This window comes from Ursus americanus, chromosome 14, assembly GCF_024610735.1.
Source record: "Ursus americanus isolate L20-20 chromosome 14, mUrsAme1.1.p, whole genome shotgun sequence".
Classification (NCBI taxonomy): Eukaryota; Metazoa; Chordata; class Mammalia; order Carnivora; family Ursidae; genus Ursus; species Ursus americanus.
The window spans coordinates 14,124,606-15,278,038 of NC_142140.1; the positions used below are offsets into that span (position 1 = coordinate 14,124,606).

General features: G+C 36.8%; 2 protein-coding genes across 8 annotated transcripts; one reads left to right on the forward strand and one right to left on the reverse strand.

Annotated features, from left to right (window-relative positions):
* The first annotated feature begins 330 nt into the window (after positions 1-330).
* IL5RA (interleukin 5 receptor subunit alpha) lies at positions 331-36,903 on the forward strand. Its single transcript, XM_045808109.2, has 12 exons — positions 331-415; positions 1,676-1,819; positions 5,664-5,747; positions 7,278-7,423; positions 8,433-8,571; positions 11,311-11,464; positions 11,539-11,726; positions 13,776-13,921; positions 17,211-17,349; positions 28,432-28,528; positions 29,607-29,691; positions 33,538-36,903. The coding sequence occupies exons 3-12, from the start codon at positions 5,675-5,677 to the stop codon at positions 33,622-33,624; spliced, it is 1,254 nt and encodes a 417-aa protein (XP_045664065.1). The 5' UTR covers positions 331-415; positions 1,676-1,819; positions 5,664-5,674; the 3' UTR covers positions 33,625-36,903.
* A 6,902-nt stretch (positions 36,904-43,805) lies between these two features.
* CNTN4 (contactin 4) lies at positions 43,806-921,193 on the reverse strand. 7 transcript variants are annotated; one of them, XM_087866845.1, is made up of 26 exons: positions 920,989-921,193; positions 786,548-786,586; positions 696,256-696,311; positions 666,603-666,630; positions 489,375-489,516; positions 338,074-338,200; positions 329,754-329,929; positions 262,623-262,718; positions 218,767-218,964; positions 203,118-203,220; positions 200,382-200,566; positions 187,908-188,044; positions 184,486-184,615; positions 170,150-170,300; positions 116,045-116,172; positions 69,896-70,071; positions 65,387-65,507; positions 61,617-61,775; positions 59,104-59,253; positions 57,549-57,619; positions 56,270-56,504; positions 55,669-55,781; positions 54,922-55,108; positions 54,378-54,490; positions 49,003-49,171; positions 43,806-46,427 (listed from the first exon to the last, which is right to left on the reverse strand). In XM_087866845.1, exons 5-26 carry the CDS (start codon positions 489,427-489,429, stop codon positions 46,327-46,329), a joined length of 3,081 nt encoding a protein of 1,026 aa, XP_087722971.1. In that variant the 5' UTR covers positions 489,430-489,516; positions 666,603-666,630; positions 696,256-696,311; positions 786,548-786,586; positions 920,989-921,193; the 3' UTR covers positions 43,806-46,326. The 7 variants fall into 7 exon arrangements, with proteins under 7 accessions (XP_087722971.1, XP_087722972.1, XP_087722975.1 ...); XM_087866846.1 differs by lacking the exon at positions 666,603-666,630 and adding an exon at positions 831,069-831,260; XM_087866849.1 differs by lacking the exon at positions 666,603-666,630 and having other exon boundaries at positions 69,998-70,071.
* Between the last annotated feature and the right edge of the window lie 232,240 nt (positions 921,194-1,153,433).

Here is a 1,153,433-nt window from a genome sequence, read left to right on the forward strand (position 1 = left end):
CGCAGTACTTGAGAGTATCCACAGAAAACTTGACTTTGTCACCACGGGGTAAATGTTATTTTCAGCTCCTGAACAGAGCCAAACATCTTGAGAGAGAATGAAAATGCAGACAAGACCGTTATCAGATAGTGGCTATCAGGACAAGAGAGATCCTTTCATTTCATTCATTGGGGAGTTGCTGTTGAGTTTCGGTCCATGGCCGCTCTGACAAACGCTCCTGGGTATGTGCTTAGAGAAGCCGAGCTGCCTGCCATCCCACCGTAAAGCAAACTGCCTGTGAGTTTGTAACTATTACAGCTGTGATGATGAAACAGTAAAGAAGAACCGCCTCTAAGTCAAAAAGTGCACCCAGAGATAAGATTCATTTTCAATGCCCTTGCAGCTGCTCCTGATGGCGCGGCCACTGCACTTCTCAGTAAGTGGGGGTCCAAGGCTGATTCATCGCAAAGTGAGCAAATGCCTTTTTTCCCTCTAAGATTACCCTGCGCTCCACCTCCTAAGAATTTCATTACATGGGGAAGGGGGGTGGATAGGGAAAGGGAGAAATAATGATTTCTAAATATGTGGCAAATTTTTAAATATAAAGGGGAAACAAAACCCCTTATAACTATTACTAGCAGGGTCAGAACTAATAACGGTGCTATAAAACATCTATCAGGCAGGTCATATCGATTCTGGGTATAGCATTCTATTCTTGTGTCCTTGTAACTCAGCTAAGTAACCGAGGAGGGCAAATCCATGGCTGGGTGAGTCATATTAACAAGACACCTACGGTTTTTGTTGACCCTTATATAGGGGACTTGATTGCCATTGTTGCAGATATTTTGGAGGTTAAAAGGAAAATACATACTCTGCCACGATTTCCTAGAAAATACCTGAGGTTAGAAAACAGGGTGTAGCAGTTAATGAAGTATCTTGATGAAGACGTTTCAGAGTTAATTAAGAAAGCTACAAATTAAGGAACAACAGCAAAAAGGAGATGATTGCATTGCATCTAACTGAAGGCTTCTGCTTTTTGTCTCTCCTGGGGGTTCTGGAATTTTTCAAGATTGTTTGACTTGATATGAGATGTACAATAATTTGAAGTATCTAAAACATAAATAGCTGAAATATCTCACTTGGTTTTAATTATTTACCCAAAGCAATATGAATTTATTTTTATATATCCAGGAGAAATGGATTGAATGAAGAATTTTTTAAAAAGAAAGAAAAAAAATCCCTCAATACGCCATGAGCCTAACATTCATAGACACGTGAAAAGTGACCGCTTTTATAACCATATTGATTAATGTATTTGATACTCAATTTAATGGATTATCATGCCAAAAATTTCATTACCTGGTACAATTTTTATTTTGTGTGAAAGGTTATGTCCTCTTTTGTAGTTATTGAAAAATATATTAAGGTATGTAGCTATTTGTTAAAAGTTTGCCTTTCAAAACATAATAAAGATTTGGAAATCAAATCACCTCATTTGTTTTCTTACATGAAATGCTACTTGGGGAAATTTTTAGGCAAGGTACCGAATGTATCACACCTCCCCCCAAACGGATCAGACTTGTTAACATGCCTCCAGCCTGCTGTGCTCTGGTCTACCTTGTCCCCGTGCTAGGCTTTAGCCTGCAGAGCTGGACTTGGTAAGGGCAGCATATTAATTTGCCTCTATTCTATACAGGACCAGGCACGTGTAGCATCTGCCGTGTGCCTGTCACTGAGCTAGGTGCTGGGGCTGCAGCCAAACGCACAGAGAGGATGGATCTGGTCCCAGCCCTCTGCTATTGAGCATGGTCATTGGAAACAAGAGGATCGCCAGAGGCAGGTATGCCCAGGAATGGGGGGAGCACGAATGCGGGCTGGCAAATCATACCACATGGGGTTAGCTGGGAGACATTTAACCACCATTGGGAGATTAGCAGCAAAGTCCTTCTTCCTTCATTTTCCCAATGAAGCACTCTTCCTACCGTGGCTAAAGATTGTTTATGAATGTATAGGGCAACAATTTGAACCCATGACTTACATTTTATGACTATTTCAAAAATTGACCAAAATCCAGGAATAATAAGAAAAAAATGCATGCATTCTATGTGGTCCTTATCACTCATTTATATTTTTAGGAAGCTTGCACAGGTTATCGTGGGGGTGGGGAATGCAATATACCTAAATGCCAAACGTGTCACTTGCATTTTACAGCTTGGGTTATTTATTTATTCTTCATCCCTCAAGAGATGAGTTTTATTGCTGACACTGTACAGGAACAAAAGAGGAAGTAAAAAAGTATACTCTTTACTTCTAAGAGCCTAACGGAGCATGAATCCTCTCAGTTGCTTTTCAATTTCTGTGCACTGAGGTCAAGTCTGGAATTAGATGTCACCACAAGTGACTCAAAAATGCTCTAAAAACAGGGTTGCATATACAACTTTGGTTATAAAACAAATGCCCTGGGCAAAAAAAAAAAGTTGAAAAGAAAAAAAGAGGGGAAAATATTCTTAAGTCTGAACTTCGGTAGATTTTGACCAATTCTTAGGAACACTGGGGAAATCCATTGCCAATTGCCAAAACTTTCTACAAACATCTAAGTGCAAGAGGTTGTGCTCCTGTTTTCTCCCAAATTTCCAGTATAACACTTACCAGAAGCTAGATTCTTAGAGGGCACTTGAGGAATTTTAGGTAGACTCAGTGAAATGTCACCTGAGCCTATGATATTTCTAAGAAGTCTGAGTTTGTATTTGTGATGATTGTTAGTAGGCCCATTCTGCTTAATTTGAATGTTATTTTAACAACTTGATAGCTTTCTTGCAGATTTTAATTGGTAGCCATGAAAAGTAGTTGATCATATTGTCATTTTGATACATGTATTTTTAAGCGAGAGCGGTAGCTCTGTTTTTGTGCAGTGAAAGGTTGCCCGGTTGACATTTATTTAACAATATACCTTTGGATTAAAAGCATGGCGCAGAGAGATTTGGGTTGTTTTTCCGGCAGTGGTAATTGCTATGCCTGAGACCAGAAATAATAAGGGATCACGGACAAAGGCTGGAGGAGCTTTCAGGGAACAGAGCAGAGAATGAACAGGATTACGGAAAACACGGGTCAACTGCCAAAGCTCTAGTAATACCCAGTCTTGGGGGGAATTTATCTGGCTCACAAAAAATTGTCATTCTCAGTAAGGTTTTGACTTCTATTTGAGTATCTTGTGTTGTCTATAGGACATCTAATTTTGTTGTGTCACCTTTTTGAATGGAAAATATCACAATGAGATGTGGGGGAAAAAGTGTATGGCTGTTTTATAGCAAAAAAAAAAAAATCTAACATCGAAAAAGTTTTGAGTGATTGAATATGAAAAATAATTCCATTTTCAGCAGCTATGATGCCGGAATAGGTAACAAATTCTAGGGAAAGGTGCTTGTTATGTAAAATATTGAATTATCTTCCCACTGAGTTTTATCTCTTCAATTACTTAACAGCAAAAGACAAATAGGTGTTTGGTCATAACATACTATTTGCTTTGCCGGTCAGTACAAGGCACCAGGGAATATCAATCTTGCATTTTTTTTCTGACCTAGAATTCCTCTTAATGACAATTAGTGCAAAGTGAGAGCAGATGTAACATCATTTCAGGAAATGCTGACGTTTCAAAGACATAACCTTCTTAACTTGCAGAGGAAACTGTCTTTGTTGTTATTTGTTAAGGGTCTTTTTGGTTTTATTTTTGAATCTTTCCTTCTTAGGCTCAGCAAATTACTAATGCTTCCCTTTAACTCTGTAACATTCTTACTTGTTGAAAAACTTGAAGTATTAAAATACCTGCTTTTATTGTTCTCGTCATTTTTGAAGTTCTGTTTCTACACGGCGTGGGACCAGAATAAGAGAAAATTATTTTTATCAAAAGTAGCACAATTCTGATTAGCAATACTTAAGTTTATATGAAAAAGAAGTTGATTTATATGATGTTGCTATCTTCTATATTGTGATATTTTATTAATTTCATTACAAAGTTAAAAGTGATAGTAGTAAGTTAAGAAGTTGGTTAAATAGTAAGCTAAAAAATAATTAAGAATTTCTTTTTTCGCCATTTAACCAAAAGTCTATCTTCTACCACCATTATATTCACTAAATACCAACCCATTTAAGTAAATTTTTAAAAAATATTGTATTTTTACGTTATTGCTATACCCAATGTGGGACTCAAACTCATGACCCTGAGGCCAAGAGTCACGTGCTCTTCCAACTGAGCCAGCAAGGTGCCCCTTTTTAAATACATTTTTAAACTGAAAACTAGAAGTTATTTAAATTAGTACAGAACATAGACTTTGCTGTTGGAAAATCTAAGATTGGGTCTAAATTCCATTATCTACTAGCTGTTTGATTGTGGAAAATTATTTAAGCTCTCAGACTCCTTTTCTTCATTGTCAATTGGCTGATACCCATGTGGGCCACCCACTGAATCAAAGGAGGGGGGTGAGAGATAAAAAGAAGAACTCTTTTGTAAAAGCCAGGGTAGCACACAACACGGGGAAGCTGTGAAAATTCTTTGTTCCTTAAAATCCGGTCCATATGAAAAATGCCTTTCAATATCTTCAGAGGAAACCCTCAAGATTTCTAATCGATAATTCCCAACAAGATATCCACTCCCTTCTTCGAGGACATGTCCAACAAGATGCTGAATTAACACCCACGCTTTCCAGACTGCCCCGCAGAGTTATTATAACCGTACTACTCCTGGTTAGGTTCCATTGTCCAGTTGTTTCAAGTAGATAGCAAAACTGTTTTTATTTTCTTCAGGCCTGAAACTATGTTTTTAATTCCTTTGATGGCCTGCCCCTATTTGGATTCATCAGAATGTTTAACCTCTCCAAAGCTCAAAGTACCATAAATGTATACCAGGTTGGTGATACAAAGTGTCTCTTTCCCACATTCAAATTGTTTTAGATTTAAGTTTCTTGTCATGTTGGCCCATATTTAAATACTTGTTAGTGAAAATTGGAATGGTGCTTATTTTCAATCTGATTAACAGTGCCTAGAATTTTTACTGTTCAAAGATTTGCTCTGGTCTCCTGCTCAGGACCTGACCTCACCCACTTAGTTTCTGCTCTTCTGGCTTTGCCCTCGCTGTGGATTCCACCAGGCCTGCCTTCCCCCTTTGTGTGTCAAGAACTCTGATTAAGGGACGCCTGGGTGGCTCAGTTGGATGAGTGACCCGCTCAGGTCGTGATCTCGGAGTCATGAGATCGAGCCCTGCATCGGGCTCTGTGCTCAGCTCCAAGTCTCCTTGGGACTCTTGCTCCCTCTCCCTGTCTCCCCCCTACCCTCTCTTTCCCTCTAAAATAAATAAATCTTAAAACAACAACAACACTCTAGTTAATCCTTCCGGAGTTAATTCAGAAGTCTCTTGGCTCCTACTGCGCCCCATTCACACCTTTATTGCAACAGTGTTTAACTGGACTACAATTATCCATTTACATTTCGTCCTGCCCCTCAGACTACAGATCCAGGTTTTAAAGACAAAACCCAAGATTTGTTCATATTTATATTTTTAGCACATAATGGATAGTTCGTGACTGTTAAATGGGAAATTGACTACATTTTACATAAAAAGGTAGCTTTCAGTTTTTCTTAAACATGGCAACTGGTGGTGATTGGAATCTCCATCCTCCTGTCTTCTGTAGGATGCGATATCATGGCGCCTGCATTATTCATTCTGCTATGGGCTGCGGTGATACCAAGAGCAGACTTACTTCCCGATAAAAAATGTAGGTACCATCTATTAAGTTCACTAGCGTTTCTTCATTAAAAAAAATACATTACAAAAAATGATAGCACTATTTTTTTCCTAAATAATCCCTCCATTAGGAAATTATGTATGCATTTTTAAAAGAAGAGTATTTATTCTTATCAGAATACAAACTTTTTAAACATGCTGTACTTTAAGAAAGCAAAGTTGGCTGGAATGCCAGTTTTATGCTACAAAGGGGAATCATATTCTGAGTGTGGGTGTATGGGCTCTACGGAATAGAGCTGGAGCTGGTGACCACATATGGGTGCCTTCCCATACAAGAGGTTGGTTACAAGTCTTCACAGCCAAAGAATAAAAAACTTCCACTATGTTTTAGTTCAGAAACTTGTTGAACTATGGATTTGGTATAAGGACAGAGTCTAAGAAAAGGAAATTATCACATGATCTGTATGTAGTGTTGTCTAAGAGAACTTTCCATGATAAGGACACTGTTCTTTATCCTCATTGTGCAATGGAGTAGACACTACACATAATGACTACAGAGTAGTTGAAATACGGCTTGTGCAACTAAGATAATGAACATTTGGTTTAACTTACATTTAACTAGCTATACATGGCTAGCGGCTACCATAATGGACAGTGTGGTAGAGACAGAGCCCTGCAAGTCCTGTATGTGGCAGGTACAGACACAGAGTTGTAGAAGGCTATTAAAAATTAAAGGTCAATGGAAATCTCCTAACCATGTAGCAAATAAATAAAAGTCAGTTTCCTAATGGTGTGTACAATATTGTCCTAGTTTTAGGAAACAATTTAACAAGTTGTAGCAACATATGCCAAGGACAAAAAATAATGAATATATCACATATTAACACTATTCTTAGTTGCAGGATTAGAGGTAACTTTTCTTTTTCTTTTTGCTCACCTGTGCTTTCCAAAATTCCTAAAATGAACAGGCATTGATTTTGTAATTTAAAGGGAAGTTTTCATTTTGAAAACAGTGGTTCAAAGAAAAAAACCTCTTTTCTATTAATGTCTAAGCAGTTTGGCTCACTAATTGTTTTGACTTTGAATCATAATGAGAAATAAATTAATTTTACATCAAGAACCAGTGCAAATACAAATATTTAAGTACATTCATGTAGCGGAAACAAGAGGTTCATGAAATAGTAATTACGTTTCATGCACCCTGATATTTTCTATCCTATTTTCTTCCATGTCAATTAAAAAAAAATTCTAGCTACAAACCAAAAGATTTCCAGCCAATTTATACACAATGGCCCTCAGTTTGAAATCTATAGTTGTAATGAATGATGTATTTGAATATTCATATTTCAGTAAAAACCTGTATGTGCTATAGGGAATTACCTGGGCAAAGTTAGAAAGATAATGAATTAAAAGCAGTTTTAAAGCAACTTTTTCCAAACTTATTTCAGTATTATACACTCTAACAATCATAAAATCCTACACTACACACCGAAGTACTTGAAAAATTTCAAAGGGCTGCGTCCGTACAATTGAACATCATGAGGCTCTGTTTCATCAACAGCTTTGCTTCTCCCCCCTACCAACTTCACCGTCCAAGTTATTGGTCTAGCCCAAGTTCTTTTACGCTGGGAACCAAATCCTGATCAAGAGCCAAAGAATGTCGAGCTAGGCTATCACGTGAGAATAAATGGTCCGCAAGAAGAAGATGTAAGTATTTATTCTGACAGTCATCTTTATTTAGAGTCAGTTTGAACTTTGACTGCATTTTCCCTATCGAATGAAATTTTAAGTTACAAAAAAAAAAAAAAAAAAAAAGGACTCGAGGGTTTTCTGTTAGACTCTGAGCAGAGTAGGGTGCCAAAATGACCGTGACCTAGTGTCATGTGTGTGGCTCAGCGTTTGACAGCAGCACAGACCATTTTAACTTTGCCCCGATTCTTTCTCCAAGAAAAGAAAGTTTAGTGACTTTGAAGGTAAAATGGATTTGATACTTGAAAATAGCAAAGAGAAACAGATAGAGAAAAGAGCAGTGGAGTAAAATGGGAGGCAGCCGGGTGCCTAACCAGAGAGGCCAAGTTCGAATCCGAGTTCAGCCACTTCCTGCCATGGCAACCTTGGGCCGGTCACTATAGGTCTCAGAGACGCGGGTTTGCTGCATCCCACTGCTGGGTTTATGTTAAAGCACCCGATACCTAGGAGATGTGCAGTAACGTGAAACAAAGGGAGAAGTGATTAGTATTAGCTATTTTTTCAGTCAATATGGAATTCTAGAGAATCCTCCCTTAGAATATTACCCCTGGGGAGGAGACTGAGACTAGAGGTGATGGCTGAAGTGAATATGAGCCTTAATCATAGTATTCTGTTTTTACTGTGTTCATGTATCATTGAAGAATTATTATATTATTATTGTACTTTTTTTTAACACACAAATGCTACAATTGGGCCGTTTATTTACTTGCTCATTTCTTAAAAGCAACTTTGTTGAGGTATGAATGGTGTATAAAAAGCTGTACGTGTTTACCTAACTCTATGAGTTTGGGGATAAGCATATATGCACCTGTGAAATCACGTGCTTAAGTTTTTTCTATCCAAACTAGTTCATTGCATTTTATTTACGTGCCATTTGAAAAGTGGAAGAAAATGCCTGTTGGATTAAAATAGCTCTCTTAATGCTCTTTCCCTTTTCTGTATCATGACTTGTGGCGTTTATTTTTAGTATGAAACCAGAAACACTGAAAGCAAACGCGTAACCGTTCTTCATCAAGGCTTTTCAGCAAGTGTGCAGACCATCCCATGGAATGGCCACTCCCTCCTGGCAAGCGACTGGGTTTCTGCTGAGCTTAAAGCCCCACCGGGTAAGGCAGGCTCCTAACAGCCTCGTATTGTATTCCTGACTTGGCAGAACAGGCAAAGTTGGAAAAGAAACTGGCTTTTCTTTTCCATAGTCAGTCAGCAGTTCCTGCCAAGGATTCTTCCTCCTCATCAACATCCTAACCACGGCCGTGATTACTTATTGCCACCTGCCCCCCTTTCCATCCAGTATATCCCTGCAGACATAGCTTACGTTTCTCGCTCTCCTGCTCTAAAGTCACAGGGTCATCAGCAAAATCGGGGCCAATAAGGTCTTTCATGATTGGGCTCTAAGACATTTTCCAACCCTACCCAACATGATTCCTTTGCTTTTCTCAGATTTCTAACACTGAGCCCCACACAGCAGCTTCTTCTTGCCTCAGAGGCTTTGCTTTCTTGAATTCTGCCTGCTTTTCTGAATCTTTCCCACACTTTAAGGCCCAAATCAAGTTGTACCTCCTCTATAAGCCATTTCACTTTTCGTCCTGTACACCAAAGGGCGCCCTTCCTCCTCGGAGCCCATTCACGGGCTGTGTTACGCATTTGGCACGTACGCCATTCTCTCTCACAAATAATACAGTACAAATATTCCCTGCCGCCTCTGCATATGAGCCTGTTGGGGACAGGGACAGTGGCTCATGCTTTACTGAGCCAGGAGAACGAGAGTGCATGTTTCCTCCTGTCATGTTTGCAGAGTCCTGCTAGAATGCCGGAACGAATAAAGGAAGCTGTTGATGGTTCACTAAGGCCACAACACAGAACAACCCACCGTGATGAAAGAGGAGAGACAGCACCCACTGTCTGTACCGTCCTTTGGTGGAAAATTAGGGTATCTAATATGTAGAGTCAGTGATACTTGTGATTAAACCCTTGGACACACACACACACACACACACCAGGGAAAGAGAGAAGGATCACCAAGTTCCAGTAACAACTGTCTTTGCCAGTCTGTCCCACAGGCAATCATCCTCTTGTCACATCACTGAACGAAAAGGCTACATACCCCCTGAATTGTGTCAAGGACTGAGACCAGCACTGTGAACATCTTCCTGTTAACTCACTATAACATGTTGCCAAGACCATATAGCAGTCAATTCACAATGGCCTGGATTCCAGGTTCAGGGACTAACCCAAGGCAGACCCAAGATCACAAATACAGACCTCTGTGTGGCTGACTTTAAACTTCTTTTCCATGTCTCAGTGAGTAACAGGACTATACCTGTAATGCATCTTTCACAATTACATTTCTGCAATTCTAATTATTCTCTGAGCATGCCAATATACAGTGACATGAACGAAAAATTAATTCTCCCTTGAATCAAACAGAATTCATACCAAGTAATTCCTCAGAAGAGAGGTGGGAGACAAACAAATTATAGGCGACTGCAAACTATACTTGGGCATGGAACATCCGGTCATTTCGTGCATGGACAGTACATTGAGTACAAGGCCTACACATCAGTCTATGTATGTTTGTTGTATATGAATATATAGAAAAAACCTATCTGACCGTGCATGGTAATAACACAAAGTAGTCGGTGTCCCTTTTGTCCAACTTCTCTGCGGACAAAAGAGGTCTGTCTTCTTCTCCCCTGAACTTTGCTGACAGTGATATATATGATCATAGGACTGACTTAAACTAAGCTACAAAGACCCCTTCTATCATTCGAGATTCAATCTAAAGGCTCTCACTTTGATGCGGTCCTCCCAGACCCTCGGCCTAAAGTGTTTTTTCCCTGTGAGCAACACATGGTCAATGTCACCACAGTGTGTTCTGAAGAGCCCCAGTTAACATGGTGACAATGTGGTTTGAAATGAAAACAAGGCTTTCCAGTCAAATCTTCACAAATCCTACGTGAAATGAACATAGTATGTTTGGTGAAAAATTGCAAGATTCCTTTAATATCTTTGCACAGTAAAGCTGACTTCAACAGGCTAGTGTGCATGGAGTCTCCGAGGAAGTGTTTTGTTTTTGTTTTTTAAAGATTTTATTTATTAATTTGAGAGAGACAGAGATAGCAAAAGAGAGAGAGAGGGAGAGGGAGGGAGAGGGAGAGAGGAAAAGAGGGGGTGGGGAGAGGGAGAAGCAGGCTCCCGGCTGAGCAGGGAGCCCGGCGCAGGGCTGATCCCAGGAGCCCAGGATCATGACCTGAGCCAAAGGCAGCTGCTTAACTGACTGAGCCACCCGGGTGCCAGAGGAAGTGTTATTATCTGGCAGTGCTGCCAGCACCCCCTTCCCTCGGAGCAGCAATTTCTGTTATTCAGGACACATTTGGGTGCGACCTAATGAATCACACAATTCTAGGATGGAAAGTGGCACTGGAGACCTTTCTCTGTTAACACCCCATTTACAGCTGGAAAAACTAAGGCCCATAATAGTGGGGTTCAAAGTGTCACAGCTCATTATTGAAAAATGTGGCATTAGAATATCAAGGTTCCTGGGCCCCAAGCTCTGAATGACAGTCTCTTGTCCTATTAAACTGTCATTAAAGTATGTCACACACGCACACCCTCTTAACCCAAAGTAGCCAGAAACTTTAATGCCAGAAACACAGGCTTTGTAATCCTAGCTTCATCTCCCAGTAAGCTGGCCTTTTGCAAATAGGTCTCTATAAACTTTTGATAATGATTACTTTTTTTATGGTAAGACGTGCCCAATCACTACGGTTTCAGAGGAAATGCAAAATTTAAAAGCTGTCATGGCAGTTTTGGTCTTATTTTTGACCATCTTATTGGCCATCTAGGGTCTCCTGGAACCTCGGTTGTGAATTTAACATGTACTACGAACACCACATTAAATAACTATGATCCCTTAAGGCCATTCCAAGTTTCTCTTTACTGTACCTGGCTGGTTGGCAAGGATGCCCCTGAGGATACGCACTATTCCCTCTACTATAGGTGAGTACCTATTTTTACTTATGCAAATGCATTGTTTCCTCTAGTCTTAAAAACTTATGAGTGTTTCCATTTAGGTATGGCTCCTCGACCGAAGAATGCCAGGAGTATAGGAAAGACACACTGAAGAGAAATATTGCATGCTGGTTTCCGAGGACTTTTATCAGTAGCAGAGGGAGTGACTGGCTGGCAGTGCATGCTAATGGCTCCAGCAAGCGTGCTACAATCAAGCCTTTTGATCAGCTATTTGCTCTGCATGCAATTGGTAAGGTAGACTTCCCTCGAAGCTGAAATAACCAAATCGCAGAATCCCAGCATTGGAAGGGGTTATAAAGATCACCTAGTTTGAGTAATTTTCTGATGCTAAGTGACCATCTGTCCTCTGCCTGACAATCGCAGGGGCCAGCTTTCTCAGCCTCAGCTCTACTAACGTTCTTGGTTGGATAACTGTCTTGCGGGAGCTGTCTGGTGCCTTGTGGGATTTTTAGCAGCACCCTTGGTCTCTACCTACCAGACCAGTAGCCTCTTCCCCCAGCTGTGACAACAAAATGTCCCCCAACATTTCTAAATGTCCCATGGGGGACAGAATCTCTACCATGGGAGAATCACTGAACCAGGAATGTGAACTCGCTGCTGAAGGGAGCAGCCCCTTTTCAGCTCTGACTCATTTCATGAAGTTTCTGCCCATTGATCCTGTGATGGACAGGTACCACCTCCAAGTAATTCTCATCCTTTTCCTCCCAAGATGGTCTCAGAGCTACCCAAAGACAGCCAGCTTCCTCATCCTGAGATTTCTCTTCCCGAATCTTCCTACTGCCAATTCCTCATGCTTTCTTCTTAGGATCCTTTACCATTCTGGTCTGTCTCCTCTGGGTGATCCGAAAATGTTTTGCTCAGCATATGATTCTCAGATCTAAACTTATTATTTAAGGTTTCATTTCCTCGGTTCTCAAAATGGAAATAGTCTCCTTCATCCTAGATACTTGAATTAATGAAACCCATCAGGAGCCTTTCACATCGCATTCTTGTTACTAACGTTCAAGATTTCAGTTGTTGCATATTTATTGACGTGGGCTGTGGAGTCAGGCTGCCTGGGCTTGGATCCTGGCTCCCCTACAGACCAGCTGAGGGATTGTAGACAGGCTGATCATTCCTCTGTACCTTAGTCTTCTCATCAGAAAGAAATAGGGAGAAATTAACACTTCCTGCAAGGTTTCTGTGAGAATTAAGTATGTTAATAACCATGCAGTGCTTAGAACAATGCCTGGTAATTATACATGATTATAAGTATACAAAATATTATTTAAAGGGGCAGGATTTATCTCTAGCTCTAGCAAATGAAATATAACTTTTTTTTAACAGGGCCATATCACTAAAGAAGTTATGTAATTCTATGCAATAGTCTATTTCCCAGATGATCTAAAAGTGTCACTTTCCTGAAAATCGGTAATTAAAAAGGCTGAGGAGGACCTAGGAAGCAGTATTAATATGAAAATGGACACAACCTGATACGGACAACAGGAATTCATTTTCCTGTATGATTTTCAGTTCTTGGTGATAAATTCCTCATATAACTAAAAGAAATACATTCTTGGTTAAATTTTTTCTGCTTAGGGAATGGCAGGCTCTGGAACTGAGAGGTCCCACTCTTAGCTTGTCCCTATGATTCATTAATTGTGAGATCTAAGTCACATCACCTAAGACAAGAACACTCAGGAATAATTTCCACCCACATCACAAGGCTATACGACAATCAAGTGATAAGTCAGGGAAAAGAACTCTGGAGTTGTAAGTTAAGACATATATGGCCCAATCCACTCTTTTTATGCAAGAGAACATTGAAGCTTCCCACTTCATCCCCCAGACAAACCTGAAAGAAGACAAACAAAATAAAATGAAACAAAACTGAAGCTCAGAATGAGGAAATTATTACCCAGGGCCACACACCTGGCTCAGTAGAGGCAGGGCTCGGTGGAAGCCAGAGCAATTTCTCTCCAGAATGAGACTGACCCAGTTTGGTCCTGCTTGAGAAACAGGGATAGTGAGATGGGTCTTGCAATGAGCTGAAGGGGAAAGGGACTCGACCATTCAATGCCATTTGGAATAGGAATCCTTTAGGATTCCGGTAGAGATCTCTTCAGGGCTACTATGTAGGAGTCATCTGTGAGTCACTGGGGGTCTTGTGGCTTGGAGATTAGTTAAATCCTGAGGGTAGATCGATACTGGAGAAGATTGTATCTTAGACATGTCTTGAGGAGTGTGAGTGGATTGGATCTATCACCGCAGACCACTGACCTTTCATTCTCGAACCTAGATCGAATTAATCCTCCAGTGAATGTCACAGCAGAGATTGAAGGAACCTGTCTTTCGATTCAGTGGGAGAAACCCATTTCTGCCTTTCCAGTTCACTGCTTTGAATATGAAGTGAAAATTTACAACACAAGGAAAAATTATTTTCAGGTAATTCTTCAGATCATTCCAATATTTGATGATAGCATTTTCATAGAAACACTTGAAACATTCCATTCAGTGACAGCTGTGGTTATAGCTTGGAGCTAACAAGGTCAAAGGTATCTTATATCTATCCAAGTTTTGTAAAAGTAAACCAAGCTTTACTGGCTTTTTTGTGTTCAAAGGACACACTTTTGGTTCAAAGTAACACAAAGGATCAGATAGAAACTCATGAGCACTACTATTGGTGCAAATATAAAATGTTGCAGCCATTATGGAAAACGGTGTGACAGTTTCTCAAAAAATAAAAAAATAGAATTATTGTGTGACCCAGCACTTCCACTTCTTGGTATACATCCAAGAGAACTGTAAGCGGCGTCTCAAAGAGAAGTTTGCACACCCATGTTCACAGCAGTATTCACAACAGCCAAAAGGAGGAAACAACCCGAGTGCCCACTGACAGATGGTGAATGGATTAACAAAACGTGGTCCATTCACGCAATGCACTATTGTGCAGCCTTAAAAAGGAAGAGATTTCGGACACATCCTACAACCTGGACAAACTGTGAGGACACCGTGTTAAGTGAAATAAGCCAGTCACAAAAAGACAAATACTGCAGGATCGCACTTATGGGGGATACCAAGAGTAGTCACATTCGGAGAGACAGAAAGTAGAATGGTGGTTTCCAGGAGCTGGGAGGAGGGGGGCGTGGGGCTGTTGTTTAACGAGTCGAGTTTCGGTGTCGGAGGGTACAAGAGTGCACAAAATGGTTGCACAGCAATGTGAATGTACTCACCACTACCGAACTATACACTTAAAAATAGTTAGGATGGTAAATTTTATGTTTTCTATCTTTCACTACAACTGCAACATACTCGTTAGCACTAAAGAACAAAAAGTTCAAGGGACAGGGAACTGAGAGGCCGGCCAGCACTTAGGGAGCGTCAGCTCTGTGTCAGGCTTCATTATGCTAATTTATTCCATCTTCCCAGTAACTCCATTAAGTCACTCGCATTCCCATGACACAGGAAAGTGAGGCAGAGAGATTAAGCCACTAAGCTGCAAAGTGTAGGTCAAGTTAGGATTACCACTGGCGTTTTACTGATAGTTGGCAAAGCGAATTCCATTCCATCCAATCGGATTCAGCCATACTTGCAAACTGGTTTCTGTGTGGGAAGTATAAAGATAGGGAGGATAGCGCCTTTGCCATCCAGGAGCCCAGTCTAGTGGACACTCACCACATCACTGTCAGGGCCAGGAGAGGTCCAGAGGAGGGGGTGGGCAAAGCAGTCCCCCGCTGAGAAGAACTGAACAAAATCACGAAGGGGAGGTGCCTGGTGAGGGGAGAGGAGACCAACTTCTGTAGCCAGCACTTCCCAAAATACCTATGCTGAAAGACTGGTTTACTTTTTATAATTTCTAATCTAATTTCTAATTTTTAATTAGATTTCTAATTCAATTTCCAATTGTTCTTTTGGAAAATACATTAAAAATGAAAGGCTAGAAAAATCAAATATACCCCAAGAGAAGCCCGGTGATCATGGGCTTGAATGTTGTGGCAAATTGCTACGAGAGTTCTGACACCCTGGTCTTGATGTCTGTGTTTACCTCCCCGCGGCTCCGTGATCAACAGCTCCTGGCCTGCATCCGTGGGCCAAGCACACCTGAAGTGGCAGGGGGTCTGGGCAGAAGGTGTAACTCAAAGGCTTAAGAGAGCAGGGCTCCTTCAGCCAAGTGTCAGTAACTGAGTTGGCCTGGACATAAAGCCAACATTGGGATAAGTCGTCTTGATCCTACACTGGGACTTTTCCCAGAATGACTGAGATTTTACTTAAAAAAAAAAAAAAAAGAGTGGTTTCTCTTTTTAAAACCACTGCCATAGGCCACTGAAGAGTTTTATTCAACACAGAACTGTGACTGCATCTGTAAAATCAAAGAATAATTTTGGTAGCAGCATGAAAGCTGGATGTGTGTGGAGAGGGCCATGTGGACACAGGGAGGTGGGGTTAATGGCTCTGGCAACCAGCCAAGCAAAAGATAACAAGATAAATCAGGCGGTGGTGGTCGTGGGGCGGGGTAAGTCAAGGGGAAACACATCCGGAAGAACGTAAGATGCAGGCGTCAGGGATGCATGTCTGGTTTGGGGCATAAAGGATTAGCTGAATGGTGTGGACACTGACCAGTAGAGAGTAACAGAGAAAGACTCGTTTGTGAGAAAATAGCCTCGCTGTAACACGGGACAACCTTAGCCCGAATTACCTGTGGCAAACCCTAGTTACTGAGCACCTATTATTGTACTGAACTGCCCAACACTACTGTTTTTGCTCATCACAAGGGGTTGAATATTGGCAGTTTTCATAGGCTTCAACCCAAAACATCCTTAAACTTGGAATTACAAAGATACTTCCATTTAATTCCATAATCCATGCTTAGGTATTGTTATTCCCATTTTATAGATGAGAAAAGGGGCTCAGAGAGGTCAAGGAATTTGCCTTACAGGTAGTTTGGAGTATAGGATTCAAAGCCAGCCCTCTCCTAGATTCAAGGACTCTGCTCTTTCGTCTTCTCTATCACGGTGTCCCCCGTGGCTCCACTTTGAGACATTCCTATACATCAGGGAACAGCAAACTTTTTTTTTTTTCTTTTTTGGAAATGGCCAGATATTTTAGGCTTAGCTGGCCATACGGTTTCTATCACAATTCCTCAGCTCTACCACTGTGGGACAGAAGAAGCCGTAGATAATATGTAAGCAAATAGGCATGGGTGTGTTGCAAGAAAGACTTGTGGATACTGAAATCTCAGTTTCGTGGGTCATGAGATACTCTTCTGATATTTTTCAATCATTGAGAGAGATATAAAACCATCCGCAGCTTGCAAGCCCTACAAAAAGAGGCAGTGGGCCAGACTGGCCCACACATTGTAGTTTGCTGACGCCCGCTGAAGAGGGTGCAGACCAAGTGATGTTGTTTAGTAATTTGACTACAGAAGGTGGAGGGATGAGATGAGGCGGATTATGTGTTCTACAATTGGCCACTTCAGTCTTTTCATCTGGAAACATCCGCTGGACCTAGATAAGTCATCTGGGTGTTACCATTGACTTTTTCTTTATTTTGGTTCTCAGATCGCTTTCCCCGAAGGGTAGCTGCCAACACAGCCATACTGAAGCAGTCTAGAATAAACTAATGGGTCAGGTAACAGTGAGTCACAGTACTTAGGTACCACCTTCCATTCTGATAACTGACATTACTTAAATTACATGTCCAGAGATTCTTATAATGCTATTTTTTCCCCGTTTAGACAGAAAAAATGACAACGAATACATTCATCTCGATAATTGATGATATTTCTAAATATTCCATTCAAGTGAGAGCAGCAGTGAGTTCTGTGTGCAGACAGATGGGGTTTTGGAGTGAGTGGAGCCAACCTATATATGTGGGTAAGTATCTTCTGTTTATTTTTAAAGCGGGCGACCTTCCTCATGGTTAAAACAGATAATCCTGGAAAGGGTACACATTCACTCGTGGGTCCAGAGTGCCTCATCTTCGGTCAGTCTACTGCCTCTTTGACCGTTGCTATGCTCACTGGGCTTCGGGTGGCGATCCCATAACCTGGAGGTGTGGCCTTGCACCTTGAAGACAGAAAATTCACCCGCTGTGCTTGTCATCGCCTGGGTGTCCTGGGTTTCCAGTGACGTTCTCTGACAGAAGTAGACAGTGAAAAAGCAGCTGACCTATCTCTTGTGTGTGCTGCAAGCATGCAGCCTGAGGGTGTGGACGTATGTGGTTAAGTGTTGCGTGAGATCTACCAGAACATGGAACAGTACAAGGAACATGGGAATCGTACCTAGAGAGCGCGGGTGTAACACCCAGCTTTGGTACGTAATGACTGCATACCCTTGGAAAAATGCCTTCTGACTTTGCTTGGGTTCCCAGGACAAAGCCCATAGCATCCAGCTCACCCGCCTCACATGGTACTGGGAGATAAAACACAATGACTGTAGGTAACAATTATTGATGGCTGTTTGCCAAGCACTGCTAAATGCTTTACGTGCATGACCTTCATTAATCTTATCAACAAACCTATTTTGCAGATGAGAAAATAGCTTTGGAAAGTTTAGGCAATCTGCTCAACTCTGCTTGCCCAGGGAGTAGCAGATATGGGATTCAAACCGAGGTTGACAGATTCCTGCTCCAGAGCTCTCAGCGGGGCGCCAGGGGGTGACAGGATTCTGCAAGCGGCAAAGTGCTGAACAAATTAAACAATTATGAGATCCTGGGAGCTAACTTTGTGGTTCTGGCTGGTCAAGCGCGTGAATGTTCTTTCTCACTCATCCTATGGGGTATTCAATGATCATTTGAAGAGCATACTTAAGGAGAGCTTTCTTTTAGGCCCGTTGTAAAATTTTCCATGTAAGTCATTCACTTAAGGCTAATGGGTGGGTCTTCAGGAAATTCGTGGGCAGTGGCCCATTAGGCTGTGTGGATGTGAGTCAGATTAGACACGTGGCAGGTAGATTTCCATGGAAGGATGGGCGAGATGAGAGAAGGCCTAAGAACCGCAGCGTGGCTGGGAGTCTGCAAGGGGGTTTGTAAAGGGGAATGGCACCCCCCAGAATTGCGTAATGTACAATCAGCACAGCCTTATGGGATGGCTCCCAAATCCCCCCACTGGAACTCAGAGGAGCAGCATGAGCCTTCCTGGAAAGAGGGACAGGAAAGAAGGAGAAAAGGAATGAAGATTGGGCCAACTGCACCTACTTCCCACCTCTGCCGAGGCCAGTCTTGTCTCCCTCCTCTCCTCCCTAGCCTGCTGCCCCAACCTGGCTCCACAGGCCGGCACGCACAGGACCTCCCGCCACTCTGCTTCTTCTGCACAAAGTAGATTCACTTTGCTCGCCAAGAACAAAACAAACAGAACATTCATCAGTCCCAGGAAATTTTTAACAAGATTATTCCTTTTTATCAAATGTCTGCGATAGAAGTTTGATTTTCATTACTTACATTTGGTCACATTGGTTTTTTTTAACGGTGTATGTTACTCCCCAAGGGCACAAAACTCGTTAGCTCCAAATTACTGCTATTTCTGTGTCTTCCCAACATTGCTACACATAGAGCTTCAGAGATTTTTTTTAAATGCTGTCCAAAGACTTCAGACCAACATGGTGGAAACCAAGATGAGAGCCCTAAGAAGTGTTTGGATTGTGAAGTTCAGGTCAGTGTTGACCATAGACAGTTTAGAACTTACAGAGCAAAAGAGACAGATCAGGAAATCTAGGTTTTAACCATGGCTCTGTCAATGTCTAGCTCTCTGACCTAAGCAAGAGATGGCAAAAGATACCACCTCAGGAGCCGAGCAGTCAGAGCTAGCTTCGCGTGCTGTGCCGAGAAGGATTCTCAGGCTACATGGAGAGCTCTCAGGAACGGCACTCTCCCGTCACCTCAGCAGGGTACCAGGTGGTAATGAGTGTGCCCGGGGTTTGCCGCCCCTAACTGGTGACCCATGCCTAACCTCTCTGGGTCCCAGTTCCCTCACCTCAAAATGTGAAAGCTGCACCCCAAGTTTCTTCTACACTCCCTCAGTCCACCACAAAAGTGTGAGACCGAAATCGTGATCCGTAATGAGAATTTATTTTAAGCTTGTTTTTAATTATTCACTCTCCACTTTAGAGCTCTCCTCCCATTATTATTTCCTAAATAACAGCTTCCTAGTTTGGAACTAGGCTCATTATAATCCGCCCCCCCCCCCCAGGTATACCTCACTGCCATTATCTATGGCAAATCCCATTTCATTTACTGCCACCCTTTTCATAAGATGAGCTTATTAATATTACCACTCACCTTACAAATCCATCGTTTCTGGAATTTACTCCCCTGCTCAGTTTAGGATCATTAGTGAATTTAATCAATGCAGACTTTCCATTTTCATCAAGATGATTAATAAACATAATAGGAAGTCCGGGCCCCTCTGGGACATGTTGCATGGCTCTTCCCTACCCCTCGAGGATGCAACCATAATTATGCTCAGCTTGCAGTCTATCAGGCAATTTTGTCGCTACATTCATTTCCTTTAGACAACCTTCCTCCTCTCCTACCTTGTATGTATGGCGCCCTGGAGCCCTCCCCTTCCATTTTCACTCTGCAGCTTCGCTCAAATACCACCTCGTTCTCACGTATTATTAAGTCCATCTCCTTTAATATAAGGAAATGGAGACCCAGGGATATTAAATAAATCAGTAGTTATCAAACAACCCAGATGTGGCTGTTAATAGCTAATTTTCTCGAATAGGTGACATATTCGTCAATGGGCAAAGTGGAATCCATGCAATTCACTCATTAACCCATGATCGCCCAAGGTTATTCAATAATGAGACCCAGGAAGATGAAGTTTTGGCAGTGAGATGGTCCAGCCGCCAAGCGCCCTGAACCTCGGCCCTAGATGGGCCCTCCTGGGCTAGGATTTCCAGCACAGGAAACATGTTTGTTTTCAAATGGAAATAGTGGTTGGCTTCATTTTATCAATACTCGTTATCAACTGCCCTTCCCCAACCCGCCTCTCTGCCTTATCTTAAGAGCTAACTTCCCACTTTTCACACGTCTTTCTCCTTTTTAAGACTTTCTTAACTTCCGGACTCTTCTGTTCCTTTGTTATCTCTGCTGTCTCCTGTTTACCTAAACCTCTTCTCTCCCGACCCTGGTCTTAAGAAGACTTCCACTTGCTCCAGTCCATCATCTCCCTCCTCCTCCCGCCTACGGGAAGCTCACACACCATGCATGAAAAAAAGCAATTATGAAAATGAAACGCCCTGCAGCTGTAGCCTTCCCTTTGGAAAAAGAGAGTGTGATGTGAGTGCACCCCGCAGTTCTTTCCTGCCTGTCACTGGCCAGGCTCAGTCCTTCCGACACCTGCTTATCAGAGGCCCAAACCGCAATCACAGGCATGCCCCTCCAACCCGGCGACTGGGTTTGACCCCGACTTCACTGGAGGCCCTATGTGAACACCATGATCTATGTGACGATAATACCAGGGACCGATTAAAAAAACAAAACCAAACCAAACAAAAAACACTTTTAATTTAAAGATGTTTTAGGCTTGAGATAGGCAGCATTTGTACCTCTGGGAGTAGAGCGAAGTTTCCCCGCGGACCTGCGTCGCCTTCAGAGGCATCTCCTTCCACAAGACGCGTCAGTCAGAGGGAATCCGGGCCCTAGCTTTCCTGTCACGGCTCGTGGCGGTGGGCAGGGGCCGGCTCCTAGAGCCACGTGACCCAGCCTAGAGCCTGGAGGGACTTAGGGAAGTAGGTTGAGGCAGACTAGCAGGGATGTGTTTAAGAATTTGGGTTGAGGGGCGCCTGGGTGGCACAGCGGTTAAGCGTCTGCCTTCGGCTCAGGGCGTGATCCCGGCGTTATGGGATCGAGCCCCACATCAGGCTCCTCCGCTATGAGCCTGCTTCTTCCTCTCCCACTCCCCCTGCTTGTGTTCCCTCTCTCACTGGCTGTCTCTACCTCTGTCAAATAAATAAAATCTTAAAAAAAAAAAAAAGAATTTGGGTTGAGATGGAAGTAAGGTTCCCACTGGCGACTCTTGTTGCCTTTGTCCTCCGACCTCACTTTAAGAGGCTGTGACTGTGAGGAAACACATCCACTGGCCCAGGTCGCCTGGACTCAGACGCCAGGGGCAGGTCCTGCTGCCTCACCCTCAGCCCTGGACACCTCCTGCTCTCTCTCCTTTATTTTCTGTTTGGTCACCACACACTTTCGTTCTAAATTCTCTCACTGTGGTAGAACAGAGAGAAAACGAGCAAAGGAAAATGGGAAGGGCGAACATCGCAGAGATCCCAAATGCGGTTTCCCTAGGTCTTCAAAAAGAATTCTGCAAATGCTAAAGGTTTCATGAGGTAAGAGATTAACACTGACAAAACTGGTTGAAAAAAATAAAAAGAGGTGACCTAATAACCTGAAAAACCCACTTGGGCTTACCTGAGGCCAAGAGACCTTGTGGGGATTCTGGGTTTCCTTTGCAAATGGGGGATTCCAGGTTGGTAAACATGGTAGTCGGGTCAGTCAACTGTGTCCTTAGACCCAGGTTCTTGTGGTTTCAAAGGCTGGTTAGCGCCTGGCAGCCCCACCACTTGCTCTCAGCAGCGAGGTGGGGGGGAGGGCAGGACCACCTCACCCTTGGGAGTCTCTGTAGCCTGAAGGAGGGCCAGAGGGAAGCCTTCAGATTCTGTCTCCAGCTGTCAGGAGCAGGGCATTCTACCGTGTTTTCAGGCACGGCCACCTCTAATGGTGTCCACGCTGTCCTATCAGGCATGATTTCCACCCCAGGAAGGGCCCATCAGATGGGACAACAGCGCAGAGGAAGGAAGGACTCTACCGTTGAGCCAGGCACCGTGCTAGGCACGTTCACCTATGCTATCTTGTGTATCTTTGCAAACAAAGGATTTTCTTAATTACGTGGATTTGCAGATTATGTGAAAAAAGTTCTGACACAATGGTTTAATTACAATTATAATGACTAATATTCACTGAGCACCTATTATGTTCTAACGCTGGGCTGACGACTTTACCTCCACCAACTCATTCCGTCCTTATCCCCATTTTACAAAGCAGGCAGCAGGAGCTGGAAAGGACGCCTGCTCAAGGTCGCCTGGGTGGCGAGTGACAGAACCAGGCTGACAGCTCTTCACCCCCTCCTTTCTTATTTTTATGCAATGACGCAGCCGGCTTTCAATGGTGCTTGCTAGCAGGCCAACAGAACAGGCCCAGCAGCCCCTAGGGAACAAAGTTCCCGGTTGCCTGGGAGTGCTGTGTAGGAAAGCCTGCAAAGCAGAGAAGGGCAAAAACAAGTTCTCTAGTCCGCTTCATCACGTCTGCTCCCACGAGGGGGAATGAACGGTCCCGCAGCGATCCCTCTCATGAATCCTGAACACCCGCCACACACGCGTGCACAGAGTCTCCGTTTCCTCTCCGTCTTTCCATCTACTTGAGCCCCGTTTCCTCAAAGGAACACGGGACACGTTTTGTCTATCTTGCTCTGGGCCCCGAACTACCTTACATTTTGTCCACTGAGGCTGCATTTACTGCCCTCTTTTTTCTCCTTAAACCAGGTAAAACTCACAGCCCTCTTGACAGTGGCCTCAGAAAGCTCACCCACCTAAAAGGGCTGCTTCTGACTTTTGCTTGCACTGGGAGCCTGTGACCTGGTTTGAGGTGCTGCTCACGAAGGATGCCACGGCCTCCCCTTGCCACGAGAGGCGAGCCACGGCAGCTTGTAGGCTGAGGCGTGCGCGTGCTCTCCATGACTGACACCTGCTGGTGCTGCTGGCCTTCGTCCAGCACTTGCTGGTTTTATGCACAGAGAGCAGAGCTGCTTCATTGCAAGAGTCCCATCAGTTTACTAATTAGCTCTTTTCCCTTGAAACCCACTGTTAAGTCCGAAGTCAGATTCAAAATCAATATGGAAGCACTAAGAGCCACACTTGTATGGACAATTTGAAGTGGAACAGGCTTCCACCTCAAATGGACCCTCCTCGGAGTTATTAGCCTGAACTACATAGACGACGGACTTCTGGGCCAAGAGGGGCTTTAGCATCCGGAGGGAAGCGATTCGAGGAAACTCCCGAAAGAGCCAGATGCAGATGAAGGGATTAAGTTGGGTCCAGTGCCTAGGTCCCCAACCCCCCATCGTTGCTACCATCCCATCCTCCCCCCTTCCCATGCAGCATCTCACCCCCACCCCTCACACTGCCATGTTGCAGAACAGCAGAATTATCAGCAGTTGGCTTGTTCTCAAGGTAAAACGGTTGAGATGTCAAAAATGATAGCCAAGGTCACCAGAAACCAGACAGCTGAGTTCCCAAATGCCGTAAGGTGGCAATGTCAGAAGAGCATCCAGGAATGAAGTGGAGGGTCTGGAGGACTTCTCCTCCTTAGAAGGACTGATGGTGTGACTTCCTCTTTCTAAAACATCTCTGCATAACTAAATAGCAGGGCCCTTCGATTTCTTGAAAAGAAACATCTGTGGCTTCCGTTTTAGGGTAGGAAAGGCATTCTCCTTGAGTCAGAGAAAAGATTCAAGTTATCTGGAAATCCTTTTTCTTAAGAAAATCTCCAAAGCTAGAGACCCCAGAATTCAAATTAATGATACATTCAGGGGCCTCCCAACTTTTCAGTATTGAAATTTTTATCAATTTGACCAAAGGACATATGTACTACCCTTGAGACCTATTCCCTTTCCTTCTACCTTCGGTAAAGTCAGAGTAGATGATAACTTTAATTCACTCATTTATATAACTGACTCAAGACTTTTGCATTAATAATTAAACAGTAGATAATCCACAAGTAATTTCCATTTGGTGGGGAGAATGCGAAAGCTTTTCCTTGTACTAATTTTACCTGCCAATGTTTTATCATGGTAACGCTGACCTTGGCTCTGTTCTCTGGGGGTGAGTTCTGTTCTCCCTTGGTGGTAGGGGAGTCTTTCTAAAGTGCACCAGGAACACCTGCAGAAGCCAGGCCAGGAGAAATGACTAATTTGCCAGCTCCCTCCAGGCAGCGAGCATGACTTTGCTTCCCACGTAGCACCTTGCATGCATCAATAACTTTTTTAGATTGAATGAAATAAAATCAGTTGCCTCTGTATTTTTGCTAATTCAGTGAAAAACTTTATCAAAGTGAGAGCCGAAGTGAATGGCTGGAGAGTGGTTTAACTGAAAAGATTTTTGTAATCATGGTCAGAAGTGAACGGTACTATTATCAGCACTCGACATATCTGACTATGAGGTATTTCACAATTTGAGACACAAATAGGACCAAGTGTGTGACCCTGATAATATTTCAGCGTGGCTCTTTCTTTCTGTGGGACCCAAACTTTACCTGTTAAACCTAGCTGTAAACAGGGTAACTTTTTTTCTGCTGACATACCCCTTGCTACATTTATATTCCATCCATGGAATAGGAGTCTGGAGTTTCTGAATGTACTTATTAAGGTACTGGAATAATGGTTAAGAGTATGGAATGCTGGGTTTCAGAAATGGGGAAATGAAGCAGAAAAATCCCTTATTCAGGACATCAGCCTAGGAAAGAAAGCTGGATGGTATTTGACGGTATTAGTTCATCTCAGCTGCTCTCCACGTTAGCTATGAGCTAGTGCAAGAAAAGCCAGGTTTAACAGGACACTCAGTCCTAACCAAGACAACTGTGTATTAGTCCTAGAGCCTTTCAGTATCTGTGGCATTTGGGAAAATAAAAGTTTTGCCTCCTTGAGTATCACGTTTTTATCGTTTTACAAAGTGTGACTAATGCTTCTTTGTCAAATAACAGATATAAATACCTAAAACTTGGGGTGCCTGGGTGGTTCAGTCGGTTTAGCGCCTGACTCTCAATTATGCTCAGGTCATGGCCTCAGGGTCATGAGATTGAGCTCCACATCGGGCTCTGTGCTGCGTGTGGCGTCTGCTGGAGATTCTCTCTCCCCCTCTCCCCCTCCTCCCCTGCCTCCTGCGTGTGCTCTTTCTCTCTAAAAAAAAAAAAAAAAAAACCCACAAAAAAACCAACAAAAAACAACAAAACAAAAAAACCAAAAAAAACCCCCTTAAAACTTAAAAAAGATACTATGGTCCTAGGTTTTAAATAAAGTGATTCAGTCCCAATGGGAGCCCGAGAACATCAGGGGGAACGCTGGTTTGTAATGCAGCCCCCTCCTGTCAGCGCGCAGCCTGTCAACTTCGCATATCCAACAGTGGGGACCCAGCAGTGAAACAGTGCTTCCCTGCAGGGAAGTGGATCTAGCTGGGGAGAGGACTCTCAGGAGAGAGTTCAATGACAGAAATGCTTAGGCTGTCCTAAGTGGAGCTCCTGCCTGTGCCGTGTGTCCTCAGTTTGGGGATGATGGGCAGTGGAATGGGATTCCTGCATCATGGTTAAGAGGATTCCCGCTCAGCCAGTCCCGGGCTGGGATCCCAGCTCCCCCTGCTAGCTGAGTCCTCAGTGGACTGAGTCGGCCCTTCTCTGTTCCAGTTTCTCCATCTACCCACCTCAACACACTGTTGTGAGAATTACACTAAAATGCAGAGTAAGCACCTTGCATAGTGTCTGGGACCTATGAACACTCAAAAAAAAATATGTACAGAAAATAAGCTTTAGTTACTTCAGAATACTGTTTTTATTTTTTATATGTGATGACAATTTTCAAAACTTCAACCACACAAATGACTACTTTTCTAAGATCACTTTTGTTAAAGGTAAGTTCATAGGAAAGGACAGTGGCCTGGATGGAGTCAGTGGTATTAGAAAAGGTGCTGACTTGGCAGAGATCTTAAGGATCGTGTATTTCAACTTGCTTGTTTTTATAGATGAGGGAATGGAGGCCCAGAATGGCGACCTCCACCGCAAGCTAAGAAGAGAATCCAGATTTCCACACTAGGCAAGGATGCACGCGTGAGACAAAGGCAGGCCTCTCTTACTTTTGTGAGCGGGTATGATGCGACCATGTAAACCGAGTCAGTGGAGAAAGGAGGCAGGGCTGCAGAGAATAGCAGGAATCATAGCAAATTCCAGGGATCCCAGTATGCAGACCATCATGGGGAAGTCGGTGAGAGAAGGCATTCTGATGTGAAGGAGAGCATAAGTTTAGTTTTCAACATTGGCAGCTTGGAGGACCATCTCCGTGGGTTTCACCTCTGGGCAGTTTCCGATCTAGAAGTAGAGCTGTGTTGTTAGGGCTGGGCCAGGAGCAAAGACCAGGGAGAAGAACACACGGAATTAAAAGATGCAGCCGTGTTCAACAAACTTGCCAGTGGGAACGACCCAAGGATCCAGAGCTGAGCCAAGAGGGTCAGTTGAAATTAAAAAGGGAAGAAGGAAATGCCACCGAGGAAGGGGAATGTTGGGTGCAAAAGCCAATGACTTAGTTTCAGGATGGGCTCAGCCATCAAGTCTGAAATTCAGGAAGCAGGCAGGGCAAAATAAAGTTGGAAAAAGAAGCCACGTGTCCTTTGGATTCAATTTGGAGGCAGCTAGCAGCAAATAAAAAAAAAAAGCAGTTTCTGAGGTGGGAAATGAAGCAGCCTGAATCCCTTATTCAAGAAATTAGGCTTCGAAATAAAGTGGGAAGGTATTTGATGATAGTTGGGAGAGATGGCAGAGCAAAGTAATGGCTTATTCAAGATAAAGGACTCTATGAATATTTGAAAGCAGAAGGAAAGAGATGAAGGAGGAGAGATTAAAGCTTTGGGGAAGTAGAAGATAAACCTGGAATAAGAGTTCTCAGTAGGCTAAAAAGCAAGAGATCAAGGCAAAGTTGGACTCACTAGCATTAAATCCTCAAGACATCTCTCCCCCTTGATATGAATGTTTTGAGTTTGAAGTTATGTTGGAGCTTTTGGAAGTCTTAGGATATTTACAAGGACTTGAAAGTTCTACTTACTCGCTTTTCATTTTATAAAAGAAACCGTTAATGGCAAACTGAGGGTTGAGACCAGTTTCTTCTGGTGCACCGTGGTTTGAACATCCCCCACGCGCTTAGCACACCTGGTATTAAGTCATTACCTGTGTCATTATTTGCTTAGAGCCTTTCTTCTTTGATGGATCTAAATAGCACACAGGGAGAACCCACATGTGTGCTTTTAACCCAGCGCCCAGCAACCTGTGCAGTGCCAAACGTATAATGGGAGTCTGATAAATATTTGTTAAATGGGTGAATAAAGGAATGAATTAGTGAGTGGCCTCTCCCACAGAATGCAAACTTGTATCCAGGGAGATAATGCAGGATTTGCCTTATTCTCTGGAAGTGAATCACGCAGTTATCAAGTACATTACCTTTTTCAAAACCATGTGGTTAAGGACCTGGGGCTTTTCCAGTACCTTAAAAAAATAATCACACACCCCAAAGATATTGTCAAAATGAATAGAAGAATCCGTCCTTGAATGCAGATGAGAAGCGAATTTAACTGGAGAGTAAGATGGTGTGCAACATATTTACACTTTCTGTACTGGCTTGATGGCAATTTGCTTCTACTTTGTTATCTGTGCAATGGGAATAATGGTTAAGGGGTGTTGAGCATAATTAAGATGGCAAAGTACTTCTAGCAGCGTCTGATGCCTTTAGGGTTAACTCCGAGTATTATTCCATCATTTACTTCCTCTAAAAGTTAAGTTTCCAACTTTGTATATTATTTTTATTATAATGCAACTAGATGGTTAAGAGGGCTTACCGCTTATAGCTTTTCCATCTAAAAACCTTACTACTCACTCAAAATGGATAAGCTCCAAGATTCAGGAGGCATTATTACATCAAGTGTGGTCCATAAATATCTGCAGACTGCCTAAATAATGATTTAATATTAAAAGTGGCTTCATTTCACCCTCACGAGAAACCTCAGGCTCAGGAAGGCTAAGCTACTCGCCTAGCCTTACCCAGTATCGGCAACTCCAACCCAAGCTTCTTGATGCCTGCCTCTAGTCATTTTGCGTATCTGCAGCTGATTCTATCTCTGATTTTTTTTCTTTTCTTCCATCAGGACATGATGATCAGAAGCTCTCCACAGAATGGTTTCTAATTGTGCTTATGGCAACCATCTGCTTCCTCGTGTTAATTTTCACCCTCATCTGTAAAACGTAGGTTTTTGTTTTTTTTTTTTTAAATTTCAATGTTTCCAATGAGGTCTGAGTATTGAATTTTTACACTTCGGCCGTGCCTCCATTAGGGTGCCTATTATCAGATGGAATTTACAGCGCTTTGGGGTCCTCTGGACTGCCTCTCCAAGGGGAGTATGGACCAAATTTAAAAAATGAGAAACATCCTTAGGTGATTTATGGAGACCAGACAGAGCACAACACAGCCCCTCAGCCATGACGCACCCTTCTTGAATTTGACAACAGTGTAGTCATTTCTGCGAAACCTTTTACTTTTGTGTTCTTTTGATTCCTTTACTGCCTTCCCACTCAGTATCTGGTTGTCCTAGTTGAGCCACTAGCAGATTCCCTTTATAGCTTGGGAGACTGAAATCACCCCAGTGCCTCCCATGGTCTGATCTCCAATGAGGAAGTGCCAGCTCCCACCCTCACCCTTTGATCACCCGGTCCCCGAGTGGCCGATTGTCCTTTGGTCAAACTCAGATTGTAGAAAGGTCATGCAGATCTGGTGAACAACCCTCGAGCCTGCAAATGGCCCCATGAAAACTCTTCACTCGCTTTGGCAGTCAGCAAGGCAAAGTGCCATTCAGGAGGCTTAAGGACATGTTCTGTCTCAGTCCTTTCATAATTTAGAAAACTACTTAGGTTTTAAAGATCTTCATTATTATACATGTTACATTCTGTGGGGTGGAAGGTGGCAATTCAAAGGAGAGGAAAAAGTAAATTCTGTGAGCCAGGACAGGTGGGTGTGGAGCTGGATCCAGCATGGGTCAGCGGTGGGGCACCGAGGGCCTTACACATCACCCATGTTCAGAAATTAGGCCGAAAACATGGACCAACACAAAGCAATTACCATCATGTCTTCCTTGGGTGATTCAGAAGCCACATCATAGCCCAACTACTATTACAATATAGATATTTATAACTCTTGGTCCATAAAGGTTTTGAATTTATAGAACAGCAAGTCCTGAGATTAACTAGGTCAATTTGTAGAGTAGATACTGAAAGACAAGAAAGGATGCTCTTGTTCACCTAATTCTCTGCTTTACTCTGTTTTCAGAGGTCACTTATGGACCAGGTTGTTTCCACCGGTTCCAGCACCAAAAAACAGTATTAAGGATATCTTTGTAATCGTCAGCCCTGAGGTAATGTTGAAGGCTCTTATGATGGGTTCTATCTGCCCAGGGTTGGGTCTCCAGGGATTGGTCATCAGGTTACTGGTTTTCCATATTCCAAGGCAGAGTGTCTACCCGGGGGGGGGGGGGCAGTGACTTTATGTCGCTTTAGTCATTCTGCTCTTTGGCTCAATGTTATGTTATGTATGTTCATTAGTGTCGGGATATTAGAAATGTCCTGTTCAGCTATAAGTGTCCTCACCAGTCAGGCTGGTATTTTTTCTATCAGCCGTCTCTTAACTGAGCTGGGGCAATTCCTTCACTCCTAGGAGCCCTGACTTCCTTTTCTCTATAGTCAGGGGGCAGAGATGAGATGGTCCAATGTCCTGTTGAGCCCTGATGTTTTAAGAACCTGTGTTACGGCACATGGATACCTTAATCAATAACATTTTTCAGAGGAACTTTTCCTAGTTCCTTAGGATAAAGGACCATAGAGAAGGCAAATTACTTCCCTAAATATGCATTTCCTTAGGCCTTGTTGGCCATTCAAAACTTAGGCTTACCTGAATGCTCACTTAGCAACGGGCTGCCCAATTGTTCTAGCATCATTTTCTGAAAAAAGAATCATCCTTTTCCCCAGTGAATTGTCATGGCATCTTTGTTGAAAATCAGTTATCTATATATGTGTGGGTCTACTTATGGACTATCTGTTTTCATTTATCTGTTTGTCTATCATTATGCCAATGCGGTCTTGATAACTATAGCTTTATTGCAAACCTGGAGATTAGGTAGTGTAAGGCTTCCAAACAGGATTTTTTAAAAAAAGATTTGTTTATTTAAGGGGCACCTGGGTGACTCAGTCGGTTAAGCATCTCCCTTTGGCTCAGTTCATGATCTCAGGGTTCTGGGATCGAGCCCCACATCAGGCGCCTTGCTCAGTGGGGTCTGCTTCTCCTCCCACTCCTTCTGCCTACTGCTGTACCTGCTTATGTTCTATCAAATAAATAAATAAAATCTTAAAAAAAAAGAATTGAGAGAGAGAGAGAGAGAGAACATGAGTGGGAGAGGCAGAGGGAGAGAGAGAATGTCAAGCAGATTCCATGCTGAGTGTGGAGCCCAACTCGGGGCTCCATCCCAGGCCCCTGAGATCAGGACCTGAGCCAAAACCAAGAGTTGGAAGCTCAACTGACTGAGCCACCCAGGTGCTCCCAAACGAGATTTTTCTCCAAAGTTGGTTTGGTTATTCTCGGTGTTTTGTTTTGCATTCCCGTATAAATTTTAGAGCAACTTTATTAATTTCTACCAAAAAAGTTGCTGGGATCTTGATTAGGATTGTGTTAATTGTAGGTTAATGTGGGGAAAAGTGACATGTTAAAAATGAGTCTCCCAATCTGTAAACATGACATAGCATCATAGCATACAAACAAAAAATATCATCAATCTATTTAGGTTTTCTTTAATTTCTCTCAGCAATATTTTGTGATTTCCAGTGTACAGTTATTATTATACACTTTGTCAAATCCGTCCTTAAATTAAGTGGTTATTTAGATTAGGGGTCAGCAAACTTTCTCTATGAAGAGCCAGATAGTAAATACCTAACAGCCAAATGGTTTCTCTCAACTATTCAGTGTTGCCGCTGTGGTGTGAAAGTAGCCGTAGACAGTATGCAAATGAATGAGCTTGGCTCTGGCCAATAAAACTTTATTTACAAAAACAGGCAATAAGCCAGATTCTGCCCACAGGCTGTAGTTTGCTGATCCTTCATGTAGATCAAGCTATTGTATTAACAAATTTAGCTTTCCAATGTAGTGCTTCATGAACGGATGAATAACCTGGTGATTGTAGAGCAGCTAAGGGTCAAACCCTCACTGAAATGGATCATTTCGATAAGCTGTGACCTTTAGAGTTTTCAGTTTGGGTGTTTGGAATAATTATAGACCATAGTAGTTACGAACCTAGTCAAGCAAAGAATTGAGTCAGACAGAAGAACCATTCTGTCCCAACAGCCCGTGCTCTCCTTTACCAGCGAACAGGGGCTTTGCTTTTGTTAACCCATAGCTTTTCTGGAAAAAGAGTGGATCCCATAGAGAAACCTTGTTTGGTTTCATCTGAATTTGTGCCGTCAATCCCTCCTTGCTCCAGCATAGTCATCCCCGATAACCTACATTTGATTTTAGCAGCCCAGTCAAGTCATTTGTCTTGTTGCCTCTTCATGGAACATCTTAATGCTGATATCTAATTTCCCTATAGAGCCCCCAAAGATTTTCTTTAATATTCTGAGGTTGGTGAAAGAAACTGGCTTAAGAGCTTATTGTATAAGCTTGTGGTTTGTTGTTAATTAAAATCAAGTCATGTGTGCAAAATAACTTGGGGTCGACAAGCTGGTTTCAAAATAAGCAAAGGATTAACGTCAGAGCTCAGAGCTGCTAGGCTCCTCTTAGACAACTTACTTCTCACATTGCCGAGTTTCATGCATAAGAAAGAGAGACAAACTGACAGAGATAGCATATAGAACTCAGAAAATGAAGCATTGCCCTATAATGCTCTCAGCCTATGCTCTCAATTTTCCGCCTGGGAGAATATGCCCCAGCCTGAAGCTCTGAAGGTAAAGTCCTTCGGACTCACTCTTGGGGCCTCTGCTACAAGGGGGTGGGAGACACCAATTAGTGCTATTGGAAATGATGGTTTTGGTTTTGCATCCCACCAGGAAGCCTTTAGTGTGTGGGAAAGGAAGTTTTCTGCTTGCAATTACAAACTGCGTCTCTGAGCTTGGTGTGGGTACCCAGAGTCCTGGGATTTGGAGGGTATCTGCCATCCCGGAGCTCTCATTAAGCAATTTTTTGCTTGTCCAGACCCAAGTTAGAAATTGTTCTGTAACGTTCAAGAGACAGGTACTGACAGGGAGAGGTGGGAGTGAAGACGGAGGGGCAGAAGTTAACCCTTATCAATTACAAAGGCGGCGGCTTTTTGTTAAAAAAAAAATAAAAAAGTTGTGTCCTGTGTTTCAGGTTTGTTAGAGAGCAGTTTCCAGCTGTTCCTTATTTCTACAATGGTAGCCAGAGAGGGTTCCTTCCAAAATTAAATATAAGCCATTTAAATTCTAGTACCTAAGGCAGAGAGCACATTGCTCTGGTTGTCACCACATACTCAATGCACAGCAGTGTCTAAGGTACAGTAGGTATCATAGGTATTAAATATGTGTTAAATGAGGGGCTCCTGCTTGGCTGGGTCGGTTAAGCATCTGCCTTCAGCTCAGGTCATGATCTCGGGGTCCTGGGATTGAGCCTGCGTTGGGCTCCCTGCTCAGATCCCTGCTCCCTTTCCCTCTGCTCCCATCTCCCCCCATGTGTGTGCATGCACATGCACTCTCTCTCAAATCAAGTCTTTTTTAAAAAATGTGTTGTATGAGGAAGCAAGGTAGAGAAATATCTCTTGTAGGTGATTTCTGTCACAAAGTTTCTCATTAATAGCATTATAATAGCCCAAATTAGACAAATACAGCCAAATTTAAGGGGAGATTACAATAAACTATGAAGGAAAAATGGTGGAACTATTCAATGATGCAGCCCAAGAATATATATTTTAAAATATTACATGATGTTACACAGAAAGCAATTTATGAAGCTGACTATCCATTTGCCTTCATTTAACTGTAAAGGTAACTTTGTACCTAGAAAATAAGGCTGGAGAGAAACAATGGGCTGTGTGTGGGAGATAGGTTGATGGATAGAGTTTTGTTTTCTTCCTATTTTCCATATTTTCTTAGTGAACATTTACTATTTTTATAAGCAAAATACACTTAAACAATTGTAAAGAAATTTGAGAGAAGAAAAAGTGTACTTAAAGACATCTAAGGGAGGATGTTTTGTTTTATAGAAAACGGTTTCCAGTGAAACAGAAATTGAAGTCATAAGTTATGTGGAAGAGCCTGGACTTGAGACCCTGGAAGATTCCGTGTTTTGATTGGCACTGGAACGTTCTCAAAAGTGAACTCACACTCACATGCCTCAGTGATAAGAAGAACGGGAACTGTTGTTTCCTGGCAAAGAAGAGTTCCGAATTTACTGAACGCTCAGTTTAGCTGCAAGGCAATGCGGCCAGACAGATCTCTTAAAAGCGTGGATGCCTCCTAAAAAACTCCTTGCTCGCTCGGTGTGATTGCTCAACCTGACCATTCTGCCAGGTCTTTCCTTCCCCCTCTGCAGGGCACCTACTCCTCCCTTGCCAATCTTTGCGATTTACATTACTTACCTCAAACTTCTGTGCAAGAGACAGTTTTTAAGGCCGACGTCAACTGGCAGGGAAGGTTGTAGAGCTGAAGCTACCAATGGTAATACTCAACTGAAATATCCACAAGGAAGCACTCTGCCCCAGCCTGGAGTTCATTACGAATGTAGAGTCGAGGCTGTCTTTCCCAGAGCAAGTGGGACCTGTGGTGTTTTTGTTTTGTTTTGTTTTGTTTTCCCCTGAGTTCTAGAATACGTTTTCTTTCAAGTAGTGTGTGTGGGGTGGGGGACTACCTACAGATATGATTGAGGAAGCACGATTTGAGGCAAACTCATTAAAAAATGAAGAGCTAACATATCACTCCATACCAAAGCAGAGATTGCGATTTTGTTTGAGATTATATTCTTGAAGGCAGCCTGGATATTTGGGAAGATACTGAGAAAGGCCTTGGGTAGAATTGGGTTGGGAAGGGGATTGCTCAATCAGGAATGAACTTTCTGGAGAGATGTTGGCTTGCACATATTTTAAAGCAATTGTCGGGTGCTGGTCCAGTAGTTTTGGGTCAATCCTACGAGCATCCCATCAAACATCCGAATCTAGACATCCTCTCCACATCCTCCTCTAGGGGTCTGCATCTAGATTGGAGGCCTTGGTGATGGGCAGTGGGCTACAGGTAGAACCAAGTACATACAGGTGTGTCCAGGGCAGAGAGGAGGTAGGAGGGAACAGTGAGTACTCAAAAGGACCCCAACAGTGCTGATGGTACGTGGCCCTGGAGTAGGAAGCTTAGGACAGGGAAACAAGGTCACAGTGTTTTGAACCCCCTGTATGGCTACACACTTTATATGCTTTCCAGAGTTGTTTTAGTCAAGTGGATTCAATAATGGGGCACACTGAGTACCAAGTACTTCCAGAGGGTGTTCTTTTGGTAACCATCCATTGAAACAAGCAGGGAGTTAGACCCGGAACAATAGGGACAGCAGTATGACAGCTATCAGTTACTGCCTGTTTCCAAGTACTATGGACTGAATGTTTGTGCCCATCCCCCTCTAATTCATACTGAAACTCTGTACCCCAATGTGATGGGATTAGGAGGTGTGTGGGGGGGTGTCTTTGAGTGGTGATTAGATCACGAGGGTGGAGCCCTCATGAAGGGAATTAGTGCTCTTTTAAAGGGACTCCAAGGAGTTTTCTTTCCCCTACATAAAGATAGGAGAAGTTGGAGTTCTGCAACCACTAAGAGGGCTCTCCCAAGAACCCTGCCATGCTGGCACCTTGAACTGGGGACACCAGCCTCCAGAACCGAGAAATAAATTCCTGTTGTTTATCAGCCACCCCGAGTATGGTTCTTTGTAATAGCAGCCTGAGCTAAGATGCCCAGGGTTAGGAACTATACCCGATATTTCACACACATCATCTCTAATCCCGAGAAGCCCACAACATTTGTATCACTGCCGCATTTTACAGGGGAGATCACTGAAGAAACTGCATACTGAAGCATTGAATACCAGGCTCAAATGAACCCAGTAGTGTAGACAGGACTGCTGGAAAAAAGCTGAAGCCTGCTTAGAGGTGGGACCAGGAGGGCATGGCCCATGGAGGTGCTGCATTCACTGGCAAAATGTCTGATTATCGGACTGATCCAGAATCTCTGTGAATGGCATTCAAGAACCTGTATTTTTAGTGAACATTCTTAGACATTCTGAAACTCGCCAGTACATTAGAATCACCTGGAGGCATCATTAAAACAGATCATTGGGCCCCAACCTCAGTTTCAGATTGAGTAGATCTGGGGTGGGGTCTGAGATTCTGCATTTCTAATAAGTTCCCGGGTGATGCTGATGCTTGTTTCCCAGTCACACTTCATGAACAGCAGCCCTGGCTGTTTCTGATGAATACCAAAATTTGGAAACCAACTGCTGCAGGAGTAAGTGATAGAAAAGTCCTGCCCCAAATTGCCCCCTTTGGGGCTTATCGCTCTCTGACTGACGTCCTTCAAAACCAGAACCTGGAAACCTAGGGTAATGGCCACTGCCTCTGCTAGGAGTCTGGAAGAGAAGGAGGAAGCTGCCCCCACTTTGGCTGCTTCTTCATTGTTGGGTGTGGTGTTCCACATCAGAGATGCCTCCCTCAACCTCAGTACCAGCCAACACCTAGGTACAAAACCAGCACCACCATCTGGATCTTGGTCTGTGTGTTTCAGCAGCAACACAGTGTGGACCATGTGGTCTCCCCAGTGCATTAGGACCTTCCTCTTCCTCACTGCTCAGCTCCTACTCATTTTTTTGAAACCCAAATCCCATGTCTCTTCTGCGAAGCCTTAAAAAGCAGTTTGATTGAGCCTACCTCTGGGTTTTCACTCTGGGCTTCTAGCCCTCTCTCGGAGCTACTGCACTGTAGGATATACCATTCACAGTTTGGAGGTCTCCCCAGACTGTGTGCTCCAGGAGGATGGCGCTCATGTGAAATTCATCCTCTTATCTGTGCTGTCTAGGACCATTGGACCCTTTCAACCCTGGCACAGGGCCTTGCATGTAGTTGGAACTGAGTGATATTTGGCAGAGATCACCAAGGCCTATAATAATATCATGGAAAGGAAGACGGGTGTCTAATGAGAAGATGATTGGAAATAACCAGGACACACATGTGTGCCCGACCATCTGGCTGGTGTACCCTAGTCCTTTTTTGCTGATGATGTGTCTAAGTGGTGACGTAGAAATGCCGTATAAAAGGAGTTAGGCTTTGGATGTGGCATGTTTTAAGTGGTCTGTCCAGTTTTCGCTGGCTTTGTCATGACAAATCAGAGTGTGAACATTTTCTTAACAGTAAATACCCCCATCAACAGGTCAATTAGACATTGGCACCCACCTCTTTACATCTTCCACCAGGACAGGAGTGAGCGCCAGCTGTCTCCCAAAGAGCCTTCAGTCGCATGCTCAGAACAAACAGCGCTTCTCTAAGACAGCCTTTCCAATAAGGATTTTAGTCCGATGTCTTTCTTTGGCAGTTGGAATTCTCTGAGCGTAGCATAGGGAAAGTGCCGGGGAGACTCGAAGGGGGAGTTCAGTGTGCCAACAGCACAACCATCTGAGCCTTATTGAAATGCTCAAGGCCTCAAGCTATTTATGCAGGCTGGGCAAGAATTCCACACGGGCGAGGAACATCCTGATTAAAAATCCAAACGTTTTCATGGTGAGACTTGTATGTGTCAGGACCATCTGTTGGTGGAATTAATAAACCTTGGGTGCTAATTTGTTAAAGAAAAAGTAGGTGTCTAGAAGCGAGAACAGAGAACCGAAAACAATCTTTGGTGGCACGAGGCAAGGTGAAAACCCTAATTAGAACAGGAACCCTAATTAGAACAGGACTTGGTGTTAGCCCAAGGATCTTTGTGACAATGACCCTATAGCTATTCCTGCTTCCACACCCTGCAAATCAAGTTCCAGGATACAAACTTTTTGAAAGCCATTTTTCAAAGAATATTATATTGAACCAGAAGACAATCTTATCTTTTTGCCAGTAGCCCTGTGTTTTAGGTAATACATGTGAATGTAAATTCTCTTCAGAACGAGAACTGTTTCACACAGACGACAGCGAATTGTCTAAGTCCGCAAATCGAACAGGAGCACATTTCTCATTCCCCGCCGCCATATTCTCATTCTTTGTCCCCAACATTGTTTTTATCATCTCTCAGCTAGGACCATTACAACTCGACTAAAATCCTGGCCTCCAGTATTGTCTTTCTTGGAAGGACCTACATAAAATCACACCTGCCTCCATCACCCCCGTCCAAGACCCACAGATAACTCTATCACCTTCAAGTTAAAGCTGCTGTCAATGCGAAGTCCCCTGGGACGCAGCTCCTCAGTGGCTTCCTGGCCACATCCCGAAGGAGCGCCCCTCCGTAACGAACAGCACGCCCTCTCGTCCCTCCATCCCCCCGCGTCAGCTTTCTCCGGTCTTTTTCTTCACCGGTTGACGGTTATCTTCTATAATTTCAGTCCTTTGCCACCAGGAAAACTCTGTGTTCCCCAGGTAACTTCATTTTGAGTCTATTTTATCACTTACTGTATTATTTAAAAATTCGGGGTCTCATTTAAAGGGAGACACGCTGAGGTCAAGAACAATGTCCTGGCTGTGTACTTAACCACCGAGTTGGAACTGGCTGAATTTTGCGGGACAGTAAAAAACAAAGTGGGTTTCTTAAAAGCGAAGCCGAACCGAAAACTACATATATTCAATTTAGCTCGAAAGAACGACGCTCTAACGGGCAGACTCATTTATTAAAGCTGTACAGCAACAGCCAGAAACGACACCATCACTAAAGCTTAGAAATGAAGTAATAAGAACTCACAGTTGGTGTGGCTCGCGTTCCTGAGACGCCTCTCTCTACCTCACCAGCCGGTCATCACTCGGGCTCCGTGGGGCTCTCGCTGAACTTCCGTGAGCCAGTACTACCCATAGGGCTCGCGATAAATGGGTGGCAGGTGGAGCAAAATTAGCCCACGTGGCCCATGTGTGTTAACTTAAAGTTCTACTGGACTCTTTTCACCATGAAGGTGTGTTATCAGATTAGTTTCATTCGTTAAACTAAAAGCAAAGCTCTGTCCCTGCCAGGTGATGCAATGAAAGACGATGTAAACCTGGGAAGGGGCGTGGGGAATCGCAGGAAAGATGTCAGCAATGAAGTACTGGTGTCATAGTTCAAAAGTCAGCAAGTTTCTTCTTAAAGAGCTAGATGGAAAATATTTTCAGCTGCGAGAGCCATCTGTTCTCCACGGCAACTTCTCAGTTCTGCCATTATAGCACAAAAGCAGCCACAGACAGTATATAAATGAGTGTGGCTGTGTTCCAATAAATCTTTATTTACAAAAACCAGGCAATGAGCCAGGTTTGGACTGTGGGCCAATATTTATCTGTACATAGCTTAATGGATCCAAAATGTTACATTTGAGCATGCCGTTTCTTTTCTTCCTTTTTTTTTTTTTTAAAAGCAAAGCAACCAATTTGGGAAATATGTTTAATCAATAAAGATAGTTCTATGGTGGGGGACACCTCTCTGGTGTAGTTTGTTGAGCATCCAACTCTCTCTCTCTCTTTTTTTAAAGATTTTATTTATTTATTTGACAGAGCGAGAGACAGCCAATGAGAGAGGGAACACAAGCAGGGGGAGTGGGAGAGGAAGAAGCAGGCTCCCAGCAGAGGAGCCTGATGCGGGGCTCAATCCCAGAACACCGGGATCACGCCCTGAGCCAAAGGCAGACGCTTAACAACTGAGCCACCCAGGCGCCCCCAACTCTTGGTTTCAGCTCAGGTTGTGATCTCAGAGCTGTGAGATCAAGCCCCTGCATCAGGCTCTGTGCTCAGCACGGAGTCTGCTTAAGATTCTCTCTCTTCCTCTGCCCCTCCCTGCCACTCTCTCTCTGTCTCTCTCAAATAAATAAATCTTAAAAAAAAAAAAATCATTCTATGGGGGGAGGTGGTGGTTAAAAAAATGTGTTGTGTTTGACTGAACTTTACCTTGTTATGAGTTGGTTTTGCAAGAAACAAGGGTCCAGAATTCTGTTCATACTTTTATCTGTTCACACGTTTTACACCATTTGCCAATAAGCATGTGTTTCTGTCACCTCCAGTGAACCCTGAAGAGGGAAGCCGTAATCTGATTTCTGTGGTTTTCCAGTGCCCAGCACAGTGTGCAACACATAGAAAGCATTGACATCTTCATTGTTGACAAACAAAAGAGGAATGACTGGGCCGATTCAAACTCTGTTATTTGGTCTCAGATATTTTGTTCTAAAGTGTGATAAATGGCACATCAACCACATATTTTTTTTCAACTAGTTCTGTTATGTTCTGGGTGACAAGCCTCTTTCAAGACATTTCTGGAATCTCCCTCCATACCTCAGAGCCATGGACCCCTTTAGAGATTTGATAACACGTCAGCAAGATCCTGGAATTTTGCATTAGAAATTAATTACCTCAACGAGGATGAATCCTCTAAGCCTGAAGTTGCCAAACTTAGCAAATAAAAATAGATGAAGCCCAGTTAAATTTGAATTTCAGATAAATTTTGCATGGGGCATACACTATAAAATCATTGACTTTTTAAAAATCTGAAATCCAAGTTTAAGTTGGACATCCCTATTTTATCTGGCAACTCAGATCTTGTAGGATAGCCTGTTTGAAAAATAGCTCTGAGAACGCTTGAAGTCCAGTACAACAAACAAGCAAAAACACCATTTGCAGTAAAAAAAAAAAAAAAAAAAATAATAATAGCCAAGCTGGGCTGCTTTGGAGCAGAGAAATCACCACACCTGAGCTACGTGAGGTTTTCCTGCAGGAATCCTGCACCTGGGATCTTGGCTTAAACCCCTGGTCACTCTTTAACAACCCACATACAACTTCCCACCTTATTCCCTTCTTGTTGCTGTATGGCAACCAGTATCTGTCTATCTGCCTATGTTCCTACCTACCTAGAAACCTATCTAATGTTTTGGACTGGACTTGAGTCAATCTATCAGCATCTCAATTCCTGGTTTCCTTTATCAGCTGTGTGACCTGGGACATGCCGCTAAACTTCTTAGTCTTGGTTACCTATGTGTCAAATATGAATAATGACTAGAAACTAAACTACCAGGCTCATTTGCACAGAGACAGGCACATAGCAGAAGCATAATTGATGACAGCTAGTATTCTCATCACATTTTTCTGTATTGTGACAAAGTGCCACTACTGGTCCCTTGACTTGGCTTTCCCCCCACCGTGGGACTCCAAGGCAGGTGACTTCACTCTGGCCTGGGTGGGGGGAGGGTTCCATCTCCTTCATTCTATGGCCCTCATGGGGTCTTTCAGCCACAGCACTCCCCTGTGCTAGAACAGTGCCTGGTACACAGAGGGTGGCCACTCGTCCCTGAATGACTGGTTGGAACCCACTTCAGGGACCTGCTCCTCCAAATGGCTGTGCCCGAGTCTGCTTGTGATTCACGACTCCTTCATCTCCCACATACCAGCCCCTGATGTGCTCTGCTTGGACCTCATCATTTCCCCCTCGCCCACTCCATGTCCTCCTGACTGCTTTCCAGGAGCATTGAAGACACTATCTCCTTTTTCCCTCTTGTTCTTTCTCTCAGGAAAAACTTATTTCTAGGTGTTGAAATGCACTGAATTAAGAGTTCTAAATTCTGGTCCTGACTTTCTAATCATCTGTGTTACTTTGGGTTTGTAGCACCACCTCCTTACCTCCATTCCCTAAATGAAAAAGGAATAAAACCGGCGTCTCCCACTTCTTAGTGTGAAGAGCACTTTGAAAACAATAAAAACAAATTAAGCTATTACTCTTTGTTAGTTGAAATCCTAAGACATACATATTTCCTGGTAGAGTTTGCGCTGTTCGTAGCAAGTGGTAGGACAACTGACCGTAACTGTTGGCGGTAAAGGACAGAGGATGAGTTTGTTTAAATTGCGAGCTCTCTTGAGTATTGTCGTTTACACTTGAGTCATGGGATTGGAACATTTAATCAGCACGCGCCATTTAGCATGAGGGGAAAGGGGCCTCCTTTTGGACAGGCATATGGTCATCACACCCTGCCAGGAGAGCAGGGGCTGAGCAAATCACTCCAAGTGGTGCCAGACACTCTTCCTCCTCTAGCTTTGTTCGTGTCAGGGTTGGGGGGATACAGGCCTGGTGCCTGGGAAGTAGTCAAGAACACAAGTGATTTAAATACCAGCTAATAGGGGCACCTGGGTGGCTCAGTTAGTTAAGCGTCTGCCTTCAGCTCTGGTCACGATCTCAGGGTCCTGAGATCAAGCCTGGCATTGGGCTCCCTACTCAGTGGGAAGTCTACTGCTCCCCCTGCTTGTGCTCTTTTGCTCGTGCACACTCTCTCTCTCTCAAATAAATAAATATGCAAGTAAATAAACAAATAAAAAGCTAATGGGATGATAGACACATATGGGTACTGATGGGGTGCCCTGGTAGTCAGACAAATGAGAGGTCAATACCGAGGAGAAACTGAGGAAGGCTTTGGAAAAGCTGGCTTCTGAGTGAGGACCCTACTGCCTAACTTCTTTTATAAATATTAATATTATTAAATATTTTTATTTTATTAATTGTGTTAAATAACTAAATATTTATATTAAGACATGAAAATATTTAAATAAAAGGTGATAATGGACATGTGTGTTGAGTTCAACTCATTTTGGCTAAGGGAAGCATCGGCATTCTTCATCTGGTTTTTGTGACTATCTCAGTCAGTTGAGAAAAAGAACAGTAACTGATCTATAAAATAGTTGCTGATGTTTACAGAGCTGTGCGTTTAGAACGTTACAAACCTTACCCTATATAGTGAGTAACAACTGTCAGAATGCATTCCAGGTGGTCAGACGCCAGGATATTCTTAGACACTGTATTAAGCTGCCTGTGTAAGGTCCAGTGTCTTTCATTTTTGATGGAGTAATTTTGGGTGTGCCTAGAAATGGACTACAAGTCTTTCACTGTAAAAGGCTTGCTCCTCACTGTGATTGGCCAGAGAATTGTTTTAATTTTAACAACAGGAAAATAGAGTCAATTCTTGATTATCTATGTTAATGGAGGAGAAATAGTGGCATGGATAATCCAATATGGTGTACAGAAATCACCTTATGGTGATTACATCAAATTACTTTAAAAATTACATGACATTTTAGTAGTTAATTATGTACTATTTATGTCATTTTTATAATTTATCACTCAGCATTCAACGTTTTTGAGCATACTTTGCAGAAAGGTAAGGGTGGTGGAAGAGACTGGGAAAAGGTTAATCAGGATTTGAACATTGCTTCCCGGATGTAAATAACCAAAAATCTGAAAGTAGGAATAACTCAGTCATTCTATCTTCAGATAAAAAGCTAATGGAAGCTCCCATCACGCAGGCTGGAAGAATTCTGAGCTCACCTGAGAAATGAAATTTATCACTCATGTCTTCTGCCTCCAAGCAAAGATGCTGTTTTGTACAAAGGGTGTTTGAGCTCTGTAAAAACTCAGGACCACTGGGAAAATCCAATTATCTGGCAAAATAGAATTTCCTTTTAAACAGTTAAATCACAGGTAGATTAGGTAGTTTACACACACAAAAAGAAGGTAAGAGTCAGCACTTGAAATGGTTAAATGACCAAAGCAAATAGGCCTCTTCCTAGTGCTCTTGCTTCAGTCACCATCCCAAGTGGGAATATATTCCATTTGACTATAGTATTTGGGACCCGGGCCCAGGGAAGTCCCCTTGGATAGCTAAGCATAGAAACTGTGTTCTTAGATCTTCCTAGTATCTATTATCCCATCTCGTGGAAACGTCATCTCAATTTTTCTCTCACAGCTATCCCTTTGTTATGAGTGCAGGTTTGGTGTGATCAAGGATATGGAGCGGAGTAGCATCAAAATCATAAAGCCAATTCGTTTCCAGAAAAGCACTTGGAATACAATTTCCAAAGTTCCTGCAGTCTGGATTCTTAGAGTAGCCTGGTTCTTATTCTCACCAACACTTGGCCATTCAGCGTTTCCTCAGCTCGTGTGACCTAATCTGTGTCATTCCTTTTTGTTTGCTCAACTTAGCCAGTTGTTTTCCGTTGCTTGCAACCAGTGAACCCAACCTGTAACCACCTCGGAAGCCAACAAATCAGACAGATGTGGGTGAAGGTGCCTACGATGCACTTTCTAAAATACCTTCAGCTCAGTTAGACACAGCTAATCCAGGTCCTCATTTATCAGATAATGAAGCAGAGAGATACAAAGAACTTTTTCAAAGCATAAAGTTTGAAGCCAGGCCTTCTAATGCTTTCCACCACCTGACAAAAGCAGTGACACAGTCTTCTCTGGTTGGGTCACTGTGGCACACAGGCGGGCAACTGATGCAAAATGCTACGTCAAAGACCCCTTCAGTGAATTAATCAATGATTATTTATTGCAAGGCACTGTGCTAGGCACTATGGAGAGTACATGGAAGATAAGACCAAAGTCCCTGCCCTCAAGGAGCTTACAATCTAGTTGGGAAGACAAGGCATAAGTACAAGGAAAATTAAGTAACAATACAGGAGTTAAGTTAAAATGCAAGATAACAGTACAAGAGATTTCCAAAAGTAGTACCTGATTAATTACTAAATGAGTGGTATTGACAGGGCTTGCGGCTAATTCACAGGAAAGACATCCTAAAGGGCTGAAGTGTGGGAAGACTTCACAGACAGCTGGGGCTGGAGCTACGCTAGGACGGTCGGGAATTGGGTGAGAAAGAAGAGTGGGGAGGGCACGATCAAAAGGCACAGAGGTGAGACCAAATGCAAGCAGTGTTTTGGGGCCAGTGAGGGCTCAGTGTAGCCTGGTATGAAGTTACGTTATTAGATTAAGAAGGGCCTTAAATGATCAAGTTTAGATTTTTCCTTTTAGCAATGGGGTGGAGGAAACCTTAAAACAACAGATATCCCTATAGGTTAAACATACAAAAGACTTAGCTAATCAAGAGGAAATATTAACGTTTGATCTTCAGGATATTTATTTGTGGATTTTGACCCTCTGTGCTTCCAAAGAGGATTTGAAATGATGTCTTCAGGGTTGTCAGTTCCAAAGGAATAGCTTTGGATCATGGCCAGAGACTTTTGAGTCCCTCTATCGTCTCCAATTACAACGAGCACAAGGGTGAGCTAACAAATTCCCTGACAGGCAGGCAGGAAAAATGCTCCCAAAAGACAAGTATCTTTACAAATGACAGAATATTTATTAACAATACCTTTAAAAAAAGAGTACATATGCTAGATCACTGGTAAATATCATTTACACTGGGGTTGGGAACTACCTGGGGTGTCATTTTTTTTTTCATTCATTTTATTGTTTTGTTGATTTTTTTGTGTGTGTGATTTTAAGTTCTGTTGTATTTTAACATAGAAGTAACCATATCAAACTAAGAGAGGAACACAGCTTGAAATACTGACAATATTTTTTTCTGGTTACCGCCCTAGTTTTTACACAAGTGGAATCCTGATTATGACTTTATTGGATAAATAGAGCTAGAAGGTTGAAAAGTTAACTTATGTTATTTGTAAGCAAAAATGACAAATTACAGGCAAATTTGAGCTCTCTGAGAAAGAAGAAAAGGTGGCAGAGTGTTTACATGTGAAAATTTTTATAGAAAATTTCATTGCCTTTTATATGCACTGTTCCACAAGTGTCAGCTTACAAAACCTCCCCCATTATAACAAATAGTTCTTTTCAAAAGAATATTTTTTTTGATATTGTCATTTTCCAATGTGTGATTTTAAGACCTAGAAGGTAAAGCTTATAAAGCAACGAAGCTACCTGCTGCAAAACAGGATAATCATCAAGATAACATACAGTTATACTAAAGATCTTTTATCGTGTCATGAAAAAATTCTTTGCGGCAACTATTTGCTGAAATAGGAGAAATTTGCCAAATTCCATACATGATTTTGATTCAAAAGAAGGGCTCTATTATTAAAGACATACACATATATAAAGAAATTATGAATCCATCAACAGAGAATTACCTTTTTAAAAAATGTACATTCAAGACAGATACATTTAAAGATAGTAAATTATCTTTTATCCTTTGAAAGACTTGATTGACTATAGTCACTTTTGGTCTATGTTACTACTGTATATGTAACTTCAAATTTAATGTCTAAGATAACGCTACTACAAAGACGATGCTAACTTAGTTGAGTGAAAGGAAAGTCTTACTGTACAATGCTAAATTCAGGGATGGGAATATTGCACAAGGTACCTCTTGGGCAGTTAGTTTAGGTTTTGAGTTTGCAGCCATTCCTGAAACCATCTCGAGTTGTGTTGAACAACAAAATTCACAACAGGGTGGGAAAATATATTGTACATATCAAAAGGACTTGATCCAATGCATTAACTGTCCAAAGAGTCATTTACATACAGTAGCCTTGAGTTACAGACCAAATCTTCAGCTGTTCTGCCACTGAATCTTGTAAAACTGTACAAGTAATTTGTAATTTATTTACCAAGAAGAGTTTCAAACTCTTTCTCTAAAGCAAATATTCTCAAATAATAATTGTATGATTGTGTTGCCCATAGCATTTTACAGCAGAGGAAAAAATTAATATCTACATTTCATGTTAACTTTAAAAAATTCTATAAAACACTAAATATATAATAAAAAATATGCATATAAGGACATATGTAAACTGCTTTGGTAACATCATATTACAGATGTCTTCAGTGCATTGCAGAGTTTCCAAAGAAACTTCAGACAAAGCTAGATTTGCTTTGAGGAAGTACTGTATAATGCCATTCCTAAAGAAGCAAAAAACATTTTTTTTCCAGTAATAAGATGTACTTGAACAACAATATTACTTAGTACTGGGTGTCTTCAAAACAACTAGCTAAATGTTGCTTATATTATAAACAGCAAGTCCTTTAGATAACTTTTGTCATAAACTGGACCTGGCTGTGAGGGAAATCATGATCGTGCTGATGGCTGACAGTGTACATGCATTTGAAGTGGAAGGTCCGGCTCCTCTTGCATAGGCATCTGAAAAGAGAGAATAAATTCACTTAATACTGCTTCACCCTAGCTACAGAGGAAAACGAGGCCAAAGGGTTTTAGGCACCAGCAGAACTGGCCAGATCCTACCAGAAATAACAATTTCCTAATGACTTTTTAATATCAGTTCTATGACTACCTAGCCAGGAACCTAAGAGTAGGTTATGGGACATCTCTGGACCTCCGTTGATGCATTTGCAAAATAAGGATTCTACATCTAACGTGAAAAGAAACCTCAATGTTACTAATAACATTACTAATGAATATTATATCAATGATGCAGCAAAATAAAAGTTACTGTTCCCTTTTTAACTCTACCTCTGTGTTGGGCATAGAGCCACGGGACACTTGATTCTTACAAAAAATGTAAGCACATCTGGTATTGTTATTACATTATTTAACAGATGAGGAAATTAGGGCCCAGAGAAGTAAGATAACTTGTCTAAGGTCAACCAGTTAGTAAATAGCTGAATTGGGATTCAAATCCACGTCTGTCTAAATATATCCTTTTCTCCCAACAAAATAATCTCCATCCTTTTAAATAAAACCTTTTCTAATAGGTCTTACATTTTTCATAGTAACAGATTACCAACTGTTGTTCGAGGTTCTCCAAGATTGTAAGATCTTTGACCAACAAAATGGACCATGTTTTGAGGGAGAGAACATGTTTTTTTCACAGTTATATCCTTATCATCTAATATCAATTAATTATACCAATATAATTGCTTATGATTTGTTTTTTATAATGAATTAAACCAAGAATCACCAATCTAAAAAAAAAACAACAACCAAACAATCCTTACAATGATTAGAAAGTATGAAGTCAGATTTTAACAGAGTGAGATAAATTAACCTCCATAAAACCCCAATCTTGTGTTTTTGTGGCTTGGTAATTACTTCCACATCTCTGGTTCCACATCTCTGGTTCCTTTCAACAGAATTTAGAGTCCTTGCCTTACTGAGGTATAGAGACCAATTCTCCCCAGTTTTTTTAAAAGACAAGAATGCTGAGGTGCCTGGGAGGCTCAGTCTGTTAAGCGATGGACTCTTGATTTAGGCTCAGATCATGATCTCAGGGTTGTGAGATCGAGCCCCGCGTTAAGCTCTGCGGTGGGCATGGAGCCTGCTTAAGATTCTCTCTCTACCTCTGCCTCTGTTCCTCCCCTACCTCTAAAAAAAATAAAAGACAAAAATGTCTCTATGTTTATGTGGAGAAAAGGTACAGTAAATATAAACTTCATCTGGAAATTGACAAATCACTCCTGAGTCGGGAGCATGGATTGCTGCAGCCTCTGTCTCCACGAGGTCTTGTTCTATTTGTCAATGTTAGCAAATTCCAATTCAGGGGAAGGGTAAAACGACCAATGAACATTTCCTTGTCTGGTCAGAAGCATCTACATTTTACAGATGAAGTTAAAATTGCTTAGTGGATGCTTTACTATAACTTGGTATCAGCAAGACATACTAGACCCTTTTCCTCATCTGAAAAACAATGTGATGAACACTTAGCAGAGTGTCTGAAACACAGGATGCTGTGGAGAGAATTTTGCCCAAGATTTAAATACCATGTCTTCACTGATGGCTTGACAATCTCTATCTCCAGCCCTTTATCTTGAGACAGTTAAACCCAAAGGCCAATGAAAATCTACACTTAAGTATCTAGCTGCAATCTTTTTTTTTATTGTGGTAAAATACACATAACATATAACTTGCCATTTTAACTCCTTGAAAGTATACAACTCAGTGGCACGAAGTACACTCCAATGTTGTTCAACCAGCACCACTATCTAGTTCCAGAACTTTTTCATCACACCACATGGAAACCCAGGACCCATTCAGCTGATATTCACACCACTGGCCAGCAACTACCAGTCACTAATCTGATTTCTGTCTCTGTGGATTTGCCTTTTCTGTTTTTTTTTTAAATAAATGTAATCATGCAATAAAAATAATATTCTGCTGAAATATTTGCAAACATAGTATTTAAAAAACAGGATTGAATATATATATTTGCTCAAAAAAAGAATATTCTCACACTGCTCAGTCTTTGTAAATAAAGATAATCTTGACTATATATAGACATATGTATTTATGTACATGTTACATACACACATTCAAAATTAAAAGTGTCAAGTTCAAAATATTTTTAGCCACAGACATTGAGTTATATTGTTTTGCTAAAGACAAATAGTTACAGCATTTTAAAGAATGCTTTGCTTTTTTCTCCTGACTGAGTCATGCTTTTAACTTTCTGAGCTATAATTTTACAGTTATTGTAGATGCAAACCACACGTCCACATGGGAAAACCTGTGTGATGGGTCTGGGGCTGCTTTAATCTGATTTTTTATTGGGAACTGATTAAATCAGTCAAAACGAGTCAAATTGTCTTCTCTATGAAACTGCCTGTGATCAGCAAACATCAGTTGCCTGCTGAAAGGGGACAGTACTGCCCATTTTCATAGAAGACTTTCTTTGTGGGCTTCACTTTGCCCAAGCCTGGACTCATCGGGAAGACTTAGGAGATCTAGCAGGAGGGGGAGAGGAGGAAAGAGACACTCTTACTTGATATCTTTGGAATTCGAATTTGTTCACTGCTGCTGCCATCTCCTCCATCACTGAATGGCTTAATTTCTATTATATAATCTTCATCAAAAGGCAAAGAAAGCTCCACTGATGTTTTATTTGTCTCAATGACAGATGTGCTGCTTTGTCTGTTCCATCTGTACAAGACCTGCCAATATAGAATGAACAGGTGTCACCTGCTGTCCTCACAAAGGCCCCGAAGATGGAGCATTCATTTGTTCTCACCTCTGGGCACCAGCGAAGTGTGGGAACACTGAGGTTGTCAGGCTGCCCACACACACTTGGGAGGCTCATTTATAGCAAGGGACATGTCTGCAGCCACCGTTTCATTATGAGGAAGGAGTTTACAGGACACCACAGCACGGGGATGGAGGTAGCATCTGTCAACCAACACACCGTATGGCCTCACATAACCTCTGGAACGTTCAGGTAACACGCCTGGAAAATGAATTCCTCTTGGAGGCCATATAGAGCTCAGTTGCACGTGAGGGACTTTGGCCATAGAATCAACTTGGCCACTGTGTGACTATACTCCTATTTACAATGTGAGCTTCATTACATGGATGAGGAAACGATGACATTCACCTCGCTGGGGTATTTTCAAGATTGCATAAGGATTGCATATAAGTGATGGACTTGGCTCAAAGGAAGCATGGAAGACATACAGTGTTTATGATGGCTTAAAGGGAACACGAGATAAACAAACATCCTTGGCAAAGGTAAGAAACACAAGGCAGGCATCACACATTATTATTATCACGAATCCTTCAGAGAAAGCACATTTCAGCACAGGGAGATGATCTCTGAAAGGCAAGGGCAGGAACTCCCTTCTCCTCCGCCTCAGAACCTTTTCTGAGCTACGTGGAAAATGGGATATTCTGTGGTGATTACTGTCTTTCCAGAAGTGTCTATAGCTTCCACAATCCCACTCATGTTTCCCTTCTTGGCCTCCCCTGGATGGGAGTCCGGGGTGGTGGCTCATTTGATGAGGTTCCCAACTAGGTCTCCTGAAAACACATCCCCCTGCCTTGAATTGCCTACTCTGATTGCCACCAACTCCAACCAGAAACAAAATCTAAAAGCCTGGACAAGTGCATCTACCTTTTTGGATATAACAACTGTGATGATAACAATCCCGCAAATACTTTCCGATGTTGACTGCGACGTAAGCACCTTATCAACATCGCCATGTTTAACTGTCACAACAATTGGACAACACAGGCATTATTATTCCATGGCACAGATGAGAAAACAGAGGCTGGATGAGGTCACAGAGCTGGTACGTGGCAGGGTGAGAACTCCTAAACCCCTTCTCTTAAATCACAATCCTCCAACAGCTCCAGTTTCTCCTGGTAGTTAGAAACAGAGGGGTGGGTGATGAGTGTTCTCTGTCCTGGCTGTGTGGCAGAAGCACTTGGGGAATGTGTAAAATAGTGACACTCTAGCCCAGTGCTTCTCAACACAGTGGAGGGGGGTGGAGGGGCAATTTTGCTCCTCTCTCCCAGGGGGCATTTGGCAATGTCCGCAGACATTTTTGGTTGCCACAGAGGCACTCCTGTTTACTGGGTGGGGGCCAGAGATGCTGCAAAACATCCTACAACGCAGAGGACGGTCCCTAAACCGAGAGTCCTCCAGCTCAAACTGGCCAAAGTGAGGAGGCTCAGAAGGCCTGCTATGGCCCCATCCAGAGTTGGACTCCATGGAGGGGGTGTTGAGGCTGTGGTACTTAAAAAAAAAAAGAGTTTGACATGATGTTAATGCGGCTGGAAATCCTGGATTAGATCAGGGATCTAACCCGTGTATCAGAATTGCCTGGAGGGCTTGTTCAAACACAGATCACTGGACCCCACCCCAGAATTTCTGACTTAGTAGGTCTGACGTTGGACCTGAAAATCTCCATTTCTAACAACTTCTCAGATAATGCCAGGGCCTCTGGTTCAGGAACCATGCTTTGAGAACTGAAAGGTTAGCTCACATTTCAAAATTCTGATCTGCTGGGGTTAAGGATAAGGCCACTCCACTACTGAGATAAAAACCAAACACACATAAAATTCATAAAATTCCCTCAAAATGGTATAGATCCCATTTGTTCCCTGGCATTTCATCACCTTAATTTATATCTCTCTAAGACAAGGTGGAAAACACAATTTCCTTAAGGTGGAAAGATTCATAAGCGCCCCCCTCCTTCTCTGGAGCATCAGTCGTATCAAACTCGCCATCCCCTCGTTAACGAGCAGGCTCAAATAAATCCTCAGGCACATTCAGGAGTGTCAAAGCGTCTCACCACGGCCCTTCAGGAACATGGGCTGGCTGATGGGATGCAAGGGCACAGCTGGCTTTGAGGAATAAATTGCTTCTTTGATTTACCTCTGGTCCTTGCCAGACAGAGCACAGAGAATTCAACCAGTTTCAAATATAAATCCAAAAGAAACACTTCCAGGAAAAAATAGCCCCGTTATCAGTGCGGCTTATCAGTCTTGTAATATTAGGGACTGCATTGGAACCTAAATAAAAGCCTGTAAAACCTTTATTTACACCACTCGGTTTAGCTGATTGATTTGAAGGCTGTGCTTGCATTTCATATAATCCAGGGTGGAAGACCTGGAGAAAGAGTGGATTCATGGGAGTAATGATAACAGTAGCAAACGTGATTCAATGCTTACTTTCTGTTTGAACGCTGTATGTTCTTTTTCTTTAATGAAAAGTTAGAGAAGTTTAGTTTTTGTTCTTATCACATTAGACAGCATCAACAACCTGAAATTATTTTAGTTGTAGTCCATTTTTCAATGTCTGGGTGAAACATCAAAGTGGAGATTTGTCCTAAGTTATCAAAGATGACAGGTGTTGCCTTGGGAATCAGTATAAGTCGCTAAAATGGAGCCATTGGATCTCTGATTTTCTTACTAGATGTAGATCAATATATGAAGTGTCCAGATCATCAATACCCCAAAAAAAGTGAAGTCACTGCCTCCCAAAGGTGTGATTTCCTTGGATTTCAGTGACCTTCTGGGGAAGGTCCTTAGGGCACAGTTCTATGCTTCTGTTCTTGCAGCTGTGGTCCCTGGATGTTTTTAAATCACTGAGACACTCCCATAATAAAGGTTAACAATAGGACTCTCAGCTACTTTCCCTCAAACTGGATTTCCTCTGCTCCTCGTCCTTCACGGGACATCCTTGCATGCTACAATGAGCAACATTTAGGTGATTTGGTGTTCTATGGCAGTTCCCACTCTTTGGCTACAACCATCACAGTGATTTGGATTTCCAGACCACTATACCAGGGAGAAAGATGAGGCAGTGGTTGGTATCAGAGCATTTAATTGTGTTATTTTGACCTGTGCTTTGATTCAAAGCACTATCTATGGAACCTGGCAGGGAACCTCTCCCCACTTCACTGACACAGATATATACTCAGCACCTGGAGATGTCCTCCTCCAAGCAATGAGAGCTCTGTCACTACCTACTATGTTATGGGATGCCTGGGCTCTTTGACCCTGGGGAGCTTTACGGTGGCTTTGGAGGATCTGCCTGACATCTTCAGTGGGCCAGTGAACACCGTATGTTCTAAGACCATTACCTCTTGAGGTCGGCACCCTTATTATTCTGATTTCAAAGATGAGGATGCTGAGACCTGAAGATACTATGCAATTTTCCCAAGGTACCATGAACAGTGAAGGATAGAGTTAGCATTCAAATGCAGGCAAGTCTAGGTCAACAACCTATATTCTTAACTCAGCCTAGTTTGGCCACCATCTGTGTGGGAAAATTGTTTCCCCTCTCTGGTCTCTGTCTTCACAAATGCAAAACAAGGGAGGTTAGAGGGTAGAAAACCGATGGCCCTGCATATTTTAACTGTTTGGCTCTTGTAGTGTTTATTTTATTTCAAGTTAGATGTCCACATTTAAAACCATCCTGCATATTTTAACTGTTTGGCTCTTGTAGTGTTTATTTTATTTTAAGTTAGATGTCCACCTTTAAAACCATCCAAAAAATTATACATGAAAAAAATGTTGCGTTTTACTGAAAAACTGGAAAATATGGCCATACTGTTTGGCAACACTACGTAAGAGCTCAGAAGCCACGGCTGCTTCTGGACAATGAGAAAATCTCTAATTCATCATAGTCTTTCATGCTTCCTGTTGTATCACATTGGCATGTGCCCACCTCAGAACCTTTGCACATCTGGTTCACTGTGCTTGGAACACTCTTTCCCAGAGAACTGTCTATCTTTCTCCCTTTTTCATAGCCCAACTGAAATGTCTGCGCAAAAGTTCAGAGAAATATGAAGATACTAGAAAATTTCTCCTTTAATAAAAGAGAAAATGCTATCCCAAGGGGTTAAGTGATTCACTTAGAGTCACATAGTCAATAGAGGACCAATATGTGGGTCTCCTATCTCTTTGTGCTATATGCTAGAAGACCCTTCCAGAAGACTTTGCTCTTAAAAAAGGCCCAGTAAAAGGTCTGAAGATTAGTTTTTAGGGAATGTTTCTCCATTGGTACAATACAAATCACCGTGCCATGTGAATGAAAGAAAAGGAATCCATGACAGGGAGCATTTTCCTGAATCTCTAATCATAATACCTAAGGTTCTACCACCAACTATGTCAACTCCCAATTCCAGCTCAGGTTTTATCACCTACTTTCGAACAGTCCCATGTTTTTTTAACTAGTTCCTGACTAGTTAAAGCTAGTTAAGCTGCCTATCTGCTACGCTCAACATCTCTGTGCAAAAATGCCACAAAATATAGCCTACAGACTGGTTTTGTGTGGCCTGCATTGCACTGCCTCGAATGTTGCTTCAAACTGAAACGAAACAAGATATTACCAATTGCTTTTAATTGTGGCACCAAGGCCATTCACATTTTCTTTTCTAGCTCTTTAAAGTCAGGCTAACACTCTGGGATCAAGCCAATGAATCTTCTACAAATTCTTTGCTTCTTTTTCTCTGTATAAATCTCTCTAACTATACGAACATGAACAGAAATGATTAACCATTCATAATATTGTTGATTAAAAAAAAAAAGACAACCAGGACAAGCACAAAACAAAGCTGACAGGAGAGATGTTACAAATGTGGTTCTTCAAGAGTTTTTGAAGACACAACCACAGGGTCTTCAACCATTTCTGATTGACTCTGCCTGATTCCGAAGTTTAGGCAATTTTCTACATCTGGCTTATTGCCGTGGACCATTTATAAAACTCAGAGGAAACCACTGTGGGGACAGAGATGCCTAGAGGGGCTGTGGGATGTCATCAGGGAAAGTGAGAACATAGTTCATATGATTTCCTGAGAAGAGACTGTTCTCACTAACAGCAGGATTAGGGGCCTCTGCAAAAAAGAAATTACCCACTTTGTATCCTTTTACTTCCGACTCATTATCTAGGGCCTTCACTTGATCCCAATTCAGGATAATTTTGGAGTCCGATGAATTCCATATGATGTTTCCAGGGGGTTGACTTGGTGCTATAAAAAAATTAAGATATATGAAGTCACAGATTATTAAGTCTCAATGGATTCTGAGGAATATCTCCTTACTAGAATTCAAGAGTGGAAGCAATTTAATGGGCTATTGCACTAATATGTGTCTTCAAGGTCACTAAAATCTGACGAGATACAGCATTGCAAATGGAAAAAGATTCAGTTGGTCGCCTAACATTGATATCTAAAAGAAGTAGCCTTTCTCAGTGAGGAGAAAAACATTTATCTTTCTGTCCTCTGGAGCAATGAATTTTGCATGGTGTTCGGAAAGGTTCAGTTAAAATGCTAAGGTAAATTTGAATCCACATAATGATACCAATTAGTATGCAAATGATCATTGGGAGGTGGGGATGGGGAATGAACTGGGGATATGTCTGATGAATCCCTAAAATATTTCTGAGCAAGGATGTTCTTACGTGGCTTTCTGGTTGTCACATTGACCGTTGCACTGGATGGGCCTGTCCCCGCAGTATTATACGCCTTGACAGCTAAATGATACAGTGCGCTGCCTTTTAAATTGGTGATTTTTGTTGATGTCTGATTTCCAATTGTTCGTATTTTTCTAGCATTTTCTTCCTTGTCATCATGTCTCCAGTATTTAACCTGAGAAAATAAAAGGGAAGACCTTGGAAATCATACCTATTGGGGATATTTCCAATATCATCAGCTGACTTTTTTAAAAATGCAGATTGTTATGATTGAATTAATTTTTTATACCAAATCATAAGCAGAACTTTCAGAGCCAAGGGGTTGGTATGCTCTGAGAACTTACCTGCAATAGGAAGGGCCCCCTTTTTGTTCTGAGCTTCATAGTAAGATGGAAAATTGGCACAACCATTGTTGGATAATTCTCGCTTGTCCCCCACATTTATTTTGAGCCCAAGTGATACTGCGTGTGTCAGAAGTCAAAGCTCATTTTGCCAACCCTATTGTAAATGCTTAGACCCACATGTATTTTGAAAAAGATTTCTCGAGTGTACCAGAGAAAGGGTGATCTCACAGTGGAATGTTAATGCTTCAACTAATGTCTACTAGAAGCCATTGTTCTTTGAAACAAATGCCTCTGAACGGGAATCTGAGTCTTCCTCTCAATAGACTGTGTCTTGAAGGTCTCATTGAGGGGTAGATCTTTCCCAGACCCAATGTACATATCTCTTGCTTACCTCATAGCCTTGTATCCGTCCTCTATTCTTCTCCATGGGGGAGGCCCAGAAAACTTCAATGTCTGTGGCAGACAGACTTCTGGCAAAGATGCTGGCTGGTGGTTTGGTGGGTTCTACAGATGAGTGTGGAAAAAGTAATTACTCTATCAGTTGCATCAGGATAGACTTCTAGATACTGGCATTATAAGGAGCAAATAACCAATGACTGTATAACAGCCCTTAGTGATTATGACCCTAACCATCATTTTACAGAGGAGTCATGATTAATAGCTGGAAGGGAGTGGTACTAGAGATGGTAAAGACAAAGTCTTTGGCTTCTAAATTTGGGGGTAGGTGGAAGGGAAGTAATCCAGGACTGCTTGAATTTAAGCACCAAGTTTTCATAGCTAGTAATTCCTTTAACACACATCCTTCTTAATTAGCGTTTGCCATAGGTGAGAGTCCTGGTCACTGGATTATGAAAATCAGAGCGTAGAACAAAGGAAAGCCAACTGACTTGAGTAAGACTCAGTAAAACTCTCCTGAGTGACAGTTCAGTCCTAAAATCAACAACATCTCAGAACTGAACAAATATCATATAGAGAGGCAGCATAAGTCATACCTTCTTCTGCAGAATATACTACTGTAGTGGGACTGAATGGGCCTTCTCCTTTATTGTTGAAGACGCCCACTTTAACCTCAAAGGGAGAGAAGGGGCGCACGCTCTCATTCCTGAACACATATCTGGAGGCATCGGCTGATGCCAGGACTGTCAGCATCCAGATCATTTTGCCATAGGGCCGGAAGGCCACCACATAGCCAAAGCCTCTGCCATTTTGTAATTCCTCAGGGACCGTCTGGAAAAGAAGGGAGGTGGTCTTCAGAAATCACAGCAGTTTGATTCAAATGCTAAAACTGTTTTACTTCACCCTACCTCCCAACATTCTTATATGCATTCTTCCCCACCTATCTTACTTTGGGTTTTGTCAAGAGACTTAGGTTTGGGGCTTGCCATCAGTCTACATTAGCTATGGATGAGGTATTGAAGTAGGGTTAAACAAACAAACCCCAACGAGAACCTGTACTGGACAGCCTGGCTTCTTGATGGGGGAGACACAGCTCTGAAGTTCTTAGAAATGACTATGAAATTCAGTTGATAGTTGATCTAGAAACCAACAATGCAACATGTACCATCCAATACAAATCTTCCTCCAGTGCCAAACAGACAAAATATCTCGTTGAAGATCTCATCTTGGCTCAGACAAGATCTTCCCCCTCAGAACTGAGGACTTAAGCTGGAGGGGGTGAGTAATTTCTTTTATTGCTGGGGCTTTAGTTAAATGAAATATTTTAAGTTCGGGGACTACTTAGTTTTGTTTCAAAAACATTAAGAATCCTTACTAAAATTCCAATCTCCTCTCTCAAAATCAATTTTTAATAAATTGGTGACTAACCTACCTCCAAGTTGTTTTAAAAATACCTCATAGAAGGGGGCCTCAGAAGCAAAGTCAACTGCCAGGAAACCGTGCTGGTACACCAAATCTATTGCTGGCCGAGGTTTTTAATCAATTGGCTATGCATCAATTCAGGAAGAGGGGAAAACTGGTTTTCTTTGAACCAGCCTTCATGGATATATATATGTATACATTTTTTCTTGTGTTGTCTTCCATTTCATGATTGTTTTTTCTGTGATGAATCCAATTCAAACTTAATTCAACAACTGATGGGCAAGCACCATCTTTTCCTGCTACCCATTAGCTAGGTGAGAGGGAGTGTTTGCACCCCACTGAATTTTAGCTCTTCAAAACACAGGAGAAAACTTCTCAGAGTTGTTTAACATAGAGGAAAAAATAAAATAGCCTAGACTACTGTACGTTCCTTTTGTTCCATGATTCATTTACCTCCCAGGTTATAACCAGTTCAGATTTGCTGCCTCCGCCACCACTGACGTTAGCTGGGGTGACTTCGGGGACTGTGCAGGAAACAAAAAACAAGTCACGTCAGGTGTTAAAAGCAAATGAGGGGCAGGAAGGTCGCCTGGCTGAAGTGACTCACTTTAAACAAATACGCCGATAAACATATCTTTGTCATTTGAGATCAGAAACAGTGTGGTCAAGTGGCCCAAAGCGTCAGCTTAAAGAAGTGAAACGTACCAAGGAAATTGCTGTTAGTTACCTGTTTCCCATTCAACAAGGTACACAAGGTATGTGACAAGTCTGACCAATTGAGTTCAGCTCCATGTCTGGAGGCCGAGTTTCAGTAGTTTGAAAGGACTGAGGTTCTGGTTCTAATGCTTGGATAGGCATTTATTAACCATGCGGTGGCACACAGAGGACAGACAACACACACTCTGCCTGTGCAGAGCTCACAATGTCTTGGGGGTCGAGAGCACACGCAGAACAATTACAGAGCAACGTCAACGACAAACAACAACACGGTGCAGACAGAATGAAGTGCAGTGGCGTTCTCAAGTAGGAGGCTGCTCAGAGGAGGGCTGGGCTAACGGCTTCTCGGAGGAAGGTGAGTTTTGAGCTGAGTGCTGAAGGAAGTGGTGGACATAGGTTGACCCCTGGCTCACTGTGCTTAACCTCTTTGATCCCCAGTTTTCTCTGTAAAAGAGGGGAAATTATGCTAGCTTCCGCCTCAGGACTCCTGAGAGGAATCAATTAAACGACAGTTTTAGAGGGGGAAAAGAGCATGGGGATTAGCTAGTTATCATCATGTAAATGAAAGACTCCAGACAGAATTTAAAAATTGATGACTGGGTTGTTCCCTCAGTTAAAGCCAATGACATAAATCTAGATGGATTTCTGTCCAAAGAGTAGGGTCAGGGTTCCCACTTGCTTAGGAACCTTCAACAAACATATCACCTTATCACAGCTGGGGGCTGTGCAAAGACCCACAAGGAAGCCTCCCACTTCCCAGGAGAGAGTACAAGTGAGGCAGATGCATGTTATTCTCGCCCTGTGCCCAAGCTGTGCCCACACAGGGTCATACTAAATTGCTGACCGGGCTTGTATGAATTAGCAGGATGTTCCGAATCTTAGCTTCTGGGAATGGCTGATACTCTAAGAAAATCTTACTGGATATTTCTGAAGAACTTATTTTTGCAACTAGTGATTTCTGTGTGTTGATTTTATTTGAAATGTGGGATGTGTATTAAAAAAATAATTCCTGGTTGAAGAATCTTGGTGACAAACCCACGAAGAAAGAGTTGGTGTTCAGAAGAACTAAGCACAGGGTGTCTCTCCCTGTACAAGGAGACCCAGTGAAGAGTGAGATCTTAGCTCTTGAAGCTGAGCATCTACTGGCCTGATTTCTGATCATTAAGTCATTCAAGGGAAGGGGGTGCTAATCCAGAGCCTCATTAGGGCTGAAGAGCAGGAAGAATTCAGAGCCTTTTCCTAAGAGATTATAGCCACTGGCACAGACTCTCTGTGTCCTGCTGCTACTCACGAGCCTCTTCTGTCCTCCGCTTCTCTGAGGGCCGGCTGGGTTCCCCGATCCCAATCACATTGGCGGCAACTGTGCGGAATTCATACTCAACCCAAGGGTTCAAACCCACGACAGTCGCTGTGAATGTCTTTCCATCAATAAGCTCTGGGACTGAAAGACATCAAAAGATGGGGATGTTTTATAGGATTCCACGTTAAGCAGATAGGAGCTTCCATCCATCCTCATTACCATTACTGTGTGCTGAGGGCACTGGAGTCAGTCTGAGACAAGCTGTATGACTGCTGTTACAGGGAAGCAATCCCAGAACTCTCTTTTACTAACCTAACAAGTTCAAGTCAGATACCAGCAGACGACATTATGGTCTTCAAGGCCCCAAAGCATTGACAGTAATCATTAATGCTATCACCTAATACATTTTTCAGCATTTACTGCACAGTGTTAGGCACACTATTTACTTTTTACAAGTAAAGTAAAATTACTGTCCTCATTTTTATAGATGAGGAAAACGTGCCTTGTAAGGGTTAGGTTACTGACCCAAGATTGCAGTGGATTTGCACCTTTGACTGTGTGGTCCAAGCTCTTTAACCTATTATAATAATGAAGTTAACAACGTTACAAATCTATAATGCCACCGACAGGAACTGTACTAACATATCTCAAGAAATAATCTGAAAACATGAAAGGCCATGAAGAACTCAAAAAAAGGAGTCAGAGAGGCAGAATTTGATCATATTCACCCAGCTATATTTGGAGAAGGGCTCCTTCCCAAGAGGTCATCATGGCCCACCGGTTGATACTAGAGGCCAAGAAGCTGTGGACATTGCCTCCATGCTCGCTGAACAACTTTTTGAGTTTTAAACTGGTTATCATAAAGATTTTCCATGTGAGGGGTGCCTGGCTGGCTCAGTCAGTAGAGCATGCAACTCTTGATCTCAGGGTTGGGAGTTCAAGCCCCACAATGGGTGTAGAACTTACCAAAAAAATAATAAAATAAAATAAAATAAAATAAAATAAAATAAAATAAAATAAAATAAAATAAAATAAAACAAAACAAAACAAAACAAAACAAAACAAAAAGATTTCCCATATAGCCCAGAAGACTCAAAGGGAGGTCTCCTGTGACAAAGCTGAGGTCATCATACTGGTGACTAGGATTCAGTGGCTGCCAGCCTCCTTAGGCCACACTAACACAATCCTAGCCTCCAAAGGTGTAGAGTGTGGGCTTTGGAGTCAGACTAACTCGATTCTAAACTTGAATTCACACTTAGTAGCCCACCGACCTTGGGTAAGTCTCTTAACCTTTCCATGCCTTGGTTTCCCTACCATACAATGAGGCTAATAACAGTATCTATTCACAATGTTGTTGAGAAAATCTAAAAAAAAGAGCTCAGCAAATTCTAGTGTTTTTTTTTTAACCATCGTTATTATCCGCAGCAGCATCTTCATCCTCTTTCTTTTTTCATTATATTTCTGTAGTACTTCCTGTTCTTAAAAATGTTTCACAATTGTTTCTCTTTTGGTTCATAAACAATTCTTATCATGCCCATTTAACAGAAGGGGAAGATGAAGTTGTATAGAGAGTCAGGGCTAGCACGATCCCCTAACTTCCAGATTTTTTCTATCTTCCCTTCCTAGCCACCCTTGTGACTCAGAATAAAGTCAGAGATTGAGCTGGAAACACAGAAACCCATTTCTGAGGTTGGATAAGCTGATGGGAAAAAAAATGATGCTGTTAAAATCAATACGACTCATCTGAATTGCACAGAACTAGGCCTATCACTCCATGCATTTATTTCTACCTCAAAACATTAAGACTGCACGGCCAACCCTTGGGGACCAGAGGAGTGTGTATCTTGCTTGCAAAAACTACTTGTTTGTCCATTCTTCCTCAAATGAAACCTAGATAAAATAACTAGAATCAATTTGGAAGGGCAGGGATGGTGTGGCCATCTCATATAGTTTTGCATATAACAAAATCTCATGCCTCTTCATGTCCAAATTTAGCCATCAAAAAAAAAAAAAAAAAAAAAAAGATACCAAGTCAAGAGGGCCCAGGCAGTCCTTAGTTACTGGTTTCTTGAAAGCCATAGACAAACTTTACAGAGACTATGTAGACTGGTATAATCCACTGCTTCTCAAAGTGTATTAACAGCCGTACACGGATGATTTTAGGTAATATGCAGATTGATGCATTTTATTTTTACAACTAATGAATTTTAATACGTATGTTAAGAAAAAATATAACCAACACACAGACCTAGCATTTCATAGACATTGTAGCTTAGGACAAGTTAAAAAACAAACAAATAAATGTGAGTTGATATAAAGAAAAATATTAACTAAACGATAGTACCATTCACTGAGGTTTAGGAAACACTGCCATAATGTATCATTCATAGCTGCGTCTGAGTAAGAACTTTGATGGCCCTTGGCTTCTGCCACAAAGCTTTGTCCATTATGCTGAGTTTCAGAAGCCTCTGTGAGACACTAGCACCAGGCATCCAGTATGGTACCTGTATTGACTGCTTGCCAGCCCACGGAGAATGGAGTCCTGGCTTGAATGACATACATGGTGATGGGGCTGTGGTTGTCAGGTCCGGGTCTCCAGGAGAGCTGAGCGGTGGTATCTGTAATTTCATCTATGGTCACAGCCTCTGGGGGTCCTGGGGGACCTGTGAGAGAGCAAGACCCTCGGAAGTGGAGCATTGTGTTCACATGTCCAAGCAAGGGGTTGCATAATTGAATGCAATGCTGATCCATTCAACCATTTATTCAACCACTCACAGATTCATCACTTGTCAATTCCTTTTTGAATGCCTGTTGGGTGCCCAACATTCTTCTAGGCTCTGAAACTACAGAGATGAATGAGACACGGACCCTTCTTTCTAGGGGCTCACTAAATAATCAGAAAAAAATAATAGGTAAACAGAGAATTAAAATAGAATACTGGTTCGAAATGCTAGGAGAGAATATTGAGATACCACAAAAACTCAAATTCTTAACTTCATCTATCATATACTTACAGGTTTCTGGTATGGGTCAGGCAGTATTATCTTTGGATAGAGTAGTGATAAATGAAGATGAAAGTCTTTTGGAAATGGTCATTTCTAGCACTGCAAATGTGGATTTGAGCAGAACTGGATTTGGAACTTTGATGGTCACAATGCTGCTCCACACATTTCCACTGTACTGTAATTACTGATCCCACCCCTGCCCCAGATCATATGCAAACACACCCTTGTATGCAAGGGAACTTCTGTGAAAATGGCCAGTGCTCAAGAGTCAAAAGATTGTGGTTTCTTCAACACAACTTCAGAATCGGGCTGGAGTCTAACGACCCTCATTTGCAGTTTTGTAAGTCATACCTGTATTTTTCCCCTTATCTTCCTGATGTTCACTGTTTCTGCCCATGTATTTAAACCATTGAAATGAGAGGAAATCAGTTTTAAATGAAGGCTTGGAAATCTTAAATAAACAGAGGATGGAAAGCAGTAGGCAAACAACCACAAAATATCCACCAAGCACAGCCCCAGAGGCGTCTTAGACTCCGACAGGAAACTCTCTTACCAGGCAGTTAAATGCACTTTCAGCAAGACACAACTGACCACCTCAGGAGGGAAGGTGATGGTGAGGTAGACATGATGACAATCCTCATGTCCCTGAGGCAGGAATAAGGAGATATTCCTGGGAGGGCTTTGCTCAGCCCCATGTAGTGGTCAAGTGTACTGCCTTGCACTACTGGGCCATGCCACTGGGCACGGAAGAAAGACATCTAGCGGAATGGTGAAAAGTTAATTGTAATTTCCCTAAGTAAGACTTTGTTCTGAGATTCACTCCTGTACCCTTCGTAGGATGCCCTAAATTTCTCTTTCCTTTTTTAAAAATCATTTTTATAGACCCACAGGTGAAACTAAATTTATCTTCTCCCTCCTACTCCTGCATGAAAGGTCTGGAAATCTGTATGCTGAAACTGATTAATTTTCCGTCGTGACATTTCAGCATGCCAGCCTAATGCCACCTGGATAGAGCTGAGGCAAACCTTGGTCTTTGCAACCCTGATTAACCAGATAGAGTCCGGAAGACCACATCATCATCTTTTTTTCTCACTAGCTTTCTCATCCTAGATTCCCACCCCCAACCCCCATTTTAATGGATGCTCTTTTTTGATGGCCTTTAAAATCAAAGTACCATAAGTAGAAAAGTGTTCCCCTTGAAACTCCTCAATGAACTAAACTGATAGGAATTATCTGAGCCCACTGTGGGAGCTGAGTAAAGGAAAATGAAGGGGTGGTATGAATTTGGCCACTGGCGGTAAAATGGTACTTTCACAACTTTGTTTGCTCTGTATGCTCCTGCCACTGACCACACCGGTGTGGAGATAGGACCTCACAGAATGTTTGCCAACTTTGTCTTGGGGAAGTTGGGTCCCTCTTTCAAAATGAGAAAATGAGCCAATGTTTATCCTCTGAACAAAATGTTCACATGGTCGGGGGCTCACAGATGTTTTGGTCAAGGCAACAGAAGAGGGAACGTTGGTGTGAGACCAATGCCTCAGCTTCTCTCCCAGTGAAGAAGGGCCTTTCTACCTGCCAGTAGTGGGCTATACCCTAAATAAAGTAGATATCAGAGAATCAAGGGGGCTGGAGCCAAGACTCAAAGCTTTACAAAAATCTCTTACAGGGCAGTGAAATGCGTTTCTGCATTTTCCTTGTAATACGCAGAGAAGCTGCAAGGGCAGAGCTAGAGGAAATAAAACGAAAGATTATGGTTTAAAATGGCATATTAATTTATTGGCCTTATTAACTGATTAGACTAGATTTTCTTTTAGACTGAGTTTGCAAATTCCTCTTGGTATTTAATGTTATTTTCTGTGAAATGAAGTATACAATATCATTTAAGAACTTCAAGTATTACTGACTTAAATATTTATTAGTCTAATTTATTGGTGTTTAAACTGCTGATCTGAACATTATCCTAATTAAATAGAGGATAAATTTTCGGCAACAGAATTCTTTTGTCCCCAGGGGAAGAGCAGACCAGCTCTCATGTATTTTAAAATAGAAATAAACACGTTTCCCTAAGTTATTTAATGAGTAGCTCAACCCAGGTTGAAAGTTTTTTTCTCTTATCTGGCTCTCATCTGTAGCATTACCGAAAGGTTTCTGTAGGCCATTTAAAGAGGAATGAAAGCAGACGGGATGGAAAAGCTATTTTCTTTAACCTCTCTTGACAATGAGTTTAAGTTGCTGACTCCCACACATCTCCCCCCTCAGCCTAGCAGCAACGGCAACAAGTCTGTTGCTTCCAATAATACCTTGCTCCCCCTGAACTCAGATTCACCCTGCCTCCACACCTAATTTCCGCTGCGGTTTTGTATTCTTGCTCTCAAGGTTCTGCTGGCCGAAAAGTACCGAAACACCAACGGTTAGGGTTCAGAGGTAAGAGGTGCTAGCCATGAGGTTATTTCGAAGTTCTGATTTGGCTTCACTTTCAACACTTTAGGAAAGCTCCGAGCATGCGTCAGTTTGATTCTGGTACGTTCACTGGTTTCCAAAGACTTTAATTTCAATATAAAAATATTTGTTAAAACTCCATTTACTGTTGCTTTATAAATTGGTTCCATGGGGCTCAGCCAGGGCCTTTGGAGCCATTAGGGTGAAGTTAGGCCATGTTGGTAGGACTCAAGAAAACTTCACAAATGTCAGTTTCCCCATGAACTGCCGGCTGATTTACTACACCCCAGACAGTCGGGAAGTGTTTCCCTCTAAAGCCATATTTTAAGAACTGGATAGAACTATTAACTTTAGGGAAAAAAGGGAACGGAACTGGATAGAACTATTAACTTTAGGGAAAAAAGGGAACGGGGAAAAACTGGTGATTTTTCTGAAGCCATGGTTCTATCAGTGCCCTAAATCACTAATTTGGCTTAGCCCCGATGAGACATCAAAAGGCACAGTTTGATCCTTCTTTAAACTATTTGCTTGTGTTAATCCAAAATTATTCTAGAAGGTCCTATCAACTACAACAGCCATTCACTGGGGCACTCGGGGCACTCACAGGAGTTGTTTTCAGTACAGAGTAATTGGATTTGCTCTGCACTTTCTGGTGATCCCCCCATGAGAAAGAGATACACAGAACTTCTGTAGGCTGTTAACCACCGTTTACAATGTTCAGCTTCTATCTGACTTTCTTCCAGAATTCTAAACCAGTGAGGTTTTTAGAAATCTGTGCAGGAGTAGATATCACAAAAGTATTCCAAGTACAGAAACCAAAATTCCCATACCTCTTACAATCAGGTCTGCAGCGGCAGAGAGCTTGTCTACACTTGTTTGGACCATGCAGACGTATTTCCCAGCATGCTTCAGCTGGATGTTTCGGATCATCAAATCACCAGCTGAATCCTGCTGATAAAGTAGGGGAAAGTGGCTACAATTACTTTTTAATGAGCTCTAAATATCATTATCACATGAAGGACACTGTGACTAATGGATTTATTTTACACTGGCTGATGAAAACATTAGTGATGCAAGCCATGGCCTATTAAAAATATGTGAGCCTGCCTGAGAGATAAGAACACCAACACTTTCAGAACACACCTTGGACAAGACCTCAGGTGTCTGGTTTCGCTGGTTCTCTGGAGCAGTTTGCCACCCATGTCGGAAGCACTTAAACTTACTTAAGGTGGCTCTTGATCTAGTCCTGTGGGTTTCTTCAGATATGCCCTCAACCTGCCGCCTTCACTGGCATTCCAATACTTTGGAACTCTGTATTTAGAAAGGGGAGGCAAGCCCACATTTGGAGGCATCTGCATTTTAGTGCACAACTCTTACAGCCAGCATTTGGATTGCTCCCAGTTTTGAACCAAAAGAGTATGAGGATCACACTCTTCAAGGAAATCTAGCATCACCTAGTGTGGAATGTGCTAATTTGTTTTTGAAATGCCACATGCAAATTTGATTAGCAGATGAACAGGACTGATTACATCCCGGTATGGATTTCTATGTGCCCTAGAAATATTTCTACACATTCACCAGTATGGTACTTTTAATAACTATGAGACGATGCCTCTACAGGTTATCACAAAGGTGGCATTTTAACTTAAGAACATGGCTACACCTTGGAGTTTCCTTTCACAGCTCTGTTAATCAAAAGCTTGGGGAACAGGTGGCTTGCGTATGAGTGCCCCCTAGAGGTCAGTTTCAGGAAGCTATGCTTACTTCTAACCCCACATGGATGACAAGATAACAGGTTATTTTGGCCCTGTTGTTATTCTTCCAAATGACAATAATGTTGGATAATGCTTAATAGTATTTAAATATGGGAGCCATATATTCAGGCTAAATACTCACATGTTCTATGAGGTAAGCATTCTTGTTATCCTTCCTTTACAGGTGAAGAAACTCAACCACAAAGAAGTTATATGACTTGCCTCAAGTCACTTAGCCAAAAAATGGCAGAGCCAGGATGTGAACCCACAAGGTCAAGCCATTCTATCATCTGGAAAGACCTTATTCTCAATCTAAATTAATGTGTACTTAATTCCCTTTGTTTTAGAGCAACGTATCACAAATCCATCCGGGACAATGGAAAACCTGGAACTGCCAATAGTTGTAAATAAGTTTAGAAGAGAGGCTCAAGCATTCAGTGAAGGGAGAGCTGATGGTTAGGTACTCAGGTGTCTTGGGCTGATCCCTGCTGTGCGATTTCATGTAAGTCTCTGGGTTTTAGTTTACTGACCTGTGAAAGAAGGATGCATTGCCCACTGGGCGAGGTTGTGAGAATCAAATGAGAGTGTATGTGTATGTGAAATCCTGAAAACTGGGAAGCACAGAGTAAATTTAAATTGGTATTATTAATGACCATGAGTGGTCATGTCAAAGTTATTAAATCTAACTCAAGGAGAGCTGTGATTTTTTTTTTTTACCCTGGAAAGCTGTTTTATTTATAATACTTGGGTTCTCATTCAGATTCTATTTACTAATCAAGTCTTATAATTGCTCAGTAAAATAGGATAATAATTGCTACCCTATTCCACAGGCTTCTGTGAGGATTCAAGAGCTGATAGACATGAAAGTGCTTGATAAATGATTAGGTGCTTTGCAAATATAAGGCATCATCATCATCATCATCATCAATACTTCTTTACCTAAGACATTCATGTGGTTGGGACTCTTGAGTATAGGTTTAAACAAAAAAATATGCCTCACAAGGAAGCATGTGCAGGGAAGGTGGAAAGCCATACTTCTTTTAAAGAAATGGGTATACTATATTAATAATCCATTTTATTCACCAAGGGCTTAAAGTCAGAATAAACTAGCTGTAGCTTGGAAATTTCAGAGTACAGCAATGTATTAATAGAATGTGCTGTCTTTATTTACAGATTTGGACCAGAGTTGTGTTTTTAAAGTAAAACTGAAACAAAGAAAAAAAATTACGTCAGGATTGAGGTAAGAGTCTCACAGAAGGAGACCACAATTGACTTTCTCTTTTCCTTTGAAGTCATCCAGATCAAACAGTTTATTGAGATCTATATTGGTGTTCCTACCAAAGTGAACAAAACAGCACCAGCTTCTTTTTTCCTGCTATGGGCTGCTCTGTTCCTAACGGAGCACTTGGAGGCTGTCAAAGGACAAGGAAGCTTTTCTGAAAACTGCCAACAGGCTGGCTCTACCAAGCATCCCTTCCACCACGCTGACCCAGGGAGCAGAAGCTGTGAAATGGCTTGACTTCAGAATTGCCTCCTTACCTCTTCGGCTGACAAGTTCTACCTCTATAGACATTAAACATCCTGGTGACTAATACACTTACTTCTCACAATTTGTAGTGCTGTCCTGAATTTTGCCCTTCTGAGCAATAATTGGTTGGTGTTAGCAAGAGCTTCACAGAAGAGACACGCTTTTCCCATATGAGAGGCTAATGAAAGTGATCCCACAGATAGAACTCTCTACAAAAGGTGGTTATTAGTGCTTGACTCCGTTAGGGGTGTCTCCACCCATGCCTCAGCCCGGGCTGGCATGCAGCCAGGCCCGCATAAAATCCACATCTGTCTGACTGCTAGGGCATCTATTTTGATCGGTCAGACAGCTGTTCTAATTGGTTGGTGCCTGTGCCATTCTGGGAGATAATTTTTTTTTTTTAAAGATTTTATTCAACAGAGAGAGACAGCCAGCGAGAGAGGGAACACAATCAGGGGGAGTGGGAGAGGAAGAAGCAGGCTCCCAGCAGAGGAGCCCGATGTGGGGCTTGATCCCAGGACTCTGGGATCACGCCCTGAGCCGAAGGCAGACTCTTAATGACTGAGCCACCCAGGCGCCTCTGGGAGATAATATTTTTAATATCTGTCCTGGCCAAGACATTGGTCTTAGCATGAAAACTAATATTCTGTGTAATCTATGAAGGTTTTCTCAATTTATACTTTCCTGTTATTAAAATCAATGTTACTCTTCCTTCAATTAGTACAACTATTAAACTTTATCAAGTACTTCTTTTGTGGAAGGCATTGGGCTATGCACTTTTCTAGACCGGAAGGTATTTAATATCTTCAATGCCCTTGTGAAATTAATATCTTTCCCACTTGGTTATTAAGCTGAATCATACCAAAGAAGTCCAGAATGCTTAATATTGGCAATTTCATCCAGCCTTTCTCAACCAGGATTCCAAGACAGACTCCTTCGTGACCCAAGGCATCCACTGATGTAATAAACTAACTTCTCTCCTATGTATCTAAAATATTACCAGTTGTATATGATCTTTGGAAAAATTGAGAAAATGCTCAGATCATTCTTGGTGTTCCGTGAGAGACATTATTTGAGAAAGGCAGCAAGAATGTAATTAAGGAGTAGCATTATAGTTGATTAGAAAACAGGCCCTCAACATATCATATGAATTATTTTATAAGCTTTAGCCCACTTATTCTCAACATAAGGGGAAGGGGAGGCAAAATGAAGTGGGCAAATTAGATTCCTATGGCAGAGGGATGGGGAGGGTTTTTTCAAGTCATGGCCTCATTTTTATTTTCTGCTGTCTTTCTTTTGGTTGGACCCCTCCATGAGCATGGCAGCCAGAGTGAATCTTTATTACTAATGGGAATATATGGCTGTATTAGGGTAAAAAAAAATTTTTTTGAGAACAATTGTGATAGATACAAATTTGTTTCCAGATTTAACCTCATCTTGGTGTGTATTCAATGGTAATATGTATTTTTATGGAAAGGAAGGCATTATGAAAATTCAAACATTTGAATTCAAAATTACCTGGAGATAATAAATAATCTGATCAGGCTTTCAGATTCAAGAAAGAGAGCCCTAATATCACAATGATGAGACTTCCACAAGAGCCAAGGGGAGTTTAATCAGCAGACTAAAATCACATAAGTAAACTGTCCTCATATTTTCTTAATCAGATGCTATGATATATGGTACTGCGTGGGGCACAGAGCAGGATATTTGAAGTTTAAAGCTGAGTCCCACAGTTTAGGGATATGAGGCCAAGGCAAGCCATGCATTTCCCCTGAGCTCCAGTTTCCTCATTCATATGCAGTTCAGAATAACTAGCCTATAGCATTGTTGTGGGGATGAACAGGACTGCCAAATGGGGTTACTCAGTAAGTAGGGCCACAATGATCAGGCAAAAAGGAGCAGGAATTAACCAAGAATTTCTTAAAATAAGGTGTTGGAACAAGATGATAATAACCTTATATTTCTTTTCAAATTAGTCTAAACAAGTTGAGTCACTTTGCGGAAGTTCAGTTGCATACTAAATTTCCTGTAGATAGTTTGCTATTAATACTTACCCCTCCGACTCTTTCAAAGTGGTCCCCATCTTTGTCAAAATCTATCAGGTGTCCATTAAATGACCAAGTAAACACGATGTCTAGCGAGTGATCATGTGTTACCTGGCATGGCAGAACAATACTTTCTCCAACAGTGACATCCATGCTGGAAGGGGGTACCATCACCCTTGTTGGATCTGTAGGGTGAAAACAAAGGCAAACCAACAACAAAGACTGTGAGCTTGTATGGAAATAAAATATAGAATCCAAGAGCAGGATGAAATACTAAGTAGTTTTGCTTTATTTTTTCCTAGGCTGTGACCAGTAAACCTTAGTCATCTGGGAAGCTGAGATTCAGGCCAGGAGGTCATTTTTAATATGAAAAGATGAAAACACTCATTATGTGAACCTTCACAGAGCAACAAAACTCAGCTGGGGAGCACTGAGGTTAGATCTCTGAAGACATTCACGGAAGGGCCTACTTCTGACAGCTTGCTCAGAAATTGCCTCTTTAAAAAGGTTTTCGTATCTCCCCAGTGTCACTAGAAAGCAGTAATTCAGTTGAATACTAACAGGAGAAATCCATGTTAATTTGGAGTTTTTGGCTTCCCCCCCTTATTATAAAAGTGATAAATGTTTTTAGTATGGGAAATTTAGGAAATTTAAGAAAGTTAAAAGAGGAGACCAAAAAATCAATACAAAACAAAACAAATCCTACTTACTCTCCTTACTGTCCAGATAAAACATCTTTTTTTATTTTGGTATAATTTCCCTCTGTCTTTTTGGTTTATAGTTTTGTTTTTTTTCAGTTATTTTGTTTTGCATTCTTGTAAACATGATACACATATGATTTCCCTTTTTTCTCTAGTTAATATAATATAGGTTTATATCTTTATCCACACATTTTTATAATCTGCATAATGTACTATTAAGTTTATAGTCTCAACCATCTTGAAACAAAGACATTTTAGCAATTTTTTAAATAAATATAAAAATGCTGTAATAAACTCATGACAAAATTATATATTTGCATATGAATATTACATCTTTAAAATAAGTACTAATTTGCTTTTAAATTCACCCTTTACATTATGATTTTAATTGAAAATGAAATGGGCTTGTTTAGCTGAGACAGTTTATAAACACTAATCCTACATTCACGTGCCGATGATCTTTTATTTTTCACTGCAACATGGTTCATAAATGTTGTCAGAATACATGGTGAAAAGAAATTTGAGTTAAAGATAAAGGTCATAAAAATACCCAAAGAATGAAATTCTGAATTCAGCCATATTCCAGAAATTTCTCTGCACTAAACCAAATTAAACTAAACCAACCAAACAAACCATAACAAAGAAGACAAATCAAAAACAAACAAAACAATGAAAGAACATTGATTAATACCCTTCCATAGTCACAGATTGTATTTCAGGCTGTGGGGTATATAAATATTTATTAAGTGTATCTCCTCGATTAAAATCTCAGCTGAAAATTTTGAAATGATGTCTCATAGGACGTGTTTGATGGGTCTTACTTTCCAACAACGCATACAAAAATGTCCTCTTTAAAGAGAGTATTTAAAAGAGTTTTCTGCCCTTTTATCCAACTATGGAAAGCACACATCTCAAGTCATTAGAAAAGGAAAGTCTGTGTCCATAAACAGATTATTAGCTTGGAGTGAAATATACTTTTTGCTGTTTTCCAAAACTAGGAAAAGATCATAAATGGATTGCTGTGCTTTTGGTCATTGTTGTACGAGTGATATCCATGAGAAGAGAAGGTAAAAACAAGTTTTGCCAGCTAAGAGATAATGGGAGGGAAAATCCTTTATTTTAAAACCTGAGGCTTTTACAAATCACATCATCAAAATTTGCTCTAGTGATTAACTGATCTGCAGGTATAAATACAGATCAAGATTTTTTTTTTAATGAGGGAAGGAATTGAGAACAAAACACTTTAGAATAATTCTCACTTTTAAATTTAAATTTTCCTCATCTATCGAAAGAAGACTGGATCAAATAATTCCTGGCCAAAATCACATGTGTGTATGGTTTTTATTCGGTAAGATTTTGCCTACTTCTCCTTTAACTGGCTGTCTACTGATTTCACAATTTAGATTCTTATCTTAAAGAACATTCATTTGTTGATTTATCCACCAAGCGTGTAGCGTGTGTTATATGGATGACAGCGTCTTGGTACCAAAAGAGATAGAAAAGAGAATGAGGGAATAGAAACATTCATAATAACTAGCTGAACCCCTTACATTCCAGACACCGTGTTAAGACTTTACGTAGATTATTTCATTTATTCTTAACAAATAGGTATTGTAAACATCTCTACCTAATGATTGAGGGAAACTGATGCCTAAGAGTGTTTAAAAGGAACTATCTACTGTGCTGAGCTGCGTCCTTTCATTTAGCTGAAAACATGATGCCCATTCACAAATCATCCAGAGAACAAGTCTAAGGGCATCATTATATAGCAATTTGTACTCTTGCTTACGTGTAGTCAACTTAAGATATTTAAATGCAGAAGAAATTCGGAGAAGCCTGTGAAGACAGTTTCAGAGGGTCTCACTGCAAGAGTAATGAAGTTACTGCCTTAAAAAGGTAAAAAGGAGCGATGACTTTATGCATCCAATTCTGGCTCTAGCTCTAAGCTCACACGTCAAACTTCTGAGAGCAGAGTCAGATGTCCAGGCTCAAGTCCTTAACAACTCTTGGCTCCCTATCTCCTGACAACTTCTGGGTGAGCAGCAAGGAGCTGGCACATATACCAAAGCCTAGAGTCATTCGTAATTCTGGCTCACATTTTTAATTGACAATTGTTTCCTGAAGAAATGTTCATTCCTTTATGCACATGTAGGGAGTGGGGACAGATTTTATTATTAGTGAACTCAGTTGCCTGTTAACCAAGAACCAGAGAAGTTCTCTAAATCAAGGATCTGCTGGTACGGTCTGTGCTGACAGCTGCTAATTCATTAACTTAGCGCTTGTCACCAATTCATGTTCTGAGCCCTGAAGTAGCAAGAATCAATGCAAAGCAAGTCATGCAGGATACACACACCAGAGAGGTCTCCTTGGGACTAGAGAAGATTAAACTAAAGAGGTTGAAACCTTATTATCTACTTGGTTTTCTCAAATTGCATGCCAGTTCAGTACTCCTATTTTCTGTGTTGTGAATTCTGATGCTTTTTACTTGATTAATTTCCTTAAATTTGAATACCAACGCTGTACACAAATAAACAGATGGCTTCTTCAAAACAAAACTATCTCCCCTCCTTGGGTTTTAATTCATCAAGATCAGGAAGAACCTATATTTACGACTTCTGTTCTGAAGAGTCACTCCAGCTATTGTTCTGTGCATAGAACTCTCAAAGGCAATTAGGACTCGAGATGTGAATTGATGTCTGGATTTGGATGTAATTAAATACCAACAATAAATATGACCAACAACACCCCTAAACTTTTCTGCTTGTGGTTGGTTCATCCTGCAGAGAATGATAAATTCAGAACTCCAGAGGACTGATGCTTAAAATGTATACATTTACCCAGTGTTTAACATTCCCAGGATAAAATAAAAAAAATAATCATGTTCTACCTTTTCTATAATAGATTGAGGACGGAAAGTACAGCAAGTGCTTTGTTCTCGAGAGCACGACAACCATGAGAGAGAGACAATTATTAACAACTCTGTTAATGATTAGGTCAACAATTTGATGCATAAATTACAATACTTACTATCTAAGTCATATTATCCTCTGACTTTCCCTGTTGGTGGAAAAGCTTTCTGAACTAGGGCTTTTATTATCTGTAAAAACAAGTACCTGTGGGTTCACAGGACAAGAATTCTATTTTGATTTTGCTTTTCCTATACAATACAAACCCTTCCTTTTAGTTGGTAAATACCTTCACTCACAGTGCCAGGGTATTCACTTCATGACTATCAGGAAAGTACTTAATGTGTGTTTCATTCCTCTTCATTTACAGAAGGTATACATCTCCTTTTGTTAGTGAATTTCTTTACTGTAATGGTTTTGATTATGCCTTTGAGTCACGTTGTGTCTTCTTTTTTATATTAATTTTTATAGATGGAACTTTAAAAATGGGATTCTTCAAAAACAGGAGCTAGTCAAAGAGCTGACAGCTCACCTGAAATGGCACAAGGGGGAATGGCCAGAGAACTATTTTAATGGTAGTTAAATGCCACAACAAAGATGGTAGATTAATTTCCACAATAAACCTGGAGGTTGCATCCTGGGAATGAATTTCCACTCTCTGCATTGGTCCCATTTTTTGAATAAAAATAAAACCTGTGTTGGATGAACTATATCTATCATTTCTGCATAAAACACACATAAAAGGAATACTCTAAACATGAGATGAAATTCAAAATTCACAACGACTTCAAGCTGGACCAATTCTTTCACTTAGTATGAAATATAATAGGGATAAAGGCAAAAGACTACACTTAAAAAAATCAGCTACAAAGGTACAGGCTAGAAGAAGACTGGATTGGCAGCTCACGTGGAAAAGACTTGAACATCTCAGTGTCAACAGGGTTTGTGAAGTTGCCCCAAAAAGCTAATGCAATCTTAAGTTAAACAAATAGCATGTGGCATTCCATCTTAGAGAGGTAAAAATCCCATTGTATTTTGCATGAATGAGACCACAGCTTGGCTAGGAACATCTCTTGGATTCACTGGCAGATTAGTGCATCTAGAGTAGTGAAGCACATAATAAATCTATAACAGTTAAAATAACTGAAAATGTTTGACATAAGGAAGAGAAATTACAGGAGACATGAGCACGGTCTTCAAATACGTGAAGGGTTTATAGGCAGATGATGAATTAAACTTACTTTGCGTCGTCCAAAGTACAAGGTACAAAAGGTATATTTTGGCTCTGTATAAGACAGAACTTTCCAATAATCTGACCTTATCAACAGGGAAATGGGCTGCCTCAGGAGAATGTGAATCAGCATTTCTAAAAGTATTCAAGCAGAGATGGGCACTGTCAGAGAAGGTAGGTCAGGTTACACTTAAGGCCAGCCAGGCTAGATAAAGCCTATGACCCTCTGAAGACTGATGCTTCCCTGACCATCCTACTCAATGGTGATCTTTTCCTTTAGTGAAGCCTTTTCTCTTTCTTCAACATTAAGCTTGAACATTGCCATGAACTATCATTTACATATATCCAGTTTCTTCCCTATGATCAGGTTCCTGGGAGTCAGTGACCACATCTTATATTTTGATAATCCCTGGTGACTAGCTCTGTACCTACTCATGAGAGGTGGTTAAGGATAAGTTGTTGACAATCTGTGAATGGTGGTATTGGTTAATGATACAAATAAGGCCCTGAACCTTTAAGTGTTGTAGACTGGGAAGGTATTGTGTAATATTTCTTATTATTTACCCAACAGAACATAAAAAAGGAGCCACCGAAGGGTTCACTCACTGTGGAAACTCTGGCTCTTCCTCTGTGTTTATTACGGACTTTTGCCTCTAAGGCCACATTTAGGATTTATTTTTTTCTTATTTTAAAAGAGCAATTTATTTTTAAAATAATTTATTTTTGCATAATTTCAAACTTACAGAAAAGTTGCCAGGAACTTACAAAGAATTCTTTCACCTTTACACAGACCTCTCCATTGTTAATATTTTACTGCATTTGCTTCTTTCCTTCTTGCATATAATGAAGATATATAATATAATATATATATATAATATATATAATATAATATAATAAACAAGCATGATATTCTCTATAACATATAATATTTACTCATTATCATTAGCTTTTTTCTGAACCTTTTGAGAGTAACTACAGACATGAGGTCTCATCACCCTGAAACATTCCAGCATGTGTTTATGGAAACAAGGACACTTTCCTAATAATCAGCATATGACCCTTCATTTTTCTTTTTAAAGATTTTATTTATTTATTTGACAGAGATAGAGACAGCCAGCGAGAGAGGGAACACAAGCAGGGGAAGTGGGAGAAGAAGAAGCAGGCTTCCAGCGGAGGAGTCTGACGTGGGGCTCGATCCCAGAACGCCAGGATCACACCCTGAGCCAAAGGCAGATGCTTAACGACTGAGCCACCCAGGCACCCCAGCATATGACCCTTCAAATAAAGAAATCAACCCCGGTACATCATCACTTTGCAATTCAGATCCCATTCAAAATTTGCTAACCTTCTCAGTCATGTCTCTTTATATTTTAGTCCAGAACCTTATCCACGAAAGCATGTTGAATTTATTTGTCATGCTTCTCCAGGCCCATCAAGTTAGACCATTTCTTTAGTCTTTCCCTACCTTTCAAATCCTTGACAGTTTTAAAGAGAATAGGCCTTACATTCTATAGGATGACTCTCAACCTGGATTTATCTGATGTTGCATGACCTGATTTAGGTTGTGCATTCTCAGCAGGAACAACACTGAAATGTTGTGGTGTATCGTCTAAGTGCATTGGATCAGGAGCTATGTAATGTGATGTGATGTGAACTCATCTTCACACTGAGCATGGTTAAAAACCATGGTTAAGGGCACCTGGGTGGCTCAGTCGGTTAAGTGTCTGCCTTGGCTCTGGCCACGATCCCAGAGTCCCAGGATCAAGCTCCGCATCGGGCTCCCCACTCAGGGAGAGTCTGCTTCTCCCTCTGATCCTACCCTGTCTCTTGCCTTCTCTCTCTCACTCTCTCTCTTAAATAAATAAAGTCTTAAAAAACAAACAAACAAACAAACAAACAAACAAACAAACAAACAAACCATGGTTAAAAACCATGATCACCTGGCCGTGTTGGTGTCTGCATGGTTTCTTTACCTCATATTTAACATTTTCCCCCTTGTAACTGATTAGAATTTTGTGAGGAGGTATTCTGAAATTACACCAATATTCTAACACTCATCAAACCTCTACCCACCAGACTTAGGATCCATTAAATACTACTGCCTAAAGCAACCACCCCTATGATGATTGCTGGATGACAAGTCTGTTTCCATCATTCCTTCTACATGTACTGGATGACATTTTCCTTTAAGGAAGAACTTTCCCCTTTCATTCATTCATTCATTCATTCATTCATTCACTCATTCATCTATTTACTATTGACTTCCTATTTTATTCAATGGGTTGTAATACATTACTATTGTTATTTATTTTGGTGCTCAAATAGTCCCCATTTTGGCCAGTCACAATCCTTTTAAGCTGACTCCTGTGTCCTTGTGACATTTCGCTCATTTCTTGAGTGGTTCCTAACTGTCTGGCTTAATAAGATGTTCCAGGCTCATCTTACACTTTGCTGTAGTCCTAGAATCAGCAATTTCTGCAGGGAGGACTGGTTCTTTTTAGTGGAGGATGGTTTTGAGAAATCAAGATGTGGACACTATGTACTTATTGATTCTATGCCCCCTTCGCCAAAGAGCTAAGTGTGTGCACACATACACACACACATATGTATAATACACATACATACACCTCTACAATTATTTCTAGATCTTGTCGTCAAAACATTTACTCATTTCAACTCAACACCCAAAAAACAAAAATCCAATTAAAAAATGGGCAGAAGAGATGAACAAGTATTTCTTCAAAGAAGACACCTAAATGGCCAATAGACACATGACAAGATGATCAAAATCACTCATCATCAGGAAAATGAAAATCAAAACTACAGTGGGATATCATCTCACATCTGTCAGAATGGCTAAAATCAAAACACAAAAAACAACAAGTATTAGTGAAGATGTGGAGAAAAACTCTAGTGCATTGCTGGTTGGAACACAAGCTGGGACAGCTACTATAAAAAATGGTATAGAAGTCCCTCAAAAATTAAAAAGAGAACTAACCTGCAAATGGATGTGAAAAGAAAACCAGGGTAGCAATACTCATATCAAACAAAGATTGTAACAAGAGACAAAGAAGGACACTATGTAATCCATCATTAAGGGGACAATCCAACAAGAAGATGTAACACTTGGCACACCTGCTCAGTCAGTTAAATGTCTGCCTTCAGCTCAGGTCATGATCCCAGCTTCCTGGAATCAAGTCCTGCATCAGGCTCCTTGCTCAGCAGGGAGCCTGCTTCTCCCTCTGTCTGCTGCCCCCCCTGCTTGTATGCGTGCTCTCTCTCTCTCTGACAAAAAAAAAAAAAAAAAAAATCTTAAAAAAAAAAAAGGAAGATATCACACTTGGAAATATTATGCACCCAACATGGGAGAGCCCAAATACTTACATCAGTTAATAACAAACATAAAGGGAATAATTGATAATAAAATAATAGTAGGGGACTTAGCACCCCACTTACAACAATGAATAGATGATCTAAACAGAAAATCAACAAAGAAACAGTGGCTTTGAATGACACATTGTACCAGATGGATTTAACAGATATATTCAGAGCATTTTATCCTAAAAAAGCAGAACACATATTCTTTTCAATTGTACATGGAACATTCTCCAGAATAGATCACACATTAGGCCACAGAACAAGTCTTAACAAATTCAAAAAGATCAAAGGTATTCCATATATCTTTTCTAACCACAATGCTATGAAACTAAAAATTAACCACAAGAAAAAATCTGGAAAGAGCATAAATAACTGGAGGTTAATAACATGCTACTAAACAATGAATGAGTCACCAAGAAATAAAAGAGTAAATAAAAAATTACACGGAGACAAATGAAAATGAAACCACAATGGTCCAAAATCTTTGGGATGCAGAAAAAGCTGTTCTAAGAGGGAATTTATAGCAATAGAGGCCTACCTCAAGAAGCAAGAAAAATCTCAAACAACCTAAACTTACACCTGAAGGAGCTAGAAAAAGAAAAACAAATAAACCCAAAAACAGTAGAAGGAAGGAAGTAAAAAAGATTAGAGCAGAAATAAGTGAAATAGAAACAAGAAACCCACACTAGAACAGATTAATGAAACCAGGAGCCGGTTCTTTGACAAGATCAACAAAATTGATAAATCTTTAGCCAGAGACATAGAAAAGAGAGACAGAGAGTGAGGACTCATATAAACATAATCAGAAATGAAAAAGGAGAAATAACAACCAACACCATAGAAATGAAAAGGATGAGAAGGGAGTATTATGAAAAATTACATGCCAACAAATTAGACAACGTAGATAAATTCCTAGAAACATACAACTTACTGAAACTGAATCAGAAAGAAATAGAAAATTTGAACAGACCAATGATCAGCAATGAAATTGAATCAGTATTAAAAAAAAAAAACAACTTCTGAGGGCTTTAGAGGGGAGGGGAGTGGGGGATCGGGATAGGCCATTGATGGGTATTAAGGAGGGCACGTATTGCATGGTGCACTGGGTGTTATACGCAAGTAATGAATCATGGAACTTTACATCAAAAACTTGGGATGTACTGTATGGTGACTAACAGAACATAATAAAAAATTATTATAAAAAAAACACAAAACTTCCAACAAACAAAAATCCAGGACCAGATGGCTTCACAGATGCATTCTATCAAACACTTAAAGAAAAGTTAATATCTATTCTTCTCAAACTATTCCAAAAGATAGAAGAGAAGAAAAACTTTAAAATTCATTCTAAAAGGCTTGCATTTCCCTGATACCAAAACCAGATAAAGACCTTACACAGAAAGAGAACTACAGGCTGATATCTCTGATGAACATAGATGTGAAAGTCCTCAACAAAATATTAGCAAATTACATCCAACAATACATTTAAAAAAATCATTCACCATGATCAAGTGGGATTTATTTGAGGGATGCAAGGGTGGTTTAATATTCACAAATCAATCAATGTGATACAACACATGAATAAAAGAAAGGAGGATAAAGACCATATGATCGTTTCAATAGATGCAGAAAAAGCATTTGACAGAGCATGATGTCCATTCATGATAAAAACCCTCAACAAAATAGGGTCAGAGGGGACATACCTCAACATAATAAAGGTCCCATGTGAAAAACCCACAATTAACATCACACTCAATGTTGAAAAACTAAGTGCTCGTCCCCCTAAGATCAGGAATAAGACAAGAACGTCCACTCTCATCACTTTTATTCAACATACTACTGGAAGTCCTAGCGACAGCAATCAGAAAACCAAAAGGCATAAAAGGCATCCAGCTTGGTAAGGGAAAAGTAAAACTTTGACTATTTGCAGATGACATGATACTATGATAGAAAGCCCTAAAGACTCCACCAAAAGAGTACTGAAACTGATAAATGAATTCAATAAAGTCGCAGGATACAAAATTAATGTACAGAAGTCCATTGCATTTCTACACATTAATAATGAAGCAATAGAAAGAAAAACTAAAAAAGCAATCTCATTTACAATTTGCAACAAAAATAATAAAATACCTAGGAATAAACCAACCAAAGAGGTGAAAGACCTGTACTCTGAAAACTATAAAACACTGATGAAAGAAATTGAAGATGACACAAACAAATGGAAGGATATCTCATGGCCATGGAAGGCAAGAACAAAGATTGTTAAAATGTCCATATTACCCAAAGAAATCTACAGATTTAATGCAATCCTTATCAAAATACCAACAGTATTTTTCACAGAACTGCAACAAGCAATCCTAATTTGTATGGAACCACCAAAGACTGTGAAGAGCCAAAAACAATACTGAAAAAGAAAAGCAAAGCTGGAAGTATCACAATGCCAGACTTCAAGTTATATTACAAAACTGTAATAATCATAACAGTATGATACTGGCACAAAGATAGACACAACGATCAACAGAACAGGACAGAAAACCCAGAAACAAACCCTTGCTTATACGGTCTATTAATCTTTGACAAAAGAGTCGAGAATACGCAATGGGAAAAAGTCTCTCACAAATGGTGTTGGGAAAACTAAACAGCTACATGCAAAAGAACAAAACTGGACCAGTTTCTTATACCATATACAAAAATAATCTCAAAGTCAATTAAAGACATGAACGTGATACCTGAAACCATAAAAATCCTAGAAGAGAGCAGAGGCAGTCATTTCTTTCACATCTGCTATGACAACATTTTTCTAGATATGTCTTCTGAGGCAAGGGAAATAAAAGCAAAACTAAGCTATGAGGACTACACCAAAAAAAAAAAAAAAATCTTCGGCATGGTGAAGGAAACAATAAAACTGAAAGGTAACCTACTGAATGGGAGAAGATATTTGCAAATGACATATCTGATAAAGGGTTAGTATTCAAAATATATAAAGAACTTATCAAACTCAACACCCAAAACACAAATAACCCAGATAAGAAATGGGCAGAAGGCAGAAGACATGAACAGACACTTTTCTGAAGAAGACATCCAGATGCCAACAGACACATGAAAAGATGCTCAACATCACTCATCATCAGGGAAATGTAAATCAAAACTACAATGAGATATCACCTCACACCTGTCAGAATGGCTAAAATAAAAATGAGAAACAACATGTGTTGGCCAGGATGTGGAGAAAAAGGAAGCCTAGTGCACTGTTGGTAGGAATGCAAACTGGTGCAGCCACTGCAGAAAACAGTATGCAGTTTTCTCAAAAAGTTAAAAATAGAAATACCCTATGATTTAGCAATCATACTACTGGGTATTTACTAAAACAAAATCCAAAAACACTAATTTGAAGGGATACATGTACCCCTATGTTTACTGCAGCATTATATACTATAGCTAAATTATGGAAGCAGCCCAAATCTCCGCTGATAGATGAATGGATAAAGAAAATGTGGTATATATATATAAAATGAAATATTATTCAGCCATAAAAAAGAATGAAATCTTGCTATTTGCACAACATGGATAGAGCTAGAGAGATATTTCACTTAATGCTAAGTGAAATAAGTCAGTCAGAGAAAGACAAATACCATATGATTTCACTCGTATGTGGAATCAAGAAACAAAACAAATGGCGGCGCCTGGGTGGCTCGGTTGAGCGTCTGACTCTTGGTTTCAGCTCAGGTCACAATCTCGTTTGTGAGATTGAGTCCCGCATTGGTTCCTTGATCAGTGGGCCGTCTCCTAGGGATTCTTTCTCTGCCTCTCCCTTGCCTTGCACTCTCCCTCAAATAAATAAATACATAAATCCTAAAAAACAAACAAACAAACAAACAAACACAAATGAACAAAGGGGAAAGAAAAAGAAAGAGACAAACCAAGAAAACAGACTCTTAACTATAGAGAACAAACTGATGGAGTTTGTTCCAGAGGGGTGGTGCGTGGGAGGATGGGTGAAATAGGTGAAGGGGATTAAGAGTACACTTATCCTGATGAACACTTAGTAATGTATAGGATTGCTGAATCTATTGTACACCTGAAACTAATATAAAACTGTATGTTAACTCTACTGGATTTAAAATAGCAAATAAATAAAAACAAAACAAAAACCATTTACTTATTTGCTTAATCAACTTATTCTTTGCTCAGTCTAGCCAACCTACCCTTGTCAACTGTCCCCTCTGCCCACCACCTCTGCACCCACACTCAACTATCCCATGTTCTGGGATTCTGTGCCCATGGACCCATGTCTCCCTACAGCTCTCCAACCCACCTCACTGTCTTGTATCCTCAGCTACTGTGCAGACTCCAACATGCTGGGAAGGGAAGGGATGTGGGAAAGTAAGAGAATGGAATGGAAGGAAACATGGGACTTAGATTGTTTTAATATTGAAAATGTAATTTAAAAATATCTTATTGATTTATTTGACAGAGAAAAAGCGAGCACAAGCAGGGGGAGTGGCAGGCAGAGGGAGAATCAGGCTTCCTTCTGAGCACAGAGCCCGATGAGGGACTCAATCCCAGGAGCCTGGGATCATGACCTGAGCTGAAGGCAGACGCTCAACCAACTAAGCCACCCAGGAGCCCCTGAAAATGTAAAATTTAAAAATGAATATACTGCAGAAAACAAAATAAAAAAGATGTCCAACTCAAATTCTAGAACATATGTTATTTAAAAATTAAAGTTTTATGCTACTATTTAGAAGATGAATAGAGATACAGGGAATGTATTACTTTACAAAAATTGAAACACCGAGTTTCTGCCTTTCACACCAGGGTGAAACTTTGAGGCAATACATTCATAAAATACCTAATATCAGGAACAAGACATTACTCAAATTATATTAAGCTTTTAGAGAGTAATTTATCATTAAATAGAAGAAAAATTGATTAATATTCTAATTATTCTTTTCTTCTAGGTCATTAGGTTCTGCCTTTTAAAACAGCTACCAAAACAACCAACCAACCAACCTAGTTTCCAGTTTGTCCTTTTCCCCCTGAGTTGTTTTCAGACTTGAATCCCTTCTGTCAGGGAGTTAGGTGGGAAGTGGGAAATGAATGATGGAGTAGGTGAGGTTACCCTTGAGAAATCTATACTACTTAGAGAAAAGACCCTTCCAGATTATTCTATTATTGCTACTTTTGAGGGTTTGAAATTCTTCTCTTTGTTGTCTTTTATGGTGACACTGTCCATGTAATTTTAGTTAGGAAATTATATCTCACAAGGGAGTTTTTTTCCTCCTCATGAGCATTCTTCCTTGTTGTGTGGTCGTAAAGCCTTAAATCAGGTTACATGAGGAATTTGGGATTTACATCCCATAGGGTAGCAAAATATAGGGCATTCCACTGTATACTATACAGACTTGGCCTTTCTTTCCTTGGGTGGCCTTGCTGCCCACTCTGGTCATAGTTAAATTCCTTTTAAAGTTCTTAAATCTGGATAGAAGTCCCCCCCCGCCCCTGCCCCGGTTTCCTGGCAAGGAGTTTAGATCCACGCTCTGACTTTAGGTATGGACATCTTTCACTGCCCAAATATGCTGATGGAATAATATCTAGTCAACGTATCATCATCCAGATAACATCAGGCATCTATACATTTGGTATTTGTTTTTGAGTCTCCATTTTGGTTATAAATTATTACCCCCTTGGAAATCCTTTAGATGAGTGATTTCTTTCACACATTTATTTCTCATTAAGATTTGTTTCCTAGTGAGCAGCTATGTCTGAAGTTGAAAATTTTTAAAATCTTAAAACAAACATAGGCTATTATTCTCTTTATGTTACCTCTCTGTTTGATAACACAATTAAAATATGATTTGTTGTATGTAGAAGGGAAAGGAACCAGTTGAAAAACAACAACAACAACAACAACAACAACAACAACAACAACAACAACAGTGATTTTATCTTGGCTGAAGACAAGGAAATCTGCCCTTTTTAGGTAGTGGAAAAAACACAGCAATAGCACAGGGGCACTTTCACTAGTCAAGGTTCTTAATTGATTCATGCCAAGAAGTACCGCCATGAAGTACTGTGACCTGGTTCTGTGAACAAGTGTGCGACTTGACAAATGACATCAGAAGAAAACACAAGGCAAATTCTGACCCCAGTCAGACTGAGCACAAACGGGAGGCTTCTGTAAAGCAATTTACAAATCACCCCTGAGCAGAATGCTTACCGATCTATTTTCAAGGACTAGGGAAAAAAACACAAAGCAGAGCTGTTTAATAAGCTTGACTGCCACAAATGGAAACTGCTATGCACAAGCCAGACGAGGGTGGCCAAGTATAGGTACTTGGGAGATGAGCAGCCAAATGATAATCAAAGCTATGAGATCTGCTGGTCAAAATGCATCCCGAAGAGCACCTACTTAATTATGAAGACCGCTCTAATGATACCCAACGCTCTTGGTTGCCTTTCAGGTCTCCAAATTGGTTACAACCATTAATAATGAGTTTCTGTTTTCCCTTGTTTTGTTTTTCAGTGAGGCAGTTACAATATGTCTTAAAATCATTCCTGGTCAACCCACGTACTCTTATTTTCACCTGCCACCAGGGAAAGCAAATCTCTGGGTTTGGGATTTGTGCCATGTTTTAGTAGCCGGGTTTCTCAGCTGGGATGTCTTTCCAAATGGGAAGAATTTTCTGCAGTTGTCTAAGCTTCCTCTAAGAATAAGGATACTCCTCAAACAAAGCAGCAAGCCATAACAAAGGAGGAGGGTATGCTAAATTTACCCTGTCACATTTTCTTTGTGAAGCTTTCTTTAGAATTGAAAAGAAATGATCTAAACAGACTCTCGGAAAAGATTTTCATTGACAAATAAACTGTATGCTCAAGCTAAGGTATAATTAAAATTACTGTATGCTTTTTTTTTTTTCCTGTAACAGGAGTTAAAAAAGGAATGATAAATTGGAACCACAGGTTATCTTTTAACCATGGAGAAACATCCTCATCAAATAATAATTAGAATTCTTTCTGTTTGAGAAGGAGGGATTACAGGATTGTTTCCTTCAGCTACTGTATATGAGGAACTCTCCCTTATGAGTCATAGGGAGACAAAAGGGTCCCTAAGAAATCCCATTAGTGTCAGTGAAATAAAGTAAATCGTATCATAGACAACGCATAAGGATGGCATAATGAGGTCTTTGCTGATTAAAGGAATACATTATTGCACCTGATGGACATCTGGCTGTATCTACTGATACAAGGTAAGAGAATATTTATCTAAACTACAAAAGAAATGAAATGTACACCTTGAGGCAAGGACAATGAATTCCACAGACAGTGCCTTCCATTGTCACTACATGCAAAGTACCAACCAAGAGGCAGCCGTTCCTGCAGCTTGCTACATGGAGAAGGATTAGAATCTGGTCAGTAGGTGGTGCTGAATCCACGGCAGAAGGAGAAGCCGTACCTCCTTTCTGTTTATCCTGCTCCTGTCAGCAATTTTCTACATGTTTTCAAATTCCTTAGTTTAAGGACTCCGCATTTTGGGAAAGAGGCAATAATTCTCATATTTTAAAGCCGTGTTTCTTTGTTTGCTTATAGATTTGAGAAAAGGTCACCGAGGAGCATATGAAGCTTAAAACGGAGGGTATCACTATCTTTGTAGACATTATTAGAGATCCTCCCTTTATTTGATGCAGGAGGGATTGATTTATAAAGCTTTCTGCAAAACAAAAGCAAACAACTCCACCCACCCTAGCAGTCTGGGTCACTACTGACTAGCTTGTTTGGGGGGCTTGTCTACAGTTCTGACTGAATTTTTTTCCTGAAACCCTGCAGGATGGATAACTATGAATAGCTACCAGGCCCCTTCAATTGTTGAAATGCCCCGCACGTGGCAGGTAAGACAGCATTCATTTAGCTAATAAGAGATTCTTTTTCTGTTGCTGTGCATGCTTCAGAGTGTGATCTGTAGACACATTCAATGAAACTTAAAGAAAGAACAATGAAAACCAGGAGAGTCTTCAACTCAGATTTTGTTAGTACGCTTCATTTTGAGGAGAAGGAGGCAAATAGCTGGAAAACACACTCTTCTGGGAAGAACTACTTTCTGGGGTAGATTTGAGGGTCACTGCACATTTGGTCCAATCTTCCCCACCAGAGATAGGGAAACTTTTCTTTCTATTGAGAGTTGCTGACCCAAAGAGGAAAAAAAAATCAATTGAGGGTCAGAGAAGTATAAAGCAACTTGTTTTATTTTTAGAGAGATGTTTATAACTTTTCATGCCTTTTAAATTAGGTACCAGGAACATACAAATCTAAACATGTATCAACAAATTTAAAAGTTAGACCTAATCTACGTAAAAGATTGGGGGGGGGGCAGGGGAGAATGGGAAAGCAGAGAGGTGGAGAAAAGAATATGAAAATACGGAGAAACAGAGCACGAAAGACACAGGCAGAGAGCAGCAGAGTCCTGGGCTCCACAAACACACACACGAAAGAGATCACACACTAAATAAAGGACACTCACACCAAAAGGAAGGCACAGAGTCACAAAAGAATTCTGGGAAAGTGAAAAGGCATCCTTTTGTGGGGCAATATTCCATCTTGTGGTTTTCAGGATATTAAAGTAGAAAACCTTTGCAGGACGAGCTGTATCTGTATAAACACAGTCATTTTCAGGTAAGTTGCACCTTGCTACTTCCATCTAAAGGGTGCTTGGAATTTAAGTCAGAGTACTAGTTTTGACCCTTAGTCCCCCATGTAATATTAGCAATATTAGCAATGCAGTGCTAATATTGTCTAAAAATAATGAGTGAAGATCATTTAAAAATCGGTCAGATGCTTTAGAAAGGGATTTATTAAAGACAAAAAGAGAATAATATTCTGGCTAGGCCTTGGTTAATCGAAAAAAAAAAAAACCAAAAAACAAAAAACACTACTTCTTCATTCCAGAAACATGTTACTTGAATTAAAACAAACACACAGAACCCCTGGGGGTGTATGTGTGTGTTTGTGTGTGTATGTGTGTATGCATCCAAATGTCTGTTCCTCGATTAATCTTTTCAAACTTTACAGGAAATATACTCACATCCTAGATTATCCATTAGAATCTAACAGCTCACAATTGTTAGGGAAAACAGTGAGACAGCCTAGGTTATAACAAGTATGTATACATTGCTTGCATGACTCATGCCAAGTCCTTAGGGTGTCTCTCTGACATAGACCAATGCTCATGGAGAGATATGTAAGAAAAGTCAATTCATTTATTTGAGCAAGCAGGTGAGATACACAAGGCACATGGCCCTTTGCAATTGTAGATCATTCCTCAGTTTCTCATCCATTTCTACAACTCTCTTCTAACTTAAGATAGGCCCCAAAGGGAGTTGTTTATGCATTAGGTAGGGAAGCAAATAGGCCCAAAGAGATCATCTTGCATTTGGCTACCATATTAAGACCAGTTTTTTAAGACAAGTCTAGAGACTACCACTCACACAGTGAATAATGTTCTCTTGTACAACACATCAGCCAGTAGAACACTGCCATTTTCATCCAGGGTGGAGGCGTCCAAACAGTGTTGCAGGACCAGAAATACGCTGGGCACCCAGTTCACCGGAAATAAGCCCAGACCCAGAGCTCATCTCAAAAATGGTGGCTGGGATTTATTTCTCACAGAGTAAATGACTTTTCTTTTAGTGATGCACTGTTGTTGACAGAGGTTTTGCTAAAAATGTCGGCATGGTGAAATGTATAAAACAATCTATGTACTGTCTTAAAAACTGAGTTTCCAGATTTGGCCAGATAGCGCTGACTGGGTTTGGAACCACCAAGATGTCATTTGATGTCTCTCAGCTGTAGGTTTCTCATCTGTACTTTGGAAGTGATAGTATTTGGCATCCCAGGAAGATTATGAAATTCAAACTGGGTCAATGGATTTTAATATGCTTCATAAACCATAAAGTGCTACCCAAGTGTGAGATGCTATTATTACTGTTACTATTGATGCCAAAGATCTGCTTGGGAAAAAAAGGAAAAAGAGAGACTTATTTTGAGGATAAGAAGAGGGTGACATTCTAAGGGAAAAAGCTCACTGTAGTAAGTCATAGCTCCAAGACAGCTGTTGGCTGCTTAATAAAAGCCAGTGAAGATGACAAAGTAATTTCTGGTTCAAGCATGAATGCTCAAGTACAGAAGTTTATGTTCGATTGCCAGATGCTTCAAGCTAGCAGCTAAATCCAAAGACACCAAAGACACTTCATGCACCAACAATATCCTGCCTTCTCAAGTCAGAGGACTGCATAAATGTGCATTCCAAAAGGAAAGGATGTCACTGGAAAATTACCCAGGAGGAGGAGTAATTGTGAAACTGATCAGAAAGGTGGCAAACACAAAAAGAATTGTTAAACCACTAGCTACAAAAGAAGGTAAAACATGAATAGAGAAAATGCAGCGTCTGTAGGGTTGGGTGATAAAAATAGACAACACTGCTGTTTGCAAATGATGACGATGACCATTCCTTTCGGTGCTGGAAGAGGTTACATTCATTTATGATTTCTGGAGATCTGTCAATGGAATACTTAATGTAGGTGATTTAAAAGAAAGTGTTAATATGTTTACTTTTATTATGCTAACCAAGGGTTAAGGTTGCAGTACATTTATCGTGATGGTGAAGTGATCTGCTTATTAAGCATTTTCCCTTTTGTTTTGTGGTTACCTAGTAGATTATTTATATGAGGAGAAAAAACAGAAAACAAGGAGATGTCCTCTGGATGCCTAGTTCCCAAAGGTTGGTATTATCATTTCAACCTCTTGGTTAAATGATGCTGATACCATGATGGCCAACCATCACTGCACTCTACCATTATTATCAGCATTGCATCTTACAGATGTTATGTGGTTGCCATGTGCCAGGATCTGTGCTAATTACCTGCATTTATGACCTCACTGAAATGTAAGCATTTTGAGAGCAGAAAACATGTCTTTCTTGTTCAGCATAGATACCTTATACATAGTGTAGTTACTGATGCAATAGGTGCTCAATAAATATCTGTAGGATGGATGAGTCACCAGCAGTGCAACTTTATCCCCCTATGATATAGGTATCATTGTTATCACCATCTAATAAAAGATGTAGCCAATGCTCCCTTAAGGAGCCTACATATATTCGCCAAGGTCACAGACTTCATTGGAGGAAGAAAATAAATATTCAACCCCAAGTCTGGTTGATTGCAAAGTCCTATAAGTTACTCATTTCCATTCCAATATGACTGACTGCAGCTCACTGCTTTAATTCACTGTGAAAGAGGTGTTTGGGTGGCTGCCAATGTTTAGGTATAAATGAGCTTTGCCTAATTTTCTTTTTATTATGATAGAATGTGACATGATGTGTTGGAACCAGAGGCACTTGTAGGACTCAAGACTTAGGAAGACAGAGAAAAGAAAAAAAAAAAAAAAGGGAATCCAATGGAGCCCCGCTTGATAAGGTGAGAAAAGAATTCAAGAGAAGAATGACAAGAAGCAGGTCTGGGAAAGCCAAAAAGGAATCATCAGACTTTATTATCAAAGGCTCCCAAAGGTAGTAATGTTTTGGTTATTTATGGAACACAGCTCCATAAATGAAGGCTCAGCCCAGCTGAAGAAGAAGCCAAAATACAAGTAAAAATTCCAAATAAAAAAAAAGTCTTTTCAAAATATTATATACTGGAAAATTGGACCCCTTGAATGAGAGGCAGTTTTGTTTAGGGAGATTAACTATGTGAACAATAGAACTGGACTTCCTGAGGATTTTTTTTTCCACCCTAAGGATTTTATTTATTTATTTAACAGGGAGGGAAAAAGAGAGAGAGAGAGCACAAGCAAGGGGAGCAGCAGGCAGAGGAAGAAGCAGGTTCCCCACTGAGCAGGGAGCCCCACACAGGGCTCAATCCCAGGACCCTGGGATCATGACTTGAGCCGAAGTCAGACGCTTAACTGACTGAGCCACCCAGGCACCCCAGACTTCCTGAGTTTTAATTCTAATTCAACCACTTACTGTGTTGATCCAAGGGAAGTTACTTCATTTCTCAGTGCCTCAGTTTCCCTAGATTTAGTGGGAATAATAGCCTATACCTCATACTTTGAGGATTAAATGAGTGAAATAATAAAGTCTGAAAACAGAGCTTGCCAAATAATAAATGTTAGTTGTTACTAAGAATCTAGCAGAAGCAAAGCTGCCTCCATATATCATTTAGTGTAAATGTCCAAATCCTTACAGTGGTTGACAATACCCCACCTGGTCTCAAGTGATATTTCTGTTGACGGAAATCCTAAGCAAAGGAAGCTCTTTCAGGTATACAGATAGATACCTGCACCATGTAGATCAAAACTGAAAATTGCTGTCTAGACTCTGGTAGCAAGAGGGTGCAGATTCTAGATAGAAAGCTGCTCTTACAGACTAAAAAAAGAGATTCTTACAGGTTAAGAAACTGAGCTGTGGAGTTAGAAATAGGGATGCAAATTTTAACTCTACCACTTACTAGCTGACTGATTATGGGGTAGGTCTCTTAACTTGTAAGTTATTAATTTGTTTCTTAACTTGTAACAGTCCTATCCTGCATGTTATACTACTAGAACACTGTAAGCATTTGATACAAGTTAGCTATCATCATCATCATCATCTTCTTCATTATCACATCATCATAATTGAGAGCAATTGTGCCTGGGTTCACGTGGTGTTACTGCAGGAACTTTCGAAGAGAAACAGTTTCCCCAAACATGCAAAGATGGGAGAAAGGGAGAGCAAAATATAGTTAGAGAAAAATGTCCATATACATCTTCAAAGAAATATTGTGGGTCTCTAAGTAATGACAAATCTGCCTCAACTTTAGAAGGAAGCCAAAGAAGAAACAAAAATTGACAGCTAGTAAAAATGATAGCAGATGCTCCAATTTGCTGCTAGTGAAAGTATCATAAGGAAATTATCATCATACATAGCCATTTCTTTGCCAGAACAGTGTACAAATACCCAGAAAAACAGCACACGTGCTTTCTTGCTCACACGCCAGGGCAACACACCAAGTTTGAAGATGATCACCAGAATGACATCAAGTCAAGAGATTATCGTGCTTGTTGTATCCACATTTCAGGACCTCCATTAACTCTCTGGACATCATCAGACACTGTGAAAAATGCTGAAGACAGGACAATATGACCCTGAGCTGAGAAGATTAATAACCGGTGAATAACTAAACTAGCTCACTGATAGTCTGCTATGCTGATTTCTACAGCTATCTTAATGGATTATTTGAGTAGTTTATGGGGCATAGCCAAAAATATACTTCACTGAGAGACATGAAAGGTCTGAGCATAGCTTAGGTTAGTGAAATCTTTGGCTTTAAAACATGAAATCTTTTTTTTTTTTGAAAGATTTTATTTATTTATTTGACAGAGAGAGAGACAGCCAGTGAGAGAGGGAACACAAGTAGGGGGAGTGGGAGAGGAAGAAGCAGGCTTCCAGCGGAGGAGCCTGATGTGGGGCTCGATCCTGGAATGCGGGGATCACACCCTGAGCTGAAGGCAGATGTTTAACTGCTGAGCCACCCAGGCGCCCCTAAAACGTGAACTTTTTAAACTGTTGTTTTCCCCCTATTGCCTTCTATTTCATAATTCCCCAGAGGCCAGAAATCACACAAAGCTAAGAACTGCTTTTGGGAACATCAGCACAAATTCCCACGGACACTGTAGGATCGCTTACCTCACAGGGTCACCCTGAGGCATACTGCTTAACTTTGTACAAGTAATACACGTGGGGGAAGAGGGGTACCAAGCTTCTGAGGGGGAATTCATTCTTCAAAAGGAGTCAGTAGAATTTACCAGTAATTAAGAGATCTGGAGTCCAATACAGAAGTGTACTTACATAATGATAACCATGGATCTGGAATCCCCATCATGTTAGTGGCTGGGTGGCATGCACACTCAAACCCTGTTTCTTTTACAAGCTCAGTCTAAATGATCAGGGTTATATAGATAACAACGGTGGCAAGTGGAACCTTAATAAATCATATAAATTACACAGGTTTTGATTTCACAGGGCCCTCCCTTTTTACGTTATTTAGGTATATAGAGCTGCACACAAATAATTTACATGCAGGGATAATTTTACGAGAATACAACAGTAAAAACACAACAACAATAATCATTACGATTATGTGTCAGACACTGTCCTTGCTTCTTTCCATAAATTATCTCATTTCCTCTTCATAATAACTCTATTAGGATGCTGGGAACTCTCTAAACCTTCTTTAAACAGAAGTACAGGGATTATTTTTTTCAAAGGCTTAAGCCCGTAAGAGAGAATAGTTGGGAGGCATAACCATTAAAATTGGGGATGTTGGGAAGAAAGTATGTGGTTAACAGAGAAGAAGCACTGAATCCTGAGCTAGCAGTAGGAAAATGCAAGAAGCAGATGGCCTCACTCTTTAAAGATTCAGGAATTGGTTGCATGAGGTACCAAGGGAAGTACAGACATGGAGCACTGGATGAATGTCCTTTAGAATCAATTAAGTCCCCAGATCCTTTCCTTTATTCCACACAGCCAGGTGACTAACCCTCCTTACCCCAGAAGTATACTGGGATTTTTCTCTCCAAGAAGATAACAGAGAAAGGTCCCTGGGCCAGAGGACACAAGTTCAAGTAAGGGTACCAGGGATTTTGTAAATATTTATCTATGGAAGGATGAGATTCCCAACTCACTTGTCAATATGGTTTCTAGAACACTGGCAGTGAGATCTTTGCCCTCCAAGAAGGAGATTAAATACTCTTTCTCTGGGGACTGTGACAACCCCAAAAGAAAAACCTAAAAATATTGATATTGTGTGTGTGTGTGTGTGTGTGTGTGTGTGTGTGTGTGTGTTGGGGAGGATTCCCAAAGGAAATGGCTTAGTCATATTGATTACATAGTGAATAAATTTATCCACAGATTTATAGCTTCAAGTTAGCTTTTTTTTGGGGGGGGTTATATCTTTTTTTTCTATAATTTTTATTTTGTTATATTAGTCACCATATAGTACATCCCGTTTTTGATGCAATGTTCCATGATTCATTATTTGCATATAACACCCAGTGCACCAGGCAATACGTGCCCTCCTTAATACCCATCACCGGCCTATCCCAATCCTCCACCCCCCTCCCCTCTGAAGCCCTCAGTTTGTTTCTCAGAGTCCACAGTCTCTCATGGTTCATTCCCCCTTCTGTTTACCCCCCCATTCTTTCTTCCCTTCCTTCTCCTACCGATCTTCCTACTTCTTATGTTCCATAAATGAGTGAAAACCCAAAAGACTCCATCCCCAAACTACTAGAACTTATAGAGCAATTCAGTAATGTGGCGGGATACAAAATCAATGCTCAGAAATCAGTTGCATTTCTATACACGAACAATGAGACTGAAGAAAGAGAAATTAGGGAATCCATTCCATTTACAATAGCACCAAAAATCATACGTTATCTCGGAATTAACTCAACCAGAGACGTAAAGGATCTATATTCTAGAAACTACAAATCACTCTTGAAAGACATTGAAGAAGACACAAAAAGATGGAAAAATATTCCATGCTCATGGATTGGAAGAATAAACATAGTCAAGTTAGCTTTTTAGTGCCTCTTTCTTCAATATGAGCCAACAACCCAGAATCACTAGACATCTGAAGATAGCTTCTAACACAAAAGATCAAGTCCAAAGCAAGTAAAGAAAATCTACCATTAATATTTGCAGAGAAATAAGAGATATTGAATTCACACATTGACAAGAAGATAATACTACAAATCGGGAACATTCAGAGACTAAGAGAGTTCTTAGAAATTTGAGGCATGATAATTGAGACGCAGAGATTAACTTGTGTAAGACTAATCACCTGGAGGCTGGCCTCTAGAAAAGGAGAAAACTAGCCATGGCCTAGTGTTTAAGGCAATCGATTCTATTCAACCCTAACACTTGGTTCCCAGCGCCTGATCATGCCAGGGGAAGCTGTAGTACTTTTCCAATTGTGAACTCTGACATGGTGGTCCTGCCACTTGCTCACATGCCAGCAGCCACAGATTTGGTTTCTAGTTTGCAGATCATGTCAAGAGAGAGGCTGTGCTTCCATACTTCTTAGGCTTGAAGCCCTATAGCCCAAGGTTCAGAACCACCTTTTGTAATCAGACAATTGCCTTCTAGATCTCTGTGGGTTGCTCCAGAATGCCATGAACAATGGGGGGTTTATATTCCTACTACTGCTTATTGTCCCCACGAATTTCTTCCTGGAAATGCTGCTTCAGCAGGTATGTTGTGTGTGCAGCCTGGTCATTCACCTTTGTTTGCCTGGCAACAGCTGAGATGAAAAGTGACTGGAAAAGAAAGCTTAGGAAAGTTCTAGAGTATAGAGAGAAAAAAAAGAAAGAGATAAAACAGGAAGGATAAGGGCATCTGGGTGGTAATGTCGGGTTAGGCGTCTGACTCTTGGTTTGGCTCAGGTCATGATATGGGGGTCGTGAGATGGAGCTCCTCATGGAGCCCCACATTGTAGCCCGAATTGGGCTCTGCGCTCAGTGGGGAGTACGCTTGGGTCTCTCTCTCCTTCTGCTGCTCTGCCCTGTGCTTGTGCGCTCTCTCTTTTTCTCTCTTTCTAAAATCAATCAATCTTTAAAAAAAGAAAAGCAAACATAGGAAGGTTAAAAGATATAATTACAGACCTACTCTCTATAAAAAGAACAGGTAAACAAAAGGAAAGAAAGAAATTCTCAACAAATACAACTCCCAATTTCCCAGAACAGAAGGGCATATGTTTCCAAATTAAATAGGCCTACTCAGTATCAATCAGAAAATAGAAAATTAGATTAGAAATAATTAAACATAATTAGACATAATCACAATATTATGACATTTTGGAACAATGCAGATGAATACCCATACATGTTTAGAGAGAGACAGAGAAAACCACAAACTAAAATAGGTCATATAAAAGGGAACAGAAATTAAATTATTTCAGACTTCTTACTTAATAGAAATGTTGGAATTTGTAAGACAGTGGATCAATGCCCTCAAAATTCAGAAGAAAAATTATTTCTAACCTAAAATTCTATTTCGAGCCAAACTATCATTAAGTGTGATGGTGAAAGAAAGAAACCTGGAGAGATGCAAACTTCTTTTCAGTAAACCACTGTAGTATATGCTTCAAAAAAAATGAATGAATAAACACATCCCAGGCAATAGAGAATCCAAAATAGGGAAGATTTGAGAGGAATTCCCAAGAAAATAGTGAAAAAATATCCTAGATGGATATTTATAGTATATGTTTAATAGTATTTCTAAAAATTTGCAAATGGGTCAAAAGCTGGGATTTGAATTAGTGATATGTATATAGAAACTAAGTAAACAAACAGAAAGATAGTCGGGAAATAAAAAAGATGTACTAAAAAAGAAAAGAGAAGTAATCATTGTCTCATTGCTTACTTAGGAATAGCATTGCATAGTCATAATTATGTAATTATGGATTAAAATCTAATCAGAATTATGATTTATTTATATTGAGGATGGGCATGTGTGAAAGAGAGTTAAAAGCTCATTTTCTACAAGAAGTCACAAGTCAAACCCTAAAACAGAAGAATCAAGAGAGATAAACATATTATTTAAAGATTAGACAATCGATACAAAACCAAGGGGGAAAAACCCCAAAGAGTCAAAAGTGGTTGCCTCTGAGAAAGGGAGAAAGGGAGCAGCAGGGTTTATGTTTCTTATACTAAGTCCTTTAGAACTATTTCATTCTTTATCCTTTGTTCTGTATATAACTATGGAGAAAAGTTAAAATGGAGAAAACAAACTAATGTCAGGTGGGCACTGGTATCCCTATTTCAAAGATGAAGAAACTGAGGCTCAGAAAGTTTACACAATGAGTAAGTAGCAGAAGGAACATTTTAACCTGGATCTGTGGGTGTTCTTAACTGTGACAGTACAGCTATTGACTCTAGAAGGGAAAGGCCTATCATTTTGCAAAGTATCTCTATGTGTCAGGTCATAAGCTTAGTACTCTGCATAATGCCACCTCACTTAAGACTCATAGCAACTCCTAAAAGTGGGCACCATTCTCATTTTACAAAGGCAGAGTCAGAAGCTTGGAGAGGAAGGGAGGAAATCAGGTTTTGAAGGGAGGTTTCAAAACCCAAGCGAAGGAGCCCACCGCCCTACCTATTTTACTGCTCCCCATCATACTGAAGGAGCTGGGGGTGTTGTCAAGTTTTATATAAGATTCCTGAAGTTTTCACCATGTAAAACCTGCTTCTTTGGCTTGTATTATGAGCATCCAAAAATCCAGCTCTGATTTGTTTGTTTCCTTTGGAGAATCTGTGCAGGTAAACTGCTGCCTGACAGATTTCTCCTTCTGTCACCCAGTGTTCATTTGGGAGAATGGCAGTTTTCTGCTTGACTCGCTGCATCTCCAAATGGAGATTTCAGTATGAGGCAGTGGCGTTTTCTCTAAACTGACAATGAAAAAGGATCTTCGTGCAGACAGAAAACTGTCTGTACTTGATTTAGATGATCTGTCCCAAGAATTAACAGCTCTCTTCTACTAGGAGCTATTATCTCAACTATGGATTCATGCATCCTATACATGGCTGAGTAATAAGAGATGTTTAGTTTATACTGTACAGGGCTTTGGGACCCAGAGGAGAAGTACACCACAGAACCATGATCAATGCCAAATGTCCTAGTTACTCAATAGTACGACAGTATGACTTCAGGGGGCCATGTATCCTTGCTTCCTCAGGACAGTCCTGGTGTATCTGTTGTCCTAGTCTATCAATAGCATCCTGTTCACTCTAGTTAGGATGAAAAATTATATGACAGCCTAGTGATACTTCATCATTTTGGTATGCTGGCACAGAATCTATTGTATCCCCTACTCCTCTTCTGCTCCCGTGAGAACGTATTTGTTACCTAGCCAGTCCTGTGTAATGGAGATGGATAAGGGAGGATCTTACCTCCTTGGTATTCTCTCTTTCTAACAGGGTATCATCCAGAAAACAAGCATGCAGTTTACTAACCTAATGTATTGTTCTGCATACTGTTTTAAAATAAAGGCAACTTTACTTCCTAGGTGCTTTAAATTAAACCAGGTTATTTGACAAATGACAGCACCCTTTCAGTCAGACATTATAGATAACCACAGGCAGAGCCAGGTGACACCTTTTGTAGACTATTGATTAAAAGGAGCTGATATCCATCTTTCCGAGCACAGAATAATCCGCTGGCATTACAGAAATGATGGCAATCTTACAGAGAAGGTTAATCAGATACATGGGAAATCATATCTGCTCCTTGATAAAGTACAAGTCACTCAGAGATCAATCACAGACCCCAGCTGCCCAAATCACCGTCGCTCAGAAAACAGAATTCAGGGCAGGCAGATACTGGTTTGTCAAAACCTAGTACAAAACAAGACATTCTGCAGGTTTGAACAGTTACGCCTGCTGAGAGCATTGATTTGTGGGTTTTATAATACATGCACAATGGTAAACAACATAAATATAAGAAGTAGATATAAAGTAATGATTTACTTTGTCTGAAAAGAGAGTGACTAATCTCTCAGACCTCAGTGCTGTACAGAAACACTGCTGGAGTTTTGGTACATTTTTAGGGAACCATAGTAGGATACAAAGTTAAGCAGTTTGAGGCACTCCTCTTGGATAAATGGTAGTGGAGGTAGTGGGGGGGCAGGCAGTGAAAGGAATAGAAACACAATGATATTGACTATCATTTAAAGGTACCTACTAAATGCCAGGGACATTTACAGAGAGCATGGTGCTTTACAGAGAAAATTCCAATTCTTGCAACACATCGGGCTTCCCATTTTATAGAGGAGTAAACTCAAACTCCTAAACATTAGTTTGTCCCAGATCACAGGGCTGTTCAGAAGGGCTAGAGTTGATATACAAATCCAAGCTGTAGGACACCAAAACCCATATCCCTTTCACTGTGCCCCATTGAGAACCTCTATTTTCCCCTGGACTATCAACTTATTGATTTTCTCAGCTGTTACTTTAACAACAAGAATTTGCTGAGCTCTTTTGGGAGGCAACATGTTAGAGCAGAAGGAGGCACAGCCTATTGGGCCTTGGCTTGGATATGAAATTTCCCCTTTTGAGTTTTCTCTGAAAAAAGAAGGGGCTTGAAGAGATGAGATCGTCTCTTCCAAAATCTTAAAGGGTCTTTCCAGTTGGGCCAATTTATGAATTAACTGTGAGAATAGGATGATTCTAACATGCTGCAAAAGGAGACCTGGATATGTAGTTCATTTTTTCGTTCATTCATTCATTCATTCATTCATTCATGAGATCATTACAGAGCACCTAATATGTACAAGGGATGTGCTAAATAAAGACTGTGGGCACAGGTAAGCAATTCTAATGCCCATAAAGGTTACATTCTAGTTAGGCTGACAGGTAATGGATGCATATGTATGCAAAACCAAAAAAAAAGTATGTTTGGATTTTGAAAGTGTTATAGAAGAAATATATAGGGTACTACAATAGAGAATAATAGGAAGAAACTTCTTTTAATGGCCTATCTAGAGATTTCTGAAGGAGCCTGGGGAGATCTGGTATCTGAAGGATGAGAAGGGGGTGAGGTGGTAGGAGGAGGATTTTATAATATAGCGAAAAATTATCCAAATTTCTCATACTATTATAATAGTACAAATATAATATGAAAGATAAAAAAATTTGCATGCACATGTGTACACACACATACACAGAGAAACACCCCCTAATTCTGGAGGTACATACATTATCGAAACCCACTGGCCAAAACAACAACAACAACAACACAAAACAACAGAAAATAAACAGACACGTACATAAATGAAGCCGACGTGTCTCTTATTTTCTAAATTAGGAATTTGAGGCTCAGAGACATTATGAATTTTGGTCAAGTTCACCCAGGTTGAGAAATGACACAGGCTAAACCGAAGGTTATTTAAGCGCAGCTAGAGCAACACCATAGCACTAAGCCTTGCCTTGCTCAATGTAACTGGTGCGATTTATATTATCCAGAGCCCAACACATCACTTTTATTCCTTGTGTCTCACCAAGATGGCCTCCAGGTAATCGATTCAACCTAGTGACATAACCAGCAATCCTTGCTACTGCTGGAGGGTGGCTTAGAGCATATCACAGATGACTTTCTAGAGGTTTCAAACCTTGAATTACCCATCTCTATAGTAATGATAATAATGATACCCAACATTCATAATATGCTTACTATATGGACAAATACTGTACCAAGTACTTTAAAGCATTATCTTAATTTTCTAACTGAGAGGAAAAGATAGAACCAGCATGGCAGAAAGACTTTATTTCTGAAGCCAAGTAGGCAAGGTATTTATAGGATGTGGCACCTTGTAGCATAGGGAGCTCTCAACTGGTAGGCTGTGAAGAGTAATCAGAGAAAGAGAAGGGAATAAAACTTTGAGTACTGATATGTGCTAATTAATGTAAATACATTCTCTAATTTAGTCTTCCGCAAAAGCTTATATAATAGGTTCTGTTATGCCCATTTACTTGTTTATGCCAAGTTTACTTTGAACAGCTTGTAAGTGACAATGGGATTTGAACCTGATTTGTCTACCTGCAAAGCCCATAGTCTTCCCCTACAGTGTATTAGTAGAGAAGGGAACACATGCATTATATTGGACATAGCAGAAAGCTTCTCTATCTAAATATCATGCTCTTAATATCTGGCATGGTGTCACAGGAACTGAGAGGAAGGGTGCCCAAGAGTCTATGAGGCTACAGTGAATGGATGACTTATGGTGGCACTATTGCCGAATGATGTCTTCAGGAGTAGATGGAGGATTGTCATCACAGTAGAATTGGGATCGGGAGAAGCACCTAAGTAAGTGTCATAAAGATGATGATCCCCAGGAACAAGTCAATCTCTCGAAATTATGATTCCTGAATCACAGCTGGTAAATTTACTTTATCCCTCCCTTTTGTTTTTCTTCCGTCCTTTTTTAGTGTGGGAAAGAGATCATTACTTATTTTTTTCTTTTTAAGTTGAGATATAATTCACGTAACAGAAAATTCCCCCTTTTAAAGTATCCACTTTACTGGGTTTTGCATATTTACTACTTGCACAACCATCACCACTAAGTCCATAATGCGCCATGACCTCAAAAAGAAACTCGGTACTAATTAGGAGTCAGTCCCGAAACTCCTTTCTGCCCATCCTCTGACAACAGCTGCTCTATCTTCTATTTCTATGAAGTAGCCTGTTGTAGACATTTCATATAAATGGAATCATATAATATGTAGCCTTTTGTGTCTGGCTTCCTTCATTTAGCATCATGTTTTCAAGGTTCATTCATGTATAATTAGGATTTATCAGTATTTTATTTCTTTTTAGGGATAAATAATAGCTCATTGTATGGAAAGACCACCGCATTTGGTTTTTCCATTCATCAGCTGATGGACATTTGGGTTGATTTCACTTTTGGCTATCAGTAGTAATGCTGCTGTGAACATTCACGTACACGTTTTAAATGCTTTCTGATATATCTATATGGGACTCAGTTTTAAAGTCAGTATTTAAAACAAAGTTTTACATACTGAAAATTGCCCTTAAAAATCCCACAAAAAGTTACCACTTTGGAATCAATATGTTATCCAAATGAGACAGTTTTGTCTCCAGCTCTTTCATTGGCTATCAGCCAGTAGAAGTGGCTGGTTTGTGTTTGGTGACCATACTGTAAAATCAACATGTCATCAAACACTGGAATCCCATTCAGTGTGGCAAGATGATCATATTTTAAGAGGTACATGAAGAATGAGGTGCACTGAGCCCAGTGTCCTTTCAGATCCTTATATCATAAGTACTTATGGATGAACGGGTTGGTAAAATTGCCTGCACCATTTAAATTGTAATTTTTCTTTTTCCTTCAGGGATCGTAAACTGAATTCATGTAAAATAAATGTTCATACAATTCAAATCTCCTGCACATGGAAGATTTCATCTCATTTTCTTTGGGAGCCTGAGTTACAGTACCTTTGGATTTTTTGTTGTTGTTGTTGAGTGAAAAAAAAAAAAAGAATTGGAATTTAAAGGGCTTTCATGCTTTAATCCAACGAAATATTTCTTCATCAAATCATAGAACTTCGAAACTGGGAGATGTCTTAACTGTCTCTGTCCAAGGTTCTTCATTTTATAGGTGAGAAAACTGGAGTGTGGAGTGATAAGATCTACTTTGTGTCAGACAGTTGGCTGGTAACAGAGCTGGGGCCAAAACCCAGGACGGCAGAACCTCAGTTCACTGTTCTTTCCACTAGACTGCAATCATTCCCATATTCACAAAATTCAGAAAAAGTAGGTCATATCTTCTCAAGTTTTCTATTATTCACAACCTTTATAACCCAGCATGTTGTTACTGTTTTATTATTTCTCTCTCTCTTTTTTTCTGATACAATCTACCCCCCCTCCTCAGGCTGGCAGGGAGTCCATAAAGATAAGTTAGCTAGGGAAAGAGCTATTTTGCATATAATTTATGGCTTTTCCTTTATTCACAGAGCTTTCCCAAACAGACTAATACACTAATGACTTTGGTTGAAAGATGGTACCCTGATCTTCTGGAGCTGAAACTTAGCACAAATTTTGTCATTCAAACACACTAGTCAAATCAATTAGAAATATTCATGAAAATAAGAAAGTGAGTTTACGGGTATTTCATAACCACTATTTTAGTACCATTAATCCACATCCTCCCTATTTCTTTGGCAGTTGACAGGAATCCCCAGTCAGCAGCTGGAGAAAGCAGAGTCTTTTTAAAGACAGAACTAATTTGTTTCCTGGTGAGAGGTGACAACCTGCCTCAATTTGCTTCAGATTTCTCAAAGATAATGACTTGTGTTTTCTTGTCCCAATTAACCACTGGCTGCTCCTGAGAAGACTATGTCCATTCAGATAACGGAGTTTCTCTTCCCACTGATAACCTCCTGGTATATACGTGGGAGTAAAATGCAGATTTAGAACAGAATCGTGTACAGAATTATAAATAGAATGATTTGAAACACTGCCTTTTCATCTTCTTTTCCTCATATCCTCATCATATTCAATTTATATCTACTTAATAATTTAATAATTAAAACTAATCGAAAGGGCAGCCTTTTCCACAGAGTGATGAGACCCACTTAATACTCTATGTCAAACGCTTACGGAGGGCCTGATAGTATCATGTGTGATATAGAGATATAAGACAATAAGGAAAAATGAGGCCTGGGGTCAGTTTAGAGAATACATGACTCCCCCTTCTAAGGGTACCCCGATTCAGAAGTTTTAAAAATACTCCCAGACAAAACAAATCTGCAGTTTCACATCAAGTTAGCCATGAGAGCCACCACTTGGCAACCTGTGGTCTACAGCTGATGTTTGAACACTGTTGACCCTTCCTGCTACTCCTCTCACTTCCCTTCCTCCCACCCTCCCTCCACCTTATCCAAAGGTGAGTCTGGGGGTGGGGGGAGAATTCCTGGCTCTATGCCATTCTTTCTCCTGGAAGTGTGAAATAAGCACATACAGTGTGTTGATTCTCCCATTCTGTAAGTTTTATAGGGGCAGAGACCTTGAGTTTGTACAGCGATGTAAGTCTACCAAACCTGGAGTTCAGAATTAGGGAACCCACTATTGCTATGTACCTAAGCCACATTCTCTTCTATCAGCTCAATCACGATAAAGCTGACATCAGTTGCCATCTGCCTGACCACCTCTCAATGGGTTTAAACCTCAGTCAATGAACAAAGGTATTGTTTATTGAACTCCTCAGATTCCAACATATAATAGAGATTCCTTTATTGGACTGTGTTTTAAGAATATACTATACGTAATTAGCAGAATAACCTTTTCAACCCATACTGCACTGCTGATCATGAATAAATTCAGACTGGGAGAAAAAAAAATCAGAAAGAGTCTGCAATAAGAAAATTAAGTCAACATGATAGAATTCCACCTTGGGGCATGCTTTTGCTCAGGGGTAGAAAAATGGGGGCAGAAATAAGTCTTTAAAACCACAAAATTGCAGAATGAGAATATTTCAGAGTTGGGAGGTTCATAGGGGTCAATGTTTCCAAAGTCACCCAAGTTGGCTGTGAGAATGTGAAAATGACTAGAAAACGCCCCTTACAGGCAGGCCACTCAGACCACACGCTCCCATCTGATGCCCGCATTCTTTCTGCAGTGTTTCCTCAGGGTACAGGTCCAGTCTGGAACTGATCACTATTAATAATGAAAAAATCACTACTTTCACCTTTTGCATGGTTTAATTATTTGAAACTTTTTCTTTTTATTGAGCACATAACAATATCTTCTGCTTTAATGCTTACCACCCATCTACTCTGGTACTGCCCTCTGATGTCACCTAGAGTTTGCTGGCTCTTTAAATGTTTGAAAACACCGACCATACCTCTCATCCACCCTCCAGGAGTCCTGTTCTTTGGCCTCACCAGCTTCAGTTGTCTTAGCTGTGCCTCCTACCATCAGCCCAGCTGTCTTCCTCCAGGCTGATTTCAAATTTGGTCAGACTTAAAATAAAAACATACTCCTTTCCCAGTATTTTCATCAGTGCTACTGTAGTTTTTTCCCTCTCGTATTTTGGGATACTCTACTACATTATAGATTTAATTTGCCTCAAAAAAAAAAAAAGTATAGACTATTGCTGATTCCAAGCAATGATCTTATAATCAACTAAAACTTTTTTTAAAAAAAGATTTTATTTATTTATTTGAGAGAGAGAGAGAGCATGAGCAGGGGGAGGAGCAGAGGGAGAGGTAGGGGGAAAGAATCTCAAGCCGATTCTGTGTTGAACGCTGACCGTAATGCCCTGGCTCTATCTCGAGACCCTGAGCTCATGACCTAAGCTGAAACCAAGAGTCAGATGCTCAACCGACTGAGCCACCCAGGGGCCCCAGTCAACTTAAACTTTTAACATACAACCTAACCCTAAAATTTGACCCTCTCATCCTGATTTTGGGGACCAAGTGCAAATCTTCACATCTGTCACTATTAAATTAGGCTTGTTACATTAGGTTCCTATGATTATCTTTTTATGGTAATTCTAAATACTGATTCTATCATTTCATCTATTCCCTAATAATTCATGTGATCAGAATATGATTAGTAGCATCATGTGTTACTGATAAGAAAGTTCAGTAGGAAAAGGGTGAGTAAAGAGGGCAGAGGGATGACTGGTGATCTCCTTTCCAGGCTGACATGAATCCCCTAATCACCACTGTGGGGGTGAGACATGGTAACCAATCCTCTAAACACTCCCTCAGCCTTTGCTTTCTACCCTGCCCACAAAGGTATCACAAGAGATTTTCCTTTTTAAAGGAGTCTTGCTGATGTTCTTTTGACTAGCAGGAGAAAGGAACATATTTATAAGAAAATAAGGCTAGACCCTATTTTTGATCAAAACTCTGTGTCGGTAGAAAGATATTAATGAAAAAAGAAGTTACAAAACAGTGTGTACAGGATTTTTTTGTGATGAGGATATCTATTTACAGATTTGAAGACATATATAAATGACACTTGAACAACATGAGTGAACTGTGTGGGTCCGCTTACAGAATTGTTTGATAAATAGAGTGCAGTACCGTAATGTATTTCCTCTTCCCTATGATTTTCTTAGGAATATTTTCTTTTCTAGCTTACTTTATTGTAAGAATACAATATATAGTACATATAACATACAAAATGCATGTTAATTGACTTTGTTATCGGTAAGGCTTTTGGTCAGCTGTAGGCTATTGAGTTTTGGGTGAGTCAAAAGTTATATGTGGATTTTTGACTGCACAGAAGTTGGTTGTCCTAATCCCTGCATTGTTCAAGGGTCAAATGTAGATTTAAATACATGCATGTGCACGCGCGCGCGCACACACACACACACACGCCTAGATGTAATTCTAGAAAAAATGTAAAAGATATTTAAGCTGCTCTCTCTGAATGAGATTATCTTTTTTTCTAGTATTTCTATAAATAACATGGATTATCACATACTTGAAAAAGAATTTAAGAAATCCTATGCTTGTGATAACTACTTTTCTTTCTAAATTCTCTTAGAAGATATAAAATTTCCCTTGATGTTGGTGTCAAGATCATGTAGGTATAATTGATAGAAAGTGCTTTCTTTCCATTAAAAAGAAAACCAAAATATTTGCCTCTCTTTTGTCCACAGTTCCTAAAATATGGTCAAGAGTGTTTCAGGGACCTCTTCTCTGGATGTGTTCTCATTTCACCTTTCTGCTTGGCTTTCCCTAAACATGCTGGGAGCTTTTATGCCTTTTGGCTATTAGATAAATTTCTTTTGTCTGATATTACCTTTACATTTTTTAACCTGGTGAGCTCTTTTTCATTTCTTAGTTCCCAGTTCAATTATCACTTTTATCCTCCCAGTGAATTCCCTCTTCATTCCTTCCCTTTTTGTTCCTTCTTTACTTTCAACAAAGCTCTATCTCTTTGCCTATCAGTATCCACTCTTAGACTGTGAGCTCTTAGGTTTGCAGCCGGGCATTCCCTGGAGGACTTACTAAAAAAGGAAATTCCTGGTTTGCACCTTTGGAGATTTTTGTTCATCAGAGCAGGGGAGAGTTCAAGAATGTGCATTTATTAAAAAAGCCTGTAGACCATGGCCTGTGGTGCCATACAGGGAGGGTGACAGCTATGTCATTTGTATCTTTTGACTATTCTCTCATATTTGGACTGCATCAGAATGTCTTCCCATCAACTATACTGGTTTTTATAATTTAATTTTCTTTGCCTTACCCATCAAGAGGTGTTAAGTACAAATAGCATGGTGACCAGATACTTTACTTATATTGTAGACAAAGCCAACAGAGACATATACATGTTATATCAGAAGGGGGGTAGGCTAGCCTTATGAAAATAGATACGGAAGAGAAGGCTCTTCTGATTAGATTCTTTGGATCCCCCTCTCCTGGGAAAAATCCAAGCTGGACTTATATTTATAAGGAGTTCTATTTCTGAAGAGAGAGAAAGGGGGGGGTAGTTAATATGACAATAGGTGACATGTTCTCCAGTATGGGAAACTTTCCAAGTAGGTATTGCTAATACTTATTTAATAACATGTCTTGCACTTTTGCACAGTGATTACAGAACCACTAGAAGGCCATGTAAAAAGCCACTATTGCTCTAAATGTTCCACTTATATTTCTTCTCCCATAACCAGTAACCTACTTTTGGCTCTTCAAATGGCTGCATAAAAGAGACAACCATTTTAACCTTTTAGAAATGAATCTTGCTAGAGTAAATCAGAGAGAAATGATGGAAATGTTAATTAACTTGCCTTCATCTTGGTCGGATTCTGTATTTAACCTAAAGGCCTACAATCTTTTGGGAGGTTTTCTTAGATTTGATTGCCTATGACAGGCAGAGAAATTCAATTATGGTTTGGTGGCGTTACGCCTTTGGGAGAGCAAAACCCCCCTCCTGCCTCTGGCATAGAAAACAAATGCCAAGAAAGGAAGGTGAAATCACTCATGAATTTTCCTGACATATCTCTTTTCTGGTTCAGAATTGGTAATAGATGACACTTTCCTTTTTGGAGCTGGGACCAAGTGTTGGCTTCCCCCATGAGACCACCTCTAAAACACAAGGAGATGGAGGTTCTAAAACACAGACACAGATACACACACACACACACACACACACACACACACTCTTCCACTATTGAGAGAGACTGTCCATATAATGCCTTTCTACGTGACAAAGCTTCATTCTCAAACCACAGGAAGTTCTGATATTTAGGAACAGAAGATAAAAGTGCTTAATTTTACTTTCCTTTTTATTTATTACATAATTAGCCATTTAAAATCCATTTCAGCTTTGGAAATTATAAAAAAGAAAACATACCATAGCTGAAAACAAACCACATTGATCTTTAAACATTTTATGAACTGAAAAGCTCAACATAAACCATTTCTTTCCTTCAGTAGGGAAATAGCTCTATGGCAAGATATAAGATGACAGATGTAACCTAAAAAGATATGCACAAGAAAGAGATGGATTTTTATTTATGTATTTGAAAAATATATAACTTTAATAATGCTGGGGATGCGTTCAGTAGTGGTAGCAGAGGTAGGCCAGAGATCTATGCTTTTTAATATCAACTTCCTCTCGAGTAAGAATTTTATCACATTAATAGCTAAATCATACTGATTGCAAAAGAGCTGAAATGAGGCAATTAGTACGGCCTATGACAGCCGTGAAGAATGAAACGTGAGGTTTTCAGTGCAAGCCAGATGGATATCTTCAATATACTTCTTATTATCTGCTTGTGGTAATAAGTTCAATTAAACTGAATCAGTACAACACAAGTCTCTTTGAATTGCCGGAAAAGAAATTAATTATGTGCTTCACATTTAATGAAGCCAGAGTCATAGTGTTTGCCTTTATTGTTTGTTTGTTTTATTTATTTTGATTGGTAAGTATTCATTAGGAATTAAGCTACTTATTTCATTCTATAGTAGAGTTTTTTCTTTAAAAGACAATTTTGGATTCAAAGGTTAAATATCACTAGTAATAAGGTTTTATCTATTCTATAATATCTGGGAGAGAGGTAGAAAACCAGATCCACTGTTTAGATGATATTGACTACAATATCTTACTATGCTGAAGAATTCTGACCTGGTGTTTTTAATTTGAGATATTATACATGTAAGACTAACAATGACAATTCAGCAGTACTCATATTCCCATTTCTAGAATCAGCAGTCTCTAACATTTTTTCCAGCCTTTTCCCCCTCTGAATCTATATTAAATTTTATCCAAATAAAATATTAACAACACAGGTTATGTCCTTTCATATAACCTCACTCCAGATTCCCTCCCCTCACAAATACTATCATGAGTTAATGTTTATACTACGCATGTATTTTTATGTTTAAACATTATATGGTATTATTTTCTATTACTAATTTTATGTTAAATCATATTACATGCATTAAATGAAATAATACCTTTTGTATTCTTTATATTGCTTGTGCATTTTTTTTTGTCATTACAAACAAGAGAATGAAGTTCTTTGCAAGTCTACCTCAGAACACATAATTTCCTCTAGAATAGACAGAAATGGAATTGATGGGCCAAGGAGATTGCCCTTTTTCAATGTTACTTTCTCTCTATAGTATCTACTCCCATTTGTATTCCTACTTACAGTGAGTGTATGAGTATTCTGGTCACACTCTCATCAACAAAAGGTTTTGTTGATGTTTATCTTTTGCCAATTTCATATGTAAAAAATCCTGTCACACTGCTTACATTTGCATTTCTCTGATTACTAGTGAGATTGAGATTTTTTTCAAAGTCTTGTTGGCCAACAGTGTGTCTTTTACACCAAAATCAAATATGTGAAGCCTGCCTCAGTATAGATGCCTTCCTATGAAAGGGCAGAGTTGGCACAGAAATACAAGAGTTAAGGAATTACTTCCTCCCTCTAGACCAAGGATGAAGAAATGATGGCAGGATGGAGTCAGAGTAGACTGTCATGGTAGGCAATTTTTTTTTTTTAGTTTTTGATATAATGTTCAATGACAGTCTTACTACACTTTAATCTTAACATTATAAAAGGTGAGAAACTATTTTACATTAAGAATTGGACAAAAGGGGGAGTCACTCTATCTATGATTGATGTTGCTAAAGGCACACCATTTGCTCAGTCTATGTGGCCCTCATTAGGGCTCAAAGGAATGTCAGGGGAAATAATTATGCTCTGTTTCATCAAGATCTTGGCTTCACGTCTTGGTAGAAAGAGTTCCAGGTTATGTCATGCTCTGTGAATATAGAAAGAACAAGAGGTATACTTATCTACCATTTCTTTAGGATTCTCCTTAGTTAACTGTTGCCAACTCCATTGTGGCAGGTCTCAGGTCTAACAGGATCTAGTATTGAAATATTCTGGCCATTGTCCTTCTACCAGGGGACCTAACATAATTAGCATTTAGCACTTTTAACAACAAACTTTTCCTATTCTAGGTGCCTTGGGTCAGAATTTGCGTTAATCCTATTAGAAAGACCCTTAATTATTGCCTAGAAATAATTGGTTCCAGTGGAAGACACCTAATTAGGTTGAAATGTATTCTGTTATAAGGGCCCAATGTTAAAAGCTTTTGTTGTGGTTTAGCAGCCAAATGTCATTGCTGGTTACTGATTTCTGATTGATCCCCAGTCAAATATGGATAAAGCCTTGAATAATTTTACATAGAAGATGTGGGCTGTTTCAAACTCATTTTCCAAAAAGGTTCCAACTGAAAAGACTCTACATTATTGTGTCGGTCATGCTATGCATGGAGAGGTTGATATTTCTCAAAGTCCTACAGTTAAAACAGAACTATTTTACAGGGTATACTATAGCTATGCTGTAAAACTTGTTGGGTTGGTAAGGATTTCCTTCTATCTGTTATATGCATGCATTTGATAGCATCTCTTCTTCTAAATGTAAATAAACTCTTGATGGGATGGACCATGAGCATTCTGGCAATGAAGGAATCAATGAAATGTTCAGTGAAGCCACCTGAGCTACTTCACGTTGCAGGGACGGAAAATGAGAATACAAAGGAATTTCTTGTTACAAATATATGAGGTCTTAGTTAAATTCTACTGAGAATCTTTTTATCTATCAAGATAGTTAAAGTACAGTGTTTTTCTTATTATAAACATAATTCTGTGTACCGAATAAGAAAAAATTTAATCCAAAAACCAATGTCCTTTTATTTATTTTTAATTTTTAAGAATTATTTTATTTACTGATTTATTATGAAATCTTTTAAAAGTCAAATGAAAACAGGGTAAAATGTGCATCTAGGGCAACTTAAAAAGAAAAAAAAATACATTAGTGAAAAAACAACCTGCAGTCAGAGAGATGTGTAAACTAAATGTGAAACAGTTCAACTGATTTAGGCTGGTGGCAGTGAAAAGTTCAGGAAGAGATAAATATCTCGATAAACTCCAGTTGATACGTTTTGTGCTTTAGGATTCTCCCTGGCCTAACAGTCTGGTTCCAGCAGTGTGAAGCTTCCTCATTCCTACAGAGGCTGACTGAGTACACTGTTCTAGTGCCTGCCAAGTATTTTTCTCTCTCTCCCAATCAATGATTTGATTTGGCCTCTTTGGATTTTTTACTTATATCCAAGTACTTGGTCAACCCTTTTGATACTGGGGTGAGGCTAAGGTCTTGTGACAGAAATATCCCCACCAATTTCAGCTTGTAATCAGACTCCAAGAGATGCCAAAATTCCCTGTTCCGTATAACCTGGCTAAGCTACACCTTGGACCAAATTTTGAAGATCTGTTTGCAAAAGGAAAATAAGTCATAAAAGAAAAGATCAGTAAGTTTCTCTTCTTGTTTTTGTTTCTTTGGAAAGGGCTAAATAACAAATATTTTAGGTTTCGCTCGTTAAGAGGCAACACTGAGGAACTGACGTAGGTTGCAGCAAATTAGATGGTCTTTGTCATAATTATTCAGTTCTGCTATTGGGCAAAAATAACTGCAGTTGGTAGGTAAACAAATGACATGGCTGTGTTCCATGGAGACCCTGTGGACTGGCTCTGAAATATAAATGTCATAACATTTTCACATGTCTGAAACTATTATTATTCTTTTTGTTTTTCATCCAGTTAAACATGCGGAAACCATTCTTAGCTCCTGGGCGATAAACAAGTGGGGGCTAGCTGTATATGGCCCATGGGCCATATAGTTGGCCAACTCCTGAAAATATAGTGTGTATCAGGATCAAGTTGGGTATTTATTTAAAATATTTATTTTGGGGGGGCGCCTACGTGGCACAGTTGGTTAAGCATCCGACTTTTAATTTCAGCTCAGGTCATGATCTCAGGGTTGTGAGATCAGGCCCCGTGTGGGGCTCCTGGGGTTCCAAGCTGGGTGTGGAGTCTGCTTGAGATTCTCTCCCTCTGCCTCTCCCCACTTGTACACATACACATTCTCTCTCTCTCTGGAATAAATAAATAAACCTTTAAAAAACTGTTTATTTTTCAGGCCTCATCCTTAAAGACTTAGATTTACTAGGCTAAGGCACTGGAAATGTCTATTTCTGTTAAGCATTCTATTGAACTTCCGCTTGCTATGTGGCATGTACAGTTTTCTGATGTAGGACAGGTTTCTCAAAGACTGGAACCACCAGCCACAGACTTACCCAAGGTCATTCTGGCTGTGGCTCAACAAGATAACTATGGTAATAACATCCCTAGCTTAAAGGCCTGCATTTCATTTTCAGCCCTGGAGGGGATCAATAGAAGCTAGGGTTGCTATTACCATAGTTATCTTGCTGAACTACATTTAAGACAAATACTCGAAGTCGCTCGTCTTCAGGAGTACTACTTTAAAATATCTGTCATAAGAAACCTGTACAGCAAAGATGCTATGTCATGCGAAATGGCATGCCTTTTACTCTGCTATAGAGATAAAAATGAATTAGTAAGTACAATATTGCATGTAAATGCAGCCTGCCCTCCATATAGTTCTTAATGATGTCGACAATTGCTAAAGCTCATCTTTGTTGAAAGGTCAAATATTATGCTTTCTGGTAGGATTCACGGGTCTGACATGAGAACTGTTCTTGCTTAAAATTAAAAAGCAGACCAAATCCCAAATATACTATAACTAGCTTAAAAAATAAAATCAGTGAAATTTAGAAATTCAGATGATGGGATGATAATCAAGAGCCCCCTGGGCACCTGTCAGAATTCTGCAGTTTGGAAGCATACTCATGCATAATCTGAATATTTATCCATTTTATGGTTGTCTGCCAGAGATTTATTTTAAACCTCTTGTACCTGCTATAGTGGATTTATACCTTCTTTCTCCTCCCCCATACTTACTGACCCTGTGTTTGACACGGTCTTCGGCTTCCCTTCAAAACATGGGGGTGGGGGTGAGGAGGAAGAGAATTGGATTTCAGAAGCGTTGTTAATGATGGAATTATTATAAAAACGTTAGAGAAGACGTGTTCTGATGTCTGACCTTCACAGTGTTTTAATCCTACGTATGAGGAGATCAAAATGAATACAAGCACATTTTAAGGTTAGAGAACGCCTTCTCTGATAAATTAGTCCCTTTGTAGATCTCAAAATTGAATTAAAATACAGTGCTCAGTCATATTTCAGGCCAAACTGTTACATTTACATTAAAGGTACAGGGCTGAAGCATTATGATGTGCGATTCAGTACTTGGCACAGTTCACGTGGAGTTCAGAATGGTTTTCTCTGCCTTTATCGTGCTTTATGGGGCAGATTTCTAAATTGCATTTCTTAGTTTATGTTAATGTCCTTCACAGAGACCTGGTGGTCTGGATGCCCCTATGCACACACGTGTTCTTCCCATTAATGTTAATGGGAGTCAGAACCAAGCAACGGGAGATAAATGTTCTCTCAAATACCTTCTGACCTTCCCTAAAGTAACAGGATTGCTAACTTCTGTGAACATATGGACCAGATAAAACTCATATTTCTTCCCCTCACCCCCATCTCATCTATAAGAATAACACAAGAATCAGAGAACCTCTGCAGAAAAACTGACTGCAGTAGAGCATCACCAGCCAAGGCCAGAAACAGCTCAACTTCTACACAGATGAGCTCCCTCTGGTGGGGACCATTGTACTGTGACCTCAGGGCTCATTCCTACAGGTCTCCGCCTTCCTCTTTCTCTTCCAGCCCTGCTCTTTTTCTTTCCCCATCTATTAGGCAATTTCAGTTTTAAAGTATTCAATATGTCTCAGCAAAACAGGTGGCCATACACTGATCCTGTAATATGTCCCTCTAAGTCCTGTCCATAAGTCCACTAAAACTCTCCTGAAAATGCCATTACATCCTGTTTCCCAACCTTCATATCCCATCTTTAGGATCCTCTCGTAATAATAATACATACTTAATATTTTTCCTTATATTGACTCACTTCTTTACTTAAATATATTTTAAAAGGAGATTTTTTAAAAATCATTGTCATGAATGGAAAACTAGACTTTTCCTAGTACACATTGTAAGAAGCAAATAAATTACTAAAATTTAAAAAAATCAGTAAAATAACAGTAAGACTATCTCTTATACTATACTTGGAAAATCACCATTTACATTTTACTAGAAATCTAGAAATAAAGTATTTAATCTCTTAAAATAGGTAGAAGTTCCTGCCTCAGCAACATTTATATCCACCTAAAACATGGGATAACCATGGCATATTTCATAATTGGTGTATGGAATGTTTTGTGCCATCATTCAGTACAAGACAAGCAGCAGAGAATCTTCTGGATGGTTGGTCCTGGGACCACTCCTATTGCTGGGATATGAACTCTGATGGGAATTAGAGGACATTCCTTTTTGCTCACTATCTTTTTTAAAGAATTTAATTAATTAATTATTTACTTTTGAGAGAGAGAGAGTGCGCACACCCAAGAACGGGGCGGGGGGCAGAGGGAGAGGAGAGGGAGAGAATCCCAAGCAGGCTCGACGCTCAGCTCAGCACAGAGCACTCAGCTCAGAGCAGACCCCTACCTGGGGCTCAATCCCACATCTCTGAGATCATGACCTGAGCCGAAATCAAGACTCGGCTACGTAACTGACTGAGCTGCCCAGGCGCCCCTCTGTCCACTATCTTGAGAGGTAAGGAAATCAAGGCTTACGAGAAGGATGTTGATCAAACACAGGACATAACTTGTAACTCCATGTAGAAATATCCCACTGTCAGCAATATAGAACAGCAAAAAACGGTTTCTAGGCTTAGTTGTTTATAATCTTTCACACTCTCGGGCATTTTTTTTCTTTTTTCTTTTTTTTTTTTTTTTTGTGTGTGTGTGGTAGGCTCACTTCTCTTTGCTAATTACTCTAATAGGTTGGTGATGGTAACTTCATAAATGTTCATTTCAATAAGATTTAGAATGTATGTATAGCCATTTTATTAAAATACAAGCAACAACAACCAAACAACTACTAATATTTCCTAAGTGCCAGACACTATGTTAAGCACTTAACGTGGATTATTGCAGTCATCAAAACAACCCTAAGCAGTTGGCATACTGTTATCCCCACACAGGTTAATAGTGTAGTCCAAAGTCACAGAGCGAGTGAGAGAAATGAGATCCAAAGCCAGATCTTTCTGCCTCAAGCTCAGTCTCTTAATCACTGCTTAAGATGGCTGCCTAGTATTCTCTCATATCTCCCTAACTAGCAAATAATCTATAATCAGGTACCAGCTCTGCCATTAACCAGCTCTGAAACCTTGGGATTCCTCCTGGTCCTAGCTGATCTCTATTTCCTTTTGCAGCTGAGAAAGCCATACATTAGCAAAGACCTCTAGCTGGAATTTTGATTTATAAATATTATCTAACCTCTTTTTTCCTCTGCCCTGTGAAATAGAGTGAACATATAGTCCTATGCCCATGCTACTGCTCTGAGTGATTCATTAACAGACTGAAACAGTGGAGTTAATCTAAATACAGGTTTAGGGGCGCCTGGGTGGCACAGCGGTTAAGCGTCTGCCTTCGGCTCAGGGCGTGATCCCGGCGTTATGGGATCGGGCCCCACATCAGGCTCCTCCACTATGAGCCTGCTTCTTCCTCTCCCACTCCCCCTGCTTGTGTTCCCTCTCTCTCTGGCTGTCTCTATCCTGTCGAAAAATAAATAAAATCTTAAAAAAAAATAAATAAATAAATAAATACAGGTTTACTTCTGACTCCTGCCTTTCCAGCTTTTTTATACACAGAGATGTTTACAATAGAAAGGCTTACCCAAATGGTAGTATTTTTCCACCTTCTAAGGACCCCAAAATACGCAATTAGGTAATTTTTGGCTTTTTCTTTAAAATAAAATTGGGATATATAAAATAGATAGATATTTTTATTTTTCTTAGGCTATCTTACTTCACAAAGGGAGCCACAAATGGGCAAGAAGGAAATAATACTATGTGACCCATCTACTACGTCGGTTATAGAAAAATACTTATTTTATAAAAATCTATTATACGAAAAAAAGCTGAATTAACAAGATTTCCTGGCGCAGTAAACAGAACCAAGCAGAATGCACAATCAGGATTCCTGGGCTAACATCCGTCTTCCACTACTGGTAACCTTGAGAAGGTCACCAACATGAGTCTTATCTCCTCAGTCAGATCATCCATTGCCAAGATCTCCTCAACTCAAAAATTCTATGACTTGACAAGACAGAAAGTAATAGAAATGCAAATAAAATGTAAATTAAAAACTCATCCTTTGCAATTTAGTGCTTTCAGCCCATCCCATCAACCTGGTGTTAGAACAGACTCACATCATGTGCTGTGCTAAAAGCAATAAAGGAATTTCTGTCATATACTATAAAGCACCCAGACTAAGGTATGTGGAAAATTTTATTTCCTTAAAACTGAGAGGGTTGGCAGGGTGACGAAAGCAAAGCACAGAGGTGATCAAATCCCTTTATTGGTGTAATAATCCATATCCCTATCTCTGAATTACCAGGGCAGCTCTTTTAAAAATAGCCAATGTCATTGTTTAAACAATGTTTGCTAAAAATAGTATTCAAGTCATGGGTTTTTAATTTGTTAGCACAGTGTTCCTAGACATGAATTTCAAATCTACAGAGACTTGAAAGAAATTTAATTAAAGGATTGAAGATAACATTAGTTACAATAGTATAATAGATACAATGGCTGTAATTCTCAAAATTGTATTGGATGATTCTGAAATAAGATAGCTTTTCAATCATATTCATTACCAGCAGTTCTCTAAGAATCGTTAATCGTATAATGTTTGGCATGATGTATTAATTTAGCAACACAGTGATAACTGTACATATTAATATGAATGATGCCTCTTCTATAGATTGCAGTATTAGAAATGAGGACATGTATATCAATGTACGTGTTCTCTGGGTTATCATTACCTTTTACTACCAAGTTTCCAGTACTGCTAGCAGTTCCGAAATGGTTAGTGGCTATACAGGTATAACTTCCAGCATCTGACTTCGTCACATTGACAATTTTGAGGCTTCCATCTTCAGAAATGGTAATTCTGAAATTAAAACAAATAAACCAAAACAGTAAGCTTATCTCATATGACAAATTGAAAATGATGTCTGTCATTCTGTCATCTTTCAAACTACAAATCATGGCTATATCACTTGACGGTCACATCTTTTTCAGGGTATTTGTCTATATACACATAAATATAATTAGGACATGTGACTTATTTAGGACTTTTAACACTTTTCTCGCTAGAATGGTCTCAACATTCTCTTGGCATAAATATTGGAAATACTAGGAAATAGATAGGTTGTAACCATTCTCTGTCCTTGGCAGCCCTAATCACTTTATGCATAGGGAAGGTTCATTGTTGATTACCATTAGTCTTAACACTGCAGAGGTATAAGAAAAAAAAAATCTCTTGATTGGCCACTTGACACATTTTCATTGAAAATTTTTCTTCTGTCAGTTAAGAGTCTGCCTTCAGCTCAGGTCATGATTCCAGGGTTCTGGGATCCAGCCCTGAGTCAGGTTCTCTGCTCAGCGGGGACCCTGCTTCTCCCTCTCCCTCTGCCTGCCACTCTCCCTCCTTGTGAGCTCTCTCTCTCTCTCTCTCCTCCCCATTCTCTCTCTGTCAAATAAATAAATAAATAAAAATCGTTAAAAAAAGTTTTCTTCTAGGGGGTGGCTTAAGTTAAATGAGTTATTATTAAGCATATTTATTTCTGACATGTCAGACAACACATTTTCAATGAGATGCAAGAAATGAATTAAAAAAAATATCCCACAACATAGTATGACTTTGGCAGAACAGCAAACGTGGATGGCACATCTCAGGGCCCACAATTAGGAACAAATCTACTACCTGGGAAGGAAACACTTGCACTGACAGACACAAAAGTGGAACAGGGAGGATTCTAGAGAACCCCATCTTCAACATGAATATTGCAGAAGAGGAAGGTGTAGAGATGGGTAGGACATGCAGCCTGGCTTGGACACCAGATAGAGAAATAAAAAAAAACAGACACAGATGGCTCATTTAAGATTACTGTCTGCTGAACCTCTACTCTATCCTTCAAATTTACCCACCTCTTTCTATCTCTTCTGCTCTCCCCTTCCCACCTGGCCTGTCACCAGCCTCTTAAATGATCTGCCTATTTTTACTCTTGTCCCTTAAATGCATTCTTTGGTCAGTGGTCAGACGGCGTTTTAAAATATAGATCAGATTACATCACTGCTCAGGCTTAAAAATCCTTCTTTGCACCCCACTGACCTCGATAAATTCGACAAGGCTTGATGGATCTGGCCTTTGCCTTTCTCTAGACTACTTGATTTCATTCTCATCTTTCTACCCTTCAATGAACTATAGTTACACTGGCCTTTTGCACGTCCCTACAGTGTTTGGGACCCTTTCCCACCTCAGGTCCTCTCTACCTGCTGTTCTGCCTGCCTTGACATCAGGACATAGCTACCTCCCTCTCACGACCTCACCTTAGGGGCAGCGCTTTTCTTATGACTCATATTTCTAAAGTGGATGTTTTATTTTGTTATTCCCTTTTCTTGCAGCCACTTTAATTTTTTCCTATCAAACACAACCTAGAAATTTTGCTAACTTGTTAGCTATCCTACTTACTACCTGGCATATGAGTTTTTCTGAGGGCACTGACCACGTTTATCTTACGACTTAATCTCCAGGAACTAGTACCTAGGATGACACATAGTAGATGCCCTGTACGTGTCTGCTAAGTGACTGAGTGAAGAAGTAAATAAATACATATCCTAAGAGAAAAATCAAGAATATAGGAATTCAGAGGGGCTAAACCACTGAGCACTAGTGATAGCCTTAAGAGAGTCTTTGACAAATATTGGAAATAAGGGGTCTAGGCTGGTCACAGCTTCACTTAATAGAATTTTTGGCTAATCATTTTAAGACCACAGGTGAAGATTTAAATATGCCGGTTTGCAAACGTGGTATATACTTTTCATGAAGGCTCTTTGGGATGGAGAAGCTACAAATTTCCCTCTCACTCATTCCCGGTTTTTTGACTCAGGCTGATGAGACAGGATGACCTTATTCATCCTCTTATTATCCTCTACAAAGGATATTGGAATCAGAAGGATGGGCGTTCAAATACCAGTTCCGTCAGCTCCAGCTGTGTGATCAGAGGCAATCTGCTTAACTTTCTGAGTTTTAGTTTCCTCATCTATAAAATGGAGCTAACAATACGGGTCGGGTAAGTTGTTAGTAAGAATTAGGTAAGATAAGGTCAGTGAAATTTCCAGCACATTTCCTGGTATTTACTAGGTAGTAGTAAAAATTTCAGCCTTAAAACTGTGTCCTCTTATTTAGTTATTTGTTCACATGGAAAAAATGGGACACCATTCTCTGAACATAATTTCTCTTAACATAGTAATTAAATCAGTCTGCTTTTTGCACCTCAACTATTACGTCTGACAATCCGAAGTCAATATACAAATTAACTGAGTCCTCCCACACAGTATATAAGATGCAGACAAGGAGGCCCTTTGTTCATTCACACCATAATACACACATAACAGTTGCTCAGTAAAGACCATATGATGCCCCATTAGCCCAAGAGCAGATGTACTGATAAAAATAGTGTGGTAATTAAACCCTAATTCCCTCAATAATCACAAAAATAACTTTAGAGGAGTTAATCATATTTCTATTTATAAAATAATTCTCTGGAAATTGTAAAATGCTGGCATATGAGAACTCAATCAGGAAGGTGACATTTGTGTTTTGTATATAGAGTCATTTTCCATGAGGTAACATAGGTTTGGGGCATATTAAACACTGAGGGGTGAGCTGATTCTTTCAAAACACAAAGGCCTATTAATAGTTTATACCATTTAAAGTGGTATTATAATTTCTAAAACCTAAAGCCGTTGCCTGTATCATACTGTTTAATGCCAACAGGATATGAATAAGGAAACAAGTAAAGGTTTTGTCATCAGATGACCTCGTAATAGCCTAGACTCTGATACTTGCTAAGTGTATGACCTGGCCTAATTTCTCATGCCCTAAGGCAGGGCTTCTCAGCCTTGGCACTACTGATATTTTGGACCATATAATTCTTTGTCCTGTGAGGTTATTTAGCCGCATCTCTGTCCCCTATGCACTGGGCTCCATTCACTTGTCCTCTCTTTCCAAGTTGTGACAATCAAAAATATCTCCAAATATGGCCAAATGTTTCCTGGGGGCAAAATCATCCCCAACAGAGAACTACTGGGTCTACATCAGTTTTTATTCTTTTAATATCACTGGTTACTATGATGATTATCTTCCACAATGAGATAAGATACATGAAAGGTTCTCTTAATTGTAAAGTGCTGTATTAATGTTTTTTCTCATTTTCCACTGTCATTCCCATCCCGTTATCCTTAATGATGGTAACTACATTGCACAAAAGGCACCCAACATATTGTTGCTATCCAGCTGTGGGACCCAGCTAGCTCTACACAATCTCTCTCAAGGCTCTCTTTGCCCCTTACCCTCAAAGCTTCCTTATCCAATTTCCTTTAAGCTTTGTGAAATGACAAGGTAATTTTACAAACTGCTGTACTACTGATTTTTAAGATTTCAGCGCCTGACATTGGTAAGTGTTTTAATCTTCCCATTTTTTTTTTTTTAACAAAGAGATAAGAACTAGGCCTCCAAGGCTTGAATTCCAGACATTGGAAAAGGTGAGAGAGGAGGATAATCTGTAGAAGGGGTCATTTTTAGTAGCTGTCATTGAATTACATTATATTTCTCTGACTGTTTATTTTTCCTAGGTATAATCCAAATGTGGGTAGAACATGGAGTTTAGTGAAATTCAACCAATTTCTTATCCAACCAATATAACGTACTGATTAAGAACATAAGCTCTGTGGGCGCCTAGGTGGCTCAGTTGGTTGGGTGTCCAACTCTTGGTTTCAGCTCAGGTCATTATCTTAGGATTGTGAAATCGAGCCCCATGTTGAGCTCTGTGCTGGGTGTGGAGTTTGCTTAAGACTCTCCCTCTCTGTCTGCCCCTCCTTCTGCTTGAGTGCTCTCTCTCTCTTTCTCTCTCTCTCTCTAAAATAAATAAATGAATCTTAAAAAGGAAAAACCATAAACTCTAGAACTATACTATCTAGGCACAAATCAGACTCGTGCCACTTATGAGCCATGTGAGGAACATCTTTGCATGCAAATTTCCTTATTTGAGGTAATGGAATAATAAAAGTAACTATATTTCACAAGGTGTTGTAAAGATGTGCACTGCTGAGATCGGTGCCTAGCACATGAAATGCACGATATAAGCACATTAGCCAAATATTCTATTAACCAAAGTTCCGTACCCTCCTAAATCTATTATTTCAGATATTAATAAAGGATTCTGTTAAGGTTAAGACCACTATCAAGTAGTTCTGTCCTTCTGAAATCCTGTAACACATTATTATGCTTAATGAAGCATATGGGTAACATCAAGTAGCTATAGAAGGGGGATGAAAAATCGGGCTCTCTTATTCATAGATATCCACTAAACACCTCCTGTACACTGGGCCTATATAAACCAGGAGGACCTTAGATAATTACATACCTAGAAATGATGTCAGTGTGTTTTATACCATAATGCATACATTTCTATAAATGCATACTAGAAATGGCATTACTTTTGCCAGTGAGGCTTCTGTTTCCCATGCTGTTCATAGAATAAAGAAAGGCAAGGACCAAGGCCTGGCCAATCAGGAGATCCTACTCCCCTGTCTGCAGTGATTGATTTATGGATAGGCATGTTACCAAAACCAGGAGCTATTTGAGGAAACAATCTCTTTCTATTTATTACTACATTTGGAGATGGAAATCTAGAACTGTTAGCAGTCATCTTACCTGCCATAGACAGCATGCCTTAAAGAAACCAACTGAAGATAAGCAGAGCCCAGGAGACAGAGAGAGAGGAGACAACTTAAGATCTCTTTGAGACCCTGTTTCTGTCCATGGCTAAGCCAACAGCTTCCTTTGGATGCCCCATAGGGCAATAATTTAAGACATTAGAAATTTGGTTTTAATCCCTTGCAATGGGAAGAGTCCAATATCTTAGGGAAATTAGTGAACTTGTTCAGGAGATAGTGGTAGTGAAAGTGGAGAGGAGCAAGGAGTTCTCCAGATCATTCTTTGATGGCTACTTCTGCAGAACTTGTTGCCAAAAGACTGATTAACTCAATTATGGAGGAATGACCATGGATTTCTGGGTCTGGAAAAACTGACCTCATCTTCCTTCATACACAGCTGTGCCATATACTTTTGGCTATTTATTTCTACAGATAAAGGGCTAAATTAAATTACAATGACTTGTTGCTTTGAATTTATGGGATTTTTATAAGTGGGGATTTAGTATAAGGTTAGCATTTATCTTGGGGTGCTAATTTCCACTAACTCAAGAAACTTTAGAAACATAACTCAACACTAGTATTTGCTTCCTTTCAGTTGAATTCTATCCCAACTTAGAAAAAATTTTTCAACTAATATTTTTACATTCACTTTTTCCCATGAATATAGTGCCTGAATCCAAGGATAGTTGTATTTTCACGTTTGTTTCTTGATGAGACTTCAAAGTTTCTATTTCATTTTAGTTTTCCCATTTCAGTCTACTGACTGACCCGTAGCTATTAGCTTGGTATTGAACTCTGAGCTCCTTCTAATACTCATGAATAGTGATCAAGTTAGATAAAAGGAATTGAAAATGTAAATCTGTTCCTGGCTTAGAACATGTTAGCCCTGACCTACCTGTAGGCTCTTTTTAAATCATTGATAGTATCAGAGAAAAGTCAAAAATGATAAAGCAGCAAGTAGTAAAAATAAAGGTGTGACATAGGACTTAATTTTCCCTACATGAAAAAAAGGTCATCTAATTCACAACATAGTAAATTGCCCGTTGCAAAGAGAATAGTTATTCCTCCACTTCATTTAGAGATTTCAGATCCATAGAGAATAGGAACCTACCTGGAATTATGAGATAAATTGAATCTTTCTTTCTTAATATGAGGCTCTGGGTTATAGCCATTGAAGAGCTGACCTTGTCAGTCCTATTAATCAAAACCAGTCTGGGGACACTGGACCTTTAAAAATGCTGATCTTTCCTTTTTGGGGGCTTTAGTAACAGATGACAAAAGCTGCCAAGTCCACAATATTCTATCACCCTAAAGAGAAGGGTTATCCCCAAATGGTGACCTATGATTGTCTGAGCAGTTCTACGTGGAAGCCCAACTACTGGTGAGAGAAGCAGCGCATCCTCACCTGTCTGGAAATGCTTTCCTTATAAGTAAAACCATTGAGAGTACAACCTAGAAGATTAGTTCTTCCCTTCTGCAAAGGGAGGTATTATGGATTAATAATTTCTTTTCAACAAACAAACAATGGAAATTTCAAATTGTTAACTTTTAAATCATCTTTAATAGTGTTAGATCAGGGATAGCATAAATCACTTAAAATCATGCATAATTAAATAAATCTCAAAGGGCCATAACAGGCTTCTCCTTTCTCTAATACATGATGAATTCAAGAAAACATGTTTGCCATTTAAAAGCCCGAACAGGAAAGCACAGACTTACACATTACGAAAGAGGTTAACATTCCTGGAGGGCTAAAATATATTCTAAAACTTCAGACATGGTTAATATAAATACTGCTACTTCTCAACCCAAGCAAACTGACAGTGTGGTAGAGATGTCACAGGACTCCTGACCCCAGGGGCCACCAGCAAGGTACTAGAATGAGGGCAATGAAGTCAGACGTCCCCAAACCAGGGGTCACCCTACCTTATGAGACAGTACAGGGCTAGGCACATGTCAGCTAGGCCCTCATTATAAAATCAGAGAAAGGATTGCCTAGTTACGGATGTGTGTGCTTCATTCTGCACTGAGTTGCCTTTTAATCCAAATAATTGGGAGATTTCATGTAAAAACCTATTCCCGGCTAGTTGTGACCAATGGGACAATAGGATCATACCATAACACATCCCTGTAGGGCACCAATGAGCTGGAGGGGAGAAGAAGTAGCTCCTTTAAGCAGCCGGTAGACCTTCTAGCTCCTACCCTGGCTCTAAGAGCTCACCAATATCTCTACCCCATTCCTGTGGGCTTTTGAGATCACTTTAGATTGCTTTAAACCATTACCCTGTGCTGCGGATATGGAACAGGGCTTTTGGGTAGCCTTTAGGCTGTAGACCACATTTTCCTCCCTCTTGGATTCTCCCCACCCCAGACATACCTCACTGAGAGACCAAAGCAATGGAGTAAGAAGGGGAATAGGGCATTATAGTAGTTTTGTAGGGCTGCCATAGCAAAGTGCCACAAACTGGGTGGCTTAAAAAGCCAGTAGTTCTGGAGACTATAAGTCTGAAATCAAGGTGCTAGAAGGATTGTTTTCTTTTGGGAATCTCAGAAGGAGAATCCTTCTTTGCCTTTCTACCTTCTGGTAACAGTCATCGGTCCTTGACATTCCTTAGTTTATAGATGCATAACTTGAATTCTTGTCTCTATTATCACATGGTGTCATTCCTGTTGTTTCTTGACATCATCTTCCCTCTGTGCATGCGTCTTTATCCAAATTTCCCTCTTCTTACAAGGACACCAGGAACTGGATTAGGACCCACTTGAATCTAGTTTGAATTCATCTTAACTCATTTACATCTGCAAGGCCTTATTTCCAAATAAGGCCACATTCTAAGGTTCCTGGTAGACATGAACTTTAGGAGGACACTAACCTTTAAGATGTCAAGAGAGGAAACCCACCATGACTGTTGTTCTGGGTTGAGCCAGAACCTACTTTAATAGCAAAGTCTACTTTGTGTTCCTTAGAGGATGGGGAAGGGGCATAACGCAGGAGTGTGTCTGATTCCATGGGCCTAGCACCACTGATCATGCTCACTCATCAATAACCTTTCCTTCCTCATGGGGCCTGGCCCCATGTTCCAAAAGTAGCTACATTTCAAAAGACTGGAAATTATTGCTCTTTAGGTGGTATACTAACAATCAAATGTAGAGTACGAAGAAATGTTTTGGTGTGGTAATGGATAATGTATTAAAGTATAAAAAGTCCAATAGGAAAATAAAAATTAGGGCTGCCTGCAATTTCAATTTCTTCTTTAATCGACCCAATTTCCTAATTTGTTGGACTAAAGTAGATCTTCCATTCAATCGTCTTTTGGTTGTTGTTATTGTGGCCAATTAATATTTATTTTGATATTAAATTGTAGCCAACATTAGGTAGAGAAGACCTATACCAAAATGGCAACATATGGTTTTCTAAGTAGTTCTTTATAGTAGCTGAACTGTTTGTGAGAGATGCAGCGTATTTACCTGTCCTTCAGGCAACAGCAATACAACACAGTTCTAGAACACAACACCCATAAAACGGTCAAAACTTCGAAGGAGTGGAGAAGTGGCAATGAAGAGACAGAGATAAAGATTTGTATATTCAACCTATCAACTGGAGAATTAGCCTGTGCCCAACAGAGGTGAAGACATTTAGACTTGGTAGAGCTATTACTGGATTTGCGCCAGTTGAGAACTAAGAAAAGCCTGGAAGATGAACTGGCATTGGTGTGCTGTAGACAATAGCAAAACAAACAAACAAACAAAAAACACCAATACTTTGCTCTTAAGGAAAAAAAAAAAAACCCAAAACCATTTGTTTTGGTTTGAATTTGGCTATCTATTTTAATAAAATTCAAAGGCATTTTTGCTTTGGTAATTGTTAATTTTATGTGCCAGCTTGACTGGGCTAAGGGATGTTCAAATAGCTGATAAAGCATTATTTCTCTGAGTCTTGAAGGTGTTGCTGAAAGAGCTTAGCACTGGAGTTGGTAGACTACGTAAAGAAGATTGCCCTCGCCAATGCAGATGAGTATCATCCAGTCCTTTGAGGGCTTGAAGAGAATGGAAAGGAAGAGGAAGGTGAATTTGCTTTCTCTGTTTTAGCTAGGATATCCATCTTCTCCGGCTTTGGATATGAGCACTCTTAGTTCTTGGACCTTTGGACTCATCTGCGTCCCTGGTTCACAGGCCTTGGGAATCACTCTAAACCATACCACTGGCTTTTCTGGGTCTTCAACTTGTAGACAGCAGGTCATAGGACTTCTTGGCCTCCAGAGTTGTGTAAGCCAATTCCTATAACAAATATTTTCTTATATATCCTATTGGTTCTGTTTCTCAGAAGAATCCTGACCAATACAACGTTTAACTGGGATTTGCCTGAGTTTACATATTGAATTTTAAAAGAGACATGGAAATTCTCAGCCTCATTGGAGAGAGGGATTTATCCTGATTTATAGAAAGAAAGATTGTTTTGTGGTAATGTGCAGTTTATAAAGAGTCAATTTAGAGCCCTAGAAGATGGCTTTTCTGTTCATCTTGAGAAAAGACGATGTTTCAGATTACGAATTTAGATGAAGGTCAGTGGGAAGATACTTACTTCAAGGGCAGTTTCAGGCCAACCTATCATTGATCTTTCTGTGTAGTCTCTGTGGCAGCAATAGACATTGCTATTGAACAGACACCTTGGTGACAAAGTTCCCTTAGAGATAATTTGCTTTCTGTCGTAAGATTTGAGTTTAATAAACCACGGAACAACCTGTGCGTTTCAGTCTGCTTGAAGAACAACCAGAAGTTCAGAGCCTATTGCCCTTGCCTCCAGCACTGTTCAAAAGAGAAAATAAACTTGTGTTTGCTTAACCTGGTTTGATCCAAGTCTAACTTCCTCTGAACAATAGTTTTAAAAGCTCTGTAAAAATAACCTGGAAGGGACTATCCTCCCAGGTATAGATGAGTGTTTAGATCACAGAGTTAATCCTGGAGTTAATTTTAATTACTCTTTGGGACACAGTGCATGGATAGATGTGGGAAATAGTTTTCTTGGGCAGATACAACTTTGAGGTTTTATTTATTGACACTGTAAGCAACAAATACCCAAAGCACCATGTTTTGGGAAGAAAGAAATAAAGGACATGTTTTTATCTAAAATGTGTTTCTTAAATTGCTACCTTTACCTTATGCAGGATCTCTCAGTGTCTCCATTAATACAAGATTTAGGATTTCTTTCTTCCAGAAATTTATGACGTGAGCTAATTTCAATATAAATCTGTAGGGCATTGTGAAGATGAATGGGGTAGGGACAGGAAAGCAATACCATATTTTACTCTCTACACCTCTATGTGTTTTTATCAAAGCATCATAATAAGTAATATTACTTGTATAATGAGAAAAAATCTTATTATTAAACTCCAAGGTACTCAAAGTGTTTTATATAACAACCTTTTAGGACACTAGAATAGCTAGTAAAAGAATAATTAAATAGTAAAGCAAAGCTGTCTTTAGAAATAATTGGAAACAAAGAAGCAGACATGGACAGAAGCAGACCAAAAGACCGGAGGGATGGCTGTCAATACTCTTAAGTTGAGTGTTGGGAATGTCAAGGTGATGAGGAAGTCTATCAAGCACCTAGTATATACTATTGGGTGCTCTTGGATGCTTGCACTTATCACAGTTAAACTGCACGGCAATCCCGAGAAGCATCATTATCCCTATTTTTCAGATGAGAAAAATGAAATCAGGAAAGTCAATTAAAATGTCCATGGTCAATGTAGTCAGTAAAGAATGGAGTTTCAAACTCAGATCTCACTATGAAGCCTGTACTTTTTCTACCATGCCATCCTGCGGTGTTGAAAGGTCTAAGAAAGAAAGAAAACAAGAAGCAAAAACCGTTATAACCACATCTAAGAGGTTTTCCTTAAATTTGCCATTAGATCTTTGGTTATGATACTTTTTTTTTTTGCTTTATAATTAAGCTTGCCAAAATAGCTTTTTCTAATATTGAGAAATATGTGTTCACCCTAATGTCTGAAAACAGAAGCAAAAGTAAAGAATGTGTAAAAATGTGAGTTGAAGTTGTGATCATCGAAGGGGTTCCCTTACCCCAAAGTAACTAAAATGCCTGGAAGATAATATTAATTATTAATTAGAAAGGGAGGCCCGCTATATAGATTATGTAATTTAGTAAGCAGAGGAGGTGTCTACAACACAAATAGCAATATTGGCCATGCCTGAAAAACATGTAATTTTATTATGTACCCAACTCTCAACCCTTTAGGAATTGCAAGATAGTGGTTTGTTTGCTTCAACCCCTCATCCCAGAACTTTATAACATTTCTAAGGGAGGAAATCAAAGGGAAACCGCCCACCTCCTGTACATCAGTGCACATCAGTGATAGCACGCTATTGTCAGGGTCCAGCTAAAATTCTCGAAGACCCTCCCTGCTTGCACAGCAACTGCACTTAGTGTTTTTGCCTTTGCCAGAATAGAAACTCAGGATCACCTTGATGGTCATTTACTGCAAGCTTTCCCAAATTCCTTGGTACCCTAATTTCTGCCCTCCTCATGTACGACTAGCCAGCTGGCATCCTCGACCCAATATTTGTTAGACATGTCACTTGGAAAAGTCTCTTAACCTCTCCGGACTCCGGTTTGCCATCTCTAAAATGAGGGTCATAATAATAATACATCTATTTCGTAGGTTTTTCTGAGAAGGTTACATGTGAAAATACCTGTGAAGCATTTATAACTGTGGTGGAAAATAGTAAGCACATTATAAATATTGGCCACACTGATCATTTTATTATTATTTTCTTCACCATTATCATAATTAATAGTCACAATATTTTCTTTAAGTGGCTCGAAGTATAAAATTAAAGTAATTCAATAAAGGAAACACCAGGGGCACCTTGGTGGCTCAGTCGGTTAAGCATCTGTTTTTGGCTCAGGTCATGGTCCCTGAGTCCTGGGATTGAGCCCCACATTGGGCTCCCTGCTCAGTGGGGAACCTGCTTTTCCCTCTCCCTCTGCCCTCCCCTCCCCCCACTCGTGCTCTCCCAATCTCTCTCTCTCAAATAAATAAAATCTTTTTTTAAAAATAAAGAAAACATCATATTGCTACTACAGATAGAAACTAATATCCCTGCCATAGAAATAAATATGATAAAAACATACCTAACATATTATATTCTAGTTGGGTGTAGTTATCTGCCAGGATATTGAGCCAAGAGCTTGTTTTTTCTTTGGTAAAGGGATATTACCCAGGGTTTCAAAAGTGTTCAGACACATAATAGGACCAAACTGATCTTCCCCTTGATGTACTCAGAAGCAGTGAAAAAGAACTATGTGATTCACTACCATTTAATGTCTGTATACTATGTGCTGCTTAAGATCATCTGAGTATTTACAAAGATGCAAATCTTCAACTTCATGAAACACATACCTATTTCAACCACGTTCCCAAGACAAAGTTCCTTTACAACATTATGACTAAGTGGGCCATCAAACTGTTGTTGGGCACGTTCCATTACTGCAAATTCATGACATTTTGAAGTTGTCAGCTCTACTTACATGGCATTTATCATATACCGCCAATATCCCATCACCCCAAATATCCAAAGAATTTCCAGACATCGGGCCCCAAGTCTTACACTTTTTTCTGTTGCCTTATTGTTTCATATAGTCCTTTATATACAAAGAGGCACACAGTAAATACGTTTATTACTGGATGAAAATCCATTTAGTCTTGACAATTTTAGACACACTGGTGGATACCTCTTGGGGTAACGACCCTGATTTCTAACCTTTTTTGGTGGGTGGGTGGAAGTCAGAGATCTCTTTAAGAATCAGAAGCAAATTATAACATTATCCTCCCTCCCCCAAATGCAACTATACACACTGTTTTCAAAAGTTTACAGTTCTCCTAAAGCCCCTCTCTGTCACAAAACTGTAAAGAGAAATCAATGTCCTGGAGTAAACACAGATGTCACCAAAAGTTTGATTTATGAAGGTGTGTAAGCTATATTTATTGTTTTCTGTAAAGCTCGGGAAAAGGACTCTATGTGCTTAAGTTAATACTTGAGTGTCCCCCCCCTCCCCCCCCCCCCCATGGGGATTATTTGTATGTGCTTTGTACCTTCAGGTCTATTTTATACAGGAGAGAATTTCCATGATGAAGCCAAGTCCTTGTAGCAATCCTCTCTTCTCTCAACAAATACGCAACCAAGTGTCATGTGAAAAATGTAGGCAGGGACCTGGTTGTTGTACTATTTTTTTTACCCCTAGATGAAAAAGAAAGCTATTTCTTTTCAAGGAAGAGTCTTTTTTCTTTTCAGACAAACCATCTAAAAAGAACTATAAAGTCACACAGGTAATGGGTTTCAATAAATAATTCTCATGATGACAGAACATTTAAGGAATTGATATATGTGTCCTCTCCTATTTAATAGCCAAAATCTGCAAGGACCTTTTCCTAATTCCAAGGGTAAGTCGATGACAGAAAAAGTGAACAGCTTAAGAAAGGAGCAGAAAGCTCTTATAATTAAAGGTGTCTTGGTCGAGGGGCAGAACATAGTAATTTAGATATGCCAGTGATAAGGGGAATTTGATAAGGATATGTGGGGGGGTGTTGAAGAGAACAGAGGACTGTGAATATGACCTACTTAGAATTAAAAAAAAAAAGGACAGGATAATATCTGAGCATATTTGTCTTGTATATGTATAAAATAGTTTCTGGCAAATCCTTCCCTAATAATCAGCATACCACATTTCTTGGAAAATCTAGTAAAAGAGGCTTTTGTATAAATGTTAAACTCAAAGGAATGATGAAAAGCATATAGTAATCCTGAAAATATTGATAATTTCAAGCAACAAACCAAATGTGCCACAATTATTTTCAAATAATTCACAGTAGTAAATTATTCAAATTGGAGATCTCTCATCACTTAAAGAATTAGATTGGCTAATATTATCCCCAACAAAGCACACTTTGTTGCTTTGTCAATGTGTCCAATATCTCAGGCCAAGTGATGCAGAATTGTTAGGCATGTTTGAATTTGGTTAGACTCTTAGAGTCAGACAAGTTGCTTATCAGAAGCTTTCTTTTAAGTGCTGTGTCTGGGAGTGAGTGAACTTGTGTGTGTGTGTGTGTGTGTGTGTGTGTGTGTGTGTGTGAATTAGGTCCAAAAAACAAGAAACAGAGAGATTATGAATGCTTATAAGTTTCAGTGATGTATGAGAAAACGGACATTAATAGCAAATTCACTTTTTTAAAATGAAGTGACCTTAGTAATAAGTGACTTAGGGATATTCTCTTTGTAGCGGACAAAGAGCAGAAAGAGAAAAAGTTGAAAAGAATATAAAACATCAGGAGGTCTGTATAATTAATCAGCAATCCTACAAAGTATGCCATAAATTAGAGCTACAATTATACCACTGTGCCTGGAAAATAGGAAACTGGACTTTTTATATAAGCATTCAGGTTTATTTTTTAATATCCATCTCTAGCATCATGGAAAGTGCACTTTAGGAAATGTGGCTAAGAGAGTTAATGCTTTCATCACTGCTATTTACAACCTAATTTGCAAGTTTTTACAGCATTTTAATAGTCACATTGCAGTTAAGAAAGAAATATTTTGCCATTCTTGAAGTTCCTTGTCAAGAAAGAAAACTTTAAAAGTCAATGGAAAATAAAGTTTCAATGGATGCTTAAATTTGCTATGAACCATTTTCCATTTATGAAATTAAGTCTAAAATTTACTCTTAAAATATAAGTTGGTTCTTTTGCAATTTTCAACTCTGTTTCTTTCTAAAGGCAGTATGCTCCAAGGTATATACTGCTACTGAATTATTTATTCCTCATTGTTTTTACGTTATATGTAAAGATTTATATAGTTTAGAAAAAAATGTTTGTTGAATATAAAAGACAACACGCTTACTAGGTTCCCTGCCAGTTTATGTTATACCACTGAATTAATTTCAGGTCATTCACTAGGGTCATTATTCTGAGAAAAAGGAATTAAAAAAGGCCAATTTTCTACATATAAGAAAGACCATATGCAGGGGAAGAGTCTGGTTGCAATCTGTTTTTAGGTCCTACATCCATCCGACCTTTCCTGACCATCAGGTGCCCGTGTAGCTTCTTAGAATAAACCCCAAATTATCACCTTTTAGGTGAATTAGTCATCTCCCTAATTTTTGTAGCCTTCCCAAACAATAAAATAAGAGAATACAGATTCCTTCATTTTGGTCTGCTCTGTTTTGGCACAAACATACTCAGGCCACAGCTATTTCCTGAGCATTTGCTATCTAAAGGCAAGTGATAACCACTGCAGAGAAATCAAAAGGAAAGAAGCAACATGGCTCTGACTGGCTCTCCTGTTAAGTGGACATCTATTGTATTGCCTATCTAGCAGCCATTCCTAATAATCCTGATGTTCCTTTTGAGCCCAGCCCCCACTCTCAGACCACATGGTTTGGGTGGTAATGACAGCATCATCTAGATACTGGGGAATTCATGTGATGCAGGTGTGGCCAATGAGAGTATCACATGATTTTGATTAAAGTGATTGGTTCAGGGGGTATGATGTCACCTATTCTAGGTCAATCAGAGTAAATTATTACCTGAAAAGGTGATAATTTGGGTCTTATTATCTTAAGACATTTGCTTAAAAAAGAACTGGAAAAGAGGTAACCATTTTCTGCTAGTTACTAAAATGGTGGATGATATGCCAGGGGTCACCTGTCATTCATAGCAGAGAATAGCTTGTCCAGGAAAGAAACCAAGAGAAATCAAGTCTTGGTGATATTTCCCATAGACCACAGACCAAACTCTGGAATCTTCAGATACATGAGCCAGTAAATTCCCCTGGAAGGGTGATGAAAATGCTCTAAAACCAGATTACAGTTTTAGTTGAGAAACTCAGTAAATTCACTAAAACTCATTGAGCTGTACACTTAAAATGGGTGAATTTTATGGTATATAAATTATACTGCAATGAAGTTGTTTAAAAATCCCTTGTAAGCCAGTTTAAGTTGGGTTTCTATCATCTGCAACCCAAAAACGTTGTGCCAAATACAGTCTTACTGGTGAGAGGGTGTACAAAGAGAAAACAATATCTGCATGCCAATAAATGATACATCAAATGAGTGACATGCCAAACGGAGAGGGTCGATTTGGGTACTTATGCTGATTCTTACTGCCCACTCCCTATCTCCCTCCTCCCCAGACTATAAGCTCATGAAATAGAGTTTTTTTCCTCTTTGTGTTCAAAACTGGGTGCAGTAATGCCTCAGAGAGTTTGCAAAAAACACATTTATTCTATGGTGGTGGTGGCAGAACTCCTGGGGAGCTGTTCTGAGAAGTGGCTGGTATTAAGATAGTTCACAGTGATCTTGACTGGGTGAGACTTACAAGTGTTTGGCTTCCCTTTTAGTGACTTCTCATTGAAAGCCTTTTGTGCCTTATAACAGAATTATACAGAGTTCGAACTTTGTTGTTAGTGCTATTTCAGTTTTTCAGAAAAATCAGGCACAAATCATTTGAGAAGAGGACATCTGAACTGTCAGGTTCATGACCCAAACCAGACAAATTCCCTGGATAACTGCTCAGTTCTTCACCTCACTTTGTCTACATGTGACAGAGTTCTTTGGAGGGATTATATCCTCTATACATTTAGCTTGGCCCTTCCACATTTTTCTCAGTGCTGATGCACTTCTTTATCTGTTTAGGAATACATTCCAAAGTACAAAATGATAGATTCTGAGACTTATCTTACTTTCGAGGAGGGGGAAAAAAAGCATATTGTAATCAACTTCCAAGAAACTTAAAAAGTGATTTTCTTGTGAGGAGAAATATGTACATGCCCACAGATTCTGCACTCAGTTCGACTGCTGACAAACCATTTTTGGAACTGTTCTTGAGATTAGTGCAGAAAAACAGCAAATGCAGTCTCAGCTTATTTGTTCCAGCTGATACCATCTGAACAGAAGCCCAAAGGCATGGGCTTTTGAGATAAAGCAGACTTCCCTAACATCCAACTGAAAATGGTTATGGTTCAAAGAAGATGACCCACCCCACTTTTAACTGACACAACGTGAAGTACAAAAGGGGGCACAACTTTGTAACTTCTTTAAGTCGAGTCTCATCAAATCGTTGTTTATTTTTAAATAAATTCTTCTGAAGTAGGTATTTGTAAAATAAAATACCTTTCCTCCCAGACTTCGACTTTAGAATGAGTCCCTATACATAAAAGTTTTGATGTAATTCACCACTCATTTATTGACTTATCCTTAGCAAGCTGTACAGTTTTCTTCTCCAAAACATGATGGAGTTGGACTGTTCACTGGTTTTAAACGTCCATGATTGTAGGGACACCTCGGTGGCTCAGGAGGTTAAGCGTCTGCTTTTGGCTCAGGTTGTGACCCAGGGTCCTGGGATCAAGCCTGGCATTGGGCTCCCTGCTTAGCAGGGAGCCTACTTCTCCCTCTCCCTCTCTAAATAAAATTTATTTATTTATTTATTTATTTATTTATTTATTTATTTATTTATTTATTTATTACTTAGTTAAAAAATCTTAAAAAAAAGAAGCAAAGACTTTATGCTAGAGAAAGTGACTTAAAGCATGAAAGAGATACCATCGGATTTGCATTTTAGAAAGATCACACTGATGAATGAGTGATGAAATGAATTTAAGTCCACAGTGGAAGGCAGTAAAACCTAGTAGGAAACTCCCAGAAGAGTCCAGATGAATGTCCAAGAGATGGCTACTAGGCATATGTGGCTACTTAAATTCAAATTAATTAAAATGTAATGAAATTTAAATTTCAGTTTTTTAGTTGCCTTAGCTACCTTTCAAGGGCTTATTAGCTGCATGTGGCAAGAGGCTACCACATTGGACAGAGCAGATACAGAATATTTCCATCATTACAGAAACTGCTATTGGATGTTGTTAGACTAGACAAGAGATGCAAAGAACATGAACTAAGGCAACTATGGCCAGAATGACCACAAAAAAAGCACAGGAAGAAAATTCAGAAGGAGAATTAGGTACTGATTAGATGGATGTGAGTGGGGAATGAATGAAAGATCAGACATGCCTGATCGCAATCAAAGAATGTGGGAAAAAGTTTTCTATGGAGGTGATAATCAGCTAAATTTATTAATTTTGAGGCCATGTAGGTAGAAAATGATGCCTAAGATAATGCCCTCATTCTATAATTACATTTTGTAAATATGACACATTTATATCATCATAGAATATTGTTGTTAGGAGGAGACATTAATTTTCAAGTCAGAAACCATAGTAAGACCTTTGCCTCATTCATTGCTGTAGTCTCAGCCTCTATTATAGTGCCTGATGTGTAGAGAAGCCTAAATAAATTCATTTTGAATGAACGAATGAATGTAGCCCAGAGAGGTGATGTGAAGCACTGGGTAAGGTAGAACAGTCACTGTCCTTGGAGAAACATGGTTAAATTTTCAGTTGTGCTATTAATTAGCTATTGAATTACCGATAAATTACAAGTTTTCTAAACCTTGGTTTCTTTATCTATAGATGAACATTGGGTCATTGTAATGATTTTTTAAAAAACTGATTTACAAACAAGTGCTTTAAAGACTGCAAAGTGCTACACTTGTATAAGTTTGGTGTTTATTATTATTATTTTGGATTTTATTGAAATTCAATTTAATTAACATATGGTATAGTATTAGTTTCAGATGTAGTATTTAGTGATTCATCAGTGATGTACAACACCCAGTGCTCATTACATCACATGCCCTCCTTAATATCCATCACCCAGTTACCCCATCCCCCACCCCCCTCCCCTCCAGCAACCCTCAGTTTGTTCCCTAGAGTTAAGAGTCTCTTGTGGTTTGCCTCCCTCCCTGTTTTTATCTTATTTTCTTTTTCCTTCCCTTATAATTTCACTAATATGTGGAATTTAAGAAACAAAACTGATGAACATAGGGGAAGGTATGGTGTTTATTATTATTAGCCAGGATTACCTATTTCCTTCTCAAAGTCTTATCCATGGATCAGCAGTACTGTAATACCTGGGTGCTTGTAAGAATTAGAGAATATCAGACTTCAGCCCAGACCTTCTGAATCAAAATCTTTTATTTTAATAAAATTTCTAGATATTTGCATGTTCCTTAAAATCAGAGAAACACTAAGCTACTTATTAGCAGACTTGGAATTTCAATTGGAATCTCCCAACTCTTAGAAGATAATGAATGAAAGAGTCAACACAATGACTAAGTCAATTTGGTGGGAAACATGAATCTGATTTATTCACCCTAGATGTTCATAACTAATTGATGGGACTAGAAAATTGCTAGTTCCCAGTCTAATTTTCTTATGTAGATCCAGTCTTGGTAGTGGCCACATTTCTCCAATGAGATTGTTGATTACTTGGATGAGGACAGGGATAACATGCTAATTGCTTTCCAAATGACACAAAGTTGAGAGGGGTAGATGACATATTGTGTATCAGTCAGGGTCCTATCATGAGGCAGAAACCATATTTTGGATGACAGAATTAAATTCCTAAATGATCTCCATCATCTGGAATATTAAGCCGAATATAATAATAAATGATAGTTAATAGGGATAAATATAAATGTCTCAATGAAGGCCCAAAAGCATGAATAGTGCAAATATCATATTCTTTCATTTGTTGAACAGATGTGTAATAAGAACTTACTATGTGTCAGGTAGTGTACTAAAAAGGCAATGGTGAGCCAAGCTGATGAGGTTTTGACCTCATGGAACTTATACTCTTTGGGGGAAGATCATTTATTCTGTGGATAACTATTCTTACATTCATTAATTCAACAAACAGTTCTTGAGTATCCACTGTGGGCCCTGAAGTCTTCTGAGTATTGAGTATATAGCAGTAAATAAGACAAATAACATCACTGCTCTCCAGGAGCTTAAATTTTAGTGGAAGGAGGCAGGTAATAAAAATAAACCAAAGATATGAATGTGATAATTCAGTTGAGCAATATGCACTTAGAATACAATACAGACACTAATATGATAGATTTGTGTGCTCCAGGAACAGAAAGAAGGCTAGTGGGATAAGAGATAAGTTTGGTTGCTAAAGCCTGGCTAGGTCATCTAGTAAGAAATCTAGATTTTATTTCTACAAAACGTGAAGACAGACAATCATATGCATAAATGTAAAATTACATCATAGTAGCTGCTATAAAGGAGAAATACATGGTATTTATTATAAGAGTTTATAATAAGGGGGATGGGATCTAAGAAAGTGATGATGCCACTGAGATCTGAAGTATAAAGGTTAACCAGGCAAGAGAAATTAGGAGGTAACAGGAATCAGAAGAGCATCCTGGCAGAGGAAGAGATATGATCCTGATAGAAGAAGACCTGGCATAGACTAGAGGAACAGTGAGACAAGTAATTACTAAGTTTCAGGTGACTTATACTCAGCGTGTGTCAATGGAATGATGAGATTGCCAAGAATGTGAACATAATTGTAGGTTTCATTAATAGATACACAGCAACCAGATTGAGGGAGAGGATAGCCCTGCTCCACTCTGTGCTGATCATACTAATCACTGTCCAAGAAGAGGGCAGTCCAGGATATTAGAGGACACATGGGAAGAAGAGAGATGGGACCTAAAGCTGCTTCACATGAAAATGAAAGAATGGTGCTCAACATCTGGATTTGTTGTTGCTGGTTTTTGACTACCTGGCATCCATTGTCTCCTTTGATTAGCATACACATTTTCTTTTGAGGAGACATCTTTTCCCACTGGATTCAATCTGGTGGGGCTGTAGTCAGAGCTTCCTCTTCCCCTGTGCCCTGGGACCAATGCCACAATATTTATAACTATGTTCCTCTAGAATATCAGGACAAAGAGCCTGTACATAATTGGAGTTTAAGTCAGCAGTGACAGCCTGATCAAACTATTACTGTAAAGAAACAACTTCTGCATTTCCTGTTTCCTAGCCCCAGAGAGCTACCTTGGGCCCATTTAGCTTTAAACCTGCTTCTTCCATGGATTTCCTAAGTCCCTCATATCCTTCCAATAAAATTCTTGTTTGCTTGAGTTAGCTAGAGTTATTTCTGTTAATTGCAACCAAAGAACGCTGACACATTTAGCCTGGCAAACAAAGGACTTGGGTGAACCTGGGGATAGTAGAGCTGCTATCTTCAAACATTTGGAAGAGTGTTATAGAACAGAAAGCTTGGATTTCTCCTGTGCCACACCAGGGAGCTGGCTTAAAACTAAATGATAAAAACTCTATTTATGGATAAACATTTTAATGAATAAAAATTCCCTAAGGGGTACTATTCTCCATGAAAAGCCATGAGTGTCTATTACTGGTGGTATTTTTAGCAGACAAGAGCTAGCTAGACAAGTTAGGCTTTTATTGGAGGGAATTCAAGAATCAAGGGGGGATGGCCTAAATGATTTTTAAGGTTCAGAGTTTCAATAATTCTTGGGATTCAAATGACATCTTTCACATAACTTAAATTTTCAAATTAATTGTCTTTGGCATGTTTTTGCCAGCTGAAATAGACTTTGATGAAGAAAAAGACAATAGATTTTTATGAGAAGTGCCACTAAAAGTAGAAATGCAAAATTTTTAAGTATCAACTAGATTGAAAAAGTTAGGACATGCTTCCTAGACCAATTTACCTTTATAAAATGTTTCTCAAAGGTTATTTTTTGCAGATGGCTTTGTTTTCACCCTTGGAGCAGGACACCATGGCTAAACCACCGTCTGGTAATTTTATCCCCTCCAGGTCTCATTTACAGCCTTGGAGAGAGTAAGAATAGCCTTTGCTTCCCCATCCATTAAATATGGTTGCCCTGCATGACTGAAAGAATGGCTGCTTTCTAATGACAAAGTGGTTTGGTTCAGAGGTGTGTTATCTCCAGTAGGAATTGAATCACATTTTAAATAGTGGGCACTGAGGCAAATAAAAAGTAAGTTTATTTTTATTTTTATGTAAGATATGCTTTCAAGGGTTGTCATTTGTTATACTGAAGACATTTCTGCAGTTGCTGAAAAACTACAGTGCAAGACACTGTCTGCTGCATTATTAAATATCCCTTGTATGGCAATCTGTATCAGTTAGCTATCACTGCATAACAAACAATCCCCAAGCTTAGCTGCTTAAAACAACAAATATTTTTTATTGCTTATAAGTCTACCAGTCAGTTAAATGTTGCCTGGGGTGAGAGGGGTGACTGGTCATGTGTGTCTTCCTCATCCAGCAGGCTTCCCTTATTTTATTTGCATGGCAGTGACAGGTTTTGAAAAGCAGTGACAGAAAAGCTCCAAAGTACAAGCATGTTTTAAGCATCTTCTTGCATCAGTATTACTAACACTGCACAGGCCAAAGCAAGTCACATGGCCAGGCCCAGAGTCAAAGTGGGAAGCAGGGATACAGGCAAATGTAAAACACTGCAGGCATTACTGCAATCAATCTGCCACTGGATTCAAGTAACAAATTTAGTATCAAGAAGAAGTTGTCTCTTTTCAAGAATATTCTTCAGATAATGAACTTTATAGTCACTCACTGTTTTCCCTTTTGGCTTAGAACACTAGGAAGCTCAACATATTAATATGTATATAGCTAAGTCATTATTAACGTATGCATTTCCTTTCTTCTACATGGTCTAAGTGTTCTATTTTAAAAGTCTTATGTATATAGCTTGCAATGTAAGCTGCCTCAATTATTTTTGTTTATTTTCGAGAGATACAGTATATTACCAAAAAAGAATATAGTTATTTAAGGCATAGGCATTGTTCATAAAGTACCTACAGACATTTAAAATATCTGTGAACAAGAGAAGACAGAGAAGCTCTATCTTTTAAAGGGGCATTAGTCATTATTAACTATTACATCCTCCTGGCTCTACGTGAACCAAAGTGACAACTGTATACCTCAACAAAAGTTTTTCAGGGAATTATCTCAAACCAGTTTTCACTAGGGATGTAGCCTTTACAATCTCCACAGGTTCAAAAAGAGAAATATTTTACAATTCAGAACCCACGCCTAAGAAGGTGACAGATGTAGAGAAAATTCACCTGAAAATGAAGTTCTTCATTTCATTTTGGAATATTTTCTTCTAAAGATATCATGAGACAGATTTTCAAAGGACTTTGAAGATATAGCTGCAGTGTTTCATGCCCATATGATTGAGTCCAGGAAATATTACCTGAGCCTTGGCAGTTGAATTTGAAATGCTGACTTGAAATATTTTCATTGAAGTTGTACCAAAGTTAAATAGAACTAGAAAGTTATTTAAGCTGGTTTTAACATTTTCTTATACATTTCCTCTGAACTGACAGCATGCTCTCAAACCAGTGAGACAAAGAATTAATAGGTGTTAAAAGTCTTTGGGGAAATTTACCTCTGGAAGAAACTAGAGGATTATTATAGATCCCAAATTATTTCTGATGAGTTGAAGATTTTTTGACAAATAAGTCACTCACAAATTAATATGGGTTCCAATATAAAGGATCAGTTCTCCCAATTAAATGTGGCATGGGCTAAGTGTTCAAACTAATAGTAAGAAAATGATTTATTTAAAAATAATAATTAGACTGTGTATGCCAATTCTAGACCAAGAGATAGCTCTTCAATGATTTTCACACAACAAGTTGAGAGGAATAAATGTGAGAAGGGCTATCAAAATTATAACCACTCTGAAGAATTCACAAACACCTTGTATAGACTTGAGAACTTTCTGGTCCCATCACATTGAAATATGATTAGGTATTTATAATTTTAAAGAGCTTTTCACAGGTACTCTATAGATATCATGGACGTAACTGAAAATATACTGCCTTCTGAAAATTTGCTCTGAAAATATTACCCGACTCCTTATTTTTAATATATTTCCCCCTAGAAGCTAATTTCCTTGACCTAAAAGGACTTCAAAGGATTATATTCTTTTCTTGATGTCAAGATATTGCTGTAGTTTCCTGTAATGATATTTATTCCAGTGCACAAAGGAATAGTTTATAGCTAACTGTAAGTGCTTATATATTTTAGGCACTGTGATCCAGGGCAAAGCTCTGGCAAAGACTCTGAGAGCTCTGATTTCAACTAATGCCTCACTTGCTCTCATTGCATGTGTGTCTTTGTCTGCAGGTGTATGGATACCCAAATGACTGCTGACCCTTTCATTCCCTAGGGACACAATTTTTGTCAAATAAGTTGTTTGGACAAAATAATCAATGAACTATCTTTATGACAGTTGCTCTGAAGTTATGTAGGAATCCAGAAGTTCATAAAATCTAGATTACCTAGCTCTAGTTTCATTGCCCCACTTTACTCATGGAATGCATGGAATACTTCACCATACCCTTCTACACAAATGTGTCACATAAGGCACCTCTTAGGTGTTCTCTCTTGTATGAAGACTGCTCTGATTCTCCCCGCTTGAATTTCTTTCTGCTTCCCCTGTGTTCTTGCAGCCCTTGATATCAGTGTTTCTTAAGAGAGTTCTTGCTTTTGGTTTGCGCCTGGGTGGCTCAGTCTGTTGAGCATCTGACTCTTGGTTTTGGCTCAGGTCACAGTCTCAGGGCTGTGAGATCAAGCCCCACCTTGGGCTCTCTTGAGATTCTTTTCCTGTCCCTCTGCTTTTCCCTTCCTCTCTCTAAAATAAGTAAATAAATATTTATTTATTTCTCTCTTGAGAGTCTCCTCTTCTCCCTTGAGATTCCCTTGAGTTGAGATTCCCTTGAGACTCTTTCCCTCTGCCTCCCTCTCTCTCTCAAATAAAAAAATCTTTAAAAAAACGGAGTTCTTGCTTTCTATATTGTATTATAATGCTTATGTTTCATATGCTTCTTGAGATAGACTCAATATATGTCTTACTTTCATCATTCACAGTTGTACTGGGGGAAGTAATGACAGGGATAATTTAGAAAATACAGATTGTCTATAGTAAAGTTTAAAGGAGCACATTGCCAAGGTAGCAGGGAAGATGCTAGGCTGGCTGCTATGAGAATTCAACAGTCTGAGTTGGGTTGGTGAATTTCCATGGTCTGACACCCTGGCAACCAATGATCTTTTTCCTGTCTCCATAGTTTTGTCTTTTCCACAATGTCATATAGTTGGAATCACACAATATGTAGCTATTCATATTGCTTATTTGACTTAGCAATACACATTTAATTAATGTTCCTTTATGGTTTTTTTCATGGTTTGATAGCTCATTTCTTTTTAGCAATAAATAATATCCCATTGTCTGGATGTACCACAGTTTATCCATTTGCCTACTGAAGGATATCTTGGTTGTTTCCAAGATTTGGCAATTATGAATAAAAATGCTATAAACATTTGTGTGCAGGTTTTTGTGTGGGTGTAAGTTTTCAGCTCCTCTGGGTAAATACCAAGGAGTGAAATTACTAGATTATATGGTAAAAATACATTTAGTTTTGTAAGAAACCACTAACCATCTTTCGAAGTGGCTGCACAATTTTGCATTCACTCCAGTAATGAATGACAGTTACTGTTGCTCCAAATCCTCACCAGCATTTGGATTTGTCATATTCTGGATTTGGGCCATTGTAGTGCAGTACTATCTCGTTGTTTTATTTTTTATTTTTTTTTAAAGATTTTATTTATTTATGTGACAGAGAGACAGCCAGCAGAGAGGGAACACAGCAGGGGAGTGGGGGAGGAAGAAGCAGGCTCCCAGCAGAGGAGCCCGATGTGGGACTCGATCCTGGAACGCCGGGATCACGCCCTGAGCCCAAGGCAGATGCCTAAGGACTGCGCTACCCAGGCGCCCCTCATTGTTGTTTTAATTTGCATTCTTCTGATGACATATGATGTGGAGTATCGCTTTATATGATTATTTGCCATCTGTATATCTTCTTCTTGTATGTTAAGGTCTGGTTCATTTTAAAAGTTGGGTTGTTTGTTTTCTTCTGGTTGAGTTTTAAAAGTTCATTATATATTTTGGATAACATTTTTCAGTTTTCATATTAGTGATTTGTGTCTTCTTTTTTTCTTAGTTAACTTGTTTAAGTCCCTATTTCAATTCTTTTGAGGATATTGCTTTTGAGGATATTGCTGGATCATGTGGTATTTTATTTTAAAATATTTTGAGAAATCTCCATACCTTTTTTCCATAGTGGTTGCACCATTTTATGTTCCCACCACCATGCACATGGGGTTTGAACTTCTCCACCCTATCTTCCATTTTTGACCCTACCTTCTTGTATAGACAGTCTAGCATCCACTAGTTCTAAATCTAATAATAGCCATTTGAAAATGCATTCCTCTTCCAGTCTCAGCCATACGATTTGTTAGGTTTCACTTCTAAACCTTGGAGTGAAACATGGGACCCAGGCTTATAATGATCATAGAATTTAATTTCTTGTGGTCACAGTGTCTGGTTAGGGATGATCACATGACCCAATCTGAGTCAATGATCTGCAGTGAGACTTTTTCTGGGACTTTGTGGAAAATAATTCTTACTCTTTCCTTCTGTAATTAAATATCTATAGTTTTAAGGTCTGGAGCTGCTGCAGCCATTTTTCGGCCATGAGGAGAAAGAGTCAACATGGTGGAAAGAACAGCTGAGCCTGTGTTTATTTTGTCACTTGCAATGAGAAGAGGTCTAATATGCTCCACTTGACCAATCCATGCAGGAATCATTTATTATGGCGATAGCCAAGTCATGCTAGTAAATAAGATTTATATGTGTTTTAGACTTAAGTCTTGAGGAATACTTTATCTTTAAGGCTGATTTTGCATCTAGTCTGCTCATTATGTGTGACTTTTAAAGTTCAACTATTAGATTTTGGTGAGCACCTGGCTATCTCTCCTCTGCCCACTATTTTTTAATGGTCCATTTAACTTTGGAATGTTTTATAAGACTTTTCATGGCAAATTTGCCTTCTTGATTAGTTCTGCTTTAGCCAATATTAAAATGAGGTTGCACTGCTGGAGAACCTACCTGCTGTTATCTGCCACGTGTCCCCTCAAAATATTCCAGGTGATGGGGGGAGGGAGAGGGACTATGGTTAAACATTAGTTTTACAACCTACTGAATTCTGACAGGGATTCTTATGGTGAGAGAAAATAATTAGAGAACAAAAGCCAAGATTTTAAAATCTAAACAAAACCACCCAGAGACAGAAGCTCAAAATTAGTATAGGCACAGAAGATGAAAACACTAGAAAACTCCATATGGTATTGTTGTAATTACTTACTAGACCTAGACTACATGACTATATAAAGTTATTACATTACAAGATTAAATGCAATGAAGCCGTAGGTCTTTGCTATTCATCCTAGGCAAAAAAAGTTCTGATTCTAATACATGAACGGCCCTCTCCCTCAGTGAAAAGAGGAAGAAGTCAGGCATTGTTGGCCCTATTGATTTGGATGACACATGTTCTTTGAACCACCTAGAGGGATTCTCTGTAGACTGAATGAAATCCAAAGGTCAGAGAAAAAAACTGATAAATATAATTGCAATTTCCTTGCAGCACCATATTTGATGACAAGACATTTGACACAGTGACAATTTAATATGTGGAAAGGGGGAGAAAGACCAGACATACTGTCCATCTGTAGTAATTGATCTTCTGCAAGTTCCCAATGGGCACCGGGGGACAACTCTCATAAATAGCTTCTTCATGTAACCCAAAGGGAGAAGGTGAAAGACCTTGTTCATTTCAGTAAAGTTTCCTCTTTCTCTCTAGAAGAAGCTGGCATAATGACATCAAGCAGAGGGACCAGAGTATGCAGGGTGATGTGTAGGCAATCAAGGTTTCTGAATAAAAACTCAATCTCCCTTAGGTCAGGTTTATAAAGCTGCAATTATCTTTTATGACACCCAAATAAATCACCATTTAGGAAAGGATTATGCATATTTTAGAAAAGTGAATTGGGGAATGAGTGATTCAGAAGTCTTCCGTTTGCTGTGTATTATAGAAACTAAAAGCCAATTCCAAAGTTATCAATTTAATTTGGAATTACTTATGGCTTAGATAAATGGTTCTAAAATTTTTATCTAGAGTCTTAGTGTAGTACTTGGCACATGAAGTTGTTACTAAATATTTGAATGAATAAACTCAGGAAGTAATGACTGCATTAATCAATGCATTCCTCAAGGTGGTTTGGAGAAGATGTCATTCAAATCAATAAGCCCAACAAAGCTTGACAGCTTTTTCCCAGCTTTCATTGAGGGGAAAAACAGTGTATGTATTGGAGTCAGAACTTTTGTGACTAGGATGGATAGCAAAAACCTAGGTGGATGTTGAATAGACTATTGAATATACCACTCAGGAGTTTTTGGAAGAAGTCTGGGCTGATGATCCAAACTTGGATTTGCCCAGCATTTAGATAGCTTTGTAGACTAAATGAAAATAAGGCACCTAGGAAGAAGAGATAGACAGAGAAGAGGTCCCAACATTGGGCACTGGGTCGGTTTAGAGGTTGTAGAGATGAGAAATACAATAGATAACTAAGAAGGAGAGGCCAGGGTATAGAAGGAAAGCCAACATCCTGGAGAGCAAGTAAAGCAAGAATTTCATAATGGGAGGGGTGGTCTACTATGTGCCAAATGCTGCTGAGAGGCCAAGCTGAAGAACCAATACTCACCTTGAGATTTGATAATCACAGGTCAACGACCTTAACAAGAGTGTTTTCAGGGCAATGGAGGGAAAGGTTTCTCCTTAGGGTAATCTGCTAGATGGTGGTATCTTTCATAGAAATGGGGTGCACAGTTGGGATGCATTTGAGGGAAGTGTGAGGTGATGAGGTCAGATCTGGGTATGTTGAGTTTGAGATCACTTGGGATATTGATATGATGGAAGCTGTGTCATTCTGAAGTCAAATAAATCTACAGATGAATTCTGGTTTTGCCACTTACCCTGTAAGGCTATCACTAAGTTAGTTAATGCTAATGAGCTTTAATTCCTTCAAGTGTAAAATGAGCATAATAATAATGAGTTCGAATGCTTTTGGAGAGATTTAGATACAGTGTATGCAGAACACCTAGCACATGTTAGATACTAGATAATGCTATTGGTTACGGTGATCATCTTGGTGGAAGCACCCAAAATATGACTACTTGGAAATTCCCTTAGTTACTCTTGCAATTCTCAGCCAGAATCGAGTCTTGCTGTGGTTGATGAGAACTTTATGTAGTAAGTTAAACAGCATTTCTCAAGAAGATACTGAGACATTGAAAATTAATATTTGTAGCGAATTGACAAAATCATATTTTACCATGTGATTCACCCATTAAAAATGAAAACAAGAAATGAAAAAATGTTCTATATTTCCATTATAGAATGATATTACTACATATTTTAAATAAAAAAGTCAAGTTCTAAAACAGGTATGCTGTAACTTCATTTTCGTAAAAACACATATAGATTTAAAATCTATAAAATCTACAGAATAAAACCTCCACAGTGCTTTACCATTTATAAAGCAATTTTCCATCTAAGGAAGTCTCACCAGAACACCACAGATGTTTATTATTAGGTCTATCTTAAGGACAAGGAATAAGTGACTTGCTCAAGGCTAAATAGATGGCAAAACTGGGCCTCTGACCCCATTTCCCACATCTAGTCCTTTTCATGGCACTGCAGTTGTGTCAGGTTGCAAGAGAATCTGGGACTAAGAGTTCAAAATACCATGGCAAGCTGTGAGCCCAGACAGGCTCCATTTCTATCCCTGACACCATCTGACTAAGGCTTTAGATACAGCTAGTTTGGGAAAAAGTAGTTCTTATTGTTCTTTCTCTTTCCCTCTCTGTTTGTGTGGACTTCTACCTCTGCAGGGGCAGCAGGACACCTCTTCGGGTTGTGGGGCTTCAGGTCGTTAACCCTGGCCTCTCTGGGTGACTTCTGGAACCTGCCAGGCACGTGCATATAGAGTTGGGAACCTCTTGGGTCTTTGCCATAGCTGATGTTAAGTCTGTAGTTTCCCTTAGTTCACACATTTGCCCTAAGGTCCCCAGCATAGGGACCCATGTGGCTAGTTTGGGGGTTAAAATCTTGGCATTCCAAAACAAAACTCCATTGTAAAATAGCATTTTAAAGGTAAAGCTCCTAAAGGCATACATTCATATATATTATAATTGTGACACTTCCAATAAAAGATTTGTAATGAAAGTAATACATAGAGTTGTTGTAGAGAGAGGAGCTACCTTTGTTATTCTGATATACACATATGAAGGATCTATTAAGTGACAAAACTGTGTTAAGTGCTTGAGATACAATGACCAAGAAAGGTAAGCGTGTTCTCTCCAGGAGGCAGACTGGAAACCAGTAACTGCAACTTCAAATGCTATAAAAGAAAAGTGCATAGGCTATGAAAATAAAGATTAGGTCATCTAGAGATTCCAGAAGGCCTCCATGTAGAGTTGAAAACAATTCATCCAAGAATAGTGGGGCCTTTTTCTTCCTCCACACCTACAAGGAACCGTCAGGGTAACTCAAATGAAAGCCCCACAGGTCACAGGTTGCCTTTGATATTCTGCTCCAATGCCATCCCAGTGCTGTCAGGGCAACAGGCACTCATTTTGCTGAAGAAGGTCTATTTCAGCATCTCTGAGCTCTGATATCATACATAAAGTGGGCAAAGGACCCCATCTGGCTGTCCCTGGGATGGGAACGTACTCATCACAGACAGTTTCAGGCCTAAGTGCTGAGCACAAGATGCTTATATAACAAGCTACTGATGTGTTAGGGACTTCCTCAACTCATTTGGCAGGTTCAGGCCCATTGTCCAAATCTCCCTCAGCGAGAATCAATGAAGCAGAGAAGTACAATGACTCATTCTGGGAGGCTACAGATGCCAGGCAACCTGAGTCTGCACAAAGGCAGCCAAAAGATTTCATCCAAAGGACTTCACAAATTCCAGTGTCATAACCAGAACGCCAACTACATGTCCATGCGAGTGGGCAACATTATACTCTAGTATGTGCTCTCCTTCTAGAGAAAAGAGCCCTCTGGAGGAGATGCATTTGCTCTAATTCCAGGGAATCCTGCAACTCCACATGCTCAACAACCTCATTCTTCTGGATGAGGTATTTAATCAGGCGGGTAACTAGTTAAGTTAAATGCAAATGCTTTTGTGAAGCAAAACATTTCAAACTGCCCCCAGAAGGTTACAGATATTCAGGTGAGCGAGTTGTCTCCTTCAAATGTGATAAGATGTAATCATTTTTAAGAACTAAGATAAATACCCAAATGCCATTAAAGAGTTCCTTCGTGTTTTTCTAAGGTGGATTTAAACAACAACAACAACAACATCTTGTTACAGATTTATCCAACTGTTGGCCTGTATCAGTTAGGGTTTTTAGGTTATATGTAACTGAAATAGACTTTGGTTAACTTCCTGAAAGGCTATGTGGTAGTACGTAAACTGGAGAAGCCAGACAGGGCTTAGGAAGGGGGCAATCAATAGTAGATCCTGGGATCTAGAGTAGAATCTGAGGGGCAGTATCCCCAGGGAGCTGCCATCAGCATGACTCTGCTCTAACCATGTTCTGCCCATAGGAAAATGCTGATTCCTGAAGAGGGCTCAGCTTGTGCCTGCCCAGCCCCCGGCACAAGAAGGAAACAGCACTTGAACTGAGAGACCCAGGAAGATCGCAATTAATGGGAAAAGGCACTTCCTGAGAGGATGACTGAGATGCTTTTATCAGAAAAAGAAAAACTAGATGCTATGCAGATGAAATAAATTACATAATATCCAAACTCTTTCTGATATCATCATTTTTGGTTTCCATGTCAGAAGCCAGGTCTTTTTGAGTGAAGTGGCATTTCAGTTGTGATGCAGGACAAGAGGGAGCTGGCCACTGAAGATCAGTGAGAAGGGTGTTTTAGTCTGAGGGAAAAACAAGTGCAAAGGCCCTGAGGCAGAAAAAAGCTTGATGTCTTTGATTAGCTATAAATCCTGTGTAATTATAGCTATATGAATGAGCTGGCTAATGGCAGATATTGTCAGATAGACAAGCAGAGGCTTGGCTATGTAAGACACTCCAGGGTGTGGCAAGAAGAAACTGTGTTTAAAGTGAATAGGAAGCAACTAGAGGAGCTTATTAGCTGTCTACCCATAAGTAAGATACTTAATATCACTGAGCTTCAGTTTATTATCTTCTTTAAAGTGGTCTAATGCATAACTTCTTATCAAAAACCCTCAAGGAAAGTTGTGTTCTAGAGTTCAGGATTTCTTACAGTAGAAACATTCTATGGTACATAGTTTATTTTACTAACATCTCCCAAAAAAGTCTGATGTGTTACCTCACAATACAATACATGATCATTTCTGCCACCAAATAAGTTTGCTGCAAAAGTGCTCAAAGGAAACAAATACATTAGTAAGAAGAAGAAAAAAGGAAAAAACAACAACAATAAAACTTTGGTTTTTAGACCTTACTGGATTTCAAAGAGACAGATACAGGACTGCAGCCAGTACCTGCAGGTAAGGGTCTTCCTTGATGCCTAGCAAGTAATGGAGAGTCAAGGTATATTTGTTCACTTTTTCTTCTCCATTAGTTTCCCCTCCTCCCTACTCGTTCCTCCAAGTCATAATACCCAAGTAGGCTGGCATGCATATAAAGCATTCTTACTCAGGGTTTTTCCTATTTTATCTCCTCCACTTTGCAACGTGAACTTTAGTTCCATCCTTCCCCCAGGCTCTGTGGGCTTGAACATATGTGTATGTTTGCAGATCACAAACCTGTCAGGCCTAAAACATAATGGGACCAACTGGGAACACCACCGACAACCAAATCCCACAAAGAGGACAAACCTTCCTTGAGTTTCTAGGTCAGAACCTGCTCTAACAAAGTGAGCCATGAAAGCGCCTTTATATAGTAACTTGTTTAATTAAGATAACAGATGTTACTATTATACCAGTCCTAGTGAGCCACGATTTAATTGGACATTCATTCACATGGCTGGTGACTGGTAAAACCAGTTCAAACAACCATTTCCCTTGTATGAGGCTTTTTTCCCCCCTAAATTAAATTGAATAAACAATGCATTCAGTGCACATCCATTTAAAGAAGACAACTTTAATGGCACAGGAGTTTAATATGAACAGTAATGTTAGAATAAAATAATTTCCTAGTTTAAAAGGCAAGTTTAACTGTCTGTTTTATCTATCAAGTGCTAAGTTAGGCTGACAATCTCCTGCTCAGGGAAAACGGCAGAGAAAACCTTCACTCCGGCATTGTTAGATGCCTGGTATTTACAATGGAAGAGGGATCTGGATAGAGCTTTTATGCTCAGATTTTAATATAATCTGGAAAGAGGGATAATTGACAACCTGTCATGCATGTCAGTGTGACAGATGAAACAAAGACAAAAAGAGGGGGAAAAACACCAGTGGATTAGCAGAATCTCCAGGGAAGACAAAATACAGTAATTCTAGTATTTAACCATTCATGGGAAAATGAAAAGACCACTGTGCTGTGTGTCAGAAAATAGATCCTTGGCTTGACTGCCACAGCAAGTCTGAGGGATTCCAAATCATCTTGTTCTTCCAAATTGTCACTGGTAACATAAAGGTACAGATCTACAAATGTCATTGCCTACAGGGGCTCGGTGGGTAATACAAATGAATGAAACAGGTAAGAATAAGTTTTCATGACTCACTTTGCTTAGATATGAAAAAAAGAATATTCATTGTGAGCATAAGAAAACATGCTCTTTTTCTGAAATGTGTGGCCTTTTGGTCAAGCTTTCTTATTTTCATTTTTTGATAGAGAAATAGATACCAGAAATATGTTGCTTTTATTTTAACTCGACTGTAAGAAAAACAATAACACAAGAGCCATGATAAATGGCAACTGTCACTACGTCTTAATATAGGGTACAAAGTTGTATGGCTAACGGGAGATTTCATGCCCTGATAAAAAGATAACTTGTTTCGCAGCTCTGGCCAGTTATTGCCTATTGAAACTCAGGCTGTTACTGATCATCCAGTTTTTAAAAATAAGTCAGAAATCTGGATTACATGACATATTCCAAATTTTAATGGTTAGAACCTAATTTAAGAATATTAAACATGATGCTGGCTAATATATAGTGCCTGCCAAAGAAAACCATTTTGCAAGCCGGATTCAGTGACCCCTTGGCAGGATGACTTTTGGGACCTTCAGATGGTACCTTTCTAGGATTCTAAATACTACTCTTGATAGAAAGCTTTATTGCCAAAGCAAGAATGGGAAGAGGTTTCTTTAGTTTGCACATATTTTTACATGAGAATGTGTATGCCAACACTTGGTTGTGAGAGCTGCAATGAGTCATCTAGCCCCAGTTTTCTCCTAAATGTATAATAAAAGTGCTGGGGAGAACCAGTCATTCCCATAGGTTGAAACGCCATGCATGAGAAAATGTTTGGGAGGGATTTTTCAAATCATACTCTGCCTGACTTTATTTTCTTAAAGATTTTATTTATCTATTTGAGAAAGAGAGAGAAAGAGGGGGAGAGAGAGAGAGAATCTGAAGCAGACTCTGCACTGAGCATAGAGCTCGAGGCAGGGTTTGATCCCATGACTTCGAGATCATGACCTGAGCTGAAACCGAGAGTCAGACTTTTAACTGACTGAACGACCTAGGCACCCCTATGCCTGAGATTCTTATACATCATATGTTCCTAGGCTCCCTTCCTCCATCACTTTACCATTCTTCTTCCTCCTATAATTAGTGTGTGATGAACCATTTCGAGTGATAGAAATGTGTTGCAACCCCAAGGTATGCTGGAGGAGCTGAAATAGGTTGAAAACCACTGGCCTATTGATCTCTTCGTGCTTCATCTGACCCTAAAATTCTCAGAACCAGAGATGACATTAGTCCCATGAAGATTTATTTCCTTCAGGGAAGATGGGAATCTCTGGACCCTACACATTGTGTACTTACTATGACTTACATATATGAGTAGTAGAGAACATTTTCCAGCATTCAAATCTTCCACCTCACTTCTGAAAACTCCCAAATGAATGTGGATACATGCAGTCATGTTTGTATAACAGATTTTTCCTTTTCTTTTAGCTTTCTTTTTCATGCTTGATATATACCTACCTTCTTGGCAAGGTGCATATACACCATTAAGCTAACTAAAGGGGACTTTGTTCGTTCAATTCAAATCAGAGAAAAGAAACTCACTATTTGCATAGAAAATCACAGGGACTAGGTTAAGAGGTGGTCTTAGTGGTCCAATATAAAAGTCTGATTGTCTTACAGTTTTTTTTTCCTCCCTTCTCTCATTACTCATTCCCTCCTCCCTTCTTCCTCTTTTCTGCCTTCTGTAGGGATCAGAAATCTTTTATATCTTCTTCTAGGAGGGAAAAAATGGAAGGACAATTCCAGACAAAGTTCAAGAAAAGAGTTAGAAATTGGGAGGTGCAGGTGCATGGAGGGGTGTAAGAACAGAGAGGTCTTGTGGGAAAGAAGGAGGAAGGAGAGAATTCAGAGAAGAGAGAATCCCCAAGCATACAAAAAAAAAAAAAAAAAAAAGGTAGTGTGTAGGTGAATCCCTGAGTCTGTCTTAAGAGGAAAGGGTTGGAAAAATGAAATCAGGCAGAATAATCATATTTTGTTTCCCAACCAAGAAAGACTCCCAGTCAGTTCCAACTTAGGCTTTGATCATGAAGTAAAAGTAGGCCAGATTTCTCTGGGCATCCTATCTAAGACTAGGCTAAGACAGATTTGTTTTGTTTTGTTTTTATGATGAAGCCGAATAGTTCCACACATTCCTCTCATAATAAGTGCCGCACAGTCAGTTCTTAACAATTACATTAAAGAATATTCAATCCACATCCCCTCCTTGGTGTCAATGCACTGCTCCCCCCAACTCTGCCCAAGAGCATTGGCTGTGGACAGCGTCACAGCCATGTCCCTCACTGGAGCACCCTCTGCAGTGGGGAACTGCCTGTACAAGGTAACTCATCTCCCTTCTAGGTGGCAGGCTGAGGCTGGTGACTGGCTGATCTAGGGTTTCAAAGACTAGTCCCTGCCTCAAGATGGAACCACTCTGAAGAGCAATCCACTCCCAGAACTACCAATGGGATTGGCTGAAGCCTCAAATGCAAATGCATTGATGCACAGCTTCTCCTGCTCAGTTCTGTTTCCTCATTGCCTCACATGTGTAGCCCCGGAATACTCCAGCAAATCTTCTGCGTGCAACTTTCCAGCTTAGAGTCTATTTCCAGGATATGCAATTTAAGATAGTAGCCTCATATAGGCTTCCAGCAAGCTTCAAGAGGAGTGTTCATAGCATTGCTATTTTTTTACTTCAATTCAGTTGCCTCAAATATTTATTAAATAAGGATAAAGACCATTTGAAATGTATTTATTTATTTATTTATTTATTTTTAAGATTTTATTTATTTATTTGACAGAAAGGGAGAGAGCACAAGCAGGGGGAATGGCAGGCAGAGGCAGGGGCAGAAGCAGACTCCCAGCTGAGCGGGGAGCCCCATGTGGGGCTCGATCCCAGGACCCTGGGATCATGACCTGAGCCGAAGGCAGAGACTTAACCAACCGAGCCACCCAGGTGCGCCAACACCATTTGAAATTTAAAACTGTTTACTTATACATAGTTTTCTTATGCTCTGCTTTGGTTTTAGTATGTGTTTAATATAGAGTTCAGTATTCAGTAAAATAAAAATCACATTATAAATTCACAACTAAATACTAAATGGCTTTATGGAGAAGCAGAAGTGATAAAAGCTCCACCATCAACATCATGGATGTTGGCTTTGAATTATTAGAAAGCAAATGAATGTACTCTTAAAGAGGAGGAGCCAGCTTACAGATTTCTAGGCTGGACAGTATTCTGAGCTTTATAATTCTATTAATTGGATTCAATTCTTTTTCACTCTGTGTTGTAGTGCTTCCAATAATAAAATGGAAAGTATAATTTCTACTCTAGTTATCTCAAAATGTTACTGTTAATATAAATTTAATACAGCAAGTGTGATGTCTGAGGGTATGCAACAAAAACAAGACAAAGCAAAACAAAACACAATTCATTTTTCCTTAGGCTGTGCTCTTCCTTGTGACTATGGTTGTTTGAATAATAAAGGTAAAGGTGATTAGGAATGAAATACTAAGAAATCTTAGAAACAGCTCATCAATGGTGTTTTGTTTTGTTTTACAATAGGACCACATTCCCATTATTATGTAATTGCATATACAAACACATATATCCATTGGCAAAGCATCTGTGATGTGCCTTCCTTCAAGACAAAGCAAACACTTCCAAGCCAGTTGGTAGAGAACTGTCAGTGAACATTATTAATATTATTTAGGATTCTAAAAACGTATAATGTAATGACTTGAATACCACTGACACCTTTATAGCCAAGTATTTACCAATCAACAGAAATTGCTGGGTGCCAAATTAAAGAGGAAGATGAAACTGCTGAGAAATCGCTGAGTATTCCCGCTTAACTATGTTCAAACTTTCAGCCTCTTCATACCTGAAGAAATCTGAAGTAAAGCTTTGTTCTTCCTTAGCTAATTGTAGGCTTGCATCATTCATGCTATTATCCCAAAAAGAAAGATCTGGTCTGCTTTCAGTTCAGTTATTCAGGTATAATACCTAGCATTCTTGTGGAAAACTATGTCTGGAAAAAATTGAGACTATTTATAGCGTTTACCCAGCATTCCCCATGTTTGACTCTGTGGACAGGAATCAGGTATGGCTAAATGCTTCAATAGCCTGTGCACTGATTCTCACATGGAAGTCATGTATTTGTACCATCCTACAGGTAGCATTCCACCATGTAACTATCTTAATGATCCTCTTTGGCCTGCTTTATAGTTAAAGACCTAGTCTAAACTGGTATTGCAAAACTGGTAACAGAACAGCTATATCTCATATTCTTGCTAGTAATTACAATACTGAAATTCTAGCCAGCCCTTAGTACAACCCTGGTCAGGACAGTTAGTGATGGAATTTCTAAAGTAAATGAACACATACATTCACTTAGATCAGAGTCTTTTCCTCCTAAAGATCTTTCCTCCTAAAACCCATATCCTTCAAGGTATTCTGTGCAATAAAATTCATTTCCAAGTAAATTTGGGAAACATAATTCTTGGAAATTCTCAATACAAATGACATCCTAAAGGCTCTGAGAAGGTCTGAAATATAGACCCTATACTTACTATTTATTTGATCACAGAATACTGCATTACACAAAATGTATCATCCCTGTCCCTGCCCTTCCAATTCCACCACAAGAACTAGAAAATACTGATGTAAATACTTGAAACTTTACCATTGGGTCAAGTCTCTCCATTAAAAAGACAAACAAACCCCAGAATATAGTTGGTCCTACCTCACAGAAATGAATTCACTAACTTGCCCTTCATCAATATATAATTTGCCAACTATATGAAAATTGTGTGACATCTATGAAATCTTTTTTGTATCTACTGTAGTAATTGTATCTCATGAAGAGTAATTTTTTTTTTAAGATTCTCCTATGAGGCAAAAACAATTGCTTTTAATCTTACAAACACTATAGTTCTTTTAATTAATTATGTTTCTCTCTTTGCTTAGGTACTAAGACAAGTACATCCAAATCTGTGAATTATACAGAGTGTATTTCCATGTACTAATTTTGTTTCTGACATCTTTGTTTCTTTTTTTTTTTACTGATAATTTCCCATTATTCCCACTCCCTGAATTATTTACTTGTATCTTTTCTATTGCTTGTATTGTTTTCCTAGGCAACCTCAAATCCTTTGTGAAATGAGGCAAACTGTCAGTTCATTGATTTCTTTCTTCATTTATTCTACAACTATTGAATAAATCCCTCAGAGGTATTCCTGTGCTAGCAGTGGATAAAAAGCGGTGACTAAAACCAGGTTCTGTTCTCATCCAGTTTACACACCAGATAGAAAAGATACATAATAGCCGAATAAAACAAGACATAGATTTGTAATTACAAATCATGAAGAAGGAATTGAAGAGGAAAGTAGGCACTGGTGATCTAATAGGAAAGAAGATACACTTGACCTTTGACATCTTGGCACTTAAGGTCTGTGAGGGAAGGTTACTGAAACCAAACCCAGAAATAATGCAATAAAGAGTCAGATCATGTAGTTCCTTGAATATTGTGGTCAACGCCTTAGTTTCTATTTTAAGGGTTGGTGATAAGATTTGCTTTATATTTTAAAAAGACCATTCTGGCTGTGGTACACAGAACAGGTTGGATAGGAGTGAGTGTAGAAACAGCGTAGCTAGTTAGGGGGGTGTTATGGACTGAATGTGCCCCCTCAAAATTCTTATGTTGTAATCCTACCCCCCAGTGTGATGGTATTAGGAGGTGGGGCTTTGGGAGGTGATCAGGTGGTGAGGCATAGCCCCCATGAATAGGATTAGTGCTCTTATAAAAGAGACATCAGAGAGCTCCCTCCCTTGTTCCATCATGTGAGGACACAGTGAGAAGACAACCGCCTATGAACCAGGAACCTGGCTCTCATTACACACTGAATCTGCTGGCGCCTTGACCTTGGTCTTCCAGCCTCCAGCACTGTGAGAAATAAATGTGTGTTGTTTAAGCCACCCAGTCTATGGTATTTCTGTAGGCTTCATGGACTAAGATGGGGTTGCTGCAATAGTCCAACAAGAGAGGACAGTGATTGGGCCAGGGCACTGGCAGTGCAGATGGAAAGAAGGAGACAGATTCCATATATTCTACAGAAGTAGAATTTACTAAGTTTACTAATGCATTAGATATATGGGATGTTGAAAGAGAGAAATCAAAGAGGATTTCTAGGCTTCTTGCTTAAGCAACAAGAGGGAGAATGATATAACTGGGAGAAGAATAGGTTTTAGGGTAGTAGCAATGACTTCTGTCTGGGCATGTTGAGCCCTAATTGCTCAGGGGAGATAGTGAACTGAAGAGGTACATTTGGGAGTAGTTAGTGTAGATGGTGTTTAAGGCCCTGGGAGGGGACGGGATCGCCTAGGGACAGAGTGGAGGTAGAAGCAAATGGCAAAGTGGATGAGGAAGATGAAGATCTGCTATCCAGAATGATCCGACAGACAAAAGAGGAGGGAGAGTCTGATGGTCTCAGAAAGAGCAGGGATAGCTCAAGGAGTGAGTCCTTGGGAAAATGAGAAAGGGTTAGAGTAATTTTAAAGTGCATTGTTTTTTTTTTTCTGAGTCAGAACATATTGAATTAGCCTAAAAAACATTTTTCTTGGTGTTAACAACAGTCAAGCCTCATTTTTTCTTTTAACAACTTTATGCATCCTTTGGAACAAACCACCTCTTTTGGAATAAAACTCTTTAGAGCATATCAATATGTGGGAAAGTCAACATGGGTGAAAGCAACTGAAAATATAAAAAGCACAGTCCAATTCTTACCTAATTTCTATCACATTGACCACAGAAGACAATCCAGATGTCCCTTTCTCTCAAGCACACAATCGTTCCCTACCTACATCCACACTTTCAAAAGACAACATTGACTCTCATTTTATCAAGATCATGTCAAGACCACATTACATTTAATTCCTCAACTTTCCCTTTCCGCTTATTTCTCTGTGTCCTTGCCCACTCTCTCTCCTTCCCTACAGTCAGAGAAGAAGACATGTTCATCCTTCTTTCCCATTACAATTTATTTCAGATCCAACATCCTCCTGTCTCCTTGAGAATCATCTTCCCTCCTTTACATCTTTGACTTCTTCACCAGTGTGAGTTCCTCAGACTATAAATATGCTTCAGTGTTCTTCCGAATAAGATCCTTGCCACAAATATGTCACTCCCCTCCAGTAATCCAATCTTCTTCATTTGATTACATAACATCTGCAAAAACTAGTTCTACACCCAGCTGCTTATCATCCAGCCAGTAGAGATTGGCTCTTACTGAAAGTGTTTATTTCAAGGTTAATTTGACTTCATTACAACCATGCCAAATATATATATATACTTTGTCATCCTCATTCTTTATGACCTCTCAGTGATGTCTGACAATGCCTATGTATGACACTCTCTTATCTAGAATCTCACAACACTTCAATTTCCTGGTTCTCCTCTTAGTTTTCTGATGAATTTTTTGGTTTCTTTCTCTCATGCACTTGACACAATTCAGAAGAGTCTATTCAGAGCACTTCAGTTTTTCCATCTTTTCTCGGTGAACTTTATTCACCCTGTCACTTCAAAGAAGATGAGTTGGAAAGCTATGTTTCTACTCTTGATCTGTCTCATGAACTCCAAACTGGCTGCACAATGTCCCATAAGTGATGATGTGCTGGTTAATGTTTCTCTGTGGAAAAAATGTCCCGACATGTGCCAGTTTTCATGGTGTCAATATTCCCACTTTGGTCAATGTCAAGCTACCAATGTGACATGGACCTGGGAAGAAAAGTGTCCAATCAGCTCTTTCAAGCCTGTGCAAGTGGGCTCCAAAATACCAACACATGATAAGCCCTTCAAATTCAATATACCAAAACTGAATTCATCATCTACCCAAACTGCTTTATCTACTTCCAGAGATTATAAATAGGCATTAAGAAACCCTTCTTTCTTAGTGGCCAAGGGATTCAGTCCCATTTTTGCTATATACTTAGCAGCCATTTAGGTAAGTGATTTGCTTGAAGGGAGGAATATGTCCCATCGACTAATTCATTTACACAGAGCTGCTTCCAGCACTGGCTAACTTACTATACATAATTTTTAGAGGCGTGGAGGGTTAAGTAATTTATGCTAATATTATCAATTATTTGTTTTCCTTTAAATTTTAACACTCCCATTTTATGATATAATTATGTTGTTTCATGTGGGAAGGACAGTTAAATTACACAATATTTCTTATTCTGGGGAGAGTAGGAGGAACTGTATACATTAAAACACACACACACACACACACACACACACACACACACACACACACACCAACTTTGTTTAATAGAGTCTTTTACCCACCACCTGGATTTCTCATCAGGAAACCTATAATTCTACTATATGTACCCTCTAGGTGCCATATGTTGTAATTATATAGAGAGCCAAGTGTTGCTCTAATTAGATCATTTGGCAAAAGGGATTTAGAAACACCATGATGGATATTTACTAGTAGGGATCTAATTAACTCTGGCATATCTGTGACTGAAATACGAGGATAAAACTATACAACAGAAATATAGGGTCAAACACAGTGTATGATCCTAGACCTTCAATATTTACATCGCATCTATGCATCTGAGCAGGCTAGCAGATTTTATTTCTAGAGATGACAAAGTTAGGAGGAGCCCAAATTATCTGCCTTGTGTCTACTGAGAAGGCACAAACACTGCATGTCTGGTTTTAATATCCAGTCACATCACTTCAGTTCTAATTGCTCTTAATTACATGCCACTTTGGTTTGAATATTTTCATGATCACTTAAATCCATTTGACGCTACAGAGCTATTTTCTCTGAACAAAGGCACTGCTGAGGTAGTTCAAGGACTTAATTTACCTCTTCTCTAAGGGACTTAGATGGTTCTAACCCAGCCCTGAAATCAGAGCATGCCTCCTTCCTCCCAGGAAACTATAAAGCCATGGATCTAAAGGCTGCCAATTTATTATTAAAAATATCAAACAACAGTAAAAACTTCTTCTGACCAGTCACCTTACCAATATTAAAGGTGCCAGCAATATTCCACTGCTTTAAAAGAGAGGTAATGAAAGCAGTGCTTTAGTTTTTTAAAATAATTTATTAACTTATCACCAGATTTCGTGTTTTCTTTGCAGTTGAGAGAAGCATCTAATGCTTGCTCCTTCTTCTAGCAAAGCTGGTAAAGACACGGCCTCTGGCCTAAGTGATACTTGGATTTGAATCCCAGCTCTAAAACTACCATTGAGCTTTGCAGCTGATAAATACCCTCTTTGAGCCTAGGCTTTCTTATCTAAAATCTAGGGTTAACAAAAGGATTGATCTCATGATATTTTTCTGAGGACTAAAGGAGAACATACATGAAGTGTTTAACAGAGGGCATCATAAACACTGAAAAAAAAGCTAGGTGTTGTTGCTAGTACTATTATTAACAAACGGGATAAAAATGATGGCTACAAGATAACCAAAAAATACATGAAAAGAGCCAAAGTAATAAGTATCCTGAATCCCCAAGGATTCCCAAAGCCCAAGGTTTATTCATGAACGCACTAGTGACACAAAGGGAGATCAAAGTCTCATTTTGACTTACTAGCCACAGATTCCTGAGCTTCTTCAGAGTCAAACTGTATCACAGTGTTTCCGTCACTATTATTTTATATTCGACAACATTATTTTGTAATGTTAATCATCTCTTGTTAAGAATCTGAAGCATCTCCCTACTGATTCTTCTTCCATTTCTTCCATCTCAACTCTAAAAATACCAAATCTTCCACCTGGCTGGATCCCTCTTACCTCATTTCTTGTACAAGACTGGCTTCATCTTGCTTAAACTCACTTCCTGTTTGGAGCTGATTTTGCCAGACTCTGCCTGACTCTGACTGTCTCTTCCCCTTTGTTCCCCAAGCACTGCTGTGTACTTCTGTTTGGGTTCTGTTATGTGAACTTAAACTTCACTGGCTTCCAAATGGTTTCACGTGTGTATATATTGTCACAATAACTGAATTTTACAAAACTCTGGGAAGCAAGTCATGATTGCTATCTTCTCTCCTCCTTCAACTGCACTAGACTTTTATAATTTTTATAATCATGAAATTAAAATGAAAACACTTATGTAAAACAGTCTATGTAAAGGACAGATTCTCAACCTGGAATGAAGACTGCCTATCACTTCATTCTTTTACTGGTTTTAAAGAAATTTGGGGAAAAGGTTCAGGTTTGTACTTTATTCTCCATTCTAACATCCTTTACCCTCTGTGTAGATGAACATATGGAAAAGAAGAGAAGAAAAAATGGAGAGGGGGAGACAAGCCCTAAGCGGCTCCTCATGATAGAGAACAAACTGAGGGTTGCTGGAGGGAGGTGGGCGGGGGATGGGCTAGATGGGTGATGGGATTGAAGATGGCACTTGTGATGAGCACTGGGTAGTATAAGTGATGAAACATCAAATTCTACTCCAGAAACCAATACTGCACTGCATGTTCACTAACTAGAATTTAAATAAAAAAAAAAGGTTAAGTCACAAAGGATGAGTAAAAGGCACGGCAAACCAAAATAAAGCCAAAATAATAAAAATAAAAATAACCAAGCAAAGGGAAGGTCTTAGATCCTATTACTAGGAAGATGTTTTATTTATTTTTATTTTCTTAAAAGATTTATTTATTTATTTCAGGGTGGGAGGAAGAGCAGAGAGAGAGGGAGAGAGAAACTCAAACAGGCTCTGTGCTGAGCCCTTGAGGGGGCTCAATCTCATGACCCACGAAGTCACAACCTGAGCTGAAACCAAGAGTCAGGTGCTTCACTGACTGTGCCGCCCAGGTGCCCCTAGCAAAATGTCGTAATACCCAGCATTGTTAGCAATGTGCCATGAGTTGGCTTGGGCGTTGGTAAACTTTCCTGTAAAGGGCCAGAAAGTAAATATTTTCGGCTTTGCAGGCCAGGCAGTCTCTGTTGCAAGTGTTCAACCCTGCCCTTATAGTGCAAAAACAGCCTAGACAATTTGTAAATGAATGAGTATGGCTGTATCCAATAGAACTTTATTTGTGAACACTGAAATTTGAATTTCATCTAATTTTCATGTGTCACAAAGTGCTATTTTTCTTTTGATTTATTTCCTAGCATTTAAAAATGGAAAACCATTCTCAGCTTGCAGGCTGTGCAAACACAGGTGGCAGGCTGGATTTTGGCCTGTGGGCTATAGTTTGTCAAGTCCTGGATAAGAGCATTCCAGACAGAGAGAATAGCATGTTTGAAGGCTTTGTTGTAGGAGGAGTAAGGACATTTGAAGAGGTGACAGGAGGTCCACATGGACTTCTTACTTCAAGAAGTAAAATTGAGGGCAAGTAAGTGAGAAAGCAGGAAGAAGAGTGAGGGTGGGTGGGACCAGTGGAGGGCGTCTCACTGGTCATGTGATGGGCTGTCTGTACTGAGGTCAATGGGAAGCCACTGATACAGTGTCACACCTAGCGGTGCATTAGAGTCACCTGGAAAATGTAAAGACAAATTCATGTTCCTGGGTCTCATCTCAGAATTCCGTAGAAAGAATGTTGGGGGAAGAAGAGTGGGATTCTCATTTTTAAATGTACCTCTGTTGGTTCTCCAGCAGTCAGCTTAGCCCTGGTCTGTGGACCTGAATTTGGAAACTACCTCTGGATCTCTGTTTTAGGATTGCAGAAACACTGCCCTAGGAAGGTCAAGTGATTTCCCAGATGGGTGCACAGTAAATCACAACACATGCTATCTGAGTACACACACTGAACTCAACTGATCAAAGACAGGCAACAATAGGAAGCGTGGAGACCCATGCCAAAATCATTCCCTAATTCTGCATGCTCCTCAGTGAAGTGCAAACTCCTCAGATGGCCATGCAATATCTTTTGAAGCCTGATTCCAAGAAAATTTCCAGCCTTATCTCCCTCTGCTCATTCATCTCTATTTTCCGTTTGAATATGTTTCATTCTTGTACTCTTTCCACTTAAATATCCCACTACCTTCTCCACCAGTCTCCCCCAAACATCAGATGATTTTGGACGGTTTATACACAAATATTGAGTAGTTAGAGTATTTTAGGTACACTTCCAGAAGTTGGGGGTACTCAAACACACATGTGCTCAAACACACATGGCCCCTTCAGCCTGTTATGGGAAATGAACATTAATGAAATAATCATACTCACGAATATAAAATTTATAAATTCAAAAGAAAAAAAGAAAGAAAGAAGGAGGGAAGATTAGAGAAGGAAGGAGGAAAAGTCCAAAGTCCCAACTCCCAGGGAAACCAACTCTGACATTTTGGTAAAATTCCTTCCAGGCTTTTCCCTATGCATATACATAAAACTACCTATATGTGTATGTGTGTTGAAAACTATAGAATGATTTTTTATATATTGTTAAAAAATAAAATTTATAACTTTAGTAAGATGAAAAGTCTCTATCCTTTAAACCACTGTAGAAATTGCATCCCTTTTTAAATAATACCTGTAGAACCCAAATTTAAATTAGGTTATTTTCATAATCTCAAATACATCTTGTACAGAGGAACTGTGTGATGAATGTTTATTGGATTGAATTTATCAGAGATGTGATACGGGAAGTCACATCTTGTGGAAGATATGAGTGAGGGCTGATTCCAAATAAACCAGTTAAGAGGTTAGTTTAATAGTTGCAAAGTCCATACAAGAGATAATAAGAATAGAAACGAGTACAGGGACAGAAGATTGACTAACAAAAAGAGGATTAGACACCTGGAAATTTTTTTTTTTTTTTATCAAGTGTTGCCTTTACATTGGGGACCTTATTCAGATACTTCCACATGAAAATTCAGTTCTCTTCTAAGCATGTCCTGAGGCATAACCAATACCATGACCACATGAATCAAACAGTTAGTAGTAGTCCCTGCTTCAATTTGGCCATCAGTTTAACCCCTGACCGCAATACAACGTGCCATACGCTACTGAGGTAAAAAAGGGCTGTGGCTGAGGAGAAGTTCATGGAGTCTCCTGCAGCACTGGGTCTGTGTATCATGAAGAATGTTTAAAAACAAATCTCTCTAAATTCTTCTGCAACTGTACTTCAGGGGACTTAAAGTCATAACTATTTTTGTCCATGGCTCTAGGAGAGAGAAACTGAGGCAATGGAGGAAATTTCTAGGTCTGAATTTGGAGAGCAGGATAAGCTCTATTTCCATAACTGCACATGCAAAATTAAAATGATATAGTACTACCAATAAACAGGCAACAGATTCTATCTAGAGCAATGATGCTCATGTTGCTTTGATGTTGTTTTGCCTCCAAGGCAGGATTTCCATTATTATGGAGATGAACTGCCTCTAATTATTGCAATAACATAATTGTTCCCCAGGGCAGAATTCCTAATAACAGAGCTATATAGCTCTGCAGCAACTGTAAGAGATATCCTGAGTGCAGGTTTCTCATTAAAAGCACATATATAGACACTGTGCTTCCAGAAGAGAAACAGAACGCCTTAAGCAATAAACTCTCCTTTCCGCACTAGGATTCGATTGGCCTTTTGGGCAAATACCTGCCATCACATTTGCTCTGCATCCCAGACTGCCAGAGTCTTCAGAACAGGCTTTCACACTTTATATACAGCATGGAGTTTTGTAGCCCTGCGCTGGGATTTGCCTCCATGTATTACATGAATTTCAACTCTTCCAAAGGCCTTTGGGAGAAGAGGCATATTAGGGCCATGATCTAATTTCACCTCGGAGGCAGACTTCAGTGTCTCTAGGCAAGAAACATGAATATGAATTTTATGCCTATTTGGGTTGAATATTCTCATGGAATGCTAGACTTGATCTGATTAGACTGCGGGGATCAGGCAAACCTAAACATACATTACAGTCTGTGAAGAAATGCCTAAGAATGTAGATGTTTATACTGTCTTCAAAAGTGGTCCACAGTGGCCTGAAAGTGTTCTGTCCAAGGTGATGTCAAGGCTCCTAAACCCAGTGGTCATCTTCAAGCTATTATTTGGTTGGGTATCTTGAAGGCATCAAACGCATGTTCCCTCTTGAACCTTTCTGCTCCCTTGGTTTCTGTTTGTTACATTCCCCTATTTGTTTTTCTATGCCTTTGGGTCTGCTTTCTTAATCCTTCCATCAGGCTCTGCTTCTACCATTTTGTGTATGTGGCTGTTCCTCAGGGTTACTCCCTTTGATTCACAGATGCTCTTATTTGACAAAACTCTGTCTGGATGAATTTACCCACTCCATGGCTTCTTATCTACTGGCGATATGTAGGTCTCATTGCTCTCCTAAACTCAGACCTATATTTCAACTTCCTATTGGACACATTTACTGAGCTCTTACTCTATACTGGGCATTGTCCTAGATGCTCCTATTATAGAATGGAACAAAATATGCTCAAAGGGCCCAATGTCACCACAGGAAGAAGAAGAGGGAGGCCCACGAGGAGGTCAGAGTTATGTGATGTGGGAAGGCTCAACCTGATTCATCTTGGTTAGCTTTGAGAATGGAGGAAGGGGGCCATGAGCCGAGAAACATAGTTGGCCTCCAGAAAGCTGGAAATAGATTCTTACCTAGGGTCTCCAGAAGGAACACATGATTTTAGCCTAATGAGATCCATTTCAGGTTTTTGATCTCCAGGACTGTAAGATATCATATTGTTTAAGTCAAATGTAACAAAAATACACATGAGCACGCACATACACACACACACGCACCTGCACACATTTTTGTTCTTGTGGAATTTACATTCTGATTGGGTGGAGGGTGGGGAATTCATGAATATGTAGTATGTTAGATGGTGATAAGAACTACGGAGAACATAAAGTAGATAAAGAGGATGGGGTTTTTACAATTTTAAACAGGTTAGTGGGAAAAAAAATCTTCGCTGAGTAAGTGATACTTGAATGGGAATTCCTATTTATTTGAATGTGACAACGCCACTGACAGGCACTTCAAATTCAAAGTGTTAATATTAATCTCTTTATTTTCTCCTCTCAAACTTGCTCTCTCTGTAGTCCCTGCTGTGGCAATTGGCACAACCGGGCACCAGCTGCTCAAGTTAGAATCCTAGGAATCGTTTTTACCCCCTCTTTCTTTATACACTCTTTCTACTTATTACATTAAGTCTTTTTAAATTTTACCCTTTAAACGCCCGTTGATCTTCAAGAGGCTGAAATCATCACCCTTTTCATTTCCATCCCAGACTATTGCCTGCAATTGGTCTCTCTGCCTCTCCAATCTTGTTCCTCTCTGATTCTTTTCCATGTTGCAGGCAGAGAAATCCCTTCACAGTACTTGTATGACAGTGCACTCCTTGCATAAAATCCTTCAATTCTCTCCAGGGTCTTCTAGTTCAAGTCTAAACTCTGCAGACATAAAATTCAAGGCCTCCACAATCTATTGCTGGCCTACATTTTTCAATGTTCCTTCTCAGTATATCACCTTTATGACATATGCCCTAGGATTACTGAAAAACATATTGTTATTTTGCTACAGGGCCCCTGCACTGGTCTATGAGCATCTTGAGGCCTGGGTTTATGTCTCCTCTTTCTCTCTATCCCTACTACCAAGCAGAGGGCCTAGCATATGGCAAGTCGATGTATTCTTCGTTCACTGAACAAAATTGGAGTTGGCTAGTTTGACAGAAGAGTCATGCCGCTGTTATGAAACCATGCCTGTGACATGCAGGCTGTAAGTTTGAGATGCTTTCCAGCCACATTCAATGGCATATCTGTATCAGTGATTATCCACTAGCTTGACATAATCTATTAGCCTAATGTCTAAAAGAGAGGAGAAAAATTCTCAAGCATGAGTAAGAATAAGAAGTCTTTATTTACACAATGTTAACTAGAGTAACATTTCACTCACTTCCTCAGCTTCAGCGAGAAGTAAAATATTTCCTCTAAGTGAATTTTCCAGTCAACTAGACTTATCCCTTTAAGCACTAAGATAATTTTTAAAAAATAACATTTGGGAGTAAGTGGTCTTTCTATGATGTATTATACACTTGCCTGCCTTACTAATCTAAGCTCACTGAAGATAATTTTTCTTCTTTAGAGACATCATGTAACAGTAATTATCATACTTTGCTACAGAGATAAAATAAAGCTATTTGTTCCCTTTATTAATACTGCTTTTAATTCTAGGTGGCATACTTTTATAAAAACAATGAAAGAAATGATCAGGATAGTGAGAGGATGTGAAAATAATGTCATATGAACAATATCAGGGACATTTAGGCTTGGGAAAGAACTGAAAGCGGGCAGGACCATAGCCTGCCAGTCTATATAAAGGAAAGGGTTGGGGGTGGAGAAAAATCAGATTTGTCAGCATAACTTCAGAAAGTGGAACAAAACACAATGAATGAAAGTTACAAGGATATAGGTTCTGAAGAAAAAACCTTCAAACAATTAGTTAGGTTCCCATTATTAGATGTAGCCAGGGAAGGATAAGAGTCCAGCCATTGTGGGGAACCCTTGTCCTGGACTGGAAGGTGGGCTCTGTGACTACAGTAGGAATTTGGCATTGTTGCTTATTCATCATTCATTTATCCTTGTTCTGGTATTGGGGCTTTAAATTTCTTTGGGGAAACCCTTCTCAGTCTATGTGGTTTGAAGTGGAGCCCCATGTGCCCTCTGAGGATCAGTGACTCAAGTTCTCCTACATAGGGCATCACATCCTCCTTGAATGTATTTGGTTCAGGGGACAACACTGACCAAGGCAGGTTTATTCAGTTAAGTGAAAATCAATTCTGAAATTGTTATAAGAAGCTAGAAAAGAAGGCAGGATGGGGCTGCTGATAGCTGTCCTAGCGGCAGGAGAGGAGAGCCCAATGGAAGATGGAGTCAACACAGAAGGCAGGGCTGGTGAGAGACAAGAGAGTGAGAGAGTACTGATGCCACCATGTGAGATCCTGAGGCCTGCTGCGTCATCAGTCAGTCCGTCCCCGGCCTTCCCAGACATGTGAGCCAAAGTACTGAAGCCAGTCTTGACTTGGGTTTCTGTCACACCGAAAGAGCCCATCCTGATTCAGACATGGGCTTAGGCTCCTTATAATTCTAGGACCCTAGGTTTTTATCAGTGATTCACCTACTTTTGTATTTTGATGTTTTGTTTCTAATAGATACACTACCATCTCTTCTGTTTCAAGTGCCTTCTATCTAGAAGCTAAAAGTAAACAAAATTATCAACCTTATTAGTTAGTAGGCTTAATTGGTCACTTAATCCAAATAATTTTGCTGCTTTGATGGTGACGATAGGTGTTTCCTGAAGACTCAAGTACTTGGGCTTTGTGACATGTCATACCTGTTTTAAATCTCTGATATTGCCTACACTCTGGTAGCTGGAAACGTGTACAGGAGAAAAAGAAATGTTTTATGTACATAATTACAAAGCTATGAAAGTTAAAAATTCAATCTTTCTTTTAGATGCTTCACATAGACAAGGCTACTGTGAATATGCTTTAAATTTCTAAAGGCATTAAAAATCAAAATAAACGCATAAAAACATATTTTTAAAATAGTTTACGTGCTAACATTAAACCAGTCGTTCTGCATCTATATCCACTGGAATAACTACAATATCACCGTATGATTAAATAAGATAAAAACTTAAAACTATTGCTTCATATACTTTTATTGTAAATTCGTTTGCAGGCAGTTGCTTAAAGAAATTACATATGTACTAAGCAGTGTTTGGCAAAGTCAGTCAAAACGAAGGGAGAACATTACTAAAAACGGGTGCTTGATCATAAAGTTTTGTTTCACCAAAACACTGCTTATACCAGCATTTTGTACTTAAGATATTAATAACTTTTTACTCAAAGGTTAAAGGTTTGCCCTTTGATTCTTAAGATTTCACATCTCAAAAGAGGATTAGGGCTTATAAGTCTGTGCATTAGAAACTATAACTCAGCACTGGGCACAAAGAAGTTTGCCTTTTGTGTTAGTCTAAAAGTGTCAATCTTTTCCTAAAATAGGAGTTCTAAAATTTTTCACTCATGAATTGTTTTGCTTACTTACCCACTTAGTTGCCTTTCTCCTTTACCAGAAAAAAGGGAGAAAAATGGCAAAATTTCTTCTCTGCCAGTGAGAAAATATTAAGATCTGTCTTATTTTTCACCCTTTTCAGAAATTATGAGATGTACAATTGAGTTTAAATCTTTCTCAGAGGTTAAAATCCAGTGACTCACAGAGAAAACTTGGTCTATGGATGCATGACCCATGTTGTACTAACATTAAAATAAAAAAAAATGAGTTACTGACATTTAAAAATGAAGAGAGTTCAAATAAAAGCCCAGATTTCTAGCTTCTCTTGAAGAATGAAAAGATAGGAAGGCACTTGACCTGCAACTCCCTATGGCAGCAATAATGCTAGAATTGAGTGGCAGGTGTCTCCCTTGGATGGGGCACACCATCATTCCCTTTATATTATACCTGGTCAGCTTTGGGACTCATTTACATTACCCAAATCAGTCTGTCTGCTTAATACAACCTGAGTGAGGTAGAAGGAAGGAGCAGAGCTGTGAGTACACAGCACCCAAGTGGAGAAGGAAGTGCTAATACTGACAGTTTGGGTCATGCCTGGTGACTCTGGCGGTGGAGGTGATAAATAGCAAGACTTGGATAATGATGGGGAGTTTCCTCAGTTCAAATACATCTTTAGTGCCATATAAATGCTGAAGCAATATGTGAATACTATTAATCAAATCAGTAGGAGAAAGAATGAAAACTGGAGAGAGAAAAGCTTTGTGGTAAGTCAAGTGGTAGAAACAATCAATGAAATTCACTCATCAGATAGAGTTCTTGATATTGATATACCATTTTTCCAAAGGTAATTTAATCAGTATGTAACAATGGTTAAGCTATAGCAGTGGTAAGCAGTCGTTAATACTGTTCAAAATATTAGGTTATCTTTTTTCTTTTTTTTTTCTAGACATATACTAAGATTGTATTTCCTTGCTAAAGTGAACTTTTGAAGAGCATGTGACTTGTTTTGGCCAATGAAATGTGAGTGAAAATGAAGTGTTTCATTTGTGGGCAAACGCTTTCAGTGGCATGTTTGGCCACTCTGTTTTCCTTCTGCAATACTGATGTCCTGGATGGTGCTACTCTACCAGCCTTGGCTATTGAGCGCAGCGAAGCCACCCGCAGACCCCTGAGGGGCATGCAGTGTAAATTACAAATAGACTTTTGTTGTTTTAAATCACTGCATGTTGTTTGTTACAATAATGTTACTCTAACTTCATTCATTCATGGATTTCGACATGTCTGTCTATTACCTATATTATTTTAAAGTACTTTTTCTTTATATCATTGTTAAATTAAAAAATTACAAGGTACCCTTAGTCTAAGCATTACATGTGGTATATACTAGTTATATTTCAATTGTGTTTTAATAAACAAAGTAAATGCATAACTATTAAAAGTAATCTTACATGCCACCTTCTGGTAAACATAGAGGTAAAATAAAAAACTGTGTTCTCAAGATTCAAGTATGGCTCCAAATTTGAACACCATGCCAATATTCAGTGAATTACACTACTTCCTTAATATAAGAGAAATCAGGAAGGGATATATATTACAAATTTAAATATGTGTATGAATACACCACCTGTAAACCATATCAAGTTTGTTTGCAAAAATCACTAATAAGGACAACATCATCAGTGCAAAGATCTAATTTGCATATGCAAATCTAAAGGTGTACGGGCACAAAGGGTAGATATGGATACGTTTTTACAGGCTTCCACATTGCATCCTTGAGTACTTGACCTTTAGCATCAATTAAAATCATTATATACACAGCTAGTAAATGCTGTAACATAGACTCATGCATAATTACCATTTTCCAACAGATTGAGTAGGTTACAGAAAGGCATGGGGGATATTTTATAAGGGTGACAGACAAGAAAAGGTCTTACAGATACCTGCCATTTGGTGCAATTTGACCTAAAACCCCAAACAACCCATTTTATATATATAATATATATATATATATATATATATATTTACACCGTATAAACAGCATGCAGTCTAAATGCAATTCACATATAAAAGGAAATACACAAGAGTTGTATGTCAGAAAGAAAAAAACTGTTGTTTCAAAAAGATGTTACTAAAATAATCAAAACTATGTTATATGAAAATGAGTTTTGGAATTAGCAATATTTAGCCTCAAAAAAAAAAAAAAGGAGAAACTATTGAGACATAATAGCCATTGCCAAATATTTGAGAAGTTGTCATAGCAAAGACACACTGGCTTTCTTTGTTTAAGCAAAAAGTAGTAGTATGGAGAAAAGTTGGTGAATCAACAAATTCAGGAAGGTTTTTCTAGCTGCTCATCTTTGAGCAGCTATGAAAGTCAACAGGGATCATGCAATCTCTCTCTGTAGGAAGGGCTTTGGAGAATCTTAACAACAAGAAGAATTATAGAGACCAGCTGATTTACCACCCTTTCCCAAAACTTCAGGTCTTTGATTAACATTTAGTCCACCAATAGCAGATAGTAAATTCCTCCCTCTAGAACTATTAATAACAGACAAATAAATTATTATAGATTAATCAACTATTAAAAATATCTCAAGATAGTACCTTTCATTTTCTCTTAATATGTCCCTTCCTTTCTTCCAGGTGTAGACAGGTTTAGGAGAAGCTTTTGGCTTACATTCAATGACAACTTCACCTCCCACTTTGACAAGAGTTACTCTTTTTAAGAGGGTTCTCGAAAAATCCGGACCCACAGCTGGAAGAGAATACAGAGAATCAAATAATTATTATGGAAGAAAAAAACCTCGCTAGATTATGTTTTAGCCTTTTTCTTTCTACAGTGCATTTATTGTTGCCTTGGGCATCAAAGGGAAGTTAAATTTTTTCTAAAGTAAAAAGAGTAGCACTGTACATTTTGATGGGTTTATTAAAATTGAGGTATAATTTATATATGGTAAAATGCACCAGTTTTAAGTGTACAGCTTGATGAATTGGACATACTGCACTATAAAGATCAAGATACAGAACATTCCATCACTCTACTGAAGGACTCTTAAAAAATTATGTTCAAATGAATAAAAATTTTAAAATTTCAGGGAACCATAAAAAAACAAACAAGAAAATCCACAGGGCATTTTTCTGATTAGGTAGGTTAAAGCATTCCCTCTTTAATAACAGTTTCTGCCTCTGCTCTGTCCCTTAGCACTCTGGGCGTGTCTCCATGAGAGAACATGCAGAAATGTCTATATCATCACCCTCAGAGCTTCTCCTTAAAAACAAGGGCTTTGTCCAGCTTTCTGCTACTGTTGCCAAATGCAATGCTTGGCTCATGCAAGATAAACTGGAGCTTGCTCCTAGAAAACTCAATTCCATGCTCACTATGAGTGTTCCAAAACTCATTTATAACTCAGGTGGTTATATGAAAATAATGTTAAAGAATTATTGCTTTCCTAAAACAACAGATACATATTTGTATCCTCTCGGAAGGAATTTAAAAGACGCCTTTCTGAAAAAAATCTCCATTTTCTTCGGAGATTTCTTCTTAATTAACTATTAAATTAAGGTGATCTAGGATCTCTTTTGAGTAGGGATTCATCTCTTGGAACCTTAATTTCACTTTATTTAAAACCCCTGACTCCCTGCAGTTTGACCTAATAGAATTCTAGATTTTAGATCATGTTGAACGTGAAATTTAAATACCACAAATTACTTAAAGGAAGACAGAAAGTGAGCGTGTATGTACGTGGGTGGGGAGAATGGGAATCAATTTCTTAATTGCAACCAAACCAGATACTAGTGATATAAAAAAAATAAAACAAAAATAAGCTTTGGTGAAAGCATGTTAAATTTTTATTAAGTGCTTTTGTTTTGGAAATATTTTCAGTAATTTTCTAGAAAGAAAAGTGGGAAGGTTACTTTTTAAAGGGGTGATGCAATATATGACAGGAGCTAGTTTTATTATGTGAAGGTGAAATTAAGTAGATGAATTTAGTAGGCAATTGATATCTTGATCTGTGTACCTTAGATTCGAGAGGGGAGTCTACAATTCGGAGCACAATTCTATAATGATAAGTGCAATTAATAAGTAATGTGCAAGTTGTTATTGATGTTTCTGGGGTAATGAGATAAATGTATTCCTAGTATGATCTGCAAAGTCACGCAATAAAAATTATAGGATTATGAGAAAGATAGGGTCAGGGCAGACCTACTCAATATTTATGTAACAACATGCTAAAAAAAAAAAAACCTAACACCCAATCACTCCTTGAATAAATATATTAGCATGATTAAAAAGACAAGTGAGATTCTTAATAAATACTAAAAAACTACAGAACATGTATGGGTGAGTTGTATGTGTGTGTGTGAAGACTGCTCGATGAAAGACAGAAGGAAGAGTTGAGATTGCTAAACTCAAGCAAACAAGTAAAACTGGAAAGACTTTGAAACAAGTAAAATCTGTGGAAAGACTCAGGAGAACCATGCTATCAGCAATGCCATGTTACATGGTCAAACTAAGCAAGAATGTAGGTGAGGGGAATTGTGGGCAGCGTAGTTTTGCCTCAGATACTGTGTTGATCTGGGTTAGTGAGCTCTGTGTTTGATTGCTGCTAGGCGTGAAATACATGAACAAACCCAACATTTATGTTCTACGGACATCATTCCCCCGTTTACCACTCCCATACATGCTAGCATGCAAAACAGAAAGGTTTCTAGCACAACAGACTCATTTTCATCTTAAGTATATACCTGAATTGACACATTAATGTAAAACAAAAAAAAATCAAATTTCTAGAAGTTTTTGAAAAAGAGTATTTTGTGAGAGTTACAAATCTGTATTATATAAAAATCCCTTCTTAAAACTATCTTTCTACACACACATTTTTATCACTTTAGGCAGACATTTTTCATCTGTTCAGGAGGAATTCTGCAGTTGCATTTGAAATGAGTTTACATAAATCAAACCGTGCACAACACATGGGTGTATTTGTTAAAAAACTATATATGGCTTTTACGAGATTTGAAATAGCACGATATCGGCCACACAGAAGACAGAAAACACACCTCCCAGTTTCAGAAGCATTTTTACTGTACTGTTTATGTGCATATTATCTTTTGGATATCCTAGAGATAAGTGTGGCTTTGAACATCTTTCACTAATAAAAACAGAATGATAAATTCAAATCTTTTCCCTTTGTTTACTTAATTTGCTTAATTTAGTTCTTTTGTTATTTAAGCCTGCAAATCTATCAGCTTCCACAGGAAGCTGCAGTGCTTTTTAAGACAAAATTGTCAAACCTTCATCAGTTTGTGAATACTTGACCCATTAATGGTTTTCTGAACGTTCTGCGGTTTTGTGACCATCTATTGCACCTAAGATACCCTTAAGTGTATGGAATGATGTTTTTTCCGGTCTGTACCCTGTATTTAAGTGAAAGGAGCCTGTTAAATTTGACACTCACAGAAAAATTAGGTTTTAAAAGTTACTGGTAAGGTCCCCAGTAGAGCACTATTAGAACCCAACCTTTGCTGGCACTTAAAAATTTAGTACACATTGAAGGTGAAACTTCAGTAGGTTCTTAATAGCTCAGAAAAGGTAAAACCAATTGTCAAATTACTCAGTTGAGTCTGAGAGTCGCTCAGATACTGGGGGCTCCTAATTTGCTAAATCTAACGCACTTAGAGGATAATATTTCTTACATCAACTACTAGAGGGCACTGCTCTCTCAGTGTTGGAACGAGTCATTACAGAACCCCTTCCATTTGGAAAATACAACTTTTTATTATTTATCAATGATCTTTAATCCATTAACATTACATGATCTATGAGAAGCACCCGGCTAAAAGAAGCTCTCTCTGTAATTCTCAACTGTTTGGTTTTACTGAATTAAATGACTCTTGGTCACATGTCAAGGGTATTTAAAGTGGCTAAAAGAACCCTTGAAAACAAAAGTTTTGTGACTTAGTATCATTTCTCAAGAGAGAAAGCAAGGATGATAACTCCTTGACTAGATGTGCAGAGGGAGTCACATTTGGGAAATGTATGAGTGTGATTTTTATCATTGAAGAGGAAAGGATAATTCTGCAGGCAGTTCTTTGCACTTAGTCTGTAGAAACATCACTGGCAACATTGCCAGTCGATGGAGACTATTCAGTTCGGCTCTTTTAGAAGTTCAGAAGTCTAGAATATTTTAACCTTTATGTATTATCTTTAATTATTGCCTCATCAATCCATAAAAAGAAACCTAGAGTTAATGGTTCATTGAAATGTTTTCACCACTGAAGAGGTAATACTAGTATCAGAGTTTAAAACCCCAAGGTTTTTCTGGCTTGCTGGGTAGATAACTAGAAGGCTGGTTACAGTGGGACTCTTCTTTCTAGGTTCATCATTTCAGAATGGTGGATTCAAAATCAGCCATCTCTAACCAGGGATGATATTCACAAGGAGACTCAACAAAACTCTGAAGTAAGATTTTTCTATTCTACTATCAGCATGATGTGTCCCTTCTATGTTCCTCACACCTGTGCCCTGCTTGTTTTGGTCAAATTCATTGAATGCCCTGCTTACCCAGGTTTCCTCCTACTGTGATAGCTCTTATGTTTATGGGCTCCTGCTCCTTTGGGATGGTTATTGTAAAACAAAAGTTACAATATTTATAGTCACAAGGTTGTTTTGAAGAATAGATGAAATAATACATGTATTGTATATTAAGTACTTAGCCCAATATTTGCTTCATACCTACTCCTCCTCTCTGCTATCTCCACTACCACCACCACCACCACCACCACCATTATTAGGGGGCTTTATGCTGAAATATAAAGGCACTTTTTAGGGCCAAATAAATTCATCTTGGTTTGAACAAATTTTTTTATTTGGAAATAATTATGGATGTACAGTTATGAAGATAGAGAGGTCATGTATATTTCACTTAGCTTCTCCCAGTGATTATACCCTACCTGAGCATGATACAATATCAAAATAAGGAATGTGATCATTGGTACAATATGTGTCTTTAGTTCTATGTTATTTTATCACACATGCAGACTTGAATAACTACTGCTGAAATGAAGAACAGAAGTATTCCATCATCGCAAAGATTTCTCTTGTGCAACCCTTTTATGGCCATACCCACCTCCCTCCTGTCGAGTTCTCCCTAATGTCTAGAAACCACTGATCTATTCTCCATCTCTATAGTTTTGTCATTTTGGGAGAATATTTTATACACAGAATCGTATAGTATGTGACCTTTTCAGATATTTTTTTTACTCAGCCTAATGCTCTTGAGATCCATCCAAGTTGTGCATATCAACAGTTAGTGCTTTTTTATTGCTGAGTAGTGGTATCTCATCCATTCAGATATAGATGAAAAATACTTCCTTAATGTTGGCATTTCAGGCACTATGGTAACTGACAAATACTTTTGAACACAGGAACCATTTTAAGATTTCTCAACATTTTCTCTGCCAACAAGTAGGATCAGGCTTAGCCTTTTTTTCCCCTTCTTTTTATAAAAGGTTTGAAAAGCCAAAAATTAATAGTGGAGACGTGGTTGGAAAATTCTTTTCTTATTCCAAGCAAAACATTTTAAAGCCATTTTAGAACATTATATCTTATATAGCAATTAACATGTTGACTAAAAATCATTCTTATGTGTTTGAAGAGCTTCACCTGCTAAACCCTTGTTAATCTCCTTTGAGCTACCCTATTTAAGACAGTATGCATTTTTAAATATCTGTAATCACTATGACCTCCTTATATCAGTCCAAATTAGTGATTTTATTACATTTGGCACAATGTCCTAAATACTCACACAGATTCATGTCCTTGGTTAGACAAGTAGTGTATAGTATTGTAATGTCCTATTTGATTGTAACTTTCTTATGAGATAGAAATGTTTGTTGAATGAACAAAAGAGAGTTATTAGAATGTGGTAGAGAGAATCCTAGAATTTCACTGGCTAATACATGGTAGCATTTGTTATCATTAGATCATCAGTGCCTTGAAGGAAGAGGCTATGTATTATGGATCTATATATCCGTTACTGAGCCCAGTGTTTGGCACAAAGTAGATGTTTAATCAGTCTTTGTTGAATAAATGTATGTTGTAGGCGAGAACTCAGAGTTCAGTTCAAAATAGGAAATTCTCTTCTCATGATGCTTTGCCTGGATACCACAACCCTTTCTTCCCACCAAGTGAGGTTATTGATGGCTTCTTGGACTTCCTGGCCTGTATACAGGATACTCCATTCTTTCTGGAGTTGGGTCTTTAGTATAATGAAGTAAATGAAGTAGAATTACCCAAGAAAAACAATCTGGGCTGTTTATATTCTTAAACTACTTTGAAACCATCTGGTGTGATGGTAGATTGTTTAAGAAATGGCTCTCAGAACGAAACCCCAAAGAGCTTAGCTTTTAGTGCTCTCCAATTTCTGTGGTATAAATACTTCCATCGTGGCCAATTTCAAGTTACCAACAAGAAGTCAATGAATACTAAGCTGAGAGGATACATAGACTCAGCTACTATCAGTAGGAGCTAGCTTCAAGACATAACTTCCTTTCTCCACTTTCCCCAAACACACTCTTAAGGGACAGTAACAGGTCAAGTGGGCCCTGGGAGTTCAGCTTTCCCCAGTTTTGGGCCCTTCTCTGAAGCAGTACCATGATCTCCTCTTTCCTCCCCAGGCACTCTCAAACAACCAACTCAGGGCTGAGAAGATAGGAATTTCGACACCCTTGCATTTCCTTTGATGGTTTCATTTTGTTCTCTAAGGCTCTGTGAATCAAGGTATCACAGTTTTAAGGGATTCAGTCATACATGCCCTCCCTAGATATGCAGGCTCAAGAGAAACCTTCAGTGTGGACAGGCAATGTTTACGTTATCCAGCAGTGACTGATTTCTAGCTTATCGTGTTCCTTCCAAAACTCCTCACTAAAGGGATTTTAACATGGAAAGAGAACACAGATTTTGCCTTTGTGCTATGTTCACATTCAACCACATTCAAAAGGTTTCATTAAAAGCAACCTGCCTTACATTAAGTGTAAAATTAATTTCTTCAGGAATGTAGAAGAACCACTGTCTGCTGATGTTGGGGAAAAAAAAGCTGGACTGCTCCTTATGCAAATGCTTTATTTCTGGTAGAAATCATCTCACATGATTGATAGAGCTTCTGTCAATACTGGGTTCAACAATGGAAACATGGATTAACTGTATGTACAGTGGTGATAAAAAGAGAACAGCCTCGTCATTATTCTGTTCTCCAAGCTCCACCGGCTTTTTAAGTTATAAAGCTACTCTGTTCTGATAGCTTAAGATTGGGCACCAAAGAGATTTACAAAGCAGATTCCAGAGCTGTGGCACCTAAAGTGAACTGATCATGGGAATCACCTAGAGGAGCTTATCAAGCGTACATATACACTCCTGAACTCTACCCACCAGGAGAGGGACCTGAGAATTTACAATTTTATTATTTTTGCCACTGAAAATGTGATCCCCAGAGAAGAAACACTGGTGATCACATGGGAGCTTGTTAGAAATGCAGAATCTCAGGCTCTATCCAGGACTTGAAATCAGAATCTAAATTTAACAAGATCCCTAAGTAATTTATACTTGCATAGAAGTTTGAAAATCACTGTTAAATCTTCTTGAATGCCAATTCTAATATGTTCTGGACTACCAAAATAGAATCTATTTGTTGTTAGAAGGTGGCAGAGGGGAAAAAATAATTATTTCATTTCATTTATTTATTGATTCACTAATTCAGGAAGACTTGTGTAGGTAATGGTTAAAGATAAAAAGTAACAAATGCGGGGCGCCTGGGTGGCACAGCGTTTAAGCATCTGCCTTCGGCTCAGGGCGTGATCCCAGCGTTCTGGGATCGAACCCCACATCAGGCTCCTCCGCTATGAGCCTGCTTCTTCCTCTCCCACTCCCCCTGCTTGTGTTCCCTCTCTCACTGGCTGCCTCTATCTCTGTCAAATAAATAAATAAAATCTTAAAAAAAAAAAAGTAACAAATGCATTTAGAATATGGCTAAAGTCAAATATTGGAGGGTAGGAAACAATTGTACTAGACTTGGCACGATAGAGCGAACTTTGGAAGCCAAAGCAGACATGTCAATGTGGTGTACAGAAGGAAGAAGAAGAGCATGTTCCTCACTGGTGAGTAAAAGGAAACATGTAGTTTTGCTAAAAGATTTAAACTTTCTTTCTGGTTCTAGAATGTAAGAGAATTTATTGGATAGCTCTTTAGGTAAAGAACTGTGGACTTTTGGGGGACCTAGGTGGCTCAGTCAGTTAAGTGACCAACTCATTTTTTTGTTTTGTTTTTTGGGATTTTTTATTTATTTGAGAGAGAGAGAGAGTACAAGTGGCAGAAGGGGCAGTGGGAGAGGGAGAAGCAGACTCCCTGCTGAGCAGGGAGCCCTATGTGGAACTCGATCCCAGGACCCTGGGATAATGACCTTAGCTGAAGGCAGACCCTTGACTGACTGAGCCACCCAGGTGCACTGCAACTAACTCTAGATTTCAGCACAAGTTGTGATCTCAGGGTCCTGAGATCAGGCCCCATGTCAGGTTCCACACTGGGTGTGGCCTGCTTAAGATTCTCCTTCTCCCTTTCCCTCTGGCCCTCCGCCCTGACCCCTAAAAAAAAACCCCCAAAACCAAAAAACTGTGGACTTCTAAATGAATAATGGATTCATAGCAGTTTTACAGAAAACTCAGAGATTTTAGTTGTAGGATAATACATGGTGTCACTGCTCAGTGATACCTTGGGCTACATTCCCGAGTTACATTTAAAATTCTAGCTCAGTGAAGACATTTCCTTGGGTGAACTCATGTAAGGAACTGTCATAGTATTTACCCCTCAGATTTCAATGTCTCCCCTCAGTTGGCTTTTTAAAGTAAACTCTATGCCCAACACAGGGCCTGAACTTACAACCCTGAGATCAAGAGTCACATGCTCCACTGACTGAGCCAGCCAGGTGCCCCTCACTTCAGTTGGCTTGAAGCCACCAGAGCCAAGCTAACCATCTTAGACGAGTCCTCACATGTCAGCCTGTGAAGTCTCTCTGTGTGCGTAATCCTACTTAGTGAAATGGGGCCTTAGGCCATGGTGGGAATGTCTGATGCCTGATATTTCCCTTCTACAGGAGGATTTTAGATTCAGAGTCTTGATCCGAAGCAGAAGATTTGCTAGGTAGATTGTATTCAACGTAAAACACACACAGACACATTCACACACAACCTAGGATAAGTTTGCTGCTTTAGGATAGTGGTTCTCAAAAGTGTGATCATGGACCAGCAGCATCAGCATCACCCAGGAACTTGTTCAAAATGCAGCTCCCCAGGCCCCACCCCAGCTACCCTATCAGAAAATCTGGGGGTAGGACTCAGCCATCTGAATACCTTCGAAAAAGTAATGTCCTTCTGATCTGATCAGTTAGGGCAGTAGTTCCCAAACTGTGCTGTTCACTGGAATCACACCTGGCTCCCAGGCCCAGAGATTAAATTAGTTGATATGGAGGATGGTGGGACATCAGGATATTAAGAACCTCCCCAGATGACTGTCATCAGCAAAATCTGAGAATCACAGAAATGGGGTTTGCCAGTGATTTGAAGACTGTCTACATGATTTCAGTAACAACAACAAAACACTTCTGATATTGCTACAAATACTTCTAAGCTTTAAAAAAGCTTTCACATGGGATCTCTCAGTTTTGGCAGTAAGCTGAATAATGGCATACTCATTTTACCAATAAAGGAAGGCTTAGTGACTTGTTAAAAATATCAAATTGGAATTGGAGACCCAAGCACATAGCTTTCCTTCTTCATGACAGTTTTAGTAAAGCTCCTGCCTAGATGACTACATTTGGGTAAGAAAGGCCCTTGTCCTCTCACTGGATGCTGATCACACTCAGCACATTTGATTATTTTGTAATCTGGCTCAACGAGGCAGTTGAGAAATCAGACTCACATGCAGATGAGCCCTTGTGAAAGCCCCCTGTGAAATAACTTTCAGTTTAGCCTTAATGTTTTCCTCATTTGAGAGCCAATCATCTGGATAAATGCCAAATTAACCAAATAATTGCTCAAGCCTGCACCTCACTTTAATTGGACCATCAGTTCCTTAATGGTATTTGAGCGTCCTTCCAGGGTTAGATGTCCTCCACCACACAGGCCAGGAGAATCCTCACACTACAGAAGCATCAGACAGAAACTCCTCAGGGCAGAAGCTATTTCTGTTCCATTATACAGTCCTGATAAAGTCAGTTCATAGTCAAAAGACCTACTTGCTCGTAGGGATAGTTCAACCCATTTCAAAATCAAAGATACCCTAGCAAACTAGTCACACTCCCCATTATGATCCAGGTAAACTGGACAAAGTAACAAAGCATCTTGGTCTGGTACAATTACTTGTTCTCTGTAGAGAATGCTGGTGGCACTCTCACACAGATTCTTTTTTCTAGCCCTACCTGCTCTGAGTGTTGGCTGCTTACCACCCTCCAGCTGCCCCCTTCCCTGGGAAATTGGGAGGTTTTGCTCCATCTGCACCCATGTCACCACCCCATCCCCTACTGTCACTGCCACCTAAGGGGCAGCCCAAAGATGGACTGATAAACAGAGATTTTAGAAAAGGCTATGCTGCTTGCTTCAGGTGGGAACAACTCTGAGATGCAGTTTATGATCCAGATGTCCCTCTCCAGGATGAGATAGAGGCCAGATTGTGACCTTGCTCAGCTCCCCACCCTCCCCTTTCCTGTCTTGCTTTCTTTTATAGGCTTTTCCCTAAAGCACACTCCTGTAATGACTCAGAGGTGCCTCAATCCCTGCTTCTGCTTCTGCTTCTGGGACCTTAGTTGTGCCCTCTCCTTACCCCATGATTATATATACAGCATAAGCATTCTAATTGGAGCATCACAGAAAACCTCGAGGTTGGTGATTCAACCAGCAGTCCCCATCACCACTATGATCATCTAAGCAGACGTCAATACCAAAGATGAATAGAAATGTTACAGTAGAAAATTTAAATTTTTACCAACAAGATACTTAATTTTTTTAAGTTAGGTTTTATAGAAGATCCAAGTTCCCCATGATTATCAGACTCTATTCACCCTAATTCCAACACACCTTCATGAGTGGGAGAGAAGGATGGAATGATGGTATCACCCAGGGACCCAGGGATATCAATAGGAGTACATCACACAGTCAGCCTCTTCCATGACATAGGTTAAGATGGGAGAAAAAGTCTGGGAATAGATGCCTTGAGGAACACTAAGCTATCAATGGTGATACATCAGTCACAGACAAGGACATTTCTATTTGATGTACTCAAAACCAGGCCTACTCTAACAGACTGACCTCAAGGTAAAAGTCTATGTTATTCTCCCAACCAGTGAGTAAATCACCCAGCACCTACATTAATTATTTAGCAGTTTCAATCCATTAAATATAGATATGTTACATACACATTGAATACTCAGAACACATAAAACAAGACCAAGGGAAAAGCCTCTTAAATATATGCTTCCTAACCATCTCTTATTCATGACTCTAGGTTTATTACCTAGCATGAAAGGGAATCTCCTCTCTAGCACTGGGGGATCCTGGTATTTGATCAGTAGTTGAAACCAAGATTCTTATTTTTTTCTTCCTGATAAGAAAGTATCTTGTTTTCATTGTGTTTCTTGATTCAATTTGAATTCACCTTGATTCTGAGAAAGGTAAAAACAAATCAATTATTTGACCCCAAATAGTCAAACTACTGCTATTCTTTAAGAACCAAAGTGACTTGTGGAATACAATAGTATTATAGCTTACCCAAGTGAACCAATATTAATTTATGTGTATTTTTAAATAGTGAAATGTCTTCTCCCTCATTTATTTAAAATGAACTCCAGGGATTTACTCTTTCAACACTTAACTGTCCTTCAGTTCACTTAGAGTATATTAATATGATTTTTTTGGATGTGAAAATGGGATATTAAAGAAGGACCTTCTAAGCTTGTTATTCAAGATCTCTAAAATTGGTTCTCAATTATTTTTTTCCATCTAATTTAAATTTTGCCCATACACCTTATATATTTGAATTAAAAATTTTAAAACATTCAGGATTCTCTATGTGCAGGAAACTGTCCAGATGTTTTATAACTTTGAGCCTTTGTTAAGGCCATTTCACTCTGATCTGGAATATTCCTCGTCTTCTTTTCTGTCTGTCCAAATATACATCACTATTCAAAGCTCAGCTGACCAGCCCAGTCCATTAGCCAAACTCTCTTTCCTGAATTCCTGGAAGCCTTACTATTTTTACCACTGTTTGGCCTGTATCATTTACTGACATGCCTTCTTGTTCTCATATTCAACATGGTTGAAATCAGAATGGTTAAGTAATTTCTCAGGCATTTTCCTCTTATCTTCACTGCTTTGGCTTGCTGACCTCAGGGCACTTAGGAAAGGACTCAGATCAAGAATTCATTTGGAATCCAGTCGGAAATGATTTGAAATAAAAATCTGTAAAAGATGAAGCAGTGACTCCCAACTCACAGGCCTTGAACCCTGGGTGGGGGGAGGGGACAGGGTCAGGAAAAGGCTGTGGGAGGAGTTGTTTTAGGCTGTTACATTTTATCCACAAGTAAGAGTATATACATAGATCTACACACATCTCATACACACTGTTATTTTCAGCTGTGGGTAGGTGCTTTAGATAAAAATCATTTGATGGCCTTTCTCACTCTAGCTCTGCTTTTGGGACTTAGTTATTCTCTCTTGTTACCCCGAAATCATATCCCATGACTTACAGTCCTTTGTTACTATCAAATTTTCTTATTTTCTTTCTTTCTTTTTTTTTTTTTTTTAGAATCTTTAAAAAATTTTAAAATTATAATGGGTTCCCAGAGCTGTAAATTGGCCAGCACTCACTTAGAGGGTTTTAGGACAATGTGTTTCATCATTAGGCTATACAACCTCAATTTTAGCTCTTCCTCTAACTAGTTGACATACTGTTTAATAGGGAACACACTTCTTTTTGCAGAAAATCTTCAGTAAGCTACCAAGCTGAATTGTGCTCCAAAAAAGTCAGTTACAACAATCAATAATCAGATCCAACCTGGGCAGGGTGAAACCATCGTACTTGTCCTGGAGAAAGTTGGAATTATTGTTCCCAACATTTATAGAGTGAGAGGTATGTTATTAGGCTTCCAAAAAGGTCATGCTTACAGTAGGGCCTAGAAAAGGGGATGATTATTCCAGGAGCACAGAATGTTCTTCGGCCGCTTTGAAATGGGCTGTAATGCCATGGAATCTCACATATTCTTGTGTGTTTTGGGATGTTGGTTCAAGCTAAAGAACTTGGTGAGAAGAACAGTCATGGAAGCTTCCCCTTCCTTTTTAAATTTGCACAGGGAAGAAATATATTCCTCTTGGAAGCATCTTCTTATATATGTAAGCTCTACATGCTAGGCATCAAGTAGTGCCTTGCAGAAGAAAAAGTCAAGAATCAAAACTGGGCAAATCATCAGGATTTACGGAATCAGCTCCCTTTGTGTGCTGCTTTTCTCTTATTCCTAATCTTTCTATTATGCTCTCCCTAAGAACTACTGCTTAGGTTTTTTTAGACAAATTCTGAATTCAGGCTCAAGATTTTTCTATGGGACACAAGCAAATTGATAGCCTGGACTTCTTTTTAAATGACCACAGTTTGTCAATTCACTTAACTTATACTTTCAGTTATTTACTTACTTAACTCATAATTCGTTTTTTATTTTTTATTTTTATTATTTAAAAAAATATTTATTTATTTATTTATTTATTTATTTATTTATTTATTTATTTAGAGTGCATGAGTGGGGAGAGGGGTAGAGGGAGAGTGAAAGAGAATCTCAAGCAGACTCCTTCCTGAGCATGGAGCTGGACTTGGGGCTCTATCCCATGACCCCAAGATCACAACCTAAGCTGAAATCAAGAGTTGGACACTTAACCCACTGACCCACCCAGGCACTGCAAATAATTAATTTTTAAAACAGTCTCTTAACTCTTTCATCACTTAACACATGCATTCCTGCACTCAATATTTATTGAGTGCATATTATGTGCTTCCCTATTGTATTAGGTCCTGAGAATAAAATGATGAGTTAAACCAAATATGGTCCCTGACATGATGAGAAGTTGACGCGCAATGGGAGAAAAAAATGGAAAAATCACATCAACAAATGTAAAATGCAACTGGGGCATCTGTTATAAAGGGTGATTAAAAGGCCATACAAAATCTATAAGAGAAAAGTTAATCTAGGCACAGGGCCTGGTGTGACTTTCTGAGGAAGCAGCAATGGAACTCGAAGAGAAGGAGTTGATGAAATGAAGAGGGTAGGAAAAGCATTCCAACGAGAAGGAACAGTATGTTCCAGTGGCCCCTGGAGGAAAAGAGGATGATGAATGGTGAATATGCAGAACAAAAAAGTCAGTATAGCTGAAGGCAGAGGGAAAGGGGTCATATGGTGAAAGAGGTAGCTGGAGAGGCAGACCTCTTCTGTATACTCCGGAAAATTCAGATGTGGAAGAACAAGATGCACTCTGCCAGCTGTTCCAAGGAACCTTTCCAAAGCAATTCAATTCTTCTTCCTTCCAAGCTGAAGTTTGTACCATATCAGCACAACAGCAACACTCCACAGCATTTCAGAAACCGCTCAATTTAGAAGAGTGGTCGACAGAGAAATAAAAATGGGTGCCGAGGGAACTGTGTTACCCACTGTAAGCATCAGTAGAGGCTGATTTAGAAAGTGGTTTCCTTGTATTGCTTGTAGACTGCATTACTTTCTTCTTGAGCAGGATCTTTGGTCTAAAGATGTGTTTACCCCTTTTTTGGGGGTGGGATTGAACAACATGCTTAGCAAAACACATGTTAGTTTAGTGACTTAAATTTTTTTTTTCTTTCCAGTATTAAGACTCACCTATAACGCTAAGCTCTGCGCTGGAAAAGATAACTCCGTGTTTATTCTCTGCTACACACTGATACATTCCTGCATCTGAGAGGTTCACTATTGTTATGTTGAGAGTTCCTTGCTCAATTTGAATTCTATCCTGTGAAAGAAAAGAGGAACACAAAACAATGACCTTCTACAATGGAGACCTTAAGGCAATTTTGCTACATGTTATATCAAAGAGGCTTAATGAGAAGAAAATAGCCATCATATAAGCAATTTACATAACATGATCTATTTATCTGTCAACTAAATTTGTGGCAGGTCAGATGCTAAATGGAACAACCTTGTACATCAGTTGGTAAATGGAATTTAAATTGTAAGACTCTCTGGAGTTCTCATTGATTCAATAGTGAAACCATTCAGATTAATATCCCCTCTAAATAGATGAACTTGAAATTTAAAAGGCTTTTTTACTCTGAGCCTTTGTGCGAATTGGGGGAGTGGGGTGGGGAATACAACCAGATTTCTTGTTTAGAGTATTTAAACACTCAGATTGTGAGCAGGCAACACGTTGAAGGTTAATAGAATGATAATCTTCTTGGAGATGTAGAAACAAATATTTCATATTGGTTGAGGTTTACTAAAAAAAGAAAGGTAGGTATTAATAATTTAAGGTTCCCTTACTCTGTTGCTGTCGGTGGCCTCATCTAAGCTTAGGACCATCTTCTGGTGGCCAATTGGAAGAAAGAAAAGTTAGTGTATTAAAAAAAAAAGGCCCGTTTTCATTTGTCAGCCTGAGGATACATAACTTGCATTATCAATTTTCCTAAGTCCCAAAAAGGATCTCTTGTCCCCAGGAACCTACCATTTAAAAGAAATAAAATAAAGACGTACTGGTTTTCTATTTGCCTTAGGGTTATGATTTAGCTGGGTGGGCATCTTATTAGGCTTTGATCAAATCTAGGTATCCATGTTCCCTCACATTAAGTAAAAGGGAGGAAATGCCTGTTATCTACCCACACTGTAGTGTTTGAGCTTGGCTTTTATAATTGGGAGGTTCAGAGAGCCAGCAGGAGCCCTTCCAGGGACAGGAGAGGAGTATGTGACAGGGCGACAGTCCCCTTTCGGCTTTGTGTGCACTGATGACCCACCATTGCTCACAGCAGGCACTTTTTACTGCGCTGCCTGCGGTGGAGGAAATCTGAGTATGAAACACTGGCTCTCAACTTGGGGCCTGAGGAAAATGTCAAATTTCAGTGAACATTTGAGTTCAGTAGGAAAACACAATTAAAAAGTTAAATTGGACACAATTGTTCCTCATTCTAAGGTCCTCCTCATCCTCTCCCTTGCTTCATTCCAAGCTCCTTGTCAGGGTCTGCTCCCTTAGAGGGGTGTTCCTGTATTATGTCAACGTCCCCTCTCTCATAGCAGATTCTATAGTACCTTCCAGAAGTTCTTTCAGAACCAAGGTACTTATTCTCTCAGCTGCTAAGTTTGATGACAGTTCACAGCCCGGTCTCTCTCTCTTTTTCTCTGGGAACTGCACTTGGCTGAAAGAACTTCCCAAACTCAATGACTGGTCAGTGTAGGGGTACAAAGGCAAGCCCCACTTTGCCTCAATTTGGGAACCTCAGAAGGACGTTTTGCTCCAGAGCGCCCTCTGAAGGCCTCTGTTGGAACTGCACGACTGTTTAACCTCCCTCCGACCAGTTTGGCTTCTCTGAATCATTCACAGGTGAGGCTGAGAGCTTTCCCCATCATACCTCCTAAACACAAAGCTCTGCCTCAGAGTCTGTTTTTGGAAAACTCAAAGATGGAGACTGACTGCTGAAGTATTTTCAAAGAGTGTTTGAAATTTTCTTCCCTTTATGTCATATCCCCTCCCCCCACATCCTTTTTCCGATAAGATATTATTTTCCACATAACCAATTATGAAAACCTGTTTCAGGCAAACTTCTATAGTTCTGAATCCAGCAGACATTCAATATTTGGATCCTAGCTCCATTACTTACTAATGATGGATGTTATCTTAGGCAAACTGCTCTGTTATGCCCATTTTACAGACAGGTCAGTCTCCTTGTCTATAAATTGGGCATAGCAGTAGCACGTACCACATAAGGTTCCTTGTGAATATCAGATGAGACAATGTGTTTGAAGTGGCAAGATAGGTTAGCACTTGCTAAATGTTTGAGAAGCACACCTTCCAAATCCTTAAAAAATATTATTATAACCTATCATTTCCCCTTACAAAATGAATAGTCTGCATAGAGGTTTTATTTCTGTGGTTATATATTTCTAAAATTTCCATTTTATTCTTTTAAAAAGTCTATCTGCTTATCTTTTCAAAATATCTTCTTTATTTTCATGGACATGATTTCTTCATGTAACTCTTTCAGCACCCTAAACAGACTCATTCCTGTTGCTTTGTTAGACTATTCTATAGGTTGGTCATCTTTCTAAAAAATATAGTTTTGCCTATGTTTTGGAATATTGTTTTGCAGGCTAATTAGTGAAAAGGAATTATTTTTCTTTGTCTTTATTTCTCTTCACAATTTTGTGGTTCCTCTACCTCAGCCCCTGGGCCACCAGTCCAGAAACAGATCTACCCACGGATTCTCTGAGGTCCTGATCTGTGAGGATACTCAAACTGCTGCAGCTCTCATCCCTGAGCCAGTGGGAGTCAGAGCCCAGGACTTTCTACCTCTCTTGCACCACAGTGTCCTATTACGCTGGGAAGGTAATAGGTTTGGCTGCTTCTTTTACTGGATGGCAGCAGGTGGGGAAGATCTATACCCCAAGCCTTTACTGCAAGGATATTATATCCTGTCTCCAGAGACGATGTATTTTTTTAAACCTGAGCTCTCAGATACAGTTGCCTGCTCTCAGGCCTACAGTCTGGTGCCTCCAGCCCAGGGATCACTTTTCATTTTTGTTCTATTTCTGTTGCATTAGAGATGTTAATCTTACAATTGCATATGCCATTACTACATGTTTGGAGGCAGAGCGGGTGTTTTGAAGGTGGTCATATTGGACATCACATTGTCCAGAAATCTCCACAGACAGAAGAGAATAACAAAACCACACTGAGGTGAGAATTTGTATGCTGAGAGGTCTTATTCTGTCTTATCTAGAACATATACAAATTTGTATCTTTGCACAATTATATGTTCCAGACTTTCTGCATAGCTTTCCAATTGTACAGCCAAAGATGCTAATTTGTGAAAACCAAAGATTCTGCACAGAAGCTTAATTGAACAAGGCTAAAGAACTGGATTTATGTACAGTTTCTATGTCTCAATTGCATTCACTTCTATTTTTTCCACTATTAATAACGTTTGGTGGCATATAATTTTGGAAACAAAACTCATCATTTTCCTGCTTCCATAACAATGAGTCCACATTAAACACTACAGTCAATAGTAAGACACAATTATCATCATTAGGCTTACCCGAGTTAATAGAGGTTCACCATTTTTTAGCCACCTGTATGTAGGTTTGGGCCTTCCATTTGCTTTACATTCCCAAAAGACATTTTCTTCTATGGCCACGTGTATATCATTTATTTTTTGAATCCAATTAGGTTGAGCTATAATAGTTCAGAAAGCAAAGAAAAGATATACATTCAGTGTATGTTCAATCTATTTTTATCACATGCAATCAAGGGACAAAAGTAGGCTTATAATAAAATTACTTTTCCAGATGTTTTGCAAATTACAAGACTGGGTAATAGTTCAGGGGGTACCTTTAGAAGACAACCCACTCTATGTCCAACTTGGAATGTCCTGTTTTTGCAGCCCATGTGGCTGGTCTTTTAATTGCAAAAGGCAGAAAATAAAACTAGTATTGCCATATGGCAAAATTAACTGTCCCTCTCCCAAGTATCTATTCTATTTTTTTTTTCATTTTTGTAGGAGACATAATCCACATGGCCCCACCATTTTTGGCTGGGCTCATGTTTTCCTAGATACACACTACGTTTCCCAGATTTCTTTACAGTTAGAGGTAACCACGTGACTATGTTCAAGCTAAAAGTACCCGTGTGAAAGTCGTGAGAGTGACTTCCAGGTACTTTACTGAAAGATACTTATCCTGGACTCCCATTGTCCCATACCATTGATGGGAAAACAGCCTTGGGCTCAGAGAGAATAGCTATGTAGGATAAAACTGCTGACTTACCAGTCTTGGACTTTGAATGACCTTGTAGAGCAAAGCAGCCCCACACCCACCAGCTGATTTTTGGGGAAATTATGTGGGAGAGAAACTTCTTTTTTAAGCCACTGTATTTTTGGGTCTCTCTGTTAGAGCAGCTTAGTTTGTCCCTAATACACATCACTCCTACGCATTATGTAGATAATTATGTGACTTCTTTCTCCTTCTAGACTATATCATTGTTTATTATTGACCTATTTCATATTAAGAGAATGTTATATCCAAGAGTATGGCTCCAGAATCCCAAATCTCTGAATGAGTCCTGATTTTCACCAAAACTTTCTTAGGAAATCAAGTCTTGTTCACAGTCTAACAGAAATGCAAGACAGCACTCAACTCTCACATTGCCCACTACCCTACACCACTCCCACCAACCAAATTATGCCACCTTTCTCATGCTTCAGTTGAAGTCACACTTTTTCCTCCTAGTTGTCAATAGAAATAAAGACAATCTTAATTCCACATTCCATGTCTTCATAAATATCAAGCCTTGCCTAAAGCACAATTCATCTTATCGTTATAACTGTAAGGGCAAATGTATTTAAGTAGAAGACCCTTAGCCCAAAGTCCATGCAACTATCATTCTGGAATGTTTTCTTCTCACAGGGCATTTCTATAGGGTAATGTCTACCAATATAAACTTAATAGTTAGAAGTGTTATCAGTATTTAATTAGAAGATGCTACTCAATATTCTTAACATGTCTCTTAGCTGACTTGACCTCAGTATCTTCATTTAGTGAGGCTTCAAATCAGCTATAATTTAATTCAAAAGGAAATTACTAGTGTGGAGGCTAAGCTGTCTATCTTACCTACCTACTAATAAACAAAACTAGAAAAACACTCAACAAGTCACTTAACCAGCAGAGGTCTCTAAGTCCCTGAATAAATGTTGCTTTCTCCTTTTTCTATCTTCAAGCAATTGCACGCTTTTCAAGGAGCAAAACACAATTTTACAAATCCTCTACTGATGGGGATGATGCATTGCTGCGTATGAGGGGAGGCTGAAAGGGTCGATTTAAAAAAAAAAAGTTATAACATCAACAAGCATTAACTTGAATGGAAGGTTATAACCTTCATCCTTGAAAGAGCTGCAAGTCTGTCATTGTTCTATATCTTCCTGCTGCTAATGCAAAGGGAGCTCAAAAGGTAGATACCTTTTCTGTTCTCTGCTTGGAGAATTTGATGTGTAACCCTGATAGGGCTAATGGCAGTTGTGTGCCTGATTTCACATTCAACCTGCTGAATATTTACCCCCCACAGAGTCCACGAAAACAAAGCAAACAAGAAAAGCTACAGAAATCTATGTGGAATATTAACAACTAAGCCAAACTTTTCAAAGAGATTGAGGGAAAAATAAATGGAAGGGCAAATGTAACTTATGAAGCAATGTCAAGTTGAAGTTCAAAAAGGAAACATCAAAACCACGTGCAGAGACTGAGATTTCAATGTCATAGATCTGCTGCAACACTTGGGCTTATTCATTGCTTTCTCTCAAAAATATAGAAAGCTGGCAGCAAAACCTTGCCATCACAAAAAAAGGAGATGGGGCAGGGAAGCGAGGGTCTTGAGAGGACCGCGAAAAGACCTTGCAAAGTTCTAACTAATTACTTCCATGTGTTCATTCTGTCTCTTCCAACGGGGTTATGGAGGTTAAGGTGCTTGACAAGAATGCTGGCCAAGGTGAAATCACAAACTGACTCAGGAGTTGTGAAACATCATCAGTTGCTTTCTTTGTTTTTAAAGTAAAATTAATTCATAGAAACCAAAACTGAAATGATAAAAACATATTCCCTTTGAAGTGAATACCTGGATAAGGACCCAGGATTAGGAAAAGAGTATCAATTATATAAATGGCAAAGAATGAGATAATCTTTCTTTTTACCATGCCAGTTGCAGATCTATCGGGCAAACGCCCACACAGTGAAGACTTCTGCTGCCACTCACTTAGACCGGATGAATCAGATCTAAGTGGGTGAGTTTCTTGTATAAAGTCCTGTGTCTGATGGAAATGGTTTTCATCTCTTCATATCTCTTTGGGTCACCTAGTTCAAAGTCTTTGAATAACAAACGGCCCATTTTAGTACATGAGAGAAAACCTGGTTTCCTTGGGCTGGTGGGGTGGGGCGGTTAATGCATATGGGCCCATAGTATTTCCTTAGCACCTAGTTTCAACAATGCTTTATGACTCCATGCCTAAATAATAGCTCTAAACAAGGCCTGAACAGGTTGTATAGCACTATTATTTCAGAAAGAAAGTTATGTTTAAGTGCCTTTTTGGGTAATACATGTAGATCCCACATATTAAACAAAATTAATCACATCCACTTATTAAATCATCTATTTTGGTGATTCATGTTCTTTCAAAGTTTGAAACAGAATAATCCCCCCCCACAAAACATATCAAGTCTTGTTCTCAAGCTACAAATTCAAATATAAGTTTAAATGATTGTGTTGGATTTGACCTGTGACACTGTTAGTCTCTTGGATAAATGAACAATCTTTTCATTTCAATCTTTTGTGCAATAACTGCCAGAAATGACCTAAATCGTTGTGTATTTCAGCCACTGGAATCATGCAAGCATCATATCCAATAAGAATTTATATTGTAGATGGATAGAATTTGAACTTAGTGGCCAAACAATTCTCAAAGGTAACTAGATCTCTGATTCTCCCAAACCAGAAATTTCTAATAGGAAGAAATGCCATCCTGAGCCTCAGAACTTAGAAATTTATAAATGTAAAAGAAAGGATAGGCTGGAGAAAAGCATTTAAATTACTATTAGAAAGATGACCCAGTAGCCATTTGAAATTATTCTGGTTTCTAACACAGTCTTGGGGAAGATGAATCACCTCCAGGGAATGCAGAGGTTCGGCTAACAACGCTTCAGAAGTTCATTGGTAGTGGGTTTTATGAACCTGAAGATAATTACTTGGCTTCAATTTACCACCTATGCATACAGCTGCTTCCCAAATTTTATCTCCAGCCTCGAAATTTGGATTGTTGACAAAATCATTGAGATATTCTCATTATCTTCGCCTTCAATCCAACGTTCCCAGCATTGGCACTTGAACTATTTTGAAACCTTACTGTAGACAGTCTTCCAACTTACCCTTACAGTCTCCTTTTAAACCACTGACATCCCATTTGCACAAGTCATTGAATGGAAAGACCAGCTTTACCAGAAATACTCGTCAATACGTTCTGAGGTAGGGTGCACATTTGATCTTCATTCAGCCCTCATGATTCCCTATCTTCTGACTTCAGGCTCTCATCCACTCTACACACAACAGCGGGCAAGCACCCTAAGGCAGGGGCTTTCCAATTCAATTCTGTGGAGCTCTGAGGGTTCTGGGGAGGTATTGTCTTCAACTAGAGAAGCCTTGCTTTGTTTTAAATATTGAGAATTGTATGTAAAAAAAAAAAAGGAACTTTATGATTAAACAACACATGCACTTTGAAAAATACTATGCTGAAGCCATGTAAATCTTGCTTTGTAAGAAGCAGCTTGGATTTGGAGCCTGGAGATCGAAAGCTTGTTTTCTCATTTAAATTGAGGTGAGTTTGAACCTGACAGTGTCTGAAGTCTCTTCTAACTTTAACATGTTGTCTTTAGATTACATCTTGAACCAACTGAATTCCTGGATCTCCTGGGTTCACAGTTCATTTGTGTTTTACTCAGGCACTCCTGTTTAGGGTCTCTTTACCTCTATACTGCACTTTTGCCTCTGGCCAACTCTCTCACAGGTAACAATGACAAACTCTGCATAAAAGATAAAAGCCAGGGGCGCCTGGGTGGCATAGCGGTTAAGCGTCTGCCTTCAGCTCAGGGCGTGATCCCGGCGTTCTGGGATCGAGCCCCACATCAGGCTCCTCCACTACGAGTCTGCTTCTTCCTCTCCCACTCCTCCTGCTTGTGTTCCCTCTCTCGCTGGCTGTCTCTGTCTCTGTCAAATACATAAATAAAATCTTAAAAAAAAAAAAAGATAAAAGCCAACTACTGGGAAGGCATACTAGAGGGCAATCGAGCACATTTCTACTAATAGGTATTCACTAATAAATACAATGCATAAGATTGTAGGAAATAATCCGTGTGTGACATAATGGACAAGATTTGTGAATGTGTTTTGTATGTTGTAAACGTTATACATACTAAGAGAACATTATCATCATTTCATATTTTTAGGCTAATATTTACAGTACTCTGTCACCTGGTTCTACCCAGTTCTCTTACTTTCTCTCCAACTATATGTTGTATAAAGTTGTATGCGCAGTGAACTATGCCCAGTGAATGCATAGACCCTGTCAAATAAGGGTCTTCTTTGTCCTCAAGTCCAATAAGCCAGTTCCTCTTCAAACTTTTGTTCTTACCACTTTTTCTTTTTGGAGTATTCTCTTCTAATTCATTCCTAACCTATTTTTACTCTGAAGAAACACCTCCTCCATGAAGTCTTCCCTGATCTTCCAATTATAGTCCTTGTGAATACATACTGTTCATTTGGAACAAACAGCCTATTTTGTGCCATCCCTTGTATTGTTTTTGTAAGGCCTTGAGCTTGGTTCACTAAGCCCACTTCTACCCAAGAAAACCAAGCTATTATTCTAGCCTAACATGGATTAATTTCCTTTTAATTTTCAACTTAATTACTACCTAGTAATTCTCAGAATCTGCTCTTACTGAGTTGAATTTATCCCTTTCTCCCTCCCCTCTCTACCTTCCGAGCAAAATATTACCAAGCATTGACACTGTGTATTTATGGAGTATCTCATCAGCATCACTTTATACATGTTATTTCTCAACCTTATAATAACCTGTAGGCTAAACAGAATTATCCTCATTTTATAGATGAGGCCCAGAAATATTAAGGTCTCGATTCAGAAAGTGGTTCAGTTAGGATGGTCACACAGGCTTGCTGGCCTCCAACATCCATGCTTTATCTATAGGCTCTCAAAAATATGTTCAACCCTGCCATCAGTGATGATGGGAGCATTCTTTTGGACTTGTGTCTCTCAAAGTGTGGCCTCAGGACCACTGGGGTTCCCCAGGTCTCTTTCAGAGAGCCCATAAGATCTTTTCCTTCCAACTATCTCTACTGTATGAGATCAGATTTTCTTCATATACTTCAAGCAAAGTAATACATCACGACAGCCTGGCTAGTGGAGCACATGTAAGAGTCCAGCTTTCTTCTGTTAAGACAGACATTAAAGAGATTTGCAAAAACATAAGCAATGCCCACTTTCTCATTCATTTTTGGGGAAAAATACAGTCAGTTTCTTAAAATATGTTAATTATGTTAACATGTTGTCATTTTAAAATACAGAAATTACTAAATTAAATTTTCAGTTTTAATTTCTAATATGGTATATATTGGTAGATATAACCCACATAAGCAAAAACTCTTTGGAGTATTTAATAATTTTTAAAGGTAAAAAGGGGTCTGAAACCAAAGGTGTGAGAACTCCTACTTTAGACAAGCACAGAAACTTGCAGATAAATGAATCCACTTATGTAAAACTTGCCACAAGTATACTTAAACAGCATTGCTTGCTGGATAAAAACCGTAATAGCACCTCTGCTTTCTATGACAATATAGAGTAAGGGAATTGAATTGTATTTCAATATGTTGTCCTTGACATGACTTTTTCTTCCCTCATCTGAAGCTTCTCTTGGGCTAAGGATCTCATGACCCTACTTCTGTATCATTTCCCACTGGCCATAATTTATACTATGTTCTCTTGAAGAACTGCAGCAAGCCATTTTATTGTTGACTTTATTTTAAGTGACAGTGAGGGAAACTGAGGGTCTCCTTATCATTTCTGTCCAGGACAATTAAGCAGACTGTTGTTCTACTGTGAAATCACCTTACCTGCTGTGTTCATTTTTTGGTCACTATGCCCTTTAAGCCACTTCGTAGGGCTGAATATTATCTAGTGATCACATATACGTAGCATATCCGGGGGAAAATTAGTATGCTATGCTGCATGATGCTCTGTGTTCACTTATTGATGACCTTAGAGATACTCAAACATTGTTTGCAGAGTCATCAAGCCTACAGTTTTGCCATTTGAGCCAAAGGACCATAGCATACAAGGTCTAGACATACAACTAAATATGTAATTTGGAAAGGAAAATAAAAAGAGCTCTTTGGGACTCAATAATCAGTTGATTATCTTAGAAAATAGGAAGTGAGAAAGTCAACTGTTCATCTGGATGTTTTCATTTTATGACGCCGGTTGTGGAAAATATGCAGAAAAAGTATCTGGATGATTAGTGAATTTCTCCCTTACCTATTAAATTAAAATGTCTTCTTGGTAGGAAAAGTAACATGCAGTATAACAGAAAAAGCAGGTCTAGTCATAGCTCTGATTATCACTCACTGTATGATCTTGGGTAAGTTATTTTATGTCTCTGGGCTTTATTTTCTTTGCTTATAAAAATCAAAGGGTTGGCCCCAATAGTCCCTTCCAGTTCAAATGTGACAGGATTCTATGAATTATAACCTGCTCAAATACTATACTCTCGGGGCGCCTGGGTGGCACAGCGGTTAAGCGTCTGCCTTCGGCTCAGGGCGTGATCCCGGTGTTCTGGGATCGAGCCCCACATCAGGCTCCTTTGCTGGGAGCCTGCTTCTCCCTCTCCCACTTCCCCTGCTTGTGTTCTCTCTCTCGCTGGCTGTCTCTATCTCTGTCGAATAAATAAATAAAATCTTTAAAAAAAAATATTATACTCTCTATTTCCTAATGGAAATATGACGATTGTACTCTCTTAACACGTGTTACCTATAGGAGAAATACAAAAGGTATTAAAAATATCAGGTTCTTTTAGTTCACACTTCATTCTTCTAAATGATGACTATATAATACTATAGGTCTATTTGTGAAAGAAAGGAAGTGACTATACAGACACAATGAGGTAGAAAAAATGAGTAATTATCAAGTGAATTAAACCCATTTTATACTTTCCTTTCCCTTCCTCAAAGATAATTACTTTAGCACTCTCATTCTATTTTCTCTATGTAGACTGGCTGCAATACCTGATGTGACAGCAAGCTGTGAGCTTTGTGGAGAACCAGGAACACCTTGCACGTACTTTCATCTCTGCTTCACTCTGCCACTTGCAAACAGCTTAGCACAGAGCAATGGTTCTCACAGTGTGGACTCTAGACAGGCTGTGACAGCATTACTGAAGTATAGCTTATAAAAAATGCAAATTCTCAGGTCCTGCCCCAGTCCTACACAATCAGGACCTCTGCACAGGGCCCGACATTCAGTATTTTAATAAATTTTCCATGGTATTCTAATGCTCACTCAAATACAAGAACCTCAAGCATGGCATTTGGAATCTAGCTCTGCTTCTTACTATGTAAACTTAAATCAGCTTAAAACATAATCTCTTTGGGAAGTAGTTCCATCTACACACTGAGTTTGTAAGAATAAGTTTAATTGGCTCTAACTTTAAAATATATCTTAAGTCTCTCCATTTATTTTCCTTAAGTCCTAGCCACCAACATCTCACCTAGATGGCTCCCTGACTGGCTGCCCTGCTTTTGCTCTTGGTTCCCCATAATCTATTCACCACAAAGCAACCAGAGTGGTCTCTAAAGACATGAATCATATTGAGTCATTTCCCTGCTTAAAATGGTTTCCCATTATACTCAAAATAAAACCCAAACTCTGTGCCTGGCTTGTAAGGTATCTGTCACCCCCCCTATTTTTCAAAACTTTTTGCCCTTTCTCACCATGATTTAGTTATATTGGCTTCCTTGAGGCAGCTCAAGCATGTCAAGTAATTTCCTGTCTTGGGGCCTTTGCAATTCCTTATCTTCTGCCTGGGATGCACTTCCCTTGAAAGTCTGGCTCTTTCTTATCCTTTAGGTTTCAGCTCACAGTTCAATTCTCAGACTAGTCTTCCCTGACTACCTTATTTTATGAAGACTTTCCCCTCCTCCTTGTTATTTTCTGTCATATCATCCTGATTATTTTCTCCATAATTCTTACCACAATATGAAATTTTCTAGCTCATTTATTTGCTTAATAGTATATTGTCTTCAACTTCTAGTAGAATACAAGTTCCTTGAGGGCAGAGATTTGTACGGCCTACCACTGCCTACCATAGGTATAGAGACCTCTTTAGGCAACAGGCTCAAGCAATGGAAACTTGCACAAGTCAAAAGGGCCCAGGGTGACCATCAAGCTGAACGCAAACAGGATCCTCAAGCTACCCACCCTGAAATAGTCATAGGCCCTAACTGACCAATTACAACAAGCCGAAGTTCCTAAGATTACCAAAAAAGGGAAGATTCCATATGTTCCCACAGTCCCTCACTTCACCCTCACGCCCCTCACCACTGCCTCATGGCAGACATTCTCTCCTTTGCTGTCCTGCCTGCTGCTCCCTTGCAGTGTGTTCAGTAAATTTCTATCTCCTTTGTTATAAATTGGGTGAATTCTTTCACTGTCTTTGCTGCCACAATACAGCAGACAATGAAGAAAATAGTTGTTGAACAAATTAATAATATATTAAAATTCCTGAAAAATTTCTACCTTTAGCAACAAAGATTTATTGTATTTTACTCTTGAAAATTACAGATCTTTTTGTAGAAACTTTTTTATGCTGAAAAATGTCTGAAAGAGCAGATTAAAACTAGACTACACTGTATAATGTATAAACTTATCTAGCCGCTGTATCCCATACCTGAAACTAAGATAACATCGCGTGTCAACTACACTCAAAACAACAACAACAACAACAACAACAACAACAACAAAATAACAAAACAAAAACTAGACCTCCCTGGTCAACTATAAGTCATGGCAAAAATAAATTGGAAAGACACGGTAGGGTAAAATGTTTTATGTCTGAGGGGCGCCTGGGTGGCACAGAGGTTAAGCATTTGCCTTCGGCTCAGGGCGTGATCCCAGCGTTGTGGGATCGAGCCCCACATCAGGCTCCTCCGCTGGGAGCCTGCTTCTTCCTCTCCCACTCCCCCTGCTTGTGTTCCCTCTCTCACTGGCTGTCTCTATCTCTGTCGAATAAATAAATAAATAAAAAATCTTTATATAAAAAAAAATGTTTTATGTCTGAACTAGATTTAATTCTTCACACAGCCCAAACATGAGTAGCACATGCTAACATAAAGATAGAGCTATAGTGGGAGCACTCCAACCAGGAATAGGGGCTGCTATCCTTTTGACACAGGGAAGATGGGAAGAATGGAACCATGTCCAGCAGGCCTTTGGAGGAAGGTTAAATGGTTCCAGTGTAAGATGAGAAAAATGGCCGTTTTGCTAAGCCAGATGAGAAGGCAGTACACCTGTGGTTGTTGAAGTGGAGACTTGATGAACAGAATAAACAGTTGGAACCATAAAAAGACAAGCAGGTTTCCAAACTCAGACCCATGGTTTATAATCCCTGAGCATAGCACATCTTAATGTTGTAAGAAATTCTCTTGTCAACAAAGACAGAATGTTCATGGATAAGTGACTGGGGCTATTTTCTCCCCTTTTGTGATCTACACAGTGATTTTAATTATAATAACTCATTTAAATTGGAGATCTAGACAGCTGGATATTAGGGACTCAGCATTGGGAAAACCCAATAGAGACCAAAAATATAAGAGAAAAAAAATGATAGCCAAGCACTTTTGTATAATTAATCTCTCCTGTGACAATGAAAACAGTTCGATAATTTCTGTGTCACTGATATGCTAGTTGAAGAAAAACAAAAGAATAAACATAGATGCAACAGCCAAGTGCTATTAAACTCAACTGATCTGACAAGCTTCTAATATCAAGGGTGGTTGACAACTGAGAAAAAAGCTGAGTTATCTTCAGAAAGCAGGCAGATTTCATTCCGCTTTTTCCCCCATGCATGGATGCAGATAACTCCATTTAAAAGGGAAACACTGTTAGAACTTGATTTTCATCTCCAGGGCAGGATCCCTGAAGAAAAAAACCATTTTACTGCACAAGGCTGAGGGCCAGTGACAAGCTTGATTCTCCAGAACAGTAACTCTGGAGTATTCTTTTTCTAGCGGAGGAAAACTTTGACCCACTAGAAAGCACTATACCAACTCCTGGTTACAGAACATTTTATACTTTCGTAACAAAAACAGATACCTCACTTAAAAGAAAATCACGAAAGCTAAAATGACTTTATTCAATTAGTTGAGCAACTCAAATAACACTTCGGAACAACCACAACTAAATTATTCAGCTAATAAAAAAGAGAAAACACTGGCCATTTACCTGAATAGTTTCAGGTTGTCCTTACCTGACATAAGAAATCATTACTATGCTCTTGAGAAAAATGTACCCTAAACACTTGAAAAATATATCAATTTTATCTCACTAAACAAATATGTAGCTTTTGGTCCTAAGTTTTTTCAGTCAATGAACTATAGAGTCTTTTGCTTTTCAAACAATCAAATAAGGTATCAACTACCACAGGTTAAGAAAGAGCCAAGGTCAAATATCAAGTCCATCATTTCGTGCGAGTAATTAGGTCTTTATAACTGTTGAAGAAACATGAATGATTAATGGAGTGTGTAAATTTATTCAAACAACTGTTGCCCAGGTCATCATGTGAAACGGTTTCTAGAACCATGTATGCTCACCTGCCACCCTGGATATATCAGGTATGTGAGTTCTAAATCCTGAAGGTCATGTGCGGGAGTTCCCTGCAAGCTAGCTGATACCCAAAATCTCCAGTCGGTTTCCAATCATGTTTCTAAAGAAGATCTTATGACTAATGAACAAAATCTTTGGCTATATCTTAAAACCAAATGCTTTGGAAGAAGAATTAGTGAAATAAATAGACTTTGGTGGTATCTGTTATTGTAAAAAATAAGAACACTTAAAACTTTTGCTACAACTTGCCCCTGAAGAGCTACTCACAGCATTTTAATATTCATCGTTGTATATTTAAACTATTTTTGAATAATTATCAATCTACAATAGTTATTTCCAATATCCCAGAAAGATGGGATTCAGACATGTTCCAATTTGGCAGAACTCAATTTGCTTTCAAAATGCCTATCCAATGAAATCCCTTTTTGGATTTCAAATCGATACCCTCACAGACTTTCCAAGATTGGCTAAATTGATGACCACGTGCTAGCAGTTTTACATTTATATTATGTTTGGATCAATGCCGACGATTTGATTGGAATAGGAGCAGCTGCACATGAAAAGTCTTTGGGGTGAGAGAGATTTGTCACGCTGCACTCTGATAGGAACTAAATTTGGGGAGTGTGCATTTTGAAATGTTCATGGTACCACATTAAATTGCTATCAAATAGAAGCAATTACAAAGAATTAACATGAGCCCCAAATCAAAATTCAAAGAAGAAAAGCACACAGTTTAAAAAGAAATACACCAGGAGAAGGAATCACAAAAGCTTTCCTGTGTCAGGTTTACAGCCTGATGACAAGAAGAAAAACACCTCCTTTGCAAGTGCATTCCCACTAATACCTATCTCCCAAACACCTCAGCCTGATTTCTTCCTCTCTGCTCTGTCAACGTCTTTGCCCCCCACCCTCACTCTCCACACCCAGAATCACCCCAGATAAGCTAATGAGCAGCAAACCTAGAGTTTTACACAGTCCTATTTTACAAAATCTTTTCTGAAAAGCCTGAATGCATACCTCCCCGTTTATGCTTTTAATACCAAGGTCTGTAGCATGACAAATGATAAATTGGAAATGCAAACTTACCATAAAAAGTCAGCTGTCCCCTTGCTACATTTTTCCCTCTTGAATTTTCAGCCACACATTCATATAAACCAGCATCTTCTTGCTGAAAATTGGGGATCTCAAGAATTCCATTTGACTTGTGTCTTCTTGCTTTCCTTGCTATAGGCTTTCCATCAGCTCTTCTCCAGATAATAGTTGGTACTGGACTGATAGTGAGAATAAAAAGGAGTGCATCAAATTAGAGAAAACTGTATCTTTTATTTGAACTTACGCTTCCCATAACCCCTTTCTTCTATCTAAGCTTGCCTTAGTATTCCCCTAACTTTATTCATTCACATATCACTTTATGATTTTAGCCATATCCACATTTCTAGTATTACTATTTATATATTGTTTTTCTTAGAATCACATAACCTTTCTTAACCTTAAATAAAAATATGTAATATTATCACTAAAAAACCAGATTTTATATGCTTATTATGTTTTAGTATAACTGTTTTTTTTCCTAAATCATAAATATGAAAAGAAAAATGTCCATGCACAAATGTGTCAGACTGAAGATGACTGCAAATTCTTTCACATTCTTCCCACATGAGGTCCTCTGCCTTAAATCTGCTGGGTTTTGACCACTTTGATTATTTAAATAAGACATAAGTGATATTGTGTCAGTTTTTAGAGTTAGGAAAGAAGAAACTGGTAGCCTCGACTTTCTGTCCCTTGGAACATTCTCTGTAGAACCTTACCAACTTATAGCAGCCGTTTGCTAGGAGAGTGGTTTGGGGAAATTTCACTTAAAATAGTAAGATAAGGAAAGAAGCCATCTGTGGGGTCTTTATGTACTCTCAAGGCATCTATCATCCTACAGCCATAACTGTGAGAACACATCTTAAATTGCAAGGAGGGCATCATTGAGTCTGCAAATCAATGGTTTAGCAAGCTAACCACAGCTTTTAAGACTGCAGCTTCCTACCAGGGGATACAATTATTTACTTATTTATTTTTCACAAAAAACACACACAGAGAAGTAATTAGGCTAAAGACTTGCTAATCTTCTCTGGAAAACCTGAGATGGTATTTAAAAAATTAAAGCCATCAATTCTACTATACTTGTTTTAGAACAATTTAAGTTAATTCAACAGACACTAACTCAAAATGCAGAAAGGGCTCTATCAAAAGTACATTACGGGTGCCTTTACATTTGATGAGATATACACTTAATACATGCCTCTACAAATAACTGTACTTAGACATAGTCTTCCTGCTCTTAAGTGGGCAATGATGATGTGTTTTGGCAGCTGGATATGCGTACCCAAACATTTCTGTGTAGACTGGAGGAGCCCAATTTGGGTCTTTTGTTTTTATTCCAGTGCCATTCAAGCAGTGTGAATAGAGTTTAATTCATATCCCCCTTTGAAGTATGAACGATGTGAATTTTGTTCTTTTTCCAAAAAAGATTTTTCAAGGTGTCACCTTGCATAGTTTACCAAATTTATACCTAGCCTATCCAGCTATCCGTTTTCACCTTTTCCCTGGATTGCGTCTCCCAATGTATATATTTAAAATAAAAAAATGGGGTCATGTTATACTGTTTAGCAATCTGCCTTTAGTCTCTTAGCAATAAATCATGGGTATTTTCTCTGCTCATATGTTGCTTTACGACTTGACTTTTAATGTCTGTACAGTGTTCAGTCCTACAGATATGTCATAGTTTATTTAATGTGGTAAGTTTTCAGGATATAAAATTTATCACTGTATTGTATTGTGCCAAAGATGCCATTGTAGCTTACACTGCCCTGACTTCAAAACATGGAAACCAAAAGAATACTTTCATGAGAGCTGAAAATACAACGATAAAAAGGAACATCTTTCTTCTATGGTTGGTGTAAAATGCAAAAAAATATACAGAAACAGATTAGGTGCTGATAGAGGGATTGAGCACAGGCTAGTGTTGTTGCCTTAGTCAACACTGGGGCACAGGGAGAGGATGGGGAGTTACAATGGGCTAGCCGGAGACAAGGGGTTGGGTATAGAGATTAATATTAATCATTAAAATCCATAGGTGATCTAAAAATTCTCATTTCAGATGATAGTGTGTATCATTTATGCCAAACCCTTTATTCAGGGTCACTGGGAAAATCTTAACTGATCTGTTTTTCATTTTCTTTGTGGCCTCTGAAAGATGCTTTATGGAAAGGCTAATCGGATTCCAAGTAGGCTTATCACTCCACAGACTTAATAATAAAGTTGTGAATAATTTTCAGATATAAGATCTTACCTATCTTTAGCCAGAACAGAAGGAAATCCAAAGTAGAGAGAAGAGACTGATAATTTAGAAAGAAATTCAAGAAAAGTTTGATGTATCCTCTGTAAACTAGAGCCAGAATGAAAGTCCATATTTTCCCAAATAGTCAGCTTGAATGTACCTCAAATGAAGGCCATTGTTTTCCTGTCATTCTGGGTTAGACAGCGTGCACATTACAGGTCACAATAATAGAACAAAATACTTTTTCAGAATTGCCCATTCTCTTCTCTTTTGTGGCCACGTCAATTGTGGCAGCCTAATCTCCCTTGCGCCATTACACATCCCCTCTCCACGGTGAGAGGGCAGAATCAAAGATGCATACATAGAATTACAACAAGAAAGGCCTGTCTTGCTTTTAGGTCACCTCAGAAACCATCCCTGTGAACAGTGCAAATACAATTCTCTACCTGCCCCAGCTGAAGGGAGGACAAGATGGAAGAGAAACCAGAACTTACTTTCCTAAGGCAAAGCACTCCAGCCTCACTGTTGTTCCTTTGGCCGTCGGCACTGTTTCTGGGAAGTGCACTTCTATTTTTGGCTCATATTCGCCCATCACCCCTGTGAATAAACAAAGGAACTAAGTCTTTGACGTTCTTTTAAAATGTATGTGAGTGTTTTTTTGTTAATGTAGGATGCTCTCATATATCATTACGTGCACAATTAATTTCTTCATTTAAAGTTGGTTCTATCTCTAACCAGCCTTGAATTGTGGCTCTTCTCCCAGTTACTGCTAGGGGAAATTTTGTATCACAGTGCCATACCATCTGCCTAGGATCAAATTCTCTGTGCATAGAACTTCACTTATCAAAAAACCTTTTTTTTTTTTAAGGCAGGCATGGACCAAAAAAGGACGGGAGAGAAAAAGTCCAAGTCACCAGGAAAATCAAATAAATTATCTTTTTGAAAACATACTGCAGAAAAATTTTAAGTATTCAAAAAAATACTTCCATGCTTTATTATGTCTATATAAGAAAAAAAAAATCTGAATAATCAATTTGTGACCGTGAATTACTTTATCATTCACTTTCAACACCAATTTGAATTAATCATAAATTAGTGCACAAAGGTAACACCGAATGCCAGTATTATTGTATTCTGAACCAATGTAAAAAAGACAGTAGGAAGCAACTACAGAAAATAATCTCAAAATTATACCCACCTTCCTAATGGCATGTTTACTTTGAAGGTCATATTCTCCCATTTTCCCATATCCTAGAAAATGTACGATTGTTGTCAAGGTAACACAACCTAACAATCTAAGTCCATACTTTATCACTAATGACTTATCAATTATTTCTTATCAACACATCTTGACCCCATCTCCCATTGCTCTAATTGATCAAATACATTTATTTCTATTCAATTTCTAGTCCTTTTCCATGGTCTCTGCTTCAGCTGTGCCAGTACAAAGTTTGGAATTACCTAACTTACTAAGAAATGATAGCATCCTCTATTTCACCTCTCTTTTAGGTTTTCCATAGTTACAGAAAAAAAGACTGAGGTGAATCCCTCAGGAATGCATGGAATGGATGAGGACAGGTACAATGACAGAGAGAAATAATCCCACTCATTTTGCAGAGGCTATCCTTTTCATCTGCAGCTTTAATGTTTGGGAAGCATCAGGGGGATTTCCTTAATGTGTCAAAGGAAAATCAGCACAGTCAATGACATAGCTGTCTAGTCAGATTTGCCATGAGGTATGTCATCCAAAGTGCAAAGTTGAACATAACTGGTTTTTTCCTTTCATAGAATGACAGGGAGGATTAGATTTGGAAGGGACCTTTGAAATGAGTTATTTGGGCATTTTTTAATCTTGGCATCCATGGATGCATACTTTCCCACAGAGAGGATCTGTAGCTAGCAACCTATTCTCAAAAGGACTCTAAATAGGGGCACCCAGTGATACAGTCGGTTAAGTGCTCGACTCTTGGTCTGGGCTCAGGTCATGATATCAGGATCATGGAATTGAGACCCATGTCGGGCTCTTGGCTCAGTGGGGAGTCTGCCAAAGTTTCTCTCTCCCTCTCCTCTTACCCCTCCCCACTATGTGTGTGTGTGTGCTCTCTCTCTCTAAAATAAATGCATCTTAAAAAAAAAAAAAAAGACTCTAAACCACTTCTCCCAGAATTAACATCAGTCCTAATCTGTCTTTTCCTTTTGTAAGCAAGGCTGTAATCTCAAAGCACTTTGTCTTCAGTTTTACAACAAACTAGTTAGTGTTCTGGGTTGCAACTCTGGTCCCGGATTCCTCTTTTATTATGGCCTCTCACCACTGCAGTGAATAACACTACAAAACTAGATTCAAATACACTAAATCCAAGCTTGCCACATTTAGATTCAAAACCATCCTTTCCTTTTTGGCCAGTCTGAGTTCTCTTGCACTTAAATTTGGGTTGGCCTTTCTTTGAGCATTTGCCACAAAGCTGGGCTGGTAAAGAAGTGGCGCTTGCTTATGACGGCATTCGCACACAGCTGCTGAACTTGCTAACTAACAGCGCACGGCTGACTCATCGTCCCATAAATATCAGTAGTATGACTATGAACGCAGGAACAAGTTAACACCTTTTAGTGCTGTGTGTGTGGTTATGTACTCCAAGAGCAGTGTTAATTAAAAAAAGAATTGCTTCGAGAAAAAGAGGTCTTTTGTGCTCCCAGGAAATCAAAACAGTCTGCATTGCAGTGTATCGTGTGTGGGACGGAGATGAGACAATGATGTTAAAATACAAGGGGCAAGGCTGTTTCAGTAGTGATCAGGATTCCCCCTGCCTCCTCTTTCTATAAACATTCATACACACTAGGTTTCTTTAACCCAGCTCTGAAAGATATACCAAGGAGCAAATATATTTCACAGGACCTCTTCCTGAGAAACTGAAATATCACTGCAATGCAGAGACAGAGCAGAAGATCCCCTGCCCTGTTCTCTGCTCATCCTAAACTCCTACGTACCAAGGCCCTGAGTCGAAGTCCACTCCTCCACGATCCTTTTTCTCCACCGTCTGGCCTATTCTCTAGCCCACAGTGGCCTTTAAATGACCAGATAGCAACAAAACCTCTTTGCCTCAGTTCTCAATGTTACCCCTGACTTCTTTAAAACACACGCGCGCGCGCACACACGCACACACACACACACACATTTATGGAGGTATAATTTACGTACAAAAACCTGACCAATTTTAAGTGGTATTAGAAGATTTTTGGTAAATTGACCAAGTTGTGAAACCATGATTTAGAGCATTTCTATCACCCATGATCCTTCATGCCTGTTTCAGCCCCAGGCAATACCTCTAATCTGCTTTCTGTCCCTGAGAATTTGTCTTCTCTGGACATTTCATACACATGGAATTAGACACTATGTGTTCTTTTGCATCCGGACCCTTTCACTTGGCAGAATGTTATCAAGGTTCATCCATGTTGCAGCATATATCAACAGTCTGTTCCTTTTTATTGCTGAATAGTATTCAACCGTATGGAGATACCACATGTTATTTGTTCGTTCCCTGGTCATATTAACAACAAAGTAACACAAAGTGAGTGGCTTAAAGAAAAAGGAATTTATGCTCTTACAGTTCTGGAGGTTAGAAGTCATAAATGAGGGCCATGACAGGGCTCTGCTCCCTCTGACACTGGGTAAAATCGTTCCTTGCCTCTTGCTAGCTTCTGCTGGTGGCTATCAGTCTTTGGTGGTCCTTGCCTTGCAGCTCCATCCCTCCAGTCTCTACCTCCGTCATCACACGACATTCTCTCTGTGTCTTCTCTTTATATTTTTATAAGGACACCAGTCATATTGGATTAAGGACCCACCGTCATCCATAATGAATTCATTGAACTAATTACACCTATATAAAGACCCTATTTTCAGATAAGGTCATATTCTGAGGTACTTGGGGGTTACATCTTCAACATAGCTTTTTTGGGGGACACAATTCAACCCATAATACCAGTTAATGGGCATTTATTTAGGTGGCCTCCACTTTTGGCTATAAGGACTAATGCTTCTAAGAACATTTGCATGCAAGTCTTTGTGTGGAAATGTCTTTCATTTCTCATTTTCCCCATGATTTTTATGTGGATGACTTTTCCCTTGCTACATGTCTTAGCTCAAACGGTGTCCCTTCAGAGGAGTGTTTTCTGATCACACTACCTAAAATAAGTCCCCATGTTATTCTTTATTAACATCTTATTTCTTCTATGTTAATTACACAATTCATAATCTTGTTTATTCATGAGTCTAGTCTGTCATCTCATCTTGATCGTAAAATGCATGACATCAAGTCTTTTTCATATATACTGCTAGCTTCTATCATTGTTTCTTCACTTAATAGGTACTAAAAAAACTACTGCCATATAAATAATGTCATTCTACACATAAAATACTGGGCCCCTCTCAAACAGAATTACTATTTTCTATCATCTTTATAGCTATTTATTTACATGCTATCTCTTCCTTTGTGCTTTCATTTCCTGGAGGAATGGAAATACTTCTATACCCTAGTTTAGTACCAGGCATATGAAAAAAAAAATGTGATCATTTGGAATTTGTGGAAGGGAGGAAAAGATGGAGGAATACGGGCCTTATACTATGACACATAGTAGTCCTTAAGTCAAACATGCACTTCTTTCCAGGCATGGAAGTCGTTTCGAAGGTATCATCATCATGGCTTCTTGTAGGAGGTCACTCCTTTATATCAGGTTTTTTTCTAAAATGAGCTCTAGGTTGTTTTTGTAGTCATATGGGTGATTTCTGGGTTGATACACACTGATCTATATTTACAGCTATAGAAATTAAAGTAACAGAGTTAGTAATAATACAGATTGATCTGGATTTATAGCAGTAGTTATAGGACATAAAGATATGGATCAGAGATGGGATGGCATGGTTTTGATGATGTTTAAAGAATTTTCATTATATATAAAGATTGTCCTAGTATTAAAGTCATAAAAAATGAAGGAAGCAATTTTCTCCAACTATATTATCAACATTTTGTGTGGGGGGGTACCTGCAAGCTATTCCATTTAATTCGTTACATCTGGCCCAAGCTATATTTTTATTTGACTATTTATTTAATTTTAACTATTTTGGCCTTTACGTTCTAAATTAAATTTAAAAAGCTATTGTCGTTTTTATTTTTTATGAAACAAAAGGCCCCTTACAACAAGAGTATATTTTTCAAGTCAGTCCTCTGACCACCTGTACACTTTTGAACTTAATTGGTCTACAGCTGCTCTAGTGATTAACAGAATGATTAGGCAGAAAGAGAAAGGCTACCGATGGAATTGCTCCAGACCCTTTTTCCATCTTCAAACTATTTAAAAGGTGGGAAGATATAAAGGCCTAGCTGTGTCACAACCAAGGTAAGTAGAAATAAAGAGTGCATATCATACAGTCGGAATCAACAAAGATATATAATCTCAGTAATATTCCCTTTCTCTTGCATGATTTCATTCATTCACAATACAATTTCTCTACAGAGACAACTTTTGCTTTCAATTTTAGAGACATTCATACCTACAATTTTAAACATAAAGAAATATAGACGTCTCAATTCATGAGAATGTTTGTCAATGTTTTCCATTCCATCGTAACAACCGTGAAAGTTCAGTACTTGAAATTCTACACATTAGAGTCCTCAGGAGTCAAGGGCTTAGCTATATTTATATTCTGATGGAGTAATTCAGTAAATATTCATGTAACACTAACCATACATGATGCACTGTCTAACAATGGGAGCACAATGTGAATAACACACACCTGATTGTTATCTTCATGGCACCTGTAGGCTACCCTTCTTCAGTGCCTTTCATGGTGATCTATGCAGGCAGTAACTGTTTACTGAATAATTGGACGAGCTGACTTCTGAGGAAGACATGGCTAGAAATTCCTAGGTTGTTTTTTTTTTTTCTCCTAAACCAGTGGTTCTCAAACTTAAAATCACCTGGGGGGCTTAAGTTTCTGATTAAGGAAGTTGAGATAGAGCCAAGAATGTGCATTTCTAACAATTTCCCAGGTGATGTTGAAGCCTCTGGTCCAGGGAGTACACTTTAAGAGTTTCTGTAGTGACCATGACTTGTTAAGCCAAAGCAAAAAGTACGACACAATAATACTAGACTCCTCTGTGGGCTAGTCATTGGGAGAGTATTAGTAATGGAATCCTACCGGGGACAATGCCCATCAAGAGACTGGGCCCTGGATATGACCTTGTGGCAATGACTGTTCCCCTTTCGAAAACTAAAATATCATTAAGGTGACGCTGATGTCTATAAGAACATAGAATTTAACAAAATAACTGGCAAATTACAGAATATGAAAGAGAAATCAGTCACACACCATGCTTGTTTAACTACAATTTGCAGAGTGCTGTGTTGGCAGAAAGAGGCCACTTTGCAGAGTTGATGCCATAACATTTTGCCAACACCTGCCTTAGCTGGAATCTGTGCTTGCTAAATTAAACCACAGAAGGGACTTTTACCCACTTCCACAGAGTGGGGTTTTCTACTAGAAAAAATTGCAAAAATCATCCTATGAAAAGTTCCCACATCGACTTTCTTGTGAACTAAGTCATATGATGTGCAGTTCATTAAGCTAAAAATATTTGGAAATACCTCATTAGTCCTACATATCCCTTTGGTTGAGTTTACACTTTGCTCTTTTAAAAGAAACTTGTTTTGCTCTGGGTGGAAGGAGACATTGTGAGGTCTAGGGGACCATCCAAGGAATTCCTTCTACCAATATCCACCCCCTAATGGGTGAATTTCCATTGAGTTTGAGGCCACAACTATCTAAACAATGACCCCCACAATGCTGGAGAGGAGGAGTAAGGAAGCTGAAGGTTGTATGTACATCACCTCTTAAATTTAGGGTTTTAGGGTATCCTCAGAAATCTGTAGGATGTGAAAATAAACATGTTTTAACTTTAAATCTGAATTCTTTCCTTCCTTCTCAATGATTAAAGTGTAGAGATAACTTGAGTTATTCCAGAATGCTATCTCCTATAAAGGTAGAATTAAAGTATTCATGCTTGACTAAAACAGCCCTGGTTTACCTGACATCCTGAAGTAACTGGCTAAGTGTCCAGTTTGGGCAATTAATTATAAGGTCTTCTTCATTTAGGCAAAAGAAAGCCAGCTTTCATCTTCCTTTGATTAAGTACTTTTATGCTCAACCTACTAAAAAGTGCTTCATATTGTCTTGAACAGTACACTCTCTCTCTCCCTCTAATTTGAACATGTTGGTCCTAGTTCAAGTCTGTGGAGTCACAAAATACAAGGCTTTTGATGGATACTCTTCATATATTTAAAGATATTATCATGTTGTCAGAGACTGGCAAAGTTTGACTGTAAAGTGACAGAGGACAAGGATTTTATTTAGGTTTTGTGAGCTATACAGTCTCTGTTAACTCTGCCATTACAGCTGGAAAGCATCCACAGACAATATGTAAACAAAAGAACATGGCTAGGGTCCAATAAAATTTTATTTACAAAAACAGTGGTGGGCTGTATGGCCCACAAGCCCTAGCTGGCTGACCTCTGGCTTAGAGGAAACGAGAAAAATAGCTAAGTTTGAGAGAGTTGATAGAATCGACAAACTATTAGAGTTAACAAGAGATTTCAGCAAGCTTGCCAAATGCAGACTCACACAAAAAAATAGCATTTCTGTACATCAGCAATAACTAACTAGAGAATGTGATTAAAAATAAGAAACCATTTGCAATAGCAACAAAAATTATAGAGAATTTAGGAATTAACTAAGAATACCCAACATTTCTATGGAGAAAAATGTTAAACTTCTTCTTCTTCTTCTTCTTCTTCTTCTTCTTCTTCTTCTTCTTCTTCTTCTTCTTTTTTTTTTTTTTTTTTAACAAAAACAGGCCATGGGGCGAACTGGCCTGCCGGAGGGAGTCTGCCGATTCCTTCTTTAAACAAATACTGTGCCCACTACCTGGAATTCTTTTCCTTCCTCAACTCCTGATGGAAGCTTAGCTGATCCCCAGCACCAGGCCAGATTTCCTCCCATCCAAGGCGGGATTAGATGCATAATCTCACTACACCCTTCACTGCTCCTTATTGGCTCTTATTACAAAAGAAACTTAAAGGAACCTGCTTCACTTCTTCACTCTCCCCCAATATGGCCCCACTCCTGCCTCAGGCTACAGTTAGGCTTCTCAGCTGCACTGTAATCTGTGATACACAGACTTCTGCATTCCTGATGACAGGTATCCAACAGGTACTCCATGAAATATTTGTTGGTTAAATGCATAATCAAACGAATGCCCCAAGTCATCTCTATTTTAGGCTAGACACCTCTACTTTCCATATTCATTTCAAATCCCTCTGTCTGTACATGTGTTTTCTGGAACTCAATTCAGTAATTCTAAGAATGAAACTTTAGACCCTTTATTAATTTGGAATTCTCTAAGACTATAGGTTTCCAGGAGCTGGGATCACATCTTTATATTTCATAGTGTACCACACACAGCGGGTACTTAACAGATGCTTCCTAACTGACTAGCTAAATGACCATCCAAGACCTTTGGCCCCCATGGACCTGAAATGGAATGACTGTGCTAGAGGTCTAAAGCTGACTGCCAAGTTTCTAAGCTTGTCAAGCCTTCAAAATATCCAGAGCCATTAAGACACTATTAAATCAGATTAGCAATGGCAGTTTAGCAAAATATCTCACATCCTCTAGTCATTTAGATATTCTCCTCATAAAACACGTTTTACACCCACAGATCCTCAACTGTGATGTTGTTAGAGAATTAAAAACAAGACATGATTGCTGTGACAAAGCCAGACAAAAGTTGCAATTAGAAGTGAGAGTAAAATAAAGCAAAGTGTTTAAATTCTAGATCTTAAGTAACATAAAAATATGTCTAAGTGAAGAACGTGTTTCTACCCATTGCCAGGCAGAACTGTCATCCTTGCTAATCTAAATGCTTGGTCATCAATAAAAGGTTGTAGATCAAGTTTAAAATAAAAAAAAAAGATCTGCTTAATGAATGAGCTTTTGATCTTATCCCACGAGGTTAATTAAGTGGTCAAAAAATCAAGCTGCTTTGTTTATGAACACAGACAGTGGTGCTAATGCTTACTTGAGGGTCTAATCCAGTTTGGGGCAGTATTAGAAAAGTTCGCTAAGGGCAGATGACATATCATAATGGAGGATACATTATATTGCATCAATATTATAGAATATCCTACAATAGTCTAGTTTTATCCTTTCCATTTTTAAGTCTTTGGTCTTAAATTTGGAACTTTAAGGGGAATATAGTTTTCTGAGCCACTAATGGTCACAGAGGCGAAGGCTCACAAATGACTATTTGGTCAGAAAGAGGGAATGCACCTCGTTTTGTGCTAGGATTGGTTCTTAGCATTGGGAGGAAATCCGAGCCCATGAATAGCATCTGTTGATTAGCCCTGGATACTACCGGGCCTGTGTGAATTTTGGGATTGGAGTAAGGTAGCGTAGAAGAGTTGTGACTAGAATCTTAGAGGATAACTAGGTTTAAACATACTTCTGACTTATTACAAATCCAACATTTTAATAGCTAAGAAAACAGAGGATCAAAGAAATGGCATGATTCTTGTCATGTGAGTTAGTGGTAGATCTGAGACTACAGCCCAAATTTCATGACTTCTTTTCCTCTTGACTTTTAGTCCCATCCCCCTTTCACTGCATCCCAGGTGAGGCCACAGCAAAAAAAGACAAAGCTGGTTGGCACTGATCAGGGACGTTCTCAACCCTATGTCCAGCACATCTACTTCTGTCCTCCTTGCTCTGAAACTGCAGGAAGTTGAGGTTATCAGCTAGACTCTTGTCCACTGGGTTAAAGCTGATTTCAGGTGAGAATGTTAAATGCTTCAGTGCTCACCGTGCTCAGCATTTTCATGGCTATATAAAATCAGGCTGAGAAAAATGAGTGAGAAGTTAGAAAAATATCACCAGTTATTTTGGTTATATATGAGAACATAAATATTAAATAATTAAGTTTACATTTTAATTTCCAAAGACAATATACCTAGTGTATATAAACATATGTACATTTATATAACATAAACCACATATATGTTTATAAATGTATATACAAGAGAAGGTGAGAAAGAGAGAGAGATTTTGAAATGCAAAGAGAGGATAAACTCCATTCCCCCTGTTCCTTAGTATGTCTTCTCTTTAGAGTTCTAATTGGGGATAATATTAAAAAATATTTAACATCCACTATACAAAGCACAGACCCATCAGACAGACACTGGCTGTAAACTGCTTAAAATTTGTCTTGGTTCTAATAAGCAAAACAGAGAACTGCCAAACCAATCCCCAGCCAGCCTCAAGGAAAATGGAAATAAAAGGCAAAGGTCATTTAATAACTCCTGCTCAATTATATACCTGTGTATGTAATGTACATAAAACATCCTCATGGACATGACCTCACTTTCCCAAGATTGTACTAATCTCTGCTAATTCTTCCCTTCTTTAGCCATTTTAGAGGAAGTCAGGTATAGTGATTAAAGACAGAAGAAATAGTCATTATATCTATCATCTAAATCTATGATTTCTCTTGTACTTAATGCTCTATGGGTAATCTATTACCTTTGTTTATAGAAATTTAGGGACAGTTCTTTGAGATCTGTGTAGGAAGCTCATAATAGAGCAAGCTCATCATCATTAATAACCGGCAGTTGGCTAATATTGATCCAGAGACTAGTACCTGTCATAAAAATAATTGTGATATACTTTTCTCAATTAAATCTTTCTTCTTCATGGTACCTAAGCAACAAGTGCACTTTCCCACATAGCAAGTTATATTATTTTTCCAAAGCAGATTTCAAAATATCTAGATAAACTCTGATATAAAATTCTCTCACATTTGCCTAATAACTCAATTTTATACTTCCTAGAGGTAAATAGTATATAGCAACATACAGTTATTTAGGAGAACTATCAATACAAAAAAATTTAAAAATCACAGTGGAAAAGAAACAAGGCAAATCTGTTAATCTAGAGCCCCAAACAGCATTTGTGAAACTCAGTTAAGTAGCATGGGGATGGAGCACTGGGAATTTGACCCTGAGGCTTCCTCACCTTACTCCTCTGGTCCTCAATTCTCTTCTTTCCCAAAGAATAAAGATACAAAGTTGGGTGATCTCTAAGGCCTTGTAGGGCCAACCATCTTTAAGTAACCCTTTTCCAAATGTTTTCCTAAAAACTCAAAATATATCTAATCAATGTAGAAGAAATGAGAAAATACAATAAAGCAAATAGAAAAAAATAAGAATTGAACACTTAACCACTTAAAGTTAAATACTTCAAAGTTTAACACTGTTAGCATTTTGGAGAGTATTATTTCCAGCTTTCTCTGTCATTATCCACATACACTTTACAAAACAAGGATAATACTATCTATTCACTATGTAATCTGCTTTTTAAAATATAATTTGTTGAGTATATCTAGGTAAGAAGTTTACTGATGTTGCATTTTATTTTGTCACTGATCAAAGCACTCTATTTGTAATTTAACCCAGAAGGTAAGCCTCTGAGCCAGGTTTCATCATCCTCACTTGACTAATGAGAAAACGGAACGAAATGAGGTTTAACTGACGTCCAAAGTCACACAGCTAATAAGTGGTATGACTGGATTCTGCCCTGGGGACCTGGTTCCAGAGTCCTCAGGGCTGACCTCAAATCATCCTGCCCCACATTTCAGTAACAATCCGAGCCACAGGAAGCAGTGAGCCATGTGAAGAGCCTGGGGGTGGGAAGGGAACATAAAGTACCAAAGTCTTGCTGAACCACGGTGAGCTGGGGGCAAGGGGTCAATAGGGTCAGTGGGATAAACATGGGACACATCATATTTGATGTCTATCAGGACTTGAGTCAACCTTCACTGTTCACTCTTTATCACTCACTGTAACCTTTTGGGCTGGAAACAATGAATCACAGTCCAGAACTGCTTAGCTGGAACTTCAAGGGAATAACCTGAATACTGAGGACATCTAGTTCTTTAAACTACATCGGCACTTTGCAGGGAAAATGGCCAGCCATGGTAATTAGTTCACTTCAGGCAATAGACTCTGTTGCCTTGCTTATTCACATTTTGGAGGCAGAAGGAGGATGCGAAATTTTGAGAGAGCTTCAGTTAACAAAATAATTGTACAAATTCTACACAACCTTGTATTTATCAGTTTAATATATAGTTGCTAAATACAACATCATGCAGAATGATAATTTTATTGATTTTATTCTCATAGAATAGACTTTAACAAGAATGTCATCTTTATTTTGCAATCTCTTCTTGATTTATATTTCCCCTTTTCTCTTACCTACAGACAAGAGCTCATTAAATAGCCTATTTTGTCCTTAGTAATATAGTTCAAGTATCCATTTTACATACTCCAGCCTAAATGGGAAAGACATATTATGAATTTTCACCATGCAACTCTCATGGAAATTAAGAATGAATGGGCATTAATTGCTGAAGAATGAGATCCTTATTCTGCTAATTTTGTGATAAAATATTCTAGTAAAAAACATTTGTCATCTCAATGAAGATATACTAGATAAGTCAAGATATATCTAAAAGCTAAGCAAAAGGCAAAGTTGCTGTCAACTTGAGGTGTCCGTGATGATTCTAGAATTCTTGTGTTCCTGAGTTTTTGTTCTTCTAGCAACTCTGTGCAATGTGTCTCCTGGGCTGTGTCTTAGCGCTTCATCAATATTTCATTACATTTTTGATTTGACACACCTGAATGGATAATAACACCAATGAACAGACATTTTGGCATAAGTGCATTATAAGCAGAGGTCACAGGGATTTATTTATTTTTTTTATTTTTTTTATTTTTTTAAGATTTTATTTATTTATTTGACAGAGATAGAGATGGCCAGCGAGAGAGGGAACACAAGCAGCGGGAGTGGGAGAGGAAGAAGCAGGCTCCCAGCGGAGGAACCTGATGTGGGGCTCGATCCCAGAACGCCAGGATCATGCCCTGAGCCGAAGGCAGACGCTTAACGACTACGCCACCCAGGCGCCCCGTCAGGGATTTATTTTTAAATAATTTTGTACTCAATGCCAGTGGAGCACATCTTCTGAAAAAGGCTCTTCATCTTTAGGTCTGGAGAGATAGCATCAATAGCTTTTGGAAAAAATGGTCCTTTGCCTACTATTCTCTTTAAACTGATTAAATTTTCAGTTTTATTTCATATAATTCAGCTTATTCCAACATATTAATTTAACACATGTCATCTGTCAAGCACTGTGTTGCTTCCTAGCACAAAGCTGGATGAACCTATGATCTGTGCTTGATCACAATTTCAGCAAGGTGGGGGAAGAAGGAAAGTGGATAAGCGTGTGAATATATCAGATGAGTAATATGATAGAGAGAAGGGACAAGAAGCACAAAACAAATAATTCTTTCTGTTGCCAAGAGAGAAGTCATGCTTTTGGCTTTACAAATAATGACTAAAATAATACTTTGGATTTTTCCTTATAAATCTGCTCAGTAAGACCATTTCAGTAAATGGCATTCCCATAAACCCAGTTGTGACACCAGAAACCTATGTGTCATCCTTGACATTCTCTTCCAACACCTCCCACATTCAGTGCCTCAGCAAGTCCTGGCAACTTTACCTGCAGACTGTATCCTCAATCCATCCACTTCTCTATTACCCACTGCTACTCCCTAGTTTAAGCTGCCATCGTTTCCCAATTGAATTATTGCAATAGTCTCTCAGTTGGACATCCAGTGTCCACTCTCACTCGTTCAAAGTCCATTTCTACACAGTAGCTAACACACTTTTAAAAAACACACATCACTCTCTTGAATAAAATCCTCTAATGGCTTCTCATTGCACTTGAGATAAAATCTAGTCTCTTCTCTATGGTTTACATGATCTGGCTGTTGATTCCTTTCCAACCTCAACTCAAAACACCCTTCACCCTGCTCACTGTGCTCCAACCATGCTCACATTCTCTTTTCTTCCTGAACATGCCAAGTGTTTGTTTCTTTCTTTCCCCCAAGGCCGCAGGGACTTTGCATGTGAGGCTAATTAAGCCTGCACTGCTCCTCCCTCGATCATCACAGGGTTGACCTCTCATCATTCAGGTTTCAGCTCATAGGTCACCTCCTCAGAAAGGCCTTCCATGACAATCCTGCCTAAAGCAGACATTTGCATCCACGGAGCCTCTGTTTTATCATACTGGTTTATTTACTACGAGCTAAAATAATTGGGGTTTTGTTTTTGTTTATGTTTGTTTTACCAGTGTTCTGGAGAATATAAGTACAATGAGATAGGGCCCTTTTGTTCTTGTTCACTAGCCCCACAGTAGTGTCTGTCTAAATAAGTACATGTGAATGCAAGAATAAATAAATGGATGGTTGAAATCTACACTATTTGTTAAAAAATTCCATAGCATGATGTATGTTGTATGGATGCCCAGACCCTCTTTGCAGAGCTGGTTTGTCTGCAAGTATCCTGTTCGGAGGTTTAGATTCACAGCCCCAATTGGGTACAAAGTCCCTTCAGTACAGAGGGGAAGAGGAATATATTTGGAGAGAAATCTGAGTTCCAGGCTTGAATTTGCCAATTTGCCAAGTTTTTCTTGTATAAATTCAGGTAAGAAGTGGCATAGTGTAATGAAATGAAATGTAGTGAGTGAGGCATTTAGGCTCTGGGATCGATAAGACACGGGAGCCGAGGATGAATCTTGGAGCCATTAGTTTTTAGGTAGCTGTGTGGCTTTGGGATTTGTTACTTAACATGTCTGAGCCCCAGTTCATTCATCTATAAAAAATAAAAGAGGATATTCTTCATATAATTGCTTGAGGTTTGACTGAAATAATTCTGGTGAAATTCTGAGCACCCAGGAAACAGTAAGCTCCCAGTAAATGCTTGTTATTAATGTTCTTGTCTGACAGTTTCCTCACCTGTGTAATGACTCTGGTAATTCCTGTTCATAATGGAAGGTTTCAATGTGTACTTGATGGGAAAGGAACTTAGAAAGAAAAGAAGTTTAAACATGTAAACCATGGCTGCTTAAATCATTGTATCAGCCATTTTGGAAAGACTTAATTATGCCTTTGTTTTCTTTTGCTCAATAAATATTTACTAAGAAGCATCTATGTCCTAGCTATTCCATTAGGTGCTGGAGGTACACGAGTGATCAAGGCACTGCATGTGCTTCTAAACAGCAAGTTTATAGTTAGGGAGACAGGGAAACATACTGGTAACTGTGATACAGAATGAAGAGTTCTTGGGGGTATAGTAAGAGGCTTCATTGGAGTTTATAGAGAAGGCAGCTAGGGAGCATAGTGGAGAGGGGTCAGGCGGAGATGACCTCCTGGAGAAAGTGATATACTCGAAGGAAAAAAAAGGGCCAGTGTAAGTCAGTCAAATGAAAGGATGAGACTCAGGGAAGAAAAAGCATTTCAAGAAGAGAAAACAGAATACATATAAATAATCAGAGTGGAGAACAGGCATAGTGGTACTAGAGTTTGGGATACAATTCAGTAGGATTGTCTTTGAAAAGCACATGGTGAATTACCATACACTGTTATGTTATTCATCCAGATAATAAAGGTGAAATTCATATATTTTCTTGAAATATTTTTACAAAATTATTGGAAGTTAAAACTTATTTCTCAAATAAGCGTTGATATTCCTGTATTTCACTGTGGTGTGAACTATGTCATTAGTATCATTAACCCAGAAGTTATTTGGATAATTTAAAACTTCTTTCTGGACACTGAATACTAAATTACATAGTTGATTAATGAACTAGTTGTTCAACCTTCCACTCCATTCTGCCTGTATACACATTTTAAGTGAAAAAGAACAAGAAATAGATTCATTTGTTATTTATACTTACCTAAATCTACATTCTATTCTTGTTGAGCTTAGCAATTAAACTTCTAATTAGTTTTCCAAAATGGAGTCATGGTTTTATTACTTACACAAACGGAGAAAATATAGGTACCAAATGTAAAAAGCATTAAACTTTTCTTAAATTTAATTGAGACAATCAGGGTTTGTGTGCCAATAATGTAATAATTTTCCATATGCAACAGGGGACCGCAAAAGACAGAACTAACAAAATCCCTTAGGAAACTCACCATCATTCCTCAGTATTAGTGGTGTGGGTGGCCCCAGGACCTTGTGGTTTGTTACTGTATTTGTAACCACGCAGGTATAATTCCCAACATCAGACTTTTCTACTTTGGCAATATATAGATTCCCAGTCTCTTGAGAAACGAAGCGGCGATTATCCTGATAGGAAGGGTATTCATTGAAGATCCAAGCATAGCTCAGCTCTGAAAGCAAAGGAATCATCATTACAAATATGCCTTCTGGCATTGGAACACTACTGTATTCATGATAGAAATGGTCAAGTTAGAAATTCATACTGTTGCCCAATGGTCCTTTTTCAGCCTGCTATTAAATATAAATAGGAAGTAATCATAATCCCTTAAGCATTTTACCAGTACTCGTACTGTCAGTCATTAAGATTTTTATTTCAAGAGAACTAAAAGGTACTCTGATAGTTGATTAAAAGAAGTCCAACCTCTTTAAGTCAAGGGAATAACCATTTATAGTTTAGGCATGGGCCAAGCACTATGCAATACTTGCTGAGCTAATGCTCAAATTACAGACCCAGAGAGTCGATAATTTTGATATGGTAAGGCTGGAAGCCACCCTAAAAACTATTTAGATCACTTCTTTCATTTTATAGATAATAATCATTATAGTGCATCATAGCACCACATACTTGCATAGCACTTTGTGGTTTTCAATGCATTTTACAGTTTTCCATTAACTGAGAAACTTAGGCACAGAGCAACAAAGTAACTAATCCAAACTCTTAGTCCTACTTAGGGACAGAATAATTCCTGAATCTCAATTTATTCTTCTCCCAAAGCCTCTCACTATCAATGCTAATTCTTACTCTTTTCCTACTTGTGAGGTTGAACTATTTTTTCATTATTTGTGAGATGGTGGTTTAATACTGCAGCAAATTCTTCCTAACGCACACTGACTGACTGGTTGGTTGGTCCCAAATGTAAATGTGTATTTAAAAATATTGGCTGAAAAATTTATCAAATTCATAAGGGAGTTGAGTATGAAATAGCAGTCCAAGAACAACTGTTTTGCAAATACTTATTCATCCCAGAGTGCCAGTGGGACAAGTGCGATAGGCAGCCATACCTTAAAACGTATGTTTCAAAGTTCTAATTTTTCTGAAGAATTAGGTAAAGGCTTTGTGAATGAGCATGTGACCCCATGCTTTCAATTTCAGAGAAGAATCCTAAATGACAGCGAGCTTAAATTAGATTTGCTGCAGTGAACTGTTGTGCTCCAAGGAAATCAAACTTCTTCAGCTCCAGGCATTCCATGATTCCTTTCTTTCAAGTGTGATCTCCAGATTTGTCCAAAGCTGGAGAAGTGATATACTAGCCACTGGCACTGATTAGTTAATGTGCCCCATTTTATCTTCAAATGTCACTTTGGTGGGGAGGGGGAGCAACCTGATGCAAAAAAAGACTCTGGTTTCAGAACCAGTTAGCTGAATTCTTACAGGTCTCTCTTTAATAGAACCCTGGGCAAAAGTTCAAATGTATGCAATGTCCTTGGAAAATGGCAGAAAGACATCAGCCTTTTATAGAGAACACTAATTGTTGTAAAAGGCACTTTTGTTGTATAATACTTAGATGAATCCTAAGTGTAATTGACCTCAATAACCAGATGTGCAACAGGAAACATATTCTGCCTTAATAATCCACTGTTTACATACAAAGGAGGGGTCATGCAGATTGCTTTCCCTTTATCACTGGATTATAACATTTCCGCATGTATTATTTTAGAGAGATATAATTATGTTTATATGAGAATAGTTAATCATTTTATTTACACATGTGCCTGTAATTATAAGTAACCCCATGCTGATGTCAAGAGGATACTCAGTATAAATAAGCAAGTGTTTCCCAGCAAGCTAGTCACTTCCTCAAGAAACTAAAATCTGGGGGAGGAAAGGCCCTATAACAGGTCGTGGGGAAGTTCAATTTGTATGGGAGTTTTTCCATAAAAAAACAGGAGATTTTAACAAACAACAGAGCAAACAGCACAGTACAGTGTACTATTTACTCAATATGGTGTGTGAGTTTTGGGCAAACCAAGTAATTTCTGGGCATCTCAATTTTCTCATATGAGCAATGAGGAGAACACTGTCTGTCCCCTAATTAGCTATAGGAGAGTTTTAAGTATAAATTACCATCTCCAAAATCACAAGGTAGATGTTAGAAAGTAATTTACCAGCACAATATTAATCAACCCACACCCTCCGAGGAGAGTTGTAATCAAATACACGAAACTGTGTTTTCTTTTTCTAAAGATATTTTCAAGATTGTTGCTAGTGGCCAGTGATAGCAACCTCTCTGAATCCTGTGGGACAAGGCAACTAGAAAGTTGTATGGACCATGGATATCAGAAAAAAAAAGACATCTCCTTTATTATTTTTCTAATTTATTAGAAATCTATTAAAAAAAAAAAGACCAACATTCAAACCTGTATTGCATAAGGGAAACCATTTAAACACTCTCACTTTAAACTTTTAACCCATTAAGTGGGGATAATAATAAATGTGACACAGGTATGTAGTGAGGATTCTTTTTTTTAAATTTAATTTTATTTAAATTCAATTAACATATAGTGTATTATTAGTTTCAAAGAGGTAGAGTTCAGTGATTCATCAGTTGCATATAACACCCAGTGCTCATTACACCATGTGCCCTCCTTATGACCATCACCCAGTTACTCCATCCCCCGCCCACCTCCCCTCCAGCAACCCTCAGTTTGTTTCCTATGGTTAAGATTCTCCGTAGTGAGGATTCTTTTATGTGAAAGCACTCTGAATCATAAGCACATCTGAATCATTATAAGTTGATCATTTTTTTTAAAGATTTTATTTTTATTTATTCGACAGAGATAGAGACAGCCAGCGAGAGAGGGAACACAAGCAGGGGGAGTGGAAGAGGGAGAAGCAGGCTCTCAGCGGAGGAGCCTGATGTGGGGCTCGATCCCATAAGGACGGGATCACACCCTGAGCCGAAGGCAGACGCTTAATCGCTGTGCCACCCAGGCGCCCCGTAAGTTGATCATTTTAAAACTAAAAATAAAAATCATACCCAGTTAACATGCTGTATGGCTATTTAAAAATAAGTTAATTACTTTGATTTCACTGCTTTTGTGACATAAGTGACTTAGTGCTTTAGCAGGAAGATAAGAACAACCTTAAGCATATACTGCAGCATTTCCTAAACTGTGGTCCTTGGAATATTAATTTTTTTGTTAATAGAAGTTGTCTCCCTCCCACCTATCCCGAATTTAAAAGGGTTACATGATCAAATGACTTTGAGAAGCCCTAGATTAAACAAAGCTTAACAGATTTTTAAATTTATCCTTTCAGGTCTTGCAAGAGATTTTTAACATCCCAAGGTTCCTCAAATTCTTTAGAGCATGTTGAAGCACACAAACTTACTTCATCATAAAATCTTCCCCCTCCCCACAATCCCCTCTACACACCTACCGTTTTTCTAAAACATGTCTTAATAGGTCACAAAACCTATGTTGGGAAACCCTGGACTAATGGCAATGACTTCCATTCTAGAAACATTAAGTATAATATAAAGATTATCAACTCTATTGCTTTAGTGTGGGGGGGATTGTTAAGTGACTCTAAACAACAGAAAGCAACAAAATGCTGAATTACAATTGTAATAAGCTTCCCAAAATGTAATAATAACAGTATAACCATTTTCCATGCTGTAGGAAAAGAAACAAACCAGTTGCCAAAACAGTCTCAAATGGATTATGCTAAGGACCGTAACTAATATCAGTTGAACATGTGACCTTTGTAAATACAGTTGAGTCCTAAAGTGAAAAGGTCATTCAAAAAGTCTTGACTGGTACACTGGTGAGGTCATATTGAGTAAATGCTGAGTCCTGTGAAAGGGGGACATCTCTATAAAAGATACCAATTTATTTTTCTTTATAGCAAATGTCACTACCTGTAAATACTGTATTTTTATTTGTCCAGGACAATTAGGAAGGAGCACGAGAAATATAATGTAATGAAAATGGAGACATCAATGCAGGTAAAATGAGTAGTAAAGCTAAAAATTAGCCAATAGATCACTTGTCCTTTATTTTAAAGATATGAAAAATCTGAAGCCTACAAAGGATAAGGTTGGAGAGTCAAAAAAGTGGCAAAGTAGACTACAGATGGTCCCAACTTTTGATGTTTTGACTTTATGATGGTATGAAAGTATGCATTCAGGAGAAATTATACTTCAAAATGTGAATTTGGATCTTTTCCTGGGCTGGCGGGATGCCGTCCTACACTCTCTTGTGATGCTGGGCAGTGGCAGTAGCCACAGTTCCCCGTCAGCCACGCCATCAGGAGGGTCCACGATTGATACGCTTACAACCATTCTGTATTCAGACACCCTTTCTGTTTTTTTGCTTTAAATACAGTATTCAATAAATTACATGAGATATTGAACACTTTATGATAAAATAGGCTTTGTTTCAGATGACTTTGCCCAAATGTAGGCTAATGTAAGTGTTTAGAGAACATTTAAGGTAGACTAGGCTAAGTGATGATGGCTGGCGGGTTAGGTGTACGAAATGCACTGTCTACTGGTGAGGGATTAATTCGGATGTGACCCCATCCTAAGTTGAGGAAGATCTGTATGTAATAATCCTTCTACCTATACTCCCATTCCAGTGCTCCCTTTAGGAAGCAAATAAGAGTTCTTAAAATTTGAAAGAAAGGAGCTAGTACTATTCTATCACTCCATAGATACTCTAGTTTTCCCCTAAGAACTAATGTCTATTTTTATCAGAGCAAAAGATTAATCCATTGGGTTACATGAAATGCTACCAACATTCTGAAAAATAGAGCCAAGTAAATGAAACAAAATAAATTCTCATGTGCTGCAATGAGCAAAAATGTATCCCACTCAGTTTGATCTCCTCAGGGACTTCCATGCAATATTTATACTTATTCAAACTTGACAGATTTCTTTTGATAAGTTTTCACACACTAATTGCTCTGGAAGTGACAGACAGTTCCTGTCCCATTGGCAATTTGTAACAACTCGGTGAACAGATACTTGGAATACAATATTTAATAGATTGTGAAGCGTCTGATGCTTGGTTGAGAAAAATACTGAGACTAGTGATACTTGTTAAGGAAGAAGGAACTAGTGACGGTTTTCTGACTTGTAGCATCCAAATCTACAGGTAATTAACTATAAAACTTCATCCTTACTTGGTTCTTTTTTCCACATCTTTGGGCCAAGAGTGAAGAATGCCGGGTTATTAGTTTTCAAATAAGACATCAATCAAATAATTTTCGAATTTAAGTATTCATTGAGCAAATTCACCCTGTGATCAGAGTCCTTTGGATGGATGCTCTTAACGTGTTCCTGCTGCTAATTTCTTTCTAGTGCGACGTTATGCTTCATGACATTCTGAGTCCCGTCCCAGGGGTAGACAAATGTCAGTTTTCAAAGACGCCTTTCTTAATCCTCAAAGTTTCAAATGTGAAAGGAACCTTAGTATGACCCTGTCAATTTTACAGACCAGGAAACTTAAATCTGGAGAAACTACATGCGTGGATCATAATCACACATTTGGTAAGTGGGTAGTCACAGTATGCAGAAGAGCTGATTCTGTTAGGAACCCATATGTTCCTCTCTGAATTTATTTTGGAGTTAGAAAAGATCAGTTTTCCTTATCTGTAAATTTCCTCATCTGTAAGTGAGGGAGTACAACTAGATGATCTCTAAGTATCTTTCAGCATTAAATTCCACAATTCTCTATGTACAACACTAAATCCAACATTCTGATTTGACAAATGAAGAAAGTGGGGTCCAAAGATACCTAGCAACTTGCTAAGAATCACATAGGTGGTTACTGACAAAATCAGAACTAGAACTTTTTTAATTAAAAAAAACTTCTAAGTAATCTCCACCTCCAATGTGGGGCTCAAACTCACAACCTCAAGACCAAGAATTACACTTTCTACCAACTGAGCCCGCCAGAGCTAGAACTTCACACACACACACACACACACACACACACACACACACACTACACTACACTACAGTTATTTGAATTAAGCTCTGTTGTGTAGAGGAAAGATAGTAGAATTAACAGTCAGGATATCTGGATTCTAGTCCTTATGTTGTAGCCAATTTTTGCTTTGATAAATTATTTAAATAGCATGAGTCTCCTTATTTTTAGATAGTTTTATTAATACCTAGTCTACTTATTGTACAGTGTTGTGAAGTTGAATTTAAACTGAGATGATTCTAAGCAGATAAATGTGAAAAATGTATCTTAAGTAATTCTATAGATAAAATGGGTTAGATGAGTACATCCACTGGTTTACTTCTTGGCCAAATATTTACTAAACACCAACCTTGCACAAAATCACTAAGCTCAGCTCAGCAATGGAAGTGAACACAGGGATTAAAACCTGTGAGTAGTTTGCTTGGGCAAGGGGAAAGAAGGCATAACCCAGTTCCAAGATCCCTGGACTTGTCAAAATATGTAGATTGAGTCTTGGCTCTAGTGCTTATCAGCTAGAAAGTAATTTCTATTTTATTCCTTAGTTTTCTCATCTGAAAAATAGGAATAATAAAAAGAACACTTGCCCTGCCCAGTCACAATGAACATCAAACATGTTTATGTCAACTTTTAAGACTGTGTCTTTGTTTTTGTTTTGCTTATAAACAGATTTATAAGTATTTTGTCTATGAACTTAAGGAAAGGGAGATGTTACAAATTTGAGTAATGTAAGTAATTTCAGAGAAAGTAAGAATGGTACCAGAAAAGGGTAAAGGGCTGGAATAGGACAGATATGTACCTCAATTAAATATGAGACAGACTACTGGGTATTGAATACTTACAATGATGACCATGGCCCTTTACAATGTAGGTTCTGAAATCATGCCTATGGCTGAAAGGACCCCTTAAACAGATGCTTTGTAGTTCAGAGAACTTGGTTTAGACAAGTCTGCAGCATCAAGCAGGACTTCCCGGAGCTCAGAAATCGTTTTTCATGAGTAATTTGTGCTGGGTGGAGCAGGGATGGCATGCATCTGTCAGTTGGAACACCAGTTGCTACTCCTACACCCGTGGCTGACACAGATAATTGACTCTGCCCCACCTCGGTTCACGATCATTGTCAATACAGTGCTTCAGGCAGTTACCTCCAAACAATTGGTGCTGGCACGTAAGGCCAAAACTCTTTACAATCTTTGTAGAACTGATTTAGGAGAAATGAAGTGGTGATCATGTGAGGCAAGGATTGAAAAGCCCTAGTGCTAAATCCCATGCAAACTTGTGGCAAGCACTTCTAAAAATAAGTCCCCTGACTGTTCACTCAGTGTATTCAATGATTATTCAGTTCATGCCCTTTGGTCACTCAGATGTGGCAGTGGAGGGATGGGAGGTAAGATGGAAAAAGGGACATTTTCTACTCAAGTATACAGACTGTGCATATTGCTCTTGTGTATAGCTTACAATCTCTTCCCTTTTATGAGTTACTTCTTGTTTTCTTGCCTCTATTTTATTGGGTTGATGAGGCATTTTTCTAGGGTGTAGATTTTATTTAAAATTTTGTAGGTGAAAGTTAAGGAATATAACTTGAGGGGAATTTAATGCATTGTCTTGATCATAAGCCAAATAAGAGTGTAGGGTGGAATATATATGAAACTCATACAAATCTTAAATGTATAAGGAAAGGCTTCAACAAAATCATGTACTTGTAGCTGATTGCTTCAGGATACGCTCCCAGATTCCCAGGGGGACATGCTGATTCTTCTTTGCTCTCAGAAATATATCAGAAAAAAAGTTTGGGAAATATGGTCTAGGTCTTGTGTCAGCAAACTTTCATACACTAAGGGAAGAATCCATATATTTTTTCAACAGAACAGCATCCTTTTTGTTAGCAATTTCAGACTCTTGAGTAGAGGCTGGGAAGTGATGGCACACAGCATGGATTTAGCTTGTATAAGCGTGTGTGTCTTTTATGGTTTCGCATGCTTTAAAAACAGTAAAAATCAAATAAACATCTCCATATTGGGATTTTCTTACAACTCAAACACAACTCTCAGTTATTAGTTCTCAAGAGGAATTAGAGAGGTACAGCATAGAGTCCACGACACTAATGGTTCCGTAACTTGAGTGACCTCAGAACCACCAGAACGCCTTGTTACACAGAATGCTGTGTCCCATACCAGTTTTCTGATTGGGAAAGTTGGGGTGGGGATCAAGAATGTGAATTTGAAACAAGTTCTCAGGTGCTCCTGCTGCTGCTGGTCTGGAGATCACACTTGAAGAAACACTGCTTTAAAAGACTGAAACACATTAATCTCATTCCCTCAGGGAAACAACTGGCAGAACTGAGTAGCGGCTTCCCATTTAGGAGAGAGCAGGTGGTCTCCATTTTGCCACAGTCTCTACCAATCCCTACTTCTTACCCAGGCCCAGACTGCTGGGCAGGCAATTTAGCTTGTGACCTGTTTTGGAATACAGAAGAAAGCACAAAGAAATGGAATTGACACTTAGTTGCATGCTTTCGTTAGCATGAAAATGGTACTGGAGAATATAAACATGAGCTAATGGAATGAAGGTGGGGGTGATACTGAAACCACACACAATCAACATCAGAGCTTTGTATGATTGTGATCAGCAACGGTCCAGCCCACTCAGCACAGACGAACCGGTAAGGCTAAAGCAGAGAGATGCAGCTTGAATGGACTATGATGGGCAGATAAAAATACTGCTCATTGGAATTAAAGGGTATTTCTTTCAGCTATTTGTTAAAAATTTGGCATTTAAAGAAATCAAAGGTATCACCGTATTTTATGAAGACCTCAAATACAACATCCACTGCTCATTTGTTAAATATTAATTCCTTGAAGCATAGATAGATACCTTCGACAGTCAAGTATAAAATATTTCAGACAATGTGAAAACTGCATAACAGTTAGCGCTATCAAAGTCCAATGACCTATTCCAGAGAGAATGCCACTTTCCCTTGGGTGGGAAGTGAACAGAAGAAAATGAGGTAGAACTGTTTCAGCTTAATATGTATGTCTCCTTCAAACAACGTCTTCTGCCTGATCTCAGATTCTCTCTAGGAATGTTGGGGGAAGGTACTGCTGAGGGAAAGCATATCCAATCAGTTATCCAAATCCTTTGGATTAGAATTTCAAGGGATTTTTTTGTTTCCGTACCCATCTCACCTGTCATTGGCCTAAGAACATCCTGCGGTTTTGTCAACTTTCCAGGACAACCCACATACCACTGCCAGATTAATTTGTCTAAAGAGCAATTTTGGATCACGTTCCTCCTTTCCACACAAGTCCTCTGTGATCTCCACTGCAAACTGGATCAAATAAAATACATCAAGCTAGTAGTCAAGTCCTTCCAAAGCAGGACTTCAAATTATCTAGTTTTAGCTTTCTACTCCTCTCTCCACATAAGTCCATATTCTGGGGGAGTACTCTTCAAACTAGGTTCTGCAAAACATCAGAGGCTGGATACTTTGATTACTTAGTCATACAATACATATCTATTCCCTCTGAAGTCACCTTTAAATGCAAAGATAAGGCATTGTGGGAAGGCCCTGTCCACCTGTCTTGGCTGAAGGCCGGAAGCTCTGTTTTTTTGCTTTTTTGGGATTTGCCCTTCCCCCAAAAATTCTATTTTAAGAAATGTTTGTCCTGCTAAGTAGGGTTGCTTAAGGTACAGTGGAAAAACAGTCACCAATCCCCTAACATGCTCTATGCTTTTCAATTCTCCCTGACTAGGCTTAGGCATTCTCTCTGAGGATTCTCTTCCAACTTCTGCTTATCTCAACCACTACCTTCTCCGAAGAGCCATTTTCCCTCCTGGAAAATATGTGTGGTCTCTCCTCAACAACCAAATGAACATGTGTTTCTTTTTTGCCTCATGGCAACTACACAGTATTTCACATATTAAAATTTTGTTTTTCCTATATTAGAATGGTTCAATTACTTGTCTCTTCTCCAGATAACAGATTTGAGTATTACTTGTGGACAAGAATACAGATGGCAGGGGAACATATGCTTTGTCCCTCCCATTCTGTAATCAACGTAGTGAATATTAGTTGAATTGAATTGGAATTCCAAATGTTACAAGTTTCCTAGAGCAACAATTCATTACTGAACTCCAGGCCACTCCAGGCCAAACCTGTTACTGAGAAAGAAGTTACCTTTAAAGAGGAGAATACAATACTTCCATCAGACCGCTGACTGCAAATCAGAATCACTGAAATTAGAGGAGGACAGAAAATCTATAACATCAGAACTCACATTTTTCAAATCAGAATGCCTAAGCCTTTTCTCTAGAAAAATCTTTCCTTTTTATTTTTTTTATTGAGTCTCTGATGCGGTTTTGCAGAGTTTACAAGATGGCAGTAAAGAAAAAGATGACTAATTCATAGTCTTCCAAATACTTAAGAGAAAGAAAGACTCAGTAAAAGCAGAGAGGTAGGCATGCAGAGATGGCTAGCCCATACAACACAACAGGCTAAATGACATGTGTCAATGAACTAGATGCCGCCTGTGTGACCTGGCCAGAATGCAATTACTCAAAGGTGGCAGTAATCCCTGGACTACAATATTTACTTGTAGGAGGAAGTAAACTTGCTTTTGGCGAGCTAGATTTTTTCTTTTCTTTTTTTTTTTTTTTTAAAGATTTTATTTATTTATTCGACAGAGATAGAGACAGCCAGCGAGAGAGGGAACACAAGCAGGGGGAGTGGGAGAGGAAGAAGCAGGCTCATAGTGGAGGAGCCCAATGTGGGGCTCGATCCCATAACGCCGGGATCACGCCCTGAGCCGAAGGCAGACGCTTAACCGCTGTGCCACCCAGGCGCCCCGGCGAGCTAGATTTTCATATCTACTTTTAAGTAAGGCTTTGTCTTATAAGTACATGAGCAGAACCACAACTTGTTTAATTCTTGACACTTCAAAACACTCTGGTATTCATTATCTCATTTGTTGTCTCTATCAGTTGAAATAAGTAGAATAAAGATTAGTTCCATTGGAGGGACAGGGAAAGTGAGACATAGGAAAATATGTGATCTATTCTAGGACCACAGAGAAAACCAGTGGAATTAGCTTTAGGATTGAAACGGCACTTTGGCAAAGATTCCTCTTCCTATGCTAGAAGCCATTGCAATGGCCTCCTTCAGCTTAAATGAGCCAGTAACAAGGTGGGTGCAGGGGTTATCATGACTGACATTGCCATGGCCTTTGCTGAAATAACTACAGTTGGATATGTGGCAGGGATCACCACCATCTTGTTTGCTTCTGTATGCCACAGCACCTAATCCTGTATGGCACTCAAGAGATGTTCAGAATTTTAGGGAATGAGGTAACCAGTTAAATCTTGAAATATCAGGGTATACAGGTCAGTAGTATATCAACATTTAAAGATATTTTCTAAGAAAGGGCTGCACAAATCATCATTAATAGAATCTGTGCTTTTTGTCACAACATAATTAAAATCTGTCTTATTACTTTAAGCTTAGTAATTTGTGGGGAGAAAGGAAAGAAATACTCAATGTGGGAACTGAAATGCATTCTCAGGAATGATTAAAAATTTTGAGTAAATGGTAGAAAATGTCAGTTAAACTATAATTATTTACATTTTTAAAAGGATTCAAGCCGTAATATGACTAACAGAACAAGTTTTCAAGCAATGTCACCAACTCCCACACAAGTCACTGATACACAGCCTTTTCATTAGATTATTAAACAATTCTACACCCTCCCCAATTAAAGATGTGATTGAAATTCAAATGGATATTTAAATTGTGAGCCTAAATTAACTCTTAATTAAATCTGCCAAGCAAATACTAGTCTTCATTGTAATCCAAGATGTTTTTTCCCACCTCTTCTCTGCATTTTGCCAATGCTGAACTACAAAAGCATTTGGCCTGGTGATCTATTAAAAATAGATCTGTCCTTCCTTAAACGGAAGTATTTATTTTTATTTGTACCTTTAAAAACAACAAAGATATTCACTGACTATAATGGTAAAGTTCTACCTTGAGATGTGGTGGACAGAACCAGAGGAAAATTAATCATCCTTGAGTTTTTCTTCTCTATTTGCTTTGCCAGGAAAGGCAGGTTTATCTTCTTGGCAATACTTCTTCAGTTGGTTCACACAGTACCCTATCATCATTCCTTAAAGGCTGGCCAGGAAGCGGGATGAGTCTTGAGGTAGACCAATCCTATTACCTCATCCCCTAAGGCACAGTGATTGGTTCAAGAAGAGTCATATACACCAACCAGCCAATCAAAATCTTCTAAAATTCAAGTCCCTACAAAAAGGGGCCTTTTCCCCTCAGGTTTGGAGATTCAGGGGCTGTAAAGCAAAGTGCCTTCCGCCCATGTGCAATGTGCTACTGACAAGCTGGTCTGAGAGGATAAAGCTGAGAGTGCTGACAGGCAGAGCAAGCGAGTGCAGGCGGTACCTGAGTTACTTGAGTGAATCAACTGGGAGGGGACATTCTTGTCTTTCATGTAATCGGCTTTTTAAAAAATCAATAAATCTGTTCACTAAAAAAAAAGTCCCTACTGGATACTGAGTTTCTGTCCTCTATGATCAAGTGTCTTGACTAATATAAACCCTTGTCATTTTTCTACTTAGAGGCTTGTCCTACCTCCCCCTCCCTTCAGTTATGTTCTCTTCTCATCATTGTTCGTAAGTCCCATCCGAATGTCCTTTGAAAAATAATTGTATACTAATCTCCCACCCCACTCACTGCCACTTAAAACAGACTCTTAGAAATAGTGGATTCTTACCAATGACCCTTGTATCTCTTTTATGGCAATATAGCAAAGACAGGGGGTGGGAATGGGGAGGCAGCTTTGAGAGAAACTTTCAGAGGAAAATAACATCTGCTAATTACAGTTCTTTATCTGATGTCTAAGTCTGTGTGTGCGTATGTTTAAATTAAATATCCTCATCTAAGGTATTTTAAGAGTATTTTCTATAACCGGTCAAGTATGTACCCTAGTATTTGGAGTTAGACATATCTCTCTGGTCCTGAGGTCTTGCTTTGCCACTTCTGTAAGACCCAGAAAGTTACTTAAATTATCTAAAGGTCAATTTTCTCATCTGAAAATTGGGGATAATAATACACTTTATAGGTGGTTGAGAGGATCAAGGGCAATGCTGTAAGTGAAGTGCCTAATTATAATTAGTACAGTGTCCAGCACATACAAGCTCTCAATGTTAATATTTGTTGTTATTATTGATAAAGCAAAGATTGTAAAAAGAACTGTTTGATGATTTATATATTCGTTCAACTTCACTGAAAAGATCCATTCTAAATCATCCACTTATGTTAACAGACCAGATCAGGGTTTGTGATTAATAAAGCTACAACGACATCTTATCTTAGTAGAGTACTCATTTTTCTGAAATTATTTCCATTTATGTTAATCATTTGATTCATCTCTAGGAGGCAATATCTGTTCTCCAGGAAAGGAAAGTGAGGAACACAGTAAGTTTATTAAAACTTAGTATTAAACAAAACTAACCCCCAAAATTAAATCCTCTGACCATTTGTATAGTGCTAGTATACTTATGCTAATAAGTTGAAGTAGCAAAATCATAACTTAAAACTAATTTGTTCTTTCGCTTTCTAGAAATTGAGGAGGTGGGCAATGATAAACACAGGTATGATAGGTAATAAACAAATGCTGTATTTGGGAAACCTAGCAGTAAAGATGTATTTAGAACTCATACATTACAGATCATAGCCGGGAAGTATCCTAGAGATAATCTATCATTCTCTGTTTTGGAGCAGGGAGGGGTACCTAGGGAGGCATTAACCCTTCTTGGTTTGGTTTGGTTTGGTTTGTAGTTAGCAAGTGATTAGGGCAACACTTGGAATCCACAACCTTGTTTTTATACCTACTGCTCTTTTCTCATATAGAGTAGTAGAAAGGCAGTAGGGGAGGTGGTGTCTTCCATCTCCTTTTGTGATCTTGGCCAAATCACTTAATCTCTCTAAGCCTCAATTTTCTCACATGTAAAGAAGGGATAACCCTCATCTCAGAAGCTTGATGACCAAATAAGACCATATATGTGAAAACGATTTGTAAACGAGAAAACACGAAGCGGAAGGTGAGAAATCATTATCAGACAGGGATTGCAAATAGATTTCAACTTGACTGGGGAGCTCTACCTAATTGGTATTGGCTCTCCAGAATGCTATGTTAGGGTTTTGTAGAAGCAATGAGACTTGAGGGAAAAGGAGACAAAACTGATTTGGGATGACCGCCGTGGGTACCAGAGTGGTGCTGGAGACACATGTAACAAATATGTAGGGCGCTGCCTCTGCATAAGTGAGTAGTGGCTACGACGGGAAGAGGAGAGGCTTGAATGAAGAGGCAGATGTTCTAACATACTTTTTCACCTCTCTGTTCCCATAAAATAAAAAATTCTATGAAATGGATATACTTTACAAAATCTGTGCATTGCCCTGAGACCAAATTAAATAATGTATGCAAGACAGCTCAAGATGCCTTAAAGCAACATCCAGTAGAGACGGATTAATATTATGATAGAGTTAAAAATCACACATACAAACATATCTTACTCAGAGAAAACACCTCCTTTACATGGACGGAAATAAAAGTTAATTACCCCTCTATAATAGTGGCAAAACAATATAAAACTGATGTTCTTAAGTGAATGTTAGTAAAAATACATTTTACCCATCTTCAATTTTGAGCATTTGCCTGTCACTTTAAATTGGCTAAATATTTGACAGATGTTCAATAATTGACACAGCTTATCTTCCTCTCTCAGGCTCTTTTCCTACTCAATCACCAGCATTTCTAGTCGCTATAGCAACTGTAAACATTAATGATTATTCTGACATGCCAAGGGGATTTCAACACATTCTTAAGTTAAAAGTTCCCTCAGGGAAAAAAAAAAGAGTCTATCCATCTCTGGAAAGATGGAAAATATTATATGATTTAAATTCCCAGGTTACTGCATTTATTAGAGTTAAATACACAAATCTGCTTCTATAGTTTCGCATAGGTAATGATTTTTTTTTCTTCCCCCTGACCAACAAAAGGAGGTGTGGGGAATTGAGAAACTCAGCTTTCTTTGATGAAAGAGAACAATAATTTATCTAGATAAATGATAACTAACAGAAGCTGGGGAGGAGTTTTGAAAAAAGGAAACCACCTGAAGTTTTGTGATACAGCACATTGTTTCACAAAGGTTTGGAGGCAGGTTTAAGTACCTCCACTTAAAGCCTCTGTGGTTTCAAGAGTAAAACTGGAATGATGATATCTGTCCTAACCACACATGTCCCCCTAAACTGTAAAATGCACAAAATACATGAGATCATACTGAGTTTTGTGAGAAAGTAAACAATAATCTGTCCTTTGGAAGAAACTGAAAATAAACAGAAAGATAGGAACATTTACAACATTTATTTCAAGCTGGGGGCCCATGAGCCAGATGTTCTCTTTCCCATGCTTACTATATAAAAATCTTTTCACGACTGCCAACATTCAAAAACTGGAAGATTTCACATAGAATTTCGCATTTAAGTCTTCTCATGAAGCGCCACAAGACCAAGCAATGCTGACCCTATACGTCTTCAAGGCAATTACTGGCCTGAGATGGGCAGCGGCTGGTCTGTTTGAAGGGGTCATGTGGATCTCCAACGTACCTACGTTATCTTAATCACTTACATTCTTACCTGCCTGGACCTTGGAGAAGATATAGTTTTCAAACTGACAGAGTCCCTTTCATACATGGATTTATTTGCAAAGCAAATCTTCCAGGTTTTCATCAATCCCAACCACTCTGTCTCCCTTGCTCTTCTTGTACGAAGCAGAGGGCAGCTAGCAGCTGTGCCTTCCCTTTGTGGAGGAGCATGGGATAACTGTGTCTGTCCCCACTGGTCACTGCATAACTCCTGAGGTCCAATGACTGACTAGGGCAAGCTTTAATGGAAAACAAGAGGTCAAAAGAAGCCATCAAAATCTTGTCTTTCTTAACGTGTCGGCTTTCTCCCCCTTTAAAAACTTTTTACTGCGGCTAGTTATATATAAAATTTATTGTTTTAATGTGTGCAGCTCAGTGACATTAGTACATTCAAATTGTTGTACAACTGTCACCCAGAACTTCTCATCACCCCAAAGTGAGACTCTATCCATCACATCTAGATTTGAATAATTCACTCAACAATTATTTCTGTGTGCCTGTTATTTGCCAGGCATTCTCCTAGACACTATGGAACAGAGTACAGACAGTGGGGATAGAGTTCTAGGAGAATCAGGTTTCCTGAATCCTGCTCATGTTTCCAGGACAGTATATCTTATGATTTATGATATATACCTCCTCTCTCCTGAAATAACTCTTCGGGGATGGGATCCTGGACAGCAAGCATCCCTTAGTATGTAGAAGATGGTAACAGGACATTGCTTGGTTTTGGTGCTCAGCTTCCCCACACCTGGTAAACTCATCCCCATTTTCTAGCAGAAATCATTTCTCTTCTACTCTCAGTAGATGCAATTATATGAGTCGGGCTTATCCTCATTCTGGCTCCAGGAATGAGCACATGTTCTATGTCTACCCTATTAAAATATTCTGTCCAGCACCACCCCATAACCTCCAGTCACCATAATTAGTTGAGGGGTGGGGATATGACTCAAGCTGGCACATAAAGTCAGTTTTGAAGCTTGTGCTAAAATTATTGGGAAAGAGCCATTCTCTTTTTACTGGGGTTACCATATAGCAAGAGCCAACTTGAGGAAAGTAGAGCCAAAAGATGGATAGACAGATTCCTAAAACTATCGTTTGAGAACTAAAACCTAGCTGCAGCTAATGGGAATTTTATGCCAATAAATTCTCATTTTTTAAAGCTCATTTGAATTGGATTTTGACACTTGCAACCAAAAGAATCTTGATTAAGAGAACAATTAGACAGTAGGAATAATATTGAAGAGTACCCAATGGCCAAGTGTATGATGACTCCTGGAAATCTGTTCTCAAACTCTACCTTCTTAATTCTGTTTGAAACAAAAATTATTCCCCTTGCCCCTGACTAATTCTGCTAGTACAGGATTGCCCTAATACAACCGTGGTTTCTCTGCTTTCATTCTGATTCCTCTGATGTCTACTCGGCCTCATTCTAACTGAAAAACATGTCATCTAAAAGCTTATGCTGAAATTTTAGATATAATGTTGCATCTGCCAATTGTGAGCAGGGTGATCTTGGGCAAGTCATTCAACTCTGGGTTGTTCGAGTAGTCAAGTCAGCCCTATAAGAGTATGGTGATGGGGAAGTCAGGCACATTGGTATTTTCTAGGGGTATCTCTATAGCTGATCTCTTCTGATGGATGATGAAGATTCAGGACAGAGGATAAGGATGGAGTGAAAGAAAGTCCTTCTCAATGAAGGCTTTGAGCACAAGCATTCGATGTTCATCTGTTATTTACTAGGTGACCAGGTGCTGTCACACTCTAAGCCTACACAGGACAGACACAAATGACAGTAAATGGCACATGGCTTGGTTATCCTGCAAAGGAGGGCATGTGGCACAAAATTATTTTCAGCCAGCTTCACAAACACAGACATGCCAACTTAGCTAAAAGGGACAAGATGCATATAATTTTAGCATTCCCGCCACCCTTCAGATCACAAATTGCTAGGTCAACATTGATTAGCTGACTCTCTTTTATGATGCCTGACCCTAGATGTACTTGTTCAGCTTGTGGCAGGAGTTCAAATTATTCTGCTCTCCATGAGCTTCTTAGCTAAGACCTGTTGAGCAAGGGGTGATCTCAGTCTTCAGTGGATCTGTGCTTGTGGATAATTGCATGTAGGCCTTAGTGACCTCTAAGGTGATAGGTGTCAAGGTCATAGTTCAGCTATTGGAAGGAACTGCCAATTCTAGCTCTTGAAACATTTGACTTTTCCCTCCTGAACATGATAAAAACATGAGAATAATAAGGGTGTAATAAAAGGATTCGCACCAGAGAACTATGATCAACAAGCTGAGAGTATATAAAAACGGGACTGATCATAAGAAAAAAACAAGAGCACTCATTCTATACAGCAACACTTAAAACACATATGCATGAAATACTTGTTTAACTGAATTTAAAGAGGCATTCCATGATAAAACTACGTGGACAAATACGTTGGGGAAATAACAGGTTGAAAAAAATTGGGTACATTTCTTCACAATAGGACTTCTCCAAATCCTTGAGCTGTAAAATCTCCAAGAGGAGTATTTCATATACAGCATTTCCCAAATCAAGGAACTGTCCCACATACCCTTAAAGTATGAGGGTTGGTTACTAGAAATGTAAAAATGACATTTCTATTATCATAGTGTCATAATGATTCAGAAGCCATTAATTAAAATACATAATTAGCTCAGCAGCCTTTAGTTGGTGTTTATTTTGAAAAATCTATGTTAGAAAAGATCTAAATGAGAAGCGTAGGAGGAGAGGTTTGAAGCGGCATCCAAGTTCAGAGCAGGAGCCATGAGGAAGGCAGATCTTAGTTCTTAACAGATCAGCTCTAAGTCATTTACCCTCCTTAACCCTCATATATAAAATGGGACTAATAATTTACTTTTCCCATAGGATTGTTCTGAATATTTTACCTCCTTTGGTATTCTCAACATGTCTGTAATAGGAATGTAATCCCAACTTTTGGAAGGTGTTCTCAAGTAATGTAAAAACTCTCTTGTCCTATAGTGTTGGAATGTAGTTAGTTGATTGTTTTAAAAAGTTAGTAAAAGTGGGAAACCATGAAAAAATACCATATTTACATCATAAACATTTTATGCAATGAAATTTATTATTAGATATTATTTATGTATTTATGTAGTTTAAATATTTCTATATATTTATTATTCATTAATAAATTCTTATTTAGAAAATTAATTGTATTATTTGTCAATCTTTTGATATAGGAACAATGTACCCCTTTGCCTTCTTGATTTGTATCTTTTTTTTTTTAAGTTGACTGTTGACTGGGGTCGATGTTATCATTGTTACCTAAACTACACTCACCATGCCTGGGACTTGGTTTTGTTAAAATAAGACATGCGAAACTGCAGGAGTACAGAATCCTACTAGAGTTTAATGATCCTCCTCCCCAAACTTTTATAATTATCTTGCCCATAGCATCTTTTTTTTTTCACTGGCTTGCCTTTATTGAGTCTTTCCCAAAGGATTCCATGTTGTTTTTGTAGAAATGACAATTCTTTCCTTTTTATTACATTTCATTAGTTCATGTAATATTTAAATTAAATAAGTACAACTGGCCTAAACAGGTTTAGGGACAAAAACAACTGATTCTTGGCAAGTATACAACTTTATAGGGAGGAATGAAAGGATATAGGTTCACTTGACTGTAGCCTACCAAGCCATGAACCTACAGCTTGCCACAGGCAATAGGTATTGCGCCTTACAGAAGCAATGGAGAGAATCTCTTTATTCAGAAAGTTAGGGAAGGGAGGTGGGTTGACAGAGCCTCCATAGTGCTTTAAAAGAAGCCATGTTCTGTTTTATTGCCCTGTAAGCAGACTCTGGCTTATGGTCCAATAATACAATCTAATTGTATCTAAAATCTCTGCATAGTCTTCCAAAGAAGCACTGTAGGTTGATTTCTAACTGGCTGGTTCCAGTAGGGGAAACTGATGGTTAGACCTGACATGTGGATGGCAGTCCAATGACAAATGAATATGGAAAAGATAGTTTTCTAGGTATCTCTCAGTTGCATAATACAGATGACTGTCCAGTCCAAATACAACAGTGCATTTCAACCTTTCCACTGATGTATCCTACTTGAATAGTGGGATATAACACACACTCTGAAGAGGCAGGAGGCAGATCCTGAAGCAGTCCCCTGCAAGACAGGGGTTTATATTACATATTTATTCTACTTCCAAATTCCACTGGATAATACATTTATGGTAGTTTTAATATAAAATGTTTTAAAATGCAATCATGAAATTCCTCAAATCTGTTAATAAATACAGTTCTTGGAAAGGAGAGTATACCACATGGTGCCAAACACGGTTAAGAAAAAAAAGCAATGAAAGCGATGGTACTATTTTAGAAATATTAGGGAAGGAGTGCAAATGACCATAGCTTTAACATGAAAGGGTCCAAGCCATGCAGGTATCTGGGAAATAGGAATTTAAAGGCAATCACAAAGGCCCCACTGCAGGCAGGGACATGTTTAGTGTGTTTGAGAAATAGTATATTGGTGCAATAGAATGAGAGGGGGGATGATAATGGAGAGATACTGGGGATAAGCTCGTGGAGGCTATTAGCCCCCTGGAGGGGGTTTTAGGTTTTTTTCTGGATCAGATGTAAAAGACTTTGGACAGTTTTAAGCAAGGAAGAAACATGAGCTGACTTATAACTCAAAAGTATCACTACTCTTCTATGATATGGAGCGGGGTAGGAATAGAACAAGGGAGACTGATTAGGAACCTGTTATGAAATCCAAGGTAGACATGATGGGTGCTTGAATGAGGGTGGCAGTGGTAGAAGTGGGGAGAAGTGGTTAGAAGCAGGGTATATTTTGAAGGTACAGTGGAAAGGAATTTTTAACAAATTGGATGGTGATAGAAGAAAAACAAATTAAGGGTTATATCCTAAATTTCAGTCTTGAGCCATTGGACAAATGGAGCTGCCCTTTCCTATGATTGGGAAAACTCTAGCAGGATCAGATTTAGGAAGAAGCTCAGGTTTGGACATATTATCTGTGAGATAACTATTAGGCAACCAAGCAAGATGATGATCAGACAATGGATACATGAGTCTAGGGTTTAGGAGGGAGGGCTGGTGAAGATAGACATTTGGGAAACATCAATATAAAAGTGCTATCTGAAGCCATGGGCTAGATGACATCATTAGGGATATGTATATATGTATATAGAAAGACAAAAGGTCTGGGGTCTGAGCCTGAGGGTACTTACAATTCACTTCAAGAAGATGAGAAGATGACAGGAAAATGAGACACCAGCCAAGAAGACTGAAATGGGAAGCCAGTGAAGTAAGTAAAAGGGTACCAATAGAGTTGTAGCCCAAAGTCAAGGGAAGAAAGCAATTCAAGAAGTTTAGAGTGTGGGGCGCCTGGGTGGCTCAGTCCTTAAGCATCTGCCTTCAGCTCAGGGCGTGATCCCGGGGTCCTGGGATCGAGCGCCACATCAGGCTCCTATGCTGAGAGCCTGCTTCTTCCTCTCCCACTCCCCCTGCTTGTGTTCCCTCTCTCACTGGCTGTCTCTCTCTCTGTCGAATGAATAAATAAAATCTTTAAAAAAAAAAAAAAGAAGTTTAGAGTGATCAGTTATATCCAAATGCTGCTGACTGGTTGAATAAAATGAAAACTGAGAATTGACCACTGGCAGTAGTACCACTGGAGACACTGATGAGACTATTTAAGTGCAATTCTGGGGAAGAGTCCTGATGCACTAAGGGTAAGAGTCAATGAAACAGAAGACATAGAGGTAACTCTTGGGGCAGTTTTTGCTGTAAAGGAGGGCACAGAAATCGGGTAGTGGGGCTCGGGGGACTTTCTATTTTATTTAACACAGAAGATGTTGCTGCATGTTTGGATGCAAATGGGAGTGATGCAGCAGGGAAGGGGAATTTCTCTAATGCAGGGAAAAGGAGAAAAACAACGGCTAGAGCCAAGTCTTCGAGTGGATGAGAGGGGATAGAGTCCAGGGAACCGGTGGGGGAGGTTGACCTTATAGGCCCAGAGAGATTTTGTATTTGTGTTAAGGGAGAGAGCAGAAAGCATCCACTGCTGCAGCCACTACCCAGGACCAAAATACCAACATCTCTTGGTCAGATTATTTCAATTACCACATTCTTGGTCTCTCTTCATACACTCCTGCTCTGCTGCAAGCCATTTTCTACACTCTTCAAAAGAGTTATATTTTCAAACTATAAACATAATTACCCAAAACCTAATGGCTTTCCATTATCCTGTGTCAAAGAACATAATCCTTAAGATGGCTTCAACAATGCTCAGTGAGAATATTTTAAATGTTGAATGAAGGCTCAATATTTTTTCTTTAACTAATGTGTTCTTCAAAACAATGAGGGGGGTGGTTTCTGTATTTTTTATAAGCTTCAACTGGATAGAAAAGGTTCTTCTGTTTTTACATCATATATTTCAATGTGACCTAGTTAATCCTTTAATAGCAGGCTTTCAACACCTTTGATCAGCTTCTTACTGTGATATAAAAGATTAGATCCTATTCCTAAGAGTAAATCTCCTGTGGAACATTTCCTTGGTGAAATGTTTAATACTGTGGTCAACGGAGGAAAATGAAATTCCTACAAATGCCTGTGTTATCATGAACGAGGACATTTCTAATAACTGTGCTTTCAACCTATTCCCTCTGTTCCTCATGGATATACTTTTCCTATATAAAAAAGAGCCTCTGACCCACAAAAAATGAAAAGATTTCTTCAAAAAGGATTGAGCAAATAACCAAATCCTTAGGCTATTGGCCAAATGTAGATTTGATGTTGGAGCCAGGTTGGGAATTGATAAATTCCTTTGCTCATTTTTGGTTACAGAATGGAATCCCTGACTTGGTCGCCATAAGACTGATGAAATTGTAGCAGAAAAATCAAAATAAAAGCAATCCTACTTCTTTTTCATTTGGAAATGAATTCTCTACCACAGTACATTTTCTTGGTGATGATGGCAGAATTGGCAAAATAAAGATATTTGAATGAATGCAGCATAGAACAACATTAACATGAAGCAATTTTAACTAGGATTATAGTAGCTGTGATGACATTGGTAATCTCTGCACTGTATTAACATATCAGGCATCTGAAAAACCACTCTAAAAGCCCAAATCCACCCAGGTATTACTTTTTTGACTCAGTTTCTCTGGGTAATGCAAACAAAAGCAGATATATTGGTCTAAACTCCATGAGCGTTAGCAACATTCTTCTTGGCATCTTTGTTGGGAAATCTTGTCCAACAATGGGCACTTAGGCTTGAAAGACCTCTGAGTGTTTTATTCTGTTTGGATTTTCACATGATACAGCAGAGTGGAAAGGTAAGGGAAGAGGAACAGGTTCCCTGGCACTAAGCATATGAACAGGAAGTATAGTACCTTTTATCCATTAGAAAATAGAAACAGCTTTTCACCAATTTTCACCAATTTTAGGCAAGATTTTTACTCTTTTACTTTAGCTGTGATGTAGATCACATAGCAATTGCTAGAATCCCAGGACCCAGGGCTTTTGCTTCCTGGTCTAGGACCCTTACTCTCATTTAAGTATTCTCACTTAAAAATTGGGAGACTTAACATTTAAAAAATCTGGACTTTCAGCTTTTCTAAAACAAGAAAAAGGATGAGAAGAAGGTGGGTGAGAGAAGGAGGAAGGAAAAGGATGAGAAGGAAGAGAAAATGAGAGGAAAAAGAAAGATCTGAGCTCACACTCACACATGGTAACAGTGTGTAAAGTGTTAAAACCCAATTTTCTCAATAAACAAAGTTATCTTAGGTTAACTTTCTGACTTTGTTTCCTCAGAAATCTGATATAGGTAAAATGTTCTCCAGGTGACCAGGCAACAGTGTCATAGTCAAAATAACTCAGGATAGGCACCCTGTATCTGGCTGAGAGGAATGCAGATGAACTACACACATCTGGCGGACAGTACTGTGTTAGGTTTCCCTGAATGTGGTGACTCTCATCACTGGGACCCCTCATGGGGACTTTGGAAGCTATGCCTATAGAAATGTTGCAAGAGATCTTTGCTCCTAGTTAAGATATCAACCTTCTGGATCGCCTGGGTGGCTCAATCGATTAAGCATCCAACTCTGGATTTCAGCTCAGGTCATGATCTCAGGATGCTGGGATCAAGCCCCAAGTCAGGCTCCTGCTTAGGGGCGAGTCTGCTTGAGATTTTCTCTCCCTCTCCCTCTGCCCCTCCCCACCCCTATGTGTATGTGTGTGCACTTTCTTTCTCTCAAATAAATCAATAAATCTAAAATAAAATAAAAAAAAAGAAAAGATACGAACCTTCTAAGTCAGAAGGCTCCATGCTTGCTGCATGAGTCTCAACTCTTTGCTCTTAAAACACGACTGTGGGGACAAGAAAAATTCCCAGAATCACTGTTTGGACTACTCCCAGATTCCCATTGAAGGGAAGGTACTGGCCCTGGTCTTTTGACATGTACTCTGTCCTGTCCTTAAGTGAGCCAGAGGCCAAGTATGCTCCACGGTGATCCGGTCCGTTTGACTGCCTAGTTGACCCTCGGAACACCCACCTGGATGCGTTGTAGTAACGATCACTTGCCCCTTTTGAGGAGCTACATGGTCTCTTGTTCACCAGAGCCTTCACCATCCCTTATTATCTCACACCTAGCTTTTTCAGTGTAGTCTCTGAAAGTTTTAGAGTGCTGTTCCAGATCTGGATAAGGTAATTTATTGTTACAGTAACTTGACAAGTAACCTGTCAAGTAAGGGAAGCGTTGAATGTCTCAATATTTATGAGCTTTAGAGAAATAAATATCATTCACCTACAGGGGCCTAAGATGTTTCTGTTTTGGTCCCCTCTTTGTTCTTTCTTTTGTATTCCGGACAAAAGCAAAAACCTGCCATCCTGGCCCAGTGGGCTTCCAATTTTCTCTTTTCTGCCCCCAGTTTTTATCTGCATCTGAGGTAAATTAACAAATAATCCAGCCAAAATCTTCAAGGCCATTTTGATTTACTTCAGAGAATTCTTTTTTAGCAATTAATTGGAAAATAGGTTTTAACATACTTAGTTGTCACATCTTAGGACAATTCCTTTGCAGATGTGGAAAGAAATATTTTCAAAATAATTGGGCTGCATCTCTAAGGATTCAACATAACAATTAGAAATGTATCTCTTAAATAAAAACTTAGGACGTGTGTCAGTGTGGATGTGATTTAAAAAACAAAACAAAACTGGTTACAGGCTGTCACCAAGCTAGAGGAAGGAGGCCATTAGCACGATATTCATCATTCAGTAGTTCCAGGAACTTCATTTGAGAGAACAATCTACCTGCTTTAGTGTTTATGAACCCCCTGTGAGTTACAGATGCCAGGTGCCTTCTCTCTGGCTGTCTCTCTGATGACAGGCATAGTAGCACATAAAAGGAAAAGCAGCCGGTGTTGGGGAGGAAGCTCACGGCTTACGGCGGGACAGTCCATTATTAATGGAGAAAGTCACAGGGTAGTTAATGTACGGACGTCAGACTTTCCAACTTTCACAGAGTCCCCTTGGGAAGTGGTGCTGACAGATGTGTTGAAGGCAGAACCGCAAGCAGAGCTGATAGTCAGCAGGGGATCATTAGTCTGCTTGAAGAGCTGGGGCTCCTGAGTGATTAAGAGGTAACAGTTTACAAGAGCCATGCATAAATTACACATCCCAGGGTCAACACCCCAAATTCTTCAGTTTTTTTTTTTTTTACAAGGCATAGGATATGAATGGCAAATATATTCTATCAGTCTGTCAACAGAAACTCTGAAAACTTTGCTATTTCTTATACTCAGTGTATATAAAAGCAAATGGACTGTTCAATTAATTAACCCTGGATTGTTTCCCAGCTTCTATTGGAAAAGGGATACGGTGGGGCTGAACATAAAAGGGTGTCCAGAGGAGCCTGTTCGAGTACTTGTAACTCATTTTAAAGATACCTGTACACAACACAGATGAGCGTTTTTAAAGCTAGGATTATAGAGGATTAATTTCAATTTCCCCAGTTCTTTTCTTTTATTTTTTTTAAAAAGATTTTATTTATTTATTTGACAGAGATAGAGACAGCCAGCGAGAGAGGGAACACAAGCAGGGGGAGTGGGAGAGGAAGAAGCAGGATCATAGCGGAGGAGCCTGATATGGGGCTCGATCCCAGAACGCTGGGATCACGCCCTGAGCACGAAGGCAGACGTTTAACGACTGCGCCACCCAGGCGCCCCTCCAGTTCTATCTTTTAAGGAGCCCATTCATTCTCATTCTGAAAACTTCAGTGTGGCCACATGAAAGCTTCTGTACTTTAAGCTTTATGGATCTACCCTGACATTAAAACAGAGGTCACGTGTGGCTTACCAGGGAAGCCCCTTATATGTGGTTTGTTGAATGAAGCAGCTCATTGTCAGGAAACTGACATACTGTGCACTACTCTAACATACTTAGCCCTGAACCTGTGAGTTTAATTCAGACTTGATTCTTAATTGTTTATAGGCTGTCTGGAATGCTGCTCTATCACAAGATAACTTATGTTAACTGCATTTTTGCTATTAGAGATTGCTGCTAGGTACATGGGATTTTGTTGAAAATAAAAGAAGGAATACCAGTGGAAAGCAAATTTGGTATGGTATTTGCTACCAAATAAAACATGACCTGTTTCAGATGACAGCCACTTTCAGGGTTTGGACCACTGACTTTCCTCATCCCTTCCATGTCTTTCACTGGTTGATTTTTAGTGACAAATGCCACATTTCCCCAGCTGAGATAAGTATGGAAATGAAAATAGAAGCTATGTCAACTTGAATTTAAAGTTTTCTAACCTGAAAATGAACTACTCCTTTTAGCATAATGTACTCCCCTGCAAGCAATTCTCTTAACTAGGCTACAGTGCCATTTGGGAATGGGGTGTTTATATGTATATTTTCTTCATTCCCTGCAGAAAGTCATCATCTGAGCATTGCTGAGTGCAGATTTAATGCACATCACTGCACACTTGCCCCAGTAACACGGCGAGGACCTGCCACTGGAGACTCAGAACAGCTCTAGGCAGGAGCAAAGCGGATTATTGCCAATCCAGGCATTTTTAGTGAAACGCATCTCTCAAAGCAGGGTAGTAATGCCAGTTATTTTAACTTGAATATCTAGATCAATTTTCAAATGGAGAATAAATAATAAAATAGCTATATGATTGGCAAGATACCCATATGTTCACTCATTGTAGAAACTCCTCCATACGATGTAAACATCTCACTCCCACAAAGACTGGTAGAAAACATTTTTTTTGGAGAAAGGTTATTAACAATGGAGAACCATGTAAAATCTAAGCTAGAAGCAACCTTGGAATTCACTAAAGCCAACATATACCTTAATTTTAAATTTTTTGTTACAGAAATTTTCAAACATACACCAACTGCAAAAGTAGATACAATGGTATAACGAACCCTCATGTATCATTCAGCTTTAATAATTATCAACACTGTTTCATTCTTACAGGTCTCCTACCCTCTTCGGGTGTTGGTTGTCCTTCAGCTGGTCATAGGAGTATCATTCTACTTATCATTACGTTTTTATTTTATAACTTTGTTTTTTGTATTTTTAATCCAGAATATGGGAAAGATTTAAATGAATACTCTTTGTGGAGTTATCTGTGTTTTTAAGACTTTCCTCATATTGTAGACATATCCAAAAATGGTTGTTCATAAATTATTGAAGAACGTCATATTTACTTTAACAATGTCTTGGGGGTTTTGTCATCTATAAAATGGGAATACATAGCACTTATATCATATGGTTGTTGTAAGAACTAAATGTTAATACATATAAAGAATTTAAAATCATGCCTGACATGTACTATCCACTATATAAGTATTACCAACATTCGTAGGTGAGGTTGCTTCCTCTTTTATTGTCTTTGTAGGTTCTGGAGCCAGGATCATACTGATTTCATTAAATGAACTGGTAGCTTTTCATCCTGTCTGCTCTGACACAAACTGTTTGGTAAGGGAATTACCTTAAAAATTTGAAAAAAACATTTCTTACAAAATTTATGGCTCAGAGCACTTGGGAGAAAGTGATTCCTGACAACTTTCAATTCTCCCCATGATAAATTGTCTATTCAGATTTTCTATATTTTCTTGGTTCAGTTTTCTTATCTACATGATCTCAGCAGATTTTTCATTTCACCTAGATGTTTAAATGATCACAGGATTGTGGATAGTCTGCTCTTATGATTTTAAATCTTGTATACAACATTGTATGCTCTTTTTTAACTTCTAAGTTTGTGTATTTGTATTTCTCTGGTTTGTTTTTTATTAGATTTGGGGAGAAATACACTTGTATTTTTTTTTTTTCTTCTCAAAACTTCTCTCGGATATCTCACGTGTACTGTTTCTATTTTCCAATTTACTAATTTTGACCTTTATTTTCTTTCCTTCTCTTTCCCTTAGGTTTGTATTGTTTTCTTTTTAACTTTCATGAGGCGAATACTTAGTTCATTGATTTTGATTTCCAGAATTTCTTAATAATAAATTTCAAGTTATTAACTTGTTTCTGAGTACAATTTTTGTAAATTTTATCAGTGTGGATGCATTTGTTCTCATTTCTTCAAATTTTGAAACATCCATAAATTATGGTTTTTCTTTGTGCTTTGACCTAGTAGATACTAGAAAAATGACTTGAAATTTGCATGGGTTGTTTTTTTAATGTGGTTATTTTTGTATAAAATTATCTATAGCTAATTTCTAGTTTAACTATATAATGGCAGAAAATAAGGACTGATGTATATAATTTTAACTTGTTGAAATTTTTTTTTCTTGGCGTATTATGTAGCCAATTATAATAAGCATTACACGGGCACTTGAAAGGAAAGTATATAAATATACAGTAGCTCTCTTTTATGGGCAGTTTCGCTTTCCATGGTTTCAGTTACATGTGGTCAACTGTGGTCCAGAAGGAGATGATCCTCCTTCTGATAGATGGTCAGAAGATTAATAGTAGACTAATGGTATGTCAAAATGCCTATGTCATTCACATCGCTTCATCTCATCATAGGCATTTTATCATTTCACATCATCACAAGAAGGGTTAGTACAGTACCATAAGATATTTTGAGAGAGACTATATTCACTTAACATTTATTACAGTATCTTGCTATAATTGTGCTATTTTATTATTAGTTATTGTTGTTAATTTCTTACTATGCTTAAGTGATAAACTTCATCATAGGTATATATGTATAGGAAAAAAATAGTAAATATACGGTCAGTCCTAACCGTGATTTCAGTCATCCACAGGGGGTCTTGGAACATATTCCCTGTGGATAAGAGAGGACTAGTACATATGTTTTATTGTTACATTATTCAATTTTTTGTATCCTTATTTCTATTTACTTGGTTTGTCAAATTAAATGAAAAAATATGCTTTAGTAATTCCTTCTTGTGTTTCTAAATATTTAGCATTAAAAATTTTGACACTATGCTTTATGGTGTTTAAAATAAAATAATTGGGATGTCTTCATTAGGGTTTGTGTATCTTAATAATAAAACGTATCTTTTCCCAATTTAATGTTTTTGCATATAAATAATACTTGGTTCTAAACTAGTAAATTTACCATCTTTTCTTTTTTTAAAGTCTATTTTGTTAGAATAGATATTTTATTTTATAATAAATGCCATCAAATTCTGATTATATCAAACAAATTTTTAACTGAATCTGATGCTTTTATGTTCATATGAAGGTTTTATCTCTTTGTATTTTCTGTCATATACTATATTCTCTTGTATCTGTCATCTTTGTGAATTTTTTATTCATGCTGTTTTGCTCATCTTTACCTTTGGTCTTTGGTCAAACAGATTACAGTTTATTTGATTTAACTATCTCCAGCAACTAGGAAGATACACATTCTGTCTTCATATCTACCTTGATCTACATTTCCTCTAATTATTAGAATAAAGAATAATGTAAAAATTTTTGATTCCCTCTCAACGAGGGGAAAGTACAACATGTTTTTACTATTAGAAGGATGATGTGTTGGTATGAAATGTTAAGTATACCATGAAATTAAATAAAATAGTATATATGCACTGATAAAATACCTTTTTAATTACATTGTTTATGTATAGATTGGATCTTTATTCCCAAATTCCCATATTTATGAAGCTTTCTAATCATTCTATGTTCCTTTTGCATTCTTTAAAAAAGCTTAGCTAGTTAGTCATGCTTATCGCTAATGCAATTTTCTACAATGTTCATTTGGCTTTTTATTGCATCCGCACTGCAGGTTTTAATTCTTTCATTTCTCATCTTTGTTAGCTCTTTTTAAATGCCAGTCTGATTCGGAGTCAGATCCCTCTTCACATTAGCATCTCTGTTTCATAGAATCCATGCTTTCTTCATCTTGACTGAAAGCACAACAGAGATGCATCTTTGTTATGTTTTGTTTTACATCCTCAGACAATGGCTGACTCGTCCCTCCTCTTGCCCCCACTCTTTATCACGGAGTATTTTCTTAGGTCACCATGATGGAGTAGATTTTTTATTTAACTCTATTTATTAACATTGGTTATGGTTTTATCCAGGTCTTAGATTAATCAACCAAAAATGGGTGTATCCCTTTATTCACTCAAACTAACTACAGGGGATCCCAGAATCCCCTTCTCAAATCTTCAGTTTAAAGCAATTTGATAGCCATGTTTCCTTTCCAAATTACTGGTGTCCGGCTATCATTAATTTAGTAAGATTCTGAGGAACTAAGATAGAGCTTTCTATTGCTTCAGTTATCACCTCCACAGTGAACTGGTATAACACCTTTCCTCTGTCCACACCCAATATGCATGGTAGCCTCTTTCTCTATAAAGCAGTAGTTAGAACTGTTGATTTCTAGTAATTCTGGGGAGACATGGTATAGTGTGTGTGTGTGTGTGTGTGTGTGTGTGTGTGTGTGTGTGTGTTAGTAAATATGGTAGGATACTTCCTCTGGATATTATAAATCTATTCTCATAATAAGGGGACAGACATCAGACTTTTTAATTAAGATGTCCAGATCGAAATATATTTGATATAGAGGTATAACATGGCTATTTTGGAAGCCTTTAAAGATATCCTTCCCATATTCCTTGTTGTTAATTTAGTTGTTTAGTCATGAGTCTTTGCTCTAGTCTTAACACTGTATCTGCCCAAAATTCATATTTTGAAATCTTATCCCTAAAGGTAAAGGTATTAGTAGGTGGGGCCTTTGGGAAGTGATAAGTTCATGAAGGTGGAGTCCTTATGAATGGGATAAGTGCTCTTATAAAAGAGACCCCACAGAGCTCCCTAGTCCTTTCTGCCATGTGAGGATACCGCAGAATGTTACCTCTAATGAACCGGGAAGAAACCTCTCACCCGCTCGTGCTGGCACCCTTATTTCAGACTTCCAGTCTCCAGTACTGTGAAAAATAAGTTTCTGTTCTTTACAAGCTACCCAGTCTGTGGTATGTTGTTATAGCAGCCCGAATGGATTAAGACAGTCTCCTATGGTTATATCTCCATTTGGCTTATTTGTGCTGTAATTATAGGTAACTCTTCAAGTAAAGTTTTGATGACTACCATGTTTTTAGTCTGATGAGAACTTTTTCTTTCTTTGTTTTTTACAAAAAGCTAGATAATAATTAATCAGCCTTAGCTGCCAAGAGCCCATTTTTCAATACTGCCTTCTACTCTAACTCATCCCCTATTTCACTTAAAAAAAAATTCCCAATATTTAACTTACTTTCAGAAAAACCCAAATCTTTTTTTTTTACAATGATTTTTTATTATATTATGTTAGTCACCATACAGTACATCCCCGGTTTCTGATGTAAGGCTCGATGATTCATTAGTTGTGTATAACACCCAGTGCACCATGCAATACGTGCCCTCCTTACTACCCATCACCGGCCTATCCCATTCCCCCACCCCCCTCCCCTCTGAGGCCCTCAGTTTGTTTCTCATAGTCCATAGTCTCTCATGTTTCATTCCCCCTTCTGATTACCCCCCCTTTCTTTATCCCTTTCTTCCCCTACCGATCATCCTAGTTCTTATGCTCCATAGATGAGAGAAATCATATGATAGTTGTCTTTCTCTGCTTGACTTATTTCACTTAGCATTATCTCCTCCAGTGCCGTCCATGTTGTAGCAAATGTTGAGAACTCGTTCCTTCTGATAGCTGAGTAATATTCCATTGTATATATGGACCACAACTTCTTAATCCAGTCATCTGTTGAAGGGCATCTCGGCTCCTTCCACGATTTAGCTATTGTGGACATTGCAGCTATGAACATTGGGGTGCATATGGCCCTTCTCTTTACTACATCTGTATCTTTGGGGTAAACACCCAGTAGTGCAATGGCTGGATCATAGGGTAGCTCAATTTTTAACTTTTTAAGGGACCTCCACACTGTTTTCCAGAGTGGCTGTACCAACTTGCATTCCCACCAACAATGTAGGAGGGATCCCCTTTCTCCACATCCTCTCCAGAAAAACCCAAATCTTTAACACTACTCCAGAGACTCGTCTCTGCCAATATCCCAGACTTAAACTTGAACTACCATCCCCACCACTCTCGGACACTACCATGTCACCTTTCCTCATGGCCAGACAACCTTCCCACTCCAGACGTACGTACTGTTGCTTGGTCTGGAATATTATTTTCTCCTTCTACTCTTTCATCCTTCTAAATCTGAGCTCCAGAGAGACTTCTCAAGGAAGTTTCCTCCCAGTCTACATCATGTCCTTCCAACAGACATACCTCATTTTATTGTGCTTTGCTCTACTGTGCTTTGCAGAGATTGCTTCTTCACAAATTGAAGGTTTGTGGCCACCCTGTGTTAAGCAAGTCTGTCGGTGCAATTTTTCCAGCAGCATTTGCTCACTTCATGTCTCTGTCACATTTTGGTAATTCTGGCAGCACTTTAAACTTTTTCATTATTATTACCTTTGTTTTGGTGATCTGTGAGCACTGATTTTTGATGTTACTATTGTAATTATTTTGGGGCACCATGAACCGTGCCCATATAAGATGGTGAACTGAATTCATAAATGTGTGTGTTCTGACTGCTCCACCAGCTGGCATCAGCCCATCTCTCTCCTTCTCCTTGGGCCATATCCTTATTTCCCGAGATACAACAATATTAAAGTTAGGCCAATTAATAACCCTACAATGGCTTCTAAGAGTGTTCAAGCGAAATAAAGAGTCAACTGATGCAGAATACTTCACTATCTTATTTTAAGAAATTGCCACAGCCACCCCAACCTTCAGCAACCATCACTCTGATTAATTAGTAGCCATAAATATCAAAGAAAGACCCTTCACCAGCCAAAAGAATATGACGCACTGAAAGCTCAGATAATGGTTAGCACTTTTTAGCAATAAAGTATTTTTAATTAAGGTATGTGCAGTTTTTCAGACATAATGCTATTGCACACTTATTAGTCTACAGTATAGTGTACATATAACTTTTATATGTATTGAGAAACAAAAAAATTTATCTGACTCATATTATTGCAATATTTGCTTTATTGCACTGGTCTGTAACCAAACCCACAATATCTCTGAAGTATGCCTGTATTTTACACAATCAGATCACTGAACTCTGTTCTTCTGCCAGCCCACAACCCAAAGCACACATTCCAGTGTGACTATCTGAGTACCCCTTTACTGCCCAGCAGCCCCGTAAGTCTTACTGTAGGGGGACCTTTCTGTTTTTGGTCACTGTTTTATCTACTACACCTATGCCAATGTCTGGCAACTGAGATGTTCTGCCAAAGCTAGATATTTTTACTTAAAAAAGCAATCTATTCTCTTCAATCTTGAAATCCTAATTTACATACTTCCATTAGGACCCAATTATAAATCCCATTTATCACAACCATTTCCACTGAAATAACCTGGAACTGTACATTAATAAGGAATGTTGGCTTGCAGAGATAGTACACAAATTCAAATGGTGGCAAGACTCACAGACACTAAGGTGTAGGAATGTCTTTCTTGTATTTAGGTGTTCATTTCAGAGCTGTGTTATACCTACCTTACTGTACAGTAAATGGGAACCACAAGTGGAAGAAATAGGATACTTATGTCAGCTACATTTTAGTTATAAAATCTTGTTTGTCTTTTCAAAAGGCAAAAGTTTGCATAAAGTGATAAGAACTTGGCCTCAAACACCTACAACCAAACTATTTTGGCATTTCTCAGGGGTTCTCTAGTCTTTGTGTTGTTTAAGAGAATAAGAAAGCATACAAATTCCAAATTACTTCACAAAGTAGAGATTCTTCGGATATTTCTGAAATGCTACATTATCATCTGCAACTATCTCTCCAGCTGTGCCTGCCATATGGATTTATGAATTCCTGTGGAGTGTTGTTATAACACAACTCCTTTCCAGGGGTTAATTCTGACAGTGAAGATTATGATAATGTGTTAACCTGCAACTATCTGATGTGAAAAAAATTGGGTGTGTTACATGTGGAGATGTGAGAGCTTTCTTGGCTCGGTACAGAAGAGCTAGCAGTTGTTTTGTTAGCAGCCAGTATCTATGTATGAGATCATGAACATTCTCCCAATCAGCTGCCGAATTAAAGATGTGACATATCTTCTAGGCCATTACGTAGACAGAGTTGGTCTCCCTGTAAAACACTTACTGCTCCATTTGGAATTTTTTATTTATTCTACATGTCTCGAATGACAAAATCATTAGTGAATATATTTGGGGTAAATCAGCATGATTTGTTAAAAAAAGTTTTTCATCCATATTGTCATTCTTGATGAATATATAGCCATTTAATTAAATCATTTTCTTTTAAATCAGTATTCGAATACTACACAGCATCAGAAGCTATAGCCCTATCTTTAGACAAAATGCTACAATTTATTCTTTTGGATATGAACTTCACTTGGTCAAATATGTAGTTTTCTCTGGTCTTTGATTTGGCCTACCTAAGTTATTGTCTTCCTAAATGTCTGAAAACTAACTGAATGAGTTACAAAATACATATAGTAGAAAAATGGCTGACTTCATATTTGTTCTTTAATACTCACAGGATCAAGATCCCTGCAGTACTGAACATTTTGGAGCCTTCAATTTCTGATTTCCCAACCAGAGTCTATTTCCAAATTTCCAGGACTCAGGCAGCATTTCCTCATTCTATGTACTGCACCATTATCCTGCTTAATTCAATGTAACATCATGATGCACTGACCTGACAAAACACCAATTCCTTGCTGCAAATGTATCCAAAGAGCTGCTTGTTTCTTCCTCAGCTGAAAAGATGAGATTCACAGGGCTTATATCCAGTGGGCATTAGAACAAGAATGGTTCCCATACATCCTGCAGTGATTGTCCACTGGATTATTTATGAAATGCTCAGTCAGGTTCATGTTGTTGAAAGATCAGTGTTGATCATTTGTTCTGTTCTGGCTGGTATATCCCTGGTAGTACTCTACTGGATATGTAATGTGCTTTTCACATCTCCAGACTCTTCACATCCCAACTAGCACCTGTGTTCCAACACAATACCATCCTTCACTGCTTTCTGGGACAGTATGACTCCAAAAGAGAAAGCTCAACATGAAATTGAGCTTTGTTGAATGATCACAGTTTGCAGATCATTCAGCTTTATGGATCAAATCTCAGTTCCCAAATGCCATTTCCTTTTGGTGCTAATGCATTTGGCCCTGACTTTGACTGATCAATGGGCCTCTGGTTCTAAGGATCAAAACTGGAGATAATCTCTTTGATTTTTTTTTTTATGTTTAAAAAGAAAAGAGAAACATTTCCAACCTGAATTTAAATCTATCCACATATACTTTTATATAGTGCCTATCATTAAGTTAAATACAGAGTAACTGTCAGGAGAGACATTGGGTAATTACGGCCATCATTAATTAACTAAAATGCTTTGGTTTCTGCCAAATAATGAACATGGAAACATTTATACAGAAGCAAAGAAGGAAAAGGAGAGAGAGAAAAAGAATTTCTTGAAATTTATTTCTGAAATAACTTTTTTTTTTAAACTAAATGATTCTCTTTAGGCTACTGAACACAAAGAAATTTAATTAATTGCTATTTATTCCGTAGTTGAGTTTATTTCTCAGTGCTATGGATTTGCCATAGCTGCAGAACAGCTTCAACATCTCTCTAACTAGAACTAAAAGGAGAATTAGATAGAAATTCTATGGCTATCATTCCTGGGGAACTCTTCTTAGAACCCAGACCAGCAATTCTCTATACAATTTAATTTAAGAAATTGGTGGCTCAGCTGTATAAGGTTTAGAATTATTCTATGGCTAGGGAATGTCTGCTACTTATGTACTCATTTTTTTTTCTATTCATAAGTATATAGTTATTGACATCAAAGTACAAAAAATATGGTCATAAAACATTCAAGTTGTTGTAAAGAGCTGATAGGAAAATCAGAGGTAAAAAGTATGTCAGTAGCATCATATAATAAGCTTAACTAATTGTGGAGATGATTGACATCAGAAATATTGACTCTCAATCTTGTGGTCATATCCAGTGGGAGAGCAGTAAGTCATTCTTCGAGGCATGCAAGGCCTAATTCCCCCCTTTTGCTTCCTTTGCTGATTCTTTCTTTGAACTAAACGATCTCATGGCTGTGAGAAATGGAGCCTGTGTTTGGTATAATAAAGACAAATAATCCTAGTGGCCGGTCCTCCCAAACATGAAACACTCCACCATGCCATTTGTGTGGGACGGTTTATAACAAGTAGTCCCAGATCAATGTAGCACTTTTTTCTGCTCAATGAGTGAAAAAAGGGAGGCTTAATGAATGAAGAAAAGCATCACCTTCCAAACTGTTTCACATTATTCTATGCTGACTAAATCACTAATGTCTAAAATCTCCTCTGGTTGACAAAATGAGAAGGAAAAAAAAAAAAAAAGGAGGACTTGGACCATTACATTTCAGATGAAGGAGTTCAGGTTCACAGATTTCAAAGGAATATGGTAGAGTCAAACAGCACAAACAAGACTGCCTTAAGAATGTTTAATGCTTCGGGCATCTGGGTGACTCAGTTGGTTCAGGGTCCAACTCTTGGTTTCAGCTCAGGTCATGATCTCAGGGTCTTGAGTTCAAGCCCCACATTGGGCTCTGTGCTCAGCACAGAGTCTGCTTGAGGCTCTCTCTCCCTCTCCTTCTGCCCCTCTCCACTGCCCTCTCTTGCTCTCTCTCAAATAAAATAATAAATCTTAAAAAAATAAAAGAATGTTCAATGCCAAAAACAGAAAACACCCCAAAACAACAACAAAAAAATACCTAGTAGTCTGTGGTACTGATTAACCTATTACTAAAGGTTACCCTTTCCTCATTGAGTTGCAATAGATATCTATTTAAGTAAATATATGAAGTTTCTTAGGTTAGACATAAAACTCAGAATGCATGTTCCATAAAAATATTAAAAAATGTGGTTTATCCAAGTTTAACCCTTAATATATATGTTTTATTTTACTGAAGCGTAGTTGACCTACAATGTGTTATTAGTTTATTAGTACACCAACATAGTGATTTGACATCTCTATACATTATGCAATGCTCCCCATGATAATCTTAGTTACTGTCACCACGCAAAGTTATTACATTATTGCCTGTATTCCCTATGCTATACTTTTCATTCCTATGACTTATTTTTTTTATAACTGGAAGTTTGTACTTTTTTTTTTTTTTTTTTTTAGAGAGAGAGGGAGTGGGTAGGGACAGAGGGAGAGAGAAAGATTTTTAAGCATGTACTATACCCAGCATGCAGCCCAAGCTGGGCTTGAACTCACGACCCTGAGATCATGAACTGAACCAAAATCAAGAGTCAGAAGCTTAACCAACTGAGCCTTCCAGGTGCCCCAATGCAAAAGCTTTCTAGTTTGATGTAGTCCCAATAGTTTATTTTTGATTGTGTTTCCTTTGCTTGAGGAGACATATTCAGAAAAATGTTGCTAAGGCCAACATCAAAGAGATTACTGCCTATGCTTTCTTCTAGACGTTTTATGGTTTCACATCTTACATTTAAGTCTTTAATCCATTGAGTTTATTTTTGCATGGGGTTTAAGAAAGTGGTCTGGTTTCATTCTTTGGCATGTAGCTGTTCAGTTTTCCAACATTTATTGAAGAGACTGTCTTTTCCCCCATCGTATATTCTTGCCTCCTTAACTGTAGATTAATTGACTATGGAAGTGTGAGTTTATTTCTGTGCTCTCAACACTGATCCATTGATCTATGTGTCTGTTTTTGTGCCAGTACCATATTGTTTTGATTACTACAGCTTTGTAGTTTATCTTGAAGTTGGGGATTCTGATACCTCCAGCTTTGTTCTTCTTTCTCAAGATTGTTTTGGCTATTCAGGGTCTTTCATGGTTCCATATAAATTTTAGGATTATTTGTTCTAGCTTTGTGAAAAATGCTAGTTGTATTTTGATAGAGAATGCACCGAATCTGTAGATTGCTTTGTAGAGTATGGATATTTTAACAATATTAATTTTCCAATCTATGAGAATATCTTGCTATTTTTTGTGTTGTCTTCAATCTCTTTCATCATTAATAGTTTTCAGAGTACAGGTCTTTTACTTCCTTGGTTAAATTTATTCCTACATATTTTAGAACACTTTTAACTGTGTAGGTCACTGCCACATTTATTATATTTTTTATTCTAACTACATATTTGAGAGGTTTACAGAATAAATATAAATTTCATTTGGGTAGCATAATACTGTATGAGGATTTGAGAGTTATGCTGGAAACAAAGAATGGGAGCCTAAAATGTGGATGAGAGAAAGTAGACGGAATAAACTGGAATTGGAGGGACTGCTTCTTAAGGAAAGTGGCCAGTTGTCCAAATCACATGGTAATGAAACTAGAATCCATCCATTCTGATGTCAATTTTCCAGGGAGTGTGATATGATGGGTGGGGCCCAATAAGTAAACTTCTTAAATGTCAGCAATACTTGAAATCCAAAGGACAGCGTGTTATGGTTCCAGGTTTGGATCTGGGTGGATCTTTGGGTAAGACATGAGGGCAAGAGCTAAACTTCAAGTCTATACTACAGTAAAATGAATTGGTATTTGGATCAAATAAAGATGCACTTGAAAAGTCTGAAGGTACACAGAACTAGTAAGGATGGGAGCTAGTCTGGGATAAGGAATAAGGCATGGACTAAGGTTAGGCAGAACTGTCAGCTTAACAAAACGTGGGTGTCTTGAAGATTATCCTGGGCACAGAGGAAAAACATTTTAGCATAGCACATCAGTCCAGGTCCAAGACCTGTCAGCATGGTTTGAACTCACTAAGAAACTGGGTGAGCCCGATCCTGAAGGTGACATCTGGATGCTAGAAACAGTATGTGTGGGATGACAGAAACCAAACAGGGCTCAGAGAAGTTACATAAGTGTCCCAAGACCACATAGTAAGTTAATAGGAGATCTGGGTCTGGAATGTGGGTGTCCTAGTTTCATGCTTTTTCCTCTGTCCCACAGTAAATACAAAATGACCCAGCTGAAATAACTACACTGTGGGAAGGCATGCTTCTGTTAGGGTTATTATATTTGTGGATATGTCCAGATCAAATCAAATTTCCTGGCCCCTGGAGATGTTTGCAAACAGAGAGGTTCTAGTGAGACAAGATCTACTTGATTTTGTAATGCAGAGATACACATTTTCCACTCTGGCTGCATATTAGAATCATGTATAGTGTTTTAAAAAATATAAATGATGCCAGAGGACCCCTCTCAAGAAAGGCACACTTAATTGATCTGGGATGGGGCCCAAAGAACTCCTGGCGTAGAGAATCCAGTACCTGTTTCTACTGTTGTCTCCTGGGCTGGAAAAAAAAATGGTCATGTTCTAGGCAAAGATAACTCTTGACCCTGCCATTGATTAGTGTGTGACCCCACATAATCTCCTTGCTTCGATTTCCTTATCTGTGAAATACATGTCCTTACTTATAGGATTATTGTGAGGATCAGAGATAATATAATGGAAACTAAAAAATTATAAATACCATAAAGAACTCTACAGATGCTGTGTTATAAGGTCCCTGCATCTCATACCATGTGAACAGAATCCAACTTTAATGGGAATGTGTTCTGTGTAAAAGCATCTAATGATGACAATTATAGCTGGTTTCTATAAAACCCACAACAATGACAATCATCTTAGAATCAGAATCACGTGGTTTCTTTTTAATACTCTAGGAAGCCATACTTTCACTAATAATAATGTAGTAAAAGCTGGCCAGATGTAAAATGCTATTTTCGAAGATAAATAGTTGAGAAAAAGCCAGTCTTTTTTTGGTGTTCATCTCCCTTATCAACAACCACAAAAATACATGAAGTAAAGGTAAAGCCTGAGGTGATTATATTTTATTTCAAATTCTTTTAAATGCAAATTTGACACAAAAGTGCTCAACCCTTCTGCTTGAGAGATGTGGAAATCAAAGACCTCTATCTCAGCAGTGTGAATCTGGGTTGGGTTTGTAGAAGGTGATCAAAGTGGGTGGATCTTAAATCTGGTGCTGCCTTAGAGTCTCTAAAACAATAGATTTGTGGAATCAAAACATCTTTGGGAAGTGGTTGGACACCTATGGCTTTAACATGTTTCCCTGGTTATGCCTCAGCTTCCTGCCCATCACTGGCCAGAAATGAGGTGTGTGAGAGAGAATCACAGATGTAGCTCAGGGCTTCTCAAACTGTAATGTGTGTATGAATCACTTGGAGATCTTAATAAAATGTGAATTCTTATTCAGTAGGCTCTGGGTGGAGCCTGAAACTGTCTTTTTAAGAAGCTGCCAGGTGAGGCAGATGCTTCTGGTCCACAGGCCACATTTTGAGTAGCAAGGATATTGGTGATATATAAAAGGAAAGTGAGAACAAAAACCTCCCTTGAGCAGTTCATGAGGAATTCATTGGTGAATAATACAATTTTAGTCAGTGGTAGGAAGACTCTCAAAGTACCTTGGTTCTACTGCTATTTAACGAGAGCTTGGTTAAGCATTATGAATTCCTGGAGCCAAATGACCTTGCAGTTGATGGAAAACAAGGAGAAAATTCTGGATCTCAATAAACTCTATTTCTAATATGAACGGACACCATGCACAACCAGAGCCCATCACAGTGGCTTCTATTGTTTGGTGTTTGTGTTAAGATTTAATAGTAAAATCTATGCAATGACTGAATTCGTATCTATTAACCAAGAGATGACAAAGATGCTACATGTAGTGACTGGTAAAGTACTGGAAATACCTGCTGACTGAAATGCTTTTCAAAATGGATTAATTGTTGCTCATTTCTATGTTACCCTAAGAGGGTCTGACACTGCACAGCTTTTGAAAGAGGACATGCAGCACCCTTTACAATGGATTTCACACCATTACTCAGTATCCCACTGATACAATAAAAGGCTGACTCATTTCCTGCCCTCTGCATGATCTGTTACAATTGAAACTGGGGTACCATATGCTGGGTCTAAAATGCTCAGTATGTCCAGTGGCTCGTGGTGATTCTGCTGGCTTTCAGGTGATACACAGCCTGGAGAAGCAATGAGAGAATCACTGTGGCACAGTTTGCACTGAAAGGTTTTGAGTAATTGGGGAGATTTCATCAGATAATCATTGACTCCATTGCCCCAAACTGATGGCTGTCTGAGATGCTCTCTTACACCCTTCAAGATCCTGTCTGTTTTCTTGCACATCTCCTTGCCTTGCCTGCTTTGCCCACACTGTTACTGAGCACGCAATTTCTAATAAAGCCCATAATGAGAATATTTATTTCCTTGTCTTTCACCATCAAGACTGTCAGGAATGTCAGCATAGCTCAAGAAAATGGATTTCAGAGCTGCTGACTGCTGCCAGCAGAGACAAGCACATTTCAGGGGATGTCTATGAAAAATTTTTAATATATTTCTCTGTGGGAAGGGGAAAGTCTTCAGGTGTCTCACTGTGTAGCAGCATGGCAACACTTCAGGTGCCTTGCCTTTCCCAAAGATACCATTATACCAGGGAGTAGTGGGGCACTTTGTTTCTTAATATGCCTACAAGATTAATTTTTAGAGTTGCTGCCATGGTATGAAAGTTTAATGCTGTGAGGTAGACTGCAGAAGAAATTAGCAAAACCTTCAATTCTTATTTTGATCAGATTTCATCATAGAAAGAGAAAAGTTAGTCTGAGTGAGCTTCACTTTAACCTAAATATACGTCCAGTTAATGGCTTTCTTCATATGAATGACAGAACTTCAATAATGCAAACATACTAGATAAATATGTTTAGTCTTTATTGAGTTACTACCAGGTAATGATACAACTAAAAGGGATCTGAGAGATTTCCTTTCATCTCCTCATTGTATAGGGAAGAAGAGCATGGCATCAAAAATTTGAAAATATTTGCTCAATATCAAATGATGTGAAACAGAGTCAGGACTGGAACTCATGTCCTGGACTCCAAATTTAATGCTTCTGGTACAAACTTGAAGGGAAAAGGGGAGTCTTAAGGAATAAACCCATCTCTCAGAACACAAACTACCAAAATCTAATCTGGATTCTCTACCAGTCTTCAAAAACCAGAACCTCAAATAATTCCGTGTCTTCAGTCTAGACTCAGAGGGGGACCTGCCTCTTTCATCTGTTTTTATATTTGTCATGTCAGAAGTACAAGTCTTTTAGCTATTTTGCTAATTGTTATTTCCTGCTGGAAAGGTTAGCTGGGGCATTAGATGAGAAAGGAAAAGTTACAACTTTAGAATACAGGACAAAAATAAAAGGGTGTTTTCAAATTCTCAGCTTAAAATATATATTTTTCTTTTCATCATGTGATAAGCCAAACAGAAAATTAAGAACAAGGATAGCAGATAGCAAATTCAACTTTAGCCAGAATTCCCAAGAATAGAATTTATCAATCTTGTTACCTCAAGTTTTAAAGGAATCCTAATAAATATCATTATCTATTAAACCTCCACACTACTGAGACCTTTAAGGGAAGTCAGATTTGCCTGTCAGTCACCGTTAGTTTTTTTGGCAGATGTTGTCAGTTGCCTATACAGCATGTCTCTATAGTGTCCCTTATTATAAAATTATGATTTTTTTTTCTGGGCTATCAAATTGATATGTATAAAATACTTGATTTTTCAGTCTCTTTTGCCACTGGGGGTGATCAGTGACATGTAATTAAAAGTCCTGGGGCAAAGCTAACCTTTCATAATACAAAGGCAAACTGAGATGGAGACTTTTGACTTTTGTCCTTGACTATTTCTATTTCTTCCTATCTGGACTGCACACTTGGTACCCTAGCCATACCACATGTTAAATCTTCAGAAAAGGATGCGAGAAATGGCTTCTGTCCTGGAAGACATCTTCAAGAAGTGCTATCAGCTTTAGACTACATACCTCTGGAAATGTTTGTGAGAACAACACAAACTCCAGTCTGTTGAAACCTGTGTTAGGTGGGTTTTTAGTTATCTGCAGTCAAATGAATTCCTTATTTATTTTTTTATTTATTTAATGGGAATTAAGGAGGGCACTTGTGATGAACACTGGGTATTGTATGTAAGTGACGAATCACTAAATTTTACACCTGAAACTTAGTTACACTGTATGTTAATTAACTGGAATTTAAATAAAAACTTAGAAAAATAAACACAAATAATTCAAATGGATTCCTAACTGATCCAGTTATTATGAGTCTTTTACAAAGTGATCCTGGATTCTATGGTCAGAGGACTTGGGTTCTGGATCTGATCCTTTCCCAGACCAAACACAAGATGAAATAAAGCAATGTCAGCTTTGAAACTGATCAAGTTGGAGAAAGTACTGGTAGTTTTACCTACATTGCCTTACCAAGCAACAGGATTCTGATCTCAGTGGACTCAGGTGTCTTTTCCCCTTGTGCCAGGTAGATAGCAGTGGGGTAGAACATTTGCAGAATTTGATATTTTCCTATCCTAATTATGGGAGGCATTGACAACGATTCTTCCTTGACACAGAGGGACTTTGGGAACCTCTGCAAATGACACTTTTCCTTTAGCTAGTGCCAAGGGGGGTGAAAAATCAGCAAGAAAAATAGCAGCGAGTGAAGTGTGGACATTTCAGTGCATTTAGAGTTTACCTCCTGAATGAGCTGGTGGGCCACACAGTAGTACCATCCCCTGACCTTGACGGACAGACACAGTGCTTCTTGTTCTTGTTTTAAAGTTTTCAAGATCTGTTAAGGGAAATAAAGGGAAAAGGGTTTAAATTAAAAAGGCTTAAGATACTACCGGGGAGTATAAGTGTTTCAAAAGAGGATAGTCTTCTGCTGAAAAACAGCCTTTGTATCATCCAAACCAAGAGAATTCAGTGTAGCCTCTTTTCACATGTTATTGTCTTGTCATCCTTGATTCGTATCTATACTGTAATGGAGCTACTTGCCACATGTGTCTAGTTAGATTTAAAACATATAAAATTAAATAAAATGTACATTTCAGTTCCTGAGCCATACTAGCTACATTTTATGTTCAACAGCCACGTGTAAGCTAGTGGTTAGCGTACTGGACAGCAGAAAAATAGAAAATTTACATCACTGAAGACAGTCTTATTGGACAGTACATATCTAAAGGAAAAAACCAAGGTTTATTGATGTTAAGTGACTTCACCAACATCTTTTTGTAATTAAATATCATTATCAGGATGTAAATTCATGTTATCTAATCCTCAATTCTATTCATTTCACAAACCATTCATTATATACAATTACATGTATCGCTCCATAAGTACCTGGACTATGACTCTGTTTGTGCACACACACGCATTATATACAATCTATAAACAGACATACGCACATATACATAATTGTTTCAAAGTTCTTGTATAGTTTTAAAAATTTATAAGGTATTGTCCAAGGTTCCGTTTGGAAAAAAAAAAAAGTTCCCTTCTGTCAAGGAGGTCAAGTCTGGTTAGAAAGATAAGACATTACAACCCAAAGATCACAGTTTGAGTCAGTGAATAAGCAGTTGCCAATAAAAATGAGTTAATGTAAAAAATATGTCTAATAAAGTGACAGACATATCACTGTTTAAAAAAAAATGGTTTTTCTTCCATCCTCCTAAAAGTAAATCCTCTCAACAAGAAGTATTTTAAGTACCATTTCATTTTTTGTTGTCTAAAACATCTGATTTAATAACCTCTTATCAGATTTGAGGGTTATTCCAAGCCAAGTATGTTCTGCAGGGTTGCAAGGACATCTAGATGTGCACACTGGAGTTCATGGACATTTACTGACTATTTCCTCCATGCTGGCCATTTTGGTAAGCATTTTATAGCAAGTATCTGAAGTGATACTAACAACAATTATATGAGTTAATTACCATTAATGTCTCCATTTTATAGGCTAGAAAGGAGAGGCACCATGAGGTTTGTTAAAGGCTACATTAATGAGTGATGAAGCTAGGGGGAGAAAGCAGACAGCCTTCCTGCGGTTACAAAAGGGGATGTTTCTACAGTCATGCTTGACTTTAAGAAGAGGTCAGGATATTAAAAAATTTAGACACATACATATCTTCATTACCAACTTCTGGAATTACACAAATTTTAAGATCATACATTATTATTTTCATCAACTGAGTACTTATAAAAATTTCATTAAACATCATTTGTCAGCTCAGGGTACAAACATTGTATCCTCTATAGTTTCCACCCTGTAGGGATCCAAGAGTGTAGTGGGCATGACTGACAGGTAACACCTAATCATGGGAAGCCAAAGACTGTCAGAGTTGAGTCATGAAACAGGGCACCTGGAGGACATGTACATATTCAGCACAATATAAAAAAGAACTATAACTTGAATTACATTTCTGCTGCAATACAATTCTTTTAATCCAAGGAGCATAAGGTGAGACTAAGACATGATATTTTCTTTCAAGGAAATGGCTCTTCAAAAGAGATTCAATGAGAGATTTAAAAAAAAACTTTATTGTAGAAAATGGTTTAATATTATAAACCATTATCCCTAAATGTGACAGTGAATCACTCTGAATTGTCACTTCTGCATATAGGTTCTTAGAATACATCATCTAAGTTTTTGCAAAAACATCCCATCCAATCTTCAGAGATGCATGAAAAAGTAAGGGCTAATAGATAATAGAGATCAAGTCCTATCTAGGCAAAATGCACCATGGTTATGACTAGAGAAGGGGCATTACGAGATGGGAAAGAAAATGAGAAACACATGCAATGATTTTTAACCATCCTTATTGAGTTTAAAAAACTAGATTCCTGTTTCTTCCTTTTTGGTTTATGAACTCATGCAGTTCTACAAGGATTGGGCAGTCAGAATAAATCACATTAATCTGGTATTTGAGAAAATATTTAGACATATTTCTTAGTAGTTAGTTGAAATAAATTCCACATGGCAAACCCTATTTACACAGTGAATAAAAAGACTGCATTTAGACAGATTGGACTTTGAAATCAACTCTGCCATATATTAGGCATGTTGCTGACCTTGGGCAAGTCTTCATTTTCTCATAAATAAATGTGAATAAATGTGCTTTGTTTTAAAGTAAGAGTCATGGGTAACAATTAAATAAGATAATACTTGAAAAGCACAAGGCCAAACACAAAGCCTGTCATGCCACAAGTTTGGTGTTTGGTATATGTTTGTTCTGTCCACTGAAGAACATTATAATACAGTGGCAAATCATAACCCAATCATTCTATTTAGGAGAGTGTTCCAAAGAGTAAAATGAATTTAGAGAGAATTCTAGAGAGCTATAGATCCTAAACAAAGGACACTATATTTATGCACATATTTAAGGAAAAAATGCATGTCCAAAACTGGTCTTTTTGGATATAACTATCCATCCAGATCACAATTACTAGCAGCATGGTAATTGTAGAAATCAAAGAACTATGTGTGTGAATGGTGTTTTTTGAAGCTTGTATACTCATGGCTCAGGCCTTTCTCAGCAAATTCCCACATATATTATTTTTCTAAGAGTCATTTTATTTCTAAAGCCTTGGTAGTAGGTAATGATGGCTAGCAACAGACATTACAAGATTGTTAGAATATATTATAGATAATACTCTATTACCATGACCATTGCTCTAATAGTAATAATAGCATCTTCCTGCAAAATGCATTGAGGTCATACCATGTGCGAAGCACTTTTCATATAGATCTCATTTAATTCCATCATAGGTTAAATTCCCAACTAAAAGGTGATAGAAGTGAAGCTCAGAGACGTTTACTATCATCTTCACCCACCTAGGAAGTGGTCAGAAAAATACAAATTCCTGTCTCCCTCCAAAGCTATTGTTTTCAAACACCAGAAGCTATGGCTTCCCCACTGATTTAGTGAAGCCAGTGAAAAAAGAGCATTCAAACTAGTTACTCAACATCTTAGAGACAAAAAAAAAAAAAAAAAAAAAAGTTTGAATGAATATTAAGCTCTTTAGTGAATGTGTAAGAAAATCCACATTTCAATGCACAAAGCAATGAGTAGGTACATTTGATTCCAAATCTTCTATTCCTTTGCTTTTCCTTGTGGGTGAGTACTCACTGTAGGATTTTAAACATTAGGTGAAAAGGATGAAATTGAACAAGGAGAAAACAATCAGAGGCAACTCTATTAAGAAGCATGATTGTTGCGTTTTCAGGAAGGTACCTGAGCAATGCAGTCAGTTACAAAAGAAATGGCTGAATAAATGTTGTATACGTATGATGAGGAATTAATATCCATGTATTGTGGCTTTTCAAAACAATTTGTTTTTCCAGCTCTGTATATGGTTCATTGACATGTGATTCCTAGACTTTTAAAAAATAAATGGCTATACTTTCTGGTGTTGATTTCATTCGCCAGCGTTTTATATAAATTTTTCCAGAAATCATATGCCAAGGGATGCACAATTTTGTGGTAGATGTGTTTTCATACCATATTTTTCTGCTGAAACAATTGTCCTTTATTCTGCTATGGAATGTAATATCAGCATTTCATTTTTAAATGAGATTAGAAAATATGCTATAGTATTTGGAAAGTGTATTGAGTGCATGGAGGAAATGATTTAGCATTTAAATTCCCGGGGGAGTAAAAGTATACAAAGGTCTTAAAGCTGCAATATGTGATAAATAATAAAAAGCCTTAATATATGAGAATACTTAGAATTCAGACTGCAGAGTAAATCAGAGTGAGGGGAAAAATCTCCACATATTTCCTGTCTGTGAAGTTATTAAATGTTTAGAGGAAAGGAAGAGATACCCTACAATAAATACCTGGATGTACTCTAGAGAAAATAAAATCAAGAAGGCCCAAGATATTTTTTTGAGAAATAACAGTAAGTAAGAAAGAGTAACTTATTTAGGCCATCATTAAGGGACTACCCATTGAACAAGGAAGAGCTAAAGCCATTCATAGGGTGGGACAAGCCAGAGTATAAGAAGTTTAGTTTTAAAATGGCAAGAGGCTAATGAGATCACAACACACATCATGGTTTGTTAAGAATCTACAAAGAGGTAGGAGAAAAGGAAAGAGGAGGAATGAAACAGTAAACTATGCAAATAATGCACGTATTTTTAATACATGTATTATTCACTACAAGTCAAAAAAAAAAACAATTCACTTTTATTCTGATTTGGGTAGGCGTGGATCCTATTAATTCTTATAGAGTGGCCTTAGAACAAGAAATTTCCATCACCAGTTTCCTTTGTTATTGCTCCCTCCAATTTTGAAAGTAGCAATCAATAAGGAAATCAATATCAGCTTGGAAAAATGGTCAAGCAATACATTTGTTATGAATACAATTTCCATAATGATGATTGCACCATTTATTTTTTTAAAAGAGGTATTTTTGGAGCATAACTTTAAAAACTGATTATCATGCAGCATGTTTAAAATTATGTCTTGACTCTCTGCCATTTGTTCCCTGAGTGTATGCATTTGTGGATGCACATTTGCATGGTTTCTTGAATTCTAGAGACTCCTACTGAAAACAAGTCTAAATTTATAAAACCTTAGGAATTGCAAAGCCACATCTTTTACATTCTTTCCACTCAGGAAGAAACAAGAAACCATTAGTGAAACTGGCATGGTTGACTGGGTTTCCCAGTAAGAATATATAGCAAGAGGAAGAACTGGATAATGGTTTAACATTGTAGTCAGAAGGACCTAAGTACATATCTGGTACTCTTACTTTCTAGCTGTATGATGGTGGTATGTGAGTTGTTTAATCTCCTAGAACTTCAGTTTCTTCAACTCTAATATTAGGATATTAGAGATCTCAGAGAGCTCTTTAAAGATGAAGATCATGCATATGAAGCATCTACATACTGTCTGATCCAAAGTCAGTAGCCTATAAATGTTAGCATTATCATTATCATTTCTCGCCATCAAAGGAAACTGCACAGAAAGTGACTTACTGGGGGAAAGCCTGTGCATCCAAACTTCCACCAGGTAAGGTAACATTAGAGTGGTCAAATCAATTGTACCATGGCAAAAAAAATGCAATAAGGCTTGAAACAGATCTTCTTTTGCTAATCTTAATTGTTTTTTTAAGTCTAGACAGGAGCTGAAGTAGGCAAGCTACCTTATCCTTTCCAGTGCATGGACTGTATTCTTTATATGACTTACAATTAAGATACACTCACATACAATGGATTCAGAAAATTTTCCTTAAGAACTTTTTCTTATGATGATATGACCTGAGGAAGTTTGTATTACTTTAATGTAAAAGTGGAAAATATTTTCATAAAATAAAAACTGATGGTTGTTTATCTTCTACAATGGATGCAAACATGATGTTTGAAACAGAGATAAATGATGAAACATTATATTATTTACTGATTATATAAATTTACTCATTGAACTTAAAGTTTTGGAAGTTCACATTGTACACCAGATGGAAATCGAATGGATATAAATGGAAATTGAAATGTATGTATATATGATTACAAAATACTGATAGATACGCTTGTCGGTATCTTGCTTTTCCTTATGCTGTTAACTTTCCCATTTGTTTATCCAATCTTCAGCAAATATTTTTTGAGTTCCTCTTTTATTCCAAGTATCGATGTCAGCTATCTTATTTCTCTAACAACTAAGTAAAACAAAAGAAAAACATATGTCTATGCTAAATACCTGATATTAAATATCCCAATTTGTTGTCAGTCTTAAGTAAGGGACCAAAATCTGATTCTAGGTGGCAGTCTGACATTGAAAAGTAAAGCAAATCTCTTTCCTGGAGATCTTTGTACAGATAAAAAGGGCTTTATTAATATTTCTAAGTTAATGTATACTCAATTTACAAATGACTCATTCATAGAACTGGCCTATGACCTTGTTCTTTCACAGTCCTAAGGCTGCTACTATGGACATCCCTATGAAAATTCTTAGAGCACTTATTTCCAAGTACAAAGGAAGAGCCTGTGGGAGCTCTCCCAGGTACTGATTATGGCCACACACTGTTCTCCCACCGAATGCCTGAATTTTTTTCTTACCCTCTTTAGTCATGCCAGATGAAAACTCTACAATTTAGGGATTACTTTGGAATTACAGAAATTACATTTTAAAACCATAAATGGCTGTAAATGCATTACCTTGCGAGTAGTCATTTACAGTGAAGAGTGAATTAATCCAATCAGATTGCTTCCTCTTAGTAAGTAAATAAGAGCAGTAGGGATTCTTTGAATGGGAGTTTTGATTAACCAAAAAAAAAAAAAAAGAAAGAAAAAGAAAAAAAAAGAAACAAACAAAAGAAAATGTTATCTATGAAGTAATGGGGAGGGTAAAATAGGGCTGAGAAAGCTCAAGAAGAAATTAATGACCTAAAAAATACGATGAGGAAAGGTGTGTAGAGATTGTCAAAGACAAATCTGCCTGGGGTCAGCAATCTTGCATTTTGGAAAAGAAGAGATTATGCTCCTCTTTCTCTTGCACAATATTACTACATCATTTTTTGTTTCCAGCAACAAAACCTAGACAAGAACTTAAAATGTGTATATGTGGACTGCTTGGGAAATTAATCACTTTTGTAAATACTAATTCATTAGCAAACAACACCACCACCATCACAATGGAATGTCAATTTTAACTAGCTTCCATAAAGAACTCAATTTCTCACTTTCCACAGGTTCATTCATTTAATCCTTGCAGCAACTCTATAAAGTATTATTACTAATCCCATTTTATACAAAGAAAAAGTTAACACTCAAGATCAAAGATATAGTATAAGGAAGAGAATGAATTATAATCCAGGTTTACCTAATCCAGAAGTGTATATACTTAGGCTCTTTTTACATAGAATTAAATTTTAAAAATCAAACCATACTTGTTGATTGTCTGGTTGACTGTTCGAAACTTTTGCTTTTTTACCCCTCTACTATTATTTTCTTGACTTTTCGAGAAAATAAAGGTTGCTTTGCTGCCCTTTGCTCGGCGGGCGAATGACTCTCTTGGTAGCTCTTTTTATTTTTCATATTAGTTTTTTTCTCTTTCTTCATTTTTTTGGCGTATTCTATTTTATCTAGACCTTTGTGTTACTTAATAAGTCAAAGAACAACTCGATTTAAAATGTTTGAGTTTCTCCGTGTGTTCCATCAAAACCTGAATCTATCTAACTCACAAGGTTACTGTGATTAGTGTGATATGGCAACATAAATAATGTTGTTCTCCTTTGGAGACAGGTGCTTTAAAATACAAGCTATTATTACCAGCATTTTTCTCTACAGGAGCTCATCTCTTTTCGCATATCATCCTGACTCAGGAGTGTTAATGGTTAGGCAGCTGCATTCCCTATCTTTGGTTTCATGTTTACACAACACAAACAGAAACAAAGGTTTCAGCAAAGCATTTGGCCTAGTAAATTTTAGAATAAAATATGAAATATTCACTGTATTCTACAAAGGCACTTTCATATCCGGTCCCTGCCTATGTACCCAGTGCCATTTCCTGTTATTTTCTACCTTCCTTATTTAAACCATAATGAACACGTTTTGCTTTCTGTTCTTCAAACACTTTAAGGCTAATCCTTTTTTAAGACCTTTGAACTTGCTGTTCCCTTTGTTTGGAATGCACTTGACTCATCTTTTGGCTCATCGTTCCCATCCCTCAGGACTCAGCTCAAATATCACCTCCTCAGAGTAGCCTTTTCTGAGGGTTTATCTCAAGTAGACCACCACCTGGCTCCTCTCACTTTCCATCACATCACCTCTTTATGATGTCTTACATAGAAATCATCGCCAGCATCTGCAAATGACTTTGTTTGCTTATATGCTATTTGGTTTATTGTCTCCCCTTCCTCTTTCCCCCCACCCAAGATAAAGGCTCACTGGGGCACAAATTTTTTCAGTCTTTATCAATATGTAGCACAGTGCTCCAAGCAGTGTTTGATACATAGTAGGTACTTAATTAGTATTTGTTGAGCATTGCTCTCCCTCCTGTTTCACACACTGAGTCAGCAAGACATTTTGGTCTACCATGAACTGACTTCTATTTGTCCACATGACACATTGTTTCCCAACATCTTGGCTACAAAAGACCTTTGGGTGCTGGATCTTGCCAGGGATGCTCTGGAAGGTAACTTTAAAAAAAGGCGTCTAATCAAAGGAGTCGAGCCACCTACCACACCTAAATGTGAAAGCTTAGAGATACACTAAGACTGAAATGCAATCAGGGTATGAAATACATTTGCTGTTTGGTACAAGAAATACCCTCCCATCTGCTGACCTCCGAGGCTCAGGAAATGCCCGAGATGATGAAAACATCAAACAACATCATGCAAATTGTATGGGTCTGTTATTTGTGATCAGGGCTATCAGCTAGTCAGTGATATATCATACAATTATCTGTTTTTCATCTACTGTGAGAATTCTGTAATTTGATAGACTTATGATCATTATAGTTTTGACAGAAAGAAACATGATTCTTCATTTTGTACTTTTACTTCATAGCCTTTTCTTCTCCCTTCTGAAAATTAAAATTAGCAAGTTGTGATTCATTGTAACAGTCTTCTTAATAAACGGGCAACCCTAGAGGGCAAATCAAATATATTCAAGTAACACTAAAATAAATATCCTCTGAAGAAATGCTGAAAAGGCACGTATCAGGAGGCCATTGTAAAGTCAGTAATCTATAGGAAAAACCTTGGGAAGATATTACTAAATGGAGATATATGGCCACAGATCATGATCAAACCCTAGAGACCACAAATCTACCAGCCACACAATTGGTCATGAAACACTGTGCTTTAAAGTAAAAGAAATCTTTTCATCTCAAACTTTTTCTTTCCATTTCTTTTGTTTTGTTAACCTTTCAGGGATACAAGCCTGAGCAATGAATTCACCTTCAACTTTGTCTAGTGCTGAGTGGAAGTGGGTATATCTCTAAGGAAGAGGGGCAGTTTCTCACTCCCTATTCAGAAATGAAACTAGGTAGGTGCTCATATATTTAAATGTTCTCTTATTTCTATCCAAGAAAGTAGGCATATTTCCCAAGGAGCTTGGGAAGAAATCACACTGACTGTTAACTTTAAAGGGAGAGGCATACTTTATCAGTTTTTCCTGACACTCAATGCTCTGCAATAAAGTTTTGTTTTAAAAGCAAATCGAAGAGTCCTCACTACATACTTAGTTTAGGATTTTTAACACAATAAAACAGGGAATGGTGACTCATACAGAAAAATGCCAGTCTTCATATATTCACTGCTCCTGAGAAATTGGACATGCTTTGCCATATAGTTACTCTGGGGAAATCAAAGCTATTGGAAGTAACAGGTTTGTTTAATCACTGGCTCAAAGAGTGTACTTCTCTGCCCTTTTCCTCTCTGTTCTTTGAGTATAAAACATATCTTGGGATACTGGATGCTGAATTAGCTGTATCTAGTATACTACTTAAAAAAAAGTTAAGGGCATAAAAAAAAAAGTTCTGTATATAAATGAAATCCCCAGATGAAGAACAGCTGTTATTTATGTTGAATTTAAGTTGCTTTGGCAACTTCAACCATATATTTTTATCTCATTACAGTTTTGAAAATAAAACCATCATCAAATATACATGTAAGCTATGTGTTTATTCATCATCTATTTACACTTTGCTATGGATGCTGTTTCACTGTTCTTATTTTCAGAGAGAAATCAGAGATAAGGCTGCAGTGTGGTAAACATGCCGATTTTTAGAAATGCCATCACTCAGGCCTCTTGCTTTTAAGTGCACCGTTAAGGGAGATGAAAACTAATACAGATTCAATCCATACCTATAATATGCTTATGATGAGCACTTATATGTCAGCTACTATTATGGGCACAAGGGATGTATTATTGAACAACAAAACAAAACAAAATTCTCCTCTCAAAGAGGCTAAAGTGGACAAAATGACCATAAGCGAAATAAATAAATCACACTTAGTGTCTGGTCATAAGGGCTATTGGAACATAAGGTAGGAAAACATAGGAAAAAATAGGATAAGGAATCTTGGTATGAACTTTTAAAAGGGGAAGATCATGTAAAAGTAGAATCTTTTTACTTCCCTTCCTACTTCCAAATGTGGAGGAATAAATCACTCTCCTTCTGCCAACAAAGCTCTTGGCCTCCACAGAGAGTGCAAGAAGGGTGCAAAGTAGTGCAGAGTGACACAGCAGTCTTGATTTAGTTTTGTACTTTCTTATTTATAACTGAAGTTGAAGTCACCTTAATTCAGGTAACATCTGAGAAGCCTAATAAATATTTTTATTTTGTATCTTAAAGTTTGATGCAGTTCCCAGAAAAAACAAACATAAAACTTGAAATGACTCTAAATAACTGAAGAAATGGCAGAAACTAATGAGCAGACATACTAAATATATCCTGATTTCCTAAAGGAAGACAATCACCAAACCAGTACTATGATAATTTATGTGCTGCTTTAGACAATGTTACTGTTTTCTGTCTCAGAAATCCTACAGAGCCAGAGAATTTCAGAGCTGGAAGATCTTAATGCCTTAGTGTGTTTGGGTTGCTCTAAGAAATACACACAGACTGGGTGCCTCAAACAACAAACACTGATTTCTCACAGTTCTGAGGACTGAGAAGTCCAAGATTAAGGTGCTGGCAGAGCCGGTGTCTGCTGAAGTTCTGCTTCCTGATTCGCAAATGGCTGTCCCCTCACTGTATCCTTCCATGGTGGAGAATGGAAAGAGAGGAAGCTCTCTCTGTCTCTTCTTATACAGGTACTAATCTCATTCATGAGGGCTCCACCCTCCTGACCTAAACACCTCCCAAAGCCTCCACCTCTTAATGCTATCACATTAGGGGGTTAGGATTTCAACATACAAATTTTGGAGAGACACAAACATTTAGTCCATAACACCATCCTTTATTCAATCTGAGCTCCTTCCCTCATCCTTCTTTTTCCCCATAAATGTTATTTATGGTGTCATATGTGATAGATGGTGTGGAGAACAGGAAGGTAAATCAAACATGGACCCTGACCTCAGGAAGTTTACAATCTACATTAGACAGGCACATAAGTAACTCCATCGCAAGGTGTAAAGGAGGTAATCAATGCTGTAGAGCAGTAGAGAGAAAGTGCTATGGGAGATGAAAGGAAGTACTTTTTGTTGGGGGTACAGCATCCACTCAACATTCCATTTGCACAGATGATGAATCAAAGTGTACGGGAACCAAGGCACTTGGATCTTGGGTTTAATTTATGTCAGCACCCATGACTTGGTTCCTCTCCTTCCCCATTGCAGGTCTGTTCATTCTCCCCACTTTCTTTAATGCAGGTCAATGCACACAGGCAGTGCAAGGCACCGCCTCAGTCTACTGAAAGGTGACACTGGGTTCTTATGAGAGCTTTAGCACCAAGCACGTTCTGTTGCTCAAACCCAGACTGTGTCAGCCATTGAAATTCCTGGTACTCTTGTTTTCAAAGTACACGACACAAGCTCATCTCCAGCTACCGCCTCATCTTGACTGTCAGCACTGGCCTGTCATCTTTCCGTCTTTGCAGTGTTACTCTTGAGGTCATTTTCCATTCCTATGTCTCTGCCTCATAACTTATCTGCTGGAGTTTCCAGAAGAATCCAACATGACCCCTGTTGCTCTTCTGAACCAAGAAATTCTATACATCAAATCTCACTGTGACACTCAAATTTCCACAGACTTCTTTAAACACTGTAGATGAAGCCAACATTATCAGGATGCTTACAGAACAGGGCAAAGGATAGAGACATTTGTAAATGTCCCTGAAATGTGTGTGTACTTGGGTAAATAAGTTAATGAAGGTATTTTGGATCTTTGCTGAGGCATCCTGGGACCCAAGAGAGGAGAGCAGTGCTCACATCCTTCTTCCTAAGTTGGAATTTTGGTACTAATTCAGAGGTGGTTCTGGGTTGCATTAGTAATAACAGCACATAGAGCTAAGATTTATTCAGTGCTTACTATGTGCCAGACACTAATCTAACTGTTTTTCAGGTATTAAGTCATTTAATCCTCTTAACAATATCATGAGGTGGGTACCAAAATAGTCTCTTTTATATACGAGGAAACCAAGACCCAGAAAAGTGAAACAATTTGCTTAATTTCACGTTGGTAGTAAATAATGCCCAAATTTTAACCCAGGTTGTCTAGTTCCAGATAACCTGGTGTATTTCTTTATTTTATATTTGTTGTTGTGTGACATATTAAGCACATAAAGGTAAACGTATAATGATTTTGTAGAGGCTACAGAATAATACAATGCACACCTGTGAATTTAACAGCCAGATTTACAGATAGAGCACTGCCAGTAACGTTAAAGCCCCTGTGCATTCCTCCAGGATTACACTCTTCACACTAATTATTTTGCTTATCATCCTGTGTCTTTTCTTATGGTTTTATCAGATATATATATATTCCTCAATAATGTATTTAGTCTTGAAAGTAATATGTACTTTATGAAAATGGAATTGTAGTATGTATTCCTCTGAGACTTGCCATTTTTGCTTAACATTATTTCTTTGAGAGTCGACTTTGATGAGTTTGGCTGTGGTTCATTTCATTGTAGTTTAATACTTCTTTGTAGGAATTTACCTGTTTACACATCCTTCCCACTGTCCACAAACAGTTGTTTTTTTTTTTTTTCCTGTTTATTTGCTATTACAAACTAATCTGCTATGAAAGTATGTTTTCTGGTCACATTTTCAGAAGTTTCTCTGGCCTAAAATATATGTAACTAAGGGTATAAAAAAAAGTTCAGATTTACTAGTTCAGAAGAGAGTTACACAATCTATTTTCCAAAGCGGTTGGGACAATTTTCAATCCTGTCAGCCTAAATGAGAATTCCTGCTGTTCCTCACCAACACTTAGTATTTTAATTTTTGCAAATACGGTGCATGAAATGGTAATTTATTACTTCTAAATTGCATTTCTTTGGTTACTAATAAAGTTGTTTTTTTTCCCATATGTTTATGGGGCACTTGCACATCCTTATTCTTAAAATATTAGTTCATGTAATTTACCTGGTCATCTATTGGATTTTTGTCTGTTTCTTACAGACTCGCTGGATTTCTTTGGGCCTCTTTCTTGGTCAGTTATATTTTTACAGATATCTTCTCTGCATATATGACTTTTCTCCCCATTCTCTTCCTGACATTTTTTGATGAATGGAAGTCCTGTGTATATACCCATCTTTTCTTTATGGCTAACATTCTTAGTTTCTTATTTAAAAAACTCTTTCTTATCCCTAAGCCATAAAAGTATTCTCCTATATTTTTTCTTAAAGTATGCTTTTAATTACTAAAGTATTAAAGTTCTGTTACTCTCATTTGAGTCTACGTCTTGCCCCTGCCACAGCACCACACCACTGGGTATCAGTAATCAATTCTCATCATTGGTGGTACTCATGTTGTGTGTTATAGTTATGTTCTGTAAAACTGTTGCAAACACTGAATTAGCAAATACTGAACAACTGTTCCTAGGGGAAATACATGGTTAGGTTTCTCCACCTCTTGAGTCACAACATTTTTATCAACCGATCAATACATAACCTTGTTCTATGTGTGTTTCTGTTTAAATACACTTTACTGTATAACGTTGATTTATCAACACTAACTTATACCCAACAGCACTCTAACTCATGCCTGAATGAAGCTTATCTAACACACATACTTTTTTCCATAAGGCACATCATAGGCTTCCAGCACTTAGGAATACTAGACTTCACTCCAGGATTACATTTTGGGCCATTTTAAACAACGAAATTACCAAAAAAGAACACAAGAATGCAAACAAAAACAAAAACAAAAACAAAAACATGGCAATAAGGAGATTGCCAAGAGGACATTTGTTTATACTATGAGAGCTGAAACAAGAAGGTAGAACATCACCTTGTTCAACTTCATCAGAGAAAGTACATAGAAAGACTAAAATATTTTGCTGTTCTGCACATGTTCATGGAAGACCATAAAGTTGCTGAAAAGGCTGATTTGGGGGTTATTGATACATTTCAGAGATCCTCAATCTACACCCAGCATCTAGCTCCAGCCTGGGCACTGTGCTGGCATTCAGTAAATGTCATTGTTAAATATTCTGTATTGTACACAGAACTTAAATACAAGTGATATAAAAAAATTTATTCCCTAGACCATGCTTCAGGTAAAATATTATTATTATTATTATTATTATTATTATGAAGAAGAAGAAAATGACAGTAATAATAGTAATAGTTTAGTAACAACAACAACAACAACAAAACTGTTAGACATAGTAGTAACAATAGTAGCAACTAGACCAATGATATGTTTCCTTATATTTTTATAGTACTTTGAAAAACTGCTCTATTTCTGTTGAGTTTTTATGAATTCTGGGACCATCTTAATTATTGAAGGCACATGAACTACATACTCAAATGAATGTAGTTCTTCAACATGGACTCCTTGAGGTATGCATTTTTTCCCATTTTTTTATTGTGGTAAAACACATGACATAAAATTTCCCATCTTACATATTCTTAAATGTACAGTTCAGTGGTATTTAATAAATTATTAATGTTGTGCTAACATCACTACCATCCATTTCCATAACTCTTTTCGTCTGGTGAAACTGAAATTCTATACCTGTTAAACAATAATCTCCCATTCCCCACTTCTCCTGCCCATAGCCTCTGGCAACCACCATTCTACTTTCTGTCTCTATGAATTTGTATAGTCCTTATTTCTAAAAATTAAAAGAGAAATTACTCATAATAATACATCTGATTATGAAAACATCTCTGCGAAGTAGACAGTGATGTCATTAAGTACTGACTGCAGGGTATAGAAGGCAACGTTTGAAATTCAGAAAAGTTAAGAGATTTGTTCAAAGTTGAACCTTTAATAAGTAAATGATATGGTTGTTTCCATATCTTGACTATTGTGAATAATGCTCCAATAAACATGGGAGTGCGCATATCAATTTTAGGTTCTATTTTCATTCCCTAAGTGTCTGTCAACAGATGAATAAAGAAAGATATGATACATATCTGTATGTGTACATATACACAATGGAATATTACTCAGTCATGAGAACGAAGGAAATTCTGCCATGTATGACAACATGGATGAAACTTGAAGCATTATGCTAAATGAAATAAGTAAGAGAAAGACAAATACTATTTGATATCACACATATTTGGAACCTAGAAAGACCAAAGTCATAGAAACAGATGAGGATGGTGGTTACCAGGGGCCGGAAGGCCGGGGAAATAGGGAGATGTTGGTTAAAGGGTATAAACTTCCAGTTTTAAGACAAGCAAGTTCTGGGGATCTGATAAACAGCATGGTGATTACAGTTAGCAATAATGTATCATATTGTTGAAAGCTGCTAAGAGAGTAGATCTTAAACGTTCTCATTGCAAAAAAAGAAATGGTAATCATGTGATGGGATCAAGGTGTTAGCTAAAGATACGGTAGTCATCATTTTGCTATATATAAGGGTATCAAATCAATACACTGACACCTTAAACTTACACAGTGTTATGCCAATTATATCTCAATAAAGCTGAAAAAAAAATAAGTACATGATCTGAGCCTAGAATCCCAAACACTTTTGGTGGAGACTGCAAACTCCTTGAGGGCAAGAGTGCCATCTCACACTTCCTAGGTTCCCCAAACCTATCTCACTGTCCTGATGAGTGGACATGCATGAAATGTTTTCTTAACCATGATGATGATGAAAGCAATGTTTTTTGATTGAAGAGCAGAACCATAGAATTTTAAAATAGAGACTCACTTTTTTTTTTTTTAATGCTCTTTCTTCTCTGAAGAAGGTCTTTATCATTTTACCAAAATTCATGAAAGGGAACAAAAATTACCTTTTGAAATTGACATGCTGTGCCTAGAGTGATATATGAGGCTACGAAAATTCAACAACCCAGTTCAGCTGTATTATTAATATTGCTCTTCCTGATTAGTGTTAATTGGAATATTTTAATTGATGCAATGTTTTACTGCCTTCACAGCTTGAATGACTTGAAGTGCAGAGAACAATTTTTCAATAATAAAAGCTAACAAAAACTACCCTGATCTTACTAAATTCTGTATGAATATATTGTGACAAACAGACATCACAAATTCATTGTAGTAGAAAATGGGATAGATATCATACTCGTTTATTCAATTCTTTTAACATATGTTTATGAAGTGCCTAATATTGGTCAGACCCTGTTTTAGGGGCTTGGGACACAACAATAAATGAATCAGACAAATATCCCTGCCATTGCAGAACTTAACATCCGGCCAGGTGAGGTAGGAAAATAAAAAACATAATAAATTTTAATTACAAAGTATGTGAGAAGGGAGTGAAGCTGTGGGAGATGCAAAAATAAAGCATGGTAAGAGAGACTGGGAGAGCTGGACGGACAACTGCAATTTTAGATGATGGGCTCAGGGTAAGTCTGAGGAGTTTGGTGATATTAGAGCACAGACTTGATGGAGGTAAAAGATTCGACCAGGTGAGTGCTTAGGGGAAACCATTCTATAAGGGACACCAGGAGCCCATTTTAACTGGAGTGGAACGAATGAGGAAGAGAGCAGTTAAGAGATGGAGTCAAGGAGGTCTTGGGGCCGGGTGAATGAGTGACCGACTGTTTAGGGCCTTGCGGACCCCTGCAAAGTCCTTGGCTCCTATTCTGAGTGTAAGTGGAGACATTACAGGTTTTTGAGCAGAAGAGTGACATAGTTTGATTTAAGGTTTTGTGGTTATTCAACTCAGTTCTGTTCAACCGGAATGATTGCCCATTACATGCCTGGTGGAATGCTAAGAAAGAAAAGATGCAAAGATAAATTAAGACAAGCCACTGCTTCGAAGAGTTCCCCATCTTGTAGGGAGATGTGGACAATTACCTGATTCAAAACAGACAATGGCAAGAGCTTGAGCACATGTGTAAACAAAGTGCTTATGGGAATACAAAGGAGAAAGCAAAATAGTTTTCCTGCAGGAAAAAAATATAATAGTATATAACATGCAGTCGTGGTGTCAAAAAAATAAGATTTCAAGAGGAGAAAAAAGAGAGGAAAGAATGCCAGGACCAGAGTGTAAAAACGAATAAAGGAAACTTCATTCCAAACGGAGTCAAGAAGCAATGAACAGGGAGCTCTCAGGCACTACTACTGTTGCACCTTGCATAGTTCAGCAGAAAGAAATAAGATTTCCTTTCTGCTCAGCAGCAGCAAGATGCTCTCTCTCACCTGCAGCCAATGAGAAATGGCTACCACTTTGATTGCCTGCAGCCAATGAAAAGCTGCCAACACTCTGAACTTTCATATTTCTCCAGTGAACTTTTGTTCAAAACAACCCCACCCAACTTCCACCTTTCCTTCATAAAAGGATGCTTTTTTCCTTTGTTCTCTGGATTTGCCTATGGTTCACTGCAGTTTGCCTCCTGATTGTGATTCCTCTTCTATTCCTGAATAAACTCATGTGCTGCTTGATAACCTCTCTTGCTTAATTTTTAAGGCTAACAAGGGACAGCAAACACAAAAATCAAGAGGCATTAAAAACATGTAGTGTGTTCACCAAATGGCCAACAGGTGTCTGCACGAAAATAAGAGACATAAAACTAGAAAGGTGGATAAGGGTCATCCTGCAGACATTGCAACAGCCTAGAACTGCATTTGGTTTTCCTCAAAGTAATCTTACTGAATAGAATTGCTTTTAAAATATTTTGCGGTTTAGTTGCAAAAGTTAAAAAAAAAAAATAATGACCTTTTAGAGATTCACAGTTCATACTGCAGGAAAAATACAACAGTAAAGAAACTTGTTTAACTTTGTTTAACCAATCATTTCCTAAACTTATGTAAGTTCTGTACACTTTAGAGGTGACTTTATTAATATCCTGTAGAACCAGAGTTCACCAATTTGGGGAACAATAGTATAAGCAACGAGGGCTATCCTAAGAAATTAGGTATGAGTGGGTATGATGTGTTCAACAATATAATAGTATCTGCATTTGGGAAAGCTAACTTATAGAGTAGTATGAAGTCGGGACAAATACTTTGGGGGTATAGCAACAGAATAGGATGAAGCTAAAAATAAATCCAAAGTAATTTGTACCCTTCATTTAATCTTTCTTCCAGAAAACTTTAAAGAACATATGATATTATGTAAGGACTTAAGCAATTAACATTTCTTCTGATAAGTCTTAAAGAAAGAAGCTGAAACACAATGTGAACTGGTAATACTTAATTCATCTTTATTCAGAACAGTGGTACTAGCCTAAATTAGATTTCATTGAATTAATGTAGCAATGAGAAAACTTGGGGGTATATTTAGCTTGTGTATTAAGTATGGATTTTATTTTTAGATTTCAGCTTTTCATTTCCATTTTTTTTCCTCAGAGAAATAAGGGTGTAATAATGACCATACTATGGAATTAAAAGGGATATGGAAAAGTGAATTTAATCAAGTGGTATTTTTAGATTAGGGGAGGCCAAAAGATTCTACTTGATTGGCTTTAAGAATCCTTAAATTCATGTCAGCCTTACTGATGAATTCCTCAACTTTCCACGTGTGGTTTCTAGAGTATTTCCAAATATAATCCTATAAAAGATATCTCTCAATAACTCCATTTTACTAAGAACTACAATGATGAAAGAGGATGAAAGTTACCAAATTCAGATGTTCAATTTATAGTGTAGTTTAGGTCCCTTTTTTTGAGTCAAAAACCAAGATGTAACCTAACTGAGATGTGCTTAGATTTAATTTAGAAGAAGAAAACGAACACAAACTTAACTTCTTATATCTTAATTGTCAAGAAAACACTAACCAACAATGTTATATTGAGAACAAAACAACCTATTCTTTTCTCCAGCTATTTCCGTGATTAATGAAAGGATAAGAAAAGTAATTTTCAAAAGTCTGAGAAGGCATTGTCTAGATTTTCTGCAGTAATGAACACATAAAAATTAGGTGCAATAAAAAGATAACTTTACCCACAATCATATTTTATAAAAATCTGATTAGTTTTTGAATTGATCATACATACTTTTTTTGGGACACAAAAAAAATGTGAACCAGAAGATACCCTTCTGTTACTCTAAAATAAGACTGCTGTTAGTAAAATGAGATGCTTCTTACTGATTTAACAAAATATATTATAGAAAGTCCCCTCTGCTTCCTTTGGGAATGTCATCCTAGTTGTGGGGAAAAAAAGGGCTCTGGAATCCCACCAAATCCCAAATACACATATTTCTCTCCATATTCTCTGGAGAGAAGGAAAGAGAATAACAAATGAGAATGGGGAGGGGGAGTACATATATGAGGCCACTTGGTACCAGACCTTGGAGAGAAGGGGATGGATATATGAGCTAACACCATAAGGAAAAGCCCTTTACTGCCTCAACTACTCACTTTCCCAAAAATATTGTGTATGCCCAAATCTTGTCCAGCTCTTTCTTTGGGTATAGATCAAAGTGTCAGCCTGCTGGTTTCAATTCTGATAGTTAACCTAATTTGGATTATTTGTCCACGACTATGACACTTTCAAAATATTAACCCTTTCCAGATTATTTAATCATTTAAATACTCCAGGGGGTTTGATGATTCTTACGGAAACCAGCAGAACAGACATAGTCAAACCTGTAGAATAGAAATGTGGATATTACACAAGAACCTTGTTACCCACAGGCAGAGAATTATAGCATTGCAAGTTTTCAAAGGACTCAAGACATCATTTATTTGTACTCCCAAAGGAAATTGAAGCCTGGAGCTGTCAAGTGATTTGCTTGAAGTGCCCCATTTGTGGCAGAGCCAGGATAAGAACCCAAGCTGATATTTTTACTACTGTCCCATTCCAATATATTGTACTATGCTAACAGTTATTGCAAACTTTGTTCTGAGAACATTGCTTTAGTATGAACAAAAAGGAGATTTATCATGAAATGAGTTTGGGAGTTACTACTTACTCTATCTCCTTCCTGGGATACACAATGCACATTACGGCATCAAAGACTCCCGGAAGTCCTACAGAAAACAAGGCTGTGAACTGTTCATTGCTAATCTCTCCTGGAATCACTATCCTCCTGAGCCTACACTGAGAATTGCTACAGTGGAACATCATACTAGTATTGTTCTACTGATGGATCAGGCTCCAAATATTATTTACAGAAGGTGGAATATTTCTCTGATGGTTTAATCAACTTTGAGGACTAGAATCTAAAACACAGCATATGTTTTTCATTATTTGTTCCAAACTGTCAAAACTGGTGAATGGACAGGAAAATATACCTGAAAGAGATGGAAGATTTGAAACACAGTAAATTTCCTTATGCTGTAAACTTTATGCCCTAAACAACAACATGTATGGCACTGAAATTTTTTTATTTGGTATTTCCAACTATTCATAATCTACCCGAAAAGTGGTAGGCAATAGTGTGTCACTTTTCTCAGGTATGAATGTGAGAGTTACTCATTCTCCAAGACTCATTCATAGGAAAGAGTTACCTGAATGCTACATGAGTCCTTTCAACTTTCCATAACATGAACCTCCATGGGACTTTGCTGTTCTCTTGTTGGTGGGTACTTAGTAACTGTGATCAAGGCAAAAAATGGTTACCTTTTTTCCTGATTATTTCTTGCTACATATCATGAATGAGATAATTCCATGCTGGTAGCCACAAATGAGATGATCACAGAAGTCTGGAAATTTGGCAGTTGAAACAAGTAGTCATTCTTTGAAATGTAAGTAAGAAACAATACTAAAAAGTGTCCCCCAAATAGTAATGATCAAGAACTGAAAAGAAAAATCATTTAGGCTCTTGATAGCTACAACTATCTTTGATTAAAGCAGCACCATACCATATTTCATGAAGGTAATAACATCAATAATTTAGGGCTTACAATCCTAAAATAAAAGATGCAGAAAAGCATTTGAAAAAATTAAATATCTGTTCATTATAAAAACTCTCAACAAAGTAGGTTTAGAGGGAATACCTCAATATAATAAAACCCATATATAACAAACCCATTGTTAACATCAGACTCAGTGGTGAAAACCTGAGAGCTTTTCCTCTATGATCACAAACAAAAAAGGATGTCCACTCTCACTATGCTTATTCAACAGTGCTAGGAATCTTAGCCACAGCAGAGAAGAAAAAGAAATAAAAGACATTCAAATTGGTAAGGAAGAAGTAGAAACATGTCACCTGGGGATGACACATACTCTACAAAGAAAATCCTAAGGACTCCATGAAAAAAACTACTAGAAGTAATAAATGAATTTTGTTAAGTTACAAGATATAAAATTAAAATACAGATATCTGTTACATTTCTTATATTAATTATGAAGTAGCAGAAAGAGAAATTCATTCATAAAACAATTCCATTTACAATTGCACCAAAAAGAATAAAATACCTAGGAATAAACTTAACTTGGAAGGTTAAAGACCTGTATTCTGAAAAGTATAAGACCCTGGTGAAAGAAATTAAAGACCACACAAATGGAAAGATATTCTGTGCTCACAGATTATGAGTATTATTAAAATGTCCATACTACCCAAAGCAATCTGCAGATTCAGAGGAATCCCTATCAAGATACAAAACATTTTTCACAGAATTAGAACAAATAATACTAAAATTTGTATGGAACCACGAAAGGCCCTGAATAGCCAAAACAATCTTGAGAAAGAAAAACAAAGCTGGAAGTATCACAATCCCAGATTTTAAATTGTATTACAAATTTATAATAATTAAAACAGTAAGGTACTGGCAGAAGAACAGACACATAGATCAATGGAACAGAAAAGAGAGCACAGAAATAAACCCACAGTTCCATAGTCAATTAATCTAGAGCAAAGGAGGCAAGAATATACAATGGGGGAAAAGACAGTCTCTTCAACAAATGGTGTTTGGAAAACTGGACAGCTACATGGAAAATAATGAAACTGGACCACTTTCTTACACTGCGCACAAAAATAAACTCAAAATGGATTAGAGACTTAAATGTAAGACGTGAAACCATAAAACTTCTAGAAGAAAGCATAGGCAGTAATCTCTTTGACACTGGCCTTATCAACATTTTTCTGAATATGTCTCTTCAGGCAAGGGAAACAAAAGCAAAAATAAACTTGGGGACTCCATCAAACTAAAAAACTTTTGCACAACAAAGGAAACCATCAACAAAATGAAAAAGCAATCTACTGAATGGGAGAAGACATTTGCAAATGATATATCTGATAAGGAGTTAATATCCAAAATATATAAATAACTTATACAACCCAATACCAAAAAAACAAATAAGCCAATTAAAAGATCGGCAGAGGACACGAATAGACATTTTCCCAAGGAAGACATTCAGATGGCCAACAGACACATGAAAAGATGCTCAATATCACTCATAATCAGAGAAATGCAAATCAAAAACATTATACCTGCCAGAATGGCTAGTATCAAAAAGACAAGAAACAAGTGTTGGTAGGATGTGGAGAAAAAGGAACCCCTGTACACTGTTGGTGGGAATGTAAACTGTGGCAGCCACTACGGAAAGCAGTATGGAGTTTCCTCAAAATAGAAATATCATACCCCGTAATTCCACTGCTGGATATTTACACAAAGAAAATGAAAATACTAATTCAGAAAGATATATGCACCCCTATGTTTACTGCAGTATTATTTACAATAGCCAAGATATGGAAGCAATCTAAGTGTTCATCAATAGATAAATGTATAAAGAAGATGTGGTATATGTTACAACGGAATATTACTCAGTTATAGAAAAGAATGAGATCTTGCCATTGATGACAATATGGATAGACTTAGAGGGTACTATGCTAAGTGAAATAAGTCGGACAGGGAAGGACAAATACCACATGATTTAACTAATATATGGAATGTAAAAACAAAACAAAGCAGAAACAGAATCATAAATATAGAGCTCAAACTGGTGTGTTCCAGACCAGCAGAGGGGTGGGGGGGGATGGGAAAAAGGCGGTAAAGAGGAGAGGGTGATACAGGCTTTCGGTTAAGAAAAGAGTAAGTCATGGGGACAAAGGTACAGCATAGGGAAAATAGCCAACGGTACTGTTCACACCGTTGTATGGTGACAGATCGCTACACTTGTGGTGAGCACAGCATTACGTACAGAGTTGCTGAATCACTGTGTTGTGCACCTGAGACTAATGTAACATTATGTGTCAACTAAATTTCAATTAAAAACTCATGAAATAAAACCAAACTCTCTTTTTCCATTATAGATGGAAATAAAGCCACATGTTTATAGGTAAAAGCAAGAGTTGGAGAAACATCATCACATCACTAATAGTACTAGTGAGGTCTTAAAAGTTGCTTTTGGACCTCATCTGCCAATGTCTTGTAGGTTAATAGCAGAGATTAATAGGCTTGCTGAATAGATAAGATGATTAACTAGTCTTCTTATAGCTATGGGAAAAAAAAAAACAGAAGTGTGATAGGAATTAGGAGTGAAATGTGTGATATCTGTTTCTAGCAAGTAAACCTGTTTCCATTTAGGATGAAACTAATTGTGAAGTTTTTTTCATTTGAACTCCGGCATCCTGTTTACAGCGTTTTATACAAGGTTAGCTTTCTTCATTTCATTGCCTATAATGTGGAAATAATTCAGCAACTGAACTTGCTGCTCCCCAGCAACCATAATGAAAACAATAATACTTCCCCAAGGAGGTTACATGTCTCAGGTCATTGGTGGTGTGACAGAGATATCCCTATCTTTTATGAAAGCTAAGCTCTGCTTTGCAAATCTTTATGCACTAGGGGAATGTTCCCATGAATACTGGCATTTCAGAAACTGTGTTTTAAAAATACACAGTACACATATACCCCATATTAATTTTATGGGTCTTATTATTATGATACTTGTTTTAAAACTAAAAATTAAACTAACGATCTTTCTCTCTCTCTTTCTCTCAGGGTAGGAAAGATCCAGAGTTAAAACAAAATACCCTTTAATATTAGAAGTGATTGCTAAGTAAATGGAATTGGTTGTGACAGGTGTCTCATAGCAAGACGATTTCTGTAGCTGATTCTCCTTGAAGACTTCCACATTTAGCACAATAATGCTATGAGAATTCAAGTGCATTTGTTAATTCACTTTTGCTTAGGAAGTTCACAGTCTGAATCAGTGCATATTCAGCAGCAAACTAAAAATTCATAGATTAGTTTTGGATGCTTTAAAAACATATCATTCAATGGGGTGCCTGGGTGGTACACTCAGTTAAGTGTCTGCCTCTTGGTTTCAGCTGGGGTCATGATCGCAGGGTCATTAGAATGAGCCCTGCGTTCAGATCCGCACTCAGGTCGGGGTCTGCTTGAGACCATCTCTCCCTCGCCCACTGCCCCCCCCCACCATGCTCACACTCTCTCTCTATATTATAGTTCTTTAAAAAAATATCATTCAAAACTAAAGGCAATATTAATATTGAGGCAAATTAATATTATTTCTCTTAAGCTAGAAGGATCGTGATTCCTCAAATGACCCATCCCTGAAATAAAGATTATGTACAGTCATTATCAACAAAGTTATGTACTAGAAATCTCTTTTGTTTGATTCAAGTAGTCCAGCAGTGTTCACTACAAAAATGTGCCACTGAGATCCACACTGGGAGAGCATAGGGAGCATCTAAATACATGGAGACCAGGTAGAGTGGGCTGAATAGTGGCTCCCAAAAAGGTATGTCTGTGTCCTAAGCCCCAGAAACTGTGAGTGTGAATCTACCTAGAAAAAAGGTCTTTGCAGATGTAATTAAGTTAAGGATCTTCAGAACAGAGGATCATCTGGGATTATCTGGGTAGGACCTAAATCCAGTCGTGAGTGCCTTTAATAAGAGTGGGGCAGAGGGAAATGAGACATTCACACATGTCTCATGTGTGAAGGGGAGAAGGTCATGTGAAGACGGAGGCAGGATGAGAATGACCTGCAGGAATGGCAGGGCTGCCACCAGCAGCTGGCGAGAAGAAGCAAGGAAGAGCTTCTCCTTAGGCCTACAAGAGGGAGTACATTCCTACCAAGTTTTGGACTCTAAGCTCCTTAACTGTGAGAGAACACCTTTCTTTGCTTTAAGCCATCAAATTTGTGATAATTTGTTAGGGCAGTTTCAGGAAGCTAATGCACCAGGTTTTCATTGTCCTGCTATGTGAACTTAGGAGAAGCGTATTTGTGTAAGCCTCTGTTCCCTTATCTTTTGAAAACTATCTTTCTGAACTACATAATGAAAATAATAAGAAGAAGAACACTACCACCACCACCATCATTTGCATAACTCCTTACAATAATCCTGTGAGTTGTGTTATAAAACTCTTATGAAGTAATAATCTTAGTATAGTCGACTGGCTCATCCCTGTTGAAACAGGGAGTTTGTAGAGACTCAACCCTTGATCTTCCTCTTCTCCTTTTGTCATTGAATACATGATACATTTAGGACACCGTGATAAGTCTGGTGATATGGAGCTTACAGTCTAGCAAATGTTCAATAAGCAACTAAAAACAATCTCATTTGAATTTTATAAGTAAACCAAAGTAATAACACCTGTTACTTGTGCAAATTAGTGGTGGCAGGTGCTGATTATTATCAAGTATTTATCTGTTTCATGTATAGAATTTGCACCAAAGGTAAGATTTTCCATGGAACAGAAAAAAGTTAAGACAATGTACAAGTTACAGATGGCAAGAAGAGACAGCTCGCTGGTCATTGTTTGAACTACTTTTGTGAAAGGTAAGTCATTTTATGATAAATGTCAAACTCACTCTGGTACAACAAAAAGCTGTTGGATAAATCCATACAATAATCACAGAAAGCAAAGCGATTTTCTTACACTTACGACCTGGAGACCGGTTTGCCTAGCATGTTAAACAGGAAGTTCTCAAGCAGAACATCTCACAGTACGTTTGTCAGCTGGGGGCCTGAGTCACATACAGCACATCTTTCCACTTAGGCCCTTACTTTGCATGCTTGACCCGTTCTGCTCCTCTGCCTTCCGAGGAGGTTGTGAAGTGACTATCCTTGAAGGTCTTTTGAAAAAAAATAAAATAGCAAGCATCTGTCCTAGATGGCTGAGTCATTCACCTGATGGAAAGAAGCAAGCTGGCCTAGCTGATCTCCCGAGATGTATGATGGCTCGATGCCTCTTTCATTTTAGTTCACTTAGCACAGTGAGTCCCTTCAGATGGTTACAAATACTGAAGGGGGAACCTGACCCAGGACAGACAGTAGCATCGAGAACATAAGAGTCTGATACACTGAGGTTCCGATTCTAACTTTGCCACATACTGTGTGACTCCAGATAAATGACTTCATTTGGCTTACCATTGGCTTTCTCATTTTTAAAAGAGATAATGATTTTTTCTCCTAAAAATGAAGTGAGATTATGCTTGGAAGTCGTGTAACCTGGCATCTGGCTAAATGCGAAGCCCTAGATGGCAACTGCTCCTATTATCATAATCATCATATTAATTCCACCTTCTCAAAGAAAAAGCTACCTCACTTAATAAACCCTACCAAATGGCTGGAAACCATAAACTTTCCCTCATCTGATATAGCTGGAATCATGGGCTGGGTTCAAAATGAAAAATCCACTCTTCATCTTGCAACCAGACATGTACCTTGGAAGTGTTTTCTAGTTTAGTTTCTTTTTCCCTTTGCTTCTCTGCATTGCTTTTGTATTCCCTGTTTTCTATCAGAAGGAAACTTGTGAGTTGCTTCCACTTGGGCAGCCATATCAGCGCTAAGACCTCTGAGGCATGCAACTTAATAATGAGGATGGCACAACCGTAATAACAAAACACTATTCCATACTTTACACGTGTCAGATCTTAAATCCTTGCAAGTGCCCCATGGATTAGGTATTGTTGTTACCATCACTGTTGTTGTTATTGCTTCACAGATGAGGAAACAGATTCAGAGTAAAGGATCTGCTCAGAAGGACACAGGTATAAAGGGGAGCCAAAATCTGATCCTACACCATCTGGTTCTAGAGACTGCCTTCAAATGGTCAGGCAAATTCCTAGGGATCCTGAGTCAATACCATTAACACTAAAAGGATACAACATCACACAGAGTGAAGTTCTACCTGATAGATTGGTGAAATTCTTAAAGCATAAAGAGAAAAAAAATATTTTGGAAGTACAGACAGAATCAACTTTTTTTTTTTCTTCTTGGTTGTCATGTCTCTCAGCAAACTGATATATTACATTTTGTAGACCTAAAGGGTGGGAGAATCACCCCAAGATGTGTTGTGCCTGCCAAATATAATGATTAAAATGCTTTCAAAGCACTGAATGCTACAAAAGGAGAGCACACTTGCTCTGGTCTAGCACAGTTTTTGCCCCTCTTTTGGGCTTATATCCATCCCCATGCTCCACCCATTCATGCTACCTGTCTATTCATGGGTTTGGGCTTCTAACTTCTGAGAGAGCAATAGTAGTGTTGGTTGTTACTATCCCTATTTTCTAAATATCTGCAAGTAAATATTTCAGCAGGCAATGAGAGGAATATAACCAATCTATATAACCGAAAATTTAAAATCATGATACAATGGTCTATTCTCCGACAAATATATTCCCAGAAAACCAGAAAGGGTTATGGTTAATCAAAGACTATACTGACCTTTCCAAAGGAATTATGCATGGCACCTTTATTATAAATATCGTAAGATGAAAAAGAAGCAAGAAAATTATAGGGTTCAACCAACTAGAGAATGGATTCGTCATGTGCATTCATTAAATGTCAACCTGGTAGATTAGGAACGGCAATAATTATCCTGCAGTGATGGAATGATATTTCAAAATGCCAAAAATGGTTTTTTTTAAAGTAACAATTCTTATAGTCTTGAGTTCAAATGCTGTCTTTTTTTAAATAAATATTTTATTTATTTATTTGAAAGAGAGAGAGAAAACATGTGAGAGAGAGAGAGAGAGAGAGACAGCACAAGCAGGGGAAGGGGCAGAGGGAGAAGCAGGCTCCCCGCTGAGTAGGGAGCCCAAGGGGGACTCGATCCCGGGACCCTGAGATCATGACCTGAGCAGAAGGCAGACACTTAACTGACTGAGCCCCCCAGGAGCCACTCAAATGCTGTCTTATAACACAGGATACATGAGATTGGTTTGAATTTTTCTAAGCATTAGAAAACTTTCAGCACTAAAATACTGGTATTTTCAAGTAATCTAGAGAAAAGTTTTAAAAAGTTTAAAAGTTTGGGGCACCTGGGTGGCTCAGTTGGTTAAACATCTGCCTTTGGCTCAGGTCATGATCCTGGAGTCCTGGGATCAAGCCCCGCATCAGGCTCCCTACTCAGTGGGGAGCCTGCTTCTCCCTTTCCTCCCCACCTGTGCTCATTCTCTCTCTCAAATACATAAATAAAATATTTTTTTAAAAAATTAAAAAGCCTGAATCCTACACAGAAAAATTACGATTACTTTCTATGTATTCCCTTTGGCTCCCACTTCCTCCTCTCATTCCTTCTAATCCTTAGATCCCCATGAAAACCTCAATGACATACCTCTGGAGATAAAGTACGGAGAGGCAGTGTGAACACCACAGGCATAATGGGGGAAAGGGAGAATAGGAAACCCTAATAATGGCATTGGGACTTCAGCTAACAACTGTGACCTTTAAGATGCATTGCCTGTAGAGCCTCAATTGCCTTTGCCTTTATAATTAGGAAACTGGATCCATGTTCTAAGGGATCTCTTACATAGCCAAGTAAATTCATGGATCAGGCCAGGACATTTAACAGAAGCACAAAACTGATTCCAGGTCACTCTTTTACCCTAAGATTATGATCTCCCTCTAAAGCACTTCATAAACATCAAGCTGCTTTTCCTCACCACGGGCTCTAGGATACGCGCCTTCTTTTTCTTTTCTTTATTATGCATTAAAGAGCAGAGAGATAAAGAAAAGCAGTACCTTATCCTGGAAACCACGGCAAATGAGCACTGACATGGTTTTCAAAGTAAAGTGTTACTGACTTTTGGTCCCTGAACTGAATCATGACACCTGGTCTCCTGTCTGCCCAGTGGTGTATCATAACTTCTTAGAGAAACAGCCAGAATTTTCTGGAACTTAGGCTAATTATTTGTTAGTAAGGGAGGCAGGACCTGTTATGAACTATGTATATTCCTCCCCATAAATAAAATTTAAAAACCCATACAATCAGAAGGTAGGAATCAATTACGGATATGTATTTTGAGCTCTTTATTGTTACTAGGAAACTATTTAATGTAAAGGTGCTCCACTGAAGGAAGACTAAGAGGGTTAATACAGTGTTTCCAGATATCTTGCTCACTTTGTGCATATATCTAGGATATAGCTTAGCCCTGATTCACAGTACAGTATTATTGCTTGGTCTTTTTTCCATTTTTTTTTAACTTTGTGGAGTGTTTCTGTTAATGATGATAAACTTAAAACATGGCAGAGTATTTTTCCCATAGTTTTAAAAGGAAGTTTTCAAATGAAGGTTATAGAAGAATAAAGAATATAAATGGTATTTACTGAATTCAGCAAGTTTGAACTCACTGGAATTAAGATTAAAAGCACCTTTATTCCTTGTTTAGGTTTCTGGCAGATACTCTATTTCGATTGATCTTACGGCATATTGGTTTCTTTCTTCCTTATTTGGGGCTAAGCACTCCATGTATATTTCTTTTTATTTCTCCTTTTCCTACTCATTTGAGATTTTGGCAGGATCATATCTAATTTTCCTCTTGCTTTTCAGAGTTCCTAGTACAGTGTCATGTGCTCAGTTGGTATTTAAATGTAGATCAAAATATCCTACTTAACCTGGGCTTGTAACTGTGAGAGACAATTAAAATAGGCAACGAGTTCACACTGACTGAAATGTATAATGCAGGAACTCTAAAGCAGATTATTTAATTCTGTATGATAAACAGCATCACAACTTTCTCTCTCAGGAAATGAAAATATATTATTACAGATTTGAAAGTGGCACATTTTCCACCAATGCAAGGATGGAATTTTAAGAGTATGAGTATGTATAGGGTTATAGCAAGGATTAGAAACATACTTGTCTACAGGAGTAAAAAACAAACAAATGAGAGACGTAGGCTGGATTTAATTGCATATTACATAAAAGACCAAAGTGGTTAGAAGAATATGCCCCATCTAGAGGAGCTCAATGGCAGCCACGGTTGCTAGAAATTCTATGTCTTTAAGAGAAGCTTGAAATCCAGATTATCTTCTGGAGAAACTACTTTTAAAAATCCTTTATTCTTAGGCAGAACCCCAAATACAAAATATAAAAAAAGAACTAGTTCATACTGAAATCAATGAGGTTTGGAGGATCCAGAACCCTTTGGAAGTCATAAGGGTGTTTATTGGGGGAACAGAGTGGGGGTGAGGAATTAGTTTCACAGAGCCTAACAGCCATAAATGATCTCTTACACTGAAAAGGTACATGTATTCAGGCACTAAATGAGTAATACAAGAAAAGACATTAATAGTACTTACTATAGCTTGAATTGAAAATATTTAGAATCATTCTGTTTCAACTTGGCCCTGACAATGTAGATTTATAGGGCAATTAGTTTTATCTTATTTTCATATACAATACTCTCATATATAATACTCAGAGTATAAGTCAGAAATACACACCACAACTAGCATCATAATCAATGATGAAAGATTGTAAGCTTTTTCTCTAAGATGAGGGGTAACACAAGGATGCCCACACTCACCACTCCTATTCACCAGAGTACTAGAAGTCTTAGCTAAATAAATCAGGTAAGAAAAAAATAAAAAATAAAGGCATTAGAATCAGAAATGAAAAAGTAAAACTGTTTCTATTTCCAGATGACATGACTTCATACACAGAAAGTCCTAAGACTCAGCCAAAAAAACTGTTAGAACTAACCAACAAATTCAGTAAAGTTGTAAGATACAAAAATAACATACAAAAATCTGTAGTGTTTCCATATACCAAAAATTAATTTTCCGAAAAAAGGAATAATGAAACTGATCCCATTTATAATAGCATTAAAAATAATAAAATACTTGGGAAGAAATTTAACCAAGGGGTTGAAATCTCTACTCTGAAAACTGTAAGACATTGATGAAAAGGATCAAAGAAGATAACGAATAAATGGAAAAGTAGCCCATGTTCATGGGTCAGAAGCATTAATATTAATCAATTAATACTGTTAAAAAATTGCAATACTACTAAAAGTCATCTTTTACTAACTGGATACTCACATGAAAAAGAATAAAATTTGACCCCTATCTTATGTCCCTCAGAAAAACTAACTCAAAAGAAATTAAAGACTTAAACATAAGACCTGAAACCATCGTACTCTTAGAAAAAAACAGAGGAAAAAAGCTTCTTGACATGAGTCTTGGTAATGATTTTTTGGAAACACACCTAAAGCATAAGCAATAACACCAACAAAAAAATAGTGATGCTAAATCAAACTAAAAAGCTTCCACAAAGCAAAAGAAATTATCAACAATCTGGTGGAATGGGAAAAATATTTGCAAACTATGTATCTGATAAGGAGTTAACATCCAGATATAAAAAAAAAAACTCGTATAACTCAATTGCCAAAAAACCAAATAATCTAATTAAAAAATGGGCAAAGGACTTGAATAGCTATTTCTCCAAAGAAGATAAATGAATGGCCAACAGGCACATGAAAAGATGCTCAACATCACTAGCCATAAGAGAAATGCAAATCAAAGCCACAATGAGATATCATCTCATGCCTGTTAGAATGGCCATTATAAAAAAGACAAAGAGATAACAAATGCTGGCATGGATATAAGAAAAGTGAACTCTTATACTCTGTTCGTGGGAATATAAATTGATGCAGCCACTGTTGAAAACAGTATGGAGGTTCCTCAGAAAATTAAAAATAGGGGCGCCTGGGTGGCACAGCGGTTAAGCATCTGCTTTCGGCTCAGGGCGTGATCCCGGCGTTATGGGATCGAGCCCCACATCAGGCTCCTCCACTGTGAGCCTGCTTCTTCCTCTCCCACTCCCCTGCTGTGTTCCCTCTCTCGCTGGCTGTCTCTATCTCTGTCGAATAAATAAATTAAAAAATCTTTAAAAAAAAAAAAAAAGAAAATTAAAAATAGACCTACTATATGATCCAGCAATTCTACTTCTGGAAATATATCCAAAAGGAACAAATACATTAACTCAAAAAGATATCTCTGCGCTCTCACGTTCATACCAGCATTATTTATAATAGCCAAGACATGGAAACAACCTAACTATCCAGTGATGGATGAATGGATAAAAAACTTGTGATACACACACACACACACACACACACACACACACACACACACACACAGAGGGATTTTATTCAGCTGTAAAAACAAGGAAATCCTACCATTTGCAACAGCATAGGAGGACCTTGAGGGTATTATGTTAAGTGAAGTAAGTCAGAGCAAGACAAATGCTGCAAAATCTAACTTACATGCAGAATATAATAAGTAAAACCTCACTAAAGTCATAGGAAAAAAAAAACAGGTTTATGGTTACCACAGACGGGAAGGGGAAATTATAGGAAGGTGGTCAAAAGATACAAACTTGCAGTTATAAGATAGATAAGTACCAGAATGTAATGTACAACAGGATGATTATAGTTAACAGTGCTGTAGGGTATTTAGGAAAGTTGTTAAGAGAGTAATTACCGGAAGCAGTTCAAAATGGCACCGTAAGAAGATCCTGAACTCCCCTCCTTCCACTGACAATAAATCTACAGCTGCATATAAAATAATTCACTGAAAACTACATGAACAGTTCCTCCATGACACAGTATAAAATGGCCAGATCTAGACCATAGGAGAGGTAGAAATGGGGTCCTGCTGTAGTGACCCACAATAGGGAGGGAATCTAACAAATATGGAGTTTCTCCGCTGAGGAGTAGTGCAGGGAAGTCTCAAATCAGGGACTTCAACAACTGGCATGTGCAACAGAGAGACGAGTCTCCAAAACATCTGGCTTTGAAAACCAAAGGGGCTTATGTCCAGGAGAACCACAGGGCTCCGGGGAACAGAATCTGCTCTAAAAAGCTTAGGAGAATACTCACTCCCCCTAGAACCCAGAACAAAAGCACAGTTTGAAAAGTCCCTGGATCATACAGGAAACTCATCTGCTGTTCTTAAAGCATTTGTCAGAAAGGCAGGAGCCTGTTAGGACTCTCTTTGGGGATGGAGGTGCTGGTGGGTGACAATTTATGTTCTCCCTCTACCTTGCTAGTGATGCCACTGGTAGGTCCCATTTTGGTACTCTCCCTCTAACCTGCTGTGGTGGTGTGTGTTTACTACCCCTGCAGAAATGCAAATTAAAACCACAATGAGATACCACCTCATACCTGTCAAAATGGCTCTTATCAAAGGATAGTAGATATCATATTGGCAAGGATGCGGAGAAAAGGGAACTCCCCTGCGCTGCCAGTGGGAATGTAAATTGGTGCAGACACTTTGGAGAACAGTACAGAGGTTCCTCAAAAAATTAAAACATAATAATGTGTGCCTGTCTGGCTCAGTTGGGAGAGCATGGAACTCTTGATCTCACGGTTGTGAATTCAAGCCCCACATTGGGCACAGAGCTTACTTTAAAAAAAATTTAAAATATAACTACCCTATGATCCAGCAATTCCATTTCTGGGTATTTATCCAAAGAAAACCAAAACACTAATTCAAAAATATATGTGCATCCCTATGTTCACTGAAACACTATTTATAATTGCCAAGATATGGAAACAACCTAAGTGATGATCCATTGATGAATGGATAAAGAAAATGTGGGATACACACACACACACACACACACACACACACACACACACACACACACACAGTGCAAATTCTACTCAGCCATAAAAAAGAATGAAATCTTGCCTTTGCAACAACATAGATGGGCCTTGAGGCTATTATGCTAAGTAAAAGAAGTCAGACAGAAAAAGACAAATACCATATGATTTCACCTTTATGTGGAATATAAAATTAACAAACAATACAAAACAAGAGAAAACTCATAGATGTGGGAACAGATCAATGATGGCTAGAGGGGATGGGGAGGTGGAGGATGGGTGAAATGGGTGAAGTGATCAAGAGGTATAAACTACCAGTTATAAAATAAGCCATGGAGATGTAACGTATAACATGGTGACTGTGGTCAATAATATTGTATTGCAAACTTAAAGGATGCTAAGAAAGTAAATCTTAAAAGTTCCCATCACAAGAAAAAGATATGTAACTTTGTATGGCGACAGATGGCAACAAGATTTACTGTGTTGATCATTTTGCAATGTATACAAAAGTCAAATCATTATGTTGTACACCTGAAACAAATATAAGGTTTTATGTCAATTATATGTCAATTACAAAAAGAAAAAAAGAGAGTAGATCCTGGGAACTCTCGTCACAAGGAGACATTTTTCTTTCATTTTCATTGTATTTATATGAAATGATGGATGTTAACTAAAGCTACTATGGTAATCATTTCACAATATATGTAAATCAAATCATCATGCTGTACACGTTAAACGTATATAGTGATGTATGTCAATTATTTCTCAATAAAACTAGAAAAAATATAATCCTGTTTATTTTTCTTTGCAGGGTATATATTATTATACCAATTCATGTGAAGGGAACATTGAGGTTTTGAGAAAATTAAATGACTTACCCCAAATTAGCCACATCTACTAAGTGAAAGAGCCACCATATGAATTCTGATAGGCCTCACTCCAAAGTTTCTCCTTTTAATGTCCATTTTTCTCTGACACAATAATTCAAAAAAAGTAAAACTGACTTCTAATTAATAACCAACTGCCAGAAAAGAAAGCTACTGAATTTTTTCAAAGTCTCAATCATTTCAACATGTTGATGTCAACGAAATTATTACTCTAACTCCCTGTCCCCCAAATAAAAATCACACAAACAGGGGCTGCTTTCTGAAAGTGCTTTCATTGTCAATTATATTTAAAATAACTTTGTTGATCATTTAATCATCTGAAGTAAAGAAATGCCACTATGGGGCATTAAGAGGCTAACATAGCAAAGAATCTGCACTGCAATTATAATTTGTTTCTTAGCAACTAACAGGGAAAGTTATAAAGTTGATTCTACCACATCTATAAAAGGGAGCATTACAGCCTTGGGAATATTGCGACAGTCCTTAACAGTATAATGTTGTGAGTAATTTGCTTTTGCTACTATCATAGATAAATTATTTTGGATCTGCTTGGTCAAAGCTCTAAAGAATTCTCATTAAAAGTCAGCTATTATCGTGTGTGTTGTTTTCTTCTCCTCTCTCCTACATTATACTGAACCCAACTGTATTGGTTATTCCGTGCATTATAATACATTGAAAAGAATCAGCATGATAAAAACAGATTCGTTTAATAACTGGGGGAAAGGAGTTCATCACTGTAATAGTTCCATTTCCTGTCTGAAACAGCACTTATTAAATGTAGTCATGGTTGGAGTAAATTAAAAAATTTTATAATGGATATGAGGGAGAGCAAGAGAGATTGTAAAGGGTTCTACCTGCTATAAATGGGGAGAAACAGTAGTAAACTTTGAGGGGTCTTAGGTCTCAGAGCTTACAAGATTTTCAGGCACAAATTTGCTTTTAAAAGATCATATTGGTAGCTCGTGTTTTGGGAACAGAAATTGTTTGTCCTAGAGGAATACTATTCAATTAATCAAATTTAAAATCTTTAAAATAATTGTATCATGGTTTTCTCTTACACACACATGGAATACAGATGATATGAAGAATTTCTGGAAAATATTTTTCTTAAAACTAGAAGATAGGTACTATCAGGAAAAAATGTTATATTAAAATACAAAGTAATAGTTTAAGTCACTGACCGAGAAACACATATTTTAAGAGCATTCGTAGAGAAAAAAGACACAATAATGTGCCTCAGAACATTTGGAAATACGTTGGTCATTTTGGAAAATTTGTATTGTGTAAGAGAACATACATTAGAACTGCCTGCGGAGAATGCCATGGGCAAGCCCTTTTGATGTGCTGTGTATTAGAAATCCTGCACTGTAGATGAGCAGAGCCCACTCAGCTGTGTAGGTTTGAGGAGACTCAGTTTATAGTAACTGAGGAAGTTGAGAGGAAACTACATAACTTGAACTGAGTATCAGTTGGTCTTCCTGACCTTTGATGCTGCCAGAGAGGGTCAGGCACACCTGGCCTGGCCTCAGATGGGAAATCGATGCCAGGCACATTAACTAAAGCAAACCTTTATTCAGCCAAAGACCAATGAACAGCTATACTTCCTGGTAGAGCCACTAAACATAGTATTGGAAATATTAGCTGAAGATGTTTCCAGCAGTAACCATGATTCTTACTATTTTTAATCCCTCTTCACTAAATATAGAGAAAAAAAAGCACATCTAACTTGAGATAGATGTATGGTGCTGAGTAGTCTTATTTTTCCCCTTATATCAGAAGTAATCATGAATGAAATAATTTCTATTTAAGTATTATATAAAAAATTTTATTCTCTTGAAAACATAAAGGATCTTTAAACTCAGATTTATCATGCCTCTCTTGGAATAAAAATGAGGCATGCCCAATGATCACATATTTTTTGGTTTCTACATCATTTGCCTGAAAGATCAAATGACGAGGCTAAGACTATTTCCAGTTAGCAAACAGGGATAACCTAGGTCATTGTATCCAATGGGCTCAGCAAAACTCATTAAATAAAATTTAATGTAGTGAACACCTACATTATCATCAAATATTTATTGAGCACTGGCTGTCCATTATAAAGCCTGGGTATTAGGAAATCAAAGATGAGGAAGACACAATCTCTTCCCTCAAAGAGTTCATAGTCTATCAAGTCTACTGCAGACAGAGGGCAAATTTGCACCATAAAGATACTATGATACAAGTATGTAGAAAATGTAAGGCACAAAGTGTTTAGTTCTACCCAAAGAACAACATCTTGATCAACAAATATCTGCTAAGTGCCTGTATGAGTCAGGTCCAACACTAAGCATTGGTATCACTGTGGCAATGAATATAAAAGAAAAGGTTCTTACCCTCACAGAGCTTATATCATAGTGAAGGAGACAGACAATAATTTAGTAAATAAGAACAAAGTGAAATGATCAGAGAGTATGATAATCATTGGTCTGCTGGAAAATTTTTTAATGTTATAGAGATGAAATGGTGGGGCATAGCTTTTTAGAGGGTGGTCAGAAATGGTGTGCTGCCACAGGTACCCTATATACAGAACAGGGGAGAAGAGGGCAAAGGTGGGAACAAAAGAGGAGCAGAAGGAATATGGCTTGAAACAGATTCGCAAAAAAGAACTGGCTGGAAATAAAAACACTAAGCAGTATCTGAATTCTGAAATGAGCCAAAGCAGTGCCCTAAAGGAATCCATGTGAACATTTAATTGTTACAGTGACTGTACAGAGCATATGGATCATATCATACAGGATTAATGCTTTTAAGATGCAAAAGCAAACCATCACATGCCTGCTGGAAAGTCATTACTGTCCCACAGAGCATATGATGAATAAAGAGCACCAGCAGGTGGCTGGGTGAACTTTACAAGCACAACCAGTCTCTTGCAAAGCTGAAAGAGCCATCCCTACTTCCAAAGAGAGCTGTTCAGTGTATGGTTGAAAGATAATTGACTTAAGAATCCTGGGAATCTTGCAAGAACAGTAGGCTGTTTTGTAAATTTTTCCAAAAAACACTGGTTTCATGTTCTAGCTGGTTAATGAAAATAAGAAAATAGTATGAAATAAACACCTTTAAACCAAGTGATGTTGCCTCATACTCTATGGTCACACATTGGTTCCAAAACTCCTCTAACATACATCCCTTCTCCAAATGAAAGCAAAGAGAAAAACTTGCTCGTATGAAAAAGCATCATATGTTCTATTTTGCTACCTTGCTCCCTCCCCGTCTATGTCTGGCTCACAGAACAAAGCTTGGTGATTCCCGAAGACTTCCTAAAACTCAAAATATATAAAATATAAAATAAAATATCAGTTGGTGTCTAGACTTGACAAGAGCTACCAGAGTGAAGGGTAAAGGGTAACCATTATTTGTCAGTCAATTTGTGGAGGAAAGGAGTCCCTCCTTCACTTTGGTGTGCACAAGCAGAAAATGAGTGACTGTTTACTTTGAAGGTAGAGAAGAGAAGGGAGATGCCAACATCAAAGTGATGGGAAAGAGAGAAGGAAGAATTGCTATGGAAATGGTAGGTTGATCAGATAGCAACAAGCTTGGCATACAAAATGCAGACAGAGGAGCGGCACTGACATTTCTCTTCTGGATTAGCACTTGTCTCAGTCAAAAGCCGACTGAGTTGAGATGAAAGCTTCATTATTACCCAACACCAGAATTTCCAGTAACCACTGAGGCTCTCAATGCCTGCAGGTTGTTCAGTCTCATCTTTATGCAGAAATCACACATTCATCACCTTTCTGAGGTCCTCTTCCACCTTCCAGGTGTTCTTAAATAATTCTGCATCACTGTGTCATGGAAAGTACCCAATAAGAATGGTCAGTTCCCTTCCCTACCTACTTAAAAGAGCAATATATAAAACAGAACTCAAATGAGTTAATACTATCATAAAATAAAGACCATTTTTAAAAAGATTTTATTTATTTATTCGACAGAGATAGAGACAGCCAGCGAGAGAGGGAACACAAGCAGGGGGAGTGGGAGAGGAAGAAGCAGGCTCATAGCGGAGGAGCCTGATGTGGGGCTTGATCCCATAACGCTGAGATCACGCCCTGAGCCGAAGGCAGACGATTAACCGCTGTGCCACCCAGGCACCCCATAAAGACCATTTTTAAACTTGAACAATACTTAAGTCAGTACTACTAATGAATGAAAATTTATCTTTTAACTTGTGGTTTCAGCCTAATAAAATATGCAAATTTCTGTCAACTTGAAAAAAATAAAATGAAACTTCCTTTGATTCTAAACTCCTTTCAGCTATATCCCTGTCTTTCTCTTTCCTTCTTTTGGTGTGCCCTTGCTTCCCTACTTCATCCTTTCCATCTACTCTTCAGTCCATGCATACTTCACCTTCTTCTGGATACTGTCCTCAGTTCTACCTGAAATCACTCTGGCAAAAGTCAATTCTGTGTTACCAGATCCAGTAGGCATTTTTCATTTCTTTAATCTGATTTCTCATTCCTTTGCTGCATTGCACATTTTCAACCACTCTCTGAAAATGTTAGCTCTCTGCCCTATAATTCCCACCTCCTCTGTGTCTAACCTCTAGTGTCCTTTGTGGGTTCTCTCAACTTTGCCTACCCTTTAAACACCAGTGTTCTCCATGGTAGCCTTGGCCTGCTGCTCTTTTCTCTTTCTGATAGACTCTCATGGGTTATCTGATACTCTTCATGATTTTAATTCTAAGCTTTATGCTTGTGTCAACTTACTGCAAATCTTCAATCCTGCAGATGTATTATCCTCATATGTTCAACAGTCTGATGTTGTACTTGAAAGATGTATGTACTTGAATCCTACTTTTCCTGAGATAGTCGTGGTTTACATTTATTGTCCTGACAAAATTATTTATAATGGCCTTTTCACTCTCATAAGTACACAACTTTGCATGATAAATCATAAAACTTGGTATATCTTAAATTTGCCACCCACTGATCTACAACCCTAACCTGCTTCCAAGCTCACTCAAAGGTAACCCACCATATAAGACCCCAACTTGAGAGTCATTCTATATTCTTCATTCCCTTTCCCCACTGTCAATCATACCATCCACCAAACCCTAATGATTTTACCTCATAAATACTTTCCAAATATGCCTTCTCTAATTCTACTGTGTTTATCTCAGGGCACTTATAATTTCCTGCCTGGAATAAAAAAAAAAAAGTCACCTTAAGTATTTTCCTAAGCTCTGGTATTCCAGTCCCTTAAATGTACCCTCCAAAATGAAGCTGCAGTAATCAACCTCTGAAACATAAACTTGGTTATATCACTCTGCTGCTTAAAACCTTTCAAAACCAAAAGGCTAAGTGAAGCTCATTAGTACATCAAGCAGGCCCTCCCTGACCTGAACCTTACTTCTCTCCAGCCCCAGGGCATCTCACTCCCCACTTCATATTTGACAACCTTGGGATATGGAGTTTTTGCGTGTGACCTGAATAGCCCTGAAGTCAGGCTCCTTTGCCTTTGCAACTCCTGCTGCGTGAGACACCCTGCCAACTCTCCTGGCCTCTTCAATTATCTGTTAAGACTAGGCTCAGTCATCATCTCTTTGGGGAGCCTGCCAGGCACTTCAGGATAGGTTACATGTTTCTCCTTCATGCTTTCATAACATAATGTGCACATTTGCTGTCTTGTCATTTATCACACTGTAACCCAGAATTAATAATTTATTAATACCTTTTGCTTTTCTCCCCCACTAGAATACAAGATCCCTCTTAGTAATTTTTACTTTTTAACCTTTATGCTTTAGATCTTTTCCTATTTTCTTTTTCCAACAATGCAGGTCTTACTTTTATAACTGGATGGAAATTTTCACACATACTTTGTTTTGGTGGATCCTTAAAGAGTCATTGATATTGATATCACCCCCATTATACAGAGAATAAAACTGAGGCTTAGAGAGGTAAAATGGCTTGTCAGATGGCTCACAGTGGGGTAGCATAAGGGAGACAGAAGAGCTAGCCACATAAATAATATGTGTAATTCTACCCACCACACCACTTGCTGGTCAATTTTCCATACTGCATTAAAGATAGGAAACCCAAATCTGCCTTATTGCTTAGGTTCATTATTTACATAGAGGGAGCACCTTGCTATGTCTTCTAGTATTTAAAGATATCTGTTTCTCATACGACAGGGTTCTAAACTCAAGCTAACTTCTTCATTTGATACCGAACCAAGGAAACAGTTACTTGTATGTTCTAATCCTGGCAGAAAAAAAAAAAAAAAAAAAGGCATACTTGTCTCCAACGTGGGCATGCATACCCACAATTTAAGGGAGTTTTTACAGAAATGTTAACTATATACAATTTGCTTTAGTGCTAACTTTGAAAAAAATCTCTGGAAGATGTGTGAGACTCTATCATGCTCCTTCTATTCCAGAACACTCAGTGCTTCTAGACACTACGGTGAAAGAGAAGCAGTATTTTATGAGTACATTTGCTTCACACTCTGAAATTTTAATAGAAAAGCAAACCCTCAAATAAGGAAAACACAATAAAATACACTGTCGACCCCACCAGGGTATGCATTGCCTGTGTTTCTGGGGGTAATCTGCCACGTTTGGTAGAAGAGTCCCTCAGCCTGTGCCTCACACGATACCAGAATCCTCCTGAGCACTTACTGACTAATGAGTGCTGCTTTTAAACTCTTGCTATTCCCACTGCATCACCTTCTCAAATAACAACTCTTAGTCATAAGACACTTGAATTTTATATCCCTTTCCTGAATCCAGTCCACTGATTATCTCTAACTCTGGATAATTTGTCTTTGTTTATTTTGCTTAATCCGTATGGGTAAGTGCTAGAAGCCATATGTAGTAGTTGTGCATGAAACACCTGGGGAAAAGGAGCTAATGTTCTACAAAAATCTGTAGCTTTTATTATTCCTTGTCTTTAAGGGGGTCAGGTTTATAAGATTGTATAATGTGCTTCCTCTCTCAGGAGGAAGGGAGAAGATTAGTCTGGTTCAAGGATGGGGAGGTATGTGGATGCAAAAGGCAAAGCTACCTTATCCAAAATGGTTGTAAAGCTCTAATAGCTGCCTCCAAAACTAAATGAAAAGAGATGGAAGATTAACCACTCTTGTCTTCTTCAGTAACAGGATACAATTACTCTAACCTTGAAAATACAATAGGCGCTAAGGTCCAAGAGATGCCCTCCAGGGAGCACCATAATGCCAGGCATTGATGCCTAGACAAAGTTTGCTTGTCTGGCTGGTATCTTTGGTCACCTATTGTGAACCCTTGACTCTGCTGTTGATTTCTACGGACTTAAGCTGTAGGAGAGAAGCACTTCTCCCTGCCACCCATTCTATCAGCTGCATGCTGTTTTTAAAACCACTGGTGTATAGACTTGGGATTTAATGCAGCAATAGAATTTTAAGGGAAAAAAAAAGAGGTATATGAAACCAACAAAGATGTTTCTAAGTGTTGACAATAAAAGCAAATGTCACTACCACCACCATCTTCTACCATCATCAATTCATAAAAGAAAAAAACTTTTCAACACTGAAATTATAGTAAGGGTATGATTTCAGGAGAAAAACTGTTCTTTAGTTTTTTTAAGATTTTGTATTTATTTATTCGATAGAGAGAGAGAGACAGAGACAGAGACAGAGACAGAGAGACAGGCAGAGGAAGTGGGAGAAGCAGACTCCCTGCTGAGCAGGGAGCCCCATGCAGGGTTCCATCCCAGGACCCAAGGATCATGACCTGAGTTGAAGGCAGATGCTTAACCAACTGAGCCACCCAGGTGCCCCCCAAACTGTTCTTTATATTGTCTAAACCGTGCCTTCTTAGAAATATAGTACAGTTTCTTATAGACTAGTTTTGAGAACCAGCATTTGAAGGTATACTCTAAAATATCTTCTTCATACAATATTGGCAGGTGTCAGATACCCAGCTAGTAAAGGTCCAATTTTTGGTTTAAGAAAGGAGCTCATTTCAAATGAAAACAGCAGTGTGGTGGGGGCATCTGGGTGGCTTAGTTGGTTAAGTGTCCGACTCTTGATTTTGGCTCAGGTCATGATCTCAGAGTTGTGAGTTCAAGCCCCACATCGGGATCCGTGTTGGGATTCTCTCTCCCTCTCCCTGTGCCCCTTGCCCTACCTCTCTCTCGCTCAATAAATAAATAAAATCTTAAAAAAAAAAAAAAAAAGGAAAATGGCAATGTGGTGTAGTGAACAGACATCAGGAGGACTTGAAGTCAGAGGTCTGAATTTTGACTCCTAGGTTTGATACTATTAGCATCACAGACCTGAGAAAGTTGCTTCTCCTCTCTGAGCACATTCCACATCCAGTAATACGAGGATGATGATGATGATAAATCATACCTCGTGTGGCTTATATAATGATCAAAAGAAATAGATTTGAAAGTGCCTTCTAAATAGTAAAAATGTATAGATAATTTAGCTATTAGTTATTTTTCCAAGGTGTAACAGCGGTATGTTGGATTATCAAGGAGAAAGTGGAGCAGTGAACAGAAAGGCACAATATTCTGTGAACATGGTAAAAATTTCCTTAGTTTTAAAGTCTTCGGTGCCATGCGTGACAAAGCAGTTAGGGAAAATCACAAGGACTGTTTTGGAGGCAACTGGAGGACAAGTTTCTACGGCTTCCGTATTTAATATCATGAGCTCTCTACAGCCGGTATAACAAGACGTGCTGCAAATCCAGTAAATACCTCAGTGATTTCCATTTTTCTACAAACACAATTCAGCTACAAGATTCATAGTTAACAAATTTAATATTGAGCCAATTAGCTAGATTATCTACCTGCTAACTGTAGCAACATTGATTTTTATTGAAATATTAATTATCCAAGACAAGATTTTGTGCTTAACCTTCAAAAGAAGCTTAAAATGCACTATTTTACTTCATTGCCAAGGGTAAGAGGAAGATGTTTATGATGTGATTATACTTTATATTCCTGGTTTCACCATTCATTTTAGAGGCATCAAGGCCACCTGGTCAAATGAAGGATACATTTGTGATGCTTAATTTCCAGCAGGAAATGGCAATGACACTCAGAGTAATAAATATGAAATCTCCACAGATGTAATATGTTTGTTCATCTCTAAGTGCCACTCTTTGACCATTTCACCTACATTTCGGTATTTAAAAACCTCAACTCAATGTAACATTTATATACAAATGTTTTCTAGCTTCATAATTTGGTTGGGAAACAGTAAGTGGCAACACACACGCACTGCTATGTGAAAATATTTTAAATTCTTTCTCCCTCTAGCCAATTAAAGAGAAAAAACCCAGAAGTACTAAGAAGGCAAACTATTTGAGAGCTTTTATTGAGCACCTGCTGTCTACAGAGGTATTCCATGTTGGGTTATCAGGATAGTTCAATGAACTCACATTGAAGACTCTGTTTCTTATCATTATTAAGATGTAGATCACAGAGCAAATCAGAAATAGTAAGGGGGTCAGAACCTCTCCCTGGAATTCCCAGTTTGGTACTCTCATACAGGAACTTTTCTCCAACTGGCCATGAAGCATTCCATGAACTAATTATTGTCTCTATTTTCTGTCAGTGGGACAACTAAATGAAAAAAAAATTAAAGGCAATAAAAAACACTTTTTAAAAAAGATCTATGTATTTATGAGAGAGAGAGAGAGGAGGGTCAAAGGGAGAGGAAGAAAGAGAATCTTAAGCAGACTACCCCATGAGTGCAGAGCCTGAGCCTGGTACGGGGCTCAATCTCAGGACGTTGAGATGATGATCTGAGCTGAAATCAAGAGTTGGATGCTCAACTGACCGAGTCACCCAGGTGCCCCAAGAACACTTTCATAAATTTCCTTTTTTAAGATACATACTATGTCCTGAGTAGCTGAGGCAAACAACGGGTCTATTTTAAAAATCAATTATAAGGCAGCCACTCCAAAACAGCAGACCTGTCAATCTAGTGCTACCTCATGCCTCTGATCAAAAAGTCACATGCATGATAATCACCTGATAACAGAGGAAATAAAGTTTTTGAGAGATCTCCTTTCCCTTCCTCCCCCAGATCACATCTCTTCCAAAAGGAAAGGACACTCATTTTTGTTTCTGGGTTTCTTTTGCACTTTGATCTCAAGGTTGCCATTCCTACTAGCTTCTCTTTGGGATCCTGGCTTCCATGTAGAGTGACTTACTAGCCTGCTAATGCAGCAAAAATTTATTGAACAACGCAAGCCACCGGTGGAGTTTCTAGTAGGGCTGACAAGCAAAAGAGACTGATGGATAAAATTATAAACTATCAAGGTGATACATAATGAAAATCAACAAGGTAAAAGCAGGTGATGTTAGAAAACTCGGCATTGTCCCCCGCTCTCCATGCGTCTTATTGTGACTTCGGACTTGAACTGATTTGGAAGAAGTAGTGATAATAGATGTCCTCCCATGGGGAGAACAAAAATAGGATTCATTTGGAAAAGCTACAGACAGGAGATAAAATTCTGAGAGGGTCCTACTCTTCCATTGCCCAAATCCCTAAGCTTATTAAAAGTGTTCTCACCTTAAAAATGGTGGTTTGTCCTTTCTGGTACCCAATAATGTTAGTTTCTATATATTTGGGTACAGTACCATTACTGAAGAACTAGTCACTAAATATTTGTTTTTGAATCAGTTTCAAATTTCACAAATGCCTGTGTACTTCTTGGTCAAGGAAGGAGATTTACTAAAGAAGGAAGTAGGCTTGTCTAAGTGGCACTTGCCTTAAAAATCTATGGTCTGATCACTCAGGACACCTGTTTTAAAAGTAGAGCCCAAGGCAGAAAGACAAAGGATCTTACGTGCAGCTATTCACAGATATAAAATCTTCGTGTAATATAACACTACTTATTATACCTAATCATATTTAATTGATGATTATTAAAAATAGCTAAAGAAAACTAAAAACACAAATGGGGCTATTAGAGTAATACCTGATTAGCTGTCTAACTATATGGAAACGAACAGTTCCCCATTTCTACTACACTTCAGATATTTTGTAGATATTCTCTTAATTCTTATAACAACCATTTGAGGCAAGTACTCTAGGAAGGCGGACCAGGAGAAATGGCTCCTGAACTGGGACAGAAAGAACACCAATAGCATGATGTGAGCTCCATGCTTCAAGCACTGCCAACTAAGTGGTTCTTTCTGACTTCTTAGCATCTTCAATCTTATCCTCTCATTTCTGTGTCAAAGTTTGGTGATGACAAATAGCATCAGTGGTATTGAAATCTTACTGTATATCTCTCTGCACTGCACTCAGGACTGCCGATTACCAGCTAATGAACAAACTACAGCCTTGCCTATTCACACATGAATACGGCATTTAGAAGTTGATCCTGGCTATTTCATTAGCATCACTTTCCAAACTCAGTTTTGAGTTTCTTGGCCCAATTGGTGCCTCTGATGAAGATGCATTTTCACTGTGGTGGAAATAACAGAGAGCCAATATAGTGTAGTGATTAATACCGCAAATGTTGACATCAAATGACCTGGAATCAGCTCTTGGCTCTTCAACTTCCTACCTGTGTGAACTTTGTCAAGTCATACAACTTTCCATGTCTCAGTTTCTTCTTTTGTGAAATGGGAATATCAAGAATACATGTGTCTAGAGCTGAGGTAAGGAATTTAAGAGATAATTTTTATTTTAATGCCTGGAATATGCAAAGCAAGTATGAACTGTTAGCTCTGTTGTTATTACAAGTGGTTGGTTGGAGACGTGTGAACTGATGATTGCATTTATAGAAAGCCTCCACTGCACTGAACACCATGTAGAATTCAAAACACTGAGCATGTTTTATAGGAGTATATGAGAATTTTCCTAATCCTCAGCCAGTAAAGTAACATACTTAAGTATAGTGACCCCAGAAAATCTTGAAGTAAAAATGCAGAACAAATAGATAATCTCTCTTCTCATTCCCTACCACCATCTTCTATACTGCTGCACTCATTTCACTGTTCTGTGCACTCCAACCACACTGGAAGGTCTGCTTTGAATTCACTATATGCGCCATGTACTGTTCTACCACAATGCCTTTGCACATACTGTGTTTTCTGTCTGGGAAGTGCTTCCCCTTTAATCCTTACTTATCCTTCAGATCTCAAATTATAGTCATTTCCTCAGGGAAGCTTTTCTAAATACCCTTTGTCTATGTTTCTCCATACCCTTTGTTACAAATATCCTAGTACCACCACCGTTTTCTCAGCATTTACCTCAATTGGTTATTGTGTATTTCTTGAAATATTACTCAATGAACTTTTTCCTCCCCCACTAGAAAACAGACTCTGTGAGATGAGGGACTGGGTCTTGTTTTCTTTACCTGCGCAATACAGAGTTGCCACTCAGAAAAAAAACAGAATGAATGAATGCTATATACCGTCTGTGTTTTCCTCTCCTGAAATGCTTTGTTTTTTTCTCTGTGCCCCTCCACTTTTTACCTCTCCTTGAACATTTGCCCAATCAACTACCTTACAAAAAAACACTACATTCAGACCATCTCTCTATTCCCTTTGCTGCTGTTTATTCTGTCTTTTGTTCCTTAGAATTCAAGACCTTCAACCTTCTGAATGCTCACCACACTTGAGGTTACTTGTTCAATATCTATCTTCCCTGATGGATATAAACTTCATATTTGTCTAGTTCACTGATGTATCCTCCTCATCTAACACAGTGTTTACTACCTAGTTGGTATACATTAACTATTTATGGGAAAAAGGAAAAACAAGCATACAAAGGAAATCTCCACACTGAGTACTGGTAATTCAATTTTTAACAACACATTTCCTTGGATGATGTGGTGGTATTTTCCAAAGGTCCTTAATTTTTCAACTATGTAGGAGAATTAACAATTCTTGACAGTAGAGGTAATTAGTTAGTAGAAATCTCAGGCTGTGATTATTGACATTAAATTATATGTAGGATAAATGGCTGGTTAGAGTAAAATGAAGCTTAGTATCTTAGAGCAATTGATAACTGTGTTTGAAATCTTGGAACATCTGTTAGGTACAAAGAACCATGTTTAATGTTGAGTAAAATATAGACACATGGATCCAGTTCTCTGGTTATATATGGACTAGTCAGAGAGCCAGACAAAACCATATGCTCAATTCTAGTACTTCATAATAAATATTGGAGCACTCATAGGCAAAAGAGATAAGAAAGCATAGCATTCACAAGTTAATGTACAGTCTATGCATGAACAGGTGAAGGCATGTTTATAAACATACATGCAACATATTAAATCCTCATAATTTTAAAATACCATCATTATGCCCATTCCATAAATGAGGATACTAGGATTGAGTGGAATGGTAGAACTTTCCCAAGGTCATACAGAGTTTAGGTGGTAGACACCAGAGAACAGCAGGACACAAAGCTAAGGAGAGGATTGAAAGGTCTAAGCAAATTTAGAAGAAATGACTTATTATAAAATACTCTGGAGGAGATAGGAAAATTAACATTTTAAAATAAACCCTGGGTCAAGAGTATTCTTTGTTCTGAGAAAACCCACTAAGGGATGTTTAGTTTTGCAAATGTACAATTATGTCCCTAAGGATCTTGGAAGAGTCAGAGAAGGAGATGTCCTGGCCAGTGTTAAGTGGTCTGGTTGCTAATTGAATAGTTCTCATAGAACTTCATCCTCTTAGAGAAAAATATTTCTCTTCTATGGATTTAGACTATGCCTGGCTGGTAAAATAGTGACTGCTCTTAAGAAATCACAAGCATTCATTGGGGCACCTGGGTGGCTCAGTAGATTAAGCATCTGACTCTTGCTTTAGGCTCAGGTCCTGATCTCATGCCTCCTAGGACTGAGCTCCGTGTCAGGCTGTAAGATCAGCAGGGGTCTGCTTAGATATTCTCTCCCTCTGTCCCTTCCCCTACTTGTGCTTGTGCTCTCTCTCTCAAATAAATGAATAAATCTTAAAAAAAAGAAAAAAGGAAATCACAGCATTCTTGAGTGGTTGTTTGAGGAAAACAGAACTGAGACCCTGACAAGAGGAATAAGGATAAATGAGTTCCATCTCAGATGTGAGGAAAACAGTAGATTAAATTGTCAAGACTCAAAATGTGATGTCATTTAAGATTAGATAACACAGAATTTGATACTGAATTTGATATTACACGCTCAAAGGCAATATGCTTAATTGTAAGGAAAGCAAAATGGAGTCCAGAGTTTATGTGCTATAAGCATCATGTTTTTATGATCTTAAGATGCTATTAATAGACACTTTCTGATTTTAAAACTTACTACAAAGCTACATTAATTAACACAGTGTGGTATAAGGCAGATATACTGATTGATGGAATAAAAGAGAACCCTGAAATAAATCCTTGTAATTATGGTCAATTGATTTTTGATAAGAATGTGAAATCATTCCATGGGGAAAGAACTACCTTTTCAACAAATGGTGTTGGAACAACTGTATATCCACATACAAAATAATTTGTCTCTGATTTCAAACTATATTACCAAGTTATCATAATCAGAATAGTATGGTATTAAAATAAGAACAGACCCATAGAACAATGAACACAATATTGAGCCCAGAAACAAACCCACCAATATATGGTCAATTAATTTATGACAAATTAGCCAAGAATATACAATGAGGAAAGGACACACTTTTCTTTCTTTCTTTCTTTTTTTTTTTTTTTAAAGATTTTGTTTATTTATTTGACAGAGATAGAGACAGCCAGCGAGAGAGGGAACACAGGCAGGGGGAGTGGGAGAGGAAGAAACAGGCTCCCAGCAGAGGAGCCTGATGTGGGGCTCGATCCCATAACGCTGGAATCACGCCCTGAGCTGAAGGCAGACGCCCAACCGCTGTGCCACCCAGGCACCCCAAGGACACACTTTTCAATAAATGGTGTTAGGAAAACTGGACAGCCACATGGCAAAAGAATGTAACTGGGCCACTATCTTCCACCATACACAAAAATTAACTCAAAATGGATTAAAAACTTGAATGTATGACCTGAAACCATAAAAATCCTAGAAGAAAACAGGAAATAAGCTCCTTGACATGGGTCTTGATGATGATTTTTTTGGATTTGACAACAAAAGATAACAAAAGCAAAAATAAACAGTAGGACTCCATCAAATCATAAAGCTGCTGTACATCACAATAAAATTATGAATGAAAGGGGAGAGATCATGACCAACACCAAGAAAACAGAAACAATCATTAGAAACTATTATCAACAACTAAATGCCAATAAATTAAACAACCCACAAGAAATGGATGCCTTCCTGGAAACCTATAAACTACCAAGACTGAAACAGGAGGAAACTGATTATCTAAACAAACCGATTAATCATGAAGAGATTGAAGCAGTCATCAAAAACCTCCCAAAAAAACAAGAGTCCAGGGCCTGACGGATTCCCTGGGGAATTCTACCAAACATTCAAAGAAGAAATAATACCTATTCTCCTGAAGCTGTTTCAAAAAATAGAAACAGAAGGAAAACTACCAAACTCATTCTATGAGGCCAGTATTACCTTGATCCCAAAACCAGGCAAAGACCCCATCAAAAAGGAGAATTACAGACTGATTTCCCTCATGAATATGGACACTAAAATTCTCAACAAGATCCTAGCTAATAGGATTCAACAGTACATTAAAAGGATTATCCATCACGACCAAGTGGGATTCATCCCTGGGATGCAAGTGTGGTTCAACATTCACAAATCTATCAGTGTGATAGATCACATTAATAAGAGAAGAGACAAGAACAATATGATCCTCTCAATTGATGCAGGAAAAGCTTTTGACAAAATACAGCATTCTTTCCTGATTAAAACCCTTCAGAGTGTAGGGATAGAGGGAACATTCCTCAATTTCATAAAAACGATCTATGAAAAGCCTATAGCGAATATCATTCTCAATGGGGAAAAGCTGAGAGCCTTTCCCTTAAGATCAGGAACATGACAGGGATGCCCACTCTCACCATTATTGTTCAACATAGTACTAGAAGTCCTAGCAACAGCAATCAGACAACAAAAAAGAATAAAAGGTATTCAAATTGGCAAAGAAGTCAAACTCTCTCTCTTTGCAGATGACATGATACTTTATATGGAAAACCCAAAGACTCCACCCACAAATTATTAGAACTCATACAACAATTCAGTGATGTGGCAGGATACAAAATCAATGCTCAGAAATCAGTTGCATTTCTATACACAAACAGTGAGAGTGAAGAAAAAGAAATTAGGGAATCCATTCCATTTACAATAGCACCAAAAACCGTAAGATATCTCGGAATAAACTTAACCAGAGAGGTAAAGGATCTATATTCTAGAAACTACAGAACACTGATGAAAGACATTGAAGAAGACACAAAAAGATGGAAAAACATTCCATGTTCATGGATCGGAAGAATAAACATAGTTAAAGTGCCTATGCTACCCAGAGCAATCTACACTTTCAACGCCATCCCGATCAAAATACCAATGACATTTTTCAAAGAGCTGGAACAAACAATCCTAAAATTTGTGTGGAACCAGAAAAGACCCTGAATCGCCAAGGAAATGTTGAAAAAGAAAAACAAAGCTGGGGGCATCACGTTGCCTGATTTCAAGCTATACTACAAAGCTATGATCACCAAGGCAGCATGGTACTGGCACAAAAACAGACACAGAGACCAATGGAACAGAATAGAGAGCCCAGAAATGGACCCTCAGCTCTATGGTCAACTAATCTTTGACAAAGCAGGAAAAAACATCCAGTGGATAAAAGACAGTCTCTTCAATAAATGGTGCTGGGAAAATTGGACAGCTATATACAAAAGAATGAAACTTGACCACTCTCTCACACCATGCACAAAGATAAACTCCAAATGGATGAAAGACATCAATGTGAGACAGGAATCCATCAAAATCATAGAGGAGAACATAGGCTGTAACCTCTTCGACATCGGTCACAGCAACTTCTTTCATGACATGTCTCCAAAGGCAAGAGAACAAAAGAGAAAATGAAATTGTGGGACTTCATCAAGATAAAAAGTTTCTGCACAGCAAAGGAAACAGTCATCAAAACAAAGAGGCAACCCACAGAATGGGAGAAGATACTTACAAATGAAACTACAGATAAAAGGTGGAATCCAAGATCTATAAAGAACTTCTCAAACTCAATACACAAGAAACAAATAATCAAATCAAAAAATGGGCAGAAGATATGAACAGACACTTTTCCAATGAAGACATACAAACGGCTAACAGACACATGAAAAAGTGTTCAAAATCATTAGCCATCAGGGAAATTTGAATCAAATCCACATTGAGATACCATCTTACGCCAGTTAGAATGACAAAACTTGTCGAGACAAGAAACAACAAATTTTGGAGAGGATGTGGAGAAAGGGAACCCTCTTACACTGTTGGTGGGAATGAATGTTGGGATAGCCACATTGGAAAACAGTGTGGAGGCCTCTCAAAAAGTTAAAAATAGAGCTACCCTATGACCCAGCAATTGCACTACTGGGTATTTACCCCAAAGATACAGAAAGTGCAGTGAAGAGAAGAGACATATGCACCCCAATATTCATAGCAGCATTGTCCACAATAGCTAAACTGTGGAAGAAGCCAAGATGCCCTTCAACAGACGAATGGATAAAGAAGCTGTGGTCCACATATACAATGGAATATTACTCAGCCATCAGAAAGAACAATTACCCAACATTTGCAGCAACATGGACGGGACTGGAGGAGATTATGCTAAGTGAAATAAGTCAAGCAGAGAAAGACAATTATCATATGGTTTCACTCATTTGCGAAACATAAGGAATAGCAGGGAGATTGTTAGGAGAAGGAAGGGAAAAATGAAGGGGGGTAAACAGAAGGGGGAATGAACCACGAGAGACTATGGACTCTGGAAAACAAACCGAGGGCTTCAGAGGGGAGGTGGGGGGGATTGGGCTAGGCCGGTGATGGGTATTAAGGAGGGCACATATTGCATGGAGCACTGGGTGTTATACACAAACAATGAATCATGGAACACTACACCAAAAACTAATGATGTGCTGTATGGTGACTAACATAACATAATAAAAAATAAAAATAAATAAAAAAATAAAGCTGCTGTACAGCAAAGGAAAACATCAACAAAATAAAAAGTCAACCTATTGGATGAGAAAAAATATTTGCAAATCATATATCTGATAAGAGATTAGTATCTAAAATATATAAAGAACAACTCAATAGCAGAAGGACAATCTGATATTAAAGATGGGTAGAAGATCTGAATAGACATTTTTCCAAAGAAATACAGATGGCCAACAGTTACATGAAAAGACCCTCACCATCACTCACCATCAGGAAAATGAAAATCAAAATTACAATGAGATATCACCTTACAACTGTTGGAATGACTATAATCAAAAAGACAAGAAATAACAAGTGTTGACAAAGTTGTGGAGAGAAGGGAAAATAAAATGGTGGAAATGTAAATTGGTGCAGCCACTTTGGGAAACAGTATGGAGATTCTTCAAAAAATTAAAAAAACAGAACTACCACCTGATCCAAAAATTCCACTTCTGGGCATTTATCTGAAGGAAACAAAACACTAACTCAAAAAGACATATGTACTCTCTGCTCATCACAGGATAACTTCTAATAGCCCAGATATGGAAATAAACTACATGTCCACAGACAGGTGAGTGGACAAAGAAAATGTGGTATACATACAATGGAGTATTTCTCATCCATAAAAAAAGAATGAAATCTTGCCATTTGTGACAACATGCATAGACCTTGAGGGCATTATGCTAAGTGAAATAAGTTAGAGAAAGGTAAATATCATATGATATTCACTTATATGTGGAATAAAAAAAAATAATAACCAAGCTTATAGATACAGAGAATTGATTAGTGTTTACCAGAGGCAGGGCTAGAAGAGCATAGAGGGGGTGGGCAAACTGAGGGCATCAAAGGGAACAAACTTCCAGTTCAAAATTAAAAAGTCATGGGGATGTAATGGACAGCATGGCAACTACAGTTAATAATACTGTATTGCTTATATAAAAGTTGTTAAGTATATCTTAAAAGTTCTCATCATAAGAAAAATTTTTCTACAACGATGGATGGTAATGGATGTTAACTAGACTTATTGTAGTGATCACTTTGCAATATATAGAAACAGTGAATCACTATGTTGTGAACAGGAAACTAATACAATGTTGTATGTCAAATATACCTCAATTTTTAAAAAAAAGAAAGGGAAAAGAAAAGGAATGATTTGTAAAAAACAGAAAGAGCTTTAAAGAAGTTGGACCCCTACATCAACATATATAATGGCATACCATTTGGCCATAAAGAAAAATAAAATACTGATACATGCTGCAATATAGATCAACCTTGTTAATATCAGGCTAAGTGAAAGAAAACAGGTTGCAAAAGGCCACATAATGTACAACGCCATTTATACGAAATGTCCAGAATGGGCAAATTCATAGAGACAGAAAATAGGTTAGTGGTTGTCAGGGGAGGGGAGAATTGGGGAGTAACTGTTAATGAATACAGGGTTCCTTCCTTTTTTTTTTTTTTTTAAGATTTTACTTATTTTTAAGAGTGAGAGAGCAAGTGTACATGCACATGAGCGGGGAGGAGCAGAAGGAGAAGGAGAGAGAACCCCGAGTGGACGCCCTGCTGACCACAGAGCCTGACTTGGAGCTGGGTGTAAGGACCCTACAATCATGACCCAAGCCAAAACCAAGAGTCCAACACTCAACTGACTGAGCCACCTAGGCACTACCCCAGGGTTCCTTTTTTAAGGCGATAACAATGTTCTGAAATTAGACAGTGGTGATGGTATCAAAAGAAAACATGGTATGAGAAGTAAGAGACAATACTTCTTCTTTTTTTTTTTTTTAAAGATTTTGTTTGTTTATTCGACAGAGATGGAGACAGCCAGAGAGAGAGGGAATACAAGCAGGGGGAGTGGGAGAGGAAGAAGCAGGCTCATAGCGGAGGAGCCTGATGTGGGGCTCGATCCCATAATGCCGGGATCATGCCCTGAGCCGAAGGCAGACGCTTAACCGCTGTGCCACCCAGGTGCCCCAAGAGACAATACTTCTTCAGTGAATTTTGTTTGAATGAGAAACACCATATTTAATATACAACTTTATGGAAGGTACCTCTCAGTTTTAGAAATTTAAAAACATACTTCCAGTTCAAGGAATAGAATATTTAGGAGGAAGTATTATCTCATAAACTGGTAAAAGCCAAGGCATTTCTGTTTCTCTTGTATTCTTTCATTGGTTGATACATATATTCATTCCCCCTTACTTATTCCACAGATATTTATTCAGCACCTGTCCATATATACCGGCCCTTGTCTCATGGTGATAACATTAGAAAAAAGTAGAACAAGGTAATCAATGAGGTTAAAAAAAGGAAATCCATTTGTTGACTCCCTCACACTGCCCCATCACTGCTTTTTAACATAATTGTGGGCTACTTAAAGAAGGGTCTTTAAGGTGTAATTAATTATATTTTATGAGGCCAAGTTAAGAGATTGCTCACAGCACAACAAAGGCACTGAATTTGGTGGAAGGGGGTGGTGGACAGTAAATGCTATGAAAAAATGAACAAATCTGAAATGCCAGTGATAAACAACAATGCAAATGTTTGGCAGCAAACTAATACTCTGATCGTACTGGTGTACAGCCTAAATACATATATCAGGGATAAATTACTGATCTTCAGTACCATCCAGTGAGGGAGTAGTGCTTAGTACAGAATTTAATCTCCAGTATAATATCTAACAGGATAATTTAGTTCTTGGAAAACACACACACACGCACTCACACACCCTTTCATGATGCCCCTGAATTTGAGATTTAACCTTTGAACCCTAAAGCATGCTTTGTTCTGTAAAGGGATCACTATTACAGCTGTGAAGTAAAAAAAAAAAAACTAGCCAGTGTGGTGCATAAAATACATGTCAGCTAGGAGGTAAATGGTTTGTGCAGATTAGAGCCTACTTGGTGCAAGGTGCTCCCTGGGCAGACAATGGAATCTGGCCCTCACTAGCACAGGGGATTTCTGCAGATAGAAATGTCATAACACAGAAGTTAACAATGCATGAGAGACCATGGTCGAACTGTTACAGCCACAGGTAGGTCAGACACTCTAAATGTGATAATTGCTAGTTTCTAGGGCTTTAGTGTACCAGACAAAGGGGTCAAATTCAGGGAAAATGACCTAGTAAAAAGAAGTCCAGGGAGAGGGATTTGGGGCCAACAAACTACCCTGAATCACTTCAAATCACTGCCCTATGAAGAAAGGGCCAATCCCGCCTATTTTAGAGAAGGCCTGGAGAGGGCTATTTCAAGTGAGAGGTAGGAAGTGCTGAAGAAAAGAAAAGGTGACTTTTTGAATTTCTGTAGCTACCTTTTTTCCAATATTTCATCAAATCATACTATGTAATCTTCAAAATTCTATTATGCTTACCAGAGGCAAATGCATGGCAGGACACAAAATTTGCACAGATGACCCCACATTTAATCAAGGCCATCCTTCTCTTCGTTCCCTACTACAGTGAACTTACAAAAAAACCTGATTTTGGCCTGATTCCCTAGAAGGTTGTATTTTTTCTTGATAAAAGTGGTCAGCAAAGAATAGGAAAGCAACTGCACATATGCTGGTCTACTAGTTTCTTAGGGTGGCTGTAGACAAGTTACTACACATTTGGTGGTTTAAAACGACACAAATGTATTCTCTCACATTCAGAAGGCTAGAAGTCTAAAATCAGGGTATCAGCAAGGCTGAGCTCACTGTGAAGGCTCTAGGGGAGAATCTATCCTTGCTTCTTCCAGCTTTTGATGGCTGTTGGCAATTCTTGGCATTCCTTGGCTAGATCACTACGATATCTGCCTCTCTGGTCACATTGCCTTCTCCTCTTTGGGTCTCCTCCTTTGTCTCTTATGAGGACCCTTGTCATTGGATTAAGGATCCACCCACATACGCTGGATGATCTCACCTTGAGATTCTTAATTTACACCAAAAAAGACCCTTTTCCCAAATAAGTTACATTTACAGGTTCTTGGTGGATACGTCTTTGGGTAAATTACCATTCAAACCCCTCGAGGCAGTCTATTAGATTTTGAATTCTGAACCACAACTGAATATGTATCTGTTCTATAACATCATAACCTCTCAAACAAAAACTCTTGAGAAAGAATGGATAGTGACATAATTAGAGTGAGTCCCTACAGTTGACATTTTCTGCCAGAGAACGCTCCCTCTTTCAGCTGAATGGTGACATCTAATTGAATGTTCACCAAAACTTCAGTGAAACATAAAGCACAGTTAAGACTGTGTAAGGAGATAAGATTGATCCTCGTGCTCTAAAAATTAAACTGGAAAAACAGTCAAAATTATTTTAATATTTGTTGACTGAGTTACAACAATGAAAAAAAGGGATGACATTTTAGTAACCTGTTATTTTTTAGTTAAAATACAAGGTGTTAATTTTTAACGTTACTGACTTTTTTTTAAGTACTGTCTGATTAAGCTTCTTTGGACCCCCATCAGGGCTCTTGGTTGCCAATTTTCAGGTGAACTGTATTCTTAGAATGCTCTTAATTTTTTTTTTTAAAGATTTTATTTATTTATTTAACAGAGATAGAGACAGCCAGCGAGAGAGGGAACACAGCAGGGGGAGTGGGAGAGGAAGAAGCAGGCTCATAGTGGAGAAGCCTGATGTGGGGCTCGATCCCATAATGCTGGGATCACGCCCTGAGCCGAAGGCAGACGCATAACCGCTGTGCCACCCAGGCGCCCCTTAATTTTTTTAAAAATCTGCACACTTCATTCATTTAATCATAAACTTTGTCAGTCATGTAGACGCCAAATTGGACTGTGGGATGACTGGAAGGAGAAATACCTAACAAAGTAATAGCCACAATTAACTAGTATCTGTACAATAATAGGTTTCGTAGAAGGGATAGAAAAAATATGAGTGACGATTATGTTGTACATCTATGAATTTCAATTATTAATTTCACCACGATTCTACCCATATCACTAAGAACCAATATATAGCATATATATCTGACTAGTTATAAAGGCTTATATTATAAGATCTTCTAGGGACATTAATTATCACCAGTAATGTCTTTCTAGTACTGTTGTAAGTGATAGAGAGTATCTACTAAAAGCATTATTTCAGAAACATAGCAAGTTTCAGTTTAAATGCTTCTAACTATTCAAATGAGAAAAATTTACTCCTTCATTGAGAATCAAAGCCCTGCATTGATAAATGTTTTCTGTTTTACTGTCCAAATATTTCTTAGTTGATTAAGTTTTAATTGATCTAAATATTCACAAATTATTTATCCAAACAATCATCCATCAACATTTTATTGCTCAGAAACAAAAGTTTGCCTATTTAAGCAGACTTCCTAATTAAAAATAAGTCAAGCCAGTTATGGGTTTGGCCATCTATCAAACCCCCAGCTATAGTTCTGGTTGACTGCACATTTCATTCTTTGGCTACGAAAGATACACTAATTATTAAAAATTAAAAGCAATGAACATTTGAAAGTTACTGTGAATAGAAGCAATAATCAAGGCTAAAAAGCCAGGTTGCCAAAAGCCCCAGTTTGAACACGGTACAACGTTCTAAATTTAATACATTTTTCCAGTTTTTATTACCATCAGCACTGCAGTCATCAGAGGGTGTCCAAGTTAAGGAGAACTCAGACAAAGCTCACTGTGGCAGCAATAAGAAAGATCTATTTCAATGAGACCATCTAATCAGCTACTGTTCATCAATGAAATATTTTCACCATAAAAAATGTTGGCTGCCACATAATGGCTAAACCTAAATGAAATTAACCTTAGAATGGATTGGTTTATTGAGTTACTTTACCCTTATAGATACAGTGCTTGAGGTCATAGGAAGGCCAAAACGGAGTGGCTTCTGCACCTAAAGGACCCCTTCACTTATCATCTCCATCCTTCTCCTTCTTTTATCATCTTTTCCCTCTTCTGTCTCCTTCTCCTTCATGCAAGCTGAGGAGGTAGATATGCAGGGTAGTGTACGAGTCTAGGTTCTTTTCCCACCTCAGGCAAGGTACCAACAGAGATCAGCATAGGTAACACTCAAGGGCTCCTTTCAAAGAACACCACCTCACCTGTGGCCACAATGCCAGTTTCTCTACAGTAGGCAGGCGATGGATTTTGTTACATGATTTACTTTTACCATGAGCAATTTGGAGATACTTACATATGAATTATCATCATCCACAACCTGAGATGATGAAGCACTGTCTTTTGTTTTAAAGATCTAAACTGTTATAAAACAGCCGAACTTCCAGGATGAAGGCCCCAAACAATGTTTATGAAGCAATCAAGTTTGATGGGCTAAGATCTGAAGTTATTGTATTATTCTCTTGGAAGCTCTTCATAATAATCTATATTTAAAGGGCGTCTTTTTCACATGTAGGGGAGGAATGGTATGGGAGTAAAAAGCTTATGATAATATGTCACTTGCTGCTTGGGAATATACAGTTTACCAACCCAGGGTTATTTACCATAAAATATCAATATTCAGAATGTTTTATAACCTACTTATAATAAATTGAAAATTTGCATATTAACTTTTAGAGCAGAAATATTGTTATTAATTTTTCTCATTACGGAACCTGAAACCAATTATATTAAAATTAGAGTCACAAATGTATGCATAATTGCAGTATACAACATTGTACTTTTTTTTTTTTTTTTTTTTTAAAGATTTTATTTATTCATTCGACAGAGATAGAGATAGCCAGCGAGAGAGGGAACACAAGCAGGGGGAGTGGGAGAGGAAGAAGCAGGCTCATAGCAGAGGAGCCTGATGTGGGGCTCGATCCCATAACGCCGGGATCACGCCCTGAGCCGAAGGCAGACGCTTAACCGCTGTGCCACCCAGGTGCCCCACAACATTGTACTTTTAGATGTTAACAATAAACCAACATCATGATGACATCAAGGAAGCTTATAACTAAAAAATTAAAAACAAAAAAACTAATGATGGAGATACTATATTAAAGGTTGTAAAAACACATTAAAAATTCCAAGTTTGTGTCTCTAAAGGAAATATGTTATCACCCATCCAAATCTATGGTTTGAACATGAATTCCACTAGGAAAGTCTAGTTTTCGGTGTCATGGGGGAACCATACATGGCAAGTGCCATGTAATGGGTATCTGCTTAGGAATTAGGTAGTCAGGTCCCTATGGGTTCTCTTCTTCCCACTGCATCATTGGTGAAAGTTATCTCATTTCACTAATTCTCAGATTCTTCACCTATGAAATAAAAATACCCAGCCTCAGCTCCTAGTTCAGTGCACCCTTGCTCGCCTCTGCTTTACACTCACCTTGATTGATAAGAAAACATTCCTTCATCTTTATCTAATGTGTCATAGCTTCAAGTCTATTTTTATACTTTGTATAAATTCATCTATAGGACAATCTTGGGTTATATTAAGAACTAAAGGGGACAATGTTTCCAAAGTCCTTAGCATAATATCTCACAGAGTAATAAAATTATAATAAACATTATAATAATAGCTAACACTTATTAAACCCTTAATGTGTGCTAGACAATGATGTAGGAATTTTAATAGGATTAATTTATTTGATCCTTACAACAAAGGAGGTATGGTTATTAACCTTATTTTATGGAGAAAGAAACTGAGGCAGAGAGAAGTATCTTGTCCAAGGTCACAGGGTTAAAGAAGGGGCTGAATTTCAAAGCAGGAAATTTAACTCCAGAGCTTGTGATCTTATCCATTATACCTAAGCTCTTAATAAATATTAATTATAAACTGATGGTTACCAGAGGGGAGATAGGGGGATGGGTGAAATAGGAATTAATATTTAAAAAATTTCTCTCTCTCTCTCTCTCTACCTCTCTCTACATACACACACACACACACACACACACACACACACACACACACACATATGGCTTTTGCATTATATATTACTTTAGAAATACCAAAAAATTAAACTTTATAATGTAAACTGTCTAATTATATTTCCTCAAAGTTGAAAAAAATAATGCAGAAAAATAAATAAATGCTATTATTTTTATTTTAAAAAGATAGGAAAGGGAGGGAAAGAGAAGGACAGGGAAGAGAAGAGAGAAAGAAAAGTAGAGAAGCAGTTACTATATAGCTTCTCAAGCAAGGAAATATTCTGGGACTTTGCATATGCTGTATAATTTAATCTTCATAACAACCCTAAGAGGTAACTATGGTTATCCTCACAATGTTGATGAGAAGTCTGAATTTTAGAAACCTTATGGACACCGAAAGTGAAATAGAACAATGAACAGCATCCCATTCCACCTAAACTTAGGCAATATAGTACCTCAGCTTCTCAAACCCACATAATCAATTTAAAAAAATCGTTATTTGACTATTTTCTAAGTTTATAAGCGTGTATTATAATTTACTTTGAAAAATAAATGTCCATATGTCTGAGAAAAAATTGCCCTGCTGAATTACCATGCACAATGATTTTCAAACAGATTTAACTTGGGATACTTGTCTGGGGAAGTGGGCGGCTAGGCTGATGAGGCTGTAGCACTTCGTTCTGCACAGACAAAGCCTCTTAAAATATCCCCACCATTAAGCAGTGGAAATAATAAACTGAAATTCCCTCCACTTCTGGCCTTATCTTCTGATTCAGCTGCCTATGTAAGAATTAAAGATCACTCAACTTGCTCTTCCCCTTGGATGTAAGGGAGAGTAAAGCAAAGCTATTCCTAAAATATGACGGAAGCTAAGTATACTCTGAGGCCAAGTTTTCAGGAGTTGGGTGGCATGTTTGATCCATTCCATACATGAATTATTTTTTATTAGACTAAGGCCTCCTGCCCCAACATATACCCTTATCTGCGATAAGATGTCAACTGTCTTCCTCATAACTTCAGGGTGGAAATGCACCCAATCCAAAGCACTCCCAAAGGATCACCAGAAAGTCTGAACTCAGTGATTCAATCATGACCCAAATATGGCCCCATGACTTTAACATCCACTCTTATTTAACAACTATTATTGCAAGTTCACTAAGGGCTGGGTACTTGGTAGACTCTGGTAAAATAATTTTTTTTTTAAATTTTATTTATTTGAGAGAGAGAGTGCAGGTGCACATGAGTTGGGGGGGACAGTGGGGGAGGGAGAGGGAGAGAGGATTCCAAGCAGACACCTGATACGGGGCTTAACCCCACAACCCTGACATCATGACCTGGGCTGAAATCAAGAGTCCGACACTTAACTGACTGTGCCACACAGGTGCTCCAACCCTGGTAAATTAATCAATGAGATTTTGTGGCCCTAGATATAACAGAAGGAGTAAATGGTAGAAGGGATATTGGTAGTCTGTGACAGCAAGAAAAATGAATGCTAATGGCTTAATATTGCAGGGGGACTGAAAAACAAAATGTGATCAAAACTGCATTACAATGTATGCTTATGAAAATGTCCACATCTCATCAAGAGTGACTTAAATTATGCTATGCCTTTTTAATAAGGATTTCTGTTCTAACAATATTGAAGGAAAAAAATGGCGGGGAGGAGTAAGATCTCAAAGGAATCATTTCCATTAAAGAGATTTTTTGCTTATGTGAATTAATTCATTCTTAAAAAATGCTTAATACAAGAGATTATCAAATTCTGCTTAGAAAGCAGCATTAAAAGATTTAAAAATCATCCATAAACAATGTCTACCTTATAAGACTGTCCTATAGATAAATTTATGTAAAGTATAAAAATGAGAGTTGAAGCCATGCCATGTTAGATAAAGATGAAGGGATGATTTCTTATCAATCAAGGTGAGTCTAAAGCAGAGGTGAGCAAGGGTGCACTGAACTAGGAGCGGAGGCTGGTTTTCCTTGGCTGTCACTTATTCACTGTGTAAATAACCATGAGTAATTCAGTTACTCTAATCTTAATTTTCATTTTTAAAATGATACAGTCCAGGAATCTTTTCAGGTCTGTTTCAGCCATAAAATCATATGATTAAAAATGAAGAAGTATTTTCACTTGCATATTATAGTGCAGTAAGTATGCTCAAAAGACAACATTTTATCCCCTCGCTGATTATGAAAATGTTTGGGGTAAAATGTTCATAACAGCATTGTCCACAATGGCTAAATTGTGGAAGGAGCCGAGGTGCCCTTCAACAGATGACTGGATTAAGAAGATGTGGTCAATATATACAATGGAATATTACTCAGCCATCACAAAGAATGATTACCCAACATTTGCAGCAACATGGACGGGACTGGAGGAGACTATGCTAAGTGAAATAAGTCAAACAGAGAAAGACAATTATCATATGGTTTCACTCATTTACGGAACATAAGAAATAGCAGGAAGATCTGTAGGAGAAGAAAGGGAAGAATGAAGGGGGGTAAACAGAAGGGGGAATGAACCACGAGAGACTGTGGACTCTGGGAAACAAATTGAGGGCTTCAGAGGGGAGGGGGCTAGGGGACTGGGATAGGCCGGTAATGGGTATTAAGGAGGGCACATATTGCATGGTGCACTGGGTGTTATACGCAAACAATGAATCATGGAACACTATGTCAAAAACTAAGGATGTACTGTATGGTGACTAACATAACATAATAAAAATTATTATAAAAAAAGAAAATGTTTGGGGTGAAAGCAATTAGTCAGTAACATTCAGAGGATGTCCCTGTCATGCTTCGCCTTACGTCACTGAAGAAAAGTATTTTATTCTAAACAATTAAAATTGGTTTTTGAATAAAGGCAACATCTTTTTAAAAATTTTATTTTAAAGGATAGAAAAAAAGTCTAGAAACTGAAGAGTGAAGATCAACACGCTGGATTCTAGAAAATGACTAGAATATAAAGGGTATGGGTTTATAAAAATACATCATCCCCCAAATAATTTTATACATATATATGTTCTTTGTTGTGTCACTAAAGAGGACATGAATTAAAGAATTCCTTTATTCATACATATAAAGTGTTCTAGACTTTGCAGATACAAGGATGGAAAAGATAGTTTCAGTTCTCTTAGAACTTAGATTCTATCATAGCGATTAAATAATGAGAGAAAATAAATATGCAAAATCATGCTAGGTTGTATTAAGTCCTAATGAATGAAAGAGAGGATACTTTTATGTACAAGTAGAGGGCTGGAAGAGATAAGCAGAAGAAAAGAACAGAAATGATAGGAATTACTTCTTAGGTTAGACAGGGTGATGTGAAAACTTTCTCTTAGGAGCTCATACTTAAATTGAGAAGGAAGGATCATGAAAAGTGAGCATGTGAAGGATCATGAGAAAAGCATGTAATGCAGAGGGAATGAAAGTATCAAGGCTTGAGTGCAAAAGATAGATCCTCATTTTCAAGAAATTAAAATGAGACCATGGTAATGAATTTGAGATTTATTCTAAGTGCAGTAGAACGCATAAAACAGCAAAGTGGAATGATCTCATTTACATGTTTAAAAGATTAATCTGCCTGCTCTATGATAAATGGTTAAAGGAGATGTAGAGAAGATGCATACAGACCAGGTAGGAGGGGTGTTGAAAAAAAATACACCTTGATTTTACCAAGGCATTTGGCAAAGATTCTCACTACTTTAAGAATACATAGGAGAATCTGGGGTTCGATTACAGTATTTTTCGGAAAATTTGTAGCTAATTGAACAAGAATATGCAAAGAATATTGATTTAAAAGTTCAATCTCATCTCGTCTCAGTGGAAGTTCTGTATTGGCATGCTGCCCTGTCCTGGCCAACATGTTGTATCAATTATTTGAATGTACACATGCTTATCAAATTTCTGCTGACATTAAAGTAGGAGGACAATCAATATGTCAGATTAAAAAAAAAAAGATTTAAAACGATTTCAACCGTGAGGGAACAAGGGTCACCACTCAGAAGGTGAATTTAATAGGGGTAAATATAATATTCTGAATTAAGGTTAATAAAATAACATGGTTGGGTAGCTTGAGATTAATAGACATTCATAAAAAATCAATCCTCAGATTTTACAGGACTGTATGTTCAAAATAAGGTTATGATATGGGACTGAGACTTTAAAAAAAGATGAATATCAATGTCAGCTGCATTCACTGTAAAAGAAGTTCACATTGTGGGCTACTGCTGTTCCCACTGTCCTCTGCAAAGGTCAAGGCACTTACATAGAATTGGATACATTCCAATATGGTCACAATTTTAATAGATACATTTACATAAATGGGTGTGTCATGAAGAAGATGGTTATAGATTAAGTACTCAGAGAAGACAACAATTATGAAACAAGGGACATGATCATGTTTTCACATATCTGAAGCCTAACCAGAATCCTACAGTAAGCATTGGGAGTTAGAGTGATGGAAATTTAGATATTTAGCTCCATTTTAAGAAAGAGCTGTTGGGTTTGTTTTTGTACTTTTGAAAAAGTAGAGCAGTCTACCATGGATCAGGATGCTTTGTGATGAATAGGTGAGCTCTCTGTTTTTATAACTTTTGAGGCTGAACAACTATCAGCCACGGATTCTTAAGGTGGCAGGATGCCTATATTACCCATGAAGTGGGACAAGCAAGGTGGACTCCAAACACTGGTCCTCAGGCCAACTCAGCCACAAAATGAGTGGTAGAGCTTTTCCCTAGGCTAAAATAATGTAATTAAGTAACCACCCTCAAATACGATATTCTGTCTTTTGTATAGTTTTGTTAGTAGAAATGCCTGGACAAAAGGATAGTTTTAAGAGTTGGTAATTTGCTTTTTAAATGTCATAAATTAGAGAGACAAGGTTGGTAATGCTATGTCAACTTTTATTTTTTTGTTGTTACTATTGCTATCTTAAAAATTTTCCTATACTATGAAATCCAAAAATCAAAGTAGTCTCACCGACTGCAGAGATCTCCCTACTCTGAGAATCAAAGATTCTACGATTATTTTTCAAAAGGAATCTAACAAAATTCACTTGTCATTCCTAAAAAAATAAGTATAGGTATCAGACTTGCCTTAGACCAAGAGAAACAGTTTGGATCATTAGCACTCAATTGGAAATATTATCCTTCTATTATTCTGCACACCTAAGAATATTTGGAAGATTCACACAAAAAAGGAAATATTCACAAACAAAATAACTTGGAATCCTATATATATACCTAATACTCAGAAACTTCATTTCTCAACTAGTAAAAATGCCACCTGATGGCAATAATAGATTAAGCACTGGATATTAGATACATTTGATGTTGAGTTCCCAGAGAGGATTTTGTTAATGAGAATATTCTACAGTGTTACTGCCAACAGACTTTGTAATTATGAAACCTTTGACATTAATGCACTGCTGTATGAGCTGGGATTTTACACAAGGAAATATATAATCATATGCAAATACATAAACCCTTAAAGATGTAGCTGAACATCAACTCTCAAAGGCATCTATACTCAAATGTGTACTCACTGCTCTTGCCTGTGGATTTTATTTTCAACTTGCTATTTCGAAATTCTACTTTCTTTGATTTGCTCATGAACTTTTATTAGATGATGGTCTTAAGAGATGGGAATTTATTTTTTTAAATGTTCTAAACTGGAAATACGAAAGGTATAATGTAGATGTTAACACTTTGTCTCTACTTTTTGTTGTTATTGTAGTGGTTTTAAAAATTTTCCTAATCTATAAAATAAGAAAAAAACTGGAGGATTATAGGATTAATAGACTACCAACGTTTTTTGCAACTCTGAGCTTTATGGTTAAATGCTTCTCAAATTGACTGTTACTGGCAGTTCAATTGCTTGCTTATACACACTCTATAAGGTGTGTGTGTGTCTATGTGTGTAATTTCTTGTGTATGTAAATTTATTTGGGTATAAATTTGAGTGCATGTGAATTTATATATGTGTAGTGAGTCCCATAACAAGCTATCATATAATCAAACTGTCTTCAGCCTTATAAAAGCAGAATACACCTTTCCACTTAGATTTACAATTTATCTTATAAACAAGATATTTCCCAAATATGAGAAAAAAAGGTAAAGATCATATAACAAATTAAAATCTATTTGGTTTTTAAAAAGAAACTGTTTTAAAGGCTTAATGGTACAAAAACTCAAAGTAACATTTGCAGCATGAGGTAATTGCTACTTACAGGCAAACTGAAGCTTTGCTTCTCTGCTAACAACTGTTCCAAATGAGTTTGTTGCTATGCACTGGTACGTTCCAGCATCTTGGGTTTTATTGGGGTTATTGATCAACAAGCTGCCTTCAACAACACTGTAGCGGAAATCCACACCAATGTCAACATCTGTTCCATTTAATTTCCACCTATAGTATAGAAATGCCAGGAGATAAAGCCTTGTGATATTAATCAATATTTCTGAATCACTAATATACATAAAAACTATAAATAGCCGGAAATATCATCGGTGACTTTTTAAACCATGGTTAAAAAAAAGAAGTAGAAATGCTCTACCCAGCAATGGTGACAACTTAAGTGCTATGGAAAGAGCATGTCTTTTACAGTAAACAATGATATTAAAATTTTAACACCTCCTTTTGTGGCTAATCTGATACTACACACACTTCACTTTTTTTTCCCCTTTAAATCTCCATAGCATCTTGTACAACTTTCTTTAAACAGAGCTTCTCAGCAAAAGTCCTTTTTCTAGTTTGTAGTTAATTTTTTTTTTCCTCCTAGTTTGTAGTTATTCTTTAAATGGGTCTATACAGATGACAGAATACACCACTTTCAGGTAGACTGCTGAGTATTTGATGAAATTGCAGCAGAGTTGCTTTGATTTGGTTCTTAATGTGACTGAAATGGCTGATGCAAAGCAGAGGAACTCTATTGATCTAGAGCTGTCTTAGGGACCAAACTAGTCCTAACCATGGATCACTTTGAAGATCTTCTTAGCCAATGGCACTCAAACATCAATCAACCATCCCAGTAAACTGCAGATCAGGTCATTAGGTAACAGAGGCAAAGAGAGTTTTGTTGTGCTTCTGTTTGTTAACGTGAATCATCTATTGTATCTGACTCTAGTGTTTGGCCCTATAAATAAATTTTACTGGGACTCGCATATTTAAACAACAAAGCTTTACTAACAAGATCTACTTCTTTTTCTTTTCTTTTGCAGCCAATAACATCCCCCAAAGAGCTTATTTTAACCAAATTACCTTCCTTTGAATACTTAGGAACTTTGGAGCTAATAAAATTCAATGGCTATGTATCCTTTTTTTTCCTCCCCTTCCCTCCCAAATTCTACGCAAACATCATAGTTGAAACTTCTGAAATACCAACAGTCTCACAGTGGTATTCACTTTGGGAGACTAAAAAATAAGGAAACACTAAAGAACAAAGGAAACTGATAAGAAACAATAACAGGACTAAAGAATGAGAGACTTGCATTTTCATCTTCTTCAATCAGTAAAAAACAAATGAAAGTCATTTAAAATGTATATGTGTACATGCATGCTCATTGTGTATCCTCTCATAATATTCTGGAGTAGTATGGCTAGTATGTACGGTGTAAAAGTATTTAAATGAAAAAATGCAATCCAGTTTGTTTCAAGATTTTGGGTATTTGGTATCCACAAAAGCAGAAGTTTAAGGATGATCCTTTCCTTTCTGTCAAGATCTCTCTCACACTTCAAGGTCAATTTTAAATCATACCCCTTCTAATGAAGTCTTCTTCAATAGTCCTAGTCAAAATTAATCAAAGTCTTCCACAATCTCCTACAGGATTCTCTCTGCTCTATTACGCAGGAATTCTGCCTTCACTGTAGATAATTTGCCTAGATCACTTTTGTACTGTCCCTTAAGCAATCTAGACCTTGACACTTTCCTTGTGCTCAATAATGGCCTGTGGAACTTGACTGAATAGTTTACTTTTCTGCTGTATATTTTAGCTTTGAGCATGGTGCTGTATGTTTGTTTACATCTATGTCTTTGATACGTAAAAATTTTGAAACATGAGGGGGCAGTAAAGGTAGGTCAAAGTCGCAAAATGGGACATAGCTCTTTATGTGTTTGTTTATAAGAAGATGGGTATTAGAAACAAACATTGTTTTTAAGCTTGACAGTAATTCTCTCTGTGTTCTGACACAGACATGAAAGCAATAAGCAATAAAAAGAGAAAGCTGGGTTATATTTTACCAGGTCTACATGCACATGAATCGAGAAATGAATGCCTGCCCTAGACATTTTTTTTTTTTTTTGAGTCAGCTGATCACGTCTTGGCTATAACTCTCACTTCAAATGATAGTCGAGCAATTTAATATGACAAATCTAAGAACTCAAAGAGGAAATTGCAATATAATATGAGCTGCAAGCAGAATGTGGAATTTAGAAATGGACCATGTGAGCCTTTTTAGAAAAGTGGTAGTGGGGATAATGAGAACACCTCTGTAGGTTTGTCTACACTAGTCATCCCAACCTAAATGCTCTGCAGAAAGTCCTTTAATCTACTTTATTGCCTGCTTTTACATACAAACAGCAAAGGAAAAGGGATTATTTAGAAAATAAAGTGCTTGCTGTGAAATGCAGTTGAGACTAGATTACAAAACACTATACCCAGTTTTATTGCAATGCAGTCAATGTTCATTCCCACTGAATGTGGATTGCACTAAATTCCTTATCTTAGTCCATACTGGAACACTCTTGAAAAATCACAGTTTATTTTCAATGTTTGAATAATCTTTTAAGTACTAGTAATAGAGACAACGCCCATGTGGAACAAAAAGAGATTTTTCCTAGGGTCAGGACAAATTAGTGAGTCTCATAAGCTGATTTCTTTCTTTCTTCCTCTTCTTTCTTTCTTTCTTTCTTTCTTTCTTTCTTTCTTTCTTTCTTTCTTTCTTTCAAGATTTTATTTATTTGACAGAGAGAGAGGGAACACAAGCAGGGGAGAGGGAGAGGGAGAGAGCGAAGCAGGCTTCCCACCGAGCAGGGATCCCGACATGGGGCTCGATTCCAGGACCTTGGGATCATGACCTGAGCCGAAGGCAGCCGCTTAATGATTGAGCCACCCAGGCGCCCCTCATAAGCTGATTTCTGAATCACTTGGGGGAACCATAACTCAACTCTTCCCAGAGAGTCATGTTGTGTCCAAGTAAACACTTACTATGAAGTTCTGGGAGGTACAATTTTCCAGACTTTGCTGGGAAGCTAGCTATGGAATTTGTTGTAATAAAACCCTCTTTCTTCGTTCACAGTCTCAAGTTTGGCATGGAAGAAGGGGCAAGACCTTTGTGACTTGGAATTTGTTGTTTATAAACTAAGTTGAACACAAACCTCACAGCAAAGGCACTTCAGCCAAGTACCTGAACGTCCCTCCTGTCTGGAAAGGGAAGCTGAGGGCAGTAAGTAATGTCACAAGTCCTTAAGAAACTTGAATACAAGGAAAGTTGGCAAAAGTCAACACTTCTTAAATTTTTCTGGGTCTGGGTCAATCCTTTCAAAGTTGAGGGGCAGGAAACAATGAAAAGAGAAGGCTCAGTTGAGGGAATAAACACAAAGAAGAGAGGTCAGTTCTGGTTTGAGGAAAAACCTAAGGCTGAAAATCCCCATGGAGAGTTCACCTTGAATTTTTCCTACTTGTTTGTCCCGCTCAAAGTCAGCCTGAGCACTGAAAAAGTGTAGCCAGACAGATGTTTGAAAATACCTGATTTCTCCATTTTGTCCCTTGCTCTTTCCTTCAACAAGAGGGAGTTTTTAGCTCCCAGGTAGCAACTGGCTATTATGTTACAGAAAAACTGCCAAAGGTATAAAGGAAAACACAGTAGACGGCAACAATTGTTGGTGCATTTGATTAAAAGTTTTCTTCTCAGCTTTTCCTGGCGATCTTTAAAAACATAATAGGTTTCTGTTCCACTGCTTGTTTTAAATAACAAAGCAGGCTCCTGGATCTTGAAACACAATGTTACAAAAGCAATGTTAATTAAAGGTCACAGTTTGGGGGAAAAAGGAAGCAGCAACTTGCCAAATTCTGCTGCAAAATTTGTTTTCATTTATGGCTAACATCTGAACTTACACTTGGCTCTGTACTAAAAAATAGGCCCATTTAACTCATCATTTATGTATGTAGAAACCTTTGCCTCTTGCATTTATTTTTTACTATATAACATATCTTATAGTATCTGATTTAACCTTGAATTCAACATATTCTAGGGAGAATAAATGCACATTCTGGTTTGCCCAGGACAGTGCTGGTTTTACACCTGCTGTCCTAGAATAATTATTAACTGTGGCCTTTTACTCTCAGAACTATCCTGGTTTGCATGATAAATTATATATCCATTAGAGAGGTTTTTTTTTTCTTTCTTTCAGTAATGCACTTCTGTTGGCAAAATATCCATATAGCAAAACGTCATTTGCTCTCTGTATTCAGTTAAATATCTCCTTTTCTATGAAACTTTCCCTGTTCTTTCCCTTGCATCCTGAAGTAGACTTCCATCTAGGATGCCCTAGAACTTGGACATCCTTTACAGCACTGACAGCACAATACTTGCAGCAAAGCGCTGCAGCTACCTTCACCACTTCCAGGCAGTGCTCCAAAAAGCACACTACTTGAACATGCAGTTTATTAATCTTTGCATACTGAAAACCTAGGGTGGTGTCCGGTAATACAGTGATTTAATACAGTAGCTTAAAATAGTGGTTTAAATACCTTTCCCGGACCATATATTTTTCAGAATTCTAATCCATACCCTAATTCAAAGGAGAGCTGCTATGGTGGACGCTTGGGTAGAAGCTCTACAATTACTCCCCCCAGGAAATTACTGAGTCAGTTCTATGCACCTAGAATTCAGTTTGAAAAACACTGGGTGGTGTAATAATGATGATACAGTTGAAGGATGAATGAATGAATGAATGAATGGGCACATAAATTATATTCTAAAATAATTTCTACTACATATCATCCTTTAACTTGTATAAGATGCCCTTTGCCTTCTGCCAATTTGCAAACTAAATATCTCAGTTCATATCCCACTTCTGTGGCTCCTTACTGATCCAACCACTTCCTCCCCTAAACTATGACATATGTTCTCTATTATTTTGTTTTTTACAGACTTTTATATGTTGATTATTACCTTAAAGTTTTCTCATGAAATGTGAATAGAGGCAAAATCATATTTATAAGATATATGAAGTCACGTCGCTGTGTGGCCCAACAAACATTTATTCACCAAACATTTACTTTTTTATCTTTCTGTGAATTTCACTCTTTCCTTTGAAGTCCCAAGACCCCTACCCTGCCCTTCTCCTTAGTTCAGAATGACATATATACCTCTTTTTTGCCTGTCTGGAATTTCATGTCTGTGTAGATTCCTCATACACACAAATTTAAATTTTCTTCTATTAATCTGCTTCGTGAAAATTTAATTCTTAGTCCAGCTAGAAGAATCTCGGATAGAAGAAAATTTCATCCTCCCCAACATTATAAAGAATCACAAGACAATAAATATCTGAGTCTAAGAAAATAAATATTACTTTTAAAGTCTCCATTTCCATTTTGATTCTAATGACTCCCGTCTCAACGGTTAATTATAATCTCTAATTTTGCCTTGTTCTTTCCCCTGATTTTATGATTTTTATCAAGTATGTTGGTCTCCTTAAACAACTGCTCCATCTTACCTGCTTTTGAACTTTATAAATATGGAATTATACTATTCTTTTGTGACTTGCTTTGTTTGCTGAAAATTATGTTCCTGTGATCCATCATGCTGCAGCTGTAATTCATCATTTTCACTACTGCGTGGGGTTACCTTGTATGAACATACCAGGTTATATTTATTTATATTATGTTGAATTTAGTTTTCTAAATTTCTGCTAATCTGGTAGGCTTGCAAGAATGTGTCCTTTTAGTTTTAATTTGTGTATTTCTGCTCTATTTAATGGATATGTGATATTCCTTTTCTTAGAAGTACCTAATCAAGTCTTTTGTAATGTTTCTACTAGGCTACTAAAAAAAGTTTTTTTACTTTTTTTTTTTAATTTTTATTTATTTATTCGACAGAGATAGAGACAGCCAGTGAGAGAGGGAACACAAGCAGGGGGAGTGGGAGAGGAAGAAGCAGGCTCCCAGCGGAGGAGCCTGATGTGGGGCTCGATCCCATAACGCCGGGATCACGCTCTGAGCTGAAGGCAGACGCTTAACTGCTGTGCCACCGAGGCGCCCCAGTTTTTTTACTTTTTGATTTGTGGGGGATTTAAAAATATTTTTGGATATTATTTCTTTGCCAATGACATGTATTAAAAATATCCTCTCCCAGTTGGAAGCTTGAAATTTTACTCATCTCAGTATTTCTGTTGAACAGAAGTTCTTACCATTAATGAAGTTAAATATTTTCTTTTATGACTTGTGCTTTTTCTGTCATATTTGAGAAATATTTCCTTCCCTCCAAAGTCATAGATATGTATGCTATCTTCTTTTAAAAGCGTATATGTCCCCTGTAGGTCTTATAATCACCTGAAATTGGTCTTTGTGTATGTGGTCAGGTAGGGGTCAAAGTTGATTTCACTTTTTTTAACCATGTGTATAAATCCATTGTGCAGTATATCTTTCTTAAATTTATTTCTATTATTGTCATGACTTTTAATTTTTTATCTCCACAAGACAGTGGAGAAATTATTATTTTTATTGTTTAGTGTAACTGCAAATGATTTTAATGTGGAAATATTAGCCTTTGCCACTTGCGTTACTATCATTTTTTCTTCTATCTCAGATATTCTACCTGGTATCATCTTTATTTTGTTTCAATTATAATTGAAAGATATATCTAAAAGATATAAAGAATTTTCTTTAGTGAGTATGTCTGCTGAAGTGAAACTTTATTTTTTTTTTTTAAGACTTTATTTATTCATCTGAAAGAGAGTGAGAGAGAGAAGGAGCAGGGGGAAGGAGAAGCAGGCTCCCCGCTGAGAAGGGAGCCCCACACGGGCTTGATCTCAGGATCCTGGCAAGAGCCCGATGTGGGACTCGATCCCAGGACCCTGGGATCACAACCAAAGCCAAAAGCAGACACTTAACTGACTGAGCCACCCAGGTGCACTTGCTGGAGTCAAACTTTAGTTTCTGAATGCCTGAGAACACATTTATTTTGTTCTCCTTTTTTTTTTTTTAAAGATTTTATTTATTTATTCAACAGAGATAGAGACAGCCAGCGAGAGAGGGAACACAAGCAGGGGGAGTGGGAGAGGAAGAAGCAGGCTCTTAGCGGAGGAGCCTGATGTGGGGCTCGATCCCATAACGCCAGGATCACGCCCTGAGCTAAAGGCAGATGCTTAACCGCTGTGCCACCCAGGCGCCCCTGTTCTCCTTTTAAAAAATATTTCTGCTATATAGAAATTTAACAGTTAATCTCTCTCAGCATATCAAAGATTCTTTCTTCCATTCTGATTTTTTATAACTATTGAGAAGTCAGTTGCTGGTCTGCCATCTATTTGAGGGTTATCTGTTTTATAAGCCTGACTATCTTTATGATTGTATCTTCAACTTGGGTGTTCTGCTGTTTCACTACAATAATTTAGATGAGGCTTTATTTTTATTTGTACTCCTTGAAACTCATTTGGCTACCTAAATATATAGGTTGGAATTTTATTTTTTTTTTAAGATTTTATTTTTAGGTACTCTGTATATAGACCCAACATGGGGCTGGAACTCATGACCCAAAGATAAAATGTTGAGTGTTCTCCCTTGCCTTTCCTTACGGAACCTTGATTAAACATATATAAACATTTTCTATTAATCTCTTTTTTTTTTGGCTTTTCCTTTCTCTCTCTCTCTCTGTCTCTCTCTCTCCCTTTACTTCTCTTTATCCATTTCTGATGCCTTTGGATGATTCCTTCAGATATACCTTGCAATTTACTAATTCTCTTTTCAGCTGTGTCTCATTTTCTATTAAAACCACTTAGTACCAAAGATTGAAATAGGCAATTACTTTAGCTTTACAGTTCTTTGGGGAGGCAAGCTTATTTCTTGTTACAGGCACTGTAAGTACATAGCCTTTGGTCCCAGGTCTATTCTAGGAGGTATTCTCATGTGAGACTCTGCTCTTGGTTGACCCTAGGCTAGATCCAAAGCTCTAGTTCACATAGTTCATCCAGGTGAAAACTGCTTTTAGGGGTCAGTTTTCTTCTCTGGGTTCCAAACCCACTTATTTTTTGACTTCTGAGTACTTCTTACTTTGATACCAGTTTGTTGATGCATGTGTTAAAAGTGTTTTAAAAAATATGTTAAGAAATATTTAGGCTTTCAGTGAGGGGGTCAAATAGGATATTTAATTCCCAGTATAGCCAGAAACAGAAGCTGGGTACTAAACATTTCATGAACACAATGATCCCTTAGTGTCTCAGGGTAGCCTATGATGCCTATCTAAAAGATCTTTATGTAATTAGTAATCCTTAAGTACTTGTTGATTTTAATGGAAATGATATGCACGGAAACACGTGATTTAAATTAACGAACCTGATATGCGGTTTTGGATTCCCTTTAACTTCACAGTTGAGCTTCACCTTTTTCTCCTCAGAATTCAAAGGGAACATTACATGATTTGGTTCTTGAATAAAAACAGGGCCATGCAGTGTGTAGTCATCTGAAATGAGAGGAGAAAATGTCCAAAAATGAAGAACATCTTCCAAATAGGAACAACAACAGGAAACAACTACAAAATGAAAATAAGAGTGGTAAAATGACAAAAAAAAAAAAAAATAGTAATACACAACAGATTTAGTTTCAGCCTTTAGATGAAATTTCCTACTGAAGAGTAATCCTTCATAGATTATAACGAAGTGGAGACACAGACTCTCCTATTTCATACTGACAACTTATTTTTACTAACAACTTCCAGAATGCTTGGCATTCCCTTTCCTCTCCTCTTATTTTTCATTCCATCTGCCTTTTGCTCACCCTTTTACTTTGTTTACATTTTGTGCCTTTTACAGCTCTTTTGTGCTGCTGTCATCCTGGGAGACTGTCTAATGTCACAAAGTTAAAAATTTCTCTGCTCTGTAATGGGATAATATAATTGGAAGCAAGCAATGATGATTTCATAAATACATCAATAATGAAAAACAGCTCTGTACTGCTAAAATATGTATAAAAGTTTCTTTTTTTTTTTTTTAAAGATTTTATTTATTTATTTGACAGAGACAGCCAGCAAGAGAGCGAACACAAGCAGGGGGAGTGGGAGAGGAAGAAGCAGGCTCCTAGCAGAGGAGCCTGATGTGGGGCTCGATCCCCGAACGCCGGGATCACGCCCTGAGCCGAAGGCAGACGCTTAAGGACTGCGCCACCCAGGCGCCCCTGTACAAAAGTTTCTTAAATTGCCCATGTGAGTAAAAAACAACCTAGAGTCGTGCTTCTCAAATTATCTGGTAAATGACCAGTTTGTTTTTTCCCCCAACCTATGATGGATCCATATACGGGGCTGTTTGTGTAAATATCATACAGCTGGAACCATATGTGATTCAGCACACAAATTCAGTAACACCCAAACTAGTCTATAGCTGGTTCAACGATACTTGAGTATACAATGACGTATGAGTCTAGATGCTTTCTCTCAATTAACAGCGACTAGATATATGAAACTTACTTTATCACAAAACAGCAATGAAGTTTAAAGACTGGAATAATCCACAAACCAAACTTTAAGTAGCACTATAGAGTACATGTTTCTAGAGTACACATACATAATAAGTATTAGTCAAAATGCATCTCACCACCTATACCCATGAAAGTGATTTTCATTCTTCAAAATCTAGTTCAAGTTCTTTTTTTTTTTTTTTTTTTTTTTATCCTAGAAAGCTTTTCTGGACCTTTATCTTCTTTGTTTAACCACATGGTTCTTCAATTATATATCCCTGTAGCCACTTTCTTTTTTTCTATAAGTGTATTTGTACCTTGCTTTTTCCACTTTGGACTGTAAGCTCCTTGAGAGCATGATGTATTGTACACATTTTGGTACGTTCTGATGTACCAATACCAAGTACAGCAGCTTATACATAGAAGATCATTAATAAGGATTTGTTCTATTTGGGTTTTTTTTTTTTTTTTTTTTTTACTTTTTAATGTATTTAATCAGCTGACTTAGGCATTTCCTGATGAATTTCCACATAGAAGGGCCAGTGGCTATGATATAAAGTAAGACTGAATATCACCCTGTAGCTGGCAATCCACTCCCCACTTAGGTGTGATTATTTTGAACAGTGTGGATTGCAACTGCTATACTGGAAAACCTTTATAACCAGCCTTTGTTGATAGGTGATAAGATCAGAGTAAATTCATGCAGATGTATCAGGACTGAGGAAAAAGAATAAAGCTGGCTTGGGAATCTTGGTGAAGGAAAAGAAGTAAGATGATTTCTTTTAAGGTTTATAACCCAGGCTTAAAAAAAATTCATATGTTGAGGGTGGGATAGAAGAAAATGTAAGGAGACAAGATGACAAAACAGAATTCTATTTTATTATGGAGAAGTCAGGATAGCCAATGACCTCATGGTAAGAAAAAGCAGGATGTGAATTCAGAAAAACCATGAACTGAGAATCAATGCCTTGGGTCAACTACTAAATACATGACCTCTCTCTCCATCACCTAGTCTCTCTAGCCCTCAGTTTTCTTATCTCTAAAATAATAGGATTGGACTAGTCAGTGGTTCTATACCAGTTAAAAATGGGAAAGAATCCCTGAATATTTTTCAATGAACTTACATGCACATATATGTGAAATTTGCATTCAAAGATGACATGAATTATATTGCCACCACCACCCTCTCTCCTTACTCCATGTATAAAATCTCACATTAATGAGACTTAAACAAAGAAAACAGGATCTGCCAAAGAACTCAAAAGCATAGAGTGAAAGTACATAAACATGTAGTTTTTTTTTTTTAACACTCACGGTTTGAAACCAGATACTTCAAAATCCAGATATTTACATTTCTGATTTTCAACAATTACATAGATTGTTTCAAAACAATTTAAACACTGGTCAAGGATTAGCTCAATTCAAATGTGAAGAATTATGTGAATTTTTGGCATATCTATTTAAGTAACAAATGTTACTCATCAGGATCACTAACATAGCACACTTGGTGGATTTTTCTCTAAGAGAGAAGTATTTCTATTGTTGTCCCAATTCCAAAATTATGTGTGTATATATATATAATATCAATCATCTCAATTCATTGGTGTTCCCTGATTTGAATTTCATACAGAAATACACGGTCTATTACTAGTAATTCCAAATAAGAATAAAACATAATAATGATTATCCAGGATGCAGCTGAGAGGCTGTGGATTAACATCTGTACTATTTCTCAATGTATCCATGCCATATTTAAATAACAAAAATGGTATTTTTTTCTGTGTATTTTGTAACAAGAATTGATAATAACGATGCTTTGCATTCACTATAAATAACACATTTCATCCAAAGTTTTTATTTTCTCTTGGTTAACCAAGCTTGCTGCCTGTAAATTAACATTAGCATAAAGGGAATGGTTATTTCAGTTTTCATCTAAGGAAATCCATAGCCTTTCAAACATGAGCTGTTTGGTTTCAAAAAGATGGAGGGAGATATTTTAGAAAGGTTAGCAATGCAGGTGTAGAAAACAGATAATCTAACTTTAAAAACTTCAGCCTAGAGTTACTATACTAACATTTTTTGACAAAAAAGATTTAAAGGGTTGCTTTGTTTCTCCCAAACCTTGAGGTAGCTGGATGAAACAGAGTCCTCAGAATGACATTCTTAGATGAAACACGAAGGGAAGCATCAGTAAGTTTGCTCTATCTCTGTGTAGTAGTGACAAACTGACTTCAAATGTCTTGAAGGTACATATGAAACACTTTGCATTTGACATTTGTAAAGCCCAGAAGATAAAGTTCACCCTTTTCTTTGTCACAGTAACTTGTTCTATAATCAGAGGGGTAGCCATGATTTCCAGCCTAGAGAAGTAAAGGAACATCTCAGCAAATGACAGAGGACAAGGTTTTAATAAGCCAACATGTTTCAGAGTTAGACCATGGACCACCTGCATCGTAATCATGTCATGGAAGGATAGAGCAAGTACAGAGCTTGTTTTTCTAAATCCCAGTCCAGACTGGCTGCACCAGAAAAATCCAGAGTCCATGAATTTGCCTTTAATCTACTTGAATCTGGGTGATTCTTTTGCACACTAAATTTTAAAACTACTAACACAGATCCTTTTGTTCCCAGCTCTCCATTTCCTAAGAGCAGAACATCAACCAGCACTGGCTTTAGACACACTCCTAAACTTTGTCTGTCGGGCAAAGTCAAACCAAAAGATCTGTGCTCAGTAACATTTACAGAAGGACTTTTTAGTACATGTTTGGACTAACAGCTGAGAGGCAAGCAGACAGGAACAGAAGATGATAAACCTAATCCACACAAAAAAATGGATGGATTTGTCAAGGTACAGGACTCATAGTGAAACTAAACCAACATTTCCTTAGAACACTCACAGTTGAATGTCAGCTGCTAATTGTGAGAACCCCTCAAGGGTTCTATGTGACAAAGAAGAGGCACTGATGTGACAAAGCAAAGGCATCCCCAGGGTGACACAGTAATCCACTGACCTATTGTGATAACTTATCCTCACTTGATACACATTACATTCGTGCTGTAACCACTACCCTTTGTTTATAAGAATGAACCTCATTTAAGTGACAGGATGTTCGGATTGATGTTTTAACTTGTGGATTCCCAAAAGGGTGAAAAATCACCCCAGTGGTTCACTTGGCTTGGAGCAGTTACAGCAGTGGACTCACATTATTATCAGGGATCTCTCAGGGGAGCAGCAGGCAATTATTTTTCATTCTCCTAGAAATTCTTTTTTTTTTTTTTTTAAAGATTTTATTTATTTATTCGACAGAGATAGAGACAGCCAGCGAGAGAGGGAACACAAGCAGGGGGAGTGGGAGAGGAAGAAGCAGGCTCATAGCGGAGGAGCCTGATGTGGGGCTTGATCCCATAACGCCAGGATCACGCCCTGAGCCGAAGGCAGACGCTCAACTGCTGTGCCACCCAGGCGCCCCTCATTCTCCTAGAAATTCTTGAAAATCATGGTTAAGAGAAAGAGAGAGGAGCCAGGTTGCCAATAGCCCAGATACAGTCTTTCAAATTCCAGATCATTGATCCCAGCCCCAGCCTGGGGGATTTAGTGCAGATGCCAATACTGGTATATCATGATTTCCTGGGTTCTCCTCTACTTGGAAACTGTCTGCCAGTTGGTCACTAGGCTACTTCTACGATACTACTTGCATTTCCTAAAGTTCCATATCACAGATATTCTCATGGACTAGTTTCTGAGTAAACCACATATTTGTAAAAAGAAGAGAGAAGACCTAAACTAAGGAAAGCCTCCCTTTCACATTTCAACAAAGACTGGGAAACCTTTGGGTTTTCAGAAAAGAGTAGAAATTTCATGACCAGAAATTTATTTAGGTTAAAGGTGAGACTATCCTTAAACTTTCTCCCCCTTTGTTCATCAAATACTGAAAGTTATTGGAAAACACTGTTCTCAACAAATGATTCTCAAACTCCTTTACCCATTTGATTCTTTTCTTTTTAAAATCTATTTTTGGGGGGGAGAAAAAAAAATCAATGTTTGCCAGCCAATTTCTTCTTGCTTCCTCCTGTAAATGTTTCAGAAACAAAATGTAGTGTCAGGGCTACTCTTAAAATGTTTGAAGTACTGAAAGAGATGCATAGAATCATAGAACTTTATATTTAAATGGATTATTTAATCCTGAATATATTTTCCCAGGTCACAAACTAAAAATGTACTATATCTGTAATGGAAACAAAAATGACTTTTACCTAAAAATAAAATTACCCTCTAAGAAATATAGTAATAAAACACTTTTCCACAGTGAGGTGTCACTTATTTTATCTGAAGCTTTAGGAAATCAATGATTTTACTTTTTTTTTTTTTTTTTTAACTTGGCCCATTTTGACACGTCCCCAGACTTCTCTCCTCAGCAAGCAAAATGCTGCTCAGTTAGGTTAGCAGAAGCCAGACTGGGAAAAGAAATGGGAATGGATGGGGGTGGCCTGAGTTTTTCTGAGACTGAGAAAGCTATGACTGAATCTCAGGTGATGGTGTACTCAAGGAAACAAGGTAGAGGCCCATGTATCAAGTACAGTGGAGCAAGTATAGAGCGTAATCTCCATTTCAAGTGCAAGGTCAGCAAAAGACAACATGCTTAAAGAAGCAAGCTATTGGGTAGGTAGGGCTTGGAAAAGTCCACTAATGCTAAATGTAGATCTTTTTTTATTAGGGCATCTGTAAACAATCCTAAAAGGGAGCCAGTAAAGAAAGGAAAGACATGAAAGTGCTGAGCTGTATCAGACAGCAGGTATGATCTCAAGATAAATATTTCATAGAAAGCAGCTTAGCCAAAAAAAAAAATAAAAAAATAAAAATAAATCAAGCTATGCCTAAACTCATTCCTCCAAGTGTGGTCTAGAAACCTCCTGCATCAATATTACCTTACCTGGTGGTTCTTGATGAAAGACAGATTTTTGAGCCCCTGCCAGACCTACTAGATTTTTATTACCAGCACTCAGCACCGCTGTTCATTATTGTGCATTCTACAGTTTGAAAACTAGTACCTTAAGTTATGAATTGAGCACAGATGACTTTCAGCCCTAAACCAATTAAGGGTACCAAAGAAAAACAACCCTGCAGAGTTTTGTTCTATGTGCTACATCACTCTGTAGCTACCATGTGGGATGGGGTAAAAGGCCACATGTCTCCAGCAAAGCCCTTAGGTCAATGCACTTCTCTTCTGCTGGAAATATTTTTCATCTCTTGCAAACTCAGTGACTCAACTCTGCTGGGAAAGGACAAAAATGTAATACTATGATTTCATCTTAGAAAACTAAAAATACCAGATTCAATTCTACGTGTAATTGCTGTGGAGTTCCCAGGTGTTGCACCTGAGGGCTGTTTAGGCCCTTAATCCTAATGGTAGGTATGAAGTACTGCCATAACAGTCAAGAATCTAGAACTGTGATATATAGTCAATCTTCCTACAACATCAAATAGGCTTTTGATTAAACACCTGGTCTTGGGCAGAAACACTTCAATGGCAACAATCTCAATTTGGGAAGTAAACTCGAGGACACCTAATGGGGAACACAAGGATTTGAGTGTGAGCTCAGAGCATGAGCTTGTGGGTTTAGATGGGAGTTACATCTGGGTCACATCTGGAAGCTAGATAGTTTGTTACATAATGCATGCACAGAAGCATCCTGATGCAAACCAAAGTGGCACTGTCATGCTGTACCTTTTACTCTGCATCCTGTGAAGCCCTTGACCGTTCAGTGCTCTTGTGTGTAATCAGTGGGAACATGTTGCCTTATTGAATTGCAGACCAAAGCCACTTCACCAGGGACAAGGAAGGGGTAGCTTTTCTGCTAAGCTGGTTTATTGGGTATGCTCCCAGAGTCATGTTCACATTTTACTTTCTCCCTCTCACCACTTGCATCAATGGGGAAACCCAATGGGAAGAAACATTATTCATTCTGCCACCAGAGTGTTCCAAAAAGGCACACACAGGGTCCACTCTAACCTGCTGGCTGGGAGTCTTCTCTTCCGGCCTTTCTCACAATCACGGAAATTCATTTTGGCTAAGAAACTAAGGTCGGCAGCATCTCCGTGGATCAAAATTACTCACAAAATGTACGGACAGTCACCTAAGGTAATTCAGAAACAAATGAAATACCCTTAACTGATTCTCTTGATTGTGAGCATTCCTTTAAAATTGAATCTTTGATTGTGAGAAATGGTGACTGGACAGCTGTCAAACTATCATTACAAATACAATTTAGTGTTGTTAGTCTTTATAACATAAAGAGCAAGGGAGGTCCAAAGGCCCCACACAAGTGCCTATGTGTAACATTAGCCAACACACAGCATTTTTATTGAATAAGGATCTGCTTCATTCTATTTGCTTGTTCAGTTGAATAGAGCAGAGGCAAAACAAACACAAGAGGAGACAGACATGCCTGCTTAAAGGACAAGATGTTTCTTCCATCTGTCCTTGCTTCCGCCTTCCTTCTTTTAACCCCTTACATGAGCATTTTAAACAGGAAGGAACAGAGAAGTCTGCAGACAGCCGGTATATGTTTGAAGGCAGAAAGTGAAAGAAAGTCCAAATGAGAAGTGAACTCTTCTCCTACTCTTTGTTTCCTGCTGAACAGAATAGTGCTGCTGTCATCATATGTTATGTCACACATAATGAGGACCTAATTGTATGTAATGCCAGCTCTTAGAAATGGTGGTGAGTTGTGGAAAGTGTGAGGAGATAAAAGTGGTCTCCGTTGGGGAAAAAAAAATCTGCAATGCTGAAGGAAGCTTTTACAGGAGTGGCAAAGAACAAAGGGAAATGGGTCAGCACATCCTACTCTGACCCTGACTCTAAATCCTGACACGTATCAGCAACAACGGATCTATTACTCCTTTAAATATAAGTACATGGGGGATTCTGATGTCAAGCTCCAGTTATGAAAATAAATATAAATGTCAACAAATTCAAATATTCTGTAACTCATTTGGAGGCAAAAACTGACCTAAAGGGATGTGAGGCTATATATAGCCTTAGTGTGACTATTGCTAAAGAATTATAAATGTGTTTGATTATGGAGTACTGACCCAGACTCAGCTGGAGATGTTATATAACAGTGGGTATATTTTACGGACCACGTTTTATTTCTAAACTCAGAAAAATTCTTAATTCTCAAAAATTTCTGACCCAAATAGTTTCTGATCAGAGTGTATGGGCCTATACTATGTGCCATTATCAAGTGTAAGTAGAAAACATACAGTGTGCAAAGTAGACTCCATCCCGCCCTCAACGGGTGTTTTTTCTAGAGGGACTGCCAGATGATAATCAGAGAAGTATAGCTAACCTTATCTTTTTACTTAATAAACTTAATTTTTTAGAGCAATTTTACGTTTAGGGAAAAACTGAACAGAAAGTACATAAAGTTCCCATATATCCCTTCTCTACCGCTCACAATGATGGAGTACACAGATAGCTAGATATGAGCAGGGAAACCTACAACCACCCCAAGAATATAACCAGCTGGAAGAGTCCCCAAGGAGCATGCATGCACCCTTCCCCATAATTGCTGCCCTAAAGTAACTTATAGCTTCATTATAATACATTTACATTGCAGATTTTACTCCTCCCTCTGCTTGCTCCCCCCTCCCCCAAGGGGAAGGCTGCTATGACAGTTCCAACAAGGAACATATAAGGCCAATCCCCACCTCCCCCAGCCACCACCCAGGGCCAGTAGGAGTTCCTTAGGTGATTGATTGGAAGCAACCTCAGTCAGACCTTCCTAGCTTTGCCATGTAAACCATGCAAGCATAAAAAGAAAAGACACCCCTAACCCCTAAGCCCAGAGCACTTGCCACCTCTGGGGCTGCTTGAGTGCGTATTTTCTCTTTAACTGCTATTAAATTCTTCCTTACTTAAGAGTTTGGCTCTGAATTCTTTCTTGGCCAAACTCAAGAATGAAGGTCTGCATGGAGGCAAGGAAGGGACCTGATGTTGACAGCAATTTCTCCTACTATTAACATCTTGCATTAGTTGGGGTACATTTGTTATAACTGATGAGCCAGTTGATACATTATTACTAACATCCATAGTTTACGTAAAGGTTCACTCTTTGTGTTGCATAATTCTATGGGTCTTAGCAAATGCTTTATACCATGTATTTACTATTATGATATCCATAGAATAGTTTACAGGCTCCACTCTAGTTAACTCTTTAATTCATACTCAAATATATTACTGTTTACTCATGATAGCTACTTACTATGTTCATAAATAAGAATAAGAAAAACCTATGGATGTAACTGATCAGTTTTGGCTAAAGAAGTTGGAATGAAATATCTGAGACACTAGTTCACTAAATATTATTTCCCTAGTGACATAAGTATATAGTAGATATCTATGGTTTTTGCCTGCTCAGAATCCATCATTTCTCTTTAAGGTAAGAGCATTCCACTTTTTCTTTGGTGAACCAAGTGCCCTAATTTTTTAACCTAAGTGGTTTGAATATACTAAATTTTTCTAAGTCAGGAGAAGCAGGTAGCTCAGGCCTGGCCAATTAATATTTCATTTTCCCGGAAAATTGATTCCCAAGCATATGATGCACATTTAGATAAGATTCTATTTCAGGGCTTTTCATAAAACTACTAGAAAAAAAAGATCCCTTCTATAGTCTGGGACTGCTTGGAGGGAGAAAGGCTGGAGCTTCCAAAAGCCTCCACATAGAGAATCTAAAAAAGGAGAATGAACTAACACACTGAAGGAAGCCAATAGGAAACTAAAGAATGGAGGCTGAGTTTCAATGACATCATTTGAGTTTTTGAACCAGGTCTGTTCCAAGCAAGGTTTATCCTTAAGATTCCCAGACATGTGAACCAGTGATTGCTTTTACTTAGGCAAATTTGAGTTGAATTATATCAGCTGTAGCTAAGTGACTCCTAACTGAAACTATATTCATGGAAACTAGACATCCATTTATTCCATGTCTTAATTCACGTCAGTGGTCTTCCTTCTCTTCTTTCAATTTCCTTTTGACAATTCTCCAAATGTACTTGTGTGTATAAATGCACACAAATAGGCCCTCAGCAAAATGGCAGGCAAAGGTCTTCCCTCTGGAGCTACTGTTCATTTTTATGCTTCTATCTCAACCTGTTCACTCCTATAATCAACTGCTCCCTAAAAGTGTGCTCCTTTTAAATGTTTCACTTCGTCTGATTTCTGGATACTTACGACAAGCCCCATAAAACATGTCTTCCCCATGCCCTTCCCCATCACAGGACACTATTTCCTGTTGGAAAAAAATATAGATAACCGTATGCTAATCCATTCCCCAGACTCTTAGCTTCTAGCTGAAATTCATACACTTTAATGGTGGCCTTTTGAAGAGATAATTAACCTACAACAGTGGTAATGCTCATAATGTGCTTTTATGTATTCTTCGTGTGCAAAAAGGCTCTCTTAGGTAGCCAGTTAAAAACGAACACAGAACTAAATGCCCCTTCCCCCCAAATTCTCATTAGATAGATAGATTTGGAAGCAGAGAACAGACATATGCATTTGAATGTGCATCCCAGGTTATTTACATGCAGGTGATCCACAATCATGAGCCACCATTTAAGAAAGAAAAATTGAGAGAATGTCAGCGACCACAGTAGCCTGTTTCAAGCACATGGAGGCTACCAGAAGTTTTAACCAAGGAAAGAGAGCATTTGTTTAGCTCTTAAATACTAGAAATGCCTCTCTTTTACGCCTTGCTGAGCATGGTGTTTCCCATTATACCTATTAATGGGGATAAATTCTTCTTTGCAATAGGAGGTGTAAATGATTTTAACAGACCTGCTTTGGCTTCTGATGTTTTGCTTATTATGTCTTAAAAATATTATAATACAGATTTGCCCAGGTTTCTGTGTGTCTGGGAAAAACAATGAACTCTTTCCCAGGCCATGACTCTAAACCTCCCGAAACCAAAGTACCTTCATTTTCAACCAAACAGAAGTATGACCAAGGTTGCCTCTTCTGTACTCAGTCATAGTTTCACACTTCCTTGGAGACCATATGTTTTAAGGCCTTCTGGGGTGAATTGCTGGTGTTCTTATCTCCTCAATGACACCCTATGTTCCCCATTGCCTTCCCTGACATTAAATTGCCTGAACGTGGAACACCTACAGGGGGCACTTTCATGTTATGTGCACTATAACTCCCCAAGTAATATTCATGAACCTTTGCAACTCTCTCTTTGGTAGCTGAAATACCCCTTGTCACTCGTTAAATGTTTCAGGTTTTCAGTTTGGCACATAGTGAATACGTCTATATATATATACACACACACACACACACTAAGAAGCGTGAAAAGGAATAATCTGGGAGCTGTTCAAGCAAAACTCTGACAACATATTTCTAACAGGAAAGATCTACTAAATTTGAATTTAGTATGCTTCTCTTTCTGGTGTGTAAGTACTTTAGTTATTTTGCATATGTTGCTTAGGATACATGGCTGTCATGATGTCCCTGATGAAGTTGGGGAGGAGATAAAATTGAGACACAGTTCATGGCAGGCAGTTGGCTTCAGGGTATGAGGCTCTTTGGTGGGACACTGGCATTTTAATTGAAAGTTGGTAAGGAAACCCAAGCTAGACTATGTCCTATATCATTCTCTGACCAAATCCAGAAGTCCTGTTAGAGATGAACAAACAACCAAAATCATTCAACTTAGACAGTGATGTGCTAAGCAAAAAAGATGCTTAGGAGACTACAAATCAACTTCTTTCCCTTTCTCTAAAGATAACCGCTGTGTCTTCTATTTAGAGACATATAGAATAATGGCAATAAAAACTACCAATTAATGAGCATAAGAAGGCCAGGCTGTGTGCAAAGTAAAAACACTTGCCAAGCCTTATCTCACCCCACCAACAAGCCTACTGACTGGTCCCATATTCCTTTTTACTTGATGATGGAGAAAGAGAAGATTAGAGACAATTTACTTATAACAGGTTGCAAATAGCTGACATATGCTAAGGTTAGAGCCAAGTATTTAGTGGCACCATGGTATGCAGCGGCAATTGCTCTCTATGCATTACCACTAACAAGTAACAAAGGAGATTCTGATGTGTTGAGTAAGAATGGTATCATCAAAGGGTGCCTGGGTGGCTTGGTTGATTAAGGCTCTGACTCTTGGTTTTGGCTCAGGTAGTGATCTCAGGGTCTTGAGATTGAGCCCCATGCTAGGTTCTGCACTCTGTGCTCAGGGTAGAGTCTGCTTAAGATTCTTTCTCCCTCTCTCTTCCCCTCCAGCTTGTGCTCTCTCTTTCTCTCAAATAAACAAATATTTAAAAAAAAAGGAATGGTATCACCAAATGTAACTTCAGATTTTTAAAAAGATTTAATCTATTTATTTAGAGAGAGAGAAAGGGAGTGTGAGCAGGATGGGGGCGAAGGGGAGAGAGAGAACCTCAAGCAAACTCCACGCTGATCGTGGAGTCCAACACAGGTTTCGATCTCATGACTCTGAGGTCATGACCTGAGCTGAAATCCAGAGTCAGACGCTAACTGACTGAACCACTCAGGACCCCTCTTAACTTCAGATTTTTAATCCAATCTCATTTTTGAGGTGAGGCACCAAAGATTTTCAGAGGTTAAATGGTTTATGAAAAGTTACATATACTCAGTGATGGAGCTCTAACCAGAATCCTGATTTTCTGATTACCAGTTGAATGTTTTTTATACAACCATCAGTTGCCTCTAGCTTACTTTTTTGGATAACAGTAGAATCGGTACACTTTTACCTAGAAATATACTGGAGGAGAATAATGGGGTCATCCCTTAGGAAGGAAGAAAAATCTATTTTGTCAATATTTATGTCTTGAAACTTTGGTTCAGGAGAAAATAAGTGAAAACCTGTTTTCTTTCAAAAGAGAGCAGAAGGGATAAATGTATTCATTATATGCTGTACTTGTTACTAATTCTTTCAAATTACAAAGTTGTTCTTTTTTAGAATTACCAGCATATTGATGTACAGAAAGGATATTTTGTCCTAAAGTATCCTCTATAGAAAACTTTATAAAAGGGGGATTCATAACCTTTCAAAACGACAAGCATAAAATTTGCATCTAATTATTGGGCATTCTGCCTTTTCTATGTCATTCTGTCATAAGGCAAAGTGGCATGCACACTGATTTGGGCAAACACAAAGCAAAAACTCTTTCTGTGAAGGGATAAATGGCAGCAGAAAATGCCATTGACTTGAATTCACAGGCTTATCAAAAGAGGAGAAAAAAACATTTTCTTGGCTTTCCTAAGACAAGGTAAAAAGCATGTCCATTAAGTTGTTGAGCCCCCTAAATAAGTCATCCACCTGTCCTCCTCATTTTACTAGCAAATGAAACTCAGGACCCTTCCCACAGACCTCGAGAGAGGAGATGGACGACCATGAGCATCTACCTTTATAACAAAAATATGTTTGTCTGAGCAAAACACCAACTAAACAGAAAGTAACTGACCGGGGATACTGGGTTAACATCTTTCATTCATTCAACAAGTTTTTATGGAGTTCCCACTATATGCCAGACCATATTCAACACACGGAGGGTAGATAGAAAAGTAACTAAACACTCTGCCCTAAGAGTGATCACATCTTAGGTTGGGGGAGGCAGACTGGAAGCAATTTATATAGTGTGTTGAAAGGTGACGGATGCTGTGAAGTAAAAAGAAAGGGCACAGGAGTCTGGGGAGGATAGTGCAAATTTAAATAGGGTTGCCAGTGACGCATTTATGCGAAGATGGGATTTTATCCAAGACTTGAAAGAGGTGAGGGAACAAACCATGAAGATATCTGGGAGGTAAATACTGCAGATAAAGGCAATGATGACTGCAAAAGCCCTCGAGCAGTGGAAAAATGCTCAGTTTATTTAAAATAAACGTTTTTCTGCTTTACCTCTTCCTTTCTTTCCCTCACACCCCTTCTCTCTCTCTCTCTCTCTCTCACACACACACACACACACACACACACACACACACACACACCATGGCAGCCAGTGTGCCTAGAGCCTAGTGTATAGGGGGAACACTCAGAGGAGTTAAGTAGTAGTAGTATCTATACCACTTATTAGTTCTTATTCACACTGCTGCATTCATGGTAGAGTTCTTCAACCCATATTCATATAAGCAAAAGCAGGCATTATTGCTGTATTGTTATTTTACAGACAAAGCGAGGCACAAAAAATCCACTTGAGGGGGCCTGAGATGCCCTGGCACTACTATGGTGTTTTCTTTTCCTCTCTCAAAGGATGCAAATAGAATTAGGAAACTATAATTCTTGACCGTTTTTCTTATAGAATTTTTTCCCGTAGAAAATGTCAAGATCCATAAGTTGTTTATAGCACAGGAGTGAAAAGGAAAGACTCTTGACAATAGTGCCTGGGTTCACATCTCTACTTCTGGGTGACCTTGAACAAGTTGCTTAGACTTTGTGCCCAGCTTCCCCACTTGTTAAATGAAGCTTAGAGCAGCACCAATCTTACAGGGTTATCTTGAGGGTTAAACATATTAACTTTTTTTTAAAGTAAACTTCATGCCCAACATGGGGCTCAAAGCCATGACTGTGAGATTAAGAGTTGCATGCTATACCAACTAAGCCAGCCACCCAAACATCTTGATATTTTTGAAGTGTCAAGAACAGTTCCTGGCACCCAGTAAGTCCTACACCAGGAAGAAAACACAAAATGTCTACAAATTCCCTCTTTAAAGTCCCGAATTGGGTTGTGAGGGCATTGGGGATAGGGAAGAGAATAAGCCCTTGTTAACTTTTTAATGTTTCTCTAGTAGGTAAGAAGACAAACCTATTCCTCAGTGGCTGAGGTGCGATAAAATTGGAATGTAAATCACCATGGCCACAAAATTTTTGCCTCAAGGAAGGTAACAAATTGGGTCTGCACATCATTGTCCCCTTACCTCTACCCTCCATAATTAGTAGCTTGGTTGGGTCTTATACACAAGCATAAGCTGCACACACCCTATCATCAACCTTCCCCCAGGTCTCTGAATGAGTGAGGCCAAGACACAAGCTCAAAATGCTTGTCTAAATGAAAGAAGGTAACCTTGAGACACAAATGAATGTGGTAATATCTGCATTTAAAATGGAATAAAGGGAATAGAAATCCCTTTGATTGGTTTCTGTCTATTGATGTCAGGACATTTCTATCTCCATGACATCAAAAAAAGCAAAGTGTGAATCAGAACAAAAACAGGAGATATCTCTATTTTGTCAGGCAATAAAACATCCCCTTCAATAAAATGTCCTGTGTAGCTCAGTCAGTTGATCATCCAACTCTTGATTTCAGCACAGGTCATGATCTCACAGTCGTGAGACTGAGTACCTTGTTGGACTCTGCACTCAGTGGGAAGTCTGCTTGAGATTCTCTCTCTCTCCTCTCCCTCTGCCCTTCCCCATCCCATGTGCATGCTCTTACTCTCAAATAATAAATAAATATATCTTGAAAAATAAAAAAATTAAAAAAATAAAATGGCCTTCCCTTCTGCTCCTGAAACATTTTGTTCACTATGATACTTACCTACCCAGATTATAATAGTACTTTATTTACTTGTCTATAGCTTATAAGCTTTTTGAAGATAGGAACCGGAGTCAATGTGGTCTAATTCTCTAGTCTTTACCATTCTTTCTGCCACACTGTCAATGTCTGATCCATCTGTAATGAATGCATTAATGAATGCAGGAAACAACTTGCCAACAAAAATAATTTGGTATGTAGCAAAAACAGGGCAAAAATTTAAGTATCCTAATTGCTTGTCAAGTACTATTTATAAGAGAATTTGGTGTTTCTGGAAGATCTGAGAGAACTAGCTGGGGTTTATGCCATCAAGGAAATCAAATTTTGGAGGCACCTGGGTGGCTCAGTTGGTTGAACATCCAACTCTTGATTTTGGCTCTGGTCATGATTTCAGGGCCGTGGGATTGAGCCCCACATTGGGCTCTGCACTCAGTGGGGAGTCTCTTTGAGAGTCTCTCTCCCTCTGCCTCTGCTCCTCCCCTGACTTGTATTCTCTCTCTCTCTCTGTCCTTAGAATGAATAGGTAAATGTTTAAAAAGAAAAGAAAATAAATTTTTGAATTTATGAAAATTAACATTTCATTCTATTTTACAATGGAGTACTACTTTTATGAAGTCTATTTCTAATGTTAGGTTACTCTGTAGAAGAATTCTTTCTCATTCATTCATTTATTCATCCATACAGTAAATGTTTTCTGAGCACCTGCTCGGTTCCACAAAGAGGGTTCCACATGCTTAAGATATGAAAATAAACAAAGATAGACAATGCTTCCTTCGTTGAGCATCTATTCACTGACAAGTTGATGCTTAGTAACCGAATTCAAAGAAAAAAAAAACCCATGCTCTCAACTGGTTTAAGACATGATTTAGTCTTTGAGTAGTTTTTATCATTTATTTTACTCAGAGACACATTGAAAGGAAGTTGGAGAGAAATTAATATACGCATAAAATTTTACATAAAATTTCAGGGGTTTCACAGACCTCCCTGAAGATGATTCAGAGATTTCAGGTTAAAAATTTCCAATCAAATCTGGAGCTATCATTTGTGTGTGTTTGTGTGTGTGTGTGTACACTTATTTTAAAACACAAGTTAAAAAAAAAGACCAGAAAACAATTAACAAAAGGGCAATAAACATATAACTATAACTACTTTAAATATAAATGGACTAAATGCTCCAATAGAAAGACAAATGGCAGCTGAATGGATTAAAAAACCCCCAAGATCCATTTATATGCTGCCTAAAAGAGATTCACTTCAGATCTAACACACAAACAGACAGAAAGTGAAGGGATTGAGAAAGATACTCCATGTAAATGGAAATGAAAAGAAGCTGGTATATGAAGACTCTTATCGGAAAAAAAAATGGATTAAAACAAAGATGGTTAACAAGAGACAGAGAAGAACATTATCTCACAATAAAGAGGTCAATCCAAGAAGAGGATGTAACATTCATAAATATTTATGCAACCAATATAGAAGCAGCTAAATATATAAAGCAAATATTAACAGACAAAAAGGGAGAAATTGAGAGTAATACAATAATAGTAAGGGATTTTAATTCCCCTATACACCAATGCATAGATAATGTAGACAGATAATCAATGAGGAAACACTAGCATAAAATGACATATTAGACAAGCTGGACTTAATGGATATATACAGAAAATTCCATCCCAAAGCAGCAGAAAACTCATTCTTCTCCAGTGCACATGAAAAATTCTCCAGGATAGATCATGTTAGCCCACAAAATAAGTCTCGATAAATTCATTAAGACTGAAACCATATCAAGCATCTTTTCTGACCACAATGGTATGAAACTAAAAAACAATTATAAAAAGAAAACTGCCCAAACACATAGTTACTAAACAACCGATGTGTCAACAAAGACATCAAAGAGGAAATTTAAAAAATATCCTGAGATGAATGAAAATGGATACACAACTTTCCAAAATTCATGGGATGTAGCAAAAGCAGTTCTAAGAGGAAAGTTCAGAGTTATATAGGCTTATTTCAAGAAACAAGATAAATACCAAATAAATCTTACTTTATACATAAAGAATAGAAAAAGGAGAACATAGCCTCATGTTAGTAGAAGTAAGGAAACACTAAAGATCAGAATGGAAAAAAATAAAACAGACACTAAAAAAGAAATAGAAGACATCAGTGAGACTAAAAGATAGTTCTTTGAAAATATAAATAAAATTGATAAACCTCTAGCCAAACTCATCAAGAAAAAAAGGGAGAGGGTTCAAAGAAATAAAATCAGAAATGAAAGAAAAGAAGTTACAACTGACACCACAGAAATATAAAGAATTATAACAGATTACTACAAATAATTTAAGGCAATCAAATTAGAAAACTGAGAGGAAATGCAATATTTCTTGAAACACACAACCTTCTAAGACTGACTCTTGAAATAATAGAAAATATGAATAGACCAATTACAAATAATGAAGCTGAGTCAATAATTTTAAAAACTCCTCCAAAACTGAAGTCCACCCAGACAGCTTCACATGGGAATTCTACCAAACATTTAAAGAAGTTAGTACCTATCATTTTTGGATAATTTCAGGAATTTAAAGAAGGAATGTTTCCAAACTCATATGAGGCTAGCATTACCCTAATATCAAAACCATAGATGCCACAAAAAGGAAAACTGCAGGGAAATATCCTTGATGAACATAGATTAAAAAACCCTTAAAATGAAATTTTAGCAAACCCAATTTGAAAATACAAGAAAAGGGTCATACACTCAGTCAAGTGTAACTTAGTCCAGGGATGCAAGGATGGTTCAACATCCACAAATCGATCTCCGTGATAAAACACATTAACAAAACAAAGTCATATGATCATCACAAAAGATGTAGAAAAAATATTTGATCAAATTCAACAACCACTTATGATAAATAAATGATCTCAACAAAATGGTTATAGAAGGAACATACATCAACATAATAATAGCCACATATGACAAACTCACAGTTAACATAGTACTCAAAGGTAAAAAGCTGAAAGCTTTCCTCTGAGATCAAAAATAGGTCAAGGATGCCCACTCTCACCACTTTTATTCAATATTTATTGACTTTATATTTAAGCATTGGAAATCTAGCCATAGCAATTAGAAAAGAAAAATAAATAAAAGGCAGCCTAATTGGAAAGGAAGAAGTAAAACTGTCATTGTTTGCAGATGACATGATATTATATACAGAAAAACCTAAAGATTTCACCAAAACACTATTAGAATCAATCAATAAATTGTCAGAGGATACAAATTAACGTAGAGAAATTGGTTGAGTTTCTATACACTAATAACAAACTATCAACAAAATTAAGAAAAAAAATCCCATTTATAATTTCATGAGAAAGAATAAAGCACCTAGTAATAAATTTAACCAAGGAGGTAGAAGATCTATACTTTGAAGATTATAAGACACTGATGAAAGAAACTGAAGATGACACAAATGAATGGAAATATATTCTATGTTCATGGGTTGGAAGAATGAATATTTTTAAAATGTCCATACTACCCAAAGAATCTAAAGATACACTGCAATCCCCATCAAAATTCCAATGGCATCTTTCACAGAAGAATTCCAAAATTTTTATGAAACCACAAAAGACCCCAAATAGCTAAAAGTAATCTTGAGAAAGAACAAGCTAGAGGTATCATGCTGCCTGATTTCAAACTGTACTACGAAGTTATAGTAATCAAAGCAGTGTGGTACTGGTGGGAAAACAGACACATATATCAATGGAACAGAATAGAGAGCCCAGATATAAACTACTTACATATGGTCAATTAATCTATGAAAAAGGAGGAAAGAACATATAATGGGGAAAAGACAGGCTCTTCAATAGATAATACTGGAAAACTGAACAGCTAAAGAATGAAACTAGATCACATTTTTACACTATTTACAAAAATAAATTCTAAACGGATTAAAGCCTTGAATGCAAGAACTGAAATCATAAAACTCCTAGAAGAAAACATAGGTAAGCTCTTTTACATCAGTCTTAGCAATACTTTTTGGACTCGTCTGCTCAGATAAGTGTAACAAAAGCTAAAATACACAAATGAGATTACACCAAACTCAAAAGCTTTTGCACAGTGAAGACGATCCACAAAACAAAAAGGCAATCTACTGAATGAGAGAAGATATTTGCCAATCATGTATCTAACAATGGGTTAATATCCAAAGTATATAAAGAATATACACAAATTAATATTTAAAAAAAAACAAATAACCTAATTGAAAATGGGCAGAGAACATGAGTGACATTTTTCCAAAGAAGACACACAGATGGCCAACAGGCACATGGAAAGATACTCAACATCACCAATCATCAGGGAGATACAAATCAAAACTACAATTAGATATCACCTTGTACCAGTCAGATTGGTTATCATCAAAAAGATAAAAAAAAATCATAAGTGTTGGCAAGTATGTGGAGAAAAGAGAACTCTTATACACTATTGGTAGGAATGTAAATTGGTGCAGACAGGGTGGAAAACAATATGGATCCTCAAAAAATTAAAAACAGAACAACCGTAAGGTGCAGCAATTTCACTTCTGGGTATTTATCCAAAGAAAACAAAAACACTAATTTGGAAAGATATCTGCACCCCTATGTTCGCTGCAGCATTATTTACAATAGCTAAGATATGGAAACAACCTAAATGTCCAACGATAGGTTAATGGATAAATGTGATCATGTATGTATGTATGTATGTGTACGTGTATTTATAAATATAAATACACACAACTGAATATTACTTAGCTATAAAGAAGAATAAAATCTTGCCATTTGTGACAACATGGTAGACCCAGAGGATAATATGCTAAAGAAAATAAGTTAGAGAAAGACAAATACCACATGATTTCATTTATATGTGGAATCTAAAAACCAAAATAAATGAGCAAAACAAAACAGAAACAGACTCATAGATACAAGAAACAAACTCATGGTTATCAGAAGGGAGGGAGATGACGAGGGGCAGCAAAATAGGTGAGGGGGATTAAGAGATGCCAACTTCCAGTTATAAAGTAAGTCATGGGGATATAATGTACAGCATAGGGAATACAGTCAGTTATATTGTAATAACTTTGTATGGTGACAGATGGTATCTAGACTTATCATGTGAATCATTTCATAATGTATAAAAAAGTTGAATCACTATGATGTATACCTGAATCTAATAATATAGTGGATATCAATTATGCTTCAATAAAAAAACCACCAAGTAATGTTTGGCTTATATTAGAAACTTTAAAAGATTTCCTATAGCAGCAAAGTTAGTCAAAAGATCAACTATGGTCGTTTGGGTATTTCAGGATCTTGAGAAGTTGCAAAAATGAAAGTAAAATTTTTAATGACCAGGGGAAAAACTGGTAATTAGGGAGAGTTTGTTCTCTTTTAGTAGCAAAATTATAAGAAAATGTATCTTGAATGCCACAAATATTCTTAACTCTGCTGTACCTGCGAAAAATCAAGAGAAAAGTGTTGGTTATAGTGTGAGAAGCCAATCTCTATACAAAGATTAAGTGAAATAAAACTATTTTGCCTGGGTAATGACTACCCTCAAATGAGAAGGAATTGTTTGTTACCAAACTTTTGCGATCTTGCCCAAAAGGCATTTTGAAGTAGGATTTGAACAACTGTTAACATTTTCTCAAAGGGAATTCAGGAGTTAGCATTTGACAGTTGATATGCTTCTACTCTAGGCAAAATTTCCAGCATGTAACTGAGGCATTTACAATCTTTCCATAGATAATTACCGAGATATGTAAAATATTTGATCAACATACATGGGGAATTCAGTATGCTATATCAACATAGCAAAAGTTAGAGTTAGAAAAAATAACCATGAAAATATATGCATATAGAAATAATACAAATGAAGCCATTTTTGTCAACTGAAAAAAGGCTGTGGATGATTTGAAAATATGATGATTCAAACATAATTACAGGCAATCTTTACAAAGCACTTAAAACATCACGGGCCACAAAATAGAGGAAACATTTGTAAATCATGTATCTAGTAAAGGTTCGGTATTCAGAATAAGTAAAGAATTCTTACAACCCAACAATGATAAGACAACACAATTTAAAAAATTTGGCAAAGGATTTGAATAGGCACTTCTCTCTCTCTCTCTTTCCCTCTGTGTGTGTGTGTGTGTGTGTGTGTGTGTGTGTATGCAGATAAGCACACTAAAATATGTTCCATATCATTAGACACCAGGGAAATGCAAATCAAATAAGATACCATTTCATAGCCACCAGATAGACTACATATAAACAAACAAACAAACCAGAAAATAGCCAGTGTTGACAAGAATGTGGAGAAAGTGGAACCCTCAAATAATGCTGGTGGATATGTAAAATGGTACAGCTGCTGTGAGAAACAGTTTGCAGATGCACAAAATGTTAAGTGATCCACAAGTTCCACTCCTAGGCATATCAGGGGTCTCCAAAGCCATCCCAGGTTCAATAATTTGCTAGGAGGACTCATAGGACTCAGCATACAGTAGTACTCACAGATATGATTCATTGCATCATAATGTGAAAGGATACAGAGCAAAATCAGCAAATGGAAAAGGTGCACACAGAGTAAAGACCTGAGGAAGCCAGGGACAAGTTTCTAAATTCTTTCCCAGTGGACTCACATAAAAGCAAGATATTTTAAAAGCACCTGTGAAATGCTGTCTACCAGGGAAGTTCATTAGAGATTCAGCACCCAGGGTTTTTACTGGGCACTGGCCACTCAGGCAACCTCTGCTTGGCACACACCAAATTTCCAGATTCCCAGAAGGAAAGCAGGTATTCATTATGAACCATATTGTTTACATAAGCAGTTTAGAAACAGTGAGCTATTCTTCTTAGTTAGAGTAATGGGAAACATACAGAAATCTAAGTTTCCAGATGCTAGACAATGGCCAACCTTTCAAGCAGTCTTTTCAAATACAGCAGCCAGGCCTGTTAAATTACCTCTTTTCTGAAAAATACCCAAGAGAATGGTGGTGAGAGCTGTACAACCTTGTGTATATACTAAAAACCAGTGAAGTGTATACTTCAATATCATTAAAATGGTGAATATGATCTCAGTTAAAAAAAATCCTCAGGGATGTTAAGAGAAGATACACCTTCAAGTTAAATTTAAACATGTATATATTTGGTGTATTAATGGTATATTTAAAAATGTTATGGGGACTGCTATGGACTGAACTATAAACCCCCACAACTCCTACACTGTAGCCCTTATTCACAGTGTGGATGTATTTGGAGTAAAAGAGTAAATTAAGATTAAATGAGGTCATAAGAATAGAGCCCTGATTTGATAGTATCAGTGCCCTTCTAAGAGGAGACACCAGAAAGCTCATGCTCTCTCTCTGCCATATGAGGACACAGCAAGCCACCTACAAGCTAGAAAGAAAGCCCTCACCAGAAAATCAATCAGCCTGACTTTGATCTTGGAATTCTTAGCACCCAGAATTGTGAAAAAGTAAATTTGTGTTATTTAAATCACTCACTTTATGGTATTTTGTTAAAGCAGTCCTTGCTAAGACAGGGAGTGTGCAATATGCTTTACATAAAGTATCTCATTTAATCCTTAAAATAATCTTGTGAGATATATTCTATTGATGTTTCCTTTTTACATAAAGCCTTAAGAAAATTAACTTATGAAGATACAAAATAGGATTAAAACTAAGGTTGTCTAATATTAAAAATCCAAGTTCAACCACATTCTATACTGCCTCAAGTGATGGTACTGTGATGAAATTTCCAAACTGTAAAACTACATAAAATAGGCTTGCTTTAGAAATTTCTTTTGTGTACATATACTGCCCCTTTTGTGCATATATTTTCACAATTCCTTTTCCTTTATTATGTTGCTTTTCAATAATTGCTTCTTTTAGAAGGTCTTAAGAAACATCCATTTTTAAGTTGATACATAAAGGCAGTGTTTCCATCTTCTCTTGTTGCAAATCACCACAAAGCAACAAGAAGGTAAAAAGGAAGTGCAAGTTATATCATAGACAAAAACAGGAGATATATACAGAAATCTATGAAACACAATATATGAAGAAAGCTGCTAAAGGCTGTTAAAGTCAAATGTGAGTTCATAAAGATCCAGAAAAAAGCTAGATGATTTCAGACAAAGCAATAGAGGATAGCGCTCCAAAGAAAGTTATCCAACCAATAATATCCTGTTTGAAATAAAAAGAATGGTTTTAATGAACTGAAACTAAGGACACTATGAAATTGGTTTTTTAGAAAATCTCAAGAAACAGGAAATGTAAGAATGAACATGGAATCATATAGAAGATGTATATATGGCAAGAGTAATGTTTTAGCATGAAGAATGTTGTCATATTTTGAGCATTATTATAACTATTGATTTCTGTAGGCTGGAGATAATTAAAGCCTAAATAACATGATTTATAAAACCTCAAGTCAAAAGGAGAACTCTAAATAGTTTAGAATACAGTATTGGCTTTCTATGGTACTGAATGGTCCAGAAAGAACTCACCTAATTCAGAGATGTGTAATAATAATAATAATAAAGAATATTTTGAATAAATTAAAACAAAAAATGACAAATGGAAGAATAAAAGTGAATGGCAGAAAAAAGAACAGGCACCAAAAATATGCTGCCAGAGAAGAGATGAAATGTGATCAAGTATATTATCACATAATACATATCTTAATAAAGAAATAACCTTATACAGTATAAGCTGAAAGCAGAGATACAAAAGAACAGGAAAATATGTTGTGACATCAGAAGAAGAATACAAGCTGGGAAAACACAAAATAGGAGAAATTATTAAAATAATCATGGACATATACAAGAATTAGAAACTTTATAAAAGAGAAAAGATATTGGTAAGAATACAGTAACAGATAAAGACAGAGTTGAAAAATGAGAAAATGTAATAGAAATGATTAAGAATTGAAAAGGGCTACAAATGTCCATCAACTAATGAATGGATAAAGAAGATGTGGGATGTATATATATATATGTGTGTGTGTGTGTGTGTGTGTGTGTGTATATACATATATATATATATGTATATACATATATATATATATGTATATATATATATATATATATATATATATATATATATATATATATATATATATATATTTCCCCCCTATGGCATATTACTCAGCCATAGAAAAAATGAAATCTTGCTGGAAACAACTGGCCCAGAAGAGTGAACACAGAGATATAACCTAGTTACCAGGTTACATAAAGAACAAAGATCTTTTAAACATCTAAACAAATCATTTAGAAAGAAAAAATACAGACCTGCCTCAGATTTCTCTAACGCCAAATTTAATGCTAGACATTAGAGCAATTTACAAACACTTTAAAGAAAAAAGTGTGAACAAAGAATTTTATACCCAATCAAACTGTCATCTGAATAACAAGACAACATTTTAAAACTTGCATAACTTAGGAAATCTACTTCTCATAAGCCTTTCCTGAAGAAACTATAAGAGCAGCCAAATGACAGATAAACTGAGAAAATATCACATAAGGGCTAGAGCTGATACCAAAACAAATGAGAAATTATACACAACAGAACAAAATGTCCCAAACCTGACAGTGTGAATGTTATAACTACCAAATTTGGCAACAGAAACAAACAAACAAACAGTGGGAGGTAGTATATGTGCACAGATTTCTTCATCTTTATTTATTTATTTTTTTAAAAGTAGGCTCCACGTCCAGCAAGGAGCCAAACAGAGGGTTTGAACTCACAACCCTGACATCAAGATCTGAGCTGAGATCAAGAGTTGGATACTTAACAGACTGAGCCACCCAGGTGCCCTTGGATTTCTTCAACTTTTATGTTCAAAAGATATTATTTAAAGCTAATATGATGTGAGCATTAAAATATATAAAGAAAGAAAAAAGAAAAAATATATGAAGGAAAACACTATATAAAATATATAACATTAAAATGAGACATTGGAAGGGACAGTAAGAAGGAATCAAGAAGTAGAAATATATCAATTTCACTACTGTTCACAGTAAGGAGTCAAAAAACACCATTTAAGAAATGAATGATTAATAACATTATATAGCACCGTCTTCATAAAGATAATTATTAGAACCAAAAGTAAAAGTTTCTAAATTATCCAAAAAAATTACATCTACTAACAAAATAACCCCAGTCTACATGTGGAAATATTTTTAAAAATAACAAAAATGGACACCGTATCCAAATATGATAAAAATTACTTTATATTAATGAAATACGGAAGAACTATTAAAAGAAATATACTCCCAGTTTTAATCACAACACAAAGCCTAATTAATTCCTAAATAAGAATCACAACTTTTTAAAAATAAAGGGATGGATATATGTATACAGAATAAAAGCAAATACAAAGGAATCAGGAGTCACCACATTAGTATTAGATAAGGGAAAAGCAAATGAAAGAAAGAAAAAATCTTTATAATGTTAAGGGGTCTAATCCACAAAGAAGGTATGTTAATAATACGTGTGAAAACAACATAGCAGCACATTTACAATGCAAATACTAAAGGAGATATGAGAAGAAATATGCCAAAAATATTAGGAAACATTAGTATTAGAAAGCCATGTCTCTTTCATGGTATGACAGTTCAAATGTGGAAAAATAATTACATAAGTTTCTTAAATAACATAATTCTAAGCAATACCTACTTGATGTATATATCATATATATAAATAGATGATATCTACAAATATATATTTACATCTATATGTAACACTATGCCCAAAAGAGAAATGATCTTTTCTTCATATGCCGGTGATAACAGTCACAACTGACCATATTAGTCACATACAATAAACTTTCAAATAAAAGAATAGACTAATTACAAACTGGGAAAGAAAAAAAAAACAACAAAAGAAAAAACACTTGGCAATTAAAAGCAAGTCAAAGATCAAGAAGAAAACAAAAATGAAAACTAAAGAATACTTTCAGAATGACACAGTAAAAACATCACATAAAACCTTATGAGCCAAAAAAAAAAACAATGCTTCAAGGAACATCTATGTTTTTAATATAATGAAATAAATATGTAAGTAAAGAATAAAGGAAAAGCATAGCAACCACCAAACATGAAGGGAAGGAAATAAACACAGAAGAAAAAAAAGCCAATTAGTAAACAGACTAATGATTTAATACATCAAATTTAAAGAAACAAAAATGTTAAGTGGTTCAGCAATCTTACACAAAAAAGGAATGAATAAAAAGTCCCACACACAAAATAAAAAAACGAATAGCCACAAACACTGAAGAAATTAAAAGAATCCAAAGAGGATGTTTGTCTCAATTCTATGGAAATGGATGATCACTAGTAAAATATTAATGTCCTAAACTAACCCTAGAGGAAATAGAAAACCTAATTAGGTCAGTTAGCAGACTAGACAGGAAGTTGTCTAAGAACTACCAAAGAATCAGACACAGATGGATCCACAAATTCTACAAACATTTAAGTAATCCAATGCTATTTGACAGTACTCAAGCTAAGAGAATGAAAAATAGTTTCCAAATTATTTTTCTAAATATTGAGAAACATATATACCATAATTCAACAAAAACAGCTCTCTCTCTGTCTCCTCCCTCTTTCTCCGCCCCTCCCCACACCAATCTCTTTTTGACAATCTGCTAAATTCCAGGTAAATAAAATCTTGCAGATAAGAAAAATATGTAGTCCAGTTTCCTTAGTTTCGAGTTTACTTCTGAAATAGTTTAAAAATAAATTAATTTGAAATTGTATTTGGAATGCTTAAGTTTTACATATATCATGTATAAGGTACTCCATAAAATCCAGAATACAGAGCAGACTAATGTCAACATTTAGCAACAAACTGGGGTCTAAAATGCTGTTTATCTCAAGGTGAATTTTGTATAAGTAAAACCCCTGGGTCTCTAAACCAAACCTCCGTGAAATCCGATACGTGGAAGAGGTCTAAGAAATGTTTACTTGAATTTGGTTCTTAATGTAACTATTCCTTTTATTCTAAGGTCACAACTGTGTAATTTAAGAGCCACAACTCCTCTGTAAGGGGCCTCATAATTATTTTGTTTATGGTATCTCATTGTGTGATACTAATTTCATTTAATTGACCAGTCACAAATTGAATAGATCAAAACTATTCAGAACTATTGCTAGCAGTTTTCTTCTTGACTAAGCAATTTACCATTGACAAAGAAAAGAAAATCATGAGGTAAATTCACAATGTTATTGTTGCAATTACATCTCTGTTTTCTTCTACATAGAAACAAGGAGCTGATGTGGATACAAGGAAGTGGTACAGCTCCAGAGAGGAATGGAGGAAATAACGTGTATGTATAGTGTGATGAAGTTCAGGTGAATATTTCGATGTAGGGTCATAGCCTATGATAATGTTGTTGATTTGGGGGCGCCTGGGTAGTGCAGTGGTTAAGTGTCTGCCTTCGGCTCAGGGCGTGATCCTGGCATTCCGGGATTGAGTCCGGCATCGGGCTCCTCCACTGGGAGCCTGCTTCTTCCTCTCCCACTCCCCTGCTGTGTTCCCTCTCTCGCTGGCTGTCTCTCTGTCACCTAAATAAATAAAATCTTAAAAAAAAATAATGTTGTTGATTTGAATACATTATCCTTGCCTATATGTACCAGAAACCTTTATGAAAATCTATGAAGATTTCTACGTAGAGTTTATGAGGACTTTTAAAGTATAACAGAATCTTTGCGTTGAAGGATGAATGTTAGAAATTTTGATTTTTGTGAATGATCCCAAAGTTCTGTTGACGTCTTGTGATTTTGCTGAGCCACCATTTTAAACTGCAACCCCTGAGAGGCTGGGTTAAAGAGGTCAGTGAGTACTACCAACATCAACTCTGCATCGCCATGTAGCTTTGATAGTACCTATTCTTCATTATGGACAGAATGAATATGGTGTTAAGACTAAACCTCACCACTCTGTGGGGGGAAAAAGGCACCCCCAATAAAGTAATGGTACAAGGTATTTGTAAATATAGGTATTTCCATGTCAAAGTCTCCTAAAACTTTATAATATATTCTAATATTTTAATTTAAGGAGTGTATTTTATAAAAGGCCATAGTTTTCTCCAATAATCCAATTATGATCCATTTTCTTTCCATGTTTTAAACTATTTAACTTCTCTACACAATCCCCAACCTTAACAATGACACTCAGCACAAGGCCAAGTATGCTTTCAGGGTCCTCTCTGTAAATAGCCTGGCCTGATCTTTCCCTGCATACAGATTCCCAGAATACCGTTGTCTTCAAGGGCAAATAGTTGTTCAACTTCACTTTGTTTTTGGACTGCATGTCTCGTGGCTCTGGCAATCTGGCCTTACTCCAGAGCTGCAGCTTAAAGGATGTTATCTTTCTCATAAATGCTCACGTTCCTTTTTGGCATAGCATCTAATTCCCTGGCAGTCCAACTAGTGAAAAAATGTCTGTAGTCTCAATACGTCCCCACTTGGCCATTCACTATGTAGAGCCATGCCATTTTCTAAGGCTACACATAGATTGGTTGGTAGGACAGAGGGAATAACTCAGTTTTAGAATCGAAAATGTCTTGGTTTTAATCCTAACTCCTTGATTTTTAGTTATAAGTTGTTGGAACAGTTACTTAAACTCTATAAGCCTCACTTTCTTTATAATAGTATTATTATAATACTATATTATATAATATGTAAAATCGTAATACCACATTATTTTTTTACTATTATATATCTTTATAATAGCATTATCACAATACTTTTTTTACTGGATTGTGTGAAATTTAGGAAGCCATCAAGTAGAAGTCCAAGCACTCTACTTGGTATTTAGTGGGTACTCATTTGAATAATGAGTGATCACTACTAGAATTACTAGAGTCCTGGTGCTATTATTATTACTAGTTCTATAATGAGGGTAAGTTCCATAACAGTAGTGATAATAGCTAACATTTGTAGAACACGTCTCCCTGACAGGCTCCTTGCTAAGTGCTTTACATGTGCTATCTCATTTCAACCATGAGAAAGGCATTATTATCCTTTGGATTTTACAGATGATCAACTGCAGGACATGATAGACTTTGAGAAAGGTTAAGTTCCTTTCCCAAGGCATTATGACTAAATGACAGAGCTGAGAGTAAAATTCAGGTCTGGTGAAATCCAACACACACTTTTTCTACATTTATGCCATATTTTTTTCTTTCTTTCAGTATTTATTTCATTACTTCTCAGCATTCCTAGCTTATAGATGAGGCTAACTAATAAATTTTATCTCCCTATAGCAAACTAGCACATTGCTGGATTTTCAGTAGATGTTAAAATAATTTATTCTGGTGTCTGTACATTTATTTTTTATTAAAAGTATAGAGAGGTATAACAATTCAGAAAAAAAAAAGAATTTTTTAAATGATATGTAAATCCATCTCCTTAACAGCTGCTTTTGGTATATCTCCTTCCAATTTTTTGTAATTCCACTATAATAACAGTAGTAATCAAAATGTATGTACAATTTTATATCAAGCTTTTGCACTAATGATAAGCACTTCCAACACTTCTGCAGAGCCTCCACAAACTGCATTTTTAATGGTTGTGTAATTCAGTAAACGCTGCATGATGATTCATCTGTCATTAGCAGCCAGAGCAGATCAACCATGAAGCTTTCTGATGAAATATACCAGGAATAACATTTTTTAAAGTTGTAATACATTGAAGGGAGAGTGAAAAAAACTGTTGAGCACTCAGATGCTTGAAAATATTTGTACCAAATGAAACTGGGAGATAGACTCTGTCACTAACTAGTGATGGGATTTGGGCAAGTTCTTTTGTTATTCTTGGTAGTCTTTGGACCCTTATCATAGAATGAGCCAGAATTAATATTCTCTCAAAGATTCCTAGCAGTTTTATAATTTTTTTATGATCATGGTCTGGTCCCAATTCTGAGACTCAGAAGTTGGGTGACTGGACCAGGTCCCTTAATCCTTTCGGTGGTTAGCATTTCTAATCTGGAGGGTAGTGTTGATGGGACCTCCCTTCCCATAACTTCAGGCACTTTGCCATCATCCTAAACTTCTTCCACTTCTAGATGTCCTTTCTTTCTTTTCTTTCTTTCTTTTTTTTTTAAGATTAATTTATTTATTTTAGGGGGGGAGGGGCAAAAGGAGAGGGAGAGAGAGACTCCTCAAGCAGACTCCCAGCTGAGCAAGGAGCCCTATGCAGAGCCCAATCCCAGGACCCCAAGAGCATGACTTGAGCAGAAATCAAGAGGCAGTCACTTAACTGATCGAGTCACCCAGGTGTCCCCTAGATCTTTTTCCTTCTTCCCTCTTATAGAAAAGTTAAGCGATTTTGAATATATCAAGCCTAAAGTCCCTTGCTAAATCTGGGCCAAATATAGCTATTATGTTGCCAGTATGGTGTTTTAATCCCTGTTAGATTAGTTTCCAACACTTAAAATAAAAATCCAGACTTACAGCTCCTCTGAAAAAATGGAAAGCTCTTCTAACATGTTGCCAGCATGTCTACGAAGCAGAAACTGGGTGGTACCAGTAAGTGCCAGCTGTCTTACATGAGCCACACATTTGACAAAGTCCAGGACTACAGCCTCTATGTCCACCTATTATCACCTACCTGAGGAGTTTCACTTCTTTCTTTCCTCACCTGGCCTCTGTAGGTATCTGGATTAGTGACCCCTTGTTCTGTATGATACTTCTCTGGCTGAGGGAATCATCAAACACTAAGGATAACTTTGAAGGCCAGTGCTTCCAACAGTTCATTCAGAAAATATCAGATCTCTTTGGGCCGAGTGACCCTCACTAGAATCCAATTCGAAATTTCACTGGCTTCATACTCTGCCATTTTACTGATTTAATACACAGTGTACCTGCTAAGTAAAGCTGACTCCTCTGCTTTGAAGCTTGGGGTCAAGCACATTTTCATACTGGAAGTAAAAAAGGAAGAGATTGACCTTCTTCAAGAGGGAATGCCTCCCAGTGGAGTGTCTGGAAGGCCTCTCTCACAAGCAAAGGGTAAAATAGAGCTGTTCTGTGTGTTTACTCTGCATAAACAGTCACTCACAAAGCATTTTCCTTTGTAACAAACTTTATGAAATTATTCATCAGAGGTAGAAATGGCCTTAATTAGATAAAAGAAATGGAGCATTTAATTAATTTGTGACAAACCCACGGGTGGTCAGAAAAATAAAATCCTATCTAAAATTAGCTGCAGACAGACCACAAGATTGGATGCTTTCTCCATATTAAAAAATGAATGCAATTGACACCTTTTAACATTTGTCTTTTATCCATCCAGTAACAAAAAAAAAATTAATTTCCTTAGTCAAAGCAGGAAAACAAAAGACCAGGTTACAACTACATAGAGCTTTCAGGAAAAGGAAATTGCACTAGTTACGAAAACAAGAAATTCTGGGTGCAGCTGTCACAATTAAAATACAACAAAAGCCAGAATAAAATTGCCACAACAATGCACAATTAAAATTTTTTCTCACTGTTTTTTCTTTTCCCTCTCCAATCACTATTTGTGTCTGGCTAAGAGAAACAATCTTTAAACCGTTTACACATACACCATACAAGATGGATGCCACTAAATAAAGCATTATTTAGAGTTTTCTGAGGTCTGCAGAAGTAATGAAAGTCGCCAAACCAAAGTCACTCTTATGTGGTGCATTAACTATGAAAAAAGATGTGATCGTGATGCATTAAAACATAGGCATTTTTACTAGTGTATTAGTGTATTATTAACTGTGGTTCTAATTATAACATGGGCCAAGTACTACAACTAGTGCTAATAATGAAATTTTTATCAATGACTTTTCCAGAGGAATGGTAACAATATTTATAGAGTGATGATTAAATGTGTTAACAAAGGGGGTGTTTAGCAATAGGTAATGACTGGGGAAACATGCCCTTTTGAATTTCAATAATTATGTAATTATTGAAAACAACTTTTTAATATGTGAATTAGTTCATCTTATAGAACTGGGAAGAGGGCTGGTCCTGAAATCTAGTCTGAGTCTTTCTTTGGCCTTAGGCTAACTAGGTTTACTCACTGTAATTCTGGGGATTGGGTCCCAGCTGTTCCCCATCCTCAATCGCACATTGCAGTAACTGAAGAGACCTTTAAAAATCCCTGGTGCACAGGTTGCACTTAACCAAACAAATCCTAATCTGGGAGTGGGACACAAGCATCAGGGTTTTTCAATGCCCCGTAGAAGATTCTAGTATGTAGCCAAGGTTGAGAAGCACACTACACTGATTGTAAATACCTTTCAAGATTAAAGGGAAAAAAATACAAAAACACTATGAATGCATTCCATATTCTAAAAGGCATGGTTGTTGCTACCAATAAAATCAGGTTTGTCTGTTATAAATGCAATATGAATTTTTGCTGGATTGTCATCAATTGTTAAGTCTACATTTGTGATGTTCTGGTATAAAACACAGCCTCTGAGGTCTAAGCACAGCAATACTCACTGGGTGGAGGAATGGATTATGCGGGACATCTAAAAGAGATATGCCACCTTTTATTCTGAAGATGTGAATAGTAATAGGCATTAAAATGTATACATGCATTTCTGCAATGCAATATCAAACAGGAGGGTTTATACTGAAAGTTCTCCTATTAGAACATTTTACATGAGGAATGCAGAGGTTCTTTATATATACATTTCCAACAAAAAGACTTAGTTTGTTTACTCATCATTAAATAGTAATGTTTTTGCACTAGGAAAAAAGTCTATCATTTTCTTCTGGATTGTGTGTGTGTATGTGCCTGCGTGCACTGACTGGGAATGAGGAAACGGACTGCCTTTCCAGGAGGTACATGAAGGTCTCCAGATTTCAGGTTTTGAATATTCATGGGGTGGGACAAGAAGCCACAGTGCTAGAGCCTCAGGCCCATCCAGTAGGCTCCTTTATTAAAACCTCACAGTTTGTCACTGAAGGTGATTGCTCATCTCCCAGAGGTTCAGCACAGCAGATGAAGATAACCTAATTCTCAAAAATTTGGAGACTGTATCTCCTCCAACAATGGACAGAGCCTCTTACGAAATCCCTTATTATCACCTCTCTCAATAATTACTATTTCTTGCAAATAATAGGGGTTATTTTTTATAGAGTATTTGGAGACAAATGATTACTTTCCGTTGGATGCTCCTTTTCCTTCTTAATATGCCACTGCATTTTTAACCAATGAAGACATTTTGTCATCATTATTGTTGGTTTTAAGATACGTAACAAAGGCCAGAATTATTATATATTTTGATTTTTTGCCCCTAGCTTTCATTTTTAGGTGAATGGTAAATATGAGATAAACCCATTGCAAATTTGAAATATAAAATAATATGGGATGGTCTTAAGGATAATGTACATAAACAGCTTTCTAGCCTGAAGCCAATTTGTTAAATTCTCACTTTGTTTTCTCAGCACCCAAAAGAATTAAGAGAAAAATGGACTGGCTTTATATAAAAGAAGCAATCTTTTTTTTTTTTTAATTCTGCTATATCTCAATACAACAGTATAGTAAATAAAATAAAAATACTATAATTTGTTGGATTATTCCCATACTTGTTAGCTTAAATTACAGCTCAGGTACAAATATTTGAGCACATGAAATCCAGTTAGATTTGTGAAAATTCAAACATACTTTAATTTACTTCAAAGCATCAAAAAATATTAAATGGAAAAGGATGTAATACCAAAAATGTTCAGTTTTCTTCTCTGCCACTGCCAAAGGAGAAATTCTGGTGTGCTACCAATAATATGGGTGTTAGAGTTGGAAAACCTGATTTACAGACCTGACTGCTGTTAACTAGCCAAGACTTCTCACACACTAATTTGTGTTATCCTTTTGGAATTAAGAGGGTTGAATTAAATTATTCCTAAAGTTTTTCTTTTTTTTTTTTTAAGATTTTTATTTATTTGACAGAGAGAGAGAGGGAGAGAGAGTGCACAAGCAGGGGGAGCTGCAGAAGGAGAGGGAGAAGTAGGCAGGGCTCAGGGCTCCATCCCTGGACCCTGAGATCATGACCTGAGCTGCAGGCAGATGTTTATCAACTGAGCCACCCAAACACCCCGCTAAAGTTTTTTTGAATTTAACTTTCTATGATTTAGGTAAAAATGCAAATACATACACACAATCTTGTGTTACCTTGGGCCAAGTACACTTCTAGGCACTTTGGAAATACTGACTCACTTAAATTTTATCACAACCATAAATTACATATTACAGTTGGGGAGACTGAGGCAAAGAGAGGTAAAGCGGCTTGCCCAAGGTCATACCAAGAAAGCTGGGATTTGAATCTAGGAAGTTTGGCTCTGGAGACTCTGGAGATCTTTTATTTCCTCTTCTAACATTTTGTGAAAAATTTCAAACATGCAGAAAAATAGAAAGAATTGTACATGAACAGCTGTCTACCTACTCATGCTATGTAAGTGCTATTTTGCTATGGTGGGTGAAATTAAACAACCACATGTAGATCACCCAACAAATGGCTACAATTTCATGCACAATGAAATTTTCCACCCTTCCTCCTTGTTAACCATGTAAAGCGGGAGAGGTACAGGGTCTGATGACCGAGGAGGTCTGCTCATTAGCTGTGAAAAGTGAATTACAAACATGACTTCAATGTCAAACAATAATAATACTAAAAATCAACACAACCACTTCCACTATGCTGATTCATACTTTATAGTACCTTATAATTAATGAAACATCTGTAGGTATCATTCTTTCTCATGGAATCACACTATAATGTTCTCAAAAATGACAATGGAGTATTGTCTGAGTGGACAAATATCAAGCAGATTTCATGGATCTCAGTGGTGGGTATAAGCCAGAGATTGTGTTAGCAAAAAAGTGATACACATACATCATGCGTTATGTCAGTGGGTTTTTCCTATTATATAAAGCATATTTTAAAAATGGACTTCTATACTCATATATTATTTTACTTTTCTACTAGATTAATAGATGTCTCACCTCCAATAAGGTAGATGGGAACTTTACACTCAATGCTTTATAAAGCCATATAATATCTGAAATCAGAACACTTTCTTTAGAACTCTGATTTAATATATGCCTAATATAGTGCTCCAGTGATCTTTGATCCTATCATCACTCACACAGTCTTTAGGATACAACTTGAGATAGTTAAGGAGGATGTACATTAATGTCCCTTAAGGAACATAGTCTTCTTAAGAGTTAAATTTCAATGATCATTATCGATAGCCAACTTTAATAAAATATATGACACATTAAAGTCTTTTATTCAACATCTCTCATTTCATTTTCTCTAAACGTTCCTGCCTTGTAAAAATATGAACCCATTCATGCATTTTTAAGGTCAATCTGATAGTCCATATCCAAATCTATATTTTAGTAATCTGGACACACACACATATACACCCACAATGTAAAGTCCAAATAGGAAGCTAGCTATTCATGCTTTTTCTAAGTGTATATAATGCTCATCTCTAGAATAAAGAATAAACCCCAGACATCACTGAAATAGTGAGAGATATAGCCTTCTTTCCATGAGTCATTGATGGGGAGGCTCCCAGTATTCTAGCACAGTACTTCTGAATATTGTTTTCACACCAGCAGCAGCATCTTGAAACCCAGAAATGCAAAATTTTAGGCCCCACCCCATAGGCACTAAACAGAAGCTGTGCGAATAGGGATAGTAGTCCATGCTTTAACAAGCCCTCTAGGTGATTGATGCCTGCTAAAGAGAACCACTATTTTTGCCTGTACCAAACAACATTCTTCCAACAAAGAATGGCATTCTTGTCACTGCACTGGTTAGCCAAATTTATCAATGCACCGCTCTTATTTTAAGCCATTAGAGATCACTTTGTCTATATTTTTAAAATTGATATTAATTTTAGAGTTAATCCTATTTTCTATCTCTATGATTTTATCTTTCAAATCATCATTTACTTTAAAGAGGTCATGAAGTAGCAGTATATAAGAGAGGAAGTATGTTAGATCAACTTCAAATTGGAGAGAATGGTTATTCTCTCCCACCTCATCTCCTCTTACCCAATATTTACAGGCATACCTTAGGGCCAATGCAGGTTTAATTCCAATAAAGTGAATATCACAATAGAGTCAAATGAATTGTTTGGCTTCCCAGTGTATATAAAAGTTACGTTTACATTATAATATTGTCTATAATAAGTTTGCAATAGCATTATGTCTAAAAACCAATGTACACACCTTAATTAAAAAATAGTTTATTATAGGGGCATCTGGGTAGCTGAGTTGGTAAAGTGTTGGACTCTTAATTTTGGCTCAGATCATGAGCCATGCTGGGTGTGGAGCCTGCTTAAGACTCTCTCTACCTCTCCCTCTGTCCACCACCACTCTCTCTCTTTAAAAAAAAAAGAGTTTATTACTAAAACATGCTAGCCATCCTCTGAGCTTCAACAAGTTATAATTTTTTTGGTGGTAGAGGGTCTTGCCTTGGTGATCATGGCTGCTGACTAATCAGGGTAGTGGTTGCTGAAGGTCAGGTGATTGTGGCATTTCTTTCTTTGTTTTTAAAAAAAATATTTATTTATTTATTTGAGAGAGCGAGAGAGCATGCGGGGTGGGGGGCAGGGTGAGAGGGAGAGAGAGAATCTCAAGCAGACTCCCTGCTAAGCATGGAGCCTGACGTGGGGCTTGATCTCAAGACCCTGAGATCATGACCTGAGCTGAAATCAGGAGTTGGATGTTTAATCACCGACTGACCCACCCAGGAGCCCCACTGTGGCAATTTCTTAAAATAATACAACAATGAAGTACACCATATTAGTCAACTGGTCCTTTCATGAACAATTTCTCCATAGCGTGTCATGCTGTTTGATAGCATTTTACCGACAGTAGACATTATTTCAAAATTAGAGTCAAGCCTCTCAAATCCTGCTACTGCTTTATCAACTAAGTTTATGTAGGATTCTAAATCCTTTGTTGTCATTTCAATAATTTTCATAGTACCTTCACCAGTAGATTCTATCTCAAGAAACCACTTCCTTTGCTCATCCATAAGCAACTCCTCATCCATTCAAGGTTTGTCATGAGATTCCAGCAATTCAGGCACTTCTAGTTCTCATTCTCTTGCTATTTCCACCACATCTGCAGTTACTTCCTCCACGGAAGTCTTGAATCCTTTATAGTCATTCATGAGGGTTGTGATCAGCTTCTTCCAAACTCCTGTTAGTGTTGATATTTTGACCCTTTCCCATGCATCACAAATGTTCTTAATGGTATCTAAGATAGTGAATCCTTTTCAGAAGGTTTTCAATGGATTTTTCCCAGATCCATTATAGGAATCACTATCTATGGTAGCTGTGGCCTTATGAAATGTACTTCTTAAATAATAAGACCTGAAAGTAGAAATTGTTCTTTGATCTGTGGACTACAAAATGGATGCTGTGTTAGCAGGCATAAAAACAACATTAATCTCATTGTCTATCTCCATTAGAGCTCTTTGGTGACCAGATGCATTGTCAATGATCAGTAATATTTGAAAAGAAATGGAAAGGCAATCTTTTTTCTGAATCATAGTTCTCAACCATGGAGTTAAAATATTCAGTAAGCCATGTTGTAAACAAATGTGCTGCCATCCAGACTGTGTTGTTCCACTTATAGAACACAGGTAGAATAGATTTAACATAAGTCTTAAGGACCCTAAGATTTTGGGAATGGTAAATGAGCACTGGTTTCAACTTCATGTCACTAGCTACCCTAGCCCCTAACAAGAAAATCAGCCTGTCCTTCAAAGTTTTGAAGCTAAGCCCTGACTTCTCATCTCCATCTGTGAAAGTCCTAGATGGCATCTTCTTTTAAGAGAAGGCTGTTCTGTCTACGTTGTTTAGTGTAGCTAGTTTCATTAACTACCTTAGCTAGATCCTCTGGATAATCCTGCAGCTTCTACATCAGCACTTGCTGCTTCACCTTGCACTTTTATGTTATGGAGATGGCTTCTTTCCTTAAACTGCATGAACCAACCCCTGCTACCTTCGAGCTGTTCTTCTGCAGCTTCCTTACCTCTCTCAGCCTTCAAAGAATTGAGGAGAGTTAGGACCTTACTCTGGATTAGACTTTGGTTTAAGGGAATAATGTGGCTGGTTTCATCTTCTATTCAGACCACTCAAACTTTCATCAGCAATAAGGCTGTTTCCCTTTCTTATCATGTGTGTGTTCACTGGGTAGCACTTTTCATTTCCTTCAAGAACTTTTCCTTAGCATTCACAACTTGGCTGGTTGGTGCAAGAGGCCTAGCTTCTGGCCCATCTTCGCTTTCAACATGCCTTCTCCACTAAGCCTGATCATTTCTGCTACCTTTGATTTAAAGTGAGAGACATGTCACTCTTCCTTTCACCTGCTTGAACACTGAGAGACCACTTTAGGGTTATTAATTGATCTAATTTCAATATTGTTGTATCTTGGGAATAGGGAAGTCCAAGGAGAAAGAGACAGGGAAGGAACCAGTAGCTGGAGCAGTGTGAACATGCACAACATTTATTAAGTTTGCCATCTTATATGGGTATGGCTCATGGTGCCCCAAAACAATTACAGTAGTAACATCAAAGATCACCAATCGCAGATCATCATAACAAATATAATAATAATGAAAAGGTCTGAAATATTGCAAGAATTACCAAAATGTGACAAAAAAGATATGAAATAAGCAAATGCTACTGGAAAATGGTGATGATTTTGCTTGATGCAGGGTTGCCACAAACTTTCAATTTGTAAAAAGCATTGCAATAAAGTGAAAAACAATAAAACTAAGTGTACTGGTATATGAAGATTGTCTAAATTCAAGTTTCCTTCTTCCTGTCCTTTTTATGTGATCATCCTTTAAAAAAATTATTTGTAGTTGGCAACAGTGTTGCCAGGGTGGCTCAGTTAGTTGAGCACCCAACTCTTGATTTCAGCTCAGGTTATGATCTTAGGGTCATGAGATCGAGCCCCTAGGATTCTCTCTCCCGCTGCCCCTCCCCCACCATCCTGTACACAACCACACATGCTCTCTCTAGCTCTAAAAAATAAATTAAAAAATAAATTAATTAAAAAATATATTTTTTTAAAAATTAAAAAATTATTTATAGTGAAATATCTACCTTTAATTTTTATTTTATTTATTTATTCTATTTAATTTTTCATATTTGGTCTAATAAACACATGTAAATTTATAATTTTTTTCTCTCAGAATGACTGTCACAGTGGTGTATAAATCAAGATGCCCAGCCTTCCCCTAGCAAAATGGTGAGCACTGGGCATGTCATTCAAACTAAGTCAATCAGACATGTTCTCTCTAACATTTTGAATTGTGAGTAATAATTAATACAGAGATAGAAAAGATAGCAACAAAGCTTTGAGCCCATTCGTTCCAATAGCTATTGAGAAAACTGTTCATACTGTTGTTATTTGCCCCTTGCAGTCTATTCTGGCTCTTGTCCTCTGCATCTGGCTTTCTAAGATCTCTATTGTTTCTGGGAACTCCTGCTAACTTTTCAGTACATTCCTTTTCTGTGTATATTATCTATTGTCAGCTTCCATTACTTGCATCCTACAAATCCTAACTAATCAAGGAATACTGAAAAAAGGAGTTTTATTTCAAAACAAGGAAAGCAACTGTGAAAGAGGAATCACAAGATCAGCAGTGAAATCTCAGTTTTTATAACTCACTGGGTAAGTTGCTAACCTTGCTAAGCCCCAGTTGTCTCATCCATAAAAAGTGAGGTTGGACTAAGGATGCTATTATTCATGTCTAGCCCTATGAGACATTTGTCAGAATGCTCTGGGTGCTCTCTCCCCACCCACTCCTCCCTGTACAGCTCCAGGGGCAAACCGTTCACAGAGATGGCAGAACAAAAGGTGGATAAAGTAGGTCTCCAGAACATTTTGAATTGCAGCTTGAAAGCTCTTTCATCCATGATTTTTTCAGGCGAGGTGGGGCGGGGGGGGGGGGGGGAAGGACCATCACTGTATTTTCATTGGCAATACTCATGACTTTGTGTCATGTTTCCTTACTTATGTCCTCCTTCATTTCTGCCTTATTTCCTGCATTAGACCACAAGTTACACTGAAGTACCATCCATATTTGATTTCCCTCCTATTTCCAGAATCTAGATCAGTGCCAAGAATCACTCCCTACTCAATAAATACCACATGAATTTTTCAGAGTGGGTTATTTCTACCTACATCTACTCCATGGATTCTGAGTAAGTATATGTAGCTACAATGAAGGCCCCAAGAGAAGGTTATGAGAAATGTATATGCTTTAGTGAGAAGGAGAGAATGGGGAGCAAACATGACTTGTCTCATAGTAGTTCTCCGTAACAGAGAATGATGCAGGTACAGTATAAAATTTTACAAAGACACACCAAACCAGTGGTGAAAACTGCTATAAAGTATTCTTTTGTGTTTTAAACAATTCCACCTGACCTCGCCTTCCAAACACTTTGGGTATGCTACACTGAATTGGGGGCAGGGGCGGGGGGGGGGGGGTGGATCAAAGAAAGAAACAAACAAAAACCCCCGAAAAACAAAGGAAAAACCAAACCAAACCAAACAAAAACCAGACCAAACATTCTCATTCAGGTGCACAGGTGAAAATCATTCTTATTGCATCCCATTATTAGATTCTTTGACAGAAATTGTTTGCTAAATGGAACTTCTTTCATTTTCATCGAAATATATGGCCAATTTCAGGGAAGGTTTAATTGAATATCTCATACTGTAGGGAAAACTAATAACTAAACTGAAGCATACTTTGGAATTGATCCATATAGATGATAAAATCCTTTCTCCCTGTTTTTTTTTTTGTGTTTTTTTTTTGTTTTGTTTTGTTTTTGTTTGTTTGTTTTATGCTGAGGGAATTCATTTTAACTCTATCTCAGTGAATCAGATGACAGACTAATTTCAAACCAACTTACAAACAAATATTTCTACAAGTTAGAAATCTATCAAGGGTCCCTCTTTCTAGGAATGTAAAAAGGGAAGTAGAATAAATCCAGAAAGAGTTCAAAGAGCATCTAAGAGTCAACATTTTTATATTGTTAGAAAGGATGAAAAACTCACTCATTTCACATTCCCTTGCAATCCAAATAACGCATTCATTGGTCACTCTCTATTATAAGGATAACACTGTGATTCAAAAGGACCTATAACTCTTACTGCATCTCTGCCACCCATGTAACTGTAGGTAAGGGGCTTAACCCTTCCAGATCTCAGTTTTATTATCTTTATGATGAGAAAATTAGATATGCTGATTTTATAGCTATTTCATCTCTAATTTTATCTTTGATGATAAAATCTCACAAGGGCTTTGTAACTATGATGAATTTCACATAGACACTGAATGTCCAGTTCAAGGGTTGCACTGGCTTAAGGCACCACATCTATTTCCTGTGTTATCCTACTATGGCTTAGTAGCATACCTCATGGAGGAGGAATGGCTGGAGTAGGCAGAAGGACAGGTGCATACTCAGAGATACTCAGAGGCACAGACAGCTTGCCATCCCATCTGTTTGGTGCAGCATTATGAGAGTAGGCATCATCTGCTTCATCTACTCACCCAGTGGCAGAAGCCTGTGTGAATGTTCTGAATTTGTGCACAGATTTAGCTATGTTACCCCAACAATCTCTAAAATGCCAATAATCAACATATTACTGGTAAAGAATCAGGCCCATTAGGCTAAGCCACATAATCATTAACATCTTTAGGCAACACATGTGATTCAGAGTCCAACTCTAACTCAAGAAGCCACAGTGGTGAAATTACTGAATGCACATATTGCTGAATTCCATGCCAAATTGGCCCCAACTCAGTAACTAAGAATGTCTGAAATTCACCTGAAGCATTCTATACTAGCCATTTGGATACTTGCCCCCATCTCCCTCACATTTTGGAGTGAGGAGGGGACCAATTCCAAGGGCAACTGAGTTATTCTCCAAATGTCAGTTGCAAATAAATACCAAAATCAACCAAAAAGGCTTAGGTGTAAATCCATTCTCAATTTATACCTGACTTTTACGAGTTCAAGTGAGTTGCACTTGAAAATGTCAGGTAGAATTCTTTTATGAAGTTGCATACGACTTTTGGGGACACAGATCTAGTCTGAAGTGGCATTTGACAATCCCAGTGCAACAGAAAGGAACGAGTGAAGAACAGTCAAGTGTATAGGAAACAGAGTGCAACATGTGAAACCATTGCAAAAACACACCACAGATGTCTTCCTGAAAATTAACAATGATGTTAATCTCCATTCCAAAGCCCTCTCAAAAAGTCTTAGACCCTGGTAACCTGAATTTATGACCCAAAAGGTTTATTTTAGGATCAAGTGATTAGATTTGATGAGATTTAAAAGATCATCATTAGATTTGCCTAAGCATTAAGCCATTCCTTCAACTGAAGCTTAAATAACTTGGCCAAGTGTGATAATAATCCAGACTCCTAAAACTATATAGAAATGGCTATGTTTACATATTTTTGCTTTTTTTATATCTTAAATGAATGCTAAAATACCATGATAACTAGATATGAGATCATAAGTAACATCAACTTAGCTAATATTATTAGAAACATATGTTCTAGCTGTACTGACTTAAAAATATATGTAGACATCTGATCGGCTAAACACATGGTCATCAAATCTCATTTAAAAAAGTCATCGGGGGCGCCTGGGTGGCGCAGTCGTTAAGCGTCTGCCTTCGGCTCAGGGCGTGATCCTGGCGTTCTGGGATCGAGTCCCACATCAGGCTCCTCTGCTAGGAGCCTGCTTCTTCCTCTCCCACTCCCCCTGCTTATGTTCCCTCCCTCGCTGGCTGTCTTTCTCTGTCAAATAAATAAATAAAATCTTTAAAGGGGCGCCTGGGTGGCACAGCGGTTAAGCGTCTGCCTTCGGCTCAGGGCGTGATCCCGGCGTTATGGGATCGAGCCCCACGTCAGGCTCCTCCGCTATGAGCCTGCTTCTTCCTCTCCCACTCCCCCTGCTTGTGTTCCCTCTCTAGCTGGCTGTCTCTATCCTGTCGAATAAATAAATAAAATAAAAAAATCTAAAAAAAAAAAAGTCATCACCACAGAGAACAGCTTCCTATGTATAAAATGAGTGGAAGGCGAAATGCTCTCTCAGTGATCACTTCTAGCTCTAGTCTCTTGGAATGCTGCAAGGTCAATAAGAAACCAGTTAATCCTAAAACAGAAACTCTAAACATAAAGTGTTTTTCAAAATTCCAGATTCAGATACAGCCACAGGCTTACTCTGAGCTGCAAATAAAAAGTAGAAGGAAAAAAAAGATAATTGAACATTTAGAAGTCTCTATGTCCTGGCCTTCTATGTTAGCATATTCAATTCTCCCAAATCCACGAAAGACATTCCCACCTTATAAATACAAAATAGTAGAGTGAAATTTTCTAACTTAACACGAAGTAGTTACTGTCTGGATTAGTCATGGCTTTTTCATTTACAAGTGTGATGGTTAATTTTATGTGTCAAATTGGCTAAGCTTTGACGTCTAGTTGTTTAGTCAGACATCAATCTAGATAGGTGTTAATGTGAGGTAGTTTTTCGATGTGATTAACATTTAAATCAGTAGACTCCAACTAAAGCAGATTACCCCTCATAAAATGGATGGGTTTCATCCAATCATTTGAAGACTTTAAAAGGAAAAAGACTGTAATCCCCTGAGAAGGAAGGAATTCTCCCTTCAGACTGTCTTTGGACTCAAGATTACAATATCAACTCATCTCTGTGACTCTAGCCTAGTGGCCTGTGCTGTAGAACTCAGACTAGCCTGTCCCTGTAATTGCATATGCCAGTACCTTAACATAAATGTCTTTCTCCCTGTATATACATGCATCTTTCTAGTTTTGTACTTCTGGAGAATCTTGACTAATGCAACAAATGACAAAGAATTCAACTCAAACTGGTTTAAGAAAAACAAAAATCTGTTGTCTGATAGAACTGTGAAGTCTAAGCTCTACTTTGTTGTCTGTATCTTTAGGTGAGCTCTACTTTGTAGTCACAAAGATGGTCATTGGCAACATGGGCTTACATTATAATGAGTAGGCACTTTTTCACAGAGATTCAGCAAAAGTTTGAGGAAGGACTTTGAGAGTCAAACCTGGGTGTCTTTAAGTGTTCAGGGTAGAAGGGGATGCTCAGAGGAACACCAATGATTGAAAATAGGAGAGGCATAATTCTCCAAAAGAAAAATAAAATCCTATCAGAAAAGCAGAGGAAATGGACACTTGGCAGACACACTACAGCTGTCCCCTACACAGTACAGAACACTTAGCTATTACTTAATACTGTAGGCTACCTTTTTATGAACATATATATTAGGTCCTTAAATAAACTATGAAATTAATGAAAAGACAAGTTCTTAATAGCTTGTTGTATTTCCTGCGGTAAGTAGTACTCTGAGTTCTATATTTCCCATCCCTCTTCTTAACACAAATCTAGAAGCATGAACTCAAACATCATTCATAGACTGTACACAGTGAGCTTTGAGGTGAGTGATAGATAAAATCGAGTGAACAGTAGAGGAATTTATATTTTAATTCACAAAACTCCCTTGCTGAGTATTCACAGAGATTATACAGTATTGATCAGTCCACTTATAGCAATTATTTAATTAAAGAGCTATCTTAAGTTGGAAAACATCGAATAAAATTTGGTTTCTGGAATGCAAATAATCCATGGGATACAACTCTTCTGAAATAAAATGATAACCTTCCCCTCTAATAGCAATAGTATAACAAGAATCAAATATGTTAACTTTATTCAGGTAAAAGTAATGAAGCATCCCGAAATGACAAACTTCCATACTAAGTAAGGTACCTGAAACAAGTTGCCACTGATTTATAACTCTATCTTTTACAACATGCAGTACCTAAAACTCTGGTTTTGAAAAAATCATTTATTATAATATTTTAGGTCATTATGACCATCAGTGCTGATTTTCTATACTTGCTCTGAAAAAGATAAGACTTAAAAGGTAGAGAGCATGGCATGCATACTCAATACTGAATAATGTGCTGGGCTTTGTTTACTTGATTCGGGAGGATCCAACAGTAGAAATGGGGCTGAATGAAAGAAGGTGGAGAGGGGTAGTATACAACAGTATACTGAAAAACTTGCCAATAACTGGGGCTGTCTGTAGATAGAAGGCCTTGATTCACTAAAGAGTTTTTCGTATGTAAGCGTTAAGAAAGAAAATGACTAAGCCTTTCTCTGGTGTCTACTCTAATATATTCCAAGAGTGGACAAATTTTTACAGCAGGACGGCACTGCTACTGCCTTCTGCCTGCCATAGAGTAAGTAGCTGACAGATGAACAAATGACACAGATAATTTTTCCAAAACTAAACATTCCTTATTTCCTTTCCTTACATTATTTAGAGGAATTTCTTTTAAAATTTAACAAATGATCCACTTAGAAGCCATTATGAGTAGTAAGGAAGAAGTTGAAATATACGGATACAAAATTGAACATTTTTGTGAGGTCCAATGCTGGAAATAACACCTTGCCTGGATTTGTATTTTGTATAAATAGAATACCTGCAAAACTATAGCTCTGAAATGAATACATGGTAGTTTCATTTGGATGTTTGTTCAAGACCTTTATGGCTTCTGGGAATACGAAAATGCACAGAACGTAGACCCTATGTTAGAGAAACTCTAGGTCTAGAAGTACGCACTGACATAAGGTAGAAATCATTATCTTATTGAACAAATACGTAATAACTTCCTACTTTGTGCCAAGAGCTGTGCTAGATTTAGCTGTGGCAGAACAAAAGATCAGAGTTTGACTTTAAAAGGAGCAAAGAACCATGGGAATTTTTTCAAAAGATGGCTTCTCATGGGGAAAAGGAGAAAAAAAATGGACAGACAGATGGAATTCTGAAATGTAGCTCTTGATAGAGAATTCCAGGGATGGGGGAAGGCTTGAGCAAAGGCGTGTTGGCAGCAAAGTGTGAAAATTGGAGAGTTACAGAGTTGGGTACAATATGAATATAGATGTGAATAAAAGAGTAAGGATTAGAAAGTTAGATTAGGACTGTATTATGAATGTATTTATTATCAGAGGCAATACAAATCCACTGAAGTAAGGTTTGAGAGGTGTCCCTTTGATAAGTTGGGGCTCAGCAACTCAGCAAGTGGAAAGGAAACTGAGCAGTGCAGAAGGATGCTGAGCTTCTCAGAGAATTCCCTGTGAATTGTTTCCTAGAGTTCTTGAGAGGATGATGTACGTTCTTCTGGGTCTCTGATTCACAGGTTCTCCCTAACACTAGAATAGCAGATATTGTTTCAAAATAAACCTTCCATTTCTTGGAGCAATTTTTTTTACCATGTTTTTCTCATGGCTAACATTTATTCATTTTTCCAGACTTCAGCTGATGTCTCCTCTAAAGTCCTTGCCTAAGAGCCCAGATGGATTAACAGACACTTATAGGCATTCTTAGAGCACCCACCACATGTTACTATTTAAAATGCACTGAAAATTGAAATTTTCTATTTGGGTGTTTTTGGCCACCATACATATGCTTCAGAGGGTAAGGATTGGGTTTTATTCACCTTTCTGTACCCCACATGCATCTTAGATCTGGCAAAAGAAAGAAAGAAAGAGTTGGGGGAGGGAGGGAGGGAAGAAGGAGGGAGGGAGGAAAGAAGGAATACTTTTTTTTTTTTTTTTAAAGAATCAGACAGGTATTTAGAACACTCGTCTTCAAAGTTTAGCTGTGATACTTCTGAGATGTGCAGTCTTGGGAAAACCACCTCCCTGCTTGGGATTTTTGGTTCTTCAAAGTAAATTCAGAGGAGAGGATCAGTGATCTCTTCCATAGAGTAATTATAGTGATGGGCACACAATATTAACAGCAGATCACCTCCTACTTAGATTTAAGGGTCCATTAGCATCAAAAAACTTCTAGCCAAAAGTCAGGAAACTGGAAAAATTTATCATAACTAGGACATATCCATTAGATGGTTATGAGAACAAAGATAATAATCCATTGGCACAAGCCTAACAGCAAAGATAATAATTCCCATCACAGGTAAGCAGGTTTTGCTTAATGTCACTAAAATATTCAAAAGAGAAAACCAAGGCAAGGATATTCATAAAGTCATGCTAAAGGCAAATCTACCCTTGATTAATCTGTGAATCTAACTGATGTTTTCTCTTGGCTCTAAAGAAAATCTTACAAAATCAATCTTTTGATATTTGATTTAAAATTCAACTCAGACTTGGAAGGGACAAGAAGGAACTTTCTATATTGATAGGGGTTTGGTTTACACAGGTGTACACATGTCTTAAATCTTAAGAAGTGGTCACTAAAGATATGTATATTTCAATACATTCACATTTTAGCTGAAAGGAAAAAAAAAACCTAAACAAATCTTTAACACTAATTAATGTTATGCTGGCTAGGTATTTAGGAAGACGTATATGGAGGTCTGTAGTTTACTTTGAGATCATAAGAAAGAAAAATGAACAGATGGATGAATAGGGGGATGGACAGATAGATGGATGGATATAATAAATGTTATAGGTAAAATCTAGCTGTTGGGCATACCAGTGCTCACTACTACATTATTACTTCAAATTTAATGTATGGTTGAGAATTTTCATAAGAAGATTATGAAAAGATTTTTAATTAAAAAAAATCAGGAGGGGCGCCTGGGTGGCTCAGTTGGTTAAGCACCTGCCTTTGGCTCAGGTCATGATCTCAGGGTCCTGAGATCAAGCCCAGGTGTTGGGCTCCCTGTTCAGTGGGGAGTCTGCTTCTCCCTCTCCCTCTGTCCCTCCCCTGCTTTTTCTCTCTCTCTGTCTCTCTAATAAATAAATAGATCTTAAAAAACAATTCAGGAGCAGACATGCACTGAAGAAGTACCAAGTTAGTCTTTTGAAACTACTATATTTTTAACTATTCTAATCTACAGTAAAGAAATGCAAGGTGGTTAAAATTGGAGTATCTTTTTACTAATGGTTTTTACACATTTAAATTCAGAATTTTCTATAAGGCTATTTCCTTTTCTTGACAGAGTCACTACAAGATTAAATAAAATCATGTTTGTATGTGTCAATGTATGTATGACAAAAAATATTTACGAAAGAGTTTTAAAAAAAATCTCAGGATTTATGGTTGCAGGATGTTTTAGTCAAAGAAATAGACAGCAATAAACTTCAGAGAGATAAATTTAATCTTAAATTTTCTGTTATATTAAGAAAGAGAGAAGAGGAAAAAGAGGAAATATCCAAGTATTCCAAAACAACTGATGGGACCAGCATTCCATTCCTTCAGCCCTAATCCTCAAGGCACAGCTATTCACTGAATGACAGAAAGGAGAAAGTAGGCAGCAGGAAGAGAGAAATTAATGGAACTGTCTACAGGGAGGGCACAGGTAGTGGAGGGAAAGCACTGGGCACTGTAGCCTTTCATCGTTTTTTTCCAAAATAGGAATATCAAACTCTCTTAGAAGCAAAGCTGTTTCTTGCCAACTTATCCTCCTGCTATTTGCAGAAATACTTAGTCAAGGGATTGTATCTTCAAATATTTGTGAATAAGCAGAAGGAATTGCCAGTTGCCTACTAAGAAACCTAATACTTCTCCTGGGTCCAAGTGTGCCACTTAACTTTAATTTAAGAATCTGAGATATAATTTATGCAACACACTAAATGAAAATGAACTTGATTGCATTCTGTTCCCTAACAGTAACAAGGGTGCAGGACGTTGGCTCTCATCACCCTCTGGATACTGTGCAAAGTAGTAAGAACAAATGTCATCATCTCTAGCAGGTAGGTATCCACTTGTCTAATATGTTGACACATACTGGTGTGCTAACAAAGACCATAAATATGCTTGCGATGGTAAACACATGGGTGTTAGCTTACTTATACACAACAGGAAAAAAACAGCTCTAATAATTGTTTATTCTAACTTGCACATTTTTCACAGCACTAAGAAAGTACATCTAACCCTCTTTGGTTACTGTGACAATTTGTTAGTCAAAATACATATGTTTTAACTTATGCATATGCACTACTGTTGTTGATAGCTATGCTAATTAGTGTAGTCCCCTGAGGCAATGGCTTCAGGTAAAGAGCATGATGAAATATTACCATGGAAAAACTAGAACCTGCAATTAATAGTTACTACTACTTTCCGGTGAGTTCCTCATTCTCAGGACCCTGGTGGGGAGAGCTCCACCTTGATCACACCCAGGTTGGCACCGTGATCATGTGATTCCTAAGCCATCACTGACAACAGTGCTGGCACCATCAGCCATAACTCCATTATCAGGAGGAACACAGAATCTTCTTCTTTTTTTTTTTTTCTCATTCTCTTTCGAAACCACCACCACAACCATCACATCTTATAAATAAAATTATGTTTCTGCCTCTGTTACTATACCATTCCGAAAAGTGTTGGGTAGATTTTTCAACCACTTTGAGGGCATTCTACGGGTAAGGTGATTTAAAATATGGTCAATGAGGCATACAAGGAATAAACTTTGAGAAGGTCTTGAAGAATGTCTCAAAGAAATCGTCACATATTCTCTCAAAGAGCTGACACTTATAATATGATAGGTCAGGTTACCTGCTGACGGTGAGAGAAAAGCCAGACTCCTGATGACATGGATAGATTAAAAATAAACCCTGATAGTGAATGCAAGGCCCACATCAAAGATAACAAGAGCCAAGGTGATTATTTTTGATGGAGCTATTTCTCACATGGTCTCCTCTGTATACTATTCTCTATGACTGGGGTTGACAAATATTTTCTGTAAAGGACCAGACAGTAAATATCTTAAGTCCTGTGAGCAAGGAAGGATCTTTTTTCCCACTCCACTGCTGCCGTGTGAAAGCAGTCACAGGCAATACATAAAGGAATGAGGCTAGCTGTGTTTTAATCAAATTGTATTGAGGGACATTGAAATTTGAATTTCATGTAATTCTCATGTGTTATGAAATATTAATACTATTCTTAACTTATTTTTTCAACAATTAAATAAACCCTGCAAAACCATTCTCAGCCTATGGGCTGTACAAAAACAGGCAACTGTGAAGATGGCCCCATAGGATATAGCCTGCTGACCCCTGCTCTAGGGAGAGCAGCAGTAGGGATTTATTACTTAATGATGGCTAATATCTTTTTCCCAAAAATGAAGAGGATATTTTTAAGAATGGTAAAAGCAATAACAATATGTCTCTTGGACTGAATACTGATTAGTTGTCTAAATTGTGATGCTGGCAGTATTACCCCATTTGTGGATTAAAAAATAAGGCTTGGAGAGTTAAAAACCTATCCCAATCCTCATAGCTAGTACAGGGGCACAATTTGGACTACCCCAAATATCATGCTCAGTCCATTTTGTTAAATGGTTTTTCTGAGAAATTTGCCCCACACTACTTTGTCTCATGGTGAGCGTATTCATTGGAGAAGGATGCATGTAACCAAAAGTAGAGAAATTTTGTTTCTCATTACCTCTGCCAGAGAACATAATTTAACTGAAGTGGTACGTGCCACAAAATATTCGCAAGCTGTAGGACGGGTTACCTGCTAATGGAATAGAAACTGTTTTGGAAACCTGTTACTTTAGGAGCTCACCAAAGGAACTGCAGGTCATAAAGAAAAAAATGGAGGGATTAAGAGTTTGTATGAACATCACAGGCTCGTATGACTGCTTTTCTAAGTTTAAATGTTCAATTCATTCCTGAACAACAGAAATACAAAGGAATGAGAAGACATATACTATAATCTTAGCTCTTGGGCATAATGGCAACACACACACACACACACACACACACACACACACACACACCCTCACAGGGCATGCCTGGCTTTTTACAAAGAATACATATGAAATAGTGAACTGATAAGAACTTTTTATGTATGTGCTGGAGGTAGAGAGGGAGGTCTGGATTGTTCAGTGTTTCTGTAAAACCACTGAATTCTCATAGTGAAGAGGGAGAAGGAATTGGGCCCAGAGCATTACATTAAACACACAGACTTCCTACATCAGCCTCTCCACTGCTAATCCCAGAGTGGATTTCAGAGAGTTCACTCCATCTTGGCTCTCTGACTACTCTTCCACAGATTTATTCCTCTCTAGTATTGTCCCCTTCCCTCCCCCTCATTTTTTTCTTCTTATAATCAGTTCCAAGTACCTCTAACCTGGTCCTATGAAATATGGCCATGTTTCTCAACCTCAGCACTACTGACATTTAGGGGTGTGTAATCCTTTGTTGTATGGACCTGCCCTGTATATTGTAAAATGTTTAGCAGCAGCCATTGCCAAATGTCTCCTGAGGAAGGGGTGGGGGAGACACTTCTTGCTCCCCCCTTTCTGTCTTTCTGTCCTGAAAGGAGTAGCAAAGAGTTTGTAAAAGCAGACAGTCAGACAAATGGGCTGGGGATGAGTCATAAACGAGAACAGCAAGATCCCTTTGGACTGAGGAGAGGATGCGGTACAGCGGGAGTGGGGCATCTGTAGCAAGCCAGTGTTCCCCCCACCACTGGGTTACTCCATGATGTGCCTAGGGAGGGGCTATCTAAGGTACTGATATTAGAACTTTAGTAGAGATTTCCTTCCTCGAGGCAAACAAGCTGAGAGCCGCCATATTTCAAGGAACAACTTGGCCTTGGACAATGAGAATGTCAGTGGCAACTTTAAGAGACCAGAATTTGGTATCCTTCCCTATCGCCTGTGTACAATTTAGGGGCTGGGTTGGTTCTGGTACGAATGGAAATGTGTTTTTCTCACTAACCTGGCAAAGATGGACGGAGCTTTGGAGTCAGAAATTAAGTTGCTCTAAAGGAAATAAAGAAATGACGTTTTACACACTACTGTTACTTTTTTAGGTCTGCAAGTTCCAGAACTCTCTGTTGTGTTAAACTTCCAGTCTCAGTTGTGGAAGATTTAGTATAGAGTTAGCAGGTACTACAACGGCCTCAGTAAGAACTCTATCTCCTCATCTTGGCCCTTGCTCCTTAGTTTAACAGCTCCCAGATTGCCCGCTTTTACAACGTTCTCAGTGCTTAACTCTGACTCAGGACTGGGCCATGGAAATGCTTAGCTCACTGCCCTGGGCTCAGATAAAGGCTCCAGGCTTTCCCAGTGGGGGTTACAAAGACCTAGGGAGGGCAGGAAGTCTGATAAACACTAGGTGAAAGTGTGTTTTCTGAAAATATTTCAGCTGCTAACAGGATGAGACTATTCATGCCTGTAACCTTGTTGAGGAGTTAACCTTGCTGGATGGTTCCTCATTATCAAGCTGCCTGCGTTCATCTGTTTTAATAAACACAGGCTCAAGTTAAGCGCCTTCTTCAATAACAAGAATCACATACCACTCCACAGCAAATATCCCTGGTCCTCCCACCAACGGAGAGCTGTGTGCATATGATATGTTTCTCTCTGTGTGTATATACACATTTGCAATTATTTTAATTCCATGTATTCGGGATGATAAAATACAGCTTGGGTAATCAGTAATTGGCTGGTGCTGTGCCTGGCACGACTCATACCTTTCACACCACATGATTCCTTTGATTCTTGGGTGGAAGGCGGTATCTGTGGGCCTTTTAATTTGGCTGCATTGCGAACTGTGTTGGGAAAAAAACCCAATGTGGTCCAAAGGAAAACACTGAGGAAACAGTTATTTCTCTCTCAATAGGTAGAAATAAGCAGATTATTTTTTAAAAGGCACTGTTTAAAGCGCAAGTGCAGTAAGTAAATTTACAATCCCCTCAAAATCTGTATCATATTTTCGCATTTTAGTAAGCTATCATATTAGTTACAGGTTTTAAATTCATTTTTGGTGTCTCTTTATTCCCATACAGATACAAGTACTAAACTTTTCTGTTCAATTAAGAGCAAACATACCAGTATACGTAATAGCTAAACATTCCAAGCTTTAAGAAGAACCATGTGACCTGAGTTCTATCATTTGCTATGATGTGAACTTATGGAAACTCTGAGCAAGTCACTGCCCCGGACTCCTTGGGTTTTTTATTCTGCATCTGTAGAATAAACCGCTGACTAAATAATCGCTGAGATTTTTCCTACTTGAACATTTGATGGGTCCATCTCTCTAATGACTTGCCGCAAAAAACCCTACCAAAAAACCGCACTCTTCAACCCCATTCAACTGTAAAAAATTGCCCATCCAACTCACAAGAGAATGAAAACTAAGGCAGAGATGTATATGTACTATTGTCTATCAGAAATTGCAAGTTCAAATGTCTACAGGCGACAGGCTTGCATGTAAATGGATGAAATCAATCAAGAGTAAGTGGTGGGAACTTTTGAGAACCAAACAGCTTATGCCCCGTCTACAGAAGGCAACTTCTCAGCTCCATTCTAATGCTGCTGTGTAGGAATGCAAGTCTCCATATCATTAAAAGAAGTCAGATATCCAGATATTACTGTTAGATCTCCTGATAGTCAAATGATTGAAACTCTGTAAGCTGAAGAAAAATCATGGTTCTCTATTGAAAGCATATCCTCTTCCCCAATGAGTTCATACCGAAAATGGCATCAATTAACACCCCTAAGGTAAGGATTCCCAGGTTTAAATCTCTAGTGTGGCTCTTGTTCTTAAGCCTCGGTCATATGCTTAATGGACTCCCAGGCATCTCCACTTGGAGACCACGAAATTTTAGTGGCACCAATTTTTTTCTCCCACAGAATTCAAGAATTCCATTGTGGGCACAGTTAAAGTGGACCAAAAGTATAAGTTAAAAGGAGGTATATTTGTATTGATATAAGGGTTAAACCCTAATAGAAAATTGTTTCATTATCAGGCTGCATGTATCATGCATATGGCTAGCTTCTCCTACAGTACTCATCTTCTATTTTAATAAATGTGTTCTCAAGTTAAGGGCTTTGCTCAATAACAGCAATCAAATACCACGCCAGAGCAAGTGACTTTATCCTCCCACGAACAATTGGGGAGCTAGTTTTCCACACACAGTTTAGTTCTCTTTGTGTGTACTCCCATTTGCAATTACTTTAATTCCATGCACTTTGGGATTAAAATACAGTTAGGGTTATCAGGAATTGGCTGGTTCATTTCCTCCAAACAAAAATCAGGCTAGTCTATGGTTTGCGTTTTCTACTGCCATGAATCACAGAGTATAATATTGCTAACTAAGGCTGGAATTCGGAATAGATCACCATTGTGAAGTGTCCACTGACATAAACCAAAACCACCACCATCCACTTGAAGACTCTTTAATTCCCTTAATTCTCTTTAAATAGCAATTAAAATAACAAAGGGCTCAAACAGGGGGAAAAGAAGGCTTTAATTAAGGAAAACACAGATAAGTTTCATGCTTTAACCAAATAAACACACAAAAAGCAGTTAGCTTTCCTCATTTTAATCACTACTATGGCCCATGAAACTTACCTCTTGAGCTCTAAACCTTAAAACTGTTTGCATAATTGTCAAAGGAGCCACGTTTTTGGAAGGACCCTTTCCTAGGTCTTGTCTCAGTACAAAACCAAATGCTACTGAATTGTATGGGATAATGCTACCTCCTGAAATAAAATAAAAGCAGATGAAAAAAAAAATCAGTGAGGGAAAAATTATACTATTTCCATTGGTTTCTTCCAGAGTTTATATGAATTCTTATATTTCAAGATAATTTTTAACATTTTTGTCCTAAGTTAAAGGAATGCACAGGATGTTAGGACACCTAAAGTATTCACCGTCTCACCACTTCCCAGACTGTGATGCCTAAGTTACTTCTCTTCAGATGTCCTTCTTCAGTTCCCAATAAGTCACCATGAATTTTTATTCCCATTACTTGACCCAGACAAAGATGATTCATGGTCTGGACATTTTAAGGTTAGAGACCAGATGGTAGATAATGTACATACAAGAAAACTATGGCAGATTAATAGCAGTAATGTTTATGTATATTTCAATGACCAAAGCTAATAGCTATGTAAAGAGCTCATCACTAAATGAATGTAGTTTTCATTTCCCAAGAATGTATGGTTAATCTTTCTTTCCCACAAGTTCAGACAAGTACAAATTATTATACTGATCCTTGAACAAGGCAGTGGCCTGGCTAATTACATTTCTAAACGTTTTCTCTTCTCTGCTCCTCCCAATTCATCTTGGCTAAGCTTTCCTGACCGTTCTTTTATTACTTTAATTTGTGCAATGATATGTTCATACAGATAATGAGAAAGTCACATGGATATAAACTTTTGTTAAATTATTTTATTTATGACCATTGGAAAAAAAGTTGAAAAATTTTAAAGAAATTTAAAAAATAGCAGGGAAATAGTATTCATAACTGGAAGCTATTACTGCCAAAACAAAACTAACTGATTACTATTATTTGGATAAATATATCTTTAACTTTTGTTTGACTTGTTCAGGATCCATGCTTATTAGTCCCATGATTTATGCTAATATGTCGGCACTTGGCATTAGACCTTTAAATACGTGGGTCAGGCATCAGATTCTAACATAGGCCATGCTGGGAGGAAAACAGGGAGAATTGATCCTTGGGGTCCATCCTTACTAACAACTTATCTTAAACCTGTTTATGTAACTTTCTTCAATTTGCCCTTTTTGCTTCCCAGCACCTGGCTATAAGATCCATTGTTTTCATATTCTTGTGGCTGTTCAGAATTCTCAGCTGCAATACTTCAGTTAGGTTGATCTATTCTGCTCCTTGCCTTCTCTCTTCATTGTCCTCAACGGGATTCATTCATCTTCCTCTCCCCTTGAAGCCTTGCTAAATGATTGACTTTCAAATCCCTACATCACACAGAGTGCTAATGGATGTTAATGGCTTCCCCAAGTATTTAAATTTTAAATGGAAACTCCTATAGGTACACTGGGAACCAAAAGAATAAATATTTAATATTGTGAATTGCAGGAAACATGGTAAAAGACATTTTAGAGCCGGTGTTCTCCATCAGTCCTCATCAAATGAAAGCCTTGCTTTAAAGCAGAACCTATATATGATATGTAATTATGAGTTATTTCCAAGTTTGGATAGAACAATAGTTCTTAAGTTTAAGTGTGCTTAAGAATCATGTTGGGGAGTTGCTTAAAAATGCAGGCATGGGGACCTATCCCCAAAGACCCTGTTTTAGGAGGTATAAGGAAGAGCCCAGGAATCTGTGTTCAAGCAAATAACACAAGCAATTCTAAGGCAAGTGGTCCTCAAAGAAGTCTAGGAAATACCTGTCACCTAAAAGGCCATTGGAACATTCCCAGTCAAGAATCCGAATACAACACCTAGACTTGGTGCTTAGGTACATCTCTCAGTTTACCTTTGCTCAAGTATCAGAGGGGTTAAAAAGAATAACCTTGCTGAGTTCTTCTAAGGAATAAACAAGTTAATATTATATCATTGTCAGCCATCATCATCATCAACATCATTATTAAACTCAATAATAATGGAAAATCACTTGGAAGTTTGTTCCCATGTGCCAGGCATTGGTCCTAGTGTTTACAGGTATTAACCCATTTAATCACCAGGTGGACATATGCTCAATGGGACTTAATGAAACATGTTCAAAATGACCATGTAATTATATTCTTATCATTGAAAATATTAGGAAGATCACATCATTAACAAAACTGTGTAGAAGTCACTGACTGAGACCATCTGTGTGTGTGTGTGTGTGTGTACGTGAGAAAGATATGTGTGTTTGTACAGGGTCTATCAATCTTGTCTTGACTGTGTTTTCAAGTCAGCAGCCTTATCTTTACTTTTACTTGACTCAATCTCTTCTTGTCATTTTCCCTTTCTGTTTGAAAATAACTATACCCAAGTCTGCAAAACATTGTCTTTCTATTCCATTTCTTGTTGTAAAGAGTTTCTGACATTCTGGGAGATGGACATTCTATAACAATAATGGTGCTGGATTGTTTTGACTTATAGGGAATCTAAGGAGAGAAAATGTCCTTACACAGGAAAGCGATAAGACAGAACTCAATGGTTCTGAATGATGGGGTCAGTGATTGGTACAGTCTGTCCCCAATCTCTCCTGTGGTTCACAGAATGTAAAACACACACCTGGATGCTGGCACCAGAAGGAAAACCATCTTAAAGAAAGATAAGAACAACATTTGCTGTTTTGTAAAAGTGTAACTCTGAAATGAAACTGGAAAAACTGGACACTTTTGTTGAACTAAGTGAAGATTAACAACTGCTTAATTGTTCTTGAAAATGGACTCAAGATATGAAACAGCACACAATTTTTAGTAGTTAGGGATGTGATCCCCTTACCTATCAACCCAGATCCTCCATTATCCATTCCTATTCTCTATTGTCTATAACATACTTCGCGTACTTCCCCTTGGCATTTATAGTCATCTAAAATTCCCTTTCCCTGCTTCTAGCCTAGAACATATTCAAATCCTAACTACTCATTAAAGTAGGGGGTTTGTAAACTAAATGCAGATAGATGGACTTAAAGAGAATCCATAAGTTTGTTTAATTTTATTACAATCTGTTTGTGAATTTTGGATGTGAGAAATAAACATTTTCATCAGATTTGTCATCTTTGAAAGATGTCTGACTTCACCTACTGCAAAAAACTTAAGAACTACAGCAACCTGGAGCCTAAATCATGGGCCACATTTCCAAAAAGATGTTCCTGATCACAAGCCCATAGGTCAAGGTCAATAGCTAGAATTGCCTTGAGGGCAAAATTAACACCTTTACAAAAAAACAAACAAACAAACAATGTTTCACACTCAAGGAGTACATTTTATTTATTCTAGAATTCTCAGTTACCTGTAGACTGTCAGTATTATTGTTCCTTCATTTGTACTTTAGTTCCCTCTAACACTTATCAGTGGCTTTACATCTAGTAGTGTGTTTATAAATATCTGTGAATAAATAAAATTCATATTGAAAGAACAAATAAAAAAATATTAAATAAACATCTAAGAACTATCTCATTCTCCTAATATTTTTAATTTGGTATGATACTCTCAAAAGAGAATTTGTTTGTTCTCTTAGGTCTCTGTAAAAAATATTCTTTTTGTTCTTTTTCAAAATATAAGGCATTTTCAACTGCAACAATGTACATTTTTTGACCATTCGAGTAATTCAACAATAACTGAGAATGAAGCAAATTGGTGTCAACAAGGAATAAAAATTGTGATTCCACTTAAGTACATTTATATAATCACCTGCCAATGAAACTGAGTGATTTCTAAAACACACACACACACACACACACACACACACACACACACACGGCATGCGTGTATGTATACACAACATATACAGAATATACACACATATGTATACACATATACGTTTGTGTGTATAATTAATGTTTATCATGTATGGGATAAATATAACCTATATAATTTAGATAGTTAGGGTGGGGTCCTTTGGAAAGATACATAATTGAGGAAGGAAAGCCAGTGAATAGCATCTATTTGTTTCTGGATCCCTAGTCATATAAGGTCTAGCATCTCTTTATCCTCCTCCTCCTACCTTCTCAATCAGCCTACATATGTTTAGGCACCACTCCCTGACTCTGCTGCCATGGTAGGTGATTGCAGAGCCCACATGTCCTTGCATAGCTGGTGAGACCACTTGTATCCCAAGGAAACATGGTTGGGAGATGACAAAAAACACTATAAATTCTATATAATTATTCAAATAAGCTAATCTTTCACTGAACTTCTAGCCTATAACTTATATACCACACTTTTAGCAATTTATAGAATCCTGCCCCATGGCATGTCTACAACTGTTATCTAACATTGTTATTGTCTAGCATCGTTATTAAATTACGTCTTACCTTTCTAGATTCTTCCCAAAGATATAAAATCTTTGAGTTGAGAGCCATATCATATACTTTTTCCTATTATACTGAATACCTAATATCAGGCTTTACTCACAGCAGGTTCTAAATAACCTGTAAAACTCTAGTTTCATTTTCTAAAACTATTCTCAGTTCATTTTATCATTTAGCCATTAGTTATCCTATCCAATTTCCTTTATAACATATACAGTTTCAAATATATTTGTTTTCCTTGTTATAAAAGCAATATATCCAGTGTAGAAACTCTAGAAAAACCATATATATATATATATGTGTGTATATATATATATATATGTGTGTGTGTATATATATATATATATATATATATATATATATATATACACACACACACACACACACAGAGAAAAAAATGGAAAGTCTCTGTAAACCTACCACCCAAAGGTAATTACTGTTAGTAAATTAGCGTATTGTTATTTCCCTTTTCCCTCCATACATATTTTTACTTTTATAAAAATTGGTATCCAGCCTTATATTCCGATTTTCATTATATTATATACATATTGCATTCCAAGCACCTTCCCACGCCATTAAATGTTCTTTAAAAACATGATCATTAAATAAATTCCTAGAAGAAGAAATATTGAGGCTTCTGAAATGTATACCCAAATTGCTTTCCAGAAAGTGTATACCCATTTGCAGTCCTGCCAGCAGTGCAGAGAATGCTTATCTCCCTGGATCCTTCCTAGGACTGAGTGCCATTATATCTTCTAATCTTTGACAATTTGCCAACATCATATTCATTTTATGCACCTGACCTTTGTTCATCTTATTACCTCTTCCCAGCATGCCCTTTCCCTAATTCTCCATTTATTCAAAACTACCTTCAAGGCAGATTTCAAATAATCTCTGCATTTTTAAAGCTTTGCCCATCTTGGAAGTTCTGCTTTCTATTTGTTCTCATAGAGATATGTTTCTGTATCTTTTAGAGTTTGTATTATAGTCTGTCTTATATGATATTTAATTGCATGAGCTTCTCCTCCACTGCAGTATAAATATTTGAAGGCAGGGATTAGCTTAAACTCATCTATCCTTTGTTCCTGCAATCTAATGATAGAGAGGCACTAAACATAATGGACACTTATTATTTTAAAAGGGTCAAATAACTTACAGTTTCTAGAACAGATATTTTAAAATTTATTCATTCATTCATTAAAATTTTTATTTAGTGTCTACTCTGTGTCAATTACTAAACAAATGGCAAATAAATGATAAGCAAAATTAGAAATTATCTCTGCCCTTGAAGAGACTTCATTTATTGAATGGGGCAGACAATCAAGTAATCAACTAATCACATTTAAATTATAATAAGGATGAGTGGTGTCAAGGAAAAGTATATAATTTAGTTGTGGAAGGTTTCTCTGAGAAAGTGACACTGGAGATAAAATCTGAGAATGTGGGAGGGGAAAAATGGGAAGAAGGAACTAGGATCCAATGCATCCCTTTCCTCAACTGTTCACTGGATCTTTCCTCCCTCCAACCAGGTGAGCTGCTCAGGGTGACCTCAGTATAATCCAATATATACAAACACTAGAAAATCCATTCTAACAAGTATCCGTGGATCCTTACAGAACAGTTTCACTATGGTTATTCTTTTTAAGATTGAACTTTATCCATAATCATCACACTTCCTTGCCCCTCAGAGACTCCACATAATGTACTGATTTACCAGAGCGCATTTGTTCATTGTCCTTTATCAGTTGAGAAAAAAATGTTTCCTGCTTCTTTGTCTGGTTGATGGCCTGAGTCTCTGTCCTATTCAGTATGAGCTGCCACATACCAGACACAAAACAAATCAATACTCTCTACTCCTCTCAGTCAAGGGATTCAAGGTATTCCAATAATTAAGCAACCATGTGTGTGCAGAAAAGGCAATATCCCCAACGATTAGTGTTAAATTTAATTAATTACCTTCTAAAATAAAATGACACATAAACTTTGTAATTAAGAATAATTCTTAATTAAGGAACATTTGACAGATAGGCAGGAAGGAGGACAGGGATGGAAAATGGCTGATTAAGATGGGGAATTAAGCACCTCATTGAAGATATTAGCAGGCCCTGTTGTGTGTTTATTTAATTTTCAGGGCATTCAATGAACTGAAATTCAAAACAGATATAGAGGGCATTTCAGTAAAAAACATGTGTGTACTTTTTTTCAGGTTAATGTAAAACTGTACCTTTGTAGCTAAAACAGCAGCTGTACTCTTACTCCCTTGATCACCCAACTAAGGAAAGGAAACCAGTTGGTTGGGGAGTTATCACATCTGTTGACTTCCTAAGGCATGAGAAAAGCCATATAGTCTAATGGGGGTCTGTTTCATAAGACATACAGTTCTTTTCCTATTATTGGCATTTGATGAAGTTTGTTAGCTATCTCATGTGCCTGACATTTGGAGGGGCTGTGTTGTATCTTGAGCTATTCCATTTCATGCTGATAAACCAACCGTACAAAAATGGCCTGGGGAATCTTGGATACAGAAGATACAGCAGAGCAAATAAAAACAGAAAGGTTATCTGCAAACATGGTCTCTCTGTGCTAAGAATAATTCTGGTGGTTCTGGTCACTTACTTCAAATATACCTTTACACCCCTCAATCCCCACCACAACCACCACTTCTACTACCAGAGAGCAGAAATCAGACAGACAAATAAAAAATGTAACTAAAGGGGAAAAGTGACATATAACTTCGGTTTAGTTTTTATCAAGCAGCTATCCAGTAAGATAAAGGTGAACAATCTGTAAAATTTCAATTGATACAAGAAGTTATACTCAATATTTTTAAGGGCAAAGCAAGCATAAACATGACCAAAGATAAGATTTTTTTTTTTTAAGGATTTTATTCATTTATTCGACAGAGATAGAGACAGCCAGTGAGAGAGGGAACACAAGCAGGGGGAGTGGGAGAGGAAGAAGCAGGCTCCCAGCGGAGGAGCCTGATGTGGAACTTGATCCCATAACGCCGGGATCACGCCCTGAGCCGAAGGCAGACGCTTAACCACTGTGCCACCCAGGCGCCCCAATAAGATTATTTCTAACCAGGATTGAACAAGAATTTCTTTACAAATAAAATTTTATCCTTTGAAGCACTCAGAAATCTATAGAAAGTAGTTTAATGATTAATAAAAAAAGAATCATTTATTTTCCCAAAATTATATTACAAGCATAGTCACTAGTAATAGGAATAATAAGTATAGTAAGATAATCATCACTATACTAGGGAATGAGGCTAAGAGAACATATACTGATATTTTTTTTCCACTTTAAATCATTAATAGAAAAACCACAATCTTTTGGAAAACACTTCTGGTAAGCTGTGTTGGGAAAAAACATATTGGTCTGCATTTCTTATTATTAACTAAAAAGATTTAGTGACAGCTAATATTCAAGTTCTCTCCTAAAAGACTGATTAAATGCTTTACATTTCCATAATGTAAAATACACATTCTTGTGTTTATTGCAAATTCTACAGTTTCTCAAGTCTTTGATTTGCACATAATAAGATGCATCGTAGAAAACCTGTTATTTTTTTTCCCTAACATTCACTCCTTTTTGTTCCAAGTTTAAGAATCAGCTCTTTTAAAAGTTCACTTTGATTTCTCATTGACTAAAGTGCCTGCCTGCTGCCACCACCATCTGCTGGGAATTTGAAGTCAACTGCTTAAAATGCTTAAAACAAAAATTCACAATAAACCAATGCTGTTTGATGATGTTCAACCTATCTTCATAAAGACTATATTACTTCCCAGACATCCTAAGGATCTTGTTAAGATAAACCAGTCATAAGTTATATATATATATATATATATATATATATATATATATATATATATATATATATTATAAATTAATATCACTAAACTCAAATTAAATATGTGGGATACTATGACTTGCTTTTCTCACACAATATCTGCTCAACCAACAAGGTATTTAAGCCTCACAATTTAATTTGGTGTGTTAATCCCTAAACAGTCATCACCTGTTACTGGATTCAAATTATTTGAAATGCACATATTCCTCAGATAGTTTAGTCAAAAAAATCCAGAGTGTTGCAGACTCTGAAGAGTTTATCTGCTAGTGACTGAAAAGTCTATTTAGATTCTTTTGGTCCACAAACATCTTTCAATTAAGGGCAAACACCATATACTATTTAAGAATGTTGTCCACTTAGGGTGTATGCAACATACGAGATAAACACTTCAATTATCTATTGTTGTGTCACAAACTACTCTAAAACAATTATTGTGGTTAAAACAATAATGATTTATTATTTCTCGCCATTCTTTCAACTGGGCTTACTTATTCTACATTCAGGTGCAGAGTCAGCTGGGTTGTAAGGTCTGAGATGACATCACTCAAATGTCTGGCACTTGATGCAGGCAGTTGGCTGGTTTGCCTCATTTCTCTTCTACGTGGTGTCTTATACCCCAGTAAGCTAGACTGGATTTCTTTCATGATGATCACAAGGCAACGTTTCAAAAGGGAAAAGCAGAAGCTGCAAAGCCTCTTTAAGTCTAACCTCATAAGTGTCATTTCTGCTACATTCTACTGGTCAAAAAGCATGTTACAAGTACAGCTTAGAAAAATGGGATAGAGAAATAATAGTCCATTTCTTGATGGGAGGGGAAACAATGCTCACATTGCAAACAACTGTGCACATCTGGATGGGAAGAATTTGTGGTAATATTCTGCAGTCTATCTCAGCAAGAGCGGTCCAGGCAAGGGATAATGGTGGCTTAGAGCTGGGTGTGATATGGCAGCAAAGATGGAAACTGTGCACTTAACTGAGAGGACTCTATTTTGTGCCTATTTTACTGTCTCTGGAATAAAGCTTGTACAGATTAAATGACTTCCCAGTGTTACTTACTTACTGAAGCCAAATTATTTATTTATTTATTTATTTATTTATTTATTTATTTATTTATTTATTTTTAAAGATTTTATTTATTCATTTGACAGAGAGAGAGAGAGAGAGCCAGTGAGAGAGGGAACACAAGCAGGGGGAGTGGGAGAGGAAGAAGCAGGCTCATAGCAGAGGAGCCTGATGCGGAGCTCGATCCCAGAACTCTGGGATCACGCCCTGAGCCAAAGGCAGACACTTAACGACGGAGCCACGCAGGCGCCCCTGAAGCCAAACATTTAAATCCAGGTCATTTGACCACAGACTGTGCATTTATAATTAAAATACAGTACTCTCTCCTTATCTAGGGGTGGTATGTTCCAAGACCCCAATCCTGGGGATGCCTCAAACTGTGGAGAGTATTGAACCCAATGTATAGTACGAATTAACCCATACATACATGCCTATGACAAAGTCTAATTTATAAACAAAGCACGGTAACATATTAACATTACTAATAAAATAGAACAATTATATAACAATATACTGTAATTAGAGTTTATGAATATGGTCTCTTGCTCTCTCAAAATATCTTTTTAAAAAAAAAGATTTACTTATTTATTTGAGAGTGAGAGAGAGAGAGAGACAGAGAGAGTACAAGCAGGGGGAGAGGCCGAGGGAGAGTGAGAAGCAGACTCCCCGCTGAGCTGGGCGCCAGACCTGGGGCTTGATCCCAGGACCTGGAGATCATGACCTGAGCCGAAGGCAGATGCTTAACCATCTGAGCCACCCAGGTACCCCTCAAAATATCTTATTGTACTGTCCTCACCCTTCTTCTTGTGATGATGTGAGATGATAAAATGCCTCAGCGATGACATGAAGTAAAGTAAATGACAGGCACTGTGACATAGCCTTAGGCTACGGCTGCCCTTCTGAACACACGTCAGAAGGAGGATCATTTGCTCTGGACTGCAGTTGACAAACGTGAATCAGGTAACTAAAACTGCAAAAAGCAGAACTGTGGATAAAGGGGGACTACTATATCCTACCACTTCCTACCATAATGTATTGACAGGTGAGAAAAACAAATCTCGGAAGGACAGCGTGATATTTATTATAACCTAAGTACAAAAGTATTTTGGAAACCAGTAAGTCCATATTCCCACTCTACTTTGCATATGTATTATTGCAGTTATCAAACTACATTGTGGTTAGCTATTTATGTGTTTCTATAGGCCACTGGAACGAAAGTTTCTCTATGGCAAGGACCAGGTCTTAAACATTTATGAAATCTCAGGGCCTATAACAGAGGCTGGCTGGTTCATAATAGACTTCTTATAACTATTACTGATTTAATTAATGGATTTTAAGTATTACACGACTATTTAAGAGTATTTTCTGCCATAAACAGTAGGAAGCTATATATTTTAAAAATTTTATTCCTTGTAATAAAATCACCTCAAGGAATATTTTTAAAGAAGAAAATGGAAACATAGATAAAATGAATCAGAAATGACTTACTTTGGAAAAATCAATAATGATCATAAAAGGGCCACTTAATGCACTATGATCTAGAAAGGAAAACGGCTACTTCCTAAAACATTGTTTTGATGTACTTTTTCTTAATACCAGTTCAAATATCAAGTCTTACTTATAAGGACCTACTTGTAGAATCATAAACAATAGCTATGAAGATTCCAGCTATTCTACAAAAACAAGACTCTGAAAGTAAATTAAAACCCCAAGGACATGAAGCCAGTTATTCAAATACCAAAAATAGCCTGTAAACGGAATTGAGAAATCTAAGGAGGAAGAATATTAATTGGCCTGGGTAACAAGACAAATCATCTTTATTCTTATTCTAGAAAGTCATGGAATAAAGTCATGTACATTTGTTCTGTTGTTAGCCAGTGCAGGTTAGAGCATGTGTTACCAGTGCAGGTTAGGGCAAATGCTATATAGACACCTCAAGGGGTCTGAACTTCATGACGGTCAGTTATCTTTGCCTTTTCACAGTTATAGGCTATATTCGAACTTCAAAGGGCATCTACCTAAATGGAGATAAAATCTTTGAAGAATCAAAGCAATGCCACAACTGACCTTCATGAAAAGGCAGATGAAGGTATCCATTCTACTGATGCCTCATGTCATTTGTGTAAGCATAGGACAGCGTTATAATTTTAGGATGTCGACAGATACATGTCCTCTACACCCTATACAAACATCCAGCTAGAGAAGCATGTGGGAAATTGCTCTATTTTGTTCCATGGGGATTGACTGAGAACCCAGCTTGAGTCTGTACCACCATATCTACCCTTACATTCTTTCCTGAGAGGGCTAAAAGTGTTTACCAAATCAGGCTGAGGTTCCTATCATTGGAATTTCTCGTATCAGAAACAAAAACTGAGACTTTCAATTTTTTCACCTAGGTTCTCCCAAGTGACCAGGAAATAAAAATCACCAACTTACATGAAAGAGGTTCAAGCTTTGCTGCGGAGATGTCAAGCTCAATTTCTCTATGTCAATCTCAAGAGATATTAATTCTCAGTTCCTATTTGTAGCTTTATTGCTACCTATGATCATATTGAAAATTCAAAGAGGGTTGTTATAATTTTATTCCCTATTCTGATATATTTTATTATGAGTTTGAAATGCTTTTAAATGCTAAAAACACATCAACAGTTAAGACACTGTTCCCTAAACTACTAAAGCTCATGGAAACATCCTGAAAAAATCAAATAGCACAAATTTCAAGACCTGAATACCATGCTAATAATAATTGAAAAAAAAAAAAAGTAGAGCTTGTACATAGCTTGGTTAAGAACAGGCAATTCACAAGAATGATGCAAGACCATCTGAATTAATATTCGCAACACTAACAAATCAGATTATTCTTTTGAAATACACAGCCCTGCAAGGAGGGTGTCCTACATCATCAGCCCCTTGAGGAACTGTGGATAAACACAAATAATTATATCCCTAGAGATAAAATACAACTGTCTGCCCCCCTGAGAGAGCCCTTGTTTTGATGTTCGAATAAAGGATGGGTGTTATTGGTATTTCAAAGGAAAACCTGCCCAGAAGCAGGACACAATAAAAACTGACATACAGATTAAAAAGATGATTAAATATTAATGAGGCCAAACCCACTTACAAATCAAATGCTAAAGAAAAGAGACTTCTTCCCGAGAAAGTTGGTTTCACTCATCACATTCTATTACTTTAAAACAACAAATCTGTTTGTGTTATTGCATACCAAGCATCATGTTTTGGATAACACGGACTTGACCTTTGCGAAGCAAGCTGGTTACTAAATAATGTATAACTATGATATTTGTGTTGTTCCAAAAAAAAAACCTGGAGAATATCGTGAATGAGAATTTTAATGGAGAATGACAAATGTTTTCCTCTGATAAGTGTTGGCTAGGTTCACTTTGGGTCCCAGGCGTTGCTAACGGTATAGTTTTTGACTATCTAACCCTGGATAAGAGGAGGCTACATGTTTATAGCTAACTGCAATATTTTCTAAGACAATTTTGCTATTAAAATATTTTTTTATAAATAAAATGTCCCCAACCTACTTATCATAAATCCCAATGCTAATTCACAGTATCTAGACTTAATTTAGAAGGAAAAGGCAGAGGTAGTGATCTCAGTGCCTTAAGAATGTGCCCAATTTTAAATAAAATGAACATCTTTTCCACACAGAAATTTAAATATATTTTTGGACCAAAAAAATACATGGTTGTTTAGAAAACATAGAATTTTACCTCTTGCTTAGAAGACATATGGCATTTATTGTATTCAAGACTTTGCTGGTCCCCTCCACTTTACTTTAAATGACAGCTATATTGAGATGTAATTTATATATCATATGATTCACCTATTTTAGGTCTAAAATTCAATCATTTTTAACATATTCACAAAGTTGTGCAAGTATCACCACAATCAGTTTTAGAACATTTTCATCATTTTCCCTCAAAAGCCCATTAACAGTCATTTCTCTTTTCCTCCTACTATCCAACTTCCCTATCTGCCTCCCACCTTGGGAACAACCAGTCTACTTCTAACTCTGTGGATTTGCTATTCTGGACATTTCATACAAACAGAATCACTTAATATGTGGTCTTTTTTGACAGGAGTCTTTTACTTAATGCAGTGTTTTCAAGGTTCATCCATGGTGTACCATGAATCAGTACTCTTTTTTCCTATTTTTTTTTTTTTTTCTTAAGTAGGCTCCACGCCCAACACAGAGCTTGTACTCAAGACCACGAGATCAAGAGTCATATACTCTACTGACTAAGCCAGCCAGGTGCCCCTTTATTCCTTATGATATTATTGTATAGATAGATAGACTACATTTTATTAATGGATTTACTAGCTGGTGAGGCATTTGTATTGTTTCCTACCTTCCTTCTACAAATTCTTTCTTCTCTTGGTTCTTCTCCTTGTTATCATTTTAGCCTTTCCGTGGATAAATTTCTTCCACTCCTTTAAATTCTGGCTTGCAGATTTGTCATATGCCCTCTTTATGCCTTTACTTTCTTTTTGTGATTGCATTCATTCTATATGCCTCAATGAATACTACATGCTGGCAAGCCTCAAATCTCAATGTCTAAAGACCTCCTTGCTATTGGTCAGACCCCATATAGTTTCCTCCCTACCTATTACCTTTCCTTGCTATTTACTCTCTTTCCAAATATCTAACTACTTCAGCAGACATCTCTAAAGATTTTGACTCTTGCTTTTTCCTCCTCACTTTTCACATTAAGTAGATCCCTATGTCAAATATATTTTACCTACAGCTATTTCTTTTTTTTTTTTTTTTTTTAAGATTTTATTTATTTATTTAACAGAGACAGCCAGCGAGAGAGGGAACACAAGCAGGGGGAGTGGAGAGGATGAAGCAGGCTCCTAGTGGAGGAGCCTGACGTGGGGCTCGATCCCAGAATGCTGGGATCACGCCCTGAGCCGAAGGCAGACGCTTAACGACTGTGCAACCCAGGCGCCCCCTTACAGCTATTTCTTGAATCCATCCCTATTCCATGCCATTAATTACTTTTTAGGGCTCACCATTTATCCTTATTCTACAGATTTCACCTCTTAACTCATGGGATTCTGGTATAACACTTCTTGGATTCTTCAATAACTCACCACCATTAAAGAAATAAAAATCTAAGTTCCTTAGCATAGGATAAGAAGCCTGCATGATCTTGCCTCAGTTTATCTAATCCATCTTGCTCTCCTCTTCCACAGGTGACCTCGACTCCAGTCATATCAGATATTTGGTGTTTATGAACAATGCCATGACTAGCTTCCCTTTATATCACTGAATAGTTTATTTTCTCTGCCTGGAAATCAATTCCTCTTCTTCTTTTGCCTAATTTCATATTGTCCATTGAGCTAGAGACTAGTTAGCTGCTTACTAAACACTCCCCCCCCCCCCCCCGCCTCCAGAACTAGACCATGCCTCTCTGCAATGAAGTGTAGCCTGGGGATGAATTGCAGCCATCAGCCCATGGGTGGCAGTTAAGTATCTGTTCAGGTTTAGATCATAAAAGCCTCTTGTACTATGACCCTTTCTCTCTTCCTGTCAAGTGACTCAGTGTTGATGCCCAAAGACATCTTGAAAGTCCCATGTTGAAGATTAGCCTGGCTCCCTAAATGACTATACAGGGCCACAGCTGTTCCTGCCACTCTCTACCTCTGTGAATCTTAGATGAGTGAGAACTACATTTCTAGGATATTACGCCTCAGATTTTAGGGATAATCCAATACAGCAGTCAGCACTACTCTTCAACAACCAAGTGACTGGAAGGGTCTTAATTTCTACTTCCACATCCCTCCTTTTGTGCATCACACTACTTGCCAAACTATATAGTAACAGCGATTGGGAAGCTTATCTCCTTCACTACGTGGTGCACTCCATGAAGTCATGGACGGGACCTTTGATCTTTATACCCAGCATCAACTGTAATAGCCACTATATATGTACTTGTTAAGTATTTGTTGAATAGATTAAAGTTCCCTTCAAATATCTTTCCCCAAATCTCTAGGAATACTATAAATTTTATAACAAAAATTTGTGTGTGTGTGTGTGTGTGTGTGTGTGTGTGTGTGTGTGTGTGTGTGTGTTGGGGGTATTTATTTCTGTGTTTATCTAAATTTGGAAAATGATAGGTTAAACAAAAAAAAATGTTTCTTTATTGTAGGTATTCTCAAAACTTCTGTATAGTAATGAGCATCATCAAGATGGTAGTTTTTTTCCCAAAAATTATTTGATCACAAGCTTTTTTTCTTATAGAACATCTTGAGAGACAAGTAAGCCACAAAGCATATTTTGGAAAAAAAGCTGACCTTGACTAATATAAATATTGCAAAATCTTACATAGAAACTCTGAAATGTTTATTTCAGTCTTAGAGGCATAAATCACATAGTTAACTTAAATATTCAGGGACTGATGAGTTTCTGGAATATTCATGCCAGAGGCTCTGTTCATTTGGGGTTGTCTAGCTTTGGGATATTTCTCTGCCACGAGTACACATTCAGAACAAAAACTAGGGAAATGTGAGGATAAAATAAATCACGCTTAGTGCATTTCTTTTGTTGTCTTAGTCTGGCTAAGAATGAGCTAAAAAGAATATAGCTATTGGCTTGTCTAAAGAGAAATAGTTTTGTAGTCAGTATGATACAGTAGGAAACTTATTTAACTGACCCTACAACTCAGACCTTCAACTATAAAAATCAAAATATGTAAAGAACTTGGTGCAGTGCTCAGCACAGGTAAATGTTCAGTAAATGTTCCTTACTGCAGTTATTAACAGAAAGAGCCCTGGTAGCAAGCCTCCTTGTGGTGATCTTGGGCCCTGACCACTCACACTCAGGGCTTCAGTTTCCTTGTTTTTCAAAAACAAAGGGTAGGATTAAATTACCTGACTTCTACTTCTGCTCTGACATGCTGGGCTTCAGTCTTGTTTAACTTCAGTCTTAGATCTGTCATTCTGGCCTTAAGCAAGTCATGCTCCTGTGTTTTCTCCTCTTGAAGATGCTAAAAGGAGGCAAAGAAGTCTACATTGTCATCACTAGTGATGACAAAACAGAAGCAGGAATAAACCCCTAAAGAAGATAATTCAATGTCATTTCAATTTGGCCTTGGAATTTCCAATGACTTTGGGGTTTGAAATTCACCTTCCTAATTTGCTAGATACTACAGTTTTAATTGCCTGGGCATACACCAATTATTGACAGGGCTAAAAAAGGCCTGAAGCAGACCAAATACAGAGCTTGCCTAACAGACAATATAGCCTTGGATTCTTAAAAGTAGTGTGCTCGTTTGCAGGAAGCAAATGTATTCAAAGTAAAATGTCCTGGCTATCTAAGGTGCACACATGCTGTTTATTTTTATACAGTTTGCTGCCTTATCTCCTCACACATGAAATACCTGTTTGATGTAGTAGTGTGGCTGAATCCAACGCCCCGGACATTAGTACAGCTTTCTTAAATAAGTCCTTGCAGACTTATAACTTTATTTCTTTTTAAAAGTGTTCGAGTATACTACTGTAGTTTTATCATCATTTATAAAGCATCTCTTAGACCTTGGAAAATCCGTAAGTGCTGTGGCTTCACAGTTTTCAGGATGTTGGATGCTTTCAAATGAACTGAGGTCACTCCTTAGATTGTTTACAGTCAGAGTGGCTTGGGAAGAAATGTAAATTTCTCTGGTCATGAGGAAATAGAGATTTGCCAAAGCCCAGTGATTTTGTAGCAAACTGCCATGCTATTTTAAAAACCAATAAAATACAAACACAAATAGGATTTCATGTACAAGGTATAGCTGAGAAAATGAAGCTGTTCAAACAATTCTTGATAAGGTTTCCAGTTCTACACATAGGAACAAAAGCAACATTTTAAGAAACTCACATGTTGTCATGTTTAATATACTATCTCTCAAATAGATTATGTACATTGAGGATGACTTCAAGCCATTGCCATATCAAAGGAAAGAAAATCCCATAAATATTTGTACATGTCAAATATATACCAGATATTATGAAAAGTCTTAAAAGATAAAGAAGAAAGAATAAGCCCTTGGTCTCAGGCTGACCGTCTTATATTTGGGTAGCCAAATCAAATGAGTGGAAGTGTAAATAATAATAATTAAGGAATATTAATTTGAACATTAATATAAGAGGTATTGCAATTCACCAACCATTATGGCAGATAGGAGAACAGAGACCTCATGGCAGACTAGGGTTTTATCTGCAAGATGCTACAGATTTACTCTGTTCCTACTCCCAAGAAAGTTTTTATGGTATTTTATTCTGGAATAAGGTGATATTTTCTAATAAAGACATTCTCTCTGTTTCATTGAACAGTTCAGCCTTGAACAACCACACGAGTTTGAACTGTGTTGTTCTACTTATCAGAGATCTTCGAGAAATACAGTACAGTGCTGTAGATGTATTTTCTGTCCCTTATGATTTTCTTAATATTTTCTGTTCTCTAACTTACTTTATTATAAGGATACAGTATAAAATACATATAAGATACAAAATACATGTCAATCGACTCTTTATGTTATCAGTAAAAGCTATGGTCAACAGTTGCCTAAAACTAGTTAAGTTTTGGGGGAATCAAAAATTGCACAAAGATTTTTGATTGTGTAGGGGGTTGGCACCGCTAACCCCTGTTTGTTCAAGGGCTAACTGTATTTTATTTTATTTTTTATTAACATATAATGTATTACTGGTTTCAGGGGTACAGGTCTGTGATTCACCAGTCTTACATAATTCACAGCACTCCCCATAGCATGTACACTCCCCAACGTCCAACGGGCCAGCTGTATTTTAAAATCAAATACAATTCATGAAAACTGGCTGTATGTGTGTGTCTACATAATTAAAAAAATTACCAAGTTTGTATTTAAAATCATGGATTCATGATTTGCAGCTGATCTTCTTCTGGGTTCAAATCTTATAAACTTCAACATGCTCTTTTAGAGAAAGTATGGGCTTTTTTATTTTAAAAAAATGAAATTAAGAAACGTTACCCACTCTCAGCAACTCACTCCATCTGTCTTAGTCTCAGATCCCTCAGATGAAATAAATATAACACCACTCACTTCTTAGATTATGAGTTAAGATTGAATGAATAGATATTTTACTGGAAATGTCTATAAGAAGTAAAGGATAGTACCAATGCTCATGGCTCCAGGGATTTAAGTAAGTGGAAGGATGCTATTTTTCAAATAGGAAGATAACAAAAGGACATTACAACATAGATTGGTGGAACCGACTTAATTTATTTGTATGAACTTCAGTAGGTTGCTTTACTTCTCTGAGCCTTACTTTTCTTCCTCTGTAAAATGAAGTATCAGCAGTCTCTGCTTTCATAATCACCTGATACAAATCTTAACTCACCTGAATTAAATAGTATTAAATGCAATAATGCAGGTCACTTACCACTGTCTCTGGCCGCTAGTATTTTAAGTCACAGCTAATTACAACTAGGATCATTTCTCCAGTAAGTCATTCTTATGGCTTGAGTTATACCTGATAAACTCTACTAGAGTGTCAGAACAGGTTGGAATAATTTGTTAATGTTATTTACCATGAAAAGTATAGTGTAGCCGGATGACCCATGAGGGTTTTATTTATTCACATGTTCCCCTGAAGTTAATAAAATCTCTGGTTAAAAAGAGGTTAAGAATTTCCCTTGTAAAAATACATTATTATTATTATTATTATTATTATTATTATTATTATTATTATTTTTCCACCCTAGAACTCTTTGTATCAGAAAACAGTGGCTACAACATATTATTTTGAATGTCTCTCTCTATCCAAACCACAGAGCCATAAACATACACATCCAATGCATGACTCACCCATCTGAGAAACCACACATATGCGTCCCATGCTAACTAAATACTTAGGTTTACAGAATGCATATTTACAAAAAACTAATTTACTTCCTGTGCTCCCTGCAGTCCCATCTTGTTTCCATGCAGCTGATCCAACTTTCAATTCACAAAAGCAAAACCTCCTTAGAACCAAAATAAATACTAATCTTAAATTCAATGTACCCTGACAGCAAATAAGTTTGCTGTGCTTACTTCAGCATGAATAAAACGCCCGCAAGGAGACTCCTACATAAGAGTATATTTACAAGTTCCATTACCCACTGGAGAGATTGATGTAATAAACCTATAATAAAAAGCCTCATGTTATAGATTTCTCTAATGTTTCTTATCAAACAGCTTGTATTATCTTGGCTTGTGTATTCAATTTAAAATAGGTTTTCAATAAGTGCCTCAAAGCTAGAGGTCATTTTCACTTGGTTTTTTGACATACAGGAATGTACAGGAATGTATACACTCTCTGCCCCCAGAACTGGAAAAATATGCCTGTCTGGTCAGGTACTTCATGGCATTAACCTATATAGTTATTTTTAGTCTTTAACAGTTTTCCAAGCTGTAACAGTTGGCTGTCCCATTATATAATTTATTTTTATTGTCAAGCAGGAGTAGGTGAGCTGTTCCAGCTCACATCAGACGACCACTGTAATCTTAAATTATTTTGCATTATGTATACATTTTTCAGAGAGCTTGCTTATTTGAATTTGAAAGTAGTGACCAGAACTCCCAATGAGCCATTCTCAACTGTGAGGAAAACCACTTACTTAAAACTGGCAGTCCTTCTACCCCAGAAAAAGGAAGATAGCTGGTAAGGCATGAGTAGAATACTTGAATTCCTATCCACATTTGTATCTCTATATCCCCACTGAGTTCCAGTTACTGCTTCTCTAGCCACATCTTGTAAACTGGAATGAAGAAACTGATAGAATTTTTCAAATATCTGTAGGCTGTTTGAACGGATCACAGGATAGAGGCATCCCAAAATAGTGTAAATGATATTAAAATAACTTGCAGATGATGGTTCTAAAGGCAAAGTAGTATTTTGACAGAAAAAAAGTCTATAGAGCATTTGCAATCTACAGTTGTTATATATACTTATCGATGACTGGGAAGCATATCAATCAAAAATACTAATTAGTTAGATTTCCCTTTTGAGACCTGTTTTCCCAATAAATTATTGTCCCATTAAAATTGTCAAAATGTATCCATTCCTTTATTCAACCAACAAATATTTACTCAGTCCTCATTATGTTTCAGGTACTGTACTAGAGTTTGGGATTCAAAAGGGGAACAGACATAGCTGCCGTCTTCATGGAATTAGGGGGCTTGGAAGAAAGTGAATTTTAATCAGTCGTAGTAACAAACCCTTGCTCGGTTACAATTAGCGAAACATGCTCTTAAGACAGGAGCACACAAGGAATCTGATGACACTTCTGAGCAATTCAATCTGAGATTAGGTCACACTGCTTTTTGCATGGGAAAAATACTATTACCCTTAGGTCACCTTTTACATCCATTCGTAATTACCTTCAATTTCTTGGACATTTTTCTGTCTTGAGATATTCGTATATCCTCATCTACTATCACCAAGTGAAATGAGAGGCTATCTGCCCTTTTCTTTTAACTTAAATTGCAATTATTCTGCTTTTAAAATTCCACAGGATGCTTGCTCGCACTCTTGAACATTCTGGCCCGATGATTCAGACAATTCCTGCCACAACCCTAATATCTTCACCACAATAAAACACTCCTTCGTTCCGGAAAGTCCATTCTATTTTTTAGATATCTCAAATTACGAGAAAGCAAATCCTAAATCTGAGATAGAATGTGCCTTCTGTTTTCACTACATGTCCAAGGTCTCGGGCTACTGCAAACGAGTCAGTTTCCTCCTCCATGTGACAGTCCTTCAAATATTTGAAAGTTAACAACCCAAATGGAATTGCCCTGAAAGCAAGAGTCAAAAGAAACTTGGTAACACTGTGATGATTTGCATATTCATTTCGTGAGCGTCCTCTGGCAAAGAGGGGCTAGGCTATTACGTGTCAAAATATCCATGTCCCAACACTTCAAACTGCTCTGGCAGCGTGCAATCCTCTGTCTGAGTTCTTCAGACTTCTCTTCCTGTCTGTAGGATAGAGAAATCAGGCATCTCAGTATGGTGGTGTGCTTTTACTGACCTGTCCTACAGGTCAGAATACAGAAGGAACAGGAAACAGAAAGAGAGGGGAGACCACCACACGAATATGAGGTAAGGCTACAGTGCTTTCAAGCGAAATCAAGACCCTTAATTCAACTTTTATGAGAACAGTAGAGAAACGTTCACTATCAATCTCATTCTGAGAAAGGTGAAGGGCAGACAGAACCAAAGAGACAGCTTGTCATTAAAAAATGTTAAAAATAGAAAGCCAGGCACACACACCCTGGGTGATGCCATGGTGCACACACGTTCTTTAGCAGACAAGATTTCTCTTTGCAGGTACAGCTATGCATCTCCCAAGCCTTATATCCCTGAACTCGCTCCAGAGTTAATGATTCAAAAGGCAGGGTGAGCTTCTCATTAAGATTCTGTATCACACTGGAGGGAGGAGGAATAAAACAAAAATTTTCTAAATTCTTTGAAATTTCAGGATTTCTGTCAATTAGAGGTTGTGACATTTTAGAAAGAAAGTGGCCATGTGTGACTTTACAACTCAGGGAGACCACAGATTTCACCCAAAATAATTATGTAGGTAAAAGTTTTTTTGGGTTTTTTGTTGTTGTTGTTTGTTTTTTTTGTTTGTTTGTTTTTTTAGTCATCTGAGTTTTAGGTTGCGCTGCTACCTTGATTCACAAAATTCTGTATGTTCCAGAATGTAGGTTGCACGTAAGATGTGAATAGGTCAAATTCTTCCCCAGCATTAACTGGGGCATAATATCTGGCTCCATGAAGTAGATAATAGAAGAAGCAAAGAGTTATGACCCAGGCCCTCCAGAAAGGACTATAGATTTTTATTTATTCTTACAAAGTTAAATCCAGGTTTCTTACCTCAATTAACTGGGATTAGAAAGGATTTTTTTGGGGGGAGGTGGCAAATAAAGCAGCATAAAATAAAACATCAACACTCTTTCCAAACATTCCTTCTCTTTCCTGAACAAAAACATCATTCGTCAAATACATATTGCAAGGAAAGGCTGAATGCTTCAACTGACTAAGCTCTGAGAAAGAATACACCATTTTTGCTCATTCTCAGAATTAATACCCTTGGACTGGCCTCATTATGTCTTTTAGAAAAGGGAGATGCAAGGTAGAAAAACACAGAGGGGAGAAAGGAATATATGTTGTGATTCTAAACCACATATTTTTTTTTAATATTCAACATTTCAAACTTTATACAAGTACAAAATAAGATACAAACAGCAAGATCCCTAAGAAGCCATCTGTCTATACTTCATAAAATTTGGTGGGAATTATTGCAACAATAGGCTGAAGAAGTATATTCAAGCTATGTTTGAAATTAGACAATAAGCTCCCATTATTCTTAACAGAAGTTGTGTGCCTAATTCCCTATGCACGGCAGCTGTTTTAACCCGTGATAACTGATTGTAAATACAATATGACACTAGCTGGAACCTTATTTACACCTGCCAATTTGCTGCCCTGCGGCACTAAAAACAAAAACAGGATTGTAGCAAAAGAACTAACAAGCAAAAAAACACCCTGCCCCTCACGTACACACCACTTTCTATTTCCACAAACAGAACCTTTTGCTTCGCGTTATGTCTTCTCTCAACAAATTCAACTTTGGGATTTAAAATAAATGAAGGAAAAAGATATCTGTATGAAAGGACAAAATGAAAATAATTGTTAAGGTGGCCATCTCCTGCAAACATGTGTCCCCTTAACACAGTGTAAGTACTGTAGTGGCTCATGGCACGTTTAATGGAGAAATAATGTATGACCTATAAAGCATATACTTAAACCCACGATTTTATGCTCTTTCCACATCATGATTACAAACAACATAATGTTGAAAGTAGCACAAAAATTAAAATTTCCTTCCGGAGCCTTGCAATCTGTATAGTTTTAAGAGGCTTCCAACCTTGAGGGGGTTTCCTTAGACAATGTTCTCTATAAATAACAAAGAGGTTGGCAATGGCAACCAAACCCATTGCCAAGGCAGTGAAGAACTCTTTTTCAAAGGCCTTTCCAGTTCCCTCTTGAACTCCTATAGCTCAGCTTTGGGGCAGAGGGAGTAGGTAAAGCTCAACCCCTGAGTAAAAATTCAGCAATTAGTTGCTTTCAGGAAGGAAAGCAAGGCCTTGGGGAAATTAACAAACATAAGTCTGGAGGATCAGGTTAGTTTTATCTACCAAGGACAACAAAACAAAAGGAAACAAAGGAAAAACAAAATAAACCACAATAAAATGACAACAACCAAACTCCGCTTCTCTATAGTACCCATCCTGTCAAACTTGTTTTGGAACTGCTGTTGGCCCTACATAGCCACTGGTAACTCAGTCAAAAACACACCCTGGGTTTGGCGCAGAGACCTGATCGCTGATTCTCACAGAAGAGAAAACTGCTAACATTTAGAAGTTCATTTATCTAGTGCCCATTATGGGCATTATTTTAAACTAGCAAGTGAAGGAATATAAAGGAAAAGAACAGGCAAGAAGACTGTCTTCTTGTTATTCAAACGCTAAAACAGATGGAAGGAATGCAAGCAAAAAGGGGCATCAGTCTGGTGTAGGCTAATGGCAGTTGAAGGCAGAGGTCTGGGAGAGAGAATAAGAGAAAGAGGAATATTTTAGGCTAAATCATTTGACCTACATGAATGGAAGGAACAAAATTAGTGGACTTAGGGTCAAGAAATTTGAATTATATTCTCTGGTCTCTGGTTCACTACCCTTGTGACCTTTCATAAGCTACTTATTTCCCTTTCCTAAGTCTCAGTTTCCTTATTTGATAATACTCTTTTAAAAATTTTTTTATTTTTTTATTTTTATTATTTTTTAAAGATTTTATTTATTTATTTGTCACAGAGAGAGAGAGAGAGAGAGAGAGAAAGCACAAGCAGGGGAGTGGTAGGCAGAGGGAGAAGCAGGCTCCTGGCTGAGCGAGGAGACTGATGGGGACTGGATCCCAGGACCCTGGGATCATGACCTGAGCTGAAGGCAGACATGTAACCAACTGAGCTACCCAGGTGTCCCAACAATACTTTTTTAAAAAAATAGATTTACTTATTTATTTGAGAGAGAGAGAGGTAGAGGGAGAGAATCCTCAAGCAGACTCTCCGCTGAACGCAGGGAGCAGCACAGGATTGATCCTATGTCCCTAAGATCACAACCTGAGCTGAAATCAAGAGTGGATGCACAGCCAACTGAGCCACCCACGTGCCCCTCATTTGACAATACTTTTAACATATTTCTTATAAATTCAAGATAAGAAATTGAAATGAGCTCAATCTACAGATTAAGTGGTAGAAACCACCAAATGAAAAAAAAATTAAAGAAACTAATTTAGTACTTGAGATGTTAATCTAAAACATTTTTTAATTTTAAAGCAGTGTGTTGAAATATAATTTAATAATTAATACAAATATGGCCTTATTTTTATAGAGCGATTTATAATTTAAAAAAAGGCTTTCACATATATCATCTCACGTGAGTTTTCACACTCCTCTTTTAAACTGTACAGAGAACTGATTTATAAGCCATGTAAGAAAATTAGCCTTGCTAATTTACAGTCACAATTCATTTTCCTACCAAAAACGGTGTTACCCAGCTTGATCACTGACGTTTACTGTGACTTGGCTCTGAATAAGTTTCTAAAAATAGAAAGCTAGCTGTTGCCAAAAATGAAATACAGCTCCAAAGGACAAAGATTTACCAATAGTTTAAATATTCAGAGGAATAAAACATAAACCATAAAGAAAATTCCCTAAGATGCATAATGAATGTTTTTTAACAATAACCAGAGTGTGATAATAAGGGTGTAGTTTGGGAAGCGTACTTGGATGGACAATACATTCACACTTAAGAAATCTGTCTACACTATAAACAACTACCTCCTATACTGAGGTATGGGTTCCCTTGGAACCAAGTACAACTACTTCCTTGCTTCACAGTTGTTGGGCATGTCCCCGAACCTTTGAGTCCCTGCCCAGGTTTCTTTGTTAAGTCTCCTATGTCTAGGAATAGTAGCATGTCCTCTGGGAAGTCCATCTTTTCACTGCATCCCACATCCTACCATGGCCCAGGTGGGGTTGGATTTGGGTTGGATGCTGTGCCTCATTGTAGCTACGTTGCAGGGAGAGCCCCTTTTCTGTCCAGCACTTACTATATTTCAGTGTGGGGGGCAGGACAGGTATATTCAGGGGGTAGCATCTGTTTAGATTAGCAGATCGACAGGGGAAGAACTGCCTTTTTAAACAGAATTCCTGCTAATTAGTACAGGAACATACAAAATATTTGTTTTGTGAATAAATGTATGATTGGGTGAAGTTTTTCTCTTTTCTGCTCTCATTTTTCTTGATGGTTCTGATAACATTACCCAACCAGAGGAAGAGAGATTTTCTTTCAGGGTAACATCCATGATATAGAAGAGTAGGAGGTCTTTCTTAGAAAAGTAAAAAGGGTGGGTCTACATGGATCTGAGAGAATGGGATGACTGAAAAAAACACATGTGGCCTAGGAGAAGAAGTAATATTTTAGAGAGAAGGGAGGAGTAATGGCATGAAAGACTGGGTGATGGACATTATGGAGGGCAGGAGATATAATGAGCACTGGGTATTAGAGAAGACTGATGAATCACTGACCTCTACCTCCAAAACCAATAATACATTATATGTTAATTAATTGAATTTAAATTAAAAAAAAAATAAAGGCATTAAAGAAACCCATGGATTAAAGATACAAAGGGATCACAGAGAAAGGAAAGGAATCAGAATCCTAAGAAATTATTTTCCCTTCACCTATAACCTCACTGTAAGAGAGGAGGCTCTAAGATGGGATAAAGAAGGGGAGGTGTCAAAGTGTGGACCAGTTATATAGGCTACAGTGGCCACTCTTGAATCCTTTTCCTGGCAGATGGGAAGCTATGACAAAGAAAAAGACTGAAACGGTTTTGTTGATTTTGTATACTTGGCCAGTCAATCTCTGTTAATAAAAGATTCTGGTATCCTCTTCCGATGTAAAGTGTCTAGGAACAGGATCACAAATGAAATAGATGTTGTTTAAGATCACTCCAACTTATAGAATTCTAAGCCTTTCTAGGCTTACTTATAAAAAAGTTGCTCATCTTCCAAAATGAAATGAAGAAACTGGTATGGTTTTTCAAATATCTGTAGGTTATTTGAAAGTTACTCACAGGAGCACAGGATACAGGCATTCCAAATAGTATAAATGACATTAAAATAACATGTAGATCGTGGTTCAAAGGGAAAGTGGTATTTTGAACAACAACAACAACAAATCTTTAGAGTATTTGCTTTGTAGTTGTTATATATACTCAGTGACGATTGGGAAAGATTTGTTTTAAAATGCATATACAACAGAACACAGCAATTTGCATCAGTGTCAACTGCAAATTACAGTTTTCTTAAAATCTAGAAAGAAACCTGCATTTAATTGTAGACTTAGTTCTTTAGCAATGAAGTAAATATCTTTCCTAAAATGACCGTTAAAGCCATTTAATATTAGTAGCTGTAAACTAACAGCTATTGTAAAAGAGACAATGGAATTAACATCGCCATCTCAGGAAGCAGACAGCTGGTGCCTGTATGGCATTTTAGAAGTTGCAAAGTTCTTTTCTCAACCCTGTCTTAGTTTCATCTTTTTGTGAGGTTATATGTCCCCTTCTGCAGATAAGTAAAAGAAAGTCTCACAGAGGTGAAATGACTTGCCTGAGTTTACATAATCCCTGTATATATATTTGTATAATATGTTTATGTGTATAGTAAATAGCAAATCTGCATGCAAACCTGGGTCTCTAGACCATAAATGTTATGATCTTTCTACCACATGAGTTTGACACACAAGCTAAGGATCAGAGGAGTGAAAATAAACATATGGCTTTGAAAGAATGACTGTAACCACAGAAACAGGGCAGGTTTTTTTTTTTTTTTTTTTTTTTTTTTTTTTTTTTTTTTTTTTTTTTAGATAAGGCATAGATTACCTATGCTTTTTAAATACCTTACAAAAGTAGGTATGCTTTCATTCTGGTATGTGTTCTGAAGGCAGAGGTTCAGGATATCTCCCACACAGAAAAGAAAGTTCAACCTTGGTATTATGAACTGAATTCTTTTCCCTCAAATTCAAAGGACGGGAGCTATCACCCCCATAATCTCAGACTGCGAGAGACTTGGAGACAGGGTCTTCAAAGTGCTGAGGAAATGAAAAATGTAGGTCCTAATCCAATTTAATTGATGTCCTTTTAAGGAGAAGAAATTTGGGCACACACAGAAGAAATGCCTAGAGGCACAGCAAGAAGGCAGCTCTTTGCAAGCCAAGGAGAGAGGCCTCAGCAGAAACCAAAACCTGCCAACACTCTGATCCTGGACTTTTATTCTCCAAAACTGAGACAATAAATTTCTGTAGTGTAAGCTATCCAGTATGTAGTACTTTGTTATGGCAGCTTTAGTAAACTAATACAGCTGGTAATAGATGAGGATGAAAAAAAAAAATGCTCTGATATGGGTGCTTATTCTTTCAAGATGATAACAATGACAGCAATGGTTAACATTTATTGACGGTTTAGTCCGTGCTAGGAAATATTCCAAGAGTTTAACATGTACCAACCCCTTTAGTTATGATCACAATTCTATGATGTAGTTACTTTTATTATTCCTCATTTACAAATGAAGCATCTGAGGCATGCAGACTAAGTAACTCACACAAAATGCTCAGCCAACATTTGACTTTAAGTGTCTGGCCATGAGAATGATCATTAATAAATGTTCACTGAGCTTAAGAAAAATATTATTGAGTCTTAGAAAGTGAACAAATCTTTAGTACAGACCAGATACAACTATGTACTGAGGATCTTCTATCACCATACCAGCAAGTGCTCTCATATGTTACACCATATTCTGAAAGGCACATTACATAGGACTCCCTTTTTTACAGATGGGGACACGAACTCTCAGATAAAGTCAGTCAGCAAAAGCAGAAGCACGTATTAAGCCTTAGTGTGTCTGAATCCCAATGCCATACATGTTCTATTTTAGTAAAAAGCCATAATAGTTGAAGAGATACAATTGAAGAATAAGTATAAATCATTTAGGAAGAGACATCAGTTTTGTATGTGTGTGTTTTTGGGTTTAAACATACTCTGAAACGTGAAAATAGGTCAGAAGATAAAAACCTGGAACCTGACTTTCCCTTGTTTTGAAAAATATTGTGTAACGAGGCAGGAAGTGGCTTTATACCATCCATTTCCCTGTTCATCATGAACAAAGGGCAAGCCTCAAGTTTGTGATTTTTGGCTAAGGGCATTTTTAAGTAAAGTCTTTCACATATTCCCCATAAATTTTGAAAAGAATGCTCGGGACCAATTTTTAAATGGAACATCTTGAACAAATTACAGCAAAGGAAAATTTGAGTCCTTGATAATTTAAGTGTTATTTTTACTACTAATGTGAATTCAACCCTAGCAAATTAAAATAGGAAGAATTAATTGGATATGCAAATGAGATTATTCAGTATATAAATCTAATTACATACCAATTTGCTTTAACAGCATGAAAAAAGAATAAATTGTTCTATGTAAATTGATTGTCTTAAATAACCACCTGTAGCCCAACAAAAATTGTCTTGAAAGAGCTATGTTGGTAAGTGCAGACGTCTAAGTTAATAACATAATGTTCTTCACAGATCTTGTCACAAGAACCTCTTTGCAATGAAACCTGCTTATACTGCTTATACTCCTGATATACAATAAGGTATTATCAGGTTTCTAGAACATAAGGAAATAATGTCACAAGTTGGCTTTCCCCCCCCAAGCACAATAGATTGATAAGAACATGTTGATTTCTGAAACGCTTAAATGCTTTCACACAGACTAGACTTGAAGTCTGAGCAATTTTCATGTCTGAAAAATAAGAAAGAAAGGTGGATGAAGTGTGCCAGTTTTTATTAATTTAGCTGTGGCTTTCAAATCTGTTTAATCAAATGCTTTCAATAGAACTCAGCAACCCCCTTCCACCACCCATCTTTAAAATTATTTTCTTTGCCACTTAGTTTAAGCAAATGAGTTTTGAATATTTAACTGTCAAAGGAGGCATTAATTCATGAAGCTTGTGCCTTGGGAACAGGCAGAGTAATACTAGATGTTTGCAAAATACAAGATGAGGGATTAGTTGCTTTTCTTGACATGAGGAAGAGTCACTGTGTCCGCCTCTTTAGACAGCACTGACATATGGCCCAAACAGAAATATCAAGCAGTGTTCTCAGAGTTAGCCACACTAAGACTGGATCCATTTTCAATGACTCTAGTTCAGGAAGCCCAAATGTATCTGTGACTTTCCTGTAGACAGACCATAGAGGCAATGTTGAGTCAAATTCATGGATTCATCCAAGGAATCCAATTCCACCTTAGCCTTCTTTGTCTTCTTAGGTTTAGACACAGGTATTTTCCAAAAAAAGTGGATTGATAAAAAACATATTTTGAGAGACAGAGAGACAGACAGACAGACGGATGGACAGATGAACCGATAACGGACAGGTGGACAGATACAGAATGAGCATGTTAAGACATCTATAATCTCCCTTTGTCTTCAGCATTCATCCTTGGCTCTGAGTCTCAGGAGAGGTTCTGAAAAGAGCTCTTGATATGATAAGAGTACTACAAACCAAACTCTATGCAGCTTGTGATAAAGAAGGCTGTGGAACGATTTATCCAAAGGAAAGTTCTTCTACTTTATTGTAAGGACAAGTGTTGTGAATCCCTTTTCAATCTCTAAAGTAAAAATCAGCAATGACAGCTGGTACTGTTGTTGAGTCTCTCTGCCCAAGTTCTTTTCTTTGGGGAGATAATTAGAACTTACCCTTAGGGGATTCCATATCTGCTTTTCCGTCCCTGGCAAGGAGGAACACCAAGTGTGGAGACAGGGCACAGAACAGATGTCCTGGCTCTGTGCTCCTGCTGTCCAGCTATAGTACGTGACATCATAAAGAGGGATCTAAGCTAGTGATACTGCCTTGGGATGAGCCCGAAATCAATGCCAGGCAGACAGTTAGCTTCAATCTGGAAGAATGGAAGAGACAATGAGTGATCAGATATAAGGAGAAGATGGGTTTAAACCTGATGAGAGCTAATGAATTTGAATGAGGGGGGACGAAGCAGCTCCCCTAAGAAGTTCCCTAAGCTAGAAAGTATAGCTGCAGATGCTTTTTATAGGATGCCCAGGACCTCAGTCAGACAGGGACAGTTAGGGAGCCTTAAGAGACACTCAGGCAATAGTGTGGTCTCACTCTACTCTTAGTGATATAGCTCCCAACATATAAACAAAAACAGTAACTATCATATCACCTCTTTTATTTCCTTTCTAGCCCTTATCAGCATCTCAAATTATGCCACTTATCTATTATCTTTTTCATTATCTGTCTTCTCCATGTGGAAGGTAAGCAGGAATACCATGCCTATAATTTTACTACCTCATCCTGAGCATCCAACACTGTCTGCCTTGTAGGAGCTCTGCAATTGGTCAGTGACCCAGAAGCCAGGCATGTACACATGTCACTGGACTAGAGAACACAATTCCATAAGAGCTTTCTAATAGCAAAACAGTATGAGGTCACTTGAGGGGAAGAGATTAACATGCGAGGATAGAAAGTGCTCCATGGAGAGCATACAGCTCAGCTTCCATTGTTTAAGCACTTCTTATGTGACAGGTACTGTGTGCCCAGCTCTAAGGGGATTATTGCAATACAATCACATCTACCCTAGGAGGTATGTACTGTTGCCATCACTCTTTTCCAGAAGAGGACACAGGTTTGGACTGGTTAGGTCACTTGCCCCAAATCACAGAGCAGTCTGTTTGTGGATTTTGAATAGGGATCCAAGCAATCAGAACCTAGTGTGCCTCTTGGGCAGAACTTAAACAGGTGAGAAAGAAAGAGCAGAAACAAAGACAGACGGATGGAAAAACATACAGTTTTTATCTAGCTGCAGAAATAAATATATGTGTGCTCACTGAGCAAGAAGCCGGCGAGAAAGTTAGTGAGAGACAGGAAATTAAATATTTTAGATTTGGTCATAATATAAATATGCACAGAAAATGCACACGCATCCCTGTTTCTAAGTATACATACAGCTATATAAAATATGGTCAGGATGGAAGCTATTGGCACTGAAGAGAGGCAATATACTTTACATACTTTATGTAGTTTGAGGAATGAGAGTGTCTTCTTCCCCAAGTTTTCATGAAATATTTTGGGATCCACTGAAGTTAAGGTGTGAAAGAAGTACTGATATAATTAAATATATTATTTAACATAATACCAATATGGCTTGCAATCTGACTGGCTTTTAAAGTCCCATCTGTTGATACAGGCTATGATATAATCCTAGCTTCTAAACAATTTTCCTTGCTGGCATCAAATAAACTCTGGCAAACCAACAAAGAAAAAATATTTTAAAATTCACTTCCAGGTTATCAAACTGCATTGTAACTCATTGTGCTACAAACTTTGCCATATTCTGAGGGACTGTGTAGAGTAACAATATATCATCAGGAATGTTAACTAGGGGCATCCTGAAGATGAAGTGTAAAAATATCAACTGGAAGGACAATGTGGACCAACCTTAACATTAAGACTGAAATGTTGGGGGTGCCTGAGGTGGGTGGGACTAAAATTGATGAATTTAACATTCTCCATGGGAGAATTTATTGATTTGACCTATGTCAAGATTATTTTAATCAGGTACATCCTGCAGTCGTGAGGAATAAAATAACCTAGATTTTTAAAGCAAAGCCTGATTTCTGGATAATCTAAGTGTTTCCTCCTTTCATGTCTCTGTGAAATATGTGACTAGTACGTACTACTTGGGAAACACCAACAGAATATACACAAATCATTTCCAATCTACAGATAAATTTGATAGGGATTTTATTTTTTTTTATATGAGATCTTTTTTTTTTTTAAGATGTTACTTATTTATTTGACAGAGAGAGAGGCAGCGAGAGAGGGAACACAAGCCGGGGGAGTGGGAGAGGGAGAAGCAGGCTTCCCGCTGAGCAGGGAGCCCTATGCGGGACTCGATCCCAGAACACTGGGATCATGGCCTGAGCCGAAGGCAGACGCTTAAGGACTGAGCCACCCAGGCGCCCCATCAATAGGGATTTTAATATTCACATGCTACATGGAACTACCTATCAAAATTAATGGGATGATTTGGCAGTGGCCAAGCACATGAAAGCACTTAAACATATACTTGGAGTAGTGTATCACATTTATTTGGGGGTATTAGTGAGTATGCGTAAGTTGTAATGAACAATCTGGAAGAACTCCTCCTAGTGCTGTGACAATGCAGAATTGAGAAATCAAAAAAAGTCTGCATGACCACCTTCTAATTTTTCTTTTTTTTCTGTTAATCACTTTTATTCTCTTCCTGTCTTACCCCCTGCCCAGCACTCATGCTGCCTGCAGTCAGTGAGAAAAGCAACCTAACAAATGTGAAACATTTAAAAACAGGTCTTGATAGGACATAGAATCCTAGGAAGAGTTCTGTCATTAGAAGGGCCTCTCTGCTTCCAAAATTCAGCAATAAAGGAATTACCCACCAGTAATGGAAAATCTGAGATCAAGAGCTGAAGAGTGATGCTAATATTTTTGATCAAGGATCTTTCTAGTGTTTCTCATATACACACAATGTACGTTGTAAGCTTATGTGTGCATGTGTATTTTAAATATATACATTTATACTCACATATAAGCTGCTGTTGGACATTCAGGAGCTGTCCCTGAATCTAACCTTTTTTTTTTTTTTTTTAAGATTTTATTTATTTATTTATTTGACAGAAAGAGACACAGCAAGAGAGGGAACATAAGCAGGGGGAGTGGGAGAGGGAGAAGCAGGCTTCCTGCTGAGCAGGGATCCTGATGCTGGGCTTGATCCCAGGACACTGGGACAATGATCTGAGCCGAAGGCAGATGCCTAATGACTGAGCCACCCAGGTGTCCCTGAATCTAGCTTTTTATATGGCAGTCCCTGTTTAGCTTTGCAAGTTTTCAAGTAATATTTGCCATCACCTGATCTACCTTTCCCTAAGAACCATATAAGGTAACCTCTGATTCTTTATATTTTTCTCCTCTTTCACATCTTATTCTTCCCACAAACCTACCACTTCCTGATTATATAATCCATGCTAGACGTATTTCTATATAAAAATTGCTTATCTCTTTTAAGTGGAAGATCTTACTCTTTCCAGGCTAACCTATAAATGACCTTACAAAATCTTTGAAAATAGTGCAGTTTCCTAAAAACTACAGCATTTTTAGAGTTCAGATTTTGCTCTGTTGTTTCTATAGTAGTTCTCATGTATGATACATTAGCATTTGCTTCTGTTACTCAATTTAAACTCTTCAACTTTGCACACTTTGCTATCAGGTAATGAATTTCCAAATACTGTAATTTCAGAGTTTAGAAAGCTTGCAGGAAAACAACAAAAAAACTATGTCAGATTATTCTCTTACTTGTTTGTAATCCTTTAGCCCCCAGCTACATCCTCTTTAAGTCAGACACAAACAGATTTTGTTTTACATATAAATGTTGATGATTTTCACTGTGAGTATTTTTGGTTCAATGAATTCAATTAACTAAGTTCTTTAAAAACCAAGTGTGTATTATGTGCCATTTTGACAATTCTAGCTCTAGAGTAAGGGGAGAGGGGGTGGAAGTCAAATAGCTTAGTTTTTCCTTAAGCTATTATAAAAAAAAAAATCTCTAAACAATCAGTCAACTCAGTCAAGCATTCAATCATTTGGCTTTATCTGTACAAAGGCAGATAACTGGTAAGATTTTTATTTTCCCTTCTGTATTTCAACTTTACATAGAAATGGCAGTAGTAGCAAACCTCCTACCCAACAAAACCCTAATGTATTAAACTTTAAAAAATGAATTTATTTGACATAAGGTCTCATTTACTCATTCATGCTTTCATTCACAAAGTATTTATTGAGTGCCTGCTTCGTGCTAGGCATTATATTCACTCCTTGGGATACATCAATGAATAAAACAAAGATGCCTGTTTTTGAAGAGTTTATATTTTAGGAGGAAAAAGAGATACAAGAAACAAATATGATATGCAAAATATCTAGTATGTGATAGGTTTATAAATGTTATAGAAAAAAGAGAACAATGGAACAGGATAAAAAGACCCATCAGTGTAGAGGGAACTGGGTGGGAAACAGTATGATATGCAGTGTTTAGGATAGGCTTCATAGAGAAGGTGAGATCTGAACAAAGCCTGAAGGAAGAGACGAAGGCAGCCAATAATTTAAGGGAAGAGTTGATCATGCAGGAGATAGGAAGAGCCAAGGTCTGAAGGCAGACACAAACCTGGCATGTTTCCAGGTGGGACAGAATAGAATCAGGAGGAGAGGAGTAAGCTAGTTATGGGAGGGAAGGTGGTGCAGGTGCAGATGCAGATTGCACAGTCCCGGCTATCAGGTGGACTATGACGTTGCTTTGAGTAAAATTAGGGAGTCAATATAAGTTTTGGGATAGAGGAATGACATATTCTAGTGAGTGTGGGTTTTTTTTTTTTTTAAGATTTTATTTATTTGAGAAAGAGGGAGAGCGAGAGAGCATGAGCTGGGTGAGAGGCAGAGGGAGAAGCAGACTCCCTGCTGAGCAGGGAGCCTGATTTGGGGCTTGATCTTGGGACTCTGGGATCAAGACCTGAGCTGAAGGCAGATGTTCAACTGACTGAGCCACCCAGGCACCCCCGGTTTGCATTTTTAAATGAACCACAAGAGACTATAGGCTGCGGGAAACAAACTGAGGGTTTCAGAGGGGAGGAGGAGGGGGGGTTGGGCTAGGCTGGTGATGGGTATTAAGGAGGGTATGTATTGCATGGAGCATTGGGTGTTATACGCAAACAATGAATCATGGAACACTACATCAAAAACTAATGATGTACTGTATGGTGACTAACATAACATAATAAAAAATTAAAAAAAAAATAACTACTCAGACAGCTGCATTGAGAATGAACTGTATAGAGTAGACAGTAGAAGCAGGAAAACCAGACCGTAGAAGAGAATGTAGAAAGCAAAAGGGAGACCAGTTAGAAAAGTATTTTAGTATCGGAGGAGAGAGATGCTTTCTGGTACCTCAGATCAGGATGGTAGCATGGAAGGTGGGACGAAGCAGCTGGATTCAAATATATTTTCAAGATAAAGCCACAGATTGACCAAAAATATGACAGAAAGCAAGGAACTGAAGAGGGATCTCAGTTTTTTGGTCTGCCCCGTGGAAAGGATAAAGTTACCATCGTTTGAGAAGGGGAAGGCATAAAACAGTTTCAGGGGAGAAAATGAGATCAGGTCAACATGCCGGGTGTGAAATGCCTATTAAGACATCAAACTCTGTATGTCTAGCTAAACGGCTTCAACAATTATCTTTGTTTTCATATACAGAAATTCACCCTGCTATGGTTCTGGAGTTGTATATACAGTTAAAAATAATGAATAAATCTCAAAACTTATTGATTTTGCAGGTTTTTTCTATAATGACGTGTGAATGCATGCCTTAAAGTGAAAAAAGAAACAAATATTTATTCCCTCCAGAAATCTTCAATTTGCACACTTGGCTCTTATTTGATACAAATAAAATTCCATTGTCAATTTGAAGGGCTTAAAAATGTTTAAGACATACCTAGATTTTATAGTAATGAAAACTTTTTCTTGCTACAGCTGCGTTGGGGGACAGAGGTACAACACTGAATCATGTGAAACCAAAAGTATGTAGGTGAGCTTAGGAACAAAGAGAAAGGCCTTTATTGATTGTGTACCCAGTTCCAATGGGTTCCAGTGGGGTTCCTCTTACACTGCCAAGCAATTAAATCAGTTCTCCATGGGCACTGACCAAGAGTCCTACAATTCAATTCAATTCTGATACTATCTATCTGGAGATAGTTTAAGATTCTACAGGTTAAGGGCTCAGTCCCACCGGGATGTCCCCTTTCAGATGCCAAAGCAGGTCCAGGTTGTCACTTGTGTTTCTGACTGCCCAGCTATAGATCATAGGTTCCAATGACCCCCTCCTCAGGTTTCGTTGATTTGTTAGAGTGGCCCAAAAAACTCAGAAAAACATTTTACTTACTAGATTTCCAGTTCAGTATAAAAGGATATAACCCAAGAACAGCTAGATGAAAGAGATGCACAGGGCAAGGTATGGGGAAAGGGCACAGAGTACGCCACTCTTCACCCATCAATCATCCATAGGCAACCAATTCAATCTCTAGCCCCTTTCAGCTCCCTAGAGGTCAGGAGGGTGGGACTGAAACTTCCAGTCCTCCAATCACATAGTTGGTTCCCCTGGCAATCAGTTCCATCCTTAGGTGCTTTTCAAAAGTCACCTCATTAATATAAACTCAGGTGTGGTTGAAAGGGGTTTGTTATGAATATTAAAACACCATTATTACTCTTACCACTTAGGCAATTCCTAGGGTTTTTGGAGCTCTGTGTCAGAAACAAGAATGAAGAACTTCTGCAAGATCCATGTATTTCTTATTATAGATTGCTGTATCATACTATGATCAAGGGACCCAAAGAGAGCTGAAAGATTTCAAGAATTTACAGAGTCATGAATTGGAAGCCAAGTGAGATGGACATTAAAAGGCAGAAGAAAATGGAGAAATTAATCCAGTGAACTGGGATTTAAAGTCAAGGAAGAAGAAAACAATGGCTACCATTTGTTGAGTTCCTACAATATGTGTTACGTTGCGCTTGACGGTTCACACATATAACTCATTGAAGATGTATCATTTATCTACCTCTATTGAAGAAGAATTCATAGACAGAGGGATTAGCAATCTGTCCAAGGTCATACAGCTGAAAAGTGCCATGGGTTTTGATTCCAAGTATGACTTCCAAATTCTGGCTTTTTCTATTCCAACATGTGGGTTAGTGATCAAATTCAGATCAGGTGTCAGATAAAGAATCATTAAAGACAACTTCTGTAACTGGGTTCTAGAAGTTTAGGAAATGTATTTAGGCAAGAGTAGGCATGGCATTAAATGACAGGTCTAGAAGGACATCAGAGGTCAGGCAGAGAGCCCTTTTATCACACACCTGGGGACAACTGTAGTTAAGACTCCAAGAAAATGGCCAAGAACAAGGGATTTATAGGAATTGAACAAGCAGGATGGCAATAGGCAGGAGGATGAATGCAAATCTCAAGACAGCTTTGACAGCTGAAGCAGCTTCAAATGTTAGTGATGTCTCCCATTAAGGTAGGGACCAAATCTGAGATGATACCCTACGGCCTTAGGGCCCTTGCATTGTACAATCTGAATAATAGTAATCAAAATGTGTATATTCTGCTTGGCTTAGAAATAGGGCAAATGAGGACACTAATGCATGAACTACTTTTTTTTTTTAAATCCTGTGTACGTAAAGAAAATGTAAATTATGCCCTGCATTTAAATAATTAAAATAATTAAAAACTGATGTAGAGATACATATGGGGAAGCATTATTAATTTTAGAGCAAATGCTCTTGAGAGAGTTAATACTGTTTTGTCCTTCAGCAGCAAATGCATTTGAATGAAACAGAAAATGGTCTTCATAAAATTTGATGCTTAAAAACCTAGTACTTGTGATTCTGTTAGGATTTTATAAGCTTATTTGGATTTCACTGTTGATATGAGGAGTAGGGGGCAGCTACAAAATAATAAACAGGTATGAGTTTAGGTTTGGGAGTTTGGAAATTGCCCAATAACAAAATGCTTTATGAAAGACTTTTCTTGGTTTTGTAGAACACTTCATTTCCAGATTAACTCAGATAATTTAAGGCATAGAGATAAGCAATTCCTGGTTTTTCTTTCCTTTTGAGGTTAGCAGATCTCTATCAGGTTGTGGGTCTCAGACTTCTGGAAGTGATTGTGCAATCCCTAATAGGCTACGGATATCTTACTTTCTATGTCTAATTTAAATAGATATATTCAATGTTGTTCAGTTGGAACAGAGGAGACAGAGGAGAGGGGATTTGTAAGCTCTGAACATGGCCATACACCAGAGAAGGAAAAGACTAGGGCAGATGCTGGGTGTTCTCCAGCTAGCAAGCCCTTTGTGGGCACCTTCCAGCCACAAATTCAGAACAAAAGGACAGAGAACTGGGATCCAGCTATTCCATGGTAAAAGTGCTAGTAGACACATGGGTGAAAGTTATGCGTGGACGCATAAATGTGTATGTAAATATACACAGCTCTTAAATTCTTCATTTCCAAGCTCTAGTTTAGTGGGAGGTCAGTCATGATTAAAATGTTAATGGAGAAAAATAAAAGTGTGGCAATCAGAAAAATTAAAAGAACATACTTTGATTTCAAATTACATTTTGTTACCTCACACTTTCTTTGTAACTTTACTTTTCTGTTTTGTTGGAGATTATCAGATCAACCCATCAAATGTAACAGGCTGGTTTTCAAGGAGATATGGAGAGGAAGGCATTTTAAAAGTTATGCGTAGTGCTGGCACAGAATAGTTAGGTAGGAAATGTTCCATTTATTTAAACTTAGTACAGCAACATGTTTTGGGGTGCCTGGGTGGCGCAGTCGTTGGGCGTCTGCCTTCGGCTCAGGGCGTGATCCCGGCGTTCTGGGATCGAGCCCCATATCGGGCTCCTCTGCTATGAGCCTGCTTCTTCCTCTCCCACTCCCCCTGCTTGTGTTCCCTCTCTCACTGGCTGTCTCTGTCAACTAAATAAATGAAATCTTAAAAAAAAACAAACAAACATGTTTTAAGAGAAAAGATAAAATTCATGAAAATTAAAAAAAAAATTCTCCAGATAATATAGAGTGCTATATCTTGCCGATGTATATATTTAGTTACTGCATAAAGTCAGTCCCTTCAATAACCGACTGGCTTATGCCACATCTTTCCACTAAAAAGAATCATCTCCCAATTACAGATTAAAAAAAAAATTCAAATGATTAAAGTATGTAATCATTTATAGATTTTTAAAAATAATACCCTTCTTTTGTATCTTACACAAAACAAGCAGTGAATATGTTCTGAAACAGCACTTTCTTAGGAAGGAATGCTTATTTTCCATAATAAACAAATACCGCTGTAGACACAAATATTTTTTGCTACTTAAGAGATTTTTTTTAAGTGCAATTCTCCAGCATTGAGACTTTAAGCAGTGTTTGCACTACAGACTAGTTCAAGTGCAGTAATGTCTCGGAGAAAAATGCCAGAGTGAATGTTAATATATTTATATGTAGAGCTAATACATTTTTCATTTAACTACAGAGTGGAAGCTAATACATTTGTGTAGTGAAACTAATACATTTTTCATTACTTAAATGCATAGTAGATGGTTCCAGAGTTACTAGTGAATTTACATGAGATCTTCCAAAGAACTTGAAAACAATTTAGGTCATTTTCCAACAACTATGTCCACCTCCTCATGATGGGCAAAGGTTGTAAGGGATAGGATATCATTTGTAGAGAGTAGGTAAGCATTTCTTTATCTAGAATATCAATAATGTCTAAAGGCAACAACACTTTAGGAAAAAAAGTTTGTGTTTTCACTTTATTACTTTACTCTGAGTATATCCCATTTCTTCCTTTCATTTCCTAACAAGTGACAAAGCAGATGTTTTTTCCTTCTTCTTCCTTACAGGGAGGTAGATTTTGAGGTCAAGAGCTAAAGATCAAATGACTCTCTGAATTAACCTCACGCCAGCAAGTTTAGAAACACAGTGTTTCTGTTTTCATGAAGACTTTACAGGCAGCAGACTACTGCGATTACCTGGATGCCATTTGGAATTAGCCATTTTTATGATTACATTATTAACATTATACAATAGAGACAGTAGACGTCTTTGGAGAAACCCCCACCTAATCAAAAAAGATACACTGAATTTTCACAATGGATTTGATCCTGAACTCAAGCTGGATTTCTGTATAAATAAGAGAAACAAACATATTTATGGGCACAAAGCTGACCAAGCTGAAATCCTCATGCTTAAGTTGGACACATAACAAATGTGTCAACACATTTATTGACACCTCTGTGTATTAAATATGTACAAGGAGCAGAATTTGGAGGCAGAGCACTGAATGTAACTAGTGTGTTAAACACACAATGTTTTTGTTTGATAAAGACAAATTTTTTGGTAAAGCCAATCACTAAGAAGCAGGCTGGGCACTGATCGCTCTGCACAACTCTGGAATGGGAGCACCACTCACATGGTGTTCCACGTGAGCAACACTCCTGGATAAGTGTGATACAGCAGTTGGCTGCAGGGTTTGTTTGACCAGACTCCTGTGTAGAAATGACTGATGGTTTCACTTCCTCAAATTGTTCTTTGGACTATGGAAACAATAAATGTAGAGATTAATAATTTTAAAAAAGTAACCTGAAACAAAAGCTAGATACTGTAAAGTGTTAAAAGTAAATATAGTTCTTATTACTTGTAAGTTTCCAGTCATCAGCACGTACTGATTGTAAGGTAGCATAGGCTGGTGGTTAAAAGCATTTGTTGTGTTTAAATTGTTGGCAGTCCTTGGCAGAGTGACCATTGGTAATTTCCTCAATGGTTCTGCTCCTCAGCTTTCTCATCCTTAAAATAAAGATGATGATAATATACCTCGCTCAGTGTCATGAGAATTTTTACTCAGTAGGCACATGCAGCCTATTTGGTCCAGAGTAAGTGCTAAAAAAAACTTGAAAGTTACTCTTTTCACTGCTGGGTAGAACGGTTTGTGATCACAGGTGAATTTAATTTACAGGAATTAAATTCCACCCCAACAGCTCACAGAGTGATCTTGCTCAGAAGGTTCTCAATGACTTTGTGTACTATGGTGAGTGTAAGAGTGGCATAAACCTGAAGATCTTTGAGTAAGCCTTGAGCTCTCCACACCATTCAATACCATGCTGAATGTGATTCTGGTGTGTGAAGGGGCATATTTTTTTTTTAAAGATTTTATTTATTTGAGAGAAAGAGAGAGAGAACAAGGGAGAGCGCACCAGCAGGGGGGAGGGGCAGAGGGAGAAGCAGGCTCCCCGCTGAGCAGGGAACCCCATGGCCAGGGGCTCCATCCATGACTCTGAGATCATGACCTGAGCTGAAGGCCGAAGCTTAACCAACTGAGCCACGCAGGCGCCCCCTGAAGGGGCATATTTTACATACAAATGGCCCCTGAGGATAAGAAAAATACATCATTTAATGTTCAATAGCAATTTTTTCCCCAGTATTATGGGGAAATTCAGAAGTGCTGGATTTGGTTAGAGGCAATACATCAGCCTCCAACATGCCCCTTTGCTAAAAGGATCTGAAAAGTAATTTTGTCTCTGGACTGTTTTTTAAAATGACACTGAATGACATCATAATGCACTGTGTAGGAAATGCACCTGATAACTACTAGGGGAATTAAGCAATTAATGAAACATAGTCTCTGTCTTTTATGAGATTATACATTAGGAGAGAAGGAAAACATAATGCAGTTGAATGAGAATGAAATGATTTTTAAATACAGCACAAAGTTCTGATTCTTATACATTTGGTTTGAATTCTATTGTCTCTAAATGCATCTTAAATTTCCTCAGATTAAAAAATAAAAAACTGAATTATTTATATGTGAATTCCTTAATATAGTGCCTGTAACATTATTAAAACTATGATTAAGTCACCAAAACCAGTATAAGAACCAGATGGTGAAGATGAGTGACCAACCTCAGGCTCTGGAAGACTAACGGGTCTTCTATAGTACAAGGTATCTTGTTTTTACTGGATTATATATTGTTTTCAGTGTCAAATTTGCTCCTTTCTTATAGTGCATACGAACATCTAGCTAGTCTCTGGAGGTTACTACATTTGTAAGGTTCACTGACAGAAGCATTCTACGAACTGCATTTTGCTATTACATAATAAATGAAGTCTTTCAAAACTACGTATTCATCACAATAACCCATCACACTGTATGGATTTTAAACTTAGAGTAACTGCTTGCCTTTTTTTTCTTTCCACTAAGCTAATTTCCTGACCTAGTAACATTGGCTTCCTAACAGTCAGTAAAAACAAATGTAGAAATAAAGCATCAAACACTGCATGAGAGCCATTACTCTCAGAAAACAATGTCAATACTTAGTTAATTTCTGGAGAAGAAATTAAAAACTTTACCTGATAATACTACTACTCCCACATCAGCCAATATGAATGAGATCTGATGGGATTGCCAAAAAAACCCCCCAAAAACCAAACAAACAAAAAACCCCATCTTTTGTACCTTGGTTAACCTATAATAAATATACATACACACACACACTCCTCAATAAATACAGATATATTAATTTAACAAAAAAGATTTAACAATATTAAGGTATACTTTCTCAGCATGACTTATGATTTATATACTAGTAAGGTACAGGAGTGTGTTGGGGCTATCAGGCAAAGAGGTCAGTATACAGCATGGGTCAGCAAACATTTTCCTCAAATTAAATATTTATTTATTTTTGTTTTTAAAGATTATATTTATTTATTGAAAGAGAAAGAGAGATAGTGAGATAAAGAGCACAAGCAGGGGTGGGGGAGGGGAGGGAGAAGCAGGCTCCCTGCTGAGCAGAGAGCCGGATGTGGGACTTGAACCCAGAACCCTGGGATCATGACCTGAGCTGAAGGCAGCCACTTAACCAACTGAGCCACCCAACACCCCAATATTTTATGGATAATAAATGTTTTAGTAACATATAAATATATTGGGAGCACATATTTTAGGTTCATATGGTCATTTTTCCTCTTTCGTAATATCTCAATTCTGTCAATATATAGTGTAATGCAGCCATAGAAAACAAACTGATGAGTGTAGTGCTGTTCCAATAAAACTTTATTGATAAAATCTGGTGGTGGACCAGATTTGGCCCAAGGCTCTAGTTTGTCCATCCCAGGTAAACTTAAAAGATAACTTACCAGAAGACAAAAATTATTTTAAAGAAAAACACAGGGGAAAATTTCATATTGAATATTTTAGGGGAATGGAGGTTGTCCATAAATAATTATGAGTTTGTAGCATAATTTAATCCCAATGTATCACGGGTCTGTGTAACAATCCGTTAAGTTCACCCTTTAGGAAAACAAAACAAACAAACAAAAAAACAAAAAAACACAGCATCAGCTCAAGCAGGCATCAAATATTAAAGAGTTAATTTGTTTGGAGGATGACAAAAACCAAGAGGCATGTTTAAGGCCTAAAGGAAGTATGAACTGTATCAGACCAAGGAGGCTGATGTAATAATCTGGAACTTCTGCTTGCTTGCTTGCTTTCTTTCTTTCTTTCTTTCTTTCTTTCTTTCTTTCTTTCTTTCTTTTTCTTTTCTTTTTTTTTTAAAGATTATTTATTTATTTATTTGAGAGAGAGCGAGAGCAGAGCATGCGAGAACACGAGTTAGGGGGGCAGAGGGAGAGGGAGAAGAAGATTCCCCACTGAGCAGGGAGTCTGATGTGGGACTCAATCCCAGGACTCTGGGATCATGACCTGAGCTGAAGGCAGATGCTTAATCGCCTGAGCCACCCAGGCACCCAACCTTCTGCTTTCTTATTAAACTTAAAAAGTCTTGTGACCAGCCTTCCAGTCTGGAGTACCTACAGTGAGGACCAGAAGACAATTTGTGAACCTGGGATGTGAAGAACTAGGGTTAAAGGTCTTTATTAGAAAAAAGAGAATCTAATCCAGAGGTTAAGCAGTGATACCCTGTCCTGAGAAAATGGAATACTTAAAAACTATTAGTTTTCAAATTCGATATTATATTAGTGTGCTAGAACTGCCATTACAAAAATATCACAGACTGTGCGGTTTAAACAAGAGAAATTTATTTTCTCATAGTTTGGGAGGCTGGAAATTCAAGATAAAGGTGTGTCCAGGGTTGGTTTCTGGTGAAAGCTTTCTCTCTGGGATGTCAACAGCCATCTCCCCACCTTCTGTGTGTTCCCCCCAATGTCTCTTCCTCTTCTTATAAGGTAACCAGCCTTCTTGGATTAGAACCTTACCCTAATGACCTCACTGAACCTCACCCACCTTTCTAAAGACTCTATCTCCAAACACAGTCACATTAGGAGTTGAGACTTCAACATGAAGGTGGGGGCAGGGCACAATTCAGTCTATAATAGACACCTATTTCAGTTACCTTTTTTTTAAACCTCATTATTTAAGTAATCTTTACATCCACTCTGGGTGGATGTAAACTTGAACTCACAATCCCAAGATCAAGAGTCACATGCTCCACTGACTGAGCCAAACAGACACCCCCAGTTACATTTTCTTAAGACACAATTTCATTATTGCCAATGATAACTGATCAAATTAAATTATTTTGAAGGTCTACTATACCAGTAGTTGGATTTTTACCCTAACAGGCACACAATTGGGGAAGATTTTCTCAGAAAATTATATTTTGAGTTTTTAAAAAAACATTTTTTTATTTTGTCTAGTTCCAAATGATCACAACCTAGAAAAAATATTTTGTGATTTTTTTTTTAAGTAGAACTTTTTGGTATGTCCAATTTTGAATTACCACAAGATTAGCTTCTCTTTAATAAGGCTGTTACCACTCTCTACAAATCAGACATGGAACTACAGGTTGAAGGATGTTCAACTGATTTTTCAAGATTCAGATCTGATTTCTTTCCAATTTGGAAGAATAGAGAGCCTTGTTCTCATTTCACTGACACTGATAAAGGCAACTAGGGTGAAAAAAATCCCACTTCATCGTTGCCTACTGATGGCAATCAGAGAAATTTGGAAATCTCTCAATAGTCACTTAGATTGGCACAAAACCACATCAGATATCCATTGGATTCTATCTGGAGTGGAAAATATTCTCATGAATCAAACCTCTTAAAGACTTTCTCCTTTTTTTGGCCTAAGACCAGAGGATTGCAGAATAGCAAAGTTAGTCTGTGGAACCATTTCTCTTAAGGTGCCCTACTCCCACTCCCAAATGTGCAGTGGTGGCCTGCCTTCTCTGCTTCTCTGTGTTGATGACTGCTTCTTACCTGCTGTCTCACAATCTCATTCTTCTTTTCCAAATTCCCCTTCATCTAAGCTGCTACTTTAGAAAGCAGCTGATAACTAATTCTTGCTAAAAGGAGTACTGATCCAAACCCCAAACCATCTTAATATGCTGAGCTTCCTCAAGGCGCGAGCACACACACACACACACACACACACACACACACACACACACACACATTTTAACAGAGGTGCTGGGTAGAACAAGGATTAGCAAATTGGGTGAAAGCTGATGGAGTTTAAGGTATGCCCTAGGTCAAAGGAAGAGATACTTACAGCCACAGAAGCCATTTCAGCCACCTCTCAAATTTTACTATGAAACAAATCCCTAATAAATATATAAACAAAAGTGTCACCTCCAGGATAATTCAACAATGACAGAAAACTTGACAACTACAACTTTTATGATTCGAAGGCGAGATACTTGATGATATAATAAAAACTAAATATCTTCAATTAAAGTCTGCAAGATGTTAATTAAGCTCTTAATCTTATGATTCATAATAAATTCATTTTAATTAGTAAACTGTGATATATTTCTGAATATGAAAAAAAATACATGATGGCTACAGGCAACATCACTCATGTGGATGATAGACCCTGTTGGCAAACAAAACCTATTGCTACCCTAATGTCAACAGATTAAAGAAAAAAGATTAAACATACTTAAGAAAAATGACAGCTTAATTAAATCATATGCTAGGAAAGAAGCATAACTTGTTAGACTTAGAATCCAAGTCAGAACTGAGTACCTCCAAATTTCATGCAAAACACATTTTTAAACTACTGACTACACATAAACTCTGTGAAAAGAGTTGCAACAACATACAAAGATGCAAAATATATAGCTCCTGCCCTTAAAGTAGGGGGACCAACTTGTTCTAACTGCCTGGGGCTTATGTTTAGTATGCCAAGACCTACAAACCCAGAAGTCTCCAACCTCAGCAAAACCAGGACGGTTGGATCCTACCCCAACAGTATGTTCAGACTAGTGGGGAGGTGAGGGACAAACCCAATTATATGAGTAGATAAGCAGAGTGGGGACCAAGTATAGACTAATTAGGAACATATCAAATATTAAGATGATAAACAGAAACACAGATACAGTTCTAACTATTATCCTTGAATCATTTCCTAGCAATGAGGTAAATTTAAGAAGTGCATATGAAAAGTAGAATCCCAGACACCTTGATTACTTCTTGTAACAATTTTTGTATCTCTATTATCTAGGAAATTTGAATAAAAAGGTTAAATTGGAGGTGAATACCAAAGGAATATTAAAATTTTGTTTACTAGAGACTCTGTCTTAATAATCTGGGTAATCACAAACAATTTTCCAGTGTAGCCATACATGAAAAATGTAAAAAGAAACATTTCCAAGCCAAGACAACTCTTCCCTCTTTTGGGGTCATTATTTGCCCTCTTAAGTGATGTAGTGGTTTTTATTTGATCCATTTCACTATTAGGGAGAGTAGACTAAAATTTTTTATATAAGACAGAAAGCATTAGCATAAGGGAAAAGCTTAAGAGGCTCCAGCATATTAAAATTAAATACGTCTGCTACTCAAAAGATTCCAAATAAGTAAAAAGGCAAGCAACCAACCGGGAGAAAAGAAAAGAAAAGAAAAGAAAAGAAAAGAAAAGAAAAGAAAAGAAAAGAAAAGAAAAGAAAAGAAAAGAAAAGAAAAAAGAAAAGAAAAGAAAAGGAAAAAGAAAAGAAATATATGAAGGATAGTGTCCAGAATATATTGAATTTCTTCAAACTAAGAAGAATACAAACAATCCTGACAAAAACTGTCAAAAAATGTGAACAGCAATTCACAGAAGAGAACTAGATGGTCAATAAAGACTTGAAAATAAAAAAACTGCTGAATAAAATCACATTAAGATAGCATTTCAAATTTGACAGATTGTCAACGTGCAAAAGTCTGACAATATCAAGTGTTGGCATGAATGTGAAGGAATTAATACAATTAGACACTGCTGGTAGGAATGTAAATTAGAATAGTTCTTTGAGAAACAATTTCAAGTTATCTGGTGAAGCTGAGGATACTCACAACTCAATGATTCTTTTTCTTAGAGTCAGGGAACATGGGTAATAATAGTCATAGCAGTATTATTGGTAATAGCAAAAAAAGGCAATCAGTAGTATAATGAATAATAAATTGTGGTATTTACATTCAGTGAAAAATGATAGGGGAAAAAATAAATGAATAATAGCCAGTTGTAATGGCACAGAAGAATCTCAGGAACTTAAATTGAGTGAAAAAAGCAAGTCATTAGTTTCTATAGGGCTTCACTCATATAAAGTTTGTATTTATTAGGAGATATATGGGATAAAACTACAATAATAAGCAATGGAATAATGAAAAAAATTCAGGACAGTGGTTACGGCTGAGGGGAGGAGAGCTTGGGGTCACAGAATATTCTGAGAGTTTCAAAGTTAATAATAATGATGTCATTATTATAGGTTACATTGTTCTTCTCTATACCTTACACATACCTTACAAGTATTCCTGTATGTTGACCCAATATTTACCGAAACTAATTTTAAAATAGGATGTAGTCTCATTACATAAGCCATGACATAGTACTATATCCTGGTACCATACCCTGGTACCCTGAATCCTAGAAGTTTTGTTCTTATGGCATCCATCTATCCAGTTGAGATGCATAGGTTTTTAGGGGCCTGCTATATCTTTGGAGACTGAAGATGGTGTGGGCCAAAATTCTTATTAAATACATTTTCGGCAGTACCAAAAATAATACTAGTGATTGTGTCTTAAGTACTTATACTGTATTTATAACTTTATTTATTTATTTAAATTCAATTAGCCAAGGTATACTACATCATTAGTTTTTGATATAATGTTCAATGATTCATTAGTTGAGTATGACACCCAGTGTTTTAATGCTCTAAGTGCATTCTTTCATTTAGCCCTCTATGGATCTCTATAAGGTAGGTACTGCTATTATTCCCATTTTTATAGATAAGAACACTGAAGCTCAGAAAGGTAAAACGATATACCCAGCATCACATATCTAATGAAGTTGTGTAGCTAAAATTGATTCAAGAATTCCAATTCTAGAGTCAGACCACTTTTCTTTTTTTTAAAGATTTTATTTATTTGACAGAGAGACACACAGCGAGAGAGGGAATACAAGCAGGGGGAGTGGGAGAGGGAGAAGTAGGCTTCCCACTGAGCAGGGAGCCTGATGCGGGGCTCGATCCCAGGGTCCCCTGGGCCAAAGGCAGATGCTTAACGACTGAGCCACCCAGGCACCCTAGAGTCAGGACTCTTAATCACATTGCAAACTCTATCTGTACAATAAAGGTAAAGATTAGTAGGGGGATGGATGAGCATGGTTAGTCTGAACGAAAATCATGCCATGTTCCTGGGTTGGCATCCGGGTTGCAAAGTTTGTCAAGTCAAAGAAAGGTAAGGTATTACTCCACAAATTAATTATTATTCATGGTAGATGCTGACTTGTGGCAACATGTACATAGTGAATATATCCAAGTACAACTTTTGTTTCCTCAAATAATTTTTAAGAGTTAAATCCTTAAGAATCCAGACCTCATCTAACATCAACAACAACATCTACTGCAAGAATTCATAGCTTTTTGTCCCATGGACCCTTTTGATATCCTGGAGAAATCTATAGATGCTTTCTCAGAATAATAAATTTTAGGCATAAAATAACATGCACAGAATTACAAAGACTGAAATATGATTATAAAAACATTTTAGGGACGTCTGGGTGGCTCAGTCGGTTAAATGTCCAACTCTTAGTTTTGGCTCAGGTAATGATCTCAGAGTCATGAGATAGAACCCTGTGTGTCAGGCTCCCTGCTCAGCACTGAATCTGCTTGGGATTCTCTCCCTCTTCCTCTGCCCCACCCGCCACCCAGAGCACGTGCATGTACTTTCTCTCTCTAAAATAAATAAATAAAATCTCTTAAAAAAACAATTTAAACTTTTATGACAAAATAATATATGTATTTCTAGTAGCGAGTATAATAACTTGAAATTTCAAAGTAGTGAATACATAAACAATGTTTTGAGATATTTGTAATTACTGTCAATACAACATAAATAAATCAGTGACTTCTACTAGTTGTAAAACCACTAGTAAGAGATCATAATTCCATTATCATCTACCTTCAAAATGAAAGGAACTGCTAAATTTCAGTGAAAGATTAATGAACACAGACTTGAGTGCTTATTTTATTTTATTTTTTTAAAACTTGTGAGTCCTGGGTAAGAACCCTGGATGTACAATATGTTAGTTAGCTTCTCCATGCTCACCTCCCTTTGAGTGATCTGGTTTTCCCAGGCAGGGACACAGCTCTCCTCTCTGGTTTCCTTCGGGCTGATACAGATACCATTGTTTTTCATTCTGAATCCCCAAGCCCTATATGTATCCAAGCTACTGTGTTACTGCAGTAGTTTCTAGGCTTGCTCTTTCACCAGGGAGCAGTTTTATGATTCATCATTCACGCCACACAGCCCTCTCTCCTAATATATAAGTTTGACAAAAGGCAGAGCACTTTGGGAACTAGCATTCATCATGCTTGTTTGCACAAACCTGATTTATGTTTACCTATCCCCTGACCTCTCCCGCCCCCCTTCTGTCTAGATTCCTGTAGGAAGCTCCACAGTAACAGCTAAATATCATCCCAAAGCCTTGGTAAAACGGCTGTATGGTCGGTGAAGGATTAATAGCACAGCACCAGAATATGTGTGCAGTGATCCATAAAGCCCAGAAATGATTGCAGGGCTTCAGGACGAAGAGTTAAAATGACAAAAATATATGGACCATGAATGGGCAAAACAAGGGGGAAGAAAATCAGAAAAGAAAACATGAAAATAAAAATGAAAATAAAAGAGATTTAATCACGAAAAATGATCCTTCATGAAGCTAATATTCAGCATTTACAAGCCCACCAGAATATCATCCTTGACTAAGGTGAAGATGAAGGGATATTGTCATACTTGGATAAGCAGAGAAGTAGCTTTCTACAATGCTTTGGCCATTTTTCAAGGTGAAGGAAAATTTGTCCTCCAAAACACAGCACAGATCTTTAATTTCACTCCTTCCTTTGCAGGTTACGTCTTTGATGGCTACAGTACCGTTAATTTACTATGTATAAATGTAGGAATGATACTGGGGAATTAAAGAAAAAACAGGTACAACAACTTGGATAGAGCAGTGGGTATTATGCTAAGTGAAATAAATTAGACTGAGGAACACAAATATGATTTCTTCATACATGGAATCTTCTTAAATAAATTAACAAACAAAAAGCAGAATCAGAACTATAAATACAGAGAACAAACTGATGGTTGCCAGAGGTGAGGGGTTGGGGGATGGGCAAAATAGGTGAAGGGGAGTGGGAGATACAGGCTTCCAGTTATGGAATGAATAAGCCACCAGAATAAAAGTTACAGCATAGGGAATATAGTCAGTGATGACTGTAACAGCGTTGTATGGTGACAGATGGTAGCCACACTTTGGGTGAGCATAGCATAATATAGAGAAGTTGAATTACCATGCTGTACACCTGATATTAATTTAACATTGTGCATCAACTATACTCAAATAAAAATAAAATGAAAAAACAAATACACATTCCCCTTATGCTCAGCTGACCTACTTTTCACACTAGGAAATCCAATCTTTAAGAGCCCTGGTTTTGGAGTCAGAGTGCACTGGGTTCAAAATTCTAGCTTTTCCATTTCACCTACGTGATCTTGGGTCAGATATTGAGCTTCTGTTAGTTCATCTGTAAATGGATATATCAACATTTCCTCCTTTATGTTTGCTTTGGAATGGACTATCTTAAGACAATGTATAAAAGGGATTTCACATAGGTTCTGGCATACATGAAAACATTCAATAAACAGTAGTAATTATATTAATATTATTTGTCCACAATTGCTTACATGTTCTGGGTTTTATAGCCATTTCCTTTACTTCAAAATGTATTTGTCCTACATCTATACTATGTCTATACTCTCAGAATCAGAACTAATAGGGGTGCCTGGGTGGCTCAGTCAGTTAAGTGTCCCACTTTTGGTTCCGGCTTAGGTCGTGATCTCAAGCCCCCCATCAGGCCCCATGCTCAGCGGAGAGTCTGCTTGACTCTCTCTCCCTTTCCCTCTGCCCCTCCCTTCACTTGTGCACTCTCTCTCTAAAATAAATAAAATCTTAAAAAAAAAAGAAATAAACGACTTTCCTAATACAGTAAGTTATACTAAGTGAATATGCTTCAAAAGAAAGATATAACTTTGAGATTATGACCTTTCTGTGATCACCCATGACAGGTCATTGAACATCTGCATAAAGACTCTCAGTTATGTGAAACTAATATCAACAGATCTTTGTTGATCAGAAACTTTATTCACTGTCAGTCCTGTAAGTTCTGTGGTATTGTTACAGTAGGAACATTATGTTTATTGAAGCTAAGTGTCTCATTGTGCCACCCTGGCCAAATGAAGTCCTTATCTTCTGTCCAATGCGGTCTACCTTTTCCAGACTCCCATCTGGAAGTTATTGTTTTCTACCGGAAGGTAATAGCATAAAATCCCCTCCTACAGCCACAGTGAGTACAGAACACAGAGTAAAAAGCAGAACCTTGAAACAGCAAAGCAAAAGGCAAACATGCAGAGCAAGAGCAGACTTAGGAAAGGGATATTTTCTAATCATTAGAGCACAGATGAAACCCAAAGTGTCTCATTACTCTCTCTCACAAAGGATCCCTGAGTGGGGACTTTATGCATTTAAACACACAGCAAGGCTGCGATTTGGCAGAGCACAACCGGATTATGGATATCCAGAAGCAACCAGGCAGGACATAGTGGTCTGGATCAAGTCCCATTCAGGACATAGAAAGGGTGCCCAAAAAGACACTGACCTTCTGAGAAGTCATGTCCAAACAGGAATCATTCCCTTGGCCGTACCTACTTCAGGTTTTCACAAATTCTTTTATGAAAGGAGAGTTTGTCACAACTTAGTAAAAATGTTGCTTATAACGATGCAAGTTAAGTGGATATAAACTGTATTTGGTTTTTGCTTCATGATATTCATTAAGTCATTCTCCACTTAAAATTTGTGTGTTTTTAATAAGATGTAAATTAAGAACTCCCCAGGTGTTTTTACAGTTACTGGAATACGGTGAAACACATCTGAGAACTGCAATAAAAATTCTGGTGAGGAGGATAGGCAGAATAAATGTTCTCTTCCAGAATGTTCTTAGGCAGATTCAGTCCAATTGCCATTCCTCATGTTATACTTTAATATACTTTGGTGATGAGGAGGAGGAGCAGAGGAGAATAGGGGATTGCTGACATTTACTAAGAACATTCTATGTGTCTAACAACATGTCAAAATTTTGCAGTTTTCTCATTTAATCTTCCAAACAACCTCATATGTCAGATATCATCTTTATTATTTCATTTTATAAATGTTAAACTTATGATTCAGCAAGGTCCAGTATAGACCCAAGTTCAAATATATACTTTCTAGATTTCAAGTCATTCTTACTTCATGTTTAGATTGGTTTACTTAAAACATGTAGTCTCCTTTTGTTAAACATCCAGGAAAGGGGCCCAAAAAGATAAAAACATGTCTAACCAATCTTAATTTTTAAGAGAGGTGTTTTGGAGTTGAAGTGCCTTCTTTCAAAGGAGAGAGAATGATGTGGGGCTATTATAGAGGCTAGTGATGTGTATATTTCTCTGTCAGTGAGGGTTTCAGATATCCTAAATCCTATTTATCCTATGCACAAGGGCATTCTTGTGTAAACAGATTTTTCATTTAGATCCAAGCAATTATAAATGATTATATTTAATCTGTAGCAATATTTATTTTATATAGGTAAAATTTTTATCAGTGGCATAAAAGGATAAGCTTATTATTTTAGCCCATGTGTTCCGTAGCTTAGATTTCTAGAGATCCTCAATAAATCAATAGCTATCTTAAATTCAAAACTACTTTCTGCATCACCAGAGGAGTTCTGCTAAAGCTGTATTAAGTGAAAAGTAAAATTTGATTTCATGTGGTATAGTGTTTCCCTGCTTTCAATTATTCAATATTAATACAACCAAATGAGTGACAGGCTTACCTCCAATTTTCAAAGCTCTCCAGGGACTGGGACAGACAACATATCACTATTTGAGTACACATTTGGAAGGATACTCACGTTAGGAAAAAAAAAAAAAAAGCACCAGGTACAGAAATGGGAGCATAGTCTCTATCACAGGAAAAACAGATTCCAAAATTGAAAGGGTTAAAGTCATAAGCTCTGAGTACCACTGAGAAAATGAATGTCTTGTGGACAGAGAAGGTGTAAGCAGTTGCATCCCTGGTAAACTGTCTATGTCTGATCAATACAAAAAACATTTCAAGGAAAAAGTGTGTGCTGTCTCATATTCTTCATCAGGAAAATAAAAAGACTTCTCTGTAAGTACGAAAAGAAAGAGAGAAAGGGAGGAAGGAAGGAAGCAAGCAAGCAAGCAAGCTGAAATGTGCTGTGTGATACCCTAAAAATAGATTCAACAGGTCTTGCCCCTTCTTTCATTACTTAACCAAAGTCCAACTGATGTCAATCATTTTATAACTGACCCAATGACCATCCTTTGTCTCTCATACACAATTTTGAAAAATCTCTTAAAGAGATAGTAGAAATAGAAAATAAAGTTATACATGGATGATGCAAATGTTTTTCCCATAAGTGAATGGTGAAATGTTCTCTATCAATTCTTCAAGCTATTTATTTGAAAATATTTACTCCCAATGTTGTTTCTATGTTGCATCTGTGCATATGAATCAATATATACTGCAAGTAGGGGAAGCCCCACATTGGTGTTTTTAGTCACCTATGGCTAATAGCAAGAGCCCAATAGAAGGTTACTCATCATATTTGATCTTGATGACAATTCTTTACTCTCGCACATATTTAATGTGTAATTTTGAGTTGACAGAAAGTACCTAAATGATACTGAAGATACAAAACAAAAAGATATGGTCCTTGTGATTAAGGAGCTTACAGTCTATGAGGGAGATTCAGACGACAGAAACTCCCAGGCACTGTGATAAGGGCTATCATCTTGTTATTGTGAAGACATAAAAGAGATGGCAGGTCAGACAAGAAAGATCTTCCCTATTTTATAGTAACAGGTTCAGTCAGCCTAAATAATTGGCCAAGGTATGATAATTATGTTAGAAGAGTTATCATTTCTAACCCAAGTCTTCAGATTCCAAATACATTATTTTTCACACAACACAACATTGTTGATGTGTCTGAAAATATCTCCTACTTTTTTTTTTTTTTAAGATTTTATTTACTTATTTGAGAGAGAGAGAGACAAAGAGAGAGAGCATGAGGGAGAAGCAGACTCTCAGCCAAGCAGGGAGCCTGATACAGGGCTCAATCCTAGGACCCTAGGAGCATGACCTGAGCCAAAGGCAGAAACTTAACCAATTGAGCCACCCAGGCATTCCTATCTCCTACTTTTAAAAGAAGTATCTCAGAACCTATTCTGATTTTTTTTTTTTATTAGATTGGGACTACCGCATGAAACTTTGTTAGGTCTTTCTTACGGGTATCAAACAATTGAAGCTGTATGATATGAGCAACGTTAATAATCAAAATTCCTAGTAGGAGATACTAAATAAGAGCAAGAATTCCAATCTGACTGTCTACATTCATCATTCCAGCTCTGCCACCTATTATTTGGAGCACCTTGATAAAACTACTTAATTTTGCTGTGCCTTAGTTTCCAAGTTTGTGGAATGGGAGCAATATAAATGCCTATTCCATAGGTCATTGTAAAAATTAAAGGGAAAAAATATATAGCTATGAAAACTTCCTGCAACATAGAAAGTGATGAATGAGGGTATTATGATTATTACTTGCTACTTTGATTCAGCAAACCACTACCTATCTCTTTAAAATCAAAAATAATTTCATATAATGTGTTCAATAGGACACATATTTTGGATAGACACCTTTATCTAAATCTCAAATATGTTTGTGCATTTCCTAAGCAACTCTTTGAAAATGATGTTATCTCAACAAAGATTATAACTGAGAAGAAATGAGAACATTATCATTACAAAAGAATATTTGTATATATTATAATAACCATGAGAGAACGATCTGTAGAAATAAAAAAAGGCACCCTAAGGAACTAGGATTCTTAATTTTTGCCAAATAGTGTAATACAGGAAAACTTGTAGTATTTAAATATTATGTAAAAAATAATTAATTAATCCTAATGTTTGAGTCATCCTGCCTAGATTCCTGTTTTTGATGTTGGCTTTAGCTGACTCATGGAAATATTTCAGGACTAGAAGCAAAGGCATGACTTTTCTTTTATAGGCCATTCCTAAAGGTTAGATGTATCTCAGCTTTCCTGTAAGCTAATTTTGACATCACCATAGATAAATCTGCCAAACTTTAAAATTTCATTTGTTCTATTTTGGTGATTGTACAACTCTATACATTTACTAAAAATTATTACATTTCACACTTAAAAATAAGTGAATTTTACGGTGTGGAAATTATGCTTCAATAAAAGTGCTTTAAAAATTCACTTATTCTTTCAGCAGGTTTATTAAAAAACCTTGTAGATGGAATGTAGTCAGCCCTCTAAGTTTATTATTTTTGGGGGTAAAATAGTTCATGAACTTCATTCCACTATCTTTAAGAGAAATCTCAACAATTTAGATAAGAGAAACTTTAAAAATGCCAAGTGTTTTTAAGACACTGAAATCACTTGAGGCACCTGGGTGGCTCAGTCAGTTAAGCCTCTGCCTTCAGCTCAGGTCAAGATCCCAGGGTTCTGCTCAGGGGAGAGTCTGCTTCTTCCTCCCCCTCTGCCCCTCCCTCCACTCCTGCTCTTGCTTACTCTCTCTTAAATAAATGATATCTTAAAAAAAAAAAAAAAAGACACTGAAATCCCTCTACCTACCTTAAAATAGATACAGGCTTTAAACATGTGCAGACCTGAAAACGATCTGGGGGAATTTAGACACAAACAGATTAAAGATTCTTTCATATGATCACTGACACCTGCAAGGTTTAATTAAGCTGAAAGTCACCAACTTCTGTTCAAAATGCTGACTAGTGGCTTGTTAATTAGTTGCTTTTTTCATTGATTAGCAAGTTATACAATACTCTGTTATAAATGGCTGTAATGCTTGCCTTGTTTCAGAGCTTAATTAATATGATATAGACTATTTAGCAACTGTGTCCTTGTTTGATTTATGAAGTAAAAGCAGATAATTTTATTGTTAACCCAAAACAGGGATGTACAAAAACACATTTTCAAAGCAAGCTAAAGCTGATTATATAAAACTTTCTTTGTCTTTTACGAAAACTTTGATGAAATGAGCCATCACTGCTTGTCATGAGCAATCAATTAATTTCTCAGAAATCATGTTGTCAACAAATTTTCAAGACAAATGTTTCAATATATAAGTACCCATCAATTTTCAGTTATCCAAATTATACTTTAGAATGCTCTGTGGAATTAATTAAAATAATTGTGTGGGCACTTCTCCGCTTTTTTACATGCAGAAGACTCCCAAATCTATTATCTCCAGACCCTGCCTGTTCTTGGAACTTGAGGCTGATGTATCCAACTGCTTACCTGGTATTTTTATGAGTTTGCCCAACACCATCTCTAACTTAATAGGGCCAAAACAGAACTCTTGTGCTTCTGCCTGCCTCCTTTCCCCAACAATCCTGCTTCCTACCCATCTCGGATAATTCCACCATCTATTCTGCAGCCTAGGCCAAATGTCTAGAAGTCATCCTTTTTTCTCTCATTTTCCCATTTCTCACATCTTCTTACAAAACATCTTGAATCTGTACATATTTTGTAGATTTCACCACTACCACCCTGTTTTAACCACCATTTGTCACCTGGGCAACAGTCTTCTAATTGTACTTCAATTGCTTCCCTACAATGCTATCCCCACATCACATCCAGTATGTTATCTTGTCACTTCTCTTATGAAGCTTTCCACTGGCTTCCAATTATGTTTGAAATAAATACCAATCTTTCTATATTTGATTGCACAATTCTACATGATCTGGCCCCTGTTGTCCTCTGACTTCATTCCCTTCCCTCCCCTTTGCTTACTTGTTAACTAACATATCTGGTTATTTTCTCTTTTCATAATAGAACGTAAACTCTTTAAGAACAGGTACCTTATCAGGGCACCTGGGTAGTTCAGTCAGTTAAGCATCCAACTCTTGGTTTTGACTCAGGTCATGATCTCAAGGTAGTGGGATTGAGCCTCGCGTACACTTTGCTTTCAGTGCGGAGTCTACCTCAGATTCTTTCTCCTTCTAGCTCTGCCCCTCCCTACTTGTGCATTCTCTCACTTTCAAATAAATAAATAAATACAATCTTAAAGAGAAAAAAAAAAGAACAGGTACCTTACCAATCTCATTCTTTGATCTATCCAAAATGGTTAGAATAGTGGCAAGCACATAGGGGGTATTCAGTATTTTTTTGCTGAATGTCTGGATGTCTGAATAGATTTGGAGAGATTTTTTCAATGTAGAGTAACTCTATATTGGTTTTCTTTTTAAAAAATACACACACACACAAATAAAGAAAACCAGAACAGGTACGTTGTTGATTAAACTTTTATAACAGCAAACCAGATTCTCTTTTTGCCTTTAAGAAAACTAAGGTGAATACTGGTGTTTTGGTTGAGTCTCACCTTACATACTAGGACTACGTTGGAGCATGAATCCTACTGCCGAAGTATGAGTTTACAATTACTCCTACAAAAAGCCTTTCTATTGCCCATTAAGTGTAATGCACATGGTCTTTTGTACATAAAGGGATATAAATGTGAAATAGAGATAGTGTTTTTCATTGTATTAATGAATATACTGCAGATCTTATTTGCCTACCTTATCATTTTTCACTCTATTTCCTCTTTTCTAACAGAATCCATTTTCCTGTGTTTGGCCCTATGCATCAGAGAATATGGTCCCCTTCCCAAGCCAATGGTTGAATTATGGCTGATCTAACCAAATCATTTTCCTTGCCAGAGACTGGCTTGGGTAAGTGATACAATTATGGTCAAAAAGAAGTGAGGAGAAATAGGCTGGGGAAAGACATCATCACTAATAAAATACATAAGAAATAGAATTTTTCCCACTTGACCTGGAATCTCCATGTGAGCTTAAAACTTTGGCAGTCATCTTTCTTTTTTTTCATTATTATTATTATTTTTGAGTATAGGTTCCACACAATGTTACATTAGTTTCAGGTATACAACATAGTGATTCAACATCTCTATATTTATGCTGTGCTCACCACAAGTGTCGCTGCCATCTGTCAACATACAATGCTATTATAATATCATGGGCTATACTCCCGATGCTGTGCCTTTTGTTCCCATGACTTACGGGTTCACTAACTGGCAAGTGTACCTCTCATTCCCCTTTACCCATTTTGCCCATCCTCCTCTCCTCTCCCCTCTGGAAACCATCAGTTTGTTCTCTGCATTTATATGTCTGATTCCATGACAGCTATCTTTTTCTTTTTATTTATTTTTTACTTTTTAAAATTCTTTTTATTTTTAATAATTTTTATTTTGTTATATTAGTCACCATACAGTACATCCCCAGTTTTTGATGCAATGTTCCATGATTCATTATTTGCGTATAACACCCAGTGCACCATGCAATATGACAGCTATCTTAAGGGAAACTAAGTTGACACTCTCAGAATGACAAAGCAAATTAATGGAGGAAAAGAAAAAACTATGTCATTGATGACACCATTGCACTACTGGTCTGCAGCCACAGCCTTCAGTTACAATATGCAAAATACACTTTTACAATATTTTATCTTTAAACACAATGCTCATGTGCAGCACCCTAAGATCTTTCCTCTAGTCAGGCATAAAATGAAATGAGATTTACTGAGTGACCAGCTGATTCACTTATATCTCAAGGTCACTTAGGTTAACACTCTTTGGGTGAAATAGTGTGAGAAATTGCTCAGGGTATTTAAATTGATATTTCTCTCACCTTTTCCTTTTAAGTTTGCATAGGTGAATGTGACTAAATTAAATGCTTATATGTTGGCATACTACTCTATTTTCATCTTTAATAAAGACATCATAAAGTACATGTTGATTAAAGAATAAAGAAATGTAGCTTATCACATGGAATCTCTAATTCAAATGATCTAGAATATATTATTCATCTGGCTTGAACGCACTATCTTCCGCACTGAATTCCCTTCCAACAATAATGTCCCCTACCTTGTGAAACTAATATTAGTTTATGTCATATCTCTACTTCAAAACTGTTGCAAAAGCAACTATGTGTGCTCCAATTCTAAAACAAACAAACAAACAAACAAAAGTAATAACAAAATTTTGGCTACATTACATTGAACAGTAAATTCCAGTGAAAAACATTATAGTATTTTTAGCCATTAAAATGTTATCATCCGGGCATATTTAACAAGACTCTTCATGGATGCAACTTTATAATATTCCATCTGCTATGTAGTCTGAGTAAGACCAGGCCACCTCATAGTTCATCATATCATAGGTTTGTTGCACTCAAAAGGAAAACTCTTCTGACACTAAAAAATGTGATTAAAAATTTCATAGCCATCTGTAAAAATGCAACAGAGCCTGTATACTACACAAAAGAGAGTCAAAACATCTTAATCAGTCTCTGTACCAACCTATATTTTTTAAATGTTCAAGACAGCTTGTTAAAAATTTTTTGTTCTTTTCCTATTCTGTTCTCTGCCTTCACCCCTATTCACCCTTTCCTTCTGCCTCTAGAATCCTTCTTTCATGAGTACCTTCCTGCCTTTTAAAAATATAAATCAATTTAACTTTTCCAGGATCCTTCTCATGCTGTATCTGCCCATTAATTGGGTATTAACAACAAAGTCCAAGGTAGGTGGGGACTAGGTAGCCCAAGAAAGAAGAAACAGAAAGGGCATGAAAGTATCCAACTCTCTTTAGAGTTAACAAAGTAGATTCATGCAACAGTTGTCCCAAATAGGAACTATTACCCATTCCGGAAATGAGGAAATACAGACTCAGAGAAATACATCGACTTTTCCAAGGCCATATCGCTAGTGACATTCATAGTTATGTTTGCATTCATTTCATTAGATTCAAATCAATAGATATTGAAACTCTGTTATGAACAAGGGCTGTGATAGCCTACAGGACACAGAGAATAATAGAATGTAATCTGGTTCTCTCTATTGTGTTGTGGGATTGTCTCATTATTAGAGATGGGCAGGGTCAGATCCATCCTTGCCTCTAAGAGTAGCAATAAAGTTTCTTGTAAAGCCACCAACCAAGGTACAGAGGCCACCTGGCTCTTCCCTATAATCCTGGAACTCCAACAGGGGCAGTGCTGTCAGTCTTACTGGCTGATCTCCTTTATCTTTCTTCACCTCAGTCCCATGGTTATTAGCATTCTGGAAGGAGTAGAGAAATTTTTAACAGGTGCCACTCTTTGTCCCAAGTGCTGTGAGGACTTTTGTTTTGAAACCTTCTCTTCTCCATGAGTTGAAATGCATATGATTATTTAACAAGTGTTGCACCTAACAGACATTAAGCATGTAAGCTATGCCATCTTCCATAATTACCTGTCTACACATTGCTAAGCTTTGCTTGCAAGATCTGTAAAAGGGGAGATGATATCTATCTGAAAGATTATGATATGGAATAAATGAGATAATACATATAAAGCATACTATAATTATTATAAGATTTAGACGAAAACAACTATTAGAGAAAAAATAAAACAATTATCTATTTAGTTATCCTTACACTATCAACATAAATTTAAGCACCTATTTCAGGTCAAGTAACTTCTTGCATCATATACTTGAAAATGTGTTTTCTTCAAGTTAGTGAAGGACTGTGTCAATCACTTTTTGACAATGGGAAATAATTGTCATATTCTCAAATAAAACACACTAAAATGTTCATAGTAGCTGTTCTCTCACTTGGTTACATATTTAGAATGTTTAAACATTCTGGTATTAGTCTTCTGAGATATCATTATGTTTCTCAGGAAAGCAAACTAATAAAAAAGCAAAAGAAAACACAACAAAACATTTTCATGTTTTCCCCTCCACCTAAGATTTGCTGTTACATCACAGATTTGTACACTTATAGCACTTCAATCCACCCCCATAATGGCAAAATGCAGAAAACATAAGGTTTTACTAGATGACAAGTTGTCATGAGTTTCCACAAGTGCTGAAACATGATTCAGTGAAAATAGTTGCAAAGAAGGTGAGCATAGCAAACACACACGCAAGAAAAGCAGTATCGCCACAGAGAGATGTTAGGACTGATTAACCGAATCATCTCAAAAGGCCAGAGACTTAGTCTTTATCATGTACAGCAAGAGCAATTTGAAAATAGTCATAGGCTTCTAAAGACTTAGAAAAAGTTGTTGCAGGATGGCAACCCAAGAAATAAAATTATTTCATTATGCAAATAAGAACTAACCTTTAACATTTTGTTTTTTTTTTCTTTAGTAAGAGAAGATATAAGCACAAGAATGAAAGTAAGAAAACTTCCCTAGACCACAGACCACATGCAAAACGTAGTCAATTTCTTCAAGGTCCAAGGAATCAAACTAATCACCTCTACATTTGGAAACAGCACCCTTGATAGGAACAGAGGTAGTGAATCCAAAATATATTTTTTTAAAGATTTTATTTATTTATTTGACAGAGATAGAGACAGCCAGCGAGAGAGGGAACACAAGCAGGGGGAGTGGGAGAGGAAGAAGCAGGCTCATAGCGGAGAAGCCTGATGTGGGGCTCGATCGCATAACACGGGGATCACACCCTGAGCCGAAGGCAGACGCTTAACTGCTGTGCCCCCCAGGCGCCCCTGAATCCAAAATATTTTTATAGGAAATACTCAAAATACTCAATTCCATACTAAAATTTTGGAAGAAGAAAATTAATGGATTCCTATTCCTTGCATTTGACAATCTGCTTTGGACCTACTGGAAACCAATATTTGTTCATTGATTCAAAAATTATAAACCAATATTTGTTCATTGATTCAAAAATTATAATATGCATATTACATAACAGACAATGTTTTGGGTAGGTAAAGCAGTACAGACAATGAAATCCCTGTCTTCTTAGAATGTACATTTTATGGAAGGAGAAAGATAGGTAAAGGCAAAGTATAAACTAGTACCAGGGGAGAAAAACACAGTAGGATGGGGGTGGCAGACAATATGAGGAGCATACTGTGCAAAACTTGATATTATTTATCTGTAATACAGATGCTTCTTTCACCAGTCAAAAGACACTTAAGTATCTATCATATGCCAGGCACTGTACTAGGCTGAGGGATTGAGAAATCAGTAAGGCGTTGTTTCTAATCTCAAAAGCACAAAGATAAACAGATTTTTTTGTTTGGGTGAACATATTCAAAATTAAGGTAAATAAAATAAAGTTCTGTGGGTATAAAATCAGTGATGGCATTTGTTTAACAAAATAGAATAACACCAAATGTAGGGCTATACAACTCTAAAAATACCATTTCATTGATAGCAAGGGGGAAATGTATTTGAAAATTGAAAAACAATTTTTAAAAGGGAAAATACATGATTATTTATACATATATTTGAAATATCTTTAACACTTAATTTTTCAAGTCCCAAAGATTGAAGAATACAAACTAAAACTCACTTGTAATCCTTAATTTTAAATTATTTAGAGATAAGTTGGAGAGGTATCCTAGTGAACATACTACTTTTGAGAACTACCTATATTTTATAAATGCAAGTAGCTGTTTCACTGTTTGGAATTCAGTATTGTGTCTGTCAGTACATGAAGCATACAAATTTATTTTCTAAGAAAGCCTACTAGAAAAAAACATTGTTTCCACACAATGGCTTCAGTAACATGGCTGAAGCACTAGAAGGTTTCTTAAAGTTCCATCATTGATTATTTTACCTAGAAGATGTTGAAAGGTGGGCAAGAGCAGACTGACTCACCAGGCATCCCCATCTCTAAAGAGATTATTTGCCTGTGAAATCTCTCAAAGGAGGAACAATAGGGAAATTGGACAGTTGATGGCACAACTTTTTTTTCTACTCATTGTACTCAAACTAATTAGTATTTTTAAGAGTCTAATACTAACCATGCTCAAATCAAATGGTTTATGTGAGTAGACTATATCAACCTGCTTAACTTTTTCTCTGCCTTGAATTCCTCCAGCTCACTCAGAACACAAATATTCATCTGATGCTGACTTCAAAACTGCATCATTATCTCATGTGGTCATTAAAGTGGCTGAAACAACACCTCAAATTTCACTACAGTCAAGTTATTTGAATCCCTTGGTTAGACCTTACAATAAAACTGTGATTTTATTGAAGACTCCACTTAAACATTAGAAGTGAAGAATCATGTCTAAAAATGATTCAGTCACTCACTAGAGAGAAAGATTCTATTATGTGCCTAGATGGTATGAAGCACAGAAAAAAACCCACAGGAATGATCAAGATATGACTTGTGGGAAAAAATAACTGTAAAAAGACTTAAGGTATTTTTATTATTTAATATTTTTAATTATCAAATACTTCTATCACTGAAACATTCATAAATTATTATTACACCCATGTACTCAAAAGCCATATTTAACAGATGATCATATTTTACAGATTGGCCTAAGATATATTTCTTTTTTAACATTGCATTTAAAAATGACAGTTCATCTAAGGCCTTCTCTATCTCTCCTACCTGCTTTTATTCCCAGAAGTTTTCTGACATTTGTACATATCATTGTCATGCGTGTTATACTTTTATTAATCATGTATTAATATGTGTACACATGCACACACAGTTTTGTATTTTTAGATAGTTTTGTCTATATACCTACATATTTTGTATTGCTAAAATATATATTATCAGCACTACATTTTTATGTTACTTTCAAATTCTCTATTTTCACTCAATATTACATTTTTGCAGGTATTTTCAGTGATACATGTAGCTAATTTACTTTATTATGCAGTATTCCATGATATGCATGAACAGATTATCTATTCATTTCCCTTCTAATGGACAGTTAGGTTGCTTCTGTCTCTTTGCTATTACCAATAGTGCTTTGATGAACACTTACGCTCACGTATTCTTGCATATATCCACATGTTTCTCTAGGGCATATATCTAGAATGATCATTGCTGGCTGTAGGTATGCACATACTCAACTCCATGGAATGCTCAAATAGCTCTACAAAATGACTCTAACAATTCGTACTCTATTTCTTACTCATGTAATAGTTTTCGGAAAAAAGAGAGAAGTTTGAACCAGGTGCCAAAAGAGAAAGGCCTTGGAAGAACAGGACAGTCAGAGAGTCCATATAATTTACTCAAAAAGAGAGGCAGCAGTGCAATTGGCAAGGATCTTTTAAAATTATTTAGAAAAGCTTGTGATGGGAGCTTGTCAGAGGGCTGATGTAAGTCAGGCACAGACGTCATCGTCAGGAGCCAAAGGAAAAAAACACAGAGCCAGCATCTGTAAAACTCACAGGTCTGGGGATGTGAAAAGTCTCTGAGGTCATCACTTTTAATCAACACTAGCAACAGGAATGAGGCAGAGGAAAAGGATTCAGCACATTCACTATCCTTCATTTAAACTGTTTAATACTTAGAAAAAAATTCATTTAAATGGAACGATTTTTTTTCCTTTTTTTTTTTTTTTTCTTAAGATACAGAGCTTAAAAGGGAAACCCGTAGCTATTTAGGAATTCTGTGGATCATTTCATTCACCAAGAATGTTGAGTGGCAGGGGCACAAAGGGGCAAATTTATTTCACTTTAAAAACTAAGCTAACAGCAACTGGCTGCATAAAGATAAGAAAAGAATGTGGAATTAGCCAGTAAACATCAGCCTCCAAAATGGTTTCACTGACAAAGTCCCTTTAAAATCCACTCTCCAGCAGCAACGATCATTTTTCTAAAAAATGTAAATCAGTTCAATGTTCCTTCTCTGTTTGAAACCTTACTCTGACTTCTTATTGCGACAGAATCATGATCATCTAAAATTCGTATCCTGGCCTACAAAGCCCAGTGTGACTTGGCCCATGCCCACTTCCCTATCAATGCTGAAGCACTTTCCCCCTTCCTGCTACGCTTAAATACAGCAGCCATAAGGTCACCATTGACTAAGCCTACGGGTCCCTGCACCACCCTGTGTCCGCTTGAGTACGACCCTTCCAACCCACCAGTATCTTCAGGTCTGACTCCTCTTTGCTTTGGCCTCAGCTACCCAGACCTTCCCTCATTACCTTGTCAGCACTGCCAGCTACATCACTCACACACCCATGTTTAAATTTTCTTTCTAGCATTAGTTGACATCTATTTTCTTATTCATCATTTTTTTCAAATTACTTACTATTTACCTCCCTTGATTAGAATTAAACCCCATGAAAATGTAACTGCTGCAACCCCAATTCTGGAAATCCATTTAGCACTTGACAGATTATTGGTTCATTGTGTGCATAGATGAGTGGCATCTATACAGTCCTAATTACAATGGTAAGCTCTTATCTCCCATCCAATCTATTAGCAAATCTGATGGCTGCATGTTCAAAATGCATCCAGAATCCAACTCTTTCGAACTTTTGCAGCTACCATTCTGGTCCAAGCCAACATTATTTTTTATGCATGAATTACTGCAATAACACTGTACTCCTTGCTTCCATTATTGCTGCCCTATAGATTATTCCCTGCAGAGAAGCCAGGGAAAATTCAAATCATATCATGGCACCTTTTTGCTCAAAGCCCTGTAATCCTTCCACCTCATTCAAAATAAAGCACAAATTCCTTACTGTGCCTACAGGGCCCTTCATGATCTGACACCTACCTGTCTCTGATCGTGTCTTCTACATCCTACCACAGTCCTTCTTACTCATTGCACTTCAGATACCCCGGGTTCCCTCTGTTCCTCAAATATGCCTAGAAGCATCCTGCCTTAGGGCTCTGAATTTGCTCTTCCGTTTTTTCAGAAGGCTTCTTCTACTGTTAATCACATATTTCACTCTCCCCTTTCAGTTGTCCAAACAATTATTCTTCTTAGAGAAGCTCTCCTTGAAAAATCCACCCTGCTTTATTCTTTTTAGAGCTTTTCACCACCTCAAACATTATATAGTTATTTGTCTATTTGTTTATTGCCAATGCTGTTAGAAAATAAGCTCCACACGATCAGGAATTTTGCCTGGTTTTGCTTTCTGCAGTGTTTCCAAAGCTCAGCCAGTGACTGACACATAAAGCTCAAAAAATATTTGTTGAATGAATGGAAAAAATGACTTTACTCTGGCATCCAGGATACACAAGGTCAGAGAAGGGCCATGGAAAAAGGGGTCAAGTCAGGGAAATCCTCTAAATTTCTTTAACGGATTAGAAAAAATGAAGCTCAGATATACTACAAGAGCTAGAGAAATTCACAGTGTGGTAGTCATTAGTAATGTCTTGCTGGGCACCTGATAGGATCCTACTTCCGTTCCTTTTAACCACATGATTTGCTCTGGCAGAAGTTATGTCACTTCTGGGTAGAAATGTAAACAGTCTTTATGATTTGCCACCTTTCCCTTCCTGGTATTGACAACACGTAAAGGAAGCCTCCAACAGCCCAGGTCCCCTGAAAGACACACCAGCAGAGGCCCCATGCCAAATCACCTTGCAAGATGTCATGTGAGTGAGATGGACACCTTTGCAGTGTTGTGACACTGAAATCTTAATTTTTCAAAAATTGTGTCATAGCTAGACTACGTGGTGTATCCCATCTGATTTACTGATAGCTATTAAATGGAAGTACTGGGACACAAATTTATGTCTTCTTTCTGTCATTCTAAGCTGCTCTGTGTCAGCAGACAGAGCTTTGTTCCAGAAGGAAAATACAAGCCCATAATGGGCTGCTTTTATTCAATCGGAAGTCTCATATACACCTCATTTCATTTTCAAGGATAGGAAATAAAGAAAGAAATCTTTAAGCCATATGACATGAAATATAAGTCATTAATCAAAAGTTTCTGAATCTGATATTTAGAAACTACTATCTCTACTACTTACATGTTCATTCTTTCTATGTACCTAATCCATTTTATTTAGACACTTAAACCAGGAGAGCGCCAGAATTATTTTCCGTAGGATTTTGTTTCTGTAGAGTAAAGATTTGATTATCTTCTCCTCTCACCACAGAAAAATCTCCATAAAGCAGCACTTGCATAATGTTACAAGAAACTGACAATTTCTAATGAGTTTTCCACACTAGGAAATCCTAAAGTACCTTCTGAATCAAACGTAGAATTTCATGTTGCAAATTTTCAATATTAGGAAATACACTGGTTTTCAAATTTTATTAGTCTTCTACGCTTGGCATTTGGGGAAAAATCAGGTACTGTTTAATTAACCTAAAATATCATTCCCTAATCAAAGAGAATACCAACAAGTTTGTTCTACCCTAAATGAAAAAAAAAAAATCACTCACGATTATAATTTGGCAGAGAAATGAGAAGCACAGAAAAATGGGAAGGGACTCAAAAATGTGAGAATACATCCTATCAGCAAATTATAGTCAATTAAGAGAAAATTCCCCCACCCCCATATTCATAATCATTAAGCTGCCTAAGTCATCCTGCAATGTTAACTATCAAACAGTTTACTAAGTTGCCTTGACGTTATCCTGTGTATTTCTTATGTGCTCACTAAAACCCCATTTACTGAAACCTGCCTTTTTCCCTCACCCAAAATGTGTGTTTCAGGAAGAAAGTAACTGGTACATTATTCTTCTCTGTTGCTTCTGTTATATTATCACCATATAATACTTGCAATCTGTGTGTTATCTATATTATTCATTAATAAGAATCCCATAAACTAAAATAGAGATGGGGTAGAATTCCAAAATCAAGGTTCTGAATTTTTGTCACTTGAGGAACAGATAGCTCCAAATCTCAATAATAAGGTATTTTAGACTCTTGCTAATAACTAACTTAGGCCTCAGGCAATGCAGAGCCTCATCCAATTCCTACCCAATGCTTCTTTCTCCATTTAATTCCTTCAGGAGTTTGATCTCTGCCAGAGAATTGACAAAAATACACTCTCTAAATGCAATAATGAATAATGCTGATGTAATTTCCTCTAAGGAATGATTTTCTTTGACTTACCAGCTGAGGATTCTCTAGCGTTACAAACTTTCAACCAAGAGAAGTTGGATAAATGCTACAAACCATTCTATAAACGACAGTCATAACACAGAAACTGTGTAAGCAAAGCTTTGAATGGTTACAGGCTTTCTGGGTGTCTTCTGTGTGATAATACTGCACACTGAACTGGTAACTGACCACCATCTTTGTAGTTCAAGAAAGGATTTAGTTTAAACTAACCAAAATGATGAAGAAAATGACATTAGGATAAATCTGGCCCCTATGGAAAAGAGATTGCCAAAGGATTGGAAATAGCAGTGCTGCATGGTAGTTAATAGCTCACAGATTCTGTGTTCAGACAGACTAGCTCTGAATTCTTTCTCCACCATATACCAGCTGTATGACCTTGAAAAATTAGTTATACCTTAAAAAGCCTTAATTTCATTGTTTGTAAAAATGGGATAAAATGGAACCTATAATTAGTGACAGTGCCAAGGCGGTGGCATAGAAAAACTTTAGCCAAACCTCCAACCACAAGTTCATTGACAGCCACATGTAGATACCCTCCCTAATCTCTGAAACAAATACTTTCTGAGTTTTATGTACAGTGTGAATGAGGTATTTTTAGGAAACGTTGCTATTTATATTTATCTATAACATATACACCAAGTAACAATAATGTGTTTAAAATGAATATTCACCTTCAAGACAAGCTCCTTAATCTACTTTAAAATCAGATTTGTGAATGTGTGGAGTACCTGGAACTGCCGCTGACTAACCCATTTGGAAAATTAAAATAGGGTATTGCATGCAAAACACTTAGCACAAAACGCTTGGCTGGGTACATAGTAAATACTCAATAAATGCTAATTGTCATTATTAATAATGTATTCTATTTTATAGATTTAGGTGCATTTTCCTTAGACTAGTAATTACGTTTAAAGGCAGGAAAGAAAAAAACAAACTTGTTGTCCCATTTGAAAATGCTCTTTACATAGGAAAAGTTGTTACCATTAATAACAGCTTAGGGAAATTTGTTCAGCTACAAAACTAAGAAAGTAGACCTTTATCTCCCCATTCATGTATGTATTTTAGGACAACAATTATACATATGTCATGGTTCTACATGCACAAATAAACACATCAACTAATTGAAAGGGATTGTAGGGCCTTAGCTGCTGGAAGCTATTTACATTTATTTTCCTTTAGTACTTAACTTCACTGAATTTTTATTAAAGCTACATAGCTTTCCTGATATTTTGAATTATGGAATAAAACCGATACACACATAAAATCAAGGAAGGAGTGCTGGCTTCACTGCAGTTCAAATACCATACTTTAAGAAATATATATGTGAATGTGTGCACATGCACACACGCATACACACACACACACACACACACACACTAAATTCAATTTAAACTGGAAGCACTGACTTGAAATTGGTTCCTGAAAATTCCAATCTTTGGTGATTAGAATGTTGAGAGGCAAACAGAGTTTGCTTTGATTTTTTTTTTTCTTTTCTCTCCAAAACATTTCCTCCCTTAAAATAAGCCAGAACACTTCCTGTATAATAAGGGTAAGATGATTCAGAGTGTGCAATTGTACTTGCTAATACCACTGCAGTTTCCAGAGTGGGTAACTACTCAGAGCTCCTAGCACTGCCGACTGGGCTCAGTGATAGGACTAAAAAGGTTGTTCGGTGACACAGCAAGTAAAAATTAAAATCAGAGGAGCAATCATGTTTGATACTGGGAGTCACTAAAGGGAGCCGGAAGAGAAGCAATAAGAAGCTGCCAGGCTTGAAGCACCTGCTGAATTCAGAGTATGCTGCAACCTCAAAATAGCCTGGTAAGGGAAGGCCGTAAAAGAGAATTACAAAAATCAATTCTTGAGGCAACCAAAGCATGAATAAAAATTTCAGCAGCTGCCTGATTAGAACTGATGGATGCAAAAAAGTTCATTTAGGTAGGGGAAGGGGAGAAAAAAGTGACAAACTGTAATGCTTTCCTCCCTCCTCCATGTAGGTAGTTCAAGTGTGTTTACTTTCCACAGTACTTTTCAAGTCATAGGATTAGATGGGGACAAATATTGGCTGCTTTAAGGGACTGGTGAACACTGTCAAGTCATTCTCTGACCCCTCAGGCTTTATTAAGTCAGATTTTCTCATTCGTGATCCCCAGATATATGTGCATCTTTACACTGGGGAATGGTTCAGAGTAAGTCCACACTCTGTGTTGACACCTTCCTAGGTACTCAGTGCCACTTCTCAGATGCTATCTTTCATGTCTTCGGGCTGCTGATTCTTTCTTTTACACCTTTCCAGGGAAACAGCTGGGGTGCAGTCACCAGATGCACATGTTGCTAGAGCTCTATGCTAAAGTTATGCAAAATTATGACTCATAAGCCCTGTGTCAGGACAGAAATGCCTTGGTATTTTTATGACCTTTTGCTATGGCTCTCTCACTCAGACATAAGGTGCTCCCTGCCAAAGACTCTTTAAAGCTCCTAAGACTTCATTCAAAGTGTTAATGTTGAACCTAGAAGGCACATTACAGATTCAGAAGAGGCCCTGTCCCTTCCTTTGCAACACAGTACTATGGTCTTTACTAAACTTATAACAAAGCACTGATTCACTGTAATTTTTATGACCATCTCTGAAATGTTAGCTATGGAACTGGTAAGAAAGTGGATTAGTAGAGTACTATTAACAGCAAAAGAATGTAGATTGCCTTGTAAATGCCTTGGAAATGACAGTAGCTGCCAAAAATAACTGTCAAACCATTTGCAAACTAAGCTTGGCGGTGACCTGGTCTTTTATCTCTTTAACACTACAGAGTTCAAGATGTTTTGTTCAGTGAGTTTCCTAAATAAACAATTTTTGAGTTCCTATATGCTATGTGTGCAAGTCAGATAACCCCAAATAAGAAGATATTATCAGAAATGTTGTCACTTAACATTTAACTGTGTCCTGTACACAGTACCAAGAAAGGTATGATTGGAATTCAGATACATAGGCAATTCACTGTAGATTCACCACCCAATCTTTTAAAAAAACCTCAGTACATAACATTTATGAATTAAAATTATATCTACAAGATGGTCTTTCAACTTTCAAAGGAAGAAGTATTGAAATAGTGATGAAAAGCATGGGCTTTACGGTCAAAATACCTCCATTCAAATCCTGCTTCCACCAGCAGAATGATGTAGGGTAAACTACTGAACTTCCTTAAGTTTCCTTGCCTGGCCATAATAAAAGAATCTACCTCCCTAGGTCGCATGCAGATTGAATGAATATATATACACGTATGTGTATGAATACACACACACACACACACACACACACACACACGGCTTGTTTCTTTATCACCACCAAAGAAAATACAGCATAAATGATTGCTGTTGCTATTATTATAATAATTAGGATTCTTATTGTCAAAATTATCATTTTTATCTTCATGAAAATACAAAGAATTTGGAGGACAATGAATGTCCATTTTATGAATCTATTAAAATTAAATAAATAAGCTCAATATATAAACTGTAATTTCTTCAGTAAATTAATTTGTATGTAAATCAATGTAGGAATTATATATAATTTAATAGGCTTCTCTCACCTGCTTCTCTCCAAGGAAATATGTAAATCAGGATGGTTATAAGGTCTATTTTAAAATTTAATCCTATCTATAGCCAAACTACAGGATCCTTAAAATATTATCACCAAGTTTAAAGTGTCTGCATATATGTTCATTTATTGCTTGTAATTATACCTTCACATGAAGGTATATCCTATAGTGCTATTTTTTATTAAAAAAAGTAGACTCTGAGAAAGATGTCATCTCATAAACTAGAAAACCATGACAGCTTCATTTTTTAATCCAGTATTATTGCAATACCACCCACCTAGAATAGATGATGATAAATAATTGTTGTGGTTTTTACAGTCAGCCTTCCACTAAATGATGAGACTCTGGGTAAAAGGGTATCAGCTTTGAGAAAATGTTGTATCTAACTGCTTAAAGACCATGTAAATCTACTTTTGTAGTTTACAAGAGTGGAACTGCCTGAAAATAGCGATGGAAGCTCACTTTGTGTCCGTGGACCACATGGGATGGGAGTTACCCTACTTTTTCCCAGTAGGAGAGGCCTCAGCTAAGATCAGCTTATTATACAACCATGAGCTTCATACTCCATGCCAAGGACAGTATCACATCTCACGGGGCCTGAAGGTCTCTACATGCTGGAGCCGGTATTCTAGAACTCTGACAAATAGTCTGCCTAAGGTCAAGGATTTAGCTTATCCTTTCCTGACAAAATAGACCATTGGAAAGAAGGAACCCTTGGAACCACGTTGCAAGCTCAATATAGTCGGGCTATGACATATCTTCTGGTGGGATGTAGAGGATTAAAGGAACTTGCCTTCTCTTTACTTTGTTGCTCTTGACCTATGTAAGTTTTACAATAAATCCTGTTCTGTAGTCCATGATGTGTGAAATTGTGGAATTTATCCTAAGTCTATAGGATAGATGTAGTTCAGATGGAACCTGCCATAGGAACTATGAACAACACAATCTTTAAAATGCCAACATCAAATTATTTTATTATAAAATTTATTGGCATTTGGTATTAATAGAGAGAATGCATCAGAAGTACTTAGTAAATTGTGGACTATTGGCAGCTATTTTGAAGGACTTAATTAAAATATGCCAATGAAATCGTAAGGCAAGCAAAGAAAGTACTGGGTCACCATGAAGGGATGTACTACTCTTTTTTTTTTTAAAGATTTTATTTATGTATTTGACACAGAGAGAGAGACAGCCAGTGAGAGAGGGAACACAAGCAGGGGGAGTGGGAGAGGAAGACACAGGCTCCCAGCGGAGCAGGGAGCCCGATGCAGGGCTCCATCCCAAGACCCTGGGATCACGCCCTGAGCCAAAGGCAGACGTTTAACGACTGAGCCACCCAGATGTCCCAGGGATGTACTATTCTATGGAAATATAACTTAGATCATATCTCAGGTTCTATATTTTACCTGGTTCAAGGCTGTTCACATATTGAATGTGAAAATGAATGTGACTGATGTGATAAATATTATTTCTTTAAAAATCCTATAATTTTGGAGTGCCTGGATGGCTAGTCAGTTAAGCATCCAACTCTTGGTTTTGGCTCAGGTCCTAATCTCATGGCTCATGGTATCAAGCTCCACATCACACTGTGTGCTCACCGGGAGTCTGCTTAGATATTCTCTCCCTCTGCCCCTTCTCCTGCTCTCTCTCTCTTTTGCTCTCTCCTACTCACTCTGTCCCTCAAATAAATAAATCTTTAAAAAAATTTAAAAAATAGGGGTGCCTGGGTGGCTCAGCCTTTAAGCGTCTGCCTTCAGCTCAGGGAGTGATCCCAGGGTCCTGGGATCGAGCCCTGCATCTGGCTCCCTGCTCCGCTGGGAGCCTGCTTCTTCCTCTCCCACTCCCCCAGCTTGTGTTCCCTCTCTCACTGGCCCTCTCTCTCTGTCAAATAAATAAATAAAATCTTTTAAAAAATAAATAAATATAAGTAAATAAATAAAAATCCTGTAATTTCTTCAAATTTCATCACATCTCAATTGTTCACACTAATAGACTGAAATCAGAGGCAAAATATGCAAAATTTATCACATTAATCTTTAAAAATGAGGAAGAAAAACTACTCTAAATACACAAGTATACATTTACACGATTATACAGAAACACACACAGAGACATTCTTTGTCCAATTTAATAATAAATAATTCTGAAAGCTGCATTCTATTATATCCTGATCCAGCAGATACTCCAAGGCAAACAATCCTCAACCAGATTATCTATTTATGAGGAGCAAATAATTTGCATGTTTTCATGGAATCAATGGGTATGTATGCACCTTGTGCACAATACTGGCCTATGGGATCTTAATCAGTAATGCTTCCAATTTAAAAAAACAAAACAAAACAAAACAAAACAAAACAGTTTCTCAGGAACTCTGTTCAAAATTACCCCGATGAAGTGTAGCTCTCCAATGAAATGCCAGATTAAGAACCATTAACTATGTAAGCAACGTGATCTATTATGCTCCCCCCAAAATCTCCCACTTATGAAAATTTATCTTGAATATGTGCCAATAGATTTTTAGGCAGCCCAATTTGCATGCTGTTCCCAAGTAAGTCAAGGTCTACAAGGTGCTGTAGTCTTGAAATACACAAATAACAAGACTATCTGAAAACATCTATTTATGTAAAAACAATGTACTTCTTGCCAGGTTGCAGTATTTATTGAAATATGTGATTTTATTTAAATACAAGTATAACTGTTTGAACTAACAAGGGCATCAGAGGAAATCAATCAATGGGATTACATCAGATGATGATGATAATAATGACAGATTTTATTTCTCTTCCTTATACCAAATGGTTAATCTTTATCAGATAATTTAAGCTATAAATCAAAACTGGCTCTAATTACTCAGTCCAGAAAAAATGAAATAAATTGAAATGAAATGAAAAATGAAATGAAAATGAAAAAATACAAAAGCCCACATATTCTTCTCCCTAAAATATTTTCAGCATATCTAGGTCTGCAGTGAGGTAGAACATTCTTATCGGATCTTCACCTGCTCATCTAAAATATGACATGTTCCTTTCTATCAAAAATACCTATTCCAGACTAAGATCAAATAAAAATGTGTCATCACATGAACTTAAAAGTCAATAACCACTGCCTGATCATTTCATGGGCCACAAACTCAAATTTCAATTCAATTCTGCAACTTATAACTACGGATGAATTGTACCTAAGCCTCAGTATTCTCATCTGTTAAATAGGAATGATCTCAATATGTCTACCCATCGGATAATTGTGAAGATTAATGGAGGCAGATTAAGGTGAGGTTGTGACATATAGTAGGTACTGAATGAACAAATGGTAGAGATTATTGAGAGTTTCATGGTCAAGAAATACTTGAATATATATGGCATTCCACTTTATGCCATTTACTTATTAGCCCACCATTTGCCATGCTATTAGTCAGTCAATAACCACCAAAACATAAAATTAAATCAAACAAAGTTGTGAGTTCTACTGTGCTTGGTATATTAAATGGATGTTTCCATACATTTAGAAACTGTATAGAGAAAACATCTATTATTCTACTTATTGTATATAGTATAACTATGTAGGTATGTCCAACATGTGACCTCAGAGGGTACTGAATGGGTACCACATCTGCTCAAATTAGGACCTGAAAAGGAAAGAAATCTGCTTAAAGATATCCAAATTCAAATTCAGACTCCCCATTCTGACACCGATGCTCTCCTCAATACACAGTTCCCCTAATTGCAACTATTCAATACAATTTAATAAATACTAAAATAAATGTGGACAAAGCATCTATTTTGGTGTGCTCCAAATATATTTCCTAACATCTGTGTGAACATTTCTAAGGCTATGAAAATCTTAACAACAAATAACAGATTTGCTACCAATTCATGAACGGACTACTCCAGAGAGTGATTAAACCAATTCTTTCCTTAGTTTCTTTCAGAGAAGTTCAAACACATATTGGAATGATATTTGTATGCTCCTAACTTTTCTTCTTTATTAGGAATGATATAAATCATAAAGGCAGGTAAAACAAAGGTTTGGGAGATAATCACCTATGTTTTCTTGTCTGCTGGTACCATATTAATTGTTCTGAGGTAAAGCCAGGATGAGTAAAAGTCAAGGGCAAGCTAAAAACATTCAATCACTGCCTCTCATTCCCTACTGAAATAAAGACTGGGCTACTACACCAGGCATTCAATGCTTACTTTCTTTCACCCACCCTGTATGACAGTCCAAATGGGATCTTGTTTTTCTTGTTTACCCTTTAGAAATATGCACCTCATTCTCTTTGTTCAGTCTCAGAAGGCTTTTGTTTTGTTAAAATTCACAAACCTATTCATATTCAAGGGTAGCTACGATGCAATCAACCCCATATACTCCTAAGTGAATCTTCATTTCCCTGACACTTCTAAATGCCTCTCTACATTGTAGCACTTAACCTGTATCTTTTTAAGGGCCCTTCTCAGCTAATAATATACTTAATTGTTCACTTTTTCAAAAAAAATTTTCAAACATCTGCAAAGTCCCAGGCAACATGATCATGGAATACAGCCATGAACTCAACAGGTATATTTTCTTTTTATGTGGCACTAACAGTTTAATTGGGGAGACATACAAGTAAATTATTATAAACTGAAATAAGAGCATTTTAAGTGTAATTGTAAATTGTGTTAAGCACTGTGATGATTAAACAGCATTAGAAAACAATAGAGCATGCTCTTTACAAAGAGCCATGAGGCAACTTTTGAGATGATATATTCATTATTTTCTTGTGGTGATGGCTTCACAATTATATACATATGTCAAATGTATCATATTATACATTTTTAAAACGTGGAATTTGGGTTTTTTTGAAGGTAGAATTTGTTGCATGTCAATTATACTCTGATGAACTTTTTTTTTTTAATTAAAAGAAAAGAGAAGAAAAGTGGGAAGGTGCTACTATAGTTTCATCCTGGAAGTTTCTCTGATGGAGAGGTATTTAAATGGAAACCCAAAGGATATGCTATCATAGAAAAACAAGGGAAAAGACCAATCAAGATAGACTGACTATGGCAGAGGTGGGGTGAAGGGCCTGAGGCTGGAAGACATTGAAATGTATTAGCAATGAAGAGAAGATTAGAATTTCTAATGAATTAAGGAGAGAGTTTCAGGAGATGGAGTTGGAGAAGGCAGGGACATTTATGTAGGACATTATGGGTTGTGAAAAGTCCTTTTGATTTTATTTCCTGTGCAATAATAGTAAGCCACTCAAAGTTAAGAAGTATGATATACTAGATTCGTGTTTTCAAATGATTACTTTGGCTGGTATATCAAGAATGGAATGGAAAAGGAGAAGAGGGAAAGAAGAGTAAAGACCAGGAAAAGGCCTGATAGAACTGTTCCACGTCATCTCACTAAGAAATGATGATAGTTCCTCCTACAATGGAAGCATAAGAAATGAAGAAAAGTAGATTGTGGTGGTTTTAAATTACGTCCACAAATTCTTTGACACTTCTCCTTCCAAAATATGGAATTTAATTCCCTTCCCTCAATTGTGGTCAGGTCATAGAGGTTAGCTTTAGCAAACAGAATATGGTAGAAATGACATTCTACCACATTGGCCTGCAACAAGGCACTGTGGCTTCCTTTTGCTTCCTCTCTGAGCCAGTTACTCTTGGAGGAAGCCAGGGCCCATGCCAAGAGTATACACAAGCAGCCCTATGGGAGCTGTATGTGGTGAGGAACAGAGGCCTCCCACCATCTGCTAGCAGGAACTTGCCAGCCATATATGTGACTGAGCCAACTTGAAAGTACATCCTCTAGCCCCAGTCAAATCCCCAGACACTGCAGCCCCAGGTAACACGTGACTGCAACTTCCTGAGGGATGTTGCGTCAGAAACACCCAGCTAAGCTGCTCCCAAAGTCCTGACGACAAAACACAGCACAGCCAAACAAAACAAAAAAACTTACGTGAGACAATAAATGTTTACTATCACTTTATGCAGGGGGGAAAAAGTTAAGCATGACCCTAGTATTCTTCTAACAATCCATAATCCAGATATTGTATTTGTGGAGGGAAAGGATGGCTTACATAGTTCTGCCTAAGGAGAAACTGTACTCCAAAACACACACACATTTAAAACACTGGGCTTATTATGATAATACCAGTGGATGGCTAAAAACAGAAACAAATTGCATTTTAACAGATCAGTGAACAAAAAGGCACTGCAAAGAATGTTAAAGATAAGGCACTGAAACCAAGGAAACTCACAAGTCATGCTTGTAAGTGCCAACTGGGCTCCCTAAGATTTTAAGAATGGTTTCTACCTTAAATCTCACACAACTAGTGCCACAACTATTCAGCACTCTGTCGAAATACTATGTGCTTAAAGGACCTCAGGTCATAACAACATTCTATGCCAGGCTGTCCCTGTTCCATGCTACACTGAGAGGTTAGTCTGGCTCCTTCACTTCACTCACTGTGTGATATTCTGCATTGGGACAGGCAGGTAAGTAAGCAGACAGGTGATCGTAAGAAGCCTTTGAACATCATTAAATTGAATCATAAAAGTAGTAGTACTGTTACATGCCCTAGCCCACAAATGATTTATACAAACTTTTACATAGCACATGAGGTAAAAAATTTCAATAAATATTTCCATATGTGAAAAACAATGCATGAAGAAAACATGATCACACAATTAATGTGATTTTTCTGAATCAATATGGCCAGGATACATCAGATACATTATGCTGGAACATTACAGCATCCATTTTTGGGGAGCTGGAAGATTTCATCCTTCTACATTAGCATTTCCCAAAATGAGGGATGCGTAACACTGGTATGAGAGGTAATTTTTAGATGGTATGGAGACAAGGCATTAAATAATATTGACTCACTTAAGAATAAATTCACTCTTCTTCTTTTGATTAATTCTCTTTGAATTTTTCTGATTAAAGAATAAAGTCTCAGTTGGTGCCAGCATATCTTAAAAACCTGTTTAATATTTGACAGTTGTATTTTTGTAGGAAAATATCAGGACTCAGAATTAGAGTATTCTGAGGACAATTCAGGCTTTAATACATTTGTTTCCATAATATTTATTTCTATTTTTTTTTCATATATAACAAGGGATATTGCTGTGATAAAGTTATTTTAGGTAACAAATTAAGTTAATAAAAATTGAAATAAATAATAACACAATAAGTCTACAGATTGGACAAAAAATAGATGATCAAATTTTGGATAGCATTGGCTTAGAAAGCACATTTGTGCTCCACTTATATTTTACTTATTCAGAATCTTGGGTCCAAAGTGAAACAGACTTAAAGTTATAAAACCACAAAGGGGCAAATACGATTCTAGAATCTTGAGTTTCTATTACATTAACATAAAGACCAAAATTTAAGAGCAATTTGTTTTTGTGTGTGAGGGTTTCTTTGATGTTTCTAAGAGTGTTTTTTTTTTTTTTTTACAATATTGAGATATAATTGACCTATAACATTGTATTCATTTAAGGTGTCCAACATAATGATTTGATACATGTATATATTGTAAAATGGTTACCACAGTAAGTGGTAATTACCTACCATTCATTACCATACAGTGAATTTTTTTTTTCAAAAGTGATTTCAAATTACTGAACAAAACATCTTTATTTACTTTTTAAAAACTTTTTACTGAACTGGGGATCAATTTAGATAATATGAACTCAAGCAACTATGAAGTGCAATTGACTGACAATTACCTTTTCTCTTTCCTTATCTTTAATGGAATGGAATAGAGCAAGTAGATGAAATCATAAAAGAAATGCAAGAAATCTAGAGTATCCACTTCAAATTTGGCTATGTTTCTAATTAGATAAACATTACATTAAAACCAAGTTTTTGTACAAATATCATACCATTGGGAAGAAAAGCATTCACACACAGGCTGTCCAAGAGTTCTTCTGAAGAGTAGAAAGAGGAGAGGCGAGAATTCATTTTCACTTGACAATTTTTATATTGCATAGATCACTTGTGTGCAACTCATATTTGGCAGTCTTATCAGTAGTTCATAACTTCTCAGTAAAATTCTATAGAGGATATCCCATCAAGTTCTGGCAAAAACTGTTGACCCAGACAAATACTGCTGCATCTTTGTTATTTACTCTTTTGCTCTGAGAAGTGGATTTATTTTGGTTTTGTTTTGTTCTTTGAATTATTATAATTCCCAGGAGAAAGGTGGTATTTTATTCTAAGAACAATATTGTGAGTGAATTTCACTCTCTCTTTTAAAAGAAGCACAGGGGCACCTGGGTGGTTAGGTGGGCTAAGATCTGCCTTTGGCTCAGGTCATGATACTGGGGTCCTGGGATCAATCCCCCCTCCCCTGCATGGGTCTCCCTACTCAGCGGGGAGCCTGCTTCTCCCTCTCCCTTGCCCGCCCTGCCCCCACTCCTGTTCTCTCTCTCTCCCTATCTCAAATAAAAAAGAAGCACAGAAGATAGCATATATAAAGTACGTACCATATTTGAATATATGAATGCATTAGCTTACTTTTAAACAAATAAATTAGAACTTTAATTATTTCAAACGAGAAGGAGGTGAATAGTTGGGAGTTTGAAAGAGTGCTTAAAGACAATTTCATTAGTTTTACATCTGTATTCTAAGCTAAGATATAATTAGAATGAGAAAGCAAAGGAAGACAGGAGGAAGAAAGCACAAACCCAGAGTAGGTCAGAGGGAGAGATAAGGAATAATACCATAAGGAGTGGAGGAAAAACAAGGTGACAACTCAAAAGGAAAGAAAATGGAGGAAATATACCTCCCTGGAAAGAAAGCAGAGATCATGCTACCCATGGTTATACACCAGAAATAAAGCAACTTTGGGAAGTAACATCTGCATAATTTAATTTGGTCTTCTCCAACATAGTGTAGCGTGTCAGTAACTAAAGAGGAAGCTGATGAAGGGCTAAGGTGCATAGGTGCGGGGAACAGACAGGTGTTTATGCACAGGCGACTATAAAACCAAGAGTGCTGCTCCAGATGGAACCTGGTAAAGACTGAGATTGATGTTGACCAGGACAGAGTGGGAGGAAAAGCTGGTACTAGTGAAGCTGTACCTTGTGACCTTCCATCACTTCCTTAATCTGATTTAGTTGTCCCTTTTTAAAAAAATATTTTATTTATTTATTTATTTGACAGAGAGAGAGAGAGAGAGAGAGCACCTGCGCACAAGCAGGGGGAGCAGCAGAGAGAGAGGGAGAAGCAGGCTCCCTGCTGAGCAGGGAGCCCAATGTGGGGCTCAATCCCTGGGATCCTGACCCAAGCTGAAGGCAGATGCTTAACTGACTGAGCTACCCAGGTGCCCCATGATTTAGTTGTCCCTTCTATAATGCAGAGGTGATATTAGCCACATAGGGCTACTCTGAGGCCAATATTATTTATATAATATTCAAAGCATTTAGATGAGAGGGAACATGATAGTAATTATTACTGTTATTACTATTATAATCATCATCATCATCAGTAATGAAAAAGCAACCTAGGACTCTATGTCATGTTTCAATGGTACAAAATGTGAAAAAACAGGCAAAGTAACAATGATTAACAGTTAATGATAAAGTATTACATGTATCATATAGCATGCTCTTCCATTTCTAAAATTCTCTGATTCAAATATTAGCAGATTGACAATAGGGTAAAGATAGAGTAAAAAATGCTTATATATATGTGTGTGTCTATATGGCTATATAAAGAACAAGATACAGATTTATCCTTAATATAATCACATAAGAGAAACAGTTATCAATCCTGTGCTCTTCTTCCTTCCCTACCTATGAATGAGGTTGTAACCTGCCCACTTTTTAGTCAACTTTAGAACAAAACTAAACACCATTACTTTTGACATCCCTTACTTAGTTTTATTCATGATAGGTCAGAAGCCATGCCTTACTTCGGCATTCTCGTTTTCCCTTTCATGCCACTATTTTCTTTCTTCTTTTTTCATACTATGTAATTCAGAATCCACTGAAGGTAAAGTAAATTCAAGTGTTTTGCATGCATTAGGGCTCAGTGGGAAAAGGAAGAGAGTCATGCTCTTTTATTATTTATTTTTTTTGGATTTTATTTATTTATTTGACAGAGATAGAGACAGCCAGTGAGAGAGGGAACACAAGCAGGGGAAGTGGGAAAGGAAGAAGCAGGCTTCCAGCGGAGGAGTCCGATGTGGGGCTTGATTCCAGACTGCCGGGATCATGCCCTGAGCTGAAGGCAGACGCTTAATAACTGAGCCACCCAGGCGCCCCAGCCCCTTTATTATTAATAAATGATTGCAACAGACATTATTATCATACCCTGTTTATAGGCCAAACACTGTACTAGATATTTTAGGTCTCCTTTGTCAGAGAATTAAGTAATTTCCTCAAGTAACTTGGTAACCACACTTAGAGAAAGATTTTGAACTCAGATTTACCTCGACTCCAGGACCATGATCTTATCCACTATAGTCTTATCTTACGAAATTTTAACAATATGGTTCATTGAGAACACTGTAGTTTGCCTGGAATTCTCACTTAAATCTGTCAGGACATATTCATTTGAAACAAATTGTTTCAGCACGCAAGATTATAAACTCTTTAAATCCAACATAGATGGATACATACATAGATGTATGCCCAATATATGTCAGTACACGGAAGATAGATGTTTAGTAAATTGTTATTACATAGGTGAATAAGTTAATAAAACATGTATAAATATTTTCAAAAGAACCAGAAGTTCTAACGTTAAGAACCTAACCTCTTGTCTAAATTTATTGCCACTATATCAAAAGACAACAGGGTATTGTTAGCCAAGTTACCTAAAACCACTCTCAGGTGGGAAAACAGCTGAGAAAGCCAACCACAAACTTTTATCCAAAACACCCTTAATAATAAAATTCCATGTCCATTTACATAGAGTTTAAACATGTTATGAATGTGATAGAAACACAGCTATCAAGTCCAAGTCCAATCAGGAAAAAATTTTGATAAAAGTCAATCAAACATTCCCAAAATTTGATCCTTGCTCTGAAAGCAGTGAGCCATGTGAACATGGGCAAATGAAGTAATCTTTTTGCTCTTTTGTTTTCTCATTTCCCCAAAGAGAAAGGGACTAGATAACAGCAGAATTTTGTCAATTTGTCAATCTCTGATTGCTAAAGTAACATATTTGCTCCAATGAACTGTTAGGTCAACTACTAGACTCATCTTCTTAGAAGAGAGCTCCTTAGAAGAGAGTTACACTTTCTTCTGTATCTCAGGTTTATCCTGACTTATTTTGACATTTGTTTCCACATCAACAAGCAGGATGCATTTCTAGGTGTGTTAATTCCTTTCCGGTATAGATGTCACTCTAGTGGAAGCTATACAGTTGACACCAGGAAGTTTACATTGATTTTTATTTCTTTTTACTTAAGTAGCTCAAACAACATGCACGTTGCTGCATTCATACCTTTTAAATAATCTATTTGACATCATACATTTATTATGTACTTTGTTAATGAAATGGCCTCCCCTTTTGGTGCCACACCCATTTGTATATATCGCATAAAAACACTCATTTGGATGTATGTATAAAATTTTATTGTAACACAACCGCACTCATCTTTATGATTGTATAAATATATCTGTTTTTATGTATGTATAAAGTTTTATTGAAACACAGCCACACATACGTACTTTAGTAGTATGCAGTACTTTAGTACTGCAAGGGCAGACTTGAGTCGTTGCAACAGAGACTATATGGTCTCCCAAACCTAAAATATTTACTATCTGGCCTTTGGGAGAAAAGGTTTGCTGACACCTGACCTAAAAGAAATCTGAGACACCTTCCAGAGTAGTGTGTCCAGTAAAAAAATCATACAAATTATATAGGTAATTTTAAATTCACTAGTAGCCACATTTTATTATTTTTATTATTTTTTAAAGATTTATTTATTTGAGAGAGAGAGAGAGCACATGAATGAGTGAGCAGGGAAGGGACAGGAGAAAAGAGAATCCCAAGCAGACTCCATGTTGAGTGTGGAGCCCAAATCTGGGCTAGATCTCATGACCCTGAGATGAAACCAAGAATAGGACACTTAACTGACTGAGACACCCAGGCACCCCTGGTAGCCACATTTAAAAAAAAATTCAATTTATTTAAATAAAAAAAGAAAACAAAACAAAATAATAGTTCACTCACTTCTCTTTTTGCCTTCCCTATTGGTATCAAAACTATTTACAAAGTTTTCGCTTGGGATATAAACCTCAGGTGGAGGGAAGTTTAATCACAAACTCAGTATGGATTTTTAATTTTAGCCACCAGGAGGTTTGGTACAGACAGGCAGGAAACAAGGAGATGTTCTGCTTCCTGGAGACGCCAATATGGGACAAAATTGATAAGAACACTCATCCTGCTTCCTCAACATCACCCTCATACACAGATGGTCTCCTTCTCCCTCCATTAGTACCCCCTCTCTTGTTTTCACAGAGGAATTCAGTATCACACCTCAGGTGAATTAAAGTCAGAGAGTCCACTCTCACAAAGAGGTTTATGCTCTCCCCCCCCCACCACCCTTATTACAGGATCTGTGCTTTGGGTGTGGGCTAGAGAGAGATGAAACCCCCAATGTCCATAAAACACACACTAGGAGGTGCCTTAACAGAGTAATGGAAGACAGATTGAGATTAGAGTTTGGAAACTTGGATTCTGATTATGCTACTAATTATCTGTGTGTCCTTGGCCAAACCAGTTAACTTGTCTAAAATATGGGAGTTGGGATAGGTCTACAGTCCTGTAATCCTGTTAATTATGTATAAGGGAAGTTGGCACTGAATAATGCTGACTTCCTGACAAGATAGGCTCTCTCAGTAAAACGGAATATTTAATAAGATTTCAAAAATGTTTAGTATTTTTCTCAGGAGTTTTAAAAAAATTTTACTGAGATATCACTCACCTACAATATAATCCACCCTTTTATAATGTACAATTAAATCATACTATGGTCTGCATATTTGTTTTCCCCTCAAACTCCTATATCGAAATCCTAGCCCTGTGATGATGGGTATATAGAGAGAAGCTGGCAATCTACCACCTGGAAGAAGGCCTTTTTCACCAGAACCTAACGGAGCTGGCTACTTGATTTCAGACTTCCAGCCCATGGAAACTGTGAGCAACAAATTTCTGTTGTTTATAAGCCGCCAAGTTTGTGGTTACTGCAGTCTTACTTGACCAAGGCAAGTGGTTTATAGTATATTCACAAGGTTGTGCAAGCATCACTACATAATTCCAGAGTATTTTCTTTCTTTTTTTAGTTTTTAAAGATTTTAGTTGTTTATTTATTTGCGAGAAAGAGACAGCATGAAAGAGAGAGACCATGAGCAGGGGGGAGGAGTAGAGGGAGAAGCCGGCTCCCCGCTGAGCAGAGAGCCTGATGCAGGACTCCATTCCAGGACCCTGGGATCACTACCAGAGCTGAAGGCAGACGCTTAACTGACTGAGCCACCCAGGTGCCCAATTCCAGAGTATTTTCATCATCCTAAAGAAACCGTACACCTCATAGCAGTCACTCTATGTCTTCTCCTACACACCCTTCTGGGCAACCGTGATCTACACCTCCTGTCTCTATGGATTTCTGTGTTTTGTACACTTCATACAAATGAATTAATATAACATACGGCCTTTTGTGTCTGGATTCTTTCACTTAGAATATTTCAAAGGTTTATCCACGTTGAAGTATCAGTACGCCATTCCTTTTTATGGCTGAATAATACCTCACTGTATGGATATTACATTTTTTTCATCCATTCATCAACTAATGGACATTTGGGTTATTCCCACTTTTTTACTATTATGAATAATACTGCTATGAACATTTTTGTACAAATTATTTCTATTCTGGTCAATGTGATCTGCAGGTTCTCTGAAAAAGAGCTTTTCTATAAAATCTTCTAGTCCTCAATGCTTCACTGTTTTTGCTGGATACAAGAAGACTTTGACATTCTTCTATAAAAGCACCTTGGAGGGACTGTGATAAAGAAAACATTTACCCTATTCTTTGAGTCAAAAGTTTAAAAAATTTACATTTTGTACCTCTCTCCTCTACACCTGTTCCCTAATCAACTTCTCTTCAGGCTCAGGGCTACCAGCTTGAGTTTCTACTTCTACAAAGACAAGAAAAAGAAGAGAATATTCTCAGCTATAGTGATAAACTAAGGAATAATAGGTTAGTTCCTGCATCTTCTGTGGCATTGCTATTCAACAGAATCATAATGTGAGGCCCATACATAATTAACAGGTTTCTAGTACCTACATTAAAAGAAAAAATAAACTGGCAAAATTTAATGTTTTGTTTAGTCCAATGTATTCATTTCAACATGTAATTGGTACAAAAATTACTAGAGGTATTTTATGTTTTCTTTGTACTAGGTTTCCAACATCCCAGGGCAGACACAAAAAGGTGATGTGAAAGGGAGAGGCAGAGACAGAAGTGATCCATCTACAAGGCAAGGAATGCCAAGGATGGCTGCCATAACCAGAAGCTAGGAAGAGGCAAGGAGGGATTCTTCCCTAGAACCTTCAGAGTGGGCATGGCCCTGCCAACATCTTCATTTCAGAATTCCAGCCTCAAGACCTGAGAGAGAGTACATTTCTGTTGTTCTAAACCACTTAGTTCGCAGTAAGTTGCTACAGCTGCCCTAGGAAACTACTATAGATTTTGGGAAGTATTTCGATTAGCCACATTTCAAGGGCTCATGGCTAACTGTGGTTACTTCCAGTACAAATTTGAAACCTTTAGAGGGGTCTTCTGCAGCCGTTTGCCAAACATTTCTATAGAAAGAGAACCTTGGACACAAATCTCAATTCAGATCTGAAGGGCTGAGCCATCTCCCCTGGAATTATTTCTTTGCAAAACAAAACAATCTGTTATCTACCTTAAGGGAAAGGATTCTTGATTACTCTGAGAAGACAAAACAACCTGACAATCCACTAGGGGTTGTGCAAAATATCTAAACTTTTTTGTTTGTTTGTTTGTTTGTTGGTTTCTCTAAGCACAGAACTCATACCTAATGATAATATGTACATTACTGTTTACCAAAAAGATCAGTAATTATATTGTATTGATAAGCTCAAGGGACTTTTTTTTTTCTATTTTCCACTTTCCCAAGATTCTACCACATAGTTCTATTTCCCTTTGAAATTAAAGAAAACCATTTTTTTTCTACATTCATTACATCACAAAACAGATCAAGAGCACAGGCCAATAAATCACCTGTTAGTGGTTCACAGGCAGTGAAACAAAGCTTAGCAGAAAAATAAAATTATTTCATTACTCAGGACACCTCTTCAACATAAAAAGCCCTTACTTCATATTATCAGGTATTCAGTAAGGTGCTCTGAAAGTTACAAGAGTAAAAATGCAGCATATATACCTGGGGGAAAAGTAAACCACTAGATTATGAATCACAAAGCTCAGATTCCAGCTTTGACATTGAAGCCAGACATATAACCTTGAGGAGGTCACTTAGCATTCAGATTCCCATATGTAAAATGGGGATAATGACAGTTCCTGCCTTACCTGCCTCTCGAGAGAATTTAGTATGGTTCTCAAGCATTCAAAAGCATCAGAATCTTATAGATGACTTATTAAAACACACACAGAGGGACTTATTGCCACAAATTCTGATTCTGTAGATATGGGCTGGGGCCTGGAAATCTGCATTTCTGATACATTACCAGGTGATGTTGATGCTGCTGGGCCATGGACTACATTTGAGAACTGCTGGTTTGTAGTATTTTACAAGATGGCGAACTCCATGAGGATAGGTACTAGGTGTCATTAGATATCATACCATCACAGTTAAAAGCTCAGGCTTTGGAGCTGTATAGACTCAAATTCAAATACTGCTTTGATTCCTTAGTTAGGTCATAACCCCTCATCTAGGAAATGGGTTCTTATCAGGTTAAATGTGATAACTGCACTCAAGAATGTGATGCTGTATCTGGCACAGATATGCTCAATAAATTTTCACTCATTATTATTGTAGTTGCCTCTAGCCCCTAACAGCCTTGTGAAACAGACTGTTCAGCAAATATTTCACAGTTAACAAGTGCTAAACAAATTAAGGGTGTTATTACAGTAGTGTGGGGCAACATCCTCATCAAACTCTGTTTATCATATAGATGAAGTATCTGGTTGGCATCACCAATGGGAGTTTAGGGTGAGAGAAGAATAGAAGGATGGGGCTCATCATAGTGTTTACTTAATACATTCCCCATCGCAGTTCATTAGGGGCTATTATGTGCACCTTTCTTTATCTGAGTTGTTTGTTTTTGTTTGTTTATAAAATGTATTTTAGAAATCTTTCATCACTTTGAACCACCAAATCCTTCTATCTTTAGAAACCTTATCTCTTTGCAACTTGATAAATTTCTGGAAGCCCCATCACAGAAACCTTCCCAGCTCTTTCCCAGTGCCAGTTCCCCAGACAGATGGCTCCAGCTGGCAACTGTCCTCGCTGTCTTCCTTCTAGGAGGCAGACCCTAAATGTTGTGGCTGCTATACAAGTAAACGGATGCCCACTTGTTTGTTGCTGCTGGTGATGATGATAATGGCACTAACCGCAACTAACTTAGTCCATGGGACTAAGCCAGACACCTTCCTGAGTGCTCTCCACATAGAAGTTTAATCAAATTGGGTATTTATTTTTCATTGGTATTCTTCATTATTACTATATCCCTATTTTAAAGATGAGGTCATGTTGCAAAATGGTGAGGGAAGGGCAACAAATGTGCTATAAACTCTGCTATACAATCTTCAACCACTGAAGAAGGGCAGACACCAGGGTGCTAAGAAGTGGATACTGGTGGCATCATCATTATCACCATCACCACCACCAGTGCCAAGAGGACAGGGGCTATGTCTCACTTAGAACTAAGCTACATTCTTAGAATGAGAGCAGTGCAATGCTTAGCACTGGCAGATCCTCAAATGTATGTTAAATGACTCAATGAACAATAGCACACATGAAACGGTGCTGGCTAAGTATCAGACACTGTGCTGAGTATGAAGAACATATACATGATTTCAATCCTCATGAACACCCAAACGAAGTAAATACACTTATTCAGTCCATTTTATAGATGGTGGGAAAAGCCACCTAAGAGGGAGATAAAATAGCTGGATCACACAGCCTTTAAGTGGCCGACCTATCTATTGTATTTCAAAGCCCCTGCTCCTAACTACGAGTGCTGCTGGGTCTCCAGGTCACATTTTTGACAATGTCTGAGATGCCACAGGCTACTCTTCCACCTACCATCCTCAAGCTTTGGGGTTAATCCTGTATTTAGCAGACAACTATTACATAAATTGATATGAAATGCATGGTAATGTTTAGATTTTCACCTGTTTTTCTCCCTTCGTCCTAATATGTTTCATTCAACAGAATTCTTTTTTTTTTTTTTTGTAGCTACATGTCCTAGACTCTAATCAGTAAGGGAATTTTATTTATAGTTTAGACATCCAGCGTGGCTGAGCATATCTAATGAAGCCATTAATGATTTTGCTTCAGGAGAGGTCTTAAATTGAATATTTCTAATAACTTTTGGGTTGTATGAATGCTACTCTATGTCCATGCCTATGGGGATATAAAACTGCTGCCAGTTTCTCTATTTACCTCAACATCTTCATTACTGATTATTATTTTCCCACCATGAAATGATATTCAAAAGGAGTTTTCCCCTTGCTGTTTATTATTTTCTGGGCATACTTCTTCCCATTCTTTTCCTGAATTTTCATCACTGGAGTCACTGCTTTTTTTTTTTTTTTTTTTAAAGATTTTATTTATTTATTTGACAGAGATAGAGACAGCCAGCGAGAGAGGGAACACAAGCAGGGGGAGTGGGAGAGGAAGAAGCAGGCTCATAGCAGAAGAGCCTGATGTGGGGCTCGATCCCAGAACGCCGGGATCACACCCTGAGCCGAAGGCAGACGCTCAACCGCTGTGCCACCCAGGAGCCCCTGGAGTCACTGCTTTTTAATCTAGTTATTAGCTCTCTTCTCACTAAATCTTTCTACTGCTTTGGCTTCATTTCATGCCCATGGTTAGAAGACAGCACAGAGGAAATAGGAAATCCATTCATTGGCTTCAGTCAGCAGGACTACAAATGCATTCGCAAGCCAGTTTCTTAGAAAGAGAAACAATAAAATAAGAGGTCACTACAGGACTATTCTTTGCTGTAACTATATGAAAACTGACATTTATTCAAACCTTTTTTGATCTTAATTTTATTCTTGTAACTTTTGCAAGAGCAGAATCAGTACCAGGTTTAATATCTGTCTGGAACTGTTAATTATTTGAATGTTGCCCATTCTTCTGTTTATTCTGGAAAAAAAAATGAGAACGTTGAGAAATGAAATACTGTACTGGCTGTACTGTGGGGACAAGCTCTGAACTAACTTCAGTGTGCTCTCCATCCTGGTAGAGCTATATGGGCATTATGAAGAAGGGAAGATGTTTTCGGGATGATCCTGAACTTTGCTGGAATGTTCTGACTAAGTGGAGAGATGATGCTCATTGAGCTCTATTATCAATATCAACAAGTACTGGAAGTTTCTGGTGTGTATTTGGGTTGTCCTCCCCTGGAATAAGCTAAAACTATAGACAGCCTACTGCAGTCTTAGTGATAAGAGATTTCCTAAGCATAAAAATCCCTTCTGAAGACCACTGAATATTCTCTCCAAGTACTTTGATTGCAGGTATTGGCCTTTGGCTTGCATTTTTTTACTGTCATAGATTCAAGCTATACACCTGTGATTAACTATTCAACCCAGGGCCCCCCCTTGCCCCACATTTTGTGCACACTCACCAATCTTAGAATATGTCTCTCTTGAATTATACAGGACCTTTACTCCACTGTCTACCCCCAGATGCAGCTGTAACAATGGCACGGATTTTGTGAACAAGTCAACAAAATGCTTGCATTTGGAAAGGATGTACTTTTTCAAAAAGAGATAATTGCTGAAGTTGGTAAACTGCACCACAGAGATGGAAATAAATTCAGCCTCCCAGAAACCAAGATCAACTGAGACTACATCAAACATACATTTTTTTCTCTCATTCACAGAGGGTATTCAAATGTCTTCACTCCTCTTATTGCATATGAACATATGGACCAGCCATTTTACTCTTTCTTTCAAATTCTGCCAATGTGAACAGAATCAGTAACACATGGTAAGGCATAGGACCTATGTAAAACTCCCTATTAGTTGAACAAAATTTTAAGCTTAGCTCTAACATTCTCAGAATATATACATACATACATATACATATACATATACATATACATATACATATATACACACATATATATACATATACATATACATATATATACACACACATATATATGCTTCTCAAACCATGTATATAGCTAAAGCCGAAAATTTCTGAGTTGAAAAAGGACTTTAGGAACAATCTTTTTTAATAGCCTCATTGTACAGAGGTGTAAGGTGAATCCTAGAGGGGCAATTACGACTTGCCCAGTATCTGGCTAATAACGCAACTGGTGAACAGTAAAAACAATAAAAGAGTTAATAGTAAAATATTATCTGGTTGCAGGACCTAGATAATACTCAAGATGTACCTATATAAAGGCATGTGTACATGTACTCGTATAAGGACTTGCATACATGTACCTACATGGACGTACATCATAGTCAGCACTTCAATAATCTCCATCAAAGCTATGTTTCCTGTCTGGCTTCTTCCTAATTACGGACATGACTAATACTGGGCCACTGCTCTGCTAGTAATTGGTGTGTACATATTTTTGGTTTGGATTCCCCCAAAAGCAGAGTATGAGGGAAGGATATGGAAACAGGTGGTGTATTTGGGAGATGTTCCCAGGGAGCAGGGGTGAAGCAGGGAAAAGTAGAAAGAACTACTGTGGGCAACTGAGAAGTTGGGGATCTCTAAGGAACTGTGTAGAGTGTGCCTAATAACTGTCCCCCTAAATGACAGGAGGCTGTGGTATTTACCACTGTTCCTCATACCTCACTCGTTGAGGAATGTAGCAGAGAGCGACCTTGTCATAACTCCCCTTGTTTGTAACTTTGGAGGCAGAAAAACACACAGGGGGCACAGTGCACCCAGCAGTAGCTGAAGTAAGAAATGGGCAAAGTGGTGTTATACCAAGAATCTCTCATATAGAGTTTAAGGCATACAAACCAATTCTCATACTTTCTATATTTAAACATAACATATGTGTGTGTATATATGTATGTGTATACACACACACACACACACACACACACGTAAAATAAAAATTTGTGCAGATTAGCTTCAGAGGTGGGTAGTTCCCTACCTCAACATAAAGGTGACTACAGTCTGCCTAGGGTTCATAGTCCACCTTAAGATTGGAGACCTGCTCTCTCAATCTCTCTCTCTCTGTCTCTCTCTCTCGTGTCTGGCCAGATTATTTATTTACTTATTGAATGGCACTGTTCACTACGCATTTTGAAGATGCTGGGGATATAGCAATGATCTAAAAAAAAAAAAACAAACAAAAAAACCCCCAGAAATATCTGCCTGAATAAAGCTTCAACCTAGTGGTGAAAGACATTTAGTATAAAGACAAATAAAATATACAGTTATTCATACAGTGATAAGAAACCTAGAGAAAAATAAAATAATAAGAGAGGTACAGAATGTTGTGAAAGAAAATATTGCTATCTTTCACTTACATTAATTTGTTTATTGTTGTCAAGAAAAGCCTCACCAATTAAATGGCATTTGAACACCAACCCAAATAAGGTTAGAGGGCAAGTGACAGGGACATTTATAGGAAGAAAATTCTTGGCAAAAGGAAGACTTAGTACAGAGACCCCCAACATCTCGTGTACTTGGCAATGTGTATAGTAGCAAAGAAAAACCAAGTGCTTGAAATAAACTTGCAAACTGGCGGAATAGGGACTGCATCTCTCGCATGAGCATTTTGCAGCCTTTTTATTTTCATTTCTAAAATTAATTTGAACTGTTTGGCGATGTTAAAAAAAATTAGGAGATTTATGCATAAAAATGTTGAAGAACTGGAAGACCTAGCACAAAGGACTAGAGTTGGGCACTGGTTTCTAATTTAGCGGGACATGTTTTCTCTAGTTTTCCACAATCACCAGCATCCTATATTGTATGTAGGAGTCATTATTCCTTAAAGAACGTTTCCCTCATTTGTTAGCTTCTTTGTTCGTTCAGGTAGCAGAGTTTTGTGATCCCTGGTTTAAATTCACTAAGAGGCAGGATAATAAAAACCAATTTTGTAGAGACTGGATTTTCAGAGTAGTCCTTTTTTTTTTTTTTTTTAATTATTGTCAGAGACTAAGTCTAGTATTTGGCAAACGAGAAGAACATTTCCATTGTACCATAAATTACTAATCGATACCCTTAAATAATTAGCAGACCTTTCAAGATCTGTCTCTTGCAGGAGAAGTCTGCTTATACATTTGGATCTTCTATCTCATTTAGGAAAAGGACCATTTGAGATCCACTAATTATGGTAAACATAATAGACACAAATATTTTCCTTGCCAAAAACTTACTATGAAATCTATGACTAAGGAAGTATAGGAAAGGAAAAAAAATGAGAAGCTAAAGCAGTTAAAGAAATCTGTTCAAAATTCAGAGTGCCGAGTGCTATATAAATTAATGAAATCAAGACAAATAGCAAGAAAACAAAAACATTAATTAAAGCTCGACTTTACCTACGCTGAAGGAGGCATATGGTAAGGGAATATTAATGCCATGTGAAACAGTTCACAAAAAAGGCTCACAAAAACAATCAATATACCGACCGATTCTCTACAAAAAGCTAACTGAATAAAAAAGATACAGGTACTCATCTTTAGTGAGAATTCCAAGTTTTTCAAACACAACTGAGAAGATAAATGTCTTCCTTGATTTTGAACTCTTTAATTTCTTGACATCTACTCAGCACACTGGGTTAAATAAATAAGTACATGCTGTAGTCGAATACTGAGAAATCAATTCACTGCTTTAAGCTTTAAAGAATATGTTCATCCCAGAGTCATGAGAAGTTAGAGCCAGACTGACTCAGTGGAGGCCTCTTTAGGAGGGTCAAGGTACATGGAAAGACTGGAGAAAAGCAACTGAGGCACAAAGCCTGATGTACATTGCTGGGGGCAGGGCAGAGAGTGACAAGATTTAGGCTCTGACCAGATGAGGGAGAGAAGTGATAAAGCTAAAACAGGTGTCTAGATGCCAAAATGCCCATAATCGGGGAATGGTGAGGATGTTTGTGAAGGCAAGAGGTTCAGGATTTAAAGGTAGGGCATTATAAGGTTTATGAGTGAATGAGGGTTTACATTTAGAAAAACATAGTAAGAGTGAAAACCAAAATTTTAAGAATAAATGTAAGCATGAACTGGACAAATCAACAAAATAGTTAAAAGATTATATTATAATGATCAAAATTATGGATTCTGAGAGACTATGGACTCTGAGAAACAAACTGAGGGCTTCAGTGGGGAGGGGGCTGGGGGAATGGGATAGGCTGGTGATGGGTAGTAAGGAGGGCACGTATTGCATGGTGCACTGGGTGTAATACGCAACTAATGAATCATGGAACTTTACACCAAAAACCGGGGATGTACTGTATGGTGACTAACATAATATAATAAAAAAATATTACTATAATAAAAAAATTATGGATTCTGGCGTTAGTCTGCTTGAGTCTGAAACTTAACAGTTTCACCACTTACTGGCTTGGTGACCTTGAGTAAGTTTCTTAACTTCTGATGTTTTAGTAATGATATTAATAGTAATAGTGTTGAGAATAAAAATAAATAGTCAATACTGACTTCTTAGTGGTCAAGATGTAATTAAATGAGTTAAAGTAGAAGAGCTTAGCATAGTGCATGGAATAAGTGACCTATATATGTTGGGATTACCATTGCTAGCTTTAATTGTATAACAATTACAAATAATCTGTTCTATCAAGCTTTCAGTCTATATAGCTATAGAACTAAGCTAATAGAGCTTTAAGTGAGCAGTAATTGTGTCTGTCCTCCTCAGGATTATATTCCCAGATACTAGCACAGAGCTGGCTCTTTTCAAGGTACTCAGGAACATTATTTGAATGAAGTCATGGATCAAAGTAATGGTGACACAAAAGTCATTTTTGTTTTATTTTATAAAAATGAAAATATTTTCCAGGTGTCCTTCTTGGACTCGATACTCTGAATAACAAAGCAGGTCAACTAGACTTATTTCAAAAAGGCCTGGAAAGATGTCCACCATCCCAAACTGAAAACCAACTCACAGCACATGTTGGACTTAAGCTGCATCAACATTTGAATTATGTATGTCAAGTGGTCGGCTCATATCTTCCAGAAAATTGAGAAAGTAATAAACAGCATGTCTGAACTTTTGAAAGCCCTTCTTTATTAGTTGACTATAGGTATATGGTAAAAATCTGTCTTTTTACTTTCTGTCTTCTCCTTACTATAGGTGTATCGAAATGAAAAAGAAAGAGACTTAGTATCAAAAGATGGAGCAATATGACAAAGACATTGAAAGGGCTACCCAAATAAACTTCCATCCACTGACATCAAAGTAGGCAATACTCTAGACTATATTATCAGTTTTATTGCCCAATATCTCTGTGCAATTGAGCAGTGGGATGAGCAAAAATAACAACTTTCAAACTAAATAATGGCTCAAAGGACTCTAAAAGGACCAGATAGGCAGGTGAAACATCAATGTCTAGCTTTGGATACAACACCATGAAAAGAGCCACTAAAAGATCATCAGGAAAGTATATTCAACAGTGTCAGCAAATGCTAGTCATAGTAACGTGCACTCTTACGATTTTATCATTGCCATCTAAAGTGAAGGCCCACTTTTGAATTAGTGTGAAATACAGTGGCATTTTTAAATCAAAAAGTTTTTAAATGACACTCTACCTGCAAGGCACAACATGAATGATTGCAGTACCAGCAGTTCCCATGGCAACCTCATCTTCAGTTTCCGAGGTCAAAGGAGTTTCAAGTCCAATAACAAGTGAATAGAATCGCTGCTTCTTTTAAGTTTTGTTCAACCTTTAATCTGTGGGAAAGAAGAGATATTACAATGAGATTTGCAGATACTTCTCCTTGTGGTCTCTGCAAATTTGTTTTTACCTGAATACAAATAAAACTCACTTGTGGAAAAGTACCATTAAAGAAGAGAAGAGTATGCTAAATTATGAATATGAAGCAAATAAGCTGCTTTTCGTTTCCTTCCAAATAATACTTGGGTAGGGAATGGAGCTGGTATGTCCCTGTGGCTACTGACTGAAAGCAAGAACAGCTGTGATTAGGTATAAACCAATCCAAAGGCAGGGGGATGGATTTTTTTTTTTATAAGGTCCTACCCAACCCCTTAGTCTCCAGTCCCTGCTCTTATTTATTTTCCAATTAATAACACACTAAAAACGTCAACATGGAAAAGCTACCACTAAGCAAGATAGGGTTAACATTGCTGGAGTATAAGGAAAAAATCCCAAGGTTTAGAATGGAGTTACATGTGGGAAAATTATAACTACTCTATCAATTTAAATTTTTTCCTTACTCTATGTTTCATCTCTAGAATTCAATAAAATGTGTAGCTCCAGTGCCTGCTGAGAGAAATCCTCCTATCTACGAGTAACTGACTACTAAGTTGTTTTGGACAAATACAGGACATGATTAAAAACAGTAATTCTTTCATTATCCAGAAATCTTAAAACAGGAGAACTTTGTGGTAAGGAAAGGCTCTGTATTCCAAAGGCTACAAAGCAAGTAAGTGAATGAGTGAAGCAGGTGGATAAACAGGTCACTCTGGAGAACACAGTCAATGTCCTGTCTGAAGGGGGTGGGTGTTCCTTAGCTCACGCTGATGGCTAACATATGGGGCACAGACCCAGGGTTGCAAGACCACCTACAACTTTTCAAAGAAAATTTGTAAATATTTTGTATTTTGAAAATCTCCCAAGTTTTAAATACTGGAAATCAATTTAAAACATTTTCTTAAACAATGTGTGAACCAAACAATGTCAAATTGTCGTCAGGTGCCAAAGGTCTGCAACATGACCTTAGTAAAACAGAATTCTCACTGCATTTGCTCTCATGTCTACCCATGTCTTCTCCTTCCATACTGTCCGCAAGTCATGTATTTATTCATACATGGGACACCTTTTGCTTTCGAGACGCTAGGTGAGGCACTGGACCTGCCAAAATGCAGACAACCAGGTCTAGCCTCAAGGATCTCCTACTCCGTGGGGGCAGTTACCCACATTTTATAAAACTGCAGTACAATATGCTATTGTGAACGAAGAGATTTTCTGGCCTGGGAGACATCATAAAGGAGATGAGCTCCTACTGGGGTTTGAAAGATAAGCAGGATGCGACCTATTTATCACTTAGTCAAAAGAGAAAGCTAGGAAACTAGGAGACTCAAATTCTCTTTACAATTCTTGTTATAACTAGTTGCATGGTTCTATGCATCTAATCCTCCCTCCTTCTTAAGATTATTTCAACGACACCTTCTTGTCAAGTAAATGAAGCCTCGTTGAAAACTACACAGTGCCATACAAATACTAGATATCGTTATTACCATACCTCCAATATTTTTATCCTGATATTAACCTGGGGCTTCTCATCTCACTCCCACTTAAAAGGAAAACACTGTGACGGAACACTGGCTCACATGACAACATGGAACAACACAAGCTCATTAATCAAGGGCTCTTAGCATTAATTTATACTGCATGGTCACTGAGAAGCCTTTATGTTTACCAGGAAGCTAATAGAAAGTGAAGAACCATCATTAGAGAACTTGTCTTTCTTTTGTGCCCTTAAGTAGCTCAGTTTCTGATAAAGCTAGACTAATATGTTGTAAAGACAAAAGGGACTCTTAACTTCTGATCTGCTGATGTGGCTGAAAGCAGCAGCATCTCTAATTGGATATGTTCGGATACTCTTCTGACATGCATGGTGATTAGGCCATTTTAGATAAACAGGATGTGCTGATCAATGAAAACTATTAATGTCTTAAGCAAATGATCAGGGTATTAATAATTAATTTTGCGAGGGAAATGTCATCTCAGACCTGGGGATTGATCTACAATGTTAAGCAGTTTCTTGAAGCAATTAAAATTAGCTTAGGAAATGTATCCAATTTCATGATAAAGATTTAATTCATGATTTGATGCTATTTACAGTGTATGTTGAGAGCTGTAGATTTTTAAGGATAAAGGAATTCAAGAACCCTATTGGCATTTATTTACATTCAGGTAAGGTAAGGTTCACCTTTACTAATCAGAAATAATGGGGTCATTGACAGTAATTTGTCTAGTGGGCAGTTGCAGTCAGAGAACCAGGTTTTCTGTATGGAGCTGAAGATTCATGAATCTCATGTGGGACTGTGGTGCAGGATACGAAGTTTCATAATTTCAATTTTTCTACTAAAGCCAGAAAGAAAGCTGCAGGATGAGCCAAGAGTTATGGTGGTAATAGATCTCTCCTGCAGCTCAGAGCTCTCCCTGGTTTATCCTAAGGTGGCTATAGCAAAAGGTAGTGTACTCAGCACTAACTTTGAGACCTTGCCCAAGAATTAGACTCGTAAATCCTAGAGAGGAGGCCACACAATGAAAGAGGACTTGGTTGCTTTCTCTGGCTGAGCCAGAAGAAGATTAACTGAGAACTCTCAGGATATTTTTACACAATGCTAAACAGAGCAAAACTCCTCTAGCCTCCAACCCTTTGAATAATTTTTATATTATAATATTAACAGTAATACCAAAGATCTCCCTATTAAGTACTTAAGAAAAAGGAGGATTCATGGGACGCCTGGGGCCTGGGATCCAGTCCTGCATTGGGCTCCTTGCTCAGTGGGGAGCCTCCCTCTCCCTTGGCCTGCTTCTCCCCTGCTGTGCTCTCTCTCTTCCTCTGACAAATAAATAAGTAAAATCTAGAAAGAAAGAAAGAAAGAAAGAAAGAAAGAAAGAAAGAAAGAAAGAAAGAAAGAGAGAGAGAGAGAGAGAGAAAGAAAGAAAGAAAGAAAGAAAGAAAGAAAGAAAGAAAGAAAGAAAGAAAAAGGAAAAGCAGGATTCAGTTCTTCCTTAAGAGTCCTGGTTTCCAAGAACCTACATGCAGGATCTGATCATATCATTATTTGATTTAGCACTCTGCTAAATTAAAATGCTGGTGGTATCCAAGTAGCTCTAATTCAGCTTAACAAATAAGTAGATTTGCTTATTGTGCAATAGGAACAGTACAAGGTGCTGGTTGTACAGAGGTAATAGGGTTAAGGGCCCTGTCCTCAAGGAGCCACTGTTGGCTTGACAAGGAAGGGAACTAAAGCAGTCATTATAATTCAGTCGAAGGCATGTAAAAAAAAAAATCTATTAAGCACAAGGTGTTAAGGATGCAAAAGAATATCATCTAACTGAATTGGCGGTGGGGTGGTGGGGGCAGGAGCTTCAAGAATGCTCTCCAAGGGCCCTAAACAGTTGATCTGAGTTTAAAGGATAAGTAAGAGGGAGGAAGGAAATTCTAAGCCAACCGGATAAGGACAATGCAGACATGAAGCTGAGAACTTGGTGTGTTCGTTACGGCAACACAAGATAATGAAAGCAGCAAAGTCTGAAGAGCCAGACTTGGGCTCTAACCCTGGACCTCCCATTCCCTAGCTACATGGCTCATTTGTAAAATAATGGCAATGATAGCTGTCTTCCAGGCTTAGTGTAAGAATTAGTGAGAATTTATGGAAGGTACTGAGAACAGGTCCTTGATTCTTAGTTGCCATCCTTGTTAAAAATAGCACAGCACAGCCTAAGTCAGGGGCCTGATATCCAAACTGCCTTGAATGCATATTAAAGAATTTGGACTTGAATCTGAAGGCTAAGATGACGAGGGAAATGACTTTAAACAGGGAAAAGACCTAAAAAAAAAAAAAAAAAAAAAAAAAACCAAAAGTTGATTTACGTGTATGGGGATCTACTTTAAATGCAATCCCCAGAAGTATAGGATATCTGTTTTCCTTCTTTGCTTTTCTCCTCTGGTGAACAAATTAACTATATTTCTAATAACGAAGTATACTTCCAATATATAGCAAAATTTTCAAGTCCTCATGGCAGCAAGGCAGAGTGGAAAAACACTGGATTTGGAATCAAGCACAGTGAGTTCTTTCTTCCTGGTTTTGCCAAAGTTATCGGACTTGGGAAAACCATTTAATCTTTGTAAACGTATTTATCTACAGATTGGGAATCATGGCATGAGCCCTATCTTCCTCACAAGTATGCTGTAAAGGTCAATTGACATACGTTTTGAAAGTGAATATTAGTCATTACTACTGTTTAGATGGAGATTAAAATCCTCTCCCCAAATGGAATTTAAACCTTATGAAGGTAGGTGATCATTGCTTTATTCACTGATATTTAGGAGGCACATGGACAGTGCACGGCACAAAGGCAGTCAATAGGTGGGATGTAAATGAAAGAACAAATGTAACTAACATCTTCTTTGGACATACATGTGCTTTGACATTCCTTCCTTATTTAGCTTTCATAAGGACCCTGAAGGTCAGGCATCACTATCCTCTATAAAATTATAGCCTTGGCAATTAGACTGTGAGAGGCTGTGGAAGTTGTCCAAGGTCAAATGTCTAGAAATCAATAGAGCCAGTACTCAAATCTATGTCTTCATATTTGAAGTCCTATGCTCTTCTCTACCACAGTGTCAGAAATGTAAATAAACCTATGTGTCTTTTAAAGCATGACATAAAGTTCTGATGGTGATTCTTTTCTAACTCTTCTTTTCACGTTGTCCTCCTACAGAAATGAAGCCAGTTGCCAGCAAGAAAGCATGCAGAGGGGTGCCTGGGTGGCTCAGTCGTTACGTGGCTGCCTTCCGCTCAGGTCATGATCTCAGTGTTCTGGGATCTAGCCCTGCATCGGGCTCCCTGCACAGCGGGAAGCCTGCTTCTCCCTCTCTCACTCCCCCTCTTGTATTCCCTCTCTTGCTGCCTCTCTCTCTGCCAAATAAATAAGTAAAATATTACAAAAAAAAAGAAAGAAAGCATGCAGGATCTGTATCATATTTACAATACAAAGTTTCTGAGCTGAGATCTAGTCAGAAAGCTACCTATGTGTTAATTGGCAAATCTTGTGACGGTACAAATGTGAATAAATCCCTTTCCCTCCAAGTGTAAGAGCAACATGAACATTTGGTTTTTTACTAATTATTATTTAGAGTGCAGCCATTCTTAAGGCAGAAATTTTAAAAAGGATCATCCACATTTCCCAGTTGTATAGTTGAGCATTTTTTAACTCTATAATTAGCTAATGAGGTGTGCAGTCAATCACAATGGTGGGAAGCAGTGAACAAAACTGAAAGCAAGAGAGAAATTTGGGTTCCTTAGAAAGCAATCTGCCAATCATTTCAAGGGAAAATGGCATACAGTCAAATCTTAAATTTCAATCAGTCAACAGATATTTACTGAGTGCCCATTATTCAAATGGTAATATGCAGAATGAAAAAAGTCAAGATTAAGGTCTCTGGCTACAAGGGCACAACAACGCAGCATGTAGAAAGATTACAGACTATACAAGTTAGTTTATATATCAAATGAAGAGTATGTATGATGTATACTTCCGAAGGTTATGGTAACTGGCCTACAGGTTTTTCTTGAAGAGTGAAAATTCTTATCACATCAGTCAATCAAATTAGCTTACTAGATTTTCTCCCTGTACCAGCTTTTTACTCCATGTACTAGAAGAGACCCATTTCCATTTCTATTTCCCTGACGTCTTCCCTGCTTCTGTGGAGACTGGAACAAGTCTTCTCTAGGAATGGTGAGAAAATGTGTGTTGCTTGGTTTCTTTCATTGGATTGGTTGTCCCAAGATTCTCAAAGAAGAGAGAGAACAGTGTAAAGAAGAAAAGAGGGGTGCCTGGGTGGCTCAGTCGGTTAAACATTTTGCCTTCATGATGCCAGCCAGGGTCCTGGGATCAAGCCTCTCATCAAACTCTGTATCTTATGGGGCTCCCTGCTCCGTAGGGAACTTTCTTCTCCCTCTCCCACTCCCCCTGCTTGTGCTCTCTCTGTCAAATAAACAAATAAAATCTTAAAAAAAAAGAAGAAAAGTTATAAAAAGCATGGATAATACATTTGGAAAATGCCACCTATTCACGAAGAGGTAGGCATGCTTAAGATGGAATCGCTTATTTGGACTGTACTTGCCTACCCAATAGCTGATTTGGATTCTATTCCCATCATAAGACCTCATTAGGGAAGACAGTGTAAGAATTACAGAGGTTGAGTTAAAGTGGAAAATTTTCCCCATCTTTAAAGGCTGTTCTGGACAAAACAGTGTCTACCACTTGTGGCAATTCTAACCAGAAATACAATAATTATATTAGGCAGATATCCTTAGGAATAAAAACCAAGCAAGCCAGTATCTCATCACTTCAGTCACTGAAGGATATTTTTTATATATTCTAAGAGCCAAGAAACTTCTATACACAAATTTGTAAAAAAAAAAATTTTTTTATTAAAGTTTCTTAGAATATATATTCACTATCACTTTCATAGTATACTTTCTCCTTCTAAAACCTTAATCTGCTTTGATGATGGACCTTTACATTTTGCTACTGGGGAGACAATTTTCAAAAAACTGAAGTAATCCCAATAATTACACTGCGGTATTTCAAAAGATCCCTAGATTGAGATTCAGCATAACTGGGTTACTGGCTCAATGTTGTTATTTAATTGCTGGCCTAGTTTCTCCACCAGTAAAAGAGGAGGGTGAACTAGATTGCTTCTAAGGAAGCATGAAGGCCTGACTTGCATCATCATATCAGAGAACAGTTGTGTATCCGGAAGATAATTAGTCAAATGAATGGTAGTCACCATGGTTTTGTCATCATCAAAGCTATTTGAAGCATCTCACTATTTCTCAGATTACACCATGTTCCCATCCACCAAAGTTGTGTGAGATGTGTTGCTTTTAAATGCTATGTATGCTGCTCAAAAGTATTAGGATACTTAGGAGTAAACCTAACCCAATAGGTAAAAGACCTGCACTCTGAAAACTATAAAATGCTGTTGAAAGAAAGTGAAGACATCACAGAGAAATAGAAAGATATTCCATGCTCATGGATTTAAAGAACAAATACTGTTAAAATGTCTATACTATTTAAAGCAGTCTACATGTTTAACTCAATCCTTATCAAAATACCAACAGCATTTTTCACAGAGCTAGAACAAACAATTCTAAAATTTGTATGGAACACAAAAGACCCAAATAGCCAAAGTGATCTTGAAAAAGAAAACAAAGCTGGAGGCATCGCAATTCTGGACTTCAAGTTATATTACAAAGCTGTGATAACCAATACAGTATGGAATTGGCACAAAAATAGACACAATGATAAAGATAACAGAATAGAAAACCCAGAAATAAACCCACAACTATATGGTTAATTAATCTTCAACAAAGCAGGAAAGAATATCCAATGGGATAAGGACAGTCTCTTCAACAAATGGAGTTGGGAAAACTGTACATGCAAAAGAATGAAACTGGACCACTTTCTTATGCCATACACAAAAATAAAATCAAAATGGATTAAAGACTTAAATGTGAAACCTGAAGCCATACAATTTTAGAAAAGAGCACAATCAGTAACCTCTTTGACATCAACCATAGCAAATTTTTTTCTAGATATTTCTCCCGAGGCAAGGGAAACAAAAGCAAAAATAAACTAAAGTAAAAATAAACTATTGGGACTACATCAAAATAAAAAGCTGCTGCACAGTGAAGAAGCAAACAATCAACAAAACTAAAAGGCAACCCACAGAATGGGAGAAGATATTTCCAAAAGACTTATCTGAGAAAGGGTTAGTATGTGAAATATACAAATCAACTTATACAAATAAACACCCCCCCCCAAAAAAAAAACCCAAACACCCAAAAAACAATGGGCAGAAGACCTGAACAGACATTTCTCCAAAGAAGACATCCAGATGGTCAACAGACACAAGAGAAGATGCTGAACATCACTTACCATCAGGGAAGTTCACATTAAAACTACAATAAGTTATCACCTCGCACCTGTCAGAACGGCTAAAATCAACAACACAAGAAACAAATATTGGCAAGAATGTGGAGAAAAAGGAACAACTATGTATCATTGGTGGAAATGTAAACCGGTACAGCAACCGTAGAAAACAGTATGGAGGTTCCTCAAAAGTTAAAACTAGAACCCTATAATCCAGCAAAGAATATGAAAATACTAATTCAAAGAGATACATGAAGCCCTATGTTTACAACAGCATTTTTTTACAATAGCCAAGATATAGAAGCAGCACAAGTGTCCAACAATAGTTTATTTCTGGGTTTTCTATTCTGTTCTATCATCTATGTGTCTATTTTTGTGCCAGGATGATACTGTATTGACTACTAAAGCTTTGTAATATAACTTAAAGTCCAGAACAGATAAACAGATAAAGAAGATGTGGGGGTGCCTGGGTGGCTCAGTTGTTAGGTGTCTGCCTTTGGCTCAGGTCATGATCCCAGGGTCCTGAGATTGAGCCCCCCATCGAGCCCCGCATCAGGCTCCCTGCTCAATGGAAAGCCTGCTTCTCCCTCTCTCATTCACACTGCTTGTGTTCCCTCTCTCACTATCTTTCTCTCTGTCAAATAAATAAAATTAAAAAGAAGAAGAAGATGAAGATGTGGTATATATATACAATGGAATATTATTTAGCCATAAAGATGAAATCTTGCCATTTGCAACAATGTGGATAGAGCAAGACAGTGTAATGCTAAACAAAACAAGTCAGTCAGAGAAAGAATAATACCATATGATTTCACCCATATGTGGAATTTAAGAAATAAAACCAATGGTCAAAGGGAAAAAAAGAGAGAGAGACAATCAAGAAACAGACTCTTAATTATAAAGAACAAACTGATGGTTACCAGAGGGGAGAGAGATGGGGGTTTGGGTTAAATAGGTGATGGGGATTAAGGAGGGCACTTGTGATGAGCACCAGGAGATATATGGAAGTGCTGAATCACAATATTGTACACCTGAAACTAACAAAACACTGTAAAAAAAATTAAGTTACCATTACATGAAAAACAAACAAAAATTACATTGTATGTATGATGTTATTACTGAAAATCTAATCCTGAGCCACAAATGTGTATTCACTGTTCATAGCCTCCACTAAATAATCACTTATTGTGCTACTGTTCAAGCTTTATTTAATCTTTACTTTTATTAAAGTGATACATAAACATAGCTTAAATACTTATTCCTACTCCCTGGAGGGAACTACTTCCCAGGAAAAACAAGTTATTTTTCTGGTATGTATCTTAATTTTGATTAAATATAAATGCTTAAACTAGTATTTCTTGATTTGGGGGTTTAATGTATTATTAGTTTATTTTATGGATGATGATAATTCAGCTCTCTTATATAATCAGTCCCAATGACAGACACATGTGCACAGACATATGCATACATAGCTGGTTCCACTGTTGTCTGAATTTAGTTATATCACTTAATTTGGTTAATAATTTTTCAACTAAGTCCCAGAGTATACTGCTTTTATTTCCTTTTTATATTAGTTGGTATTTTTTTAAAGTTAATAATTTCCTTTTTATTTGCTTAGGTTTCCAGGTACCTATCACAAATTCATCCTTAGCATTCTACCATATCTAACACTTTCACTATGTTTAAACACATCTTATAGTCCATCAATTTTAATTTACAACATGTAGATACTGAACACTTTTACAGTTTGGTTAAAAAACAAATGTAAATGGTGAATATCTTCTATCATGTAAGCCATGTATTCGAAACTGTAATTATATATATTATGTACATTATGTAATTATCCATACATATATAGTTTCTATGTTTGTGAGTTTCCAGTACAACATGTGTAGTTAATAAGCAACTTAAAAGTATATGTGATTAGGGGCACCTGAATGGCTTGGTCTATTAAGCACTGGACTCTTGATTTCAGCTAAGATCATGATCTCAGGGTCATAAGAACAAGCCCCACCTTGGGCTCCATGCTGAGTGTGGAGCCTATTTAAGATTCTCTCTCTCCCAGGGTGCCTGGGTGGCTCAGTCGGTTGGGCAGCTGCCTTCAGCTCAGGTCATGATCCCAGTGTCCTGGGATCGAGTCCCATGTTGGGCTCCTTGCTCAGTGGGGAGCCTGCTTCTCCCTCTGCATCCTCCCTCTACTCTTGCTCTCTGTCTCTCAAATTAATAAAATCTTAAAAAAAAAAAATTCTCTCTCTCTCCCTCTGTCCCTCCCGCCAACCCTTGTGTGCCTATATGCTCACACACATACTCTCTCTCTCTCTCTCAAAAAAAAAAAAAAAGCATAGTGATTAAACTATTAATGTTGGAAGCAATATAATGGTAGAATATAATACAAAATAACTGAGGAAATGATAAACAATATATATCACTTATAGAATACGTACTATATAGTACTCTCTTATAAATATTAACTCATATAATCTTTAAAAAAAACCTTTAAGGAGCACCTGGTTGGCTCAGTCAGTTGATATGGCCAAATCTTGATTTCAGCTCAGGTCACAATCCCAAGGTTATGAGATCGGGCCCCACATTGGGCTCTGCACTGGGCATGGAGCCTGCTTAAGATTCTCTCTCGCCCTCTTCCTCTGCACCCCTCCCCACATGTGCGCATGACATGCACATTTGTGCTCTCATAAATGAATGAATGAATGAATGAATAAATAAATCTTTTTTTAAAAAAAGGAACCCTTTAAGGTGGACAATATTATTTTCATTTTAAGGGTTAAATAAATTGTCTTTTGTTAGAGCTGGTAAGTAATAGGGACAGGGCATGAACTCTAAATACCGCCCCTCCCCAAGTTTATTGAAGTATATTTTGTATACACTCATGTACATTATTTTCAGTGTAAAGTTTGATGAGATTTCAAAAACATATGCAGTCACACGACCACCACTACCATCAAGATGTACAACGTTGACATCACACTTGAAATGAACACTGAAAGTTCCACTTCAGAGCATAGGTATTTAAGCACCATGTTGAAATTCTCCCATTAAATAGTTACAATGCAGGCTTATTAGAAGAACAGACAATTGTAGCATGTAAAAAACATACAGTGGTGTTTTCCTCTTATTTAGACTGCTTCTCAGATACTTCATCCTTCCTTTAGAATGTCATTCCCATATTAGTATACTCTCATTACAATAAAAACAAGAACAAAAGTTGATCATAGCTGAAGACAGGAAAATACATGGCACCTCCACTCCTCCTTCCCATTCCTATGGAAAGCAAAGCTAATTGAGTATGGCACTCTTTCTTGCTTAGCCCAAGGGCAGTCCCAGAATCTTTTCAACATACCATTTCAAGTAGACACAACAAAATCAATATAGCTTGCGAGTTAAATTAAAGATTTCTTTGCCTTCCCTACGGTGGTTGAAAACACTGGCTTTAGAATTATGAAAGCCAGGTTCAAATCCCAGTTCTACCATTTAGCTTGGGCAAGTCATTTAACCTCCGTTAGCCTCATTTTCTCTTTGGTAAAGTGACAGGGATGATACAGGGTTGATGAAAGGAATATATGAGAAAATATTTGTAAGTGGATTCTGCTAGAAAAAGGTGAGCATGGCTTTTGATTAGGTAAACTTGTTGGGAAAAGAAGATTTGCAAGCAGTGAAACATCTGGCTTCAGGAGACAATGGATACAGGAGAGCACACTGTACCGATGGGGAAAACCCATGATTACACTGGATTCCTTCGGGAGCATTAGAGGACAGTGTATGAAAGCAGTTTGGGGGAAATCAATCTTTCCAGAGACTCCAGTCTCAGTCTTGCTTTCTGAGTATTGGGAAGTCAACTTTGCAAACTTTTTAAAGGCTCCTACCATCCTAGCAGGATGGGTTTCTTAGCAACCATCTCACGTTTGTTTTCCTTCTGCCCACTGGTGTGCTGCAGAGTGCCAATTCTGCTAAACTCCCAAATAAATCACTGTTAATGAAGCATGCTGCACATACAGACAGCAACAGGCATTTTTTAATCACCTAAACTAAAGAAGAGCTAAAGGTAAGCACAAAACACTCTAATACCTAATATATTAGGTGTCAGATTTAAAGTGGCAAGAACCGTATGACTTTCAGAGCTTTTACTTGGATGCACTTAGTGGGAAAGTAAAGCTTACTAGTATATTCATCATTATGCACAGCTTGCCGATTGCTTGGACAGCCAAATCAGATATCCGGCAGCTTAAAAGTGAGTCTGTATCTACTTAATCAGAAGCAGAAATAAGATTGCAAACATAAATGTACAAATAATGATAGGGTATAAAAATAAAGGGACTAAAATATTTTACATTCTCTCCTTTATTCACAAATTATTAATTATACTTCTAGTAACTGACATACCATCTGATACAGCAATGAATAAGACAGATACAATTCACCTTCATGAAGTTTTATTCTATGGTGAAGTAAGTAACACAGTACTTTAAGGGGTTAGAAAAGTAGACAAACAAGAAAGTATATTAGTATAAGTCGAGAGTATATATGGTTTTTGGAAACAGACTTAAGTTCAGATCTCAGTTTTTTATATCCAATATTTGATTTGTTTTGTAGAAGTTATTTCTGACTCTTCAATTTTTCTTCTATACAATGGAGACATTGCTACCTACTTTAGAAGTTCACAGAGGGGTGACTAGGTGGCTCAGTCAGTTAAGCATCTGCCTTCCACTCAGGTCATGACTTCTGGGTCTTGGGATCCAGGCCAGAGCTGGGTTCCCTGTTCAGTGAGGAGCCTGCTTCTCCCTCTCCCTTGGCCCCTATCCCCACTCATGGACTCTCTCTCTCTCTTAAATAAATAAAAAAATCTTAAAAAAAAAAGTTCACGGAGAAATATATGAGCTTGTTATCACCATTATAATAATCCTAATAAGGGCTTTGTCTTACCTAGGGGAAAGTTAGAAATCTCTGTATAATAAGTAGAGTCTGGGGGCATGAAACTACCTTCCTCTCTGGCGTACCAATGATATAGTATCTACATTCATAATTTTCCATCTCATGCAATGGTAAATTGTGCATTCCAGATCCTGCACTATCCTTTATAGAAATAAATACTACATTAGAAAAAAAAACTGTATTAGAACACTTATCTAAAAAGATATTTGTTCAACACCTGCAGTATGTCTGGCACAGTACTAGGCACTGGATATCATAATAAAGTTGAGAAAATCTCATCATCATAGAGCTTGTATTCTAGTGCTTTTTCCTGTTTATTTTCCCATGGACTCACTTTCTTGAAGAACAGATTAATTTTCTGTGAAGCACACCTCAGCGTCATTGTCCTTTATTCTGGGACTGCATGAAGATTATAGGATGCAACCATATCATTTGACAAACTCTTCTGAATTCTTATTTGGTATAGAATAGTTTACCAGAAGTCCCTGCATATTAAAGAGAACTATTTAAGCAAGCAATCACCTGTATTCTCCTGTCTTTTGCACTGAAATCTGTGCCTCAGGCATGAGAAATGGTAGAGTGATAAAATGACAAGCTGTTTTTTTCCTTGAGTACTTACTATGTGTCAGTTACTATCCAAGATTTTATATAGATGATCTAATCCTCACAATAACTTGAGGAGGTAGGTATATAATAATTGCCATTTGTCAAAGCGGAAATTGAAGCTTGGAGAGGAATGTGAGAGACTTATTTCTTTGGTGTTCCTTCTGCTTTCTCTGGACCTATAAGTGGCCAATTTCCTCTCAGCATATTATGTCAGGGCAGATAGCACTGACATTCAAAAGGAAAAATAAAGTGTAAAGTTGGTAAACCTCTTTGCAAAGGTTGTCCCTCTCTGCATCGGTGGGGATACCTAAGCATCAGATGCACATTAATGACTCAAATATAGCATATGGATGCAGATTCATTAGCATGCTAGGGGATTTTTTTCCCCCTCTGGTATCAGCAGCAGAAATTGTGAATGTGACTGTTTTAAAAAGAAATTTTATTGTCCTTATCAAAGGGTGGTTATCCATCCAGTTAGTTTCATAGACAAAATAGGTAGTAAGTGATCGATGTGTTCTTTGTTTAATTAGGCTGACTTAGGTCAAACTGGGCAAACACTATTTGGTTCTGGGAAAACCAGATTTCAGGTCTGGCCTGTCACATATATAACAGATGTCCTGTAGTTCTGGGTGTGAAATGAGCACATGCTGCCAATTTACTTTTAGCCATTCTATTTATGTTCTTATTTAAAATGCAATAGAGTGATCATTTTCAGCTATAAAGTGGCTTTTATCTGAGAATCTCCAAAGGATGGTGCATTAATTCTTAGTATACTGGTTGGGATGAAATTAAGGTTCCTGCATGATGATTTTTAGGAAGGGAAACTGGGGCATAAAAGGGTATGGTGACTATAAAATATTTAACACATTAAGAAGAAATACATACGTCTGTGTCTAAAGTTAATGCTGGGGGGGAAATATTAATTTTACAGTAGAGAAACTCAGTTGACTTACTCTTAACCAACGATCAAGGCTAACATCACCAGTGATAAGTCATACTGGACTCATGCAGCCTCTGAAAGTGGTATACTAAAAGGTCCACAGTATTCTTCTGTGGTTTCTTTGCCAACAATGCCTAACCTCACTGTAATCATGAGAAAACACGAGACAACTGAGTAAAATTCGGTAATATAACTGAGCAGTAGTCTTCAAAAGTGTCAAAATCACAAAAGACAAGCAAGGAGTAAGGAACTGTCATGGAACTGAAGGATGCTAAAGAGAAGTGAATACTATAAACCACGTGGGATTCTGGCTCAGATCCTGTAATAGAAACAGGACATTATTAGAAAAACTGGTGAACATCAAATAACGCCTGTTGTTTACTTAACTGTTTTGTACCCATGTCAATTTCCTGGTTTTGGTTACTATATTATGGTATGTAAGATATAATTAGGAGAACCAGAGGGAAAGGCAAACAAGAATTCTGTACCACTTTTTGGTAACTTTTCCATAAGTTTATAATTATTTCAAAATAAAGCTAACACTCTATCAATCATTTCTTAGCTGGAGAATCAGACTTTAGAAAAAAAATCTTTTTTGTCTTTACAACAGTGGATCTATCCTTCTAGAAAGAAATGTGCATATATCATAGATGTTATATTTATGGTTTGCTACATCATCTCTGGACCAAGTTCGAAGATCATAAAAGTTTGCTCATAAAAGACACAATGGTTGGAGAAAAACTGTGTGAAAAAAATTATGCCTGTATGCCCAGGCTGCAAGCTATATTGTCAATGTTGTTACTTGGTGGCAATTTAATTGATATTAGACTGCTGAATAGTCAAACTAAGGTATGGAAAGAACAAGACTTACCATATGTTTCTTAATGATAGATAAATAAATAAATAGATAAATAATGCCACAATTCTGCATTTCTTATACGTTAAAAAAACACCATGCAGGTTTTTCCTATATTTCCGATTTACTATCACTGTGAGATCTTTGCAATAAAATGTAAGATCTATGTTAAGAGAGGAGAAAAATATGAAAATGGGAATAGCTATAGTACTATATACATTTTTCCATGATATAAAACTCCCTCCTTAAATTAGCAGTCTAGGCATGCAGTTAGTACAAGAAAATGTAATTCCAGTTACCTGTGGAAACTGAGGGGTAGCTGTTATCCACAAAAAGATTTTCGAGAAGAATTCTGATTAGTGACAACTTAAATTCTGAGACTGAGCTGTTTCAGAGATGAGGCAAAGGACCAAAGACCGATCTAAATAGTTGTCGTTACTTCAGGAAAACTCAATCCCATGGCTTTTATTAAAGTCCATGCCCACACAGTTCAAGTTTTTATTTTATTGCTTCTCAACCCCTCACTTACTACATCTCAACTGTGAGTTTCAGGACAATATTTTCAAGTAGGAAAAAAAACACGTGATGAAACATGTCCTCTCAGTGCTTATGTTTATGTAACAGTAAATATGCATAAGCTTTTATCTGACTTTCCTGAGCATCACATTTCAGGCTCAGTCTGTATATCAAGTTGCCTTATGGAACCTCCATTAGAGGGAAACCTAAAAACTCCTCGGGAAACAGTATCCCTGATGGATGGAAAATAATAGCTTGCATAAATACAATGGAACAGACATCCAAATATCTAGCTGAGTGCAAGGAAGACAAAGGTTTACCAACCAGAAATAAATATTTTTATGTACTTTAACAGTGTTCTGAGCTCAACAGAATAAGTCTTCAAGGGGGGCTGGTGGCAATGGTAAGGGATCAGATTATAATGGTGGACTTGCATCACTTCTAAGCTCTGGCATCCATTCCTTCTAAGAGATCCTGCCTCCTGCTTTCTCTTGAATTCATACAAGTGAGGAATGTGTCTGGTAGCCTTGATGGACATGGTAATAGAAGCCAAGAAAAAAAAATGGAGGTTAAATGTATCACTTTTTTCTTATTGATATTAACATGGACTCTATGGAAACCATTCTTTGATTCAAATCCCCAAACCTTAAACGATGGTTTTGTCCCATTGCTCTTAACACCTGATCCTCTATCATAATTGCAGTATCCCCTAATAAAAAAACTCCACAGCCTTCAGCTTGGACATCAGAAGTTGCATTTTTAAGCAATGTTAAATAGCCAGAATAAAATATATAACTACTAAATAATTCATATATATTACATACACTTGTATACATATAATATCCCAGATCCCAGTTGTCCACACAAAATAATTTTTTTTTTAATTTATTTGTCAGAGAGAGAGAGAGCACAAGCAGGGGGAGAAGTGAGCAGAGGGAAAAGCAGGCAGAGGGAGAAGCAGGCAGAAGGAGAAGCAGGCTCCCCACTGAAAAAGGAGCTCGAGCAGGACTTGATCCCAGGACCCTGGGATCATGACCTGAGCTAAAGCCAGACACTTAACTGACTGAGCCACCCAGGCATCCCCAAATTAATTTGTTCTATAAAAAAAGGATTAAAATAAACACTTACATCTTTTTAAGCACTTCACTGTGCCAGACTGGACAAAGCAGATATACTTCATATTTTGTGATTTAGTGAACTTAATATTATGCTGCATTCTAATTGAGAATTACTTCCAGAAATACCTCATGCATTTGCAAGTAAGCAGTATAGGTACACAACAGGCAGGGTGTGTAATTACACGTGTGTATATTTATATGCCCACCAGTTCTGTTGTCTTAAAACAGATCTAAGGCAAGGCTCTTCTAGGTTAATTGCTGTTGTTAAGGAAAAGGCCCAGGTTTGTCTTTAGAGTCAATCATTTCTTTAAGGCGTAACAATCAGGTTGGTCTCTTGGTGCCAATTTTTGTCTAACTACAAATAGGTAATCAAGTCTCCTTTGAATTTTCTAAAAATACTTTTTATTATTCACTCTTTATAATTTTTCTAATCCCCCTAAATGAGAAGACAATATAATGTTTCTGATAGCAAGCAGATGGTTTCAGGGGAAAATATCACCTGGTTTTTGGTTTCTTAATATAACATAGGAGGCTTGGAGGCACAACACATACTTGAAGGAAGAATCTAGAGCAACAGGTCACCAATGGCAGGTTCTATGGGAAAGCTATAAACAGCTTAAGGGAAAGTCCCATATCTGAACAGCCCAGCTCCCTCTAGTTCATTCTCTGCATTCTAGTACCACTGTATTACCAGAATGCAAATATGATCAAGCCACTCTCTGTAACTTTCCACCTATCTTCAATAATTTTACAGAACGAGGAAAGACCTGCTTAATTCAACTCCCACCCATCTCTGCAGCATACATCCACATTAGAGCCATACTGTGGATTAGCTGGATAAGCCTGGCAATCTTGCCCCATTATCTTTGTCTCTGCTTCTTCCCCATTTCTCTGTAGCTAGCTTGAAATTTGTGCTTAGACAGACATCCTCTGGAAGCTTTCTCTGACTTTGTAATTATGGTTTAGTACTTCTCATCTGTACTTTGACAGAATTAAAAATTTCTCTTATTAGTTATCATATAATATTATAACTTTTGTCTTTATCTCTCTTTGCTATTATAAATTCCCAAAAAGAAAGACAGTCTTTACATCAGTGTGTCTGGAAAATAGGCACACAGTAAATATATGCTCAATTAATTTAAACTATAATGCATTTAGGGTGTCTGGGTGGCTCACTGGGTTGGGTATCTGCCTTTGGCTCGGGTCATGAGTCTTGAGATCCAGATCGAACCCACCACTGGGCTCCCTGCTCAGTAGGGAGTTTGCTTCTCCCTCTGCCCCTCCCCACTCATGCTCTCTCTCTCTCAAACAAATAATTTAATTAAAAAATAAACAATAATGCATTTAACTACAGAAGAAAAAGTCCAAGAGCTCAAATTGCCAGCATGAAGTAATATGATTAGAACTTAAGAAAAGAATAATCAGAAAATTACTCAGAACTAGTTAAGATGGTTAGGACTTTACCCTGGCTAGTTTTGTGGACAAGAGTTGATGAGTTGGCCTGGGATTTTAAAAGATTTCACTAAAGATTTGCATGTGATGGCCTACATGGTAGTGAAATTTTCAGTTTGATAACTTGCTTCTAAATCATGGATTCTCCGATATGTTTAAGAGTTAATATGACCAAAAAAAAAAAAAAAATCCCAAGGTCACATCTGTTTGGGAAAACTGAGCTGGCCAAAGTAGACAGATCACTTTATTGCAAAACTTCTCATGGCCTTCAATAAGATGACACGGGATTTGTCTAAAAGAAGAGGTATTCTGGGTGGTGTTTCCAAGAATTGTTTGACCTCATATTCCTCTTCATTCATGAATATCTCATCCTCAGAACTCACTTTGGGACAAGTAAGCAATCTACAGAAATGACTGGCTATTTGAGGGCCACATTCAGCCCAATACCTGTTTTGTAAATAAGTGTTTTGTGGAACACAGCCATGCCTGCTCATTAAGGTATGTCTATGACTGCTATTGTGATTTAATGGAAAGGCTGAGTAGTTTGCAACAAAGATCATATGGCCAGGAAAGGAAAAAATACTATATTTTTTACAGTAAATGTTTGCTGATCCCTAATTTACAGTAATATTTTGTTCTTAAGCATCAATGTAATTGTCAGCTGGACCCACTGCTGATGTGTTCTACAACTTGTCCTACAAATGCAACATGAAATGACCCACAAAACTGGAGAGCATCACATTTTTCCTACATACTGAACTGACCAGCAGAATTTTCTAATTTGAAGCCTAAACTGAGCAAAACAGGTTTGGATTGTGTGCTTTAAATCCTAATTAGAAACTAACACATATTCTTAAACTAGCAAATTAAAGCTTACAAATATAGGCACATTCAGAGGCACCTGGGTGGCTCAGTTGAGTCAAGTCAACTTTTGATTTCAGCTCAGGTCATCATCTCAGGTTCCAGGGTCATGGGATCAAGCCCTGTGTAAGGCTATGGGCACTGTGCCTGGAGCCCCCTTAGGAGTCTCTCTCTGCACCTCCCCCACTCCACTTGCATGTGCTCTTTCTGTCTCTATAATTAAAATAAAATTTAAAACAAAACAAAACAAAAACAAATATAGACACATTTACCACAAAGAAGTCTGAAACTAATACTTTAAATATTTTATGGATAATTTATTAAAACACTAATATACTGGAAATCTGAAGACAACTGAACCTTTATTTGAAAGTCTGAAGAAATCATACTGATACCTTTAAGTACCTAAAGTACTTCATTACAAAGATTAATTTTGATCACACAGGCCTAGAGCAGAACATGGTTGGTGATATAGATTTGATCTAAATGAAATATCAATTCATGCACAGTACGTAGACTAATTGGATGACATGATTTTTTATTCCAGTTTGGTAGTTAAATATATAGCTTTAATTCCTAGTAGAAAGAAGCTTTTTTGTTTCCTCAATTGTTAATCCATACAATTAAACTAATTCAAATATTGGTTTGGTGCAGGGTATATTTAACACGATTTTGTGAATTGCTAGAATCAACCTATTTGTGGTTGTTGTTTACTAGAAAACAGTAAAATTAAAAGAAACAATTTAGCTAGCAGTAATTTCTGGTGAGATTTACTTGCAGAAATAAGTTTATTTCTGTAATTCAGCAGAATTCGTTTGACATTCTTTTTCACAATCCCATTTTTTCTCCTCATCCTTTCCAGTTTCCACATTCTGAAAACACTGGACAGATACCACTACTGGTTTTTGGCTCTATCTTTCTCTCGATGTGCAAAAAACTATCACATTTGACATGTGATGCCCTGGGAGAAACTATGAAGTGCCTTTAGGCTCCTTTTAGAAGCAAAAGTTGATAGCTTCTTTTTCTTTGTGCTAAGAATACTTAACATATAGGAGTTTTGATATTTATTTCAAGGCTGCCCTTTGACTAGAAATAAAGAACTCTGCTTTCTGTGTTCTTGTTCTTCTTGGTATGAATGGCCAAACTGATCACACACAAATGAATTCAACTACATGGGCTGTGAAAAAGAAGAAAAATAACATATCATACATATAGAGATACAATATTGTAAACAGGATATGCCCCAGAATGAGTGTGAGTTGGCACAAATACAATTCACCATATTCCCATGGGAGGTTTCAGTTCTTGATTATCTCTCATAGTGTGAGCATTCCGCCAGCATGAGTGTGATTCTTCTACATAAAGATACAAAAGCTTTATAACACATGGCTTCTAAACACAAATCAACTGCTTCATCTGGTATAACCAGTAACCTGGTCACATACCCTGAACCTAAAAGAAAAGCACTCTGTCTAGGATCGGTGTGAGAAGAAATGCTGGTTTACATATGGGGATAATCATTTGCAGGTTAAAGCATACATCCCGAGGAAATTAGGTTCCTAAGAAAATACAATGAGTGAGAGCAGAGACAAGACTGGAACTTCAGTCTCCAGACTCCTACACATCGCTCCTCCATTACACCACAGCAACTTCACCTTCCTTATAAGACCTCTCCGGTCAAATTCCAATGGACTTTTCCAGCCACATCTCCTAATCTCCCTGACATTCAACTGTGCTTTTTCTTTCCATTCACCTTGGAAGTCAGGATAGTCCATGACCATTTCCTCCTCTATTCTCTTAGAGCATTTATTATTTCTACTATTCAATCAAGTGTTGCTTCATGACATCATTTGCATTTAATTTAACTGTTACTTGTCTCTCACACTGGCACTTTCTTCCTACTGTATTTTCTTTTCCTAATTGTATTGTGAATTTTGTGAGGACAGGAAATAGTCTGTATTCTCATATTTTCTGTACCCCACCATAATGCCTAATAAAGTATACTTTATTTTTTTATTATTATGTTCAGTTAGTCAACCTACAGTACATCATTAGTTCTTGATGTAGGGTTCAACGATTCATGAGTTGCATATAATACCCAGTGCTCACCACAACAATTTAATGCCCATCACCTGGTTACACCCCCTCCCCCGCGCCCCTCCCTTCTATAACGTTTAGTTTGTTTCCTGGAGCCCAGAATCTCTCATGCTTTGTAAAGTATATTTTAAAGATCCTTAAAATCCATTGCTGCTTTTTATGACTGATAATATCTATCCAACTGTTTTTGGTGGGATCAATCTTGTATAAAACATAAGCTTGAATGGTCACAGACTAGTTACAATTGCCTAAAGATAATCTTTCTTTCCATCCTTTCCAAGGAGAACTACGGCACTGAAAATTATGTTACCATTACTTACTAAAATACTTAAAGCCCAATCCATGAATAATTCTAAACAAGGGACTGCTAATGGCTTCCATTGGGACAATCATAAATATTGGCAAGCGAAGTCTAAAAGTAAGACTTAATCTGGTTTATTAGGATTATAATGCCAGGTTCATGATTCGTGTAACTGAGTTTGTGGAAAAAAAGAAAAAAAAAGGGTAACTGCTATGTCAAGAAAAGTTTATGCATTTATAATTTAATACATTATCTATAAGGATTCTTTTGTGTGTTCTCAGAAGAAAAAAATATGTCAAATAAATCCAAAACGTGCAATGCTGAATACTTAGCAGAGAGGAGCTTGTCCCTTTTTCACCTCCCTACCAGGCTAGCTCCTCACTGAAAGAGGAACACAGAAGTCCACTGTGCAGGAACCAACAAGATATTTCTTTCTCACCTATGTAGTTAAAACAACAGTTAAGGTAAAACTACTTGTTAAACACTCAACACACATGGGAAAGGGATGTATTAACTGATGCAGAAAGCACCATTCTCATTCTTAAAGCAGCATTAGACCATTTGTGAACACAACAAAGGAACTCTCCTTGTGACCAATTCTCTGCATATCTAAATTCATATGGAGGTGGGTGTAACTGAAGCAATGGAATTGTGTTGTTTGGGGTCCCTATTATTCCTTTACAGCCAAATAGATTAATCTGGAAGTCAATGAACTGCAGTTGGCCTGTGGTGTCTCCACATAATAAAGTCCAGAACTAAGCCCTTATTCGCCATTATCCAATCCCAGGGCCCAAATCCCAGGGCTCCTGCTGCATGGAGCCCAACACTAAGATGGAAACACTTGATTATACTTGGACTGCTTCGCTAGCATGGCTTATTATTCATTTACTACATAGGTTTCCACCGGGTTTTATTTTAAAAGGTTGCTTTTGAATCTGAGTACGTGAAGTGAACATTTCTGTCTTTACTTGATGACTATTTCAAGCAGCAGTTTAGATGCTTAGCTCTTTATTAAAGATGCAATAGGCTTGGAGTTCTACTTTCAGGTCAGAATATATCCTCCCTTATTTTTCAAACTAATGATAGCCAATGAGCCATATATTTTCTGTAACTGACAAAAAAATACATTTCCTAGAGCAACTGGGGATAAAAATAAATGGTAAGGATTTATTTTGGTACATTTTATGACATGTCCATATATACAATCTGGCTGTGACCCACTGTAAAATTAACCTTTGTTAATGCTGATGATTTTTATTCCAGCTCTCCCAATATACCTTCAACTGCAGTGATAACAGAATGGGTGGAAACTTTTTTTTTTTAAGGCCGTTATTGGTACAACACAGGTGTGGTCAGGTGTTTTCTGACCTTCCAGTTCCACAGAGAACACTGAGTCCCCTTCCTGAATCCTGACCTGCTATCTAACCCAGGAAACATGTCACTCACTCCCCAGGACACCTAACAAGACAACATTTTGACTTCTTCCCTTTGACTCAAGAGGCAATTTTGCCACTTCATTTATGAGAGAAGAAAAAGTGTCACAAAGCATCTCTATGATGGCAGAGGCCTCATGCTGTGAGTTGATCTTGCCACCCTGAAACTAATCTGGAAATATTTGTACCTTAATCTCCTGCAGAAATAAACCTTCTGGAGCTCTCAATCTGACATTCAGTGAAATTTGTACTATATCAGCTGTTGCTAGGCAGACCGTTAGGAATAAAAAGAAAATGTAGAGGCTTAAGTCCTGTGTTTGGGAGATTATTTCTTGTTTATATTCTTCCTCTGCAGAAGATTTTCTGGTGCTAGTTCATTACAGAGATTCTGTTTCCCTTCCTCTACTATTCTCCCTTTGCTACATCTCTTCGTTTGGCCTTAAATCATATCTCATAATCAAACCTTTTAACATGGGTCCACAGAAAGCCTTTTTTGCTTATCTGGCTATTAAAGATTCTCAAATGTAACTGTAAGCTTCATACTTATCCAGGAGATAAGGCTGGTGGCTGAGAGGTCAGTTATTTCCCACCCAGTCTTATGTCTAGCTTCCTTCCTGATTTATCAGAAAGAACTACTCCCCACATAATTTAACCTGCCAGGGTGTTCAGGCTAAAAATAAAAAATAACATTGCCGAAGTGGTATTAGATAGCAAGTGGTATGGTGCTACTGACCCAAAGAGAGGATGATACCTGCAGAAAGTGTGTCCTGCACTGGCCACTGTATACACTGATAGTCAGGTTTAATGACCTATGTGTAGTCTCCACATTCCCACTTTAAAATATTTGGAAACACTTCTGCAATGTGCTTTAGTTTCACAACTCAATTCTACAGACATAAATATTAGACTTGCCAAGGTCACTGGCCCGGCCTAATGGTATCCCTCACGGCCAGTCAAGATGGCGTCTCCACTCACTGCAAGTTAATTAAGAGTTGAAGGAGGCCTCCACCATAGTGGCATCCGCACAGCCTTCCTCAGCACGTATTTTTGCCGTTGGCATTCTGAGAACAATGTGACTGGTGGATGCCACTGTGCTTGCTTTAGCAAATTTAAGTGACTCTACCCTCTGCCATTGACTGTCAATTAATTTTAAATCTAATGTCTGGGAGAGGTTGTATCAAGGATCCTGAGAAAATTATATGTGACAAATGTAGGGCAAATAGTGTCCTGAAGAGTGAATAGTATTAAAATTCCAAAGTTTACCTTCTATTGTACTTTTATTCAGGAAGAAGGGAATGGTGCTAACTGCTTTGGGAATTCTAGATCAACCCTGCTTATCCTGCCCAATTCCTTCATACGGAAAAAAGTTTTTTTCTCTTGATTTATTTGCAAAATAAGGTTAATAATAGTTCAACGAGAAGTTTTGCTGGCACAGGAAAATGATGAACACACAAATGACCGTATGTTTAATATTATTCACTTACCAGACCCTCACTTCACTCCGGAAAAAAAATACATAATAAGGAAAGTGTCCTAGAACTCCCCAACTCTGTATTTGCACTTTGCCATTTGCCAAAGTTGTCATGTTTAATAGCTCCTATAAAGACAATCTATTTGAGATTTTTCATAATTCAAATGAGTTTAAATGTACAAACAAATTATTCTCCAAACACCCTAAATCTGATCAAGAGTCCTGGATGATTGCTATAGAGAGCTAGGAGATGGTACCACAAAACAGAGGCATAGGTTCAAGTTCCAGTTATGTAATGACTCAAGAAATTTCAAAAGTTCGGTTTCCTCCTCAGCAAAATAGAACTTTGTAATTTTTTTAAGCTGTTATTTTTTTAAGTACTCTCTACACCCAACATGGGGCTCAACATACAACCCTGAGATCAAAAGTCACATGCTTCACTGTCTCAGTGAGCCAGGCTGCCCTAGAATCTTTGTAATCTTGTTATTGTTTCAATATTTCTGTACTCGCCAATAAATCATCATGTATATGATCATTAATTGACAATATCGACTATTTCCCTTCTTCCCACTTTATTCTTTTACCTATTTCTACTCTGTTATTGGACAAATAAACAAAAAGTTATATAAACACAAGCTTAAAAATGCTCGAATCAAGAAAAATAAAATACATAAAATGGTATTACAAAAAAAATATTTTTCCTTTTAATTAGCCCTAAATATTTTTTGACCTGCTATTAGTTATCGAAATATATGTTGTTCATGGAATTCGCTATTTTATTAATTGTATTGTATTTGAAAATCATTCATATTTAGCACTGGGTAATGTATGGAATTGTTGAATCTCTGTATTATACACCTGAAACTAATATAACAATGTATGTTAACCATACTGGAATTAAAGTAAAATAAAAAGATTTAAAAAAGAAATTTATTCATACTTAGAATTTCTGCAGACAATGAACACATCATACTGAAACATCTGCTATTTTTATAAGACCACTGAAACCACCTAGAGCATTAACTTACGAAGTTCACTACCTGGAATAGAGGCAGAACAAATATAATTGTACCCTCACCCTTGTTTCTCCTCTCTGCTCTACAACCACACACCTCTACTCTCTCAGTTGACTGCTTTCTGTTGTTACAAGAGAAATTAAAACTCACTGCCCATGACACACGTGTTTCCAAGCTAACTGTTAACCCAAATGAGTGGTGCCAAACCATATGATGCAACTCCACGTAATCAAACAATGACTGGGTGCATTTTAAAATGCAACAACATCTACCATCAAGATGAATACTAATCAGGGGTGTCTGGGTGGCACAGCGGTTAAGCATCTGCCTTCGGCTCAGGGCGTGATCCTGGCGTTCCGGGATCAAGTCCCACATCAGGCTCCTCCGCTGGGAGCCTGCTTCTTCCTCTCCCACTCCCCCTGCTTGTGTTCCCTCTCTCGCTGGCTGTCTCTCTTTCTGTCGAATAAATAAATAAAATCTTAAAAAAAAAAAGATGAATACTAATCATAAAAGAAAATAAACTTCCTCAAGAGACGCCAAGAAATTTCATGGCTAGTACTTTATGTTGGCTTCTGTGGATTGCTCTTGCAGCTCTCAATTTTTAAAAAAAATTTTTTTAAAGATTGCATTTATTTATTTGACAGAGCGAGAGGGAGAGGGAGGGGGAGAGAGGGAGCACGCACAAGTAGGCAGAGCAGCAGGCAGAGGGAGAGGGAGAAGGAGGCTCCCTACTGAGCAGAGAGCCTGATGTGGGGCTCAATCCCAGACCCGGGGATCAAGACCTGAGCTGAAGGCAGACGCTTAACCAACTGACCCACCCAGGCACCTGCAGCTCTCAATTTTTTGAATCATCTCTTAGTTAGCTCATAGCATATCTGCAGATACACACGCTGATGATGCAGATTATGGCATATTATCTCTTCCTCTGCCACTTTTATTTTTGATAGAAGATCTGCATTTGTTTAAAGACTTTTTCTCAATATAGTTATTGGATCTACAAGGAAAAATATTAGAATAACTCTAAATCCCCTCCTAGCTCTGAACTGTTAAGGCTGAGTGAGCAGGTGGCAATCTATAGTGTGCAGAATAGCAGGCCTTGATGCAAAATTTTTCCTATTCATTCATACTACCTATCAGAAGGAAGAAAAAAATAAAACCCTTTTTTTATCTCAAAGATTCTATATAGTTTTTGAAGTATATAGATATTCAGCGTCCAGGAACATAACCTAGGAATCTGTTTACTTATAACATTAATTTCATGTTTTCCTTTTATTGTGAAGAAGATAAAAAGAAATCACATTTGTGAAGCTAGAACACCTCATTGATTTTTGCATCAGGACTATGTCGTGAAGGACAAAAAGTCAAAGTTTATTTTGTATGTGTAAATAACAGACTTCTTATACTGAATCTCTTTGGGGATTTATACCTACAGTATTTCCAAATACTTTTTTTTCTCAAGATTATTATCTTAGGTGGAGATTAAAGGAAAAACAATAAAGATTGGTGAACTAAGAAAAATTTCCTTCCCCCCACAAGACACATATGTGAAAAGAAGTTAGTGCCAGTTGACAAGGATTCTAAAGACAAAGCTTTATGTTGCAGATATGGGACAAGCAGAGGTTCATATGAACAGCTAAAGCATTCACCTGACAAGGTACACAATATATTCAGAAAATTAGAATTCTGATGATGAAAATTTAGCATTGGAATTGAATCTTATCCTTCTGTTACTGTTTTCTATCCTACTGGTTTGTGTTAATTATAAGGAAAAAAACTGCCATCCTAAATTAGTCAATTTCACTGTTAATTTCCTTATGGATAATTCTTATGGAAATAATTACTAGATATCAACAAAATGTCAAAATATTTGACCTACTCTTCAAATAGATAAATATTCTTTTTTATTCAGAATAGTCATAGGTACTGCAGCATAAATTCCAAAAACTTAATAAAGCAACAAGGAAACTAAATGTTCAATAATGGAGAATAGGTATATCAATAATATTTAGGGCATATAAATTTAATAGGGTCTTGTATGGTAATTCAAATTATTTCATAAAGGTAATATGAAAACAGAATATGTTTTAATACATAAAAATAAATTTCATATATGTGTATACATAATATTCTGTAAATCAGGATTAGAAATATGTAGAATTCATATGTATATGGCAAAAACCAGATACGCCACAAAAGAAAAATAACTGCCACTAAGGATTACATTCAATTTGTTAAATTATTCAGTCCCCATTTTAAAAACTAGCCAACTTAAGAATTTAACTATACATAAAATATACAGAACATAAAACAGCAGTTAAGAAAATAAACAAGAAAAAAAAAGAAAACTAACATGAGTGATAGTTAGCTATGAATCTAAAACAAATTATAAAACTAGTATGTACAATTTAAAACTTTAATGTAAGTTACAGACAACTTATTATACTAATCTATATTTTTGTGAACAGATTAATAATGTTAAAAATAATGTTTTTTAAATTTGGGGTATAACTACATTCTAAAACTACTGGAAAACACATAAAAATATATTTATTGATACAGAAAAACTATCCAAAAGGTATTGCTAAGTTAATCAATAATAGTTTACACAAGGTTGGGGAGAGGGATTAATTTCATGGTTTACTCTATTAGTAAACCAAGGATGCTGTAAAGTACCGCAGACCTAACTGCTTAGCAAGAAAAATTTATTCTGATAGTTCTGAAACTGAGATCAAGGTATCTGAAAAGCCATACTCCCTCTAAACATGCTAGGGAAGGATGTGTTCCAGGCCTCTCCCCTTGATTCTCAGAGTTTCTTGGGTTGTGGCAGCAATATTCATAGGACATCCTCCCATCTATCTGTGTCCAATTTTCCCCATCTTATAAGGGCACCCATTATATTGGATTAGGGGCACACTTTACTCTACTATGACATCAACTTCAGTAATTATTTCTGCAACCCTATTTCCCAATAAGGTCACATTCTGATGTAATGGGGGTTAGATTTTAACACATGAATTTTCAGGTGACGCAATTCAACCCCTAACATTTACTTATGGAGAGTATGGCTGGACGGAAGGGACTTTCATTCTAATGCTAAGGAGAAGGGTTATTGTAGATGCACACCCAATTCCTTTCTGCTCAGCTTTCCCACTTCTACAAAAGGAGAGGTACTTCAGCTGAATAGTGAGCTCAGGAAGAGAACACTAAGCATGCCCTGTTGGGCTTTTTTGACTGACCTATTCTCAGGTCCCCTGGATTTTTCCCCCTGAGCTAAAAATACAACATGAACAAAAGAATGAATGAATAAGAAAACAAATACACAAATCTTAACTGGTAAAATATATACCAAAATATTACCTCTATTTAATTTGGGGGCTGGCAATACATGATTATTATTTATTTGTATCATTTATAATACATCTCTTATAATTGTATAATTTTTAGTTAGAAAGCAAGATACAGCTTCTCCCTCCACACATATAGGTATACTGTACATATTTAATAGGCAATAACTATGACATTTTTTAGTATTGATATTGTGCTACACACTATTATAAGTGATTTCTATGAAATAATATTTATGATGGGTGGATGTGTGGATTGATGGATAAATGGATCAATGGATGGCAATTATAATTCATCTTTCTAAACATTCTGATGATCTCGGTTTGTGTAGCTATTGCTATCGATGAATTGGATATTTTGGGTCATGAGGTATCATATTCTCCTAAAAGAGTCTTAGTTTGCTTCAAGCAAATACTCACACCAAATTATTTGAAGATTAAACACTTTTCACCAGCTATGCACTCGCTTTTTTATGTCCAGATAGAAATAGGAGGCAAGAAAGAGATGGACAAAAGGATCTGAATAGCTACAATGAAAAAGCAGCAAAAATAAAGAAACAAACAACAGGGGGTGGGGGTTTGGGTTAAATAGGTGATGAAGATTAAGGAGTGCACTTGTTCTGATGAGCACAGAAGTGTTGAGTTATTATATTATACCCCTAAAATTAATATAACATTATATGTTAACTAAAGGGAATTAAAATAAAAACTTAAAAAAGGAGAAACAAAACAATAGAAAAACCCTATTGGTCAATGGGGAAATGGCAGACATAGGTCTGTCACAAGTACAGGGATTCTAAGTACTCTGTATCCTCAAATTTTAAGATCTATATCCTCATATTACCCTTTAGATTTGCCAAGCACTAGATTAGATCTCCTAATTCTAGTCTATATCTTTTGTCCTAATGGATTCACAAAGGTCTCTGTGACTCAAGCAATTATGTATCTTTGAGACAGTATTCTAGTGGTCTATGTGGCCTTGATACCCACACCAGCGTAGGGTACAGAAATTTCCAGTACACAGTTTTCTAAAGTACCTCTACAGAATGTACGTATGTAATATATAATTCTTTCCCCAAATTTAGAAATCCATCACATCTTTCCATACACTATAGTAGGATACAGTACAGGCTTCACTTGGATATAATTCTCTCCTACTCACTTAATATGCAGAATAACTCCACATGGTAGATACAGTTTTTTACTTCTTTTTACACATTAGAAAACTGAGGTGCAGAGAGGTTAAGTAACTCTCTTAAGGTCACATTGTCCAAACACTGGAGCCAAGATCTGAACTATGTAGTAGGATTCTAGAGCCAGACTCTTCAACATTATGTTCTATAACACCTACTTGCATGATATCAAATATGGCACTTCTGAGACAGAGAAAGAAGAGAGCTATTTTCAATGACCTAGAAAAACTGCTAGGCTTTGATATCTTAAAAATATATTCATTTAAAAATTTTCTGGGCTCAAACTCGGTGTACTACTTTGATATGACCTCACCTCAATGGGGTCAACCATTTTTATGATATGTATTTGAGAAAGCTAATTTAATATTTTCAGCATAGGACATTGATTTTCAAGTCAAGCTCTTTAAAAACAGTGAATTAAATAAAAATTGGTCTCAGCTTATGAAATCAAATATCACTAACAGTCATTGGGGAAGTACAATAATGATTTTAGCTCCGTGAATCTGAGTCAGCCTAAAAGCAATAGGATTAGGTTTAAAAACAGGGATGAAGAAATGCATTTGAGTAAAGGTTCTATCCAGTTGAATTTTGTAGAGCTGAAATTTACCCATAGATCTAGATAGTTTTTAAAAGGTTTCCTGATATATAAATGTCACCTTTGAGTCATATGGTACTAGAGGTAGGTCTGAGCTGCTTCACCCTAAAATCCCTGTCTATCTGAGAATATTCTGGACAGTTTGCTAAAAACAATAAGGTTTCAAGTGCAGGATGCTGGCACCCAGCGCTATTGTCTACTACTTATCCTTGTGACACAGAAAATCTACTCCTTGTTCTTCTTTGGCATTGACGGCACAAACTGTGGGCTTGCTCAGCAAAGAAGTACTTAAAAACACAGCCTCAGTAAACTGCAGGACTTCTTCATGTTACCAGGCTGTCAAATAATTCCAGGTTAGCCCTTTCTTATGTAGGGGCCCCAGTATGGGCCACTTTGGCATAAACATCATTTCCAGTTAAAAGCAATAAAAACTTAGCAGATTCAGGAAACCTCATTACCTCCCCCCTCCTCAACTGCCTGCTAGTACCAGGAAGAGAACTATTAACAGAGATTCCTCCTTAACTAAAAAATGTATCTATATAATAGAACAAACCTTTTGTTTTCCAAACATCTCCTCTCACCTTCTGCTAATGGTCTTTCTCCCTTTGGTATCCTCAGAACCTACCCTTCTCCTTAGCTCTAATAAGGTTCATGTTTCCTGTCATTGGAATTTCCATATCGTTGTAGATTCCTCATAGGCACCCTATTAAATTTGATTTTCTCCCATTACTCTGTCTCATATCAATTTGATTCTTAGTCTAGTTAGAAGGAATTTAAAGGGTAAAGGAAATTCTTCCTCCCCAACAAAAGTCTGAATACCTATCAGTGGGTGATAAAAGGGAATGAAAATATGAAAATCTACTGATTATTTGAAAAAGAGCAAAAAAAAAAAAAGCCTATGATCAAATAACAGAGAATTCAAAACTGAAATTTAGAAGTGAGGGGAGCTACCAGGAAGAGACATATAATGGGAAATGGGAAAAGTAGAAATTATTGAATGAAAAAGGAGGACCTTCAGAAAGAACTTAGGTTAGAATTAAAAGGGGAGGACTACATATTCAACTGTGAGGAGAGATATACCATCAGGAATACTAATAAAGTTGCTCTTGTTTTTGAAGTTTAAGATGGAAAGGCATCTTTGGGCAACTAGCGCTTAGGAAGGTACACTAAAAAAAAAAAATCTACAAATTTGATAGCTACTCCTATTTCAAACAATTTACAAGAAGAGAATCAGGAAGGACATAAGAAAGGTCCAACACTGGTTATCATATAGATACTTAACAAATGAGGCAAGGCTTGGAGAGCTTTCATTGCTTACTAGGACAGAATAAGCTGAGGTATAAAGATCTCCATCTCCCCAACACTGTTTTTCACTTAAGATATCTAAATCTATATACACATGTCCACACAACGACCTAATCCTACCCCATTAAATTTCAAATATGTTTCTACAAGGAGATGACAATAAAAGAAATGACAGTTTTGTTTTTTCCCCATTTAGTCCAGTCCTAAAGAGTAAAATGGCAGCTTTTAACAGACATTTCTAAGATGACAGAACAGGGAACAAAAAGGAGGACAGTGTAACCAATTAAAATTTTAGAGGACATTTAGATAAAGAGTTTAACTAAGAGCCAAGGCTCTTAGGTCATGGCCCTCAGCTGCACAACACTGTCAAGGGACTTGTAATGACCAAAAAGGAAACCAGAGTTCACATCAACAATGCATGGCTAAGGTCTCTCTGTTCAACAGTTTCCTAGAGAAAGCATCAATTCCTAGCACACCCACACTGCAGCTAGAAGCAGACTCACAAAGATGCCAAAACTGGAAAAAATCTTAAGATGAAGCAGTCCTAACTTCTCCATTTTCTGAGGAAGAAACCAAGGTCCAGAACAGTTAATGTCACATGGCCAAGGTCAACAAAGAAAGTCAACAGTGGAAACAGGTCTCAAAACCTAGAGTTTTGTACAATGATTATACAAACCAATGTCAAGGGCTGTTCTGATCTGTAGTATTCTGCCCTGTTACCTTCGGAACACCTGTACGACTATGAGTGCCCCCTTTATTTCAGAACAATATGACCTCCTTTCCCACAGTCCTCTCCTACCCACTGTGCACATATCCATACTTATGGGGATATTAAAGAAAACAAACTTCAGGAAGATACATATATTTTTCTATCAAAATAGAAGCAGCTGATGAATGTAATAAAGAGTATGCAGACTGTTATAGTTACTCTTTTAAGAAAGTGAACAAGTTTTGTGTTGTGATGAATAATTACTTTGATCCCCACTTGTGTTTTCATAAGTCAGGTAATTTGTAAATGGAATACATTTATGCTTGGATTCTTTTTCTCCCAGTTACCTATGTATATAACGTGAGAAGTTTTAAAATTAATTGATTTTATGAAACTGTATTTTCTCCATTAATCAACTTTTACTTTGACAACTGTTGATGTAGAAAAGACGTTAGGATTCGAAGCCAAAGGTCAAGAAAGAATTCTTGAGAAGTCTTTGGTGTAAGAAGGTGGTTTTATTAAAGCATGGGGACAGGACCAGTGGGCAGAAAAAGCTGCACTGGGATCATGAGGAGTGGCCCATTATATAATTTGATAGGTGGTTTTAGATAGCAGAATTCTCTAAGGAATTTTGGAAGCAAGGTTTACCGGATCTTGAGGGGGCTAGGTACTGTTGGGAAAAGGTCATTTATTGCTGTCTACTAAAACCTTAGTCATGAGGCCCTTCAGATGTATATCAGTGGGTCATACGCTTAGGGGATAATTGACAACATGTACCTTGGTGGGGAGAGATAAAGCAAGTTTCCAAAGAATTTTTATTCTTAGAGGATCCTGGGGGTTGGGCTAAGATTACCTTTTGCCCTCAGCAAAGTGTCAACATCCAGGCAGCTGAGCTTCTAGAGGAATGTTACTCTGCCTGTTTCAAGGACTTGTCAGTGGAATATAGGTAATAAGAAAACTTAGTTTTTTCTTTTGCGTTTGTTTCCAACATCACTGTGATTTTTAAAAATACAGATGTGAAAAAGGACTACTACTTTGAGATTTTTTTTTTTCTGTAGTATGAACACCTTAGCCAAATGAAAGAACTAGTCCCTTTAATTTCTCATAAGACCTAGGAGAAACTAACGGACAAAAAATGGAGAAATACCAGCCTCTTTAACTTCTTTTCACTCTAAATTATGATCTCTTAATAGGCAGGACATTTATAAGTATGTGTAACTAAAGTGGCCACAAGAATACAGGTTATTGAAATCAAAGATGTAAAGAAGTCCATGTGAGTTAATAAGTCAGTCTCTCTCAACACATGGTTATGGCTCATTTAGAAACAGAACAACACAAAATCTTCCATTTCTTACCATTCTCATGCTGGCTAAATTTTAATTCTTCACTTTGCATAAAGCTGAGCTTGTCTCTTACAAGATCAAGTGTTAGAGCAAACACTGTCACAGGTTACTTCTGGTGGTAGTCAGGGCCATCACATGAATTCTCATTATGAATATCAAGACAGATTTTTACTTGAGTATGAATGTGTAAAAGTGCATGTATTAACGTCCCTACAGCATTCGTGACCATTAATAAAGGGGAGATAATACCACTCAGATTGAATCTTTACTTGTAGATACAATACAAAAGAGATCAGAAAAGGTCAGAAAATTCACCAGCAGAGTCAGGAATGAGTCAATATTTTATTTTCATTTGAATAAGAGAGCTAATGGCTGAAAGAATAAATGGACATCCAACAGTGAATAATTATACTACCCCCACATTTGGGACTGGGTACAAATGTGAAAGGGTACACTATTTAGGTAGTATAGTAATTAACTGAAAACAAACAAGGAGTATCAGCTTGGATTCCTAAGGATTTACTGCCTCCCAGGTGCGAGAATGGAGGTACAACAGAGATGAAGAATGTACCCCTATTGTTCCCCCACCCTTCTCTTGGACTAGACTGCTACTTCTGGATTCCTGTTCTATCCCTGAGCAAAAGTGAGAAAACATGTCTCTCCCTGATCCACCTTACCCACCTGAGCTCCTCCTCTTGCTTTCTTTCTCTGCTCTAGGAAGGCCCAAGGTGAAGAGGAACACCTTGAAGGCAACAACTTGTCTTCTTTATTGGTCAACATAGGAAGAAGTAGAATCTCAACACCTACTACTGTTTTTAACTGGCAAGTGACAATACTAACAGATGATAGGGTTTCAGTTTGATGTCTTCAACTGTGTTTGTGATTCCTTAGAAGACTCATTTTTCTAAACTCAGTAGCCGTTTTTACATGTTTCTGATCACTTTTGTTAAGTAAAAATAAGCCACTTCCATAGGAGTCATCTATGAAGAGGCCACTTTTTTTTTTAATTGCTCTATTAACATAACTTAAAAAACAACTCTTTTTAAACAGTGAATTTTTAACACCGGTTTTAAAAACAACTGAGAAAATCAGGATGGTTTATTTCTCTTTATTCCTAAATTTTAAAGAGGATTATTCTGAAATTACTTTGGAAGGTAAAACTTGGGGTAACTCCTTGACTAAATCACACTTCTTGGATCACACAATATACACTTTTAAAAATATTTCCTCAAGGCAAAAACCTCTGTCTAAATAATAGTTTCCAACCAAAGGAAAATGCAAATAGCACCTATAGGATAATGTTAACACATAAGAACTAACTTAGGAGAAAATCTAAAGCCAAGTTCCAACCAGTGTGGCTTTAAGAAGGAAACAGGATACATCAGTGAGATTATGAAGTACAGTTGACCCTTGAACAACACGGGGGTCAGAAACACTACACTCACGCTGTCGAAAATCCAAATATAATTTTTGACTCCCTCAAACTTAATTACTAATGAGCTTACTGTTGACTGGAAGACTTACTGATAACACAAACTGTATATCAACGCATATTTTGAGTATTATATGTGTTATATACTATATTCTTAGACTAAAGTAAGCTAGAGAAAATAAAATGTTAAGAAAATCATAAAGAAAATACATTTACAGGAGTATACCACATTTATCTAAAGAAAATCCTTGTATGGAAGGACCCACACAGTTCAAACCCATGTTGTCCAAGGGTTCAACTGTACATTGACAATGTATTGCATGTGGCAAGCAGTGACGACACTGGATTTCATTTACATATTTTGCATGAATCCTATGCCAATGCATCTCGTGATGAAAACGATGATGTGGCAACAAAAAATTTGGGAAGAGAAGCCCCTGATATTCTCAAATGAGTGAATTTAGTACAAGCTTTCTGAGAATCTACACTGGGGACAGAAGAAGGTAATGATTTCACTGGTAGGGAAGAAACATGATGATACAGACCAGATAAGCCCTTGAAGGAACTCTAAGGCACAGCATCTCAACTTTTCACTGTTCACTGATGAAAATATATCAACTGCAAGTAAAGTATTCTACTGCATTAAGGCCCACAAAGATGCCCTCTAATTGGAACCAGATCAGCAGCTGTTAAAGGACTAGGATATTAAAATATTCTGGTATTACATGTTGCCAAAGATGCCATCATGGTGATCAACATCAGATCTTCATGTACTGGTCACCATGACCAAGTCACTCAAACGAGGGTCAAGATAAGTGATCCAGCTTAACAGGATATGACCAATTTAGCTTAGACAATGATCAGTCTACCTGTGCAAGAAGGCGAGTCCTTTAAAACTTTTTATGACCCCTGAGAGGTGACTGTCTGAGAAAAAGGTGACCTCAAGGGAAGTGTCGGCAGCCCCCTGCATGGGGGTCTATGCATGTAGCTTCTGGTTTGTTTTGTTTTCTTTCTTGATTTTGTATATGCCTGTTATGTTTTATCACAGCGTACCCAGCATATCTTGGGAAGCTTTTGTTTGTATGTGTGTGCTTTTTTAAGATACTCAAATACATCTTAATTTTAATAAGATCTATATACATATTTATTTGGTAATGAAAATTGAAATAGCACATCAAAGAATTTTAGAGCAGTTCAGATTTGTGAAAACCAGAAAACATAGCAAACGTACCTTGTCCTAGTTGATAGACAGGTCACGTTATTTTATTACACTTTTTGATTATATAGAATAGGCAATATATGCATTATAGTTACAGAATATATTTCTGTTTTCTACTCTTTGTAAATACAAAAGTCAATAAGTAGCTTATGATACTCAGGGTGGAAACAAATGATCGTATTATAGGATAACTACAGACTTAAGAGGTTTTTCTACTGTTAATATTGAAAAAAAACCTAGATTTAAATTGTACCAAACAGATGACAATATTTGCGCAAGTAACACAGTTACATGCCACCACCGAGATCTTACAATTATGCACCATACTATTTATTTTCTTCATAAAAGTATTTTGGGAAAATATGTTTGATATAGGTCAATAAGGTACTACAATCTCAGACATCAATTTTGGTTTCACTCAGGTTGAATTATGTTTTCATAGCATGGTTATATTAATATCAGTGCTATTTGGTGTTTGTTCATTTGTTTTAATGATTTCATCTCTGTTTATATTAGGTCCCTTTTACAAGTCGATGGAGCAAGTGGCAATCACTGTAGCATTATATGAATGACAGCTCTGTTTTTGTGGGTAGGACTAATGCCAACATCCTGCATATTCAATGATACACAATAAAATCTAATTCCAAAATTACAGAAGAAAAGACTTCAAAATGTAAATCAATCATAGTTCCCTTTTGATATCCAACATAAAAGACACAGGTATCCTCTTTACAAAATTTAGGAGTAAATAAGAACAGATGACATTTTGTACTGGAAGGAGTCAATTTAATCAATGGACGATCTTAGATGTGACTGAATCACTAAATACTGTGACCAAGAAATAAACAACGATCTGAAGAGACAAGGGCATGTCCACGCCTTTATAAGAAAGTCTGAACTCCTTCCTAGAAATGCTGAGAAAGAAGAATGGAAACAAGAAAGTCTACTGATTATTTGAGAAAGAGCAATGAAAAAAACCTACGATCAAATAAAAGAAAATTCAAAACTGGAGTCCAAAAGTGTGAAAAAGACATTTTTGGAAAAAGAAAAAAAAGCAGGATTTCTTCATCAGAGACCAAGAGCTTTAGAAAGAACCGAGGTCAGAATTAAAAGGGGAGGACAATGTATGTAACTGTGAAGAAAGATAATGCCACCAGGAATATTAAGTTTCTCTCATTTTTAAAGTTCAAGATGGAAAGGCATCTTTGGGCAACTAGCTCTTAGGAAGGAACACCAAAAAAAAAAAAAAAAAAATCTACAAATTTGATAGCTACTCCAGAAAGGACATAAGAAAGATCCAACACTGATTATCATATAGATACTTAACAAATGAGGCAAGGCTTGGAGAGTTTTCATTGCTTACTAAGACAGAATAAGCTGAGGTATGAAGATCTCCAACTCCCCAACACTGTTTTTCATTTAAGATATCTAAATCTATATACACATGTCCACACAGTGACCTAATCCTACCCCCCAACAAATTCCAAATATGCTTCTACAACGATAAACATTTGTTTTCTCATTTACTACCAGTCTTAAAGAGTAAAATGACAGCTTTTAACAGACATTTCTAAGGTGACAGGACAGGGAACAAAAAGGAGGACAGTGAAACCAATTAAAGGACCTTTAGATAAAAACTTTAAATTAGGCCAAGGCTCTTAGGTCATGGCCCTCAGCTGCACAACACTGCCAAGGGACTTGTAATGACCAAAAAAGGAAACCAGAGTTCACATCAACAATGCATGACTAAGGTCTCTCTCGGTTCAACAGTTCCTTCAAGAAAGCACAAATCCCTAGCATACCCACAATGCAGCTAGAAGCAGACTCACTCTAAAAGAATGCCAAAACTGGAACAAATCTTAAGACCAAGCAGTCCTAACTTCTTCATTTTCTGAGGAAGAAACCAAAGTCTAGAACAGTTATTGTCACATGGCCAAGGTCAACAAAGAAAGTCGACAGTGGAAACAGGTCTCAAAATCTGTTTTGTACAATGATTATACAAACCAATGTCAATGCTGTTCTTTTTTTTTTTTTTTAAAGATTTTATTTATTTATTCAACAGAGAGAGAGAGACAGCCAGCGAGAGAGGGAACACAAGGGGAGTGGGAGAGGAAGAAGCAGGCTCATAGCAGAAGAGCCTGATGTGGGGCTCGATCCCACAACGCCAGGAACACGCCCTGAGCCAAAGGCAGACGCTTAACCGCTGTGCGACCCAGGCGCCCCGTCAAGGGCTGTTCTGATCTGTAGTATTCTGCCCTGTTACTTCCTTCAGAACGCTTGTACGACTATGAGTGCCACCTTTATTTCAGAACAATATGACCTCCTTTCACACAGTCCTCTCCCACCCACTATGCACATACCCATATTTATGGGGATATTAAAGGAAACAAACTTCAGGAAGATACATATATTTTTCTATCAAAATAGAAGCAGCTGATGAATATAATAGAGAAAGAGTATGCAAATTGTTATAGTTACTCTTTTAAGAAGGTGAACAAGTTTTGTTTTGTGATGAATAATTAATCTCTATGTTTTTGTAAATCAGTTCATTAGAAAATGATACATTTCTATGCTTAGATTCCTTTTCTCCTAGTTACCTATTTATGACATGGTAAGTTTTAAAATTAGTTGACTTTATAAAATTCTATTTCCCTTATTTGTCAATTTCTACTTTGAGAACTGTGATTTTTAAAAATACAGTTGCTAGGAATGACTCCTACTTTGATATTCTTTTCCAAGTACAAAAATTTTAGCCATTTAAAGGATTTGTCCTTTGTACTTGCCATAAGACCTAGGAGAAACTATCTGACATTCTGCAGAAATACCAGTTTCTTTTAATTCTTCTAACACTAGAAATTGTAAGAACTACCGGCACAGAGTATTCTCAGGGTCTCTGAGAATAAATTTTGAGACTGAGAAGGTTGACAGAAAGGAGCGTGGAGAGAGGAGATGGGGATGGGAGGTGGGTAATTGGAGAAAAACACCCATAGTTCCAGAAATGGGTAAAATTTGTCAAACATGTGGATGAGAGTATAAGTAAAAAGCTCACTAAAATATACAATATTTTTAATTTCTAATTCTACCTGACATTCTGTATATATAATTCATCACTACAAAAAAAATAGGACCAAATGATATTGCTCAAACATTTCCTTCATTAGTTTATCTGCCATATTCAGCTCTGAATATACATTTTCAATCATTTCAGAAAACTGACAGCCAATACCAATTGTGTTACAGATCACGTTTCTTAGTAAAAATATTTATTAAATGGAAGACCTTTGTGTCTCCAAAAATGAAAAGCAAAAAAACAACAAAATATTAGTGACCAGATTCTGTAAAATGTAAAGTAATGTATCTCTCTACTTGGTGTTCAGCAACTTTAAAATAACATATAATTTACACTAATGATATGGCAGGGGTGCCTAGATGGCTCAGTCAAAAAAGAGCATGAAACTCCTGATCTTGGGGTTGTGAGTTTGTGCCCTATGTGGGGTATAGAAATTACCAAAAAAATAAAAATAAAAACTTAAAGTATTAATAAAGACATGACAATAATTTGTATTTTAAGTAAAATACTTGCTTGTTTGATTTTGGAACATACTGAATAAAACGTACATCCATGACATATTATGTCATATAATGATTTTTTCATTCATTTTTTTCATATGATTTCTTCCCACTATCTTTCAACATTCAGGTCAAGGATGATAATTTTTGTGGAAGTATCTTATCTTTATTATTTTCTTTTCAGAGCACTAACATGTTTATATCCTTCCTCTCACCTATTTTCAATTGGAAAAAGAAAAAGCAGTCCCCATTGAATACTTGCAAAACAGCAAATACACAGGAGTGGTAATCAAATGCAATCCAAACAGCTTTCCAAGGTGCATGCTGCATGAATAACATCACTATCCCCAGTGCATTGATTCAGCCTCCTCTCTAATAGGCGTTCTGATCTGGGTTCTTATATTCAGTGGTACACAGTAAAGATCTAATTCCAATATGGGCATGTCCTATGTTTTCTGACTTCAACTGGCACTTTCAGGGATGAGAAAATACAACTTGGTACAGTTTTACATCTTCAGATTTTACAGAATGGTTGACAATGCTCACCCACAGCTGCCTATCCTATGATGCAAATATTTTAAGCCTCCAAAGGTTGATCTGAGAGTCAATTAGATTTTTTTTTGTTTCTTTTTGGTTTTGTTTTTTGTTTTCCCTGAGTGCTTACTGAAGTATTTTGGAGACATTCTTTTTCTTTTTTTTTTTTTAAGATTTTATTTTATTTTTAAATTAATTTATCTACACCTAACATGGGGTTTGAACTTACAACCCTGAGATCAAGAGTTGCATGCTCTACCAAGTAAGCCAGCCAGGTGTCCCTTCATAAATTCCTTTTTTCAAGTTTCATGTATCTTGCTCCTCATAAGGAGAAGGGATACATTCCTTGTTTTTATTTTTTACAGGCAATTTAACTTCCTGTCTTGTATTCAAATCTTCAGTCCTTGTATGGCAGGCCACTACTGAGTGTGGAAGGAATGGACTAAACTTTTAGGAAATATTTATTTTCCAGAGACTAAAAATTTTTTTTAAATGATTGTTTAGATCAGAATTATTCACTGAGAAGCATTTTCTTTTATACCATTTTATAGATTAACTTTTTAAAAAAATCCACTATTTTCTCAGTGTTGGTGAAATGTAAACATATATTGGTGAAAAATCTTTCATTGATGCCGCTCTTTGATATATGTCCACACAAAAACTGTACATGAATGCTCATATGGGCATTATTTATAACAGCCAAAAGAAGTTAAAACAACTCAAATGCCAATTATCAGAGGAATGGATAGATAAATGTGGTATACCCATATAATGGAATATTATTTGGCAATAAAAAATAATGAAGTACTGATATATACTACAACATGGATAAACCTTGAAAACATGATGCTAAGAAATCAGTTCACATATGATATTATATATAAAATAATCCCATTTATATGAAATATCCAGGAGAAGTAAACCCAGAGAGACAAAAAAATAGATGAGTGCTTTTCTAGGGTTAAGTGCGGGTTTAGGAGAAAGTAGAAGGGACTGCTAATAGGTACCAGTTTCTTTTGGAGATGATAAATGTATTCTAAAATTGTGGTAATGGCTGCACAGCTCTGAATATACTGACAACAATTAACTACTTCTTAAATGTGTTAATTATATTGACTATGAATGAAAACTCACTAAAGCCCTTTAATAAATGTTTACTTGAGAATTTTTCTTTTCTTAATTTTCACAATCTCTTCAACACAATGCCACACATTCACAGTGGGTTTTGTGCTAGAAATCTCCTTTCAAAATGAGGAAATACATGTATATAGTTAAAAAACAAGGATTGTTTTGATGAAAATTAAAAGAAGGCAGGCATTCATCTCGGTTTCTAAGTACCCGGATGACAATATAAATATCCACCTATTTTCTGAGGATTCTGGGTAAAATAAAGCAAAGGAGACACACACTGCTCATGATAAATGGACCTCTTGGAAAGAAGTCCTGTGCTGTTGTTTATTCTTTACCTTCCTGACTTTTCATACTGACTCTGGATTTTATTACAGGGGTAGCCTTCTGTAAGTTCAAAGCCAAGGTCGTGTCCTTTCAGCTCAAATCCCGACTTGAGGCATAAATCTTTCAGAAAAGATCCTTCCACACTTGCATCACAAAGACTCTGACACATGTCACAGTGAAGCAACTTTCATTAAGTTACAGCAATAAATGTACTTTCATTTGACGGACTCTGAAAAATTGCTCTATCTTCCCCCATTCCCATGACAGCTGTCATCATGTCACAAATGGAGAAAAGTTTAAAAAAGAAAGGACTCTCACGTCCCCAACAGTTGTCATGACTAGCAGCAACATAATATGCAATGTTACCAAGGGGAAATAAACACTGTATAGGAAACTAGAGCATGCATATATTAGAAAAGCCCACATTTCACTTTCATAAACTGAAGAATAAAAGAGAAACAAACAATAATATTATTCATAAAACTTCAGAATATTTCATACGAGCTTATCTGTCCTATCTCTAGTACACATCTCAATTCCTATGATTCTGGAGAAAGCATCTCTCCTAGTTACAGCATTAAAATTTTTTTTTAATTTACATGCCTTTAAATAACTAACCATAAGACTTGGGTGTCAGGCAAAGATCTACCAGATCAATTTAGCATAGAAGGCAAAAGATTGAGGGCATAAAGCAGTAAAATATAAAATGAGACACCAACTTCTAACTTGACAGCCTGATAGAACAGTTGATCTAGTATATTTTTCAGAATTCAAATAATAATACAGCGAGAAAAAGTTGAAAAAAAGATGCCCAAGAAAGAATTCCTTGTTTTATAAAATTCAATGTGTGCTCAAAAGGGGATTCAAACTGGTCTTTACTCATATTTCTCCCGTGTGGTGTGATACACACCCCCAACCTGAACATCATCTTAGAGTTAATTATAAATTCAGAATCTCAAGCCTCATTGTAGTCCCACTAAATCAGAATCTGTATTTTCATACATTAATGTTTGAGAAGTACTGTTGACCATTTTCCCACCAGTGACATTATCTACTATTTGGACTCTTGGACCACTGAAATAACATATTTCTTATTACTAATGGCTATTAAGTAATATTAACATGAGAAAATAATGTAATATAACACAATACATACTGTATTGCTAAATTAATTAAAAGTTCAACACATCAGATCTCTCATGTGAGAGCTTTGCTAAAGCTTTAATATTGATGTCAGGTTAAGAGATATTCTAAATCAATTGATATTTAAGACTACATCATCTGTTAGAGTCTCTGTGGAAAATGCAACAACCTTGTTAATACTGAGTATAGATCTTTAACATTAAAATAGTGTATCAATTTAATGCTGAGGTATGCTGTAACTCTGAGTAAGAACGCAGTGTTTCTACAAACATGATTCCTAGAGGGGTGGGGGTGGGGTGAAATAGGTGAAGGGGATTAAGAGCATACTTATCATAATGAGCACTGACTAATGTATAGAATTATTGAATCACTATATTGTACAGCTGAAATTAATTTAACACTGTATGTTAACTATACTGGAACTTTTTAAAAAACCAGAAACAAATTAAACATGTAAAAATTTAAAAAAATTAAAATTAAAAATTTAAAAACTATTTCTAAACTATAAAAGGCAAAGAGCTTGTACTGTGATGGTGGGTAAAGGAATACACTTTGAACTGGCCAGTATATATACTAGCTGCTTAGGGAAATCAGACGCTTACCAAACCCAGTTATGTCAACAGATGATATGCCTGTCTATTAACAGTGAAATAAACCCTTGACTGCTCTGTGTTTAAATGAGGGAGTAGAGTTAGAAAGCCATTGAGCCTGAAGGCTCTGAATATTAACAACCATCCCACTCACAGTTTCCTGGGAGGGGGTCCAGACCACTTTACGAAAGCTCAGAGCCAGCTCTCTGGCAAAAGGCACTACCACTTTTATACCTCTGACAAAAATGACATCAGACACCCCCACAACTATTCACTGCAGAGTTTTCAGCCCTCAGAAATCAGAAAAAAAGACAAAACTGTCATCTACTCAGTAAATGCCTCTAACTGGCTACTTCAAAACTTAGGTAAGCTCCTGTGTTACCCAAAGGGAAGTTAGACGGCAAAGAGAAGTCAATAGCCTTTGGGAAAGAAATTACAAGGCAGACAGACACTATATATTTTAGTACCAATTTTCTTTTTACACATTGAAATGAAAGAGTGTACTAAGAGCCCCTTTGCACTTAGTTGCTATAATATTTACTTACAAATTATTATCTTTAATACTAACAGCACTTTGCAGTTATAAAACACCTTGTTCCAAAAAGCTCAAAATGTTTCCCCACATATTAATTCAACTCTACTTAAGAACACATCCTAGGGAGGGATGGCTATACCCACACTGAGGGTATAAACAGGGTTATAAATAGGTTTCAAATTAGTTCCCTTGCTCAGCTCAATCTTTTAAAGCGGGCGGAAAGGAAAGCGTCTGTGAGTGACCTGTTGCTTAGGTAGAGGTCCAGCTTTCCTCTTAGAAGCAAAGAGAGAGGGAGGGCTGCCTCGGTCACTTGGTGGCTTAATCACAAAAACCTAGTCATAAACAAACAAGCAAAAAGATTGCCCCAATTACTCACTTATTTTAGGCCAACCAAATTCTGGGTCCACAAAAACATCTGGAAAATTGTTTTGTTTGTCCACCTCATGTGGCCTGTATAGGATCAACTTCAAGAACACAGGACTTTAGCTGGAGCAAAGAGCCACAGGAGCTACAGGAAGCAGTGGAGGCTGAGAGAGAGAAGAGCTGCCATACGTCCCCAGGTGGCCTACAGAACATGTCCTTCCCTCTTCTTCACAGATAGATGCCCAATTAGAATGCATTTAGTTTGATAAGGGCAACAATTTTTTAGTTATTTTCTTCAGTGCTGTATCCCTACACCCTAGAAGAGGGTGAGGTAACTAGCTAACATTTAATTAATAATTTTTAAATGAATGAATGGATGTAGGTCAGCAGTCCTGAAGGTGGACCCAACCTGCTAATTCTGTCAGCTACACAGGTCTGACAGGAAAATGTCTATGCCTAAACATCAAAGCATATGCTCCTTCTTCCTTTACCAGATATAACTTCTGAAATATCTTGCGTAAAACTAGATAGCATATAGGCTGTGTCTTGAAGTCAAAACAAGCAGAAAGGAGACCATCATTTTGTCCCTCAAATGTGATCAAAATGTCTGATTTCTTCTACTTGCCTGATTAGATACATGCTCAGTGAGAGTCTATAGAAAGTTAAAACAAAAAAAAAAAAAAAAGAAAGAAAGAAAGAAAGAAAGAAAGAAAGAAAGAAAGAAAGAAAGAAAGAAATAATGAACCTATCACTTTTAAAGCAGTATAAATTCCATTTGGCAACTCTAGTGCCAAATAAAAATCAAATAAAAATACTATGTGTTAGTAAAACCAGTAACTACAATTGGAACGTATTAAACTAAATTACTCAGGTATAGCAAAATATATTTATTTATTGAATTCTGTGTGATCTACTTCGTCCTCTTATCAGTAAAATACAAGTTCTTAAATTCAACCCCTACAAACTGACAATTCATGAGACCTGGCAGAGTTTAAAACAAGCTTTACAGGAATCCCGATATGCTTTGCTCTGTCCTCCTCCTAAATTCCTCCCTAAAAGTACATAGAATGCATTGCTAATGCACTTTCCATCTTTTAGGTAGACTGCATGCCACCACATGCTATAAAAGCTCATGTTTTCTCCCCTATCAGTGAGTAGTCTTTCCAATACCTTGTAACAGAGGATGGAAAGTGGATGGGTATGGATCTGATAGATGTGTTTTGGCTTCAAACATTTAAAAAATAAATAATATTTAAAATTTCTGACATGTGGAAAAGCTGGGCTCACAGTCCTATATATTGACAGCATGTGGGTGGAACACTTATGTGCTATTTTGACATGACCCTGTGGATTCCTTATTTTCTGACACCTGGTCTACTTCACTCATTCATGTTTTCAGTCTGGCTTCTACAGGTCTTTGCTTTTGGATTCTCTGGCTCTCAGAGTTCCTACATCATGAAATGTGCATAAAATCTCAAGAGAAACTCAAGAGTGAGTCTCCTGTCAGGGAAAGAACACCATATGGGGCTCTGGAAACACTAGGCTCCCTTCCTAGTCATACTACCAGACAGCCATTTTATCTTGGGTAAGCATCCAAGCCCATTAGAAGAGAGTCAGACGAGACAATCTGTAGATAACTTCCAGACTGGAAATCCCATGATTTCAAGTCCCTGTCTCCTTGTTTGCTAGGCTGGCCATCCTTGAACACACACGAAATAACCTATCACTTGCATAAGACAAGGTCTGCTATATTCAAGACTGAGTTCTAAAACTGCTTACCCAAAAAAAAAAAAAAAAATTTTTAAATATCTTAGCCTTGTCCTAAGCAACTGTATCTGTAAAATAATGTATTTTATTAACAAGTTACATATTTTTCCATTAACATGTTCATTAAAAATATCTACTAGATATTACCTATATTTACAACATATTCCACCCGAGGTATCTGCTTCACACTTTGGGAAAAACTCCCATGTGAAGTCCAAAGTTTATTAAAACAGTTATTTAGGTGGAATTATCAGAACCTTCGCCAGACTTTCAAACATGTTCCTATCTCTACCTTCTAGATTACTTTGAGATTGAAACTGTCGTATACTCAAAAATGTTTCTCAGGTGAGAAATATTTTGCTCTATCACTTTACATAAACATCTTGAATATCAGTCACAGGATATGAAAATGATTTGGAAAAAAAAATACCACTAAAACCAAAGTTATCATTCAACCATGGCTCTTGATGAACATAAAGATTCACAAAGATTTTAGCTTAGATATATATACATACACACATACCAGTTAGCCTGACAAACTGTTTTTCTCCTAATAACTCAGGTAAGAAGGTTTAAAAGTAAAGTCATTTTTAAAGTTTCATATTTCTTAAATGTACTCACAGGCCACACAAGGTACTTTCAACAGGAAATATAATACTACAAGAGAGGTTAACAACAGCAATCAACTAATACCCTTGTGGATTCCTGCAGGGAGAGGGAGAGGGGGACTCCAGGGAAGGACTGTGTCAGTCTAAATCTGCTGCTGTTCTCTCTGAGCAACAGCCAGACAGCTGGATGGGAGGAGGAGTCAAACACCCTAAATTACCAGATTCACACTTAGCACACACATCATAAAGATGCCAGAGACCATGTTTGAACACATAATTTGCTCTCTTCTGGGAGATGGCGGTTGTTTCCCCCTCTGGTGTCAAGCATGATGCCTGTGTGTGAGCAACTCTACCAATCTGAAAGACGCACAAATCCATTTAATTCTAAGCTGCTTGGAAGGAAAGTTCTTGCACATGACTGTGTATAATTAGTGACATGACTCATTTAGAGGTCATGTCTAGTAAATAAAGGTATTTATCTGAATGTCTAGAAGACGTAAATATATTAATCTCAACACAATGCTCAGTAGAAGAAAAGTGAAGTGAAATGATTTCAACAAGTCATTCAGTATTGTGGAGTATTACACCCTACAGTAAGAACTTTAAATTTACCTCCTGGGCAGTCAAAGGGATTTAATAAAACTGACCTCCTGGAACTCAGGCATCTATCCCATGTCCTGAGAAAACGTAGGATAACACAGATAAATGGTGTGTGGATATGTCTTCGGAGCAGGAGATCATAAACACAGACATTGGGAGAAGGATCAAGGCAATTAACTACCAACTATATGAACAGCTACAATATTTGCATATACGCCTGTGTACCAACATCTACCATACTAAACACACTATCCATATACACTACTGCAAATATCTTCATTAAAATAAGACAGTCTACCTCTGGTACCGTAAGATACCATTTTGCTTCTTTCACTAAATTGTAAAGATACAATTCAAGATAATTATATTTTTAAAGCTTGTTAGGGCAGTACATTAAAGAAGCCAAGAGCATTCTTTTTTCTCTGTATCTCTTCATTGGAGTAAATTTCTTAAAAATCTGCACAGTGACTTCACAATACCTAAGCCAACTATTTTGGAATTAGTCCCGGTGTCCTTAAACTCAGTATGTTTCATTCCCTTACCCCATTTTCCTGTGTAGGAAAGCTACATCTCTTTCAACTACAATACACTCATTCCTCAACTTCCTTATTTACATCTTTTTTTTCCAGGGCACTCACATTTCTATCCCTTGATATAGGGTTTCCTTCTGGCGAGACTTAAATCTGTCTCCTTTAGTCCCCTTTGCCAACTGCCTGGCACAGACAGCTTCTCTAAATTCTGTCATATCCTCGGAATCTGTAGCCCTGCATTTTATATCTAACCATAGAAATACTTTATTCCTTTGCAGTTCTTTCTGAATAGCTCCGCTCAGTATTAAATCATCCTGTTCCTTCCTTGAAACAACAGAGAGATTTCATGCTAATATGCGGAAGGACTCTTATTCCGACTTTGGAATATAGGTGAAGACATGTGAAACCATGTACAAAACCCAGAGCCATGTCTAAATCCAATTTACAACTCTACCTTTTTAACTACACAATAAAACAGTCTGATAAACCACTGGAGCTATTAACTAAGTGATATTGAATTGAACATCTCAAGTCATCAGAAGCACTGGTTTAAAACCAAAAGCAGTGCCCCTGGAGCTGCCTGTAACTTTATAATCAAGGGTGTGAAAGCCACAAATTATCAAGCCTATCTGTCATCATTATATTTTTTGCATAGAAATATCCATAAGTACAAATCATTTTGGTCATAGAAGAATGCACGACTATAAAATAGAGGAATTATTTCACGTTACTGATTCTACTTACAACAGGGCCTGCTGCCTGAAAAGCCAGGCTATCTACCTAATATTATGAGATTTGGAAAATTAATTTTATACTCTGCATGGATCACATCAAATATAGTCTACAAGCTCAATACGTAATAACATTAACATTCAAACTCAAGAATAGGAAGCCATATATACAGAGATTTCCTAATGGTAAAATGAGGGAAAAATTAATATTCCAACTTCTGTTTAAAAGCTGCTATAATACTACCCTGTTCTGGAATAAGAAGTGGAGCCAATCCAAGCTATTACCATCATCAAATGCGCACCCACTTATCATCCATCTTTAACTACACTAGTTGTTAAAAATATATATAAATATTGTCCACTGTTAAGAAGGATATTAGTCTGTAATTATTCCAGCTATCCGGCCAATGTGTATTTTTATTTCATTTAATAGTGAAAGAAGCAAAAAACACTGCCATCTTTGTACTACAAATATCAATTCTGAAATTAATTTAGCTTCTTCTAGTACTTGTAGTAAAGACACACAAAGGAAATTTACCTGCAATTTGGTTTGAGCACATCAAGAATCCCAAACACCATTAGTGGTGAGTTTAGTAAATCTGTAGTTTGTAGTTTTTAACTGAGAGTCTTCACTAGCAATGAACAGTCTGAGATCACAGAAAGAGTGCCATAAAGAACATTTTCCATGACTTTTTTTTTTATCTGACTTAAATTCCACAAAGTTGGTCACTTGTTTATGGTGTCAGGTATATACAGTTGATCCCTGAAGAAAATTGAACTGCATGGGTCCCTTTACAGGTGTTTTTATATTTTTTATAAATAGAATATAGTCCTGTAAATGTATTCTCTCTTCCTTATGATTTTCTTAAAAACATGTTCTTTTTTCTAGCTAACTTTATTTTAAGAATACAGTATATAGGGGTGCCTGGTGGCTCAGTCGGTTAAGAGTCTGCCTTCAGCTCAGGTCATGATCCCATGGTCCTGGGATGGAGCCCCATGTCTGGCTTTCTGCTCAGCGGGGAGCCTGCCTCTCCCTCTCCCCTTGCCTGCCACTCCGCCTACTTGTGCTCTCTCTCTGTCAAATAAATACATAAAATCTTAAAAAAAAAAGAATACAATATATAATACATATAACATAAAATGTGTTAATCAACTGTTATGTTATCAAGAAGGTTTCTGGTCAGCAGTAGGCTATTGAAAGTTCAGTTTTTAGGGAGTCAAAAGTTTACAGGTAATTTTCAACTGTGCAGGGACATATACGAAATATGTGTTAATCAACTGTTTATGTTATCTGTAAGGCTTCTGGTCAACATTAGGTTATTAGTAATTAAGTTATTGGGGTGTCAAAAGTTATACACAGATTTTTGACTGTACAGAGGATCAGAGCCTCTAACACCTGGGTTGTTTAAGGGTCAGCTCTATTTCTTAATGAAATCACTTATGGCGTTTCTTTTCCATACTATTAAATAAAACTGTCATTTCTTGGGGAAAAACAAAAATCCTTTGGTACATCTTAATTTTTTTTTTTAATGAAGCTCTTTAGTATCCTGTTACATTGAAGTATTCACTCAGTTGTGAATTTTTTTGTTTTATTTTTGAAGTAAATATTGTTAGTTTAATATACTTGGATAAATCCTCTTTAGTCAGCTGGAGTTTAGAATATAAGATAAACTATTCTCTTACTTTCAAAATTAATATGAACAATCTATACACACATATATACACATCCATGACTTTCAGGTCCCTTCTGCAAACTATGTCCAGGATTAAGTGAATTTATACACAACAGAGCAGAACATCATTAGATACCTTATTTATACCTTGATGATCTCTCATAAGAGAAGGCAGCAAACAAACAGATCAAAAGAACAGACATTTCCAACTTTGTTTCTGCTTGATTTTTAGAACAGCTCACAATAAAAAAGGGGGAGAGGTAACTGGGGACAAGGGTAGAGAGGGAGGGAGTAGGGATAAAGAGAAGAAGGAAAGAAGGAAGAAAGGAAGGGAATAGGGAAAGGAGAGAGAAAGAGAGGGAAGAGAAAGGAAGAAAATAAAGAATCTTAGTAACACTTTGCTTCAGATGACAATTAAATCACATTTCACTCAGTCCCTGGGCAATTTGAAGGGATTTCCAGGAGTTAGTGAGAAGTTAAAATGAAGTGTCATGAGATCACAGACTTTCCTAACCCAGGAAGTATCCTGGAAATCAGACTTAAATTTACAGGGGAATACTGAGGCACAGAGAGGTAAAGTAGCTTGTTAGAGCTTGCACAGCAATTTGAAAGAGCTCAAGCTTCCACCATTACTATGGATAATTCATTGAGTGGATACTTTGAAAGTATGTAACTGTCAAGGCTTGCTAACATTTAAAATCTGCTCAAATTTTCAGGGTTATTAAATTCATTTTTTTGTTCCATCATATTTACTTTGAAATTATTTTAGAGGTAGTTCATAGAGCTTCAATCTGCACCTCACATTTTTGCCAACCCAACCTGTCACAGAGGGCTGGAGTGCAGTTTGTGAGCAAGGAAGACCGGCTTACAACTGCTGCTGAGGATGCTGTGAAGTCCTCTTTGTGTTTAGCTGTGTCCCCTTTGGGGACAGAAAAAACACTTGCCAGGGGCTCAAAGCACACACTGCCAGGGGCTCTACTTTCTACTCATGTGCCTCGTGTCAGGATTTCTTCCACTTGGTTCAACCTCAGCACCTTCTCGATGTTGAGGGGATACTGCAGTCAGATACTGCAGATAGTAGATACTATCTACCAGGCTGTTGGGTAGATTTTTATGCATGCAAACACATACAGAAACATACTATCTTTACATATAAAATGTAAGACTTTTCCTTTATTATCTCATAACATTTTACATTTATTTTGAAGACCAATTAAATCACCAGGGCTTTAAAAGCACCTCTTACAAGGCATATTTAACACCCATCTGACTTCCCCATCTGTCAAGTGACCAGACACTAAACTAACGCGTGGAGCAATCCCCTTTTCTACAGATTAAACACAACTCGGGAGAGAGTGTCCCAATTTTTAGAAAATAAAACATTTCTAAAGTAACGGAAGCACACTATAAGTCTTGCAAAACCTCTTAAAGCTTTGTGGTGACCAGCCACAAAAATGTTTAATATCATAGGAGATGAAATTTCTAAATGTTTGAATGGAAAGTAAAAATCATACTTAAGTACTTCAGGAAAATACTTCTCTACAAACGGCAAAAATTCCCACTACACACACACACACACACACACACACACACACACACACACACACAAAATCAGGACTACCTTCTCTTCTTATAATTTTAAACAAGGCAACATCTTTGCAAGATCATATTCTTGCACTAGTTAGAAAAAGACCAACAATTTTTGTTTTCGTTTTTGTTTTGTTAAATATAGCTGAGGCTTCCTCAGTAACCATCACTTACAAAAGTCAGCTCAATTTTAGAAGAAGGCATGATGCCATTCTTTTGTTTAGGGGAAATGTAACCATCAAAACCTCTTGCCTGCATTTTAGATTTCAGTGATTCACAACTTAACCACCCCCCCCCCCCCCCCGCCAGGAAACAGACTTCTTTGCAAGGACAGCCTTGGGACTGACTGTTCACTACCCAGAGGTTAACGCAGCCATTCCCCTTTTGCTCCATCTGGCCAGATGTTAAGCGTCCTTTATTGGCTTGTTACATTTTCCCTCCAAACCTCAAGCCCTGAAAATGCCTGTGCTCATGTAGACAACCATCTATTTTGAGTCTTTTCTCTCTTGTATCGTTCCTATCAACCAAATCTAATGGGAACATACTCTGTCCCCACCAGTGAGACACTTTCATACTTCACAGCCTGTGGTTTTTCTCTGCTCTGAGACTTACTGTCTATTCAGGAAAATAGTATTTCCACTCTGGAAATTACAGGATCCTCTGGTTCCATGGTCTCAAACTCATTGAGGGCACTTTGATTCCCCTTTCCAGGTATGAATGATGTCAACTTTGTTTTGGTCCACATCAGCTCTAGCCATTGGTTCAAGCAGTGCAAGCCTCTTATATTCAAATTCTATTCTTACAACAGCTCAATTGTTCTATGTTCAATCCAGGAAGAAAAGTGTGTTCTATATTTAGGTTAGGGAAACCCAGACAAAAAAATTCACATATCCCTTTCCATAGTGATAACAATCTTTAATTTCACTAAGCCATCGATCATTTGAGAGACACCATGCAAACATTATCAACGATATTAATTTCCAATATCATTTTCATGATCAATTCATCTTTGCATGGATAACAAATATTAATTTGATAGACTGCATTTGGAGACACATGAAAGATAAATGAACTCAGATTTGAAATTCTTTTTTTTTTTTTTGGTTTTTAATTAACATTACTTCATAAAAAGTGGCACTTTCAAAAGCAAAACAGCTAAAACATAGACTCTTATTTTGAAACACTGATCCTCAGCATGAAAAAGGAGATACGCAATTTATGTGTGTAAATATTCCTAATATATCACTCCCACCCCCAACCCCTGGCAAAGTTTCTAAACAGCATGCAACTGAAAAACAAGAGAAACTTTCCTGTTTCTGCCTTTCTTAGTGGCAGCAGAGAGCCGCAAAATAAACTACCTTAAACAAATTCTGGAAATAATGACACACGCTTCTTTTATATAGAAGTGCATGTGAGATGATCTCTTACATATACATTACTTTTACTTACATTTTTCTTGCAATGGCCAGAGATACAGAAGATAAACATAAGCTCTAACCATCCTGAGCACAACAGACAACGCACCCATGCTTCCAAATTAAAAATAAAACCAATAATTTTTAACTTCTATAAAAGCATTCTGAGAGGTCTCTTATTTTCCTGTATGAATAAATTATAAAAGAGATCTGACAGAAACAGCAAGCTCTAAACAGATTACACCCTGTCTCACCAGCTTGATTCAACAAAGAGCGATGGAATAGCAAATCAAATGCAGCTTGCAAAGTCACATTCACATGGAGCTGTAGGGAGAAAGAGGGGGAAAAAAACCTGATACTTACAGACTGTAAAGTAAAATGTCCCAGTTTCGCTTTACATGTTACAGCAAATCAAACAGAGATTTCAGCTCTCAGCAAGTCCCTGCTTCCACTACACTGATCATCCACGCAGAACAGGCCCTTATGGATTGCTTAGGCAGCTGGGAGATAATGGGACCATATTCTCAGCTGGGACTAGAGATGCTGAACTGCTCTCCGCTGCGTGCTGCATGGCTCTCAGCCAGCATTAATCAAGGAGGACCCAGCTTCGCGGCTGTGTTCCCCAAAGGATCGACATAATTAGCGCATGAATCAAAGACGCACACTGGGAGAATCACACACATCTCTAACTGGCTCTGCTCACATTGAACCTGATTAGGAAATCAAGTTGGTTCCCTGATCAAATGTGTTCAACCTTTCAAAAATAGAGACTCACACAGCTGTTTATAGATTTCAAGGGAGGGGTAGAGATCAAGGTTTCCTTCCCTATGGGCAATTTATGTAATTCCTCAACTATAGAACATAACTGCACTGATTGTTTGGTACATATGGTGGATTTGTCCTGCGATTTGATTTGTCTGTGAGGGTTTTTTTTTTTTTGTGTGTGTGTGTGTGTGTGTGTGTGTGTGTGTGTGTGTGTGTGTGTTTTGTTTTTTTTTTTTTTTTCTGCTGCTCCCAGGAAGGTTACAGGCTGCAGCCTCATTTCCCCTATGGAGTTTTTGAGACATGCATTTGTATATTCTTTGCAGGTCTAGATTTCCAGGATACTAGTTGGACTAAAGCTGGTCTCTATGGGGGCATTTTATGTCCCCAAAGATATGCATCTTCTTGAGCACTGGCAGTCCAGCTCATTCCAAACAGAGGGTTTGGCATGGCACTTGGGACACCAAGGATTCTAAAAGGAATTGCGATGTTGATTGTGCTTACATAACTGAAAGAATGCTCTTCATTACTTGTCCATATGGTGATGCAGTCAAGAGCTGCAGAGTAGCAGCCTGTGGACAGGCTTGGTTTGGCAAAGTAGAGATTTTAGTATTTGAATGTGAACATTTTTTTAAAAGATTTTATTTATTTGACAGAGAGAGAGAAAGAGAGCACAAGGAGGGGAGCAGCAGAAGGAAAGGGAGAAGCAGGCTCCCCGCTGAGCAGGGACCTGATGTGGGGCTCCATCCCAGGACCCTGGGATCATGACCTGAGCTGAAGGCAGACCCTTAACCGACTGAGCCACCCAGGCACCCTGAAAGTGAACATTTTTAAACAGAACACTTTACCAAAATGGTGCCACTACACTTTTGCCCATATATGCTACCTGCTAGCCCCTGAAGACTTTTCTTTAATGTAAATTTAACCTCAGTTAAGCAAATCTGAGTTAGGGATGTAAAACACTCCAATTGAGAGAAAGGAGACTCATCTCTTGTGTCACTCATTAAAAGGTGATCAAGGCACCCATGTGGTGATTTTAAGTTCTAAACACACAGAGCAGCTAGAAGCTAATGAGCCTGCGTGATAAAGGGCCTAGGGGAATTTAGGGAGCCAGAAAACCTGAGTTGTAATTCTCACCTTATAAAAATCAGGTGATCTACAATATGACACTTTGCCTTTCTGAGCCTTAGTTTTCTTATCTGTATAATAGGGCTTGGTCCAGAACTTTGAGGGCTCTCACGGGTGTAACATTCATTTGTTCTAAGAATTAGAAAGTAGATCTCCATTAGTTTACACTTCTAACAGCAACCATTATAATGGGAATAAAATAAAGGTACACTTGAACAAAAAACAAACAAAAAACCTGTCCCAAATGTGGGGGCCTCTGCTACCTTTTGGGGTCCCAAGATAAACTGGCTAATAAGCAGCTATTTTAGAGAACAGAAAGCATCATTATTATGAAGTGTAAGTAAATTATAAATGTGTGAAAGAAAAAAGACAGGCTGTGCAGAAAATAATTTTATCTAATTCTAATATCTAATTCATAATACTAATTATGTCTACCTGACAGTAAAACTGGATGACAAGCCAAAAGTCCAGGTAGATGTTTGTCTTCATGAGCCAACTGCCAGAGTACTACACTTTGTGGGGAAAGAGTCTTTTTGTATTTAACTGAATTCCAATTTTCTTCCGCTCCTACTATTTGAAAGTAAAGAAAGGAAGGGCTTCTCCTCACATTATCAGTTACCTTACTTTTGTGGAAAAATGTGTTTCAACAAGGTCAAAATAACCCAAACTGTCCTAGGGTTTTGGTACTGGCCTTAGAGAATAAAGGGGAAATTGACACTTTTATGATCTCTTACTCAATAACCAGAAAAGTAACTCACTCCAAAGACAGAGGATCTCGTGTAAAATGCATCCTGCCAGACCTTTTCATATCCATTACAACTCAGTTATTCCAAATCAGATAGAAGGCCTCAAGGAGATTCAATATCAATAGTTAATAATAATAAAACAAAGTGGAGGATGATGAAACAGTATACTTACACTTTTTAAAAATTTTACTTTTCAGTAATTTTTTGTTGGTTCAGAATGCTTTTGTAAGTATTTTCAATCCAATTTCTCTAAGATAACCTGTTTCCTTATTTCCTTGAGTATTGTTGCAATTTGGCATAAGTTGTAAAACGACTGGCATAAATTTCATGTTTGTTATTTTTATCTGGCTCATTATTATTGAGACTTTAGCACATCTACTTAACACAGCTCATGTGAGGTGCTGACAAAAATAGGTTAATCAAATAGTAATTGTGCATCTCAGTCATATTAGCAAACATATTGCTGAAGTAAATGAAAAAAGGAGCAAATTAAAACACTAACGTGTTTATTCAGTGGTACAGTCGAAATAAATAGTTTAATTGGTTTTAAGTTCTATTCAGTCCCTGTTTGGCTGGTAATTACTTTGATTCATTTTTGATTATGATATGTAATAGATTCACTTTGACATCATGTGATTTGCACTTGTTTCTAACGGTAGGTGATAATTACTAACTAAAAATTTCTAACTTCCATCAATTTTCTTCATACATTTCTCCCCTGAGACATACCATTTAAAATATGAAGTGGTTTATAATAAAAGCCTAAATCTGGAAAATGTCTGATATTTTTTTTCCTTTAAGGTCAAAGCCAACATTAATGTCAAAATAAATATAGCAAAAAGGAAGAGAAAAAGAAAAATGATTAGCAACTATAAACAAAAGAAACTGTCTTCACAGAGATAGTATAACCTGATATATTACCTCAGAATGTATTTCAGAAGCCAAAATATATAGCGATTGTTTTAGACTTTGCATAGAAATTGCAAGAAACTGCATCTCTTTGGGACTCTGAGGAGTCTGCAATTTTAACAACACTCTTGTCAAGGCTAATAAGAACCTGGGGAATGGGGCTCCTGAGGTCTCTTTCTGGCCATAATACAAGATTCAGCAAGTTAAATACAGCTCTGAGCCTCAGCAAATCTAGGGGCAAAATGAAAGTTATGGCAATAATTTCCCAACAGGTTGAAACTTAATCAATATTTTTTAATGTTTTGGAATCTTCAGCAGTAAGTCACCTGATATGCATACAACTGTTCATTGTTTCTCCTAGAAAGTGTTCTTATTTCTTATTCCTTGCCTCACTCACTAAAAGTCAGAGTCAAAAGCTAAGACAACTGTGACATTTCTCCAGCTGAGAACAAAATTTCAAAGGAATGAATGGTTCAGAAATCACTGCCCAGGGCACCCACTGGAATGACAATCTAAGCAGCTTGACTGGACTTTCTTTTCCAATCAAAAGCAATGGAGCCAGTAATAAAATAATTGAGGAGCAAGACAAAAGTATGGATCCACATGAGAAAGTCTGTGGCCTTATTTGTTTTCCAAGAAGTAATCAGATTCCTGTAACAATGACTCACAGAGACCAGGGTCACAAAATTAAAACAGTCTATGGGGAAAAAAATAGCCCATTTTTAAATATTATGTCACAATGACATAAAATTGGCCCAGGAGCTAGATAAAAAATATAATATGCCTCAATATTTATCTGCTGCCAATTACTCAGACATGTGGAGTAACCATTAGCAAAAAATGTCTATTAATTTAAGGTGTGCATGTGCATGCCTCTGTGTGTGTTTGTGGTGTGTAGAAAGAGAAAGAGTGAAAGGGGGAGAGACGAATTATAGAAAAAGTATTTTGTAAGTGGTATTTCTCATTTACTTTTTGGGGTAGAACTGATTTATCCTTATTATATTGGCTAAAGAACACATCCAAATTTTCTTATCATCTAAAGAGAAAAAATCCTTTTACTCAGAAGATTCTGATTTTCCTTTTAACAAAGAGAGAAAGCTTTGAAAGACTGGTTTTTAACTGTCACAACGGAGGGGGGTAGGTGCATGTTACTGGCATCTAGTGGGTAGAAGCCAGGGATGCTGCCAACTATCCTATAATGCATAGCCAACTCTGAAAAAAATTCTCTGGCGCAATATGTGAATAATGCCACCTTTGAGAAACCCTGACCCAAGGGAACCATGTGGGATCCTCATAGTTAGAATTCCTAAGAATTCAGAACTGAGATTAAAAACCAACAAGTTTAAATGGGGTTGTTCTAAGTATAGCTGCAGTAGCAATACTAAACACTGTTTTGCCTTGGAAGTAACTTTAGACTTCTTAATATGCTTTCACAAAAGTTACCATATTCAGTACAATAAGCTACTTCCAAAACCAAGAAAGTACTATAATTCCAAGTCTATCAGTGCAAACAAGCAGGACCTTAGAACAAATAACCAGAGGCATGGTCACTAAAAAAGGCAAACCCTAACAAGTACCTAATATGGCCCTCACCTCCCTGTCCTGCTTCTCACAAAACCAAATAGAACAGATAAAAATTAATCTCAATCCAGTATATATAATCCTTTCCCACTGGACCCTGCCATGGGAACCAAAGAAGACAACTCTTTAGCTAGGTGAGCTCCATGTGATTTCATATATGTGTTTTCTTTCTATCTCTCTGTCCCTGAACAGATGGACATCCTCTTCTATGTTCCCATGTCAGGAATCTGATCGTATTCTTGAAATAGAGTTTAAGTAGAGAGTTGGGATTAAAAGCAAATATGCTTTACTTTATGGACTTCCATTAGGAAATCAGTTTTAAAAACTCCTGTTTACTTACTCATTCAACAAAAATTTACTGAGCACATTGTCCATTTAAATTACTGGGGAGAGAAATAAAATCTCTCAGCATCTGCTTTCCTTACAAACTTTATGCATTTATATTGTATCCCCTATATCATCTTGCCTGGCTCAGAAAAAGTTTACTGCATTTCTAATCATCCACTAAGGTCATTATTATTTATAATCAGGCTTATCACTAATGTAGTGCCCTATAGACTCTTCAGCTCTGCTGCTGAGCTCTTTTGTTGGCTCCAGGGAGTGTAGGCGCTAGGTAGATGACAGGGGCTTTTCATTTTATTCGTTGGCATCCCTTCCATCAACTGCAAAAAGCCTTATGCAAGCTTTTACAGGAGGGGGACTCAGTTCACCTTTGTTCTTAAAGAGAAAGTATCTCCCCTTAGATCTGCTGCAGATGGAACAAGATGAGGAAGAAGGTGTTCAAGAAGTAAGACTGACAGAAAGAGAACCAAACCCAAAATGGTCTTTATTTCCTAAGATTACCACAGTGTTACATTAGAAGAAAAGTGAATAACTGATTACACTAAGCAAAGTCTGTTCTTAACATTTCATGGAGTGTGAAAGAGGAATAAGATGCCTGCTTTCTTTCGTACATGCTTTGAGAAAATGGGTTACTGTTTTTTTTTTTTTTCTTTTTTTCCTAAATGCATCCCAGATACAGAGGAATGGGCTTAATTTTAGAACAACATGAATCAGAGATTAAGGCAGAATTCAAGACTCTCTTTAAGTAGACATTTTAAAAGTTCTTTTCAGGGAAACCACTGTCTAAATTCATACACTGCTACCCTCTTTGTCAATATGATGTAGAAATATTGCAAACAACAAATATAGCAAAAGCAACCTTTAACTCTAGGAATCCAGAATCTAGGTAATCTACATGATATAGCCACATAATCACATGAAATGTTACAGTATAAATCCAAACTCAGGCTAAGTGATATATTTAGTTGGGTCTCTGCAATTTCAAAATAAATTTTCTTACTGCTTTGGTGGGTGGGTGGGTGGGGGAATGATATTACAGATTTAATTCTGAGCAGTGCAAAATGTAGAAGGATGACGTCTGTCCAGAGATGTGTATTTTTTTTCTGACATGGACTATCATTATTTCAGGTTCTTATTATGTGTCAGAAACAGTTACGCATTTTCCAATGATTATCTACTTTAATCTTCACCACAACCCTCTGAGGTAGGTGTCTTTACTACTTTCATTTCATAGATAAAGACACTGAGAACTAAAGATGCTGAGTGAGTCGTCCAAGGGCCCATACTTAATATGTGGCAGATTTGGGTTTTCTAAATTTTATCATGCGGAACATTTATTTTTCTTTGTTGACAATATTTTCCTTACCAATCATGTTCATAGCCGAAAATGTTCCTCAGTGTGTTTGCCCAGAGTAAACCAGTGGTTCTAAGTTTGTAACTTTGAAACAAGTTGGTACAAAGTAAAGCAAGTGTATTAAACCTTAAAATTGTTGGGTAGGGTTGACCTAAAATAACATAAAAAATGTAATAACTTTGGACAAGATTACATAGAACACTCAGTTTAAAACTGATTATCTGGATTCCCCTTTGGCCAAAAATTTTTTTGAAAAATTCCAAACTTACAGTAAAGTTGAAAGAATGGTGTAATGAATACCCATATGATTATGACTCAGAACTAATGTAAACATTTTGATATTTGTTTTCTCTTTTTATTCCCTCTCCTCTCCTTTTCCCTCTTTCCTTCTCACTATTATACTAATTTTTTTTTTCTGAATCGTTTAAGAGTAAGTAGCAGATATCTTGGCACTTTGCCCTTAAATAATTCTCCAAAGAATTCACCAAATAATGCTTTTTCAGCTTTACTGATGTATAATGGACAAATAAAATGGTAAGATACTTTAAGTATACAATGTGATGATTCACCAAATAGTGTTTTCCCAAAGAACAAGGATTCTCATCTACATAACCACAAAGCAATTAACCAATCCAATAAATCTAACCCTGATACAAAATGATCATCATTTACTATATTCTCTGCATGTGACATTGTATTCTCAGTGCACTGCATTAGGGGGTAGGTATTGTCAGTTTGTCCTATTATTGGTAGTATTAAATTTAATCACCAGACTCCTCTCTTACAAATATAAAGGTATCATTTTACTTTCGTAATTTGTAAGTAACAATTGGAGAATACTTTGAGAATGTGTAAGTATCATGTTCTCCAATAACCTCCTCCCGGGTCATTTTAGTTACATTGATGAACCCTGACTAATCAATTTTTGCAATGATAGTTACAAAGTATCTGGATTTGCAAACCTCAATAATCATCTAATTTCTTTTTAAAGGATCCCAACCCACTTACTTAACCCTCTCATAGAACATCAGAGTGGTGGCAATGGGTGCCATTCAAAAAATACTAAGTTTCTGAAGTTTTCTCAGGAATCAAAGCCAATGACAACTCATCAAGCTAGTCATGAAAATTTCTTATCATTTCCAGAAAACAGGAAGATAGGCAGGAAAATATGAAATTAACCACTTCTTTTTAAGGGAAAAAGGGAATCTGTCAGGATAAACCTGGATATCACTCTTCATAGTAATGTTTTAAGTTGAATAATGAGACATCCTTCTTCATATCTACTAATGCTACACTAATCAGGGTAGAATCACTTTCAACTTTGCAGAATGCACTGTATATTAAGGAGCCAAAGTGTTCCTTTTAGACATTTTAAATTGTGCCATTTATTGATCTCTAAACCATTCTATTTTGTTATAGCATTTTTCACCTGGAAACGAATAAAAAATGAAAAGCCCTGGTTGAAATCCATTCTCCACACTGATGTCAAAGTGCCCTTTCCAAAATAGAAATCTAAAGACATTATCCTCCTGTTTAAAATCTTTCAGTGGATCCCTATCAATTACCTGGTAAAACCCAAACAATACAAATTCATACAAAGTTCCCTTTCTAATATTCGCCTTTGCCCGATGATTGTGCTTTATGTTACATTCATCAATCAGGATTTTCCCCTCTTCCTTGAAAATTCCATGCTGTTTTTTTCTCTTCATGCAAATAGATTCTTTCCTTTGCCTATCATGCTTCCCTACCCCTACAAGCTTCATCAGGAAATATTTTCAATGTTTTAGAGAACTTAAATACAAAATATAAAACCATAAATCTTTTAGAAAAAGCATTAAGAAAAAATCTTCAGGATCTAGGACTGGGCAAAGAGTTCTGAGATTTGATACCAACAGCATAGTCAATAAAAGGAGAATTGATAAACTGGACCTTATCAGATAAAAAACATTTGCTCTGAGAAATGCTTTGGTAAGAAGATGAAAACACAAACTATATCCTGAGATAAAATATAACCACATATTCATTAAAGGATTAGAATCTATAATATATGAAGAACTGTAGGACTAAACAATTGAAAAGATACAGTTAGAAAATGGGCAAGAAACCCCCCATGAACAGACATTTCACTGAGGAGGATAAACAGATAAGAATATGAATGGATGTTCATTAGCTATTAGGAAAATGCAAACTAAAATCATAATGAGATATAATACACACCTATCAGAAAAGCTAAAATTAGAAAAAAAGAAACATTAAATGCTGGGGAGAATATAGAGAAAATAAATGAGTCACACATTGCTGACAGGAACATAAAATGATACAGCCACTCTGGAAAACATTTTGGTAATCTCTAAAACAACAAAACTACAATTACCATAAAACCCCAAAATTGCTCTCCTGTTATTAACTAATATGTTGCCATAAATGCAATCAATATTTTCTAAGCATCTATCAAATTCCATGTAGTAAACATTCATATATATTTGCAATAAGTAAATATAAAAGTAAAAAAAATAAAATAGGGATATTTAATGAATTGTCTTCATAATCATATTTCATTGTATAAACAACTTTTTATCAGTATTGACTTAAGATATTCCAATGGAGAGTTTAAAATTATTTCATCTATTTCTACTTTAAAGAACAATTGATTATTGGTAGGATGGAAACAGAGAGAGAGGGAGAGAGAACCAGTGGGATAGTAAGTAATTGAGAAGATTCATTCATTCAACCCATATTTATTATTTATTAAGTGCTAATCACTGTGTTGAGTGTTGGTGAGCCAGACAAACAGATGACAACAATTATAGAGTTTATATTCTGGGGAGGGAGAAAGACAACAGATAAGTAATCAACAGGTAAATTCAATAATTATAGATTTTGTAAGTGCTCATTAAGAAATAAGAGAGTCATAAGACAGAGAATAATAGAATTTGGCACTTCGGTATTCAACATGGTTGGCGAGATCAGAAAAATGGTATTAAAGAAGTTACCTTTAAAAGCAACATAATAGAAAACGTGAAATTTTTATATGCCATAGTGCTGGGATAAAATGTTCATTTGCATCTTATTAGAATAAACCCACTCCAACTCCCAAATCCCTTCAATATGGGTTATATGTGTACACTCATGAACACAAGGCACTAAATTATTCACTATATATGTCAATGTGAGAACCACTGACAGTATTTATGAAAATGTACCAAACTGTATTTTCCAGACATAACGATGAGCTATATCATTTGAAGGTGCAAATGCTATGGGAATACAACCAATGGGGGGGAGATTTTCGATACTCTGGAACCAGTTCAGAGGGATCTGAGATGTCAATTTAAGGATTTTATATGTGATTCATTAAGGGAAGAGGAGTGTCCATCAAAGTTTTTGGATTATTGGTGATAAAAAAAAATGATGACACCAAATAGTAGTAAAGAAACACAATGAAATACATATGTAAAAAAAGGAAGCATTTATTACCCATGCCACATGTTCCCCTTTGAAGGGATAATGGCAGAATAATACTCTTGGATTTGTCCCCATGAGTTTGGAAGAAGAAATGGGACATAAGCACTCATCTCCTTCTTCTATTCTTTCTTCAGAAAGAATAGAAGTGCTTTCTGTTCTGCTTTCTGATCACAAAGCATAGAACCCATCCTTCGGAAACAATAAAAGTTGTCCAGGTATGCAAATAACTGGATAGATAAATCTGTTTTGAATTCAGGAGTGAATTATTGCCACTCTTTCAACAAATCTATGCTATATTTTCCCTTGATCTGAAATGAGTGTTGTATTTTTATCTCTATTAGTGTGATTGCTAAGTATGTCTCCTAATTGATTCTAAATTTTGCAGGGAAATAGGGCATTGTTCTTAAGGCTCCTAAAATCTCCAGATAGGCTTTTCCTGGAATATCTAAGAACTTACAATACCCCAGTAAAAATGAAATGAGTTGAATAAAAGCACACAAGTTTAATTAAACCAAAATTTTCTATAAGCATATACAATGTAATCAAGAATAAATGGCTTTCTTACTGGTAGAATTTTGCACTGCCAATATATTTTTGGATGACATGAAAAAGTTGAGTTTGTATCTAAAGGAAACATTCAATTAACTTTTCTTTCTTTTATAACTACTACACAGAATGTATAATATGGTAACAATGGATAGCTCCTAAATAGAAATTGCTTATCTTTTTTAAAATCTAACTTTTTTGGGCAAGCCCATGCACAAATCTCCCATTGTCATCTGGATGGTTAGGACAGAAGACAAGTGACAAGATCTCATTTCAGCTATGTACTGTGGATCAGCATCTGCTTCCTCTCTGTGCCATGTTGTAATGGCTAAACTCTGGATCCAATTCGAAGCCCTTCCTATTAAATTACTTTTAGAGGCTGAAGTTCACTACTTTTCAGACCAGAGTTATGCAAAAAAAAAAAAAAAAAAGTACTGTATACAACACTAAAATCAGCAAATGTTTTCAGGTATTAATTTATTATTTAAGTATTTATTGAATAACTCATATGTATAAGTGGGTGGGGATTTAATGCAGGTCTAGACTTGATACTTGCTTTCTAGGAATTTGAGGACCCATAGAGAAATATAATCTTATAGGTAAGTATTTTAAGAGAGTGTTTATTAAAGTCCTTTGGGAATTTAGAAAAGGAAAAGATTATTTCCTACTTGACACTTAAAAAAGTGCTTTGGGGAAGAAGTGGTGTTTGAAATGAAAATTTGAAATATCTGTCAATTTTAGAAATTCAGAGATTGCTATTAAAGGTTGATTATGATGTTGAAGAGAGGATTTAAGATAATCTTCTATTTTAGCTGCTCCACAATAGAAGAGGTCCCCCTCTAAATAAGTATCCCATTCTGGACATGGTCTCTGATATCTAGACTTTATTGAGGATTTAAAGTACCACCACTCTGAAAAAATCTGTATGCTCAAATACAATTTTTCATAAAATATCAAGGAAATCACAGACTTTCAGTTTAGAAATTCTGCTTTAGATCAAGGGAATATTTTTAATAAATAATATACTGCATATAAACAGTATTTTACATTTTTCAAGACCTTTTACATTATTACAATATGAAGTAGTAGTAAGGACTTTATCATTGCTCCCTTTTTCAAATAAAAAGACGAGCTATAGAGAAATCAAGTAACTCTTCCAGTATTATGAATTTCCTTGGGATTTTCTGGGATTATGCAGTACTTATTATAATGACTCCTTAATCTGACGAAATTCTACATTTTTATCATTCATTTGAAACTTTCCTCTATCCAAATTGGTTCAACTACATGTGAGAGAAAATCAAAATGATAATGGCTTAAAATAAAAAGAAGTTCATTTCTCACTCACAAGGGGGAAAAAAAATCCTAATAAGCAATCTAGGGCTGATAGAGCAGTTCCACAGTCATCAATTAAGAACCTAGGTTTCTTTTTTCACTCCCCCCCTCACTGCTCTAGCATTACATTAATCAAGATCACCTCTTGGTCCACCTTCTAGAGCTCCAGACATCAAGCTGCATTCCCAGCAATGGAAAGAAGGAAGTAGAGTGGAGCACTGGAAAGCACAATTTCTAACTACATCAACTATCCTTGAAGAGACTGCTCAGAAGTCCCTCCAAACATTTCTGCTTATATTACATTGGATAAAGCTTAGTTACATGGTCATATTAGTTGTAAGCATGCTAGCAATTACAGTATTTTGTCTAGGTACCCTGATGCCCTAAATAATACTGGGGTTCTGTTACTAAAGAACAAAGGAAGAAAGGATATGATTGGCAACTAGCAGTCCCTCCCATAATCACTACCCAACACTAGATACTCAAGGCAACAATAAAACTGTGCTGGAAGAAATCACTGAATGAGAATTCTGAAGATGGGATTTCTGGTTGATGAGAAAATATCAACTAGATCTGTGTGTGGTTTGGATCTCCTGATTTGTAAAATAATAGAAATTGGAGATTAGAGTGCCCCTCAGGTATCCTCCAGCCATTGAGGTTTTAGAAGAGTTAAAATAAAATGTTACTTCACATTTTATGTCCTGAGCAATGACATTTTCTGCTATGTTAACTATCTCTACATCTGAAAATAGTGTAACTTAGACTCTGTAAGGATAGTAGAGTAGCCCCACTGATTTGATTATTTTAGAACAGATATTCACGAAAGAAAGAAAGAAAGAAAGAAAGAAAGAAAGAAAGAAAGAAAGAAAGAAAGAAAGAAAGAAAGAGAATAAGACAGAATTTTTTTTGGGATTTGAGTATAGATGGCAACTTTTTCATCTTGGTACCAAAAGAAAGATACTCTGTATGTTATCTTCTTGATATTTGCGGTGGGGAATGAAAATTCACAATCAAAATGAAACATTTATGCTTACAATTTAAGAACTTTAAGATTCTAACACTAAAATGTTCAGCTGTTTATAAAAACTACCATTTATGCAAGTAAAATATTCAATCAGTAAAAACAGTTCTTAATGCCCCCAGGATAATCAATTTTTTTAAGTTTACAGAACTAAATCTGTGTAACAATATAACCATCAAGTCTTTGTGCCATCTTCCTATAAAACCTGATAGAATGAAAAGACTATAGACAATACTGTTTGAATTATAAACTGCCACCACACTTCAGATTTGTTAATTAGGGTACAAGCATGTGGTTCTTTCTGAGCATTACCAAAGAAGGCAACTAATCCATGTTTATCTGCTTCATTGTTCTTCTCTTTCATTCATTGTAGTTTTTTAAATGGAAGGACCCCGAGTGTCATAAAAAGGAATTAAATAGAAAACTAAGTAGAAAATTTAATAATGAGCCAAATGGCTGACTTTTCAATTATTTCACCGAAGAGGAAAAAATATTCATTAACAACAATATGGTCACCTATCTAACTGTAAAATACAGGAAAGCAGAAGGGAAAGAAGGGCTGATCCTAGTTCTGAGATCTCTAAAACAACATACCTAGAACAGAATCTGCTCTCTCATTCTGCCGACTTGGAGCACTGACCAAGATCTTCCCCGTGCTCTTCTCAACTGATCATGACATCTCTGTTCCAGTGTCTTTAAACCGTCTCTGCAGATTTGAGATAAGCCTCTAGGACAAAGCCTAGCCACCTGACTCATTACCCTAACCTACAATCTTTCTGAAACTTGGGGCATATTTAGAAGGTAGGATTTACAAATACCATACAAAGATGTTATAGTAAAAGAGCATATGCAAAGCATATGAGCCACCTCTTCCATTAAATTCCAACAGGATTTATTAAGCACCCATTATAGGCAAGACACTGTGCTAAGAACCCAGAAGGCAGCATTTTCTTCTTTCAGGGAACTTTCAAGCCAGTGATTGTTGACTAAGTTTAAAAGGGTGCCTAGAGATTTTCTAAAAAAACAATGAAAACCAAAACAATACAATACAGCCTAAATTCTTGGTATTTTCTAATTCACAGGGAGGAAATAAGGTATGGAAGACTTAAAAAGAATCCTTGCTTGAGAAGTCTACAGTGTAGATTTGTGAGATAACATACAAACTTGTGCAATGCTTCAAAAATAATCACAGAGAGGATACTAGTATAAAGCACCAGAGTTCAATAAAACCATGACAGCAATCTTCTCGATGATGGAAGATTCACCTCCCCATTCTTTAACAGAGTGAAGGTCTATTCTCATCAAAAGGATTTGGATTATGGGAATGCAGATACCTTAGGAGGCATTCCCATCATACTGAATATCAGAGATTATATACACTAAAACTATAAATACACATGGAAAGATGCATAAGATGACATAGTTCAAACTAAATGAAACAGAGTTTAAAAATGAAATTTGAAGTCTATAGGGTCTATAAATATTAGATAATGATATCACTTTTATTAAACATAAGCAACATCATCTGTTTTCTCCCAGTATTTTACCATGAAAGCACTTCCACATTCACAAAATTTAATTTTAGAAAAGGGATCATAATTACCAATATACCCACCATCTACATTCAACAATGGTAGACATTTGACTGTACATGTGTGCATTTGTATTTTTTTCTTTCCATTTCATTTGTTGACCCACTGGTGAGCAAAGCATCTGGTAAGGAGGACATGCCATGTATAGAGATTTCTTAATCTGTTACCCTTTACTAACTTGGTTTTTTAATTCTTAAAGCTAACTTTATTTTTATTTATAACGATACATGAATGCATACATATGGGGTGGATTGTTCATACCACAATAAGTTTTTTCTTTACACTTTTTTTTTTTAAGATTTTATTTATTTATTTGACAGAGATAGAGACAGCCAGGGAGAGAGGGAACACAAGCAGGGGGAGTGGGAGAGGAAGAAGCAGGCTCATAGGGGAGGAGCCTGATGTGGGGCTTGATCTTATGACGCCAGGATCACGCCCTGAGCCGAAGGCAGACGCTTAACCATTGTGCCACCCAGGCGCCCCTCTTTACACGTTTTTTGAACACTCACCATGTACTAGGTGATATAGAGGGTAAAACAGTTAATATTAGACAATCTCTACCCTTAAATGTCTTTTTTAACTGATTCACTAAAGATATGGGTTAAGGAAAAACAAATTAGAAGTAGATCACTATTAAAAACCTATGGAACTTTATAATTAGCACATGGAGAAAAACAATTATTTGTGCCTGCCTCAGAAACTGTGTTGGATAACCTAGGCAGGCAGCTGAGCATGGCTGGAAACTGCCTAGGTGGTAATTAAGAATAGACAAAAACATGAGAGAGGGCATGAGGATTTCTTGTACTGAGACAATCCATAAGGCAGCAGGCTTTGGGTGTGTAGGGCTGCTCCTAAAGTGGGCCCAGGAGGAAGAAGCCAGCCTGACACAAGAAGAAAGTTCCCCTCAGATGGGAGTGTGCCTTTCTAGGGAAAAAGTCCCTGGTGCAGATGTTTAGGCTTTTTTTTTTTTTCTTTTTTCTTTTCTGTCTTTCCTGTAAATAGAGTTGAGAATGCTCTTGTCTATGCAGCTGTTAGCTGAGAGCTTTTTCCTTTCCTGGTGAAAATCATAACTTAATCCTACTATTTCAGCAACCTTTGCTTAGGAAAATATCATATGATCAATTATGACTTCCACATTCCCCTACTTATCATTCGCCTAGGCGGTTATTGGTGTTTGCAGACACATGCAACGGCAGAACAAACTAAATATTTTACACACAGACAGACACACACATATACACATACATTCTCTTTACAATAAAGGTCAAATAAGCAAGATAGATGGAACCAATATTCCTCAGGGTATTCCTCATTTCTTAGAGAGTATTTCCCAGTTTTCCTTAGAGAAAACGAAGAAAACAGATATGGAAGGCAGGAAGGGAAAACAAAAAACATGAAATTCCATAATTCTCCTAAACAGTTGAATACATGATTATTCTAGACACAAAACATTATGCCCTACATCAGGATATTTAAAACTTAGCAACATGTAGTAAAGGCACTCTTAAGAGTGATGTAACTGGCATTGTTCTGGAGTGGAGAGGTTCTAAAATTATTGCATAATGCTCCCTACACTGGACATAAGATGTTCGTCTTTAAACGTGCTAAATTCCTCAGAACATGGTACACTGGAAACTAAGAAATAACTTCTGTGTTTCTTTTCATTTTAGCTGTAGCAAATGGGAACTTTCAGCCAGCAGGGAAGACAAGGTCTAGCATAAGGGGATGGGAAAATAAACAGAGCCTGTGAGAGTGTAGGCTTCCTTTCTTTAGCACCACCCCCTCAATTTCATTCAAGTAAGGAAAATTAGGAGAATAATGGAAATTCTCTGTTTCATTCAGTACTCAAATCTTGGTGGGATCTGGGAAGAGCCTTAATCACTATGGTGACTTTTATTAGATTCAATATGATAATTCTAGAATGCTTAAACATCTAATGTCTTCTGTTGAGAGGGCAAAAATAATTTTCAACAAGTTTCTTATCCTCTCAAGATTGGCAAAAGCTCCCAAATGATCCATTAAACTGAGCTATTTCAATATTTCGCCAGAAATAAAATGAGTCAATACATGCTAATGTGGAAAATATTTCAACATAAAAACTCACAGAAAAAAAAATTGCGAAAACAAAGCAAGGCTTGATGCCAGGAAAATATGTGATGAAAATCAGCATGTCTCTGTAGAACGATGCAAAGATGAATGATTTGGGTTCTACTGTATTATTTATCATTCCTTTTTATCTATGATTCCAGACTATCTATTATTAAAAATGGAGTCTACATCCAATTTAAATAACATTATGCTAGTTGCTCTTCTCACTTGTAAGCATCCATTTCAATTGAAGGGAATGGTAATGCACTAATGCAAAGAGAAAACGATGTGTTGCCATTGAATGCTACTACACAAGCGCTCAAAGTTCAGACTTGTTTTCCTAGTAAGCATGAACTTAGATTGTTAACTGTTAAGTCTCTGCATCTAAACATCTTAGATAATTATCAATAGTTGTGCTTGAAGGGTAAGTAATTGTAAAACGTGCGGTGTGGCTAATGCCCAAGGAAATAAATCTGTATTAGGGATAATTACAGATAGTTTAATTGCTATGGGGATGTTAATTGGCAAGGTACATACAAAGAAGAGGAGAAAATAGAAGTGTTTTTCATCTGGGGCTGACCCACAGGTTTGCTAAACCTACATTCTATGTATGTGCAGTCTTAAAATTCACTGAGTCACAATTTAACTGTATAAATTTATTTTCATGAACAAATAAAACCTACTGCTACATGTCACTTGTTTTTGCAAAAGTTAATTTGCTGCCAAATGCTGATACTATTTCTTTCCAACTCTGTATGTGGCAAATCTCATAGTAGATTAGAACCTGGAAGGAGAGTATAAAAGAGGGTTTCTTATATGTTTCTAAAATTACAAAGATATAGAAGAGAGATCAATATCAATGCAACATCCCGCCAAAGGCTTTTAAACTTTCTTGAAGTCACACAATCTACCGTATGGGGAAAAAAAAGGTAAATGTTAGCAAATGCTAACACATTTTTAAGTGTTTATATGTATCTGCATTATGAATATACACAGATATACACACATTTCACTTTAGTTTGAAGGAAATCATCTAAAGAGTAACCAAAAATGCTGATATTATCCTAGGACAATAAAGTTGACTGTGAGCTTCTTAAACATGAGGATTATGTATTTTCATCTCTAAATCCCCTGGCACAAATAAATGTTGCAGCGTAGATGGATAGATGGATGGATGGGTGAATGGTTGGTAGGAAGGGAGAGAAGAAGAGGTAAATTGCTGTACAAATATGTAACTTTCCCTCTTGTTAATTTTTTAGGTTAAGTTTATTTATTTATTTTTAAAGATTTTATTTATTTATTTATTTATTTATTTATTTATTTATTTATTTATTTGCAAGAGAGAGACAGAGAGAGCACGTGCAGGAGAGCGAGAGCGCACAAGCAGGGTGAGCTGCAGGCAGAGGGAGAAGCAGGCTCCCCACCGAACAGGGAACCAGATGTAGGACTTGTTTCCAGGACCCTGGGATCATGACCTGAGCCAAGGGCAGATGCTCAACCATCTAAGCCACCCAGGTGTCCCTAGGTTAAGTTTATACAATATCCCCCTCTCCCATCAAGAAGTGGCAATACCGATAAAATGAGTGCACTGGAGTAAAAAGATAAGCTGACTCACAAAGAAGCGAAGAAAGCAATCAGGTTCAGAAATGATATTCTTATATAAACTAAAATTATTTTTATGTTAGAAGTTTTACCAACAAAACACACCAGCTGGAACCCCAATAATTATATAATTGCAGAAAGCAGTGTTTTTACAAACTGTGTTCTGTAGATCTCTAGCACTCTAAAGTTGCAGAGAAGAAAATGGGAAGAAGGTAACAGGCATTTTGTGTCCATGATTTCAACTAGGCTACACGTTTGTATCTGATTTATATGAAAAAAGGATCTCACACCTTAATTTCTAAAATAAAAACAAACAAAACAATCTAAAATGTATTTTATATAATCTTGGGATTTATTGAAAAACAGCTTGGAGAAAACAAAGGCCCCTAGCTTTAAGTTCTGCAAAACCTTCCAAACGATTAATTTTTACCCACTACAGTAAGATGCTTAATCTGTCAAAGGTATACCAGTGACCAAAAATCAAGGCTAATCTATTCCTTTACAACTGCACCCAAATGAAAATGTTATTTTGACAAAAAAATATGGAAATAGTGACAAAACAGTAAGCCAAATTTGTACTACTCAGACAAAGCACGTGATTATCAGATATAAATGTTCAGTTTTTAAGTTGGGTTTTTGGTGCTCCGTAAATTAACGTATTCCACACTGATTTGGAGTGTAAAACCACAAAAACTGAGTTAGATTCTGTGCTCATTGTACTAGTGATTCCTATTAGTGAGGTGCACAATTGCTTTTTACCATCATATCAAATCATCCCCAAATCCAAACTTTTCCCTCATTTGAGCTTAATATTCTATTCAGATGTTTAAGACCTAGAAGAGGTTTCTCTTAGATTCAATTGGACATTAGACTATAAAACTCCAGTCTTATAGGCCACATGGGACATCAGCCTATACAAAAGAATGTAGTTCAGAAATACAGCTAATCAGCAGGGCAGTAGCAGTACCTTTTTGTGATACACTTTTTTATTTTTATTTTTTAGATTTTATTTATTTATTTGAGAGAGAGAGAGAGAGAGATTGAGAGAACAAATGGGAGGAGGGGCAGAGGGAAAAGCAGACTCCCCACTGGGCAGGGAGCCTGAGGCAGGACTTGATCCCAGGACCCTGCAATCATGACCCAAGCCGAAGAGTGAGCCACCCAGGTGCCCCTGTTTGTGAATGTCCTTGCTGCAGTTCGCAAAGGGCCTTCCAGCACCCACCTCCTCCCCAGGAGGTGTAAGGAGGCATAAGGAGGACTGGTGAAGTGTAAGAAGGCAAGAGTCACATTGGCAAGCGCTGGAGTCACCCTAGTCCAAAAGCTTCATGTCCCAAAAGAGCCAGCATCTCTTTGAACTCCACAGAAATAGTTTCCAGGGTCTCCACAAGGGACACAGTTTTAAGAGTCACTGCATTCCAGGGAAGCCCAAAGCATTACATCCCCACATAATACTCACCGGCCATTTATACTTCCTCTTAATGCAGATACAATTTACAAACCACAAGTTATTTTTACCAAAAACAATGTTGTCTAGCAATAGAATTGTACTTACTGTCTTACCAGTTTAGCAGGTTAATAGAACAGAGTAATGAAAGGTGGAATTTGAATGTCAAGGAAAAAGGATTTCTTTAAAATTTTCATCCTCAGATAACTATCTCACTAGTAGTCACTTCAAATGTTATTCTTCCATAGCTTAAGAATTTAGAGGCAATAATCTGAGCATTGATAACTACCATCATCAATTGTTATGTAACTGATGGCAGACTTTTAGAAATTCCATTTCCCCATTCTGTGAACATCCATTAGACATTAAGAAAACTTTGATCCAAACCCAAATTATCCAAAACCATTATGTGACAGACTGTTCAGAATAAGCTACTAGTTCCTTATTATTCAATAAGAACTGAAAACACTGCTTAGGCGCTAAAGGATTTCTGCAAACACATGATGCAAGTTAAAATCCTGTGTGCAAGCACACATGGGGTTTTACCTAGAATTAGCAGCTGTTAATAGAAACTAGCCAAATTAATTTTTAAATGTCTACTTGCAGAATTTAGTGGGGAAGTTTTAAAAGTAACTTGTTTTCTGTGTCAGAAAGAAAGGTAAAGGAGATGACTACAGTAGATGAAATTGTTTGGATATAGTAGTCCCCCTCCCCCCCATTTACAGGGGATATGTCCCAAGACCTCCAGCACATACCTGAAACCATGGATAGTACTAAACCTTATATACACTAGGATATTCCCTATACATACAGACCTATGATAATGTTTAATTTATAAATTAGACACAGTAAGAGATTAATAGCAGTAACTAATAATAAACTGGAACAATTTTAACAATATAACATAATGCGAATGTGGTCTCTAAGTATCTTATTGTACTGAACTCACCCGTCTTTCTGTAATGATGTGAGATAATAAAATGCTTATGTGATGAGATGAAGTGAGGTGAACAATGCAGGTACTGTGACGTAGCGTCAGGCGAGGATTGACCTTCTCATGATAGTCAAGCCAGGGTCATCTGCTGATGCTCGCGCACGTCAACTGACTGCGGGTAATTGAAGCCACAGAGAGTACAACTGTTGAGAAGGGGAGACTACTGTACTAGCTTTAATCTTTTCCAGAAGGAAAAGAAATCTTTGTTCATTTGGGATATTTAAAAGAAGAGACAAAGTAATTCCAGAGGAACAGCTTCTAAAACGGTTGGGACTTTCTAGTCATACATTGTTGTCAAACTATCAGGAAGATGGAAAGGATGAATAAAAACTTAAGTCCTGCTGGGGGAAGGGGAAAACATCCTGAAGGAGGGAATGTACAATAAACATAAGCTTCCCTTATTAGTGTGGATGAAAAATATAATAAAGCCTATTGATAAAGCTGTAACAAGGATATTTTTTAGTAACAATTAATGTTTAAATAGAACTAAGAAAAGATACCTATCAGAGAACTTACATTTTTCATTCACTATTTTTAAAAATTAATTTGAGAGCTACTTTTATGTCATGCATACACTGTGTAAAAGAGCTAGCAAGTGGACTTCTAGCCCCAATTCTCAGATCTACATTGCACCTCCGACTAACTTAGATCTCAGGTCTCCTGTGTGTATGACCCTTTAAAATAAGAAAACATCAATTACATATTTTTCTGACTTTGTGCCAATGCATTTTCATTCTTCTTTAACATGAAAGTGTTTCAAGTCAATGCATTATCTATTATATTTTTCATAAACACATGGTGACTTCCTTTTCTCCCTCTTCAGATTACTGAACATAAGATAGGAAACAATATCCAAAAGTACACTTCAAGGTAGAGTATTTTCTATAAAACATCCGACTGTTGATAATTCTCTTCCATATCAATGCCCAAGTGATTATTTCCAAGTAATTTAAAAATAGACTATATGTTTCAGCAAAATCTCCTGTTTGTTTTCTGGCCTACTAATAGCCTTTTATTAAGCAGCTGTTCCTACTGAGTTTACTGCCTTCTTGGTCAAATGCCCAGAGCCCCTGATACCTCAGCATTTTCACACAGCTCATTAGATGTAGCACGGTTTAGAACACGGTGATGAAAATTAGTACCTCCCAAAGGATTAGAGCTAAAATAAACCAATCCTGGTATTGGTTAAACCATCAGTGATTCCTCCCCCAAAAGGCATGTGCTGAGTATCTCTTTGCTTTTGCATTTTTACTTTTACTTTACTTTTGCATTTTTACTTTACTTTACTCTTTGCTTTTGCATTTTTACTTTACTTAAAGTAAAGTACTTTACTTTACTTTACATTTTTATTTTACTTTACTTTAATAAAACTATATTTTATTTATCAGGAATTCTAAAGGTAGATCATAGAGCTTAAGTGTTGAAAATATGCGTCCTGAATTCCGACTACTTCCTAACAGGATCTGTCACTCACTACCTATTTAATTAAGACTCACTAAAACTCAGGTCTGGATGTGTAAAAAAGGATAAAAAATATTCTTTTGTTTGTAGGGGTGTTAGAAGTATTAAATGGGATAATGTATATAAAGCACTTATCACAGATCTTATAAGTGCTGAATTTTATCATTACACATAATATGATTATAAATAATAGCTATTACTATCATCATTATGTGAACATAAAGCATGGAATATCCAGATGGGTACTCATCCAGCATCTACTAAAATATAATGTATTATTTATATGTGACATCTCCATTTTGACCTGAATCACCTCTGTGATTTTCTGGGAATTCCTTTCTTATAGGCAAACACATTTTTTATAAGAGTAATAACCATTTTAGAAGCCAGCTACTTATACCTCTTTTGCCTGCCTAAGAGAGCCAGCTTGTGCCAGACTTCACAATTATTTTTGTTGTTACATTTCATCTTATTGGTTCAAGCCCAGCTTTTCAGGCTGTCAAAACAATTCCAAATCTTTGTTCTGGATTCTATTCTATTAGTTATCCCTCCCAGCTGTGTCACTCACAAATTTGAAAGTGCGTCTTCATCCAAAAAGTTGATAAAATGTTGATGAAGCTCAGCCAAGTACAGGGTCCTGTGGCATATCCCTGAAATCTCTCACCTTAAGTAATATGGATAATAAACACTCAGTGATGGATACTAAAGACTAATAAAAATAATAAAAAGATCTTAATAATGATTGGCTATGCTAAATATTATTTTTAGGTTTCTTTTTTTAAGTTTATTGAGGTATAATTTATACAGCATAAAATTTACCTGTTTTAAATGTACAATTCAATATTTTAAAATATATTTAAAGAATTACACAATCATCTCCACAATCTAACTTTAGATTATTTCTATTACCTCAACAAGATCGTTTGTGCTCATTTTTAGTCAGTTCTCATGCCCAATTCCAGTCCAGGCAACCACTAATCTATTTTCCGTGTCTCTCTCTTGACATTGTGATTCCATATCATATAAATGGAAGCATACAAAACATTTGAGTCCTTTCATTTAGCATAATCTTTTTGAGGTGCATCTATGTTATATGATGTATTAATAGTCTCTTACTTTTTATTTCTGAATTTTATACCATGAATTGCATACCATTGTGTGGAAACACTATGTATACAATGTACATACATTATCCCATTTTAATACTTAACAGCAATTGTAGCAGGTGGATGCCACACATCACCATCTCTATAGCAGAGATGAGGAATCTGAGGCTTGGAGAAACTAAGAAATTTACTCAAAGACTAAGTTTGCTTTGGGAAAACCAAAATCTGAACCCAGAGGGGCCAACTCCACTCCAGTATATTTAACCTAAGCTGCCTCCAGTTTCAGGAGAATGATCAAGCATTTGAGAGAGCCCATGCCTACAATATTATTATTATTATATAATATTATTATTATATATAATTATATATATTATATCCATATCTATATGAATATGGATATATATATCATTATATCCATATCCAATCATTATATATATATCATTATTATCCATATTTTCCACAAGGATGTCATTAAAATTTCTGCCCTGCATCTTGCTTAATGACAGCTGTCCTGTCCTAAAGCAATACTCTGGGGACCCCCGGGTGGCTCAGTTGGTTTAGTGTCTGACTCTGGGTTTCTACTTGGGTAGTGATTTCTTGGGTCCTGAGATAGAGCCCTGCGTAGGGCTCCACATGCAGCCGGGAGCCTGCTTGAAGATTCTCTCCCTCTGCCTCTCCTCCCACTCTCTCTTTCTCTAAAATAAATAAATAAATTTACAAGGAAGGAAGGAAGGAAGGAAGGAAGGAAGGAAGGAAGGAAGGAAGGAAGGGAGAAGGAAGGAAAGAGAAAGAAAGACCTTCAGCGTTACCAGTCACAAACATAAAAGGAGATTGATTTTGTGCGATTTATTTGGAGTAAATCCAGACTGATTCTCAAGCCATTTAATATTTGTGCCTTCCAGACTTAGATTTTGTGGGGATTTGGAAAAGATTCTCAAAGTACAATTACAAATAAGACTTCGAGAATACCTTTAACACATTTTGTAGTAAAAAAAAATGAAGTTCACCTGTAACTACTTGAAATATTAAAACAACAACAACAACAACAAAACCTGATTCATTTTGCATAGCATACAAGTTTGGCGCAGGAAAGTCAGATAACAAGATTGCCCAGATTTAAACAGTAGTACAATTGTGGACAAGTTACTTAAACACCCTGTGACTCAGTCTTCCATTCTTTGAAATGGAGATAAAAGTACCTATATGATAGTGTTGTTTGGAGGAGTAAATGAGTTAACACCAGCAAAGCACTTAAAATTAGCTATCAGGGGTGCCCGTGTGGATCAGTCGGTTAAGCATCTGCCTTTGGCTCAGGTCATTATCCCAGAGTCCTGGGATCGAGTCCTGCATCGTCAGGCTCCCTGCTCGGGGGAAGTTGGCTTCTCCCTCTGCCCCTCCCCTCACTCATGCACTCTCTCTCTCTCTCAAACAAATAAATAAAACAGTTAAATTTTTTTTTTAAAAATCAGGTATCATCATTGCTATTTTTACATTATCATTGTTACTACAGGCAGAGAAATAACATCTTGAACCACACATAGGTTAATCAAGGCAATTAAACAACCAAACAAAAGTAGATAATAATAAAAGAGAACTGATATGGGAAAGACGTAGAAGGGAATGTATGTGGGAGGATTTCAATATCTGTCATTATCATTTATCATATTTTAAAATAAAGCACAACATAAAAAGCCCCTAGAGAAAAAAATAAAAAGTCTGCTGCTTCCATCAAAGCTGAACTGTGGATACATGCTTCACTTGTGTTCTTGAGCTCACCATATCTGCTTCCACATAGTGATTTGACACTAAAATCATACCTTTACCCTCTTGAGTCGGGACACATAAGAACTCCAGTTTATAAAAGGGATATTAACTTTGGTGCATGAGAGGTTAGTGATTTTGTTTAAAGAACTGAGTAAAATAAATGGCATCTTTTTCTTCTTTGAACTCACTTCTTTCTCAAAATGATAGTAGTTATCTAAAAGAACACCATAGTGTTCCAATAAAAAATTATATTTCCCACCATATACTCAACTTTAAAACCTTTTCTGTCCATTTCGTATCTGTTAAATTAACAAAAGAATTTAAAATCATGACATGACCCCAGCTCATGGGGAAATATTTGGTAAAATGTTTCAAATACCATAAATGTCACAGGTTTTTATACTTAAGCAACTTAGTCTAAGGTAAAATATTTCTCTCTCAATAAGAAGAGCTACTTACATGAAAATATTAAATGCATTGCTATTTAAAATAGAAAACACTGAAAATAGTCTAATTGTCCAAAAAGTAATAAAGGGATTTCAAAGTAAATTATATTGTCATTACTGGATAGAATATTGTGCAGCCATTAAAAGTAATTACACTGTTCATGTTGTAAACCTACAATGAAATATTAATGTTGGAACAAAAAACAGAAACTATCCTAGCTATGGAGGCAATTGTAAAATTATGTATTCATGTGATCAAGGGTTAGAAGGCAACATAGAAAAATGAGAACAGCTGATTTGTTCTAATTATATTAAATAATGGGCTTCTCATGTGCCTTGTCCTAAAGCAGACTGTGCTAAACAGTTTCCTTCTCCTTAATTGGGTGTAAGTCTGATGGTTATTTTTCCTTGGATTTCCTGTTATGATGATGATGATGATGATGATGATGATGATGATGATGATGATGGTGATATGACAACAACCACCACCACTACCACTACCACCACCATCACTGTATGGTACAGGGTTAAGTTTTTTTGTTTTGATTTGTTTTTGAGAGACAGAGTGCATGAAGGAGTTGTGGGTGGGGAAGGGCAGGGGCAGACGGAGAGGGAGAGAGAGAATCTTAAGCAGGCTCCACACCTAGCCTTGAACCCTGCATGGGGCTCCAGTCCATGATACTGAGATCACAACCCAGAGATCAGCACCTGAGCCAAAATCAAGAGTCAGAAGCTTAATTGACTGAGCCACCCAGGCACCTCAGGTTAAGTATTTTTAATATAACTAACAGATCTATAAGAGTAATTTTCCTATGCCAATTTCTAAGGAGATTAATTTCTAATTTTATAATGTAAGTCAAATTTAAAAAGCTTCATGGAAAATTATAAATACATTTGTTCAATTGGGAGTGCCTATGTCAAATAAAATAAACATTTAAATTAATTCATTAATAATCTAAAATTTATAGAATCCTTGCAAAGTGCCAGGCATTAAGCTACATGCTCCAAACAGGAGACTAAGCAAGAAACACAGGTATGGAATCTGCAAGATAGAAACAAATAGATACACCCTTAGAACATACGTGATAAAATTCTATGCTAAGGCAAGTCCTGTGTTTAAAGAATGGCATAGAAAATGCACCAAATCAAGGTGGGTAAGTTGGGAATGGAGAGGATACCCTGGCATATAGCCCGAGGAAGGAACCCCAGCATATGAAACTAGAATGGGAATTTGGAATTAAGTAAGTAAGCAGTGCTTATTAAAAGAAGAGTACTCAGTTGCCTAGTAACTTTCTGTCTTGTGAGAAGAACCAAAGATAAGTGAGGGCACTAATCTTCATAGCATTGCTACGCAGCTTAACTTTATAAGGTAATGGAAGTTGTCTTAAAATCTGTGTCATCTAATAGGGTAGCCACCAGCCTTTAGTGACCATTAAGTATCTGACATAAGACTAGCATGATTTAGGAACTGAATTTTTTTTTCTTTTCTTTTTTTTTTTACAGAGACAGAGACAGCCAGCGAGAGAGAGAACACAAGCAGGGGGAGTGGGAGAGGAAGAAGCAGGCTCATAGCAGAGGAGTCTGATGTGGGGCTCGATCCCATAATGCCAGGATCACGCCCTGAGCCAAAGGCAGACGCTTAACTGCTGTGCCACCCAGGCGCCCCCAAGGAACTGAATTTAAATTTCATTTGTACTCAATTTAAATAGTTACAAGTGGCTAGCGATGACATTAATGGAGAATACAGCTTTGCTGTAACTCAAATAAGTTCACTATGGTAAGAGCAAAGGGTGTGGGGCAGTAGAGAGGAAGCAAAGTGGCAAGAAGCAAGGCAGGTAGAGTCCAGATGATGCAGGGATGTGTGTACCATGTTACGTGACATATGACACCACAACTGTGGTGTAAGTTGACACTACACACAGGAGTATGAGCAGTCATCCAGAGAAGCCAGTCAGCAAGGCACTTATAAACCAAGATACCTGCCTTCCCTCCTCCTTCAAATGATATGTTTGCAGACTGAAACAAGTAAAGCTTACCTACTTAATACACTGAAGTGTGGGGAGTCGTGTGGAGTGTGGAGGGGAGGAAAGGAAAGGTATTTGGTGTTACTTTGTCTAAAAATTTCCTAGACTTCCATGTAGTTACAATTTTTCATTTCTCTTATAATAATGTCCAAAAGAAAACAAAGAATGCACTGATTTTGAGCTTTTGGTCTCCTGGTTTGTTCCTATTATGTAATGGCAACTTATAACCAAGAACAATGCAGTGATTTCATGATCAAGTCTGCATTGTAGAAAACTTTCTGTTGAATGGAATTGAGGAAGCCAGACTAGAGGCAAGAAAACTAGTTAGAGGGGTGCCTGGGTGGCTTAGTCATTAAGTGTCTGCCTTTGGCTCAGGGCGTGATCCCAGAGTCCTGGGATCAAGCCCCACGTTGGGCTCGCTGCTCTGCTGGGAACCTGCCTCTTCCTCTCCCACTCCCCCCTGCTTGTGCTCCCTCTCTCACTGGCTGTCTCTCTCTCTGTCAAATAAATAGATAAAATCTTAAAAAAAAAAAGAAAACTAGTTAGGATGTTATCATAGTAATAGTGATGTATTAGGAATAAACCAAGCACCTACAGTCAAGTATTTGCTGGATGTAATAGATGGGACTGAGGAATGGACTGAATGTGAACAGAGAGGTAGTGGAGTGCTCAAGAGTGACACTCTTGTTCCAATTTGGCTAGAGTGAATGGTGATACCACTGGTAGAGATGGACAAATGAGAAAACGTAGTAGATCAGAAGAGATAATTCTACCATCATGGGTCTTGACTCTGCTACTTATTAGGTGGGTGACTCTAGTCAACTCAGTTTCTTAGGGTTATATCTCTCCTCTGTCAAACAAGAAGGTTGGAGGAAATGACTAGTGAGATTTGTTTCATTTGATTTTAGGACTACCTTTCCAAACACACTTATTTTTATTATCAAACACTTGTATCTAAGAGGACTTGTTTTTCAAAAATATTTATCATTGAAAAATAATAGTATGTGCCATGTCTCTTTACTTGATCTCAATTTTGACTGTGGATGGGATTCTATGATTCCTTTTTTTTTTTTTGTAATTTGATATGTTGAATTATATAGTTAAGCTATAGACATACACAGTCCTAGAGTACATTCTTAAGTGTGACAATACATAACATTATGCTCGGACATAAATCACAGACATGTCAGAAACAAATTACAAAGCACATTTATTGTCAACATCCTTCCTTGGTAGCAATGTTTTGGTACAAATGTTTTGTATTTATTTTTTCTTGTTTTTCCTTAAGTAGGGATAATGGTGTCTACTTTGATTAAAATACATTTCAAATCAAACAGAACTGTCCCAAATCAATTTTCACATGGATACTTGTTAGTCCAAAGTTTTCAGAAGATTGCTACTTTTAGATCCAATCTGAACCACATCCTTTGTCACTTGAGAGAATAAGCTTTAGAAATGAAATTATAAAAGTAGGAAACACACACATGTACATACCCAAACATGTGCGGGTCTGCTTTTAAAGCTGATAGATAAAAATGACTATTGAGTAACTGCTATTTTTTTTTTGAAACTTTCAAGCTTGACCTGAAATTGTTGACTGAAGACGCTCAGAAAGAGCCTTCCAGAAACAGATAATGTAACAATGAAGGAATCTGAGGAATCTGTGATTTTTTCCTACCACAAGAAGGACAATAAGCCAGATGACTAATTAAGCACAAGGATCTAGAAGACAGCTGTCAATAATAGCCCTGACAATGCAAGCTCACTGGGTTTGAATTTTCAACTCTCCCACTTACTAATAGCCAGTCTTGGGCCAATTGCCTTGCCTTTTAGAGTCTTATGCAACTCATCTGTAAATGGGACTAATAAGCAGAATCCATCTGATTACATTGTTGGGCACATTATCTATCATTCTATCATATTATTTATGAATTAAAAGATTTTGTTACATATTTTTTTGACATCAACCAATTGCTTCCATTATTCTTACTAATGCTCATATTGTCCCATTTTAAGTTAATGGGAAGCCGTGCAAGTTGACTCTGTGTCCTGTCCTTATTCCATTTGTCTTTGAGAGCAGCTTCCTTGTGTTCTGGTATGGCAAGGAACACGGCTTATTTTGTACATTTCCTAGAAGTAAGGAATATTCATTTGCCTTGTTCACTGATATATCTTAGTGGCCTAAAAATGTGCCCAATAAACACTCCTTAAATGAATCAATTAAATAGCACTTAACAAATATTCAATAAAAGTCATCTATTATTATTTGTCATTGTATAAAAATTTCTCCCTCTAGAACCTGACTATGCAATTCTTTCAGTATGATTAATCTAATCCCTTCCTGAGGACCTACAGTGTGCACCCCACCCCTCGGCCAATTCACAGATATAGTTGCATGCATTTAAGTACTATTAAGTACGAAGTACAACTATATTACAAGGAACATGGGAGGAATGTGAAGGATTAAAATAGGCAATTTTGGGCTTCAATTTCACCTAAAATATTTTATCATTCTTTCTATATCATCTTCCTTATTAGGGGATTCTAATGCCAAATGTGTTTCTGGGAGAAATCTTGCATTTCTTCTGCAATGGAGAATGTTTAAATCCTCACTTACATTTTATTTATTGCTTTCATTGTCAAAGCTGTATGTTGTCTCTGACTTCCTTTCTTTTTCAACTTTATCACAAATGGAAATTTAGCTTTAGTAACATAACACTTTTATTGCACTCTACCATCTCCAAAATAATTTCATTTATAATTTAAGTAAAACTTGCTCTTGATTTATCTGTTGAAAGGCTGAGGAGAAACTTTTAAACTTAAGATTCTTTCCCTTACTCAAATTTTAAGTAGCTAAATAAATTCTTCACATCTATAATACCCTTGGTATCAAAATTATACAAAACACATTTTGTGCCACATCTGAGTTCTTAAACTAGGTTTTCAAATGTGTATGGCATTCAGCTTTGCCTAGTACGAGGCCTTATATAAATGTTCTCAGAAGATAAAATCCAAGACTTTAATACAAGATGCAGGTAATGTTAATGAAAAGTTCATTGGCAAATGATTTTGACACCATGACCTTCTAATGCTTAGAACACTTAGATGAGAGATTTCTTAATTTGCCATGTTGGCACATGGCACAATTACCTCATTTTGGAATATTGTGAACCATTACACCTCTGGAGAGACAGATGGCCTCCAATTGAACAAAGTCTGATGATTTACAAGTTTAACATTTATGGAGGACAATCACAAGATTAAACAAGCATTATTCTTAGAATTAACTATTTCAGAAGGGAAATGCTAATTTTTCCTGATTAAAAAGAGAAAACACAGATGTCACTCACTTCTAAGAAAAAAATATTACTCCTCTAGCTCTAGAGCTTGTATCTTTTCAGGGAACATAAAGTGAGAGAATGGGAAGGAGAAAACTGGTTCTCTACCAATCTTCCTTCTCTCCTCATAATGGAGAGATTTATGTTTATTTTTCTTTGAATATATCAAGCAAGTTAACATATTCATCCTTCCCATCCTTCTTCCCCAATTTTCCCACTTAGGATTTTTTCCCATGCCTTCCTGAATAAATCTAGTCCGTTGGTCTCTAAAAACAAATCCCACTTCTGTCAATAACAAATGTGTAGCTCTCTGAAAGTCACAACTATTCTCTGGGACTTACTTTGAGACTTCCCTTTACTTATCTCTAAAATAAGTAAAACTAGATGACCTTGACTTCCCTTTACTTATCTCTAAGATAAGTAAAAGTAGATGACCTCTTCAAGGTCAAACGTTTTCTAACTTTTTATTCTTTGGCTCACAATGGTCTGTACCTCTTATGAATTCCTAAAAAACTTATTACTGGTGCCATATTCATTCAACAAAGTGATTTCAACCCACAATGTATAACGAGTCTTAGTGCACGCTAGCTTTCACATACATATGCCATCCTTTCCCCTGCAAAAGTGGCAGGGCCTTGAGGGCAAAGACTGCATTTTATCTTCTTTGCACTTCTCAAAGCCCAGCCCAGAACCCTACACTTGCCAGGTAAATACCTGTCCATTAATTTGCTGATAAACTCTGCAAACTTTCCTTAGTTCTACTTGAGAGGCTCTGCAAATAGGAATGGCCCTAATGTTGTATATTCCTAAAAAGAGAGCCAGATCAAGTCTGCTTGTATCTCAAGCTCGAGTGGACAAGAAGTAATATTTTTTCTTATGGGCAAAGCTGTTACAATAGAGTCCTTCAGAAGAACATAACAGGGAGAAATAGAGATTGAGCTACACTGTCTGCTGGCCTCTCACAGTACCAGAACAAGAGTGTTAAAAAAAAGTCACAATATTAAGACAGGATCAGAAATGAGAGTGGATATGAAGCTAAGAGGAACATTTACAACCCACTTCAGAATCAGCAGGAGTTTGGAGATGAAATATGGAATCAAAAAAAGAATAAGCAGTATAATTTTATAAATAAAGAAAAGACAGTGCTCAAAAAATAACTACCCAATAATCATGTTTTCTAAAAATAAGCAATATACAGCTAATCATAAAAAAAATTATACTCCTTAGAAAAGGAATGCCACTCCTATGCTACACATTTACACTAGTGAATGATTGTATAAAAACATTTCTTTAAAGATTTTCAGTCAAAAATTTCATCCCACATATAAACACAAATACACCCTTGTAGGTCCTTCCACTAGGTGAATAAGCACACTTTAGATGAGTAAACTCAGACAGTGAAAACTTATTTAATTTTTTCACTAAGACATTAGGAAGTAGATTCTCACAAGAGTCAGGAATTCAAACATTGAGTTTTCTACTAAGCACATCAGCCAACAGATATGAAATGATGGATCAAGAGAACGGAAGATCTATTTTTCTATTCACTCAAAAGGTGTATATAGCTTCTATAAACTGAGAAACTGGTTAAAAAAATTGGCATTACCTCCAAACAATACATTGTGTATTCTGATAAGTCCCAAGACGAGACTCTAATCTGACCTAGTGTTAGAATATTCCTGTATACAACAGATGAAAAAAGAAAAAGACTATTGAGAATTATCTGGTGTATTTTTCCTGTTAAAAGTTATTTTAAGAATTTCATAAAGGATGCAAAGTCCACAAAACTTGGAGCAGATTAAGTAATAAATAAAGCATCATGTTCAGCTATACCACTGTTAGAATTAGCATGGCTAGAATGAGCACCTGCCAGAAAATCAAAAGATCACTCAAAGTCTTTCCCTGACTTTGTCACTTACTTAATAAAATTACTTACTGTTTTCTTGGTCTGAGTAGTTTCAACTATAAAAGTAAAATATTAAAAATAGTTGCCATATTTAAGAGGCAAAAAACTAAGTAAGTGGTTATTACTTAACACATTGGAATATTTTAGGAATGACAAGATATTTCTCAATATCACCAAAAAAAGTAAAACTTGGTTAACATATGGATTTGTGGAAAATTATCACAGCAAAGAGAGACATGGGTGGTTGGTTAGCTAACTGCCAGCCTACCCTTTTCTGTGACAAAAGAACTCTGGTTCTCTTCAGAGCAGCAATGAATGCAGTCACAGTGCTGAACTATGATTAGGCTAAGCCAATTATAGCAATCTTAGCTCTCTTTGCCAGATATTAAACAGCCACGTGAGCCAGTTTAACCAAAGAAATGTAAGGAAGTTCTTAAATGGGAGGGGTGTTTCTGGGAAAACATTCTCTTTTTTTATAAAATGGCAGGACTAGAGAGAGTCTAAGGATGCAACCCGTGCTGCATTGTTTTCCTACTTTTAACACTGATATGATTTCTAAAGTAATGACAGCCATCTTGAAATCATCCACTGAGATGCATGACAACTAATGGCCAAGACACGAAGGAGAGCTGAGAAGATAGAGAGAACCAGCCTAGGTCATTGCTGACAGTAATGAGCTTCTGAACTAAAATTACACCCATCTAACCTACAATCTCCCAAACCAATGAGAATAAAGTACTGCTTAAGGCAAAATTTTGCAGCCTAACACATTTCTAAATGACAGATATAGTCCTGTCTGCAGGATCCATTCACAAGAGCCCACCATAAAAGTTCGCATTTCTTAATGTAATATATCCTATTCCTAAGGGGACACGCTGGTAGCCTGCTCTAACAATCTGCTTATCTCATACGTGTGTGATACCCTTTTCCTTTTCTGTGCATAGAAAAGTAGTTACAAACCCCAAATCTGATATGCCCTCTGCTCTGGAAATATATTGATAACATGCAACATGAAACACACAATTTCATGGAGGCTTGAGGAGCTTCCTGAAAACCACCATGAATTCTTGGTATGGTCTTCAGAGAGGTCCAACTGTAAGAATCCTAGATTCAAATAATTTGTCATTTCTTTACTCTTAATATTTTTTTTATTTCATTTTATAAGAAAAATAAAATACCAACTTCAGCCTTATTTACGGAATTCTTTGTGATCAGTGTTTTAAGAAGGAAGGAACTCATTTGATGAGGAGCAGCAGTGAGGGAGTATCTCTGGACTAAGACTCAGGAGAGACTGGGTTTGGGCATGACTCTATTCCCATTTGCAGACTGACCAAGGTCATTTTGGGTTCTTGGGCCCTCATCTGTAAAATAGGAAAAATGACACCCATTTCATGAAACCTTTTTGGAAACTATAATGGGGTGTCGTGTGGGTGCTGTTTAAATGGCAAATTATAGGTAGAGTTTTCACTAGTGCGCATACTTTCTACGTGCAGGAGGGACCAGGACACTGCAAGACCAAATTCAGGTCTGTTTCTGTCACAGCTGGTTTTGGTTAAAAAAGATGATTCTGGGGACACCTAGGTGGCTTAGTCAGTTGTGTCCAACTCTTGATTTCAGCTCAGGTCATGATCTCAGGGTTGTGAAATTGAGTCCCACATCGGGCTCCACACTGGGCATTGGAGACCGCTTGGGATTCTCTCTCTCCCTCTCTCCCTACCTGCTCCACTCGCATGAGCTCTCGCTCTCTAAAAAAAAAAAAAAAAAGAAAGAAAGAAAAAGAAAAAGAAAAAGAAAAAAAGATGATTCTGCTCTACTTTAAAATGATTCTATCTAAAAGATTTATATATTTATTAAGTAATTATTGATAATAATAAGAGCAGATATTATTTACTACAGTACTACCAATTACCAGGCATTTCATCTTTACTTATTTTATATTATCATCACCAGCCAGATCCTATTATCCACATTGAGGTGACAGCAGCTCAGAGACATTAATTAACTTATGAAGAGTCACACAAACCTAAGTACAGAGGCTGGAATATGGTCACAAGTCTATTCTACGATGAAATCTTTCTCCTGATATTATGTTAAAATGCATCTGACACACAGAATTCAATTTCTCTATGACCTAGCTAAAAAGGTATGTTGGAGACGGTGGGAGAGTGGAGTTGTAAATGTCCAAAGGCAAATATAATTAGCATTCACAGTTTTCCAGGTCTTGAACCTAGAGGCCAAACTACAGAAAGGGCCGACAGCAATGCTAGCTGGAAACTAAATTTAGGATTCAGTAAGTAAATGTATTAGTAAAACTGTGCCGATTTGGGAATCTTATCAATATTCATACACTTGGTATTTTTGGTCACCAGGGCCTGACCAGGATTTTTTTTTCTCAAAAAATAGCTTAACTTTAATCTTTCATCCAATGAAAAAAATACTTATCAGTGATACTGTAAGACTTTTTAAATGAGGCAAGATTGGCATCTACTCCATATGTGAATACTAAAATTAGATCAGAGACTGAGAGCTTTGGCAGCTGGAAATGAAAAAAAAATTTTTTTAAGCAAAAAATAAAGATTTAGGGCTTTGTTCAAAGAACAAAGGGACCTACACTTCCTCCCATAATAAACATAACAGCTGGAACGAAAATAGTTAACCTTTCCTTTTATTAAAACAACTAATGTATAAATACTATTTAGTTCATTTAATATTTTTATTTTTGATAGAGTCTTGCATTAAGTAAATAATTTAATTTTGAAATATAACACATGTCAAAACAACCCAGCTTTCACATGGAAACAATATTCAAAATGCATGTATAATGCCCTTCTAAAATGACCAGTTACAGCTGGGAAGGCAATGCCAAAAGCAATGTTCAGAGATACCATGGCAACAAGGGTCTTTCTGCTACAGCAGGAAACTCACACTCACAAGTTGAAAGAAGGAATCATTTGAGGTCTTTAAAAAATTAACTGTAAAAAATTAATGTGATCCCCTCTCCTCCAATGAAAATGTCTTCATTTGTTTTGAATTTCCAAATTTTATTTAGTGCTTTAAAACATTCTTTCCATAACTCCTGTAGAGCTTGGTAAAGATAAAAATAAAAGTTGAGAACAGCACCGAACACTTAAATTTTGTTTCACATTTGTAAACTTTTGTTCCCAGAAAAAAGTCTTAAGTGTTCAGGATTTTTAGGATATATTTGTTTGACAATTATTTTATCCTTTGTATCAAGTACGCAGAGTGAAATTCTCTTATAATTCTCTCTAATGGCCTCAATATTTCAACAGAACAATGTATCTCAATATGAATGCCCATTTTAAATGAGCAGGATACACCTGCAGTAATTACCACAGTAAGATTAGTGAGGGCATCCTATGCTCCGAAGGCTTCATGTAGTGTTGGTTTAGTGCACTGAAGTGCACGTAATAGTTTGAATTCCCTGATATATCCGACAGTCCACCAAATCAAAGTACTTGCACACTTGATGCTTTTGACCTTGCTAATAATAATGTGAATATATGTAGCAAGTCATTTTCAAATAACAACAATGAAATCTTCCACCCAAAACTAAACAACTATGAATTACATACTTCATTTTAGGTGAAATATTCCTGATCAAAATGTTAAATTACAAAAGTAAACTGAAGACCTATAGAACTTCACATCAGAAAAGAACCAAGACACTAATCTGACCAATCCCTGAAACACAGTTTCCAAATTTCCAGTGATAATGAAGATGTTTCAAGTTTAACACCTGCATGCTATCATATTCATTTTTTTTTTAAGAAACCAAATTCAGCATCACTGACATGTTTCAGATCTTTGCTGAAACTAAAAGGAAAACAAACTGCAAAATTATTTTTTCTAAATTAAGGAACATTAATCTTTGTGGATGTTCGGCTCGTGAAGTCCTCATCGAGAAACATGCCCACAAATTACTAAAATAATCTCAAAAGTAGCAGTTAGTAAGTAAACAAAGACTTTGTAGCAGTTAGTGAGCAAACAAAGCTTTTGTTGTTGTAATAAATGCAGTGGTAAAGTACACATAACATAAAATTTACCTTTTAACAATTTTTAAGTATAAAATTCATTGGCATTAAGTCACATTTTTGTACAAACATCACCATTATTTCTGGCATTTTTTCATCATTCCTAACAGAAATTCTGTACTTTATATAGCCATTATTTTTTTTAAGGAACACAAGTAAGAAAAAAGTTTTTTTTTTTTCCTTTTATCCCGATATGTTCCAGAATCTAAATTATGGGGTTTATAGTGATTAAAGCCTTAACAGGCAAGTCATTTCTAGAGGGTTTACATGTGAGGGAAGGAGATTTAGTAAACGCAGTTGCCACAAAATAGCCATCAGTCCTAGATTCTCTGCTGCCTTTAGAAAGAACAAGGAAATAGAATATAGGATAATTCCTTTTCCTCTAGGGCAGCTTCTCAAGCGTGGTGGATAGTTGTGGGATTCTCAATATAATATAGTTTCCCAATTCCAACCTGATACCTAGTTAAAAAAAAAAATCCTCTTTGGGAGGCGTGTAGAATCTTTAGAGAGTGTCTTTGAACTTGGTCTTCAGGTGACTGCATTACACATCAAAATTTGGTAAAACATTGCTTGACTGCTTAAAGCTGTACCCCTCCCCCCTCCCTCTCTCTCTCTCCAATCTTCACCACTCCCCTTGACCCTCCCCCACACACCCCAACCCTTTACCCATGTACAATACCTCCTTCTGCCTTCCCTTTACTCCTAAACATTCCTTTAAGACACATTGTCTGAGGAGAGGCAATGGTTCAATTAAACGGAAAAATAAAAATTTTAGTTTCAATACAAACCCAAAAGACTAGTTTCTAATGCAACATTTCCCACAATAACATTTAGAAATAATTGATCAAAGGAAGAAGTTAACTACGAATTCTCTTGCTTGCTATATTGGCAACCCTGACCAAAAAATAATAAATCATATATATTAAATAGTTTTCTCCAGTCGCAAGTTATGTTTGGCAGAATTCAAACATAATGAACTGCTTGAGGTACATAAAGAAGTAAAATTTTTTACTTCCTGAATATCTCGCAAAGTAAACTCTGAAATTACCCAAGTATAGAACTTTATGAGTATATTTTCCCAATGACCTGTGGGTTGAAAACCATAGGGTATTTGGTAGGAAATGTATGTCTATAACATTAGAATATCCCATAGATTCTTTGTATGCATAATCACAATCTTCCTTCTCTGTGATCCATAGAATAGTTTGTAAGACCTTGCCAACATTTCTGCTTCATTTCCCTTATTGGACTATGAACTATTAGAAGGCCATGTGTTATGTACCTTTCATAAACCTTGGGCAAAACACACTTAAAGATGGAAGAAGAGAAACACTAAGGTCTGGGACAAGAAGACTTCTTGTCTCAAATGATACTCAACCCCATATTTTGAACCTCACTTTAACCAACCCAGTCACAAGACAAAATGAGACAGACACTACAATAAAAACTCTGGTACCAAATCATTACTGGTAGCAGCCATGCTTGATTCTGAACCCGCTTATTTCCCCAAATGTGTAAGATACCACACTTACTTGATTTATTTTTGTTTTTAATATAAGCAGATATATATTTTACTTTTATTTTTGGTAGCTTTATTTTTAAGGTGATTTCACTTAAGGTTGAAGGATATTCTAAAAAGATATAATATTGCCTTTTAGAGGAAGAAAAATAATGAATAAAAATAGTGTGCAATGTTAACCCATATATATATGTATGGGTCGTATATATGAATATACACACATATATACTTATATTTCAATATATTTGAAATTATATATATATACACACACATATACATATCAGATAAAAGCTCCAATTACAAAACACCTTTATGTACTAAAAATGTTTGAAATTAATAAAACAAAACAAAATATACAGCATAATGAATCCCTATAGTCTTGACCTTCACTGTATATCTTTCATTTTCTTTCTCACATTAGACAAGTTACTTAATTATAGAAGCTATTTCAAGAATAATTAAAAACTCCCCTTTCAGAAGCAGCCAAGTAGTTTATGTGGTCATCTGTAGAAGGTTATAACTTGAATGTATTATTTCTTGGATGGTTAACCTTTTGGGTAGCCAAAAAAAATGATGGCATCCATTCCTTTTATGACTATTCAGTAACACCCAGTATTTATTAAATGCCAATAACACGTGTCTTGCCCAATTCTAGAACACTGGTTATCCAAGTGCTAAATCCAGTTTGCCATTTAGAAATTTACATTCAGTATATAAGCAGAAACTTAAATACTGAATTGAATTCTGAGTTCTAACAGTATAATAGGGCATTTCTTTTAAAAACAGCTATATAGTGGGACAGTTAATTACAATGTTGAACTTAAAATCTAAAAGACAAAATTAAACTGACTTACCCAGAATGTTAGTTGCCTACCTAGAATGGTTAGGGCAGAGCAGTAATGAAGTTGTCTTAAGTGTTCACTATAAGTTAGAGACTGTTAACTTCATGTAGCAATTAAACATAATGGTCTGAGAAGGAAAACAAAAACAAAAACAAAAAAAAAAACACAAAACCCCGCTAACTACAGTTAGGGTTGCAAACGTAGCTTCAAAGAAAATTGGACAGGAAAAGGAACAGTTCAAGGCATTCCATTATGAGGCTTGGGAAACGAAAATGAACACATGAGTTCTCCTGCTTCTATGTCGTATAAATCAGCTTCACACATAAAGGCAACGTGCTCCTCTCCCACAGCACAGGATTGTAATACTGTAGTACTGAGCACCCAGAAGCAGAGTTAAACGAAAACCAATTCATTCTTATTTTCAAAATACCTTTCACAAAAACCAAACACTATTTATTATATAAAGGAAAGCTGTTCATGTGCTAAAAGTTTATCCTGTACCCTAAGGATGGCTTGCGTTCATTTAACTTTTATAGTAAAAATTGCTAGATCCTCACAGAAGCTTTTATTTCAGTTGACGCACAGAGGAGGTAAAAATTGGGCTTATTTTGTATGATGTGTTTTTATTTCACAAGCATACTCTCACTTTAAGGATTTGTCAGTACCCTTAAAGCCAAGCATTTAAAAATAAATGTTAGCCCGTTTAATAGATATTGCCTTCTATTTCTCCAGTATATCTTTGTCTTCTCCCTTTTGATGTTTGTATTCAGACAAGACACTTTGTCATCATCTATGACTACCAATAAAGTTACAAAGACATGTGAGAGGGGCGCCTGGGTGGCACAGAGGTTAAGCATTTGCCTTCGGCTCAGGGCGTGATCCCGGCGTTATGGGATCGAGCCCCACATCAGGCTCCTCCGCTGTGAGCCTGCTTCTTTCTCTCCCACTCCCCCTGCTTGTGTACCCTCTCTCGCTGGCTGTCTCTATCTCTGTCAAATAAATAAATTAAAAAAACAAAACAAAACAAAGACATGTGAGGCTAGCAATTCCATTTCTTAAGAGCAAAGGAGAATGGTCCGCAAATATAGTTGAGTCCTAGAAACAGTGATGTGACTAATACAAACTGAGATGTGCTTCAGTGTTAAATGCACACCAAATTTCAGAGATTTATATGGGAAAAATATATGAAATATTTCAATAATTTTTACATTGATTCCATGTTAAAATGATACTCTTTTGGATATATGGGTTAAATAAAGTAAATTATTATTTTTTTTAATATTTATTTTTTTATTTTTTTCCCTTTTTAAAAAAAAAATTTTTATTACATTCTGTTAGTCACCATACAGTACATCCCTGGTTTCTGATGCAAGGTTCGATGATTCATTAGTTGCATATAACACCCAGTGCACCATGCAATATGTGCCCTCCTTACTACCCATCACCAGTCTATCCCATTCCCCCACCCCTCTCCCCTCTGAAGCCCTCAGTTTGTTTCTCAGAGTCCATAGTCTCCCATGCTTCACTCCCCCTTCTGATTACCCCCCCTTTCTTTATCCCTTTCTTCCCCTACCGATCTTCCTAGTTCTTATGTTCCACAGATGAGAGAAATCATATGATAATTGTCTTTCTCTGCTTGACTTATTCACTTAGCATTATCTCCTCCAGTGCCATCCATGTTGCAGCAAATGTTGAGAACTCGTTCTTTCTGATAGCTGAGTAATATTCCATTCTATATATGGACCACAGCTTCTTAATCCAGTCATCTGTTGAACGGCATCTCAGTTCCTTCCACGATTTAGCTATTGTGGATAATGCTGCTATGAACATTGGGGTGCATATGGCCCTTCTCTTCACTACGTCTGTATCTTTGGGGTAAATACCCAGTAGTGCAATGGCTGGGTCATAGGGCAGCTCAATTTTTAACTTTTTAAACATTTAAAATTGGTTATGTGCCTAGCATTATATTTCTGTTGGATAGCACTGCTATAGGTAATGCTATAAATAGCCTAGAAGACATGTGAGAGAAAACAGGGTGTGGTTATGTATAGATTACTATGCAGATTCAAGTGAGTAAATTTATAAGTATACTGTATCAACCCTAAAGTGCAAGGAGTCAACAGCAGTGATAAAGCTGATATGTGAATGTGCCAAATTACTGACTTAAATGTGCCTATTTCATAATCAGACCAATTCTATTATGTACATTTTACAAATGATAAAGATGAGAATTGAAATAATAGTCCCAAAGAAACAGAGCTTATGTGGTAGAACCAGGATTCAAATGCCGTTCTGTCGGTCTGTATGTAGACTCTGGGCTTTTACCTATACAAGAAAATCTCACTCAATAAGACCTAGTTCTTAAATAAATAAATATATAAAGCCTATTTTTGGTAGAATGGCATATGATTCCCTTGTGTTCTATCATACTATTCTTTCCAACTACAGTCCAATTTCTCATGCCCATTTGCCTACACATATCCACCTTATCTTTCAAGATGTAGCTATAGTTCTTGACTATGCCATTCTCTGAAATTGCTATAATCGTTACAACCAGCCTAAGGGTTCACAGATTTTCATGTGTCAGGTGTGTTAATTCTAACTGACATCAATTTCATGAAGGCAGAGGCTGTATCTCATTTCTTTTGTGGTCTCCACCAAAGCTAGCACCTAACAAATAAACCTAAATAGTTATTAAATGAAAACACAGTGAAGGAGGGCAGCTGGGTAGGCAGGTAGCTCTATGTTTGATTACCTGGATGATAATAAACAACATAAATCCTCGGTAGCAGTAATAACAAAATTTCCTTCTGCTTGTAATTTATAACTCTGCCTCTCTAAGGAATATATACACTGGACTTATACCCAACCCTGAATAGCCAGTAACCAAACCATAGATTCACACAATTCAAGATTTCTGGATGAAATTCATAGATAATTACACTTGGAAATTCTTGTGAGAAATACAATGTAGGTATAAAAATATTTTTATTCCTCTTTAAATTTGTCCAAACTTGCTGCCTCAACTGTAATTGAGCTGCACTCTAAATAAAAGGCACACTAAATCTGCAAAATTGGTTTGTTTGAATGAAAAGAAAATCCCTAAAACACCAGCTTTCTTCCTTTTTAAAATAACATTTTTTTTTTTTTTAATAACAATGTGGCTACTTTGCTTTCCTGAAGCCAAAATCACCACTGGTCGTCAGAGAGCTACTTTCATCATCTGCTCCAACTGGGCTGCCATTCTTTCATTCAAAATCTAAACATGCCAATTTGTGCTTTCATTGTAATAATTGATGAGCCCCCATCGGTTCTTGCTGGCCACAATGTTAGTTTTTATCCTTATGAGGTACCTGAAAAAATGTAACATTCCGACGCAGAATTGCAGTCATGATAAAAGACACACTAAACTGAACAAGTACACTGGAGGCTACTATCCATTTCCTGATTTGGAAGGATGTATTCCACTGTCTGTCTCTTCCCAGATCATACTGGTGGCAAAGAGAGACTGCACAGCATAGTGGCTAGATCTGTCCAAGTCTTAAACATCTAGTGAGTGATGGATCCAAGACTCCCACACCAACAGTCAGATTTTAGAACCTGAACTCTTAGCCACAATACTGCACTGTTTCACTAGTAAATGTTTGGTCCACTATGCTATGCCACCACTATCAAAAGTAATCCTAAAGAACAACACCAAGATAAAAAGCTTGATTTGCCATACCATGAGAGTAGCTCGGCATCTAGCAAATTTTATTACTTAATTTGAAATGCCATAGATAACTCGTTCAAAATGTATTTAGTATTGGAGATACACTGCAGATGGAATAACGATGTGACTGCAAATGCAGTGGGATGCGTAGGAGCATCTCTGAGTGATTCCCGTAACACCTGTGCATTTTCCAGTTCTCAAATTCTTTTGACTGTCTTCAGAAGCTTTATGGAATGTGTTTGTATCTGGATAATCCCAAAGGAATGTTTCCTTTTAAAGATGGATAAGATTCATAAAATAGATGGAAAAGAAATTTTAAAAGTATAGTAGTGCATTCAAATCTATAAAGGATCAATCCTCATCCCTGATTGCTCCTAGGAAAGTGTTAATACCACTTTTGTAGCACCAAGGAGGCAGATCATCATCTAGGCATTTGCTGAGACCGCAAGCCACTTGCCTTAGGTATTAAGCGTATGTAATTTTCATAACCACAGGGTATCCATTAACTAGATTTAAAATGTATAAGGGAAATCTGACACTGACACTTCTTAGCTTCAGCTAGGAAAGACTGTTGTATAAGTGTGTGCGTGCGTGCGTGTGTGTCTGTGTATGTGTATGAAATAGAGAGAGAGAGAGAGAGGGAGGGTGGTGTACAAGGTACACTACGTGGAGACTAAGAATTATACAGTCTGATGTACAGATGCAAAATCCAATATTACATAAGTCACTAACACAAAGAAAGTGTGCTTGGGAAGGTTTGATAGCAAAGCCAATAACCCTGCATTATAGTCACCAGGCCAGAAATTTATGAGCACTCCTATTACTTCATTTGCATTTTCTTCCTATCACAAAATCCATTTAAAAAGGAAGCCAAGAAGAATCTCTGCCTATATAAAATAATCTTAATAAAAACAAGACCACCATCTGGCTTGCCTTTATCCCTATGTAAAGAAACCACAGACATTTATGAGCACTGATGTGGTGAAAAGAAATCCACTCTTGAAAAGCTCATTAGTAAATTGCATAATTTTAACAAGGATGTCCACCCCTAAATGATCAGTATCAACATCTTATAAGAGAGAATACATAACACCTAAATAATATCTTCAGACTTAGTGAAGACATCACCAAGTATATACACCTGATAATTAAGGATTTCTATTCTAATATAAATAGTTTATTGAAAAAGATATAAGAAAAAAGCTTACCTTGACTTACATTGTAGGACTATTATATGCAAGAAAGATATGTATCTCAGGGTCAGGCAAAACACGATTCATTTTTTAGAAACACATTTCATTTTATCGGTTAACATTAACTTATATTGGTATGAAATGGAGTCATACATTATAACTTTACCATTTGGTTTAATTCATATCAGCTTAGTGAGATTAAAATGTGGTCAAATGCTACTATGTAGGCACATCTCTCAGATAATAAATTATACTGAGTAAAAGATTGTGCAATTCAATACTCAGACTGAGAACTGCATAGAACCTCTGGTTTCAAATGCTATAGTAAAACTTGATGAATATCTCTTCATTCCTCCACACCAAATCCTTACAAATGACAGTCTGGTTCTACAATTGGAATCTTGTTACTCTTCATAACTCCATGGTTGGTGGACATGTTTGATCTGAGTAGGAATCTCTCAGGAATAAATGCAAAGCAGACATGTTTTAAGTATAGCTTAAGGTGATCAAAATCTCCTCTCAGCTGACAGTGTTAAATACACTAAAATAAATGAAAAATCCCCAGGATGGTCAAGTGCCAGAGTTCTTTGTGCTTTCCCAACTGAGAGTGATCATTAACAAAATGGGTATCTGACTTGGGATATAAACTTACCTTAAGAAAATAGCAGGAGGCCAAAACATGCCCAGTGAATTACACAGGGACATGGAAAGTTCTGTGTTGAGATTAAGAAAATCAACTGCATAAGCCTCTGTGGCAGAACGATGCTCATGGTGTGACAGTAGATCATAAGGACAGTACCTGGGAGTTTTAATCCACCACCAGCTCACTATTAGCTCCTGGTTTGGTATATACCTATAAATGACCTACAACAAAATCTTGAGGAAATTAGTAAGACTCTGAACACTACCAGCGTCAGAACACAACTGGAAATATTTAGAAACATACATAATGTCTTTTTCTAGGCAAAAGTCATAATAAAAATTCTATATATTTACTGTTTGGATTTCTAACTTTGCATATGTCCTGTGATTTTCTTTTACTTTTTTTGTGATTTTCTTTTATTCTTAATGAAATACTCTAGGCTGTGAAATTTGGGGCTTGTTTTTTTTTATTATACTTTTTTTATTATTTAAGGGAAAAAACCTAATAAACAGTTTCTTACAAAAACTAACACCTAAGTACCTTTTAAACATAACCAAAATACCAATAATGGCAATGATTATAATAGAAACAATTACTCCTGAAATATTATATCCAGTACTGGATTCTGCATTTTAAAAGGAAATGACAAATCAGAGTGTGCCTAGGGGAAATAGGCAAGGATGGTATTGGAAATGATTCAGCTGAAGCAGTTGTAGGTATTAAATCTGAAACTGATAAGACACAAAACAGAAAGAATATAGTGTATAGACTCTGGAATGTGGCTGGTTGTGTTTGAGTCCCAGCACCACCAGTGTGTGATCAAATATAATGTATGTTAACATCTCTGTGACTTAGTTTCCTCATCTGTAAAACAGGGATAATAATAGAATTCACCTCACAGCGTTCTGAGAGTTTAGAGTTCCTATGTGTAAAGCACTCAGTTCAGTCACTAGCACAAAGTAAATGATCCAAAAGTTGTAGCTCCCAGAGAACTAAAAGCAGTTACTCAAACACGTGTACATGAATGCTCATAGCAGTCCTATTCACAAGAGCCAAAAGGTAGAAAAAATTCAAAAGTCCATCTACAAAGTGCATGAATAAATACAGAATGTTTTTCATTCATAATAAGGAATGAAGTGCTGATACATGATGTAAATGATGTATATGCTACAATAGGGATGAATCTTAAAAACATGATGCTAAGTTAAAGAACCCAGACTCAAAAGTTGTTGTAAAATATTTGTACAAAATAACTAGAATAAGTAAATTCAAAGAGACAGAAAGCAGACTGGTGATTGCTAAGGACTGGGGTGAGAAGGAATGGGGAGTTATCAACCACTTAATGGGTACTGGGTTTTATTTTAAGGCGGTGAAAATATTTTGGAAAGAAACAGTAGTCTTTCCATAATATTGTGAATGAGGTAAACAGTGAGGTGTTTGTGTAAAGATGGTTAATTCTACATTATGTGAATTTTACCTTGGTAAATAAAAGAATATTTAGATAATATTCATAATAATGAAGGACAAAGGTAAATGGTTGATATATTCCTCCTTCTGCTTCACCTTTGTGGATAGGGAACTCACTCCCTTACATAACGCAACCCATTCCATGTTCAGGCAGGTCCGGTGTCATCAAAGATGAGCATTAGTGAAAGGACTTATGAAGCCCATGTATCAGTTCTATATGCTAACAGCTGTGCAGAGTTGGGAAGTTACATAGTCTCTCTTCTCCTCAATTACTGATATTTAAAATAGAAACACAAATGCCTTTGGAACCAGTCCATACTGTGGATTAAATAAAATAACCTACACTGTGTCTAGCATAATGTTCCAACAGACAGTAGATGCCTAACAGGAATAAATGCAATCTGAAATTTTTAGATGTAATTGTTGACACTGATTTAGGGGGAACTGGAGAGAGGAGGAGGGGGATGTTTTGACTTAAAAGTTAACTCTGCTGACCTTGCACCACTGGCCTCCCTCTAACACTTGATTCTAATTCTTCCTCCGGAGCCAAAAAGTAATATAATCTTCACCCCAAAGGACACTCTCTAACTGTGACTACCTGAAGAGACAAGAAAGAGAGACATGCTAGGCTAAATGCACAATTTATTAAAACACAGAATTTAGGAGTGCCTGGGTAGCTCAGTCGGTTAAGCATCCGACTCTTGATCTTAGCTCAGGTCTTCATCTTAGGGTTGTGAGTTCAAGCCCTGCATTGGGCTCCATGCTAGGCATGAAGTCTACTTAAAAAAACAAAACAAAAGAAAAACAAAACACAGAATTTAATTTTTAACACTTTTTGGAGGTGCCCTCCTCCTTCGCTGACAACACTGTAAAACTTTAATACTAAAATATCCTCTTCTCCTCACCTACTACCAGGGTACTTAAATTAAAGATTGCTGAAGAGAGGCACCTGGCTGGTTCAATCAGTAGAGCATGTGACTCTTGATCTCAGGGTCCTGAGTTGGAGCCCCATATTGGGTGTAGAGCTTACTTTAAAATTTTTTTTTAAAAAATATAACCGAAGAGATTTCCAGTTAGGGAAAGCATACAAGCAAGGGTGTATCCCTTTAGAAAACCGACCGAGGAAGCAGGCAACGACCCACTAACTCCCTGTTCTTCCTCTCTTCTCTGTATTACAGTTTCAACACCTCAACTATTTATATAACCCACTCTGGATAATGATTATCTTGGAGGGCCGACATTCACCCAGAGTGGCTGTAACAGGTCATTACACTTGTTGTCCTAGCCTTTAGAGCAATCAATAACCCCAAATGAAGACTAATGGTCATTATAAAGCCAAACACAGGTTGATGATCCGTCCTTATTGATATTAAATTTGCCTACTGTTTCCTGTATATTTGTCTGCTACTGTCCTTGTTGCATTGAGCTACAGTCCTTTCCTGGAAGGACTCATGAGTCCACCCCTACTTTTATGTGAGTCTCATACATATTCTTCTCTGAGCAATCCCACGATGATTAATTGCTTCCATACTATATTTACATATTTTATTGTTGTCTTTAAGATGAAGTGTGCTTGATTTTGAGTAAGTTAGTGAAAGCTTTTAGTTTTTTATCACCAAATATACTCAAGGATCTCTTTTTTCCCTCTACTTCCAAAAGGCTTACCTCATCTCTTAATTATTGGCCTACTGCTCATACTCCTGAGTGTAACAGCTCTATTTTAGTCTTACTTCAGTATAAATATGATCCAAAAATTTCTTTTAAATGTTCACACATTCGACCAATCACTCATGAAATATTTACTGAGTATCAAATTGATATGAGAGTTAACATGGCGTAGAGAGAAGATCATTAATAAAGTAGGAAAAAAGCATATAGATTTTTAAATTAGAAAGACCTAGACTTGCATTCTGGCTCTGCCATTTTCTTGCCATGCGACAATGAAGAAATTAACTTCCTTGAATCTGAAGTTTCTTGCTTACAATATGGGCTAATTATATTTACTTGCTCAGAATGCTATAAGATATAAAATGCATGTGCATGAATCACTTAAATATTTCCTTATTTTTCATATTCACTCCATGAAAGTGTGATTTTTTTCTTTTCCAAATAACTTCTGAACTTTAATTAGGATTTATAAATATATTTTCATATAATTTATTGGTTTCAAGTCAAATTACCCTAATGATTTTTGCATCTTAAGTAAACTGTAATTGACCCTATATATTTATTGTAGTTTTGTCTATTTTATAATAGCCACCTTCAAGTTAGACATAGTTATCTATGTATCTCATGCATTATGAGAAAGTCTGAATTTAATTCATAAGCAAATACATGTACTAAAAATCCTTTCAGAACTCACATTCCTTGGATTTTTCATTTTTGTTTTCTTAATGATAGAATGAAAAGAACATGAAGTGTACAATAAATTTCTTAGCTCTACCTCTGAAAAGCTTTGTGATCATGGATGTGGTATTTAAACCTCTTGAGCCTCCGTTACTCATCTTTATTTATTTTTTAAAGATTTTATTTATTCATTTGACAGAGAGAGAGAGACAGCCAGCGAGAGAGGGAACTCAAGCAGGTGGAGTGGGAGAGTAAGAACCAGGCTCCCAGCGGAAGAGCCCGATGTGGGGCTCGATTCCAGAACTCCAGGATCACACCCTGAGTGGAAGGCAGACGCTTAACGACTGAGCCACCCAGGTGCCCCTCAGTTTCTTATCTTCAAAATGTATTTGATTACACTTTGTTTCACTACTTCATTTATTTCTTGAAAGATGGGCTTTTATGTATGCAGACATGCTTTATAAAAATTAAAACTATCCAAAAGCAACTATCCTTACTTTGAGATTTTTGCTATTTCTTTCTTGATTATTCTTTTGAATTTTAGTAGCAAATAAATGAACATCTTTCTCCTAAAAATATTTTTGAATAATATTTATGTTTGGAATTGACATGAAAGTCTACTGTTAGTAATAGATTAATTTGAAAAGTTCCAGATATTTTTTGATTCTATAACTTGATGATTCTGACTTGATTGACTTTTTTTTTCTTGGTAAGTTAATCACATAATTACAAACTAGTAGATTATTTTATGCAAGAAGATTGTTCCACAAATTAGGTCACTGTCATTTATCATTACCATTTCTTTTCAAAACATATCAAATCTTACGATCTGTTAACACCCATCTCAGTGTATATCATTTTATTTCCCTCAAATGAACATTATGAATAATTGCAAAGATCTAATCAGGAAAAAAATTAAAAATTCATTGTAAAGTACAACCATGAATATCTGCAATGATCAAGAGCAGTGTAACAGCAACACAAAAAGAGAATGTTTTTCTAGAGAAGAGGGGTACAGGCTTATTTGGGACTGCCTTTTTCACAAGCTAGGACGTCTTATGACCTTTTCCTGCCATTGTTTCATATTTGTTGTGATCTTATCTTCATAGTGGGATGAAGAAATAAGCTGTTTGATTAAAGATTGTTTCTTATATACTCCATTATGTTCTAATCCCTTTCCCCTTCCAAGTCCATCAAGGGCATAAATAGACATGACTGTTTCTAAAGGGTTAGAAGCCTAACAATCGTGAAAGATAAATACCAATTCAGTGAAAAGTATAAGACTAAAAATATGGATATATTTAAGTTTTACAAATCTCTGCCCGAGCCTCCCCACCCCCAACGTAATGTACTAGGGGAAAAATGAAAAACAAGCTCATACTGTAATTATAGATGAGGATCAATTGGTACTTTGTAATTACTAGGTTGCAATCATGCCAGACTGAGTCCAATCCTAACAGAATCTTTCTCTAAAGCCACCAGAAGGCATATAAGGACAGGACTATTACAGCAGAAGATGGCTGCACAAAGCCTGGGTGAATATGCATGATGCATGCACAAAGCAAGTAACACTTGGTGTTCCTACAATAATTAACTTTGCATAGTGCTAGAGCTCAAAAGGATCCTGGGAACATCCTGCCCAACTACCTCATTTTACTTGGGCCAGGGCAAGTACTGACTTTTCTGGATCAAACAGCTCATAAATAGCAAAGCCCATACATAAATTTCTGGCTCCCATTCCCACTTTTTGGCGCTGTATACAATGCTGGATAGTATTGTGTTTTTTCCCCCCAGTTTTTCACAGAACATCACCAAATAATGTACCTTTTTAGCAGGCAAACTAAAATTAAGAATATGACTGACAATAACTAAGACAACTCTCTGCTAAAACCAACAGTTTCTCTCTCCCTCTATAAGCATATCTTATATAAAATAAGATTTAATTCTTGCCTCAAATTCCTGGGGGTTTTTTGGCTTCTAAGGGAAGGAGATAAATGACTTAAAATTTACAAAAGGATCCAGCACATTGCCGTGGTGACTCTAAAAAACGTTGAACAGACTTTTCTATTAATTTAAAGGATTTGCTGGAACTGGGAAGACATATTACATAAATAACAAGAGTAGAGTAATTAAAGGACAAAAAATGAATCATTTCATCATGACAAGAAACTCAGGGAAATATAGACATTAAAGAAAACAGGTTGGATCAATAATAGCTATTTTAAAATCACTCAATATATATACATTTATATTGTTGCAGTCTAATTATTATGAAAAAAATCAATATTGATAAAAGTAAAAAAGTAACTGATATTAATATATATAATAGTAATATTAGTATGTAGCAAATATTTTTAAGATAGATATAGAAATACATATAAATAACATGTATTTATATTATATGGTACAAAAAGAATACTGATTTCAACCCTCTGGGGTTAATTTTAGGTAAAGATCCTAAATTCAAAACTGTTTTACTATGTAAAATATCTCATTTCTGCATATTTCAAATAATAATGAAAATAAAATGTATGAAGCTTGCTGGTGATGCCCCAGATTGTATAATCCTACAAAAGACATTAACAGAAGCTCTAAAAATCTAATTAAATTTTAGAGTGCTAGTAATGTCGCCATAAGGCCCATGTAAGCTATTATCTACATTAATAAAAATTAAATTCAGACTATATTCATATCTGGATAATAATATACCTAGTTTCAAGGTCATTCTTATTCCCTTACTTAAGGATATTTCTTCCCTATTCTCATAAATAAAAATTGATTAATTCTGAAGGGGAAAACCAAACCCCTTTCTCTTTATCATCCCATTCTTCTTTTAGGCCATGTATTATGGATTAACAGCCTTTCCATTTGTGGGGTATAGAAGGAACACACTGGTGCCTCTTCACTCTTGCTCCTCAAAAGAAAGTATGGTCTCTGCATCAGCATACTTCATTTTATTATGCATATATATATATATATATATATATATATATATATATGCTTTTTTTTTAATGAATTGAGGGTTTGTGGCAGCCCTGTATCAAGCAAATTTATTGGTGCCCTTTTTCTAAAAGTCCTTGCTCACTTCAGGTCTCCGTGTCACATTTTGGTCATTCTTGTACTATTTCAAGATTTTTCATTATTACTATAATTTTTATGGTGATCTGTGATCTTTGATGTCACTATGGTAACTGTTATAGGGCACCAAGGACCATGCCCACCTAAGAATGGCAAATTTAACTGATAAATGCTTTGTGTGTTCTGTTCCACACCGGCCTTTTCCCCCATCTCTCTCTCTCCCCTCAGACCTTCTTATTCGAAACACAATAATATTGAAACCAGGCCAATTAATAACCCTACAATGGCCTCTAAGTGTTCACCTAAAAGGAAGAGTCAGATACATCTCTTACTTTAAATCAAAAGCTAGAAATGACTCAGCTTAAGTGAAGAAGGCATGTGAAGAGCCTAGTTAGGCTGAAAGCTAGGCCTCTTGTGCCAAACAGTCAAGTTGTGAATGCAAAGGAGAGGTTCTTGAAGGAAATTAAAAGTGCTACTGCAGTGGACACACACATGATAAGAAACAGCCTTATTGCTGATGGGGAAAGTTTAAGTGGTGTGGATAGAAATCAAGCCAGCCACAACATTCCCTAAGTCAAAGCTCAATCCAGAGCAAGGTCCTAACTCTCTTCACTTCTGCGAAGGCTGAGAGAAGTGAGCAAGCTGCAGAAGAGAAGTGTGACGCTGGCACAGGTGGTTCATGAGGCTTAAGGAAAGAAGCTGTTTCCATAATGTAAAAGTACAAGGTGAGGCAGCAAGTGCTGATACAGAACCGCAGCAAGTCATCCATAAGATCTAGCGAGATCGTTAATGAAGGTGGCTACACTGAACAACAGATTTTCAAAGTAGACAAAACAGCCTTCTATCGGAAGAAGACACCATCTGGAACTTTCATAGCTAGAGAGGACAAGACAGTGCCTGGCTTCAAAGCTTCAGAAGATAGGCTGACTCTGTTGTTAGGGACAAATGTAGCTGGTGACTTTAGGTTGAAGCCAGCACTCATTTAGCATTCCCCAAATCCTACAACCCTTAAGAATTAAGCTAAATCCTCTACCTGTGCTCTACAAATGGAATAACAAAGCCTGAATGACACATCTGTTTACAGTGTGGTTTACCAAGTATTTTAGGCCCACTGTTGAGCACTACTGCTCAGAAAAAAAGATTCCTTTTAAAATATTACCGTTCAAGGCGGCTGGTCACCCAAGAGCTGTGATGAAGTTGCATAATGAGATCAATGTTGTTTTCACAACTGCTCACACAACATCTATTGTGCAGCCCATGGATCAATTAGTCATTTCAACTTTCAAGTATTATTTAAGAAATATATTTCATAAGGCTATATAGCTGCCCTAGATAGTAACTTCATTGAAGGATCTAGGCAAAGTAAATGAAAAACCTTCCTTCTGGAAAGGATTCACCATTCTAGATGCCATTAAGAACATGTGTGATTTTTGGGAAGAGGTCAAAATATCAACGTGAACAGGAGTTTGGAAGAAGTTGATTCCAACCCTCATGGATGACTTTGAGGGTTTCAGTCATCTGTGGAGGAAGTAACTGCAGATGTGGTGGAAACAGCAAGAGAACTAGAATAGAAGTGGAGCCTGAAGACGTGAGTGAATTGCTGCAATTTCATGATTAAACTTTAATGGATGAAAAGTTGTTTCCTATGGATGAACAAAGGAAGTGGCTTCATTTTTTTTAAGATTTATTTATTTTAGAGAGAGAGAGAGAGAGAGCATGCAAGCAGGGGGAGGGGCAGAGAGAGAGAGAGAGAGAGGGAAAGAAGCAGACTCCCCGCTGAGCACAGAGCACTACACAGGACTCCATCCCATGACCCTGAGATCATGACCTGACCCAAAACTATATATATATATGGGCTCAGCTTGGTCTTTTCTCTATTTGCACCAACAACAGTGTCTGCAACTGTTTTGGTTAAGTCAGGCTAGAGTCTTCCTGGGACAGGTTAACTTTAATTCAAAGTTAAGGGTGCAGAGCTTTGGTTCAAGCCAAATTCAGTAGTTTCATTTTAGCAGTACTTTGCTACTGCACTTTGCAAGCTACTCAGTCTTCATTAATAAAACCTTAAGTGGTATTTGACTGCTTAGTTCCCTTTTTAAGTGGTAAAAAACCTTGACAAGAGGCAGGATATGACTGACAAGACCTTCATGCCTTCAACGAATCCCACTGCCAAATTATCATATTAAATCTGTCAGCAAATTACCATTTTAACGTGCAATACCAAGAATTAGCATAGCCCCAAAAACTCATGAAAAAGCAAAGACATTTCCTCTCTCCACCCTCATACACACACCTGACTGATATCTTGACATATGAAGAAAATATACGTTATTTAAAATGAATTATAGTAGGAAAGTTTGGAAACAAGTCAGGTTTTTTTTCTAGCTCAAACTCTAAAAATTCAGGTATTTTCCTGGTTTTCTATGTTTAACTACATAACATAATTTTACATTTTATCATTTATCTTAGATCTTCTCTGCTCCAAGTTTTTCTCCATCCATCTGCTTGGTCTTTGGCCTGTTGATAGGATCTCTGAACCCATCCCTGCAGGTTCATTCCCTATAGACTGATCTACCTATTCCCAGTCAATGAAACTAACCTTAAATACTGATCCTGAACATGGCAATGCCTTTCTCTATTATTTTTTCCCTCTTTGATATCTGACATGTCTGGGGGGCACCCGGCTGGCTCACTCAGGCATTTATTTCTTGATTTCAGCTCAGGTCATAATCTCAGAGTACTGAGATCAAGTTGTGCACTGGGCTCCAGCATGGAGTCAACTTAGGATTCTCTCTCTCTCTGCTCCCCCACCCACCCCTGCTTATACATGCTCTCTCTCTCAAAAAAAAAAAAAAAAAAAAAAAAAGGAAAGGAAAGAAAGGAAATCTGACATGTCTGAAACATCTTCCTAGCATAGGAGAATGTATAAAGGTTCCAGGCTTTCTTTACCTCCCAGTATCACTCTTTGACCAGAGAGAGATATATATGTGCTCTCGTAAAACTGTGATCTTTCTTTGAAAGCAAAAATCAGAATTACAATTGGAAAAAAAAAAAGTAATATGAGATAAATTGGAAACTTAAAGTAAAGACATCTGGAGATAGGAAGACAGCCTTGCATGGCTTGATATTGATGATTAGATAACACCTCACGTTTATATGATATTTCATCACTCATAATGTTCTCATATACATTCACATCTAATCTACACACCAAACACAAATTACATTTGATCATTCTCGGTTAACAAATGAGGACATCTGGGCTGCTGGACAACCACAGCGGACATAACAGAGGAAGTAATATTTTCTAAATCATGTTAGAGTTGGTACTCAGTAATATTTGTTAGATGGGTAATTGCGATACAGCTGCCACAACTACAGTAAATAGAGAATCATTTGTATTGTTTGCCCAATATCCATTCAGAGAACCATCTCTCCCATCTCTGTGTGACTCTGAGGTTGTCGAATTAGAAGCCCTGACACGCCTGAGTGGCTCAGCTGGTTAAGCATCTGACTCTTGGTTTCAGCTGAGGTCATGATCTCAGGGTCATGAGATGGAGCCCCGCTTAGCACTCCATGCTCAGCTTGGAGTCTACTTAAGAATCTCTCTCCCTCTACCTTCCCTTGCTCAAGCTCACTTGCTTTCTCTCTCTCTCTCTCAAAAAATAAATAAAATCTTACCAAAAAAAAAAAAAAAAAAAAAACAAACCAGAAGCCTTGATACATGACCCAGAGTAGTCAGTACTCAAGCACTGGTCAAAACTTCAGAGACCTTTTTGGTGTTTAATTTACATGCTGGAGAGAAGGAGAGTAATTCTCACATTTATTTGAGTCGTGTTTCTTCCTCTTACAACTGAGAAGTCCTATTGTTACATACATCTGCCTATCACTCCAACAGTAGAAAATAGTGTCTGAATGACGTGGGTTATTTTCCTATCCACCTATGTACTCATTCGCTTTCCCTTTCCTGAGAGATAACTATGTTGGCCCACTTTTACTCAGCACACTGGTTCCTGGTTCTCTGGTTACTCAGATTCTGATTAACGATATTTCCTGTTGACCACTACATTATCTGCCGCATACTTGGCACTAAATCCTTTTACTTATCCCTGAGCTTAAAACTCACCACCAGGCTTCACCACCTGTGAGCGTGGCTATGCTTGCCTCATTGTAGAGAACCATAGGGCCACTTTATCTCACTCTGTTAGTGCCCATGATCCCATGACACACAATTTTTCCTGCATTTTCATGCAAAATTTTCCTTAAGGCAATTGTTTTACGGTAAGTATATAATAGTGGTTAAGGGCATTTACTTCTCTTTCAAACAGGCTTGGATATAAGTCTTGATACTACCTTTTATGAGCTGACTATCCTTCAGCAAGTCAGCTACCTATCCTAAGCCTACATCTCCTCATTCTTTTTTTTTTTTTTTAAAGATTTTAATTATTTATGTGACAGAGAGACAGCCAGCGAGAGAGGGAACACAAGCAGGGGGAGTGGGAGAGGAAGAAGCAGGCTCCTAGCGGAGGAGCTTGATGTGGGGCTCGATCCCAGATCGCCGGGATCACACCCTGAGCCGAAGGCAGACACTTAACGACTGCGCTACCCAGGCACCCCTGCATCTCCTCATTCTTAAAATTGGGAAATAATAGTATCTACTCTTATTTTGGATTTTGAGGGATTCAAAGGATAACACAGTTGAAATACATGTGAGAAAACCCAACACATAATAGGACTCAATAAATTCATTCAAATATATTTAGCGAGTATAGAGATTATATACACACACACACACTATATATATATATATGATAATCATATATATGGCTATATTTCTTATGCTATATAACTCATTATTATATATTATTATATATAAATTATATATATTATATATTATATTATATAGCATATATATAATATATAATATATATAATTATATATAAATATATATTAGTGAAAGTATCCCTCCTATATTCTCCTAGGTCTCAAGATGCATATACATAAAACAAAACTGTAATGTTCTTGTGTATATTGACTACAATAGTAGAGACAGAAACAAGCACATAAAATATATAATATAAATAAATAAATGTAATATTTTTAAATATGAGAAGTTAATCATAAACACTGATTTTTGGGGGTATTTGAGGAGCTACTCCTTCTGTTACACAGGATTTACTAATTCTGTTCATAATTAATGAATTATAGAAAATAACTATTATACCTTTATTACCACACTAACTCTTAAAGACACTAGATAATTAGAATATGTCAACATTTATGATTGGTGAGCAACATTTCAACCTCCTAGGCATGTACTTAGAATCTAGTATATTGAGGGCATTATGCTTAGGTTCCCTGAATGGGGAGGTAGGTATATTAAGGCAAGTTAAACCTAAGAACAACTGATAATGAAAGAAATGTTAAAAAGAGGCACATGTTAATATGTTGACTGGGAACAGGGGTGGGGGGTGGGTAGTAAGATTCATTATTACAGAAGTAAAGAGAATAGCATCAAGCATATGAACCTGCAATAATATTTTCTTAAACTGCAAGATTAAATTACGACATGTCTTATAATGCATAAGCAAACTACAAAATTTGTGCTTCATTCTGCACCAATGAAAAACCATGAACAAAATTCAGCTTGGGTTATGGAAAGGTCTTGATAAGGAAAATGAACTTTAGGAGTGAGAGACCGAAGACAGAGGTTAATTAGTAGGTGATTGCAATAATCCAGAAGATAAATTGTAGGGTCTGAAATTCAGACAATGGCAGTACTGGTACAGAAAAATAAAATAAAGGGATATTGTTTTGCAAACTTTTCCCTAAACTTTCAAGTGTTTTCAAGTTGTTGAAAAATAAACAATTTGTAAGTACTTTTAAAACTGCTGTAATAATTTTGGAATACCAAAGAGCAGGAAACAATTATTTTGAGAGGCATAGTGCATAACTTCCTTACATGTATATACATTTAAGCCTACACAGATAAAGGATATGCACACAGACAGATGCACACAAATATTCCTATATACTGAACAAATCAACATTATAATCACCACTGCTTTGCAAACATTATTGCCCTGTCATAGAACGATATACAACTTTTGCAGCAGTAATTTTCTCGTTTCCTGATTAGCAGACACATAATATATACACAGAGACAGTAATATTCCTTCCGTGGCTGACTCTCTACGGAGTGCCAGATTCTCACATGTATTTTAATAAAGCTATAATGTGTTCTTTACTGGCCCCACCAAGTAAAATATCATTTCTGATATAGTAGAAGGTGGGCATGATTAACACATGCTACCATTTAATTGCATCTGCCATTATTTTTAGTGTTTTATGCATCTCTTTATAAATGAAACACTAGCAGTGACTTGACCACACTGTAATTATGTTTAAATGTCCATGTAGTAAAAAGTATACTAGGTCCTTTTTAGTGGTTAAAAGCAGCCTCTGGAGCCAGACCATCTAATCTTGAATCTTGGTTCCATCTCCTACTGAGTTCAGTAATCTCAGGCAAGTTACTGAAATTCCTTGTCTAAAATCTTTTTTTTCCAAAGGAAATAAGTATATATAATATACATATGACAATTTTATACTGTGCACACACACACACACACACACACACACACACACACACACGAATATTCCCCGTTACACTTTACACACTAAATAATTGTTACTATTTTGTTGTCATTGTCATTATTATTACTGTTATTAGTGTTATTACAGTTTGCTGTGTGATCTTGAGCAAGTCAGAGATAATGTGATAACCAGTCATTTTCCATGAGCAAGAAATACATCAAGATTCTAGGTCTGGTGTCTCTTTTACTGAGGATTTTTCTCCAAGTTATTTAACAAAGGCTTGGGTACATAATATTCACAAAAACTGGAGAAATAAGGGCTATAAATACAACCTTCTAGATGGCAAAGCCTCTGCCTTAGAGGGGAAAAGACATGAGGACAAATTGCTCTAATAAAGAACAATATGTAATAATCAGTGATGTACAATATAGTAAAGGAGGCTTATTCAGCCTCATATACTAAGTAGTAAGAACAGGTTCAGGAGTCATGTGAAACTGGTCTAAATCTCAACCTGCTTTTTGCTAGATATATGGCCTTGGGCTTGCTACTTAACTCACTGGAACCTCAACATTGTGGCAGGATTATACTTCACAGCAGAGGCTCTGAAGCCAGACTGCCAGTGGATCTTTTACCCCCTAGCTCTATAACCCTGGACAAGTTCTTTAACCTCTCAGTGATTCCTCATTTGTAAAATGATGCTAGTATTGGCTACATGCATTGAGTTGTGATGATGCTTGAATGAGCTAATATAGATAGATAAAGACAAAATTGTAATCAGCATGTAGTAAGCTCTCAAACACGTTAATCACTGATATTGAGATGGGACTGTTCATGACCTACAGTTTTGACAAGCACTCTCAAATTAAATCAACAGAAAAAAAAAAATCCCTACATTCTGAATCTAGGTGCTAGATCTTTCTTGAATGACTTGCAAATGGGAAAGCACCAAAAACGTTCTGTCACTATAAACCAAATTGCTAAAATGGACTTTCTGTGTATTTCCTTAGGAAGGGCTGTCAATTCACTGTGTATTCACATCCCTACACATGCCCAAACCATGGGTAAATGGGGAGCTTACCTCACCTTAAGCCAAGTGATAGAGATTCATGGAGGGCTTAAGCTCTAGATTCAGAGACTGAAAGCCTGAATTCAAACCCCTATTCTGTCACTTCTTTGCTTTGTGTCAAGTCACTTACTTCTCTGAGGTTTAGGTGTTCATCTATAAAACAGAATGAAACTACTTTGTATTGGTATAGTTCTTCACTTAACTACTACAGACCCATTTATTGACCTATGACACTCAAAAATAAAGGGAATTAGAAGGAAAAAAAGATTTTTATACTTCTTTCATTAAACCCCTAGGCTATACTAAACTTGGCTCTCTCCGACAGTTGCAGAGAGGAGAGTTTCTTGAAACTGCCTTAGCCCCTCAAAACATATTTAGCACTGTCACTTTCAGGGTAAAAAAATGATGACAGCTCAACCCATGAGATGCTGATAGCATGAAGCAAAACATATGCTGATGTGACTCATCTAGTATCAAACCTAAATAAACTCCATGAGTTTATTTATAGCAGGAGGTGTTTCACACTCAGAGAAACAAGCTCCAAATCAGATTCTGAATTCAATTCAAGGAATGAGGCTGAAGGTATGAATGAGCTGCAGGATAATGCACTAGAATATGAGAATTTGCTGAATTTGAGTGAAAAAAATCAAGAAGAGAATGAGAAAATAATTGGTATGAATAAAACCAGCCCTTTAAGAAAGATGCCAGTTAAATGGGACAGCGACAAAGTTCTCTAACACTCTGGAGGCTATGGAAGAGAAAAACAGATTCTACATTCAAATCACATTAACATCACATTTGTTTATCTTCCTACCAGTGTGGCACGGCTCACTGTAACATATATACAGCAGTCTAGTTTGGTACACTAAAAACAAAAACAAACAAAAAAAACAAAACCCCACAAAAAACATAAAACAAAACACAATCAAAACCCAGGGATGTGTCATAGCAGGATAAAAGGGCTTATTCTTTCTTAAAATATGAAAATGCACAGGTGAAAATGTCTTCGACAGAAAAACTATTTTCTCCTTCCCTGGGTAATGCCCCTCTTCCTTATCACAGGAAGTTTTGAGATTCAGATCCCCAAGCGGAGCTGACAAATCAGGGAATTATGGATTTAAGAACCAACCCAAAATCAAAATAGGAATAAAATTTTCATTCATTTATCTATCTGGCCCACGAACAGCTAAGTATCTCCTCCATAGCAAGGTTTCTGCTGGGTGCTACAAAAGACAGCAAGAAGAACAGGATAAACTCTCGGCCCTTAAGGATCAAAGAAGCCTGATGAGGAAGAGACATGAAAACAACGTGGGTTACCTCAATTTCGGTGCAAAGCTTTAAGCTGATGTTTGGAGCATTCCTGAGTATGAACAGAGGAGGAAGTGGCAGAGAGGGGTATATTTTGGGAATTCCACCCAAATATGCAGCCTCGCAAATATGAAACAAGAAAAAAAAGTGCTAACTTTAGAATGAATATGATGAAGAAACAGAGGTTAATGTCATTCAAAAAAATAATAAAGGCAAACAAGAATTAGCCAATTATTATTATCCTTGCAGAATCTGACAAGAACCTCCAAGTCTTTCTCTGAGTTTGTATTTGAAACCTTATAATTACTTTTTAGAGTTAATTCAAGAGAAGGAGAATTATAAGATCCTAAGAAAATGCCTTCTACTTCATTTATAAATAATTTCAGGCATTAAAACACTGGTTTCTTCTGACAAAAATAATCTATAGACTTAAAGATTATTTTGAAAGAGAGCTATTTAGGTAAAATTTATGTTGTTCCACAACCATATTATTATATGTTTGAGCGTATACTACGGACCTATCATAGAAAGTGGCCACAACTATATTATTTTTTAAATCTAAATTTAGTCTCTTTAAAACACATGACTTTCAACCATACTTGAATGGTACTAGTTAAACATTTCTTAGATATGAGAAGTTCCAATTTTCACCTTTTAAAGAATCTGTTTCCCTTGTATAGGCAACCATGGCAAAGATTTTTTTAACTGTTACTCTTGAAATGTCCTCGATTTCACTTTTATTCTCCAGATTGATCAAGAACTGCAAATGGCTGTCATTTTTAAACTTTCAGGTAGTAGCACCTGGATCTGATGGAGCCCCTTATTAAAGAGAGATGACAAAGATACTCAGGTCACGTCTGCCCAGTAAGGAGGCTGTTACCAAGCCCATAAACACATATATTGGTTCCACAGCCCCCTGAAGGGGATTCACTAGGGTTTGATCATTCTGTCTATCCCAACTCATTGTTTTAGAGTTGATGTCTGATCCTCTGACCTCTGAGCTGGGAAATCTAGTTTAGCATTATCCTTTAGGATTAGTTACCACATGTTAATACAAGTAAGCTTAAGCTTAATCATGTTCAAGCTGTCAAGCCAATCAGATTTTTTTTTTTTAACCCAGAACAAGGAAGGAAAAGGATGCTGCATTCAAGGTGTGGGACTTCAGAAATTCTGATTATCTAGATGTAATAAATTTTAAACTTACATTTGTCAAGGGATACAAATGCAACACCGAAGAGTTTTATATGTAACTCTGATATTAGAAAAGTAAAACAAAAAAAATGAACAAAAAGCTTTGCTTTTCTGAAAGAATCACTTAACATAAAAGAGCAACAGTGTTGGAAGGCCATTAATTCATTTGTCTGACATCCACTCATCCAACCAATATTTATTAAGTGTTAGTTAGCTCTGGGGCTACAATGGGTAACAGCAGACCCTGTCCTCATACGCCAGGGATGGTTTAACAGATGAAATACCAGTTAAAATCCTACCATGATTTTCTACTGAAGTTTAAAAAAGACATGAACTTGCGTCAGCCAGCAAGGCCTTGTGTGATCTGCTCCCTGTCAGTCTCTATGATGCCAACTTCTACCACTTTCTTTCATTTAGCACATCTGGCATCACTGGCCTTACTCTATAATTGGGTCCCCCTCAGGGTTTCCCCCTCTGCCTAAAGAGCTATTCCCTTTGATCTTCACAGGATGGGCAATTGTTACATTCAGTGCTTGATTCTACATCACCTCCTCAGAGGGGTCTTTCCTTGCTAGCATATTTAATCTTGTATGGCAGCCTCTCCTAGGTCATTCTCCATTTGTACCCTCCTTAATTTAACCTGCAAAGCATTTCTTATTACCTGATGTTATAAATGCACATTGCCAGGTCTTTGCCTTGATTCCTAGGATATAAGCAGTGGATTTTATCCACTTTATTCACAGAGTATATTCACCATGGTAAAAGTAACCGGTATAAAGTAGTTGTCTGAAAAATACTTGATTAAACAACAACAACAAAAGAACACACAGGTATATATAAAATTACACTGCCATGAAGGAAAGATAAATGTTTCTTTTTCATTTTTTTTTAAGATTTATTTATTTATTTGACAGAGAGAGAGGCAGCAAAAGTGGCAACACGAGCAGGGGGAGTTGGAGAGGGAGAAGCAGGCTTCCCGTTGAGCAGGGAGCCCAATGCGGGGCTCGATCCCAGAACGCTGGGACCAGGATCTGAGCCAAAGGCAGACCCTTAACGACTGAGCCACCCAGGTGCCCCAAGATAAATGTTTCTAGAGCTATCCTGGAAGAGGCTAGAGATTCCTAAGGAAATATTATTCAAACTTAATCACACATTTGTTTATCACATAAACTATGTAAACCAATTTGGTCATTATTTAAAAACTAAAAAAAAAAAACAATATAAACTACAAATGAATCAACTTATACATAAATTAAACTGGTTAGTGAAATTAAAATGGACTGCTTATCTAAATGAAGGGAAAAACAACCAAGTGGAACCATACCCCTCTTTGAGTGGTTGCCACCACAGAAGAACTGGTCTAGGATACTGGTCCTCCAGTAGATCAGAGACCCAGACTCACTGAAATGATTAGGTAAACACTTAAAAACATACTTAAAATTGAGTTAAATGATATATGTCTGAAAATAAATGGAATGATATCAAAATGATAGATATGTTCTTTCTTATTAAACTCCTGTGATTTTTAATCATTTGTCCTCTTTGTAATACAAAAGCAGATCCTTAAGAACTAATGCCAAGATGCTATCAAAAGGGCAGTCACTCTGCTGGTTTAATGGGAGAGAAAAGCACTGAAAGAGAAAAGGATGGGTGGGTAAGCATGAGAAAAGATGGGAAGGAAAGTCAGTTGTCCTACAAGAAACTGGTGGTCCGCCTGACAAATGAGACCACAACATTCATTTCCTGCATCATTTCCTTCTCGATGCTGGATGGGTCACCAGGAACTAGAATGGAACCAATGCATCAATTACACTGAAGAGATAGTTTTGTCAGAAAAAACTCTTTCCTGCAATGCTGTCCTTTAAAACCACCCCTCTCTTAGAGAATTCTAAATAAATTACTTTTCAGAAGTAAGCTTCTACTATTACGTAAACTATTTCCTAAGTAAAATATTAAAGAGAGTTAAAAATATTTTCTCCCCTCTATGATATATTTCTTCAAAGTGCAGATACTCGTTTGGGAATCTGACTTGGAAAAAAGAAACAGGTGCACTCTCCTTAACAATTTCAAAATGCTTTGTAATTCAGGATTCACGTCCAGTCACACAGTGCTGGTTAATTTCATGCACCAGTTTGATTCATATGAGGCATGCTCCAATAGCTGGTAAAATATTATTTCTGGGTGTGTCTGAAGGGTGTTTCTGGAAGAGATGAGCATGTGAATCAGCAGATTGAGTAAAGGAGATCGCCCTCACCAATGTAGGTGGGCCTCATCCAACCCACTGAAGGCCTGAATAGAACAAAAAGATGGAGGAAAAGTAATTCATTCCTATTGGTTCCTCCCTGGTAGCTTGAGTGGGGACATGCCATCTCATTTCATCTTCTCCAGCCCTTGGACTGTTATTCATACCACTGCCCTCACTCATTCTCAGGCCTTCAGACTTGAACTGAATTAAACCACTGGTTTCCCTGGGTCTACAGTTTGCACATGACAGATTATGGGACTTCTCAGCTTCCATAATCATATATGTCAATTCCTCATAATAAATAAATCTCTCTCCTTTCTTTCTTTCTCTCACTCTCCCCCACCGTTCCCTCTCCTCTAATACACACACATAGAAGCTTCTGAATCTTACATATCACACAAATAGTAGTAATGGATATATCACTATCTAGAAGACACTACTTAAACTACCCAAGTAGTTTAAACTCCATGTAATAGAATAAAACTAACTAAGCTGAACCAAGGCCCTAAATTATAGTGCATTTCCTTTTTGGATTAAAAAAGCTCCTGAGAAAAGCTTTATGTGTGTACTGGGTGGGGGTAGGGAGTAGGTGGGGGGCACACAGGGGGAAGATAAATGATGTTTATAGTCATTCAATATTTAAGGAATGTGACATAAGAGAATTAGAGGAAACAGGGGCGCCTAGGTGGCTCAGTCAGTTGAGCATCTCTTGGTTTCAACTTAGGTCATGATCTCAGGGTCATGAAATTGAGCCCGAAATCCAGCTCCATGCTCAGTGGGGAGTCTGCTTGAAATTCTCTCTCTCTCCCTCTCCCTCTTGTGCTCTCTCTCTCTCTCTTAATAAATCTTTAAAACACACACACACACGCACACACAAAACAAAGAATTCAGGTGCCTGGGTGGCTCAGTTGGTTAAGCATCTGCTTTCAGCTCAGGTCATGATCCCAGGGTCCTAGGACCCAGCCCCACATCGGGCTCCCTGCTCAGCAGGGAGCCTGCTTCTCCCTCTCCCTCTGCCTACCACTCCCCCTGCTTGTGTGCTCTCACTCTCTGTCAAATAAATAAATTAAAATCTTAAAAAACAAAACAAAGAATTAGAGAAAATAAATAAAAATGATTTATAATTCTGTTTTCATTCAAAAACTGTCCTGAAACTCAGTAAATAACAAAATAATTCTCAATATTAGCAAAGCCCTGGATTTTCTTCATCTCATGCTTAGGAACAATCCATCTTATCCCTCTGGTTCGATCTACTTAAATTGTTATGGTCCATAAACCGTGTATTTTGTTGTTGTTGTTAGGGTTTTGCAATTCTAGACAATTGTAAAAATGTTACCACTTGAGAAATTCCTGGATCTTGAGTTACATTTACAAAAGTATAATAGAGACGAGAGGCAAAAATAATAATCATAAATGACACAGGAAGTATATACTTCCACAATGTTGCAAAGATCTGACTTAAAGATATACTAACTTACTAAAGAACTTGCTTCAATATGTATTTTCATTATAAATATATTATTCTTTTCATACATCAGTAAATTCTCCCATATTTCTTTAAATGACATATTGAATATGAGTTTATAGAACATCAGTTACGGGAAAGAGGAAGAAACCAAGAGATAAGATGGGAAATTACCATATTGGTTAGAGTCAATTACAAATGGAAGTTAAATCAGATACGAAAATAAAGCATTATTTAAAACAGCATGTTTTCAAAGAGTTTTCTATTTATGTAAAAATTCACTTCACATAAGTCTGTTCTTTGAACTGAGATCCACCTGTTTAAAATATCGCATACTTGCTAATGATTTCTCAATGGCAATGCTGCTCCCTGCTGCCATTCCGTGTTGCTAAGGTCCCTGCACAAAACATGATGGGGAATATCTGGAGACAGGCCTTCCCAATCCCCTTCCTATAGGCAATTACTAGCAATTAGTCACACTGGAAGACTAAATAACTCTCTCTGCACCTGCAAAAACTATGTTTGAATGCCACAGCTGAATCCACTGTAGGAATCAAAATTAAATTTGAACTGAAAATCTAGCCTAATACCTTATTTATTACCTGCTACTCTGCAGAATAAAATATGTGGAAGAAGAGGCCCCTGGAGGTTATACTTTATCTTCAGTTTGTTAGACTATTTCCCCATGAAGATGAGTCTCTTTTAGGGAGAGATAATATTGGGAAATATATTTCCCTTGGACCCTATTGTAAACAATGCTGATTCAATCACATCACACAGACATGGGAGTTTTAAATAAGATACCATTTCTTCCTTGAAAACATTACTTTTTGAATCATATGCATTAATATGTTTATTAATTCAAATAATATTCTACTTATCTTAATGGGCCTCTTGGGGCTCCCTTGAATTTATCCAAATGTTTCACTGGTTTATTTAGTAATCACTAAATGTAAAATACAGTAACTCATTTTTACTTCAATAGCAATATTTTATAAGTGAATTGAAGACCATAGAAGCAAATGTTGCCTGGAATACATAGTAGGTACACTGTATCATCAAGCACCGGTTGCAACCCTGAATCAACTGTTAATCAAGTAAAGGTTTTTGAACTAGTGACTTAACCTCCTTATTTATCTGCTGAATGAATGAATGAATGAATGAATGAATGATAATGGAAAAAAAAATATTTCGGGATGTTTGGCTTTGCAATGCAAAGACATCCAAAAACTAAAAGATAAACACACACGTTGTTCTTGAACATATTCATACACATGCATCAATTGGTTCCTTTCATATAACCTGCTCTGACTTCCTTGGACATGTTAAAAGTGAACTGAGGAACCGCAGCTCCTGAGTATTACAGGTAATTTACAAATTACCTACTCACAATATTTACCAATGTTGTATTGAATTAAACAAGGGCACACGATGGCACAAAATCTCACACTTTGGAACTTAAAGATCTATATGAGTGATTTTCAAGTACCATCAGTTAACCAATCTGAGAACTGTGTGATTTAATTCTTTAGCAAGGACCTTTGCCAACAGACAAGTAAAAAAAGAGTTGGAAAATAGACAAATATGACTGAATGCCAAGAATATCTCTGCAAATATAATATTTATGGAGAGAAAAGAAAACTGCTTTTCAGGTTTGTAAAACTTCTGTGAATTTCTGTTAGCTTTGGTTTGTTAATCTCACTTACTTATTGCCAGAGGCTTTTGTTAGCACTAGTTTTGGCACTACTAAAGGCTAAAACTAAAAAATTTAGTTCTAAAGATTTTTTTTCAAAAGGAACTGCTTTTAAAAGAGTCAAGCTGTTGTACTAAAGAGCAGATGAACTCGAGGGTCTCTGAGCTCACCTCAGTGTTGAGTGCCTCAGGCACTGGAAATGGAGAATCATAATCAAGCCCTCTGAGAGAATAACTATGTCAGTATTTGTCCCTGTTTTATTGTTCTCTTCTCCACAACCCCAACCACTCCTTTTCATTAGTGATAAAATTCAGACTGGTCCTCTTCTTCCACTTTAGAATCACACACACACACACACACACTCTCTCTCTCTCTCTGCAAAACTTATTATAAAGAAGAAAAGTCAGATGACTACAATCCAAGTTAAAGCAAGACATTCATATCTCCTCTACAGTTCTTTCAACAACACATAATATTGTATCATCATTTATATGAGGGAATGTAAGTGGGAGGAACACCCGGATTTTTTTTTTAAATCACATTATTATAATACTAAGTAATGAAAACAGTAAATCAGAAAGGTAATGGTTTGCTAGATTCAACAGAACAGTGTTTCTCACATTTCAGTGTGCATCAGAATAATCTGCATAGTCTGTTAGAATAGACTGCATGGTCCCATCCCCAGTTTCCGGTTTAGTAGGTCTAGGGTGGGGTCTAGGGAGCTGCACTTCTAACAAGTTATCAGATGATGGAAATGTTGCTGGTCTGGGGTACACTCTTTGAGAACCACTGCTCTGAGATTCTAATGCTTTAATATGCAGTAATGATCTTGCTTTGCTTAAACTTCCCAGGAAGAATAGACACTACAGACACCCACCCTACTCCCAGGAATTTTTAAATAAGCCTTAAGGATGTGCAACTTTAACAAACATCTCATGTACTTTCAGGGATGGTGGTTTAGGAATAGACCATTGCCACAGTCTACCCTGAACTATCCTAGAGTATGCTTGCTGTCTCAGTATCCACCTAGTTACTTTCTACAAAACTGGAACTGAAGATTCAGTATATACTTATCCTATCTGTGAACCACACCTTAAGAAAAATGATGCAGAGGCACTCCAAATCAGTAAATTGTCATGTCTTCACACCCCTTTTAAAACACTTTGTTCACCCAATGAGAACCAGAACTGCAGACAGCCACTAGCCTTAGCCTGCCATTACTGCATTTTCCATTGCTATATTCATTAGCTTGCCATCACCTGCCATTACTTAAAAAAAAAAAAAAATGCTCAGTCAGCCTAGTGGCCTACTACCATATTCTGAACTAAGCGCCCTTAGAAATATATGTTATGACTGCACTAAAACCTTCCTTTCTGCCTTTTATTTCTTATTTTGGCAAACAATTTCAAATAGGAAGTGTGAATAAGAGACAGAGTTTGGATCTGCCACAAAAAATAAATAAAATTTAAAACTAAAAGAGTAAGAATATCTTGAAAATTTTATAGCTCTGGACATCTTTAAAGAACTAGTGAAAGAAGTATAGGGTGAAGGTAAGCAAGCAGTTAAGAAAAAGGTGAAAATGTTTTTGAGCTAGCGAAAGCCAATATAGAGATAACTGCAAAAAAGAAGTAAAGGGAATGTAAGATACACAAAAGAAACTATGGCTGGAGGCATATCATCATCTCATAGACTTTAAATATAACCCAAATACCAATTTTGATGCTGTGAATGGACCTATTAATACTTACAGACTAAAGACTGTAAAGATCCCATTGAATGCTGATTTGTTTCCAAGGTGCATGTCCCCACCAGTAAATTAAGCAAGTCATTACCTCCAGACATTTACACTAACTCCACCCTAATTCACCCTATCTCCTTCTCCATTGCCAATACGAATTTCATGAATCTTCAAAGATACAGGTGATTAAGCTTCAGGCTTCAAAGTGTCTCAAAGTGTGTACTAGAAGCCAACTGCATCACATTTAGGATTTCCATTTTAGAAAATGTTTCAGACCCTAAAGAAGGATTCTACAATCTGAATGTCTGAGAGCGAGCCTGGCTATGTATATTTTAATCAATATACAGGTCATATTTATACACAAATTTTAAAAACAAAATTTTTAGATCTTCTCATAAGGCTTTTTTTTTTCTTTCTTTCTTTTCTATTGCTTTTAAATGGGTGGCCCTCCAGAACAAAATATATGGCTTCAGAAATTTTAGATTTGATTGTTAGCAATGATATGTTTTAAATTTCACAATCTGAAGAACTCTACATAAAATGCACATTTATGGTAGTGAAATACTGTCATTCATTATAGTGTGAAAAAAGAATTCAAATAATTGGGTCTTTTAACAGACATTTTATTTTACAGTGTTTTATTGTAAGGAACATTAATGGAATAAGTTTCTTAATGGAAATTTTTCTTCTAAAACGTATAGCCGTTATTTATTTGTATCTAGTTTTTCTTACGCTAAAGCGATTTCCAAGAGGGGGTAAAAACCATGAAATTGTGAATTGAACATTTAATTATCAGAGCCTCCCTGTTCCTCACTAGAATTGAGACTGAGGAATGCACAATTATTAATGTGTCTGAGCACTTTGGTAATTAACAGGTTCCACTTGCATGAAAACAGGTAGAAAGCAAAGAAAAGGTTAAAGATGAAGAAATATTTAACATAAAATCTACAAATGAAGTAAACACTTCAATGTTTACTAACGCAATTTTGAAGGTTCACCATTTAAGGCTTAGAGTAGGCAAAAATTAATCCTAGCAACACTTTGTTCTACTACCTGATAAAAGTGGTATTTAACATCAGGACCTGTGAACCCAAGTATACCATTTTATATTTCAAAAATATTTATCTTAAAAATTCTCTAACCAATTCCAAAGGGGAAGAAACTCAGTTCAATATATATGTTTTACTTACAAACTGTGAACCTATGGGCATATCTATTTACACAACTGGAAAAATATGAGGCTGCTTAAAACAAAATATATATGAGACATTGAACTACAGAGAATGAACAATTATACATATATATGTGTGTGGGTATGTGTGCGTGTATAATCAGCTACAACAGTTGAAGGCATTATATTTTGCAGTTAACATCTTCACCAAGCATTGAGGTCAGGAAGAATGCCTTTTCAACACTCTATGTCCAATTCATGATGCCAGAGACCAATAGAAAGTGATTCCAGAAAAATTCAACGAGAATAAAAAGCTTAGAAAACACTTCAGAGTAAATACTAAAATGATCCCTTGTCCCCTAAGTAGAACTGCTATTCACTGCCTCATCTGATTAGGAAGGTCTACCTAAGTAATTTAACCCAGTGTCACCTCCGCCAGGATTATATCCTCCCACCCCTACCTACCACCTTTCCCAACTTACTTACTGATCCCTGTGGGAACTCCCTAGAGCACTGTACTTACACAACTGCTGGCACTGTGCACATTATCTTCCTCTGTACACTGTGGGCCATTATAAATGAAGGTCTGTATTTATTTAATCTATGAACCCACAGCCCTAAACTGAAATTCTGCCTGGCTATTAATAGATATGCACTCAATAAAATGTTGGTTGAATGAATAATTGTTGAAAAATTTAGCTGAAATCACTGACCAAAGGATGAAGTAATAATTGGTTCCAGCTACAGCCACCTGAAAACAATTCAATTGAAATTAATTCAATTCAACTTCACTCAACAGACGTTTACTAAGGGTTTAGTCTTTGTGTATAATAGAGATATAAAGGCTTTTTTAAACCTGCATTAGCTCTTCAATTGCCTTAACACTTTTATTTTGCCACTAAAGGCAAGGTTTAGGTCAACAACCAGAAATTAATTACAAGGGGGTTGAAATCATGGTAGTGCTCCAAGTTTTGTGGGAAGAAAACAAGAGTTAATACATACAAAATGTTTTGCCTCAAGGGTTGTAGAGATTATACATAGGCAGATATTTATGTATAGGTCTTTTTGAATAACCTACTAGGCTTTCTCAAGTGGGCTTTCTTGAAAGAGAACACCTATTGTATGTAATGAATTATCTTTTCTCCTATCCATCTAGAATAGTACTAGAATAGCACTCGTACCCAATAGGAGAACTGAAAAAAGTCACCAAAATCATTTCCTATGATTCTTGAATCAGGTGAGGAACCTCAATTAAGACAGACTTCCAATGTCTCCACTTTAGAATGTAAGTAGCTATATATTTATGTGTAAGTTTTTCATAAATGACCTCATTGAATTTGTAATTACTTGAGGAAATTAAGGGTGATTAGCAGTATACACACCCAGGAGGATAATTTAGGAGTTTCACTTCACTATTAAGCTCTTTGATTTGAATTATAGAGATAATTGGCTTAACTCTCTATACCACATATCTCAGACAATCATTATTACAGATTTCAGGAGAAACTAACTGCTGGAAAAGCCCCTTCCTTGAGATGATTTAAGACAGGGTTACTTTCCTTTGTCTCAGGGCTTAAGAGAGCCACATAAAAAAACAACTGCTGTAAATGTTTCCAACTATTAAGATACTTTGAGTGTAAAGAGGACTATCAGGGCAATGGAGGCATAATCTAAAAGCACATAGGGGTTAACATGAATGGTGTTCTAAATGTATTCAAGGTCACCTCTATGGAGGGAAAGAATGTTAGGTCCTTGAGTTAATCAGAAAATTGGTTCAAAGGGAAACAAAACAAAACAAAACCTGAATGGTGATGGAGAACTTCAGCCTGAGTATTCAGACCTCACCAAAAAGTGCATTCAACAGGGAAATGATTTGATTAGATCACCTTTCAAGTTTGTTCTACACCTAAGATTCAATGATTCCAAGATAAAGAGTGTGGCCTTGGAAGTTACAAAACAGACTCATCTTTCATTGTGTCTATAAGGGCTGTGCTTTCAGAACGCCTGAGTAGTGTTTTCCCCCAAGGTACTGCACCAATGTGGGGCGGGGATCCTTATTTAACTGAAACTGTGTGTTCTTCTATTCACATCCACCTTGTTTCACTGCTCCAATACTCCCAAGTTCTTTTCTAGCTCTTGAGTTTGTTTTGTTTTTTGTTGTTGTTGTTTAGATTTTATTTATTTATTTATTTATTTATTTATTTATTTATTTATTTATTTATTACTTATTTATTTATTTTCAGATAGAGAGGGAGCACAAGTAGGGGGGAAGGAGACCAGAGGGAGAGGGACAAGCAGATTCCCACACTAAGCGTGGAGCCCAACACAGGACTGGATCTCAGGACCCTGAGATCATGATCTGAGCAAAAATCAAGAGTGGGATGCGTAACCCAGGAGTCCTGCTAGCTTGTGAGTTTCACACATGGCTTTTCCTTTCCTATTTCCATATCTGGCCCTTTAAATGCAACAGTCTCAGCTTAGTGCCACCTCCTCAGAAAGACCTTCCCTGAATACACCAATTGAAGTAGGCTTCTCTTCCTCAAGAATTTTATTCACAAAATTAATCTCAATTTGTGACTTACTACTTATTCTTTGTTTATTTCTTACAATTAAATATGAACTTGTAGTGTAAGGACCATGCTTGCTTTCCCCAGTATCTGGCAGATGCAAGGTGTTCCATATATATATTTTACTGGATGCAAGAATGTAGGAACACATGGATGGAAGGAGGGAAGGAAAGGAAGAAAGACTGGAAAGTTAGTTTAGGTGATGTTTTGGTATGTCTTGGGCAATGAGAGATGTTCACTTATCCAAATAATGCCAATAACAGTGAGTTGATCCTCAAATGGACTAGGTCTCATAGTGAACAAATGAACAGATACTAACTTCAATAATGCTTGTCTCATTGCTTGTGCAGTGAGAGTTACACTGATTTTTCTGGATGGCAAAATCCATTGGCAAAGCATTACAGATTAACTGTAGCCAATTGGATAGACTGGATAATCTGGCCTATTTCTTAAGAAATACTCTATACTTGTCATTTTTTATTTACCTCTCTCTTTTGTGTTTCCATTATTTTAACTTCACAAATAGCCTTCTTGCTCAGTAGGCCTGATTCACGTTTCAGATATTGGTGCAAGAATTCCTATCTCAGAAAAACTTCACTAACCAGTGAAGTTTTTTTCCTACATAATAATGTATATGTTCGTAATATTTTTATCTATTTATCTTTGGGCTCAGAACCAGTGTGTCTCTTTGCTCTCCATTGTATCACCAATGGCAACTATAGAGACTGACACACAGAATATGCAACATAAATATTTGTGGATCAGATTAATTATGGCTCCTCTTATCTGTTTTCCAGATTTTCTTCTTCAAAAAATCAATTATTATCAATCACACAAAATTCAGGTTCATGCATTATTTTGGTAAAGTAGAGGTATGTACATCAAAATCCTCATTTCAGTGCTCTACATCGCATTCTCCTCCACAGAAGAGAATTCTCTTTCAAAACTTATTTTGTGCATCTACATACATATAAAGATGTATACACTTTTATTTACTTATTACATAAAGAGCATCAAAATATGCATAGTATTGCTTTTCTCGTGGACATGCACATCTCTTCACATCAGAACATACTGATCTGCCTTATAATTTTAATAGGTTTATAATAACCCACTGTTGATAAGGATCAGAACTTTTCCTCCATTTATAGATACTTAGACTATTTACAATTTTCCTGCATGAGAAAGAAAGCTATAATGAATAATCCTTAATATATGTCATTATGCATATGTTTAATGTTTTTAAATAGTTTTAGAGAAACAAAAATAAATGCTAGATTTTTTTTTCTAAAAACGTACAGCATTCCGAATGAAATGCTCAATTTACTTCATAAGATTATCAACGTCTGAAAGTTGGATATTTGAGACTCTTGGCATCATGATTTAATTCTAATTTTCATTAGCAACCTCAAAAACTCAAGTTCTTTACATGAGTCTGTAGTATAATTTGAGCATATCTGTCTTGTCTTCCAGGGTGATGGGGGGGGCGGGAAACTCAACCACAGAAATAGAAACACTGAAATAAAAACACTAAGTGTACTTAGCCCTTTCCCAAACTGATGAGAATAGACTCCCAACACAACAGTGATGAGCAAATCATTTCTAAGTATAATGCGTCTCTAACTGGGGTAAACTAATTGAACATGTTTTTTTAATTTGTTCCCAATAACTGAGCAGCAAACAAAAATATCACTCATAAAAAATGGTGTCTTCCAATTATAAGACCCTGCACTATTCCTTTTATGAGATTTTTGACAGGATGCAAAAATCAAATGGTAAGAAAATAAAAAGTATTTTTCTCACCATAATGTGGGATAATAAATCTGGCACCAATTGATCAGTGTACTCAACACAATATATAAAGGGTAAAATGAACCAGTAAGAAGTTTTATAATTGAAAGACTATTTTTAAAAAGAACAAAAAGTGGCTTTTGGAACAAAGCCGTAAAACGTGAAATATCCACAGAGCCACCTAATGACTTTCAAAGTTGTTCAAACTTTAAGTAGACAAAAAAATGGATTTATATTAACAAAACCAGAATAAATTTTTAATCAACACTTACTTTTTTGTAGTGAAATTAAAGGTACATTTTAGTCATGTTTGTTTGCTTGTTTATTTATTTATTTTTAGTAAAAGTATTTCACAGAGGCAGTTTGCAGAAAAGTAAAGTTTCTTCCAAATTTTTCAGAAATGACTGACTTCTTGTTTGCAGCATGAAGAAAGGTGTCTGAATGAGCGTGATCAATGTTCATTACATGCACTAAACTGACAGGTACACAAAATGGCACCACAAGTTTGTGCATCTGAGCTTTCTATAATGAATAAATGGAGCATGTGATCCCAAAGGCAGCTACACCAGCCATAACTTTGTATTTGACACTTGACTGCCCTTAGGAGTCTGTTTGTCAAAAAGCATCCATTTGGAAAAAAAAAAAAGAAAGAAAGAAAGAAAGGCAAAAACTTGAGAAGCTTTCTAGAGGGCAGTTAAACAGAACCTTCTCAGGCACGCCACTTCTAGGAGTTAGATTGTTTTGAGATGAATCAATTATTTATTTTATTGGTTACAAGTTCATTACTGTTGGAGTTCATTCAAAGTTCATTTCACTACAAACAATGGCATCACCTTACGTGCTAAAATTCAAAGTCAATGTGAAAAAGAGGGCAATGCTGTTTTTCCACTTTGGCATGGAAATTCAGATTCGGCACTAGAAATCTAGGACAGGTGGCAAATAAGGATAAAAGAAATTTAGTTCCTGGACAACATAGCACTCACTAATTTTCAGGAAATCTAACTCATTACATGATGATCCTCCCATCACTTCACATGATAAAGCATCCCTTTGAAACCATGTCACTCACAGACACCATGAACAACAGGATGTTAACGGCTCTCCCTTTATGTAAAAAAAAACCTCTACACTTTGTGACAATGAGCCAAAGTCATGCCTCTAAAATTCTGAATTATTTTGAGCATGTACAGAGGTTCCTGAAATGCTAAAATTCCTGCATCCCATTTCAGACCAGAGATACAAACAATCCATAGGGAAGGCAGCACTGGCAGTGAAAACCAGTTGGCTGAACAATGGCTTTAGATTATAAGAACTTGATCCAAATCTTTGTTTTCTTGATATAGGTTGGTAGAAATCCAAATAGAGCTCTCTATTACAATACATTTAGAATTTATAATTGAAAAGATGTCATTGTTTTCTATGAACAGTAAAGAAGACAACATCTTTTTGGGACTGGAAGGAACCTTGGACACTATTAAATTCAGACATTTCATTTTATTAAAACATACAAAGTTAATAGAACCAAAACTAAAGGCCCTGGATTATGACTGCTTCTACACTGGAGACATTTTGAAAAAGGATGTGAATGAAGGGAAATGGGGTTGGTGTTCAGAGCAAAGGGTAGAGGGGATTCATTAGGTAACACAAATTGGTCTAAAAATTTCAGAACTGCTCTCCGTTTCCCAGGACTATGATGTTCAAGTGTACTACCCCTCCCCAAGTCTGTTTAACATTATCTCTGGTGAGAACCACCTAGTGACTATTTTTTTTTTCTTCCTTTCCTTTTTTTTTCCATTTTCAGAATAAGATAAAAAATGTTGTGCATATATACTAGCTACAGAGGCAGGGTTAGTTAGTGGCTGGGAGCACAAATTGATCAAGTACGTTCAGAGGCCAAGTTCTGCTTATTTGTTTTTTTTTTTTTTTTAAAGATTTTACTTATTTATTTGAGCAAGGGAGAGCACAAGAAGGGGGAGCAGCAGAAGAGGGAGAAGCAGACTCCCCACTGAGCAGGGAGCCCTACATGGGGCTCAATCCCAGGGTCTGGGCCAAAGGCAGAAGCTTCACCAGCTGAGCCACCCAGGCGCCCCAGAGGCCAGGTTTTATAAATGACATCTATAAGTCCAAATACTTTTTAGCCTCTTACTTGCTAGTGTTTTAAGCAAATTACTTAATCTCTCTGTGACTGTGGTTTCTCATCAGTAAAATGGGAATAACAGTATTACCTAAAAAGATGGCCAAGACTATAATGCCAGATAAAGGTTATAAAGTGCTTAGCATTTTGCCTAAAGAAACAAATGTTTAATACTCAGTAGTTACACTGTAAATGAACTTTGTGTTTGCTCTTTCTTTGATGTTAAGACTTTGGTCTTAAAAAAAAAAAATTAAGATTAACATAGAAAACCCTCTTAAGGATACCCTAAAGCTGCTACCTCTTGATAACAAGGTGTTGATTATTATGGGATGTTGACTGTTAGGGTGACATGTGATGCCTGAGCTGGGAATAGAATGGAATGTACCCCGAAGTAAGCACTGGTTCTATAAACCCTTTCAGGAGAGCTTGCTCTTGCTAGCTGGGTGTGTGGGATGTTTTAGATTGGATTCTTTCAGAAGCTGACTCTAAGACAAATATTAGAATAAAACGAGTTTATTTAGGAAGTACAGACAATGCCAGAAAGGGAGCAAGGAAATGATATAGGGCAGTGAGAACATTCAATAAAGAATATTCTATTAAAGCAGTGAATGCACTGGAAAATCTTAGATAAACTCTGGGAAGTCCTGTAAAATATACCTTGAAGAATTATCCCACTTGAAGAATAAGAGTCCGGGGGTACTAACACAGCATCACTTAGAGTCACTGGTTGAGAGCTACTCCCAGAGGATGTTAATCCCCAGCATTTAAAGCTCAGTTCTACACAGAAGCAGCACACTTTTGCACTGTTCCAGGAGAAAAGAGGCCTTAGGAACATGGCTGTAGATAGTAGTGGCTGGAAGTCCTCAGGAAAACAGTTAAGGGTCTGATGTATATGGGCAAGGTACCAACAGCACCAGCTATAGGAGGTCATGAGGTCTACTTATACCATGGCAGTGTATCAACAAATTCTCTAAAACTACATGCCAGACTGTCTTCCAGACACCATATTGCCCAGTGACCATGTCTTCTGACAGAATCAACACTTAAGAATTATTCAACCTGCAACTCAGAATTATAGTCATCAAGTACAATGATTATCAATATTCAATGTTTTGAAACCATAAGGAAAACAAATATTTGAGCTGATTGTATGCTTATGTTTGTGTACATGGGTGAGGGAGAGAGAGATAGAGATCCTGGAAACCACTCAGATTTAGATACATATGATTACTGCTTTAAAGATTTGGTGAATTCATTAATACAAGAAGACATTTGGCTACCTGCAGGTTTCCTCAACATATCCTTTGCTCCCCATCATCTTATGGGTGACACCATGTTATGATTGTTAGTGTAAGTTTTAAAAATTGGTTCAAAATTACATTTTAGATTTATTCACACAATGCTATTTGACATATAAGTGCTTTATCTTTTAGTTGCAGACTTTTCTATTCCCTAGGTTATATTATGTCATCCATATTACATTTCACTAAAATGCCAGCATTTTTTGAATCATTGAGCTGGAAGGGACTTAAGGAGATCAGTTTATGCCATCCCATGCCTAGGAACAAATAAATGCTGGCTATATCCTGAATACATGAGAATCTCCAGAAGTAATCTGCCTGCCCACACCTTTACTCCTTTGTAGGATATTCCAAGATCTTTATTAACTTTATTTATTTTAGAAATTATAAAATTGTAATGAAGTTGAATATTTTAAGATATAGAAATCTAAATTAGAGTGTAGATGATAGTCACTCGAGTTTTTTATCCAATGGAATTTTTGGTACATAATTCATGTAGGAGGTTATCTGTTACATGATTGATTACTTGCAGTAATGGAACATTCACTCTTATTCAAAGCAGCTTTTTTTCCCTTTGTTGGGAATATCCAATTTCTAAAAATCCTTTCTAAAACTTGAACCATGTGGCCATTTAATGTTTACCTACTAATCCTACTCCTGAATCCCGAAGCAAACTTAAACAAATCGACTTTTACCAAAAGATCCAAAGGAAGTCCTTTATCTCTTTGGGCCTCAGTGTCCTTGTCTTGCAAAAAGATTCATGCCTTCTTTCATCCTACGGGTCCAAGGATTCTTTCATCTCCTGGGATTCTCTAAACACTGATATAAACATCATGCAGTTTAAATTATTCCCTTCCTTCATAATTCAAGCCAAGACTAATTAAAAATGATATTGATTACTTTCCTCAATTCAGCATCCCAGATATCATTTTATGTGCTATTTCTTCTTAATATAGTACATCCTGTTTTCTGTAAATCAGATGTGTTGAATGATTTCCTTTTGCTTAAACCGTGGATGTGCTTTACAAAAGTGGAATCTCTTTACTGATTCTTTATTTCAGCTTTATCAACAGTTATTAAATACACAAATGCAATTGCCAAATGATGGCTTTATGCTGACACTGGACCATGCTAAGTAGCATATTACAGGGCAGGAAGTCAACATTTGATACTGGAGGAGATTTCTTTGTTGCTGATGATTTAGTAGTAATTTCAGTACCTGAGCTGTAAGCAGTTTTATGTTGTGAACCATGTGTCTTAGTTAGCATTTGTAAATACTCTCTAAACACTATTTTCAAGAGGTTGCTTAAATCTCATTTTGTTAGTTTTTTTTTATAATCACTCTCCAAGGGGTCTGTTGGCAGGTTATTCATATGAGGGGATGACAAGGCAGGAGGAGTTTACCACCTTGCTCAAGACCCCAGAGCAAAGCATGAAAGAGCTTAGTGCAAACTCAGTATTTCTGAATTCAAAGCTTGACTGAGATCATGCAATTGAGTTTGCAGTCTTTGAAACCCTCTCGAAATGTGATTGTTAACGTTCTTGGTTGGCTCATGATACAGTAGATAGTGTATTGGATTGAAGGGACTGGATTCTACTCCTGATGTGACTGACACCAACTGTCTATATGAAAAATAAATGCTGGATGGGACACCCCACACACTTTTCACTCCTGATGGGCTTATTCTTATATAGGTACAAACTTATATTTTCTTTAACGCTGAAAAGAGAAGGGGAGAAATGGAGAACATGTTTTATGGAAACCAAATGTGCCTCTGTCTGGTCTAGGACAGATAAATACCAAAAGAGAGTGGGCAACATGTCACATAGTAGGTGGCTGAAGCCATTATTTATAACATATCTGCCAGCTCTCAGTTGAGAATGTTAGTTATCAAACTATGAGACTTCTAGCTGAGAAGCAAACCCAGGGCAGGAGTAAGTCAGGACACCACTTTTACAACAGAAATCACACAGGCTTTTCAGAATCAACAGTGGCAAACTTGGGAACTCAAATGAGGGAGCATGAAAGAGTCAACAAATATCATGTCCACTAAGGGAGCAAGTCAGTCCAGCTGTGGGCTGCCTCCTAACTTTGTCATGTTAATATTCTCATCTGTAACACAGGATGGTTGAATTACCTACCAAATATCATTTCTGTACAGTTACAGACCTTCAAGCTATATTTCACATATGTCTCATAAGGGAGATATTTCTATTACCACCATTTTAAAGACAGAAACTCTGAAGGCATAGCCAAATTAAGTAAATTTTCCCTGGGTCACAAAATCAATACGTGGTAGAGTCAGAATGTAAAGTGACATAATCCATAAAGTCTCAAATTTAATGATCTTACTCTTTTTAGAGGGTTTAGGTGACCCACGATAAAGAATGACCTTATGAGAGAATCAGCTCCTCACTTATAAAAAAAATTCTTTTATTATGTAAAATCATTATCTGCTTAATATATTTTTAATTTCTCTCCCCACTAGATTGATCATTGTGTAAAGATGGGATCCTGGTATCATATATGTCTCTTAAAAATCCCAAAGCATGTAATCTAATGCCTATTAAATAGCTGCTGAATACCTAAATAATTCTCACCCCCAATGCACCTTTTATTGAAATCCACACAGTAGTTAAAAATATTAAGAATATAGTAATACCGACAAAGGTTATAACTTTGGTAATTGGGCTTCCAGAGTTGGCACTGAAGAAGGAAAATGTGGTGAAATCCTAAACTCTCATTAGACAATGCCAGTGTAAGTTACAAACAAAATTTCAAGAGGTAAAATTAAGCAAGGCCAACAGCAACAACATATAAATGGAGTTTCATAGTACTCAGAAGTTCATAAAACCCATATAAATTATGTTATTAATAGACAAAAAAGAAAAAAAAGATAGAAAAAGTTAAAAGCAAAGGAAATTAGTCTAACAGACTGTCAAAGCAATGGTTATACAGAGAAGTATACCACGCAAAACTACCTTCCTTGTTATATTTATTATTAGACTAAAAATAATGTGATGTGTTCAATCCCTTTTCTTCTTTGTTATAAATGACCCATCACATTCCTTCATTGAAAATGTTATGACTTTATAAAAACACCTGACAACTTCCCACACCTGGTTAAGCCCAATGAAACTCTGCACTATTACAAAGCTGATCCATAAACTCCAATTATATAAAATTCATATAGATTACCAGGTGGCTTCAACTATTATGGTTCTCTCATTCAGACAGCACAGGTTTGATGTGGTATAACATTATGGGGCCTTTACAAGCCAACATAATCAATACTTTTACAAAATGTGGTTTATCCTGGAATGGCCACTCATGCTGAGAAGGCTAAGGGTAGGAGCAACGTAACAGATAGTGGGCTCTCAGCATGAATGAAAGATGGAAGAGTACATTTAACACTCTAATGTTTGATTAGGTGGCAGTCTTCTAAGTCACCTGAGAAGTCATAATACCTCATCCACAGGATAAAAATAGGGGTGATCTTTAACTGAATTACTAAAATAGAAAGTGATTAAACCTACACTTGTGTTATACTTAACATGTTGGAAATAAAGCTTTAGATGAAGAGGAAACTGCTTCCCAATTGTGAAATACTGTACGAGTTTTCCAATAAAATACACTCAACATTTATTATTTTCTTTTCTTTATAGGTGTTCCTTGTAATGTAGAAATAAATTATTGCTGGTTCTAAATAGGATTCTTTAATCTGTATTCTTAAATACCTGATCTGAAGTATTATTTTTGTGCTGTTTTTGGCAGGTCTTTGCATTAGTGCAATGATGGCTTTATTAAAAATAATATAAGGGGTGCCTGGGTGGCTTTAGTCAGTTAAGCATCTGCCTTTGGCTGAGTTCATGATTTCATGGTCCTGGGATCGAGCCCCACACATGGGCACCCTGCTCAGTGGGGAGTCTGCTTCTCCTTCTTCCTCTAACCCTACCTCCCGTTCCTGTTCTCACTCACTCTGTCTCTCTAAAATGAATAAATAAAAAATCTTAGAAATTTAAGATTTCCTTCTTTTTCTATACTCTAGCAAAAATTAAATATATAAAGAAATTTTTCTTTGAAGATATGTGTGACTTTTTTGTATTAGTTTTTTAAAACTTTATTGATTTCTTCTACAGTTAATGTTTCTCAGGTTTTCTTTTGAGTCTACTATGAGCATATTCTTTTATTTATGAGTATGTAAATAATATATAATTACAATAAAAGTGATACAAAGAAACATTTTAATCATTTGAATTCCCAGCCAAACATAACTGCCCATTAATATTTTAGTGAGAATCATTTTCCTTAACACTTTAATGCATATATGCCATTTTTGTTGTCATCTTCTTTTAAAGTAGCCTTTTTATCTCACTGTACTTTTAAAATCTAATATGCTTATTTTATTTTTTGAGAAATATTTATGTGGGACATGAGTGTAAGGCCATATTCTAAGTAATGCAGAAGAAACAAATTAACAACTAAAATGTGCTCCATTCTAATAGATGAGATAAAACACCTAAATTAATAATTCAAGTGACTTCTCTGGCATGTCAAAGGCAACCACCAGCCATCCTACACTATTAGAAAAACCTGAAATTCTACGAGTTGGGAAATCTTGCATCTACCATCTGCCAGCCATGTCACTATACCATCTATTAGTAGTAGCTGGAGGCATCATCCCTAGGGATTATGTTAAGAGGGAGATTTAAATCTCTGTCATCCTTGACACCCAGTCAACAACACCAATATATATTCTGGATGCCAATGTAGAGATTAGGCTAAACACTGAATTGTTAGCACCAAAAATGTAAAATGTTTAACTTAAAAAATCCCCTAACTGTAGCCACCATTAATAAATAATAAATAAATAAATAAATAATAAAAAAGAAGCTTTACTGGAAAAAATTTATATGCAGAGCTTTATGCAGAAATCATTATAGAATGAGAAACATATTAAGAAAAATGTTTTTCAAAGCTAACAAATTTAGGATGACACACCTATATGTCCAACGAATTCCTTGTTTATCTTTCTTTCACACCTAAAGCATTCTCCCAATATCAAAAGCCTTAGTGTTTCAAAAAGGGAGGTTTGAGTTTTCTTTTGTTATTCTTAGAAGTAATATCTGGATTCTGAAAGTAAGCAGTTGAGAAAGATTCAATCAAGACCATTGTTGAAGTAATTTAAACTGGAGTATCTCATTATTTGTAGTCAAGAAGCAATTTTTCTATGGCTGTTATTATCATTTCACTTTGGTTCAGCTAAAATATAGATACAAGAGCTAAAGTGAGTGAAAAGATTTAGCCCTGTGGCAATTTCAGTTACATAACATAGTCAATAAGGTAGTTTCATTCACATACTACATTTTTACTACATATATGTATAAAAGATCATATAGAATCTTGTCCATATTTTGAACAAAAATGACTCGTGTGCTTGGAACAGTACTAATAATAATAGCTGACATTTACTGAGTGCTTATTAGCTCTGAGGGTACAGTCTAGCTTAATCGTCATAACAACTTTATGAGGTAGGTTCCAATATCATCATTTTTTACAAATGAACAAAGTAAGATCCAGTGAATTTAAGCAATTTGCTTCAAGTCACACAGTAGCATGCACAGTATCTATGATCCAAATTCAGGCAGTCTGATTCTACAGCTTTCCTTAACTACTAAGCATTTCTGCCTTGTTTTAAATTATAAAAGTATATATGAATGATGCATAAATGCAAAAAAATCTGCCACCAAAATGTCACCAATTATTTAGTAACTCAGTTAAACTGAATCAAATATTGCTGTAAGCCGTGAGAAAGTACAAGTTTCTCAATTTAACATGAAACGCCTAGGACCCAGATATTTGAGGAGTCTCATTTCTTGACATTAAAAAAACAAAAACAAAACTATACACACGTACACATACACACACACAGAGTCACACACACACACATACACACACAGAGAGAAATCTATAGTAATCTAGAGTAATCTATAGTAAAATTTGAAAATGAATAAAATATATGATAATAAAGACATAAGGAGTGGAGGGATACACCTGGCTGACTAAGTCAGTGGGGCATGTGACTCTTGATCTCGGGGGTGTAAGTGTGAGTCCCATATTGGTTGTAGAGGGATTACTTTAAAAAAATCTTTAAAAATACATATATAAGGAGAAAATAATGTGAAAAATTCAGAATAAGGGTAAATGTATTAAATAAAAGAGAAAAGAGAAAAATAAGAACAGAAGGATCTACAGCTGAAAGTGAATGCATGCTTGTAATGAAAACATCAGGGTATGGAAAAGTGGGTTTCCGAGAGGCTGAACATGGATGCTACAGAAGCACTCACAGTTTACTCCGAGCTCAAAGTTCAAATTAAATGCTAGAGAAGTTCTCCCTGCCAACATCTGACCTTAGTTCATTAAGAATGGTCTCTGAACACATCTTACATACTCCATGAACTAAAGCCCATGGATTTGATTCTTTCACAGCCTACGGAGTAAAACCTTTATGCTGATTCTAACATAGTTATTTGCTGGATGCAACAAAAGAAGATCAGAACCAGAAAATCAGGAGTTTTGAGTGACAGCAGGATGTAAAGAGTTAATATAATGCGCTATGACAGAAGTGAAAGATAAAAGCATCAAAAAAACTATAAAATTAAAAACACAATGCAATAATCAGTTTCCAATTTTATCATAAAGACGACCACATACTTGGGAAGATATCAAAGTGTATGGTTTATTTTAGAGGTTTTTCTTTTTCTTTTTTTTTAAGATTTTTTTTTATTTATTTGAGAGAGAAAGAGCTAGTGCAAGTACACAGGGGGGCGAGGAGAGGGAGGGACAGTTTTAAGCACTTTGCCCTGAGCACAGAGCCAATGTGTAGCTTGATCTTAAGGAATCTGGTCTAACTATATTATCATTTCCATTATAATGTTAAAACAATAACAAAGTATTTGTTGTATATTCAATGAAAGCACATCTCTATGAAATACCCAAAATCTTTAGTGAAATGTTACCAATCCATCAAACATTACTTAGTACCTATTAGGTGCCAAAATATGCAAGATTCTCAGAATCAGGAAAAATTCAGGCAAAGGGCTTCTACCCTGGAAAGCAGGCAAGGTAGGACATAAGAAATAATATAAAAAGGAAGATGAATGGTCACCAGGGGAGGGGATTTTTGGCAGGTATACAACTATGCCATGTAGATATAAACAAGATAATTAAATCATTTGTCTTAAAAATCTGCACTTGCTAGATAATTTCTGAGATTTTAAGAACATTTAAACACAGTTTTGGGTTTTTTAAAAATAATTTTCACAGCATGAGAAATTGAAAAGTAAACCACCACTGCATATGGGTCTATACAAACTGACAAGGTAATTAAGGAAAAATATATGTGGAAATATGTTTCAGATATGTTCATCACCAGACAAGTAAATAAGGAAATAGTGGTATTTTCCTATAATGCAACCAACATACAGCAATGGAAAGAACACACATCTAATACATTTAACAACATGGATGAATCTCAAAAAAATACTACATTGAGTAAAACAAGCCAGATGCAAAAAAGTGCATACTTTTCTGATTCTGTGTATATGAATTTCAAGAACAGGCAAAACAACTCTAGAGGGATACAAGTCAGGAAAGCACATGCCTCAGGATAGGGAGGTACTGACTGGGAAGAGGTAAAGAGAACTTTCCTCAGTTAATGAAACACTGGGATCTATCTTGATTTGGGTGGTAATTAAATTAGTACATATATCAAGCTACACACTTCAGATTTATTTTTCTATAGTGTGTAATCTGTATTTAAATTGAAAAGGGGAAAATATGCTTCAAAATGCAACTACCACAGAATCAAAGGAAAAGAGGCACAAAATGATGAAATCTATATGACATATACAGAATAAAAGAATTCAATCTTTTCCCAGAGACTAACTTTTCCATAACAGAGGAAAGAAAGAAAGAAAGAAAGAAAGAAAGAAAGAAAGAAAGAAAGAAAGAAAGAAAGAAAGAAAGAAGATAAAATTAAAAAAATAAAAAGAGGATGCCTGGGTGGCTCAGTTGGTTAAGTGTTTGCCTTTGTCTCAGGTTTCCTGGGATGGAGTCTCACCTCTGGGGCCCCTTGCTCAGCAGAGAGCCTATTTCCCCCATTGCTCTCTCCCTCCCTCCCTCTCTCTGACAAATAAATAAATAAAATCTTAAAAAAAAAAAAGCAATTAGACTAGTGAATGATAGGAGTTTCTATCTCCCAGCTTCTAAAATAAAATTCCCTTTCGAAAAGGTAGTCCATAAAACTAAACAGAGTAATCGTCTAAGGCTACAATTTCCATATTTTTTATAACAATAGCCTACCTTCTCCAGAACAAATGTACTTAATTAGGATTTTATTAATTAGACTTCAGACGCTTTAAGGAATTCTATTAAATAAATAGATCAATACTTCCAAAGAAATAAATATGCGTCCCACAAGTCATTTTGCAAGTTAACTAAATAATAACCAAGGTAGAGACTGATCACATTAACACCATGATTTTAAATTTAAAGTCCAGTTGAAACACATCTATTGCACCTGGAGCTTATTCTGAACACCCAAGATTCCAAAAGCACAGCTAAACTAATAAGGCACTTAAGGAATAGTTCTGACACTTTATTAATATCACACATTAGTAAAAATAACATTTAGTTTTGCTTGACCAAGATGTCACTGACTGTACTGCTGCTTTTTAAATACGAAAGTAGAGTTAATTTATCCCTAAGCTATTCACATGAATGAGCTGATCTAGTCTTTGATTTTTGATATCTCAGTAAGAGACATGTATTCTAAAGCAAAGACATTGAAAATACGTCTGAAATTGATTTCCAGTGATGATGCATTCTTCAGAACCCTCGTAACCTAGCCCTGCAGTTTTATTTTGACCACCAGCAATGAATACATGAGGTTATGAGACAGAATATGAAGAGAGAATAAAAAAGGTATCTTCAAATATTCTGAGAGGATAAAAATCACCATTTCACAATTGTCAAGAGAAAGGATTAATTTTAAATCACTTTCTATTTCCACTGCCTGATGTGGTAAATTTAGATGAATAGAGGGCCATTGTCTTCATTCATTAATTTCAAGAGATTGTTAGAAGATGGAAATCTTTTGGAATTATTATGCCTCTGTAACAATCTTTATCTAAAAACTATGACTCTTAGAGAATATTCTTCTCTTCTAACTGTAAACGTTGTCAGAAGGATGAATCAGAGATGTGCTGTCAACACAGATTTTCAATGTCTGTCCCACAAGGTTGATTTGAGGGTCTTTTGTCTTCTTACACTTGCCAAGATAGCATTTTATCAAAAATAACTTGATTTAAATCAGATAAAGATAAATGTTTAAATGTACTGATTTCTGATGTTTCTCCTCATAGGCCAACAATGAATTAAAGTCTGTAAATAAAACTGGTAAATGAAAAAACTATGATGTTACTAACTTAGTTTAACCTTCTCCAATACTCAAATTTTTATCCGTGATCCAACAGAATTCTGTCATGATATGGTGACAAATGGATACTGATAAAGCCATACCAGTGAACTATCCTCTGTAGAAATTATCAGTTCAGAGGTCAAAAGAACAAGAAGACACTGTCCCTATAGGAATGTATGTGTATAGATATTTTTAAATTAGATAAAAATACATATATTTGTAAATATGTAAAAATACAGAAAATAGCAAATACATATTTTAAACATGCATTTTTCATAATTGTATGATATATAAATAGATAACATATGTACATGCTTCTTTCAAATGATACATGCTTGTGTCTTTGAAATTCATATTGAAATGCAGTCTAAATATTCTTACAGAAATGAAATAAAAGCAATTGAAATGGGATCCAAAAATAAATGTTGACCACCAAGTTATAATCCCATAGTTATGAATTCATTTCTTATATATTTAAAATTACTATATGCAACCTCCTTTATAGTGGTACTGGAAAGATACCTGGAAATTTTTAGATCTTTAAAAAAATCAACACATGTTTTTATTAAATAAAATCTACAAGCTAAGTATGCCTTAATTCCCTGGAATTCATAACATTTTAGAAGATGATCCCAAAGCTATAATTTTGTTCCCCTTAAATTCTGGGTGTATAAACACAGCTACGGTTCATTTGCTTTTAATGATACAGATGTGAAAGATATTCTCATAATGCAAAGACCTAATCTGACTGATTAGCTGAAGAGCAGATTTCTATCATACAAAATCTACCATATATGTACAAAAAGAAATTACAAAGTAAGCCTTGAAAGTTATTTTCAAGGCTTATATTTTAAATTATGAAGTCTTCAGTAAGTTATAAACAGGCATGGTTTCAGTTTCCCCACCCTTATAATGAAAGGACTGTCCTTAATTAGCCTCTAAAATCTCTTCTAACTTAAACCAAGAGGACAGTGACATCAACTATTATCACATTCTATACTATGAGGAAATTGTTTTCACTTACTATTGATAAATATATTATGTCTGTCATATGGAGAAGTTATAACACATAAACTGATAGGACAGTTTTGTTCTTTATTATTTCTCACTCTTCTAATGGGTCATTCTGAGGGAAAACCACATACCCAAATATACACACTGAAGACTCCCTTCATCTACTATCTCTATTTATTATATAAACCATGACTATGTTTCCAAGAGTGACTCTTGGTGTCCTTCCATTAGCAAATTGCTGGCATGACTTTCCCTAAATGAGAATTATAAATTATACCTCTTACTACTTTTTTTCCTAAAGTACATTTTCCTAATATTTAATTTATAAATCATTTCCCAGATGTATTAGTAATAAATGGTTGAAGGCGGCAGACAGGTCTCCAACAAGAAAGTATCATGCTTTCTGTTTACTGGGAGACCTCATTAAAAAGGCATCAAGAGAAAGCAAAATAAAAACAACCTTGTGAACCTTGTAATTGGTCTCAAGAGGTATGTAACTCTAAGGATATCAATATAGCAATGGCCTAGTCCAAACTTCCTCTTAGATTGTACAGAAAGTATTTATTTGGTGATAGACTATTTGAATAATACAGTTGCTTATGATTAGATTGAAAACAGACAAAAAATAGGTGCTATTTGATTTAGATATTTTACTCCTAAAACGGTATATTTTTATAGAATGCCCATCCTAATCATTTTGAACTACCATGCTGCTGAGAAATGAATTTTAAAGAAATGTCAGAAATGTTTCTTATGTATGTAGAAGTGTATAGATACATACATACATTATACATACATAATATGCACATATATAATTAGTAGTGTGGCAGTCAATAATTTAAATATACCACATATGGATTATTTCATGAAGATTTATCATATACAGTAATTAACTTTTTAATTTACTGTTTTTAAAAATACTTGTTTCTTTTAGAACAAAACAATGCCTTGTAGTAATAAGGAAACTTTTGATGACTGCATTTGTTACCCAAACATCAAAATTTGACATTTTTTTTAAAGATTTTATTTATTTATTTGACAGAGGGAGACAGCGAGTGAGAGAGGGAACACAAGCAGGGGGAGTGGGAGAGGAAGAAGCAGGCTCTTAGCGGAGGAGCCTGATGTGGGGCTCGATCCCAGAACGCCAGGATCACACCCTGAGCCGAAGGCAGATGCTTAACGACTGCGCCACCCAGGCGCCCCCAAAATTTGACATTTTGACTGATTTGGATTATCAGTTTTAACATATATACTATTTTACCTTCTCATGATCCAAAGGTGGGGGTTATCATACCATGTGACAGATGAAGACACAAATCCAACAAATGTGGCCAAATGAGTCATGAAGCTCAGATTACTAAAATACAGATGTACTACCAAAATCTCACTCCAGTGTTCTGTGTATTTGTTTTATGGTGTTTCAGTGTTTTAAGACATTCTTCCATATAGGAAGATAGATTTACAGCAGCTATGCTCCAAGAGTTAGCAGATCTTGGTTGATTCACAGATCAACTGGGTATAAAATGGATTTGCAAAGAAGAGGAAAGAAAGAAAGAAAGAAAGAAAGAAAGAAAGAAAGAAAGAAAGAAAGAAAGAAAGAAAGAAAGAGAAAGAAAGAAAGAAAGAAAGAAAGAAAGAAAGAAAGAAAGAAAGAAGGAAAATACTAAAAGGATGTCAAATATCAGCATGATTCTTTAGATACATATATGCATTTCTCAGAAGCTACTTAACAACTGATTAATCTCAATATTTATTCTTCTGTGTTTTGAGCTAAACATGTTATAAGTAAAAATAACTTCCATTTTTATGGTCCTTCTCCTCAGATGTAAATGTATTTGTTATGTGATTGATCAAGCTTATCTATAACTGCCAGGTTCAAATACTAACACATGAACTACATGCATGAATTAAATACTTCAGATGCTTAATTTTTAGTATCTGCTTATGCAAAAAAAAAAAAAAAAAGGCAAAACCAAAACACTAATGTGAGGTCCTGGAAGCCACAGCACTAGATTCAAATTTGTTTTTCCACACTCTTGGTTCACCTTTTGGTATAAGCATATACACATTTATTTGCTGATTCACAAGAAATTTAAGGGCTAATAATACTCTAGGTAGTAGCTTGCACATTTTTGAGATACTGGCTATACAAATAGTACATATAAAAAGTTCTGATCAGTGGACTAAATATAAATTTGTTCTTGTATTTAGATATATCTCTTAGGAAAATAATACATGTTTAAAAAATATGTAAACTAAAACAGAAAAATAAAATTTACCTATTATGTTACTATAAAGAAATCATTAGGCAGCATTTTCTTGCAATCCCTTCTGGTTTTAATGCACTCATTCACCTACTATTGGACACTTAGGTTATCATTTTGCTACATTTAGTAACATTACGATGAACCTTTTCACATATAATTTCTTGGCAGAATCTTTGTTTATTAAATTGGATTTAAAAAACAAATGAACAAAAATCTGCCAAATGACATATTAATAAAACATTTTCCTGATCATCCAAATCATTCGAGTACAGAAAATACTGTTTAGAGCAACAGATAATGAATTGAGATTCAAGTAAAAGGCTACATTGAACAGAAACAAAAGGACAAATATTATATGACTCTAATTATCTGAAATACACAGAATAGGCTGATTCAATGAGACAGAAAATAGATCAGACATTACCAGAAGCTGGGGGTGGAAAGGAATGGGAAGTTGTTGCTTAATGATTACAGAATTTCCCTATGGAGATGAGGAAAAACTTTTGGAAATAGTGGGAACATATTGAATGCCACCCAATTGCACACTTAAAAATTATTAAAATGGCAAATTATATGTTATATATATTTAACCACATTTTTAAAAAGTTATATGAGTCGACAGATAATAATTAAAACCTAATTCAATGAGAATTTTAAATATAAATATGTAATAAAAGCAGTATTATTGGGGAGACTGGATGGTTCAGTCGGTTAAGTGACTGACTCTTGATTTTTGGCTCAGGTCATGATCTCAGGGTCTTGAGATCCAGCCCCACGTCCAGTTCTGCATTCAACACAGAGCCTGCTTGAGATTCTCTCTCTCCCTCTCCCTCTGCCCTTCCCCCTGTTTATGTTCTCTCTAAAATAAATAAATGAAATATTTTTTAAAAAGCAATATCATTATTATAAAATATATAAACAACTATATTATTAATATAGTAATTAATATTAATTAGCTAATAGTATATTAAGCAATTAAAACAAAATAATATATAATAATAATAGCAAAATGTCAAATGCTCTGATTAAGTGCTTATCTGTTGTATCATATTTAAAACTCACAGTAAGCTTGTAAATACTAAAAATAAGGAAACTGAGGCTTAAGAAACAGGTTAAGTGTTATGTGGTCAAACAGTATTAAATGGAAGAACCAATATTTATACATTTGTATGACTCTAAAGGCATTGCCTTTAATTATTACGCTATATAAATTATATTTCACATGCTATATCTGTAACAGGATCTGTGTTGTTAGGCCTACTTGAAAGATACATAAATTGAAGCTTGAAGAGGTTATGTGAGTTGTCCGATATTATTACAAAGCTAGTTAACAGAAGAATCAGACTTTACAAAAAATTATTTTAGACTAAAAAAAAATGGCAAAAATAGAACAGAATTCTCATGTACTCTTTATCCAGCTTTCTCCTTGCTAACTACATAAACACAGTGTCATGATCAAAACAAGAAACAAACTACAAACTTTATTCAGATTTTACCAGTGATTTTCTTATTATATATTTTCCATGATACAATATAATGAAGAATTCTAGTAAATAATTTTGTATACTGTCCCTTGAATAATTTTGTACAGTGTCTGATACTTTCTTATGATTTGATTGTGGTTATATATTTTTCTCAAGAATAAAAAAGAAGTGATGTGCCCTTCAGGGTATCATGTCAAGGGTACACAATGTCCCATATCTCATCACTAGTGATGTTAACCATGATCACCTCATTCAGAAAGTATCTCCAAGGTTTTTCCACTGTAAAGTCATTAATTGTCCCCTTTGCAATTAATAAAGACTGGGGTAGGGGAATGCTTTGAGAGTAAGAAAAATTTGCTCTTTTTCAAACTTCCATACACTAGTTTCAAAATCCATCAGCTGGTCTTGCCTACAATTATGACCATGGTTTCTTAATGAAGATGCTCCATCCTCATTATTACATTGGAATTCCTCCGTAAGAAAGTGCTTTGTATTCTCTCCTGTCTCTATCTCAGTATTGGCTCATGGATATTTATTTTATTCTATGGGTTAAAATTCACAGTTATATTAATTTATTGGGTTGCTCTAGTTCTCTAGCTTTGGCCATTGGGAGCTCTTCTATGTTTGTGCCTGTGTCCTTTGACATGACCCCATCCTTTGAAGCACTTCCTTACTTCTTTGGTGCCAAAGATACTCCAAGCTCATCTTGTACTTTTCCTCCCAAAGCTCTGGAATCAGCCACTTACCCAAAGATTCCTTGGACAGTGGTATTTAAATACCAAGTTCTAGGCTAGGCATGTTCATTGCTCCTGGAGTGTTACTGCTTCAAAGTCCTCTCAGTAAACAAAGCTTGGAAATATATGTGTTAAACTGCCAAAGAGCCAGGCATTTTTTTACTCTTCCAATAATTTCCTCACCTATCCTGAAAACAATGTAAGGTAATAAATATAAAGGTACTTTGTAAACTGAAATACATGATTTTAAGGGCATATTCCTGTCCAATATGAAAAATGCTTAATACAAAAAAACATCCACTATGATATGACAAGCAGAATTCTAAATATGTTCCTCCAAGATTCCCATTCCCTGATTATTTCATCACACAAGTATATAGGTACTGCTGTGAAGGTACTTTCCAGATGGAATTGAGATTATTCATCAGCTGACTCTGAAGTAGGGAGATTATTCTGGATAATCACTGGGCCCAGTGTAATCACATGAGTCCTTAAGCAAAAGAGGAAAGTGGAAGAGTCCATCAGATGCATGTGAATAAAAAGATGAGGCCAAAGGAATGAGGCAGAAGGGGAGGGCAGAGACGGCTGTGAGAAAAACTTGACCTATCATTTCTGGCTTTGAAGAGGATCATGAGCCAGGGCATGTAAGTGGAGTCTACGAGCTGAGAATGACTAAAGGGAACAGCCAGCAAGGAAACAGATCCCAATCCTACAATCACATGAAACTGAATTCTGCAACGGCTTAAATCATCCTGGAAAGATACTCGCCTACATCTGTGGAAAAGGAGGAAGAAAGGAAAGAACAGAAGGGGGGGCAGGAAGGAGGGAGGAAGACAGCTTGCTGATCCCTTGCTTTCAGCCTTGTGAGAATATTAGCAGAGATCCATGCTATGCTCATACTCCTGACCAATGAAAATTGTGAGCTAATACATGGGTAGGTTCATGATAATTTGTTAGAGCATCAATAAAAACAAATACATGAGGCTTCTGCAGAAGAAAAATGATTCAGAAAAATGAAATAATTCTTTTCATAATCTTTGTGAACCATAGCACCTCAGACATAAGGACAACTAGTGATAGATAATACGTATCAGAGACATTTGATGTGAGAAAGTCAAGAAACTGAGAAAGTATTATGCAAACACTCTGCATTTACAGGGTCCACTCTGTAATTTCATTGGTCTTTATTTGAGACCTATATGAGTCAGAAACCTACCTACAAGCATTTTCTAAAGAGAACATGCAAGAGAGTACAAAGAACTCAAGACTTGGATTTGTAATCCTCATAAAATGTAATCCAGGTTGTATATAACCCAGGCAATAAACATGTGACTTTGGGCATTATATCACCTCTGAACTTCAATTTCCACATCTTTAATATGGGTGTAAATAAGAGCTATGTTGGTTTAAGTGAGATAATGTAAATGAAATTTTTCGAAAATGAAAAATACAAAAACGGTCATCAGGTTTCAGTACATTACTTAATGATTTTCAGAAACTGACCTAAATAGTTGCTGGCATTCGGATTAGTGTAGACTGTTAATATTCTAAAACTGACTTACAATCACTCATTATAATGCTGATCTCTTTGCATATTCTCATACTTTGAGATTATAAATTGCATGTATGAGGAGGTCCTTTGTGATTTATACAGAGAACTAGAATGAAGGAATGGAAGGATGCAGAATAACATCATGACAATCCCAAATTTTCCTATCAGTGAAAAGGACATTAAGTAAGGAAAGTTTTAAAAAAAATTCCCATGATCCTTGTTGTGGGTTGAAATGTTTCTCCCCCTCTGCCAAACTCATATGTTGAAGTCCTCATTTCCAGTACCTCAAGATGTGACCTAATGAGTTAAGATGAGTTCATACTGGAGTAGAATGGGCTCCTGATCCAATATGACTAATGTCTTTTTAAAAGGGCAATTTGAACATAGACACATACACACAGGGAATACACATGTGGAGATGAAGGCAAAGATGAGGGTGATGCTTCTATACCCCAAAGAACATGAAACAATGAGAGCAAACCACCATAAGCCAGGAGAAAGGCCTAGAGCAGACTGCCCTTCACACCTCTCAGAAGGAACTAACCTTGTACCTTGATCTCAGATGTCTAGTCTGCAGATCTGTGACATAATAATTATCGTTTAAATCACCCGGTTTGTGTTATTTTGTTATGGTAGCCCAAGCAAACTAATGCCCTCCTCCATTCAAAACAGAAGATACACAAAGAAATACTGCAATTACCATAATCCTGCATAGGATATGGCCTTTCAAATAACTTGGTTGCATTTAATTCCTAAAAAAAGTCTTTCAAATCATAAAGAAAGTGGGAATTGTTATTGTTGTATTTTACAAGAAAATAGTGGACATAAGATAGTTTGAAAGGCTTGCTTAAAATGAAAGAGATGGGGTGCCTGGGTGGCTCAGTCAGTTAAGCATCTGCCTTAGGCTTGGGTTATGATCCCGGGGTCCTGGGATCAGGCAGCATCAGGCTCCCTGATCAGTGAGGAGTCTGCTTCTCCCTCTTCCTCTGCCCCTTCCCTTTCCCCTCTGTTCACGCTCTCTCTCTCCCACGCATGTTCTCTCTCAAATAAATAAATGAATAAAATATAAAAAAAAAATCAAAGAGATGGAGGAGGAAAAGCTTGAATCTGAAATTTCTACGTCTGAATCCCCATTTCCCTTTGCTTTGCCATTTAGTCTATTTCTATTTGGTTCAATTCCTCATATTTATCCCTAACTCAGACAGGAGAATCTATCAAACAGAAATGGTAAGGGAGCTCAGCTTGTATACCGTATGTTTGAGACACAATAAAATCCCATTATATTCAAACTGCAAGTGGATTGGGGAGCAGAACCTGGAAGGCAGGGTCCAGCTGTCCCTATGAGGCAGTTTCCACAAGCCCATTGTCTTGGTCAGTCTGTCAAAGCAAAACTGTTTGAGCTATTCAAGAATAGTTCCAGCACCAGCATATGTCAGAGACCTCATCTTTGTCCAATTCTGTTTTATTAGATTACAGTCCAGCAGATGTTCTTTGCCCCTAGAGGAACTCTAACATATTTTAAATTCCCAGCCTAGCTCCTTTGAGAAATACTCAAAATCCAGGTACTATTTTGCCGGCCAACAAAACTGCTTCTGTAGGATTAAAATATTCAATCTCTTGTGCTTTCTGTTAAAGTTTACCTGGCAACGCACTGTGGTGAACAAACAGCCACACGTGTATGTTGAAAGTTTTAACCTCTACGAAGTTTGCAGCTTATCTGAAGAGCAAACTATTATTAACTATAGAAGCAATGGATTTATAATCCCTGAAGAAAACATCAAAGTAAGTAGGAGAGAAAGAATGAAACAATTCCTTCTTTTCCTTATTTGCTTCCCTCCCCTTGAACTACTTGGATTGTCTCCATCCCTCATCCCACTTGAGAAAACTAGAAAAACCAAAATAACAGAAACCTATTATGATTTTAGAGAGAAAAAAATAAGTTTAAGTTGTGAAATAATTTACACACAAAAGCATATGCAAATGAAAACTATTTTTTGTTATCTTAACTTCTGGGGTGATAACTCAAAAGAGCCACTATGCTACATTATCCACAAATATGTGAGAGATTTGTGAATGTCAGCAAGGAACCCTTTATTGATCCAACTCTGAGGAAATATGGTGCACTAAAAAGGACATTAAACAAGAAGTCAGGAAACCTGATTTCTGTATCTGGCTTCACCACTAACAGGCTCTATGACCTTCAGGAGGCCTTTCAGTAACTATCTCCCCAATTGTGTAATGAACTACATGATCCCCCAGGACTATTTCTAATTTAAAATCCATGAGATCCAAATAATGTAACGGACTCTCCAAAGTCTAATAAGTAATTCTTCATTGTGATTTTGTAAAATGTGGAGAATAAACTAACACCAAACACAAGCTGATCAAAGTGATAATAGCCAGATCATTTTCATCTCAATATTTGGTGTACAAACCTTAAAGGTGGAATGTGGAACAAAAATTAAAATTCAAGGATTCCTTATCATGTGCTATGTTCTGTGCTAGTTTCTTTCTTTTTTTTTTTTTTTAAGATTTTATTTCTTTATTTGACAGAGAGAGACAGCCAGCAATCTGAGAGGGAACAGAAGCAGGAGGAGTGGGAGAGGAAGAAGCAGGCTCCCAGCGGAGGAGCCTGATGTGGGGCTCGATCCCAGAACGCTGGGATCACGCCCTGAGCCGAAGGCAGACACTTAATGACTGCGCCACCCAGGAGCCCCTCTGTGCTAGTTTCTTGATACACTCACACCTATCATGTAAGAATCCTACAAGAGAACTTTAATAATGTTCCCCTAAAAGCAGTTAATTTTAAGCTGGGGGAGGAAGAAAAGAGAGGGGAATATATCTTCACATAGAAATGCAAAGTTGGAGAGTAAGGCAGTGTTTCTATTATATACATCTTAATTCAAATGGTTTCAAAGTAGTCATTGGAAAATTTGGAATAAAAGCCATTATGAAGTTAGTTTCTTTGCATCCAGGCACAAAATGGCATCAAATATTTAATTTTTGAAATTATAATTGGCATTACTTTTGCATCATCACACAGATTTAGCCATATTAATATTTTATTATTAATATTAATATTTTATTATTGTTTTGGAAATATCAAGTTGTTACTAAATGTATACGTTATATCTATATGACTTATGAAACTAGTATTTAGAAGCTGAGCTATATTACTTACTTATCTACAGAAACACCAATATCTATTAGGTGGCAGGGGAAGGTTCAGCGGTAAACATGGGATTCTAAAACCTTGTAATGAAATTCAAGAGAAAACAAGGATACAATGAAAAAATACAAAAAATTCAAAGTAATACAGAAATGAGTTTTTGGTTTTCTTACAGTAGAAATGTTAAAAGTAAGAAAAATACTTCATGGTGGTGTTAAGAGTAAAGTTCTATAAAAAAGTTAGGTCTTGAAAGAGAGAAGGCATGGCTTTACTGAAGGCAGAGAATCTGGAAATCCTTGCAGGACTGTTTTTCAAAGTGTAGAAATTAATTATATAAATATTTCCTGGGAAAACCTAACCCCATAATTAGTCTCAGTTTGTCTGCCCACATTAAATTATATTACCTGATGTATGATGTTACATTTCTCCTTGATATATTTCATAGCTAATGAAATCACTCACATTTATTGATTCTATTTGAAGAAAAATGGGAGGCTACTCTTTACAAGTGGATTTCCACCACAGTATGATTATGTGGTGAGCTGGTAATGACAGAAACCATTTGATTTTAACTCTTCATTAAAAATAAATATACATTTAAATAAGATTCATGGTTGTCCTACTTAGAATCCATATAATAGACCAGATCCATTATTACCCCAAACTAGAATTAACTGCAGTGATTTTTTAGAAAAGCATAAACCATGTGATGGAATAGGTGAAGGCAGTAATAAATTTATTGAGCATTTACTACATGCAAGGCAAGTACTAAGTATTTTACATGCATTGTTTCATTCAATTTTCTCAATAATCAAATCAGATAAGTAGTATTAATAACTTCATTTTAACTTCATTTACAAATAGGGAACGACAAAGTCTCAGAGAACTTAGGGAACTAGCAACTGCTAGAAAGTAGCATAGCTTATTTTCAAAATCAGCTCTATCTCACGCCAGGCTGAAATTATAAATGGATCCTAAGATATCTCTTCTTAAAAAAAAAAAAAATCACCTACTACATAAGAACTGTCTTGAAACTGTGGCCACAAAAGTTACAATGGCGCAGGCCTTATACAAGTAAAAGAAGACTTAAAGAAGGCACCAGACAGGGTATAGCAAGTGAGCAGGCTTAAAATGCTTATCATGGCTTAATAAGGCCGGAGATATGAAATCTAGAGACCAACCCTAAAGACTAACCCAGGGCAAGGGCAAATTAGAACAGAAGGTGATCCCAGAAAAACTGACACATATAAGGGGTAGGAACAGCAGGGGCTCCAACCAAAGGGATACTTTTTTCTTCCCCAGTTCAATAGCTCTTTAACAGAATAATGCCTGGGTTGGGCCAAAGGATGCTTTCTGCGTACTGCTTTTCTCCAAAAGGCTGTCCTTCCTAAGTTGTTACAGATTTTAAACTTACCATCTTTCACTGGAAAACTGAAAACTTAAGATTCATCTAAAAAATTGACCCATGAAAAAGCCTGACCCCTATATTCTATAGTTTCATTGAAAATCCAAATATATAATCCAAACCCCTGTAAAACTGAAGGTAGGGCGTCAGATTTGGTTAGCAAAGCTGAAAGGAGAATGAGCCCATCATTTGTGATCAAGTCCAGACCCAATTTTATTTCCAAGCATTGTAGGAAACTCTCAAGTTCTGGCAATATGCTGCCCAAAAGAGATGGGACAGAAACTGTGTCTTGGAAATATATTAGTTCTAAAGAGAGTTTTGTATTAATAACACACTTTGTATACCACAATCTTATGTATTATAGTAAACGTATTATAATAAAACTACGTCTATACAGTTCCCACCCCTTCCTGACAATATAAAGGGTCAACTTCTCATATATAAAATAAAGTCAGAAAAATATCAATTTTTTAATGATAGTTGATGGCCGGTAGTATAAATGGGTCTAAAATGGTAGTCTATTTTTTTTTTTTAAAGATTTTATTTATTTATTTGACAGAGAGAGAGACAGCCAGCGAGAGAGGGAACACAAGCAGGGGGAGTGGGAGAGGAAGAAGCAGGCTCCCAGCAGAGGAGCCTGATGTGGGGCTCGATCCCAGGACTCCAGGATCACGCCCTGAGCCGAAGGCAGATGCTTAATGATTGAGCCACCCAGGAGCCCCAAAATGGTAGCCTATTAACAATGAAACAGTTCATGTAATTGTCATTCTGATGCATTTTTGCCCTTAATTTTATATACATAAAACAGTTTATTTAAAATAGAAAATGAATTATTTCACCCTAAAGGAGAAATAGCATTTTTTTGTTGTTGTTTTAATGCACCATACAATTGTGTGGTATAATCTCTGTCTTTCAGGAAACTCTTTAAATACATATGCTATCGTTCAAGCATACTTAAAATTATAGGAGTTTTCATGATTTCTGATGCACTGTCATTTATCTTTGAAGTGCTATGGGTGACAGCTTGGCCTCTCTGGCCTAAAAAGAAAACCATCTCTATTTTTAATACTTGAATGTCAAAATAGGATTCAAGCAAAATTTTAACTTGTCAGTTTGTTAAAACTGCTACAGAAAAGCAACAGAGCATAATCAAGGTATTTTTATCTCCCAGGTCATTTTCACATTTAGTCATTTTTATAGAATGAATTTACTATCTATTTTCCTGTACCAAATGCAACCCCACAGAATAGAATTATTTTTTTAAAAAAATGTAGTCTGTTTCAATTTAAGTCAAACAGATCACTGAAGAGAAGTCAAAGTAATAAAGCTACTGAATTTTCTATTAACAATATGAAAGTTTGCAGAGATTGAGCAAAATAATTATTTCTAAAATAATCTCTTAGAATGGCTAAGCTGGTGAAGCATAACACATTTATTTTAGCATAGCTAACCACAACATATATTTCTACTGTATTAGAATTTATATTGATAAAAACCACCAATTCAAAATCATTAGATAGATCAGAGCTTCAGTGAAATTTCCTTCTTTAAATTACAACGTTGAGCAGTGTGGAATTTGTAATATTAGTTAAATGTTGTCTGAATTTGATAGAGGCCAATGTGTGTGTATGTAGAGCACACCTCTAAAATATTTAGAAATTGCTAAAAAAAAAAAAAAAAGTCCTGCACATGAATGAGACTAATGTTTCGTTTGCATAAAAGAACAGAATGTAAGCTCTTATGTTTTTCTGCAGAATGTTTTAAAATAAAATGGCATTATATATTAAAGAGGGAACCAAAGAAGACCGGAAGGCTTCATCAAGTATTAAAGCTAAATATCCCAGCAAAAAAACCCAAAAAGGACCATATATTCCTAGTTCTTTGTTTCTTTGAAGAGCTATAATTCACATATGAAAAATAACATACTTACTATGTCAGATGTCTGCTTTCAAGAAACACTGAACTTATCTTTAGCATACTTCAATCCTTGGTGCATTATTTATTTCCTCCTTAACAGCAGCAAAGATGCAGGATGTTCCAAAGCTTTACTTTCAGACAGTTTTCTTCAACCACAGTCTTTTACATGTCCTGCTATTTGCTTCAGCATCTATGAAACAACTCCATCCTTCACAAAACAATCAAAACCCTTGAAGCAATCCACATCTGCTTCCTTATACTGAAATTCAAATCTACTAAACAAAAAGAAAGAAAGAAAGAAAAAGAAACCTTCTTTACTTCGTATTTTATTTCAGAAAGTTTCATGGGTTGAATATTCCAAATCGCTCGAACATACCACAAAGCACTAAATGGTAAGAATTACTTCAGCTCCTTAGATTCTAACTGATAAGGTGTGCCTTTTACATTTATATTGAATTCTGAGGAGCTGATGCCATACCAGTCTAATAATTAATAATTCATGGAGCCAAATTACAGCCTTAGAAGGAAACAGCCACTTTGACTAGTTCTTTCATAATTCTCTGATTTATGTATGACAGCATAGAAGAGTTCTAGGAGAGGTTAATAAAAAAAAAAAAATCCCAGACATAACACTTGAGTTTTAAAATTAGTACTGCCTTTGAACAAGCTGGGTTTGTCATGGCATCATGGGAGTTCTGTCTCTTTGAGCAGAGTTCATTCAAAGGGATAACATTATCATTTTGAATGAGCATCTGGCTAGGGAGGATGTCCACGGAAAAAATACAGGATGCAAGACGTTGGGGGAGCAGGTAGTAAACTCAATTTGAGGGGCACTTTGGACAAAAAAGTGGGGGATTTCACTTCACTGTTTCTAAAAAGTGGCCTTTAACAGGATTTCTGAGAAGATATTTCAGGTTTAAATCTACCCTGTATCTCATTACTCTTCATACGTGGTTAACAGCTAAGTCTGAGCCAGTTGCCATACATGTGTTGCGTGTGTCTGTATGTTGACGACGTGCTCATTCGCACATGAGTACTCGGACACACATAATAATTCACACACAGCAGTTTCTTCAATGAGCAAGCTACCTGTGTTCTGTAAGATTTAATCATTTTAAAGGCCATTTTCACTGAGGAAGCATTTAATTACAAACTGAACAGATCTGAAAGCTATATTTCAATCCACTGTCCTATCAAGAGATAGAATATTTTCATCATGCCCAAAATTCCCTTGTATCCTTTCTTAGTCAACATCCTGCCCTCAAAGCAAGTGATTTCTTCCATTGTAGATTATGTTGCCTATTCTAGGGTTCTACTTCAGTAGAATCACACACAATGCATTTTTTTGTGTTTGGCTTCTTTCACTTAACATGTTTTGAGATTCATTTGTGTTGCTGCTTTTTTTGTTTTTGAATGGTATTCCACTCTGTCAACGTGCCATCATTTACTTACTTAGTCTTCTGCTGAGAGACACCTAGGCTGTTGCTAGTTTTTTGTGATTATAAATCAAGCTGCTATAAACTGAGTAACACAAAGCCCTTTGTGGACATGTTTCCATTCTTCTTCAGTAAAGTCCCTTGTATGTAAACATAATCGTTAGGTCACAGGGTGGGTTCATTTTAACTTTCTATGAAATTGTCGAACTATTTTCCAATGTAATAGCAACATTTCAAATTCCCACCCATAATACAGAAGAGTTCTGGTTGTTGCACATCCTCGCCAATATTGGTTGCTGTCAATCTCCTTCATTTTAGCTATTTAATGGGTATATGGTGGTATGTCGTAATTTTAACTTTCATTTCTCTTATAACTTATGATATTGAGCACTTGTTTCATGTGCTTATTGGCTTAAGGCTCAATATTCATTAATAATTAATAAAGTAGGCTTTGACTTGGTGATAGAAGTAAAGAAAAAGATTTTCCACATAGGGCTAAGCCTCAGTGGTCTTTGAAATAGTGCACCTATAAAATACTATCTTTCCACTCAGATAGGTCTAGCCACTATCTCTATGATCAAATATTGCTCCTGTCAACATGAAAACCCTAAGTCCTGCCAACTCATCCTCTAGAGGTCCCCTTTATTTGGGTTTGATGACCCTCTGCCTTTTGGTCTTTTTTTTTTTTTCATTCTCAGTATTCAAATATTACTTCCTCTGTATATGAAGTAATACTTTCTTGCAAACTCATGTTCATTAGCATGCCTAAGAATTTAGCTTTCATTGATGGGTGTTGGATTAAGACAGACTGTTGTATGAACATACACATATAACCCTGGAAATTCAAATCTTGAGCCTTGCTTTTCTTATTTGTAAAATTAGAATAGGAGGGTTCTTTTAGGGCTGTTATAAGGATTAAAAGACACAATTGATATGTGACATATCTGACCCCATCAAAAGCAGTGACGATGAGGAGGTGGTAACACTTGAGACTCACACTACTCAATCTACATATGACGTCGGTTCACAATGACAATTATTTTCTTTCAGTGACTTAATGGATTTATGGTGATTCTTTCCTGTCTTTCACCTGATCTCTTCAGGTATATCATTTATCATCTGTGAGCTTCAATGATGATGAAGATAATAGTAACTATCTATGGTTTATATAAGAAGATTTATATAAAGATAATAATAGACAAGAAGGTAACGGAATCTGAAATGTTCAACATTATTTCATTTTATAAAATCTCAGAGTAAGGCAGACCCATAAGTACACACAGTGTAGTATGGATTATTTTATTAATTGTTTATCTGTTGATAAAGATACTTCTATATTTCTACCTATCTAGTATGGTAGAATAGACACAAAAATAAATATAATCCATATAAGCCTATGAAAAAACATAAATGTATCAAAAAGAATGACTGATTAGTTTCTTTCATACATTATTACCAGGTTGAAAGAGACCTCAAGAGTTGCTATGGATTGAATTGTGTCACCCAAAAACTCCATATATTGAAATCTTAACTCCCAGTATCTCAGAATGTGACCTTATTTAGAACAGTCTTGTTGCAGATATAATTAGTTAAATTAAGATAATGTCATTAGGATGGGACTTAATCCAATGGGCCTACTGTCCTTATAAAAGGGTAAATTTGGAGACAGACACGGGTACAAAGGGAAAATATCAACATGAAAATAAAGACAGAGATCTACAAGCTCAGGAATTCTAAATATTACAAGCTGTCTACCAGAAGGTAGAAGAATGAAATAAAGATTCACTCACAGCTCTCAGAAGGAACCAATCTACTGACAACTTAATCTAGGTTTTCTAGTTCCAGAACTGTGAGAAAGCAAGTTTCTGTGTTTTAAACCTAGTTTGTAGTATTTTGTTATAGCAGCCGTTGCAAACTTACACAATGGATAGGTCAAGAGGTCAAGAAAGAGAGGCTACAGAGAATCAACTTCATGTCTCCTAGGTGATAAAGACTGGGCATATATTTATAATCATATGCTAAAAGGTCTAATATGTAGTAAACCAACAAGTGACATTTAATGATCAGGAATTGATGAATATGAGGGTGCTGGAAAGAGTTTCCAAAGGAGGTGTTGGAGGTCATAAAGGGGAAAGAGAAGAGGCTACGTATGTATCAAATTGTCAAATCTCTACCGGAAGAAAGCTGATTAAAGACTACCTGAAGAGAAATTCCCACATGGGAATAAAGTGATAAGTGTTTCTACTTCCCTGACATCAACTTGTCCTTAGGTAAAATAGCCAAATAAATCTGGGAAGGCTGAAAAACAGTCTGGTAGAATTTGATTTGGGGTAATGATGCAACATTTTTCTTAGCTGGGTGTTATTAGCAGGGTACAATTTGGAGAAGACTCAGTTTTATTCTGAGCTCCATAAAAGCAGCCATAATTAAATTCACATGTTGATTAAAACAAGTTGAATAAAAACTTACTCCAACTACAAATGCTATTGGCTATACCTGACCCAACAAGTGAGTAGACTGAAAACCTCTATCTAAGGGGCTTTACTCCCACTTTTCCAAAATTGGTGGATTAGAATGCTTACATTAAGCTCTCATGGGTCACAGGATCAATGAAAAGGCTAGCCACTAAAGGTTTTATGATCAGAGGCGATCCATCATTCTCAGCAACAGTTCATGGGAGAAGCAGTCCCAAGCTCAAAATCCTTGTGGGGTTCATGCAAAAGTCCCATGCAATGGTTATGAAACCAGTTATCTTTCTCAATCTACTAAGGCATCACTTGTAAACATCCCTCGTGAGTTATCCCTCACTCATTAGATCATCCACCAAAATGAGGCTCAATTGGATCTGATTGATATTTCCTTTGGGGACCATGTTGGTAGAGTTTTGAGATGTGGAAGAGGAACACAAGTCAGGAAGCTTGAGTTTGTATTTCATTTTGCCCTCTTCTAGCTCTATGACCTTGTACAGTTACTTTGTTGTATTCTTCATATAACACCAAAGTTTTTACATTTTTCCTAGGGTTTTCCGTGGCTTTGTTTATTGCCCTTGATGATGACTCTCAGCCATGTAAGGCTGAGATAATGCAATTGTAAAAATGGTCATAAAAGGGGATAGCATGGATTGAACCAGGAAACAAGGAGGTGAATGAGCTTAAAACAAGCACGCACTAAATGATTCTAACATACTCTTATTATGCATTCTGTTTCACTTTTATGTTTCAGTAATTTTAGATGGGATGTTGGTTTTATATTTGAAGATATGGAAGGTATCCAATCCCATAAACAAAGGTATTTCTCCAATGCTAGCCATTTCATCACGTTAGCATGATGCCTATAGGTAGTGTGGCAGAGAAGGTCAATACTGAGCCCATAACAAACTACATCTGGCTCCCATATTACAGTCCAGTTATTCAAAATCTGTAAGAAATGCCTGTTATTAGAATTTTAAGCCAGATAATAACCATTACGAATTGTGTTTAGCATCTTTTATTTTACAACCTAAAAAAATGTACTTAAAGAATAATTATTTTCTGGAAGAAAGAAATGCCTTTTTGGAGTTCATGCTATTTAGAAGGTATTCATTCAATTGAAAGCTAGGGTTTAGCAACTCTCTGAGCAAAACATCCCAGTCCAAGAAATACATAAAACATCATTATTTAGAAATTAAAGTAGGTTGATGAAGTCTCAGTTATATGTCCAGCATTATTATTTTTTCTTTCTTTTCTTTTCTTTTTCTTTTCTTTTTTTTTTTTTTTTGTAAAACTATTCTAATTATACAAACATTATTTTACATCAAGAGAAGTCTGATGGGAAAAACAAAACAAAACTCTGAATCCTGTTTAGGTTATTTATTAATCACTAACTGCATGGACAATATTTAATGTGTATGTTACTCTCAAAGGAGAACCCGTAAGCTCTATAGGTAACCTACAATAATTTCAATAGGAAAAACAGAAGTCTTTGGTTGTCACATCAATTTAGTTTATAAATGAATAGAACATTAATTTTCTATCATGTGTCTTCTTAAGCATACTTAAGGTCTGTATTTAAGGTACATCAGTATTGGAAATTCCTTATTTGTGGTGCTTTTGTTCTCTGATTATATAGATAGAAGCTTTGACTAGATGCATTTTTTTGTACTTTAATTTCTGATAATTATACACTTAAAAAGATGCAATAGTATTAAAAAACACTGTATGCTCAAATTCTCTGAGATGCCCAAATTTTAACATTTTACTACTTCTTTTCTGTAATTCTGTTCTGTCTTTGTATAACACACATACACACTTTTATGAATTCACTGACAATAAGCTGCAGATATAACATTTAATTCTAAATAATTTTGTATATATTTCTTAGAAGCAAAGACATTCTCTTACATAACCACAATGACACTTCAAAACATGGAAATAAACATTTATACAGTACTGCTATCTAACCTAAAGACCTTATTCAGATTTCTCTAAACATACCAATAAGGTCCTTCAGAGAAAAAGCAAATCTAAGATCATATATTCCATGTATGATGGAATTAATTCATTTAATCTGGAACACTTGCTAAATCTTTTATTTATTGTGCCAAAATCTTTGAATATTATGGATAATTATTTTGTAGGATTTGGGCTTGTTTGATGTTTCCTCATGATTAGATCTTTTGTGAATGTTTTTATCTCCTTCTCAGTGCAACCTGTCAAAGTCACATAATGTTGATTTGTCCCATTACTGATCAAGATAACTTTGACCCCTTGATTAAGGTGGTAATCATCATATTTCTTCATGATAAAGTTTTATTTTTCCCTTTCTAGGCAATGGGGATATGTCAATGGAGACAAGGCCCATTCTCTCTTGGAATGTACCTTTAATAAAGGAAGGTAGACCACACTGAAAGGGAGGAAAAAGGAGTGGGAGAGAGGAAAGAGAGAGATAGTGAAGGAGGAAAAAGAAAAACGAACAAACCAACAATAAATATATAAATTTTAGTAGCATTATCAGAAAAACACAATGAGACTTTGGGATTTACAATGGGGACAGATAGGACAGATAGATTGAGGAGGTTAATGTTTACTCTGAAAACAAAATAGTGAGAGTCTCCAGTCAAGTGAACATATATTAAAGAGGAAGAGAATTTTTCACTGAGAACAGAAAGCTCAACAGGCAGAAATGAGGGGCAAGAGTTAAAATCAGATTGATTAGACAGGTTTCTAATAATGTTAAGACTTCTGAGGCTATACTGTGGAGTTTGGAATTTATTTTGAAAGCAAGCCAAGAAGTGAAATAATGTAGTTTCTCCTTGGATAATGAATTGTTGAGTGTGTCAAGAGTAGAGGAAGAGATGACAGCATGGGCTCATCTGTTTCTAACACTAGGATCCAAATCTCAACTTTTCATCCACTGAGAATACCAATGCAATGGTTGCAGTAAAAAACAGTTCTGGTACCCCTACTTTTTAAGCATTTTTTTTTTGTATCTAGAACATTCAATTATGAGAGACAGATTAACCATATGTAGGTAGTATATTATGGTATTAATAATACCTAGAAATTTTTAACCCAATATATCTAAGTCATCAAAAATACTTCCAGCATTTAACTCTCCATGTTAACTATATCTTGCAGAGAAAATTTAAATAATTGTTTTCTAAAATATCATTTGTTTAATTTCATTTTTTAAAAATTAGCTCTACTGACCAAATTTGCAATAAAAGCCCTTTTCCAAAATCATAATACCACACTTAATGATACCATATTTTCAATACATGGAAACCAAAAATGATGGATCCTAAATATTATTTTGACCATGTTTTCAGAGAAGCTGATTGTAGTCTTCTAGAACCTCATAGCTTGCATGGCACAGTGCAATTTTAAAATCAATTTGGTTCACACTTTGTTCTTGGGAAGACCAGCTCTTTGCTTTCTGCCTTCTGATGATACACATAGTTCAGATATAATGGGTGGAACATAAGAAATAATGAAGAATAATGGAAGTGTATCCCTTAAAACTAGTATCACAACTCTCGCAGGAAGAATAGCAAAACAAAACAGAAAACCTTTTTTGAAAATTGGCTTTTGGATAAGAGCTTAAAAATAAAAGTAAAACCCAGCTATCTACCTTTACCGTTATGATAATCAAATTCTTTGTAATTAAGTTTTATAACGTTTTAGATATTTTCCATTATTATATATGTCTTCTTTCAATCAAATAATAATTTAGCCAAGTTCCTTACTCAGCAAGAAAACTTAAAATGGAAAAAGATACATTATTATTATTATTATTATTATTATTTTGACATCATAGTCAAAGTAAAAAGCAGAAATTATGTTTCTTTTGATAAAAAAAGAAATTCACAATAGCAGCAACCCTCTATGCCAACTTTATTTTTATTTGTTCATTTATTTATTCATTTTTAATAAAGATTTTATTTGAGAGAGAAACCTGAGACATAAGCAGGGGGTGGGGTAGAGGGAGGGAGAAGCAGACTCCCTACTGAGCAGGGATTCCCAGGACCCAGAGATCATGACCTAAACTGAAGTCAGATGCTTAACGGACTGAACCACCCAGGAGCCCAATACACCAACTTAATTTTAAAATGTTTTTCTTTTTACTTTTAATAAAGATTTGCCTTGAGAAAAATGGAAATAACTTGTCAGGTTAACATTTTTAAAGTGATTTGCAAAGTCTTTCTCAAGACATCACTGCCACAGACTAGTAGAACCACAGTCCTTGGATTACCAAAAGCATTTTTAAGAGACATATAACAAAAAATGGACTGTGTCATAACTGAAATAATGATTAAATAAAGATGCAGATGGAGAGAAAGACAAAGGGAGGTACTTGCTGATTTGCTACCCAAATGACGCCTATAAATTTTATCTTTCTCCAGTAAAAAGGTAATCTTTAAGAAAAACGCTCAGTTGTGGTTACTTCTTATCTCAAATGCTTGTGGTAATTATACCCTATACTCAATGTAATTTTTGAATTCTCAGTTTATCTTTTACTCTCCTATTTATGAGTTTTACTTATAACCCGCCCCAAATAATTTCTGAAAGAGATACTATTATTTAATGAAATATTTGTTGAGATAAATTTCCTTTTTGTTTCTAAAAAGGAAAATATGCCCTTAGGCATCAGCTTTTTTAGCTAAAAGCAACAAAAACAGCTTTGCAATTTCCATATATCTCCTTAGAAATTTCCTAGCTCAAAGCATGTGAAATATTCACTGTTATCCCCTTATATAAATTTTTCCAAAAATCATTGCTAAAAATGCAAACATATTCTCCAAAAAATATTTTAAATGCAACATAAACATATTCTACAAACAATGATTTAAAGTAATTCTAAAAAAGCCAAGCTATCAGAGTGTTATGAGATATTGCTAGTTAGATGAACTGGCCCCAGATGGTAAAGGCATTCTTTATTGTCTGAAGTGGTTATAGTACTATAGGCCCACAGAAAGAGACTATGAATTCTACATCTCAATATTACAACCTTACCACCTGGCCAGTCTGATGCCACCACAAAAGGTCGAGCACACAGCAATGCAATTTTCAAGGAGGAAAAGGAAAATAATCTAGTCAGAATAAAAGCAGAGATTTAGTTAAATACGCATTTGTTTTTCCCTTCCAGGGATGATGCTAGGCAGTGAGACATGAAGAATTAGTAGTACTCAACCCTTCCTTGAGCAACTCCTAATCTAACTACTGACACTAATATATGAGCAAATATACTGTGACAGGAATATTAATAAATAGTGTGCAAGGTATAGTAATATGCAATTATGGTTATACGGAGGTGGGGTGATCACCTCTCTTCTGGACATAGAAGACAATTTCTCAGAAGTGGTAGCTGAGCACACATACATTTATTCAAGATTGTTATGGTTTGAACTGTGTCTGCCCAAAAAGAGATATTGAAGTCCAAAACCCTGGGACCTGTAATTGTGATCTATTTGGAAACAGGGTCTTTGCAGATATAATCAACTTAAAATGAGGCCATTAGGGTGAGCCATAATCCAATATGAGCAGTGTCTTTAAAAGAGGAGGAAAATCTGGGTATACACACAGACACAGATGGAATATGGCTAAGAAAAGATGGAGACAGAGACTGAAGTAATGCTCCCAAAAGCCACAGTGTGTCTGAAGTTAACAGAAGCTGGAAGAGGTAAGGAAGGATCCTTGCACAGAGGCTTCAAATGAACATGGCCCTGTCAACACTTTGATTTGGGAATTCTAGCCTCCAGAACTCTCAGAATAGATCTCTGTAGTTTGAGCCACCCAGTGCTTTGTACTTTGTTCTAGCAGCCTTAGAACACTAAAAAAGCATCTACTATGGACAACACACCATGAAAATCACTCAGGAAATATTGCTGAAAAGGACAAAGACTCTGCCCTAAAGATGCTAAGACTGTTCTAGGCAATAAAACCAATATAAACAAAACACAAAATTATGAATTGGTATTGTTTGTTGGGAGAGTTGTACATGACTTGATATTACTATTAAAAAAAAGGTGGGATAATGAGGCTAAGGAGTAAGACAGGTGCCAAATCATAAAAATTCTTCTATGCCACAGTAAAGAGTGTGGGGTTAATCCTATTGACAATAGCATGGTTTATGGTTTAAGCCAGGAAAATGATACTATCCTTATACTTTTCATAGGTCACTCTGACAGCAGCAAGATAATCAATTTGTTCCAGGCAGTAGCAGAAGGAGAGAGACCAGTTTCTAAGCTGTAGTAATAAGTAAAACAAGAGATGAAATCAGGATCTGAGTGGAGGTGGAGAGAGCAACAATGACTTTCAAGCCAAATGATCTCAAACTTAGAGCAATGTAAAAGGAGCTACGTGGAAATAATATTTTTAAAATTAATATTTTAAATATTTTTTAAAAGAGTATGATTTAAGGCAATGTTCTACTAAAAGAAAAAGCAAGCAAACAGCATGAAAAGCAAACCCTCAAAAACAGGTAAAAAGTAAAATTTAGTCCTTCCACTTAGAAACCAAGCATATAACACAGAATGGCATGCATGCACACATATAAAAATAGGTTGAGTGATTCTTGGTGTGGGAGCCAGAGAGATATCTATATGTGAGAGCTGCTTGAAAAGGCTAAGCGAACAGCAAGGCAGATATAAGTTTTATTTGACTCTCAAAGCATCAAGAGACTTCCACAAAGGGACTGCCTTTGAGTCAGTCTTGATTCAGCTGGGCATTTGCAGTTTACTCTGACTTTAGATTTGTTTTTGACCAAATCATGGTTTCCCAAACTACTGTATTAAAAAAAAATAATTGTGTTGTGGTCCATATATACAATGGAATATTACTCAGCTATCAGAAAGAACAAATTCTCAACATTTGCTGCAACATGGACGGCACTGGAGGAGATAATGCTAAGTGAAATAAGTCAAGCAGAGAAAGACAACTATCATATGATTTATCTCATCTATGGAACATAAGAACTAGGATGATCAGTAGGGGAAGAAAGGGATAAAGAAAGGGGGGGTAATTAGAAGGGGGAATGAAACATGAGAGACTATGGACTATGAGAAACAAACTGAGGGTCTCAGAGGAGAGGGGGGTGGGAGAATGGGATAGACTGGTGATGGGTAGTAAGGAGGGCACGTATTGCATGGTGCACTGGGTGTTATACGCAACTAATGAATCACCGAGCTTTACATCGGAAACCGGGGATGTACTGTATGGTGACTAACATAATATAATAAAAAATCTTTAAATAAATAAATAAATAAATAAATAAATAAAATAATAAATAAATAAAATAATAAATAAAATAATAAATAAAATAATAAAATAATAAAATAAAGTAAGCATAATAAATATGTCTGTGCTTGGCATTCTCTGACATTAAATCTAAACAGTAAGAAAATTCCTCTTGCTTTCCCTCCCTCCCTCCCCCACCCAATTTAATCTAATGAAAAAAATTATGTGCTCTGAGTAATGACGTCACTTTGGAAGAGGCAAGAGGAGAACCCGAAAGGAAGCATGCTACTACCAGGCTAGAGAATCTTAGTTCAGGGATCTTAGTCCTCACCCTCCAGGTGCTGAGAATTACCAAACTTGCGCAGATTACTCAGTACACCGGGGACTATGTTTAGGATTGTCTTGTTCAATATTTTATTAATAACAATGCTAAGAATAATGATTTTGGCTAATGTTTACCGAGCCCTTATCTGTGACAGGCTCTGGGCTATAAACTCAATGCATTATCTTACTGATCTGCCCTCAAGCCCTGATTTTACTCTCATTCTCAAACCAGACTTCAGGAGCCATCGACAATTTTTCCATTTGGTGAATTAAGGATCTGAATATATTTTTAATTATTAAGCTATCCAGCCAATCATAGCTACCAAATGGCTGTAATGCATGCATACATATAGAAAGAAAGTATAGCGTTGTGATGAAATTCATGGGCTTGGGACAGGATATTGTAGAATCAAAATACAGATTTAGCTCCATCTCTGCTGTGGTAGCTGGGACAGTTTACCTACTCCCCCCAAGGCTCAGTTTCTCCAAACATGAAATGGGAAAAATAAATAGTATCTATGTAAAGAGTTGTGGGAGGTTTAAAACAGTTAATAAATGAAACTGTGCATAGAAAGCAAGCAGAAAGCTTTAGCTAATGTCATTATCATGATCACCAACATCATCATCATAATAGTAAATGGTTACTCATTATTGGAGACATTTAAACAGAGGTCGGACAAGTACACAGCATGGATATTATAAAGAGAAGGCACGTGACAGATAATCTGATAAGATTATCATTATCTTGTGAGTTCAGGTTTGTGATCATGTAAGTTTAGGAAATACTATGTAATATATTCCCTTCTTGGACTTTCAAAATTAATGTCAGGTCTATTAAGAGTTTCAACAATGAAGCGGTTTATCTCGCTTTCAATCCAGAATTTTTTAGCTCTGTCAGATGATGCTATCCTTCTTGCACTGTCCACTTGAGTATAACACAACATTAGTGTTATTTTAACACATTTCAGAAAATGCCTAGCAAAGAGAAGCATTCCTTACTTTTGGTTCTAATCCACCAATAATTCAAATTCAAATAACAATTACTTAATGTAATTAAGTACTTAAATGTACAGAAGAGAGGTTCAATACAAGACTTTAGATACTAGGAAGTATTTCTTCTTAAGTGTTCCTGTTTTACTGATTATAGTAGAGACTGAAAAAGGCCTGGAGTAGGAAATCTAAACTCAGGTCAACAAATCAACGTAACACAAAAAGTATAAGAAATGAAAGGTAAGCTATTGACAGTGAGGAGCAATTAGGTTTTTGACAGAGAGCTATGGAGTGGTCCACGTTTAACATACCTTTAGTCGAAATCACAGAGTCACAGATATATTATCTCCACAGGCAACCGAAATTATTTTTTGTGTGTAAGAGAAACTGGCTTTGTGTCCTGGTTTGCATCATCTTTGCCATAAGATGTACAAAGAATAATAAACCTTCTTGCCAGCTTGAAATTATATATATATATATTTTAAATTTTACACAACTCTGAAGAGACCATTTGATCTCAGAATAACCTCCTTTGCTAGGAAAATTGCAAAGTAGTGGTAAAAAAAAATACCATATTACATGTTTTCTGAATATTTCCAATGAGCTAAATATCTTTTTCAAAATACATAATATTATATAAGGAGTGCATAGTGTCTTAAGTCACATAATCAAAATGGTACTGTAGTTAAGCCTCTGTTAAAGAATGGAGATGATTTTCAAATAATTTAAAAACATTTATTTTAACTGGAAAAAAATAAATTTCAAAGTCCTCAAAGCCCATCCTAATCTACAGACTAAGAAAGGAGTGACTATTATGTATTACATGCCACACACTCTAAGCATTTTTACATAATTTTTGTCTTGTAATTCTCACAATAACCATGTAGTTCAGATTTATTAATCCCATATTACAGAAAAGCATAGTTCAAAGAATTTAAATTGTATTCCCAAGACCTCCCAACTAGTAAGATCTAAGAGACCTAAATGAGGAAGATCACTTCTTTTTCTGCTTCCCATGTCTGGCCAAGAAGCAAACTATGAAGAGAAAATATTGGGGCCTGTCTCTCTCTAGAAAACAAAGGCAAGGTTAAAAAAATTTTAAAATAATCAGTACTCAGGACTTCAGAAAACAACAGCAATGAATTCAAAAGAAAGGAAAGACATTGGAACTGGCCAATTATAAATCAGAAATCCAGAAATCACAAAATTGCTAAAAGTCTTTGAAGTTAGAAAGAAATGTCTAGTCTGCCCTATTCTCTTTCAGATCTCCCATTTTGGAGACGAGATTACTAAAATCTACAGAGTAAGTTATTCAGTCTGATGTCAAATAGGATAAGAATAGAGAAATAAATAAATAAAAACCACAAAGCACACATGATCAGCAAGTCAAATCTGGATGTCCTTAATTTGGTAACAATTAATGTACTAAATGACTCAGATAAATTGGCTATTTTGATAGATGCCCACAGATATAAAGTGAGAATGTTTGCTGAGCCCACCAAAGTGATATTCAGATAAACTAATTAAAGTTTGAAAACTGTTCTGAAAATATAGGGTGCTGCAAGAGTGGTAAGCATCGTTACTATTCAAATTAATACCAAATCTCACCTGTTCCACAGAGCTATATAAATGTAAAATAGATTCATTTCATTTTCTTCAGCTATTTCCTGCCTCCGATCTTCAACATCTGATCTTGGGGCTCTTTAATATTTTATCCAAATGACTTAAAGAATCAAAAGAGAAAAACAGATCCCAGGAACTGACAAACAGGGGCTGACAAACGTAATGTCATCACCAGGGCTGTGATACACTGACAATATCCAAATTTCACATAAAAAAATGAAGAGTTACTTTGGAAAAACCCCATCCTATTTTCCCTAACTTCAGAAAAAATACAATAGACTGAGGAAGGGGAATGACATTTTTATTTCAAATGACCAACTTTTTTTTGACAGCTTAAGCTGTGTGACAGATAGTATCTAATTAAATTCTCACTATGACCTTATGATGCTGATAATCTTATAACCTATAACTTTTTAAACTAGTGAGGAAACTGCATCTCAGAGAGGTTATATATTTTCCCAAGGTCACGTAGCTCAATCTAGTGGTGATGAGAGATGCAAAGCCTAGCAGTCAGATTTCAAAGATAAGATTTTAACAATAAATAATAACCCCCTCACCCAATATTTTATTTTAAAATCATCCATCTCATGCCCCTAACCAACAATTAACACTAAGTAGCGATTAGTTAATGTTAGGGAGCACGAACTGTTCCCTCAAAGGTCCTTCTAGTTGGACTAAGAATCAAATTGACAAGAGACAGATTCACAGGAGAAAAACAAATTTAATAGGCCTACACACAGGGAATCGACATGGACATCGAAACTCCAAGGACAGTCAGGCAAAATGAGGTATACATGTCATTCTGAACCAAGGACAAGAGGGCAGGGATCTGGAACTTCAGAGGAAAGGGATGCACTTCACAGGGTGATAAGAAGAGAGATGTTTGGTGATTAGATGTTAGCCCTACCATACAAATGGGTAACCCAGATAAAATTCATCTCTGCTAATAACCCTTATTCCTGGAAAGACCTCCAATTTAGATTCTTCTGTGTGGTTGAGGGAGAACAAAATTTCTCTTGAGCCTACAGGGTCTCAATTGCCTTCGGCTCAAAATAAATCACGTGTCAAAGTGGCACATTAGGGAGGGGGCTCTGTCCTGAACTCCTTCTGTAACAAGGCTCAAAGAAACCTTGAAACTCTGGATACAACACCCTAACTTTTTAGATTAGGATACTGAGGTCAACAACATTAATAAAATTAACTGTCCAAGGTACTATCAGAAGTTAGTCTCCAGAGTAAGAAGAGAATACACAACTTGTAGCCTTATGATTTTCTTTTCCTCTTCAACAGAAAGAGCTGCATGCTTCTTAAAGAATTTTACCCATATTGATAACCATTTGGTGAAAGAAAGAAAGAAAGAAAGAAAGAAAGAAAGAAAGAAAGAAAGAAAGAAAGAGAAAGAAAGAAAACAAAAAGGAAAGAGGAAAGGGAGACAGGGAGATGGGAGTGAGAGGAGAAAGGTGAATGGAGAAAGGAGGAGGAGAAGAAAGGGGGAGGTAAAAAAAGGGAGGGGGAAGAAAGAGAAATAAAGTAAAAGAAAGAAAATGGACTGTATGATCTAATTACTAGAAAAACTGCCTCAATCTTTTATGCTGCTTTGGTTGTTATTCTATAATTCCATTTAAAGCCTCAAATATCATACCTCTATTGTATAATAAAATGTGCTAGAGGATTAATGGGAAATACGAGAAGCACAAACAATGCATCTGACCTCATTTAACCTACATGACAATGAAAAGACAGTTAACGTAAGGTATGGTCAGTGACTGAATAAAGCACCTTACATTTGGAAGTTTGTGGAACTGTAGTATAAATTTTCCATTCCTCTAAAACCAAAACACTAATTACAGCAATGTAAATTCTCCTCTTACTAAGATTCAAAGGGCAGAAAAAGAAAAAATAATGCTACTACCAGAATTATTTGTGACTCTTCCTCTCTCAAAAAAAAAAAAAAAAAAAGAGCTAAGATAGAAGTTTCACGTCCCCATATGCTTTGTCTGAATCTTTAAACTCATTTCTCTCATGCAAGACATAAATTAACTAGCCATTTCTCTGATGCACCGGGAGAAGGCCAATGAAATGATAAACATAGCACCTAGCACAATGCCTAACAAATGGGTTGCCCTAAAATGTATTACATGAAAAAAATAAATGAGCATGTGTAGTAAAGATTTCTATCTGCTAACAAAGATCCATTTTTCCCTTTTTCCAGGGCCCTAAGCTAGATGGTTCCCAGCTTGTCATGCATAACCAAAAAACTTAATGTGACTAAAGTCCAACCAATGTGAACAGAAGTAAAGCCTGTGCTATAAAACCTCTCACAAGCTACTTCAAATTCTTTCCCTCACCCTGACTGGAATGGTGATGCCCAGAATCATTTTGGAAAGTACATGTTGAAGAGGCAAAACCTTCATCTGCTTTGATTGCTGGAGAATTATGTAGATCACCCTCCCACACTCCTGAACATGGAACCACCCTGGTTTTTTATGAACCTGAGAAATAAAATTCTATTTTATTGAGTCAATGCATTTTGGGCCCATTTGTTGCATCTATTTATCTTACCCCAAATTCCACAACAGTTGGTGGGAACTCATCCTTCTAAGAATCCAATCTTCTGGAAAAAGAAACTTTTTTGTTAGCACTGTGATTGCTTTTTTAGGCAAATTTATTATATCATAAATATTCTGGGAAGTTTCAGTTTACTGTCCTCTTAGCTTCTTAGGTAGATTTTTTTTTTTTTTAGACACTCAAATCTAAAATTAGTGTGTTAGTGTGCAAAGACAATGAAACTGCCTGGCCTTTCCTGTGAAGATATCACATCTCCAGAGAGGAAAGCTTTAACAGTGCACGGGGGTGACTTAACAACCTGTGTGTGGGTGAAGGAGAAAGAAAAAAAGGCTGTGCCTTGCAGGTATGACCAATCATTCTATTAATACTCAGTATAATGAAGCGTAGTTCAAGATGGCATTTATATTAAAGGCAGTGTGCTATGCACGTTATCTAGCTATGCTTCCCATCAGAGAGAGGTGCCACCAGCAATACTACCTTCTGTTTAAAAAGAAAAATCACTAGATATAGCATTTAGAAACTGGATAAGAGCTCTCAGTCATTTTTTGGTATGTTAATACAGCTGAAGCTTTAACACCGTCTCAGAACTGTATACTGATGAATAATGAAGCAATCCATGGTCAGCACACAACCAAGCTGAAAGGACACAACGAACATTAAAAGTAGAAATATTACCTCATATTAAATATTAACCACACAATTCCTTTTTTTTTTTTACTTACAAATGCCCGCTTCCACAAAATATACAGAAACTAAGAAATTGTGAAAATTGAGAGGAATTCTCAAGGTAAAAAAAACTTAAAAAAAACAAAGACAACTGTGGACAGTGCTTATTCCATCCAAAATACTTCATCTCAAAGATCACCTGGTGATATACAAGTACTTTTATTTCAAAGGCCAACTTCAAATATCACTTCTTTGAAGCCTTTCCTGACTTGCTCAAAGCTGCCCCAGCCTAAAAGGGAAAGGTATCTACCTTCATGGGCTCCCATAACTCTTGGTTCTTACCATTAAATGTATCATCAGCAGCATCATCACCACCACTAGTATTTATCTGGCACTTTCTAGGAATATCGTATAGGTCAACATTCTGATTTGGATTAGGGAACAAATAATAAGAATTATTCTATTATAATTAAATAGTTCAACAGAAACAGAAGAATAGTGCCACACCATATACTGTTTTCTACGTGGTTCATGGATTACTGATGCCTTTAAATTTGTAGTGGAAACCCACAACACAGTCCTGGGACTACAATATCTTATTCAAAAATTAGCATTCTATTGTCATTTAGTAACAGAATAACGTGTTTATCTCATGTTTTTATTTTTCATGAGTAGTAGAAAATAGCTTTCCTATAAGGTAAGACATTCTTCTATGCTTCAATAAATAGCCAAATGAGAAAAGAAAGGAAAATAAACCAAATATTATACTGAAAGTGAACAGCAGAGGGTTTGTAAAACCAGCTGTTCTTTTTCTTTTTCCTTTTTTTTTTTTTTTTCAATTGATGTATGTCAGGCTGGTATAAAAGGGGCAAGTTGAACATCTGGACCAAAACCAAGGCATTTAACATTTCCAAGCAATTCAGAGGCACAGATGATTTACGATGCTATTCTTGGATTTTTATCATGTGTCCTCTCACTTTATGAAATGTGGGCAGGCACATAAACCTGGTGACACTTCATGACATAAAAACAGTGATTGAAGACTGATAAAGAAGAAAGAAAAGAAGAATCATTTTAGTTTGGAGATGTTCAGAATAGGGCAGGCCCCTGGGAAGATGAGCTGAATTTTGCTCCAGCGGCAGTGCCTTTCAGCAATTGAAGGAACTCTGTTTAGGCAATCCCCGGCCTCCTCTAACTCTAGAAGAGGCAGAATAGGATCTATAACTTAACTTATGTACCTGTGTGGCTTTTTTCACTAGAGAAGCTGAGGCAGTCATATTATTGAGTATTGAAAGGCCCTGAGGAGAATAAGGCCACCGTAATATATTTTCTATCTTCAAAATGACCCATCTCCTTCTGCATTGGGTGGGGGCGGGGGGGGGGTGGAGGGGCAGAAAAAGAAGGCTGCAAAAGAAAAGAAGTGAAGAGAAAAGGGTGAGATGACTGTGACATACCAGAGAAAACAGAACTAGTATGACATTTTGGCAAAGCTGAAGTTTGTTTATAAATCACTTCTCTAAAAGATATCTATCCTCTGCAACACAAAATAATGCCCCAGAAAATAGCTGTGGGTAGCAATCTCTATTTAGTGGCAAAGACACGGCATGTATTTAGAAACACTAGAAACCATCTATTGTCACCAACTTGTTGATTAACTTCAAACTCACTGCTCAATTTCATAAAGCCCCTTTGGACTACAGCAGATTTGCACAGAGTTTTTAAGACATTGCATTATATGTATATTGTCAGATGAACTTTTCAATGTTTAAAGTCTATCACTCAATGCAACAATAATCAAATCACTGAATTTGCTAAAGTAAGTAACAGATTATGGTATAAAATGCTAAATTATATCTAAATAAAGACATAGCATTTTGGAAAAGTCATTAATCTTTTTCTCATTTATTTTATCGATATTTCAACCAGTGACACTGGATTAGTATCTCAGGGCATGATAAATGTGATCTTTCATTTAATCATTAAATAAAAATTTAAACATTCATTTATATTTTCTGATGGTATTTATGATAGTTTTGGCATTTAAGACTTTTTAATTTCCTCATGGTCAATCGTGTGTAATGACTAACATAAATATTTCATTGCTTCCAATAATTATTTCTCATTAGGATCATAGCCTTGTTTTTTCAAATAAGTCTTCCCACTTTAGAATGGACCATCAGGAATATATAATGTTCTACTTTACACTAAGACATGAGACAAGTGAGCAAAAGTTTTGTAGATTCCTAGTTATGTGATAATACGACAGATTCACAAGTACCTACTCTGAAGAATACTGCATAGTTACAGATAATTTACTAACAATACTAGCAACATTTTAAATCAAAATTTTTATATATGCAGCTGATGGGACATCACAGGAAAAGAACGACCCTTCTTTCTAGGTATGAGACTCGAAATGCACAGCCTGCCTGCATTAACTGAAGCTCTGTCTTGGGGCCAGGGTTGGGTTATCCTGGACTTCCCTCACAGGCCAATTTATTCCATGACCTATGGACAGGAGGTTGTAAATAAATGTCCATGTCCACCTTCTGCCTAAGGAGCCCATTTTCCTTTGCTGAATTAAATAGGCACGCACTTAAAAAAAAAAAAAAAAAAGAAGAAGAAGAAGAAAAAAAAAACACCTTTCCTTTAAGGGTTCTAAAAAAGAGCTGCTTAATTATTCGTGCCACATATCCTAGAGAATGAAGTTCTCCTAATCACAGCAGAGAAATCATTATTATTGATTAAAATGTCATTTCAGTCAGAGATCAGGAACCCCCAAAAAGATCATTTTTGCTTTCCAAATTAACCATAAAAAGTTTAAACTGTAAGTGAAATGCCATTCTATGCTGTTGCAAAGAATTTCCAATAATAGTATCTACTTTATATTGGTTCAAAAACATTGCCTTAATTAGGCTGACCTTTAAAGAGCTTTTCTAGAACTGAAATTCTTTAAAATGCTTCCACATACTATATTCACATGCAATTTATCTGTCCAAATATAATTATAAAAGCTTTAAAATCACAACTTAGTATTTGTTTTAGACACCAAATATTATTTTTGTCACTTCTGCTGCCAAACATCAAAGTCCCAATTAGAAGCTATTTACAGATTTAAAAATTTTAATACACGCTTATACCAGTTGAGAATTTGCCGAATAATAAAAATTGTTTTCTTGGCTGGCGGTACAGGGTTAGGGATGTGGACAAAACCGAAAATGAAACCTTGTTTCAAGAAATCAAGCAATATCTAAGCAATGTATCCATTTTGAACAGTGTTTAGCTTATAATCATGATACCCGCATTTGTCTAATTCTTACCTTGGCTTTCAGAGTTTACAAAACACTTCTATATATTTTATTCCATTGGAAAATCACAGTATTCCTAGGAAGTACAGAAGAACAGTCTCCTATCTTACAGACGAAGAAATAGGTTCAGGGAAAGTAATCAGGTCATTCGTCTCTAGGTCTTTAACCAGCTACTACCCTCAGAGAGTAAAATCCTTCTCAAGCCATGTTGAGGCTAAGTCACAGTTTTTCTGACATTCAATAAGAACAACACTGCTTCCTACATCTGTCATCACTGGATGAACCTTTGAGATTAATTCCTCTCACCTCAGTGCTCCTCCTTACCTTAAAAAATTGGGGAGGTGGGGGAAGACTAAAACTAAAGGGATTTTTCAAGGTCGAACAATTTACCACAGTCCACCTGATATTAGACCCCAGATGTTCTGACTTCTGTTCAATTGCTCTATATTGTCCTGCCTTTTTCTCCGTTTCCAGAACTGGATAGAGATGAAAACATTTCTGGAGAGGCTCTGGAAGCCAGCCCTGAAAGAAAATGAAAGTGTCTTTGGAAATTCTTGCCTTTTAAAATTCTTGTTTTTCAAAAAACACTAAGGCTTAGAACCTGGTGTCAAATAGCAACTATGTCCCTGATTTAGAGTTTTTGAAGAATGGGTACACTTCCTCCATGGACCTTTTAGCATGGCATGTGTCACATCCTCTGCTGACCAAGGAAGAATGTACAAATTAGCCATATATTTTATTGCCCTTTAGATCCTGTATTCTATCACATATTTCCAGCCACAAAGTTCATTGGACTTATAGTTGATCAATCACATAAAACCACTATTTTCAAAACACTTCACAAAATTATCAAATTTCTGTGCATTCAGCAGACACTGAAAACCATTTATGTCTGCTTCATATTATTGATTTAGTCTTTTAAATGTTAAGCCTCGAAAGCACATGTCCTCAACAAAATAAATAAATAAATAAATAAACAAACAAACAGACAGACAGATAAGGCTACAGCAAGTGCTTGTCATCTCCCCCACCCCCAACCAGGGTTTTCCAATGATCACATTTATGCACCTTTACTAAATCTAAGTGTGAAACATAAACCCTTAGTACCAGAGCCTGCACCATCACTTATACAAAAAACATGATGATTGTTTATTTAAATGAGATGAAATTGTTCTTATCTAAACCAAATAGCACAAAGTAATCAGATGCTGGTTCTAATCCTGCCAATGAAAATACAGGTTTCGTATGCTTCCAGGACTTGGCCAACTGCTGTATTATCAATGTTACAACTGCATGCAGTTGATTATTTAGCATATTTTCCAATCACCACCTGCTAAAGAAAATTATTTAATGGAAATCAGCATCACATTAGCTTTGAAGCTTCTATGAGGACTAAAGGGAAATTTTTAACAGCCATGAGAACATTAAAATTCTTCTAAATTTTTTTCTTGGTTAATTCATTTATTCAAAAATGTGTATTACATTACTATTATATGCAACACACTGGGGATACAAACTGAGTACAAAAAAGCAAACAACATACCATGTTCTGTATCTTCATGCATTTTAGCCTAGTGAGAGGAAATATTAAACAATAATGAAACAAAAACATATTCGTTCATTCAACATCTATTAACAAATATTTACTATATTTACTGAGAGCCTACTATGGGCAAGGCACTATTCTAGACATTCGAGTTCTATTAGTCATCAGGCAAAACCATTGTCTTCTTTGTGTTTATATTCTAGATGCAGAGACCCACCTAGTGTTAAATACTGTAGGAAAAGAGGAAAAAAAGAAAAAAAATGGAGAAAGACAAAGGGGATAGAGAGCATTGGAGTTGGGGGTTGAAATTTTTTAAAGGATGTCAAGGATAAGCTTTATTAAAAAGTGACACGCAAGTTGACTTAAAAAGTAATAAATGCCTTGGGTAAATACTACAAAACAAAGGCTTGAAAGACACGCAGGGATGCATGAGCCATGAAGAGGATGCTGCTCTTTACACCAAGGGCAATGGCAGACTTGATAAGATTAATGGCGGGATATTTTGCTGCCTTAGGAAAGAGTGGAAAGAATTAGAAGGAATGAACTCAGGTATCAAACCGTTTTTCCACAAATGCAGTATCCAAGATATAGAAAAGATCAGAAAGCATGCACACATTCTCCCATTTCTGCCTCTAAATTACACCCAAACACAAATAGGGAAGTTGGATTTGAAATCTTACTCGATACAAATATGAAATCATGAAATCACCAAGTAATGCAATAACTTTCCCTATGCCTTAGCTTGTTGCTTTTAAATAAGGCTTTTCAGGTGCAGACTGACTTATCACTTTTGCTGGGGAAGCTGGGTCTTCACAAATGACTGCCTGCTCTTCTTGCACAGAAAGAGGCAGATGTGGCACCCAGCATATAATTTGAAAAACTAGTCTACAGCCACCTTCCAATTGAGAAACACTGGGAAAAACCTCCAGAATTCTATGATTCCTTGAATCTATGATAAAAACACACTGACACTGGTAAGCAATTAACCAGATAATCCATTCATTTATTAAAAATGTCAAAGGATTGATGTCTTTGAGATCACCACCATATTCAGATTAAGAGAATCATTCCACAATCTACAGCACCACTTTCTCTGATGAAAAATATGCAAATGGTTCTGAATCAAATAGTCCCATTAAGCAGTTATCCTTCCAATGTTGTCAGATCAAACAGGATCAGCAGCAGCAAGGGGCAATTCACTGCTCTGTCACCTCACCCTCCTCTATTCTGTGCTCATTTCATTCTTTTGAAACGTCATTAAACTTGACTCTGGTACACTCTAACCTTAGTTTTTTTGCCAGTCATTTTCATGACCATTATGACTTCAAGCAAACCAAAGCATCACAGTTACGAAATAGTTCTCTCCAACATAATATTCTTAGTGAGCTTTTTTTTCTTTTTATTTTAATGGATTTAAACATACCACAGAATGACTGACATTGGTCCTGTATTCAGTGCTTTTAAAGATATTAAATACCGGAATTGTATTTTATGACATAGGTCATTAGATGTGGGTAAGTAACCTCGGTACTGGACTCAGGCTGTGAAACCAGTGTGTATTAAAGAGAGCAGAGAAGATGTAGAGATAAGAAAAAAAAAGGAGGAAGAAGAAGAAGAAAGAAAAAAACAGAAACACAAAATAACAACTAATCCCATGTTCTAGAACTAAAGGTGGTATTGGCAGTCAATTAATCAGGGCTGGAGGCTTGGTCAGTAAGACTCTGGTACTGGTCAGTACTTGGTCAGTAAGACTGGTACTGTATTCTGATACTATAGTATCAATGAGGTAACTGTCATTATGGAAAATTAGTGTAAAAAGAGACTGCCAATATGGACAACTGCTCCCTATATCGAAACAGAGGTAACACTCTACATAGACTCAAACACTCTCAAGAGGGAAACATCATTTTACTTAGGAGAAATGATTAGACCACCCTTTTATTAGTTTGGATGAAAGAAAGGAAGCTGGTTCCAAATCAGTGCAATTCTTTTTTTTTTTTTTTAAGTTTGTGACAAGTATTGTAATTTCTAACATTAAATGCTAGACAGGGCTCTCAGAGAAGTACCTTGTGCTTTCTTGAAAATGTAAATATATTTTTAAATTTCCAAGGAAGAGGAAGGAAGCATCAGGTTTCTAATATAACCTGGACATTCTGCTGCATGGGCTCACATTCAGAGGATAAAACCAATATGTATAATGGATGCCATCGTAGTCTGCTCAAAATTAGGAACATTTCTGATTTCTGTTAACTTTTAATTGCTGCAACCTCTTGCTAATCCTTGCACAACTGAGGCTTCTTTGGAGAACCTCTTGCTCTTCATTTTAGCATTTGTTATCTGATACTTAGAGGGAATAATACAGGTTGCTAAATAATAATGGCTCTGATTTTTCTTTAATTAACACAAGAACAATAGTAACAGTATAATTAGAATACTTACAGGAGCAATCAAATTATTCTTATCTCCTTTCTGAATAAGAGTTTAAAATGCTGGCTCTCCAAAACTCGAAAGAAATGGGAACAATGTCTTTGTTTTAAAAATCGGCAAATCACTATTTTTATTGGCATGTTTCCCTGCTTTGGCCTTAAGATTAGCTTAACATAGAAAGAAAAGTTTAATTCACCATCCAACTTTACATTAGCATTTTTCTCTTTACTTCTTTATAATGCTTGATGTGTGACTGTAAATTAATCAGAGAAGATTTTGTTTTCTTGTTTTGTAGTCATAACCTAACACTTCAATATTACAAAAATAATTGCCTAATACAAAGATTTTACAGTCTTGTACTCCAAACACTTAATTCTTTCTGTTATTATTTAAGAAAATGCGATGAACCCAGTCTCTTTATATTTTATATCTTAAGTAACCACCCATAATACATAGAATTCATAGTTATTAGAAAATAGGCTTCATAATGTTCAGGTTTAGAGAGGTTTTGGCAAGAATGGCAACTCATCCATTAGCTCTTATAAATTGGTGCAGTGTCAAAATAAAGGGCAGGAAAACTTGGAGATCAAGTAGGTTGCAAAAGGGTGGTTCAAGTAAAGGAATGGTTTTGAGTCCACTTAGGTACATGTGCACGTACATCCATATATAAATTCAGACTATCTGGGGATGCCTGGGTGGCTCAGTCGGTTAAGTGTCTGCCTGCGGTTCGGGTCATGATCCCAGGATCCTGGGATCTAGCCCTGGGTCTGATCTCCCTCTCCTTCTGCCTGCTGCGCCCCCTGCTTGTGCTCTCTGACAAGCGAATAAAATCTTAAAAAAAAAAAAAAAAAGAAATTATATAAAAAAAATTCAGACTATCTGAAAACATAGATGAAAAAGAAACCTCAATATAGGAAGTAGGAAAAAGAGATGATGTGGCTATATTAGCATATGTTTAAATGCTGAATTATAAAACCACTGCAAATCATTAAGTTGGTTCTTGCTTAAATGTGTCTGTAAGTTCTAGAGAAAAAATAATAGTGCTATGGATCCTGAGGTGAGTTTAATGATTTAATGATAATCAGTGGGGCCAAGTGGGTTAAAGGCTCAAATATTCTGAGCATTTTAGGAGCTACAGACAAAAAAGTTTCAATGGATTCTCTAAAAAGGAACAACTCAGCCCACAGCCACATGAGATTTTTACACCAGTAGAAAGATATTCTACCCTGGTTATCCGCTATACATATTAGTATTTTTAAGCTTGTTATATTTTTTCAAGGGTAGTTTGTGTTTTTATACTGTTAAAAATAATCTAAAAATATGTTGGGGGTCATTTAAGCTTTCAAATATGGCTTTGTAATTTGCTTTTGTATATTTTAAATGAAAATCTGGAAAAGCAACTTAAATATTTCACGTCACACCCAGGAGGTTTTCCCAAAAATAATAAAGTGTGTGACATTAAGAAATCCAGTGTTTTTCCTTCTGTAAATCTGTGTATTGTCTATATTTTTAGTTTTTGTTTTATTTTTATGCTAGAAATTACTCTTTTGTTATATGGCATTTAGTCTCCTGTTAGGATATCCCTGTATACACATATACCAGTGCTTAATAAATATTAGAAAATGAATGTCAAACATAGCTAGATGGCCACATATACTAAATTTGAAGGACCATCATGCAAAGTATTTTATCCTTATTATTTGGGGTTTCTACAAACTATGGCCAAGCATGCATATTTTTAACTTAAAATCATTGGGTGCAACTGATTACATATGACATTCTTTAGCTATTAAAGTCATGTAAGCATAATCAACGAGGTGATGCTGACAATAAAGCCTCAGGAAGATATGACTTTGAATCCGAGCTTCAAGAAGAAACATGGGATGTGTCAAGGTAGATTTTATCCCCCATCTTTTATTTTTTAACAAAGATGAACATTATAACAGAAGAAAATGTGTTATGAATGAAAAAAAAGTATAGATTTCAGGTTAAAAACCTCCAAATTTAGATTATAATGGTCAATCTCTTATGAATCACTTATAAAAAGACTTTAGATGCAAACTTAGAAATTTATTGAATTAATTTTCTGTGCTCTCAATTACACGATGTGATTTTTTTTTTTTTTTTTTTTTTTTTTTTTTTTTTTTTGCCTACTTAAATTTACTTCTCCTGAAAGAATAAAGCCAACAAAAAGAAAAGGCTTTCTAAACATAGACTTCCAGGAGAGAAAGTAGAGATAGAATTGAGCTGAGGGTTAAGGCTCAAAGAATAAGTTAAAAATATCACTTAATCAAAACTACTTAAATTCATGATGAAGTTGCCATGTTGGGGATAGACAGACTACCATCTATCAAAAGGCCCAACACAGATTTTTCATTTTGTTTTATTTTCCTTAGCATTGGAATAGATCACATTTCTTCACAAAGCACTATACCTAAGTGACTTTTGATGTGTGTTTAGGGGCACAGTTTATAAAATTATTTATATTTAAGCTTTAGAATCACACTGGGCATGGCAAGATGTTCACATGATAGAAGCACAGGGGAACTAGGAGAACAGAATCACTCCTCATCTCAGCCTCACTTTGGCAAATAAGATCACTAAGGGATTGGAAGGCAGAAATTACTGTGCTCTCTGTTCTCTCTTCTTTACTTTTTCTCTCCATCCTTTCTCTTTCTTTACTTGTTCCTTTATTGTTAAACGGGTAGAGTAAATCTGAAAAGATAAATTTGAATTTAATGTAATTCCACATCATTAAGATTACTTTTACTGTGTCTGAGAAGTAGTGGAAGACACAGTACGAAAAGACATGAGAAAGGTAAATTGAGGGCAGATCATGAAGAACCCTGAACATCAAGATCGGACTCTATTTTACAGACAATGGGGAATATTTTTATCCACGTGATAGACTAAGCAGAGCTGTGTTTCAATAATGTGAATCTTTAGTACCAAATGAGGAAGTACAGATGAAAGAAAATGCCAGACTGAAGGAAGCAAGATAACTTGACATTGAGGAGGAGAAAAGATATGCTAGATATATGGTCACCTATACTTAGAACAACTGTTTTAAATCCCCTTGCAGTCCTTTCTTCATCATAAAATAATAATATTAAACTAAGTAACTACTGTAGGTAGCATCTCTCCAAATTGAATATTTAGAAATCTGCTTAAATCACAAAGTGAAATACACACTATATACTAAACAGTGTATTGTAATCTCCTTATCTGCAAAGGATAAATAAATGGTTTGAAAAATGTCTATAGTACAAAGTTAAATTGTAACATTATTCATGGTATTTTGTGGACTATGGAAATAGTATACTTGAGGCAGACCAACACACACACACACAGGAAGAAATTACAAGATTTGGTATTGTCATGGCAATGGCCTAGATTCACCATGGAGTTGTCTCTCTTAAAAAAAGTAACAATAGAATTTTCTTCTTTAACTTTGTTGGAATAACTAATAGGCACTTTCAATTACCAGGAAACCAAAATTCACAGGATCAGATTTTGCATAATTTTTCCTTTTTTTTTTTTTTTTTTTTTGCAGCTTTCAAAACAAAATGCAAGACACTATCCATTGACTTGGTTTAGTTCTTAAGCAAGGCCTGAATTAGAACTATTTAACTGTCCTCTAGGGATTCAGCCATATTAAAAGAGATCTAGAGTGCCTATATTGTCAAAAAATGCTAGAAGGTTTTTTGAAATGATCTAACTCAGGCTAACATTTGAGAGTTTTGAAAATGGAAATTCTATCATCATCACTCAAAGATTCCAGTAACAGCCCTTCCCTATCTGACATGCCAGCACTTACTGGTCCCTGAAAATAGAAAGAAGAGAAACAAAATAGAATAAAGAGAACAAGTGCAGCAACTACGATGATATTACCATGGCACTTTCGATTTACTGGCTTGCTATTGGACACTGTACTAGGCACCTTATGAATATCCTGACAACCACCTGAGAGAAATATATGCATTTTATAGAAGATGGCTCAGTGGATCAAAAAGCTCAATTTACAGTGCCAGGTGGGGTTACAGCACTGGAGTTCAAATCCAGGACTGTCTGATTTCCAAACTTAATTTAGTTGAATTCTGCCATGTTATCCACACAACACAAGGTTAAGGAGTAACACTGAAATATTATAGCATCACATCTAAGCAAAGCTCTGGCTCTCAGATGGCTGGAATGTAATGTTATAAATATTCCATTCTTCAGTGATCATTAAGAAGCAATCATATAACTGGAAATATGCAATACTCATTATTTATCTTCTATTTGTAGGAAATCACCTACATTAAGGCTATAGATTATGCATTACCTTACTATTTATTGTTTCAGTCGTTGGCAGAATTACTACATTCTGTGCTTTATGAAGCTTGCTATCAATACCACCTTGAAGATGACTTTAAATTATAACAAAGCCTTTCTGACGAGGATGCTGACCAGTTATTCTACAGCTCTACAGAGTCTATAAAGAGAGGAAAGATGTTAGACTTTGATGATTTTTGGAGACAGCATCAGGGTTCAGCAAAAAGAGAATACAGTTTTGGAGTCAGACAAATCTTAATCTAAACTGTCAGTTCCCAGGATTTATTAACCAAGACACCCTGGAGAGTTTCCATATATATAAAATAAGGGCAAAATAACAGCCACCTCACATGGTTACTGTAAAGCTTAAAAACAGAACATATAAATTACTTACCTCCTATATGTTGTAGGGAAAAAAGTATAGGTTTGGGAGACAGAGAAATTAGTTTTCATCACATTTACCTGTGGGGTCTTAAACTAGTCACATTCATTGAAATTTCTGAGATGTGGCTTTCATTTTTTTAAAGACTTTAATTTTTTAAGTAATCTCTACACCCAGTGTGGGACTCAAACGTACAACCCTGAGACCAAGAATTGCATGCTCTCCTGACTGAGCCAACCAGGTGTGCCAAGATAAGGTTTTCTGATGAGGAAAATACCACTTGCCTTAGAGGAAGGAGAGATTTGACAAGCTTAGCCTAGTACTAGCACTTGGTAAATAACCCATAAATGTCAGTACCCCACCCCTTACCCAGTTACATTTGAAATATGACATTTGAAATATGTTGGCTTGCTTCCTTCAGTAACACGAAAGTGATTTCTTACCACAAGTTGGTCAAAACCCTGGTTCATTAAGGGAGGGAAATAGAATGGGGGTACTTGGGCATTTTACATATGAGAGACTCAGCCAAGCCTTGGTGGGTTCAGATACAGATACCCAGAGCACTTCCATCATTAAAGTATTATTGATATGCTCCTGTACAGACCTGGAGTATAATATCTCTAGTTGTCTTACTTAGGCTTTAAGTGTTAATCTTAAGATAGTCACTCCCCTGCTTAAAGTTCCTAAGGTCTAATCTTATTTTTAGAATAATGGTATAAATTCTTTACATGGCTTATAGGCCCTAAGTAGACCTGGGCCTTGTCTAATTCTCCAAGCCACTCTGCTTAACTGTCACAGTTAGTCATATTTGATACCTTACTGTTTTTTGAATGCACCAATCTCTTTGCTACCTCCACACCTTGGACTATGCTCTTCACTTTGCCTGGAATCCGTCCTTAGCCAGGTCAACTCTTACTCTTTCAAATCCTTTTATCTACTTAAATGGGAACTTTAACTGGACTTTTCCCAGGTGCTCCTATAGTTCTTAGACCACCCCGTGTGTCTGCATATCTTAAAACACTTATCTAAATTATAAATTTAATATGCATTTATGTAATTATTTCTCAATATCTTTCTTAGATCCTATAAGATTATAGGGCTAATGACAGCACTATCTGTGTTTATACTGTTCCCTGATAGATCCCCAGTTCCTATCAATCAGGCCAGTGCTTAATATATACTTAATGAATGAAGTCACTAATGCTATAGTCATACAATACTAAGCAAGAAGCTATCACTTCAGCTATTTTATGTGAAAATGTTTTATTGTGTAAAGATTTAGTTGTTTTATAGCAGAGCATGTCATTTCCAGCCCAACTACTCAGCTCTTATACCGATATGATTGCATAAACACTAGTTAATTAATTTCCCTTTTATAATGAGGCAAAAATGTATGAGCTAACAATGTCAAAGTTACAGAATGACTTAAATCTGATGTAGAGCAGGGTTTTCCTATGCTGACAAAATTGACATTTTAGGCTAGATAATTCTTTGTGGTAGAGGCTATCTTGTGCAATGTAGGTCATTATCCCTGGCCTCCAGCCATTAGATACTAATAGCACCCACTCCCCAGGTGTGACAACTAAAAATATGTCCAGACATTGCCAAATGTTTCCTGGGTGACAAAAATATCCCTGGTTGAATACTACAGACAGAGTGTATCTATAATAAAACAGTCTTTGCTCTCCTTGAGTTATAAACCTAGGTGGGTGGGATTCATACAGGTACACAACAATAAAAGAGACACAAAAATTGAGCTTAAAGAAGAATCTCTCCTTTTTCAAGGATTTAACATTTCATCATGCATTGTGTGTCACACTAATTATATCATGGCCAGGGTAAAGTCAATTCTTTAACAACATCATGAGCTGGTTAATAAAAGCAACAAGACCTCATGTGACCTCATTCGACCCTCTACTACAGAGCCCCAGTAAACACATGTAACTATCAGCACAGTAACTGATCACTCAAGAAGAAAAAAACTGAACTCCACACCAGGCTTTCAGAAAAAGTAAATGTCAAGCATTTAGAAATTTTTTAAGTCAATTTTCAGCATTATGCATGATTGTGTTCACATTTCATAGGGCAAACATAGAAGACTAAAATACTGGGAAAATTACGTATTTTTTCAGTATTTTCAGTTCAGCGAAAGATGAAATAGAATTGGTTAGGAGGACAGGAAAGGGAAAAAAAAAATCTAAAGATTCCAAAAACATTATTTAACTGAATAGTAAAATATATTTTATTGCTAAAAACAGTGCAATGCAAATTAATCATTAATTCTTGGTCAGATGGACCTTCTGTTTGAAGTGCTCTATATCTTACGATCTCCTACTTGCTCTTCACTGTCCTGTCCCAATGTCACCCACCCTGTGAAGGTTTCCATAAACTCTGTGCTATGAACACAGAGGAAAAGTCTAAGTCACAATATATGCAGATTATTCGTTCACTTGGTTTTTACTCTGCTCTATTCATTCCCGAAAGGCAGGCTATGTGTTTAACAGTATATTGTACATACCTATAATTTGGGAGGAACTCCAAACTATCTGTTTAACAAGACAATGAATGAGTAAATGAACAATCAAATATATATAATTTAAGTTAAGCACCTGCTAGTTTGGATTCACTTCAGCTTTAAGGTAGAAAATGATGATTGCTATATACAATTTGTCATAGTAATAAAACTCCCTTGACGTTTGTAGAATTCCCACCAGAAACTGTAGCACCTACGCTGCTAGACATACCTGCAATTCCCCAGAGAGGGGCTTCTCAGTAAACATGGGGGTGTCATACATTATAATGTACTGCAATATACACTGTGCTTATGAACAATATTGTACACTCTACATTGTAATAATTACACAATTGTATTCAGTTCTCTCCAATCAGATCATAAGCCTGATATAACAACTGAGTTGACTCTATCTGTAAACTAAGTCCAGCTAATTAAATGGTGCAAACCTGACTGATGTATGTATGTGGCATTGAACCTTATAAAGGGACATTTTCATTATATTTGAGGGCTGTCGTTGGTTGATTAACCTTTGCAAATAAATATTTACCACAATTTATTCTAAGAAGATGATTACTTGACTTGGATGGGTTGAAAAAGCCCAGAATGATTAAATGATTTGACGTAAATATGACATATTCATAAATCCACCAATGATGTCTAACTGTAACTGAAAGAGAGAAGTACCTCTCCTTAGATCTCGAATAATTGTGAAAGAGAAAAATGCATTGTTTTGCACATACGACCTATGCTTGAACCAGCCATATATTTTCATTCTGCATATGCTCTGGTATTTTATAAATGGGACTTACTCTCAAATAACTATACTGGGATAAAAAAATGATTTTTACAAAACGCAAACAAAAGTCTAATACATTAGTTCATTACATATAACCAATAAATTGATACTAATCATAGCATTACAGCTTCTTGATGAAAAATGACTATGCACTTTAGTTCTGATTTGTGTTACCATCATTTACCATTAGCTCTCACTTATACATGCTAATAGGGGAAGCAATGATGTGGGGGAATCTGAAACAGTAAATCACTGAAAATCATTTTTAACTGGTTCTGGAAAGCCTGATTCCTTTATTTTTCCCATAGCAAGTTTACACTATTAATTGTTCAGTTTGGTTACGATTAAAACTTATTTCAGTTACCCAAGAGCATTCTAGGTGCCAGAAGTAAATAAAGAGAATTATCATTTTGCTATTGCTTGTTCCTAGAGATATTAAATGCTTCAGGGAATGAGAAGAAAAGAATATTTGCTGAGTGCTTAATATGATAAGCACTGGTTAAGAACTTTTAAATATGCTGTGATTTCAAACACATTACCCTGTAAGCTAAATGTTACCATTTCCATGTCTTAAGCACAAAGACTGAGGCTCAAATGGTAAGCTTGCCCAAGGTTATACAACAACCAAGATACAATGTTCCTCAGACTATTAAGTGAACTGTGACATCCATCGTGAATAGATAAAAATATTGTATTCTTTTTGACAAGTATCCTGAAGATGAAACCATTAGAAACCCAAAGAAATGATTTTGCCACAGCAGACTTTCCTTCATCCATACTAAATAAAAATGTTGCATGGAGTATAAACAGACATTCCCAAACAGTGATCATGTTACAGAGTAGGTCTATAGATCAAATGGCAAGTATAGAAATCATGCATTTTATTACATAAAAGACAGTAGCTAGAGTTATTTTAAAAACCCCTAAGTAAAACATGAAAAATTCTGTATTATTTCAGTATCACAGTATTTTAAATTTACAGATCTTAAAGCGTCATACTGGATATATAAAAGATTAAGAAGATGATGGCTATTTAAAGTAGTTATTCAAAGCTAACCTACATGTTGCAGGAATCAACATAATAACTATGGAAGTCCCTGAAGTTGGTAGAATCAAAGGGATTTAGTTTTCAATTCTAGTGGTACTACACGCCAGATTGGCCTGAGGCAAGTTAACTCGTGACACTTGGTTTCAGTTTGTTCAAGTCCATAATAAGAAGTTAGTATATTTTCTTTTATTCTGAAAAATCCAGTAATTCTGCATGTAAAAATAATGTCTTAATGTTATTGCTACGTAAAGCGAGGTCTGCAGACCAGCAGCACCAGGATCATGTGAAACCTTGTTAGAAAAACAAACTCTCAGACCCTATTCACGCTTACTGGAGCATAATTTGCATTTTTAACATGATTCCTAAGTGATCTGTACACATATTTAAGTTTGAAAAACACTGGTCTAGATATAAGTTGTAATAATAAATAGGCACTATGCCATATAGTCTGCATAAATCTGATTGTGTTGACAGTCTTGGAATTTTCAGTAAAAATACACAAGTCTTCAACTATATTCAAATGTCTCTTGTAAAAATTTATTCTGCTGACTTAGTTAAGAGCTAGATATCACAGACACACACACACACACACACACACACACACACACACACACACTATAGCCAAAGAACAGCATCTACATCCTCCCCCATTTTTTTGTTAACTGTGAAGCACTTGGCTTGTAATAACTTTTTGACCAGAGCTGGTAACCATCCTATCCCTCCTCTCTCCAATAGCTGGAAATGAAATAGGTAATAGGAAATGGAATCCCTGAGCCTTGTATTAAATTTTCTTTGATTCAGGATTAGCGGTCAAGAAATAATTAATGCAACAGGGTGAAAAGCACCCCAGCAATCACGGAGAGCAGTTCTAGAAGGCAAGGAGGAAGTGACTCCTTTGGTGTTAAGTGTTCATATTATACATTAACCAGGGATAAGCCCTGCTCTTACTATAATTTAAGCTAGATCAGAATGGAACATTCCCAACAATTCGCTGAAGAAAAGAAAACTTTGAGTGGACTCTACAAGCCTAGGGACCTTTCTCTAGAAGTATCCAATTCCCACAGACAAGCCTAAAAGGAAGAAGCATTGATGTCTCCTTGCACCACAAAGTGACTGAAAAGGGAGAGGTCTTTTTGTGGAATTTCTGATTAGGTGACAGTGATTAAACTAGACCTAAACAAGGGAGCCAGTGGGTTATGTTAATTCAGAGCTAGGGTGACCAGTTTTACCTGACTACATACTGATGCAGAAAGAAGTATCTGCAAAGAGAGAAGAAAACAGCATGACATAGAGAGGGTGGTGGGGGAAGAAAGAGAGAACACATGCACTGAGTGACCTCCTGGTCCCAGAACTACAGATAAGTAAGACCTATGCACCTGACTTGTCAGTCCTGATGTCAGCACAGTTGTACATCCTAGTTGGAGGTACTGTGAGATTCCTTGCATTCTTCCAGTAAACTTTTTGCTTGGTCAAGTATCTGCATCTCACAACTGAGATTTCTTGGCCAAGACACTGAGCAAATGTACCCCATGGCACCGTATTTCTACTGTCTATTTTTAAAGACTAAAACCCTTTGAAATCAACATTTTACTTTTAGCTCATTGATTGAATCAGTGGGTGGATATTAAGGCAAAACACCTGTAATTCTACATTTCTGTATTCCTACACTTAAACATGGATAAAATTCCATCACAATGTTTTGACTCATAGGTCAGAAGTTAGGACAAATGTTAAAGCTACTTGAAAAACAGGCAAACTGCATAATTCAATGATGTTACTAAGCAGATGCTAGCTTCGGGGCATTTCGAGCAGTGCTGGCACCCTTAAATAGCAAATACAGCTTCTCAGGTTGCCCAACTACTGACACAGCAGGGTTTATCTACTGGGAGGCTGTGACTCACTTATTCTCCCAACTCCCCTATGTAACCTGACACAATGTATCCCCAAGATACTTCCTGCTGCTAATGCTTCTATTTCTATCTTGGAGCCTTTTAATTTGTATTTTCCCCAAATGGCTTATGTCTGCTTGTCAAGTGGGATTCTCACCTCACTTGGAACTACTGGCTCTTTGATAAGGAAGAGCAGGCTGGCAAGAAGAGCTGGCATGCCACAGAAACCTGTGTAAGCAATCAACAGCTTCTTTACAGCCAAGTGTGATTTTTCTGCAGCGCCAGCCGGAAGCAGCTCAGCACAACTGTCTCTTGCTAAAACCAGATTTTCATACACAAAGTCCCCATTAGTACTTTACCACCTTGTGGAAGGTAAGAGCTTGGGGTGCCACTAGCTGCTCCTACATCATCCTCGTGGGTGCATTTCTTGAGTGCTATGTGCATAATCCCTTAATTGGCACTTAAGGTTTAACAGCATTCCGTTTCTGCCCACCTGTAAGAATATGAACAGTGATTATGAATCCTGGCCCCAGAATCAAGATGGAACTCTGCCACACATTTACTATGAGATATTGGGAAACTTATTTAACCACTCTGAACTTCAGATTTTTTTATCAAATAAGTAAATAAAATGTTAGAATCTTATCCACAGGTAGTTTCTAAGTATCAAAGAAGATAATGCGTTTATAAGGATTAGGAAAGTGCCTGGCTCATCATTAAGTACTCAAAATACGTAAGCTATTATGCATGTAAGCTCCCGTTTCTGTTGAGTAAAACTGGGTCCTTCAGTCATGGGAAGATCATCTTCTGTCCATGTGGGAAAGTAAATTCTTACCATTCACACAAGGAAGAGTTCCCAGCATTGTGGAAAAGAACACAACTCTGAACATCAAGAATTCTGTGTTGTGTGAGCATGTGATTCTGGACAAGTCATTAAACACTTGTGAGCCTAAATTTCCTCAGCCATAAAATGAGAGCTCTGGCCTGGATGTTACTGGGGCTCTTTTTACTAATTGCCTTCTATGAGGGTACTCTTTCCAGTGTGATCACTAAATGATCTCACATTTATGGTCGGAGTTATACTATAGGGTTCTGTATGTAATAAACAGAACTTGAGCTTCGGCTGTCAACATGTTTGAGGGAAACTCAATATAGGAACTTTAAAACAAAGAATTACTAAGACATGGAACAGATATACACAGAAACGCAAGTGTATGCTAGGCCATTTCTTTTCAGGCTACAACATGCTTTGGGGAAAAGGAGATATTCATCAGGACTAGTTAGGGTTTGCTACCATATTATAGGAATGTCAATGGTTTAACATATTAAGTTTTCTATCTCTCTTCTATAAAGTCCGGTGCCATTTGCCTACTTTGTTTCCTATTTTTCTCTGTTACATTTGCCTTGCTTAAATTTTTGTTGGATATTAAGACATACAGTTTCTTTCTTTTTTTTTGAAGGGACATAGTTTCTGATTAAATTCAATTTATAAGTATCAATTAAATATAGACTGAGACCTATTCATTTCTAGTTATTTCATGAACAAAAAAATTAATGATGAAATATTGAGGGTTTTATGCCCTCAGCTTTAGAAGTGCCCTAAAGAAGTCACCACCCGCAGAATCCTATTCTATTTTATTCTTTTAGGCATACTTATTATGACTTTATTTTATAATAGTACATACTTCTCTACAGCAACTACTTCTTTTGTTCAAAATTATTAGCATTAGGACAAATTTGCCCTTGTATACTTATGATGCTCCTTTTATTTCATTGCCATCAGCCACTTGGTGGAGGATTTTTATTTTCCTGCTATTTTTCACCCTGTGAAGTACAGATGAGGTTAAGAGGATTATTCAACAGCTGTGTCCAACCACCTGCTCTCCAAATCCTTGGTTTTCAAGCCCTTAAGAACGCTGCTGTGGATACCTTAGGTTCTGTCATTATCAACAAGGTTAATCCCACACTTCCCTTAGACTTGGCATCCACCTACTTTGAAGATAGCTGTAATTATAGCTCTCCTTTAAAAGCTTCATTCTTCTGGCAAGGTAAAAATCTTACCTCTAATCTTTTTATTTCAAAGGTGGATTAAAAGGTAAAATAACCATGACCACTTCTCTAAGGCACATTCAGTCCTTGACCTTTAAGACAAGTGTCTGTCTCACTTCAAAACAGATCTTAATGGGAAGCATAGATTTCTCTAATTCATCCATGCCCTGCCCCCAACAGGCTCACCAGAGACATGTTAACATCATCCTGTTGTGTGATATTTCATCCTGTGCAGATAAAATTGACTGTTGTTTCCTTTCAATTTCTCTGCACAGTTCCCCAAGTTTAAGCTTCTCAAATTTCTCTAGCTTGTTTCTGGTTGTTTGTTTCAATGTACTTGGGGCCTCATACTGGACCATCAGCACTACATCTGAAATCTTATTCCACTTTGTATTTGGATGCCCCCCCCAAGGTAATATTATCTCAGTCCAAGTGTTTGTGAAATTAGAGCTATGCTAACAGTTTGCAGACAGTCTATCAGTCCTCACAAGCCTGTATTTTTAATAAATTTTCTGTACGATCTTCAGATAAACAGATCATCTTTATTTTTTCCTTAAAGTTTATGTGGCTAAAAGGAAACTGACAGCAACTCATTGGCCTTTGGCTAATATCTATTAGCATATCTTTGACTGTCATGCTCAAATCCTGAAGTCTATGGTTTTGGGACAACTTTGAAAGAGGAGACTCCAAAGGGTATTTTACATGATCTTTGAAATTTACACTCCCTCACTACATGTGTAATTAGAAGGGTGATTCTGTACTAAATAGTCTCAAGACTTTGTTTTGCAATTTTGACAAGCTACCATATGTCTTAGTTTAAACACGGCAAGATAAAAATGTACTCCATTTTCTTTTTTTCATATGATGAAAGAAATAACCCAGACTTACTCTGGAAGTTCTCTTGAAAAAGTATATTACAGCAATCAACAAATGCTTAATTTAATTTTACCTTTTGAGACCCTTATAATACTAAACTAATTTCATTCAATTCATAGATTTAACCTACAGATTGATGGATCTTTAAATACAGTTACTTACAAAATAAGACAAATTAAAATGGGTTAAGACATAGTTTTTCAGTAGCATATGTTAAAAATAATTTAGTTAGAAATAATCGCATAACTAACTATTAGAATAGTGGGAATGAAGTAGGATCTTTCCTAAAAACATGTCTCTTCTAAACATGCTTAGCTGAGAAGAGAATCCGTTTACCCAAGTCACTGAATTCCAGCCTTTTACTTTATAGATGGGAAAACAACAAAGTTTAATGATTTCTGTAACATCACACATTTGGTTAATATCTACAAAATAGAAAACAAGACTGGAGACCTGATATTCAATCTGATTTGTCTCCCCATTAGTTCATTTAGAGAGATGTTTCACAGAGTCATAGGATCATTGTAGAAAATGTAATTTGAGCACCTTTTCTTACAGAGTAGAAAGCTGATTCTAGAAACTGACAGTTTTTTTTAAAGATTTTATTTATTTATTTGACAGAGATAGAGACAGCCAGAGAGAGAGGGAACACAAGCAGGGGGAGTGGGAGAGGAAGAAGCAGGCTTCCAGCGGAGGAGCCTGATGTGGGGCTCGATCCCAGAACGTCAGGATCATGCCCTGAGCTGAAGGCAGACACTTAACGACTGAGCCACCCAGGCACCCCTAGAAACTGACAGTTTTAAAAACATGGTAGACTTGGCTAATGCAGACCAATGCCCACCTATAAACACAGATAAAAAATGAATAAAATATAACCAAAACAATATACTTAAAAATTCTGCCAAGTTTAAACAAATGAAAGGGAATTCTGATGATATAAAGGAGCAGAGAAATCAAAGATTAAATAAACATTAAATCTCAGTTACTATGGGGGTAGTTCAGAGCCACGCTGGTCCATGCTGTGGGTTTGAGAAGTGGTAAAGCAGGGTGCTAATGCCACATTAGATACTGGGCCACAGGGAGATAGATCTGAAATTTTTAATTAAAATATGGATCCCCTGAGTCGATGAATGCCAACTAAAAAAACTATGTAAAATAGCCTCAAGAAAGAGTAGGAAATCTTGCTATCTGCCCTGGGGTCAATGCGTCCCCTATAAGAAACTCAAACCTCAAGTGTTTGTCAAGCTTGAGGATATGATCTAAATGTAAAATACTCATGAAGCATGGGATATTAACACAAAAAATGGTTAAAAAAAAAAAAAGGTCTGGGACTCTTTAAATACCAGGACCTTGGTAAAAGCAAAAGCAAAGCCACTTCTTGGAGCATTCTTTAACAACACAGGGTACACAGCATTCTCGCAGGGAAAAAAAATCTAATGTGAGCTCACGATGAAAAATTATAAATCACATGAGAAAAGAAGAAACTATCACAAAAAAGAATCAGCTGGCACATTAAAAAGAATATGCATTAGAAGCACTAGAAAAACATACAAGATTATGAACTTGAATAGAAAATAAAAGTGGTGAAAATGGTTACAGATAAAAAGGAATTGAACCCATAATAAAACAACAGAATGTTGTGATTAAAAACCAGAAAGATAAACCAAATGGAACTTGTAGAAATTTTAAAAACATGATAATTGAAATTTAAAAAAAAACAAGCATTTAGGGTTGCACTTAAGTGCTTTTCACAAATATTCTGGTTCTCCTGTACATCCAGGCATATGTTAAGATGATATTCCCTTCCCTCTTTATAGTCCCTCACAGCCATGTGAACTCTTTTTACAATGAAAAGTGAGCAAAAATGAGGTGCAGATACTGGGAAGAACCTCTCTGACCTAGTTCATGATCCCACAGGTTTTCTGACTTTGCTTCATTAATCATGGAAGCATTCTCCTTCAATAGGACTTCCTGAGTAAATATAACAAACAGATTTTCCTGTTAACTTGCACTAGTCAAGCAACATAGGGGAGAAATAAACTGTTGTTGTTTTAACCCATGAGATTTGGGGTCATTTGCTAATGCAGCATAAACTAGCTATCTTCACTGATTGGAAAAAAAAAAATGGCAGAGTAGACACTGATGAAAGCAGAATTTAAAAATTGGAGGAGGAATCTGAGGAGTTTTCCCAAAATGCAAAAGGGTGATGTAAAGAAATAAGAAATATGAAAGTAGTCATGGATAGGATATATAGGATATATAGGATACGGTAAAAATATGTGTGATTAAAGATTTAGAAGAGGATGACAGACAAAAATGTTGAACGTTAACATTCAAGTAACAGTAAATAAGAATTTTGCAAGACTGAAAAAAAAGGAATGTGTCTTCAGATTGAGAAGTGGAGTATTAGAGAAGAAAAACTAAAAATAAATGCATAATTGGGCATATCGTAATGAAATGGCAGAACTCCAAACAAAAAGTTTTAAAAGGAAACACAGAAAAAGACAGACAGATCACATAAAAAGAACATCACTTTCACTAATAGAAAACTCAATTATCTATAGTAATAAAGAGTTGAAAACAATGGAACGATATCTTCAAAGTACTGAGAGGAAAAACTGTCACCTAGGAATCGCAAACCTAGTTCAACGTTCAAAAATAATGGTAAAAAATAATTTTTCATGATAAAATTACAGAATTTTCCATTAAGAGAACCTACTAAAAGAATGATTTCATGGATATCTTAAAACTAACTTGAACTCAAAGGAAGTGGAATGCTGGAAAAAATTATGAGCAATAAATTGGTACAATATATAGGAAAATATGTGTAAGTTCAGTCTTGACTATATTAAATATAACAATAATAATCACCAACTGGAAGAAAATAAAGTTGAATTAAATACTACATTTATGTATGTAACAATAACTTGGAACTTTGGGTGGTACAATTATAGTTAAATAATTTTGGTTTTGTTTAATAATGTTAAATTCAACATTGCTAACTTCATAAAATCTAGGAAACTTACTAGAAACAGAGTGAAAAATAAAAAAAAATAGGAAGCAATAGTGGAATAACAAAAAATAGTCCATAAGAAGGGGGAAAGAAGAAATATGCAGAAACAAAAAAAGTGGCATAAAATTAAATGGTAGAACAATACTAAAATATTTCAGTATTAAAAATAAATACAAAAATAGAAATTCCTTGATAAAAGCAGAAAACAAATGAAACGGGAAAATATAGCTATATACTATTAACAGGAGACACACATTAAAATGACACATAAGGGTTAAAAACAAAGTAGAAGAGAAAGCCCAGGAAAACGGTAATTTAAATAAAACAGCTATAGCAGGTATGGTAATGTTAAAATCATATAAAATAAATATTATGTCCAAAGCCTTATAGAGAAGAGAGAAAAGTCCATAATGATCAAAAAGTCAATTCACCAATCCAAACAAACAAAAAAATTTGATGTTCATTCATCAAATTAGCCTCCCCACACTCACACAAAACATTAGTAATGATGCAGAACTATAACTTATACCATGCATCTTTTTTCTTATTTTATTTATTTTTATTGAACTGTCGTTGGTACACAATGTTATATTAGTTTCAGGAGTACAAATAGTGATTTACAAGCCTATACATTATGCTATGCTCACCACAAGTGTAGTTAGCATCTGTCACCACACAACATTATTAAAATACCACTGACTATATTCCCTATGCTGTACCTTTTAACCCGGGACTTATTCATTCCATAACTAGAAGCCTGTACCTCCCAGTGTCCTGCACCAATTTGTCCATAACCCCAACTGTCCTCCCTTCTGGCAATCATCCGTTTGTTCTCTGTATTTATTGGTTTGATTCTGCCTTTTGTTTGTTTATTCATTTGTTTTATATTTTATAGATACCACATATAAGATAAATCATATGGTATTTGTCTTTCTCTGACTTATTTCACTTAGCAAAATACCCTCTAAGTCCACCCATGATGTTGCAGATGCAAGATATCATTCTTTTCTGTGGCTGAGTAATATTCCAATGTGTGTGCATGTGTGTGTGTGTGTGTGTGTGTGTGTGTGTGTGTGTGTGTGTGTGCATCTTCTTTACTCATCTATCGATGGATACTTGGGTTGCTTTCATATCTTGGCTATTGTAAATAATGCTGCAATAAACATAGGGGTGCAAATATCTTTTCAAATTAGTTTTTTTGTTTTGTTTGGATGAATACCCAACAGTGGAATTACTAGTTCATATGTTACTTTTATTTTTAATTTTTTGAGGAAACACCATACTGTTTTTCACAGTGGCTGCAACAATTTACATTCTTACCAATAGTGCATGAAGGTTCCTTTTTCTCTATATCCTCACCAACACGTGATTTCTTATCTTTTTGATTCTAACCATTCTGACAGGTATCAGGTGATATCTTGTGGTTTTGATTTGCATTTGTCTGATGATTAGTGATGTAGAGCATCTTTTTATGTGCCGTTTGGCCATTTGTATGCCCCCTCTGGAAAAATGTCTATTTGGGTCCTCTGCCCATTTTTTAATTGGATTATTTGTTGTCTTAGTGTCAAGTTGTATGAATTCTTTGTCTATTTTGGACACTAACCCCTTATCAGATCTATCGTTTGCACATTATCTTCACCCATTAAGTAGGTTGTCTTTTTGTTTTGTTGATGGTTTCCATAAACGTGCAAAAGCTTTTTTATTTGGTGTAGTCCCAATAGTTTATACTTTTTTTTGTTTCCCTTGCCTGAGGAGACATATGGAGAGAATGTTGCTAAATGTCAAAGAAATTACTGCCTGTGTTTTCTTCTCAAGTTTTATGGTTTCAGATCTCACATTTAGGCCTTTAATACATTTTGAGTTTTTGTGTGTAATAAGAAAATGGTCCAGTTTCATTCTTTTGAATGTGGCTATCCAGTTTTCCCAACATCATTTGTTAAAGACGCTATTTTTTTCCCATTGGATATTCTTTTTTGTCAAAGATCAATTGACCATACAAATGTGGACTTATTTCTAGGCTTTTTTATTCTGTTCCACTGATCTACGTGTTACTTTTGTATCAGTACCATATCGTTTTGATTACTAAAGCTTTGTAATATAACTTTGAATTCAGAATTTTGATGACTCCAGGTTTGCTTTTCTTTTTCAAGATTGCTTTAGCTATTTGGGGTCTTTTGTGGTTCCATACGAATTTTAGAACTGTTTTGTTCTAGCTTTGTGAAAAACGCTGTTGTTATTTTTGATAGGGATTTCATTAAAGGTGTAGACTGCTTCTGATAATGTAGGCATTTTAACAATATCAATTCTTCCTACTATAAGCATGGAATATCTTTCCATTTGTGTCAGCGTCTTCAATTTCTTTCATGAACATCCTTTCATTCATTCAATAACTTGTTTCTCTATCATTGAATCTCTTCATTTTCTTCATAGCACCTAATACAATCAGTATTTTTTTAACTTCTTTACCATCTGTCATCTCTGTATCAAACTCAAAAGTCGAGGGTACATTTATATTTTATTTGCCACCATATCACCAGAATTAATACAGATTCTGCCACAGAGTGAGATCCCTATATACATACTTGTTGAAAGAACAAATGACCCCAACTATTATTTCGACTATTCCCCATAGCATAATCCTTCCTGTTATCCATAAAGAAAAGGATACAATAGCAATTGTATCAAATGAAGCAATTCATACAACCATTTTTTCATAATTAAGAGTAAACGTTTCTGGGGCTCCTGGGTGGATCAGTCAGTTAAGTGTCTGCCTTCAGCTCAGGTCATGATCCCTCAGTCCTGGGATCCAGTCCCTTGTCGGGCTTCCTCCTTAGCAAGGAATCTGCTTCTCCCTCTCTCTCTGCCCCTCCCCCTACTCATGCTCTCTCTCTTACTCTCTCTCCCTCAAATATGAAATCTTTAAAAAAAAAAGATTAAAAGTTTCTGCTTAATGTTATAATCTATAATATCCTACACTGAATAACTCAATCATCTTCTATATTCCGAGACTATGATTTTAATTTCAATTTCCAAAGACAAAGCCAAAGTTAAAAAAAGAACACTCTATGTTCTAAAGGGAAAAAAAATCATAAATAAAAAAAATTGATGGACAATTGAATTGTACATTTTCAGGCAGTGGTTTATTTTCTTGGCAGCAATTTAAATTGCATTCAGAACCACACATGCACAGAAACATTTTAATGTAAGGCCACAGGGATGTGTTCTCTTCATTCTAACATTACCCTCATGGTATGTTAATACTCTTCTCTCAGCACAGGTAATGTTACCTCTGCTAGGGAAGGCTTTGTCGACTATCAAGAGAAACATAGGAAGAATAAAAATCATGTTTCTCTGTTAAATATTTCCCTGCTATATCAAAAGTCCCTCAGGGGCTGATTAAATTCATTAAGTGCTAGGAGAAATTCTAACCATTATTTTTTTTCTGGCCAAGATGCTAGCACAGGAAAAACCAACTTTGGGACAATTGAGCGGCCAATAATATAATGTTATAGCCTAAAATTTACAACCAAGTAACATTCATTTAAAAAGTATACATTATAGAGGGCCTGTTTTATAACTGACACTGTGATCAGTACTTGACATACTCTTCATAACTCTCGCAATTACCCAACAAAATGACTGTTAGTACCTTTACTTAATAGTTTGAGGAATCTGAGGCTTACAGAGATAAAACGTGAAAAAATTTAAATGTTTACCCATCCCTGTCTGCCTCCATCACTCATAATCTTTGTATTAAACCATTAATCCTTAAAATTAGAAACCTGACTTGGTCTTTGGCCTGGGAGGACATGTCAGGACTTTTAGGAAGACGGTATATATTGATTTGAATGACAACCTAAGGAGTCTGCTTATTTTGTTATATCCCCTCATCTTATCTGAAGGAGAAATTTTGTCTTCTTAAAACATGCATTTCATAATCTATTACTATATTGAGATATACTTCACATATAAAAGTCACTATCCACTATACAATTCAGTGGTTTTTAGTATATTCACAAGGTTGTACAACAATCACCACTAATTTGAGAACATATTTATCACTCCAAAAAAGAAACCCTGTGCTCATTAGCAGTACCCCCACATTCACCTCTGCCCTTAGTCCCTGAAAACAACTATCACACTTTTTATCTTTATAGTTGTGCATATTTTGGACATTACATATAAATAAAATCATATATGTGGACTTTTGTGTCTGGCTTCTTATAATATTTTCAAAGTTCCTCCATGTTGTAGCACATATCAGTACTTAATTTTCCTATTTTTAATTGACTAATATCTAACAAAAGATGAAAATTACTTATACCAACCCAGAGAAAAAGAATGCAATTATTTCCTTCCATTTTCTCTCTGTGTATGTTAGACTAAATGCTGTGGTGTTAAAACAAATTTACATGCTGTAAGCCCTCGAATATTACGGTTTCCATTTTGCTGAAGGGAAAAAATGAGTCTCAGAGAAGTTAGTTTACCTGCTCCAATATTAGAGCAGGAATTTAAAGCACAGGACTCTGAACATAAAGCCAAAATTATTTTCACTTAGTTGATAGATATATGACAGGAACAACTAAATGGCCCATTCAGCCACTGAACCTACGATCTTTGGTTCACCAGAGACAGACTCTCAGAAGTTGAGCTAAGCTTCCACATTCCATCAATCCAGAAGTCTTTGTGCAGCTGAGGATACTGAACTCAAGGGCCTGTCAGGGCCAAATAGGTAGCAAATGAAGTGGCATGACAAACTGGAGAAGGCAGCAGGAGGCAGCTGCTGCCCAGGAAAGCCCTCCTGCCATCTAAGAGTGCAAGCCTGGGGCAGGAAGGTATTCTGATTCCTTCTAAGACAATCTGGAAATCATCATTATATCTGAAATTGAATTTTCAAGTATTGGCAACAATTTAAAACTTATCTTTTTGCAATTCAAAGGGGGAAAAATGTGTGAACCAACATAAATCTGTTTTGAGGCTGCTATTATCCATAGGCTGACACTTTTACAACCTGTGGTAGAGGACAAAAGGCTACTAGGGCACCTGGAGGTGGGGCCAGGGCCTTCCTTAAGAACAACCAGAAGGGGATCATGACAATTTGAAAGAACTTGACCTCCTGCCTTTCAGTCTTAATTCTGGAAATGTCCAACAACGTTTTTTTGTTTATTGAAGTATAATTGATATACAACATTTTATTAGTTTCAGGTGTACAATGTAATGGTTCAACATTGTATACATTGCAAAATGTTCACCATATTAAGTCTATTTACCATCTGTCATCATACAAAGTTACAACATTTTGTTTGCGATGAGAACTTTTAAGATTTACTTTCTTATTCAAATTTGCAATTCAATATTATTGATGACAGTCCCCATGCTGTATATTAAAACCCCATGACTTATTTATTTTATAACTGGAAGCTGTTTTTTAAATTTTTTAATTTTTAAGATTCATTCATTCATTTCTAGAGAAAGAGAAAGCATGTACATAAGTGATGGTGGGGAGAGGCAGAGGGAGAGGGAGAGAATCTCTAGCAGACTCTCCACTGAACGTGATGCCAGAGGCAGGGCTGGATGCAGAACCTGATCTCAAGACCCTGAATCATGATCCCGAGATCATGACCTGAGATGAAACCAAGAGTCAGATGTTCAACCAGTTGAGCCACCCAGATGCCCCTGTAACTGGAAGCTTGTACTTCTTGATCTTCTTTACCTAGTTGGCCTTCTCTCAAGCCTCCCTCCCTTATGGCAACCATCAACCTATTCTCTGTTATGTATGAGTTTGGTTTGGGTTTGTTCACTCATTTGTTTTATTCTTTAGATTCCAGCTCCAAGTGAAATCATGAAGCATTTTTCTTTCTTTTTCTGACTTGTTTCACTTAGCATAATACCCTCTAGGTCCATACATGATGCCAAAAATGGCAAGATTTCATTCTTTTTTATGGCAGTGTAGAATTACAATTGTTTGTGTCTGTGTGTATACATATATATGTACACATACATGCCACATCTTTTTTTTTAAAGATTTTTATTTATTTATTTATTTGACAGAGAGAGAGTAAGCAGCAGCAGCAGAGGGAGAGGGAGAAGCAGGCTCCCCACTGAGCAGGGAGCCTGACTTGGGGTTCAATTCCAGGACTGGGATCATGACCTGAGCCGAAGGCAGACGCTTAACAGACTGAGCCACCCAGGTGCCCCAGGCCACATCTTCTTTATCCATTCATCCATCAGTGGCTACTTAGGTTGTTTATCTATCTTGACTAATGTAAATAATGCTGCAGTCAACATAAGGGTGCAGGTATCTTTTCAAATTCCTATCTTTTTTTTTTTTTTAAGATAAATACCCAGAAGTGAAAATGCTGGATCTTATGGTAGTTTTTTTTAATTTTTTGAGAAACCTCCATACTGTTTTTCACAGTGGCTGCACCAATTTACACTCCCATCCACAGTGCATGAGGGTTCCCTTTTCTCCACATTCTCGTCAATGCTTTCTATTTTTTTTCTTTATGATTGTAACCCTTCTGACAGGTGTGAAGTGGTATCTCATTGTGGTTTTGATTTGCATTTCCCTGATGACAAGTGATGCTGAGTACCTTTTCGTGTATTTGTTGGCCATCTGTAGGTCCTCTTTAGAAAAATGTCTATTCAGATCCCCTGCCCGTATTTTAATTGGGTTATATATTTTTTACATTATATTATATAAGATTTTTATATGTTTTAGATATTAGTTCTTATCAGATGTATGATTTGTAAATGTAAGTTACCTTCTCATTTTGGTGGCTGTTTCTTTCACTGGTTGAAGATTTTTAGTTTGATGTAGTCCCAGTTGTTTATTTTTGCTTTCATTACTATTGCTTCTGGAGTAAGATCCAAAAGGATGTTGCTAATAACAATGTCAAGGAGCTTACTACCTATGCTTTATTCTAGGAGTTCTATAGTTTCTGGTCTTATATTTAAGTCTTTAATCCATTTTGAGTTAATTTCCATATCGGATGGAGGATAGTGCTTTAGTTTCATTCTTTTGTATGTGGTTGCTCAGTCTTCCCAACACTATTTATTAAAGAGACTCTCCCTCCTTGCTTCCTTTGTCATAAATTGACCATATATGAATAGGGACTAATTTTGGGCCCCCTATTCTGTTCCACTGATCTGTCTGTTTTTATGCCAATGCCAAAGTGTTTTAATTACTGTAGCTTTGTAGTATTGTCTGAAATCAGGGACTGTAATGCCCCCAGCTTTGTTCTTTTTTTCTTAGGATAGCTTTGGCTATTTAGGACCTTCTGTGGTTCCATACAAATTTTAATTTTTTTTTGTTCTATTTCTGAGAAAAATGCCATTGGAATTTTGATAAGAAGTGCACTGAATATGTAGATTGCTCTGTAATTTTTAACAATATTAATTCTTCTTGTTTCAATATATAAGTCCTTCATCTCTGTGATTAAATTTATTTCTAGGCATTTTATTCTTTTTTGGCATTTTATTCCTTTTGATGCAATTACAAAGGGGACTATTGTCTTAACTTCCTTTTGTATAAAAATGCAACAGATTTTTATATACTGATTTTATACCTTGCAACTTTATTGAGTTCATTTGTTAGTTCTCACAGTTTTTTGGTGGACTCTTTACGGTTTTCTAAATATAAAATTATGTCATCTGTAAGTAGTGATAATTTCATGTCTTCCTTTCCAATTAAATGCCTTTCATTTCTTTTTCTTGTCTAATTGTTCTGGCTAGAACTTCCAATACTATGTTGAAGTTCAGTAGTAAGAGTTTGCCTTCATGTCTTGATTCTAATCTTAAGGTAAAACTCTCAGCTTTTAGCCACTGAGTATGATTTCAACATTTTAAGCTTTTAAAGACAGTGGAATTGGAACACAAAAGATGTCATTATATGCTCCATTCTTTCCATGGATAATTACTGAGGACTGCATACCATGATGTAGAAAAGAGGTATCTTCACTGGGTCGTAGGGTCCATAATTAGAAAGTAAGCTAATCAAACAAGCAATTACAGTACAATGTGATTTTTATGTTGTCCACATTAATACTGGCACTGGAGAAAAGCCTAACCCAAAGTAGAAAAACCACAGAAGTCTTCCTCAATAGTTAAGTTTTTAGGCAGCAATAAAGAGTTGGTGAAAAATGGGAGAGAGTGCAGGTTGAGGAGAACAGTATATTTCTGAAAGAAGGAATAGAATGAAGAAAAGCAAAAGAAAAAAAACGGCATATTTAAACAATTTTTTAAAAATTCAACCTGAGGGATGCCTGGGCGGCTCAGTCGGTTAACAGCCTGCCTTTGGCTCAGGTCATGATCCCAGAGTCCTGGGATTGAGTCCCACATCTGGCTCCTTGCTCAGTGGGGAGCCTGCTTCTCCCTCTGCCTCCCTTTCCCTCTGCTTGTGCTCTTTTTTTTCTGTTTCTCTCTATCTTTCTGACAAATAAGTAAATAAAATCTTTAAAAAAAAATTCAAGCTGGTAGAAACTATTTTGGAAGGGGGGGGGGAGAAATGAAGGTAGAAAGGTAGGCAATGGCCAAATAATATAAAAACTTCTAAAGCCATGTCAAATAACTGGAGTTGATCCAAGGAAAACAAGGAACGATGAGAGATTTATAGGTGGTTATGATAATCGGATTAAATTTAGGGAATGATTTAGGGAGATCACTTCTACTACTTTGTATGGGATGGATTGTAGATAGACAAGTCTGTGGAAATAAAAATAAAAAATAATACTAAGTTTGATAACACTCAGAATACTGTGGAATAAGAAAAAGCCATCACCATGAGAAAAAGCCTAGCTTCTCCTGGAAGAACAGAGACTATTCAGAGTAGAGGCTTCCCCTAATTTACCTATAAGCAGACTCTATATACACTAACACACCCACTCAAGAATGGGTTCCACATCAGATGATGCAAACAGTTTACCTGATAGACTCATGAGAAATAATTAATAGTTACTGTTTTTACCCACTGAATCTGGGAGTGGTTTGTTACAGAGGAATACTTAATTGGTAAAAAATACCTTACCTGATCGTGGCTTATGAAAAACAATTAAGGAATCAAGCGAAATTTTTTTTCCTAATTTTTTTTATAATTGAAGGTGTTAAAAATATCTTTCCCTGAGAGTCAAAATCATGTGCTAATATTTACCCAATGTCATCAATCCCTACACTGAATAATTGAGTTTTAAATTTTATCTTGCTTGGGAGATAAGTTGTCCATCAAGATATAATTATTACAACGTTTAAAATGAGATGTCATTTTATTTTATGTGTATCAATGGAACGAGACCTCCCTGTTAGTGCTTTTCCCCATGAACTCCCAGTTAACCGTAATTAATTTTAACATCACTGATGTCAATTTTAGGGGATATATACTATTATGGGTGAACTATGTCCAAAAAGATATGTTGAAATCTCAATCCCTAGGTCCGTGAATGTGACCTTATTTGGAAAAAGGTCCTTGAAGACATCAGCAAGTTTAGATAAGGTTGCATTGGATTAGAGTGGGCCCTCAATCCAATGCCTGGTGTGCTTATTACAAATACAAGTTTGGACACAGGCACACAGGGGAGAAGTCTTTGTGAAGACAGAGAGGGATCTGAGTGAAGCCATTACATGCCAAGGAACACAAAATACTGTTGCCAACTACCAGAAACTAGAAGAATCAAGGATGGATTCCTCCCATAGAGGCTTCGGAGAATACAAACGTGCCTTCATTTTCATTTCAGACTTCTAAACTGCAGAACTCTGACAAAAATAAATTGCTGTTGTTTTAAGTCACCCAGTTCATGGTACTGTGCTATAGCAGCCTTAGGAAATAAAGACAGGTATTTCACTTTTTTTGGATCTGAATATCTTATGAAGGAAAAAATTTGCATAGATCATAGATCATGAGTTATACTGCTTGTGTTTGAACCCTAAAAGGCTTTAATTTTCAGACCTGAATATTTGTAGGACGTAGCAACGTAATATTTGTGTTGATTTGGCTGATAAAATGTCCTTTTCTATAAAACCATTTGGTAAAAGTACAACAACCTTTAATTTCCAATACTCTTTCCATGATGCCAACTTCAAAAGTTTTTCAATTATTAAAGTAATCTGAGCCACAGAAAAGCCACCACAAGTACCTTCTCCAAGACTTGAGAAAAGGCCTCAATTTCCTATTGTCAAGTCTTAATTTACATGATTTCACTAACTCATTAACTTCAACCTTCAGAAAAATACTAAAACTGATCTCAAGGTATCACACTGTAAGGAACAGATCTGTGTTTCCATAAAAACTAAAGATGCTAGCCAAAGGTAAAGTGAAATAAAGACAATCCTCCCTTGTGGGAAGCTTACCTTTTAGAGCAGTTCTTAGGACCACATACTGTGGAGGTATTGTATATCAAAGATCCCTAGAATAAAAATTAAAAAAATATACAAATAAATACACTTTTCAAATATAAATAAGCTTATGTGTAGCTGATACTTAACTATTGCCATTCTAAAATTAAATTAGGAGGAAATGAAAATTAAATACGGTCAGTATGAATTTCCAGGTTGATAGAATTGCCCAGATTAGGAGCCAGGATGCCAGGTTCCTTTCTCTGTCTGCCACTAGTAGTGTGACTTTTGACAAGTCAATTCAACTCTAGCCTTTCTTTGTTAGTATAATGACTCTAGGAGCCTGTGATATTTTGCGGTATTCAGATTCAATAAAAAAGACAATTTCTAAAAAAGGTATATTACAAAAGCTAATAAAATAATGAAAAGGTGAACAATGAACTAGAAAATATCTGGTGGTTTTTGCTAGACATAGGAATACGTAAAATGAGAGTAACAATAACAAAAACAAAACAGTCTTTACATAAATATAGTAGTATATCTTCTCTTAAAGCCACCAAGTTAAACTTAAATTGCAAAATAATTCTGTGCCTGAGAGTAATTTCCCCTGAAGCAATATTGTTTCCCTCTAAGGAAAATACAGATATAATATTATTGAGAATAAATTTATATATTCATACCTTCATGTTTATGCATACGTATGTATCTTCTAAAAGTTTCTATTATAGGTAACTTTACTTCTGAGCAAAATAACTATCTTATAATTGTTTTATAATTAAAAATATCATTTTATGTAGATCAATATAGATTGGTCACCCAAAAATATCATTACACAAATCTAGTCTAATTTACATTTAAATATAGTATAATTGATTAGGATAGAAATATTATATTTTCCTGATTAGCCTCAAATACATTATCACTTATTAAGATTATGGTAGCCCCTGCTGGGTATCATAATAATTCATCATATATTAAGTACCTAACTACCTTTACTTTCAAGTTAATATCAATAATGTCCAGAAGGCAAGGACCAAATATGTCTTCTTTATATTGTTAATATATCCAGAAATATAAATTTATCTTTTTTTAATGTCCTTTCTTACATATTCCCCCAAAATAAATAAAGTGCCACAAATGATTATGACAAATGAAAGGAAACATTTCTTATGAAATAGACAAAAATCTTATATTCGAGTTAATAATGAATTATCAATAAATCACCATTTGTTTTGTTACTATGGTCAGTCACCATCTCTATGTATGTGAGTTGGCTACAAAAGTTCAGTGTGTACTTCAAAGTCTGACTTTTTGTTACATTAAGAATAGCCACTGATTAGAATGTAAAGTTCTATTCATAGTTATTGGCATCACTGGCAACTCCAGCTTACACACCAGTAACAACAGCTAAAAAATGATAATACACCAGAAAAAACAAAAACCACAACTTTGATCAAGGGTTCATTCTTTCAAGTATTACTAAAACTTGATACACACACATATGTACATACATACATAAATATATTCTTCACAGAATGCAAGTAAATATTATATTTGTACAATGAAGGATAAAGATTTGAAATGTAAACTTAGGTTCTAATTTTATCCACTAGAAAATAATCATGTTCCTCTTTTTGAAAAGCACAAGTTCTGGGACAGCTGCCTGAGATGGGATAATGATTCAGTTATTTCTTAGCCATGTGATCTTGAGCAATTCATTAAGTAGCCTCAATATCACCTGTAAAGTGGGGACAACAGCATTATTGAGCCTCAAAGAACAAATGAAAACTAAATAACATAATGCAATTTAGGTATTCAGTCTTCTACCTGGCATATGGCACATCAGTAGTAATATTATAGTAGCAGTGCTAAAGATTCTCATGTATCATAAGTGGTTTCATGAAAAAGGATTATACATCCAAAAAGCAAAGTCAACACCTAAAAGCAATACTTACTACCAAACATTTTCCCACTTTCTAAAATATTTAGCATTAGGGCGCCTGGGTGGTTCAGTTGGTTAAGCATCTGCCTTAGGCTCAGGTCAGGAACCTGGGGTCCTGAGATGGAGCCCCTGCATTGTCAAGCTCCCTGCTCAACAGGGAGTTGGCTTCTCCCTCTCCCTCTGCCCCTCCCCCCTGCTCCTGCTCTCTTGTGCCTGCACTCTCTCTCCCTACCTCTCAAATAATGTTTTTTTTTAATTTTTATAAATAAGATATTTTAGCATTAAATTCATCCCTTTGGAATTCATCAATTTTTGGAATTGCTCCCAGAGGGAACACTGGCCAAAAGAAACTACCTGTTAGATGGGCTAACATCATGAATACATTTATTAGATTTGTTTAGCTGTCACAGAGTAAAGAACAAAGCACAAAAGAATGGAAGGCAAGTTGGAAGGGTTAGAAAGTAAGGAGGAATATCTGGGACTGATTCCAAGAAGGTCTCTGAATCAACATTTGCATCTTAAAAAACTTGTCCCATCCATAGCTCCTGGAAAGGATCGCCCTATGTACTGTATAATTAAATCTAATTGGCTACAGTGATTAAACAAGGAGGGATGCTTGACCCACATTAAGCCTAATAGGATTCTCTCTCAGAGATTCTAAACTGCACCACTGAGAGTTCAAGGCAAGTAAAGGTAGAATTATTGCAAAGGAAACTAGTCTGTTGAGAGAATCAGAGAATGAAACAGACGTTCCAGTAAAACTAGGGTTGGGATAACATACATCCTTAATCCTGATCCCCGTGAGAAATGAGGTATTAAAAATAAAAGGGGTAACAAGTAGCCACATCTTCTGCCTTTCCAAGTCCCTTTGAGGTCAGGTTACCTAGTTTTCTGTTCTTAGATCACAATCACTTTGTCTGGCATATGGTTTCAACAGCCCTTCTCTTTATGTGAACTAGTCTACATTTCTGTAACTTGCAACTAAACGGTTTTTGGTTAAGAAATGAGCCCACTGGGGCGCCTGGGTGGCACAGCGGTTAAGCGTCTGCCTTCGGCTCAGGGCGTGATCCTGGCGTTATGGGATCGAGCCCCACATCAGGCTCCTCCGCTATGAGCCTGCTTCTTCCTCTCCCACTCCCCCTACTTGTGTTCCCTCTCTCGCTGGCTGTCTCTCTGTCGAATAAATAAATAAAATCTTAAAAAAAAAAAAAAGAAATGAGCCCACTGAAGGCAAGCTTTCTGTCGGTAATATGAAGTCCCAGCTACATGCCTAAAGAAACTGAGGGAGACATATAGATGAGTAATATAAAGAAACAACAAAAATCATCCCACAACCCTATTTGCAAGAAAATCTACATATACACATTTTCTTGGCTTAAAAATATAATTCATACTCAGCTGTGTCTTTACTATTATAGACCAACAGATTTTATATTTACATTTATTCATTTATTCCAAAAAAGTTACTGGGAAAATAAACAGAAAAATATCCCTAACTTCATGGTATTTGCTGACAAATCAAGCTACTACTCTACACCGCCACCACCACCGAAACAAATATCATCAAAATAAATGTAAAAATGTAATAGACGTGTCTCTATATTTCAGTCTGTTTCTCTTTTTGTTGTTGTTTTTAGATTCCACATATAAATGAAATCATATGGTATTTGTCTTTCTTCTGTCTGACATATTTCACTTAGTGTAATACCTTTCAGGTCTATCCATGTTGCCACAAATGGCTAGATTTCATTCTTCATGGCTGAGTAATATTCCAGTGTGTGTATATATACACATCTTATTCAATCATCTGTTGATGGGCATTTAGATGCTTCAGTATCTTGGCTATTGTAAATAATGCTGCAATAAACATAGGGGTACATAAGCCTTTTCAAATCAGTGTTTTCATTTTCCTCAGGGAAATATTAGGAAGTGGAAATACTGGATCATATGGTACTTCTCTTTTTATTTTTATTTTAATTTTTTTGAGGAAACTCCATACTCCTTCCCATAGTGGCTGCACCAAATGACATTCCCACTAAAAGGGCACAAAGGTTTCCTGTTCTCCACACACTCACCAAAATTTGTTTGTGTGTGTTTTTTTTTTTTAAGATTTTATTTATTTATTTGACAGAGAGGGACAGCCTGAGAGAGAGGGAACACAAGCAGGGGGAGTAGGAGAGGCAGAAGCAGGCTCCTAGCGGAGAAGCCTGATGTGGGGCTCGATCCCAGAATGCCGGGATCATGCCCTGAGCCGAAGGCAGACGCTTAACGACTGTGCCACCCAGGTGCCCCTGTGTTTTTTTTTTTTTTTTTTAACATTTGTTATTTCTTGGATTTTTTGATAATAGTCATTCTGACTGGTGTAAAGTAATATTGGGGTTTTGCTCTTTGCCAAAGGGGGGCCAGTAGGGGATTAGGTGAAATAGGTTGAGGGAACTAAGAGGTATAAACTTCAAGCTATAAAATAAATAAATCATGGGGATGAAAAATACACCTTAGGGAATATAGTCTATAATATTGAAATAACTTTTTGTGATGACAGGTAGTAAATACATTTATGGTGGTCATTCTGTAATGTACACAACTGTGAAATCATTATGCTATACACCTGAAACTAATATATTATACATAAACTGTATTTCAATTTTTTAAAAAATCATGGAGTATTATTTTTGAAATAATCTTCTTTAGAAAACCACAGCATTTCAGGATTGTAATGAATCTCATTGTCCTTTTACATTCAACATGTTTCTAGTATGACAATAATCACACTATGTTTACCACCCACCCCACACACGAAACATCTTTTATTGTAGGAAAATACGTCTGTTGTCTTATTCTTCAATTTAAAGTTGCAGAGCTTAGTACAACTTAGTCTAAAACAAGTATTCCTTAATTATGTGTTGAATGGATGAACAGATCCAAATTTAAAACTAAGTAAAGGACATGCAACTTAAAAATTAATTCCATTTCGGGGATGCCTGGGTGGCTCAATCAGTTAAGGGTCTGCCATCGGCTCAGGTCATGGGAAATCCCACATCAGGTTCCTTGCTCAGTGGGAAGCCTGTTTCTCCCTCTGCCTCTGCCTGCCATTCCCCCTGCTTGTGCTCTCTCCCTCTCTCTGTCAAATAAATAAAATCTTTTAAAAAAATTATTCCATTTCTACCATATGTTTTCTTGACTGCTCTTAAAAGGAAACTTCTAATGATGCTTAGATAGGTATTGAGAAGTTCTTGCTTTTATAATTAGGAATTACTTATTCTTCATTGGAAAAAAATGTTAAACAGCCATATTCTTATTAGGGGGAAAGGGATTGAGTCTCCATCTCAAATATATATAGCACACTTAAGAGATGAATAAGGTAGATAGATACGCAATACCATTCCTTGCAAAGGGGTAAAGATATGTGCATTATTCTTGGCTACTTTTGCCCTGCTTTATACAGGGAAAGAAACTATGCATGCATTAGAGGCCATGGAATACGCCTCCTCTGAACAAGAACATGAGGAAAGATTTTCATTTCATTCACTTTCTTTAAGTTCTGCTTCCTTATGCATAAAAAGAAACTAATAACTACATATCTACCTTACATTGTTTTTGTGAGGGCAGAATGAGATAATCCATGCTAAGAACAGTGCCCAGTTTGTAATAGGCACAATATATTTAATTATTTTTTTTAAATTACTGAAAATTTATTAAATTTTCCAATGTTAAATCCATACCATTTACCTGCTATTGCAACACCTTTAAGTTATGGTTAAAGTTTCGTTGTGGCTTTTCTCCAAAAAGTCACATGTGGGAATAGACAGAAAATTAATGCATGAATAAATGGATGAATCTCCCTCTGTTCAGAATGATTGGGTCCAGGAGTTTTGAACATATATCAGCTGGTATCAACAGAAATGCATTGGCCTTATTACAATACAAAGAAACCAGAAATCCACTGATGACTACAGAGCTTCCTGGCTAAATGCAACTAGAAAGAGGTAGCAGCTGGCAAGGCTTGGGTCAAAAAGGATGACTTTTTTACTCTGGAGAACGAAAAGTCCCGATCTAGACCCTTCCCAAATACCTCAGAAGTAAAAAGGGTGTCGAATATTTATTCAGAACAAAACAATCCTTCCCAAGTGACAGTTAAAAGTATGAAAATTGTCCTAATTAAAATGTTCAAAAAACCAGATGAGGCATTCCTAATTCTTTCAGTTCTCACAGACATTGGAAGCAAGATTAGGAGGAAGAAGATAGTGGTCTCATCACATTAGCCAACTTTTTCCCTTTCATTAGGGTCAGACAGGTGTCTACCTAATAATACACATATACAAGACCACTGTTGGCCATAAGTGTCCTATAATTGTAGTCATCCTTCATATCAGGCCTTTAAATAATCAGTCGATAACAAATGGACTGTGAAATCAGATCTGAAGCTAGGCTTTGCCATCTACCTTCTACTTGAATTCAAGCAAGTTATTTAACCCCTTACAGTCTCAGTTGCCTGACCTAAAAAATAGGAACAGTATTAACTACCTTGCAAGGTTCTAGTAAAGATAAAATAAATGAGAGAATGCATGACAGTTATCTGGTCCCTAAAAGGTATTCAATAAATGAAACCAAAGTTATTGCATTCTTTGAACATGAAAGGAAGGCATGAGGTAAGAGGGAATAAATTCATTAACTGTACGTATTCTAGAAGACCATTATATTTAAGGGGATTTCCTTGTATCCATCCTAGTTTACTTAAATTATCGATGGCATTTTCCATCACTGAATTAGCAAATACTTCTTTTTCAGGGGTGTTTACTTCTTTCACACATAGTTAAAACCCAACTGGAATTTTCTGTAGGAGGTAAAGGTCACATAGTCATTAAATTATCCATGTTTATTTCCTAACTTTCCTTTAGCTTCGCTTGATGTTAATTTAGTATTAACATCCAGGTTATTAAACTAATACTAAGCTACAGATTACATTTAAATACATTTTTCAGTGGGAAGTGGGATGCATTTCTTATTGTGCTGTCTAGCTACAAGCAAACAAATGGTCATTTGATTCTTTTATCATTATCCCAACGAATAATATCAACCACAGAGATCACTAATGGGTTCCCCCCACGCACTCAAAGTAAACAACAATACAACATGATACATAACAGGCTTTAGAGTTATTAAGAGATAATCATATCCTTGGGACTTTCACTGGGCATAATAAGTGGCACTGCTAGAATATGATTATCTCTCGATAACAAGGGTCCCTGCAGCTTTCACAAAGTGAGAAAAAAAGTCATTACTGTAGGGAAAATGTGTATTTATTTTACTGAAACATAAAGCTGACAATTTAAGCTAATGAATAGTGGCTCTCCCTGAGATGACAGTATTACACAGTGTAGGAGGTTTCATATCAAGGTTACACAGGCATTATCACCTTGAGAAGTCTGGCTTGAAGAGCCATATTCTGGATGACTAATTTCTGGGGTCTTGACTACAAAGTAAACAGGACTGTAAGATGCTTAAGAGCCTAGAGATCTGTGCATCCATTTAAGACAGAGAGAGGACTGAGAATAGCAATGGGAATGGCTTATGCTGCTTACCAGTTGTAAGGTTAGAAACATGAGATTCTGAGCTTCACAAGTTGTCCTGTTGTAACATAATTAGGGCAGCTCACTTGAGGGGCTATAGACAGATGGTCCCGGCAACATGAGGTCCCAAAACAAACAACCAGTGACATCAAAATAGAAAGTGGTGGTATATGGATTTAGAAATAGAAGAGCAGAAGAAAGAAAGGGGAAAAAAAAAAAAAAAGAAAGGGGCATGAATCTTTCGCACCACTCTCAGGATATGAAAAAAGCTTATACACAAGAAGAGAGCTTAAGAGTTTAATCAGCAAGGGGCGCCTGGGTGGCTCAGTTTGGTAAGCGTTTGACTCTTGATTTCAACTCAGGTCTTGATCTCAGGGTTGTGAGATTGAGCCCCATATTTCGCTCCACGCTGAGCATGAAGCCTGCTTAAGATTCTGTCTCTCCCTCTGCCCTTAGCCCCACCTCTCCCTCTCTTAAAAAAAAAAAAGTTTAATTAGCACGAAAACTCTACTCACCTAAAATTACTCAGAATGGTGGTATTTTCTTATCTCTCTAACTCACAAGAAATAGACAAAGCTACTCCTTAAGTCTCCATTTATTAATCAATAAAATGGGTAAATTAAAACCTTCCTCAGAATTACTGGGAAAATTAAATATTCAGTTTAAAAGCACCCTGTAATTATAAAATATTCTATATTTGTCTCTATATTACTACTATTTGGAGAAATTATTTTCATAAACCTTAAAATGAGGTAAGAATGCATCATTTCTCAAAGGTTCTGCCAATGATACTACTTAATTTTATTTGTAAGAGATAATGCTAGTAGAAAATACTTAACAGCTATTTTGTTGTAATATGCTTGGAAATATAAATTTGGCATTGTGGCCCATAAGACATTATTCTAAAAAAAAAAAAAAAGAAATCTGAAGTCTTAAAATATGTGCAAAGGTAAGAATTTTAGGAGTTTACAAAAATGAACAACCAGAAATTCCATTTTCAAAATCAGTGACTGTCAACCAGAGGCAATTTTTTGGCAAAGTCTGGAAACATTTTTGGTTGTACAAATGAGGGGGTGGGAGGTGAGGGTGGTTTGCTACTGGCATCTAGTGAACAGATGACAGGGATGCTTGCTAAATCTCCCATAATGCACAGGACCATGTTCTAAATATAAGCACTCTTTGCACTTAACTCATAAATTGAATAATCTACATCAGTAGGTGTTCATATGTACAATTCAGGACTGTGAAAAACTACTTCATCTGCCTCTACATCCTAGGGATAGAGACAGAAAATAATTCATTTCAAATTATTGAAGCCCATATGCAAATGTAGGCTTCTTAGCCCCTTAAATTTCCATTAAGGAAAATTATCAGGTTTGGCTAAATTCATTTCTGTCTTTCCATGTTGGCAATGTGCAAAACCAGAAAATGAAATTTTCCAGGGTTCACCATTATCACAGAAACTTGGAACAGTTATAATGACAACCTGTCACTCTGCATTTCCAAGACATACATTATGTCAACGCTTGACATTCCACAACAGCCTAATATGTCACATTATGTGACATGATATAAAAATATATCGGACACTTAGAATTTGATACTTCCTATAAGTGCATGCTCTTTATCTGAGTTTCACCAATTTAGGGAAAGGAAATACCTACATTTCTGCCCAGCAAATGGAAGACAAATGAAATGGACAAAAATCACAACAAGTAACTACAGAATGACAGAATCCAAATATTTTCACGTGGGTAATTTCACATACTCTAAGAAGAAATACAACATAGAGTAGTGACTGAGAGTACAGAATCTGGCTTTCAAAACTCAAATCTCTATATCCTACCTCAGCAATCTTCAGCAAATTACTCACTTGCCTCTGTGCCTTACTTTCTTCATCTAAATGAAGGTACTAATCCTATTTTCTTCCTTAGGCTGTTGTGAGAATTATATACGTTAATGCTGACCAAGGGCTCAGCGCACAGTAAAGGCTATTAAATGGTTGTTTTTTAATAAAAAGAAACACCTCTAGTTCTATATATTTAAATAACCTTTGCCAGATATCATCGGTTCCTTTTCTTGAGCCCGTCGTTCTGCACTGTCCTCTTCTCATAAACCACACTGGACTTCATTCCTAGAGACTGTTGTGTAAGTTTTCAATTTGCTGAGCAGGAATTAAATATGCAGCACATACCTGTATGCAGTAAAGGACATAATGGAGTGCAGGGTAAAGGAAACATTGTCTGGAGGCCTAAGGGACTCACAATCTGGTTCCTCAAAGGCAGAAAATCGGTTCATGGCCATAAATGACTTGTACACACAGGCATCCTTTGTTTCTTGAAAGTTCATGTTATGCTAGTTACTATTAGGAAAGACCTACGTTAGCAGAGCACCTGAATTTGAAGAGGATTTTCACTTTTATTAAAACAAAAACCAAAAACAAAAACAAAACAACAGTGAAAAGCACAGTGTTGTGTTTATTTTGCATTAAGTAGTTATAGAGGCAGTGCATACACTGAGCACACCGCCAAGCTCCTTCCCAGGAATTACACTAAGCATCAAGCCATGGCACTTTTGACACAGAACTGTGTCTAAGAGACTTTATGCTTTACCTTGATTTTTTCTTTTAAGATCTTATTTATTTGTCAGAGAGAGAGAGAGAGAGAGAGAGAGAGAGTGCAAGCAGGGGGAGCAGCAGGCAGAGGGAGAAGCAGGCTCCTAGCTGAGCAAGGAGCCAGCCCAATGTGGGACTCCATCCTAGAACACTGGGATCATGACCTGAGCAGAAGGCAGACACTCAATCAACTGAGCCACCCAGGCATCTCTATTTTGGGCATCTTAAAAAGCCTAAGCTATCAGAAAAGTCTGAGAGAGGTTATTTTTAGGGTCTGAGAATATTCAAAAGAATTTCTATATAAACTAATGGTAATTGTTTTTTTGCTTTATGTCATTAGGGCTATGAAAGGTTTCGTAGAAACGCTCTACCTTCAGAAAGCAAGGGAAACCTATAATGGAAACTGTGGGGAGGGCTCTGAAGTGCAATTTCAATCCAAAAAATAGGGATCGGGGGTCACAGTTTTCAGAAAAGTGGTTGTAGGACTTCTGGTGGTACACATTATTATTTTTATTATCTGAACATTTTAAATCTATGTGTACTTATGTTTGTATAAGTATATATTTATTTTTGTGTTTATTTCCCACTTACAGCACATTTCTTCTATTTTTTATTATTGATATAAATGTTCTTCATATGCACTATTACTTAAAAAATTCATTAGATTTACAGAAATGTTAAATAGAAAATATGTACCAATGTTAAGAAATATGATCATAGTATATATGATGTCCAGAATTGGGGGAAAACCAATACATAAAAAGGGAAATTCTGTATGTGCAATTAGGTCTAAGAGCCAAGAAATGGGGGGGGGGGTGTTCAAGCATGGTTCTTACTTTTCACTAGAAACATGTATTTATTCTGGTTCTCTGGAGAAGGATTACTAGTTCCCACCACTGTATTTGAGAACATGCATCCTTTCCCAGATCCATTGCTACTCATGGTCCAGAGAGAGATCTACAGCATGGTTTTCTCTAAAGAGAGAAGCACTCATCTCATTACACAGTGACATATATTTGAAGGGAAACACAAACACAACTCAATGACTTGAGTTTCTTCCCCAAAGAGGAAGAGACCAGTGGACGAAAAAGCCCGAACAAATGGCTGTTGAACCCCAGAACAAATCTGAAAGGTCAGTATGTGTTTCCGATATCATTGAATATTTTTCTATTACCATGAAGAATGAAATAGCAACTAAACAGCATAAAGGAGATGAAAGAAATAATATTTTACAACTTACTGAATTGAGCTACACACACGATAATTTCCAGGATTGATTTCCTGTCTACTTTTGAAGTAAATAGCCATCAATTTGGAAATCCATGCGCAAGTATGTGAAGAATGTAAACATTTCCTACTCAGAGGGAAATTTCTTTAGCTTTCTTGAAAGAAATTTAGTGCTACACACACATACACACACACACACTTATACTGAGGATCGTATAATCCATACCAACTTGAAATTTCCCTAGTTCACTATAAATCAGTTATGGTTTAACTGAACTCCAGGGTAGGCGCTGTGACATTTGAAACACTTTGAAAAGTCACATTGGTGTCCTACATCTTGTTAGGTAGAAAACTGTTCTATGTATAGTCCAGATTCAAGAAAGCCTGGTGAACTGGTAAGAAATAGGCTATAGAGTTAGAGAAAAGTTAGTTCAAACCTAACTACCTCATTTATCCTTTATGACCAGAGGCAAAGTATTCTCTCTTAGCTTCAAACTCTGCATTTGTAAAATGGAGGTCAGGATACCTTTATTGCCCAGGGCCAAACACTTAGTACTAATTGAAAAGCCGTGGCAGCCACTTCTATTCTTCCTTCAACTGAAACCCCACTGCCTCATTCTTTCCTCATAAGGGAACAAGTCACCTGATGAATGAGTTGTCAGACTAAGGTTATAGAAATCACTGCTCAATTTCTCTTCATAGTGGGTATATGCAAAAGTATATTGCCTTAATGATCTGCTTAATTACCTAAATTAAGTATTTCTTTTCACCCTGAACCGTTATAATTTTCAAAAAAAAAAAATTAGCTCAAACACTATAGGAAAAGTTCTACATTTCTTGATAGTACACCTCTGTTAGGAAAAAAAATAACACTTCTAACTATGCATTTTTAGTTCTAATGTATACATATGTATTGTTATGTTATTAAATTATACACATAATTAAATATAAGCAATTATTTAAAGTGATATAAAATATATAAGTTCTCACCTCTCCCCCAACCTTAAATGGATATACTTGGCTATGTCCCAGCATGCATCTCACCACTAGTAAGTCCCTTTTTGTAAAGAAACACCTAAATATAGAAAAAATTGAAGACTTCCAATTTTCGCCTTTTCAGAGTAATGGGTATTACACTTATTTTAACCTTGTAAACTACTATAAAACTGAAAAAAAAAAAAACACGAAGAAACTGATTTCAGGAATTGGGCAACAGACAGCACAAAGCGGTAATCATTTAGAGAAAGGAAACACTGAGGTGAGTTCCTAGTTTATCCCAACTTCATTTCTGTGGGTACTTTCCAAACCACAGGAAATGGAAGTGAAGCCCAAACTGAGAGCCATGGTCTCACTGAGTAAAATAAAGATTAGAGTTCGGGCCTATTTGCAGTTTGTAATTTACAGGGTGAATAATGAAAAGGAGGGTACGGCCCAAAGAAGGATCTGTAGACCTCTATATGGAGGTGCACTTGTGTCACTGGCTGAACACTAAAATTGCAAGGCACAGGGAGAGTTTCCACAAGGCCTGGAAGAGAACAGCCACTGATGGAATTGAGAGAAACAGATTCCATGGCTGTCCCAGGGCTGGAAATGTTAGACTTCCAAAAGCCAGAGTAGAAAATATTTCGTGAACGCTCCAGGTATTTAACTGAGCCCTTAAATTTTTGAGAATCAAAAAGTGCTTTTATTTACATGGGGTCTGTCTACTGATATTTACTATTTTAAAATTTAAAAATGAAACTCCTAAAGATACTTACTCATTTAACAATGATAATAAATCCAATACATATTTATATAAATAGCACATCTTATGGAAAAAAACCTGAATTATCTGAAACAAAATAATAGAGATCAGAGTGCATGTTTTACACATTTGCAAATCATTTAAAGGTTTGGCTCAGGGGGGCGCCTGGGTGGCTCAGTCAGTTAAGCGGCTGCCTTCAGCTCAGGTCATGATCCCAGAGTCCTGGGATCCAGCTCCCTGCGCTGGGCTCCCTGCTCAGTCTGCTTCTCACTATTTCTCTCTCTCTCTCTCTCAAATAAATAAATAAAATGTAAAAAAACAAAAAAAGCTTTGGCTCAATAGAAGATAATTTGATTTCTCTCTTTGTCTCTACATTTAGTCTTAAATGATATCACATATCATGTAGCCTCCGGAAAAGCCCACTGAACACTTGTGAGAAACTGAGACAAAGACAAATCTTAGTATTCTGAAAAAAAGCTTCGAAATGAATGACCACCTGAAAATTGTGGTCATTCCCACAGGGCTCCCTGGACCAGACTCTAAGAACTATACTACGAGGAATCTTTGGAAGTAGAAAGAGTTAAAAGTTAAAAGAGTTAGAAAATATATGTGAGCACAACTTGGGAAAAGATTTTCATAAAGAACTTTCAGCACAATTTTCTTTTCAAAGGATCTCTGATTTGCAAGGGAATCATTCCTTGTGATTCTGTTTTCAGACTTGCAGAATTGGTGGAGGAAGGAAGAGTAGATAGGGATTAATTGATCTAGGCTGGTCAATCCCGCTGTAAAAGTGCCTGGATCAAGAGAACACCTAGCTGCAAAGAGACCCAAACATGTATTTCCTAAGTTTAATCTATGGACTCAGGAAAGGTGGGTCCTTTACTTTTGGGGGTATGCTCAAGGTTCTCAGGAGCCACCTATCTCTGTCCTAGCAAAAGATCAAGAAAAGTAGAGGTGAAAGAGCAGCAGCCCAATAAAAACACAGTTTAAACCTCTGGACACAATTCCGCCTAAGGTGAATCCCTAGATTTGTCAAATACAGTTAAAAGTGACAAAAAAGAATCTTGATAGTATCCAGAAAAAAGCACATTCCTGCCCCCACATAAAGAAAGCCATACCTTAAGTTACCTTCTTAGGCTTTTGACTAATAAGAAAGCAGTATAGTTTTCATTAAGTTCATACCTCACAGAACACAAACAGGTTGATCTGTATAAAATAGGAATTTCTCTTTTCCTTAAAAGAAGCAATGCTTGGGAGCCTGGTTGGCTCAGTCAGTGGGTCATGCGAATCTTGCTATCAGGGTTGTGAGTTTGAGCCTCATGTTGGGCATAGAGGCTATTTAAAAAGAATAAAATCTTAAAAAAAAAAAAAAAGGAAGCAATGTCATGGGAAAAATACTATAGACACACTGTCTAACTATTTTCTCCATCATTCCTCTGCTCTCACCCTACATTCTGCTCTGAAAAACCTAAGCTGTCTGAGCCAGACCAAAGACATGACCCTGGAATTTCATACCACACTCTAGACAGCACTTCTCAACTGGGAGTGGTTATGCCCCTCCCATACCAGAGGATACTTCACTGCATCTGGAGACATTATTTTACTCACAGAGCGTGTGTTACTGGTATCTAGAGCCCAGGGATATGGCTAAACATCCTACATTGAACAGGTTCCATAACAAAGGATTATCCACTCCAAAATGTCCATAGTGCTGAGGTTGAAAAGTCCATCTCAAGAAAATAATCTTGGATTAGAAATTATTTAACCACCATTATCGCCCCCTGCCCATCAGCATAAACACAAAGCCACCTACAGGAAGCAGCACAGTGCCAACACTGGCTGCCTAACTTGTCACACCAAGTCCAACAACCCTGCACTCTGGCAGGACTGCCCTTCTCAGTCAAGTATGCTTCAGTCCCAGTGCAGAGGGCTCCTTCCCCAAAGACCAGCACAAACCTCTACCATACCACATCTTCAACCAGAGAGTTATGCAGGGCCTCAGTTCTGGCAGAGCTGCTATTAGGTCTCATTTCACAAGCAGACCAGAGCACATCTATTTAAAATTAGCCAGGTCCGAACATTGCCCACAGCAGGCAAGGAGAGTCTCCTAAAGGAAAGAACAACCAAAACACAACAGCAGAGGGCACGCAGCACGTAACAGGGACACTCCCTGAAGCACCAAGCCACAGGCACTATATGACCTCTTCTTCATAAGGCCATTACTTTCATGAGCAGGAGACATAACTGGTTTTTCTAACACGCAGAAGATAACAGAGACTTAGACAACATGCCAAGACATAGGAATTTATCCCAAATGAAAGAACAAGACAAGGCCACAGCCAGTGATCTAAGCAAAACAGATAAAAGTAGCATGCCTAATGGAGAATATAATGCAACAAACCTAAGGATATTCACTGGGCTTGAGTAAAGAATAAAAGACATCAATGAGAATCTTACCACAGAGCTAAAAGAGTTAAAATAGAATCAACCGGAGATGAAGAATTCAATAACTAACATTGGAAACAGCTTGATGCAATGAACAGCAGGCTGAAAGATGCGGAGGAATGAATTAGTGACCTAGAAGACAAAATAATGGAAAATAATGAAGCTGAACAAAAGAGATAAGAATTATGCAACACAAGAACAGACTTAGGGAACTCCGTGATTCCATCAAGCATAATAACATTTGTATTACAGGAATCCCAGAAGACGAGAGAGAAAAGGGGCCAGAAAATCAGACTTAGGGAACTCAGTGATTCCATCAAACATAATAACATTTGTATTGCAGGAATCCCAGAAGACGAGAGAGAAAAGAGGCCAGAAAATTTATTTGAAGAAATGAAGAATTTCCTTCTGGGGAAGGAAATAGACATCTAGATCCAGGAGGCACAAAAAATTTCCTTCAAAATCAACAAGAGCAGGCTAACGTCAAGACATATGGTAACTAAATTTGCAAAATATCTTGATAAAGAAAAAATCTTAAAAGCAGCAAGACAAAAAAGAAAGTCTGTAACTTACAAGGAAACACCCATAAGGCTAGCTGGAGATTTTACAACAGAAACTTGGCAAGCCAGAATGATGTGGCATGATATATTCAATGTGCTGATTGGGAAAAATCTGCAGCCAAGAATACTCTATCCAACAAGACTATCATTTAGAATAGAAGGAGCGATAAAGAGTTTCCCAGACAAAAAAAAAAAAACAAAAAAAACTAAAGGAGTTCATGACCACCAAACCAGCTCTGCAAGAATTTTAAAGGGTGCTCTTTGAGTGCAAAGGAAAGACCAAAAGTGACAAAGACAAGGAAGAATCAGAGAAAATCTCCAAAAACAATGAAAAACAAGTAATGAAATGGCAATAAATACATATTTAACAATAATTACTCTGAACGTAAATAAGATAAATGCTCCAATCAAGACACAGGATATTAGAATGGATAACAAAACAAGATTCATCTATATACAAGACTCACATTAGACACCTGCAGATTGAAAGTGAGGAGGTGGAGGACCATTTATCACACCAATGGATATCAACAGGAAGCTGGAGTAGCAATACTTATATCAGACAAACTAAACTTTAAAACAAAGACTGTAAAAAGAGACAAAGAAGGGCACTATATTATCATAAAGAGGCCAATTTGATAAGATCTAAGAATAATAAATATTTATGCACCAAATATGGGAGTAAACAAATATATAAGACAATTAAAAACAAATATAATGAAACTAAAGGATAACAAAATAATAGTAGAGAATTTTGACACCCCACTCACATCAATGATCATCTAAACATAAAGTCAATAAGGAAACAATGGCTTTGAATGTCACACTGGACCAGATGGACTTGACAGATATATTCAGAACATTTCATCTTAAAAAAGAATACACATTCTTTTCAAATGCACATGGAACACTCTCCAGAATAGATCACATATTAGTTCACAAAACAGACCTCAACAAATACAAAAAGTTTGAAATCACACCATACACCATTTCTGACCACAATGCTATGAAAATAGAGGTCAACCACAAGAAAAAAAAAATTGTAAAGACCACAAATACAGGGAGGTTAAACAACATGCTACTAAATAATGAATAGGTCAACCAGAAAATCAAAAGGAAATAAAAATATATGTGGAAACAAATACTAGTGAAAACACAATGGTCCAAAATCTTTGGGATGCAGCAAAAGTGGTCATAAGACAGAAGTATATAGGGCACCTGGGTGGCTCAGTCGGTTAAGTGTCTGCCTTCAGCTCAGGTCATGATACCAGGGGTCCTGGGATCAAGCCCAGCATTGGGCTCCCTGCTCAGTGGGGAGTCGGCTTCTCCCTCTCCCTCCACCCCTTTCCCTGCTCATGCTCTTTCTCTCTCTCTCTTAAAATAAATAAATAAAAACTTAAAAAAATAAAAAAAGAGGGATGTATATAGCAATGCAGGCCCACCTAAGGAAGCAGGAAAAATAGCAAACAACTTAACCTTACAGCTAAAAGGGCTAGAAAAAAGAACAAAAAGAGAAACCTAAAGCCAGCAGAAGAAGGGAAATAAGAGATTAGAGCAGAAATAAATGATATAAAAACTAGAAAAACAATAGAACAGATGAATGTAACCAGGAGATAGTTCTTTGAAAAGAATAAATAAAACTGATAAACCTCTAGCCAGGCTCATCAAAAAGAAAAGAGAAAGGAACAAAATAAATAAAATCACAACTGAGAAAGGAGAAATAACAACCAATACACAAAATACAAACAATTATAAGAGAATATTATGAAAAACTATATGCCAATAAATTGGATAACCTGGAGGAATGGGTAAGTTCCTAGAAACATACAAACTATCAAAATTGAAACAGGAATAGAAAACTTGAATGTACTAATAACCAGCAAAAAATTGAGTCAGTAATCAAAAAACTCCCAGCAAACAAGTCTGGGGCCAGATGGCTTCACAGGATAATTCTACCAGACATTTAAAGAACACCACCTATTCTTCTCAAACAATCCAAAAAATAGAAAAGGATGGAAAACTTTCAAATTCATTCTATGAGACCAGCATTACCCTGATACCAAAACCAGACAAAGATTCCACACACACACACACACACACACACAAACTACAGGCTAATATCCCTGATGAACATGGATGCAAAAAATTCTCAATAAAATACAAGCAAACTGAATCCAACAATACATTATAAAAATTATTCACCATGATCAAGTGGGATTTATTCCTGGGTTGCAAGGGTGGTTCAATATTCACAAATCAATCAATATGATATATCACATTAATAAATGAAAGGATAAGAACCCTATGATCTTTCAATACATGCAGAAAAAGCAGCTGAGAAAGTACTATTTATGTTAAATACCCTCAACAAGGTAGGTTTACAGGAAACATATCTCAACGTGTTAAAGGCCATATACGAAAAACCCACAGTTAACGTCATCCTAAATGGGGAAATACAGAGCTTTACCTCTATGGTCAGGAACAAGATAGGGATGTCCACTTTTGCCACTTCTATTCAACATAGTGTCCTAGCAACAGAATAAGACAACATAAAGAAATAAAAGCCATCCAAACTGGCAAGGAAGAAGTAAAACTCTCATTATTTGACATGATACTCTACAGGAAACCCAAAAACTCCACCAAAAAAAAACCTGCTAGAACTGATACACGAATTCAGCAGAGTCTCAGGATACAAAATCAACGTACAGAAATCTGTTGCATTTCTATATACCAATAATAAAGCAGCAGAAAGAGAAATTAAGGAATCAATCCCATTTATAATTCCACCAAGTCAGTAAGATACCTAGGAATAAACCAAATAAGCAAAGAGGAGAAAGACCTGTACTCTGAAAAGTATAAAACCCTGATGAAAGAAACTGAAGATGACACAAATAAATGGAAAGATATCCCATTCTCATGGACTAGAAGAACAAATATTGTTAAAATGTCTATGTTACCCAAAGCAATATGCATATTTAATGCAATCTCTCTGAAAATAGCACCAGTACTTTTCAGAGCCAGAACAAACTTAAAATTTGTACAGAACCACAAAAGATTCTGAATAGCCAAAGCAGGCTTGGTGGGGTGGGGGGGAGGAAGCAAAGCTAAAGTCATCACAATTACGGACTTCAGGTTATATTACAGACTGTAGTGATCAAAACAGTGTAGTACTAGCACAAAAATAGACACATACACCAATGGAACAGAAAAGAGAACCTAGAAATGAACCCACAATTATATGGTCAATTAATCCCCAAAAAAGCAAGAAAGAATATCCAATGCGAAAAGACATTGTCTTCAATAAATGGTGGTGGGGTAACTGAACAGTTACATGCAAAAGAAAGAAACTATTTTTTTAACACCAAACACAAAAATAAATTCAAACTGGATTAAAGATCTGAATGTGAGACCTGAAACTACAGAAGTCCTAGAGAAGAACATGGCAGTAATCTCTTCAAAATAGGCCATATACACTTCTTTGTAGATATGTCTCCTGAAGCAAGGGAAATAAGAGCAAAAATAGACTATTGGGACTACATAAAAATAAAAAGCTTCTACACAACGAAGGAAACAATCAGCAAAACTAAAAGGCAACCTACAGAACTGGAGAAAATATTTGCCAATGACATACCCAATAAAGGGTTAGTACCCAAAATATATAAAGAACTGATACAACTCAATATCTAAAAACGAAATAATCCAATTAAAATCAGGCAGAAGACAAGAATAAGCATTTTTTTCCAAGAAGATATACAGATGGCCAACAGAAACATGAAAAGATACCTAACATCACTGATCATCAGGGAAATACAAATCAAAACTACAGTGTGATATCATCTCACACCTGTCAGGATGGATAAAATCAACAATACAAGAACCAACAGGTGTTGGTGAGGATGTGGAGAAAGGGGAAACCTCTGTCAGCATTGGAGGGAATGCAAACTGGTGCAGTCACTCTGGAAAACAGTATGGAGTTTCCTCAAAAAGTTAAAAATAGAGCTATCCTATGATCCAGCAATTGCACTACTAGGTACTTACTCAAAGAACACAAAAATACTGGGATACCTGGGTGGCTCAGTCGGTTAAGCGTCTGTCTTTGCTCAGGTCATGATCCCAGTGTCCTGGGACCAAGTCCCACATCAGGCTCCTTGCTCAGTGGGGAATATGCTTCTCCCTCTGCCTGCTGCTTCCCTTGGTTGAGTGCTCTCTCCCTCTCTCCCTCTCTGACAAATAAATAAATAAAATCTTTTTTTTTAAAAAATGAATACAAAAATAATAATTCAAAGAGTTACATGCACCTTGATGTTCATAGCGGCATCATCTATAATAACCAAATTATGGAAACAAGCCAAGTGTTCAGTGAGTGTCCAGTGACTGATGAATGGATAAAGAAGAGGTGATACACACACACACACACACACACACACACACACACAGGAATATTACTCAGCCACAAAAATGAATGAAATCTTGGCATTTGCAAGGACATGGGTGGAGCTAGAGAGTACTATGCTAAGTAAAATAAGTCAGTCAGAGAAAGACAAATACCATGTGATTTCATTCATAGGTAGAATTTAAGGAACAAAACAAATGAGCAAAAGGGGTAAAAAAAAAGAGAGAGAAAGAGAGAGAGCAAAAGACACAGACTCTTAACTATAGAGAACAAACTGATCATTACCAGAGGGGAGAGTGTTGGGGATAGGTTAAACAGGTGATGAGGATTAAGTAGAACACTTGCTGTGATTAACACCGTGTGTTGTATGGAAGTATCGAATCACGGTGTTGTACACCTGAAACTAATACTACACTGTATGTTAACTAGCTGGAATTTAAATAAAAACTTTAAAAAAATCATTTTCCATTTTCCTAGGCTAGCACTCTCTGGATTGCCAATGTACTATTTAGATTTCTGAAAACACTCAGGCAATATTATAAGCCCAACACAAAACTTTACTATCTCCCAAAGCTGGTTATATTAATATTGTATTATTCACACTTGAAAGTAATTTAATTTGAGTCAATGCACTAAAGTAGCCCACATGAGAGAATGCCCAGATACATGAGCATGCACATGCTTGTTTTTTCAAATCAGAATGGTAATGCCATAGCTGTTTTGATCACAGTGTACCAGAGGAAAGAAAAGAGGGGAAAAAGAGCAAAGAAAGGAAAAGAAAGAGGGAAGGAAAGAGGGAAGGAAAGAGGGAAGGAGGTAAGAAAGGAAGTGGGGAGGGGAGGAGAGAGGGAACAAGGGAGGGAAGGAAGAAAGAAAATCAATCAAAGAAACTTAATTTAATGGATGGACTATTTGTTTAGCTCCAAAACGTGTTCATTTGTTTTGAGGCACATCCTGACTGCAAAAAGAATAATCATTTCAACCTAGGAGCTCTGAGAAATAGAAGAAAGAGAGACATCTAAATGTCTGTATTCATAGAATTAGTAGAACTCGAAGCAGAATGCAAAATGGCACTTTATGGGAATGATCTGAGCTTTCATTGACCAGGTTCCATGAATCTCCTTGAAGCCATGGCATGCATGTAGACATTCTCCCATATTCAAGCTTTCGTTCACTTCTTTCCTGTCTGACTTTCTCTCCCCTTGCCATTTACAGTTTGTGCTCCAGAGACAGCCTAATGGGGCTTGATTTTGTTACCTCGGCCAGCATTCCCTACAGGAGACTTCGTCCTGTAATCCTCATCTTTCCAGTGGTGCAAGTCTATGAAATTAAAATGGAAGAGATTGATTCCTTGGGTATGCGCTTGCTGTTATTGACAGTCATTCCAGATCAGTCCCTGTGAGTCAAGACAGCTCTTGCACGAAAAATACCTTTGCTTATCATAAGCTGAGGCTCTGTGCCGCTGAGATGGCAATTTCTGACCCATACGACAGCAGCCAAAGATGAGCTAGGGTGCTCAAGAGAGTGAACTTCGGTAATCCTACGGTCTTCCATTAATCTGAAACCCACTAATCTGAGACTTCCAATTTTTCTCCGTTTTAAAGCTCTGACCCCCTTACAATACTTCATAAATGCAGGTAGTTACTCATTAAAAGACATTGCAGGCAGCATATTGCAGACAATTAGATTTTTAGTATTTTAAATTTCTAAATTTCAGTTCCCTTTAAAAATTTTACAGTATATTTTCATTGTGGTAAAATATATTTAAAGTAAAATTTACCATTTCAACTATTTTTAAATGTATAATTCAGCAGTATTAAGTACATTCACAATTTTGTGCAACCATCACCACCATCCATCTCCAGAACTTTTCATCATTCCCAACACAAATGCTACACTCATTAAAAAAATAACTCCCCAGTCCCTGGTAACCTCTATTCTGTTTTCTGTTGCTATGAATTTGGTTATTCTAAGTACCTCTTATAAGCAGAATTTTATATTAGTATTTGTTCTTTTTTGTATGGTTTACTTCACTAGCTTATTTTTAAGGTCCACCCATGTTACAGCATGCATCAGAATTTCACTCATTTTTAAGGCTTAATAATATGTCGTTTTATGCATACATTATATTTTGCTTATCTATTCATCTGTTGATGGGCATGTAGATGGTTTCCACTGTTTGGCCATTTTGAGTAGTGCTGCTATGAATACTGGTATACAAGTATTTGAGTCCCTGCTTTCAATTTACAATTTGAATCATTTTTGCTCATTTAAAAACTGCCTGAAGGCTATAACTTATTATAAAATAAAGTGATATAATGTTCATTTTTTCACATGATCTTATGTGACTTTGTGCATTGGTAGAGAGAGCTGTTACAAATATGAACAAGGCTACTTAGGGAATGTAAGTTATTTTTTGAAGCATACAAAACAAATCAGGACAGGTGTTGGTAATATTCTTTCTTCCATCTATGTGGAATTCCCAAAATACATGGTCCCTACTACAAATCATGAACATGGATTTTGCATAAACAACTACTACTCTATTTCAAAGCAGCTCACTGTCTTGGTGAAGTTAAAATCAAGGTCAAATCATGTCACTACGTATCATAAGACCCTTCTCTCTATTACAAAACAAATAGCCAAGTGATAGACTAGAAAAAGACATAAGTAATTCTCAAGTTAACGTGACCAGGAACGTCCTTCTTATCCAAGTCAATGCATTACTTCAGTAGTTTCACAAATGGAAAACTGAGATATTACATTGTATAGAACCAATACTACAAAGACAATCTGTGTCTTTCTGTGACAAGGCTAAGTAAAAAAAGAGACTATTTAATGTTGATATGAATAAAAAGTAACAAAATAATGATACTGCAAACACAGGTTGTTAAAAATTATAACTGCATGCTAAAAAGTAAAATTCTGTAAACCTTACTTCGCATTTAAACAATTGCAGAACTCCACATTTTTTTAGATGTTTACCGAGGCTCAGTCACACTGGGAAGATTATTTTATTAAACTCTCATGGCAGTTCTGTGAAACATGTTGTTATTATTTCCATTTAAAGCTAAAGAAACTAAGAGTTTTAAATAACTCTCAGGGGGGTACACTGCACATAAATGGTGGAGGAGAACTTTGAACCCATATCTATATGACTCCTGAGTTGAAGCTTTTTATGGCTACGCTATCTAGAATTGTTCCAAGCCACATTTCACAACTGGGACAATGCTTCAAACAAATACGTGTTTATGAGGGAGTTAAGAATTAATGTGCCCGCGAATTAAAATGTGTCCCCTTAGAGCTATAAATGGAGCCTGCTCAGTCAGCTTCTGACAGTACCCAAATTACCTGGTATTTCTCCATTCTGAGAATTTAGCAACCCAACATGGCTCCACATGGACTCATCTACCATTTCATTTAGACCTCTCCCCTGAGATTCTAATGTTGGCCAAAAGAGCTTTGGCTCTTTTAGGAATGATATTTTAGGAATGATACCATATCTAGAATGTTATAAAGAAAGTTTCACTGTTGCCATTATAATTATTCTTAACTATAACTGCTGTTCCCTTTAGGACAAGTAAACTCAGAAAGCACTTACGCTACTTGCTTACGGAAAAAGAGTGATAATGATCCATAAAGAAATTATCAACCAAATATAGACTCATGTGTTTTGTTTTACTTTGCACTGGCATTAATAATTTTAGAAGTCAGCAGTATACATGGTTCTGCATTCACATTGATATTTGCTTCAGGATAATTTATGACAGACCAAAGTGGCATAAGCAACTGAGAATACTAGGCTTTATTAACATGGTAAATTAAAATGGAATACTGACTGATGTCTTGTGTAAAATTAATGTACCATTAACCTTAACTATGCCAATAAAGTTACATTATGAAAGTCAACTACAAGAACAGTTATTCACGTGGGATACACAGCAAATGTACATCAAATCTATGTTAATATGGAATGCACATGTGAAAAGGAAAAAGTAAATGAAATCAATTAGTAAAACCCTGGTTGAAATCCAAGTCACAAATTTGGGCACATAAAGTTTACTAGTTCAGCATTCTCTATCCAATTACACTGATTTTTTAAAAATAATCTATTATTTTATCAAGTAGCTTTGATCAAAGTTTCTTTCTCTATACACCATTAACACATCTCATGAACTTTATCAGATAGCAGAGTTTAGAACTTGAAGAGTAACAAGAGATAATTAAGTTGTACCTTCACATTCTATACATGAGGAAACAAATTATCTAGGGATGCTGGAACAGAGACTGAGGCAGAATCTCAGTCTAACCCTTACTCACAAATTGTATTTTCTATAACCTGCTCAATATTCATTCCAGCTAATTTCTTGTTGCTAAGGAATCTTCTACTTTCATTCTTTGAGTCTGACAGATGGTAGAAGACCAATATTTTAAATAAGTAAAACAGAGGTAATAATACCTAATATACGGATTTATTGCAATAGATGAGCAAACTACTTGAGATCTTACTTGAAATTATAAAATGTTATAAAATTATTTTTATTATTAATATAAATGAAGGGCTTGAAAAGTTGAACTTTAAGACATCTCTTTTGCAAAATTTCTCTTAAGAAGTCTCTTCTCTCTAAAGAAGCCAAAAACTATATAAGCTTTCAGTCAAGAGAAATGTAATTTCTAGGCACACCTCATCCAACTTTTTATCTATCATTCCTCACTATACCCGGATATTTCGGGTGTCTAAAATAATATTTTTTCTTATATGATACTTCTTAATATTAAATTATATTTTATATAATTACATAATTTTATATTGTATATTATACATATTTGGACAATGCTTAAAGCATAGTATACATTTAATAAATATTGAGAAATATTAATTTACTTTCTTCTTCCTTTTCAATCTCCCCTCTTTAAAAGGTATAATGAGGGGCGCCTGGGTGGCTCAGTCTTTAAGTGTCTGCCTTTGGCTCAGGGTGTGATCCTGATGTTATGGGATCGAGCCCCGCATCAGGCTCTTCCACTACGAGCCTGCTTCTTCCTCTCCCACTCCCCCTGCTTGTGTTCCCTCTCTCGCTGGCTGTCTCTATCTCTGTCAAATAAAGAAATAAATAAAAATCTTTAAAAAAATAAATAAATAAAAGGTATAATGCAATTAAAAAATTTAAAAAGCACTAACAGGCAGTGACATATTTGGATTGACAAAATTATTATAGTAGAAACTATTTGATAAGCTTCTCTATAACATAAACAATGTAAAGATACAAAAGAAAATCTGTACATTAACATGATTCAACCCCCCCCCCCCACCGCCAAGCATTCTCAATTAAAATAGAGAGTGCCTAGGTGGCTCGGTCAGTTAAGCATCTGCCTTCAGTGCAGGTCATGATCCCAGAGTCCTGAGATCAAGTCCTGCATTGGGCTCTCTGCTCAGCAGGGAGTCGGCTTCTCCCTCTCCCTCTGCCTGTTTGTGCTCTCTCTCTCTAATAAATAAAATCTTTTTAAAATAAAAATATAAATAAATAAATAAATAAATAAATAAATAAATAAATAATAAAATAGAGCACCTATCTATGGCTCTCACACATTAGGAAATGAATGTGAAAAATCTGGATTAATCTTAGAAATGCTTCAATGGGGAAGAAAATAGAGTCATCTTATTTAAGGGAGAGGAATTCTGACATGTTAAATGACACTTGATGTATCCTGGTATTTCGATGATTCTTAATGGAGACAGGGTTGAGCTCTTCTGGTGTAAGCTATCTTTCTGATTAAAATACTTCCAAATCTATGTATTTCCAGCACATTCTATAGCCTTCCCTTTGTAAGTATATAATGAAGGATCTATTCACATCTTGACATCTCAATATACTCAAGCACTCACTTTTAATATATCAGATCACTTCATCTAAGATTAACATTCAAAAAAATATTTGACTTAAATCTGGGGGAAAAAAATGAGGAAAATAAAGTCAAAAGACTAAGCCTTCTCCACAGAGTCTGAGAAAACATACCAAAGACATCTATCCTGTTGATTCAAAAGTAAGGTAACACTTTGAAACAATGTTCATCTTCTCAGAGAAAAAGGTATTCCAGCTTCCAGGACCAGAGGTTCTGAGTGTTAGCACATCAGTCCTTTTAAAGAAATTACTAGCATGCTGTGTTTGGTTTACTGTCTCTTATCTTGCATTTTACAAACTGTATCAAAGCACGGAAAATAACAGCTCCAATTTCTTTCACAGCAGCTACATCATATGAGAAAAACTGACAGATTAACTAGAAGAAAGCCTCTAAAGTTACTGGAAACTCTGACTGCCCATTAGAACAGAATAGTCAACAAAAGAATACACGTAAAGAAATGTTCCACCACACCATTAATGGGTGGGTATGATAATGTACCTTCAGGATTTAGGTATGGGAGGGAGAGGTACAATCTAAAAGTGACACATAACTTCTACAACTACTCAGCAACTACTCTGGGTGAGAATAAAGATCTGGAGTTGAAAAGTTGCTATTGATTTTTCTGGGTATTTTGGTTATTGTTTTGATGAATCCTCTGGTTGCCAGTTCTTTTAAAAAATAAACATATCTGGTCTTTACATAAATTAATGAGGTTAAGTTAAATGAAACTCCAACCACTTCACAAAGCAGTACCGATGTTAAGTGAGTTCAGAAACACAAATTTGTCTTATTTATGATAATCTGTCAGGTTTAGATTCAGTGGGCAGCGCTACTACTCATGTTTATACAGAAACTTACAGTGTGCTTGAGAAATATTTGCTATGTGGTCCATACAACCACACCAGGAAATAGGTAGAAGTGATATTACAACACCTATTTTAGAGATGAATGACCTAGGGGTCTCATAGTTTAAATATGGTGCCTAAGGGCAGAGGTAATTACGAAGGTGGTAGTGTGCCTGTTTATGGGATGAAGGAAGGCATGCAAAAGAGGAAAAAGATACTGAACATTAGAGGAAGATATGCACTGGATCAAACTCAATTTGGATGTATTTTCTTCTTTCAATTATTTAGTTTAAAAATTTGCATCAATATGTATTTAAAAGATAACTATAGATAAATTAAACATTTCAAAAGGCAACTTCTATATACACATTACGAGGAAGATGTGACATGATATGCAATGTTTTATGCCATATTTATAAATGAAGTGTTTTAAAATGACCTCCCAATAGACCATAGCTTATGCCTCTGTTTTGTAGTACTCCCTTAGGAAAAACTGTCAGGATATTATAAACCCAAGTTTTAACGTGATTGTTAGAAAAATTTAAACTATTGCTAACCCTCGTTTTGAGATTTTTTTTTTCCTGCAGCTCTTTAGCCTAATTCAAGCTTCCAAATTCTTTTTCCTTTTTTTTTTTTTTTTAAGATTTTATTTATTTTTGTGAGAAAGAGAGTGAGCACGCACACACACACACAAGTGAGGGGGCGGTTGCTGGCAGAGAGAGAAGCAGACTGCCCACTGAGCAGGGAGCCCAGTACTGCACTTGATCCCAGGACCCTGGGATCATGACCTGAGCCCAAGGCAAATGCTTAACTGACTGAGCCACCCAGGTACCTGAGCTTCCACAATTTTTTAAGTAAGATAGGTAAGTAGGAGGATAGGCCCCAAATATATCCTTAAAAGAGATGATTTTTTTCAAATCCAAATTTGAATAAGATGAAGTCAGAGAGGGAGATAAACCATACGAGACTCTTAACTATAGGAAACAAACTGAGGGTTGCTGGAGGGGAGATGGGTGGGGAATGGGGTAACTGGGTGATGGGCATTAAGGAGAGAATGTGATGTAATGAGCACTGGGTGTTATATGCAACTGATGAATCACTAAACTCTACCTCTGAAACTAATAATACACTATATGTTAATTAATTGAATTTAAATTAAAAAATTAAAACTCAAAAAAAATCAAAATCAAATCTGATTTTAAACAAATGAATTAATATATACAGCACACACAGAACGAAAGATTTTAAAAATTAGTATTTAATATCTATGTACTGACAATTGAAAAGATATTCTGTTATTTTAATTTATTAAAACTTACAGATTTTACCATTAATATTATGAAACTATGATGTAAAAAGGAAACTCTATGTCCTATTAAAGATAATCCAGGAGCACCCAAGTGGCTCAGTCAGTAGAACATGCAACTCTTGATCTTGGTGTTGTGAGTTCGAGTCCTATGTTGGGTGTAGAGATCACTTAAAAATAAAATATTAAAAAAAAGATAATCCACATATTCTAAATTATGTTATTAATATAACTTATAGTTTTTAGGTGTGTACTCCAAGAGTCACACAAGCTAAATGACTTATCAACACTTCTCATTGGTAATTCCAGAACTTAGATCCAAGTCTTTTAGATTCACAAGATTTTTTTTTAAATACAAAAGAGAACTACTAACTAACTAAAAATAGACCACTTCAGGGTGTCCAAACAAATTCTCTAGTTTAATATTTTAGTAATCTTCTCACTGTATCCTCACATGAGAGAAAGGAATAAGGGTTCCTTGTGGAACCTTTTTTAAGGCACTAATCCCATCTACGAGGGTTCTACCCTCAAGTTCTAATCAACACCCAAATACCATACCTCCAAATACCTTACCTTGGGGTTTAATTTCAACATATAAATGTCAGGGGGACATAAACACTCACATAGTAGCATTGTGCATGCCCCAAGTGTATTAGAGATTTCAGAATTACCACCACCATTACCACCAGCACTTAACATTAAGTCAGTAAGCCAGACTCTGCACCAAGTGCTTTCAGATTATACGATTTCAAAAGGACATTTGTCAGCTATCCCGCTATTTCTGGGCTCTGTAATAATTTTGTTATAAAATAAAATTACATATTATTAATTAGAACTGGTTTATTGTTAAGATGGCAACCCAGTGTCATCCTAATGGGGATAAATATGGCAAGTTTAACATTTTTCCCCCGGGTTATTTTATTTTTACTTGAAAAAATAAATTTAATTTAATTTGTATGTCTCAAAAAACCATCCATTTCTCTAACATTTTAAATCTGTTCTGTATTGATAAATTCCCCTTATAATTACACAGTGAATATGTTTTGTTTTTTCTGCATTAGTTTTTATTGGTCTTGTTTTTAAATAACAGCTCATACTTATCTAATTTACTTTCTGGTTTTGCATTATTATTTTATTATTTTCCTTATTATTATAGCTTTAATTTATCGTATTTTCTAACTTTGCGGGTTGAATGTTAGTTCACTTTATTTATGTTACGTGATTAAATTTTATTTAAAGCTATATATTTGCCCAAAAGTACAATTTTGGTCTTACCTGACAAGCTTTGACATGTACTACTTTTATTTTTCTTATGTTCTTATTAGTATGTGACTCTAGTTTTTTTATCTTATTTCTTATTATATTAATGACCACAGCACACTTAAGAAAACAATCTCTCTCACACACTCACAGAGAGAAACACATTCACAAATGCAACCAACCAAAATTCCAGAAGAACCTAAAATACCTGGCTTAGATCAATTTACCTGAAAATTCAAGTTTCTGTAACATTTGGGGGAAAATAATTGTTTTTCAAAAACTATGTTCTGTGTACTCATAATGTAATTTATATTACAAATCATAAATATTCTAGAAGGCACCATTTTGGTTATTTAAAAGGACTGGACCATTTGGGTCACATCAATTTTTACATGGAAAAGTATGAGTACTATATTACATAAATTTCAGGATCACTCAGAATGGATTTTCTCCTGGCTTACTGGGATGCAGAATTTGTGTAGATCTTTGCAACAAACTAGCCAATAACTAAGAGCTTTCCATCAGCCGGAACAGCTAGGTTATGGCCCAAGATTAACATCAAAATCATGCCTTAAAACAATTTCTTTTTCATTCATGCTCTATGTCCAGTGTGGGTTGGCACTGTTTCATTACTTTAACTACACCAAGGGACAGAAAAAGATTTAGTACCAACAAACATTTCCAAAATTTCCACAACAGGGAAAGGAAAAATGGAGATCTAGGCACTGTTTTTAAACCTTTCATCCAATTGTGATTCATGTCACTTTTATTCACAATCCATTGGCCATAGCAATTGTTTTGCCCTCACTTTTTAGGGAAATACAACTACACCACGTACCCGGAAACAGACAGAAACCAGAGTATTTAGAAACAACTCTAAAGCAATCACAAAATTCATTTTTCGTTTTTACTTAAAGCTTAAACAACTAGTGTTTTCTCATGTCATGGAAACAGACCCATTTTAAAAATTAGTTTTCATACATTCTTTCAGTGAATATTTATTAAATGCTTACAATATACCAGATATACATCCTTGATTAAGAATCGTTTGAATTCCAGGGGCACTTGGGTGGCTCAGTCAGTTAAATGCCTGACTTGATTTCAAATCAGGTCATGATCTCAGAGTCATGAGATGGAGCCCCATGTCCCATCATGTTGGATTCCACTCTGGGTGTGGTGTCTGCTTAAGATTCTCCCTCTGCCCCTCCCCGATTCGGGCACACATGCTCACTCTCTCTATAAAAAAAGAATCCTTTGAATTCCAAACCTCAGATAAATATCTAAGGAATATCTGAGAAATTCTGTTATCCATAATGAAGGGCAAAGAGTTATCAAAAGGAAATATAATTGCTTTAAAAACATATTTCTATTCAACTACTTTTCACATGAGCAATTTTCCAAATAATTACCTAATCACACAGTTTTCCAAAATGTTATAAATGTGGATAAGCCTCTCTTTGACAAAACAACCCAGCTGTATAGGCAGCAGATTAAATACACACTACTAACTCCCCTTACCATGCTAGTGCACTAAAGAAAACTTACTGAAATGCTATTCCTGCTGAGTGACCAAGAAGAGCATCAGTCATTTGTTCTCACAGGTGTACAGCTGCACTCTCTGTCAAAACTGTCTCAAGTAACACTCTATGTACTACTTTTACCTCAGATGATAAAAAGTAGATTGGCAAAGAGTACTTAAAAGCATCAATAGAAAGAAAACCCAACAGTTCTTGTGTCAGTGAAAGGCCTCTTTCTGCTTCTTGTCAAACATGTTTCTGTTTGATGTATTTCTTCAATGGTTCCAAGAAAATAATGAAGCAAATTAAAATCAATATAAAATTACAAATCAAAATACTATTCTAAGGTTGACAGAAAGACAGAGGCAAGAGTATTATTTCAAATCAAGGGGAAAAAATCCATCACTGGCTCAATCTGTAATGCCTTGCTTTCTGAAGAGACTATGACTCATTCCTGCTGCTATTGCCAGGAAAGACAGGTTCAATCAGGAATGGAAAAACAGCCTTCAATTAGAAATTCATTGAATTTTGTCAGATCCAATAAGACATTCATGTTATTTCAAGGGGGAATGGTAGGTGTGCTTTTTATTTAGTGTGCATCTCTGTTGCTGATATTTTTATTCTAGGCTACATTCCTTAGCTGTTATTTTTCATTCTTTAAGAAAAAAAAGTGTGAAAAACAGGAGGAAAAAGTCAAGGGAGACTTTTCGTTTATAAATCAAATGTGAAAATTTCAAAACACATTACCGCTTTGAAAGACAGGTTGAATATCTATCATTTGAGAGTTAACCAGATTTGTGCACTTGAGCACTTGCAGTAGGAAGATTTTCTATATTTCAATTGCAATCCTTTTATTTCTATAGGATAACAGAAAACAAATGAAAGCAGAGAAAGAGTATGCCCTAGGTAGCAGAGGGTTGAAAGTCTTCCTCTCCAAGATAATCATGGTAATTCTACCTAAACTATCAAGGAATACCTGAAATCTCATAAGTGCTCAATATGCCACTGGGGTAAAAAGAAGCCATTCAAAAAGGGACCAAATAATGAAGTATTAGGTCAAACATTAGCTATAACTAATGGCATAAAAGTAAAAATAAGGACAATGTATGAGGCAGAATATGCTGGGATGAAAAAGTGGGAATGCAAGCTCTTATGTTAATAATGTCTCTCTAGCAATTTTGTGTATCAGAAGATATTACAGTTGATCCTGAAACAATGTAGGGGAGCACATACCCCTAGGCAGTTGAAAATTCATGTGCTACTTTGGCTCTCCTTAATTTCATAATTACTACTGAAAAACTTAATTATTAATAGTCTAATGTTGACTAGAAGTGTTATTGATAACATAATCAACTAACACATATTTTGTACATTATATATATATATATATATATATATATATATATATATATTAACTGTATTCTTACAATAGAGTAAGCTAGAGAAAAGAAAATGTTATTAAGAAAATCCCAAGAGAAAATACAATTATAATCTACTGTACTTACTTCAAAAAATGGATACACACACACACACACACACACGCACACACATAAGTGGACACTTGCAGTCAAATCTGTTGTCATTAAAACATGAACTGGACTTTTAGGAACAGTGAATGACTGACATCCCACATTATGACAAAAACTAAACTGCTTCTCCCTTGTACCTGCTGTATGACTGAAAAATTTCTTACATAGATTCCATTGCTCCACAGTGTCAGTCATTGTCAAATGACATTAATCTATAACATGGGATTTCTTGGATCACCAAGGCTAATTTTTTTCATTTTATGAAAGAGAAAACTGAAGTTTCTAAGAGTAGGAAACCTGAAAAGCACCCAGTAAATCAGATGAAGACAGCACTAAAACCAAGTCATTTGACTACTGCTCCAACACCCTTCCCTGTTATACAGTGTCCAGGAAGAGAACATACATTTACTCATCCATGCATTTGGTTCCAGAAACTCTAACATTTGGAAGCTCTTAGAGTAGTTAATTGGTATCTGATAAATTTTCATATATTCCACCTACAATAAATTAAGATAAAAAGAGTACATGACATAAATATACCTGACATACTATAAAATGTTTGACACAACTGAGCATTTATTATTGTTATTTCATACTATTTTAACAGGTAGGCAGGATTTATGCAAGTGAGAAGCTAACATACTAAAACAAGCATGCCAGACTTTGGGCAGTCCTAAGACTTACTAAACATGGAAAGCAGAGATAGTAATGTTTTTTCTCTTTTACTGTATTTTCCCAATAGATATAGCCTGTTGGGTCCACGTTAATGTTTTCAACATCTGAATTAGTTGCTAAAATTTAAAACTTGAAGAAATTAAATAAATATAGAATTCTACTTTATTTTGATATATTGGAAGATGCAGCATCACTAGGACTCCATTTTGTAATGGCAATAATTACCTAAACCAGGTTGGGAATTCTGCTGAGTCCCTGCCAGAGGAAGGCCTGGACTGCCAGAATGTCAATAGAAATGGAAAATTAAGAAGAGTCACAAACAAAAGAGACCTAAGACACATAGAAAAGAAATAGTAGGGGCACCTGAGTGGCTCAGTCGGTTAAGCATCTGCCTTCAGCTCAGGTCATGATCTCAGGGTCCTGGGATCAACCCCTACTTTAGGCTCCCTGCTCAGCATAGAGCCTGCTTCTCCCTCTCTCTCTGCTCCTCCCCCCTCCCCCCTGCTCACTCACTTTCCTGCTCTCTCTCTCTCTCAAATTAATAAATAAAATCTTTTAAAAAAATGAATAGTAAAAAGACAGATATAAATTCTACCAATAATAACATCAAATGTAAATAGATTAAATCATGTAGTTAATAGGTAGAGATTTTCAGAACAGGTTTAAAAATACATAAGCCAATTATATGTTGTTTATAAGGAAAAGCTCTTAGATTCAAAGGCAAAATAGTTTGAAAGTAAAAGGATGGAAAAAGACATGCCATGCAAATGGTAAACAAAAGAGCTAGACTGGCATTACTAATATGAGACTTTAGTACTTGAAGCCAAAAAGGTTACTAGAAGTAAAGAGAAATATTCATAATGGAAAAAATGGCCAATCCACCAGGAAAATATAATTACAAACATATATGCACTTAACAATAAAGACCCAAAATACATCAAGGAAAAATGACGGAACTGAAAGGAGAAATAGACAATTCAACAATAATATTTGGAGACATCAATACCCCTCTTTCAAGAGTGCAAAGAGAATTAGCAGAAGAGCAACAAGATTTTAACAATACTATAAACAAACTAAACCAAGAAATATCTATAGAACATTCCATTCCAAAACAAAGAAAGATATTTTTCTCAATTGCAAATGGAAACATTTTCAAAGTTCAACTCTAAAGGGTATTCAGGCTATATATACACTATAGCCTGTAGACTATAGACTATAAAAGGTAATAAAACAAGTTTCAAAAATATAAAGGGACTAAAATCATAAGTATGTTCTCTGACCATAAAGGGATATAATTATAAATTAAGAGCAAAAGCAAATTTCAGAAACTTGTAAGTATGTGGAAAGTAAATAGCATGCCTTTATAAAACCAAAGGCTTAAATAAGAAAGCAAAAGGAAAATTACTTTGAGACAAATAAAAATGATGACACAATATGCAAAAACTATAGTATGCAGCTAAAGCACTAAAGCTAAGATGAAAACTGACAGCTGTAAATGCTTATATTAAAAGAGAACAGGGCGCCTGGGTGGCACAGCAGTTAAGCGTCTGCCTTCGGCTCAGGGTGTGATCCCGGCGTTATGGGATCAAGCCCCACATCAGGTTCCTCTGCTATGAGCTTGCTTCTTCCTATCCCACTCCCCCTGCTTGTGTTCCCTCTCTCGCTGGCTGTCTCTATCTCTGTCAAATAAATAAATAAAATCTTTAAAAAAATAAAATAAAATAAAAGCGAAGAAATCTTCCAGATCGATAACCTAACCTTCCACCCTAAGACGCTGGAAAGAGATGATCAAACTAAAAGTAAAGCTAGCAGAATGGAAGAAATAATAAAGATTAAAGAGAAAATAAATGACATACAAGAAGATAAAAGCAACAGAAAAAAAAAATCAATTAAACCAAAAGTTGGTTCTTTGATAATAACATTCGTAAAAGTCTAGCTACACTAACCAAAATAAATAAATAAATAAATAAATAAATAAATAAATAAATAAATAAATAAGACTCAAAAATCCTGAAATTAAGAAAAGAGGGGAGATTACAACCAAATTTACAGAATTAAAAAAATGATTATAATGGAATACTATGAATCACTGTATGCCAACAAATTAAATAACCTATTGAAATGCACATATGCCTAGAGACACAAACTACTAAAACTGCATCAAGAAGAAATAGAAAATCTGAATAGACTTACAACGAATAAAGCAAATTAGTAATAAAGAAACTTCACACAAAAAGTCCATGAACAGAAGGCTACCCTGCTAAATTTTACAAAATGTTTAACAAATTCTTTAAAAGAATACAACTCTTTCTGAGGCCACTATACCCTAATGCCAAAACTAATCAAGGACATCTTGAGAAATGAAAACTAAAGATTAAACTCTTTATGAAGATCAACACAAAAAGTTTCAACAAAATACTAACAAAACCAAATCCTGCAAGATATAAAAAGAACCTATAGCCTAATGGGTTTCTCAAGGAATTCAAAGTTGGTTCAACATATGAAAATCAATTAATCTAATAGGCCATATTAATATAATAAAGGACAAAAGCCACATGATCATTTCATAGATGCACTAAAAGTATACAGCAAAATGTAACAGCATTCTGTGATAACACTCAAGGAAGAAGGAAGAAAAAGGCATTTCCTCAACCTGATTAACATCATCCACAATGAAACCACAGGTAACATCATACTTATTAGTGAAAGAATGAAAACCTGTTTTACAAGTTTAAAAACAAAACAAGGATGTCTGCTTTTGCTGCTTCTATTCTTCATGGTAGTGGAGGTTCTAGCCAGGGCAATTAGGCAAAAAAATGAAATAAAGTGCATCCAAACTGCGAAGGAAGGAATCTCAATTTGAAGATTGCATGATCTTCTACACAGGAAACCCCATGGACTACTCATTTTTAAAAAAACTACTAGGTCTAATAAAAAAATTTTGCAAAGGTACAGAATCAACATATGAAAATCAGTTGCATTTGATACACTATCAATGAACAATCTGAAAATGAAATAAACAGTTCCATTTAAAAACATTAAAAATACTTAGGAACAAACTTCATAAAAGAAGTACTAGAGTTGTACACTAAAAAATTTCAAAACACCACTAAAGAATTGAAAGACCAAAGAGAAGACATCCCAAATTCATAAATTGGAAGACATAATATCATTAAGACAGCAATAGTCTTAAATTTATCTGCAGATTCTATGCAAATCCCTATCAAAAGTTTAGTTGATTATATTTCAAAAATTAATAAGGTGGTTTAAAATGAATATGGAAATGCATTTTAAACAGCTAAACAGCTAAAACAATCCTAAAAAAGAATGCCAGAGAATTCACACTTCCTGTAGGGGATATATCAAGAACCCTCAAAAAATATAACCCAGTTAAAAAAAAAAATCACAGAGGAGTCAGAGACACTTCTCTAAAGAACAAATACAAAGGGCCAACAAGGACGTGAAATGATTCTCAGATCATTAGTGATCAGGGAAGTGCAAATCAAAACCACAGTGTCATACTACTCCATGTTCACTAGGATGGTTATAAATAGACAGGTAATAACAAGTTGGCAAGGATGTGAAGAAATAAGAATCCTCATACATTGCTAGTGGGAATGTAAAACGGTGCAGCCACAGAAAACAGTTCTGTTGATCTTTCCCCCAAAAGTCCATCACAGAGCTTCATTAGGTCCTAGTAATTCCAATCCTAGGTATATGCCCAAGAGAAATAAAAACACATGTCTACACAGAAACTAGTACACACATGTTCATAGGAGCATTATTCAGAATCATAAAAAAATGGAAATAGCCCCGATGTCCATCAGAGGTTAATGAATAAAAAAATGTTGTATATTCATATAATGTAGTATTATTCATCCATAAAAACAAATGAAGCAGTGATACTTGCTACAACACAGATAAACCTTGAAGCATCATGCTAAGTGAAAAGCCAGATACAAAACTCTACATATTGTTTTATTCTATTTATGTAAAATATTCAAAATAGGCAAATCCATATAGGCAGAATATAGATTAATGATTTCCAGGGAGTGAAGGAGGGGAAAATGTAGAATGGCAACTAATGGACACAGGATTTCTCTTAGCTTTAAAAATGTTCTGGAACTGAATAATGGTAATACTTACAACCTTGTAAATATTCTAAAAATCACTGAATTACACACTTTAAAAGGGTCCAGTTTATGATATATGAATGATATCTCAATTTAAAAAAGAAAATTCAAATTATTTTTATGAGAGTATCAGTATAATGCATTCACTGGACTACATAAAGAAGGACTATGCAAGAGGAATCCAAGATTCAGAAACTATGACATTAATACAGGTAAAGAGAGAAATTCAATCTGGTAACTGGTAAACTGAGTTATTTTGAAATTCAACATCAAGTTGATAAGAATATTAAGCAAATGAATACATGAAAAAGTAAGAACCAGCCACAAAAAGAAAAGAAATTCTTAAAGACTTTCCTGAAGCAAATATATTATAAAATAACTTTCAATTAAATCCCGGATAGGAGCAACTGATCTCAGCTGTCCAATATGTGTCTCCTCTCTCTGAAGAGAAGTACATTACCCAACATGTACTGCCATGCTGGACAGTCAACTGTGCAAGCCACAGTAGAACCAGGCACTTCTGGCATTGATAAGTATGGGATATTTGTAATCATTCTGTTCCATTCATACCGCTACTTCTCAAGTGTCAAAATTCAGAAATTCAGATGACAGCTCTGAGTATACAATGAATGTAAAAGCCATAACAGCACTGTAGAAATGCTCCTATAAATGAATTCTGCCTGCACACAGAGAGCTAAAAATAACTTTCTCATATCACCCCTATTAGTCTCCTCATCTTTTTAGAACATCTGTTATGCCTCTATTAGCTGTTTATAAATAAGCAAATACCTGTATAAATTTCCCCATTAGCCAACCAACCTTTTTTTCTCTTTTTTGGGCATGTATGATATTTTTGAAAAATATAATCTCAGATGATCACAAAGAAACAGAATGGTCTCAAGTCACATACCATAGATTACAACAGACAAGGCCCATTCTGTTTACTTATTTCTATTAAGTAAACATACTGGGAATATGGGGCATTATCTGACACATTAATTGTTGGGTCAGATCACACACCCAACTTTTTGCCTTCATCATTTTCCTAATTATCAAGGCCAATAGTGTTTATCTAAATTATGTTGTAAATTCAAACAAGAAGATGTTAAGTATCTTGCTCCTAAGTGACATAACACCCCCTCCTTACCTTTGGTCCATCATTAATCATAATCCATATAAAACATCACGTAAAATTTTAAAAAGTACTAATAGAATCTGGCTCTAAGCATGTTTCATTCAACATAAAGGGTATAAATAAATAAACCAACTAATATTTTCCAATGAGAAAATTGTCAAATGGCAAATTTATTTCCTAAAATATACTACTACACTCTAGTAACAGGGAAAATTGAGCATTATAATTTAGCTACATAATTATTACATAAGAAATAAAATAATTTGATGTAAGTGATGAAATTAAAGGGTGTATAAGTTTGAACTCTAAAGAATATTTTGAAAGAGAAATTCTCTATCCAATGGCTTCCACTGTACTCTAACAAACAGATCATGTCACGAAATGATCCATTCTTGATACTGTCTTAAATATCTCATCAAAAGATATATAGACTGAATATATTGTCCATGTCACCTACTAATATATAGATTTATAGGAAATTTGAATAACACTCCAATAAAGGAGCCACAATCTAATTTCTTTTGAAAAGGAAAAATCCAAAGGTGATGATATTCTATTATTGTACAAAATACACTTTTTATACAGTATTCCAAGTGTCCAATCTGCTCTGAAAAGTTGCTGAAAATATTTTCCCTCTTCTGTGCAACTCAGGTAGTATGGCACTTGAGCTAAGGATTCAGCTGAAGGGAACTGAGAATGCAGATTTGGGGGGGGGGGAGTATTTCTCCCCCTACCCAGGCTTGCTTGCCTATTACCATTCTCTGAGGTACACAGCCTGGCTGAATCAGAGGTGCCTCTAGGACTCAGAAACCATAAACTTGGAGCTGTCCTTTTTGTTAGTGCTGAAAGAGTCCCCTGAGCTATCCAAATTCTCAGGTACAAAAGACCTTGGATGGTTTTTAGGAGTCAATCATAAATAATGGGAGAGAGGTATTAGAAACCTGTGGTTAAAAGAGCATGGAATAAAATCTATCAACTAATAAATAACTAAATAAAATATATATCCATACAATGGAATATTTTTTTGCAATAAAAAATGAAGTACAGATATATGCTACAACATGGGTCAACAGTGAAAATATTATGCTCAGCAAAGTAAGTCAGTCACAAGAGACCACATATTGTCTGAGTCCATTTACAGGAAATGTCTATTATCAGCAAATCTAGAGAGACAGAAAGTAGATTAGTGGTTGTCTTGGATTGGCAGAGCGGAGATAATGAATTGGGGGGAAAGAATACTGGTAGCTAATGAGTACAAAGTTTTTTGTGTGGAGCCATAACATTATGCTAAAACTAACTGACTGTGGTAGTAAATAAGTATAATTATTATTCACTCTGAAGATACTTAAAATTACTAAATTTCACACTTTACATAGGAGAATTGTATGGTATATAAATTATATCCCAACAAAGTTTGTTTTTTTTTTCATAAGACCATGATTTTTGTCATGACTCTACTGCTTAGGAATTCTAAAATGATGGGAAAATTACCTATTCTAAGCTTCAGTACCTTATCTGAAGGTAGAGATCATAACAGTATCTACACTTCATGCTATTAAAGACTAAACAATTGTTATTTATGCAAAGGCTTTATAGAACAATGTCTCACACAATAAATATGAGCTATTACAGCTAACCAAAGCATCTTCCAGGTAGTTCCTGAAAACTGATGGCTGCCATTGTACCTAACTAAGTGTCAACTTAGTACTTCATTGTTCAAAATTCCATTCACATGTTCATTCTTAAATATTAATGGAGCAAATACTATCTGCTTGGCATTGCAAGGTACATATAAAACTCTAGATATACTAATAAGCTTATGGAAGAGACATTCCAACATTTCACTAAATACTACTCCTTATTGGACAAAGCAACTACTATCTCCGTAATATCTACAGTAGGCAAAAATGGTGGTCTCTTTGCCTTTGATGCACTTACAATGAGAAAATGGATGAAGATGGAAGAATTTTAGATGGAAATAGATGCTAATTATAATGATCTGGCTCTCAGATTTCCAGGCAGGAGTATTCATCTGAGAAAACAAGATTGCATTCCAAAAATAAGTCCTATAATGACTTTAGTTAAGGCACACCGATTAACTTAAACTAAGATTTCCCCATAACATATTTTACTAATTTACAATTACATAACCAAACTATTCAAAGTTTTACAAAATAAACATTAATAGTCCCTTCTTTCACTCTGCTTATCCATAATATTTCTTTCACAAAAGGCAACTATAAATACAAATGAGTTCAGTTCCAACTTAGAATAAAATACATACACACTGGAATGATTAGTAACTAGTGACTCCAACTATATCCCTCTTATCAATTTCAAACTATGGTTCGATGTTGTTATTTCTGACAAGTAGATTGCAATCTGTAAAAAAAAAAAACTATAAGTGAATTTTAAAGTTTATTTACATGGCTTAGAGATTTTTTTTTTTTTTTTTAAGGACAGGCAAAGCCAGCCTGAGTTACAAGTATGGTGGCTTAAAGTACATATCCAATAGAAGAGCTTGTAGAAGCCAAAGTCTATTCCAGCCTGATGTCTGAAAGGAATGCTTATTACAGTGTGCCTCTGAGTCAGCCAAACTCAGACTTCACACTGCTGTTAAAACGACTCTGTATTATTCCCTAAATGACTTGCCTCCTTTTGCTGTGATTATGACTTCTGCTCAAGGCTGATAATCAAATTTCTTACAAATCAAAAGGAATAAAACATAAGGTGAAGCTGTTAAAAACCAGCTATCAACAAAAAGGTCAAAGCCTCCAGCATGAAAAAGAAAAAAAAAATATTCTCTGGTCTGGGATCAGATTTATACTCGATATAGAGCAGAACCATTTACAGCCACAAATTTTTTTTAACTAGTAGTAAAGCATATTACAAGCTTTCTTAATTCAATTTTCTCTGGCATTTACTGTGTTTTATAAAATATCTAAATGTCAACTAGATTTATAAAAATGTATTTATAACTTAATAAATGGTTAAAACAGATTATTCATGGACAGATATAATGCAGACCATAATAATCTAAATTGGTATGGATTTTTGTTTTTCTCCTGATCACAAAAGTAATTAGTGTTTGCTTATGAGGTTTTTTTTTTTAATTCATCAGTAATGGGTTCTAAAATTACATGTGTATGCATTTGAGATTTCAACATTACTATTACACAGTTAACATTCAATATCAGAACATTTGGTAGATTTATACATTTCAATTTGCAACGAATTCAGTGAAGGGTCAAGGACATATCAAGGATGGCTTATCCCAAATCCGGATTTGAGGAATAATACCAACTATATTTTGAAAATGATTATCCACTAAGTTGTTACTTTCTGCAGGTGAACCAAGCTCCTATTTGAAAGCCACCAAACGGGCAATCCCTTCATGGTATTTTCAGGTTTCTCTGATAAAATATTTTATTAAAAAAAAAAACAGGAAGTTTCACTGACTAAATATACTCTGATCCTTTCTCTGGGATAAATGGAAAGAGCAGTTATAAATGAGAATGTTAGTTACCTGATTTCAGCTGAAAATAAACACTCACTTGTTGCTGCAATTTTGAAAGCTCTTGGCCTCAAGGAAGAAGTATTGTTTAAGATAAAAACTGCAAAACTTCTCCAAGAATTCTTTTCGAGAATTTGGAGAACTTTACACAAACAAATCTGACCTGCAGGTCCAGGTACTGATTTTACTGCTTCCACTGTTTTGCCTTTTCCAATATGTCATACAGTTGGAATCACACAGTATGTAACCTTTACAGATTATTTTCTGTCATTAAGTAGTGCACATTTAAGGTTCTTCCATGTCTTTTCATAGCTTGACAGTTCATTTCTTTTTAGTGTTGAATAATATTCCATTGTTAGGACATACCACATTTCTTACTACTGAAGGACATCTTGGATACTTCCTAGTTTTGGCAAGTATGAAGAAAGCTGCTATTAACATTCAAGTGCAGCTTTTTGTGTGGACATAGTTTTCAACAGCTTTGGGTAAATACCAGGAAGCATGACTGCTGGATTACTAGCTTTTTAAATATGAATGTAAAAGAATTTGAAATTCATTCTCCATTAAGTTTTATAAGATAAAATGAGAGACTGAGGAACGTAGAGACAGAGAGAGGGACAGCAGAAAGGGGGGGAAGGAAAAAGAGGGAAGAGAACAAAATTTTAAATTCCTATTTGTTTCAAGGACACTTTGATACGTACAGAATGTAATTAGGAAACTACTTTCTCAGAATGCAAGGTTAATTAGATAATTAGCTGAGTTGAACAACAGACGAGGTTCTGCATGTTAAAAAAATAATATTCTAATTCTATCTGAGGAAAACTACAGGGACAAAAGCCAGGTTTGAAAATAAGCGTGTTAAATACCAAAAAAAGGTTGAGAGTAGATTTTAATTTGACTGACAAGATGAAGATAGTCCTGTCATTGAAAGTTTAAATTATACTTTTATAACTATTTTTAAACATAAAATGGGATATATATATATATATATACATATATATAAATGATTTATTACTAATTACATTCTCTTTTAAGGATCAGCTAAATGTATTCATTTATCTACTAAATTGCTGATTCATTCTATATCTATTTAATGTTCACTTTATGCCAAGCACTGTTGAAGCTATTAAGTATACCTCCCTCAACATAACAATCAAAAATCAAAGGTCACATGAAACTTAGATTCATGGGTAGGTAGCCTGGAAATAAAAATAACACTAAGAAAAGTATTCAGGATTTCATAAATCCAAAGTCCCTTGGGATTAAATGGGTAGGATTGAACTGGACAAAGGACCAGGGATGTTGCAACTTTATGTAAGTTGGTCAGGATAGGCAGCACTTGGATGGTGGTATCTGATTTGAATTTTTTATTGCATTCCTTTCTAAAATGGCAACATACAATCTTCACAGAATTTTCAAAATAATCTGTCAATTTTAAGTAATTATTAAAGAATCAAAATATCTAACATCATTTGACAATAGTCTACACTATAATTTATACAGATGAATTGATTTCTTTCTGATGGAAATTCAACAATAAATCTAGAAACAAGGGGCGCCGGGGTGGCTCAGTCAGTTAAGCATCTGCCTTCTGCTCAGGTCATAATCTCTGGGACATTGGCTTGAGCCCCATATCAAGTCAGGCTCCCTGCTCAGCGGGGTGTCCCTCCCAAGCTCTCTCTCTCAAAATAAATAAATAAAATCTTAAAAAAAAAAAAAAACTAAAAACAAAGTCTGTCTTACATTCTTTTTACATTTAAGTTATAAAGCGTCCTGTGTATTCTAATAGCTGCAAATAATATAAATTATTTGATAACTCACATCAAATTTGGAAAAATCTAATGAATCTATTGAAAAGACATTACAGCTGATGTTTAAAGAACTATTAAACTCAATTAATAATGTGATTTACATCCAGATTTTGTCAATAGTACCCTTAGGTGGTAAGAGTTATCATAAAATTTCTCTGAAACCTACATTGAATTTAAATTGAAAATAACGCCTACAACCAAAGGAATGAGGAAAGACTTTTATTTCCTCATTTCTCTATCCAAACTTTCTTCAATTCCACTCAGTTCTATTAAAAAAAATACAGAAATGACGTGGTTTTAGAGAAACTCAACAGAACTTTTACAATACCAAAGCAACTATCTTCCAAGAGAATCCAAAGGTTAGTTTTCCCTTAAAGTCTAATCTTCTAGTACATTGGAATTATAGGGCAAAAGGTGATAACATAAACTAAACAAACACCAGCTGCATACACTACCTGTCAGCTGCAATATCTATGTACCATTTTACATTTCTTCTGCCCTCTGCCCTGTAAAATTTCAAAATTGGTGTTGCCATTTCTATTAGACTAAACTTTGTCATCGTCAATTGGCAAAATTTTTATTTATGTTCCCTGAGACAAATCATTCTTCCTAGGCAGAACCATTTAAGCTTGGCTCCTCCTTTTAGTCTTCAAATATTTATCACTTTTAAATGATGGTAAATCAAAGCGGTGTCAGCACTTTTTTTTTTTTGACAAATATTAATGCTCTTTAATAATGTCTAAAGAATTAAAGACAACCTATACTTAACAAGCATTTGAACAATGTTTTCAGGAAAGAAAACTTTCAGCGGTGTGGTAGACTGAAAAAGGATACAATTATTCTTCACTCCCTTTACAACCTAACCTCATAGCTCCTCACACTGTCCCTCAAACTGCTGGAGCCTTGTTCTGGTTATCTGGTATCCTTGAATCTGTGCTGGCCTTGCAAACAACACTGCACTAGATACAAGTATCTTGCATGCTGTTATTTGGAGCCCTACCTATCCACCATAAGAACAAACAAGTGTAATTGGCTTGAAGTGAAAATACGAGATGTGTGTCTTAGTTGCCACCACTAACTGAAGCAAGTCAATCATTACAAACAGAGCTATGTGACCATCAGAACATCCAAGGCCAGTGGAAACACAAGTTGAGTACAGCCCAAATGTGTTATCCTCAAGATTTGTAAACCAAATAAATGGTCATTGTTTTAGGCTACCTAGTTTAAGGATTTGTAATACTGTAACAGAAAACTGGCATAAATTCAAAACTAAGAAGACTAAGAAGATTGCCTATAGTTTCTTTATTTAAAAAGTTTTTTTTTTTTTTAATGATTGATTTGAGGAAGAGTGCATGTGAACACACATGCATGTGAGGGGGTGGAGGGGCAGAGGGAGAGGAACAGTGAGTCTTAAGCCGACTCTGTACTAAGCACAGAGCCCTATACAGGACTCAATCTCATGACCCTGAGCTGAAACCAAGAGTCAGTCTCTTAACCAACTGCACCACCCAGACACCTCTTCATTTTTTTTTTAAGATTTATTTACTTATTTATTTGAGAGAGAGAGAGAAGGAGAGAATATTGCCTAAACTTTCAATGAATACTTAGGTTAACCAGATTATTTGATTAAAATTAATATTTTATAAAGACTTTAAAATGAAAAGGTTTAAATAAATTGTTAACTCCTGACTACTTTAAAGAGATACACTCTTACATATGTAAAGGAATAAACATACTATGGCTAATAATAATAACAACACTGCTTAATGTATGCTAAAAAATCTGACTCATTTAATATCACAACAACTCTATGAAATAGGTGCTATATTATAACCTAGATGAGAAAAGTATCACACAGAAAAGTTAAATAACTTGTCCTAAGTCATACAGCTTCTAAGCAGTAAAGCCAGGATTTAAATCCAAGCAATAAAAACTATTTCATTCTGCCTCTCAACAATAAGAATAATAAAATGACAATATTTTGGTTTCTTTCATAATAATAGGTAGCATTTACTGAATGATTAGCATGAGTCTAGCACTGTGCTAAATTTCTCTCCTCATAGGAACAAATTAAGATAATACTACTAATATTTCCATTTTTAAATGGATAACAAAGGCACCAATAGATAAAGTTAGTGCTTCCTGTGCTGGCAAATTTAAAAATATTTTATAAAATGGGTGATTTATACATATGCCCCTTAGAGTTTGGTACTATACAGTCAATAGTCATCATGAAAATTCACACTGAAACCACAATGCGGTCGCCTGGGTGGCTCAGTTGGTTAAGTGTCTGCCTTCGGCTCAGGTCATGATCCCATGGTCCTCGGACCAAGTCCTGCATCAGGCTACCTGCTCAGCAGGGAGTCTGCTTCTCCCTCTCCCTCTACCCACCTACCCCCCCACTCATGCTCTCTCTCTCCCTCTCTCAAATAAATAAATAAAATCTTTTAAAAATATGTGTAGCAGATATGTGCTGTAGAAGTGAAAATACGAGTATCACTTTTTATAAGTGAGATAGGGAAGAAGCATTTATGAGACCTTTTAACATTTAATGATATGAAAGATTGATATTTTATTTTTTAAAATTCATTTAAATACTATAGCTCAAAATGAAGAAACACAAACAGAATCACTTAAATGCGAGAAAAATTCTAGGGACCTCCAAAATATTTTATTATAAAGACTTCAGTGAATTAAGCCCTTAATGATTTTACAGTAGCTGATATCCTATGATGCAATACATAATCAACAGCAAAAAAAGACCCAAAAAGCTTAGTACCCATTCAAAGATAACAATTTAAAGTTCATAGTAAGACATCTTAAATCCATTTTTTCCTGCAAAAATCCAAAGGAGGTGTGGATAGGCAGCAATGGTAACTAGGGTGACCCTATTAATCCAATAGCATGTCAAAAATTATCTATCATCTTTAAATGATGCTAAAATTTTGGAGACAAATTCTTGCACAATGAAAGGCCTCCTACATGGGTTGGAGTTTCTCCTTAAGATTCATTGAATTTCAATGAATTTATTGAATGCCTAGTTTCTATGTTCAGTGTTGCGGAAGTTAACATACAACTCAAACATACTCCCTGCCACCAAGAAAAATCTAACTCAGTTAGATAGAGGGGGAGGATAAAACATGTATAAAGATCGAATCAGAGGAATTCTAAAGAGTGGAAATCACCATGTTTGGAATTTTTTGCATCCAGATACCTCAGTGACCACAGATGCAGTTATCCAAACACACAGCTATGATTGAGTCAGGACCAAAGTGCCTGGACACTCTTAACATACCAAGTTCTTTTCTCTTTAAGAAATGCAGCTCAATAGAAGACAGTGATTTAATTATACAAATAAAAGACTTTCATAAAAATAAGTCATGAATCATACAATTCCATTAGTGTCTTAAGTTTTTCTCTGGAAAATCTGTTCATTTCAGTAAGAATAAACTCAACAAAGCTTACACCTGATTAACGCTCACACCCATGTAAAGGAAAATGAGTTAATTCCTCCATTCTGATCTGTGTGAAGTCAGAAATATTTTAATGCCTATTACCCTAGACAGCATCCTCAAACATTGGCAACAGAATTTTAAGCAGGGTGTGAGATGATTGTGCCTTCACATCAATATTCCTGTCTTTAACATGGCTCTTCAGAGCCAGGGAAGCCTGGATCATCTCTTCCCAATTCTGATTCAACAACTGATTTGAGTCATACTGATATTTATCATTCTCTTGGATGCATCATTCATTTGTTCACTTTCTTATGTTTCATACATAGTCTTTCCCTCTCTCTCTCCCCTAGACTTTCTATATCAAAGTCATCATTAATGATTTTTGCCTGTAATTGCAACCGAAGAAATTACTAAGTACTCAATAAGTATATTACATGTATAAATGAAAAGATAAAAATATCCCCAAATAAATTACATAAAACACAATTTGGTTTAATAATATTCAAGTCATAAAGTACTAAGACTGGACTCAACAGTTTCTTAAAATTACTATGGATATTTTCAGGGTCCTTCTGCTTCCATCTTCCTGCACTGTGACCTGGAAGCTCTGTCTAGGCTGTGAGCCAGAACAATGCTATACTCAACTCATTTGTTGCCCTTGGTCTGGAGATCATTGTTCTGTGTTGCCTGTTGTTTACAGTCTAAAAACAGCTTCCTTGTTTTCTCCCACTTTTGTTATTGCACTTGGCAGAAGCGTAAATCCAGTCCCTGTTACTCCATCATGTTAGATGAAGAAGTTCTAAGACCTCAGAAAGTACTTGGCTCAGAGGTCAAATCTCAAGAGAGCCACTGATAATATAAAAAATACTAATGATGAAAGTCTAAAGCCCTGAAAACTACACTGCAAAGTTTCTAAAATGAGGTAGTTTTAATATTCTAACCAAACATCCAAATAAAACTATTTTATAATGAAATATTTTTAATAAGTTATTTAACCACTACTGTGACTTACACACCTATGACTATTCTTACAAAAGCAGAAAGAGGACAAAAACTGATGATAGTCACAAGAGGCCCCTAAAATAATTCACAGTCTGGTCATTATCTTATTTCCTTTATATTTACATACGGTGAGAAGCAGTGTTTGGATGTTGGCAGGGAGCTACCCAAAGTAAAAAATCATCATATTTAACTTCCCTCAACCACAGTATATGTTCCATAAACATTGACATATCAAAGCAAATGCTTTCCTGACTTAATATCATTATTAACAACAGAGTTCAATGACATCACAGACTTGCCAGGCACAATGCTCTGTGCTTTACATATATGATCCAATTAATTCTTACACCAACCCTGTCATGTAGGCATAATTACTTTCCTAATTTCATAGATGCAAATACTAAGAGAAGAAAAGTAAGGTGACTTGCCTAGGATATCTCTAAGCAATGAAAAACATAGGTCTAACCCATGCTCATGTTTCTATGTGAAGGCCCATGTGACATTTAATCAACTCATGTTTAAGGGACTTGGTCTCCAATCCTCCCACCCCACCCAAACTCTACCCAGGCATTCACCAGTTTGTCCTCACCTGTTCCTGTCTCCTTTTGCCCCATCTTCAGATCAGTTATGCTCACACCCTTTCCTGGAAAAGGATCTGAGTCGGTTCAACATAAATTGTCTGAAATTACCAGAGAATACAGAGAGAACACTTAGTGACTGAGTCTGTTTATGCCAATGTGGTATCTCCCTACTGAGATCCTAGTCTCATTGTTGGGCTTTTTTTCTCATCATTTTCATCCTCTTCACCTGCTTGCCCCTGCACTAGTTTCTACCTGTCACGACAGATCACTTTTGGTAGACTGTGTGCTAATTGCCATCTCCATTACCAGTTTTTACACTTTTTTTTTTCTAATTTTACCTCTCTCACCTACTTTTATCCATGATTAGAAATCAAATTTCAACACATTAAAAAAAAAAAAAAGATCTCACTGGCTCATCAATGTGTAGATGTTTTTTCTTAAAGGAGTTTGAACTTGGGTAAGACTAGACAAACGGTAACTTACCTTTTTCTTTTTGTATCTTATAATTTATAATATATAATGTATTACATAAATAATGTATTAAGTTTATAAATAAAGGCTATTTAAAACTAGAATATATACATATTTTTTAAAGATTTTGTTTATTTGACAGAGAGAGACAGCCAGTGAGAGAGGGAACACAAACAGGGGGAGTGGGAGAGGAAGAAGCAGGCTCCCAGTGGAGGAGCCTGATGTGGGGCTCGATCCCAGAATGCCAGGATCACACCCTGAGCCGAAGGCAGACGCTTAATGACTGAGCCACCCAAGCGCCCCATAGAATATATTATCTTATAAATTAATGAATTCCCTTTTGAGTCCATATTGAGAACGCACTTCTCAGGAATATGGGGCTAAGGTACATTGATTAATTACAGGGTTGGACTAAAAGATTTTTAAGATCTTTCTAGACCTAACATGATTCTGCATAACTTCAACCCCACTTAATACCTGTATAGACTGCCCTTATTTAACTGTATCCCTTGGAATTTCTACCTCCTCTACCTTGCCTACATTATTGAATGAACTTAAAATATTTAAACTGAGAATAACTTAAACTACTTTCTCTTATTTCTATGCTTATCTAACATTTACCAACTAACTTACAACAATAAATGAGTTGTTTCCTTTCATTCTGGTTTTCAGACTTCTATTTCTCTTACTATCCTTCCACTTATATGATGACACATGTGATATATTTTCCATTTTATCCTTAGCATATAGCTTAATCTATTCCACTACAAACAGAAAATATTCAAAGACCTTACATCATGCAATCTGTTTCCGTTCTTCCTTATTTTCCTTTCAACTCCATACCACTTTATTTCTACTAACATGTACTCTAATTTATTTGTAAATTCTGCTGTCAGTTTTCTTAGTGCATTACGAAACATCTTTGTTTCTTTCAAATTGCCATCAGTGTTGGAAATCTTCTGTTCTTCATATTTCTTTATAAAATTAACACAATCAAAATGAGATCTTAATTCTCAACTTACTCATTTTAAAGTTCACTAAGTAAAATTTATTACCTTTTTAATCTTGCAGTATAATCTGAGCATCAGGAGATGAAAATAAATAGTAAGTTTACTCAGACAAAAAACCCAGTTATCATCAAACAGACTATTTCAAACTATAGATTTATAAATACATTGTAAAATATCATCTTTCCCCCTCACACATTACATTCTAGAGTTATAATGTATAGAATATCATAAAGGCCCTCAGTTGTTCAAGTTTTTGAACTCATATTTAATCTCAGGGTGGAAATGGCTTTAAATGTAATCTAGTTCAAGTACCATCAAATGATAAAATCATCTCCACAATAACCTTGCCAGGTCAATGTCCAGTCTCTGAACAAAGAGGTCCAGTGAGAGAATGTACCAAAAATTTCCTGTGGGAAATGTTTGATCCAACTATGGACATTGTTATATAATATTTATAACAATTATGATTCCTTATTCTTTTACATAACAAATATTTTTCCTGCCTACAAGTATAAACAAACCATTAAATCTGCACTGATAGTCCCTCTAGCATTTGTATATAAAGGTGACATTTCTGAATCTTAACTCACCCCAACTAAACCATCCCTATTTTCTTCAAACATTTCTCATGATATTGTGACTAATCTTCTCCCTTTACATTAAGCACTCCCTAATTCGTTTACGTCCCTTTCAAATAATAATGCCCAGAGTAAACTAAGCATGTTTGATTATATCCTGAACAATCCAAAGTATTTATACCTTCCACTACATCCTATGAACAAAATGCTCCAACATAAACATAAATGAATTTATTACCAAGTTAGCCATAATGCATCCATCCACATATTAATCAGATATATTGACCATAAGACTCACCTAACCTAAACACCCCCTAATATATCTTTGGACAGTTGTCCTATTTACAAATTGCAATTTTTATCTGTTTCCTGTTTATATATGTGTGTATAAAGTCTTTGTTTAATAATTATGTATTTTTAAGCGAACTATATCTTTTATGGGTGTGATTATAGTATTTTCCTTTGATGTTTCACAATATTTTTAATCAATTACTATAAATTTGAAGAAAAGGAAGTGCTCAATTTTCTTGTCAATAAGAAAATTGATGTATAGACCAAACACATCATCAAAATACAAATTCACAATATTTTTAAAACTTTTAATACATATATGTGGTTACATATATTTATGTATGTATAGGCAGATAAACAGAGAAAGGTGGGACACAGATACATAGATAGACACATATATAACAAATCTAATGCAATATAATTTTTTAAATTATTAAGAGAATTCACGAAGATATGATACTTCATTTTGTTTTAACAATGGCAGATAAGAGAGAAGAAATACCACCCAAAATTACTAAGGATATAACTAAATCAGTACTTTAATTCAGTGTAGATAAACATGCAAATTGGAAAAAATTTCCTAAGGGAAATTTATAAATATTAAAAGTATGAAATATAGGCATTCTTTAATTCATCAATTCTACTTAAGGAATTTATCCTCAAGAGATAAAACGTTAAATAAACTACATTCATCCATAAATGGAATACTTTCTGGCCATTAAAATAATAGACAATAGTATTTCCTGACACAGAAGATGTTCATGTTATAAAACTAAATGTGAAACACAGGCCATAAAACATTTGAAAAATATATAATCATTTATGTGACAACATACACACAGGAAAAACAAATGTAGATAGACAAAACCAAATGGAATTGGTTATAACCTCTTGGTTTTAGAATTATAGATGACTAATTACTTATCTAGATTTTTCAAGTTTTCTACAGTAATATATACTGTCTGTGTAATACAGGGTGGGAAGAACAAAGATATTTTTATTATGAGGAAGTCCTCCCTTAGCTCTCTCTCTTATGTTACTCATTTTTTATCAGAGAAGTATACTTAGAATATAAGAAAGGAGGGATAATACAGGAGAGGAATGAGGCAGGAAGAAAGCTGGGAGGCATCCTAAAGCCCCAATGCAATTTTATATGTTTCTACTTCAATAATTTTAATATGTGTCATTAAAGAAATTCTGGTGTGACAGAATAATCAATTGCAAAGCCATTATACAGACTTATCAACAGTAACTGAACCAGATAAATCATTTTGGTTACCCAGCCCATTCATCAAATTTACAGATTAATAATTTCTTAAATGTGAACTTTGAAGTATGTATTTTTTACTCATCTTGCTATAGCTTATCTAGGTCTTATCATAACAACTACAAACTTCATATGCTACTTGTTTGCTAAGTTACCACTACTTTCTAATTCCTTATTCTGCCTATGCCACAAGAAAATAATAACCTCATTTTATGTAGATCAAGCCATTTTCATTTTTTTATTTGTATTATTTATCGCTCCACTTGTTACTATTGAAAGCACATCATGTTAAACTGGCAACAACAGTATAGATAAGAAAATAAAATTAAAACTATCCTCTTACCTATATCATAACAACTGATAAAAAAGTAATATATTTTTTGAAGACTTCTCTGTGGTATAATTTGAACCAGTTTAATGTTAGTTATTTCTTATAATACATATTTGTGCTATTATTTTGCATATTATAAACGTTCTGAAAGATTACTTTCCATGGCTCTTAGTCTACTGATATCATAGGTTATACAACTCATCCACTACTATCAGAAATAGTTTTATTATTGTTAAAAATGAACATCCTCAAAGACGATGCTGGCCCACTTTAGTAGCTCTATTACAGGAATTCAATTTCAAAAACTATGTAAGTAAATTATTCTGCAATAGAAAATTACAGTAGTGTATGAGAGAGAAAATTATTTTCCTCTAATTTCCTAGCCAAGACCTCTGTAATAAATAACAGATTAACAAAAGAAAAGCAAATGGAAGTTTACTGATATGAAAACCTCATGTGTACAGCCAGTTACCCAGGGAAAACTGAGTAACTTAAAGAGGTGGTTTAGAACTCCAGCATATATAGCATCTTCAACAAAGAATGATAAATGTGGAGAAATGACAGGACAAAGGAAAATACTAGTAGGTAAACCAACAGTAGATAAGGAATAGGTGGTAAAGTTTTTTATGTAGATTCCTCCAGAGCCATCTCCAGGTTGCTAAATTTTAACATTCTCTCAGGTGATAAACTTTTTTTCTGTTCTAATAGAGAGGGGACAGTAGACACCTTTGATAGTTTATGTCCTGCTTTTAGGTAAATAGGAGAGGAGAAGAAGCTTTTGTTATAACTGTTTTTTCTCAATTCCTTTAGCTCAGAATAATGTTCATGCAGAAGTGGCATATTTTGCAGTAGCATATTCAGCTATCCTTCAGGAGTATGATTATATAAAAGACCTCTACCTTGATGCTCCATTATAAATTCTTTGAAACTACGTCTTATATAATGACTTAGTTCATTTCAAGCAATTATGAGAAGTTTGGTACAAATAAGATTCATGAAAAGATGATAACAGGTATTTTAAAAAAAACAAAAATAGAACAAAGCAAAAAACACCTTCCAGAAAGTTTATAAGGACTAATGGGAAAATTATTGTAAGATATCCAAAAAGTATATACCAAAGCAAGTGAAGTCTTAATATGTACATTATAGAATGCCCTAAATCAAAATATATTTGCAAAAGACAACTGGTTCAGCATTCTTGCAACACAATAAAAAAAAAAAATGTTTTTTTCCTATTCTTAACTTTTACACCTTTCCTGAAATGGTTTCCTTCACTGCTTTGAGCCTATAGGCATCCTTCTAATTTCTTCCCAAGCTCTTTCCTCATTTTCTTTCCTTCCTTCTGCCTCAACCTCATATAGCAATCCATCACCCCTGACCCATTTCCCTCTTTGAGTACTTATTCTATTTGCCTTTCTTTCCTTTCCTTTTTCATGTTGCCAACATGCCCTTACTATTTCAGTCTGTTTTTAGTCTTGCATTTGCATTGGCAAATAGCAAGAGATGAACTAGATAAGTAAGAAGCAGGTTTCAGGCCAGGCAAAGGGGCAGAGAGCACACAAGCATCAAATGAGCATATGAAAAATTCATAAAGGGAAATATGCTTTCTTAGCTTTTGTAGATTAAAAAAGAAGAAGAAGAAGAAAAGAAAAAAGTTCTAATGGCCTCCCCTGAGCAGAAATGCTGAAGTTGTAGGAAAACTGAACTTTACAAACTAAACCAAAAAATAACGATTGTAGCTATTTCAATTATATATAGGGAATGAATGATTGGGCCTAATGCCCAATCTGGATAGAAAAAGGAGTTAAGGTGAGATGAAAGCCTTTACTGCTCATGTTCTCTTCTCATATACACCATGGAAAAGTCCTGTGCATTCTTCCCAAAGAAGCTGAAATAGAACCTCCAGTGAAATCCCTCTTTACATTCATTTCAGGTATGCAGTATTGATCACCCTCTCTTCTGTCCATTCCTCATAACGGAGCACTTACGACACCATGAGTCTGCTTCACTATGAGGCTCACTATGAGTGAGATTTGTGAATCCACTACTCCATCCATCCATTGCATTAATGACTATTTACCTATCTTTCTTTTTGAAGGGGAGAGAGTCTATTTGTGGAAACTGGGCCACTCAGCACTATAAAGGTCTGTAATAAGTGTTTCTTATCCAAAAACATACTACATTTAGTATTATTATTTTGTAACTACTCATCCATGTTTATCTTTTCTCCTAAAATCTAAAATTATGCACTTCTTAATGTCAATGCATTTCTACTAATTCTATTGGCTTATTTTTATATCCTCTATTTAATATAATATTTTTCATTTTTATGGAGATAAAATTCACATCACATAAAATTTACCACTAAACCATTCTGAAGTGTATAATTCAGTGTTATTATATACTCACAAGCTTGTGCAACCATCACCACTAAATAATTCCAGAACTTTTTTTATCATTTCCAAAAGAAACTCATATCCATTTAGCAGTCACCCTCCCACAGCCCCTGGAAACCACTAATCTACTTTGTTTCTGTATATTTCCCTAGTTTGGACATTTCATATAAATGAAGGCATAGAACATGTGATCTTCATTTCTGACTTCTTTCACTTAGCATATTTTCAAGATTCATCCATGTGTGGCATATATGACTATTTTGCTTATTTTTTTTTGGCTGACTAATATTCCATTCATGGACCACAATGTACAGTAAGAAGGAAGAGAAGAGATTGCAGACACTTTCAGTACATTATACTATTTTATTCTTAAGATGTTTTAGGCTTGAAATAGATTGGTCATAGGAAATGATAAGCACCGTATTGTGGTAAGAATATATTGGACATCATAGTGCTGGGCATTTTATTTATCCTCACAACTGCAGTATATGGTATGTACTATCACCATCCCTGCTTCATTGGTTAAGATTATGCTGCTGCCTGACTTCAGATTTTGAGCTCAACACTGGCTTTCCACGTTGTTGGACTAGAGGCCATTCAAATATGACAGAGGTAAATCCAATAATCACAAAAACTAGTAATTATTAGACAAATTTTTAAAATGATAATATGAAATCTCTTATGTGACCAGGAATGACTTCTCTAACTTTGCTTGTTAGGTCATAGCAAACTCTCAGTATGCAGTCTTCCTATTTCATTCCATCAGTATGTCATGAACTGTCAAGATTATGGAAAACGCCATTGAAATCTCAGCTTTTCACTAACAGAGCAAGTAGGTGCCACCTCTGAAAGGCTGCTTCTGTCACTCCCAGACACTGCTGGAGGTTGATGCCAGTATGACGTGCCTTCCCCAGGTGATGTGAACAAAAACCATGTGTGTCATTCTCATATTTCCTACTTCTGTCAGGAACTTAAATTAACTAGTGTTGAGGCTTTTAGAACAATTTTGTGGGAGCTGGGACTCTAAGTATCAAACTTCTTACAGAAGTTCTTACAAGCTGACAAAGAACGTACCTAAAAGAGGTTGAGGTTTTCCATGAAAAACAGTAAAGTTTGTATTCTAATTTTTTATTTTGGTGTTTCACCCTATTCTCTAGGGTTGTGACCACATATTCCTAGGAGGTCAATAGCTGAAGACTCTGAGTATAACAGCATGATTTCTGTAATTAGACTACCTGCATTTAAATTCCAAATGTCACCAGCCATGGGATCTGGGGTAAGGAACATTACCCTCCATTGTGTCCTGAATGGCAAATTAACATTTTACAATGTGGGTCCAAAGGGTAGAGACAAAAAGGGAGGCAGAAGGAGAATATGACTCACTTGTTTTCTCTTGCTTTTATAGTAATTACCTTTCAGAGAATCATAATAAACAATTCTTGAGTTATTCCTTTAGTCAAGAGCACTAGATTCATAACTATGCTTATAAATGCCTATTGGTTAGTCTAGTTTTATACCTGGTTATCAAGAAAACATGATGAAAGGAAAAGAACCTTTGCAGGTCATAAAAAAATGTCTACCACAATTGTGTCCAGAGATATTTTAACAAAAGTCCTGCTTATTTTCTTACAATGCATACCACGGTTTATAAAAACAGGCAATATTTGTAAAATGTCCTTTTAATAAGGTTTGCCAAAATAAGCATCCAATTCAGGACCAAGCAACACATCTCGTTATGTTCCTTTGGCCTCTTTTAACACAGTGCCGTCCCTTTTTCAGACACAAACTGGAAGGGATCAAACTTTCTATCCTGCAGATTCTATCGCATCTATCATTTGACTGGTTGTCTCTGTGATGATGTTCTTCTATTCCTTATATCTTCTGATGATATTCTCCTATTCCCTCTATCTCCTGATGATCTGATGTTATTAAAACTTTTTTGCCTTGAGTACATCATGCAGTTCATCTATTATATCTTGCATCATATAAGAGACTTCTAATATCTGACTTACTACTGGATTACCATGTAAACAGTCTGATTCCTTCACTGCACAATTTTAGTTTTTTTTTCCTTTGATTAGAAAGTTATGTGTGTAGATGTACCTTAGCATTGTGAAATTAGCCAGCTCCCCATAAACCAATTTATTACAAATTCTTGACCTTTGCCTGAACCAATAATTTCATTCAGATGTTTTTTGTCAGTTTCAGTTAGTTGTTCTGATTGTTTATATTTGGTTATATTTGAACAGGGAGAGATCTACTTAGGCCAGGCATTTTGCTCACATAGGAGGTAATCACTTGAGGTTAGAGATTTCAATTGTCAGGTTTAAATTTGAATATTAACTTGATGGGAATGGTTTATTAACTTAATCTTCGCCACTAGCAGGGAATCATTTCCTGCAAGCTTAAACTAAGGACAAACAATAGCAGTGGCAACAATATACCCAGGGCTTACTATATGTACCAAACACAGACTTAGTTCTTACTTATATAATTCTCACAATAATAGTATGAAGTGTTTTACCCACACTTTACAAATCAGGAAATTAAGGCACAAAGAAGGTAGAAATTTTTTTTTTTTCAGTTAAATAGTACCAGATGATCTTGGAATTCAAAACCATCCTATTTAACATCTTTTCTTTTATGCTGTGTAAAGTTCTTCTTTGAAAGTATAGAAACTCCCATGTGTGTACAGTAAGCACAGTACTTCCCTTTTTACAACTAAGCATGCATGCCTCTCTCTATACCATTTATATCAAACATGTTGCCTCCTAAGATATGTAGTTTCTGTGTTGATGTAGAGAGACTGGAGCTGACCTTGGTGGGACAGAAGCCAGTAGAATTTTAGCTCTGATATTAGTTAGTACCTTGTTCAGGAAGGGTTGCCTATTTTTCTCATACTTTTTTTTGCAAGGCATAACAAGACTGATTTATTATTGGTCAGTTTATTTTCCTACTTTATCATTGGTCAGCTACTATGCCAGTGTTCATTAGGATGTGTAGAGTATGAACCCATTTCCTAAGCCAATTTCAAGGTTAGACCATTAATGAAAGGTGCTCTACTGATTTTTACTATTTAATTATATGACAAAGTAAGACCATTTTGATTTTTATTTCTTTATAACCTGTATATTCTTTAAAGATTATCTTTTTCTGATTGTTTATATTTAAAGGGTAATTTCTGCTTTAGATATAGGCTCTTCCCATTTCTATTTTATAATCTTGCTGCCAATTTATGTCCTTCCCTGTATCTTCTTAGACACTTAATGAAAAGTTGGAAGGTAGGCATCAGATAACCATAGTGTACTGCCATATGCATCTAGAAAGTCCTGTACACGCTTTAAAAGTTGCCACCTTCTCAAGGGATTGGTCTTCAAACCTAGTCTCTTTTTGATTTATAATTTTCTGTTCAAAAAAATTTGTCATTATCCTGTGCATTCTATCATTGTGCTGATTCCATTGAATTAGTCAGCCATGCAAGGAAGGAGAAATTGACAGATAAATTCAATAAATAGCATTGTGCAGAAATTGCTGAGTCTCTAAACAAGAAGGAAGTAAGCACAAATGAGCCATGTAGGTGCATCCCACCTACAATGGAGAGTAATCAATAATCCCCAAGTGAGAAAAGGACAAACCAGGAGGAGGAGAAAAGCAAAAGTATATAAATGCTACCTTGAATGAGAATTCTGCCAACAATGGAGACTGCAGGGCAAGATGAATAATTATACACATATGCATTCTACACGGGAATATACAATACAAAGTCCCTGAAAGGTAAACAAACAGTAATACCCAACTGTGAACACTGGCAAAAGGAAGAGTCCAGAAAAAAAAGTAAAACAAGAAATAAAAATATTTTATGGCAAAAAGAGTCCACATTCCTTTCGGTATTTTTCTATAAGCTGTTGAGTGGGAGCTTTTAACTCCAAAGAAAGTTTTTTGAACCAAACAACAGCTTACATGTGCTTTAACTTTAAAGGTCACTTTATTCTCCCCATATTAAAACAAAACAAAACAAAACAAACCCAACAGGCATTCTACTTATTATTAACCTTGGCTGATATCTGCCACGGGTGTTTACACAGCATTTCTCCAACACATAAAGAAAAACAATTAAATGATGTATATTGTATGCTCAAGTGACCTGGGGTAGCATGATTTTATGGAACTTCATAGCCCTTAAAATTCTTGTGGTGAACCAGTGAGTTCTGAAACACATAGCTCCTTCTTCCTCTCTTGTTTTTTTGATTTTTTACCAAACCAACAAAACTTTTTCATTTCTGTTGCCTATTTATTTGTATAATAATATTTTTTAATGGTAGATTTCCACCTTGGGCTAACTGAGGCACATGGATTCTTTAAAGGCAATTGTATTAATCTATACTCTATCACCATAATTAAGAACCAAAAGACTTTAAGAGAACAAATGCCTTTAAAAGACAACTGAATTTGCTTCACACAAAGGTATTTATTGAGAACTTTTATTTGCCATGTAACAACATACAGAGATCACAAAGACTTAGAGAAGTCCCATTTTTTAAATACTTATCATTTAATTGGTTCATTATTTTAAAAAATTTAAAAGATAATCAGGAAAGAGAAATTCAAAACAAAAATTCAGATGTCAAAATGGTTATAAAAACATATGGTATGAGCTCAACTTATTTACTCTTATAAGTTGAAAATATAAGCATAGTTTGTGTGTAGATACTAACAGAATTTTTACAACTATTAATTTCAGCTGTTAGGAATATTGCTGATTTCATACTCCCTTGATAGTCCAAATCTTTCAAATCAAATTTTAATGTTTTGATCAAAAGAATTAACATAAAACATATGTGCAATTCATTGCATATAACTACTAATTGCTAAAATAGCTCAAAAGAAGTAGTGATTCCTGAGAGAAGGGAATAAATAGAGAAAGAATGTTTAGGACATTATTATGGGAAATTTTCATGTGGCTAGGTTTTAGTCAATAGCATTGCTTAATACTGAAGACAAAAGAAATTGGAAGACACTTTAGAGTGGACACAACCCAATCAGCATATAAATGGCATTCTCTCCATGTAATATTGGGCTTTGTCCACATAATTCATGAAATACGATTTAAACACTAGTTTATCCAAATTCCATGTGAAGAAAATACTCCAGTGTTACTACTACACAGCTCAGTTGATATGAATGTAATCAGTAGATATAGTCATAATTAACCACTTAACACTAAACATTTAGTTGCTCCAATTAACAAGCAACACAAATAATGCAGATGCAAAAGTTTTAGGTAACTCTCAAATTCTCAGCTTAGTTCCTCTAAGGAGAGAATGATAATCCCTCCATGGAACACTTAAGAAATATATGCACTTTGACTTGTTTTTAGAAATAGGGTTTTGGATTTGCATTAATTCATCTACACTGTCCAAACCCACTGACCTCTCACCCCATGCCCTGTGACCTATTTCCAAAGAGAATCACTAACACGCTAATAAAATATAATCCCCATTCCTAAGTTTCTAACATTGTGTCTAATCAAAGGAATTAATGAGCCATACCACAGGGACATGGGTTGATACTGCTAATAGTTAACATTTTCACTAGGACACTTGACAGTAAACTTAAAAGATAGAATTCCTTCTTTTCGGGTCTGGATTCCCTCTCTCTCTCCCCCATTTTTTCTCTCTCCCTCCAGATATCTTTTCAACTTTATTTTCCAAAGCCTATATAATTGACCTTCTAATGTGCTGAGATTATCATTGGGAGAGCTTTAATAGAGGAGAAATAAGGTGATACAATCATTGATTGGTAGCATTCATTGATGACAGAGAGAAGTAGACAAATTCTGAAAAAAAAATGTTTTTAATTTAAGTAAAATAGTATCTCTGCAAGTTTTGTGAGAAGAAAATTAAGCAAACACAGATCCTGAAACAAATACAGACTTGGAGAAAAGTAATTTCCAGGATGATTCCTTGATTTTTAAAGTATGGCTTGGGCCTCTGCAGGTTGGAGAAGGAATGGAAAAGGAAATCTTCCTAAAATCCAAAATGATTTTTTCCTCTCTCACACAAGTTTCCAGGGGATACCTATTTCTGTTTATAGTAGAACAGGAAAACAATGCTAACCTCCATTAAATGAAGGAAAGGAGAAAACTCGTGTATATCTTCCATAGTTAGAATGAAAAAATGTACACTAAGGAAGTTATTATTATCTCTATTTTACATGGGGGAGATTAACCTGGATAACAGAAGGTAAAGCCACAATTTAAATCAGGTCTGTTGGGGTGTCTGGGTGGCTCAGTTGGTTAAGTGTCTGCCTTTGGCTCAAGTCATGATCTCAGGGTCCTGGGATGGAGCCCCACATCAGGCTCCCTGCTCAGCGGGAAGTTTGCCTCTCCCGCTCTCTTTGCCCCTCTCCCCACTCCCAGCCCCTTGCTCATGATTTCTCTCTCTCTCTCTAATAAATAAATAAAACCCTTAAAGAAAATAATATAAAATCAGGTCTGTTATTGTATAAGCCCAGGTTTGTGTTTATGATTCAATATATGATATTATTAAGAAAACTGTAAAGTGGGAAACTGATTTCATACAGATGTGTCAAAAATTCCCTTTATCTGGAAGGCTCAAATTTCTAGGACAAACAAAAATTTCTAGGGCTAACAATCTTGAACATTTGGGCAATTGGCTTCCAACCAAGGAAATCCTGTTTTCATCTATTTACTATCATCCCCAATTCAATGCCCTCATCCGTCATGGTAATCACCACTTGTGAGACCAAGAGGTAAAGTTAAATGTCTCCATGTAAGACATCAACAGTATGAGAAAACCAATTTAAAGGATACATCCTACTGATACATCTATCAGTTGTTTACATCTCAAAGCAAGCTATGTTGGACCTTTTATCATCTCCCTTGGGATATATAAATATATATTAATATAAATATATAAAACAGGATTTAAGGAGATATTATCTTCGGAAAGCTACAGTTTTAATCAATTACAAAATAAAAAAGAAGAGCACAACATAAAAATAATTAGTTTTTAAATGGTCATTGAAAAAAGTGGTAGACAATTTAACAGATTATGGTTTACTATTATTACTATATTTGTTTTAAAAGATCCTTAATAAAATTTTGACTTCTGGACAGCATCTCACAACTCTGAGCATTGGATATAGCAGAAAAATTGGATAACTAAGACAACTTCTAGGTTAAATTTATTTTTATTTTTCCTTCTAGTTTAGCCAGTCTAACAGAGGACTTCACATCCTATATTGGTATTTTAAAAAATAATTCCTGGGGTGCCTGGCTGACTTAGTCAGTGGCACATGTGACTTTTGATCTTGGGATTGTGAGTTTGAGACCCACCATGGGTACAGAGATTATTTTTTTAAAAAATCATAAAAAAGTAATAATAATCCCTGTTCCTATCTCAATATGTAGAGAGAGATTTGGTGTTAAGTACACACAGTTTATCTCTGGAGAGAAATAACAGGGCCCTCTGATATGGTTCCATCAGTCCCCTGCAGCTTCCTCCTCTATAACAGGTGGGACTATAATCCCAACAGTTTCCTTTGATTGGACCATGTAATGTTACAAAAGCAAAACCTCAGTCATCACCTCATCCTCATGGGGAGGAGGCCAAAATCGACAAGGTAGGAATGTGTTGTTGTTGATTTAAAAAAAAAACAAAAAAAAACAAAAAACAAAAAAAAAACACCTAAGTGTCTGATACTATTAAAATACTACCTCAATAAATCAATAAATGAGTGATAATTGACAGAGATCAATTATAAATCTGATTGTCTAGTTGAGGGGCTCAAATACACCTTTAAAAACTATTCATCAAATTTTTATTTTTTAAAGATTTTATTTATTTATTTGAGAAAGAGAGAGAGAGAGAGAGCAAGCAAAAGCCAGGAGAGGGGCAGAGGGAGAGAGAGAATCCCAAGCAGACTCCCCAGTGAGCAGGGAGCCTCATTTTGATCCCATGACCCCGAGATCATGATCTGAGCCAAAACCAAAAGTTGGACACTCAAATGACTGAGCCACCCGGTTGCCCCTCACCATTAATATTTAAAGAAGAGATTAAAACAATGATATTTTTAAAAATATTTTATTTATTTGAGAGAGAGAGAAAGAGCAGGGGGAGTGGCAGAGAGAGAGGGAGAAGTAGACTCCCCGCTGAGCAGGGAGCCCGACATGGGGCTCCATCCTGGGACTCTGGGATCATGACCTGAGCTGAAGGTACACAACCAACTCAGCCACCCAGGCACCCCAAAACAAGGAGATTTTTTTTTTAGAGACCATTTCTTACAGATCTTTTTTGATAGTATAAACCAGTATCAACATATTTACCAGAGTGTAGTTTGAGTGTACTAATTGTAAAATGCAAATAAGCCAAATATAACATATGTATATGGTATACATGTACCATTATATATAGGTACATCAGTAAGAGATTGTCATACATCTATTCAGTTCACTAGACTATTAGGATAATAATGAAAATGAGTGTATTTTGGCAATGGAAAGGTGTATGTGACATTGTGGAACGGAAAAAAGTAGATAATACAAACTCCGTGTAGATAAAATGAAAGAAGTACATACAGAAATTCTTAAATATCTGCAAGTAAAGTTTTTTAAAAGAACAATAATGGTCATTCTTATGGGCAAGGTCATCCAGATTTTAACAATCTTTATATACTTTTCTGTTTTGCTTGAAATACCTACAATGAGCTTTACTACTTTATATAATGAGGAAAAATAAACCTGTAGAGTAATTATCATCTTGAAAAATGTTAAGAACAAATCAAGAAAGTACTCATTAAAATTTATCATAGGATTATAATATTTTAATAACATTTTTCATGATTATAAAATTCTTTGATGATTACAAATTTAGAACCATACTGAAATACCTGTAACCTGTTTTTTTTCTATTTAGCATCTTGTGAACATGTTCCTATATTTTCAAATATTCTTTAACAATATGATTTTTTAAAAATTTTTTGGTATTCGGGGTGCCTGGGTAGCTCAGTCAGTTAAGTGGCCAACTCTGAATTTTGGCTCAGGTCATGATCTTAGGGTGGTGAGATCAAGCCCCACATCAGGCTCTACTTTCATCAGGGAGTCTGCTTGAGATTCTCTCCCTCTTCCTCTGTCCCTCCTCCTGCTTGTGTGCTCTCTCACTAAAATAAAAAAATAAATCTTAAAAAAATTTTTTTTGGTATTCAATGTATAATATTTTACTTTATAAGTTTCTAATATAGAAAGTAATTACAGGACATGATTCTGAATTATAAAAGTTGTTTACTGAAGAATAAACCTTTGACAGTGAATAAGGTCAAGTTCTCAAGTTAATCATAGTTGCCTCAGGGTACATAGACTCAAATATGCCATTTGCTGGAGGTGAGACCCCCACCAGGTGATTCTGCTGCAGAGAATCTAATTCCTACTCTCAGAAGCACTGACATAAGCAGGATAATCTAGGAAGAAAAAGTCTAAATTGGCTATCTACCTGGAATCATACCATTCTTTCCTTAACAAGATAATCTAAGCAATGATTTTCTTATTAAAATAATAATGGTGAATAATTACATAGCACATTACAAATTCTTGCTCTTTGAATTTTCATAACAAACCTGTGCTATAGATGCCATTTTTTTTAAGTTTTACCTCTAGCACTTTATCTTTCTTCATGAACACTTTAGAGCCACTAGAATTTATTTTGCACCAAGTATGAGTTAGATTATCTCCCTTTTATATTCCCAAATGGTTTTTCTTCACTATTAGTTTAATTATTATTTTTCTACTCATTTTTAATACTACTTTTATGGTGCATGAAACATTTATATATGTATGTATTTCTCAGTTTTCTATTTTGTTTATTTGATGTGTGATATTGGTGCTATTATTATTCCTATTTCACTAATGAAGAAATGGAAGTAAAGAGAGGTTATATAAGTAGAGTAAGATGACACAGGGAGTAACCGCAGAAACACAAATGGAACTCAGCATTGCGGCTGCAGAATTCACGTACCTGTCTTCAAAATTATGAGCACAACCACAAAATTGGAGGCACATTCAAGAACATGGCAAGAATTTTTTTCTATCATTTGCATTCATTTTGCTACAATTTACACCAACAGCAGATAGAACTCTAAGTTCATAAGAACTGCCCTAATTAACACTCAGATTTCTAAAAAGAAACACTGATGTTCAACCTCAGAGATAATTCTTTTAAGAGAAAACAGATACAGCCTACAAACCAATGAGCTGCTAATACCCCACCTAAGAAATGATTGCTGATTTGCATACCAACCAATCACACTTTAGCAGGCTGCTGGACTAAGAGAAATGAGTTAGAAGAGAAAGAACTGAGCAAGGCTCTGCCCCCTCCCAGGACCCTCCAAAGGAATGCAATTACCCTGAGTTGTTCTAGGATCCATTTTCTGTCACAGTATACTTCAGTCTTCCTCAAGCAAATCACACAGTGAATGCCAGAAAATGATCCAATGAACCGTATTCTTTCTCCTCCTTATCACTGTGCGGAGCATAGATACAGTGCACATAAAGAGACCTTTGCAGCAATCCTGCCGAGTCTTCTGTCAAATACCTTTGAAAATGGGGAAAGTGAGGAACTCTGAGGACATAACAAGTACTCCTATCCCATCCCCACACAGATAGTGAAATGACTGTTCAAACGGAGTGATTATATATATATATACATACACACACACACACACACACACACACACACACAGCGCACACATTTCTTTCTTCTCCCTGTCCTCAAATGTCTAGGAACAACCCCCCCCCCATCATACACACACCCACTTTCTACGAGCTATGAAGATCAATAAGCAAACTAGGAGTCCTGAGTTCAAAGCTCTACTATAACTTTTCATCTAAAAAACTATCACTTAACTTCTCTGTTTTCTCATTATTTTTGAAAGAAGGGGGTTGACTCTATAGTCCACCTAGTTTCTTTTCTACTCCCAAACTTATAGCTTTAATATAATCTGCTACATGGTAGACATATATAACCAGTTTTAGAACCACAGAAAAATGTTTAATTCTTCCAAAGTATCACTGTATCATGATCTCTCCGACTTCCCCTCACTGGTTTCTTAAGGCAATTAAATGGGTGATATCAAAATCCTGAAGGGTTTACAGCCAATTAAACTGTTGCTTTGGTGTTCTTTCCAGAGACAAACTAAAATGGTGCCATTTCCTATTTGTCATTATTGGTGTGGTGAGCTAATCAGTACACAGCATCCAGCAAGACTTTGGCTCTGAGGCTGTGAACAAAGAAGCCATTGCGAGATGCTAAAATACATACTGTGGAATCGCCAAACTGTGGAAATTCATCCAGGAGAACATATCTTATTTCCAGAATATAAATGAATTAATCAGTAGGCTTGCCACCCACATGCCAGAAACATTCCTGATTAAATTTAATGTAGTGAATTTGTGCAATCACCACCATACTAACCATTGATTAAACAAAGGCCTCTGAGTGCTAATTCTTTCAATGTGCAGTTTATTTCTGATCTTGTTTGAAGGGCACACCTTCAAAAACTTTGCTGGTTTGAGGGACACATCCACATTTGGAATTCAGTCTGGGTTTATTTCCCAAGGCAGCCTGGCATGATTATAGGCAGGGCAACTAAAGCATCCACATATAGACAAAGGCCTATTTAATCTGTTACATTGGCACTAGTATTTCCCTACTTCCTTGTGGATAGGTGGAGAAACCTGTTTATCATAGGATAATTAGCCACTTAATTTCCTCTCTGCATGTATACACTGGAGAAAAGCAACTGCTTCTCACCCTAGAGATTAGAGTTTAAGGGTGAAATATACCAGAGACTCCTGTCTCATATAACCTACACATTTTAACTTTAGGCATATGTTATTTGCATGCACACAGCTGACAAAGCAGAAAAGAGAGTTGCAAAATATAAAGAACTGAGATTTTTCAGGACTAGTTCTTTATTTTCTTCCCAGAAGATATATCCATATGGATATAGATACAGACACAGATATACATTAACTAGAATCTGATTTATAAAACAAGTTCACTTATGGACTCTGGCTGTAGTTTAATGAGAGTTCAGCCTGTGTGTACTAAGTTCCTATTACACAATAAGTGCTGTGTAGAGGAATCAAATTCCTGCTTTCAAGGTAGTTTAGGATTTAGCAGCAGTAACTGGGGTGTAATATTTCTGGACTAAAAAATATTTCCCCTGATAATGTATTTTAAGTACTCTGGAATCACATTCATGGAAATACTGGATATTCAAAAGCATATTTCTAGACTTAAAAAGGAGTGTTAAATCTCTCATCTTGAACCATAATGAATATATAAGAGTACTCTCACAAGTGAAAGCATAAGGAAGGGCAAGAAAGGCAACTCCCAGTTTCTCCAAAAGAGAGGTCTTGGCAAACTTTCTGTTAGACTTAGAGAAAATCCCTGATCTGTAGCATCGAATGACAATGTGAATGCACTTTTGATTGTGCTGTAATAGCAAACGCAGTACAATGAACACATAGTAAAATGTGTTTAGGCCAAAAATACTGATCCTTTTTTTCTCACAGCTCACATCCTTTCCATGTTCAATTCCTGTGCACTATACTTCCAAACCACTGCTGCTGTATACTCAAAATATGACCACTTCTCATCACCACCATTGTGCCTCACCCGAGAGTCAACAGGTTCCAGAAGACTTGATTACAATACAGAAATACCTAAGGACTGTTATCTGTAAAATGGAAAGCCTTGTTCTCATACAACTCCAGGTGGCAGAATTAAAGCAAAGTGGTATTATTTTCAATGCTATGTAAGAAAATCCACTACTTTCCAACAATATAACCAATTACCTTTAGAAACAATGGGTCTTTTCACATACATGTTGAGAAATGTTTTAGAGGAAGGTCAGCATGGTCAATTAAAAGTGGGTAAAGTATGGAACAGACACAGATTAGATGATACAGTTCCATCTAATCCTCCAATTCTATGCTTTCCCACTGTCATATTCTCAAAAAACTCCTGAGTCATAGATAAGACAGAGTTGTCATATAGAGTACACGTGACAGGTTTATAATATTGTAGAACCATGAAACAATATCTTATTAGAAATTGGGATGCAATTCAAATATTCCTTTCATTCCAAATGAGTCTCCCTGCTTTGATTTGTATACATCATTTTAGGATTTTTCAAACCAGCTGTGAAATTGCTGATTTGTCTCCAGTACGAATTTCTTTGTCAGGAAAGAAAATGGCCCTTTGAAATAGTCCTCTTCCTATGAGAAGAGGAGGTATTTATGCTTCTTTTACAAACACATACAGGTCAATTCAAAGAAAACCTACTCATTTCTTACGTGAAAGACAGTATCACCTCAGGAAATGGTTCTTTCAGTGTCTGTCACACTAATTTTCCACCCCCTACCCCAGTCATGTCTGGCATAGGAAGCAGGAAAGGAGGTGAATGCTATCTTTTAGACACAGGCAAAGTTCACTCATCAGAAGCTCTTTACATCCCTGAAAGGAAAATTCCCCTGGTACCATCTTTGTTCCTATGAGACAAGACAGAACCATGCCAACAAATGCATTTAATTCTTAATTGGGTTCCCCTTAAAATTCAAATAATTATAAAGTGGATCACACCACTGCATGCTTGTATTTGAAGAGACATAAAAATAACTTTGGCAATTTCATCTTTGGTTCCAGTACCAGAGGGCCCATATGCTTTTGATATTTAAAATCCTCAGGCCAAGCAAACCACTTGACTGTGATGGAAGCTGTTGTTACTACCAATGACCCTTCCCTTGTGAGAACTCTTCAGCAATCCTTCTGAGAAGCCTCCAATATTGTGACATTTCTAGAACACTCAAAATAGCAACCCTGTTCTTTAACAATGAATCAGTTTGCATAGAAGGTATCATAAATTCTTCAACAACCGTGCTCACTAAAGGAAACAGTTAACTAACTTGATCCCAGGACATTAGGGCGCCTTGTCTCAGAAGTATGAGAGCCTCAATCACAGCTAACAGTCTTTATTTAAAAATCCTCCAAAGGGGGGCGCCTGGGTAGCACAGCGGTTAAGCGCCTGCCTTCGGCTCAGGGCGTGATCCCGGCGTTCTGGGATTGAGCCCCACATCAGGCTCCTCCACTAGGAGCCTGCTTCTTCCTCTCCCACTCCCCCTGCTTGTGTTCCCTCTCTCACTGGCTGTCTCTATCTCTGTCGAATAAATAAATAAAATCTTTAAAAAAATAAAAATAAAAAAATAAAATAAAATAAAAATCCTCCAAAGGGACCAAATTTCAATCCTATGGGGGTAGATGGGATTTTTTCTTTTTAAGGAGAGTCAGAAAACTGTCAGAGCAAAACATGAAAAAAGCAGATTTAAAGAGTAAAATTAGTAATGAAGAGACTGTTTCCCTTATGTGTCTTGAAACATTAGACTGAAAGTCCTTTCCAAAGAGGAATCCAAAACATGTCTTGATAAATGGTTGTATCACAGTTGCCAGTGTAAGAAAAACTATACTAATCTGACTACAGTACTTAGCACATAAGATGATCAGTGATTAATGAAAGAAAAAGGAAAAGCTGGGTATAACTGTTTTAAATTAAAGCAAAAATCAGCCTCATTTTTAGTCATAGTTCACATTTAAGAAAAATACTCCCTCCGTGCACATTTTCAATAAATATTTGTTGATTTGTTGATGGATATTTGTTGCCACTAAAACTGGCAATACCAAATTATTTTATTATACTAGTCCCTGCACATGTGTAGTTCACAGTTTACTCAGAAATATTTTTAAATTAAAATTAATGTTATGAAGAAAATGTTGCTAGTCTTCTTTTCTTCCCTAAGATAGAAATTCTAGCTGGACACATGGTCACAAGAGTGACTGTATCTTCTAGTCTTCTTTGTAGCATGAAGCAATCTGGCTAAGCTCCAGTCCATGGGATTAATCAGAGCAGTTGTATGGCAACTACTTTCATTAAGAGAAAATAATTTGTTTATTTTCTCTATTCTGCTTCTTAGAATGTGCCTATGACACCAACATTTCACCTGCACGCACAAAGACAAGGACAATGTATGACAAAGCCTAGATCCCTAACATCCTGCAACACCAAAGCAGTTTTGGATTAACTACCTTGACTCGTACTTGAAAGAGAAAAATCAACTTTTATCTCATTTAAGTCTTTGCTGTTATGGGTTTTCTTTTTCTTATATCCAAGTCTAACTCCACCTAACTTAGTATGAAAAAGAAACATTATTTTAAGTTCTAAAGTGTCTGATGGGATAGTTATCAGGAAAATTTCCGGAGGAAAAAAAGTAGTTTGGCAAAGTAAAATAACATGGAACTTCAAAAATATTTCACATCTTTGTATATCTCACATTTGGGAACCTCAAAAATCCTCTAGGCAGGAAAAGGCAGATGATAAATTCTTATTATACATAAAAGAATATGGCACAGAGGGGTTATAAGACAAGTCCAAGCTTATAAAACCTACTCTTCCTTTTCATTCAGTACCTAAACAGATTGCTTGCCTCACTCCAGCATGAGGATTTTTATCCTCTTATATAAAACTGCAAAAAAGTTTCAGTAGGCTCTGGCACTTTTCTGTTACTCAGAAAAGTCTGCAGCACAGAATGAATCTGGAAAAACAAAATGCTTTTAGTTTCCTGAATTATATGATGCAGATGAAATTTGAAAGAAAGGGAAAATTATCCGGAAAAATTGGTCCAGTTGGTGATACAGAGCGGAAAATGGATGAAGCATTTTAGATATCTCTTCTACATTACTTCACGTAGCATAAGTTTTCAATAAATGGAAAGTGTCGCACAGAAAGGGTTAGAAATATATTTGCAATTTTCACATTAAAAGTGAAGGGAAACATACAGGGAATAAGAAAAGGGAAAAACTGAATCTTGCTGAGGGGAAAAAAAATGCATTTTACCAGCTGGAGAAAGGCCTGAGTAATAAGTAGAGACAATGTGATTTGTGAGTCAAGTTGCAAAAGGCACTCTAAGATGGGAGAGGGAAAATAAAATGAAGACGACAGCATGTTTGGGACTTACTGGGCAAAAATAAAATCACTTTCAACATGCATCCCACACACAGATACTCAGGCACATTTATTTGATCAGTTCTGACAATAATAAAAAGTAGTACAAATGGAAGATGTCCAGCCGTTCTCAAGGTACACGGTTCTGTCTGAAAATTAAACAACTAACTTCTACATCTGAGCAATATGCCACTGAAAGGGAAAAGCAATGAGGCAAGCCTGTCTTACACTATTTGCTCTATTCCATATAATTTTCAAATGTCTGCAGTCTGGAATAGTCGGTGTTGATGCTCAAGCTTCTATCCCAGATGGTAAATGTAGCAAGTTGCATTAAAATAAAACAGTAGAAAATTCTTGACAGAGAAGATGCTCACATTCATCTCCTGGACAGCTTTCTCAAAGCCCCATCACACAAAGCCTATCGTACAAATGTGTCATTTTAATAAAATCTCATTTATGAATATCAGCAGACATGATATTAACAGCATAAGCATAACATGTTCATGTCATTAAGATGAGGCTGCCTCAGAGGATTTTTTTATTTTCACTCTGCAAGTAGTAGACAAACCAACATATAGGCCTTTAAATTTAATTGGCAGCTTCTAGAATCTCAATTCAACAAAAAACAAAATAACATAAGTGCTCTAACTCTGAATAAGTTTGAGGCACTACATAGCACCAAATACCACAAATAAGAATAATATGCAATAAACTATGTGAGAAAAAAATTAGGGATTTTTCTATCTCCAAATGTGCTACGTTCATTTATTCTGACAAGTGCAATTTAGTTTTAATTATTCATCATATGGTAGTGAATATGCTGCAGAATATTTCATAAAGAAATGAAAACTTAAATCTATAATGGGAAATCCTATTAACAGGCAACATTAAATATTTGCTTAGAATAATGCAAAATCAAGAAATTTATAGCAGAATTCCAGACGAGTGAGCTTTCACAAAGCAGTAACAGTAGGTGGCCAACTCTTGTCTTTTATATCTATGCACTGTTTTCTCTTCTCCCTGCTTGCCTAATACATCGCAGTGCATTTTTTGTTGTTCTTAAAGCTCAACCTAATAAGATGTTGAATTCGAAGAGTGTTTTGAAATTTACGAAACATTTTAACGTTCATTATCTTAATTTAATGTAGAAGTTTAAATTTGGCTGCTTCTCGGAGGCAAAAAATTAGCCAAAGTCGAAAGACACTTTTGGCTGTCATAACCAGGAGAATGGTACTGGTAGGGGCCAGGGATGTTACTAACCCTACAAAGCGCAGTCTTCTACAGCAAAGACTTTCCTAGCCAAAAATGTCAATATGCTGAGGTTGAAAACCTTGATTTAATCCTATAGCTACATTATGTAATGGAAAGTAAAAGAACGGCTATCTCCATTTTTGGACAAGAAACCAAGGCCCAAATGCTCTGTAAATTATACAAAAGAGAACTATCTGCAAGTATTACATTGGAATGGTGGGGAACGAAAACAAAGATAACAAGATTTTAATCTCGGTCTGCCATTCATGCACCAGCTACAGACTTTGGCCACAGCACTGAACATTTTTAATGTGAAACTAGCTTCTCCAACTGGCAATACGGTTACAAGTGAATAAGAAGTTATATGAAAATCTCTTTATAAAAGATAAGGCACTGGTGTGCCTGGTGGCTCAGCCGGTTAGACGTCTATCTTCAGCTCAGGTCATGATCCCTGGGTCCTGGGATTGAGCTCCCCATCAGGTTCCCTGCTAAGCAGAGGAGCTCTCTCTCCCTTTGCTACTCCCCCTGCTTGTGCTCTTTCTGTCAAATAAATAAAATCTTGTAAAAATAATTAAAGGATAAGGCACTATCCAAACATTGTATGCTATTTTAGAGACAACGTTCACTGACCTCTTCCTTTTTGGTTATCACTTGATTAGTAAACTCTGAATTTGTGTTCACAGATGGACTAAATAAATAAGGCTGAGGTCCAAAAGCAAACATATGGCCAAATCCCATAAAGTTGTTGGGGAGAAAGGAGGATATGTGCAGAAGAGTAGTTAAAAACAGGGGGTCTGAAGTCAAAGGAAAGTCTGAAACATAGACTAATTGCTAAAATACCAGCTTACTAGTACAATGTATCTTTGGGTGAATTATTTATCTAAGTTACCATGTTCTTATTTGAATAATATTTCTTGTGCCTTATGAGGTTGTAAGCACTAAATGAAATAATAAATGAAAAAGAACAGTGTCAGAGTACACAATACCTCCTTTAATATTAATGGTTATGCATGATATATGTTAATACTAATATTTCATATGTATGTGTGTATATATTTATTTATGTATAATACACACACACATTTTTTTTTTTTTTGAGAATCCCTCTTACACCAAGCTATGCTTTAAGGACTAGAAAATAGTGGTAGATGAGAAGGATGAGGTCTCTGCTCTCATAAATCTCACATTTCAATGTGGAAAATGAGCAAATCAATATATGAATAATATAAAAAATCAAAAATAAGAATTTTAAAAGGTCAGGAACTCAGACATGAGATGATAGTTCAAGGTATCTGTGAAGATAAAGATCAGAGTTTCCAGAAATGATCTGAAAAACAGGCTATGTGAATGGCATTATTAAATACAGGATTTGAGATCCAGGAAGTTCAAAGTTCATAGCACGGATGATGGTTCACAAACCTGGGCAAATAAAGTGTATCTAGCACGGGTAGATGATTAAAACTGGAGGAAAGCATTTTCCAATTGTTTTCTTAAGCAATATTTCATCCTAGCATAATATATTTCATCTAATAACTATCTAGGGCTATCTTACTTATTAGGAACTAACTTTCTAAATGCTTATTGAGACAGAAAAAAAAATATGGGGCGCCTGGGTGGCACAGCGGTTAAGCGTCTGCCTTCGGCTCAGGGCGTGATTCCGGCGTTATGGGATCGAGCCCCACATCAGGCTCCTCCGCTATGAGCCTGCTTCTTCCTCTCCCACTCCCCCTGCTTGTGTTCCCTCTCTCGCTGGCTGTCTCTATCTCTGTCGAATAAAATAAATAAAATCTTTAAAAAAAAAAATAAGACTATCTGTGGTAATAGTCAATGAAATTTCTTAAGTCAGAATATCAGGAAGTAACAAGACATATCAACTGTGCAGATATAATTGAAAATGTCAAATTAATAAGAAACCTTAGCACATTATGATCAAACTAATTCCATTAAAGAGAAGATTAGTAGTAGGAAGTTGTATTGTTTCAAGAAAATAAAGAAAAATTAGTGAGCAGAACTCTTCAGCAATGAATTTATCAAAAAGGATAGATAAAAGAGATTTTAGAATTATGGTATAAATTCTATAGCAGAATATTCTGTTTTGTTTTATTTACTAAAATATTATATTATCCCTTTCTAATTTTTATCTCATTTCTCATAAATAATATAGCGTCAACCTATATAAAAAAATTTAAAGAAATAAGGCTATTTCTATCTGCAATAAAGTTACTGTTCACTCCAACAGGCAGAAAAAAAGACAGCAGGAATGGAAGCAGTTTAAATGCTTTTAAAAACACTGACCAAAAACCAAACTCTTCAATACGCTTAGAACAATGATACAGTACGAAGTACACTGGAGATTTAGGATTATCTAATTCCCTTGATCAACTTCAACTAAAAGAAAGCCAAACTAGTAAGGCCACTCTAGGAGTGGCCATTTAAATTGCTAAAAGTAAACATGCAAATACTAAATTTAGTAGTTTTCTTTTTTTCCTTTGTGCTTTGCATATTTTGTCTGCTATTCTTTTGTGACTATAATAGTCTCAAAAGGACAAGAAATAGGTGTGCCTGAGTGGCTCAGTTGGTTGAGCATCCAACTCTTGATTTCAGCTCAGGTCATGATCTGAGGGTGGTGGGATCAAGCCCTTCATCAGGCTCTGCTCTCCGCAGGATCTGCTTGAGATCCCCTCTCTCATTCTCTCTCTGCCTCTCCCTGTGCTCTTCCTCTCTCTCTGTCAAATAAATGAAATCTAAAAAAATAAATAAAGGACAAGAAATAAATTTAAAATAAGCTTAACTGGCAAAAAAGTTAAAGACTAAATGTAGATAAAACACCCCAGCAAAAAAAGAAGTAATAAGTAGTTTTCAAGACAATCTTGGTTTTTGAAGTCTTTAGTCAACGGTGGTAGTGACTGCAGAAAGAACTAAATATCCTATAGCACTCTGGATGACAAACCAACTGGAACACCAAATCCTATTATCAAGCCAGTATGTACTTAAAAAGAATTCAGCATTTAAATCACCTTATTTAAGCATCTGAGTTAAGTTTCCTAGTGAATGGGCTTTTAAATCATCAGCTATATTAAAATCTACAGTTTAACCCAGAAAAAAAATGGGCATATTTTATTCTAAGAGATAAGGGGTATAATGGAAGTCATGGCCTAGGATTTCAAAATTATTACAAGCAATATCATTTCATTTCTAATGAACATCTTCCAATCTTTTTTTTTTCCTTTTTCTCATTTCATATAGGGAATATAATCAATGCGAATGCAAGAAAATAAAGGAAAAGAAAAAAGTAATTTTCATTTTTCTTAATACATAAATTCTGGAAAATTTTGGAAACATGTTTAAAAAATATCAAAATGTCATGAATTATTAAAGCAGTAACAAGATCCCAAAAGAATAAACAAAAATGTAATAAAGGTGACTTAAAGACTTAAATGTTTTGCTAAAAATCCATTTGGAAATGAGGTCCATTTTATTTCCACTAGGACTCACACATTAAATTATGAGCAAGAACTTTACCAAGAATTTTTTTCACCGTTCAATTGGGTTGGAGGAAAACATAAATCCAATGAGTTCATTAGAGACTGATGGCTTTAATATCTATAATCTCTTCATTCATTAATATGTAATATAATACACCCATTATATGCAAGCAATATTCCAATTCCTATATACGTGAATGCAGAATATGAATTGAAATCTCATAGGTTACACTGCCATACATATGGTGCTGATTGGAATTGTGTTAAGCCAAAATAAAGTAAATAAACTTAAATCAATGAAATTGAATTTGATGTACTCACTTTACAAACAGCTGTTATTATACATTTGTTGAAAAACAATGTATCAGTTAGACAACTGGCCCAAATGAGAAAACATTTTTCTTTTTAATATTTATGCTTCATGGCATAGCTTCAATAAAACTATACCAACTTTATTTTTCAGTGGAAAATGTATATGATGTGTAACATACAGGAAAATATGGAACCTGTCTACATAATATATTCTGAATCAAGAAAAATTACTAACTTTAAATAGGACCATACCCTTTTTGCCAGCATGTCACCCTAATTGAAGAGACTATGTAATATTTTATAAGTAGGGCTGAAGCACTATTTCCTTGCTGTCCATGAATCCTAAATACAAAAAGTGGCAATGACCCTATGAAGAAGTGAAGGGAAGAGTAAATTCATTCTTGCTTTTCATTTTATTATCAAAGTCTCCTCAATGACTTTGACAATACAAAAACTTATTGTCTAACAGACAATTAGTGATATAGCCCTGAAAGCCCTATTTCCCAACTTTTACCTCTAAAAAAAAAGTGAGTGTTCAGAATCAAATGGGAACATAAAAATCAGAAGATTTGAGGAAAATAAATCCAAATAGATATTCTTTCATTTATCTGGTACCCCTTAACTTTGGTGTTACTGTTAACAAATACTTCAAGAATATAAGGCCAATGGATTTTATTAGCATTCCTGGAGCAAATATTTAATATCCTAGATGGCCATGCTCAACTTCCCAAATGTTAATTGATGCCATTACAAATTGCTTGTGGCATATTCAAGGTGTACCAGGAAATTAATGACAGCTTATAGGGCAGAGAATACATTTTAATAACCGGTCAGGAGGATTGGCTTTTCATTAGCTTCTTTCCATGGTAAGAAGTAAGGCGTTCCTATTAGGAATTCTGAAAATATTCATATGACGACACTGTAAATAGGTGACAACACATTGGCATTATAAGCAGAACTTCTCTTCCTCAGATTTATATGTAAAATATTCAAGTGCCTTTACTAATTATTCTTTTAAAGTAATCTGTTCTCTTCCTCAATTAACTAGAACTAGAGCAAAATCAGTGAAAGTTTCTATTCTAAATTACTAGGCATTATACTGAAAATTCAATATTATGTTCTGTGTTTCCATGATCACGGTCTACTTTTGTCTTCATTCACAACTTGCTAACATTTAAGAATTATACTACAATAGATATATTCTTAGGGGGATAACATTTAGTATGTTTAAATATCATTACTCAGTACAAAACAAATGTACATGCAAATAGAAAGATACAATGCAAATTCCTTCACAAGCAAAAGTTCCCAAATAGTTTCATTTCCCACTATTATCACACAATCGTCTTTCATTTTAGAGCTCTCAATGACCATAAATTCAAGAAGTATATAATAATAAAATGTATAAATACAATACAAACACATATAATATAAATATAATAAATATATGATAATGGTAAGAGCAAGAATTAATGCCAATTAACAATGATACTTCTCTGAAGAAGGCAGCATTCGGAGAAGGCCCCAAGATCCCCACCTCTTGGTATACACACACCATTTAATACCCTCCCTATTAATGAGGGTATGGCAGTGAATAGAATGGATTTCAAACCCAGAGTTGGACTATTTTATATGACTCAAGTGATTAGATTTAGGCCTCAAATCTGTCAGTTCTGAGTTATTCAAAAAAGAGATTCTCTTGGATGGTCTTGACCTAATCAGATCAGATCTAAACTCTCTCTCTTCATAAAGGGAGAGGTTTGAAGTGACATAAATTACCCTGCTGACTGTGGAGAAGCAAGCTGCTGTGTTATAAAGTACTTACGGTGGGAGCCACATGGCAAGGACCTGAGGGCAGAGTCTGGACAACAGTGAGCAAGGCAAGGGTCTAAGACCTCATTCCCACAACTGGAAGGAAATGAATCTTGCCAATAATCTGAGGAAGCTTGGAAGCAAGTACTTCCCTAATTGAGCCTCCAGATGAGAACACAGCCCACTGACACTTTAATCTTAGCATTATGAAACCCTGAGTGAATAAAACAATTATGTTTCTACAGCTCTGGTAATTTGTTACACAGGAAAAAAAAAAGCAATGTAGGTGTACTATCACATATTGAATATTTTCTAAGGCTTTGCTAGGTATTATGCTGTTTTATATTTATTGTTCTATTTAATCCTCAAACTCATAAGACAAAAGCTGTTAATAACCCCATTTTATAGATGATGAAGTAAGATTTATGGGGTAAATAACTTGTGTAAGGTCACACAACTATGGTGAAATTTTAATATGATCTTGTTTAACTGAAGAGCTTATGTTCTGAAACACTCATTCTACTCTTCCTGTAAGAAATACACTGAGACCATGATCCCAGAGCCTGGGTGTGAGTCTCATTTTGCTATGAATCAGCTATGCCCTTTAAAGGGAAACAGTGACTCTCCCTTCTCATTCCTGATCTAAAGCCCTTTCAAATCTAAGATTCTCTCATGAAATTGAATACTTTTAATTTTTAATTGACCACATAGAAATGAATATAGTTTTACATAAAAAGTTAAATTACAAGAGCCAATTATATCTTATTTTCTCAAGTAAACCACCTTCTCTCTATGAAACCGAAAACCCATGTTGAAAACAAAATTTGGGGGCAATAAGCAAATCTCTGGAAAGGGATTAGGAGACACTAAGAGATGACTTATTATACAATCCATTTTCTGGCACACAGCCCAGCTAAAGCAGGAATTGAAAAATATTCAAAATCCCTCTGCAGGGATCTTGAAAAGAATAAAATATCTAAAAGTGGGACTCTATTAAAACACTTATTATGTAGGGGATAAAATATAAGTATGTTACTGGGTTCTTCTGAGGAGTGTCCATGGCAAGAGGTACCAAAGTACTGTGAGTGGAAACCAAAACCACAGTGTGGCGAGACAAATTTTCCCCCTCTGTGACTTTCAGGGTCTCAAATTTCCATTTCGTTTCTTTCCAACTCATCGGGTCTCATTTGCATGTTCTTCCACAACCCTCTCCTTCTGCCTCCATTCAGTTATTTGCCCAACCTATGCAGTTTCAACTGCTTTTCTCACTCAGGGTTCTTATTAACCTGAATATGGTCTGAACTTATCCTATGAATGAGCCAGCTCCTTTTGCCTAAGCCCTACCAGTTCTATAACAAAAGATAAATGAGCCTATTTTCACCTATCTGCTGTTTTTCATAAGCACTAAATTAGCCGGGAAACAAAACATCTGTAGTCATGCAACGACATATAATTGGTACCTTATCTCATTTCAGAGGTCTTACCATGATACCTGATATGACTGTATCAAACCCCCTATGTGAAGTGCTCTCCGGATGTGATACCACATGCTTGCCTTCAGTGATTCAACTTTTTATTTTTCAGAGCATTCCTTCTCCCCCTGACTCAAAGGTTCATCAATCCCTCTAAGTAGTGATAGAGACAGCAGCAACATCTATCTTGGTTATTCAAGGCACTCTAGAATTTTTTAACGTAGTTTATTCAACACAGCAGGTGATTTCACGGTCAGTACCTAGCTAGTAGCTTCAGTCTCATTAGAAAACTCCTTGTGTATTTGGAGGGTCCAAGGGAATACTTTCAACATGTGCATGTTAGCTCTTTACATTTATAACCTGATTTCTCCATTACAACAAATCCTTCCTAAAGTTCAGCTGAATTTCATCACAGCAAGGCAACACAAACAGGCTACAATATGCTACTTTATGTTGTCAGGAGACTATGTCTGCCATTTAACAGGCTTTTCCCTTTACAAATCCACACCAAGTGGCTATTTTCAGTGTTAACCTAAGAGAGTGCTCAAGCTTATCATCCAAACTTCCAGATATGATGAATGACCGAGACAAAAAACACATTTGTTAAGGAAGCAGCCCCTATAAAGCTTGTAAAGCTTTGATTGATCATGTTTACCCAGTGGATACAAATGTTATTGGCCTTAAAAAAAATATTGGGGTGGGGGCGGTAATGTTTTGTTTTCTTCTCCTTTCTGAAAATAGCTTTTTTAGACCAGTGTGTGCTCGGGTTTACACAATGGAACGGTATGGAATAGTGGTTAACTAGTGATTTTGTATAAACAAAATTGATTCCTTTTCTCTAGTACGTGATGGTCCACCTGAGAGCAAGCCCTGAATGTTCTGTTTCCTTCTTAGGGCTGTTTTTTGTTTGTATTATTTGTGTATACAACAAAAGCAATTTGAGTTAATAAATCAAAAAGCTTGATTTGGGCTCTGGAGGCAAATATTAATAAGATTTTTAAAAAATTTTGAACACATTATTTAGCCCTCTATATATAAAATAAAGATTAATTCATTCAGCTAATCTTTTAATAATTACTAAATGCATATCTATTATGGACAAGAACTTTTATAAATTCTCAGTTTATAGCACTGAACAAACCAGTCTCTGCTCTCATGTAGTTTATCCTAGATGGGGACAGAGACAAAAGGATATACATATGTAACACATCAGGGAGTGAAAAGTGCCATGTGGAAATGAGAAAAGGCAGAGGAGCTACATGCAGAGACTCTTCAAGAGATGATGATCAAGTAAGACTGTTCTGAGGAGACAACATCTGAGCAGAGACCCAAAGCAGTAAGGGACCCAGCCAAGCAGATATCTGGGGTAAGAGCAACCCAAATGAGGGAACCAATGAATACATAAGCCTTGAGGGGCTTGAAGAGGACACTGAATATCAATATATGTGATATATATTGACTTTAGTGAGGCACTATTATTATATCTTCTAAATGCCGCATTTTCTACCACTTCTCTGCCTAGACATGGGTCACTATTTGTTCCCCAAAACACAATTCACCATGAAATGACAATGTGAAGCCCAGAATAACTTCTGTCACTCAAGTAATATGTATAGAACAACTTATAATCATTTGCCCCATAGCTCAGTTTTAGAGTCATTTTATCATAGAGAATACAGTCCTTAGCAATTTCCTTTTTAATCAAAAAAGATACCTAATATGACAAGAAATCCCCAATCCAGACTACAACATCAGCCAAAGTAGAAAAATAGCAATTTCCCCTGCAAAACTGATTTCAAAACTATCATCATCCGTCATCATCATCATCAATCACAGGAGGCAGCTGCTTTGGCAGCATTATTTTAAGTCCATATTTAACTAGATGACAGCTTAACCTTCTTAGTGAAGCAGAGTAATCTCTCCTTACAACCTCAACCAAGTACAGGAAAGTAGATTTGCTCTAATGTAGAAATTGGCTTTCATCTGATTTCATAAACATGCAATGGCATTTGATGATTTAATAGGTACTTGGATTTTTCTTTTGAACATTCAACACTCTATCAAGGCTGGTGAAGACTGCATAACTCAAGGATTATTGAAGTTACTACATCAGCAAGAACTTATCAACAGAACTGACTACGTATGAGGGCCAAGTAGAAAGGCATCCATACAAATCCACCTCGTAGAGGAACAAGAGACCTGGTATATATAGAAAATATATAGAATACAATGTATTTGTGTGTCATATACAATAGGCACATTCTTTCCATGTTGCATGCTGTACTTAACTGATATCCTCCATGTGCTGTGCACATCTTTGCCCCAACCCATATCTTATTTGTATTTGTACTACTTAGCCTATAGTGACCATCATCACCATCTCCATATATTCATATCCTAACCATAAACACTGAGCAAATTCAATGCCAACCCCTTCCAAAAATCTTTTCCTAGATTTCCAGAGAGAAGTAATTTTTGCCATCTCTGAATTCCCTATCAGACTTCACCTATTCCTCTTTTGGGAACTCATCTTATATTCTATCTTGCATTGGAATTACATGCGTACATCATCCCCTTTCTCCTGTCAATGGAAAAACATGTTGGCAATTATAATAACAACTTATTTTTATTTACTAAAATAGTATTTACATATTACACTGTTACAAAGACATGTGCTGAATTAATAAACATTATATATACTAATTATGCTGTAACTTCAAACCAATATCCTCAGTTAAAAATGTTCCTTCCATCATTCCTAGCATAGTTAAGGGCCAGAACCAAAATAACTGTTTGGAAGCTACTTAAAGCAAATGTCAAAAATAGCAGTTTTATCACTCAAAAAAATGTTTAAAAATAATGGCCAAAAAAAAAATCCCCATTAAAAGTTTTCTTGCAGGATAAGTGGTATTATAAAATCCTTTCATTATCATTCCCACAACAGCCAGCACATTGCCTTGATGACAATTTTTTGAATGAATAAGTAAATGATTGCATGATTATGTGCACTTTACCATATCTCAGCCACAGAATGTCAAAAACTCAGGGAAGAAAAGATGGTTGCAAGATGAGAATGTCCAAGATAAGCAGAGTACAAATTAAATTATAGGATAAATGGAAAGAAAATAGACCAAAGCTGTTGTTAAACAGAATCCTAACAGAGTTTTAGGTTAAGAATCCTATCTGTGCCTGAGGAAAATAATTAGAATCACTAATATCCTGAAAAATTAACATCTAGCAAGGTGTTCATGTAAGAGCATGTGTGTATGTGTATGAGAAAGAGAGAGGAGAGACAGCGAGCACCCATATTTGTACAAACACACATGCATCCATCTGTCTGTCTGGTGCTGGTGAAGTTGGAGGAAGTGGTGGTAAGAAAAGGATAATTCTCAAAAAGCAACTCTCTTTACTTCTGGGATATAAATATTGATTCACAAAAATATATACAAACTTCAGCATAGCTAGACAGTTTATGATTAATGATAGGATACCTAGTTAAAGGTAGCTGAAAGGTGTGTCATTTTTCATGACACAGGACCAATGAGACTCAAATAATAAAATGAAATATCAGGTTGAATTTAGAATTTTTCACTATGCAGTCATTTGTCTAAGAGAAAAATATATGCATCCATTTTTACTGTTTTAAATTAAAATGGTAAGAGTTTTAAATGTATATGGTACATTTCTAAAATTCCGCATTCCTAACTATTTTCTTAAGCCTTCCTCAAAGTCTATACTTCTGAAGAATAGTTACAAGAGTTTCCATGCAGTAAGAGCTTTTGGGAAATTAATTACAGCAGGAGAATCATGTTCAGTGTACACACTGTCATTGTCTTTTTCTGGAAATATGAGAACCATCACCTGGGAACCTACCAATTGTGATATTCCCCAACCTGCCTGTCTTATTCATCTTCATATAGCCAGAGTGTACCTGGCACAAAGTAGCTACTCAGAAAGTTAAGCTGTGATGAATACTGCATCAATGTGTCTATTTTGCCCAAGGTTTTGTTTCTCAAAGTGGCACCTTAAGACCACAAATAAATTAGGGATTTTCCCAGTCTCATTTCCTTCCTAATAAATCATTATGATTTTATCTTCTATTAAGTCAGAAACTCCCAAACCATATTCTGTGGAATATGGTTATCAAAGGAAAAGGGGGGAGTAGTTCTATCCTTAGAGTTATATGTCACTTCTATCTGCAAAAGAATTTTTTTAAAGATTTGTTTTGAGAGAGAGAGAAAGAGAGAGTGTGCACACATCCCGAGTGGGGAGGAGGAGCAGAGGGAGAGAATCTCAAGCAGACTCCCCGCTAAGCATGGAGCCCAATGCAGGACTTGATCTCACAACCCTGCGATCATGACCTGAGCAAAAACCATGAGTCAAGACACTGAACTGACTGAGCCACCCAGGCACCCCACAACAACAGATTTTTAGCTGCAGGATTTCTCCTTGTATTTAATATAGAAACATACACTTTGCATATTATAGAAGATATATATAGTATTTCTCAATTTGACTTCAGAATATTTTTAATTAAACATTGTAATGGGCTGTTCAAACCTTTTCATAGTTAAACATTAAATATCCTGAATTATAGTGTTTTTACCTTTGTTTCCAGTGTTTTCTTGTGGGCAACCAGTATATAAATTCATCTTTTTGATTATATAGTCTTTTGGAATGTAGATCATAAGAAATATTTGTAACAATGATTATTTATCAGATAATATTTTGAACAATGTAAAAGTTTCTACATGTAAAACCCTAAAGGTTTTAAGAATAATGCATCTAGAAATCTCAAAACCTTTGCTTTGCCCTTATTTTGGAGAAAACATTATCCTTCACTTTTCCACAGTGAACTATATTATGTGTCTCATCCATCCCATTTTGTTCATTTATTCATTCAGTTAACAAGCATTCAACCCTCATTATCCCCCATGCATGGGTCTGGAAATTGATCATATAAAGATGGATGTAAAGGTTCCTGCTCTAACAGAGCCCTTGTCTCATTTTAAAAAGAAAAATATAATAACAATAATAACCCACACAGTGGTTGGTGACATAAGAAAGAGATGCATGCAGTTACCAAGTTAAGACTAACATTGCCTTGGATAGTCAGAGAAAGTTTCCAAGGGGGAGGCCTTCAAAAGGGTATGCTTTAAAAGAAACAGGGATTTAAAAAATGAATTTACCAGGTTTAAGAGGACAACAGATAGAGGTCAATAACATATCCAAAGAAGAATATTTGCTGAGGTGTGGCAGTAAATACAGAAGCTTAGGGGATTAAGGTGATGAGGCACAAAGTAGATTGTGGCCAGTGTGCTCAGGATCCTGCAGGACAAGCTGAGGAATTTAGCTGAAATATTTTAAGAGGAAAGGTTACAGATCACAGCTGTCAAAATTTCCATCTTTTGTTTCCAAATTACTACTATACTTGTTAATGTCCATGTGAGTAGACTTGGACTGAATTACTGCATATGGTGAGCATTTTTAAGGACATTTCACCAATTCCTCTGCTGTTGGTCCCCTCTGAGTTTATGATGACCTGAAAAAGCAGCAGCTGATTTTGTGATGCCCTTTATAATTAGTGTCCTTATAGTGTTTATTTTCCCAATGCTTACTAAAGAAGAGTGAGATGTCCAGGTTTTCTTCTTCGCACATACCTTGTAACCATACTATAGAACAGGAAGGTTCAAGGATGATTCCCCCCCTACCAATTTAAATAATGCATGCTATGGTACGAGCGTATATATTTTGAACCTATGATCTGCCTTGAAGTTATCGACAAATTGATGTTATAAAGAATCTCTGCTCTAAGCTCAACTTTTTCAGCAACCTTTCCCAATTAACCCTTCCCATCTTGAATCTTTCCACCAACCTCAAGTATTAGGCAAATGCTTTAAGGATTTCCTTTGTTATTATTTTCTACCATTTTTGGCCTGGGCTCTACCTCCCTCTTCAAAACACCACTTCCTAAAACCAAAGAGAGGAAACCTCATCCTAAAGAGAATGAAGACTGTATGTCATGCATCTTTTTGTCCTCAGGACCTAGGATAATGCTCAATATGTGCTAAGCAGTAGATGAGTATTAGATGGATGGATACAGGGATGAATGAATGAGCGGATAAGAGGGAGAAAGAAAGAGCGAGGCATAAAGGAAAATGTAGCCAGAGAAGGAGAGGAGAAGAAGGAAAGGGAAGAAGAGAAAAAAGTAAAATAGAAATAGAAAGTGGAGCAGAAAGAAGAACACTGTTACAGCAATGATTTTATCTGCATTAACCAGGATGCTGAATTGCAAATAACAAAGACCCTACTCAATATAAATCATATAAAAGGGTAATCGATTGGGTCCTATAGCCCCTAATTACCCTAGGGTATAGATCAAGATTGAAGAAAAAGTTGCATGAAGCAGCACCTGAGGTCACAGAAGTGGAGACAACTATTTCAGGACTCTTTCTCTTCTGCTTCCTGTTCAATCTTGTCTGGGTATCTCGGCTTATCCTAACTGTATGGACATTAGTCACCTTCCTCTCTAGAGACCATCTCACTCTTAATGTCCCTACTCTGATGATACTTTTAGGGTATAGATCTACTCCTTCTTGAATTTCTTTGTCCAGAGGATTAGGGAACTGTGAAATGTTTGCAACTTGGGACCCAAGTCCATGAATTTTGATCTAAATGGCTACATCTATGTTAAAAGGCATATAATTTTAAATTAGGACACTGCTTTCTGGATTTCAGAGGTTACTTTATTTTTACATTATGCTAAAAGATCACAGACATTAAATATTAACTTAATATTTAATAAAAGCAGTTAGATTGCACAATCAGGCTTTAAATGGTATTAGCTGATAATAAATAAACTTAGCCAAATCTGAATAATGTCCAAAACTTCTGCCCCACCAATCTCATGGCATGACATGAAAATCAAAAAAGATGTGTGAATACATACAGTAAAATCTATGAAACTATAGTTGCCATTATAGCTGTCATTTCTGCTGTTATTAATATTAAATAGATGTTAAGAAGCAGAATAGAAAAGGTCAAAGGAAGTATCTCTTGCCTTATAATTCCTATCAAAGATTTCCTCCTGTCCTTGATAAAATAATTATTACTCATTTAATTCCTTAAATAACCATTCTTCCCAGCACCAGTATACTTTTTTATGGTCTCTAGCCCAATACCTCACACCATGCATGCAGATACAGACATTCTCACTTTTCTAGTATTTCTCAACACTAAGGAACTGTGTTCAAAGTTAAATAAATGATGGTGTGAGATGATTTATCCAATTGGGCAGAAAACAAGAGGATAAGTGCGATGAACATGTGTTGGTCACAAGGGACCATGCTTTAGATGATTGGAAGGACAAGCTGACGGCAATGACCTTGAGCAGGGAGTTCTGACTGTAGGGCATCTGATAGGCTTGTGAAAGAGGCAAACATCAAACTAGACATCGCAAGTTAAGTACAACTTTGATAGGTAAGGACTGGAAGACAAGAGTATCCCTGACAAAGGAAATTAAATAAAAGGCAGAAAGGTAGGATCAAATATTGGGTACAGCAAGCGATAAGTAGCAGGAGAATCAGTAACATAAGATAATGGCTAGAAAAACTGAAAAGTAATTGTGGAAACATTCTCAACGTCAGCATTATAACTATCTTCCTAATCCCTGCCATACTTAGCAATAAAATAGGTAATAAAAATGGAATTAATTTAGTAGAATAATTACAGTATTTACAACTCTTCTAATTAGTATTATACTAGCCTCTGAAAATAAGTACATCTATGATCTCTATTTACATGTTCATATAATTTCAACAAAGAATAGTCATTAATTGGTAATTTTTAAATATTTCCCTTAAAAGTTGCTTATTCTGACTTGTATTCTTTTGAAGGGAAATAACACATTTATATATTGCCTTTGTCAAGGCCATGCTGAAAACCACCCTTTGCTATAAAAAGATATTTTTACTAATGGCATATAATCAAACATGCACTTCATTCGTCATTAAAACTTACTGCAAATATCCAACAGCTATGTAGCAATTGCAATGAAAACAATGAAGTTGATTTCAAACTGTAATGCCTGTGATTTGTCTCATAAAATACAGGGAAAAAAAATCCCTATAAAAGAAATAAGATATGCAAAGAACATTTTATTCCCATTTGATTTACAAATGTTTAAAATATAGTTTTAATATCTGGCACTCATGATGATAACTACATTTTTTAAAATGAAGTTAGTGTCTTAATAAGCTATGCTGCCTGTTGTCATTTTTACAGATGAGTTATATATATTTTTTTCTAACCAACGAATAACTAATCTTGCATATGTAGGCTGGCCCATATCAAATGGACACCATCTTACCATTTTTCATCTACAAAGGTGACACTTCAGATTTTACCTATCAGATTAAAAAATCATACAATCACAATATTTCACAGAGAGAAAAATGGCCCAAGATACCTACCAGAGTCCCTAACCTGGTTCTTAAAAATCCCCTCTAGCATAAAACAGAGGTCGTTTCATATCTTCATTTGTAATGTTTGTAATAAAGATCCTAAAATAATATATGAATAGGAACACAAGGGAGTATTCAATGCAGAATAAGCCCAATATTCAAATGGACCCTTCCCAGTATTTATCTACTTCAAATATTTTTTAATAAAGAAAAGAAATTCCTATCTCAAGCAAATATCTAACCTCATGATATAAAAGCTATCTGAACATTATTTAGTTTTTTAAATGACCAAATTAAAAGATATGAGGCCTTACTATCTACACTAAAAATATAATGCATTTATTTCTCTAATTTCAAACAAAAGGAACTAATATTAGCATTCCTGGATAACATTCTTTCATCTAAGTAGCCTGGAAGAATCAAGTGAATTATTCAAATCTAGAAAAGGAAACCACTAAGAAAATAGATATTTTAATGTTCTTCAGCCTGCAACCTATCCAGGAAGAGAGAAATCAGATAAAAGATAACCTTGAGCTAACAAGGTTATGAGGGATTCTTTCAAAATGAGTTCATCCTGAGTCTCCATGTCAGGTAGGACAAAAGACACAGAGGGGAAGCCTACCTTCTTAGATCCATCCCCACCCCAAAATTTAAGCAAACAAAAACACTGCTGATTAGCCAGAGAATCAATCGTACCTTTCTACTCTCCTATCCCAATAAGTAAATTTATCTCACACTGTAAAATATTAGTTAGTAACAGTTTTACCAATACAAAACTATTCACCTCTAAACTTTAGCTTTTTCAAATATGAAATCAAATATGAAATTTTAGGGAAGAGGTAACATGAGAAATCATATATGATTTAGCACTAACCATAAAAAGAAAGTGATGAACTTAGGGAAACTGAATTGCTTAAGATCCCTCAACTCTTGAAAGAAAGATTCGTCTCAAAACACTTGACTTAAGAACCACTGGTCCAAGGCTGTGATAGCCCAACACCGTAGGATACCAGCTGGTTTTTCATATTTGGTCATCTTTGCTATGTGATTGTGTGTCCATGTATCTGTGTGTAGGTTAAACAGGCATTATGCAGTTAAGACTCAATTTTATATATATTAATAATCGTTCTTAAATGGTCAGTAATCCTTTTTAAGTCTAAGGATCTTTCCCATAAATTAAATTCTGTAATGTCACAGATTTATGTGCAACTGGGTGAGCAAATACGTATCACAGTATTACCACAAAATATAACCAAAATATAAATTGCTAGAACAAGCAAATTGGTAATTCTCCAGTATATGGTATATATATTAAATCAGGAGTAACAACAGAAAACTTTGTATAAGATACAAAGGTGTTAGGTTGAGAAACAGAAGTTCATTGAGAATTTTTCTACTGAAAACAGAGTTAACTCATCACTAAAAATGACAACATATGAAATCATGTTTACAGGGGTAAACTGGGTTTCAAAATGTACATGTTGGCAATATTAAAATTTAACACAACAAAATATAAATTGCATAAAAAACACCAAAGGTTTATAACCAAATAAATATAAACTAATAAAAACTAATAAACACAATGCATACTACAATTATTCGGGTAATATATTTATGATAATTAGTTAACTTTTCTACTTTAAAAACTGGACAATTTTAAAGTACATTGGAAAATGAAATTTAATAAAATTTTATTTGCAAATGAATTTTTTGGGCTACACATTACATTTAAAATCACCTATTATAGTTTATTATAAAATCCACTGCTACTGCTTTCTGTATGTATTATTTACATAAAATAGAGCTATTTATTAATTCCATAACTCATAAGGAAATGCAGTCCTTGTCAAGAGTCATAGACTTTGTACAATTCCTTAAAGATAATTTATATGCTACATTACACATATATATTTTTATTTAAATAAATGGTACATACCCCCAAATGTTATTCATCTCAACTTCAATTGCTCATCACCTACAAATAAAGAAATGGATTTTAGAATAAAGCATAAACCTGGTTTTGGTTTTTGTTTTGTTTTTTTTATATATCAGTTGCATTCCAGTATTGCTGGTTTTAGAATAAAATGTCTCAATGGCAGGGGCACCTGGGTGGCTCAGTTGGTTAAGTGTCTAACACTTGATTTCAGCTCAGATCCCAATCTCAGGGTTATAGTCATGAGTTCAAGCCCCACGTTGGGAGCCTACTTAAAAACAAAAAACAAACAAACAAAAAAACCTGTCTGAATGGCAAGTCATGAAGTCATGCCAGAAAAAGTATCTCAGTGAATTACAGAGGATCTGATTTTGTCATCATATTCTTTAAACTGTGCAATAAGTTACCCTGATGAGCAAGAAAATTGTCACAGTAAATCTATTAAAAAAGCCTGTAGGCTGATCTATATTCGAATACCTATAATAAAAAAGAGATACCACTAATTTTGCTTATTGTACACATTACAGTAAGCATTTGGTTTTCATAAGAAAGTAAAAATGGTCTTCATTTGAAATTAAAGAAAAATTTTCCTTAGATTATAAAGAGCAACAATTAATATTCATTTTTCATAAACTACATAAAAACTCACCTCTCACCATTTCTTTAAATTCACTGCCAATTTTTAGATGAGAATTTATTTTTAAAAACATGAAATCTAAATTTTAAAGGCTAGATAAATTGTTCGATTATAAAAATTTTACTTTGTTTTTTTAAGTAATCTCTACACCCAGCGTGGGGCTCGAACTCACAACCCTGAGATCAAGAGTCACATGCTCTACTGACTGAGCCAGCTAGGCACCCCTACAAAATTTTAAATGGTGTGAGGTCTATCCAATATTTATATATGCCCCACTTTTCTTACCCTCGACTGAACCTTCCTAAATTTAAACTCCAAGTGTTATTGATAATATTTTGGACTTAACAAAATTTTATATTTACATTTCTATGACTTATGTTTTATCTTCAAACTCTCCTTTCTGAGCTCCACATCCATGCAGCCAATTGGCTACCAGACATAACTATTTGGATACTCTAAAGGGATGCCAAACTCCATGTGTTTGAATACAAATACATGACTTCCTATACCAATTCTCCCCTCAACCCAAATGGTCAACTTCCAGTGTTGGTAGTGAATGGCACCACCATAATTCACCAGCCAGAGAGGCAGAAGTCACACATACCTTTCTTTCTCATCTCTTGTAAGAGTAGTCAATCCACCACTAGGTCCAGACCATTTTACTTCATACATTTATCTGTTACCATCTCCCTTCTACCTACCATTATTTCACACCTAAAACAGTAGGAAGAACATTCGCATTGCATTCACCCGACCCCACCCTTTTTCCTCCTTTTCCCCCTCCCCATTTCAACCCTCTGAAGATGCTTCAGTGTCTTAGTCATAGAAAATGACTGAAGTTTTTTTAACTTGCCTACAAATCCATCTACCATCTACCCTTTGCCAAATATTCCCAGTGTCTTCCACCATTCTCCGCCTTGCTCTCTGCACTCCAGATATACTCAAGTGTTTTCATTTCTCGAAATCTATCATGTTCCTTCCTATTTTAAGGGTTTTTATATGTATCATGTCATCTGGCATCTTCTCCCCCTTAACCCACTTCCACCTATTCTTTCTGTAGATTTCCACTTAAACTTCGCTTTCTAAGAGAAGCCTCTTTTGATGCCCTAAGTCAGGTCCTCATAATATATTCTCACAGAACAGCATTTGCTTCTTCAAAGCATTTATCACTGATTGTCTATGTAACTTATAACTACATCCCTCACTACAATGTAAACTAAATGAAGGTAGCATCTATGTTGCATATTCCTGGTGCCTAGCATAGACCCTGACATGCAATAGATATTAATGAGTAAAATTAAAATGAATAAGTGAATGAAAATGATAGTTGGGGTATCTTTTTTATGTTCCATTTGTACCAAGTCATGGTGGTATAATTGGAACATAAAAATGTTGTATTCTTGAGGAAAATATTTAAAATTACTCCTGAGTCCCAAAACAAGAAGTACGGTGGAATCCAATAATGATGCTTATAAACTGTTAATTGCTTCCTGAAGACCGAAACAAAATTTATTCCCCATATGTAATTCAATGAATAAAATTTAGGAGTGGAATATGTATAGAATAAAAGAAGTTTATTTTATGAAACTTTTCCATTTACATTATGCTTTCAGATAAATGTTTGACTTAATGTCCAACGGAGAACATGTATTGAGTATCTAGTGGTATTGTCTCCAGTTATCAGATAAAAAAGTAGGGTAAGAGGTTTCATGTTTGGCCTGTGGTTGCATTGCTAATAAGCACCAGAATGAGAGCTCTTATCTCTAACTCCTGTGTACTTCCTACTAAATTACAGAGCCTTGGCAGTGATCCAGATGATGTAAACTAGACAAGTTCTCCCAATGAGACCACGTTGTAACTCCATGATGATTATGTTGCTGCTATACAAAATTTTCATGACAATGTATGCAATCCGTTCTCCTGCATAACTAAGGAAGCACTCACCCCTCAAAACTCAACTCTGCCAACCTGAACTTTCCAAACCCTTCTCTACTGAATTAAGGCTTACCTCTGCATCTCCTATTGCAGTATTTCCTGCATTACATTTGGTATCGGTTTAGTGACACCCCTCCTTTAACTAAACTGTATGTGCCGGGAGCAAGAGGGTGTTCGTATCTGTACTCCAGCACCTAATGCGATGTCTCTCTCACCATGGTCACCGAAACCCTGGGTGATGAGTGGATATGTGCAATAGCAAATAAATGAATTAGGCCAAGAACAAGCACAGTACTGCATGGTCCTGTGACTTCTAAATCATCAATACTTAAAATCTAGTGAGACCATTATACTGAAATCTGGTTTTCTAGTCAGCATAATAACCATTAATCAAAATACATCATGTGTTTATTATAATACAGCAAAGCTCCTCTTACTGACAAGTCAAAGACCAAAGCAATTTGCATCAGGGAGCAACATTATTTTAAGCAGATAAAAAGGATCAAACATTTATAAAAACCCTGACAGGAGTGAATACAAAACAGAGAAAATGATACACAATAGGTTTCATTTATTCAAAATTTTGAGATATCTTGGTATCTTTTAAGTATTTACTGTAGCACACTGAAAAACAGAATGAGATATTCCCTTCCTACACAGACATTAAGTGCAGTTTGTGACTGCACCAAAACTAACTTCTTTTTGAGATTTATTTATTTGAGCAAGAATGAGAGAACATGAGGAGGGGAAAGGGCAGAGGGACAGAATATCCAAGCAGACTTCCACTGAGCACGAAGCCTGACACAGGGCTTTATCTCATGACCCACAAAATCAGGATCCATGAGATCAGGACCTGAGCCAAAACCAAGAATCGGACGCTTAACCAACTGAGCCACCAAGGCACCCTAAAACTAACTTCTGTATTAGTAAGCTGCTTAATGTAAGGAGCTTTCAGGTTACCTTCGTACGCATAATCCTTTACACCTGGGTAAGTGCATAAATTGATAATGTTGGCATCATTAAATCTCATGCTATTCACAATAATCATTCATTCAAACTCTATTCAAAAGACAAGTAGAATGGAGAAAAATAAATCTTTTGTTTCTGAAACGTATAGACTTATGGGTCTTCTCAGGCACTTTGTTCTTTTGTTAGTTCTGAGCGAGTTCTAAGACAGCAGATCTTATCAATATGACAGATAGGCCAAGATAAATGAAAACTCAATTTTTCCAAATAACTATGGCCTTTTTCCCAAGCAAAAAATAAACTCAGAGCAATACTATTGAAAGCAAATGAATAGATTTTGTCAAAGCTTTAAGCAACAAGGAAGACAAGTATCTGGTCCCCTTTTAGCATAAACTTGAATCATTTGTGACTGAGGCAATACTGAAAATGCAATTGCATGCTTCTCTGACAGAGAGATGGGTGCTACTGACTAAACAGAAAAAAAGGAAAACAGAGAAGAAAAATGACAAGACCAATATATTCTTTGTTAGGACCACATTCACAAAATGATCAAGCTTCTTTCAGAGTAATTGATAAAGATTAAATTTCTTTATGACAAATCCAATCAACAGTGTACTTGCTTTATGCTCAAGAAAATAATTTTCTTTTATAAATTTATTTTATAACTTACTAACTCCAGGTATCATACCCATTCTCATTAGCTCTGTAAAATGACATTTAATGTATTTTCTTATCAGATATATCAGCATAAATCCCTGTCAAAGATTTCTTGGTCCAGGGTCTGGAATAAAGGCATATCTCTGAGTACTTCTGTACAGGAGAGAAATTTCACAAGCTGATGAAGTTTTTAAGTCTTAGTTGGATGCCATGAAGATTTCTTTTAATACCTATATGGTACCGGTTTTCTTGCAAGATGGTCAGGTTGTCATTTCAGAATCTAACAGCTACCTGGCAAATTATCATCTGAAAACAAAGAAAGCTTATTAGATAGCTCACAGAGCAAAGAATCCCATGGAATGGCTGGAACAGTGAAGAAATGCTGCCAACACTAATTTAATAAGGTGCATTGTCCATGTGATTATCTTTGTTGTTTTTCCACCTGTGCTGTGTATTCACTTCTTGTTCAAACAGGCTATGGGCAATTTTGAGAAAGGAGAATCACTAGGCTCAAATCAGAGAGTCCTAACTCATCCAGGATCTTTCTTGGAAAAAGCACTTTCCTAGTGAGCTTTTTCATCTACAGAGTTACAGGGGTGTGCTAGAACACCTTCAAGTCTCTGCAACAGAATAGCTATGATTTCTAGGATGATTTTGTCATATTGCTGCTCCATTAAAAGGTTTATTTAGGGAGGTCAATGGAAACCCAAAGAAAATGATCTCCAGATTCTCAACAGATTTCATTTCCCATGCCATCTATGCTTGTCCTCAGTCACTGGAGATAATCCTTAAGTGACATTATTCCAAAGTCAAGTATTTTATGCTGAATCATACATGCCTAGTTCACAAAAGCTGTCTATATAATAGTCAATGCATATAGCCATGAAAGAATGTAGAATAAAGCAAAAGCTTTTTAATTGACTACTTAAGAGGTTATGGAGAGGCCACGAGGTGAAGTTATGAAGTAGGTTTCTAGTCAAGAATGCCATCTACTGACAATAAAATAGTCAATATTCATATGATTTTATTGAATGAAGAGTCAACAGTGGATTTCAGTCCTGGAGCTGTTAAGAATCTGGTATGTAAAAATAAAAGCCCATCAATTCTTAGCATCCCTCTGGGGTTTTTGTGGGTATATGTTTAATAACTGTCATATCTCAAAACACTTCAGTCTAACGCCCATTTAGCCTAGACAATATAATAGCAGACAGATTTGCCAGCCATGCATGGATGGCTTGAATGCTCCTAACAGGTGCCCCATAACCAACTTCTTAGGATACAAACAGATTTCTATCAAAAGCTCTCAAACCACCTCAGAAAAAAACAAGGTATTTTATTAAAGTAAAACCTATATGCCAAAGTGAAAAATCCTACATCTCTTCCTCAGTTTTTCTTATGACTTTCCACTAGCAAAGCCATCTCATTTAAAACCTGCTAATCCCTTGGCATGGCTGTTTTGAGATGTGGAGGGTGATAAGGACTATTATGAGGGCTCGATTTCAATTATAAGAGAAAATACAACTGAAAACAATAATATTTTAACACATGATGTTTTCCATCTATTGAAGTGGCAAAGACCAAAAGGTTTACACTGTGTTGATAAGTGCAAGGGATAAAAAAACATTCACATACCCACCATTTTTGGTGGGTGGACATGCTGGTACAAATCCATAAAGGATTATTTACCAATATTTATAAAAAATAATAAAGCAATTTTTTTTACTCCTAAATATCTCCTTTAAAATTATATAGTCTAGGAATATATAGTCATTGGGGCACTCCCTGCTAGTTTTAAGAGCTACTTAAATAATGAAGATTAAATAAAATAATGCATGTCAAGTATATAGAACAAAAAAGTATAGAGTAGTTCACATCATTTTTATTATTAGATGATGGTATCATTTAATCACTTTAGAAAACACTACAAAATTTGAGACAAGTGTCCCATTCATTATGGTAAAAAGAAAAAGCCTATGTGTGTAGTATACATATCTATAACTAGAATATAATTATTTAAATGCTCTGGTAAGCCTTGCCAACTGGAGAAACTTCTTTACAGAAATGTATAATTTATGAATAATCATTTGTGCTAATTTCCTAGGAATGTTTCGCTTTGAATTAATAAATGTCTAAAAGAGTAGGGGAAAAAAAACAAAAAATCCTTATAATCTCAATCGAAATTAATATAATTCTATTAGGATGTAATTGACTGAATGAGTTGAAGAGGAGTTTAAAATTTTTCCAGCATTTTCTTCTCTTTCTGTAATTAAATTACATTCTAGCCATTATCAACCATTCATTTTAGGTGAATGACAAAAAGAAAAAAGATGTGAAGTGAAAGCACATTCATTTGACATTAACCCAAAATAACCAATTTGCTTCTCATGAGCCTTGGCTGTTGCTGAGGTGCATTTGTTAAATTATAGCAGCAATTTTTCCTCAGGAATCTTCTAATTTTGTTCCAATCACTGGAGTCATGTTTATGTATTTCCTTGCACAGATATACTGCTTCCTGAGAGAACTCTTGAGAATAGAAATTCTTTATCAGATGATTGAATATCAAACAGTGAGATGACTAGCCGGTTAGGTTAAAAATATGAACAGACATTTAAATTTAAACATAAAAGAGATCATCTGAATGACAAATTTTGGGTGATGTAGAGGAATGAATTAGGAGAACTTCTTCCCTTCCTTTTACTCTCAGAGCTTCTCCACACCTAACCAGTAAAGTTCAGTCGCACTTTCCTACTGTTTAGAGCTGTGCTGTCCAGTGAGGTAGCCACTGGCCAGATGGGACTATTGAGTACTTTGTCATGTAGCTAGTAAAAAGTGAAGATGTAGTACAAACAATCAATGTAAAGTATCTCATTCATAACTGTTTTAATATTGGTACTTGTTGATACAATATGTTGAACACATGGTGTTAAATAAAATTTCACCTGCGCCACTGTACTTTTTACTAGGACTTCCAGCAAAGTTGAAATTATACTTTTAGTTCGCGTATTTCCACTAGCGCAGAACTAGAGCACTGTTATCTATGATGCATCTATATTCCACACGTTCCTTTGTGTGTACCTGTGTTTTGATGGTTCCAGTAACTAAGCTGGTCTCAAAAGGGGAAGAAGCTGTTTATCTTTACAATCCTATCTTCATGAGACATGTGAAGACTGGTTGATTCCCATTATGTGGATCCAGATCTTGCCCCTCAAAACAAGGCATTGACCAGCTTGGTATTAAAGTCAGAAGGCTTGAATTTCCAGCTGGGTTACCTGCACAAATCATTTAAAGCCTCCAAGATTATTTTTCTTAGCTAGAGAGGGCCTCTCTGTGTGACCAACAACATCGCTATGAAAAATCACTTAAGGTATAGATGAGAACTCTTCAAGCCATACACATGATGATGCTTTTCAAGTGGTATGAACACAGTATTATCTCAACAAACAACATTTGGGATAACTGATCGTTTGTAATTCATCTAAATTGGAGCAGAAATACCACACCTTTGCTGCCAATCACATTGCTGCGTAGGACAGGAAGCAGCTGATTTATTCAATCATAAATTATACCTTGGCCATCTTAACTCCTAAGTCAAGCAGAGAAAGACGATTATCATACGGTTTTTCTCATCTATGGAACATAACTAGGAAGATCAGTAGGAGAAGAAAGGGCTAAAGAAAGGGGGGGGTAATCAGAAGGGGGAATGAAGCATGACAGACTATGGACTCTGAGAAACAAACTGAGGGCTTCAGAGGGGAGGGGGGTGGGGGAATGGGATAGGCTGGTGATGGGTAGTAAGGAAGGCACGTATTGCATGGTGCACTGGGTGTTATATGCAACTAATGAGTCATTGAACTTAACATCAAAAACGAGGGATATACTGTATGGTGACTTAACATAATAGAATAAAAAAATATTATTATAATAAAAATAAATAAATAAATAAATAAATAAATAAATAAATACCTTGGATTATTCCCTAATAATTCTTTTTCAAGGGCTCCTGGGAGGCTCAGTGGGTTAAGGGTCTGCCTTCAGCTCAGGTCATGATCTCTGGGTCCTGGGATTGGGCCCTGCACCAGGCTTCCTGCTCAGCAGGGAGTCTGCTTCTCTTTCTTTCTCCCTCTGCCACTCCCCACTGCTCATTCTCTCCCCCTCCCAATAAATCAATAAAATCTTTAAAAAATAATAATTCTTTTTCAAATCAAGTACATAGAGTATGAATCTCTCAAAAAGCTTAATAATTTTAACAGTACCAGAATAAACAAAATTTAGATTGAAAACAGATTTATATTCAATGACGGTGTTTTCCTCATAACAATTCTCTTTCATACAGTCACATTCACTCATCAAATATTTAGAGTGTGCTCTACAATAAAGCAAAGGTGACAAGATCGCAGGCTTTGGAATTACAGATGCCACACTGGAATTTCGGCCACATTGAATGTTTAATGTGGCCCTTCCACCCCTGTAATATAGGAATCCATTACTAAGTCTAGCAGGATTTTAGGACAATTAAATGACATATTAATTAGAAAAAAATTAACACCTGGCACATGGTGTTTAATAAATTTTAGCTAAAATAATATTTATTAGTACTTAGCTACTTTTCTAGACACTGAAAATACTGAAGACACAGGCTCTGCCCTCAAGGCATTATCTACACTATCATCTATCAGCTGTATCTGAGGAAATCTAAAGAGTAATTATTTTCCAGTATCCAGGAAACTATATGAATCTTACAGGCTGTTATCCTAATATTTAGTCCTGTGTAATTACAGCCTTGATCCTCTGAAGGATCCGTTCAAGAAGCCTAAGGATCTTTGCAAACTAATATAGAGTTTACCTAATAGGTTTCATTTAATCAGTCTTGTCATACTGAATTTCAGAAAGCTCTTGAGGAAACAGTGGTTACCTTTTCTAGCAGGCTTAAAGTTAGCCTAAGCACTCTGTTAAATGGATTTCCTTTTACACCGCTTTTCAATAATACACAAGCCCACCATCATCACATCCTAACGCAATCATCATTTACCATGATCCTCTGGTTCAGTGACAGAGGTGAGAGATAAATAATAAAAAACATCAATACCTTCTTGCATCCTTCCAGAAACTTCCCTCATTAAGCTCTTACCATGAGCACCCATCAGCTTTGCCTATTTGTTTTCTTTCTACAATAAATCGCAGAGTAGCAACAATTTTTAAAGAAAGACCCTACTGGCCAATTTGCCAAGACCACTATATTAGAGCTTCTCAAAAAGTTGTACCAATCGGTAGTCATTTTTTATGTGGTGAAAAAACAAACAAACCAGAATCCATATGGCCACAGCAGATTCTACCATCTACTATCAAAATGGAATATCAAGTTCCCCTTTGCAGATAGCTGTAAGTTAATACGGAATGTCAAAAGTTTCATACACAGGAATGACTGATTTCAAATCTATCAACCCAATCCTATTTAGTAACTACTAATTAAATGATAGAAGACACAATCCTACTTTCAAAAGACTAACAGTGTTATTTTTAAATAGTTCTAAATTCTAGTCATTCATATATATTACAAGTTGTTATAGACGGTTTTCAAAACACAGCTCTAATCAAGTAAATCACTTACTCAAAGCCTCAATGCCCTGATCTGTAAAATGGAAGTAATTACGGCTACACTGTAGTCATTTTAGAAATATTAGAAATAATGTATATAAAGCATTTATCACAGTGTTATTACCACTATTGATGTCATATTTTATTAGCTAGGGCAGGGGTCTTCAAACTTTTCTGTAAAGGGCCAGATGACAAGTATCTTTAGCCTTAGAGGCCATAAAATCTGTATCAGTACTACGCAACTGCTGTCCTAACAGGAAAGCAGTCATCAACAATACATAAACCAACTGCGGTCCTAACAGGAAAGCAGTCATCAACAATACATAAACAAATGAGTGTGGCTGTATTCTAATGAAACTGTATCTGTGGACACTGAAATTTGAATGTTATATAGAACTATTATTCTCTTTTTTTCCCCCTCAACCATCTAAAAAAATAAAAACAATCTCAGTTTGTGGGCAACATAAAGAACTGGAGGACCAGATATGACCATCGGGCCATAGAGTGTCAAGCCCTGGGCCAGAGGAGTCTGATCTGGACTTACATCGATTGATTTTATCTTTAACTGGCCAGTTAGTTTTTAGAAAAAAAAAAAAAATATTTGCAACAAATTGAAAATGCTTTACATGCAAAATCATGTTATTTTCATCAACTTTAAATTCTACTGAACATTTCTGGAAAAATATAATACAAGTAACCCCTGCTTTCCAAATCTTGAGTTTCCTACATTAGTTACCAACAGTAGTAGTTAAGGGCTTTTCTCATAAAAGCAAAAATCCTCCCTCAGACTGCTTTTGGTTAGCAAAAACAGGTACTAATATAGATCTGTGTAAAAGCAAAGTAGCATAACTTTCAGGAAGTGGAGGGATACTCTTTGCTTTATGCTATTTCCCCTTACAAAAGGTTTCATAGGGCCTGTCTATTTTTGGATAGTGGGATCAACCTGTGTTTTGCTTTCACTATTTAAACACCTACCCTTTTGTAGAACTTTAAGGGGTATTTCACGTCCAGCGTAAAGAGTTCAAGAATGGTACTTCAAAGCACTGCAAACAAATTTATTTAACATGCTTGTTAAACATATTGCTTATTTTCCTTACTAAATTAACTGTGGTTTGTGAAACAAACAAATGAATCTACCAATACAAGATGCAAAAACAATTTCAATAAATAGGTTTTCATTTACTATTTAATCTCCTTTCTGCCACTGACTTAAAAAACAGCTGCCAGGAAGGGATGCAAACACCATATTTCTCCAGTTACATAATGTTAATTATAATGGAATTACACTACAAATAAAATCTTAATCATGTTGGCCACTCTTCTCCGTGTCCTTATTACTTACTCACAGACTCCCAATCCATTAAATCTGTGTTGTAGTATTAAAATGGGTGGAAGAGCAGGGGAGAGAGAAGATGAATTTGGTTTGGTCAAAAGGTCAAGGGATAATAATTTAGTTAAATAAGTAAAGTGGGGCATAATCTTTTCATCCTTTTTATATCTTATGCTTTTAATGCTGGATTATCTGCAAAATGAACAAAGACAGTGAATATCAGGTCAGCTCTGCTGAGAATATCGAGCTGACAACAGCACAGAAGGACGTGCTATCGAGGTTCATAGTCGTTGCTCTCAGGACATTAACTTACATTTTGGAGATATTTGCCAAGCATCCCTTATCTATCCACACTTTACAACCCACCAGTTTATTTACCTCTTGAACTGAATTACAATGGAAAGTGAAAATACAGGAATGCAAAGATAAATAAGCCATTGAAGTTTACAAATGCACAAGACAGGTTTGTTTGTTTCTTTGTTTTCCCAGTCATAACATCAAGCTAGCACCCAAACAATTAACAAAATAGCAACATTACCATGGTTGGATATATGCAGAGATTGTTAAATATCCAGGTAATAATGAAGCATAGATACATACTATAAAGCCAGACTGACTGTGTTCTGTATGCTTAGCATTTATACATTTGTAGGATTATAGATAATTTACCTGCCACTCTAAGCCTGAATTTGTCTGTAACATGCAGATAATGATCATAGTTACCACAAAGTGTTAGAAGGATTAAAATAGTTAACATGCGTAAAGTTTTTATTTTACATAACACAAAGTGAGAACTATGTAAGTGGTTATTAAATAAAGCAATGGCTAAAATCCTTATTGACTAATACTCTATATTACTGTCTTTATAATACTTGCATTTTGATAGGTCACTACTATACAGCTCTTTTTAGATCTCCATGAGAAAAAAAAAATCTAAAGAATTTAATAGCCCTATCCATGATAAATGTTTGCCAACGATAAAGGTGAAATGGAAGTCTAAGGGTTGTTTGCCTCAAATACCACCAATGTCTGACATAATTAATGAAACAAAATTATAGGGCAATAGGGCATTTAGTTCTAAAGCAGCTAATAATGAAGGAGTCTTTAACCAGCAGTGTAGAAAATTTGACTCCTCCATAATAACCCTGAAAATCTGCCACTTCATTAGCTCCTGCTCTGTATGTAAAGTGGTTACTCTCAATCCAGAGCCTTCTTTCTTCCAAATATTCCTACGACCTACTGTTTCCAAACTTCCAGGTCTTCAGGAATAAACTTGACACTATTCTAAACTGAGCTCCATAAATAGAGCATACCACTTTGCTAACGACCTAGGGAAAGTCAAGACGAAGAAAAGATAGCCCCAACCTTCAACAAGTTTAGAATCTATTTGGATAAACAAAGTAGAAAATAAACAAGTAAGACGGAAACAGAAACATACAACAATACAGCAAGGAAGAAGCTAAACAGCAAACATGGGTGCCGTGCTACAGTGTCTACAGTGTTTCCACCAGTGTGTTATCTCATTTTGTGCCTCCATCCCACCCCAGTCCAGGAAAGAATTCCCAGGAAATAAACTATATTATCTTGGCATTACAGATTACTATACAGAGCCTCGGGAAATCTAAATAACTTGGTCCAGGTCTTAAAGATGGAGGCAAAGCTGTAGTGCAGAATCCAGATCTTCACACTCATCTGTAAGATTTTAAATTACAGCACTCTCTTCTCTGAAAACTGTAACTTCCCAGAGAGAGGATGTGAGACAGTTCATGATGAGTAGTCAGAAGTGAGCATGTTGGGGCACCTGGCTGGCTCAGTCGGAAGAGCATGCAACTCTTGATCATAGGGTTTTAAGTTTGATCCCCAAGTTGGATGTAGAGATTACTTAAAAAAAAAAATAAAACTTAAAAAAAAAAAAAAAAAAAAGAAGTGAGCATGTTGATGGGAGAGAAAGGTCACTGAAAATGGGAAATGGTGCCAGCTCAGAAAGGTAAAGAACCAGTTCAGGTCAATAGTTTTGAATGGAGACTTTGTGGGTGGGGGTGGCTGTGCTGACAAGAATAGGAAAGTCATTAACTATTATTCTACATTTCCTAGTGGCTGCCTAAAAGACTGGGGAGAAAGACAAGGGTTTTGAAGCAATTGCACTGAGCATCAGTAAGCTAAATTTCAACTGCAATACCTTTAGGCCTATCTATCTATGCTGTTATCTCTCTTAAGACTCTGATATGAACCATACACTCAGTCAATCTGATTAACTGGGACCCCTCCCAAACCAACTGCTACCCAATATTGAGTAGACAGGAAACACTTTAGTAAATCTTAATTTATTGAACACTTATGTTAGAAGTACTGTGATTAAATCTCTTTTATTCCTTCTTATTTTATCTTTACGATAACCACAACAGGTCTGTCAGGGGTGCCCAAGACAACCCCTACATTCAAAGATTTGCTAGAAACACTCATAGAACTCAGTATCTAAGCTGTACTTATGGTTAAGGAATTATTACAACCATGTATTAGGAATACACAAATGAATAATAAGAGGAAAAAAACACAGATGGAATCTGTAGGAATCCATATGCAAACTTCTTTATGCTCCCCTCTCCCATGTGGTCGTCAGAGAGTACACTCTTCTCCCAGCAATGCAAATGTATCAACATATGTGCAATATATCCATCCAGGAAAACCTATTAGGGACTCAGTGCCAGTGTCCGTTTGTTGGAGGGCTGGTCCATAGGTACTCTCTGCCTAGAATTATCAAAATTCCAGATTACAAGAAAGGAAGTGTTGAGCACAAACAACATTATTTGTATTAACAGATGAGGCATAGTGAACGACTCTCTATCAATTAGGAAACACTTTCTATCAGTACCAGCCAAGGACCAAGCTCACAAGCATCTCTCTTAGTTTCAGAACTGCTCTGTCAACTCTTCCCTGCACACAGGACTCCAACATAGAGACATTCAGTAACTACAACATAGAGACATTCAATAACTCATCTAGGATCCTAGCATTTCTAAGTGCCAGTGTGTCTTAGTTTGACAGCTCCTTAAAAATACAGAGACAAAGGACTTGTCAAACGGTTTAGTTTTAGGAAAAATTCCAAGAAACAGAGGAGTAGAGTTGAGAAAGAAGACTAGGAGGCAGGGAAACATAAGGATGGAAAGTTCATCCAAGGGTGTCTTTTTTTTTTTTTTTCTTAAAGATTTTAAAGTAATCTCTACACCCAACATGGGGCTTGCAACCCCACAATCAAGAGTCACATGCTCTACCAACTAAGCCAACCAGGCACAGTTGTGAAATGAACTTTAACATTGTCCATTCAAAATACTGAAGAGGAAAATACTTATTTACTAGTTCTCCATTCCCTATTGGTCAAGGTTCTCAGGAACTATTAGTTTCCAATATTACAGAAATCCTAGGGAAGAAAGTAAGAAGCGTTCTTGCTGTTTTGCACCATGTGTAGGAGTCAAAATTCATATCTAGACAATGCAAGATAGGGCATAAAAGGTGTAAATGCAGTCTATATTAGCCCTCCAGCAGTGTAACTTCCCCAGGCTATACCTGGGTCATCATGGCTGCCTTCTGTCAGAGTCCTTTATAATGGGTTAGAATTCCTAAGTAGCTTCCAGGGATTAATGAAACAAATAATATGGACCAACATGACAGTTTTAACTCCAGTTTTCATTTGGTATAGAAGAGATTAGAGTAAAACTCCATCTTGAAAATTCCAGGCATAAAAGCATTTTTACAGGAAGCATATTTAAGGCCAGCCATGGTGTATATATATAAAATTTTGCACAAAGTCTGACTCTGGCTCAGTCAAGTTTCTGTCAAATATCCAGGTTTCTATTAAATAACCTGATAAATATGGATATATATATATATATATATATATATATATATATATGCAATATATATATATATATATTGCTTAAACCACCTAGGATAGTATTTTATTTTGTTACTAAATAAATCCTAGTATAGGATTTATTTTGTTACTAAATAAATCCTAGTATAGGATTTATTTTGTTACGGCATCCCTAGTTAAGACAATAGTATACCAGAGGAAGAAAACATTTTAAGTGGCAGCAGAGAAAATTAAAAAAATGAGTTGCTGTATGTGTCCAAAAGCAAGTAGTAAAATATTGATCAACTCATTTAAACTGTGTCTTGAGCATGGCGAAAACAACAGTTTCCTGATAGTCGGAAATGAAGTGAATGTAAAGTATGAAATGAGTTATATGTATGAAAAAAGTTATCACAGAAAAATAGAGGCATGATATGAATTTGGCAAAGCAAATTCCATTAACTTTAAGGTCTGCATTTCTCAAAAATGCCATGTTTTATTGGGGGAATATTTGATGGTTTAAGACCCTGCTCAAAACAACCATAAAAAAGTAATGTTTAAATCAGGCTGAAATATGAATTATGATTATGAGTTCTAAGTAAATAAACAAAGCTGATATAAATTACCTTGTCACAATTAAAACAAAAACAAAGCCATCTTTTTATTACATTTTATTTTTGATATACACCACAATTAAAGAATCTTCCAAAGAACTGTGCTTTAAAACACAGGGAGCAGTTACTTCAAAGCTCTGGGAGAGGCAGTTTTATAGATAATTCAATAGGTACCTGGAGGCCTCTAATATATGAGGAAAATAATACATACAATGGCCTGGAAGATTCGCCATAACCCAAGTAGCAGATTTTGGCAAAGCTGTGCCAAGTAACATTTTTCAGTAACCACTGAAGCATACAAGAAAAAAACAAAAAAAAACTAAATAAATGAAATAAAGTCCAGTTCACTGACAGAGTATTTGACTGGTTCATGTACATTTCTAGAAGTTTTCTGTGTCACTGGGATATGAAAATTCAAAATTATCTCAGACATATATGTATTTTTGGAACCCTACAAAAAAAGTATTAAGCTATAGCCAAGATAGATGAAGGACCCAAATTAGGAACTGGTTAAAATATCTATCACCAACTCTCTTCCTTCAGAGCTACTGTTAATATCAAGCTAGACATATAAAGATTAACACTGTGCCAACTCACCATCTCTGTGCATCTAGGTATTTATGGAAGATAAAATCTGCCTCACAGAAATGTGCTGAGAATTAGCTCTCTAGTATCTGCAAGCCCTTTGTAAACCTACGTGGAAGCTAAGCCCAAAGTCTTATCATTTCTTTAAACATTTAACACCTTCAACTCTAGCATTCTCTTTAACAGATGCTCCTCACATCTCACATGTCAAAGCACAGCTTCCTACAATCCCTAAAAATAGAAAACACGATGACACATTTTGGTCCTGATAAGCAAAATTGAAGTTGCTATAGGACAATCAGATAAGCCAATCCCAGTATGATGAGAAATGGAAAGACCTCATTCAAGATAGGAGAATTTAGGGAAGGAAAAGAGTAAATTGGGACCAATCCTTCTTTGTTGTACATAAACACTCACTCTGCCTTTTGTCAAGGCAGATAATAATGGCTTAATACTATACTTCATACTTATACTTCATACTTATACTTACTTAATACTATAAATATGTTTATCAGAATATGTAAGGTGAAGAGTTGAAGGTAAGGAGTTTTTAAAGTTAAATGTCAAATATCTAAGCCAATTCACACATCTGTTAATTTCTACACGTCCATACTTGGACATGTGTCAAAAAAAAAAAAGTATTGGACTTATGTTTTAGAACAAAGTTACAAGATAGTATATACATGTTCCCCATTTCTTTAATATAAACATACCATACTATTTGATTCTAAAATGTACTTTTGGGGGCGCCTGGGTGGCTCAGTCGTTAAGCGTCAGCCTTCGGCTCAGGGCATGATCCCAGCGTTCTGGGATCAAGCCCCACAACAGGCTCCTCCGCTGGGAGCCTGCTTCTTCCTCTCCCACTCCCTCTGCCTGTGTTCCCTCTCTCACTGGTTGTCTCTCTCTCTGTCAAGCAAATAAATAAAATCTTTAAAAATAAATAAATAAATAAATAAATAAATAAATAAATAAATAAATAAATAAATAAATATAAAATGTACTTTTGTAAACTCTGAATTTATCTGAAACTGGTTGTATTTAAAACTGTGTCATATTTTAATTCTTGTATTCTTTTCTCCCCTTGACTCCTCCATAGAAAGCTGTGATAAAACTGATGTGGTCTCCTCCTAACTATATATACATGCCAACGTCTTTCACGCCTGCATAAATTCTGCACAAGCAATGCCATCTCCTTGTAATCCTATTCTTCTTGATCTTCCCATGCCTGATTTTCTCATCCTGAGAAACTCAGCTGAAACATTCTCTTCTAAATACTGGCATTCCCCAATACACGAATTAGTTTTCACCCACACTGTCAGCCCTTGCAGCCCATTCTTCCTTCCCACCTAATCACAACATTAATATCACCATACCTCTTTGTTATGGTCACATTTTTCCCCCCAATTTGTTTTCATGTATCCATGGGTAGATGTCACCCCTATAGACTTTAAGCTCCCTCAGTGAATTATTTACATTCAATTCATTTACCACTCTCTTTCTACACCTAACATCTACTAGGCACTCAAATATTTAATCTAGGACTATACACATGTCTGTCTTTAGATCTGGATTATGGGGAAAAAATGACTCCAAGGTAACCTATTCTTTATGCACTGCTATATCTTCCAAATTTTCTAAAACAAACATGTATTTCTTGTGAAATCAAGAAAATTAACCCCTTTTCTATGGGTGGCTTTCCCTTTATAATGTTTTTCTTAGGGCTTTGATTTTCTTTTTTTAAAGGTTTTTTTTTTTTAATATTTTATGTATTTGAGAGAGAGAGTACAAGCAAGGGGAGCAGCAGGGAGAGGGAGAAGCTGGCTCCCACTGAGCAGGGAGCCCAACATGGGGCTTGATCCCAGGACCCCGGGACCATGACCCTAGCCAAAGTTAGACACTTAACAGACTGAGCCACCCAGGTGCCCCAGGGCCTTGATTTTCTGATGTAGTCCAGGTATTTGAGTCAATGGCAGTCATTCACTGCTTGGTCATCACAATGTACATATTAGTCTTCTATGGAGAAGATGTTCCCATCAGTGAAGAAGATACTCAACTATCTTATAGTCCTGTTACTGGTCATGACCTTCAAAGCTTACTCAAGGAAGAAAAATAGGAGTTAAAAATTGACAGTTTACAAAAGATTAGATCCAACAGCATGAAATCACTTCCAGAGGTGTAGGCAATCAATCTTTTTCTTAAATGGTATCAATTGCAAAGTCCATAGTGGAACAAGATTAACTCGTTTGGAACTACACCAAACCTCAAGGCCAGGAAGGTGACAAGAGAAGGAATCTAGTAAAAAAACACACTGCCTGTAAGAATAGTGACAAAGGGCAACTTTTTCCTACTAGAGACGAGAAGGAAGTCCAAAAGAGAAGATTGGTAAAGGCTGGGGATGAAGAATCATGTCACAGAAAAGCCTAGTAGCATTCATCAAATTCCAAAGAAGCAGACTAAATTCCAAGGACTGAACTTCAACCCTTGAAAGAGAAACTTTGAGAAGTCAGGTAAAGTCTTAATCCTACATTGAATGTAGAATCCTTAAGGGATTGGCTGTTGAACGGAGCATAAAGATCCACTTTTCAGAACATGGGTCCAAGTGCCTATAATACAAAAGTCTAGTTATTTAAACTACGTCACAAAGGCCAGATGAGCAACAACCATAAATCATCCAGGAGCTACAGAGTAGTGGGCTGTAGCCCTGTCAAATCTGCTGTGAAAGGGAAAGAGCTGCTCAAGAAAAGTAGCCGATTTATATCTGTAATTTAAAGGTTTGATTCTGTCAATAAAATGGATCGAAAGTAAACACTGTAAAATATTAACATGTTGTCCAAAGAGGTTAAGAATACACAGATAGGATATGGATTATCATGTGTAATACTATATATATTGAAAATATTTATATCATTTCTTAAGAATTAAAATGCTGAGACTATTTTCCTCTATGCAAAATTTCCTCTTTTCAACTGACCACAATGGTTTAAGTTACTGTTTAATAATATTCTTAGATTACATTTAACTATACTGAAGAGTACACACATTGAATTTATTTATTATGTACCTACTGGAATGCAGCATAAGTTCATCCTCTTGGGTAGACATGTTATCCTACGGTTCACAGGATCACGGATTCATTTCACGTGATTGTTTTCTTGGGTTCTATGCTTTTTTTGTGAGGAAAAATTGTATGTTGTCAATTTTGATTTCAAGAAGATTTATACTCTAATGTCAACTAATAATGTCAAAATTCAGGCATTCATAATGTCCCCCTCCTTCCATCTAAGACACTGCCTGTTTTACTACCATTGCTACTCTTTGAAAGGAAAAAAGAAAGATGGGGGAGAAGTTTGCATTGCCCCTTTCAAGGAAAAAAACTGACCACATTTACAAAAGCTCAACATTAGGGGCACCTGGGTGACTTAGTCAGGTCTCTGCCTTCAGCTCAGGTCATGATCTCTGGGTTCTGGGAAGGAGCCCAGGTTCTGACTCCCTGCTCAGTGGGAAGTCTGCTTCTCCCTCTCCCTCTACCCATACCCCAACTTGTGCACTCTCTCGATCTCAAATAAAATCTTTAAAAAATAAAAAATAAAAACCGCAAAAGCTCAACATTAAACAAATATAAACCTGAACACTTATCTGATCATGCATGACCACCATGACGATACCATTTAAGACTTGCCACTATAATTAACTGTCTAAATTGAGAAACAAACACGAATTGACGTGAAAAAACTAAGTGTAGGAATATTTGGAGATGTAGCCCTATTCAGAATTCAACTGAACTATTTGTTCCTGTATCCCCTTAAAAGACAATGAATACAATTTCCATACTGAGGAGGCTAATGTATTTAAACCACATAACCCACCTCTCTGGGAGCAAACCTACTGAATATGTTTTAAAAAATAATACTACTTTGCATTCATACACACCAGTTTAAGCCCAGGTTGAAAGAGTACAAAATTTCTAAGTATGAAATTCAAGTGAAACAAATAACAATACTCAGCCACATGGTATGATGTAATGAATCCCAGTTTGAAACAAGACTACCAGCATTTTCTAAACTCATTTTTGAGCATGATAAGGGCTGTGCCATGCCAAGAGCCCATTCTACCAACAAACTTGAAGAATACTTAGAAGTCCATTGATACAGTAGTTTGTTGCCAACCACATGCTAAATTCTGTAATCTTAGCTGTGTACAATATAACAAAATAATAACAGAAACAAATCCTCAACTGCTACATTTCTGTTACTTTATGCTCTCAGAGAAATAATTCCCTATGAGAAAGGTACCAACTCATTTCACCAATGTACCACTTAATGCACAACCCCACACCCCCCGCTTTTCAGGGGAAAAACAGACTTTTGGTGACTGGCAATTGGGAAAGCTGATAGGAGCCTGGAGAACATTTGATCTATTGGCAACAGAAACCCTAACACTGCACTCTGCCTCAGCATTAGCTAAATTTGAGACCTCGGCAACTTGAGTTTATACATTAATGCTGATTGCTACTTCTCAGTAGAGAAACACTGCTGAAGGTACAGGTGTAGAACACATTCCAGCTTTTTTTCTTTCTATAAAATAACACACATCTGCTCACTGTAAAGTAATTACTGAATGGTAATTAGAACTTAGCACTGGGGTTTAAATAACAAATGGTGAAATTTTTAGGACCTGGCTCAAAATGAACAGAAGTCTTAAAGTCCTATGATATTACCCAAGGTTCCAAGGAGGCAAGGGGTAAAACAAGAAGAGTACAGGCTATGGGCTAGGAGCCTCAAAGTTCCTGTTCTTCATCTGACTAGCTCTATCCTATCATCCCCCTGGACCTCAATTTCCTAAACCACAAAATGAGTGAGTTTAACTTAAGACACCTAAAGCCCTCAATTTCAACACTGTAACTGTCCCCTGATTTTTCAGATTAAGACCGTAATTTCAGTTAGTGTGCCAGCTTCCCAATTTGCCAACCAACACCAAACATAACAATTTATGGAGTGGTGCCAATATTGGTAAGACACCTAGAAGGTTTGAAACAGAAAAGCTAATTTTTTCATATCAGGAACAAATCTGTATTATTGCAAGAGCTATAATGATCACAAATATTCATAAAAGATCCCCCAATGACCTGTGGATCACACTTTAAAGAAAATTTCTTCTCAAAATTCTTCAACCCGAGTTTCATATAGGCATCACATAGGGTCAATTTAAAAAATACCGGTACTTAAGCTCCCATCTGAGATCAATTAAATAAGAATCCGTGGGGTTAGGCTCTGTCATTACTATTACTATTTTTTAAGTCCCCATACAATCCTAATGTTCAAAGACTAAAAGCCACTGTTTTAAAAAAAAATAAAATTAATGAATAATGGGGGGGCACTTTAAGGGTATTCATGAAGAGCTTTAATATGAAAAAAAATTTTTTGAAGCATTAGCATACCTGTAATGTTCTAAATGTATAATGCAAAAATTGCAACATTTCTGGGCGGGGGGGGGCATACATCACCACGCAAACAAGCAATTCTTGGACACCAGCTGGATGTCTTACAATCCAACTAAATTCTGATACCTATACTCAGAGATAATCAAGTTCCACAGGTAAAAGGTTCAGTCCTTTAAGACTTGCCTGCCATTGCTTCTGCCCTGCACAAATTCAGATGTCAAATGCAAATCCAGCAAATCCAGGCTTTTATCTGTGCTGCTGACTGACCAAACTAAAGATTGCAGGTTCCAACAATCCCCTCCAACTGAGGATGCCAATTCTAAATTCAGATTGTTACCTGTACTTCTAGCCAACCGGCTATAAATTAGAGGTTTCCACAACTTCCTCCTTCCTTGGGTTCAATTCATTTGCTAGAGAGGCTCACAGAACTCAGAAACATTTTACTTACTATATCATCACTCAGGAAGAGCCAGAAGGAGGCCATACATAGGACTAGGCACAGGAACCAGGCAGGGAGCTCTCATGCCCCGCAGGAATGCCACACCCCCCACCACTTCCTGTGCATTCCCAAACCCAGTAACAGCAAAGGGCTGTGTTCCTGGGTTTTTAGGGAAGCTTCATTACATAGTCATGATTGCTTAAATCACTGGACACTGGTGATTGATTTAACATCCAAGACTTCTCCCCACAGGGGATAGGGGCAGGGGCTGAAAGTTAAACCCTCTAATCACATCATTGGTTCTCCTGGCAACCAATCTCCATCCTTAGGAGCTTCCCAAAGTCACCTCATTAACCTAAGGAGAGACACCTTGGTCACTCTCGACACTTAGGAAATTCCAAGGATTTTGTGAGTAGGGATCCATAGGTCATTCAGATGAAGAAATACATATTTTTCAGATAAATCACAATATTGCAAATGTGTTTCAATATTTTTAACTAAAAACCAAGAAAAAATATTTTTTAAATTCAATATGAAGAATTTACTAGTTATTTTAAACTCAAGAATGGTAGTTATTACAGGTAAATTGTGTTATCAAACAAGTTTTGAAATGCCTTTTATATCAAATAGGTTTTGGAATGCCCTTAATACAGAAGTTAAAACTAGGCTTGATTCTAATCCATGTAGGAATACATACACATAGTTCTCTGAGAAAAAGAGCAACCTAAACCAATAGTGGCTACCTTACCCAAGAATCCTCTGAAAACCCAATTATCAAGGAAATTGTATCATTGCCAAAAATATGATAATTGTTAAATAAATATTACTTGTTACTATCATTCATCAATTCATTACTATTTGTTTTTCTTTTGTATTTACTTCTGGAAAAAATAATAAAAAGCCTTTGCTTCCAATGAGCTTTGGATGTAGTGAATGAAGTGGACAGATTTAAACAATTAAAAGATGCTAGGAAAGCAGTGAGAATAAAGGAAGGGCAACTAGAAGAGAGATGAGTAGTCTGTACACAGAGAAGATGGAAACAGAGTTGAGGACCTAGTAAATTAGTAAGGCTTGGGAAAGGAAATGAGAACTAACATGTTCTTAAACCCAGTAAGGACTTCAGTGTGCCAGGACCTAGGGTCCCAAATATGATCAACTACAGCCATTCTATCACATCACATTACCTCCTCAAAGTTGTTTCTACCCTTCCTGCATTACTGGACCCTCTTCCATCTTGTTCCACCTCAGCTTGTGTGGTTGCTGTAAACTTCGTGTGAACCCACTAGAGTTTTCCTCCTGAAGGCCAAGTGCCACATACCCCCCAATCTCTGCTACCCACTGTTAAGTTCACATTCAGGTAAGTCACTATAGCACATGTGGAAACTACTTCCTAAGCAGCTCCACAGTGCCTGATGATGGATTCCATATGCATAGGTGAGTTTCACCATGGGAGACCTCAAGGAGCCAGCAAGTAAATTCTCTCTCATTTCCTCGCTCTGATGAGATGTTTTTCTTTGAGATGTGTTGTTCTTGTATACCATCAGAAATGTCCCACATGGTCCAGCCACGGTACCTGTCAAGCAACCATTCTTGATTTTAAGCAAATCATAAAGCAGTGGCAATCCTGATAACACCTTTCCACTGTTCCTCCTCCTCACCTCCTTTTTTTTCCCACTGTCTCCTCTATAGGACACCTCCCAGTAAAATGTTAACACTGTGTCTTAGGCTCTGTTTTTTAGGAATACAGGGCAAGACGTTGAGTTTTTCATGGTAACATTGAGGGTAACTTTCAGTTTTTAATAGGAGAAAAAAATACATAAAAGATCTATTACAAAGATCACACTGGGTAAGGGTGCCTGGATGGTGCAGTTAGTTAAGCATCTGACTCTTGGTTTTGGCTCAGGTCGTGATCTCAAGGTCCTGAGATCAAGCCCAGCACTGTGCTCTTTGCTCAGCACAGAATCGGCTTGAGCTTCTCTCTCCCTCTGCCCCTCCTCCCACATACTCTCTCTCTACAATAAATAAATCTTTAAAAAAAATCATAGTAACTAATGCATGGAAAATGGATTACAGGGGCCAACGCAAAGGTACGAAGACCATTCAGGAAGGTTTATTTGGTGATCCAGGCAAAAGATCATGGTAGCTGGAACTACATCAGGATTAGCCAGGTACCATCACTTCCTCCAGCTCTCTGCCTGTGAAGTCTCACAAAAGTGAGAATAAAGTCTTTACTGACATTATGAAATATCATATATATAATTTCATGCATTTTTCAACTTACATTTTCCACATAATCATAGATCATGGACATCTTTTCATGTAGGTACATATAGACCTAAACTATATCCTTTTTATGAGCTCCATATATTCTATTGTGTGGTGACAGCATAAATTTCCACCGTACTTATTAAAACAAGACTTGGATGAATAAAACTGAATACACACAAACAGGGACATGGATATATTTATGCACCTCTATAAATATTCCAATAAAACAGACACTAAGACAGACATACGGTGTTACTAGCCAGGAAAAGGTTAGTTTATGCTTCAATAACACTACAAAATTAAAACTCAGTGGCTTACATAAATTTTTAGTAGTTACTTGTGCTACATCAGACATGGAACTGCAGAGGGGCCCTGCTCACCACTCTCAATAGGAACCCAGGTTAACAGAACAGCTCCCAGCTGGAGCACTGAACGTTGTCATGATAGGAGGCAGAGCTAGCAGAGGAAATGCCGGCTGGTTCTTAAAATTTCTCCTGAAGCTGTACTCATTACGTCTGTTTTAGGGTTTCAGCATTATCAGTGGAGCTACAGCAAGGTCTAGTGGAGGCCATTGCATAAAGCATGAAGTCCAAAGCTCAGTATACATCTCCCTGGCAAATCTTTTCATTGGGAAGATACTATGTGATTCCAAGGTAAACCACAGGAAGGTAGCACACTATCCAGCCCAGTGTTGAATGAGAAGGCAGTGCGTAGAAACGCAGACTTTTAGACAGATTTGGTATCACCGTTATCCACTTAGATGATATTGGATATTATTTGAACTTTAGGTCTTATTTTGTTATCTATAAAGGACAGTAACAACCCCTTGTGGGAGAGATTGGCTCCCTGCTCACCAAACTTAATTTCCTTTCTCTCTGCACACTAGGCTGGAGGCTTACGTTTCCCAGGCTCCCTGCAATCAGGTAAACCTGATTGGTAAACATGACCAAGTTCTTGCCAATGGAATGTTGCTAAAGGGGTAGATGTCTTTTCCAGGCCTGACTCATGTAAAACCATCTCTGCTATCCTTACCTTCTCTCTCCCCTCTTGTGTCAAGTAGAACAAGGAACACAGGAAAGAACTCAGAAGCTCTGAAAAATGGTGGGTCACAACTAGAAAGACACATTTGTATTAAACTGTTGGGTGGTCTCCCATCCAAGTACTAACCAGGCCTGACCCTGCTTAGCTTCTGAGATCAGACAAGATCGGGTATGTATGCACAAACAATGAATCATGGAACACTACATCAACAACTAATGATGTACTGTATGGTGATTAACACAACATAATAAAAGATTTTTTTAAAAGAATAATAAAAAATAAAATGCATAAAATAAAAAATAAATAAATAAAATGTTGGGTGAAACAGAAATATCTATTGTGTGGCAGTTGGGACTTTTAGCATTTAGCCCACACACACTATTGTACTCCCATATTAGGGCAATTATAAAGACTAATGAAAAATCAAAAGAAAATTCTTATCACAGTGTCCATAAATACTGCATACTAAAAACTACTAGCTATGATCCTTGTACCATTCTGATATTTGCTAGTTGATAACATATGAATATTTTCTTACTCTAGTCAATTCCAAATTGCATAGGCACCGTGACTGACCAATAAACACATTACAAAATGGGCTCCAAAAGTAATTCTTAATATCATTATCTTCATATCAAATACAAATACTGCCCAATAATAGTCCAAAACTAAATATGGCTTCTTACTTCTTTTAGTAAAAACCCAATCCTTAAAAATGTTATTTCAAGGTAAAGGAGTACTCACATTCATTATTTCGAGAACACTGGCACAAATGTATATTGATTTTTAGGTTTTATAATGAAATTTGCTTTATGTGGTTTTCTTCACAAATGAAATGAACATTGACCTGCCTGATTGCATATTGACAATGAAATCATCTTTAGATACAGAAGCCTGTGTAGATACTGTCAAAGAAAGTCAGGCATGATGAGTGGGCTCTTTTATAAGTTGACAATATTAGTTCTGATCCTAACTTTGATCTTTCCCTATTGTTGAGAAAGAGGAAGCAGGAAGATATTACTTCTCTTCTTCCTCACTTTACCTCAAGAGTTCTGTTTCAATAACTGACTTGAAAAGAAAAAAGAAGGGAAGAGGGTGCATGGAAAGAAAAAACATGTTGTAAGAGCTTGTATCTATGAAATAAGTACAGGCAAAATATTCTCACCTGTAAGTAAAAATAACTACCTACTAAGAAACAGAACTAGAATAGCTAGAATACTCTTCTGAGTATTCACCACCTCCCTACTTTAAATGCAAAGTAATGAAATGTATTCAGTTGTTTTGCATTTCCTCAAAATGAGACTTTCATCTCTCAGAACTGCTGATTAAGTGTTTCTCTCGTTATCTGCATAGGATACACCATTTTACCCACTCATTACAGAATTTTATTTAATAATCTTATGTTTCTGAAAAGGAAAAAAACAGTTTTTTGAGAGCCATATACATGTCACTTTGCTGAGACAAGTATTATTCCTGTTTCATTCCAGGTTTCTAAGCATTATTATTTGGACTCCAGGGCAGAAGAACTGAGGGACTATTTTAAAATTGCCTAAGCATATTTGTCATTCATTACTGAATGGCTACTATGCCTTGAGAACAAGACATATATAATCCCTGCCCTTTGGGAGCTTATAATTAAGAACACATTAGGTTGCATTTAGACCCAAAATGGTTCCAAGAAGATAGAAGTCCCTGTAATTCAAGTTGCAAGTCTCCGACTGAAGTTTTAGTTGAAGGGCACCTGGGTGGCCTACCTGGTTGGACGTCTACCTTCGGCTCAGGTCATGATCCCAGAGTTCTGCGGTTGAGTCCCCCCTGGGGCTCCCTGCTCCATGGGGAGCCTGCTTCTCCCTCTGCCTCTGCCTCTCTCTCTCCCTGTTTCTCATGAATAAATAAATAAAATCTTTAAAAAAAAGTTTTAGTTGGAAAAAAAAAGTATGGCTCCTAAAATGGTCAAAGAAATGTAAAATTAGGTTGGGGAATCCCACTTAAATCAGTGATTATACTTTTCTGCATTTTCATTGTATTCTTTCATGATCAGAAACAAATGACAAAAATAGTGATATTTAGAAATTTAAAATACTTTGTATTATTAAATAACATGTTGGATATGACAGAAAATCATCCATGCATTGAAAAGTACAGTGAGTAGGCTAAAAAAAGCTGTTTTAAACTCAACTGTTCACAAGAAGAGACAATATTAATATCTTGCTAAAGATAATTCATTTTGATGGGCCTTTTTACACCAAAAAGACAAAAAAAAATTGTGATTTAAAAAAGCAGTGACTGGGGCACCTGGGTGGCTCAGTCAGTTAAGCATCTGCCTTTGGCTCAGGTCATGATCTCAGTGTCCTGGGATCGAGCCTCACATCAAGCTCTCTGCTCAGCAGCAAGTCAGTTTCTCCCTCTGCCTCTATGATCTCTCTCTCTCTCTCTCTCTCTCTCTCTCTCGAATAAATAAATAAAATCTTCAAAAAAATAAAAATAAATACAAAAGCAGTGACTATTTTTATTAAGCAAAGTCTAATATCTGTCTCTATCCACTACAGATAAATACTTAAATATAAATGTGATGATATTTTCAGTTTCAAAGTAAACAGATCTCACAGGATTCTATACCGACAATTATGAAACATTCAAATATTATCAGGCCCAGAAATCCTGTCTTAACTCATTTTCTCAACTATCTACTCAGTAAATTACTATTTCAAACTCCAAATGGTTCTTCAAGAGCTGACAGGCTGATGTTCCTCTGATCAGAATGGCTTTATCTGACATGGTGCCTTGCATCCTTTCAGAATCCCAAAACAAAAATTAACACAGCAGCATTTCTCTTTTGTGCCCTACATCTGAAGGGATGAAAAAGGTCCAAAAGTAATTGTTTTTTCTTAAACATTTTATTTAAAGACTGAGTGTGTGTGTGTTTTTTTTTTGTTTTTTTTTTTTTTTTAGATTTTATTACTTCAAGAGAGAGAGTATATGTTCATGGGGGGTGGAGGAGGGAGGGGAGTAGATGCAGAGGGAGAGGGAGAGAGAATCTCAAGCTGACTTCACAGTGAACATGGAGCCCAAAGCAGGGCTCAATCGCACAACCCTAAGATGACGACCTGAGCAGGTATCAAGAGACGCTTAACCAACTGAGCCACCCAGGTGCCCCATGAGGCTGTGACTTTTAAAATTTCAAAACCTGGGGCACCTGGGTGGCTCAGTTGATTAAGTGACTGCCTTTGGCTCAGGTCATGATCCCAAAGTCTTGGAATCAAGTCCCGCATCAGGCTCCCTGCTCAATGGGGAGTCTGTTTCTCCCTCTGACCCTCTCCCCTCATGCTCTCTCTGTCTCTCTCAAATAGATAAATAAAAATCTTTAAAAAAATTTTTCAAAGCCTGTGTACAATTTTTTAAACGATTATTTATTTATTTATTTGAGAGAGAGAGCGAGAGAGAGCACAAGGCGGGGGACGGGGAGAGGGAGCTTGACATGGGGCTCAATCCCAGGACCCCGAGATCATGACCTGAGCTGAAGGCAGACGCTGAACTGGCTGAGCCAACCAGGCACCCCAAAGCCTATGTATAATTTTAAAAGCCATCCAGGTGTCTTACTTTGCTTAACCAGTAAAACAGCAAGCAGAAACATACAAAAGTGTAAAACTCCAAGAACAATCTGTGAACAGATTCTACAATCGCGAAAGAAACAGTTTACCTATTTTAGGATCAAAAGAGAAGCTTATACTATTTTTCTGTGTAGTTGCATATAATTTCATTAAATGTGTATAATAACATCAAAGGAACTAATTCTTTGTTAAGATTTGAAAGCACTGGAAGTTTTGGAATAATTAAAAAGATGCATGCAATTTTTTGCTGAGTAATGAATATGTCAAGAAATATGAATTTTACTAGACCTATTTATTAAAGTGTATACATCAAAGAGCCTAAAAGTTAACCACTTCACTGCATTTCCAAGTATTCATAAGTACTCCTCATGGGGTATAACAATAAATGAATACAAAACTTCAAATACAAGTTATAAAATACAATGTACTATGAAAGTAAAAAAAAAATATTTACTTGAGAGAGAAAGAGAGAGTACACAAGCACAAGCGGGGGGGCGGGGGGGGGGGCAGACAAAGAGGGAGAAGTAGGCTCCTGGCTGAGTGGGGAACCAGACACGGGGCTCAATCCCAGGACCCTAGGATGGTGACCTGAACCAAAGGCAGACATTTAACACACTAAGCTACGCAGGTACCTGACTGTGAAATTTAAGAATTTAAAAATTATAATTGTTTCCTATATTTATATGATGATCTTTTGAATATACAGATTTAAAATACATACACATGACACTCATATACATCTATATATATATATATATAGAGAGAGAGAGAGAGAGAGAGAAATTATAAGGAAAAAGGAAAGAAATTTAGAGAAACCTTGTTTTATATATTTACTATATTCCAAGTCCACATACTGATTCTGTCCTTACTGGCTAGACAACTCTGGGCTTGTAGTTTCAACTTCTATGTTAGTTTTGTTATCTATGTAAAGAGGTTAGGCCCAGAAACCTATTTACTGGCTAGGAAAAGGAGTGTAATTGATATATAATATATATAAGGTACTAAGTCAGCATATTACCTTAGATGGTCATATTGAGAGAAAGAGAAAGTATGGAGAGGGACAGAAGGAGAGGGAGAGAAAGAATTTCAAGCAGACTCCACACGCTAAGCACAGAGCCAGATGCGGGGCTCGATTTGAGGACCCCGAGATCATGACCTGAGCCAAAACCAAGAGTCAAACACTCAACCAACTGAGCCACCAGGCACCCCAAATTGTATGAGTTTCTTACATATTCTAGATATTAACCACTTATTGAATAAATGATTTACAGATATTTTCTCCCAGTTAGTTCCCTTTCCATTTTGCTGATGATTTCCTTTGCTGTGCAAAAGCTTTTTAGTTTGGTGTAGTCCCATTTGTTTATTTTTGCTTATCTTACCTTTGCTTTTGGTGTCAAATCAAAAAAAAAAAAATCATTGCAAAGACCAATGTCAAAGAGTTTATTTCCAATGTTTTTTTCTAGAAGTTTTATGGTTTCAGGTCTTACTTTCAAGTCTTTAGAGCATTTTGGGTTGATTTTTGTATATGGTATAAGATAGGGATCTGTTCTGATTCTTTTGCATGTGCCTGTCCAGTCATCCCAACACAATTTATTGAGGAGAGTATCCTTTCACCATTGTATGTTCTTGGATCCTTTGTTGAAAATTAATTAAGCATGTATGCATGGGCTTCTTTTAGGGCTCTCAATTCTATTCCATTGATCTGTGTGTCTTTTTTCATGCCAATACCATACTTTTTTGGTTACTATAGCTTTGTAATGCAGTTTGGAATCAGGTCTCTCCCTTTGTCCCGCTTTTGCAATATGGCTTTGGCTATTCAGGGTCTTTTGTCATTCCATAGGAATTTTAGAATGTATTTGTTCTATTTCTGTGAAAAATGACATTGGAATTTTTATAGGGATTACAATGAATCTCTAGATTGCTTTAGGCAGTAAGGATATTTTAACAATATATTAATTCTTCCAATCCATCAATAAATAAGGAATATCTCTTATTTGTGTATTCTTTAATTTCTTTAAACAGTGACTTACACTTTCCAGTATACAGTCTTTCACTTTCTTGTTTAAAGTTATTCCTACATTTTTTATTTTTTGATGCAATTGTAAATGGAATTTTCTTAATTTCCCTTTCCAATAGTTGTTGTTAGTATATAGAAACACAACTGGTTTTTTTTATGTTGATTTTGTATCTTGTAACTCTACTGAATTCATTTATGAATTCTAATAGTTTCTTGGTAGAATCTTTAAGATTTTCTATATATAATATCATGTCATCTGCAAATCGAGACACTTTTACTTCCTCCTTTCCAATTTAGATATCTTTTATTTCTTTTTCTTGTCAAATCGCTCTCGCTAGGACTTCCAGTACTTTGTTGAATAGGAGTGGTGAAAGTGGGTATCCTTACCCAGGGAGCCTTGTTCCCAACCTTAGAGAAAAAGCTTTCAGTTTTTCAACATTGAGTATGACGTTGGCTGTGGATTTGTTATATTTGGCCTTTATTATGGCAAGGTATGTTTCCTCTATACTCAGTTTGTTAAGTATTTATGCATATGTATATTTTAATAATAAATTATCACATTACCAAAAAAGGCACATCCACTCTCAGATTAAATAAACAACTAATAAATTGTGGAATGAGCAGTTTTGTGGGTCCGTAGATTATGTTTAAAGTCCAAGTTCTACCACTAGCTAGCTATATAACCTCAAGTAAATTACTTAGCTTCTCTCAACCTTAAATTTCCACAGTCTGAAAATTGAAGGAAATGAATTTTAAGTAATGCACAAACATTGGGAGATTGGCGGTAAAAGACTCCATCATCTGAGACTTTGGAAAAACCGAAACTCAAAAGTTCTAACACCCCCATCTGGTTTCAAACCCACTTGGGTAGGGTTCTTAATAGTCCATAAGGTTTCAAATACACTTAAAAAAAAATGATCCTTTCTACTTTAAATCGCTGTGTTTAAGCTGAAACTCAATGTACATGACTTGCCCAAGGACACAGAAGTAGCTTTTAATAGTGCTAAAATTAGAAACAATATTTGTATCTCCCATCTTCATGATTTTTCTAGGGAAAGCATAAGCAACAATACATTGTGGTGATTATCCTGTTGTGTTATATAAGAACTAGGAAACTTGAAATCAGGGAGCCTTGAAAGTATGCACGGATTTTTCTTTCAACCAGAAAACGTCTTGGGATCTATACATTTCCTTCAAAATGAGGAATTGCTTAATGGCTACTGAAGCTAGAGGAAGAAATAGAAGCTGCTCTTCGAAGGGGAAAAAAAAAAGTCACATTTCCTTCAAAAAGCAAAAGAAAAATGCCTGTAGGAATGTCTCGTTCTAACAAGTGATTCTACTATATGGCTTAAGAGCTTTGTTCTTCTAGTTGGAGATACTGAAAATAGCCTCCTCTGTAAGATTTAAAACATTTAAATATATTTTATTTTGTATATAGGAGAGTGTAAAGGAAGTTGACAAGGATTGAGATAGGAAGATAACTAAGAATCTTTTAAATGAAGAAAATCATGCATTATGTCAGTTTTAGCATATATTCATGATCGTGGCTCACTGTCTATCTAATAGATTCTATCATACAGTGTCTGAATGCAAAGAGAAAAGTCTGGAATTTTTAAGTGATAAAGATTAAAAATGAAAAAAAAATTTTCTCCCCAGCATCACATGCCAGCTGACGGATTCTCGAGGCTTTATATTCTGAGGTCACTTCCTAGCACTTCATTCTTGAGTACTTCTAGCTGCCTGCTGGACCTGGCCATCAATCTAAGTAAGCAGATCTCAAAAGAAATAAATCTTTTGACAACTGGATATTTTTAGCAATATGTTGACAAATGCTTATAATAGTCAATAACTGGGAAGAAAGTTCCTGGATGTAATTAGCAACTTTGTTAATTCTCTGTATTTTCAGTTCTGCATTTTTAATTCTCCTCTTGTTTATTTGAACTGTTGATTAAGTGATTCTCTGCCAGCTAATGTATGCATTCACCTAGCCATTGATTACTTCAAATGACTGCCTTGAATATTTACTGCTGGTTAAATATTTTAAACCTCTACCAACATTATCTTGTACCCAATTAAGAACTCATTGAGGCAATGTTTTTAAAACCTCTTTCGTTGTATTCTTGAAGCTAATTACAGGTAAAGCTTACTTGTACTCCTCATTTTGAAGCGTAACTTCCTGGAGGGAGGTGCCCTGTCCCATGGGAAGTTACTAACAAGAGCTTGGTGCAGAACACTGTGTGGAGTGGGTGCTCACTGCTGGAGATGAAGGAATGAAGAACTGGCTACTCTCCATGCCTCTGCTCTTTCTCCAGCTTCTTTAATTCCCTTGGCATTTCTCAGGGAGAAAGGTCACAAACCCCCACCCCCAAGTCTCATGTTCTCCCACCCACCACTTTCTCTTAAAAATAAAGTTTACTTTGAAACTCATTTCCAATGAATTTTATAATCTGCTGTTCTGAAACACAATTTAAAACTGTGATTGTAGGGGAGTCAAAAGAAACTTTGAAACTAAAATTTTCAGCTTGTCTCTGCTACTCTGTTGAAGCATGATGGGGCCAATGCTCAAGGTATCCCATTCAAAACGTACCACATTCACTCAGGAGTAGGAGAGAAGATGTCCTTTCAATTTCTCAACTGGGAGAATTTATTGTCTTTACCACAAAAGACATTGTAAAATTGAGACATCAATAATACTTGGTATAAAATTTAAAACTTCCATCCTGCTTTACAATATATTGTTTCAGCAAATCCTCATAACCTCTCTGTGAAGTGGGTAAATGTATTTCAGGATTTCTCAATCTTGGCACTATTGACATTTGAGGCCAGGTGATTCTTTGCTGAGGTGGCTCTCCTATAGGGTTTTATCATGATCTACGGTCTCGACCCACTAGTTGCTAGTAGCATCAATGTCATATACAGTTGTGATTGTTACACCTGTCTCCAGATATTGCCAAATGTCCTCAAGTTTGAGGATGAATGATGACAAAATCACCCCTAACTGGTATTCAATGATGTATCTGTAATTCTGATTTTATGAGTTTGTCATTAGAAACATTTAAGCATCTTACGTAAGTTTACAAAGACTTTGATTCCTTTCTCTAATCAACTTCCCAAACCTTCAGCAAATCTTTAACTCTACCTCAAGCATATCCCAAAATCTATCTTTCCATCTCCAACTTTATTACCACCAGCCAGACCAATGACCTGCCTCTTGCTTGAGCTAGTGCCGTAATTTCCTATCTAGGATCTTGACTACCTCTCTTCTCCCCCAGATCCATTCTCCGGATACTGCATGAGTAATATTTGTAAAGCTGATCAAATAATAACACTCTGCAATTTGAAACCTCCAATGTTGTCCCAATGTACAAAAAATAAAATCCAAACCACTTACCTTGCGTATCTCTCTGGTATCTCACCTTTATCCAGCACACTGCTCAGACTGATCTCCTTCACATTCTTAAAGTAGGACAAGTTCATTGTTGCTTTGTAGTCTCTGCATAAACTGTTTCCCTGCCATGAATGCCTTTTCCCTGACCTTCAGATCTCAGCTAAATTACTTATCTAAAATAACAACTTACACATTTCCTATTTTAATTCTCTACATAATATTTATTTGATGTTTGTCTTACTATGCTATTTACCTTCTGTCTTCTCCAAAGAATGCAAACTCCAGGATAGCAGGAATGTCTTGCTTATAGCTTCACTGTTTTGTTCACCACTATACTCCTAGCACTTTGAACAATCTGGCACATAGTAGGAACTCAATTTATGCATGTTGAATAAAAGTATCAATTAATGACTAATAAGTTGTGGAATCAGGACCAGAAACCAGGTGATTCTTTCCATTATACTATTTAAAAAACAAAAAACAAAAACAAAAAACAAAACAAAAAACAGTGATTTCAAGGCTATCAATTCTTATAACAGAAATATGGTAGTGACAGGGAGATAGAAGAAGGTGAGTAAGATGGAGTCTCTGCAGGCGAAAAGCTTACAATCTTTCTGGGGAGTCATGCACACGCCACACACACACACACACACACACACACACACACACACACACACACACACACACACTTTTCAAAAAGCACATGTGAGAAATGCCGAAACACTGGTACAGACATGAAACGGTAGAAAAGAAAGAAAGAAGTACAGGATGGGATCACAAAAAGTCTGCATTTAGGTGGTTAGCCTAAGCTGCATCTTGAAGAAAGCATAGGTCAATACATATTCCAGCAAACTGCAGCCCATTAACACTTTGGCCTTTAGGAGGTCTGGATTAATAATGCCAACTGAGAGGGGAGGACCAGGTAGACTATGAGCTAATGACATTGCTTATATGTTTGCTGTAAGTATTCTGACATCTCTTGGCCATGGGCTACAGGATCCAGAGAGATGCTCCTTTCCTGCCTGAGGAAATGGTGATTCAGCTTCCCCAGCCATTTCTTTGTGTGCTTGCACAGAACAAAAGCTGTCATCTGTGCTGAATGTTGCCAACGTGGCCCTCGGCTGGGATATTGGAACAGCCACTGAATGAGATGAGAACATAAAACTAGTATCTTTTGTGATCAGCATAATTTAAAAACTTGGAATCTGTGACAATAATGACTAAAATGATAAGAGCTGGTTTTCAAATAAAGTGTAATGGGAAGCCTGAAAAAGAAATAGCTTTGAAAATGAAACTCAAAATGAAGTAAATTAAGTCTCAAGTACATTTATGCACGTCCCTGATGATTGTGGGGTGTGGAGGAAGGAGGAAGAGTATTTTATTACTTTGACTATACTCTTCCTTCTTGACTAATCCCATGCAAAACTAGAGGTCCAAAGTTATTTATAAATCTGGATATTTGAAATGAAAATTGGGGGGGGATTTTAATTAGAACAGCATTCTGTGATTCTGAGCATATATTCCTGCATAATTTCACAACCGTAAGTTAAATTACTGTGGAGTTAGTAAACAGTGAAAATCATCATGATACAAATACTTTCACATCCTCCATGTACTGACTAAAAAACAGCATAATACTACCAACTTGAAAACTGGAACCAGTTTGAATCCTCTGTGCTTAAACATTAAATCATTCAAAGGTATTATTTTCTTTTGCTGTGATACAAGAAGATATATATCTCAATGGTAATAAAATTGAGAGCAACCAAGTTAACAGAAAAATCTAAAATTTTCCAAAGCTAAAAAGAACATTTTCCGGAAGACAAATACATCTTCCACCTTATATGACAGTATTACAGATCTGCAGTTTAGTGTGATCACTAATCAAGAACCCCATGTGGTGGAACCAAAATGTCTGCCACACTGTTCCCTCAAGAGAATGCATGCATTACTGAAAATCCTCTATATCAAAAAGTATGCACCTACCAGCTTTTATCTCTTCACAAGACCAATATACTTTACTTAGGACAGCTCTAAAAGAATAGGAGATTTATGCCAGGAAGCCTGGAGTTCAAATCTAGATTTGACCATTAATAAAATATACTAACAAGGGACACGGACAAAAGCTCTGAGTTTCAGACTTCTCATCTATAAAATGAAGAAAGTAACTCCTACCCTGCAGTATTATTTTGAGGATTACTGGAAATGTAGTACATTATGGCACAGAATCACAGCCCTGGCACATGGTAGGCATTCAATAAATGTTAAATGTAGAATACTTCAGAGGTATTCTATCCTGGTTATTTTTCTATTGAAAAAAAAATCAATTAATCCAAGCTAGCAAACCAAGAAGGAATGCAAAGTATTTTGAATTTAAAAATAGGTCATCACCCTTCACTACATACACAGGATGAATCCAGGTAAATAAGGCATACAGGGACATCTACAAAGAATAATAGAGGCCTAGGAGTCAGTTTGAAGAAGGAAGAACTAGGGAAATTATGCTAAGTTGTGAAGATTTAAAAGCTGGTACAACTTCAGGAAAGCCTGTGCTTTAATTTACTAATGGAAGAGGTCTGAGAGCAGGAGAAGAGAGGATCAATTCACAGAGAAGACACCACAGTCAACTAAGCCAAGAGCTTCACACAAAGATCGGTTGTCTGTATCCTGTTATTCCTGGCACATGGTAAGCACTAATATATATTGAATGATGAATGAATGATACCAACAAAAATAGTGGAAAAGAAATCAGAGATCAAGTGACTGAGTAGATGCTCAATAAATACTTTCTGTATTGAACAAATGAATGAAGGTTTGAGTCTACCAAGCAACCAATGACTAAAAGGACAAATATGTTCTCAGAATATCCTGTCAATAAAAGAATTCAAAGTCCATGATAGAAACTAGGATTCCATGGTAGGGGTCAGAGGAAATCAAGAATATCAAGTTGGCCATCTTAAAAAACACTCTGGATGTACCTGGGTGGCTCAGTTAAGTGTCTGCCTTTGGCTCAGGTCATGATCTCGGTGTCCTGGGACTGAGTGAGCCCTGCATCAGGCTCTCTGCTCAGCAGGGAGTCTGCTTCTCCCTCACCTCTTACCTTCCCCCCATTCCTGCTCTCTCTCAAATAAATAAATAAAATCTTAAAAAAAAAAAAACACAACCCACTCTGGCACCATTTTTGAGCCTTCAGACACATACCTCAGACTACCTCTTTCTAAGTGAGCCATAAAAGCTATGTACCTGAAAAACAGCAAAGAGGTGTTAACTTCAGCCTGCTCCCTTTATAGGAGATAACTTATAGATGATACAGCGCTATGTAAATTATCATCTTTAGAGGTTGGATCAGACACAGATACTATTGATAACAGGGCCTGCTTCCTTATTCCCATGCCATCTGTAGATTTTTGGGAGAAGTTTTTACTCAAAAGAAGATCAAACAAACACATATGAGTATTACTAAAAGCTTAGGAATATATCAGGAAATATTACAACCCTTATCAATAATTCACTGAGAAAGCTGACTTATTTGCTTTCCTGCCAATTTAAAAACATGCCTCTAAGCATATTATTTTACCTCGAAAAACAGGTTGGCTCATAAGGAGCTCCAGAATGCTTCAAGCCAAACTAGCTGATTGTCACTACAGTATTATCTTGAAATACTGGGAAACTGTCTACCCTCACTTTTGAAGGCAACTCTCCAGGTTGGACAAGCCATGTGATCTCCAGGGTAATACCTGTCAGTGGAAGGTTTACCTGATATTATGGATTCAGAACTGTGTTAAACATTTAAAAGGTGTCAGTTACTTCTTGTCCTATATAGGCAACTAATACATAAGTATAGATGCTAATTTTGTAATTTTTAAATATTTTAATAAATATTTTTCTTGTAATCTATGATATTATATACAGCACCAGAATAATGGTTATTTCTAAATATTATTTTATGAAAATAAAACTTCAATTTTTTGTAAGTCAAATTCCTGACAGGGGTGGCTGGGTGGCTCAGTCATTGAGTGTCTGCCTTCAGCTCAGGGCGTGATCCCAGCATTCTGGGATCGAGGAGCATCAGGCTCCTCCGCTTAGAGCCTGCTTCTTCCTCTCCCACTCCCCCTGCTTGTGTTCCCTCTCGTGCTGGCTGTCTCTCTGTCAAATAAATAAATAAATAAAATCTTTAAAAAAAAATTCCTGACAAATCATAATGTTTTAAGTCATAATGCACATACTATTAACTCTGGTAGCATCATGAGTGAGAGATGATACTCGAGCAAATATAAAGAGAATCAGTTCAACAACCCCTAACATATATACCTCCTCATGTTGTCTATGACTTGTTTTCAGTGGTAATCTTTACATTGTTTCATTTTAGCAATCTGCACGCAACATTTCACATGTCTTTTGATCCATTAAACAAAAGCACCAATGGCACTAGAGTTCATAGAATAAAATCTCCTCGTTTTCTGACTCCTGATTTAGTCATAAATTTAGAGTTTATTATAAAAGCACATATATATTCTGGAAAGAAAAATCAAAAGGAGTTAAATTTGTTAAGTACTTCTTTGGGTATTCATGTCTAACTGAACTAATTGGGATAGAGAACTACCACATCCTAGTCCGAAGAGCTGAACACAAGTTTTTTAACTTCTTTTTAAAATACCTTTTATAGGGTTGCCTGGCTGGCTCAGTCAGTACAGCATGTGACTCTTGATCTCAGGGTCATGAGTTTGAGCCCCATGATGGGGGTAGAGATTACTTAATAAATAAATAATTTTAAAAATACTTTTATATATCTCTATTTTAATATCAAAAAATTTCTTAACATGAGGGGCTGTGTGTAGGGCACACAGTTGTTTATTCACGGCTGTTGTCTTTTTCTTAATTGGAGAAAGAACCTGAGTTTTGTCTGGGGTTCAATTCTTTCTTCTCAAACCTGAGGATGTGATGAAAGGATCGACTGGATTAGTCTATTCCAGGGGTCAGCAAAGCAAAGCAGGCCATCTGTTGTATAAGTAAAGTTTTATTGGAACCAAGTATATCATTCCGTTACGTATGTATCTCTGGTTGCTTCTGTGCCACTTTGGCAGAATGAACTATCCATAGCAAGGACTGTATTGTCTGCAAAGTCTAAATAGTGTTCACTGTCTGGCCCTTTACAGAAAATGTTTGCTACCCTTAGCATAAACCAATACTAATCATCTCATTTCATTTATCAATGACTGGTTTTAATAAATGGATATGACAAAATCCTATCCAATAAGTTATATAGAAAAATCTATAAAAAACTTCTGGAAAGACCATCCTTGCTATTCAAGAGGAACATACATAAAGAAATAGTCTCTCTTCTTTTCAATACTTATATGTTTGTATACAGTAAACAAAATCTGGCCAGCATGTTTTTTTGTTTGTTTCTTTGCTTCCTTAATGGGAGAAAAACTGTCTGTTGAAGAAATCAGAGTGAAAAAAAAAATGTGGTACCTTGATGAAGTCACTAAATCACCAGATTAACCAACCTTGCAGGCTGCCTATCCAAGAGCTTCTTTTTAGGTAAAATAATAAAGATGCTCATTTTTAAGCCTAGTGGGTGAGGGCTTACTTTTACTTGCAGCCAAAACATCCTAATAATATTCTCATATCCTGGAATGTTAGAGAAACAAATGACTGGCTGGGAAGAAATAAGGGAACAGATGTGAGTGAGCTAAGGAAGACCTCCTCTCAAAAGACATTTTATTTTTATGATAATGCAAGATCTGAAGGATGATGGAAGATCCACACTGCTTTCTACTGAATGCAGTAAGAATTCTGTATTTATTGTATATTTTAGAATTCTACTCCAAGTAATTAGGGCTACTTACAATTAATCCATGATTGCAAATAGTCCCTATTACAGCTATGTATTTTTTTTTAAACAAAATGGTAGATTATTTCACAGGTAACTAGAGAAGGAAGAGATTATACTAACTTCATATTTATTTTAAAATTTTTCTACCAATGTATGTAGTATGATTTAAGTCAATCACATTTAAAATGCCATTCATTCAACAGATATACTGAGCACCCTCTAGGTGATAGGCAATTGAGATATAGCAAAATACAAGAACAAAAAAAAAGATTCCTGCTCTTAAGGAGCTTATATTATAGTGGGGGCAGCCAGATGACAATCCATAAGATAAATAAGCAATATAAACAGTATGACAGAAGGTAACATAGCATGCTAAAGAGGACTGGGACTATTGGAGGGATTCCTGGGGAAGAAAAGGGTGTACTATTAAATAGGGGGGTCCACATGAATTCAATGGTATGTAACGTAAGGAAATACTTGAAGGAATTAAAGGGGTAAAGGAAGAAGTCTGTCAGAGGCTTCAGAGAGTACAAAGTTAAAACGCAGGTCTGTGCCTGGCAATGTTCAAGGTCACTGTGGCTGGACCAGAGCTAGTGAAAGAGTCGTAAAGGAAGAAATCACAAGGCTACAACATGTAAAAATCTGAGGTCATTCTAAGGACTTCGGCTTATACTCAGAGTGAAACGGGCGCCACTGTAGGACTTTAAGCAGAGAAGTGTCAGAATTTGACACATAATTTAAATACATCACAGTTGGTGAAACTAGCAGTGATTGGGGTGTGGGGCAAGCATAAAAGTAGGGGAAACTATTAAAAGGTTTTATAGTAGTCTAGGAGAGAGATGAAGGTAACTGAGACCAGGATGATGGAAGTGAAGGCGGTAAAAACGCTATCCATTTCTGAGTGTGTGTGTGTGTATTTCTATCTCAAAAATCTTTTTTATCTGGCAGCAATTTCAACTATACTGAAAGTTGCAAGAACACTAAAAAACACCCCTAAACCCTTTATGTACATTCACCTACTAAATTAGTTTCCTAGGGCTGCTGGAACAAAGAACCACCAACTAGGTGACTTAAAACAATAGAAATTTATTGACTCACAGTTTGTGAAGCCAGAAGTCTGAAATCAAGGTGTCAGTAGGGCCATGCTCTCTCTAAAACCTGTAGTGGAATCCTTCCTACTCCCTTTTTAGCTTCTGGTGGTTTACTGGCAAGCTTGGCTGTTCTTTGGTTTGTAGATGCATAATTCCAATTTCTGCCTCTGTGTTTACATGGTATTCTCCCTGAGTGTCTCTGTGTCTTCACATGGCCTGCTTCTTAAGAGGATACCACTAATTAAATTAGGGGCCCATTCTACTCTATACACCTCATCTTAACTAATTACATATGCAATAGCTCCATTTCCAAATAAAGTCACATTCTGAGGTACTGGAAGTTAGGACTTCAACATATCTCTTCTTGGTAGACACAATTCAACCCATAATACTAAGTTATAACATTTTGTCCTATTTGCTTTCTTTATACATATCCATATCATTCTTTTTCCTGAACATCTGAAACAGGTGTCATGGACCTACACCTAGATTAGTTCAGTGTGTCTTTAAAAAGGGATATTTCCTTTAATACCCACAGTATTGTTACTATCTTCATTGAACTGAGTATGTATACGGAACTTTTATCTAATCTACTGATGTTATCTCGTTTTTGTTAGTTCACCTAGTAATATGCCTTATAACATTATATTTCTTACGCTTCCAAATCCAGGCTATCATCTACTTAGTCACTACATACCTTTAGTCGGTTTTAATCTGAAAAAGTTCCCCAGACTTTTTCTTTTATGATATTGATAGTTTTGAAGAATAAAGTTGATGGGCCATTTTTATAGTCCCTTATATCACCTTAATATTATCTTTCTAGAGTTTATATTCCTTCAAATTTAGAAGGCTGTTTTTATATAGGAGAGTCCTAAAGCATTAGGACCAGTCAGGGCCAGATCATCCTATAATTGACAATGCCAGAGATGCTAGGATACATGGGGGGATTCTTCATATAGAAAGAAATCCTGCAGTGAAGGGAGAATAGATCAAGGGGTGTAGCTTGGAATCTAAGTATTTGGGGGGATGGAGAACTATGGTTTTTTTTTTTTTTTTTTTTTTTTTTTTTTTGCTGCAGGAGAAAGCGGGTAAAGAAAGGGACAGTCAGCTGTGGTAAAGGCTCATCGTATGAGTGGATTTAGGTATCCCCCTATGGCTGATGCAACAGAATCAGAGGAAAATGAGGAAATCAAAGCAAGCGCATTACACAGCTCGTGATTTCAGCAGTTGTCATCTTAATAATGAAGCTATAAGTGGGGTGCCTGGGTGGCCTAGTCAGTTAAGTGGTTGACTCTTGGTTTCAGCTCAGGTCGTGATCTCCGGGTTGTGAGTTTAAGCCCTATGTCAGACTCTGCACTTAGCAGAAAGTCGGCTTCCGAGTCTCTCTCCCTCTCCCTCTGCCCCTCCCACTTTTGCCCTCTCTCTCTAAAATAAATAAATCTTTAAAAAAAATAAAAATTTAAAAAAATAATGAAGCTGTAAGTATTTAAATTCTGTTATATGCCTGGATCACATGGCAAAATACACACTCACCACCACCACCACCACCAAATATTTTCTCTTGTTACGTATTTTTATAAATATTGGCAAGCCAATAGTGTTTTTGGTAAAAATTGAGAAAGTAGAAAAGAAAAATCAGTAAATCATTCACAGAGAAAGTACCCATAGTTGTAATATAAAACAAACCCCACATGTTGCTCTATGTAACTCCCAACTGCTCTCCTAAAGATTTAATTTTGTAAGATATGGTCTAGGCCACTCCCTAAATCAAGAAGTATCTGTATATACAAGACGGAGTCAGGACTTAAAAGACCCGAAGTGATCTGAATGAATATGTGAATAAAATATTTGAAATACAGAAGGGATGAAACGATTTTTGGAGAGAGGGACCAGCCTAGTGAGGCACTACATGGGTAGAGAGGGGGGGATTTGAGAGACCTCAGGGCGAAGGAGCCCCAAAAGTACAAGAATGACAAATAATGACCAAGAGAGTTTTCAAATTATTTGCTATGGGATATACTCATACTTTTCTCCAGTTTTAGCACTCTTATAGTATCTTTAATACAGAGGCTACACTGCTTACTGATTCTTTTGTGTGTAAAAATATATTATTTGGAGTAAACTTGAAGGGGACATGGGAGTTGAGTTCTATGTGTGGGTTAATGACACCCCCCCTCCCAAAAAAAATAACCACATTATGGTGGGAAGCCTGGGATGAGAATACAGGAGATTCTCACAGAGTAAATGGCTAGGGATTAGTAAAAATTCCTGGGAAGATTACAGATTTTCAAGGCTATTGAACTGGTAATGTTAAAGCCATAAAGTCCAAGGAATAAAGATTAACCCAACTAACAGCTGGATATATTGTGGAATATATAGAGAATTTTACTAAGAGGTGTGGGGGTGTGTGTGTGTGAGATATATGTATATTTAGTAAATGCATATATGTATGTACATATATTGTGTGTTGTGTGTCTGTAATAGTCTTCAAAATCCTGACCCCAATATGCATATTGATATATACAATATACATACCAACATATACAATATGCTCAAAGGATGGAATTGGAAAAGAACGAGGCCCAGAGAAGGCTTTAGGGATGTAATGGGCTCAGAATGGGTAGGGGGATCTGCTAAGATAAATGGTAGTGGTTGAGGATGGGGGTCTATAGGTTCATCATTTTTTGTCTCTTCCCCCAACCTGGAGACCCTTGGGTGACTGTGCCATACCTCTGAGATGTGGACCAGAATTCTAGTTTAGAGTATTCATGTTCAATACCCAGCTCCTGAGGAAGCAGTGTGCTGCTAAATAAATAAATAAATACATAAGTACATAAACAAATAAAATAACAAAAATATCTCTACTACCTGATACCCATGTCTGAGGTCCAGCTCAACTCTATGGAGCACTGTATCTATTCTTCCCTGTGCTTTAGGACTCCTTTTGTTTCTGTGCTCCCACTAGAAGGACCTTTCTATTATAATTATTTAAGAAAAGAAAAATGAGAGAAAAATTAGATAAGAGAACCCTACCTAGATCCACTCACCAGCTTAGATTGAGTCCCATTTTTTTCTGTTCTTTTTTGCATTTTACTAAGTCAATGAATGAGATCAGACTTCTCAAGAAAAAAGACCATTACCTTTCTAGTGGAACAGGCTGAGCAGGCCAAAGATTAAAGTAGAGTGTAGGGCTTCTAGACAAAGTTCACACATGAACTTACAGAGGACTCCAGGGTAGAAGCTCTTAATGCTGGGGCGCCTGGGTGGCACAGCGGTTGATCGTCTGCCTTCGGCTCAGGGCGTGATCCCGGCGTTATGGGATCGAGTCCCACATCGGGCTCTTCCGCTATGAGCCTGCTTCTTCCTCTCCCACTCCCCCTGCTTGTGTTCCCTCTCTCGGTGGCTGTCACTCTCTGTCGAATAAATAAATAAAATCTTAAAAAAAAAAAAAAAGCTCTTAATGCTGGTCTAAGACTTTAATAGGGCTGCTCTGGAAAGCAACACTGAGCCTCTACCACCCTCTGATTACAGGATAAAAGCATAGCTCTCATCACTATAGGTCTAAAAATATACACCCATCCTCAGCACAGGAAATATTCACCATTCACCTGAGGGTCACTTACAGAAACTCTTCATTATTTGAGTTTTATGAAGAAGGAACATGGGAAAATATTTTAATCCACTTTAAAAATGAATTTTTATCCACTTCAAAGAACAGAAGGAACACAGAGTTCTACGAATTCAAAGTAGAAAATTGTACTTCTCATGAATAATGAAGTTCCCCAGCAGGTCTAGGTAGAAAAGAGTGAAAATGGATCCCAACCCCTCTATCTTTTCCTGCTTTTTGGGGGGCAATGTAGAGTCAAGAAGACAATGGCCTCACTTGAATCCTCACTGTCAGGATCTCCTTTCTCACACTTCTCCACCTCCTCCAGGGACCCAAGTGACTGCCATCCTACAACACCAACCCTTCTTACTCCAGCATCACCACATAAAATTGTGAATCAATCTGACATGTTTTTCATTCTCCTGAATATAATCCCAGAGAGATCATCTACAGAGTTTCTCAGGATGTTGGCTTCTTCCATTCTAATATTTCCAGGCATGGTCCACACCTTCCACACCAGCCTAGTGGTGGACATCTCTGAAGGACTTGTTCCATCCCACTTCCTCGCATCATGTTCTACTCCGAGAGCACCTTTCTCCCTATCTATCACAGACATCTCTCTGGGCACACCCTAAATGTGGAGGCCAGTAGCTTCTTCTTTGGCTTAGATGTCAATGACATATGAAGATACAGAGTAATAAAGAATATGTATTTGCAGATTTGGGCAAAGAAAGAAAAGGAGGGCCATTTCTCAAAAAACTCAGGCAAACTATGTGATGAACTCTAGTACCTATAACTCTTCTAAAGCAATTGAAGGGAAACAAGAGCAGATGTGTAGAAACAGCATCTCCCAAATCCCAGAAAGTTGGGTGATGATTTGCAGCATAAATAAAACCAGCTCTTCCAGGGTCTCTTAGCTAGGCACAGAGAGGTTTTTTTGGCTATAGTCCTGCCATATAGTGTAGCCGTTCTCCAGAAGAGTAACCCTTTGTTTTATTCAATGTAAAACCTATCCCCACCCAAAGCCTAATGCAGGCTAAAGAATGCCTACCGCTTTCTCAGCTGCAGCTTCTGCCCCACCCTAAGGCCCAGATCCAGTGCCTGTCTGGAACTCAGCCTCAATTATCGCCCTTACATGTGGCTCAGATTGAGCCTCAGGCCCAGCTCCAAGCCTCTCTCCCATTCAGAGAGGGACTATAGAATATCCCTCCCTAAAAGAAAGACAAGCAACCTCTCACCCCACCTGAAATTCTACACCTGAAAATGGCATTTGTTGCAGAAGCAGTTATAAAATTGTGGGCTTAATTTACCCTCTGAGACCCAAAGATCTCAGAAAGCATTTACTCCTCCAGCTTTCAACATCCCATAGGACAGGGTGAACTTACAAGCCTACAGGCTAGTCCTTCCTGAAGGATTTATTTTGAACAAGGAAATGTGGAAACAACTTGCATGTCACAAAACAGATACATAGAAGAGGAGAGGGGTCAGTCCACAGCATACAAAAGACTACAGCACCAATGAAGTCTAAATGTAAATTACCAGGAACTTCTCAGGCCTGAAGGGTAAATGAGGACTCTTATAGACCTCTGTGTTGAAGGGCCAAAGGATCTCAAGGAAACTGAACTGAAGCACCCAGAAAGATTTTATATAGAAGATCCAAATAATTCCCACTAAGAAATGACTTGGGGAGGTGTCTGGGCCATAATCTGGGGATGGGCACAAAGACAAGCTACCAAGGAACTAAGAAAGCTATCCAAAGAAGACTCACTCTCAGGGCTGATGCTGAGAAGGAGACAAGAAAAAGATCTGATGAGTCACTCACGGAATTACCCAATGGCCCAAGGAAGACCTTCACCAGAAGTATCCCGAAAATAGCAGAATGTATACTGGAGCAAGCAGCAAGAACAGATCAATGAGGGTATGATCCATGGGGGTAAGCATCCTTCCTGGATTATTGGCCATTCTACACTGCCCCCTCCTAAAAGTCCCATTCCCTCTTGGAGACCAGAAACTTGGTATCATCAATAAATGAGAGATACCAATGTGAATGCTTCTTGGGAGCTTTCTTTCCTTGATCCATGCTCTTGATTGGTACTATAAGCCCACTTCATTTGCTTTCATGAGTGGCAAAAGTGGGGCCTACTCCAAAAGATCCTTTAATTCATAAAATTATGGTATTAGATGAAAGAGACTCAATCTAGCCTTTTTACCACACCCTTTTCTACTCGGTCACCCATATTTCAGGGGCAGATTTACTCAATACTTGAGCTGAGAAAACACGTAATTTAAAAAAATGTAGTACCTACACTGGACTATTTTCTCGTGTGGGAGAGCAAGGCCAGAGGCATGACATGGTCCCACTTTCATATTTGTGATGGCCTTACATAGACTCATCAGGCTAGAGAAGATGCCAAATACATTTTCAACCCTCACACTTTGCAACAAAGAGAAAACCTGACAGAGTATACATTAACTGGAAGCTGAAAGGGTGTCCCAGAGATGACTACAATAGCAGACTATGAACCCAGGGATAAGAATGAGAACTGTGCCAAAGGAGACTCCTGCCATCACATACCCATGCCTCAGATAGTGAAGAAATGAGACATGAAGTTGGAGATGCCCTGAAGGGCAAATGGTTCTAAGAAGATAGTACAGTATGGCTACAGAGTCCACAGTGCCAAAAAAGCAACAAAGAAAGAAAAGAAGAGAGAAAGAGACATTCTGAGAACCGTAGAGCTCAGAAGTTCCCAATACTAACTGGCAATCTAAGTAGTCTAAGGGTTCTATGAACTAAGGAATGCCCCATACGACCATGATATTTGGTAGTCTAAAATATAGGGAAAACACGCTTTAAACACCACCTTTCTTCTCAGTTAAAGTTTAAAACAGAGGCAGAACCTCAGAACCAGGCTCGTAATGGTATCACCGACTCAGTTTGGCTGCTACTGGCTCAAAGCCCCATCCCCACAGCATGCACAGCAGGGATATGGCACCTTCCCAGGTTTTATATAACTACATGGAGGGGAAGACAAGCACCCTGGGGTAGCAGGAGCATGGATCATCTATGTTTCAGACCCTAAGATAGATCTAGAGTATTGGTTTAGACACAAATGAAGAAAATGAGTACTTTGGCAGCCTCCGACAAGTAGAGAATCCACAGGGGACACAGATTTGGGAAACTTCCACACCAGAGAGAAAGAGCCACCCTGCAAAAAAGAGAGGATCAACAGAAATCTGCTGAGTGAGCTATCCCAGTTCTTGCCCCAAAGGGATACAGGCTCTTCAAAAACCAATTCAGAGAAAGGAAGAGTCATTTGCCTCACTGGGTTCATCCAAGAAAAGAGAAAAGTCAGCAAGTTTCCCTACAGAATGGTAAATCAGTATCATCAGGCTTTGTGCAGAGCCCAGGCCCTGTTCAAGACAGAGCTGGCTTTTAGGTAGTGTGGACACTGAAGACCTGGAACACACATCAGTAATGGGCTTGATCCAGGAAAGGAGATTGCATCTAAGGCATATACTTCAGGCAAGAGAGCACAGACAACATATCGAAGAACTCTAGGCTCAGGCAGAGCCCACAGTGAAACAATCCTGTTATTACAGACCTTCCTCCTCCTTTAAGCAAAGTAAAGTGACAAGTGCCACATTCTACTTCCTTCAAGGAGATTCTAAAGGCCTGGATTTTTAAGCAGGAGTAGGCAATTCAGAAACATGGACTGATGTCCTAGAAAGAAAGAGGAAGTCAAATGTGACTGAAGTATCCTCTTTCCAGGCCTCCCAAGAAGCCGGTGTCCCCATTCTATCACCACCAGCTGCTATCCATGACGGAAGATACCACAGCTCACTCATGCCCCTGTTCTAGGCTCTGTCTTTTGAGACTAACATTTCAAGTATGCCTGAAAAATCCTCCTTCGTTTCCTCCTATAAAGGGAAATATCTTCCAATGAAAATTTCCAGTCCATGTGGACAAAATGTATTTCACTAGTTTGTTCTCCTAAAAGGATGGTCTCTGTTTCTCCTTCCAAAAGTATTTCTTCCAACTATATTGGTTTTTCTAACGAGATTAGTGTCTTCTCTAGTCAAGGCTTATATAATCTCAGTAGCTTGGGCTGATTAAGTGAGCATCATTCTCAAATAGGACATTCCATCCAAGGCTTTGGTTTTATAGTCATTATTTCCAGTTATATATAATCCAAATATAAAAAAGCTGCTCTCCTTCCCAGTGGGCAAAAAAAAAAAAAAAAAAATTGATTTAAGCTCAAACTTGACAAGAACACAAACAGTTAAAGACTAAAAAACCAGATTATCAACTCAACAGAGAACAAATCTCTATAAACTGTTAGTTCACTTACAGAGACCACCAAATGGTCAGACCTTAAAACAAAATGCCTAATCATTCTTGTCACTAATGAAGAATAACTTATCAGGCCAAAAATGAACCCAAAACAAACATACACAGACACCATGGAATTAGTAACAGAACGAAATTAAAAAGAGAAAAACAGAGGAAACAAAATTCTATTGCTTCTTTGGATTCACCTTTAGGAGCCAAGAAAAGACATGAGTAGCTTTAAATTTCCTATAGAGTATACTTCTTTTGTGACAAAATTCACCTGGCTCTGACAACTGAACCCTCTGGATATCTCAGTGGAAGATCTCCAAAGCTCATAAAATATAATCAATTTTTAGAAAGTCAAAATCATGATTTTCATACAGATATAAGATTGACAGGTATTAAAGATTTTATTTTACTCATAATGAGCAAACCAGTCAGATGTTATAACTGCTTCCTGTTTCTAGATATATTTTGAAAGCAGATCCAAAGTCCTTCCGAAAGATGGAATATGTGATGTGAGTTATTGAACTCACTTCTTTAGAATATGTGAATCAAAACTATAATTTTATCTACCAACCATATGTAAATAGCTTTTTTTAATCCAGCATTTTTATAGTTGATTTTTCAGTATTTGTGAACACCAAAAGCATGTTCAGTATAATTCAAAACAAAGAAGAAAGCACCTGCTGTTAGGAACAGTCATTTTAAGTTGAACAAAATTATTCAGGAGGGGGAAAAAAAACACATGCTGGGTTAGTGACTTTATCTCGAAAGTGCCAGTTCTCAACCAAGACAAAAACAAACTTACGGGAAAATTTTGCTTGGAAAATAGCTCCCAAATCACCAATAATTGGATTACAGGAAGACATATTTGGTTCTATTAATGTTATAATGAGTTACATATTCAATAGCCTTTTGGCTGATTGACCTATAATTTTAAACACTAACTTGGATAATTCATAACATATACAATGAGCTGCATATTCAGTAGCTTTTTTAGCTGCCTACTCCATATTTTAAACACTAATTCAGATAGTTCATAATTCATATAGATGGTAGATATTACATATTGGCTATTTATTAAAGAAAACTTGGAATCTCCTATTTAGTGACAAAGGGATAAACAAGAAACAACTAATGTTGTATCTCCAGACTTTATTATAGATGATTAACAACTTTATATCACCTCTATTCAGTTAATGCTATTGTTTATTTATGGTCTTGTCTTTGAGTAGATAACAACTAATAGGTAGGCAGGTAGGTAAGTAAGTAGGTAGGTAGATAATAAAGAGATAGATGAAGCTGAGAAAGGAAAAAGGAAAATACAATTGATAAAACTGCTTTTCCATTTACAAAGGGGTATCAGTCACTGCATTCTGAACTAGGCACCACCTAGTGTAGTGTACTTGCTGAGATGCCAACCTCAGCAGTACTGTCCCAGACATGCTGGAGCATAAATGTTAACATGGTAGAACATCATGTAATTGATGATGAAATTACACTTTGCTGGAACCTATTGGTTCTATTATATTGTTTTCTCAAGAATCCATTCATTGTTGGAAGGGATTTGCTGTGGTTACTGTAAATGCCTAGAGGCATTAAATACCTATTCTTGCAGGGGAACCAGCAACAACAGAGAGAACACCAACTAAAATTGGTTCATATTATTTGCTTATGTTATGATCTAATTTGTATATAGAAATGTAACTACCAAACCACCAAAACTGGTGCTGTTGCTACCTTCTCTGAAAATTTGTTTGATTAGCCCACCTCTGTTCACTCAACCTGTGATCAACAGGATGCTTTTTTCTGATACTCCAGTTAGGACAACATGATAGTTAAAAACAGAACGATAATTACTAATCCATGAGAGATTAAAACTTTGGCTTTTCTAACATTAATTTTAAGCCAATCGGCTACTGAACTTTTACTTAACTTACAAAGAGAGCAAAATTATAGGAGGAAATAACACTGGATAAATAGTAGACTGGGAACCTAAGTATAACATGCCTGGGGACATATGACTTCATTTCCCTGTGTTTTCTTTTCTTTTCTTTTTTTTTCCCCTCAAAAATTAACGAAATATTTGTTAGGGGAGTTTTAGTATGTTTAACACATTCTGCTGAATATGAATTTTCAGTATTCACACAAGTTAGCTATCCCTTTATGCATAGCTTAGTAGTGACACCCCATCATCTTTTACAACCCACACATCTAATATATGGATTAGCTAATAGTCTTTAATATTTGGGGTCTTCTAAAACCTCTGAGGTGGCCAAGTTTGTTTTCTATTACTGTTTAAGAAATTAGGCACAATTCATGAGTGCCATTTTCAATACCTAATATATTATTTCAATAATGCATCAATCACTTTAAAATGCTGAAAAACATTTTACAACATAGTTATGACAATTTCCCAAATAAAGCTTTTTTGAAGGTCATGTTGGAATCATTACAGCCAATAGATTTTCAGGTTCACTTTAAGCAGAACCATTTTGTGTTGCAGATAAAATATATTTCACTGATAAACTGAAACCAAACAAGTTTCCTATGCAGTTGCCCTCAATAAAATGTTAACACAATGAGTCCAGCCTAATCATGAGCAGTAACCAGATGGCTAGGCAATATTTGACACATGACTTATCTGTCAATGCTTATAGCTACATACTCAATTCATTCTGGGTTTGACCTTGATTGTCTTACAGACTCTGTCAATCACAATGGCATGTGATTCTTCAATCCAAGGTAAATTTCCTCTATAACTACAATCAGATGGTTGCTAAGGCATTGCTGTCAGTCACAGAGTTATCCCCAAAGGTAGGCTTTCTATGAGTGTATGTGATAGTCAACAAACTTTCAGTTAAAATGCCATCAAAAGACAATTTATGCTGTATTTGAGATAAGTTTGCCAGGCCTAGCTATCAGGAGAGTCCAATTCAAGAAATTGAATTGGGAACTTAATTCAATGGATAAGGAAGGTCAAGAGTAACCCTAACAATCAAATTATAATTGTAAGAAACTCTATTCAAATCAAGTCTGTTACACAATACTTAGGGAAGTCTGGGTCATTCAAAAATCCTCTTGCAAGGACCACCAAATGAGCAAGTGGACCCAAAATATGTGTTTCTGATTTGAAAAGCAAGAGACAAAATTAGTTATCAAAGAGAGTTAAGTTTGGATCACAGCTCACTATTCACTATACAACTTTGATAAGGTGAAACTTTCTGAGCCTCACTTTCCTAATGTGTAATGTAAGGATACACAACTTATCTTTTTGGACTTTATGAGGATTAAGTTAGGTAATGAATGTAAATATACTTAGCGTCATATAGACCTAGTAAAGCAGTTCATAAATGTTGGTTTTTTCCCTATCCTTCTAGCTAACTTTCTAATATAAAAAAGTAGGGGTTTGTTTAGGCTAAACATATTTTTACCAGAGCATGAAATATAAACAGATCGAAAACCTATAAATCAGAAAGCAAACTATACATTATGACTCATATTTCTACCATGTAGATATTGATCAATATAATCAATATACCTACACTATTAATTCAGTAGCCACAAACTATATATGGTATTGAGCAACAAAAATGTAGTTAAATTTTGGGGGGCTTAAAATAACAATAAACATTTATTATTTCACATAATTTTTGTGGCTCAGAAATTTGGGATAAGTTTAGTTGGGTGGTTCCATAGGTTGCAGTCAAGAGGTCATCCAGAGAGGCACCTGAAGGCTTGACTTAAGACAAGAGGATCTGCCTTCAAGATGATACACTCACATGACCAGCAAGTTGATGTTGGCTTTGGCAGCATGTCTTAGTTTTCTGTCCTGTGGATGTCTCCATGAGCCTGCATGAGCATTCTTAAGGCTCCACATCGCCTCTGGTTTCCCCCAGAGCAAAAGATCCAAGAGAGAACAAGGCAAAAGCTCCAATGTCTTTAATGACCTAGTCATGGAAGTCATACTCTCTTATTTCCAAAATGTGGCTAATCTGAATTAAAATGTGCTGTAAGTAAAATGCATATCAGATTCCAAAGACTTAGCACAAAAATAGTAACAATTCATTAATAATTTTTACATTGAGTATCTTTGAATTAATGATTGTTTTAAATAACATATATGACTAAAATTAATTTTACCTGCATCTTGCTGCTTTTTTATGCAACTAGAAGAAAAATTTGAATTGGGCATGTGGCTCACATACTATTTCTAAAGGACCATGCTGATATAAATAGTTGGATCTTTATGGATGTCTAAATGACCAAATTCGGGAACTACTTTTACTATCATACATGTAGTTCACTCCACTCTAAGCTTTTGAAGATAAAACAAAAACACTGAGTATGAGTATGTGAATATTAAAAATTCTGATGAAAGAATACTGTGGAAAAAATAAAAGTTCAGTGTAAAATTGCTAATGATGGTGTTGGGCATGAAAAACACATTGTCCTCAATGACATTCATAGTGTACACTCTTAATAGGGTAATATTTTTTGTTATAGTTACAGGAAGGAAAGCATTCATCCATGCTGAAAGTTGAAGTTTATTATCTCAACTTCATTGGATGTATGAGGAATCCCATTAATGAAATCTAACTTTCGCTTCTCCTTACCAATTCATCCTATTTGGGGTAATATGGAAATGTCAGTTTGATGGCTCAACTTTACCTACAAAAGAGAAGACCAGGAAGAAAACTTTCTTATTTAAAAAAAAAAAAATTTAGTTCCACAGATAATTTGTATTTGACCAGAAATATTTTAATCATGTGAGCACTTAATAAGGTACAAATAATTATGTGCAATTACATGATAATTACTTTCAATGTAATTACCATGCCTTTGCAGCTTTGTTAGAGATAATCAGATGGTTACTGGTGAACTGCAAATTAATTGATAACAGGACATTTATAATTGCAAATGATCATGATTACCTTTGAGTACTATGAGCACATTAGAAATATGAGTAGGAAGGCACGAAGATCAGGGACATTCGTTTAACAGGAATGCCACAGAATAAGTAAGATTAGATCATAAATCTACTTGTTTCAGTTCTAAGCCAAAGGATGCCCTCTGCCTATGTTAGCAAATTTTTTGGTCCTATTTCATTCAATATATACACAGCCTATTTGGGGTTAGTCTACCAATCAGCAATCTTCTTCCTCCTTGCACCATCTGTACTGTGATCTGCATTGTGTATTTAAAGGGATCTAAGCAACAAATTATAGTTTTAGAGTTGAAAGGTAAATTGATGGGTGTGCCTATGCAAAAAAAGAAATATAGAGGGATGTACTGTATGGTGACTAACATAATATAATAAAAAATATTATTTAAAAAAAAAGGACATGCAAAAAAAAAAAAAGAAATATAGAGGATGAGAGAGAGAAAATGCCTTAGATCACAGTGTGAGAGAGACAAGTAATTTCAGATCTCTTCATTTTCAGTCTGGGATTACATGACACTAATATTTCACAAACCTAAATGCTTCACATACTACCTCATAAGGTTGCTGTACTTACATACTGACCCTCTATTACTAATGATTCAACTCTAAAGCAGTTCTCTGTTTTCACCTCACCCTAAACATTCATACTTGAAAATTTATTAGTTTGATGTTAATTACATTTTTTTTTCTAAATCACATTAAAGCCTAACATGCACCTAATATCATAAATACTATATTCTGTTATAGAACGCCTCCCAAACTTCGTGAAACGCTGTGCTATATCACACTCCCACTGTATGCTAGAATTCTTTAAGGTTAAGAATGGCTTAGAATAGTACCCTGGCACATCAGAAAACAAAAAATTCTAAGCACCTTTGTGTAGAGCAATGTATTATATAGTAAATTCAATGGAAAGATCTATGTGTTACCACCCTGGCCCTTGAGAAACTCGAAGCTCTCATACAGTATAAAAGCCTTACACAAAAACATTCAATACCAGGCAGCATGAAATGCATGTACAAAAGTGTACATCCTCCTACAGAATGTCACAGGTCTTAGTTATATCATCCCTGGCAGAAGTAAACAGTAATGGCTTTGCAACAAAGGAAGAAAATGAGCTAGGGCTTGAGGGTATTAAAGTTTAGGAATGTCAAGTAAGGATATACAAGGCAAAAAATGCAGAAAGAAAAATCATGGCATGTGTGGTAGTTAACTTTTATGTATCAACTTAGCTAGGTTATGGTGCCCAGTTTGGCCAAACAGTTGTCTTGATATTGCTGTGAAAGTATTTTACAGATGTGATTAACATATATAATCAGTTGAATTTAAGTAATGATTACCCTCCTACCCTCCATAATGCGGTGGGTCTCATCCAAACAACTGAGAGTCTTACAGCAAAATCTGAGGTTTCCTGGAAAAGAAGGAATTCTGTTTCAAGAGTATAACATAGCTGTGTTTCCAGCCAGCCACTTTGCCCTATAGATTTTAGACTCAAGACTGTAACATCAACTCCTGTCTGAGTATCTAGACTGCCAGCCTGTTCTGCAAATTTCAACCTCAAGACATCAACATTAACTCTTGCCTGAGTTTCCAGCCTGAAATCCTACCCTATTGATTTCAGACTTACCAGCCTCCACACTGTATGGACCAATTCATATATATATATACATATACTATATGTATAATTATATATATAATTATATATATAGGAATTTTATTTATATATATATATATATATACATATATGTATATATATATATAAAATTCCTATATATAATTATATATATAATTCCTATATATATATGTATATTATATATGTATATATATATAAAATTCCTATATATATATAATTATATATATAATTCCTATATATATAAATGTATATTTATATACATTTATATATTATTCCTATATATATAATTATATATATATATATATATATATATATATATATAATTCCTATATATATATAAATGTATTCCTTAACACACACACATACAATCCTATTGGTTCTGTTTCTCTGGAGAACCTGATAGAGCTTTTTTTTTTAAGATTTTATTTATTTATTTGACAGAAAGAGAGAGAGCCAGCGAGAGAAGGAACACAAGCAGGGGGGGTGGGAGAGGAAGAAGCAGGCTCCCAGCAGAGGAGCCTGATGCGGAGCTCGATCCCAGAATGCCGGGATCACACCCTGAGTTGAAGGCAGACGCTCAACGACTGAGCCACCCAGGTGCCCCCTGATAGCATATTAAAATAAAAGTAAACACACACAAGAATACAGGGAAACCACTGAAAAGTAGATTTGGAACAGAGAGCAGAGGAACACTGAAGAATTCAGAAGTGAGGAACAATTCATAAAGTGGCCACTGAAGATGTGTGATCAGAGGAATAAAACAATCCAAGAGGTACTTTAGGGAGACAAATGTGTCAGTAGTATTCCTGATGGATCAAAGAGACAAAAGATACTAGATGTAGAGGAGAAACCAGGCAGAAGGTTATTATCAACATTTAATAGTTAACCTTCCCAAACCAATAAAGTCTGTGAAAATCACACTGATAATGTTGAATTGCTTCCTGTAATAAAAATGATATGGTGATGGGGACACCTGGGTGGCGCAGTCGTTAAGTGTCTGCCTTCCACTCAGGGCATGATCCCGGCATTCTGGGATTGAGCCCCACATCAGGCTCCTCGGCTAGGAGCCTGCTCCTTCCTCTTCCACTCCCCCTGCTTGTGTTCCCTCTCTCACTGGCTGTCTCTGTCAAATAAATAAATAAAATCTTAAAAAAAAATGATATGGTGATGAAACTATACACTTTCATCTGTACATTTGACTTAAGAGCTCTTTTGAAAAAAAAGTTTTGGCCATTCTTGCTTTAATCTTTCTTTTTTCATGATTCCTTAATGGATATACACCCTAGAATTACTCACCACTGCAATTCTGCTTTTATCTGTATTTATATAACTATCTGACATGCAACATGGAAATGGATATGCAGTGGTGTTTATGAAAAAAAATTCCCTCTGACTCCTGAAAGTGATTTTTTTAATTCATATTCTTGCATTCATCTATATGTGACTGCAGGTTTCTTGGGTGCTAGCTAAAAGATAACTCTTTGCTGATTTTCTATTGACTTCTATTTGATACAAAATTTATTTCTCAATACATTCTGGAAATTCAGAGAAGGGTCCAATTTCAGGTTACTGACTTTGCCATGATGTTTGTTTCTTGCATAATTAGTGCTAGTATGGAGTAGTTTCTTTATTCTACATTTAAATTGACTTTTAAGTATACATCTCCCAAACTATATATCTTAGTAAGTTTAGAAAGCAAAAAAAGAGGTGATAATCTTGGTCCAATTTGCCTGTGGCATATCATGCTAATCTTGTAACACTTTTTCTTTAAAGAAGTCTTATACTAATTGCCGTCATTAGTAAATATCCTCCATTATGTGGACCATATGTGCACATCACCAAAACTATTTACTTAATATTTTAAATTTAAATACCTATTTTACACTTGCCATAACCAAGAGAATCTAAGAAACCATGGATTTGACATGCTATTTCTATTTTCCTAATATACATTATAGTAGATACAACAAAAGTGAATCTTAAATATGTCACCCAAAATAATCATGGTACCACTAAGTAGTAAGTATATTCTACTTAGCCAAATCCATTAATCAGTAAATTTTATATCCTTCAGTTATACTCTACCTTTCCTTACTGGGGATAGTGATAAAAGATGAACCATATAAAGTCCTTACTGACTCTTGTTTCCTATAAAAAAAAAAAAACAGGATTTGCCAACTTGCTGAAAGATCTGCCTATCCCAGAAGGCCTTGCACTGGCGAGAGGGTTAATGTATATTTTGCATGAATTTGGGAAGCACGGCAAGTACTTTTACAAGGAAGCTACAGGGAGGCATTTTTAAATTCAACATAAAAAGAGAGTCATTACTATCACACAGATTACAAAATGATGCTGCATTAGTTAGGCTTTTTTTTTTCCCCATATATAAGGAATAAGCCACATTCAGGTCACTTTCATTAATGAGGTTTACTGTCAAGATAAACAAGTTGGTAAAGAGGGCCAGTAATCTCCCGCCTCTAGTAACTACTCTTTATCTTGATTTTATGCTGTGCTGTCTGCTTGCCCACAGTATCTGATTACTGCCCTCTTTTTTTTTTTTAAGTTTACTTTTTAAATTTAATCTCAATTAACATATGATGTACTATTATAATCTGTGATTCATCAGTCTTATGTAACACCCACTGTTCTTTACAACACATACCCTCCCCAATGTCCATCATCCAGTTACCACCCTCCCCTCCAGCAACCCTCATTTTTTCCCCTAAGATTACTGCCTTTTCTTTATGCCTTCCAGCTTCAGCCAGTCCACTCTCTGCTCATTCCCCCTGTATAACCTGACTGTATAACCTGACTGGCCAGTGAACCATGAAGTACTGAGCATAGCTGTTAGCCAGAGCTCTTGCCAAGCCACTTCTTAAAGATCACCTTCTTGTGGGGGCAGGGAGCCATCTCTGATTCATTAATCCACGGTTAGTGAGATAAGTCATATGGTATCAAGCACTACTCAAGCTAAATCCTCAGTATGGCATTCAGGAGCCTCAGCTTCAAGCACTTCCCCATGTTCCTAAATTGATTTTCTCACCTTTTTCTGAAGGAGTTTACAATCTAGTAAGATAAAAAGAGATTTGTATACAAACATATACAATACCAGGCCATTTGAAATTCATGTTATAATAGTGGTCTGAAGTGCTACAGAATTCAAGACCTCACTCCTGGTTGAAGTCAAGGGAAATTACTTGCTAAGAAGGAAGACTGTAAACTGGGTCTTGAAGGATTAGTGATTTCTATGTTTAGAAATAAGTTACTGTAGCCTACGCAAGAAATCTCACACAGAAAAAATTCAAGGCCACAGAGAAAAAGTAAGCCATCAACAGAAGTTTAGGAGATTGATGACATTCTGAGGTTTCCTAAAGTAGGACGGCAAACCTGGAAGTTACCTTTTATGATCTGTCCAGTAAAGATTTTATTCTTATAAATTAAAAAAAGTGATATATGCATATTTATAGGGGAAAATGGTCTAGTTTTTATATCCACAAGGATTATTACAGTTTTACTATCATTTGTTCAATCTGAATGATCAACTGTAGGTCCCCTTTCCACAGAAAAGAGAACATGGTAGGAGCACCTGAGTGGCTAAGTCAGTTAAGCATCCTCAGACTTTTGGTTTTGGCTCAGGTAATGATCCTGTGGTGGTGGGATGGAACCCCGTGTTGAGCTCTGAGCACGGTGTGAAGTCTGCTCCAGATTTGCCCTCCCTCCCCCTCTGTCCCTCCCCCCACTCCAGCGTGTGCACACTCACACACTCTCTCTCAAATAAATAAATAAAATCTAAAAAAAAAAAGAAGAAGAAGAAGAAATTAAGAAAAGACAGCATGGTATATTCTAGAATAACCAAGTCACTGCATCCTTCTGCCCTAAAAGTAAAAACTAATGAATGTAGCCTTTATTAGTCCTTTTCACTACTATTCACCAAACAAATTCAGTCTCTATGACATTTTCTTAGCTTGTAGCTGATAGCTTTGGTAAAATGTATTCAAGATGTGCAAAGATCTGCACACTTTCCCTCAAGATCTGCACACCTCTAGTTGACTCTCAAAGTTTATTTCACAATAAAAGAACAGCTATCCTTTTCAAGAAATTATTTCTGTGGATTCTGTATTATATGTTGCATATGCATAATTTCATATGTCAACCCTATGATATAAGCTATTATTATTATTTCTATTTAATGAATGAGAAACCAGGAAGTAAGTACCTGAGTTGGGCTTTGAACTTCCAATTATTATTTTTTTTTTTTACTCCATTCCTACAACTTACTTGTCATGCTATATCCAAACCTCAAACCTTGGTTTACACTAATGCACCTCCCAAAAACATGCAATCTATCCCTTGAAGCCATTATAGCTCTATATCTCACAAAAAAGGTCTACTCAAGATGAATAAACCATCACTATAATAAAAATCTGAATGAAGTCTTCTGGAAACTTAGAGGAAGGAGTGTTTAAGTTACACAAGGAAATTAGTTTATGGGATGAAAAACAATTGATCATTCAGATTCCTGAAGGCTCTTCTGCACTGGCTTCCCACCATTGTCTTGGCTAAAATCCATCAAACAGCCAGAACCATCGCTAATCAGCAAGTTAGTAGAGTATGCCTATGTTGACATTTCTGTTCAAGCCAAATGGTGTGTTTGCTCAGTTGATCACAGCATCCTCATTAGGAGTTCTTAGCCCATCATATTTGATGAGTCTGGCAAAGTACTCAACTGTATTTGTGTTCTCTTTTGTTTTAATGCTAATCATTGAGAATTTTAACCACTGTTCTGATTAACTGAAAGCCCCAATTTAGACATTCAAGCAAGCCAATCATTTTCATGATGACTAATAATAGCAAAACACAATCTACCAATATACAGATCACTGAGAGTCATTCAGATCTGTAATGCCAATGATACCTGTTCACATAAGCTTACAATTTCACTTTGTGTCTTTTGCCCTCTATAAGCAATCAGTAACTAAGTCCTTTGTTCACATTCACAATCTCTCTTATTTACCTCTTCTTTCCCAATTCTATTTCCTGTAATCTAATCCAGGCTTTTTATTATTTCTTGCCTGATCTATTCAATAGCCTCCTTCCTAACTTGCCTCTATCCCCAGTGTCAGTTCCCTGAAACTCACTATATACTCTGCTGAACAGTTGTCACGATGGACATCTCTAGTCCATCCTTCCCATACTCAGAAACATTTAAAACTGCCTATCACCTAGATAACAAACAAACACGCAAACCCAGAAACAAAGAAAAATTCCAACTTACTTAGCCATGTATTCAAGGGCTCCCATGGACTGGCCTACTAGCAATCAATTTTCTAATCACTGTCAATACATTCTCTGTTTCTCTCTAGGAGGATAAATCAACTTATAATAAAACTTGACTTAGTAAAAAGCTTTCCCCTGAATGCACTCTAGAGCAGTGGTTCTCAAACATTAGTACCCATCAGAATCAACTGGAATGCCTGTTAAAACACAGATTCTGAGGGTAGGACGTAGCAGTTTCTGATTCAGGAAGTCTGGGGTGAGGCTTAAGAATCTGCATTTCTTACAAGTTCCCAGATGGTGTTGATCCAAGGGCAACACTTTGAAAATGACTTGTCTAGACTAGAGTATCAAGATAACTGAAGAGACACTAACGATGAGCATGTTTATAAACGCTTTGGCATGGGTCACTCAGAACACCTCCAAGAATCACAGTTTGGTTTAGGATTTTGCTTAACAGACATACAGGTAGAAAACAGACCATATTTCCCACTGAATTTCTTAACTAAAATGTCAATAGTTGTACTTTTTCCAGTTATTAAAACAGAGAATATTCACCATAAATATTGCAATAATTTAGAAACAAATAAAACTAAAGTTAAAAATCTCCACTCTTGTCATTTTTGCTACTTCATTCTTGAGAGTCTGGTATTTATTTTTGCATCTTTTTTTTCCTATACACAATAGACATAGGATTACAAAAATGAGATCACAAATTACCTCCTATTTTATAACTGTTTTTTCCTTGCAAAAATGTAATGAACACTTTTTAAGTCAATCATATACATACACCTCATCATTAGTTAAAATTGTCTAAACAATCTTTAGTAAGAATGTACTATTACTACTTATTTCATGGTGGACACTGAGGTGCCTAATTTTCAGATGTAATAAAAAAATACAACAATAAATAGCTAGTACCTATATTTTGTGTTTCTGGGGAATGTCTACCTTATAGAATTCAAGTTTTTAAGAAAACCTAACTTATCTTTTCCTGCTTTTATAGTTCTTAAATTTGGGTCATGCTAAGGTGGTACCTCCCCAAAAGTTAAAAATATTTTATATTTTCATCTAGTAGTGTGTGATTTTTTTTATATTTAAATTTCAGGCTAATGTAAATTTTTTGTTTGGAGTCTTGATCCAGTAAACAAATGGGCTTTTTGTAGTGTGTGTTATTAATCCATACTACTATATATTTTATTTGACATATTTAATAAACTCTTAAATTTCTAACTATAATTTATTGTTTCTATTAATCTATATGTGCACAAATTTTTACTATACAGTTTTTTTTAACTATTTGGCATTTTTAATTCACTTTTACATCTAATAAAGTCCTCCACATCCCTCTTCTACCATGTTCTATTTATAAATACCTTATACTTTCCTACCCATTTTTCCTCCAGATCAAATTCTGATTCATTGTTTAAGTTTTGCCTACCCTAAATCGAAGTACAAAAATAAATAAACCGTTGAGATTTTTGTTTGAACTTCAATAAATTTACATATTAATTTGTACACAACTGACATCCTTGAAAGGATAGTCATTCGATTTTAAGAGGATGCTGTGCTTTGTTAAGCATTTATTTTATGTTATTTAATAAATGGTAATACTTTTCTTCATGTAGGTCTTGAACATTTCCTGTTAATTTTATTTCTATTTCTATTTGTTTTCCTATGAATATAATAGTATTTCCTTCACATTTCTGATTGTTATAAGCTACTGGTTTTATCTCTTATCTAACTATATTATTAAACTCATCAGTTCTTAAAATTTTTAAGTAATTGTAAAACTTCTGTTGTATAACACAAATATAATCTGAAAATAGTAATATATCCTTTCCCATTATTTATTCTAAATGTTGTTTCCATTTGACTTTCTACAACCTTCACAGAATTATTGACTAAGCATTGATAAAAGGCATTTCTGTCCTCTTTTTGATTTTGAACAGGAATGCTTTTAGTGTTTACAATAAATTGCCACGTTTACTACTATTCTTCATAAGTATCCTCAAATGGAATCTTGCTAACATATTTTATTTTTTCTAGTTTACTAAGAGCTTTATTTGGGAGTGCCTATATAATCTTATCACAAAAGTCTTTTAACCTTTATCAAAATAATACCATGGAACTTATTATTTATCTTTTAATGGATTGTAATGAATTACATTAACATACCTCTGAATACTGAAATCTTCAGACATTTTTAGGATAAATGCATTTGGTAAATTTATATCATTCTTTTAATGTAATGGTAACTTTGAGGCATTAATATTTATATCAGCAATCATAAGGCAAATGGCCTACTTTGTTGTTACCTCATACAGCCTTTCTCAAATTGAATAATGTATTTATGTTAGACTCTCAAAACATGAACTTTAAATGAGATAGAAACGTGTTCTTTCAGTTAGTTTAAAAATTCTGAAACATTTAAAATCACTTAGTGATGATTTGTTTCCTGAGCTGTTTGTTTGTTTCAAGATTCTATTTAAATTCTAGTTAGTTAACATATAGTGTAATATCGGTCTCCAGAGTAGAATTTAGTGCTTCATCACTTACATATAATACCCAGTGCTCCTCACAAGTGCCCTCCTTAATAACTATCACCCATTTAACCCATCCCCTTGACTACCACCCCTCTATCAACCCTGTTTATTCTTTATAGTTAAGAGTCTCTTATGGTTTGCCTCCCTCTCTTTTTTTTTACCCCTCCTCTATCTTAATCTGTTTTGTTTCTTGCACTTAACTATAAAGCCACGTGTTTCTGTGCATTTTTGTGGAACTGCAAGTAAATCTAAGATGACATTTTTCATTTTTTCCCCCAGGTAATTCATTTAATTGGTACAGTTCTCTCGAAGAAAACTGCCCATTCTGTCTGCATGTAAACATCCATAAAATCACTGATGATTTTGAAAATGTATTATATAGCTCAGGTCCTATCCATTTTATATTTTAATTTACATATTTGTGGACTTCTCATTTTTCTCAATCAGACATGACAAAGTTTTGTTGTTGATTTTACCAGTCTTTTCAAAACATGGGCTATTTTTAATTCTCTATAATTTGTAGGCAAACAAGTCACTAATTTTTGCTTTTTACATTACTAATTACTTTTTACTAATTTCTCTTATTTTGTAATGTTTGTTTTCTAATTCATAAGTTAAATATTTTGTTTACTTAATTTCAATCCTTAATATTTAAAAAAATACAATAATGTTCATTAAAAAAATCTATGTATAAACAGCTGACCACATGTTAGATTACTTAGTATCTTCTCTATTTTTGGCCATTTTTTTAAGATAGTAAAAATTTTGTCAGGATTTCCTCTTTAACCCAAGAGCCATTCAGAAGTTGTCTTTTTTCTTTTAATTTCCAAGTAATTCTGCTTTTTCTACTTGATAACTTACATTTCTATTGCTAATTAGAGAATATTCCTCAGATTTTTATTTTTTTTTATTTTTTTTATTTTTTTAAAGATTTTATTTATTTATTAGACAGAGATAGAGACAGCCAGCGAGAGAGGGAACACAAGCAGGGGGAGTGGGAGAGGAAGAAGCAGGCTCATAGCGGAGGAGCCTGATGCGGGGCTCGATCCCATAACGCCAGGATCACGCCCTGAGCCGAAGGCAGACGCTTTAACCGCTGTGCCACCCAGGCGCCCCCCAGATTTTTAAATTTCTAAATGTGAAACTTCCTTTAGATCTATTATATGACCGATTTTCACAAACATTCCACTAATACTTTTTAAAGAATGTAAAGGCTGTTTGTAGTGTATAATGTTATACCTTTTATTCAAATCAGGGATCCTCAAATGAGAAAACGGAAATAGCACATACTACAATAACCCAAAATGTCATAACAAATGGATGAAGAGGGATGTGTGAACAAAGAAGTGTTTTATTGTAATGCTTTAGTTTTTTGTTTTTTGTTTTTTTAAGATTTATTTATTTATTTGAGAGAGAGAGAGAGAAAAAGCATGCGCCAGCAGAGGGAAGGGTAAAAGGAGAAAATCTTCAAGCAGACTCCCTGCTGAGCGAGGAGCCCTGCACCGGGCTCAGTCCCAGGACCCAAGAGATCATGACCTGAAGGGTCCAGACGCTAAACCAACTAAGCCACCCAGGTGTGCCTGCTTTAGTTTATTTTTAGTCACCAAATCAGTTTTATTTTAAAATCGGAATGATATTAGAAAAGGTAGAAGTTTATGTTTTCAAAGAAGAGGTATGAACTTAAAATTGTAGAAAACATTACATTATTTATTTTGAATTTCTTTAGTACAATTCTAGGAGATGTGTTAATATTTCCCAGACTGGTAGCACTTGTGTTAATTTTTCCATGGATTTTTAAGTTTCATATTCATCATACTTTAATGCATGTTTTTCAGTGCTTAAAGGTTTAATGCTACTATATCTTGTTTAATGGTTGAATTTAAAATATTCGTGTGTGCCAACTAACGATTACTTTGAAGTAATTGGTATAATAACCCTGATTTTTTTCTTTTTCTTTTTTCTGGTGGTGATGGTGACAGAGGCTCTTATATCCTTGCACATCCATTCATTCCATGAGTTGACAACCATTTTTGGACCACATGTTCAACCATGCTAAGTGCTAGTGCTATAATTCTGAATAATCTGATTATTTTGGTGCCATTTTCTTTAAACGTGTCTTTTAAACAGCATGTAACTAGGTTGTTTTTCACCTAATGTAACAATATGTTTTGGAATTAAGATTTAATTTAGCATCTTGAGAATAATTTGCATATATTCTATCACTTTATATTAGTTTTTGTGTTTATATTTTCTTGTTCCTTTCCGCAAAATTTTTACTATATTGTCAAAGATTTATTTTCCTCCTTGTTTATTATTTTCCATTCTCTAGCCATATGGATCTCTTCAGCTTATCTATACTATACTTAGTTATCTTAAAATACATAAGTATATACAACATATCAGTGCTCAATAATTAAACTGTCTCTGAGAGTTCTCCTTCAAGAACAACACTGGCATTTACAGGCTTCTATTTCTTCAGTGATCCCTTCACGCTACACTCCCCTTCTCACTCTAATTGATACACTGTCTACTTCCGAAATAAGGTAGGATTTTAGTTTTAGAAAAAAAAATTATCCACATTGTATTCTTTCTAGTTAGATATCTTTTCTAAAACATCACATTAACATTTCATGACTACATTATCAACAACAACTTAGTTATATGTAAGTTACTGAACTCATTAGTCACAGGTTACCAAATATGGCTGGGTGTTAAATCATTTGGGGAACTTATTTAAAAAAATAGACTGCTGGGCTTTATCTCAGGTTTATATATTTCATCCCTAACTGCGGACTCTAAGAAAGCATTAAAGTCTGATTAGGTGATTTTAATGCAAAAGCCCAGGGCAGCATTTGTGACCATTATATCACGTCCTGCTCATTCATGACATATTCTGATATTTTTAGTTTGGGTATGGTACTTCATTACATTTCCCCTCCCCTTTTTTTTCCTTTTTCTCTTTCTCTTTGTCCTCCCCCTCTCTCGGCTCCTCCTTCAGGCACAATTCATTTGTAGAATACTTTGAGTCCTTTTATTTATCAAAATGTACGTTCCCTTCCTACATGAGCAAATAGCATCTGATTAAAGAATACCAGGGCTGTAACTCTTTTTACTCAGAGTTATGTTGCACTGTCCTCCAGCATTTTGTGTTACAGATGAGAAATTAGGTAACAAATTCTCATTTCTTTTAAGTAACCTATTTTTTGTGTGTCAACTTTTCTATGAATTTTCTTTTCATCCTTGGAATTCAAAATTTTCACCATCATATGTCTAAAAGTTTGTATTTTCATTAATCTTCACCAGGCTGTGGTGAGTTCATTTAATGTGAAGGATTTAAGAATTAGTTCCACTTAGGGGAAATGGTAATCTACTAATTTGTCCTCCTTCCTCACATCTGTTCTCTATTCCTAAAACTCCTACCATTAGCTATGAGATGAGCCCCAGAACCTACCTTATATGTTTCATCTCCTTTATAAACTTTTTACTTGCATTTATGCTCATTTTGCCTCCTTCCCTTAATTAATTTGGTTTCCAATAATATCCTTTCTGATATTTATCGTTTCTACTAAGGTAGATGATTTTTTTTCCCTACCAATCTCCTTTTTATTTTTGCTTAATTTTTAATGTTTCCTATTTTTTTTTAATGGTTGCTTTTGTTTGATAAATGCAATAGTCTCTTCTGTCTGTGTCTGACTGGAAACTTCAATTGGTATATCATTTTCGTCCTCTCCTATATAAAGCTTTAAACTTTCTCAAAACAATTGTGGTATGAACTGTGACAGGTCACATGGCCAGTAGGTAGCAAGAGACTCTTTCTCCATTCCCTAAGTTTGGCAAATACTGTGGAGCCAATAAACAGGTCACAACAGCTAACTCACACCTCTTTTTTGCATGCTGGTAGATTTAACATGCTTCAAAATTTCAACTATATAGGGACCCTTAATGATTTCCCAGTTGTAGGGCACAATTTTCCATACTACATTATGTGGTGGAAAGTTGAGGAAAGAAAAGAAAGTCCAAAACAAAGCAAAACAAAACAAAAAACCTGATTAAAGTGACATCATGGTCTTATGCCCAAATATTTCACATGAAAGGATTTTAAATTTTTTTAAATGCAAATATACATATATGTATACAATATCTAACACTAAAAATGAATATTTTTCAATACAATGAACAGAATTCTGAACACAAAATAATTCTTGATCAGATAGGAATCTCAAGGAAGTAAATAAAAATGAATAATACAAGTGAAAATCAAGTTCAAATTATAATATGCTGAAATGGATAAAATACATATAAGAAAACTACACTAAATTATGTGGTATTTTATTTTGCCCTCATTCACACCTACACTATATTTAGTCTGAAACTTGGGTTCTCATTGAAAAAGAATAAAACTAAACAAAAAATAAAACATTTGAGACACTGGTAAAAGATGCAAGATCAATATTTTATGTAGAAGCAGCCATGGTTTTAGCTTAGTTTCAGATGTAAATTTCTAATCAATCAATTTATACCACAGAACTGAAACTGAGACAGAGTATTCTAGGCTTTTATTAAAAAGTGATTAATTTAGTTGACCCAAGTAGTTTCTGGAATTACTGTCAATGAAGAACACTAAATCCACCAAAACAATAAGAAAAAAAAAATACCTCAATTCTGATTAAGATACACACAAATCTCATAATTCACAACTTTAGTAAATTAACTCTTTATATCTATGGTCTTATACTTACTTATACTTACTTCTATTTGAAATAGAAATGTCTTCTACTATAATCATGACTTAAGAGTGTTCTTTCTACTTCCCTCTCTGTGAGATTGTGATTTATAATAAGAAATATATATTTGGTCTTCATTCATGGTTTCTAGCACAGACCTGCCAAAACCTTTGTAATTTCCTAAGTGATAAGAGTACTAGGAGCATCTTTTGTTCTAACGTTTGGTCTTTCACCCCGGTTCCTGATAGAGAGGTCGTAAATCCCTTGGAATTTCCTAGGTTATAGGAGTGTCTTTTTTTCTTTTCTTTTTTTTTTTTTTTAAATAATGAGGCATTTCTTTTTAGTCTAATGAACAGCTCCTGAATGGGGGCTGGTCACCAGAAAGACTAAGCCATGATTAGAAACTGGGAACTTTCAGCCCCAACCCCTATCATCAGGAAAGGGAAGAGGGCCTGGAGATTAAGTGAATGATTGAGCATGTCTACATGATGAAGCCTCCATACAAAATCCAAAAGTACAGGGTTTTGGAGCACTTCCAGGTCAGTGAACACATCCCAATGCTGGGAGGGTGGCACACCTCAATGCCACGGGGAAAGAGGCTCCTGCACGCAGGACCCTTCCAAACTCTGACCTATGTTCTTCCTCAACTAGCTGATCATCTATACCTTTATCATATCCTTTACTATATAACAAACAGGTAAACATAAATAAGTATGTCCCTGAGTTCTGTCAGCTACTCCAGCAAATGACCAAATCCAAGGGCGGCGGGGACCTGTGAATTACACCAAACTGGACAGAAGTCGTAGGCAATCTGGGGATCTACTCCTTGCATTTGGTGTCTGATTCAGGGGGCAGTCTTACAGGACTGAGCCCTTAACCTATGGGGTCTGGGCTGATTCTGGTTGTAGGACTTTGAATTGGAGGACATTCCACTGGTGTCACAGAGAATTCCCTGGCATGGGAAAAAGCCCCACATATCTGGTGTCAGAAGTGTTTGGAGTGTGGTAGTAGTTTGAGACTAGAGGAGAAACACAACAGAAGGACATTTTTCCTACACACTCTCCATAGCGCAGTCCATCATTTTGATCAATCTTGTGCCACAACCCAGAACTCTTTTGTGGTTTGGCTGCATCTGGAAAAATTCTGATCTATCAACATTCATAATATCTGAAGCTCAAGGCTGAAGTGGAGTCATTCTTGGTGCCTCTTCCCACCTCTGCCAACACGCCAATCACAGACCTGGGTCCTTTACTGTACCTTCTGTGTATCTCTTAAATTTCTTCCCACCCCCACTCTCCCCACCTCTTACAAGCCACCCTCTATCCCAAAGCTCTCTGTTTCTCATCTTCTTCCCTCAACCCATGCTTCATGACTGCCAAAATGGTCTTTTAAAAATATCTGGTCATGACATTTTATGCTTATAATCTTCCAATAACCTTCCATTCGCTCCTAACAAATTAACTTAATGCACCCTAAAAATTCATAGTCTAGGCCCCCTCCTTTCTGGTTTCAACATCTAGCATCTCCTTGCTTCAGCTACAGTGAATTTCTATCCATTCCTAGAATTACAATGTTTTTCTCTCCCTGCACATCTGTACCATCTCTTCAAAACACACACCTTTCTGCCCAAATGCCTACCTAAGACCTATTGACTCTACAGGCCTTCATGTTGATCCCCTCTTTTACTCACTCATAGTACTCGATACTCATTTTTATTATTTACCACAACCATAAATAAACAGAAATATAATTGTTTATAATCTATTCGCCCACCCCAGAACATAAGCTCTATGAGAATAGCTGTTGTGCCCTATTGTTCACAATATATGCTCAGGAATTAACACAGAACTGTGTGCACAGAAGGAAGGTGCTCAATACATACTTGCTGAATTTATTAATTAAATGGGAAAAATGGAAATCAGGGTGGGGGAGATGCAAACTTAATAGTATATACCCATACAAACTGCTGAACCACATAAGACACCCTCAACAAATAACAAAACACATCAAGCTTCTGTTGAGGGTGTTCGAAAGGCCTCAAGAAAGCCCTTATTGAGTCTGGAAGCATTGTTAGAAATGGGTGATAAAATCAACCTGGGCTGTTGGTCAGAATATTGAGTACAATGGTGACAATTATAACAACTCAATGAGGATTTGCTATGGGCTAGACACTCTGTCATGCGGCTGGCATGGATTCTATCCCTTACTCCTCTTCACAACCCTCTGAAGTGAATACTATTGTTATCTCCATTTCAGAATTGTTGAAATTGGGGCTCAGAAAAGTTATTGGCTTGCCTGACGTCATAGCAAGATAATTAATATTTGGTCAGCCAACCAGGGCACAAACCCAGTTCTGTCTGCTTTCACATCCTAAGCTCTTAGCCACTATGTATTGCTATCGCTTGCTTCCAACACTAGCATTTATACGACCTTGGGCAAGATACCACTTCTACTTGCTTCACAGCTGCCTTTTCAGTAAAACAATGGTTTCGGAACAACTGACTCTCACTCTGCTTCTAACAATCAACAGAATGCATATTTATATAGTCATAGACGGAACACCATGAAACTGATGGTCAATGATGAAAATGTCATTTTTTTTAAAGATTTTATTTTTAAGTTATCTCTACACCCACATGGGGCTCAAACTCACAACCCCAAGATCAAGAGTTGCATGTTCTACTGACTAAGCCAGCCAAGCACCCCTCAATGATAAAAATTTTAAATTACAATTTAGTAACATGTCCTTCCCATAATACTTTAGCTTCTCCATGAACAAATTAGGTAACTATGCATTTAACTAGACCATTATTTTTCAATAACTTTATCAATATGAGCATAATAAATTAGAAACATAGAGGGGAAAACAAAGCAAAAAAAATGAAGAGTCTGGGTGAGCTTTGAAGTTCAATAACAATGAAAAAGAAATAGGCATTTCCTAATTTGCAAATCACGTATCAGCCAAGACAGGTGGTCCAAGGTTAAACATAAATGTGGGCAAAGGTTTGTCAAAGGATTAAACTAAATGTTAAAAAAAAAAAAAAATCTGTCAAACTGACCTTATTATTGTTCAGATAAGAAAAAGATCATAGTGGGGCAAACATAATCCATTCAAACACTGCTTTAAAAATAAAATAGGGTATTTTAATGGCTGCTTACAGATCTCATATTCTACAAATCACCTACAAAAAAATAGCTCACATCACAAAACAGAATGCTTCAATAGTCCTCAGAGAAAGGCGGTGAAGGGGGAAGGTTGAAAGTCCCTAGCAGATAGATAATCCATTTAATATGAAATCCACAGGGCACAGAAATTGGATACCTTTCATGAGGACAGTCTCAAAACCAACTTTCTAATGCCTTTTGTATCATTTCCTACTGCTCTGAGACCTCTGCAATTTCCCAATGCTCAGGTAAAACTGGCTTATCTCACCATAGGAAAAGCTTCATAAGGAACCTAAGATAGATCAGGACAAAGAGGCAGTAAAGTATGCCTAATGGTTTTGTGTTCTGCTTTGAGATTTAATTTTTAATTAATTTTTTAATATTAATATTCTTAATTTAATATTAAGAAATAAAGAATTAAGGCATAGATATGGCAAACCTTAGGATATGCTGAAAATTAATGTTTTCTTTAAAAATGCAAAAAAAAATGTTCAAACTCATGAAAGCGTATTTACACTGAGGAGCAAAAGAGTGTACAAGTCTTAGTGGAAAGATCCTTGCTGAAAGTATCAATTCTGGAGCATCAATCTTATACAACCATCCTCCTGAACAGATTTTGTCTTGTGCTAAGATAGCACTCCAGGAAATTTTGTAGGCTTGATGCCAGGATTGCTGACTGTCATCTGAGAATTCATCCTTATCTTACCCTCTGCCTCTCAGGATTCCCACATCATACAGTAGGCCTCAGAGGCTGTGTACTGAAAGCCCATGGGCCAAATCTGGCTCACAGAAATATCCTATCTGGCCCGCACAGTGCTGCCTACACTGACTGATGCTTTAAAAAGAATGTTAGGAGGTGCCAGGGTGCCTCAGTTGGTTAAGCATCTGCCTTCAGCTCAGGTCAAGATCCCAAGGTCCTGGGAAGGAGCCCTGCATCTGGCTCCCTAGTCAGCGGGGAGTCTGCTTGTCCCTCTCCCTCTGCCCCACACCTGCTCGTGTGTGCACTCTCTCTCTCAGATAAATAAATAAAATCTTTTTAAAAGAAAAAAAAGAATGTTAGGCTGATTCCCTACATTTTTAAATTGAACCCCTTCATAAACAAATAATCAAACAAAGAAAAGCCAACAGATACCTTGCTTCTCTTGAAAAATTGAACATCTAGGAACAATGACCTCAAGTTTCCAAATGGCAAGAATGGACTGGCACTGCCCAGCCACAGGTAACTTCTCTGCAGCATTTCCAGCCTCTGCAGACTCAACCACTGATAGATTCCATAACTAGTCTGATGCTCATATTCAGATTACCTGATGCTCTCTGTGGTCCCTGCTGGCACAGACATTTTCACTTCCCTGTATGATTGATGATTCACATCACCAAGAATTCAGGCTCTTTTCATATGTGGAACAGAAAAGATGAGGATAATCTGTCCAGCCATTTCCACCTAAGAAGCAAACACTCCTGATGGTTGCCTTTGGTACAAAAGCTCAGTTTGTCCTTCATAATTCTTTTAGCAGTTATTTAGACCACAACCACATTTGTATGGTAAGAAACTGTTAAATAAAAGCTTTTATTTCTTTATTATTTATGAAATGTATTTTAAGAAACATTGAGAATGTATATACTAAAATATTAATGGACAAATAATGAAGGACAGCAGATTTCTGGAAACATGTCTAAACTTCATACATTAATACTTTTGGAAAACAGCATCCCCCTTTGTTGGTCTTTTTGTTATAAGCTGCATTTTCAGGAACATAAAACAACTCTGTCCTATCTACCAGGGCTAGAAAGCTCTTCAAAAATTTTCATTTCCCACGTAGTGCAGCATGCCCAAGATTAAAGAACATGTGAATTAAATTCTGGCAACTTCTACTAAATTGAATACAAACACTAGTTCTTGTAATTTAGGGTATGAAGTTGAGGCTTACTCTAATTTCAGTATAAATGAAATCATCCTCCCTAATTTGGGGTTCTTTTCATTCATTTTCATAGATTTCTGGGAGTGATTTTATGTAAATGTGTACTTATTCAGTCATGCCTCTTGAATGGCAACAATTATTTATTCTACACTTAATTATGAAAGACTATTAATTTCCGAGAAAATCCAAAGGGAAAAGTTTGTAAGTCAGAAACTAAATAATTAAACTGAAAACATCCATTCAAAACTATAGCTTAATCAGTTGCCACAATCTGGATTGACTATATTTTAAAATATAAAACTAGCATTTATAGGACACCTCCTCTGAACCAGCGCTGCCCTAGGACATCTCATTGGATATTTCACTTTATCATCAGAAAAAACAATTTTTATACATAAGTCTTAGATCTTAAAAAGCTTATCCAAAATCACCAAGGTAGTAAGCAATAAAGTCAGATTTTGAAGCCAGAAATTATGCCAGGGTTTTCTCATGTTACTTTGTAGAAGTAATCCCCAGTTTATATATGCAAAACCTACAAAGATTCCTTGCCAGTCAGCTGCACCTATAAAGTCTGCATTTTTATAAGCTCCTCTAATGATCTTCATGCACCCATCCTTTGGCAGCTTAGGGCTGTTCCACTGGCTCCAGGAATACCTTCCCAAGCCATCCTTTCCTCAGCTAGTTCTGACTGATCCCAGTGAGTTTCTCAACCCCAATAAACACACATACCTTGTTCTTCCCCACCTGTCTCACTTCTCTCTGGGGTGCACATCTTCCTTCTATATCTTTACATCTCCTATCTTAAAAACTTCTTAAGAAGCCATTATTATTCCTACCCCATTCTTTCTTTTATTATCCACCTGGCCTTACATAATCTATATTTTACTATATCAATATGTGCTTATTTCACTTATCTCACTTTTAAAATATTTTCTTCCATTTACTGTGTAAGACAGTAATTTCAGATCAGAAAGCAAAACTTCTCTTTCTGTAGAAATCTACTTAAGAAAGTGATGGAAGAAAAATGCCTCAAGGAGGCAAGCAGAAAGAAAAGGTACAGACATGCCAAGAGAGATCTGAATGACCCCCAAAATGATCGAGAGAACGAGCACCCCACAGACACACATTTACCTATTCCAAAATAGGCAGGAATATCCATGGCACGCTTTCCAAAGGAGGGAATGGACCGTGACCTCTTAATACACATCACAGCAATTTGTCCAGCCTTCCTCATGATGTCATTCAACCACAGAACTACCAAACCTGGGGCCAGAAGATTCACATATTCTCATCCTAACTCTACCACCACTTAAGGCTGTGATCCCATAATAAGGTACTTGACTTCTCTTAGCCTCCATATCCTCCATAAAACATTTACTGAGAATATACAATGAATCTTACAGTCCAATGGAAACAAATTAGTCTCTAAATCAGCTTTCATATACAGATGTATTTCTTACTCTTTCCATTTCTTTCTTCATGTCTAACATGCATAATATAGCCAGGAAGTCCTAGCACATCCACACCAGGGAGAAGATATCTGATCGCTGCCACTGCTTACTACGGCCACATGGTGGCACTGTTTAAGGATGCTGCCCAGTAGGTTAAGCCACTGCTGTGATGGCTTTTATAGATCCTTGTACGTGTCCCATATGATATATGGAAGACAATTTCACTTTTTGAATGCTTAGCTCATCCAAGATGGTCAGTACTTGAGCTTCCAAGTTTTTCATGGCTCCGTTTCTTTAAATTCCCAAAAACAACCACTTCCCAAGACCCCAGTTGTTCATGGAAGCACTGGGAAGGAATGGCTCTAGCATCTATCACCTCTTTGAAATTCCATGTTTTTGGTACTATACATTGGCTACCTGAACGTAATAAAAAATTTAAATTAATTAAAACCAAATAAAAATTTTAAACGTTAAAAAAAAATCCATGTTTTCTCTCAAAGATACCAAGTATTTTGCTTTTAGGCTCAATTGTACCCTTTCTGGGGCAGCCATGATACTGGCTTGCCCTCATGGAGAAATTCACATATATGCTTTTGAGGGGAGTGATTTTGGAACACCTGTCACTGAGAAAAATAAAAAGCAAACCCAAGTGTAACACTCCCCCTGCCTTTTGTAGGATCTCATCTGTAAAACAGAATTATGAACTAGGTTAAATATTTTAATGGAAAGTCAAGATGCAGTGAGGAAACTACACAGGGAAACCTAATGTAGACTGGAGGGCCAAAGAAGTGCTTTCTGAGGAAGTGGCTGAAACTAAAACCTTAAAGATGAATGGGGATTACTGAGGGGCATTTCAGGAAAAATAAGCCACAAGCACAAGGACACTTGCCAATGTGGTTTCCCAGTAGAGAACAAGGGGGAAAGTAAGAAGATGAACCTAGAGAGGAAGGTCAGGTGAAGATCGAGTGCAGTATTGTACTACATGGTCTCCAAGACACTTCCAGATGACCATCTTCAGGACTCAATAGCCTTTAGCAACCTCGTAGAAGCAAATTTATTTTTTAAAAGTTTCCAGTTAAGTCAGTGAAAAGAAAAAGAAGCTGTGTCCTGTAATATAGAGATCACCACTCTTATCACCACTCTTCTGAGTAGCTGATCCTTGGAGACCCCGACTCACAAAAGTTACCTCCCAGGTACAGATAATCTGTTTGCATATCCTATGGCACCAGGTGCCCTGCTGCCCCATAAAAGGCACACAGCCTCCACCTTCAGAAGCTGATGAGTCCGGTATCTGAGGCAAATCTGCATTGCTATATGGAAATTACTTAATGCAGGCAGGTAAGCATTGGGAATGAGAAAGAGAGAGATAGGGAATTCAGGTTTAAAATCAGCTTTCTAAACATTAATGAGAAGATTATGTATAAGGCTCACTGCATTACAATCCCAAGCTTTTTCTGGAAACAAGTCTTTCAGGGCAAAAACAGTTAAGTAAAAATGGCAAGATGCCAAAGAGTAAGACACCAAAATACTTAAATTTTGAGAAGGTACTTGAACCAAGAAAGAGGAGGATGATGGAAGATGTTTTGTTATTGTCAGATTTGGGACACTGAGGATTTTTTTGTTCTTGTGTTTGTTTGTTTTTTCCCACCATCTATCAAATCTATTTACCATGAGCAGGACTTTTTTCTCTGGACAGTCTCATATAGATAGAGATTCTAGTGATTTAATTTCCTCTGTATTTCTGGCTCTTTCATGGATCACACAGAGGATGATTAAGTGGCTTTTCTGTATTGTTTGTTAAATTTGACTCTTCCCACGAATTGGGGGTGGTTCCCATGGGAACCTCTGGACGTGGTATAAGAGCAAAACAGATCACAGACAATCATTTGAGCCTTTACTGAAAGCATAGTTGGCAAAATACTTTATTCACCACTTCTATAGGAGCAATTCTCTAGTAAACATATAACTCCAAGATCTAAAGAAGTAAAATTCTGTTTCATTGTTGCTTAACCCTCTTCCCACATGAAGATCATGAAACTTTTTCAATTAAAAAAAAAAGTTATTTTGCACACAAACTCACACAAGGACATTATACCAGAAATTGTCTCTAATGTTACCAGCAAAATAGGCCAGTGTCACTGGAATGGTTCGGAGTGGAATGAAATTTGAAGGAGAGAACAATGATCATATGCATTTTTCCACTGACAACAGAAATTATCATTTTGAAAAATGGCAGAATGTAAATTTTAATATATTAACCAACATAACATACTGCTTCGAGTAGGCACTATTCACATAAAGTACAGCTAGAAAGAAATTATAAGAAGTAATTCTCATGTGCATTTGTGATTTTCATTCAATCACAAAAACTTTTTAAAAGTCTTTAAGCTAAATATGCCATACTGTCTTTCTAACAGCATTACCTCTTCATAAAATTTATGCATGAATTTCTACATCTCCAGTGGTACAACTCTAGTGGAAGCCAACACAATCTCTTTTAGGAAACAGAAATAGCCTCTTCACTGCTCTCCCCACATCCTTCCCTATGCAGCAGTCAGAGCAATATTTAAAAGACAGTGATCACTATTTAAACACTTCAACTACCTCCCACCTCATTCAGAATAAAACCCAACACCTTCACCTTGGTTTACCATTCCCTTTGTGATGGGCCACAATTTAATTTCATTTCTTTACTCTATCCACAAAGTTCCCCCAGAAAATTATGTTGCTCACTATCTCCAATTACTCTTTATTAACTCACTCTTACCAGGCTTCTACCTCCACCATACCTGTGATCTACATGGATCAAGGTCAACAACAGCCCCCAGGTTATCAAATACAATGACCAATTGTTAGCAGTCACCTTTGACCTTTTATCACATCTGCCTCCTTCACATCGTTTTACAGCAACTTATTTTCCTTCTGCTTCCCTGGTTGTTCCTTTAAAGCTTTCTCTGCTTGTTGCTCCTTTTCTAGAATCTTGTAATGAAGCAGTAATGCAATCTGTGGTTACCTTCTCTATTACATTCACTTCCATGGTGATCTCATTTCTTCCTGCGGTTTTAAATACCATCAATACACCACTAACTTCTAAATTTCTATCTCCAGACCAGACCTCTTCTGAACTTCAGACTCATATTCAACTCCTTACTTCACGTCACTGCTTAGATATTCTATTGGTGAGTTACTGCCATAAAACTTCTGCATAACAGATTGCCCCAAAACTCAGTGACTTGTAATAGCATCCATTGATTCTCATAGATCTGCAGGTCAGTCAGGGTATGAAGATCTAAAGTAGGCTCAGCGGACAGCTTCAAGCTGTAGGTCTAGTTGTACTTAGCTGGGGTAGATCTGCTTCACTTGCACTCACTCACATGGGAACCAAGTCCGAAGTCAACAACTACCGAAGGGAAGTTCTTCTCATGATGAAGACAGAAGCACAACCCTGGGAACACATCTCAATCCCCCATTCCATCTCACCTCTAAGGATCCACTGGCCAAAGCCAGTCACACAGCAAAGACTAAGCCAGGAGGGGAGATACACTGCCCATGGACACAAGGAACAGTAACCACGATGTAGTGGTGAGATGTCTCTTACTTTACATATCCAAACCTCACTCAGTCCAAACCTACTCCAACCAGTCTTTCCCATCCTAATCTACTTATCAAGACCACACGCTCGGAGACATCCTGGACTCTTCTTTCCCTCCCACTCCACTTCCAGAAGACTTCAAAATATATTCAGAATCTATCAGTCTTTCCATCTCTACTAACACCATGTATGAGCCACCAGAATGTGTCCCCTGGCTTAGTACATTATTCTTTTGGCAGGTAATCCTGCCTCTAACTTCCCAGTACAGCCAGTGCCCCTTAATTTACTCCCCAACATACACACACGTACTACTTCATTTCATTCAGGGTCAAAATGATACACTGACAGTGGTTTAAACACTTTACATGGTATCACCTATTACCTATACAAATCTGTTTTCTGCTACTCTCTGTCTCTCTCACTCACTCTGTTCTGCTGATACAGGATTCCCTGAGACTTTCTGAACAAGCCAAGTATAATGCTACCCACGGCTTTTGCACTAGCTCTTACCTATGCCTACCAATTTCCTCCCCTAGTTGGCCATGTAGCTAACACCCCTAGCTCCTTCAATATTTTGCTTAAATGTCACCTGTTTTATGAGGGCTACCTTGACTTCACTATTTACCTTTAGCCCACCCACCCCACACTCCTAACCCCCCATACATGATTTTTTTTTCATATCTCTGATCAGCAAATATTCTACATAATTAACCTATTTAATAGGCTTGCTTATTGTCTGCCCCTCCCACCCCACTCAAACACCATCCATCTCCCCAGCCTGACAATGTAAATGTCATAAGGGAGAAAATTATTTTGTTCACTGGTGTACATCCCCAAACATCTTAAACAGCACCTGGAACCTAGAAAGCTGCAAAACATGAATTCGTCACTGATACTCATTCTCACCCAAACGGAGCTCCTTCTTGCCTTGGAGCCCTGACATTTGCTATTCCTTCTGTCTGGAACCTTCTTTGCCCAGATACTTTCAAATCTCTGCCCACACACCACTTCCTCAAAGAGGCCACCCTTGGTCACTTCATCTAAAGTACACCCCTTCTTCCTGCCTCTTTGGCCCATTTTCCTGCTTCATTTTATTCATCATACTTCCTTACTTTCAAAAATGATTTATTTGCTTGTTATTGTCCATCTTCTATGAAGTTGAAAGCCCCATGAGAACATAAACTTAGCTTATCTTACTCAATACTGCCCCACTCGGCGGTGGCTAGTGGGCTAGAACCAAACACACACACACACACACACACACACACACACACACACACGCACGCGCACGTTTAAAATAAAGGTCCTGGGGCGCCTGGGTGGCACAGCGGTTGAGCGTCTGCCTTCGGCTCAAGGCGTGATCCTGGCGTTATGGGATCGAGCCCCACATCAGGCTCCTCCGCTATGAGCCTGCTTCTTCCTCTCCCACTCCCCCTGCTTGTGTTCCCTCTCTCGCTGGCTGTCTCTATCTCTGTCAAATAAATAAATAAAATCTTTAAAAAAACATAAATAAATTAAATTAAAATAAAATAAAATAAAATAAAGGTCCTCCCTCAAAGAGGAGGCAAAACAGATCTTGTCCACCTAATGTAGAAGACAAATGATAACTACACTGAAGGGAGGGCAAGCTTTCAGAAATTAAACAGAGGGAGCATGAGCTTTGTGGTTAAACAGAATGTTCCCAAGTTCAATCATCCTTAAAAGCCATAGGAGAGTGCCCTACTCTTCCAAGATAAACATGCTTGAGAATTACTTTAAGAGGAAAACTAAGAAAAATCAGCTTCTGGAGCTCATTTGAGGTTAACTAATTTCCTCAATAAGAAAACATGCATAAAATGAACAAACAAGTTATTTGATGTTTCAAATGATTCAGTAAAGCTTAGATAGCTTTGAAGTAGCTCCTACCTAATCTCTGGGGGAAGATCTGTGGCCTAATAACCAAACCATCCCTCAGAAACAGACTTCTCCAGCAAGGGGGAAAAATCAGAAAAATGTGTCTTACACCCGGGTGTAGCTACTTGCAATTCCAAATTTTCCAAAGACGCCAAGGAAATGAAGAGATTCCAATTTTCCCAGAATGTTAAGGAATACAGTTATGTTAAGAACTAGTTTAAGAATACATAACAAATAACAACTGACATTTAGCCGGTATTTTTATGACTATTTTCTTGCTTATTAAAAATACTGTTATAAATGTTTTCATACATTTAGTACCTTTATTTCCCACAACTACCCTATGCAGTATCTCCCTCTTCTATCTCTATTTTGGAGATGAGGAAACAGAAGTACAGATAGTTTAAGAAAGTTATCTGAACTCACTTAGCTTAAACCCAGAGAGCTTTGCTCCAGAGAGTATGCTCCTAATTCTTAGGGTAAATGCTTCTTCAAGGGTAATGCCAATTATGAGGTGCTTACAATGAGTCCGAGCATGGTGCTTAGCACTTCGTAGATATTAGCTGGTAAATGTATGTGAGTCAACCAACTCATTATTTTCTCCGTTCTAATCCTGTAGTCCAACCGCTTTACAACATAAAAAATAAAAGGTTATCGCCACTCCATTCCATATTCGATTTATACTGAGATTCAAAGGTTGCCTGACAATCTTGTGGAAATTCTTTTCAGTTATCGGACTAGCATGGGTCAGGCCCCTGGTTATGTTGTCACTGTGACAAAGTGAAAACATGTAAGTCAACTATGTAACATACAATGCAGCTGGTTCTAGCCATTTTACTAAACACTAAAATAATTTTATATTATGGGGGAAACTCCCTGCATCAATTTGTATTAATTTAAGCATTATTGTTATAGGGGCCCCAGGCAAGGCTGCCCCAAAATATGCCACTTTGGCATAAAGATTATTTACAGTTAAAAATAAAAACTAAGCAGATGCTGGAAAGGTGTTCTGCCCACCCACCCCCACACCCCTATAACTACCTGAACTTACATTGGAAAGGAGAGCCTACAACAGGAAGAGAAGTATTAACAGAGGCCCCCTTTACCAATGGGACTTACCTGCATAACAGGGTAACCTTGTTTTTCCAAATATTTCCTTTCACCTTCCTGCTAACGAGTTTTCTCCACTATCCCTCTCCTTAGCTCATATAAGCCTCATTGTCTTTGGAATTTCAAGTCTGTGTTGATTCCTTGTATGTACACCTATTAAATTTTATTTTCTCCTGTTAATCTGTCTCATGTCAATTTGATTCTAAGTCAAGCTACAGGGACCACAGGGCAGAGGAAGGTCTTCCTCCCAGACAGTTGGCATTGTCAGCAGGATACTTTAATTTGCTGGACACCGCTCACCCCAGACATTGCTGCAGCTGAGAGATTCTTGGGACTTCTAACAAGCAGCTGGCTGAAGGTGACATTTCTTACCATATAACCCCCTTGGAATCTCTATCTGCTGAGTCCTAAGGAGCGAGAATGGTGAGAGTCCTTTTCTCTCTAAATTTAGATAAGCAGCAGAAAATACTTGTGGAACTAGTTCCTCGGACCTAGTGATTCTTTGCTTAAATTTGGCAGAGTATTTTTCGGTTACTGATCCATTTCCTCCCAGATGTGGTCTTTGAATTTTTTTGTCAGTGTCATTTGATGTGCACATGAGGTACAGGCTGCTGCTAAGGGACATCTTGGAAAGCCAAAGCCACAAAATTGGTGGGCAAGGCTTGAGCACTTAAGAGCTGTTAGAGCTCTTATCACCTCAAGACTTCTGTGATAGGATAAGTTGGTCATGCAACACGTTAGATTGACTGACAGTAGGTCACCCGCCAACCTCAAGAAAACTTCAATGCATCCAAGGTACACTGTAAACCAACACAGTCTCCAACCCTGTGGCACATCCCTCATAGGTATTAGTGTGACTCCAAGAGACCCAAGGCTTGGCCAAGACTGGTGATGTGCATATATTTTCCCTTTGTCTTGTTCTATGTCTTAAGAGCTTGTCTTTGTGGCTTTGAGAATATTCTCTTTGGTCTCCACCATCAGGAGTACACTTTGGTGGCCAGTGAGACTGGGGATCTTACTGACTCTCTCTCTCCTTCTCTTTCTCTGTCCTGCCATGCCAGCTCTTGGGGGTGTTTGTCAAAAGAGGCCCTAGCCCATGGGAACCTTTGTTGCTTGTTAATGCTGGAAAGTCCCATTCCAGTATTATCTACCCAGTGTCATAGATTAGCAGGCCTGTAACTGGAGGCATCTCACAATTTTGTGGGAGACTGGAGACACCATTTTCACCACACCATCACCGTCTGTGCAAGAAATGTCTTTCCTTTCTTAGACTAATTTTGGGAGTAGACTTTTGGATCATGGGGCTGTATCACCTATGACCTCTTTAGAACTTTGGTTAAGCCATTAAGGATTATTGATCTGAGTCACTATTAGATCCTACTTGTCATTGGCCAGACAATAGATCCTTTCAGTTAGCTATATTTAAAAGAAAATATTCTTTATAGAGAACTTTCAATTGTTTTCGTAGTATAATGGCTGGCCTTAGGGACTTCCTTGACAAGGTAAAATCACAGAAATTAGGCTTAGGAGTTAGAAATAAATGTCCACATCTAATGTAGATTTCCCTTAAAATCTGGCCTCACCTGTCTGTTTTAATTTACCCTTCCCTATAAGATCTACAAGGAGCACTTAGGACTAATCTCTAGGTTCAAAGTGTGCAGGTTGCTCATGTAAATGCTAAAAGCCAGGAAATAAATTTAACAAAAGCACCTGAGAAAGGCAATAGACTTGCTTTGCTCCTACCTTTCAGACATTGATAATCAGGCTCTGCCAGTTTCAGGTATTCATGTGCAATATCCTTTGCAGGTGTATCCTAGATCACCCACTGCAAAACAATTTGTATCTCCTGGACAGCAACAAAATTTTTTAAAGTATAAGCCCTTTTACCTTCACTTTTAAAAGAGCCTACAAAATTCAGGGAGAAATTTAATAGGTTAATGACTTATTTACTACCTTTCCACCAGAGGAAAAGGTGACCAAAATTTCTTAATCCCTCCCATAAATGATCTGTGAAAGACCAAGGACTAATAGAAGCCAAGGTTGAATTAGAAGGCTTTTATCAAAATGCTTTATACAGATAAAATCTTTTGATTCAATTTTAGTTAAAAAATCTCCCTACTATAAAGAAATGTATTTAAAAAGGCAGAGCACCTTTCTTGAATCTGCTGGGGTTTTATTACCTTTAACTCAAAATAATCTTTATGCCAAAGTGGCACATTTTGGGGTGGACTGCCCTGGGCCCCTACATTGTTCTTAAAAAAAAATGGGAGTTTAATTGCATTTCTAAGTATAGATTAAAAATACACATTATCTACAGTAGAATCTACACAGCATGCTGTGTTGAAGACATCAAATAGAGTTACAGAATTTCAAGCAACATTTCTCATGGTCTAAGGCAATGATATTTTCTAACTATGAAGATCTCTATCTTCATCATATAAACCTGAAGGTGCTTTTAAAGTACAGCAGTAACTCTGAGTCAGTGGGGCATCTGAAATATATATATATATATGTATATATATATATATATATATATATATATATATATACACACACACACACACATATATATATATACACTTATTTATTTATTTATTTATTTATTTATTCATCTCAAAATGATAATTTAAGGTCAAGTGACACACTTCTCAATATAACCCTCTACAGACTAAAGGCTGTCATTGAACTTGCCATGATATAAGTTCTATGTTAGGCATTTAAATAACCAAATGCAAGGTTCAAAATAAAATAAAATAAACCACTGTATACTATCCTTGGATTTTTACAATACTAGTACTCTTTAACCAAACTTGAAGGTCACTCTAACGCAGACAAAACATTTCTAAAATGATATACTAATCTAATAGTTGAACTCCAAAGCTTGACACAGTGTGAAATCTGCACAGTTTACTGTAAATTACAAAAACAAATCTCTCAGATTAGAGCAGAATCAATAAAATATACCAAACTCAGTGCAACTGAAGAAAATCTATAATACTTTAGTATTTGAGACTGCAATAAGAAAATTAATAGACTCACTAAATAACACCACAAAAAAATTTAAAAATCACTGGAGGAAGAGGGGTGTAATGTTTAATTGGCACCCAAAGGTAACTGGCTAAATGTTAAAAAGTATTAAATATATATTTCACAGAAAATTACATTTGTCCTTAACTTTTGCTTCTCTTGGATCCACTTGTTATTAATATATCATAATACGGTATAAATGCCACATATTGGAACTGTCTCAAGGTATATAGTTATACGGAAGGAGAGATATTAACATTCACTGACTCATTTAATTCCATCATCATCTGATAATATTAAGTCCATTTATCAAGCCTCATAAGATTTATACAAATGGGATAATTTTACCCTACTGTCATAGCCCAAGAAACAGTGTATATTTAAAGCCAAAGTTGCAGAATAGCTATTAGTCCTACTACGATTTCTCTGAGTTATCTTCAGGGATATAACTTCTCCACCAATCAGCCGTATGGGACCCATGAAGTATTTCCAACTTGAGACAGACTGTATATGTCTTGGGATATGAAGAAAAAAGACCCTAGGCATTATGAAATATATCAGACAGAGGAAGACAAATGCTACATATGACTTATATATGTGGAATCTGAAAAAGCTAAACTCACAGAATCAGAGACTAAAATGGTGGTTACCAGTGGCACGGATTGGAAAATGATGAGATGCTGGTCAAACAGTACAAACTTCCAGTTAGCAGATGATTAAGTTTTTGGGATCTAATATATAGCATTGTGATTATAGTTAACAATACTGTTTTTTATACTTGGAAGTTGCTAAGACAGTAAATCTTAAATGTTCTCTAAATGGAGGTATTAACACTACAGTGCTAATGTTATTGCAATATATGAGTACACCAAAGAGACACACTGTATATCTTAAATGTTATATGTCAATTATATCTCATTAAAGCTGGGAAGAAAATGAAAAATTAAAAAAAATAGTAAATTATATTTTTCTACGAGTTTGACCATTTATTTCAAATGTGTTTTACAGTGTGGAGATGATACAAATAATACAATGGACATATTTACAGATAAAGTTAACATTAAAAAGTAAAAAAGGAGAAACGGGAGGGAGGAAGGGAGGGAGGCAGGCAAGCAAGCTGGCCCTAGGAGGTAGTTTCAGAAAAATCAATGTCAATGGATTAATATTGGAGTGAAGGTAGGATCAATTTGAAGAATCACAATGCAACAGGCATCTCAGACACAGAATTTGAAAACAGGAGCATAATTATTAATGAGTAGAGATGGACTAGAAGAAGAATACTCTAGGTAGAAAATAAGGAAAGGCACAAAGACAAGAAATTGTGAGATCCATTTGGGGAAAGAGAGGTCATCTTGTTTGATCAGAGCAATATATATAAAGTAGAAATTGTAAAGGAAATAAAGCTCCAAAGGTAGGCTAGTCCTGTTTCATGAAGGCTCCAAATCAGGCTAAGGAACATATGACAAATATGAAAGACAGCAGTGAGTTAGTGAAGGCTGTTGAGGTGGGAAATAACATGATTAAAGATTTGACTGAGAAAGACTTTGCTGGCACCTCTACAAAAAATGGGCCAGGAAGGTTAAAGAGTGGATGCCAGGAAAAATGTCTTAGACGATGTTACAAAAGGTGGTCATAAAAAACACTAACACATACAAGCAGCCATTTCCATTCATGACATAAAAATTAATGAGCCCCTAGATTCTGTTCTGGTTTCTGGATTACTTAACATTAGCCTGTTAAGACTGATAAAAGATTTTTTTTTTTTTGCTGATTTTTTTGTTTTGTTTTGTTTTGTTTTTATTGGTTTTTATTTGTTAAGACCAAGATATGAAAACAGACATAGTTAAAATCACAAGTAGTATAAAAATCCAATAGCATGCTGGAATGCCCAAACAGCTAGACATTCTCTGTCATACTATGGAATGGTAATTAAAGACCAAATTGTGAACTCTAAAGGCAAAAGAAATCGGTCATTTACTGACTACCTACTAAGTACCCAGACTTGTAACCTCCTAGGGAAATGCTGAGTATCACCATTTGATTGATTGATAGATGACACATAACTAATATATATATCTGGTAGGGACTGAACACAGGTTTCTGAATGAAAAATCATCTCATTTTCTATCTACCACACTACACCTGAACAAACTACAAACTGAAGGTCATGATTCTAAAGGAGTTATAAGATATTTTTGGTCAGGACCACCACATATTTTGAAATGGGATAAAACACAATATCAGTGAGCACTGACTATACTAAGGATAACCAATATATTATGAAATATTAGTCTTATTTATTTATTTATTTATTTTTATTGGTGCATTTGAAGGGATGGTATTTAGGGATGCTTGGCTGGCTCAGTCAGTGCTGAGTCAGACTCTTGATCTCAGGGTTGTGAGTTCGAGCTCACACTGGGTGTAGAGATTACCTAAAATCTTTAAAAAAATTAAAAATAAAAATAAAGGGATGGTATTTATTTGGCATTATAGTAAAATAAGTTTGAAAGCTACTGTACTTATGACAAGATCCTCAAACAAGACATAGATAGACATTACTAAGCTTACTTTTGGAAATAAATGTTTAGTCCAATCCAAGATTCTAGTAGCAATTACTCTAAGTCTTGCATATGATGCCTGAATTAATACAATAGTCTATTACATTATTCCCCAAAATCTTAATAAAGAAAATCAATAATTAATATTAATTAATGGCAAAGTCTTTGATTCTAGAATACCATCAAATATAAACAAAAATTATTATTTATTCATAAAATAGACATCATAGATAAAATAATGTAACAAGTTTACCTGTTTGCCAGGCGACTTCTAAATTTAGATAATATAACTACTTTCTTAATTATAAAATCTCAAATAAAAGTGCTAGAGAAAAAGAAATCTAATGTCAAGACATCCTTTTTTATAAATAAATATTCTAGTAGAGTGATTAAAGCATCCAGGGTTTGTGTCCCAGCCTACTATAATAAGCTGTAAGACTTTAGTCAAATACTTATGCTTCTATGCTTTTTAGTCCTCAAATATCCTTGCATTGATAGTGGAAGTGATAATACTATTCACCATAGAGATTTGTAAGGAGGATAATGAGAAACTGTATGTAAAGTGAGGAGTGAGAATACCAAGCTCTTAGAAAATGTTCAACAAATATGACTGAAACTGCATTTCATGTTTAATGGCTGGTATGATTAATTTATGCAAAAAGCCAATTGTTGCTTTCAGTAAATCTCATAACAATTAAACTAAACATGAGGCAAATGAATCACAGAAGTTCAAGTTCTGAGGATATTTTATCACTATTCCTCATTTTTCCCCAATTTGTCTGCTCTTTCCTGTCCGTCTTCCCACTCTCTGTTAACTTAGAGAAATTAAAAGCTCTATCTCCCCTTGCCACACTACCGTGTTTTACAGGATTATTTCCAAGCCTCTAAGGGGCAAAGCCTCCAGTTTCTGTTTCGAAGGATTCATGGTAGAACAGGGAGTGAAGAGAGATATAATGTGACAAGACCAGAGTTGCTACGCCAGCAACATGACCAACTGTACCTTAAAATTCCCTAAATGGGTTCAGATCACCATGGTGTGATAAATGTGTGGGATGCTTTGTAAAGAATTGCTTAACAATGATTTATTTCCGGGGGAAAACAAAATGACACCAGAACTAATTTGATGAAGTGACAAGAGAACACAGATTTCAGTTGTGGGTCAGAGACTCTCGTCACCCTTCTGCTACCGTATGTCCAAATGAGCACAGGAAACGTGAGGTTGAAAACTACTCTGTTTGGGGAAACAATTATGAAAAATAAACCCAGAACATCAGAGATAACCTCCATCTGCACATCTACTCTCATGAGAGCCCCCAAAATGGTTTTAATCAGCAGTGCTTTCCGAGGGAGGGAGAGAGGATGTATATCATGGTGTAAAAGCCTTGTGGTGTCTTATCTTCCTTGCATATGTATTCCTGTTTATATAAGTAATATAAATCTGGTAGGAACAGGGTGACTTCAGTGTTGAGAAATCAGTCCCAGGAAATGCTGGGCAGATTTTTCTCTCTTAACAAAAGGATACCAGGGGCGTCTGGCTGGCTCAGTCACTAGAGCATGCAACTCTTGATCTCTCGTTTGTGAGTTCAGCCCTATTCTGGGTGTATAGCTCACTTAAAAAATAAATTAATTAAACTGAATTTAAAATATTACAAAATAAGTGAACAAAGGATATCACACCAGTCAGGCACTCACCACCCTGTTTATCTTCAGGTCCCCAATTCCAGGTTTACGAAAGAGCATTAACACTAGGAACTGGGGCCAGAAAGATGAATAAAATACAACCCAGATCCTCAACAATCCTTGTTGCCACGTGAGAAGAGGGGAATCAACTATTACAGGTAATCAAGTGTCACACATACTTCCACAACCACCTTTATTCCTGCCTATCCCGAACTCCTTGAACACTGTATATGGCCAAGGCTGAAGAACTTTCTACAATGGGAATCATTCTTCAGAAAAGTGCCTTTCTCTTCTAAAATCGCTATGAAAACCCATAAAGCAGCCACAGATAAAGTGAAAAGTCATCAGAATTACTACAGAAGCTCTCTACATCACAGTTTTCAGGTAAAAAGAACTCATGATTTCTCAATCTAGAAGGAGAAGAACAATTTTTGGCTGGAGGCTAAGACCTCCGGTGTCCCGAAGAATCCCAGGGCCTTGCACAAGGGCCATTGTTAAAAAAATAAATAAAGGGATTGCGCTTTGTTCACAGCTAATTCTAGTTTATCCCAATCACCGCTGTAACTCAAAAAAGGGGGCTCAGAAACCCTATTCCCCACTCATACCATTCACTACAGCAGCACAAGTATGATACCTCAGAAGGCGTAAAAGTAACCAAAATATTATGGTACAAATCAACTTGAATTGCCCATTGAAATTAGTCATGGCTGTCTTTAATTAGCACCTTTACCTTTAATGGCTCATCATGATGCAAGATCTCAGACTCAAAGGACACAGCACATCCTTTTGGTTTTTGATTCTGCACTTAGTAACAATAGAACCTTGGGCAATCACTCAACCATGAACTCATTCACCCCTCCTATAAATCAAATATAATAATAGCTCATATAAATCAAATATAATAATAGCTCATAGGTTTGTGAATTAGTTGAGTGAGTGTAACTAAATGACTGGGAACAATGCCTACCTAGTACATAGCATGCACTTAACAAATACTGGTTATTAATAAAATTGGCAAAGTGGTATAATAGAGGAGTGAAAATTTGGAATGATAATCTGGGCTCAAAATTACACTCTAGAAAGTGACATCACCAAGATGGCACATAGGTCATCCCTGACTTCACTCTCCCTTACAAGAACAACTAACAACTCTGTAAGAACACACCACTGAGAATTCTGGCACATGAAGATGAGAATGAAGCATCCCTCCTCATCCCGCATCACAGAGACTGAGACAGACTGCATTAGAAGAGTAAGATAAGGAGCTACGCACTCACAGCACAGCACCATGCGGCAAGGTCTCCCTTAGCCTCCAGTTCCTCCAGTGGGAAGAGAGAGCCAGGGGGGACAAACAACCCTGCCCCCCAGCACTGGGCGTCACTTTGTGAGAGCCACTACTCTGATCTTGCCCCATGGAAATACAAGGGAATTGGTGGGTCTCAACCATTGGGAATCTGACAGTGACGGAAAAGGTGGGAAGGGGCCTATAAAAACTAGCACATGGACCCTGTCAGACTGAATTTATCTCTGCAGCCAAAGTAGTAATCCTAACCAGCATTTTTGCTCGTCTACAGAACCAAGTCAAGAATGCACTCTGACAAGGAAACTTGGCAGGGTACAGATATGACCAATCTGGATCTTCAAACAAGGAATTTGGCTGGCCCTAGAGCCTGGTGTGTCCATGTCCAGGTAAGGAGCTGAATCCCAGCCCTGTCTGCTGTAGAAAGTGTTTTCTGGCCCCATGTGAGCAGAAGGTCTGTTGATAAGTCGTAGAAATTACACAGCCCAGCGGTGCTCAGGCCAAGAAGTAGAACAAAGCCAGTGGCTCTGTTCAGTCAGGAACTGAGGGTGCCTGTGAGCTTGAGTTACGACAACAAACAAAGAGCTCTACAGACTTTAGAGCTCCTTCTCCTGCTGAGCCCAAGCAGAGACTTTAATTCATAGTCCTACTCATCACCAAATACAGCATTCAACCCAACCATCTGACCAGGAAACCCATCCATGGCACATGGAAAGCCTCACAGCTCATTCAACAGCCCTGCCTTTAGTGGCACTCCAACAGAAAGTATGGTCTGTGGTTTCCTCCATCTGCAGAGCAAAACTGGTGGCCTCACCTGACCAAGAATGCAGGGCACGCTTTCGGCCTGACTGGGGTTCTCAAACAATGAGCTTTACAGGTCCTGGGTCTTGTCCTATTGCTCTGCAAGGGCAGAAAAGCTAATTTATAGCATTATCAACTACTGAACATAATGCAGTCTCAAACATCTAGCAAGTCAGAATGTAGGCAGCATCACAGCACATCCTACAGCCTTACTTGGGCAGGAAACCAAGCCAGTAGTCCCAGCAGCTGTTCTCAGCTGGTAGCACAGGCCCCACTCCCATCCTCCGAGCTGGAACAGTTGCCTCACCTAAAAATAGACCCTAACAGTAGGCCCCACCTACCCAAGGACATGATCAGCAGACATGCCCAAAACCCAAACTGACCTTACTGGTGATAAACTGTCTCTGTCAAAGCAAACCTGTAAAGTCTAGAAGAGGAGCCCAAAGTACTCAGATGCACAGATATCAACCTGATTAATCAAAGATCATGAAAAATTAGGTACACATGACACCATGCAAGAAAAGTAATAAAGCTCCAATAACTGACCTAAAGAAATGGAGATCTATGAACTTTCAGACAAAGATTCCAGAGTAATCCTCTTAAGGATATTTAGAAAACTATAAGAAAACACAGACAACTAAATGAAAACAACTAGGAAAACAATGCTAAATAAAATGAGAAATTTGAAGGAAATAGCAACCACAAAAAAATAAAATAAAATAAAATAAAATAAAATAAAATAAAATAAAAGAACAAAAGAACTCAAGAGAGAATTTCAAAGTAGACTTGATCATGTAGAAGAAAGATTCAGTTACCTGGAGAACAGGACATGGGAAATTAACCAGTCAGAGGGACAAAAAGAAAAAAGAATGAAAGAAAGTAAAGAAAGCCTATAAAACTTATAGTACACACCAACAACAACCATAACAACAACAATAAAATTTGCGTTATGGGAATTCCAGGAGAAGAGAAAGAAAAATGGACAAAAAGTATAGTTAAAGTAATAATACTGGGGTGCCTGGGTGTCTCAGCTGGTTAAGCATCTGACTCTTGGTCTGGGCTCAGGTTATGATCTCGGGGTCCTGGGATTGAGCCCATGTTGGGTTCCACACTTGGCAGGGAGTCTGCTTGATAATTCTCTCCCTCTTCCTCTGCCCCTCCTCTTTCTCTTTCTAAAATAAATAAATAAATAAATCTTTTAAAAAATAATAAATAAAGTAATAAGAGCTGAAAACTTTCCAAATCTGGGGAGAGAAATGATCAATCATATCCATAAAGTCCAAAAGGTGCCAAACAGACTGAACCTAAATACAGCTACACCAAGATACTTTATAATTAAATTTTCAAAATCAAAGACAAAAAATACTTTTAAAGCAGCAAAAGAAAAGAGAAAATTACACAGAAGGGAACCTCCATAAGACTACTGGTGGATTTCCCAAAAGAAATTTTTCAGGGCAGGAGAGAATGGGATGACATATGCAAAATACTGAAAGTAAGTTTCAACCATGAATTCTAGACCCAGCAAAGCTGTCCTTCCGAAATGAAGAAGGGATAAGGAATTTCCCAAACAAACAAAAAGCCGAGGGAGTTTATTACCAATAGACTGCCTTACAGGAAATGCTGAAGGGAGTTCTTTGAATAGAAGTAAAAAGAATCTAATTAACATCATAAAAACATTAAAAAGGTAGAATAAATCTCACTGGTAATGGTAAATATATAACCATCATTAGATTCTACAATGTGGTAATAGTAGTGTATAATTCACTTACAACTCAAATTAAGAAGGTAAAAAAAAACTGAACATAGTGAAAATAACAATATCTACAATATTTTGTTACTAGTTCTATAATATAAAAAACATTAAATTGTAACATCAATCACCAAAAATGTGAGGTGGAGAAGTAAAACTGTCAAGTTTGTGAATTCTATTAAAGTTGTCATTTTAAAATAGGTGTTATAAGTTTAAGATATTTTATGTAAGCCTCATGATAACCACAAAGAAAAAAAAAAAAACATGTAGTAACTACACAACAGAACACAACAAAGAAGTCAGAGCATACGGATACCAAAGAACGTCAAAACACACACAGAAAAGACAGCAAGATAAGAAACAAGAAACAACAGATCTATAAAACAATGAGAAAGCAATTAACAAAATGGCAATAGTAAGTCTTTATTATCAATAATAACTTTAAACAGAAACAGATCAAATTCTCCAATTAAAAGACACAAAATGGGGGCACCTGGGTAGCTGAGTCAGTTGAACAACTGACTTTAGGTTTTGGCTCAGGTCATGATCTCAGGGTTGTGAGACTGAGTCTCCATGCTAAGCAGGAATCTCCTTGGGATTCTCTCCCTCCCTCTGGCCCACCCCACTCACATGTGTGCTCTTTCTCTCTAAAATAAATATTTTTTAAAAAAAGACACAAAATGGCTGAATAAATTTAAAAAAAAAAAAACAAGATACAACAATACAAGAGACTCGGTTTAGCCTTAAAGACACACAGACTGAGAGTGGAGGGGTGGAAAAAGATATTTTAAGCAAATACTAAACAAATTAAAAGCAGAGGCAGCTAAATTCATGTCAGACAAAATGAACTTTAAATAAAAACTGGGAGAAAAAAGAGAATATCATTGTATAATGATAAAAGAGTCATTCTATCAAGAAGACATAATAGTATTAAATATGTATGTGCTTGACATTGGAGCACCTAAATATATAAATCAAAAACTAACAGAGCTAAAAGGAGAAATAAACAGTAATACAGTAATAGTTGGAAACTTCAGTATCCAACTCTCAACAACAGAATGATCATCTAGACAGATAATCCATAAGGAAACCATGCATTTGAACAACAGTATAGAACAAATGAACCTAAAAGACAATATACAGAACAGTCTATACAACGATGGCAGAACACACGTTCTTCTCAAGCATACATGTTACATTTTCTAAGAAAGACCATAGGTTAGGCCACAAAATAAGCCTTAGAAAACTCAAAAAGGCCAAAATCATACCAAGTACCTTGTCTGGACACACTGGCATGAAACCAGAAATCAATAACACCCAGAAAACTGGAAAACTAACTAACACATGGAAATTAAACAACACTCTCCTGAACAAGCAATGGGTCAAAGAAAAAAATTAAAGGGGAGATAAAAAGTAGTCTACTGAGAAAAATGAAAATGGAAATACAACATACCAGAGCTAGTACGACGCAGCAAAAGCAGTCCTAAGAGGGAAGTTTATAGTAATATACACCTACATTGAGAAGCAAGAAAGATACAAAACAAGCAATCCAACTCTACACCTTAAAGAAAAAGAAAAAGAAGAACATACTGAGCCCAAAGTTAGCAGAAGAAAGGAAATAATAAAGATTAGAGCAAAAATAAATGGAGAATAGAAAAACAACGGAGATTAACCAAACTAAGAATTTTCTTTGAAATAAAACAAAATTGGCAAACCCTTAGCTAGACTAACCATTTGTAATCAACAAAATTATAAATGAAAAAGGAAACATTACAATGGATACTACAGAAATTCAAAGAATCATAAGAAGCTACTATGAACAAGTATATACCAACAAACTGGACAACCTAGAATAAATGGGAAAATTCTTAGGAACATTCAACTTAGCAAGACTGAATCAAGAACAAATAGAAAATGTAAATAGCTCTATAACTAGTAAGGAAATTGAATTAGTAATCAAAAATCTCCCAACAGACAAAAGCCTAGAACTAGATGGCTTCACTGGGGAATTTTACCAAACATTTAAGAAAGAATTAACACCAATCCCCAAACTCTTCCAAAAAAAAAAAAAAAAAAATCAAAGAAGAGGGAACACTCCCAAGCTTATGCTATGAGGCTGCATTATCCCAATATAAAACCAGAAAAGGATATTATTAGAAAGGAGAACTACAGGCCAATATTCCTGAAGAATATATTTGCAAAAATTCTCAATAAATAACTAGCAAATCAAATTCAGCAGCATATTAAAAGGATCATTCACTATGATTGAGTGGGATTTATCCAGGGGTGCAAGGATGGTTTAACATATGCAAATCAGTAGGATACATCACAGTAGTAGAATAAAAGAATCACACGATCATCTAAATAGATGCAGAAAAAGCATTTGATAAAATTCCACATCTAGTCATGATAAAAACTCTTAACAAGAGAGTTTAGCAAAGAAAGAACGTATCTCAACATAGGAAAGGCAGTATATAACAAGTCCACAGCTAACATCATACTCAATGGTAAAAGAGTGAAAGATTTTCTTCTAAGAGCATGAACAAGATAAGGGTGTCCCTTTCACCACTCCTATTCGACACAGTACTGGCAATCATAGTTTGAGCAATCTGGCAAGAAAAACTGCATTCTGCTGGTGACTCTCTGAGTCTCAGATGCTTCACCTCTAAAACAGGAGTATTTTCAACTCTTTGTAAAACTTGCTGTGAAGACTAAACAAAAAAGGAACATTATTAAACCCAATATAGTTTGGACACAGAGTTTATGCAAAATTAGAATTGATAATCTTTAGTTTAACTTCATTAGAAATCAAAACATTTATGACAATAACTGTGAACCAAATCCACAAGTAAAGGAAGATGAAAAGATAGATCTAAACAGAACTATTTCATTCATTAATTTGGTCATGGTTCATTCCAAGTTACAAAGAAAATGGGAAACCTTAAAAAAATGCAGTCTGTAAAATGAATCAATGAAAATGTCCAAGTCATGAGATGGTGGGAAAATGTGTGGCTGTCATTGCAGTACAGTGAACCATCCAGAGAGGATGAGCACTGATGTTTCAAGGACCTTGAGATTAACCACTTATGTAATGAGAGCACAAAACAAGACACGTTTTAATGTAGTCAAAAAGAAAAGAGGTTAAGGCCAAAGAGTACTCATTTTGTTTCTTCAGAGGAGAGTAGAAGTATAGTACAGTTTCACCAATTCACAATCACAAAATATAGAGACAGCTCATTCATAAAACCTGAAGGTCACGTGCAAACTTCCCCCTGGATTCTCTCTTAAGATCTTGCATTATATGTGTGAAATCAAATCCTTAATTTCTAGTAAGCACTGCTGCTTCCCTGCTTCCCCTTCCCTTTCCCTTTCTCATCCCCCTCCTTGTTCCTTCCCCATCCCTTCTTTCCCCTTCTCATTGCCTTCCTCTGACCATTTGCAAAGGCAGCTATACTAGTTTCTGAACTGGTAAGGGAAGTGATGATTACAAAAACTACAGTGAGAAAGGAAGGAATATCCAAAAGGCAGGAATACTAAGGCCCAAGCTCTTTAAAAAAAAGGGGGGGGGGACTCGCCTGGGTGGCACAGTCCTTAAGCGTCTGCCTTTGGCTCAGGGCGTGATCCTGGCGTTCTGGGATCCAGCCCCACATCAGGCTCCTCCGCTATGAGCCTGCTTCTTCCTCTCTCACTCCCCCTGCTTGTATTCCCTCTCTCGCTGGCTGCCTCTCTCTGTCAAATAAATAAATAAAATCTTAAAAAAAAAAAAAGGAGTATATTTTGAAGAGATTACAAAATATTTTTATGAAAAAATATTATTCACAGTATTCATACGTAGAGCTAGATGCTTCCACAAATACGGGAACAAGATGATATCTGAAATTCCTTTCCTCTTGCTGATGTGAAAAATAACCACAAATGTGGTGCTTTATATCAATATGAATTTGTTATCTTATAGTTCTGGAAGTCAGAAGTCTGACATGGGTCTCACAGGGAAAAAAAATCAAGTGTTGGCAGGGTGCATTCCTTTTGAGGGGTCTTCTAGAATCTGTTTTCTTGCCTTTTCTAGCTCCCAGAGGGGGCTCTCATTCCTTAGTTTGTGGCCATCTTCCACCTTCAAAGCTGGCTATCTCATCACTCTGCTACCATCAGGTCTCCTTCTCTGACTCTCCTCTCCCCCTCTTTCCAGAGATTAGGACATGGACATCTTTGGTGGGGGCCGTTATTGTCTACCACAACACCCTGCATGACAACTTTATAGAAAGCTGCCTTTTGTAACGGAGGAAAAGCATTTAAAATGCTAAAGTGCTCTACATTTCAGGAATGTTTCCCCAACTTTCCCTGAAAGTTGTTTCCAGCTGAAACAGGATTAAGTGATACCAGTTTGAGGGCCCTATATAACCCTCTGCCTTATAGATTGTATACTGAGTTTGCTCAGGCTGGTAAATTATAAAACTTGAGAACTTCAGAATTAAAGAAACTGGGATTCTTAACAATATCAGAGGGTACTCTTACCACAATGATACAGTCAACTCACACATATGATAGACCCAGGCATATACAAGTCGAGAGCAAATGCAAAAGAAAAAAAGAAAATGAAGTATTTTTTCCAAATACAATATAAATTTTGAGACTCCAACTTTGTGTTAATATACATTACTAAAAAAAAAAAAGAAAAAAAAAAGGAAGCCATGGGGGCACCTGGGCGGAACAGTCAGCATTCAACTCTTGATGTCGACTCAGGTCATGATCTCAGGATGGTGAGATCAAGGCCCAAGCTGGGCTCCGCACTCAGGACAGTCTGCTCAAGATTCTCTCCCATTCCCTCAGCAGCACCCCCCATACACATGCTTTCTCTCTTTCTAAAATAAATAAATAAATCTTTTTGTTTTTTAAGATTTTATTTATTTGACAGAGAGAGAGAAAGAGAACAAGTAGGCAGAACAGCAGGCAGAAGGAGAGGGAATGCAGGCTCCCCACTGAACAGAGAGCCGGATGCGGGGCTCGATCCCAGGACCCTGGGATAATGACCTGAGCTGAAGGCGGCCACCCAACCGAATGAGCCACCCAGGCACCCCTAAATAAATAAATCTCTAAAAAAAAAAAGAAAAGAAAAAAAGAAAAACACGTTTTCATATAGACCTAAGTCTTTAAATCTTTATTGGCCTGATATAGGCAGCAAAGACATTCATCTTTTTGCTAATCATATAAGAAGGTGTGTCACTCATAAGTTAATATATATTTTAAAAGCTATAGCATGTTAGGTGAGTTTCATGGATTAAAAAGAAAAGGCTGCACACATGTGTGATAAATGCCCAGTTGATTTAGAAAAGGAAACAGAACAGAAGGAGGGTGGCTACACAGGAGGAGTGTTTATGGTGCGCTGTTGCAGAGCTTTTGCCAGCACTTGGTGCTGGAATCATCCAGGTGTTGTTCCACTCCCAATCCAGCAGTGCTGTAAAAGTGCCCTTAATCTCTCATTTCCATCACCATCCCATGAGAACTTCACTGACAACCTAATATCATGGCTCTGAAGTTGTACTGCACTTTCAAGATCATTCCAGGGAGTTCGGTTTCAACAGATTGCACTACATTTCTTTTGATGGTCCTTTATCTTTGCAAAGCTAGGTCTCTACTGATGCTATGACAAAATGGGCTGCATAAAAATAAGTGTGGACAGGAAATAGGGTGACAGTGTCAAATCCAATTCCAATGTTTGAGATGTCATTCAGAGCCCATGAAGGGAACATAACCTATTTGAAAGTAAGTATGGTTAAGACTGAAATTGAAGTATTTTTCTTTGAATTGATGTGTATTTTTTTCAAATGGTGTAATTTTTTCAAGTTATTTTGCAAAAAAAATACTGAGTAATTTGTTTCAACCTAACAACTTAATAAATGAAAGTGTTGGGTATTTCTTTGGGTCTGGGGTGCTATGAAAACATTACTAAGATACTAAGGACACCATGAACCAAGAAAGTTTGGGAACCTTGGATCTGTGCTCTTCCCTTTAAAGAGATGTTCACAAATATTGGCTCTCCTGTTTCAAAAACCAAACCCAGTACCCAAAAGGCCACATCTTCATCTGTTAGAGGAAAAAAGGTGTAGTACCCCAGTCTCCCTCTCTCTCTCTCTCCCCTGTTTTCCAGAAAACTTATCTCCTCTCCCCCCAAAAACGTACCTGACATATTATCTGTTCTTTGGCTCCCAAGCATTTGAAGCCTCTTCCTTTTGGGGGAAGTATCCACCATCAGAAGACATATTTTATTCCTGTTATAGAAGTCAAAATAGCAGGCTACTCACTTTCCCAGCCTGCTTGCTACTTGGGAACAAATGCCCAATACATGTTCAGCCAACAAGATACGCTGTTCCCAGGACTACAAATGGGATCCAGAGAAGCAAAAAATTAGGAGTGGTGTGGGCATGGTGGCTACAGAGACAGCAACATTCAGACTCAAGGACAGCAGGAACAGTGTTACCAGCAGTAATGTCCAATGTCACTGCAGCAGCCAGCACTGGCAGCCATGTGTGTCAAGGACAGTTTCCCTGGGAAGTTATAGTTATGGGGATGCCTACCTGGCCTTCTTGATCCTTGCCATTTTCTAAGGCTGACTCTCCAACGTTCAATACATTTCAGAAAACGTCATTTCTTTCTGCTTTAATCATTTGCAGTAACTTTCTGTCACTTGTAAAACCATGATGAGTATAGCTCCCCAAACACAAACTTCTTTCTATAGAAGGTTCATAAACCTCCCAACATGATAAAGTTACACAAAATAATACAAATAAAACTCAAGCAAGTGAATCAACTCCAGGCAACACAACTCATTTTGAATAAAGCATTTTATCAAAAATTCCACCCCCAACAATTATCACAGGGAATTAGAATGTGGAAAAGTAAAGAGAAGGCATCCTGTCTTAGAACACTGCACAGGTCCAGAGTTAGGACAATGGAGAAGTATGCGGCCCCTCCGCACATTCCCTTTGTCTGTAGTGGCAAGGCAGTCCCATTGCTGATTTCTCTGCTTAGTTCATTTAGAATTAGACCTAAATCACTTGCTTTTTATGGGTAAGGCTGACATAACCTTAAGTAGAGCAATATGAAATGTGCCACTATAACATACGAAATTGACATTTCATGTCCATTTTAGATACAGCTTGATGACCTTAGTCTAAAAGAGCCATTTTAAGTGAGAGCCAGAGTTTTATTTTTTGACAGATGGGTGCCACCGCTAGAGAATTTATCTAGGTTGTATCTGAACTCAAGTATGATCTATATGATTATTTTGATTCAATGGATTTAGACACTGTGAAAATATTCTTCCTCTCCCAGATTCTAATTTGTTATGTCACAGACGTCCTATTTAAAGACCTTTTTTTTGCATTTCAGCAGTCACATGAAGCCAGATGACAAGCAACTAGTCCTTCAAACAGATAATCCATATATTTCTATCTTTACTTATTTTGGGTTGTTGGAAAAGAAGAGAATTAACAATTAATTAATTCCATAGTACACTAATAAAAAAGCAAACAAACATGGCCAATTCTGTTGAGTGGTATCTGTAATTGCAAATACCATAAAATGAACTGCCTCTGTTTACACACCTGGAACACTGGATTTCTTTCTTTCTTCTTCTTCTTCTTCTTCTTCTTTTTTTTTTTTTTTGTTTGTTTTCACCAAGGAAGCAATGTAACCCCTTCATTTTTAAGAATTATACTCTCACAAATTACTATCATATCACTTCTGAAATACAACTCTCTGAAATATTAAAAAGTGCCTTAAATAAACATTAACAGAGAGAACCTGTTCATTTTATTAAACTCACCAAAACATAAACACACCAAATTGGGGAATATTATGAAATTGTTCATAAAGACTAAATAATGGAGTATGAAAAATTAGTCCTTGAGTTATTAGTTGGCTATCACATTCTTTTCTTGTACAGTTTCTCCTACATCAGTGTACTTTTAATAATTTTTTCAGTCATCAATAAAAGAAAATACAACACAAACTGGTATATCAAAATGAAAATTTAATGTTTTACATAAGTGAATTCTGCAACTAAATTGGTTTCAGGTACAGCTTCATCCAGGAATACAGACAATATCATATGTCTCAAGCTCTTTTTTCCTTTGAATTGAATACATTTTCATTCAGTACCTCCCTTCAGGATAGCAAGATGACAGCCAAGAATTTGGGATTACATCCTCACATCTCAAAATACAGAAGCAAAGATCATAAAGTCTTAGAATTCGCATCAACAGACCTAAATGAATCACCTAAGATCATGGGTCCATACCTGAATGAGAATTATAGCCAAATGCCTCTGAGACACTGTCTACAACACGAATTCAACCCTAAAACCAGGATGAAGTCAACAGCTCACAGACCAAACAAAACAAACATGGGAAAGAATACCCCCCTCAAGAGAAAATTAGTAATTATTTATCAGAAGGGTGATAGACCGTGAACTTCAATGGGTTTCTGCTGTTTCACGGCAGTGCCTCCTCTCTCCAATTAGACAGTACATTGCAAAAAGCCAGGAACCAGTTCCCATTCTTATGATAATCCCTTCAATTCTGAACAACCAATCTGGACACAGATCAGGCAATTAGAGATGCTGTTATAAAGACAACAGTGCAATTTAAATAACAAAGTTCCAGGGTGCTTGGGTGGCTCAGTCAGTTAAGTGTCTCACTCTTGATTTTGGCTCAGGTCATGATCTCGCTCGGGGTCATGAGATCAAGTTCTGTGTCAGGCTCTGTGGGAGCCTCCTTGAGATTCTCTCTCCCTCTCCCACTGCCCCTCCCCCCATACACTCTCTCTCTCAAAAAAAAAATAATAATAATTAATTAAATCACAAGTTTCCCATACTATCCCTTCATCTGCATCGACCAGTTCCAATTCTCCTCCCAAAAAGTTCTAGCAGCACTATCACGCCATGACTAGCCCTGAAGACACAACATCAATTACCCCACTCTTTCTCAAATGCTTCCTCTGATAACAAGAATCCCAGAATGCTAATTCAACACCATATTCTCTCTGGCTCACCTATGCTACCATTCTCTTGTGTTTTTAAGTTTTTAAGGCTCGAGAACTACCATTAGGGTGTATAGAATAGAGGAGATTTCCTATCTTAAAGCTGATATTAAATATCCTTTCTCCTACCGATCTTCCATGGAAGATCGGTAGGAGAAGGAAGGGAAGAATGAAGGGGGGTAAACAGAAGGGGGAATGAACCATGAGAGACTACGGACTCTGGGAAACAAACTGAGGGCTTGCGGGGGGGGGGGGGGGGGGGCGGGTGGAGGATTGGGTTAGGCCGGTGATGGGTATTAAGGAGGGCAGGTATTGCGTGGAGCACTGGGTGTTATACGCAAGTAATGAATCATGGAACATTACATCAAGAACTAAGGATATACTGTATGGTGACTAACATAACATAATAAAAAATTATTATAAAAAAATAATAAATAAATATATTTTTCAGACTCTTAGATATTTGTATTTTATATGACACTTTAAGGGGAAATAATATTCCAAGGAATATGCCTCCTTCCAAGATCTTAATATGCATTAGAACATTTTCTCCTATCCCTAGGCTTCAGCCTGTGTTCATGCCTTCTCTTCCTCCTTACCTCATCTGGCTTCCTTAAGGGTCACACAGGCCCTCCAAATGCTCTCCTGCCTGGTTTGTCACATCTTCTTAATGCGGGAGCCCAGAATATTTTTATTTAAGGATTTCACTGAACTTCACTAGATCAGAGTTCCTCAGCCTTGGCACTATTGACATTTTGGACTAATACATGAGCTCTCTCAATCACGGTTGGGTGTTTAGCATTATCTCTGGCCTCTACTCATTAGATGCCAGTAGCATTCCCCTAGTTATGACAACCAAAATGTCTCTAGACATCACTAAATATCCCCTGGGGACAAAACTGCCCCACTAGGCAAAATTGCCCCACTGGGCTGAGAACCTCTGCACTAGAGGTTAACTGGAGACACCATGAGGTCAAAGGGGGACATGAATACATCTTAGAAATATAACAAATTCTTAGCAGTAATTATGTCATTGTTCACAACATTCAAGTGTTTCTTCTTTTTTTTCCTTTTCTTTTTCTTTTTTGAGACAGAGAGACAAACAGAGGTAGCATGAGCATGGGGAAAAGAGAAAGAAGCAGGCTCCCCGCTAAGCAAGGGGCCTGACAAAGGACTTGATCCCAAGACCCTGGGATCATGACCCCAGCCAAAGGCAGCTGCCTAATTGACTGAGCCACCCAGGTGCCCCCCCCACCAACAAGTGTTTCTTAAATTAAGGATATCTCCATGTTCTCCTCTTAAAGCTTTTCTATGCCTCAGACCAGATTCTATCATCCATCAACCTGCTGTCCTGTCTGTAAAGTAGTTCTCAGACTCAAACTGCATATGCATTCAAATCACCTGTGAGGCCCTGGAGATTTTCATTTCATAAATCTGACAGTGGGGCCAGGGAATCTCTATTAACAAAAAGTTTCATAGCTGAGTCTGATACATAGCCCCTGTAGAAGCACAATTTTCCTAAAATTGCAGCAAGGATTGTGAGGCAAATGACCACCAGGCGACCAACACCTCTAGACACAAGCAAGTATTCTGCCTCCTAATGGAAGTCGGGATGGGCATGCCCCAGCTCAATTGTCTTTCCAATAAGTCAAGAAAGATCATAAAATTTCCTTTTACTTCTGCAGGCTACTTCATCAGATGAGGTCAATTTTTTTTTAATTCCATTAGTTCTTAAAGAATTATCTTTCATAACAGAAGAATAAGCAAAGTCATAGAAAAGAAATACAGGCTTCGTAAGACACATACTCAATTTTCATAAGAAAATCATAAGAAAATAATAAGGCTTTAAATCTAATTCTGGAAAGTGACTTTTAATAAATCAAAAGATTGTTAAAGCTCCTAACCAGTGATAAATGTGAAAAGGAAAGTAACCCTAAACTGAATAATTCATGAACTCAGGCATACAAGTCATTTCCTAAAATTTTCTAACAATTCAAACTGCAGTACACATATATTTACCTTGATACATTAGAATATAAATTTCTCATCCTCAAGGGCTTTCATTTGTCCATTTTAACTATACAGAGAATCAGTAAATATTAAGGATAATGTAAACAATGTAATGGTTTCAGATTACAAATAAGAAACAGGCTCTTTGATTCTGGGTTTGCGCTCTAAGACTTAGAAATTGTCCAAACTAGAACAGGAATCCAAGTACAGATTCTAAGTTCAGTATGTAAAATTCTCCCTGAAATAAAATCTAAGTACAGCTAAGAAAAATACAGAAATCAGAGACTTTTTAAAAAGCTGTGGAGAAACCCTGAGTTATTCTCTTTTGAGAACAGATACACATTGGAATGTGTAACTTTTTCTTTATTACTCTTTATAAAGTAGTGTTATCTTCTTCTAGTCCCCTGTGTTAGGAACAATCACTATATCTGTGTTTGATGAGACAATGACACTTAAGAAACCTGAAGAACTACATGGTAAAACACACTTTGCAGAAAATGCTGTTTGATTGTCAAACAACTATTATAGAAAGAAAACAATCCCGGTCACCTTTTTTTTTTTCCTCTAGAGAGAAAAGAACTAAATAAAGCTAAAATTAATTGCAGATAGGAGGGAATGAGCCAAATAGGTGATGATGTCCCAACCAACAACTTACTTGCTCCTTTCTCTCTTCCAACTCCTCCCATTCAACCTACCACAGATTGTTCTGGTGTTCCAGTATCAAATCCATCATTTCTTCCCCTCTGTGTACCTCCTACTTCTTTCTTCTTTCTTTGTTTAATTATCTGCTTGCTTGTAACACCACCAAAAAACCAATTTCTGACATTCACTCTAGCAGCCTTTCCCAATTGTTGGGAAGCTGTTCAAGCAACTGTTCAACTCTTACTGCCACTTCCTCAAAATCCAACACATCTTATTTCCCCTATAGTTTCCTAGACAAAGAGTCTATAAAAACAGACTAATGGGCCCTATGTCATCCAGAATGAAGACCCATCAGATGTTCTACATGTTGTTATATGTCTGTTATTGTAGAAAATCCCACTCATTCTGAAAAAATAAATATAAGTAAAGAAAAGAAAGAATTTTTAAAACTCCACCAGTAAGGGAAAAGGATGACCAGCTTGGCTGCCAGCCAATCACAAACATTCACTCTCTATACTTGTCCAGGGAATACAGAATGATCACTATCCTCATCACAATGGCAAATTATAATGAAACCTCCGAGGATATTAGGGAGAAAGGCCTTGGTTTCAGGATTGTCAAAACAATTATAATAAAACAGCTGCTCACCTTCATATGAGGAATTTAACACATTATCTCCCTTCTTCTTCACAACAAACCTGTTTTTGAATATCTACTACTGGATAACAAACTACCCCAGAAACTCTATCACTTATTACCATGAATTATTAGTTCTCATATTTCTGTGAATGGGCTCAGCTGGGCAGGTATCCCTTGGGGTCTTCTACGCAATTACAATCAGACGGCACTTAAGACTGAAATTATCAGATGGGTTGGCCAGGCGGGTTTGTCCAAGGTAATTCACACATCTAGCCATCAAGTGGGATAACTAGAACAGCATGTGTTTGACCAGAAGTCACTCTCTCCACATGGCTAGCCTGAGCTTCCTCACCGCATGTTCGTCAGACTCTGAACATGGCAGTGGCTTCCCTGAGACTGAAAATGCCATTAAAAAAAAAAGTGGATGCTGCAAGGCTCCTTGAAATGTAGTCACAGAAGTCATGCAGCATCACCTCCACTGCATCTACTGATTGCACAAGACTAGCCCAGATTCAGTGTGGGAGATGACCACACTGGGTAGAAACTTTCAGAGGCTCTTTGGGCCATCTTAGCTAACACAACGCCTACTGGGTAACCAGAGAAAACTACTGTTTCAAATTACAAACAAGAAACAGGCTCTTTGATTATGGGTCTGTAATATAAGTCCAGAAATTATCCAAAACAGGATAGGATTCCAAGTACTCAGATTCTAAGCTCAACGTTGAGCCCGTACCAGTCAGATCACAACGTTAAAATGGATTACACTTAAAAAGATGAATGAAGTTTTCATCCAAATGTTAATTTCATCTACAATTAATTAATTGTCTGTGGAGTGGACATTTTGGGACAGCCCACTATCCCACATTAATCACATCTTCTTTTGCTAACAGCCATCAGTTTTTCTTTAGGAACACTGGTCCACCCACACAGGATTCAAGATGTCCTGCTCTGACTTAGCTAAGGTGAGCACATGCTCGACTATCTCCATTCTCTCTTTGTTTCTTTCTTTCTCATCTGACTCTTAAACATAGTGGCAAAAGGACCACAACGTTTGAAACACATTTATTCTTGTGGCAATGTCCTGGCGAGAATGCCAACTAATTGTTGTTAATGAGACCTATGCCCTACCCCGGTTATTCCCTGGGCCTGGTAGTCAGGCCACTTGATGCCTTTCCCGTAAATTCCCTTTGTACTGATATAAGCCAGAATTTACAGCCCACAGGTGAGATACACTGGATATGTAGTAGCCGGGATAGGAAGGACCCTGTAGTCCTTACACACACCAGCTCTGGGATCTAACTCAGGTCAGTGTAAATATGATTCTGCCACTTCCTTACTAGGTGTATGCATCCTTAGGCAAATTGCTTAAATTCTATGAAGCTGTTCCTCACCTGTAAAACAACATGAACAATATCTTCTTCAAACAATTGCAAAGATTAAATGAGATGATACCAGTAAAGTGTAAGGTCTGGCTTGTAGTAAGCTCCTCAGTAATTGTTTGCTATTACACTTCATATTACAGGTCCATAATGGCTTATCTGCAATTCTAATATCCAAAAAGCTCTGAAAACCAAACCCATTGTCAGCAAAACCTGACCTGAAGGGAAATAGGGCTCCTTCTGATCTTTATCCCATTTAAGTGACTATTCTGGTTACACTGCAGAAACGTCAATATGCTTGGGTGTTGCCCAACATCCTATTGGAATATCACACAGCACACACCACAGGCAGCATACTATCCTTTCTGAAAGGTAAAATTCTAAAACACCTTGGCCCCAAGGGTTTCAGATAAAAGAGTATAGACCTGTAAGTTATTGTTATTTAAGAAATTTAAAATAAAAACTGCACACACTGAGAAGAGTGGCTATGGAGAGCTGTGAATGAGCCTACAAAAATGCAACTATTGATCAACAACCAGAAGTTATACTAAAGCCGATTTCAATAACAAACAAATATTTTATACTGAACTAATACTACTTATATAGGCAAATTGTGCTGAAGGAACAAATTTACATATAATTGGATAAGCTACTCTACAAACATCGTACTTCCAATTAAGGTACGTAATTAGAACTGCATCTTCTGGCTTTTTAATTTAGTGTGTGTTTAAGAATTATATTTTATTACCTGAATTAAATACCATTGGTTCCACACTTGTAGGTTTCTCATGGGCTGCTGTTCACTCATACCATATCCTCTTACTCACATTGAATTGGAAAAATCAGAGGTTTGAATTATAATCCCACCCTGGGACTGTTGCTTTTGCTTATACTGTCAGATCTGGCTCTCAGTGTTTCAGAGCTCCAGAGTAAAAGACTAAACCACTTCAGTATCTTTTCTCTAGGGTTAAATTTTAACTTCATACAGAAGATTCTGAGACTCTTTTTTTCCAAAATTAAAATGTAAAGTTGAGAATAAACATGTACAAGTCTGCATATGACAAATAGAAAAAAATTATAATTTGTTAAAAAGGAGAGAGGAGGCTCAAAATGGAGTTACTTGTGTTTAATGACCTAGCAGCAAACCAAGGCTTAATCTCTAACCAAATTGCAGTTTCAATCATCTAGGAATGTAACCTTTCACCAGTCAACACGGAATTACCTGGTCGGCACTAGCGAGGTGGTCCGCAGGACAGACCCTTCCATTGGCCTTGGGAGGACGCCTGGCCTGAACAATGCATACTCTGCTAATAATGTCCTTTTTCCACCCCTTCTCTGCCTTCACAAACCTTGCCATTTCTACAGCTCTATGGAGCTTCTTTCTATTGCTACATGGGATGCTGCCCGAATCATGAATTACTGAATAAAGCTAATTTGATCTTTAAATTTAAGCACTTGAATTTTCATGTGACCATTCAAACCGGAATGGCATATCACCTCTGATAATGAATAAGATTGTGATGTACTCTATCATGTTTCCACTGTAGTTTTTTAGATCATTTTTAAAAATTCTTATGATATTTATTTTTTATTAAGTTTTTAAATTTTTAATTCTAGTATAGTTAACATACAGTTACATTCATTTCAGGTGTACAATATAATGATTCAACAATTCTATGCATTACTCAGTGCTCATCAAGGTAAGTGTACTCTTTAATCCCCATCATCTATTTCACCCATCCCCACCCACCCACCCCCTGCTTCAGATATATTTTACTCCACAGTGTAAACGGTTTCTGGGAGATGGCAAATGATAATAGGTAAAAATTTACATATAATGCCAGTTTTGAGACAAACCTTCATTTCAGAAAATTTGTCTATTTGCCAAAACTGCAAGGTTCATTCATGATATCACCAACAGAAATTTGTTTGAAAGGATCTGTTTATATAAACACTGATATGTGGTATGTCATTTTACATACAATCTGGTTAAGTAAATAGGTAAATGAAGAAAATGAGTTCTATAAAAGCCAGGAAGTTTGTTCAAGGTCATGAAGTTAACTGCCAAACAGATGAGGCCAACGACCATTCATTAAAAACAATCTAATAACAGGGTGAAGAGCTTCTCTCCAAAGTCTTCAGCATATTTTCAGTTTTCATGAATTTTTCAGAGAGCATCTGTTTTTAAGTAGAAACATACCCAGGGAAAATAAGACCCGTTATAAGAAATTAAAATCAAAGTCCAGAGACACGTTCTTCTTTACATGTTTGCTAAAGGAAATTTAATGCCATCAACACTCGATTATTTGCAAGTATACAAGAGAATTCAAAACAGGGCATCTAAAATAACTTTCCTTTATCCACCTCCACACTGTTTAAAACTACCGGTTTCTTCTCATAAATCTGACAATAAGGCCAAAGGTTCTTTTGTTTCTCATTACAAATGGCTACATTCAACACCCAAAGAAGATCTCTGCATATGTAGGTTTAGATGAGTATTTGCAAACAATGTTATATGGGCTCTTAATCCCTGCCACAAGATGAGTTTTGTGCTATTTTAATATAATAATAATTTAAAATCTTGAGAAATTCAGGGTTAAATAAACAGTTTGAGAAATTCTTTTATTTTGTTTTCCTAATTTCTTGGCCTTTACTGTTCTAATACATATTATGGATTGACAAAAGAAGCATTTCCCCAGTATCTGTGGTTTGTACTTCCTGGATGTTCCATACAGTATATTTGGGATAATGATTCTCTATAATACATCAAAATCAACCCACTGACTTAAGATTTCTAAAAAACCAAAATCCAGCCTATTTTTTAATGTTTCTAGTGATGTCTCAATACATGTTGAGACACCTTATTTATTTTTGGACCATTCCACTCAATTGCCTCCCTGTGATTTCCTTAATATGTCTTGGTTCTTACCTCTATGTAAATGCAAAACAGATCTTCTTCCACCTTTTGTAAATTTTTTACAAATTTTTTGTAAGAGCCTTTTGTATAATTGAGGACATCTACTCTAATCCCTTGCACTGAATTTCCATCACTATAAGCTAAATATCCTAAATTCTTCATGGTTTGGATGTCATCACTTTCCAAACTGACCTCTTCATGATAGTATGTGTTTGGGAGATAAAAAGCGGTATATACATCACAGTCCTCAGAATGTGATCATGTCAACACTGGATGTATATATTGACCCAGTTTTTCAAGGGTCTAAGCCCTGACTCTGTCACTCACTGTCTTTGAGACCTTGACAAGTTTGCTAACTTTCTTTAAGCCTCACTCCACTCATTAGGAAAACAGTAATAATGACAGTTCTTTCCATTGTGAGGTTTCTGTGAACATTAAATTTAATATACTGAATGTGCCACATAATATGTATTCAATAAGTATTAGCTACTATTAAAATGTCCATTTTGAAATACGTATTTTCTTTTAGCCAATTTAAAAAAGTAAAATTCACCAAGTATTCAACAGTGACTGATTGGCTCAGGGTTGTAATCAGCAGGTAATGCAACAGTGAGGAAAGAAACTGGCAGAGGATTAAAAATAAACCACAAATTATCGGCAAGTAGATAAAGCCTTGACTGCATAATCATTACTGAACAGACTCTATCTTTGTCTTCCCATGTAGCAACATGTCACTTTCTTTTAAGGGTTTCAGTGAAACACACTCTGCAAAAGCTTTCAATTTGAACAAGAAATGGGGATGTAGAAATAAACATCTTGTAACAACATAGACTTCAACTTTTCCCTCCTCTGCTTGAAAGAATGGCATTCAGAGGCAGAGCAAAATTCAGTGTCAAGTAATTTTCTACTCATGAGCTGATGCCACTCAACTTTGAGTTTGCTTTTGGCTACACCAGTGGAGCTTACAACCTTTTAATTCAGTGCATGAGTTATAATTCCCTGTAGCACCTTTTAAGCACTGGCAGAGTTCTACAACAATGATGAATGTGGCTCCATTTAGCCCAAACCTCTACCATCTCGTAGGTGTAAGAATTGTTGGCATTAAGGAGCTGAACTGAACTTGGCATATATTTCCAAGACGGATTCTGATCCTTCTACAATTGGTGGAGTTATGGAGAACACTTGACAGGAGTATAAAAAGTTAAGAGAATCCAATTATCTGTCGTGAAATTTCTTTGATATTTTAGGAATGTTCTTGATTTCTAGCAATCAATTAAAAAAGTGAATAGAGGAAACAGACTAGTTTCAATCATGTACTTGTTCTCAAAGTATTATTATTACACAATTAAATTAACCTGAATTTCCCATTATATCAGGATCATGTAATCCCTTTCTCACTTACTTCACTTAATTTGATCAAATATTGAGTTCTTTCAATTGAAGGCGACCCCCTCAGCCACACATATCCGGACTGTGGTGGACACCTGGTAAAGGGTAGCTGATCACAAAGCAGTACTCTACCAGGTGGCCCCTAGCAAGGGCACTGCTCCCAGAACTGGAGACTGGTTCTCAGTCTTTTCATGAAAAAAGAACAGGTAATTCACTTGGAAAGGGCGGGGGGGGGGGGGGGGGAGAAAAAAAAAAAGCACAGACCACAAAAATGAGAAAGATAGAATGAATGGGTAAATCTCAATAACTGTACAACAGTGGAATAGGGATCCTTAAACTCTTAATGCTCTCAATGAGGTAAATGTCGAAAGATCCCACAATAACCTTCTAGTCCTGAACTTGCCTGTCCTGGTTGAGGTCTAGGTGTACCATGGTTGTGTCGCTTTCCCAAAATTCCCATTCAAACCTTCCATGTAGAAGATATTTCCCTCTTCTTTATGTCTGTATTTCACCTTCTCATAAGCCCCCATTACTTAACCCAATCTAAATAAGTCATCACTGTTTTCAACCAAAGGAGGACAAAGCGCATCTAAAATAAAGAAAGCTATTATCTGATGAGTTTTTGACCATGTTTAAAGTTACATTCTCCCTTCCTCCTCTCAATCTTTTCATACACAGCACTTAGTTTTGTATATCTAATTAACCTAATTACCATTCCATTCAAAACAATTATGTGCTAAGGAGCTAACACCATCAAGTATAGGGCTATAGAACTGCAAGGTACTCAGTAAATCTTATTAGTTAATGATTAAATAAAGCCCACAGGACAAAAAAATTATTAAATCAATATTTCTTAATTATAAAGCATAAATCTACCAGAAACCCAGATCTCTACATCTTATTGCCCAGAAAGTACAAGAAAAGGTGTCAGATAAAGAATCCAAAAGTAGAATTCACTCAGATTTACTGAGCATTTTAATATTAGGGGCTGTGTGACACACTGAAATGTGCCATGTGCTGGGAACACAAAGGAAACAGTCAATTTTCGCACACTCTAATAGCAGATACGGACAAGAAAATATCATAACACAGTAGAGATGCAGTATTCATTTTCCATTCTATCTCATAAGAGCCTGAGGGGTCTAACTAGATAGAACTCAGTGAGCTCCCTAAAAAAAGAAAAATAAAACCATGTGCATTGGTGGACACTCCATAAAGACAGTGAAGTGTTTAATACTCAGATATTCCAATGGCTATATTCACAGCCCCGTAGTCAATAACAGGTCTTAAGAAGTCATAATAAGATAACACTACAGGAAGGGCTTCTGATACAACACAGCCACAACCAAATCCTAAACATGATAGGTTTTTTAAAAATAAAACACACACACATAAAAAACAACTCAGGGACCTAGAAGTCTTAAATCTACATAGACAATGGCTCTGAGGAATGTAAGACTTCCAAAAGAATCCTCTATTTACCAAGCCATTATTACCTAAAAATGCCCCATTTTAACAACATTCCAAGATTACTTTAATGGCATGGTTAACGGGAGTGAGAAAATAAGTGTGAGTGCAATTTGATACTGACATTTTTCTCATTACTATACTGTTCATACTTCTTGGATAATTCCTTCTCCTCTCCCTTACTACCTCACCTCTCCAAAATCTTTCATTGGGCAGGACATTTTACCTGACTTCTTCTGGCACATTCTGAGACAGGATATGTTGCCTAATATTGTAAGTGACCTCCCTCTAAGCTTCATTCTATGTGCAAGCCTTGCCACAGGGAGATTCCTCTTGCTTTTCATGCTTTGATAGTCTAGACTTTGTCTTCTGGCTTGTCTTTACAGAATTGTTAGAAGTTTTCCTGGATTCTTGGTTTTGGCCAGCCCACAACTTAAAGTCTTTTCATTTGTTTATATATTTAAAAATTCACCAGGGCCTAATCAAGAAGAATTAATCTGGCCATGTACCTTCTTCGGCACTCTCAATTGCTATTCATTTCACTTTTACTTGGAGACAGAGTCAGGATGATGTCAAGTTGCCTGGTGATCCCAAATGTAGTTTTGATGTGTTAAGTGGTGCAGGACAAGAGCTATAAATCTGAAACTCCACCACTCGCCCCCTAGCCCCAAAACACAAAGTAAATTTCTAAGAAAACCTCCAGTAATAAATCATCATATGTCAGCGACTAATTACAGTCATTGCAGTGCTAGAAAATTACAGCATCTCAATAAATCTTGTGAGATGTCATTTCAAAAACAGGTTGTGGGTGGTGTGAGGGGACATAGCACTGCTGGATTCGGTACAAGAAGACATATCTGACCATCCCTCTAAGCAGTGGTGACACAGTAGCTGGATCAACCAAGAAAGGGACCCTTTAGCCAAAGCACTATTTAAAACTGCTTGGATACTGGTCAGAAAGGACCCCTTTAACGCATAAAGATTAGTAAATCTATGTGATTCTGAATGGTCAATTGTAATGATGCAAAATAAAAGAGGAAACACTCATGAAAGCAGGTCTAGCTATGTCACAACAGTCAACCATGACCTTGTACAAGAATGCCTAATATAAGCTGCATTGCCTGGGTATGTGATCACTTGGAGGCTTTGTGAAAATCACTAATGTTGACAGATTATGGAACGAACTTCTGCTAATCACCAGGGGCTACTGAATCAATTCCAAAGTTATGAAGACATTGTTTGGAGAATGTAAATTGTGATCATTTCTTTGGAGGGCAATCTGGAAATAACTATAAATGTCAAAAACGCAAAATGCACTACTTTTGGACTGACGAATTCCAATTCCTCTTTCCAGAATTTATTCTACAGATATATTCACATATGTCTACAAAACTAATGTTTTTACTAACAAAGGCCTGTAAAGAACATAAATAATGATGAGCAGAGGTCTAGTATTATGACCTTGGTACAAGGGAATATACATTCCAAGTAGTCATTGGCAAGCAAGAGATAGCTATGTGTAGAATAATGGGGACTGATATCTAAGATTCATCTTTAAGTGAAGAAAGGTATTCCATGTCATCGTTTTTATAGATATTCAGATTTTTCTTTCAATTAAAGAAATAACATACACAGCTCATCTATAGTAAACATCCCTGGAAAGATAAATAGATAAAAGTAACAATGACTCTAGAGAAAGAGCTATCAGAAGATGATAGAAAGGAAGTTTTGTTTTGACCAAATACCCTTGCATGCTATTAAAATGCCCACTCATAGACACATAACCTCTATGTAAAAATAATTTAAAAATACAAAGGGTTATAAAGGCAAACTGAAATGGAAAGTTCAGACATTATCCAGGGAAATTAAACAACATTAACAGCCAGTCCAAATAAATCAAGGTCCCAGACCCTGCTTTTTCACCATCAGAATTTTTTTTTAAATAATATGGATAATTACCTTAACTCTTCATTTCAACAGTGTAGACAATACAGTTGAATTCTTCAAACTATGAAATGGAATCTCTTCCAAGTTACACATTTGACATTTGCTTAAATTCTTCAGTGAGAGGCTTTTTATATAGCACAAGTTCTAGAGTAACTATTTTACAATTCTACAGGACTGGAGGACAGAGTTAAAATGATATCTTCACCATACCCAATGCCGTAATGACTTCCTGGCATTTGGTAATGACTTGAGAATAAAAAGAAGAAAGACAGGAAGAGAGAAGAGAAGAAGGAAAAGGAAGGGAAGGGGAGGAGAGAAGAAGAGAAAAGAGGAGAGGAGAGGAAAAAAGACAAGACAAAAGAACACAAGAGATAGTCATACTATTAGAATACCAAAGTTGGTAAGCCTAGAGTTTCAAGAAACTTGAGATATTGTGATAGCCTCTCTGAGTACCGAGAGCCTTCCAAACCAACAATATGACTCTATAATTTAAGATCTAGACAAGTATCCATGAGCTAGCCTTAGATAGTAACCTACATTCATGACAGTCATACTCATACTAAAAAAACTACTATCACCTAGATGCCTCATGTATGATTTAAATAGTATGAAAGCTAAACATATTTAAAAACTAGTCAAGTATGAAATCAAGCTTTCTCTATAATACTTTCAAACTTGAATCCACCTAACCTAACTTCACTTTCCCAGTGTTACATTTCCCTACATCATTCTATTCATAGCCTTCACTCCCAACATCCTCCTTCACTCAGCTTAGTCTAAGGCTTTCCTGACCAATGACAACTTCATCATTTACACATAACAACTTAAGTTATGAATCAACCTCTTCCTTGCCTACTCTCTCTTTACATGCTATTTTCTTTATCTGGAACTTTCTTCTCTGGTTGTTTGTAGCACTAGCGTGTTCTCAAGTTTCAGTCTCAAAATTCACATTCACCAAAAATCCTTTAATTCACTACACCATCTAAGATAGATACTTATGACATTATTCTCCATCTTAGCACCCTCATCTCCTACAGAACACTTTTTTCCGTTAATAATTATTTTTTACTTTAAGTATTTATTAACCTTTTTTTTTCTTTTCTTTTTCTTTTTTTTTTTTTTTTTTTTTACAGTCTCCCCTACCAGACTCTAAGCTCCATGAAGGCAGGATCTATTTTTGGCATTTTTTAAAAAGATTTTATTCATTTATTTAACAGAGAGAGAGACAGCCAGCGAGAGAGGGAACACAAGCAGGGGGAATGCGAGAGGAAGAAGCAGGCTCCCAGAGGAGCATGGAGCCCGATGTGGGGCTTGATCCCAGCACTCTAGAATCATGCCCTGAGTCAAAGGCAGACTCTTAACGACTGAGCCACCCAGGTGCCCCTATTTTTGGCATTTTTCTTTTCTATACCCATGGGACCTAATGTGGCCCTAGCACTTAGAAGTACCCATGATAGGTTCCATGGATGAATGAAATTAATTCTAAAAGGACAGTCCACTCATATTTTTCTAAATTATCCCACTTTGACAAGAAGACCAAAGCCATCTGAAAACCTTTAATACCACAAATTTGTAGGGAGCAATAAATTCCATTCTGAACTTTCTATGCTCCCATTGACTCTATATGGCATTTATGAAATCGCCCAATTTATGGGAAAATATCACCAGTGTTGGAGATAGCAGAATCCAATGCCATCTACTGCTCCTCATTCTGCAAAAATATGATGACAACTCTATGGACAAGGACATCCAAGTAAAATCCTTTGAAAAACTATGGGAGAACCTTCTTGAAACAGAGAGAATCTTCAGGTAGTAGTTAGGGTTTTCCAGAGAAACAGATTAATAGTGTGTGTGTGTGTGTGTGTGTGTGTGTGTGTGTATGAGAGAGAGAGAGAGAGAGAGAGAGAGAGTGCATGTGTGTGTGCGTGCATGTGAGAGAGACAGACAGAGAGATATTTATTTTAAGAATTTGGCTCATATAATGGTGGAAGCTGTTAAGTACAAAATCTGTAGACTAGGCAGGAGACCTACAGGCAGGAGACACAGGGAAGAGCTGTTATTGCAGCCTGAGTTCAAAAGCAGTCTGCTGGAAGAATTCCCTCTTCCTTGGGGAGGGTCAGTGTTATTCTTAAGGCCTTCATCTGCATGCATGAGGCCCACCCATATTATGATCTGCTTTATGCAGAGTCTCCTGATTTAAATGTTAATCTTATCTTAAAAAAAAAAAAAAAGGAAACCTTCAAAGTATCATCCAGACGTGTTTGACCAAATATATGGACAGTGGTCTAGCCAAGTTGACACATAAGATTAGCCACTATACTTTATTAAGAAGATCCCACATTATCACTAATATTTACTCAATTTATCTTCTCTGGCAAAATGAAAGACATACAACTGAAAACCTTTTATAAATGTCATCACAAGATATAAAGGCATGTACTTTGAAAATGAAACATCATTTTCTGAGTGACTAATAAGCATGCATTTGAACCCATACATAAATCCACCGAGTTTTAGTGCCAATAGTCAAAATCATTCTTTTCCCTTTGTTTAAATTTATAGCCAGAATAACAAAAATCTATCAAACTCAGTATTTTCTAGAAGCTTAGCAATACTTGGAAGCCTATCTTTATGAAAAATATATTTATACAGTGAATTTTGAGTATTCATATACATTCAGAATAATTAATATAACATATAATTTATATACGCAAATAACCAATTTACTATAACTACAAAAATTCTGTTTACACGCATATGCCAGTGTTTGTTTGAAAATCTTCCTATTTAGAAAGGGTTCTCAACATTTGAAATACCTTCCCAAACCCCTATAATTTATGAAGATTTACCATCCCTGCAATAAAATATAATTCTGAAAGCAATACATATGTGCTGATGTCTTTTAACCATATACTTATCATCAAACATAAAAATCTCTTCCTTAGCCAGGATTCCAAACTGGTTAGAAGCTTTAGGTTACAGACAGGCATACTGGGGATCTCACATCAGTACTGACATTTACTAGTTGCATGATCTGAATCAAGTTAATTAATCTCTCTGACTCTTAGTTTTCTCATCTAGGACCTAGGTGTCATCACAGTACCTAGTTCATAAAACGATCATGAGTTTAAATGAGATAAAATAATAAAAGAGTTTAGCAACTTACCTGGTACATTGTTAAGTATTCAATTAATGTTACTCATTATGATTAAAATTTACTTAGACAACATATATATATATATATATATATATATATATATATATATATATATATATTTCCCCCCCGATGGAGTGTCTCCAGTGATGGGGGGTATTTCTTTTTAAAAGCTGGTTTCTATTATAATCAGAAAAAAAAATATTTGAAAACCTACACCAAAAAATATGGCATGAAACATATATAAATTGAGTAAAACCACCCGATAGATGTGAAACAATAAAAAAACTGGGTGATATGAAACACACACATTAGAACAAAATTTCCTAAACCACATTCCAAAGAAAATTTCACTCTATGTAGTTTAAACCATGTTGCATTTAATAAAATCATCTCAGAAGCTTTTTAAAAATTCCATTACCCAGAACCCACCTTTATTCCAGACCAAGTAAACCAAATGATTTTAATGAGCTGCCAGGGCTGATAGCTACAACCATTCCATGTTTAAGACAGGAATTGTTTCTTAGTTGCCATAGACTGAAAGTTTGCCGAAATTCAAAAACTGAAACCTTATCCCCCATGTGATGATAAATGGAAGTTGGGCCTCTGGGAGATATTTGGCCATGAAGGCAGAGCTCTCATGGATGGCATTAGTGCCTTTATAAAAAAGACCCCAGAGATTACAGTGATGGTTGTTCCTGAACCAGGAAGTGGGGTCTCACTACACACTGAATATGCCAACAATTTGGTCCCAAACTTCCCAGTCTTCAAAACTGTAAGGAATAAACTTCCTTTGTTTATAAGGCACTCAGTCTATGGGACTCTGTTAAAGGAGCCCAAACACTCTACAACATTACTCAAATAAATTTCAGAAACCTGTATTTCACAAAGCACATAAAGATTCTGAGATGTACTAATATAAAAAAAACTGTTTAAAAATCCAGAATTTCCTAAGCTCATTCTCCTAAGAAAAATGTTTGAAGGGAATCTATTTATATCTTGAAGAATTAGTGTTCTGCAGAACATGCTCTAGTTCCCAAACCTGGCTGAACATCAGAATCACATGGGGAGTGTATTCAAAATATAGCTTCCTAAACCTCATCCCCCAGAGACTCTGATTCAATACCTCTAGAGTGGGGCTGCAAATCTTTATGTTCTTCCAAAGTGCCAAGGTTTTTCTCAGGATCGTATTTTGTAGCACTTACCCCAGAGAGTTTATACTCAATCTCATAAACATGGCCCCCTCTTCTACTTCCAAGTTAATGATAGGGAATGGTCTTTATTTCTAACAATAGGCCTCCTGCAATGCCTTGCTTTTAACAGAAAGTCATTAAGAGTTTAGTGATGAATGACTATATATAAAAGAGTATTAGAAGATCACTGGCCTGGGGTACAACCCAACTAACAATGCCAGACCTGAGTTAAACTCAGACACATTCATGCTATAAGGCCACTATAAGACACCCCGGATGAAGACGAAGTCTAACAGTACAAATACCAAGACTTCTAGATCCAGTTAACAAGTTTGCAGGCTAGGCCCAAAAAGCTAAGCTTTGGCCCCCTACTACGATAATAAAGGCTCCAGAAACATCTTTGCAAAAAAGACATTAAGTATCAGCTAGACCAAGATGGGAACTTTCAGCTACACATGTTACGAAATATCAGAAGGTACCAGCTTATGTGAATTATTCAGAGAAGACACAGGCTTAATGAAGAAGCAAGGTGGGGCTGTGGTCGCATGAGACATTAGAATCCCTTTTGAATAATGCCACTTACCCAAACCTGAAAAGAGGAAGGCAGAGAGATTTCAGCCATCTTTCCCTATTCTGCAGAACCCTGGAATCAGAGTACTTACTATAAACTGAGGAAATGCCATAGGCTATTCAAGGGGATGACTTTTCCAATTCCTGGAAAGGCCTCAACTAAAAAGTGATGCACCTTGAAAAGCTAATGTATGTGTCTGTGCTGCACAAGGTCCCAACAGAAAGATAAAGGGATAACATTATAAGGCAGATGGCAAATAAGAAGCATCTCCAAACATATACTGGGAGAACTTCTTTACATTTCTTCAGTAGCAAGCAAGAATAACCAACGCTGAAAACCTAAGGAAAAAAGGACTCTATCAAAAGGATCTGGGCAGATGATGAGACAGAAGAGAGAAACAGGGAACCAAGCATCTCCAAAACTCCCCAGTAGCAGATACCACTGGTGAGTTTAGCCAGGAAAATAATAAACTAAAAATAAGTAAATAAATAAACCTTCCTATTTCTTCATCCGGCATTACTGAGCTCAAGATTCCACATGAGGAGAGAGAGTCTGATAATCCAAACATCCAGAGGTGCAGGTCACATGCCTGCACATTTGGTATACTGAGGCAGAGGAAGGGCCTGGCTAAGAAAGTCACCAGAAAAACTTCCTCCTCCACTTCCTAGTGGGGGGTGGGCTTGGGATTTATCGACCAATAAGACCATGAATACTGAAAGCAATTTTGCTGTTGAGAAGGTGAACTTGTTCCTGTGAATTAAGAGAAAAAAATGTCCACTACACTATCAATGGTTATTACTTCAATGTTGTCAAACAGCATTAATTTCTCTTCAACAACGTCTTACGACAGCAAATGCTATTAGCAAAGGAATACATCTCAGTCACTGAAGAAAGATATGAAATGAAGCCAGAAAATATGGTGGATAAGCAAATGGGCCCTGAACACCTTGCCATGTAAACCTCTGACATTTCAAATAAAAAAGGATTTAAATTTAAAAAAAAAAGAATGTCTTATACTTAATTGAAATTGTCCATTTGGTAACCTACAGCCATGAGACAATTATTTTCATACTGCAATATAAAATCACTTAATTACCTGTGAGATGCATTTTTTTTCATCATATGCATAAGAACTTTTGTTGTTTGCTCATTTTCTGAGTTTTCTAATTTAAGCCCCAAATCACTTATTAATCCCTATGCATACTGAATTTAAATATGAAATACATTAAACAAGTATAAATATTTCATATAAATAAAATGAAAATGCAGTTTTGTACCCAGTTTACTGTTATCCTACATAATTAACATGAACCAGAATAGGAAATAAGAACTAATCATATCCTTGCATAATCACGCAGGGATACATCTAAAAGCCTAGACAAGTTACGGATACCACTTTACATCCCACGCCAACCAAACACATCATTCAGATCTCACATTGAATTCAGATGGATCTTTCAAATTTAACAATCTGATGTCATCCCGGCCCTTTAAAATCTTATAATGTCTCTCTATGGTCTAAAGGATATGGCCCAATTTTCTCTTATCCCCCAAGTTGTCTCACATGCTACAGACGCTACTTCACGCGATTCTATGATACACAAATTACTATCACAACTAATGCACTTGTCCTCTGCCCAATTCTTGGGGCATCATTCTCATTCTAGCCTATGAAATTGTATAATGCAAGGACTCTGTTGCCATACTCCCACATCCCTAAGGTCCATTGTTACCCAGCTCTTTGTCATTCTCTGAAGACACTATTTTCCCTCATGATCCATAACACTGTGCACACTATATCTCTTTCTTAAGTGTTCTTTCCAAACCCAACATGCAAATACTATCCACCTTTCTACTTTATCTCAATTATCAATTCTTCCCCGTAATCTCTATGTAACCGGCACCGTAATATCCCATATCATGCTGTAATTTGAATTTTCATACTAAACAAAAAGCTTCTTGAAAGCATATTTAACATGTCTTTACACACACACACACACACACACACACACACACACACACGAAGTTTATCCTTAAAACTGGATATGCAGAAATTCACTAAAGGCTCATCAATTACACTGATGGTAAAATGGTAGATATTGTACTCGAGGTTCCTAATCTCAGCATAAGCAAGAATGGCTTGAGATACTCCACCACTAAGGGCTTCAAAAAAAACATGATGAGAACATATTCCTAAGAAATGAAAAAGCTTCCATACAATGATTTCATTGTCTATCTCATTCATGTTGACCATATGCTACCAGAATTTCTGAATGTGTGTGTGTGTGTGTGTGTGCGCGCGCGCGAGATATCTACCCTACTACGTTCTGACCATCCTTTGGACAAACTTCACTGTACCTATCTTTATTCCTGTAGTATTGGGTCCTTAATATATAATTAAGTATGTTGAGTATATACTTCACACTTAGGCCCAGTAGCAGGTAACCAGTTAGTTTAGTTAGTTAAGAATATGATGTAAATCAATGCCTATCAATCTTTAATATGAATACACCTGCTAAAATGAAGATCCTGATACAGTAAGTCAGAATGGCAACCAAAGTTTTGCATTTCTCACAAGTTCCCAGGAAATGCCTATCTATGGAGTATAATGGTTATCAAGGTCTTGGGCAAACTTCCTCTATGAATGATATTCCATTCTGAACTACAGACACTATACTTAGACTGTATACATAGGCCCTGCTAGAATGGATGTTCTTAGTCAATGAGATATCAAGGATCAGTACAAAACTCAATCGATGGACAATTCATTATATCATTTTTAGATATAAGGAAACAGCCCCTACTCCCTTAACTTACTCAGAGAGGTGATTCTAGTAATTGGGGATGGTGTAATCCATCAATGTAAAGATGTTTCTATAGTTCTTTCTAACATCTGAAAGCCTAAGAAGGCAGAAATGGCAGGATTTCCACCATCTTTTCCATTCCAAGTGTATTCTTTAGGACTTTCACAAATAGTTGGTCTGGTGCTCTGAAGAATCACTTAAAAACTATAGCACATAGTGCATTTTGGGAATAACCTAATGACAGAAAATACTAGGGCATTAACGATTAGAAGCCTGCAGTCAGGCTAATTTCCATAGCAAAGCCACAACTTAGATTCTACAGGATATAAGTAACGGATGGAAATCTGTCAAGGAATTAAGATTCTGACGTGAATTAGTTTAGTAGATAGCAGGGAGAAAATGAAAATCACAATGGAAACCAGTAAATAAGTTCTTATTTGTATGTGTTTAAAAAAAATAGAAATAAACATAAAAGTAAGAAATCTAAGTAATAATAGGTTAATGATTAATTATAAATAAAACAATATAAAAGTATTATTTGAATTCCATAAATCACACACTAAACAATATACAAGAAGGAAGTAGAGAAACCTTCAAAACAAACCTACTAAGAATATTTCATTCCTTAAAGGTTATACAAATAGGAAGTAAAATAACAGTAACTTATTTCTCTGCAAATAAGTAAAACTCCTTCATTGCAGGCATATTAATAATACACCAGTCATTATGTTACATTTGCTAAGTTTTGAAATACAAAGCACCCATAAAGAAGCTGCTATTCTCCAGAAGAAACAGAAATTCATTTCTCAGTAATGTCACTATTGTAAATAAAAAAAAATGTGTAAATCTTTTGAAAAATTTCAATCATATTTGACTGAAAGCAACTTGAAACAATTTTATATTTCTACTCTATCACATGTCAGCATTTCCTTTTGCAACATGGCAAGATAGACTATAGCTGAAGTAAAAAGAATACAGATGAGAGAGAGCCTACTGGGTAATTCATTCTTTTTAATAAACAAGACTCTTAACCATAGCCAAAACCATTTCTCCAAAATGAAATTTCAAATAGTGCTAATCACATTTCAGTTCTGATACACTGGCTCTCTATAATAGTCAACCATAAAACAACACAGTATGGAAATGTTGCGTTCCTCTGTCTCTACACAGCCAAAAGAGATCACAATATCCATCCATAGATAAAGACACAGGAAAAAAACATAAATCACTTTACTGAGTATTTTAAAAGAATGACATTTCAAGTTCATAAATTATAACTTTTATCTGTTTCATCAACATAGGTATCATATTGAATAAATGTATAAAAAAATAGGATCATAATAATGAACTTGGCATTTTAAGGGATGGTCTAATTATGTGCCTGGCACTAGGCTATGTGTATATATGATTAATTCATTTTAGTCTTCACAACCCTGCAACAATATCCCTATTATACAGGTGGGAAAATAAAGCTGGGAGAGGTTATATAACTAACACTAATATTTCAATCATCAAATCATTCCAAATTATCAAGTATGCCTGTAGCCTCTCTTTTACATCGTATAAAATAGTGTATTCCCTCTGCAGAGACGGAATCCTAACCTAAAACACAGAATTCATCATTTTGGGATGCACATTATATTATGTTCCTTTTCTTAAGAGTTAACCTTAATAGGGCACCTGGCTGGCTCAATCGGTGGAGTGTGCAACTCTTGATTTGGGGATTGTGAGTCCAAGCCCTGTGGTGGATATAGGGATCACTTAAAAACAAAATCTTAAAAAACAACAAAACAAGAGTTAACCTTAATATACTGATTTAAGGAGCTACATTATAAGAAAATTACTAAAATTTATAAAAGTTTATTAATTCAGAAGAACAGAAGACTGCTGCTCTACATAACAGTAACATTTTAAAAACAGTGTTGATTACAGTTATAGCTCAGAATATAAACTACAATATACTGGTAAACTGTTATTAATAAAAGTGAGTAGAGTTACTGGAACTATGAATTCATGATAACTCCATGTTAAATAGTGCATATACACATGTTACCACCACTTTAATAATATCTAGAATTATTGCAGTGTCTCGAATTCTGACCATTAGGTTCCTAAAAGAAAATGAAAGGGATAAAGAAAGGGGGGGTAAACAGAAGGGGGAATGAAGCATGAGAGACTATGGACTCTGAGAAACCAACTGAGGGCTTCAGAGGGGAGGGGGGTGGAGGAATGGGATAGGCTGGTGATGGGAAGTAAGGAGGCACGTATTGCATGGTGCACTGGGTGTTATACGCAACTAATGAATCATCGAACTTTACATCAAAAACCAGGGATGTACTGTATGGTGACTAACATAATAAAAAAATATTATTATAATAAAAAAATGAAGGGGAAACACTAGGAATTTTAAGCAAGAATCTACTAACTGGTGAATGAAACCTAGAAATGTGCTAAAGAAAATGAAAGGGAACGACTTCGTACAGTAAAGACAATGTGCTCAGAGTACAGACTTTTGAACGAAGTTTATTGTTCTGCAGGTAAGATAGCCAACGTTCCTATAACACAGGAATCTTCACTGTATGTGATTCTGCTGCAAAGCATATCACCAAAACGTGTGACAATGTTATCAAAGCAGGTAATTTTCTATTTCTACTGGACTGCAGTTAACACTTTACCTCTCTCAGTTCCTCAGTCAGGATGTAGGAAAAGGTGAAACTGAGAACAGAGAAAATGTGAAACACCCATACTATTCTCTCACCAAAAGAAAAGTCTGTTGGGGTCCAGAGGGGTTGGGGGGTGTGGATAAGGAGAAAAAATGAAAAGGCCCTTCAGAGCCTCTTTCAGAATCTACTCAAACTATTAAATCTACTTTGAATGGCTTGTATACGTCATTATTCTAGTTCACAGGAAGAAACAGCAAATAGAAATGGCTAGTTCACTAAAGCGTGAATCAAATATGACCATCAACAGGCATCAGAAAGCAGACAGAGGTATCAACATCTCCGCTGCACTTGATGGGATCCTGTTACACAGTCGAGTATAACATTAAGGATTTCAACAAATATATAAAGCATCCATGTGCTGTATAAATTGCAAAGATTACAGTATAAGGCTAATTTGCTTAGTGCTTAGAATGTGCCATGAACACTGTACTACTCTTAAACAGTTATCAGTTAATGTTCACAGCATCTCTGTAAGATAGGCACATTCAACTTCACAGAATTTTTTTTTTAAGATTTTATTTTATTTATTTGACAGAGACAGCCAGCAAGAGACGGAACACAGCAGGGGGAGTGGGAGAGGAAGAAGCAGGCTCCCAGCGGAGGAGCCTGATGTGGGGCTCGATCCCAGAACGCTGGGATCACGCCCTGAGCCAAAGGCAGACGCTTAACGACTGCGCCACCCAGGTGCCCCTCAACTTCACAGATTTTAAAAACTGCCTTAGGAAGGGCTAAGAACATGTTCAAGATCACACAGCTGGGAAGTGACAGAACAAATCTAGTTCTGTCTGAATCAAAGGCCCATGTTCTAAACTACTATTATATGTTCATCATGGTGATCCTGTGTCATCAAGAAGTAAGTCATATTACCTGTTTAAAAGGTAAAGTAATATTTTTACACAGATTCCCATTAAAAAAAACTACTGTTAAAGAAAAACTTCTATTTATAATTACTTAGTTCCAAGAATTCTAGATAACCATGTTTGTATTATAATTTTTACTAGGAATTCGAGGTGTGACCTGGGCTCCTGGGTGGCTTACTGAGTTAAGTGGCCGACTCTTGATTTCGGCTCAGGTCATGATCTTGGGTTCATGAGATCTTGGAGCCCCACTTTGGGCTCTGTGCACAGCAGGGAGTCAGCCTGAGATTCTCTCTCCCTCTCCCTCTGCCCCTATCCCTCCACTCTCTCTCTCACTCTGTCTCTCTCTCTCAAATAAATAAATAAATCTTTAAACAAAAATAAAAAAAAAAGAAATGTGACCTAGGTAAACATTTTCTTTTTAAGGATGTCATTACCTAATTAAATGCAGTAAAAGTAGTCCTTGGACTTGTAATTAATTCGCTAATCTGTGAGAAGTCTAGAATCAATAGCTAGCTAACAGCTAATCAAATGAGTCACTAAAGGCAAAAAATATTCATATTTATATTTCATAATTGAAAAGCAATCATAATACAGATGATAATACAAATTTGTACAACTGAAAATGATGGCAATGTTCCTAGAATCAAGCCTCATAAAACATATTTGAGGATTTGAGTCATGTCATTATTTTTTTCACTTTCCTTCTCCTCCAAACTGGACCTAGCTCAGTATAAGCACACTTGTAACACCTGTCCTCACTGGAAATTTCCATAACAAACCTAAAAGGCATAGGCAACATGAATTATCAAGGCTTCTATTATGACAATTGTGCAAGGCACAAATTTTTACATACAAAAGTTCAACTCAAAAGTGGAGAGTATATTTTACTATGGTATAAACAAAAGAGACTTCTGTATGCATTTTTTTAAAACCTCAAGATCATTATGGAATCATAGTGCTTCTGCTATCCTAACCCTCATTTTCTCATGAACCAAACTCCCTTCCCAGAAATGCACCACTTTTATTGAATTAATAGTGATAAATGCATATTTTAAGTGTTATGAGCTGAAATTGACCCTGTCCAAATATGGAAAATATTTTCTCTTTCCAAACCATGAAAACTGCTGACTCTGGCTTTATATAACCCAGAAAAAATAAAACCTTGTCTAAAAAGAAACTAATCTCACAGCCAATTCCTGCTTTTTTAAGTTTTAAATACCGAAAAAGTCTTTCTCAAATATTTCCTAATTACTCTCACTGACTTGTTTGCTCCACAAACTCTTGGTAACATCATTAATGCTCCATGAACATGTATTTTCTAAGCTTAATTGTATCTTTGGTGTCTACCATATTTTAGGCAAGAGATAGCCATATATGAATATCATTAATCAATTAAAATCTGTTTATGGGAAGCTTACTAGGATTTAGGCACTGAACTAGTACTTGCAAGCTGTATTACACATAATCTTCATAAAACTCCTGTGCCTTTAGGTACTATCCAAATTCTAAAATTTGTCCATCAACGAACTAAGTGATTTAGCTTATTATGTCTTTTAATTATCTGAACAGCCCTACAAAATGCATATCATCCCATTATACAGCTAATGAAACTGAAACCTAGAAAAGGTAGGTAACTGCTATGACACAATTACATAGATAGTGCAAAATGGATTTAGGACTAATGAGAAATCTGTCTGACTCCAAAGCCTTATCCACTGTCTCAAGGAACTCTCAGGGTACTGAATGACACACAAAATAACATTACAATGTACTAGGTAGGGCAATGAATGTCCCAATTTGCACAGGACTTTACTGGTTTTAACAATGAATGTCCAACAACCTAGGAACCCCTCAGTCTTGGGAAAACTAGGAGGGTTGATCATCTTCATGATAGGTGTCATATCGGCAGCATGGGAAAAAAAAAATACAATAGGAGTCCATACAGAAGAGGCTAAAATTATGCCTTAACAATATTGAAAGAGGATTAACAGAGTGGCAATTGAGTTGAGCATTATGCAAACTGTATAAACATGGTGAAGAAAGATGACAAGAGTAGACCACACACAAAGGCAATGAAAACAAAGGCATGCAAAAAATCACTTGGCAGGTTCCAGGGTGGGCACCCAGACTGCAGACCTGAAAGGGGAAAACAACAGGGAAGTGTAAATGGAAAGGAAAACATCATCTACGAGGGACCAAAGTAAATCTTATAATAGAAAATTAAGCATGAGGGTGTCGTTTTAACTTCCACTTCCCTCCATAGCTCTACAGAGATAGGCTCTGAAGAAATGAGAGCTTTCACTTTATGATTTAGTGATGCTATATGTGCCTTGGTAGGGGGATGCCAAGTGATTCCTGACTGGGAGTCTGACTTACAACAAGCAGCAGACTCACTGGGAGTCTGCTCACTTCTCTACAGTCATTCTCACCGTGCCCCATGTCCTTTCTAGAAACAATTACTGTGGATAGGGAGAGCCAATACTCTTTCTTAAGTAGCAGAGTATGTTTCAATCCTTAATTAGGAAATAGAGTTTCACCCAGACCATACGACTAAGAATGGGATAGAACCAGATGATGGAATACTCTTGAGCATTAAAAAGAAATGAGAAAGAGGGAGATATGAGTAGGCAGAATACAGAGAATTGTTAGAGCAATGAAAATACTCTGTATGATATTATAATGAAGGACATATGTCATCATACAGGTATTTGTCCAAACCCATAGAAGTATAACACCAACAGTGAATTTTAAGGTAAACTATGAACTTAGGGGAATTATGATATGTCAATGTAGGTTCATCCTGGGTAAAATAAGTACCACTCTGGTGAGTGATGCTGATAATGTCTGGGAAGAAGAGTATATGGAGAATCTCTGTACCACCCTCCAAATTTTGTTGTAAATCTGAAACTGCTCTTAAAAAATAAGATCAAAAACTAATGATGTACTATATGTATAAATTTAAAAAAATAAGGTCTTAAGGGGTGCCTGGGTGCCTCACTTGGTTAAGCATCCAACTCTCGGTTTAGGTTCAGGTCATGATCTCAGGGTTGTGAGATCAAGCCCCACTTCAGAATCTGCACTCAGGGCAGAGTCTGCTGGAGATTCTCTCTCTTTTCCTCTCCCTCCCCCTCTGCTCCCCACCCCCAATAAAAGAAATAAATAAATAAAGTCCTAAAACAAACAGTAGAATGGGATAGTAACAAAGGCCAACATTAAAAGGAAGAAAGGGAATAGGCATTTACCAGGCAAATAACCTACACACACACACACACACACACACACACACACACACACACACACCACACACACATACTCCTTTCTCTATACCTAGAGAGAGGAAAATAAGAGAACTGGCTGGCAATCTCGCATTCCTTTATTAGAAATCTGCAACTGACCATTTATTGAAAAATCTGCTATACCTGTTTTCTGGGCACTCAGTGTGACTCCATTTCTTAGCTTCCCTTACAGAGAGGAAATGGCCAAGTAAGAGAGTTCTGCCCAATGGAAAGTGGGCAGAAGCCATGATAACCACTCCCAGTGTGGGCCTATAAAAAACTCCTGTGAAACTTGTCAGGACATTTCTCTCCTCACACCCCATATACCTTGTCTGAACAAGGAGGACCCTAGGGACTTAGGAGAAAATGAAGCTAGGAGAGGGTAAGGAACCTGATTTCTCAAATGACCCCATGGGAATCCATTCAATCAGGAACTATGCTGTGGTATTGAACTACCCCACATGAGCAAGAAGTAGGAAGCATTTTAAGTCACTGAAAATTTAGAGTTTACCTGTCACAGCAGCTAGAGTTAGCTTTTCATTAGGTCTTGTGGGACTCTGCTCACTGGGAGTCTGAAAATATGATAGTAAGCAAGTTTAAACCTCTCTGTCCTTCTATCCCATTAAGTCATAAAAAGGGACTTACACACACACACACACACACACACACACACACACACACACACACATAAATGGCATGGGTGTGAGGAAATTTGGAAGCAAGGTAAATTTAGGAAAAAAATAAAGGCTATTTCTTAAAACAAAAGGTTCAGGGAAAGTTAGGAGAAAATGAACAGGGTCTCTGAGAAAGAGGTGACTGATAAGCATACAAGTATATCTGCCCACCTACATGGTAAGAACATATGTGTTATTAATTAATTGGGAAGATGAAACAATTACATACTGAACAAGAAGAAAAAAATGACTTAAAATACTGGGAAATGAATTGTGTTGGCAAAAAAGTACACTCTCACTATTAACCACCTAACATTTCTACTGCAGCTGTTTGGAGCCAAAACTGTTTAAGAGGTATTTTTACAAAGGACAAATACACAGGAAAGGTGAGATGAGGCAGATTCTCTAATATAAGTGGGACAAGATAACAGGATCAGACCAAAAGGGATCATTTTCTTTTCCAGGATGCTAGGATTATTGGCAGAAGTCCCTTTAGTCATGCAGTAAATACTCAAAAAAGTTTTGTAAGGCTGAAAGAACAAGAGAAGAGTTTTCTTTCTTGGGAGCTGGGGATGTTGATGAAAAACAATGCTTTGGATCAAAAGGAAGATTAGAGAAGATTTTAGCTGTGAATTTGCCAGAAAGAATATTTGCTTAGGCTAAGAAGTGAACAGGAATGTATCATTATATACTGCAGCATAAAAATGGCAGCCAAGGATTCCCACAATGAAAGACTAAGAGAAAGGCTATAATTCAGGGCATAGACTCTATAATTTGTTTATCAGAAGTGAAAAAGCATTGTAGTGGAGATTCTTACTTTAAATACCTGATCCAAGTAAGTATTCAAGATAAACCTGTACCATATCTAATTATACTCCATTATATTTTAGATTAGATATAATCTGTTTTTCTTCTTTGGTATTTTTTAATTCTCCTCCAACTTTTTTACACAGACAAAAGGAAAAAGTGGTCCAATGGCTACAATAAGAAAAGCATTAAGGCAAGAATAAACAAGTAGTATAATGAAGCTGTTAAGAAAATCAACTCTAGAGACAGAGAACTGGTTCAAATCCCAGCTCTGCCACTTACTGGCTATGTTGAGCAAATGATTTAATTTCTCTAAGCCAAGTTTTCCTTATTTATGCAACATAGACAATACCTATTGAGGAGGGCAAAGTGCTTAGAAAAGTATTTCCTTATAACTGTCCTGATTTTTTTCTGCCAGGAAAACCAGGGGTTGGGGGAAGGAAAGGTAAGTAACATTTATTGAAAATGGAGGCAATATCACAAAGAGTAAGAGAGTGTCAGAAATGCTGGTTGTTCCCCCAACTATTTCTTCTCTTTCCTGGAAACACAGCTATGCTACATTCCCCACCCTCTCTTATAGAAGACCCATCTATATACAACTGAGTTCTGATCAATGGAATGAAAGCAAAAGTGTTATGTATGATTTGCAAGTCTGAGCAATTAACATTCTCCAAGTCTTTTTCCTTCCAATGCCTTGATGCATGCAGATGAGCATGGTGACCCTGCTGAAGAAGACAGAGGTCTTGGAGGAATGCTGCCAGGATCATCCAATTGGGAACTTAACATGAATGAGAATATTTCATGTTTGAAGAAGTACACTTTTTGGATTCATTTGTTACAGCTGTTAACCCGCCTAAATTAAGAGAGGAAAGCTCTATACCTGTACTCTCATGTTTAATCCCTACCGTGACGCCTTAAAACAAATGTTATCCCAATTTTACAGCTAGGGAAACTGAGACTCAAAAAAGTTACGGAACTATCTTGTCCAATATCATGAATGTAGGAAGTGGTAGAGTCACATTCAGATTAATCTGCTGCAAGGTTTTTGATCTTTCCACCCTCCATACAATACTGCAACATGGAAAATGTCTTTTTTTTTCCTCACTCTTCCTGGTTTCCTCACTTTTTAACCACTGGAACTTCAGTCTTTAGGTTAAAACTTCACTTTTTTTCCCTCTGTATATCTACGTTGGGAGATCCAGGATGACTCCTATATCACATTCATCTCTTCTGCCTCATTCTGTCCACATATGTGTTCATGACCAGGAAACAGTGCTCTTAACCCATCTATTACAGGAGACACAGATTTCTTTTTCTTTCTTTCTTTCTTTCTTTTCTTTCTTTTTTTTTTTTTTTTTTTTTTGAGACACGGATTTCCAGCAGCTTTCCAACTGGCTGTCATATCAAAGATGGTGAGTGGCAAAGCCAGAGGTAAGAAAATAAAGGTAAAAACTTCCCAAATTATCAGTGATTTCCAAAGTGGGGTATACACCCAAGGGGCAATGCAAAGCAAATCACTGGAATCCATAAAAATATTAGAACTTCTGTTTCATATTTTTAGCTTTATTTATCCTTTAGCTTTTTGCCGTATATATTTTATAAGTAGTAATATCGACATAGTAGTATATATGTATAACATTAATAAATTTTAGTGAGTATGGCCAAATTTTCTTCTGATAGTATATAACAGAAAAAAATAAATAAAGACTAATAAGTCTAGGTAATAAATCTGGTCTTCCTCACCAGACTTAAGATACTGTGTTATGGAAAAATGAAAGCAACAAAACTTAACCACATCCGTGTATACAGACATCTCCCTGCTTTCCATATGAAACAGACTAATTCAATTAAAATCAAATAAAAGCATGCTTTCACAAAAGATTAAATTCTTTAAATAAAAACCAAGATTAAAACTAATGTATATTATATCTATGTCTTCGAATATAACAAAGAAGAACCCAACAAGTTAAACTTGGCAGAAAAATTGGAACTATAAAGGGGAGTTTTCTGCTGAGAAGCTTAATTATTCAGGTTACCTTTATTTTTTGAGAAATAAATTGAAGTAACAGATGTCCTGTGTACCTTTCAGAAGAAAACTTCTAGCCAAAAGATTTAGTGCTTAGAGGGAAAATAATTAGAAGACCTAATTCTGAATAATAAAAAGAAAGAGAACTAAGTAAAATAAATGGATGATAAAAAAGCTAACATTATTTGAAAGGCTTTTTCTCTATTTACTGTTAATGTCCCACCAATATGAAATGACTATGGAAAGAGAAAAGAAATGCTGAGCTGACTCAAGGAGACAAAGTCTCCCAAGTTAAAGGAACTAAACACTGTTTTCATAAAGGCTGCCAAAAAGAAAATCTGCCTCTGCTGAAATTTCGATATGGCTCTGACCTGCACCCTTAAACAACAGGTCTTTTCTCTTATTAGTCTAAGTCCCTAATTTAAAAAGGTTAGTTTTTTCATGCTCGCCTCCAACCTGACAGGGTCCACACTGAAAAATAATGAGGTTTATCATCATGATCCCTTCTTATCAATCCAGAGCAGCTGAAGTTGGTTTAAACAAACAAAAAAAAATCAATAGCATTTTATAACGTGGCAACGATATTCCCATGGAACTTGTTTTTGATTCTTCGCAATCTAACACTCCCACAACTCATTGTGGAGATTCACATAAGTCTTAAATGAAATCAAGATGAAGACAGCAAGAATAAAGTTATGGGTGAAATGTGAATTTTCTCATAAATGCCACAAAAATCACCTCGAGGTGTCTGTCTCTATGACACAATATTCTTTTTCACCCACTTGGGTAGAGACAGAGAGAACAAACTTGCTAATGGGCCCGAATTTAAATGCTTCTGTGGGGACCTGCCTGCTGGAAATCTACCCCACTCCCTAAAGGACATAAACCTCAAAATACAAAAATAAAAGCACATTCCAAATTATTACTGTAAGTGTCCAAACAAATCAATTATGTGGAATTATTCTTTGAAATATCCAGCTCCCATCAGGGTAAGCTGCAGATGCTCCCCATGCAATTAAAAGACAGTTATTCAGACAAACATGTCCCCGCCCCTATGTTGATTTCAGTAGGAAAACTAAAAAAAGTTCCAGGAGCTTTCCTCCCAGGAGCTCCTCCTTGCAAACAAACCTCCAACACACCCCAAGATCCACCGCCCCACCTCCACGCAGACCACTCACCCAAAGTGATCAGTCACACTGATTCGCCCTACACTACTACCTCCGCAAATCTTTTCGCTACAAATCCGGAGACCCCAGCCAGCAACCAACCTCCTTAGCTTCGCGTTGCGCGAAGCAGCCTCCTTGCTGGGAATCCGCTGTGCTGCAAAATGTTCTCAAGCATCAGACTCCCTGACTGGTTCAGAAAGATTGAGCAGCCCACGTCCTTTTACCCTCACCTCCACACCTTTCATAAATAATAGAATATATACACGAATCACAAAGAGAGAAAATGCAGGCAGGTTTTGAGCCCTCCTTTCCAGGAGAGTGCGGGTTGCTGTCTGCGGGGTGCCGGGCGCACATCTAGTCGATTATTTGGGTCCGAGGAGGAGACAAGGCAGTTGTCTTTGCCATGCAAAAGAAACTGCAAATCCCCCCGAAGTTACTGGAGATTATTATGCCACCCCTACAAGTTCCCTGGGCAGAGCCTGGGTATACCAGGTACGTGTCACAAGAGCGGGGACCTGGATTCGCCGCTGTACCCCCGGCGTTTAGCACGGAGCCTGGCACACAGTGGGCACCACCAAAATCAGTGTCTGTTCCAACAGGGCTCTTTCCACCACCGCTACCGGCTCCTGCTCCCTTAGGTCCTAAATCCCTTCAAACACCAGCCCAAGTTCGCCTTTCTCTACCGTGGGCTCCACAGCTGGGCAATCGGAGCCCCCGGGTATCAACCTCAGAAGGAAACTCTCTCTAGGGTGCACGGAGAGGGGGCAATTGCCTGAACCAGTTGGAGGAGCTGATTTTAACAATTCCTAAAGCATTACGCGCTCTAGGCTGCTTGTTCTGTGGCTGCCTCGCAGCGCAACAAACTTCTTTTCTGACTAAAAATAAGGGTCGCCGTGGGGTGAAGGTGGCGTCGTCGGTGCCCTGCCTCCTCGCGGGTTCAGGGCGCTCAGTTCCAGGGGCGCCAACCCCGCAAGGCTGCCAGGCAGTAGCCCACAGACCCCGTCCAGCCCTGCAGGAGTGGGAACCCCAGGTAGTCCCTTTTCACACCGCAGCTTCCGAGGGCCATGCTCTTTCCCCAAAATCCGAGAGCCGGAGCGCCCGGGGCAGCACGCGCCCCGGCTGGAGCGGACCCTGCCCGCTCGCGCCTCACTTACCTCAGCACCTGAACGCGGCGCCCGCTACAGCCTCCTACCAAACGGCGCCGGCACAGCCCGAGGGTCCCGCTGTAGTGGCGAAAGCTTCCTACTTGCGACCAATCCTGGTGTTGAACCCGGTGCTCTGTCTGGTGCCGCGCTCTCCTCCCTCCCAGCGCTCGCGGCAGCTCAAAAAACCCGGCGCGGCAGAGTTCAGGCAGCCGGCTCCTCAGCCTCGAGGAGGCGGAGACGCGTGGAGAAGAGAGACGCGGGGAGGGTGGGAGCCGGCGCGCCGCCGGGCTGAGCATGCTCAGTGCGCGGCGGGAGGAGGCGCGTGCCTTGATGCTGCACCTGCCCGGCCCTGCCCGGCCCTGCCCCGGAGAGAAGGTCCCCAGCTCCTGCGCGCAAACTGGAGAAGGGTGTCTCACCTGAACCCGAAGCACCCGAAGACAACCCGTTCCGGTGCAGAGGCGTAGAGGATGTGCTGCTTAGCGATGGGGAATATGTAGCAGCGATGCCACCTTCCTTTGCAACCCGAGTACAGAGGCACAAGGAAGCTCGACCTGTGCGGTACCCAAACCTCTGGCCTCCGTAGACGGGGAATTCGAGGAATCTTTAAGGCGCCCTACCCAGGGAAACAAACGCTTCTGCTTTGGGGCTGAGAATTGCCTGTACAGGGGGGGGTTAGGGAGGGGGGGCAACAGTGAACTTGAGAAGCCGGAAGAGGGGGCTTTTGGAAGATTTTACCCACTTGTCCTTAGGCGAAGGACACTGGCCAGACAGGCAGCGTTTCCGACCTGGACTCTCACTCATTCAGTGCGCTTTCAAGCTGGAATGTGTGTGGGAAAGGAAACGGTTGCGATGAAATATGTACAAGGATCAGTTTGTGGTGTGTGGAAGGGGAGGCTCACATTGAAAGCTTTGTTATTCAAAAGCATGTGCTTTAGAAAATGACGTTACCATGATCTTTCTACAGTATGAATCTACTGTTTTCTTGCAGAAATGGCTGTCTTCATCCCCAACTCCAAACCTCAGGGTAATCGTAGAGATTGCCAACAATGTCCCAGACCCTCACGAACCCTGTGGAAAGTGAGTCTGACAGCTAGAGGAAAGCCGGCCGGGTTGAATTCATTGGCATGCATTTCCAGCAACCCCAAGAGAAGCCCAGGCTCCTCTCAAGGGAAAAAGCCCCAAGGGCTTTGCTGAACCCCACTCTTCCTGTGCGTTGTTCAGCAGTTCAGAGCTACATAAACAGCTTCTGACCATTTCCACAATCATGTAAACCTACACTGACATCTCCATTATGTGGAAAAGATGTTAACTGGAAAACTATTTTTAAAATACTGTAGTAAGCAAGCAACTCCTACAAATACATGCAGCTGCCTTGTTCACACAGTTTTGTGTTCTTTGTTTTTTTCATTCCTATTCAGGCAGTGGGCAAATTCAGAAGTGTGTTGTGTATTGTGTGGTCAAAATTTTCACCACTTGAAATTCTATGGCTTTCCTTTTTGCTGAGATTAATGCTAAAGAAAGGAGTTTTTGCTATTGTTCCCCAGATTTCTTGATGGCTTAAACTTGGAGAGAGACTTTAAGTCCCCCTCCCATTGCCCACGTGGTGTATTTCTCTAATACTGGCACTTGCGCAAAAAGGGGAATGTTGGTAATGCAAGAATTTTCTATGGTAAATAACTAGTTAAGATGAATTGTTTTTACTGACTCTGAAGGCTTTTGTGGTCCTGCCAGAACCATGACTTATAATGTAATGACTTTCAGATTATTTTTCTGCACCTAGTCACTTAAAATTATACATACAACTTTCAGTAAAAATACATTTATAAAAGAACAAAATGCCTAGCCAGAAATTCTCCAGAAAATATTCCTATGTATACATGTGTAATCTTAAGTGTTCAGGGAAAAAGTGATGCTTTAAACTCAAAATAAAATTTCAAAAAGAAAAGAATAAAGTAGGCTGTCACATTCCACCAAAGAAACTCCACATTGAAGCAATTTTCAAAGTTTTATTAAGGTTTAGGGCAAAGCCCCTTAACAGTGTTTTCAAATTTCAAGTTTAAATAGTTTTGTTTTCATTCTTTCCTTTTACCCTTCTTCTATTTCTATTATAAGCTAGACACTGTATTCTAGTAGGTGCTAGGAAACTGAAAATGACCTAAACTTAGTATCTGCTCCACAGTTTACCATGTAGTTGGACAGACAGGCATTATGTATCAGGAGAGACAGATTTGGGTCGTGTTGAGGGGATGTCAGTTAAACATTATGATGAGAGGCAATTTTTTTCTTTTCATCAATAGGCCCACACAGATCAAATGCTAAGCTTGATCAGCACATCTCCAACATTTCCCTGAGAAGAACAGTGGCTAGTTTAAAATATAACAAATAGTATATTTTTCAATCCCACAGGAAAGGCATGAAGCTCAACTTTCACCTCTGCCAAGAAAGAAAGCCTCTCACTGAAGCTCCCAGGATTGGAGAGTGTTCTTAGGAGAACCAGCCCCTGCCAGGAGACAAGAATGGTTTATTTTGATGACAACATCCTCACACGTGTGTCCCAGCATATCCGGTACCCTGGCTGTGTGTCAGTTTCTTGCTCAGGGAAGCTGTCATTGGGATTCTGTGGGGGGAAATGTTCCAAAGGAATCAATTAATGTTGCCAGCAACAAGTTCAATACCACTGCACTGAGTCCCCCTGCTTTATATCAGTGCATGAATGAATTACTGGTGCTCATGTAATTTGCAAATAATCATCATTATAATGCAGTGGAAAATTTCTCTTGTGCAGGTAGCCTAGGTAGCATCTAAGCAGAGAGCTGCAATACCTCTCCCCATTATGCCCCCTAAAATAATTACTTACATACATATGTGAGGTTTTACTTCCAGGTCTTTTAATATAGAACTATCTATGTGGACACAAGGTCACCTCTTATTCTCATTAAACCAATCTGAACAAAGTGTGATAATTCTTAAGGGAAATCAACGCTGAAAATGCTTTTGACTTTTTGGAGACATGGGCAGAATACATCATCAGGTTAGGCTCAGCATTCAACAGTTCTGAAAACTCCAGATATGGCATCTATCTGCTCATGTTATTCCTTTCCCTCACCTCTGGGCAATGGGGGGGGCGGGGGGCGGGGTAGGAGTAACTTTAATATAGGAGGAGGAAAAAGGAAGAGCATTACAGGAAAAGAAATATGTCTCTTCTGACCACATTTAATTTGATTCCATTTTATCCTTATATCTGGCCTCCAGTGGGATTTAAACAAACTCAAAAACACCACCCTCTTTGTTCTAAATGACTTGAATAAGGTCATCCAATGGCAAGGGTGCCTCAATGAGAAAAAAAGGACCTTAGTTTCATAATTTTTGCTTATTTAATGTATTAGGTGCCTGGATAGATCTTCAGGTATAAAGCACCACTTCTATCCTATCCGCACTTTTAAAACTACCTTCAAATTCACTCTAATCAAGTGGATAAAGCAGTATTTTTTTTTAAAGAATTGTGTCATGAAGAGCTTTGTGTTCAGTGTTGCAACAGAGTATAATAAAACAGAGCTCAGATAAGGACTTTCAGACCCGCCTTCCAAAGCTTCCTTCTATGCAATTGTTTTAGGTGACTGATTGATGCTTGAGCTTCAAACTAAGGGCATCAGAATAATAATGGCCGCATAGTGTGATAATGATAATTAGCACACAAAAGCACAGTTAATTGCCATGAAGGTTGTGACATCGACTGACAGACAGAGTCAAAGTAAACTAGAAGCCTGACACCCCAGCCAAGACTCCTTTATAAACATGGCTGTGAAACTCCCACTGAATTTACGCATAATGAAGTAGAATTAGGAATCAATCAGCTATGCTCCCCTCCACCCTTTTTCCAGATTTTATTACATTCTTTATATAAAATGCAAAAATAAAAGTTTAAGAAGTCCTTACTTTGCAAAAGTCTTTAGTTGATTTCTGTTGTTTGCAGTAGTTATATTCTATAAACTCTCTGTGAACACTGAATTAGTGACTACTGAAACCATTGCTTCTAGGAGAAATAGGTTCCTGTGAGTCTCTGGTGACATTTTCATAAACCAATCAATACCAAACCTCATTTTATGTGTGCTTCTGCTTAAAGACACCTTATTTAATATACATTGTTGATTCATTAACACTGAATTCACAGCCAGCAGCAAATTCATGCCTGAACAAAGCTTATCCAGAGTAAGTATTTTCTTTTCGCTCTAAGGCACAGCACGTGGCCTTCTTGCCCTTGGGAACCTAAGACAGCACTTCAGCATTATACTTTGGGCCACTTTTAATGACAAAATAACCAATAAAAAGCACAAAAATTCAAAAAATGTGGCAGCAGGGATGCCTGGGTGGCTCAGTCAGTTAAGTGTCTGCTTTTGGCTCAGGTCATGATCCCAGGGAACTGGGATTGAATCCTGCATCCAGCTCCTGGCTCATCAGGGAGCCTGCTTTTCCCTCTTCCTCTGTCTGCTGCTCTCCCTGCTTGTGCTCTATCTCTGACAAATAAATAAATAAAATCTTAAAAAAAAAAAAAAAAGAAAAATGTGGCAGCAAATGGACCGCAAAAGAGAGACTGCTTTACAATAGGAAACAGGAAGGCAGAGTGTCATCTTCAGGTGTAAAACACCACTTGTATCTTATCCCTGCAGACATGTAGACTTCAATGGGGAAAGTAGGCAACTCAAATTTTTCACTGCTCCATGTCCACAGATGACTGCAAAAGTGCCACAAGTATTGACTCTGGGTTTATAAATACATCTTACCAAGTAGGCACATTTGGAAATAAATTTTATATATGCAAAAATGGAATCTGTGAATAATAAAGATGACCATACCAAATATCCCCTTTAAATGTCTAGCCACGTTAGTCCATATGGTATGTGATGCAGTTTGCAGATACTCAATTTACACTTAATCGTTTTAGGAATATGTTATTCTGAGGAAAAAGTTACATGTTGTACTATCAAAGACTGTCTTCTGCCAGCTTCCTCAAGTAAGTTATATATTACAATCACATAGGATTTATCTGTTTATCGTAGACCATAGCCCCTTTGTTTTGACTTCCAAAGTGGATTTTGGTGTTTTTGTTGTTCTTCAACATTATAATTCATGCACTTGTTTACAGGAAATAATTTCAAAAACTAAGATAAAGTTAAGGATAAACAAAGATGAAGCTTAGTGAACTGAAAAGTGTATCCTGGCCTTTGCCCCAGGGAATGTAATCTTAGATGAACATAAGACTGGCAATTATCTATACAGAAGGCTAGCTGCAGAGGAAACAAATCCATGGGCTTAATTTAATCAGTCAGAGTCTACTTATCATTTTTTTTTTGTTCTATTAAAAATATTTAGGAAGTAAATGGTTTGTATGCAAATCCTTTACAAATATTGGTAACAATTTAAAAACAACAACAACAACAAATATTGTTAACAATTCAGGTTTAAGTTTTTAGCCCATGTTAGGAATTTTTTTAAGATAACCCCCACCAATCCATGCTTTCTGGTATTCATGTTCTTATTTAATTCCTTTCTTTCTAACTGTTGGCTAGCCTTATTGATTCACTATTATTGATTCACGAAAATGATGGATGTCACTTTCAACATTAGGTTACACAAAGACTGGCTTCTATCTTGATCTCTCTCTTTCTCTCTCTCTCTCTCAGATTGCCAGCTTCCACACTGTGAAGAGAATCAGTCAGCCTAAAATGGTAAGACGCACATGGCAAATAACCAAGATCTGCCAGAATTCATGGGAATGAGCCATTTACCAATGGCTGTATAAGTGAGCTTGGAAGCAGATTCTCTAGTCCAACTGAAGTGTTAAAATAATTGAATCACTGGCCAACACATTGACTTGACTTCATGAGAGACCCGCAGCCAGAAACACTCCCACTAAGAGGTACCTGGATTGCAACCAAAAAAAAAAAAATTTTGAATGATTAGTGTTTATTAGTTTAAGACCCCGTGTCTTGTTGCAATTTGTTACATAGTTAGCTAATTCACCCCAGCCTCCAAGATATTCTGATTTAATAAGTTTGGGGTACGGTTTGGATACATGAGTTTTACAAACAAACCAAGTGATTCTAATGCACATTGTTCCTTGACAACTCTTTATAAACCCTGGTATTTGGAGATGAGTTACAAAGAAATGAGAGAGTTCATTCCATCATACATTTTTCATTTTGTCCTAAACAATTGATACTATTTCCACATAAGCATGATTATGCGTTTTCTAAAATATTTTCATATTATACATATTGCTTTAGTATCATTTTCTTCATTTACAGTGTGTCCTGCAGGTTTTTCCTATCACTTGTTTTCTATGCCCTAATTTTTAAATCTGCTTGTTATTTCATTTTAGAATATACTGCAAATTAATCAATACTCAATCAACTGTTGGAACATTAAATCATGTATGTTTTGCCATGATAAACAAGTCTTTGATAAGTTAAATTTTAAATTTGAAGTTAAATTTTATACACATCCTTAATTACTTCTCTTAGAACAAATTCCTGGAACTTGAACTACCAGGTGAGAAAGTATTGTGATTTTGCTTGTTTTTAATTATTAGATTCTTTTGGGAATATATCCATGATTTCCAAAAATTAAATGTAGGTGAGAGCTCTAGATCTTATTCTCAACACCCTCAAAACAATGCAGCAAATTGCAATAAACGAAGATTCAAGTCTAAATTCTGCACATGTAAAAACATAGTAAGCAGACATAAAAAAAAAAAAATCATTCAGACTGAGCTCAGCCAAGTGCCAACTCTCTGTCCTACCGGCTCTCCAATAACACTTCGTTTTTTTGTGTGTGTTTTTTGTTTTTTTTAAGATTTTATTTATTTATTTGAGAGAGTGAGCAGGAATGGGGGAAGAGCAGAGGGAAAAGGAGAAGCAGACTCCGAGCTGAGCAGGAAGCCCAAGCAGACTCTCCGCTGAGCAGGGTGTCTGATGCGGGGCTTCATCCGACCTGAGCCGAAGTCAGAGGCTTAACGGACCCAGGCGCCCTGAAATAACACTTTGAATGTAAGAGTCACTAGAGGCAAATGCAACAGTATTGCAAGGGCAGGATTCAGTTAGGGTTTTAATTGGAGCCAGGCAACAAAATGCTCTGAAAAGTACTCACAGAAATGATTATAAGCATAAGCACAGGACACCACTCCCAGGAATATAAGCTATTGGGCACACCAGATTCTCACATCATGTTCTGCAGAGCAACACTCATTCCAATATTTCTAATCAAATGCATATCTTGAGCACCACTCATTTCACCAGTGAATAATCATTGCTACCCTCAATTATGCCAATTAACAAAGCTATTATCATTGATCTTAAATAAAATTAATTGAATCTCACGTGGGTTTCTGATAAGAGGCTTTTAGATGCTAACTACCTGCTTCTGGAATATATATCCTTGATTAGGGAACTACAAATGTTAACCAACCCTGGCAAGAGGGTAGGTTAAAGCCAACACACACACACACACACACACACACACACACACACACACAGCCATTAGCCATATATCACACTATGCTAACATTTTTAAGTTGAATGTAACATGGCAAAGTAATGCACATTTTTAATATTATGTTTATTTTGTCAAAGTTTGTGTCAATTTACTTTTTCATTAGTGGTATATTTTCCCAGTTCCTTGCATACTCACTGAGTAATATAATTTTATCTATTGTCTTTTCAAATTTGTGAACATAAAAGTGTTTCTCACTTTTCTTTATTGCTAGTGAGGTCAAACGTTTTACATATGTTCATTTGTTATGTGCATCTTACGAAATGTCAGTTTGTGTTCTTTGTTCATTTATTTATTTGAGTGTTAATCTTTATCCTAGAGATTTGTCAAACTTTTTGGTATATTTAAGATAAGATTTTATCTGTTGTAAATATTTCCTTGTGTTTTCTTTTTAACTTTAGAAATATACATATATTTTACATTCTTGTATACTCAAATGTATTACTTTTTCTTTATGTTTCTATCTTTTCTCCAGCTTTAAGATATAACTGACACATAACACTGGGTAAATTTAAAGTACACAGTGTGATGTTTGGTAGCTGGACATATTGTGAAATGTTTACTACAGGAAGGTTAACACAATCTTCACATCACAGAATTACCCTTTTTGGTGGTGGTTGTTATTGTTCTTATAGTGAGAGGATTTAAGATTTACTTTCTTTCTTCATTCCTTTTAATATGTTGTTTCTTTTATTTTGTTTTGCTCCTCTTACTGGATAATTTTGAATAATGTCTCTAAGTTCACACTGATTCTTCCTTTGACTGGATTAATCTGCTGCTGAAGCTTTCTATTGAGTTCTTCCCATCAGCCACTTTATGCTTCAATTCCAAAATTTCTGTTTGGTTCTGTTTTATGTTTTCTATCTCTTTGTTGAATCTCTCACTTTGTTCTTGTATTGTTTTCTTGATTTATGTAAACTGTGTATCTGTGTTCTTGTAGTTTTCTGAGCATCTTTAGAACAATTATTTTAAAGTTTTTGTTAGGTAATTTATGTCCACTACTTTGGGGAAAGTTACTGAAAGATTACAGTGTTTCTTTTGTGATACCATGTTTTCCTGATTCTAAATGATCCCTGTAGCTTGCACAGGTGTCTTCATATTTGAAAAAGCAGTTACCTCTTCCAAACTTTATGGACTGATCTCGGTAATGAGACTTTTACCCGTGGTTGGGTCCACGCTAGAGCATGCTGTGATCCTGGTTCTAGTTGTGCAGGGTGCTAAGAGCAGGGGTGTGTGCTGCTGCAGGTATGGGGGACATAATGTGTCACTGGATCAGGTCTTGAGGTCCATGACATCGACAGCCATATGATCTTTAGCCAGAGCTGCAGGGGTTCTGCAAAGGTGCAAGGGCTGTCAGTTCCTCAGTGACACCTCTATTTCAAGCTGCTAAGGACCAAGGCAGGCAGCTGTGGTTGCCAGAGCCAGTGATGTGCTTGGCTGCACTGGCCACCTCCAGGTGCCTGTGTAGTTGAAGTGGCCTGCTGTAGACATATACTTAGTGTCAAGGGCTGAGGTTTGCCACAGTGACTGGGCCCACTTGCAGGAATGCTAGCAGCTGCAAAGGTCCTAGCCATCAGCATGCATTCCTGTGGCTGCAGACTCTCACCTCAGGCATGTGCAGAGAAGTGGAGGCTGGTGACAGCAGTCTGGTCAGCAGCATGGATGTACACAGCTGCAGGGCAAGCTAGGGGTGCACACACGGGGTTGGGATTCAGCTGTGGAGAGGTCTAGATTGGTGTCTTATGGCTGCAGCCACAGAGGTTCCATAGGGTGTGGGGGAGGGAGCAGAGAGAGATTTATATAGCTCCTGTCTGTGGATGCAAACACCTGTGGGACAAAAACTTCAGTGGCAAAATCAGCAGGGGGTGCATAGTGATTGCGCCGGGCGCTGGTTTTTCCAGTGGTAAAAGCTTCTGGGGTCCTCTCAGGAGCAGGGAACTATGTCACTCCTTTTGTGTGGCTGATATCGGTAATCCCTGTCTTTCTTTCTCGTTCCCAGCTATATTTACATGAGTCAACTTGGCAGGTGAAACCAAAGTGGATCCATCATGCAGTGCCCTCAAAGCCTAGGGGAACGATTTGCTAACTCCATTCTCCCAGTCATCAATAGGGAAACTTTTTTTTTTTTAAGATTTTATTTATTTATTTGACAGGGACAGCCAGCAGAGAGGGAACACAAGCAGGGGGAGTGGGAGAGGAAGAAGCAGGCTCCTAGCGGAGGAGCCCGATGTAGGGCTCGATCCCAGAACGCTGGGATCACGCCCTGAGCCTAAGGCAGACGCTTAAGGACTGCGCCACCCAGGCGCCCCAGGAAACTCTTTTGAGCTGGGGAATTCCCTCTTGGCACTGAGCAGTGCTGGCCTGGGGAAAAAGTAAAATGAAACTCTTCTTCCTAACCATTTTGTACCATTATTCTTGGAATTTTTGTTCCACTGCATTTCTGAAGCTTCTTAACTGGACTCCTGAGCTCTCCCAGAGCTATTTTTGTTTGTGGATCGCTGTCTAATTGTTACTCTTTGTGGGGTTGCAGAAATTGGAGTCCCCTACCCCACCATCTTGGTAACATCACTTCTTATCTTCAATGTCATATTTTTAAACTACCTAGGGGTGCCTGGGTGGCTCAATCGGTTAAACATCTGCCTTTGGCTTAGATCATGATGCCAGGGTCCCCAGGATCAAGCCCCACTTCAGGCTCTCTTCTCCAGGCTCCCTGCTCAGCAGGGAGTCTGCTTCTCCCTCTCTCTGCTCTTCCCCGTGCTTGTGCTCTTTTTCTCTTTTCCTTTGCGCACTTTCTCTCTCAAATAAATAAATAAAACCTTTAAAAAACAACAACAACAACCTAGAAAAACAGGCATATGGGAGATGAAATTACTTTTAAATAATTTTAAATAATTAAAACACACACATTTAAAGTCTCTAGAAGGGGTTTTAAGGGATGACATCAAATAAAGAAACACTTATTCAAGAAAATCTAGTAAAACTCAGAACAGGGTGTCTACATTTCAATCATGATACCTACCCCAACCCCCTCTGGGGTTCAGATTAATAGCGACTCCACTCCAGATGGAGTTAAGAACATAGGATTCCCTCCTCCCCACCCCCAGCTCCTGGTAGAGAGATTTGGTATCTTAACAGGAGGGGCGGGCTTTTAGCATTTTTCTTATTCCCAACTACCTATTGCAGTACCTAAATGGCAGGTGAGTATGGCTAAGAAGTCAGTGTTACTTTATTCTATTCTGCCCTCACTCATAGAGCAGAGGCTCTACCTCTGGCATGACAAGTTGAAAATACTAGGGACCCCATCACTCTTGCCCCAATACGTTTGTAGAGTGGAGTTTCCATGTTAAGACAGTTAAGTCTAAAATACCAGAGGCTAATGCCCCCCACCGAGAATTCTCCAAAATCTAGGGGATCACTCAGAGAGAATCATACCACTGTCCCCACAGACATTTCCAAAGCCACGGCTCAGAGATTTTGCCCAGGTGAAGAAGTAAGCCATAAGAACAGACTGCTTTTATACTCTCTGGGGAAACAAACAAACATACAAAAGGCAAAGACAGCATTGAGGTTATCTGAAAGAGTGTGAGGAAGCTCAATTCTAAGGGTTCTCTCAAAAACAGTGAAGTTTTGGTAGAAAGCAAATAAGAGGAGGTTGATTGCTTCATGATGGGTATTAGGTAAATCAGAAGCCAGTAAATTTACCAAAGAACGACAGCAAAGAAGGGCTTGGGTAAGAACAAAACTCAAGAACTGATCTCAAAATTGACCCCAGTAAAGGAACCCAGATTTAATTGGATCAGTCTCAATCTAAGGAGCAATTATGTTCTACTGTGTTGTTAAAAACAATAGAAATGTGAGCTGGTAATTAGTAGAGCTTAGTAGCTGGGTGTGATCAGGGCGAAAGAGAGACTACAAAAAGCCCTCCTAAAAACACTGTCTTCCCAGGGTAAATGTGTGCATGCCAGGCCTGTGCCCTCTGAGGAGCAAAACTGAGACTTCATACTGCAGAAGAAATGGGACTTCATCATAATAATAGTCCAATGAGTGACTAAACAAATAAACAAGAAAACAATAATCACAAACACCTAAGCAAAAGGGGACCTTCTAGAGATATTACAATACATTATTTTAAATATCCAGTTTTCAGGGGCATCTGGCTGGATCAGTTGGTTGAGCATACAACTCCTGATCTAGGGGTTGTGAGTTCAAACCCCAGGTTGGGTATACAAATCACTTTAAAAAATGAAAAATAAAAAATAAAATCTTTAAAATATCCAGTTTTCAAATAAAATATAACAAAGAATCACTAATATGTGACCCATAAAACAAAAAGCAATAAAAAAAAGGCAAGCAATAGAAAGTCCCTGTGAGAGTGACCAGATGTCAGATTTGACAGAAAAAGGCTTCAGAATAGCCATTATGAACATGCTCAAAGGACTAAAGGAAAACATTAAAGAAGTAAACTAAGGCATGAGGACAATGTTGCATCAAATAGAGAATGTCAATAAAGAGATAGAAATTATAAAGAAAGAACCAAATGGAATTTCTGGAGTTGAAAAGTACAGTAACTAAAAATCTATACTTGAATGTTCAGAGCAGTATTATTTATAACAGCCAAAAAAAGTGAAACAACCTAAATGTCCATCAAATAATGAATAAGTAAACAAAATGTGATAGACCCATACAATTAAATATTATTTGGCCATATAAAGTAATGAAGTAATGATATATGATACAATATAAATGAACCTTGAAAACATGCTAAATTAAAGAAGCTGGTCACAAAAGACCATGTAGTATATGATTCCATTCACATGAAATGTCCAGAACCGGGAAACCTACAAAGGCAGAAAGTAAATTAGTGGTTGCTTAGGGCTGAGTGATGGGGGTGAGAAGGACAGGGTTGGAAAAGGGGGTAATGGTTAAAGATTAAAGGGTTTTTAGAGGGATGATGAAAGTGTTCTAAAACTGATTTTGGTAATGTCTGCATGGTTCTGCAAATACACTAAAAAACAAGTGTATGGTAGGTGAACTATATCTCAATAAAGCTGTTACCAAAAAAACCCTCTATTCTCATCTCAGGGGAACATAAAATCCTACCTATATTTTTTCCTACCGTATTTACACTTTTATCTTAAAAATACTTATCTTTGGGGCACCTGGGTAGCTCAGTCGGTTAAGCATCCGACTTTTGATCTCAGCTCAGGTCTTGATCTCAGGATTGTGAGTTCAAGCTCTGAACTGGACTCCACACCCAGTGTGGAGCCTACTTAAAAAAAAATTAAAAACTAAAAAATAAAAAAGACTTGTCTTTAATTCATCTAGCATTTATTCAAGTTTATGGGTGATTTTTATTTTTTAAGCTATTGTTTTTATTTACTAAAGGATTAGCCAGTTGTTTCCATATCATTGTAGATGCTAGTTCAGCTGTAATGTTATCAATTCTACTTTTGTCAAAGAAAATAGGTTGTCTTTTGAATTATGTGAAATAAAATGCTAATTAAGAGAGCACAATTAAGATGCTAAAGAAAATAACTTCGAGATATAGCATTTGTTTGGAAACATTTAACTTAAAGATCCTGCTTTGGGGAAGAATAAATATGAAATACAAGGGTGACTAACCCTTTGAAAAAAAAAAAAGAATCTTTCCATGAGAAGGAACTGATAAAAGAGCAGGAGGGGCAGCAGACAGGGTGGGGTATCAGGCAATAAGGCATTTGCTGTTGAAACAAACATAACACCAAGTCATGCATATTCTATTTTTCTAACAAATCTGTTCTTCAACAAATCTGAAATGCTAATTTGTTTTCTGATAAAATATGACATGTATTTAATTAAATATACATATGGATTATTTATTCATTATATTCTTGGAGACATATACCAGTATTATTCTTACTGATTATTGTATATATTTTAATATTTATTAGGATAAGTAATCATTTATATTCTTTTTTCACTGTAGGTTTTGACTATTTTTCTTAGCTGATTCTTCTGAATATATATTAGAATGATTTTGTCAGATTAAAAGTTATTACTGGAATTTTTATTTGGATTGTATAAAGTATTAAAAATGACGATAATAATACTGACGCACATTTATTAAGTGCTTTAGATGTGCTAGAAAACAAGCATGATCATTACATGCCCTATAGCCCTGATCTTTATAAGACCTCCACAACATAGGTAGTGTGGGTTTTTTAACTTTTTAAATTGTGAAATAAACACATAGAGAAAAGTACATAAACATAAATGCAGAGATCAATAAATTGTTACACAGTGGACGTCTACGCAACCAGTAAATATATCAAGAACTAGAATATTCCCAGCATCCCAAAAGATCCCAATACCCCCTTGCAATGACTACTCTTCCCTCTCCCCTAAAGATAATCACATTCCTGACTGCTAACAATCATTATGTAATGTTATATTTAAGGTACGTTAATTGCAATTAGTATATAGTTGGGTTTTATTTTATGTTTTTAATTCCAGTTTGATAATCTTTATCTTTTAAGTAGAATAATTTTACCATTTAAATGAAACTATTGATATATTTATGTTGAAATCCACCACATTATTTGTTCTGCCTCCTGTATATTCTTTCCTTCCCCCATCTTGCCTTCTTTTGGGAGATCATTTATTTTTTCAATCAATTTCCTCCCCTATTAGTTTGATATTTCCCCACTCTTTTAGCCATGTTTTAGAAGCTACCCTAGAAATTACATGTGCATGCCTGATTTATGAAGTTTATGTTCCTTGGAACAATTACCATTTTTTCAGTAATTGATGAACCTTAGAACACTAAAATCCATTTATTCCACTCCAAACTTATTGCTATTAGTATCGTGATTTTTAATTCTCTCCTCTATTTACCTAAATACTACTTATGTATTTCTCTACATATCTAACTAATCTACTAAGACACTATAACTACTATTATTTGAAGTCATTATTCATTGATATTTATCCACATATTTACCATTTCAGTCTCTTCTCATCTTTCCTGCTTCTCTTATCTTTTATCTGGATTCATTTGGAATTTCCTATACTGGAGATCTGTTGTTAATGAGTTCTTTCATATATTGCTTGTCTGAAAATGTCCTTATTTCTTTACTTGTAAATAATATGTTGCCTACACTTGAGGTTCTATCAGTTACCTATTGCTCTATAAAACAATCATTCAAAAACTTACAGGCTTAAAATAACACTTTCATTTGGCACAGATTCTGTGTGTCGGCAATTTGGATTTTTCTTCTACTGCTCCTGACAAGATAACTATGTGATCAAAGTCACTCTACAAGGTTGACTGGGGATGGCTGTTTAAGGTGACCTCTTCCTCATGTCCGGTGTTATAAGTGAGACATAGGTTGGACATCCATCATGTGGTTTCTCATTCCTAAGGAGGCTAGCCTTGGCTTCTTCACTCATTCCTGTACAGGGAAGGTACGTGGCTTCTTAAAGCCTTACTTGGAATTCTTTTGCCTAACTGAAAGGGTCTACTATCACTAAATCTTTCTGAGATCTTAGTAAAGGATCTTAGAGCTACACTAGTGATTTGATCTTTGCTCTAAGGCAAATTCTTTGAGAATATTTTGCTAGCTAGAAGAATAGAGGATGAGAAACAGTTTTGTTTTCCAAACTAGAAAGTCCCAAGCCCTCTGTATTTCCTCTACACATTGCTTGCAAATTGACACTTTCAACATTCTGTGACACACTGCCTTAGATAGTTACACAAATTCATTTAGGTACATTTTCCAAGTCACTCCAGATTAGAGTGTCACTTGCCACTGAATGACACAGGTCATTTTCTAGGCTCCTATAGTGTTTCCTCCTTTCCTTTAAGGTTATACTATGTATATCCTCCTGTCTTTCCCAGCCTTCACTCAATACCAAATTCAGAAGCTACTGGCACATGTTTTATGTTTTCATTATAGTAACTGCTTACTTTTAGTATCAATTTCTGTATCAGTTATCTGTTGTTAATTAATAAACTACCTCCAAAGTTTAGTGCCTTGAAACAATTCATTTGCTCATGATTTTGTGGCTCAGCAATTTGGGCTATATTTAGTGAGGTGGTTCTTGCCCCTGAAATGACTTAAGCAGCTACAATCACCTGATTGCTCAACTGGGAATAGATAGTCACATGTCTAATAGTTGGTGTTGGCTGCTCATTGGGCCTCTCTTCATATGGCATCCAATCCTTGTGGAGGCTAACCCCAGCTTATTCACAAATACCCCAGAAATTCCACATCAAAACTTCTTCCATATTCCTACTAGTCAAAACAAATGGACTTATTAGTCCAAATTAAAGAGAGTGAGGCAATATACTTCACTTCTTGACAGAAGGATCAACAGGGTCACACTGCAAAATGGCATTCATTCAGGGATGGAAAGAATTTCTGGCTATACATGTATTTATTTGTTTTCTACCAGATCATTGGTAGAGCCTCTGAAATCTGAGACTTAATACCTTTCTAATTTTTTTAAACTCTTTTTACATCACACGTTCAAATATTGCTTCTGCATGATTCTTTATTATATAGGCTCATTTTGAACTCCAATTACGCATATGTTAGACCCTCTTATTCTATTTCCTATACATATTAGACTCCCCTCTGGTCTCTCTCTCTCTCTCTCTCTCTCTCTGTGTGTCTCTGTATGTGTATGTTTGTGTGTGTCTTTATATTCAGTCTGGATATTTCCTTCTAATCTACATTTTAATTTACTATTTTTCTCTACAAATATATCCAATCTGCTTTCATACTCATCTAATGAGTTTTGTAACTCCAGTTGTATTTTCAATTCACTTGCTACTCTAACAAAGTTCTCAATCTTGTCTTTCCTGAATGTAATAAACTTAATTATTTTAAAGTCTGGTTCTAATAGCTCCATTATCCAGAACTCTTATGAATCAGTTTCTATCTCTGTGGCCTGTCCGTTCATGTGGTCTTTTCTCATCATGCCCCTGGTTATTTTTGATTCAGTATGAGACATTTTATATGAAAAGTTTTAGAAATAATTTGCGGCCAATAATGACATGGTCTTCTCCATAGAGTATTTATGCTTGATTCTAGTGGGTGACTAGAGTCAATGGCAAACTCAGTTTAATGTAATCCTATTGTAGTTATTCGAGCTCATCACTATTTCCAGAGGATAGCCCTACATTATCCTAAGCCATAGCATGAAAGTTTTACCAAGGGACTTTTTTGGGGAGAGTACATTCTCCTTATCCTATTAGATCCTTAAAAGTGCTGATCATTTTCCCTGTCTTTCAAAACTTCTTCCAGATAAGGCATAGCCTTTAAGAAACCTGCAACCTCAAGTCCATGCTTACCTTCTTGACTTTCCTTCTTCTTAAAGATCTTCACTGCCTTGTTAGCTCTCTGATGCCTGCAAGCAGATTTTTTAAAAAAGACTTTATTCAATTTGTTACCAGTGGTAAAGATCATCTGAAAAACCTAGTTTGCCCTTACCAAAAGTGGATGTTTCAGTAGTTCCTATTATTATCCTCTTTTACTGATAAGAAACTTAACAATGTTCACATATCTAATAAATGAAAGATTTATTTCTTTCATGTGAAAGTGACATGTTTATAGTACGAGGCTTTCCAATTCCGTAATGCTCGATTACTTTGCAATTACAGATATTTATAAAAAAGAAAGGAAAAAGGCAACATCTGCCAAGAACTTTATTCTTATAATTCAGTTCAATTAATATTTATTAAACACTTATTATGTGCTAAGCACCCAATAAAGCAATGGGAAGCAATGATATACACACAAACAGCACAAATAGAACCCTCTGTTATCAGTCTAAGAACTGAGTGGTTGGAGAAAGTGATTATAGTTTATAAACGTAGGTGGTCAGCATTTCACCTTAGCAGATGCCATGTAAGAGTAATTGTTTGGATCAAATGACAATTCTATAGAGCAAACATATATTTATATCCAAACATATCTACTCATTTATCTACCTGAATACTGAAAAATACCTGCTCCCTGGCCTATAATTCAGTGTCTCTCCAAATGTGGTTAAGATTCCCCATATGAGAACTGTATGGGGGTTCTTGTTAAAAATCAGACTGCTGGATCCAGCCCACTTCAACAAAGAATGATTCTCTTTTTATCAGGCCCTTGTAAGATATGAAAGCACCCAAAGATTTTCATGCACATTAAATATGGATATCTGCAACCTTAAATGTATAGGTGTTATTTTTAAGTCTCTTACAAAGAACTCTTATAACTTATTCATTCATTCATGGACATTTTACCCTTTCTCAGGACTTCAATTGCCATCTATATTCAGATAAATACCAAACCTCTATTTTTAATCTAAACATTTCTCCTGAGAACTGAACCTCAATGTCCATTTGTTTTCTGAAGAAATTCATGTGGTTGTTCCATAGGTGATAATGTCCAAAACTTACCAATTTTTTTTTTTTACTATCCTCCTACCTCACCTGCCATTTATTCATACTCCTCTGTTGCCCTCAAAATGATGGGCTTTCCTGTTCACCATGTTGACCAAGACCAAAACATGATCTTTATTCTTGACCCTTCTCTATCTCCATGATTTTAATACTTTGAAAAAATTAAAAGTCTGGTTCAACAAACTTCATCAGTGTGTCCCAAATCAAGCCAATTCTTTCCATGTCCATTGACATAATACTGGCTCTAGATTTCTCTTGGCTGGATAATAGTTAACACTTAATAAAAACAAATAAGCAAACAAACAAAAATTTCTCTCAGCTTTATGGTTCTTGGATCTGTGACCACTGGATCAGAATCACCTGGGATAATAGTTAAAAATACACCTGGGCCCAACCTCATATCTTTTAATTTTTAGTTGTGGGAATGGAGCCAGGAGTCTTTTAAAAATAATCATCCCCTGGCAATTATCATGCAAATGTACGTTTGAGAGCCTCTGCTTGTAGAACTGGACACTTTCCTTAAAGACAGCATTAAAGGGGTTAAATGTAGGGCAAATAAATAGTCAGAAATAGAAGAATTGTGTAACACATAAAAAAAATTCAGATGTGAGGGAAACCAGAGAGATAATATAACCCAACGCTTTACTGCATAGAGGAAAGGCTGAGACAAACAAGGTCACCCAGCTGGTTAGTGACAGACTCAGGAAAGGAAGCCAGAACAGGTGGCCTCCAATCAAGCACTCTCCATTTTACCATGCTGCTACTGCCTCTTCAATATCTTCAAAACTAGAGATTATTTTAGGAAAATTATTTAGACAAACTAGAATTTGATAATAATATAAACCACCCAATATTTTCTCTCATGTAAAATATATATCTTGTTAATGTTTTATTGTAAAAAAAAAAAAAGTATATCAGCCGTTTACTTAACCATTTCAAGGTTAAGATTTCTAAATGCTTCTAAAGAAGATCAGTGCATATTTCTTATTAAAGGAAAATGTTCTCTGTAGGTTTTTCAATGTAACCCACAAATATATTTGCAATCATTTTAGTTGTAAGGCAAAGACTTTGAATTGGAAGCCCCTAAAGCTTTTCCAATCAAAGAATGCAAATAAACTTTCATTGAGATTTAGATTTTAAGAAGTCATCTACCTAGGAATCTTCAAGGAATACACTTGTTTAACTTCAGTATGTAGTTCTGAACTTGAAATTGTGGTTGGAAAAAAAGTAATGCTTTCCTTCCAATTATTAAAGAGACATGTATTTCAGAAAAGAGAAGAGATGTTTAAATGCCTTATTAAAACTTGTTCAAAATGTCTTGCATAAACAGAAAAAAGTTTCAAACTTGGGAAAAACAGCAGTTTCAGGAAGATTTGTGAAACTCTGATTATATTAGCACTCTAAATTTTCTTGAAAATATTTTTTCAAGATAAAACTTTTGCTGTGGATTAAAGGACATGAAACCTCGTTGGCACTGAGTAGTCATTTATTAGAGTAGATGGTGGGAGCGCAGGGCTAAGGTTGGGGCTTTCTCAGTGTTCCTTCCCAATGCCCCTGTGGTAGCAAAACTCAGCCTTATATCTGTGGTTGTCTCATGCAGAGAAGTGTTTCTTACCATCCCCCAGCAGTTTCATACCTTTGCTTTCTATCAATACAAGATTCTGTGTGAAAGGGTTTCCTACCATCCCCCATTTGTTTCTAACCCTGAAAGAGTGCATCTTTGCCAGGTTCCAGGAAGCTGGGAGATTTTATATCCCTGTCACCACAGATTAAGGCTTTTTTACGTGGGGGACGAAAGAGTCAGGAGGTGTGAGGCAGGTTTTCTTCCTGCGTGTCATTAGAAGTTCCCTGTCTAGTCCTTGTTTTGTCCACAATCTTTCTTATAAGCACTCAAGCAAGGCCTGAGGGAAAGAGCTTTCAGAGAGCCGACTGCCATTAAGATTGGGGCCAAAATTAATCAGAACTCTTGGGCTAAACCCACACTTTTCCTTTAAGAATTCACTAAAATTTTACCTCCCCCCCCCCCACCACAATGGTAGCCCCTGGTCCTTGCTCTGCTAAAGGTGAAATAGTTCATTATGTCCAATCTCTTCTTGGAGAGACTTGGCACTTCAGGAATTCACTTTATTCAGTTACATACAACACAGGTCTCTAATGGGCTCGGAAGTATGATTTGGTAGTTTATCCAGCTTTTGCTCAATTATTTGGGTGGGGGTAGCATCTTCTTGATGTTTTCTTCCTTACTATACTTTTAATGTCGGTTGAAGCTATTGTCATATCCCCTTTTAATCCTGATATTGGTGATTTGTGTTTTATCTATTTTGTTTTTGATCAGTTTTCATTGATGTGGATCAATTTTATTAACCTCTTCAAAGACCCAACTTTTTTTGATGATTTTTTTTCCATTACTGGTCTACTTTCTATTTCATTGATTTTTGTATGTGCTTAAAATGTTATGCTTTCTACTTTCTTTGATTTTACTTGTTTTGTTCTAGTACCTTGAGTTGGATGCTTAGATTGCTGATTTTAAACTTTCTTTTTAATATATGTGGCTATATTTGTAAATTTCTCTGAAAAATGTATCTTGAGTTACATGTGCAGATTTTGATATGTTATATTTCCATCACCACTTAGTTCAAAATAATTATTTCCACTTTGGTTTCTTCTTTGACCCATGGTCTATTTAGAAATGTGTGGCTTGAAAGCCATGTATTTAGGGTTTTTTCTAGGGTTTCATCTAAGAACATACTAAGATTTTAATTTAGGTGAATTTATTGAGCAAGACTCAAAAAATAAATCCCCATATATATATATATGGTCTATCTTGGTGAATGGTCCATATACACTGGAAATCAATTTTATCATTTTATAGTTGTTGCATATAAATATAAATAAGGTCAAGACGGTTAACAGTGTTGGACAAATATTCTCTATCCCCATCATTATGATTGTAGATTTAAAAAATTCATCCTGATTTGTCATTTTGGTTTTCTGTTTTAAAGCTCTGCTACACGATACATACACATTTGGGATTGCTATCTCCTTTTGCTTGAGTCTTTTATCATTATAAAATGATATTTATTTCTGATAACACTTCTTGTTGCATTCTTCTTCCTCCTTCCCACCTTTCCTTCTTACACTTCTTCCTTCTTCCATAATAATACATTTTTACCTATCCTTTCACTTTCATCTTATTTGGGTCTTTAATTCTTAAACTATCTCATGTAAATGGAAAAATCTTTCTCTTTTTCTAAATTCAGTTGGACAATTTCTGTCTTTAAATTGGAGTATAATTCCATTTATATTTTCTGTAATTATATACCTGGTTAGCTTAAGCATATTATCTTGCTATTTGTTTTCCATTAGACCCACCTTTTCTTTGTTCTTTCATTTCCTCATTTTGGGTTGACTGCAGTTGTTTAATATTTAATTTTATCTTCTCTACCATCTTTTTAGTTGTTCTCTTTTTGTCATATATTTTACTTCTACATATATTTTTAATCCTACAACATATTTTTTAAAATATTTGCTTAAACAGACAATAGTCATCTAAATATTTTTTAAGTTTGATTTAATTTAGTCACATGCTATATTCTTGAAGATATCTTAAGTTTTTTCACTTCAGACTGAAAAAAAGAATCTCCTTTTAGTGTGGGTCTCCTGGAAACAAATTCTATTAAATCTTTTTTCTGTAGAAATTTCTGTTACAGGGGCACCTGGGTGGCTAAGGTCAGTTAAGTGTCTGCCTTTGGCTCAGGTCATGATTCTGGGGTCCTGGGATCAAGCCCCAAGTTGGGCTCCCTGCTCAGCGGAAAGTCTGCCTTTCCCTCTCCCTCTGCCCCTCCCCCAACTCATGCTTGCTTGCTCTCTTTTTCTCAAATAAATAAAATCTTAAAAAAAAAAAAGAAAGAAATTTCAGTTACCATTAATGAACTTAAACTGACACATCGTAATCACCCAAATTCCATAGTTTATCTTACGATTCCCTCCTGGTGTTGTGCATTCAATGGACTTATACAAATGTGTATTTCTTTCTCATACTATCATCTAGGAGTCCTATAGATTTGCATTTTATATATAGTCCCCTGATTTACTTTGAGTTGATTATTGTGGAAGATTTAAGATCAGTGTTTAGAATGTCTGTTTTCTAGTACCATTTATTAAAAAGCTCTTCCATTGTTTTCAATTTTTTGTTTTATCTGTAATTAAATCTGAGTAATTTCTATTGCCCTGTATTTCATTTCACTGATCCTTTCTTTCTGTACAGTGCTCTGTAAAGCATGTCCAATGAATTTGAATTTCTGATATTTCATTTTTCAAATCTAGAATTTCTATATATTCTTTAAAACTTTGCATTTTCTCTTGAAATTCTCCAAGTCTTCCCTCATTTTGTTCGCCAATCTCTGTGTATTCTTTAACCTACTTATAATAATTCTTTTCAAGGTCTCATCTATTAATTCTAACATCTGGATCAGCTGTATGTCTCCACTAGCTCTCTTTTCTCCTGATTATGGGGTCATTTTTCTCTACTTCTTTGCAGGTCTAGATATTTTTATTCTGTGTTGTACACTGTGGATTTTGGACATTTTCAATTTCATTATTTTTCTTTAAGAGTACTGAGTTTTATTGTGAGAGAAAGTTAATTTATTGGCAGTTCCCTTTAGTCATATTAAGGCTCAATTTTAGACTCATTAAGATGTATTTCTTCAGTTTACCATTAATTCTAGTTGTTTGTCCTTGGATGTGTTTCTTACTCTTGAGTAATGGACCTTCTGGAGTTTCAGCAGAAAGCTCAACCTGTTTACCAAGAACTTTAAAGTTGACAAAATTTTAACTCAAAACTCTATCTTTGTATCATTGGACAACTGCTGAAATCTCTGGTTAGCTATTTAGCTTTTCAGATGCTGCTTTATAATTTAAATTCTTTTTTCATCCTGCACATTTGCAGTTTAGGGTCAGCCAAGGGTATGAGATGAATCTGCACTCATATTTGGAACTTACTGATCTGCGGTTGAGTCCTTTTGGGGATTCCCCCCTCGGTTTCAAACCACTCTGGGAGTCCTGATCTCCATTCTCCATTTCCTCAGCTCTGTCTCTTTATGCCTGATTTCTTCTCCAGTTTGTCACAGTGAACTGGGATGTGTACTTAGGGAAAGTTCAGTTAAATACAGAGTTCACCTATTATCATTCCCTTCTTTCATAGACTTATAATTGCTTTCTGAAGGAAAATTAAACTAACAGAACATGGTCTACCCTTAATGGATATGGAATTCCTCCCTTCCCAATTACAGTTATTATGAAATCCCTGTCCCACAATCCCAATATCTCAATAATACAGGATCTGTTTCTATAATCTGTATTTTTTCCCTTGGTATTTGATCACTTGATTTTCTTTTCTAACATTTCAGTAATTTTGAGTGCAGAACATTGAGCACAAGAAATTGTAGAGTATCTAGATGATGTTCTCATACTCTAGAAAGAATGAAGTTTCCTTTAGAAACATTTAAAGCACAAGCACATTACTTTAATACAACCAGAAGTGAGATGATTGAAGTCGTATTTCAGATTTTCACCCAGAATTTAGGAGGGGTGTTAAACAAAATTCTTAACTTGAGGTGAGGAAGAAGGAAGAGTTTATTGGGAAATCATTTACATCTTATAGGGTCATTTTATGAACTGTTACTACACTAGCTATGTTTTATGATATCTTACAATTATTGAAAATTTATTTCAGATCATTTATTATCTATAAAATATAGCATTTGAATTTATACTCTAATAGATAAAAATGTGCCTTATGCTCAACTTAGAGCACTTATACCTTCTCAGACTGTAGATGTCAGGAGACTTGGGGACCTGAAACCTCATGAGAAAGAATATAGTATGGGAGAATAAGTCTGAATTGGATTTAAAAAAAAAAAGAACCCAAGTAATTTAGCTAGCCAGCATTCAAATCCCAAAGATAATTTACATATTCTGAAGCAAAGGCAGTTTACTGCATTGAATATGAATAAATGAAATGTCCAGGTGATGACTTTATAATTTTCCCTAAAAATAAGCTCATTTCTTTCATAAATGTCCCATTTTTCTGATCTGAATTCTCATTTCAAAATGGGGGCTTACGTTATTCTGTTTCCACATCTGGTAGGCTAAAAAGTTCTGTATCAGTTTGCTAACTCCAAACACTGTTTTTTCCTGAATGTCTAATGTGTAAGATAGCTCAAATTTGGTCTGTTCTTGTTAAAGTGGAGATGAGGGAAGAGCCATTTTCCCTGTTAGGCATCATAGACCTAGGACCTATCAACTTTTAGCACCTTCAGAAGATCTGAGAATCAAAAAACATGTACAGTCTCCAAAACAAAAAACAAAAACCTTCAAAAGATAAACTGATAAATATTTGATTGAATATTTGTGAACATATTTTGTTACCTATCCATAAAAACTTCATCACTTATGAGAACATTGTGTGGATTAGGCTATTTTCACTTTGTAAGAATTCCTGAATCTGCATTATGATTGCTGAGGAATCACAGGCAATGAATTAAATGAATTTCTTGAAGCCACTCAATTTCCACAATAAAGTTATAAAATTATTTCACATATTTTATTCATATGGGTGCATTTTCATGTGTGATAATATCTTTCAGGGAGGGGTGTCTTAAAATCACAACTGCTGGCCTCCTCCTTCAAACTGCTCCCTTCTGCAGAGGTTCAAGAAGGTACAATTTGAAAACCACAGTAATTAATGTTTTCTCAAGTCTCTTTAAGCTTGTAACATTTATTATGTGCTCAGTTTATTTCCAGAATTACAGTGTTGTTGTTACACATTGAGTAAGACAGAGCAAGCACCCACGTAGCTTATTTCATGGTTAGGATTATGAATGGCAATATATAATAGCAGTTATATCTAAGTTAGGAAACAGTTTAGTGTGTAAATAGAAATAATTCCCGAGTAATCTGCAACTTGTTTTTCAATAACATTGCTTCTGAGGTTAAAACAACAACAAAACAAAGCAAACAAACAAAAAACCTAAACTAGGCTGTGGTTAAGGAAGATACTTGAAACCCGGGACTCTCCATCTCATGCATTAGATCGCTCTTGTCACCTTATCTTACAAAAATTTATGGGCAGTGAACCAAACTGTACACAAATACAACCTGAACTCTTCATATAAAACATGTTCTTATAGTTAAAGCACTAGGGAAGTAACAACACATAACATCTGGTTATATGTTATGGCACTGAGTTCTGAAAAAATATATTCTCTGGAGTTTTTAATTGAATGTCTTAAAACCTCTTATATTAAAGTTATTCTAAACCTACAAGTCAAGAGCAGCACATTTTCTGAGCTGGTTTTAAAGTAATTATTGAAGAACAGTGTTGTTCTTTTTTTAGGTCAGTGGAAAAGGGTACATTCTCTACTGCCAAAAAAAAAAAAAAATGAAAGAAAAGAAAAGAGAGAGAGAGAGAAAATGAAAACTAGCATATTAGAAAACTTCCTTCTGAGAAATTTACAACCCAAGATACCATGAAGCAGCCTTAGCTAGAAGCGTTTTCTTGGTAATTTAAGTTCTGAATACAATTTAAGCATAATGTGTTTGTTGGGAAATTGCACCAGCTAAGGAAAATTTCACATTTTTAACTAATGTTATTGCTGTGCAGGGCGCTTTTGTGTATGTTAGCATTTGACTTATTGTTAAAAATTTGACCCTGATTAGGACCATAAAACCCTAACTTGCTTACTAAGTGTACCCTTTTATTCTTTTGGAGGAGTGATAAAAATACACACATGGATTTATTCTTCAAACAATTAAGCATAAATGTATTTGTCCTTCTCCTTAATATTGACAGACTACTCCAGCAACTTTGCTGCAAACTATTATTATGTGAATAAGTTTTATTTGTTATTCATCAGCTTTCAAGTACTTAACACTTTATCATTTATTTTGTTTTTTGGGTTTTTTTTTTTTTTTACTCTTCATTGTCTATAATTGCTTCTTAAATACTCTCAAATAAAACTTCTTTACTTATGATTTCTATTCTTCCCAAAATCATTCCCTGTAGTCAAGGTGAATCATTGCCACCCCTTTTCTTACCATTTTGTGCTAAATAAGCATATTTTACTGTGGCCTGTGTGACTAATCTCATTTCCTGCTGTTCTAAGAGAAATCTCCCAGCCCACCGAAATCAGTCTTAGAAGGACTGCTGAAAGACTACCTCTCAGTATGTGCAGAAGTTTCCAATATTTGTCTCTCTTTGTGACAGAGACTACTCTTTAATTGACTACACTTCCCTCAAGATATAAGGACTTTTCATGGAGAAAATATGATAGAGCAGGCTTTAATTTTTGTGATCGTTCTGTTACTACAAATATATACAAATATATACATATATCTCCATACACCCAACACAATACATATATATATATATATATATATATATATATATATATATAGTGTCGGGTGTCTGGATGACTTGGTTCTAAGGTATGAAGGACTAGAATTCTTAGTATCTACCAGGCATACAGAAAGGAAATAAAGAGCCCAATTCAATCAAATAATGTGATATTGTTTGGTATTTTTTATTCAAATCTGTATATGTGTATGTTGTATGTCAGAGCTCTTCCCCCAGACAGTTGTGACATAGGAATGCCAGAGGAAATGGACTTCCATCTTGACTGAATACCCTGGGGTTTTATGCATCTGCTGTTAGTCATCTTAAACATGTCAAGCATTAGGGAAATATGTCTTCAGGGACCATTAGACCCACCCCTGAATATTAACTGGGTCATCTCTGAAGGCAGTGAAATACTGCAAAGATGTGGTCTTGGCGCACTGTGTCTTAAAAGTTGAATAGTCTTCACAAAGCTTTGGATTCAAGCAAAGTGTTCATGCAGTACACACCCTCAAACGAGTTCATGCATTCAATTGCAAGATTGATTACGTATCTCATGAAAGCTGCAGCCTCAGACTACTACTGAAAAGCTCCTCTTAGACCAACAAACCAAGAACTGCCCATTCAGCAGAAACAAGGTCTATTAAGAGAAAAAGCACTAGAGACTCAGCCCGTGCTGGAGATTCTCTAACTTCATCAGGAAAAGGAAAAGGTCTGGTGGGCTACAAAATACAATAACCAAATCACCTTGTCACCTAACATTGCAATGAGGCTAGCATTCATTTACTTATTCATTCATTCATAAAACAATATTTATTTGGGCATTCACAACATACCAGACAGTTCTAAGACATGGTATGGGGTGATGTCTGTTTTGCCTCTGTAACTCCAGCACTTGCTTGTTTTACGTGCTTAATACACTGTCCTTCTCTTAACATTGCAGGACATGTATTCCAATGACTACAATACATGATACACTGTTAGAGAATCATTAAAAATGAGAAGTCACTTTCAAATATTATGCTTTCAATACTTTAAATATTTATTCCTCTTCTTCAGCCTTGGGTTTTGTTTTGTGTTTTTTTTTGACTTTCAAACAGTATTTTCTATTTGTTTATTATTCCTCCCTATATAATGATATTTGCATAAAGTATTTGTCTATTATTCTTCCTACTATACGCATATTTGAAAATCAAATCCCATATCATAAGGGAAGCCTGGCAATCACAATCAGGCAGTGGCTCAAAGTTAGTTTCTGATGTCAACAAATAAGATATAATATTCAGTTGCAGAAATAGTGACAAGAATTGAAAAAAGACTTTCATCAGACATTGGTTTGTTACACGTAAACATTTGAAACATCTCATAATTTTTGTTATCCTGATGTTGGTCGTTCCTGATTTTTAATATGCCACGGATGTCAGAAAATGAAAATGCTCTGGTCTCTCTTGACCTCTGAGAATGAATCTGTATGATTATGTATGAATTACACACACACACACACACACACACACACATATATCATGTTTGCATGTGATTGTGACTATGCTGACTTCTGTGGTCAAATCAGTGGCTTATTTATTTGTTGATGATGGTTACTTTCACCAGTCTGTTACCAACACAACAACTGGTGTAAAAAAAATCCACCAATCCTGAGAACACTGACAACAAAAAGCACGACTTGTTAGCCTCCACAACAATCATATCAATAAGGTGGGAGGCCCAAATGTGCTCTACGAAGGTGTCAGAAAATTCATTAACAATATATTTTTTTCAAAGATTTTAAAGTAATCTCTACACCCAAGGTGGAGGCTCACACGTACAACCTTGAGATCCAGAGTTATATGCTCTACCGACTGAGCCAGCCAAGTGCCCCTCATTAACAATATTTTTGATCTGTTTAGTATCAATTCTAATCATTGGTTAATCTGTCCAGTGGTCAGCAGGCTTCACTATTACTGTCTGTCAGGATAGATGGTGGGCTTATATTTAAAAGTATAGACAAATTTTATACATATTACAGTTGTTGGTTGAGACCTCAGACTCAACAGTCTCTTGTCTAAATGGCAACTAACGATTACCAAACCATGAGATCTCTGTTGACTTGTCAAACAATTGTTCATAAAGAAAGTGTCCCACTGGCTCAGATTCCTGCAGTTGCTAGAATTCTGGAGAGGTTCATTAGCTACCATTCACCTGGGTATTCCATTCACCCTGTTTCAGGAACAGACATTCTTTGTGAGATTGAGGAGTCACACATGTTAGTATGTGGAGTAAGTGTAGAGCTCCTCTGAAGCACTTTCACTTTTTAAGTATCAGTAATAATCCGAGAACATTACACTTGGAAATCTCCTGCCCCTGGCAACACTCACAGTCCTTCCATCTGCATTCATTTTCAAGTATTTAACTCAGATTATCCTGTTACAAATCTAGTGCTTTGAGACATGCTGGCTCCATTTGGTAGAAATACTTTATTTTGACCTTTTGGTTTCCTCACCACCTTTTGCATTGCTTTTCTGTAGAGCATGCTTGGGTAATTTTTTGAGAGCCCAATTTATGAATCCTTGGCAAACATCAGACAGTGTGAATATGCTAATGATGCTAAAATACATATTACACATTCAAATGACTCTGACTTATGTATGTGACATATTCTAGTTATTTTACTCCCCAAACTGTTAATAATAATGTTCAGGGGCAAAATCTGTCCCTCTTTTGACCTTTGAAAATAAAACCAGCATTATATATGCAGTTTTTAAAGGCAACATTTTGAGCTTGCAAATATAGCAGATTTAGTTGCTTTTAAGTCTGTATTTGATTGTTTTAACAACTTTAATAATACTGAGGTTGCTAAATTGCTGATGACTCCCCACTTAACTTTTGTTCTAAAGAACTCAGGGTGGCACACGTTTATCTTGGAATACTTGCAAAATATGGTGATGAAAGACCGATTGTTGCATATACATGTGAATAATATTAACATCAGTAATAGAGTAATCTATGATTGCTGATGACAACTCAGATCCATTCAACACTGCATTTTTGTAGAGCCTTATAGTTTAGAAAATGATTATCCATACATTGATTCACTCTGATTTTGATAATCACTATGATTACTGCCATCATCATCTTCATCAAGAATTTATTTATTGTTTACATAATACAAAGCACTAAATAAGGAAGTGAGAGATCCAGTCTTGGTCTTAAAGACAATACTTTTTTTTCCAAGTAAATGTATAGATGACTTATACTTTCTTATTTCAATTTTTCATATGATTGCAATGAATTAGGAAGGGTACTATCTCCATTCCACAAAAAGAAAAACTAGGCTTAAGATAAGTAAAAGTAGAGGAGCCTGGGTGGCTCAGTCAGTTAAGCATCTGACTCTTGGTTTTGGCTCAGGTCATGATCTCAAGGTCCTGGGATAGAGCCCCACACCGGGTTCCTCACTTAGCAGGAAGTCTGCTGGAGATTCTCACTCTCCCTTTCTCTCTGCCCTTTCCCCTTGTGCTCTCTCTCTCTCTCTCTCTCAAATAAATAAATAAATCTTTAAAATAAAATAAAATAAGCAAAAGTAGTTTATCTAGGGGGAAAAAAGTATCAAAGAACTAGGCTAGTTCTGCTAATAGTCTAGAATGTTCCTTATCAATTTATTCTGCTCTGAAGGGAGTGACTGAAATATTTTAATAATTGAGAGACAACATTCTGAAAACACAGGAAAAGAAAATTCTCTTGTGAACAATAAGAATATAGATATTATCTAAAATAGATTTCGGGGGTGCCTGGTGGCTCAGTCAGTTGAACATCTGCCTTTGGCTCAGGTCATGATCCCAGGGTCCTGGGATGGAGCCCTGTGTTGGGCTCCCTGCTCAGTAAGGACTCTGCTTCTTGCTCTTCCTCTTCCTCTGCCCCTTTCCTCCTGCCCGTGTTCCCTCTCTTTCTTTCTCTCTCTGTCTCAAATAATAAAATAAATAAAATCTTAAAAAAAAAAAACAGATTTCAACCTTTTCTTCAAGTTAAAAACTGTTAAACAATCCAAAAAACCCACCAAACTACAACCTTTCTTTTCTCTATTATATAGGAAAGTGGCACTAAGTAAAGATGTTTCAGTCTCAGAGTTCTCTACTGATTCCAAAATTAGCTATAGACTCTGTTTTAGTTTGGGTCATTAGATATCTCCAGAAAAAAATTTCACAAAGATCTGCTTGGATTAAAAATGCATTCTGATGACTCTTTTCATTGCACTGAACAACCAAATTAGTTTGTATGTATTCCTTTCTAGAAAGCATATAATAGAATAAGTGATATTTATAACAACTGCCCCTGATGAGCCCAGCTATACCCTAAACTGCTGCTATTTTAGCAAAGATAAATATTGACATTTTACTTCTATGTCTATCACTGTCCTAGAAACACGTGATCGTATCTTCAGCCTTCTCACTTTCATGGTTATATGCTACTGCACTGAGTTGTCCAATTCATTCCAAGGGTCACAGTCAGTGCCTTTGGTCATCAATGCCCTCAGTCACATCCTTTCCTTCTCTACACTGCCAGGATCACAATCTTTCTCAGTGTTCTCTTGGTCGGGGGATAATGTTGCATTTTACCAGATGACTCAAATTTGTGCACATATCTTGGAATCCAACGCTAAACTACTTTTCAAACATTGGAAGAGCAACAAGATTTGCCCCACCTCTGTCTCCTCACTTAGGTAAAATGTGGATCTAAAAGGCACAATTTCTCACCTAGAGCTGTACCAAACCTGGACGTATTCCAGAGAGCTCAATACTTTGGCAACCCTTCAAATCAATATACGGTAAATATTTATTCAATATTTATCTAGAAAATAGTCTGAGGTATATGTAGGAAACAGATGTAGATGGAAAAACAAGGCTGTTAGCAGTTTTCAGCCTTGACTTTTTTTCCTGAACAATTAATTCACCTTTGGTGTCAAACTAGCAGACCCCAATTGGAAAAACAAGATTCTCCAGTTAACTGCTTTCCTTGGAAGACACATTCAGGCTCCTCTTCTATGAACATATTTCTTAGAGGTCTCACCCCCATCCTATGTGACTGTTAAAACTAGTCTTTTCAAATGAACTTTTCCTCACAAGGACTCTGGTAAATTTTTTTTCTACACCTCATTCTATTTCCAGATTGTTTGTTTGTTTGTTTGTTTGTTTGTTTGTTTCTTTCTTTCTTTCTTTCTTTCTTTTCTTTCTTTCTTTTCTTTCTTTCTTTTCTTTCTTTCTTTCTGTTGGTGAAGTTTCAGGGCCCTTTAATTAATCCTGCCATTCATCCTATTCTGTTCTTTCCCCAAATTAATCTACTTATTGGCCTCAAAGCTTCCACTATTTGCAGGAGACATAAGTTACGGGAAAAATATTTTAGTACAGTGTAATTCCTTCCTCATAATGATGAATAAGTGGAGATCCCAAGAAGGGAAATGGTTTACCTAAAGTCATCCAGTATTAGTACTATCAAAAGTAGCTCTGAGCCTACGTTAGTACTTGCTCTAAATGTAATTAGATTAAGAAATAATGTGAATGAAAAAGGGAATAAAATATAAGGTATCATATACCTTAAAGGTTTAAAAAACATATTAACAGTTATGCAAGATCCTTTTTGATATCTTAACCTTATAATTTTGACTCTCAAGATACATCTTTGGCTCTAATTTTATATTCCATTTTTCCCCTTTTCCCTTCAGCCTGGGAACCCCTTATCCCCTTTGTCCTGTTAATTCCTATGCTTTTTTTGTATATCATTTTAGGCATCATTTTCTGGAAGAATCCTTTTTTGGCTATCCACATTAAATGCCTTTTTTCTACCCTTGTCCTTATGAGTAGCATGCATTCAATTGTAATCAATAGTAATTTATATTTGTTTAGCAATTTTTCTTGCACACTGTCCTGCAACCTCTGATGAAGGCAGAGACATATCTGTTTTGGTTATTTTTTCTACATTTCGTTCAGAGACCATGCCAACTGTGGCCACAGATTTTGGCAAGTACCCAGCCTCAGCCAGACTCCTCATACCAGTGTAATTGATCTGGGGAGCAGCATATGAGTCATAATGGAGCTGGAAAACTGTAGGTAGTAAGGAAGATACTATTTTTCCTTTTGATTGATAGGATGTAATCCAAATGTTTAATGCCCTGGATCCATTCTGTAAGGAGCAGCTGGAGAGACAGAGATAGAGATAAAGACAAAGATAAAGACAAAGATAGTGAGGTCTCAGGTATTGGAGTCTTGAGATTAAGGTATCCCAAGACTGGCTCAATTTCTGCCCCTGCCACAGTATGGCTAATTGAATCTAAAATATTCAATTTTTAATTTTTTTTTGGCTATTTTGCTTCAGCTAATATAAGTTGAGTTACTTTCTCCTGCAACCACATTTCGAACTAATAATTCACTGTATTTACAGCATCAAGTACAGTGTCAAATTAACAAAGGCCAAATTCTAAGCAATTTAGATTTATATTCTGAATTATAGCTCATATACAATTTTAGAATTAGATGAGACCTACTTAGAGACTTGACCTTTTGGGAAGTATGAGGTGTATAACCAGTTGGTGACAGAGTCAAGATTAGAACCCAGGACTCCTCACTCTTAGGAAAGTTCTTTTTGGTATGCTTCCAGAACTACAGGAAGAGTATACCCTACAACTAGACAAATCTCTGAGTTTCAGTTTCTTCTGTTAAATGAGGATAAGTTGTTGGGGTTTTGTTATTTTTTTGGAGATTAATTCAGATATTAATGCCTTGAAGTGCCAAGTACAGAATCTGGAACAAAAGAGATTCTCTTATTCTCTTATGACTCTCATTGTATTTTGTTCTTAAACAAAGTTATGTTTTTTTCTTTACCTAAAGGATCATGTAAGTGGTACGATCCTGGTTTCACAGAGGACAGAGACATCTTTTCATACATTCACTCCAACATCTTCAACATTTTTCAGAACATCTTCAATATTCTCAGAAAGCTTTCAAGCGAGTTATTACTAAAATACATATTGCCTCTAAGTCCAGAGGCAAGTTTTATCTGAAAGAAAGGAGCCATGAAAGATAAGAAAATTCTGGTTTAAATAATCAAGGTTTATCTGTAGGGTCACTGGACTGTCTCTGCTATGGGCCCAACTTCAAGCATGTATGACCTTTGACATGTCACTTAACTTCCCTGGCTTTGGTATCTTGATCTGTAAAATGAGAATAACTTTCTACTTTCTTACATACTGTTATTGGGGTAATTAAATAAGATACTACAAAATCAATCTACAGAAATCTGTTGCATTTTTATATACCAATAAGGAAGCAGCAGAAAGAGAAATAAAGAAAACAATCTCATTTACAATTGCACCAAAAATAATAAGATACCTAGGAATAAACCTACCCAAAGAGGTGAAAGACCTGTATTCTAAAAACTATAAACAATGATGAAAGAAACTGAAGATGATACAAAGAAATGGAAAGACATTTCCATGCTCATGCACTGGAAAAACAAATATTGTTAAAATGTCTGTATTACCCAAAGGAATCTACACATTTAACGCAATTCATATCAAAATGCCAATAACATTTTTCACAGAGCTAGAACAAACAATCCTAAAGTCTCTATGGAACCACAAAAAACCCCAAATAGCCAACGCAGTCTTGAAAAACAAAGGCAAAGCTAAAGGCATCACAATTCCAGACTTCAAGTTATATTATAAAGCTGTAGTGATCAAAACAGTATGGCACTGGCACACACACACACACAAAAAAAAGACACAGATCAATGGAAAAGAATAGAAGACCCAGAAATTAACACACAATTATATGGTTAATTAATATTCGACAAAGCAGGAAAGAATATCCAGTAGGAAAAAGCTTCTTCAACAAATGGTGTTGGGAAAACTGGACAGCAACATGCAAAAGAATGAAACCGGACCTCTTTCTTACACCATACACAAAACTAAATTCAAAATGGATAAAGACCTAAATGTGAGACCTGAAACCATAAAAATTTTAGAAAAGAGCACAGTCAGTAATTTTTCTGACATTGGCTGTAGCAACTTTTTTCTAGATTGGTCCCCTGAGGCAAGGGAAACAAATGCAAAAATAAACTATTGGGACTACATCAATATAAAAAGCTATGGCACAGTGAAGGAAATGATCGACAAAACTAAAAGGCAACCTATGAAATGGGAGAAGATATTTGCAAATGACATATCTGATAAGGGAGTAGTATCCAAAATATATAAAGAATGTATACAACTCAACAGTCAAAAAACAAATAATCCAATTAAAAAATGGGCAGAAGACATGAATGGATATTTCTCCAAAGGAGACATACAGATGGCTAACAGACAAATGAAAAGATGCTCATCATCACGGAAATGTAAATCAAAACTACAATGAGATATCACCTCATGCCTATTAGAATGGCTAAAATCAAAAACAAAAGAAACAAAAGGTGCTGGTGAGGATATGGAGAAAAAGGAACACTTGTGCACTGTTGGTGAGAATGCAAACTGGTGTAGTCACTGTGGCAAACAGTATGGAGTTCCTCAAAAAGTTAAAAATAGAACTACCCTATGATCCAGCAATCACACTACTTGGTATTTTTACCCAAAGAATACTAAAACAGTAAACAGTAACTCAAAGGGATACATACACCCTGATATTTATAACAGCATTATTTACAATAGCCAAGATATGGAAGCAGCCCAAGTGTTCATCGATTGATGAATGGATAAAGAAGAAGTTGTATCTATATACAATTTAATAATATTCACCCATAAAAAGAACAAAATCTTGCCATTTGCAACAACATGGATGGAGCTAGACAGTATAACGCTAAGTGAAATAAGTCAGAGAAAGACAATAACCAAATGATTTCACTCATATGTGGAATTTAAGAAACAAAATAAATGAGCAAAAAAGAGAGAGAGAAAGAGAAACCAAGAAATAGACTCTCAACTCTTAACTATAGAGAATAAACTGATTGTTATCAGAGGGGAGGTGGTAGGGGGATGGGTGAAATAGGTGATAGGGATTAAGGAGTACACTTGTGATGAACACCCAGTGATTAAAATAGAAACTTTAAAAAAAAAGAATTAAGAAAAAAGATAGAAATCCAACCTGCAGGGGGGCACAGCACTCTCTCTCCCTCCCTCATCCCCTCCCTCTCTCCCTCCCTCATCCCCTCCCTCTCATGTCTCCAGAGTATACTTTTGCTTTAATACTTTCCCACTTGTGATGCTCAAAATAAATAAATAAATAAGACACTGTATATGAAAGCATTTAGTGAACTATAAAGCACCATAAAACATTAAGATACACAATTATATATTTTATTCACATTAGTAAACTGGTATTTAATATAGTGCCCTTTATATAACTACATATTTACCAATGTTGAATATTTTGGTACCTTTTGGCCAATTGTTGAATGGGTTAAACAATATGAAATTGCCATTTTGGTTCTGTATCAAGGATTTAATTTGTGCACGTTATAAATGCTCTTTAATACTTACCCTTTCAACAGAGAACAAGGTTACTTTTTTTCTTTTTCCTACACATGTAGGTTAATTGTAAAAAGAAAAGAGGGAACCCAACTTCTTTCCTTCTGTTACCTTTTTATCCTTTTTCCTTCTCTTTTACAATTGAAATAGTTTCCATTTCTCAGTGATTCACAACCTTGGTTAAAATTTGAATCATCTGGGGGCTTCAAAAACTCTGATGCCTAGGTCATCCTCCAAATCAATGACATCAGCATATCTGTGGTTGGGACCCAGACATCAATGTTTCTGAAGCCCCCATGTGATTTCAGTAAAGTCAACCTTGAGAACCATTAACTCCAGTTCCCTGACATAGGCAGAGTTCTCCACCAACTTTTTCCTTACTGCAAGGTCACTCAACTTATGGTAGTTAACTAAGAAATAGCTATAGTAGAAGAATGTTCTTTTCCTGGAGGATTCTGAGGTTTAATTTTGACCCCCCCCAAAAAAAATCAAAGATTGATATCAATTTTATTTTCTTCGATGAGGTCTTATTTTCAATTTTTTAATGTTTGTAGTGAGAAATAAAAGGAATAGCAAATTTTCAATGATATTTTCTTTGTACTCTGTAGAAACTATTATCACATTCCTGAAAATCATATTTTCACCTCCAAAGGTGTATTTCTATGGTTTGTTTGGTGGCATAACAGTTCCAGTATGCGATTCACACTTTCAAAATAAGCCGTATCACCCTTTCCTCATGTGCCTTTTCCCTCCTGAAAGTTTTCACCTGCAATTGCATCTTTTAAAGACATGTTTGCTACCTTTTATGGTGTGAAACACAAATGCCAAAGGGAAAAATAAATAAAAATTAGGAAGGGAAAATAAGGCCTGAAAGTTTATAAATAATACCACAGAAATTCCTGACAAAGGACTTGCTCTTGTATTTTCTTTTTCTTTATAATTCAACTCAATGAACACTCAACAAACCACCATACTGGCAGCACAAAATAAGAAAATGTGAGGGCCAGTGCACAGAGAGAATTTCCTAAATAGACTGGGGAAAAGAAGTGTATTGCAACAAGTATATGTGACTGAGGCGGACCATAGGATTCCTGAGATCTGAAGCTTGAAATTTAAAATCCCCAAACTTTTCTCGCTAGTGGTCTGCATGGACAAAGGAGAAACTGCTTGTGGTCTCTCATTTACATGTACAATTTGAGCATCAAACATGTCATTTTACTGGGTTTAAGGTTTGGTTATATTTATTTTCAGTGCCCAGAAATGTGTTTCTATTCTGGTGACTAGAAGCAAAGAAAGTAAGGAAAAAAAAAAAAAAAGATTGGAAGATCTTTTACTTACGGTAAACACATATAGTACAAGTTATTATTTTTTAACTTTAAAAAAATTTTAACTTATTGCTTCAAAATTGACTAATGTCCTGCCCCTTGCCCTGAAAAAAAAAAAGAAAAAGAAAAAAGATCCAATCAAATAGAATGCTTGAAATTAAAATAAAAAAAAAATTAGAATGCATTTGTAGGAAAAGGAAAGGAGAGAGTTAACTGAAAGCCTGCTCTGAACAATTCCTGTTATTCATCACTAAATGTAACTATACACCTCTGGACAGGAAAAATGAGAGGCTATCCATTTCATATGTCTGATAACAAAAATCATCTGAGTGAACTTATTGCCACCAGTATCAATGAATAATGTTGACATAACAAAAAAACGAGGAGGAAACAATATATATTTAGCACATCTGACTACATAAGCAAGGGGGTTAAGAATCTTAAGGAGGCAGGTTGGCCCTAAGAGGCATTTACAGAGCAGTGGGAGTTCACGGTAAAATACAGAACAAATACTCATCTAAAGTGGAGTGTTGGTATTTAGATTAGGCTGATCATGGGCATCTGAAAACAGGAAACAAATGTTTCTAGACATTCTCATTTCTTTTTTTTTATTTGTCTTGTTTTTTGTTTTTGCAAGAAAAGCTAGAAATCTGTATTTTATGTGGAAGATTTCACATTATGATCACATGAATGATTATATAATGTTGAGAGTTAACGGACATTATAAAAATATGGGATATCTAATATTTAATTAAAGGCTGAATATGGTCTCAGGTTACTACTTTACTGATGTCTGATTTCTTTGTATTTTAATCACTCAGCTGTGTAATTTATTTTTCTAAATCTTATTAATTTCTATTGAATGGATTCTCAATCCTACTTTGATGTTTACCAGAGTTGTTAGTTGTACTTATGTCTTCAAGTTAACTTTAAGCTTATAGACTTTAGTGGAAGTTTCCTCATCTGTATAATGGGAATTATAATAGGACCTAACTGCAAAGTTAGTTTGGGCCTTAAATGAGTTAATGTATACCAGCTCCTGTATCTTTGTAAGTGGCAAATGTGTTTACTATTATTACAAGTTTATATTGCAATATGCAATGGAGCTATCCAATGATTTTTCACATAGAGGATGCTTTTAAAATATGAATTGATTGACTGATACATAGATCAATAGGTTTATGGCAACAAATACCCACTGAAGAACTTTTCTCACCCTATTCCACTTGGATATGATCTAGCATTAGAAGGATGTAATAGAGAAGAATTAGATTTTAGTTTTAGCCTCTGATAGCATGTGGAAGCTTAATTCTTGAATAATTATAATACAAACATTTTTGCAATAAATAAAATATGTCTAAATAGCTTCATAAATATTTAAACAGTGAATCCACAAATCCCACCTGTGCTTTCAAGGCAGCATACTTTGGAAGCAGCAACGTTTTCTTAGTATCATGTACCATTAAAGCACATTATTTATACAAATGGAACTCCATTCTCAGGCCACCTAAACCACTCCCTATTCAGAGGGAAGCCCAGTGGTCCTCAACAAATAAAACTGATTTCTCTCTGGATCTGCAATTCAAATGACAAAAGAAATGAGAACAGAGCTGAAAAATTATACTTCTGTGGGGATAATATATATGGTAAGTAGAAATATTTTTTTTTTTTTATGAAGTCAGCTATTGAATAATCATGTCATGGATTTAGGTATTAAGAAAATCACCTGGACTCATTGATATCTCTCTTCTAGTTTCAAAAATCTATGGTTATAATAACAGTCGATACATAAAACTGTAATTATAAAAACAATATATGTTTTCCTTTTCACTTATGTTGGGATTAAAAAGTGTTCTAATCACCATGTAGGAATGCATATTCCTTTCCCCCAAGTAGCTTAACATTCATAAGTGATTGTCTACATATGTGGAAAAATCATACAAGAAAAAAAACACAGTCATGGAGAAAATAATAGAATATAAAACTTTTTGATATTTCTCCTGTGAAGACTTGGTTTTGAAGTGAAAATCTGAAGACATAAAGACTTTATGGAATAGGTTTACTTAGGGGGAAAAAACACACAAAAAAAGTATTGAAAAGGGAAATAACAAAGATTGAGTGGCTGGAGGCTCCAAAGAAGGAACAAACAATTTAAAGATTTAGGAAGCACATTAGTATGATTTTAGGGATAAGTAGAAATGAGAGAATAATAAGAAATGAGAAAACCCTGCTTATATAATTTCATTCAGAGGTGAACAAGGTAAAATATAGTGAGGAGACACTGAATTCTTCAGAATAATTTGAGTCCACAGTCCAGTGGCTACTGAATTTTTCATTGTCAGGAAAGACATTAATTTCTCTCTGTTTCCTTCTTTATAGAAATCATGTGAAGAGTGTTAGCCTACTTTCACACACTAAGAAAATATTAAAATACTGCAGGTCTCAGTACTTAAATTACTCATGTAAAAGCCAATTGCTCTGAAAAGTAATGCTATAAAAAAGTTCAGGTCCTATGGAAATCACTCAAAACTGCACAGAAATATTTTAAAAATCCTGATTTTTCTAATATGATAGGGCAGATAAACTTTACTGTTTTTTACTCAAAGAAATAGTACAGAAGTGGGAATGACATACCTTTACAGTACTCAGTTTCTCCAACTCATATTTTGCACATTATAGTTAGAAGAAAATAAAATTAAATTCATAAAACTTTATACGCTTCATAAATGTTGCACATAACATAAACATGTGAATGCATATATCTTATGAATGTAAGTTGGCTATGAATTCAAGAGTTTAAAGCTGTCCTTGATAAAATTACTAAAAATACAAAAATAAATAGAAACACACTAGTAGTAGACAACTAACTTAATCAGCTCATGACAAATCAAGTTTACAAACTATAAGGATGGGTGACCAAAAAAACATTAACTAGGATAATCTAACAGTACATAGATATGCTTCAATTTGCTACAAAGAGGAAAATGCCTCCTTTTTAAGAGCACAGTAAACAGTCATAAAAATTAGACAAGTGTTGGAGCATAAAATAAACTTTGATAAATTTATAAAAGTAGAATTCATACAGTTAGTAATCCCTGATCATGGTGAAAGAAAACTATGAATGCATAATGAAATTAGTCTACAAGAGATTATTTTACTTGGGAATTTAAATAATCTCTCTTAAACAACCCTTAGCTCAAAGAGGAAAGACCAGAACTGAAGAATATATACAGAAAAAATAAAAATAAATGTGATATCTGTGAGAACCCAAGGGACACCATGTTCAGAGGGAAACTCATAACCTTGAAACACATACTGATTTTTTTAAAGAAGAAAAATGAGAACAAAAAATTTAAGCATCAGATGCAAAAAAAGTTTAGAAAAAAAACATAATGAAGGAAAACATAACTAAGAAATGTATAATAAAGGTAAATTCAAGAATAAATTATTATAGAAATCTCAAAACATAAAAAATAATATGCAAATTTTAAAAATTGGGAGGAAAACAAGTAAGTAAATAAATTAAAAATAGTCTAATCAAGAAAAAAGAAAAAGGAGTGACAACCCTTCAGAGCTAGAGACAGTGCACCCCAACTAGCCAGGCCTACATACTCACTCACAGGTGAAGGTCTTTCCCTACCAAAGCCAGTTCATACAGTTTGAAAGAGGCAACTGCCCTTCAAATACACAGACATCAACACAGAAATACGAGGAACATGAAAATTCAGGGAAACATTACATACCCAAAGGAACATAATAATTTCCCAGTAATGGACCCCAAAGAAATGGCTATCTATGAATTGCCTGACACATAATTCAAAATAATTGCTTTAAAGCTCAGCAAGCTACTTGAGAACACAGACAACCCAACAAAATCAGAAGAAAAAAAAATACAAGAACAGAACAAGTTCAACAAAGAGATGTAAATCATAAAAAGGACCATACAGAAATTCTAAAGTGGCAGAATACAATGAACAAATGTAAAATGCAATAGAGAACATCCACATCAGATTTGATGGAACAGGGAAGCAATCTGTGGACTCAGAGATACATCATTATAAATTATCCACTCAGAGGAGAAAAAAAGAAAAAACAATTGAAAAATAGTAATGAAAACCTATGGGATTTATGGGACATCATAAACTGATTCAATATATGCATTATAGGAGTCTCAGAAAGAAAAGAGGAAAGGGGCAGAAAACTTATTTAAAGAAATAATGACTGAAAACTTCCCAAATCTTGGTAGGGAAATGAACACCGAGATTCATAAAACTAAAAGATTCCCAAACAGTATCAACCTGAAATGGACTACATTCAGACACATTATAATCAAATTATCAAAAATCAAAGAAAAAAAGAATTTTTTCAAGTAGCAAGAGAAAAACGACTCATTAAATACAAGGAATGTCCAAAATATCATCAATGAATTTCTCAGCAGAAAACTTGCAGGTGAGGAGAGAATGGGATGATATATTCAAAGTACTAAAAGAAAAAGAAAACAAAAAAACTGCCAACCAAAAACAATGTACCTGGCAACATTATCTTTAAAAAACGAGAAATAAAGCTTTTCCCAGACAAACAAAAACTGAGGGAGTTCTTCATTGCTAGATTTGTCTTATGGCTTATGGGAGTTCTTTAAATTGAAATGAAAACAGACTAAACTCTGAAAAGCATATGGAAATGTAAATCTCACTCAGAAAGGTAAATATAGACAGAGATTAGTGTAATGCTATAAAGATGGTGTGTAAATTACTTTTAACCATTATTTTTAAATTTATTATTATTACTATTATCATTACTATTATTTTTAAGTAATCTTTACCTGAACATGGGGCTCAAACTCAACCTTGAAATTAAGAGTCACATGCTCTGTGACCGAACCAGCCAGGGGCCACTACTTTTAACCTTTAATATAAAAGTTGAAAGATAAAGATTTGCTAATGGATACACAATGGAAAAAGAAGCAAACAATTACAAGAACACGAAGTGTATGTATGTGGGGAGCAAGTAAAAATGTAGAGATTTTATATTTTATATGAAGTTAAACTGTTATTAATATAAAATATAAGGTTTTAATTACAAGATATTTTACAAAAATCTCGAGCTAACCACAAAGAAAAAAATCTAAAAGAGACACAAAAGATGAGAAAATAATGAAAGCAAATCACTACAAAGATTCATTAAATAACAAAGGAAGATAACAAGGAGAAACAAAACAACTGACAGAAACAATTAACAAAATGATAATAGTAAGTTTTCATTTATCAAGAATACTTTATTTTTCAAAATTTTTAAAAAAAGTTTTATTTATTCATTTGTGAGAGAGTGAGCAAGGGTGGGGGGAGCACAAGCAGGGGCAGAGGGAGAGGGAGAAGCACACTCCCCTGTGGAGCAGGAAGCTCAACACAGGGCTTGATCCCAGGACCCTGGGGTCATCACCTGAGCCAAAGGCAGATGCTTAACTGACTGAATCACCCAAGTGCCCCAAGAATTATGTTAAATATAAGTGAATTAAGCTCATCAATCATCATAAGGGGGAGAGTGGATGAATAGATAAAAAAACAAGATCCAGTGTTATGCTGTCTCCAAGAGACTCACTTGAGATTTAAAGATGTACATAGGTTGAAAGTGAGGAGATGGCAAAAGACATTTCATGCAAATTGTAACCAAAGAACGCAGAGGTGCCTATACTTACGCAAGGCAAATTAGACATTAAGTCTAAAACTCTCTCTAGAGATAAAGGAAGCCATTATATAATGATGAAAAGTTTAATTCAACAGGAAGTAAACAATTATATATATATATGCACCAAGAATCATGGCACCTAAATATTGACAAATCTGAAGGCAGAAATTGACAGCAAGAGTAATAGTAAAGAACTTCAATATCCATCACTTACATTAATGGATATAACCTATAGACAGAAAATCAATGAAGAGCTGACTTAAACAATGCTATAAACCAAATCCGCTTGCCACCCAACAGCAGAATAATACACATTCTTTTCAAACACACAGGGAAATTTCTTCAGAATAGATTACATGTTGTTTAAATGAGGCTCAACAAATTCAAAAGACAAATGATTTTTACAGTAGCATAGTAAAGCTGGGTAGGTACACTTAGAGAAGACATTTCTTCCTGTGTAATCTTGAAAGGAGCTGGGACAACTTGCTAGATGTATAGAGTTGCTAGATTTAGTAAATAAAAATATAGCATTCCCAGTTAAATTTGGAACAGATTATCAATGAATAATTTTTTAATATAGTTATGTCCCATGCAATATTTGGGACATATAACCAAAATGGTCTTAATAGTGCCCTCAGGTACAGTAAACTTTAGACAGTTTTCTTCCTGACTCAGACTTTTGCCTCCCCTTTCTTAGAACATTTACTTCAGGAAACTAGCAATTGTAAATTATCTCTGTGCCCTTTTGAGGTATAAATCTTGCATAACCCAGGAATGTCTTCCTCAAGGACCTGGGAGCCTTCCCTTAGAAATATAATCATCAAAAAAGATAGAGTCCTTATCTCACAGTCTCAGTGGGAAGATAAGAGCCTAACTTTCACAATCACTAACTAGTAAACACAGATGCATAGCTAATCATATGACCAACCTCCCCTCAATGTCCCAAGATGCTTTTTTAATAGCTCACTCTGCACTTAAAAACTTTCCTGCCCTGGTGCCTGGGGGGCTCAGTCTTTAAGCATCTGCCTTTGGCTCAGGTCATGATCCCAGGGTCCTGGGATTGAGCCCCACATTGGGCTCCCTGCTCGGTGGGAAGCCTTCTTCTCCCTCTCACACACCCCTTGCTTGTGTTCCCTCTCTTGCTGTCGCTTTCTGTCAAATAAATAAATAAAATCTTAAAAACAACAACAACAACAACAAACAACAAAACTTTCCTGCCCTTTGTTTCAATGTAGTTGAGTCTAATCTCTCCCCTGTATTGCAATAGTCTATTTCTACATTGAAATAGTCTTGAATAAACTTTTTCTTGACTGTTTACCTGCTCTATTGCAATACTCTTTAACCCATATTTATACTAAAAAGTTGTACTAAAAAATTGGCCATTTATCTGAAATTTCAATTTATCTGGGTATCTTAAACTTTATCTGACAACACCATAGTTTTGTAAGACAGAGTAATGGAAAGCACACTGAACAGGAAAAAGAAAAAACGATAATAAAAAATGAGAACAGGTTAAGGCAATTCAGCAACACATCAAGCATAATAACATTTGCATTATAAGGATCCCAGAAGGAGAAGAGAGAAAAGGGGGGAAAATTTATTTAATGAAATAATAGCTGAAAACTTCCCCAATCCATGGAAGGAAATGGAAAGTCAGATCCAGGAGGCACAAAGAGCCCCCAGCAAAATCAACCCAAGGGGTTCCACACAAAAACACAAAATAACTAAAATGTCCAGAGGTAGTGATAAGAATTTTAAAAGCAGCAAAAGAAAACAGTTACATACAAGGGAAACCCAAAAATCTATCAGCTGATTTCTCAGCAGAAACTTTGTAGACCAGAAGAAAGTGGCATGATACATTCAAAGTGCTCAAAGGAAAAAAAAAAAACCTGAAACCAAGAATACTCTATGCAGCAAGGCTATCACTGAGACTACAACGAGAGACAAGGACTTTCCCAGAGAAACAAAAGTTGAAGGAATTCATCACCATTAAACCAGTCTTACAATAAACGTCAATCAGGAGTAAGAAACTTAGGTAAGGAAAAGATTTCACAGGTACGTATAAACATAATGAAAGTAGTAGCTTATCACTTATGAAACTAGTACAAAAACAGTAAAACCAATTATATCTATAAATGGTTTTCTTCATTGATCATCCCTTCATAAATTGACCCTGAAATTATTCATTTATGATACCTATAATTTGACTAATAAAGCAGCTCTTAAATAAATACAAAATAGGAAGATCTTTTATCATTGCAATACCCACTTTCCAAAGTAGAGACCCAAAGTCTCAGTCAGCTGTGAAGAAAGCAGGTGGGAGTCCCTGAGCCACACAAGGATCAGGATAGAAATGGTGAGAAGGCCACTGGATATAAAAGGGCCTGAAATATGGACCAGGAGTACAGAGGGCATGGGTTTTGCTGATGGGAAGCAGAAAAGACAGGGGCTGGCATCCTAAGACTATGCATGAACAGATACCTCAGCAGAGACAACAAGGATCAAAGGAAGCATGGAACAGAAGCCAGGATGATGCAATATCACCTGCCCCACACTTTGGACTCAGTCTACATGGCAGAGTGGGAGGCAGGTGGGGAAGGAAGTGAGTCTTATATTTAACTGAATCCTTTCCCAAAAGTGATTGAGTTTTAAATAAGAAATGACCAATACATTTTGAATTAAAATGTAATTATTTTGAGTATTCCATTAAAATGGGAACTCATGAACTATGTTGAGTTCAGTTACTGAAAAATAAAACTATGTATTTTCTGACCAATGTTGTTTTTATATATTTCAGTATCACTACATGTGGATTTGATCCAGCAAATCTCCATCTAGGAATTTACCCAAGAAAAATACATGCTAACACAAATAAGCAAATATTTGCATATAAGAAAGTTAATTATAGCTTTTTATTTTATAGTAAAAAGCTCAAAGAATTCCAAATGGGCAGGAACAGGGATTAATGAAAATGAATTTTGGTACATTCAAACAATGGAATAATATTTGCCTGTCAAAAATAGGTGCTCAAGGATTTGAATTTTAAAAAATTTAATTAAGATGATTTGGCAGGTTGCAATGAGAACGTGAAAGTTTGGTGACAGGTTCTCATAGTACTTAACTTACCCTTGGTATTCATTGTAAGGTGAATTGTTGATTATCATACAATGGAATAGAGGATTCACATGTAAACTTCTCTTATTTTAGGATGCTTTACTTAAATACGGCTTCTTTCAAATATGTACTGCTTTTAAAATATACCAACACATTTGAAATATCTACTTCGGCTTGAAAATTTTGTGATCCAAGAAGATACAACCTGAGCTGGTCATTGCTCCATTATTTTGAATGCTCAGGAGAACAATATTAAGATGTTCTTAATTCAAAGGGTTGTAGTGAGGTATCAGTAGGCTTTATATCACCCAGTAACAAGCAAATCCCCGAATGCTTGGGGAATAAGAGGTTTAATTAAATATTCTATTTTACTCAGAGTTATCACATAAACTATAGATGGTTTCAACTTTAAAATATTTGAAAAATTAAAAAATGAAATGTTATAAAAAACTGGAATAGAACATACTTTAATTTTTATTTATTTTTAGAATATTACAGTGTTTCAGCATCATGGAGGAAAAAAAACTGCTAGATGTGAACTAGAGGAGTATGGTGCATAAATGGAAAACTTTTCAACTTCCTTGATTTTATGTATTGTATTAGTCTGCTATGTACTATATTAGCTGCTATAACAATACCATAGGCTTCAATAGCAGGAATTTATTTCCCACATTTTTAGAACCTAGGATGTCTGAGATCAAAGTTCAGGCCTTGATTCAATTCCCCAGTGAGGGCCCTCTTCCTTGCAAATGACTACCTTCTTACTGTGTCTTCATAGGGTAAAGAGAAAGAGCAAGAGGGAGAGATGGGAATTGAGAGAGACAGAGAGGGAGGGAGAGAGAGGGAGACAGAAGGACTGGGAATATGTTCTGGTCTCTCTTCCTCTTCTTATAAGGACACTAACCTCATAATGGGAGTCCCACCCTTATCTAAATTTAATTACCTTTCGAAGGTCCCACTTTCAAATACCGTCACATTGGCGGTTAGGGCTTCAATCTATGAATTTTGGGCAAGGGGAGGGGGATACAATTCAGTCCATAGGACCCACTAACTTCACAAAGGGGAAAACTTTAGCTCAGAGAAGGAACAAATTTACTAGTCTAGAATGACATATAATTATTGGCAGAGCTCAGTTGGGCCCCAAAGCACCTGATTCTTGGTCAGTAAACTCTGAGAGTACTTTATCAGACTGTCTCATAGCACACATTTTCCTTTCTTCCTTATTATAGTTGTTTTTCTACAAAACACATTTTTTTTTCTACAAATCATATTGCTCCTACCAGGTTGTAAGTTCCCTGAAGACAGAATCCATATTTGAAGTATCTATTGACTTGCTGTCCATATATTAACTAGTCTATTTTTCATAAAAATTAAGTTGTAGATTTGGGAGGGCTGTCACGTTTCTGAATTTTCTAGTTGTTATGAATTCAAATATATAGGGTTTTACTGCAGTATTTTGGTGATATATTTTATCCTTATTACTTTTGTCTTATAATTTTATATAGCCTTTATATTAACCAAATTTTGAGCAACCAGCATTTATTATACATTATGTCTCCTCTCCATGTTACCAATCACTAGTGTTAACAACTAGGAACTTAATTTTTTTCTTATGTGGTTCTGGTTATATTATTTTTCCATTAAATTATAGCTCATATAGAAGGCATATGGAACATGACAGTGCCATAGACTATGTCTCTTTGGTTTACTCCTTGGACATATGCTTTACATACAAAAAGATATTTCAATTCACCATATGTGATCCATATTTAAATGTGGAAACAGATCCTCACAGGAGATGTATCAAAATAGCACATGCAAACATTTACTATTTGTGCCAGTAAGTGGATCTTTAGCAGAAAACTCAACAACTACCATATGCAGCAGCTGTTATTCAGTGGACCAAAAATAACGGCCTGGAACAATGCAAGCAGCGATTTCAGCATATTTGAACCCCATCCACCTAGCAAATACTTATTTCTCAAAATCCATTCAGATGCCTAAAAGGCTCTTCATTTGCAATTAACCACTATAATTGTTCTGACCTAACATGCTAGTTAGGGAGACTCACTCCAAGAAAAAGTTTCCTGAGAGATCAGGTAATTGCCAGTGGGGAGAAACAGTAAACAGATTGTCTGTTCCCCTGGACAATTTTTGGACCCCAACACAAAATATTTTTTAATAAGCGTTTGGATGGCAAATATGGTTGAAACAATAACTCGTAAAATTTAAGAATATTAACCAGATTATCATTAGATGCCTCTCTGAAATATCACAAAAGGGGTTTCCTATATCAAGTCTTTTATTTGATCAGATTTTTCGGTCAGGTGAGATAACCAACATAAGTATGTGTTATTATTCGTTGGAAGACAGAACCAGACATGCTGGGAGTTAATTTTTGATGCATTGTGTTAGTGATACATTAAACTCTGACTACTGTCATTGTGGTGGTGGGGAAAGCAGTGCTCAGCAAACGAAGTTACCAGCTTAGAACTCCAGCTCTACTGCAGGCTTATAAGCAAGGCCCTTTGAAACTTCAATTTCATCCGGTATAAAGCGTGATGGTGATTATCACTGCTTCTGGTTATTTCAAAGGGTTACTGTGAGGCCAATTGTACAATGACTATTACTCCTATCTGACATCACTTATTGAATTCATACTCTCTGTCATGTCATTTAATCTTCAAACTGATCTACAAGGTAGTTTATTTCCACCCTGAATCAACATATAAACCTGAAAATCTCAGTGGCTTTCCATAAAAAATTCTGATGTGGAGTTAGGTGAATCTTCAGAGAAGCTCTCTGGCTTTCTGTGACTCAAAGATTCATGTTGCTTTAATTTTGTGATGACACCATTTCAACACATGTCTCCCAGGTCCCTAAATGTGGAGAAGAGAGATCTGGAGAGTTGTAATCTGCTTTTAAATGCTTTAGCCCGGAAATGACTCAGGAGATCCCATTGGCCATGACTATCACATGACCCTCCCTAAGGGCAGGGGGCAGAGATGATGGGGAAGCACACAGATACTAAGTGAGCAATCAGTGTACCTGCCATAGACAGTGTGGTTTTCCTGTTTGACAAATGAGGGAACTGAAGAGAGGCATTATGTAAATTATCTAAGTCACATAGTCCTTTAATAGGAGACTCCATTTTCATCCCTAATTTGTTTGATTTAGGATTTTTAGAAATATTTTGATAATTTATTACCAGTATTAGTGAATCATAACAGGCTGACAAAGGGTATGTTTTATAATTCTTCCTTAATTAATGACCTTCTCATCTGATGAGATAATTATTTCATTTAGGTTCTTCTTTCACATCACGATGAAAAAGTTTTTACAGTTTTATTTCATAAGTTTGGGAAATTCAGATTCAAATTATTCAGACACTTTTATGATAGAAATTATTTGAAATAAGACAATTTAAACAAATATTTCAATATAAACCTTGGACATCTTGGATAAACATATACATCTGTTTTAAGTGGGAGGAATAAGTGTCCATTTTGGATGTGTATTTAAAAATACCAAAAAATTTAAGGAAACCTAATTTGGGTACTTTTATACAGAGATTAGGAAAATTAGAAATTCAAATTAGACTGCTGAAGTTAAAATAACTTCTTCACTGTGTTTCTGGAAAGTGCATATCAGAAAGTAAGTAAGAAAGTCTCATATTATTAATATTGCAAAATAAATCAACAATATATACTCTAATATACTTAAAATTATAAAATGGAACAAAAGATAAATCATCTGTAATATGGAATGTACTATTAGCACACAGCATATGGCATATTTTAATATTTGGGTGTTGCATATGGTGAAGGTTTGCTTGTCATATTTGAACTCTTATTTATGGCTTTTCAAAGAACTATGAGAACAGTAGGATTAAACCAAAGACTGTGATAGGAAAAGAATAGACTATTATTCTGTTAGATTTTCAGATAGGCATAGTCAAATAAAATTGTATGCCAGACCAAGAATGCTGATTTTATTTTACTCATGGGTTATCTCCAGACATAGCATGAAATTCTGGGGGGAAAAAAAAGCATTATCAGGCAATTTTGGGAATGCTTTTATTGTAACCATTGATAAAATTAGTTTATATAACAGCATAATCTTTCTGTATCTTCTTTCATAGATTGTCCTCAAGAACCACAATGTTTGTTTCTCTTCCTAAGAATTTCCACACCTCAATTCCTTCTTTCAAAGTGATACTTTAGATAAAATTCACTCTCCTATTTGTTTGTTTTTCTTACTGTAAATATAAAACCCATTTGGCATGGTTTGGAGATATACTATTTATATATAAAGATGGATTGAAACAGATACATGTGGTCATTTATGGCCAGTTGAAGGAAGGAATAGCCACAAAGGCAGTTAACATTTGTTTGGTAGGTATAATGTTCCAATCATTCTTCTAAGCTGTAACACATTTCACACAGTAATAAATAATTAATAATAAAAAAAAATGATAGCTAGTCTTCATTGAGTTCCCACGCTTGGCTTTTTACCAGGCTTTGTTCTCAGTGGTTTACATACAAGAAATCATTTGGTCCCTAGAGCTTCTGAGGAGGGTGCTATTACTGATATTCTCAGTTTACAGTTGAGAAACCTGGTGCTTAAAATAGTGAAGCAAGTTGCCCAAATCACACAAGTCAAATGAGACAGAGGTGACTTTTGAACCCCCGACTCTGCAATTCCGAAGTATGACTTCTTTTCTTTACACTACGAAGCTCCCTCTGGCTACTTAGCCTTTTCAGCTGCGGCCTCTGAGCAATTGTCACCGTGTCTCCATTACAGTGGTTTGAGTCAGGGTAGGAGGAAGTGTTTGTTCTTGCTAACAAAGTTGTCAATGGCACAGTTGGAAACTGTTGATTTCAGGATGGTGGCCATGATAAATCTGACCAAATGAGGCTCCAAGAAATTAATTTGTTTTTTGCTTTCAAGTAGAAAGCATTAGAACATTTCATTCTTTTTACAGAAGAGATTAGAGAAGAACAATTAAGGAGCAAGGCTATTCTCCAAAGCCTATGAAGCCATTATAAAATGCTATACATCCTTCTTAAAATGGGGATTTGGGCTCCTGCTAATGAGGGAATAACTATTCTCAAATTACTACTTAATGTCATGGGAAATATATGAAAAACACTATTAAATTGATTTTAAGACTCCTGTCAAAAGCATTGGCTGCTATATCATTTAACAGTCCCTATTTAAGTTTCCATGTTAGAAAGAAAGTTCTTTTGTGGACATTATTTTCAGGAAAGGCTTCTTCTCCCCTAAGGAACTGTATGGCTTGTCTTAGTAACATGTTTCATTTTCACCCTGGTGGTTGGGAAGCTCAACCCAATATGAATGCTCTTTCAAAGCAATCATTTAGCATCTGTGGCAGTCGCTTTAACCTTTTCCTATTTTCCCTTCTTACTGAGAACACAACTAGACTATTTTCCAGCCTTCTCAGCAGGTAGATAACTAATCTGAATCAATGATACGTAGGTAAAAGTGATGTGTATTATGTTCAGCCTGGCCACCCACTGTTGATTTTCTCTCCCTTCCCCAAATTGCTTGCTGATTCACAATGCCAAGGGTCATCTTTGAAGGTATGTACTGAAGAGAACAGAGCCTCTTTCAACCCTACACTCCCACCTCCCTGCCATCAGTTATACCTTCCATGGCCAATAAATAAACTTCTAATGTTTGAAGCCACTAAGGCTTTGGAGGATATCAATTCCAGGGGCTACTATTTTATTAATTACTAAAGAAATAGGTAACAAACATTAAGTGTTTTTTTTTTTCTTTTCTTTCTTCCCCCCATTTTTTTTTAAACTCTATTGAGGTAAGATGGGGGGTGCTTGTTAACAAAACTTATAGCAGAGTGGGTTCTACTTCACACAGATGTTCAGGATCCCAGAGGCTCTGCCATCTTTAAAACATCCCTTTGCTTAGCAGTTAATTAGTGGTTAGCAAGGAAAAAACTGATGGCAGAGGCAAGAAAGATATAAATGCAAGTTATTCAGTGGCTAAGCATTTCTGCGGCTGTAATAACCTCAAGACACCCAATATGTTTGCAAACCCTTTGGTTAGAAAAGGAGTTGAAAATGGTATTATTGGTGAAGACTGGTTTCCACTGGCTGAGCAAAACATGGTATTAGAGGAAATAAGGTTGAACAATAATTAGCTGTGTTTCACAGAGAAATAAAAAACAATAGCAAGTGTCTAGAAATTTGAGGTTCTGCAGGATTTGAAAAACTTGACTGAAAAAGTAGAAGCCAGGGGCGCCTTGGTAGCTCAGTCAGTTAAGTGTTTGCCTTCGGCTCAGGTTATGATCTCAGGGTCCTGGGATCAAGTCCTGCATCAGGTTCCCTGCTCAGCAGGGGTCTGCTTTTCTCTCACCCTCTTCTGTCTCTCTCATTCTCTCTCCTCTCTCTCTCCAACAAATAAATCAAATCTTAAAAAAAAAGAAAGAAAAAGTAGAAGCCAAATAGAAAGTAAGATCAAAACAGCGTCTGACAAAGCTTCATTTTTACTCAACTATGCAATAAAATTCCATTTGATAAGGAGTTTCCCACTTAAACCAGAAGGCCTCAATATAGCCAATATTTATTTGCAAGAGAAGCATGAGGTGAAGAATAAGAAGAAAAAAAAAAAAACACTCGATAACTATGGCCCCAAAAAAACTGTTAGTCTATCAGAATATGGAATTGACTAGAGCCAGTTAAATCAGATGCCTAGTAAGAGTTTGAAGGTATTATATTTAAAAAACCCCACACAGGGCACATGGGTGGCACAGCAGTTAAGCGTCTGCCTTCGGCTCAGGGCGTGATCCCGGTGTTGTGGGATCGAGCCCCACATCAGGCTCTTCTGCTATGAGCCTGCTTCTTCCTCTCCTACTCCCCCTGCTTGTGTTCCCTCTCTCGCTGGCTGTCTCTATCTCTGTCGAATAAATAAATAAAATCTTAAAAAAAAATAAAAATAAAAAACCCCACAAACCTAGACTAAAAAAATAAGTTTGACTTCTTAAGGCTTAAAATGGGCAGAAAGCACATTGTGGCAGTTCAGCAGTCTTGAGAAGGGTGTCCTCATCACTTACTTCAGATGTGGCCAAGTGCAAGAGTAAACATGGAAAAACCAAATAGGGGCAGAGTCACAGAACATAGAAAACCATTACAATCCCCCTGGCTCCCAAGAAAGCAAAAATCAGGACCTACTTAAGAAACTGACTCACTGCTAGGACAGAGGTGTCTAGCATCATAGACATATATAATTCCATATGTCCTATATATAGACCAGTGCAGACTAGGGACTACTATGTGTTCTTCCTTTTTCTAAAAGGGCTTTACTGAGATGATTCTGTTGCTACTTCTCCACCAAATTATGCATGTTTGCATGTGTGTATATGTGCGTGTGTATTGAGGTGGTAGATGATACTTTGCCCTTTTAATCATAGGTGGATGATCCATGAGAAGCCACACTGGGTCCTTATGGAGGTATGTGTGCTTCACCTAGAAACCTCAGAAACTTAGCTATCTACAGAGACTGGTTGGGACTGGGAAGGAGATGGATGTGTTCTACATATGGGATGAAGAGTAAACCAGATATTGATCAGCAGGGTGAATGGTGGCAAAGACTATTTACTAAACCAATTCCATTCTCTTTACATCTAGGGCATAGTGTTAGACTTTATTCTCAGCATCTGCTACAGTTAGTTGTGACCATATGACTGAGTTTATGCCAAAGGAATACTAGCAGAGGTGATATCATTTCCAAGTCTGGCCCATAAAAACTTCTTGTGCAATCTCATTTCTCTTCTCTCCTATCTGCTGATAAAAAGTTAAAGTTCTGGGAGAACATGCAAAAAATGTGTTGAAGATGGTAAAGTTCTGTCAGCCTAGAATAACTGCCTGGAGTAAATGCCCACTCCCATTCCAAATGAACTTTATTTACTTGAGAGAGGAATAAACTTCTATTTTCTTAATCTGTTGAGATTTCAGTTTTCATTTGTAATAGTAGCTGGCATTATCTCACTGCATTTCCTTATTTTGGGTTAAATATAATTTTTAATGATATATTTAAAAATTTCTTTGGTGTAAGCTACCTTAAATTCATTCAATACAGAAGAGGCAGGTATAAATATAATAAAACATCCAAATAAAGTGGTTGGCTGTGAATTCGTGAAACTCAGGAGATAGTCTAATTTACTTCCCTGAAATCAGGAAATTCAGTTCATGCAATTCTGGTGAGTTAGGAAAAGTAGAAAGAGTAACTGTTACAAATGTACCTGTATGTTTTTTTACAATCATCTATTTGCCTAAGGAGTATATTTCTGATACTACCAGATATACTTTTATTACACAGTGTCTGACAGGCTTTTTGAAGTGAGATACTATTATTATTATTATTTATTTTTTAAGCTATGTGTGATTATTATTATTTATTTTTTAAGCTATGTGTGATAAGGTCAATCCTATAGAATATTGCTGATGAGCTATCTCAATACAATACTTTCTATTTCTTTTAATAGAGAAAATTTTGTTTTTGTTTTTTGTTTTTGTTTATGTTTTGTTTCGTTTTTTGGTTTCCTACACTTAGACCACATCAAACTATGAATAAACTCCTATCCATTCAGGAATGATCTCCAGTCCTTCCATGCTGGAGAGCAGGAGCAAAGCTCTTCAACAAATTTAGGTGCTGCCTAAATTCCTTTTGACTACCACCATGCTCTCCTAAATCCCCATGCACTAATGATTAAGGTGCTTCTCGTAATTACAATCTTGCCTCGCTCAGCTTGGCCTAGTCATTGGAATATGCCCTCTACTTTTGACTCTCTTATTTCAGCTAATGATGCCACTAGTCACATAATCACCCTGACTTGAAATCTTATAGTCAATTTAATACCTCCTTCTCCCTAACCCTGTACATCAATCCAATCAATTTCCAAATTACATACATCTACGTCTACAAAGGCTTTCACATCTTTAACCTTCCTTCTATTCCTGCTGCCTACACCTCAGTTCAGATCCTCATTACTTTCCTACCTTCTGTGCTATAATAACTTAGTAATTGGCTTCTCCACTTCTATGTCTCCCCATTCCAATTCATCTTAACACTGCTGCAAGATTAATCTTCCTAAACTGCATCTCTGATCACAGAATCACAGACTCTCAAGATAAAAGAGGCCCTTAAAGGTCAACTGATCCAACTTCTTTCTTTTCTTTTTATTTCTTAATAAATAGCAGAATTGGGTATATGTACTTTATTATAGAAGTAATGCACGGTTAAAAAAATTAAACAGTACAAAATAAGAAGGACTCCTCTCTTCCATCCCCAGTTATTTCCCAGAAGCAACTGCTATTTGCACTTTTAGTTTGAGTTTTTTATTCTCCTGGTGGTTACTATTATAATTTGATATAATATAGTTTTAACTTTCTTTTCTAGATGTAATAACATTTAATGCAATATATACTGACTTCCCATTGTGAAACATGAGTAAATTGGTGCACTTACTCCTCTCACCTACCTTTTAATTTTTGTTAGTTTTATTATTGTCTGTTTTTTCATGTTTCTAGGGCCTACGTAATTTAAATTCCATTCTATTAGTCCTCAGTGCTTTGCATATAGCTTAATTCTAAAAACTGGCAAAAATTCCAGCATTTAAAATGTTATTATTAAATTATATCAGTATAGAATCAGCAGCGTAGTTTGAAATCTACAAAGGAAGTTAAAATAAGCAAACAGAGATATAGTAAGAAGGCAGCCACATACTGATAAGCAGGTTGTGTCCTGCACAAGAACGTCTGGCCAAAGGGGTAAGTGTGGGCTAAAATCTCATGTACTATGCTCTGTGTCTTAGCGTGGCATAATCACCTTTTTCTAATTTCCAGAAATGGCTAGCCGACATCCTAAGTGGAAGGAAAACAAGGTGAAGACAAAGTCACCAAAACCAGTGAAAATTTCAAAACAGAGGGAATGGTAGAGGGTGTCAAATATTACAAAACACAAAATAAGAAAAGGATTGCAATATTTTCCACTGGTTACCAATATGTTTTTGATTATTGGTGACCTTAGCAAAATCAGGTATATTGGTCAGGGTGGAAGCCAGGTTTTTAGCACCTTGATGAGAGTGTATTAGGACAGTAAAGCCTGAGAATATAGACAAATTTTTCTAAAAATTTGGATGTCGAGGGGAAAAGAAATTGTTTGATATAGGCTAGTAAAATCTAATAATTTTTTCTTTGTAACTTCTTTTATTGTTTTTTTTGTTTAGATATATCTTCAGCATATACTAGAAGTATTCACTTATTTTCTACAAGTTCTAATATGATTTTGTATTTAGAATTTCTTTTAATTTTTTTAAAGATTTTATTTATTTAAGAGAGAGAGAAAGCGAGAGAGAGACAGAGGGAGAAGCAGACCCACCGCTGAAATGAGAATCCAATGCAGGGCTCGATCCCGGGACCTTGAGATTATGACCTGAGCTGAAGGCACACGTTTAACCGACTGAGCCACCCAGGCACCCCGTATTTAGAATTTTAATTTAAAAATACATCTGTTATATATTTTCATATGCAGCATTATATGAGGCTTTAACTGAAACTTTTAATAAATGGTGCATTGTACCAAGAACCTATTTTATCTCTGCTAAACTGGACCATTACCCTAATTACTTAATTTTTTATTTGGGGGGATCATTTTTCAGTTTGCTCTTCTGTTCCCTTATTCTAACTCTAAAGTACTGAGTCAATATCAACCTAGTTTCATTGAAACCCAATCTTTGGTGACGGTTTTTAATCAGAAAACTCAAAAAGCAGCTCAGGAAAACTCTTTGCTTAGCTTGAATCTTGTTTCTGTTCTATCTAATGATAGACTCATTGTCTGAAAGCTGAATCCCCATTGTCAGTCCTGGTTATCTACAATTTTCATTCCTTTGTCCTTTTTGTCTGTTCTGGGAAAGCTCCCCACAATCTTCTTCCAAAAATGACGTTTTCTGCAATGCCAGTTCAACTCCCTACTGCCAACAATCTTGCTCTCTTGCACCTTTAGTTTCCTTGCAATTTTTCACATATCACCAATCAACGTTTATTTCTAACCTGTGATTTTATGTCATCTATATTCTCTTATTTTTTTAATGTTTTTTTATTATATTATGTCACCATACCATAGTTCGATGATTCATTAGTTGCGTATAACACCCAGTGCACCATGCAAAATGTGCCCTCCTTACTACCCATCACCGGTCTATCCCATTCCCCCAACCCCCTCCCCTCTGAAGCCCTCAGTTTGTTTCTCAGAGTCCATAGTCTTTCATGCTTCATTCCCCCTTCTGATTTTTGCTTTTTCATTCCTCCTTAAAGTCTATTCAGAACATAAAGCTGACTTTTTCTTTTTCCTCCAAGAAATGCTTTTATACTATATTTTCTCTTAATTATGAATGCAAATGGACCTTCTTATGGCACACAATCTTTTCTTAGATCCCCTTTTTTCTCTCTATACTTCCTTTTGTGTGAGAAACTGTTTCTCTCTTATTCTGTTTTACGTAAAAATGGGGCTGTAGATTCTTTGTTGCTTCATGCCATGTGGCTGCTACCAAGATTTTCAGATTGAGCCCCTTACCTGTTTGTTGAACCTCTAGTCAAAACAGCAGGTCTCGAGCCCCTGTTGACCTAATCTGACCGTGCTGTTTTGGGGAGATGTCTGATGTTATTTGGCCATGGACAACGTAAAAGTAATTTTGTTTTTCATTAATTTGAAAAAGTGCTTAGTTTTTCTTTTGTTAGAAGGGTGGAAAAATATGGAAACTCCCTCAGATTCACTCTTCTCTGGTCATTCCCATCTTGTTCCCTTCCTACTACCAGCTCTTCATCCTAGAATGCAGTGCACACCACAACTGCCCATCTTCCACTTCCTCTTCCCCTTTGCATTCCAGGCCATGGAAGAGATGTAGAAAGAGGTACTGAGGGATGGGGTAGTAAAGTACCCATAACTGCTAAACACTAACTGATGTAGGGAATTAGGAAAACAGAAGAAAGGAAGGTAATGGTGATGATCAGTTTCAGAGAAGGTGCAAGTTACTCATTTTTGAAGGAGAGGACTTTAGACATATTCCCCTTTTTATTATGCTATATGACCTTATTACCACTTCTGCCCTGTGTCAGATTTTAGTGCTCCTAAAACTTTGTATCTCTCTATTTGCAAATATTTAGGTCAGCAGTTGGTGTGGCTCATTTGATATTTCATGCCTACCAATTCACTGCTTCAAAACTGCCATTATGCTTGGGGAATAGAAACTAGTCTGCCCTGAGCCATCTACACATCACCCCCACCTGACCTTATCTACAGTCAGCCATCTACACATCACCCCCACCTGATTGCACTGAGACTCTTTTCAGGGGTCAGAATCACCTGCCAAATTGTTTTCCTCTCCTTACTTGCACCCTCCGTTTTCTTGCCTCCAGAACTTTTGTGCATCTCATTCTCTCACTTCTTATAATTTCATCCATTTTTAAGGGAATTCTTTCTTCATTAGCCTTCCTTACATAGTCGTCAGATGACTACTGACATGAGTGTAAAGCCTTTATATACCCACTTTGATGTTTAACATAGCATTTATAGAGGATTAGATTCAGTTAATGAAATCAGTGCAAATCTTGTATTTGTCCTGAGGCCACAAATATTTTTGACATTTAAAATGTGTGAAATAATAACAATAATAATTAACAACAACAACAATTTTAATCAGTGGGAGACTTGTGTTTATACTTGACTTTAATGCCCAAAGCTAGGACCCCAATGGCTTCCAAGCTTCCAAGCTCCCCCCGCCCCTTTCAAGCTTTTACTTAAATTCCAGTTAGTTAACATGCAGTGTCATATTAGTTTCAGGTGCCCAAACAGCTTTTTTTAGCATCTCTTGCTGGTGCCATTTTTCCTATACAGATGTGTCAGCGACAGGATGGTTGCTTTCCAACAGCACCTTGCAGCAGATCCTCTATAACCGCTATTGCTTCTCCAGAAGCAGCAGATTGCACTGCAGCTGTCCTTTTGCTGTACAGGGAAGTACATGAGTTTCTCTTGTAGCCTCCCTCACCAGCATGCATGTGATTTTTCCAGCAACTTCATTGGTTTCTTACACTGATCTTGTGGCCTTCTCTTCCTTTCAGCTAGTTCTCTCTGTGTGTCTCTCTGTACACACACACACACACACACACACACACACACACACACGTATCCAGTTGTCTCTGTTTACCTTACTATCAAAAACCTTTGCTATACAAACAGCCACTTAGGAAATACCCTCGTCTCATTTCCTCTTTTTACTTCTTTGAGAAGTAATGCTCCAAGTTGGTTCTAAACTTCAAGTTACTCTAAAAGTCAGCTAATCATCTAAATGACAGCAGTGACATTTGGGAGTGCAGAACTCTCTTCTAACTGGCTTTATAAACTCATCTTACAATTTCCATTTATTGACGCCTAACAGCTTGGCAATAAAGTGTTTCTTGAAGACTTGATGAACCCAGAGTTTGGATACAAAATCAATTTAATTTCAAGAGTTTGAATGAAGAAGGTGCACTAACCCCATAGACTGGAAATATGGGGAGTGAGGGCAGGATGGTACAGGAAACATTAGAACTATCTAAGCATCATGTTTTGCAGTCTGATATAATAGTACATATCTTGGCTTCTGTATGTACTAGGTGTGTGATCTTTGGTAAGTTACTTAATCATCCTAAGCACTGTGCTCATTGTTAATAGAAAGTTGAAGTTTAATGAATTAATGGGATAAGAAGTTCCTAGAACACTATAGTGTTTGAGTTAAAGTTGGCATTATTGTTATTCCTGGACCAGATATGCTGCTGTATTGCCATGCAACTCTATATGTATTATCTGACTTTGCCGGGCCTTTGCTTCCTTCCTACAACATTAAAGAAGTTGTCAGATGATTTCCAAGCCTGCTTCTAGCTTTTAAATTTTATTTTTCCAACTGGTAGAACTGGAAGAATAATATTTGGTTTGTTCTCATCTTGGTCTGTTTGTAAGTCTTACCAATAAATCTCAAATCTTCAGGGCCATATCTACAATAGTTCAATACCAATTCTATACCAGACAGCTCATTAGAATGTGGTCTGACAAAATTTCACAACAAAGTGCCTCCTGGCATGTTAGTCAATCAATGGCAAGTGATCTTTTTCTTTAGATTTGGGACAGCCTGACATCAATCATTAAGACAACCAGAGTTGGAGGCCACTGACCAATTTTACTTATATATTTCCAGACTATCAAACATGGCCTGTTGTACATAAGTGTCATTTAGGAGCAGGGCCTTGAGGAAGGCACAGTTCTACCCAAAACAAGTCTCTGGCCTGCAGTTTAGATTTGACAGAACGTTAAGGTGGAACAAAGAGGTAAACAGGAACATGGCAAGTTTCAGCATGGTTGTATTCTAAAAAGAAAATTCAACAGCTTTTTCATCTCTCTGGAGCACACTTAACCTAGTATTTGACTCATCTTTCCATGATGGGTGGAATAAAGCTGCTATGATCTTTGAAATGATTAAGCCCATCAAGATGCTGGAAGATACTTAGAATGGTGAGTAGGAAAACTGTGTGACTTTCGGGAAGTCAGTAAACTAACATGAGTATGTTTCTTCATCTACTAAAACAAAGGGTTGATTCAGATTATATGTCTCTGAGGCAAATTTTCTATTTCTCTGACATTTTCATACTCAAGGTACCATTAGAATCATGTGATAAGTGTGTCAAAATGCAGATTTCCAGATTCCAAGTCCATTTATTCTGAATAAGTTAATAAAGAGTGAGGACTGAAGACAGACTTTTTCTTTTTCTTTTTTTTTTTTCAGCATGCATATATGGGATTTAAGACTCAAGCATGCAATGATGACAGCGATGTTGATGCTGGTATAATAACCATCCTTAATGGATCACCTCAATGTACTAAGACATTATAAATCTTCACAGATCAGCTCTGTGAGATAGGCACTCTTGCTAATTTTACCTATAAAGAGATGGAGTCCTAAAAATTATGTAGTAAACAGTTGCATACGTACAGTTAACAGAAGAAAAGAACCAGAATTTGAGTACAGATTGGCTGAACCAAAATCCTGTGGCCTTAACTACTATATTGCTTCTCAGGGCCTTGCTAAAGTTTGCCACAGCTGTCAACACGTCAGTCTTCATCCCTTTATTTCTGATAGACTGTCAAAGCTGGATCTGGAATGTCAAAACCACCTAATTTAACCTCACTTGTTGAGGCCATCCTGTTGTGTTTCTGAACTAACTGGAATGGTACCATAATTGTTCATCTTAGAAGCGGAGAGAGTCAAGAAAGCAGCTTTTGGGCACCTGGGTGGCTCAGCTGGTTAAGCAACTGCCTTCAGCTCAGGTCATGATCCCCGAGTCCAAGGATCAAGTCCCACATCAGGCTCCCTGCTCAGCAGGGAGCCTGCTTCTCCCTCTGCCCTTCACCCTGCTTGTGATCTCTCTAGCGCGCTTTCTCTCTCATATAAATGAATACAATCTTTTTTTTTTTCTTTTTTTAAAAAGCAGCTTTCACTTCTTTTATTCAGAGTAACCAGGGCACTGCAAGGGCCATATGGTACCTTTGTGTGAGACAGAAAAATACACTTCATCTGGATTATTCAAATAAATACAACCAGGGGTAGAACTAATTTGATAACTTATTCATGATTACTAATGAAGCACCAAGAGTTTTGGGGCTTACAGAGCAGAACTCAAGTTGGATTTAAGTCCTGATTTATACCACTGACTGGTGCCTTGTTCAGAATACAACCTGTGCAACTGTAACCTGTGCCCCTATAAAGCTGGAGCATTTAGTATCTCTGCCCTTCAATTTCCTTTCAAAGTCCTATACCAGAAGTTTTCTGGAAAAGTTGCACAAACTAAGAAGCAGGTAGAAACAGGGTATTGGAAACATAACAATGTGTTTAACTTAGACTCCTGTGTGTGGAAGTCAACACGTAAAGGGCAAACATATGCAGAAAAACTGAAATCTATTCTGGGCATAATTTATCTTTGTCAGGTGTCAATGGACCTGGCCTTTATTTGAAAGCAATTTAATTAATGAGATTAGTGCCCCTGAAGTTCTTCACTGCTGAAATAAACGAATCCATATACCCTAATGTCTTACAAGAATTTCTCCCTCACCCCGAACCCCAGTTTAACATACTTTTCAAATACCAATCATTGATCTTTCATCAGAATTAAAAAAAAAAAAAGAAAACCTCCAAATTAGCTTTGGATTTCAAGAGAAAGAAAACAAAATAAAACATTTGATGGTGGTTGAAAGTAAAACCATATCGAGGTTTGTGTTCCAGATTTGTTTGTCAAACAGAAAAAAAAAAAAAAAAAAACCCACCTTATTTTGATGCTGTTCAAAAGCTTGAGGCAGTTTCTACCCCATTTGTATTTCTGGATTTTTTTCAGCCCCATCTGTTTATTTTCTATTGAGCAATCATAGCAAAACAGAAAGCCAGCTTCTGAGGATCTGAAAGCAGGTGGGATTTGGAGTAATTTGAAAGGCATAATGATAAATTCTCAGAATAGAGGATCTCAGATTGGCCGATACCATTGTTATTTGGCATTTAATACTTCTTTTAAGCTTATGTACTATTTGTATGAAGGAGAATTTATTTGTAGTGAGACAATCTGAAATGTTCAGAAATAATCTGAGTTGAGATCTTTAAATATGTGTTATTTTTTTGTAACTGTAAGACATAATTTTGGATCTTTAAAACTGGGAGATGCTTTCTCACAGTCTTCTAGCAAATTCCCAGGTTATAACATAAAACCAGGAGATATATTTTAAACATTCTTCCTTAAATCTAAACATTTAATTCTGATGCAGTACATTTCAGGAAGTCAGACAGTACAGAATTTTATTCAGATATAATAGCTTTATTCCAGATTGTTGAAAGTGATAAAATCTAGAATACCATATATTTCAAAGGAAATATTTTCCCTAAAAATGAGGATGGGGGGAAGATGGCAAAATTGCCTTGCCTTTCATTTGACTTCTTTTCATGACAAAATTTTGACATAAAGTCATCCTTGCCAAAGATTCTGAACAAATGTCTTTGGCTTTCCTGGACTTCTGCCAAAGAGCAGCACAGATTTTATGACTTGCCTCAACAGACAGACAATGGTGACTACTATGGAAAATTCACACACCCCTTTCATTATGGGTGAGCAGAGAGACTTCAGTAGGCCCACCCACATGCTAAAGGGTCCAGGTGACAATGAGTTCACTTCCTAATCAGACACGCATCATCATCTCCAATTTCTACGTACTGAGAACCCAGAGGCTGTTGATGCTGTTAGGAGGCCCTGGTTAATGGCTGGTTCTGGGCATCCTGCTAATGACTAACACATAATACAAATTCTGTCTTCTAAGGAAGAGTGTCTCTGAGGTGACGGAAAAGACATGCATCGATGGACAGACACCTCCATTTTTAACCCATGCACAATTAAACTTTAGTATTAGATTAGGTTAGGCTACACATACCCCCAAATCTCCATCACTTAATATATTCTTTCACATGAACTCTTATTCTAGTTCATATTGGGCAGCCCTTCTGCACCTTGTAGCCATGCCATATGAAAAACAAAGCTTCTACGGACACTGCAGGGAAAGAGGGGAATGGATAAACTGTCAGCCTAGACATAAAACATGCCATTTCTGTCAGCGGCCATGGGCCAAACTAGATACATGGCTCCAGCATAACTGCAAGGAAGCCTGGGAGATATAGGGGAGCATATGGAATAATCATTGAGCACTAAATATTCTGCAAAAACCATCCTGTAGTACAAGTCTGGGGTTTTCATACTAAAACTGAAAAAAAAATTAAAAAGGAAAAAAAAAACTGGTTTTGCCTATCACTCAATGTTAGCCTTGGAAGCTATTTTCTCCTGGTAAAATTTTTTTTTTTAATATTTTGTTTATTTATTTCACAGAGAGAGAGACAGCCAGCGAGAGAGGGAATACAGGCAGGGGGAGTAGGAGAGGAAGAGGCAGACTCCCAGCAGAGAAGACTGATGTGGGGCTCCATCCCAGGACCCTGGGATCATGCCCTGAGCCGAAGGCATACGCTTAACGAATGAGCCACGCAGGTGCCCCTCTCCTGGTAAAATCTTAAAAAATGAAAGGATACATAGGATTTATTAAGTTTATTTCTGTATGTTGAGCAGAGCAATCAGCCATTGATTTACTTTAGCAGTCTAACTCAAATGAATCTATTTACCCATACTAATACCCAGAGTTTGAATGGAATAGTATTAAGAGCTTAAGCTCTAGAGACAAATTGCTTAGCTTCAAAACCTGTCTGTAGTCCCTGCTCGGTGCTGCATGAACAAGTTGTGTAATCTCTCTGAGACCAAGTTTCCACACCTGAAATGGGAGTGATGATGTTAATAATAGGGCAGCTTCTTGGGCTACCATAATGAATAAATGGAATTATAGGTGCATGGTACAGTGTTTCACATACAGTACATCCTCAGTAACACATGGATATTTCTTCTTTCTTTTTTTTTTTCTTTTTTTTTTTTTTTTTAAACCTCCCAGGAAACCTCGGTGAGTTCAGAACTGATGATACACTCACCGGGCAAGCTGGAGACCTTATTTTTTTTTTTTTTTAAGATTTTTTTTTATTTATTTATTCGACAGAGATAGAGACAGCCAGCGAGAGAGGGAACACAAGCAGGGGGAGTGGGAGAGGAAGAAGCAGGCTCATAGCAGAAGAGCCTGATGTGGGGCTCGATCCCAGATCGCCGGGATCACGCCCTGAGCCGAAGGCAGATGCTCAACCGCTATGCCACCCAGGTGCCCCCACATGGATATTTCTAATAAGAAGATCCAATACACTAGTTTATTCTACTGTCTAAGAATTTCCTGTGATCAGTGTCCCTTCACTAGTTATGACAAATAGCTAACAATAATTGTCGATGAAGGACTATCCACAAGTTTGTACCCTATGCATTTTAGCAAGAGACATACTACTGAAATAAATTGGGAATCAGAGTGGGGTTCCACAAAGGAACTCCTTAATTACCTGAAGATTCAAAGTTAAGGACTGTATCTCACTACCTCTTAATATCCTCAAAACAGTTAACTCATGCCTGGCAAAACCCAAAAACCGAAAAACAACAAAAAACCCCAACTTAATTATATTATTTTTTTAAAGATTTTATTTATTTTATTTTAGAGAGAGAGTAGGAGAGCATAAGTGGGGGGCAGGGCAGAGGGAGAGGGAGAGAGTCTCAAGCAGACTCTATGCTGAGCACGGAGCCCTATGCAGGGCTTGATCTTGCGACCCTGAGATCATGACCTGTGCTGAAACCAGGAGTCGGTGCTCAACAGACTGAGCCACGCAGGCTCCCCCTTAATTATATTATTGAATAAATGAATGATATTTGGGAAATAGCTTCCTTAATGCCACTACTGTGTTGAGAGACAGTCCACAAGACCTAAATAGGTGAATTTCCTTGTGCTGTAGTCACATTGACTCCTGAGCCAAAATATATGCTTGTTAATGCTTTAAACTTTCTCTTTTTGTTGTAAAATTAACCATCAAACTTCACAGAATGACAATTAAATTTATTTTTCTCTCAAATAATTAACTAGATGCTCCTTTCATACACTGTTTTCTGAAGAGGCTATAGGTATTCTTATTTACTTATTTATTTTTTACTTCAGTTTCACCTCGGAAGCTGCCAGTGGGAGACAGAATACTAACTCTAAGCTGCTAATTCCAATATGGTCTCAACTGCTTTAAACTGGTGAATTAACCTAGCTACTGAGATTTGTGAATGGTTGAGATGTTTTGTTGGCAATAAGCTATAGAATTTCAGTATCCCCTTCCTGTATATCTTAATTATATCTAATGAGATGTTTTCTAAAAGAAACAAACTTCATACATTTCACCTAAGCTTCTACATCAAAGCCATGTTGTGTCAGCTGAAATGGTTCTTCTCATTAAGTGCATGGATGTGAGTGTAGTAATAAGTGACAAGGTCTAGGATGGCACCAGAAGTCAGCTTCTCTTGTGTCATTGGGGGCTAGCAATTTGAGTTTTACTTATTCATTTATTTATGTGAGAATAGCTGATACCAATTAAGCAAAAATGATGCCAAATGCTAAGAATAAGTCCTCTAATGTAAAAGTACATTAGCATTCATATTCTTTGAAAACATTTAAAACTGAATGCATTCCACTTTTAACTAATGGCACTCATATTAGTATCTATGGGCTCTGGAACATCATTGTCCATTAAGTAGATCTTTATTTTAGAGCATGCGTAATAAATGACAACAAAGAAACTTTCTCTAAACTACTGAACATGTTTACATAGTCCAGGTTTAAAAATAAATAGTGTAGAGGGGTAAAGTCTTAATTATATAAGAGTTTTGCACATTACACAAACAGCTGTTGGATATTAATCTAGAGGAACACAGGAAGCAAGAAATCATTGGGGATCAAATAAAGGGCAAAAACTTCAGCAAACAGACTGTCAGAAGGCCTAGTATGAAATTGAAGCAAAAAGATGGCATCTGCCAAGGTAAGAATCTTGATTAAGGTTGTCCAAATTATAAAGTTGTTACAGTTGTGAAAATCAGCTCCCAGCAGCAGACTGCTGGAGATGTTAAACAGGTGGGCTGGTTTGGATGCTGTAAAGCTCTTAACTATACTAATGAGCAAAAAAGTGTTCAGTATTTTAATGATGAATTAACTTCATTCACCCCTTGGAGACTCTTTCCAGTATGTCTTGAAAATAAAAAAAATATATATTTTTTTTGGTCAAAGGTTTTAATATAAGTCACAGATACCTAGGAACCTACTGGGAGTGGAATTCCCTTTGGACTGCATAGTGACTGGACAGAAGACATCATATAAGTGGATTTGGATGAGACTGAGCAGGAGCCCTGGTTTGGAAGGAGGATTTGCCGTGGTCAGGGACTGGCAGGGGGCAGTAGACCAGAAGCCACATAAATAGAAGATTAAGGAATATACAATTATTTTAATGCAGAGAAGTACTAAATACCAGCAAAAAGATAACCTTGAGACCAAGACTCTGTGATGATCTGACCAAATGTTTCATATAGAAATGCATGAACTACCCTGAACAACATCAAGGAGAGAAGAGATAAGCGACTGTACCTAAGGAGAAAAAGCAATTGAACTAGATCCTGATTATAGGCTGGATTGCACAGTGCTCATGAATGTCAGTTTTCCCACCTGAGGGACGTAGAACTGTGGTTTATTCGTTTCCCTTGCTGCCTCTCAGCGTTAATATGGTATATTTTTATGATATCTCCATTTCTTTGATGTGAACTAGATGGCCAGATTTTATTCAAGAATTTAATTTAATTCAAGAAGAGAAATATGGCCAAACATTATACTTCTTTTTGTCTGCTCACTGCTCTCCTGTCTCACCAGGCAGCATTGGATATTGGTGGGGGAAAAAGCCCGATTGCTAGATTATCCTGAGTTTGAAACTCAACATCATCTTCTCCTTTTCTCAATGTGAGTAAAAAATTTGGGTGAGTTACTGAACCTCTCTGAGCTTCAAGTCCTTTTTACCTGAAATAGGAAATAAGAGATTATCTCCAGCATTACGAGTCATATGATGATGTAAAAAAAAAAAAAAAAAGTGCCTGGAAGAGAACCTAGAAATTAGGAACAGCTTAAGGATGATTATTGTTTTCATCCTTTAAATCTTGCCTTAATCATGGCAAAGCAAAGGACACAAAATCATTGCCACAGAACTAACAATCTCAGGGATGGGTAATGACTTCACTGTTTAGATAGAGCATCTGCTCTCCAGATTACCATGGTCACTACGCAATATCATTTATTCATTTACATTACCTACCTGATCCTATAGGTATATGAATGGGTTACCCTTACATAAAGTCATAAATAAGTGTTGGTCAGTACCTTAGTTTTTACAAAATTCAGGTGTAAAGAAAATGAGATGACATGGCAAAATGCCTTCAACACAGTATTTATTTATTTATTTATTATTTATTTATTTATTTATTTTTTAAAGATTTTATTTATTTATTTGACAGAGATAGAGACAGCCAGCGAGAGAGGGAACACAAGCAGGGGGAGTGGGAGAGGAAGAAGCAGGCTCATAGCGGAGGAGCCTGATGTGGGGCTCGATCCCATAACGCCGGGATCACGCCCTGAGCTGAAGGCAGACGCATAACCGCTATGCCACCCAGGCGCCCCTCAACACAGTATTTAACAACTAAATGACCCTAGTGTCTTTGTGCTAAAACCCAGCAGCTAATAATTTTCAGTGTGATATTGATCATTTTTCCTATGTTGACCTTATGATGTAGAATTTGGAGCAGGACGAATGTGAATGACTGCCCAATGCATACTATTAATAGCCAAATGAAAAAATGGAGGCCCACAGAAAAAAGATATTAGCATAAGTGGAAGATCACATAGTGGCAGAACCAGGCATAAAATCTGGGTCACCTTATTGACTGCTTAAAGCTTCTCAACGACATCTCTAATTTCTCCCTGAATGAGTTTACACACAACACATTTACTACTGTGCCTGGCACAGACTCAATATTCAATAAAAGTTAGCTGTCAGAATTGCTATTTCCATCTCTTTCCTTTATTCATATTGTTTCATTCCTTCTAGTTAATCAAGATCTGACTCTTACTGCGAACCTCACTTTGGACTTAGTTTCTGGTTACTACATATTCAAAACCAGCTCTTTCTCTTATGAAGTCCAACAACAGTTACTCTCCCTATCACTTCTTAGCACTTAATCAATTGCCTAATGTGACTGAGTTTCCTTCTTACATGTGTATTGCTCAACTACACAACAAAATTTCAATTCTATCAGAGGATGGGGAAGATCTTTGCATTCTGCTCAACTACCATAGTGCAGTATGCTCAGTATTTTGCTGATGCATTGAGACATGTGCACTTCTAGTGTTCTGAGTAACACATCTATAAAACTCATACCAACTCAGGACATCTATGTCCCATGCCATCTACAGTTGAGAATACCCAAAGCACCACAGCAAAGTTATGGCAAACAGAAATTTAAGGTCGCTAGATAGGGAATGCTACTATCTTTTCAGAACTGCTTAACTTTGAAATTTACAAAGTACAGTGCCTCTGCAACCCCTTAGTAAAGAGAATATAAATTTATTGCTGCATTTACAACATTGTAGAGAAGACCCATTAGAATTCCAGGCACTACCATACTGTCCACAGGTCACATGCCTGTTGCTGCTTTGTAAATGGGTCATATTACAAATGTAGGTAAATGAGAGAACCAGAAGTAGAATCTGTTTAGGAATAACTTAGAAACAAGTATTTGTTTATTAGGTAATGCATGCATGAATTGATTTCCCTGTTTTTACCTAAAAAAATGAGGGCTGGTACCAAAGGGACTTTGCACATTTGGAGTGAAGACATACACTTCAATTAAACTGCACACAAAAAAGTTAATCGTGAATAATAACAAGTCCTTGAGATTCAGCCATAGTTTAGTAACACAACTCAAAGTTCCTTTCCTTGCTGTTTTTTTTCTTTAAGATTTTATTTATTTATTTGACAGAGACAGCCAGCGAGAGAGGGAACACAAGCAGGGGAGTGGGAGAGGAAGAAGCAGGCTCATAGCAGAGGAGCCTGATGTGGGGCTCGATCCCAGAATGCTGGGATCACGCCCTGAGCCAAAGGCAGACGCTTAACAACTGCGCCCCACCTTGCTGTTTTTTTTCTTTCAAGCAGAAGCCAACATAAATTTTAATAGAGCAGGTACCTAGAGCATAATGGGGCATTATCAGTGTAGTACCCACAAAAAATGAAACCAGAGGCTGCTAAGAATGTGCAGCCCAATGAGACCATTTCTTTGGGTAGAAAGGAATGTGCCTGTGTTACAAGGACTTCAATAGTCCACAGAAAGTACAATGTGTCTGAGAAGTTAGTTCAGTGTGGAACTGTTTCTGATTTCTTTCCTTCCTCTTCCATTCTTTTTTTTTTTTTAAGATTTTATTTTTATTTATTAGAGACAGCCAGCGAGAGAGGAAACACAAGCAGGGGGAGTGGGAGAGGAAGAAGCAGGCTCACAGCGGAGGAGCCTGATGTGGGGCTAGATCCCACAACGCCGGGATCACGCCCTGAGCCGAAGGCAGACGCCTAACCGCTGTGCCACCCAGGCGCCCCCTTCGTCTTCCATTCTTGACTTCCATTTAGCTTATGAATCTAAGCAAAATCAAGTAACTTTGGACTGACAGAAAGTGTGGCCACTCAAATTGCAGGGTACTTTTCTCTGAGTGTTCAGACTTGAAGTGCGTTTTAAGTAGAAAGCAAGATCAGACTAAGTATAACTGATAAACTTGTACACTAAATCAGTAAGAGAGAGTGAACGATACAGCAGGTATATCTTACGTAATAAGTCACATCTCTGACATGAACGAAATTACTTTAAGTCCTACAGTATATTCCAACTCTTACTGATGTTGGTTATCCAAGATTTTGGGAATGAAGTGTCATTTTTAAAGTACAGTAGTTGCTAGGGAGAATATCTCCCCTTTCATTTAATCCTGTATCATTTTGTTCACATGATTTCCCAAAATGTCACCTTAATCTTAGCAGAATGCTGGTGGTGGAAGGATAGCACAAGGTTTGCTTTATCTTTTCTTGTAAGTTGCTTCATAGGTAAAACAAACATCACTGCACCAGTCACACACCTGTGTCTGATGAATATATTGTCATATTGCTATAGCATTAAGTGAGTGGAAGAATGAGACTTAGCACTGGGACTGTGATGCCTATACAGATATCTAACCCCCATGTATTGAGAACCAACCCTGCTGTATGATATGCTACAGAAAGTCTTTATTCACTTTATTCCTTTAGCAGTTCTTTACTGAGAACCCACCATATTAAGCATGAAAGCATATTAAGAAATGATCCTTGCACTCCACGTGTCATGATCTTAAGACAAGGAAACAAGTAATAGAGATTATAAAATTCCCTGAATAGATAAAATTTTACAATGCTGTTTCTACTGTTTAAAAAGTAGACAGGTTGGGACAGAATACTCATTATACTTGGGTGATTTGTTATCACTGAAAATATCTGAGACTATAACCTCTTTAGAAGGTTAGAACCAGAAAGGTGATTGGAAGGTAGATATGAAGAGAGAATGGATGGAAAGGAAACACAGGCACCAATTACAGTGGATAAAGAAACCAGGACTGAGCCTGGCTATGCCACTCTTAGACAGCTGACTTCAAATTTCTAAGCATCAATTTCTGTGGAGATTAAAAATAGAGCCTACCTCTTAAAGATGTCATGAGAATTAAGTAAGATACTGAGATAATTCTCATAAAGAATTTAGTACAGTGCCCAGCATCTGAGTTACTGTTAATCTTAATTGCTGTTGTTGTAATTGTTGTTACAACATTATATTATTATAGAGAGGAAGGCATTATTCTTAGGTTATTTGTAATCAGTGTTAACCACAGCCTCAGCAGAATGGGTGGGCCCAGAAGTCAGACTGTAAGGTAGATTTTAAAAATGAATGAGGTTAGATGTAACAGAGACACTGACAGCAGACGGTCTGTGAAGAATTTTGATGGCAGCAGAGTAAGAGAAAATGGTGAGTTTATGAAGAAACAGGGCTGAATTTGAGTCCATTTACAAATAGCAAAGACAGGAATATCTCTGAGATTGTAGAGCAGAGTTAGAGATAAATGAAAGGGGGAGGGGAGGGGAGAGGAGGAGAGGAGGAAAAGCATAAAAATGCAAAGCAATTTCCACACATAAGAGGTGTCAGAGGGAAATGTTTACACATGCAAAGACTCTATGTGCACATACATTCATTCTGGGAAGAGCACCGATGAAGTAAAAGATGGAAAACAAATTAGGCCAAGTGCAAAGTTCAATAAATTCACTGAGCTCTTTGAAGTGGTACCATATATACTCACTGTTCTTAATGGGCACTCTGAGAAGAATTGAAATGCATCATATATATGATCTATATGCATATAGAGATGTAGAGTACAGAAAGACAGAGAAAGAAAGGCTATTTCACTTGAGTTATTTGCTCTTTTTAGTCAATAGAGCAGGGCAACTAAGGTTTCAAAAGATATAATTCATACTGTTGATATGAAAATGTAATAGAAAGGAAAGTGAATTTCTGAAAATCTGAAATGTGCAAAGTTTCTGTACATGATTGATGATGTATCCTTTTATCTTATGGTCTCCATTTGGTATTTTAGCATGAAAACCTTTGTAAAACAAGAATATCCATCTATGGTGTATTTTATTTCACATGACGTATGGTACACATTTGTTGCTTTGCCTGATCAGCCTCCATCTCTCCCTTCTGGTGACAGCTCCTTGGTTTCTGCCTTTACTCTCAGTCCTGCAGTTCAGATGGGGCTGATCAAAATCCGCACCTTCTAGGATACCCAGGAAACCCAATTTAGCTAGTCATAGTCCTAATTTGGGTGTCCCAAGTTTGGGAATAAGATTTAATCCTGTATAACCCTTGCTGGAATTTTTGGAAATGAGGTTTCTTTTTACTGGGTTTATTAAGCTGGCTGAACATAGACCTTGAGTTGTAGGGTCTACCATAGGGGAAAAGCCAGGTTGAGAACAAAACCAGCACGTAACTCATGATAACATTGTTTGAGTATCTGGATCCAGCCATGACTGAAGACTGTCCCTAGACTCAGTGACATGGCCAAGTCAGTTTGAATTAATTTCTCTTATTTGCAAAGAGTTTTGACTAATAAGTGACAGTATAGATTCTGTTTTCCAAACCACACAAATTTATCATATTCTTCCTACCAACCACGCTCCTATTTTGCAGCCCTACTGTCAGTCATTTCAGTTATGATCTCATCAACCTACAACAACCTACAATGTCTTACTTATTTGACTTTTGACCAACACAATTCTTTAACATTGTCAACCCTGTATGTATGACACTAACTATTATGAAGATCAGAACAACATATTTTTAAATTCTATATGTTTTAGAAATATAACCTTTTTGGACATTTCTTCACTATAAAAGTGAATTACTTTTAATTATCTTTTATGTGTTGGATTATACTTTGGGTAAAACTATATTTGAGGCAGCATAATGAGGCTTTCCTATAGGTTATACTTATAAACAAATATATGCAATAAAATTATTGCATTATTACAATATAAAAAGAAAACAAGATACAATGTGGAAACAAAATAAGGGGTAGTCAATAGTTTATGGGGAAAGTTATTTGATATGGGTGGATTGGGGCAAGGAGAAGGTAGAAAGGGATGCTAGAAGAAAGGCTTTCAGGATGATCAGCTTTGCAGAGTATCAGTTTCAAAAGTATTTAATAAATTAAGTTAAATTAGAGTAGCTATAAAACTTTTTGCTTGTTTTAGAAAATTTTATGTGTCTAAGTGGCTTTAAGAAAAATTTAAACGCCCAAATTACTTTAAGAATACAGGGACTTCGTCTTACTCCTTTACTATCTTTATTGAACCAAATAAACAATAGATGTTTTTGGACACCCACTATGTATGTCTTATGTAATGTGGTAAATAGCTGGGTCATGAAAGCCATGTAAGACAAAAGATCTAACCTTATGTTGAATGTTGGTAATAGTTTCAGAAGCAACACACTTGCTTATATTATTGTAGTTCATGTTCTTGTTGTTAAAAAAAAAAAAAGTATGAAGTATTGAGAGTATAAAGAACATTTACCCTGGGGCACCTGGGCAGTTCAGTCAGTTAAGCATTTGACTCTCGGTTTCGTCTCAGGTCATGATCTCGCGGTCATGAGATCTAGCCCTACGTCGGGCTTTGCCCTCAGCATGGAGTCTTCTTCAGATTTTCTCTCCCTCTCCATCTGCTTCTCCCCCAGCCCCCATTTACACACACTCTCTCTAAAACAAATAAATAAATAAAATCCTAAAAAAACACAGAAAACATTTTCCCAACATAGGGAAAAACATGTAATTATGCTTGTGAAATTTATGTATTTATACACACAAATGTGAGACTGTACTATTATACTTCTAGCATATAGAACTATGTCTGGCACAAGAGAGACTAAGTAAATATTTGTTGAATGAATAAATAAATAGAATAATGCTATTTTGTCATTCTTGGAGTTGTGCCACAGAACAAGTATATATACAAATGTGTCTATGATGAAATATTTCAGTTGCTTCTGTAATGAAAGCATGTTGGCTGCACTTTATGGAAATACTTAATGTTGAATTCTGCTTCATGATGAACTGTGTTTAACAAGGTAGCAATATACTTGAAAACATAACAAAGCTGTAGCTATGTGATACTAAATTTCCTAGATAAAATCTAAAAAGTTCTATAAAAATATAGATGTTTAGTTTATTAAAGCCAGATGTAAGGCTATTTGTTTCACATGGATAACTGATTGCCTTTAAAAAAAATTTTGTCTAGATGTTTTGCTGAGTAGCAGGAGAACTAATTAGTGCTTTGTCTTTAAAAAGAAAAAGAATAGATTTAGAGTCCTAACATGGGCCAGTGATCAAATACATAGACTTTAGGAATTCAGTATATAATAGATCTAAGTATGCTTTTCAAGAATGGCAGAGTTAGTGGTGATTGTGATGCTGCTGCTGATGATAATGGTAATGGTGATAATGAGCATGATATCACACTAGAGAATCAACTGCAATCCACCTTCCTTACTCTGAGTTTCCATCTTGCAGAGTCAGGTAATGGCACAGACATTAAAATCAATTTTCTTGTTGACTAGATCCTAGAAAAAAGAGCTCCAGACGAATTTTAACTGTCTAATGACAGATTTTTATGACTAAGGCATTTTAAAAACTATTATCAAGGTGCAGGACCAATAAGAGAATGTGTGGTATAGAAAGCCAAACAGTTTCATGCCAAATCTGTTTTAAGTATCTGGGAAGATTCAGCTTCTGCTTCGGCGTGGTATCTTGGGGTACGTGAGAATTCCAGGCTTTCTGACTTCAATTAACCTCTTTTACAGATGAAGCCAAAAAGAAAGAAACATGCATAATAACTGTTGCAAAGACATATTTCAAAGTCATTAAATGCACATTAATAATCTTGGGAATATATAATTTTGTAGGTGACAGATACTATTTTTACAGCTGTTCTTTAGAGAAAGAATAAGTTTCTCTTCATTAAAGACTAATGAGTGACATTACATTTAAGTGTTCACATTAGATATGCTTCTTTGAATTTAATGATGGGGCAATGAGGCCTTTAATTAAATACTCAAAAATCTCCACTGGGAGAAACAAAACAAATTTATCTGCAATTTTAAAAAAATAATGGAATCCATCTGTTATATAATAAAATTTTAAAATTTTGGATGTTTGGCTATATTACCATTGTACCTCTGAAAGCTTGGTTCTTGATATTCTAATTTATTGGCATAACAAAGTAATATGGTACTTTGTGTTTTATTATATTTTTTTGTTTTGCCTCCATACCTTTAATATTCACTATGGAGTAATGAAGAATTCCCTATAACCCTTGGGTTGTTTCCTGAATTACTATTATGGTCTCATTATCCCATAATAGGAGTAAATCTTTAAACAATAATTGAAAGAAAAATAATTATAAGATTAAAGATTGCTATATATAAATTGGATTATAACCAGTTTCCTAAATTATGTGATCTTCCTAAATTAGTCCCCCCCCCCATTTTAGACCACAGAATGTCCATTTAACCTATGCTGGAATTCATTACATATTTATCAGACATATAAAATGTAATTAAAGTTATTAAAATTTTAAAAATATTAAAAGGAAGCATAATAACATTACTGGATTTTCACAGTAGATCACATTTAGATTAAATAATTTTTCCCATAGACACTATTATTTTAAAGGTTTTATAATTTCTGGACAACCTGGAAGAGAAAAGCAGGAGTTAGGTGCAGAATAATTAAGAAAACAGTAAATCAATATATCACTTGGGATATTTACTGAGCACTTAGTTTTGTTCTTAGCTCCTGCTATTGTCTAGTTTGGCTAATGGTCATCATTTTGACAAACATCAAAGAACAAAGCAAAATGTCATTTCTTAAAAAGGAAAAGGATTAAAATGCCTTCAAGGGATGAGGAAGAAAAAATAACTCTCTCATAGTCCATTTTGATGGACTTATGATAAAATCTTTCATTAGGCAAAGGCTTGGGAAACCTACCGATGTGGGATTAGATATAATTAGATAAGACTCAAAGCAGATGCTACAAAGCTTATATGAGGTTGCTAATTATTGGTGGTTGATCTTTATGTTTTTCATGGAGCTCAAGTCTAATCTACAGTCTGCCTTAACTTAATAGTTTTACTGAAAATTCCGATTAACAAAGAGCAGATATGGAAGGCTTTTTTCAGCAGACCAATGAAAGAGTTTGGAGGGAAACAAACTTTCCCTTGAATTAAGCTGGGAAAATTAATCCCTGAAGATGCCATAATTTGAGGACAATTTGAGATAAATAAGAAAGAAAATTAGAGCTTTGTGCCTTGGCAAATTGGAAAGAATTATCTTGAAATATTTTGGTGATATACTGTGGGATGTAAAAAGAAAATAATGATTACTTAAGAGTGAGGTTTTGGTTTTTCATTCATTCTTTTGGCATTTATTTACTAAGCACCTACATTATTCTAGGCATTGATCAAGGTTCTGAAGATTAAGAAGTGAACGAAACTAATTAAGTTCTTATCTTAGTGGTTTGGAACACCATTACTAAAATTTTATATTTGAGTATACACTTCTTCGATGTTTGCAATACTTATTTTTTTATTTGTTAAGAGTCAAGAGCCACACTGTGAGAATAAGAATGGTATACACAGTACACGTATATAGCACTAGCTCACTTCCTGTCAAACAATATTCCCAGTCCAACTCCAATTTTGGATTCAAAATCAAGTCTCTTTCTATGTAATATGAAAAAACCTATTTTGGTATACTGCAGTAAAGGGATGATGAACATAAAATGTATAATCTATATATGTTTAGAATATACTTGTTAAATTGCAAAGTGAGATCTGTAATGCACATGGATAATGGGTCAATGGGACGTTAAACACTGGCTCTGTTATTGATATGTAATTCAAAGTCATATATTCATGCATCACAGGATAGTTTATCTTACTTCCTTGGATTCTTAGTTATGGTATATGATTTCTCAGGGCAGATCACTGTATAAAAATAATAACAAAAACCATATTCATTCACTCCACTAATACTTATTGTCAATTACATGCCACCAGGGTGCTAGCTTTGGGATTTGGTGATGAACATAACCTGGCATGGTTATTGTCTTTATGGATCTTGTATTCTTGTGAAAGAGGACAAATATCCATTACATGATCACAAATATATTTCAAAAATTGCAAGTGTGACAAGTGTTACAAGTAAAATACTTAAGGCCACTAACATAAGAATTACTGTTTCAGTTGGTCTTATGGTTATAAAACTCCTCAACCACATAGGAAAGAAAATAAATGAATCCTGATTGAGATAAGAAGAGAAAGAAGTAATGTGGGAAGCAATCTTATTCCAGGTGCAGAGAATAGCAGAAGCAGAAGTCCAGTAGCAGGAATGAGGTTGGTAGATTTTGAGTGCTAGCTGTATCATCTAGTGGGAAGGAGGGGGAGGTTGATGCAAGCGGAGGCCAGTACATGCAGAGCCTTTGGTCAAACAGAGAACTTTTTTTTTTTTTTCATTCAAACAGCACTGAGAAGCCATGGAATAGTTATAATTAATGAATGGCATTATTCTTTTTTCTTTCTTTCTTTTTTTTTTTACTATTTTATATTGTGTTAAAATATACACAACATAAAATTTGCCATTTTAACCATCTGTAAGTGTACAATTCAGTTGCATTAATTACATTCACAATGTTATGCAACCATCAACACTATCTATTTAATTGAGAGAGAGAGAGAGAGAGAGAGACAGAGATAGCGAGAGAGAGGATGGGGAGGAGAGGGAGAAGCAGGCTAGCCCAACACAGGGCTTGATTCCAGGACTCTGGGATCATGACCTGAGCCAGATGCAGATGCTTAACTGACTGCACCACCCAGGTGCCCTAATTTCCAAAATTTTTATAATCCTAAACAAAAACTCTGTAGCTACTAAGCAATAGTTCTCTGTTCTCCCCTCCTCCTAGCTCCTGGTAAGCTCAGTCTACTTTCTGTCTTTATTAATTTCTCTATTTTAGGTATTTCGCGTAAGTGGAATCACACAATATTTGTCCTTTCGTGCTTGGCTTATGTCATTTAGCATGATGTTTTCAAAGTTCATTCATATTGTATCATGTTTCAGAAACCCGTATCTCTTTATGGCTGACGAATATTCTGTTGTATATATACCACAAGTCTTATCCCTTCATTTGTTGACACTTACATAATTTTTACCTCTTGACTACTGTGAACTATGGTGCTATGAACATTGGTGTGCAAGTATCTGTTCAGTCCTTGTTTCAGTTCTTTTGCGTATATACCTGGGAGTGGAATTCATGGGTCATAAGGCAATTCTGTGTTTAATATTTTGAGGAATCCCAAAACATTTTCCACAGCATCATTTTACATTCCTACCAGAAATGTACAGGGGCTATAATTTCTTACATCTTCACTTGCTAATATTTGTTTGCTTGTTTTTTGGTGGGGAGAGGGTAATAGCCATTCTATTAGGTCTGAAGCACTATGAAGCAGTATTTCATTATGGTTCTGATTTTCAATTCCTTAATTACTAATGATATTGGGCATCTTTTCATCTGTTTACTGGCCATTTGGATATCTACATTGGAAATTCTTATTCAAGTCCTCTCCTCATTTTAAAATTGGGTTATTTGTTTTTTGCTGTTCTTGTTGAGTTGTGTTAATTCGTTATATATTTTAGATATGAATCTCTTCTCAGATATATAATTTTTAAATGTTTATCCTATTTTGTGGACTATCTTCTCTTTTCCTTGAGAGTGTCCTTTGATACAACATTTTTAAAATTGTAATGAAGTCCAATTTATCTAATTTTTCTTTTCTTGCTTGTGCCTTTAGTGTCATATTTAAGAAATTACCGCCAAATCCAATGCTACGCACATTTGTCCCTATATTTTCTTCTAGGAGTTCTATAGTTTTAATTCTTAAACTGAGATCTTTGATCTATTTTGAGTTAATTTTTGTATAAAGTACCATGTAAGGATCCAACTTCATTCATTTGCACATAGATATCCAGCTTTCCCAACACCATTTATTGAAAAGACGTTCTTTCCCTAGGAAGTGGTCTTGGCACCCTCTCAAAAATCAGTTTACCATAGATGTGAGGGTTCACTTTTAAACTCTCAAATTAATAAATAAATTAATTCCATGGATAAATATCACACTAGTTTGAATTCTGTAGCTTTAGAGTAAGTCTTAAAATCTGTTAGTCCTTTAGCTTTGTTCTTCTTTTTCAAGAATGTTTTGGCTACTCTGGTTGTCTTGAAATTCCATATACCTTTCAAGATCTATTTTCCCACTCTGGAAAAAAAAGTCATTGGGATTTTGATAGGGATTGCATCAAATCTCTATATTGCTTTGAGATCAATTATTTTTTATGAAAAAAATGTATTTTGAGATAATTGTAGATTCACATGTAGTTGTAAGAAATAATTGATAGATCCTGTGTACCATTCACTCAGTTTCCCCCAATGGTAACATTTTACAAAACCACAGTGTAGTATCCTTACCAGGTTATTGACATTGGTACAGCACATGTACATTTCCAATCACAAGGATCTCCATGTCACCTTTTTGTAGTAACATCTACCTACGTCATCTTTTCCTCTAACCCCACACATGACATCTGGCAACCACTAATTTTTTTCTTCATTTCTATAATTTTGTTATCTTTTGGTTGTATAAATGGAATCATGAAGGGTATAACCTTCCGGGGTTGGCATCTTTTCCCTCAGCTCTGTTTACTTTTTTTCGGTCTATATTTGCTCTGTTTTTAGATGGCCTAATATCTATGGTTCCATCTTTCAGTTTACTGATTATTTGCTCTGTTCTTTCCATTTTACTGTTGAAACTACTTGCTGAATTTTTATTTCAGTTACTGTTTTTTCCACTTCAAAAGTTTCCATTTGATTCTTTACATCTTCTCTTTCCTTACTGGAGGTTTCTATTTCTTTGTTGAGACTTTGCTTTTTTTTTTTTTTTCATTTCTTTTAAGTGAGATTTTAATTACTCAGTGGGACATTTTTATTATTTAAATGTTTAAAATTTAAATTGTTCAAATATTTAAATTTAAATATTATTCAAATTTTATTTACTATTTAAATTTTTGTCAGGTAATTCTCACAACTCTATCATCTAAGTACTGGCACCTGTTGATTGCTTTTCTTCATTCAGTTTGAGATCTTTCTAGTTTGGTGTGTTGGGTGATATTCAACTGAAACCTTGACATATTTTTTTTAGGTTATGGGACAGGATCTTATTTAAATCTTCTATTTCAGCTGGTTTCCTCTGACACTATAGTTGCAGGAGGAGGAGTATACTCCCTTATTTCAGCCAAGAGAAGTATAAGTCTAGGTTCCCCCTTGGTCTCTGTTGATACCCATGGGAATGGCAGCATCTTTACTGTTGGGTAGAGGTGGAAGTACCATTTCCCTTCTACCTGTCCACTAATAACTCCCTAGTTGGGAGGGATAGGAGTCTCATGTTACTACTCCCCATGGAGCCTCCACTGAAACCATAGGAAGATGGCCTCTTAACGTCGACTCTGTAGTAGGGCTCTTCTGATGTCACTCAAGCCCAGTAGGAGGAGTGCCTCATTATTTCTGGGTTGGGGTGAAATTCTGTATTCCCCACATGGTCTCTTGACACAGTGGTTGGGATGCAGTGAACCTCCTTACCACGTGATGGAGCTGAAATTCCAGGCTCCTTACTCAGTCTTCTCTGACACCACCCTGGTGGTGTTGGGGGAGGAGTGCTAGGGTGCCGTCTTACTGTCTGGTGAGCATGGAACATCCACTCCATCTCTACTGGGGTAGGTGTGTGTGGAATCATAGTTGTTTTCTGTGGTGTTTGGGTGGAGTAGAGCAGTTATTGCCTAAAGGTTTTCTGTTTTTCCAGGCTGCCCCTTTCCTGGTCCTTCAGCTTTTGAGTTGTTTTTATTTTTTGTTTGTTTGGTTTTTGTTTGTACTTCTTGTCATGTCCAGGTGCTAGCTTCTACAGCCTGAAATACTTTGAGTGGTATGATGTGAAAAGAACATCTGGAAAACACACTATCATGTTGCCCTTCAGTCTTGAGGTCCCTCGCCAGTCTGTCTTCCTACCCTTGAAAGTTTCCTTTTACATACTTTACATATAATTACTGGGATATTAATTATACATAGTGGGAGGAAGAGAGAAAAGTATGCCTCTCTCTTCTTCCTGGCAAAAATTTTTTTTAAAAGATTTCATTTATTCATTTGAGACAGAGAGATACAGAGAGAGAGAGAGAGAGAAAGATAGAGAGAGAGAGAGAGAGAGAGAGAGCACATGAGCAGGAGGAGAGGCAAAGGGAGAGGAAGAAGCAGACTCTCCACTGGGCCGGGAGCCTGACTTGGGGCTTGATCCCAGGACCTGGAGATCATGACCTGAGCTGAAGGTAGAAGCCCAACTGTCTGAGCCACCCAGGTCCCTGGAAATCAGTTTGTTTAAAAAAAAAACAAAACTGATTTTACTCTTAGTACTCCACTCGAAGGAGACAAAACAGGATATTAATGTATTTAGTCTTTTCTTAACATATATATTTGAAAATATGCCTTCAAAATAATGATATAACCATCAATTTTTATTTTTAACTTTTAACTGTATTGTCCTACAGACATTTTTTAAGCCTCTCTGTAACTCTAAACTACAGTTGTGAGTGTGTGTGTGTACCTGTGTACACAGGCACATACATTTTTATTTTGGGGGATATCTCCCCTGTTATTATTACTTTTCTTCTACATAACTGTTCATAAGTATTCATGTGAATGTCTTGATACTTCCAAGAAAAGACTTCAGTTTTATTACATGGAACATGAATTCTTTTATAGTTTCTCTTACCAGATTGATTTTCTATGTCATTTCCCTTTTGCCATTTATAAGGCATATTCCTTAATCAAAAAATTACTATTTAGATTCTCTTGTTAGTCTTTATATGGTTTGTAGTTGTTTTATAATTAAATCTGTATTTTCCTATCACTTTTCATCTAATATTATTTTGTTTAGTGTTTTCTGTCTAAAATCAAAGCATTTTTCTGACCTAACAGAAATATGGGAAATAAAAGATGCTGTGTTTACAAATGTTACTTACACATAGTAAAAAGATTTAAAATATCTCAGGGTCTGTCCCATAGCAAACCCTAATGCTCTCATATGTTTAGTGTCTTTGGATTCATGCTGTCTTTGTAAACAGTTTCATTGGAATATAGCTATACTCAATATTTGTGTCTGATCTATGGCTATTTTCATGCTATAATAGCAAAACTGAATAGTTTCAATAGAGACCTATGGAGCCCAATACCTAAGATACTTACTATCTTCTCCTTTACAGAAAAAGTTTGAAGATCCTTGCTTTAGGAGATTACAATTATTAAAACCTCCAGAGAAATCAAGTGAACATATGCAGTACCCAATATTTCTGAAGAATCCCTGATGTCTACATACGGTAATATATTTAAGAATGTATGTTCCTTTTAACATTTAATGCCAAGAGAAGAATGTCAGACTAATATGATGGTATGTAGAGATGGTCTTAAACACTGCAAATATAGGAAAATAAAAAAAGAGTATCTTTTCTTAGTATTTTGCTTTTGGCTTTTAGGGAAATATAGCCGCTTTCTTTATTTTCTTCTACTCTAGCAAAGTTTCCATGTTTCTTTTGTAGGTGTATCAGTCATTGTATGCAGTTCCAAAAAGTCCTGGACTTTAACTTAGTCCTTTTCCTAGGCAGCCATACAAACGACTTCATTTAATATGCACTCATGTAAGAACTATATATCTCTATCCCAGACCTATCTTTTCAGATCCATACTTGTGTAGTCAATTGCTTACTAGGCTTCACCACATGAGTGGCTTTAAGGCATATAAAATTGAGTAAGTGCAAGACTGACCTTACCAGCCTTAATCTATACTTCCATTGCTCTCAGTGTCAGTAAATGGCCCCATAATCTATCATAACGGGCAACCCAAACACCAAGTAATCATCTTTTGTCTGTAGCGTTCTTCACATTCACTCTCATATTCTGGTTATGTGATTGATTTTTATTTCTTTAATTGGCTTTGATGTTCTTCTTTAAATTAAATACTTATTCTGTGAACTTTCTAGAAAATTCACAGCAGTTATCTCCACAAGTATTTTTTTCTTCATTCTCTCCTTGTTTTCTGTTTGGGATCTCTACTTATTCTATTTTCCTTGTCTGTCACATTTTACATTTTATATTCTATCTTTCATCTACATGGATCTTCTGATCTATCTTGTAGTTCAGAATCCTTTCTTCTACAACATCTGTTGTTTAAAGATTTCCAAGTTTTAAATTAATGCACTTTCTTTCTTTTTAGAAGTTACATTCCATTCATTTGCAAGTACATGTGTTATTTTCCCATTGTGTTCTATTCTCTTGTCATGATTTCTACTCCATGTATAATTTTAAATTTTTTTAAAGATTTTATTTATGTATTTGAGAGAGACAGAGAATGAACACACACAAGCAGGGGGAGGGGCAGAGGGAGAGGGAGAAGCAGGCTCCCCACTGAACAGGGAGCCTGATGTGGGACCCATCCTGGGACTCCAGGATCATGACCTGAGCTGAAGGCAGACGCTTAACTGACTGAGCCACCCAGGCACCCTTACAATTTTTAACTTTAAAAGTTTTCATTTCATTATCTTTTCCAAATAATTCTACTATTTAAGTTCTTGTCAGCCAGTTTGTTGCATTGGTTTCTCAGTAGAGGTTATTTGCTTCTTTGATTTTTTTTTTTAATTAAGTTCCTTTTAAGTTGGGATTGTATCTTTTATGATGGAAGTCCTGCATATCATGGTATTTATTATGTTTGATCAGTAGTTTTACATTAATTTTTATGTAGCTTCTTTAGCCAGGAATTAGAAATGTCTAGGCTCTTTTACAGGGAAGGCAGGGCTTCTAATGCCCCTGCTTTATAAAATATAGTAATTCCAGCTCCTTGACTCACACAGCTTTAAAGACAATATTCTGTTTCTTCAATACCCTATTTAATAAACACAGTTCTTTCATCTTCTTTTCTAGGTTACTATTCCTCTTATGATTTCATGACAAAATTTTTCTTCTTTACTGGCTCTTGGAGATATTCTTTCATTTTCTTTTTTAGAAGTTTGTAGTATATTTACCCAACATTTTTATGTCTATAGTAGCAGATGTATTGGCTTAGCTTAATTTATATGTTGAAATTAGCCAAGTAATCTTTTTATAAGCAATTACGGTAACATTGCCCTTCTTTTAAAATACTAACTTTGCTATACTCTTAGGATATTGGCTCTAAGTTTTACTCTAACCTGAAATGTCTTGCTATTTCAATTTTTCATACCTTATCTCATACAGTTCTTCCCCTTGCTTTGTCTGCTTCAACCAATCTAGCCTTGTTTAATTTCTCTAAATGCACCATATGCTCTTGCATTATATTCTTTACATATGCTGTGCCTTCTGTGTCTGGAACATTTTTCCATACCCTCTTCAATAACCAAGTTTATTGATACTGATCATCCAGAACTCAGCTTAGATACTCTTTCCTTGAAGAAGAATTATCTGACTCTGTTTAGGCTTATTTAGTAATACAGTCATATAATTATATTACTTTCCTTCAGATCCTTTTTTACAATTTATAATTATATGATCAGTAATGTGATAATTAGTTTAATATGCAGCCTTCTCTCCCTTGCCAATAGACTGTATGCCCCTTGAGACCAGAGAAGAGCATTGTTTGATTCATGATTTATCCATAGAGTCTAGCACTCCTTAAGTGCTTACCAATATTTATTAGGAAGTTGTTTGATTGTATCATATTGGTTGAGAGAAGATTCCGCTTGTATTAATTTAATATTATGGGGTGTGTATAACTTTAAATATATGAATCTAAATGTATCCAATCTAAAGCTATCATATTTGATTTTGAGTTTGGCCAGATTATAATTTGAAAAATTTATGTTTATTTCACATTAACTTTGACATAAATTGAATAAAAAAAAGAAAATGAGAAACTAAAAGTGCTGTTTAATGAGAAAATTTAGAAAAGAAGAGTCACCCCATTAGACAGAACCAAAATATATTACCACATAGATATAGCATCAACGAATTCAGAGACCATCTGTTCTACTATCTAAAGCTAATTAAATAAAAAAAATCTGAGCAATTAAGAAACAACCATCACCCTAAAGTCCGAATCAAGAATGATTTGATAATAAAAACTATAGCTATTGCAAGTACACTTAATTAGGAAGTACCTGAGTAAAAGTCTACAAGTCATTAAAGTAGTGTTGAAAGAGTGAAGTGTGGTGCATGGATATTAATGGAACAAAATTACCAACGGGTAACTGTTACCTGTCGCATTCTATTAGACTAATGAACTTAGCCTATCTAGGAAAGAACAACATGCAATTTTAATAGTTTTAGAAAAACTCATAATATATATTTGGACTTTTATACACCAACATATTAATTGAAAAGTAGAAAAGCAAACAAGACATTTCCTTATTATATGCTAGATACTTAATTTTTTATTCCTGCTATAATCCTCAGTAAATCCATGTTGATTATTTAGTTTTCAATAAAATAAGAGAATTGCTGAAATTTCTGTTGATGCTATGTAGGTATGGTAGTAAAATACTTTTCATTTAACACAGTATTCTTCATGTGTTCAGTATTTGCAGTTTGCAAAGGACTGTAAGTTGTGTGTATTATTTGACCTTTCTAAAACCTGTTACATGAATAAAGCAGATGGAATTAGCCCTATCTGGCAGATGAAGAAACAGAGTTAAAATGGGTTCACGGTCACATAGATGGATCTTAATTTAGTTCTTCTGACTCTTAAGTCCACTAAACTTCCTACTACAGTATGCTTTTTCTGTTTATCAGATAATTAGTTTCTTTATAGGCAGTTAATAATACTCATTTGAGGAATATTATGAAAAGAAAATTATTTTCTGTAAGGACCAAATCCTCTAGGCAATCAGGAGATATCTGCGTATATGCTTCACAAATTTTTAAAGTGGTAATCACATTGTTTTTACATAAAAAAAAATCTAGCCTTAGGGCAGAGAGTCTTCGCTGGGGGAAATGTCTAGTTATGCATTTGTGAGGCTAAAGTATATCAAGGAGAACAAGCAAAAGCATCATCCCTTTCCTGACCCTCATCTACAGCCACCAAAATATAAGTGGACCAAACATTCCTACCATTTGAGGGTGCTCATTACAAATGAAGACTTTGAGGTCCTACACAATCCACATCACAGAGATAATGCCTGGAAATCTGAATGTTTTTATGAGAGTCTCCTGTGAAAAATGATGTACAATGTAGTTATAGAACCACTACCTTGGGTGAACGTTTAAACATGTGGAAGGTGATTTAAAATTAGAATGAAATCAAGAGTTTTTACTTCTTATAGAGATAAGGAAGAAATTCAAAATATAATAGTCATATAAACTTTCAGCATGATAATTAAGTACACAAAAACATCAAGTTAGAGCCAATATTAGGAAAGGCTTATGTAAAATAAACTTAAATCAATGTAAACTTGATTTTTAAGAATTTATCAAGGAGTTAGCAAAGCTACTTTTGTTCAACATTTGACCCTGGAAACAGACAGTATTATCTGGCTCATATCAAGACAGAATGGGAAAAATGAACAAGGATGGAATCTTCTGGCATGGGCAATTGTCTTCTCTGTATTTATAACTAAACCACAGGCTTCCATTTAAAATGGCATCTGGCTAGTTGTCCCAGAGGCAGTGTCTCTCAACTTCTCTCTAAAATACCTATTAAGACACAGGAAAACTCACAACATCACAACAAATTAAGACTGACAGACAACCTATTGCTAGAAAATGGGAGGAATTTCCACTAACTATAAAGTCGATAGAATTGCATTGAGAAAAACAACGGTGGCTTCATGAAAGAGAATACCCTCACACTACTGAAAAAGATCATAAGATACTTTCCTTTCCTTAAATATCCTCTGCTTCTTTCCTCCTTTTCTTTCTATCTTTCCTATACAGTCTGCTTTCTGTATCTAATTTCTAGGACTTTACGCCTCTATTCTCCCTTTTTTTAATATTGTTGTTGCTTTTACAGGTAATCTTAATAACGTTTGTGTCTTCTTTCCTATAGCATGAACACAATGCAATAGAGAGTGGGAGTATGGGAGCCCTTAAACAGGGATGCGCTGCATACTGAGAAGTGTAGCTCTCAGAAAGAAAACAGTGTAGTGTGAGGCAGAGGATGGGAAAGCTGTGTGAGAAAGACATGCAGTAGATTTTTACTGCATGTATTTAATTTATTTATTTTTATTTAATTTATTAAGAACTCCTGTGTGTGGGATGAAAGACACCCCTCTTAATTTCAACAGAAAAGACCCTGGGAACTGGGCCAAGAAGTGTGCACATCAATTTACTTTTCGTATATAGATCTGAAAAGATAATTAAATTTATAATCAAATGGACAGTAGCTGGGGCCAAGGGCATCCTACTAATTGGTAAACACTGTAAAGAGGATAGTTCTCCATTCGTACAAGAAGGAAAACAAAACAACATGTGTTCTATTAAAATCTAATTGCCACATAGGGAAGGGGAAAACAGAATATTATGAAGACTCATTGGAAAAACATTTTTAAAAAATGATTTATCAAAGAAAACAGAAGAAAATGTTAAAATATTTCAGCTTGAACTAAACCCTAATATGCAAGAAATAATGATGTCTACACATATGTGAGCACGAAGTATTGAGAGCAAACGCCACCAGATATGAAAGAAAAGGGGGATGGGCAGAAAATAAAACAAGATGAAACACACAGACCAAAGGCTAAGAAGCTGATCTAAATAAGGTATCATAAATTAAATCTGGAAAGCATAATTAAAATTTGCATCAGAGGCAGTAAAGATAAGAGCTACTATTGCAGCAAATAAAACCATTCATGTGAAGCACACAGTTGAGATTCATTCCTGCAAACAAAGGCGAAATACCAAGGGATTAAAAAAAAACTATTAAAGAAAAAGTGAAGCAGATGGAAGAAGCAGAGAATTGAAATCTAAAATGAGTATTTGAGGTTTTCTCAAAAAAGAAACCAGAGCAATTAGAATGGAAATAATCATTAAAGAAAAAAAAATGATGAAAAATTTCCACAACTCATAAAATTATGAATCTTCCAAAAAAAATGCTTCATAATATTCCAGGAAAGGGAAATAAAAAGAACCCACACCAAAACAAAAATTCTAATTAGAATAATTAAGGTAAAAATTCATACTAGTATCCAGACAATGAAGTAGGTTATCCACAGAGGAAAAATTGAATTGGTCTCAAGACTTCTCCACTGCAGGAGTTATTTCATAAAGGCAATATTTATTGCATAAAGGCCTAAGAATTCTGATGTGGTAAATTTGAGACCTAAAAATGCAAAACAAATATTCCTCCATATGTTAAGGCAACAAGAGGACCTTCTCAGATATGGGAGTGCTTAAAAATGTACACACACACACATTTCTTTAAAATAGATTTAAGTACATACTACAGCTTATTAAGAAAGGATTAAAATTTTAAAATTCAAGAATGAAGAAAATTACAAGCTAGAAGATTTGAGAAGTTTTGAAAACATTTAAATACAGGCAACCCCTAATTATAATGATTTGACTTAACGATTTTTTCGATTTTATAATGCTGCAGAAGAAATATGCATTTGGTAGGAACTGCATATAAAGTATAAATATATGCAGTATGATATAAAGTATGATAAAGTATGATACTCTCATCATGTTGGGCCATGGCAGTAAGCCGCAGCTCCCGGTCAGCCCTCCCCGTCACAAGAGTACACAACCTATACATTTAACAACCCTTCAGTACCATACAATCATTTCACTCTCAATATAATATTCAATAAATTACTATGCAACCCTTTATTATAAAATAGGCTATGAGCTATGCAACCCTTTATTATAAAATAGGCTTTGTGTCGGATGATTCTGCCCAACTGTAGGCTAATGGAAGTGCTCTGAGCTTGTTCAATGCATATTAAATGCACTGTCAACTTAGGATATTTTCAACTTACAATGAGTTTTGGGACATATCCCCATCATAAGTAAAGGAAGATCTATAACTCTTTTTTTTTTTAAAGATTTTATTTATTTATTCGACAGAGAGAGAGACAGCCAGCGAGAGAGGGAACACAAGCGGGGGGAGTGGGAGAGGAAGAAGCAGGCTCCCAGCGGAGGAGCCTGATGTGGGGCTCGATCCCATAACGCCAGGATCACGCCCTGAGCCGAAGGCAGATGCTTAACTGCTGTGCCACCCAGGCACCCCGGAAGATCTATAATTCTATCAAATGTTGTGAGGTCACAAATTCTGACGAATGGAGATGTTCAAAATGATAATAATTTAATGTCATAATTTGGGCCTAAAACCAAATTTTATCAAATGAACAGGAGTAAATTTTAAAAATGCAGAGAAGTACAAGCTTGTCAAAATTCTCATCTTTTGTGAATAGATAACAAGGTAATAAAAGGGAATAATTTCATGAAACAACAGAAGCTGTTTAATGGAGGTTATCATGAAAACAAAAAAACAATTATTAAAGGAATTTAAAACTGGAGGAATTACTTCAGAATCCCTGAAGATGATGAACAAAAAATACTTTCCTACACTAAAAGGTAGAAAACAGAGGCAAATTCCAGAAAGTATAAAACTAGACTTACTTATGAAAATAAGTATGAAAAGATTAAACTCTTCTATTAGAAAATGAAGACAGGGACGCCTGGGTGGCTCAGTCAGTTAAGCATCTGCCTTTGTCTCCTGTCATGACCCCAGGGATCCTGGGATCGGGTGTCGCATTGGGCTCCTTACTCAGCAGAGAGTCTGCTGCTCCCCCTGCCTGCTGCCCCTGCTTGTGCCCTCTCTGTGACAAATAAATAAAATCTAAAAAAAAAAAAAAAAGAAGAAGAAAGAAAAGACAATTGGATTTGGTTGATGATCCAATATATAACTACTTGAGCCACACACAAGAGAAAATAATAAAGATAAAATTATACTAAAATATTAAAAAATAAAAATGATAATAATTTATCCAGTAAACACACACTAAAATAAAGCAGTGGGAAACTGTTTCAGTAAAGAGGAAAGCAAAAATATTACACAAGATTAAAAAGATCTTTTCACAATAATATAAACTTCAAGTGAATCTACAGCATAGGAAAATGAATAAAAATAGAAATGAACACAAACACAATTTGACAAGGAGTAATGAAAAAACTCTTGTCCAGCCATATATGAAAATATTCTGTATTAAAACAAATATAAAAGTCATTGATTATAATATAAACCATTGTTTTATGTACCACTAAAAAGAAAAAAAGTGATTTTCTATGTCATCCTGTAAGAATCATCTCCATTTCAGAAATGTTTACATATGAAAAATTGTGCTAATTAGAACTGGAGAGCTTTCATAATTGAAATAGCATTATACCAGACACAAAATACAAAAACAGAAATGTGACAGCCCATAGAGACTTGAAATAAATGTTCATATGAATAATACCTTAATAATCTATATAAAAACTTTAATTCAAATGATATCCCAGAAGAAGCCTAACAAACCAACTAGAAAGATACAGAATATTCAATAAATGGCATGAAGAAAAAAATACATATTTGCTAAAAATATCAAGTTACTGTTAACTGAATGGATATATTTTCTTAGGTATAAAAATGATGTAATAAAAGACTAAAGAAAATAAAAGTGAATATTCAAATGACCTTGGATTGTTAGGACTAATAAACTATTGTTTTAATAAACAATAGGGAAAATCACAAAACGAACTTTTAACTGTGTGAGAAGTTAAGATTTCTAAACATCCGGGGTGCCTGGGTGGCTCAGTAGGTTAAACATCCGCCTTCAGCTCCAGTCATGATCTCAGGGCCCTGGAATGAAGCTCCACTCTGGCTACCTGCTCAGGGTGGAGTCTGTTTCTCCCTCTGCCTCGGCCACTCCCCCTCGTGTTCTCTCCCTTTCTCTCTTTCTCAAATAAATAAATAAAATCTTAAAAAAAAAAAGATTTCTAAACATTAGAAACATAAAAACTGAAAGCTAAAAATTAGGTTGAATCATATGGTATCACTATTTTTGTGGGTTAACATGGCTAAGTATTGGCAACCTCTAAAAAAATTGGGAGTAAGTTTAAACATGAAAATCAAAGGTTGAATATCCTTGACTGATTAAAAACACCTACATAGTAATACAGTAACGTACTAGAAAAATAGATGAAGGACAATAGAGTCAATTTCTAGAAGCAACAGAAATGGCCAATAAATACAAAGGCATTTCAACTTAACATATATTTTAGATTAAAAAAAGCAATTAAAAGGGAATATACCAAAATGTTACTTATGGTTTTCTCTGCATGTTGACATTATGGATGATTTTAATTTGTGGGATTTCTGGTATTGTTTTATTTTGCTTATACTTTTCTGTATTTTGAAAATAGTCTCAAATGAGCCTGAGTTGTTCATTAACATCAGGAACATATATAAATACATATAGCGACTGGGATAGAGCAGATGGTACCCAGCAGAGAGAATAGAGCAAATGAAAACAGGAGGCTGAATGTAGAATGTTTCTGTTGGCTGAGGTTGGAGTGGAGAGACAGTCACTTGCCTCTCCGAGTGCTACACTTTGAGAGTACAGTGTGTATTTTAGAGACAAGTGTGCCCGAGAGGGACCTGATAGCACCTTCAACTTAGTAACACTGAAGACCTCAGCCGCCCGTAAACTGAGGATATCTAAGGAGGGCAAATGAGCAAGACTGTATACCTAAAGTGAGAACTCTGACCCCTTAGTGTCATAGGTCATCTCATTTTTTTTAATCTTTCACACTACTCTTGCATGGCTGATTTAAAACAAGTAACACATATTTTGATAATTAACTTTTTACATGGGGAGAATGAAACTTATATTAAAGGGGATGCTAAAATTGCTGATATATCATAATTCCTAATGATTCTAGTCCCTGAAATTACAGATATTAATGACCCTAGAAATAGAAAAGTTATCTAGATCAGTAGTTCTTAAAATGTGATCCCCAGACCAGAAGCAGCACTGCATGGGAATTTCTTACAAATACAAATTCTCACACCTCACTAATACTTACTGCATCAGAAACTCTGGGAATGGGGCTCAGCAATCAGTGTTTCAAAAAGACCTTCTGGCAAAAGAACAAACAACCCAATTAAAAATGGGCTGATCTGAGTTCACATTTTCCCAAAGAAGATGTACAAATGGCCAACAGGTACATAAAAAAGTGTTCAGCATCACTATTTAGCAGGGAAGTGTAAATCAAAACCACAAAAAAAAGGAAAATCACCTCAGACATGTTAGAATGGCAATCATCAAAAAACAAAAGATAACAAATTTTGGAGAGGATGAGAAAATGGAACCCATGTATACCGTTGGTAGAAATGCAAACTGGTACAGCTGCTATGGAGAACATTATAGAGAATCCTCCAAAAATTAGAAATAGAACTGTCACATGATTCAGCAATCCTACTTCTGGATATATGCTCAGTGGAAATGAAAAAAAGGATCTTGAAATGATCCCTGAACTTCCATGCTCAGTGCAGCATTACTCCCAATAGCCAAGGTATGGAGATAACCTAAGTATCTGTCTCAGTGGATGAATGGATAGAGAGATGCAGGGTGTGTGTGTGATAATATGGAATACTATTCAGCCAGAGAAAGAAGGAAATGCTGACATTTGCAACAACACGGATAGACCTTAGGGCATTATGGTAACTGAAATACATCAGACACAGAAAGACAGATACTATATGATATTACTTACGTGTGGAATCTAAGAAAGGCAAACTCATAGAAACAGAGAGCAGAATGGTGTTACCAGGGGTCAGGGGGTGGGGCAAACGGGGAGATGCTGGTCAAAAGGTACAGACTTTCAGTTATAAGATGAGTAAGGCTTTGGGTCTAATGTACATCCTGGCAATTATAGTTAGTAATACTGTATCACATACTTGAAAGTTACCATGAAAGTAGATCCTAAGTGTTCTTAGCACAAAGAAGTAGAAATTATGGGATGCAATGTAGGTGTTAGCTAAAACTGTGGTGGTCATCATTTTGCATTATATAAGCGTATCAAATCAACACATGTGGGGCGCCTGGGTGGCTCAGTTGTTAAGCATCTGCCTTCAGCTCAGGGCATGATCCCGGAGTCCTGGGATCGAGCCCCACATTGGGCTCCTCCACTGGGAGCCTGCTTCTTCCTCTGCCACTCCCCCTGCTTGTGTTCCCTCTCTCGCTGGCTGTTTCTCTCTCTGTCAAATAAATAAATAAAATCTTAAAAAAAAAAGAAAATCAACACATGTATACTTTAAACTTACATAGTGTTATATGTCAATTATAGCTCAATAAATCTGGCATGGATAAGGAGGGAAAATATTTTTATGGCTTAATGGAAAATTGTAACATGCCAAATATCTTATGATAAGTAACATTTATTATTGCTCTTTTCCCATGGGGAATGTTTTCAGAATAATCATTAATTTCATTAGTAAAATTCTCATGGGGAATGAAAATCTTGGTGATTCACATTAAGTAATCCTTTCAAAAAATATATAGCAAAAAAAGAAAAAAAATATGGGATGCATATTTATTTTAATTTTGTTGTACTTAACTTTGAAAGTAGTTGAGGTCTAAAGTCTTAAAATTTCTTTGCTGTAAACTTCAAGCTTCTTTCTTTGTTATGACTTTGTACTTCTAGTCATTCCACTTGGACTGCTATCCCCCTTATCTTTCCATAGTTGGTTCCTTCTCATTATTCAGGATCTATCTCAGAGCATTTATATGGGTACCCAACTAGATTAGCTAATTAATCCCCAACAACTGTCTTTCTACCAACTATGTTCACTTTATTGTTTTGGTAGGACTTAGACCTATTGGAATTAATTTTGCATGATTTGTCAGTGGTGCTGTTTATTTACATGTTTATATCATTATTTCATTATACTGGAGGTACCATAAAAAGCAGACTCTTTGTTTTGATCACCATTGTGTTACTACCACATAGAAGACTACCTGGCACATGGTAGGCACTCAATAAATAGCTGTTGATGAAAAACAGAGAATCTGATGCTTTATACCAGTGTTTCCAAAACTCTTTCTGTAAAGGGCTGGATAGTGAATATCAGGTTTTGTGTACCATGTGGTCTCTCTCATAACTATTCGCCTCTGCCAGTGGTAGCACAAAATAGCCAGAGATATTAGGTAAATTTATGAATCTGGCCATGGTACAATAAAACTTTATCGAAAGAGGAGATGGGTTGGATTTGGCCTGTGGGTCTTAGTTCAACAAATTGTTCTACAGCATCATGTAACAAAACAACTTATACTAGAATGGAAACCACCTCCCTTCATCAAGAAAGTGAGCCAAGTGCAAACTTGTAGACTTGCACTGTGAACCATGAGAGGTTTGGGATATATATTCCTACCAATGACTTTTTAAAATACTTTTCATTTTAGTAAAGTTTAGATTGACATAAAATTGCAAGAATAGTACAGAACATTTTAATGTATCCTACACGCAATTTCCCTATTATTAACATCTTCTATTATAATGGTTCATTTGTTGTAATTAATGAACCAGTATTAATATATCATTATTAACTGAAGTCCATACTTTTTTCAGATTCCCTTAGTTTTGGCCAATTGTCCTTCCTTTGTTTCAGGGTCCCATTCAGAGTTATCACATTGCATTTTATAGTCCAGTCTCCTTATGCTAATTATTTTTAAGAGCATCAATTGTTATGTCTTATCTCTAATTTTTGCCCATTTCCACTCTTTCTTCTCTTTCCCATGTCTGGGCCAAAATCTGATGATAGCAACTGGTACAGGTTACAAGATACTTAGGAAGGCGGCATGGCATAGCAGAAATAACATTTGAGTTCGGCTCATATCCATGAGTTTTCTGGACAGATAACTTAATTCTATATACATCAGTTTCCATGTTTCTAAGTTAAGAATGCTAAAACTCCTGTCTCTTTCATGAGCCTGTTTCAGAAGTAAGCGGACTACTTTATGTGAAAACACTGCCTGAAAGCATTTTGCAAATTCTAAAGAACAATTCCAATACAAGATTATCGTTAATGTCAAAGGTCAGAATTGTGAGGGCAAAGTGCCCAATCTTTCCTCCTGACTTCAAAGCTGGAAGCTACTGTTATTAATTAGATCCACAGTAAAGAGCAATAGGCAGAGTTAAGATTGAATTCCTAAGCACTTATGCAGAACTTCTAATGATATTTTATACTTCAGACCAAATTGAATAATCATTAGATATTTTACTGCCAAAATAAAATCTAAGCAGATAAAAATGTACCTTCTGTTTAAAATTCATCATGGTGAACTGTGGAATTATATCAACAGGGACATTTTCCATGGATAGACTCAGTCTTGAGCCAACATGATCTTCTTCCACATATATCAGCATTTGAAAGTGTTAGCTGTTTTCCAAGTGTAATGTAAGTAACATAAATATTGATTGGAAAAGCCCCTGTTGTGACTCTGGAAGTTGAAAACACTTCAAAGATGCTTGTAAATAAATCAGAAAATCAGGTGAGCCTACATCAGAATTAATTTAATGTTTGCCTTCTTTTTTCCCCTTAGAGCCTGCAGTTCCTCCCTCCCTCCCTCCCTCCCCCCTCCCCCTTCCCTTCCCTTCCCTTCCCTTCCCTTCCCTTCCCTTCCCTTCCCTTCCCTTCCCTTCCCTTCCCTTCCTTTGCCTTCCCTTCCCTCCTTCCCTTCTTCTAGGAGATATTTCTCATATCACAAATTATAGACCTTTCATTGAATAGTGAATGATTGGATTTGACTACATTCTCTAAAGAGTTTGGGCTACTATTTTGTTTATCATCCTGCAAGCCCATTTCGCATTTTGTGAAAACACTTCTCTATGGTACTTCTGACTGTGCGACTTACTCTACTAACTATGTAAGCATTTCTCAGATGCTCTAGGGCAGCACCATCCAAGAGACCTTTCTCTGATGGTGCGTATGTCCATCTGAACTGTCCAATATGGTAGCCACTAGCCACTTGCAGCTCTTGAGCACCTGAAATGTGATCAGTCCAACACAGGAACTTTTTAAACTTTTAAAACTTTAATTGATTTAAAGTAAAAAATAAGTGCATGCAGCTAGTGACTACTATAATGGATGGCACAGATCTAGAGAATTCTCTTACCCTGTGTTTTTTAAAGATGAAAGGCAGTATAGACAATCCACCTTTTCATTTCATTAAAGTCTAGTTACTATATCTTGGAACCCATGTATGACAACCATGTTTGAATTCTTGAATTTCTGAAAAATCCTCATAGAAAAAAATGTATAGAAAGTTTGGGAGCAAGTTACCTGATTTTTAAAATTGGAAAAAAAGTTGCATTGGAAGTCATGATATCTCTCTTTTTCTGTCCTCAAGTTGGGTTCGTCTAACATTTGTTGTCCATTCATCTAGGCCCTGCATGGCAATCTAAAGCAGCCTGACATAAATGAGACAGGGTTGCATCACACATACAGATAACAGTGCAGTGGAACAGGTGAGAAACCTTTATTTGTAGACAAACTAGAGTTACTGGAATCCCTGGGCCATTCTTCTCAGTTCTTGGGACTTCTTTTTTCTTTTCAATCTGTAAGTGAATCTGATGACAGAAAGTCTCAAGGCTCTCTCTTCTCTAAGTACAGTGGCCTGATTGGCATAGTCCACTAATTGTGAATCATTAGTCCTCACTGAGATCCAGCACAGTGTAAATCATCCTTGACATAACTGTGGACACCAAATGTTGATGACTCACTCTGTTCCAGAGTCTCTTCTAAGTGTTTTTCTTGCATCACTTCTTTTTTTTTCTCAAGATTTATTTATTTGAGACAGAGAGAGAGCAGGGGGGAGGGGCAGAGGGAGAGGGACAAAGAGTCTCAAGTAGACTCCCTGCTGAGTGAGAAGCCCAATGTGGGGCTCAATCCCAGGACCCTGAGATCACAACCTGAGCCGAAACCAAGAGTTGGATGCCTAATCAACTGAGCCACCCAGATGCCCCCGGCATCACCTCTTTACAATAATCCTGAAGACCGGTAACTGCTATCATTATCTCTACTTTTCAGATGAGGAAACATGAGGTGGCTCAGTTAGAAAGTAGTAAAACCAAAGTTTGAACTCACACAGCAGAATTCCAAAGCTCTCACACTCAACTCAATCGTTATGCCAAAGCCAAGTAGAGGAATTAATGCTCCTCCAGCAGTTGAAGTACTTTCCACCCTGCAATGGGCTTGACCCATGAAATCAATGGTAAATTTAATGTGTTAGAACAAAATTCTTCTTAATATTTAAATAAACAGGTTAAAAAGAACATAAGCAATGTGAAAACAAATAGATTTCCAAAGAATGCCTCCTTCCATGGCAGCAGAGCCCTAGAGGTAGCAGGCTTTTTGAAATGAGTTTCCAGTGAAGGTGTTGACATATCTTCAGAGCTCTAATTTATTCTGAATTGTTCTCAATTGCTTTCTATTTGAGAAGATGGCAGCACTCCCAATGGTGCCAAAATTAGCCATATCATGAATGGTTTAGAAAATAAAGTCGAGGGGCACCTGGGTAGCGCAGTCATTAGGCGTCTGCCTTTGGCTCAGGGCGTGATCCCGGTGTTCCAGGATCGAGTCCCACATCGGGCTCCTCCACTGGGAGTCTGCTTCCTCCTCTCCCACTCCCCCTGCTGTGTTCCCTCTCTCACTGGCTGTCTCTCTGTCACATAAATAAATAAAAAATCTTAAAAAAAAAAAAGAAAAGAAAGTCGATTAGATACAGAGCATTCAGCAGTGGCAAAGTGACAATGGTAGTAATACTAGCTATCATTAATTAAAACACTTACTATGTGCCAGATATTTGTTATAAGAACTTAATATGGCTAGTTTTTTTAAATGTTATTCTAGAAAAATGTCTTCAAAAAATAAGATTTTATTTATTTATTTATTTATTTTAGAGAAAGAGAGAGCAAGCATGAGCAGGAGGAGGGGCAGAGGGGGAGAGACTAAAGCAGATTCCGCCCCCCCCCCCACCGCAGAGTACAGAGCCCAATGTGGGGATCGATCCCACAACCCTGAGATTATGACCTGAGCCAAAACCAAGAGTCAGACGCTTAACTAACAGAACCACCCAGGCACCCCTAGAAACATTTTTATGAAATAAATATTGTTATTGCACCTTTGTTCTAGATCAGAAAACAGAAGCACAGAAAGTTTAAAATAACTGGTCCAAGGTCACTCAGATGGTAAATGGTGGAACAGGAATTGAAACCCAGGCAGTCCAGTTCATTAGGCTGGACTTTTATCTGTGTCAGCAATCCTCAACTTGGGATAAGATGCCTGTGTAGGGACACAGAAGGCTGCTCTCCTATGGCCTTGATTAGCAACTGTATTCCTCCCTCCACCCCCCACCCCTGCCATAAGAGCTTGCCCAAGGGAAAAGAGAGGAAAAAAAATCCAATTATAAAGATGAATGAGATTCAGATCCAACTAACATGAGGAAAAGGAAACTTGGTTCTGATAGATGAAGTAATTTGCTATATATAACAGAATGCTTCAAGTTACCAGAAGACTGAATATTAACTGTTTTTTAAAAATTTTTAAATAAAACACTTTCTTGTTTCTGAATGGAAGGCAGTCAGGAAATGTGGGAAAAGGATGAGCTGAGAAATTAGTCAGGTTCCTACCACAATTTTACAACAACAAAAAAGTTTTGATTAAACAGTGGAGTTCCCGGACACTTGTTCTGTGTAATCAACCTTTTAAGAGACATCATAATCATATAGAAAGGGTTAAGAACCTCTGGGAATGAAGCACTAGATATAATAATTTCTTAAAAGAAGAAAAACAACATTTGATACATTATAATGAAGACTTCCATGAGCTATGAACGGAATTAGCACACTTAATAGTGTTTTAGACATTTCATTATCTTATTCTTCATGATCTTAGCAAAAATGCTGCACACTAGGAGACATACAGAATACCCTAATTAAAAACAAACAGTTCTAGATTTAACAAAGTTTAATCTGACAGGTAAAGTCATCCAAAGAGTGATGTACATTTTATCAGTAGTATTCATTTTCCTGTAGCTGAACAATCATACACTCATCAAATGACAGTTGCTAGAACAAGCTACACATAAAAGAATAAATATATTTTTGAGTGTACAGACGATGTGTTTTTTGTGGTCATTTCAAAATAGTTAACTCTACAATGTCGACACAGTTTACAAAGAGGCAATGTTAATAAATGAGAAAATCTTCAAGTCCACCCAGAATAGAATCCTGAATTGAAATAAGGCATGATCATTTATTTCTTTAATGAATATGTAAGTATAAAGCTGACAATATGGCTAGCTCAATAGCAACAGAAGCATAAAGATCCTAAAGATATTACGACACCAGTTCACGCCTATTTGATCAAGATCCCTGAGGTAGATTCAGATAACTTTTTTAAGTTTTCTGAGACCCAGTTCCAGCATGCAGTCAAGTCACACAGTGACTTAGTTTCTTCTTCTAGAAACTAGAGATAGAAATAATCTATTGGCTGGGGCGCCTGGGTGGCACAGCGGTTAAGCGTCTGCCTTCGGCTCAGGGCGTGATCCCGGCGTTAAGGGATCGAGCCCCACATCAGGCTCCTCCGCTATGAGCCTGCTTCTTCCTCTCCCACTCCCCCTGCTTGTGTTCCCTCTCTCGCTGGCTGTCTCTATCTCTGTCGAATAAATTAAAAAAAAAAAAAAATCTTAAAAAAAAAAAAAGAAATAATCTATTGGCTGTCCTCATCACAAGACCATGAAAAATAAGTAGTATTGTACAAAAAAAAATACTTTGCAAATTATAAAATAGATATATCATTATTATATAGATACAAGAAGAACAGAACCAGTACCTGTAGCTTCTAACAAAGTCTACATAGACCTGGTGTGGTGGGGGTCTTGTATCTTATATTCAGTTTATTTCTTCATGAGCATCTACCCCAGAATGATCCCTGTAATCCCTAATCACCTTGACCTAGACATGTTTATCTATATCTAACCTCTCTCTCAATCCTTACCTCTCCTCCCCTCCCTCCCTCCTCTAAGCACTCCCCCATCTCTCCCTCTCCAACCAAATAACTGTATAAAGGGCTGAAAAGACCATCAGTTAAGATACTTTGGAAAGACAAAGCTCTTATTGAGGAACAAAGCTAATGTTAAGCATTTCATCTTTTAGAAAGTAAAACTCTTAGAATCTAAAATAAAACCAGTAATAGATTAAAACTCAAAGATATTATTAGTGTATTAAGTATACCCAGTTCGGATAACACATGATAAAAACAAACTTTTCTTCTCATCAAATTAAAATTTCAAATTTGAGTCGCAGCTCTCAATACTAAAACTGCCTATCAGATTGACCGTTTCACTTAGTAAGTAAGCAGTTATGAAAAAATTCAGATTTTTGAAATTCCTCCAAGAACCTAAATCTCAGATAGTTGCACACTGTAATGTATAACCAACCGTTGCTAATTGACCTAATCAAGTATGGCAATTCATAAATACTAGGTTCTGATTGGTAAAAGTCCATATTTCCCAACTGTGAGAGACAGGAGCAAGAGCTAAAAAGGTCCCACCCACCTCAACTTCCTTCCCAGGTCTCAGAGTGAACGTGTTCAAATGTTTACAGCAAACAGGCACAGAAATAGCCCTCCCACTTTTCTAGAAAGGTCAGTAAAATCTTAGCTCTCTGTCCATTGAGGTATTCCAACCATTCCTTGCACAACATCATGTTCACAATGATCCTCTAACAGCAGGAGAAATTTAAGCATCTGGTCAGAGCAAGGTAACAAAAACTGTCATAATCAGCAGCTATGCATCAAGTTTACGATGCTGTTCAGAAGACCAATCCTTCTAGGTTCTTACACCATGTTAGCACAAGGATGGGAACATCTCAACAATTTTTAAGACAGGGCACTTCTGTTGAACTCTAGCAATCTAATCAGTAAAAGGCCACCATTAACACTTTAATGCTAATTACACAATAAAGGACAAATGTCCTATTGTTGCTACCTCTGGGGTGTGTATTTTCATTGGAGGGAGCCTTCTAAATGTGAACTAGCTCCCTGAAGGCTGTTATCTCTCATTCAGGTATCCGTAGCTAGATACAGACAACACATACACACACACACACACACACACACACACACACACACACACACAGAGTCCATGCTAAAGTATGTTAAAGTAAGTTATAGATAACAAAGAATGAACCAATCAGAAGCCATGGTGATTCATGTAAGGCTGCATTATTCATTATTACAAGTAACCTGAAATCTAATAAATATCTTAATCACTGTCATAGCTCTCTCTTGATCTTGCTTTTTGGAAAGCACCTGGATTGTTGGCAGCCAGCAATTATTTATATTAAAGGGTAATATTTCTATTTCAAAATTATCTCCCTGTTTTTAAATATGATTATTTATAAAACAGTAAAAGTAATTCCTATAATTTAGCTAATGAATTTTCAGCTGAACTCTGATCAGTTTAACAGAGTAGAATATTATATAACACAACTTAATTAAAAATAAGCAAATGTGGAAATTTCCTCAGAAAATATTTAGATCTCAGTTTGACTTCAATTTTTAAAGGAAAGAGCTCCCCTGTGGAAGAAATGTTTGGGGTAGGGGAATAGCAAAAGTAAAGTTTCCCATTCAATTATATTAATTTTGACACTACAAAATAAATATATTAAATGATTAATAGCTTCTTCAATTTGACAACATACCTGCCAAGCTTTTATGAAAAAACCATTAAATTTAGTGTTAGCAACTTTGTATTTAATATGAAGAAAGCTTTTAGAATTTTTATTTTGTTTTCAAAATTGAAATATACCTGAGTTAACTTTCAGTTATCTTGCTATTTATTCAGCTTTGGGCCCTTAGGGATTTCCTCGGGGCTATATCACTTCTAAGAGATTCCGATAAATGTCAGTGGCAGTTTATATTTATTGAGTGCTTACTCAAGGTACTTGCATTAATTTTATTATTTGATTTCTCTAATAATAACTCTGTGTGACTGTGACCTGCGTTTTCCAGATTAGTGAATTGAGATACAAGTGAGTGCGCAAAACCACAGAGCTAGTACATGGCAGATCCGTATCTGAATCCATGCAATATTTCCAGAATCTATGCTCTTGAAAGTTATTTTAAATTGCCTTTGTTATATGTTGAATCAGATTTTTAGTTGAAGAATCTTGTTTTTACTGAATCCCATTAATTAGCTGAAGTAGGCAGGTTTGGAGGATTTTTGAGATTAAATGGGCTTAAATTTGGATAGAATATTATAAACTCTCACCTGGATGAGAAGATGAGGTGATTTTACAGTTTCCAATAAAAATAAACAGGAGTTATTCTGGTTTGGATGCTTTCTCCTACCTTCCTTCTGCAGATTCAGGAGAGTATGGTCATCATTTCCATCCCTCTCTGGCCTTGGATTCAACAGATGGGGCATCCCAATATTCCTGTGTAATGGTAACACATAATTACTCCACAATGATTTAAACAAATTAACAGGAGTCCTTTAGTTTGGAGGTCTCAGTCCAAATGGCTATTATTTCTGCATATCTTGCTCTTAATGCCTTATGGACAGATTCGAACCATTTTTTTTCTTAAGGTGTTAAGGTTAGATCAGGGCAGCCAAGATGTGCACACAATGTTGGAGTAAGCATTCTGCTTATTCAGTAGATGGCACTCTTTCCTTCTATCTACAAACTTAAAGCCCTGACATAATCTTGGGGAAACTGTTATTGGGGCCATTTTCCAGAAAAAAATGTGAAATAGATACCAGGGACAACTTTTAATACTCAGATTTTTTTTTCTTTTCCCTTAAAAAACAGCACTGTTAAATTCTAAAAAGTAGCACATTTACCACATTGTCTCTAAAATACAACCAAAATTATCTGACTCTCTACTCCTTTCTAGTTTATACCATTATAGAACATATATGACATGTTCCACTTCCAAATATCTATTGCAGTTATTAAATATTTAATAGGTTGAGAGCATGTGGGTAGAAAAACAATTTCAGTAGCATCAAATTCTAAAATGAAAACCAGACTATATTCTTTCTGTTCCTTACCATTTCATGCAGCCATAAATGGTCATCTCTTATTTTTGAGTTACATAAGAATATTATCTTTGATAACAGCAGTCATTATTAATTAATGATAATGTAATCATCATGTTCTGCATGGCCAAGTCAAGTGTTTCTTAGATAAGACTTATAATTTATAACATTTTGCCTATCGGTGGACTTTAATATTACTTATGTGTGGTCCTTTGACCACCAGCAGCAACACTCTTTGGAAGTTGTTATAAGAGCAAATTTGAGGCCCCACAAACCCCGTCTGAATTTCTAGGGATGAGTCAGGAATTTATATTAACAAGCTGCCCAGGTGATTCCCTAGCATGGCAGAGTTTGAGAAGCACTGCAATGGTTTAATGAAGCCAATTAGCATTAATTGGTAAGACACACCAGGGTAAAGATACATTTCTCTGTGGGATGCTGCCTGCATCTTTATTCTTGACTTCATCTTAGTTTCAGATAAAGACTGGGACTAAAGTGCCAAACATAAAATATTTCTTATATCCATTTTGTGACTGAATGAACTATGAGTCACTTCCCTTTCACTACATACCTAAATAGATCTGTGACTCTGATATGCATAAAACAAAGGATCTTGTGTTTTGGATATAAAACTTCTTCCTTCCTTCCTTCCCTCTTTCCCTTCCTTCCCTTCCCTTCTCTTCCCTTCCTTACCCTCCCTCATTCCTTCCCTCCTTCTTACCTTCCTTCTTTCCTTTTTTCTTTTTTCGGAATATATGTATGTATAATATATATCATATATACATATATATGATATATATTATATATATAATATATAATATGTATAATAAATTTAGAACACATAATCCACACAAAGTAAATGAAGATGATCTAAAGAATGACTATTTTTCATTTCTGTGGAGAAAATTAAACCATTTTTTTCAATAGACACATCCGACTTAAACAAGTCTATCAAATTTTATAATTTTACTGTACAACAGTGCATTGAGTAATGGTAAAAAATTATGTTTGATTCTAAGTCCTTCAAATACATAATTTTTTAAAAGATTTTTTTAATTTATTTATTTGACAGGCAGAGAAAGAGAGCAAGTGCACAAGTATGCAGACTAGGCAGAGGGAGAAGCCGGCTCCCCACTGAGCAGGGAGTCTGATGTGGGGCTCCATCCCAGGACCTGAGCCAAAAGCAGACGATTAACTGACTAAGCCACCCAGGCATCTCCCTTCAAATACAGAATTAATTTAGAAATAGTGATAATATATGAGCAGCTATTGTTCTTACACTTGAGATCAGACTGAATCACCAGCACAAATTTATGGAGCACCTAATAGGTCACAGTATGGTTTTAGATATTATGAAGAAAGTACCTTGAGCTCAGTTCTTGTCCTGTAGTATAATCCTTTCTTGTAATTTATATACAGGGCTCTCAAAGGTATTTGTTCATTTCCACCTTAGATAGAACAAAAGATCATGGGAGCTTTCCAGTGAAAAATAGGCTCATGGGCAGCCAAGAGCCAGAGAAGAAAAAAATAAAGTGCCATAAATTTGCTGAAGCAACATATAGGAATCTTCTTTTATATCCCCATGAGAGGAGAATCTGTGGTTCTGTGTGTTTTGGATATAAATTATATCTATAAAGGTAAATATACCCCAGAATTTTTATTATGCTTACTTGATAGTATATTGGTATGCTTACCTTGATAATATACTGAAATAGCACAAATTCATAGGGCATACAATGTCCATCCAGTAAAATTTGGGACATTGCATGTACACTTGGTTAAGCAACTGGATTTAATAATTTCTGTTTTGAACTGCAATGTATTATAATGTTTTAAAATTTAATTTTTGGTATCATGTAACACTATTGGTAAAAGTCCTGTTATTGGTAACATGAAACACTATTTATTGTAGGATTAATATAAAATACTATAAACAACTAAATTGATAATGATATATTTATAACTTTATAACAATATATTAACAAAGAAGCAAGAATAGCAGAAAATAAAAACATCAACTAACTCAAGACAAGATTAATAGTATAATGATAACAAAGTAAATTCAGAATTGTTAGAATTCCAAATTTCCTCGTTCAAAATGTTCCCAAGGGCCATATGGCAGAATATTGAATTAAAATCTTCAATAAGCTCTAGCAATACCTCAAATCTTACATTTAATAGCACATTTATTAGGTTAATGGTAAGAACTTCCTAGTTCTATTGCATAAAAGTGAAAAATCAATGGAATTATACATATTTTACCTATAATAACTGAGGGAAGTACTTATATCTTTTGCAACAGTTCAGAGCCCCATAAGAGAACTATGCATTTTAGAACAGATCTATTGAGAGAGATGAGACATAAACACTAAAACTAAAACTCACTAGAATTATATAATAAGGATGACAATAGAAAGGATGTCTCAATGTAGTATGTATGTAAGACCAAATGATAATAGACACAATACATATTAATAAGAATTCAGGCCACAGAAGTAATTTCAACCTGAGACATGCATGTTTAAAACAGTCCTTGAATGGTATTAAACATCTGGAAAGTAAAAGAAGAAGAAAGAATCTTGATGAATAAATATTATGAATCAAAGTGTAAAGGTCAAGGAATACTCAATTAGTACATTTGAACAGTTTGCTCCTCTTCAAAATTGCAAAATATAAAGATATATTAATTATAAATACAATATTTACTGGTGCGAACCACAAATCACAAAGCTGTATGTTTTTTTTTTCCTAAAAACAAGCAAAATATTTTCAATGATTTTGTATCTTACTACCATTGAAAAATTCTATGTTCATATAGTGGAAAAGCTTTCTTAAGATTGTCCAATTTGGGTATTTCATTATGTTTTTAATAGTGGAGCACATTACTGAGTTGACAAAGGCGATAACCCCTATAGAATGAAAAATAAGCCAATATTGTCGGATTACTTAGGAAGGAGGGAATGGTATTGGGGAAATCTTAGAGAGGGGTGGGTAAATGTTTATGCTATTCAGTCCTCCAGATGATACTTCCTTTCATTAATCTTTATATTACATTGATTACAAAAACTCACTTAAGGCTCACCGGTATTAATTACTAGGAAACCAAGAAACATAACCAAATTGAAAACAGTAAAGATTTCTAAGTCAGGTCACTATAAAATATCCCTCAGCCTTCACTTGAACTTTTGTATTCTTGTAGGAGATATCTTTTCTGGTTTTTTCCCCTTTGTGATAACTCCCTAACTCCTTCCTTTCCTTCCTTCTTCCTTCCTTCCTTCCTTCCTTCCTTCCTTCCTTCCTTCCTTCCTTCCTTCCTATGTATGTATGTATACTAAATGTTAGAGTCCCCTCTTCTCCAAAAGCCTCAGAGGTATTCAGTATCTTATAAGTGAATTCCTATCAAATGCCCTGGAGATCATGTGAAAAATGCCGATTCTGATTCTCCAGTGGGTCTCCAGTAGGGTTTGAGGGTTTTTTATTTCTAACCAATGGATGTGGCTGGTGCTGTTGTGTAGACTACACTTTGAGTAGCAAAGCCTCTGTCGTTTTTGTGTTTTTGGGCAGATTACTTTCTTGCTAGCTCATGTACACACTTAAAAGATGTTTCAGGGGCACCTGGGTGGCTCAGTTGGTTAAATATCTGCCTTTGGATCAGGTCATGATCCTGGGGTTCAGTGGGGGCGGGGACGGGATCCAGCCCTGCTTCTCCCTCTCCCTCTGCCCCTCCCCTCCACTCATGTTTTCTCTCTCTCTCAAATAAATGAATAAAATCTTTAAAATAAAATAAAATAAAAACTTTAAAAAAGATGTTTCAATTTTTTTTTAATCGAGCCGGCTTAAGTGTTTTCTACTAAGAAAGGTTTAAAGAATGAAGCTCTAAAACATGCTTATAGTTTTAGACTTTGCATATAGATGTGTGTAGACTTTGAGTTTGTGTGTTTGGTTTAGACCTTTGGATGGGCCTACTAGAAAAAAGCTGTAGCTAGTATTTATATATGACCTCACATTAGTGTCAGTGGAAATTTCAGAATTTGATTTCTATTTTTATGATTGTCCACAAAGCAAAGTCTGGAAAACAGCATGCAGTTGAAAATACCTATTCAGAGTTGGTAAGATCTTAAACTTGGAATCAGAAATACAGGGATTCCAGGTAAGTCCTGCTATGTTAAAGCTGTGTGACTTTAGGAAAAATACTTTTCTAAGCCTGAGTTTAGTTTTTCAGTTTATCTGTAAAATAGGTTTAAAGGAAGACTTACCTGAGAGGGCTGTTTTAAGAATTTAGTCATATAGCCAAGCTCTAATTTTACTAATGTTTAAACATTTGTCTCTTTTAAGGCACATAGTAAAGCTTATAATAAAGGGACTACCGTGATTATATTAAAGAATGAATAAGATCATTACTTCTTAAAAAAAAAAACAAAAATCCCCCTCAAAATTGTAATTTGAACAATGATTTCAGAACTACCTATTATATTCATATTCTAGACCTGTGTTGTCAGCCATTAGCCACATGTAGCCATTTAAATTTAATTTAAAAAATTAAATTAAAATTTGAGTTTCTCATGCACACTAGCCACATCTCAAGTACTGAATAGCCACATATGGCCATTGAATAATGCACAGAAGGCTTCCATCATTGAAGAAAGTTCTATCGGATGAGTGTGTTCTAGACCATATATAAAAAATATTACGTTGATAAATATAGGACACAAAAAGACAACTATATTTAAATATAATTTAATTACTGGTTTGTTCCAGTTTTCTCCCTGAAATGACTAATTTGTTTTTTGATGTTGTTGTTATTTGTTTGTTGTTAAATGGACTCAGTGATTGGGTTTATAAAAATAATGCGTAAGAAATAAAGAGTCTAAAAAACTAAATAAAAACCCTGCCATTCCTTCAGAAATGAAACTAAGCCATGGCTTCTATACTGTCATTTAATTTTGCTTAGGTCATTCTTTTTTCTTAGTGAGAAATGGTAACTTCAGGGAAGGCACAGATATGTTATCACTTGCTTAGTGGTCCACGAACCAACCAACATATTCATAACACTGTGTAAACAAGCTTACAGTAAGATATTCAACTGGATAGTTAGAAGAGGACAAAAAATAAAAAGGTAACCTAAAACCTAATTGTGGGGAAATTTTCAAAGTATGCAATGCAGTATGAGGTGGCACAGAGTAAAGGAGGGATTCTTGGTTCTGTTTCTAGCAAAATAAAAAATAAATCAAATTTAGGGCATTGTTACCAATTTGACATTACCTAGAGGAGGTACTGGACTGGTCATTACACATTATGTAATTCCTTAAGGGAAAGAAAATGGATTTGAAAAACATACAGTTTAGGAAATGGTACGAAGGTGACTATTTCAGAGATTTAGTATGTTGAGGAAAAAGGCTAAGGAAATGAATCTTATTCTCACAGGAAAACAGTACACTTCATGATGATTTAATTAAGCATTTAAAATGGGAAAAGGGGCTGGATTAATAAAATTGATCCTTAGATTATATTCATACTGGGACAAAACATAGCTGTTAAAAGGAGGAAAAGACACATTATAGTATATTAAAGAAAATACTGCAGAGTAACTAGATTTGGACGCAGTAAGTTTACAAGATAACAGCATTGGAACAATTCCAACTGCCCGATGTAATCATCACAACTATTTGATCGGCCACAATATCAATAATGTATTCAAATAATCTTCAGTCTCCTACTGCAAACAGATGCATTCCTCAACTTAATCTAATTCACATCTCCCCCAAAGACTGCTTTATCAAGTGATGTGACTTGCAATAGCATAAAAACTAGAATTTATTATTTCAGTGATATTTAGCTATATTCAAATATTCATTAATTCGAAAAGAATGAAACTAGCAACAACAGGATATCCGGTGTGTGCTGATTTATTTTTAATTTCAAACAGTTAATTAGTGGTAGAAAGATTATAGGTTGCAAATGAGTTAACTGAAAACTGAATATTATGCTCCTGGAACACAGTAGGTGCCCAATAAATATGGTGAATCGATCAATCATCACTGCTGCTGTATTAAGACTTTTGCTCTTTATATCATGGGAAGCATTGCAGAGACTAAAGAGAGCACAGATATGTTTCTTCCACAAAGCCTTCATTTCAAGAAAGTTAGCTAACAAGCTACAGAACTAGCAGGGTTCTTTGCAATTTGTTAAGCATACATACAGCTTAAAGGAAATTGAGTTTACATTTGGAAATTCTATTTCATGAGAAGAACTGAGTTTGCAACCATTGTGGTTCTTCTTAGAACTATACCATTTTTAAAACACCTTTACATTGGGACCAGTGTTAAGTCTTATTCATCTTTATAGCTTGCTATTCCTTCCTTCGTCCCATATTATCACGGCATGTTTGTTGCACACAATAAGTGCTTATGATACATGCCTGTTTAATTGATAAAAAGGGCATTACACAATGCTTCTGAAAAGTCATTGTACACCAAGCCTGCCCTTTTGACGTGCTAATCCATTTTAAGTATGGAAATGTATTATTAAATAATCTTTATGTGTCTCTAAAGGGGAAACTATCTGAGACTTAAACATAATTATGCACAAACTTCCCTTGACAAACAAAATTATTTTCCAATGATTAAATTAAGTCAGAAGACCTTATGGAAAAAGAAGATAGCTCAACACAAGTCACTTGTCAAGGCTCCTGACATACCTGTTTTATTTTATTTTGTATATTATATCTATCTTTATGGATTAATTGAAACAACAGTTGTGAAAGATTCTGTCAATTTTGATCAGTGAATGCCCCAAGTGAGTATTTTCATTTTAGCAGGGATCCAAAGTATTGAGGAAATTGTCTGATCTCTCCCCTTGATTGAACATGAAGATACTTAGTTTAATTCTCTACTAGTTCATGAGAAATTTCTAACAAAGACAATCTGTTTTATGATTTGCAACAAATATTTATTACTGCTCTCATTAACCCAGTGAAATCAAGGAAATGTCATGGGTTTCATTTTCTGCATAACTTTGTTCATTAGTGGGCATATTGTCCTGTATAAATGCAAGGATAAAGTGCTTTCAAATTGTACTTTACATTAAGAAAATAATATCATCACTGCAGTTGAAACATTTTAATAGTTGAAGAGGAAATTCTATTGCTTGATATTCTGATTTTTTAAACAAATGAAATTTCCTTAGGAAGAAGTATTTAATGAGATTTACTACCATTTTTTCACCCGTAGTGAAATGATTTTGAAATGGTCTTGATGATTTATAATATAATATTAAGGAGATGTTTTATTTTTCTTGAGGTCTTACACCTTCAAATTTTAAAGGCCTCTTAATATTTCCATTAACTTTCTATTTTTCAGATGTTATAAAACGTTTTCCTTACCAGGACAACAACAACAAAAAAGACTCAAAGCATTTGAAAAATTACTGGGGAGGTTTGTGTGGGAAAAGTATTGTTATAAGAAAAAGGTATAAGGTGAGTATTTTTTCCTGTGGCTAGAAGAAAGCTTGCTGGGTGAAGGCATTTGTATATAAATGATCTGAAATCTGATCTGGAAGGAGAAGGCTGGTTGAGCCACAAGAAGTATTTTAATGGAACATTTGAAGCTTTCACAATAGGGCACTACTGTGGCTTTCCAGTCCATTTTGATCATGGACCCATGCATCTGCACTTCCATACTAACAAAGCACATAATAGAACTTCCAATTCTCTTATCTCATCCAGTTATGTTGGTTGGTGAGTCAAATTGCTGGTGCTGATAATGCGAACAAAAAAATATTAGGAAATGGTTGCATATTCAACAACACATTGCTGGTAAAGAATTACCTTGTATTCTGTGAACAGTGCTGTACAGTGAGAGAATCAGATGAGAAAACATGTTTTAAAATTTGGTGTTCTTTTCATAAGATACCAGTTTTGATGATACATTGAATGAGCACTTAAAATGCCATTTATGGTCATTTTTCCAACATTCCAATGCCTTTCAAATGCTTTCTTTTCAGGTTTCCAATTGTCCATATACCATATGTGGGATACTACTGTAAAATCAATTTTTTAAAATGCTATTAATTTTGGGTCATCTGTGTGGCTCAGTCAGTTAAGCATCTGTCTTGGGCTCAGGTCATGATCCCAGGGTCCTGGGATCGAGCCCCGTGTCAGCAGGCTCCCTGCTCAGTGGGGAGCCTGCTTCTCCCTCTCCCTCTGCCGCTCCCCCTGCCTGTGCTCTCTCTGTCAAATAAATAAATAAATAAAAATCTTTTTTTAAAAGTGCCCTTAATTTTATCCCACAATATAAAAGCATCTCCCCCAAAATGATCAAAACTTAAAATGTGTTTATTATAACAGTTTAAGTGAGGAAATAAACAAATTCTTGATCCCTGTAAAGGCAAATTTGCCAGGTGGCTAAATGGCAACTTTTAAGTTTTCAGAAATAGTTCAGGTACCTTGATTTTGACACAAGACAACTAGAAACATGTATTCTGGATACTTATACAAGGCCCTTCCAATACACAGAGTAACGGCAGCTTGCAGCTCGACTCATTGAGTAGATCATAGCCTCCGTGTCCTAGGTCGGCCTCATAAACTACTTCACTTTCTACCAGGGCTGTCCAATTCTCCCCCAAGCAAAGCATTTTGGAATGAGCCCTGGGACAGACCTTCCTGACTACAGAGAGACTATTTCAATCTGCACACTGTGGCCTCAAGTTCTATATATAGACCATGGGCTTGCTAGAAAGAATTCTGCATTAATCAGGTACATAAGAAGCTTATCACTGCCATCTGATCTTTCACTTTATGCTTCTCTTCAGTAATGCCAAAATAACAGGTCAAAATGGAACATCATAAAGCCAGAAATAGAGGTTTTTCCTGTCCAACACTGACATGAAGGTGTTTTCACACATGGCATGGCCTAGCAATATCATCTGGGTGACTGACATGCTTTTTTACTTTTTCACTTGCTTTTGCACTGGGCCATTTATGAATTGCACCTGCACACTTCCACCCCTACCGCCAGGCCCTGCAAGAGACTTTCATAAACCCAACCGAATCAGAATTGATGCACTTTCCAGACACAACCTGTCTTCTCATCTTTTTTCTTCTTCTACTTCCTCTTTTTTTTTAAGAGTAGATACATGTGACTTGGCAGATTCAACATTCATAGTTGAAACTATTCCTGAGAGAACCCTAATATGTAATAATCTGTTATTTTGTTGAGGTACAAATCTGAATCATTCTAGTAATTCCTTACAATGCTGATGGTCAAAGCCAGTCATTCATCCCACAGCAAAACTGGTCAGCAGCCTAGTAGCAATGTCTCAGTTTGGCAATGTTGGTTACCTGTCCCACTGCTTCTCAAGATGACATTCTTTCCTTTTCAGGTCCATCAAGTGAGATATAAAACACTGAAAACTGAAATGGCAGCAAACCAGGGACATTATGTTACACACTGTGGATAACACATGTGACCCTCTATGGATCCGTGATTCGGAAGAAACTTCCCTCTGTTGGCAAATTTTGGGATTATGGGAAGTCTCAGGGCATATTCCTTGTAAACTTTGACAAGCTGCTAGCTCTCATTTTCATCTTCAACCCTTATTCAAATTATTCCCTACGTGCAAAGTGCTTCCTCTCTGCTTATTTCTTTTGTTTTACTTCTCTCTTTACTGTTTTATTTTCAACTACAAGTAAGGCATGAATGCAGTCTTGCTTTAAAATATTTAAATAATACATCATTACAAAAACAATGTCAAAATTCCCATCACCTGACCTCCTCACTTCTACTTCGTTCTCCAGAAATAACCACTTACCTATATGGCTTGTGTCCTTCCAGCACCCTTACTACTAAGTTACATAAACAGATTTACTCATATGTGCATAGATCTTTTCACTTATTTTTATTTTTTTTACATAAACTGGATTATAGTAGAATATAAGTTCCATGGGAGCAGGGACTTTGTTGGCTCTTTGATATATCCAGAAGTCAGAGAAGTGCTTGGTATGTAGTAAGCACTTAAATATTTGTTGGGTGAATATAACTTCCCTTTTCAGCTTAGTATGTCTTGGTGACTATCCCATGTCAGCACCTGGATTTGGGTCCACCTCATTTTTTTCATACACATGCATAGGATTCTACAATGTGGGTATAAGGTAAATTATTTAACCACTCTAAATCCTGTTTTTATTTAGAAGTTGAAGTATCTCCTTTATACAAATCCTTCTCTACGCACAATGACTTCTTGGATCTGATAAGACAGTCATTTTGCCCCTCATTCACATTCTCTCTTTTGGCATTATTAGATTCTTGAAGGAGTCTGCGAGAGATACCACCATTCACTTCTTTGATAGAAAAGCTACAACAGTGTTTCAAACAAACATCGACTTTAGACTAATAAAGCATATTGATACATACCTACATAGTTGTTGACTAATATCTGAAGGAAGAGTTGTACCTAAGATATATTTGGTGGGGAAGATTACAAACTATGATTTGGTATTATAAGTGTTAATCAAATGGCTTAGAATGAAGTCAACTACAGCCATTGAACATATCCGCAGACCTAGAACAAGGTGGGCAGACAGTTGGAATTGCCTCTATAAAACACTATTTTCTTTAAATATTAATTAACACTGTCCACATACTACTTTTGTCACTTAGAAATGTTGACAAGAAGATATGAAGTTTCTCAGATGATAAAACTTGGCCTTGTATTTATAAATTGCTTACTGGACATTTTTAAGACATCCCAAAGAATGCTCAACCATACCTGTTAAAATTTGTGAAAATCAGCATTTTGTCACAAATTGCATTCAAATTAAATAGAAGAGTAGGATGATGAAATCTGGGGGAAAGTTTGAGCCTTTCCTACAATGACATAACAATTGTGAAGCTAAGCAATTATTTTTTTATTCTTGGATGAGCTTAAATAATGATATAGCCACACCAAAAACAATATTTTTATCCCCAGGTAAGTGATTGTTTCTGTCTAATAATCTCAAAATATTGCCTTGGTTGTAATTGTTTTCTTGACGTAAAAATGATTGAGAACAAGCCAATAAAATTTGTTGCTGAAAAAGGAAAACATTAAATTAGGCCCCGACTTTCAGTAAAATAGAACCATATGGTACATTTAAGTGGAGGAGATATTTGAAGTTTTAATTTAAGTGTTTTACTTATAACGTTAGCTCAACTCTTCTGGTCAGATAACTAACATCAAGCCACAGCACCTCAAACAGAAAAACAACAACTCAAAAGATAAAATGAAAAACTGACAAGTCATGTACTTGTTCTGCACATCAAAAAGATGTCAAACTCAGAAAGTTCAGCAAATGGGGTCAACTCATAATGAATTCTATTTCTCTTTTTCTCTCACAATGGATGTTGATTATGTAGTTTGTATTGTTTCTTTGCTTTACTTTGTCAGTCACAGGGATCTATCACGGATTCAGAGCCTTGGGCACAAATGCTTGTTCTGCCAATTCATTTGTTCATTTATTTATTAATTCATTAACCACTCAACAAATATTGAATGCCTAGCATGTGCCAGGTACCAAGCTAGACACTATGAGGACAAAACGGTGAGCAAAAACTGGCAAGATGCCTATACGCCTGCAGATTAGAGTTCAATTACTAGGAATTGATTAGCCTTTGTCAAATTATTTATCATTTCTAAGCCTCAGTTTCTTTGTAAACTGCAAAAATGGTATCTACGTCAAAGAATTATTGCAAGGTTTAAATAGGACAATTATATATGTAAAGAGATAGCTTAGTGCCTTTCACAAAAGAGATACTAAAAACTGCCAGCTACATTCCCTAACCCTTCCTCACCCCATTCCTTGAACGAACAGAGATCTTTAATCACACTAAGCCAGCATCCTCAGAAAGCACTGCTGCACTGAACAGCTTCAGGGTGCCATGTACTCTGCAGACGTTACCCTCTTGCCAGGACAATGAAGATTGATGAGTAGAGGAGGGGGGAGGCCTGGATGCAGGGCTCCATCAGGCACTTGATGGATCCTGTGATTCCTGCACCTCTCATTTTGCTTGGTTTGAGGCAAGAGGAACAGGGCCAGGAACAGCTGAGCAAACAAAGTAATCCAGATCATACTTGTGGTAATGGTGACAAACTCTCAGAAATAACATCAATCATTTCAGGCAATGACTGTCTTCTCAGATTGTGTTCACATGGACTAGAGGAGGGAAAAAATAAGTCTGCCGTTCAATACTCTAGAGTGAAAGCTCTTTTCTACAGGGATGGCTTTGTTGTTCTCTTATTACTCACTGTATTATATCCCCAATACTCACTCTTCTTGTTCTACCTTCACTTTCAGCATCATAAAGCTGACAGAGTAGACCGTGAAACCTATTCATCGTGTGACCTGTCCAATGAATTACATTTATTTCCAAATTCTGAAGGGCTTCTGAACAAACACAGGAGGAGCCAGCATTTCCCTCATCACATTACCAAATGGTGAAAACCCTGGGTCTCATATGAAGAAAGTCCACTTCCACAACTTGAGGGAGCATCTCACCTCCAAAGAATTCAGGCAAGGACACTGCCCCCAACAGAGATGAACTATTATTCTATTTCCCTGCTTGCTTTGTCCTCATGCCTTGGGAAGCATTTTCACCTTCTCCCTCGAGCCAGTTGATACATACTCTGGTACCAGAGCAATTGCTGCTGTTGCCGCCTACTGCTTTTTTCCTGGTTTAACAACACTAGGACTTTATTATTCACAGCATCATTAATTAATTAATAAGACAGTTGGTGATGATATTAAGGAAGCTGGACCCATTTCAGTTTAGATCGACACTACTCAAGACATTGGCACAATTGATGTTTGTTCAGAAATAGTAGAGGATGGCAAGGAATCTGGGAGAGAATAATGGATGGCTAATTTGGACCCAACTAATTAGAAAATCATCATAATTTGGATAGGGAGTAAGCTAGTATTCATCTTTTTACAAGTATAAAAATGATTTCTGAAGCAGTGCCATAAGGCAGTGATTCTCAGTGGGGATAGGGAGCTATAGCAGAATCTGTTACCAAGAAGCATGCCAGGTTTGAAAACGTATATTCACTATACCTATTTCTTACATAAGCCTGCAAGGAGAGCTGGATAAAACTTCTTGACTGGGAGAGAGGGAATATATAGAATATGGAGTGAGAAATCAATGTAGGAGGCATGTAGAGTGGGAACAAAAAGCCAAGAAATACTTTAAAAATATAAATTAAATATTTGGAAGAGTATTTAACTTATTCATGAGAACAAACAATTTTCAAGTACTTCGGCAGCATATAGTATATATTTTTAAAAGTCCTAGTTACCATGGATTTTAATAACTGGTATAGCAAAATTTCCTTTTTTATTTTTTATTACTTTTAAGCCTAATTGGAAAGTACTGTGGTGCAACAGACAGGGTGCTACCAAGATATACCGGCTTTGTTGCTATGCTGCAGTTAAATTCAGTGAAGATTTTGAGAGCATACTGAGTATGTGTTCTAGGAACTGAGAGCTCACTTCTTCCTTGAACCAGTTTCCTTACTGTAGGTTTCAGCCACTAATGCTGTGTATTGAGTCACCCTAAAATTTAGTGGCATAAAATATCTGGTATCCTGCTCATAGATACAGGTAGGAGTTTAAACAGGGCATAGCCCATATTTCTTGCCTCTGCACAACAATGACGGGGGCCTCGGCTGGGCAGCCTGAAAGGCTGGGATGGCTTGAACACCTAGGACAGGAATCATCTGGAGGTGTCTTTACTCGTGTGTCTGGTTGTTGATACCGGGAACTGATTGGGTTGTCAGCTGGGCTGTTGGCCAGAACACTGACATATTGCCTCTCCACGTGGCTGCTTTGTGTGGGCTAGTTTGGATTTCCTCACAGAATCACAACTGAGTTCCAAGAGCAAGTGTCCCAAAACAGCTAGGTGCAAGCTAGCCTTGAAAGACCTTTGGCATTACTTTCACCAAAGTTACACAATCCCTCTGAGATTTAAGAGGTGGGAAGATGAACCCCATCTCTTGATAGAAGGGATGTCAGAGTCACATAATAATAGCAGCTTCTGGGACGGCAGATAGTGTTGGCAGCCTCACTGGAAAACTCTGTCTTCCATACTTCACTTCAGTTCAACAGATGGTTGCTGATGACTTGCTGAAGAAACGTTCTGACTTTCAAACATGAAGGTCAGAGGATCTAGTGATGTTCAAACAGCTGTAACATCATAGGGGATATTGCATTTTGTTCAAGAGATACTGAGTCCTTTCTTCCCCAACCCCCAGGAGGTGACTGGTTTTGTTTGGTAAATACTTCGAGCATCTTCTTGAGTTGGTGGAGTGTAAGGCCTCCAAAAACTCTGATTGGTAATGATACATCTCTTGGTAATGGTCTTTCTTAGGCAGAAGTCTCCCTGAGATCTCCTAGTATTTGTATCCTCTGACTACCACTTATTACCTGAATGTCCTTGGACAAATTACATAATCTTTCTTTGGCTCAGTTTCCCTACCTATAAGACAGGATATAACAATAGTAACCTCTTAATAGAGTTGTTTTGAAAATAAAAAGGGGTAATTAGCACCATGCTTAGAATATACCAAGCACTCAAGAAAAGAATACTGTTATTACTTAGGAGGGTAGCTTAAACTGAAAGTATTTGTTTCACTAAACTGTTAATAATAATAGTTGTTATTCAGTGCAATAGCAGGAATTTTGAGAAGTGGTATGTTAGGAATCATGAAAGAGGTTTCTGGCAGAAAGAAACTCTGGAGGAAAATGCTTAAAGAGCATTTTTTAAAAAGATTTATTTATTTATTTCATATATATATATATATAGAGAGAGAGAGAGAGAGAGAGTGCAGGTGCACAGGCACATGAGTGCAGGGAGGGGCAGAGGGAGAGGGAGATAAGCAGGCTCCCAGATGAGCTCAAGCTGATGCAGGGCCCAATCTCAGGACCCTGAGATCACAACTTGAAACCAGAGCCGAAATCAAGAGTCAGACGCTCAACTGACCGAGCCACCCAGGCACCCCTCAAGAACGTTTTATTTTTTATTTTATTTTTTAAATTTAATTTATTTTTACTTAAATTCAAATAATTAACATACAGTGTATTACTAGTTTCAGAGGTAGAGTTCAGTGATCCATCAGTTGTATATAACACCCAGTGCTCATTACATCATGTGCCCTCCTTAATGTCCATCATCCAGTTATCCCATGCCCCTCCCCTCCAGCAACCCTCAGTTTGTTTCTATATTAAGAGTCTCTTATGGTTTGTCTCCCTCCCTGATTTTGTCTTATTTTATTCCCCCCTCTTCCCCTATGAGCCTCTGTTTTGTTTCTTAAATTTCACATATGAGTGAGATCATATGACAATTGTCTTTCTCTGATTGACCTATTTTGCTTACCATAATATTCTCTAGTTCCATCCACATCACTGCAAATAGCAAGATTTCATTTTTTGATGGCTGAGTAATATTCCATCACACACACACACACACACACACACACACACACACACATACACACACACCACCTCTTCTTTATCCATTCATCTGTCAATGGATATCTGGGCTCTTTCCATAGTTTGGCTATTGTGGATATTGCTGCTATTAATATGCTCCTTTGGATCACCATGTTTTTATTTTGGGGGTAAATACTTAGTAGTGAAATTGCTGGGTCATACAGTAGTTTTATTTTTAACTTTTTGAGGAACCTCCATACCGTTTTCCAGAGTGACTATACCAGCTTGCATTCCTACCAGCAGTGTAAGAGGGTTCCCCTTTCTCCACATCCTTGCCAACATCTGTCATTTCTTGACTTGTTAATTTTAGCCATTCTGACTGGTGTGAGGTGGTATCTCATTGTGGTTTTGATTTGTATATCCCTGATGCTAAGTGATGTGGAGCATTTTTTTCATGTGTCTGTTGGCCATTTGAAATGTCTTCTTTGGAGAAATGTCTGTTCATGTCTTCTGCCCATTTCTTAACTGGATTATTTGGGTTTTGGGTCTTGAGTTTGATAAGTTCTTTATAGATTTTGGATACTAGCCCTTTATCTGATTAGACATTTGCAAATATTTTCTCCCTTTCTGTAGGTTGTCTTTTGGTTTTGTCGATTGTTTCCTTTGCTGTGCAAATGGTTTTTATCTTGATGAAGTCCCAATAATTCATTTTTCCTTTTGTTTCCCTTGTCTTTGGAGTCTAGCAAGAAGTTGCTGTGGCCAAGGTCAAATAGGTTGCTTCCTGAGTTCTCCTCTAGGATTTTGATGGATTCCTGTCTCACATTTAGGTCCTTTACCCATTTTGCATTATTTTTGTGTATGGTGTAAGAAAATGGTGCAGTTTCATTCTTCTGCATGTGGCTGTCCAATTTCCCAACACCATTTGTTGAGAGACTGTCTTTTTTCCATTGGATATTCTTTCCTGCTTTGTCGAAGATTAGTTGACCACAGAGTTGAGGGTCCATTTCTGGGGTCTCTATTCTGTTCCACTGATCTATTTGTCTGTTTTTGTGCCAATATCATGCTGTCTTGGTGATCACGCTTTGTAATATAGCTTGAAGTCAGGCAGTGTGATGCCTCCAGCTTTGGTTTTCTTTTCCAACATTCCCCTTGCAATTCGGGGTCTTTTCTGATTCCATACAAATTTTAGGATTGTTTTTTCAGCTCTATAAAAAATGTTGCTGGTATTTTGATAGGGATTGCATTGAATGTGTAGATTGCTCTGGACAGCATAGAAATTTAACAATATTTGTTCTTCCAATCCATGAGCATGGAATGTTTTTCCATTTCTTTGTGTCTTCTTCAATTTCTTTGATAAGTGTTTTATAGTTTTCAGAGTACAGATCCTTTAGCTCTTTGGTTAGGTTTATTCCTAGGTATGTTATGGTTTTTGATGCAATTGTAAATGGAATCAATTCCTGAATTTCTCTTTCTTCTGTCTCATTGTTAATGTATAGAAATGCAACTAATTTCTGTGCATTGATTTTATATCCTGCCACTTTGCTGAATTCCTGTATGAGTTCTAGCAATTTTGGGGTGCAGTCTTTTGGGTTTTCCACATAGAGTATCATATCATCTGTGAAGAGTGGGTTTGACTTCTTCTTTACCAATTTGAATGCTTTTCATTTATTTTTGTTGTCTGTTTGCTAAGGCTAGGAGGACTCCTAGTAATATGTTGAACGACAGTGGTGAGAGTGGACATCCCTGTTGTGTTCCTGACTTTAGGGGAAAAGCTCTTAGTTTTTCCCCGATGAGAATGATATTCACTGTGGGCTTTTCTTTTATGGCTTTTATGATATTGAGGTATGTTTCTTTTGTCCCTACACTGTGCAGAGTTTAAATCAAGAAAAGATGCTGTACTTTGTCAAATGCTTTTTCTGCATCAATTGGGAGGATCATATGGTTCTTGTCCTTTCTTTTATTAATGTAGTGTATCACATTGATTGATATGTGGATGTTAAACCACCCTTGCAGCCCAAGAATAAATGCCACTTGGTTGTGGTGAATAATCTTTTTAATGTACTACTGGATCCTATTGGCTAGTATCTTGGTGAGAATTTTTGCATCCATGTTCATAAGGGATATTGTTCTGTAATTCTCCTTTTTGGTGGGGTCTTTGGTTTGGGGATCAAGGTAATGTGGACCTCATAGAAAGAGTTTGGAAGTTTTCCTTCCATTTCAATTTTTTGAAACAGCTTCAGAAGAATAGGTATTAATTTGTCTTTAAATGTTTGGTAGAGTTCATTCGGGAAACCATCTGGCCCTGGACTCTTGTTTGTTGGGAGATTTTTTATTACTGCTTCAATTTTAAAGAGATTTTAATGCAGAATTGCCATTTGGTATTCAGGGCTAAGGATCTTCTCCATCTCCATTTAAAATTTTCATTTAAACCACTATTTCCCATTTATGTGCTGTGTGGTTGCATGTATCTTAAGGCTGCAATAGAGTGCAGAATTTTGCTTCAAATGGAGAAAGAATGAGACAGAAGCAGCCTTGAGAGATGACACATTTAAACCGTTGATTCCCTAGCAGCCGTTTCAGGGGCTACAGAGGGGAAAGAACAGGTGTCACTCAGTTTCCTACCTTTGCCTCAATCAAAGGTATTGTTAAGCTCTTTCTCTCTCTTTATTTTTAGGTTCTGCATAAAGAAGCCTGTTCATCTATGATGAAAATATTATTTGAAAACCACTGGGTCTATAGATTTCTCCAGCTCTGAGACTTTTTGAGACTTAATTCTGTGTGTTCTTGAATATCATGCAAATGTGACCATACACATAGTCTTCCATAATTTACATTTAAAAATTTAACTTTGATACCTTGAAACTACATGTAACTCAAAGTTGGTAGAAAAGTCATTTTTTAAATTATTAACAGTACAATAAATACATTATCAAAACAAAAGTTTTCATATGAATATGAAAGCTTATTGTCTAATAAAATGAAAGAACAAACAGCATGTAAAAATTGGATTCCTTTTTATAAGAACAAGCACCCTGGAACATAGACATTCATATACAACCACCACCACAAAGTTTAGCCATATCACTAAAAGTGATTTCAATACCAGGTTTTTTTTTTTAACCTGTAGCTAAACTGTAGCTACATTTCCCAAATTCCCTCTCTTGTCTGGTTCCAGAAGAAACCTTGTCTGGTTAAAAGAAGAAATTTTATGGGAGATTTAGGACATGGAAGCAGAGGCCAGTTTTTACACTCAAGGTGAAGTGTAGGGTGCTTGCCAATAGGGCAGCTCAGGGATATTGTGGCTGACTTACTAACTCACTTTGTTTGTGTGGGGCAGCACCCAGACCCACAGCTCCTGCAGATCCTGCCACCTCTTCTCCTTTGGTTTTTCTGAGCTCTGGACCAGATATGAATGCACCTCACCTAACAGATTACCTACATCATCAAAAGTGGAGGCAGTGAAAGACCAGTGTAAGAGGTTCCAGTTTGTCCTTACCCTCCTTCACCTTAAGGTCAATGCCAGATACAAAGGCAACAACCTTGCATAGCTCTCTTAACCAGTTCCCATAATTGCCTAAGGTCTAATCTCAATAGTAACTCCCTCATTCCACAGCATCATAACAGTGTTACTTCTTTGATTGAAGCCCAACTGATAACACCTACTATCATATTTCTTAGTTGTTTATAAACCCATACATCTACAATCTTTTTTTACTTTATCTTCTATAAATCTCCAACAGCTAAGAAGATTTTATACAGTTTATTTTCAGTGCATTATATAAAATCAAGAGGCATGGAATGATTTGGCTCCTGGCTACCTTCCCACTTTCTACTTCCATCCTGAACTCCAAACACACTGATCTCCTCAATGAGCTTCAAACCACATCACTATTCTATCTCATGGTGTTGGCAAATAGCTATGACACTTTTCTTCTTGCTATTGCATAGCTGGATTCTCTTCTCACCTTTCAAATACTTACTTAAAGATCACCACTCATGAAAGAACTTCCCTTCCCATCCCTTCCATTCCTATGGGACCCTTCCAAACCTTTCCAAAGGTGTCTACATTGAATTGCCTGTTTCCTCTATAACATACACCCAAATTCTTATAATGTATGTATTTCTTTGTTTAGTGTATTATTATTCATCTCACTGACCAAAATACAATTGTTATCATGGCAGAGACCTGAGTTTTATTCTCATTTGTGTTCACATTTCCTAACACAGTGCCTGAAATACAGCAGCTTCCAATTGGTGAATAAATAAATTTAGTAACTAAATTAATACAGTAACATATCAACCAGGTATGTATGCACTTGCACTTGCCCTATCCCTTACAGGACAGGAAAGAAATCACTGTCCTCTGTTGTTGATAAATAGTAGTTATGAACTTGAACTTGTCAGGAGAGCTATCACAAGCTTCCAGGTTCATGCTCACATTCTAAATCATGTTAGAGTTTTGACTCTGGAAATTAAATTCAGTAAAAAGAATATACATTTCTTCTCCCCCCAAAAGAACTTTTGGTGGAGATAGTAGTTAAAAAATAAAATCCTAACCAATCTTAATAGCTATCAAACTGCATATGTGTCTGTCTTGGTTATAATATACAACCTACTCCAAGACAGTCTGATAAAATGGAACCAGTGACCACTGCACATGAGAAAATATTAGCAAACCTTTACTTCTTTACTTTCTGGACTATTATTCATAGACATATGTTTTTATAGAGTCACTGATTCTAGTTGGAAATATTAAAAATGTAACTTATCTCCCTGGATTCATGTAGAAACAGAAATGGTACTGTCTGATAAACCATGCTATTTCTGATGTTCTCTAGAGTCACGTATCTAGAACAGAGCCAATAAAAATGAAAAAAAAAATCTCACATACGCCTACCTAGATATTCTCATTCTCTTTTTTTAAGTTTTCATATCTATTTCTATTGACTATCTGCAAAGAAGCTAACTACAGTTGGCCACTTGTTTCAAAACAGAAGGAAGAAAAGAGCTGGCTTTGCCACAGTTGTTCTAGCAGTCAGTGACGCTCAAGGCATTTTGGCTTTGGAGGTTGTCCTTGTGCATTAACTGGCCCATTCCTGAGACACTCAAATCATAACATGTTAACAGAAACCTCTTGTTTTTTTAATTCCATTTTGTGACAAAATAGAACCTCCTCATTTGTTTGATGAAAAAAAAGTAAAAATCAGAGGTAAAATATATGTTGCAACTATCACTTAGAAACTTTCACTGACTCTCAAACTACCTCATTTCCCTCCATTCAATAGTTCATCATTGTATCTTCAACTTCTCCTTAGTATCTTAGCATATTGCTATAAAAAAAATTAAGTAAGATTTTTAAAAAGTCTCTCTTCTATATGAAAGTATAAATTCTTGTTGGGATTCTAGTAAGGAAGGGTACGTTTTCTCTTATTTACTGCCATGAAACCATAGCTTTGTACAGTGCCTGGCATACAACATGCATTTGATAAATGTTCGTCAAATGAAAAAACAATGATGTCCTTAACAAAATAGTACCATCATGGTTCATTTATACCTATGTTTTCCCTTTTCTACCTTCATATCTATGTGAAAAGAGAGAGGAAATTTCAGGAACTTGCAAAGTCTTGAGATTATCGTCACAGATGTTATGTGACCCTGTGCTAACACATAACATCCCTGCGTAGATGTAAATATAATGGTGATAACATTGTGCTTTTCAAATCCAAGAAAACCGTACATATTAAATGCCTGCTAATATGCTGAGTCTACAAAGTGGCCATGTATGAATCTCATTTTTAACACTAAGATCACTGGAGAGGTCTACTTCCTCATATCATGGCTCTTCCTCCACTGAAGGTGAAAAAACACATCAATTCTTCAATAAAACTTTTAGTATCACTGAAATTATCTTGAATGTTTTCAATGACCTCTTTTTTAAACTTTCAGCCTTGAAAATAAGTAGGATACCTGGTAGACTTAGTCAGAAAGAGAGGTAAAGAAGTGGGACAAGTCAGGATATGGTAATTAATCATACCAGTAATTAATCATACCACCTAGGGCACTGCTTCCAAATTTGGCTAAAGATAAGAATCACCTGGAGCATTCGATAGACAAAAGAAAAAGAAAGATTACTGGCTGAAACTGAGACCTAGTGAATATGAATTCTAGGGGTAAATTATATATTTAATATGCACCCTTTAAGGATTTTTATCACCAGCCAACTTAGGATGGATTGCTCATGGCAGTGCAGGCTTGAGGGTAAACTCAGGTATAGGTGATAGGAAGTTGTTCAATAAATAATGAAAGGCATAGGGGCGCCTGGGTGGCTCAATTGGCTGAGTGCCTAACTCTTGGTTTTAGCTTGGGTCATGATCTCAGGGTCATAAGATGGGCCTGGTGTAGGGCTCTGTGCCCAGTGTGGAGTCAGCTTGGGATTCTCACCCTCTGCCCCTCCCCCCACTCGTGTGTGTGTGTGTGTGTGTGTGTGTGTGTGTGTGTATGTGTGTGTGTTCTTGCTCGCTCTCTCTCTCTCTCTCGACCCTCTCTCTCAAATTGGAGGATAAATCTTTAAAAAAAAATAATGAAGGGCATAGCACACAATTAGGTTTGCAATACCAGGAAGCCAATAGCACAAAATAGGTCTCGTAAGTTACCATAATAAAACCACAGTAATTGTAGTATAATGAAATATGAGTTCTAGTGAGATAAACTATTTCTTTTATTTATTTTTTCTTAAGTGGAGCCTGACATGGGGCTTGAACGCACAACCCTGAAATCAAGACCTGAGCTGAAATCAAGAGTCAGAAACTTTTACAGAATTTACAACTTTGCATTGCTTGCTTACTTGATGCCTACAAAGAGGCATTCTATCCATGTTTCCAGTTTTTAGTTTTGCTTACAATGGAGTGATGAGTCTGAATCAGCTACTCTGTCAAAGCCAGACAGAAAGTCTACAAGCTAGATCTTGGCCTCTAATGTTCACCAGCAGGTCGCAGGGCTGGGGTTGAATGGAAGACCTCTATTCCTATGGCTAAATTGGTAAATAAAAGGACTGGACACAGTCTCAGAAAAAAGCCAAACAAATAAACATATTTATTTCTAGTCAGGTTAGCAAAACTATGACCTATAAATGGGAGAAACATAAAAAATGACCAAAGTTTTGGAACTCTGTTAATGGAGCAAGGCTTTGGTCTCAGTAATAAGACCAAAACCCAATTAACAGAATGTGAATATGCTGTGTTATCAATATGTTAAAATTAACTGTGGGTCATTCATATATTTAGGTAATGGCTCTTAATTTCCCTGTCAGCACAAGGATGACTCTAAGAACTAGCATGATGTCATTTCCACAGGTAAGGATCAATGGCATCAGCTCTGAATGATCAACAAGGCACGACCATGGAATATTGGAGATTTGTTTTTAGTCGATGACACCAGGTAGTCTGATTTTTTATTAAAAGAGAGAGATTTGAATAATAAGCTAATCGTGTAGTGACAGACAACCATTTTGCTTAACTGAAATTTACAGTGAAAATAGTCAAGAAGAACTCCCCTGATCCTCCACATCAAAGTTTCGCTCAAGTAAAGAAGGAACCTCTAAGATTGAAGTGCCCTAATTAACATAATGCTTATTAATTATAGACTTCAAAAAGCTTTTATTTTCAAAGTTTAGAAGCACTGCTGATGACCTTAATATGTCTTATTATGCATATCTTTACCGCACCTTGCCACTGGGGAAGAACAAATTTTAACTCTGATCAGCTAGCTCAAGGTATTAAATAAATGAGCATTTTAAATTGATGTTTCCTAGGTCACTTTTTTTTCTTGGAGTGTGTGAAAGAAACAAACAAACAAAAAACCCAAAGAGTTTTCAAAAACTCCTTTGCCCTTCCTAGAAAATAATTTCTTGTAAGATTCTCTGTACCATATCCTACCCATTCTTGGCCTTACTGTGTACACTGGTTAAGAATGAGGGGTGGGGGCACCTGGGTGGCTCAGTCATTAAGCATCTGCCTTTGGCTCAGGGCGTGATCCCAGGGTCCTGGGATTGAGCCCCGTGTGAGGCTCTCTGCTCTGCTGGGAGCGTGCTTCTTCCTCTCTCACTCCCCCTGCTTGTGTTCCCTCTCTCGCTGGCTGTCTCTCTGCCAAATAAATAAATAAAATCTTAAAAAAAAAAAAAGAAGAATGAGGGGTGAACAAAGGAAACAGATCAGGGTGGGATCTATATTTAAAACAGCAGAAGATTACTTGTGGCAGAAAACTGAAGGTAAGGGAAAAGAGGAAGAAGGAAGGGTACATTATTAAAAACAGCTACTATTTGCACTCTTATAAATATTGTACAGGTATTATATTATTTACCTTCATGACAATCCTGAAGGTAGCGTAGGAGATATTATCAGTTATGTATTCAATATCCCATTCCCCACTTTCTCATTAAGAACACCTCACTTTTCGTTTCGTTCCAAAGGAAATTACTGGCCTTACAAGCTTCCCATGAAGCAGTTCTGGACAATGAGGTGTAAGTGGGGCTCAGCTGGGGATCTGGGGGAAAGCGTTTACTTTAGATACCAGTGTAATTCTTTCCTTCTTCTTCCCTTCCCTTGCCTGAAAAATGGACATGGTGGCTGAAGAGGCAGCAACCATCTTGCAAAAATGAGATAAGAGCCCAGAAAATTACAGAGCAGGGGCCCAGATATTGAGTTCCCAACCGAAGGCCAACCACCACTTCCTACCAGACAGACTTCCTGTTGTGGGAGAAGTAGGCAATCAGATTGTATGAGCAATGGATTACCTTTTCTTGCAGTTGACTTCATTCCTCATTACTACTGGTAGGCATCCTCATTACACAGATGAGAAAACTGTGTCACAGTGAGTTTAAATAATTTGTCCAACATCACACAGGTAGAAAGTGGAGAGAAGAGTGATGAGGGTACCTGTTTGGGCTGACTTGGAGAGATGAATTTTAAAGCTTGCAGTGGGGAAGGAAAGTGCTTGGAGAGCATCTCTAGGGATTGTGTGAGATACTGAGATTGATACTGCGGGAAAATAAAACTTTTAAGATGTTTTGCTTTCTATTGTAAATATACTTTCCCTTTGGTATTTCTTTTAGAGAGACTGTGGTTAGCGATTTAGATAGATTTTATTTCCTTAATGGTTGTTGAACTATGGTTCATACATAAATGATATAATACATGAAAAGCACTCAGTGCATGTCTGGCACATTTAAAGCATTCAAAGAATATTAGCTGTTGTATTAATATAATAATGAAATCACGAAAATACTGTGCAGTCTTCAAGCAAACCAACCTGACTGTGGGTTAAACAAAGTCCTCTGCTAGAGTTCATTTGTGAGAAAATCTTTCATTGACTTATAAGAGATATACTTCTAGGGTATGTCTGTTTAATGCCAAGGTTCAGGAAGAAAACAACAACCCCCAATATGCACATGCGTGCACACACACACACACACGCACACACACACCATATCCATTATTTGCTCTCAGTAAACTGACCAGATTTATCCAAATTTAAGAAGTGAATTCATTTTAAAGTACTCGCATTTCAAATTTTACTTACTCTTGGAAACACAAGATAGTTGTGATTATAATCTATATCTGAAATCTAAGGCATTAATGATTTAACAAATGTTATTGAGTGCCTATGTGTGTGAAATTTTGTGAATAACAGGTAGGTTATTTTATTTCATCAAAAATTTTATTTTTACATAAGATTTTATTGGATTTTAATATCAGAGATATTATATAAAGATAAAATAAATAAAAATGCATTACGGAATGTAGAAAAGTGAGTGATCAACTATGCTCAGAGGTAAGAAAAGTTCTTATGGAGCTATCACTTTTTAAGCTGGAGGTGGAAGGATGCATTATGCCCAAAGAGATGTTAGAGTGGAAATAAGAATGAAATGCATTCTAGATTGAACAAACAAGGAATGGGAGAATGCTCAGCAAATGTTAGTTGTTGATGCTGAATTGCAGAATATTTGGGAAGAAGTACTAGTGATTCTCTAGGAAAGTTAAGAAGTATGGTCTTACTTTAGCATAAAATTAGAATTTTTTTCCTGGTAGTTGTGGAAAATAACCACATTATTTTTCTAGAAAAGACTACCTGTGGTAGTAAATGTGAGGGATTTAGCAACTGAGAGATGAGGTGTGGGAACAATTACCTCCCTACTTGCTTAGGCAAATAGTTTTCTTATAGCTGGTAATATACATTCCTAAGTAATATAGAGGGCTACTATACAGTCCATTTTTATTGATGAGAAAATTGTACTCAGAATGAGTGCCCTAAATCTATCTCATAGGTAATAAATAGAAGTAAGATCAAAGAGATAAGATATTAAGTATCTTTGAGATGATTAATGTTATAATTAGTATGTTGTCAGTAGAAATAGTCTAAAAAAGCTGAAGAAAGTTTTGGAGAAGTTTATAGGAATTGATAGGACATGCAAAGAAAATACAATCTGACCTGAAAGTTTACATTCTTGGTGAATCAGGAGATGTATTTTTCTAGAGAAGGCTTCCATTGGGTGTATTTGGACTAAGGTGAGATTTCACCACAATGCAGAAACAACCCCTGTGCAGGTTGAAAGCCAAAGGATAGGTGTGAGCTTGTGTGCAACAAGAGATACAAAATGGAGGAAAGAATCAGGAAGTAGAGAGAACCTGGGACCTTTGGGAATGCCTACATATAAAGGGATAAGTGAAAGGTGATCTTTGAAAATGTCAGTGGGTGAACTATTGCTTTCCTTCTTCTATGACATATTATGCATGATGAAGTAGATTAAGCACCATACATTATCAAGACTCTTGATTTCTGTATTTTTGTAATTAAATTTGCATACACGTACACTTCTAAATTAGCTTTCAAAGTATCTTATCTTAAAATAATCCAATTTCCATTGAAAATTGTGGTCTGATTTCCAGGGGACTTTGGTTAAAAATGAGGAAATATTCCCATAGTAAAAAGAAGATATATTTGCAGTAAACCTCATATGCTCAAGAACATAAAGAAAACAAAACAAACAGAAAGCAACCACATTTGTTCTGGACATTCCTCAAGATATGTCATGATGGAAATATCTAGAGAAAGCAGATGTTTTGTCCTAACTCACATAGCAGTCTGTCAGGGAAACTGTGACTGAAAACAAACCACACTGAAGAGCTCTACCCTAGCCCCAACACCCCCCCCCCATCTCCCCTGCTCCCCATTTCAAAATAATTCTTAGAAATTGTTCCCGGAACTAGAGCCTCCTCTTCCATTTCTATATGAGGCAAAAAGAATTTCTCCTGTCCTGGCTTTGAATACTTGATTTCTGGACACATCTGTTTCTCTTCAGGAGTTAACTTTTAAAAGTAACCTTTCAGAAGATGAAAGGGAGGCATGAAACATTTTTATTTTCCTGAAGACTCTCATTTCTCTTCCCTCAGGAGACAATTGCACCTGGGAGCCTTCTGGTTCACTTTAAGCAAAAAGTATTTGTTTCATTAAAAAAAATAAGAAAGTGGGAAAACAAAGTGGTTTGTAAATGGACACAACGTAAGCAGGTTTTCTTTTAATTTGTGCCAGTTAGTTGACCATTGGTATCTAACGTTCCTGTTTCATTGAAAAAATTCTCTACCTAAGTTCCCAAACATTATAAATCTCAAACTCAGTGTCCAAGCCTAACTTTTATGTTTACCACTTTGCTTTCCAACATGTGTATGTTCTCACTTAAAATTAAAGAACAAAGGGAATAATTGCAAACATAATTATGTCATGAAGGGGCTGTTTATGTAGTGTGTAGTTAATTATAGCTGCCCAATTACACTTCTAAAGCCAACTCCTTGTTTTGTCGTTTAAAGACATTGCCGAAAACTATTAACAACAAATTGTCATGTAATTAGTAGATTCAAATCAGACGACTTATGAGATCGTAATGAATTTGATTTACAATTTACCCTCCCATACCATTTGTGCTTTTAAGCATTTTGGGGACTGTTGAGACAATGCTATGCTTTGTTTTTATATTAGTCATCCCACATAAAGCTCCTCACAAAGCCTACAGGGCAAAGAAGAGATTACTAACTTCTAATCTTTCACTGGAATAACAGTTGTGATGGACCAGATTAGCAGGCATAAAAGTTTTACCCCTTAGGTTCTTTTGTTTGTATGCATAAATGGAAAGAACAATGTTAATTTGTTTTTATAAACAATAATATTGTTCTGTTGCTCTCTTCTCAATCCTTCTCTTCCTGGAGGTTTGAGCCTAGGTGAGGTGTGTATCTGATAAGGGTAGCAGCCACCTGATGTCAAGTCTCAAGTGAAGAGGGTGTCTCAGCTGTACAACAGCCAAGTGGGGTCAGAAGGTTGACTGTGTGAAAACTAATAAAGAGATACCTCAGTAAAGTAGACTTGGGATGCTAGAAGGGGAGCCTGAAAGAGGAAGCCATACTACTCAATGTGAATTACAAGAAGAACTGTCAATTATAGACCACTAGAAAATAATCCTCAACAGGAAAGAATGGTCAGTTACAGGCCCCAAGAGGGAAAGATGTACATTGCAATTCCTATAAGAAATTGACAACTTCTGCAATTCAGCCAATGAGAAACCATTATCACCCTGAATTCTTCTTTTTCTCCAATACACTTTCATTCAAAACAATCCCTCTCAACTTCCTCCTTCTCCATAAAATATTGTTCCTCTCCTTTGTTGGACTTGCCTACGGTTTTGCTATAGCTCCCAGATTTCAGTTTTATGCTATTCCCAAATAGAACCACTTTTGCCAGTTAAATAACTGGTAGTTTTATTTTTAAGATTAACAACTGTGTGCATGAGACGGAGCAAAGAAATACATATATGGAAAGATAATGGGGGGTAGTTTTCTCACTACTGGAGAAGGCAGATACAAATATGGAAATGGAGTAAGTTAAAATGAACACTCCTTGTTGGACTGGAATGAGAATATTGGTGTGAATTCCTGATTTCAGTACATATAAATATAAAAAGAAATCTAGATATAAATGTGTGTGTCCACTGGGATGGCCTGGGTACAGCAATACCTCACTAGAAATGAGCATACTTAGCACCTATATCTCAGTTTCTAAACAAACAAACAAATAAACAAACAAAAATTATCCACAAAAAGGATCAGAGATTCTTGGAAAATGGCTGATTATGGGCTGCAGCAGAAAAAGAATAAAATGACCCAAAGCATTCTGTTGTGCCAGAAAGTAGGGACATGTCCAAATTAATGGGGACGTGTCAAAAAGACATAAAAACCAGATTGAAAGTTCTGCTACTAGTTAAATCTGGGACAACGAGACCAACAACCACAAAAATAATTATAGCAATGGATTATAATTGATTGAATAAATATTCTACAAAATATAAAGAAAAGAAAGAAAAGGAAAGGAAAGGAAAGGAAAGGAAAGGAAAGGAAAGGAAAGGAAAGGAAAGAAAGAGGGAGGTAGTACTATATGTTGGCTAACTGAACATAATAAAAAATAAATAAATAATTAAAAAATAATTTGCACACAATAAATCTAAACACGTATTTTTAAATAAATTGATTAATTAAGGAAAAGGAAAGAAAGGGAGTAGAGAGAGTTTTTCCTTTGAGTAGAATGCCAAGTTAATGAATGTAGAAGAAATGACATAATTAGAAAGTCACCATGTGACAGCTATCCTAATAAAAACTAATTCGGGAAAGAACTGTCACTAGATGCTATAACTAGTAGGTAAAAGTGGTATAAAGAATGGGATTTTACATAATCTCAAAGTTTCTACCCACAAAAATACTTACTGTCTACAGAGAGATACTATTATTACAGTGAGGAAGCCTGCAGACATCATCTTAATCAGCTTATCAAAGTTAACACTACCACCAAGGGGACAAATCAGTATCTCTGCATCACCCAAGATTCACTGAGAAATTGGCATCACTTGTGTGATATTCCAGCCAATCTGCGTTAACCTGCGTGTAATGATATGGAATCATTGGACAAACCCAAACTGAGAGACATTCTCCAAAATGACTTGCCTTCAATCTTCAGAAATGCCATAGTCAAAATAGGTGAAAAACTGAGGAATATTCAATTGAAAGAGGCTATAAAGACATGATAAATGGGTGCAACCTGTGATCTGGGATGGGACTCTTAAAATAAAGGGTATCATCGGAATAACTGACAAAACATAAATGAGTTCTGTGAGGGAAGGTTATGTGGAAGTTATTTGTATGATTCTTGGAAATTTTCTGATATTTTGATTTTTTTTTCAAAATGAAGGTAAAAAATATTAGCATAATACCAACATTATGATTCTGTCTTTTATGTATAGAAAGGCTACTAAAAATCGGTACTGATCAATACCACCATACTGTCTCGTAGAGCATAAATTCTGTGGAGACAGAAGCTCTGTGTATTTTGTCCACTTCTAGCCGGGCTCAATAAATATCTGTCAAACTTAATAGATCTGTGAAGAGCTAGATAAATAGTACTTCCTCATGAAACGCTCAATGAACAAGTGACCTGACAGTATGTAGAATCTGTACTTAGGATGTTTTTGTTCTCATTCTGGGAGTCAAAAGCAATCCCCATTCTATGGCTTCCTCATGGAAGGAGAAATACTGCATGTGGTGTTTGGACACAGATCTAGAACGGAGGCTCCCTGGGGCAGAATCCTGGTTGTGAATTTCAATGATGTGAAAGCCTGGGCAAGACAATTTTATTTCCAAGCCTTGGTATTTTTACATGTGAAATGGGATGATGAGAGTACTGGGTGGTTGTAATGGAGATAAATATGATCAATATGAAGGAGTAAGAAGAATACAGAATTCACCTCTGCTGGTTTTAAGACATATGTGATCTCTCTTCCTCTCTCTCTCTGTGTCTCTCTCTCACACACACACAGGACGCACAGAGGTTATCTAAATTCTTGTGGTCTAGAAACTTGCAATGAAGCAATCACAAATAAAAAAAGGAAGGGCAGTACTAATACTAATGCATGTTCATTAATTCATTTCTTTATTTTTTTTCTCCATTATTTGTTGAGTGACTACTATGTACCAAGTACCGTTCTAGGTATGGGAGATACGTCAGTGTTATGTCAGAACAAAATACTAAAGTTCTGTTGGCCTTAAACTATAGTGTGCATAGAAACCATGACCTCAAACTATAGTGCATGTAAAAATCACTAAAAGAGGTCCTGATCCTTTTGTCTGGTTGGGGCTCAGGAAGATAAACATTTAAAAAGCAGTTATAGATGCTCAGCACTATAGCACTTCTAATAATCACTATTAGACATTACTAGTAATATTGAAAATGTATTTACCATTATCTCATTTAACCCTTACAACAATCATATGAATTAGGTGCTGCTATTATGTTTCATGGCTGAGCAATCTGAGACAGAAATGTGTGTCTTGGTCTTAGTCATATAGCTAGCATAAAGCCAATTCAGAACTTGACCCGTTTTGTCCAAGGCTTAAGCCAGCTCTAGGCTAGCCTGCTGTCTTAACAATTTCAGGAGGCAGAGCCATGGACTTTGGCATGCCTTATAGCAGGGAGTGGGCTGGCTCACTGGACAGCCTGGGAGTGGCTGAGGCTCAGTGCCTATCTTTAGTCCCAGGGTATAGTCACATGCTGACTCCAAGTGAGTGAGCATGCTCAGCTGAGGTTCACGAACACATAAAAGTTACTGATGAAAATCCCAAAATAAATGTACCAGAAAGAGATTATTAAATGACAAATGAATGTTGCCTGCAATAAAACAAAAAATAAAAGAAAAAAATTTTCTGAACACTACATGTGACTAATATGTTTTAATCCTATACGTGTAAACACTCATAAAATGTTCATTTTCAGTATGGTGTGGGGTAAAGAGAAAGACTGCAAGAAATTGAGGGTCCACTACCCCTAGTCACAATCTATACAAAGTAAAATTGCAACCTTGACTGCTTTATGCCATTGTAAGACCTAATCATATTCATGCCAAGTCACTTTCTATATGCAGTTCTGTCCCATCTCAGGCATTCTTGTTACCAGTAAACAAAGTATAGCCCAAAGTTGGATAGGTGAAGAACAGTTGGTGCTGAAATTCATTATTTTTGGTCTCTTTCTCTGCCTTCTTACACAAAACTCCACATAAATATATGTCCCTCTTGGCCTCTCTCCCAGTCCCCTTTTGTCAAAGAGCCATCATTTTTAGCTTCTAATGAATCAGAGGTCTTATCTTCAGAGAAATTCAAGAAGCTTTTAAGTTGGTTGGTTTTGTACTTCAGTCATGATAGCCACAAGCTAAAAATGTGTACGAACTGCAGAAACAAGCTCTAGATGAAGTTTCTGGAGTTAATAGTGAGGATGCCATTCACACTCAAACCTAGTTGCCAAGCCCTTTTTCTAAAATACATCCTGATGGAAGGAGTCTGCTCTGAAAGTCTTGGGAAGGATGTAGAAAGGGAAGTTTGGCATTTACTCTGAGACATAGTTTCTTAAACACCAGAATCACCTGTAGTATGTGTTAAAAGTGAAGATTCTTAAGCTCCTCCAGACAAACGAATCATGATTTCTAGGAATTTTTGCATTTTTAGTGCATACTCAAATTTGAGCCCCCAGCACTAACAGTTGCATATTATTAATAATGCTGAAGGCAGTGATCGGGATGTTATGCCTCTCTGCTTTAAGACTCTGTAACAACAAAAACAACAATACGTTCCAACATGTTTGCATACTAGAGTCCAGATGCATAAGTGCTAGGTGCTACATATTTCACTGAATTCTTAAAATACTACGGTCCATGTACTAATTTTTTTTTCTCTTTTATAGATGAGAAAACTGACACTGAGAGAAGTTATGTAACCTGCTGAGTGTCTCAGAGCCAATTTCTAGGACAGCTCACCTTGGAACCTAGAACTGCACAACTCCTAAGGCCATATATACTCTCAAATGCTATATTCTATGTAAACACTTTATAGTTAAAAACACTAGGCAATTTACTAATTGCAAAGTGTTCTGCAAATAAACACACACACACACACACACACACACACACACACACACCCCTAGTTCTAGTTAATATTTGGTTTATGACCCCAGTTTTAGATACAGAGCTCCCAAACTGGTGTCATTTCCTATGTGATAGAAGTGTCTGACACAGAGCTCATAGAACCCTAGGAACTTCCTGGGTGATAGGAACATTTTTTGTTCTAATGGGGTGATTCTTGATGGGCTCCTGGATGGGGGCCGCATACAAGAAACACCAAGTTGTAATTAGAAGCTTGGAACTTTTATCAGCACTGCTCCCTTTCCTCCTCCAGAGAGGGGGGGCTGGAATATGACAACAATGTATCCTGCCTACGTGATAAAGCCTCCATAAAATTCTTAAAGTAGTAGATCTGGACAGTGGCCAGGTTGGTGAAAACATCTATAGGCCAGACAGTCACGCACCCCAATCCATGAGGCCAGAAGCTCTTGTGCTACTGACCCTTCCAGACTTCCCCTTTAGCTTTCCTCATCTGGCCCTTCATTTGCATTACTTATCATACCCTTTATTATATACAAACTGGTAAATGTACATAACTGTGTCCTTGAGTTCGGTGAGCTATTCTCACAAATGAATGAAACTGGAAGGAGTTGTGGGAACCCCAGATTTGTAGCCAAGTCAGACAGAAGTGAGGGTAACCTGAAGACCCACTACTTACAACTGGTGTCTGAAGTGGGGGGAGGGGCAGTCTGGTGGAAATGAGCCCTTTACTGGTGGGGTCTACCCTAAATCCAGGCAGTTATTTTCAGAATTGCTTGCTGTGGAACACCCATTCATCTGAGGTCAGAAGTGTTGTCAGTGTGGCAGTTAGCAGTGTGAGAGTTTAAAAGAAACAGTAAGTTCTTCCTTAGATGGGTTTTTACATACATTATTTCTTTTGATTTTCATCCAAACTGAACACACTAGGAAGGTATTACTAATTCCATCTTACAGAGAGCTTTAGAGTGCCTCCACATCCAGGAATTGGTTTTGCTAAGACCAAGTCTCCAGATTTCTACTGTCCCCATCTCTGGCAGCTTATTGGTTTCATTGCCATATCTAGTAGGCAAAGAGCTTTCAGTTCCTTCGTTTAAATGAGGTGCTATTACACCTTACCCTCTAGTAGCTGGCTGGCTACTGAGCTGTTAGTAATGGGCTTATTTGAGAGCATTTGGTGATGACACCTTGACCATGCTATTTGACAGGTGAGAAGAGATGCTGAAGATAGTAAGAGCAGCCAGAAAAACCCAATAAGGAATTGTTCAGGTTTGGAATGGCAACATCTTCTTGCTCTCTTATCCCCAGATAAATGATTCCCATTTCATTTTTGCAACTGGAGCTAGTAACAGTGATTTTGAAAATAAACTTTAGGAATAATCTGAGCCCTTGGACCTCCAATGCCATTTTCAAAGCTAATGTTGCTTTCTTCTTATCTGGCTGACACCAGGTGTTTCATAGGCAATGCGTAACATCTACTCTTCCATTTGTAATAATCTAGCATCACCTGAAATGTTTGAAAAGGGCTTTATGATCATTTTAGCTCATTACTTCTCACTAGCCCTGAGGTAATTCAGCACTGAAGTCATCAGCCAGATATTATTAGAGCTATTAATACTAATAATAGCAATAAGTTTAGTGCTATTGTCATTTTGGCAAATGGCCTGAACCCCGAGGAGCTGAAGGTGACGACTGTCGATCTATAGGTTTAAAAAAATGGTTTAAATCATATTCAGACTATAGTGTCTAAAGATGCTGGGGGAATTTTCTGCAGGAGATACAGCTTTACATGCAAAGAATGATTCCCAGCTTCCTCAGATGGCTCATTACAACATATGTCACAGCACAGAAACAACAAAAAAATAATACTATACCAGAGAATCATTGTAACAGGGTCATTGTCACATGTAGATATGCAACAGATCTATAACGGATACCACTTAATACAAGTGTTTTCATCACAAGGGAAAATATTTACAAATACTCAGAAGCAAAGACATAAATGATTCTACTTAGAATATAATTTAAACTTCTAGCCCTGGCTTCTAAGTTAGTATAACCTGTCTTCTCCTATGAGTTTATCCATTGATTACCTGATTCCGCCACAATAGCCTCCTTTTTCATTCTTTAACTCTAAGGCTTGTGCTTGATTTAGGACTTCTGAATATGCTTTTCATATTTCCTACATTACTTCTCCACCAGATTGTTACATGACTGGCTCCTTCTGGTCAAGCAGAATTCAACTCAAGTGTCACCTCCTCAGAAGCCTTTGCTGACCATCCTAGCTAGAAAGGGCCTTTAGGACTATTGTGTGACTGTTTCATTTCTCCTTCATAGCACTTATTACCATCTGAAATTATCTTATTTACATATCTAGTTTTATGTATCCTTCCACCTTGGCCCCTGGACTGTAAGCTGCCTAAGGGCACAGAGTTTGTCTGCTTTGCTCACCTTGTGGAAGAGAGCTCCTGGCAAAAACTAGGTGCTTGATAATTATAAAAATTAATATTGACTGGATGGAAAAGCCAGGTACACACTGTCCTTAGGGACTTATAGGTATTAATGTATTTATTCCTCACAAAAACCCTGTGAGTTAGATATTGCTATGGACTGAATGTTTGTGTCACCGTCAAATTCATATGTTGAAATTCTAACCTCCAAGGTGCTGATACTAGGAGGTGATCTCTGGTACGTGATTAGGTTACGAGGGTGGAGTTTAATGAATGGGATTAGTGCCTTTATAAAAGAGACCCCAGAGAGCTAGTCTGCCCCCTCTGCCATGTAAGAACACATTAAGAAGACAACCATCTATGAAGAAATGGGCCCTCACCAGATACCAAATCTGCTTGGCACCATGATCTTGGACCTTCCAGTCTGCAGAATTGCGAGGAATAAATTTTTGTTGTTTTTAAGCCACCCAGTCTATGGTAGTTTGTTAGAACAGCACAAATGAAACCACTTAAAAGCATAAAGTGGAACAAAAATCAAAATGGCTGCACTAATGCTTCAGCAAACCTTGATTTTAAACTAAGTAACCTTTTTCTCTCTCTTTCACAAACCCACCCTCCTCCCTTCTTAGCCTTTTGTTTCAGGAACCTACTACCTAAAAACATGACGAAGGAGGCTGGCAGCACAATTCCTTTCAAAACTGGCTAGATCCTGTATTTCCTATAAAACCCCCTAGCCCCTTCCTCCAGGGGGCTTGTAGTTTTTTTGAAGGCCTTAAGCCTGCTGCAGCCTCCTTTGTCCCGCAAAGCAAAAAAGCTATTGCTCCTCTTTATCCCAAACTCTGTCTTTGTATTATATTTTGGCTCCAAAGCGTGGAGATTGGTTTTCTACAACACAGATGGACTAAAACAGGTACTGTTGCTGTGCCCATTTTGCAGATGAGAAAACTGGGTAACAGAGAGGTTAAGCTTTTGCCTTAAGTTACACAACTAGTAACAGAACAAGGATTCCAACTCACACAGTCTAGGTATGACCACACCAGCACTATAAAAGTGGGCTGAGTACATCAGTGAAATAATGTATGGACACACATGACCACACACATGTATACAACGTGTTCATACATTTATATGAACACATACATGCTCATGTATTTGCATAACTGCACTGCATTTCTCGAAGTATAAACAGATTTGTGCTGATGTACCCATCTGGTACCTGCCTTTGCAGATCATCGGATTAGAGTAATGCATATTCACTGAGAGTATGGGAGGAACCAAAGAAAGAAAGGTCTACCAAGATATCAGTATTAACCACGTGGTCATGAAGTTCTAATATACTTGAAAGAGACCTAAATGCCCCATAGATATCATTGTGAGGTGGAATCATTTATAAAGCACAAAATGATGGTCCCAAATAAGTTTACAGTTACATAAAATAATCTATTTAAAGATCAATTTCCAAGAATAGCAAGCCTTATAATATAAATGTTACAGAATTAGAAAATTTAAATTTTATTTCATTTTATCATTTTTTAAAGATTTTATTTATTTACTTGTCAGAGAGAGAGAGAGAGCACAAGCAGGGCAGCAGCAGGCAGAGGGAGAAGCAGGCTCCTCACGGAGCAAGGAGCCCGATGCAGGATTTGATCCCAGGATCCTGGCATCATGACCTGAGCTGAAGGCAGATGCTTAACCCAGACACTTAACTGACTGAGCCACCCAGGCATCCTTAGAGGATCTAAACTTTAAAGGACTGTAAAGATCATCTCATTCAATGATCCAAAAGCAGCATGGTCTGTTATACTATTCAGAACATTTTCATATATGTACGTACACATATAAACACAAGTGTATATGCATATATTTTTTCTCACTTGACCCTTATATCACATAGAAAGGCATGTAAAATTATCCTCATTTTACCAATAAACAAATTGAGACCAAAAAGAAATTTCGAGTAGTTTATATGTGGATTACTCAAAAGTACAATTGGGAGAAGGAACTTCAAAGAAAAAAGGATTAAATTTTGTTGAATGACTGCTATGTATAAGCACAATGTTAGATGGTCTACCTATGCTATTTTACCTAATTCTCACAGCAATGGTAAAGGTAGATCTTACCAGCTGTCCTACTCACAGGATATGGATCCAGCTTTAAATATAGAACCACTTGCCAATAGTAATGTGGCTATTTAATAGGGAGTGAGTGAGAAGGCCAACCCAACATTTATGACAATACAATGAACAGTTGAAATAATGACTCCATATTCATATGTATATTTTGTACTCTGTCATTACACTGTGAAAAATTTACATCCACAGTGGCAAGTCCTAGTGAGAGATGTGTGGAACACTGTCTTTGGGAAGAGGACTGTGTTATAAGTGGTTTTGGTCAGTAAAAACTATGTACAGTCAATGTTTTTGAGAATCACTTGCAAATCTTAATTCTAAACATTTAGCAGGAAATGTTTATTTGTCATTCAATCAGTTCTGATTTGTAAAATCTGGCAGCAAAAGAAAAGATAAAGAAAAAAATTATAAGCACCCATTTGGTGGGAATAGATTTTTAGAATAATTTCTTCATATGTAAATAATTTACAAGGTAGTTGAATAATTTTGGCTATCATATCTGAATGTTTGATGAGAAAAATCTTGCTAATTTAAAAGTTGGACTCATGCAGTTCTCACTTTTTAATACAAAATCAAAACGCATCATGGATAATTTGCATTTGAATCTCTGCTGTAGAGCTTCAGTTATTTACTTAGAGAGCTAGGCATAGCACAGTGTGAAATCATTTATTTTCAAATTGAGCTATATCAACCATTTACAAATAATCATATAATTTCCCTATATCTTCTTCTTAGCATAATTCACTATTCTAATGACTGAGCTTGAAATATTTTTTCCATTTGATTAAGATACTGAAGATAATATTATCAATTCTTTTATTAAAATTTGTCTTCTTAGAAATCTAACATAGATTTCATGTATCTATAGGGTTACAAATCTCTAGCTATAAATATCCCTATCTATTTATCTATCCATCTATCTATTTATCTACTACCTACTTAACTAAAATCTTGTCCATTAGGTAATTTTTTCTTGCAAGATAAGAAAATCAACTTGCTATCTATCTATCATCTATCTATCTATCTATCTATCTATCTATCTATCTATCTATCCATCCATCCTTGTTATCATAGTGGTTTTAGCATTCCAAAAGGAATATACCAGTAAAAATGAAATTCTTGCATTAAGGAGGAAAAAAGGATGTAATTTCCCTGAGCATTATTTTATTTTGATTTGAATATGTGTACAATTCAAACTTTAAGCTGTCACTACTTTAAAAAAGTGGTGAAAACATGGTAATTACATAATTAAGTAATATCCCTGTTCTATTTAAAGTAAAATAGTATCATGAAAAATCACCATTATCTTCCTTGAAGGTAGAGGCAAGGATATAGACAATATCTTTTTTATTTTATAAACATATGCACATCTGTATTATTAAATACTTCTATGAAAAATTTTACCTACTAAAATATGAACTAGTTCTTAGACTTCTGAGAAAATCTGACAACCTCTTGCTCATTAGTTCACAGAAATTAAAAAATATATATCTTGCCTGACACATACATGATAGTTTCATTTGAATTAAAACTCTTTCTTCCCCCATGAAACATACCTTTCCCTATTATGGACTGTTGGCATGGTTTCAATGTATACATAGCTCATATTCTATCAACATTTTTTTGGAATAAATTGTTGGAGTATTTTCTTGTGATAGGATTATCTCTGTTATCAAAGACCAAAAGGACAGACCATATAGAAAATAAAACAGAGAAAATGCACCTGAGCTAAAAGAAGATTTCCTTTTAACAAGGGATGTTGAGTGCTGGAATAGGTTACTTCAGTGGAGAAGCTGGAATCATTTTCTCTGAAAATGATTAGAAATATGATATGTGTGAATCTCTCTGTGAGTCATCTGTGTCATTCTATTTCAAGGCAGGGCATTGACCTTAATTTTTTTTAAAAGAAATACTTCTAAAATTTTTGATTGTAGAAATAAAGTGTGCTTATCATAAAAGTACAAAAGTACTGAAAATAAAATGAACTTGGAACCCTATATCAGTACCACTTGGAATATTTTTGTGCTTTTCATTCATGCCAATAAATACAAGTATATTAACTAACCAATTTCATTCATTCATGTATATATACATTTAATCCTTCATCAAATATTGATAATGCAATTTTTGAGTATCAGTCATTATTCTAGTCACCAAAGACAGTGAATAAAACAGAAAAGTCCATGGACCCATAGGATTTATATTCTAGAGTGAGGAGACAGAAAAGAGAAAAAAAAACAACAAGCAAATTCATGGTTTGACTGATGACGATAAAAGCCTTGGAGAAAAAGCAGGGTTAGGCAAGTGATGAGTTTTGCTAGTTTACACAAGGGTGGTCAGGGAAGGCCTCTGTAATCAGATGATTATGTGTAGAGGCCTGAAGGGACTGACCCTCCCACTGCCAAAGACTTGATAATTCAGAGAGTAAACCAGCAACAAAAACCTAGGCGACAGCCTGGTGTATTAGGAACCCTACAGAGACAGGGTTAGATGGAAAATAGCTTGGGAAATCTTGACTTGAATTTCTATTATTCTTTTCAATTGAAGACTTTAAGCTTCTTTAAACCTGTCTCTTTGATACCAACCCAATATCCTTCCTATCATAGTATTTTGCACAGAGGTTTATCATCTAACATCAGAGATTTTACCCTCTCAGATTGAGTGCGGCTCTGAAGGATGATTTTTCTAGGCAACAGTGGCCTAATGCATCTACTATTTACGCACTGCTTCCCAGGTCTCCCACAGTGTATCTATGCTATCATTTGTTGGTTTGTACAAAGGATGAAAGCTGTGTTTCCTAACTGACCTTACAGAATATGCATAATTATGGTCTTTAACTTCTTCAGGAGACTTTCATCAACAGAGAATGAAGCAACTTTAACTTTTGTGTTATTACCAGAAACACCTGGCCTTCCCAGGACATAAGATTTGCCATATTGCATTTCTCCTTCTTCACCAAGATGATACAGAAGTGGGGAGGGGTATCAGATGATTCTGTTAATCCATTGAGTAGTCAATCCATTAAATATATGAGCCTGTCCATATCTATTATCAATCTTTTTACAATGTCAGTACTTTTCACTGAATTATTCCACATGTATAATTTAAAATGAAAAATTTTGGTTTCTAATTCTTCATAATAGCAATGGAAAGATACCTGCTCCAAATAATTTTAAATGCACAAATCACAGCAAATAAGTATCTCCCTTCCTATAAAGAAAAGCAACACTGAGATAACAAGATCTCACTGGGATCTCAGAAGTTCATCTACTTCAGTTACCTGCTTTTCAAGATAGAGAGTTATAGTCATGTAGTATTTTGGGAGGGTGATTCTGTCATTTGGCTTAGAACTCTTACCTTTGGGTAAATACTTCTAGACACTTCTTAAAAATAAAGTCCTTCCTTCAGTCTGATCTAAAATGCTTGTGGTATCAAGTCTAACATATCACACTCCAAATGAGGAATTCATATAGCTGAAGGGGATCTTAGATGAAATTGCCTTCCACCCACCATTCATTAAGCAAATAAAGTAACTGAGTCCAAAAAAGATTAAGTGACTTGACTGGGGTCATATAAGTATTCTATAGAGTCAGGACTAGAATGTGTGTTTGTGTTCCTTATTTCAAAGTGCAGGTCTAAGTCATGTTGAAGTTTAGCTAATCTGAAATTATGGGCAGAAAATTTACTATGGATAATACTTGCAAAGAAAGATTCCATGTAAATGGGAAAACAAATGTTAACATGCAAATCCTGCAGCCATCAGTTCTAATTTGTCCTTTAAACTCAGGTGATGGCCCTACTCCATTCCTTATTATCTAGGGGTCTGGATATGACTGAAGAATCAATACGGAACCTCATCATCTTCCACAAGTTATTGAGCATCCACTGTACTTGTGGTGCTGAAGTCAGCACTCTGTACTGCAGCCTCTTCACAATCTGGTCCCCAGGGCCAGGGCAGCAATTTCTGCCTGTAATGCTTGCCTCAGACTAGCTTAGGAAGTGTGTCCTGACCAAAGAACATCCTGTTTCCCAGCTAAAATTCTCATCAAAATTCCTTTTAAATTTAGTGATTCCTTATCACCAAACACCATGTTCCCAAGCCTTTAAAACGCATGTTTTTCCAACACGACTGGCTGCTTATTTCAGATCTGTCCCTGCTCAAAAGATTTTCTTAGTCAAGAGACTTTCTATGATTTCACACAGTATATACTCTGACACATTTGTACCTGAATAAGATTTCCACTACTTAGAAATTTTTTTTACCCATTATTCACTGAAAAGGTTTAATTGCACATCACCCAGCTAGGCTGTACTCAGGGAGTTGAACCCAATTACAACATAAGCAGAAGAAAACATAAAGCAAATAGATATTGCAGAAATTACATAATGCCTCCACTAATCAAATATAAATTAATTTTACATTAGCTCATGCTTTGGATTATCCATGCTCCATTTGCTCCTGCTGTTACCTTTTACTATCCATAGATGTCAGATTAATGTGGATTGTTTTGTTAACATTTGACAAATGTCAAAACATAGCTTCTCATATCCCACTAGTGACCTCGCTCTGATTTTCAGCCTATACACTCTCTACTTGAGTTTTTCAGATCTGATCTCTGTGGGAGTCAAATGCATTCACCAGGGTTTTGCAAAATAATGAAATGTAACACCATAATGAAAGTGCATGTCCCTGGTGTCAGGTTACTTTATGAATTCCAAAATCATTTAGGTTCAGTGAATGAGACTTGTAAGTGCCTCTTATATGATCAAATGGGGATCAGCACACTCATAGATACTGACTCCTTTCTAAATGACCTCTTTCTAAAACGTCCCCCTTTATGATGGAAATTTTTTTCCAATTTTACTGAGAAATAATTGACACATATCACTGTATATAAGTTTAAGGCATAAAGCATGATAGCTTGACTTAAATATACTATGAAATGATTAGCACAATAGGTACAGCTAATATCTATCTTCTTATATGAATACAATTAAAAAAAAGAGAAAAACAGAAACAAAAAAATTTTTCCTTGTGATGAAACTGTAGTATCTATTCTCTTAACAACTGTATATACACAACAGTGTTAGCACAGACCCCATGCTGTACATTACGTCCTAGAACTTGTTTATCTTATAACTGGAAGTTTGTACCTTTTGACCACTTTCCTCCCATTCCCCTTGCTCCACCCTCTGCCTCTGGTAAATACAAGTCTGATCTCTTTTTCTATTAGTTTGTGTCTGTTTTTTTCAGTTTCCACATATAAGTTGAGATCATGTATTTGTTTTTCTCTGACTTATTTCACTTAGCATAATGCCTTCCAGGTCCATCTATATTGTCACAAATGGTAGGATTTCCTCATTTTTATGGCTGAATAATACTCTATTGTGTATATGTATATATATATATATATATGTATGTGTGATATGTATTTTGAGGATGAACAACTTCTCTGTCCATTTATTCATTATTCATTGATGGACACTCAGATTGCGTCTATGTCTTGGCTATTACAAATAATGCTGCTACGAACAGATATCTTTTTGAGTTAGTATTTTGTTTCCTCTGGATATATTCCCAGAAGTGGAATTACTGGATCATATGGTAGTTCTAGTTTTAATATTTTGAGGATCCTCCATACTGTTTTTTATAGCGGCTGTATCAACATATCATCCAACCAACAACGCACAAGGGTTCCCTTTTCTCCACATCCATGCCAGCATTTCTTATCTCGTCTTTTTGATGATGGCTATTCTAACAGGCAGGAGGTGATATCTCACTGCGGTTTTAATTTGGATTTCTTTAACGACTAGTGATGTTGAGCATCCTTTTATGTACCTGTTGGCCTTTTGTATACCTTCTTTGGAGAAATGTATACTTAGATCCTTTGCCAATTTTTAAAATTGGAGTATTAGGGTTTTTTTTGGTGTTGTTATTAGCATGAGTTGTTATAGCATGAGTCCTTTATATTTTTTGGATATTAACCCCTTATCAACTATACGGTTTGCAAATATTTTTTACCCATTCCATAGGTTGTCTTTTCATTTTGTTGACCACTTCTTTTTCTTTGCAGAAGCTTTTTAGTTTGATGTATTTCCACTTGTACTTTTGATTATGTTGCTTGTTCTTTAGGTGTCCTATCCAAGAAATTACAAAGACCCATGTCAAGGAGCTTTATTCTTATCATTTTCTTCCAGGAGTTCCATGCATTTTAGTCTTTAATGCATTTCAAGTTAATTTTTACAAGTGGTGAACAATATGCATCCAATGTTTCCCATGTGAAGATCCAACTATCTAAGCACCATTTATTGAAGAGACTGTCTTTTCTCCCTTGAGAATTCTTGGCTCCCTTGATTTATTTATTATTTGATCATATATACCTGGGTTTATTTCTGGGCTCTCAATTCTGTTACACTGATGTATTTATTTTTATGCCACTACCAAACTATTTTGAGGATGTTAATTTATGATGCCTCCTACTTTGTTTTTCATTCTCAGGATTTCTTTGGTTATTTGACATCTTTTGTGGTTCCATAAAAATTTTAGTAATGTTTTTTTCTACTTCTGTAAAAAATGCCACTGGAATCTTGATAGGGATTATACTGAAGCTATAGATAGCTTTTAGTACTATTGACATTTTAACAGTATTAATTTTTTCAGTCAAAGAACAAAGGATACCTTTCCATTTATTTGTATCTTTTTAAATTTCTTTCATCAATTTTTTAGTTTTCAGAGTAGAGATCTTTTACCTCCTTAAATTTATTCCTAAGTATTCCTGTTTTTGATGTTATTATCAATGATATTAATCTTTTAAATTTCTTTTTCAGAACTTTGTTAGTGTTAGAAATGTTACTGATTTTTTTTATGTTAATTTTGTATCCTGCAACTTTTGAATTCATTGATTAGATTTAACAGTTTTTTGATTGAGTCTTTGGGATTTTCTTTCTTTTTTTTTTTTAAGATTTTATTCATTTATTTCACAGAGATAGAGACAGCCAGTGAGAGAGGGAACACAAGCAGGAGAATGGGAGAGGAAGAAGCAGGCTTCCAGAGGAGGAGCCTGATGTGGGGCTCGATCCCAGAACGCTGGGATCACACCCTGAGCCGAAGGCAGACGCTTAATGACTGTGCCACCCAGGCGCCCCTCTTTGGGATTTTCTACATATAAAATCATGTCATCTGCACAAAGAGATAATTTTTCTTCTTCCTTTCCAATTCTGATACCTCATATTTCTTTTTCTTGACTGATTGCTTTAGCTAGGATTTCTAGTACTATACTGAATAGGAATGATGAGAGTGTACCCTTGTCTTGTTTCTGATCTTAGAGGGAAAGCTTTCAATCTTTTACCACTGAGTATGGTGCTAGCTTGGGCTTGTCATATCTGGCCTTTGTTATGTTGAGATATGTGCCTTCTTAACTTTTTAGGAGTTTTTACCATAAATGAATTTTAATTTTGTCAAATGCTTTTTCTGCATCTATTGATGATTAGATGATTCTTCTGTTCATTCTAACAATGTGTATCACATTCATTGATTTGTGTATGTTTAACCATTCTTGCATCCTGGAGAGAAATCCCACTTGATCATGGTGAATGATCCTTTTAATGTGCTGCTGATTTGGTTTGCTAGTATTTTATTGAGAATTTTTGCATGTATATTCATCAGGAATATTGGCCTATAGTTTTCTTTTTTAGTAGCATCCTGTTCTGGTTTAGTATAAAGATAATTCTGGCCTCAGGGCACATGGGTGGCATCGTTAAGCATCTGCGTTCCCTTCAGGTCACGATCCTGGGGTCCTGGGATTGAGCCCTGTGACAGATTCCCTGCTCAGTTGGGAGTCGGCCTCTCCCTCTCTGTTTGCCCCTCTCCCCACTCATGCTCTCTCTCTCAAATAAATAAAATATATTTTTTAAAGATAATGCTGGCCTCATAAAATGATTTTGGGAGTATTCTTTCAATTTTTTGAGGATTGATGTTAATTTTTCTTTAAAAGTTTGGTAAAAATGCATCTGTACAGCCATTTGGTCCTGGGCCTCTCTTTCTTGGGTAATTTTGATTACTGATTCAATCTCCCTACTAATAAATGGTATATTCGGATGTTCTGTTTCTTCCTGATTCAGTTTTGGTAAGTTGTATGTTTCTAAGAATTTCTCCAGTTTCTTGGTGTCCAATTTTTTTTAAAGGTTTTTATTTATTTATTTGTCAGAAAGACAGCAGAAGCGGGAGGCAGGAGGCAGAGCAGGCTGAGGGAGAAGCAGGCTCCCCTCTAACCAAGGAGCCCAATGTGGGACTTGATCCCAGAACTCTGGGATCATGACCTGAGCCAAAGGTAGACACTTACCCGACTGAGCCTCCCAAGGCGTCCCTCCAATTTTTTTTATAATCGCTTATGATTCTTCAAATTTTTGTGGTATCCACTATAATGTTTCCTTTTTCATTTATAATTTTGTTGATTTGGGTCCTTTTTCTTTCTTCATTGGCTAGTCTAGTTAAAGGTTTGTCAATTTGGTCTATCTTTTCAAAGAACTAACTCTTAATTTGGTTAATATCTTCTATTGTCTTTCTGTTCCCTATTTCACTGATTTATTTTTTTTAAGATTTTATTTTTTTATTTGACAGAGAGAGAGAACAAGCAGGCAGAGCACCAGGCAGAAGGAGAGGGAGGAGCAGGCTCCCCACTGAGCAGAGAGCCCAATACAGGGCTCGATCCCAGAAACTTGGGATCATGAGCTGAACCAAAGGCCGATGCTTAATGGACTAAGCCACCCAGGTGCCCCACTATTTCACCAATTTCTAATCTGATCTTTATTATTTCCCTTTGTCTGCAAACTTTGAACTCAGTTTGTTCTTCTTTTTCTAATTCTTTAACGTGTAGAGTTAGGTTGTTTATTAGAGATCTTTCTTGCTTCTTAATGTAGGTTTTTATTACTATGAACTTCCCTCTTAAAACTGCTTTTGCTGCATCCTGCTGGTATCTGATATGTTGTCTGGTATCCTCAAGACGATTATTCTGAATTCTTTGTTTGACAACTCATAGATCTCCCTTTCCTTAGGGTCAGTTATTGGAAGTTTATAACTTTCCTTTAGTGGTGTCATATTTACCTCATTTTTCATAATTATTCCTTACATTGGTTTCTGCACAATTGAGTAATCAGGGTCCTCTTCCAGACTTTAAAGGTTTGCTTGGCAGAGACACTTCTTCACCAGGTCACTCAGTTTGAGTTTCTGGGTATGTTTGTTGGTAATGCCCTTGGGCAGGTGGGACCTACTATTACAGTCTACTTTTGGGCAAGTCAAGAGTGTGAGTTCTGAGGGTAGGAATGGAGAGGGGTGTGCCACTGGCTGAAAACCGTTGTATAGGACTGCTGGTTTGATTCCCTATCCAAATGAGGATGGATTCCATGGTGGCCTGCATTCTCTGGTCAGGCTTACTAGATAGTAGAGACTGGATACCATATTCAGTAATAGATGAACTATGAATTAGCTTCCTTGTGCAGCAACTTGTTTGGGTACCCAAATCGGTCAAAGTGTGCACTGAATTTTTCATTAGGCAAGTTCTCCAGTTTTGCTATGCTGTTGGGGGAAGCCACAGGCTGTCTTCTCTGTTCAAGTGCTACTATTCAAGTACTACTGCGTATCGAGGGCTACACAGCTTACCATGTGCTCTGGTTAGGTTCCCTGGTCAGATAGGCTAAATTGAAGGCCATATTCAGCAATGAATGGTGCTATGCAATAGAGTCCCTGCCCAGGCATAGCAACAGAAGTAGCTCTAAAGAAGGGAAAGTTCCTTGTTTATTGTCTTAATTCAAGCCAACACGCACCCCATTTTCCTGACTGAATAGGGCCACTGGCTTTGCTGTGCAAACTATTGGCTCTGCCCACCTGCCTCTTGGCTTGAGTGCTGCAGGGCTGTATAGCTTCCATGAGTTGTCTCCAGCCCTTCTGGTTAGATGGGGCCAGAAGACACTCTCCAAAGCAGGGTCGGCTATGTCCCATTTCTCTTGCCTGGATGGGGGGGGGGCGGCATTCCAGGCTACTCTCAATTTCCCAAACAGGTTCTCTAGTCCAGGGCTGGAGCAACCCTCAGCTTTGCCTATGAATTAATCCCTCTGCTTCTGGTGCAGAAACACCCTATAGCCAGTACTGGCTTTACCCTGGGGGGCATCAACTCTGCTCCTTCACCTCTCAGCTTGAGCACAGTTGGGCAGCACTACTTCCAGGAGTTGTCACCAGCACTTCCGGTCAGCTGGAGCCAGAAGACATTCTCAACAGTAGGTGCAGCTGTGATTCAGTTCCTTACCTGGGCATGTGCAAACCAGGCTCTAGGGCTGGCAAAACTCTTTGAGGATCCAAATCAGGCTGTTCCCCTCCTCCTCTCCCCAAGTTCCCCAGAGTGCACCCCAGACTTGATTCTGTAGATAGACAAAACTGCTGGTTTGGATGACTTCTTGGGCTGCAGATATGAACCTGATCTGCCAAGATCCATGTGCAGGTTGTTGCAAGCCCCTCACCCTTCTCAGTCACAGTTTGATTTCCAGTGGTTGAGTTTTGTAGACTCTCTTGCAATTTCCATGGAACCAGATCATGGCAGGGGCTCCCACAAAGCTACCCACAATGTTAGTGGGAGCTGGCTGTCTTTCCTGGGTTCTCTTTTCTGGAGGAACTGGAGGATCAGGGGAGACCTCTCCATGTGGTGCTGCATTGGCCTGGGGGAAAGGAGCAATGGTCAACACGTAGCTGCTTCTCTTATTTTCTAATGCAGTCTGTTGTGGTTTCTGTGGTTCAGGGAGGGGCTGCAGTCATACCCACCATGTTCTAGAATTCTCTCAGGGGTATCTTGTTCTTGAAAAATTCTTAGCTCTTCTTGTGAGGTGGTAGTGAAATAAGGAGTAACCTATATCACTGTTTTGATGAGGATATATCTTCTCCCTCTTTTTGGATGTGAATTATCATTGTAAAGGCACACCTAAGTCCTCAGAAATGTCCTTTAACAATTTCCTATGCTACCTACACCTGTTCACTTTCGTTTTCTTTCTTTGTACAGCTCTGACTGCTTATCTGTAATGCTGTGGGCAGATTGAAGGAGGACAAAAGAGTAATGTTGTTAGTTAAAGAATATTATATAGCGTCTGGCAGGAACATATGGGCAGGTTCTGGGCCAGCAAGTTATGCTGCCTGAGAAACTGTAAACCAGGCTTTGAATAATCTGATTAAATTAGTAATAGGTTAAGCATCTCCTTGTTATGAATGTGTAATTTTATCAGATTTGATGGTGGATAATGGATATGTTACATTTTATCTCACTAAGTCTGAACTAACCTTATATCTTAGTGAAACTCACTGTCTTGGGAATCTTGGTAAGGCCAGAGATCACTTGGTCTCTTTGCTGGAAGGACCTGAGTGCATCACATAGTCCAGCCTGGCTGGTGCACCTACTTTAGAACTGAACAGTAGAGAATCCAGTTTTGTGGCCAGTGACAGCCATACTGGCCATCATGCCACATTTTCAGGGTGGTTCTATGTGGACATCCAGTGTAAGCTGGGAAGTCCAGTGTCTGGTGCTCTTTTAGAATGGTTCCACAGTGTGATGTTGGTGTTAGTCCTAGCCAACAAACTTTGTTTATGCCCAGGTTTTCAAGTTCATTCACTGGACAATTTTGTGAATTAGCTAATATTCTTCCAATACATTTGTTGTCTGCTTAAATTATCCAGAGTTGGTTTCTATTGCTCACAATTTACAGCTCTGACTGCTACTGCTAGACTGTGCAATGCATATTAGTGGATAATTATGCATTTTACACCTTGTTGATAATTTACTCCCTACAGGGAGTTTATCAATTCCTACATTCAAAAGAATCTTCAGTGAATAAAAACAAAAATTATAACAGTTGTCTTTCTTTATGACATCCTATGATTATATTTTCATTTAGATTCCATTGCAAAGATACCAGTCTTTAGATTTAGTGGTGCACTGTGGGTTCATCTTGCATCAAGGAAGATAAAGTTTTAAAGATTTATAGTTTGGTCCTATCTTGTTCATGTCTTTGTTTACTGAGATAAACTGTCAAATGAGATATCAAATTTGGTGCCACAGTATTTGCAACTACCAAGATAAAACCACCTCAAATCTTGGTTTATAATAAAAATATCCCCCTGGAGAAACTTTATGTGTAACCCAAAGAGAAACAGCAGACCTGAGGCAAAGATTTAGCCTTCAGGGTTATATAACTTTATTCCGTGTTTAATGTGGAGTTTAAAGCTCATGCTGTCGGACAAGAGGTTTTAGACTTCTGAGCAGGAATGTGCTGTACTTTTGAAATAAAGAGCAGGGAGAATACCATTCCCTCTCCCTTCACATTAGCAGCAAGACTTGCTCTTCAAGTGCTTCCTGCTGGTTCCCACTGAGCACAGGAAGCTATGTTCTGGTGATTAAGCAGCAATATCATTATAAAAGCCAAATGAATAATCATTGTGTTAATGAACTTTATCTCAGAAAAGATTAGTTTTTTAATGTTAAGCCTCTTCCAATATGAGAGAGAAAATGTATTTCAATTTCATTTAATCAACGAGAGATGTTCATAATCTATACAATTTCATATCCTGTCTGCACATATCTCTGTAGATGTGCACACACAGTGACTTCAATGGATTATGTCTGAATATTCTCTCAGATCTCTCTCTCTCCCCCTCCTTTCCCTCCCCCACAACTGTATTTGTCTCTCTTTCTCCCTGTCTCTGTCTCTTTCTCTCTCTCCCTCTCTCTCACACAGTGACTTCAATGAATACTATCTGATAATTCTATTCGATATTTCCATCTCTCCCTCCCCTCCCCCATCTCTATGTCTCTGTGTCTGTCTGTCTTCCTGTCTCTGTCTCTGTGTCTTTCACACAAACATACACTCACACACATACACTCAGACATGCACATACACCCCTCCAGGAATAGAGCCATAATAGCTTTCATGAATGAAACAGATTTGATTTCTTGGTAACAAGCAACATGTGGTTCACAAATTAGTAATGACAATTAAATCAACTGAGAAACAAATTTTGCCACTTAAAAGAAATTTGGAGTGCTTCTTCAGAAAAAAATGAGATACTAATTCTCTTTAGAAAAGTGGTTTTATGTGCTTTGGGTCCTGAGCTGTATTATGAAGATCAATATCTTTTTAAATGTAAACCCTCCTTCCAAAAAAAAAGATCTTTGCTACATGACAGCGGAAGAAAATTTTTGTCCTTTGACCATAAACCCAAAATATCTGCATTATCTGTCTTTCTGTATCTTATATATTCTTTTTTAAAAAAGATATTATTTATTTATTTGAGAAAGTGAGAGAGAGAGCACGATCGGGGTGAGGGGGCAGATGGAGAAGCAAACTCCCCACTGAGCAGAGAGCCAATGCAGGGCTCAACCCTGAGGCTCTGGGATCATGACCTGAGCCAAAGGCGGGCACTTAACTGACCAAGGCATCCAGGCGCCCCTGTATCTTATATATTCTTAAGGAAATTCCATAGACATAAAATGAGTGCCAATTGCTGCTATTATCACCCCATTTATCTCTCCCTTTTGATGCTATTGCACTGGATGCTAATATAAAGAATTCTAGATAGGATCCCTAGGGAATAGGAGTTCATAACTCAAAATGGACACTTTCAATCTAGATGAAATCATCCAAGAAGAAATGCCGAATTCTCAAACACTCCAAGAGAAGCATCTGGTCAAAAAATTTTACCTTTTCTACCTTAAGAATTCTCAACTGTGGTGTCATGAGCCAGTAATAGAGAAAACATGCATGCTTCTTATCTGTACTATAGGCCAGGGTTTTGGGAAGCTTGATATCATTTAGATGATACATGAGCAAACATTTAAAAATTATGTATTGCTATCATATTACAATGTGATTTCATGCATAATTTTACCATAGTAAAGACTAAATTAAAATTGAATCAATTTTAAACTGACTTAGAATGGCTACTGGGTAAATCATACTGCAGATGCTAATGCTGGTATGGCAAAACTATGATGCTTTTATGTGAATAAATGAAGCCAGAAAAGCACTATTTTAACCTTAGTGAATTACCATTTCTGATGGGACTCCAAAAATAGTGGAGAACCATTACCCAAGTTTGAGTTCTGACCAAATCAGACTTTTAGACGAGGATCTGGATACTGGTGGTTTATTTGGAGGTGATTCCACAGTGTGCAGGAAGGGAGTGGGGAAGACAGACATGGAAGAGGGGAAAGGCAGTCAGGGCCATTGAGCTTATAATTCCAAGTCAATCACACTGGGGCTACTCTGATGGATGGTGCAGAACATAGCACGGAATTGTCCTACTGATGGGCAAGGAAGCTGTGGAACTTATCCACAACTTCCCACCTATCACTGGTTGATGGTCACTCCTGGGGAAATTAGTTTTTTGGCAATTTTGTCCCACCCTAAGGGGACCAAGTGAGCTTAAGCAAAGAGAATGGAATTTGGTCTTGACCTTGGCACTGACCTCTGAGATAGGCAAAAGATGAGAGATGCCCTGATATTATCTGCTACAAACATTGCTCTAAATGCTACAGAATTGCTTTTAAATGATTTTTGAATGGCCAGTGAAACATGATTTATTTTCCAGAGTTTTTAAAAAAATTACATTGCATTCTAATTCAGGAAAAAATATTCATCCCAATACAGTAAAAATGAAGTAAATTTATTAACAAAACTATCTATTCTACAGCTAGATTGAATCAACAAGAATCCAATTCTATTCATTTCGCATTTTGTTTGAGAGATTCTATTTTTAAGGTGTTTGAGGAATAGTCAGGTAATGAGTTAATATTCATATATTCAATATGATTATGAGTATTTCCACATCATAGGCTAAAATTTAATTCTGAAAATCAGGAACAAGAAACAAAGTAGATTTTTGGAAGGAAAAAGAGAAGAAAGATCAACAAATGATTCATAACTCCATTAGGATCTAAAAGGGTTTTAGTTCATCTCTTTTTCAGTTACACTCTCACTACTAAATACTTACTTTTTCCTAATCCTTTTTCAAGTGCATTAGTATTTACTTTCCTAGGCTGAATCCCAATTCATTTTATGTCAGCCATCTCTGAGCAGCTAAAAAGCACCCATTTCTCTCTCTCTCTCTCTCTCTCTCTTTTTTTTTTTTTTTTTTTTGGCTCTGCACTTGCTAGAATCTGCACCATCATCCCATTTTTGTCATCTAGAAGGGTTATCTACCTCTCTATTTACCCTTCAGGCCAGCCGACCATAAATAAAAGTTATGCCTTGAAGCTTTAGTTATTGAGAAATCTAAGTATTAATTGGGATATAAGTGCCTATCTTAGATGCTCCAGTTAGAAAGTTAAATAAAAGTACTATTTGGAATTTTTAAATAGATCTGACTTTAATTGGGACGGGAGCTTGCAGCTGGAGTAAGGGAGATCCGCAGAAAATTGGCCTGTTACTACTATGTCTCTGGCCCTCGACTCTCACTGACAGCAGTAACTGGAAAGAGGGATATATGTTTAAAAACAGTAACTTGACTCCTTAGCCATGCTTTGGCAGGGCTCATCACGATTTTTTTTAAGATTTTTTATTTATTGAGAGGGGGGAGACAGAGAGAGAGAAAGAGAGAGAGAGGGGAGACAGCAAGCACAAGCAGGGACGAGGAACAGAGGGAGAGGGAGAAGCAGGCTCCCCACTGAGCAGGGAGCCTAATGTGGGGCTTGATTCCAGGACCCTGGGATCAAGACCTGAGCTGAGAGGAGGAGTTAAGATGGCGGAGGAGTAGGGGACCCCTTTTTCAGCCGGTCCCCTGAGTCGAGCTGGATAGGTACCAGACCAGCCTAAATAACCACGGAATCAGCCTGAGACGCAGGATGATGCATCTGGATCTCTACAAATGAACATCTCCAGCGCTGAGTATTGAGGTACGAAGAGGGGAGCTGTAAACCGTGCACGGATATCGGAAGATAAAAGGAAGGGGGAGGGAGCCGCCGCGTTTGGGCTCCGGGAAGCGGCAGCCACCTGCACGGGGGAGCGGGCGGACTCACAGAGGGCACCCGCGAGAGAGCGGACTGAGACCGCGGACTGAGACCGGTGAGCCGTGAACGCGCCACCAGCCATCTCTCGGAACACCGGAATCCCGGTGTGCTCACGGGATCCAGACTGAGACCGGGAACTCCCGGAGCGCGCACGGGGTGGCTGGCGGCTGGCGGGCCACCTGCACGGGGGAGCGGGCGGACTCGCGGTCGGCACCCGCGAAACAGCAGACTGAGACCCTGAACCGGGTGCGCGCGCCACCAGGCTTCTCACGAAACTCCGGAATCGAGGTGTGCTCACCGGGCATAGACTGAGACCGGGAGACCCGGGAGCGCGTGGGGCGGGGCGGGCCGGTGGCTGGCGGCATTAGAAACACAAAGGACAGAGACGCGCCGGCCCTGGAAGTGAGGGCAGGGACGCCGGGTTGGTGCGCACATCCTGGGACGCTGTAGGGTTGAGCAGCACCAACAGTAACAGAGTTAAAGTGGCCAGAACATCAGTGGAGAACGGGCCGCAATCCCTCTGTTCTGTGACAGAGGCTGAAATTTGGCCGCTGCTGCTCTGACTCTCAGAAGAGGCATAGCCGGCCGCCAGGGAAAGCCGCCAGAGAACAAAAGCCTGGAAATACCGGCTCAGAGAGTGCCCATCCCCATCCTCCCTCGCAGGGGACACGGAGACTCTAACCAAACAGGGTTGCCTGAGTATCGGCGCGGCAGGCCCCTCCCCCAGAACACAGAAGGCAGGCTGAAAAATCAAGAAGCCCACAACCGGAGGCGCCTGGGTGGCGCCGTCATTGAGCGCCTGTCTTCGGCTTAGGGCGTGATCCCAGCGTTCCGGAAAGGAGTCCCTCATCGGGCTCCTCCGCTGGGAGCCTGCTTCTTCCTCTCTCACTCCCCTGCTTCTGTTTCGTTCTTGCTGTCTGTCTCCCTCTCTCAGATAAGTAAATAAATAAAATCTTTAAAGAAGAAGCCCACATCTCTAAGATCCCTATAAAACAAGGGGCACGGCCTGGGACCCAGTCAATAATTTTGGGCTCTGGAAACCCCGCAACCTCTCTTCATCAGAATGACAAGAAGGAGAAGCCCCCCCCCAGCAAAGAAAAGACAGTGAGTCAGTGGCCTCTGCCACAGAAGTAACGGATATGGATGTAACCAAATTATCAGAAATGGAATTCAGAGTAACAATGGTCAAGATAATGAGTAGACTTGAAAAAAGTATTCAGGAAAATATTACTGAGAATATAGAATCCCTAAGGGCGGAAATGAGAGCGAATTTGACAGAAATTAAAAATTCTATGAGCCAAATGCAGGCAAAACTAGAGGCTCTGACGGCCAGGGTCACGGAAGCGGAGGAAAGGGTTAGTGAATTGGAGGATGGGTTAATAGAGGAAAAAATAAAAATAGAAGATGGTCTTAAAAAAATCCACGCCCACGAATGTTGGCTACGGGAGATTACTGACTCAACGAAACGATCCAATGTTAGAATCATCGGCATCCCCGAGGGGGTGGAGAAAAACAGAGGTCTAGAAGAGATATTTGAACAAATTGTAGCTGAAAACTTCCCTAATCTAGCAAGGGAAACAAAAATTCGTGTCCAAGAGGCAGAGAGGACCCCTCCCAAGCTCAACCATGACAGACCTACACCACGTCACGTCATAGTGCAATTCGCAAATATGAGATCCAAGGAAACAGTATTGAAAGCGGCCAGGGCAAAGAAATTTCTCACGTACCAAGGCAAAGGCATCAGAATTACATCAGACCTGTCTACACAGACCTGGAATGAGAGAAAGGGTTGGGGGAGCATTTTTAAAGCTCTTTCAGAGAAAAACATGCAGCCAAGGATCCTTTATCCAGCAAGGCTGTCATTCAGAATTGATGGAGAAATAAAGACATTTCAGAATCGACAGTCACTAGCCAATTTCGTAACCACGAAACCAGCCCTACAGGAGGTATTACGGGGGGTTCTATAAAAGTAAAAAGGCCCCAAGAGTGATACAAAACAGAAAGTCACAGCCAATACAAAGACGTTACTGACAACATGGCAGAATTAAAAGCATATCTCTCAGTACTCAGCCTGAACATTAATGGTTTAAATTCTGGCTTCAAACGCCACAGGGTTGCAGATTGGATAAAAAGAAATGACCCATCCATTTGCTGTCTACAAGAGACTCATTTCGAACCCAAAGATGCATTCAGACTGAGAGTAAGGGGATGGAGTACCATCTTTCACGCAAATGGACCTCAAAAGAAAGCTGGGGTAGCAATTCTCATATCAGATAAATTGGATTTTAAACTACAGACTATAGTTAGAGATGCAGAAGGGCACTATATTATTCTTAAAGGAAGTATTCAACAAGTGGATATGACAATTATAAATATATATGCCCCCAACAGGGGAGCAGCAAGATACACAAGCCAACTCTTAACCAGAATAAAGAGACATATAGATAAAAATACATTAATAGTAGGGGACCTCAACACTCCACTCTCAGAAATAGACAGAACACTCTGGCAAAAACTAAGCAAAGAATCAAAGGCTTTGAATGCCATACTCGACGAGTTGGACCTCTTAGATATATATAGAACACTACACCCCAGAACCAAAGAATACTCATTCTATTCTAATGCCCATGGAACATTTTCAAGAATAGACCATGTTCTGGGACACAAAACAGGTCTCAGCCGATACCAAAAGATTGAAATTATCCCCTGCATATTCTCAGACCACAACGCTCTGAAATTGGAACTCAACCACAAGGAAAAATTTGGAAGAAACTCAAACACTTGGAGACTAAGAACCATCCTGCTCAGGAATGACTCGATAAACCAGGAAATCAAAAATCAAATTAAACAATTTATGGAGACCAATGAGAATGAAAATACAACAGTCCAAAACCTATGGGATACTGCAAAGGCAGTCCTAAGGGGGAAATACATAGCCATCCAAGCCTCACTCAAAAGAATAGAAAAATCTAAAATGCAGTTTTTATATTCTCACCTCAAGAAGCTGGAACAGCAACAGAGGGACAGGCCTAATCCACGCACAAGGAAGCAGTTGACCAAAATTAAAGCTGAAATCAATCAAGCAGAAACCAGAAGTACAGTAGAGCAGATCAACAGGACTAGAAGCTGGTTCTTGGAGAGAATCAATAAAATTGACAGACCACTGGCAAGACTCATCCAAAAGAAAAGAGAAAGGACCCAGATTATTAAAATTATGAATGAAAAAGGAGAGGTCACGACGAACACCATTGAAATTGGAAGGATTATTAGAAATTTTTATCAACAGCTATATGCCAGTAAACTAAGCAATCTGGAAGAGATGGAATCCTTCCTGGAAGCCTATAAACTACCAAGATTGAAACAGGAAGAAATTGATTTCTTAAACAGGCCAATTAATTATGAAGAAATTGAGTCAGTGATAAACAACCTTCCAAATAACAAAACTCCAGGCCCGGACGGTTTTCCTGGGGAATTCTACCAAACATTCAAAGAAGAAATAATACCTATTCTCCTAAAGCTATTTCAAAAAATAGAAACAGAAGGAAAGCTACCAAACTCATTCTATGAGGCCAATATTACCTTGATCCCCAAACCAGGCAAAGACGGCCTCAAAAAGGAGAATTACAGATCGATTTCCCTAATGAATATGGACGCCAAAATCCTCAACAAGATACTTGCTAATAGAATCCAACAGTTCATTAAAAGGATTATCCACCACGATCAAGTGGGATTCATACCTGGGATGCAAGCGTGGTTCAATATTCGCAAATCAATCAGCGTGATACATCATATCAACAAGAAAAGACTCAAGAACCATATGATCCTCTCAATCGATGCCGAAAAAGCATTTGACAAAATACAGCATCCTTTCCTGATTAAAACCCTTCAGAGTGTAGGAATAGAAGGTACATTTCTCAATCTCATAAAAGCCATCTATGAAAAGCCTACTGCAAATATTATTCTCAATGGGGAAAAGCTGGAAGCCTTTCCCTTAAGATCAGGAACACGACAAGGATGCCCACTCTCACCACTATTATTCAACACAGTACTAGAAGTCCTTGCAACAGCAATCGGACAACAAAAAGGGATCAAAGGTATTCAAATCGGCAAAGAAGAAGTCAAAATGTCTCTCTTCGCAGACGACATGATACTCTATATGGAAAACCCAAAAGAAGCCACTCCCAAACTATTAGAAGTTATAGAGCAATTCAGTAACGTGGCGGGATACAAAATCAATGCTCAGAAATCAGTTGCATTTCTGTACACGAATAACGAGAACGAAGAAAGAGAAATCAGGGAATCCATCCCATTTACAATAGCACCAAAGACCATACGTTACCTTGGAATTAACTTAACCAGAGACGTAAAGGACCTTTATTCTAGAAACTATAAATCACTCTTAAAAGACATTGAGGAAGACATAAAAAGATGGAAAGATATTCCATGCTCATGGATCGGAAGAATTAACATAGTTAAAATGTCCATGCTACCCAGAGCAATCTACACTTTCAATGCTATCCCGATCAAAATACCGAGAATGTTTTTCAAAGAACTGGAACAAATAGTCCTTAAATTTGTATGGAATCAGAAAAGACTCCGAATCTCCAAGGAACTGTTGAAAAGGAAAAACAAAGCTGGGGGCATCACAATGCCGGATTTCAAGCTGTACTACAAAGCTGTGATCACAAAGACAGCATGGTACTGGCACAAAAACAGACACATAGACCAATGGAACAGAATACAGAGCCCAGAAATGGACCCTCAGCTCTTTGGGCAACTAATATTTGATAAAGCAGGAAAAAACATCCGGTGGGAAAAAGACAGTCTCTTCAATAAATGGTGCTGGGAAAATTGGACAGCTACATGCAAAAGAATGAAACTTGACCACTATCTCACACCATACACAAAAATAAACTCCAAATGGATGAAAGATCTCGATGTGAGACAGGAATCCATCAAAATTCTAGAGGAGAACATAGGCAGCAACCTCTACGACATCAGCCAAAGCAACCTTTTTCATGACACATCCCCAAAGGCAAGAGAAACAAAAGATAAAATGAATTTATGGGACTTCATCAAGATTAAAAGTTTCTGCACATCCAAGGAAACAGTCAGAAAAACTAAGAGGCAGCCCACGGAATGGGAGAATATATTTGCAAATGACACTACAGATAAAGGACTGGTATCCAAGATCTACAAAGAACTTCTCAAACTCAATACACGAGAAACAAATAAACAAATCAAAAAATGGGCAGAAGATATGAACAGACACTTTTCCAATGAAGACATACAAATGGCTAACAGACACATGAAAAAATGTTCAAAATCATTAGCCATCAAGGAAATTCAAATCAAAACCACACTGAGATACCACCTTACGCCAGTTAGAATGGCAAAAATAGACAAGGCAAGAAACAACAATTGTTGGAGAGGATGTGGAGAAAGGGGATCCCTCCTACATTGTTGGTGGGAATGCAAGTTGGTACAGCCACTCTGGAAAACCGTGTGGAGGTCCCTTAAAAAGTTAAAAATTGAGCTACCCTATGATCCAGCCATTGCACTACTGGGTGTTTACCCCAAAGATACAGACGTAGTGAAGAGAAGGGCCATATGCACCCCAATGTTCATAGCAGCAATGTCCACAATAGCTAAATCGTGGAAGGAGCCGAGATGCCCTGCAACAGATGACTGGATTAAGAAGTTGTGGTCCATATATACAATGGAATATTACTCAGCTATCAGAAAGAACGAGTTCTCAACATTTGCTACAACATGGACGGCACTGGAGGAGATAATGCTAAGTGAAATAAGTCAAGCAGAGAAAGACAACTATCATATGATTTCTCTCATCTATGGAACATAAGAACTAGGAAGATCGGTAGGGGAAGAAAGGGATAAAGAAAGGGGGGGAATCAGAAGGGGGAATGAAACATGAGAGACTATGGACTATGAGAAACAAACTGAGGGCCTCAGAGGGGAGGGGGGTGGGGGAATGGGATAGACCGGTGATGGGTAGTAAGGAGGCACGTATTGCATGGTGCACTGGGTGTTATACACAACTAATGAATCATCGAGCCTTACATCGAAAACCGGGGATGTACTGTATGGTGACTAACATAATATAATAAAAAATCATTATTAATAAAAAAAAAAAAGAAATTAAAAAAAAAAAAAAAAAGACCTGAGCTGAAGGCAGACGTTTAACCCACTGAGCCACCCAGGTGCCCCAGGGCTCTTCACTATTGATGAGAAATGGAATTGCAGTCTTTCTTCTCAGATCGCAGGTTTATTTTCCTCCTGCGCAGTCCTATAGCAAACTCCAATTCAGAACTGCAGTTCTGCTCTGTCCTCTGAGGCACTCGTGCTGATTCTCACTCTGGGAACATATTTTGCTCTACTTTCCATAATACCATCCTTTTGCAAAAGGTAAAATTGGAGTTAATTAATTAAAAAGTGCTAGAAAAGGGCTGCATGCACACAGACTCAAAAGGACTCACAGCCACGCTTAACCAAAAGCACATGGTCATTCAAACAGGCAATGCCGATGTGATGAACACTAAAATCTTCACATGAGGAAAAATGCTAACTTTTCTATGGCCATTTCTCTCTAATCTTCACATCTGTCCACAAGGCCTGGACAAGGATTAGTTATGATTTTAATCAACAGTAATAGATGTTCATCGCATGTGTACTCTGTGATGCAAAGTGTTTGAGGCTGGACAGAGGGCGATTAAGAAGGGTTACTTCCTTCAAGTTGTTTGCAGTGTCCTCACGGGTAGAGAAAAACACAAAGTGGTTTATTCAGTGAATTACGAGAGAGTGAGAGGCTTGAAAGGAGCAGAGTAGAGACTGACCATCTCTCAGGTTGGTGAGCATGCAAGGAGGGGCCTCCTTTATCTCTTCAGCACACAGAACAGAGCAAAACAGGTGAATGAGAGGATACAGGAAAGTGAAAGACAAAGAGGTGATCATTCTGGAAAGAATTATATTCCAAACTCAAACCAGGGCAGTGGAGGCTATCTTTGTTCTACAAATATTTGTTGATCCTTACTATGGGCCTGGCCTGTGCTTCTTCAAGGAGCAACAGTGAGGATCTCTGGCAAGGAAGCAAAATGAGTTGGAGTAACTTACAGATTAAAAGATATGGCAGAGATAGATCAACCAATCATAATGTAGATCCTAATTCAAATGCATTTATAGAAAATTTTTAGACATTTGGAAACATTTGAACACTGACTGGCTATTTGAAGTTATTGATGAAATACTGTCATTTATGGGGCACCTGGGTGGCTCAGTGGGTTGTGTCTGCCTTTAGCTCAGATCATGATTCCAGGATGCTGGGATTGAGTCCTGAGTCCGGCTCCCTGATCAGAAGGGAGTCTACTTCTCCCTCTGCCTGCCCCTTCTCCTGCTTGTGCTCTCTTCTCTTTCTCCCTCTCTCTGACAAATAAATAAATAAAATATTTTTTAAAAATACCATCATTTCATTTAGGTTTGTTAATAATATTATAGCTAAGTTTTTTAAATGTCCTAGTCTTTTATTTATTTTTTTAAAACACTTTAAAAAAAATTTTTTTTTAAGATTTTATTTATTTATTTGACAGAGAGAGAGACAGCCAGCGAGAGAGGGAACACAAGCAGGGGGAGTGGGAGAGGAAGAAGCAGGCTCCCAGTGGAGGAGCCTGATGTGGGGCTCGATCCCAGAACACCGGGATCACGCCCTGAGCCAGGCAGACGCTTAACAACTGAGCCACCCAGGTGCCCCATAAACGTCCTAGTCTTTTAGAGATACATCCTGAGATATGTATAAATAGAATGAGAATGAAAAATAAAGTTTAAAAGTAAGAATTTTGGGGCGCCTGGGTGGCACAGCGGTTAAGCGTCTGCTTTCGGCTCAGGGCGTGATCCCAGCATTATGGGATCGAGCCCCACATCAGGCTCCTCCGCTATGAGCCTCCTTCTTCCTCTCCCACTCCCCCTGCTTGTGTTCCCTCTCTCGCTGGCTGTCTCTATCTCTGTCAAATAAATAAATAAAATCTTTAAAAAAAAAAAGTAAGAATTTTGTTCACTGTTAGGCAGCTTTCAAATAATATAATTATTACTGTAAGGCTGGTTCTGGTTTGAGAGCCATAAGCAATTAACCACCATTTATACTGGCCTGTCATAAACATTTATGATACTATGTGATTGGAGTAAACACTTAACATAATCCTCCCCACCATCCCTTGCTCGACCTGCTCCCAGCTGTTTGTTCTCCATCTCCTTTTCTTTAAGTTGGAGTCAGATCATGTCATTTCCCACCTTCAGACCCCCCACTCTTATTCTTTGAGTTTTAATGCCATGGCCATTCTGGACAGCCATCCTTTGACTGGTCACCTGCACCAGTGGAAGAAATACGATGTGACACATGAACGATAAATTACCGCATTTCAAAACAAATTCTCTAGCGGGCCTTTTGCAATGAAGCAAGCTATAATTTAAAACCATTTCTCTGCTTTCGTAACATTAAAAAGGAAATGCTGTCTTACTCAGGTGCCTAAGGGAGGTGAAAGTGCTCCACCCACCAGAGGAATGGATCTTAAAAGATGGAAACCTCTTTGAAAACCATTATGAACAGAATATAGGAATTCCATTTCTCAGCATTCCCCCTTTTTGAACGCAGGAAAATGGATTCAAAAAATAAACCTAAGCAAGCATTTGTCACTGATAAACCTTCCACTGGCTTGACCAAAAAAGTGGTCATTGTCTTGCAGCTCAAACAATTTTTTCTTGGATGAACTAGAATTCATTTGCTTTCTCTATACAGCCTAATTATCTCTGCCCCTCCTTGGCTAGGATTATACTTTAGTTCTGTCTGATTATACAGTCATTCACATCTGCATTGAGAGCAGCAGAAAGAATATGCAAAATATTAAACAGAGTTAATTCTAAAGAACTATTCCTAGCTTGTCTATCAGGAGATGAACAGAAGCATTATCCATACAATTATGAGCAAACCCTATTTATACCACAAGTTCTTCCTCAAAGTGCCCTTTTTTTTCCTGCTGAAATCACGCCAAATGGCTTAGTGTCGCTTGAGTAAATATTATGTACTTACCAGGTTGGCTTGAAAACATTTTGGGAATTAGCTCTTGATCCATCAATGGGCAACAAGGAAACTGCAGCCACTGAAAGGTCTGTTAACATTCTCCCCTGCTAGCAGTCCCTGAAGTCAGAGTCATTTTCTACTGTAAGAGTTGATTAATGGGAAAAGAACTCTTGTACTCAAATAAAATGTCAATAGTTCAGACACAGAACAGTGTAAACCAGTTCTAAAGGGCTTGCTCTGTATACATTATAGAGTTAGGCATTCGTTCATTCATTTATTCATTCATTCATTTTTTTTTTTCTTCACATTCCTCCCTGTGGGCTCCAGGACAAAACTGGGGAATACAAAATGTGTATGATACACTCTCTACCTTGAGACGTTTACAGTGTAGACTGATAGATAATAGTCTCTAAGATGTATTGAACATGTACTTAGTAATATGCTGAATGCTATTTCAAGCATTTTTGATAGATTGTTTTATTTCATCCTCATAACACTTCTATCAGGTATATACCATTCTAACCTTCGGTTTCAGATAAAGAAACTGATGCTTAGAGTGTGGTAATGACCCCTAAAAGCTAGAACACAGTGGGTCAAATGCTCTGGGAATACAGAAATGTGAGAAATGTGTCTGAGGTTTGGACTGCATACTTCAAAGAATGTGGTAGCATTTAGATGTAATTTTGAAAGACAAATTGATATCTGATGCCTACTTCCATAGAGATTCAAACACACCTCTATCATAGTACTTCGGGCCATATTTTAATTAATTGTATATATTTGTTCATTCTCCACGGAGTTACACATGAGCAGGTACCATTTTATTTTATTTTATTTTATTTTATTTTATTTTATTTTATTTTTTAGAGAGGGAGAAAGAGAGTGGGGAGGGGCAAAAGGAGAGGGAGAGAGAATCTTAAGCAGGCTCCATGCCCAGTGAAAAGCCCCAGGTCAGGCTCAATCTCACAACCCTGAAATTTTATGACCCGAGTCAAAATCATGAGTCAGATGTTTAACCAAATGAGCCACCCAGGCACCCAGAGCAGGTACCATTTTAAATGCCCAGTGCCTTGAACTCTGTTCAGCACATAGAAAAGTTTTCAATTGATTTTAAATGTATACATGAACACCATTCATTAGATGCAGTAAAGTGAGCTTTCCAGAGAAACAGAACAGCATGAGATATAGCACAGAGATATGAATGTGAATGTGGTGTTTGAGGATAAATGAGCATTCCCACAGTTAAATATAGGGTGTAAGGATTAAAACTGGAGGAGAGGTCAGGAAAAGGGAGAGATAAGAGGGGAAAAGCAAGATGGAGTCTGATTCCAAGTGATTTGGACTTGACTTTAATTCAAAGTCAGTGGGGGGATAGAATGAACATTAAGACATGAGTTATGTTGGTAGAAAGATACTTATCAAGCCAAAGATTATTTAGGAAGAGAGCTAGTCCCAGGGTGAGATGAAGTATGCTAGCACAAGGCCAATGGCTGGGATGAAGTGACTGAAATTGAAGGAAATTTAAAAAGTTAAATCAAGAGTATTAGGGACTGATAGGATCAAGGATATGCTTCAGAGAGAGATACAGACTAGAAATGTGACCTTGGACTTTGAAGGGTGTCTGGGAAGAAAGTCTAGCCATTTAATGCAATAAGTATTTTAAGGTGAGAAGGAGAAAACCTTGGGTTTTAAATTCTCAAAAATCCCCCAGAATAGAATAAGAAAAAAAAAAAAAAGTGTGTCCCTAACTTTCTTAGGTATTCTAATACATATCTGAAACTTTTCCTGAGCCATTGAGTCTGAAATTCTAGAGCAGTCTTCTTTACCTAAAAGATTGGCTATCCCAAACCTTCAAAAGTAGTCAACTCAGTTTTCTCAAGGTATATCCTATAGGAAAGACCTTTAGAATTCAAGCGAACTCCAAAAGAAGCCCTCAAATCCACTGTGGGCTCCAAATCCCCAGAGATGGAGCACATAGCAATTCCTGTGTGCTTGCTGTGAGACCTGTAGAGCAATTTTTTTTTTTAAGATTTTATTTTTTTGACAGAGAGATAGACACAGCAGAAGCAGGGGGAGTGGGAGAGGGAGAAGCAGGCTCCCTGCAGAGCAGAGAGCCCAATGCGGGACTTGATCCTGGGACCCTGAGATCACGACCTGAGCTGAAGGCAGATGTTTAAATGACTGAGCCACCCAGGTGCCTACCTGTAGAGCAATTTAACATGCCAACGTGCTGACCCACCTGATCCTGTTTTCATAGATATCCGTGTAGTAGGTTACAACTGTGTCAGCCAGCAGAAAGAAACAGAAATCCCATCTCATAATGACTTAAAATAAGAACATTTATGGTTTCCCATCAATAGGAATCCAGAAGTAGGGTACATAGCAGGAATGACAAAATTCACTTGGACAGGTGTCCTTTCTTTAGAGTTCTTTGGACACTGCTTTAATCGGTGTTTAGACTCAATCCTCAGAAGGGTGATGAAATGACTCTAGGAATGGAACACATGACAGTATTTAGAAAAAGACCCAGAGAGAGAAGCTATAGGAAAGAAACTGTTCCCAAAAATAGAATAAAAGTTATTCCAGGCTTCATCAGCAAATGTGTCCTGTATTCTCATTGGTATAAATTATACAAGAGGCCATGCTTGAGCCTAGCACTGGCAGTGGGTTGGGAATACTCGTAGAATCAATCAGTACCCTGGATGGAAAAAAGAAATACAGGTCATTTCGCAGTGAAACTGTTACAAGGACAAAATGAGTAGGGGGGGTCAGGGCGTGACCCAGGGGCCAGTAACTGCAAGAAGCCACTATTGCCCCCATACTTGGAGAACCAAAAGGGGAAGGTCAGTGTAACACAGTACTGCTCTTGAAAAAATTGCCACTCTGTCACTGGGTAAAAATGACCGAGATCTGTGTCCCACCCACCCTGCTAGTATACACAGTCCCCTAGAGATTCTCTTTGCCACTGATTCCTTTGCCAGAACCAGAGCATTCCTTGTTTCCCACCTAGTGGCTCTCACTGGCAATACTCACCCAACATGACAGTCTAAAAAAAATGCCATTTACAGGCTCCCTGCTGGAGCATACGAAAGAATGATTGTGGCACCAGGTGTCTAAGACAAATGATTAGTATGCTCTCAGACCAAACGGGATTGCACATGGAGCTGAGGAGGTGGTGAGAGAGGGCAGAACTACAGCAGGTATCAGTCGCCCTGAAGCACATAAGTAAGTGCATAAGAAATAAATGGCTCAATAAAAGTGGGCTTTGTTTGCATGGAGGAGAGGAGAATGGATACCTGGCAGACTAACAACAGTGTACACAACAGCTGCTGACAAGTAAGCCTAAAATTCATCTTCAATGACTAATCCGAATTTGTGGCGAAACCTTGGAAAATATCACTTGAATTAAAATCACTTTAAAAGTGTGTCTCTTGATAGACTGAGAAGATGGCTTTGATAATTTTTGCTTTTATTGCAGAAACACCCTACATGGACCAAGAAGAAGCATCTCTCTGGGGGATATTGTTATCATTACAACACAAGACCTAAAAGGAGTAATTAATACATTAACTAGGATCACCTCATTAAGAAGGAATGTGTTAAACATGCTCACACACATTATCAGTAAGTTTGACTGCTTTATCACTTAATTGATGCTAACAGATTTCCTTCTCAGAATTTTCACTTCACGTTAGCTCAGTGGGAGTCCAAGTATCATCACGGCAGGGCTGGGAATAAAGATTTTGACATCTCTTTTCCTTGATGAACATGTCATTTAGGAGGAATTCCAGTGGGCAAGATAATCTAGGTTTCCTGTGTGACTGGGATCCCATGCCACAGTCCCACTAGACCCATTTCAAGTTGCTTGGCAAAATATAAAAGACTGCTCCGTTAACTTACTTCTACTCTACTTACCCTCTAGAAATGTCTAAACTCCATTTCTTGTCAGACATTCTGTTTGAAGACTTCTTCCTTTTTGATCATGAATATAACTCAAATGACAGGTAAACTTTTATGAAATGTAGAGCTATCCATGTTTCACATCCACTTATGATGTCATAGGATCATCTATCTTTTTATTATTTATTTTTTTTGACTAGTCTCACAATTCCTTACAGTCTTTCAGACAACAAGGTCTGGTCATGTCCTCCTTCTTTCTGGTTTTCTTTGTAAGAATGTTTTTCTTATCACTGTTTTAATGCTCACTCGATAATACTTATCATAAATGTAATTATATTATTTTTTTGCAATTTTTTAATTCCCAAGAAATGTAAACTACTTGTAACAACTGAAGAGGTCTAGAGACATAGAAAATAAAAATACTAATCTCTTCTTCCCATCCACAAATTCCATCCCACCTTTGGAAATTATGCTAGGTATATCCTTCAAGATTTGAAAAAGATAAAATTTTTTAAATAGGGAAAATTTTAAACATAAGAAAATATAATGATCATTCATTGAGTTAATATGCTAAGTGCCCAAATCAGTACCTGGCATATAGTAACTGCTATTAATCGTTTGTTATAATGAAAATATAAGTCAATTTATCCATTGTCCAGGTTAGACATGTGTTAACATTTTTTCTGTTTTTGCATTAGATTGCTTTGTGCTTGTAGAGAAATGAAACACTGTAGGTTCACTAACAATAAAAAGGCCCACAGCTTTCCTCCCCATCTCTTCCTACCTTCTGTTATCACCGTCCCCCCAGCCACCCCTGCAAAGTCTCTCCTGGTGGACCTTCACAGAAGAGACCTGTTCATGGAGAATGAGGATAGGCAGAAATCTCAGAGTCGGACGCTTGATGTATAGCACCCTCATATAAATTTTGGTACTTTACTACATATGTACATGTCCATAATCAATACATACTATTGTTTTGTATACATTTTGAATATACAAAACTGGCATCACACTGAACACAACTATTTTGCAACTTTTATTATGCTTTTGAGATCTTTCCATTCTCATTCATGTCATTGTTGCTCATTCATTTTAATTTATGTATGTTTTTCAATTGTATGACTAAAAGGTATCTTATTTACTCATCTTTTGTTGAAAGATTTTCAGGCAGTGTAAATTACTCTGCTATTAAAAAGGAGGCTAAAATGAACATTCTTGTCCTTGTTGCCTTAAGCTCTTACGCAAGAATTGCTTTAGGTTAAAGATCAAGCATACACTATCTCAGTTGGAGCAGAAATGTATTTTCATACTTACTAAGTATAATCAAATTATTTTATAAATTAGCCATATCCATTGACACTCACACTGACAAAGCTTGAGAAGTTCCTTCTTTCCTGCATACTACCAACTGGCACATACAGAAATTTGAATTTTTGCCAATCTAGGTATGAAACGGTATCTCATTACAATTTTAGTTTGGCTTCCATGAACATTATGGAAGATATGTATCTTTTTATATGCCGGTGGGTGATTTGGCTTTATTTTTTCATGAAGTAGCCTTTGCTTATTTTTGTTGGGTCATTAGTTTTTTTGTTTTGTTTTGTTTTATTCACTATTCTTGATATAAGTTATTTCTTGGTTATTTACATTATAAATATCTAGTATGTAGCTTATCTTCTTACTCTGCTTATGGTATCTTTAATTTTAATGTAGTCAAAATTTCTCATCTTCATGTTTTCTCCTCTTTTATCCATTGTAAATATGTTTTTTTATATTCTCTTAGGAAAGCTTTAAAACTTTACTTTTTGGCTTCTAGGGCTTTAATCTGTCCAGAATTTATATCTGTGTATTATGTAACAGAAGGATACCATTTTTTCCTTTTTCCATATGAATAGCCAATTGTCCCAGGATCATTTATTCTTTCACAGCTTTTTTTTTTTTAATGTCAGATTTGTGCTATCCCAAATTCCCATATGTTCAGCACATTTTTCTTGGCTCCCTATTGGATTCATCTGGTCTGTTTTTCTCTCCCTCCTTTCTATTTTACTTCTCTCCACTATCACCATAATCTTTTAATTACTAGATGTTATTTTAGGAATTATTAGCTAGATTGCATGGTAACAAACCTTTCTTATTAAAATATGTTTTTGTTTTTTGTTTCTAGCACGTCTACTAGTGAGACCAACTTTCAGCAGAATCACACTTTTTTTCCTCTATGTTTATTAAATACTACGTGTTGGGGAAAAAAATGTTCTGTATATAACCCTAAGAATTTTTCTCCCACTTGTTCTTCGCTATCAAGGTAGCTGATATGTTCACATTTGTTGCCTAAGTGAAAGGATGACCCAGAGAATGGATGAACAAGTGGATTCTACAAACAGCCCAAACAAAGATTTAGTCTAGACTCAGAGGGAAGAGAAAGCATAAGAAAAAGTTTGAAAATAAATTGTCAGTAGGAACCTCTCATTTCCTCCACGTCCTCTCTCCGCCATGCCATTACATTATGTATGTTCCAGGAGTTGGAGTGAGAGAATGAGATACGAAGTGAAGGTTGTTTAGTGGTGGGTCCCCAAAGAAGGGTGCACCCCAACTTCTCTTAGCACTGCAACATCTCTTAGCCCTCTTCTTTGGGGAGTGGTGACATAAAAGATGAAAAAAAAAAAAAAACTCAGATAGATTGTGAGTCTGCAAAGGAAACCCAAGCAGATGCTGTGGTAGCATGATATCCCAAATTGCCTTCCCTCCCCAGTGTGTCATTGGAGCAGTAGGGAAGAAATGACTGGGCTTTGTCTCTAGGACAATGGGCCCTGGACTCTTCATAGAGTTTCCCAAGTCCCCAGAATTGAGTGGGAACAGGAGCCCAGGAAAAGCATGGAAATACTGAAGGACTTAGAAACCCTAACTGATTTTCCCGTAGCCTATTTGCAGCACTGATACTGCGGGATTCTTTTCCCTTGGCAGCTACACGCACCTTCAGCAACAACCTGCATAGGCTTTTGCTCAACAAAACAAAGCCAAAAACAAAAAGAAGGTTTTTGGGGGGTTTTAAACTATCCAGTGCCCACCTCTGACACTCTAAACAAGAGAATTCTACATATAACATGCACTGAGATTGCCTAGAGGTCCCAACAAGAGGTCGTGGTTATTTTTTGTTGTTTAATGTTTGTGTGAGAGAGCTGAATTCAGAAATTAATTTCAGGCTGCCATTGACCTTGAATCTTCTACTACTTTCCTTCTCATGAATTTAATTAAATTATTTTATGTGCAAATATATATATTTTTTAATGACTCACTCTCAAAAGATTGAAAGCACGTCAAGAAAAAAGAATTATGGCTACCAGTTCACCACTCTACCCTAAGCCAAGCGAAGCGTCTGGCACATGGTGAACATTCAATAAATAACAGTCGAATGAGTGAATAAATAAATCATATATGCACACAAATATAAGAGTCATATATAGTCATAATAGGAAGAGCCCTAGCGTGGGAATTAGAGTTTCTGGGAAGAATCCTGATCTATTTACTAATCATGTGTGACCTTGACAAGTGATAACCTTTTCAGGGACTTAGATTCTTATTATGCAAAATGGGAAGATTAGTTAAATCAGTGATTTATAAACTGGGATTGCTCTGGGTTTTTGAGAACTACGTAGGACTGGAGAAAAGTGTGCAGTGGGTAGGCTTAGTACCTCTTGTTTCTAAACCAATAAGAGCAAGATTAATTTAAAATATTAGGCTAAACATCTGACAAGTGTCTCTGTGGCTTACACACACATACACACACACACATACACACACAATCAGGGAGAATATCTCCAAGCTTCCTTACGTGTTCTTGGGACAGACATGCCAGTCTATAACCAGAAAAAATAATACATCTTAACTTTGTAGTAAGTGGTTAAAAGCCTGTAAGTGCTTTTAAGAATCTAAACTGTTTAGCCAAGCACTGGTAGGAAAAGAGTTATTTCTGAGGAACTGCAACAGTAAACTGGTCCTCTATCACTTAATATCTAGAAACTCCATGTATATATTCTACTACTCAGAAAAAAATATACATATTCTCATAAGTGTTTGGTGTATGTGTGATGTTGGCATTTTTGCAAGTACTTAACATGTACTAGGTTTTTATTAAGCAGTTAAAAAAAACTAATAAAATACAGCATTACAAAGTTGATAAAATTGTCACTTGTTTTATATTTCTTCAAAGTATTTATTGAGCAACTGTTTTTTCCTTATAATATTTAATGGAATGAGCAATGGATATCAAAGTGAAGATATGTAAGTTCCCTGCTTTCATGATATTAACATGAGATGTGAGTTGTGGGGACAGAAAATAAACATGAATAAATTTGATAACATACTTTGAGACAGTAATGTGTCTCATCACTCTTACAAAAGATTTTCAGATATGTCTGAAGAAAATAAAAAAGGAAAAATGGAATAGACATGAAGACGGCAGAGTGGGTAAGAAGAGAAGCTACATTTGAGGGAATTCTTGGGGAAGATTTCTCTGAGTAGAGAACACCTGAGCTGAGATCTGCATAACGAGAGGGATCCATTCTGGAGTGAACAATGATTGAATGTCCCTGGGGCATGAAGGAACATGGCATTCAGTAGAACAGAAAGAATGAAGAAACTGAGGCACAGATGGCTTAACTAATTCTTCTCACACTACAAAGGCAATATATGTTACCCGGGTTTGCCTGATTGCAAAGTTGCTTCTCTTAAACACTAAGCAATATGGCTTCCCTAGAAACGGCTTGGCAGCTATATACCTAATATCCATCAAACAGACCAGAGAGTTTCTCAGGATAAAAAGCTGTATGGTTTTGATTATGAAGACATTTAATGACTTGAACTGCTGTACATTTGGGAATATCACAACAGTAGCAACGATTCACCCTTTCATATTTATATTAAGAAAAATCCTGTAAAATCCCCTTTTCCTGCCAACTGCATAGTTGGCACTAAGATGAGATACCTTAAGGCAAGGACATAGCCAGGTAATTGGAACTGCAAATTGGTAACAATTAGATCTTTTGTACTTGCAGAGCAGCAAGCAGTAATCGTAATTAGCAGTGGAGTAGGCCGTAATTGATGTCCATGATTCCAAAGGAGAAGAGAGTAGAAGACAGGAAAAAGGCTTAGACTGTGTTTGTGAACATAATAAAAATTAGTAACAATATGTTAACACAGAAAATAAGGTTAGGGGCATGTGGGTGGCTCAGCTGGTTAAGCGTCTGATTCTTGGTTTTGGCTCAGGTCATGGTCTCAGGGTGGGAGATGGAGCCCCGCATCAGGCTCTACACTCAGGGGGGTGTCTGCTTGAATCTCTCTCTCTCCTTTTTCCTCTGCCCCTCCCCCCGACTCAGGTGTGCTCTCTCTTTCTCTCTCTCAAATAAATAAACAAGTCTTAAAAAAAAAGAAAATATTGTTAGAAAACTAGGCATAAGCCACAAACCTTGTAAGTATAATCCTTAGTATTTAAGATAATAAACTCCCAAGGATAAGGAGTATGCCGATGGATGATACTTGTGGGGCAGTACAAACTTACCCTTACTTTGGAAAGGTTTTAGAAATGATTTTAAGCAGGAAATTTCTACAACACTAGGACTTAGGCTACAGGTTTGCTGCATTTATTCACACAGTTCTCTTCCACTTTCAGGCTCTAAGGGTTTCATGGGTCCTGGGCTCATAAATTTTTATAATGTGGCTTTGCTGTACATATCAAACTTTATTATTACCCAAACATGAGAAATGGTACACAGAGTGGTTGTGGAATTCACTCTTTATCACAAAGCAACAGAAAATTCAGAGACTGCTTCAGTCACTAGCTCTCACTGATTATTTCATCCAAAACTGAGTCATGTGTGTACTATGTCCTTGGGCTAGAAAGGAAGAAAATAGCACCTAAGGAAGAATGATATAATCTGCATGAAGTAAAAGGCTTAAAGAAATATATGCATACTATCTACCCTCTGCAACCTTCCAACCATAACATTTCCTTAGTTATTCAAAAGGTATTTTTTTATTTCAACATGCATGCATATTTGGGAAGTACAAAGCTATATGAAGAATATTCACATCCAATATTTTTTCTGTGATTATTATTTGTTTCGGGGGTTAAGATTTTATTGTGTACACTTTTCTGTTTCCTGCTTTATAGTTCAGTATAACGTAACAAGTATTTTACCATACCATCACAATCTTCATAAGTAAAATTTCAGTGACTGATTGTACATCCTTTCTCCTAACACTGGATTCATTTTTCTCAATTTTTATGATAAACATCATATCCTTATGCATAATTTTTGCATTTCAGATGATTTTTGAGTTGACTTCTAAACTGGGTAAATAAATGGTAATATTTTAAAAATGACATTCATATCCTAAAATTTAAAATATCATATGGCTAGAGTAGTGCTCATCAAATTTAAAGTGTGTGTGAAGTATTTGGAGATATTTTTAAAATTGAATTTCTGATTCACTAGGTCTGGGATAGGGCCTGAGATCCTGCACTCTAACAACCTTGCAAGTGCTGCTGATGCAGCTGAGACTTGCCCCACACTTTGGTAGCAAGATGCTAGTGATTTTTTCCTAAATGTATCAGTGGTAGATATATTTCAAAGTCCATGTATATCAAAGAACACTCACTAATGCTGCTATCCAGGAAAGGCATTAAGACTGGATATGCATACTTAGGTGTATGTGATATTCACTGAAAATTCTGAGGAAAATCCATTCTTTTGTGGCATTTCTGTTTTGTAGAAGAGGAGCCTAAGAACACTGGTCTTTGCTTTTATCTGTAATTACATACTCTCTTACATTTCCCCTGTGTGTTTATAGGGTCATAATTCAAAAATGAACTTCAAGTGGCAGAACCAAGTAAGTTATGTAGAACTAATGTTTTTGCAGACACTGACCATGAACTCTAGACAAAATATAAACAATGACATGAAGACACTGAGCAGGGAACAAAAGTTATGATATTCTAGAGGGACACTGACATTTGGGGGAAAAAAAAAGAGCACAAGGTGAGTTTCTGGAGGTTACAGTTCTCAGTCTGAGGGTAAGTCATTGTCAGTGTCACACAGGCAATTAAAACTCCAAAAGAGGGGTGCCTGATGGCTCAGAAGTTTAATTGTCTGACTTCAGCTGAGGTCATAATCTCAGGATCCTGTGATTGAGCCCTGCGTCAAGCTCTGTGCTCAGAATCTGCTTCTCCCTCTCCCTCTCCCTCTGCCCTTTCCCCAACTTATGCACTCTCTCTCTTTCAAATATATAAATACAACCTAAAAAAAAACCAAAAAACAAAAAAAACCTCCAAAAGAAAACCCACAGTTTCTGCCAAGAAGCATTGGTAATTAGAGTTTGGGGCAACCACTTCTCCCAACATCAGAAGATAGTCCTACAAAGGAGATATGCAGAAAGGGGAGTCCTCGGGTCTGTGTATTATCTCTACTCAGATCCCAGTGTGAACCCCAAAATGTGCATGTGTAGAGCAAGCACACTGCCAGCAGCTTGGCTAAGGATGAAGAAAATTTTGGATGCCACCCATAGGAGACCGAGTTTAACAAAACACATGTAGTGCCTGGTTTAGTCATCTACTAAAAGGAATTGAGAAAACCTAAAAAAACGGAGAAACATAACCATGATAATGGTTTAAAACACCAAATATTTTTAAGATATCAATTTACCTCAAACTCATCTATATATTCCAGGTACTCCCTATCAGAATCTCAAAAAACCCTATTTAAGAATTCATATAGAAATGTTAAGGACCTACATTATCCAAGCAATCTTGAGAAAGAAGAACAAAGCTTGAAGACTTAAAATACAGAACTTTGTAGCATATGATGATCTGATAATTATTTTACTGGTACAGGGATCAATAAATGGATTAAATTAATAGAGAGCTAAGAAATAGATATGTACTTATATATCCATTTGATATTTTTGACAAAGATATGAAAACAATCCAGTAGGAGAAAGAATAGTCTTAATAAATAGGGCCAGAAAATCTGGATATCCCTCAGGAAAGCAATATACCTAGACCCTTACCTCAGACTAAGCACAAATAGTAAAATGTATTATAGACTTGAATGTAAAAACAAAAACTATAAAGCTTTTAGAGATAAATGTAGGAGAAAATCTTTGTAACTTGGGTGTCAGCAAGGGTTTCTTGGAACACAAAAATCAAAACCATAAAAAATCATAAATTAGATTTCCTCGAACTATACAATTGTCATTAAAAAAAATCCCACAACTTTGGCATGTGGGCATAGATAAAATTCATAAAGTACAATGTAAAACTAGCAAAGAGGTACTTGACTGGGATCCGAATGGGATCCGAATGGCCCAATCTGGGACAATGAAAACCACAAAATTTGTAAGAGTAATGAAGTAAAACCCTTTAAATTAAAATGATCCATAAAACTACTGATAAATTCAAAAATAAACAGACAAAGTAAATAGGGGTGACAAGCTGATAGCAACCAAAAAATGAGGTTATTTATATAGTCTCAAATATCTATGCCCAGTGTACTTACAAATTACAAAGGGACAATAGTGACTTTAAAGTGAAAGAATCTGTCAGACTCCACCATTACCCGAGATTAAAGTCAACATCACTAATAATAAGACAAACTGATTAACATTCACTTCTTCATGTGATTCACTGAGGATACAGCATTGCTTACATAGTACTCCCTCAGAAAAACCCAAACTGAGGAACATTCTATAAAACACATGAACTACGCTCTTCAAATCTCAGTGTCATGAAATACAAAAAAGAATAAGAAACTTTTCCATGTTAACGGCCAAAGAACCATGATATTTAAATGCCATATGTGACCCTAGATTAGTTCATAAATGGATGAAAAAGTCCTACAAAGGGGTGCCTGGGTGGCTCAGTCATTAAGCGTCTGCCTTTGGCTCAGGGCGTGATCCCAGCATTCTGGGATTGAGCCCTGCATCAGGCTCCTCCACTTAGAGCCTGCTTCTTCCTCTCCCACTCCCCCTGCTTGTGTTCCCTCTCTTGCTGGCTTCTCTCTCTCTAATAAAAAATAAAATCTTAAAAAAAAAAAAAGAAAGAAAGAAAAAGTCCTACAAAGGATAATCTGTGAAAATGAATAAGGACTTTATTAGTAGTAGTATTACTGTTGAATTTCCTGAATTTGATCATTTATTTCACTTTGCTTCTTTAAGGGAATGAATGACCTGTTTTGTAGAGACTGAGAGAGAGACAGAGACTGAGAGACAGAGTGACAGAGAGTCAGAAAATAGCCTGTAGCAAATGTGGTGAAACAATTGCTGAAGAGTGTATGGGTATTAATTATATTATTTTTCCAACTTTTAAGGTTTACATTTTTTTACAAAATAAAAAGATCAAAAACAAAACCAAAAGTAATCTAACTGAAAATTTTTTCTGCTGTTTACTTAGGAGAGATTTTCTTTTTAAATGGATTCATCTTATTATGTGACTTATGGTTTTCCCCAGCACATGTAGGTTTTCTTTAATAATAACATCTATTAATGTTTCTTTTACAAGTGTTCTTGTTCTCTTTTCCACTTTAGGAACAAGAGTATTTCCTAGATTTTTTTATATCATTATCCACTTTACATAGTATCTATCTTATTTTTTCATTCATTCATTCATTCATTCATTCATTCATTCATTCATCCATTCATTTATGGAGTTGGGTTCAAAATCCCAGATCTATCTCTTACAAGGTAGTGGTTTAGATTCCTTAAGCCTCATTGTTTTCATCTATATAGTGTACTTTGGAGTACATGCTGCATAGATTTATTGTTAGTGAACTTTGTTATTTTTAGTGAATATTTATTTTAAATTTCTTTGTCCTAACTCTGCATTCTGGTGGTTCTTTTGAAGATGGTTTCCCATCTTCAAATGTCAACGATTTTATTTCCACACTGTGAATTTGGTCAGCCACCTGTTCAAACTCTATTATTGCATAGATTCATTCCCTGAAAATCCTCCCCTATCACTTTCCATTTCAGCCCAACCTTTAGCCTGAAAACCCTTGCTGCTACTCTTTGAGTGTTTCCACCTGCAGCCAAAAGAGGATGCCAGTTTTATCTAACATTCCTTAGTAAATTATTCTGAGGGGTCTTCCTCTGAGTTCTCAGATATTGCTTCTTTTCTTGTGTACTGTGGTATTTTGTTTTCACAGACACCGTGTTGGCCTTTTTCTATAGCTGACTCATCCAAAAAGGATGGGAGAGCAAGCAGTCTGCCATTTGCTAATAGAAGACTTGTCTAAGTGCAGTGTTCCCAATTATTTCAATGCTTCTATGTTAGACCGAGATGAGATCTTCATCTTGCTCCCCAGTCTGGCTCCCTGACACATTTTTTACATATGGAAAACTTTCTAAATTTCCCTGCAGGCTACCCAGCACTGTATTCATAAGACTGCACTTCCCAGTATCCAAAATAGCTTCATAGATGCCCTCACCTTGCACTGTTATTTTTTTTTTTTTTGGTGTTTAGTCATTGAATGCTTGCAGATGATCCAGATCATTGTGTATGCATTAGAAAGACAACAACTGAGTCCTGTTTGTTGGTGCAATTTTTTTTCTTTTAACTAAGGACTCGAGGTAATAAAGAAAGGCAAAGGGTCTTCTTCATTACTCTTAGAACAGCATAGAATCAGTGGGTCATAAATGATTATAATTTTATCCCCCATCTGAGACCTATCAAACTTTTGGAATTAGAATTTGGATCTAAATGAAACTTTCAAGTCTTGGCACTAAAATGACTCCCTGTCTTAGAATTTTAAAACTTGAGTATTAATTATTTTCCCCAAGCTTGAGTATTAATTATTTTCCATGTCTTCCAAGTATTTTAGTCAAAAATTGGTAGAAGACTCACCAGAATCAGGTACTCTGAGCAGTTTAAGTAGTTTCCCTCATTAATTTTATCTGTACAAAATAAATTTGCATTACCGTTAGAATCAGGTTTTGGACAAAGCAAAGAGCTAACTTAGAGAAAGTAAGAGAGATCATTTTAAAACCAATGATGAATGCCTATTTTTCCTTTTGAACTGAGTCCTTTTGTTTCTTAGGTTTATTTTCAAAATTCATATTTTGTGTTGTGCAATAACTGCAATATACAGGAACAGGAGCATGTTCTTTATTTTGAAAATTGCTCTGAAGGTATGTATCTTAAAATAAATCAAGTTAAGATATAACTTTTGTTATTAGTTTGTAGTTGTATAGTAGTAAATTGCAGTGAATGTGGCTGGATTTATTTCTACTTTTAGGGATTTATTGGTGTTTTCTTTATGGCTTGATATATGAGCAATCATTTTAAATGTTCCCTTGGCTCTTGAAAAGAAGGAGCAGTACTTATAGAGGATCTAGGATGTGAAATACAGTTACACATAAAATATATCCTGTTAATATATTACTCATACCAGTGTTTTGTTTACTTGCTCTCTCAAAAACTATGTAAAATTTTTTCAACTGAATTTGTGGTTCTGGCTGTTTCTATTTCTAAGTGTATGCTTTAAGTATCTAAATCCTAGGTTAAATGCTTAAAGGTTTACTACTATTTCTACTTTCTGTATATTGTGGCTTGTGTTATTTAACAAAGAACATCTTTTTCTACTTAAAAGCTTACCTTGAACTTTCTTCACTTTCATATTGTTATTGAAATCCCTGCTTTGGTTTTATTACATCTGTACTATACCCATTTGCCCATTTTTTTCCTTCTTTCTAGTTTGCTTTGTTTTGTCCATGTATGTAGTTGAAAGTACATAGTTTATGTCTATGTGTTTATATGCCTACTTATTTTAAACTATATCCAAGAATAATTTTTAAAATTAAGCACTTGCATTGAAGTATAATTTTCATACAGTGCACCATGCGTTTCTTAAATACAAAATTTGGTGAGTTAGTTGTGTAATGAACAACATTCAAGAGAAAAAGTATTCTCATTATCACAGAAACTTCCCCCTCATGTGCTTTTCCACTCCAACTCACTATCCAGAAGAACCACTATTTTGATTTAATCGCATGTTAATTTTTCCTGTCATGAAGATTTACATAAATTTAACCATACCCAACATATACATATGTAGTCTTGCTTATTCACTCCAAATACTGTTTTCAAATTCATCTATTTTGTTGCTTGTATCAATAAATCACTTTAGTCATTCTTGAGAAGCACTGCATTGTATAAGTATATCCTAATTTTTAAACCAATTTTCCTTTTGGTGGACATTTAGGCTATTTCCAGGGTTTAGTTACTATGAATAAGAGGCTACTATGAATATTCTTGGACAAGTCTTTTGTGGACATATGCACTCATTTCCTTGGGTATATCATGCAGAGTGGCATTGCTCAGTTACAGGGTGGGTATATATTTACAGCTTATGAAACTACCACATAATTTCCCAAAGTGGTTATACCATTTTCATCCCACCTATAATGGAACCAGTTGCAGTGCATCAGCAGTTATTGGACTGGAGTATTTGTACTCCTGGAGGGTTCCCTGAGAACCTTTCATAAGCTCTGAAAGGTCAAAAATACTTTCATAATAATACTAGGATATGATTTGTCTTTTCCACCATACTGATATCTGCAATTTTGCAAGAAAAGCTATGGGAGGGTGGTACAGGAAAGAAATGTGTTGTTCATTTAAGTATAATAGAGCAGTGGTACCCAACTGTACAGGCAGTCATTGTCTCCTTCACTGCCATATATTTACAATAAGACAAGATAAAAACAAAAAACAAAGCATAAATTCGTTAGTATCACATAAGAATGTCTTGATGAAGAGTAAAATTTTCTAATTTTAGTGACCCTTTTGTACACTTGATTTTAATATTGTGACAAAATAGTAAGAATATACAAATCACAACTGTTGCATTTTGGATGTACAATGGCTATTTTGACAAAAAATACTAATTGTCAGGGAAGCTGGCCACTTTTTCATGGAATACCATTTTTACTTTAAAAAATGACTCACATTCTATTATTATTCAGATTGGATATTTGTTAGACAGTTTTCAAAAATTAACTAAGTGTATCTGTCACTTCAAGGAAAACAACTGACTGTATGTGTTACTGGAGATAAAAGTTGAGCTTTTAAGCAAAAATCTGATTTTTAAAAAATGTGCGTGCACCAGCTTCCTAATATTTAACGATGTATCTGATAAGATTGGTTGTGATATTAGTGTACATGGCTTTTCATATTACATAATGAAATGTGTCTATGTTTAGAAGATCTGTATAACACAGCAAACCAGTATTTTCTAAATAATATACAATGTTACTAAATCATGCTTGAATGGAAGAACCAAAGTTCAATATAGATGATGGATTTTAATGTAAGAGAATATAATAAGTTTATGATATGCATTTCAGTTTCCTAGGGCTGCTGTGAAGAATTACAAAAATTTTTTTGGCTTAAAACAACAGAAAGTTATTCTCTCTCAAGTTCTAGAAATTAGAAATCCAAAACCAAGGTACTGGCAGGGCCAAGCTCCCTCTGAAGATTTTACGGGAGAATCCATTTGTTGACTTTTCCAGCTTTTGGTACCTCCAAGTGTTCTTTGGCTAGTGGCCGAATTTCTCCTACCTCTACCTTTATGCTCATGTCAACACGTCTTCTGTCTCAAACCTCCCTCTGCCACTCTCTTGTAAGTATACAAGTGATTGCATTTAGGGTCTACCCAGATAATCCGAGATTGTCCAAGGATCTCATGATCCTTGATTTAATCACATATTTTGCCATAGAAAGTAACAGTTACAGGCTCCAGGGATTAGGACATAAATATAACTTTTAGGGGGCCATCATTTAGCCAACACCGTTGGTTTCATATTACACACTATAATTAACATTGAAGATGTTACTACTTTTTAAGTTTTGGTATAGTATAAAAGAATATCCAATTAGCTTAAAAGACATTTAAAAATACTCTTTCTTTTTACAAATACATTTATTTCTTTTCTGTTTATTTTTTAATAAATTTGTGGTTTTTAAAAGTATTATGTATGTATGTATGTATTTAGTAGTAGTAGTAGTAATGTCTATGCCCTTCATGGGGCTCGAAATTATGACCCTGAGATCAAGAGTCTCATGCTCTTCAGACTGACCCAGCCAGGTACCCCTCCAACTACTCTTCTGTTTGAGGCTGGATTTTCCTTCCTTACTTCAGCCAACAAAATTGTCACAATAGACTAAATGAAGAAACAAATATGAGAATGCAGCTTCCATTAAGCCATATGTTAAAAGATTTATAAAAATATAAACCTACATCACGTTTGTCACCACGTATGTTTTTATTTTGGAAAGCATAGTAATTTTTCAAAAACGTGTTATTTAACATTTACTGGGTTCATTACTATAATTCAAAATGCATTAATAAGTATTTCTTAAATTTCAGTTTTAGTTTCTAATCTGGTAAATACTGACAGATAAATACACATTTTAGAAAGCTCTGGGGTTTTCACTTATTTTTAAGGGTGTAAAGTAATTCTTACACTACAAGTGTGAGCAATACTACCTTTTATTGTTAATGTTTGTTTTTAACAACCTTTTCAATTTTGCCATTGTAGTCGCTGGGGAAATTGTATCTTATTGTGATTTTAATTTCCCTCATCTTGATGACAGGTGATGTCAAGTACCTTACCGGTTAATCTGTATCTTTTATTAATAATGTATTTTTTTCTACTTCCTTGCAGTATTTGCTTTGACCTAATTTACATTTAAAAGTGTATTGCTTAGTTTTCAAATATTTTGGGATTAAACACACATATGTATCTGTTGTTATTAATTTTGTAATTTATTATCTCATCAAAGAACATACACTACGTGATTTCATCTTGTGAAATTTATTGAGACATAGTTTATGGCATGTCTGTGGTCTATTGAGGTGAATGTTCCATGCTCACTTTAAAGGAATGTGTATTGTAAAGTGTACTTCCTTGGTCCCAGCTTTCTTCCCTTCCATTATTCCTCCATACTTCCTAAAAAGGTCTGATCATGACTCTTTAAAAATTACCTTGGTTCTCTAATGCCAGATTCTACAGACATCCTCACGTACTTTTCCAGATTTATCTCTAGTTTTAACTGTGCATTTGAGCTGTTCCTTGAACATGCCATTTCATGCACACTTTTGTACCTTCCCAACACAGCTCCATGCACTTCTGAGTACCTTTTCTTTCTCAGACACCTGTAAGTCTCACATCCAAGACCTTAAAATGTTACATCTTATCTATGACTTACATAACTATTAATTAGGTTATTTTGGTCATGTTTTCTAAATCTTCACTGTGGCTGCTAATTTAATTTTTTTTCCTACTTGCTTCATGAGTAATGAAGAGAGAGATGTGTAAACCTCCATATGTAACTATGGATTTGTTTATGTCTCCCCCTGGTTTTGTCAGGTTGCTTCATATATTTAGAATTTCTGTTCTGAATTGCACACAAATTTGGAATTGTTACGAATTCTTGATGAATTGATCCTATTCATCATTTGAAAAGATTCCCTTAATTTCACATTATCTGCTATAAATAAAAATGTACAAGCTTTGTTAATGTTTTCATGGTATATACTTTTTCATTCTTTTACTTCCAACTTCTTTTTGTGTTTATATATTTAAATCACGTATCTTGTAGATAGCTTAGAAATGGTTTCTGATATTTCTGCTGAGTTTGAGAATCACTGTTTTTGAAAAGAATGTTTTGCCTACTTACATTAAATGCAGTTATGAAGAATAGTTTTTTCTCTTTGTCCCCTTTGTTTCTTTTTTGTTGTTGTTGTTGTTCCTTATTTCTTGCCTGTTTTGGATGAATGGAGTATTTCTTTATGATCACATTTTATTTCTTCAAATAACTTTTTAACTATTCTTTCTGTCTTACGGGATATGGTTTAAATTACACTTATCACAGACTACCATGAATTCAGGTTGCACTACTTCACATATAATTGGGTTGTTATTCCATTTCTTCTTCCTTTTCCTTTGTGATATTGTTGACATATATTTTACTTCCATATGTTAAAAAATCCCCCCAAATTATTATACACATTTTTTCAAAATAAGAAAAAAAAATCGTCATTTAAATTTGCATATGTGGCTATTTCTGGTGCTATTCATTTCTTCTTATAAATAATGATTTTTCATCCGGTATCATTAATTTTTCAGCTTGACAAATTATTTAGCATTTATTTTAGTGCTTTTCTTTTATACTGGTGAAAATTTCCCCAGCTTATTAATTTCACCTCTTCTTGAAAGTTATTTTTGCTTCATATAGAATTCTATGTTGATAGATTTCCTTTTTCCCCCTTTCTGTCAGCACTTTAAGGATGTTATTGTACTGTCTTTTGGACTCTTTTGTTTCTGATGAAAAGTCAACTATTATCTGTACCTTCTCCCATATGAACAAAGAAATATGTTTCTTTCATTGCTGGTTGCTTTTAATATTTCCTATTTATCTTCGCTTTTTGGCATTTTTGCTTTTGATGTGCTTTTGTTTGTATTTCCAGTACTTGGAATATTCTGAACTTCTTTCTGAACTTCTGAAATTCATATTTCTCAGTAAATTTGGAAAATATTCAGACATTGTGTCTTCAAATATTTTTTCTGCCCCATTTTTCTATCCTTTTATGACTTTAATTACACATAAGTTAGAATGCTTGATATTGTCCTACATGTCCCCAAGGTTCTGGGTTTTTTCTTTCATTCTTTATTTTCTCTGTTTAATTTCTAATGACCTTTCTATAAATTCAGTGACCTTTTTTCTGATGTGGACAGTTTACGGAAGTCCGTCCAGTAAGTTTTTTTCAAATAATGTATTTTTTAAATTCTAAAACATTCATTTGGCTTTTCAATAGCATAATTTTTCTAATGTGGTTTCTCATTATTTTATTAATTCTGTCTACTTCTCTTATAAATTTTTAAACATATTTACCATAGCTACTAAATTCTATATCTGGGACACCTGTTGATCTGCTTCTATTGACTGCTTTTTTTCTCCAGATCATTTGCCATATTTTTCTCATACTTTGTATATGTAGTAATGTTTTATTGTATAATTGGCATCGTGAATGATACATTGTAGAGCCCCTGTATCTTACCTACCTCTAAAGAATACAGAGTTTCATACTTGCAGGCAGTTAAATTACTGGTAGATCATCTTGATCCTGTAGGGGTTTGGTTTTAGGTTTGATTATAATGGGTACATTTTTGTTTCATTCTTATTTGTAAGGTATATAGTTCTTAGTTTTGGTCTAACTTGTAAGACATAACCTGACCGAGGTGTTAAGGGAAAGCCCACAGGGCTCAATAAGCTATACTAACTTGGAGGAACTGGATTTTGAAACTGTCTTCCTAGGACAACTGCTGAAATCTCTGCCTCCTGTGTACTGCTTTCTTTGTTTCTTAAATCCTTCCTCTGTATACACACTTTTAAATATCGTCCAAAAATCTGAAGGAGTTATGTGCAGAGTTTGAGTTTTCCCCTCTGTGGCTTTCTCCTTTTCAGGAATTTCCTTCAATTCCCAGCTGTTCTGGTAGTACCAAGCTCTGTCTCTTCAGCCCATTTCTGTTTGAATTCTAAGCTCATTCTGTGGTAGAAAAGCAGGAAATGCATTTAAGAAGAAAGCTGCTTAAATGTAGCATTCTTTCTCTCACAAAAATTGTGTCCTCTTGTTTTTTCCTGTTTTTGTTTGGTTATTGGTAGCTTTATTTTCCTTTATTTTAGCTGAATTTGTTTGCTTGTTGGCAATTTATTTTAATTGTGCAGAATTTATAAATGTTAATGATCATAGGATTATACAACATAACCTTATCTGTCATTTCCAGAATTGGAGCCTTCTTATCAGACCAATTTTTCTGTTAATAAGAATATTTATCTCATTACAAAAGAAAATAACACAAATAAATGTTGTCATCTTATTTCATGTTTTCTGTTTTATATACTTTCTTGATACATTTGAGATTTTCAATCTAATATTTTTTTTTCCCTCTAAGAACTTGGTAGACACTAGAATAAAAAATTCTCACAAACTTAGGAAAAGATGTATTGTTTGGTACTCATAGTACAAGTAGTATAATTGTTAGTTTTAGAGCTGTTCAATCAATGACATATCAAAGTCAGGCTCTTGCTACCAAAAGTCAGCCAGTCAGAAACAGATTTACTCCAATATACATGCCACTGACTGCCAAGCCATCAAAAGCGATCTCACCCAAGTAACCATGTGTTTAGGGATGATGACAACCCACATATACCTCTGACAATCCACCAGTCTCTGAATTCTACGCTTTCTAAGAACCCCAACATATGGTCAGTAGTCTGCTCTGGAGATACTGTGGCTGGGCATCAACATTCTTCTTTACTATAACCACCAATAAATTCAGCTTTAAAAAATGTTAAGCTATTCAGTGGTGGTCATGCCATCCTTTAGCACAAGCCTGTTCTTAATTCTACTAACTGTTAAAATTATATATCTCTAATCATTGTCAGAATGAATTCCTCCTTCTTCCCCATCTCCACTCCAATATTATTGAACTACTAGGTTTTTTTTTTTTTTTTGGATTTTTTTGGTATGATTTAGAGTATATTTTATATATTTATTTGATTATCTCATCATATTCAAATATTATGCTTTCCTTATTTCATTAAGACAGGATATATTTTATATCCGTAAAGACAGAAATTGTTTGTACTCGTTTTGTATTTAAGTTTCATTAATGCTCCTCTAATTGTCTTTTCTCCTTTATTTTACTATTACCTCTTCATTTGTGTGTTCTTTATTTTGACTCATTTTTAGATTACTTGAAACATGCCCTTGGGTAATTTTTTTCAGGACTGCACATAGTCTACTTCCTGCATTTTATATATCCAAGATTTTTCATTTTATTTTGCCTTCAGGCTTTAGTGATGATGTGTTTGAGTAGCGTATTTGTAGATCACAACGTTTCACACTTAACCATCTACAGACCTTGCCTCTTGTTTTGTAACATTACTATTGCGGAAGTGTAGGATCATGATAACCCATTCTTTTTTCTTTTGTTAGTAACCTTTACCATTTTTTATTCTGCTTGATGCCTTTAGAACACTTCTTAAATTCTTGAAATAAAATAATTTTATGAAGGTTGTTTCTGATTTCCATGTCCATTCATTTTGCCTTATATACAGTTAGTCCTTTTAATCTGAACTCCAGTTTTAGGTCTTTCATCACCATTTGGTCACTAAGTATCTATTATATTTATCTTTTACTGAATCCTTTCTTCTTCATACCTAATGCTTTAGACACACAGACCTGATTTCTGAATTCTTACACAGCATTCATAATCAAGAGTCTTATCTTATAAAGCTTTCTACAATTCCAGACAGAATTGTTCACTGTTTCCATTATACTACCACTCGTACCAATATGTATTTTATTAGAGCACATATACTAATACTCCATAGCATTCACATGTTGTACCCTATCGGACAGCAGACGTTTAGAAAGTAAGTAAACTATCTGATTTGTTCTGTCACCTGCATTTAGCACAGTGCTTGGCACACAGGAAGTGTTGTATTTATTTTTTTGAAAAGATTTTATTTATTTCTTTGTCAGAGAGAGCATAAGCAGGGAGAGCGGCAGGCAGAGGGTGCTCCCCACTGAGCAAGGAGCCTGATATGGGACTCAATCCCAGGACCAAGGGATCACGACCTGAGCCAAAGACAGATGTTTAACCAACTGAGCCACCCAGGCATTCCAGGAACTGCTGTATTTAATAAAAATATGTAGAATGAATGAATGGACTTACAATTGACATTTGCTGGAAGAACACTGATTAGAAAGTCATAATACTGAAATTTAGTCATGCTTGAAAACTTACTAATTATTTGACTTTGTATCTCTGTGTCCTTGTGTCCTCACTTGTACCTTCATGGGGTCTGGTTAAGTCACTAAATTTTATTCCAGCTCTGAAATGTCACGACTCTTTAAATTTATTTCTCCAATCACCAATATTTCTTATGGATAGTAAGGCAGGTCCGTACAGAAATTCAATAAAAATTTAAGCCTTGTAGGGAAATAAAATTGTAACAACATAGCTTTTACTATATGCAAGACACATAATTTATCTCATTTGTTTGTCATAACAACCCACCAATGAAGATAACATTATCTTCATTTTACAGATAAACTGAGGGACGTAGAGGTTAAGTAATAGGCTCAAATTCGCACGCCACCTGTAAATGATGAAACCAATACTGGAAAGTAAGTAGACTGACTCTTGAGTTCTGTGCTCTTAACCATGCTATGATATTTCTCATTGTTCTAGACAGCTAAAATTCCATTTAAATATATTATTTTCCTTTTCAATAAAGGTCATTATTGCAAGCTTATAGTAGGTGCTCACTATATGTATTTGTTGAATGAATGCATAAGCCTTCATTATTTACCTGCATGATTTCATGTAGTGCATCAAAAAACAAGGTTTCAGACAGAAAAAAAAGTCAAGGAAAAAAAGTGGATTTATTAGCACCTGCCCTCTCAAATGACCTCATTTTGTTTTTGTAATTAGAGGCAGGACATTAAGGAAGTATCTCCATGAATGACTATGTGACTCACAGAAGGGAGTAGAGTTCAGATTCTCAGCTCCAGGTACAACGTGGGCTGCAGAATAGGGGGGAGGAGTATTCTTTCTAATTCTGTGTGGAACCAACATCAGGAGAGAGCTCTTAGCACAGACATGGATATTCTCATGTAGAGCTATAGCAGCAGTAGCAGCAACACCAAGTGGCTTTGAACAAAGAGTATTTAAAAACGGGAAGCTGCAGCAGTAGAGGAATCAAAGCAACTAATAAGAATTCCAAAAAAAAATGTAGGGGGACTCCAAAACAGGTGGAGTATCTTTAAAGCATATGAGGGAGCAGGAGACATTGCATTTGAATGTGGATTATTACTATTATGGCCAACATATCCTCATCTACATATTGGAATATACTCAAATCCTCTCTCTCAATAACACACACACACACGCACACACACACAAATCCCTACACAAGACAGGAAGCAGATATACCCAAATGTTTTCAGTGTTTTGTTTTGTTTTTTGCATGGTGAAGATTACAGGTTTCCATTCTTTTGCTCACCAGTATTTTCTATATCTTATGTAGTGAATATATGGTACCTTTAACCTTAAACTATATATATCTCAACATTTCAAAAGAGATGTACCTACCATTACAGGATTTTTTAAATTCTATTTTTAAAAATACAAAGGCTTTATCATCAAGACTATTCTAACATCTAAATTTCTATTCAGATTTGAATGCCACTATATCCTGATCTCATTGAACATAGTTAGGGAATTACACCTGCCTAGTACATTTACAATTTTATTGCTGATGTACTTCTCCATGCTAATCTGCAGGAAGTATTATTGCCACCATATTTTGTAAGTAGTGCTCTTATTTGTGGCAATGTTGAGCTGAAATGTAAGAACTTGGAAAATATTTTAGTTTTTAAATTTTTCTCCTTCTAAGAAAATGCTGCCTTTGCTGCCCTATAAATATCTCGATAACATTTTATTTTAGCATTTGCTACACACAAACATGGGAAAGTTCAAGAAAGCCAATTAGACAGTCTCTGTTATATTTATAGACTGCTTGAGGCTATAGTGTGCATGCAATATCAACACCTTGGTCAGGTAAATCAGTTAACACGCAGTGCTCATTACAACTGCACTCCTTAATCCCCATCACCTGTTTAAACCATCTCCCCACCCTCTGGTAACCATAGTTTTTTCTCTATAGGTAAGAGTCTGTGTCTTATATAAGAGAACTGTGTGTTGTATGGAAGTGTTGAATCCCTATATTGTACCCCTGAAACTAATATTACATTGTATGTTAACTGACTGGAATTTAAATAAAAACTTTTTTAAAAAATGGCTAGATATTGATAATTTCACGTGGCACAGAAAAGTACAAGGTTTTTACAATGGAATATTATGCCATCAAAAAAAAAAAAAAGAAATTTTGCCATTTGCAATGATGTGGATGGAACTAAAGAGTATTATGCTAAGTGAAATAAGTCAGTCAGAGAAAGACAATTATCATATGATCTTACTCATATGTGGAATTTAAAAAACAAAGCAAAGGACCATAGGGGAAGAGAGGAAAAAATGAAACAAGACGAAACCAGAGAGGGAGACAAACCATAAGAGACTCTTAATCATAGGAAACAAACTGAGGGTTGCTGGAGGGGAGGGTGAGGAGGGATGGAGTACTAGGTGATGAACATCAGGGAGGTATGTGATGTAATGAGCACTGGGTATTATAGAAGACTGATGAATCACAGACCTGTACCCCTGAAACCAATAATACATTATATATTAATTGAATTTTTTAAAAAGAGTCTGTGTCTTGGTTTGCCTCTCTCTTTTTTTTCCCTTTGTTCTTTTTTTTCTTAAGTTCCACATATGAGTGAAATCATATGGCATTTGTCTTTCTCTGACTTAATTTGCTTAGCATTATACTCTTTAGTTCCATCCATGTCATTGCAAATGGCAAGACTTCATTCATTTTTATGGCTGAATAATATTCTATGTATGTCTACACCACCATTTCTTTATCCATTCATCAGTAGAGGGACACTTGGTTGTTTCCATAATTTGGCTACTGTAGACACAGCTGCTAGAAACATTGGGGTGCGTGTATCCTCTGAATTACGATTTTTGTATTCTTGGAGTAAATACCTAGTAGTGCAATTGCTGGATCATAGAGTAGTTCTATTTTTAACTTTTTGAGGAACCTCCATACTGTTTTCCAGAGTGGCTGCACCAGTTTGCATTCCCACCAGCAGTGCAAGAGGATTCCCTTTTCCCACACCCTTGCCAACACTTTTTTCTCTTGTTGATTGTAGCTATTCTGAATGGTGTGAGGTGATGCCTCATTGTAATTTTGATTTGTCTTTCCCTGATTATCAGTGATTTTGAGCATTTTTTCATATGTCTGTTGGCCGTGTGTATGTCTTCTTTGGAAAAATGTCTGTTCATGTTTTCTGCCCATTTTTAATTGGATTATTCATTTTGGGGGCATTGAATTTTATATGTTCTTTACTCATTTTGGATACTAACCTTTTATCAGCTATGTCATTTGCAAATATTTTCTCCCATTCCATAGGTTGCCTTTTAGTTTTGTTGATTGTTTCCTTCACTGTGCAGATGCTTTTCATTTTGATGTAGTTCCAACAGTTTATTTTTGCTTTTGTTTCTTGCTTCTTGCCTCAGGAGACATATCTAGAAAGAAGTTCCTACACCTGATGTCAAAGAGGTTACTGCCTGTGTTCTCCGCTAGGATTTTTATGGTTTCAGGTCTCACATTTGGGTTTTTAATCCATTTTGAATTTACTTTTGTGTATGGTGTAAGAAAGCGGTCCAGTTTCACTCTTTTGCATGTTGCTGTCTAGTTTTCCCAACACCATTTGTTGACAAGACTTTTTCCCACTGGATATTCTTTCCAGCTTTGTCAAAGATTAATTGACCATATAGTTGTGGGTTCATTTCTGGGTTTTCTATTCTGTTCTATTGATCTACCTGTCTATTTTTGTGCTAGTACCATACTACCATATTGTGTAGATTACCACAGGTTTGTAATGTAACTTGAAATCTGGAATTGTGATGCTTTCTACTTTACTTTTCTTTTTTCTTCCTTTTTTTCTTTTCTTTCTGAAAATTGCTTTGGCTATTTGGGGTATTTTGTAGTTCCAAACAAATTTTAGGATTGTTTGTTCTAGCTCTGTGAAAAATGCTGTTCATATTTTGATGGGGATGGCATTATATGCCTAACTGCTTTTTTTTTTTTAAGATTTACTTATTTGTCAGAGACAGCACAGCAGGGGGAGTGGCAGGAAGAGGTAGAGGGAGAAGCAGGCTCCCCACTGAGCAAGGAACCTTGATGTGGGACTCAATCCTAGGACACTCAGATCATGACTTGAGCCAAAGGCAGACGCTTAACTGACTGAACCACCCAGGCATCCCGGATAGACTGCTTTTTAACAGTATTTGCTCTTCAAATCCATAAGCATGTGATGTCTTTCCATTTCTTTGTGTCCTCTTTAATTTCTTTCATCAGTGTTTTATGCTTTTCAGAATACAGGTCTTTCACCTCTTTGGTTAGGTTTATTCCTAGGTATCTTATTGTTTTTGGTGCAACTGTAAATGGGGTTAGTTCCTTAATTTCTCTGTTTCTTCATTATTGGTGTACAGAAATGGAACAGATTTCTGCATATTGATTTTGTATCCTGTGAATTTACTCAATTTGTGTATCAGTTCTAGCAGTTTTTTGGTGGAGTCTTTCATGTTTTCTATAGAGTATCATGTCATCTGCAAATAGTGAAAATTTTGCTTCTTCCTTGATGATTGTGATGCCTTTCATTTCTTTTTATTGTCCGATTGCTGTCAGGAGGATTCTACTACTATGTGGAGTAAAAGTGGCGAGAGTGGACATCTCTGCCTTGTTCCTGACCATAAAGGAAAAGTTCTCAGTTTTTCCCCATTTAGGATGATATTAACTGTCGTTTTTTAATAAATGGCCTTTGTTATGTTGAAGTATGTTCCCTCTAAACCTATTTTGTTGAGGGTTTTTATCATGAAAAGATGTTGTACTCCATCAAATGCTTTTCCTGCACCTATTGAAAGGATCACAAGGTTCTTATCCTTTCTTTTATTAATATGGGGTATCACATTGATTTGTGAATATTGAACCACCCTTGCAACCCAGGAATAAATCCCACTTGAGCATGGTGAATGATTTTTGTAATTTATTGTTGGATTCAGTTGGCTAGTATTTTATTGAGAATTTTTGCTTCCATGTTCATCAGGGATACTGGCCTGTAGTTCTCTTTTTTAGTGGGGTCTTAATCTGGTTTTGGTATCAGAGTAATGCTGGTCTCATAGAATGAATTTGGAAGTCTTCCTTCCTTCTCTCATTTTTGGGCTATTTGAGAAGAATAGGTATTTACTCTTCTTTAAATGTTTGGCCGAATTCACCTGTGAATCGACCATCTGGCCCTGGACATTTGTTTGTTGGGAGTTTTTTGATTACTGATTCAACTTCTTTGCTGGTTATCTGTCTTTTCAAGTTTTCTATTCCTGTTTCAGTTTTGGTAGTTTGTATGTCCCTAGGAATTTATCCATTCCTTCCAGGTTGTCCAATTTGCTGGCATATAGTTTTCCATAATATTCTCTTATGATTGTATTTCTGTGGTGTTGGTTGTTATTTCTCCTCTCTCGTTTGTGATTTTTTTTTTTAATTTGGGTCCTTTCTCTTTTCTTTTTGATGAGTCTGGCTACAGGTTTATCAGTTCTATTGATTTTTTTTCAAAGAACTATCTCCTGGTTTCATTGATCTGTTCTATTGATTTTTTTAGTTTCTATATCACTTATTTCTGCTCTAATCTTTTTATTTCATTCTTTCTACTGGCTTTAGGCTTCATTTGTTTTTCTTTTTCTAGCTCCTTTAGATGTAAGGTTAGGTTGTTTGAGATTTTTCCTGCTTTTTGAGGCAGGCCTGTATTGCTATACACTTCCCTCTTATGACCACTTTTGCTGTACCCCAAAGGTTTTGGACCATTGTGATTTTTCATTTGTTTTCATGTATTGTTTTTAATTTTTTCTTAGATTTCCTAGTTGTCCCATTCATTGTTTAGTACCAAGTTATTTAATTAACCTCCCTGTATTTATGGTCTTTCCAAAATTTTTTCCTGTAGTTGACTTCGTTGTGGTCAGAGAAGGTGCATGGTATGATTTCAATCTTTCTGTATTTGTTGAAGCCTGATTTGTGACCTAATATGTGATCTATTCTGGAGAAGGTCCCATGTGCACTTGAAAAGAATGTCTATTCTGCCTTTTTAGTTGGAATGTTCTGAATACATCTGTTAAGTCCATCTCATCCAGTGTGTCATTCAAAGCCATTGTTTCCTTGTTGATTTCCTGTTTAGATGATCTGTCCATTAATGTAAGTGGGGTGTTAAAGTCACCTACTATTATTGTATTATTATCAATTAGTTTCTTCATGTTTGTTATTGTTTTACATATTTGGGTGCTCACATGTTGGGTGTATAAATATTTACGGTTGTTAGATCTTCTTGTTGGATTGTCCCCTTTATGATGATTTAGTGCCCTTGTCTCTTGTTACAGTCTTTGTTTTAAAGTCTACTTTGTCCAACATAACTATTGCTACTCCAGCTTTCTTTTGACATCCATTTGTGTGATAAATGTTTTCCATCCCCTCACTTTTAATTTGCAGGTGTCTTTAGGTCTAAAATGTCTTGTGTAGGCAGCATATAGATGGGTCATTTTTTTTAACCATTCTGACACCTTATGTCTTTTGATTGGAGCATTTATTCTATTTACAAAGTAATTATTGATAGGTATGTATTTATTGCCATTTTATTATTTCTTTTGTCATTCTGAAGATTTTCTCTGATCCTTTTTTGTCTTGTTGCTTTTATTCTCTCCTCAATATATCATATCACTCCCTTCTGGCTTGCCAAGTTTCTCTTGAGCAATCTCCAGCAAGCCTTATGGGTCTTCCCTTTTAAGTTAAAGGAGTTCTTTTGTTTTGATGCTTTTAAGATTTTTTCTTTCTCCCTACTACTTTTTGCAAATTTTATTATAATATGTCTTGGTGTTGGCCTGCTTTTGTTGATTTTGATGGGAGTTCTCTGTGCCTTCTCAAACTGGATATCTGTTTCCTCCCCAGACCAGGGAAATTTTCTGTTATCATTTCTTCAAATAAATTTTCTGCCCCCTTTTCTCTCTCTTCTTCTTCTGGGACTCCTACAATATAGGAATGTTATTACATTTGATGGAGTCACTGATTTCCCTAAGTCTATTCTTCATTGCGTTATTCATTCTCTCTTTTGTTCAGTGTCATTATTTTGTCTTCTAGGCCACTAATTTGTTCTTCTGCTTCTTCCAGCCTGCTGCTCATTGAATCAAGCCTTTTTCCAATCTTGTTTATTGTATTCTTTATCTGTGATTCTTTTTAAACTCTTATCTCTGTAGTAAGGGATTCACAGGTCTTCTTTTCCTTCTCAAGCCCAGTGAGTATCTTCATGATTGTTGCTTCAAGTTCGCCAACAAGCATGTTACATGTATCTTTTTCACTTAGTTTTTCTGGCCATGGACTTATCTTGTTCTTTCATTTGGGATAAATTCCTCTGTCTTGGCATTTTATCTACGTCTCGCCTTTTTCTCTGTGTTAGAAAAGCCAGTTATGTCTCATGTTTCTGAAAGTAATGGCCTTATGAAGAAGAGGTCATAGAGTGCCCAGGGCCTGGCAGTTCAGGGAGTGTCTCTGGTGTGTGCTGCATATACTGTGCTAGTGCATTTTGGTTGCTCTATCTTTCAGGCTAGTCATCTGCAGAGACTCTCCTTGCCTGCTGTGAGCAGGGTTTAAGTTGGCTCCTGGGCTTAAATGTGGAGAGTTTTAATTGGGTGTGCTCTGTGGGTGTTATACACAAATAACGAATCATGGAACACTGCATCAAAAACTAAGGATGTACTGTATGGTGACTAATGTAACATAATGAAAAATTATTACAAAAAAATAAAATAAACTGGGTGTGCTCTGGTCTGTTTGCAAAGTAAGGCCTGATACCACTTCCACCAGAACCGAGGCCCCGCAGAACTCTCTGGTCAGGAGACTGTGGTATGGGCACGGGTTCAGGCTCTTTTTCTGGCGGAGGGGCCTGCCATGTTGGAACTAAGGAAAGCTTGACTGAGAAGGGCAGTCCTACCAGCATGCGGGGAGGGGGGGGCAAGTAAGCAAGTTAGGCAGCCAGTTTGGGCACTGCGCTGCTTCCTTCAGGTGGCTCTGTGTTTATGTTGAAGGGTGAGGAGCGAAATGGTGCTGGCCAGTTCCTTCGTTCCTGGAGAGTTATCTCTGTGAACACTGCCTCTCAGAAATGTGCTCTGAGAAGAATGAATAATCTCTCCCGTGTGCGCCCCAAGTGTTCTTCAGATTTCTGGTTCCATGCTGTCTGCTCCTCAGTTGTTTCCCTACCTTCTCTGTAGGAGCAGCACAGTGCTCTCTGGGCTCTATCCCAGCTAAGCCTGCTGACCTTTAAAACTCCAGGCTTTAAGACCCACTGATTACAAGAACTCGCAAAATTCAGCCCCTTTTATTTTCCAAGCAAACTGCTTTAAGGAAACATTCCCTTTGTGTACTCCCCTGTGTGCTCCTCTCTTTCTCGCCTTTCTCCATGACCACAGCTCCCCCCACTCTGCGGCACCTGTGATCTGTTTCTCCCCTAAACCACACCTCTGCATTTCCTACCTTCTCCCATATGGCCTCTTCTTTCATTGTGGAGTTTGTTCTGTGAGTCTTCAGGTTGATTTCTGGGGTATTTAGGATGATTTGATAGTTATCTAGTTGTGTTCCTGGGACAAGATGAGCCTCAGGCCCTCCTACTCTGCTGCCATCTTCCTCTCTTGAGCCATTTTTTTTACATACAAAAATCAGCAATTTCACATGCTTTAACCTAATGACACCTCCTTTCTCCAATTTGAGGCGGAACCCCAAATGCCCTCTGGGTGACTCCTACTGTCCTTCCTTTATCCATTCTCTTTTTATTCTTCATTTCAGTAATAAAATTCCCTTTAATTTTAGTTAGACATTCTACACAGCTAAAGACCATCTCGTTTCCACCTCCTGTAGCATGGCATCTAGGATATCTACCAAATGAATATCCTTTGTGTTCTGCTCTATTGCTCATGAGATTACATATTTGCTCTAGATCCAGAGTCAGAAGATGGGGATTTGCTCTCTCGATCGTCAATTCCAAGTCAGATAGCATTGTGAATCTCATTCAGTTCTCTTGGCCTCTCGGTCCTCGTCTTAAAGTGTTTTGACTAGACCAGATGTCTTAACACATTACTTCCATGCACTAGTTGGATTCTTGTTATCTATTTCAGGTTTAAAATTGTGTGGTTCTAAAGAGCATACAGCCTCTGTTTAAAGTTTTTCAAAGTTGCTTACCTATGTATGTAATCTCATTTGCCCCTTGGATATTTTTGACAATTCCTGATTTAGTGCCTATTGTGATTATAAAACTATTTTGACTTATATGCCATGTGTAGACATGTGCCTCTCTTTTAAGATGTTCCTTAAGGGTAGAAACCCTGTCCTGTATTTTGTATTGCTCATATCATCCAGCAACAAGACGCATTATATAATTGTCAAAGTACTTAATTCATGGTAAGAAAATAGACCCATCTTCTTGATATATAGTAAAAGTTAGCACATGAAATGTGAGCTGTAAATTCAAAGACACATTGCTTTGAAGTTTTAAGCAACTAAAGTGCTATTTAATAATATACTGCTTACAATATACTGTTCTAGCTAATACCCCCATGGCCTAAAAGGATTCATGTAGTTTCTTAATACTACCACTTCCAGTAACAATGACAACTATAATAATAAAATTAAAAGTAGTAATAGTTTAGATTATAGTAGGCTGTTTTGTGTAGCACTAAGAGAAGAAAAATCTGTCAATATGACATGCCAGTGACTATAACATGGATCCTGATTTCAGAGATATAAAAAAATGTGAAAAACATGTGTCTTAGAATTGAAAAATTACTGAAGTAATAGATAAAGATATCCACATAAACAATGCTAATGTTACTATAACTCTTTCTGTGTGTTATAATAAGTGCCTTACATCTATGACTTCAATTAGACCATAAGGTTGGTGCTATTATTTCTATTTTATGGACATAAAATGAAGGTTTAGGAAAAAGTGACAATCTTCCAAGATTGCATGTCTAGCTAGTGATAGATCCAGAAGATGAACCCATCTCCATCTGACTCTACAGAGTGACCTTTTAGCAAGTGTACTGTAAACCAGGAGTGGTGTAGTTCTTTCCAAAGCAGGTACATCTACTTGGAGATATTATTGGGTTCAGACTCTAGGTTTGCATCCTAAGCATTCATGAACTGGAATGAAATATTGGAGGGGTCCTATTCTACTGGTTTCTTCATATTCATGGCTTTTCATTTTTCTATGTTACTAAACTGGCTTGTTTTCTTTCATTCTTTTTAACAAGATGCCAGGGCAATGCAGTATTAACTGTGAGATGAAGTTCAAGTGTTATAGGGATTCCCTAAATAAAATTTATTTCTCTGGTTGCTAATCAAGCAATGTGTAGAGGATTACATCAAGCCTTCTACACTGATGAACAATGAAAATTCCCTAATTTCATATCCTTGGAGATGTAAAACATAATTGGTGTACTGTATTAAAATAGGTAATGATTAAATCTCTTGGTTGCTGAGCAAGGACATGCTTTTTGTCTATAAATAAAAAGACTGTAGGATTTTTGGTCCAAAGGGAGTAGAAGACAAATCTGTACTGTCACTTCTCAATCATCTGGGTGCTATTTATTTCTTTTTCTTCCTTTTTCTTGGTGTGAAGCCCCAAAGCACATCTGAGATCTTTAGTACTCTGAAAGTGAATAACTTGAGAAAGGAAGGGTATACCTCCAGTCACTTAATTGTTCAACTTCTTAGCAGCTCTTGAAGAGTTTGGATGGTTGAAAATTAATAACCATGCGATTATGACCAGATTACATACATCTCCTACATAAAGCCCTAAGGTTAATCATCAACAAAAACAAGATGACAGATTCTGTCATTTACCAGATGGGCGAACTTAGATCACGTATATATTCTGCCCACTCACAAGGTGTGTATGAAAATCACAAGATGTATTTGTATTTAATAAAATGGAGTGTCTTGTAAATTGCAAAGCACCTTAAAGATAAGAATTTTTATTTCATTTGTTACAATTAATTGACCAGCTTCATTCAATTGTTAACATCACCTAGGGACAATTAGAATTACTTTAGGGTAATGTTTCCCAAATGGTTTGTGATTAAAAAAAAACAACAGTTTAAAAAAATCCATTGTGGATTAATTTCATAAATATCAAAAAACTGACTAAAGAAATTGAGAAATTATATAGTACAAAATGATTTACAAAATAGAAATTCCAATTGTTTCTCATCAAATTCAACAAACATAAAATTAATGTTTTAAATTGTTATAAAAGTTTCTAAATCACTCCTCTCCACTATTGCATTGATTTCATTGTTGATGAGTTATTAACATTTCAGAAACCAACATTGTTACATGTATCACACTTTGAGTAGCACTGGACTAGGGACCACACAATATGGCACTTAACAGAATTACAAATGTTGTAAGACATGGTCCCTGCTTATCCTCAATGCTGCCCCTCATTACAGTTTTTTTTTTTTTTTGAAGGTTTCACCCTTATTCCCCACATCAAGACTACCAAGAACTTGGCGTGATGCTCCCTCTGTTTGTCATGATCATGCCACTGTTCTTTGCCTTGATAATATCATTTTTTCTTTAAATTCCAGATTAAATTGTACTTCTTCAGGAAATCCTTTCTTGAACCCTCAGACTCAGTTATGTTACTTTGATACAGGTTCTCATCACACCATGGACTTTTCCTTCCTAACAATATCTGTACCTATAGTTTCTATTTGTAATTATTTGTTGATATTAAAACCTCCTCTAAGTCAAGATCTACGTAAATGTCTTTCAAGTTCTGAAGCCCAGTAGTAGCTACTGTTTGCTACATAGTAAAAACTCAAAGAGTTTCTGGGATAGGCAAGTCTAAGAGTTGATTGCACAAAAAATTCTTTTTAAGAGAAATGAATACCTGCCCCCTCTCCCACTGTGAAGTCTTGGACACAGAGGTTAAGTGTGTTATTTTTAGCATGTCAATGACAAAACAAAATTTGCCAAAGTTCATGCAGTGAATAATATATTATAGGCATAATTATTTTTAATATAGTCATGACAACTATTCATTGAAGTACAACTTCAAAAAAATCAATTTGTTAAGGATTTTATGTCATTTTCACCCAAGCTGCTGAAATTTTCTTGACAGAGTAATATATTGTGGCAATGACTTTTAGTACTGCTTGTTATCTATCTTACATTATTGTGGTGTTTTTTTTTTTTTTTAAAAGATTTTATTTATTTATTCGACAGAGACAGATACAGCCAGCGAGAGAGGGAACACTATCAGGGGGAGTGGGAGAGGAAGAAGCAGGCTCATAGCGGAGGAGCCTGATGTGGGGCTCGATCCCACAACGCCGGGATCACGCCCTGAGCCGAAGGCAGACGCTTAACCGCTGTGCCACCCAGGCGCCCCTATTGTGGTGTTTATGGTAAGAATCCACAAAGATCAATTTTGAGATAACACTGCTATTTACAACATCTCAAGAGAACCTCAGAAAACTTATTTTATTTTTCTTACACATCTATTTCAAAAATATTTATATACGCCAGTTCTATATCTATTCAATGGGCAAAGATTTCTATTCATGACTTGAGATTTCTACATAAAACATACGCTTGCCTTGGCATGGTCAATTTAGGATATTAATTCATCATTTAGTTTGTATCTACCATAATAATTTTTAATTTAAACCTCTCCATTCACCTGATCATTTCCCAAAATTTTCACTTTCATTCTATTAGCTTTTCTAGCAATCAATTTTTCAATCATTTATCCATCTATCAATCTACATTTATACAATCTACATTATAGCATGGGAAAACTTTTAAGAAATGTGCTAAGCATTTTGCATAATTTCTAATTTTTTGTACTTTAGTTTAGAGGTGGGATATGTGGTGGGTTGGGTATGAGTGAGTCATCATCTTCAAGTTCTTGTTTACACACTTTAAAAACAAGCAGTAAGATTTCTGCTATCCTATGAAATGTACTAAACAACAGCTAGTCAACGTTATAGGCCAACTAGACAAAAATCAGATTACATTGAAATACATATAGATAGATAGATAGATAGATAGATAGATAGATAGATAATTTTAAAGATATTAAGGAACTGAATAAATAAGGAACACTAAATAAACTTCTTTATTAATTTACTATTGTTGTGTAACAAATACGATCTTAAATTTAGTGAAAACAGCACTCACTTATGAGCTCATAGTTCTATACTTCAAAGTCTGTGTCTAGCATGGCAAGGCTCTTTGCTTGGGATCTTACAAGACAGAAATCAGGTTGTCACTTGGGTGCTCAGAATACTTTCCCAATTTCATTGGTTGTTGGAAGAATTTATTTTATTGTGGTTGTACAAATGAAGTCCCAGTTTTGGTTTACCCCTTGGTTGGGGAATACTCTCAGCTCCTACAAGCAATCCCTCTCCATTGGTATTTCTCAACATGGATGCTTGCCTTCCTCAAGTCATCCAAGTGCTTATATCTGAATTCCCTTCCTGCAGCCAGCCAGAAAAATCTGTGCTTTTAAATGGCTCCTGTGATTAGATTAGGTCCACCTGAATAATTTCCTTTTCTCATAGTAAATCATGACATATAACATATGCTAGTTACAACAGTAAAATCCATCATATTCATGGGCCCAGGGCTATGCAGAGCAGATATACCAGGGTGGGTAATCTTGGAAGCCATCTTAATATTCTGCCTACCACAACTCTCAATGAGAGAAGACATTCAAACATAAACTGAGAATCACCAGCTACTTTTACCTGTGGGCATTTGCTGATTCTGAGCTTGCGCTAAGGATAAATCTTGGTCCATGAAAAGGGATCTAACTTCAAAAGGAGAAACCAGCAATTGACTAGTTTGATATTCTAAAAACTAAAGGAACCCCAAACATCAGGCCAGTTATCTCCGTTAGAAATTTGCAAGCTCTGGGAGGGTGGAGCTACAAAAAGAAAGGAAGACTAGTATCTCCTGCTATGTCATAGTGCTTAGGAGACGAAGTCCTTATAAAAGGCAGAGAATTCCCACAAATGAAATGCTCACATATTTTGATGGTGCACAGGTTAGGAGATAAAAAGCTAAGCTACAATCTCTAAAGGCAATCTTGCCTTTTTAGAGTTGATGAGACAGAGACAAGCAAGATACTCAGTCGGAGCATGGCTATGTCTGAGGAACAGAAACATAATAGTGGTGGACTAGATCTTAATAAAATGCAACCCAGCTCTGACCCAACTGGATCCTTGATGGGGTTAAAGTGACCATCCCCCCTCTTATCTGCCTAAGAGAGGAAAAGGTTAATATTAGCTGGTGGAAGATAACATAGGAAGCTTCAATGATTCACTTATATGTAGCATGTGGCATAGAATTTTTTTTTAAAAATTGCTAGACATGAAAAGAGTGAGATAAATGTAACTGAAAATAACACAAAATAAGGCAACAAATGAAACTGATACTGGAGTCAGCAGCAAAGGAATTTAAATAACTATTTAAGTTAACACTAAAAGAATAGAAAAGATGGACAAAATGAAAGGATGGGGAGTTTAAACACAGAACTGTAATCTACAAAAATAATCAAAATACAATTCTGGAAATTAGAAATATAGTGTCTGAAAGTAAAGGCTCATTAACTGATTTGAATGGCATACTGGACATAATAAGAAAATGGACTAATGAACTGAGACAAGTTAGTAGAAATTATCCAAGTTACAGTACATGGAGAAAATTTTAAAAAGTAAAGAGAGTAGAAGACAAAAAAAAAGTTCAATATATGTGTCGTTGGAGTTCCAGATGTAAGGAGATAGACTAGAGCAGAATAGTATTTAAAGAGATAACATCTAGAATTTTTCAAATCTAATAAAATATACCAATCTAATACATAAATCTAAAAGGTTCACTGAACCAGGAGTTTGGGAAAGTTACATATAACCGTATCTTGTGTTAAATCAGATGAAGAGGAAAAACTAAAAGCTTTCAGAAGAAAAAGAAACACTACGTTCAAAGTCAAAACAGTAAGATTACTAGGTGACTTTTCAAGAGAAATTATAGAAGCCAGAAGACAACATAATGGTATGCTTATCGTGCTGACTGAAAAAGGAAAAAAAAAAAAAAAGAGCCAACTTAATGTTCTATGCCTTAAAAGTATCTATCAAAATGAAGATGGAATAGATAAGATAAAAATGGAGACTCTGTCACCAACCAACCATCACTACAAATAAAACAGTCAAATATCAATTAATAGGGATATAAAACAGTTGACCAATATGTTCCATATATTAGCTTACTTTAATACAGGGTATGTTCTTTGACCTTGGTGGAATTAAATTAGAAATTAATAACAGAAAGATAACTGGGAAAACCCCAATATTTGGAAATTAAACAGCACAATTCTAAATAACCCATAGATCAGAGAATAAACCACAACAGAAATTTCAAAATATTTTGAGGTACGGAGTAATAAAAATGTAGCATATAAAATTAAGAGATGCAGCTAAAGCATTGTTTAGAGTTTTCAGAAAGTTGAGAACAAAGGACTTAAGCTTCCAAAACATAAAGGAAGAAAAAAATATGATATTAAACATAGAGAATGGGAGAAAATACATACCACTAATAAATGCAGAAATCTATTAAATAGAATGTATATATAGAGTGAAGAAAACCAACAAAGTTAAAAACTGGTTTGTGAGAAAAAATATTGATAAACTCTTAGGAAAATAAATTACAAATGTCAAGAAGGAAAAGACAGCATCACTACAGATCCTATGAATAATAAAAATATAATAAGAGGATATTATAGATAGCTTTATGTCAATTCATTTCACAGATCAAATGAAGGAGATAAATTCCTGAAAATCAAAACTGCAAAAATGACATGTAAAGAAAAAGAAAAACTGGACAATTCTACATAATCCATTAATCTACCAAAATCCTATCGGAAAGAAAATGTCAAAATCTTGTCTATTTCTTTGACATACTAGAGAGGAAATGATACTAATCTTAAATATATTCCTTAAAAAATGAGGAAAAGGGGAAACCTCCCAACTTATATTATGAAGCCAACATAATGTAGAGAAATCTAAGAAATACTTTATGGTGAAGGAAAATTACAAGCCACTAAATTGTATCCAATATTATATAACAAGTATATTGAAGTTAAGGATATACAGCTGAATAATTCAAGATTGATTAAAAATCCACTAGCATAATTCACATCAACATAAAAAAGGAAACAAAAAGCTAAAGGATGGGAACATTTTTCTCTGCTAAGTAGAAGCTATAATAATGCTACATTTAACATCACACATAATAGTGAAATAATGAATGATTTCCCCCTGAGATTAAGGAGCAAGGTTGTCCACTTTCATCACTTCTATTCAACACTGCATTGAAGTTCCCACATGATGCAAAATACTGGGACAGAAGCAAAACTGTCTTTTTTCAGAGATGACATAATTATATTTATTTCACAAACTATTAAAGTTAATGTTAGAATTCTGCTGTTTTGTTGGATATAACGTCTGTGAAATAATGGAAAAATCAATTGTTAATCTATATACCAACAGAAACAACTGAGAACAGAAAATGAAAATTTAAATCTGACACCAAAAGCAAAAGCAACAAAAGCAAAAATAAACATATGAGATTACATCAAACTAAAAACCTTTTGCACAGCAAAAGAATCCATCGACAAAATGAAAAGAAAAACTACTGAATGGGTGAAAATACTTTCAAATTATATATCTATCTGATAAGGGGTTACTATTCAAAATAGATAAAAAAAAAAAAACTCATACAACTCAACAGCACCAGAAAACCAAACCAAACCAGCAACAATCCAATTTAAAAATGAGCAGAATATCTGCATAGACATTTTTCCAAAGAAGACATACAAGTGGCCAACAGACACATGAAAAAATGTTCAACATCATTAATCACCAGGGAATGCAAGTCAAAAATGATATTACTTCACATATCTTAGAATGGCAGATATTAAAAAGACATGAAATAACAAGTGTTGTCAAGGATATGGAGAAAAGGGAACACTTGTCCACTGCTGGTTAGAATATAAATTGGTACAGCCACAGTGGAACACAGTATGGAGGTTCCTTAAAATTTTTTAAATAAAACTACCATACAATCCAGCAATTCCACGTCTGGGTATTTATCCAAAGAAAATGAAAACACTAACTTGTAAGGGTATATGACTCCCATATTCATTGCTGCATTATTTACAATAGCCACAATATGGAAACAACCTAAGTGTCCATCAATGGATGAATGGATAAATGGATAAAGAAAATGTGGTACACCCACACACCTACATACACTGGAGTATGATTCAGCAATAAAAAAGAATGATAACTTCCCATCTGTGACAACATAGATGGAGGTCAAAGGAATTATGCTGAGAAAACAAGTCAGACAGAGAAAGACAAATACTGTATGCTCTCACTTGTATATGGGATCTAAAAAACAAAAACAAAAACAGAAAAACAAACAAAAGGGGCGCCTGGGTGGCACAGCGGTTGGGCGTCTGCCTTCGGCTCGGGGCGTGATCCCGGCGTTATGGGATCGAGCCCCACATCAGGCTCCTATGCTATGAGCCTGCTTCTTCCTCTCCCATTCCCCCTGCTTGGGTTCCCTCTCTTGCTGGCTGTTCTATCTCCGTCAAATAAATAAATAAATAAAATCTTTAAAACAAACAAACAAAAAACTCAAGCTCATACATACAGAGAATAGACTGGTAGTTGCCAGGGACAGAGGGCAGGAGAAATGTATAAAATGGGTAAAAAGGTACAAACTTCCAGTTATAAATAAGTCAGTCATGTGGATATAATGTACAACATGGCGAATACGGTTAATAATACTGTATTGCATACTTGAAAGTTGCTAAGAGAGTAGTCTTAAAAGTACTCGTGACAAGAAAAAAAATTTGTAACTACATAAGGTAATAGATGTTAACTAGACTTATTGTGGTGATCACTTAGCAATGTATATAAATATTGAATCATTATATTGTACACCTGAAACTAATATATATCAAATATACTTCAATCTAAAAAAAATTAAAATATCATCCACAATAGCAACTAAAGGCATCAAATACCAAAGAAAAAAATCTCAGAAATATGTGTAAAACGTGTGTTGGAAAATAAATTTTTGAGTGAAATTAAAGTACACAAACTACCTGTATTACAAGATTCAACATTATCCAAATGCCATGACAAACTTGATCTATAGCTTCAATGTAATTCCAATTAAAATCCTAGCGCATTTCTGCTAATTAACAATGCAATTCTATAACTTATATAGAAATGTACATGATTTGCCATATCCAAGCCAGTTTTTAATAAGAACAAAGTTGGAAGGCTTAATCTACCAGATTTTTACATACAGTATAAATTTACAATAATCAAAACAATGGTTATTAGAGTACAGACAGACAAAAAGATCAGCAGAACAGAGTCCAGAAACATACTCGAATGTGATTGCTTAATTCATGTAAGACGTATCACTGCAATTCACTGAAGAAAACTATGGATTTTACAATAAATCATGCTGGTGTATGGATATTTGTAATGTATTTTTACAGAATACAATTTTTAAGGAATACAAATGTATCCTGAAACCTATCTCATACCATTTACAAAAATAAATTCTAAATGTAAATAGGCCTAAATGTAAAATCTGAAATGAAATATCTTCTAGAATAGCATTGTTCAATAGAAATACAATATAAGCCACAAATGCGCCTCATATTAAGTTAAAATTTTCTAGTAGTAGCATTAAAAATAACGAAAGAGACAGGTAAAATTAGTTTTAACAATATATAATAAAGTAACCACAATATTTTAACATGTAAAGAGTAATATAAAAATTATTGAGATGTTTAACCTATTTTGAGATATTAACTTATTTTGTGCTACGTCCCCAATATCCAGTGTGTTTTTATACTTAGTACACGTCTCAGCTTGGACTAGCCACATTTCAAGGGCTCAATACTCACATGTGACTAGTGGACAGCACCATTCTAGAAAAATACACTGGTTAGAGTAGGGAAATATTTCTTAAACAGGGGTCTAAAACCATCCAAAACAACATTGATAAATTGGACTTAATCAAATTGAGAACTGTTCATTAAGCAAACCACTACATTAAGAGAGTAAAAGTGAAAACCAGAGACTTGGAGACACTCCCAATACTGAAGAATTGTATTTAGAATTTATCAAGGACTCTCACAGATTACTAAGAAACAGACAAATCAATAGAAAAATGGGGAAACTGTGGACTCCTAGGTAATTTTTTCTTTTTTTGTATATGTATTTTTTGTATTAAAATATGATTTTAGCCTTTACTTCTCAAAAATAGCAAAATGTTTATAAGAGCCATTCATTTATGATTACCTTTTCCTGGGAAATAGTTTTATATTCATTTTAATATTTATATTTTTATATATTCCTTAAGCTTGTTGATGTATATTATATATATAATTTTCTATAAGAAATGGTTTCATAATATTTTATTCTTCTATACTTATTTGCATAGCATAAACACTTATTTTTATCTATTTACATATTTCCAGTCATCCCAACATATATTTTTCATTATGCAATACCACTATATTAAAAAATCATTGCGATATGTTTATGCATGATGATGCTTCAATCTAATGAGATTATCTGATATTATAGATTTTGTATTCTAATAGTTAGAGAAAAATGCTCATCCTTCCTGCTGGTTTATTCACTTCTAAGGTAAAAGCAACATTTATATCTTAAGGATAAAAGTTTGGAAGTTGTACACAAGCACAGTACAAGCAGTCAATTCAAACTAAGAAAATAACCACTTGAGGTATAGTCCAAAATGGAATTTGGCTATTTTTATTTTAAAAAGCACACCTGCTGAAAACAAACAATGCAAGTTTCCTTTGAATAATATTAAAAATAACAAGATTTATATGATTCTGAGTGTGAGGTCAGTATCTTGGTAACATCATAATATAATGTAGACAATTTGACTTCACCCAGTAATATCATTTTTTCTTAGGAATACTGCACCCTAGAAGCAGGAAGTGCTACAAAGCTCTATAAAATACTCAGAGGGGAAATGAAATGCTATGAACTAGAAACAGAGGGGTACATGCTAATTGCAAGATTAAATCAGGACCCAGTGTTTGAAATGAATTGTGAAAATCTGAAGTCTTAAGTAATGGCCATTTTCTAGGTGACCTCATTAATATGTTTTGTTACCTGGCATAATGAAATCTGAACTCAAATGAAGGAAAATAGTCCTTTACATTATCAATCAGATGAAATTTTCATGATAGGAAGAAAAGACCCTACAATCTCGTGAAAAGACAAGTCAAAATCCAGTTCTGTACCTAATCAGTTGTGTGAACCTGTTAATAAAAGTCAAAGACTTTTATTTATATGGGCAAACTCTGAAATCATATGCATAATGGATGATAAAAATTGTTCTTTTCTCTTCATCTGGAATTTTCACATGGAATATATCTTACTAACACAAATAAGAGATTTGCCATTAAATCTCAAAACCTAGGAAAACTTCAGCTCAGGAAGGCCTACTGCTGGTGAAAATTTTTACATTTTACAAAATTCTTATATATCTTATCTCACTAGATTATCCTAACAAGTCAGGCACCTAGGAAGCATAAGATAATTAGCGGTTTGTACGTATTTATGGGAAACATGATCCACCCTACATTATAAACAGACCAAATCTGTGGTCAGAAGTATGACACTTTATAATAGACTTTTGTTATTTTAGTTAGAATTTGATCAAACAATACAAAAGAAAGAAAACCTATATTCATATCATATAGCCTCATCTGTATTCAAACTACCTTTTCCAGATCACAAATATCAGCACGGATAAATATGTAAGAATAGTTCCAGGAGTAATGGAATTATGCCTTGCTGTTTGACACTGTTGGAAACTCTATCAGAAGTAGAGGCTCCAGGCAAGGAGGAAGAAAGCTTTTTCACATGGGGAGAATAATGATAATTGGGGAAGGAGGTTCTCATTACTTCCCACAGATACTGTGTGCCAGAGTTTCACTCAAGTGAACAATGAACCTGCTTACATTGTTTATGGCATCTGCATCTCTTGACCCACTTATTAGAGAGCTAGGATCAAGGAAAAAAACAAAAAACAAAAAACAAAAATTTCTGAAAGCCCCAGAGGGATAGTGGAGGAAACTAATGTTGGGTAGGTTTTGTTTTCAGCAATACCATTCATACCATGTGTCACCTGTTTCCTACTCTCGATTTACTGATTCATTAACCCAGCATTCAAGACCTTGCTCCAGCCTTTAGGTCTGATCTGGTTTGGAATTCACTCTCACTGGGCAATTTCTTATTCTGCAACAATTTCCTTCATGAAGCACATATGTTACACTTACAAAAACACAGGGTCCAGAGCGCTTGTGTTCAGAACTGTGCCCGTGAGGAAGAAACCAGGGACACCATGAGAAGGTGAGAACCCCAAGGAATGCAATAGATGGAGGCAGCTATGGGTCTGGAAGCAGCTGCAAGGAAGGCAAGAGACACAGGAGCCAGTGCAAGAACTCTGGAGCTGAGCCCCGAGAGGCAGCCAGAGGACTGACTAAATTGACTAAATCACACTCTCTCGTTCAGTGGTCCTGGAACAGAATTTGTATAATTTATTTACTTTTTTTTTTTTTTTTTGAGAGAGGGTGGGCAGGGAGGGGGAGAGGATGAGAGAGAATCTTAACCACACTCCATGCCCATCATGGAGCCCAACAGGGACTTGATCCCATGACCCTGAGATCATGACCTAAGGCAAAAACAAGAGTCCAGTCGGACGCTTAACCAACTTAGCCATCCAGGCACCCCTGGAAAAGAATTTTTAAATCGAAGTGCGGGATCCTCCTGTTACCCTGTTGGATTTCATTTTTGAATTTTGAGGCCATTAGTGCAACCTGCAAAGATTTTTCCTGATTCTGCCTCTACTTAACCCAGGGTTGGGTATCCTTCTGTGCTATATATATATATATCTATCTCATGTGCAGATTTGACAACTCTCCTGCTATAGAAAATTAAGTCATAGATAAAAGGGCTGAACCAAGAGAGGGCTAAAGGAAAAAAAATATTAAAATTGTCACTTAAAACTTAAAAAGAAATTCTCTTCATGTCCCCCATTTAGGAGTTTTCTTCAACTTTATGGATCTTCTCCTGCCCTACAGTTATTTGTTAAAATTCTTTTTTTATAATAATTTTTATTATGTTATGTTAGTCACCATATAGTATATCCTTAGTCTCTGATGTAATGTTCCATGATTCATTATTTGCATATAACACCCAGTGCTCCATGCAATATGTTCTATCTCATTTTTCATGGCCCTGCATCAATCAACTCTTTGAAAAGACAAACCAGATTCCACAATGGCATTTAATACTTATACAGCATGGCCAGTAGTTTTCTTGCAAAGCTTATCTTCCGCCTTGTTTTAGATACATTCCCCTCTTTCCTTACCTAATTGTGCACTCCATAAGGTCTGGGATTATGTCTTATGTACCACCTTACCCTGCATATACTCAGCAGAGATTTGCGGGGGAGGGGGGTTGGTACAATGTTGAGCATCTGGCAAATATCCCCTAATGAGTGCCTAATTGTCTAAGTACTCTGGGCAGGCCTATTAAAATCAAGAAGCAGGATTAAAAGATAAAAATACATTCTTTCCTTGAAATATACATTTTCTTCCATATATTTATGGAACATGGAGACTTCTTCAGTAAAACTAGCTTTTACATTCAAATTTTTCTCAGTTGAAATCAAAAGCAAAAAGAATTGGTGCTATCATCAACTTATTTCCTAATGTTATCTTCCTTAGTCTGATTTACTAGACTTTATGGAATTTCATGGTATATGAGCTGGCTTTTCCTCTTCTCAGCTTAAATCACTGAGCAATTCAAAATATGGGGGGATCCATATTTATGAGTCCTTCACCCCAAGTAGAAGAGAATTAGAGGTGACTAAAATAAATCCTTAATGTACTTTTGTAGCTGAGTCCCTCATGAAAGGCCTTACCAGCTACTCCATAAAGATTACAGTTGCCAAAATACAATCAAGCAAATAAATAGGACAGAATTCCATCCAATGTAAGGGAGGTCTCGCATATTTTATTGCACAATGTGGTTATCTATGATTTATAACCTTCCATTTTTCATTCAGAGAAAGTTGCATGTATTCCAAGAGGTTATAAACCTTGATTTTTTTTTGATTCATAGTTCAATCAGCATTATTTACTACAGAAAACACTTGTGGGACACGTAAATTTTACTTTATCTTCACTGGCATGATAAATGATTTATCAAGCACACTACAGAGGGGAAAAACACTAGCTATATACAGTTGTTTGGATATTAATTTGTTCCCAAAATAAAGCTCTGGTTTGTGGTAACCTGTATGTAAACCTGGTTAGCCAATACACTTGGACACCATGCTGATTCTGTACATAAGAATTGCCTGCCATGCTAAAAGTGATGTAAGTAAGTGAGCTATCAACTACTGAATCATATCTTCAATTTTCTTTTTTTTTTTTAAGATTTTATTTATTTATTTATTCGACAGAGAGAGACAGCAAGAGAGGGAATACAAACAGGGGGAGTGGGAGAGGGAGAAACAGGCTTCCTGCCGAGCAGGGAGCCCAATGCGGGGCTCAATCCCAGGACCCTGGGATCATGACCTGAGCCCAAAGCAGACGCTTAATGGCTGAGCCACCCAGGCGCCCCTCATATCTTCAATTTTCTGATGGCACTGGCTCCACCACTTACAATTATTCAACTCAGTAGGTTTTGATAATCTAGGACCATTACTTTGGAAATATCAGCTGAAAGAACCAGAAACCCACCTAACTTACTTAATTCCTTAATTGTGTTCAAAGGAGAAAGAAATATAACTTTGGGCTTAGGGTTGACTAAGTTACCCAAGTCAGTAATATTCTCTATGTAGGCATGGTATAGAAATGAGTCACTGTCAATACCCTCCATTCCGTTTTTTGGATCAGGGATGCCTAGATAGATTACTTATCTTTATGCATTTGGCTAATAATTATATTAACAATAAAAGCTATTTATTAAACACCTATTACAGTGCCAGGTGTTTAAGATTTAGTGTCTTATTTCATTAGTTCTAAAAACCTTACATGTTGGAACTGGTTCATACTGGCTCTTGAGATCTTATTCTACTTATCTCTTCCAAAGTCCCCATTCATTGTTGTTACAATGGTAGCTTGGTGTAATAGTCTCACCATAGAAAATGATAAATGCTACAAATTGGAGCTTTTCAAGTTTTTGGTTTAAAAGCACATTACTGTAACCTTTGGAAGTGGATATTATTATTGCTATTTTATCAGTGAAGTAACTAAGGCTCAAAGAGGTGAAGTACACTCCTTATAGTCAGTATTGTCAGTGTGTAAATTTCCAGCTGAGGGTTGAATCACGGTCTATTATACACCAGAACTCAGGCTCTTCCCCATATGGGGAAATAATTGAGGTTGCTTACCCACTCAGGCAGGGTCAGCCATAGTGAATAAACTGACAGTTCTTCAATAAATTCAACCAAACATTTACTTTCCCTAAAGCTTTGGTTATGTTGAATTTATTTTTAAAAATGCTATAGAGGACAAACTGATGGCTACCAGAGGGAAGGTAGGTGGGGAGTTGGGTTAAATAGGTGATGGGGATTAAGGAGTGTGTGATGAGCACCAGGTATTGTACAGAAGTGTTGAATCACTATATTGTACCCCTGAAACTAAAATTACACTGTATGTTAACTAACTGGAATTTAAATAAAAACCTTAAAAAATAAACAAAAATACCCCAGAAAACAAAGCAAAACAAAATGCAAATACTCAGTTATCTTAGTTTTTGCATAATAAAATAGATGTTTTCAATACAGAGAGTTTTTTTGTTTTGTTTTGTTTCTGTTTTTTTAATGGGGATGACGACTGCCAGGATGAAGTATTGCCACCTTTTCCTCTTAGCGATACTGACACGTCAATACTGACAATTTAACATTCACATCCCAACTGACAAATTTAGCAGGAACCACGAGGGGATGGAATGGCAGGAAGAAGGGATAGGTGGGGGAAAAAATTAAAATGTATCAAGATATAAGAAACAACATAACATTTTTAAAAGAATGGTAAAATTACATTTATAAGTCTTAGTGGTTTTTCCTTCAACAGATTATCAAAACCGCAAAAAAGATCCACAGTTTTTCTCTCCACAAGGATACAATTCCATGTCATTCTTTATAGTGATCCAAAACAGTTTCTAAATTCAAACCATTTTAGTTGTTTGACTGCTTGTCTTGTTTCTGTAATCTGTTGTTATGGAAATGACTAAGATGTCAAAACATGTTCTGTATGATCCCACAGGGGAAGGAAGAGTTTTAGGAGGAAAACTCTGAAAGAGGTTTCAAGGCAAACTAAAAACAAATTTGGACTTTGCACTTAAAAATCAAAACACATTTTTTGCTTGGTTGTGCTTTGATTTTTAAACTACTTCTCCCATGTGGACACTTAATTCTCTGGTTTGTGAAAGGTTCATGAAGTCCATTTTCAGTTGTTTACCATACACTCATGAACCTGAGTAAGTCAATGACACCATTTCTGGCTTACATGTCAGGAACAGTTCAACCATTCTGATTGAGTTGACCAGCCAAATATAAATGAAATAAATCAAACCAGTTATTTGGAATAATGGACAAGCTAAATGACTGCTTAAAATACATGTAGTCTCTCAACATCTCCCCATTCTTTTATAAAAGTAGACATGTGTTACAAAGGTCAACTCTTTATCAAGTGCAAATCTTTCGTCCTGAAATGTTTATCTTAAAGATCAAACGAATTGCTACAATTTCAATATATGCTCTAAAATGAAAAAAAAAATGAGCTTCAATACACAATTATAAAAAAATGTGTTCTTATAAACGCACTTATTCTTTCTTATTTTATACGATTCAAGGGGGTGACTGCAGTACCTATATTCAACTGCCCTGCTGTTTTCTGTAAAAACTGGCCAGGTTAGTCTTCTTTAAGTAATAAACCTAACCCACCGACCTCACTGGCTGGATGCCATGGGTAGAGGGATGAAAGATAAAGTGGGGACAAAAGTATAAGGTACTATTTTCTGGGAAACAGTCATCACTTTGCCAATCACTCTTCAGAACGGTAAGTCCTGGCATGTCCAAGTCTTTAGAGGCAAGTTCTTCTCCTGGAGACCACATCAGATGTGTAGCTGCCACTAATTTGGCAGGTAATAATCTGTCAGGTGGTCTACAAAATAATAAAAGTAGTAAAAATATAAAAAGTAATAAAAATAATAAAAAAGTAATAAAAATAATAAAAAGAAGCCTAGAGTTGAGTTTTCCTTGCTAGATAAACCACTAACCCTCTGTGTCATCTCCATCTGAACACCAGTGGCCCATAAACTGTACAGGGGTGGGGACATATCAGGAGCAGTGCACACATAGCTCCCAACACAGTGCATGGCACATAGTTTCACAACAAATATTTGTGAATGAGATTTAGTGTATCTCAACTTTTCTCAGGTTCCACTTATTGATCTGTAAAATGAGAATGGGGCCAAATAGGACTCAAAATGTGGTTGTTGAGAAGAGAATAAGGTAATATATGCAGATGTGTTTTTAAAAATTAGGCTACTTTATATTTGTTACTTAAGTATTCTTACTTGTCCACTATTTGTGGCAGCCATATATAAAATATAGACTTTCTTCACTTGGAGAGGATTAGTTACAGTAGGTGTTAGAAAAAAATTAACTTTAAAACCAGGTGATTTTGTTTTATCTTGGATTTTCCTAGTGTAAATTTATGTTTTTTTAATGGAATTATTTCTGCCTTATTATGAACTTCTGGCAGTACTACCTTAGGCAGTTTGAAATTATTTCTAGATAATTAAAGTATTCTATTATTTAACTATATTGTGTTACTGCTCCCTTTACTGCAAGAATATTCTGTGGTCGTGTACCCTAGAATTCTCTAGGTAATACTTAAAATTGTATCTTTGCATATTTTATATTTTTCTCCAATTGAATTTTTCTCTGTAAGTGTTTGGTCTCTATGTAATTTCTACTTTATATTTCTTAGTTTCAGTCAACTACAAATAGGTCCCTGAATATTACTGCTCCAGTCACCAAATAAGGGAATTGATCACAGGCTTAATGCTGATGGTCTAATCTGATAAACTGTAACATTAGTTATTCAATGAGCAGTCTATACTATACCACAGAACAGTTCTCAGAAGATAGGGACAGACTGCAATTGATCCCTGCAATTATTGCTGTTGCTGCGATATCCAAGAAGTCTCCAAAAGATATTTTTACATTAGTACATAATATTAAATATTGTTGTTGAGAAAATGGGTCTTTTTTAAAATAAAGAAGAAAAAGCATCCCTTTAAAAAGATGAAATGGAAGTCTTTTGAATTGTATTGTATTACATGTGGGAAGAAGGAAAAATAATTAATATTTGTTAACATCTACGATGTGCCAAGAAATGTGATAAGGAATTTATGTATATAATCCTTAACAGGATACCTGGGATTATTATCATATTTTACAAAATAAGGAAGTAATTCTCAGGCAACTTAAGTAACATGACTGATTCCATAAAGCTAATACATACAACTGTTCAAATAAGCTTTCAATTTTAGAATACTGTTATACTTATAGAAAAGTTATGAAGATAGTACGGACAGTTGTCATATATCCCATATGCAGGTTCCCCCTTAAGTTAGTATGGAACCTTTGTCACACTAGTGACCCAATATTGACATGTCATCATCATCATTATCTTTATTCACATTTTCTTACTTTTTACCTAATGCCCTTTTACTGTTTCAGAATACCTTTCAAGATACCACATACATGAAGTGTCATGTATCCTTACGTTCCTCTTGGCTGTGATCATCGGATTTTTCCTTGTTTATTGTATACTTCCTGTTCCAGCCCCAGAATCAGAATTATCTTCAAATAGTGCTAATACCTTTTATTGGAAAATGGTATTAGAAACCAAGACCTGGACACCAGGTTGGTTCATTGCTGTTCCTAGAGTGTGATTTCTTCTAGGCCGTCTCATCTGACAAGAGCAAGGAAATACATGTGTATATACTAATCTCTTTCTCTTTTTTTAAAAAAAAAAAATATTTATTTAAGTGATCTCTACAACCATGGGGCTTGAACTTAACAATCCCGAGATCAAGAGTTGTGCACTCTTCCCCAATGTTCATAGCAGCAATGTCCACAATAGCTAAATTGTGGAAGGAGCCGAGATGCCCTTCAACAGATGACTGGATTAAGAAGTTGTGGTCCATATATACAATGGAATATTACTCAGCTATCAGAAAGAACGAGTTCTCAACATTTGCTACAACATGGACAGCACTGGAGGAGATAATGCTAAGTGAAATAAGTCAAGCAGAGAAAGACAACTATCATATGATTTCTCTCATCTATGGAACATAAGAACTAGGATGATCAGTAGGGGAAGAAAGGGATAAAGAAAGGGGGGGTAATCAGAAGGGGGAATGAAACATGAGAGACTATGGACTATGAGAAACAAACTGAGGACTTCAGAGGGGAGGGGGGTGGGGGAATGGGATAGACCGGTGATGGGTAGTAAGGAGGGCACGTATTGCATGGTGCACTGGGTGTTATACACAACTAATGAATCATCGAGCCTTACATCGGAAACCGGGGATGTACTGTATGGTGACTAACATAATATAATAAAAAATCATTAAAAAAAAAAAAAAAGAGTTGTGCACTCTGGGGCGCCTGGGTGGCACAGCGGTTAAGCGTCTGCCTTCAGCTCAGGGTGTGATCCCAGCGTTATGGGATCAAGTCCCACATCAGGCTCCTCCGCTATGAGCCTGCTTCTTCATCTCCCACTCCCCCTGCTGTGTTCCCTCTCTCGCTGGCTGTCTCTATCTCTGTCGATAAATAAATAAAATCTTCAAAAAAAAAAAAAAAAGAGTTGTGCACTCTTCCAACTGAGCCAGTCAAGCGCCCCCTCCCTGTCTTTATGCATTCATTAAATATACATACATTATATAATACATATATTATATAATAATGTATAGTAAATATATATTATATGTATTTTTATATATTTATATATATATTTACTATACATTATTATATAATCTGTATTTCTATACATTTATATGTGTTTCCATATGTCTCTCTCTACATATGTACATATCTATAAATATTTCTATATATTTCCATATGTACTTATAGTAATTACTATAACTTCATTCTGATGTTTCAAACTCTGGATGGTGAGAGACAGGTTTTTCATTGTTGCAGTGGGAGGTTACAGATAAGTAAGGTGGGAAGGCTAGAATGATCCAAGAAACCACTCTAGCAATGAAAAAACTGTCTCTCACCATCTACCATCAATTTACTGAATTTTTCAATTCCAGTATACATGTATAGTGGTTTCAGAATTATCAACTGTACCCCATAGAAAACAATTATACTAACTATATAATACAGTGCTTATGTACTATCTTTGTAACTTTTTCATTTTAGTCTTAGAGTTTCCACTTATCTATAACCCTACCTAGGTCAGCACCTTTTCTCCTAGCCTCTTCAGGGAGGTTATTCCATACATTTTTAATACAGTTAGATTTTTTGGTCACTGTCTGAATTCCATCCTGGAGTCTTCTGACCTCTTAAATATATGTATTATTAAACGTTAATTCATCTTATTTAAGAAGCACCCTCACAGAAACATCCAGAAGAATGTTTGAACAAATATCTGGTCACCATGGCTCAGCCAAGTTGATACAAAAAATAACAATCACATCTTTTATTCCTAGGTTTTTGGTGTTTTGTTTTAGCGCTTTTGTTATGAATGGGTTTGAATATCATCAAGTTCTTTTACTGCATATATCAGTATGATTATGTGTTTTTTAGTCCATGGTAGAGACTGTGTTTTTGCCACAAATGTAGATGTCCTTAAACATTTCTGCTACTGACTTGCTCTCCAAATCTGGCTGATTTATGTAACCTCTAGATCTATTTCTTCAACCACAGAATTAAAGATTATGTTTAGATGTCTCTTTCAGACCCAGAAATAAGACCCCATTTCTACATATAATAACAAAACTCAAATGAAGTGACTGCTTTATATTTCATAAATGTCACAGTCTTTGTATTATTTTATCCTCCAAACCACTCCCTGTGGTTGAGTAAAACAGGTAGTATTTTCACTACTGATCGATGGGATTACTGAAATTCCTAACAGTTATTTACATTTTCCAAGATCACACAGTTTCTAAGTGGTGTTAGCAGGTTCAAAGTCAAGATCTTCAAGCCATCATGCCAAGTATTTTCCTTTTTACAAGAGCACAGGTTTATTGCTTTAATAAATAAATTAACTCTCCCAACTTATTCTTCCAAAGACCATTCCTACCCTTGCTTAAAACTTGTTCCATACATAGAAGTCAATTGGAAGAAAAGTTCCCAGCAGCTTGGTTTCATTAAAAAAAAAAGTTGGGGGGGGGGCTGGGTAGCTCAGGTGGTTAAGTATCCGACTCTTGATTTCTGCTCAGTCATGATATCAGGGTCATGAGATCCAGCCCCACATCAGTCTCTGCACTGAGCATGGAGCCTGGTTGAGATTCTCTCTCCCTCTCCTCTCAGCCCCTCCCCTGCTCTCTCTCTCTCTCTATTCCTCTCAAAAAAAAAAAAAATGGGGTTTTCTCATAAGCCTACCTGTTCTTTCCTCCTTGTGCTGTGCTTACTACAGTTCAGTTTTCTACTGTAGATGTAAATCATATGATTATATTTTTAATTTACTTTTTTAAGCATAAGCTGGCCTAATCAGCAAAAGTTTTGCAGTCCAAATTGCAAAATTGGTATTAGATCAATATAATTAAATAGCAAGGGAGAGAAGGGAGAGCTTCTGGGACCTGCCAGAGGGAAAAGGAGAATGAGTTCCCAGTTCTCTGCATTCGCCATCACACTGATGTCTTTATCTCCAGTTAGCTACAAAGAACTTAGCTAATCATTGTGCTTCACAGTGATAACAGATTTATAGTATATGGATCACATCCTGAGGCTGTTAAAAGAGTCTGCTAATATGATTTTAAAACAGAAATCGGGTCTAGAGAGTCTTAACTCCTCACAGAAACGTCGTTTCACTTTTCCACTATTACCCACACCCCATCCTGATCAAAGTAAGCATAGCTGTTCTGAGTCTGAGAGTTGTCTGCCTTGAGAGGAACCAGGCATTTTGCCTACAGGCTTGCAGGATGTGTTTTTGCTGTAATGTTGCAATGGCCATGATTATTGGTTGCGGTCTAGAGAACTGTAAAAAATAGAAGAAAGACATCAGAAGCTTTGTGGTAATAGAGGATTCTGGGTTTGCCTGTGTGGTGGAGATTCACCAAGAAGTAGCAATTCTTGGCCAAGTATTTAGCATATACCTAGGATGAAGCATGGAATATTTTTCAGAAATAGGATCTGGAAGTATGTGATGGAAAAGGAGGATAATGAACATAAAATATATCATAAATAGGTAAAGGGAATTATCTGGAGATCAGACAATATACAAGGACAGGCAGCTCTTGAGAAGAACCCACGTGGAGGCAAGCAAGCTGTGACTCATCAAGATCTTCCCTATATGTGCTTATGGGTGAGAGATGATCACCCACGACATGAATCATATGACAATAACCACCATCATAAAAACAGTTACCATCGAGAGTGCAGTGTGCCACAAATTCTAAAAAATATTTATTAATCCATTCATTCTCACACTAACCCTGTGAAGTAACTATTACTATTATTCTCAGTTTACACACAAGGATACTGAAGTTTAGGGAAGTTGAGTGACTGGCTAAATGACATACAGACACTAACTGGCAGATGCAGGATTTCAGAGAGGTCTGACACATTAAAAAACTCCTGCTTTCAGTGCAAACATTGCATTACTCCACTTTTTGAACAAATGTACAATATCTGAATGATGACGCATAATTTCTTAGAACCATTTCGTACTTAATTTCATGTACCATGGTGAACACAGCATGATGAAATAGGGAAAACAAAACAAAAACAAAAACAAAGAAATAAACAGACATGGGCTTTAGAATCAGAAAACTGCAATCTTATCTCTTATAAAGTAAAACAGACAAAAAAAGATAACCTAAAGGACCGTGCTTTCAGGGTATAATAAATAGAATTCTTAAAGCTGGCCACCCTTTGTTGTATGTATTAATTTTCTATTGCCCATATAACAAATTACAACATACCTATGGCTGAAAAGAGCACACCTTGATGATCTTATAGTTCTGTAGGTTAGATATCTGATACAGATATCAGTGTGTTAAAATCAAGATGTCACAGGTTTTGTTCCTTTCAGAAGCCTCTAGAAGAGCATCTACTTTTTGCACATTCCTTGTCTTGTGATCCCAAGCTTCCATATTCAAAGCTAGCAGTGTTGCACATTTCTGAACATTTTACCACAGTCACACCTCCTCTGTCCACAGCTGGGAATGGTTCTGTGTTTTGGATCCTCACAGATGATCACGGATAGTCTCCCCATGCTAAGGTCCATAATTTAATCACACTTGCAAAGTCTTTTTTTGCCATGTAGCAGGACATATCCACACCTTCCAGCATTAGGATTACGGACACATTTGGGCAGCCATTATTCTGTCTACCTCCGTGTATAAAGCTTGGAACCTGGTGAACACCAAGACTGAGATCAAGCACAAGACTAGATGATAAATTCAGGAAGCACTGTGAAGGCCAATCTCAGAGTAAGATAATCTGCTAAACATGGAAGAAATGTGTTTTCAATTCTGTCCACTCTCTCATCTTAAAACTATAAAAATATTCCCCTTACCTAGAGCTTGATCAAACTTTTTTTCCTATTATTCCCTGTGGGGTGCCAACAATGTTAGAAGCTGGAACAGAGAGGCACAAAGACACCATAGGTCCCATCTTTCCAGATCCTGCACACTTCCTCCTTCAGGCTGTGAAGACAGGGTGTCCGGGGGGATAAATATCTGTGTCAACTGATCTTGCTTGGGAATAAATGGCCTTTCAGAGTTTGGAGGGAGCAAGATTCTAAGGACAACTCTACCTGGTTTAGATCAATAATAAGCATCATATTCTTCTTCAAAGAACACCTTTTCCAGGATTCACCCCTGCATACCCATACCATATATATAAATTTAGCCTTAGAAAAAAAGGAGAGAGAGGGCTGTCACTGGAAATTGCTAAAAGGGTCTACTCGAATCCCACTTCTCTTAAGCTAGGTTTAAAAATAACAACAAAAAGTACCCCAAAAGTTCACCTAGTAAACACAGATATCTAGTTCAGAAAGTCCTCTGAGGGAATCTAAAATACCAGATGCCCTTAAAAACATGCAAACACATTCTCTCCAAGCCACCTTCTACTCAAAAAATGAATCGCTAACCTTTACATTTAGGGGATTTGTGTGTGAAATACGAATGAACCCATTCAATTTATCATCCTCAAATAAACCTGTCATAGTGTCACAGGAGCAGGGACTAGCCAATTGCTAATATCAAAAGCTGTAAAAATGATCCAACTTCGAGTTCCTAGGGAGTGACCCATTTTTGCAGCAGAGTGCAAGTAGGCAGCACAAATTATGTTAGAACAATATCTGCGAAATGCTGAATTCAAAAATCCTACTTGGACAAAGGAAAAAAAACTCATGTTAATTGAAATACCTTAATATTGCCAACATATTCACATGCCATAAGTTAGGACACAGATATGCTCCCCACTCCCTCCAAAGTAATATTCTTCCAATTTAGGTGGGTTAACACAATTGCTGAGGGCCATCAAGGATGAAAGAGCTTGCTTAATGTAAGAGGAAAATTATGTTCCATCAAGACAGACGATTCTCAAAATTCTGGCCAGTTACTTATCAGAAGTCTGTAAAGTATAGGTTTAGATAACAGAACACAGCATAGCAAAGGAAAGATAAGTACCACTATGTTTAGTCAGGAATATCTAGGTTGCACTGGGATAAGGAATACCAAAACCTCAGTGGTTTAACACAACCCAAACCTCTTTCAATGTCCGCTGTGGGTCTAGGTAACTCTCCAGGGCAACTCTCTTCCATGTAGTACTCAGAATTCCAGAATTCCAACATCTCCAATTTGATTGAGGTGCTCACTCTTCCTGTGATAGAAGGGACTCTGGAGAGATACATATTGATATAGGCATAAGGCCATTCCCAGTCCATTTTCCAGAACTAGGTGCTGCAAGGCAGCTGGGGGATGTACTTTCAGTATAGTAGAGCTGAAAATATTGGTGAGAACTGGTATTTTGTCTACCATACACAGGTAGGAAAACACCTGGAGGTTATGAAGGCCACAGCATATCTATTTGACTATTAGTGTGTGAAGAACACTACATTAGGATGTGGTGGGCATTCCGTAGGCTAGCTACTAAGAGTTGAAACATGATTCACCAACTTCCACTAGTGTGGATGTTATTCCTTTATGCACAGTGTAAGTCTTTCCAATTCTGGGGAGATGAAGGAGGAGAAATGGAGCTGTAACAACTTTGGTCATTAGTATATTGGTGAGGAAACACTAAGCCACTTACTAGTTGTAGGTAACATGTTGATTATGATCACTTCTGCAAAAAAGGATGTTAGATATACTGAGTACCCATGGGGCACAAATCTGCACTTAATATATGCCTTTTCTCTTCCTTGTAACAACCTTGGTTTAATATCTTTTCTTGGTTAATTTTCTTGCTAATGATAAAGTCCTTCAGCCTTACAATATCTGAACTGTCTTCTTTCAGGATTAGAGTTACATAGAGCAATATCCTTTTATTTTCCAGTTATTTTATATGTGGGATTCGTTTTTGTATTTTTAAAACATATCCAACTATTCATCCTGGCTATAAAGGAGAACATGGTATAACTCTTCTAAATTCTAAGGAAATGAAAGTGCCCAAATCTTTCTGGGGACTTTTGCAGCCTTAATAGCAAGGTTCTCTGAGACACACACATGCCAAGAACACATCAAAAGAAGATGAGATCATCAGGTGGGATGTTCTAAACAAACATCCCTGAACTCAAAGCTAGTTCACATTTGTATCCAGGCTCATTTTGCATCACATGATCATGCCCTGACTGATAGGAGAAAGAGGAAGTGAAGGTTTATGTGCAGAACTCAAAAGGGGTTGTGAAACGTGACCAGATCATGATCTTCATCTTTCCATAAATCTTTTTGTAACACTGCTCCTTTGAATGGATATTTTATTTGTTGTCTTAAAAATGAGGTCAGTGAGCCTCATGATATTAATAAGTTCTCCTATAATTTTGCAAGCCAGTCTGGTCTCTGCAGATAGTCTCTGCATTAAATGTGAACAACTGAGAATGTCTATGTCTGTAATGGGGTGTGTGTGGGAAGCAGAATTGACATGTTCACCTTAGAGAGAAAGTCACATTTATGTAATAAAACCTTGTAACTACTTCCCTTCCTCATTCCTTTCTAAGTTTCCTTTTTTCCCTTTCTGCAACAAATTACTATTTAAACATTTACTGTGTACAAATTACTATGCTAGGTACAATGGAGTTTAAGAAAGACAGATTCTATATGGTCTTTGAAGTGAAGGAACTTAAATGAGACCTTGTTTCTCCAGGGACACCGTCTACCTTCTACTCCAAAGCTCTTTTGGGATGTCACAGATAGTCTTTGGAATTACCCAACATTTGTTCAAGGCCAGATTTCCTGGCAATAATAAAAGAACAAGTATGTTTCCATGTGGCTACTTTTGCTTTGGCAGTTCAAAATGTAGGGTCTACAAAAGTCTTTGATTTCTGGACCTGTGTTTTTGCAAAAAAATCCATGGTGCCTACATTCCCTGAACATTTTGAAATAATATGCTTTACTTTGCAAGGATAGAAACAGCTTAATCTTCAGACCACTTCTAGGTATTTTTCCTTTTTTTGCTCCCTGAACACTTTAAGCAACTTTGGCTTTTAGTTCATACACCGTAGAAGAACTTATTCACTTGAAATAAAAAGTGATTAACAACATAAATGGTCAATAAACATCCTACAGTCATCCCTAGGCAAAGAACATGTTCAGCCCACTTTCCCTCCACTTTCCTCATTTGGAAAGATTGACGTACTGTGAAAGTCTAGTCAATAGTTGTTAGCATTTCTGAAAGCCAACTGAGTGAATTAGAGATACGAAGAATTCTTTGGCAGACTTTCAAAGTCCCTGATCCACTAAATAACAGTTTCCTATAGTAAGACATTGTTTAAGAATCATGCCATTTTTCCCTTCTAGAAGACTTGCTTTCTTTAGCTATTCTTTTTTTTTTTTTTTAGAACTTAAGAATTTATTAAAACTGAAACCAGTGTTATTGCACATGTTGGATTATTCACATCAAGCACAGGACAGCTGTATGATGAAATATGACAACTTCAGAAGCAATGCAAAATGAAATATCCTTCTTAAACTATTTTTAGCAGAAAAAGAAAAAAATAGATATTTACAATCATTGAACAAGTGTCAATGTGTTTTCATCATTTTCTTGACACAGTGTCTTTAAACTTGAAGAGGGAACTAGTGTGACTCATTGCTGGGTACAGAGGAGGGCTGGTTTGCACTTTGACCCTTTAATAAGAGTCACTACTACCTATAGTCATTAACAATCTACATAATGTGGCACTTAGTACTGTCATAACATGGAAGCCACAGTAAGGTACTCTTATGAAGCTGCAATTAGGGCTTTATGATTATTGGTTTGTATGCCAAACTATAAGGTGAATTCACTAAGGACTAATCAGTGTTTTTCAGACTTTAATGTACACACCTGGGGGGAGGTAGATTTGGTATCAGTATGTCTAAAGCAAGGTCTGGGAGCTTGTGTCAAAAACAAGCTCCTATGTAATGCTGATCCTGCTGGTCTATACGTCATCCTTGGGTAACAAGGGACTAGATCTTATCTGAGCAAAACTATATAAAAAGACAAAAAACTCGATGTAATGGTATGATGGGGCTATCTGGTGGTAAGTCCACCAGAATGAGACTTGTTAGGTAAAGAAGCATAGATTGAAAAAAGCAAGTTATAACAGCTAACATCACTAGTGCTCATTCATGCCCTGTCTACTACCCCGTGAACACTGTACCACAAACCACAAGTATTCAGGTCCCATTGCCAAAACTATATTGTGTAATGGATGCATCCCAGAAACTGTGATGCAATTAAACATTTTATGTATTTACATCATCGTCTTCTGATTCTCTGTTCACTAGGAACTTTTAAAATATAATTTACCTTCTCATGTAGAACTACTTAAAAAGGGAGAATGAAGCTAATGGAGTGTGAGTGATTAGGCTGAGAATTTCTCATTGAAAATAAATGATTTACAAGAGCAAGAGAATCTGCTGATCAAAGAATGCTGGATATTCCAATATTTCTGACTATTTTTATTGAAAATTGACAAAATGGAATTTTGGTCAGTATCATAGTCTTGGTTGATGTGTAATTGTGTGAAATGAATAAACTTTAAAGTACCAAACAAGCAGTTTTCAGTCTGAAAAGGTCATGATTGATCCTAGACCAAAATGACTATAAAGTGCATCTGGGAAAAATAATGTTAGGGCAGACAAGGGTGAGGTGAGGAGACTTTCCCTATCAGACACTAAAATCTATTATTATAAAGATATAATATGTAAATATTTCAGTATCTATGTCACTATATGCAACATAGCTGAATGGCAGGGAAAAAATTGTAAAAAGAAAAAACCCCATAAAATATGGCATTTTAAACCAGATTGAGAAAGACTGAATGAATACGATAATGTGGGACAACTGACAAATCATTTGGAAAGAAACAAGTTTAAATCCTTATCTCACATTTTCTTCTAAAATGAATACTGTGTGGGTTAAACAAGAAAATCATAAAAGTAATAGAAGTACAGATAAACACTTTAATTATACTGGTTATGAGGAAGGTCTTTCTAAAGATGGCATCAAGGGTAAAACCATTAAGAATAAGATTAAGAGAAATAACTCCTTTAAAATTAAAGGGCTTATGTGGTAACACTTTTACCCATGCCTCTACTATAATCAAATTATGAGTCAAATGACAAATATAAATGCATTAAAGTGAATTAGTAGTGACTCTATAAAGAGCTTTTATAAATTAAGTAGAAAAAGAGAATCACCCAGTAGGAAGATGACCTAGGCACAGGAGTAAGAAATTATCAAAGGGGGGGGGAACAATAAACAACTTTGAGATGGTCAGTAAACACATTAAAATGCATTCATTGTCAGACAACAAGATTATTGTTAGTTGGTTTGTGAAGACATACCTATCAAATATCTTAAAAATATGCAGACGAGCTTATGCAACAGCTCCACTTCTAGTATGTGTTCAAGGATGTTTACTGAAATATCAGGAATGGGTGAATTTGAAAAAAAATTAAAATAGAATAAAAATATAATGCATAAGTAATTAAAATATTGATTTTCACATATGATCAAGGTATCAGTATAACAGTACAGATTTACATATATATATATTGATAGGAGAATATGTTCCTCTCATATTTTAAGTGAAAAAGACAGGCTCTATATTAGCATGCATTGTTAGACCTCATACATTTACTTACTTATTTATTTATTTATTTAATTTGGATGACTCTTTTTTATGTTTAATTGGTTTTCTACCTTCCACTATTGTAGAAAATGTGGAACAGGGGACATCTGATTGAAGGGAAGAAGGAAAAGAAGAGAATATCTTTATTTCTTCACACTTAAATCATGACATCCTAGGGCCTTTCTGCTTTCTCTCTTATGTAGTCTTCATTGTTCCACGACTTTTCTTTAAGATGCGAGGTTGGACTTACCGGATAGAAAAAAATCTTTCCCTGTATTCTTCCACAAGATTTTTAGGCCATTACTTGCAGAAAATGCACATAGTCTAACAATAGTGCATTTCTAAATTATTTTACAAATGTCTACAGGTAATGCAAATGCATAGCATATCATTCAAAACAGAAAAGGGACAAAAATAATTATCATGATACATATCAGCAAGATAAAGGAATCACAAAGTCAATGTTTGTTTTTCTCTAATGGATTTCTGGATGTCCTTTTCAATAACCACGTTAATTTTTTTCTATATTTATATAAAATTATTTATCCTTCCAAAAATTTACTTATAATTTGGATCACATATATTTACCACTTCAAACTCTTACACATATATATGTAAAAGTTTTATATATATGGCACAAGAATCCTAGAAAAATATATGAAATATTCACAGAAATTTCAGCAGCCTGTAGGATCAAAGATAATTTTTTCTTTCATATTTTATGCATTTTCAGATTTGTTTATAATAAACAGGAAATAGCTTTATAATGTAAAACAGTTAAGACCATTTCCATATTTTTTTTTTAAAGATTTTATTCATTTGACAGAGAGAGACAGCCAACGAGAGAGGGAACATAAGCGGAGGGAGTGGGAGAGGAAGAAGCAGGCTCATAGCAGAGGAGCCTGATGTGGGGCTCGATCCCACAACGCCAGGATCACGCCCTGAGCTGAAGGCAGACGCTTAACCGCTGTGCCACCCAGGCGCCCCCATTTCCATATTTTTAAAAAGATAGGAAGTACTATCAATCTTCAGTTGCTCTTTGGAGGGTCTTTTCCTCAGTAACACCTAGATATCACAGACATCTGGCTGAAAGTATATTTAGTATTGAGAAACTCTAAAAGCAGGTCACAAGAGCTGGTAATGTCAGCATAGGAGTTTAATAGGAAACCCAAATTCATTTGGGTCCAGATATACTGGACATTTTGCCACCCTTTCTGATACACGAGAGTGGTGGCATCAGATGCTGATGGTGAGCCAAAAGTAATAAATATTTGGTGTAATCTTAGCAACAGGGTTTTGATACCTGATACTCCTCTTTCATTCTTGCACCCTTTTCTCACTCATTCTTCCAAGTCCACTAGATGTATCATATTTTCAGCATAGGTATATGTTTCTACTCCAGGTAAGTAGACAAAGATTATCATAATTTTCAATGTAAAGATTCCATTGGTGTTAACAGTTTAAGGAGAAAGACACGACTTGTGAACGAGAGAAATAATGAAAATCTTTGTGGGAGAATATGACTTTATCTAGAAATGGAAGGATAATTTCAGTAAAGACAGTAGAAAAATGGCATTTCAGCTGGGAATAATACAGTTATTAGAGGAAGGAGAGAGAATACAGGCTTCCATATGGTTTAGAGGAAAGTAGTCACATCACCAGACTGTGGGCTATGGAATTTGTGAGGAAAAACTAGGAGTCCCTCATAGAGTCTTAATTGGAAGCTCATTTATATGACAGGTAACAAGAAACAAGTGAACTTTTGAGAAAGCCTTCAGAAATGATCACAGTTGTAATTTAATGTGTAAAAGAACATGGATCTGAATGGAAAAATGAACATTTATAGACAGGACAGCCACTCAGGAAATTATTGCATGAATAAAGATGAAGTTGTGGCGCGAGATGAGACTGGATTCTAGAGTTAATACAGATGTAGAACCAAAACAATGACAGATGATTAGAAATGGCAGACAAGAGTCAGAGCGCTCTTAATAATGAGTATTTGGGAAAATAATGGAAATGGGAACTTTGGGGGAAGCTTACCTTAGGAGAAAAAGTTCAGGTTATATTTGTTGAGTTACAGAGGTGCTGATGTATCCCAGAAATGGCATCGTTTTAGAGGGGGGTGGGTTATGGAGAGATGGTGGGCAAATAGATACATTCTGGGTGTCTTCAGCAAACAGGCAATGTTGAGGCATGAGAAAATGAACAGATGTAGTAAAACTGGTAGACAGCTTTGAGCAAAAAATCCAAGGGTAGAATGTGGGAAGGTAAGTACATTACACAGGTTTGAGGAGGCAAAAAGTGATAGAAGAGAGCCTGGCCTGTTTTGTTCACTATTAGATTCATAATACCTAAAATTGTGCTTGACACAGAGAATGCCTCAATAAATACTACCGAATGAATTAAAGTATAAAAAAGGTAGTTTCATGACAAAGATGTCTGTGAACAGCGTGGAACACTGCCTAGAAAGGAAAGAAAATGAAGTCTTTTGTGTTTAGGAGGTCAACACTGATCTCTGAAAGACCAGATTCAGAAGAAATGAGGAAGGGCAGAAATCACACCCTGTGGTAATCATCCTTTTGGTTCCAATCTCATATTCTGAATAGGTATTCTATCTTTTCAAACAGAATTTTTCTGCCTGTAACATCCAGGATCTGAGATACGCATGACAGAATTTTGTTTTCTTTCTTTTTTTTTTTTTTAGGAGGGTATTACCCTTGGAGCTCTCTGCTTTACTGAAACACACACACACACACACACACACACACACACACACACACCCAACTGTGAATTAATTAAATCTGAGAAACACAATGTCAGTTCAACATACAATTCAAAATACTAATTCAGTCCTTGGATAAAGTGGGCTTTGTCCTAAATGCTTAAACATTGATTTTGCAAGGAACAATAAATAGCCACCACAAGTGATATAGAGAGTTAATTATTTTCAGTTAGTCTCCCAAGCATTAAATTGTGAGTCTCCTTCGTGTGTGTGTGTGTGTGTGTGTGTGTGTGTGTATCTGGAAGGTGATGTTTGTATATGTCACAGCTTTTTGTCTCTGTGCCAGATGACTGAGGAATTTCAGACATCAGTGCAACTAATCTCTTTGAATAGAAGAGAAATTCACATGGGAAATGCTTAGATTTGGGGGGAAGGTAACCGCATTCTGTTTGAGAGATTTTATGTGTACCACTTAGGAGGGTGCTTTGCTTTTGTTATTAACTCACACATTTTGGTTAGCATCATTGCATTAAAGTGCAACCTTTGAGTGCACCAGAGAAAAGTAACAAAAGCTTAGCATTAAGAAAAACATCAATTTACTCTGCAGGTACCAGCAGTATGTTTACTTCATACCTTAAAATGAATGGTTATGTGATACTTACTTTAAAGCATATTTTAGTCTAAGACCATAGGATAGATTTTGTTAGATTGGATGTTTCGGCAGTGCAAGAGAGATGAACAATATGTGTAAATGTCACAGATATTCACTCACAGAGGATGTGTTTGGTAGATGACTTATTGCAATTATGCAACTTTCAAAAGTAGCAGGAAACTGCAGCAAGGAGGGGAAAAAAGCTCTAAATTCAGACCTGTGATCAGTTCACTTCTCTGTCTCTTACCCACTATGTGTCCACAGGCAAGCCACATAACCTCTCTCAGTTCAGTTTGTTCATCTACATAAAAAGCCAATATGGCAGAATCATAGCAATAGGAGTCCTACCAAATATGGTTGTTTGGAAAGATACTGGAAATAAAAATTTAGGAAGAAGTTTAGCTTATGGGGAAAAGCTGCTAAATTCAATATCGATTTGTTGAGTTACACAGGTGTTGATGTATTCCCGCAGAGGCATCACTTTGGGAGTGGAGACTATGAAGAGTCTAAGGCTTACTCTAACACTGCGGTAGTAGTGAATAATAGATTATTCAGCACACACTACAGTATATACAAGTATTATACTAGTATTTTTATTTACTTTACAATTAGTATAAGTAAAGAATGATTATAACCCCAATTTTACTTGTGAGATAACTGACTTTCAGAGGTTCTGACTTACTCAAAGTCATGCAGATAAATTGAATTAGAGTTCAAAACAGGACTGACCGAGGCAAGGCTACTAACCATTTCCCAAATGCAAGAGTACATGTGAAAGTGGTCTTTAAAGTAAAAGTACTACAAACATATAAAGTGATATACCTAATCAGAAAATACTGCACATGAAGACTGAATTAGCACAACATTAATAAGCTCTAACATTTTATTGTGTGCTTCCTATGTGCCATGACTGCTCTATATGCTTCCAATTATTCACTCACTGAATCCTCACGGGAACTTGATTACAGGCAATTTGGCTTTAGATTCAGAACTTCCAAACAGCCACCATGCTGCCTCACCTGTGTGTGAAGATGATGCAAATG

Excerpts from the sequence above, each read along its gene's own strand:
- IL5RA (XM_045808109.2), top strand. The coding sequence starts at position 5,675 with ATGGCGCCTGCATTATTCATTCTGCTATGGGCTGCGGTGATACCAAGA. Across the intron at positions 17,350-28,431 it reads GAGCCAACCTATATATGTGG|GACATGATGATCAGAAGCTC; the intron begins GTAAGTATCTTC and ends TTCTTCCATCAG. Across the intron at positions 28,529-29,606 it reads TTCACCCTCATCTGTAAAAC|AGGTCACTTATGGACCAGGT; the intron begins GTAGGTTTTTGT and ends CTCTGTTTTCAG.
- CNTN4 (XM_087866847.1), bottom strand. The coding sequence starts at position 489,429 with ATGAGGTTGCCATGGGAACTGCTGGTACTGCAATCATTCATGTTGTGC. Across the intron at positions 61,776-65,386 it reads TGCAGACCTGATTGTAAGAG|GTCCCCCAGGACCCCCAGAG; the intron begins GTATGGGAATTT and ends GCTCTCTCACAG. Across the intron at positions 46,428-49,002 it reads TCGAATTCCAAAGATATCAA|ATGCCTATGCAAGAGGAGCC; the intron begins GTAAGAGTGTCT and ends CTCTCTTTTCAG.